This window comes from Cyrtonyx montezumae, unplaced genomic scaffold, assembly GCF_038088225.1.
Source record: "Cyrtonyx montezumae isolate F1298 unplaced genomic scaffold, pur_monq_1.0 scaffold_24, whole genome shotgun sequence".
In the NCBI taxonomy this organism is placed as follows: domain Eukaryota; kingdom Metazoa; phylum Chordata; class Aves; order Galliformes; family Odontophoridae; genus Cyrtonyx; species Cyrtonyx montezumae.
Window position 1 is genome coordinate 4,096,335 of NW_027071981.1, and position 1,033,264 is coordinate 5,129,598.

At 40.9% G+C, this 1,033,264-nt stretch overlaps 4 protein-coding genes, 2 long non-coding RNA genes and 1 other non-coding gene across 11 annotated transcripts; 5 read left to right on the plus strand and 2 right to left on the minus strand.

Moving 5' to 3' along the window:
• The first annotated feature begins 16,361 nt into the window (after positions 1 to 16,361).
• Positions 16,362 to 55,989, plus strand: XDH (xanthine dehydrogenase). Of its 2 annotated transcripts, none has more exons than XM_065739536.1 (37): positions 16,362 to 16,539; positions 22,595 to 22,652; positions 23,835 to 23,931; positions 24,828 to 24,936; positions 25,923 to 26,049; positions 26,867 to 26,928; positions 27,264 to 27,329; positions 28,181 to 28,249; positions 28,682 to 28,768; positions 29,538 to 29,679; positions 30,444 to 30,536; positions 31,277 to 31,428; positions 32,181 to 32,274; positions 33,122 to 33,231; positions 36,110 to 36,294; positions 36,575 to 36,749; positions 36,898 to 36,987; positions 37,446 to 37,615; positions 39,021 to 39,144; positions 39,634 to 39,753; positions 39,989 to 40,085; positions 40,506 to 40,630; positions 40,985 to 41,118; positions 42,457 to 42,544; positions 42,980 to 43,066; positions 44,442 to 44,633; positions 45,120 to 45,265; positions 45,822 to 45,903; positions 46,286 to 46,381; positions 47,038 to 47,166; positions 48,158 to 48,232; positions 49,102 to 49,154; positions 49,621 to 49,735; positions 50,304 to 50,369; positions 51,914 to 52,102; positions 53,326 to 53,493; positions 54,396 to 55,989. In XM_065739536.1, exons 1-37 carry the CDS (start codon positions 16,486 to 16,488, stop codon positions 54,444 to 54,446), a joined length of 4,077 nt encoding a protein of 1,358 aa, XP_065595608.1. In that variant the 5' UTR covers positions 16,362 to 16,485; the 3' UTR covers positions 54,447 to 55,989. The 2 variants fall into 2 exon arrangements, with proteins under 2 accessions (XP_065595608.1, XP_065595609.1); XM_065739537.1 differs by having other exon boundaries at positions 28,181 to 28,246.
• A 4,382-nt stretch (positions 55,990 to 60,371) lies between these two features.
• ESF1 (ESF1 nucleolar pre-rRNA processing protein homolog) lies at positions 60,372 to 74,366 on the minus strand. Its single transcript, XM_065739539.1, has 13 exons — positions 73,715 to 74,366; positions 72,615 to 72,979; positions 71,712 to 71,825; positions 71,118 to 71,218; positions 70,021 to 70,173; positions 68,888 to 69,002; positions 67,817 to 67,955; positions 66,077 to 66,238; positions 63,703 to 63,824; positions 62,731 to 62,821; positions 62,361 to 62,428; positions 61,533 to 61,679; positions 60,372 to 60,979 (listed from the first exon to the last, which is right to left on the minus strand). Exons 1-13 carry the CDS (start codon positions 74,346 to 74,348, stop codon positions 60,686 to 60,688), a joined length of 2,505 nt encoding a protein of 834 aa, XP_065595611.1. The 5' UTR covers positions 74,349 to 74,366; the 3' UTR covers positions 60,372 to 60,685.
• A 938-nt stretch (positions 74,367 to 75,304) lies between these two features.
• Positions 75,305 to 77,255, plus strand: LOC136050477 (uncharacterized). The gene is made up of 3 exons (XR_010622390.1): positions 75,305 to 75,418; positions 76,515 to 76,704; positions 77,190 to 77,255. It is a non-coding gene; the product is annotated as an uncharacterized LOC136050477 (long non-coding RNA).
• A 12,825-nt stretch (positions 77,256 to 90,080) lies between these two features.
• On the plus strand, positions 90,081 to 98,054 carry LOC136050478 (uncharacterized). Its single transcript, XR_010622391.1, has 3 exons — positions 90,081 to 90,166; positions 96,538 to 96,637; positions 97,688 to 98,054. It is a non-coding gene; the product is annotated as an uncharacterized LOC136050478 (long non-coding RNA).
• A 26,400-nt stretch (positions 98,055 to 124,454) lies between these two features.
• MACROD2 (mono-ADP ribosylhydrolase 2) lies at positions 124,455 to 964,696 on the plus strand. 2 transcript variants are annotated; one of them, XM_065739549.1, is made up of 19 exons: positions 124,455 to 124,606; positions 128,383 to 128,499; positions 152,837 to 152,944; positions 290,261 to 290,290; positions 365,596 to 365,712; positions 593,077 to 593,198; positions 666,619 to 666,649; positions 698,918 to 698,991; positions 870,371 to 870,452; positions 884,058 to 884,093; positions 893,275 to 893,355; positions 905,621 to 905,683; positions 909,208 to 909,276; positions 918,673 to 918,750; positions 919,394 to 919,468; positions 920,424 to 920,534; positions 954,902 to 954,985; positions 961,422 to 961,490; positions 963,997 to 964,696. In XM_065739549.1, the coding sequence occupies exons 1-18, from the start codon at positions 124,561 to 124,563 to the stop codon at positions 961,481 to 961,483; spliced, it is 1,386 nt and encodes a 461-aa protein (XP_065595621.1). In that variant the 5' UTR covers positions 124,455 to 124,560; the 3' UTR covers positions 961,484 to 961,490; positions 963,997 to 964,696. The 2 variants fall into 2 exon arrangements, with proteins under 2 accessions (XP_065595621.1, XP_065595620.1); XM_065739548.1 differs by lacking the exons at positions 954,902 to 954,985; positions 961,422 to 961,490; positions 963,997 to 964,696 and having other exon boundaries at positions 893,272 to 893,355; positions 920,424 to 920,639.
• Positions 219,519 to 230,394, minus strand: FLRT3 (fibronectin leucine rich transmembrane protein 3). 3 transcript variants are annotated; one of them, XM_065739541.1, is made up of 3 exons: positions 230,332 to 230,394; positions 224,008 to 224,706; positions 219,519 to 222,892 (listed from the first exon to the last, which is right to left on the minus strand). In XM_065739541.1, the coding sequence occupies exon 3, from the start codon at positions 222,846 to 222,848 to the stop codon at positions 220,905 to 220,907; it is 1,944 nt and encodes a 647-aa protein (XP_065595613.1). In that variant the 5' UTR covers positions 222,849 to 222,892; positions 224,008 to 224,706; positions 230,332 to 230,394; the 3' UTR covers positions 219,519 to 220,904. The 3 variants fall into 3 exon arrangements, with proteins under 3 accessions (XP_065595613.1, XP_065595615.1, XP_065595616.1); XM_065739543.1 differs by lacking the exon at positions 230,332 to 230,394 and adding an exon at positions 227,809 to 227,967; XM_065739544.1 differs by lacking the exon at positions 230,332 to 230,394 and adding an exon at positions 224,809 to 224,826.
• LOC136050650 (U2 spliceosomal RNA) lies at positions 490,774 to 490,965 on the plus strand. The gene has a single exon (XR_010622411.1). It is a non-coding gene; the product is annotated as a U2 spliceosomal RNA (small nuclear RNA).
• Positions 964,697 to 1,033,264: the final 68,568 nt, after the last annotated feature.

Consider the following 1,033,264-nt stretch of genomic DNA (forward strand, 5'->3'; position numbering starts at 1 on the left):
CTGTTGTGCTGCATTAGTAACAAATTGAGTTCACCTGTATTTGAATGAGAACTGCAGACAACAGGTTTAAAGGAAGTGAGTGGAGCTGTAGGTTTTAGTGTTGCTGGATGAGGAGCTGTGGTAGGAAGGAAGCAGTGAAGGAGCCTGGTGGGGACAGGCAAGAGGTCTGCTCTGTTTTGTCAGTGTTCTGGTGGGAAGAAGCTGTGGTCCCTCTGGGTAGGGAGTGTTGAGATACAGGATGCTGCCCCACCTGAGTGGGGGAAATATAGATACCTCAGTTGAGACTGCCCCTGTAGGCTCAGTTGGACCTATACGTTGTAGGGCAGATGCAGGCCATCCAGCAGCACTTGGGGCAGTGCACCTTCTTTCCCTGTAAGCAGAGCTGAGGTCTGTTGCTCTCTGTGCTGAGGACTGAACACAAAGCTGCTGCTTCCAGTTTGGTATGTGTGTTCTTGTTTTACCTGTTAATCATGTTAATTGTATCTATGTTGTTTTATGAGTGATCAAGGCACGATCCTGCTGCTTTTGAAATGATTTAAAATGAAACTCCTGACTTACTCTCTGGATTTTGTTGTTGAGATTTAGTTATATGCTGCTGCAGTCTGCTTTTTGCGTGTAGAATAGCTTTTATTAAAATTCTCAGATTATTAAACTTCATAGATCTATCTCTTAATACCTCCTCCTGCCTTGTGTATTTCATTTTGGTCCTTAAAAACCTAAGGTTGTTGTCCTTTGACAGAGGTTGGGTTTGTGTCCACTGTTCTCAAGCTAGTGAGCACTCTGAGCTGAGTTTTGCAGAGCTGGGTGCCAGGCAATAACTTGCAAAGCGAGCACACCTGGAGTTGAGTGCCAGGTGTACAGTTGAAGAAGCAGGCACAGAATCAGAGTTTGCTTTTTGTTACATAACTTGCTCAGGCACATATGTTCTCTAGCTGGCTGCAAGCTCATGAACTGAAGGTGGTTGCTCATTTTTGTATCAGATCTCCTCTCAGGAGTGTGTGTTATGTCATGCTCATTAAACTTAGGTTGCAGTGGAACATCTTTTTTTTTGGGGGGGGAGGTAGATTGGGAGGGGGTGTGCTGATATTAGCACACCATGTCTCCTTCAGCATCTGAATGGATAGGAATCAAAAGGGCCAAATGTTTCCTACTGATAGAGATACCCCTGATCAGCTTTATTGCAGCAGTGGTTTCTGTCTGGGTTTGAATGGCGACGTACAGTAAACATGTTGAATTTTCTTCAGGCTGGATTTTGTTAAGAGTGCAACTTAATATGGGAAGCCAACAAGATGTGTTTCAAGGCAGAGTATTATAAATAATTAGATAAGATTATTTCTTATAATATTTCTTTGTAATTAAGTAAGGTCCAGAATGACCCTCTATCTTTAACTAAAGCAGCAGTAGTGTACAACAGAATCATCAGTTTTGTTATGAAAAATACTGCTTTCTGATGACCTTGAAGGCCAAGGAATTGCATGAAAGAGTCTTCCAAGTTAAAAACAGAACAAAACCAACAACCAAACAAAAAACCATCCCATCTGGGTGACAGCCTGCACGTGACTGCTTTCCTTGTGTTATAGCCAAAAGCTAGAGGTGTTGGGGCCTAAGAGGAAGATACATAATGTGCCAAAGACAGATATACTTGTACGTGTTTTCATGTTGCAAAAATAAAAGCAGAAACAAAAGCTGGGATAAAAATGAGGTAACTACCATGTTGCAAAGGCTATTTGACTCTGGAGATGGAAGATTAAATGGCGCAGGAAGTAGTGCATGTGGTGTGCAGCCAAGGTGAATGCGTGTGCATACAGCTTCCCAGCCCTCCAAGTGCTGTGGCAGACGCTGCCTTCGGAAAGCAATGGCAAAGCAACATTTGGCAGGGAGTGCCTGTCTGTTAGCAATAGAAATGAGAGTCTGGGAAAATGTAGGTGTGATAGTGGAATGGGAGAAGAAGGTGTGACTAGTTCTTAAGCTGTGCATGTTTGTATACGTCTTCTTCACAAAACAGTCTAATTCAGCCTGAATGAGGAAAATGTTTGGTATTAGCTTCACCTTATAAAGGTGCTGTGGCATTTTCTTCCTTTCCTTCTCCATTGCTGACAAAAGAACACATGTAATGCTTTGCATAATAAGAAAAACATACACGTTTTCTCTGGTTAAACTAATATTGTTGTAAGGAGTAGCAAATAAAGGAGAGACCAGATTAATAGCACTGCTCCTAACAAGCCTTTCCCTGAAGGCATAAGCTAGGGCAGCTGTGGCTGCTTTAACTGTAGGTAAGGTTGATTATATTTGACCAGAGTCCTCTTTGTAGGCTCTCATTATGCTTGGACGTGATCTTGACCTTTGGAAGCACTTTGATAAAAACCCTTCAGTTTTGGCATTTTCTATCTGTGCTGTTTGCCAGGAGGATTAATAGCATGATTTACAGATTACCACTTAAACCAGACATGTGCTATAGGAACTGGGACCAGTAAAATAATTGGTGAATGTTTGGAAGTGTGTTGGCTCAGGGTAGGATTGCACCATTCACCCTAAGTAGGGAAGAGGCTGGAAAAGGTGTTGCAAGCAGTGTCTGATAGGTCATCGAGACATTTTCTACACAAGAATGGATCAAGGTTATGATCATTCTTCAAATACTCAACTCAAAACAAGAGGTTACCTTAGTCAATGTTTGCTCTCTCCTGATTGCAATAGGAAGGCATACACACAGCTGTAAGGACGGCCTTGTAGTGATGACGTTAGGCTGTCTGAGGTGTGCCAGTCAACTGGAGGTTGTGAGAGTAGCTTGTTTCTACTCTGGTTAAGCACAAATGGAAACTGATCAGGTAGTAATGAGTGCTTTCAGGTGGCTTGGATTTGTGAAGATCTCACGGTATACAGTAAAGGAACATCTCATCCCACTTCATTAAGTGGGAAAAAGCAGAACTAGTTTGAAAGACTTCAGTTTACTGTGGTCTTGCCAGGCATTTGCAAGCAACCTTTTATAGGTTATTTCAGTATCTGAGATGGAGATAAAGGCTAGATGCTGCTACCTGTAAAATCATTATTATTGTCCTGATGGTACTTGTAATTATCTTCATTTTAACTAGGGGATCGAGTGTCATCTGTAGACTGCACTTCGAGGCATAAATTTTCATGGTGCTGTCCCAGAATGGGTGCAGTGCCTTATTCACTATACCCTTACTGGGACTGAAGACCTCCCAGGTGCATAGTTTGTTACAGCCACACAGAGAGTGAAACTACAGTCTAATTGCCATGTCTAAAGTTGGTTGTCCATAAAGCTTTATGTAAAACTTTTAAGATATTGGGCTTAAACTTAAACATACAGATCTCATCTTGCTTGTATTGTGATCTTGCTGGAGTAGATATGCACAAAAACTCCATCACTGGTAACCATGGATATTAATCTAGATGGGGTAGGAAGAACCAGTACACATCTCTCAGCCATCATCAAACGTTTCCAGGTTAACTGACATAAATCATTAGTGCAAACAGCACCTTGTGGTCCATAGAGGTAAATTTACAGTGGATATATGCTCTATTTAGAAGCAGTAAACACTGAGATAGGATTGCTGAAGACTGGAGAAAAAAGATGTGATTTAAATGCAGTAGAGTCAGTGTAACCCTTGGTAAGGGCTCTTGTTACCTTAAATGAGTTTGTGAAATATGAAATAGTTACCTCAATTCAAGAGGAACATCAAAGCTTCATCAAGCACAAGATACTGATTCTACAAAGCTTTAGTTTTCATCTTAGTCTGTGTTTTGGCTTTGAAGCAGAGGCAAGTCAGCACTGGCCTATCAAACTGCAAGAGAAATTTCATCAGCACCACCTTCCAGCTATTATGCAAACAAACTGGCAGGCTGAAAACCACCAGTAAGGGGCTACAAAGCTTGTGCAATTGCTAATCCCTGGAGCAATCTGCATAACTTTTGCTTTTGTGTCCTTCTGTGAAGGCTACCAGGCTATTGCAATTTCTTTGAATCTATAAAAGCTGTTTTCAATGAAATAATTTGAAGCCGTGTTTTAAAGTAGTAGAATCAGTAGTAAGTTCAGCCACTTTAGGAAAAGGAACGAGCATTTGATGTCTATTCCCTCGCTGCTTCTGATTCACTGTATGATTGAGAAGTCCCTGTTAGTGTCTCATCTTATTGCATCTGTAAAATGGCAGCTATTGGCACAGCACCCTGCGGTGTCGTTGTTAGCTAGTGTTTATTAGGTTATTTTAGTTCTTGGTGGCACTACAGCATGAAGTCATGGCACAGAAAAATAGCGATAGTACTTGGCCCAGTGCTAGCGATGCACAAAAGGGGATGCACATACCTGTTAAAGTTTTTAGAACATACAGCCAATCAAATTGGCCTTAACAACTGAATTTTTTCCTTAAAATATTGACATTTTGCCTAAGAATGGCGTGTACTATCCTTCATCTGTAAGGTGGCTTAACTTTTATTTCTGTCAGTACCTAATAAGTAGATCAAGTTCCAGTCAGAGGGTTTTAACAGTCTACTCATCGTGTCCTATTAATTGCAGAGTGTCACTGTGTGGCTTCAACAGGATTATGTTATAAATGGAACATCTCCTTTGCTTTGCCAATTTATAAACAGGACTGCAGTAATTATAAACACCTCTATAAGCTTTCCAGAATGACATTATGTCATTGAGGCTTCCTGTAATGTGAGCAAGTTGGAGCAGATATTGCCTGCTGTGTTTCTGGTGTACTCTTTCAAGTCTGTGTGTGACTTCACAGTTCTTCTGCCGTGTCTGTTTCCCAGGTAGCTTTTGTCATTGTGGGTCTTCACAACATATGTTGAAAGAGAACTGTGGTATTCTCAAATATTAATTACTCCTGGGGCACCTTGTTTAAGCTCTGGAGCATTTCTCACCTATTCCAGTGGATGTGATGCTTAATACCCTTTCCAGCAGCAGGGGTAGCTAGTTTGGTTCACTGAGCTTCTATTTCTCCATCAGTATTGGACTCAGGCCATCCTGGCAATCCATGCACCTCACGCCACTCATTACAGCTGAGTGCAGTGAGCTGTGGAGGGCTTGCTGTGAGTCAGGCAAAGCTTGTAATTCAGAATTCAGCCAGTACTAATATTTGGTACCTTAACAAATAGCTGGTCGTTCTTTAAGTTGTACCTAAGTGTTTTGTAACATTGATGACCAGTCTCTATGGCAGTACAATTAATCAAGCAGCTCTTGCCCCCACATACTATCCTGCTGTTGTGGAACCACTTAAATGTGGTTCCAGGATCAGTGCCTTTCTGTACCTGCTCCCTTAATGCTCAGCAAGACCAGGAGTTTTGTTTGAGGGAGCTCCAGTAGGTATGATGGACTAGAAGTCTCAAGAGTAGAGTGCTAAGAGATGTCTGAGAGTTCTAGCAAGAGTCTGTTGTGCTCTTTGGGCTCTCACCCCACTGTTTTAAATGGTGTGATGTTCAGAGGCAGGTGACTGTTTTTTACCTCTCAAGGTGGGGGAAAAGCACTCTGTCATCTGCATTGTTGTTTCTACTGGTGTCTTACTTTCTGGAGCTGCCCACATTGGTTCTTGTTTATTGTTTATTACTATTACGTATTGGCAAATTCATTAAAATTTTTTTTTAAGAGAAGTCGAGATAGTCCCAACCTGTCAGGAGTATGGCTCTTCTTATTGAAGGATGATGGATAAGAGGAACCACTTTACACCAAATAGAAGGGACTGGTTATGCTTTCTTGGAACTAGAAAAATCAAAACGAGTTATTGGGACTGAAAGTCATAGCTAGGTGGAGAAAGAGCAGAGTCTGTCAAAGTCCTGGATGTGTTAGGAGCATGTTGTTTCAAAAAGGGGGTTGAGCTGTTTGGATTATGAGATTCAGACAATGTAATCCATGGAGGAGGAACTGATGGACAATGAAAGAATGGAAGATACTTTTAGTGAATGGAATCATGAAACATTTATTGAAGAGAGCTCAGTGTCATAGGGACAAGAGAAAGTGAAGACAGCAGGATCAATAGATAAGATATTAAATGTATATATCTGATTGCTCACGTATAGATACATTCCTAAATACTTTAAAGGTACTGATCGTTGAGCTAGTAGCCAGTCTTGTTTTCTTATCTTTTTAGAACAGTGGATACCTTGACCACAGCAGACCTGAATGCCTAAGATATGTGCTTACACTTTGTTTTTAGCTTATCTGGGCAGGTTTCAGCTTGTTTAGCTTCAGTTAAATTGTCTTAAGCATGCCTAGCAATCATTTAAGGTGACAAATTTTTGTTGATGTATTTTTTGCTGGTACACCTCATTTCTCAAATTTCAAGACTTCTCTCCAATGGAATAGCTACTGGTACATTTTTATGGCTTTTCTGTTTGGAAATGGAGTGGGACTTCTGAAGTCACAGTTCTATATTAAGCAAAGATGGAGAAAGCAGATTTTCGTGGTAGAAACTGCTGAGAAGAATAAAAGTCTTACGACAAACATCTCAGAGCAGTAAAAAAGCTGAAGACAAAGAAGCACCAGAAGGAAGCAGTAGGATCTATATCCTCTGCCCTTCACTTTTTGTTCACAAATCCTTTGGAGCTGGATGGGAAGCTCCAAAGGCCTGGCTGTAGCTGTGGGTAAGGTGTCCGTGTGAATGCTGTGACCTCTGCTGGCCTCAGTCTGTGGACATATTTGCACAGTCGGTCAGTCCCCTGTTCGGACTGGGTGCATTGACCGCAGTAGTGTGCAGGGCTGCCTGGCTCCAGGAGCCCTGTGGGCTCAGATTCTTTCCTGTAGATTTGTTCTGCCCAGGCCTAAAGCTGTGCTACCTGAGAGGTTGCAGAAGGCAACCTCTCAGGTAGCAAATACAAAACAGGCCATTAAATATGTTTTTTGGCTTCCCAGTGGAAGATATTTCTAGACCTGTTTAACATTATAACTCATTTGGTAGTCCTACTCGGAGAATATCAGTGACCTGTGATGCATGTTGCCTGCCTGGGCTTTTCCAAGTATGGGTTTAATCCTATTAAATGTTAACAATGGTGATATCTGGAGCATCTTCTTTCCTTTGAGGAAAGGGAGTTTCAATGCTCTGCTGTAACTCAGTAACCAAGTGTCAGCTCTTCCTTCTAGTGACTCACTCCCCTAAAATCAGAGTTGCTTATTTAAAATACTACATGAAATGTGAGTTGAACAGATCAGCAATTTAATAATTGTGTGTGTGATTTTGAGATATCTTTTATAGGGAAGGTATAGAAGAAAAATGCTGGAAGCCAGTGAAGAGGGTTATGAAGTCTCCCCAAGCAACAGTGATGAGAGTTTCTTCTGCAGTCCAGTATACGAATGCTGTCAGTTGCATATTGATATTTAAATGACTAAATAGTATGCATTACTGTGATTAGTCAATCCTAATTATGTGGAAACAATTGTTTGCATTGTGGAGAATGTTTGCAGAGGTTTTGCATGCATTGTCAATACATCCAGAACAAGCTGCTAGAATGAATGATTTCCAGAGGCTTTTTAGAATGAAAAGCATACAAGAAAACTGTGTCTTGCTAGATCATAAATTGAAAGGGGGAAAAAAACCCAAACAAGTTATGTGCATTATTTTTTTCCTAGTTCATCTCTGTTGCCAGATTTCATATCCTTCTCAGCTTTTGCAGTGGAGCAAATAGAGCAAAGAACCCATTTTGTGGTGTGGGTATTTTTGTTGTTGTTGCTGAAGTTCAGCGTTAGTGATGCTGTATTTTAAAATCTCAGTGAGTGATTTTTTTTTTAATGTTTTATTCTTTTAGTCCTGCCTTGGATTTCCGTACTTTAAATCAGATCTAGCTTATGCTTTATCTGTATTTCTCAGTGCTTTCCATCTTCAGTATAAAAACTGGAAAATGGAAGGGTGATCAGACTGCTGAAGTGTGTTCTGAATGTCCCCATGTAATACATCTCAGTTGCATAAATGGGTTTTGTAATCCTTTGCCCTGTTGCTTGCACAGTGTGGATTAAGTTAATTATTTGTAGCTGCTGAAGTGCCCTATGCCATGCAGGAGGAGTTGAAGCTGACAGGAAGCCATCTTACTGCGACTCCTCAGTCAGGGTAGGGGCAGAAAAGATTAACCGTGAGAGGTGTCACAATTTAGATATGTGTTTTCCTCCCAGAAAGAAAAAGTATCTTCCCATTTTTCCCCTCAAGTAACTTACGTTGTGATCATTTCTCCAGTTATTTTTTCCATACCTTCTGGTGGTTACACGATCTACATGTATCTCATGGACCTCCAACAAGTGTCTCCTCTCAGAATATTCATTATTATATTGTTATAATCATTAAGGTTGGAAAAGACCTCAAAGATCATGTATTCCGACCATCAGCCCATCATCACTGTGCCCAGTAACCACGTCCCTCACCATCTCAGGCTGTAATGTGTAGCTGCTAGGTAGCATGCCTGAGGCAGAGAACAAGGGCAGGGAGATCACGTTATGTTCAAGGTAGTGTGTACTGTATGTAAATTATAGTTTATGCGTAGTATGTAGCATATATTATAGCTAGCAATAATGTTTACACAAGCAATGAGGTATGTGCTTTTCTTTTTCTTCCTTGGGTCTGTATGTGTATGAGAGGGGTTTCCATAGAATCACAGAATGCTTTGAGTTGGAAGGGACCTCAAAGCCCCCCCAGCCCAATCCCTACCATGGCTGGCTGCCCCCCACCAGCTCAGGCTGCCCAGGGCCCATCCAGCCTGGCCTTGGGCACCTGCAGAGATGGGGCACCCACATCTCTCAGGCCTGGATGCAGTACTGCAGATGGACTGCACTTAAGCTCATCTCCACAAAGCTTTGGTGTGGTGGAGCTGCCCTCGGTGGGCAGCCAGCCCTGTCTCATGGCTGGGGTCTTGCTGCGGGGGGGCAGGGCAGGCAGGTGAGGCGAGCAACCTGCTGGCCATGTCCTCTCCATGCACGTGGCTCAGTCAGCAGCTGCCATGCTGCTGACTTTCCTCCCAGCCCTGCTGCTGACCTTTGTGGCTGCCCAGCTCTGGGATCCGCTCCCTCTCCTCGCCCAATCGGGATATGCATTTTGTGAAACTGCTGCTGACTCAGGCTTCCATTGATCACCAGACCCTGAATGTGGAATCTTTTTTTTTTCCCTTTTTTTTTTTTTCCCCTTTTTTCCCCTTTGTTTACCCTGAACACTGTGTCATCCTTCTGCATCCAAGCTTCCAGTGACGTCAGTGTGGGTATAGGAGGTCAGGGACAACTAGGGTTTTTCTCATAAGAAATGCTTACATGAGTACAGTTCAGGTTAAGGAACCTGAGAAATGTGAAATGTGAGAAAATGCTCTCATAAATTCAAAGGCTATGTCAGTGGTGCTAGAATCCATGCCCACAGAGTGAAGGGGGTTCCCTTTTATTCTTTTATTTATACAGATTTTTGTTAGTGTTTTTAATACAAAAAGCACCTCCCTGAAATACAAGAAAGAGGAGTAAATGGAAATAAACTGCTTGGTTTATGTTTTAGGAGACAGCAGTGTTATTTGAGCTGAGCAGTTATATTCGCTACAGGTCTTTATCTAAACAAGATGTGATAGCTGGGATGTCTGCCAATTTAATTAATAGGTAATGCTTTCAACTTTCCTGCTCCCTGGGTTCTGCACTGTGGAGTGAGATGCTCAATAGCTCTTTCTTGTTCTGGAAAACAAAATCTTTCTAGGAAAGTTGGTAGCATCACACTGTTTTTTGCCCAGTATTCCTCTTCTGCCTCAGGTCAGTGTGGGAAAACAGCCGAGTGTGTTTGCTCCTTTGTTGATCTTTATTTTGACATTGCATCCAAAAGGATGGGGCAAAAGCTGGGGCCATCAATGCTGTGAACTGCAAACAAAGTATGTCCATGTTATGTTTCAGCCAACAGGTTCTCGGTGAAACCAGGGGGTGGTTTCCCACCAGGCAGAGTTTTTCAGAGAGCATTTGGTGTTTGTTTAACTTCTCGCCCACTGAGTCTGGTGAGAAACGGGCTCAACATTGAGTACTATTGAAAATTTCACCCTTAGTGTCATCAGTGTTTGTCCTGTCAGGTTGTTTAACTCTGCTGTACTGCAATTATTTTTTCTATAAGATAAGGAAAAACTCAAAACTTAGCATTTTGTTATCCACATGAGTTTTTCTTTTTACTATTTTTTTCTCTCAGAATTTTCCTTTTAAGAGGCTGTTTTTACACAATCAAAATATTCCTGAAGGTAGATAAACCTTTGATAAAGCTAGATGTCCTTTTAGTCCAAATATTGAATCTTCTCATGGAATAGGAGGGATTACTCAACATGTGACTCCAGTAGATGGAACTAAATGGGAGTTTGAAGGACGAGTTGGTTGAGGTCCCTATCTCAGAGGAAAGATAAATACGACAAACGAATCCTCTTTTTGAGGAAAAAGTGTAGCTTCCAGAGGAGAGTGCAGTGAAAGGGGAAATGGTTTTAAACTGGAAGAGTGTAGATTTGACTAGATATTGGGAAGAAATTATTCACTGTGAGTGTGGTGAGACCCTGGAACAGGTTGTCCAGAGTGGTGGTGGATGTACCCAGGGGCATTCCAGGCCAGGCTGGATGGGGCTGTGAGCAACCTGGTATAGAGGGGGGTGTCCCTGCCCTTAGCAGGGGGTTGGAACTAGGTGATATTAAAGGTCCCTTCCAACCCAAACCATTCTATTCTATGATTCCATGAAATCCTGTCTGCCATTACATTTATCTGTTTCTAAAACAATAATCATCATACATCCAACTGCTCCCCCACATCCTCTATAGAAGAAGCAGGTATGGACTAGAGTTCTAGCAGAGCACCTTTAGGGTGAAGGAGTGTCAGTTAGGGACTGACAGTACGCTCTAAACTGGCAAAGAGACCAACAGACTGGAGCCCTGATCTTGGCTACTCTTTGTAAATCACAGTCATGGTAAAAGTGGCTGTGAGTAAGGAAAAGCTTCAGGACTACCTGGATTAAATGGAAAAAAAAAAAACCCTAAACAAAAAATGTAGATGTCATTGCATGAGTGTATGTTAGTATGAGTTGGACACTGCAATAGGTAAATTCACTGCAAGAGAACTGATTAAATTAAAAATTGTTGTCACGCACAGCTGTAAAATGGAAAGTGGTGTTTCAAAATGAGTGTTATTGAGATGATCGCGAGAGGTCTTTCCTCTGGGATTTCAGTTTTTTTCTTTTTTCTTTTTTTTAGTAAAATATTTTTCATTATGGGAATAAAGCAAAGACAATGCTGTGATGGGATTGAAATGTTGGAGCTTTTATGCATGAAACCCAGTTTATATTTGGAACCATTGTAACTGTAAAGACAGGTGGATTTGGGGTTCTGCACTCAACTCTGCTGTGTTTATATTTATGTAGAATGTCTTACACTTTTTTATATTATTATTTTCAAGGGAATAACAGCTCTTAGTGCCTTTAGGCAGATTTACTCACCCTAATTTGCTCTGATCACTTAAACTTCAGATGCTTTGTCCAGATTTGATTTATTTCCTGGTTGGATTTTTGATGAACGACTGTGAAGAAGCCACGTGTTCAGTCAGGAGAAACCAGACAGAGGTGTGTTGGAATACTCCTGTCTTGCTAGTAGCAGAGATGGAAGAGATAGCAGAGAGCAGGAGAGGTCTAGCAGCCTAATATCAGTTTGTATAATCCTAATCTCGTTAACAATTAAGGCACATTTCCTTTGTCCTGGGGAAAGTCCTTTGAGAATTCTCTTATATACCTCTTTGTTCCTTATCTTTTGTGATTGTTTTTCTCATGTATTTTTCAGAGCTGTGCTAGGTAGAGCCCAATTTATTGTCTCAATTAACAAGGCTGTTAATCATGCTTACATCCAAGATGCATCAGCAGTGTTTTGCTGAAAGCTCAGGCATATCTGTACTTGAGAAAAGTGTCAGCATTAGTCATGCTGGATGTTTTATTGCTGCAGCCCTGTAATTCGTTCGCTGTTGGCAAATCTCTCATAACCTTATTTCCCCTGCTTGAATTTTGTGAAATAGCCTACTGCCAGCCCATGAAAATGTACAGAATTTTTGAACAGTGCAGGATATTAAAAGAAAGAAAAACAACAAGTGAGGGGAAACCATTTACTTTTTAAAACAGGAAACTATGCCAGGTCAAAAGCTGCTTCAGACCTGTCATTGGGTGATACAAGTGGCTGTAACAGCAACTGGTGTGGGATCTCTAAGTTCAGTGTGCAGAACAGGAGGAATTGTAATGGAGGGATGCTCCTGAACCAATTACCTCCAATTTTTAAGTGTTTATTTGGAAGCCAGTTAGATTAGTGTATGACTTCTGTTCAGTGCCTTTCAAATTCTGTAGCGGGGCGTAAAGCCTGTCACTGACAGCAGCATGTCTTAAATGAGGTACTTTTTATCAAATATGTAAAATCATTCATATAATTTAGAATTTTGTTGTTGAGTACTCAGGGATCCGTAGGCATGTCTAAGATGAGCGTAACTACTGGCTCTATGTACAGACAGCTCTCCTCCCTGTCCTATCTTAATAAAATTGTGTTGGAAATAAAAAGGGTTTTTCTTAATTCTAATTGAGACTGTGGAAATATTGGGAACGTGACTTAAGAATATCTGATTTTGTTTGGACTGGAGAGAGATCACAGGCTTTGAAATAATTAGTTTCAGCTCTTGTAATATATATGTAAGTCATATTATCAAGTTTGTAGGCTGTTCAAGGCTCATCTTAAAAGCCAGTAATGTTTCTTTAAAGTACTAGTTCTTTTCAGGGCTAGTACTTCAGTTTTACTGCTATGTTTATGACATTTTTAATTTTTACCGGAGATGACTCGTGTTCAGTTTACAGCGTTTGCTCTTGAGTCAACGCTGTCTGTGATTTTGTGGTGGGACTTTTTCCTTCCTGCCTGGTGTTTATTGTTCGGTACTATTATGTAGTGACAAATTAATTAAAATGGGTTTGTTTTGAAGAGAAGTTGATATTGTCTCAGAGGTACAAGCTGACTACAGGAGCTGTAACTTCAGACACTAGAATTCTAGTGATGATGATGGCATCTGCTATTTTGCATTGCAGTGATAAAAAAAAAAAGCCCTTCTGAAATTGCCTTGTCATATTTCACTGAGGGAAAAAATACAATTTAGACTTGTCCAGTTTTAGATAAGTCTACTTTTGAAACAGTATTGGGTTTTGGGAACTAGAGAGGAAACCCAGCTGAATGTACTGAGGCATCCAGCTCTCTGTTTAGAGTCTGAAAAGAGAGACAGACTTTTCTTGCAGGACAGCTAGAGGATTTATAGAGAATGGCTAGACAGTTTAGGGTAGTATATTAAATACAAATTCATATCATATAGTATGTAGCTTGCTCCAAAAGTAATGCCTCCTATTTAGTCCAACGGAAACAAAGAGCACAATAATACTGTTTGACGGAGAGATCTCTCAGCTACAAAACATTATTTTTCAGCATAGTCACCACCATGTGCATTTTCACCTGTGATGAACAAGAGCCTGCATGCTGCTCTATCTGTGCCAGTGGAGTTGACCCACTATTGCTCACCACCTCACTGTGCACACTGGATGGTCTCCAGAGATGTAACAAGTGTTAATGAATGTCAACAGCGCCATTTTTTCATGGAGAAATTTAGTGTCACCCCTTGGCTTCATCTGCATTTCCATGTCAGACACCAGTCTGTCAGAGTGAGCAACAACATGTAATGGAATATTGGTGGGAAGGTTCAACCTCTACCACTTTCCCACCGTCATCTGCCTCTGATGTCGTGGAGCAACGTCATAGCATAGGAGGCATTACTTTTGTGCTATCGCTTTCTTTTTTTTCCTGACAAGGAACAGTGAAAAGATAAGCAATAGATTACTTTCATACTCGCTCACTGATTTCATGGATATATCTTTTTATGGTATTGTGAAGAAATCAATCTATTGCCTGTGCAGGTGTCCCATAAAGGTTATAAATCTTTGAGATCTTTTGGGAGATTTTGCTAATAAGGGATGAATGTCCCTATAGGATTGGATCAAAAGGCTATTTCCTCCTCGTGAATGCCTCTACTAACTTCCCCCCCACCCTGTTTCCTGCAAGAGTAATGTGCAAATAAAATAGCAGACCTCTTCACTTCTGTTTTAATCCTTTTCCTTTGTTATTTTGTGTGTTTACTTAATTCTAGTAGTGAACTCCTTAGGCAGGGATGGAGTTTCAGTGAATTTCAGCCTATTTACTGAGCTGGGCATAAGATCACCTGCGGAAGAGATTATCCTTACATCTGCAACGGCCAGATCTACAGGATTAAGCAGTTAGAATGAGAAAAGCTAGCTTCCTTTATTTCTGGTGGTGTTGTAATGCATCCACTACTCTGAGTTTCTTAATAAGTGAGTGAAACTGGAGAATTCTGAACTTCCAAAGCAAACCAGTCTTTGAGTTGTGATTGGACAAATGAGTGGTCGCTAGAATGGGAAACCTGCTGCTCTTTCCCTGGCGTAGAGACCAGAAGACTACTTTGCAACTGGGTTGTGTGTTTTGCTTATAATAGCTTTACATGTTCAGCTGAGGGTTGATGTGCTAATGGAAATGTTCTTACACTATGGAAGTTGGAGGGTCCTTTTCCCTTCCTGCACAGCCATTTCTGCTAACCTCTTGCTTTCTGTCCTGTCATTTCTGGTAATTCTCTGTGTTGTTTGGAATGGATTTTGCAGGAAGGGTGAAGAGATTTCAATAACTTGAGCTTATGCATTCTGGCATTTAATTTAGACCTGGAAAGTTCCTGTTCTAGGTGTTTTGGCTCTCTGCCTTTAAAATTAGTATAGGAACAGCCTGAGAGAATGGATGGATTTGACATTCTGCAGTCTGAGAGCTTGAGAGGAGGTCTGAAGGTGTATATCGTCTTTAACCTGTACATGAAGAGAAATACACATGTGACAATGACCTCTATATCATCTATATAGTAGATCAGTGAGGTCAAAAGTAAACCTTACAGTGGAACATTATAAGATGCTGTTTACTGGTACAGAGCAGGGGATGGTTTAGCTATAGTGTAGTCACCATGGCTGAGCAGAAACATTGCAAATGGGATTCCTCAGACAAGAGATGACATGATTACAAAACATTCTTCAGATCTAAGTGCTACATCTTTCATTATGGAAAAATACAGATGAGGAAACTTTGATTTTGATGTTAATGCCATAATGGCTAGTTGTTGTGAGGTTGCTGTAATGTGATACCTGTGATTGTGAGTAATAATTATTTAAAATATTAAAGGGCTATTTAAGCATATTAAGCTCGTGTGTAGAATAATTTTGAGTTGGGTTCTCTCTGTGTGAGGGATGTACTCCTATAAATTTACCTCCAGATATAAAGCAACAGAAGAATTTTGAAGAAAAATTGCCACGTTACCAACGTCCCCCTGGCACCTTGGGAGTTGCCAGACAGTAGGTGTCAGCACTGTTTCAGCTATGCGCAGGTTCCCTGCTAGCATAGGTCGAGATAACCAGTGTCAAACACCAGTTTGCTGTGAGCTATGCTTTCAGCAAACTGAGCAAAGTGCTTAGACAGCGACTGGCACTTGCTGTAAAATACCTTCCCCAGGGGACAGACCGGCAGAATATACGAGATAAAAGATAAAGATAATTCATGGATAGCCTCCACACTGACATGCTTCCAAAGCAGTGAAGGAAAGACTGTTTCTGAACATAGTGATTTAATTGGCTTTTGTTGTCTTGTGAATTGGTCAGAGATGTTGCTGTCAGCAAGACAGTTATCTCCCAGGAACGTTAAGCTGGGAAGTTAATCCTATCTCCTCCATTTTGATTTCAGCACCCTTGCTTCCTATCTTCAGCACAGCAGCCTTACTAGTTTAATTAAGTACCGTGCCAGGGAATCTCTGTGAGAATTTAGAACTACACAGGTCCAAGCTGGGACTAGGAAACTGGGCATCTTCTTTGTGGAAATGAGGCATGTCCTGTCTGAGGAGCTTTTCTATGGGCACGTCCTCCCAGGAGAGACTGCACAGTGCATGCCAGCTGAATGGCTGTGCATACAGAAAGGGAAGCAGGATTTTTCTTGTCAATATTCAGTAAGGAAAAGTTTGGAGAGCACTCTTCTCCCCCTTCAGCCCCTGCTTTCTCCCTGCAGGTTGCACTGTATTCCTGAAGGCTGTGAATTCCTGGCACCAGGCAGTGGCATGCTCCTCTTCCTGCAAGCTTGGCAGCATGGTGTGAAGGGAATGCAGCTGAACTGTGATTTGAGCTGATCTATTGCTATAGAAAGGGGCGGGCCATGTTGCTCTTTCTTTTTCTGTCACTGCTGCTGCAGAAGCACCAACCGAAAGCAGCTGGCACGCCTCCTTGTTGGCCCTTATATAATATGGGGTTTCGCAGGGTGCTGGTGTAGAACTCGAGTCAGGCATTCTTGAGACACGCATCGCTTGCTCTGTCACTGGTGCTCGCTTCCCTGTTGGGTTAGGGCTGCTCTTGGAGGGGTGACCTGTTGTCTCATTGGGGTGAATTTTGGAAGGTGTGCAGGATGGCTCCAGCTGAGACAGGGGATGAGCTTGTTTTCTTTGTGAATGGTAAAAAGGTAAGGAAGATTCCAGCTTTCTGCTTGGCTTGCTGCTGGGCTGTGGCTGATTGCTTTTTCTTCTGGTTGGCTTTTCTACCTATGAAGTTTTCTAAGAGCAGCACACATAGCTTGGTCACTGTTAGATATTAAATTGTGAGGGCTATTTATTGCTTTGCTGAGTGGCTTTTCTTTCCTCTTTGACCTTAGTTTGTGAATTATTCAGAGAGCAGTGTATCTTTATAACTTTCATTTTACCTTTTTTTGGCAATTACTTTTAAACAAAAGGTGCAGTGGCTTTAGTGGAGGCGTTTCTACTGGAGCTACTTTCAGTAATTACGACAGATCTGGAAAAGGTAGTTTGGATGAGAGTATCCACAAAATTTCTATGTTCAGTAAGTAATTTTGACATTCCATTCCCATTTAAGAAGCTGTCAAACTCTTCACATACTAAACCCCATTGACTGATACTCTTTTGGATGCACTGTCAGTGATGCAGATCACCTACTGACAGTTAGTAGTAGAGCAGTTCTCTCAGAATTAGCTTTCAGTCCCTTAGGGGATGACACAATATTCTTACTTGGTTAAAAAACTCTACCTGCTGCCCTGCAGACCGGCACAGGGTTCCTAGCAGTTTTGCTGTCGTTATCTTTCCTGCTAATTTTATCATGTGTAAATGTGGCTAAGATTGTTGCTACAATTGGAGTGTTTTAATTATAAATTTAGGTCCCAGGATAGATTGGAATTTGAACTTTCTGAGGTACTGGGACGTTCAGAGCTTAAAGTTCTCTCTCTAAGTGTCCAACTCATAGCTGAAGAATGAAATGTACATAGTATGGGTTATAATTTCTTCGGAGCAGTCTTGAGTGTAACACTGAGGTAGAAGCCAATTTTTTGAGTCTCACTGTAGGGGGCTGCCATAAACATGTCAATGCAAGCTCAATACAGGCTGAGTATGCTGTCTTGTATTCTTTTTCTGGTATACCCTAGTGGAAGAAAACCACTGTTCTGGTGCCAGGCCATCTTTGGTTCAAAACTAGCATGTCATCATTGTCAGATACGAGGCGTTAGTAAACAAATTCCTGTATATATAGTGGATACTTCAGCATTGTGAGGTTGTTCAAGTATTGCAGAAGGATTGTTCTGTGTACACCAGTAGAAAAGTCCATCTTCCTGGAGCAGATTACACATTTTCTTGTTTCATATGTTACTAATCAGGACTGAACTGCAGCAAACTGGTTCTGTGGGAGTCCTATGGATGTGGCATTGAGGGCTGTGGTCAGTGATGATCTCAGTGGTCTTTTCCAATGGTAATGATTCTGTGATTCTGCGTGTGGTGTGGCACCGAATGTGTGGCAGAGCAGTTTTAGCCCTGAAAGCTGACAGCTGAAACCAACCAGTATCTACTTTCCTCTGTATCTTCCCTTGTTGAGTCCTGAAGTTAGACAACTTGCTGTGAATGGCATCTCCCCTTGTGCTCTTGAACAACACTTGTTATAAAACAACAGTTCTCTGTTTGCAGAACTCTGCACTGGATCTGGCCTTGTGCATGTACACAGGGATTTATCACAATCTGACCTTGACAGTCCTTGGTTAGAGAAACAGCAGGGATCAGTGATGCTACCAGCAGCACCAGCTCCTTCCACACATTGAGGCTGTCTCAGCATCCTCCCCTGTTTGCATGTGGAACCACAGTGCTAGCAAGGAAGCAGATTCCACCTGATGGGAGAGGAGAGGCTTCCCGGGTTGTGCTCCTCTCTCACCCTCCACTGGCATTTATTTTCTGTTCCCTTCTTTGTTGTCACTGGGACATAAGAGATTATGCAATACACTGCACATTAGAGATTATGTAATGAGAGAGGTTGCAGGAAGTCCCTTGGGGATGCTGCAAAAACAGCAGGTAGCAAGTTAGAATATGCCTCCACCCACGTGGAGTCAACTGCGTGTTCAAGTCAAGAAGTCTGTGATAATATGGCCAGCAGAGAGGTCGCTGCTTTATGAATCTGTGACAGCTTGATGTTGTCAACGAGCTGCTGATATTCTGCAATGGTACAAAACAGCACGATAAGAGGCAGTTGATAAGATAAGGTAGGGACATACATGGTAGCTAATCCTACTCTCATATTAGCCCAGTCTGTAATATAACATCAAGAAAAGTCTCCTCAGAGCAGCTGAGCATACTTCGCATTCAGGGTTGTTTATTTTTTAAACACCTGTTCCCTTCACTGAGAGTGAAGATTGGCACACAGCTAATGCCAAGTTGGTGCCTGGGGTATGATGGAAAACAACACACACATAGTGGGGTTGGAAATGGGTGATCTTGAACGTACCTTTCAACCCAAGCCATTCTATTATTCTATGTATGTATTCTATGAATAGCAGCAATTTTGTTTTCCTTGACTGATAAGTCTGTCTTATGCAGGTTGTGTGCAATTTTAGTTCAAACACACTCAATGTTTGTATTTTTAACCTGACTATTCAGAGGTCTATGTAGAAAACCATGTTAAAGCTCTTCCAAAGCCTTTGTATGTATGATTGCAGGTGAAACCGTCCAGAATTCAGGATTTTTGAGCTTTGAGACCCTCTGGATCTTATATAAACAATGAATTATGATTTTCAATGCATTGGTTTAAAGCAGAAACAAACATTCTCATGACCAATAGATTTACATCATGTGGTTACACTCAGATTATTCATTTGTGTTCCAATCCTTTTCCCTGGTAAATGAATTTGAAACCTCTAACTTCAGGAATGCTCATTCTCAGACTGCAAGGTCCCTGAGGCCTTTACAGCCTACCAGCCTGATCTGCTGTTAAAACCTTTCACTTTCTATTCTTGTCTCTAATGGAGTGAGTAGTGACAGGAGCTGTTCAGAAAGAAGTCTTTTCCATTTTCAGGCAGTAGCTGATGGAAACCTTAGTTTGCTTTTGGCTATCTGGGAAACTTCAGCATCTTTTTGTTCCTTTCCTTATCTTGCTCAAGTACTGATTTTGGAACTCCAGTTTAGATGCTCCATGTTCTAATGACAAAGTGACCTGCAATATTGCTGTTCTCTCTTGCTGTGTGGGATAAAGCAACCCATCTCAGAGCAGAACTAGCAGATGCACAGTTTTGAGTTCGTTCAATTGCATACAGTGCAAACCAGCCTGCTGCAAGGCAGCTCATCTCTGGTAAGTGTCTGATGTGTCCCTGCATGTTCCCAGTTCTGCTGATGGCAGGAGCAGAGAGCAGGAAGCTCAGCTGCCACTCTGCACATCCCCTCCTCATCTGGTGGGACTGAGAAAATTTCAGATGAAAGCTGTTTAAGATCCAAATTTTGTACATGAAATGATGGTGAAATGAGTTCAACTCCCCTCTTGGAAAAGCCCATGAAATGCAAGAGCGTGGAGTAGAAAACAGATGTATAATGCAAACACAGCAATGCAGGGCAAGTTTATAAGAGGTCATTTGGATATCAGCGCCCTCCTAACATTTCCTAATGTTAAACAAATTGGCATTTGATTAAATTTTAGGCTGCTGCATGCAGCAGCATCCACCATTTCCATTTTGTCAAAATTTAGCCTTCCATATGATTTGTTCCCCAATATGGGGCTTGGTTCAAAAAGCAACAATAAAAGAGCAAACCAGCAGCTTGACAAAGAAGAAATCTTCTTTTTGATAGCAGTATCCAAACAGGATCATCCTAATCTTGCTGAAGACAATGGGTATTGTTCAGCTTCCTTCTGCACAGGGGCGCTGAGGGAGGTGAGCAAGAACTGTCATGATGGATTAGATATTGAGCTATGAATCATATTGTTCTGGGCATCAGACAAGAGAAGCTGTTGTCCCCACCCATTGGGTTTTAAAATATCTTAAGAACAAATCACAGCAGGTGAGTGTAACAAAGCACTGGAGGAATGATGTGTTGAAGGACAGAACTAACATCAGTGCCAATGAACAAAAGGCAGGAGCAGTAAAAAATAAAAATCTTACTGTGTGATCTACAAGAGAGACTCATAAATAAACATTGCCCCAGCAGGAGTGTGAGTGCTGAGAAATGACTCCGTGCTCTCATTCGTGAGATTTAGTCTAATCTAGAATGTCCTCCAAACTCTGAGCTCTCTCTGATCCCAAGTCTCTGCCAGCTCCAGTGGAAGGAGCTGAATTTACTGAGGTAGAAAACTGGGCTCTTAGTTGGAATGTAAGTGTGGATTATCGTGACATGTCTTTCTGCATAGTGGAAGCCACTTTTTTTGTAAGGTTGGGCAAAGATTTGGCTCTGCTGGGACTCGGCATGTACTTAAGTGCTTTTATTAAAGTATGTGTAGCTGAGTGGTGAAGTGCTTTGCTGAAAGAAGTCTTAAGCTTGTGTTTAATTTCTTACTGAAAACTTCCCAACTAGGAGCCATTTGGCAAAACCCTCCATTGCTCTGTTGGAGTACATAATGGAGTGCTCTTGGAAACTTTGAAGTAACATTCTTGATATGTTTTCTTAGAACTAACCATAGAATAATAGAAATATCCTTTAACCATCTGGAAAACTGTTCAGAAGCTTTTTCTGTGTGCCTGGATATGTTAGGAACTTATTTGAAAGGGGTTTGCTATGGTCACTGATGGAGCCCTGGGGAAGACACTCAGCTGATGGTAAGGATGTGAGCTTCTCAGGAAGGCTTTTGACCTCTGAAATGCCTGTGAAAATTCATGGGGAAAACAGTAGCCTTCTTTTGGAGTTACTTGCCTGTTTACTGGACTAATGCAGAGGGGTCTACATGCTTACTCTTAACCAGTGGCCATGAGAAGGCCAATACATGCTCTTACTGACTTCTGTGTGTACAGGAGAGATGGGAATGGGGATCGCTCTGCTTTGAATAGAAGCATCACAAGTGCTGTATGGTTTAGAGTGAGACATCCATGAGCTAGAAGAATGGACTTTGTTTCCTTGTAGATTATGCCCAGTGCAGAGGAAGGATTTTTATTTTATTTTTTAAGGAAAACAAATACCAACCAACCAAATATAAACTCCTAACGCTTGTGTTTTGCAGCAGCTAACTTTATCTGATGGTTGTAAAAATGTGAACTCAAATAGGAAGTATGGACCTTGTCTCTTGAGAACAAGCCTGTCACGTGTCAAAGGCATTGAAGTGAAGCAGTGCAGAGGGTGTGAAAGTGTTTTATCAGCAAAAAAACCAGACTTATACAAGTGGCCTCTGTATTGATCTGCCCTTCAAAACTGGGAAAGGTTGATTTATCTATTATGTTTTTGCCAATGTGAGATTTAGCTTAAAAAACAGTAATTGTTTTTCTTAGGACTTGCACAGTGTAAGAGCCAAGAGTACATGATTATGTTCTGGCATACGGTGAATTTGACACTATTAATAACAACAAAAGAGAGAAATGAGCTTTGCTGCCATTTGGAGGCAAAAGCAGACTTTGGTTTCTGGCCATGGGGTAGAGGTCGAAGTAAAATCTAATTTTATATTTAATAGTTAACTGCTAATATTGTTGTTCACTAATGGATGGAGCTCGTTGAAAATCTGCAGAGAAAACACCTCTTTGGTTGTAATTTTACATTCCCACGTTTAGGACAGTTACCAGTGTAACACCAGTTGATTTAACATTATCAGGGATGATATTTGCCATTGGTATTTTCTATTTCACCTGTAGCACAGTTAATACCCCTGTTACAGTTTCGTGGTTGGTTGGTTTCTTTTCTGCGGTCTCTTTCCCGTGATGATGGGCATGAGGTGGAGATGTCAAGAATTCAAAATCTGAGTCTGAAACAATTCATTCTTTCTCTGCTCACTGATAATTCTGGTTGCTATTTTTGGTGAAGGATTTTTGTGGATTTACCTCAGTATGCCACAGCTGAAGAATTCCACCCTATGTGATCTATATGAGCTTTTCCCTGTCACAGTAAGTTCAAAGCAGTGTTGTGTCTGGATTCACATGTTCTATACCACTGAGATAGAAGGAGAAGTTAATCTGTGGTTCTATTCCCTGATTTGGAAAAGCTGAGAAGACCAAACTTCCTCCTTCCTGCTAACATATCTGTGTTGTAAAGTTTTCTGTGTGTAAAAGTACCTTTTCCTTCTTGCAGGTGGTGGAGAAAGGTGTGGACCCAGAAATGACTCTGTTAACCTATCTACGAAGAAAATGTATCCAGAAGAAATGACAGAGGTCTTCACGTGCCTATGGCATTTCATAATTGCTTACTGTTCAGCCTTGTGTGCCAGACTGGGCAGTGCTCTGGTATTATTCCTTGCTGGGAAAGATTACAGCAGATATTCTGAGATTATAGAACAGAAAACTGCAAATCAGATACTTTAAATAAATGTTCAATTAGTTTGTTTTTTTTTTTTTAAAGCAGATTTCAGAATTGCTAGCTATTAGAATATGGTAGATACAAATATAGAGACGACTGTTTAATTGAAGGAAATCTAGCTTTGTTTCATGAAAACTGTAAAGAATTTTCTGGCTGAAATACTAGAGTCACTTGAGCTGCTGTCTGTGTTGTCCAGTAATTTAGATGCTACTATATAGATAATAACTAATAATTTGATTATCCTATGATGTGCTTATCATAGGCAAGATTAGAATGATCTATCGATGTAGACTTAGAGGAAAGGGTTTCTGTTGCATACTGTGTTTCTGGATGCAAAGGGTTTGACTTCTGCATGTGGCTGGTGATGAGTGAGTCAGATTTGCTTCAGGAGCTGGGTAGCTATCACCATGATGACCAGGCTGGCTCTAGTAGGTCTAGTTCAGAAAGTAGTGTCATTCCATGTTTAATGAGATTTTGTCTAAAACCATCTGGGAGTGAACACAGTACACATTTTTCATGTCTGTGTTGGTGTACTCCTTCAAAAGAATTGTGCATACATATTTAATCTTTGCTGCCATGTTCTAGTTGTCTGAAATTTGAGATAAGTACAGAGATATAAATCATTCTCCTCTTTGGGGTTTCCAGGAAAATCTATCAGCAGCTCTGTTTTGTCTGGTTGTATCTTGGGTAGATTTAGTTTAGGAGGGAAAATAGTGGCCTGTCTTTTGTCCCAGTGTATGCTTCTCACTTCTAGGCCTTTTCTGCCTAAACTCATTAATGCTGAATGCAAATAGCTTCAAAGGAGGTAACTGGGAATCTTTTAAATGTTCTGAGATGTTGATCTCTAAGACCACGTGCTAACATTGAAGACTTTGCCTATACTAAGTTAACATTGAGTAGGAAAAATGAGTGCTTAGTTTCCAGCAAGAAATGGTTGCTAAGACTTTATTGACAATTGTTTGAGAGGGCTTTTTTCCAACTTTCCTCATGTTTTCCTTGATTCCTGTACTCTCAGTGGGCCTGTGTGGAACCAAACTGGGGTGTGGGGAAGGTGGATGTGGTGCTTGCACTGTTATGATATCCAAGTATGATCCCTTCCAGAAGAAAATCCTGTATCCTTTGCAATCTGAACCCTTCAACATGGTGTGAAGCAAAATGGGGACAGTTCCAGATTCTTGGTGTGCCAGGCATGGCTTGTTTATAAAAAGGCTGTATAATGTATGCTTCTGCCAAAACATAATTTTCCATTATCAGAATATAGTTTCAGATAGATGAGACAGAAAAGTATTTTTTCCAACAGCATTGCACAGCCCTGGTTGAGTGTCTTTTCCTAAAATATCTGCAGTGGCTCCAGATTCAGTCAGGGTGGACAAGCCCCAGGTTTATTCATTTTTTCTTTTGTTTTCCTGTGGTGAATAGAAAGCCCTGAAATCATGGATATACCTGTAATAATGCTGGATGTGCTTTAACTTGGGACTATCTCACTGCTTCTATCTAGTAATATGACTTTTGGTAGAGTATCTTCAGGGTCATTACATCTATCCTTATATAAAAGAAATAAAACAGCAAGTTCTTGTAGTTGTTTTATTGCTACCCTGGATTTTTTCCTCTCACATGCTGTATAGAAGAAATGTTTTTTAGGTAAAAGATCAAAATCTTTTATGGCAACTCTGTGAGCAAGCAAGGCCAATTGTATAACATCTTGGTATTTGTAGTCTATCCCCATAAATGACTTATATGAGTTCTGTAGCTTAACATGCAGTGATGATGTTTAAATATCTAGGTCGAAAATTCTTACGCATAGCTGGTTTAGTATTCAAGTGGAGTTGTTAAGAACTTTGTCTGATTAGGTGCTGTAGGATTTGACTTGCAATGTATGCACTGCATCTACTAAAGCTCTCCTGTTGCCTGCTGCCATGGATTCTGAGTACTTTTCAGCCCTCCTGGTTCTGTTTTTCCTCTGCTGAGCAGCACTGTTGGATGAAATGACCTTAATTTATCATTTTAGCCACCATACTGCCAATGCTTGCCTCTTCCCTATCTGTGCTCTGCATCATGTAGCTGTAACTACTGTTGAAGGCATAGGAAACACAAAGTCCAGGCTGCACCCAGCCCAGGTAAGCTATTAATACCATTAAATTCTGAGTCCTGTATTCACGTTTACATTTTGTTTGAGCATATTCTAGTGTATTGAAACCTTCATTATAATGCTAAAAGAAAGATTTTCTGCATGGGTTATCATTACTTGCAGAAATGGCTAGAAAACTAGTAAGTTAACTGGTGTTATCTTGGCCAAAGTATTAACACTTTTGTTCTGAGGTCATGGGGCTCTGTTTGGTTCACATCCTGCAACAGAAACTGATGTTGTGCTGGAAGTCTGTACGCTGAAAGCTGACAGACCAGGAGCCAGTAAATCTGAGTTAGGTCTTGACTCTGTTATGGCCTTCCAAGAACGACCTTGATTCTGATTCTGATCTTGTGTAGTTAAGAACCTGAAGTGATAGGAGGGAGTGATGGGAATAGAAGGGCTTGGCTCTTCTGGCAAAGTGTTGTATTGCACTTGGAATGGAACTGAACTTGAACATTGCTGGAAATATGCTCCTTTAAGGGAAGCTGTGATTCATTTCAGTCAGTACAGTGGGTAGGGCTTCTGCCAACATCAAGCTGAGACAGTAAACAACAAAGAGAAAAATAAGTTAGGCATGCATGAATGAATGACAGCTCATCTGACCTTTGTTTACTTGTCTTCTTTCCCTACCTCCTCTGAAGGATCTAACCAGCTAAGCTTTGAAATTCAATCTCGGGTCTGTACAGGTAGCTTTCTAGCATGGCAAATCTGAAGAACTCTTCTCTTTCTGGAGACTTATGGTTATTTTCAACTACTCTGGGTGGCTGAAGTCTATATGTAAGTTTTTCAGTATACTCTCCCTTTTGAAGTCTTCTTCACAGGCTGTATGACTCATCGAAGAACATTTGAAGGTGATCTCAGCACTTCTGATGAGATTGTTTCTGTTTTTTAAGCAGAAATGTGCTGATATCTTTTTCTGCAAGAAGCGTGTACTCGCTTTGACATCATGAGCTGATGATTGCTGTTACTTTCCAGGAGAGAATAGCAAAAAGTCATGGGTCCCAATGTGGCTTCTGCACTCCAGGTATTGTTATGTCCATGTATACGTTGCTTCGGAACAAACCCAAACCCAAAATGGAGGACATAGAAGATGCTTTCCAAGGTAACACCCACGATGTGCAAGGGTACATTCTATGCTGTTTTCCTAACATCTGCTTCCCTAAATAAGATTAAAGTTCAACTTTGTTTAATACACTTCATTGAAGACAGACAATTTTTCTGAGGTTAAGTACCAGCTTTTCCTCTGGGAGACTAGTCAGGTGCTATAAAGTGAACAAAATTGGCCTATGAAAGTCCCACAAAAACTCATTGTTTGTCCTGAAGCAGTGATAAATGGTCTCAGTCTTTGATTAGGCCTTTACTGATCTTAACATGATAAATTATGTGGTTAGTGCCTCTGGGGCTTATAAGAACCTCCATGTCTTGTGAAGACCAATTCATCTTGGGCACAAGAGCATGCAGTGACAGCATTTGGGCCAGATGCCAGGACTAAGACATGATGAACTAGGGCAGAATCCAATTGTTGAAGTTATCTGACAGGATGCTGTTACTTCTGAGGTTAGAAGTGTTACAAGGCCTCTGGCTGCAGCCTGAGTGAAAGCTGAATGCAAAGGAAAGTAATCCTGTTGTAGTTAAAGGACTAGAGAGTTGATGTGCTGATTAGACTTGCACAATTGAGGTAAATGAATACTGAATAGGACAGAATATTTTTTTCTAAATTAATTTCAACTGAAGGTTTCAGTGAGAAGGGGCAGTAAGATTGTTCCAAAATTATTTATGAAATGATCTTCCTCCCAAAATATTTTTGATGGCTTTATCTAGATTTGACATTCTATAATGAAGGGCAACATAATGTTCTGAAAGAAGAATCATTCAGCTAAATGAGTCTAATTTTTTATCTTTTTTCTCTGGCTATATAGGGAATTTGTGTCGATGTACAGGATACAGACCCATTCTGGAGGGATACAGGACTTTTGCTGTAGTAAGTGGTTTCAGACCATGTTCAAAACATTCTGGAAGGGAGGGTTATTGGCTTTCTCTCTTCTTCTGAAATACAATGTGAGCTGGAATCAGATGAAGGAAAATAATACACATACTGCAAACAATGTTCAACTTTTGCCCCCTTTGTATGTGCTTTATGCACTGAAAATGCAGAACCAATTCGTTTACTTGCAGTATTTGGGGGAGGGTAGTGAACAAGATCTTGATAAGATCCACATAATGGTGGGGAAAGGGAAATCTCTCAGAAGGGAATAAATTCTGCTTCTTTTTCTGGGAACATGCCTGTTTCTCTTAGAACAGTTTTTGTCCCCACAGGACTCGAACTGCTGTGGCAGAGTAGCCAATGGCACTGGTTGCTGTGGAAAAGGAGAAAATAGCATGGTAAGCTGAACTTCAATAGCCAGAACCTAAATTTGCCATGTAATATTAATAGAATTTTTTGTATAAGTCAGTCCTCTGGCCACACTGTATTGCAGATATCCAGAGGCATCTGAGCTGGTTTGAATGCCTGTCTCTTGGAAAACACTGCCATTGTTTATGTCCTGTGTAGCACAGCACCTCATGACATGGCTTTGAGAAATATGCGTTCCTTCTGCGTCAGTGAGGTGCAACGCTTACGTGAAATAGCATGGTGACAGTTGCAGTCAAGGTGCTAGCAGCATTTGGTACATTGCAGCTATCTGTCTTTCTGTTAAAACAGCTCTAAGTTAATTATCTAGTACTGATCTTTCCCAAAACTTGGTAGTTCAGTGATGAATGATTTAATGACTCATCCAGGACATTGTACTATTGGAGTTCTATTGGAATATGTGGAGGATAAGAGTTAATCACGCTTTATGTAATAGTTGAGGTACGAATGGTAGAAGGCTGACGAGAAGGAACTGGAACATAATATAATAGAAGTGTAAAATTAATTTAGGAAGGAAAAAGCATAATTAAACTCTTTGGAAAAATCCAAGAAATTCTTGTGGATTCTTTGTTAGGAAAATCCAGGCTTCTGTGGTATCACAGAATTGTAGGTGTTGGAAGGGACCTCTAGAGGTCATTGAGTCCAGCCCCCTAGTACTCCAGCAACAACTGCTTGGTATTATTTCATTGGAATTATTAGGGAAAGTGTGTTACTGAAAATGTCAGTGGTCTGGGTTCGATAAGAGGGAGGGAATATGTTCTGTATAAGTTTGAATTTTCTAGTTTTGTCCAGATGAGTTGAAGTGTGCTTGTTTTCTCTTCAGAACGGGGGTTGCTGTGGAGGAAAAGCCAATGGCCCAGGCTGCTGCATGAATGAAAAAGAAGAGAATGTGGTAGAGTCCTCCTCAACTACTTTGTTCTCTATTCTGAGTGTTTGTGAATCTAACTTTGCTTTACTCTGTGCTGAAGCCCAGTGCTTGTAATCTGAATTTATGCAGAGTAGTTTGGACTGATATAGCTTTCATTCTTGTCTCGCCTCCTAAAATTTACCTTTGCCAATTAGCACACCAATGTAAATGTCATGATGTTTTTAATGGCAAAAACGTGTGTGTGTTGAGGTTAAGGTTTCTGACCTGACGTAATCTGATCAGAAAGTTCTTGTTTGGAAAACCTGGGACACTGGACTAGGCTGTATCTTTTCATAGTTTGTTCTTGTTTGCTCTGTGAAGTAGTAAGAGGTATCAGACTGAAAAGAGAAATGATGGATGTATGTGGATAGCTTTCTCCTCTGCCCCCCCCAGTTATTTGCATTATCTCTTCCGTAGATGATGATGTCGTCCAACCTGTTTGACTCTTCTGAATTCCAGCCATTGGACCCTACACAGGAACCAATCTTCCCACCAGAGTTAATGGTAAGTTACTTTAAAAAGAAATAATATGTGGTTCACTGGCTTTGTTTTTCCACACGGGGTTTGAATGACCCCTCTGTCCTGATGAAATGGTAGTGCCAAAGACGGCTGATAAAATGAAGCAGCATGGGGATAAATCTTTCTTTCTTAATGAAAGACTCTTGCCAGTCAGGATGGCTTAAATGGTATGCAGGCTAAGTACCTACTGCTGCAGGCTGCACTCTCTGTTGTCACCATATGTATTTGCTCTTGGGAAGCCTTCATTTTTGGCCACGGACTATCCCTGGAGAGAACAGCTGCTGATGTGTGGATTTCACTTTACTAGCTCATATGTGTATCTCTGCTATAAGAACAACTATGTCTGAGCTAATGACCCTGAGATCCTTTTGTAATGCTGGAAGAGAATAAGGAATTGCAGGATATAACTGAATATATATTTGGTGCATTCAGGAAGTTATTTAATTCAACTTTTCTTCACTCAGTATAGCAAGAGTAGAAAGCTAACTGGCTTACATCAAAATATAGGTAAGATTAGTTTCTCTCCATATTTCATCCCTGTTTATTTTTTCATCCATATTTATTTTTTGGAGTAGCACTCCAAAAGGAAGGAAAAAGTTCTGTCAGTGTGAAAGGCTTCAGTCAGTGACAGCAGAAGAATGGGGAATGACAAACTGCCAACCTAGTGTGGATGCCTTGAGTGCTCATCAGTCACGTGGCAGGGGTTCTTGGCTTCCCATAGTGTCTGAACTCCTTTTGCATTCTCTTTCTGCAGACTCAGAGAAACAAAAAACAGAAGCAGGTGTGTTTCAAAGGAGAACGTGTGATGTGGATCCAGCCTACAACTCTCCAGGAACTAGTGGCACTCAAATCCCAATATCCCAGTGCCAAGCTTGTTGTAGGGAACACGGAAGTGGGTAAGAAGAAAAGCTAGTGCTCGTTATCAACTGTTGGAGTGCTTTCTGTGGAATACTTCATAAGAACAGTACAAATTTAAAGCTCTTTAAAGTCACCAGTGTTTAATAGCTGTCTAAACTTCAAGTTGGACAAACTTTCTTCTCAGGTAGATAAACCTCACAGATAAAGTTTTTCCTTGTAATCTACTATGTCAAGTGGGGAAAAAAGATACTGTCTAGACCTCTGAGCTTTTTTGTGCTTGTTCTGTGGGATTTTGAGAAGTGGGAGTGACACAATATGACTTTCTACTGAAAATAATTAAGTTGTGAAACCTATATTTTGAAAAATTTCCAGGAAGTAAACTCTCATACCTTGAAATCTTACATGTTTTCATGGTTTCCCCCCCGAAGTGTGTAACTCTGCAAACATGAGAGGTGTGAAAGAGAGTTAAGACATGCTGAGTAATTCTATTATTCTAAACAACTAATTCAGGAGACAACCCCTCATCTTGGTCTCATTTGTTGTATTAATTCTTGTTTCCCTAAGGATGATGTATGACAATAGCCAGCTCACACAAGTACTAAATAGCCTAAAACTGCCCAGTGAAGATTCTGCTATTAGTGGGAAATGGATTCTAGTTTATCTTTATGACTGTATGCAGTCTGTATGTTAGATGGTCAATGGACTGATTTGTTTATGGGCCTGGTATCCTTTCAATGGGAGACATTCCACTTAGGCTCTTCATCACCTATGCGTAACTGAAGGATTCTTACTTTTCCTTAAGGCATTGAGATGAGGCTGAAGAACATGTTGTATCCAGTGATACTAGCACCAGCATGGATCCCTGAAATGAATGCTGTTCAGCACACTGAAACAGGTGAGGAAAAAGGACACAATACCTGCTCTGTGAGTGGGAGCTCCAGTGCAATAGAAAGACAATTTCCTACATCCTTTCATGCTTTTCCCATGCAGGTGACCAAGTGAGAGACATGTATAAATAGTTTAAGAGTCAAAGATAATTTTCACTGGAAGGTATATTAATGTATAGATGTAGATGTGCTAAAGGGGCATGGTTTGGTGGGGAAATATGGGTGGCAGGTGGTGGTTGGTCTAGATAATCATGCAGATCTTTTCCAATCTATGATTCTATATTTTAAGTACATAGATTGGCTTAATAATGGATTTCAACAGGCAATCTTTATAAAGATTTTTAAATTAGTAACTGTAGAAAAGACACTGGATTTGACAGTCTGCGTGACTTAGTGAAGCATTTATCTTTATGATGGAAGCAGGGAAACTTATAAATAATTAGGTGTATTGAAAATGATGTAGTGAATGTGGCCATGCTCTACAGTAAATGGATGCTGGGCTACCATCATATAAGAGGCAGGCGGTACCAGCATGAGCTGTGATTTAAAGGTGAATTTTGTTCTGGGGATGTGATGTTTACATGCACTGCATATGGAGTACTCCACTATGACTGAGTGCTTTCCTCAAATCCTTGCTGCTTAACTAAATCCACTGGCATCTAAGCTTTGTAGGCACAGTTATAACTTTCCTCCTGTACTCAGACTTTAGGGAGAAGAAAAATAACCCTTCTCGTTTGTTTGTCTACAGGGATCACCTTTGGTGCTGCCTGTACTTTAAGCTCAGTAGAAGAGGTGCTGAGAAAAGCAGTGGCAGAGCTTCCTCCTTACAAAACTGAGATTTTCCAGGCTGCCCTTGAACAGCTGAGGTGGTTTGCAGGGCCACAGATCAGGAACGTTGCAGTAAGTGGCTCAGGAGTATGGGAAATGAGACTTTAGTCTGGAGAGATGGCCTCCCTCATCCGGCACTGGTGTTTCTCATACTCCTTGTACAAGGAGAAATTTATTTAATATGAGAGTGGTCAAAAGTTCTAACAGGCTTCCTATTGAGGCAAGTGGTGCCTCAGGGCTGACGATGATATAGAGGCATTTGGAAAATGCCCTCATTAATGCACTTTAACTTCTGCTTAGCCCAGAAAGGGTCAAACTGTTGGGCTTGATCTTTGAAGGTCCCTTCCAATGAAACTCTTTTACTTGCTATTGGCTCTAGGACACCAGCATGCCTTTATTTAACGCCAGATCTAATTTTTCAATATATTTGTGCTGCAGTCAAAACTCAGCCTCTTGAATGTTACTGAAAAGATTCTCTATGGATCTTTCCTTAATTCCATCTACACCAATTGAATTTTGACATTGCTGGGCATATGTGGCTTGAGCATAAGGTTGTTTTGATACATTACCCAAAGACTACTGCTAAAACTGACTCAGTCAAATGTTAGTATCAATGAGACAACTGATTTTGTGTATTTCATATCTGTATATCCCTACTTAATTAACAGCCAAGAGTTGCTGAGTAAGTAGAAAGCTTATCAAAACGAACTCAAGCCCAGTTAATCCTTAAGGCACCCTGTGTAGAGTAACGTAGGATTGTAAGGTCTTGTTATTAGATGTTGAGAATTATTAAGATTTATCTAACTCATTTATTATCACTTTAGGCTCTTGGTGGGAACATAATGACAGCAAGCCCAATCTCCGACTTAAATCCTGTGTTAATGGCAAGTGGAAGCAAAATGACTCTGATGTCAGTGGGTAAGTTACGTGTTTTCATGGCAATGAAGCACATGGAATAGTCATCAGTTCTTTCTTATGGATTGAGTCAGATGAGAACATGAAAGTACAGATTAGCAATGCTTAAAATATTATTTGTTTGACTTTTGGAGGACTTTGCCCTTTTTCATGCTCGAGTCTTTGGGATAGACCTAAGACTGGCTTCCTGAAGAGTTTTGAACTTCTGTGCCAGAATGAATCTCTGGCACAGTGCATTCACTTACAGAAACTGAGGAACTGGTATAAGATGTTTGTTCATGAGAAAACAAACAAAAAAGGCATTAAATTATTTCTGACGCTATCATACTTTGATTCTTGTGGATTTTTGAAACAAAGGCTGAATTCTGTTGTTTTTTTTTCTTCCTCCTGAGAAAAAAATCTAAATGTCTCAATTTATTTGCTCTTAGGTAGAATTTTTCTTCAAATATGGTTATTTTTGAGAGATATTCCATCTTCTCAGTGGTTCCTCATGTAGTATATTTGAATGCAGGATGTGGAAAGGGGAAGGAGGGAATTGCATTGAAATGATAGAAACTAATTCACCCAGACTCTCAACTTTAGTTAAATAAAGGAAGGTAAGGAAGACTTGACAGGTCAGTTCTTATGCAGCTATGTACAATACATACATCAAAACTGTCATAGATTATGTAAGGATCAAAGTAAAGCTGAAGAAATCCTGATCTGGTGAAACAATGAAAAATGCAATGAGTGGAAAATGAAAACTGATATATCAAGAATTATATGTGGTAGAACTCTCAGCCTACACAAATCCTCTTTCCATTCTTTGTCTGAAATACTCATTCACTGTTGATCTCTCCTTGCTCTACAGAGGGCAAGAGGACTATCACAATGGATGAGAAATTTTTCACTGGATACAGAAAAACTGTAGTTAAGCCTGAGGAAGTACTTCTCTCTGTTGAGATACCCTACAGCAAGGAGGTAAGCTAGTAGAAAAGCCTTCAGCATCCACGGAGTTAAACACTATTACCTGAATGGTAATTTTAGTATTAGACACTTGTTCCTTGGAGATTGGTCCCCTGAGCTTATGTAATCTCAGTCAGATCGGCAGGTGAATAAAGAATTTGGTGAAAATCTTGCAACATATTCTTTCTAGAAAGCAAGGGGAACTGGGCTCTGTGGCAAGCCCAGATTTCTGGTTCAAGAAATAAAAGCTTCACTTTATTGTCTAGGGCTTTTGAGCATATTCAGTTATTGTGAAAAGTGCCAATGTGTTTTTCTAAATTCTGTTTGTGAAATGATGCAGCAAAGGTGCTGTTCCTGATGTAAAGCTAAGTTTCTGGCTTTGAGGTTCCTGTTTTGTATCTTTGAACTGAAATGAGGAAGAATACAAGGATAAAAGGCAAGATCAGTTTCAGTGTCCTTGTCTTGCAGGACTGAAACAAGGACTGCTTATCATGGCATTTTGGCAGTGGGACTTGCAGCTTCGAAGAGCCCACAAAACTATCTTCAAATAGAGCATTCCTCTTTAACTGCATAACTGATTCAGGGTATATGATGTAAGTCTTTTTTTCTTTAGGGCAGATAACATCAGACTGTAATCTGCTGCTTGTGAGAATATTTCCCTTTTTAGAGCTTGAGACTACAAGTGTGTGTCCTTGAGTCTTACAATGTAGTAACGCATCTGTTCTTTAACTGGAAAACGTCAATTAGACTGAAATGCCATCACAGTAGGGAGTAGAACTAATTAAGTTGTTGGCGATTCTTTCTTAAAAAAAAATCTATTTTTTTTTGGTATCTAAGTATTAAGGGAACATAGTCATAAAAATGCCATAAATAAAATACCTATATCTGAATAACTGTTCAGTGATCTTGTGATGACTGCAAGGAGCATCACTTTTTCTCAAAATGAGACACGTTTTTGAGAGAGTTGATGGAAAATGCCACATTATGCCATTCATATGGAAGTTTCACAAATGGAATAAATGTTTACCAGTAGGGCAATGGCATGAACCATAGGTTACGTGGAGCTTGCTCATCTGAAAAACTAAAACAACTTTTGAACTCTGAGCTTCTTGCTGTCTTGGTTGATCTTTGCTCTCAAGCATGAAACCAAGGAGAGTAAAGTTCTTCAAGGGGTGTCCCATAGTTCTGGTATGTGCTCAAGTCTTCAGGAGCTGTGTTATCCTCACAACAGATGCATCAGTTAATGTATAATGTGGCTCTATAGTCCGTGGTGTTGGGCTGAAAAAAATTAACATGGAAATGTTTTTGCAAATATTGCCTACGAATCTTTTAGAGCTTTGAGTTTCTCAGTGTGCTCCTACCTGGTGTTACCTCTTGTCTCGGCAGGAGGAGGAGGGCTTATCTAAGCTCTTACGAGTAAATGGCTTTTCTGTGAGACAGCTAATGCCTGTAAACTTTCTCTGTGAATGTTTAGAGGGGACATCTTGTTTTACCATGAGGTAGGTAGGGCATGTATGGGCAACTGAGACAGTGTTTATGTTGCCTATAGTCCTAGTGATGGAGAATAAGTGAACGTCTTTTCTCCCACAGGATGCTTTACCTAGAAAACTTAGTGTCTTGTGAGAAGTGGAGGTGATTTTTACCCACCTTATGATCATGTTACTGGAAAGTTCTGAAGTGTGCTATAAGAGAGTAGGCTGCTTTTTCTTCCCTTTGGAAGCTAGTTACTTAAACAACTGCAACAGCATAAGTGTCCTCACTGGGAGGATGCTATTGATGCTCTTCTGCCATTGTCTGCCGGCTGCCCACTAATTACTTGGATTTAGGAAATGAAACACACTTCAGTTATATCTCCAGTAATGAGATCTCAATGCACAAAACCAGCTCCTTGTGAAACTGCTCTCACTGCCAGCAATAGAGGAATTACTCTTTACAGTGCTTCTGCTTCAGATTAGAGATGATCATTGGAGCAGACCGCTATGCTGTGCGGTCACTTGGCTGAAGCATTCAAGAAAGAACTTGACAGCCAACTCTCAAGAATGGCTGTGCAAAGACATCTGATTTCTCTCCTAATCTGCAGACTTCTGGAAGAGGAATTTGTCATAGTCTGCAGCATGGGCAATAGGAAAAACTGACTTTTCTTTGACTCCAGGGTGACACCATCACTTGGGTTTGATCAGTAGCATGTTAATCTCTTGTTTACTGCCACAGGAGAACTGCTGAGTTTTGTGAGTTGTAGTTGCTGGTGCATTTAAAAGATATATATATATATATATATTTTTCCCCCAAGGAATCCAACAGAGGATTCAGAGTAGTTATTAAGAGTTGATTTTAAGTAACACACTGACAGTAAGTATTGTATTCATTAGTTTGGTGCGTTCTAGAACTGTGAACCATTTGTGATTATTGATTTCACTTCCTGTAAGGTTCAAAGACTTATAATAGAGCAAGAAGGGAAGGGGTGAAGGGATCTGAGTTTTACTGATCAGGCTTCCAGCTTGGACGCCTGGGAAAAAGAGGTTGCAGAGGAATAGTAAGATGTTTTATGTAAAAGAGACCAGTCCTGGCTCTTTTCCTTGCATTGAGGGAAGTTTGTATGCAGATCTGCCAAAATGCATTTCACAAACAGACCTGTCTTGGGTAATAACCACTGATCTAATATGTTAGATTTAATTCTGAGATCATGCGAATTTTGGACTTGAAGGTCTTTTCCAACCTGTATAAGATATAACGCTGCTTGAACAAATATATCCCACATGGCACTGCAGGATGAATCTACTCGATACAGTTGCCTGAAATAGCTCATCTGTGTAGGGATAGATTAACAGCTTGCCCTTTTCCATGCCCTAAAATATGTCAGGACAGGGAGTAAATAAATATTTTTGTCTTCTAGGATGAATACTTCTCAGCTTTCAAGCAGGCGTACCGCAGGGAGGATGACATTGCTATTGTAACCTGTGGAATGAGAGTCCTGTTCCAACATGGCACCAGCCAAGTGCAGGAGGTCAAACTGAGCTATGGTGGAATGGCTCCTACAACCATCCTGGCACTAAAAACTTGCCAAGAGCTCACTGGCAGGTAGGAATTTTGTCTGCAAGCGTGACTATGGGAACAGCACTAAGTTTAACAGAAGCCATTTGATCATTCTCTCTGATGGTACCCAGGAGAAAGTGGAAGAAGTGCTATTACACTTCTGCAGCAGTCTGCTTGTTGTATGATGCCTTGCTTCTTCCAGTACCCCTTGCACTCAGAGGTCCTTACTGGGCTCTCAGAGAGCTATTTCCTTGCTGAATGTGCTTGTCTATTGGAGATCTGTCCTGATAATAGGGCTGAGGAAAGGCTGACTGTTCCCTTTCAGAGACTGGAATGAGAAGCTGCTGCAGGATGCCTGCCGCTTGTTAGCGAGTGAGATGGCCCTGTCTCCTTCTGCACCTGGTGGGATGGTGGAATTCCGACACACGCTCACGCTCAGCTTCTTCTTCAAATTCTATCTGACTGTCCTTCAGAAACTGAACAAGCACCGGAATGGCCCTGTGAGTGTTGCTGGGGAAGGGTGAGCTGTGTATGCTGTCTTAGTGTGGAAAGCGTGGGGAAGAGTTGTAATTCACACAAACTGGGTGACTGGGGAATGCGAGGAAGGGACTGACTGGGAAGATAACTGTCTTTAATATTCTCTGGCAGAACAGTCTGTGTGAATCTGTCCCCCCAAACTACATCAGTGCTACAGAGCTGTTTCACAGGGATCCCATTGCAAATGCCCAGCTCTTCCAAGTAAGTTGCTGTACCCAGATTGTCCAGGCTTGTCTTTAGCTTAAGCAGTGCTTCTTGTCTTGTTTCTTCCCTGAGTATAAACAGCACATGAGCTTCCATACTGCTGTTACTGAGGATTGTAATTGGGTCTCCATCCCTTCCTTACTTTAGGATAGTGTTCTTTCCTGTCACTGCCCAACTCTGTTCGTTTCCTCTTTAGCACAGAGAATACAGAACTTGAAAGTTTGTGAGCTGTCATATCAAAACCTTCTCTTCCTTGTCAGTTTCAAAGATCCCTTCCACTTCATTCCCTGCTGTTCTTTGTGTAGCCACTCCATCCTGTTTGTCTTTTCCCCGTGCTCTGAGTCCTTGCCCCCTTACACATCCTTCTAGAATGTCTTACCTTGTCATTACTCTCCCATCACTGCTTCTGTCCCCTGCTCTAGCAGCAGTGAAGTGAGCAGTGTGTTTTGCCCTAGGAAGTGCCCAGGGGACAGTCGGTGGAAGATATGGTGGGCCGGCCTTTGGTACATGTTTCAGCAGCCAAACAAGCATGTGGGGAGGCTGTTTACTGTGATGACATCCCACACTATGAGAACGAGCTGTATCTCACACTGGTGACCAGCACCAAAGCCCATGCTAAAATCCTGTAAGTGTAAATCCATTTTAAAAATTTAGCTTGTATCTTGTATGTCCCTCTGCTCCTGCTAGTGTCAGTGCCAATCTGCTCCTGTTAGCATTAACTAACTGTGAGTCCTGTCTGCATGGCTGTTGCAGAATTTATAACCGAGGTGACTTTAAACTCTAAAAAGTCCATGCTGACTGGTAAATACTTCCACAGGATTTTTGTGCTGTTATACTGCAGCACTGATCAATCACTGACTGTACTTTTGCTGAGGCTCTTCAGATCCTCCTCTGCTTTGATGTGGCATGACATTGCTTCCCTCAATAGTCTTGAGATGTGTTGTTTGTTCCTTAGACAATACTTCCTGCCCCTATTTAGGGCTTCCTCCCTAGAGGTTTCCCACAGTGGTAGAACCACAAGGCAGGCAGCTTACAGTGGTCACTGGTGCACTGATGCTGTAGCTGACTCCCAGCTACAACAAAGTGTTCTGTCATCATGATTAAATCTCATGTGTTGTAGTGTGGTCCCTGATGAGCACCACAAGCATATAAGCATTGTTACTATTATCAGCGCAGGTGAGGCCACAGAGAAAGCATCCTATCTATGCCTATTACCACAGAGTGCAGTGTTTTCTAGAGGTTGCTGTGCATGTTCTCTTGCACTTGCACTGCACGCTGACATTTCAAACTATGTCTGTGTCATTCCATGGAGGAAGTGGCAATATGTTTTATTGGGTGACAGAAGTGCCTCAGCCTATGAGTCTGTTGGCCAAAACACTGGCTTTGAGAACATCCACCTCACCTGAGTCAGCCTTTGACTACCAAAATATATTTTAGAAGTTATCTGCCTCTGTGTTGTTAGAAGAATCAACTGGGGGATTCTTCTTGAGGCATTACTGCAGAAGTGTTGGAAAGTGAATTTTCATAAGATAAGTAGCACTGTCTTCAGCTCCTGCTGCCTAAGAGTTCACATTCACATATGAATGCTTTTTTAAACATCTGTAGTGCACTAGTATAAACAACAACTTTCAGGCTCCAAAATTTCAGGAATCTAAACAAGAGTGCTGAAACAATTGCAGTAATTTATAGAAGATGCTAAATCACTCAGCAGAAACAAGGCCACAACTCTTCTATTGGCAATAGTCCCTCTGTAAAGCCAGACAAATGTGTAGCCCATGTAAATAATATAGCAAAAAGCAACCTTTCACAAATTTATTTATTTTTATTTAGAGCTTCGTTTTGTTTGTGATTAATACTCAATTAAAATGATTTTTGTTGCCTCTCCGCCTTAGTCTTGTGTGATATCCTTATGACAAACTCCTTTCTTGCATGACCAGACTTCATGGCATCAAATCTGTAGATTTATTGGTGTCTCATAAGGAAAGAAAATGAGAAATAATAACACTGGTTCTCCTGCTTTCTTTCTTTAGCTCTGTAGATGCATCTGAAGCCCAGAGTGTCCCTGGGTTCGTGTGTTTTGTCTCTGCTAAGGATGTTCCTGGCAGTAACATCACTGGCATCGCTAATGACGAGACTGTCTTTGCTGAGAATGTGGTATGTGCTTAAAAATAGACTTTTTCAATCATGCAGCCCAGGAGATAAGAGTACTTACATTGTCCCATGAAGTCCTTTGTCATATGCAGAGATGAATCCTGGCTGCACTGGAGTCAATAGAAATCAATATGCCAAAGGCAGTAAGGCCTGTTCCATGCCCCTCTGCTTTATCTCATTGTGCTCCTCTATGCTGCAAGCTGCTGGGCAGGCTTACACTCTTTCATTTTTTTTCCAAGAGCTCTCTGTGATCGGTATCTCTTGTCAAGTTACAAGTAATTATGGCTGTATCCCATTCAGACAGCTACTCAGGGACATAAAAGGCCTGTTTCAGCTACTAGTCTATTATACTATTAAAAGTTGGCTTTATGTAGACCAAGCAGAGAAAAAAAAACTTACAGGAAAAAAAAGAGTCGAAGAGAATTAACATGTGCCTTGCAGTTACTGTGTATATACACACTAACTGATGATGGGTCCAAATCTGGCCTGCAGGTCACTTGTGTTGGTCACATCATCGGTGCAGTCATTGCAGACACACAGGAACATTCCAGGAGAGCAGCTAAAGCTGTGAAGATTAAGTACGAGGAGCTCAAACCTATTGTCACAATTCAGGTAAGCTGGCTCAGATGAACTTCCTCAATTAGCTCACAAACCTCTGACATCCAGTGAATTTCTCCTTTCACCTATGGTTGTTTAGCCACGTGTTGCGTTAGTCTTTGTGATGGGGATGCAGCAGTCCTTAAGTAGATCTACTCAAAACTGAGGAAAGAAAGACATGTTAACGATTTGTGATTATTTCATGCTTTCACTCTGTTTCCACAATTTCCATTGTGTTGTTGTTTCCCAGGAAGCTATTGAGAAACAATCCTTCTTTAAACCTATAAAGAGGATTAAAAAGGGAGATGTGAAGAAAGGGTTTGAAGAATCTGATCACATTTTGGAAGGTGAGAATAAACTTTCCTTTTAAATTAAGATATCTTTAATCTCAGTGCTATTATTAAGGCAGTCTGGAAGGTGTCAAACACTATGTAGAATCATAGAATGGCTTGCATTTGTTGGAAGGGACCTCAAGGATCATTGAGTGCCAACTCTCCTAGCAAAGGCAGGGTTACATCTTTAAGGGATACTGGGTCAGCGATGAGGAGTGCAGGATTAATTTTGAAATGTTTTTGGCTTGTTTGGTTGTCATTTGTTTGTTTATTTTAACATAAAATTGGAAGTGTCAGTTTTAGAACCAAGCATGTCCAACACTTCACAACACATTTCCTGTTTAACAGTTCAGAAGGGCAGTGGTTTTCAGGTAAGAAATGGTAGTAAGCATCTTATGACTCTCTATGTATGGGACATTTCTTTCAATTTTCTAGGAGAGATGTACCTTGGTGGACAGGAGCATTTCTATCTGGAAACTCACTGTACTTTGGCTGTGCCCAAGGGAGAAGATGGTGAGATGGAACTCTTTGTGTCGACCCAAAATTTAATGAAGACACAAGTAGGTTCTCTTTGACTTCAAATGTAAAAGTCTTTTGAGTATCAGTTTTAGGCTAGATGAATGGTTGTTTCACAGCTGGTCCTATCTTGCCTTATGTTTAAAAATAATAAACATTAGTGGTAGGTGTGGGATTTCAAGTCCACATCCATCCAATTGGTATCATGAATCTGATTCCAGCTGACTGATATTTTTGTTGGCAGTATGACATCTATATCAGGGATAACAGAGGGTGCCAGCAGGTCAAGAAGCCAGCCTGGCTGTTGAATTAAGAAGGGAGGTGATGTGGATGCTGACAATATAGACCAGTGCTGGGACAGTTCCATACATCACTTCTGCTGATCTGTTTCTATTTAGGAGTTTACTGCAAGAGCATTGGGAGTCCCATCAAATCGGATTTTGGTTCGAGTGAAAAGAATGGGAGGAGGATTTGGAGGAAAAGAGACTAGAAATACTATTTTGACGACTGTAGTGGCTGTAGCAGCCTTCAAGTAAGTTTCAGTTTTGGGAATAGGGCTTTTTTGCTTTCAAAATTCACCTGGTCCAGATGGCTTCTTCCTGGGGCAACATTTACACTAGAATGCTCTGAAGACTCTTTGTGCAGCTTGTAGCAAACCTGGGATTTCCTAAAGGTGTATATGGGGCTCTTGGCTGCTCAAAGGGGCTGAGATTATGCAGGATTGCCAGTTTTTAACAGGAAAGGAGAGGAAAAACCCTTTTCTGTTCTTTAGTACTCTGGAAACTCTTGAATGTCAAACTCTTGCCCATCCTTTTCATTTAGAAACCCCTTCAAAACTCAACGCTGTCTCTGCTTGTGTTATTTTGTATAACACAGATATGAGAGCTTCTTTTCTGCTTGAACCCCTGCTATGCCAGCCATGCAACACTATTTCTCAGCTCTTTTACAAATTCTGCTTTTTGGACTTCCCCTATGAGATAGGGGAAGAGTAGGTCACTGAGCAGAACTCTGCTTTTCAAAATCTTAAAAGACTAGGGAATGAACCTAAATCATTTCTGAAGTGCGGATTGTAAGTGTGCTTCTGGACTTTTGATATGGGATCATCTTTAGCTGTGCAACTTTCTGTAGTTGTCAGCAAATGTGACCTCTGAGATGGCATTTGTACACTGAATACCTTCAGAAAAACATAGCCAAAATCAAGCTTCTGTACTTAAAGCTGCTTTGTTTCTGCTGTTCTGAACAAACCTGCCTTTTTTAAATAGTGAAAGACAGTCATCTTTAAAAAGTCTGTCTGCCAAATCACTGCTGATTTGTATCTTAGAGCTTATAGAATCACATCTGTGACATTCCCTTCCCAGTCTCTCTCCTCATACAATAAAAATGTGAAGACAGAATTGGTAGAAAATTAAGAAGAGTTCCTCCTATCCTCCTTGGATAACAAATAAGCGACTGAAGTTGCAAGATCAAACTGAAGGCTAGTTAGTACTTTAATAATGCTAATTAGTAGCATTATTATGCAACCCAGATGTAATTTTCTCTAGAAATGACAAGAGAGTGCATTGAGAAATAATCTTGAAAAGAGTAATTTCTCACTTTTTGGTATCTCACCCTGTATGAAAATATAATCCCTTCTTCATATTGGAGTCTCCACAAGTGTTTTCAACAACAGGTCCCAACCCCAAAGATCTATCTTTGAGTCTTTCTCCTCGTTCTAACCATTTTCTTGAGAGGAAGATACACAATCCAGGTATGTTATCCCTAACTCATGCCACCATTACCACTCTGGAAAAACACTGAAAAGATGAATATGTTTCTGTAGGAACTGTATTGTGCAGTTCAGGGTTTGCACGATAAATGTATCCTTTAACAGAACTGGCCGACCAGTAAGGTGCATGCTGGATCGAGATGAGGACATGCTGATAAGTGGTGGGAGACATCCTTTCCTGGGAAGGTACAAGGTATGCATACATACAAAATGAATGTATGGTGTCTCAGTGTCGTCATCTGAAATGTCAGTGAGTAGTGAGATACAGTGAATGAACTTGCTGCTGTGGTTGTTTTGCTGCTGATATCCCCTGCTGCAAATGAATATGTTCAGCTGGGTTATGGCATTTTTCCCATTAAAGATCTTTTGGCTTGTACAATTCCACTTTCTGTAAAGTTCTTCTTTGAAAAATGGTCAGCATCCATTTTAGAAGAGTTTTCTGAATGAAGATTAAGATGCATGCATAGGCCCCTTACTGGGAAGCATCCTCATTTACTGTGTATACTTGTCCCATGCTACAGCAGAAGATGGTCAACCTTTTGTCTTCATGAGGTCTATTCAGCTTTTGAAGGAAAGTAGGGTACAACATTTTGTAGGAAAAGCATTACTGAGGAAACTCTCTTAACAGGTTGGCTTCATGAAGAATGGGAAAGTCAAGAGTTTGGAAGTGTCATACTACAGTAATGGGGGCAACTCTGTAGACCTCTCTCATGGTGTAAGTAAAGTAATTTTTTTGGTAGATTAGTATGCAGAAGGTGCATCATCTTTTGCTCTTACTTCATCACTTTTGTCTACAGCAATACTTTAACATCCTGCTCTCTGACATGATGGAAAACAGTTCTTGATGTATTTTTTTATCTTCTACAACTGCTTCCTGAGTCAACTGGCCTGCGCCACCTAGTTGATATTGATCTTTTAATAACTTGTTTAAGCTAAAAAGGTCACGAATGTTTGCTTTGCATTACAGAGGGCTGTGATAGGGTGCTTACTGCACAACACGAGGTGGCTGATAGTCTCCTAGCTTTGAGGAAAGCCCATTTCTTGAAATAAAATATGTCCAAGTCAGTAGTTAGAGTGTGGCAGAATGTCTAAATCAATAAGTTGTTTGAGGAGTGGCTAAAGCTAACAGAAGCTTAACACTGGAGTTCAGAAGGATGGGCCTGGGTTCTGAATTTGTCTTCAAGAATTTCTGTACTGTGGAACAGAAAAATTTCCTTTTATGTGAGCATCCAACCTGATAGCCTAATGTCAATCGTTCTCACTCTAACTCTCCTTCTCAAGTCCACTGAGACCTTGGTAATTTTCTGTGAAAATGAATCCACTTCAGTGTGAGAAGACAGCAAGTACTAGAGTACTTAGAAGCACGTTGCTAGCATCATGCTGTACAAAGAGGAATGTCAGGCATGTGTCTTTGTATATACTATAGGTCTGGTTGGGAGCACATGTTTTAAATACAATCAAATAGAATTTCAATCAGGAAACTGGAATGTGCTCTAATTTGAAATAATGTGCATAGTCTCCTCATTGTGCTCCTGATGGAAGAGAAATCAGTGAATATAAGCCAGAAACATGTCTGTTTTCCTAGACTGGACAATTAGTGGACAAAGATCTAAAATTCTGTGATTTAGTTGTATCTCTCTTTCATGTATTTGACCTTATTCCCATAGCACAACTGCTGAGTCACTTGATGCCATCAAGACTGCTTTCCTAGGAGTACATTACTTAGTATAGTTCAAAGAAGATTATGATGCTTCCAGGTAGATAGTGGCATTTAATAGTAGTTTGGTCCAGGTAGAGCTCAGAGCCAAAGAATCACTTGGAAGCTCAATCTGTTCCAGGGTCCTGATTATCAACAGGGAAGGGTGCTTTTCCATTCTCCTTTCCTTAAAGATATTGCTTTGAGGCTTTGTTGCAAATGGGAAGGTATACCGGTTACAACTCAGTGCTTATCTGTATTGACTGCTGAAATGTGGGATGAAGAGTCTGTTAAATTATCTTCAGATCTTTCCAGGCTGGCTTTGGTGGTCAGTTAGAAGTCTGACATGTAATTCATGTAAAATGTGCACACTTCCATCACTTCTCTCCACCAGGTTATGGATAGAGCCCTGTTACATTTGGATAACTCCTACAACATCCCCAATGTCAGCAGCGTGGGCTTTATATGTAAGACCAACCTGTCTTCCAACACAGCCTTCCGTGGCTTTGGAGGTCCCCAAGGAATGATGATTGCTGAGTGCTGGATGAGTGACCTTGCTCGGAAGTGTGGCCTACCACCTGAGGAGGTACAGATCCATTGATGCATTTTAGGGCAGTACTGCCTTTGAACAAGCTCTGAGAACTGAACACAATGGCAGAAAATCATGGAGAATAAGAACTTTTGCTTCATTTTTGCTAAATCTTTTGCAGAATCTCAGACTTTCTCTGTGACTGCCCCATCAAAACACAGATTATCTTCTGCTTCCTTAAATTCTCTCAGTAGTCTCAATTTTGAAATATCTGTTTTGAGACTAGATATTCAGAAAAAGTTCGAATGCACTATGTGCCTTAATCTAATTAATGATATACTAAGGAATCTCTCTTGAATATTCCCAGCTTTAATGTATTATGTCCCATTTTTCCATAAGCAGATTTTTATGTTAATTCTATTGCTCTGTAGAATGGACAGAGGAGTAAAGACTAGGAATCAATGTGCTTCTGATGTCATCCTTTAAAAAGACCAAGTCTGAAATGTTAAATTTGACATGTCCTTTATGTTCCTCTTTGGGAAGGTGCGGAAGATTAACCTGTATCATGAAGGAGACCTGACTCATTTTAACCAAAAACTGGAGGGATTTACTCTACGGAGATGCTGGGATGAGTGTTTGTCAAGCTCTAGCTACCATGCCAGGAGGAAACTAATTGAAGAGTTCAACAAGTAGGTGTTCCACATCTGTGAAATCACCTTCTATCTTCTGGAGTTCTCTCTTAGCAACTTGAGTGATGTGAAGTTAGTCCATATATTTGCAGAACAACTTCTAAAAAATTATTTCTTTGAAATTCCTACAGGCCTGCTATGTAAAGAAGCCCCTTACAGTGACCTGATATCTTAGATAAGGCAGGAATCAGGCCTAGCATGATGTTGTTTTGTAAGGGAGATATAGCAGGGGAGAGGGGTCTGTAGAGTCCAGACTTGGCTTGCGTTTTCTTAGGACTATCAGGAAAATTTGTGTAGACTTTTCATTGCTATATCATCTTTTAGTTGGCTTATACTTACAATTGAGTAGCTAATTAGCCAAGCAATTGCTTCTTGAATGCCTAGGAGGCCATTTTCAATTCAGATTACTTCTTGTAGGGACCTGTAAACAAAACCATTCTTAAAAATTGCCAATTAACTCTATGTTGCATCCACATATTTCATTTCTACTTTGCCCAACCTGTCAGAGATAATGTGGCACTAAAAGCTTAATTCATGATTTTTTTTTCCATTTTAGACAGAATCGCTGGAAGAAAAGAGGGATGTGTATTATTCCTACCAAATTTGGCATCAGCTTCACTGTCCCATTTTTGAACCAGGTCTGTAAAAGTCATTCATCTTATCAGCAAAGAAGTTAAACTCATGTTACCCTTCTCAGATTTTCTTCCCTTTGCACTAAACTAGATCTTTTCAGAGAAGTTAAATTAGTTAAGAAAAAGCAAAACATTTTTTGAACCAAAATGAACACAACAGCAGTTATCAGTTTATACTGTCTCCCCCAAAGACCCAGCCTAATGCAGTTAAACATATTACAAACATTGAAAATTTATTTCCCTGTCTATGCCCTCTTCCTCAATAGTGGAAATACTGGAACACTGAAAAAGAAGAACATTTGTTCTCTCTGAAATTTATAACTGAATTCTGATAGGCACTTCACTACCTCATTTATGATGAAACTTGGACTAATATTCCCTTTTGTAGGCTGGAGCTCTGGTCCATGTATATACAGATGGCTCTGTGTTACTTACTCATGGTGGGACTGAGATGGGTCAAGGACTTCACACCAAAATGATCCAGGTAATGAGGATTTTGGACTTAACCAAATGAGGCACCTTCTGTGCCAAATTACACTTCATTTATGGCATTGCCTCAGGCAGATTGGCACCTCTTCTATGTGGACATTTAGGGTAACAAATCATAATTCCTTTTAAATTCTTCAGCTGCAATACTAGGTTTCTAAGTATCACTACATTTGAGTGGGAAGAGTTTTCATAATCTTAACTCTGTTGTAGATAATGCAGGCTGCAATCTAAACTCCATGGCAATTAATTGTCATACCATAAAAATAGCTTGTTCATATTTTTCTTTGTATGTTTGTCGTATTGCAAGCATGTGTCTGGAAATCCTCATGCCATAATAGCTAAAAAGGCCTACAAGAACAAGACTGCATCAGCTAGGAAATGAAGAGGGAATCTGATAAGGCTCTTGATTCTCTGATAAACGCAGTGAATGCCTGCCATCTTGGCTGGTGTACACGTGTGAATTCGCATAGTGTCTGTGAAGGGCAAACTTAACAATTTTGTCAAGCACAAAGTCAACTTGAGTTCCTAAGGTGAAATTTTTTACTGGAAGACTATGGAGGTTTCATCGTGGACCCTGGCAGTGTAGACACTGAATGATCACACTCCTGTATAAGAGCAGTCACTTACCAATTGCTTTCTTTTGCTCCACAGGTTGCAAGCAGGTCACTGGGAATCCCTACCTCCAAAATTTACATCAGTGAGACCAGCACAAACACTGTCCCTAATACCTCCCCAACAGCTGCATCTGTCAGTGCCGACATCAACGGAATGGCTGTCCATGTACTGATTCCAAGTTATTTAAGCTATTGGGTCATAAGCTGGGACTCAAGAAGATGAAAACTTGATGTGTATTATATTTTCCTTAAGCAACAGACAAACTTTCAAAAGGGACTTGCAGGCAAAGGATACCTTGCAACTTCTGTTATAGCTATTTGGGGGGACTGTCAGATAATGAATGACCACGTTTTTTTCCAGTTGCTTTTTTACTTTCTCTTCCAGTCCTTTTGGAGTGGTAGAATTTGAGTGTTTGTGTTTACTCAATGAACAGAACGAAGCATCCATTTAAGTGGCTAACTTCTTAGTGATTAATAAGACCTTATCTGTAGCAATATATTGTGCTGCAAATATTACTTGCAGGTGGCTTGTGGCCTGTGCTATTTAGCCAAAGATAGATAAGTTTTGTGAACTTAAAGCGAATATTCTTCAGTAGCAATGGCACAATCATGATCATCTCTGATGTGGGATGGTGCTATCAGTGCATCTGTTTGCAGAGCATGGGACTTTTCCATTGAAAAGACAAAATTAGTCCTGATCATTCTCAGGATGGAAGAAAAAAAGGAAAGATAACCTTGAAAGTTAAAAATCTCAACTTCAGGCTGGTTTTATTCTCTGCACAGTTTGAGGTTGAATTTTGGCAAGAATATGAATTTCCGGTGTTATGGGATCATCTTGCTAAGGTGACCCACTATGACTTGTAAAGTGACTGTGTATAAACAAACAGATTTAAGATATTTTATATTGAGCTGGAAAGGTCTGAGCTGTGTTTGGTATTCTCTTCTATCAGCACAATCTGTTTTAAATTTCCTTTCAGTCTACATTTCTTCTACATAGCAAGCCATTTCCTAGTGAACTTTGTTCCTTTTTATGATATACTAAAGTCCTAGAAACAATACTGCTTTAAAAAGAAGGCTTTTTGAGACTTGAAGTGCTCTTAATACTACAGACTGACTTTTCAAACCTTATAACATTGCTTTTCTTGTTTTGTTTTTAGAATGCATGTCAGACCATCTTAAAAAGACTTGAGCCAATCAAGCAGTCTAATCCCAAAGGGTCTTGGGAACAGTGGGTAAGCTGTCTGTGTCTGTCACTAGGCAAATGGGCATTCTCAGAGATCGTTTTCATTGTCAAACCCTGAATGCAGATATACTATCCAGCATCTTACTAACAAAGATCTGAGGAAAGAGAGCAAAGGAAGTAGTCAAAGCTTGCAAGGATTCATCCCCAGAACAATAGTTGTGACTGATTGTGGTGTCTTCTTATGACAAACTTTACCAAATCATGGAATCACGGATTGGCTTGGGTTGGAAGGGACCTCAAAGATTATTTGTGTCTGACCTCCCTGCTATGGGTGGGGTTGCAAACCAGTAGATCAGACCACCCAGGAACCCATCAAGTCTAGAGAGGTAACCTATGTCTCTGTAGTAAGGCTCATTACTTCATTGCTCTGTAGTAATGAAGGATTCTTTGACAGAGATGACTCTGACTTAGCAGCCAGTGCTCCTTGACTGCAATTTCTTTATAACCTCAATGAGAGATTGAAGTGCTGTAAGGCTCTCAGATTGTTTTTAAAACCAAGTTCTCCAGGGGAGGAGCTTTGGCTGAGAGATCTGGTTGTCAGGACAGAATTTCTCCTGGCCTCCCTCAAGTCCAGGAGCATGGCAGTTTAATCTTTGTCTTTGAGACTGAAAGTCTAACTGAGAGTCAAATAAGCACAAGCCAATCTTACAGCTCTGCTGCTCTGCTTGGCAGCTGCTGATCAGGCAATTTGGGGAATCAGTTGCAAGAAGACATTTCACTTGGTACCGCTGGCACTGAGTAGTGTGTCAGCTGTCTGTCACCAGACGCCTTCTGTTTAAGTCCTCCTCAAAATGTGTTTGGAGTGTTCAGGCACCAGCTGGACAGTAATTGTTTTCAAATTCTTATTCACTTTGCCAGATTAAAACTGCCTATGAGAGCTGTGTTAGTCTGTCAGCCACAGGATTTTATAGGTGAGTGAATATTCGCACTGCAAAGGTGGTTTTTATTCAATTGCATAGACTGTCCAGGGAGATTCTGGAAGGATTTACAGCCCTAATTCCTCTGTCACTGCTCTGATTCAGGACTGCACGCGCTTTCCTACCTAGAAACATTGCAAATGACCTTCAAGAAATGTTTAACTGCATTCAAAAGCTACTGGATTTGCTACTGGATTTGTGAGAATGAGTCCATATTAGTCACCATAAGCCCCAAGATCCGTCAGAAAATAAAGATGGCTAAAGTAATTTCAGTTGGGTTTGGGAATATAGGGCAGCTTTATCAGACTTCTATTTATAGTTTTTTAATGCTTTTCATTTTTGCATGGACTTGATGGAGGGGATAAAACAAGAGCGAATTAAGATTTTGATAAATTGCACTGTGGTTGAATTCCTCTTGACTGTGGAATTAAATCTGATTTTGTTTTTACTCTGCATCAAGAATTCCTGATGTTGGCTACAACTTTGAAACGAATGAAGGGAAGCCATTCTGCTACTTCAGTTACGGCGTTGCTTGCTCTGAGGTTGAAATAGATTGCTTGACAGGTGACCACAAGGTGAGGGGGTCAGCAGGGAAATAGCCCTCTGTGTTTGGGTAAAGGAAACATTCTCAGGGAGTTAGAGCAAATACTGGGTGTCAGCCTCTTCCTAGCTCTGTCATTGGTCCAGAGTGACCTTTAGTAAATTTCTTAACTTCTGTGTTCCACAGTGCAACAGTCTGTTAAGTATAATAAAATGGTAATTATCTGCCCTGCAGGGGTATTGAGGAGCTGAGTGGATGATTGCAAAAGTTATAGGATTTGTTTATGGTGAGAGATAGCAGCTCTGTGTTAGCACAAAGGAACACCAATGTATCAGAATTGAGTTAATCATTAAAGATAGCTCTGGGATCTTTTAGAAAGAAAGAAGAAGGAAAAAGATGACTCAGTAGAATCTGACCTTTTGACTCAATGGGCTGTGCTCAGGTACAGAGATAACAAAGATAACAGGAAGAACTGAGCTTGACATAGATAGTTGAACGCTGGCCAAGTTTGGGTACTGGTGGATGTATTCCTCTTCCTCAAATGAAACCACGGTGCACCAGTTTCAACATCTGTGTTGATTTATTCTTTGTTTCTGTCTTAGAACATCCGCACAGACATTGTTATGGATGTTGGCACCAGTCTGAACCCAGCCATAGATATAGGGCAGGTAAGTGAAATAGTCTCACATTATTCACAATATTCAAGACCATGTTGCACTCAAGCTTTTCTAGATAAATCATTATCCCACTCTAGTTTGTGCCTTTTCAAATTTAATTTGGGTGTCCAGTGAGGTATTTTAGGCTGGCTATGAAAGCTGCTTTGACACACGATTAATCATGCAGTAGACACAGGGTGATGAATCCAGATAATACTACTATAGAGGAATAACCACACCCCAGGGCCAGTTTCTGCCATGTGGAATACATCATCTAAATCCTGCAGTTGATCTCTATGCTCCTGTCTGTCAATGGCAAGCCCTGTTTAATTTAGTGAAAATTCTTCTGTGGTTGAGAGTTGGGGCAGTAGGTGCTATCCTCCAGCTGCTCTTTGCAGGGATCTCAGTAAGAAGATTCCCTGGCAGGGACTAACCTACTAGTCAGCAAAAAACAAAAACAGGAAAAGGTAATAAATATAAGGTTATCTGATATACTGCGATGTATCATCAGGTTCATGCTTGCCTGGACAAAATAATCCAACTCCTTATCTAACTGTAGGTGTCAGTATAGTGCAGCACTAGTGATGCTGCTGCAGGGTTTATTTCTGTAACTCAAGTCTGCCACAGCTGAAATAAAACTTGGAAAGCATAATCTTTTCTGAAAGAGATGCTTTCCTTCAGCCACTTCAAAGACAAAGGAGCCTTTGTATTCTCAACCTGTCAGTCTGGGTTTGGGAGAAAGAGATGGGTTATGTGGAGCCTGTCAAAGAGACGGCAATTTTCTTGCATCCCTTCGTGTATTGCTGCAGAAGACCTGGAGGAAAAGAGAGAGAGAGAAGCTGCATAGCTGTGGGACCACAGGCACATGGTGCCAGGTTAAGGAACGCTTGTGTTGAATCCTCAGAGCAGTTTATCAAATCTCCCTGTGGGCACAGAGAGCAGAGCTTCCTCATATAGGACTGCTGTACATGCTCCTCTCACAGTCACTCCCTTTATCTTCTTGTATTTTTTTCCTCCTAACATTTACAGTAGAAAAATTGCATAAGAAAGGCTTTGATGGTTGGATGGATACGGGAATGTCTTTGCACATGTCTGATGCTGTCTTGAGAATAATCAATACTTAAAGTGTCTGGAAACAGTGATATAAAAACACTAAATGGAAAATAATTTGCTTTCAGGTATATTTTATTCTTGTCCTTTGAATTGTCAGCAGGTACTACTCATTCAGTGCTAACCTGCCTGTGAAGGAATCAGTGTTTTTGTATTACTTCTTTTTCTTGCTTTATTGACAAGTTCTTGTAGTGCATTTACAGCATACCTGCTTCTCTGTATGTGTAAATGGCTTAATCTACCAGGGAAGTGCAGTCACACCTACACTGTGAACATGGGAGTTGCACAAAAGTTCCAAGCTGTAATAAACAGAAGGGTTTAGAAAAGTGGGGATTTGTCCAGGAACCAGAGGGCTGAAAACTCTGGTTGAAATTGCCGCTCTTGGTCTTTTGTGGGGAAGAACAACAGAGAATAAAGAACACAACGTTGTATGGATGTTTTTGTAGATAGAAGGAGCATTTGTCCAAGGCATTGGGCTCTACACCATGGAGGAGCTGCGCTACTCACCTGAAGGGAACTTGTACACTCGAGGTCCTGGGATGTATAAGATCCCAGCATTTGGAGACATCCCAACGGAATTCTATGTGTCACTTCTCCGCGACTGCCCCAACAGCAAGGCAATTTATTCATCCAAGGTATGCTTGCATGACCAGTAGGCCTTTTACTGCTCCAGGCTTTTATGAATGCTTGATAACCGTGCACATGTCAGAACAGTTGATTTTGTTATCATAGGATTGTTTGAGTTGGAAGGGACCCCTAAAAGCCGTCCAGACTAACCCCCACGTGATGACCAGGGGACACCTGCAGCTCCATCAGTACTCAGAGCCCTGTCCTGCCTGACTTTGGCTGTCTGCAGGGATGGGGCACCTACTGCCTCTCTGGGCAACCTGTGTCAGTGCCTCACTGCCCTTATTGTAGAAACCTTTTTCCTTACATCCAGTCTAAAACTTTCCTCTTCTAGTTAGAAACCATTTCCCTTCATCCTATCACACAGACCCTGCTAAATAGTCCACCCATCTCTCTCATAGCCCCTTCAGGTGCTGAAAGGCTGCTCTCAGGTCTCCCGGAGCCTTCCCTCCTCCAGACTGCACATCCCCCCCTATCTCAGCCTGTTAGGGACCTCACAGGGAGGTGTTCCATCCCTGGCATCATTTTTTTGTTATGCTGGCTTTATTCTGGGTTCAGGATACTTATCCGTTCTTTTCCAGAAATATGTATGCTATCCTTTATTGCAAAGATGAAGAGAAATGGCCTGAACGTTGCCACTCTGATTGTCCAGAAGAGAGAACTGAAACAAGTTTGTTGTTCCAGAATCTGGAAAGGGGCTTGGCAGGGACCTCAGTGCCCTGTATTAGGCAATACTTCTGTAATCCCTGAGGGAGGCATTCCTGCTGGTATGCAAGGACCTCCAGTGATAGGACATCATGTGCTCTGCCTATGCCATTCACCTCTGCCTCACCCGATTAGCCTTCACTACAGTTTTTGTACTATCCAAAGGGATGTGGAAATGAGTTAGTCTTTTTATCTTTTTAGTAGTTGTCCGTGTTAGAAATCTCGTATTTTCATATTGTCTCTTTTTAAAATGGAGTGGGCATTGTTCACACCTACTAAACCAGAAGCAGTTTTAGCTTGCTGTTTCCTACCTCTGATAGACTAAGATTCACACCTGGAAGGAGAAGGTACTGTTTTGTTGTGGCCTTTCCTTGTTGATCCAACCTGGTAGATTGTGAATTTACAAGGCAGGAATGAGAATAGTGATTACCATTTAGGACCTGCTCATCCTTCTGTCATTCTCCTTGGTCCTCCAGGGCCAGGACTGTTCTGAGCTGCAGTCTCATCTTGCTTGTGCTTTGTCTAGGCTGTGGGAGAGCCTCCTCTGTTCCTGTCTGCCTCAGTGTTTTATGCCATTAAAGATGCTATCTACTCAGCAAGGGAAGACTCTGGCGTGACTGAATCATTCAGGCTGGACAGCCCTGCCACCCCAGAGAGGATCCGCAATGCCTGTGTGGACACCTTCACAAAAATGGTAACTTTTCATAGCCCTGACTAGTCTACCCCACACTGTGTGCTGGGTCTGTGCCCAGAGCTGAGATTAGGGTGGTGTTCAAAACTGTGGATGTACTTAAGGAGCTGGTTTTTATTTCATGAGCATTATCCTTCATTTAATGTTACCAAATGAAAGATAAAATCTACAGACTGGCATTGCTAGGGCTAGGACAGGCAGTATCACTGAAATTGCACTTCATCCCTCCATCCTCCAAGTGCAGTTTGTAGAACAAAGGCTCTGACTTAATCTGATGCTCCGTACTATTGTCTCTTAGGGAATCTACACTGTAGCCCCACTCTGTGATTTATTAGCCTTCCCTGGTTAGGAAGAGAAAGAAAAGTGTTACCAGAAATGCTTACTTCTGCTGAATGTTATTACCTCAGGTTTCTCCTTAGAAGGTCTGGGCTTGCCCTGAAGGAGTGCAGGATTTAACACTGTCACCCTCTCTCCATGAGCTCCTTATCTGTCGCAGTGCTGTGATGGGGCTGCATGGAGCAGATCCTTGCACAGATTCCTGCTGATTCCTCTGTGACTTGCCTGTTCACATGGGCATCCTCCAGGCCCTTGTAATCTTGAACCTTACTGTTAACAGCAAAACCTGGATGTCTCAGTGTCCTCCTCACTGAACATCTGCATGACTGATGGGGAGGAGGACACCAAAGTGAATTTGAGAGTCTGCACAAAGTGCTGACCTCAGCTGGCCTTCAGCTAGAGCCAAGAACAACATCTAATGTAATGCTACAAAACAGACATCTCCATTTCAGTATGAGCACAGATCTTCAATGATGCAAAGACATCTGCCTCAAAGGGAGCATCTGAACCCAGATCAGAACCCTCCTTTGTTCTTGCTGCTTACTGTATTTTTTTTTTCTTCTTTACAGTGCCCTTCTGCTGAACCAGGGACCTTTAAGCCATGGTCTGTGCGTGTGTAGAAGGATAGTTGGAGGAGCAAACTCTCCTTGTGAAACTGGTCTTACAATGGAGGGACCATAAAGCACTGGGACTGTAATGGAAAAAAAAAATCCATGTTCATGTGGCTCATCTACTGTGATTCATAGAATTTCCACATTTAATGCTCAATCACTGTTTCCTCTTAGAGAGGAGATTGCTGCCAGATTATAGCTGTGATGTAGATTCAAATGAAGAGTAAAGTGCAAGGTGATGTGATCCAGGTGTAGTTCAAAATCTTATAGGTTTCATTTAGAATTGCTGCACTGATGAGACATGCTCTTGTTGCCAGAGAGTATGCAGTAGCATGGTTATTGTTTTGGGGTTGTTTGTTTTAAACTGTGGGAAGAAAATTATCACCTTGACACTTTCTGCTGGTATGCCAAGAAGGACTTAAAAGCACTGAACCCAAACAATCCTCTGGTGGAGATGGAAAAGGTATGAGGGGCACTGAAGGTTGACTCTACTGTGATCCCACAGCAAAACTGCTAGATACGTGACGGGAAAATAAGGAAGAACATTGATGTTAGCTAACTGTGATGAAGGTTGTGTGTATTATGGTGGTGGTTTGGAGGTGCACCTTAAAATGTGACCAATAGCTGATTGGTTAAGCTACGTGAGGGTTTCTTTGTCTTTGACAAAGCTTTGATGATTCTTAGTTCGTGTGCTACTTGCTCTGACTAAAGATAAAAACTCAAGATGCCAAGACTTCTAGCAAGATGTTGATTCATTTGACACGTTCAACCTATTTCCTCCTCATCTCTCCCTCATCACTTAAGCAGCAGAGGACATCAGAGAAAGGACCATGGAGTCATGAAATATTACTGGTTGTTGTTCCCAAGGCAATTTATACCAGCCTGGGTGAGGGCCTGGACAAGGATGGACAAAGCTGGGGGATGAGTTGGCTCTGGGCATTCTCTAGGGTCAGACTCTCTCATGCTGTGGCCTTGCCATCTTTACATTCAGCAAAACTAAGGGTTATCTTGAAAAGGAACTGTTTGTTTTGCTAAAAGGATTGCCTAAAAAAAGGTGCTGATTATGTGATGTGTTTTGCAGTGAATGCATTTTTTGGTATTTGGATTTAAAGGTGGGCATTCTTCTGCACAGGTTTTGTCACTGTCAGATTTGACACTGCAGCATGCTTTCTCTAAATGATGCCACGTACTGTGCCTCCTCCTCATGTGCAAACTTTCTCTGGTCCACAAATACGTGAAAATGTCCTTTCCTTTTGTTAGCACTCCTAGGGCCATCAATAAATATGATGCAAGAGACTGCAGCACTGTTGTCTTAAGTGAGAATTTGCTTACATCCTACTTGAAATTGGCCTCCATCTTAGGGCTTGCTTTGAAATACTCTTTGAAGCACTCCAGGACAGTCTGGAAATCTGTAGGTGTAATTCTCAGTTCTAATAGGCAGTTTTCACAGGGTTAAGGCCTATCCGTGCCCTCATGGCCCTAACAAACAGAGGCTGGATTCCAAAGCCATGCTGCTATTTTAATGCATTATATGGAATTAAAAGAAGAAAAAGAAAGCAGTGAACAACTGAGAAACCCCTCTACAGAGTCATGTCATTTAATAATAATCCTACTAGACACAATACTTGTGATGCTTATCTATTGAACTCATGTTCTGCAGCAGACTGTAATTTCAGGGTGAACAGCCTAAAATTGAATCTCAGATTTTCCAGTTCAGTTGCACAAAATTTGCACTGAAACTTCATTCCTGGACTTAGATGTTGCTTCTTACATTAACTACCAGGCCATCAGAGCTCCTTCTTTGCTTTGTAACCCAATAACAGAAAACAGTTCTGAAGTTGCATTGCCTTCTCAAACCAAATATACAAATGGCACAAATAAATGGGCATGTTGTTTTTGCTATGCATTTCTTTCTTGTCAGTTTGTTGTCTTCTATATAACGGAAGGAAACCTAAAGAAAATTTATTTTTCCAATCTGGAAGTCAGAGTTAGACTTGCTTCTGGACTCTCAAAGTCTGTGAGGAACACTAGAGTCAGGCCCCACGTTTGGAAGAGGTCTTCAATTGGACAGAGGAAGATCTGATATTATCCAGCTGAATGTTGGCATCTTTGGATTCAAAACAAGGTGGAAATATTGTAGCATAGGTTGTGCTCTGTGCATAGTTTGTACTTTGGTAGGCAAAAGAGAAGAAAAATAATAAGTGTTCATAATTCAACTATTGATACGAGAATCTGAACAAGTAACTGCAAAATTCCCCATGGTAATTTTTCTGCACAGGTCAATGGCCACTGACTGCCTGAAAATGAAGGTTGATCACAGCAGTAGATTTCAATGCCATTGATGAGAGCTTATATTAATAAACATGGCACAGAAGTATTTTTTTTTTTTTGCTCTGTGGTGGAAAGGACAAGTAATCAATACCTTTGTGTCCATGCTGAAGCTGAACTTTGTACTTGGGTTGAAGACTAAATGATGGAGCAGCTCTTCTTTCCCCACGTGCTCTTGCCAACTTCGCAAGGATGGGAATGGGACAGGGAAACTGGAGCAGGGCTCAGCAGGTTGCACTTCAGCAAGTATGAACTGCTGTGGATCCACCTTCGCCAGCTGCAAAGTTGCGAGGATAAACACGCATCTCATCATGCGCAACGTGTTGTTCTGTGACAGGTTTGAGTTTCAGATGCATTGTGGAAATAAATCCTAATTTTCTGAAATGGTATGTAGCATTTTACAAGGCTGTGGGTGAGTACAAGGGGCTACCTAGCATTACAAACATGTACAGTAGAAACCTCTTCTTTTTTTTTTTTGCCTTGAAATTCCAAAGAATCAGGAACTAGGTTTTATACGCAATATCTGCCAATTATTTTCAACATTTCCCTGACGTAAGACCTTTCATCAGTTCTCAAAATGCTTAGGCTTACATAGGAAATAAGCCTGCATCCAGGTGGTAGCAATAACCAACAGCTGTGTGCTCACAGTGCCATCCTTTATGCAGAATAAAGTTGCCTTATACTGACATCATGCTCTATTTTGGTGTATTTTTTCCAAATTTAGACTGATTTTATCAATAGTTTTGCTTGACATTGAAAGGAATTTGATAGTCTCAATAAATCTTTCCCTGCAAGAGCAGTAATATCTACTTTCAAATGAAGCTTTAAACCTTGCTGTGCTTGCAGACACAATAACGCACAAGCTGGGAAGCATTAACTTGAGAGGTGTGGAATGAATCTGTGCTCATAAACTCGTACTTGGAACTTAAAATCCAAAGTCTGTGGGAGGTGCTCTTTAACATTTGCTGTTTCTTCTCCTGTCAAGTGACCTGACCTGTTTCAATATACATTCTAAAGCCTGAGTAAGATGTGGCACTATCTTTATGTATGCAAAGTACCCCGTACTTGATCATCTGAGCATGCCCTCAGTGAGTTTGCAGACACCAAGCTGGGAGGAAATGTCCATCTGGGATCTGGAAACGTGGTTCAATGGGCTGAGGCTAGTGGGATGAGCTTCAATCAAGCCCTGGTCCTAACTAACATCAATAGGACAAGAGATAATGGCTTTAATGTAAAGAAAGATTTTTAGATGTCTTAATAATCTTTTTCCTTCCTTTCACTCCTCCGGCCTTCTGTACTCTTTCCACAGATTTCCTTTTCAAGATGTCAAAATGTGAGTTGAGCCCTCTTTAGCACTGTCACCTTTAAATAAAGCTGCACTATCTTCCAGCTTTACCATCAACCTGTGGGTTGCACTGGCTTCTGGTAAATGCTGTGTGTATATAAATTTCAATTAAGGCTGTGATAAATTTATTTAAATGACACAGTATAAGTTCAAATCGCAGCAGTATTCTCCTGATGTATTTCATTGGTGAAATTCTGCTCTTGGGGACCTTGTAGGTGTAAAGAAGAGAACACCAGAGCCAGACCTTCCCTCATGGTATCATGAAATAGCAGGGACAGTCCAAGGTGATCCTTCTGGGCAAGACAGGGTCTAATGCTTACTTCCTTAGGATGAGTACTACGGGGAGGAGCTACAAGAAAAGGAAGGGGCATTTTCTGCCCCATAGAGAGATGCAGGGATGTACAGCCTTCTTTCACTAACACTTAGTGAAGCAAAGGCGTCGCCATAATCTTCATGACCCAGTTTCAAAATGCCCTCATAGGTACAGAGGTGGAAACCAGGCCTACAGCCTAAGATCTTGAAACCCAAAATGAAGTGCCTTAGAAGAGCCAGTTTTATTTCTCCGTGACTTCCTTTTTTTGTAAATCATTCCTCCTTTATCCACTGCTGGGAAAGATGAAGAAAATGGGTTTTCTCAAACCCTTGAGATATTCACTGTGGAGAGACAGTAATAGATGGATTCACCATGTACCCTTGACATACAGGATTGGCAATAGATGATGTTTGCTTCGTGGACAGCATCAGTACACAGTTGCATCAGTACACAGTTGCATGAGCACCCAGTTGCACTGCAAAGGGGCTTTAGCAGTAGGTTGGACTGAGTGATCTCCAGAGGTCCCTTCCAACCCCTACAGTTCTGTGATTCTATGAGAAAAACAGTCAAGGCATAATGCTTCAGTAAGTACTTGTCTCTGTAGAAACCAATGCTAATAACACCTAAAAGCATCTATATAATGTCTCTGCAGGTAGAAGCTGGGGTGTCCAGAAGGCACGTTCAGGAAGGGGGTCTACCAGCCATCCTCTTGCACAGACCCAGAACTATTTGGGAGGAGTTTCCAGAATTAAATATACCAGGATTTCTTCTTCCTGCAGCTGACAGAGAGGTTCATGAGAGTGTACTGTCTGTGCCACTGTGTAGAAGTGTGCAAGGGCAGCACTGCAGTGCCAAGCCTTCCTGATGCCTTGCCAGCTCTGTGGAATCACCCCAAATGATAAAGTCAGGGAAAATGCTTAAATTTCTTCAATCTGATTTACCAGCAGCTTAGGGTTAAAAATGTATGTCTTGGCCCTGAGTACACTGTGAACCTTTTCTGCCACCTACGTCCCATGGACTACAGTGGACATGGAACTTGCCTGAACAAAGCCCTGGGTGCTGCTAATGCATAATAAAGGAGAGAGCTTGTTGTGACTACCATGCCAAAACCATTGGGTTGTTGCATGTTTATTTAAGCTGCTGTTTCCCACACCTATCACAGATTCAGTAAAGGAGCTCGGTGCAAAAGAAACGGCTTTAGGCAGAGATAAGTACATATTCATGTAACCATTGCTGCTTTCTTGTGTGTATTCCAGCCCATTTGTAATGTAGGCCATTCTCATGTATTATAACAAAGAAAATCCCAAGTCCTTCGTAAAGACTAATGTAATGATGTAAAAATGTAGGGAAAAGCAGCCACCAGTTCTGTTTGTTAGTCACTGCTCCCAGTTCATAGAATCATTAAGGTTGGAAAAGGCCTCCAAGATCATCCAGTCCAACTGTTCACCTGTCACCAGCATTTCCCCAGCCTGCCAGAAGCAGCAGCTGCTGAGTAAGTGCAGGAGAATGCCAATGGTTCCTTCCCACCCATACAGTGCCCTCCTGTGTATTGCCCCACCTCCTATAGTGGTGTAAATGCCCCTTATAGTGCTTGTTATGCACTATATGCAACCCCCATATAGTGCTCATTGCTTCTATATAATGTGCCCCCATCATTTATTTCTGGTATATATAAATGTTGTTCTTCTAAATGACATTTTTCCCCCCATTAATTAATTCAAACGAGATAAAGGAAATTCTGAAGAGAAGTTAATCATGTAGCATGTATCTAATCATATAAAATATACAAAAGAACTTTAAAACACATAAAACAGATGTATACAAAACTTCAATTTCTTAGTTATATTAAAACCTTTTTTTACAATCAGTGATTGTGTCGATGGAGCTCTTCAGAATTAAAGATGTTAAGATCAATTAGTCTCAGCTGTCAACCATCTGCAGAAGTATCTCTTATTTTTAAATACAACCATAATTACAGCTAATTTCTGTAGATATCACTACTTCTATTACCTTTAAGAGACTGAATAATATGGAAACTTGGTTTGGTAATGATTTTTTTTTTCCCCAACAGTACAGAACAATTTGGGAGGCAGAAGGAAAGAGCTTTTGTTACTCCAGCTACTTCAAAAAATGCCACTAGAATTAAGTGACCTTTCTGAGAATTTTAGGTGCACAGGAATTAGAGCAGACAATAGCAGCTTCAAAAGATGTTGTTAGTTAGAAGACCAAGGATCAAAGGTGAGTAAGAAACAAAAAGATCAATTATTTGATTTTCTGTTTCTTCCTTGCCTGAAACTGTTCAGTTTTGTTTTTGACAGATTTTACTAGCATTGACAAGGCAGGATCCATGGATTTCTTGGTTTCTTTCTTTGCCATCTTGTTCTCCTGCTCCTTGCTTGCCTCGTGAAGATCTTGCTGCTTTTGCTCTCTTCGGCGAGCTTTCTCTTCCAAGATCCTTTCTACTGCTTTTGTCTTCTTGAAATTTGGATCAGAAGGATCCACATTAAATAATGGGGAAGTAAACATGGCTTGGAACCTCGTATCAGCAACATTTACCTAAAGGCAGAAAAATATTATTTAGTTTAGGTAATGTTTACCTGTGATAGTAAAGCCATTAAATACAATAAATTATGAGCAGTTTAAGGAGCTATAGCTCATGAGATTGTTCAAGTCATAAGTATTCATCAAGTGTGAAAAGAGAATCAAAAGATAATATTATTACGACAGATAAGTGAATGCATATACAAATCGTGCACGTGCCTCTATCAGCAAAGGAAGGAAAGGTTTGTTTAAGAACTGACCAAAACTAAAGACACAGGATAATTATCAGAACAAAGGCAGCAATGAATATTTATTCAATTAGCTTTACAAGGCCTTACATACTGTCTTACTGTCTCACAGTAAGTTTGAACATTTCAAACCCATTTCAACCATGTTTTTAATTTGAAAAGAGCCTGTAACTCCCTAAAAGGGAAGACTAAGTTCTTCTCCTTCAACTCAGAGCAAGAAAGAAGGATATGGGACCACTAAGTTTTTCCCCAAAATAGTTGATGCTACCAACTAGTAACCAAGCATATCTAGTCAAACCTCAAAATCAAAAGTACATTACCTGGAAGTCATCTTCTAATAATTCTTTCTTTTTCATTAAGAGTTTCTTTTTCTTCTTGCTCAAGTTCTGCTGTTCTACAATCTGTTTATAATTGAAATGCTTTCTGCCATCATCCTCATCATCCATCATAAGTAGAGCCATTTCAGCCTGTCACAAAATATGGGAGTTTAAGTACACAATAGAAGTGTTTAACATGAAAAATAAAGCAACCGTGTTCACAAAATCTGTATGACTGAACACATACAAGTTGAAGTAGCATAGCCAGCACATCATTATTTCAAATATAATGACAGAAATATTTAATATCGCACCTCAAAACATAACAGATGATTTTCTTTTACTGAATAACTGCAAATACACACTTAACATAAACTTATTTCAAAATTGTAGTACACTGTAACACAGAAATAATGAATTGAAAGCAATTTATATTTGCACTCAAATCACAATAAGCAAACTTAGTAAATGTATTTTACTTTTCATTCTAGGAAAGAATGTTAAAAGTCAACAGGACAACCATGCTTTAAAGCTAGAAAGACTAAGCACATCCAGCCTGGTTTCCATGCCCTTAGACTTCTGTGTAACTGGACCCTGTTAAGAGCTGTTTTCAACTATAATCTGCCAGAAAGACATTCTGGTATAATCTTAAGATCCCAAGTCAGTGACCAACTACCCTTCTCCTTCGCTGTTTTATTCCAAAAGCTCTCACTATTTAAGTTATACAGTGTTAGGAGACTTTGTAGATTCACTCACAAACACATAGATTGCGTATTTGCAGAATTCAGGCAATGCAACACCTGTAAGCCTGCACACTTTAAGCCACTTTACCTTCTGTTTTTCAACTTCATCTTCATCTTCTGTGTTGCTTTCAACCAACTCTGCCTTCTTCTTTAAACCTATGAGCAAAAATAGGGCATTCACACACTTATTCAAGTTTAGGCACAAGAGCACAATTGACCTATCAATAGAACCTCAAATTGCATCTCATTTTCTTACTCCAATGTAAGATACTGTTCTGCATATCATGCATGGAATGAAGCATGAATCATTTTATCAAAAATACTGCCAGAAATTGTAGGCAAATAACATTTACTTTGTTTCACACAGAACTACCAACCTCTGTGTTACGTAGCCTTTCTTTGTTTCATTATGTAAAGAAATGGCACATTTATTGCAAAAGCTACCTGTCTTAACTTACCTGTTTTTCCAAGTTCCTCAGCAAAATATGGATCATTAAGGTCAACGTCAGAGGGAATCTCATCTTCACTCATTTCTCTCTCAGCAGCAGCCTGTAACAAAGCACAAATGTTATTTCAACCATCATACCAACTATTAATAATTGGCTGGAATTAAATGTTCCTTCTGCCAGAAAGTAGGAATGTGAAAACCAAAATACTGTGTGCTGAATCATCATGAAACTAGAACTCACTAAAAAAATTGCCAGTAGACAAATTAAAAAATTAAAGCCTGTATCACAGATTGAAAGCTTTCCTTTTACCTGAAAAGGAACGTTTTACACAGCCCAAGGAACTCTATGAACTGCAGCCACAGACTGTACTGAAGGAGGCTAACCACAACAACAAATGCGTGCACAGGATGCAGTTCTAGCTATGTAACTGCTACCTGATAGCTCTTAATTCCTACAAAGACAAATGTGAAGACCTTACTACATCTAGTGGCAGAACAAATGTTTCATATCTGCCTTTCTGCACATCTCTGTCACTACAGTTACCTCACAATTCCCTTCTACGTGTGGAAAGAAAGCAACAGCAATTTTCATGCTGCTATATGGCTGTTCATGTACAAGCGTGTTTACCAAATTTGCTTTTGCAATATCAAAGTTGAATAGTTCATCAAGGCTAATCGTTCTCTGCTGTTCCAGCTGTGGGAAACAAGCATCTGTTCCACTCCAGGCTGAAAAGGTCCAGAACGACAACTATCATGTATTTTAACAACTTTCCACCACAAACATACTGTGACAAAAAGACCCTTGTGAATGCACTGTGACATGTTAGAAATCAGACAGATAAATGAATCTGTGTGTGTGCATTACGTATGAACACAGTACTGTACATTATATAACATTTTATTCTCAGTTTATCCAAAAGAGCTGCAACTTAAGAACAAACAAACAGCAACTCACCCAGCACCTGACCACAACTGACATTACCTTTCTCTTTTTTTTAAGATTTCTTTTTTCTTTCTTCTTTTCCAGGTACTTTTGCCACGGAGTTAGGTTATCCTTCCCTTCCAACCTGTTTTTGACCATTTCTTCAGCAGTTTCTTTCAGGCCTAGAACAAAAAACAGCAAAGTAAAAACAAATGAGTTTAGATCAAAAGTGTTTTCTTTTTTCCCTTAATTTTTCTTTAAAAAGTCCATGATGCTAAATATAACATGGATTTTCTGCCTAAAAGAAACAGACCAAAGAAAGTTGAAGCTACACCTAAATTGTTTTTGCTGACACCTGTGCTTTATATACCATATGTAAATATTAGTGTCTAAAATCAAATTTTTAAATGAATTCAAGTCTGACTATCAGTTTAAAAAGTTCTTCAGTTCAATTGTTGTAATTCTTTTTATATTAAACACATTGGCAGGAAAATGACTTTGCAGTAAGTCAATCAGAACCAGGCAAAGTTTAATAATACAAATATTTCAACAGACACAACTTCCTTAGAACTGATTTAAAGAGTCTTAAGAGATGAATACAAAAGTTATTTTTTAATCCCAGAATATTCTGAGTGGATATAATTCATTTGGAATTTAAATAAGTACATTTGATCAAGAAAAAGCAAGATAATAACCAATGTACTTCTGTTCCTTAGGAAAGCATAACCTCAGCTGTGTGCATTGCCAGCACTATAAAGTGCTGTTCAGCATGCAGTGAACACATTTCATCCTCAGAAATTCTCCCCTTCAGTTGCACTGGACCTTCTCTACAAACACTGCCTGAAATCAACAAAGACTAAATTTTGCTAGACCCATAAGTAAAGTTAAGACACTTTTAACACTTTTACTCTGCAAGGAAGCCAACCAAGTAATGAAAAGAAAAAATAAAGGAGGTCAAATATAAACAGGAATTTCAAAGCAGACTGATAGATACAAGAGCCAGGGGAGGCAAGGCAGCTGAGCACCAGTACCACTAAATTAAGGTTTCCAAAATGTGAATGCTCTTGTCCTACATGAAATAACGCCTGACCTACATAAACACAACACACTCCTAGCATCACTGTTTCCATTGTGGTTTCCAGCTTCTGTATAAAATGCTGCAACAAAATATCTTTGCAAAAATCTCCTAATAGAAAACTTTGCTGCCTCCAATGCCCAGTGATACAGTTAAAAGATCTTAGCAACTCCAGGAATGGAAACACTGACACACTGTGGGCACTTGAAGTAAAACAAGTTGATCAGCTTTGCTAGTAAGCATTTGTCCCATGATGCACATTAAGTGCCTTCTCTAAAGTATACTGGAGAATTATTGTCAGAAGTTATTCAAATTATATGAGTACATCTAAAGCTCATAACTGTTTTAATGCAATGCATGTTTTCAATTACAGGTCTTATGAAGGACCTGTAGGACATAAATTCATTCAGCTCTATTGATTTCACTAAATTAGCACACACTAAGAACAAGAATTTAAAAAAGGAGCATTTGTATGAAACAAAAGTTGTCTAAGTTAATTCAAAATTAATAGTACAACTGAAATGCCCATTCCCAAATGGAAATTACACATCAGTGGAGAAGGGGCTGCATTCTGCTCTGGCTCTAACTTGCAGATGAATCCAATAAGTTCCAGGGCTCATATGCACTGTCAGAATGAGTTCAGGGCCGGAAAGGACAGGCCACAGAAATACATTCCTTTTTTGGATGGACTAAATCATTGGTTCTTCAAATCTCAGTGAAAGTACATACCCATAAACAAAATAACACAAATCAGCCTCAATGTGTTTTCAGTACAAATTAAAAACGTCTTTCAGAGCTCAGAATGAGTCCACTGGGATGCTATATGGAAAAATCATCTGTTTAAGTTTTCAAACACAGATCTGGATGTCACCAAATACAACTAAATATCCAACAAGTTTTCTCCCTGGTAGCATTCCTTCCCACAGAAGTCTCACCAGAAGACCAGGCCTCTTTTTTCTGTACCTCTTTTTTCTGTACCTTCAGCAAGATTTTAAGAACCATTCTTCCTCAGTTTGACTCTACAATACCAAATCATGCTGCATTTCTTTTCTGAAAGCATGTTTTACAACTCTATGGCAAACAAGAAGTCCATTCATCACTTTATAGAACTTCTTGAATATAAAAGAAAGCACAAGTAAAACTGGCAAATAAATAAGCTACATAGAGAAGCTAACAGCTGAGGAACACAGTTTAGTGGTTATTTCTTCGATTTTGTTCACTGTAATCCATCTAGATTTCAATTTGGGGAGAAAAAAGTTAAGTTTCTTCTATCATGAATTGCATACACCATACTTTGTATCTCTAGTAACAGGCCAATACTGCGTATCCTCCAAGTCAGCAAAAGAAAACTAAGCCTACCTGGAACCCATTTAATTTCCATTTCTATATCCCTTTCTTCTTGCTTTTTCTCTTTTTCTTGGATACTTTGCAAAAGTTCTCTGTACTTGGCAATTTGCTCTTCATCATCTTTTTGGCTTTTTCTGGGTTTATCATCTTCTACTTCATGAGCTACATCTTCCCCTAGAAAGGAAAAGGAAAGTTATGAAAGACAGCCTCAAAGTGTTCAGTTGAAGTTCAGGTCTAGGAAACACAGATAAGGCAATAAATAGTCTTAAACAGAGTAATCCCAGGTATTTTCATGTATCATTCCCAGAAACAGTAACCAGGTTTAGAATTCCTGTACCTAACAGATGAAAAGCTGATTATCGGTCCAATCATCACTACCCCTAAACAGAACAAAACAAAAAGCAATTACAATGTGATGTGCAATCAGCTTCTAAAAAGCACTGGCACAGGTTGCCCAGGAGGTGGGGGAGTCACTGTCCTTGGAGGTGTTCTACAACTGTGAGGATGTGGCACTGACGGATGCGGTCAGTGGGCATAGCAGGGGTGGGCTGGTGGTTGGACTGGATGATCTTAGTGGTCTTTTCCAACCTGAATGAATCTATGACACTAGATAATGAAGGGAATACTAATCTGTATTTTTGACTGGTTTTGCTAATTTTGCTGGGAGGAATTTAAGTGGTGACATGTATTGCCATACACATGTATTGCCATCACCTCAAAAAACTCTTAAGAGCCTTTTCACTCCATAAGCAAATAAAGAACACTAAAGAGAGCAGCTGCAAGAAAGGAAAAGGAAAATGAGCCTCTTTCTGGCAGACATTAAGACAGTGATGATTTCTGATAACAGATTTTTCAAAGACTTTCTGAACAACAAAAATCTTCTGCTGTTCTTCAGTCAAAACAAACACCCCAACCTCTTGAAAAAAATCAGTCAAATGTATAGTGAAAAGCATCTTTTCTTTAACAGAATCATCTATCAGCAAAAAACAAAGTGAGTCATGACTTAGATGAACTGTGATCTTGCTACTTGAAATCACTCTAGTTATAACCATTACCCTTGGTACCTAAGGTAAAGATAATTTTCCTTGACAAATAGAAATAGAAACAAAAACAAAAACCAAAAAAACCCAAACAAACAAGGAAGCTCTTTCAAAGTGTATGGGGACTGCTGAGTCACAGCCTGAACCACTGATATTATTTATTTCAAGAATCAGAAATATGCCTATGCAGCTCAACTCAACTGTGGCTTTAGAGATATTTTAGAAACTTCAACATGTATTTTCTTACTAAATATACAAAACATTGGAGAAGGTTGTTTCTGAAATATGTTTTTTTGTTGTTGCTGGCTTTTTTTCCTTAAAAAAGGAGAAAATAAATCTGAGAAATCCTACAGCTTCCATATTGTCAGGCCTAACTGAAATTTTCTTTTGTTATTTGTCAGTATTATATCATCACTGCATTTATTTCCTAATTGAAAAGTGTGAACCACAGATACCATCAGGCTCACCACTAATGGCCATTCACCTTTAAGTCACAAACATAAAGGAGAAAGCTTGTGCCACTTCCAGAAACTTCTAGCTCTGGGGGAAGGTAGGCTATTTTCACAGGAGAACCTGACCACAGCTCTTCGGTAATGAGTCTAAATATTGTCACTGTGAAAGGGAAAATCTGAAGTCATTTCGGATTATATGGAATTTATGTATTTGACTAACATTTAAAATGCTGTAGCACAACACTTATTAATGAAAGTACCTTGCTGCTGTTCTTCCTCTTCTTCACTAGATGATGCCAAATAAGCTTGAAAATCCATGTCCAGAAGTTCCTCTTTATTAAAAGTTCTGCTAAGTGACGTCACTCGTTCATGATCTGTTTCATCCCATGTGATATCTACCTTAAAATTAGGAAAGCTGCTTGTAGAAGCCAGTCTGCTAAAATTAAACATTCTAAAGCAGGTATTTTTAAAGAAAACTGCTTCTTAAATGGTATAAATAACTTAAACCAGTTTCTAATATTCTCTACAGTTACCTAAAGTAGCCATTTATTAAAATCAATTTAATTACGAATTTGATTTTTCTTCTGTGGAAAATTTCAAGGAGTTTTAACTAGACGAAAGAATGAATAAGCTTCCTATTGCATTTAAGGGCTCTGTAACACCATGTCACACAATGCTAAATCTATGTAAGCCAAATTTCCTTTGTGGCAGCAGATTCTGGAATTGAAGGAGCAGTCACTGACTTCTCTCATCCAGTAGAAACTCATTCCTGCTATCATGCGTAGATTACAGTAGGGACAAGAAAAACACTTGTGAAACTGCAGCCTCAACTAGAAGATAAAACACATCTGGAAACCCTACCACAGAAATTACTTGGTTCTCAACTAATCACTTCTCCAGTATAGTTTATTTCATGGCCAGATTAACATTTTGGCTGCCACATAAGAATGAGTAAGAGTGGAGTGAGAGTGGGTTGCTAACAAGGAAGGGAAGCAATTGTTTAAGCCTGATGCTGCCACCAAAAATACTCTTGCTTAACTACATGCAAATAGCTGTTTTCAGGGTTTAATTGTGGATAACAAAGTAAGCCCATGTGCAACTTGTTACAGATCTAAAATGAGGCAAAAAAAAAGCAGTCCCCAATTTTTAGCAAAGAAACTTATTCATGGGGTCACCCCTTAGGAGTCTGTAACTTGCCTGCATCTTGTAGTATGTTTTATGTCTCTGTTTTGAAATGGTGAACACAAACAGGAAAGTTTTCCCCACTGCTTATAAGCTGACAATATAACTAAACAAATTAGAAAAATATTATGAGAACATTGTCAAAATACCTTTGATGTTCCCATTGCAGCAGATGTGAAGTACTTTGGCTTATATACAGATACGTTCATTTCTGAGGCTGTGTCTTTTGGCTTATCATCAAATGCAATGTTATCTGGAATAAATCTTAAAAGGCAGATAAAATGTTGTTACTCAAATGCACCAAGAAGTCTATTTGTGTAATGTGTGTAAACAGTCCAAGTTTTTCACAAATAAGGAAGGATAATCAACACAATCTGTTCCAATGTTGAATCTGTCTGAAACAAAGGAAATGTACAACATTAGAAACTACTTGAGGTCATGTGCACAGGTTTTGTGTTTGTTTTGGCTTTTTATTTTGCAAATGTAGCATGTGGAAACTGAGGATCAGGAAAAGCACTGGGGGATTTCAAACAGGTTGTCTTCTGTGAAATGTTATGTCTGTGTTTAGGAGCATGAAAAGTTACATGCTCATTTGGCCTGAAACTTATCTTTCATGATTTTTGAGAGTGCCCATAGAGCAGCCTCCGGGAGACAGAGAGAGCTTCTTCAAACCTTAGAACGATGTAGTTATTTCTCTTCTGCTTAGACCATTTCATGACAAAAGAAACTACCAGCAACAAAGAACAACTATAATTTAAAATTATTTCCCAAACACAACTTTTGAAATATTAGAGCTACCAGCTGATAGGGAGTAGCACAGATCTACTGCAGCTTCAGAAAAAAAGCAGCTATATTCATGCTCTGTGTTAATCAATCCAGGAAAACAGAGAATTAGAAAAAAAGCTACAGCTCTCATACTTAGAAGTAAGTTGATCTGTTTTCTTGACCTGCATCTTAAAGCCTCACCTAACTTTACCAGTAAGGCTGAATATTCAACCAGTATATTTTTCCTGACAATCATTTCTCTAAGTAGAGATCTTCTCACTTCCCATTTCCACATAAAAATACTGAAGGAACAAATAGACAACACCAACCAGAAGAATGAAACATCCACCACCACTAAAACCCAAACCTTAACAGTTCATTGCATGCAGAATTTATTTTAAAAATAATAACCACAACTTTGGTTAAAGAATAAATATTGCTCGATCTGTATTGTTCTAAATTGATTTTAAATTTGTACCCTTCCCCTCCCAGAAGAGAAAGCCTCCATCAGATTTACCTCAGGTCGATGAAAGAGCAGCTACTTTCAAATTCCAATCCATCACATTCCTCATAAATTTTATTGGCTGTTTCAGGAGAATCACATTCTACAACTGCATAGAAGTACTTCAGTCGTTTGAACTGATACTCCCTCAGTTTTTCCTTGTAAAGCCTGAAAAAGCAGAAAACAACACAATCAAGTGACCTGGCTTAAACAAGTTCTCATCTGCAAAATATTTTAATTCAATTCATTAAATATTCACATCAGTGAAATGCTCTCCCTGTCTTTTAGTAAGATTAGATATTAAACAGCATGATATTCTACCAATATCTGTAAGGTTTGACTCTGGAATAATTCACTCAGCTCCATTAAAGGAGGTTGTGTTTCACTTAGTGTTTTATAAGTGTTTTCCATCCAAAGAGTTAACGCTCAAATTATTACATTTTGATTTTTTTAAATTACTAACATTGTTCAAATCACTTCAATAATTTATGTAGCAGCAACTCTATCTGACTCTAACCTCACAATGATGGTAGGAGGCAGAGTCCCTGTATGGAGCATGCAGCATGCACTACTTCCCATTGGAGAGTCTAAGCCTATTTAGCCGAGCTGGCACCTGCATCCCTGACTTCTGGTAAGGCTGGTGAAAAGTGTTTTAATATATAGGTATGGTTACTCCATGGCTGGAGAAGCCTGGACAATGCATGATGAGCTGAGCCTGCCTGGGCTGCTGCGGGTAGTGTTCAAGAAATCTCAACCTGGGAATTCTTGGGCTAAGTTAAGGTCCCTGTTAGTTATGTTGATTGAAATTTTAATAGCAAGCAACAAAGGGAGTTTCTTGTTTGGCAATTTGTAGAGAAAAATGATATATAGAAATCTCTACACGTTCTGTTTATTATTGTAATGAGCTACGCAGTAAATATTTGTCTAACATATTGTTTTTCAAGTTTTATCATAATGCATTTAATATATACATTGATATTGACCTAGGGTCAGAATTAATATATCCCTTGGAAAAAGCTACAAAATTAAAATGTCTACAGGATACTCTAATAAATTAAGTCCTGTAATGAGCAGCTGATCAGGAAACTAGACTCTGGTTTAAAGATTAATACTCGTCTTTCTCTGTGGTGTTCTCTGGAAGATCAAATAGTTCTTTAGGTCCTTGTTGTTCTTCCTCTTTCAACCTCTCTTTTCCAAACTCTGAAGGATAGATCTAAAAAGAAAACAATACAAAAATAAACAAATAAACAGTGGTAGCAAATTGTATTTCAATTAAGAAAACTATCTCACCAAGCCTTATCTTACTGTGGCCCTCTTCAGAAAGGGCTATCAGACTAACTTTTCTCAGCAAGTTTCTGCTGCAGGCAAACACTAAAACTGGAAAAACTTTGCTGACCAGAGGTAACCAGTTTATAAATACTTCAAAAGTAATGAAAAGCAAGCAAAAGCTTGCAATGATAAAGGCAGCTGGAATGCATTTAGAAATCTTCAGGTTTAAGGTTGAGTTATCTACTTGAGGCATTCTACAATTCTATGAATTATTTCTAATACAACTAATTGAATTTCAACACATACTGATTTTCACTTGTTAATTTTGCTTTTGGTTCTTCCACATGATTATCTTACTTTGCTTTCATTCTCTAGCCTTCCCCCAGCTTTACAGTAAAAAAAAACAACACTGCATTCTTTTAGAAATCAGGTCTTACCTTAACAGAAAATATAGTTCCTCCTTTGGGTATGAAAGAATTAAATAAAGCCAGCAAGTCCTTAGCTTTAAGTCTATCCCAGTCCATATTACAAACTGCCAATCTGCTTGTAATCTGAATGGGAAACAAAGAACAAAGTCTGTAAGCTTAATTCCCAAGTGTGGAGAATACACGATTCTCTAACAACTGTTCTGTGTGAATGCTGAAGTTGGCAACAAGTTATTCTGAAAAAGCATGAGCAGCATTTTCCTCAAGAATCATTATCTATTAAATTACCAAAGGTTTGAAGCACCAAACAATGCAGCAGACAGAAGGACCCAAGTGTTAAAGCAATAACAGGTATGCTAGACTGCACTAATCACAGAATTAAGACTAGATTACCAGCACTTCAGATTTTGTTAGTGTGGTTAGTCACAACAGCAATAAGCATCATAGTATTATAATAGCACTACAGTGCTGTGATTTCATACACAGTAATTGTGGACAGCTTTAAAGTCCTGCTTTGTTGTCAAATAATCTCTTAATTTTTAAGTTTGAATTAAAGAAATCAAATTTAAAAAGCGAAAAACAAATCAATAGTGAACAAGACCAGTACTATATAAACTCCAGAGTTTCTTTCAGAGCACAGTACAGTTCCATCTGTTTTTTTCGCTTACAGACAGAGCTTATCTATCTACAGGTGAGCCTCTACTTAGAGGCAGAGGTAGACATCATAGAATACCTGAGTATCCCATTCATGGCCAGCTTCACAATGGCCTGTTTTTGGAAATTTTTGTTTACAAAACTCTTACAAAAAATACTTTCACAAGCTGTAACATAAATGAAGGTCCAAAATGAACCCATCAGACTGTACTTCTTTGAGTTGTTCACGTAGTGACTTGTCACATGCAGAAGCAGTTTTACCTCATCTCCACGAGGGGCATCTTTATCTAGTTCACCCCATGAATGCTCAATCTCTGGCTCCTTTGGAAATAGTTCATCTAAGTCATCGTCATCCTCAGAGCTTGTTTCGATGTTCCCTATACCTCTAGCCAGATCAGGCTCTATATCACTTTCTCCATCATCTTCTGAATCATCATCTTCTGAATCACCATCTTCTTCATCTGTTTCCCCACCATCTTCTGTCTCTTCATCCTTGACTGCTTCCCCATCATCTTCCAACTCCTCTTCTGATTGCGTATACTCAGAACTTTCCCTTGTAGAAGTTTCTTCCCCTAACTGGCTTTCACTGATGTCACTTTCAGCACCGCTGTCCCTGCAGGCAGTCACTAAAACACAAACATTAGATAGCTGATTCTATGTTTTAACTCATGTGACCTTTTACAAAAGAAAAAAAAAAAGTCCTAGGCTTTTTTCATACTGATAAAAAGAACCTCTGAAGTGTAGAATAATGCAGGAACAAATAACATCAGGGGAGTTCAAACATTAGTATTATGAGTTCTGTTTCTCTCGTTTATTGCTTTTTGGTTCCAAATCTGTATTATTGGTTTAAAACTGATAGAATATCCTTTTATTCTACTTATACATACAGAATCAAAAGGTAAAAAACAGGTTTCAATAACATAGGCTATAAGCACACAAAAAGAACAATACAAAGTTACTTTTCAAGTCACCTGTTCTCTTTTATTCCCTCTAATAATAAGGACTTACCACTGCCATTCTTATGCTTTCAATAACCAAAAGCTTACCTTTAAAGTGACCACAGCATCACATCTTGTACTTGAATATTCACTTTAACAAGCATACTAATAGTAATATCACTTTATATTTTACATTTCTTAATACTCTAACAAATGGCTTTGGTTCTATCAATGGGAGGGATGACTGCCTCCAACGTTACCAAAGAACAAGCACTGATCTTGTGAGCAGCTTACCACCATCAGTAACAATGGACTAAGTAAGCTTCTATGATCAGTTTAGTGAATAAAGGGTTTTTCATGGATAAATAGGAATAATACCCAAATAAATATAGCCAAATTCTACCTATTATTTTAAAAACTAACCTGATCCTTGTGTTTTTCCTCCTATGGAATGGTTCCTCTTTGGAGTTTTAACTGAAATAACACCACTTGGCTTTGAAGTCTTCTGTCTGTTTTGAACTGAAACCAATCTTCCTTTTGATTCACCTCTTTTCACATTTTCTCTGTCACATAAAAGGTCCTTATTTCCCTGGGAGTCATCCATTTCTGTTCTGGATTTCAAGGATTCATCTTTTGATCTGAATCTAGATGCAAACTTCTGTCCTTCATTTTGAAGGTCATCTGGTTTTGCCACCACTTGTTTTTTCATCTCACTCTCTTCCTGAGGAATTGGTTTTACAGAATCTGCTCCTTCCTTGTGCTTAGTTTTTTTCTTCTTTTTCTTTTCAGCACGTACTTCGCTATCACCTTCCGAAAGTTCAGAGTCAGACTCTGACAGGGCATAGAATTTCCTGAGGTTCTCTACGGAGGTATAGTTAACAGGTCGACCTCTTTTATCCACTGTGCACTTCAGCTTGAACCTCTTGTCATGAAACATGGCTCGGAAGCGTTTGTCAATCTTGATTTTACGGTCTTTTTCTGGCATCTCCCAAAACCTGGGATCCCTGGCAACACGGCTGAACCGCCCATCGCTCAGTATTTCCTTCTGGGATGACATTTTTGATGTCAGTGAAGACTGGAATGAAAAACATAAAGCCACAAATACAAAGATGAGAAAAAATAACATAAATTTGAATATAACTGCAAAAAAAAAAAAAATTACTAGAAGAAGCAAGATTTCAAAATTTTGCTTTTTTTTTTTTTTCCCCCAAAAGCACATATAGGAATCACTAAGGGTGGGAAAGTTGACTGAGCCCCTACCCACCATGCTTGCTGACCACATCCCCACAGCTTTCCAATATCTCCAGGGATGGTGACCACAGCACTCTCTGTGCAGCTGTGCCACTACATCACTGCTCTTCTGGAGAAGGAATTGCTCCTAACACCCAACCCGAACCTCCCCTGGCACAACGTGAGGCCATCCCCTCTCGTCCTATGGCTGTTCCCTGGGAGCAGAGGCCGGCCCCACCTCACACAGCCTCCTTTCGGGTCACTGTAGAGAGCGATGAGGTCTCCCCTGAGCCTCCTCTTCTCCAGACTGAACAGCCCGTTCCCTCAGCCGCTCCCTGTCACACAGTGCTCCAGACCCGCACACGCAGAGGGCCTCACTGCCTTTCTTGCAGTGAGGGCGCTGCACTTGAGCTGCGGTCTCACCGGTGCCGGTACGAAGGGACGGTCGCCTCCTGCTCGGGCTCGCACTCCCCACACCAGCGCTTCACGCCGCAAAGCACCTAATAAAACAAAGACCGATCCGAGGGGGGCTCGGCCCCGCTCCCCCTGACCCGCGCCGCGGAGGAGCACAGCTCACGTGACACGCGCCACTCCGGACTCAGGCACACCACGCGCCGCTTAGCTGCACTACGGCGGCTGCAGAGGGACATACCGCTTCCACCAATCACGCGGCGCGGCGGTGGGGTAGGGGGGGATGCCGTGCGCATGCGCAGGATAAGCCGCGGCCGCGATGGTGGCGGGTATAGTAATGCGGCGGTGGCTGCCGGAGGAGAAGCGCGAGTTTGTGATGCTGAGGGACGCGGTCCGTGGGTGGGGGGGGTGATCGAACTTAGTGGTCTTTTGTAACCTGAATGATGCTGTGATCGGGCATCCACGTGGTCACCGGTTTTGCCTCAGGTATTTAAGCTTAAGTTTTTGTTTTATTTTTTTATTTTTGTTTTGTTTTTTTAATTTTTTTTAATTTAATTTATTTTTTAATTTTTTTTTAATTTTATTTTATTTCTCTTTATTTCAAACACGATGTTTGTTGAGGCGTTATCCTGTCACCTCTTTGTACGAAGGGGGATATCCTGTTGTGAGACAATAAAACTAGAAGTCATGATAACCCAGTGTTTATTTATAGTTAAATAAAAACACCTTGGAAATACATAATTTTCTCTGGAAATTAAGTGCTCTGTAGCATCGAATATTTTTACCACAGCAATAAAATTAAGTAATGCATTATAATGTCCCCAAAAGACCAAAAGCAACAAAATAAATGGAGAAGTCTTAGTGAATTTCCTTCTTGGATGCTCATTTTCTGCTTTGGCCCCGGTGGCTTTAATTCACAGAAGCTGTCCTCATTTGCTTCAGTTTCTTACTGCTCAATTAAGCAATTTCTGTAGTACCCAACCAGTTCAAAGGGCTTTTGTTTCAAATCAGTAAATGAGGTGAATTAACTGCAGTCTTTTCTCTCTTAGTTGGCTTGGTTGCGTAAAATGGCTGTTCTTTCTAAACCAGCAGTTATTGGCAGTTCTTTACCTCAAAAAAAAAAAACCACACCAAAAAACTGAACTTATTCGTGTTCTCATTAGGAACTGGGCAAACTTAGTAGGCTGGAAAGTAGGCTGGAAAGCAGCCTGCCAGCCTTGGTGTTTGAGTTGCTATATTGCTGTTCTTTCTAGATAAAAATGTTTTGAAGTAGGCATAACAAGAATGGCTCTGCTTTGCATGGAGAAGTGCAAAAATCACTATTGGAAATCAAGGGCTGTGTATCTCTTAAGCTGTTAATGAGGTACTTTTGTTGCCTTCCTGTGAGAAAGTGAGAGCATGCAAACTATCTTAACCTGTACCTTTTTGGAAGAAAATTATTTTGAGGTTATCGTTTTAAGAGTTCCCTGTTGCAGATACTTTTACCCTAGATTGCTTTTAATGTCATGAAAAAGCACGAATTTCTTAGCAACACATAACAATAATAGCAAAAGAAAGTATACTTTTTTCTTCCATGTTGTAGGTTCAACAACTTCAGATGGAATGTTTATGGTGGGGTGTTTGGAGGAGGCACTCTGGATGATCTTCACTGCCCTTTGCAACTGACAGAGCTACAGAGAACAAGGGGATTTTCTCCTCATGTATCACCACCATTTACTGCTGTGTTGGATTTGGGACATCTGCCAGGAGCTGGCTTTAACACCCTGACTGTGGTAACTACTAATTAAAAAAAATAGTCTGAAATATCAGAGCTGCTTGTGTATAAGAAATAGTACACTAGTGAAGTATATTAAGTAATTCCTGTATTTTGCATGGAGTGTGCTTTGCTAAATAAGTTTCTGAAGTGGTCTGAACTGCCTCTATTCTTGGCTGTATTGTGATCAATGAAGCCAACTGAAGTGTACCTTTGGCCTGTGGCCCAGTCGAGTTTGCATGGTCTTCATCAAGAATGTTAGATTTGCTTGAAAGAACTTAGGACGCTCCTGCTGCTGCTTCTAAAACCAAGAGAGTAATGGCACTTCAATTAAAATTTGATTGCATTTGAGCCACTAAACAAAGTTCTTCAGAAATGTTGAGGCAGTACATTTTTCTTAGTAACAGTGTTCAATTAGAACTGAAGTGGCTGGTTCTGAAAGTTTATATAATGCTATGGATTTAGCTTGATATGCTCTAAAATTAAGCTTTTGAATTCCTTTAGTATAGTGATGAAATTCAAGTAAACTATCCAGGATTGTTTGAGGTTATGGAAGACTGGCAAGGCATGTATACACTGAGAAGCATAAACATTTTATGTGTCAGCAATAGAGCTGTGGAATAGTTAATGTTTGCTTCTTAACTCCATTTAAAGCTTATAATAGTAATGAAAACATTACTTTTTTCCTGAAATCTGGTGAGTCAAGAGAGTAACTCCATCAACAGCTTTGTATAGGGAAGCAAAAGCAGAGATTTGTACTTTGTGGTCTGCTGTGAATTACCTGCTTGTGTACTCCTGTTCTTCCTGATCCTCTTCAGTGTAAGCATAGAGGACAGTAGCATATATCCAACATAATGACTTTTTTTTTTTTAATTCTGAATCATCTGCTGATATGTGGAGTTGATTCCTTATAGAAATAGAACTTTGGTTCCCTGCAGAAATGTTGGGATGTGGTAAGTGATTCAAGAGAACTGTATAAGATTAGATTTATGGTTGTTTCTTATGAAAACTCTTCTGGGATGGTCATTTTCATGATTATCTGAAATAAACATGAGTGGTGTCTGTATGGGAACTGTTGAATCAGGGCCTGGACCACTGATTGATCACCTGAGGTGAGCACTGAGTCAGCTGCAGGAGCACAGGTGAAGGCAATGCACCTGTGTGACCAGAAGGGGTGGAGTATGGCTCCATCTCTCCCAGGCCCCATTTAAGGGCCGACCACCTCTGGGGAAGGATCTCTTGTTGGAGATCCTTCTCCTGTGGAGTCCTGGGTAAGCCTCATCAGAAACAGGTGAGCCTTTATTTACTATTTGTCTGTATACCATCTGGCTAAGCCATACAAAATATATCCCCTCCATTATTTCCTCTGGATACTATTCTTTCAGGTTATTCACCCTACGGTGTCTCTCAGTAAAAACTTTGTACCTGGTGCTTAAAAGAAATTGTAATAGAAAAACTAAATGGTTGAAGACTCTGGCTGAGAAATGATAGTCTGAAGTCATCTCTGGTGATACAAACAGTAAATTTTGAAGTGTTGGCATTAAGAGGTTTGAGTCCACGCAGGTGAGAAACTTCCCTGCTGTAGGTGTACTCTTATGGTGAAATTCAGAAGATTCTTTAGTTATTTTGGTTTAGTAAAAATTTGCCATTAGTGCATGAAACTTAACTCGTGGTATATGCTATGTCTTCTTAAAGCTAAAACATATTTTTAGGTGTGGAAGAGAGTAATTGCTCTTGGAATAGAAAACCTGTGCTGTTGGCAACTGCAGGGATGTACTGAAGTAAGTATTTAATAGCTGAGGAGTTAACCTGAGGTGACTCTAAGAACTTACTTTCTTTCTCTGACCTCTATGGGAAAAATAGAATTAAATACTGTTTCAGTATGGATATTTTTAACCTTAATTACAATGACAGAATTTGAACTATGTTGATGTACAAGTATGAGTTATTTTTACTGTCCCAAATCTTTCACCAAGAGTCATTATGAGGAGTATGCCATGCCTAATTTTACTGTTTGGGGAGCTAATTGTTTCTTAACACTGATATTCTGTGTACCTTTTATTTTTCTCCCTTCCTGCCATGGCAGAAATGCGTTGAAAGAGTGCTGGCTCAGTACCTGTTCTGTTTCACATAGTCTGCGTGAATGGCTGGAAACTTCACAAATCACAGGTAACACGAAGCTCAACTATTTTCTCTTTGAAGATGTGTTTAAATTACTTAGAGTTTAAACAAATTTTATAAAATATTTTGAACTTAAAAATGATCCTTCTATTTTTTTCCTCTTTTCTTCTTAGGTGAGACCTGCGCAGAGAGGTTCTGCAACAGTTGTGTTTGGAGATCTGGCAAAAATAGATGAACTTGTTAGAAGAGGAGCGAAATAGTTCTTCATCAGAAGTAAGTTATTTTGAAGCTCCTTTCAAACTTGTCAGTGCAGGTAGACTCCAGTTCTACGTGTTGTGTTAAAACATTTTGAAATGATAATCTGCATGCAGCAGGGAATTTTAATGCTTATGCTGCATCAACTATGTAAAATGCTGTTGGTTTTTTTCTAGAGAAATACTGGAGCAGTATTCTAAATAGTACATGCTCTTCCAAGTTCTTGACCAAGTTGCTATTCTCAAATATAATGCCTCTTTGGTGTTTTAGTAGGGCAGACTGTTCCAGGTGTCATCTGCAGGTATGATTTGCTTCAGATGTTATTGAGCATACATCACCCTATATTTTTTTCAAGTCCACCCTGAAGGGTGTTTGATCATAATAACCAACAGTGGTTGGTGACAATTAAATTTAAGGCGTACTATAAGAGAATATCAACAAATACACAGGTCTAACTAACTTAATGTGTTTTTTGTCTGTTGCACTTAAGTTTACTGAAAGAAGCAGCAAGCAGAGAAGTCAACTAGCACACAGACTTGTACACTCAAACTAATTAGCTTGCAGGTGGCATTCTCTGGAATTGGTATTCTTTTAAAATTGCAAAGAACTTTTATACCAGTTGTATATTGTAGTGTTTGACAAATTAAAGGTGGTACTTAAAGTTTGGAAATGTGATTTAACTAGTATTTTCTGCTTTTCTGTTTTTAGAGGCAGAAAATCATGAAGCATGCTTTCTTCCTCCTTACCTCTTGCACGGAGGTACAACTTTTCCTCTATATAACTATTCATAAAATTGATTGTAATTGTGAATTCGGCCCATTATCCTGAGGTGCTAAGAAAAACTAATTTGCTCGATGATTTCACTTGATTGTAGTACTGGTAGGAAATGGTGGGAAGGAAAAGCGTGAAATGTATCTAAGTGTATTGTTAAAACAGGTTTTTACATTGTTTTAGGTGTTGTATTAAAATAACTGTAGGAGAAAGCTTCTCTTGGCCTGCTGTAAGAAGATTGTCCAGCAGGTGGAGTTTGACAGAACGGTGTGCGCAGTACAAGTAGACAAGGTAGGCAGAAGCTTTACTGTTTTGCCAGGGTTTATTGAGCTGTGATTCAAAGCCAAATGCAGATATTAAAGTTACCACCTGCTGTTTAACCAGTGTTCAATTCTCAAAATTACAGAAATGATTTTTTGAAGGAAGCCATCTATGCAGTATTCAGCTGGCTAGAAAACTAATTTAAGAGTTGGGGGGAGGAGAAGTTCTGAACCAGGCTTTGGCTGAAGGAAATCAATGAGAAGGTATAAAATACTGTGATATGGAGGGGAGCCGTCTTCTTGATGAGCCTAGTCCATAACAATTCAAGGGGAAGGAGCTTATCTTTCATTTTCCTTTAGAGAATGGTAGTGCTCCTGGAAAAAGGGGGGAGTATAAGTCATCTTATAACCTTTATAGTCCTTAAAATGAGGACTTGAAGAGCTCATCTCTCCAATGGCATGAAGTTTTCTCATAGACCATCCATGGACTTGATACAAAATACTGTCTCTATGGATTCTGTCTGTGTTAGACTAAGTTAACATTTTAAGAGGACCTCTTTAGTTTCCCACGTGTGAGCTGCTGTTTTATTGTGTGTCAAATAACTGTGCAACTTCATGCATTTTTGCTTCAGTAGGTTAATTTCCTGTCACTTCAGCTGGTGACTCAGATATGTTAAGGCAGTGAGGAGGTGGAATGCACTGGGTAAATGTTAATTGGAGATGGGCTGCTACTGTGCTTGTTGTGGTGCGCTCAGGGAAGAAGGGAAGGATTTATCCTAGGGTCAGTATTCTCTTTGGTTCCATGCTCCTTAGGTGGAATATGTAAGCTGTTAGGAAGGCATGAACGTGATACACTAACAGGAGAAGGTCTCTTCTGGATAGAGAGAAATGGAGGAATGATTTTCTTTGTAGCACTTAGAAAAAAGTATAGATAATTAACACAGAAAAAAAACTGGGAACAGGAAAAGTGGGGAGTGATAAATATATTAATTGGAGCAATGCTAATTGGAATTAGGGAGAGTGCAACTGACAGGTAAGATGTTTGCTTCTCTGACATGTGATGTTTGATAAACAGTTTTGTTTGTTGAAGTTTGAAATGCGTTACAATCCTGTATGAATGTAATGAAAATATAAATTTTCACAGTGATTTGAATTTCCTTTTTATTTCTCAAATCTGAATTGGTATGTGAGGGAGAAAAACAAGTTACTGGTTTATAGAAGCTGAAGACTGCATGAGCATTGAGCACTTTACAGATTATCTCACATGCCAATCTATTATGCTTCCTCCAGTTAATCAGAATTAAGTGGGGGGGGGGGAAGTGAGTATCATGGATGCTTGCCAACTTTAAATACTAGTGCAGAGTAGGTGGTGGTTTTCATGTTACAGAGGATGAGAACATCCATATAAGTTGGGCATTAAAATTTGCATGTTATCAACAGTGAGTTAATGCTTAACATTACAAGCATCTACAAAATAAATATATTATGAAAACCAACAGCACCACTATACTTTAATTGCAATTTTTTCCCCCTTTATTGGAATTATTGGCCAGTCTGATTTCCACTAATCGTTTTCTTTGTATGGCACTTAGATCAGTATGTTTGAGGAAAGTTAATTATGATTAGTTTTTTTATTCATGTAAGGCTTCTTATACTTTAATTTTTCAGCTTTATGACTATTTCTTTCTGAAACTGTAATGAAGAAGAATGTAGTTGCCAGTTGTTTGTCTGGGGAGGTATTTTAAACTTTAAACATATGGTTAAGAGACCACATTTTGCAAAATAAGGAACTTTTAACTAGTAGTTGCAATGGTGATATGCTTTGTCCTGAAAGTACTGAATAGTACTGTTCAAGGGTCAGAGACTGACAGGGTCTGAGGTCAGTCATTGCTCATCAAGGACTGAGTTTTTTTCAGTGTCTTTGATTACAACATCTGTTGACACATTGTTTTATCCAAGGCTACTTAGGATATGGGGGTGATAATAAAACACTATGTTGTGTGTATCCCAAGCATTAGGTTTTGTAGTTCCTATGTTTTCAAAAGACTGAGAATTGGAATTTTAAGCATGGGAAATCATCCTTGATTACCTCTAACTTATGAAGATGTCATCAGCAGAAGTTCAGAACTGAACCATAAAAAAAATATATATAACCAGCTTTAAAATAAAAAAAAAAGACACTTCTCAGTATTTTTGGGAAGCAAGCTAAAACCAGCTCTTTCAGTTGTGGAGGAGGGAGGAGAAGCCAGCATGCTGTCCTTCAGATATATTTTCCTTAGAATATCGTGATGCAAAGATCCAATCTAGCGAATATAATTCCATTAGAACATTCTGTTCTGAAGCTACGTTAGGGAAACTAGCATTAGACCTAAATTTTCATTGTCAAATCCAATAATTTAATAGTCACCCTTAATTAAAAGATCTATATTGGACTGGATTAGGAAGCTGTTAATATGAGGGGTATGGTTATTCGTGTACTTTGGTTGTGTAGAATTGTTTGAGTTGGAAGAGACCCTTAAAGGGTCCAACCTTCTGCACTGAACAGGGACACCCACAGCTCCATCAGTGCTCAGAGACCTGTCCAGCCTGACCTTGGCTGTCTGCAGGGTTGGGGCACCACTGCCTCTCTGGGCAACTTGTGCCAGTGCCTCATCGCCACTTGTTTAGAAAGCTTTTTCCTTATATCCAATAATGTCCTCTCTTGATTTGAAACCATTTTCCCTTGTCACATGGACCCTGCTAGACTCTGTACCCTTCTTTCTTCAACCATCCCCTGCATTCAGATACTGACAGGCCACTCTCAGGTCCCCCAGAGCCTTCCCTTCTGCAGGCTGCACAGCCTAGATCTCCCAGCCTGGGATCATTTCTGTGTCCCTCCTCTGGATGTGCTCCAGCACCTCCATGTCTCTCTGTACTGAGCACTCTCCATCTGGATGCAGTGCTCCAGGTGAGGTCTCACAGCACAGAGCATAGGGGCAGATCCCTTCCCTCACCCTGCTGGCCTTGCTGCTTTTGATGCAGCCTAGGATGTAGTTGGCTCTCTGAGCTGTGAGGGCAGAATGCTGGCTCACGTCCAGCTGCCATCTACCAGTCCTCCCAGGTCCTTTATGGCAGGGCTGTGCTCCATTCTTATATCCCCATCCTGTATTGATGGTGAGGATTGTTGCAACCCAGGTGCAAGACCTGGCTTTGCTGAACCTCATGAGGTTCTCCTGGGCCCATTTCTCAGCCTGTCTACATCCCACATGGCAACCTGACCCTCAGCTGTGTTGACTGTACCACACAGCTTGGTGTCATCTGCAAACTTCTGACAGCACGCTTGATCTCACTGTTGATGTCACTGATGAAATGCTGAACAGTACTGGACCCAGTACTGAGCTTTAAGGGACACTATTGGTCACTGATCTCCATCTGGACATTGAGCCATCGACGACCACTCTCTGGGTATGATCTTGCAACCAGTTCCTTGTCCCCTGGGCACTCCATCCATCAAATCCATGTCTTTCCGATTTGGAGAGAAGGATGATGTGGGAGATCAGTGTCAGCACTGAAGGAAATTTGACAGGTATAGCTAGCGAGTTGATTTCCTGCATATCTTAAGCCCTCTCGGGAGGGAGAGGAAGAATGAAATTAAATAGAAAATGAGAAGTAGTGTTTTTTAGCCAAAGGTTGTGTATCAGTGTCAAGCAGAAAACACTGGAAAGTGCATGTGCTTATAGGGGAGTAGGACTCGTGGCTTAAATAAGGATCAAAGTGATTTGTTGATTTATTAATAGTTTGTAATTAACCCTCAGCCAGTGAACTGTGTGTTTAGGTTTAATAGCAGCAATATAACAGATAAATGACTGTACTAGAGCCTTACAAAATGTGAATAAACACCTTCAGCTGTCTACTCACTCTTCTCAAACAGTCTTATGTAGTTGGCAGTCCCACGCTCACCTCTGTCCTTTCAGCAGGCTGTTGTAGCTACAAGAGCTCACCATTCTGGGAATGTTCATTCCAGAAAACAGCAGTGCTGTAGATAGTCCCACGTGGTTTTGTTACTCAGATCTTAAACAGCACATCCCTGGGATTTGTTGTGTACAGGATTCATCTTCGAAAGTGCTCCTGGGGGGTACACTGAGGTGTTGTCACACCACTGTTCAGTCAGCAGACTGAGAGCACTTGTTTGATGCATGGATGACTGATCTTTGATTACCTCCTTTCACAAAACAAACTGCAACATCTGTTGTTTTATTTATATGTGAGCTTTCCCATATAGCAGCTTACAGGGCTTTGTTTTGTTCTGTTTTGTTTTTCCTTCTCTTTTGGCTCAGAGAATCCCACCTGTGTGCAGAGAGGGACTTTGAAAACCATATAGATTGGGTGATTGTATTTCCCTGTTCAGGTCATGTTAAAGCCTCCTGGCTGGTGCTTTTTAATAACTGGGAATTAGTGATCCCTTATTGAGAAGCTAGACTTCAATTTAGAACTTCTATGGCTCTGTGTTTAGAGATTTCAAAGGTACTGAATTAAAAGGGATTGCAAAGGTGGTTTACCAGCCTGTTAAAATACCTTTAGAGTAAACTTAGTTATTTCACTTTGGGAGAGGTTTGTGAACACAAAGGGCTTATAAGTGTGGGAAGTGTTTCCCTGCGACTCCTTGCAGTGAGCAGCAGAACTTGACAGATAGCATTACTCCAGCATTGGCTGCTGGGCAGCTTGGGTTCACTGCTAGCTCTCCTGTGTCTCTGAGCAGTCACACAGCATCTGTGCATCAGTTCAGAAATCCTGAGCATGTAAGTCAGAGTCCTGTAGCTATAAAGTAATCTAAGTGTTATGTGATACAATCATAGAACCACAGAGGTTGGAAAAGACCTCCAACATAATCCAGACCAACTGTCCATGTACTGCCAATATTTCTCCACTAAACCATGTCCCTTAGTACTGTATCTGAGTGTTTCTTGAACACCTCTGGGGATGGTGACTCAACACCCTCCCTGTGCAGCCTGTGCCAATGCCTCACCACTCTTTTGGAGGAGAAGCACTAAGTGCTGCAGTGTACAAATGCTTCTCTAGACCTATATTTCCAGCTTCTGCTTTTAAGTATTGCTGAATATCTCCCTCCATTTAACAGTGCTCTAAATATTATGTTCTAACCATCTTGAAATCACATCGGTGTGACTTGAGATGAATTTACAAATGAATCTTGGCATAAGACCTGTATTTTAACACTTCTGTTTGTATGCCTGCTTCCTGCGTATTTATTTTCAACCTCCAGCTGCTTTGCCTGGTGTACTGAAGTGGCCTGTTTAATGCAGTGGCAAGTCAAGTAAAAGCCACTGTTAGTTAATGGGTGCTTAGAACAGGCACAGTCAGACATTTTAAATCATTCTAAATAAGCAGTAATTCTAATTTATTTCTAAAGATAGAACTATAACAACCCAGTTACCTAGTTCCCTCAAAAACCTTGATGAGTGCAATTAACATAAAACTGGTATATAAGCTTAATGTGCAATTTCTCCTTCTGTGGACACTGGGCATACCGGCAAAAATATGGCAAGCTGTGTTAGCTTCTGTGTAGTAACTTGTTCCCAGTGGATGCTTTCTTGACAAAATGTGATGCTGGAAAATATTGATTGAATCTGTTCCATACAGGGAATTGTTAATGTATTGGCTTCAACAGGGATTGCAGTAGGTCTGAAAGGGTTGTTCACCATTCCTTCAAGGAAAAGTTTCATTTTTTTGTCTAGGTTAGCAGCAGGGTGCTTTTTTTAATTTTTATTTATTTTTATTTTTTTTAATGAAGAGTATTGTGACTGGAGACTTCAACTTGTAAGATATGTGAGGATGCAACTGGCCAGTTCTGGTACCTACAGCCTCTAAGTTATGTTTGTTTCTCTAAATACAGAATGTGCATGTAGATGACAAAGACTGGAAATAAATGTCAATACTCTACTGAAAGGGGAAGGGAACACTGGTGTCCCACAGCTGCTACAGGGATTCTCAGACCATGGTTCAGGGAGCTGCTGCTGATGTGCCAGCAGTTGTGCTCTTCATTGGCTGTACCCCAGCATGGGACTCTATGGGATTTATGGTTTATATAATGCAAAGGCAGTGGGAAATTCTTTGTGACCACCTAGTAGTACCACAAAGTAGAGAAAACTGAGGTAGGCAGAGCTCAGTTAGTGATCTGCTGTGACTGGATTCACAGAACTGCAGGGACTGGAAGGGACCTCCAGACACCATTAAGTCCAACCCCCTGCTAAAGCAGGCTCCCTCGAATAGGTCACACAGGTAGGTGTCCGGCTGGGTCTTGAATGTCTCCACAGAAGGAGACTGTACTACCTCTCTGAGGAGTCTGTTCCAGTGCCCTGTCATTCTTATCATATAGGAGTTCTTCCATGTGTTGGTATGGAGCTCCTTATGGTCAAGGTCATTACTGCCTGTCCTGTTGCTGTGCACTGCTGAAAAGAACCTGACCTCATCCGTTTGCCTCCTACCTCCCGTTAGATGTTTACAAACATTAATCAGATCCTTCTTAGTCTTCCTTTCCCTGGACTGGACAGACCCAGGTTACTCAGCTTTAGATTTATCTTAAAAGATTGTCAGTGCTTACGGACCATGAGAATGCCTAGAGAATAAGGGAAACTACCACAACAACAGCGAATGAGGCTTGAAGAGTAGAACTACTTCAGACTATGTTTTCATGGATTTGTTTTTTACCTCTCTAATGGAAGCAGACATTGCTGGAAAAAAGGCTTAACTTCAGAGACTTGTTCCTATCACAGACTTCTCAGTTCTGAAAGTGTTTTTATTTCTTCAACAATGCATTCATTTTTAAGAGTACTTTTACTGCATTGTCTGAAATAGAGTGAATCAATTATAACCACAACTGAAAGAAGTGGCAAGTTTGTTTTTTGTGTGCTGGAATTAGTAATGATTTTCCCATGGATTTATCCATGCTATTTATTACTTGATAAATTGTACAATACTCTTGCCCTTCTTTTTCTTATAACTTAGAATGGCAGCTGAATGAAAGAAATAATGTGGCTGAACCTGGGTGGCTTGCATGGGCTGGTGGGACACTGTTCTCTGTAGATAGCAGCCTGCCCAACAAATTAGGCAGTGTTTGCTTTAATCGTTGGGTGTTCTGCAGAAAGATGTCTTTATGCTTCTAATATTTAAATTGCAGCATATAAATTCTTTCAGTAAAAGGAGTTATTTGTATACGTGTCAGAAGGAAACATGATTGTGTAGTTGCTTGAGTAGGTAATGGTGGATGTAAGCAGACAGCAAAACTCTGTTCCTTGAGAGGAGTGGATAACTTTGGCAACTGACTGCAAGGCTGGTTGAGTGAAGCAGCGTTATTATTTGTAAGAAGATTTGTATTACAGCTTAAGACTTGATTTTTCTCTGCTGTGATCTTTCTTAACGGTTTTTGCCATCTCTTGGAAGTAGAGGACTTGAGTCTTGTAATGAAAATATATAAAATGGGTGCATGCCATGTCAGTAGTGTTTTCTTCTTACCTTCTGTTGTCCTGTTAATTCTGTTTTCAACATTGTTCCTATGAAACTGATTTTCTGACCAGGCTGTGTCATGAAAGGGAAATGTAACTTGAAAAAGTATGGCTACAGCAGAGGAATGTGTGTGATAAGCCCTAAGACCTGCCCTGTGCCTCTTGTACCAAGAACAACAAAGACAAGAAGGAAATCAAGGAGAGAAGGATGTCTCACAACTTGCATATTGAAGATCGTGTTCAGAAATGGTGTCTAGAAAGGTATGAACAAATTGAGATTGGAAAAAAAAAAAAGGAAAAACAGTGGAATTGCGTTTTTCTTCAATATTACTTGCTTCTTTAAGTGATGATAGGTATATTTTTCCATTTCACCTCTTAATGCTCTGGCTTTGTTAAGGGAAACCTTTAAAGAATGTAGACATCTCTCTGCTCATTTTTAATTTTCAGATTGTGTTGCTCAGAGGTACTCAAATGATGATAGGTTTTTTTTCTTTCTATTTAATGAAGAAATGACTGCACTTCATTTCTGGATTGAATGATGAGTTAGGTTGCCACAAATGCTTTGGCTTAATACCTTGACATTCATTCTCTCTTCACTGTCATTTGTATCAGGAAAACTCAATTGTTTGAATGCTATGGAAAGTAAATGCAAGAGATGCCTTGGTATGACTAAAGCAAGTTCACTGAAATGTATGTCTATAGCTATTTCTTTAGTGTCTTCTGTAACAGAACTAAAAATAGAATTTTCATAATTGGAATATAACTGAACTGTGGCTTCTTGGTTTTCTTTTGAAATAAAAAATGAATGGATATTGACGAGAAAAAATGGTTAAGGTTGCATGACTAGAGAGATGGAACGTGACAAGGCAGGCAAATGAATCTTGTTGGTTGGCTTGGGCTCATGTTTTTCATTCCTTATGGAGAAAGTAGTTGCACAGTTTCATGTAAAATCTGACAAAGTCACGTGGAACTGTGACCCAAGCAGCTCTGGAACTCAGATCACTGAGTTATGACCATATGCATTTTTCTTTAAGTGAGTTGGCTGTTTTTTTTAAAGCTGGCATGTACATGCCACTCAGTTCAAGGCAGCAGGCTCCTGCTCAGTGTGCCCCTGCAAGGGAAGGGGAGGTACGGAGAATTACACAAGTAACCTTAAAGTTTGTTACAGCCTTTGTTGTCACTCAGGCATTGAAGTGTCAAGCTTGAAAGTGGTTTGAGTTTTCACTGTGTTTTTCTTCCTGGATTGACTGGAAGTAGCTGTTTGGAGCAGCATGCTTGTAGTTGTGTGCTCAGTTTGCAAGTAATGGTTTTTCGGAGTGCAAGCCCTTTGTTTTGAGACAAGGCTCAAGACGCCTCTTTTGCTTTCTCTCCTTAACAAAAGTAGAAGGTACCATTAAGCTGTAATGTTTGGAGCTGTACTCAAGAAACTTGTTTTCATGGGATTACGCGTGTGTAGAACAAAAACAAGACAAAGCAAGCAGAGCTTCTCTCAGTTTGTTGTCGCTACAATGGATCCACAAGGCACAGTGGACTGGAAAGTAAGAAAAGTTGCTTTGTCACTGAATGCTAGACAGAGACTGAATATTACCAATGTATCCAGAGCAGAACTCTGAATTAAACTCTTCTGGATTTACACATTTGCTTTAAAATGATTTCTCTGCTCTTGCAAGAAGGTCTTGGAAGTGGACTAATGCAGAAGTTTGATGGGCAGGTCTTCATGTCTTTAAGGATGTGCCTGTTTTCCCCAGGATATTTTCTAGCCAATGAGCAGCCCAAAAGTAGGTATTTGTTCTAGGTTATATCTAGCTGGTGGTACAGCAGTTACTGTGAAGCTACCTTAGCCTCCTTATTCAATTTATTCAATACTGGCAATTACCTCACTTTCATGGGGAAGTCTCAAGTAAGAATCATAGTAGGGAGAGTTTATACAACACAGTGTCAGAGAATCAAAGAGCCAAAAGACTCTGTTACAACTGACTTTTAATGCATACTATTTCTGTTGACATCCATCTATTGTAGCAACTTCATCCTTTCTTTCTCTTTTTCTTTCATGTAGGACATTGTTCCTCACACTGCCTCTTCATAAAATGCAAATAATCAATTACTGATTTTGTTCTTGTTAATGATCAGTTTCACTGTGGAAACTTCACATGGAAGGGTGTAACACAAGTTCAGTGATATATTCCAGACTGACACGGATGGAGTGTTGCTGTGATCAGCTGTAATATAATCTGTTCTGCAGCTGTAGGACTGGTAATTGCTGATCTTGAATTTCAGAAGTGTGTTTCTGGACAAAGGTTTGATTTTTTTTTTTTGTTTTGCTTCATTTTTTTCATCTTGCAGAAAACACTTTGAGAGGGACTTGGAAACAGGGCATTTGTAATGGAGAACTCAAACTGCATTGTAAGCTGAACTAATGCATGAGATTTAAGTATAGGTGAGAGCTTTTAGAGCTCTAAAGCTCAAAGTTAAAAGCCTGGGTCTGAATTGGAAGGTAAAGGAATGACAAAACCAGTTGCTATGAGTCATTTTCAGCAGCAGTGTTGCCAGTATGCCAAAGAAACCAGAGAGACGAGTGGGAAAATGGGTAATGTCAAAAGTCTCTACTGTTGTTTCAGGATTAGAGAGTGGAAGGATGTTTCAGAGAACAATCTTTCAGATTTTCCTTTCAGGGAAAAATGAGATTTGGCAGCAGGTTAGCTAAGGAAGAAATATGTAGAAGAAAGTTTGAAAGAAGGGAAAAACTTTTTTCAACTTCGTTAGATCTCTTTTTATCACTTCCAGCCAGCAAACTAAGGCCTACCTTCAGTTGTACTGCTAAGATTGGGAGCTGGAGGTACAGCCAGTGGTAAGAAGAGATTTAGATCACCTAAAGACACTTTTGGAAATGTTGCAATGTGTGATGTTGTTTAGATGACAGAGACAACAGGCACAGAACTTCCCTCAAGGCTGCAGGAGGAGGAATGTTGTCTTTTGTCAGCTTATTCAGAGAGATGAAGTTGTGGAAAGAGGAGTTGCTACTTTTTTTTTTTTGACGTAATAAAAATTGGTAAGTGAAATCACTCAAAAAGATTAAAGATTCTGTGATGATGAGGTTTGGGTTCTGTCAGTGTCTTCCTGGTCACTTTGGTAGGGCAAGTTTCAGTGAAGGAAAGGGAAAAGTTCTAGTCCCTTTGAATGGACAGCATATTAGTAGAGCAACAGGTGTAACTGTGCTACGTGCACCACTGAAGTCGAAGTTTTGGAGTGAGGTTCACTGGAACAGGCTTGGTAGAGAAGATGAGAAATGGAAAGCAAGAGAAGAGCCAGCTTGGGGAGCAGTGTAGGCTGACTACTGTAAGATAAATCCAGAGAAAGCCCAGTATTTCTAAGCAGTATGAATGAGCTTGTATTTTAATGCCCAAGAGGTGAGGGCAAAAAGAGATTTCCTTTGCTTGAGAAGACAAAAAGTGGCTTCTTTCACCCACCTGAGAAGGAGGTCTGCAGCTACTGCAGACGAGAAGTCAGATGCTGTGCCATGGCAACTGCCAAGAGACTTAGTAAATCTGTTTTTCCTTGTCCTCCTGTGTTCTTTCTTCATCCCACTGGTCTGCAAGGTTATATGCTGTTTTTTTCCCCTTCCCAATAACTGCTTGCTTCCCTAATAAGGGAATAAAGATGAGGATATATGTCGTACAAATTGTTAGGCGAAGGTAGGAAGGCTACAGAAATAGCACCACCTGAGAAAGCATCAGCAGCAAAATTGACTGGTTTTAGAAACGTGCTGCTGTTTCCAGAGTAAACATTTTACTGTCTCAATGGAAAAGCCCAGCAGTCAAAGTTTTTATTACAGGCTGATTTATAGATACAGATGTGGAAGTACTTAAGGATATTTGTTTCATGTTGCCTTTGTAAGATGCAGCTCACTGCTTTCTGAAGGCTTGAAAATGTCTTGCACTTTCTCATGTTGACTGGTAAGTCCTTTTGTGCTTAAGAGTGCCATCCCCTCATTGAGGCACTGCTCATAATACTGAACTATCTGAATGACTTCTGTGAAAGATCTGTTAAATGTTTAATCCTGATCTGAAGAGCTTAAATGCCAGAGCTTAACACAGACATGGTTTAGTGGGGAAAATGTTGGTGATAGGTGGACAGTTGGACTGAATGATCTTGGAGGTCTTTCCCAGCCTTGGTGGTTCTATGATTCTATTTGTAATAGTTAATTATTGTCACTTAAAAACAACAACAAAAAGAAGTGGGCCATATCTTGAGCCTTAAATCTAGAGCTTCTAGCTGCTGAGTTTGGTATGAACTGCTGTATGGGACTGTAGCCTTTCACTGTCAAAATACCCACCAAAACACATAGCAAGAGTGATTAGTTGTCAAACTGTATTTTAACAGTTCCAAATGATGAATCAAGTGAGTGCATTTAGAACTCTTTGTTCAAGATATTTTGTTTTAATTAAACATTATACTCTATACTGAACGTGATCCATGGTTTTACCTATTTCCCTCAGTTTTTAATGAGGGAACGAGATGACTTTTCTGGAAGAGATTCATTTAGCTAAAGACAATGGTTTTTTTTTTTCCTTTTACAGCTTTAGTGATTGTAGATATTCAGGTTGTACATGGTAGTTAATGTTTTATTTTAGAGCACTTTTATGTGTGATGATTTTGTATGTGAGAAGGATGCTTGTACAATGTGAAATCCTGTTATGTCTGTTGTTCTTCATACACTTAAGGCTTTATAATGCATAGTATTGTCTGAACTGATGCAAGAACAAATTTTTGATGATAGAAAAACTGCAGTTGGTAGTACCAAAGGAAATGTGATTTGATTTCTCCAGTTTGGGAAATGAAATAGGCAGTGCAGAAGCTCTTAGACCAGCTTTCCAGTTGAAAAGCACTTTGGTAAAACTGGACAAAAAGACAGAGTAGAACTAAGTGAGATTTCACATTTGTTGAGATGCTGCACGTCTGAGCAACCAGCCAGACCTTAGTGTTTTAATATCCCTAATCTATTCTGTGCTTTAATGAGATCTTGAGCTATTGGCTCTGAAGATTATTAGTACCCTGGTGAATAGCCGTTCAATCTTCAGGCGTGTGATGAGAATTTGCTTCCTCTTGCCGTCCTACATCTTCTTGGCTAGAATTTATTATTTCCCTAAATAAAAGCAGCTTCAAAATTTCATTGTTTTATAGTACCCCTTCCTGCTATATTTAACCTTGTCTCATTTAAATAGGTTACAACCTTTTCTCTTGTGCAAATCAAATATTATATTAAAAACATGGGAACTAGGATGCCTTTTCAGCTGCCATTCTGAAATTCCTAAAAGCAGGACTGCTAGTTTGACAGTGATGAATTCTTCCAGAAACATTTGGTCTTTAAAGTCTATTTTCTCCTTATAGACGTGCTAGTAAAATAATAAATACCAAAGACAAAGTGTTCTCTTCTGTCCCACTTCAATTCCATTTACAGAGAGTTCTTTATCTATTTCGTCTGTTCAGTATTGGAGTAATGTGACTACCTGCAAAGACTTCCATTGGAGATGGGACACTAGCAATCTTAAATATTAGTAGAGTTCAGGCTGTTGAGAAAAAAATGTGAATCTAATAATGGATTGTGTATTAATTCCATAAGCATTTGGTTTTATTTAATAAGCAAAGCAAATTTCTACTTCTCTCTACTTCCAGTTGGGTCTTGAACATCTCCAGAGAAGGAGACTCCACCACCTCTCTGTGCAGCCTGTGCCAGTGCTCTGTCACTGCACTGTAAAGAAGTTCCCATGCACATTTGTGCAGAACTTCCTATACATCAGTTTGCAGCCATTTCCCCTCATCCTATTGCCACACACAGCAGAGAAGAGTCTGGCCTCATCCCTTTGATATCTATAGAGATGGATCAGATCCCCTATGAGTCGTCTTAAGGCTGAACAGCCCCAGATCTCTCAGCCTCTCCTCATAAGGGAGGCGTTCTGTGCCCTTTATCGTTTTTGTAACCCTCTGCTAGACTCTTCCCAGGAGACCCTTGTCTTTTTTGTGCCAGGGAGCCCAGAACTGGACACAGTACTCAGATAAGATGTGCAGTGTCTTTACCCTGTATCTTTGGAATTAAGTGTTAGGTAAATACAGAGCTTTTCCCCAAGTTTTTTTCAAGTATGAGCTGAGTGTATGTTATTAGCTATCTCTGTATCCAGGAGAGATTTATTTTGATAATATTATTAACTCTGATTTCAAACTGTGTCACTGACTATGTGGTTTCTAAGACTCAAATTCTGTTTCCTTGGGAAAGCAGAGGTGAGAAAGTTTGCGTGCTACTACATACATAAGTAAAAAACCATTTCCAATTGCATATATGCTGTCTCTGCTCTGCTGTACTGTCCTTCATTCCTTTGCACCTTTTTCATCCTGCATGGTAGAGATGCAGCAGCAGTCAGTCCATTCTGTTATGTGTGCCTGAGTTGGGCTGCAGCCTTTTCTTACAAAGAGCTAAGGTCAGAGATCATGCTGCTGTGGTTTACCTGAACATCTGCATTAGACCCAGTTGTTTCAAAGTTCTTAATGGTGGCAGTTTATCAAACAAGCCTTAAAATAATAGGCACCATTTCCAAAATGCCATGGCATTAGCAACCCTGTTTTAGCTATCTTTGTGGAATGGCATAAAGCTTTCTTTTTAAGAGCAACAAAATAACCTCTGAAAGAAATAAAAAAGACACCTCTCTCACCCCATGTTTGGAACAAGCTTGTTACGTGGTCAGTTTTCACATTGTTTAGTACAGACTAAAAATTGCCTAAATGCACAAATTGGGTTACCCTGATTAGGCTGACAACTAAAGGTGCAATACTTTGTGAAAATATGCATTGAAGTTTGCAAGTATTAACACTTGAAAATACATTCCTTGCTTTTTCCCTGTTGATAATGTCACCTCCAGAAGTGTTTAACAAGTTATAAATGTAATTGATAGTATATTTGTGTGTGTATGGCTTACATTTGTCCTTCTGAGAAGGGCAAGCCGTAGGCTTAAGTGCTTGTTATTTTGCAAAGCCTTGAGGACTGTACTGACCTGGTAAGTCAGAAGTTGTTCCATCTTCTCTTTTGACAGTAGGAATAGAAGGAGGATTACTTTTCCTACAGTTCCGAAGTGAGGAAGAAATTAAGACCGATCTGTGAACTTTTTAGTTCTGTAGGCTGTGTCAGTGTAGGAAATAGTGTGGATCAGTGGATGTAGATCTACAGAAACAAGCAGGTTTTGGTGCTGGCTCAAGGTACTCAGTATATATGTATTTTGGAGGGATGAGGAATTTAATGATGATCTGATTACTTAAGATCTTATTCTGTGAAATGAATCCTTATTTATGATTGAAGTGCTCTTTCAATGTAGTATTATCTGAAAATAGTCTGGTTAGTGCACACCAGAAGTCATCCACCATCTGAGCTGAAGCAGGTGAGCGGGGACAGCTCACTCAGGTTACACAATAAATGGGTTAATGGGTTTAATTCTAAAGAAATAATGTCTTGGCTCTACTATTATAACTTTAGCAAGATTGAGGACTTGCCTACCCAGGTATGTTGATGGAATGTGAAAAGCAATCAAAACCAGTTCAGCAGACTGATAGTTTTGCTATGGCTCAACAGGAGCTGGATCTGAGAAGGAGAGAAGCAGTCAGTCTCCACTGTTTGTCCTCTGTGAGTAAAAACATAACAATTAGAAATTGGAAAAAGAGTGAACTGCCAGGCTTGCTCTGGTAACAATTGACTTTTCCATTCATGTGGCTGCATATACAAGGCCATCAAGGGATGAGAAATAGTAATCATGTTTACCAAACTCAGTGTGTTTCTGTGAGCTCTGTACTTACTGTTGCTACACTAATGCTGCTATTTCAGGACTGCTGGTTTGCAAAATAAGATACTTCATTTTTACCATCATTCATGTAAGCTTGACATTCTACTGATGTTGCATTAAGGATAAATGCATCTTCTGAGGAAACAAGCTTTAGTAGTATAAGAAGTTTTAAATTGCTAGTATTAACTTCAAATGATGAGATATGGTGTCAGCTATTACAAATTCTTATGGAGCACACTGTAATTTGGAAACAAAAAAGAGAAAGCTGGAAGTAAGAATATAAGCTTTCAACAAATCATGTGAGCGTGTAGTACCTTCAGTACAGTATAATCTCGTGGATTAGAGAAACTTGTAGTTAACCATTCAGTATCGGGATTCACGTTGATCCACTGCTCACCTGCCACGTTCAGGATGGAATTCATCACCAGTTGTCACAGGAAGCTTAGTCAGCTTTGTTAAAAAAATTGGATGTCTGATTTTTCAACTGTATGATGAAACTTAACATCTACTCCTGTAGTTAATGTTGGGTACAGTTGATTGTAATGAAAAGTGTTTGGGAAACTCGGAACTCAAAATGTCTGAACAGATTTTGTTTATAATGCTAGTGAAAGTAGTACAGGTGTCATGAGATACGACTGCTGAGTGAGCTTAATTTCTCTGAAATCACGAGTGCAATTCTCTCATGCTTTCCAAGACTAAAGAAGGTGCAACTGTAATTGTGTAGCCATTAAAGCTGCTCAGTCTAAGAGTAGTCATTTCTTGTCTTAATGTACTAGTAGACTGTTGAGATTTGGGATGCAGGTCGATGATGATACAAAATGCATCATACTATACTTGGTGGGCACCTTTGCCATTAATATTATCTATCTTTTAAATGTCAGTTGTCAAGCTGGGGGCATTTTTCAGGGAAAAAAACAAAACCCATAACATCTTACTGAGGATTTCATGTGCGTGGTTTTGGAATTACAATGACCGACAGGAAGGAATGTAATTGGTGATGAAATTCAAACTTTGTGTAAGTTGTTTTTTTTAACAGAGGGGAAAAAAAAAAAGTCTTGTATTTAATCTAGAATGAAAATACTTCTGAGATCTCAAAAATATTGGCATCTTTTTTCCTGTGTAGGCTACTGAGAACTGGGCTTAGTCCAGACAACCGGTGGCAGTGGCTTGGAAATGCACAGAAGCACATGATCTCGCAAATTGAGCTTCTAATGGAAACTGGGGTATGTCATTTTTGCTCTCTATTCCAAGTTTGTTAGTAGCTACCATCTGGAATTTAAAAACATTAATGATGATTATGAGATTAGAAGGATAAAAATCCACAGCAGCTCTCACAGATATTGCAGCAGAGCTTCTCCCATGTGCCTGAGGGAGAAGTACTGTATCACGTGAAGGACTTTTCAGAGTGTTTTTATTTTAATTCAAGTGATTTTTAGTTAAGCATATATATTTAATCATTGAACAATTGTTCAGTGCCTTTAAAAAAGGCGAAGGGGAACGTTGAGTGCATAATTCATGTGCCATTTGCAGCCAACCATCTTGCACGACCAGGAAGGTTCAGAGGAAGAAAGGCACACAGTTCAAAAGGAGATGCTGGGGTGTGAAATGAGGAAGGAAGTGAAAATCTCACATTTCCACAGTTTGAACTATGAAATGTTAATTAAGCATAAAGGAAAAACATGTTGAAGCACTTCATAGAATTTTGTCCAAGGCAGAGGAAGTGTCATGCTTTGGAGTGAATATGACTACAGCATGGCACGTTGTCTTGCAAAGCTGGAGCACTTATGAGGGGTGGTGCCATGGGGTGTGACTGTAGACTGCAATGCATGGCACATATGTGAGTGAAGCTGGTTGACTGGCACACAAATCCTGATGTGCTGGATGGAATGAGCAGGTCTGACTGACTGGGACAAGGAATGGAGGCAAATGTCAGTGGGCTGAGAGATGCCTTCTCTCTCTGACTGATGCCATCCAAGATAGCTCTTCAGTCACTAGGTGGGTACCAAGCTGTGCCAGGTTTTATGTCCCCCTCCTCTGAAATGCAGCGTTTTGGGGGAAGAGCAGAGGTCCTGCCAAGGCACTCTGGGCTCAATCCAGCCATGAATGCTTGTTTCTTTCACCTTAAGAAAAACAAAATAAGGGTAAAGTGTGTGGATAGTAAACCCTCACTTAAAAAAGTTATTGTAGCTCAATCTAGATGTAAGCAAAGTTCACAAAGCAAATCTTGTTCTATTAGCATACATGCCATTTACTTGGTTTTTTTTTTCCCTTAGTGCTTTTGTCCTAAACTGGTGATTTTGGATTGCAAATGTGAGGCAGTGATCAGCTGATTTTTCTGTCATCATCTGAGGGAGCACGGCTCTGTGGGTGCTGAAGTGCACTCAGAACACCAGAAAACAATCACCACAAGATACAGAGAGACCTTGAGTCAGCACCCTGCTCAGGAACAAAAGGGTCTGATCAGAGGAACATAACAGCTTGTCCTTAAAATTAGAAAGATGCCCTTGAGGAGACCATGCAGGGGTCACAGGTTTCATCAGCTCCAGCGATGTGGTAATTGCTAGATGGATCATTTCCTTAAGTGGTTTCGATAACAATTTATTCATTATTACAGAGCTATGAAAATGATGGCTCTCCCTTTTTTTTTCCCCTTTTTTCCTTTTTTTTTCCTGTTTCTTTTCTTTCTGAAGTATATATAACAAAAAGAAAGCAAGCTATTAAATACCTCTAAAGTAAGGCAGAACAATGAGGTTAGTTAAAAGTAGTGTTTATAAATGTTACTGAAGGAAAAATAAATCAGTGGATGAAAAAGTACAGTTGTTAACACAAGTGATTTCCATGTGTGGATTTGGCAAGTTCTTAGTCCAGACTAATGTAACTTCAAAGATTTAGGTAATGCCAGTGGAGATGGATGGCTGCTCCTACTGAGTGCAGAGAACAAGAAAGCTGGTGTCACCTGATTAAAGGTGTACCTAAGCTAAAGCTAAGCTGAAGAAATCTGGAAATTTGCTCAGCCCAGAACATAACCTGGCATTATGCAAAGCTGCATGCTGGAGAGGTTAGAGAAGCCAGACAGCTGATAGCCAACAGAGAGAGCTTTCTGCTATGGGTTGGCTGATTGTTCACTTAGGCATTCACCTGGGTTGGAGAAGACTTGTGTTCGGTTTTGGGTTTGATTTAAAAAAAAACCAAACACCCCACGCTCCCTGGACTGTTTATTATTTGACCTCTGCAGTGGTTCCTATGTAAGATGTTGGTATCATAGTTCTTTTCTTTGAGGCTGTATGCTGGTAACCAACAGAAAAGGTCACTGCCCAGGTGCTGTAACTCTGTGTTCCATCCTATAATAGATAAAGAAACCAGAATGGGTATTTTCTTTCTGTAAGCTTCACTAATGAAATCTGTTCTCACTGGAATTCATTAATCAACGTTATTTGATGGATGATTATTTGTTTGATCTAATGTTTACTGAAGTCAGTAGAAATCTTTCACTGGATGTTGAATGTTTGGTTTTTTCCTGTTTTGCTGCACTGCTTTATGGCCAATGGACCAGCTGAGGAAAAATGCTCAGGAATAAAATCCCTTAGGATGAATATGAAGCAATGGAGATCTTCAGAGTTACACACTTTATCGCTTCAAAGTAATGGTAACTTCTTTCAGTTCCAACTGGAAGACCCCAGAGGCCAAGATTAACCTTGAATACAACCTGTAGGTAAGAAGCAGGAGATGGAGGAGCATGTGGTACAACAGAGGTTTCTGTCCAACCACAGCCCACCAAGTGTGGAAGATAGAGAGGAGGAGGAGGAGAAAACCAAGTAATCAGTTATTATTAGAAATGAATTACTGTAGATACTATGAGTCCTGTGAGAAGGAATAGGGAAATAACTGCTGTGGTTTTTATTTAGATTGTGTTTCAGTCCCAAACTTCTGGGGCAGTGAAGCTGCAGACATGTAACGTGCACGTGCTGAGCCATCGGTTTTGCTCCTTTAAAAAATAGAGGTTATAGGTGCACGTGATTGTACATGTTCAGCAAATTCTTTTGTTTTCAAGACATTCTTCTTTTAATTTGGGTTTGAAACTGGATCTTGCTGACTGTTCTCATTTTCAACTACAAGTCTAAAGACTGGATAAAGTTAGCCTTGCATTAGTGTAGCAGCAGATGGATCTCTGGCTTCTCATGGAGGTGGTGATAGCAGTGGGGGTTCTTAGCAGTGTCTAATGCTGAAAAATACTTCTCACCAGGGCAGAGTCAGACAGTAGTGAATTATTTCCATTGTGCAGTTTATCTACGTTGTTTGACACAGATTTCTCTTCAGGCATTCTGTGGCAATCAGATGTTGCTGCAAATTTTGCAGGTTTGTTTTGTATGTAGTATTTTTCTTCTAGTACTGGCTACATTTCCTACACTAGATCTTTTTTTTTCTCTCTTGGGAAGTGTTGCCAAGCATTAGATCTTTTGCCACAAAGAATCCAAGAATCAAGGGACAGTTCTGCCCTCAAGTTGTATCACTGTATTTGGAATATACACCCATGCCAGCAGAGGAAACGTTCACCTCCCACCATCAGTTAGGTGGCTTCAGAGTCCCGTGTCATCAAACCTGTTTCCTTCTTTGCCGTGAGTCTGGGTGCTGTCAGGTGCCCTGTGTGCTCCCTGCATTGCCTCCAGCACAACAGAAGAGCTTTGGAAATACAACAGATCCCATCAATGGTGTTGGATAAATCATCTGATATTCTCAAAAGGCTCACAGCTGTTACCCTCAGACCAATGGATACTGTCACTTCTGCAAGGAAAGAGAAAACAGGCTAAAAACAAAAAGGAAAAAAGTGCATTGACTTTTGTCTCCTGCTTCTTTTCTGTGATTTATGTATCCTGATGTATTTTATTATATATAAAAGCTACATTACAGACTTCATCATTGTGGTGTGTTTAGCCTCCCTTCACATCAGGGTCCTTATTTACTTGGAACAGAATCTGTAAGTCCTGGGATGTACTATAAAATTGACCATGTCAGCCAAGTGCTTTAAGGAGACTTCGTGTCATCTGCTTGTTTTGTCTTTCTACTGGTTGTTCCTGGAGGGATTTTTATGCCTCTAGGACAAATTACCTGATGAACCTGGAATAAAAAGTAGGGCTTAGTCCTAGAGAACAAGATTCCTAATGGGTCTTCAAATTCCACAACTGAAGCATCTTTATGAGGTAAGGAGCAGCACGCTAGGCCTTCAGGTAAGATGCTTTCCACAGTATATTAAGTGAAAATGTATTTTGAAAATTCTGCCCTCGCTTGATATTTATTCTGCTATCCGCTCTTATGCATTGCCTTTAGAACAATATTTTCTATATGCCATGTTATTGGACAGTGATAAATGGTGCAACAAAGTTAAAAAGTGATGAAAAAAGGGTAATGAGATACTGTACTTTTATAATGACTGATCTGGCTTGTCCAGATAATATTGTGTATGAAATATAATAATGTTATCAATGTAATCTGTTACTTTGGACATTACCACACTTATGATTCATTAACAGTAACTGTTTTGCTGTGTAGCTCTTTGTACTGGTTATGTTGCTTGGCAACATTAACTCCATGATAATGATGTCTTACTGCCTGTGATTAAATAATGCTTTTTCTCCGTATTGTTTATGTTCTATCTAGATTTTCTCGTTTGCAAACTCTGCTCCTTATTTTTATGCAGAATATAGCAAAGTAAGTATACATTCCTTGAATAATTCTATGCTTAAAATTCATTGCCTGTAGTCCCCTACTGAAGAGAATGCAAATAGCTAAATAATATGATGGAAAAATAAAACCACTGCACGATAATGTGAAGAACATAAAATGGAGAAACAGTCTGTAGAACTACCACTGATACTGCTGAATAAATCCTTAAAATCTTTTCAGCAGCAGTACGTTGCTAATAACTGTGGCTAATGCCCTAGCTCTATGACTTAATTCTCCTCTTAAATAAATAAGTAGGAAGCTGTGGGGCTTGCCCATATGCAGTGCTAAACTTTGGAACTTGACCAAAAGAAAGTGAAATACTGTACGTTAAATGGTAGTGCCTTCTGTTGCTATTAGTAGATGGATCAATGTAGTTTAATAGTATTTACAATATTATATTGGACCTCAGTGCTAACAGTATTCTGAACTAATACCTGAGGCGTAGCACACATTAAATGGATATTGGGTGACTGTTGAACATACTTTAAATGATTCTGTTAATTCCTGCAGAGCTTATCACCATGGTAACAGTGGCTGAAATCGAACAAACAGGAACAGGGAAAAAAAATATCAGAATTGATCCATCCTAAATGAGATTCCAATGGGATCTGGAGTCAAGCTTAAAAACTGGGAGCCAAATTTAAGAGTGAGTGCTCTTCAGCTGTTACTATACTCCATGTTTCCTCCAAGGATTTCTGTCCTCAGGTTTAATCTCTACATCATACATTGATTTCCAGATGGCACCACCTAGGAAGTGATGATTTTGGAACAGAGGCCTAGATAGCAAGCTGTGCGCTTCCAATATACTGGCATTAAATCAATAATTCTTTGTGATTTAGAGATTTGTAACTGAAGTGTTAATACTGATATGGAGGCAATATGAGTGGAAATGTGCAAGTGACAGCACCAAAAATTACAGCCAAGAAAATGTTAAAAGACTGGGACTTGTACTGAACACTTGGCATGCTGCTCCCAGGGCTCTTTGCCCAGGTGTAATGTTGAGGAATATGTTGTTTAAGTCCGCATGAGAACTGTCCTCTATGAGACTGCTCAGAGGAAGACCCAGGAGGGTGGCAGCAAGTTGCAGCGTGGCATGCATACCCATCCTTTGTGGTTTTCCAACAGGAGAGTGCACCCTTCAAACCAACAAGGAGAAACAGAGGATGTGCAGAAAGCATTGCTAAGAGCTACAGAGCTAGTGGAGTCAGAAACAGCACCGGCTGCCAAAACAGGTATGTGGTTTCTCCTTGTGCTACAGTACATATTCTAAATTCAATCAATGTCATGCAAGAGACGTGAGTGGTTCCTTGGAGCAGGACATTTTCCTACCATTTTGAAGGTTGCTTACATGTTCCTAGCTGCTTATTTTTAATTTCAATGACAATCCTTAGAAATACAGAAATTCTGATCTGAGCATTTGGAGTGGGTTTCTGATGACTGTACTTGACTTTCACTGCAATGTGGGTATGTGAGGACATTACAGAAGGCAGCAGAGGAGGGTATCTGTGATACGTAATTACATTGGTGTGTATGCCTGTACAGAACTTATTTTTATAGTGGATTCTTTAGCCTGATGATGTAAGATCTCAGGGAGATTGTACTGGATTACTCTGGGTTTTCATAAACTTTTTTTTTGTGAAGATTATTTTAAAAAACAGATGTTTCACCTCAATCAGAGTTGGAAGTGGTCCTGTGTGGGATGTAGTCTCTCCACGTGAAACACGTAAGTGTATGCTTTCTGGATGCATAACAGTTCTGAGGTTGTGTTTGGTTCTTAGCTTAAATGGGTAACCCCATCTGCACAATGTGTTATTGCTATGAGATCTTAAGTAAATAATACTGGAGTGTTCTTCACAGTGCAGCCAAAATGCATCCTCATTATTAAGAGCAATAGCAATGCATAGCAGGAACACAGTAAGGTCGAATCAAATACCCTCACGAGTGACAGGGAGTTCTGTTAAGTTTGGATGATATTTAGTCTCGTGCCAAATAACAATGCTTATACAAGTACATCTCTGGCATCAGGAGGTACTCCTGTAATTGAAATCAGATGTAGTACAATTAAAATACTTTCACTTATGCTGTACTAAATATCAGCCCAAACAAAACAGTCAGTGGAAGCATCCAGGAAGCTATGAACAGGCATCGAAGGCTGAGGATCCCATCCACTAGTCATTATGAATGAAATGAATAGAAATTGGAGCACCTGATTTCATGGTGAGATCCCCAGCAGAGAGGAGTTCACAGCGCCAGTGTTGGCAGGCTCTGGAGTTAAAGGTACCCTACAAGACAAAGAGTAGTAATGGGAAATGAATCTTGTATAACTTGAGAGAGGAGAGCGGCTGGGGTTGGCACAGCATTTGTAAAGGGATCCCTACCACCTGTGTGGTTAGCACATTTGCAGTCACAAAGGAATTTTACTCAGTCCCAAATTCTTCTAATTGATGTCTGGTATGTAACAAACTTCAGCAAATCAGAACGATTTCATTATGATAAGTTTTTATTTGTTTAATTGCAGCTATTTTTTTTTTCCTCCAGAGGAAAACATTTTGACTCTGGTAGCATTTACAGACATAGCTGTAGCTCCAGCAGTTAAATAAGGTGTCAGCAGTAGCATACAAATGTCTGAAAAGAAATAGTCAAAACTCTCATGTTATACACTTCCTCAAAATTCAGGTTTAAAACCTTCATGGAGAATCATATTTAATATTTAGTGGAACACTGCCAAATATCTTTGGAACCTCAGAATAAAATATAACTGTTTCCACAAAAAGTCACGTGGAACAGTCTGTTCCGACGTGAATGGAGCTCTGGATATAAGCAGTCCTTCTAAAGAATAAAAGTGCATTATGAAGGTTCGATGGCTCTCATTACAATGTGTTCCCAACAGTGGTCAGGAAACATGATCCTCTGAAAATGATCTTTAGAAGACACTGCTATTTTGATAATGACATGACCCTAGTTTATGCTAAACTATATGTAAAAGTAAACTACTTCATACTACTGTTCAAATATTTATAAGCTTTCCAGCTGAGCAGTGCTAATTAAAGCTTTATGCACTTAAAAAGAAAATTTTTAGTACTTCTAGCTTGGCTTTTATGAAATCCTTTTTCAGTGAGTTGTCATACAGCAGCACAGCCACAGTGATGTGAGCAGAAGGATATGGCAACTCAGGAGCAACTATTTCCTTTGCTTTCAGATTTCCCGTAGCTGTTGTTTTGTTGGCTTTGGTACACTCTAATTCAGAACGGGGGGATTCAAATTTAATTATTTAATGTGAACATTTCTTAAGGCCCCTCAATGTAGTCAAAGAGGGTGTAGAGCATCCTGTCTGAACACTGATTGCTGTTTCCACTGAATGCAAGAAAACATTTTTTCCTGCAGAGATGTTTCAGGTTCTGTTTTTCTTCCCATACCCTCATAGCAATATTTTCTATTTAATGTTGCTATTACTTGTCAGTAATAACAACATTAATAATGTTAACATCAGGTTAGGGATAATGACATTAAAGGAATAAAATAAAGGAACTGGAAGCTTACTTTAAGAGAGAAAATCACAGAGAATCACAGAATTGAGAGGGGTTGGAAGGGACTTCTGGAGATCCCCCAGTTCAGACCCTTGATAAAGCAGGTTCCCTACAGCAAGTTGCACAGGAATGTGTCCAGGTGGATCTTGAATATCTCAGAGGAGGAGGCCACCACCTCTCTGGGCGTTCTGTTCCAGTGCTCCATCTTTCTGTCAGGGAAGAAGTTCTGACTCAGCTTAGTATGGAACTGCCTGTGTTCCAGTCTGCGCCTGTTGCCCTTTGTCCTGTTGTTGGGCACTGCTGAGAAGAACCTGGCCCTATCCACTTGACTCCTACCCTTTAGATATTTAAAAGCATTGGTAAGAACTCCCTCGGTCTTCTCCAGGCTGAACAGTCCCAGGTCTCAGCCTTTCCTCACACAGGAGATGCTCCAGGCCCCTGAACATCTTCGTTGCCTTCCACAGGGCACTCTCTAGAGGTTCCTTGTCTTTCTTGAACTGAGGAGCCCAGAACCGAACACGGTATTCCAGAAGTGCCTCACCTGGGGGATCACCTGGCTAGCCACATTCTTTGTAACATGCCCCAAGTTGCATGGGCCTTCTTGACCACCAGGATACATTGCTGGCTTATGGCCAACATTTTGGCCACCAGAACACCCAGATCCTGCTCATCAGAGCTACTCTCTAGCAGGTCAGCCCCTAACCTGTACCGATGCATATATTATTCCTCCCCAGGTAGGACCCTACTCTTGCCCTTGTTAAATCTTATCAGGTTCCCCTCCACTCAGTTCTTCGCCGTGTCCAGGTCTTGTTGAATGGCAGCACAGTCATCTGGTGTGTCAGTCACTCACCTGGTTTTGTATCAACATTGTCAAACTTGCTGAGGGTGGACTCTATCCTTTCATCAATGGTCTGGATGAAGATGTTCAACAAGGTCAAATCCAGCACTGACCCCTGGGGTAGACTACTATTTATAGACCTCCAACCAGGCTCTGAGCTGCTGATCACAGCCTGCTGAGCTCTGCCCTTTCTCAATCCATCTCACCGTTCCCTCATCTATCCCACACTCCCTAAGCTTAACTATGAGGATATTATGGGAGAAAGTGTTCAGCAAGGCTTTTGACTCAAGGTATACAGCACCCACTGATCTCCCAGCATTTACCCAGCTGATCATGTCATCTTAGAAGGCTACCAAGTTGATCAAGTATGATTTCCCATTGGTGAACTCACATTGTCTACTGCTGATAACCTTCTTATTTTCCAATTGCTTGGAGATGGCATCTGTAACAAGCTGTTCCATCAGCTTGTCAGGGATGGAGGTGAGGCTGGCTGGCCTATAGTTACCTAGATCCTTCTCGTTGCCCTTTTTGAAGACTGGAGTGATGTTGTCTATTCTCTAGTCTTTGGGCATTTCTTTCATTCTCTTTCATTTTCCATGTCCTCATGCTGGTGATAGCAGTCTGGCAGTCACTTCTGCCAGCTCTCTCAGCACATGTGGGGATGTCCCATCAGGGCCCATGGATCTGTGTGTATTGAGTTTGCCTGGAGGATTTCTTACCAGATCCTCCTTCACTTCCAGGGTGAAGGAAGAAGTACAAGATCTTGTACTTCTTTCCAGATTCTCCCTTACTTCCAGGGTCTATAATTCCTGAGGGCTAATCTTAGCAGTAAAGACTGAAGCAAGGGAGATGTTCAGTAATTGCAAAAATGTCTTGTTCAGATTTACATAAAGCCCATGGTGAGAGACAGGATACCTAAAGCCCTTTGCATTATTAAAAGCAGAGCTGAATGTACACTGAAAGCTGCAGAAACCTAAAGGGAAACAGTCAGAAGAAGGATCAGTTAAAGGCTGTCAGGTTGCTGGTAACCAAAATCAGTTCTTCCACCTTGATCAACCTTGGTGCCAGTGCAAAGAGAGGATAGGAAGGGGTAAGAAAAATGGGTCCATGTAGATAAGGTCTTTGATATAAATGAAATTACACTCGGGGCTTAAACTGAATAGGGAAAAAAAAAGACTGTTTTCCGTGTTGTACCCAAAATGATTACTAGTAATTCTTCTGGTTGGAAATGTATTGTTCCAAATCCTGATTTCTGGGTAGAAAGCATCTGGTTTCCAAGGCCTTGTTTCTACCAGTCTCATGGAATTTCTTATTGGTGAGGAGGAGGAAGTGGCACAATGTGTGCATGCGTGCACTTGTGTGTGTCTTATACTACACTTTGCATCTTTGTGCTTTACTTGGTCTGATAAATAGATGAATAAGTACTTGGTAAAGATAACTACGTGCCATGAAACTGGTTTCAAATGTTTGTTACTGACTAAAATGAGATTGTTCAATATTCTTATTACTTAAAAAAGATGGCTTAGGCAACAGTACTGCAAGAAATTAAGAGTGTTTTCTCTCTTGTAGGGCCATAGGTGCTCTCTATGTAGAGGACTCTGCATCAGACAGTAGCTCTTCGTAGGAAGATGCCATAGCTACTCAAGTCTTTTAGTGCAAGTGCCTTGTTTTCATATTGAGCACGCTGGATGTCCATTGATTTTTTTTTTCCATAATGAAGATGAAAAGAGCATGCTACTTAGCTCTGTGCTGTCAACTTCTGCCTTATTATTAAGAACCGTCTTCTTTCTCAATTTACTTCACTTGAATTCTAAATGGGATTTTTAGCTGTTTTTGTGTGTTTTTAAGAATAGAAATTATGAATATCTTTTTCTTTTTTTCATTATGTTAAAACCTACAACTACATTAAGCAAGTGCTTATATCAGAGATTAGTACCTACAAAATCTATTTAAGCTGAAAGCAATATTTTATTCAGGTAATGTTCTGCTTATTGTTTGTAGCTAAGCTGTAATCTTCACATGATTAAAACTATTTTATATCTTTTTGAATGTCATTGATTTTTAAAAGCTTTATTTCAGTGTCTTAAATGATACATGCAATGCTTACAGCTTTTACAGAGCTCCTTAATTTGTCCCAGTAATGTATAGGTATGGCACAAATTAATGGTATTATTTACAATCTGTGTAATCATGTAAATATAATTGCATGAGGAACATCTTATTGCCATAGTATCAATGAACCATTTGGGTTGAAATAGGGTTTGGATGATCTTTAAGAGTCTTTGCTATGAGCAGGGACGCTTGGTCAGACTGTTCAAAACCCTGTCCAATCCTACTTTGATGAGGCATCCACAACCTCTTTGGGCGACTTGTTCCAATGTCTCAGTACCCTCATAGTAAAAATAGATAAGTTCTTCCTTATGTCCTTATCTAACAACACTTACAAACTGCAGAACTGTATTACTGTTTGACATTTGATAAGGGTTATACAGTTTGGGTTTCAGGTTGTCTGGTCCTGGACCACCTCACCATTCATGCATACTTGAAGTGAGCAATTAACAATGCCAGGAGTGGTCTGGATCTCTTCCAGTTCCCTTTTTTTTGTTGTTTTTTTTTAATTTCTGCCTTTTTTACTTTTACCTTTTCTGTTTCTTATCTCTTGTAACTGTTTCCCACCACTTTCTTTCTTCCCATCTTTCCTAGGAAGGTTTTTGCAATCTCAGTACAAGCAGGATTCTGCTTCTCCTTGAAAAAAATAATGGCCAAATAAGACTGTTTCTTAAAGACTAAAACTGGGGTAAGTATATAGGATACTTTATAACCTTCAGCTGTTGGGAATCACAGAGACCTCTTGATCTGAGTATTTTCTGTGAAGTTGTCCAGACTGTCCTTTTGCTCCTGTAAACACAATCTACATCACTTTTTTCTTCCTTATATGTTTTTGAGACAGTTTTGGTCATAAATAATTAATAGAAACAGACTTTTCAATGTATTTTTAAAAGTCTGTTGATTACTACACAAGAAATGTCATTCTACCTGCTATCTGTAGTTGCTGTTCAGAAAATGACAAACAGTCATACGAATCTTGTCAACACAGCATAGCAGTCTCTTGTCAGGTATAGCTGGGATTCCTGAAGGTAATCTTGCCAGTTGTGCCAGGCAAGATTGAGATGAAAGAGGCATTGAGTAGCTTGGCCTTTTCAGTGTCCCATGTCACCAGATCCCCTGTCCTTTTCAGCAACAGCCCTGCATTTTCCCCAGATTTCTTTTTGCTTTTGATGGACCTGTTGAAGCTCATTGTCTTGTACTTCCCATCCCTCAACAGATTCAACTGTAGATGGGCCTCTGTAATGGGTAACTTTATACAGATGTAGCTAATTCCAAAGCCTGTTGCAAATTAGTCCCGCTCTAGTAGAGGTTTCAAGATTGAGTTTTGCAGATACTACTTTTGACTTGAAGAACTGGAAGTTCGTAAAAAGTCAAATTGCAACTCCTAACATAGCACAATTATTGCTTTGTACCTCAGTTACCCAAAACATAAGAAATCTATTTTTGGATTCTTTTCCAGTGAAGCAAAGCAAACTGGGATAGCTGACAAAGCACTTAAATATGTAATGACATGTATCACTTGTATTGTTTGAATTGGCTTTATCTGTTTAATAATTTGCCTGTAAAGGAATGTGTAATAGTTTTGGAGGAGATTAAATATCATCATCACTCAGCTGGGGCTTCTGTGACAAGGTAGCTTTTTATTAGAGCTAGCTGGTAATGAACATAAATTTTTCTTACGATCACCAAAACTTAATTGATTTCTTAGTAGTCAGCAAAAAGGATTTGGCATAGATGATTCACTGTTCTAAAAGCACTACTTTAGAAAATGTCTTCGCTTCACAAATCCCTCTAACACATACTACAGTGCTGTAAATTACTATTGACCGCTGCGGAGATCTTGTGTCTGTGTCTTTCTGTCGGAATACATTGGATGGTAGTCTGAGTTCAAGAACTCTTAATGTTTTTCTTCTGTGCATGGCTGTTTCTTCATCTCAGTGTGCTGACAGCATACTTTTCCCCCCACTAAGTCTTTTGCTTTAATCACAAAACAGTCTATAATTGTAAAGTCATCTTTGAAAACTTTCCTGTAAAATACATAGTCTACTTCCAAATGCAAATTAATTACGATGAATTGGGCCCGCATCCAAAAAAATCCCACTCAATTAAAAATTTAAGCAACTGCTCAAACATTTTACCATATGGAAGTACCTCTGAGTATGAATTCAAAGTTAACCCTGTATGGGCTTAATGTGCTAAACTGAGAAAGCAGATTGTGTTTGTTGGACAAATTTGTGAACACCCAGCAGCTGAGTAACACTTGGATTTACTGTTTTGTTCATTGTCATCTTTTACAGTGATGGTGAGGAAGATGAGAGTGGCGAATGCTGCTCTCTGCCCTTGACCTGAAGGCCAAGAGGTGTTCTCATTTATGTGTGTGTTACTGGCAACCTGCAGTTTTTTGGTGCGTGCATGATTAAATTTTAATCACGTATGTGTGAAATGAGACAGAAATGACCTTTTTCTACAATTTCCCTGGTGATGCTCCTCGTTTCCTTATCAGCAAGCCATTTATTAATACTGAATTAGCTAGAAAGGGACATGTGTAGAGAACATGGTATAACATGTAAAAGTAGAAAAAAGTGAAACTCAATTGAATTAAAGCCCAATCATTTAACATAGATATCTGTTTCAAAAAGCCTTTACAATTCCATTGTCCCACAGAGCCAGGATGTTTCACATGTAGGGAAGCCAAGTTCCCTACATGTTATCATGTTCTTAATCTTTGACTTTCATGCAGTGTGTCCTACATATGAAGAGGAAAAGAAATTGTGCCATTTCTTTTATTTTCAATGCGTGCATATACTTATATGTATTTCTATACATCACACGACATTGGAACCTGCTTTGGCAGGGGAGTTGGACTGGATGATCTCTAAAGCTCCCTTCCAACCCCTACAATTCTGTGATTCTGTGATTCCCATTAGCAGTAGTTACCCAAATGAGGTGTCCCTTGGTTCACCACTTTCATTCCCATCATACAGTATGTAAAGAGTCTTCATTATGCTACTGTGAGAGCTACTGAGCCAGATCTGCAATATTTGTTAAGGTGGGAATGCTGTAAATAAAACAGCTGAAAATTCAACATGTATTACTTGTGAGATGGCATGAGTGTGTTCATATGTTGTGTGAGCTGAAGGACTCTGGGTTTCATAGATGGGAGGAAAGTAAGTTATAATTGGTAGCAGCAAATATCATGATCATGAAGAAAATGCATTTATTTATTGAGTTATAACAAATGAGAGTAACGGCCCATTCTCACTGTTGGGCAGAAGATGCGTCAATAAGTATTTAAAGATTCTGCTTGATTAGCACTAGGAATTTATTTCTAACAGGAATAAAAGCTCCACTGTCACCTATGAAATCTCATTTCATGCTATTTAATATTTGTCAGATTGCTCAGAAATCAAAAAGCCAAGGAAGGATCCATTGAATAGTAAACACTTAGGTCTTCCATTTGTTTCTATCAGTAATTTTACATCTGTCCTTTTTCTTTGCCTGGAGTTGTTCTCATTCCAAGATCTCATCCTTTTCCAGAGTAGCACACTTGCTTATATTTTACACAGCCCTAATATTTTGCCCGTTTTCTATAATTTGCGGACCCAGAAGCGAAGAGTTTGACTCAGCATGTGTGTAAATCTGATAGGCCTTTTCCAAATTCAACATCTGTCAAACTTAATGCAAAGACATTTAGTGGGGGGTGGGGGGGGAGAGTTTCTTTGGTTGGTAATGTGTTCTGAAATGCTGTCTCTTTGCCTGAATTCGGAGACCAAGTGGAGCTGCCCGTCTCTGTCCTGGGTAAGCTGAGCTGCCATGGAGGCTCGTGACCCCATTTGCTTGCAGCAGATCAGGCTTCCAGCCCAGCAGGCTGTGGTTAATGTTTGCAGGACTCGAGGATTTTGCTGTTGACTGCTTGTTTAAACACGTGATTGTTTATAGATATTTCCACTTCAGAGCAAGAGTTTGTTTTGGACCAGCATATGTTTGTCAGTTATTAATTTTACTAAACACTGTATCTAAATAGTGTATTTACAGAGAAGATTACTGTTGTTATCAGCTGTTTTCTTCTCCTTAAAACATCTACTTCTCAGTACTGTCTGGAGTCCCTGACCTAAAGCTGGGGAGGTATTATGCTGAGTCACCACAGGACTGTGAATTAAAATTTCTTAGGGAATTTCTGTGGACATAATAACTGAAGCCTAGTCTATTTCCAGCAAGTTATCTCAGTCCTTGCAAGTGTGATAGGTGTGGCCTGAAAGTTGTTTTTCTTGGGGTTGGTAGTTCCATCTTGTGCTACAGTTTTGGTGACATCCTTCATCATGCATCCTTAACAGTCTTAGGTTCTTGATTGAAGCACGTGGAAGCCCACAGAAATTCTCTCAAACCTGTATTTCATTTAGCACAAGTGCCATGGGTATCACAGTCACTTAAATGGTTTTTCTAGATGTCTGTCAGATTGCATCTCGTATTGGTCTGACCGAACTTCCCCAGATCTGAAAGGTCATGTCAGGCTTCATTCACTGTAAGTCAGCGTAGCCTCGGCTGACAGCCTGAGGATATCTACAGATCTTGTGAAGGTAGCTGCTTGCCTTGGTTTATTGGTGCTGGAATTTGACCGATAAGATTAAACCTTGCTTCTGTTTTCAGTTTTCAGCCTGCAGAGGCAGTTTCTTAAGCCAATCAGCTCAAATGTTGTTTTTCTCTGTGCTGTTTTTCTTCTTCCTCATGTTTGAGCATACTGCTGGAACATCTGTGATTTCTGAAAGGCTTACTGGTTTTTCTCTTAGTTAAAAACAATGGCTACTCATAGTCTCTGGCTACTGATATAAATCTCGTTAATGCCCTTCATTATCGCTTCCCATTTTGAACTATTCTTGGCTTGCATTTCCTTTTGGAAGTGGCCTCTTTATAAATGCTTTTTATATAAAGGGGGAATCTTTTAAGTTCTTTAAAAAAAAAAAACTGATTTCATTTCTCATTATCCTTCTGTTTGAATCTGGAGCTCATCTGGAGTTCAAGTAGTTCCTTATCCCATCTTTGTTTTCAAGATATTACCTTTACAATTGGAATTTGACATCCCTTTCAAAATGGCACTTATAACTGTAGGTGGTATTCAACCATCATGAAAGGCAGCTGGCTTTTTTACGTGCAGTGATTACCCCTTGGGAATAAAGACTCCTCTCTACTCCTGCTGAGATGCAGGAATATACTGGGAAAATGTAACTGGACTCTTACATCAGACCAGCTTTGACAGTTTTATGCAGTTTACTTATATTAGCCTATCGTACAAGAAAAAGAAACTGTACTTTCAAGATAATGCAAACTTCATCATCATAAAAATATCACTGCTGAATCATGGCAGTATTTCACTTGAACAGTATCATTTGAAACTGCATGTAGAAGGTGATGGGCAATTAAACATCAAAAGAAAGGTAGAGAGATCTTGTTTGAGTCCGGATGATACATATGTAAAAGCTTGCTGGAAGTTACATCCACAAACAAACACTTTGTCAAGAGCTGCTGTGGTTGCTTCAAAGAAAAGAGTTCTAAAAGTCTCATTACTCCCTGAAAGGAGTGAGGTGGGGTCGGCCTCTGCTCCCAGGGGACAGCCATAGGACGAGAGGGGATGGCCTCACATTGTTCCAGGGGAGGGTCACGTTGGGTGTTAGGAGCAATTCCTTTGATAATGAGCAGTGATGCAGTGGCACAGCTGCACAGGGAGTGCTGGCATCACCATCCCTGGAGGTGTTGCAGAGCTGTGGGGATGTGGCACTGAGGGATGTGGGCAGTGAGCGTGGTTGAGGTGGGCTGTGGTTGGACAGTGTTCTTAGATGCCTTTTCCAACCTTAGTGATTCTACGATGAATTAAAGTCAGTTTACTAACAAAAATACTTTGATATCAGTATTATTGTGTTTATATATGGTGGAGAATTAGTACAAAAATATCCCGAGAATAAGATTCACTAGTGTTTCTAAATCAGAACTTCTTTTAGTGTGGATTTTAGCAGATTTTTCCCAAATAAACTACTGCTAAGGTTGCTGTTTTCTGGGTTTTCATTTCTGTCCATGATCTGTTTTCTGCAGGCCTTGAAATCCAGTTTTTGAAATAATTTCTATCAAATTATCTTATGTTGGTGTTCTAACGTTACTATGATTTGTTTTCAGCTCGGCAGTCCTGGTGAAAAGCATACATCATTTGCATTCAGTTAAGCTATTATTTGCACCAAGTTCAAGTGCAGCAGCTTTTCTGTTTTCCCTGGAACATTTTTCACATTTTAAACACGTAACCATTCTAGATCACCTATTCCATAGCTTGTGCAACTCTACAAAATCAAATTTGCTGTAGGCAATAAACTGGCATAAAGCTGAAATACTGACTGTGACCCTTTGGAAAGATGTAAAGAGTTTATCAGAAAGAGCGTTGTGTCCTTTAAGCAATGTCACAATTAATTATCCTCATCCCATTGTATATCTAGCATGTATATCGCTATCACTTGGCCAGGGCAAGCAGAAATAGGTTCTTATTCCATATTTCACATATAAATCATTTTATATTCAGGCAGATACTGTTATTAAAGAATGGGGCACGATTGTGAAAGCTTACCTCAGAACTCTACTGAGGCAGACTTAGTCATATATTTCTTAGCCCACCATTAATCTTATATCTTTACACCTCAGCTGTTAGGTTTCGTACCTTCTGATGCTGCCTTAGGATGTATGTTTAATAATAATAATTAAAAAGAAAACACAGTATATCTACAGCAAATTGTAATATACCTGAAGTAAATTGTAGCTGATCTTGTGGCTGTTTAATGTGAACTTTACCTGCTGCATCTAGATATAGGGCTTAGTGCTGGGGGAGTGATACAGAGTCGTTCTGTCAGCTCCACTTGAACTAACCTCATTACTCCTGGATTTTATCCTGAGGCTATTTCTACCCCATTTTGTTACAACTAGAGCAACGTGAAGAGAGCTGAGTTCTGTGAAGAGTTGAGTTAGAGGCATGGACTACTAATTTATCTTTTTTTTTTGTCTGTCTTAAATAGCTGACTTTCCTTGTCAGAAGGAGTGTTTTACTATTAAAGCTTGAGAGGGTATGCTCTAGGTGTTTCTGTCGTGTTTTGAATCTGTTGTGTTTAAACAATATTCTCATTGTAACGCTGTTAATTTTTAAGTTGCAATGAAATATGGGAAATGATCAGCAAACAAAATGAGAGTCAAAAGCAGAAGTCGCTGTGAAAACTGTTTTTGCTGCATTTACTGAAGCAGCCTATAATGATAGTGTTAGAGTACCTATTTCATTGTTTCATGAACTATAGAATCCTTCACAATTAACAAGGTGCTTCTGTTTATCACGCTACTTATTATCCAGAAAAGAACTGTTTTTTGAATGCAGTTCAAGTACCCTCCAAAGAACTAAATAATTTAATTGACTCTTGAGTTCAGGTTGATGTTACCCTGATCATAGTATCTTGTTTATTTCCCCACATGCAAAGCAGCAGCAGAACGCGTTCTGTCTAACATCTCTAGCAGAACGTTAGCAATGAAAAGCTTATGGAGAGCAGTCTATAGTAATGCCACCCACAGGTAACAACCTTCTTAGACATGGCTTCCCACCTCAAATAAAAACCTTGAAACACAACCAGGTTTAGGTGTAAAATGAGGTAATATTTCTAAAAGTCACCGCTGAAATAATTACATGTGGAAGCAGATATTTGATGAGCGCTCTTTACATACACCACAGCTGTGGCTTAATACTTGAAGGTGAACACATTTAGTAAGCAGTGTCTTCACAGATCGCATCTTTGGGATATTGATTTGGATACTAAAATTGAACAGATCTGAAATGAATGACCACTTGTGTTCCCTTGTTCTGGCACTACTCTAGCAGCATTTGATGCATTTCCATTTGTACCCAGTTACTAGTTTAGGAGCCTGGGCAGATTTATTGCTCTTGGAAGTACATTTCAGCTTCTTGCCTCATCATCAGCAAGATACGAGATACTGACATATGCTATTTTAAACAACAGCTTCTCATTGCTGTTCAAATTTTTCCTAGTCATGATGATGTATTTTACCGAAATAACGATGCTACTGTTATCTCATAATTTTAGACATTTTATTGAGAGCTGCAGTTAATCAACCACTGCTGCTTTTAAGACTTAAACATTAGCTCTCTTTTGTTCTGCCCATTTCAGATGCTCTGTGTTCAGATGTATTTCACTGGCTACCTACGTGTGGATAGGCGGCTGCCAGGTGAACAGACAGGTGAGTGATGTTGGAGGCACAGCTAACTGCTGGTAAGTCTGTGTGCAGGCAGATGTAGCTGTGGGAGGGGCAGGGTTTCTGTGGGGCATTGCCTGTGGAGCTGGAGACAAATGCCAGCCAGGCATCCTACTGACATCCCACTCTGCTTGGAGCGTATGGCACTGTGGCTGGAGTTCTTTTATTGTCAAGTGCATACTTGACATCTGCTATTTCTGGTGACAAGTCACTTGGGAGCGCATGGCTTTTGACGTCTGCAGTGACCAAACTACAGACTCAGATTGCTCTGATCCAAGTGTATGGGCCTCTTTCTGTGGCACTTTTTCCACCTGTAAGTGTCTCTGTGAAGGCTGCCCTCTGTAGATGTTTCATTTCCCTCCTTCCACTCTGGCAAGCTCTGCAAGATTTTCTACGGACAAATACAAACCTTGCTGCGTGCCAGACGATGCCCACCTCTGGGAAACCCTTGATTCATTCAGTGCCTGACCCTTACTTTGTGCTTCATTACACCAACATGAGTGAGGCCTGTTCCTTCCCACTCAGCCTGGCCGAATTCGTTAACATCAACTCAGGGGACAGTTAAACCATGCTGAGGTCCTGCTGGCCTCCACAGCATTGCTTTAGCTAGGTTCTGATACCACCACAGCCTGCCTTCAGCCTCCTGACAGCCTACTAAGGCAGCCCTTAGCACCCAGCTCCAAAGGTTCCTCCATGCACCAAGTGCACAGAGCATTTCCATCCAAGAAGTGAGTGGCTGCAGTCTGACTGTTAGTAAACAGTAATAGCGACAAAGTATTTAAGATAACTTTACAAATTTATCAGCAGAGAGACCATATCCATAACAACTATGTGACACAGTTTGTGATTGTGATGGAGGGACTAAACCTCTGTCCTGATGCATTATGCTTTGAAATGCATTACCTAACTTTGAAGTATTATTTCTCTGTGGCTTCCAAAAAAACATTTGATATTTCTAAAAATAAACAAGCTACCAGTAAGGGTACATTTTGTTCTAAAACTGTTTTGTTTCTTTTCAAACAACAGAATGTATTTGGAAGACAAATTTTCTTAATTTGCTAACTAATAATGTAATTCTTTTTCTTTAGAGATAATTCTAACACCTTAATAACCCTGTAGGATACTTATTAAAGTATAAGAGATTAAATTCAAATGAGCACAGTACAGACCTCTTCTTAAAATGACTTCCAGGAAGGCATCACTGTAGGACAAAAAGATTAAATTCATTCTCTAGCCTATAACAAAAAGCAGAATTTAGTGCATAGCTATAAGCACCTCCATGAATAACCATAAATTGAGTAGAGTTTTTCTGGTTAGCCAGCCATCTGTGCCCTAGACTGTCACACACAAGCAGGTGGAAAGTGTACCTTTTCAGCAGGTGGATGTTTGGGAGTCTTGGCCATCTACCAGCTTCAACACTTCTTGCATGTGAGTGCTGTGGATTTACGGTAGAGGATATTAAGACCTTGGTCAAGATTGTGTAGGTGACCTGTAGAACAGGTTATGCAATGCAAAGATCCTTTGCATTGATGTACAGCTAGAAAATGGCCTGGGAAAAAAAGACAGTTTAGTAGAGCCATGGAGATAACATTATGGAGATCCTCAGACAGTGAGCAGGGGCCATCATATGATCCTACCCGGCAGGAGCATTGCATTTTACACTTGCTACTTTCTCCAATGAAGTTAGTGCCTAAGCTTTGGATTTACTGTAAAGGAGATGTTGTATCCGCAATAACTAAATCACCTTCAGTCAAAATAAAGAGATGTTTTCCTGTTGAGTTCAGTAGGAGCAGACTGGAGCTCATGATGACCTGATAGCTCTGAGGAATAAGGGAAAAGGGGAAATGGTTGCAAGCTTAAAGAGGGTAGATTTATGTCAAATATAAGGAAAAAGTCTTTTACAGTGAGGGTGATAAGGCACAGGAACAGTTTGCTGTGGTTGATGGCCTGTCCCTGGAGAATTCTGGGAATTGTGATCTAAATATTCCACTTTCAGTATTACATACTATAGAATAAACGACATAGTAAGGTGATATTTAGTACCACGAGACCAAAAAATATAATTGATGAGGAGGACGTTCTAATTAGCAACATTCAGGCTGAGTAATACCATGAATCTCCTACAAAACTTGTACTCCCAAATTATGAACTCATGAGAGTAAATTCACAAAGCACCCAACTTGGAAAAGCCACGAGCAGCTTAGTGCGGGTTCAGTGCCATCCTGCTTTGGGCAGGAACTTGGAGCAGAGAACCCTGATGGGCCCTCCTGCCACTGTGGTGCTCTGATTCCTTAGTTTTTGTACAAGTTGTAACTCCGGATGTGTGCCAAGCACTATCTCACTAAGATTAATTACCACCTGCAGTTTGGTAACTAAAGTGTGCGTTGGCAAGAGGTTTGTCTCCAGTCTATGTAAGGCATACAGAACAGATGAGTTTAAAAGAAAAGAGTGAAAAAAAACCGAACAGTGAGGATATCATTGAATAGATGGCATTGTTTGGGGGGGGGGACGACAAAGAGGGAAGAGAGATGGAGAAGCAAGCAGTTTAAAACATTATTTAGTTCTTTCTTGTTTCAGATGATTTCATATTAGCTTTGCTCCATATATAATTTTAAATTTTTCACTTGCCTTTCCAATTCTTGTATCTTTTATCTACTCGCTGTTCTCATTCTTTCAACTCTCAACCGTATCTCTTAGTTTTGTTTTGTTTTGTTTTTCCTGTCTGGCTACAGAGATGCTGTAAAAGAAAAACCAGATAAAATAGAAGAATAATGAAAGTGGATATCCCCTCTGGTGAGATCCAGAATTCCTCAGTAGAGAATATAGGACCTTCTTTTACTTTTGACACTTGAAAGCTTTCTTCAGTGACGTTGCTTCAGCCTAATTTTATACAGCAAGCATGTTAGATGCCTTTTGAAAGTACTTCCATCTTTTATTGTTTTTAGCAACCAATTAATTTGCAGCCAGAGTAGTCCCAGTTGCTCAGCTGGATGCTGGAGTTTTGGCATAGCCTGTTGCCGTGAGTCATCCACCTATTGCTCCTTGCAGTCTTGAGATGCAGATAGAGCACAGGTGTAGACGTGTGCAGTACCAATGGAAGACTCAACACAACAAAATGCATCTTTTTACCTCTTCTTATGGTTACCCCACGTGACTAACAGCTAGCAATGTAGTTGAATACTGTGCTTTCCTCTGCTAGATCTGATTGCATTTATTTATTTTCTGTCCTTCTGGATGATGTGTCAGTCTTGACTGTAAGATGGTGGTGCAGAGCCAGCAGTGGTCAAGGTTGCAGCAGTCACACATTACGTCAGTAGCGCCTGCTGAAGTTAACCACATTACTTTCATGTACTTTTTGTTGGAGCACATGGTTAAGCTCTGCTTTTTCTTTTTCTGTATTGAGGTCACTTTGACTGTTTCAATCTATTTACGTTTTCAATTTCCATTTTTTTACTGAGAGCATTGTCGGCTGATCAAGAATTCCATATTTTCAAGGGGCATACTGAAAAGTGATTTCCTGCCTGAAAGTTTTCGTCGCCTATTTTCTGAAACATCTTATTTCATTCTGATACAGAATTATTCAGACTAAGTAGTTAAGACCAAGCAGTTCTGTTTCCAGCAGCTGCTGGCAGAGGCTTGAAATTGGTCATGCAAGCACAATGTTGGTGGGATGGCAGTAGAGATTGGACCTTCCCACCAATATCCCATTACACGTTGTTGCTGTGTGACATATGTCAGCAGAGGGGCACTCTGACAGAGTGACATCTGACGTGGAAGTGCATATGGAGCAAAAAGGTGAGACAGAAGTCCTCCACACGGAAAAAAATGATGTGAATCGATACTTCCTGAATGTTGATGGAGTCCAAACAGTGGATGTGAGCACAGAGAAGGGTGGGTGGTGTCTTTCAGCTGTAGCAATAGTGACAGCGGGTCAACTCTGCTGGTGCAGAATTTTACTTGGGAAAACGTTTTAAAATCAGAAAGCTGTGAGAAACATGAATATATTGCCTTTCATCTTTCTCTCCAATCGTGCTGCGGGACAAAGGGAGCCTGTAGTTGCTTGCCTCCTTGTTAGCTCAATTGCTCAAGGCAACAAACCAGGGAAATTGCAGGCAGCACTTCATCGAATGCTTGTTAACTCCCTCTGTACCTGTCACAAGGTGTGATTTTATTAACAGAAACTTGACCCAGGTACACTAGTAGCTTGAAAGCTCAAAAGGTGGGGTGCAACTCTCAAATAAAAGGTGGTTGATGTGCATGTTATGTTTAAATACATGTTTTATATCTGAACATGCTTATGAAAAGGCAACATTTTGTCAGTGATACTGTGGAAACTGCGTGAAAAGAATGCACAAAGATTTTGCTATGTGATATGAATGGACGGGAGGAAAGACTTAATGGGCAATGTATGTGCACAGGATGTATGTCTGCATTAGGATTTGCTGCTTTGGCACTGTGGGTTGGCACAGGATTTAAAAATCAGCAAGACTGCCAACAAGGCTTACTACACAAACTAGCACTGGTAAGTGAAAATAATAACGACTGAGATACAATTTTCATTTTATACTTTTGTACTACTCTCTTATGTTTTTTACAGGCCCTATGAGGAATGGCTGAGGAAACTGGGATTGTTCAGTCTGGAGAAGAGGAGGCTGAGGGGAGGCGTTATTGCTGTCTGTAAGTACCTGAAGGGAGGTTGTAGTGAGCTGGGGGTTGGCCTCTTCACTGTTCTAATTAGTGATAGGAGAAGAGGGAATGGCTTTAAGTTGCAGAGTGGATGTTAGGAAATACTTCTTCACCAAAAGAGTGGCCAGGCACTGGAATGGGCTGCACAGGTAGGTGGTGAATCACTGACCCTGGAGGTAGTTAAGAAACATTTAGATGTTGTGTAAAGGAACATGGATTAGTGAGAGCTGTTGGTGATAGGTGGATGGTTGGTCAGGATGATCTTGTAGGTCTTTTCCATCCTTGTCGATCCTGTGATTCTCACAGGAACTGCTTTAATCCATATGTCAAGCAAACATTCATTTAAAATCACAATAGAAATCTGTCTTCTGTTCAGGCTGTACATCTTTGAAACACTGCTTTTGTGGGCGTTTCCCCGTTTTCCTGTCTTCTTCCATAGAATGTCACCTAGGCCAGGGATGGATGAAACACTCAATTTTGCATTTTTTGTGCTCACTGTTTCAGTGATACATACTGAAGCCTTCTGAGCATTGCTTAAGCTGACAGAGTATACGGCTTACTAATATTCTCCAGAAAATAAACTATTTTTTAGTCTCAGTGGTTTTCATCCAAGTACTGAAATGCTGATTTTTAGCTACATTTTCCTGGCACATTCAATACTTACGATCACTTCTCTTGAAGACTCCTCTTTGACTCCCATGCTTCCATTCCTGTAATTGTGCTCTTATGCTCCACAATGGTGGATTTTATGTGGACTTTTCTTTCATCCTCCTTTAGCATCTCCTGTGATTTCTGTCCTTGAGAGGCCTAACCTGCAGCACTGTGTCCAGGCCTTGGTCCTCCAGCACAAGAATGATGTGGAGCTGTTGGAATGGGCCCAAAGGAGAGCCACAAAGATGGTCATAGGGCTGCAGCACCTCTCCTGTGAAGAAAGGCTGTGGGAGGTGGGCTTGGGAGAAATTTAACTAAGATGTAGGAGGTAATTCTTTACTCAGAAGGCAGTGCTGCCCAGAGGGCTGTGGGTGCCCCTGTCCCTGGTGCCCAAGGCCAGGTTGGATAGGCCCGGGGCAGCCAGCCCACAGCACAGGGTTGGGGCTGGGGGGGCTTTGAGGTCCCTCTCAACTCAAGCCATTCTATGATTTCTGTTCATTCTCACTCTACATATTTGCTGTACATCTGATGTTGTCCTTGCACGATTTTATCCACTGACATGAACAGTTAAGTGTCTGCCCAGAGCCAGAAGTTAATTACTGTATTCTGTGCTATATAATTAGCACCTTGTCTAAGCATCACTGCACTTTTAGGATGCTTCCTGTTAGAAGTTGGTGACAGTGGTCAAACACTTCAGGCTAAAACTCTGTTCGACAGTGTTATGAAAAAGAAAATAAACTGTCCTTATACATATCTAATGCCAGCTACTCTGTTGTATGGGAACTGCTGAATCATGACCTGAACCACTGATTGGTCACCTGAGGTGAGCACCAAGTCAGCCATGGGGGCACAGGTGAAGGTGATATACCTGTGTGATTGGAAGGGGTGGAGCCTGGCTCCACCTCTCCCAAACCCCATTTAAGGGCTGACCACCACCAGGGAAGGATCTCTTCTCGGAGATCCCTCCCACGTGGAGTCCCCTGAGAGCCTTGTCATCCTGAAGGTGAGCCATCTTCTCTTTTGTATTATTTGTATCCTATCTATATAGAACTACTCAAAATATACCATCATCTATACTATTTTGTTGTGGAGTACCATCCTTGGGAGTTATTTACCCCACACTCTGTGTTTTGTTCCCTACTTTCCTTAGATTTCATTGCAGTGTGCTAGACTGCTACCAGCATCCAGAGAGCAGGATTATTATTCTTGTCATGTGGATATTTTCTTCCCTCTGCTGACTGAAAGCTACAAACTTGTCAGACAGAAAGCCTGATATATTTGTGCCTTTGTCTCTTTAAAATTCACCCATGGTAAATGTTACATGTGCTCAACCAGGGAAAAGTATCTTTCTTTATAAAGAAATCAGGTGTGTTCCCCAAACAGCATTTCTAACGGACCGTTTCCCATATATTTTTCTAGCTCTGGCTGTGGGGATTGCAAGCTGGCAGGCAGCAGTGGAAGGACTATTCATGTTTCATATCTACAAGGCTGAACGTTTTGCTTCTCTTCGGGAACAGCAGGGAAAACACAGACTGAGATAACTGGTAATTGACTGACAATTTCACTTGACCTGGAGGATCTGTGATCGTTGGAAGGTTTAAGGCCTCCAGAATCAACAAGTATAAGAAGTGAATGCTAATCATGCCCCACCAAAGGCAATGACGTATTTTTTTCTTGCTTCAGCGGACCCAATTGTACCAAGAGCTACTGAGGTAAAAAAAACTCTTATATAAAACTAAATAAAAATAATTATTTTCTAACACAGTTTGGAACACTTAAAACAGAAATGTTTAAGTTGAAGAGAGTTTTACTTCTGCCTTTTATCTGATCTTCCATTTTAGTGCTGGTGCATGAGGCTTTTTTCTTTCAAAGGCACATTCTTTCTTTCTATATTATCAAAATGATGGCTGTTTTAGCTGCTTTTACAAATGAAAATGAAGAATGCATGCAAATGCCCCGGATGGGAAGAGAGTTTTCTGTCTTCCCTTCTGGTCCAATAAACATTGATTTATAAAATGTGGAACAGGTCCCAGAGGACTCTAGAATATTCAGTAGTTTGGTAGTATGGACATGGTGCAGGATGTGGGTTCAGATATCAACGTCGTGGAAACGTGTGACTTGAACTATGATCCCTTTGATGCCTCTTCATCAGCAGGTTTCTCTCTCATTTCACCAAGATGAGAAAACTGTGTGTGGGCTACTGGAGATTATCACCTGGCCAAAACGAAGACATTGAGTAAAGCTGCAGGAGAGTAATGATGAGATACAACCCTTGAGATCTGATCTCATCTGAATATAAAAATGTGCTTTGTAAAGGGGAGTTTTATTCTGATTTGAGCTGTGGAGCAGGACAGCTCCGAGTATTCTCTTCCACCAGCAGGTGTGGTAAGACTACGGGTTTTGCAGTCAGGAATTGCACCTTAACAGCACAGATTGCTCTTCAGAAACTACAACTTAATAAACAAGTGGGTAGTCCTGTGCACAGGAGGAGGAGGCACTTTTCACTGCTCAGTTTGTTCCACAGATGCCAGGGGCGGCTTTATTCCACCAGAAGACCGATGAGCCCCCTCCTGACACGTAGTGCCCCAAAACACCGAGCAGAGGAACAGACTTTATCAGCCTCCAGAATCCTCACTGGATAACCCAGCCCTGGCCGACGTTTTGCCTTAGGTGGCAACACCGAGACTTGCTGCTCGCAAGCTGTAACCCAGCGATCCCCGAGCGCAGATCTGCGTTCAGCCAGCTCCTCAGCGAGCACTTCGGGAGGACACAACCCGCCGGGAGCGCGGCGCTCCGCCCCGTGTCCCGCAGGCCCCGGCCCCGCCACCCCCTTCGCTCGGGATGGCGACGCCGTCGCGTAGCAACGCCGCCCGCCCTCCGGAGCGCTCGGTGCCGCTCGGCAACCCGGAAGCAGAGCGGGCGCCGCTCCGCCCCGGGGGCGGCCGGGCCGGGCCGGGTCCCAGCGCCCTCTCCGGGGGGAGGGGGGGGCGCCGCTGTCGCAGCCAAGCACTCGCCGCGCTCGACGCCCACCTCACCCCCGATCCCCGCCCCGCCGCTGCCCGCGGGCCGTTCCGCGCCGCGCCCGGGCCGGCGGGCGGAGGAGGGGGCTGCTGAGCGGCGGCTGCCGGAGCCAACGGGCGGCGGGGAGAGGGGCGGGCGCTGCGGGGGTGTCGGGTTAGAGCGAGGCGTGACCCAGCTGGCGGGCGGGCGGGCGCGGAGCTGGGGAGCAGTGCGCACGGCGGCGGTCGCTGAGGCTCGGCTTTCCCTACACCCTTCCCCCCCCGTGAGCCTGGGGAACCTGCAGCTGAAAGCCGCCGCCAGCCACAGCACCATGTACCCCGGCAACAAGCGGAAAAAGCTCTGGCGGGAGGAGAAAGGTACAGCCGCCGCCGCCGCCGCCGCCCTCTCCTCGTGGGGCCGCCCCATCCCGGGACGGGCTCCCGCCGCGGCCTGCGCGCTCTCTGCGCGCCGGGGCCGCCTCCCGCGGGCGGGCTGCGGCTCTGGGGGGGCGGGGTGGTGCGGGCCCGGCAGGGCGGGCACTGAGCGCTCCCGTCCCGCGGTCGTCTGCGCGGGCTGTGTGTGTGTGTGTGTGTGTGTGTGTACGTGGGGGGCCGGTGTGAGATATGTGGGTTACGGCGCGGGTAAGGCACCTTCCTGCCTTCTTGCAGGGCTCGTCGCTCTTACTCTTTTCCCTCCGCGTTTCTGGAAGCACGGTGTCGGGCTCCGGAGCTGGCCGCCCGCTGGAGGCACGGGACAGGCACTGTGTGCTGACCTTGCCTTAGAGATGTGCGCCTATGGAGCCACTGGACGCGATGTAAATGCCGACGGAGAAAACGAGGCGGCCAGGCAGGGTGTTTCCAGGGGCTGGTGGGAGCCCTGCGCCCAGGAACAGGGAGGAATACTAAAGCACGCGCACAGGTCCTGTTAGGAGTTGTCTTCCCCCCTCATCGCTGCTGCTGAGTGTGTTTTGCGAGTCAGGATGGCAGGCAGCCCCTCACAGGACGGTGAGCATCCCGCGGGAAGCGAACCCGTAGGCATCGGGGAAAAGAAAGATCTGAGAGCCACAGATCAGTTCATTGCTGTGCAGGTTAGCTGCTCCATTCTACCCATCCCCAGGGCAGGGCGTTGCGTTGCCTGTCTTCACATTGAGCGGTCTTAGAAGCAACATTCCTTCCAGACATCCTGTTTCTACCTGGCTTTGAAGCTCTTCTTTTCCAGAGCAGAAGAAGCCCACCAGCACAGCGATGCCGTGGTCTGTGGGGTATGAAGATGTTGCTGAATGCTCAATGCAGCTCAGCTGCTGCTGAGGGTGCTCTGCCCATTGAAGCGTGTGTCTGAGTGCTGGGACTCTTGCACAGTGAGGCTGAACAGCACTTGCTAGTCTTCTGCTCCAGTAACTGCTCCTTGGTGTTGTGTTTGTGGGGTCGGCCCTGGGCCCTTTACACAGGGAAGGGATAAAGTGCTGCTGTGCTGCTGCTGCTGCTCTTTAGCTTGCAGCCCTGAGTGGCTGTTCTTGTCAAGTGTTCTTTTGGCTAGAGAGCAAAACTAGAGCATCCTGACTTCTTTCTTTTGTAGCCAGGTTGACTGTGATAGCAAGCATTCTGCTAGGCCTGCCTCTGCCACTCCTGGCTCCCACAGAGCTGATGGGGTTCCTGGTCCTGCTTCTCCCATGGATATTTGACGGTGGATCATTCTCAGCCTTTTATATTCCAGAGAGTTTTGTTCTTTCCCTCCAAAAGACCTAGCCAAACTAACAACAACAACAAAAAAGGCTACTAAATACTGACTTTAAACCCACTGGTAATTAACTGGGCTTTCCTTAATTACTTTGTTAGTAACTGAGGATTGATTCACTTTCTTCTGGGCTGGATCTTGTTTGGAGTCCATTGAAGCAGCAGGAGCAGCACTGGTATTGATGTCAGTCTTGCAGCAGGGAACTGATCTGCCTGTGAGCTACTCAAAGCAGCACTTGCAGCTAAAGGTGCTGGCATCACCTTACAGGAGGCCTGTGTGCATCTGAACCTTGGCTGAAATTCTCTTTGGTGACTCACAAGAGTGAAGCTCTGCACTTCCTTCCTACACAGGGAAAACTTGGAGTTTGAAGGGCAGGGAAATGGCTCTGTGACATCTTCAGCGAAAGGCAGGCAGACTTTCTGTGCTAGTTGGTCCTCTGGTTTGACACATGCTAACACACTCTGTTTCCCTCTCACATTCAGATTTGCCTTTCTTTAATACTTCTAACAGACACATTAAATACTTGGTGTGTTTGAAGATCAAGCAGTAGAGCTAAGTGTGTATTTGCAATGCATAATGGTGATTCTAATCACATTATTTGTACTTTTGTACTTGCATGTATCCAATTAAGATACCAAGCCAGAATAATGCGATAGAAACATTTCTGTTGACTGAGGGAGGAGCCATACTGTCAAAACATCAAAATACATCTGTTTTGATAAGGGTGTCTGTGCTCAAAGCCTGCCTCTGGTATTTTACACTGTACTGATTTTCTCTGTGTGGAATTAGAGAAGTTATTTCGATGGTGGGGAGATGGTAGTATGGTGCAAGAGATTTTTTTCTTGAGAGCTTTGCCCTGAGAGGCACTTTCTGTTCAACTCCTCCACTGCTCCTTCAGCTTGATAAGAAAATACTGTCTCTGTGTCCATTCATGATGTGGATCTTACCTTTCCCTGTGTCTCTAAAACTTCTTCAGTCATCAAAGAGTACTTAGTACTGACTGATGTGTCAAGAGAAGGTGTTAGTGTGGTGATGGTAGCACAGTGTCACTGTTAGGACGTGGCCAGTAGCTTGATTAGCGAGTGCGAGTCCTGACATGCTTTATATTCATTTTTTTTTATTTTTCTCCACCGCATGGAAGGGTGCATCTTGTACAAAGCTAGCAGCAACCATTAGAAGTGTATTTCACTACTTCTGAGGGAGCCCATCCTGCTTGGTGGGGTGAAAAAGAAGGGGATCTGTCTGCAAGAGCCTGGTGCCCGGCCTGCGTCACTGGGGTGCTTTTCTTCCTTTAGTGCACTTAAAGCCAACTCTGAAGAAGAGTGAAGTTGGCAGCATCTGTCCTAATGGTACAACCCTTTACTTTTCAGTAAGTGTTTAGGGAAAGGCACTGTGTCTGTTTCTCAGAAGAAAACCTCCTGTGTGCACTTCAGTGTGGTAACTAAGTGTGTCATACTAATGCTCAAATACAGAACTCTTAAGTCTTAACCCAGGCTGCTCATCTCACACCTGGGTTCTGTTTCACAGCACTTCCAGTCCAACGGTTTCAGGTAGTGCTGGTCCTGGGCTGCCTTTAGAAACTTGTTTAGCTAACAGAGTGCAGTGGGCTTTCCCAGCAGTTGGTGTGTGCTCAACTGGTTTGTCAGCCCAACTTAGAGGTTTCTTTTGCTTACCCTTGGGTGACCAGCTTGTAGCCTACAGTATTTTCTGGAGCTGCTGATTTTGGATCAAAATGGGATTAAATACTACTGGATTTGGTTAGAGCAAATGATGGCAGATCTCTCATGCTTAGAGTTGTATTGTTTGCAGACAAAACAAAAACACTTTTCTTATCTCTGCAGTCATCTAGAAAATGACATAAAATACGCTTTTGCTGATTTTTTTTTCTTGTAGTGTATGGACACTGTTAATTTTGTACTATTCTCCCATCTTTCTTTGCTGGAATGTGTGAAACGTGTTTCAGTAAAAATACAGCAATTGTGATGTTCCAGTGTGGTGGTTCTGTTTGTTTTTTAAATCTGATTTATGGAAAACCTAAAGAATATGTTCTGATATGTGGGAACTCTATAAAACAACAATTCCCTATTTAATGAACCTGCTGTCAGATCTCTGATGCTGAGTTCAAGTGACTGGAAGAGGAGGTGCTGTAGTGATGGGGAAAGGAAATCTGTACAGCTGAGAGAGCAATGAAGAGGCATTTATTTTTTTTGCTGAACTGGGATATCCAGAAATAGGTGTAGGCAGTTCTAAATACAGTGTTCAGCTTCTGTTATTTGTAACTCATCAAATCATCCGTGCTTGTTTCTTTCAAGGAGTGTTTGGTTGCCTCAAGGACACTGAATTGGTCACTACTTGGCCAATGTACAAGAACATATGCAAGCTTGCAGAACTTTTATTTCTTTCTTTTCCCCCTAAACAGAACGTTTGCTGAAGATGACCTTGGAAGAAAGACGCAAAGAGTACTTAAGGGGATACGTTGCACTGAAAGATATTCCAACATGGATGGAAGAAATGAGAAGCAAGAGTGAAAGTGACGGTAAGTAAAATGGGAGAATCTTATGTAATAAACTATTTTGTTTACTCGGCCTTTTTTGTTTTCTCAGTGACTTTTCAGAGCAGCGAGACTTTAAATCTTCGTTGTTAGTAGCAGTGGCAGCCTTAATTGGGGTCAGGAGTGCTTCACTGGGGTGAGTGGGATAAAACAACAAAAAAAAACCACTTCAGGGTTTCCAGTATTCCATAAGTACCTGTGCACACAGACATAGTAACAGTGGTACCCTTTGCTACGCAAAGTAGCTATTTTCTGCATGTGTTGCTATTTTGTAGATACTCAGCCATCCCTCATGAACTTTGTCTTTAAACTCAGAAAGCTTAATGGTGTGGGGAATCTGGGCAAAATAGTGTTGTTCTTGTAGGTTGCTGAAAGGCAGTGGGGAAGTGCATGAGTTGTGGGGGTTACTGAAAATCCAGAGACAAGACAAGATTGGATTTGAAATCTCTCTTGAAAACATTTCTTACTCATGATCCTACCTCTTTTCTTGGGCTGAAGAGCTTCAGCCTGGCCTGGATGAGCTGCTCATCTCTTAGTGTTATCACGATGGCCAGGAGGGTTGTCCAAATACTTGCAGTGAAAGCTGTCTAGAAACGTGAATCTAACTTCTTAACATTGATAAGATATCTGAGGTCTAGGCTGATAAGAATTTAATTCTGTTACAGTGTCTCATTCTTTTTTCTAGTTCTTTCCTTTACTTATGTGTGTAAAGAAGAGGGACTTACTGGTCTGGTTTCCTCCTCCACTTTCTATGTTTTGTCTGGCCTGTTTATTGGGTTCTAACTGTGAAATGTAGAGTACTCTCCATGTCAGTTTTCTTACTGCTGCAGATACAGGAATAGGTTGCTGACCCTTTGTAACCATGGAAGGCTAATACTGGCCAGTATGAACAGGAATGCAGCGTGGTCTTGTGACTACAGGTGGCCTTTAGAATAACGCTCTATGTGAGAAGAGGCCTGAAATTTATAATCAGTTTTTAATAAAATGGGAAAGTTATAATAGTCTTCTTCCTTCTGAAGGCATTTCTGGTGACTTCTGAAGTAAAAAAAAAACAACAAAAAAACATGTCAAAAGTTTCTTAGCTTTTAAATTCCAGCGTAGTCCCATGACAGCAGTATCTATAGGTCTTTGTCCCTTTATGCTAGGTCTTTGATATCTTTATAACATCAGGAAGCTTGTCTATCTGTAAAACAAGGACTGTGTAAAATATCAAGAGATTCCATGGCTTCTCTGGAGTTCGTTTAGGTCTGTGACATGTGGGAGTATGCAGTCTGCCCATTAGTTGTAACGGGGAGACGTTTTATCCTTCCTAGGCTAACCCATGTTTTTATTCTGACAACTCTCAGGTGTAACTTATAAAACTGCTGGATCTCATATTACATGGGCTGCTGAATGTGACAAGGTGTGGATTTATGTTGTGATCGCTGTTACACCTCACATAACCAAAATGTCAGTGTCTAATGTGCGGGTATTGAATCATAGCGATGGTGAATTTATTTCTCTGTAGATACTCTTGCAGTCTCTGTTAGTACACAGTACACTGCAAAAAGTGCTGGAAGGCAAAAGTTGTGCAGTAATTTTTTTTTCTTCTCTGCCACTCAAAGTTTTTGTTGTAATGTTTTCAGGAGAAAATATCTTTAGTCCCTTGTTTTTTCTAGATATCTTTCTTGTAAATAAGTCATGTGTAGTAGTGAACTTGTGGAAGTCTAGATTACTGAAATGTTTCCATGTTTCAGCTGATCAGCACAATTAAAGAATTCTCAATGTTAGTGAGACCATTACCGTATCTGTTTCAAACTCTGTTTCCTTTAAATGCCAACTCAGCTCTGAAGGTATCAAGAGTAGGAGAGGGTGGATGAGCCTGCATGTGCTGAAATCAGTGACGACTTGAGAACGCCATGCCCAAGCTCTGCTGTTTCCTTTGAGTGAAAGGTTACTTCTTGCAGTGACAAACTCAAGAGCTCTGAAGGAAAAGGAATAAAATGAAATAATAAATGTGTAGACTTGACAAGCTAAGACAACAACTGATGAGGGACGTGGAAAAAGTTTTCTACCATTTACTTCAAACACCGTATACTGTGAATAAAATACAGATTGATTAGGAAAGTGCAGAAAGGCTGCTCAGAAAGAGCGATGAGGAGAATTCAAGACAAGAACCAAGAACAAATAACCTGAAGCAGGTATGATCAATATTCTGCTGGAGTGAGGAGCTGGAGGCAAAGGGGAGAGCCTCAAGGACAGGCCTAGTACCTGTACATTTCCAAACTGGAAACGAAAGGTGTTAAGTAGTGCACACATCTTTGTACTGGCTTTTTATTGGGAGAATCATGGTGTTAACAACATGAAGGCTTTATGGAACTGATTTTTAAACGTGAAAGTCTTGCTGGAGAGCATTTTGAGGCTCTGGTTAGGTACGTGCTTCTGCTATATGCCAGTTTAATGGCAGATTATTAAAATCTTTGGAACTGCTGAACCTGAAATGATGAAAAAAAGCTTCCTATTAGGAAGGAACCAACCTGACTGCCATGATCCATGTGGTCTTTATTGTGAAGTTTGGGGAACACACTTTGTTTTGTGGACAGAAGTGTTTCTGCCCCTGTTCCTCCTCAGCTTTCTGGTGTGAAGTGGTATTTGGAAGTAAATCCTGAAGCATACCTTTGAGTAAGTGGATCTAGGGGTGAGTTTTGTCAAGTCTGGAAATCTTAAGAAATCATAACAACTGAGGGATCACAGAATCAATCACAGAATTGTAGGGGATGGAAGGGACCTTCAGAGGTCGAGTCCAACCACCCTGCCAAAGCAGCTCCCCAGCCCAGGTTGCACAGGTAGGCGTCCAGGCGGGTCTTGAACATCTTCAGAGAAGGAGACTCCACCACTTTTCTGTGCAGCCTGTGCCAGTGCTCTGTCACTGCACTGTGAGGAAGTTCCCACACACATTTGTGCAGAACTTCCTTTTATCCTCTTTATACTGGACTCTTTCCAGGAGATCCCTGTCTTTTTTGTGCCAGTGAGCTCAGAACTGGACACAGAACTCCAGATGAGGCCTCACCAGGATCGCCTCCCTTGACCTGCTGGCCACGCTCTTTTTAATGCACAGCAATGAAAAGAATTCTGGGGAACGAAGTTATGGAGATCTGAAGGGCAAATAAGAATGACTTTTTCTTAAGTGAAAAACTATTTGTAACAGCAAAGATATTTAAGTAGAAGTTGCAAGCAGCTGTATGTAGTTGAGTCTGTTTTACTCCTTCCTGACTAAACCAAAGATCATAAATCTTTGAAGGTCTCCTCACAGGGATACGTGTCTGGATTAGCTATAAGTTGTGTATTTTGACATGGAAGGCCTTCTGATACTTTTTGATTTAGGTGGGGAAGAAGGGTGATGTGGAATGCAGACATGAAATTAGTGTCCACTGATCTGAACAAAGGGAAGTAAGCTCTCAGGTGTGTGTGTTTCTGGAAGGACTGCATTGGCAGTGTTCCTGTTTTGGCAAATAACTGGCCAAGCTGGGAAGGCAGACCTCAGGGTACCATAACTGTCCATTCTCCTTACGCTGTCATTACTGACAAGTGATCCTTTCTAATCTCAGAGCAGATAATAGGAAGGGAAACAATCTCTTCCTCTTAAGGATGTATCATAAATGACAAAACTTTTTTTGTTTGTTTTAACCACATTAAGAGAAAGAGAAACTGTCAAGTTAAGAACTAAGAATGACCCTGTCATACAGGGCAAGGTAGTCTGCGTGTACTGTAATCCATCCTTCCTCCTACATCTCGTTCTCCAGCTATACCGAAGCCAGAAATGTCTCATCTGTTCTGTTATGCACTTGGAAGCAGGGTTTCTTCTGACAGCTTGCAGATAATGGGCTAGTTCACTGAAACTCTGGATTTTTAGTACCTCAATTTCAATGCTATTTGTTATATATCACCTTATGTTATATACTTGGCTTGTACGGGAATTATAATTTGTGTTTTTTTTACGTTTGGTGAATAAAGAGCCATGATGTAGAAGAACTAAGAATTGTTTGGAGTTAATTATCTAGTAACTTATTCCTTGGTACAGTTATTCCTGAAGATGTCATTGTGGTTCAGTGGGGAAACTTTGGAATAAACTTCAAAAGAAAACTTTTCCTTGAGAGCTGTTCTAAAAACTGTGGATTTGAGAAATCTGCTGCTGCTGAGTTTTGTGTACTAATAGTGGATAAATGCTTGGTTGCATTTCCATTCAGTAAGTGGATTTATAGCCAATTCACAGCATCTGACAGTCCTGCTGGGCTGTCAAGCTCTGTGGGATTCATTGGTGTACCAGTGGTGCAGAAGTGATGGGAAAAGTCTTTAAATCATTATCTGAATTTGCTAAGAGTAACTATTTTTTATTAGATGAAGTAAAAAAGGAAGGATACAGCAGCTCTTGAGATGTCTTGTTTGTTTAAATGTCTGGAACAGCATGCAATTTTTTTTTGTTTTAGCAAATCTTAGCCGATTTGATGTTTTGGCTGCTTCTGAATTTTCTTAATATGCTTTATTTTTAGAAAATGATACGGTTCAAAATGTGCTGAAATTAATCTACTTTACCACTGAATATCTTATGTATATTTATGAGGTTTAGATTTAATAAAAGCATCTTTGTGATAGAAATCTGTTGATTTCTTAATATTCAGGGAGATGACAAGATTAGAGAGACAAAGCATCTGTATAAAGCCACTCAGTGCTTAATGTTTAAAAGAAAATGTATGATCATATTAAACTCTACTGACCAGCGTTTCTTGATATTGTTAACTAATCACCAATCATACTGCATGCTTCAGAGCTTCTTCTCTGTATGCTGCGAGTGCCCATCCTGCAGGAATCGTGAATCGAGGTATGGCTGTCTTTATGCAAGTTGTTAAACAGCCTGTGGGAAGTAAGCTACTTAGCCACAGTGAAAAGATACCAGAAGTCTGCAAGTGAGAAACGGTGTCTTGCAAAATTGTTCGTTATCTTCAGTGGGTTATACAGAAAAAGAAATGGTTTTATGAGAACGTGAAAAATCTCTGGGAGCTGCTCCGCAACCGAGGGTTTCTGACTGTAACAGCTCTGTGAAACCAGCACACTTCAAGACCACCCCCTACCAAGAAAACAAGTCCATCAACTGTATTTGGAACAGATTTCTACCTGAGTGATAGGGATGAAACTCAAGTGGGACATCCTTATGTCCATGTGATGCTTGCTCTCTGTCAGTCAGTGGAAATTGTACTTTCGCTGCTGATGCTGGTTGAAGTTGGCAGTACAGAAGGCTTTCAGCTCAGTTCATGTACAAAACTTGTGTGCTCCAGTTCAGGATCTCCTGCTATTGTAGCTGTGGACTAGGAATTTTAGCTTTGTTTAAACTTAGTGCTCTGTTTGGTTTGGTATTTTATGTTTTGAACATTGGATTACTGCTTGGTTACTCATACTGAACATCTTCAGAGCCTTCAGGAGACCTTGTGGTGTGCTTTGTTAGAAAGCTGTCACTTACATGCATGCAGAGCTTACTGCTTATTGACTGCTGGTTGAACTCTACTATAATACTCACATCCGTGGCTTCTGAGATGCTCATGATATTCAAGTAGTTTATCTGTAGAATTCCTTACTTTCAGTGCAAGTAGCTGTACGTGACAGACGTGAGCAGACTGATGCTCCATATCTTTCTATTTTTCTAAATGTGCATTCTTTTCCAAACACAGCTTTAGAATGTGTAGAGATGGGGAGAATACCTTTGTGAGCAAGTTTGAAGGTAAGGTGAGAGGTGGCTATTTTGGGGGAGGGTTGGTTTGGTTTTAGTGGCGAATATTCCGATTTAGTTGGTGATGTACTTGACATAAATAGACAAGTAATTCAAAGAATACGTTTAGCATAGAGGATGGAAAAACTGTGATGAATAGAAAGAACCAATGTGTATTCAATTGACCTTGTAGTTCCCCGGTGAGCAGCATAGATATAACCTTTATAGGATGGATTAGCTGTCAGAGTAGTAATGCCTGTGTTAGTTTTCTTCAAAGAAAAATCTTGCCTTCAGCAACTGCAAGAGATGGTTATTAAAAAGCAAGAAATCAGCCCTGTTTTTATATATATATATATATTTACTAAGAACACATAATTCAGTATGGCTAATTCTATAAGTCGATAAATCACTTGGCTTCTTAAGCTGTTGTTCCATAATTTATTTCTTACCAAGTTAATAGCCACACAGCATTAATGAGAACGTTAAGCTTATGCGGGTCCCTGACACAGCTGTCATTTTGTGATGCTTCTGTATTGCAGCTGAGAGAACCCCTTATATTTGATATGCTAACCGTAGTTTTCCAAGGGATAGCATGCTGCTATCAAAAATGAATTAGAATCCTTACTGCAAGCTATCAGTCACTCTTTTGAGAGTCATAGTAGTGAAGGTACAATGTGAAGTTTAATGCGAGTTAGCCAGGAGAAAAATGTTCTAATGTTGAAGTGCTCCTAACTTGAGTCTTGACACAATTAATAATTCTCAAGCCTCCATCCCGTGCAATAAGAGAATCAGATGCTCTTTGTAGCTGCTGAACATTGTATGCAGCTGAGTACGGAGGTCCCTAAGGAAGTTTGAGCTAGAATCAAAGCACAGATAATGCTGTGTGTTGTCAGCAGGTAGGCTTGCTTGAATGGCAGGGAAGGATGACTTTATCAGCAGTGGTGCTGTGTATAAGGCAGTATGTGTTGTTCCTCAGAAACTGCTGAAAATGTAGAGTTTTTGAAGTTCCAGCCTGGATTTTATTCAGTGGCTGGCTTGCCTCATATTCAAGTCCACAAAGGGAAAGACTAGTTATCTTCTTTGGTGACATGGCTTTGAGTGTATGTGGGTGGAGGAATATGGGTCTTGGTTTCCAGTAATTTCTGTTTATGTATGTATCATTTTTTTCCCTCAATGGGTATTTCTTCTTCCAATTTTTGTGTTTAAAGGATGAGCTTCCTTTTGAGCAGGGCAGATTGCAAGATCAAATTTCCAAGTTAATTTCTTCCTCTGTGAGGAGAGTTTCATTAAGTCATCTAGTTTTGTTCAGTACGGTATTTTGGCTCCAGCCTTAATCTGTAATTTAGGATAGATAGTATGTTGTGTCTTTGCAGTCTTTTGCAGACAGATGTGAGCTAATGTGCCAGCCTGAGGGGAGAGAACATGTTTGATTAGCTTGAAGCCAAGATCAAGCTGTTGAATTTTAAGCCATGGCAAGGGTACCTGTGTAGGCCTGATGCTTTGTTGACTGGTTGCATGGCTTTCAGATACCTTCAAGTACTGGCAGAACAAGCTGCTGTCCTCCTTCAGATGACTAGGAGCCTCTTTTTAATTGGTCAGTAAGAGAGCGAAGACCAGTGTTGCTTGCCTTGCTTCACCACAGTTTAGTTGTGACAGACATTCATGAAGACACTGAATTATTGTCTCAATGTGGCTTTGTTGCCTGGGGCCAACAGCAATTAGTGCTTGCACAGGCTCTGCCTGCCAGCTGCTGCTCTTTGGATGTGGGAGGCTTGCATCGGGTCTGGAAGTACATTGCTATCTTTTGGTTCTTAAACTTCCTTGTTAAGTTAGCAGTGTCACTGATACACTTCAGACTCATTGAGCTCACTGTTCGGATGTTGTTAACCAACTTTCAAGCATAGCTGTGTTTACTCCACGCACAATTAAACACATGATTACACATGTGTTAAAAAGCTAATCACTGGAAAGCAGATAAGCTTGACATCTCTTTTTTGGTTCACTAGAGCCAAACTGCTCAGTTCAGTAGAGCCAACTTGCTCACCACGCAGAAACATATCTAACAACCAGTTTGTGTTTGAACAAGCTGTTGTAATACTTCCCATGTGAAGTGGTACGTGTTTTTTTCTGTGAGCTGACAATCCAGCTGATGCACCATGACAAAATCCACTTGGCACTGAGTTCATCAACCCTGTATACTGATGTTTGTGGTAGTGCACAGTAAATGCCTTCCCATGCTGGAGGGCAGGCTTGGACAATCCATTTTATTTTTAAACTTTTGTACAGCTTTAAGACCTCTGAAATTATAATGTGATACAGCTTAATTTCTGATGTAAATGGGAAGAGGGGAAGCACACAGCAAGGGTAATGAGACTGGCAGCTTCTTCATGTGTGTGGAAGGGAGGGTGATGAAGGCCCTTTCCCAAAGTTTCCAGCTGTTCATGTAGGCAGGGTGCTTTAGGATGAACATCCTCTGAAAGGCAAGCTCTCAGCTTCATGCTGATATAGTCCATCTATAATGCAGACCTGAAGAGAGTGTGGAACGATTCATCCATCTGCTTTGCTTTAAAACATTTACCTGCCTTGTCTACCTCTGGCTTTCCTGCCCAAATATGGGCCTTTTGGGTATCCTCTCGTGTACTGATGCGGGTAGTCTGTAAAGGTGGTATAAGTTGCCTGTCATAGTTGTGCAGCAATTGAAAGACTTCTAGTTCAAGTTGAGCCTGTATTAGATTAATTTCAGTGCTTGGTATTGTCCTTTGTGTGAATAAGGAAAGAAGACGTCGTGGGATTTAGTTGTCAGACACGCTGCTGGAGTGTGTCCAGAGGAGGGACACAGAAATGATCCCAGGGATGAAACATCTCCCAGCAAGGACAGGCTGGGAGAGCTAGGCTGTGCAGCCTGGAGAAGGGAAGGCTCTGGGAGACCTGAGAGTAGTACCTGGGGGGGGAGGGCTATAAGAAAGAAGGGATGGACTCTGTAGCAGGGTCTGCTGTGTTAGGACAAGGGGAAATGGTTTCAAACTAAAAGGTTTAGATGGAATATAAGGAAGAAATTTTTTACACTAAGGCTAGTGAGGTGCTTGCCCAAAGAGGTACTGTATATGCCCCTGCAGACAGCCAAGGTCAGGCTGGAAGAGGCTCTGAGCACCTGATGGAGCTTTGGGTGTCCCTGTTCAGCACAGGGGGTTGGGCTAGATGACCTTTAGGTCCCTTCCAACTCAAATGATTCTATATTGCTGGGTGCATGGATCAGTTATACTTAAAGAAGTAGAGGCCAATTTTTTTCTGTTCTCTTTTATTGGTACCATAGAACTAAAATTTTAAATGTATTGCTGATAACTAAATCCAGACAGAATAAGGTGGTCTTAACCACTTTGTAATGAGTTATGCTGTGATATTCTGGTGCTTTGAGATTTGGTATTTCCCTCCCTCCCTCCTCAGCACGCCTTTTTAAAATTATTTCATTTCAGATAAACATGCAGAAGAAGATTAAGCTAAGAATGTTTCTTCTGTGAGTGAGTTTGTATTGTGTCCTATGTTTGAACTCCTGAAAGTAAGCAAGTATGACTGTCAGCCCTAATGGTTCTTGATAGGGTACCTATCAAATGCTTTCACATCTTAATTCTGTACCTTACTTTGGATTGAACTCCTATTATTTCTCAGGATAGCAAGTTGTTATACTTTATTTTTTCTACGTCTCCTCTTGGGTGGAGAAATGTTTCAAGGTAAGCGTGATGCATGTTTAGTGTCTTCTCGTTGAAGATGCTGTTTTGTACTTGCATAAAAACATACGTATATATATCCCAGTACAAGAAAACCAGAGGGCCAGTGGCCTGAAATGTTTGATGGCAGTTCTGCTGCAGTTTGGTAGTTTGCTGATAGTTAACTTTGTATTTCCAGCCTCCTCAGTATGTATTACAAGAGGCAGTAGTGCTCAACTAGAGAATCTGTTGCTTAGCAATGGTGTAGGAAATTTATATGGTACAGAATGTAGAGTAAAATTTCGCTTCTTAGAAAGCTAATGAATCTATGATTGCATGCTATGAGCGTGTTTAAATTCTGCATGATGCTGTGTGTGCTGTGTACAACTATTAAAAATGGGTTTATCCCTCATGGTAAATAAAATAGATGCTGCTGAAGTCCTAACACCTGGTTACACATAAAAATACTTTTTTTTTTTCTCCAGCAAATTTCTGAAGTTGAGGGAAGGAATACTGTGCTGCTGGCAGTGTAAGTTTTGGGTGAAGGTTAACTTGGGAGAGTAATTTAGACATATTAGTAATACGAATATAGTGATGTTGTCAAGACACAAATCTTGTAGTTAAGGTGATCTGCTTTGTCTTTGAAGGAACCTGACAAAGCAGCTATAGTCTTTCAGCTTTATTTGAAAGAAGAAAAAAAAAGCATCAGCGTGTTTAAGCAGTGGTCTAAAAACATATGTTGTTCTGTGTTTTTTGACCTCTCATCATCAGCTGCATGCTGCCTGTTGTAGAGAGAGATTGTGGGAATTGAATTGGAGCTGGTGTGGTTCTTGTCTCCAAGTGACCTCAGCTGACTGCTTACCACCCTTCAGTCAAGCTCATGCTGCCATTCTGGAAGAGGAATTTGTATTTCAAAGTTCTTGCTCTCCCTCAGATCCAGGTACTGATTGATCATCAGGCTTAGGCAAGAACTTAAATATGCCATCCAACAGCGTTGTTATTCCAATATATTGTCACTAAGCCTTGAATCCCTCTGAAGGCTCACATTAAAAAAACAAGGCAGTGATTGAGTGAGTTTCTTTAAATATGCAAAGCACAGCTCCTTCTGGGTTTCAGCTGAAGTGGCAGCCATGCCTATGGACCCTAACTAGTGAAATCTCAAGCCAGAGAAGTAAGTGTAGCAGCTGTGTGCTGACTCTCCAAGTAAACACACCAATACCCAAGGGCCTCAGCCTACTTACGCTGAGTCTTTGCTCTGGCACTGTGCATGCCACTGAGGTGAAGAGACTTTGATTTATGAATTGACAACTGTGTGTCCCTGCAGAGCAAGTTGTATAACAAATGTGGATTGGGCATGTATTCAGTTTCTTGTTCTCACTGTTACTGTTGCTTTCCCAAACTTTGTTCTTGGTTTTGCATTCCATACAAGGTCTTGCTCGGTTTCCCAGAAAGCTGAAGAAAAGGGCCAGCCACTCTGCTCTTTCACCACCTTCTTCCCACAGACTTAAAGGGCTATTTTCTCCTCTGTCTTGTTTTTGGGGGACATACAGAACTGTGTGGGTGGACTGAGAAAAGGTAGGAATGTAACATCGCATGAAATACCCAAGAGCTTTGTAACATCACAATAATAGTGTTGTGCACAAGTATTGCATGGATTGCCAGGACTGGTATTCATTCCTATTCATTTTTAATGAATTCTTATGGTATGCCACTCCCTAATGTGTAACATGGCTCCCCAGTGACTTCCAATTCCATTCTATGGCTGAAAAGTAGAGGCACATATTTATAAACCTGTTCCTGGGCTGCTGCTAAGTTTATGTTAACACAGATCAACAGAGTTACCTCTAGGGTTTTTGGAGTATCCCTTCAGAGGGATGTGTTTGTAGCACTGTTGAGCTCAATTAAGATGTGATTCACTGGATATGGGCTCCTTAGATAACCAGTGGACACTGGGTGATGTTCATTTAAGTAGAGTTATTGAACACTTCTAGAAAAACCCTGAATGGGAGGCATCATAACGTCCTGGACTGGAAGCTGGGGCAGAGGACTGCACACTGCTGAACACTGAAGACTGGAAAGTGTGGTTGATGCACTGGGTGAGTGATAGAGATAGTCAGAGGGCTGGAGCATCTTCTCTATGAGGAGAGACTGAGAGCTAGGATCGAGCCTTCAGGAGTCAGCTCCCAGGTGAGATGTTAGCAATAATTGTAAGCATATGACAGTAGGATATAAGAAAGACAGAAGATAGCTCTGGATTTTCCACCAGCACACAGTAGAAGGGCAGGAAGATGTGATCTCTCCTTGAAAGAGGAGAGATTCTGTCAAATAACTGTTGTTATTCTGTCAAATAACAACAAAGCACTTGTTGTGAGGGCTGTACCTGGAACAGAGACAGTTTGTGGAGGCTCTATCCTTGGAGATAAAACCCAACTGGACAGGATCCTGGGCAACCTTTGAGCAGAACAGTCTCCAGAGGTTCCATTCAACCTCACCTGTGTGTGATCTGTGTGCCCTGCTAGCACTTGGCTAATCTGATGATACCCTTTGTAATTAGCTGAAACTGAGCATATTGGCAGAGTAGTGTCAGAGAAAGTCCTGGTGCCTTTGACTTGCATGTTGTGCAGCATTTTTGGCTGGGTATATAGTGACTTGTCTGCAACAGATGTTTCTTCCTCGTGCTCAGGTTGTGATTGTGTCCAGGAACTGCTACAGCAAATCTGTAGTACAAATCTGAGATACTGTAGTGCATCTGTGAACGCTTTCCCAAGATGATGAAACATGTGGAAATAATACTTGATTTAAATCAAGCAATTGCCTTTCCTGTACAATCATCCACTGTTAGTAGGAGTGAAAGCAGGCACGTAATGTAACAGATCTTACAATCTGTCTTTTGAAAAGCTCTGTAAGCATATGCAGAAACAAACGGAATGGAAAGCTGTGTTAAATGTGAGGTTAGTAATTGCTGATAGGTTGTCATTTTTAATCTGTACAAGACATTTGTAAAGCGAAGCCTTGGGGGAGAGGGGAAAGCGCTGAAGAAGGGAATGCCGAATATCTAGTAGGATGGTTACTGCACCTTTTCCTTTGGTCAGGCACTCTTACACACGCTCAACTTGATTTTTCAGCAGCCTGTGAAGAGTGCAGTAGTGTCCTAATCCAGCCTTTTGCTGGGCGTTCTCCCAGGAGGGGAAGGGTTGGAGGCTGCTTGGGTTGGTGTTGGAGTTCCTGTTCCTTGTGCCTTCCCAGCGCTGTCTGCAAGTCTTGTTATAGGTTGCTGTAGGAGAAGCATTGTGGGGATACATGTTTCCATGAGCAGCTCTTGTAGCAGGGATGAGAGCAGATTTTTTTTTTCTTCTTGTGGAAATGAGTTACTTCCTTGAGAAGCAAATTCTACAGCTGTTTATAAGTGATGAAGCTTTCCCTTATTCAGCTCTGTTGCTTGCAGTTCATGCTGTTGCTCTCATTCACAGAATCGTTTGGGTTGGAGGGGACCTTTAAGATCATCCAGTTCCATCCTTCTGCTGTAGGCAGCGACACCTCCCTCTCGACCAGGTTGCTCACAGCCCCATCCAGCTTGGCCTGGAATGCTTCCAGGAAGGGAGCATCCAGAACCTTGCTGGGCAACCTGTTCCTGTGTCTCACCACCCTCACAGGAAAGAACTTCCTTATTTTTGTGAACAAGAGGAAAACATTGATAAATGCAATTTGTTAAGCAAAATTTCATTTAAATACCATAGGCTTTTGAGACTAGTGGCAGTAAATCCTTTTCACCTTTTCCTTCTTTAATTTCCTATCATATCTGCTTTTGCTCGTGCAGTGCCAAGAGCCTTCTTTTGCCAAAGGTATTACTTCATATTATGGATCTTTATTTTACTGCCATGTGTGTACTCAACTCTTTCACTAGCAAATAGTTGAAGAATTGCAGTATGTTTTTAACAGCTCTTTCAGCTGTGTTTTTTTTTTCTCGTCCTTTTCATTGCAAACTCCTTGGTATTGCTGTAAGGATTTTTGTAACTGGACATCTGAGACTGTTTTGAAAATGAAGACACTTAAGAGTGTACTAAAGATCAAAATCCCATTCTACTAAATTGAAGAGAAGGGTTGTGGTGAGGAGGGGGTGGGCCTCTTCTCCCTGATAAATAATGACAGGACGAGAGGGAACGGCCACAAGTTGTGCCAGGGAAGATTTAGATTAGACCTGAGGAAACATTTTTTCTCTGAAAGAGTGGTCAGGCACTGGAATGGCCTGCCTAGAGAGGTGGGTGAGGCACCATCCCTAGCGCTGTTCAAGAAGCGTTTAGATGAGGTGCTAAGGGATTTGATTTAGTAGTTCAGTAGGTAGGGATGGTGATAGGAGGATGGTTGGCCTAGATGATCTTGTAGGTCCTTTCCAACCTAATGTATCTATGAATCTATAAGGGGTTAGATAGATCACTATCAGCACAGGTGTTAACTTGCATTACCTGTGATATCCTTCTGAACTTGAATTGAAATACTAATTACTTACTTGAGATTAAGGATGAGGGGGGGGATTGGGGCAATAATCCAGGGAATGAATATTAGGTTTTAAAAGTAAAATAAAGGGTGGAGAGAGGGGAAAAATGAAAAGGAAAAAAGGCAAGCTGATGTTCATGCCCTTGATGAGGGCTCCCTCTAGCGAGCTGTTCTTGAGTTCTTTTTCCTCCTAGCTCTGAAACAGTTGCCAGGCTTTCTTTCAGTGAGTGGTTCTTGTTCAGTAGATCTGTTATGTTGTTTTTGTTCTGAAGAAGTGCAAGCATACCAAAGCAAATGGGCCATCCTGTCCCTCTGATCTGCTTGCACCTCCTCCTCATTCTTATCTTGCTCCAGCACAAACCCTACAGTCCTAGTTCAGAGGGACAGAACTGCCTATTTGCTTTGCTATGCTGGTATGCTTCAAACTTGAGGAAAGGTGTGGATAGAAAGAGCTCAGAGATGTAGTGAGCATGTTGGCACTGCTGAGGATAAAATAAACAACAAAACTAAACAACTCCCCTAAAAGCACTGTATTTTTGCGTTACTTCTGTATTTTTTATTATAGGGAATCTGTTAGGTCCCAGCTTGAACTGGTGATTGAGCAGCTGGTGAAGGGCTGTGGCTGCCCAGGGAGTACAGGCAAATTGTTGGCACCTGGGGAGCACAGGTGACCAAAAGGAGTGGACTGGGGGGTGGAGACCCCTGGGCTCCTATAAGGGCCTGCTGCTCAAGGGAGAGCAGCTCTTGGCCCTGGGCTGCTTCCTGAGGAGGTGTGCTGCAAGTGTGAGAGCCCCTTCACCATCTGGGTGTGTTTTAACTCTTCTTTCTGTATGTGACTATTGGTCTACCTGCAAGTATTTTGCCTGGTTCTGCCAAGAACCTGACAGAAGGAGTTTTGTTCCTTTTGTGAGCAGAATGGATGTTTTTCATTATTTTGCTGGGTTTTTGTATCAGGTTTTTTTTCTGTAAAAATCACCTTGGACAGGGGTTGGGACATGAATGTTGTATGCCTGGGCTGCACTGAGTAAAGAGGAATTACCTTGTGCCATGTGTACATAGGGTTCTCCCAAAGTAATGCCTCCTATTTCCATTGAAGATACACGTGATGCAAACACCACAATAACACTGTTTGATAGAGCACATTCTCAGCTACAAAACACTAAAAATAGTGTCAGTACTCACCACCGTGCATTTTTGCCAGGGATGAACAAATACTGTATACTGTGCTTGCAAATACCTGGATCAATGGAGGTGACCTGCTGTTACTACTGCTGAAACGCACCACTTAGTGCTCATGTTCACTGTTTGCTCTTCATCAATGTTGAACAAGTACCAGTGGATGTCATTTTTTCTACATGGAGGACATACTACCCTGCTTTTGTGACAGTAGCTCACCAGGCTGGTTTGATGGCAGCAGTTGTATTCTCAGTGAGCTCTCAGGCGTTCAACAGAGATTTCTGATGTTGCTTTACTCTTTGAGTGCTTCATCCTTGATGGTAGTTGTTCATAGATGTACATTCTGCCAAAAAGCAGTGATGTGAATAAGGTGTGATTGTGAAGCGAGAGATATTTTCCTGTGTTAGGAGAGGTCTTGGAAAAGGCTGGTCCTGAGGCTTGATCAGATTTTTGAGTTGAATGTCTGATTGCAACTTGATGCAGGGTGTCAGTTGTATGTGCCTGGGTTAGGACTTGAATTTGAGCGAGGTAGGCAGAGAAGTCTGAAAATGATGCAGGTCAGGAGGAAGTGGCAAGTAGACACTTAAAATTTTATTTGTCTTGTTTGTTCATTTTGTGTTGGGATTTGTTTTACGTGTGTCACAGTGCTATCCGTGACAGTGACCCAAGGGAAACCAAGAAGAGAGAGAGAAAGGGAAAAAGAAAAATAAACTGCACCATCAGTGGCCATGTGGCCGCCAGAGCAGAGCCACGCGCTCCGGGGGGAAAGGGGGAAACAGCGAAACAGCGGGAATAGATGGGTCTACAAAAAAAAAAAAACAACAACGGCACGATCTGAGAAGGAACGGTAACTTTACTAAAACTAATAAAGCTGAACAATTGAGAGAGAAATGAAGTTTCCAAACCAAAAGCTGTGAGCCTACGTTAAGGAGGAATTGCAGGGGCAGCTGAGAGAACTCGCCCAGGCAGAGCGCCGCCTGGCATCCGGTGCGGAGCTCCGCCCCTCTGCTGCTCCCAACAGCATTAACTCCTTCACTGCTGCATGATGCTCTGATGTGGAATACCGGCATCAAAACCACAAAACCACAACATTCCACCCCTTATTCCATTATCATCACATCATGCTTAACACATATCTATACAGAACCAAAACAGTAGTAAAAATAAATTACATACAAACATATATACATATATATACCTGGAATTACAGACTGCACTCCCTCAGCATCAAATTCCTTTGTGGTACACACTGTATGTCCCCATTTTTATCCATTACCCACCAGGTGCACCCAGGTCCCTTCGCAAAAACAGTTCCACGGAGGGGTTTGCCCTTCCCAGAGGCTGGAAGGACCCACACCGCTTTTCCCAACATGCTCCTCACATGTACCACAGGGACCTTATCTCCCACTATGGTCTGCAGGGAGCTGGACTGTGTAGGACCCTCTCGGTTGACTGATCCCCTAGTGTTGACCAGCCAGGTGGCTTCTGCCAGATGCTTCTCCCAGTGCTTAAATGTCCTGCCACCCATTGCTCTCAACGTGGTTTTTAACAACCCGTTGTAGTGCTCGATCTTACCAGCAGCTGGTGCGTGGTAGGGGATATGGTAGATCCATTCAATGCCGTGTTCTTTGGCCCAGATATCCACCGGAGAATTTTTGAAATGAGTCCCATTATTGGACTCAATTCTTTCTGGAGTGCCATGTCGCCATAGGACTTGTTTCTTGAGCCCTAAGATGGTGTTTTGGGCGGTAGCATGGGGTACTGCGTATGTCTCAAGCCACCCAGTGGTCGCCTCCACCATGGTGAGCACATAATGCTTACCATTTGTGAATGAGTTTGTGGCAAGGTGATATAATCAACCTGCCACACCTCCCCATGTTTATTCTTTTGCTGTCGCCCTTCCTGCCGGAGAGGTTTCATCCTCTTGGCGTGTTTAATTATGGCACATGTGTCACAGTCATGGATAACCTGTGCAATAGCATCCATAGCTAAGTCCACCCCTTGGTCTCTAGCCCACTGATAGGTCGCATCCCTTCCTTGATGGCCAGAAGTCTCATGGGCCCACCGAGCTAAAAAATAGCTCTCCTTTGTTCTGCCAGTCCAAGTCTATCTGAGACACCTCAATTTTGGCAGCTCGATCTACCTGATGGTTATTTTTCTGCTCTTCAGTAGCTTGATTCTTGGGCACATGAGCATCTACGTGACGCACCTTTACACCCAACTTTTTTGTTTGGGCAGCAATGTCTTTCCACAGTTCAGCAGCCCAGATAGGTTTACCCTTCCGTTGCCAGTTGTTCTGTTCCCACTGCTGCAACCACCCCCATAGAGCATTTGCCACCATCCAAGAGTCAGTATAAAGATACAGCATCGGCCACCTCTCCCGTTCAGCCACATCTAAAGCCAGCTGGACAGTCTTTACCTCTGCAAATTGGCTTGATTCTCCTTCTCCTTTGGTGGCCTCTGCAACTCGTCATGTGGGGCTCCACACAGCAGCCTTCCATCTGCGATGCTTCCCAACAATACGACATGATCCATCAGTGAACAGGGCATACGTCTTTTCATTTTCTGTTAGTTCATTATATGGTGGGGCCTCTTTAGCACATAGTACCTCCTCTGATGGTGATGTTCCAAATTTCCTGCCTTCAGGCCAGTCCATGATCACCTCCAGGATTCCTGGACAGTTGAGGTTCCCCATCTGAGCTCGCTGTGTGATCAGTGCAATCCACTTACTCCAGGTGGCATCGGTAGCATGATGGGTGGGGGGAACCTTTCCTTTGAACATCCAGTTCAGCACTGGCAGTCGAGGTGCCAGGAGGAGCTGTGTCTCAGTGCCCATTACTTCAGAGGCAGCCCGAACCCCCCCGTATGCTGCCAAAATCTCCTTCTCAGTTGGAGTGTAGCACTCCTCTGAACCCCTGTACGCTCTGCTCCAAAATCCAAGGGGTCGGCCTCGGGTCTCCCCCGAAGCTCTTTGCCAGATTCCAAGTGGGACCTTTCTCTCCAGCAGCAGTGTAGAGGATGTTTTTTACATCCTGTCCCATCCGCACTGGCCCCAGGGCCACCGCACAGGCTGTCTCCTGCTTAATTTGCTCAAAGGCCTGCTGCTGTTCAGGACCCCATGCAAAATTATTCTTTTTTTGGGTCACTTGATAGAGGGGGCTTACTATGAGGCTGTAGTTTGGGATGTGCATCCTCCAAAAACCTACTACACCCAGAAAAGACTGTGTCTCTTTCTTGCTAGTGGGTGGTGACATACTGGTGATTTTGTCAATCACATCTCCTGGAATGTGACGACGTCCATCTTGCCATTTTACTCCCAGGAACTGAATTTCTTGGGCAGGTCCCTTCACTTTGTTCCATTTAATAGCAAAACCAGCACCCAGAAGAATTTGGATTATTCGCTCTCCTTTTTTAAAAACTTCCTCTGCTGTATCACCCACACAACAATGTCATCAATGTACTGGAGGTGCTCAGGTGCCCCACCCTGTTCCAATGTGATTTGAATCAACACATGGCAAATGGTTGGGCCATGTTTCCACCCCTGGGGCAAACGGTTCCAGGTGTACTGAGCACCCCTCCAGGTGAAAGCAAACTGTGGTCTGCACTCTGTGGCCAAAGGAATAGAGAAGAATGCATTGGCAGTGTCAATGGTGGCATACCACTTGGCTGCTTTTGACTCCAGTTCGTACTGGAGTTGTAGCATGTCCGGCACAGCAGCACTCAGTGGGGGTGTGACTTCATTCAGGCCACAGTACCGTCAGCCTCCATTCTCCACTGGCTTTACGCACCGGCCATATGGGGCTGTTAAACGGTGAGTGAGTTTTGCTGATCACTCCCTGGCTCTCTAGCTGACGGATCAAGTTATGAATGGGGAGCAAGGAATCCCTGTTGGTGCGGTACTGCCGTCTGTGGACTGTTTTTGTAGCAATCGGTACCTGCTGCTCCTTTACTTTCAGTACCCCCACAACAGACGGATCTTCTGACAGCCAGGTAAAATAGACAGCTGCTGAATGTTGTCTGCATCTACAGCAGCTATTCCAAAAGCCCATCGGTATCCCTTGGGATCCTTGAAATATCCCCTTCTGAGATAATCAATACCGAGTATGCATGGAGCCCCCTGTCCAGTCACTATGGGATGCTTCTGCCAGGTTTTACCAGTGAGGCTTATTTCTGCCTCCAACACAGACAATTCCTGAGAACCCCCAGTCACTTCAGAAATATGAATCAATTCTGTCCCTTTATAACTAGAGGGCATTAGAGTGCACTGTGCACCAGTGTCCACCAGTGCCTTATATTTTTGTGGCTCTAATGTGCCAGGCTATCTAATCCACACAGTCCAATACACTCTATTATCCCTTTCCCTGCCATTCAACACTCTCTGGTTTTGGGGAAAGCTTCCTCCAAAGGATGTAAATTACTGTTGCCAAGAGTACATTCAGAAAAACAGATAACACAGTTGCCAGGGTGGCATCCTGAACATAGGTAAAGACCTGAAAAGAGCACTTGGAAACCAATCCAAATGCCGTATAATCTGTCAAGTTAGCCAGGGTGTATAGGCAGGAGGCATGTAACCCCATCAGCACACTAAAGTAGCTGTATGCAGATATGACTCCGGTGCTGAATGTGAGGAGCTTAAAAAGATGCCAACATGCCCTAAGGTTCATGAAAACCCTTAGTCCACTTAGCACCAGTTTTACAATGGAGTACAAATAACTGCATTGCCCACATCCTCCACCAATAATTGTCACGGTGTTATCTGTGACAGTGACCCAAGGGAAACTGAGAAGGAAGAGAGGAAGGGAAAGAAAAAAAAAACTGCACTGTCAATGGCCACGAGGCCGCCCCAGCAGAGCCGTGTGCCCCGGGGGGGGGAGGGGGAAACAGAGGGAATAGACGGATATAAAAAAAAACAACAACTGCACGATTTGAAAAGGAACAGTAACTTTACTAAATCTAATAAAATTGAACAATTGAGAGAGAAATGAAGTTTCCAAACCAAAAGCTGTGAGCTTACATTAAGGAGGATCTGCAGGGGAAGCACACGTGCTAAAGCTCCACGGAAGCCGCCCAGGCAGAGCGCCGCCTGGCGTCCGTGCGGAGCTCCGCCCCTCTGCTGCTCCCAACAGCATTAACTCCTTCACTGCTGCGTGATGCTCTGATGTGGAATACCGGCATCCAAACCACAAAACCACAACAATGTGCTTGAGTATGCGCAGATTGTTGGCGTGCACGTGGGGCGGTTTTATGCCTTGTCTCACTTCGTAAGTTTGTGAATATTCCATTTCCCTCCCTGCTTAATAATGTTCTGTGTGTCAGTTAGTTCTTTGAGTTCATCTCAGCCTGCAAGCTGCTGGAGGAGAGTACTGCTGATGCCTTTAGCTAAGGGTCTTGATCTGATTAGGGGCAGGGATGGCATTAAGTAGTCATTAGGGATGTATCCTCAGCAATCCGGATATCCAGACTTCACATGAGCATACCTTGTAAGATTTTCTTGAGTTAATTAATGAAAACAAATCCCCAAATATATAGCATTTTCTGAAGCATTTATGCTTTCCATTACTGAAGCCTTAAAGGGTATCTTCATTTTTAATCTGAGGGGCTATTTTTTAGTGCAGGGGTTTGGTTTCTCTTCATGTCAAGAGTTAGGAGTGAAGGTGTAAGTCTAAATCTTCTTTTTCTCAGGTTCATGTGCTGTGGGTGTCTGTTGGCCTGTGTTTGTGAGGTTTTTTTGTTGACATGTCTGTGATGTTGGACAGCTGTAGATGCAAGTTGGTGTGTTCTGTTACTCTTCTATGACACTACACTGCATCTTGCTGATGTGCAGTCATCCAAGTGTAGGTACAGCAGGTGTGGTTCAGAGCACCTCAGAAGTTAGTGAGAACTGACTTCACAATGATAAGGGCCCAAATAAAGCAGAAGCTTTATCATGTAAAGACTGAATTTTAACACTCAGTTCACACATTTTGTCCTGAAAGCTTCTCATACTCACAATCACAGAACAAGAACAGAAATCTGTTCCATTTGGAGTCTGTGGTATCTTAATCTGGTGTCTTGGACTGCCTGTCTAAGAAGTGGACTTTGTAATTGCCCTAGTTTTTTTGGGGGGGACCTGATCTGTCTGAATGTTCCTGGCTTTCCAACTGTTCTGCCTTCAGGATTTGCTCTAGGAAAAAGTTTTGAGACAGACTTGAAAGTTTGCTGAGCAGGTTGTCTTCTCTGCAGATATTTCCTAGGGGTGTCCTGTGAATTATGGACCCATCTGCTGTCTGCTCTGCCTTTTGATCAGGTATCATGAGCACCAGTAAGGGGTGGGGATGATGCAAATTCTTGTTCCATACCTTCATCTGAAGACTGGTGTTACATAGCAACCACTTCAGAGGATTAATTTCTTGAGGGTGTATGTACAGCTCTTTCTTCAGATCAAGAAATAATTTGGTACAAGTGCAAGAGCCTGTCATGCTTGGATTTCTGTTAGTGTGTGAGTATTGTGTGTGCTGTGTGTCCTCTGTGGAACAAGCAGTGCTGTGCAACATCTGGCTTGTCCTTGCTGAGGTACAGTGCAATAACTGCAACAGATGAGTTTCCTGGGCATATTTGAGGGCAGTGCATCATTCTTAATGACAAATTTGAGATTCAGTATTACCTTACAGAGCAGACAGAAGTGCGTGTGGTCAAGGAAGAGATGGGAAACAAAATGAGAAGTGAGTTTTATGATCACCAGAAATGACCTCACTGTCCTTGCCAAGACGACTACTTTGATTACAGGAGAAGGAAATGTTCCCAATAAGAAATCAGTTTAACTTCATAAGGAAAAACTATCTGCCAGTCCCAGAGATCTGACAGATAGCCATGCAACTATTGGTATTATGTTGGGGTTATTCTTTTAATCAGAGGTGTATTAATAGACTTGTCAAGTGTGCTTGTCTGTGAATGAGACTTGGCTCTCCAGGACTCCCTTCAGTGTTAAGCATCTTTCTGCAGCAACCAAAATGAGATAGTGAAAGCTAAAATTCACTCTGGTACCAGAATGTTTATGGAAAGAAGTGAGGGAAATCTGTTGCAGACGTACCGGCAGCCTGTGTGTTTAGTGCTGAGCTGTATTATAAGTGTCCAGGAGCTGTGGGACAGGTAAGGGACTTGCTGAAGAGGCTGTGGTAGATCATCAAAAATCCAGGTTATGGATTTTTTTTTATCTTGTGAGGTAGCAAATTTACTAATTTTTTTTTTTTTTTTTTTTTTCTGTGGGGAAGGAATCTTGGTAGTAGCTCTCCTGAACTGTATTCAGCACTTGTGAAGAGTGAGAACTAGAGGTGAACATGACGGCAACGTGGGATAGAGATTAGGAGTCAGTGATTGCATTGTGTGGCATCTTACAGGAGCTGTGAGACCTTGCTGGTAAATTAGCAAAGGAAGGGATATCTGTGCTCTGCTTCTGACCCAGAGATCAGTAGTAATGACAATTAGCTTTTATATTCCATGGTACTTGTTCTCTTTCTGGCTCTTAATGGTGTTGTTTTTTTGTAGTTCTGCATGATATTGCCACAAATAACCCAGTCATCCAAAATGTGTTTGCTAATAAACTTGAAATGGTTTAGTTTGGAGAATGGTGTTTGGTTTGATGTTATTTTGTGTTGCAGTCTCTTGGCATATGGTGGGCTATGGTGTTGCATTTGGCTGTATGTCAGTGGGACGTTTGCTAGGGAAGGATGGGGAGGAAAACTGTCCTGCCCACTAACAGAATGTGGTTAAGAGGAAAGCAGGTAACAGATCATCCTCTGTAAATGAGTCAGAGGTTGATTTCAATGTGACTCAGCAGCTAGCTGCAATGCTTACCTTATGAGGAAAAGATGGTGAATGGTATAATGTCTGTTTGGTTAGGATAATAAGATTTTTAATAGGATATAAAAACAGTAATACTATTTGTTCTGGTGAATGTGCAGAGGCAGTAGGAATTTAGGAGTTAAATAAGGGAATGAAATTATTTTATGCTACAAGTGTGTATGTGTGGGTAGCCCTGTACTCATGTAAGTCACAGAGATAGTGTATCTTTTGCTGGAGGAGGCAGGGATGTTGTGCTTAGCTGATCCAAGCTAGAAGTATGCAAGATTGGTTATTTTGAAGTGGCTGAGATAAAATAAATGCAACTTATTTCTATTCGTGTTTGCTTATAATGCAGATGAATTTGAGCTGATATTGTCTGATTTGTGCAAGTTGATTAAAATGAAGATTAATCAGGAAACTAGAGGGCCAGACTCATTTTCTTTCACCACCTCATTACATTTCCTTGAATTTATTTTACTAAAAAATGAATAATTGTTTTGAGAATTGAAAGCTGTTTTGCCCTTAGACATCACTTCAGGAGTTCCAGTTCTGTAATTCTGTTTCTGGCCAATATATGAGCTCAGGCCTCTTCGTTATGATGGACAGAGGTGATTTTCAGAAACACAGTTAAGCAGTCCTTCCTTTTTTCTTACCTTACTCAAATAATTAGCAAAGTTGTAGCCTTGCACTGTAAGAAATGTTAAACTTACTGGCTAGTATGTATGTGTGGAAGTATTGGAGGTAGGTGAACTACCCTGCACGTAGATTATAAGGCTAGTGAAGTTCATTCTGATGCAAAAACAAAGAGTGTACCAGAATAAGGGAGCTATTATAACACTGTTGGCCAAGGAAGCAGTTGAAAGCTTATGTATGTGGAGTCTTCAACCTCTGCCTGGTGGAGCAGGTGACAGAGCTCTGAGTTTCAATTACTGGTGTTTCTGTTTAGGTTTTTCTCCTCATTGTCTGTTGACAGGTCCCCTTCTGAATTCTGGCTCTGGCAACCTGCATTTTCCTGTGCTTTCAGAAAGATCCTGAATAATTCTGGGTTGAATAACTTAACTGCTTCAAGTGGGAGGATGGTCTTAACTAATTCTACTTGTTTTCTGTCATTCTGTACCCTTGTGACTACTAAGAAAACTCACTGGATGAAGGTATCTCTGAAAAGTATGTGTGTGTCTACTTCTCCTCAGCCCAACAGCGTTTGGGTGAAGGTTGTGCTGCACTCAAGATCAGCAGGAGGATGCCATGGGCTGTTGCTGCCCTCGTGAGGCTAAACTGGGACAAGCTGTTCACCCACGGCAGACCTGTAACTGGGGCTAATGATCTGTGCTCTAAACATTCGTCTTCCTGTCATGATGATGACCTACTGTATCCCTTGTTTTTGTAGGTGAGAATGCTAAAGAAGATGTGCAGGGGAAGAGAAGTTTGAGTGAGAAAGTGTCTCTGTACAGAGGTGACATCACACTGCTTGAGGTTGATGCCATTGTTAATGCAGGTAGGTGGCTGAATGTTGTGTTGGCTAGAAAGCCTTCATTGCAAGGATATCCATGTAGCAAGCTTGAACTCTGGAAAGTTACATAAAATTGCTGTGTCCTGTGGAAACCTGTTGGAAACTCAGCATGCTTTATTCCCTCTGTTCATTTTGTGTGCCTTTATTGTGATAGGGGTTATTGTGGAACTAGAATACCACGGTCACTAAGTAAAAAAAAAAAAAATAATGATCTTGTGTCTTTTTTTACTTAGCTTGAATGACTGGGAGTTCACTCTTGATATTGGCAGAAAACTGCACTTCAATGCTGAGTTACTGCAGTACATTCCAGTCTGGTTTTTAAATTGAGCCATTTGAGGACTAGATAATGTGAAAATCTTTTAACAGTAAGATGATAGCAAGAGTGACATACTGTTTTTTTATGGTCTGAATGTTTGCTTTCTTGTAGAGAGATTGTACCTTTTGAGTTTTTGTTGTTACCTATAGAGCTCTAAATGTTTTAAGACCTCTCTTGGTTTAGTGACTGAAGTAAAGAAATGTGCATAGCATCTTGTGATAAAAAAAGGAAAAAGATGAGAATAATTTTTATTACAGTGCTTATGCAATTACTTTGTCTTTGTCTATTGGGTGATAATAATCTAATTTGGCTACTTGAGAAACACTGTGGGAAGATTTTCCTCCTGCTCCCGCCCCTCCCCCTCAAATATTAGCTCTACTCCCCAACCCCAGAAATGTGTGGCTTGTGTGTCTTCAGACTGTTTGCTTTTTTTTCCCTTAGTATCTGGTTGATGTTGTCATTATTAGGAATACCAATCCATTTACAACAACTAATTGTTGGTGTTAGTCATCTATTGGAAGGAAACCTACTGCATTTTTCTCTGTAATGGAGTAAAGTGCAGAGATCCCCAGAGTTGTGCTGGGCAAACTGATGTGCTTGTCTACAATGGTAAAAAGTTATATGGAGATGCTGGAGCTCGTGTGTAAAGAGTATGCTCATGCACTTGGGTTGCTTGGTACTTTTCCCTCTCAGCGTAGCTCCCCACTTCAGAGTGGAGTGAAGATAGAGGGTTTACTGGAGTACAAGTAGAAGCATTCAGTTACGTTGAAACGTCTTTTGGAACTGTAACAAGAAAAGATGGTATCTGCAAGCAAAAGTTTTTAAGAATCTTGTAGTTTACTGACACACACAAGTCTTTCTAAATAACAGACAATACAGTAGCATCTGTGTGGTAACATTTCTTTCCTCCCTGTGTTGGGGAGGCTCTGAAGCTTTAGTTACATAAATTTTTTTGTTTATTCTTTCAAGATGGTATGTCCAATAGTGCTTGTGCTGACTTCATTATTCTACAGTGGGTCAATATTTGCATACTTTCTTTTTATTTATTATATTATGTGGAGGTTCTCCTTACTCATGGAGGCCCCTTGAATTGCAGATTGGGACTGGCTGCAGATTAGTTTTGGAATGGAAATTGTTTGCTTTTCTTGACTTAGAGGGCTTTTTTTCTTTTTGAAATGTCAAAAACTCTACAGTTCTAGTTCAGAAATTGTCTGTGATCAGAATGAGGATCTGCTTTCTGGCTTCCACGGAATGACTGAGATGCAGAGTGACTGAAAAAGGAGATGATGTGACATTTAGCTAAAACTATTCTCAGTTATGTACCTCTGTGAACATGTTATTCTTGCAGAATGGTTCCCTAAAATGCCCTTGTCAGTGATTGTATTGCAGGCAGGTATTAGTTTAACTTAATGTTTTGCCTTAAGCATCCTGTTAAATTCCTTTCCCTCTTTTTGTAAAGAAATCTGTAGAGATGTGTATAAAAATCTCAATTTTAGTATTATATTTTCATATTCTTTAAGTATTACACTCCCTATTACACGGAATTTGATCTTGGCTCTGAACAAGCTATTTCCTTCTACCTCTGCTTGGGTGCTCTCTCTGTATCTGAAGCATGGACAGTGGGATATTAAGAAGTTCTCATGACTGAGGTAGGCCTAATGTAGTAATACTAATTATGATATTTTCAGAGGCTGTGGAAGAACTGAATAGAGCTTACTCTGCTAACTTTTAGGCTTCTTCTGATCTTTTTTTTTAATGTAGACTATCTAATCCAAAATATAGAAATAAGCAGCAGAAGTGTCAGTAAGGCTTAAAGATAAATTGTGAATTATTTTTAATATCAGCTAAGGTGTGTATGTATTCTGGGCTCCCCAGTTCAAAACAGACAGAGATCTCTTAGAAGGAGTGCAGTGGAGGGTCTCAAAGATGGTGAAGGGCCTGGAGCACCTCCTGTATGAGGAAAGACTGAGAGACCTGAGGCTGTTCAGCCTTTGGAAGACTGAGGGGGGGATCTGATTCATGTTTGTAAATATCTAAAGGGAGGTGGGAGGCAAATGGGTGAGGCCAGGCTCTTCTCGGTGGTGCATAGCAGTAGGACAAAGAGCAATGGCCTAAAACTTGAAAATAGAAAGTTGAGTATTAACATGCAGAAGAACTTCTTTACAGTGAAGGTGACAGCACTGGAACAGGCTGCCCAGGGAGGTGATGGAGTCTCCTTCTGTGGAGATATTCAACTGGACACCTACCAGTGTGATCTATGGTAGGGAGCTGCTTTAGCAGGGAGTTGGACTCTGTGCTCTCTGGAGATTCCTTCCAGCCCCTGCAATTCTGTGATTAATTTTTTTTTAATGAATGTTTAAGGAGGTAATGGTACTTTTGCTATTTATGCTATAGTAATGTGGTAGCTGCTTAATTTCAAGTAGAAACAGGAGCTTTGTTTTGAAAGTGGGTGTTTTTATGTGTGACTGTGTAGCCATGTATATTAAATAGCAGTTCATCACTGCTGGCCTCATGTATAAATTCACTTGTTACCTGTTAAATCTTACTGTCAAGTTGTAAGATAAGATGATGTATATTAATATGCTTGTGAGTTAGATTTACTAGGAGCAAGATAAAGAGGAAAATGGAGCAGTGGGGGAGGGGAGGAGGGGGAGATATTACTCTTTTTCATTTGATTGGGAAGGGCTGTGACTTGCAGAACACTGCAAAAAGTGTTAATTCTTAGCTTTGAAAAATATTCTTAGGTAGAGGTACAAAAGTACAGTACTGAGAAAAAAAATCTTTCATATCTGGGAAAAAAAGAATATCCCTTCTCTATTCAAGTTGATTTTTGTTGATGTCTATAGTATTATTGGTATATTAGCAACTATCCCTTGCTGCAGTTAGAGCAATGAGGTTTCTCCCCTCAGTGAGCCATGCTTGAGCACTGGAGTCTCCTCGAACTCTCCCAAATCAGGTGGAAAAACTATTGCCTTTTAAAGGGAATGTTGTTTTCCATTTTGAGAAAACAAATGATACATAAAAATCTTAGTCTGATAAATAGCAAGAAGAGTTAGTGAAGAAAATAAGTGAACTTCTTATATCCCTTTCCTGGTAGGAAAGCAGGCCAGGAAGTTCATAGGTTCATAGGTTCATTAGGTTGGAAAGGACCTACAAGATCATCTAGTCCAACCATCCTCCTATCACTATCCCTACCCAACTACTAAATCAAATCCCTTAGCACCTCATCTAAACGCTTCTTGAACAGCACTAGGGATGGTGCCTCACCCACCTCCCTAGGCAGGCCATCCCAGTGCCTGACCACTCTTTCAGAGAAAAAATGTTTCCTCAGGTCTAATCTAAATCTTCCCTGGCGCAACTTGTGGCCATTCCCTCTCGTCCTGTCGTTATTTATCAGGGAGAAGAGGCCCACCCCCTCCTCATCACAGCCCCCCTTCAGGAAGTGAGAGAGTGCAATAAGGTCTCTTCTGAGCCTCCTCTTCTCCAGACTAAACAATCCCAGCTCCCTCAGCCGCTCCTCATAAGACTTGTGCTCCAGACCCCTCACCAGTTTTGTTGCCCTTCTCTGAACACGCTCCAGGGCCTCAATGTCCTTCTTGTAGTGAGGGGCCCAAAACTGAACACAGTACTTGAGGTGTGGCTGTACCAGAGCTGAGCACAAAGTGACTTACATCTGAGCCTTTCAGAAAATGAAGAGTTTCAAACACTTGTCCTGCTGTCTGTTCTTGTCCTGGCACTGGAGATGTGTCGAACTGGGAAATCCTCACTGTCCTACCAAGTCTCAACTCTTCCTGGTGGAAGATGCCTTTCCTCCCTCAAGCTTCTGACTTCAGAACCACATTTAATCATTTGACTCTAGCACTAAGATGTTTCTTAATTTTCCTTACTGGACTCTTGACCTTAAAGTATAAATTGAACACTTAATTTTGAGACATCGCATTTCTCTCGTCTCAAATTACATGTCAGGGTAGAAGTACCACACATAGAGGGTGTGAGCTGAATATATTATTGCTGAGCTATGCTTAAACCAACGTGTGGCTACAGTCAGTGGCTGAACCATGCCATTCCACATAAAAAGCTTGTTAATGTGCAATCATTCGCTACAGTTGCCTTGAACTGGGTGCTTAATGAACAGGTGGGGAAAAAAGGATTTCAAATCTGGAATAGATCTGACACCAGGCAATTTCACTGATTACTAATCCATTTCATTTGCCAACTTAATTTATCAAGCAAAGTGTTCATCTTGCAGCTTCTGAAGTAGAAATTACTTCAGCAGTGTCCTGTCTGAATGTTATGAAGGTGTTTGAGTTGGTAGCTGGCCCTGTAGTAGCATCGTGTGTATGCTAATTCCCTGCACCCCTAAGTTACTTCTAGGATTTTTTTTTTGCATGGAATATTTGCATTTATCAGCACTAATTTTTTTCAACTGAGCTAAATGTGTGAATATTTACAACAGAAGCTTCTTACTGAGTCTTGTTCTAGTAGCATGTTTTTAAAGCATGACTTGTTTTATCTACAGTATTCAGATAGGAGAACTGAAAACTGGCATTGAAATCACAAAGTCAGCTGGCATCTGCCTATGTATCTTGCACTTCTGTTATTTCCTCGGGGGAATAGAACCAATAATGCTTTAAAATTGTTAATTTGGGTTTCATCTCTAGCATGAGCAGGCTGAGGTGTTAATCAAAGGTTTCTCAGGTTAAATTACAGTTAGTGCATTTATATTTATGTACATAATCCAAGATTCATTTATACGTATTTCCCATTTATTGAACAGAGAAGTCAACAGAAGTCATTGTTGGAATGGGTAATTCTCAGTAATCCTGATATTTGTGGGTATCTTTGTTACTGCTTTCTGCAACAAATGCGCTGAATGTGTCAGGTGAGCAGTAGACATGGTTAAACTTTTCATCTGCTTTGTTTAATCCGATTTCTCTATAGTTCTTCTCTTTAATGCTCTGTTTGACAGAAAACTAAAGAAGTGTCCGAAGTAACAGTGATAAAGGGAATGTAACCAAAGAAAAGTATGCCTAGAGGTTCAGTTCCATTAAGGTGGATTACTGAAGCCACTGTCTTGGACAAACAGATTTTGCTCTCAGGATGTGATGAAGGCTTAATGTTGGGGAGACTGACTTCAGAAATGCACTGCAGCAAATAGGATCACTGGAGCGCTTGAGGTTGAAGAAAATGAACTGCAAACAGTAAAATAAAATAACACCTGTAGTTTTCTCTATAAAGTTAATGCAGTGTAATAGTTGGGTGCTCACTGATCTGCTGTATCAGTGTTTCGATAGGGATGCTACCATGGCAGGAACTGTAAAGAAAGCAGATGCTGGAAGGTCTTGCCTTCGTGTCCCTCAGTGTTGTATATTAGCTAGCACCTGAAGTCCTCTGAAACTTCAAAAGTTTCAAAAAGGAGATAAACTTTAACATGGAGTATGAGTTTGGTTGGTTCATTTTTGTACTGGCTGTTTTTGTCAGGTGTGTTACTCACCTGATCACTTTGAAAACCCGAAGGTGTTGCAGTGCATTTAAATGAGAAATCTGTGATGCTAAGAAAATCCTTATCTTCTGTGTGCTGTACATCCTGCAAGTCTGCTTCCAACAGCATCATTTAACTAGCAGAGATGAGTTGTTCCTCAGGCATGGCCTGCACTGTGCCTGGGAGCTGCTGGCACCAGGGGATGGGGGAAAGGCACTTAACTTTCAGGGGTCCCTGCACTAACAGGCTGTGGAATGAGATGAGGGCTTCTGTCAAAGCAAGCTGAGGTTGAAAGCAATGTTGTTTGGCTTTCCAGGGAGTGGAATGAGGTGGAGGTACAGAATACTGAAGTACCCTGGCACAAAGTCAGGTGGGCAAGCATCTTCTCTGACTGGGTTCTGCATAGCTTGAGAGTTACCTGGTAATCTAACATGAAGCAGGCAAGGTGAGGGGCCTGATCTAACCTGATGGCCCATAGCACATGTATTTAGTTATCAGCTTGATCTTAACATAGCTAGTGCTTTCAGGGCACCTGTGTGCCTACTGAAACCAGTATGATGATCTTATTTCCTTGTGCTTTGATTGCTGAGCCTATTCAGTCCCATATTGTCTCTAGAGTTCATGAGGAAAGGACTACCTACATAAATGATGCTGATATTTTTGTGTAAACTAAACAAAGTGTCTGAGTGCTGTATGAACATGGAGAAAACATTTCTAGTAGCATCTTTAATACTTCTGAAACAGAGTGGTTAGCAATTTAAGGTGTTAGAAGCATGGTTGTTGATTTGGCAGGTTCAGGGCTAACTCTTGGAGTTATAATACAATAGTCTTTGTGCTTTCATTTGATCTCCTTCTCAGATTTGTGCCTGGCCACTCAAATTGGGCACATGCTGATCCCTAAGCACAGAGGCTGCATGCAGTGGAGCAGGGCAGAGCTGGGAGGGTTATGCTGGGGATGGAGGCTGCCAGCTGTGCTTGTTACAGGTAATAGTGACAGGTCTTCTTTCTGTCCCACCTTTACCTTCTCTGTCTTGTGACACTGCTGCTTTTTATTCTTTGTGTTTTGAGGTACTGGTAACTTAAAGCCTTGTTCCTCCTTGGAAGTCTTTTCTGTATTTTGGGATTAGAATGTGGATTTTACTGGATGTCAGGCCACTGTGTTTATTGATCCTTCTTGCTGTGGTTACTCTGGAATTTTTCTGTATGTCTTTTCTGGGGTAAAACTAATGACACATGAGTAAAACGCTGGTGAAGTTGGATTTCTTCAAGTCAGTCTTGCAAATGGGGTGCGTGAGGAGTGCCATGAGTGCTTTCTGACAGCAGGTGGCAATAGCTCTACTGTTATTGGGAAGCCACTTGCTTCTGTACCTTAATTTTCTTTGGATATCAAGACAGTAATGACTTAAGCTGAAGAAACAAAATGCATGTATTCTAAGGCTGCTTGTTGGATGGGCTATTGGTGTGGCTTGCACTTATTAAATGTCTGCTCCATTACATGTATTTAATGGGTGTTTGATAGAGAATGTGGGAGATGTGAGATTTGGAAAAGCCTTCAGTTCCTCTTTTACTTCACAGAAGAATATGTCTAGGATGGACCTTGCTTTCAAAGTGGTCTGTCCTGTGTCTGACAGTGGGACTGTCATCTTCAGTGGTGTGATGGATGTGTAAGGAGCTAGTTGAGATCTTACTGCATCATTATGCTTTGTTTCATAATATTAAATCCACTTTTAATCAGGACTTGGGATTATCTGAAGGATTTTTTTTTAAGCTGATAGTTGCCACAGCATGTTCTGAGTTAAGGTATGGGTGCAGAGTGGTGTTTTTTCAACTGTTTGCTTTTAAATAAATAATCAAGATTCCTGTAACTGAAAGCTGATAGGACACAAGCCTCCTCTGCCATGCCTACAAAATCTTGGCAGGTGGGCTGAGGTTGTGCATGTTGTGCTAATATCATCTCTCCATCCTTCTGACCACGTGTATCTGTTTGCTCTTTATTATGTTTTATAACTGTAAACTGCTGAGATGGACTAGGCTCTGGATTTGTAGGGATTGTACACTGGCTGACATCACACTGAGCTAAGTAATGCTGTAGTGTTAGCATGGGAATTAGTATTTCTATGCAAATCTTAATCCCATTAAACATATGCTCTTAAATTGAATGAGGGAAAACATGGTCTGATCAGAGCAACTGAACTTCAGGTTTATCTCGTCTCAGTGGTACACTCAGAGAACAGGATAGCTGCTTGCTTAAAGTTGTAATGAGTACTGATGCTGAAAAATACTGTTGTGTTAGGGGGCCCTGCCAGTCTCCTCTTCCTTCCCCTTTGCCAGGAGGCAGTGCTCTGGCTTAATTTTTGCAGCTGCCAAGTAGAAGATGGATGCCTCGTCTTCCACCCTTTAATTTCTAGTTGCATATTTGTCTAGAGTTTTGCTATTTGCTGTAAAATTTGGGAAGCTTTTTAAGACTATTAGTCACTTTAAGCATAGCTTTGATCACTTGTTACATACATAATTATGGACTCCAAGGTGAGGGCTGGGCCTGATTTTGACCTATGGCTGTTGGAAACAGACTCTCCTCATAGACGGAAGAGATTTCTATGTGATGTTGCAAAAGCAGAAGCTGTGTTTCTTCAGAATTCAAACTCTCTCTCACTAAAGGATCACTTCTACGAGTATGGCCTGCATTTTAAACCTGGACTCCAGCCCCCTTCGTGTGACCTGCTGTCACAATCACTGCAGGTGGTAACTGCAGGTAAATGCATGTCTCAGAGCGCAGTGGAGGTTTGCAAAAGCAGCATTTGCCTGTGAGCTCAACCATGCTGGTGAGTGTTTGTAACGTGTTGCAGTATGTGCCCAGACACCTGTGCATTTACATGCTGTTGTTCAGAGTTGTGAAATACATTGGGCTGTATGCAGGGATTATTTTAATTACAGTTCTGAAAATGCAGTGGATTCCTTTGCTTCCTCCAGAACCGTGCTGTGATGAGTGGTACGTCTCTTGCTCTTGTAAAGTTTATGCTTTGAAGTGACAAGAATGTTAAAATATGACTTCAGTATCTCCTGACTGCACTGTGGCTTGCACAATGTGCTCGAGTGTCTGTGAGAGGGGTGTCCTGTGCTCCTCTGTTTGTTGGATGCCTTCTCCTTGGTGTGGCCCAGTGGCTGCAGAGGAGCTAGTAAGGCTCTGCTCCTCCCCTGCACGCTGGCTGCTCTCTGGACTGCCTCTAGGGCAGGGGTCTCGTAACAAAGGAGTTAGTCAGCTCTTCTAGGAGCTATGTTGTAATGGCCTTTATTTTTGTGGTGGTTTCAGTGGTGATGCTTCAAAGCCTGGGGCTCCTATTGCCTATTGTGTCTGAGTAGTTGAAGTTTGTGAAAAGTATTGATTCAGACAACTTAGGATTACTGCTCCTTCTCCCTCCTGTCACTTGTATGCCTATGCTGCAGTAACTTCAATCCAGCATACAATATGAATCACTTAAATATGCCTCCGTAGCACCTTTTATGCTCTACAGTTGGATCCTATATAGTAATAAAAGGAAGCAGTTCTTATCTGGTGTACCTACTTGCAGGCTGTTTCAAAAAGATGGTTGTCGGCTGCACTGGGTTTCTATTTAGAACTTTTTGCATTTCAAATCTGCTTTTAAGGGCATAAGAAATGCTTTTAGATTTAAAGTGTGAAGCATATTGCTTTTTTTCAAGAGAGCTATACTCTTGTCATGTGAAATAAAAGTTATTTCAGAAAGATGTGCTATTGCTTTCAACTGCCTCACATTGGCTTATAGGGGAGCGTAACTCTTCCAATGACTTAATGTGCTAGATGATAATAACTGGCAATCCATTTCTTTTATGTTGCTACGAATTTGTGGTGTATAGCCCATTTTAGAGAAGCTGGTTGGCTTTTCATCCTGTTGGTTTCGGCTCGCTTTGTACTGATTGCATTAGACGGTATGGTCCGCATCTGCTTGACTAATTCTGGACTTCTGCAAATCCAAGTACTGATATTAGTCTTTCTGAACTTAAAATTGTTTTATATTGCATTCCTGAATAGTCAGCCAGTGAAAAATGGTGACTTTTACCCACTGAATTCTCCAAACTATATTAGATGTAGTAGCAGAATCCAGAATTTATGCATAGCGTATTTCTGAAGTTCCGTGAGGATTTTCAATTTAGCTTGGAAATTAACTTCAAAGTAAAGCATCTGAATCTGCACTGGGACTGGGCTGAGCTGGAACAGATACTGAAGTTAGTTCTCCTTTCACTCCTTGGCAGATAACTCAGCACTTAGAGATGTTTGCTGCATGGTGACAAACCTCAGGCTTTCAGAGAGCGGAGAGATGGGCATTAAGGCTATTGGGGCACAACTGAAATATCTCTGACTTGCACCTCATTTCTGGCAAAGGTGAATCTGCTCTGGAGGCCCAGCAGTCTGTGTCAGCAGGCCTTAATGCCCAGAGCTTTAGGCCACTAGTTCACAGCTTCAGACTGGTCCCAGTACCAGCAATAGTTGAAGAAATTACACAAAAAAATCCAACCACCCAACAAAACAAACTCCAAATCCAAAGTGAATTCACTGACAACACAAAGGGATGATTTCAGGTGAGGGCACTTCTCTATATTCCCGTTAGAAACTGAGCATGAGGTTTTGGTTCCTATTTTTCTCGGTGCTTGTGGGTTTTAGTTAGATCTGGCTTTCTCCTCTTTCTCTCTTCATATTGGCATCATTTGACTGAAACCAGGCTCTGAGCCATGGAGCAGAGCTTAGCAGTGTAGCTTTGCAGCAGCTCTGCCACTTTTCCTCTCTCCTCCCCTCCCCTGGTGCTAGCACTTAGTAGAGCAGCTTGCATTGATTGCAGCCTCTTATTTATTTATTTATTTAACTGTTTCTGCCCTTAGCCAATTTGGGAAAAGGATAGATGATAAGAAGTGCATGCTGTTGCCTTTTCTTTCCCTCTCAAAAAGGCCACTGTGAGCTGTTAGGAGACAGCCTCATAATTGCAAATGAGTATCTCAAATCCCAACCTTCAACCTCAGTTTCAGCAGCAGTGGCACCAGCAGTCAGTGAAACTGTAGTGATGCGTTTATAACAATTTTTTTATTATTATTATTCGAGCCTGCGTTAATCATCCCGGAAAGCTGAATTTTATTCTTCTTCTTGGCCTCTTCAGAAATCGAAGGCAGCTTGGTTTTGCCCCAGGGTGAGACTGAAATGGCTGGCTGCTCCATGTCCTTGCTATAGACACTGTGCCTCCGGGACCTCCCCAAGCACCACTGGAGTCACTTCAGATTTTGTAATTCCCTGCTGACAATTAAGTCAATTTGCTGGTGCAGGCATGATGGAGCTAAGCTAGGACGTGTGCCTTTTCTAGCCAGGACATGGAGTGAAAGTTGTCTCTTCTGCTTCATTGGCATCCAAAGCTGAAGCATATTGTTGCCTGTCCCTGAGGAAAGGGTAGATGTAGTACTTAAGGACATGGTTTAGTGGGCAGTATTGATAGGTGGGTGGTTTGACTGGATGATCTTAGATGTCTTTTCCAACCTTGGTGATTCTATGATTCCATCTACTAGGTTTATCTTCACTGGATTTTTTAGTCTTAGATTAGTTGTACTTGTAAGTGCAGGAGGGATCACGGTGGGGAAGAGCTGAGCTTGGTGCAGTAGTTAGCAAAGCATCAACCTTCAGCAAGAGAGCATCCAGCTGGGAGCTTGAGGCCTGTGCCTGGGAGAGGGGATGGTGTGGCCTTGAGACCTTGAGTCTTGGGAGAGGCTACAGATGCTTGGGATCTGTGGAGTGTAAGATTTTATACTCTTGTCCAGCACGGCTTCTGGATCAGGAGTTAATTCTGGAAATACCTCAGCTACATGCAGCTTTCCTAGTGCTAGAAATACTGCTCTGACTTAATGGCTCCTGTTGAAGTTACTGTGCATGGTCTTGCTAAATATATAACTTAATGTTTCTGTTCTAGCTTGGGTCTAATTTCTCTTCAGTCCTTGCCTGAATACTGTTACCAGTTTGAAGTTATTCTGATTAAATGGAGGATGATTTAGCTGTAAAAAGCACTATTTCTTCTGGCTGCTTGTAGAAAAATCAGCAATTGTTTATGATTTTTTGCTTGGGGTTATTGTGCTTTACAGAGGTGGGATCTGTTGGGTTTTTGGTTTTTTTTTTAGTAAAATATTTTGTTGTCAGTGCTGCAGCATCTAACACAGATTTGCACTCATTGGTTTCCTTTGTTAATTTTTTTATTAGCTATACTTTTAGTTATTTTTTCCAAGAATAACAAAATGAATATTCTGCACCATCAGCAAGTTATTTGGTGTTGTACAAGTGTCAGAGATAAAATCCTGTATAATTAGCCAGACTGAAAAGTTTGAAGTTGTGATCGTGAATTCCATTCACTTGCAATATATCTCTTGTGTGTATAATGAACCTCCGAATTAGATTAGAAAATATGCATATAAACCAGAAAGAAGGTTCACTTTTTTCCTTTGGAAACCATGCTGGGAGAGGCTGATATGCTAATGGTTGTAGGTTTTTCATCCATAGGTATCTAAACCACGTAATCTCAAGAATCAGAAGTCCAAATCTGGTACTTCTGAAGCACTTTTCTTCTCCTTTGTCCAAAATGCTTGCTTTCCAAAATGCATGGTTGAGTCTTTTCAGTTCCAATGCATTATTCTTCTGAAATTTAATATCTGCCCTGTGTATAATATGCCTGCATCATATCAGATAGTGCTTGCAAGCTATAAAAATGCTGGTTTTAAATAAAGTAGTTAGGCAGATTGAATAGATTGGAGTTGGAACCTTAGAACTGGGAAAGCTATGCAAGTTTTTAAATTGAAGTGTAGGCGCATTCGCACTTGGGTTGAATTGCTTATATATAATTTAAGGATATATAGCTCTTTTTTTCCAAGAGTTGCATTTCTCATTGAAATATTCTTCCAGTGTTTAATAATAAGGCACTAATTTTTATTCTTTTTAAGGGCTGCTTTGTAATCACTGTAGTTCATTATTTCAGCTTCAAAGTGTAGTCTGTACAGAGCCAATGAGGTGTATCCACACTGAGAAATTAAGCAATAATCATGTAGTTTGGTGTTTCAACAGGCTTTGTTCATTAGTGAGTACAATGATCCATTGTAAGTACATGCTGTAGTCACGATGTTCTTAAGAGTCTGAAATTCAGACTCACTAGAATAATCTGAAGTATGTTCCTGCCTGTAGTGGTACTGCCAAGAGTACCAAATACACTTAAATGTGTCTTGCTGCAAGGACAGCTGTTGTGCATAGTCATTATGGGGAGAATATTGGAAATGGTGGGATACTTCCATGTGTGCATGCGTGGCTTTGGAGTTACTAGTAACGTGTGCTTGTGCTGTGATAGAGAATAACCACAGACACATTAGAGTGATTGGAATAGCTTTGCAAATAAAACAACTGAAAAACTTGGAGCGAGAAACGGAGAAATGAAAACAGTGAACACTGAGGAAGACAAAGAAAGGAGGAACGAGGGAGGGAGGGAAGGAAGTCAGTGCTTTAATGCAGGTGGGCAGATGCAGGAAAAGCTGCTAGTGGTTTGAATTACTGAAGCTCATCCAGCAACTCCAGCCACTCATGTCACAGTGACTAAGACAATGCCTACTGGTTGTGAAGCCCTTTGAGTAAGGGCTGAGGAGGGGATGCTTTGCATTCCTGAGAACACTGGGATGTGCTACAGATGCGAGTGGGAGGAGATGGGAGGGGGTTGGGGTGGTTTCACCAGGGTGCTGTGGTCTGGGGCTGTAATAGTTCAGCAATTTGGGAGCTTCTGGGCAATAAAAGCACTGAGCTCTTCTGTTTCCGAGAGGGGAACCTGTCTGTATGCTCAGCTGCTCCCCTGGAAGCTGCCAACCTCAGGCTGTCCTGGTCACATGTAGAATCCTGTGATTCAGCCATTCAGGGGAATTTCTGGAAGCTTTTCTACCTTAATGAGGCAAACCAGTATATAAATAGACTTTTATCAAAGGTGCCTGGATCTCCTGAGTCTGGAATCCTTGTGCAAGGGCTCTGGTGCAGGCAGGCGTGGCACAGTCGCCTGGTGTGTAGCAGTATTTAGCCAGAGAAACTAAAAGCAAAGTGCTAACTCACCCGATTAACTGCCAGTGTTTGTATCTGATCCTACTAAATGGCAAACTGTATAAAAACCACCCTTGCCTTTGTCTTCTATCATGAGCAAATGATTGGTGATACCAGACTGACATTTGTAAACCTTCTTGCTTCTTAACAAGCGCTAAACGTTTTCTAAATGGAGGCAGAGTTCAAATCTGCTTTTATTAGTCACTCTGAGCAGAGCGCTGAATGTTACCGTGCGGGTTTTGGGTCGCTAGAGTGTGCTGCGAGCCCGGCACTGCGCGTGTCCTGCTGTGTGCTGCCTGCCTTCCCCGGTCTGCTGCCCTGCTGTCTCCTGGGTAACTCCAGCCAGCCCCTTGCTATTTCCTTTGTGCTGCACCCTGCTCCCCAAGGAAGGTGGCTCTCCATCTACCTGGTGTCCCATGGGACACAGTGTGTCCCTGGGTCCCGCAGCATCGCAGCGTTTGGCCGAGCTGGGAGCATTGCTGGTGTGTCACTGAGCCGCTGCAGGCGGTTATGGGGCCAGGCTGGTGGGCTTTGTGCTGAAGGAAAACACAGACCTGCTGCACAGGCCAGGGTGTGGAAGGAGCGTGGTCAGTGCATCGCTTGGAAATGGAGTCGTTCTCATTATCGTACGGTTCTGCTGCTTAAAATAAATGTGGCTAGCTGTCTGTCCTATGGTAGAGATGAACAAATTGGAAGCAGCTACTTTGTCTATTTAATGCTTTTCTGCTTGGTAAGGAAGACCTCGGCTAAATCCTTTTCATGCTTTTGGACAAGGCTGAGATGGTTGGAATATGTAGCTTGAGGACAAATCTGAAACTGTGTTTAAAAAAAAAAAAGTAATTAAAAGATATTTTTATTACTTCTACTGTCCTGCCTAATTTTAATTAAGTTCATCCTCTGCTGAGAATTGCAGCCTGAAAAAGCAGTGAGAAATCCATAATGTCTTCCCACGGATGAAGATCGCAGCTGACAATTTGCTGCCGCGGGCGTGCTGTGGGTTCCTGCCCTAAGAATGAAAGCACGGGGAGTGGTTTCTTTAGGGACAGGTCTGAGCAGGGCTCAAGGGGCATTACGAGCCCTAAAGCTTTGAAAAATATCTCAAGACCTCTCCTCCATGCAAGTGAATGTATATTTTTTGAAGAAATAACTTGAAAACCAAAAGCCAACTGATGAGCAGCACCGTTGCATGTGTGTTCCTGTACGTCTACGTTCTGCAAAGAGTGAAAGGAGTAATAAATTTGGGTGTGTTGTTTAATGCTGAGCTGCCAAACAGTCCTGTACCAGGAAGAAGTCAGCCTGACCCCTGTGCACACAAGGGATTATAGCAGCTGCTGAGGACCGGGCTGCTGCCTGCAGCTGCATGCATGTCTCTGCTCCTGGCCCCGTGTCTTGCCCTCTAAAGCAGGCAGGCATCTTGCACAACAGAAAACTGTGGGGGTATGGGCAAGGATTAGGACAGTGAGGAAGAAAGAGGGAAAGAAAAATAAAACACTTGGAAGTGCCTCCTTTCCCACCTCTTCGGATAGTTTAGCCCTTATGCAGGAGTGGGTTGTCCAACTACCTGCTGTCTCTTTCAGCTGAGCACGCGGGTAAAGCGGCCAAATCAGACAGGCAGGATCCTAAGTGGGATTTGTGTTTTATGGCAACACGATAACGCTGTTTAATCTGGAAATAGTTAGGGCTGCTAATATGTCTGGAATTTCTGCCAGATGGTCATTTTCTTGTCTAGAGTGATACGAGCTGCAGTGGGGTGGGGGAGAAACCACCTCTGCAAGCAGGTCCAGCAGCTTTGCCCTGCTCATGCACCGCGTGCAGCTCCTTTGTCCTGCATCTGTAATTGGATGGCCTGAACCCAGGTTTGGCACAGTGGACTTGGAAGTGTGCACATTCTCTTCCCACGTTGGGGAGGGGATGGATGCTTCTTATTAATTTTTGCTCCGCTAATGTGAGAAATATGTTTTTGGGTTTGTTTTTTTTTTCTTCTGAGCGATATGTTAAAGTTGTAAGTTTTCTTGGAAAGCTAGTGAATGGAACATGCCTATGAAGAGATTAAAGTAATTATACTGCAATGCTCCGCTAGAAGCAGAGAGCAGTGTGGGATAAAATTATTTGGATAGAGGCCAAAGCCAAATTTTGTTCCATTTTAAACTAAAACTAATTAAAGTTGTCAGGGCTTACAGTGGTCAAAGGTTGCTCAGCTGCTGCTTGAAATAAATGAGTCTTTTTTCTCAATCAGTAACGCTACAGTTCTGTGCTTCCTGTCATCCTCGTGAGTCCGAGAACCTTCTGAAATAAGTATGGATGTTTACTTCTGTGTTTGTCCACGTTAGTGTGCCAATTAGCATGTGTTGGTCCTAATGTGGAGCTAACAGCCTCACCTGTGAACGCCTCACTGGTTCGTAGTCTTTTCTCTGTGCCTGCCTTCCCTCTGTTGCTTTATTTCATTTGTGCAGAGAATTTCTTGTGAAGAAATGTCTTGAAGCAGTCCCCCGGTGACTCCTTCCAGAAAAACTGATTAGGGCAATGGTGTATATTATTTAAATCCACTGTACAAGATTGTGAACAAATAGTTTCCTAGTTTGTGAAGTCTGATAGAACAGTAAATCTCTGCAATAGCCTTAATTTGTAAAAAGTGATATGCCAACTGCATGGTTGACCTGAGATTTTGTTAAAGGAGCTGTTCGTCATAAGGACAGTTGTGAGTTGGCCAGCTTGAAGTGGTGCATCCATCCTGGAGCTCTGCTGTTTGTTTTTGTGTTGTTTTTATCACACTGAATATATTCCTTCCTCATAAAAGCACTGATGTGTCGTCGCTCAAAACATGCTTACAGCATTTTCAGGAATGGAGAGCATGTGCTCGCTGTCGGTAGCGATGTTACTAATGAGAAACTGTGCAAGGAATAAGTTGCAGAGAGTAGGAATTTCTTTGGTGTAATGCATGTGTCAAAGTGCATGTACTCAGGGTTTGATACTGGAATGTTAAAAATTGAATTACCGCAGTCCTGTATTTCATAGTTGGAGGCTGGGAGGTTTGAAAATGTGTTTGGATATTGGAAGTGTCATGTTGAGAGCTGAGAAGACATGGAGTAAAAGAGACTGACATCAGGCAGATCGACTTGCTGAAATGCTGAATGTATTTTACTTTCAAATACCACTTTTTAATAAACTTTAGATGTAAAGTTTCACCTAGCTTTACTGTTGACTTACCATAAAACTTAGATGTCAAGCCTGACTGGCTAAATTCCAACTCAGATAATTAATAACTTGCCCTTGCAAATTCGTGTGGGGTTTTTTATTCCTTACTTCTCCTACCCTGAGCAACTTTGAAGTATGCTGCCTGTGTATTTTACTATGTGATATCTATCTTGAAAAATGTTCTAAAGAGGGCTGAGGAGGCGAGCCTGGAAGCATGCAATGGAGTTGCACGCCTGTTGACTTCCTATGCTTTGGAATGCCTCAACTTCAATGTTCTGTTGAAGATACTGGGTTGAAATGTCTTTGCTTATTAGTCCTAGGAAGTAAAAACAGCTTAGCTGGGTGTTGAGAGGTGCTTTTATGGCTTTTAACCATGTTGCCAAGATATTTTTCATATATTGCATGTGCTAGACCTATGAGATCAAACAGGTTGTGTAAGACTTGCTTTGACTTTCCAGCGTCTATGTATAATTTTAGTAATAAAATGTAGGCATAATTGTGAAGCAATGCTGTTGTCTTTCCTGTGAATTTTGGTTGTAGAGCTAGCACATAAATCCTTAACTGTTCGCTGTAAGCTTTCAGCAGTAAATTCTTTTCAGCGGCACAGAAGAGACTTATTTGACCAGACTACAGTGGCGATCTAGAGTGAGACTGACAAAGCCCATGGGACTGAGATAACTCTTGGTTGCAGCAGGTGCTTGCTAAGCTGGGATTTAGCAATTTGTTGCTTCAAACTGTAAGCAAGGCAACCAGTCTGACCATAGCGTTTCTGCGGTGTTTGTTCCAGAATGTCCAGTGCATAACATTAAAAAGAAACAAAATCATTTTTACTTTTTAAAAGGGAAAAAAAATGCTGAGTGCATTGGGAGGAGCAAGGAAGTGTAATTACCATAGACAGAAAAATCTTAAAGGCATTTAGAGCAGCAGTAATAATAATAAAAACCTTAAATTTGCTATAGGCTTAGGCTGGGTGCTGTCTGTACGTGCTTCCCATCTGAGAGACCTGCTCACTGCTCAGCTGTGACACTTGTTCCATGTTTGCCTAGAGCTTTGTTTGTCTTTGCAGAAGAGAAGTGCAGCTTGCCTACAGTGTTGAAGGGGATGTGGCACTTGTCCTCTTCCTCCAACATCGATTGGTGGCCTTAAAATGCTAACTTTGCTGCAAAATTTGTTTTGTTTGCTATCGCTGCTGCAAAGTTCCCACACCAGATCTTTACCCACAAGTGCCCTATTCTGGCCATCTCTGCCTGCAGTGTGGGAGGGAGAGTTGGCTGCCTTCGGTCATTTGGAGGAACAGAGCTAACTTCAATGTCAAACTTCTCAACTTCTACATCTCCGCACTGTGAAAGTGATTAGACAGATTCATAGGCAGCAGGTCACAAATGTGTAGTGAAAGGACTGGATGGAGACATCCTTAATGGAGCAATGTGAGGATAGGCAGGGGGAGGACTGCAGGCACTTGCCAGCTGAGCTGTTCTCCCTGAGCAGCGTCCCCTGTTGCTTCCACCAGGAGGAAAATCCTGGGCTAGGACAGATCATTAGCCTTACCCCATAAGGCATTTCTTCCTCTCAAGAGAATTTCTGAGTAGGTTGCTCTCTTTCTTAAAAAAAAAAAATAAACTGCTCTGGCTTCTTGAGGCAGATTCATTTCCCCTCTCTGCCTCTGTCATCAGGAATTAGTTTAAATTTGCATAAAACGCGGACAAAATTCTTCCATGTTATTTCTTACAGCCCTGATGTCTAGAACCATCTTCTCCTTGAAGGAATAAATGTTGCAAACTAAGCCCACCTTTTCTAAATACTTTTTCCATGTGCTGCAGCTGAAATAATTGAACTGCCAGTTATGTAGCTATCTGGGATGTCATGGAGTGGTACGTATCCTTACGCACTCGCGCTCTAGTAGTTAACAAAGCCAGCCTGAAGCTGGCCGCTGTGTTCCTAGAAACGGCAATAGACAAATGGTTTTGAGTGATCTCAGTGTGGTATCTGCTGAGAACTTGCTACAGGGAATACCCATTAAAATGGAGACACATGGATTTCTTTAACGTGGCTCAGGAGGGTGTGCGCAAAGAAACCATTACACTGACTCAGTGTACAGAGTGCCCTTAAGATTCTTTTCTTGTTGCCAGATTTTTTGCAAATTCAGTTTAAAAATCTGTGCTGAGTTGCTAACAGTATCTGGAATCCTTATGTTAATCGCTAAAACCCACAAGCCCCTGAACAAGCAAACAAATCGCAGAAGTCATGGATTAGCTTGTTATGCTGTCCTGGATGACTTGTTTTTCAGTATGCTCGCAGGGATTGGTTTCTGCTGCCCACTGGATACTTAATCCTGCTTTTAAAACTGAAATCTGGCGGGGAAGGTACTCAGTCTTCCTTTCTAGAACAGAAAGATCATATTGTATATCAAACAGCCATTGAAATGGATGTGAATGCCTGTTTATGGCAGCTCTAAAGCTTGTTGTAGCTTTCCGTGTGTGTTTGGGGTTTGTGTAGGTCAATTCGATGACTGCTGGTGCGAGGTAGGAGAGAAGAGAGTTTTGAGGCAGAAATTGCGGTGGTTTTTGTTTCATTTTGTTGGAATGTGAGGATTGAGGTATGTGGATAAAGGAGGCATGCCTTCAAAGGGTGCCAGATCAGTGACCGCTGTATGGAAATTACACGGCTTGTTTCACCCCTGAAGTTCTCAAACCTTCATTACTCCTAGTGCAGAACTTTGCTGGGTGAAAGAGTACGCACATATCCAAGGCTCACTTTTGCCTTTGGCTGCCTCATTAGAAGCACTGAATATCTCATGCATAACTAAAGTGGACGTTTCCTTTGCTACTGATAACTAGGAAATCTGCTCTTTGTGTTCCACACCGGCACTTGGCTAAAAACTCAACAGCTCGCGGTGTAGCACCGTGGGGCTCACTGGGTGGCCCAGGGTTGTGTGTGAGGAGCTCTGTCCGGCTGCTGCTGGCCTGCAAGGCACAAGTGAGACCTGTGCTTTCCCGTCAGTCTGATACAGAGTGGAAGCTGCCCGCCTCACACACAAATGCTTTCGCTTTCATCTGCGGTCTGCAGCTGAAGGACAAAGGGGGGATTTTCAAAAGCCGTAATGAGAGTCAGGAGTTGAAATCCCATTGACTTGTGATGAAGGCTGGGGGGTAGGCACTCTCGTTGCGCATCAGAAACTTCTCTCCTTTACCCTTGTTGCCCGGGTCGCTGGCCCTGGAGATGTCCCCGTGCTGCCTCCTGTGCTCCTCTGGCAACAGAAGCTGTTTGGAGACCTTTGTGTTTGGTATCTTGCACTTGGTTTTAAAACAACAGGGATCCAGGAATCCGAAATTCAGACTGGGAAGCGTTGGCCTGTTGTGAAGTTATGTAGGGAGAGAGAATCTCGTTTTGCTATTTTGAGGCCACAGTGAGTGCCTCTGTTTATTTCCTGAGTTATTTTAGGGGTTAAGACAGATGCATCTGTTGAAGATGCAACTCTTACTCCACTTATTTATTTTTGAAAGAGGTCTGTGGATGCATTATGGATGAAGCTGGAGGCCAAGTGCTTTTAAAAAAGTTTATCTTGCATAGTCATGCTATATACAAATGTGCAATCCATACTTCTACTGTTGTCCACCTTTTTGCTCGTGGCTGTGCTCCATGATTTGATAATTGATGTCTTTCATATGCGTATACATAATGATGAATGACCATATTATAGAACTACACAAATGCAGCACTGGGCAGTACTAGGAGCACTGTAAGCTCACCATTTTTTTTCAGTTAGGTTGCACAAGTGCCCGTGGCTTGACTGAACTGGTTTTTGCCCAAGCTGCTCTCCCATAAGGGCTGCCTGTGAAACAGTTTGTTCTGGCAAGTTCATCCCCTCATCTGTGTGCAAAACTTACTGTTATGTTGGATGTGAATTCTTTTCCTATCAGAAACTTCAGTATCACAGACACTAGCACTGTTTCTGTAATGTTTCAGCATGATCCATATGGTGGGTGTTCTTCCTAAAAGTTGGACATTATTTTGCTTAACCTGAACATTTACTACTGGCATACTAAATTGAGGTCTCTGTAATATTCAGCTGTTCTGTCTGTATGTTTATAATTATGTAACTTTATTTTGGGTTTGATCTTTCCATTATATAAACTTTTGTCAGTTTAAGAATGGATTATGAAAGCTCAAATTGGGAGAAAATTGTCTTGGGTGCCTCTGAAAAAAAAAAAAAAAGCCCTGAACATAAGCGTAGAAGCATGGTAATATCTTCATCACTATAAAATGTTTATTTTTAAGAAGAAAAGACTATGAAGAGGGGGAGGGGGAAGGCAGGGAACAGTTTTAACCATCTGAGCAATGATTTGCTGGCTGTAGCCAGTAGTGTTTTTGTACTGAAGATGGACAGCTACCTCATACGTTTCCTTCCCTGGCTGTCTTCTGTGGCTTATGTAACACTTTCCCAAAATCTCAGCTGTTTTCAGAGTGTTTCAATAACTGAGAAATGTGACAGAAGGTTATTAAAAAGTAGAGATCTTGAAAGTCTCCAGAATAATTAAAATGCATAAAACAAGTAAGTAGCAGATGGCAAGCAAATGTTTGAATTAAACCAATAACTCCTTAAATACATAACCCTAACAGCTAATGTACTGACATGGCAGACTGTACCAGAATTCCTGTCAGCATTGTTTTAATGATTGCAAGAGCTGAAATAATGTTAGAACTATATTAAAAATAATAAAATTCATTAGCATGGTTTAGGTTTCATCCCATCCTCACTCATTCCCACTGCATGGATTTTCTTTTTCCTGCTGGCATTGCAAACCATTGCATGGTTTATTATTTCAGGTTTGTATTTTGGTTTTGGACTTTGCACAGTAGCATTACCAGCTCAAAAATGTCCTGTCAATTTTTTTTCCATATTGGTGAAACTAAGGACCTGCTTCCTGCAGCTGTGCCTGGTGGAAGGCCTGGTGCTCTAACAGGATGTGTAGCATAGTGATTGTTCCCTGCCTCAGCTATGAAGATACAAACTGTGCTGTACACAAGTTGAATGCCATTACACAAATATTGAATGCCATCAGAGCCATTAAGAGTATGTGTGAATGTTGGCATGAACGTATACGTGTCGAATTGGATTTTGTTGAATAGCAGTGTTTTGGTGGAGTACTGTTATCTACTTTTTGCTTTCCTCTGTAGCCTTTCTACTTATTTCATAAGAGAATGTGTTTGTTCATCCTTTACAGCCACTCCACCTTCCCCTCATTTCTAGCCTGGCAGACTAGTTTGGGTCTTCATTTTAGAGTATGCTGTGCTTTTGATCAGTCCTGTACCAACCTCCAGAGCGGAGCTTCTGCTTATTTCTAAATATGTTACTTTTAGCAGGCTATTGTGGCGTTGAAGTGAAAATGCGAAGGATTTCTTTTGGGTTTTGCAAATACAGTCAAGCCTCCTGCTGTTTCTCTTCTTTGTGGTGTGGGGAGAAGTAAAAGGAAGGGGAGTTATCTATCCTTGCATCAATTCGTTTCTGTGCATTTCTTATCTTTCTTTCCTCCTCGATCACTTCTATATATATAAAACCACCATAGGTTTTCTTAAAGACTCTGTAACATTTTCTTTTTTGTCATGATAAGTTCAGTTCAGCAGAATTCCTTCTAACAATTCCTTGGTGTTATTGACTGCTATAATTAATGGAATTTCTCTGGAAGCAGGACAGGTAGCCCAGGTTCTGGAAGCAGAAGTCCTTTGTAAGTAGGGGAGAAGTTAATGAAGCAGAGACAGAGAAATGCGGTGGCAGAAGCATCCACTGCAGTTGTGAGCACTTTTCTTCGAGCTGGAGCTGCTCTGTGCTTCCCTTTGAACCTTGGCTGTGGCCCTGCAAGGTTGAAACCCCAGACTCCCTTGTGCTCTGCTGCTCCAGCTCCTTGGAGCTATGCCTGCTCATTTATCCTGGATGTCAAATTCCCATAATATTTTCAGTCCAAGTAATGCTGTTTCATCAAAATAAAGGAGACATTGGCAGAATGTTAATTTTGAAAACTGTTTTTCCTTAAAGTTCATGAGGGATTTAGTGCTTTGAAATGAATGGGTTTTGTGAGTGCAGGCACTTGGGCTTCTCTTCATCAAATCTTACATTTTCAATTTCAGAATAAAATAAACAGCATATAAATACTTGAATGGTTAAAAAAAAACCTTGAAAGCAATGTGTATGATGAAGATTTCCTTTTAGTGATGTCTGTAGCAAGGCAAAGTTTTTCTCTTAGATCTGAAAGGAGGAAACTCAGTAGGATGTCAAGATACTGCCTAAAGCGTGTGCTAGCAGAAAGGTAGCACCAGGCAGTGCTTTTGTTCTATAGAAAGCTACATACATATTTTCTGTTCTTTCTCACGAAAAATATTTTTGTCTTGCAGTAGTGATGCTCATATCATTGCCAGATATTTTGGATAAATTATTTTCCTTCAGAACGAATCAATTATCAACAAATTGAATTGTGTAATGAGTTATGCCAGAAGTACGAGTAAGAAACTTGAATGTGCATAAATAATTTTGCTTGGATTGCCATTGAAGTTGTCAGGCAAGAAAATGAATGTCATGTGTTTTTATTCATCCAGCTCCGTTATTTAATTGGAGAATTTAAAAAACTTATTTGTGATACAGTGACTACTCCTTGAACCTTATCTTTGTGTCAGTCTCTTCTTAATTGCTTTTAATTCCACGTAACTTTTTCCAAGCATCTTGAAGCATTGTACGTGCTCTGAATCCACACATAGGATCTGAATTACGCTTAGTGTGTTGTCTTGGTGTTCTCTCTGCTTCTCACTATAAGGACATCTTTATTTTTCTTTTACGAGTCTGCTGAAAAGCTTATTGCTTGCTGTAGGCAGGAATGTGCTTTTTTTTCACCTTATTGTGTTTGTTTTTGCTCCTTTAAAAAAATGATAAAATCCTGGTAAATACTAATTAAAAAGTCATTCCTATAATATCAGTTGGGATAAGGTTAAGTTGTACTGAAAGCCCAAAGCTCCTATATGCGTGTTGTGTCCAACCATGAGTATTTCCCACTTGATGATAGGGAAGAAATTTGATTATTTTAATGTGCTAAGAAAGTATCTATTGGTTTCAAACATAAGTATCTTACTATAGCAGGATTTTATTGAGCTTATTTGACAGTTCTATCCAGATTAAATTTCATTCTTTGTGGAAATAGTGTTTTCCATTTTGGTTTCTTCTTCAGTGTGGAAGTCACAAAGCGATACCTATAGGCACAGCTGACATTGCACTGGAATGCAAAGTCAACATAAATTCCTTTGTGATTGAGCCTTGGTTTGGGATGGCAATAGTAGGATTTGTGTAGTGATAGACCTTGGTCTTCTGTAATGATACCAGTTTCTCTCATACCTGCATTGTGCAGTGTGGTTGCTACAACACTTCAGTTTGATGAAAATGAAGCCAAGATTTCTTTTTGATTCTTCTAGAAAGTTTCTATTAGCTAACATTGGATTAGTTGGAGATAGCAAACCTGTAGTTCTCCAGTGCGTTACCTGATACTGTGATCTGCATTGGCTGGTGATCTGTGATTGCCTTGGCTGGGTTGAATTTCTCCATCACGGTTTATTTATGCCTCTTCTTTTAAAAAAAAATTATAAGTCTCAAATTCATGTGTTTGGAAGTCGCTGTGCTAGTTGTGTTCCTAGAACCTGTAGTCACCTTGGTGACAGTTTGGAGAAGCATCCTCTAGACAAGAGGAGGAGGAAGGTGCAGTGATGAAGCCAGGGCACACATCCACTCGGGGAATAGTCTGCCTCTAAGTAGTTGTGGTTCAGAAACTGGAATAAAACTGAGAAAGTGGAAATGTCAACTGCATAATAGGGAACGTTTTGGAGTGTTCTCCTGAGCAAAGAAGTTTCAGCATCTGAGCTGGTAACACAAGAGGAAATGCAATGTCTGCCTGCAGCAGCCAGGCATGACCACACAGCCTGCAGGTTCTGCCTGCAGCCAGGGCAGCTCCGAGTACTGGAGTTAACTCAACACACAAATTTACAGTGTCAGAGTGCCAATCAGTAATAGAATTAAAACAGCCACGTGGAATGAAATTTGTAATGAAGTGCTGCTGCTACAAGAAATGAAATTCAGGTGCAGGGCTTCTATTTCATTCATTTCATCAGTTAACCTTTTATAGCACTGTGCTCACTCAGTTCAACAAGAGCAATGTTTATTAGCCAGGCCTTCATAAAACATAACTAGGAGTTGAAGTTTTTCATAGTAGTCAGAAATACTTACCCAGGCTTGTCACGGGGCAGCAGGTTCTTAAATTAAATGACTTGAAACAGGGTAGCACTGAAGCAATTTATGAGATAGTTTTATAATCAATTGATAATTTAATTAATGTAGCATCTTAGCTAATTGTCTCCGATTTAACTTTTTCCAGATGTTTTGTTTTAATGAAAAGCTCCTTAGAGGCTCATGAAGAAGGCAACATCTGGGGAGCATTTATGGCAAGTTTGTGTGGAAGCAAAGATATGCTCCTGTAGTCATTAACTCCCATGTCAGCACAGGTGCTTCTGAGATTTGGACAGGCTATACAGACTTTTGCAAACATACACGTCTATTAGAAATAAAAAAAGTGAAACAATGTTATGTAATGTGATAAGGTGTTGATTATAAAGTGAACCCATGACTGTCTGTCTCTAGGCAAGAGCTGAGCACCAATGAACACTGGTTACCTTTGCATACACTTAGAAGTGCTGTGGTTGTCACAAGGGGACATACAGTGTCACCTTTCAGATTGGGTACCTTTGCCTAAATAAAGCTAACCTTGCTCCTCTGTTAAGGGCTTAGCCGGTACTGCAGAAGAATTGATCTTCAGCGCTCTGATACTATGCAAATGCTAACAAGGACTACTAGCATTGAGTTTTCTTTCACTGAAAACCTATACTTTAGTGTGCTTTTAAGGCCCTCGTGTTAGAGAAAGTGTGACCTGGTTGTTATGTGGCCTGGAGGAGAGGAAGAACTAGAAGGACTTGGAAAAGGCTGTGTCTCAGCATAAGAAGCATTAGGAAATGCACTGCTAAGTCCTAGACTAATTGAACAGATAAAGCCTTTTGCAACATTAAATGTGCTAATACAGATATATATATATATATATATATATATATATATATAAATATATTGCTGAATACTAAATAAAGTTCTTCTGTTTTTTTTTTTTTTTTTTTTTTCAACAAATGTATCTGTCCATATGTTTTAAATAAATTATCTATATTTGTGTAGAAAGCAGATATTTAGTGGAAATTCAAGCCCGGGCAGCCTTTCTTAACAAAAGATGTTTGTGATCTGGGGTCGTGACATCCCAGGACGGCCCCATTATTGTAATTCCACAGCGTAAGCTTTAAATGTATCTGGAGGTTTTAATGGATCGCATGGGAGGTAAATACCTGCCTTAAGCCATGTGTTACTGATACATGAAGTTGAGCTGCCTATCTCTTTCACTTGAACACAGCTGTGCGCTTCCAAAAGGGTTTTTTGAACTGCAAAGGGAAGTTTCAAATTCCATTCTCCCTTTGCATAAAGGCAATCTCATGCTCTGTAATTTCAATAGTGTAATGTTATAGATTTTTCAGGAGCGGGTAATTTTTTGATACATTACTAAATCTAATGATGCTTTAAAAGTGCTTTATGACTTCAGTGCATTTGTTAGTTTGTGTATGCCTTTCCTATTGTTGATCAAGATTCTTTATGTTCTTACTGTTTAAGTAGCATGCACGAAACCTATTTGCTTCCAATTGATATTGTTGAATATTGATGCAAGGCAAAATTAAACATTAGGTTTAAATAATGGACCTGTTCTTCATACTCCTTGCTTTATTGTTTTCTAATATAACTGTAATGAGTGAATATTGTAAACAATTCATACTACTGTGATACAAATAAAACAGGATTGAAATTTTATGCATGATAGGACACACAGACTGTTAATGCCTAAGATGCAGTTTATTTTTAATAAACTAACAGTTCCCTTTTGCAGCTGTAACATCTCTTCCGAGTGTCTTTTATTACTTTTTTTAGAAGTCAAACCAGTTATTCCGTCGTTCTTTCAAGGATGTCTTATATCACTGGTAGAACTCCCACTCTTGAAGTCTAACACTGGTCTCCTTGCCATAATCAGAATGTTCTCTGCTAACAAATGCAAGAAAAGCTATTTTTAGCCAGTAATTAGTAAGTCTTCAATAGGCAAAGAGGGCTTCTTCCACCTGAAGTATCTTGGTAGTAGTTTTAAACCCAGTCTTGGTGGGGGGATGATGGAAGTGAATGGGGGAAGAAAAAACAGTGAGGGGATACGATGAGACATCGTGGTTAAAGGTGGAAGGAGAAGAACTAAAGGGGCAGATCAAGAGCGAATATTGGGGTGTATTGGAGAATAGAGTTGAAGAAGTTTACCTTTATTTTTTTCAGGGTGGGTCTAGTCTAGCAGCAGATGTAGAAGCCTGTTTTTGTGACTTCAGTTTCAGGGAATAATGACTAGGAACTTTACTTCCTGTAAAGAAGAAAAATCTTAATTTCTTTCAGCATTAAGTAACGTGATGCTTATCCTTAAAGAAGTCTGATGCAGTTATTACTCCTTTCAGCAAGATGAAAATTATATGCAGTATTACCAATGGCGTTTATACACGATGCGCAGGACTCATAGTCTTAGGTTTAATGAACTAAGGTAATTATACCATGCCATAACTAATGAAGTAATAACACAATGTTTTTTTTTTTTCCCCTCTATGTGATGTGCTAGACTTGAAGCTCTCTGATTTAATATACTCATGCAATTGCACAATGTTATAGTTTGGCAAGTTGTCTGAAAGCATTTAGGTTGTAGTATTAGGAGTGTGCGCAACTTTTTCTCCATGTGGTTTATACCTTAGTCTGCACTTCAGCTTCTGAAGAAAGGCCTTGTTGTCTTAAAGTAAATGCAGAGTTGCTGAATTTCAGTTGTCTGCATGCCTGCAGGAAAGACATGCTTCTCAGTGTCACATTTTAATTTCTTCTTCTCTTTAAATGAGCCAAGGGCTAACTACAGTGTTTCTGTCACAATGTATTTCTTCTATAGACTTAATTTTTACAGGTGAACTTCACCTCAGTTTCAGCTGGCCAGGTAGGCCCTCTGCTTCTTCAGTAGGCAGTGGAGCAAGAGATCATTTCCTAAAGGCAATTCCCCTTTTCCTACAATATGAGTCCCTCAGCTAGCGTAGCTTCTCCTCTGGAGCTGCCAGCTTTTCTCCGTTCTCTGTAGACAGAGATGGAAAGTGTTTAAGACAAACAAAATATCTAATCTAGACCTTTATTATTAAGCATAGTTTCTTACACTTTTTCATCACTGTTGATTGGAAGCATGCAACAACTATTTCAGATTATTTCCATTTGGATGACCTTAGATTTGGTGGATGAGGTAACCTGTTTAGATGAAGTGATTTTTTGTTGAGGAATGTGGTCAGCCTTTGTACTGGGACACCTTGACAAGCTGCTTTCCCAGCACATTTTCCAAATACTCACCATTACCCTTTGGATAGCTCCAAAAAAGCCACTTGGATGTGAGTAAACAGATGTAGAAGGTGCACGGAGTTGCTCTGCTAGTGATGCGACTGTTGGTATCCAGAAAAGCTGCATGACTCAGCAGGGTTTTGGAGAAGTTGAGCCTATGGGGTCATGAGGAAGTCTTCATTAGTTGATGTGTCTTCTTGTGCTGTCTCATTTGAGACAAACGTGATGCTCTATCTTGGTCATGTGCTCTTGTGTCACAGTTCTGCTGTTGGCTCTACTCCCTGTGATTTCTAACTGAAGTCTTCTTCATCTTAGGTTAAGCTTCATGATCTTCTCACCTTTATTTTTTCTTGCTTTCAGCAGGTAGTAAAAAAAACCAAAACAGAATCCTGTAAAAAAAAATCTTTATTTCCTTGTAAATCAAAGTTGGTGAAGCAGCAAAGGCTATTTGAACAACATCATAAAATATGTCTTACAGGTGGAAAAGTCAACAAGTGGATTTAGAAATGTAATTTTGACTAATAGTGGGTTCCTTTTGAATGCTGACCCATTAATTTCACTTTGAAATATGATACAAAATAGTAAAAATAGCTTATTCTCTGTGTTTTGGGTATAAATTATATGTTCAAATCTTTTCATGAACTGTACTTCTCAAATTAGATTGAACTGCTAAGGTGAGGTTGGCTGTGATACTTGTCTTTTAAATCAGCTGAATAAGTCTTGTAGTTTTACCAGCAGTATACTTGCTTGGTTTTCTTTTTCCCCCCACTTTCTTGAAGAATGTGGGATGGATGCCTAGCAAATAGATACGTGCTATTTCACGTCATTCAAACTAAAACTGCTTTTGCTGTAATGCTGCAAAAATGCCTTCAATGCATCTGTTTTCCTGGGGCTAAATTCCAGATGTTAATTTACGGTCTGCCATCTGCTTGGTTCTGGTGGTTTTGTCAAGTTACAGGTCAAAATTATGACTTGTTTGCTGCCAAGAAAAAAAAGCGCCACCATTTGTAGCATTGATATCTGAGCACTGAGTGCTTTTCTGTAGTTCCTGTCTAATTTGCATTTCTGCTTCAACTTGATAGATTAAATGCATACACAGTGTGAATTTGATAATTATACGTGACCCTTCTGGTGTGTGTATGCTGCTTAGCTTATGGTAGACAAGTCTATAGATTGTACAGCTCTGAATGTTGTTATTTCTGAGCTTATGGAACAAGTATGAGTCCTGGGAAGGGAATGATGTCCTACGGATCTTGTAGAAATGCTGAAACTCCTCTTTGACACCACAATCAAAAGCCTGGTGTCATCTCAAATCTATGGCTGTGGGAAATGTTGGGTTTGTTGCCAAGTGAAAACACTTGCAGCTATTAACTCTGGAATTGTAAAGTACACTTCTGTGACAGAAAGAAATAAATGTTAGTCTCACATTTTGAAATGAGTGAGCGATGCGTGCTAACAAATAGGCTGGCATGTTTTTTACTAAAAGCCTGAATTTGAATTAAGGTGAAATTAGTGACACGTGGCCTTACTTATAAACCCATTATGGCTTCCATCATTACGTAGTACCTCAAAAGAGGAGTGCACTTACTCCTGACCTACACTGCTGGTTCTTTCATTCATCTCCCACTGTACTTTTTACCTTCTCTTGTGCTGTTCACAAATTCATCTGTAAACTGTTTCTTTGGGTATTTTTTCATGTCTTTTTGTTGTTGTTGTTGTTGTTGTTGTTCATGTATTCCTGTGGTGGTTGGCGAAGTGTAAATAATGTACTTGGTAAGGACTGTGGGTACTGTGTAAGCCCACTTAAATTAATTTTTCTCCAGGTTACTCTAAGGCTGGCCTGGCTTTGCAAGCTGGGTGTTGGGTCACCTTGTTGCTGGTAGTGTAGTTAGAGTAACAAATTAATTGCTTATGCTGTCTAGTGTGGTTTTCATTTGTTGGTGAGCATTAAACTTCACTTAAATAAGCGACCAACTTGACTTTAGCAAGATTCGCATTTAAATGAATTTTCTTTCTGTAGTTACATAAATAAATTGCTTTTTAAATTATTGGACAATAATCACTAAAACCTTTTGTTTTTAACTTCTATGGATTTGAATGTCCCACAGTTCTTCGTGATGTATTACTTTCGTTTTTTTCCTGGCCAGAAATAGGTCCTGATACTTTAACTCACATTCACTTTGAGATGATCTCATGTGAAAAGATGAACACTGATATTTGAATTGCTCTTTTGAAGTAGGCAACAACCCCACTTGGAAACCCTCAGCAGTGGTTAGGTCTGGTGGGGGTCTGTAAGGGCTCTTTCTGCCATTGAGTTAACTTGTATGTTAGTGCTGTGAATGGTTGCATGCAAACTTTTTCCATCCATCAAAATACTTCTTGCTTAGTGTTACCGTACAAATGAAATAATGCATGAGACATTTTTTCATGTAATTAAATTTTTAAAAATGAACAAGTAATAGAGCAGTAACACTTGTCTCTGATGAATCAAAGCATGAATAGTTGGGTTGCAATGATTTTTTGAAAAGACAATAAAAAACTTATATCCCTCTGCTTGTATAACCCTCAGTCTGGGTTAGCAAACATTCGGAATAGGAGAGCTTTTACATTGTTTAATGAGTGTTTGTGAAAATAGAACTTTTATAATACCTTTTAACTGACCTTGTGTAATAGAATTTAGCCAAATGGGGCAACGTTTGCCATTGGTGTTGGTCCAGGGTTTGTCTGTGCTTATAACTCCCCACCAGCTTTGTTCTTCTGCACCTGTATGCAGCAACACCCTGCAGAAAATTACACCTCACAGACAACTCAGAATTTCACTGCTAAAAACCTTGCAATGTGGCAGGGAATTCTTGATCTCACAGAACTTCTTGCATTCCATGACACAGGTCAGAAAACTAAAGCATTTTTAGGATGATTTGAAATGTATCTGCTTAGAAACTATTGCTCGTGTGCGGGTACTGACACAAAATGTGTTTCTCTTGCTGTGCCTTGTAGTGGTTTGTCCAGATGTAGGTATGGTGGTAGTTGGCAGCCCTGACTTAATTGCTGTTTTTAAGAGTTAAAATCCACCTGTAATTCTTGGTTAGGGTAGTTACAATTAAATTGAGGCTGCTAGTTGCCAGGCTGAAAAAAATAATTTCATTGTCCAAACTCAGAGAAGGAGGGGTGGAAAACCCATAAACAACTCCATGTAACTTATATTTTCTTGTAGCGTTGCAAAAGAGCATGGGTTTCCTTGTGCTGGGTTTTTTTTTCTTCTTACCACATGCTCATTGAACTGTATGAAGTGTAAAAAATATTTGTTTCAAGAATGGAAAAAAACCCTAAATCCTGGAACTGGAAATGATTATCAAAAGCAACCAGAAGCTTGGCTGGAGGGAGCACTCTTCTCCTGCCCCTTAGGCTTTACTCTGGGATGCAATGATGGAGTGCTGGCTGGCAGCACTCCTCCATTTGTCCAGAGCTTCTGTGTGGGGGTAGTGATGGTGAAATGCCCAAGGTGAGGGGCTGCTTCCATACCTTTGTTTCCCTTCACTCTAGGTGTTAAATACTTCCCCTGGATTGCAGTGGTCTTAGTCCTGCTGGTTTCTGTCACTGTACAAATTGGCAGGTCTGGCATCTGTAACATTTTTCATGCTTTGTTATAGCCAGCTTTTCAGTCTGATATCAAAATCTGGTTTATAAGTTTAAAGTATACAAGAAGGCTTGCATAAGCTTTAAATTAACTCACACGTGAATAGGTATTTATTTGAAGTATTCAAAATCAACTTGACTCATTGTTTTCCTTAGCTTACTCTTCAACAATAACCAAGCACATTATTGCAAAGCAAAAGAACTTTGAGGCTTCAGTGGTACAGTGGAAATGCTTTGATATTAGATGCATCTGTGTTCACTAATAAATTTATATGGACTTCGGCAGTAGATGCAAACTTGGTGTTTGTTCTAACCCCTTATTTTGTCTTTTGGTGCATTCTGTGGCATTTTGTTTTGTTATGGTAACTTTTGAAGGGTTGAATTTCTGTTTGGATATCTTCTTTCCCAGTGTTGTATTGAAATGAAGTTTACTTGTTATGCGTATTGTGCTGCCAAGCAAGCATAAAAGTTGGTAAACAGTTTTCAGAGCAGAACGCATTCCTGTTGGTGAACACAAGCAGGAGCTGTCATCGGGAGCTTCTGGAGCTTTTCAGCGGTCACTGTTGTGGTTTAAATTAAATACTTTCAAAGAACTGTGTATTTTGGCCAGGAAGAGACAAGGAAGAGTTCTGAGAACTCTTACTGATTCCTCTTGTGGCAATGCTGCCAGCCAGGGAATTGGAGTAATGATCCTCTTTGCTGAACATCCTTCAAATAGAGTTTGTGTTAGAAAGCCCTGTTTTGTTGGTAGTTGTGATCTGTGGTCAGTTGGTTTGTAGGTATTGGAGAAATGGCCCTAGCAGGGACCGAGCAGAGAGGAAGAAAGGTGCATCCCCAATACTGGGTATTTAAAGTTTGCTTAGGGAACGCTAGTGAGTGTGTTGGTTTTCTTTTTTCTTTAAGGAAAGAGCAGAGTGTGGGAGAAACGTAAATTATTGGTGACTATATAATGTTATTTGTTAAGAAAATGTTCAGTTTGTATATTAATAGAAATATAAAAGTAGTCATTGTTTTGGCATAAAAGCAGCTGGTACTGTTTGATGCCAAGGAGGCTCGTGCCAGCAAAGTTCCAGCAAATCCTATTAAGAAGAAATAGGGAAAGAAAAGGATGAATCGTGGCAACGAAGAAGTTACACTAGAAATAACATGGGTACCTCTTTGGGAGGACTTCTTCAGGGACAAATGTTCTGCATGGTAGAGTGGTGCTGATCCCTGTGAAATATCTTAGTAGTGTTTAACTAATTTCAAGAACGTGTTAGGAACATATAGGACATCCATCTGATGCCTGTGTATAGGTGGGTACAATATTTGCATTTGTCTATCTCTGAAGGAGTATCATTACAGCATACATAAAATTCCTTACCTAAACTGTTGGAGGCACTTGTACGTGTGAGGATGCCAAGTGCTTTTACAGGTGATTTGACACATTGTTTTCTGTTAAGAAATACACTGCACTAACTCAACATTTCTTATTGTTTTCACAAGCAGATACAAGAAAGGTTGAACAGGGGGCGGATGGGAGGTTACCAAAGCTGAAATGGAATTTTATCAAAATCCCTGAAGAGTCAATGAGGTGTTCGTGAGATTTGACAGATTAATTCCACGTAAGATAGCTGCTAGCAAAACCCAAATCTAGGGAACATGGGGAAAAGTGAAAAACCATGGCAGATTTGTAATGATCTATAAAAATAGGCCCTGAGAGGCAGATTATGTTGGTGACTGGACTGGTGAGTTTGGCCTTCGCTAATAACGGTGCCATGCCAACACCCTTCAGTTTACTCAAAATGTTGTCACTGAAGGCAACAGCCTTCTTCAGAAGTATATTGCAGTTTAGGATGCTCTATTTCAAAACAGGATGAGAAACAATATGGCTGGAGCAAGCAAGTTGAGATGTATGATATTGATTTGTAACTCTTCTCCCTTACAAAATGGACATTGATGCAGCTTGAAAGTGTACAGTTTCATGTGATGAACCAGTCAGTAGAGAATGCTTTGACAATAACAAAATGGTTACCGTACCAGAATTGAAAAGTATGTGAGGGAATGTTATCTTCTGAAAGAAATTGATTTAGAGAAAACAATTTTATGCATTGTGCAATAGGTAATGTAACACCTGCAGTACAATTCGTACGTACTGAATTTAGCATGAAATATTATCATAAAACAGATGAGTACTGTCGAATGAAGCTCCTAGGTAAAGCTGAGCTAAGAAAGTGACACCCTGTGACCACTTGTGGCGTGCTTATTTAACAGTAATTATTGATATATATGTATGTGCTTTAAAAGGTTAAACCAATGGTTTTAATACCTAGAAATAACACAATGAGTGTGGGTATCAGTCAATGTTCTAACAACTTTTGCAATATAAACTTAAATATTTACCAAGTTCTTTAATTAGTAAGTTACTGGAATGTTCATTTTTGTACAAAGTGCACAAATTAGAATAACAGACTTGCAGAGGATTGTTTACACGATGCCAGTATTCTCATTTAAGGTGCTGTAAAATCTCTAATTGCTTTTTTCCTTGTTTAAGTCCAATTAGTGCAGAAGCTTGCATCATTTGAAGAGCTGTAGCCTTTTTTTTCTTACCCCAGGTGACTTCTGTTGCACATCTAATTAACAATAACAATAGATGCATATCAACACTTCTTACAAATGTAGTTGGTTGTAATTTTTGAAGTAAATGCGAATAATTACATTTGATACAAAATGTTAATTCTTCCTTGGACTGTACTTATGAATTGCATAGAATAAAATTTGCTTGGGTTAATTAGTTGGGTAAATAATGATGGGTTGACTAATCAGCACTGTTGCTGATATATGTGTAGAGTACCAAAATTGCCAGCAGCTCTTTGCAACACTTCCCCTCTGAGAGAGCACATGCTGGCAATATCAGTTACATGAGGCATCTTAATGTTGCTTATGCAACAAGCATTGTTGAAAATGAATGTATGATGGTATGTTTTTCCTGTGCTGTCTTGTCATTTGGCTGCCCAACTTGATGCATATCATCAAGGAATGTCATAAGGGCAGAAGAGTGGAATTGAAAAGTGTCTGCCACCTCAACATAGTCTTTAAAAATAATAATAATTAAGACTCGAATGGACTCTGTTATAGAAGTTAGCTGTGTGGTAACAAATCTGAGTGTGAAAAAATCAAAACCATTTACCGATAGTGAGTTAATTAAGCAATCACATGTTTGGAAGGGGTGGCAGATATGAATCCTGATTAAACAAAACCAGATTTTTCTGAAGTCAGCTTGCCTCACCAGACTGTAGCCAGGAAAACTAAATAGGAATATCTACCAAAAGAAATTTGGAGATTGAAGCTGCTAATTTCAAATTGTGTGCTTTGGCGATAGGTGAAAGCACTGATGCTACAGAGGGCTCCACTTGCCCTTTTCATGAGAGGCATTGGAATTGGTTATAATGTCACTGAAGAAACATTTTCTTTGGTGCCATTAAGAGACACAGCTAGGTGTCTTGATTTGTATGAAGCAGTAAAGTACAAGAAAGGGATTTTCTTTAACCCCTGTCAACATATGCTGTATGGCTACTGATGGTGCCCTGGTTATAGTTTGTAAAAAGACATAGAAAGTTAATAGTCGATGATGTAATTGCCACCGACAACTGTTTGATGACACATTACTGCATCTTACATCCAAAAAATTCCTTTGTGAAAGCTTTAAAAATGGATGTCATGCAAGTCTTCATCAAAGCTGTTCATTTCATCAAGCTGAATGGATCGAATAACTGCTAGCTCCAGGAGTTCCTTAAAAAGTATGGATGCTGCCTATGAGGGCGTCACTGACTTTTCAGAAGGTGGCTAAGTTGGACTAAAATGCTAAAAAGACTTAATGATTTGTGAAATGAAATCAAGTCATTTATGGAACCAAAAGGAAAACTTGTCCCAGAACTTGAAGATGAAGAATGGCTCACAGGTTTATTTTTTTTGGTGGATTTGACTGGCTCATTTAAATGACTGAAACATGCATCTTCAAGGTGAAAATCACCTTATTTGTGCTATGTCTCAAACCATAACAGCGTTCAAAATGAAACTTCAATTGTGGCAAGCTGAAGTTATGGCAAATAACGACATGCATTCTGATGTGTTGGCTGAATACAGCCCTGTGAATGGCCAAAAGTATGCAACCTTGCTTTCAGTTCTGATGAAAGAATTTGAGAATAGGTTTTAAGATTTCTGAAAAAATCAGCAATTTTTCATTTTTGTGACTATGAAAATCCAGGTGAACTGCGTACTGTGAAATGTTGACTTTTTGAGAAAAAAAGAGAAAGAAAGGAATGTTTTTTTTTTTCCCCTTCTATTTATTTATTTATTTATTTTTAATTTTTTGTCTTGCTCCTGTGGACAGCAAGCTTGTATTGATTTTTACATGACCAAACTTAGAATGGATTAGTCCTCATGGTATAAAGTATTCCCTTATAGGAATACTTTAGCCTAGACTGCCTGCAAAATTAAACCACATCAGTAGCACAAGAGAGTTACCACATTTTTTTTCCTCACTACTTGTAATCTCTTCAGATGGGAACCAGCCAGGAGGAATGAACCTAACACCTTCATTTAGTAAACTTGTAATTATTTCTTGCCTGATTTAGTCCAGGTATTTTGGGAAGAATTAAAACAGTTTTCCAATTCTGAAGTTAAAATGTCCACCAATTTATCTCTGGAGTGCCCAAACAGGTGTGTATTAAGATAACTATGTTCTTGATCCCAAATGTGTTGTGGTTTATCCCCCATCCCTGAAGACTTTAAAGGTGAGGCTGGATCAGGCCTTGGGTAACCTGATCTATCTGTGGTGTCCCTACTCATTGCAGGGGAGTTGGACTAGATGGCCCTCAGAAGTCCTTTCCATCTCTAAGGATTTTATTCTGCCTCTGTCACTGAGAGCTGCCTGTACACCCTTTTTGTCCACAGCCTTTTTGTCCATTTTCCACTTTCTTTTTCCTGGCTAGCAGGTGGCAGAGATGGTCTTGTGTGCCCTGGCTGACTTTGTATGTGCTGCTTTGTGAGGCTGCCGTGCTTTTTGCAGGTGTCTAGCTCTCTGTAGTCCACACAGGCTCACTGATTTGTTGCCAAATGTACTACTAAATACCTTTAATCTCTGTGTCTCTGAAGTTGCTTAACAAGTTGGAAAGTTACTACAGGGAAACATGATCACAGCAGCCCCTTTCCCTTGAAATCCAGTTCAAAAGGAAGACCAAAGTGTCTTTTCCTGCCCTTAAAATGAATGGTGCTTCATGTCTCAGTCACCTCCTTGTCTGTCCAGGTGTACCTGGAGGTCTTGGAGATGCAGCTGGGTGGATGTTCCTCTAGACCTGCAATTACCACCCATCTTTCAGACTGTAATAAGTGTTGTAGTGAGTTCTGTGCCCCCTGTGTCTTGGGAATGGTGGTACTGAATTTTGCACCCTGTTGGCATCTCCTCCAGGGACCTCGGTGTTAAGAACTGATGCCCTGAGTAGGTGATTAAACCATATGACAGTGATGCTGTAGGTTGGGTGAAGGGTATCTACATGGTACAGAAAGACTGCTGGAAGCTGATATCACTCTGCTGGCAGCACTGAGAGCTAAGGTGGGCCAGGTGTCTAAAATGGCAAAGACACCTCTGTTTAAGCAACTGAATTATTTCACCACTCCTTTTTCTTGATGCCAAAGATTACATTGGCAACAGCTTGCCTGCACCATGATGTAGTATTTATCAATCAGAGCACTTCTTGCTACTGTTCTGCAAAATATTACAGCTCCTTCAGGCATTAAATTTAGCACCTTGATTTTAGTGTCCTGAACCACTGCTATGTGAATTCTCTTTTTTCCTACTCTTTTTGATCGTGGTTGCAGCTGAACTTCTGAATGTAAAGGCTTGTTTCAGCTCGGTCTGATGTGGATCTCACTGTCTGCGCCGAGTGTTGAGCGGTGCGCTCGCTTCCATAGTGAGTGAAATTTAGAAGGCTGTTTCTTAAGCCTGGCTTTCATCTCTTGATACCAGCATTTCCAGGAGCATGATGAAGAATGCTTCTTCTCGGCTCTGGAGGAGCATTAGCCAGTATCTGCCACTTCTTGCTTAAGAGTAAGTTTAGAGGATGGGCTTTCAAAGTCTGCTGGGATGGTGAGTTCAAGAAAGTGCTAAACAAAACCAACCACTACAAAATCAAAGCCCCACCGAACAAACCAGAAGGCCAGCCAACCCAACCCTCCCTCCACCCCCTCAAAAAGAAACCTACAGATTTTGCACTATTTGTAGTTTTCAGTTGTAAAGCTAAGAGCATGGTTGATGTTTATTCAAATGTTTTTTTGATATAGTTACCACAAATGAAGATAAGCAGTGTGTCATTGGACTTGTAATAAATTCTTTGAGTGTTCAGGAAAATGAAACTTAAGGTGGTTAATGCTGTGAAGTTCGTGATCTATCCTCCTGGTTTCCAGGCTCTTTCATTTTGTCATTCATTCAAATTTCTCATTTCTCTATAATGTTTTGTAATTGAAAAAGGGAATATGGGATGCAGTCCTGCTCATGCATTACAATTTCCATTTCTCAGGACGTAGTTAATCGGACTTTTTCTGTATTAATTTAGGGAAATTTCTGATCCTAACTATACCACATTGTTCCCTCTGATCTCATGAAACTTCATTGCTTCTCTACACAGATATTCCTGAGATGAATCTGTATATTTATATTTGTTGCTGTTCTTACATAGCTATGTCAGTGTGTGTTTCTCGAGACCTTACAGCTTTTTTTCAAGCTTTCTTGACTTATGTAGCAAGGCCAACTTTTCTCAAGGCATTTAAGGAATGATTTACTTTCTTTTGCTTTAAAATTAGTTCTGTTCTTCTGAGAGTGGAAAAAAAGATGGAAGGAATAAAGCATAGGGAAATTGACAGTATTACAGAAAAACCTGAATGTAAAACAGCTGTACTGCATTCATAAGTTATGGGATGTTTTGGCTTTATGAATTGACTCCTTTACCAGACTTTGAAACTGATGTATTACTGCTTAGAAGTACTGATTGGGACTGTAAAAATATGAGGTCTTCTAATGGTAATGCTATAAAATAGGTGGTTATGAATAAGCTTATGAATTGACCTTTTTTTTTTTCTCCCAGAGGTATTCATAGATAACTGTACATCTTCTCATTTCTCTGGGTATTTCTACCTGTCAGGCAGCCCGGAGACTCAAGTACTTGATTTGTTTGCTGCATGACGTATATAATATCTAGTTTGTACAAATGGGCTTGTCAGTTTAGTAGAAATGGATCTAAGATCATCAATTTTATTCCCTCCCATCTGTTAACCCAGCTCCATTGTTTACCATGTGGTGTCTAGGAAATACAAATGTAAAAGAGCTGAGATCTTCTTTTGCATCAAATCAGAGTAACCTAATTCTGCCGCTGCACAGAGGAAATTAAATCTTAAACCCTGGTGTTCCCAATGGTCAGTGCAAACACGTTTATCCAGGAGGCTTGGCTGTAAGCAGCACTGAGGATGGGTCAGTTCTTCTCTTCTGTCAGCATTTCATGGGGTGTGCAGTGGGACACAGGGCTCCTTGCTGAGTGTCATCTGGTGGTATAGGCATCAATAGGTGCAAATCTCTCCTCTGGTGGCTGTTTCTCTATCATAGTGTCAAGGGGGGAAGCCTTTAAGTTGAGTTCCTCTGTTCCACCTTTTCATTATCTTTCTGCTCTTTAAATGCGCTTGAATACAGTGTTGTGCATCCAGTTTCTCCACCACTTGTGCTGCTTTGCAAATTTGGATCACATCCCGCCGTGGCCTTTTCCTTTCCAGACCAAAGAGCCCCATCCTTCCCAGTCCCTGCTCTTATTGCTCTATGGTTTTTAAATTATAGCTTTCTATGCAATCTAAGCGATCCACAGGACTTTGGCAACATATGCTGTCTGTGTTTTCTGGGAGATAAGCAGCAGTCAGACTAAACCTTTTCACCTAAGAGAATAAATGCCCTCGTAGAGCTATATTCTAGAGATTTGTGCAGAATTAGAAACTGGTTTTAATGAAAATATGTAAGAGATTTTCTTGTAGCACTTATGGATGTAGGAAACCTAATGCAAGACCAAAGCTGAGCCACTCTGTGTTTTCTTTAGTTTGTACTCAAGGAAACCTTTTGCGGCACTAGATCATTTAAAAACAAGCAATCAAAGTTACACCAAACTCACCATCATGGAAGTAGTTAGGTTTGGCATTAGACCCACTGGCATCTCCATCGTTGTGTTGCTTTGCTTTGTTTTCTCCCCAGCCCTGGCCATATGAGTGCTCTGTCCCTTGCATTATGACATGCCAGGAGCAGTAGGGAGCTTTCCCCCTCTCCCTACTCTCCTGCAGCTCGTGCTGGGTGTAGCAGCCCACTGAGCTGTCTGCCTGGTGCACAGTGTGGCACAGGCTTGGCTGTGAAACTACCAGCCTTTCTCCTGCAGAGCTGTAACTCTTACATCTAGCTGCATTTTTTTTTATCATTTTTATTCCTCTCTCCAGGAAATTACTTATTCCTATCCTCCTTTTCTTGTAAAAAACTATTTTTAAAATGTTTCGTGTTGTGTTAAATTTGTCTTTATTGCATCCCAGTGTGTTGTGGTTTAACCCAGCAGGTGGCTGAGCGCCGCACAGCCCTTCGCTCACTCCCACCTTCCCACTGTGATGGGGGAGAGAATCAGAAAAAAAACCACAGTAGATCTCGTGGGTTGAGATACAACTATTTACTGAGATAGAGAAAAGGGAAAGGATAATAGTTATGACAAATATAGGTGTGTATGTATATAAGAAGTGATGCATAAGCAATTGCTCACCGCTTCCCAAGTGTTGCCCACCTAGCTCCCCAAGCAGCAAAAGAGGGATGAATTCCCACTCCCTTCACAACTTTTGTTCTGCATGATGCCGTATGATATGGAATATCTCTTTGGCCAGCTTAGATCTGCTGTCCTAATTCTGTCCCCTCCCATCTCCTTGGGATGTCTCTTCTTGGTAGGACAGTAGGAGAAACTGAGAACCCAAAGTGTCCTTGGCTCTGTGCAGCACTGCTCAGCAACAGCAGGAAACATTGGTGTGTTATGAACGTTGCTTTTCTCCTAAAATCACAGCACTGCATCATACCAGAAACTGAGACACAATGAGAGGCAGATGGTGACAGGGCAGGCAAGGTCCCCCAGGTCAGCATCTCCTAAATATCCTAGCACAGCTCTGGGTTGTGACCCTGGTCTTGGGAACTCTGTGTTTGTGTGCTAATTCTAGCAATAACATTTGAGCTGAGCAGATTAACAGGCATACTTGTAACTCTTTGTATCCAGTCCTTTTTAAAAATTGTCTTAACTCTCCTTTTGTCATAATAAACTCTTTTGTTTGTCTCCCTTTACTGTCTTGCTGCGTACTTATCCCCCCCTTCAGTCGTCTTCTTTGTCAGTGACTTCTTCCAGTTTCTTGTCTTCCAAGTTATTTTAACCAGACTTCTCATTCTTTGTTTCTTTATAATCCGGTGATTTATACTTAATGTATTCTGAAACTTCTGCCAAATATGTATGTGCTCTTCCATTATCTGTGCTCCTTTCACTCTCACTGTTTGTCAGGCTTGAGCATGCTTGCATCCTCTCCTAGATAGCGTGCTTTTCATTCTCTAGCTCCAAATACTGTCTCGCTCTGCCTGCCAGCTGCTCTGCTCCACTTCTCTGTAATCTCACAGAAGAACGGCTGTAGATTGGCTTTCCACACAAGCCTCCTTCTTCTGATATTTTGAGAAGAGTACAGACAGAGCACTGGGAACAGCTCAGGCCTGGGGCTTCCTTCAAGGTGTCACCAGTGACCCAAAGGGAAACCTTGCTCAGTATCTCCCTGTGTCTCCAAGCTGTAGCTTTTCCCAAGCCGTCCTGATGTTGCACAGTAAGAATGCTTTTCCGTAAGGCCTTATTTTACATGTGGATGTGAAGGCTGTCTCAGTTTTTACTCAGCTGAGAAATGAGTTAATAGTAGGGATGCCTGAAACTGTATTCCTTGTTGTGCTTCAGCCTACTTTTGTTCTGATAGCTCTTTCTTGCCTTAGCCCTTCATCATTTGAAAGGCAGTTTGTTTTGCTGTGTTCACCATTAGTTCATGAGGAAACGCCAACGTTTTTAAAGGACCCAAAATTAAAGAAAACTAATACATCAAGACAGGAAGGAAGGAGAATGGAATCTATTTCTTCTCTTTGACTTAGCTTTCTACTTCACTAGAAATAATTGCGAAAACAATGTAAAAGTAGGGCAGCACTAGAAAGCAGGAGAACTAATTGGTGAAAATCATTATTTTTGAAAATAACTATGTCCAAGTACAGTTCTGAAGGGGAAAGGCATCTGGTTTCAGTGATGATGCAAACACCAAAAACCTAATAATAAATGACAAGACTTCTCTGATGGACTTAATCCCTTCTCCGCCAAGTGCAGGCCACAGCATGTATTTGCATGTAGTGCTGTTGTTGAAGTAACGTTGTGCTTAGCAAATTTTTTGGTGAAATAGCAGTCTCTTAGGCAGCTTTGCAATTACAGATCAGCAGTGACCATATAAGAAAATAATGTTTTGTTACCTTTACTGGAGCAACAGTGCTCTAATACATCTTCTTGTCCAAAGTGGTATGAGAAATGCTTAATCACGTAATTGTTGTACTCAAAAGATAACGTAGTAACACCAAGTATAAATGAGCAAAACTTTAAAAGCCTCTCAAGAGGGTATTACTGAATAGTTGAGTCTTAATGTACTTGGAAAAAAAACCCTTCAATTGAATTTCTATATTTTTTTTAATTTTTATTTTTTAATTTGGAGAGAATAACTTAATTCCACGGTAAATACACAGTGTTCTGTGTAAATAGGGATGCAGCCTTTCCTGTTTTGAAGTGAGCTGTCTGGCTTTGGCACTTTAAATGCATGTTTTTATCTTCTGTGCGCTTACAGAGAAAGGTTTGTGTTTTAAAGAAAAATGGTGAATTCTGAAGGGCGCCAGATAACGTCGTTTGTTTCCTTTGTAAGAGAGAAGGAAAAAAAAGAAAAGGAAAAAAAAATAGAGCAAAGCCCCCAGACTGTAGCCGTTGACTTTTTTTGTTCTGGTTCATATTTGGGAAATGGGAGAAAACCCACACTGTTCCTTCATAGTCAGATGTACTGATATATTGAAGATATCAGATGTTTTGAAGCAGAATGAGAGGTCGTCTGTGTTTCCAGCCCACTTCTGCCACTCTTTTCTGAGTTAAATATGTGAAAATGGCCAAAACCGCCGAGTCTCTGACACTTGCTTTAAAAGCCTCAAACCTAGAGGCTATTCTTATTTCATTAATTTTCCCTTAAATAGCAACGCCTAATTATGAGATGCATTAGAGCTTTATATAAAAGGGGAAAAACCTGATGGGAACAAATCAAATGTTCTTTTCACTTCGTAGGCCTTCTAGGGGCTACTTTTGAACTGGAATAACAATAATGACAATTAAAACAAAACAAAAGGCTCTGATTTCAGGGATCTTTTCTAACCACAAGAGCTGGGCAAATTGGAGTTGAAAGGACCTTTCCAATTAATGTGTCGTCTTCTGCTCTTATGTGGGACAATATGCTGAATAGCCAATTAATTACAGTTGTTTCAGCCTGTATGGCTGTAGCTCAGATCATAGGCATGGCTCATGCCTCTTGGTACTTTTTGCTTCTCTAATTGCATAATGAGAAAATAAGTGCTCCAGTGACAGTGGGGGGATGTTGGGGAGGCGGGTGGTGTCTATCTGAGCATACAGCTGCAGCACAACACTCATCTGGTTTGGGGAGGATGCTGGTGTGTTGTGTCCTTGTCTCCCTCCTCGATGGTGGTTGGAAAAGCAAGGGGGGCACAGAGAAAATTTGCTTCTTTTTAAAAAAACAAACAAAAAAAATCAATCTTCTTAATATTTTTGAGCTTTTTTAATTCTATTAACTTCATGTTGCTTGAATGGATGTGGCCGCCATATTGCCCTACTTGTAATCTCAAGAATGGGTGAGTGTGGGTAAGGTGTAGGAAATCCTGACTTATTTTTGAGGTATGGGGTTTACTTTGACCTGTTTCATCTTTGGTTTGTATGCAAAACTTAAAATCACATGAATGAAGGCAATAACAGAGTAGGTTGAATAGTCAAAAAACAAAAACCAAACAAAAAAAAAACCTCTGTGCCTTTTTAATGCTCTTTCAGAACCTATGGTCATTCCAAATCATGCAGGAGCACCAAACAAAGTCTATTTAAATCCTTAGGACCTCACTGCCAGGCCCCTCAGGCTGTGTCTCAGGAGACTCCCTTGGCTTTTCCCTTCTTGCAGTGTGGTTGTCTGCAAGGTCAGCGCTTCATTCTGCTGGATGCTGACTGCACTGTTCACTTGGCTATAAACTGCATTTTGCACCCACAGAGCTGAAATCTGTGCACCTTATGCACTTCCAGCTTTGAGCAGCTAAAAAGTGGGCTTGAAAATAATGCAGCTCTGAGATCAGTTTTTTGCCTTTTTTTTCCCCAACTTTATCTAGTGTATAATATTCTCCTTTACCCTTCCAACTTTGAGGGAAGTGTGCAGTCGATGACAGATGGCCGATTAGGTAGAAAATGTGTGCATGAGCCGTATTAATAGAAATGTATGTGGCTGAACCACATCAGTGCTAACCTCACTTGTTGTGATCCTGAGAGAGGCTGATAACACTCGTTACAAAACGCTGCAGTGACAAATGAGCCATTGGGTTTTTATAGTCAACATTTTCATTAGATGCTGCTTGTTGTGGGGCACTTTTTGCCTCAGAAATCTAGGTGCTGAAGTGGTTCTTTGCACTCAGCCACCTGAAAACGCTGTTCTTGGTGGTGGTGGAGATCAGCAAACATCTATGCAACACTGTAATGCTCTGTATATCAATATGTGCTTTCAATTAGCTCAGTGTAAGGTGTAGTGGCAGGCTGTTCCCTGAAGAGGTGTTGGGGTTTGTTTAGAAGACAGAGACAGGAGAGGTAGGGTGAGGAGTAATGGGCAAGTTGCACCAGGGAGGTTCACACTGGGTGTTAGGAACAATTCCTTCTCCCAAAGAGCAGTGATGCAGTGGCACAGCTGCACAGGGAGTGCTGGGGTCACCATCCCTGGAGGTGTTGCAGAGCTGTGGGGATGTGGCACTGAGGGATGTGGGCAGTGGGCACGGTGGGGGTGGGTTGGAGTTGGACTTTGTAGTCTTCTTTTCTGTATTTAATGCTTCTATGATTTTAAGTCCTCTCCTTTGTTGCAGTGCCAGGGTAAAGGAATTTCTAGGGCATGATCTGAGAGCAGGTTCCATGGTTGAACCAGAACAAAAATGGTTGTTGGGAGATGCTTTTTCCTCTTGTCTTTGTCCTATGGGCAGGGCAAGGTTAGGGGACAGCAAAAGGTGGGCCCCTGTGAACCTAGTGAGGTTCAACAAAGCAAGGTGCAAGGTTTTGCACTTGGGTCAAGCTAATCTCAGATACATATTCAGACTGGGAGAAGAAATCCTTGAGAGTAACTCTGCTGAGAAGCACTTAGGGGTCCTGATTGATAAATTGAACATGAGCCAGCAGTGTGTGCTTGCAGCCTGGAAGGCCAATGGTGTCCTGGGCTCCAATCAGAACTGTGGTGGCAGCAGGACAAGGGAGGTGATTGTTCACCTCTATTCTGCCTCTATGAGGCCCCATCTGGAGTACTGCATCTAGTCCTGGGGCTCCAAAACAGGAAGGATGTGGAGCTGTTGGAGAGGGTCCAGAGGAGGGCTGTGAAGATGATCTAATGATGGCTAAAGCACCTGTCCTATGAAGATGGGCTGAGGAACTGGGCTTGTTCAGCCTGGAAAAGACAAGGCTGCAGGAAGAACGTATTGCAGCCTTCCAGTATTTAAAGGGAGTTTATAAATATGAGGGAAATCAACTTTTTACACAGGTAGATAGTAGTAGGGCAAAGGGGGGAATGGTTTTGAACTAAAGGAAGAGATGTTTAGATTGGATGTCAGGGAAATTTCTTACTGAGAGAGTGGTGAAGTGCTGGAACAGGCTGCCCAGAGAGCTTGTGGATGCCTCATTGCTGGAGATGTTTAAGCCATATAGGAGGAGAAATCTGGTCCAGTACTTGATTCTAGCGGCTGGCAACCCTCCTGTGGAAGGGGGGTTGGAACTTGATGATCCTGGGTGCCCCTTTCAACCCAAGCCATTATATGGTTCTGTGACAGCGGTGCACACCTACAGTCTGTGCTTTGCTGACCACTGGAAGGCATAGTGAAGGGGATATTTAGAACTGCTGTGACCCACAGCTGCAGCAGATAGGTGGTTTGCCAGATGTTGGTTACTGTGGAGCTGGTGGAGGTCTTGCAATGGCTCCTGGACAGTGTTAGTTCCTTTTGTTTAGTATGTGAGGAGCTATTAACCTGATGGGAGAGTCTGGAAATTCCCAGGTCCTAAACAATATTCTCTTTTTCTGCCCTCTATGGAAAGGTGGGGTAAAGAGCTCAGGAGTAGTTCTGCTCTGTAAAATCATATTGCAACAAATGAAGTGCCTCTCAAATACAAAATAAATAGGCATGTATTGATGTCATCCACTGTTAAGCTAATAAGAGATGGCTGCTGCTTAAAACCCATTTCATTTTCTTATATCTCTACCTTCTAAATAGCTCTGTTTTCAATTTATTTTGTTGACTTCAAGAAAAAATTGTTTATTTGGACATTAAAAATTGAATTGTCAGTTCCATTATCTTCCTCCTTTACTTCAATTTCAGATTTATCTGCATCAATGAGAAAGTGTTGCAGAAGATTCTTAGACTTTTTTAATTGAAAAAGATCTATTATTTCTTGCAAAACCTATGAAGAAAGTTGCACAGTTACTAATAATCTGGCATTTCCCCTGTGTATGGTTTTTGCTTGCTTTGAGTATTTGCAATTAGAAGTCTCCATCTCAATGGGATAATTAAAAAATAATTTACCACTTGGAAGGAACGGGTCTCTTTGGGCAATCTGCACTGCTATTGGTTAATTATTACTAATTTTTGGTTATTTGATACAGTTCTTCCTGACCTGACATCTGCATAATGAAGAGGCTAATGAGAACTGAAATTAAGCCTGATAGTCAGCATATCCCCTGCACAATTGGAGAGGGTAAGGTGGAAGGAGATGAAAAATAAAATTGTTCAAGTAGGAGTCCAGCATTGCTGGGGATTTTGTGCAGAATTTTTGTAGAGATATATAGGTGGAAGGAGATGCACACAGGCAACTCCTCACTTGCTTTTTGATGTACTGGCTGAAACATTTGGTGCTGGAGGAGCTGCTGGAGAAGGAAGTCAGTTTTATGGGGAGTGTGGGCTGAGCATTTAGCCTGGAGGCAAACAAGCAGAGTTTGGGCCCAGAAGATGAAGCACAGTGAGCTGAGCTTCTGGTAGCCAAAGGGCACATCCTTCCTGCTGCCAAGGACATGGAGGTGCAGTTGTCTCAGCATCCTTAAAAGGAACTGTTTTGCCTGGAAACCAGTGCAAAACTTTCTGGTATTCTATTTCTGCATCATGATTATTTTATCTAATGGGATAATGGCAGACCAATGGCATAGAATGCCTGTGCAAAATAGTTTGGCTTTTTTTTCTTTTCTTTTTTTTTTTCAAAGGCGAATAAAAGATAAAGTAGATGACAAGATCACTCTGGGAGATTTAGTTTTGTGTTCGCTGTTGGTCTTGCACAGTGGTAAATGGTTGTTTTATGGGGTTGGGACCAGGTTGTTCCAATCAGCTGCAACCATGGGCTTACTCACTTGGGTGCAGAGGCCACCTACTGCGTTTTGGAGGTGGCTTTCCCATGTATCTGTGACCTTCAGTGACCCAGGAAGCATTATTATGCTTTTTAAAATGCTCCATTTTGCTATTGTTGACTTCAGAAGAATAAAATGATGCTATGCTGTGAGTTGTTCTTAATGAGAAAATTGATATCTCCCAACTGAGGGAATTATTATGATAAATAGGCAAAATCTGCTTCCATCTCAAAAACAAAACATTTTTTTTCTCTTTAGGAGCCGCATAGCTCACGAAATATGACGACAGATGCAAACAAACAAGTTAAAAACCCCACACAATAAGATCACAACAGAACTTTAAAAAAGGGGGAGTACAGAATATAAAATGAAGCCATCTGTCTGTGCTACAAAGCATTCGTTCCCTTTGAGTGTGTAATTATGGACCTGGATTTTCTGTTGCTGGATTTATGTATGAAATTGTCCCCAAGAAAAACAGTTGATTCCATATAATGTTAAAATAGCTCAGCTTGTGCTACTGCAAATTCTCTGGAGTGCTGGCACAGAGCTGTTCCCCATGGCTGCGTTTGTGTAAGCTGACCTGGTGCCTTGGCAGTTAAAAAAAATAAATCTCTTTTGTGCTTTATCAATAAAAGAATTTGTCATGCTGGAGCAATTCTTTCCCAGACATAGGTAAATTCTCACTCTTGCTTCTTAAGGTGACTCATGGCTTTTGGGCCTGGTAAATAGTAATTACTACCATTAAATAAAATGGAAGGAACTGGACAGTATTCTTAGAAGAGAGGAAACTGAGCAAATTTCAGTTTTTGACCCAGAGTTCTGGAACCTAATTTAACCTATTTTTAGGTAAAAAAAATATTAGTATTTCAAATAACGTGCGTAAGTGTATGTGAATCATTCACATTGGCCATGCTTGAGGTCTTTCAGGCTCTTGTTTCACTGGGTCATAAATTACTTTAAAAAAAAAAAAGAAGACATAGAGTTGGAACAGAATAGAGTTGTGTTGCTTTGATCTGCACCACGGTTGGGCTGCAGCCTTGTCCTGAAGACAGGGCAGGTGGTGCTGGGGATTTCATCCTGCTCTGGGTAAATCATGTTATTGCTTCTGTAGTTTCTCTCTACTTAGAAATGAGGTTTGTAAAAAACACAGCATAAAGAAGGGTCTTCTTGTGTGAAGACAGGATGGCTTTCACTTCCTGGTATTGACTGAGGTGGTGTCAAGGATGAAAGCGGTGCTGGGTTGGCACTGTCCCTGTTCTCCCTGAGTAGCTTTGTCATTTGTTACAGACACACGCTGTAATCACTGAGCACTTGGGGAGGGTGTCACCTCTGAGCTCTCCCCAGCAGGGTCCAGCCTTAACACGCGTGCTGCCTTGCAGAGATGGGCATTACTGGCCATCTGCCCTCTTCTTTCTCTGGACCATTGCGTTGCGTTGGGTGGCATCTGCTGTTCTGCGTTCCTTCAGCCTCCAGTAGCAGATGCTTGTTTTAAAAACAAGTGTTAATACATCAGTATGCAATGCTCAGAGCAGCAATTTGAGAACACAGTTAATGTAATTTTCCTGTTCTGTAACACTTGTTTTCCTTGTATGCAAACTCTGCTGGAGGAGCTGTGACAATCCTTTTAGTCCAAGTCTGCACATTGCTTTCGTGGTGGCTGCAGGGGCTGATACCAATGTGGGCTCTAAGAGGGGTGGCTCTGTGGTGCTGGGGCAGAACTTGTGCTGACTTTGAGGGAAGATGAGGACCTGCTTGCATCACTGTGGTGTTACCGAAGTCAGGAAGCAGCTTGCGTGACTGTCGTCCCCTTGACAGTCTCCTCTGGTTGGATTTAATGAGTTTGATCAATCTTTTCCAAGAACACACAGGGTTCCTTGCATTCTGTATTAAGGTTTTCTTATTTATTCAGTGATTTGCCTTCTACAAGATGAGAAGTGGGCACCCTTTGTGAATCTGGCTGGGAGTAGCTCCCTGACATGAGGAACCTTGGCTCTAGAGGATCCCTGTGGGCCATGGTCATGGCCATGGGGCTTGTGTGGGACATGCATGGGTACTCACATTTTAGGGCTGCAGTTGTAGGTGCTGGCAGCTGTTCCCAGCCTTCTGTGGGAGCAGTGTGTACTGAGCAGTGTGGAAGTGTTGTGTTGGACTGTACTGACCCAAAACCCAAGCTGCAGGGCCATCTTCTTGAGATGGTCATCATCAGTGTTACTACAGTTCTGCTAGCAGAGAAACAACTGCTTGCAAATGAAACCTACTATGTCTGGATGCATTAAGACTTTCTTTGCCCCAGTGCTTTCCTTAGTTATTTTGTGTTTCTTGTTTCCATTTCTTAAAGTCCATTGTTTTAATGGCATTTAATTTAATGGCTCTTCCAATTCAAGACATTTTCTTTCTGACACATTTGCCTGTGGCATTTGCATACACAGGGCTGTTGTATTTATGTGATCCTGTCTTTTGCCCACTTAAAAAAAACAAAAACCCCTCATCTTTTTAAGGAACTACATTTAGTAAATGAGAGCTCTAAGTACGTATTCCGCCTTACAAACTGTCAGGAAAAAAACCCCAAAACATTGTAATGCAGTCTGATTTCCAAGCTGTGGTATGCAAAAGATGAGGGTTTCCTAAATGGAGGTGTATCTTAGAAACAGCCATTGTAAAGATGGTTGTAAAACTGTTGGGGATAGAGGTGCAGCTTGATGCTGATCTTAGAGCAGGTTACATGTACTTGAAACAGGACCCACCTCCTCCTTTGCTGTGCTCACCCCATCCTGTGGAGCAGTCTGGGCAGGTCAGGCTGGTCTTTCCTTTGCTGGTGCCCGTGGCTTTTCTAGGCTTGAGCCGAGCTGTAGTGTGCACGAAAGGCTCTTTATTTCTCATTGGGTTGGAATAATGGCAGGCAGATGCTGGTCCCAGTCTCTAAGCTTTTAGAGTGACAAGAAGGATGCTGTTACCAAGGAAGGAGAGCATCGTCTCATTTCTGCAGGCCAGTAGCTTTCAGCTGCTGCTAGCCAGGGCCTGATCTCGGCAGGCTGTATAACTGTTCACTTACAGAGAGGATTATTTGCTATTGCAACATTAGTTGGCTCTGATCTTTTATTTCATTTACCATTTTGCGTTGCATCATAGACAATTACAGAAACTCAAACCTCTGTAAGTAGACGGGTTGTATTTTATACGTGTGCCTCTACTAGTATCCAGGTGACATCACTTGTGGAGTTCATTGCCTGCAATTTGTAATGACACAAGTGCTCTCGATGTTTGAGCTTTATTTCTTTGTGGTGTATTTTGCTGTCCTCTTACAACCAGTTTATGCAAGATGTCTGTTGACATACTTAGAATTAAACAGCAGTGTCATTGCTGGCCTGCCCAAGGAGAGGGTGCAGTTTGCATTTCAGTATAATAACACGATAAAGTTAAAATCAACACTGCCAACTCAGTTCAAACAGAAGGTGTACTGCATAATAATAATAATAATAATAATAATAAAGGTTTTACGTTTATAGTCCCTTGAAGAGGTGAAATACAGCTTCACTTGAAGAAGTGGCAGCCTGCCCCATGATCCCCTCCCTTTACAGACTTCCCTTCCACGTGATGCCATGTGGTATGGAATGTTTCTTTGGCTACTTTAGGTCAGCTGTCCTGGTTCTGTCCCCTCCCGGCTCCTTGTGTCCCCCAGCTCCTTGGTGGCAGCATAGTAGGTGAAGCTGGCGAAACAAAAGCATCCTTAGCTCTGTGCAACAGTGCTCAGCAACAACTAGAAATAGTGGGGTGTTATCAGCTGTATTTCTCTTCAAGCCAAACCATAGCATCTTCCCAGGTGCTCTATTCCAGCTGAAACCAAGATGTGGAGCAAATGGGTATCTTCCCTGCTGGGACAAGTGCCTCCAGAAGATGACCATGCTGAAAACCTTCTGCATGATGTTTGCTGCTCTCACCTTGGGAGAAGTGCTTTAGGGGATTCCCCCTCCTCCAGAGACGTTTCAGGTTTTACTCTTAAATACATCAAAGTGAAGTCAAATACGTATAAACTTGTCCTACTATGCTGTGTGGCAAATTGGAGGCATGAAAGTAAACTCTGCTCACGTAACAACTTGCTGGGTCTTAGTTGGAGAGAAATTAAAAGAACAAAGAAATCCATGAATGGAAATTAGTTTTTTTGCATTTTTTCCCCCAGTTTAACAGCTAATTTCTTTCAATTGGGGGAACCACATTGAGAAGAGTTTAGTCGTTGTGAATCTGAGTCTTTAGCTTTGGAGGTGTGTTTTATGTAAACAATTCATTGAAACTCTGACTAGAATGTTGTAAATGCCACTGTGGTAGAAAAGCATTGTTTTTCCATACATGCCTGCCAGTGCGGATGTGTGTCGGACTCGGGGTACAGACATCCTGTGCAGTGTGGAGCTCTTTGATGTGAGCCTTGAAGGATGAGAGATTAACCTCTTTCCCTTGCAGACAAAGAGTCCTTGCTTTTTGTCTTTGTGTAAGACCATATTCTGAAGTCATCAAAGTCTGTGGAAACCACCCTATTTGTTTCAATGGGAATTGAACGAGGAACATGATTTCTATGGCCCCGCGTTTCAGAAAACAGAAACTCTGCAGTGAAGTAATAATTGCATCCAGATGAGTTTTTCTCTGAGTGCTTGTGGAGCAGCTGGTGGGTACGGATTGATCTGACCAAATTCAGCTCCACTTGTTTCTGTATATGGGAAAATCGGATGCAATCTGGAAGCAATTAATATGAAGCCAACAGCCACCCTGAGCGGTCCTTTTTAAGTGACTCACAAATAACAGGGCTAGGAATTCCTCAGTGCAAGGGCCGTCACCCGTAGCACGCTGCAGAAGGTGTTTTTTATTAGCAACACGACTTCTATTTTTTAATTCTCCTTTTGTGTGCATCAGAGTGTAGGTGTTGTACAGTGCTGGTTGCCTTCCTATTGCTCTGTGCTCTTGGCGTCATGTTCCTGCGTGTGATGCGTGTTCTGCAGCCCTCAGGGCACAAATTTCTTCCTATGTGTAGGTGAGGTCCAGCAACAGGTTCGTGCTGCTGTGATCCCCCCCACACTCAGCAGCACAGGCTGTTTGAAACCATTTCCCCTTATCCTGTCACAACTGTTAAAGAGTCTGTCCCCTTCTATTTTATAGCCCTCCCTCAGGTACTGACAGGCTGCTCTCAGGTCTCCTGGAGCCTTCCCTTCTCCATGCTGTACAGCCCAGCTCTCCCAGCCTGTCCTTGCAGGGAGGTGCTCCATCCCTGGGGTCGTTTCCGTGTCCCTCCTCTGGATGTTCTCCAGCAGCTCCACATCTCTCTGCACTGAGCACTCCCCATCTGGACGCAGTGCTCCAGGTGAGGTCTCACAGCACAGAGCAGAGGGGCAGGTCCTCACGCTGCTTTAGATGCAGCCCAGGATGCAGTTGGCTCTTTGGGCTGTGAGAGCACAGTGCTGGCTCATGTCCAGCTTGCCATTCTTAGGTATGCTTTTTGTAGTACATAAAGGACATTTCTTAAGGTGAAGAAGGAATTTAAGAAAAGCACACTGATGGAAAACCAGCAAGATGTAATTTACTCTCGAGCTTCTAAAAGAGAGAAACAAAATTAACATTTTGAAATTTTATTATGACTAGCTGAGCTGTAACATAATAGAGTAAATCTCCCAGTATTATGTAATAAAATTAGTCAAAAGATGACAAAAGCATAAAGAATGCACTAATGAAAAAGCCTTGCAGGACTCGTATTTAAATTGGATTGTGCCAGATTGATTTATGCGAGCATATAAGAACGCTCGGCTCAAAACGTTAGTGGGAGCAGTGACATTATCCTTGTGGCTGCTCTCTCTCTTTTCCTCTCTGTATTGTTTCTGAAGGACTGAAAGTACAATGCTAAGTCTTAAGAGCATTGTCAATTGCAAATTACTGGGAATGGATAAATGTTTTCTTGTGTAGTCTGAGGATATACTTAGGAACAAGCTAAAAAAGCTATGTGTGATTGTAACATGGTGAGCGACGGGATGGTTCAGCTGGGATGTACATGAAGCTGTCAGCAGAAAACTGCTCTCTGGAGCAATATCAGTGCATTTCAGAGCAGGCATCCACTGGCGTGGCTGAGATTGTAGGCCAGAGCTCTGCATGTGCTGTTATTTCCAAAAACCAAACACAGGCAGAGCCCCTTTCCTTTCAGCATCGTGCCTGTGTACCCTGCTGTCACTGCACTGCCTGCAAGCAGGGCAAGTGCCGGCAGCTGCTCTTTATACTTGAGCTGTTACAAAGAAGAGTATTTAATTTGTAGCTGAGACAAATGAGAGGAAACAGGCTTATCAAGTTCCATGCCAGTTCCCTGTCTTTTCTGCTACCCTTATTTCTGCTCCCTCTATCTGCTGGTAGAGACCAGTTGGTGCTGCATCAGGAAGTTGCTTCCAGCTGCAGCATCCAAGCGTTGTCAGTGTTGGAGCATTGTGAGACACCGGGGCCAGCTCCTGCTGTTGTGTTTTGCCTTCATGAGACAGAACTGTCTGCAAGCTGTTCTGAACAACAGAGAAGTGCATCTATGTTGGAGCTGCTCTGTAATGCAAGTTATAAAGACATGTGCAATGGGAGAGAGTAAAGTGTAATATAAAAACGACTATATCTTTCATAAGTGAGATCAGTTGCATTGAAGGAATGTGTATGGAGGGACGTGGCTTAGTGGGGATATTGGTGGTAGGTGGACGGTTGGACTGGATGACCTTCAAGGCCTTTTCCAACCTCGGTTATCTTATGATTCTGTGAATTGAAACAAAAGAGAAGAGGGATTTATTCTGACCCCTCCAGGTTGTGCTCCAACCACACGTGCCATTTGTCCCTGAAGCACGGCAGACTGGGTGCATGCAATCTGAATTGAGGTGGTCTCACGTGCTCTTGTTTTTCCCTGTACAAGTGTTTGTATGTGTGACGTATGTAACCAAAGCTAACTGTTAAACATGCAAGCAAGGTTTTTGTTGCCTTCTGAGAATGCATCACACGATGTTTCCTTTTCTGAATGAAGATCCTGGTATCTGATATCTTATTCCTCTGGTGCTTGATTTCGTTGGATATCTTGCATTTCTGTTGATTAAAAGTGCTCCTGTGGGAATTCTTGTTAGGTGTGACAGTGCTGTTTGCAAGCCATGCTACAACTAAATGGTCAGCTTTTCAGAAGTGCTCAGTGTCAGAGGAATCCCACCTCATTTATGCCAGTGGTAAAGCCCTTCATCAGTACCCAGAGTGGTGTGGCTCAGGCAGCACGTGAGCACTTCTCAAACCCAAGCAGTCTATCTGCTTTCAGGACTGACAGGCTAATGAGCTCATTGCTGCTGCTGCATATTTGCATAATATGAGGCAGGAACTTACTTTACAATTCATGAACAAGCCTTTCAGACAGTAGCTTCAGACACAAATGAAATTTGTGAATGCTTCCGACGTGAATTGCTGGGTTTGAGTGCATTTTGTTATGTACTAGGAAATGAAAATGATACTCAGATACCTAAGCCCAAAAGCAGAGTGTTATTTAGCATTTGTGTGTAAGGTTTCTGGTCAAGGATGGTGGGAGACTACTGAAACAATTCTGTATTTAGTTGCGCGTGTAATAGGTGAAGTCGGTCGTTCAGTGGTTGCACTGTAAATACAGCAGGTTAGCTAATGAGGTGGCTATAAAGACAAAATACTGTAGTTAATGAGTGCATCGAGATAAGCCTATTTTTCCTGTGTATATAACTAAGCATACTGGAGAAGTCCTGCTTGGTTCACACTGCTTATGTGAAGTGCTACTAAAAGCCATCACCAGGGCTTTCTGTGTGGCCCTTGGGTCAAAGCATGAGGTGAAGTGCAGGTGGGGCCAGTGGGATCGTGGCTTTCCCCTTCACAAGGCCGAGGAGCTGAGCAGGGCCGGGCTGTGCCAAGGCTGCGTGGCACCCGGGCACACGGAGGGCACGTCTCAGGGATGCCAGAGGGATAGGAACCCGCTGTGGAGCTTGGCATGCAGAGAGCTTTCTGCCTCTTTCATGTCTCACGATAATTAAGTGGTCCATTTTTATTTAACTCCTTTCAAATAAGGTTGTAATTAAGCAATAAGTTATGCAACGGGAGGTGGAGCATCAGCAAATGTCTGCAGCTCTCGGGGAGCTTAGGACAAAAACGCTGATTGTAAAACCAGCGTTAAAGCAAATAGGAGGTGCTGCAGGAAAGGGAGACAGACCCTGTAAATGGAAATGGAGATTGAATTAATTTTCTTAGCGTTATGCTGAACTGAATAAATGTAAAGTCAAATATGGATGTGCCCCTTTTAATGTGGTTTCTGTGCCATCACCACAAATGAAAACAAAATGCATCCGTAACCAGATAAGAAGATGCTATCAGATGCTTTTAATTTTAATTAAGTTTTAACCGATTGGAGGAATAGATATTTAAAGAATTAATTAATACGTTCTCTGTATGAGAGATTTAAGTGTAGGAAATGAGTTAATTGTGCTATCAAAGGGGATCTGTGCTTTGCAAGCTGCTTTGTGATGCTGAAACAGCATCTTGGTGTGGATGCTAGGAGCTTGTAGGGAAGCCCAAAGCCGGTGATGGCCTCCTTTCCTTGCTCTGAGCAAAAGTAATTGCTGGGCTCCTTGTGTCCCTGGGTGCCAAACAGGAGGTTTCAGTTTCGGGTCGGGTGGGTGGCTGGCACAAGTGCTCAAAATGCTTGAGATAGCTGGGTGCAATTTGATTTGCGTCACTGTGATCCCGTATCTCGCAAGAAGGAATTTTGAGGTGGTGAAAATATCTTAGATGCTGAGGTCTTTGATAACCTTTGTAGCTTGTACCATTCCTGATAACATTGCACCTCTGATTTGGTTTTATTTGCACTCTGCTGAACATATGAAGCTGCTGCTGGAGTTCCTCAAGGATCGAATCATGCCTTATTCAATATTTTCATTAGCAGCCTTTGCAGAAGAACCAGGAGCACGCTGAATAGATTTGCTGGCTCTGAGGCCGAGAGGCCTTGGCTGGGTGGGAGAGGACTAGATTATTATGTGCTAAGAAATACTTTCTTCTGTCATTATTCACTATCAGATTAATGCTGTGCACTTAAGGAGAGATGATATCAATTTCTTCTATAAACTCAGCCTCATCAGTTGGGAGCAGCAATGCGAGCAGGTGTTTGTGTTTGGGAAGTGGGGCCGCCGTGCTGTGATGAGCAGCGCTGTCAGGCTGGAAGGAGCCGGCCTCCTGGGCCTCGCAGTAGTGAAGCTGGTGCTTGGCAGAGCATGGCGATGGGGGAGCCTGCTTTAAGCAATTTGTTTGAAAGGAATAGACTAAAGCTTCCAGAGAAGTCTTTTAAAAGCAGAAGTGATGTGGCTTGGTGGCTGAGTGGCCATGCCAGACTTCTCAAGGCACCTCTGAGTAGGTGCCAGGCTGTCAGTGAGCTCCACTAAAATAAACCCTTCTCCCACTCCCTGCCTGCTAGCAGCCCTTTGAGGGAGAATTGCCTTTACAATGTCCTAGGGTGTCTGCTGGACTTTTATTCCACCATTTTAAATGAGATTTTAAATGAGTGGAGGGGAGGTGATAAATGTTGGCCCATTTAATGCTGTTGCTTAATGATCTCAGCTTTCTGAGCACCTGTTTGTGGAGAGATGGCTTATCTTGAGCTGTTCTTTCCTCTTCTTTCCCGTTTTCCAGGAGAGTATCTCCTATTGTGTTAAGCCAATAACCCTTTTATATAGGTCAGCATACGGTATTAATGAGCTTTTATGCCCTGGTTATAAATGTCGCCCACATCTCTTGGAGAAGTGGGGAATAGGAAATATTGCCTGGATTTGTTCTTTCCTTTTTAACAGTAGATGTGTGAAGCAGTTGACCTTCTGATAGGAAAAAGAACCCATTGATTAATCAGAGCCTTTTAGCTTTTGTCATTTAAAATACAATCCTGGAGACCCAAGGATGCGGTGCTCGTCTTCAAAAGCACCAACTTCAGGAAAACCTAAGAAATGAAGTTGCTATGAGATAGGTGTGCCCGTAATGAGGGAAGTTTGCAGGAAACTTGCAAGTAGAAGCTGAGAACCTCAGTCTTTTTTTGTGAAACCCCATAGTATGTGTAGAATTGTTCAGCTTGGATGAAGCTCAGCTTGCAGCAGAGCAACGTGAGCTGTGTCTGACAGCAAAACCAGTGCTGCTGGCCATGTCCGTGGGGCAGACTGGGCTGGCATCAGGACTGGCCAACATGTTAGGCCTCGTGTAGTGTGTCAAAGTCCCTATGGATGACAGGTATAGGGTGATGTGTTGCATAACCTGGAGAACAAACCAGAGGAGATGGTACTGGAGTTTCACAGAGGTGGGATGACTGTGGCTCCCCAGGGCTTTCACTCTTGCTTGTTGTGTGTCTGGATTGCAGAGCATCACAGCAATGCCAACTGTAGGAGTTCCTGCTATTTCATTTCCTCCAGCAGTGGCCACTTCAGTGCAGCATTACTACAAGTGAGATGAGGTGCCCCTGTGCTGTCACCTCTGTTTCTTTTTCAGCCCCAGATATCTGGGCAAGCAAAGCGTTGAACATCTGCAGTTTTGCTTAATCAAACAGCCCCATAATGCTGCAAGCAAAGAACAAGGGGTAGCTGAATGCGTTTGAGGTAGCTTAATAAATTAGTACTAGTGTTGTAATTTGCATTGTCTTTACTTTTGGATTTCAACTATTTAGCAAAAATTACTTGGATGGGCCATTAATTTTAGCATAGGAGTGATGATGCTATATGTGGGAGAACATCTGGCTACATGCTTGTATCTTTATTTGAAAGGAAGTTGTTTCATGATATTTAGAATCACCAAGGTTGGAAAAGACTCCTGAGATCATCCAGTCCAACCATCCTCCACATTTAATGTGCCAATAAATATAAACTATTGATATACTTTCCTCTTTCAAGGAAAATGGAGAAAAAGAAGATCAGGTGCTGATAATTTTTCCTGTTTGTGCTATGGCTGTGCATGATGTGCTTTGGAGAGCATTCTTAAATGGAAACTATCACAGGCTCTGCAGTGTGAATCAGACTGGCTGGTCTGTGCTTGCTCTCCTTCCACTATTTTATAGCTGTGTTTGTGCCTTTAGTGTGTCGTACGCTCCTGTGAAATAGTGCTGTGATTCCTTTTGTTGTTGCTGTAGTTCAGCTAAGAGTTACTGGCAAGTTGTAAGGTTACAAGATTGCAAGTTCTAAGCTTGCAAGGACCTTTAAAAAATAATTAATGAAGAAACAATATTGTTAAAAGGCTTTAAAACTTTTTTTTTTACTTTCTGTGCCTGGAGCAATCTCTAAGAGCTGCTGGAGTTTCTCACTCAGGTTGAGCTACAGAAGTTGGTCACTACAGTGAGCAGGAGGGATTTTCTTTTTTTTTTTTTCCTCTTTTTTTATTTCCTGCTAGTTTTATTCTAATGTGACATACCTGCAATTGCCATTATTACCTTTCACCATACATAGAGTGTTTCTTTTTTTCTGAGCAAGTGCAGTGATTACACCTGCAAAACTGTCAGTTCAACAGCAAAACCCCCAGTGCTCTGCAGTTTTCAGGCAACCTGCACACTCAGCACATGATCACGTTTCCCAGGTATTAAGTAATGAGCAATTCTTGGAGAAATTATTGAAATAGGCAAATATGGGTTAGCTTACACGAGAGGAGGAAGGGACTGCACCATGCTTCTTGTTATTGCACGCATCCTGCACACTGAACGGGCAATGCTTGCGCCATGATGGTGAGCCATTTGCTCGTGCCTCATCATTTGGATACATAAATGCCCCCAGATAATCTTGTTGCTCCTCTTAATTTTTCTGTCAATAGAGAGAAAAAAAAAAGAAAATGTTGGGTCTTCTGTCTTAGCAGTGCTTGCAGGTCCTTGGAGGAAAGAGGATTGCTTCTTGCCTGCCTGTTCTTGCTGCTGTTGGAACCATTGTCCTCGTGCCTGGATCCACTCAACCCAGTGGCATTCTGTATGGATGCTTCGTTTGCAGCCTTTCCACGGGCTGAATGTGTTTGAATTGTTTTTGGGGATGTTATATAAAAGGATTAAGTTAGTTTTCAGTAACATGAGAAGAAGCAACACTAGGGAAATAAATATATAGTTTTTAAATTATAAACTCAGCAGTATTTAGTATGGTAGAGAACAGTGTGAAGGAGGCAACCAAAACACAGCAGTCAAATCCCTATCAAAAATGTACTGATCAGGGCTGCTGCCATCCTATGAAGAAAGTGTTGGCTGCTCCTGAGTCCTTGGCAGCTGGAAATCCTTGGATTAGAACAGCTTGCATCCTTTGATTTTTGTACTGGATCGTGGGATTCAAGTAACTTTGATAGATGCTTTTGGAGGATTTTGTAGGTTTTTGGGGGGAACCTATGGAACAAAAAGGTGGGTTTCTCACCTTTCAGGGACACCGACTCCATGCTGCAGTGGGCATTAGGGAAACCTACCCTTCCCACGGCATCAGGGTGCTCCTCAGTGGGATGCAGAACATGTTCCTCAAATTGGTATCGAAGAAACCAGCTCCTCTCCAGCAGCTGTAGGTGCTTTGGGGAGTTAGAGGTACTCTTGCATGGGGCCTTTTGTCGATAGAGCTGGATTCATGAAGGTTCTTTATTTTTTCCCATCAGGAAATCAAGATATCTACCTGCAATTTTTATTTATTTATTTATTATTATTATTTATAGTTAGGCTATTTTTTCCCCTTGTTTTTCCCTCGTTAGCACCTTAGTTTAATGGATCTCCTTCCATTCCCTTTCCTTTTCTCAGTAGCATCCTAAAAGCTAAATTGGCAGACCATTTTTGGCATTTTAATACTTAATGACTGAAAAGGCAGAAATGCTTTATAAACAGTCAGTTGGTTGATGCACAGGGACATGCCGACACACGATGCTGCCCAGACACTTCTTTACTTCTATGTAGCATGGGCATTACAGGAGGCCTGGAGGAAGAAAAGGCCATAAGGAAGATGTGTGGATGCACCTTTAGCAACCGAGTGGCTGTACTTATTTTTGGCATCATTCAGTTCTGAGGAGTAGAAATACTACTTTGTGGTGTTAAACCCATGGCTAAGAATTCTTAGGCAGTGTTGAGAGTGGCTTTTAAGGAATATCTCATTTTGATTTCTTTTCTTCCTTAGCATCGTGTATTTGTAAGCTGGGGTAACAGCTGGTGACTTCCAGGATTAATGTGTTGGGGTGTGCCTTCCTTGGATTGAACAGCAAACTCTTGAAGGAGATGTTGGCCTGTTCCTCTCTGTATGTGAACATGTGCAATTAGCAGTGAAGAGGTTTTTATATGCAAATCAGTTGTGTTTACTGAGCAAATTTGCTTAACAAGCCTAATTTAAAAAGAAAGGGTTAAAAAAGAAAAGAGTTAAGAAAAAGAAGAAAAAAGGAAGAAGATCTTAAAGGCTGTTAGAGCCTTGGTGCTGCTGGACCTTCCTAACCCTTTAAGATACTAGCACAAACTCCTCTGTAGCCAAACCTAGCTCAGTAGATAGCTTGGGAAGCTGAGCAGGATCAGGGAATACAGATTCTTTGTGTTGTGGGCAGCAGGTTGTTACTGCTGTCTGTTGTACAGCGTCGGGGAAAAATGAAAAGGTTATTGGTGGACAGGATAGGTAACGTCCATTAAAGTGCTGTGACAGTAAAATGAATGCTTTTCAGACATTAGGCACAGAGGCTCAGCATGATCAGCTAATGCCCTAGAATTGTGTTTACTCACTGGGTTAGCACTTCCCTAGGATTTTGCTTTCCCTCTGTTAATGAGCTCCTGTTCCCTTCAGAAAGAAGTGTCCTCAGTGCTTATTTGTGAAGATCACTGACACCAGGTAAACAAACGGCGACCCATTGGAGATGGTGTAGGTGTCCACACTGCTGTGTGCTGTTTAAACTTCAGGATACAAAAATAAGCTGCTTGCAGTTGGTTTCTTACTGGAGGAGTCCAGTGCAAATAACTTCTGTATCTGATTAACGCTGTTAATTAATGTTGTTAATTGACATGGGGGATGAGCATATACTATGAGCTGTCTAAAAGGGATGAAGTCTTGGGTGTTGCATGTACTAATGGAGTAAGAGTTACACAGTGGCTTCCTAAATCCTTTATGGCAAAACAACAGTTAAAAGGCTGAAAAGCATTGTTATAAGAGCTGGGATCTCAAAATTGTGGGGTGTTATTTAACCTTCCCTCACCACCCCAAGTATGCATGCACTGGTGTGTTATAAATGTTAAACTGAAACTATCAAACAGTTCACTTTGATGTCCAATTAAACTGAAAGATTGAGAGTGAAATTAGTTATGCCAGTTAAGAAAATGAAGTCAACCAAAGCAAAAGAAAAGAACGCACCAAAAAACTGCTCCCACACAAAAGGAATCCCCAGCCCCCAGCAAACACCTGCTTTCACATGCAAGTTCAGTTGCCAGGTGGGCTTTTATCAGAGACAAAGCCCAATGGAGGAAAGGGTATTCCATGAATGGGATGTGTATTTCTGATCCTACAGATCCTTAAAAATATTTAGCTTAAATGAAAAGGTTCAGCTATGCCTAATGTGTGCGTAATTAAATCCTGTAAACGATGCTCCTGTACCTAGTGATTTCAGACCAAGGGGGAGCCCCTTGGTTTCAAGAGCAGACCCTCCACGGCTGTGGCTATAGATAGGCACTGCTTAAGTGCCACACAGGGCAGGAGCACGGGTGAGCACTCGGCTCTGACCTGCTCCTTGGTTTGGGGTCTTAAGAGGGCTGCTCAGGACAGAGCATCAGCCCGTATGGATGCTATCAGCCCACTTCAACAAGTCAGATTATTTAATTAGCCCTATTAAGACACTTCTATTTTTATAACTTATTTATGAGTGCTCCTGCTAAGCTGAAAGGTCTGGATTCAGGTTTCAAAAAGTGTTTTCAGCTCTTGGTGGTGTTAGCGGTCTCAGGAGGTTTTATACCACAACTCTGTTGTGTTTTCATCCTAAACAAAGAGGCAGCAAGAAGTGATGGAAGTCTGCTGATAAACTTTGGTTCTGAAATCCTGTTCTTTGGGTTTTGGAGGTAGCTTCTGACGAACCTTTGCTTAAATAGAGATGTGCATGGAGTGGTAGGATGCTGCAGCGCTGCACTGCTGGTCTACTGCTGGCCCTTGCCATCTCCTCCTTGGAAGGGGAATGGAGTTGCTGGCTGCTTGTGCCTTGGACCCCTGACGATCCCAGCAGCTGCCGAAGAACTGTTATTTGTCCCCGCATTCATATTGTTGAAGTGCTTTGGTTGCCACATGGGGTATGAATGTTCCCCAGGAATCATTAAAGCTGCAGGAAAACCATCATCCTGGTGGATGCTGGTAAAGGGCATGTGAGGGTTGCTTTGAATTAGGTGCTGTGCAGCTGTTTTACTGAGGGACATGTTGTTTTTGACTGCATTTTTATGAGGATCAGGAAACAATCTGATGGCTTACTATTGAGAATACATTCAGTGTGCATGTTGACAAAAAAAGATTATGTGTCTAGCCCGATACACAGTTATATCTTCAGAGGGTTTGAAACAGCTCTAATCTGATTGTTAGGGTTGAGGCGAGAGCTCCTTCAGCATCCCCCAAATTAAATTCATTTACAAGTCTATTAGGCTGTAAAGCATAAAATTTTCATGCCTGGATTCAGTCAATCATCTTTCTTTGTGATGAACCACTGCTGGATGATGTGGAAGAGGAAACTCCCCAGTTACGGTGTCACTTGATGCTCTGTATAAACTGCAGATGTGGTAAGCTCTGGCTTGTGGCTTGAAGCTTGTTGTTGTGGTGACACTTAGGAAACAGTTAATTAAACACAGCTCATTCCCAGGGTGATCCTGAAAGACTCTTGTGGTGAGCATGCCTCTGTGAATTTGAAAGTAAGGTTAAGCTGGTTTGAAAGTGGAGGATATTATCCAAGCGAGTGATGGCTCCATCCAAAACCAAAGCAGATCTGGTTTGGAGAAGTAGAGGTAGGTGGCATTTGCCAGTCCAGGTTCCAAGATGTTGTCCAACTGCAGTCACAGACGAACATGCAAAATGATATCCTTTTATTTAAGGCAGAAATCTATATCAATGTGCTCATTGTGTTATATCATCAATGAATTATTTTCATAGCAAATAAGGCTTTGTTTATTACTTTCATTCTTGCTTTATTGCATTTGCTGCTCTATACAATATATACAGCATTGGCACAATATAGCTTGCAAGCTAGCTAGAGCATTAGAAGAATTGGTAATGGTGTTCCAAACCCATAATGCTTTGATTGTGGTACTGTTAAAGCCAGGAAAAAGGTACTGTTAAAGCCAGGAAAAAAAAACAACAACCAAAACTAAAAAGGCAACCCCAGACCCCAGCAGTTGCTGTGTTTCAGGCTGTTGTACAGAGTTAGGAAGTAATAGCTTCAAAATGAAGCAAAGGTAGTTACGGGAGTTACTGAGATGAGACAAAATGAATATGGCTTCCAAAGTTCCTGCTTTTTTTTTTGGTGTCAGCTTTCAGGATAAAACAGAACTGAGAAACTGAGGATAGCGGTATGAATCAAGAAAGGGGGCAATAACAGGGCATGTGAAAGATATTGTGCATAGTGTTTTAACATGGAAGTATTGGACATAGTGTTTTAACATGGAAGATGCTGATTAAGTTAATTCTGAACAGGAGTGTAGGCTGTGTTGAAAAGTATTTCGCTTCTTCCTCTGAATATTTAACAGCACACTGAAATAACATGGATTTTAAAAGTTGAGATAAATGTAATGTGGGCTAATTTTATTTTGATAAATGAGTCTACTGCTCAATGAAGTAATCTGGCTTGTCTGAATGTACAGCTGTCTAATGGAATGGACGAATGGATGTCTGTACTGGTGCTGGAGTGTACTGCATGCTGTAATTGGAGTGTTATGTTAAGTAGAGGAGTCTTGAGAGATGGTCATGACAAGCAGCAGAAACATGTGTAAATATCGGAAGGAAAAATACAGGCTCTAGTTTGAAATGAATCTTTCACTTGCCAAATTAACACAGCTTCATATTATGCGTGTTTGCTAAAGGTTGGCATAGAACTTGAGGAAGATCTCATATGCGTAGATGTGCCATGTTTTTCCATTGACAGCAGCTGCTGTAGGAAGATACCAGCTCTGCCTGCAGATCTGGTCTGCTTTTCCATAAAGCGTGGCATAGTTTCTCCAGGTTCTCATCTGATTTCTGGTGGAGGTAAACCTGGAACAACTCGGGCCAGCTTGCTGAAGTTGCTCTGGATTTGCGTATTCCTGTCCCATACTACATATGTTTTATAAGAGAAGTCCTTATAATTAAGAATGACATGCAGCTATCTCTTCAAATGGCAACTTCTTCTAGCCCGAAGGATGTCTGTGTGGAATCACCTGAGAAGTGCAGGTAGATGGTGTGCAGTGTTACTAAGCTGTCTCTAGCTGACCCCAGGAGAGGCACAGGAAAAAGTATTCACGGGGTTTTCTTTTATCCTCTCCACAACACACGTTTTGGGTCGGCTACAAGAGGTTTTCATATTGACAGCTTGAAAATGCACTAAAACCTTTTTAATTTTGCTATTGGAGAGCTGATGGCAAAGAACTAGGAATCTGTTGCCAGTGAACCAGCCATTAAATGCATCTTAGACATAAGAGTCCCAGTGTGCTAGTTTGCATGAAGAAAAGCAGGCCCTTCTTCTCTGGATTGGTTTTCCAGAACAAAATGAGTCTCCACATGCTTAGTCTTGGCTTTCTCACCCTTCAGATTTGTACCTGATGAGAAAATAGAGCAGACTAGTCCTGCTGAGTATGTCTCCCAGCACTGCACAGAGCTGTTCAGCATCGTGTGCCCCCAGTACAATGGCACTGTGGATCCAGCCAGTGTTCCACATAAAGCAGAGGTGGGACGGTGTGAGGTCAGCAGAGCCGGTCCTCCACTTCCAAAAAACTGGAAACTGTGGCATGGAGGGTTTGGAGAGGGACTTCTCTGGTCACATCTGGTAAATGAGGCTGAGATGAGCTGTCTGTTGCTGGCAACTTGGCGTCAGCAGATGGACCTCTGGCAGGAGTAATTTGTTGAGTGACTGCTGAAACCATCAGTACTGGCGTCTCCTGTAGTTTCTTCCTGTCAGCTTCCATCCTTTACTACTCCTGGAGAAATGGAGAAGCTAAGCACTGCTAAAATACTCTGAAAATTGAAAGGCATTTGATATACATTCTTTCCTGTCCAAAATAATGTCCAAAATATTAAGTATTTGTATGTCTCTCTAGCTTTTAATTGGTGGTTTTGTTGAAAGAGATCTGAGAGAGCTGTAACTGTGATTTCCTTTCCTTTTATTGCTGATATGATTGGAAGTTGGTAATTACTTTGAGAACAAGTTCTAACAATACAGAAACCCAGGAGTGTGATCCCATACTGTACAAAGAAAAAGGTGAAACTCAGGACCTGAAAAGTAGTAGCTTCTGAGTAGCTTTCTTGCCAGTACACCTCAGATGTGTGGTGTTATTCTACTGATTTTTCAACTTTATTCATCAATGAAACCAGTGTCTTTCATATTTAAGTTACGTACGAAAAAGTGGGTATTTTATTATTATTTTTTTAGGTTTTTTTGTTTTGTTTTAAAAAACTTGGTACACGTAGTGTTGGATCAAGGCACATACAAGACTGGCCAAAGGGCGTACAATGCACTTTGGTTTTAGTTGAAAAGACAAATGATTATGGCAACAAAGTGTGGCTCGGGGTTGAAACATGAAATAGCGTATAGTTCAGCAGGAAGGCAGAAAGAAACGTTACTTTACAGATTCAGCAAGGAATTTCTGGAAAACTGTGACAGTAATGGGCAGTATTCCTGACTGTAATGGCAGTTAATGCATACCTACATACTGTTTGAGTATATGCTTTAAAATAGCTGTATTCCCCAATTTTTTTTACCTGCGTAACTAAAATTTATGAGGCGCTGCTTGCATTGCCTGCTTTTTGTCCTGTTTGTTTTCCATATTAAACTGTACTTCTAGCCCTTCTGCTAAATAACTGTTGCTCAGCGTTTTCCCTGTCTCCCTGCCACTGTCTTCTAAACGCCTGTGGCCATCCATCACCATTTTCTCTCTAACGAACAGACCACTGGTGTTGAGAAACAGAAATCTTCCATTACACCCTATCTACCCCTTGGTTACTGGAGCCCAGTGCATTTCTTTGAAATTCCTTGTTAGGAATGTTGTTAACGCTTCCTTCCAAGGGTCAGTGTTTTCTTAACACATGCCAACAGTTTCAATCTCATGCACGTAATCTATTTGATTATTTTCTTTTTAGACTGGATTTCATCATTGTTGGATGGATATATATCCAGACAGCTGATATTGCCCATTACTACACACATTTTTTGTTTATTGAATATTGTCGTGGTTTACAGATTTAATATACCCAACATTTAAGTTCTGTGAGTTTTTGCAACCACTTCTTGGTCTTCTTGATTTGCCAGGTTTAACATTATTTTATTAATACCAAAGTGAAAAATGGCCTGTGCTTACACTTACAAGGATCTCAGATGAATGTTCTGACTGCTCGACACGGCAAGAAAATTCACTTTCACAGTCAACAAGTCATCTTACTCAGTAGAACACAAAAGTTAAATGGTCTGTAACTTCAATATTAGCAAGGAAAATACAGTACAAATTACTAAAAAATACTAAAATATAGAATTGTGGTCAGGTATCCCCACTACATTAATCGCAGCAGTAGCCTGAAATTTGAAACTTTTAATAAAAAGTTCTTAAATATAAATTATATGGCAAATGTACAGTACATTGCTTTGTCAGTCTTTAATCCAGTGTTTTGCAGTAGAACAGCAACCGTTAAAAGTCAGTCTTTCCTCATTTATTTTTTTAATAAAAAACAAAAACCAAACAAACAACAAACCAACCCAAACCAAACCAGTCTTTCATGTCCTTCAGTATCATGAGTGTGAATGATCTGAATCTGGAATACCACTGTCTCTGTAGCTCCTGTTACTACTGCTTTCACTGTGGCTGTTCTTATAAAGATTCATGCCATTAGGGGGGAAAATGGTGTGTATTACAAACTCCTCCTTGGACACCTGGTCGGTGGTGATGGGTATCATCTGAAAAGAAGTCTCCCTGATTTCTAGAATGGAGTTGTCCTTCTTGGTGCCCGCCTCAGCATAGTCATCCTTCCTCCTGCGTCCCTTGCTGTAGGCGCAGTGCCGGGAGAAGAGGGCCCCGTTCCTGTGGACGTACCAGCACACCAGGGCCAGAAGTGCCAGGGCCACCAGTGCCACCGCACCACCGATGATGGCAGCCAGGGGCACGCTGGAGTTCTTGTAGGGCTCCTTTTCCTGCTCCCGGTTGAGCGTGGTTGTCGGGTTGTACATCTTGAGGGGAGCTGTCTCGGTCTCAATGCATTCAGGTGTCTCATCAGAGAGATAGATGTTGCTGGTTTCCATGGGGACCATGCACACGCGGTAGGGCGACTCTGGTTCGAGTGCTGTAAGCAGGTAGTCACTTCTGTCCCCTGTCACAATGGTTTCAGTTATAGATCCAAAGGCAGGGCTGTGGCCCATCTTGAGCCAGCTGAGCCGTAAGGCCGTCATCGGCAGCGCAACTTTCCAGGAGATGTGGATGGTCTCTGTGCTCACCGATTTCACAAATATTGTAATGATCTTGCGTACTGGGCTGGCCGTGGTTCTGTAGTTTTTGTTTAGGTTGGGTGTCTTGATGTCTGGTTGTTTGGTCACAGACACCGGCCAGTGTCCCTGGGCTGGGTACAGTGTGTTGGGTACTGCAGTAGTGATTTGGATGGTGCTCATGTCATCCTTGCAGTCAAACAGTTCTGCGTTGAGGTCTTTGATAGCCATTCCGCGCACTTTTTCCGGCGCCTGGCACATCAGCCCACGTACGTTCACTTTCAAAGGCAACGACTGCAACCAGTCACGAACCCACTTCATTTTGCACCCACAGTGCCACGGGTTGTTGCGAAGGAACAGCTGAGTTATGTTGTCCAGGTCATCAAAGACACCCTGAGGTAAATTGCTGAGATTGTTATTGGACATATCTAGTCGATACAACTGCCTCAAGTAAGAGAAAGCATTGGGTGGCACGTGATTGATATGGTTTTCTTGAAGATAAAGCTTCCTTAGGTTTGTTCCTGGCAAATTTACTGGTGCAGCTGTAAGTGAATTGCGAACCAATGATAGTTCTGTAAGATTGACTAGATTCATGAAGACCTTGTCTCCTAATCCGTGGTTATTTAGAAGATTTCCATCTAGAACAAGGCGTTTTAGATTTGTAAGGTCTTGAAGGGACAGCTCTGAAATAGTGGAAATACGATTATCATCCAAGCGTAGCTCTTCTATTGTTTTAGGCAAACCCCAGGGAATGGTGCTAAGGTGATTTCGAGAGAGAAAAAGAAGTCTGAGATAGATGTTGTCCCTAAAAGCTCCATCTTCAATGCTAACAGCGGAAACAGAATTATCATCCAAATGCAGTTCTTCCAGATAAGGAATTTGTGAAAGTGAATCGTAAGTGATGGTCCTTATATTATTCTCCTGCAAATGCAGTTCTTTGACATACTTAGGGAGGTTAGTGGGGAATTCATCCAGGCTGTTGTGGTATAAAAATATTCTTTCCACCCGACGCAAGTTCTTCAGTTCTGAAGGAATCCCAGCATTATTTATTTGATTGTTCTGAAGGAAGAGGTTAGTAGCATCCTCTGGGATTCCTGTAGGAATAGATGTCAAATCGCGGTCGTTACAATATATGAAACCCACATCACAGCGACATACTGATGGGCACGATTTGGCAGTGACTGAGTAAGGTGCCATGTCAAGTAACAGCCCTATTTTAGTCCAAATTAGGAAGACGCTCCAGGGTACAGTAATCATGGTCAGGAATGATGAGATCTGTATACAGTTCTGATATTCAAAATCTACAAACAAACAAACAGAATTATTCAGGTCATCAGTGAAGAAACTGCAGTGAAAATTCAACTTCAGCATTCAGAAGACATCTGATGTAGATGTATTAAACAATAATTCAGGTTTGTTTTCTACATACATCATTAATAATACTTCTGCTTTTACTAGTTCAGTTAAGTTAACAGACTACTCTGAGCAGTAATTTAGGATTATATAACTGGGCACGTCTGATCTGTGAATGGTTTTGTTTAACCAAGAAGGCTCCTTTTTGGGGATTCCTCCCCATTTCATATGTAGAAGCAGTCTTTGTTCACAGATACCAGATAAGTGCACAGCTGAAGTCAGACCAGAGTTCAAAGTAAATCATTCTATATCTGAAAGATAAGAAGTAATTCCTAAGCCAGCTAACTACCTAGAAGCCCTTAAGTGAACTATAAAACCCTTACCAAACCCAGAAGTTCAGTGGTAGCTATTCTGGAGGTTCGAGAAAGTCCTAATGGCACAGTACAAAATAATGCAGACAAGAGAACAAAGACCAGCTGAAGACTTTTTTTTTTGAAGTTTTTCTGAGAACTTAACACCACATGGTGCGTTTTACAAATACTGCAGCTTACTCTTCCTGTTTTTCAGGCTGGAATGTTTAGAAAGGTGAATGTAACAATTGGCGCACAGCTTACCAGCCAACAGAGCTGTCAGAGCTGTGGCTTTCTAGTTGACTGGATGTAATATTTCATTACATGGTTAATTTCATGTTTAAATATTTGTCATTCTCAAAAGTCTTCTTGCTAAGCAGTACACTAATAAGAGACTATTTGGCAGGTTTAACCACATTTTCACATCTTATTAGTTCATACTGTGCAGGGTGGGATAATATAAATTAACTCTTGAGACTGAAATCGTACTTTGCACTGGTTGCGTGTTTGTACACTGAGCTCAGGTAATTAGCATTTTTATAGCTTTTAAGACAACATAATTCAATTACCATTGTAATTAGGGTGGCGAAAACTTCTGTAAGATGCCCCTATGCATTAAGCAGTGCCATGACCCTTTCTCTTGCGGGTTCATACATTAATTGAACTTTATTCTCCGAGGCATGAAAAGGAAAATAAATTAATATTGATCCTACCGTATTTAAAGGTAAATTTTGTGCTTGAGGATATCCAGCAAACAGATTCCTCTCTTGCTCTTATCCTTCACTCCATGGACGGCTTCTCCCTCAGCCGCCCCTTCCTGGTGGTGCTCGCTTCCAGGCACTATGCTCCGGGGGCAACCCAACAAAGATTTACCATGGTATGTAAGCACACCGGCAGAGGAGCAGAAAAGCTTCGACTTCCTTCTGTTTCTGTTCTCGCGTAAAGTCTGTGAATGGAGAGCCTCTTTTGTTTGATTTAATGCCTTTAACAAGAATTAGTTTCTTTGTAACTTGTACAAGCTCTTTTGTGGGATGCTGTAGTTGGGAGGTTGGAGCTTGAGCGCCTTGTGATGGAAACTATTCATTATGCTGGGGCCTGAACAAGGATCGCCTCTTCAGGAGGTCAGCGATGGAGGTTTATCTCTGTGCAGAATTATCCAAGGATAAACTTTGTACAGCAGCTACATCCTGATACATCCACACCTCTCAGAGAGGACCATTTTCCAGCACTCACTATTAACACTTCTTCCCAATTTGTAATGCAGGAAAGAATTCCCCCTGTGCTGCACGCTGAAGGCAGGTCACGACTGTAGGAATGTCACACAATTCAGGTGGTCTTCATAAAAAGACACCAAAGTATTATTTCCCTTCCAGAAAACTCCTCTTTGAAGCTTTCTGTGAGCTCTTAATTTCCTGTAAAAGTAAAAACAAACAGAAGAAATTGTAATTAATAACAGCTGGTCGACGCTAGTATTCAGCTGTATTCTGTTCCTACATAAATCATGCTGTGCTTACTGTACACAATCAGCACATCGTTTTATCCCACTGTATCAGTATTTCAGCAAAACACAAGGATGCTTAGAAACAGCTTTTGCTGTTCAGTCTCACACGGTTGCCATTTTGCTGGAACAAATCTTATCCCTCCTTCCAGCAGCAAATGAAGTCACTGTGCATTAACAGACAGCACCAGAATCTTTGCAAATGATGTTTCCTGCTTGAGGACAAACGGCAGTCCTGCCATGGGAGGAGGTAATGTGGTTGCTTGCTTTTTGTTTCTGGCAAACAGAAGTAGATCACGGACCTCGCTCTGGTATTAAATTCAAAATGAGTTAATTACTGTTCAGTACTTATTGGATGAAAGAGGAAAAGTTTTCCCTTAAATAGTGAATTATGTTTAACATTTGCATCCTGCTGTTTCTGCAATGTGGACTAGCTAGTAGTCACCTGCATCAGCTTCCTGAAAATGGAGGCATGTGGGTTTTCTCCCTAAAATGTGCTCAGGATGCCAAGCTGTCTGAACTTGTAAGCTATTGTATTTGTCATTTTGCTCAGTGCAATCACTATTTAGATTGACATTTTATTAATTTGATTTTTCTCATTAAAAATAACATTGGCTTTTCTTATTACTTGAGGAACTATTTGGCTATTTTTATGGGCAGAAAGTATCCAGTGAGATACTGAATCTCTGTTCCCTGAGTGCATGTAGGCAGTATCCATCTGAAATATCAGTGGTTAAGTCTGAAATCAAAACTTCGGTACTGAGTGTGGTCCTCAGCACTGAAGAGTCCTGGAGAAACAGCAGGCTGAACAAGGCTTGTTTAGCTCCCTTCACATGGGCATAGCTGGAGCTGCTTCTGGTCCATCATAAAATAACAAAGCTAAACAAAACCAGTCTGTGCTTTAAGACTCTTCTCTAATTGGAAGCAGGCATCACAAAGTCTTCATGCGTGCAGGAGGTTCTACTCCTGTGGCAGCAGCAGATTTGCACTGACACAAAATTATTTACGTAGACCAAACAATGCTTCTCCTCTTCAATGGCATATAGATGAGCATTTGAAAAGGAAAAAAACAAAACCCACTTTTGCGATGGATGGTGTGACTGTTCCGTGAGGGAACAGGAAAGCCTTTGCTCTCCTCAAGCTGCTTTTATGCTCATCTGAGGGTTGGTTTTCTGTTTGTTTTTCACCCTGTTTCAGCAGTTGTGTAATGAAAATGGTAAATGAAAACGAGAGATGTGCTCGCTGTAAGATTGGCAGAATTTAAGTACTGAAAGATATTCTGCAAGTTTTAGTAGAACTGAGATTCTCTTTTGGACTATGAAGGAATACATGTTTTTTTTTTTTTTTAGGGATTGGTTAATATATGCAGTCAGTATTAGAAAATGGAACAACAACAACAAAAAAAAGCTTCACATTCTTTGAGATTAAGCAGCATCCAGTTTCCTTGGTCTGTATCCCTCGAGTGGTTGTGGAAACTTAAGTCGAGGATCTGTTCCTAAAATTTGGAAATAAAAGAGTTGCTTTAAGAATAACGTCTTGTAGGAACTAACGTGAAGTTGTGACAGAGGGCGCTTTCTGGAAGTTGGGTGGTGAAAGAGGAAACATGAATTTGTTAAGTAGGCCTCTGAAGGCTTCAGCGACTCTTAAGAACTTGAAAAAAGAAATAATCTCATAAATTGTCCCTCAGAACTTTTAGAGCTGTTAAGTAGGCTGTAAAAAAAAACAACAAAAAAAGCCATGTTACTATTTATCAAAACAGTCTCTAGTGTGCCCACAGACACGAGAAAGTAAGTGCATTTGCTTTACCTTTCCAGCATATAAAGAGTTTCCTCCTTGCCCCGGCTGATAGTCAGCCCTTTGCTTATTGCTGCCATTATAATAGCGGTAATGTGTAGGATTAAAATGAAAGCACTAAAGCTCATTAAGTTCTTGGAATTTTTTTTATCCCTCCTCTCAAAATTACATAAAAAAACAAGGGAGAAAAATAAAAGCAGGTCTCTTTGGAGAAGATGATACTGTTTCAAAAATGTGGATTAAGACCATACCCCCCACGCCCTTTTCTGAAGGCAGAATAGTTTTCTCCAGGTTCTGATTGTTTGATATCTTGCACTTCCCTTTTATATCTGGAGCCACAGCTGAAAACAATGTTTTTGCATATCAAAGGCTCCAGCGATCGGTCTGCAGAGAAGGGAATCCTGCTGCCCTGCTCCAGCCCTCCTCCCATCCCAGCGCGGATGAAAGCAGAGGGGACCCGCTGGGTGTCCAGTTCCCCGCAGCAGCAGCCCGGGAGGCTTCATGGGCACATGGCTCTCAAAGGAGCCATTAATTTCGAGCAGAGCAGAAAAAGATGGATTTGAGAGAGTGGATGCTAAAATTCATTTTTAAATGACGTTTTTTTTTGGTAACAAAAGTAACGACAGAGCAGCCGAATGGCAGCTTTTGTGCTTATCTTTATTCAGAGCTGAATATTTTCATGAACTTCGCTGAGCTGCACGATTAAATTACTTTTCCTGGGACATTGTGCAGGCAGCCGCGTTACAGATAGCGGGAATGCCTGGCCCTGCACCCATACTTATCGCCAGGCTACAGCTCATTTTGAAATGGTAAAAGCAATTTGCACCGTGTAAGAAAAAATTACCAAAGTACATGGTATTTATAGGAACACGTGGTATCCAGCTGCACTGCCTTGGGGAAAAAAAAAAAAAGCCCCCAAAAGTTAGAAAAGATGGGAAAAAAACCTGTGCCTGAGAGATTTCTTCTTTCCAAGATATGATAACAGCAGAATAAAGCCCAGGCCTGGCATTTCAGGTCCCACGGGGCTTACTTTAATTTCCACGTGCCGCTGGGATTGCCAGGAGCTGGCTGCTAAACCCTGACATAACAGGACCAAGGAACAACTTTCATCCAGCATTGTAGGTTGCAAGGGACAAGAGTTACTTGAAGTCAGTATTAGAAAAGGCACATTTGACAAGCCTAACGATGCAGCTTAACCCGTGTCCTGAGATTGCAGAATTACCTCCGTACTTGTTTTTAATCTGGAATGCATCAGAAACATACAATGCACCTGAAACACTGCTGGAGCCATCCACTGCCAGGTCAGCTCTCAGAGGTCACAGCTCATTCTCAAACAGCTTCACCAAGTTTTCAACACAAGTTCCACGGTGCTAATCTGTCCTTTAAAAGGTACATGCTTTGGGGTTGGTTTTTTTTAAAGTGTATTATTCAGACTTAGTTGATAGTGACAGCAAAATGCTTTCTAAGCACCCTGTCTAGGAGCTGAAATTTCCACGATCATCATATTTCAGGAAGGTGCCCCACTCCTTTGTTCAGAGCGAGGCGAGCAGAAGGTCCTCTGCTTGACTTTTTGAGGGCTAAAGAATGCAGAGGTTTTCATTGAAGTGAGAGTGAGCTCTCTAGGTCCCTGAGTTTTGCTGAGATTGGCTTTATTTTTTCCTGTTTGTTCAATAAGGTTTTATTTGTCTTTTTTTGCTAATCGCTCCTTCTTGTGTGGTAGTTGAACATAATATTACCTTTGTCCTTCTAGTTCTCAAGTGTCTTAAAAAATGACAATTCTAATGCCTTCTTCCCTCTGATGTGATTGAGTCTGACTCTGAAATGGGCTGCAATGGAAGTTGGACTTCATGCCAAAGGTGAGCCTGGGCAGTGTCTGCAGCAGAGGAGGGAGATTGCCGACGAGTGGTTCAGCAGTCGCTTTCTGAAGTTCACTTTTAAAACCTTTTCTGGCTTTGAGGATGTTAGGTTGAAGAGCCCCAGAGTATGGCTGTGCCCCACGGGGCCTGCCTGCTGCCACGGCCCGGGGAGGGGGAGGACAGTGCTCTGCATCGCAGCGCTTACCCAGCTGGGCCAGGGACTGCTGCTGGGCTCTCTCTGGGAGCTGCTCTAGGGGTGAGGTGCTTGCAATGAGATTACAGACAGCAAATGCTGCTCGGCTTCCAAGGGAAATCACTGGTTTTCTCTGTCGGACAAATTTAGGTGGAGTTATACCCCGTATGGAGTCCCTAGCGCAAAGCATTAAGCATATCCAAAACATCACTGAAATACCGCATGCAGCTGCTGTCGCTTGGTTTTTCTCCCCTTTTGTTTGCCTGCCTACCGACGACTGAATTTAGTCCTCGGATCAGAAAACTTGACAAGCTGCGGGGCTGCTTCAGTCCGTGCAGCTGCACCATGCCCACGGTGGGCTCGGCTTGCCTGTACCAGGGCCTCTTATTAAAAATAAACGTAAGCATTCAACGTATTAATTCTCCTGAGCTGCCTCTCATGCCTCGAGGTGATTAAAGCAAACCTCGAGCGCTCCCTGGCCATTAGCAGGCAGGCTTCCTGCTGGAAGGAGACAAAGATGGCCATCCACCCACTGCAGGCGCTCAGAAAAAAAAAAAAAAAAAATCAGCAGTGCAAAGTTTGTAAACTCCAGCAACGCTCTACCGCTCAGAAAGGGAAAACGAAAACCCAGAGCCCCTCAGATGCACCTTTATTTGATTCTCACCGCGAAACGTGCGCATCGCATTTGATTCCCAGGGATGAAAGCTTGGCTGCGAGTTTACTACAGTTTTTTTGCCCACTGGGGGGTGGTACACGCTGCAAAACGGCGCTGCTAAGAGCCACCAGGCACAGGGCTTTGCTGAGGTCCAGTTCTCTCTGCTTTAATTACAATAAAGTCTCCTGTTGAGAAAAGCAGAGGCGGCCTCCAGCGGGGGAATTAAAAGAAAATAAAATAAACCACTCTTTTCTGGGACTTTACGGAATCTTATTTCCCGCGGTGGTCGTATTAACTATGGCATTTATCCATCTGCTCCTTCCCCCGGTTTGAATTAAACGCTGCGAATGCAGCAAGAAAGGAAGGGAGAAGCGACGTGTGACCGCACGCCGAAGCAGGGGAAAAGAATACAGTCACATCCCGGCTTCGTGGGAGTGGAGAAAATGGAAAAGCTGGGGGAGCAGCGTGGGGATGGGGGGAAAAGGGCGATTTTAAGGTAACGGGTTTCGGCCGTAGGAAGGGCAGGCAGCACACAGCTGTGCGCGGAGCTCAGCGCGTCCACATCTGTGCGTTTCGCAGCACATCATCGTTCCCCCCCTTTTCTCTCTCCCTTCGCACGCTCGGCTCCACAAACGCTCTCTTTTTTTTTTTTTCGCTAATCTGAAGAAATGTTCATTAAGGGCTGGGGTGAGCGGGGAGCAAAGCGATGCTTCGGTCTCTTTTCGGGCAGCGCGTATTTGGGCGCTAAGGGAATCGGGGGAACGGATCGTCGCTTTCAGACCGCTCATTTTCTGCCTCGGTGCCGACAAACGGGCAGCGGGGGGTGGGGGGGAATAAAAGCCCCCGGGGGCAGAAAGCAGCTCCGAGAGAAAACGCGCAGCTCTAGCACCGGGCGGGGAGCTCGGGGAGCCGCACAAAAGTTGACGGCAAGTAGGGAAGGAGCGCGAGGGCTGCGGGCATCGCTGCCACGCGTTGTGCCCCTTCCTCCTCCTCGTTCACCCCGCGCTCCGACCCGCGCAAGTCCCGCGGAGCCGCACTTACCTGCGGGGCGCGGGCTGAACGCTGGCTGCGAAGAGGCGGCCGCCGTAATCCCGCCGGTAGTGGTGTGGGGGGGAAATAAAGCGGGGTGGCCGAGCACCGTGCGGCCAGCGGAGGAGCGAAGGAGAAGCGCGGGGCGGCCGCCGAGCTCGCCCTGAAGTCGCGGCGGCGGCGGGCGGCCGCGGGGGCGGGGCCACACGTCAGCGGGGGCGGGGCCGAGCGGGAGGGGCGGGGCGCGGCGCGGCCGCTAGGGGGCGCGGCAGTTGGCGCCGCGAGGTCGGGGACGGCCCGCGTCGTCCGCGGCTTTTCGGCTTCTCTTCGCTCCAGGTAGCAGGAGCGGTGACGAGTCGCACAAGCGCTCGAGTAAAAGAGAGTGAAAAAGGTGGAAAAAGCGGGGAAGCCCGGGGCTTTTCCAGCTTGCGGGCATGGTGAGGGGCCACGTGCTCCCAGGTGCTTTCTCGCCGAGATACCTGCAGATCTTATAAGCAGAATCCTTCTGAGATGAGAGCATCGTTTATTTATTTATTTTAACGTATATTTCGCATTTCGTGGGCCTGGCTTTGTTGCCCGATGGTACTGCGGAGTGTTGCTAAAATGTAACATGGCTGTGGGATATTGAGGGACATTGTGTATGGCATTCCCTCAACTGCCTTGTGCCCTTCCAAGGCTGGCCCAGTGCTTCTGGAACTGGTTAGAAATTCCAGTAAGTATTCCTGGAGGATTGCAGTGGGCATGTGAGAGAGAATTAGATTTTACCGAGTCACAGCTGCTTTGGAGTACTGAAAGGTTTTTCACGTGTTGTCATGAGCATAATTTTGACTGTATTACTTTATGTGAGCCCTCTAACTGAACTTCTTGAGAACATGGTTTGCCTTCAAAGCACTTTCTTCAAGTAAGGATACTTGTTGTGAACTCGACTCTCTTCTGCATCTTGGTCTTCATCTATAGAAATTCAAGGCTTCTTGAACTGAGGATCTCTGTTAATACTGATGAAGTTAACTTGTATGTAGGGAATAAAAATACATGTGCGTAACACGGATGTATCAACCCCTATTAACATAATGAGTTATTTTAATTGAATTCTGAAGTTAAAATAATCTTTCCACCTATATTTTATATATAAAATTAATTAATGCCTGTGACATGGAGATTAAGTGCTTGTCAGACCTATAGGGAAATTACCTTTTGGAAAACATGGCAATTTTGTTAACGATTAACAGGCTGGGAGATTGTGGAAGATGGCAGATGGGAAACTGGGAGTGCTTACAGTATGTGATGTATTTCCAAGAATGATAATGCGAGTTTATAACTCACATGTGTAAGGTGCTGTGAGGTCAGAGTGATAACGACGCTGCTTGTTGTTTTCTCTTAAGTGCCCTGATGGCATGATAAGAGGCACAGTCCTGGGAGCTGCCCTCAGCCTAAGGTCGACCTCAAGGACTCTGGCCAGACTTGACAGTGTTATGGATCTCCTTTGTTCTACTGTAGATCAAGTTTCACTCGTAAACGTTTCTGGGCAGGACACTTATGAAATGTTAAGAAACCAAACGCATTGACCGGGAAGTGAGATTGAATCAGAGATCTGTCATCCTCGGTGCAGAGGACACAGAGCTGTCTTTGCGAGTCGAAAGCAAACTGTTGCTGCTTCAAGCTCCTCAAGGATGTATTTTACTTACAGAGCACTGAGAGCAATAGTTTGATATGCAGTGAAATACCCTGAAATGAGCGTTAGTGGTTTTTAGCTTTAGGCTTTTATCAGGTTATATTGATTTTTCAGAGCAGACTGTCCTACATCCAAGTTGGGCATTGTCTGATTTGTGGAGACATCTAAGAAAAGAAAGTGCTATAATATATGAACTTTTCCATGGTATGTGGCTTAGAACATTTTCTGGGACCGCCTAAGTATGGTTTCTCAGAAAATATGTTTGAATCAGTGCCTTCAAAAGAGTTGAGACATTTTAAAATTAGAATCCAGTTTGGGATAAATTCCTTCAAAAGTGAATGTCTGTCGGGCTCAGTTTTTGGCACTGTGTGTGCACTGGCAGTAACTTATCAAAGTCGGTGCAGCAACTCTACATCAGGTGCAGCAAAGATGAGAACGTGGTCACGAAAGGCAGTCCACAGCAGAGCTAAAAAGGTACGAAGGGTCTAAAACTGAACAGTTGTTTAAATTGTTTGTGCTGTTCTTTTCTTTCCTTTTCTCCCTTGCAGAGGAATGTTTGAGAGAGAATAGTTGTAATTGTAATTATTCTTTTGTCTGTCTTGACGGGCCAGGAGATGAAACAACTGCACCTGTGTTCTCTGCCATTCCTCTCCCTTCTCTCCATGCTTTTTCCCTCTTCTGCTTTCTGACTCTCCTGAATATCCCTTGGGGAAGGCCTTGCCAGCTCAGAGATGCCTCTGATGTAACCATGTCACTATTTTTCCTAAGGCAAATGAGCAATTTTGCTTATTGCATTATGTGCTATTGATAGCAAAATTAAGTCACTTAATGGACTATATGAAATTGCAAAGCCAATAAGTGAGCTGTTGACTTTTATACTTGCAGAACGTATAGAAATGGGTAGGAATAGAAATAGAGGGGTCTGACCGGGTTAAGTTCATACTAAGAAAGTTTGATCCTAATGACTTTCTGTGTTCAAGAGGCAATTTCTTCTATTTATAAGTGTCGAACCATGAAGCTGCCTTGACAAAGCTCTTCGGTGAAGCAGGAGCTAACTCTTTTAGGATCTATCTGTATAGTTTTTGCTGCTGGTGGTTGTGCTCTCACTGCTGCTCCTGCTGTCAGCAATACAGATATCTGGCAACAAGGCAGATATCTGTTGGTGAAAAGTTGTGTTTCCTTGGGCCATGCAGGCCTGTCCGTTTGGAGGTTAAATTTACTCCCTTCACTACCTGAAGATTTCAGGCAGTTGGGAGTTTTTGGATGAAAAAACTGGGTGCTAGAGTTACATAACAAAATGTGAAAATGTTACCATGAGCACACCCAGAATGGAAGGTGTCTCAAAGTGTTATTTACTGAAATGTGACAAATATTTGGTTGGGTGTGATTTCACTTTGCAAAATGAAGGCCAGTTCTCACATTAAATATCGTGGCTCAAAATGAGATTCAGTGAGACAAAGATGTATTTTCATGGAGGAGGTCATGTTCCCTCGGTGATGGATTTTATGCTGGAATTTCCCCTCCTCTGAGTGAGAAGTAACACAACATGTGTAGCTTAAAGAACAGGTATGTTTTCATACAGTTTTCCTAAATTTTAGTTCTTCATAGTGATATAGCTTGAAAGCAGTGTTCCTTCTTAGATGTATATTTTCAGGCCACCAGAATGATTCCTTTTGTCCTCGCTCCACGTTTTCTTTTAGCTCCTGAGAGAAGCTTTTGCTGCAGTCTCTGTCTTCTCACCACAGTCAGTGTGAACGCCCTGCCTCTCCCCAGCTTCTCCTCCTGCAGTGCCCAGCAGCTTCATGTTCTGCAGGAGAACCCACGCCGGAGTGCTCTCCGTTCTGCTCTTTTCACGTCCATCTTCTGCCATGAGAAGCTGCTGCTTCTCAGCACTCTTCTCTCCCTCATTGTCCTTGGCTCCCAATCTCCATTTGCGTATTAAAGAGTTTCCTGTTTTATTTCCTTCTCTAAAGGTCCCAAACTAGCTGAGCAGTTCCACAAAGGTCTCATCTTCTGAAATTACAGCGGCCAGGTTCCGTGTAGGTCTATAATGTATTTGTTACCCAGTCAGAATATTTAATATTCCCTATAGCTTGAGGCAATTGCTTGGATATAGTGCTGGTGAAGAAGGCTTTATGGGGTGATCTGCTCTCTATTAAAAAAAAAAAAAAAAAATGACCCCCACCCCCACTCCTTTGCATACAAATGAAATCAAAGCATTCACATGCTGTGTCGGCCAGTCGCACCGCCCTGGCTGCTTGTGGCAGTGCTGTCTGCTCCGTGCTATCATCTAGCAATAAGCTGTGGTCTGTGTGTTGGCTGATTTGCTTGTGTAATACCTGGTTTGGAAATCATGAAAGGCTGTGTGCCAGCGGTGAATATATGAATAACTCAGAAGTGTTTACTCTCAGGAAGAACTAAGTATACATTGTCTAAGCGGATTTGCTTGGTTCTAAGTGGGGATTCTTATTCTCTCTTTGCCTATTCAGCGACAGAGGATGTTTCAGAAGGGCCTCTGTGTGGCAGCAGTTAGTGAGTTGATAGAAGGTTACAAATTGATACGGTGATTAAAAAAAAGTTCAAGAGGATTGGAAAATTTCCCCCAGCAGTGAGATTTGATGAGATTCGTACTCTAGAAGAGGAAATCTAGACAGAAACTTTATCTCAGTTAAGATACAACAATGACTCGTCTGAGAATGGCCTCCAACAGCAGCATCTGCAAGAGTTGGTGTACAGACTTGTGTGTCCTCAGCTCCTGGAGGCCAAGCAGTAGAAAGTAGTTGTGAAGAAGTAGTTGTAAGGCGTGCATGTATTTTTGGAGCAGGCAATGTGCTTGGGCTTAGCGGGTACGCCTTTACTGCTGAGGATGAAATTTCTTGAAGTGGTAAGAAGCTGTAGTTTCATGGGAAATGGGATCTGAAAGTCATTTCGAGCTTAGTATCTGGAGCAGTGTTCTACATTTTTTTTTCTTCCTTAATCCATCTTTAATCTCTTTCCTCAAAGTTTCTGTTCTTTGGCCTTTTTGTGAACACATGCTAATTGCTGCTGCTGGTCCCAGCACCTCTGGAGACGCATTGGGAATCCTAAAGTGAAGCAACCTGCAGAAAACCACAAGGCCTTCAGCTCTGAGACTCCATGAAGTTGGGGCATTTGGGTTAGGCTTGTTACTCTAGATAGGATATAAAGACAGAGTGTAAACCCCTTTCTAGTTTACATGTATTTTAACAAAACTCATAGGTGCCACATTCCATTTTCTATGTTGAAAGCAAAAACTACTCAGTGGAGTGGAAAGTCAAATGGGACCTTGTATGGGAACTGTTGAATCACGGCCTGAACCACTGATGGATCACCTGAGGTGAGCACTGAGTCAGCTGCAGGAGCACAGGTGAAGGCAATGCACCTGTGTGATTGGAAGATTTCACCTTTCCCAGACCCCATTTAAGGGCTGACCAGCACTGGGGAAGGATCTCTTGCTGGAGATCCCTCTTCTGTGGAGTTATTGGTGAGCCCTGACCATCTGCAAAAGGTGAGTCTTTCTTTATTTACTGTTTGTCTGTTTGCTACCCAGATAAGCTAAGCAAAATATACCATCCACCTTGTTGTTTTCTGTGAATACTCTTCTTTTTGGTTATTCACCCTACAGACCTACAATCTGAATCCAGTGTGAGATTTCTGTGTTCCTAATTAAAGCACATTGTGGGCAGGCAGGGTTTTTGGATAAAGCAGCAAGTTCACCTGTAAGAACTATTAATTTCCATTTACAACAACAAAATCTTCATTCAAATGACAGTTCCCTAGCTGAGATTGGAGAGAGGTTTTTCTGGACCCCATCTTTGAAATTGCACATTACTAAGATGAGCCTGTATGCCCCATGTAGCAGGTTACTGGCTGTTGTTGTGCACCCTGTACGTGTCTCAGCATGTTTGTCAATAGGTGAAAAAAAGCAACAAACCAAAACAAACAAGCAAAAACAGAACAACAAAAGCCCCACTGTGAGAGGTGGCTGAGTAGCAACATGGCTGTATACATAGAAAGCTTCAAACGTTTTGCAAATGAGGTGACTGGCTTCCCACGTGATATGAAGTATATGTATTGGAAGAAATTGTTGAAGCTTTGGTAGCTTCAAAGCCCTGAGAACAGAAGTTTGCCTTGCAAATGCCTGCAGATGCAACACCTGAAATCCGAGAGAGGTTCAGGAGGAACTGCTAACAGCTGCACTGGGGAATTACCTCTGCACTTAAATATGAGCACATCCAAGAATGACCCCAACAAGGAACTAGAACTTTCTGTTGATAGCTCACTAGCGTTGCTCTTTATTTCTATTTTATGTTATTTTACATTGTTGTTTGTGGATATAACAGAGCCTGTTTCATTTCTCCATGATCATTTTTCCCAAGGGATGCAGAGAGGCTGATTGCAGTTGTAAATTCTTCGTTGAGCGAGCCGTGGTCACTGTGGGTTGTGCAGTTGCAATATACTGTGGCTGTGCCGGGTCAGCCCTGCGCTCTGGGCACGCAGCAGAACCTGGGAGCAGTGGTGATGCGGAAGGCAGGCACAGCTGAGGGCTGGCAGCAACCACAGAGGGCAGCCCTGTCTCCTTTTTGCATCAGTGCTTACGTTTGGCCAATCCTTTGGGAAGCTCAGCTGCCTGTAAATCAGACTTGCCCCCTGAAAGTGAACTCAGCTGTCTTGGTGCTGCCTTCCGATCAGCTCGTGATGGAGCTGCCCAAGCACTGGTGTCTGCGCAGTGGCAGAGGGGAGTGGGAGCATCCTGGGCCTGCTGTGCTTTAACTAGTATTGAACAATAGCTCAGGTATGCTTTTCACTGAGAAGCCAAGTTTTAAGGCTCAGCAGGGCACACAGATGCAGCAGAAGCTCTGTGTGCATGGAGGAGTTTGAGGTGGCACACATCAGCTGGAGGAGCAGATGATCCCGTGCTGACAGACGGTGGTGACAGCGCTCATCATGCTGCTGCTGCCTGCGTCTGTTTGTTTGCTTCCCTCACTGCTCCATGCTGCTGCACAACTGCAAGGAGCTCTGCACAGGAGTGGGGCCTCCAGCTGCCCTTGCTGTTCTAACCCTTCTTCAGCACTGTCTGTGAGCTGCTGCCTTAACGCTCGCCTGGGAACTTGCGCTTAGGGAATGTGCGAGCTCGGCATATGCAGCTATCAACTTCTCTCGTGGTTTTATGTTGGTTGTCATGTTGCTACAGAAATAGTTCTCTGCTTTTTTGTGTTTTGAGCTCAAAAATGCTCCTTTCTGTAACCTATAGCGCGGCATCTCCTGTATTTTTAAAAGTGAGAGACACCATAATGCTCTGGGGCTGTTGCTGTGGAATTACTTTGCTGTTTTTGACGTGGTCTCAGGGATCTTAGTATTTTGGCAAAACACCTCCTGGAAAGAATGGCTGTTTTGGCGTGGAACTCGGTGTTTTCATCAAGTGGCCTGGCAGCTGTTTGATTTGTCACATCCAGCAGCCCCGTGCAACCTGTTGCTTATCTGGCTTAAGAATCCAAGTAGAAGCAGTTTGAAACTGTGGCTGAAATGTGTGGCATTGGTGGTACCCCACAGAGCAGTGGGCTGTGTGTTGTGCACCTCCTCATCTGTGGATATTTTGGGTCCCTTAGAGATGAAGGGAAGTTACTAAAAATGTCCATCAGCTGCTTGTGCAGGTCCTGCTGGGAAAACACAACTGCAACCAGCATCCATCTGGGAACGCAACAGAGAAATGCCATGTTCAGGTAGCTTGTCCTCTGCTGTGAGATCCTGAGGTATAGCAGACTGTGCCAAAAAGAAAGCAGATTTGCTGGGGCAGAGAGCAGGGTAGAGGCACGGACTTGCATTCTCGCTTCGGCTTGCAGGCACTGCTGTGCTGTTTCATGTTTGCAGTGATGGCGGTGCAGCAGCAAAGCCAGGAGCTGTTTGCAGGAGTAGAGCCGAGGCACCTCTGGAACAGGCAATGACCTGTTGCTGGCCCATATGGGATTGTACTTTTCCACTTTGAAGCTGTATGGGTTTAATAGCTTTTACCTAAAAACTTTCTAATTCCGTTGAGTATCCTTACAAAGCTGTAGATACATTTGCATGCATTTTTTGTTTCATCTGGTGGCAGGAATAGGTTAGCTGGATTACAGTCATCTTTTTGCAATAGTAGATGAATTTCTCTGTGAAGTTTTTTTGGTGGTGCAGACAGCGCTAAGCCTTTTCGGGGTTGTTTCAGAAGTGGGTGTTGTGAACTTCACAGGCACTGCTGCGCTGTTTAGACAACAGACGCAGCTTGATCTCTTGGAGCCATCTGACTTGTGGGTGAGAAAGCGAGGAGGAGGACTTGGACACCCACACTGCCAGGCCCATGCCGTGCCTCCTGGGTGGTTCAGGCACCCACACAGCAGGGTGTCTCCCCAGCATGGGTACCTCGGGCCTGAGCACCGGCTCTGCTGCTTAGGGCAGGGTTGGTGGATAAAGCTGTTATCATGTAATAGTATACAGACGTGTTCTGTGGCAGAACTGGCATGCAGGGGTAAATAAACTGACAGAAGGAGAGTAAAAGAGCCATTTAGAAACAATAAAAAATAAGAAAATCATGAAATATTTCCTTTTCTACTGCCTTTTTTTTCTGATTGGTGTGACTAGTTTCAGGCAAAAAGATTATTTAGGTAAATATCAACCTGGCAAATGGCAGCCAGCGCAAGATGAGAAGTGACTAAAAACAAAGTCTTGTAAAAGAATTTCTCATATAATTGTAACATCATTTGCTGCTGGTCTTGCTCTGCTTTGGTGTGATTAAGTACTGAATTTGAATCAGCTTTTAAAAGAAAATGCTTAGTTTCATTCCACAGCACAATTGGCAACTAAATAAAAGTTCAGACTGATTTTTTTTTCCAGTCCTCTTTTCAGAGAGAGAAAAATGTACATAGAGTCTTTTGTGTTTTGCAGAGAGGAAGTGCAGCACAATGGGCTGTTGGAGGAAAGCAATTCTGATAATCAGTTTTCTGTACTACTTACTACAACTGGTCAGAACTGGGTTTTAATTAAATTTTAGGGATAAAGGACAATAGTGTGTGCTAAGCATGGAGAGTCAGCTTAAACTTAGAATTTCCTGGCTTTTATCCATTTCTGTGCTAACTCAGTACTGCTTAAGTGTATGGCTTCAGATGGAATTTGCTTGTGTAGAAGGTAATAACAGCTGAGGTTTTAGGAGCTTTTCAGAGAATTTCTCTCCTGACTTGCAGAGCAGATCGTGGCTCACGGGTGGGGGTCACAGCGTTGCACCTGGTGACGTGATGCCTGCTTCACTACCCACCTCCAGCACTGTGTGTTGTGTAGTTTGGCCACTTTGTCTCTCGTTGCTTTAAAATTAAACTCGCCATGTAATGATTTCAAAAGAAGAGTTGATGAAAAGCCAGGGTGTTTTGATTCTTAATTGCTTTGCATCAGGTTCGGGGAAGATGAAGTAACATGGTACACTGCTGTGATGCTTAGCAGGACCTTTGTGTCATGGAGGCCCAATAACTTCTCAGTTTTAATTTATTTTATTGTATCAAAGGTGTCATACACTCAACTTCAAAATGCATCTGATTTTCTGATGTCAATTTAGGGATCTCCTGCATGTGTTAGACATTAACCATTGCATGATTGCCCTCCAACTGCCCTGCTGTTAAAATCTGTTCTTTCTAGTTGGTGGGCATGTAGCTTCCTTGGTTCTGACAACCTCTGCAAGATTGCTGTTCTGCTTTGTAAGAGTTCTTTCACGTTCTGGTTTATAATGGCTGCAGGTAAATCACGCTCAACTTCCTGTTGGATGCATACATTGATTATATTCCTCCACATGCCCTCATTGAAGCTCATTTGCTACATTAATTCCTTCTTTCAGAGCTTTTCTTGTGCTTTTCCAGATCCATTAACATTTTACTTCGTGTTATGGATACAGCTGTGGTAGCTACAGCTTCAGCTTCATGATCAAACCTTGGAGTGAGGTGCAGTAATTTTGGAGAACTCCAGTATACTACCTTGGTATATATTTAATTTGCTGTCTAGATAACCGAAATACTTTTTTAGAGTCACGTATCTTGGAAAAAAAAAAGTTTGTGTAATCAGCCTGTCTTGCACGAGGGTTGGGCTGTGCTGGTTGTATGAAGAATGGGAGGTTTCTGGCAACAAGAAGAAAACAAAGAACCCAAATCAGCATGCAACTTAGATGTCTTACACCAACTATTTTTTGCTAGCATTGCTTGTAATTCATGGACTGACCCCAGAATCCTAGAATGGTTTGGGTTGGAAGGGACCCCAAGAATTGTGAAGTTCCAACCCCCATCCACAGGTGGGGCCGCCAACCCCCAGGTCTGGTGCTGGACCTGATGTGGCATGGCTTGGGATACCTCAGATTTGAGGAGCTCTTAGGCTTAAAAATATGATTATAAGACAGTTATTTTCAATCTAGAATTAATGTCATTGACTAACTTGGGACCCACTTGAAGTTTTAAGCTCCTATGGGTTTTGCTGACATCCTCGAAGTGAACATCTGAATACACTACTGTATAAACAATATTAATCAGGCTAATTATTAAAACTGTAAATATTTGGGTTGGCATTTGTTGTAGCATTTTATTAGTACAAATTCCTGTACTGTATTTATTCTCAGTCAAAGACATGTGCTGCTTTTGCACAGATGTTCAGGACCAGTGTATTCAGAATGCTTATATCCCCTCACTTCCATGAATCACAAAAAGGGAGGATGGCAACAACTGGCAGTTTGATCAAATGCAATTCCATAAACACACTGGTAAATAGTTTCCACACACCCCCAGTAGCTTGAATTAACTATCAGCTCAATGTGAGAATATGAAATGGATACTTGCTACCCATTTTCTCCTAGATTTGTGCTGTAAATGGTACAGGGAAGGCTATTGAGTAATTTTGCTCAATCATGGGTTATATATTGCGTTTGTGAAGACCAATTTTCTACTTTGGACAACAAAAGCTCTGCTTTTTTTTATGCTAGTGGCTGAAAAATGATTTTTGGCTAGACTTGCTTATCATATAACAATAACGCTTTGGGGCAATTGACCTGCTGACCTTAATTCCCAGGAAACTGTCACATTTCTCCTTTATTCCTTTGTCCAGCAGAACAATGGGACCCAAAATACTTGCTGGCTTCCCTGTTTCTCAGCGTTGTAAGGTCAGCCTTTGGTCTCCATAGCTACAGTTCGGCCCCATGGGTCAGGGGGCAAATAGATTAATGATGTCAGACACATCTTTAAACGCTTCTTACACCGCTCTGCCGTACGGTAAGCAGCTGAGCATATTTGGGATGACAAAGGCCTTCTTAACTCCTGCTAATAGGAGGAGCTGCAGAGGCATCTGATGGAAAGAAAGGGCTTTGCTGCTGTGGTGATGGGCATCGGCAGCAGGCTGCGGTGGGGGCTGCAAGGAGTGGGTAAATAGTTGCTGCCCCACACATCTCTGGGTATCCCATTTCTTTGTTCACAATTCTGCCTGGTAGTGAGAAGCCATGGGGAGGATGCGAAATAGTGAGTTGGGACAGCAGGTTGGTGTGTCTGATGGAAGGCTTGCTCATCTCTGTGCAGCGATGAGGTGTTGTGCAAGACAAGAGGAATGCAGTTGGTGTGCCTGCCTTTTGTTAGGTACGAATAAAAGCCCTTCTTCATACATGAAGTGATCTCATATATTACAAACATATCTAGGCCCTTCCTCTAGCTAACGAGATTTCTTAAATTACAAGAGGAAGTACAGCTCACTTAATGAGTTGTATAGGTTCCTGGTGGAGTAGACCTTTGTGGTTTGGTCAAACGTAGCACGTTTGCATCTGAATTCAGTGGGACTAAGCAGCTACATTAAAGTTTTGATTTACTAGCAGGACTGTTTGCCTTTGCGATAGATTATTGCGTGCACCTGCACTGGTGTGCTTGTTGTCAGAGAATGAGGCAAGCTGCACAGTGAGATGTGGATTTCCTTATTTCATCACTGTATTAACTTAAAAAACAGGACCGACCAACCAACTCAGCATCTAATGTCATGTGTGTAGTATCTTGTATCTTCAGCAACCCCTGCTCTCTCAAGTACCATCTGTGTGAACCTGATTTCTTCCTGAAATGTAAGTCCAACTGAAGTGAGTGAAATGAATGAGAAGTCTTATCACTATGCTTGTAAGGAAAAAAAAATCAGTGTTTTTCCTTACATACTTATTTCTACCATTCATCAAATCACATTAGCAAATCTTCATTGTTGTAGCAGGAAAGTAGGAACTGTGGATATGAAACTCATTTGGGTTTGGAGGCTTTCCCCAGCTGGGCACTGTGGTGCTGGTGGATAGGAGAGCAGCTTCCTTCCTGGGAAGGTTTAAGAAGCTTTTCCCTTCTGTGCAATGGCAGAGCTGTGCAATGCTTCCCAGAGGAAGTGGTCATAGCAGAAGCATGTAGAAACCTGGTGATGGACGAAATAAATACTGTTTTGCCAGGGCTTATCCCATTGTGATGTATTAGAGGAATAACAGATAGTTATGGCTTTTTTTTTTTAGAAAAAAAAATGCAGATTGTTAACATTACTTCTGCCTCTGTTAGTGTTTTGTGTCATTTTCCTAAACTATTCTTTTCTTCATTTTTGATATTGAGCAGAACTTGTTTCTTTCAAACTGAAACGCTGTGAGTGCAGTTGTCTTTATATAGATCCTAGTGAATATAAATACTCTTCCAGTGACGTTTAATTTCTTTCATGTGTGTTGTAAGTGGTAGAAAGAGACCCTTACTTTCTGTCAGTGCCTTTCCAACCCCATGCCGTGCTTCTTTATGGCTCTCTCCTAGACTTGGCCCAGAGCAGAGTTTCCTTTTCTGTACATGCCTATAACACTTGCCCGGTAAGTTCTGTCCCTGGCCTCTCCTGTTCATCTTGCCCTTCTCCCCCAGCCTGTGTCATTTCACTGATGTTCTTTCATCTTCCTCTGCGCCAGACTTCTGATTTAGCCCCTGTTATACCAGCCAGCTCTGGAAGTGTATTTCAGTTCCTTCAACTCTTTTGTTGTTATAATTCTTGTAAATTTATTAGAGTTTTGGAGACTTCCATGTGTTGGCTGAGTTTAACATATTGACTGATATTTTTAAGGACTATTTCTCTTAAGGAGTAATTCAGTTTCCCCTCGCTCTAGGGGAAGGCTTGAAGGGTTTCATACATGAGGCATTACCTGGATGCCCTGAAGCCCATAGCACCGTGCCTTAGGCCATGGCATGAAATCAAATTGTGGGAGGACGTTGAAACGCGCCAGAGTTGGGTGAACGCTGCCAATGTAGAGAAGCAGTTTTCATTGATGTTGTCTGTCTGATTGAGCACTGCATGTTCAACAAGCTGGGCTTGCTGCTTCTACTTATGCTATCTAAGGACAGGGAGCATTGCTTTCAGCGCTGCCCCCATAGTGCAAATGCATTCTACAGCAAGGTGAAGGAAAAGCTGCTGCTTCAGCCCCTTTCTCCCCACCTTGCTGCTCCTTCCTATGCTCCATGCACAGCCACCCAGAGGGATTCCTGAGCATGGTGAGCGCTGAGCTCCTGGCCCTTGTTCTGCAGGGAGCTGTCATGTACAGCTGCAGGAGCTTAATTAGGCTTTGTCATCTCTACGGTCATTATTTTAAATCAGTTTTATGTGATTGACAGAATGACATGACTTAGAAGGAAAAAGAAACAGTCTGTATGAACACCAGCCAGCTACCGGAACATGCTTGTGAGGCGGGTAACAATGAGCGTTACATCGTTCTCTGTATGGGATTTAGAGGCTGGAAACGTAACCTGAGATTTCTGATGTCCTGAGTCTTGTGTATACACGCTGCCAGCATCCTCTTTGTATCATCGGGAACTCCATCTGCATGGACTGGTGCTGGCCCATGTCTTCCCCATCTTAAAGTAATTCTTCCTTACAGCCTTGGAGACAGCCCGTGCTGGCTGCTCCGCAGGTCTGGTTTCTCTCAGGGCTGTGGTTGATAGGGATGGAAATTTCCATAATCCTTTCCTGATGTTAATAGAATTGCTGTGATTTATGTGGGATATAATTCTTCTCGTTTTAACTTTCACAATTTGTAAAGTTGCTGTGTCCAGGATATTTTTAGACTGGGTCTCCATTTTTGTAATACCAGAGTTGGGTAAGAGGTGGCTCAGCACAAAGCTTTAGCAAGGAAACCGCTAAAAAAGTACTGAGTGTTTTAATTATTTTTTCTGGATATTTGGTTTTATTCTGATCTTACTTTGGGAAATAGAATCGCTCATGCGCAATTCACAGTGCATTTTTAGTCTACTTCTGACAAGCAATTTTAATATGTTGTAATTAAGTAATGTCTGATACGTTCGCGTTATCAAGTGCTATGGCTTTTCTCCTTCCTTGTTAAACCAAGCTTTTTCTTGATGGCTGCACCAAAGCACATTGTCCTTACTGCTTTTGCAGCAACCCGTGCTGGCCTCATCTCTGTAAAGAACCTACATCTGCTGACAGAAAGAAATGTGGGTGTTGTCATTTGTGTATCTTGAACATTTTTGAGAAGCTCAGTGTGAAAACTTTCCAGTGTGAAGCATTTTGTTTGCCCTGGACTTTGAAAGTGGCAGAAAACATGATTTTTCACAGTGAGATCTCAAAAAGAAATAAAAAGAAAAAAAAATCAAGAGTTCGTGCCATTGGATACGGACAGTTGTGGTCAGTAACTTTGAAGCTGTTCACCAACATAGGACAACCCTGAATTAAATAATGGGAAAGTTTGTAGTATCCAAATAAATCAACATGCTGACTTTAATAGAAAGTTAAAAAAAAAAACCAATCAGCACCTTATACGTCATATCTGGTCTGACTGTCTGCAGTTTTTAATGGTGTCTGGCAGAGTGGGTATTATTTGTATACAAAAATGTGATGAGTGCTTAAGGGTAGAGAGTAGTACAGCTTTTTTTTTATATAAACACAAGCATAATGCAGGCTGCCTGTGGAGGCCGCTCTTTTTTCTGTATTAAATCCCAGAGTTTACTGTGCAGCATGACTTAGGTAAGGTTTCATCTTAACTCTGCTTGTAGCTTTTTTTAAGTATCTGAGATTCTTTTGCTCAAGAACTGCTTTGAAGTGCCCAGGAGTCCCACTCACAGTCTCATAAATGGTTTTGCACTGCAATTATGATCCCATTACTCAAAAGTATACAAGGAGAGAAACAAAAGGGTACTTGCCCTAATCCTGTTTAGGCCCCAGAATGGTAAAAACAAATCAGAGATGATAAAATGAACAACAGAAGATTTGGAGGAAGTTGGGATTTGGCAAGGAGTCACAGTAGGTACGTTGCTTTGCAGAGGTTTGAAGTATTGACTAATGGTGTGACATACCTAGTATAGCCAAAAAAGAAGAAGAATTGATTTAGGAGCAGTAGAAGTAAAAGTGAGGCATTTTTTCCCTTGATAGAACTGAGATAGGGTGACCGTCTTAGAAGAGGCTTGAAAATCAAACTGCATAAACAAAGTTCAATTTAGTTGTACATGTGTATCCTTCCAGCTGGTAGACCAAATTATTCTGATTGTTCCTCATCAGATTTTTAGTCCTTCTGTTTCGTGCTGTTTATATTAACTTCCATTAACCTACATGTTTTGAGTGAAAGTTTAAAATGGGCTATGAAAATTGCTTTCATAGCTTCTCAATTTTAAAATAAGCATCAACACTGGATTACTCTGCTCCTATAATAGATTATTTGTAATCCACAGTAATGTAACCCGGAATGACTGGGTGCTTTTAAATGGAAGTATAAAAGTTTAATTTTTTATTTTGGTCTGTGATTTTAATAGATTCGCAGCACAGGTTGAAAAAAATATTGTTGTTTATTGAATACTAGAATTTATCTGGTCAGGGGTTTTTTCTTTTGAAGTTGAGATATCTTGCTGGCACTTTAATGTAATGCACTTACAATAGTAAATCTATAAATTGAATAGACTGAACTTTCTTCTTCTGTGTACAGTTCAGCTTTGAGTTTGAGTACCTTTTCCATTCTTTTAAAATCATTGGTGATGAGTGGAGTCCAAGGAGCCGAGAGTGTATGTATGCATATATCTTAAGCATCGTTGTTTGCTGAATAATTCATGTGAAAGCTGCTCATAAAGCTTGGCTAGTAATGTACCTTTGGAAGGTATTAACATCAATATCTGACATGACTTTGATTTCCACTAATGATATGTAACCAGGAAGACTGCTTAATCTGTCACTACTTATAAATCATGGCATTTGGGTGGTCAAGGAGACCACTGTGTTTGGTGGTTTGGGAATGTGAATCCCTAATCCATCACTGGTAAACAGGGTTTCTAAATGCTGCCTTGTACCTTGTCTTTGTTTATAATGCTGTTGATGGGTTTGGAGTTGGTAAGAGGTGAAACTGGGCAGAGAAGAGTGCTTATTTAGTGCTAGAACAGCAGCACGTAATGCTGGTTTAAATAAGGAGAGCTAAAATGTACAGCAGCAAAAGGTGAATAAACTGTAAATGAGCTATGAAATACTAAACAACTGTTACATTCCATTTTAGAAGCAAAACAAATTAATACAAGAGGGGAAAAAAAAACCACCAAAAAAAGAACTGAATGGGATTTTCAAGGCAAAATGCAAATAAAGTGGTAGCCCCAGGAGTGGGGAAGCCCCTGGCGTGGCTGTGGCAGTGAGCAGGGATGCCATGTAGCACTGTGCCCTGACCCATGGGGTGCACACACACCATGTGTTCTGCCTTCCTCTCCCCATTGGAGAAGCAAGGATGCTTCACCTGGTGCTACGGGAAGGACTGTTGTGGAGCCCAGATGAGGACTGACTTGGATCAGCTTTCAGTCAGGAGGAAGCAGAGGCAATGGAGTGCCTGCCAGTACTGCCAGTGCATCTATAGAGGGCTTTGCTGGGTGGAAAAATCATTCTGTGTAGGGAAGTGTTGTGTTTGGGTAGTAAATACCACTGACTTTGTAGGGTAGTTCGTATTTCAATGCAGTTATGGCTGTTACCTTCAGAGCCACGTCATATGCTGATCCTGTGCAGGAAAGCAGAGCAGGTGACCAGAACTCAGTTTCCTAACAAGTGAAGCAAATGATCTGAAGAAGCAAAAGTGAGTAGGCCCTGTTTCTTTTTTTTTTTCATAAAAGCCAACTGATTTTTTGACTACCCACCCTACCTGTCTGTCCTCCAGCTGTGTGTGCATGGGTTTCAGAGCAGCCCTTGGAGCCCTGCTGGCCATGGCTCAGCACAGTCTGCTCCGTACAGAGCTCATGTGTTGCTCCTCTGTTCTCAGCTTAATCTGTGTCATTGTAACGTGAGCTCATGATGGAGCTAAGAAGGAAATTACACATAGGCATTTGGTTGTTTTTTTTTCTGCTTGTACAGTAACAAATACTCCTTTTGATTTTGGGGGCAAGATGCTGAGTATATCGCTTAATGACTGGTTTCCAGCTGTAATTGCTACCATGTGATGGTTTCTGAAGCAAGGCCACGATTTGCTTGGTTTGCATGGATTTCCAAATTACACTGGATCACCAGCTCTGCAAGTTATTGTTGCTCAGTGCATAATTTTAGGAAGGGACAACATCAAGGTGTAGCTTCTTCAGACAGTGAGATCAGAGCTGCGTGAGGTCATATTTGAGGGTGGTTGATAGAGTGCTCTGGAGAAGCTTCTTCCTGCCTGTGATGAGCTACTCAACTGATGGAATAGGTGACTCCGTTCCTGACAGCTGTCAATCTTGATGTTTCCTCCTGAACCACCGTTCTGCCTCTCTGATTTTCTTTTCAGTTATTGTGCTTTGTCTCCTGTGCTCGTTCAAGGTCAGGTCTCCATGGTGCTGCTCCCTTTTGCAAGGCGAACCTTTCCTCACCTTCCTGGAGTCCTCTCAGCAGGCAAAGCTCATGGCAGGCTGCTGCATTTCAATTCTCATTTTTGTTTTCAAGTACAGAATCTGCTATTATCTGATGAGTTATTTTAAAACTGTGGAAAAGTAGCCTAAAGAATCGAGTTCCCTTTGCCCAGAATAGCAAACAGAAGATAGGTATCATTTATATATATTTATCTCTACTGGGAAATGACTTGCTAGAAGTAAAGATGAAACTGTTACAAAGAATATAGAATCACAGAATCGTTGGAACAGACCACTGAGATCACCAGGTCCAACCCCACTGTGCACGTCCCTCAGTGCCACATCCCCATGGCTCTGCAGCACCTCTAGGGATGGTGACCCCACCACTCCCCGTGCAGCTGTGACACTGCATCACCGCTCATTGGAAGAAGGAATTGCTCCTAACACCCAACGTGAACCTCCCCTGGCACAACATGAGGCTGTCCCCTCTCATCCTACGGCTGTTCCCTGGGAGCAGAGGCCAACCCCACCTCACACAGCCTCCTTTCAGGTCGTTGCAGAGAGCGATGAGGTCTCCCCTGAGATCTCCTCCAGACTGAACATCCCCATTCCCTCAGCTGCTCCCATCACACAGTGCTCCAGACCCCTCACAACTCCGCTGCCATAATATGCACATATGTCCAGGCAGTATTTGAAATGGACTTTGACTATTGCAGAAACTGCATTTTGCTGATATTTTTTCTAGGGAAAACAAGAAAACAAAACAGAAGCAGACAGAACACAGAAACAAAACCATAAGAGGGAAGTCTTGGAAAGTTCTGCAGTGATGTAGCCTCGGCTATGTGTTTTGTTACACACAAATCACAGAACCTGCTCTGTGGTTTATAAATAAAGCATTGTTTTTCTTGTATCCAGTTGTGAATTATGAATAGCAGTGCCTAAAAAGTGAGCAGCAACAGAGATGGCTACGGATTAGACTGAAATTAGAGATGCTTAATACTTTATTTTTTCAATAGGACTGTGGGAGTGCTATGGTATCTTAATCTGGCTTTTTTTAAAGAAAGCTTAGAAGATACGCATTGTGCTATCTACTGAAATGAATGTCACATGCATTATTTGTATAGGTAGAACTACTTGAATATTAAAATTTAAAATGAAATAAATTTAGTTCCAGTGCCAAAACACGAGAACCAGGTGGCCCAGCATACAGCCCAGCTGTGCTGCTGCGCTGTGACCTACTGCATGCAGCCTCCTGATGTTTATTTCCATGGCTCACGGATGTGGGGGTAGGAAAGGGATTTAAGTACTCAACTGGGAAATGGTGTTAAATGAGTAGCACAGTAGGAATTACATGTTCAGATCTAATTATGTTAATTTTTTGTTTTGTTATCTGTACTCAATATCCTGGGTGAAGTTTGAATATTAGCAAGAGTGGAACCGGACTATCGCCTTTAATTTAATGTCATCAAGTCTGTCCATTCATTCACGCTAATTTAAAGATACAAAGCTACCCTTCCTTTGTGCCAGTGCTGCAGATCAGGCAGAGCAGAAGCACCTTCCATTTAATCCAGCATGTGAACATAGTTTTTAGTGTCTCTGGAACACCTCCTCTGGTTCTGTTGTAGCAGAAAAACAAGGCTGCATTAACTCAAAACCTGAGGATGTAATTGAAAAATAATTATATATTCTGTCGAGAGTTGAACTACTGTTTCAAAATCAATGGAAAATTCTTTTGTCTGTGGAATTCTTGAAAGGAGAAAGGCCCATTTACCTCCACTCCTTTTCTGAGCTCCTCTCTGTGAAATTTGCAGATCTGTTCTGTGTTGCTAGGTGCCACAGATGATAGGAGATGAATTTCCAGTGCTCCTCTTTACTATTTTGTTTGTGGTTGACTGCTTGTATTGGTGCCTTTCTCTTCCAGGGGTGGTGTGATGGTGGGGAGGAGGAGAGGCACTGAATTCAGGTTTATGAAGGCAGTCAGAAAAGATGTTCACACATTCAAGAGTAATACAAAATGGTGGTTTGGTCAAAAGTGTAACAGTCTTTTGCCAATACTAAGAAAGTGATTACTGTAATCCAGCAATTCTGGACAGCTTGTCCTAATGCTTATCCACCTAAATGCTGCGAAGCTTTTCCTCACATCTGGGTGGATCTGGCTGGCCTGTTGCATGGCTTGCCTCAGCCACGTCCTTGTGGCACCCAGCAGCCCCAGGCAGGATGCAGCGCTGCAGAGGCAGCCTCACAGTGCCACATGGAGGTCCCTTGACTGCTGTGATTGCATAATCCAGTATGTGTTATGCTTGCCTTACTCTTTGCATGGCAGGATCGAGTGACCTGCATTACGTATGAGGAGGAGAGCTTTGCAACCTCTATTTAGCGTAAAGGCAAGTGGTCTCGCTGCCCAAAGTATCTGGGGCAACCATCAGTTTCCAGAACATATCATGCTCTTGCTGTAGGTGCTGCTTCATCCCACACTCTCATTACTAAAACCTGGCTGATCTCTGTGTATGTGTTTATAGACCTTGTTTTTCCAGCATTATGCAATGTGTGCTTTCATGAAACTGCTTTTTCACAGTTCTTAAATAGCTTGACTTTGCTATGGAGAGTAACTCTAATCTCAAATTCTTTGGTTTTGGATAAAACATTTTAGTTCAAGGTAGGATACATCTTGCCTCTTTTTTCATTTAAACACCGGGACATGAGCTTCACATTTCTGAGGCTTCTGTTATAGGTAGTTACGGGGAAGAGAAATCACAGAGAAACAACGTGCTTAATCAAATCAGAGATTTAAGCTAAGTTAGAATAATTGTTGTATTATGCCATTTATTTCTGCCCTTTTTCCATGCAGTTCGTGAGTGAGTTACAATAAGTTATGGAAACTTGATGTTAGGTGGGTGAAATCCAGTCTTCCTCGTACTGTACTGCAATTTCGTATTTTCTCCTTACTTATTCATGGATGCTTTTCTTAATGGCAGCAGTTCTGTCTGTTTAATGTCACCAATTCAAAGATAGATGTGCTTCAGAAAGAGATTTTGGGGTGAGCGATGCGTTACAATTTAAATGACTGAATGTATTTTGATGTGACAGCTACATTGCCTAACGAGAAATGAGTGTTTTCTGAGTTCCTAGGGAAAACCAGAGTTCTGTGGCAGATGAAACGATAGCACTGCAGAAAGACAGCTGACAGGCTATTCATGGTGGTCTGCCATTTCCAGACACAAAGACTATACAAATGTTAACAAGACATAAAGCGCGCGATTATGAAATATTGGACTTGGTCTGGGTACTCATATGACCAGTTATAGTCAAGCTGTTTCCACTTGAGCCCAGTGCTCAAGTGTCTGGGAAGACACCAGCAAAAAGGTGGTCTGGGTTTTTTTTGTCCTCTTTTTGCATTTTTTGAGTTGCTAACCTTCTGTGTTGCTGGCAGGAGAAGCAGGAAGGCTGGGCAGTGTTTCTGTGTTAGCAATAAAGGCAGAAGGAAAAGTTAACATCCAAATCTGAATCTATTATAGAGGTTCTGCTTTTACCCATAACACAGCCAGCTTTGTATCTGCTGAAGAGGCCCGATGGCATGGAAACTGTTTTGTCTGAGGAGAAAAAGAGCAGAAGAGCAGTTGTTCTTCAGAGGTAGAATGAAGATGCACCTGACAGTGATAATTTATGAAATTTTCTGCTGAACTCTGGACCCAGACTGAATACTTGGAGAGGAGTGGGAAGTTGCAGGTTCAGGCCATTGTTAGAGAGGAAAGAGCCTGTGACTTCTGGTTGGGATTTGATGTTTATTTTAGATCTTCTCAAGACCATGAGAGTATTTGTAAGATACTTTAAGAGCAAGTGAGGCTGTCACATATACATGATAAAATGCGTTTTATGTGCTTTTGCAGTTCACCAAATAGACAACTTTACATTAAGTGTAGAATTTATAGGTAAAAAAGCATTGCAAGGATACAACTCATTATTTGGACACACACCATCCGTGAGAGGCTATGAAAACATCTCTTAGCGCTTGGAATTGCGTTCCTTCATATTCCATCACCTGCCGTGGAGAGAGTAACTTTTACTGGAATACTCTGATTGTATTTTTTTTCCATATTAGAATGAAAGCCCTCTTACAGTGTTATGTACCTTTTAGGCTTCTGAGTTTTCCATTCTGTTTTCAGTAAATTCCAAGGAGTTCTTTCCTTATGCACATCTTCTTTCTCCAAGAAGGAAATATGCTCTCGAAATACCAGCCTTCCCAGCATGCCTGTGTGACATTCATGCCGGAATATTGCCTCAGTCCACAGGGAATGCATTCCCCCTATGAGCTACAAGAAGATGTAAGAACTTGGACTGAAGCTCTCGAGGCACTTGCTGTAAAGATGTGCTCAGAGAGGCAGGTGATGCCTTTCTGTGCAGTGCCAATCTTTTTTTGGGTGTATCAGTAAGCATTGGTCACATCAGAAGTCTTCTGACTGGAAACAGCTCTCATCACACAACATCTATGGGTATAATTGCTGTGTTCATGAAGGAGAAATGACCAAAACAAAGCTGACGGGGAGGTTTTAATGCAGTGCATGACAAAGCATCCTCTGACTTCCCTGAGGTCAGATTGTATTTCAAGTATGGAAATCTGTCTAAATCTCTTTACTGTCTAAAATCTCTACCTCTTTTATATAGTTTAATAAGCAAGTTGTTGATAGTAAATATATTTGTCACCATATCAATATAAATTGGAGATCATAATTACAGACAGTTTCCATTGTATGCTAATATCAAACTGACTCTTCAAGTTTTGGTGTATATAATAAATGAAAGGTGTAGGCTGAAAGATTCAGCTTGGGATCTTCATAGGTATTAATTGCAAATTTTTTAGGTGTCCTAAAGAAATTTTATCTAGTCAGAGCTCTTTGATGTCCTTTTAAGTTTTTTTTCCATGATAAAAGGGAATGACCTTTCAATGCTTAAAAAAAAAGTGTCTACCACAGGAAAGCAAATGTCATCTGTTGTATTTAGGCTTAAGTGTTAAAAAGCCATGCAGATTGAGCAGCCTTCTTTCTTATGTTGGTGTGCAAAGGCAATTACACTTCAAACCTTCCCAGAGTGGGCTCTTTGAGTTAGTGTAACAGCAGGTTGGACTGTTCGACTCAGGAGTTACTGAACCATGTTGTCTTCTGTTTGTTGATTCCTGGCACTGGATGATGGAAGGAAGTATTGGTTATTAAAAATAGAAATGCTGCTTTTTTCAGAGTTTGCCTTGTAGATTTACAGCTAGAGTCCAGATTAATAAGATCACTGTGCTCATACAGTTGAGATGTACACAATCCTTCTAAATAACAGGAGAGCAGAGCTTGGTTCTGCCCCCAGATGAAGCCCATACAGCGTGCTGTGCTAGCTTGCTCCTGGTGGTGGCAGATGGATGGCCATGGTGGTTCTCTGGGAAAAGTTATGAGCTTTGAGATCACTTAGATGACTGGATTTCCTTTTCTCATCCATTCACTTCCTAGTATTTCTATAATTTTCTATTAAAGTGTTCCTTTTTTTTTTCCTTCTTTTTTCCCCCCTGTATTTGCCTGTTTTAAGTTGGTTCCCTTCCCACCAATGGAAACTGGCCTTTTGTTGGTGAGAGGAAGATGTTGACTTTTTTTTTATCTCTTCAGCTCTTGCCTTGGGGCGTGTGTATGTGTATATTCTTTTGCAGATATGAATTATACTTTGTCTAGAGATCATAAGTTTTTTTGAAAGCGAAACAAAATGATTAAACTGAAGTCAACCACATTATTTGAAGCTGCTGTATGTGTTTATCCTCATAGTGCTTAATCCTTGACTTTGCCTCGGGCTGCTAACCCTAGCTGGTTATTAATTCGTTAAAAATTCCCTGAGCCAGTGTTGCTGCTGTTGTAACTTGTTTGGGGCTGAAGTGAAGCTGACGTTCTCCTCTGCTGTGGCATCTTCCTGCTGTAATGTCACAGGAGCAATTGGTTTTACTGTGTGCGGCCACAGATTTATTCCCAGCGCAGCATCTGTTTAGACTTCTCAAGTTAGCGTTTAGTCTACCAGGGACGCAGACTATTTTAATGAGCAAATTTAAGCTCTTCTGGAAATACGCCCTTACTATGCATGTACTGAGTGGCTTGTTGCAAAGCAACCTGTGATTGTTTTGTATGGAACAAAAGGAAACTGGTTGACAAGATGGGGAACTTAGGTCACTGTGTTGTGGGAATAGGAAAACTATGGAATTGGTGCAGAATGCCATGCTGTTTGAAATATCATCAGCTTCTTTTTGTATATATTTAGCGGACGATTGCTTAAGCTACTTCAAAATGCTGCCAGGGAGCTAAGTGTTGGCCCAGTGCTGGTGCCAGATGTGTTCCTGAGCATGGTGAGTCTCTGGCAGGCTCAGCTTTGGCTTTTCTGTTCCCATAGAAGCTTTCTTCTGAAACCTAATGACAGGCTGGGACAGCACAGAGCAGCCTCAGGAGCAGCAGGACAGGACAGCTCAGCAAACCTCCTGGTGCTGAGCAGTGTGATAAGCACCAGAGTGAAGTTAAGGATCTTCAAAAGGTGGGGGGACTGTTCACGCACCTTCAAAACCTAAAATGTATCTGGCTTTCCCTGCACCCAAAATGTTTCATTGAATAGGAAAGTTTGTATTCAGATTTCCATTTCAAACTTGCTCCTGAAGTACTCCAGCTCACCCTATAGGCACGGAGAGCAGTTTGGTCTTTCATCCTTGTGCTGTAGACAGCACACAGTGTTATTTCAGTGCACCTTTGTGCATCAGCCTATAAAGTAGACATGAATGTTTGAAAAATACAGCACAAACATCTAGTCCAACACATCTGTTTCACTGACCTGTTTGCATCTTGCTCTATTTGCATTGCACCATTGTCAAACATCCTCTTTTCTCAATGCCAGAAATGTTTCAAGTTATGATTTAAATGATATAGTTAATCATTATAGATAATTAAAGCATGAATGCTGAAATTCTGTGAATACTAAGCCAGGAAATTGTTTTCTGCGAGATTGCTGTAATGAATGTAATGTGAAATAATTTCATCCATGCTAAATGCATCTGTTAAATATAAGCTGTACTTGGTATCTCTCCCCTTCCCCTCTCATGACACTTGTGGGAGACGAAAGCAGCAGAACTGTCAGAAGTCTATAATTAAAAGGCAAGTGGCCCTGTGGTGTGTGACTTGCCAAGCAGCTATTCTTGAGCTCCTGAATGGAGTGTCATTCATACTTCTAAGTTAGTTTTCAGCAGATTTGAAAGTTGTTGAACAGCAGCGTACTGGCTTAGCAAAGTCAAAACATGGTGTGTGTAGTGCTCGTGGTACATCATGTGCTGCGGAGATGACACTCAGGGGAAGGAGGAGTGTGTCCCCTTGTGTGCACAAGTGAGTGCACCCAAGGTAGTGTGTTATGTGGGATGTGAGGTGCTGCACTGGCCCTGCTGTGCTCCCGCTGCCAGCTTTCCCTTTCGGGTGCTGGTGGTCCCAAAGCAAATTGGTGGGAAGCCTGGCTCAGTGTGATGCAGTCTGTAAAAACAATAGAGAATCTAGTTCAGATACGTGTTATTTCTTGCACGCTTGAAGCTGTGAATGTGGGGGAAGTGGAACAGATTTAGTTTCAGTGCCTTGTTCTTACGGCTGCGCAGAAAATCTGTGAGGATTTGGAACGTTTAGCAGTCGGGCTCCATTTTGGGACAATTCGGAGCTTTGGTCAAGCCATATGAATCTTGTTTGAGCAAAGTTTCCTATCACCAGTGGAGATTCAGCTCTCTGACACTTGGGCGTGTGACACATAGGAGAACTAGCAGAGGGTTAACAAGCCTGATGAGCCCAGGGATGGTTTTCTCAATGCTTCGTGTGCTTTCAGAGCCATGTTTGCAGAGCTTCTGCTGCCATGAAGGAAGGCATCAAGCAGTGGGTCAGGCACAGAGAGATGTGGCCAAGGGGTGGTGGGGCTGGCAGGAGACCTTAGGGATCCTCCCAGCTGGAGAGAAACTGGAGCTGTGCTTCCCTGACATTCCAATCTCATAAGGCCCCTCTCTGCTTTTTCACTCCCACTGGAGCTGTTGTGGGATGAGATTTGGGAGTTCTGCTCCATTAAATGTCCCCTTCTTCACTTAAGAGCACTGGCAGAAGTCACTGGAAGCCTGTACCTGCTGCCTTCAGAGAGGATTCCTGCTTAGTCCTGTCAGAAACCCTTACAGGATTTTGGCTGTGAGGTCAGCACCTCGCTTCCTGCGGTGCGGTGCAGGCACGCTGTGTGCCCAGCACTGCCATTACACAGGATGCCATTTCTTCCCCTGCTGATTAATAGCAAGCAACCCAGGGGAAGATTAAAAGGTCACAAGTGCTTCGGGGCCTTTTTATTTTTCTTATGGTTTCCAAAGGGAAGAAAATAATTCCATAAACCAGTTGGTCAGGAAGAGAGGGGGCTCCAAAAGTAATGCCTTCTATTTACTTCCAGATTCAAACAGATTCAAAGATTCAAAGAGCACAGTAACTGTATTTGACAGGGCAACTTTTCGACTACGAAAAACTATTTTTCAACATAGTCACCACCATTTGCTCTGCATTTTTGCCAGCAACGAACAAAAGCCTGCATGCCATGCTTGTGAAAATATTAATGGCCACCCAGATACTGTGGGCCAGCATCATAAAACAGGAGATTACTTTCAGAGTGTCTCTTGTAACACTCTAGCACATCAGAGCCCAGGAAGCCCAGGTCAGAAGGTAGTGATGCTTGGAGCCCTCAAGGAGAGGTGGGCAGGGAGAGGTGTGTGGGGTGCCCTCTGTGCGACTGATGCTGCTCTGTGGGTCTGGGAGAGCTGCTGGGAATGGGATTTGGTGGCTTGCTCATGTGTCTGTATTTTCTAGTCTCAGTGATTCTGCAGAGCGCCTCGGGGTTCTTGAACAGCTTTTTTTGCCACTTGAAGGTCTCAGATTTTGACGTTTTGAACAGAGGAGGATGGGAGTTTTGTAATTGCTTAATCGTCTATTTTTTTCCTTATAATAGCAGGTAGAGTCCAAGTGATGGCTTTGATTTTCGTTTTATTTTTTGCCAAATTAATGGTGCTACTACGCAGTTCATTATATTTGGATGGAAATAATCAAATGCAGCACATAACATTTTGAAATCCTGATTTTATTATTTTTCCTTGACTTTACAATCCCTTTTTTTTTTTTTTCTAATGTGGGCAGTGGTTTCATTACAGTGAGTTCCTGCTTTGGATGCAGAGACTGACGTCAGATCCACCAGCTGCTCTCTCCCCACACAGGCAGACTGCCAGTTCCAAGGATTAGCGGGTTACTGTGTGTCCCACCAGTTGTTTGTGAAATCTTTTAGCTGCAGAAGCATCCTTGTGTGCGTCGTCCCTGCTACTCAGCCCCCTTGCCCTCCCATCCCACCCTTGTTTTACTCCAGGTGCTCCATTTTGCTCACCCTTTGGGTACTCAGTATGCACCTATACTTCAGGTATATTTGGAAAAAAATATATATATTACCAGCTAGAAACCTGCCTTGTAAAAATCTTTAGCTCTTGTCTAAGATGGAGGCTTTCTGGGGTGGGTTCCCTCCCCCATGGCAATGGCCAGCTGCATGCAGATGTCCCTGAGATCCTTATCACAGGGGTGAGTGACTGCGTTCTGATAAGCCAGGATGAGGAAACTGCAGTGCTCACCCAAACCATGCTCTGCTTGTCCTGTGGAACAGTTTTGTTGGTAAATCACCTCCTTCTTACAGCAGCCATAGCTTGGAGTCTGGGACGTGGCTTGGTAGAGCTGAACCAAAATGCTGACTTGACTCATAGTTGGAACTAATTGCCTTATTGGTGCTGTGGAGCATTGGGGCTACCAGGCAGGCAGACAGGGCTTTGTCTTGCAGGGGCAGAGCTGGAGCAGAGCTCCCTGTGCTATTTCTCTTCCCTGGTGGAGCACCTTGGGCCCAACCACGTGTTTCTTTCTACTAGGATGCTTCTGCTGTCTTCAGCTCTTTCCCCTTGCCCAAGTTCATCGTGACAGTTTTGGAGCATGCTTGTCCTTCAGGGCAAATAGTGAGAAAGTTGTTGGGAGCCCACAAACACTTGGCTGCACTCCCTGCAGAAATGACAGCTTTCAGCCCAGCTTCAGACCCACAGCTCCAGCAGCCAGGCTGGGTGTATGGGATCTTTGTCCTTGGCCTCAAATTCATAGTGCTGGGCCAAAATTAATGGGGGCACTGGGGCAAACTGCACTGAGCAAAGAGAGGCAGCAGAGCTGTTCCTCTGTACTGGGCTGGCTGCTGCCCTTCACACTGAAGGATTTAGCTTTATTCACCACGCTGAGTCCATCAGAGTGCAGATTTTGAAATTCCTAGACCAGATCTAGATAGATTAATTCTCAAAATCAAACAGCATCTTGAGGCCTGGATGGAGTGGAGGAAGGGAGGAGCCTGGCAGGAGCTTGGATGTGGAAGAGAACAGATCATGTGAAACCTGGTGGTTGCAGGCTATAGAGGGTTACATAGTTGGAGAGTTCAGTACAGGGTTATGTCTGATAGGAACTTAAAACAAGCACTTTTTTGGTTTTAGTAAGAAAGCTAACTTTGTCCATGCCTTGATGAGCACTTGTATAGTGCACAAGCCCAGACAGTCCAGTGTATTTATTTTTCTAATTTTGGTAGTGTCTGCTAATAAGAAATTGCATGAGCTGTCAGTTGTCTGAGTGGCAGCAGGAAAGGATGTTTGTGTCTGGTGCTTCAGGAGATGAGACCTACTCAGCAAGCATGCTACCCAGAAGATATTCTTTTCTTCGTCAAGTGCCATGTTTCATTTTGTCAATGACATCTAATTGCAGTGGCCCACCTCTCTGAGGCTTTCTTGTTAGACAAAGTACAAAATCCTACAGTTTCCTGGAAGCATTTTGCTGTCCCACACACTGATATCGAGGATGGTATAAATGATGCCTACTTAATTGTTGGCTCATGATACTGCAGAACTGGCACTGCCATTCTGCTAAAGGATGCTTGCTGCTGAGGCAAGAAAAATATGCTTCTTGACTCTAACCATTAAATAGAGTACCTTACATTTAACATGAATTAGGGAGGTTAAATTAAAAATCTAGTCATAAAAGTTGTTCAGTCCACCAGATGACATTTGGCTTCCCTGGTAACCAGGGCTGCAGTACCTGGGTCAGTTATTTGTGCTCTGGTTCCAGTCAACATCAGGGCCTCGGCCAAATGGTGCCATTGCTCCCCGAAGTCCATTTTTGTTTAAATATTGGTAAGCCACCCTGCTGGTGATTCAGAGAACTGTCATCTCTCTGAACCTCCTTTGTTATCTTCCTGTGCTATCCTCTCTGACCAGGTTAGCACGCATATGGTGGGGAAGCACCCATGGACCAGATCTAGCATGGACCTGGCTTCCTGCTGTCAGCTGGGGCTTAAAGGAGAGCATGTGCCTTGGTGCCTCGGTGAATCAGCCTGTGTGGGGGTATCTGTATGCTGGTGTTGGGACCCCCAGAGAGAAAGAAGGTGCAATGCAAAGCTGTGTTGGTGTTGGCCAAGAGAGCCTTCTGCAGACATCACCTGGAAATGATTTCAAATGGAATTGTGGGGGAAAAATACAACATATGCTCTTGTGGATTCAGAATTCCCCTTTGGCTTTAGTCAGAATTTGTGAAGAGACACCTGTACCTCTCTTGGAGAAGAGCCGCTTTGCTGTTGGTTGAGTTTAATCGAATTCTATGTCAAAGATTTAGAGCCTGATTGTAATTGGACCCATATACTTCCTTACAATGAAGTAAGGCTCTCTCCAAAATAGGCAGCTAGCCCTCCTCTAAAAGCAATATTCCTGATGTTGTCAAATTCTTCTACTCTTGCATCACAACACTCAATATTTTCCATGTGCTCATGGCATGTTTGTTCAAAGGAACCTGTCCAAAACTGGTGCCAGTGCTTTTGGCTTGCTTGTATAATGAGTGGTAGTGCAAGGCAGGCCGTCCAGCTCCTCTGCTCTCAAAGTGGGAGTGAGTTTCTTTAGACTTCAGAAGTCCTGGGGAAAAAAACGTGTACCCTTCTGTACTCGTCCTCACTGGTTTCCTAGCTGCTGTGTGAATGAGTTAGAGTTTGGCTGTGTGCTCAGATGTGGTCTGGCTCCTTAAGTGAAATGCACATATTCATGAAACACCAGAGAAAGAAAAATGGTGCTCGTTGGATGGATATTGCTTCAGTCTTTAGTTTATTGTGGATATGAGGCTGAAATTCTAGTTTCAGAGTGCCTTCTTAAAATATGTGTAAGTTAAATTATTTAATATAATTTCCTTCTATAAATGTTGTAGAAATGTTATTAGTATTGCCTAAACTGTCTGATTTCGCTTTATATTAGCAATAAAGGAAGTTTATATGTCTGAGATAATATAGGAAGGATCATCTAAAGCGTAAAGGATTAAGATTAAATTCTTTCTCGAATGTTTTTTAGGAACCAAGACAATATACATTTTACACAGTGCTTTAGGAATAGACCCTCTTCTGTAGAAGAGTTTAAAAAATACATCAGGATCAGCCTGATCTCTTTGAAATCAAATATTAACACAGCTGCGTGGCACTTTAAAAATGTAGGATCCAATTATTAGGAATGATGATAGCTGTAATGTTGCAATGCATTTAAGATAGGAATATACTAATATATTAAAACCAGAGAATTATACTTTTTACACTTCTAAACGCAAGAGTGTTGGCTCGAATATTATTTGCAGATAGTGCTCCACGTAGCTGGAGCAGTACAGGGGACATCCATCCTGCGGTTGGCTTTCTCCTTATCAGCTCACTGTGGGGAAGTGGCAGAGCCTGAGGAGGTTATGCTGGGGACTCAAGGAAAACCACAATATTGTCTTCCTCAAATGTCGCATGGGGGCATGCTGGTTACTTAGCGGCTTGAAAGATTCCCCTGCTCTCATCAAGACTGAAGACAAGATTTCATAAGGAGCTGCATCAGCTTACATGAGGGCTCCTGTTGGGGTGTTACACTGTATTGGCTGGTGCAGAAAGGTGACATGAAAGGGAAGTAGAAAATGGCACCAAGAGACCGCTCAGTATAACGTAACCAATATAGGCATTATGCTTGTGTACTTCACAGAAAATTGCAGTTCTTTGGGATATCGGTGCTTTTATGCTTTGGTGAAGCAGGATTGCTATAGTGGGTTAAACTTCCAAAGTGGACTTTTTGAAATGGCACTCGAAAAAGCCGTACAAAGAGAATGCAGGTGAAGATGTTGAGTTAAATTTCAGATTTCTTCTTTCCATTTGAGCTGAAGATGGCAATTAATGCGGTCTTCTTGATCTTTTTGCATTTAGTCATTCAGCATAAAGCATGAAGCTCTCAATTCAAGCCTCCATACAGGGAGTGATTGCTTCCTACCACGCTGAATAGGGCTGTTTCTGAACTGTGACTGTATCTAATCAGCAGAGAGTGGGCTGACTTCACACCAGTTACTGAAAACACATTTTCATAAGGTTTTTTTTGCCGATAAATATCCAACCAGAATTCTCTTACAGGTTGTAGTATGCATAGCTATTGAGAACTGTTTAGAAATGCATGTATAGTGTCAACCATACAAATAGGGGTTTGTAATACTTCTTAGCATATTCATTATGAATTCTTGAAATGTTAAGTTATCTCCATCCTACAGTGTATCTGTACTGAGCAAACTGTGGCTGGGAGCCAATTCCATTTTACAGCCATCCAAAGCAGTCTTGTGACCAATCAATCAAGTTTACACTTAAAAAATGCCCACAGTGTAAGCACCTGAGGCGCTATGCATAATCCATACTGAAATAAATACAATATACTATCTGTGAACAGTGGAGCCAGGTGAAATTAGACATGTGCCTCTGAGGTTGTCGTAGATAAAGGATTCTGGTTCTGCAGGAGGGGACCAATAGCACATGGCACTAGTGCCTTGCACGCTTCAGGTGTGAATGGAAAATTGGTTAACATCTGCAGTGGCTGGAAGGGTGATGCTGAGGAAGGTTTTGTAAGTGGGATGCAAGCAGGCCACAGAGATTTTGGGAGAGGAGTGTCTGCTTAGATGGTGGAATTTATTTTGTTGCATGAATCCAGCATTTAAGGTGCAGGTAGAAAAAACTGTTTCCTGTTCTGCTAATCCTTGGCTGGATAATTGACAGCCTTCTGGAACTTCATTTCTGGCCCTTTCAGCTTTAGTTGATAAAGATGCAAAAAAGATAGATGTGCACAAAAGGACTGTATATAGCGTATAATTCAGTTTGTTGAGCTCGAACATCCAGTTGAATGTGCCATTGATTTACCCTGGCACTAATTCCCGGTGAGTAGCTCATTTTGAAAGTAGCTGCAAGTTGGCATATTTGCAGGAGCATTCAATTCTGGCATGCAGTCCCTGTTATATTAGAAACATGGTGTGCAGTGAGTCTGGAGAGCCTTTGAAAGTGAGGTATCAATAGAAGCTACGAGCTGCATTGTTATTCTCAGTACGTACTGTGTTTAAAAAAAAAAATAGTAAGCTGTATATGTTACCAATAGCATGCAGCTTGCAGCATGGATTTTTCTTGCACAATGAGTGACGCTGTGTTTGTTAAAAATTGTACTCGAAGCCACTTTAAAGTCCATATGGTATCTGTTATGATTGCCTTAATAACAATAGCATAATTATGGGTATTATATCTTTATAAGATTAAATGTGCAACAAACATTGCTTGTGAGCAGCAAGTTCTCATAAGAGATGACAGCTGTTTTAGAACCAAAATTATAGCTTCTTTATTGTGTGTATACATTTGAGCTGGGTGAAAAATAGCAGAAGAATGAAATGTGCGAAAGAACTATTTCTTGCTAAGTGTTATTTTGCAATAAAAAGCTGTCTGTACGCTAATGAACAGAAAGAGTGGGTTTGTTGAAAATAACATATTTCTGTGAAATAAGATGTCTCAGATGGGTCCTTCTAGCTACGGACTTCTAGAGTTGCATCACGGAGTGGTTTGTGTTGGAAGGCACCTCAAGGATCAAGTTCCACTCCATAGTCAGTGTTGCCAGCAGCTAGATCAAGTACTAGGTCAGTTTTCTTTCTCTTGGAGGGAGAGGAGGAAGATGGGAAGGGGGAGCTCCCTCAGCTCTGGGAGTCTTTGCTCTGTAGTGGATAACATCTGGCTGGAAGAGGTGGCTGCAGTCCCCAGCTCTGCTAATGGGGTGGATGCAGCACTGGTGAGAACGTGGATGAGAGCAGGACAGGATTGCTGGAGGTCCATCCCATTTTGGAGGTGTCTTGCAATGGCAGCCCAAGCAGGATTCCAGCTCCCCCACTTTTCCATGTTTTTGTATGCAGTAGTAATGAGTGCCACTCCAGAACCTCAGATGCCATCTTGATGTTGGGATTGTTGGCCAGGTCTTGTAAATAGAGGACGTTGTCACCAAGAGTCAGATGTATACTGGTGCTTACTTGCTTGAAAACGTCTGTTGTGTAGGTTTGAGGAGTTTGTTGATCATTGCCGAAAGTGTAAAGTTCTAGCTTTCTAATGGAAGAAATGTGGAAACCTGGGGAGCTGCATTGAGGTAAGAGGAGAGGAATTCGGATGGATGTTCTCTTTGAGACACAGATCACTGTCAGCTGCATGCGAGCAGGGGAAGCTGGCAATTCATGCAGTGACAGTTGTCTCCATGTGTCTTTTAAGTTGTGTAGATGTCGTTAACCTTGTTGGAAAAAAAGCGCAAACCGCAGTGCAATTTAACGATGTCAGCATTTTCATTCTGTGGCTGCTTTTATGTTTATAATTCGAATCTCTGGAATGGTTTTGGGGCCATAATTTAATGGAATTGCTTTGTGAAACAGTGGCCGTGTTACTTGGTTCTGTCTGCAGTTCTCTGCTGCGATTTAGAGCGAAGCATTATAAAACACTCTGCAAACTGCCCAAGCTCACTGCCGAGTGCGCTGAATTACACATGGAACCGAGTGCTATAGTGGCTTAATTGAAGTTCAGTGGCTGCAACATCTTCAGAGCATGTGGATCTTAGGTCTGCAAAGCTGCAATCTGGAGGGCATGCTTCTGGCAACGTTGGCTTTTGTGCAGACGTTCTCACCAAATTCCCCAACCCAACAGATGAGGTTAGATGAGTCTCAAGAGGGGTCTTTTCCTTTTCCCCCAAGTGGTAACAGCAGCAGGTTTTCTGGTGGCATTTGTAGAAGATTGAGGGCTGCTTTTCCTTTTGTGTGGTCAAAAACTTGAAGTTGTGATGAGAAGTGGAGCCAATGGTGAATTTTTGCTTCCAAGGGGATTAAAATCTCTCTTTCATCTTGAAATGTTTGGATGTGAAACAGCTTCCCACTTCTCATTTTTGCTAATATAAGCTTATGTGTAAAAAAAAAAAAAAAAAAAACACAAAAACCAACAAAAAAAAAACCAAAAAACAAAACAAAAAAAAAAAACAACAACACAAAAAGCTAGAGCACAGTGTTACACTGCAGCTCAAAGGGAAAAAGGAAGTTTATTTCTTCTTCCAGAAATGAACTGCAGAACATGGTGCCTTTTGTTCTTTTTCCATTCCAGTAAGGGAAGGGTTTTAGATGTGGGATATGTGGCATATCAGAAAGTGGCATTCTCACTGAACCCAGTCCTTGCACGGGACTCAGACAAACACTGTACTCTGATCTTTATTTTTTCAGTATGGGGCACTTCAGTGTCACAGAAGTTTTGCTGATTGGGCGTAAGAACGTGGTTGTGAGGATTATGAATTGTGGTACCTTACAGAGGTTTATGATTCGAAGCAAAATAATTTTCTTGTTTTGTCCCAAATATTGCAGGGGACTTGTCCCATATAAATTGCAGTGATTATCAGAAGTCAGTTTTCAGGTGATTATTTTGGTACCAGAGGCTTGGCTGCTCTTTAATTCTGCACTGCATGGGGAGTTAAGTTGGGGTGTGAAGATTGTCACTGCTGTGACATAGAGCTCATACCAGAAAGGAATTGCTGCTAACCACCAAGAACAGGGAACTTTCCTCTGCCAGTTGTTCCACTGCCAGCAACAGTCCAACACAGTCTGAGTGGAGAAGTGCCCATGTGGAACAGTGCACGCTGAGTTCTGCTTTTTGCTTTTGTGGCTTGAGATCAGATGGGCACCTCTCTTGTCGAGAAACAGATATTGCAAAAGCCTGCGCTGTACAAAACCATCTCTTTTGCTTTGTTTGCTTTCAGGAGAGTGACAGAAATAAAGCTTTAAGTGGTTGATCTTTTAATTGTCAGGAGAACTAGTTCAATTAGTTCAGCTGGCTGTTTGAAGGCCTCCTTTTAAATATAATCTGATTAGGCTAGGAAGGGACTTGAAAATAAAACAGCATTGCAATCTTAATGTATTTTCAGGCAAACACCTGTATGCTGAACTGCACAGAAATCACCAATCTGGTTTTGCTTTCCAAAGTATAAAACAAGGAAACTTGGTTTGTTATAGATAAATATGCAGAATCTTTAATATATTCCAAATAAACTGCATATTGGTAACAGCAGCAGTGGATGATGAACTGTAATTGTTTACTTATTTATAAGTATCTTTTAATCTAATCTTTTCTAATGAAAAGTAATTGTTCTTAGTATCTTATTCTGCAAGCCTCATGTTTAAAATTACATATGCAGGCGAGGTTCTTTAATATATTAATTACATATACAAAAAAGTTTTACCTCATATTTCCTGGCTGAAATTTGTTTCCTGCAACTGAAAATTAACAGGAATTTTCCTAGTAAAGCAACGATTTGGAATGCATTCTCACTCAAATTTGTTTCTCTTTTTGTTTCTCTTTCTACTTAAGGAAGAGCTTGTAAAGATGAGGTCTGTGTCTTCCTGCTGACAGGATTGGCCACAATGCTGTGACTTGGGAAGGCTTTTCATTCCAAAAATATTCCAGACGGTTCCATCCTTTTTATTCTCCACAGAATCAAATTGCAACGAGTACTTGTTCTACCCACGATTCTCTGGTCCCCAAGGGCCCTTCAGCATCGCTGTTAAACATGACCTGAAAATACTACCAAGTTTTAGAATGGCAGATGCGGAATTGATGCTGGTTAGAAGCAGCACCTTTATCTTCTCTAGGTGGCATTTCTGTAGGTTCCCATAGGTTTTCTCACTTGCGTGCTTTGCACATGATGCTCTCTTAGATGAGGCCCGTGCCATGAATGTGCATCAGATTAGTCAGGAAAAAGCAAACTCTTACCTCAGAGCTGAAGGTGAGAAGGATGTAAAAAGATATGTTGTTTTTACTGCAGATAAGTCACATAGCAAGCAAGTCTCATCTGCAGATGGTCAGTGACTGTTGATCAGGTCACAGGGGTTGGAAGGGACCTCAGGAGATCGAGTCCAACCCCCCTGCCAAAGCAGTTTCCCTACACCAGGTAAGCTGTTGACTTCTTCAAGATCAGAGAAATTTTGACAGACACTATTGGAGCTTCCAGCCTCCTTTTTCTTCCCCTTACTTGAGTCCAAGAAAGAATCAGTGCTTGCTATCCCCAGCACTTGTGCCAGGCTCAGGCACTCCCTGCAGCCAGAGACTTGCACAGCCATGTGGGCACTCGGGCACAGCCTTCTCAGCAATGGCTTTTGGCCAGGGGGAGACCATGGCTTGTCTAGGGCCCAGTTTGTGTGGGTTGATGTAGACAGAACAAGGGAGAATGGCTCGTGGCCTGGGATCCAGTCCTTCCCACTGAGAGCCCCACAGGCTTTGTGTGGCCCTACACAGAGGCAGGTCTCGGTGCTAGGGTGGGCTGGCCATGGCCCTGCTGTGCTGAGCTGGCTGGGCTGTGCCTTCACAAACATTGCCATGGCTCCCAGCTGCACCCTTATGACAGAAGGATGGTGCGGAGGGGACCACTCTGGGGTGAGGCTGGCTGCCACTTCATTCATGAACTGGAGGAGAGAGGAGCTCCACATCTTGGCTCTGTTGGTGTGTCACAGGTGCGACTAGTTTCTGGGCAATGAGTTTCTTCCCCAGCATGGAGGATTCCATGATGTGAACTGGCTGGTGAGATATACAAACTGGTGTGACTCTCCTTACCAACTTTCATTTTTCTTTTGCCTTTGTGCTCTGGTAGTGGATTAAAACATACTGTGGGAGTCCCTGTTTCCCAGTGGTCTAAACCCAGCCATTTAAAATTGGTAGTAACTTGGCCAATCCTGGGCTAAGGTCTTCTGGATTTCCTTTGGGTGCCCAATGGGAGAACACATGTAGGGTGATAGCTCATGGGATGGAACATCTGGAGGTGGGCTGGAAGAGGACAAGCACTGGAGCTGTCTGCAGCGAACAGAAATGGGATAGATGAGGAAAAGCTGGGATGAAATTTAATATGTAAGAACATGAAAAGATTTTCGTGAGGCTTGTCTTTTTTCTGGAGCCTTGTTGAGGGAAGAGGATGTGAACGTGACCATGAAGAATGATGCCATCTGGCAGGTTTTCTTCAGTGATTTCGAAGTCTCTGCATACTCTGATGAATCCTAGCTGCTTTCAAATGACACGACTGTGGCCTGTGACCAGGAGACCTGATGGGCCTTTTCTTAATGGCAAGAAATGAGGACCTGAACAGTGGCCAGGCCTTGTCAGTCTTCTCATGCTGCTGGCTGGAAGGTTCTGACCTCTTCCACCTCTCCCTTTTTCCTTGCAGCAAAAATAAGCAATCTGATTTTTCAGCTGTGGATGACATGAGTGGTTCTAGAGGAGCTGAGATTTCAAATCAAACTTTAGGAAGCGAAAAATACTTTTCACTGACTTCACTTAGCAAAAGAAAGAGACAGTGGTCAGAGGAGATATTTGTCTCCCCTAAAAGCAATTAGCTTTAAAGCTGCCTTTTCTTTTCCCTGCCTCTGTGAAAAAGCCTTGTGCTTTAAACTATTATAGAGGATAACTGGCAAAATTGTTGGTCAGTGATTGAGTTGTGCAGCTCAGGGGAGGTGAAAGCCAGGCCGAGGGGAGAGAGATCTGCGCTGCAGAAAGCTTTCTTGGTGGGGACTTTAGGGCCGTGTCTAAAGGTGAAATGAATGTGGAAGAGGTAAAGCAAACAAACAAAAAAAGAAAAACAAAAACCTGGCCTTAGCACGTTTCCAGGATGAGATAGGGTTTTCCAGATTTTCTGAAGGTGGTCAAGAGTGAAAAAGGTGAATTACTCATGAGCTCAGTGTTTGTCTAAAGTGTTTCTGGTGCGTAAGGTAGCACATGTAATGTCCCTATTTTGAATGTGTATTGGGGAAAGCTGAGAACTGAAAGCCTGTAACCTTCATATGCTCTGAGCAAGTTATTAGAAGAAGTGTAATAAAACCTAAAACTTTTAACACCTGCATAAATACAACTAGCGCCAGGTTCAGGGCAAGCCAAAGCCAGGCTTTCTGTGCAGTGGGCACCAGGCTTATGAAACTTGTTGCCAGAGGGTTTTGCAAATGCTCACATCTTAAAGAGTGCCTGGAATAAGTTTGTGGAGGAGAAAGCCACCATGGGTTGTTCAGAACCTGCAGCCAGCTGTTTTTCCCTGAGCTGGATGTGTGTGGAGCATTTGGAAATACCATGCTTGGTGGTAGTGCTCTTGCACTTTTCCTTGGTTACCTTTTTATGTCCTTTTTTAGAAGTGAGGTCTCAAGTGAGGTGATTTCAGTCAATGCTGCAGCTCTTATGGTCTTCTCACCCAGAATGCCACCTGCCTTATACAAGAGGAGGGTTAGAAAAGTAAACCAGTAGGTGGAATAAAGTGCAATCTATGAGAAATCTGTGAGGCACTTTGCTGCAAGAGAGGCAAGCTTGTCCTCTTATCTTAAGCAGTGATTCCTCCATGCTCTGGACTGCACTACAAAACACACGAGCTGGGAATGTCTGCAAGGGTGTGAGATGTCAAATAATAGCGTTTCAGTTTGTTCAGCAACTTGCATTCCTCGCTTCTGATTACGTGCTGTTAGCCATGAGCCCGTGTGTGGCTGCTCCTTGTGCCCTGTGTGAGCACTGGCTCTTCTCTGGGGTCAGGGATCTCACTGGTTTCCAGGCTGTGTGCAGAGGGGAGGGACAGGTGCTTCTCCTTAGGGCAGGACACTTCAGATCGTGTCGTGCTGCTGCTGTGTCACGTGGCAGGCCGTCCCTTCCTGCTGAGGTTGGTGGGCACAAGCCTGTCAGCTGCAGCACTTGTGTCCTGCAGCAGGGTGTAGAAACAGCAATTGCAGGGGGCAGGGTGGAAAATGACCCACTACCAAGCTGGTCATAAAAAGCAAACTGGTCTTCAAACCCTCTATAAGCCTCTGTGCTACTGCAAAATAAAGCATTAGTGGTGTTGAGGATGCTCAGCAGGTCAGCCTTCAGGGAGGAAATGGCACACAGCAGCTCCTTGTTGCAGGCAGGTGCCTTGCGGCCCTCTGTCTTTGGGGGACCTGATTTTGTAGAGGCAGATGGAGCAACAATCTCCTTCCTTTGCTTTTACAAGAAGAGATTGTGTTTTGGATCTTGAGCTCTGTCTGTTCCTGAGGCTGTAAACCAGAGAACTGGCATACAGGACTGGGAGCGTGGAGGTTTGTCCAGCTACTGGAGCACTAAAATAGCATGATTAGGAGAAATTCTATTAAAACTTCCTCATGACTCTGCAATTGTGAGAATTTGAGTGTATGTGTTTGGATAGAAACTTGTATTGCAGTGCTTTGTGAGTTTATGATTATCAGAGCTGCTTATTAACACCTTGCAATTTCTGTCCTCGTAATTCTGACTTCGCTTCTGGTCACCCTAGGCTTTCAACATTGGTTCCGTCTTGGGGGTCAGCTCGTGGCCGGTAACTCCTTCATGCCATCTGAAATCCATTGGCCTTTCCCCCCTGTGGGGCCTGCGGGCATGCTCCCCATGCCGGCCGTGCTCGTGGCTTTGTTACCCATACTGGGGAAGTCATGTGCGGGCATCAGCCGGGAGCTGCTGCAGCTAACGCTGTTGTCTGCACGCTTATGGGGCAACTACAGTGCTTTGCTTTTGTTTCCCAGTTGTTAACCTTTATTCGGGATGAATCGGGCCGTTTCCTTGCTGGTGCCAAGCGCATTTCTCTGGAGCAAGAGGCATCTTTTTGTGTTTGTTAAATGGGCGATGATGAAGCATTTAAGTGGTCCAAAGGTCTATTAATTATGTAAAACCACAACAACGAAAGAAGTGCTGCAGAACTTAAGCTTTTTCGTTTTCTAGCAGTCTTAGCACTCAAGTGAAAATAATTTAAGCTTGTTGTGTATATTTGTCTAAAACATCGTGCTTTTGGATGTCTATTTTTATTCCTGGCTTAATCCCATGGCTCTTAGCTCTGAATAGCTGGTTTTTCTGTGGCAAGGGTATTTGAGATTGCCGCGTTTTGCTACATGAGAATAATAAAACCAAGAAGGAGAAAACAGGATGAAGAAGCCAGTTTGCCAGTAATTTGTCTCATTTAGTTTAGCAACGCTTTGATCGCCTTTTCAGCGTTCTGCTCCCCGATGGGCAGCACGCGAAGTGTGCTGGTGGAACAAATTACTTTGAGAGAGCCTGAACCCGTGCAAAAGAATGATGTAGGGCTGCAAAACGTTGCACATGACAAATGTGCCAGATGCCATGCACGCGTTTCTTCTGTATTCTGCAGCTTGCCTTGTTAATGGCAGCGAGGACTGGTGCTGCAGTGAAGAGGACTCCCTCCAAGACAGGGCTCCTCCCAAAGGCATCCTCCATGAGCTCCTCTTGGTACAGGGAAGAGCTGTTTGCTGACCTTCAGGGCTCTTGGATGGCCAGGGCTGGGGACATCCACCAGGCAGATTTCCTGTGACATTTGGATAGAGTCTCAAGAGCGATACTGGACTGTGCATTTTGGCTGTGATATTTCTACCTGGAGCTGGAATGTGCTCAAGTTTGTTTTCTGCAGAGTTTGATCTGCTCTGCGGAGCTCGCAGTGCAGTCTGCACATTTAAGAGCTGCTAGACAGAATAAGTTTCTGAGAATGATTGCTCAGTCTCTCTTTTCCGGTTGATGAATTATGGTGTTACGTTTCTGGTTTAAACATCACTTAGAGTCTTAACTGCACACAGTTATGGAGCTCAGCTTCATCCCACCGTGGTCCTTCCGAGCAGGTGGCAGAATGCTGGCAGCTGACATTGGTGTCACAAAGCCTCTGTTTCTGCTGTTAATTTGGGTTTCTGCTGCGTAGTTCTGTGGGTAGAAACTTGATGCTGCCAGTGGTGCTCCTCCACGAGAAGAAAACAAAATCAGACAAGTGATGACCAGTGGGGCTTTAAAGTAAATGTTAGTTTTCATCTAGTGGTTGGAGAAGGGCTGTTCTTTGCCCCACTGCACTTGAAGTGTAATTGCAATATAGGATTTTCTTGTTTTATTTCTTGTTAATTGTATAAAAAAGTGGAAGAAAGCACGAGAGTAAAGTTAATTTGAGAAGAGAGAACTTTTTTTGAGACAAGTCTTAAATCTTGCTGAGCCAGAGTGGTTAAGATAGTACTTAGTGAGCACTAAATTTAACTTTTTCAGTATTTATTTCCTGTAGGTTGATTAGATTGCCTCGTCTCAGGGGAGCATGTTTTTTCACATTGTGCTAATGATTCGTATTCAATATCCACTTCAGGTTGTTTGTTTAATAATTCAGTATTCGTGGTAAATTTTGGTAAGGGAAACTCGTTGTTGGATCTGTCTAAGTTGAAGATGAAAAATGGCTCAGTATCTGATTTATACACGTGCATCTTTCATTCCTCTGTTTCAATAACCAGTGTGTTTCTTCCTAGTTTTGCAATCATATTGCCAGTGTTTATGAGACACTGAGGGGCAAACTTTAAGAGATCTATATGGTGTCCAGTCAAATGTTCTCAAGAGCTTTGTTTTCAAGATTAAAAAAAATGACATCATGTGTAGTAAAGGATAATGGCTATTCTTCAATCAGGATGCTTCCCAGCCCTGTGTGACCTCTTAGCTCTGAGCTGTCAGATAAGGTTTCCTAGTCAGCAGCCACATTCCCTCTCAAGGGACCTCTCAGATAAATTAATTTGAAACTGAATTTTTCTTGACTACCTGGAGGTGCGTTGTAGGCATCTTTCATGAAGGATAAACCCTGAATGATAGGAAGGAATAGGGAAGTTGCAATATCAAACTGGGCAGTGGAAAAAAAAGAGTTATTTTCTTAAATGCAAATATTGCTGGGGTGTAGTCTGCTGTAGGCTTTTCCATTTACTAGCTGCCTCTTTACAAATTCAGCTCTCTAACTTTTACATCACTTTAATCCAGTTACTGGAAGCCAGGTGAGCTAGGACTGGAAGGCACAACGTCCTCCTGCAGCAGGAAGCTGGACAGCAAGATGCAGGAGGGTGGCCTGGAGAGAATGCAGTGTTAGGGCAGCGCAGAGCTATGAGCAGAGCACATGGATGGGCTGGAATCACAGAATGCAGGGAGCCTTGCAGGATGGAAAAATGGGGGTTAGGGCAGAGGAAGAGATTTTGAGTGGGACTGAAGGCAAAAGTTGGATGCATTTCCACTTTCACATCTGGGCTCTGAGGCATCTTTCCCTTTCACGTTCCCCTGCTGGAGCTGCTGTATATGTGGCACAAAGGGCTCACTTGACTTTTTGGTGTGGGTTTCTGCTAAGGACTCTTCACAATCGTGAAAATGGGGATTTTTCTGCCGTGTTTCCTGTTCTGCTACTGAAGCAGAAATGCAGATGTGCTTGCAAACTGCAGGAAGAGAGCACTGTTCAATACTTTTAATAATGATATTGACTTCTCCTCCCATCCTATGTCGTGCAGATTTCCAGTTCTGAAATTGCGTGATGTGAATGCTGTCAGGCTCTGAATGCTGTTTCTCAGCTTAAAGAGAGTTAGCTACAAAAGCTGACTTTGGATTCCATCTCAGAGTTGGTGAAAAGAGATTTCCCCACGAGATGGGGCATTCAGAGGCTGTGTCTGTTGCGTGCTCCACTGACTTTCTAGGAGCACTGCTGGCTGCCAGGGAGCTGAGGGGATGTGCCTGTTGTGCTGAAATGGCTGTTTAGGGATGTCCCCCAAAACCCAACAGTCCAAACGCTGCCGTGTTGAAGTTCCTGATCTGCCTTCTGCTCATGAAGCACACTGGTTTAACAAACATTTGTTGTCATGATGTGTATTTTCTCTTACATTCTTTCAAATGTGATCCATGGAAAAGTAATGGCATTAAATGTTTGAGTAGAAAGATCCCAACCCAGTGTTCTAGGGATAATATGTATAGCTGTTCATAAAGGAGGATAAAATGGAAGGAAGAGGAAAGGAATATCAACTGGGAAAAATCTTGTGTTCCTGGCAGTGGTTAAAGCTGCTATAAATTTCAACATTTTTCTTTTTCAACAGGAGGAACAAATGTTTTTTCAATTTAATGAATTTAATAAGTAGGGCATGTTTTAGTTACTACTGTAACACAAACTTCTATATAACATTTTTCTTTTTTACTGCAGCTAGGTAAGCGTTCAACGCATTTGTACTAAAATGTGATCATTTAGCTTCTGAAAACACTCCTGGGATATGGAGTTTTCTCACAGAGTCAGGGCTTTCAGAAGATGTCCCATGAATCCACAACACTGTGTGTCTTTCAATTGTCTTAATATCAGGAAAACCTGCTTTACGTCTTGGGAAGTCCATGCAAGATTCTGTTCCAGCCTGCTGGCTTTTTATCAACCTGGCTTGGAGATGCTGGCCATCAGAGACTGCTGCCTCCCATGGCTGTACTGAAAGTTACCTGTTGAATATGATTTTGATGATAAATGTAATGAAGTGCATGTATGGAATAATGCTTCTGCACCATGGCAACAGTATCAAAACATTACTGCTCTTTCTGTACTGGGTTTCCTTTACTGCCCAGAAGACCGGACTGTGACCGGGGACTCTGAGAGACATATAAAAGTGATGAGCTGATTCTTGTTGCTTTTCTTTTTTTTTTCCTTCACTAGATTTCCAGGCCCAGTGTAGGTCACGAGTCTCGAGACAGAAAGCATGCATATATTAAAACTAACTAGAACTCCTCTGGGGCAAATAAGCACAAACCCCAAACAGCCCAGCTGGGGACAGGAAGGTATGGAGCAATTTTTTCCCTATATTAGCCCCATGGTTTTTCTCTCATGGCAGGTGAGGTGAAGTCCATTGGGGTCACTGGGGTGTTTTTCTCACAGACTACAAAAGCAGCTACTTTCAGTTCTGCAAAGCGTTGAAGTTCCCGTGGTCCCAAGCTCGAGGCCTGGCCTCTCACTGGCAAGGCTGCAGCATCATGCAGCCCTCACCCTGCTGCTCCGTGGTGTCGGGGCTGAGAAGAACCCAGGCAGCCTTGCCATGCCCACCACCCTCTGGGGCAGAGTCTTTCCCTCACCCCCAGCTGCCTCTCCCCTGATGCAGCTCCATGCTGTTCCCTCGGGCACTGTGAGGAGCTGCCACGTGGCCCCTGCCTGGGAAGGTCAAAGCTGGCACTTGCAGTACTTTCTGCAGGAGCTGCAAGAGGCATTAATTTTGTCTGTCAAAACAGACTGAAGCAGTATTTAGGAGCTGAAGATTATTCATTGAAATTATGAAAAGGCAAAAGTTACAGTGATGGATGTTTCGGAGAATGCAAGAGGGGACTGAAGTTATATTTAAATACGAATCCACTGTGAAGCTGTCATAACATCCATTACAGTAAAAGTGAAATTGCTGAGCTCTAAGATTTGTTTTCTGAAACATATCCAGTCTTCTGCTTCTACTGTACTTCTCTGATTAGAGAATTTAATCGCCTTAAGCCTGGCTGCTCTGCCCATGCTGACCCTTGGGGCGGTGGTGTGAGATCTCTGTACAGTACTGAGCGTTGGTTCCACTGTACGAAGAGGCTTGGACCTCCAAATGTGCATCCTCTGGAATTATTGATTTTGAAGAACAGGAAATTCATCTCAAGTACATCTGTTCTTCTCTAGAGTCCTTAGGGCACACCATCAGGGGAATTTATCTTTGTTGGGCGTGCAAAGCATCCTCTCACATAATGCATTTCAAATCTCAGCTTCAGTGAGATTACAATAGCAGAACAGATATTAATATCCTCTCCCTTATGCAGCCAATGTAGACTGCTTCATTTGCTAGTTCAGCATTTTATTATTATTATTTTTCATTTAAAAGATTTATTTGAGGTGCTTCAAATAAATAGTTTTCTTCTTCTGAAGATGAATTTGGAAATTGTAAAGGCAGAACATACCTGATTGCACTGATAACAGCTGACTTCACTCTGCTGCAACAGATGAAGTCAGTGGAAGTGTTCTCCCTTTGGTTACAGGAGAGGTACTCAGGTGATGGCATCAGCCTGCTGAGATGATCCTGAAGAACACACATAACTGATCTGTCTGTTTCTTGTGGGATCTGCTGCAGCTTTTATAGCCATAATTCTTTCTGACAGCATTTAATGCAATCCAAGAGATGTGCTCCAAAATTTGTGTGCATTGGAAGTATTAGTGGAAGTACTTAGATACACCCCCTGCTTGGGAAACAAAAGCAGTGGAGGCAGAGTTTTAGAAATAGACCTTTTGTCACCACCTTTGTCTTTCTTTGCTTCTTACAGTCTGTATTTGTTTTCTGGGCCTGTCTTCTGATTCTGTTCTCTAGTTGTTGATCCTGCAAAGGAGAAGCTGATGTTACCATGAATGGAACAGGAAAAAAGCTTTCAGCTAGCATAGGGTTACTACTAAGAGACCTGTGCTTCTGGAACATTTACAGTTTTAGGTTCTTTATCTGCTTTGCTCTGTGGGAATTTGATTAGTACTTAAAAAGTAAGCACCTTTGAGATATGCAAGATACTTGCTTTGCAGCTTTCGCCATCTTCTGAGAAAAACAAACTCTTGGAAAGATTGGTGACAGGTTGGATGAAGTGTCCTCAAAAGTAGTTATTTGTAACCGTTCCTAATTGCTTTACCACAAACGAGGACATCTTATCTAAAGACAGTCTAGAAATTCAAAGAGCCTTGATTGTGTTGTCCTCAGATATATTTGATCCTATTAACACTGCAGCCTTTTATGTGCTCAGAGACGGGTATTTTTGAACAAAGGTAAATACAGTCACTTACTCACGACACAAGCCTGAGGATTCTCCACGCTGGGACTTGTGGTCCTGATATCTGTGGTCAGAGACTCCCTTCAGGAGAGTGCTGTAAACTCAGATACAGACATGGTGTTTGCTCATCAAGATAATGCTGCTTACTGCAGCCCTTCACAAACTGAGGGCACTTCCAAGGACTACAATGCTGCAAACATCTTGGCACAGAAGGAGGTCTTGCGAAAAGTACGAGTGCTGCCCTGCAATGTAGCAGTCATCCTTTAAAAGGTTATGTGTTTCTCTAAGAAAACTTTGCCTCATGCTAAAGTTCCTGTAGTTTGCCCTGTAGTGCTGTGCAGGATGCAAAGGGCTGTGTCATTTCCTCCCATCAATTTTCTATATTGAACAACAACAAAAAAAGGCGCAAACAGTTAGCTAAAAAGTTGTCTCAGATTTCACAGGTTTTCATTTTTGTGAAGTATTACGATTTTTGTTTGCTCTAAGCTAGAATTTCTCTTCTCCACAGTGCTCTTTGTAAAGTAGAAGGTTGGCTGACAAGTGAACTCAGCAGAAATGAGCTGATTTGCTTCTGATATTTTTAGACTGTTACTTGCTGGTAGCTCCCTTACTTGCTTTATCTCAATGGGTTTTCCAGTTTCTTCAGTGACCACAAAACCTTCAGCTGAGTTGCCAAAATACTGCTACCCCTTTCCTGTAGAGATCAGATGGCTTTGGAGTATTAGTGAAATGTAAATCAGCAGTTTAAATGAGATTACTGGAATTAGTCATTTTGGCAGAGGAGATTTCAAGTGGGCATAACCGAGGTCCTTAAAATTACTGAGTAGACAATGAAGCCCTTGTGGTCAAAAAGGGAAAATGGTGAAAAGAAGGTAAGATGTAATGAAAGAATGGACTTTTTTTTAATTTTTTTGAAAAGAAACAGAAGGATGGTATGACATGACCTTTTTCTGCTCAGTGTTGAAGTATCCTTGTGGCAAAAGATAAGAGAAGCGTACCGTAACATAATTACTTTTGGAAAAGTAGGCTTTATGACACTAAGAAGTGCTTCTTGCTGTGGAAATCAAGTGGAGGAAAACATACATACATGTATTTTTTGTCTGTCTGACTTCATCAAGAGTTCATTAACCTGTCATCCCATTCCATGTTACAATGTAGAACAGCACATTCCAACATGCATCTTATGCTTCTTCTTTCACCCCATTTTTGTGTTAGAGGTTTTTACTCCTTTTTCTCTTAACTCTAGGCTTCTTTTTAAGGATCCATTGTCCCACTGATGTTACCCCTCAATCTGGGCTCCACCCACACTTGAGACATTTATCTGCAAGCTTTCCCTTGGGTTCACCTCCTTTCTTGGCACAGACTACTAGATTGATTGGAGTTTAGTGGCATAGCAAGAAAAGCTTGTGGCTCCTTGCTTAGATTTTTCTCCATATGGATGGCAGCTCTGCTTCTTTCGAGTTTTTAACTGTTTTCTTTTGTTGGGAGGACAAGAACTAAGTTGTCCTGGTCTGAGCATGCTTTTTTGTTTTGTGTAGCAAACATTCAACTGAAAGACTGAGTAGGAAATAGAGCTGGAGAGCTGAGCACACCCTACGTAATCAAGGCTTTGCATTGCTGGAGTAATAAACTCTCCACAGTTTCACACCTAGGACATAATCTGCTCTGAGTTTTGTTCTTGGCTTGCTGCTTCCACCCTTCATGCTGATAGCTGTTATCTAAAGAAAGTCAGAATTCCTCTTTTATTTTCAGTCATTTCCCCTCCCTCACGTGCAGAATCAAAGTGCTGTCACCCCGTGCTCTACTAGCACATGCAGCCTTTCTCCTTTGTTCTGGTATGAGAAGTAAGGGTTTTTTCTTCGTTGTAATTTTCAGTAATTAAACTGATTAGAATTAAACTGGTGTGGAAACTACATCTGATTACACAGGCAATACAGGGGAGGTAAAACTCATCTAACTAGGTTCCTTTCCAGCCTTTAGGCTTTTAATAGCTGAGTTAATTTCCTAGAGGAGTATGGGCTGATTGAAGGAAAAACTATAATCATTAATTGTGGTAGATTTAATTTGTTTGAAGTATAAAGGAAAGGCTGCCTGAGACTTCAGGGGAAGTGAAGAGCCACGCTCCTGCAAAGTGCATGTTCCAGCCAGAGCAATATGTTCACTGCTGCCCAAACCAATTCTCCTCAAAATTTTGGGGCTATTTATGGCTTTTATATGTTCCAGTAGGAGCGATGTTCTTACATCTCAGGATTGTTGTGCAGGATTCCTATAGATAAATGAACAGGGCCTCTTTTCCCACAAGTCACGAGCATGAATTTAAACTTAGCAGTGTGTTTGGTATTCCAGTCCATCTACCTGATGCTTCAGGGACATGGGCTCTCCTCCAGCTACCCTCTGAACCGTTTCCTCGCTAATGTGCTTATAGAATATGAAATTGCTCTAGTTGCTTTCCAAGAGAAAACAGAATTTTGCATATTCAATAAGGGGCTTTTTTAATTGTCATTTAATTTCTTTCTCACTGATGATTAGGGAGTGTGAGGCTGGCGTTCTGGGGCCTGTCTCTATTAATTGCTATGAGAGAAGTCATTTTATATAGAGCTTGAACAGATCATTCATCTTTTTCTTTTCTGAGCAGCTCTGGTAGCATGCTCTACCTGCCTAACAGATGCATTTATATATAGCACGAGATGTCACATCCTTCAACATTACTGGTTACTGTGTTTGAGTAAGCAGTGATTCTGCTGTGCCTAATTCTGTCTTTGTTTTCTCAGTACCTTTTTAAAAGTACTCAGCTGACTCACAAATCGTGTTCCTAGTATTAGGGTACTGAAAAGAAGCACTTCCTGTGCATGAATTAGAGATTGTGGGATCCCTGTTGGTATGTCTTCGGTGTGGAATGGATAAAATATGAATACGTACTAGCCCTGGATGCAATAGGCCCACATGGCTGCTTGGAGCATCTTCAGATTCTGGATATTCTTGGTATAGAGGAAGAACAATAACTCATTTAAATGCTGCCTTACTGAGAGCTGTTTGCTTAGGAAGTTGTAGATGGATTGTTGTAGCACTTGACAGAGAAAAGGCTGAACTTGGGCCAGAAACATTCATCCTAGTTTACATGTTTTTTTTTTAATCTCTCTTTTAGCTTTGGAGGAAGATGGGTAAAACCCAAGACATGGAAATGTTTGTTTGATCAACACTCAGAAAATATTCATTAGTGAGGGGGAAAAAAAAGTGCAATAAATTCCTGAATGATTAATTAGCTTTCCTAGATTTATTTTCAGTTTAATTGTCTGTAGAAATTGTAGGATTCTTCTTTGGCTGTGTTTTGCCTGCCTTAACCTCTAATTAGTGAGCTGCGGTCCTTTCTATTGATGCTTTCTACGAGCATGGTTCCAGCAGTGAGGTGGCACAGAGTACAGAAATGGAGCTGTGGTCCAGAGAAAGGATCAAACTTGTTCCTGTTATTTCATTTATTCAGGGGTGTGACTCTTGAGTCAGTGGGCAACCTGCTACTAGAAGGCATGAAAGAAACGCTAGCAAAAATAGCAAGTGCAGGCAGATCTTGTGGTCTTGGGGCATGGTTAGAGTTGAAAGGATTTGTAGTGGAAGCATTTGTGGTGGTGAATTAACCCCAAGCATCTTTGCCACGAGGGGGTGAAATCACAGTGGCTGCTCTTGGGCTCACATAGCACATATGTCTTGCACTGCCACCTGGCAGTGCCACTTCTTCCCATGGCTGCTTAGGGAAATGAGCCTTCAGCCTGTGGTCTGCAGCTTTGCATCCAAAGTATTTGTCTGCTGCAGAGAGCTCAGGTATTGTTCTAAATGGAAACAGACCTGAAGGCAAGGCACTCTGAGTCCAGGCAGATAAGGGCTATGTTTCTGTATCAAAATGTGAACAGTGGAACTGGCAGGAAGGAGGGATGGGAAGGGTTAGGGATGGTGCTGTGGTCTGAATGTGATGAAGTTCCAGGCTGGGTACTGCTGCCTGGTGATTTCTCTTCCTGCACAACACTGTTAGTGTGTGATGGTGCAGTCCATCTACCATCCTCGTGCGCTACAGAGTAAAGAAAGATTCTTGTCCAGTCTGACCTCAGCAAAGTTTTCATCAAAGCCCTCATACTGCTTGTGACTGATTAAAGTCTTACAACAGCAGTGCTAGTTTACTGCAGATGTTTTGGGTGATAGCTTTTCTCTCCTTCATCACTAAGAAGTGCCCTAATGGTGGCTTTAAGGAGCTATCTTGGGATAAAACTGCCTGGCTCTTTGCTTCACATCTCACACAGCCAGCGATACCTGGGAGCAGGGACAGAGCTGGTGCTCTGGCAAACCAGCAGCACTCTGGCCTGCCAAGTGCTGAGATAAATTGGGTACAGTGAGTATCTGCAGCTAGGAGAGATTAGAGAACCCCAGCAACTGACGGGAGGAAAGAATAAACCCACGGAATCTGAAATGCTGTCATTTGCAGTGATTTCATCTGGGCTCTTGGCTCTGTCATGCCCGTGAAACTATCTACAGGCCTTCACATCATTTTCATTATTTGTGATCTGCCTGTTCTGTGGAGTTCCTGAATAGTTTTTCATAGAATGTGAAAATGGTAACAGAAAAAATAATTATTATGGGTTCTTTCCCCCGTATTTTTCGGACAGCGCTTTTTCCATTCTGAGGCATGTCATGAATTGCATGCTCCTGGAGCAGTAAAATGGAGAGGATAACCAATCTCACTGTGACTCAGCTGACTTTTATCATAATGGGGGCATTTTCTGAAGTCTCTGATAAGGTGATGGCTACACTTTATTCTTCATATTCTTAATGGTCTTTCCCCAGATTTTTTCATCTTATAGATTATAACTTCTTGAAGCATTCACTTAAAGTATGAATTGCATATTTGACACCTGTATGCAGGAAGATTGGGGAGGATAATCTTACGGGTGGCTGAAGATGTTTATTCTTTAACTTACAGTAATGTATTCTGCCTGATCTGACTGAAATATCCAGATTACCAAGTTCCACTTTCCTCTGTGAAGGAATATGTGGCCATTGTGCACCAGTTAGCCTTGCAGCAACCATTTAGGCTGCTGCTGGAAAACAGAATGTATGGGAAAATACATAATCAGATTCTCTATTTCTTCTGTGGTGTGTCTCTATTTCTTCTGTGGTGTGGCTCGTACTGACCACAGTGGGAGCTGCTTCGAATTTCAGCTGTAAGAGACGATCGTTAGAGAGTTTACATAACACATTCATATGCAGAGTATGTTACATTGGCTCAGCTGGATGTGCCTTAGCGTAGTCCTTACATTGGTGCTTGGCTTGCAGGCTCCTCAGTTGTACACTGCTCGTTGCTTACAGGAGCTTATAATTCATTGTCAAAATCTTCCTTCCAGGCTGCTCTTGCAAAAGCAGTGCAATAACACCTCATCTTCCTCTAACTTTGCGGCAAAATTTACAAGCAAAGTCTTGTCTGCATAGCTGGGAAAAATGCAAGGGCTCCTTTGGTAGGGCACGCCGTGTGCTTATTGCTGTTGTTTTGTTTTGTTCTTTTCTTTTTTTTTCCTTCTGTTCAAAAGCAGTGCTGTTCATGAGTGTTAATATCCTAAGCAAAACCAGTGGTGCTAATTTTGCTCTGAAATGCACCCTCTGAAGCCATGCCTGCAGCCACAGCCAGCACTGCCCTTGCCCAGCCCTCCTATGCGCAGAGCAGAAGCGCTGCCGGCACCTCGTGCTGCTGCCTGCCCCAAGGACACGCACACTGCTGTGCTGCCAGCACAGGGCCCCAGGTAGCTTCTGCTCAGCAGTTGGATTTTATCACGAGTGAAGGTTTTTTTTTTTAATGTTTTGAAACCAGGATGTTGAATATTAATGTTTCAAGAATGAAGTATGCTACCTTTTATCACCTTTTCATTTCTTTTTCATTACCGCAGTGTAATTGTTGCTTTATTAAAACTTTTTGCAATCAGAAAGTACAGACATTTTCCTTTTTGAAGTCAAATGTTATGCAACTGCTTCCCAGTGAGGGAAATGGAAGTGAAATCTTGTGGGTACATAGTCCCAAAGTACCCCAGGGAGTACATAAGTGATACTTTAAAAAAAAAAAAAAGGAAAAAGAGAGAGAACGGTAGAAAGAAAGGAAAAAAGGAAGAATGAAAGAGAGAGAAAAGGAACAAAAGGAAGAAAGAGAAAAGGGAAGCAGCAGAAATCTAGGGTGCTGTTGTCGTGTACAGCTGGGCTCTGGGAGCTTCAGGGCAGGTTATAATTTTAAGAAGACAAAAGCAACAAAAGCACAAAGAACTTCACTTGCATTTTTTCTATGTTCCAGATAACGTGTTCAAGTACCTTTGGGGTACTGAAAAGATGCGTGAATTATATAAATTTCACTAATTATTTTGAAATAATTATTACCCGAGCTGCTTTTGTAATTGTGCAGGTAAAACCTAGGACTACCTCTTATTCTGTTTTGCGTAGGCTTTTAAATATTGATGATGACGCTGCATAAATGGATTAATTATATACTGCAGCGCTTTGATTCCCTTTAATGCTACATTTACAAACCACACAAATGGCCCAAATTATGAGATGAAGAATTGGCTGTAGTAGGCTTGAATATTTTTTCCTCGTTATTCTGCCCTGAAAGAAGTTCCTTTTCCTTTACATTTCAGCACAGCTATATTTTAAAATACCTTGATCTGACAGTGACTAAAAGCAGTTAAGCAAACTGCAATTTGACACACAAAGTGGATGAAATCTTAATTCCTAGCTTTCCTTTTATCCACGGGGTGGTGTGTGTGGCAGTTTATCAACCTCTGTTTCAGAGCGAAATTCTTTCTGCTTTGTGCCTTCAGCAGAGGGGTTCACACGAAGCCTGGCGGTGGCCGATCCTGTGCTTGCCAGCCATTTGTAGCCTCTTCCAGTTCCTTCCTCTTCCAGCTGCAGCTTCTGATTCAACAAGTCTGTCTTCACTTCCCTCCCAGAGATGAGATCAGCCTCACAAAACAGGTTCTTCTAACTGTCCTTCAGCAGGCGCTGGTGGGAAATCTTATTCTTTCGTATCACTTGCATCTGATTTAGGTTTCATGCCCAGCTGAACATAATAGCAGCTGACTGGTATGAAGGGCGCAGATTGCACAGGTATGAAGGCATGAAGAGATGAAGTGCTGCTCTGGCAGGGTTTAACTCAGCAAATGCAATCTCAGGTAGTGTTTGGGACTGGAGATGTCCTGATGACAGCCCTTTAAAGCAATTTCATCTGTTCTTTATTCTTCTTTTTAAGTTATGCATCTTTTACTCTGGTTGACTTCCCCACCAAGAAACTATTATGGTGCCTGGAATCCTCAAGCTACTGTAAAATTTAGGCTCCTTTTTTATGTTGAAAGCTAAGCTTCAGTCTGTCTGGAGGTTCAGGTGCCAGCATTGAGGATGTAAATCTGTTTTATTTTGGTTCTTCGGCATCAATGTCCACCTCCAGAGTCATCAGAACTTTACGTGCCTGAGTGATAGCTGCGTACTTGCTTCTACAATTCTTTCTCATGATGCTGGTACTCCACATGACCACTGCCTCGCCCATGTTCAATGCCTTCAGTGGTTTTTCTGGGTGTATTTACGTATATGTGTGTTTTTCACTCTTGGTATCGCATTTCAGAGATGCTTTGTGTGTGACTGAATAAGGTTAATGGTTTCAATGCATAATCTTTAAAAATAGCTTTCTTGCATAATTGCAAATTATGTATTGAGTTTGTAATGTGATAGAAGAGGGAAAATACTGAAAAGTTATGACAGTTATTGTTTCTATATTCAATTTAGAATGTTGTGAGGGCACTTTCATGACAGGCTCAACTTCAGAGCACTTATTAGTATAAGACTGTTTTTTTTTAATTTATTTATATATTTTTTTTGCTTGCTCTACCTGTGAAATACCCTTTGGAGGCTTGAAATGGAAATAATGACTACTTTATTTTTAAAGATGGCAAAACTTAGCTGGAACAATTTGTTCTCCATAGAGGGTTTGTGAGAGGGGGAAGTAGGATAACATACACTGCATATTTGCAGTCATAGAAACATTTTATTTGCTCCAAACTTATACTTTTGAATTGAGTTAAGCTTCCCATTAGATTTTATTAATCTTTGAATCCTGACGAATTTGAAGAGTGTGTGTTCAATATCTGCGGCAAAAAAGTAACTCTCAGTCCCTTTCCATTGTCTCTCGTGCTCCCACGTATTAGTTGTTTAGCCTTACTAGGTCTTGCTTCGGGAATTCCTGTCTTAAAAGAGAGCTTGAAGTTGGTGCCTTTGCCCATGGTAAACCTACATGGTAAACAGGGAGACCTTCGCTTTTATTTACAGAGATGAGCATAAGAGAATTCTTCATGGAAGAGTAAGCCCTTGGGTATGTTTAGAGAATATGATGTGCTCCGAAACAAACCAATCCCCAAACTTCTGGGCTAAGCACAGAAATGGCTTAGCTTCCATGAGCAGTGTGGGTCAGGGCTGAGGCTTTGGCTGGTACAGGGCTTGTTCTGCTCCTGCTGGTGGCTCCAATCTGCTGGGTGTCAGGGTCGGGCGGGTACAGAGCAGCCAGCTCTCCTTCCCTACCGTCCTGCTGGGCATCCTCTGTCAGCATCCTGTTTGCTCATGAGCTGGTGGATTTGACCTTACGTGGTGGTTTGGTGTGAGTCCAGAAAGGTGAAAGCCCTTTCCAGGAACAGATGGATGCGATGCATTTGTAGAAATTCTCTGTGTGGTAGAAAACAGTAAATTACTCCTCCGTGATATCACGGGTTTGTTTGTGGTGTATGATTGTGTGTACCATAATGTTGAGCATTTGAAGGCTATATTTGCAAAATGCATCTAGGTGTCCGGAGATGCTAACAATGATATTTTCTGATGTGCCTGAATGTTTGAAGTCAACTGTATTTTATAGGCTGCGTGGCTTTTCTAATTTCCAGTAGTCTCTGCTTCACATCATTAGGTACTTAAATAAGTTTGTAAATCTGGCTGAATCTGTTACTGTAACGTTATTTTACCTCTCCTGATTGTAGTGGCATTGAATGCAAGCAAGTATTCTGAGTAAAGTTATTTATAATGGCAATCATACTGTATTATGTAGTATGCTGCTTTGTTTTTTTTTTTACTATCCACACATCAAAATTACTCGGTGAACTTTAAGCCTGAAGCCTTTTGCTTTAAGGTACCAAAGCACATCTTGTGTAAAAATGGTTGAATGTACAGGGCACAGTTGTTGGCTTACTTTTCTTTGTTCTCCCTGCTTTCTGGAGAAAAGATCAAACAAAATGCAGTGGCAGGTAAGGATGTCTCAGAAAACATGTAGGAGAAATGTAGCTTCCTGTTCCATAAATTACTTGTACTCTGCTCACCAGCTGCCTGTTATGATGTTTTATTGATGAATAAAAATGGTGTCTGAGGCAATAGAGTGCCTTGCATCTTACAACATTGCCAGTTATAAAGTTGTCTTCTTGAATAAATTTCACAATTAGAAAGTATTGACAAAAATATTTAATCTTTTTTACATCAAAGTAAGCTCAAACATCTGCTGCCAAAGTCAGACAGTATCAAGTAATCTTTAAAAAGTATATTTTTATTATAGTGACAGATGCATGGCTGCATGACATAGATGTCAATTTAAGTTACTAGTGCCATTAATACTTGACAAAGACATGCTCCCAGAAGAATTTACGTTTTTAAAGTGTTGTCAGATAAGTATATGCCAACAAAAAGTAACCAGAGTTAGTCAGCTGTGTTGTTAACAAAGCTAAAAGCATGTTATCTCCAGAGACATCACAAAAATTGGTATTCGCATCATTTCTATTTTCTAACTTCAACAGAATTGACAGCAGGAAAAAAAAGCATTTTTGTGACTGCAAATGTCGGTTTAAGCAACCCGTACTTTTTCACTTTTCATATCTCTTGGCTTACAACACAGAAAGATTTTCAGTTTCATTTGAGGTGAACTTCAGCATTCATTTGCTTTCTACAGAATTCCAAATAATCCTTCTTCTTGGCAAGGGCTCTGTTGTAAAGAGAGCGTTGATGAAATGTGAAGATTTGTGCCAGAATTTCTGGTCTGCTTATTCGGTTGAAAAAGCATTAGAAAGTTGTATGACTTAACTCATTAAGAATGCCGAGATTTAAAACATTCATGTCCAATTCTTATTTGTAAATTATTACAGAATCACAGAACTGTAGGGGATGGAAGGGGCCTCTAGAGATCGAGTCCAACCCCTATGCCAGAGCAGCTCCCTAGACCATGAAGTGTTATCCTGGGTCATTCATTATTTAAACTTGTACATTTTAGTATATGTAGTATTAACAGGATATTTCAGTCTGAATATCCCACAGTGAGAAACTAAGCTTACTTGAAATTCTTTTCTCCTTTTTCTTTTTTTCTTCTATTTCTCCCTTGCGACAGAAGTGTTTGGGGAAAAAACGTTGGCTTTTGGAGTGAGAGTGGAGTGTGCTGGGTAGAACTGGTCAGTGCTCGTGGAGTTCATTTAGCATCCCTATCCGGTGCTGTTCTTGTATATTTGAACGAATAAAAGCCAAACCCACTGAGGTGCTGAGTCATTAGAAATACTGGACTTCTGGTTGCATCTGGGGTCATAAACACCTCATTAAGGGCTAAATTGCTACACTGAATGAATAGGGACAGTGTTTGCTCTTATTTGGGTTTTGTCAAGTAGATGTTTTCTTAGAGAGGAGCCTGGACGTTTTATAAACACTCCTTGCTGCTAATGCTTCTGGTGTCTGTAATAACAAGAAACCTAGACCTAAGGGCTGGAAGCCACATTACTACTCCTGGCCGTGCTTTTGTTTCTCATTCAGAGGCAGAATGAGGGTGAAATCAGTCTCTCAAAATGCTGAGTCCAAGACTTCGAGGGGAGATGCTCAACTTCTCATCCTGAAGCTGTTCTTTAATATGCACCCTGGAAACTGCTCAATTTTAACTGAACTGTTTTAGCTCTTGCTTCCTCTTGCAGGCCAGTGCTGAGGGGGATGTTTTTGAATGGGGCTTTGTCAACAAGTGTTGTACTGCAGTCTGACAGGGAACTGGGTGGAGTACCCAGGAGAGCTGCCTGCCTGACCACTCTGTGTCACTTGTCTTAGTATAAATGAGTACATATTAATATCACATTCTAAGATGTGTATTGTGACTGGATTTTCAGAGTTGATGCCCAGCGATCTGTTGTAGTTTGTAATGAGGTGGTTTTAGATCGGTTGGTCAGGACAGCTTGAGAGTAAAATCATACTGCTCCAGTGTAATGTGATGTGGCTACAGCTCTGGGGCCATGCTCTCTGAATCTGGGTGAAAATCGCAAGTTCTGGCTGTGGACAAGGTATTCTTACAGTGTTAAGCAACTAGGTATTTCTTTAATGATAACACTTTCCCAAGTGTTCCCAAGCTGGTTGGGTACTAGTAAAAACTCCTCCAGAAGAGCAATGAGGCACTGGCACAGGCTGCCCAGGGATGTGGTAGAGTTACTGTCCCTGGAGGTGTTCAGGAACCACGGAGATGTAGTCCTTGGAGACATAGTTTAGTGGGAGTATTGATGGTGCATGGACGGCTAGACAAGATGATCTTAGAGCTGTTTTTGAGCCTAAAAGATTCGATGGTTCTGTGAAAAATGAAGTGGAATGTTTTATTGGAGCCAAAAATCTGTTAGAAGTGCTTTTTGCTGTTTCTACAGAGAAGACTGTGATGCTGACTTACGTCCTACAACTTGCTAATAACATGTATTGGAAAGGTAAACATTGTCAGGAAAAAAATGCATGAGGAAAACATCATTCTCAGAGAAACCAGCAGATAGGAATTTGCAGTGAGGATCTTGGCTGGGTTTCAGAAGAACCGTTGTTACCACTGGTAACTTCTATAACAGTGAGGTACAGCAGATCTTAGCTATGTCTCTCAAGGCTCTAAGAAATGATGACTGAAATCTGAGAATTTGACTCATTCAGGAACTGGAATGGTGATTGCAGGTGCATTCTACACTGCCAAAAAGAATAATGTTGAATAGCAGACTCATGGCAGAAGATAACATTCTGTAGCTCCTATTTTATTCTGATATGAAGTATCCTGATTTTTATCTCAGGCATACTTGTTTTACTGCAGGTAAGGTGCTGATGCCTGTTACAGGAGTACTTTGGAAGCTGCTATAAAAATATGTGGCTGTTTGCAGTTTGTGTCTGTCCTTAATACTGAAATACTGAATTTCAGTGATGACAGGAGCAGGTAAATATATATATATAGAGAAGTTTGATATCACTCTGCGGTATCTGTGGATGACACCACAATGAGTGGTGCGCTTGATCTGATAGAAGGGAGGGATGTCATCCAGAGTGACCTGGACAGGCTTGAGAAGTGAGCACAAGCAGCAAGACCACATGCAAGGTGTTGCACATGGATTTGGGCAATCTCAGATCAGTACTGACTAGGGATGAATGGGCTGTGAGAGCAGTCCTGCAGAGTTGTGGGTATGAACGGGTGAAAAATTGGATGTGGGCCTACAGTACGAGCTTGAACCCTGTAAAGACAGTTGTGTCCTGTGCTGTATCAAAAGAAATGTGGTAGAGAAGGGTGATTGTCCACCTCTACTCCACCTTCGTGAGACCCTACCTGCAGTACTGCATTCAGCTCTGGGTAAGAAAGACATGGACCTGTTGGAGTGGGCCCAGAGAAGGGCCTTGAAAATGATCATAGAAATGCAGCATCTCTGCTATGAGTAGAGGCTGAGAGAGCTGGGGTTGTTTAGCCTGGAGAAGGCTCCAGGGAGTCCTTATTACAGCCTTTTCGTTCTTAAAGTAAGGCATGTAAGAAGTATTTTTCTAATCCTTTGTAGGACATATAGTAATAGGACAAGGGGTAATAGCGATGAAACTAAAAAAAAAAAAAACCAAACAGATTTATATTAGATATTGGGAAGAAATACATTACTGTGGGGATGATGAAAACACTGAATCAGACTGTCCAGAGAAGTTGCTGATGTTCCCATCCCTGGAAGTGTTCGTGACCCCATCAGATGGGGCAGCCTGGTCTAGTGGAACGTATCCCTGCCAACGGGGCATTAGCAATCTGGAGCTTATTATTGTATGTGTTTGACAAGAAGGAGGATCCTATCTCTTCAAACTCTGTTGCCACCATCATCTCTTTTCTAGTTGCAGAGTTCTGCCTCTTGGGTATCTTTCTGTGAGCCAGTTCACCTCAATAATATGTTGAACAGCAGTATCAGAAAGAATAGTGGCTTGTTTTCCAGGGACGAAAGATAAAAGGAGAAGAGAGGGAGAGAGCTTCCCATTTTGTCAGCACAAACTGAGGTGCGAGGGAAAGCTGGTTACAACTAGTTGAACTGAAAGTGAATACTTAAATGTGTATGTAGAGTTTTGGAAAAGTAAATGAGGAAAACCAAGTTTACTGTCAGCTTTCTGTGAAAGCCTCAAGAAAGCTGTAGAAAAATAAAATATAACAGGAAATTTGCTGTTTAAAGCCTTGTAGTTGAGAAGCTGAAGGGAACAGTAGAAACAATAACTTGTAATAACAGAAAGCTTGGGTACTGGAAAATATTGTGTATCTTGTCCTGGAGTGGGACGAGGACAATCAGTAAGAAGTAGCTGTGTCCATCCCATGTACTGTTGTTTTTTTGCTGCTTTTCCATGTAACAATACAGCAGGGATTAGTTTCCCAGCCATCTGAAGGGTGAATGCTTTACCTAAGCTTTCCTTCTGTTTTTGTATGTAGTGAAAAGAAAGTTTTCGGTGTGGCTTGAATTTTGCTAAGTTTATTTGGAGGTATGCTGTGGATCACCGTGCTCTGAAAAAACACTTTCCATAAGTGATTTATCTGTTCCTGAGGTAGATAGATGGATGGTTATAGTGCAGAAGCAACTGCAACCAGCTTAATTTCATACTGTAGTACAGCTCTCTTAGGTTTCAGTGGAGCCAGGGCTTCTTATAGCTGTTTGCAAAAGTCCCATGTCTTAGAGAACATGGAGAGCTAATGAAAAGTTGCATTTAAATCTCTCTAAAGAGAGACAAAAGTTTCTCTACAATGAAAGACTGTTGTATTTCATTTGGTAATCAAAAATAAATGTGGTTTATAGAATTATAAATTCAAGTTTGTAATTTCGTGAGCTATTCAGCACATTAAAGTTTAATAATTTTGTTCTGTTTTATTTATTAGCGTACATGCTCAAAGATATTGCAAAATTGTGTAAAAGTAAAGACTATGATTACAAATTACATAGATTACTTTTGCAGTAAATGAGTTTGGGTAAGTGGAGACCAGTGAGATTACTGAAATAAAAGCAATGGCAAATGTTTTGTGAAACATCTGCTTTGGTTCCATCTATGTTTTGGAAGCTCTAAGCTAACAGTTCTCCTTTTGTTCTTCTTGCAGCTAATTCCAGCCTTCTTGGAGGTGGAGGAGGTAAGTCTTGCAACCCCTACAATTCCATGATTCTGTAATACACTATGTATTCTGATTGTGAAATGTATGCTGAGGAAATGTAGCGTTCTGTTGCTTATAAAACAGTATGTCATAAATGGGAAAGTAAAATGATGAGATGGGAAACCCCAGTAAAATCAATAGTATTTGCTCCCATCAAGAACCAGGGCGTGTTGGGTAGCTGAATTCATTTTCTTCTCTGGGTTTGAGTAGGGGATGACCTGTGTATGGGGCTGACCGAAATATCAAGGAACCAAACTTTGTTATTCTATATTGTGGTTAGGTAACTAGATTCATTTCAGCTCCTTTAAGGGAATTTTGAATGCATCTTAATTGTTAAAAAAAAGTTACAAAAAGAAAACCAGGTAAAATTTCATATAAGTCAGATAGTGTGGCTTTATCTTTGCACTTCTTTTTCATGTGTTTCCTTACCCCATTCCTGCTTGCAGGAATTATGAAACTGATTTCAGTACAAACCATTTGTGCATGATGCCACCAACGTATCTACTAGTATGACAGAGAGGTGCAAGTGTGTATAGTGAACGTTGTTTCCAGACATGTTCCATTTTTGAACATCAGTGCTATTTTGCTTCCTGCAATGCTGCGGGAGCTAACATGAGTGTTACAATTCAGGAAAAAAAAACATGCAGTGCTTGATTTCAGTTTTCTGTTACTTACCCAGCCTCCCAGAGGGAAGTAAAAGAGCTCAGTTATGGAAATTTCACAATGTAGAAGCAGTGCAGGCAGCTACTAATCTTTCTTCCTGGCTGGAGTTGAAAGAACTTGATGATCAGAACTTACATATGCAAGGGTAAAGGAAAGGGCTCTGCAAGAAAACAGACTGAAGATTGCTGTTGTTTGTGAGGCTTTTGTTTTAACAACCTTAACTGAATAAGCAGCCCTTATTTGTGAATCATGAGCAGGGGATTGTCACATGAAAAGGTGCTTGACAACTGCACTGAGACATCTAAATAAAATGGTTTATGTTTCTCAGCTGTGTATCTGGACGATAAATGTATGGAAGCCTTACCTGATAATCCCGTTGGATTAATCTGTTTCTTTTGATTTGAGTTAGTTGCTTGCAGTATACCAATTTTGCTTTGTTTAAAGATAATCCTTTAAAAGGTAATCCTTAGCTAGCGAGTCGTGTTCCCATGGAGCGATCCACGTACCTTCTCTCCAGTGCTTACTCCCAGCTGGTAATGTGGAAAAAAAAATCAATGCAAATGTTCAAATTCCAATCAGGTTCCCAGAGCACTGCCGCTCCTAACAGGATTTGGCTATTGACTTTCAGTGGTATTTATTCAGCTGGTCTGTACTTCAGAAGTTGATATCCTTTCAGCATGGTGCTTGGTAGAGTGGCCCTCTCTGTGGCAGAAGGGATTCTTCCTGTCTTTCCCACTGCTGCTCTGAGTCAGACAGCTGCACAGTTGAGGAGCTGATTTTGTTGCTGTGTCTTACCTGTGTTTCATGTTTAAACCATGGGAAGTGAAGGATGTTTCTTCAAAGAAGAATCACTTAGGAATCTGAAATAATTCTGCTGAGGGAACATGGCGGCCAGCAGCACCCCACAGATGTGCCGTGTCTGGGCACCCACATGTGGCCAGTGCCATGTCGGCTGAGCGTAGCTTTTTTCTTTTGCCCCTTTTCTCAAGTAAGCTTTTACAGCAGTGCCAGAAACTCTCCTGGTGGGTTGAGATGTTGAGCATCCAGCAGCCCTGACCTCCCACAGAGGAGGTTTCCCCACAGCCACGCTGCTTCCAAGCAGCTGCAAACAGCACCCAGTGCAATCCCAGATCCTGTCATCTTGGGTGGAAGATAACCCCGCATCCTGTTGGTGGCTGATGCAGGTAAAATACCCAAATTGATGGCTTTGTGACTTAGTTTGCTTGCTTTCTGATGCATTCCAGAGCAGCTGTGAGCCGCTCTGGGTTAGAGCAGCCACCTTGGTCTCTTGCACTGTAGAGCAGGCTCGTTTAGGTTTACTAAATATCTTCAGGCAAAAAGCCTGAGAATTTTGCTGAAAAATTACACATGACTTTGGATAGTGGCCTCAGACTGCAGCCTGCCCTTGAGGTCCTGCCATAGTGGTGGCATGGCAGCTGAGAGGGCTTGGTTTTAAAATCCTAGGTACAATATTTTCCCTTTTCCACAAGTAAGTGGTAGCAGTGGTTGGCATGCAGCCTTGATGGTGAATTATTAAAACTTTATTATATATGTAAACATCAACATCTTCTTTTGATTGAGGGTACTGAATATTTATGAAAACGCATAATACCAGTATAGTTTCTCCGTTAATGGGATTCAGATCTCTTCAGTAATGCTTGTTAATTAAATCTCTCTGTCACTGCTGGGGGTATGAATACGTAACTTATTACAGAAAAGGAAAACCAGAAATTTCAGCTTGTTCAACTTGAGGCAGAAGTATTTGTGATTTGAGCTGCTTTTAAGCTGTTCTGTGTTTGGTTCTGGAAAGATTTCAAACACAAAGTAGTTGGAAATAATTGTTTGTAAGGCCTGATCTAACACAGATTACTCAATGCATGTGATTAAAACAGCTTCCAGAGGAGAGCTTTTGTGGCCACCATTGTTGGTGAACATGACACACTTGCTTGTGAGTCCTGGCTGCTTTTGGGTGGCTGCTCATCATCATTCCCATGTCACCTTGGAGCCACATCAGGCCATCAGTGTGCTTTGATTTCACAGAGCTGAAGTAATGATTTGTTCTTGCATTCCAAATTTGAATGATGTCTTTTCATTTTTCTGGCTATTTGGAATGAATAGATAAAAGTACAAAAGATACCAGAAACAATTTTTCACAGAACTGTTTAATCATAACACTGAGAAACTCACAATAGAGTTTTAGAAGAAACTTTAGTTAAATATAGATGTCGAAGGTTTATTTCTGCTTTTCAAATAACTTTGAAGTCTCCCAGATTTTATTATGAGTTTGGAGAGAAGTCTTTTTCCTTTTTCTTTCTTTACTGTTTTAAATAATTGATTTTTAATTAGGAGGCATATTTCACTGTCAGGACTAGATTTATCACACATTCAGTATCTCACTGTTCCTATTAACTCACACAGAGCGTTGCGACTTATTTGTGCATTGTGTATTATTTGTCCCATTACGCTGAACAGTGCAAAGGTGAAAATGATAAAGTTACTTACACTGAGAGAGAAGGAAGGGAAAATGTTTGATACTTTGAGAGATGGGTACCCTTTTAAAAAATGTATTCTGAAGTTCTGGCTGTTCAGAAATTGAGACGCTCTATTTTGCATGGCAGTTATTACTTGCAGGTCTGGGGCTTTGTGAAGGAATGAAAGTATGTGAGCTCACGCAGTGTGTTGGAGCAAAGTGAGCAAGAGCTGAATTTCCTCTCCGCCGTTCTGTTTTGGATAGTCTGGGGTTTGAGGTTTTGTGTCCCCTTTCCAATTACCTCAATTTCAGTTATTTTCCTTGGGGTTCATTTTTCTTTTATTTCATTTGCTGACTGTAATCGGGTTCTTGCTGCATGCTAATTTCTGGACTGGTTTGTTTTCCTTGAGTTTAAATTGAAGGTATATATAAAACAGCAAGCTGGGGAATTTTGTTCCTTGTAAGATTTTGGTGCTTATGTTTTTGGTGCTTATGTTGGGGTTGGGGATGGAAACCTCCTTCATTTGTTTAATTTGTCATATGATGAATATAATTTTTGTCAGCTATTTGTACTTCCAACTGATAATTCTGACTGGAAGAACTGAGATGAGACAGGTTATATTAACAGTCTTTTGGAAGCATTGTTTGGACCCAGTTTAAGTTGGTTGCCCAAAAAAGATCTGTCTCCTTTTCTGTTTGTTTTGGCACCAGTATAATGATTAATTTTTCAGGGGTTTTTACTAGCATGGAAAAAAATTAATTTCTTTGTTGTCATAACCATGTTAGCATATCTTAAGTGGAGACCAGACCTACCTCTCCAGGCTTCCAAGACGTTTGGAGGCAAATCATTTTAAGCAACTGTTATGGCTTGGGGAACTTGTGTTCATGAACTTGGTTTGGAACTGGGATTCCCTGCCCAGGATCAGTTAAGACTCCATTTTGAACATGCTTCCTCTGTTTGTCTTTACCTCTGCATTAGATGAGAAAAGTGGCAGAATAAAAATCTGTTTTCTCCTGCTGGAAAGAAATTAACACAGCCTGACTTCTGCTATGGAGAATGGGTTAATCAGAGGGACAATGAGCTATTCTATGTCCTTTTACCAAGCCTGAGCACAGAATTGCATGAAGGAGGAGATAGACTTTGTGCGAGGCTCAGGATGCTGCTTCAAAATGCAAGCAGCTGCTGCAGGAATTTAATTATGTGTTCTGCCTCACCTGAATAGAGACTGAATGAAAAGGGAAGAGTGATACAGACCCAATTTCTCAATTTTATTTTTTTTTTCCTCAACAGTATCTACGCACATGGCTGTCACTACTTTTAGGGCTCACCTGGGTCCCTGCATTGTATCATTTGGGTCCAGATTGGTTGTGGAGAGTTCATCTTCAAACATGGGAATTGCGAGTGTTCAGCAAAACTGCATTGGTTGTTAGTACTGCTGTGCAAAGAGAGGATAGCCACTGCTACAAAGGGTAATGCTACCAAGACCCTAGTGTTTGGCAGCCTCCCTGTTTGCCAATTAACTGCTAACTACAGAGTTCAAAAAGCCAATGGCAGCTAATGATTAATATAATTTTTTAACATCCCTCTTGGACAGGGATAGTTTTCATTCTCACAACTGTGACTTAGGGACACTAATACTAATTTCCAGCCACCTTCAGGTAGCTAAGTTCTAGGGGAGAAAAAACAAGGTTTTTTTTTTTTTTTTACCATCTGAGTACTATTATTGCCTGTAATTTGATATCAAGTTGTGTATCAAATGAATATGCATTCACTTGAGAAGTGAAAGTTGACAAAGGGAAAAATGGAAGACAGGGATGAGGCAACTTGCAAAGCTCCCCGTAGTAATATAAAATCAGAATACTTTAAATGGTCTCATTCTGTGCTAGCCCATTCCATAACAGTAAAAAGACAAGGCTGTTCCATCCTGATCTGATACGAGATGCTCTCTGTTTTGAATTTCACAGAGTTTGGGCTTGATATTTACATAATTCAAATGCAAGTAAAGCAAAGGTTTAAATCCAAAGTTCATATTTGTACACGATGTCCTCATAATGTAAGCGTATCCCTTGAAAGGAGAAGAGTTTGAGAAAGGAGCACTGACAGGATTCTTTCATCGAGAAAATAGGCATTATTATTTTGTATTTTTTTTATGTCAGTCTGTTGGCATTTTCTTGTATCTTGTCAAATACATCTGTCAGATTGGGGTGTGCTTGCAACATATGGCTTCGTGGAACAAATACGCTTCATTTGGAATTCCTGCTAGCTTCAAAAGCTTTTGGTTACTTTGTACGCTGCGTATCTTAGGTATTCAGATAATAGATACAAAGGTGCAAAGATTTTTCCTAGGGAATAATGATCAAGTGGAAGAACTAATAATAATTTAAGGCAAATGGCCATTTTCCATTGTTGCTAATTAATCCTTTTCTGCTTGAGGATCGCTCCTGCACTTTTATGGAGTTGTTGAAGTGTTTTCTCACTCTTTACTATCTGCATGCAGGTCTTTTTTGTCTCTGCAAATAGCATGGCTACGAGAGGATGGTGTCCACAAGCTCCCCCAGTGTCACAGTACATCAGCCAATTAAAATGTTTATATTGATGCATCTATGTATTTCTGTACAGTTGTAATGTGGGTTATCCTGTTAGCTCAGGTTAGAGTGTAGCCCCTCCAAGGTCTTTGGTTTACCCCGTCTTGTTATTTATGAGCTCTTCGTTGGATCAGATCAAAGCAAATAGATTTCTCTGTAATTTTACCTCCTTTGTAGAATTTGTTCCAACTTCTGCTGTAAGCTAGGCCTTTTGTTACAGGTCAGTTACTCTTGATACACTTTCACCTATGTACATAAGCATGCTTTTTGCCTTCAGTTATTGCAGTGGATACTTACATACGTGTTTTGGCTCAACTTCAATTGAAATTTGTGACTTCTCATTCTCTACTGCACCTAGAAATATAGTAATGGTAACTATATAAATAAACAAACGTAGTTTATTTCAGAAGTTCTTTAACCCACACTGCTGTGATTGTATTTAAAGTGGGTGCCCTAATTTCAAATTTACTTTTTTGTTGTTGTTTAAACATGAATCTATTTTGGTCCTTGGCTAGATAGGGTGCTAATTTCCTTTCTCCAGTCATTTTATAGATGGTTATAGTTATGGATAATAGTCGTAAGCAGGAAGTCTTTGGATTGATGATAAGTATTTCTTAGTTGCGTGTTGCCTAATTGTATCCTGTAAATTACACTTTCCCAGCAGTTATTTTAAAAGAAAAATTGTTTTGCTGTTTACAGGAACTGATACAGGTATATGATCAGGTGCTAAGTTTCAGGCATGTTCTTGTAGCTCCACATAAAATAAATTTTCTTAGTTATGCCTTTTCTAAAAGCACACACTCAGCAGGCTGTACTTTAGGCTAGGTTTACCTTTCTGGTCAGTGGAACAAGAACATGACTGTATGTTTTCTATCAGGAAAATAATTTGAACTGTAGTTTGTCCAAATCATGTTTATGCTTCTCAGCCTTTAGTATTGCAGCTGTGTTGCCTTGGTTAGGCACTGGAAGATAGCTCTTCATTGTTCACTCATCACTTACAGTGTGCTGCATCCACAACACTGAACTCTGGATCTCGCGTTATATTGCGGGAGGCCTGTTGTGTTTGCCTCCCTTCTTTTCTTTTTTTTTTTTTTTTTTGGAGCAAATTACACTGCTGTCTGCCTGCCATTGAAAACTGAGAATTCAGTTTCATACGTTTTGTTTTGCGTATGGCTTTCATAGATACATACTTGTATACATACATGGCTATATATATTTGTGAACAACTCCTGCAGTCCTTTCAGAGACTTTGGCTTAGTGTGTGCACAAGCATGTGCAGAAATAATAAAAAGACTGTAGCATTAATTTTGTTAGACCAGGAAGAAGCCTTTAGTTCATGGTCACTGAAAGTTTAAGGTACTCTTGATAAAAATCCAAGCCGAAAAGGCAGGCGGTTATGTAAGGAACATATTTCTTTATTTTTTCCACTTGCTTCATACAGAGCTGCAAATCAGGATGGCTGATCACAAAGCTCCTCGAATCCACAGCTATCACATGATGTATAAGGCAACTTGCAATATGCATGTCACATGGATTGCACGTATGCTCCAACAGTGTTAAACACTTCTGTGCAGACAAATACGTATGTAATACATATTTGTCTTCTATGCAGGAAACAATTGCTTTTAAATTTAATAAGGTGCACTCAGATTATATGAGGATACTTCTGTTGACACTCTCACCCTTGTAGCTGAAGGCGAAGAGCGCAGCTCCCAGGAAGAGAATGTAGAAAACGGGAGTGCAGGATGTGACATGCGTAGGTAGCTCTGTGTTACAGTGAAAACAGCATTTGACTAATTCTGTGTGGCAGTCTACAGAAGACAGTTTATAAAATTAAGCATTAGGTTGGTTTCCTTAAAGAAAAATCCATAAATTAGGACATTTGTCAAGGATGCTGTGCTTCATGCCTAACAGTCTTGGCAGCATCCCTTTTGCTGAGGTAAGAACGAAGGGAGCGCTGCAGTGGAGATAGGTTTTGTTATGCTCAGGCAGGGCTTGGAGGGGTTTTGAATCTGTTTTTCAGATGTAATGTCTAAGAGCTACTGTCCTCGTCCTGTGATATAAGTGCTGTTTTATTCAATAGGGAGAAAACACAACATGCGATTTAAATAATTAAAAAACACATTTATTTATTTTTACGGCGGATATTAAAACAAATAGAACAAAGGAAATAAAGGAGAGATGGAAGCACTTGACTGGTGGGCATACAGGCCCTTTAGAATATCAGACACTGAAGCTTTTGCACTGGGATAAGGCAACTGAGTACAAAATAGAGATCTTCAGAGTTCCTTAGAAGTACCTCCAGATGCCAAGCTACATCAGACTTATTTAGATAATGCAGATGTGAGCAGCAGGGCATGGAAAAACTACAACAGCCACTTATTGATTCTGGCTGGTTATTCTTTCCACAGTGTGTGCTTGTCTGGTGAAATGAGAATATGGGCATTGCATAACTCCAGCACCTGCCCAGAAGGTGGGAGGGTACTTCTCTATGTGTCTACTGGTGCACTTGGGCCTCAGAGGAGATGGACTCTGGGAACTGAAAGTTGTTGTTGACTTAACACCTCAACTTCCATAACTGAAAGAATCTGCAGTAGTTTATTTCTAATTGCTTCTAATGAAGGCTGTTACTTGTTAATCGTTATATTTTCAAGTTAATCTTGACTAAAAGCCCAGATTATATCAGGGGCAAGCAAAAAGCAAGAGCAGAAATTACTGAAACTATGGTTTATAGCTTTCTTCTTGCCATGTTGGAGGAAGGATTAGAATTCAATTCCTTACTCACATTTTAGTTACAAGTTCCAGCTTTTCCAGAGACCTTCTCTTTTCTCTTATGAGCTGCCCTGTGCTGATCATTGTTCTGTGCAAAACACAGATTATAACATGCAGCTTGTCAAAAAGAAGAAAATCTCCAGCAGAGCATCTGGCAAGATGGCTTGAGTTTTGGAAGGGCTTGTCCCACGTATTTGTGTGCGTGCCTGTCCATGCAGCTCTCCTCTCTCCAGTTTTAAGAGCCGTCTTATCAAGCAGACAATATTAAAATAATGATTTTTTGACTTAGAAGAGGAAAAAACACAACAAATATGATGATGACTGATGACAGATTAAAGCTCTTACATTTGTGGAACTTGTCTTTAAAAACTTGCAAGTACAAGTCTGTCTTTGCAGTTTCTCATCTTTTCTAAGCAGTGAGGTTGGGTGGTAACACAGATTCCGGTTGCTGATTTTTGTCCTTGTGGCACACAACAAGGTACAAAGTACAGTGCTGCTATGATTTAAAAAACAAATAAATGTAAAATATTTAAAAGCCAGCTAAGTAGGGGAACAGTAAACTGAGGTGTGAAATAACCAGAGAGAATAGATTCTACTGAGGATAGCTTTGCTGGAGCAGAAAATGCATGATGAATGAACCTCATGCATCTGAGCATTGTTATTGCAAAGTTTGAATGCTCCACGAACCTGTGGTAGATTTATCCTAATTGCTCTGCAAACAGAGGTGGAAGGTTTCCTCCATTTTGCAGCTTAGAAAATGAGACTAGGGGACAGTATGTTTTGCCAAATAGACCAATAGGTCCAATCAGAAAAGAACAAAAATCAGATCTCTGAAGGCAAACTGGGGTTTCATAATGTCTATGACTTTTGCAATTTGGAATTCTAATTCCTTTTTGGAAGGAAGAGGATCTGTAATTTTATTGCCAGTTTCATGGGTAGAAATGGGATGATTTCTAGAAAAAGAAAACGTGCTCTACTGAGAGGAACTTTCTGGCAATTAGACTTCAGTTGGCTATACAGCAGATTCCCTAGGGAATGGCAGAAGGACCACCAATTGGAAAGGACACTCTGAGACTCGACTACTTCTACACGAATGAAGATACGAGCTGGATATGGCAAAAATGTGATGCAATAGGAGCTACCACTATAAATAATTCTAGAGTAAATAGCAATTGGCTGTTCTTACTTGGGGCTTTTCTGTGTTAAAATAGAGAGGGGCTGTTTACTTGTACCTTGAATTTGGACAATACATTTGATGACAAAAAAAATTCGGAACCTACTGGAAATACAAGAAATTGAACTGTTTTATTATCTACCAGATCTTGGCGTTTCCGCAGCAGAACAGAGTCAGTGAATCTTCTATTATTAATTGTACCTTATAATTACATTAAAAACGTTTATTCCTTTCATTTATAAAGCTGTATTAGTGACATCTTTTTCCTTGTCCTTACATAAGCACTTTGTTATCTTTAGGGTTTATAATTCAAGTTTCTTTTAAAGCCAATTTATGTTTTTAAAATTCAGAGTAGTTGTTTTTGCCATTTGGACTGACAGAACTGTAGTATTGTAGTTTTGTCTATGTACACAGAAGCAAAGAACAAAATATTTTTTGTCACACTTTCACTGTTACAGTTCAGTCTGTTCTTTTTACATTATCAGCTTGTTTCTGTGGGCTTTTTAGAGTCATCTGTTTTAATTTTTATTGAGCAGGACTCTATCTTAGCCAGCTCATGTAAACTTCATAAATCATTCACAAATCAGTTGTGTCTTGGCTGAGTGATCTATGAGTGCACTATGTGCACTGAATGTTACAAGGGTGTTATTAAGGTGTAAAACCAAGTGCTTAAAGTTAGGAGGTGCCAGTATTAAAGTTGCCTGCAGGCTTGAAGTCTTTAAGCACTGCGTATTTAAGATATTGCCTCTGACTATACAAATGCACTGTTTTAGTACTGCTGGAGCCTCATCGCAGTCATCAGCTTCATTCAGAGACTGATCCTATGTGTGATTTGTAGTATACTTGAACCCTAGTCTGCAGACCAATGTTAGTTATGGTACTTATTTGTTTGGCGTATGATTTCATAAGTGAATTCAGTATTCATAGGTAACTTTCTCAAACCACTAGTGTTATCTTTACCTCTTTGGTAAAGATCAGTGTTTTTATTTTAAGGCCAGTGCTATGAAACCAGGGACTAATTTATACAACTCTCTCCAGCTGTCTGTAACTCCATGACAGGAAGTCGTAGTGAGGTGGGGGTTGGCCTTTTTTCCCAGGTAACAGTGACAAGATGAGAAGGATTGGCTGTAAGTTGTACTGGGGGAGGTTCAAATTGGGCATTAGGAACAATTCCCTCTGATAAAGAGCAGTGATGCAGTGGCACAGCTGCCCAGGGAGTCACCCTCCCTGGAGGTGTTGCAGAGCTGTGGGGATGTGGCACTGAGGGACATGCTCAGTGGACTGGGGTTGGGCTGGATGATCGTAGTGGTTTCTTCCAACCTTAGTGATTTGATGATAATTTCTGTATAGAAATCCAAATCCTTAAATTTCAAATAGTAGGTCCGGTAAATTCTAAGTGATTCCGCAGATTAGAATTTATACAGCTACTCTGGATCTAACCCAACACTCAGACTGAGAAGCCACTTAGAGATACCCACTTCTTGTTCCCACTCCCACTATTTGCATTTTGCAGTTTACTGTTCCCTTCATCACACCCATTCAAAACTATATTGGCCTAAATTTGCATAATAAAAGATATTGGTTTCAGGGAGGCTTTCTTTATTTGGAGCATTTCAGACCGTTTTCTTAAAAAGGTTTGCTTTGACACGAGGAAGGAGCAAGGAGTTGATTGAGAGGGAAGTGATGGGTATGGAAACAAGCACAGAGGGGAGAGATGAGTGATGACTTCCTGTACTGCTGGGTAAACTGTAATGTGAAACCCCATTTTCAATCATTTGAGGTGTGGACAGAGATTGTCCCTTTTTTACCTTAACATTCCCTTCTAAAAATTCTCCTTGTCTAGGCAGTCACAATTTCTTTCTGTGCCTGGCCCAGCATCCAATTTCTGTACTGGGAAATGGTGGTTTTATTCCCAGGCTAACTTCCCAGTTTCCCTCTGCCTCTTTGAATCAGCGCTCTGTCCTTGTGCCACGTCCAAATCACAGTCAGAGGGACTCGATCTCATCTCGAACCCTGCCATCCATCTCTGGTAGGAGGTAGCACCTCTTCTTCTGTTTTAACAGTTTGTATTGAGATGAAAAGAGTTGTGAACAGGCAGTAAATCATCAAGCCAAAGGGATTCATTACTTAAACAAATGAAAGGGAACTGCCAACTTCAGAATTGCTGTGAGTGAAGTAAAAAATGATGGAAGCCCACACTTACAGTTGTCATCTTTTTCTGTATTTTAATCACAAATTTGATTTAAAATGATTAGCCCAACCTAGCTGCACTACGGTGGTTGTCCCTTCTGATGTCGTGTTTCTCATAGGCACTATTGTTGGCCTGAGGGGATAAAACCCCTGGTGTTACCACTTTCTTTGTATTTCTTCACCCTGGATGATTTGGCAGTAATTCCTCCACAGGGATTATTTGTTCAAGGGTGGGACCTCTGCTCAGTCCAGATATAACCCAGCTGTGGTGGAGTTTAGCCTCTTCGGGCTTACAAGCAATTAGCAGCTCAGCCAGGACTGCCTGCCCTCGCTGCGAACAAAAGCTTCAGCAGAAAACTTCTCCCAGGAAGTGACAGCAGGATAAAGAATTGGCGGATTTATCAGACAATTATTTCGAGTTATTTTTTATAGAATAGAAAAGTAGCATGACCTCAGCGTGGACTGAGATGAGGCCTCTTCTGTGTGCAAGTTTGCATGTAGATAACTGGTGGGACGTGTGTCAGAAGAATGGATATTCCTAGTAGCAGCAGGTATGGATAGAAGTCATGAGTGCATTCTGAAGGAAATCTGCTTTGATGACAGGTTAGTTTTTCATCAGGAGCTGGAAAATTGCAAATATACCATTATTCAAATAGGAAATATCTGCAAATAGGGCATACTAAGCAAATACTGTACAGTTCATATGTGATATTATTATATTCTTTCCTCTTGAGAGTTGATTCAGCAGGAGCAGTTGGATGTTTCTAAACAAAAAATGCGGATGTTTAGAGGAATCTCTTCCATTATTAAGGAAAAATGTACTAATGCACATCAAATATTAAATATGATTCTCTCCTTTTTTTCCAGAGTTAATTCCCAAATTCAGTGCTATAAAATTTTAACACTTGTAAGAGAGGTCTCTGAAGACTCTTCGTTATGTCACATTATTACAGCATATGTGAAGCCATAGTACCCTTGGTTGCCATAGTTCCTTATTTAATCAAGAAAAAAATGTTTAATGGATGCACAGCTGGATAACCTTATATCTATAGGGTTTTTTTTAAGAAACGATCATATGCTCCATACTATTTTAATGCAGATTTTGCTTCAAAACACCCATAAACTGCATGTCTTATTTTGTTATTTTTTGATGATATGATAAGGATCAGTGCAGTTTTGCTTGTTTCTTCTCTGTGTAATGAAGGGAAGGGGAATGTTTTTTTTTTTTTTCCTATCCCTGTTTTCCTCTTGCAGGGCTGAGTGCAGTAGCCAGCTTTGAGTACTGCAGCACAGTGAAGGCACAGAGCTGGGTGTGACAGGTGGACCATCAAGCATACAGTTGCCTGTTTTAAAAAACATTGCAGTCCTTAATGAAGTGCTGTTCTTTCATTCACGTTCTTTCAAACCTAACTCTTCTCACTGAACAAGTTGTATCGTGTCTCTTTAGGACGTGCTATCAAATAGCAGTTTAAATATTCAGCTTTTGATGCTAGCTTTAGTTAAATATCTGCCTTGTCAGGGGAGGCACTATGAGGAAGACTTGTTTAGCTTCACAATTTGTGTTAATGTTTAAATAACATTGCAGGCGTGAAATATCCAGGAAGGCTGCTGAAGTCTCCGAGAGCTTCTTACATCAAATTAATGCCCTCATACTCAGGGAATATTTACAGTTTAATAATTGAGGAAAGTTGATTAAATATACAAAACATTTAGATACCCATTTTGAGCTCACATTAATTCCTGGCAAATTAAAGCCTCTTGGCATTTGGAGAATTAGAGACTTGGAGCAGTAGGCTTGGGCCTTATAGCAGTGTGCATGTTTCCTGCGAAACACAATATTTGGGTTGATGAGGGTTCGTGTATCTGGTTATATTTAGTCAACTGCTGGCTCTGATCTCTGGTGATTGCTGAAACAATCGAGCTGCTTGTCTCAAAGCATGTGGGAAGAGAGGTCTGGCATTTGAAGATTTGTGGATGCCACTTACCCCAGCTTAGATGATGGTAGAAGACAACTTGTTGATGTTCTACTGTAATCATGGGGATAATTGCTGTCCCTTGTGTGATTCTGCAAACAGCCATCACAACTGCTGATCTTCAGCAGCTTGGAGAAGGGTATCTCAGCTATCCTGGGCCATCTTCTCCTTGTACATTGCTATCTATCCCATTATGTGATGGGAACGTTTCTTCCTGGAATCTAGATTTTTGTTTTTTTGTTGACAGCTTTAAGCCAGAAATTAAAGGATACTTGTTGAATTAAGAAATAAAAAATAGATAAATACATTGGAAAAAAAAAAAAGCAGTCTTTTGCCACATCTCATCTGTGAGGAAAACAGGTGCCTGTGGAGCAGCCCTCTAGGCTAATAATGGAGGAGCAGGACACATGAGAAAGACTCATTAGGATGTTCTAGGCTGCCCGGCCTAGTTTTGTTTTTATAGAGCAAAATGTCAGTAGAGTACACCTCCCAAATATCTGCCGAGAGAGATGAGATGACAGCAGTACTCCGCCTCTGCGAGTAATTCTTCCCTGGATGTCACTGGCCCAAAATTGCAAAAGGGTGCAAATCACTGTCTCCTCCTCCTCCTCTGTGGGAATAAATCAGACATGAGAGTTGTAGACTTGGCAGTTAAGCATTTCCATTTGTAGAACACTGACATACTAATGATGGTAATTTTGTATTTGTTACTACATGCCTAATCTAATTAAGTTTTTCTTAGGGTACAATTGTTGTTTTCTGTATTTAATTATGTAAGTGCCAGGTGCAAATGTTAACAGTAGCTGAATCCAGGAGGAAACCTTTTATCTTTGTGTTATGAAAGACCCTTTTCTGTATCTTTAATTTTGCCTTTAAAAAATGCCAGTCGTATCTGATTCTTCCAAAGAGTTACATCAGCATTTCTGATTGATATGTATAGGAAATGCTAATGAGGACTAAATGTTCATATTACTCGTAGCTTAAATGTGCTCAGAGCCATAGATGAGTGCTATATTTTTGCTTTCAGGTGCTGCAGTTGCTCAGAATCCCTTTCCCAGCTATACTGCTGGTTTTGAGGGTTGGCAGACTTCCCACACTCCAGGACAGATCTGCTCCCCTCTATCTGAAAAAGTCTGAACTACACAGGGGTCTGTTGTCTGAACCTGAATTTCATGGAGCAGTGGTGAAACTGCCTCTGTGGCTGCCAGTCTGGCTGTGAACTTTGTGCTGCCGTTTCATCGGTGCCTGTTCAAACACTGAAAGGGAGTTTTCAGTAGAATTCTTTGCCTGGAATAATAAACTCTGGTATTATTTTTAAAACTCAAGGACCTTTGAAACGATGTAAAAGACTGCTCAGAGGCAAGTGACTCTCAGAAAGTTTTGAAATTATGTTAATTTTTAAACACTGCCAACAGGAATGGCAGTAAAGATTTCTACCTAGAGATGGGTAATTGTTTTAGTCTGTTAAGTACAAATAAGTAAAGCTTATACATTCTAGTTTCTAGTCATTTATTAGTAATCTATATTTGCATAAATTTGGCATTAATAGAAAAGTTAGGATGAATAGTTGATGTGGTTGTTCTAAAGCCCAGTGTATCCATAAAACATTCCCCTTACTGACAATTGAAAATTGTCTATAGCATTTTTTAATTGGTGAGTTATACATTTTGCATAATACTGTTTTTGTATAATACATAAGCCTGTATGCACTGTGACGTTAAGCCTACTGCCAGCATAACATTTTCTTTCAGTAATCTCCTGTGGATTCCTTCTAAGTAGGACGTTAAGAACTTTGTGGGCTGCAGGTCAGTGCTAGTGACCTGGAATGCTACCTTTCATTTAGGATCCACCCAACACCCTATTCCTGATGGCCAGTTTTGATCTTGCCGTGAAGTGTGGTTTTATGTTTGAGCTTTGAACCCTCTTCAGTGCAGAAACCTTGAAGTTCACGTGTGTACTGGTGGAAGATTGACAACATCCACTGCTTTTATTCAAGGTCCAGGTAAACAAGGAAGCCGCATGTGCTGGTTGCTTTGAATAAAGCTTTCTGTTGTTAATGGTGGATATTTCCCATCCCTGCCATTGTCGTGCCAGACTTCAGTTTTTTCATGTTTCGCTTATTTCTTACCCTTCAAGCTTCCAATTCAAACTCCACTCCTTTTATGGTTTATCACAAAATTTGTTCAGAGGCTTCAATTTTTAAGGTAGTCTTTTAACAACTACTGATTATTCATTGCATCAAAGAAAAGCGGTTGAAAACTTTAAAACCACAAGTAAAATTAAACATCAGTGAGCTACAGTGGTGAATGCTAACGTACTGTTTCTTCAGGGAGGGCCCTTTAGGGAAAGAATACCATGTTTCAGGTGGTACGAAGAACAGGAAGCTGGACTTATGAGAATGGCATGCTGGAATTAGGGATCTGGTTTTACTAAAAATGAATTAAAAATATTAAAGGAAATCTGTTTAGTATTAGTTCATGAAATTCTGCGTATTAGAATTGTAGTTACTTTTTCTTCTGGCAGGGAGGCCTGCAAATGAATGGGAACAGTAACTTGTCACTTAGTGCCAATGCTTTTTGCTCTGGAGTGATTTTCTCATTATTCCTGCTCCATTTTCCCCCCAAAGTACACTAATTTACTTGGGTGACAGTAAACAGGCTGTGATATATTAGGAGCCAATATCTGTTTCCATGTAGGGATGCTTGGAGAAAAAAAATAATAGAAAAGACTATCTTGCAAAAAATATATTGACCTCATTAGGTGCAGGAGTATCTCAGATGGCCCTTAAGCAACACTTGGGCTTCTCCAGCTTCTCAGCATGAAAACACATCTGAGTAAGTTGTATTACTTCAGGACAGTGAACAGCTTGCTTCAGATCCAGCAACTGTGTTCATTCTTTAATTTTGGTTTTTCTTCCAAATGAAGAGTGTCACTCTGCTCTGTTTACATTTAGATCTCAAAACAATTAAGCTGAAACAGCTTCATAAGATTTGGAGCTGGCTTTCTCTCAGGGAAAGCTTAACATTTAGTTTCCAGAGTCATACGGTAAATAGACTTATTTTTCTTTTTTCAAGCTGGTGTGATTGCATATGTGTTCCTCTTTCTGAAGAGGAATGGCGTTGCTTTTGAATTGTGCAAATTGGCAAGGAAACTTAGCCATAATTTCTACGTAGTGCTTTAATTATCTTTATGAGGAGAACAGCTAACTGATTTATTGCATCTTTGAGGATAATTTATCTTTGGGAGATCCCCAAATTATCCTCATGGATCTCACTCAGATAACTTTAACGTGAAAAAGTAAAGCAGAGAGCTGTAAAAACTTCTTTCCCTTTCAAAACAGGTTTGGATAGAGACAAAGTTCACCAATTTCCCTCATTGCATTTTTGTATGTTTTGCATTTTATCCATTTGTGGAATGCACAGACTTTCCTAGTCCGAACAGACCTTGATTTGTAACGTAATTGTATTACACTAAGTCACAGAAATACTGCAGTGTGTAGGTAACTTCAAAGAGACCTGGTGTTGCTGAGGTTTTAGGGGGCCACCCTATTCTTCCACTCCTCCCCCATTTCTGTGTTTCATCGTCTTACTCTTGTACTGACCTGATACACGTTTCTGAGTGTGGAATCCAGTAATTCTTTGCTCCATTTTGTGGTAACTGGCATTTATTTCTCAGCACACAAAGCTTTCAAAGTAGGTGTCCCCTCTGGCTAGCGACCAAAGTAACAAATACATAAAGGGCTGCACAGGTTTTGACCTTAGCTTTCTGATTTTTGGATCCTGATTCAGCTTCCTCCATGTGGAAAGAAAGGGGACGCCAGAGGTGTCCATATGCCACTGCTTCTTCCCTTCCTGCCATTTCTTAGCAAAGGGCAAAGAACAGAATGTGTTTTGTACTAGATGTGCTACAGGCTTGTGCATAGGTGGGACTGAACAGATCAGAAGAATAGTTGGACATCTACTCCTACACCTGTCTGCCATAATGACTCACCATCCAAGACACTATGAAGACCTGAAGCTGCAGAAGCACTGTGGACTGCTGATCCTCAGCCCCTGACCTGAGTAAGCTGCAAGTGTTGTCATTTTTCTCCTACTTGCTTGCTGGAGGACAGAACAGGTGTGAAGCAGAGAAAATGGGAGGTCAGCCCCTTGCAGATTGAAAAAGACCCTCAGAAGTATTTGGGTGCAGGAGGGGAAACGGGTGCTGAGGGTTTGGTGCCTATAATGGGAAGGGGTAAATATAATCAGACATTTTGCTGAGAAAATGGTCCTGGGCAAGGGAGCACCAATGCTGTTCCCTCTGGTATTCCCTGTGTCCCTGCTTCCTTCCTCTAGTATTGACACTGCAGATCAGCACCATTCCTCCACCAGTTTTGCAAGCAGTGCAGCCACACTGAAGGGGTTTGCTATCAGCAGGGGTTGAGAGGGCACCAGGCAGGATTTAGCTGCTGTTGCATATACAGTTCAGAATAATTTTCTGTTCCTTTGATGGCTCTTGATGAGTTTTATTCAGTTCCAGTCTAATCAAGTTAATAATGTTTTAGGACATCGCCTTTCTGCAGACTTTTTTTTTTCAGCAGGCAAGTGTAATCTTTCTCAAAAAGAGAAAAATAATTCCCCTTTCATCTTTCTAGGGAAAACTTTATTTTATTCATGTGTAGTGACCTGCTCAACATTTGATAACTAGTGTGTCACTGAAAGTTCCTCATTACGGTCCCAGCTTGCCGACCACCTGGAGTGCTTCATTATTAATGTGAACTTCAGGTTAAATTTTTAGATCTGTGCAGGTGCATTTGCACTGTTCATACCAGGCTGGTGACACATGCCTTGCCAAGGGACAGTGTGCGTGAGGCTAAGTGTGTCTAAAGATGTATGGAGCAGTTATTGTTTTGACACCACCCATATGAGGAGTGTAAGGACTGAAGCTCACACTCTGTGCTGATTATCATCTAAGATATGCTGTCCTTGGCAATCGTTCTTTGATATATAGGCACTTAATCTCAGTGCCTGGAGAAAAGTAGAGGTCAGAGAGGAAAGGATAAAGGGGAAGTCACGCTCTAGTTTAAGCCAGTAACACAGAAAGAGGTTACTTCTTATTCAGACATGAACGTATCTTTGGATGTAGATGATGGTTACATGGCAACCAGACACTGCAGAGCCCTCCAGATTGCTACTAGTTGTCTCACAAGATGCAGGTAATCCTGTCGATACAGCTGGGATGCTGTTACAATGATGAGCGTAGGAAGAATATTGCATCTCCTTGCTGGAAGCTTAATTTTGACTTTCTGTTTGCTTATTTCTTTTTTGCAGTAGTTGCTTAAGCCACCTTTACTTCACGAGCATCTTGCAGTCAGATAACGACTACTGAATGAAATCTCTGATTTTAACTTGCTTGGTTTGTAGTCTAAATAAATAAAACAGCAAAATACATCAGAGTAAGAGAAGTATACAGTGAAGCTCTCTATGGTTGTAGGCTTATTTGTTGGTTTCCCCTGAGGTTTTTTTTTCTTCCTTGTGGACTGTTTTTCTTCTTCTTCTTCTTCTTCTTTTTTTTTTAATGCAGGAACTTCTTTTGGAACCTTTCTTGTTTTGTTTTTGTTCAAATGCACGTGGAAGGTGCATGAGTAGGAGGGAGAGGGTCATTCAGTAGGAGTAGTGGAACTGGAAGAACAAAGGGAGATGGACTGAAAAAGAAGGGAAGAAGAATAGCTACAAGTGTGTTTAAGGGAGTGGGAATGTAGGAAATCTCTGTGGGACTTAGAACTTTGGGAGATATGGTCAAGAATAAGTTGGACAGGGGAAAATAACTCCTGAAGCGTGGCAATTTTTTCTTAAGGAAAGCCTTAGTTCTGTAAGACAGCTTCAGCTCTACTGGCTGAGAACCAGGTCTTGACATACTCCGTGACAGAATTTATCTGCTTAAAACAAGTAATAAAATGCATTAATGCTTTTCTTATATGAAGAGCTAAAGTACCAAAAGGTATTTTCTCAAGTGGTTAATATTTCAAACAAAGATCTTTCTTAAATGCTGAAGGATTAAGGGTTTTAAAATATTATAAAATTTTATATAGTTTGTGTAGCTGAAATCTTCTTAGTGATTTTACCCTTCCTTAAAATGACTATCTGCTGATACACGTATCTTTTCCTTTGCATATGTAAAGACTAGTGTCCTGTGTTTCTAATGGGTTACTGTAGCACCTACTTTAGTTCAGTTAAAAACAAAATGGGGTCTGAAAGTGTGAATGTGAATAGGTAAAAATTGGTTTTAGTGACTAAGGTGACTGTGATAGTCTGCTCTGAACTGAAAAATGGATAGAAGATCCATGGATCTGAGGACTCTCTTAGCATCACAGTCTAGGACTTCACAGAAATAACTATTTAAAAACTAAAATTTTACATGTAAAACTAATACAGTCACTCTGTCCAATTAATATTGACAGAGCCAGCACATCAGAGTATTTTAAAATCACGGTTCTGCTTCTCCATCACAAAATCAGAGCAAGTGATCGTGCCTTTCAGAGATTTCAAATCTCTGTGGTGCAATACTGAAGTGGTAAATTGCTGTTTAACGGATGAAAGAAGTCCGTAAACTTACTGAATAGTTTAAAATGAATTAAATATATGAATTAAAATGATTTTTTATCTATCTCTTTTTTCATCTACACCTCATATATCTATGGGAAAACATCCACGAACTTTTATGCTGTCAGTGAGATGTGCCTGGTGAATGTCCCATGTGAAATAAATTATTTTTATTATATTTTGCTAAAGTACATATTTAATAGAGAAATGTTTTGCTTATGTTCTTTTACAACTCTAGTGCATCATATAGGTCCAGAGGTCTTTAATTTATTATCAAGATAGGACTTTAACGACAAAATAATGCCTCTGATGAATCTGTGACTTTGGGATTAGATATTAAAAAGGTATTATATCTTTCAACTCTTCCTTATGTGATGTGACATTACTGCCCCAGACATTTTTTACTGCATGAGCAATCAACATAAAGGAAAACTAGACAGCATTCATGTTAGGACAAGAAGCAGTGTAACTTTCAATAAGGTGACTTCAGAAAACTGACACACACATATTTCACTGGAGACGTTCTGGTTTGACCTCTACCTCACCATCCTTTTTTTCTTTCTTTTTCTTTCTTTTTTTTTTTTTTTTTTTGTGTCAGATTAAACAGAGGAGAAGCAGTTTGTAAAAACCCTCAAGAAAACTGACAGTTCCTTGTAGAATGTAGTTCTTTGTAATTTCCATATATTTCTGTGTAGAAGAATGGCTCTCTGAGAGCACATTAGCCTTCAACCTTGGCAGGTGTAGAAGTAAATCTGCAGTATTGTGATTGAAATGTTATACCTGCTTATTCTAAAACTGACATGATAGGTGACAAATGACAAAGGCATTACTGGGTCAGGTGAAGCCTTTGTCATAATCTTTTTTCCCCCTCCTTTTAGCTGTTGCAGCAAAGAGAATCCTGTTTCAAGGATTATTAACACCACCTGCTACAAAATTCCTATGGGAACACGAGCACTTTGGATTCAAACAGATTTTGAGACACATAGGGGAATGGCACAATCTCTGCAGATACGGTAATGGCTGGGTTTGGTTTTGTTAAATTTCTCTCATATAAATGTTAAATTAAATCTTTCGGTGCTTGTTATTCACAGGGTTTAGATGTGCAATCTGCTGAAGTGAATTCTGCAGCAAGATTTAACACATCTCCAGGTTTGCCCCTTAATTCTGTATCCCAGAGAAAGTTCTGTCTCCATTATGTAGGATTTTGTACTCGTCTTTCTTTTCCAGAACAATTTAATGTTTTTGTAAGCTTTTCCTTGTGTCTGATTCCTGATAAGGCAGATTATTCTCCCAGAGCTTCTTGTGGAAAAATTACTTCTCCCCTTCCTATACTGTTTTCATCCTGCTTCTCTCCTGGGTCTCCTGTGCATCCCCTAGGAAAGAATGCAAACCCTCCCTGGGGTACTTGGCTCAGCTGCTGCAAGGGCTGCACACTGAGGAGCAGAAAGGTATCAGCTAAGAAGCCAGGGTACCAGGTTTGAGCCCAGATCATTTGCCTTTCCTATGCTGGCTTTTTCTAAAGGCAGCTGAGGGAAAGGTGGGACTTCTTTTAATTGGCAAGTGGCATTGGCATGGTTCCTTCCCTGCTGGAACAGCCTGAAGCAGAACAGGCGGAGAAAAACAGGAGAAGCCCTGGGCTTTTTTCATCTCAACCTCTGATTACGGATTTCCCTGGAACCAGGGAGTGAATCTGTCCCTTTGTATTTTTGACTGAAGCGAGTGCTGATTGATTTGTCAAGTGATTACATGCTCAGATGAGATGCTGGAATGTACAGTTTGATTTGTATTCAGTACTGCAGCAATACCTAGGAGATGCTTCCTATAGTAAGTGTACAATAAAGATTTTAGTAATTGTGGAAGAACTGGCACATAGAAATCACCTTTGTCTACGTCTTTTAGAACCTTCTTCAGCATCATATCCTTTTGTTTGTTTTCTTTTTGGAGAGTTTTCTGACCTTGTACTTGCAAAACTAGAATATCAGAGTTTAAACGTTTGCCAGGAGGACTTGTTTCTAAATAAAAATACTGAAGTGCACTGAAGTTAATTGTCTTTTGAGGGTATATCTGCCCTCTGTACACTCAGAAACGATAATATACACCTAAACCATAAGGAGGTTTCGACTTATCAGTGAAGGCTTTCAGCTTTGTTTAGCTGGCACGTTTATAGTACTGAATATATTACTCCTGTGAGTATGAATCCTAGGAGGTCTCTCCACTCTGTCTTTTTCCTCTCTCAAAATAACCCTCTAAAGAACTCAACAGTCTATTTTGTTCATGGCTGTCCATTTTACGCTGCTTTCCTCTGTCTGCCACTTCGCTCATCTTAGAGTGGAGCAGAAGTGCTGAGCTGTGACCTGAAGTAGTGAATGGAGCACTTGGTGGGAAGGCAGGGCCAGCCCAGGGGAGCTCAGGTGTATGCAATGTACCTGAGTGACCAGAAGGAGTGGAGCCAGGATCCACCCCTTCCCAGAGCTCATTTAAGGGTTGGCAGTGGGGGTGAGGGTATCTTGCTGGAGGTCCCTGCCTACTGGAGAGGTTCTGGAGGTAAGTAGTTTTTCTTCTTTTGTTTTTGTGTCTATGGTTGCTGCATTTGGGCTTGTTCTCATTTGCTGCAGCTTAGGGTTGTGCCACTCTGCTATTATTGCTTTATTTTCCATCACGTTATAGCATTGTATAGTGTTACTCAAACTTCCAGTGCTGGGGGATCTGTTGTCTTCCTTGAAGATGATTTTGTTTTCAACAACTTCAGGCTTTGAGACCTAAAAAGCGATGGCATTCTGGAGAGCTTTCAGGCAATGCCTAGGTGCTGCTTATAACTGTTACTGCTTTCCTATGGCGTTGGGATGTGTAATTCTTGTAGTTTTCTGTATGTGAGGTATAAGATGGGGTTATTTCTTTCTTTTCAATCTGGAGAGGGTTTTCAGATGAGAGAAGAGGGAATCACCACAGTGTGAAACGAATGTATTTATTTGTGGCTCCTGAGAGAATTTTGGTGTGTATTTTAGAAATTTAGGAGTTAGAGCTATTTTAAACAGCTATGATACAGTAAGGAGTGGGAGTAGTTTCTTCTGTATTGGACATCAATTACAAGTTCACAAGAAGTGCCTGTCTGGTTAACACCATTTGCTTAATAGGCAGAAATAACGGTTTTATAGATTTTAGTGTCATCAAGCCCTTAGAGGAAAAAAAAACACAGAAAAACAGCGGAACAAGTTTTTAGGAGTACTGAAATGAATAAAACTTGAGTTCCTTTGAAGCAGTGACTTTGAGTTGATTGCAAGCACTGCCTGAGCTCTTTCTATTGCGATCTGGGTGTCTGAAACAGAAAAATAATTATTGGACTTTATTTCTTTGGCAGTTTGTCAGGGGTCTGCTTGGCTGTTACCAGGTGGAAACTTCTGGTTCTGTAAATGGAGTAAAGAATACAGTCTTAAACTGAGAAAGATGAGGATTGATGAAACGAAAGCTGCCTGGGTATTAAATGTGAGCTTGAGTTTGTTCTCTTTGTTTAAACATCAGTGAAGAGGGGGATTGTGTTGGTGTAAATTAAAAACATTACTGCTGAGCTGAGGTGAGTCTGAATCTCTCCATTGTCTGCAAGTGGTACTGACCTGAGGCTTAGCTAGTTCCTTGCTATCCCTTCACGTTAGGGGTGTGTGTGTATGTGTCCATTTGTGTCTGTTTGTGTAATGCAGATATGAAGATACTTGTACAGGTACTTGCCAGACTGAGTTCAGTTTTCATGCTTTCACTTTTTAACAGCTGTTGTAGTTGCAAAGTGACGTTCATGTGTTCACAGTCCGGGAATGAAAAATGGGTTATGCATCTTTGAAAAGTATTCGCGAACTGTTGGTTGTTAGTAACTGAAATGGCAGAACTCTGACACTTGAAATAAATGGAAAACACAGTTCCACCAAAAAACTGAGTAGTGTTTCGAGGTGATAGATGGATGCTGAAGTGATTGACAAGCCTCTCAGCATGGGCCTTCTGTTTGAAGGAGGAAAGTCTCAGAACAATGCAGCTTTTGGGATGGGACCTTTTGTTTGTTTATTCTATCTCTGGAAGCCAAATTCTGTGCTTTTCTGAGAGGTCAAAAGACTGCTTTAAACTGTTCTCAGGGCAAAATTAAATTGATTCTCAGTGGGTTATCTTCTCTGTGCTACCGTGGGCCTTGCTTAGAGAGAAGAATCATGTTCTATTCTACTTGTGTCTTGTAGCAGTCTTTCTTAGTACCTCTTAAAATACCAGAGATAATATAAAACATGAGATTCTTTCCAGCTGCATGTGGTGGTGTCCATATGTCCAAGTTCATGATTTAGGAGGCAATAATAATAATCTATAGGTGAACTAGGAAATACTAAATTACTCCTTGGATAGGGTAGAGAAAAGAGGAGATATCTGCATGGCCTGAGAGGAAACGGGTTTCTTACAGGACGAAAGGCATTCATGAGGTGAAAGGGAGCATGTGTGGTGTTTGAATGCTGTCTGGCTGTTGCTGGATCCTGGAGTGAAAGGGGGAGACTTTTGGAGAGGAAACATTGAGACAATACAGCCTTTCTGGGCACGGCACAGGATCATCATTTCGTGTCTAAAATGATCCCTGAAATATGTTACAGAAACTTCTTTCTTCTAAAGATCACTGATATGAGAAAGTGATCAATGTTTTAATTTCCTTTTGCTGACAAGCCACTCAAGAGTTTGCTGTTGCTGTGAGGGTAAGCCCATAGTGGCAGTCATGCAACTGGCTGAAATGTGGTGCATTTTAAGAAATCTACAGCTCTCCAGTGACTTTGGGAAACAATAGCAAGTATGATTATAAACGAACCAAAAATATTCCCTGCCTGTCAGTTGCTGCACCATGCATTGGCTGTGTGCTAAATAGGTAACTTCCTTTGTGTAGCATGGTAAATTTCTTTTAAGAACTACAGAGCACCAAGAAGGTGGCACTGAGATCTTCATTACCAATCTGATATGTGTGGTTAAAAATGTCCCTTGATGCTTTATGTTGGGAGCATATGTTTATTCTTTACTCCAAATGGGTGTTTTGATGTCCAAATCAAATGCAGAGTTCCTTTGGGATATATTTTTAATTAGCGTTGTGCATCTATTCTCATACTTCAGTTTGTAACATTTTGTAATAAATACAACAAGCTGTGTTGGAATAGTTTATGTTAAGTTTTAAAAGGTGTAGGAGGTACTGATGGTCACCTGATTTTCTTTGACACATACGTGTGTCTCTTCCATAAGTGTATGTAACAAAGAACAACTCATTCCTCATTTCATTAATGCATCTCAGATTTTATTTGAAGTTCCTGTCTCATGCATGTAATAAATGAAAAGGAAATGAGACTTAGAAATAGATAATGTAAACACGCACTGTTTCTGTGGTTTAACTGAAATGAACACTTTGTTTTGTAAAAACATAATTACCTGCTCTACTTTCTGTGCATTCAGACTCTAATTTTGGCCTGGCTAAGAATGTAGTGCCTCCATTATTTCAGGCGTCGTATTTTATGCAGCATAGGATTTCATACTGTAAACATGGGGAGATTTAATTCTCTGCTGACTTTTACACATTAAAGAAGGGGGAAAAATACAGCTTCACATCGGTTCATTAATATTTTCTTAACTTGGAGATAGTCCCAAGAAATTAATTGTCCCTTCAAACTTCATCTTGGAGATGTGTTCTCACAATGCGTAGCATTAGTGCAGAATGAACTGGGAATGAAATAACGTATTGGTGGCACAGAAACTTGCAGAGGAGTGCGCAGGTTTCCACGGTCATAAGCATGTCTCCAGTTTGCAGTTCTTTTGTCCCTGCTTATTTTCCCAACCTCCCAACTAGAAGTTCTACTGAGCTCTTATTTCTGTCTATCTTCCCTCCTTTGCCCCCAGGGTTGTTTTGATTTAGTCCATAGATTACATAGTCCAGACATGCTCTTGAAAGTAATGAATTTTCTTGGCTGAATCTTCTTTTATTTCTTTATTTATAATTCCAGCAATGTAATATTTAAAACCTGGTGAAGTTATCAACTAAAATGTGGTCTTTTTGAAAAACTATTTGCACTATTTCATTTCACCCTTCTTTGCTTTACAAGTTCCAGAACTGAAATGAGATTCTATCTCTGTTGTGCTGATCTTGTCCTTGAGTACTTCATTAGTGTCAGCTTTGACTGTTGTCTGTTTATGTTATCATATGAAACTGTAATTCCGGAATTACTGTTTCAAGCTATTATCCCTCTTCTTTTGGACGCTTCTATGAGTTGGGGTTTGAAAACTAAAGAGCCTGTTCACTCAACCATGTGCTTATCAGACTGATTTTATTTTCTAGTTTTTACATTTTATATTGGAGAAAGAGAATACTTCTTCTATTTCAACTGTATTAAAATGTCCTACACATAATCAGTGAGCAGCATATTTAGATTAGCTTCATAATCCTAGCAGAGGTATTTGAAGTGTGCTTGCATGTGTCATCTTTAGATTACGGAGACTGTTTGCAGTTATTTCCTTTGGTCTCTCAGTGGCAATTAAGATTTCTGCCTTTGCAAAATCTCTTAAGTAAGATGTAGTAAATAAAAATACTTTACCTGCATCATCAAAATGTCATGCAGATATTTAAGAGTAAGATAAATTAATGCAGTTCTACGTAGTTTGTTTTTGGTTGGGACTGATATAGAGTGTATATACTCCGCGTTATGTGTATATTGGTGTGGTCTGCCCAGTGCAAGAGAGCTGGGGCTGTTGAGTGTGAAGAAGTGGAGGTTTAGGAGGATCTTAATAATGTTTGTAAGTACCTGAAGGGCAGTTGGAAAGAGCAATGCTCTTGTTATTGGTACCCAGTGTCAGACCAAGATGGGATGAGTACAAATTGGAACACAGGAAGTTCTGTCTGACCATCAGGAAGCGCTTCTGTACTCAGTGGATGGCAGCACTGGCATGGGTTACCCAGAAAAGCTGTGGGGACTCCATCATTGGAGGTGCTCAGAAGCTGTCTGGATGTGGTCTGGGCAGCAAGCTCTAGGTGGCTTTTCCTGAGCAGCTGGGTTGGACCAAATGACCTCCAGAGGTCTCTTCCAACATAAATCATTCTGTGATATGGTAGGGAATAACTACGTTGTACTCAGTGTTTGTTACGAACATGCTCAGTGTGGAGAGAATTTTGAAATGGCAGTGTAGTTTTGGGCCCACCAGCTTATAGCTATATTTAGGTACTACTTAAAAATAATGCCACCACCTACCAGTGCTACATGAAAGCTCAGTATGTGTGTGAAGATTTTCCCATAGTCTGCAACTTTCAGACATCTTGCAGGTACAAAGGGTTTTGTGAAGGCTGACCCCACACTTTTGAAGACATAGGAGTCTGTGTGATTAAAATGAAGTACCTTTTTGTGCTGGAAAAGGGATTCAAGATGCCTTTTAACAGCACTTATTTCTTTGGTTGCTTCATTCATAACATTCACATTAGAGAGCAGAGGCCAGAGAGAGGTGTTAAAACCAAATTTATTTAAACTGTGATCTTTACAAAAAGCTTAACAGAATTGGATCTTTGTGAAAGAGGATAATGTTCAATTGTTTTCTGTGTCTCGTGGCTATATGAAGAGAAAACTTTTTAAACTTTCAGGGATGCTATTTTAAGAGGGAGTTTTCAGCTCTGTAGCATATTGAATAGGCAAAAACTTTGCTTAAGCATTGGATAGATAAGGATCTGGGATAGATGTCATAGATGTTCAAGTAGCATTGGGGAGCAGGCCATATGAACTGCTTGACTTCTCAGGGTCTGTTCTGATTTGTATGAATTCTGTTTGTGGGAATATCTTTTTATGTCAGTATATCAAGAGTGTCTGTCTTTCTTGGGTAGAAGACCTGTGGTTTTGTATGGGAACTGCTGAATCATGACCTGAACCACTGATTGGTCACCTGAGATGAGCACCAAGTCAGCCATGGGGTCACAGGTGAAGGTGATATACCTGTGTGATTGGAAGGAGTGGAGCCTGGCTCCACCTCTCCCAAACCCCATTTAAGGGCTGACCACCATCAGGGAAGGATCTCTTCTTGGAGATCCCTCCCACATGGAGCCCCCTGCAAGCCTTGTCATCCTGAAGGTGAGTCATCTTCTCTTTTGTATTATTTGTATACTGTCTATATAGAACTACTTAAAATATACCATCATCTATACTATTTCTTTGCGGAGTACCATCCTTGGGAGTTATTTACCCCACAGGTTTCTGAGGAATCCTTTGCTTTTTTTTCAAGTATCTACTGCTTTGGGCATCCAAGTATAGGAATTGTCTGGTTGTGTAGTTAAGATTCCTTGTTGTCAGATAAGGAGAGATTCAGAGATTGCCTGAACTGCACTGACCATCAAAAGTGTATTCTGCTCTGAGTGCTGCTTCTAGAACACCTCTAGAGCCACACACATCTTCAGGATACCTTTTTAAGTGAAGTAGAATAAAAATACCTGGATGCCTACCAAACCTATTTTCATAGAATACCAGCTAGATATTCTATTCTCTACAAACTAGTCTGAAATTTAAGCTGTAAAACGTTGATAATTAGTGAAAGACACGTGAGACTACAAAGACAATCTTATTCATTTGAACAGTATTTCCTAGCTTTCTTCTGAAGCTGTCCACTGCAGGCACTCTAGTGGCTGATATCTTGGTCATCACTTTAAATATACATATAATTATCAATATTAGTTTTGAAGTGCATATATATTTTTGTGGAATTGGAATTGTTTTATTTCATTGAATGTTAGAATCATTTTTGCATAGTCCTCTGGTAAGCATTAAGGGCTAATGTATGCATAATAATAACAGATGTTTTGATCATAGGGAGACTATAACTTTGCTAATAACTTAATTATCAGCTAATAGATAGCCACTTGCATTAAAATTCCTTTTGGGAGATTCTTTAATATCATAAATTCTCTCCAAATGAAAGAGAAATGACTATTATTAGCCATATGCTGGGATTATTAGGTTGTAACAGCTTTCAATTTACATTCAGAAGTGTTGGTGTCTTGTTATAGATGGAGAAGCAGAAAATGAATCCTTTTGAATGCTACCCTAAAGTCCCTTCCTCTTGAGTTGTGTTGGCGAGTGGCTCACGTGCTCCAAAGTTGATTAACTAGTGCCAAGTCCAGGTTCTGCTATTTTTTGTGTGCATTGAAATTGATATGCCGAAGATATACACGTTGAGAAACGGAAGGTCTACAAAACCTCTTTATTTTGCCTTATGTCTGTTCTCCCTGGCACCTCTTCTTGTTTTAATCTTTCAATTGTTTTTTTAATCTCAAATCTTAGTAAAAAAAAAACATTGTCTTCACGGTATTTGCTGGAAGTTTCTGGTATCTCTTGTAAACATTCTTAGCCTTTTAACCAAGAAATAAGGGCTAATTAACAGCTGAGTGATGTCTTGCAGCATTTGTAGAACGTGATATACGAATTACAAGAAATTTGGTCATAAAATACTACTAAGTAGCATTTTAAGCAGTCTGGATGAATGCTCTTTTCTCAGAAACAAATTTCACTGCAATGTTATCTGGAATATTGCTTTTCCACCTTTCTATACAGTTATCTGTGAAAAATGGAAGAGAAAAATGGAGTTTTATAATTAAAAAAGAGAAAGCATTGTATCTAAGAGGACTTGAATGCTCTGTATCCATCATAACAATCTGCACACCACAAAAATCATAACATCGCTTTTAAAGATGACTAATTTCCAGGGTGGCCTATCTAAAGAGATGAGAAATCATGTAGTCTCTAAACATTGATCCTTTGCGTACATATATATGTGCTTTTTCTACTATGTTGTCAGGAAGGCTTGAGTGATGATGTGTAATATGAGATCACTGTGTATGAAGAAGGGACATTAGCTTCTTAGTCATCAGGATTACATAAGTGCTGTCTGGGTGCTTAGCATGCAGTGTGTCCCACGTAAGAATTCAGAGGTTATACACCTTGTTCTTGGTTCTATTGTGCCACTGTAGGAATTTTTCTCATGTTGTAGCACTATTCTCTATAATAGGCTTTGCTTTGGCTTTTTAATGATGTGAATGTGTTTCCACAGGTAAAATCATTCAAGCAAGTAATTCTGTAGTGTGTACCACAGTGTTAGAACTTCAGCCCCAACTTGGAAGGTTATTTTTTAGAGTATGAAGGTGGTTTAAGTGTCCCTGAGCTTTGGTTGGCAGCTGTTGATGATGCATCCTTCTCAAAGCTGGGCTCAGGCACCCAGTTTGTTTTAAACCCTGTTAGATGCTTAAGCTTTTCAAAACTTTGGGGCTCAATGAGCTAGAAGATTGTGTTTCATTACTTAACCACAGACTGCAGCCATGGTTTTTGAGACTGAAAGCTTTATGCCTGAGGCACATGTGAAAGGTAACTGGCAGACTGGAGAGCTTCAATTTCAAATGAAATGATACCACAGTTTATGCTGTTATTCGCTCACAGTTTCAAATGTCATTAATCTTTTCGTCAGTTTAGAGGTTTAGGAAAAGCCAAAAAAGTACAAAGTATTTTTAAAAGTACTTTTACAAAGTACTTAGTGCTGCTCTTAAAGGAAGGGTGATGGTGCCCACATGGGTGAAAGCAGTGCTTGTGTGGTTCCTGTCGCTGGTGGTAATTAGATGTTAGTATGCTCTTGGCATTTGGACTATTAGCAGTTCTTTTGCTATTTCAAGTGAAATATTTATAACTTAAGTGAGAAGAAAAATAAATACTTGAATGATAAGTTTTCTTTATGACTAAGTAGTGTTCATCTTTTGTTTCTAAAAGACTTTTTTTATTGAAGTTGATCTATAAAGTGCAAAGCACCTTACTCTTCGCTGAAATTAAGGGGATGCAGAAATACATTAGGAGAAGGCTAGATTGATGAACTCAATATTGGAGAAAAAATACTTGAAAATCATCATGAGATCAAAATGAAAGGGCATATGAAAAGAGCTTGGGTCAGCTTTTAAAATGTAATATTCTTTGGCTGAGATCCCACTCCTTCATGCTTCGATTTAATCTGTCAGGGCAAAGGGCAAAGGTTCACATGATTGCCGGGGAGGGTACAAGATGCATGACAGAGCAATTTGCTGAGTTTCTCTGGATGAGTGTAGACAAAGCTTGCATGTCTTTGCTCTTTGTCTCTCTGACAGTAGCCTTTAACATAGTCCTTATTGTTCACTTTTTGGGTCACTGAAAGGCATTTATAAGGTATTTGTGATGCAGAAAGCACATGAAACTGTTTTCTAATTTGTCTTAATTGCTTGTCTTTGCTAAATGGTTAATTCGCATTTGTATGTGCTCAGCAGTTTAGAAAAAAGTGTTTGTTCATATATGAAATCTCTGTAATTGCCAGAAGTCATTAGAGGTGTTGGTGGATGATCAGCCATAGACCACCTAAAAGCTTTTATTCTCACATTTCCCACTTTAAGTGCTCGATGATTTTCACGATTTGGAGCTATTCACTGAAGCTATACTTGGTGCTTTTTCTCCTTCAGGAAATCTTTGGTCATTCCAGATTACACCTCTGATGGTGTGTGTCTGTGTGAACCCTTTCTAATGCTGCTGTAGACTCAAGTTGGCCTTCAAGTTACACAGCAGTACGTGTCTCGTTTCAACTCTATCAACTCTCTAGTAAACTAAGGAAGTCCTGTGAGTGTAGTTGCCTATCTACAAACTTTCCTACTCGTTCAAAACACAAGTATAAGTCAGAGGAATCCCAAAGATAATCTGCTATCCTGTGAATCCATGCTACTAATATGAGTAACTTCTGAAGAAAATGGAGAACTGCTAGCTTAGCTTTCCAGGTTTATGAGTTGATGTACAGATCCTACAATGGGCCATTACCAAATAGAGAAACTTTCCAATCAGATGCAATGGTCTGTTTCAGGAATTTGTTATAGATAGGGAATCAAAGTCCATAAAAAATACCTTTCTGCTTTAAACAACTGAATGCCTTTGTACAGTTGGCACAAATAGGTTAGAGGCTTTATGTGTCTTGCTTCATTTAATTCAACTTTATTCTGTTGTAGCAGAAAGAGAGGAAATGTATTGCAAGCATAAGTTCTCCACTACCAGAACTAATACAATCTCTTTTATACCTCTTGAGTATGATAGTAATGTTTGGTAAGTCAGTCGCAGTAACAAGAAATGCCTTCTTAGATCAAGGTTAATTTTGTTAGAGAACGGCAGCGCTGCTGACAGCAGTGGAAAAAGAGAGGAAAAGACTCTACAATGATTTTGGGCAGTTAAAAGCAGCCTGCTTCAATCTATATGCAGATTCATTTTCATTGCATTTTTTGAGCAAAAGATGGAAATGACTAATGAGACTGCAGTAGGTCATTTTAGGGTCTGAATTTGTGTCATCGTAGTAAATAGAAAGTGCTGCATATTTAATGGAAATGATTAAATGCATGAAGACATTCTGGATCTGATCACTGCTTACTGACAGTTTTGCAGTCACACATACAGAATATCGGTTTGTCAGTGCTTCTGACTTCAGGGAAGAAACACTATGTGTTGAGTAGTCTTTATCTTAAAGTCATCTTCATTTGCTTAATAACTACCTATTCCTGTTATGCTTTTGGCAGCTGCTCTGGGTCTAGGTTGATGTCCAGACACAGAAGATGACTTCTTGACCATGTTTGGATCTTTCAGTGAATTGTGGAGTTCGTAATTTGAAATCTTTCTGGCTTTCCCTCATTTTTGGCTGTGTTTGAGGCCTTCAAACTGCAGAGCTGTCGCTAAGCTTGGGTGTTACAGTGGAAAGCAGACAGGACCCATCTTTAACTTCTTACACTTTCCTACATGTGAAGCTTTTCTTATTTGCTTTCTGAAGTATAAACAGGATAGGGGATTCTTCTCTGCCCCTTTAAAAAAAAGTCAAAGATAATAGCTTTTTTTCATTGGTTTGATTTGGAGAGCTATGCTTCAGGAAGTTGTTTCCTACGCAACCTGTGCCACTCACAGGAGAATAAAACACGTTTCAGGAAAGCAGAAAGTATGGGAGAGTACTTATTTCTTGGGGTTATGCTGCACATTCTATATAAACCAAATTTATTTGGCTCAGCAGAACTGTTGATTTGCCTGTCACTAGAATGTAGAGTTGAGAAAGAACAGTTAAGCTGAAGTTGGTTTGTATTTTCTAAGTGAAAATACTCATTTTTGAAAAAGAGCAGATCCTTCAGATACCTAGCTTACGTTAATTATGTAAACTGTCTGGGTTAGATAGGGAAAAGGCGGGGTAATTTGTGTGGCCTTACGTATCCAAAAGAGTTGGCATTCAGTTACCCAGGTGAGGCTGTAAACATTTCTGCGGGGCAAAACCTTGTGCAGCAAAGGACTGACATTAAGCATAATGCTAGCTAATGTAAGATAACCTCTTTTTAGTTTAAAAGTATGTTCTGGCTTGTGTTTGCTAATGCTAGATCTCCATTCCAATTTGCATTGGATTTTTTTCATCTGAAAATGGAAAAAGTAGCTAGTCTTGATCTAATCTTGGGATCAGACTTCTTGTTTTCTGGACAGTGAGAAGAAGGAAGCACAGTGAGGCTGGAGAAGTTACGTTTTTGAGGGTAATACACAGTACCTCCTTAACCTTTTTGGTTATAGTGCTTTGCCTGCAACTGTAGACTTTGGCAGTCTGTTATTGGCTTATTTCATGGGTATGAGCTGAAAAGCCTCCCTGCTTTCATGTGAATAAATTCAAGAGTTCCTAAAGAAAATAAATCTATACACCGAAAAATATATATGGTAGCTGTATAGTTAACTTCTGACAATGAAGGTTGTATGTCCACAGCAACACACTGTCAACTAAATTGGCTTTGGTTAATTGTACACAGAGAATAATGACAATTGGGCAAAGTCAACTATTCAGGAATTTGTTATAGATAGGGAATCAAAGTCCATAAAAAATACCTTTCTGCTTTAAACAACTGAATGCCTTTGTACAGTTGGCACAAATAGGTTAGAGGCTTTATGTGTCTTGCTTCATTTAATTCAATAAATGAATTATTTATTGAACATAATTGTTACACTTTACATTTGTACACGTGTACTTCACGTTTTGCTGTAGTGTTGCTTTACCTTTTTGTTACAGTAATTGAAATTAAGTGGGAAGTGATGTACCAGATGTGCTAGAAGTATGACTTAGGTTATCCAAGAAGTCAGACTTCCCTCTGACACTAGAGAAATGGAATAGTGTGTTTCAGGTGATAAAAGCAGATGTACTGTTAAGACCTGAATTGAATGTTATGCCATTTTAGAATACTGTGCACTCAAACCATGGCTTCTAAATGAAGAAAAAATGAGTGGCTTGGAAGCGAATGGCATGAAACATCCATGTAATTGGTACTGCCAGGAGAAGAACTAAAGCTATACCTGGTAAATGAAACTGCTTTTGGTAAGCAGAGCTTTCAACCTAGTTGGTTGTAGAAGCACCGTTTCAATTTCACATGACTGCTATGTTCTAGAAATCTCATTGGGAGGTCAGGTTGACTTTCCAGGAGCTTGTCAGGCTCAGGTAAGTAAGAGCTGTGTGACAAAACAGGAAACAGTGCAGGGGAGGAGAGGAAAAGGACAAAGTGTGGAAAGGTCAGAGGGATTCTAGCAAGTACCAGTGGCCAGTTTTCCAGTGATTTGTCTGTTTTCTTTTTTAGAAGTGTTTGATTTATGGTGTTGTGGAAATAATACCAGTTTTATAATAATCTGTTCTAGAGATTAATTATTAAAACCCATTATTAAGGTTAATATATTCTTAACTTTATCTTTAATTTAGAAAGGTCATAAATATATCTGAAGAAGGGCAAGACCACTATCTAGAAAGCAGATGTGAGAGCCAAGAGCTTTGGATTGCTTCCAAGTGCCTGTGCTGGGCTCTGGACCAGCTGTGCATATATCAGCAGCAAGAACTTCTTTTTGGGGAAACTTTGGAGTGGAAGCAGCTCCTCTCCAGTGCTGTATGCAAGGAAAGTCCTTGCTCTGTTGTGTGAGAGTTGCAAGTCTGTCTTGCCATAACCTAGGAGAAGGTTTGCTCCTCTCCCAATGATTTTTCCTTTTTATTGTTTTGTTCAGGGGATTGTCATGTTGAAACGAACCAAGCAGATCAGAACTTGTTTCCCCCATTACAGTCTGCAAAACGTACAAGTGTAGTGTTGGAAAAAATGATGGCAAAACCTGGTCACTGTCATTTTTCATTTTCAGCTTCTGTTGTGCGCAACGATAAAGCAACTCAGAAAAACCTTTTAGCATACAAATTAACTCGCACTATTAATATTTTCTCATATGTAAAACAAAGCTTTGTCTGGTTGAAAACAAGATTTTATCTCCAGATGGTTCACATTTCTCTAAAACAGTAATAGTAGTCAGCGATGGAAGGTAGAAGGAAGTCACTGCTATGTCTCCCAGCTGTCAGGTAGAAGAAAAACATTTTCATGGGTTGTTTTTACTTGAACTTGATTCCTATCTGTGAATTTATTTTTGCACTTTTAAACAACTGTTTCCTTCCTGTTACCAGTAGATGTTCCCTAATTAAAAGCTTCTGTAGAGTAATATAAATTAAGTGTAGAGGAAGAAATTAAGGCTAAGCAACTATTTATTACTAGCTTGTTATCAGACTGGGAGTAGTTAGTTTGGATGGGTGAATGAAGTTTAAGATACAAAGCAAAGCATAAAACACAAAATACGGTGAAAGCTAAGAAAAATGTTGGGTAAAGCTAGAATAATAGCTGAGACAAAAAGCCTTGTGCAACTCAGGAATTGGACACAGAACTTTACAGTGTGCTACCTGCCTTTCTCTCTTAAAGCTATTGATATGACTGAATCTCAGCTATATCAAAATATTCTTTTTTTTTCTGTTAAGTGGTATGGAGTGGCGGCATTCTGACAGCATATGGTAACTAGATCTTTTTTTTTTCTTATGAAGACTTTACTTTGTAGTTAGTGAGATATTGCTTCTGACCTAGCTCCTCCTCTGCTCTGCAGCACTGGAAGGATGCTGATGGAGGGGTGAAACATAACGAAGTGGATTTCAGCGAGGTGATTCTGAAGGCATTGACACCAATTATTGCTGTGGTAGATAGAGCTGTGGCAGGCTGAAATTGCCTTTGTGTGCCTTTCAAATTTCTTCACTCTACAGTTGTGCAGAAGTCATCTGAAGACCCCAAGGGCCATGTGAAAGCATCACTTAGCAAAATTATTTCCACTTTTTTTTGTAGTATTAGTGTCAGTGATGTATATTTAATTTCTTCCTTCTGGATAGTGGTGAATATGCCAAGAATAGTAATCTTGGAATTTCTCATAATCAGCTAAATTATGGTTTTGTGTCTTTAGTTTCTTTGATATTTTTTCTTAAAAAAAAATGGAATGTTATATTTAGTAGTCCTACAATAAATTTTTCTTGTTGAACAGTGGAAAAAATAAAGTTTCTTGCACTCTGCAGTGTATGTGCCAAAGAGAATAACCAATAATGAGAGAGATACCTGGCAAGCATGCAAAAACTGTACTAATTACTTCTGATGGGGAAATTAGATTTTAATTTATTTAATGTCTTCATCTCATATTCAAGACATTTACTTTTAGTCATGATAGGGGAAAATCAAGAGCAGCTGCAACCATCTATCACAAAGTGGGATGAGATCGCTAATACTTAACTCATTCTGTTATTTGAATGAGGAACGATGGCATTTCTTATCATTCTTCAGGACTTTATCCATTCCAGAAGTTTGGCTGGAATGGGAAACTGACAAATGCCTATAAGCATTTATTACCCAACACTTATACTTTCAACTGTACTGGGATGCTACTAATATTCAGCATTACTAAAGGACTTTTCATCATCATATCTCAAAGGACAGTGTGCAAATAGATTGGGAATGTTAATCCAAGTGAACAGATAAAACTTAGCAAAGTAATCTTGGTGCATCTTGAATGGTGAGATGTTTGGGGAGCCAGCTTTAGAATCATCAACTTTATTTCCCATCTGTTCCTCTAGCAGCTGCACTGTACAGAGATGTTAGTATTTCCCCCAGCTGTGAGAAAACAGAAATGGATGGATGAAAGAAACATAGAACTGGAGTGGTGTATTTGCTGATCTGGCCTGGGATATTGGGTGTGGGTTGGAAGTTGGCTGGAATCTGCCTAGAGTGCAGGAGAAGTGAGGGTAGGAAGCTCTACGTTCTGCTCTGCTCTGTGTGATGTGTGTTTAGGAAGGAGGAATGGCTTGGAGATGAAATGGGATTGGAAGAGAGATTGACTTGATGGGAGCCTGTAGGACCAGTTGCATGGGAAGCACTCAGAAGGTGGATTCATTCCCCGTCTCTCCTTTCCCACTATTTTATTTTCCAGCTTATCTGATCCTCAGCTGTGCATTCAGAACGCCTCCTTTCATCCATCCCCTCTTCAGTGCTTTATTAGTCTACTGTAAACTTACTTATTACTGTTCCCTCGCTTTTTTTCTGTCTCCTTTGTTTCCTTATTTTTTCCTTTAATTTTAGGCCTTCTGATTATGCCCTTTCTTACGTCATCTTCATTGTTCTATTTTGGTTGTAGCTTCCTTGCAAAGCCCCCTTCTAGTTGTAGGGAAGGAACACTCAGAGCTCACTTGATAGATACTGACCATCGTATTCCCTCTGCTAGCACGCTGTATTAGCAGACCCTTGTATGTCAGCTCCCAGGAGCTGGGATTGATTACTGTACGTTGAGCGTTCAGCAGACATGACTGTCATTTCCAAGAAGGTTCTATCCATCAGCACATGTTAGAGTATTGACAACTCTGTAGCCTGCAAACAGCTGAAAAATTCAACTGTGTGCAGTGCCAAGCCTTTCCTCCAAAGGTTGAGAATACTGTCAGCTCTCCCTGACCAAAGGGCAGGCAGCAGGTTAGTCTTGCTTGCATCAGATCACTTCACTGACAATTTATTTTGATAGGTTTAAAATCAAATCAGTATTATGTGTTTGGCGAATCTCAACCATAACTTTCTGAATGTTTTTTAATAGCTTAGGTTCCCAAAGAGAATCCTCAGGTTTTTGTATATCCTTTTGTGTATAGAATGAGTTTTTAGGAATATGTGTGTGTGGTTATATGTATACAGAGTTGTTAAATTGCTTTCAACTTTTTGTCTGTTCATTACATTAACCAAACATGGATTTTTCTTTTTTTTTCACTTGTGCCTGGGGCATTCCAAGTTCTCATTTCCATTGTTCAGTATTTCAAATATTTTTAAATAGTGTTTTTAAAAAGTTAGTAATGGCTTTAAGATAAGCTTATTTCAGTATGTAATTTAATAATAATTCTATGTTAATACGGGGTTTAACTAAAGAATATAGGGGCAGAACTGCCTGACCTTGGGTTTTTTGGTTTTTCTTGGGCTGTATCACTTGCTTGGACACATTATTCATTTGCTATGGTCGAAAAGAAAAAAAAAATCTGGAATTGTTTTCATAGCCGAAGGAAAAATATGTGAGCAGTAATAAGAAGACTGGCCATGTCAAAATCTGGAATCATTCTTCAAATTTGTTTTGAAAATTAAGCTTTTAACACCAAGCAACTGGCTCTCTCAAATATCTTGTTTCAAGGAAAATACATCAAGCAATAAATTGCAGTATCAGATGGCCACTGTAACTAAATCTTGTTCTTCCCTCCGTGGCCTCAGGACAATTGGGCCAAAGCCTCCTTTAAAGAAAAAGACTATAATTACTGTTTCAATTGTTTGCTGTGTCTCAGATGTAGAAAACATGCTTCCTTCTCCTTTGTCCTTTTTATGTTGTTTTTTTTAGCTTCGCATCTTTCAGTGTGTAACTGCTGTTTATGTCTAGGTTGGTGCCATGTGAGGTTTGAAGACTACAGGAGACTGAAATGTAAATGAACTGCTTTGTATTCAAGATACTTTTAAAAAATAGGATAAGTTGAGCATTATCAATGTATTACAACGTATAAAATTTCAGGTTTGGATCAATGAGATGTCTACAGAAACTGTTCTGTTTTATTTATTTATTTTTATTTTACTTTAACCTAGCCAGCAGGTTGCTTGTTATACTTTCAATATTAAAAAGCACAAACTACTTCAGGAATTGTGAAGTCCTGTGAAGCTTAAGCCCATTTTGGATTCCTTTGGTTTTACTGAAAATTAATGCCCAGCATTTTGAAAGGAATGCGAGGGTCCTGGCAGATCGAAGCAGAGCTGCTTCTGCGCAGTTGCTGATATTGATAATATGCAGTAGAGAGGAGGCTGTCTTATGAATGTTGAGAAAAGAGCAACGCTAATGCCTAACAGATGGATTGTATCAGAAGAACATTTGCTAACAATACTCGATCTTAAAGACCTGCTGATACCTTGTGGAAAAGATTAGAAAACTGTTCAGAATAGATTAAAGATGAAGGCTTCTAATGACATGTGTTTCACAACTGTATACGTTGACTTAATGGACTAATTAAACAGATCTCATTCTCTGAATCAGTTGTTACACACGGCAGTTCATTTTGTGGTGGTGTCTTTTATTAGAGTGTAGGTTTTGATTCCAACTTTATAACCCTAAATGGACTTCTGCTGTCTATTGGATTTTTTAAAATGCATATTCAGAGACTTTTGAGTTGTTTGATTTACATATGTGAATTTAAAGGGGTAGCACACTGAAAATATCATTGTGTTTGGGCTGGGACTTTGTTTTGCTATAATTTTGCTCTGCAAGAAAGGAAGCAACACTAAAAACAGTTCAGAACTGGAGGTGAGTAGGAATTCAAAGGCACACTAGTGGAAGTTCAGCGTGAAATATTTATTTTGCTAAAGTGCATGAGAGTAATGGATTTGGGGGGGACGTTAAATCATTCATATTCATGTGTTCTCTATAAAGGAAAATTTGCTGTAATATGAATTATTTTGAAAATTCATTTGTTGAAAGTTTCTGTTAGTGCAAGGTCTCTTTAATTGTTGTAGGCTCTCCTGTGGTTTCTTTTGAAGATGAATACAAGTGTGGTAGTGTCTTAGTTATATTAATCCTTCTTGTAGCAGGAGCTGAAGAACAGGCCAGTGAGGATCCAAGATGAGAGGACTATCCTATCAGTACAGATCAGAGTTCCTGCCTGCTTATGTCATGCCAAAGGGAATATGGTTAAAATGTTTACAGTAGCATCTGTAAGTAGAGCTAGAAGGGAATCTCTTTAAGGTGGTTGATCCTTTGCATACAACTATCCTCCTATTGCTTGCACACTTACTTACTGTTTAAAATGAAATATTCATTGCTGGGTGTTTTTCATATTTTCCTGGTAAAATGGCTTTTTGGTTCCCAAGAATAAGACTAGAATTTTGCCTTTCCTTAAATAGCTCTGGGATCCCTGAGTTTTCGAGTACGATATTTGGCAGCAGGATGAACAATTCCTCTTATGATAGCATTTGGTTACTTGGACAAGTTCTAAGTAATAGCTGCATGTACAGACTTCTTAACGCTTTAACCAATGCATTCAGTAAAGAATGCATCCACGTGGAACATTCCTTCGGAGATGAAAGAGACTTTTTAGGCAGTTGTTTCCATGCATTTCACAAATGCAAATAACAGCGCTATTTCATTAGTGTGAAAATAAGCTGAGGAACATTATTAAGCACACAGATAATTCCATGATTAATGTCATGAATCCTAGCAGGGTACTTTTATAATTTGGTTTCCGTGGTTGGTCTTGAGAAGCATACACTCAAAAAGTAAACTGAAAATTAAACAAGTGACCTCACGCTGAATTGAAAGAATTAGGACCTTGTGTAGTTAATGTTGTCTGTTCTTGGTACTGCATCAGGCGGTCTTGCTTGAGGTAAAGCAGGCACCCATGAGGTTTAACACGACTGAATTAAGGGTGTATGCATAAAAGTCAAACTGGCATTTCCTAACTTTCAAGTGTTTATCCAGCCGACCTTAATCATTTTCTTAAAATGGAATTTTGATGTAATAGGAAAACACTTTCTACATAGCCAGTGATACCTCTGTCAAGCTGCATACTGAGAAGACCCATCTGTGAAAAAGTGTGGAATAATTTCCCTTTATTACACACCTTCAGCTGTTTTGCCCAATTTGTAACTTCACTCTATTTGTTCTGCTTGCTCTTTGAATGCCAAAGGAATTTGCAAGTGTTCTGTGCAAGCCTGCCCATGGACCTCTCGCTAATCTCCACATCAAGGATTTGCAAATGTTTCACAGCATGGACTGCGCTTTAAGGTTGTGGAAGTTGATCGTTCCTCTTCTGACTTTAAGTACAGCCTTTCTGCTTTATCAATACTTTAGCAGTTGCTCAGAAGGAAATTAAATATTTCAAGAGTATTCTGTGTCTCTTAATGCAGTTCAACAGCTGAAGAGGACCCACTGCTATATGATAATAGCAAGCTTACCTGTAAACTTATTTGCTAAGCACTGGTGATCCATAGATATCAGTTCTGGCACAGATTCTCAAACTGTCATTTTTTCCCACGAAAACAGCAAATTTCAGATAATGAGCTAAGAGTACATTTCCTAACTTGTCTAAAATAGTTATATGCATCAATGCTTAACATGAACTTCTTCATCATTGTAAAATCTGTCTCTGGGAAAGAAATGTTCTCTTAATTCCCGAAGGTAAGATGCTGTTTGAATGGCAGACTTAGAGGCAAACGCTGCTGTTTCATTGTGGAAGAAGCTTTGTTAAATAGAGCTGAATGCTGCTTCTCATGCATGCCTGGAAAAATTAAAATATCATTGAGTTTGTATTCAGTAAATCAAAACTTCTGATAACAGAGCCCACAGCAGCATGAAAATGCCCTTTGCTTTTAGTAGAGAAACTGTAACCAGAAAACTCCATTACAGGCCCGTGTTACCGCTTCAGGGTCCAGATAATAGGCTGAGATGGAGAAAAATTGCCCTTCCATGTAAATGGCTGTTCTGTTTTGAAAGCACCTACAGAAGGCAAGAAATGTGGTCAGACTTATATCCCTGGCACTTGCTTAAGCAGCTCAGCTGTAAACATTTATGCGCTAGCATTTATGCTCTAAACATTTATGTACTAACCTCAGGTTGTATTATGACTTAATCTTTAGGCTTTGTTTTAAACTTTTGTTGTTGAAAATGTATTCCTATTTCTGCTTGCTTACCAACTCCTGGCGACAGAGGATGTCCCTCAATCCTGTGTGCTTCTCATGAGGTGCACCCCCTGTCCTTGCTGGGTGCATATATGGCTGTGTCACCATTAGCAATAAGCTTTATAACTAGTCTGAAGTAGGGATCCCTTCCATGGAAACTTGCAGTTACTGAGGGTGTGAATGGAAGCCTCCTGTGAGAAACTTTTTTTTTTTTTTTCCTGGATGATCTCCACTGTGGGCATAGGGAGTGAGGGACTAAAACATTTCTTCCTTGGCTGGGAGTCTCTCTGGGAGAAGGAGCAAGTCGTTGTGCCCCAGGCAACCTGCGGCAGCTGTGCGTTGCCCCAGTTGTGACAGGGAAGGTTAAGGTGAAGAAGCCATAATTTTCTGGTAAAAATCTGTTCAGTGCTTTTCTTGGATGTACTTTTTTGTTATTCTTTTCCTTCTGCAAAGAAGTACTTTTCAGAGTTTGCAAGCAATTAATGGCTGAAGTGCTTCCATTTTATTTTCTAGGGGGCAAGTGGGGGTTGTGTTGGAGTTTTGTGCTTTTTTATTTATTTATTTTTCTTTTAATCCCTGGTGGTTCTCACTAGGAAGATAATACTGCTTAGGTCATCCTTTCCATCTCCTGGCATGGTCAGGGTTGCCCACAAAAGCTGTCATAGCTTTTTGTTCAACTTAATGCTCCACTCCCCCCCCAGAGACCAGACTTCTGACAATGGTCTGATGCATCTCACTGTCAGCTGCTTGGAGAGACGTGCTGTATAAAAGCCTGGACATTTTAATGCATGGTGTCAGCTTATGATTCATATTTTAAAAAAAAGATATTACTTTACCTGTATGAGTAATAACAAAAAAAAAAACACAACAGGAAAAAAAAAAACCCAACCCTTTTTAATAATCTGGGTTGGTGTGTCTTGTTAGAACAGTTTCCAGAACTTGAAGAGATTACTGAAGCTGGGACCATTTTTTCTTTTATTTCCTTCAGAGATTTTTATAGCTCTTGAACTGCACAATTTGTTTGTTTGCAAAGGTTTCTGTCTCTTAAAAATGTAGCAGCCATCTGTAAGATGATCCCCTCTGTCAATAGCTGTTTTTGACACATTTTAAACACAAATACCTTTTCTGTATTTTTTTAATTTACAAAAAAAATCTGATTTATGTACTTGTAATTTAGCTCATCCTGTGTCAGAAGCTGTTCCAATGGTTTCTTATTTAGGTTCATTTTGAACCTTATTGAAACTTCTGCACTCAGATCTCAAGCACTGGAACTTTGCTTTTTTGTTATATCAAAGAGGTTTTTTTAATGTTGTATATCTCCACGTGTGTTGCAGAGGATGGATGTGAAGATGAAATACCCTCTCTCTCTCTATAAATACTGTGTCCATTGGGATAATGAGTTACCAGATTGTGACCCATTTCTCCGCTAAGGCTTCAGATGTGGTGATTTCCAGACAGCAGTGCATTGGCTGACTCGTGCTTAGGTTGATATGTTTCATATGTGCTGGGAAGCCCTGATCCAAAGCCTTGGTTTGTTTTATTCCAAGTAGTAATTGATATGTAACAATGGACATCTGAGCCTGACCTGGAGCCATAGGCCTCAGCTGCTGGTTTCTTTGGTTTAAATCAGGTATGAGTTCATATGTATTTTTTTTCTTTTACTTTGGAAAGATACTAGATAACTACATGTTATTTCCTTGAATATTAAAACAACATATTTAAACTCAGGGAGCATGGGGCTGCGATCTGTTTCTCAGATGTGCATTCATAGCACTTGATTTGATGTTTTAATCACCATCTTGTGGTCAAGTCCCCAGGGAGTCCCTAAATGGTGGTCGCTTTGGTGTTAAGTGATGTTTGGTTAAATCGTGACACATAAGTATCATGTTGTCAGGGTACTGCATAATGCTGCACCCTCTGCACCTTGCAGATGTAGATCCTCAGCAAACGGCGGCATATGATCTCATAAAAGATGCATGTCCTCATGGGAGGATACAAAGCTAAGTGATAAAAGTGGGCAAAAGATACCAGGAAAACATGAAGGGAAGTGGAATCTCCTGACTCTCTATATCGTAGGGACAGAAAAGGCAAGACAAAAACACTTTCCCCAGCTGAAGCGAGGAGTGACACCTCACGCCGGGTTTGTCACATAACTCTTAGAGAAGATGAATTACAACATAACTGAACTATACCCCCTGCCACTGCTTCTGTGTCAAAGACAGAAGATTGTTGTTATGAAAGAAAAAAAGTCTCAGGTTTTGATTTTTTTTATAACCTCTCTCTTTTAGTTGTTTTTATGGAAACAGAGGATGGCTACAAACTGGTCTGCTGCCAAAGTTCTCAGAGACAGATATTTTTTGCATGTGTATTTAATGTCTAATCTCTTGGTGTTTTAGTAGCGTTTCTTCAGGTTGTTCCTGTAAGGGTTATTGCTCTTCAGTTACTCCTTATCTACTGTGATTTCTAAGAATGATACTCAACTTCACCACAGACCTTTTTAGATTTGGAGAATGTGTAATTAGTTTGTGTCCTCGAGAGCTTGTCCTTATTTTTCTCAGGTAGTCCATCACATTCCTGTGCTGTTAACTTCCTGTAAATTGTATTTGTTTTTTTTCCACACTGTTAAATTGTCTTAGATATTCATGACTTCTTTGCTGTACTCTTAGATGTAATGTTGAAGTCAAATCACGTTTTTCAAAAAAACTTTAAACTGTCCTATAAATACGGCCTCACCACCCGAAGGCTAGAAGAGCTTTACTCCAGGCTGCTAAGATGTAATCACAGTGATATAGCTCTACCTGATAGTAATTTTAAGAGCATGTACATAAATTTGTTCTGTTTATGTCACATAATGAACTGAAGCAATGCTGCAGGCAGTTAATGAGTTCAGGTCCAACTTACAAATATGATATTCGCAGAATTCCTCTGCATGTATTATGGCATTTAAATATTACTGTGCTTCACTGCTACTGACATTGTTCCTCTTAACAATGGGTAGTGATTGCTATTTATTTGAAGTGGCGTTTACATATTTTTTTTTGCTGGGACTAATGTTCTTTACAGTGTCTTTGTTCAACCTGAAAGATATGATTTTGTATTAATATTTCTGCTCTGAAAGATGGTACAGCGTATTTCATTTTTCTCAGACTGTTGATCTTCCATTGCATTTTGGGTTCTTTGAGGTGACTGAGGTAACCAAGTGCTGTGGTCTCTCTCCTAGTTCTGCCTCTCTCTCCCTTCCCTCTTTCAGAGGTGATGTAACTTTCCGTAATTCCCTTTTCTTTCCCCCAGTTTCAAAGGCAGAACATGTCCTTGGACAAAGAGCCATACGGGGAAAGCAGAAAGCTTATGTTGGAAAGGCACTGCATTCCTGATAGATTTCCATTTCTGGTGGCCAGGAGCCTTACCCACTGGGCAAGCCTCATCCTTCACATTAGAAATGTAGCCCACCTCCAGTAGTCGCTATGGGTTTCCTGGCTGATGGCAAATGGTTCGTGCTGGCACTCCTGCTTCGTGCAGTACAGCAGCAGACACTGGCAAGAAACAAGCATTTTCTGTAATGGAAGAGAAAATAGTGCTACAGAACATACAGACTTAAAAGTGCTTTTAAGGATGGAGCAATACCCTAAATTATTCTGTGGCGAAGTAAATTAGATTATAGTAGCGAAGGGTGAAGTTGACACAAGAGCCTGAATTGGCCAAAGATGGGAAAGAGATCTTACCCGACAGCAGAGCCTTTGGACTCAAAAAGCTGCATTGTATTTCAGTGTGAGCTATATCTTGCATCTTAAACAGTGAAAACTTGAAGTGATCAGGCAAGACAGAAGAAAAATAAGAAGGGCTTATAGACAATCTCCCCCTTTGTTCTGGCAGGGAGCTTCCTTCCTTCAAACTCTGCTTCCTCCTGCTGGGTGCCCTCTGATAGCAGCAGGGTGATGGGAAGGAGCTTTTGGAGAGAGCCTGCTGGCCTCAGCCCTGTGGCAGCTCCCTGCCTCATGCTGTGTGGCCCCTCCTGCCTTAACAGGGGAGGGGTCCCTCCTTCCTCCTCCCTTTGGAGACCCTTTGAGGCCACACGCTGAACCTTTAAACTGAGAGGCAAAATAAAATGCTGTGTCTCAAATGAGGTTTCTTTCACGTGTAAGAAAAGGTGATGTCATTTTTGGGTCAATAAAACTGCTTTCAGATTATAACAGTTTATCGGACTTGTTCTGCAGTAGAATTGCTCTCAAGTTTTGAATTAGGTACTAAAGTTTCTTGCAAAATTAGTTTCTTCATGTAACATGGTTGCAGTCTCCCTTTTTTCTCTTAAATCTCCCACTCCTGTCTCCTGCTCAGGGTGCATATGAGTTGTGGTCACTGGTTACTGCTCTAATTATGGTGCAAGTCTGCTCTTGTTCAGCACTGGTCGTAACCAAGAACTGCTGGGGTTGGGCATCCGATATGGGCTGCAAAATCCCCTGAAGTATAAGTACCAAAGTGATGATGTGCACTTATCTCTGTGTTCTGGACGTTAAGAGGAGTGCATGTGTCTGTATACCACCCTGCAGCATTGCTACAGCAGGACAAGTCAGCTTCTAAAATAAGTCCAAATCTTTATCATATCTTTTTTTTTCAGAAGACAAGCATTCTCAGCTGCACTGGTTGCCTGTATGCGGCTCCCTTTTATCACAAGGAATCCTTTTGGAAGAGCCTTCTGCAAACTAGTGCTGCTTCCCTCCCCTGGCTGCCTACTTTTCAGTGTTTTTAAGCTACATGACACAGTTTTGAGTGAATTCAATGCCGTGAATTCTAGTTTTCCACATCTAATGCCTGTTTGTTGTATGCATGTGGTGTGCCAAATGACTCTGTACAATTTCAGAGTTTCTTGACTGCATCCTTGGCTTGAGTATGTTGTGGGGCTGCATTATTTCTCTCCTTCACAGTAATTAGTTGCCTTTGGTTATTTTATGGTTTTGTTGTAAGTGGCATGAGGCTAACCCTTACCAAAATGGGTTTTGCTTTTCTGGAGAGATGCAAATTCATTACTTTGCTGCCAATTTCTGTGTCTGTTTCCTTTATGTCTGTAGTCGGTAAGAGTTGTCCCTCAAAGTGTATAATGGATGTGATATCTTCTGCTTCCACTTATGGATGATGTCCAGATTACAGTTTGAGTACTGTGCCTTTTGGGGGTTATTAAAAAGCATGGCTGTGCTATTACATTTAGTGGGTGCAGTTCCCCTGGAGTGCTATTAATGTGACTGAAGGACTTCTGCATGTGAGTCAGGGGTGGAAGGGCTATAAAAGGAAGTGAGAAGGTTTTTGACATTTCTACTGATTGTAAATTCCAGATTTAACTGTTGTCATGTCCTAGCCTCTGGCCTCACAGAGCTTTTTTTCCCTCTATTATGGTTTAAGACTCTACTATACAGCATCTCATAATAATACCCATCACCGATCCAAAGCTTTATGATTTGTTATACGCAATACGTTTTTGACTTCCTACAGATTTTCATTATTCCTACGTCGCCTACATTTTAAAATGAGGTGTGGGGTTGTGAGGCAGAATATTCAGGCACTTATCTAAAGTTTGAATCATAAACCAGATCAATGATTTGTTTAGAAAGCAGCAAAGAGAACATTACCTCCAGAAAGAATTGCACTCGTGGTCTCTTGGCAGCAGTGTGTGGATCTTGTGTTTTTATACTTCCACAACTGCATTTGAAAAGATGCAGGTTTGTTCAGCATTGTGTTTTCTTTAGAGCTGCTTGGTGAAAATTAACCATCCAGATGTTCAAACAACACGAGGAAGTGTATTTAAGCAGAAATTAATGCAGCGCTCAGTTATTAAGTATTTAATTCTCAGCAGTGGGCTGTTACGACAAAGTTTGTTTCTCTGTACGATGTAGTTAGGTATTGGTAGAGTAGAGGGTTAGCTTGGACCTAAAAATAGGAGGAGTAGGTAAGCCATAATGAGGAAAAGCAGGTGGAAGAAGTGAAAATGCTGTAATAAATGTTACATTTATGTAGCTTTTAGTACCTGATGTTGAACGGGACTTTTCTGGTGTTGATATTAGGTCTGTCTCCAATTTGTATACAAAACTGACAGTGCCTGTGTCCACTTTTCCCTGTGGGCTGCATGTAAGCAGGCAGAGCTGGCTGTGTGAGGGGCCAAGACGTTCAGCTCCTCTGTGCAGGGCTGTGCCTGTGTCCTGGCAGCCACTTGGTGCAGCTTTGTTGCACTCAGGGGAGGAGAGCCTCACAAATCAACAACAAATTGATGCAGGAGTACAACATTCACTTGAATGCAATTTATGATCACCCCTTCACGCTGCTGTAGAAGCATGCTATTTTCAACAGAGGCACAGGATGATGTGCAGCAATGCGTCTTTGGGGCATACATGCCCTTTCTGTGCTCTTATTGCAAGGCCAGGCAGAGGTGTCATGCTAATAGGGCATATGCTGCTCTACCATCCCTGAATCATCCGGACCCTATGGCTTGCTAGATCTTTATGGTGCTTTATATGAGGTTCAGTCAGTGACATTGTTCCCTAGTGGCAGAAGCAGAGTGTGACAGATGGCAAAAGCCATTCTTCTGCCGGCAAAGCTGAGGCGAGACAGGAAAATAGAACGAGAAAGTGTCAATAGGAATGTGTGCAGCGGGGAAACCAAAAAGGATGGGAAATTGAATGCGTACATGAAATATAGCAGGAAAAATCAGTGTCCTGTTTCTTGGCTGATGCTCCCTGTTGATTTCAGATCTCTATTGCAAGTAGTTTTTCTTTTCTCATTTGTGTGAGTGAGGGCATGTGATCTCCTGGTAATATTCACTTGGCCTGTATTTCTTTCTGGCCTTGAAAGCTAAAATTCCCTTCACGTAGGGATACCGTGCCCTGGTGTGTAAAGGTTGCTTCAGCATCGACCTTCAATTTTCCAGGGAGTATGAAGTGTTCCTTTCAGAAGTGGGAAGCAGCCAGAAGCTGCATTGGTTGAGTCACTTTTTAATGAAGCCATCCAGGTACAGACCACCTGTACGTATACACACACACAAAGAGAAATCCTCAGCGAGTTCTGAATATCTCCTCAATAAGATTCATAATTTGGTCTTATTAATTTGTGTACAAGCAATCTGAAGTGGTGTTTTTGGCGAGTTTGAGCTGGCATTTAATGTCTTCTGACTGTTGGTTACACAAACTTGCTTAGAGCTAGTTGTACCCGAGTAATATAATCCTAGAAGTTTGTGAGGAGGAGAACTGCGATTTATGGTGTGAAAATTGAGTGTTTCACTTCTGTATGGGCACAAATCAGCTACTTGGTTTAAATATTTAGAAAATAGTTCTGAATGTTCCCATCAAGGAAAAGGCCTACCTCACTGGAGTTGGGAAAGCAAAATGCTGAGAGGGACAGAAGGATCTGGAAATGCTGCATTGCGCTGGAAAGTCTGCTGTGGTTCCAGCTATGGGTTTTATCTACAGTATCTATATGGATGTTGAACACATGATTCGTCTTACGTAATCTAATTCTATTATATCTGATATGCATTCCTGAATGTCTTTTCTGATTTCCTCAAATCGGAATCTTAATGGAAATGGTTTCTATCCTCTTCTTCCACCCTGCCCTGCCAGTGACTGCTTAAAAACAAATCAAGCTTTTCTAGCACACGTGGCTTTTTGCAGATCAGCTATGCTTCCTGAAGCAGTGATTACTTTACCAGATCAGTTTCCTTGGAAAGATTTCTAAACAGTGATCTAATAAATCTGGTATGTTAAAATACTTAAGCATTCAGCAAGTGTTTGGCGAGACAGAAGGATGTTCTTGGAGTCAATATCCAAAGAACAGAGAACACGTCGCATCTCGCTGTGCTTTTACTTGTTTAATATTTTGCTGCCTACAGATTTTTATTTTTTCCCCCCCATTCTTAGGTTTTTTTTCCCTGGTCTGTGGTTGTATTTCCTGAGCATATATGCTGAGCAAGTCAGCCTTCAGGAGGGGGGCTTTTTCCAGCTGTCCCCTCTCTGTGCTTGTTTGTCCAGGGAGAACTTGTCCTAATAGATTTACTTCAACTGGATGTTCAGCTGATGGACTCTGTCATTGCCTGATAGTCTTTAGGAGACTTGGGGGATTTGGGAAGGCCAGCTGAAGGAAGGAATGGCCTGTTAGTGAGCATAAACTTAGTTTGTCCTCACTCTCTTCCTGACTTGAATTGGTTGCTTCTGAAGTGGATGATAAAACTGTAAGGAGGAAAAAATCTGAATGAGGCATTCGGTATTTTCATTGAGAGGGCTCTTAAATCAAGATGGAGACCTAAGGAAGATCTAGGTTCTTGGAAAGTACCCATTTTTATCTTGTCTCTTGGATTTTCTGAATATTTATACGTACTTACATATACGTATTCTGTAACATAAATGATTATACATGCATACACACACACAATAATATATTTGGACTCTTGAAAGAACTGGAATGAAGTATTCTTGTTCCTGCTGTAATGGTGAAGGAGTTGGCTCGTTTTCTTAGAAAACCCCTGTTTTTCTCTTCTTTCCCACTGAAAAGTGCTTTTTTTCCTCAAGTACCCATTGCCAATTTGTAAAAATAAATAAATAAAAAGTTAAGGGTAAGCCCAGTAAGCAGGGGATGCAGTTGTTTCTCTGGCAGGAAGGCTTCTCATCTGTTGCTTTGTTCTGTCAAGAGTCCTTGTTTTGCTGGGAAGTTCTTGCATCCTGCTGTTTTGCTGCCTCTGATGTCTGATAAGGATTTAAGATGGTTTTTTTTATTGCTATAGCTCCAGGTGGCTCTAATTAGTGACTGTGGCACTACTGTTCTCTCTCAGTGCCAACATGGAACAATAAAAGACCATCCCTGCCCTGAAGAGCTCACTTCTGAGTGGAGGACAAGAGATAACAAGCAGATGTAGACGGCAGGCCTGGAGAGCCCAGCACGATGAGTTATGAATTTGGGGTTAGGCAGTAGTTGAAGTATAGCAGCTACTGAGACCCTGTCAAGGACTTCTTCCTGCCAGCAGCTGGAAGCAGCTTAATGTGAGGCAGACTACTTCATTTGTGTGTGATCCTTATCCAGGGACAGGATCCAGTTTGAACACCTAGTACTGGTAATGCTAAGACTACATATATCTTGGATATCTGTGTTGTTCATTCAAGAAAGAAGGGGAGGGTATTTTCCTCTGGGTCTGCCTCATGCAGCAGAGGAGAGAAGGGACTTGTGTGAGGAGCACTGTGCTGTGTGATGATAGGCAATGGCAAGAAGAACTGGTGCTGTAGTTAGCAGAGTGGAGCTGCCAGCCTCCATACTTGCTGTCTGTCAGTGTTTTGGTTCCTTCAGTTTTTTGAATCTTGGAAGCAAAGGCAAGCTTTTGTGTCTCAAAATGTTCTTTTTTTTTTTTTTGTCTTCAGTGGCAGGGCTTTACTGCTCCAGGGATTAGAAGAGGGAACTTCAGAGTCAGAGACCTTATTCTCGTTGAGTAACAGAAGTCCATGGGTAGCCAGCAAGACTTCTTGCCGATGGATAGACATCAGGCTTCCTCTGCAATCGAGTTGTTTCTCTTACCCGTACCTTGACATGATGCTACTGCTTGGACGCCAGACACATTTGCCCTTACTTTCCAGCTTTCTGGGGAATGTTAGCAGCAATGAAAATTCCCTATTTGTTTTCAGGATGTTGGATTTGAGGTCAACACATCTTTCTTTGATCTCCTTTTCTGTGCTATGCTGATGCATCCAATCCTCTCATTTTCACGCAGTAGGAGAGGAGTACTGTACCTGCTTCTCACTACCTAGCAATTCAATTTCTCCTTATATCTGGTGTGTTTATGTCAACAGCAGAGAGGAAAGCTTTTTGTCAGTGCACCAGTAAAGGCTGCGTGAAACTTGTGTATGTATCATGGAATTCAGTTAGATGTTAAATGGGCATTATGTCCACTCTTCTTTTTAGCTAACTGCAGGAACTGTATAAGTAAATACAAGCATTGAACTGTAAGTAGATGTAGTAGGATGAAATATGGTTGTCTAATAAAACATTTGATAACTAATTTATTCTGTTTAAATACAGTCCAAAATTGTTTAAGGACCAAAAATAAATTGAATAATTTTAGCTAGCATACAAGCACCGTTCTAAAATATTCGATTTATTCTGTAATCTATAACCCTTTTTACAATGTCTCCTGGGGTTGTGCAGTGAACTCAATTTTCAGATATAGATTTTTGGGATATTAGTCTATTTCTATCAGCTTTTTCTATTCCCTCTGTCCAAAATTTTGGAGTTTGAAAGCATTGCTGATTTAGGATGATTGGAGAACACGAGAACATCTCCAGCACTGAGTGTTATTATTCTGCTTCTGTAACATGTTTCCAAATTGAAGCATCATGACGTGATGAAGTAGGTAACAGTGGTTCAAGCTGCCTTGATTTTGTTTTGTGAAAAACTCACAAATTGGCAAAATAGACAGAAAAATAATTATTGACTGAAAAATGGAAAGGAAGAGACAAGGTACATGGGGGAAAAAGTTAAGTGCTGCCTTCAGAGAGTACTATCTATCCACATATGAAATAGTAGTGACTGTGTATCTCAAAGAAAAAATTGCTATTAGTGATCTATTATGGAGCTTTAGTTCTGATCGATCTTCTGCTGAGTTACAAAAAAGGTGTAAGTAGAATATGCAGAACACAAAAACAAAGTAGAGTATTAATAAATAGTCATGATTAATTACTGCTTCCTGTCGCGATAGAAATCAACTGTAATAAGTGAAGAGTTTCTAAACTATTTTCCCTTTTCACCCTCCATTTTAGAAAAAAAAATAAGTAACATTAACAATTGAGACATTTATAGGGGGGAAAAAAAACAACCCAGGTGATTAATCCGTTCAGTTCTGACTGACATTTACGCAGCTAATTGTGTAGTGATGCTGCTGCTTTAATAGACCTGAATATTAATGGAAGATTTGGTTAAGGTTGAAAGTTGTTTGTTTAGGAATATCATTGGAGAAATAAGAATGCTTCATCAACTTCAGATTTTCATCGCACGTTTTATGACACATCATGGAACTTAAGTGCTTTTATGACTTGTAAAAATTGCTTCAATATTTGACATTCTGTGCTTCAAGGAATCCTGATTGGCAGTTGATTAGCCTTTTGCTCAAGTCATTATCTTCTTTAGTGAAATTAGTTGGCTAGAAAATTGCATTGTAATTCATCAAGGGGAAAGCAACATTTCTAAAGCTCTTGAGAGGATGATCCTTTTTATTTAGTATACAATATAAATTATTTCCCTAGCATGATCTTCTAAAACATACCATTCATTATGTTATAGTGGTATGTATTAAATTATTGTATTTATTTTCAGTCTTTCTGTGAAACTGGGTGATACCTGCCTTTAAATTGGCTCCTGAGTAATACAGGATTGGGTGTATGAGAGAGTTTGGCCTTGAATCAGATAAGCACTGAAGTATGCATTTAAAAACTAACCCCAATATGTGGAAGTTGCTCTCATTATGTTTAATAAAACACTAGCGTTTAGATCTTTTTAATTTGAAAGGAAAACTTTTTTGCAAAAATTACATTAATGAATAATGCATAAATGTTCGGAGTGAGGTGAAGCAAATACTCTTCCTGCAAATATATTTCCTTATGTAAAACCAACAGTGCAGTGTTAAATGAGAAGGGACAATAGTTTTGGAAAACGCTCCTCTTTCTCCAAACGGAGAATGTGATACCTGAAACACAGTTTTCATTGAGTATATGTGGGGAGCTTGGGGTGCTGTCTGCTACAAGCTGTGGCTGTTTGTATACCCACTGTTTTCATGGAGCAGACCTGTGTCCTTGCCCTTCCCAAGAATCTGCAGCCTGTTTCAGTGAGCTCCCTTTCTGGGGCTGTGGGATGACAGCAGGTTGCTGGGGTGCTGGGACAGGCAGTGGAGGTCATCCCCTTCTCTCTTCCTTTTCTTTCTGTTTGTGTTTCCTTCACACTGCAGCTGTGGTCTAAGCTCACATTTGGTGACAGAAGATGATTTTTTTTGATCAACCAACTTAGTGAACTTGAGATTCCAGTGCGATTAATGACTTGTTTTAGTTGTTTTAAAGCAGCGTCTTGATATTAGAATTTCTCGATGACTTAAATATATGTGTAATGGAATGTAACCACATAGGTGCTGTATAACATCCATTACTGTGCTGTTATTATCCAGCAGAACTTAATTCCCAGCTTTTTAGTAGCATGTTGTCACGGTGCTATCCGTGACAGTGACCCAAGGGAAACCGAGAAGAGAGAGAAGAGAAAAAGAAAAAAAAAACTGCGTCAGCGGCCATGCGGCCGCCCGAGCAGAGCCGCGCGCTCCGGGGGGAGGGGGAAATGGCGGGAATAGATGGGTCTACAGAAAAAACAACGGCACGATCTGAGAAGGAACGGTAACTTTACTAAATCTAATAAAATTGAACAACTGAGAGAGAAACAGTTTCCAAAACAAAAGCTGTGAGTTTACGTTAAGGAGGAATTGCAGGGGAAGCACACGTGCTGAACCTCCACGGCAGCCGAGAGAGGAAGGCGCCCAGGCAGAGCTCGGCCTGGCATCCGGTGCGGAGCTCCGCCCCTCTGCTGCTCCCACAGCATTAACTCCTTCACTGCTGCGTGATGCTCTGATGTGGAATACCGGCATCAAAACCACAACATATGTTCCTACCCAGACAGGCAAAAAACATTTTATTGTTGTGCTTAGTGTTCCTCCTGTAAGATGAATGTCTGGAAGAAAACACATATCAGATGAAATAAGAACATTTTTTGTACATGATTTAATACCAGTTAACTCACTGGGCATGCCCTAAGAACTTAATTAAGGTAATGTTTTTGCATGTAGCTTTGTTCCAGTATTAACAAGCCTGTCTACCCAGGATCATTCTATGATTCATCTCACCATTGTAAAACACTGCAGTCTCTTGTAGCTGAAGTGCCTTGTAACTTCACTTCCTCCTCTGTTGGAATAGATGCATTTTCACTTCACGCTTTTCCATCTTGCTTCTCTGCACTGCTATGCATTGCTGCCATATGTTTCTGTTGTGCTGCCCAGTAGATGAATTTGGCAGAAACAGCTCAAATCAAATTTTCTTAACTGGAAGAGGTCTGAAAGAAGGCTTCCACAAAGTTCCCTGTGGTGTTTAAAAGTTTTGTGTGTTTAATGTTGTAAAAAAACAAACCAACAACTTGAATTCCTCACTTGGTAATGGAACATACCTATGTTATGTGCTGTACAGAATATGTCAGAGGGCGTAATTGAAATTAATTAATGCTTCTGGTAAAGGCCTAATTGTCCCCTTAAGGTATGGAGCACTGGGCTGGAAGATGTTTTTTAAGGCACAAAGTAAACAAAACACATTTCTTGAAAAGGAAGACTGCTTTGAAATGCGATCCTTGTGATTGCAGCTTACCTCTTGAGCTCACCAGCCACTCACTGTCCCAGCAAGAGATGCTGAAGCCCCTTCAGGAGCATTGCCAGTGCCCCACACTGGCACACAGCTGCCCCTCAGAGGTCATGCCCTGACTGCACTGTGAGGGATCCCTTTTCATGCACAAAACATAGGATGGAGGAACTGGTCGTATCTGTTCCTCCCACCCCCAGATGTTATGTTGTGATATGCGTACTGGGAATAATGTCAGAACCTTTAATTATTTATAAAAGCCACGGTGGCAACCGGTGTAATGAAGATGATAGTCTGCGTACCTGCACTGCACTATCTGAGGAGTGTCAAGTACTTCACAACCATTAGTTAAGCAAATAATATCTTTCCATCACTCCTAGGAAGCAGCCCTACTATTAACTGGAGATTCTCTTCTTTCCAATCATATTTAACATGCTAAAGTAATTGCCATACATACTTTGGCACTCTTATTTTCCCTGTTCCTTCTACTTTGCTCCTTTCTCCTGTAGGATTAGGTTTTGGAGGAAAAATCTTCATTTTTTTAAAGAGTGTTTATTCTCTAAATGCAAAAAAGGAAAAAAACAAGCTGCTAGGTGAAAGAGTTTTTTAATAGATTAAGAATTTATAAGACTCTGGTTTCCAGAGTCAGGCTCTCCAAGGCACTGTCTTGATGTGTATTGCAGAGTAGCTGGAGAATGCGATGCTGTCTTGGATGGTTGCAGAATTGCCAGAGTGCCTTTTAGACGGAGGGGGAAATGTGATTTTAAAAAGTGTTTGGCAGCAGTGATAGGCAAACCTGTACGGTTCTAAAGCTTCTTGGCAATGTTGTGCAACTCTTCTGTAGAGGAAAAATATAAAAGTTGCAGACAGCTTTTATCTAACCTGACAGGGTGCAGTAAAACATGGCACTCGCAACTCAAAAGGTGCTATCTTTCCAAATGCTGCCAAAATGTATTGATGTTCCACAATACAGTGCTGCTTTATTAAACTCTAAACAAGAAAGAGCAATAGGATTTACACATTTCCTGTCTCGTTATCCAGAAACACTCCCATTCTTCTTTTAGGAGAAACCGTATTCTGATTCTTTTGTAGAATATTTACTTCAGGCTGTGAAACTGTCTCATTTACTAGCATTGAAGATCCTATACGGCAAAACCTACAGGAGTGTTTTTTTTTCTTTGCTGTTTTCCATTGATGGGCGTTTTGTCTGTTTTGGTGCTGGTAGGGTCAGGAAGTCACCTCAAGACCAGGGGATGTCTTCCAGGGCTCTGAACAGAGAAGTAATACTGGTTCTTCCACAGTGTATTTCTGATCTCTTTCTCTGGCAGAGATCACAGTAACATCATAGTGCCATGTTTGAAAAGTCCAGAAGGATGTGGCACATCTTCTGGATTATACCTTCAGTTATTTTCTGTCTTTCTCTTTCCTAGAGGGATTTTGAAAGTCTTTCCCTATGTTTTCTGCACTTCTCGGATCTTCTGAGTTGAATTAAGGGTGTTTAGTAATTTTCTGTGAAGTTCCCATTATTTCATGGGGCTTTTGTGCTTGATGGAAGATAACGTATCATATAGCAAGAAATTTGTACAAGAGTAAGTTTATACTTCAAGTTTGCAGTCCTTCAACTCGTTAAAATCGACTATAAGCACAACAATATATGAGACATCAGGAGAAGAAATAAAATGTCTTGTTTTCTAATCTTACACGCTTTAAATTACTTTTTACAATGACTTCTAAGCTGTACTGCGTTAGGTCAGCTGTTTCTTAGAAATCTGTGTATGCCCCTGATTGTAATAACATCTGCACATATTTTGCTTTTCTTTTTCCTGTTTTTTTCCCTCATTTTGTAGCTTCCCTCTTCAGCATTATGAAAGAATTAGACTTGTGCTCTTGGGAATTGTTAATTGTTTTGATTCATTGAAGCACTCTTTGTATGAACAGATAACCTTTATCACTTCCTTAATAACTGTCACTTTATTTTATAATGCTGAATAATCGTAAGTAAGAGAGAGAAAACATTAGTTTGTTTAACAATGCAGTTTGGTGATTTGCATCCTTATGAGAAAAAAAGATGTATGTATGAGAGAGACATTAGCAGCATGGGTATTTAGGAACAGTTGGTTTGTTTTTGGAAAAGGGATACGTTTGACAAAAGCTGAAGTGGTGTTTTCCTGTACCTGTGCCAAGGGAAAGTACAGTGCTGCAGTTTAACTTGATGCTTGTGTGAGTTGACCCATGTGTTTGGGTATTCGGGAGAGGCTGCCTGTGGAATCCTCATTGTCAAACACATCTTTCAGGTAACCACATTTACCTTCTGTAATGTACTGTGTGGTACTGCATCCGATTTTAGGACTTCTGAAAAAATATGCCATCTTCCTCTTTGTACAGCTGTCACTGCTTTACTTTGGAGCTGATGTTGTTGTGGTGTGTAGTGAAGCGGCATCTAGCCTGGTGTAAACTAAATGGAGTGCAAGAACTGGGGAAACATTAAGTACAGCAGTCACACCTACCGTAGCAGAAATGGGAGCCCAGCCATGAACACCTGATTGACTGCAGTGATGGCCGTCCATGCAGGCATTATTTTCAAGTGCATTTTAGTGCTGCTTCAATTCTGACTCTTTTCACAAAACTCAAGATCGGAATGTGTTTGCGTACTGCTAGACTGACGGCAGCACGGCTGGTTTTCTTCCGGCTCAAAGAGCCTTGTATGTTGTGAAAACTTTTTCCCCTTCCTGTCTGCTTCATCATGGGAAACATTTTTTTTTCTTTAAAAATAAGCTAGGAATGAGTTGATGGTGATAAGCACAGTTGACACTTACTGCTCTGAGGTCTTCTGGCTTACCCCAACCTTAATATCCTAAGCAAAACTTTAGATATGAATCTGTTTTCCTTCACTTACTTGCAGTGTCCCTCACCTATTTTACTTTTTTGTAATATAATTTCCGTGTTACTTCCACGGAAGTTCAATCATATCCTGAGGCCAGTAAGAAGGAGTATGGTCTTAGAGGAAGGGATAGGCTGTTTTGGAGCTATTCTGCAGTGATTCCTTAATTTGTCAGAGGATTCTGCAGGTTGTCATGGTCAAGGGGAAGCCATACAGACTGATGAGGCCTGGAAGGCCAACTGTATCCTGGTCTGCATCAAAAGAGAGGTGGCAGCAGGCAAAGGAGGTGGTTGTTCCCCTCCGCTCTGCCCTTGTAAGGCCCTATCTGGTGCACTGTATCCAGCCCCAGGGCCCCCAGCACAAGAAGAATGTGGAGCTGTTGGAGTGGGTCCAGTGGAGGGCATGAAGATGCTTAGAGGGCAGGAGCACTAAGGAAGGAAACCATTCTTTTACATGGCTTCTTCATGAAGAAAGGTTGAAGGAGGTGGGCTTATTTGGCCTGGAAAAGGAAAGGCTTTTGGGAAGCCTCATTGGGTTCTTTCAGCACTTAAAAGTAGCTTGCAATCAGGAAGGAAATCAAGCTTTTACATGGCTAGATAGTGACAAGACATGGGGGGACAGTTTGAAACTTAAAGGGGAGATAGAGGCTTCAGTGATGCCCTAGCACTGCTGCCCAGGGAAACTGTGTATGTCCCATCCCTGAGGTGCTCAGGGCCAGGTTGGATGGGGACCTAAGCTGGTGAGTGGCAGGGGGGTGGAACTGGATGATGCTGTAAGGCCTCTTCTGATACAAGCTGCTCTATGATTACTGGTAGAGAAGCAGTCTAGTTGCCTTCTTGGATTTAAAGAGCAGTCATGGTTAAAAGAAGGTGCCAAATTTCAGACTAAATGTGTTATAGTTAACAAAGAACATTGTATTTTTTTGGAGAAATGCTGCTGAAATGTGGCCCCAAGTTTGTAAAGAAGTTTACCTCTTTATTTCTGGGAATTAAAACTTAATTAGGCCAGGTTTCTCTGATAACTCCAAGTAATTACATTCTCCTCTAAAACCCACAGCTTTATGAATAATAGGAGGGAAGGATTGAACATGGCTGTCTGAACTTTTTTCTTTTCATTTTTTTTCTGGTCTTTCCTGGGGTAGCTTTTTGAAGTATAAAGAGGGTGTTATTAGTTTCATAATGATCAACTCTATAGCATCTAAACAAACTGCACATGCTGGCTCATGAAGCTATTTTGTTGCTTTCAAGCTTGCAACACTAACTGATCTCCTGTTTGATAGTGGATCTGCTGAACACAGGGTAAAAAGAAGACTGAATGACTTCTCAGTCAATATTCAACCAATAAATGCAGTGGGTGGAAGTTCAAACCCCGATGATCACTGAGTCATCTTGTCAATCACATCCATGATCTGTGCTGCATTTCATAGATGTTGTGACCACATGTACACACACTTCACTTAGTCATTCACAGATGGGCAGATTGTTAAAGTGAATCCTGGGCTCCTTGAAGCCAAGGACAGTTCATCAGGGATTTCTTGTAAAACTGGAAAGGAAATACGTGATATTATCCATTTGCTCACTGCTTCTGCCCCATTCTTTATGATCAGGCTGCATATTTTGAAACACTTCTGTTCTGGTTTCCTTGTGCTGCCTGCTTGCTGTCTGTTTCCTACTGTTAATTAATTCTCAACATGTTATTTGATCCACTGGTTATTTGCAGATGAGTTTGACAGAGGGTTGCAGATTTCAAAGCCAGTAGGTTTTTCTGCACGTTTCTGGAAGTTGATGTCCAGAGAGAACCTGATGCATGTCTTCAGGTAGGGAAACTCATGGAAATTCAGCCGTTATAAATTTTGTTGGCGTCAAATGCCTGGCCAGTATTTCAGATTCAGTATAGTACTGTGACCAAACAAGCTGAGGGCATGGGAGAACTGAGTTTAGAGTATGATTAGGGGAGACTGGGTTGGTGGAAATTTCTGGAGATGAGAGGGTCTGGAAGGTACTGAAAGTGCCACATGTAGCCTTACCCTCAGTTTCCCATCTACATTTCTGTATTTGATGTCTCTGTTGCAAATTACACAAAATTCTCTAATAAAAAAGCTGTGCAAAGCCTTGAGGAGTTGTTTTGATGTTACAAAAGCTCTCACATTCAAATTATGTCTGGTCTGTAAAACATTGCTCATTGAGATTTCTATTCAAAACAAGTATTCTTGTAATATCAGTATCTGTGCTGACATGTACATAAGACATTAATGGAGAAAGAAGATTATATTAGTACTTGACAAAGACAGTTTTCTATTAATTCTAAGCAGAAAAAGGCGGTGTATTTCATTGGAGCCATGGAGCTTCTCAGAAGGTTGTGAAAGCCTCTCACCCTTTTGCTGCAGTCATGTTTTATAAAAAAAAACCAAACTTTTCTGCTTGAAAAGTAAGCACAGAATTAATAAAAATATGAGGAACAAGAATCCCAGTCCTGCTTCTCTGATGAAGTCTGTGTTAAGTCAGCCCTTCCCCCACCCCTCAATAATTCTGTGTTACATATTGAGAGATTTGAGACTTTAAATTAGCCTTCATTAAGGGGCTTTGTGTTCATCCCTCTCCCAACAGTGCCATGTTATGCATACTTTGTTGTGCGGATAACAGCTAATAGTCTGGCCTTCACAATGGAGATCTGACTGGAGTATTTAGATCTGTTCTATATTTGTTGTCAGGTTAGACCTTTAATCCTGCTTAGCATTTAAGCTACACATATTTCTTGTGGTTCTTGCTATCACCACAAATAGATGCCTGGCCAAGCTGAATAGGTGTCATCTTGGGACTGTTTTCATGTGAGCCTTTTGTGCCAATTATTGTTTAGCTTTCGTTCTTCCATCTTAAGAACTGAAAAACATTTATTTTCAATAACATGTAGGTGTTGGGTGTTGTTTCACCCTGGAGCATAAACATAATTAGTAAGAAAAATAGTAACAATGAAAAGATTTTAGATGGCAGAGGAGTTTCTCAACTTTCTCTATAGATTTTCTTAATTTTAAAAGGCAGATCTATTTCATCAACACTTTTGTTTAATAAAGGGAAGTTGGACTAAGGGATAGACTGGCTGACCTTCAGGGTCCCATCCAGCCTAAGATATTCTCTTACTCTGCACCAGGATATACGTTGAAAATAAAATACATGAATACTATTAAAACTAATAAATCTAAGACGTCTCCTTAGTGATGCAACAGAGTCTATTTTTTTTATAGGGCTGTGATGAACTTGTCTTTACAGTCTGATCTAGGTAATACTGACACAGAATACTTGTGCTGTAGGATTATGAATGAGCTATAGCTCTTCTGGAGACTCTTGCAATGCATTTCTCCAGTATCATCATGTATTTTGCTGATTCAGTTAGATCAGAGGTGTGCACATTTCACAAGTACTTGGCATATAACATTTTATGTCTGATATTGTGAAGGGAGAGGGGACTACTTTTCTCAGCTCCCTTCCCATCAGAAGTAACAATGACATGAGATCATTTGTGTAAGTCATCTCGATGCTCTGAAGGAGCTTCTCCATCATTCCTGCAGTCTCGTTGCTTCCAGACGCCGCATCCTTAACATCACTGCAAGCAGAACGTATTAGTCATTCTATGACAAGGCTTGTTTATGCTTGTACCCTAGGGTGACTGTTGAATGTTTTTGTTCTGCCATTGCTCTGTTGTTTGTTAGTGCCTGTTTACGACTGAGACCTTAAGGGATGAATATCCTATTGTGCTGGCTTCTGTGTGTGGCTAAGGCAGAGTTTGGGTTTGTTGTGAGCTGTTACTTTGATCTTCTGAACTTAGATTCATACAAATTGTTTGGGCTCAGTAACAAAACACTTACCCTCGCACAGAGTAGAAATTAGCTTTATTGAAGTGTGAGAATTGAGGCTTCCCCCCTCTGTTAGCAAGTACTCAGGCACAGCTAAAAATCCTGAAAAATTCAGCTACTTATTTTGGAAGGTTTTTTTTATTATTGGAGTTTTCCAAGTAAGAATGTTTGAGGGTGCATTTAATGTGGTGTTTTAGTTGGAGCCTTTATGCTTTTGAAGAAAATCCCAACTTTTTTCACTGCTCTGTTACTGAGTCAGGTATCTTGGGACACATGGGCTGGATTCTGTTTGGATAAAAGTGGAGTGTCCTAGACTGGAAGATGTGACCCTAATGCATTCTGCTGGAAAACTAGCATTCAGCCCATGGATCAGACTAGAACTAGCCCCAGCACCCTCTCAAAATAAACAACACAAAAACCTTACCACCACCTATAAACATTGTGAAACATGCACGGCGTTTACACTGCAGCTTCTCTGTTGTACTCTACAGATGTGCTCTTTTGGGTCCTCTGTATTTGCTAATGAAGATGTACCCTAAGTGCTAAGATTTGATTAAGAAATACATGAGGCTTAATATACTCTTTGTATAGGTGGCAGTCGGCAGCGTCTGTCCAAGCTTCCCCGCTGAACTGTGTCCTCTGTGGGGTCTATCATTGGTACACTCTTGGGAGCTTTGATGTTTTGTCTGGCATTGCATGCCTTCTCAACTTTATTCCGTCGCAGATAAGAATGGTCATTTGTTTCTAAAGGTATCAAGCTGTATTTTAGAATGAACCATGTATAGTTGAGAAAAATAGTAATTTGGCTTTGAATTTGACATAACTTTTCAGAAACAAATTAACTTTTTGCTGTTTTTGTATCTTCGTGAACTTTGTAAACTCAGACTTCCCATATTTTCTGTAAAAATGGATGAAATACATTCCTTTTCCTCCTTTAAAGGAAAAGTGGAAAGTTGTGATTCTTAAATCCTATGGTATATGAAAGGGTACTTATATTGCTCAGCTTTTCTACTTACGTTCAAATGTATTTTCATCAAAACCACATTCCTATATTGTACACGTGAATGTTTGACTACGTCTACTGCAGTTTAATGTGCTAATGTTGAGCTGCTTGTCCCTTTTTAAAGTCATCTTTCAGTGCTCTTGTTTCGCTAGTTGTGCTCAAACCCTGGAGAACTTGAGGTCCTGTGAGTAAACTTTTACTCAGAATTACCTCTTAAAAGTTGTGTTAGTACATCACACATCCACGGAACATTGCTATGGGATCGATGCTGTTTACTCTTTAATTATTGTAAGCTGCAGCTCACAGTGCTGGCACCAGGGCTTGTTTGTTACATGTGATGATCACTTTATAAATGTCAATAAAATCAAGACAAAAACCTCTAGTACAACTGGAAGTAACAACTCAGTATTTTCCTCATTAGCTTTGGCAGCAAAGTAGTCTTACAAGGCAGTATGCAATAAAGCACCAGCCAACTGAGTCCCACACTGTGGCTATAATTACATATTTTTCCTTGCTAATCAGTAGCATATTTCTGTGTACACTATTATACTTTAATGGTTTTGTTGCAACACCAATTTTACTACAACGTTCTCTTGAAGAAAATGGCACGTAATGATTTTGTATTTACTACAAGAAGATATTAAACTAAATAATACATAATGATGCTGCATGGATTAACCAGCTCTTTAGTTCTTTAGTTCCTTATCTCTGTTTTAATAGTGTTTTAGGACAAACATAATGTTATTTGGAAGGGAATTACCAGAATTACTGAACTGGTAAATATAGCCATCTGAGTGGGATGTCTTGTTTCTTACTCAAAAACTATTAGATAATAGGTAATTTTAAGCTGTTCTTAGTACTTAAGTTTCTCTTCCCACAACTCACAGAACATGAAGAGGGCTTCAGCCAGCTCAGATAAGTAATAAGTTCAATTACAGGCTTACCTTTACTTGTAGGTTAAAAAAGCTGTGTGGGACTTGATTAAACAGCCTGTTGGGGTATGGCCCCATGGAGGGCAGCGTGGTGAACAGCACATAGAGGTTCCCTGTGCAGCTTCAGGAGTCTTCGATTAACTCCGAAGGTCACTTGCTATTATTAGGCTTTGTGTCCTTCTGCTTTTTTCTTTCTAAATTATTTTTGTTCAAAGTGATAGCGCTGCAAAAAAAACTAAGTACAGTGGGCAGCGTGGGAGGCATTTCTTTATCCAGCACTTTCCATTATCTTGTTGCTGCTTCTGACCTTAGATATATTATTAAAAAAAAATGTTGAGTTTTTAACTGTTTCTGTGCAGTCACTGAAATTCCATTTGATCATTATGAACATATTGTAGATTCTGGCTTAGTGCAAAGCTTTTCCGTTTACCTTGGAAACAGGACTTGGCTGTCAGATTCGAAGGATGGGGGCTTAACCCCTTTACTCTCTACACCATTAATTATGTGCGGAAGTTCTACCGATGCCTCTAACATTTTTTTATAGAAGTCAGATTCTGCAATGAGATCTGGCACATAAATGACAATAAATAGCTTTTCTTCTGTATTTTGTTGCGTGAGTCCATGTCAGGATACGACGTTGTTTTTATAGGGAAAATTGTACTTAGATTATGTGACATTCTGTATGTTGCTGGAAAATATTTCCCAAATTTGTCGTTTTTGAATACCAATTGTGTGTCCTGGATCTTCCAGATTACCCTTTGGCAAGCATTTGTTCTAGATGTGTTGCACATATGATTTTTCACTGCTTCTCAATGAAGGAGTGACATATCTGAGACTTTAGTCCCACTTGTCACGCCTATGATAAAACACTGTCTGCGAGAACCTTTTTCATACCTCATTTTCCAGTTAATCTAGTATTTACCTTTTCCTTCCCTTGTATTTATTCCATTTGAATACATTGTAATGTGTTCAATTGGATTTACCCATTGCTAGGCAATTTTTGTATAATTAATACTGTTAATTAATCTAGCTTCAAACAGCACTTTTAAATTGAGAGGGTTCTGTGATTGCAGACTGAGAAGCATCTCAACCTATGGTTCATGAGCCAGTGGTTTGTGATAAAAGTAAATTAACACAAGTGAAAACCATCCCGGAAATAAGAAAGCCAGCTACTGCTCAGTAAATAATTCCTAGTATTCCTATAGCTTGTTAAGCCTTACTGCAAGCAAGAGGATATTTCTTTGTTGGTACTTTGTCCTACTCCTTTGTGTACTTCAGCTGCTGCTAAATCTGAGTTCCTAGGAGCCTCGTGTATTGTGTTGTTTGTATGCTCTGGTGGCTAACTTCCAAGCCAACTCCTCTACTTCAAAGTTTGTGTCTGTGTATCTATACTGAAAAAAAAAAAAACCAACCAGAAATCTAGTCTAAAGAAGACTTCATAATAATCCATGCTACAGAGGCATCTTAAGTTTGCTGTTAATATTATGTTCTTATTTAGAGGAAAACTCTGCTTTAGAAAAGCGTAAGTTGGTAATGTTACTGTCAGTTTCTGTCACTGTTAACACTGTTCCAGTGCTTGCTCTGTAATTTTTTTCACAGAATTCAGTCTGTCTCAATGACTTTGTCCATTTTGAAAGGCCTATGGAAGGCTGTATAACCTCTGCAAAAAACAGCTACCTGCCGAGACAACAGAATGCCTTACTGATGAAGAGAAGCCAGGAGATTTATCTGCAGAACCACTGCCTTCTGAAGCAGACATAGTTTGCTTCTGTGACTTATCTTTCCTATAGTTGCTTCTTTTTCTTCTCTCGTGGTCTATGCATTGCCTAAACCTGCCTGGAGATTCACTGTGATGCAAAATAGTCAAGCTGAACCTGTATGGGTAAGAGGGGAAGGGAAAAGACAACTACTGAAAAGTTCATTAGGAAGTGTTTAGGGCATCATATTTGAAAGCCTGAGTCGTAAAAGCTTTTCCTCTGCAGGCTTGCCCATCATTCTCTTGCAATTTTCTAAGGGATGTGTTGCTGTTCACCCTGCATTATGTGTCACTTGGGTCTCCTTGGGTTCAATGCCTTCTCCCAGCAGTGTTACACTCTCCGTGTCCTCCTGTAGCTAGAGAAATCCCCATATCAGTATATGGTTTAATTATACTTACAAGCTGTAATTTAATACAGAATCTTTCAGGCTTTCGATTTAAAAAGGCGTGTGATAACGCCTTAGCTTCCATGCTCTGTGTGAAGAGCAGGTCTTAGATCACATCCCCCTGCTTTCAGTGGGAAGAAAGTGGTTAAATTTAGGTATTGCTGTCTTTACAGTATACACATACAACTCTTAAGAAAGACATGCCAAGAGCCTGTTGGGCTGTGAGAACGCACCACAGAAGGCTTCCTTTTACACCATCATTGTGCAATTATTACATGGTTGCCTATTCTCTCTAAATCCTTGACCCATGCCTGACAACTGTTAGCTATCATAGTGAATAAATTTGTATAATCACTGTGTGATTACTGCCTAATAACTGTACTCTGAGTATGCAAATACCTACTGCAGCTTAATATAAGTCATTTGCCATGGCTGGCCCATGCACATATTATTTTTGAGATGTCTGCAAGTAATGGAGCATGCCACTGCAACCTCCTTGTCTGTGGGCATTATGACTGGGCAAAAAAACAAGCAGAAAACTTCTTCAGATACTTCACAGTGTTCTTTTCTGCTTTGATTCTCTTCTAGGTTAGCTGCATGCTTGCACATAGAACAACCAGCAGTATTTATTTCTTGCTAATGATTCTGTCCGCAGTGCAGAGAGGACTGCGTAAAATGGGAAGACAAAGATTCAGATGCATGTGTGAGTGTGAGATGCTCACACAAGGCTTACTGAAGCAGACACAAAGGAATATGTATCAGGGGTATGTAGGAAAGATGTCCTGCTAAATTTGCAAGCTGCCAGTACAGAAGGGTTCAAAGAATGTGCTGAGGAAGCACTGGTGACCGCTTTTTCTGCTCTTAACTTCTTTTAAGTCATTTGCCTTTGGCCATCAAGTGAAGTAGTAAACCACTTTCTCTTTCTTTTCCTTCTAACATGAGTTTCATTGTCCTTCCAGGAGTGTTATTTATTCTTTTATCTCTTTGTTTCTTTAGTGTTCCTCAGAGTTTAGCTTAATGTTTCAGAACAGTGCAGGAGGAAAAATAGACTACACAGTTCTATGCACTAGACAGAGACTGATTTCCCAGCAGCAGTGTAGTGTCATCAATAGCTTAATGGCATCATGACAAAGAGAGGGTTGCAGTGAGGTTTTTAAAACAACCATGTGGTTATTTGCTGTGAGTTTCTTCTGTGCTTAAGAGAAGGAAGCACAGAGGTGTCTGTTGAGGAGGGACAGCACGGAGGGGCTGAAGGATGCTGGCAGCCTTGTTGCAGGTGGGCATGGATGTTAGACTCCACTAAACACATTTCTAATTTGTGAGGGGCCATGATGGAAGGAGGGGAAAAAAGGAGTTCTGATGTTATCTCCACAACCGTTTACGTAATACAATTTTGAGGTAGTGTTGAATCTTAGATGTTAGAATCATAAAATCATAGAATGGCTTTGGTTGGGAGAAACTTCAGAGATCATCTTGTTCCAATCCCCCTGCTGCAGGCAGGTTTGCCAGCTGCTAGGTCAAGTACTAGATTGGGTTGCCCTATCTAACCTGGCCTTGAACACCTTGAGATTGGGCATCCACAGCTTCTCTGGGCAGCTTGTGCCAGGGCCTCACTGCTCTTCCAGTGAAAAACTTCCCCAACATCCAATCCAAATCCCCCCCCTTTCACTTTAAAATTGTTCCTCCTTGTCCAATCTACCCATGTGAGAAGTCTCTCCATCTTGCTTTTATAAGCTTCCTTCAAGTCCTGGAAGGCCACAGTGGTTTCCCCAGATCCTTCTCTTCTCCATACTGAACAAGCGCACCTCCCTCATCCTTCCTTCACAGGAGAGGGGCTCCAGCCCTCTGAGCATCTTTGTGTCCCTCCTCTGGACCCACTCCAGCATCTCTGCATCACTCTTGTGCTGGGGCCCGAGGCCTGGTTGCAGTATTGCAGGTGGGGCTGTATGAGGACAGAGCTGGGAGGAACATTCCCTCCCTCTCCTTACTGCCTCCCCTCTGTTGATACAGACCAGGACTCTGTTGGCTGTCTGGACTGAAGGTGAACGCTTAGCTAACAGAATTGTGTGTGCATCTTCAGAATAGGCAGAGTGCCCACTTGGTTTCCTTTCTCTTTGGGGGGTGCACAGCTTCTCTCTTCCTCACTCACTTCTTTTTCCCCTAAGCTGTTCCATGTTTTTAGTTTATAATAATGAGAGTATGTAATAATTGCATACTAGCATGAGTGGAAATCCAGGAGGAAATAAGTAAGGGTGCTAAGTAATGAGCTTGTAGTTAGGGCTTTGAATAAACAACATCGTGCAGTCTTTCTGCAGGGAAGTTTTTCAGGCTTAGCTGTCTCAGTTCCATTTGAGAAGACTGTGGTGTGTCAGGTGTTTCAACATTAACACAATTAAAAAGGAGTGTGTGGTTCTTTCACACATGCCTTAATGTCAGGATTTTGGACTGGGGAAAATTGGAAAACTACAATTGGAGCCTTTCCTAGTTGTTTTTTTTACTGCCAAAAGTGTGACATTCAGACAGGTTTATCAGACCCATGTTTCTCAGAGCCCTTATGCTGCTTGAGTGGGCTGACAGAAGTGTGAATCCTATTGACATTATAACTCTGTCTACGAAATTGAAGTGGAGCTCACAGAGACCAAGAATGGTGATGTCCTTAGTACAAGAATATGAGAGCAGTGTTTATTGGTTTGCTGTTCTTGGGAGGAATTTAGCAGTCATTACAGCTAGTGTGATGGAGCAACTTTTACCGAGCTTTTCACATACTTTTGATTTGATTTCCTGATATCCCAAGTTTTTTGACTCAGCGAAACGAAGATTTGCCAGGAAATGCACTTTTACTTTTGTTTCATGTTTTTCAAAATAAGTATGGTTGGTTGTATGCAGTAAGCATAGCACATGCTTAACATTTAGCAGACCTCTGGGTAAATACATTTTATTTTGAATCACTGATAGATTTCCTATTTCTGTGCATCTTGTCATCCTGTAGCAAGGACTTAGTTCAGGACCTTGCAGCTGTTTTTGTCATCCTTTGATGTGAACTACATCCAGACTAAGGACAGCATTCTCATTAAGCATTAAGTTGTTTTTACAATATAATTTCTGGCCCTCTTCACCAGAACGGGCAAAAACTGCTTGTTTTTAGTGGTAAACTTGGAGTATTCCATCGAACCCTATTCAAAGATGTAAATTTACCCGGGATGATGTTACAATAACGCTTTCAGGTACCATTGTTTCTAGTGGGCCTGTTGCTTGATGTTTGTACTACAGTAAAGGTTCTAGTGCTCTATATTATGATGATGTTGAACTTCCCCTGTGGCATGGTTTAGTGACTGGCGCTGAGTGCACCTGCAGTTTTAATTCTGACTGCAGTAAGGCCCTTTGTGTCATCTCAAATGTTGATTCTTAAGTGAAGGTAGACACCCAACCAGCAACCTAAGCACTGAGATTTTAAGCTCTCAGTTGTGCCCTGGTTTAAGTCAGGAGTAGGCACCAAGAATTTCTGAAAACTGAAAGAAAACTGTATTTAAGAAGCTATAAATTCAGAATGTCTGTGTCGAGACAGGAGCTTAATTCAGTGAAACAGCCATCTCAAAATACGCAGTTATCTGTGGTTTTTGTTTTTAAAATGGAGAGTTTTAAGGCTGAGTCATATCATGCTTTTAAATTCTTTCAGATCCTGGCTAGAAAGTACTGTCTAAATGCTAAGTATTTAAAACTAATTATGCTGGAGGCCTATAAACCAGTGCATTGATTAAAAATCTTCAGTTCATTAAATGTCCCAATGGCAGAGGCCATCTCTGTAATATAAACTGCCACTTTTAGCAGCAGCAGCGGCCGACTGGCATCTGTGTTGTAATTTTTTTAAGATCCCCACCTTTGTTCATTAGACCAGCAGCTGTTGTCTCTTGCTGGGCGGATTTATTTCCCCTTGACACCAGTCGCCGAGAAGCAGTTGTGTCTTTCCCAGGACTTGTTTCCAGTGAACTTTCTAGAGGCACTCCAGCACTTTTGCAGGCTTGGTGTCATTTCTGTGTGCATTCTTGCAGTGAGCAGTTTTGAAAAATCCACAAACAGTCAGGGCACGTACAGCCGAGGCATGCTGCAGTTGGGGCAAACCAACTTGTTCTTGTGTATCCTTAGTAGTATATCTGCTCAAATGACATTTTTCTGTGTTTTTTTTCCTTTTCACTCCTGCCATGTGGAAGAGTGGTGAGGCGTCATTGATAAATCACGCACAGTTAACTTGATAAAAGAAGTAAATCTCCTGAATTTCCTGGTGAAAACCAGAAATAAAGGTCTTGAGATTCCTGGGAATGGGAACTGCTATGAATAAAAGAGCATGTAGTTGTTTACACCGTTTCTCCAATTTATCCAGACTCAGATGCAAGGTCACAGAAGAAGTTAGTGCTTATTATTACCAGGGGAATTTTGTATTATTTTGCTGTGGTGTTTGATTATCTTACCCTATTTTATTACCATCTGCACTGCAAGATTGGTTTTGCTGAGGTCTTTTTTTTTTTTCCAAGCAGCATCCCATGATACCCTTAATTCTGTTTCCTTTGCTTTTGCTTCATTTGCAATTTTAAGGGATTTTCTGTAAGAAATAGATTGTTTCTATGCTGTACATCAGTAAATTAGCAACTTTTTGCTATGCAACTTGAACCCTTTAATTTTGGAGAACAAATACACTTGCTTTGTGAGAAATTAAATTTTAAAAGATGACATTTTCTTATTTTTCAGTGGTGTAGAGAGATGTCAAAGAATTCAGTATTTAAAAAAACTCTCTGGTTTTGCCTACGAGTTTTATTTTGAAGCTTGATTTTGTTCATGTAAGTGGTTATTTTCAGGTGACTTCTTTGTGCAACCAATGGCATTGATTGCAGCAGCTTTGGAAGGAGTTTTTCTTCATTAAGGGCTTCTGCTGAATTGTTGGGAGAACAAAGTGCTGTCCCCAGTGGCTCCTAAAACTTATGGATGCGTGCAATGTGATTGTTAATACTATTTTAATGAAAAAAGTTGGAATAGTACTTTTAATAGCTTTATGCAAGCATGAACTTCTTGAAGTCTAGAGTTAAATCTCAAGCTCCTTGAGCTGCTTTTCATCCCTCAAAAATACCATTCCTATAAGCTTGTCAAGATCAGGAAAAACCCTACCATGTGATTCTCCAGCCAAGGCAGGGTGAAATGGTGCTTTCAGTTCTTGCCAAGACTTAGAAATACCAAGGATTTGGTATCTATTAATCTATTTCTAGAAGTGGAGTTTCTTGTCATTTAGAACTGATAGTTTTGTTTGTGGGGTTTTCCCATGCCTTTCCTGTAGTTGTGAAATGACAACTCACTCGTGAATATAAATGACCCAACATATAGATGTGATTTCCCTAAACCTGGACAGGAATGCAGGCTGTAGAGAACAGGCAAAGCGAAGCTGAGTGATAGCTTCTGAGTAAAAGGATGTTTTTTTTTGGTTGTAGAAAACTGTGATAATGCATAATTTCTTACCACCGTCACGAGATGCAAGTCAGATTTGAGCGTAAGTGAAGTGCCTGGGTTTTTATAGCTAGTTATGCATAGTAATTCCGGGAAAGGAATGTTGGGTTGTGGTTTAATGTTTCCCAAATCTGTTTTGAAAAATGCAGAGGAGCACATCTACATCAAACTGATGACACAGATGAAGTATTTGAAACCAATATATCAAGGATTGTTTGCTTTCTTACAAAAGTAATTTGGCAGCACGCCATCGCTATCATGTAAATCTCTTCCTCCTTACTACACAATAACATTATATCTTGGGCCATCATTTTTCCCCCTCCTGAGATTCTTTCCATTATCTCCAATTTCCGTAAAGTTATCCTGTTAACAATGCTTAGCTTCCCTGTCTGCTTACATTGCTAGTCAGCTCACAATTCCAGCAAATGGAGCATCTCACGCGAATGTTTTGTGCCTGCCCACAGTTTTTTTTTTTTTTCAATTAATACAGCTAGGGCATGAAGTATTGCATTTAGGTTTGTTCATCCTCCTTCTCTCTTTGCCAGTTTTTCTTTATGTTATGTGGAGTGCTAAAATTTGGCATGATGTTTCACTGCTTGGGTTGTTGCTAGAAGAATTATCAAAGTTGTGTTACAAAATGAGTATATTATTGGACATGTAAAATGTTTCTAGCATTATTTGAGTTCTCATCGTATTACATGCAGTATGTGTACATAGATCAGAGGTCATCTCTGCTCAAGTATTTAATAAGTCATGATAGAAGGAATAGGTTATGTAGACAGTGGCGACTGTATTTATATATATTTTTAAGAAATCATTCTTCTGTGCAGTCACTGAAGTATATCAAATGCTAATGTCTAAGTTTCCATCTACGCCTGTCCAGAGTATTCAATCATTTTCTGTTAAGCCATCTTTATAAGAGAAGCATGAACTTCTACTTGTTTTTTTTTTTGGCAGATGTCTTCCATTTTCCTTGTCATATGTCAAAATTGGCTATGATAGAATTGATTTGCCTCAGTTAAGAATTCAATTTTTTTCAATTACCTTTTCATCCTGCTGGAGGCTGCTTCAATCAGAAAGGCTGAGAGTGGAGCTGAGGAGGGCCAACCAGTGATGGGCCATCTGTACCTCAGCTGTGTGTGCGTTAAGAGCCTGTTTCTTCCAGTGAGGAGTTGTTTATAGATGGAGAGCTGGGGTTGTCTGTCTGTTGGCCATCACGGCTGATCTGGCACATGGTTTATTAGCATTCAGGGTTTGGTAATGTACTGGGGGTTTGGAGGAGGTAAATTTGTGCTTCTGCTTCTCCATAGGAGGTGGTGACACCTTTCTGCAGGTTCTGTTGCTTGGCTGTGCTCTGTGCTGGACCTGGTATAAAATTAATGTGCTTGGGGGTAAAAGAAAAGTTGTTTTTTCTAGATGGTTTGGTTCAGAGGGTGTCTGAACAAGTAACTGTATAGACACAGTTCAGGGGAGGGTGCCCTGCAGTGAAGGACAAGAAATAGCTCAGGCATGGAAGTGCTGAATCCAAAGCTATGGATTGTGGGCTGTGTGGACTTGAGTTCTTGTCCGGTGCTCCTGAGCTGAAAGACTTCTTACTGTATAATTCTTGCATTAACATCTTGTAGTCTGTTGAGCAGAGATTTTGGGTATGTGAAGAATGAAAATTCAGCTGAGGTGGAATAATTAGACTTAGCATGGTGGTGTAGGTGGTACATGACATACTTACAGCTGAAAGTAAGGCATTTTCAGTAAGAAAATAAGAAGGCAGCTGCAGTCAGGGAAAGGAGTTACGTCCCTACGTATCAGGCATATGGCTTTGGATAAATGTGCCACACCTTCCAAACCAAACCATGTCCTCTGCACAGTGAGTCCTGGCTGCCGTTCCTGCTTCAGAGACACCTCAGGGATGAGGGAGCTCCTGAAATTCCCTGCAGCTTGGATGGCAGTGGGTGGCTGGGAGGCCAAGACCTGGACTGTGCTGCCTATCTTTCTGTGCTGGCACGTGGGGTGGTACACAGGCAATTCTGGGATTCTATGCATTTCTTGAAATCCCATCTAATCTTGGATTTCAGACCTTTTTTTGCTTTAATTGTTTCAAAAGTGCTGTTGGAAATTAGTATAGCTTCGAACTGGTTAAATATGAAATAAAATATCGACCAACACAGAATCTATCTTTCTTGTCTTAACAAGAACTTGTTTAGCCTTTATTCTTCAGCTTACTTTACCTTTTCTGAATAGAATTGTGATTTATATGATGGTTATTTCTTGTAGTGGAACTTCATCGTTGCTGCTGGCTTACGGCCTTCATGTAGTTGCTGTGTTGGTGTGCATAGCGTTTCCTTTTTCTTTAACTTTTCTTCAGTAATTACAGAAAATGATTTCTTTGTATGTTGAGTGAGCAGAAATGCTGTGCCAGCAGCCTTTATTTATTTATTTATTTTTTGCCTTTGCTACTGCTAGTATTCTTTTGCTGGCTCCCAAGGGTAAAAAGATCTATGCACTCAACTAATTTTCTTGCATACTTAGCTGCAATTGCAACCTTTAGTAATAATTATTTAATTAACTCCATAGTATTGCAACAGATCATGCAAGACAAAAAAGAAAAAGGAAAGAATAAAGGTCAAAAGGAAGTATTTTTGTAAATTTCATAAGCATTATCTCATGGATTTTTTTGTCTAAGGCCTTAATAGGACATTGACATTAAATAGTCTGCATGATTCTAGGAGAATCAGATCTGTATCAAAAAAGAGTTTGGTATTTATCTGGGAATAAGTGTTATTTTCATAATAGAAAGAGAATTTATTTGAGCCTCGAGCAAGACTATATTCTATCATTAAAATTTTAATTTTGCTTTACCTTTTCTACCCGTTGTCTTTCTGGTTAGCAGCTGTTCACTAAATACTTGTTTTTTTTGGATAAACATGTACTAATTCTGGCAGAAAAAGAAGTTTGTGGATACTTGGATGTCTACCTGTAGATCAGTAGGGCTGTAAACATGAGCTGTAAATGTTAGTGGCCATACCTTTGTTTGAACGCTAGTTTGAATGCCCAAAAATGTTTTTTAATAAATGAAATTTTCTGGATTTGCTTTTGTAGTGGATGGCTGTATACACAGAGCTGCTGGGCCCTGCTTACTTGCTGAGTGCCGCAACCTGAGTGGCTGTGAGACTGGACAAGCGAAAATTACGTGTGGATATGACCTACCTGCAAAATGTAAGTCATCTCCTTCTTAGCATCTTTTTGTTTTATGCACGTGGAGCTGCTATGCATGCCTTATTTCCCTGTAGTCTAATTCAACAAGGTATTCATTTTACAAGGTTAGCAGAGGGACTTAATTAAGCATGCTCTGTAATAATGTCTTTCCCTCAAAGCAATTCAGGCTTTTCTAAACGATTATTTCACCTATGTTATCCAATGAAAACTCACATGTCTCTAAAATATAAAACATCTTTCGTGTTTATTTTTCTTGCAAACTAAAACATATCCTTTCATATGCATAGTAACGGATTTGAAATGCTTTATGAAGTATGAACAAAATATACATTATCATATTTAAGTTCCATGGAGACAGGTTTTGGAAATGTTGCATATTTCATATTCCTCATGAAGATTTGTTGATTGTGCATGCTTTGATAGCTGAGGAGATCAAAGTGATGTATTGTGTTTTCAGCTGCTGTGTAGGGGCTGATTGGCAATTACTGCAAAGGCATCTGTCACACTTTACCTTTTGGTGGAATGCAGCTCAATGTTGAAATGTTTTTGCACTTTGAAAGTGGAATTGCCAGAATTCCCATCTAATTTAAAATAGGAAGAAGGTGATTTGACCTTCTCACATTGTCATTGAACTGGTCTTGGAAAAAAATAACGTGTTGACTTCATGTTGGTACGAGTCAAAATGTAGGCAGTCTCTTCAAGAATATTAATTTACAATGCAAATATCAGGAAAGCATTAGGAATAGCACATAACTAGTATTCAAACTTATTTTAACATGTAATCTGCACTAGTAACATAACTCATTGAGATGTATTTTAGATCTGCTCTCTTAATTTGATTTTTTTTTTTAGTCTGTTTCCACATAAATTTAAATGCATAGTGCAGAAACAAGTTACCTTTATGTTCCTGTGTCTCTTAACACCTTAGTAATGAAGAGGTGGGATCCAGTTGTTTGGAGTGGTGGTGGTGGTGATAAGTACCAATTATTTCCTTGACAGTGATCATTGCTATACATAGGTAAAATTTCATGTTGTATGCATAGATTTACCAGGTGGTTAATGGTTATTTATGAAAGGTTAATTTGGCTTTGGATCAGGAAGCCTTCTGAGGAACATCCAATGTGGTAGCTACTCCATGGTTTTCTATATGGTGAAATTATATACCAGATTCCTGTAAAAATTAGTAAGGTTGTTGGGGAATATGGTCTCTGTTGTAAATTTTTGAGGTTTAATTCTTAAACTCTAAGAAAAATAGAAAAAGATGGAAGGAGAAAAATATTGGGAGTCACAGAAAAGTTGCTCATACATGGTTCTTAATTCCTCCATGTGTTTTAATGAGAGAAAATAAGCGTAAGGTACCAAAGCAGTGAGCACTGACCTGTGTTTGAAAAAGATAGGGTCGTGTCTGAGGCCTTTTAAGTTTTATTGCAATTTAATAGGTCTTGCTTAAGTAAGGTTTGTGGACTTATATAATGGTTGAATACTATAGGGATTTTTTTTTTAATTTGTTCTTTATATAAGTAAGCAAAACAATGGGAAAACCTGTTATCACTTGTGGTTTGAAATAGAACCTGTAACTACCTGCAGAGAAAGGCCATTATTCTGCTTAATTGGTATTCTTTGACACTGAATCTGCATCAAAGACATATCTGTTTATATATGATCATGTATCAGCATGAAATGGGGAAAGGATATGTTAACTGTCAAACAGGCAAAAGGAGGAAAGCATCAAATTTTCATGCAGTCTGAGAGTTAGTTACTCTTGACTTTTTTCCTTAATATATACTTGTGTTCATCCACTGTTTGTTTTTGCTTTTCCTTTCAGAAGCTTTATATTATGGGTCATTCAATTCTTGTAACCTATACACTCATCATCAGAAACAGATGAGACAATCTAAACTCTGTTTTCATTTTTTGAAGGACTGTAGAGCCGCTTAATATCTTTTACCACTCTGTGTCGCTTTGTTGCAACAGTAGGACAATATGAATGCATTTCATATCCCATCTTTGCAATGGAGCAGCGATGTGACAGGATTTCCTGACTCTCCCATCCAGGTGTTCTTTGAAGCATATGTCTATTTCAGCAATTTGTTTGTAGTCATAGGTGAATGGATACATGCCAGCTTTTGATTTTACTTTTCACCTAGTTGTGTACATGAGACCTGCTATGATAATTAGTTAACAGTTTAGAGTAATGATTTTCTTGTCTCTGGTCTTCATGAGATTGTAATTAGATGAGTAATGTTATTAAATGTGAATTATAGCTCCTATTGTGATGAATTGTTATTTTTGTGTTGCTTAGCGGAACTCTAAATGTTCCAATAGTATTTCCTACCCCTGGGATTTTTCCATCTCTAGTTCTCATCTCTAGTTTCTGAAATCAGCAAAGTTGCATGTGCAGACTGCTCTGTCCCAGAGCAATGCATGATGCAAGTCTTGGGCTTAAACTGCAAACACAGTGTTAAAGAAGGATCATGCAGCATATCATGTAGTTTTACAGGGAACTCGGAGGAAGCTGGAATTGAGTTGGCTTTTTAAGGAAAAGGAAAGCGATAGTTGGCAAATAAATATTGTGGCTATCTATGAGCAATTGCATTTTATTGTGTAATTTGCTGTATTGACTTACATTAAATAAGAACAGGTGTGATAACTGCTTTTTCACAAATGAAAACAGAAAAACACCTAAGAAGAGTGCAGTGATTTATGGCAGATGATAGTCTTCTGTGTTTTGTTCCAGTAGTTAAATCTGTCAAATCAGTCTCTGAAGTACACAAGTAACAGTTAAGTGTGTTTAGGGAGAGAGTGCATAAAGTAGTTTCTTTTTTTCTCATCTTTCCATCTTAGTAATGTGAACAGACAAAGACTGATGTGTCTATAGCTGAGAGGTTTTGCTTTATGAACTTTTCAAGGTATCTTTTTGGAAGGCAAAAAACAGTCTTTATGGAAATAGAGGTGAAATCAAAATTAGTTTTCTAACTAGCGGTTAATGTAACGCTCAATACAGTTTTACAGAAGTCGGTGTAATCGCCATCTGCCTTCTGTACTGCAAAAGCCTAGACAAAGACCCTCAAGTGCCAAACAAGTTATTTGTTGAATACATCATTTGGTTGATGTAATTTATAGTTGTTTTCCAGCAGACACCTATTCATATATCCAACTTGTCACTGCACACCAAGTGTTCAAATTGCGTCATGTTTTGGTCAGGTATATACCTTCAGTGCTTTACCAAAGGAACCATCAGTTATTTAACTTTGGGGCCTCATGTTGTTCCTTTTTAAAGCAAAGTTTATTTTAAATCTTGCATGACTGGTCCTCAGACATTGAACAGTACATTGTTTTAAATAGCAGATGAGCAGAATCTGTTTAAAGCTCTACTAATGCTAGTTTTCCTTCTCATTTGTTTGATGGTCTCAGTTGGCTCTATTGGCAGAAAATGGTCCGAATGAGAGTTGTGTTTATAGCTGGATCCAAGAGTCCATAACAACCTCGTGGCTTGTTGTCTGCTTGTAGAGGTACGCCATAAAAAAGCGCCTGTCAGATACACGTTAAAAAATAGTCCCATTCTATGAGTTTTTTAATGGGTTTAAAACCAATGAAGACCTTGTGACAACAAATGAAATAGGTAAGCAGTACCCTGACTTTGGCAGGAAAGGAGTCCCCAAAGCAACTTTTTCCTACTGTTAATATTTGCCATAATAATTTCTTTTTATGAAAAATGCTTGATAATAAAATCCACAAACCTGGGAAAATAAAATCTTAGTGCCCCTGCTATGGGGAAGAGCCAACCCTTGGTAAATTAAATCTGAGAGGTTGATTTTGAGTGAAAGGAAACTAAAACCTTGCTGGAAATGCTACACTGTTTCTAATACACTGTTTATGTTAATAGAGCAATCATATTTAGAACAGTTCATTCTCTTTGCTTGAAGTTTTGAGTACTGCAGGCAATGTTGTGTAGGAAATGCTGCATAGACTTCTGGTCTATCTGGAGTAATAATGTGCATGTGCTCTCAAAGACAATTCCTGCTGTGAAATAAGTAGCTAGTGGAACTGCTAGTATTAAACACGGTAGGAAGAATCAGCCTTTCAATTTGTTTAATCAGATTAAAAAGTAGAGATTAAAAAGTGGAGATTAAAAGGAGTGCTACTACAAGATACATAATTTTCGGTACTTAAAAGATTTAAAAGAACATTTGGAGTGTATTATTTTAAAGTAAGGCTGTAAAGGTGGAGAATTTAAAACTCTATATTTTCTTGGAGACTACTTACAGATCCCTAATTAAAAGGTTGATTAAGCAGAAATGGAATTCCAAAGACTCCAGTATCCCAAAGCTGATCAGTTGAGAAATGGAGACTAATATTTAAGCGTATTATCCAAATTCCCAAGATTCCACAAAGAACTTTGCTCCTTTTCTTACTTTCAAAACCTTGGTTGATTTAATAATATTTATAATTCATTTCAAAGATATGCAAGACTCAAAGAGACACTTTCTTTAGTTTCGTTCTGATGCAGGAAAAAATGTTTTATTTGCGTGATAGTTCATTTTACCCATGTTTTTGTGCAAGAGAGACTTATGAAGGAATTAAAAAAAACTGGGAGTTGAAAAGGATGGCATCAAAGATGACCAATGTGTGTCCAAGAGAGGATTGTTTAGAGAAGGCTTACTCAGCTGCTATTTCCTCTTGGTCAAGGTCCTCGGTATTCACCTACTGTAGCTTTTTAAATAGTTGAGTGAAAAAAGGTGTAGTGCCAGATACACAGCTAGACTCAAGTTTGATGACATTCCAGGTGTGGAAGACTACTGAGAATCAGAGGGTGATACAGTCCTTAAGATGACTAAAGATCTGTACGCGTTAGGATTTTTTGCAGGGAGGGGTGTCTTTGTACTCTTTGCCTTTGCACAGAAGCATCACGTTATTGTAAACATTCTGCCTGAACGGTGTGAGACTTTAATGAAAACAGGTATATAGCCCAAAACAGCTCTAGAAGTGAATTTTCTCAATCCGTTGTTTGATGCTTTTTTAGTACTTCTAAAATCTTTACCTAAATATTTAGAATTAATTTGAAAACCGGGCAAAGCAAATTATTATTAATAGGAGGTCCAAGACCCCATGTGTTTGAGTGATGTTCTTACATAGATTTCAGGAATCTTTTTTATCACTTACGAAGCCTCTTGATCTATGTTTGTGTCTGATTTTCAAAGTTTTCTTTTTTTAGAAAGTTGATATTATGTATCTTGTGATTTTGTAAGTAAGTGCAATGATGCTTTTATGGTGCTTTAATTTGGTATAATTGGCTGCAGTCATCCTAACGACCTGTAATAGTTTCCATTAACAAAAGGATAATATTGCACACACTGTGAATGTGTTGGAAGGGAAATAGTAATAATTTCTTCTTCAGTCCTGGAACCTTTTTAGATTTTAGAGCTGATTTAATGTTATAGTGTTGAGCTTGATGGTTTATCTCTCTTTCATGCATACACACACACAAATGGAGAGATCGGGATTCGTGGGGAACATATTTATCGCCTTTGACTATGCAAGTTCAAATGTCTCTTCCTATTGCTGTAGCTACTGGTTGAAAAGTGCAGATACGAATCAGCAAGAGACTTCTGTCATGAGTGCATACAGTTCTTGTATGTGAGCCTAATTCATATACACTTCTTAGTGGGTAGATTCTTTAAAATTTAATCAGTGAATGAGCTGGTGTGTGTTTGTTAGTTCTCTGTGTGGTGTCATGCTGTGGTTTACTTACGACATGTGCTGCTGGAAATGCCTGTTCCAGGTCAGATTGTTCACTTAACAAACTAAAGGAAATGTTTAACTCTTGATCTTTACTGCTAAATCTGAATTGTTGCCTTCTGGGCACTGTGTGCTACAGACCTGTCACCAAACACTGAGCACCACTGGTATCTAATGTGTGTATAAATATGATGCAGTGCTGGGCAGCAGAAGCCTGATGCCACGTGTTTCCCTCTCTGGTCTTATTTCTGTAATTCAGGACAGGAATAGTTTCCATAGGGGTCTAATTCCCGCTCTTGCTGAAGGCAGTTGCAGAACAGAACTTGCAGCGTCATGTGGCAGTGCCAGCAGTCCACCCTTCTTTGTAGCACGCATCCCTGGAGCCAGTGTTCCAAGTGCTGGGTTCACCCTGTGGACCCCCCGTGATGAAACAGGGAGGTGCTTACAAAGATGAAAACACTCTCCTAGTGCTTCATTTGTGTGTAAGGAGCTACTTAAATGTCTCCTCGTTAGTTAAAAACAATTTTCACTGGGGTATGCCTCACCACTCTGCTGGCTGGTAATCATTCCTCAGACATTCTGAGGCTGACACATTTTATTTCCTCCATATTTGTACATGGGCTGATCTGTTTACTCAAATAATAACGAAAAGTCAAATGCATAGCAGAAAAATAAACAAATTTTCTGATAGAGTCAGCTTACAAGGAAGAAGGGTTATAATAGGTCATAATGGAGATGTTTATGCTCCTTTAACTGCAGTGCTTGCTGCTGCTCCTGCTGTAATATGTTCCCTCAGTAGCCAAAGCATACACTCAGTACTTGAAAAATTAATCTTTGATGCATGAGATTTTTGTCTGCCTGAATTTTGCTTGTCTCATTTTAAATGGTGATAGAAATTGCTTACTGTAGTAAAACACAACATTAACCTCATAGTGTGCTGGCACTTTGTGATTTATGCTGGTTTAGTCTCTGAAAAATATGCAGCCTGTCTCCCAAACCTGGGCTTAGCTTATAAAATATGTTGGCACGGGCTCGGGCCTTGAATTGGAACGCTAACTGCTGATTTTCCATCTCCCTGGAGTAGGAGAGAAGTTTAAAATTGTTGCCTCTCTAAGGTCATTAACTTCATATCACTTCTTGAGATTAATAATAACTGTATTATTGTAGCTGAGATGTTTTAAAAAGAGGGCGGCCTAATTTTGCTGTAGGTTTCCTTCTTGTGCTGAGTCTGCATATTTTTTGGCCCAAACTGACACCTTATTTGCAAGTGGAAGTAATCAGAAAGGAGGGAATAAATAAGGATGCAACTATTTCCGTTCTGTTATTTTGAAATGAAGAAAAAAAAAGAAATGAATGTGAAAGGTGTGTGATTTATTTTTACTTTATTTGCTCTCAAACCTTGCTGTTTACTTGAAGTCTAGAGCTCTTATTTATTTTTTTTTAATCTTTTTTTTTTTCTGAATTTATTTTGAATTTATCTTACGAAAGAAAAGCTCAAATGTTTCTAGAGGAGTTCTTTATGTATAATCAAATTCTTTTTGGTCAGTGGATGGGATAGGAAGGTTACATGAAGTGGTTTTTAAATGGTCCTTGTTTCATCCCGTGAAGGAGAGGAATCCTGAGGCTGTTTTGCATAAACCAAGCACACAGACCAAAACACGCTTCAGTATCTTTTCAATTGTCAAAATTGAGGACAGCAATTTCAAACATTCCTCTTCAGGAAGGAGGCATCAGGTGTGTGACTGCAGGGCATAAATAACATTTTAATTACTGTGGGGAGGAGTCTAAATGCTGATTAACCAGATAGTCAATGAAAGGAAAGGAAAAGGAGAAAAAGAAAAAAGAGAAGGAAAGAAAGAAGAAAAGAGCAAGAGAAAAGAAAGAAGAAAAGGTGTCACTTGATGTAGATGTTTCACTACTGATGGAAATAAGCCTTCATCTGGGATTTTTGTATTTGAGTATGGGGATTTGAGTCATGTGGGTTTTTTCCTGCGGCACTATGAATTTAAGCAACATTAGGTCCCTGATTATTTTTTTTTCTTTTAGGCATTTTATAGCATCCCTTTATATTCTACGGTGTCTTTTTTAAAAAAAGATCTTTTTGCTTAAAAAAGTTACTAGGTAAAGATATGCTTGATTTTTCTCTTTTTCTTAGACTTTCCAGAATCTTACTGCTTTTTTTTTTTTTCCTTTGTATCACTTTCACAAAAATGAGAACAACCAAGCAGGAGAATGCATTGATGCTTCTATGTATTTCTGTAGCACTGCATCTGTGTACTTGCATTGTCAGTGTTGCAGAACATTTACAACATTCTGTGGCTTGCAAATGTTACGGTCCCAGGACCAGATTTATGAGGAAGGTGTATTAACTATATTTACAACATGGGACTTGCGGTGTGAACTTTTCTTATAGCTGCTTCTGCCCACATGCTGGTTTGTAGGTGAGTGTAATTTGTATAATATAATTTACGCAGTAAGAAGCCAGAAGAAAATGTTAATTAAACAATTGTCACTAACTTTGAATTATATCTTCTTGCATATTCCTATTAACTATTTGTCATTTTGCAAATCTCTGCTCTGGCTCCTCAGCAAGTGAGTTATGTTGCATTCCCTTTCACCTGGGTCTCAGTGATCTGGATTCTGTTATGTTTTCTGTTGACATATCAGGGAGATGGACAGAGAAATGCCCCACCGTTGTTTTGTTTTGGCATGGCAGAGAGCAGTGCATGATCTATCACTGCACACTGCTAAGTAAGCCTCCTGTTTAGTTTTCAGTAAAAATACTTGGTAGGTTTCCAAGGTCTTTCCAGGCTTATAAATAAATGAATACATAAATGGAGAAATGCTTTGCAACCCTAAAAATAGCCTCTTTGATATCTAATTATGTTTATGTCTGTCTGGATCACATTTATCTTTTTTTGACTTCCTTAATATGCTTTCAGTATAATTTTATACAGTGTTCATGTTAGCATTAAAACACGTGGGTTGCTTTTAAGAAAGTAAGAATACAGTAAGAATATTGTGCACTTTCTCACAGCCTGCAAGCTATAAACAGCAGGTCATCAAGACTCCGAACTGTTTGAAGTACCCATGAACACAAAGGAGGAAACAGTTTTCACTGAAGCTGTGTTGTAACAGCCACGTTATTCATTTTTAATTCTCTCTGCAGAATGGGGGGGGACTCTGAAGATGTTGTGTGAAGCAGAGAGGGAAACCCCCACAAGACATTGAGAGGTGTCACGGATAGCAAAATAACGTAGCATGATGTGCTTGAAAGCCTGCTGTTCTGAAAATCACCATTTATTCACGTAAAAGATTGCATTTGTGTCAGGTGTAGTCCTGTCGTCGGTATAATCATGTTTAAAACAGTTTTTCCCCAAAATGGAGCAGAATTCTTTCCAGGGAAGACTGTTCATTTCGAGTTAACTTGGTGTAATGCAGTCTCCTATTCATGAGAAGCTGAAAGTGAAGTCAACACGAAATTGACTGGGGAGCCATGAATGTTGTTGGATTTCTTTCAGTTTATAGAGAGAACATAATCAAAGGCCCAACACAAGTCATTTTAAATCAGAATCTTCCATTTGGCAATGAAAGACAACTTCAGACAAGGAATTTGGCTTTGAAGGATTTGCCAGAGATAAAAAATAATAAAACCATCTCTCCTTTACTGCGAGGATAACCCCTTTACTGCATGGTTTTTGTGGGCCCTAAAACCTCCGCTCTTCTTATTTATTGTCAGAGGATCTGTGTTGCTTAGGGACCATACATAGATGGAGACTGCATTGGATACAAAAATCAGTTTCAGGCAGGACAAAACCAGAGGTCTGGACAGAAAAATAACTCCACATTAGGTGAATATTTTTACAGTGGTTATGGCAAAAATGATTCCCGCATGGTTCTTGCCTTCCTTACCAGCTCATGCCCCAAGAGTTGATTTAATGTTGGTGTGGCACTGGCCTAGTAAGGGTCAGCCTGTGCTGGGGACTTATAGGGAACCCGCATCCTGTTTGCTCAGCTGAAATGCCACTGAGCCAGCCCAGGAACAATCAGGGTGGAAGTAAAGAAAACTTGCAGACAGGTTTCACCCCGTGGATGATAATCCGAGCATCAGAGAAGCAGCAGAAGATTTGCGTCCAAGGCCTGTGATCCTGACAGATACTTGCACATTCTATTGCAGCTATGGGTCCGCTAGGACTCCTTCAGTGTGGAACTTTAATTAAGCAACTGGGATATCTGAGTTTTTCTTCATCTTAAAGGGAAAAAAAAATACAACTCTGTATATTCCCCTGATGCTTTTTGTCAAATGAATGCATTTTGTAGTGCTTCAAAACCTCTGACATCCCAGACAGGTTTCATCTTATTCTTTCTCTGTTTAGACAATGCTTTATTTAGCTTCTCCACCAGATGGTTTCATCAAAAAGAGCAGGTAGTTCATGGGGTCAGGGATCTCTTGTGTTTACATGTAGCATATGAGTCTGAAAATGTAGGGGGACTTGTTTGGTCTTTTTTATTTGTGTTGTTTTTAAGAGACCTGATGGTTATGACTAAGAAACCAGGACCATATAAATGAGTAAATCGCCTGTATGGCAGACACAGTGTTCAGAAAGGAACTTTTCTGAGGTGGGATGAGGCTTCCCCTCATGCAGCACAGAGCTTGGGGGACTTTGGCCTTTCCACACACAGCGGTGCTGCTCTGTGCCATGTCCTGTGCTCCAGGAAGACATCTGTGCTGCCGTTGCTTTTCTTCTCCCAGACCACTCAGCTGCACTCGTGCCTGCAGGGTTGCAGACCTGAAGCACCTGTTCAAAAATAACATAAAAATAACAGCAGAATTCTGTATGTAACATGCAGTAGGCAGGTGGGGAGGCATGTCTGCAAAGGGCAATGGGAAGTTTCCAGATTTGGCTTAGGTTGATTATCTCTTGATGACAGAGGAGCGTATCTTGTACATTTTTTATTTTTATTTTAATCTTCTTTGTTTAAAAAAATATTCCATGGAAGTGTAGGTGCATTTCAGGTAACATTGAACAAGCCTGGTAATGATTTACTGTGATTGTGCTCAGGGTTGAATTTGAAGCAGGAATAATGTGTAAGCAAAAGGCTCTGTAACCCATTAACAAATCTAGCTCCTCATAAGAACCTCACTTTATTAAATCTGTGGAGATTGGTATTAGTTGCAAATGTGGTAAGTCACTGTTTCCTCATTTTCCTAGTTATTCAGGAGGTGATTTGGAGGCCATAAAGCTGGAAGAGCTGTGGGCAGGGCCTGTAGCTCTGCACTATGCTCTACAACAGATGCCTCTGATGCTCTCTCTGGTGCTGCTTTTGGCCACGCATGGCATGTATGGTTGCTCTGTTTCCACCATTTCCTCACTTCTCCACGCCAAATTTAACTCCCTGCCCACAGTGGAGGAATTTAATATATTTCTCCAATACCAGGCTTTAAATTTAACTATTAGCTCCAGGCTATGCTTGGTACAAACCAATGTTAAAGCTCATTTGGATTACTGTGTATTCTATTGCAGAAATTGTAGTGGAGGTGTGCTGTTAATATTTGGAAAACAATGTGTTTACTTAACAATGTTTTCAAACATAAAAATGGCCCTGTTTGCTTACAGTAGGTGGATGCTCAATAGCAGGAGCAGTAATTTGGCTCCAAGCCAACATCCATTATATCTTGCACCTTTAGCCTCCAAATTGGTAAAATGGCAAGCGTGCAATTAACAGATTTAACTACAGCTTCTCTTATCTAAATGCTGTGCCTGGCAAGTACATTATCCCCACCCCTGTGTTTTCATACTTCAAACATCCCCTCTTCCAGAACTTTCTTGATCTGTTAATGTTAGCAGCGTTCTCTCCAGATTGTTGGCGTGTCCTGTCAGCTTCTGAAAAGAAATCTTCCATCAGTTTAGTGCTTTCCCTGCCATCCTTCATCCCTTCCCAGCTCTTGCCCCTTTTTCTTTTTGTTGTCCAGCTTACTTCTGTTTGATGTGAACTCTTTCATCAAGAATGTGTTTCTCTCTATTTTTTCACAGCACATAATGAAAGGAACACATCCTCTGAGTACAAAGTTGGGTCTAAATCTTGGGCTTCGTTAAAGTCTAACTGATTTGAATTAAGATTGAGTGTATTGTTGTCAACTGTAAGAGAAGCGTGTGAGCATGGGCTACGGGGAGATTAAAATAACTGTCAAATCCAAAGCAAACAGAAAACTGTTCTCATTTATCAGGTATCTGTGTAACTAGGCTGTAGCATTTCCTGTTGATCTGGAGGTATCTCATCTCAGCCAAAATGTTATTCAGGTCACATTTAGTTCACAATGCACCTTCAATAAGTGCAACCGAAGATACTTAATTTTCATCTTTGTTATGCATCTTGTTTTAATATAGCTGTAATAAATGTGATTGACATTTCTTTTTTCTGCATGAGGAGATGCAGTAAAAAGAGAGAAGGTACTTGATGTATGTGCAGTGCTTTTTTTTTTCTATGGATACACAGAATACCTCTCAATTTTTCAAAATCACAGCTGTTAAACCACTGGTAGCATATCATTGATCAAACCATAAACGTTTTAAAACGCGTTTTTTTTTTTGTTTGTTTCTTTCCTATCAGATGTTGAGAAATGACTGATTGCAATTTCTCCAAGTTGCAGGAACTAGTTGGTGCTTGCTTTCTGATCAAATGAAGTCTTAAAATGTAATGCTTTATAACAGACTAGACTCTATGATTAACAGAGTTTTAACTTGTGAATACTTGACTGTACAAATAGCATAATCAATGGGAGTAGATGGCATGTGATTATTTGCAGGATGGGAAAGTCCTTTATTAAGGCATTTGTTTCTTTCATGAGATGAGTTTTATCTGCAACCAGTCTCATAATGCACACAGTATCCATGAAATTATCAGTTTCATTTAAAAACAACATGTGCCTGTCAGATGCTTGAGATTGAGGCCTTCACCAAGAAAGTGTATGTTCAACTGGTGTTGTGAAGAAGTATTCCTTTACCTTGCGTACTGTGGCGTCACTCGTGCCAGTTATCCTATTAGAAGTGTCTTGAAACTTTGCAACAGATCATTTTCTGCCTTTTTCAGTGATCACTGCTTTTGAAAGTTGGAGAGGCTTTTTTGTTGCTTAGCTTTTAGTCTGAAACGGCATGCATTTCTTCAAACATAAATGTACAAAGGAAAGGATCTCACAATCCCTGGTTACAGAGTCTTCTAATTTTAAAGACTAAAGGTATTCATTTGAGAGTAATTCCAAGTAAAAAGGAAGTCTCTTGTGGTGGAGTGGATGCCTGCAGGTGTTCTAATCTGTTGTATCGCGATCTGGGAGATTTCACCTTCATGTTTAGGGAGTTCATTTGGGCTAATCAGGATTGGCAACTCAGTGCAAATGAGATCATCAATGCAGCTTGGCAATGGAATTCATTTTAAAGGAAGTATTTGGATTAAAGAGGCAGAGATATATTTATCCTTCTTTTTTCCTCTTCAAGCTGAACATGCTTAAATATTTTCATATTTAGTTAAATTATATTAAAAATATCTAAGTGTAGAGGGAAGTGAGGCGGATCATCTATAGGTCTACTTCCCCCCCTCCCCCCGAATATCAGTCATATGTCATTTATTGGGGTCTGCATTGCAAATGTGATTGTAATGTACAGAGAATTCAATCTTAACTGACAATCTGAGAAAGAGAAGAATAAATGGGTTTATCTTCACTTTAAAGTGTTTTCTTGAGAATAACTTTCCAAAGGAAGGAAAGTGAAATTATGGGTCCTATTTAGGTAGTGTTCTTTTTAAGAGCACCAAGAGGTTCTGTTAAACTGTTTCCCCCTGACGTCCTGTCTAAACTCACTGAAGTCAGCTTGAAAACTGACAGCACCCAGCCCTTCGTGAGTGCCTGGCTTATCCTTCTATTTCTGAAGACCTGTGGAATTTACTAAATCCTTTATGGAATAAATGGGATATACTTTATATGTACAGATTTTTATCTATTTCCTTTCCTTTCTTTATTTCCTTCTTTCCTATTGACACTGTATCAACATGCAAGGTCAGTGAAGCGGGCATGGGCTTTCTCTATTACCAACACATGCTGGCAATGCTGCTCAGCTCTCACAAGCACTCCCAGTTTTCTTTCTTCAAGTTTCTACTTGACTAGTGAACGTTTGTGTTGCTCTTTTGCCCAGTTTCTGACAATTCCCTGAGGAGCTGTTTTCACTTTCCGTGGAGCATTTCCATTTTATCTTTGTAACAGAGAAGTTCTGGCATCTATTCTTTTTTCTGCCCTAATGGGATTGATTTCAGAGTTACCTAACACTGCCATGCCTGCATTCCTGCATAAGGATAAACCTTCAAAATACATAGAACAATCACCTTTATGTATCAGAAGATTAACTAAACTGGAGAATAATAAAACCTAGCAAAGCAGGAAACTTCAAATGATGTGGAATGATTTTTGAAGCTTATGTCAGTTTTGTTAGAGCTTTAATTTTACATTCCTATACTTTTCAGATTACTTGACAATAGCGAGCAAATAGTAGGGTGTACTTTTTCTACGTAGAGAAAGGAACGAAACGATTTGAAAATAAAAAGCCTCTTGCTGGAGATGGTGGATGCTGCTTGTTTGAGCTTCCAAGGCCAAGAAGTTTCAGTTTGCCCTCTTTGTCTGGGCACCTGGACAAAGTGGTGGCAGGAAATTTTCACTCAGGAAGGCTTACTTAGGAGCTTTGCTTGCAGGTTTTTTTTGTGTTTAAAAGCAAAGGCTTAGGCAGATCTTTATGGTACATAGCAATTCCTGTCATTCAAATAATTTTCCAGGATTTTTTTTCTAATTTTGAGGGGTCTTATCCCAACATGGTTGATGTACTCAATTGCCAAGAAATGAAACAAATAACCTTCTGGAATGAAGTGTCCTCCTTTTGGACTTTTGGTCTTCCTTTTAAGACTGCTTCCTACAGTAGAATGTTGAAGGTTACCAATTCAGGTTGTCAACACTGAATAAGCAGTCAAAATAAATTAAAAATGCCCTGTGTGAATTGTGGACCTGAGGAATTTGAAAGAAAACAGTGTCACTGAGATATGTTATTTTCTCAGCAGAGAAGCAAACTTGCTTTCCCAAGAGTTATCTGTTACTTCCTAAATACCTTATTCAAAACCGTGTGCATGTTTTCATTTGTTTGTGAAAGTCATAGGAGTGGGAAGTCTCCATTCATCCCTCTTGCTCTCAACACAATATCTAATAAGGTTGACAGGGCTTGTAATTTGTTTGCTGCTTCTATTCTTTTGTTTCTTTTTCTTTGAGTCACATAAGAGCCATATTCCAACTCCTGTCACTTTTTGTTTGTTAAATTCACTTGAAGTGAACCTACATTTAATTTTCAAATCTTCTGCTTTGAATTAGAAGGCGGCTGGCACTTACATGAATAGATTCTAAGGATGAAAATAATAAGCTTCAGTAGCTTTAAGCTTTATTGCCTGAATCTATTACTAGCTACTAATTCTAAGCACTCTAGTGCTGATTTAGGATTGTAGTAGATGCCTTTTTAGAGAGACTTGCAGAATGAATGTGTGGGTGCTAGGTACATGGGAAAATCTGGCCTCAAGTAATTAGGTTAAAAAAAGGCACCATGGAGCCTGAAGAGTCTTGCTTAAAAGGTGCCCAGTGTTGAAAGCTCAGTTCAGCAATCAATGATCGTTATAAATAAATTGCTGCTACTTAATGCAGTGCATTGCTTGATGAAAGATACTGCTGTCAAACCTCTTGTGTATACAATTTTATGTCCTGGGAGTGTCACCATAGCTATAAATCTTTAATTAAGGACTTAAAGCATTATGTTGTGAGGGGAGGGGAGCAGAGAATTTAGAACTTGGAGTAAATTTGGAATTTAGGCCAAAACATTCCCTCTTAGCTCCATGCTATTTTCAGTGTTTAAACTGAGATATAAAAGGAGGAGTAATAGCTGGATGATGAACTGCTGCATGAGATTTTTGAGGAGGAATTTGTTTCGTGGATTGGTGTCAGTTTTCTTAGTAAGGGTTTGTTTTATAAAATGAGTGAGAAGTGGTTGAAAATGTGGATATATTGAAGTTTAGTGCAGTAAACTATCATCAAATGATCCAGATTATTTGCCCAATGTAACTCTTCTCCGGCTGTGGTGGTTTTCTGAACACCTGATCCTGTAAAGCTCTGGTTCCCCCAAGAGTGCTGCTAAAAACCTCAGCTTACTTTGCAGGCTCCTGGCACCTTTCAGGAGCTGGCTGGAGGAAGAATGTAGCGAACTTGTTGGAACAGAGCGATCTATGAGTGCATGGAAAAAAATCTTCCACCCATACCATGACTGGAGAATAGGGTGTGTCCAATGAAGTTTGGGATGGGAAAGATCATTTCCCGGAGGCAATCATAGTCCTCCCATTGCTGCCTCTCCCCAGAGTGAGCTCAGAGGTGTGTAGGAGGAGAACCATTCATTTTGTTTTGGGATGCTGTCAGAGCTCGCTTTTGTGAGCAGCTGGAGGGATCTGCCAAGGAGCTGAGCTCCTGCAGTGTGCTCAAGTTCTGCCCTGCAGTAGGCACTGCTTTCACTGGGGACAATGGTGTGCTGCTGGGCCTTTCCTAGGAGAGGAGCGGAGTGGTCTTTTGGTCTCCAATTCAGTGGGAATAATGGAATAATGCGGCATGTTAAATCTTGGAAAGGTTAAGACCCGTTTATGCATTCCTTTTGCATTCCTTTATTTTTATTTCTTAAAGGCTCAAGCTTAAAAAACAACAACCATGTTTTTGCTTTTAAAAGGAAGGTACATATTTCCCCAGCAGGTCATTAGTAATGTAATAGCTAACTTTGTCTTTTAATTTACAGTGCTAGTAGATCAAACTTCCGGTCATTTGTCTTAATGCTTATTTTTGTGTTTAATATCGGAGCCAGTGGCTTAAAACAGCCAAGCCACTTCATCATTCTTTCAGCATTTAGGGAAAGTGAGTCCAGTTTTAAGGTTTCTGCACTGCCATGCTCCAGCTCTGAGCTGCATGACTGGCTTCTAACCAAGGGCTTGGTGAAGCATGGCAGATCACGGGGCACTAGAGATAACAGCATTCCGCATTGTAAAATTACCCTTTGTTTTCCTTTTATACTTTCACAGAGCAGAGGAACTTTTTTCCCTAGTGTTTACTGAGGGGATCAGTGATTAAATTCTGGAAAATAAAATGGTTTTCTTGAAAGGCATAAGTGCTCAAATCTAATACCAAAGCAGCAGGTGAACTATAATAGTGAAGCTGGTTTTAATGCGTGAAGTGGAGAATACGTAATTGAAACAGTATGATGATGAAAAGGCATTATGTGAAGCTGTCAGAAGTCATTACAATATAATAATTAACACACTTTGCACTTTTAGCTTATACTATTATGTGCTAGTATTTTTCCTTTCGTAATCTTTAAACTTTTCTGGAGATATTTGAAGGAAGGTAGCGGTATTTCCTCTATTTTGCTGTTGTAGATGCTTTTGTTAGAAGAACCTGTCACCTTCATTGTATGGATTTTTCTCTTGATAGCAGTTTAATGTGTATCCTTGGGCTTTTGTTTTGCTTTCTGAATGAATATAAGGAAGCCAAGGTTATATTTCAGCCTGCGTGGATAATGTCAGATTGTAAAGGGAAGACTGTAGTTGATGTATGTGAGTGATACCTTCCTTTGCTTGGGGCTTTTCCACCATATGTCATGAGTCTTACATGTTTCTGGAGACTGAGTAAATCTTGCCTTGGTTCATGTTTGTTGAAATGAGGAAACAAAAATTAAAGATAAAAATGGAGAATGTACCACATGTTGAATTAAATCTTGGGAGAGTGCAAATGTGGTGAAATCAGGCACCATCTTCGTGATGGGTTTGAGCTGGGAGCCATTCTTTCCTTCCCAAAGTTTCTAGAGCAATTCTGCTCCTGTCTGAGACCAAACATGGAAAACTTTAGTTCAAGAGGATGAAAAGCTCCAAGCGTAAGATTCTGTTTATGGAAACTGTTGTGCAATCCCTCACTGCCAAGGCTCTTCTTACTCCAAAGAACATGCCTGTGTGAGCATCCCTGCTGAAAGTAACATTTGCAGTTAATGCCTTAGGCACCTCTCCGGAGCACTGAACACATACAATTTCTAACACAATGCTCTGTGGTAAGTGTTGGCAAACGATTCACTTCATGATGGAAGTCAACTTAGATTAATTACGTTTTGATGTTAGGAAACGGCAGCTTGGAGAGGGACGAACTGTCCTGTTGCTGCAGTGGCAAGCTCATCGTGCTCAGGCTAGTTCCTACAGTAATTCAGCAGTCTGGATGATCCCAGAATACTCCCCCTTCATCAGTGAGCATTTACCAGCTAGGAGCAAGGTTTAAGTGCAGAGGGGGAGTCTGGGGATGCTCCCGCCATCCTCTAGAGAAAGGGGACCCAGATGTCCCTTGGGGAATAACGAGCGGTGAGGCCCCAGGTTTCTCCTTTTTTGCTCTGCCTCTCTGGGGGTCACTTCCTCTTGTGGCACTGCTGTGAGGATTTTTTCATGGGCTGCAGTTGCTGTAATCTGTTGCTGAACTTTGATGGCAAATTGTGAAATCGTTTTTCCTCCTCCGTGTGCTTTTGCGTAATCATGTGAGAAATCTCCAGATACGCATCAGTCCTGCTGCTGCTTCAGGACTTTACAATTTCTCAAGATCTCAGGGTTAAGGTGGGACCTTCCAGCTGAGAACCTATTCTTCACTGCGTTTAGCAAAATTGTTTTGCATGAGTGAAATTTTGCAAAAGCACGAAGAATTATTAGCATCCTGTGAATCCTTTCTGAATCTCACGCCTTCTCTTCCATGAAAGAAGCAGATGAAGAAAACACTTTCACAAAAGGCTTTTCCTTTTGGCATTTATGTTGTGTCTCCACGGTAGCTCTTACCCACGTTTGCTCTCTCAGTTTACAGAAGTACTTGAGCTTTAAGATAAGTGAAAACATTCATTTAGATCCTTCTCTCCCATTTTAATGTGACCAGGCTGACTTTTATAGGAAGATATTACTGCAATTTTAATTAGGAAGCTCTTCAGTGCTCTGAATAACACGTGTAATATGAATTATACCTATAAATTATAACTGCTGGAATGTTTATCTTTTAAATTTCTGCTTGATTTGCTCAAGTTTCTTTTATAATAAAAGATTTATTTCTCATTTTTAGATGGATTGATTTTTCCTTTCATTTGTCAAATCTTGCCATTCAGGTATTATTGGCCTCTCTGGGATAGTTTTGAAGATTCACTCAGTAACTGGAACATTCACTGTCGGTAGTTTTCCATATTTGTTGCCAGTTATTTCCTACTTCAATGTCAGAAAGAAGTAAGGTTTACCTTGGAAAACTGGATTCTCTTTCTTCTTGTTTAGTACTGCAACTACCAAACATAATATAGGTTCAAATAAAAAATTATTAAAGAGAACTTTAATATTAAATCCCCAAGATGAAAGTTGCAGATATGTCATGTGTTGCTTGTTGATAAGTTAACTTCTTGAATGTGCTTCAAGTACAAGAGTTATTTTCCTGTTCGGGCTGTGCTATCCACTTGTGAAAGATGATTTATTCCATTTTTTTTTTTCCATAGAAAAGAAACTACTTAACACTAACACTAGAAGAAGATTTGCACTTATATAACAAATCTATTAGGCCGTCAAAAAGAGCTTTCCAAATCTTACTCTATATTACGTTCACTAGCACAGTCAGATATTTATAGTAAAAGCAATTATGTTTGGTGATGGTTGTGGTGATGGGGACAGACAGGATGGAAAGTGGTTATAAAATCCCAGTTCTCACAAATAGTAGATGTCAAACAAAATGTAAAACGTAAAGGTGTCATGTAAGCTCTGTTCTCAGATCTGTTGTTTGGAAGACATGAGTTTTACTGACAGCGTATGACAGGAAGCTTACATTTTTCAGGGTGGACTGAAATGTGTCTGAAACCTATGGCAATCAATCTCATCCATTCACTGCTCTGGTTTTCACATTTTGACGCAGCTAGGATGAAAAGGAAGGATCTTGAAAGAAGCACAAACGAAGTAATTGGAACCTAATCACACTTAATTATTAGGCATGTGTTTAATTTTAGGCATATAAATAGGCCTGATGAAGGGAAGAGGACTTACTCTTTTCATTGCCTAATGCAACTTGTACAAATGTCTGCTCTTCTAGCAGTGGGGTGTTTCTGATGTTTTTGCAGACAGTTCCTTAGAGTGATCGAGTTATGCAGATTTTTGTTAAACGTGGTTTAACTCTTTATTACGCTTTTCTGGAAAAAAAAAAACCTGAAAATGACAATTGCAGAATTGTAAGTGTGGCTGTATTTTGTTGGCTCACCTTAGGTTTATATCCAAACATGCAATTGCCTGCTCTTTGCTTTTTATTTAAGTATGTTTGCAGTATACTGTCCTTTAGCTTCTGTCCTTTTAGAGTAATCTATCTTGCCTTCATTAAATAAGAAAGGTTAAAATATCATCCACTGTACTGTGCAATTTTTTTTCCTAGAACTTCCACCGGATTGTGTTTTCCTATTTTTGTCTTTTCCCTGAACTCTTGCTCTGAGAAAGAGCCATGCTTTGGGGATATGACTAGCATAGACCTTGATCCTGCAAATCTGACTGTAGAAAGACAGAAGCAATGATTATTACTGGTGCTGTCAGCCATGTGAAGTAAACAGCATTATACATGAAGGTTCCGGAGTCAGAGCTGCCAATAGATGGACAATTCCATCAACTCTTGTTTTTTAAAAACTGGAAAAATGTTTTCCTTCTGGGATTCTGCTGAATTGGTTTTGTCAGCTCACCTATTCGTTCCCTTGAACGAGAGGCTGTTTAACAGCGGTCCGCACAGGCAAGTGGGTTTTACAGATGTGTGATCGCCACCTTTTCAACCGGCACGCTCTGATTTGAACAAGGGAGTTTGAGAGTAAATGTCCCGAGTTCCTGCAGTTTAAGCTCAGCAAACAAGGTCCTTGTGACGGCATCTGTAACAGCATCCCTTCTGCACGGCTTGCATGTAGTCATCCATCACTCTGTGCAGGAAATATCCCGCTGTGCCTTCGGAGACTTTGGAGAATGTGCAAGATACTGATAACACTGGGGTACTTTATTACTTTTGCCTGCCATCTTTTGACAGTGTTTCCTCTAATCTGTGCACTCTTCTTGACTGTCCAGTTAGCCTCTTGGATAATGTGCTCTCTGTGAGCATGTTTAAGCGGTGGCGTTTTCTCCACTTAAATATGTGTTGGACTGCATTACATTTTTGAAATGCTACATGTTGTGTTCAACCATATGCTAGGCTTGTATCAGTAAAGATGGGCTCATTAAATCTATGTGTCTCAGGAAAACTGATGGGTAGGAGAGCAAGAAATGCCTCAATGGTTGCTGAACTTCCCTGTGAATGTGGTGCTCATTTGTATGTATAACCACACACCTCCATGCAAAAAAAACAACAACAAAAAAAAAAAACCCAGCCCCCCCCCCGCCCCCAAGTGAAATATATACAAAAAAGAGTACCTTTTCAGTTTTTTGAATATGATTCTAGTGATAATTTAAATACAGTTTTTTGCAAGGGCAAGAGACAGCATCACACCGTCCTTCGCTGCTGTGTGTGGCCCCTGTGTGAGCATGGTGCACAGGATGCAGTGCTGGTGTGAGGGCACAGCTCAGCTGCACCTCTCTGCTGTTTTGCTTCATTAGTTCAGCTGTGTGATACCAGTGGCATGAGATGTAACAATAGCTCTCTGCATTTCATGCATTTGTCTCCTTCATACATTTTTTTTTCCCTGCTGCAGAAGGGAACATATGCTCCTCGCTACCTGCGTTAATGAGCTTTTGATGCCATTGCTAAATTAGCAGGTGGGGGGAAACTAAGCCTTGATTTCTATTAATGACTGCGCAGAGTATTACTTGTTCCTCATTTATAGAAAACATTTTAAATCCATTTTCTTTTTCTTCGGGCTGGATATTTACCGCTCATTTTGCCCAAGTACAATGGCTTTTGTGGTTTAACATCTCTGAAACACACAGAGGGTTTCTGCCTGTCCTGTATTGATACATAGAAAACTACTTCAAAACTTCTTCATAACTTTCTTCATTCTGGCTTTGAGTGGTTGTGTTGAGGTGTTTGATTGCCAGTTACATTATTAAAAGTACACTGACACTTTCATGGGAAGAAATATTGCAATCAAACAATAAAGACTTGTGGTAGAGGGTAAATTCTAAATGTGGCACTATGGCACTAAACTGGGTACTTGTATGTGGATTCATTCTGTTCACGGAATGTTTTATTAGAGGTGTTTTGCCTTTGACATTAGGCTTAGTTCTGCTTTTGTTTTAGAGGTGTATAGCATAAGTTTTCGCTTTTGAAAGTTCATCTGCACTGACATTCTCATTCTTAATTCGTTAGGAGCCCCTGTAGCAGAGAGGCTGAGGTATGCTTTGTGGTCCTGAATTTGTCTATTACTGGTGTAACAGTAGAGCCTTGAATGCTCCAAAAGACTGAGTTTCAAAGCACATGCCAAGCCAAAAGGTTGTCTAAAATCATGTGTCCCAGCACCTAACCTCATCACCCTGGTGTTTTTCAGTTGTTCATAGTCATATGCTTTTCACTCTCATTCAATAACAGGTTTGCAGACCTCTGACATCTCGATTTAAAATGAACTGACAGCTTTCCAAAAACAGCTGGTGGAGGGCACTTTTAACTGTTCATGATGAAATGAATTGTTAAAAAGAAAAACCACAACCACATGGTTTAGCAGGTCATGTTTTTTCTCTAGGTTCAAACTAATATTCAGCACTTTTTTTCTGTTTCTGTTTGACGCTGATTTTGCTTATATAATCTTTTTACTTAAACATTGCCTCTTGTGGTAGGTGTGAAACCAACAGTCTTGGCATGGCTTTTTTTGTTGTTGTTTGTTTTTTGTTTTGCTTTGGGTGCAAACTTTCTGATTTGCTGAATTGCTTTTATAATGTTAGCTGCACTAATTTCTTCAGATGCTGCGTCTCTGGCTTTTCTTAAGTATTCAAAGAGACCATGTGGTTGTTTGAAAGGAGAATCATTTTTACAATTTAAACACAGCAAATTGAAATCTATCTTGAGGGTGTCCCGTTGAAATACTGTAGCTGTTACTGGAAGTTTGATCATCTCTTTATAAATCCATCTATTTCTCATTAATATTCCTAGTTGAGCTTAACAGCGAGGTATAGAGGGAAAGTCAGGGCTTTTCTGGTGTCAGCTGACAAAGGCCATATTGTTTTTTTTTTTTAAACAGGGAAATATTTTCATTAGTTAAAAGCTGATGCATGCACTCTCACATTTCTAAAAGCAAATTCTAAGTCTTTACATGGAAGTATTCAAATATTTTCCTAGACTGATCATTGGCATTTCTTTAATGGTTTATAATGCAAGGTTGTGCATTTATGACAAATCCTAAGGATTAAATCTTAGTGATGGCACTAACTGTTTTCTAAAGGAAACCATTCATCTGACTGCTGTGATCTTCAAGCACCACTATCACTCTTGATAGCTCCCCAACTATGTCAATGTGCTTTCCAACTTTGATCCCTGACTCTTCCGAGGAGTTCCCCCAGGGGAAATTCAGGTGGCATTCCACTTCCCCAACCATCCTGTATGTAAATTGTTTTCAAATGAGTGAATTAATCAACTCTGCAGAACCTTAATTGAAAATACAGCTGATGATGCATGTGAGTTCATTCAAGTTAGAAATATATTTTAATTTTCATGCTCCCCAGAGAAATTAGCTTCTTACTTTAATGTCCCAACTCTTTGCTATTACACAGTGATTTTAACCTAGAAAATGCCACTGTCAAAGATCAACTTTTATCTTTCCTCTGTTCAGCCCCCAAAAATCATCTTAGAGATGATAAAAAAAAAAAAATTCAGAGGCAGCAAGAAAGCCAGGAAGAAGATCCTACCAGAAGATAAAATGACTAATTGCTTTAATTTGTGGCCTCAGATAGAGAACCTTTGAATGCCAATTTCGACATAATCCAGAAAGGGTTTTCAGGTGCTGTGAGTAATCGCTTCTGTAGTGGTACTTTTTGGAAACTAAATATGGCAAAAGAAAAAGTCGTGAAAATAGGCCATATACATAGACAGAGTAAAACTGGATCTCTAGAAAAAGTTCAACAGTGACCTCTTCAGCTGTGTGTTGTGCTGCTTATTCCTGTTCCATTATGCTGGCTATCAAAGATGTGCAGCCTTCTGATGCTTTGGTTTCCAGTTGGAAGTTAACTGCACTTTTTTGGGCCTGGCTTCAAATAACGACCTAGCAAGACTGGTGAAAGCAAATGACAAAGTTAATAAGTCCTTTTCATCCTTTCTTGCCTTTAAAGAGGGAAAAAACAATCATCTGTGTCAGCATGCATCAGTCTCTGCCTCTGTGAAATGCAGTTCGATTTCTGTGCTTGAAATTAGGTTTTGCGTCTTGCTCCCAATAATTGGTTTTATTATTTATTGTGTGTGAGCTGTATACACAGTGTAGACTGATCAAACACCCATGATAGGTATTATATTGTTCTGACTTTTTTTTTGCAAGATATTCCATTGAAAATAAGAAATATCAGAGTGGTAGCTGTGAGCAGGGTTGGTCGGGTGACTAAGCACAGACAAAACACATGCAACGTTTTAGGTCAAGTATTTGACTTTCTTTTCTGCACAGTTGGCACCTCTAGGTCATTGCTATTACAATAGTTACTGTCGGCTTAACATAATTCCTTCCCCCACCTCTCTCAGTATATTAAATGAATAAAGTGGTTCATGTGACTTGAACAGCTGTACTAGGAAGGAGGTTTTTTTCCAACTATTCTTATTTTTAAATTGAAGAGCTTATTAAAAAAATACTTCAGTAAGTTAAATTTCTTAATGCTGCACATCCTTGGAACCCTAATCACTTCCAGATGGAGCAATTCATACTTCTAAGAGGGCACTAATTTGAAAGTGAATTGGGGTTTTGGGTATATGCATCTTAGAGCACCCTTGTACACTGCAGAAAGCCAAAGCCCTTAAAAATTAAGCAATCTAGTGTCGAAAGTAAGTACTTTATTTTTAAACTTTATTTAAGCAGTTCCTGTTAAAAATAGATTTTATTTCCTGATCCTGTTCCTGTGGTACTTGTGCTTTTTTTTTTTTTTTTTGAAGTTGTGGTAAACAAAGATGAGTAGGAAGGGTAGTTCAGTGATATGCTGTAACCTGACTTTTGAAAGGGTAACGTGTAGGTGAGAGATATTTTCACCGGTTACATTTGGATTTTTTCACCCTAACATTTGCTATGTTAATTGCTATATTCTTTTTTTTTTTTTTTGCTCAGTCTTATGTTACTCCCCACACATTCTGTTGTCAAATTTTATTTTCAAATTCTCTTTTTACAGTTAATTACTTCTAGTAATTAACCAATTTCTGTTTTCTCTTGCGGGCTTGAAGACATGACTCTTATCACTCATGACTGCAGTATTTGGGCTGCCTCTGTAAATCAGGGTAAAATTACAGTGTCATCACTTGGGCTCTTGGGCCAATTTCTTACAACAGCAACAGTTTTTTTATATCATGAGGATCAAGTGAATCATGCTGTGTTCATTGGAACATTGATACCATGATAACAGAATTTGTTCTGTCATTTCTTACCTTGTGAGTTATTCTGTTTCCGTGGTGATCTCTTGGTTGGCCAAAGGAGATTCTGAATTATCTCCAGTCCCAAATCCCATCCTCTTGCTATCTCTAGAGATGCGAGCTACTGACACTGAAACCTACCACAGGCATCTTGTCAGTTCAGTGCTATCAGCAGCTATGTCATAGATTGTAAAAGAAGTTGCAACAAAGTGTGATTTTCAGCCTGAGTGTGCTGCTTTTCAGTACTTTGTAATAAGTAATGTGGTTATTTTGTTCTGGAGAGAAAGGCTTTATTTAAAAAATAAGGAATAGAAAAATCACATTTAGAAAATGAAAAAAAAAGTGCATTTTTACAATGTTTTGTGGTTGTCCAAAATGTTCTTATTTATTTTGAAGACAGGCTGAGGGAACTGAGCTTGTTCACCTTGGAGAAGAGAAGGCTGCAAGGAGACTTTATTTCAGCCTTCGTTTTTTAAGGAGGGAAACAACTTTTTATTTGGGTAGATAGTGACAGCATAAGGGGGAATGGTTTTAAGCTTAAAGAGGGAAGGTTCTTCATAGAGAGAGAGTAGTGAAGTGCTGGCATAGGCTGCCCGGAGTAGCTTTCAATGTTCCATCCTGGGTGGTGTTCAAGACCAGGTTGAATGAGGCCCTGGACAACTTGATCTGGTATCAGATCTGGAGGTTGGGGGCCTTGCTTGTGGTGGCAGAGGGGAGGGGGGTTGGTTCTTGATGATCCTTGAGGTCCCTTCCAACACAAGCCGTTCTATGATTTTGAAATCTCTCTTCAAACCCAAAACACACACACTTAAGAAAGTGAGTTCTATAGGGTTTCTCTGTAATTTTACTGTTACAACTGGCTAGGTTTCAATTACCTGAACATTTACATGCCACATTTTCTTCTCACAGATTTTAATAAAAAAGCTGCTTCTAAGCATGAATGGGTCAAAATATAGTGAGTGTGTTTCTCAATATACTTAGAAAGTAGTTTCTCTGTGATTAAAGGCAAATGTATGCCATACTAAGAATCATCTTTAGTTATCAGAATTATATATTTTAATGATAGTGAATGTTAGTAAAGTTATTTTTGTTAACTTGTCTCCTACTGTTCCTGGTATTACTATCTAGTTACAACAAACTCTGTACAGTTAGTGATATGTGCATAATGGGACTTCTTGCTCATTTTGAAATTTGTTAAAAGTAACGAGAAAAATAGGCAAGATTTGTGATAGTTCTCTTACTACAATGCTTGAGATGAGGGAAATCAGTAACAGAAAAGAACGAAATTGCGAAATATTGTCCTTAAAGAAATAACAAGCACATAATGAGAACAAACTCATGCTGTTACATTTGACAATCTCAGGTTATTATAAATACCCCTTATTATTGGGTTATTGTTGAAAGCTGTTTTCTTTCATAGGCTTATACCAAAATTCAAGTGTGGGCCACGATATGTATTTACCAAACATACTTAATGAAGGCTGATACTGTAAAGTCATCTAAAGCAATAACAGGTTGTTTTTTTTTCTGGAACAAGTCATGCTTGGGGGACACAACATTTTATAGCTGAGTCTGGTTCTGCTTAGAATTAACAGGCTTGAAAATTTGCTACTGCTCATTTTATGAAAGCTAGATTACAAATGAAAGCCTATGCGTTCATGTGATATGCAAAGCCTGGGCCTGCCTTGCCAACTGGTCAGCTGCCAGTTATAAATTATACTGTAGGTATTTTTGTGTGGAATATGGATAACATACTGCAATTTCTGTATTTAATTTATTAAAGTACAGTGCAAGGCAATATGCAGTCAGCATTTGCGTACTGTAGCTGCACATTAGGCATATGCTTTTGTTCTAAAAGTAATCAAAATTATGGTATCTCAGATACCACTTAGTGTTGGCAAATGCCATGGTTTTTATTGTGATGACTATATTGTTGTGTGTCTTAAAACGATATGACATTGCTGTAGGTTCTGATTTTTGAGGCAATTTTCTCTTGCTTGCCATGCAGCACACAGCTGCTTTGTGGAACAGGTAATGCGCTGACGGTGATGGTGCCCCCAGCTTTCAGGGCTGTACTAATTACATGGGCAAGAAAATCAGTCATTATGCTAACGCTCGTTGTGTTTCCAGCACCCGCTCCAGAAGTGGCTGTGGCTAAGTGCACAGGTAGTCGCATCCCTCAGACTGAAGTGTGTCAGTGCATTTTGGCAGCACTTTTCTTGTGCTGAGAGGAACGTCCCACAGGGTAGAGTCAGCATATATTCTCTTGGAAGATCATTATAGCATACGATGTGTGGCTTAATATAGTGTTTTAAAAAAATTCACATGCAAATTGTCCGTTTGGCTTCAGTACAGGTAGAGCAAGTAGAAGATAATTGTATAATGCCAGGCCTTGTTTCTTTATAAATTAGCTGAAAGTTGATGCAAAGTTATCTTTGAAGATTCAAGTACCAACTGAGGTAATAGCATCATAATCAGTCATTACAGCATTCTTTATTTTAATGACCTGAGTGGCTTAAGTCATCTTTTTCATCTTTGGCCACACCCCCACATATTTCCTTTCCACCCAAGATGTGAAATGACCCTCAAAAGTTGGGTCTTGATTATTTAGGGCTGGTATCTTTTTTTTTTTCTATCTGTCCATAAGAAAATTTGAGTTTTATGGGAAAAATTTATGCAGTTTGGTAATTGTCATTGTCTGATTTTGGCTGCCTATAAAGTAGGACCCATTTCACTTTTCGCTTTTCTTTAATCTTTACTTGCTATTCCACCAGAGAGGGTATGAGTCCTATCCAAAGAAATGTTACCCTGTGGTCTTGACACAATAATAAAAAAAAAAAGATGTATATTTTGCAGTCAGGGCAAATTTTGGGTTCTGAGCCAAAATCTGTGGGCTTCTCTGGACTCTGGACAGTGAATTAAAACCCCAAGTGTTTTCATAGCTATAACCTTGAGCAGTTGTTTTGGAATAGATACCAATAAATATAATGGGTCCCCTGGGAAGAGACAGAGCATTTTCAGATTTATGAAGGGGAAAAATCAATAGTCTCCCTGAGGCTATATAAGTCATGGGTATTACCAGTAGTTTTATGCAAAGTTGACAATATCATGAAATATAAACCCTTGGTTTGGAATTTTACCAGAAATTAAAGTGGCATTAAAAAAGAAAAGTAAATGTTTTGGCATATGTATTAAGAAGGTGGTTTGTATTTCTTATCATTTCACACTGTAAATTCCTTTCAACTGAGCAATAAAAGGCAGTTCAGTAAAGATTTAGGAGGGGTTTGGATCTCAGTCCACGTCCTCTTCTCTGAATTATTTTTTTTCTTTCTCTGATTAAATGTGACTCTGAGGAATAGTCGTTCTGTAATGTCAAGTCACTGTTACTGTTCTTTAGCGAACTGGATGTAATAGAATTAGGAAATGATGCTGGTTTTGAAAAGGTTGAACATGCTTTTTGATTATTATAGGATTTAATTGCCAATATTTGCGTGCAAACACAATAGTTTTGTTAGGCCACCTGTTTGTTCCCCCCTCTCCCAGGCCCCCTGATGATCATCCTCTGCACTTACTGACTTGTTTTTCACTTTGTATTTTTGACTCTACAGAGGAAAAAGGGTAAGAAATTGCACTCAAATTAATGAGACAGAAGGAAAAAGTTGTTTACACAAAACAGACTGTCAGAAGTTAAGTACTTCAAGATGAGTCCGTCATAGTGATTGTGGTATGTTTGAAGGTGATGCACAGGAGTTGTGGAGTTTTCAGGTTTGCTTTGCCTTGGTGTATCTCCTTTTCAGACACTGCAGAAAAAACAAGGGGATGCTCTAGGAAATTGAGAAGTATTGGTTTTATAGTTCTGCTACCCCAAAAAAGAAGTGTGTTGTTGCTACTGAAAAAGTGAGAGGCTTAAAAGTACATGAAAGATTTCCTCTTTGTCTACAGTGCAACAAGGCTGGAGAAGATACTTACAGGTTGGAAGAGAATCCTGCTTACTCCTTGTTTGCTATGATAATGGAGGAATAAATAAGGAGACCTATGTAATCTATACTGGCATCTGTGCAAGAGACTTCTGGTCTGGGCTGCAGGCTGTTGCCCAACCCCACAGCTGACTCCTCCCGCGCAGGTCCATTCATGTGGCTGCCTCCTCCTGGTGCTGCCCTCCCAAGCAGCCTTTGAGGTGGGCAGATGGGCTGATAGCAGGCATCCCAGCCCCTGTGATCCCAGCCAGCTGTGCTGTGCACCAGGCCAGCTGTATTTTCCAAGAAGGGTGATCCTGAGCTTTGGGTGCAGTGTGCCTTGGCTGCCTGTGCTTTGCATAGCTCTCCCATCTTTGTAGCCTTTGCTTTGCATAGGGAAGGAGCTGGAGTTTATCTCTGGTCACCTCTGGAGTTGGCTGTGTTCACAGTCAGGGACATGGAATGTGCCAAGCTGTGCTGTAAACACTGTACCTGCACGTAATTAAAGGGAAGAAATGGAAAGTTTTTAGCTTCTTGGGATGTGCACAAAGTTTGGATGTGCACAAGTGGAAATAAATTGAAACACACAGCTCTCCAAAGTAAACAGATATGACTGCGAATATACACAGGGAAGAGATCAGTTGAGTTTTACATAGTCATTTTTCAAGTTAAACATGCTTTAATGTAAGCCATAAATTTCATCATATGAATATTTTTATGAGCTGCATTTCATCCATTTGTTACTCCGGAGTTCCAGATAGTGACAACAGGGAAATACTGTGCCAGCTCAGCTGCATGTTGAGATGCTGGGCTCCTTCCCTCTCTTGCATGTTGTTTAAGTGAGGGTAACAAATTATCTGTTATTTCAGTCATGATTTGGTGAGCTTTTTATTTGACTGTGCAGCTGCCAAGATTACTCGCGTATATTCAGGCTGTGGATTTCTGACTTTAGGTTCAAGCTGAAGGTTTTGAGGGTTCATCGTTGGGGTGATGGCAGCTTATCTGTTTAAACGCCTCTGGGGGCACATCTTACTTTTAGTTAGGATCTTGACTCTTGGCTTGTAAATTAAAACAACAATTTCTATATCTGTAATACTGTGATACCCATGAAGCAATTAAGTACACTGGAAGTAATACGAGTAACACACATTAGAATAATTTTTGAGAGATTTTGGACAGATTACTGTGCTTATGCCATAGATATGCACCTGTGTTATTTGAAAAAATAATGTTGATTGACTAAGAGCCCTTTCAGAGGCAGGGTTGTGAAAGAGAGCTCTGCTATGATTTGCCTGGGGCAAAAATTCTCAACTCCCTACAATTGTGCGGGTGAGTGCATGGGGCCTCCTGGGGAGCCCAGGTAGGGTTAGACCCAGATTGATGCTGCCTGCCCGTGGGTGCTTAGCTGGGTGCTGGGGTTCAGCTATCAGCAGGTGTGAACTAAGGAGGGGCACTTCTCTCTTCCTCCCTCCCTCCTGAAAAGGGACAGCTAAACTGCTAATTTAGGCGTAGTTATTAAGAGTCTGATGGCAGAGTGGGATAAATGCAGCCCATGTTGAAGGAAGAATACAGTATCCCACCTTGGAAAGGTTTCTATGTGTAGCAAAGGCAGAGCTGAAAGGCAGATTCTCATATATGAGTAATACAGTATCAGTTGTACTGATTTTTTGCAAATATACTGTATATTTGGAATGTGGTTTTAGTACTTTTCCTAAACATACCTGAGAAGTAAGACACTCTTTTGTAAGTTTTACTGCACAGAAGAGCCGGTGGAGCTTCCTACATTTGTTTTTCCTATTTCGGTCATATTGGTATTTTCATCACTAACTTACACTTGATCAAGGAAGACAAGTCATTGCAGCCATGCAGTACAGTGCTGAAGCAGTCATTGCCTTTGTGAACACTGTACCATGGCAACCCTGTCTTTGGCCTGTACCAAAGCACAGTGATTTGAAGTTTGGTAGATGAAGGAATGGTTCTAGTATTAGCAGACCTTAATCTTCAAATGGTGTGGTGCTTTGTATAAGAACTGACCTTGTTTGCTAGGCATAGCACTGCCTTGATAGCTGTACAGTAGCTTTCTAATACTTTTATTTTCCAGTGTTATGATATCTCTCACCCGTACATTGATGAGAAAATTGCCATGCTTATAGAAAAGAAGTTATACTGTATCATGTAATCTTATCCCCTGTCTTCACTCAGAAAAAAATTACAATTCCTTTAAAATGTCATGGGAGCAAGATATGTTCTGTATATCAGAGAATAAATCCCTCTTCCTCTCCCCTCAGTATCCCTAACACTTCTTTTTCTTGTTATTCCTTTGCACAGGGAAATCCACTGTTGGTTTGGGCCATCACAACTTTTTACATCTTCAACTAGTGTTGTGCTGCTTAAATATTTTGTCATACCAATTCAAATAAAAATTATGTGCTGAATTGGAAATGCTCTATGGTTCTTACAGTGGATAAAATATGTTAATTTGTGTAAATGCTCTTCTGAGAGCACACTGTAGGCATGCTTATCTTGAAAGCTGCATGTCTTTCATTCTGGCCTTCTTTTATATGCACAGTTTGTTGGGTTTTTTTTAATACATTTTAATATTTGAGAAGAGTTTTTATAGGGGACATCTGAAGCTAAGTGGGAAGAAAAAAATAGCTTTTTCATAAATATTCATGGTTTAATAGAAAATCATGTAACTGAATTGCTATTTTCTTTAGAGTTTTTTTTTTTGTGCTCCTCCCTTACCCCTTTTTTCTTTATGCTTCATTTCATTGCTATAGATTAGCAAATTAAGAATGCTAGGTTGGCTGAGCCATTATATGCTTGACATCAAGTCTGGTATGTGAAGTGTTAGTCTGCTCACTTTTGTTACAAAAGTTTTATGTATCTTAATAACGTGTGATATCTTAGAAGAGTGCATTAAGCAGCATTAATATGGCAGACTATTTACTTTCAAGTTTTGCAGTGTAATCCAAAGTATTTATTTGTGTCATAATTGTCAGCTTATAAATAGAAGTATATGCAGGTTGCAGCTGACATCACAAAAGGAAATACTGCATTACGTGTTAACAATGAAGGAAAAGTGTGCAGGAGATTTTTTTTTCTGTTTGGAAGTACTTCTGTTTGAGTGCAAAATGTTATAAAGCACTTTACTTCAGAATTCAGCTGCTCTGAAACTGATGGTCATTTCATTTAAGGTGGATGACAGCTTGGTTCCCAGTCACAGGTATGGAAATGGAAATACATAACTTCTGATTCACCGGAAGTTGCTTTTGTTTTATCAGATTCGATAATTCCAATCATGGGATAGCAATCATCTTTTTCTTAACATTTTTAGTAGGAAGAGTCTGGAAGAAATGATGCTAGATAAAGCAAGAATAAACATCTGATAAAAGCAACTGGACCATATAATTGCAAATACTAAAGTGTAAGAAAAACTCAATGGGATATAAGCACCAAAATACAGTGATATATTTTCCTTACAAGGAAATACAGGCATATTTAATGTTATAACCATTAAAAATTCATTTGACATTAAATATTCATTTTAAAGTTTTCAAGTCTATACCTGTGGTAAATCGGTACACTATATAATACATAAAAGATGGACTGTGTAGCGTGATAAGAGTAATGAATTTCATATTTCCTGCTATGAAACCCACAGAGCCTGGTACCAACCGATCATAAATAAATGCCCAGTCAACAGCAATGTCAGTCCCTGTAACAAGAACATCAGGGTAAATAAATCAAATGTTATTTAGGACATTTTTCTCAGTAGGAAAGAAATATACAAGTGCTTTCTGGATGTTATTCACTGTTGATAATTCACTGCACGCTTTTATTCCATCTCATTCACTGAATTTCAGTGTGTGGGGTATTTAAAATTCAGTCAAATTTTGGAGAGAGGGTAAAAATGGCAAAGGACTGGGATATTCAAATCTCATTGGAGAAGGGAGTATATAAAGCAGAGCGCTCGTAGCTCACTGTTACAACAAAGACTTGCAGCCCTTTTTTCCGTGGTCAATAGCCTAGCCAAAAAGATAGCTTTGCTTATATTACAAAGATATCCTTTACTGACATATTTCCCATTTTAGAGATTTACTCTTCGTCTTCCCCCGTGTTTCTGTAGCATTTCTCACCCTGTGTGATTTGTGGTCATGTTGCGTGTTGCTGCTGGAGTAACGTGTGCCTGCTGCCATCTGTACACCAAAGAAAGGCCCATCAGTGGCTTTCTGTGAGGCGAAGGTGTGAGGAATGGCTTCTTAAGTCCCAGCCTTGCCTGTTACTGCTCACCATCAAATCCATTGCCTTGGAAAATTGCTATGCAGAAAGCTCCATTCTATCTTTTTGCCATATGTCCTTAGGTTTTTAACGTTGTCTTGGAAAGCTAATTTACAGGGTCCACAAATCTCAGAATTGTAGGGGTTGGAAGAGACCTCTAGAGATTGAATCCAACCCCTCTGCAAAGCAGCTCCCTAGCCCAGGTTGCACAGGTAGGCGTCCATGCAGGTCCTGAACGTCTCCAGAGAAGGAGACTCCACCACCTCTCTGTGCAGCTCCAGTGCTCCATCACAAAAGGAGGCTTTGAATTCAGACCCTTTGTTGCCTTTCCAGTTCCTTACTTTGAGTATGGCCTCAGGGTCAGAAAAATCAGCTATTTGTCTGTGGTCACACTTAAGACAGAAATGAGAAGTTCTGAAGAACTGAGTGATCGTGAAAGGTGAATATAAAAATACAATCAGTGTACGTGGAAAAGAATGTGCTCATATGCTTATGTAGAGCTACACTGACCTGAAATGAAAATGGATACAAGTCACCCCTAAAAGCAAGTCATTTTTAAATTTTAAAAGCTTATTTGTGGATATGAAGCATAAGCTTTCCATCCTCTGGGCTTGTGATGCTTGTATCCCTCTGGCGCAACATTTAACGATCAAATCCAAAATGATTCAGGTTTTTACCTCTGTTGCGGAAGGGTCATGGTGGACCACAAGGCCATTGTGGTTGGATCTGAAATACAGGTGTGTGTATGTATGTATTTCTTTAGTGCTTCTGTTTCAGGGCATTCTTTAGTTCCTTAGGGATTTAAGTTTTCTCCCCATTCCCTTTTTTTCTAACTATGGCTGAAGGTAGCAGAGAGCTGAAGAGAACTTCCAAGGGGAGTTATATGTGTAAGAAGTTGTACCAATGACAGCTACGACATCAACAATAGACCAGATTATGTAATCAATGTTTATAAGCGTAAATTACCTCCTCCTACTATCTTTCAAGTGCACTTGGTTAGAAAAGGTCCACAAGCATTTACATAAAACAAAAAATTTTTCAGGCTCTTTGCTCTGCTGCAGTGCTACCAAATGAAAGAGTCTTGAAATACCTTCTCTTGTATTGTTCTCTTGGCTGCTTAAACGGTACCTTTCAGCTTGCTGAAATGCATAAACTGTGCCATGGCGAAGTGCTGGCTTCTCTTTCTTGTCGTTTTGATTGTGTGCAGTATGCATTTGTCAGACAAAGATAGTAAAGATAATATGACCTAGCTCATTGTGGAAGGCAGACCTATAACCTTTCTTAATGTTGAAAACTACAAGCCTCTGGAAGCTATCAGTGTACATTACAATATGTACATAACCTCTGTCTTTCTGTTTGTTTGGACTCGCTGTTTCCTGTTAGTTGGAAGCATATATTATTACATCAGCCCTATTTGAGTTTAGAGCAGGAAAGAAACATTTTCCTGAAGCCAGCAGATCTTTACTATGGAGTAGATGTAAGCTATGACCTCCTATAGCCCCTTGTAATCAGCCCAAATGCTGCCTCTGTCGCACCATTTTTGCTCTGTGCCAGAATAAAATAGTAATAATAACAATAATAATAACTTCCAGTACAAGGCTTGAATACTACAGTGACCCAAAGGTTGATGGCACAGTAATCTCTGTATTTCAGCTATGTTGATTGTGCAGATTAGTGTAAAATTAGATAGGTAAAATTACTTATCTTCACACAATATTAAAAATTAGATGAGTAAAATGGTTGGTCATTTTTGTTTAAATAGAACTTCATTGCTAAATAAATACCAGTCAATTGTAGGCATGTGAAAGTCTTAAACTTGAAACTCATTGAAGTCATTCTTGCACAAATCATCCCCTTCTGTTTACTTGAGTGCTGATTAATTAGACTGATACTGCTTCCATAGCAGTATGTCCTTTCTATGTTGATAATTTCTGAATGTGGGGATAAAAGACAAATCTGCATGTCTACTCAGTCTGTGTTGAATGAAATCAAAATATTAACTTACCTAATTGAAAACCTGTTTAAGAAGTTAGTGTCTCTAGAGGTTTTAATTTAACATTTTGAGCTGTGTGAATGGAAATACATTTCAAGATTTGAATCACTAGCTGCATGCCAGCCAGTGTCATGACTTCTGGAAGCTCCAGTTTTTGCTGTGTACAGCTGAAGTGATGCTTTGTAAGAAGGAAGGTCAACTGCCAATAATTAGCTACATAGCTGTGGCAGTAAACGGAAGAACCAAATGGTTAATGGATGCTCAAAAAGATGAGATTTGATGCTATACTGAAGGCATAACCATAAGCTGGATGTAGCCAAAGTGTTAAGACAGTTAAAATAACCTCTGTAGTGATATTCTGGATACATGTAGAAAGAATGATAGCTAATAGATGGAAGGCAAAGAATAGGAGGTTCCTTTCATCTGAACAGAAGACACTTAAGACCTGAATGGGAAACCTAAAAATTAAATCAGCTGAAGAGACAGCTATTACAAAATCTGCAAGTGGGAAGTAAAACAGTTGAAGAGACTATGAGAATGGGAAAAGTACTGAAAAACAAGTAAGAGTGAACTTCAGCTAAGAAGTGTCCCTAATCATTGGAACCATAAAAGGTTAAGTGAGAAAGGGGCACAATTTAATTTGTACTTCTCATACGCTTTAAGACACAGCTTGTCTAGCCAAGTTACAATTGCTGGAAATATGTGAAATGGTGAGGAGGTGAAGGGGAGAGGAGATATAAAATGACCTGAAAAAAACATAGAGCTGGTTTATTGTGTTCTAGTATGGCACATGTAAAATTATGAGGTGGAAAGGATATCATGATAAAAAACAAAAGAACAAGTCGTACACATAAGTTAACACATTTAAGACTTGATCCAATTGGTTTAATGTGTTTAAGAGCTTAGTGTATATCCTGATGCGTCTCAGAAGAAACGCTCATTGATGTGTGCTGAAAGAAAATAGATAAAAGGACGCTCCAATTTTCAAGGCAGGTATTATTTTTTTTAGCTGTGAAATCTGTCAGCACATAAAGATTCCCTGTTAAGTGAAAAAGGAACAAGGGAAAATGGAGATAAAATCTCTTCCATCAGCCTGTTGTATCAAAGCACGTAAGGTGAGTCTTCCTTTCACTGTTATTTAGTGAATGTTAGCATTTGGTGCTGAGAGGAGACCCTGGCCCACAGAATGTCATCACCCTTTCCTTTTGCCAGTACTCTGACGTAGTTTTTAAGGCATAACTGGAGTGTGGGTAAGGTTGGCCGTACTAGTAAATGCTTGATGCTGCTGTTAGCTGCAGAACGGAATGTGGCATTGTGTTACACTGGGATGGTAAACGGCCAGTGCTTCAGGGAGCTGTGATATCCCCCATAATGTTGTCATTCCCATCACGTGTTTTAAACCCTTTATGCCATGACTTGTGATTTTTGTTTAGGAGCATTGCCAAAAAACATCTATAATCTGCTGGCTCTCTGCTTCCAGCCTGTTGTGAGTCAGTAGTGTGACTGGAAACAATGGCAGCGAGTACTGTTGCTCGGAGGACCCAATCCCAACTTCTGCTCCTGGTGAATTACTATTGACAGAGGAAATATCGTAAGAATTAAAGAGCTTTACATTTTGTAATATCGCACTATATATGGCTGCTTTAAGAATATTAGGCCACTGAAAATCAACCTTGATTTTTAGGTCATAAGCAATTGTACACTTCTTATTTACAGAAAATAATAGCACAAAAATATTTGAATATATTTTGCGCTTTCTTCTGTGTTGTAAAGGGGGGGGAGGGTGTAGCCATCACCGTAATTTACTAAGGTGATTATTTTTTAGTCAGTATTGACTTCTTTACCCACAGTCTCCATCCAGATGATCTTCCTATCTATGTTAGATATGAGGTGTCACAACAGAGAAAAAAAAAAAACATTAGGCCTGGGAAAGGGAGAGGACATTTACATAAAGTAAATGAAGCTCTTTGATTGCACTTAGTTACACAAGATAATGGGTTAGTGTGGTCACTTCTTTGGGGAAGGATTTTGTTTTTTGTTTATGAATAGATTTAAAGAGCAGAAGACTAATGCTATGTCTCAAACTGTTCAAACTGAAAGGGAGGATTTGGCCTAATACAGTTTGATAGAAGCATCCACTGATTTGGAAGGCTTTTTCTGAATTCCTTTGATCATGTAGCTTTCAAAACATAATCAACCTGCTCTTTGGTTCTAAAGTAGGGCATTATCAAAGAACATATGCTGTGTTGAGTCCCTACAGTCAACCAACCGCGTTACTTAGTCTTCCCTTGGAATGATGCAGCATGGGCCAGCACGGTTTGAATCTGATTTTCTGGTTAGCTTATTATATCCTTAACACACTGCATTAATACAGAAGACACACCCCTGTGTGCCTGGGAGAATGTAATGCCACTAGCTCTGGGGTATCCCACTGCTGTGAGAAATGCAGTGCCACCTGCATGGAAAATTACATTGGTGTTTTCTGTACATCACGATCTCTGTTTTAGCTGCCTTTTGCATATCACTGTGGTTCATTCTGTCTAAAGCTCCCTTTTCTGCACTATCTCACTTCTATATGCCTCTGCACAGCCAAGCACCCCACAGACCTAAACAAGTCTTGGTGTAACAGCTCTGTTTCCTTTGCTGCCCCCTGGGTTGTGTCCAGCCTCTTGTTTATGCTGCTTATCGCAGATAGCAGTGAACTTTTGCTTAGGCATCTAGTTTGCTGCTTGTATGTTGTGCAGTTGGAAATCATAGCCATCTGCAGTAATGACCTCTGTGACTTGGATGTTTAATTCATGCGTTAAATAGAAAGCTTTTCTGTGCTGGCTTCGGTTTTGTGATCTTACCACATAAAAGAGATTCTTTGCACTTGAGATCCCATGGGCATTGATCCATAGTCTTTATCTGTGCACGTAGCTGCTCTAAGAGTATACAGGAGTTGGAAAGCTTGTTCTTTAGTACAATCCAGAATAGCAGGTATGTTTGTGTTCTTAGTGGTTGTGTTTGTCTGATTGCCTGGGTGAGATAGTTGGGTTGTAGATAGAGTCGGTATCCAACATTCAGGCTTGTTTGCCAGAGATAGCCAATCCTGCCTGTCTCCAAAGTAATTGAAATGCTTTTCATTTCTTCTCAGCAAATAGGAATTTGGGATTTATGGAATGTTGGTCTTAACTCTGGGAGTAATCCAAAACAAGTTTTGTGATTTATAAGGTAGAGCATGCATAGAGGTGGTTCATGTATGTGTCGTTTCGAAATTGTCACGGCTATTTTGATTAGGAAGTTGGGGACCACTGTGGTGGGTGTATTTAGGCAAATTTCAGGAAGTACAACTACGCGTGTATTTATACTTTACCATTTATTACTTAACAACTAAAACTCAAGTGTTAACAAAACATATTAACCAAGTCATATGTGGAGTCTCTTGGTGCATTCTTGGCTCTGCTGGTTGCAAACCCTGATGGCTTCTCATCCCTGAGGTCGAGATGCCTCAGCCTGACAGTAGCCATCTTCTCTCTTCCCCCAGCTTCCTTGTCTATTGCTTGTATTTAAATACAGGTTTTCCATGCATTAGGACCACTCTGTCTCAAAGGATTATGTCTCTTTGAAGTACTGTCCTGTTTTGTCCAGAGAATTGCTGCTTCCTGAATCCTGATTCCTTCAGATGTGTGTTACCTGTTTGCAGAGTGGATCATAGTTTTCCTCAGCGTATTGCACACTGGTAATGATTATCTTACTATTAGTCTTACTGTTCCTTTTTTTTTTTTTTTCAACTCTGCCAGACACAGATATGAGCAAACATTTCACTTCTCACCCTATGACAAGTCCTCTTGTGGCACGTTCAGGGCAAACAAGATGTGTTCCACAAATCGGCCTTACGCTGAAGTTCAATTGAGATGGGCCTGTAATCAAACGCACTTCATGTCACCTGCATCAAGATACCATTATAAAGGAATTCAGCTACACTGTCAGATCCTTCTTAATTGAAGGGATATCACTTGGGACTCTTCTTCTTGAAGTCAACCTACGCATTTTCTTTGAGATCCAATCATCAGATCCTTAGCTGAGGAGACACCCATAGGTAGCTGAGCAGAAGCCTTTGTAGTCTATTTGTCTGTCTAAAGTCATCAGAGTTGAATTTTTATCAGAAGCATTTGGCATGTGTTTATTTTGCAATTGCATGCTTTCCTAGATTAAAACATAAAAAGAATGACCATGCCAACTGCGAATTACTCAGTCTGCCATGCATTTTTGTTAAAAAGCTGGAGTCTCTGAAATGCAGGGAAACACTGCAGCACCTACCTGTGACTGAGCAAAATGCAACCCAAGTTGTACCAAGGCTGTGGAGAAATCCTGTCATTTCTGCTGTCTTAGTTAACTACTTAGTGGGAAAAAGTATCTCCTCAAAAGCAATGTTTTATCTTATTTTTCAGACGTAGCTACATTCTGCCACAATTTAACCCCATAATGACCCCTAAATTTCAAGAGTTGTTTATGTAATTGCGAACTGTAGCACTTTTTAAAAAGAGGTAGGTGTTAAATAGGTGACATCATGGCTTGCTGCATATATTATGGCCAGGGAGATATCTCTTCATGTGGACTTCTTTGTCTAAGACTGTAGCATGAGTTGTAGAAATCTAGAGCTAAAGCATCAGAATTCAGAATATATTATTGTTTTCTTATTGTGAAGTTCAATCAAAAGTTCTCTTCACTTCCCTTCTTGAGGATAAGCTATGAGAATCCTTACTGAGCAGTGAAGAAGCATGGAAGAAGCACTGTCCTGGTGTGTTAATCACCAAGTCTCACTGAAATGTTGCGTGAGGACTTTGGAGATTTCCTGCCATCCTCTGCATAACAAACTATCTTTCTTAAAAACACAGTTCTTCTTGTGGATGTAAAAAAAGTAGAATGATGGTCGAGTAAATTGTATGTACTGCCATATATATTGATTGTTCACTAATCAATTCTGTGTATGAGTACAGCATATGTATCCACTCTCTGTAATGGTTTTTCACAGGATCATTGCATCAGTGATCCTGCAACACCCTAAGGCATGCAGGCAGTACATCTTATACAGTAAATATTTCCTTTGCTTTATAAAGAAATCTAACCTGCTCAGCGTTTGCATGTCATTACCTGGCTCACAGCTGTTTATGAGCTGTGCTGCTGTCTCAGCGCTGGGAACAAACAGGTTTCAGCATGCATGTGAATGACATGGGTTTGTTCCTGTCTGTTTTGCAAGCCAGAATTGTGGAAGTATCTCCTGTTCTTGGCCTGACTTTTTCTCTGTAGCAAGCTTCATTTTCCCAGGCAGATAGTTATGTACTAATAAGCCTGCAAAAAATATAAAATATATACTCCCATGGCTGCATATTTTCTAGTCCAAAAGCTGCTTCTTGTGGCAGAGCCAGGTATGACAATCTGAAGCCCTCTGAGATAGCTTGCTATGCTGTTTGCTTGTTCCCATCCAGAATATGTGTCTGCTGTCATACTTGAGCTGGATGAGACATCCAATATTAACATAAAGATTTGGACTGATACGCTGTTTTGATGTACTGTGATTCTCCTTCCTGAATGAGCCAATGCTAAGGGCTTTCTCAGAAGTAGACCATAATAAACTAGAAATCAAATGTATATAGGATGCGGCAAAAGTAATACCTCCTATTTATTTCCATGGAAACTACAACAGATAGAGCACAATAACAGTATTTGGTAGAGTAAATCTTTCATTGGCCCAGACAGAAGGCACCAAATCCAGACTATACAGTGGGTGTGGTAGTACAGTCCAGCTTAGACTCACAATGTTCTTCATGGTCTTCACATTGGCATGAGGCCTGGCATTACTGTGCTGTAGGAGGAAGACGGTCATCTTTGCTGGTCTGACTATGGGAGTTTGAGCCTTCAGCTTAGTCAGTGACATGATCGTGTCCATTGATGGTTTGTCTAGGTTTGGCATGTGTATGGCTTTCCTTCAGAATGAAGTAGTTTTAACCTGCAAAGTTAGTGTGAGCCACGTGAATTGCAGAATGCAGTTAGGACTCCATGCCATACATGCATTCACCATGTTTTCCTGTACACTGATTTCCTTGTCTAGCAAGAATTCCCTGAGATGGTGGTCTTCAGAGGCTCACAGCTTTCCTCTGTGATGCATAACTTGCCTGATTACTTATCACCTGGCTAGCCACCTCAGCTTCTTACCTTTTCTGGGTCTTCGATTCCTGGGGCAACGTGAAGGAGACTGAAGGGGCCTTGAGACCTGTCCACAATGTTTTGGGTCTTACTAAGACCCAGCTGGATAATATAAGGTAATAAAATTAAATAATCAAAGTTAAGCAGTGACTTCTTTTTCTACTTAATCACAAAATAAGTACTGTATGAGCATTTTATGTGTGCATATACTTGCTGTTGTAAATCTGAATACTTTGTCTTTGAGATGTTTTACCAAGTTCTGGAATGGAAAACAGCTAAGCAATGACAAATCCTTTGTGAACTGAAAGTAATTCCTTGGTCATTTATTTTTGAAAATAAATTTTCCAAAAGAGAATTTCAGGATGTTTATTATATTTTCCAGAAATGTTTTGCCCGGCTCTATTCAAAACCAAAGTTTCAATAGAATCACAGGCACAGTGGGTGTCTGTGCTGTGGTTTCTGAGAAAAAAATCTGACTTGTTCTGGTTTTGGGGAATCTATATTGTTTGATTTTTTTACAGTATACAGGTGATTTAGGATCCTTTATTTATGTATTACTGTGGTAGAAAACAAAATCAGAATTCACAACTTCAGTAACTGGCACTGTGGTTCTTCTTTTGCCACCTACTTGAAGGAATTAAATCATTTTTTACAGGAAAAATGTTGACTTGAGTGGTTTTTGTTTGTTGCTCTGAGCCAAGTACAAAGAATCAGAAGGCTTTATACATAATGTTTTGAGACGTTCATTAGTATTAACTAAATTAGTATCATGTGCTGCTACACTGTGGGCTTTTAAATCAAGTTGTATTCACTTTTCAGCAGTCAAGGTGAATTTACCTGTGGTCTAATAACTCTTTGCTGACTTGGAATATAGGTACAGTTATACTCTGTTTAACAAGTCCAGTTCACTGGAGCATCAGTATGCACTAACACAGGGCTTCTTAGTCAGACAAAACTCAGTAAGTTTACCTGGTGCAAAATTAAAAGTATCTCTCGACCCCCTATAAATTTAAAAGATGTTAATTCATAACTGTTATTTCTATATGCAATGGTATCATAAAACATACCACAGTACTTCAAGCGTCAGGATCTGTGTAGCCTACAGTCAAAGTACAGTAGCTTGAAAAAGAAGTGTGATGTTTATTAGGTCTAATTGTGCATAATTCCCAGAAACTGCTTGACATGAGAGATACATGTTTTCACACTTCTAACGTTCAAATGCTATACATGGTCTTCACACCAATTATGCCTCCTTGTCCTGTGATGTGCCCTTCTCTCTGGGTTTTAGACTTCACTTTTCTTTTAATTTCCTTTCTGTAAGTGAAGTAGATAGTCTGCTTAAAGATTTTGTCAAGCATTGGATTTTTCTGTATTTGTACTGTTTTACTATGTTGCGTTAAGTTAACATACAGATGCTTTTGGAATTAATGTGCCTTAACTTCCTCCTTGAACCCAAAATTGAAATTATATTCACGCCTATAAAGAGTGCTACTTGGAAAGAAAGATTTCAGATGACTAGGAATTTTTCAAAGCATTTATACTGTCAAGGTTCACTTATTATTCATTGTACAAATTATAGTTATGTCTTGGATCATTAACTGTTGTGTTATTTATGACTTAAACACTTAGATTTTTTTCTCTATTATAGGGTACTAGTTTTATTTGCTTTCTCATGGAGGAAGCATCTTTCTATTTTCTGATTTTCATAACGAATCCAACAATTTGTATTGTAATATCCACATTAAAAATGTTTCTGTTTAGATTTATTTCTTCTAAATAGAATAAAGAATAAGGATGTGATTGTAGCATATTTTACTTATGCCATGAATACTTTAAGCAAGGAAGGAAGAATAATAGTTTAAAGAATAAAACAGCAATGTGATTTTGCCAACCTTCATAGTGAAATGTAGGCGGTGTTTTAAGATGTTGAATCTGAGTATTAAGGTTTATTTTCCTAAATTCTTCAAATTAATATTTCAATTCTATCTCACAGCTTGTGATCTAAAAAAAAAATACTCATGCACTCTTGACATGTGGTCATAACAAACTCCAGTAGTCCTCTGAGTGTAATGGTTTTCTGAATGGTGGTTTCTCTATTACGTTCCTCAATTACTGTTTTCTCTTTTGAGTGGGCAGGTGAAATTTAACGGAGGAAGCACAAGTGACTGAATGCTGTTGGTGGCTATGGTTGCAGTGAAGAGGAATTCTTAGGGAACAGATGGCTGTCTGCTGGCAGTGGAAGAAAAGCCATTCATTTAAGGACAGGAAAAGGCACCTCCCAACTTTTCAGCTGAGTGTAAATAAGGGGCATAGCTCTCCTGTGCAAGGGATGAGAAATGTCAAACAACCATTGAGTGGGAACAAGGCATCCAGAAACTGGTTTCTAAGTGGAGAAACCTGGGTGAAAACCTTGTTTTTAATGTGTTAGCATAAGAGTAGAATTTGAAGTAAGGCAAAGGAAATAGAGACAACTGCATACAGGATGAGAAAGGTATTGATAGAAGACTCCACTTAAAAGTCAACTTCAGTGGTAGAGTTCGGATGAAAAGCTATGGAAACGATGGAGGAAAGACTACCTGAACATTAAGGACATACTTCTCAGTGTTATCCATTCAAGTATTTGATGAAGAGGCAGGGAAAGAAGCTAGTTAGATGGTATCACAGTTGCAGTGAAGAATGGGTAGAGAAAACAATGTGAAAGAAAGGAGGCAATGATGGATGTAGAAATATTAAAAGGAATGGTGTCACTACTGTACTAATATTGATGAAGATGTTGGTTAGCTAGTGTAGTCTGTGGAAGAATATAAAATTCTGCTAGTGATTTGTCACGATGTTATCTGTGACAATGACCCAAGGGAAACCGAGAAGAGGGAGAGAAGAGAAAAAGAAAAAAAAAACTGCGTCAGTGGCCACACGGCCGCCCGAGCAGAGCCGCGCGCTCCGGGAGGAGAGGAAACAGCGGGAATAGATGGGTCTACAAAAAAAAAAATAACAGCACGATCTGAGAAGGAACGGTAACTTTACTAAATCTAATAAAATCGAACAATTGAGAGAGAAAGTTTCCAAACCAAAAGCTGTGAGCTTACGTTAAGGAGGAATTGCAGGGGAAGCACACGTGCTGAAGCTCCACGCAGCTGAGAGGAAAGCGCCCAGGCTGAGCGCCGCCTGCATCCGGTGCGGAGCTCCGCCCCTCTGCTGCTCCCACAGCATTAACTCCTTCACTGCTGCATGATGTTCTGATGTGGAATACCAGCATCAAAACCACAAAACCACAACATGACTAGACAACCTTTTCCTTCTTTAAAGCATCTAAGAACTTTTGTTAGAAGATTCCCCTTCAAAGCTGAACTTGAAAACTTGGAGATAACAGCTCGTTTAGTGAAGTAGAAAACAGTTTTGCAGTATTTCGAAATGAAATAATGCCATCAGTTTGGATATGTGGCAGTATGGTAGTGGCTGATGGGAATTGGGCATGGTCAGCAGGAGGGGGAAGGGGTGAGGTGGAGGTGATCCAGGAGGGAAAGGATGCAATAGTAAAACCTTTTTAATGAAAAATGCGCAGAGACCAAGGAAACGTATGTTTCAATAAAACATAGCATAACCAAACAAAACTCGTAGATGAGCTTGGGGAACAGAATAGCTTGGCACTCCCAAAGACATGATGTTGGAAATACAAGCTGGAAACCACACAGTTATGAACTGGATTAAAACGTGAAATCATCTTGCTTTCAATTTGAAGACCTCATGCGAGAAGGACATTCCCTTCATTTTTCTTTGAAGGATAGAATTATATATGTATTTTTACGCCCTTGACAGAGATGAAGTCTCATATTAATAAAGCACTTACAAACAAATGGGACTTGCCGTGGATTCAAGGAAACCATAGGATATGCTGCCTGTGCAGTATTTGCTGAAGCAGATATTAAGTGATCCGTTCCAACTGCTGGTTTTCACGTGATGTTTTAATGATGGCTAGTGATGGCTGCATACTTAAAATGTTAAAAAAAAATAGGAATCCTAATAATAAATGGAAAAAATAAGAAAGTAAATTATTTGGACCACACAAGTACGACGAAGATATTATTTAACAGCAACACTAAATGAAGTGGCACTACTGGGAGGTTAAGAATTATAAAAACAATGTTCTTATTGGGTAGTTGTTGGACTAAGATGTGAAATTTAATAATATTTCATCCAATCATATAAACTTAACAAGGAAAACTTGCGTTAAAGTCTAGAAGGCATTGTTTTTGGAAAGCGTGTATTTTGACACCCCATTCTCTGCTTACATGGACAGCTTTCAGTGATTTTCATGTAACAGAAACGTTGTATAGTATATAAATATCAAACATTTCCCTATTAAAACAGTCTAGTTACCTTTTGGCACCTAGAAAAGCAATGGTAAAAGAACTTAAATAGCTGTTTGATATTCATTTATGCAGTGCTGAAAAGCCATATAGAAAGTCGAGGAAGAAATTATTTAGAATCACATAAAAATAAGTATGATTTGTTATTACAAGAAAATTGCACTTATATAATACTCATTCCACACTCCATTTGATACAATTTCAGTACTGTTCTCTCTTAGATCCATTACTTCATGGTTAAGAGGGTTCTCAACCTAAACCCAGCAGAAGCTGGATGTGTCTGTGCTTTTCCACAGCATGGGTAGACTTGAACTTATCAAATTCTCAGGCCATCACTGAAAGGGGTGTGTAAGATTTTTTTTTTCCTGTCCCTAGCACTTAGAGAAGCTGGTAGTGCCTTGCATCAGGTAGTTTTGCTGTAGTAGATTGCATCTTTTATTTAACCATCTAGCTTCTGGCCTGGGACAATGAACAATAAATCTGTTCGCCTATAATTCATATATTTATTTAAAAATGTAAATCTGTGAAGATATTAACTTCATGCACTGAGAGTGAATAGAGCCTGTCAATGCAATGGAGCCAGTTCTCATCTCAGAAATGTTAGCAACCTCTCAGGTGGAAATACAGGGCAAAATGTAATGCATTTATCTGATCCCTCGTGAAACTCAGCAAGGTTTATTCAAGAGCAAGGGGCAGAATTGCTCCAGCAGAAATCTCTGTTTTAGGGAAAGATGGTGTAGTCTTTGAAGAGAACATGGCTGGGGGGAGGATGCTGCAGGAAGCAGATTGGCACTGAAGTGATCCCTCAAACTTTTTTGAGCTCAGCTTTTTGCCTTCTTTCTTTTTTGGAGGGGAAGGTGGGTTGCAGGGGGTGGGTCATGGTGTTGTATGAGGATTACAGAATAGTTTTTTTTCCGATTTCATAATCACTTCCTATGACCCTTCCTCTGACCTTTGTTCAAGAATTGCATGCATGCTGTGGTTGTGGCAGGAAGGATGGGATTCTGTCTCCCTGAGGACCTTTGCCTATCCATGATGCAAAGGTTATTTTATTTCTCATCTTTGCAGGTACATTTGTTTGTGATGATTTCTGTATTTGGAGTTTTTGCTTCAATGTGGAAAACAGTTTTGAACATTGAAACCAGTAAATACTAGATTTCCCAACAGTATAACAGGAGGGATTAAAAAGAAAACAAAGTAGCATACGCTATGGGACAAAGGTGTTCTTACCTCTAATTGTTATCCAAGTATCAGGTCTGTTCATTTCCGGAAAACACAATCTCTTTCTTCAAGGTTGCTGTTAGAAGATATTTACATATCCACATGGCTTATGGGTATTATCATGGCTTTGTAGAAGAATTAGTGTTTATGTACAGTTCCATTTTCTTCTTTCCTGATTTGTGTTTGCTTGCGTAACTTGTGGCAAAGGTGCATTGACAGTGAAATTTGCTTGGACCCCTCCCTCTGTTTTTCTGCAGGAACACAGTGACCAGCGATGTCTGAAAACACTGTTTTGGAAGTCTGATAGGTGTTCAGTGTTTCATACATTATATAGACTTTTCCTCCCAAACCAGGTTTTCATCATTAATACTTGACGATACTGATGTCTTGTCAGGGGAAAAAATAGAGTTCAATGTGGACATGATAAATGAACTTGAAAGTGCATGTTGTTACCTCAGAAGGTTTAGAAGCAGCATTGCCTGAGTAGATTATACTGTGGATACCAGCGTTTTACATGTTATAGTAACAAATGCAGATTCTTCATCTTTATCTCTGTTGCACACACTGACATCTGCCATGGGTATTATATTTGCTTGCTGAAAAAGAGCTTTTTCCAGTGCTCTCGATGGCGTACAACATGATTCTGAAATGAGGCTTTTTCTGCGTTAGCCGCATTTATTAATGACTCCCACAGAACTTTTTTTCTGTCTACCCATTCAGAAATTTAGCATGTTCTCCTGCAGCACGTTGTAATTCAGATCATCCAAGGAAAATTAAAGCTCAATATTTGCAGATAGACTCTATTTCACTGAATTTGATGGATGTGGATATAGATTCTTCGTACACTGAATAGGTTGCAGGTAAAAGCAAGTATTCTGTCTTGCACTGAAAGTGATGAATGTGAGGACTTGAATGCCTGGATATTGAAAACACACGTTGCTTGAATGGACAGGTATGCCATACCATACTTCTGATCACTGCCGCAGACTTGTCCACACTAGTAGTTTTCTTTGATGCCTGCTGTGTGCTAGATTGCAAGTCTAGCAAATGGGGAATTCAGTCTGGATCTGAAACTGAGGATTTCTGGGGTACTAATTGAGACAGTGTGGAAAAGACCAAGGAGCATCTATTACATATTTCACAGAATTGCCTCAAATATGTGTTTAAAAAAAAAAAAAGTGAAATTTCATTCTGTCTTTAGTATGTCAGGGTTTGGTGTAAGAAATACAGGATGTTTATTGGCATTCAGAGTTCATTTTCTTGAATAAAGCAACTTTCTTGACCCGCCTCACAATTAAGCAGGATACCTGCTATTCTTTTCCCACTTGCTTTCTGGCCATATTGAATGTGAGTGGAGCATTATTAATTGCTTGTGGTCTTGGAGCTGCTTCAGATCCCTTACATCTTGTCAGTCTGGAACCGAGTAGTCTTCCTTAGAAAATGCCAGCATAATCTCTCTCACATCAAAAAGACACCAGATAACTTGAAGTTGTGAATGACAATTTTGGTCTTCAACTTAAGCTTATTTTTGTAGGATTTTCAGGCTCAGGCAAGCTAGGTCTTTCATAGAATCATAGAATGGCTTGGATTGGAAGGGATCTTTAAAATCATCTAGTTCCAATTCCCCTGCTGTGGACAAGGTTGCAGCCCATCGATCGGCTCAGGCTGCCCAGGTTCCCATCCAACCTGACCTTGAGCATCTCCAAGTGTGGGGCACCCACAGCTTTCTAGACAGCAGTGCCATAGCTTTTAAGAAGGGGTTTTTATCGCTGTTAAAATTCAGAAAGACTAGTACTAAAGGGACGTATAAGCAGGGAATGGCAGTCTTTGAAGAAGCATTCAACTTGTCAAAAATGGTACTATATATCCTTTTTTTCTGGCCAGCCTGAGGGCTTTCACGTGGTCCCTTTCATGCTCGTGCCAGCCAGATGTCACTACCCTTTAAAGGTAAAAATGTCCAAAACAGGAGACAGGTGTTAATGTGGAGTTTGAAGAAGAAAAGGAAAAAAGATTGTTGATTCAGAAAAGAAAAAGGAAACACAAAATCTTAGCTGATCTGAAACAGCATCTCAGTTTTATTAAGTGGAGTAGTTTGCAATTCTCAGTGACATGCCTGTGCTTCTTTTTTTGACTCGTTTCTGCAATCAGTTCTGTTAAAGTAGTAAAAAAATTACTTCCGAGGCCCTCGGGGTGGCAGGGGACTGCTGGAATTGACAGTGTTGATTAATAGTGTATGAACTGTCATATCTGAAAGGCAGCTGTCCGAAAATGCTGGAAAGATCCCTCTGATATAGTTCAGATGCACGTGAGCTGCTTGAAGTGTTTATAATAACAATAATAATCAAATAAGTCTTAATGCCGTGTACAGCATAGTTCTGTGTTGTAAAGTGACTTCATTTCTTCACTTGACAAAGTGTATGATCACGCATCCCTACAGTGTGGAGTGAATATGTTTCATGACTTTTGGCAGTCTTAACAAACCTGCTTCCTTGTGATTCTTCCTTCTTCCATTATAGCACTACTTTTTATGTTCCCAGTTCCCCTTCATTTTAGGAATGTAAAGTGTTTCCTGAACAGCAGTGCATTTAGATTTATATGCCTGCGAAGCAGGCTGGAAACATCAGGCGTTTTGCAGAAGAACAGCAAAAACCATGTACAGCCCATGCCTGGGAAGCACACAAGGCTAAGAAGTGTGTAAGGGTGGCAAGAAATATATCTTCCTTATGAATGGGATGGAAGGAAAAGGTAATTTTGCTGCTTGCATTCCGTGAGCTGACATAGCTGCTTTGCCATGTGGTTGCTCTCCTGGCAGCTTACTCTCCACGCTATCAAATTCCACAGAAACTGCACAAAGAATGTTTCTCTGGAAGTAAGAGGCCTCTTCCCAACAAGCTATTGCATTCATTTTACCTGATCCCCACCCTTACTGGACAATTCCAGTTTTGCTTTCTATTTTGAATCATAGGTGGTAAAGTGAAAACTGCATGGGAAGTTTTTTTGCCAAACATAAAATGTTTCTCTGCCTTTTCTACTCTTGTCTTCATAATTTGGCAACTGTATTCTGCATTTTAATGTAATGCATGAAACTGTACTTTTTAGATTTGGGCTGTAAACATTGGCTTGTCTAACTTGTACTGGGTGTGTGCAAAATTATGAAGTTCTGCTGACTCCTCCTTAGTTTACTACTCCCATAATTTTTCAGTGCATAACCTCTTGAAGCCCAAACAGTGAGATACATAGAGTGGTTTCCTATTGACTTTTTCACTAGAAGTGTGATAGTGCAGTCTGTATTGTGCTTGTGACATTCAGTGTAAACTTCAAAAAGAAAAAAACACCTTTCCTCTCACACAAAGTTTTCTGTAGGTATAGAGCGGGGAAACACGTTCAAGAAAAATAATTTCTCTTAGAAATCCAGCATGGATTCTTGCTGTGAGAAATTAAGGCTTTCGTTTTATTTTCCTTCTAGACAGAAAAAAAAAAAATCAAACTTAACAGGTTGTTTTGTTTTTTCCTTTTCAAAAGCAGTCAATAGAAATTGATTTTGCATACTGCATACATTTATTATAATGACTTTGTGTTTTTAAAAGGAACATATGCTATTGCTAATAACTACCAAGTAGGAAGAGGTTTGGGGGACTGTATTTGATAAGAGTGGTGGACGTGTTGCTCAAATGGTGCTTTCTGAGACAGCTTAGATTGCCAGAGTAGAAGCACAGGACGCACTGTGGAAGGTCTACTGGCTGAGACACTTTCACGTGTTGTTTAGGGATTGTTATTTTGAAGCAGAATACGTCAGCATTTGAGCCCATCAGGAACAAACTTTTGTCTTAAATGTTACCTATGTTAAATGTAAAGCACATTCAAATAATTTTAGTAACTTACTGGTTTATTTATTTTCTTCAAATTTTGCTTAGAACTATTTTAAATGCATTTTGATATAACTCTTATTCACACCAAGCCCAAACTGAAAATCTGTTTGACAAGTTTATATGTCAGAAAACAGAAGTAGGATCTTAAAATCTTGTTTCCAGTTACGTTTGAGCCATAGCAGCTAAATACAGTTCCTTCTCTTATTGCTTCTGAAACTTTCAAGCTGTTTTATGACACTCCTCACAGTCTGCATTTTATGCACAAACCCAGTTCGATAAGAGGGAAAATTGCAAAACTGGATGAGATGAATTTTGCCTTGATTGACCTTGGGTTCTTAATTGCTGGTTAGTGAAGGAATGCTCCTTTTAAGTACAAAAGCAGTTGCTGCATTTAAACACTTGGACTACACAAGTGGGAAAACAACCTCTTGGATATTTTTCATTGAAGAAGTTGATCTGTAAACGATAATCAAAGAACAGGCTATTCAAGAGTTTCTTCTCCTTTTGTTCTTTTAAATACTTTCTGCATTCCTTAGGCTGAGCTTTGGCATTTGGAGATGAATGCCATCTCATATGGTGACAATAAGGCCAATTCAGTGCCCTTCTGCAGGACGTTAGGCTGTATGTCCTGCTACACGTAAGGGATTAATTAAATAGCTGTGAATAACATATTTGAGACAGAAAGGTCACTGTCAGCGTTTTGTGTGCTTATGCTAACCAGTTATGTTAGGAGAATGAAATGATGCATTAAGCATAATTGAATGTGAATCGGAGATGCTTAAAAGTAGAACCCATTATTCTCAATGAGTTGACTAGGTGTTGTTTTCTGTAAATGCTTCTCTTCATACTTTGTTAATGGCAGTATTTCCATGTTTTTGACAAGGTATTTGTTTTCTTAGCATCTTGACTAGTGACCATTCATTCCTCTTTAGTTGTATTTCTGACTACTTGATATCTGACTTTATTATCCGATTGTTTCCATTCTGGAGAAAAAAATAGGTATTTGGAAGAATACAGTATTTGAAATTCCTTTTGGAAGGAGGTCTTATTTCAGTTGCTATCATTTAATAAGATAAAGGCAAGATTAAGGCTCAACCAAAGAGAAGAGAGAGATGGCTAAAAACTGCTTCTGCTCACTGATGAGTGGTCCCAGTCAACCCCTACATTCATAGGGTTTCTATCTTTTCTATAGATACCACATTGGCAGATTCTCCATTGTTACGTGCTGCACTCAGAACAAGGGGAGCATAGCTAGGATTTGCATCCCTCCTGTGGTCTGAAGGTAGTGCACACGTGGCTGAATCTCTCCTGCCTGCTCTGCCCTGCTGCTGTGGCTGATCCTGCTTATTACCTGCCTACTAACCTTACATCAAGAGGTTCACTAGGGAAGGAAAACAGCCTTTTCATTGCCCCACACTTACACTAGGTTTCTTACGTATGTACCCTTGTATGCACCCCATGATGCCTGTCTAAAGCTGCTCCTGTACATCTCACTGGTCAGATGGGCTGCAAATCATCACTCCTCTTGGATACCCACTCTGTGTTACAGAGATGCTTTCTTCTTGATTACTGGTGATATCAGTTGAATACCACGGCTCTCGGTGCTGCAAAACTGGGTAATAAATGGCAGTCTTTGTCACAAAGAATTTTCAGTCCCGATTTTTTTGTGGTTTAGCGATGAGGCAATGGACTGCTAATGCACAAATTGTTCAGGCACATGGGAAATACTGAAGTACTACTCTCATGATGTTTTCTGTGCTCAATGTACTGCATTATTGTGTCATGCTGGTGAGTTCATCACCAGCTCCTCTGCTATTTCTGTGCTTTTCTAACCAGTACAGCTTTGTGTGCGTGCTTTTCTTTGAAGTAATTTCTTATTTATAACGTATTCCTTTCGTTTTTTTTTTCTTTCTAGAAAATGAAAGGAGCAGAAATCCTGACCTGACCGTTGTGTGGGAAGGTTGCTTGCCTCAGTTTTTAATAAGTGTAGATGAAGATATTTGTTAGCTGCATTCAGCTGGCTTTTTCGCAGCATGACAGGTTATCACTTTAGTACTGTAGGGTAAGACTTTAATTGCATTCATTATATTTGGCAGAGGATTGGCTAGGCTGGCCTCTGAGGATTAAAACTGTTTATCTGGGTATGAAGAATCGCTTGGTAATCTGCCAGTGCACTCTTGTTATAAGGGGAGGGGTTTCTGTCAAACTGAAGAGTCACATGAGCAAACAGATTTTGTGTGCAGCTATCTTTTGGTGCATGAAATCATTAACATGAAACACCTGCATCTCAAAACACTTGGGTTACCTGGTCTGCTCTGGATACTTTTGCTGATGTATAAAACATTTGCACTTTAATCCTGGAGGTCATGTTAACATTCTTTCTTATTGTACTGCAAATACCATAACAGAGGTTGTTTGGGACTTTTCTTTGCATGGTTTTCTTCTTCAGTTGATAAATGAGTGTCTTGACAAGGATAGCTCATTCTATGCATAGTAACTGGTAGCTCTTATTGCTTGTAAAACAGGAGCCACGTATGTAGAGCTGTTTGAAATCATCTGGAGCTTTATGGGCTACCCAAAAATAAAGCTTCAATCAAAATAAATCCCTAATACGTACAGATAGTGCCACAAAAGATGCACTGATCTTCTTCTGTGCTAGGCAAAGCAATGAGTTAATAACAGCCTACTGAAGCAATAATAATAATAATAAAAGTATTTAGTTGTATAATTAAATAATAGCTAAATTAGTAATTATAACAATGACTACTATTTAATATTTTGTTTTCTTCTTATAACTGTATCTATTGTGTTCTCAGTATGGGAACTCTACTCTCTTGTGATGAATCTGGATGGTTTGGATCATTTTAAAACTTTAAATGCCTTTTTAGCCAGCAGTGTGATGTTTGATATTAAACAATGGTGAACTCAGTTTATAAACCTGAGTCTGTCTTATTGAAGATTGTTGATAGACAAGGAGCTCAAACCTTTCCATGTAGAAACATGCTTGCACAGGAGGACTCTCAGCAGTGCAAAGTGAGTCTCTTGCCAGCAGAAGGCATCCTGGAAAAATACATTTCGTTTATGAGTTTGTGCTATGTCTTTGAGGCACCATGTAAAATTAACTTTGATCCCTAGGCAAGTTCTAAAGCGTTTGTCACAGTTCAGTTAAAAGGGTGGGGAAGAAGAACAACATGTTAACTAGAAAGACGACACATTGCCTGAGGCAGTCTGCCTTTCTCATGGCTCTAGGAGGAATTTGCTGTCTCCTGCAGGTCTGATTCCTCATGAGTTTTGCTGTTGGTTTTTTTCTTTTAAACAACGGCTATAATCTTCTCTGATATTTTATGAATGCCAGTTGCCAAAACATGAGAATAAAAATAACCCATATTTCTGGATTAGGTGAATCATCTGCTAGCCTTTGGTTGAAGTATATTTGACCCGGGGAGCTCTGAGATGCGCCTGATCCTGTCACAACTGGAATCTCTAACAGAAAAGCAATCTGATTTTAAAATAGGAGAAGTGATGGGTTTCACAAGGGCTTTTCATCGAATAAAATGATAACCAAAGAAAGTTTCAGGAACAATCGAGTAGTTAAGCTGTCATGTGTCTGACAGAAAGCAGAGCAACAGCTGTGCACTCCAAACAGCAGCAGCATCCCTGTATGCAGTGGCCCCAAGCAAACTCTGACCACAGGTCACAGCTCTATGTAGTTGTGCGTGGACATTGAGATATAGTTTCCCCAAGAGTAAGGGATGACAGAAGATCCTTGTCTGTTAGCAGGCAAGTTTTTCACCAAAAATGGACAAAGTTGACATGACAAATGTGACTTATAAAGGCGCAGTAAAGCTCTGTGTTGGAAAGGCAAACTAAGGACTTGCATTTCAGAGCATGTAGCTAACAGGAGCACTGATGTTCTGGAAATCACCATGGGAATGTCTAGAAATAATAACAATTTCTGCACAAATTAAAATATAAATGAACTTGTACATAAACACTGTCATCAACTTTAATGTTGAAAATGCTACTGAACTTTAATGTGTTTTTCTGTCCACTTAACAGTTTTGTCCTCTTTCATTGTGAGACATAATATAGGGCCCATGTTTCTGCTTTGCCCTGTGTAGGAACGGATCCAATGCCCACAAGAGTCTCTCTTACACAGTTGTGAAATTTGAGTCTGATTTTACTGCTTTTTAATGAGGATGATCTGGGGTGAAATTTGCTCCCTGGCACATCATAGAAGTTTTAATTTGGAATTTACTGTTTTTCTCAGCTCTGTGTTCCATGGCACCTTCCATTTCTCATGAGGTGAGTCTGGGGTTGGAGGAGTGTGGGAATATGTCCTTGTGCCACTTCCTGATGCCTCCGGTGGCTTACTGTGGGTGGAACAGAGGGATGAGGCACACCAGTAAAGCTGGGCATGTCTGTGGTCACAAATTTTACACGTCACTCCTTTATGAAAAAATAAAATCATCTTCTGATAAGAACTGGAAAAGAGTAGGAAGATGAAGGGTATGTAGAAGGGAAGGAGAGAGTGAGGATTAGATGTAGCTTTTCTTCTACGTGATTCTGCGGCTTTTGAAGTCTAACACCTGAGATATCTCTTCCCACTTTTGAATGGTGGAATGAGCCCTCTCCATCTCTGCTGCATTCTTCTACTGGTGTTACACTCTCCTGCTTGCAGGATCCATGTAGCTTGCTGTGGCTGCTTTGGTGCTCTCTGTGTGCTTGTGTGTTTGCCTAATAGCGTGTACCTTCCTTTAGGAATTGCATTGCATGGGATGATTAAACCAGCAGGCCAACTTATAAAACTCTGACTTGGGGGTTAAGTATAGTCTGTATTCAGCACGTAGACCTAAGACATTTTTCAAGCCACCACAGGGCCCTTATGATAGCTTAGGTTGCCTATAGTTAGGATCTCGGAGGGAGTTCTGTTTGTTGATCTCTGTGAACCAAAAGGCCATTAACTGCAAGGGTCAAAGGGTTAATGGAAGAAATGGTCTCTGCTTGCCATTATCTTGAAATGTTCTGCGGGAACTGGGCAAAGATAACGCTTGCTCCCCTATTCCTGTAGGTGTTTTCTAAAAAGGTGACCTCACTGTTCTGTGTCTAAATAAAAGATTAAATGCAAATACAGAGGCCAACAGAAATGAACTTAGTCAAACTGCTCACAGAGAGCCTTGCTCCATTAAATGACCACTTTGGTATCATCGGGTCAAATTCTTCTTAGACAAGTAAAGGTCATAGAGATTGTATTTCTTAATTTCCTAACTGTCTTTGTACGCGCTGCTATTATCCTTTCATGCACACCAGGGGAAGAGCACTTACTTTCTGCAGTACTTGTGCATATGGGAGATAGAGGATGGAGAAAGATAAAAGAAAAATTTCAGCTTAGTGCTGTTTCACAGAAACAAGGGTCATTTGCTTCTCTGGATAATAAAAAGAGTGTGGAAGGTGACAGCAGCGCTCCAACGCGCAGCAGAAGTAAATTCTCGAAGTTAATGTGTAACGTCTTCCCAAAGCAGAAGACAAAATGGAATAGCAGTGGGCAAAATGAAGAGCAATGGCTGTGGTCTGGGAGTGGCACAGTGCTGAGCACATTTGTAACCCGGGCAGCTGTGGTTAAGGCTGTAGGGTTTTGCATTAAAAGATGTTCTGCACCTGGTGATCGTGTTTTAAAACTTTTTAAGGAATCTGTGCATCCTGCTGTGCACAGAACTGGGCTCTTACATAGGCTTGAAGGTTTATGTTGTTTCAGTTATGTGTTTTACTGTGAGAGGTTTGGACTTTTTCATGGAATCAGCATTCAGAATGAGTATCTGCTGTTTTACTGAGCATTTATTTAGTGTAATTGTACAGCTCATCCTGTAGAGGAAAAAGAGATGTTAGTTGTAAGCTTTTCATGTGTTAGGCATGATGGCCTCAAAATCTTCGGTGATAGTCATGGTCCTACTCATGCTTTGCATTCTCATAAGCAATGTATTGTGGTGTTCTGGATTACTTTAGTGGATCCAGTGGCTCCAAGATAATTTAGGAACACATGGAAGGCCACTGTCATTGTGAATTCTGTTCTGCTGGCCTACTGACCAACTATATCTTTTTACAGAATGTTTAAAATGCTGGAAAAATGCTAATAAGCATTAAAGTCACAAATTGCTTTCTCAAAGATGCACATGTGGTACTTCAAATAGACATGAATATGTATATTTTGCCTCTAAGAAGGATTTCTGTTCAGAAATCTCATGAAGTGGCTCGATGTGCTATAAATTCTTGTATTAATTATTCATGCTTTTATAATTTCATTTGTGATGCTCAGTTACTCTTTTGGAAAAGCAGAAACAAATATAAATTGTAAAGGTAGTCCAGAATATATTGTATAAAAAAGCCACTCACTGATAGAACAGAACGTAAGTAAGATAGGTGACATTATATCTGAAAATTGCATTAGGTACTAGGCAATAAAGATTAGATTCACTCTTTGAAATCCACACCGCTTTTGATACCAATTCTAGGTACCTAAAAAACACTCAAAGGGAGCAAAATAGAGGCATCAAAAGCTGAGAAGAATGAGGGGAAAGTTCTAGTCCAAAGGTTTGGAAAGTAGAATTCAAGCATGATGTTTACAGTTCTTGGCCCAAAGTATGCCAGGCACTTCTTAATAGAATTTTTAGTGTGGTTTCTTATTTGATTACACAAAACTAAAATTTGTGTTGAACCCTAATAAATAATTGTGTATTTTAAAAAAGGTCTCATAAATCCTTCCAACAGATTTCTCTTTCATATACTGTTCTGTTGTTTTATTTATCACTTCTTTGAGGTTTTTGATTCATAATTCTTGTTTTGATAGGTTATTGCAGATAGCTTGCATATAAAAACTTGGAACTCTTGTTTAGTTTATTTGTTTAAGGTGAAATGGACTTGAGATTCTTCTGTCATATTCACATATTTCTTGTCCAGCAGGGATTGCATAGAAATAATCTACTGTCTTTCCAAGTACATATGTACCGTTCATTAAGATAAACAATTAACTCACTGCTACTCATTGCAAGAGAAGAAAAGTTAATTCCACATATCCATGTTAATGATTTCATAAGTAAAATTCACACCAAGTCATACTTGACTATGTAGATTTTGAACATGTTCTCCATTTCCCTGGAAAAGATCCTTTCTCTCCTATTTTGGCTTCTGTCATTTTAAGCCAGTAGACATTTTCTGTAAGGCTGAAGGTTAATTGAACAAAGCATTTCTTCATTCGCATTTCAAAGTCTTGATCTGAGTTTTCACTTTGTGGAAAGTCTTTGGAATGTCAGATCTCTAAAAAGGCTTCATTCAGGGAATCGAATATTGGATTGTATTTACTTTATCCTACTTCAGTCTTTGAGAAAAGAAAAGATTTTTAGATCTGTCTCTGAAGACTGCATGGTTAATTCTACATACGCCAATTATACTGTCTACATATCTCCTGTAACTTGCCTTCTGTCTCCTAGGGAGTGGGTGACTGTTCTGACTGATGCACAGATGACTGAACAACATGCATGAAATCTGTCGAAAGCATTGGTGTGTGGCCACCAGCGAGGGCCTCTTGGACAAATGATTGAGAGAACCGGGCACTGTAAAGGCTGTGGCTGGGGCAGCAGCTGGGAATTTGTATCACTGAGCAGAGCAGTGTGCTTTTGCAGCCGCACGCACAAAGCCTTGCAAGGGGAGTCATGGCTGTGGGAGGCTGTGCTGCAGCCGCCAACATGGGCTGGAACATTGATGCCTGTCAATAGAATGGTGGGGGTGGTGGCACTGGTCACTATTTTGCGTCCAGAAGTAAGAATATACCATCTCTTAAAGTGCTGTTAGGAGAACTGGAAGATTAGGCAGGAATAGAGTAATTTACAACTAAAAGATAGGTTTATGGTTGATTCTATCATAGCTCGGTATTACTAAAACTAGGGTGGATTGTTTGAAAACATAACGTGCTCCTTTTTCCATGAAGTGGATGCTCGAGAACTTGAGAAATTCAGAATTAATCTTTACTACATTGTGTTATTTTTTAAAGTTCATCTTATGAATAAGCCTTTTCACAGAAAGTTGTCAGCTGTTTTTGTAGGGAAATCATATGTTTTGGAAATATTTTTTATTACTTTTAGTGTTCTTACTTTCTGTACCAGACTAAGTCACAAATATTTTGTAGATGCTTTATTTCGTAGTTGTGAAATTATCTGACAGGATAACTACTGAGAGTGATGCACTTCTCTAATCTGTGTTTTCTGACATGGATCTTTTATCTTGTCTCTGAAATGGGTTTTTTTTCATATTATCTGGTATACTTTTTTGCTGTATGTCTTTGGCACCCAATAACCCATACAGAATTTCATTTAAGACAAAATAGTGACTCTAGCAGAAAATAAGTGGAGCTTTCTCCTGTGTAAGTTGTAATTGAGGTTATGGCATGGCATATTGCCTTTGGCAGAATTCTATTACTGGGAAACTGAAACCATGATTTTGAGGCTGCTGCAGTGTAAGCAAAATGAATTAATTATTAGACATAGGAAGAATTAGAGGAAAAGAGAAAGGCTTGTTGAGCGAAATACAATGTATTGACTTTCAGAGAAAGACAGGAGCAGAGCAAACAACTTAGTAATGAATAATCCGCTTTCAAGTATCAAACGACTTCTTAGGAGGTCTGCAAGTGTTTTATGGATGGTTGTGTTAGCTTTCTGCTCTGATGTATTGTCAAATGCTGCTTTGAAAATTTATTTTTGTTGCCAAACTCTTAGTTTGGTTTTAGCTGTGACTTTCTGATGAGCTAGGTTCGTCAGGTAGGAAGCTGCTGATGTTACTATCCTTAAGTTGTTTTAAAATACATTGTTAGATTAACTGCAAGACATTTCACCTCAAGAAACAAAGCAGTGGAAAAAAAAGAACAAAACTTTTTTTATATAAATTAGAGTGAAATAACCAATAAATAAAGTGTCCTAAGTTTCTGCTTTGAAGGACATGTAATATACTATTGAATTAAATATATATAGGTATGTATGTACCCTAATAATTAATAATGGGCTGAATCAAGTCACTTTGTCACAAAGGCAGAGAGGAGCTTAACTGTAAGTTTCATTGTATGAACTGGTATGAAAGAATGTTAGCTTGTGGTCTTGAGCAGTCTCTGTAGGACTTCAGGTCAGTATGGACAAATAACTGACCCATGCTTGGATTTCCTACACATACTGATGTACCTATAGGGATTCTTTGCTGTCTTCTAGAGATGGCAATCAGAGGGCTAGGTGGTGGTGATTATGTGCAATATCAGTCATAATTGGGCTAATCTGGCACGAACAAAACAGCAAATTTGGCCATTTTTGTATTTCCGTCTTGCACTCTCCTACTTTGTTGTTCACCTTTTATTTGCTTGTGGAGTTTTATTTTTACAGTTTCTCATTGAGCTTTGTAATTTTGATCAGACATCAGTGCAGTCATTATTCACTGTTTTCCTGGGGGCTGAGGAATGCTGTGAGTCTCCCAGTTCTTGTACAAAGAGGCTTCTGATCTCCTTTGAATTTTCTCATGTCTCCCTTTTGTGATTGCAAAGTGTTCAGCTTTGGTAGTAGAAAGGTGCTCTGTGAGCATCACAAATGGAGCTGATCGGTCTCTCTTTACTGAGAAGAAAATTTAGTGATCTCCAGACGATAGTACAGCACAGAATGGTTTTTATTCATCTCAGTGACATTTTAATATTGTAGGGTATCTCAGCACTGTAATGACCGTGGTGAAGCTGAACGGAGGCAAAAAATGCAAATACAAAATGGCTCACTGCCAGTTGAGGAGTGGAAATACATGACTAAAATTTATTGCTGAGCAAACAAGAAAGTCCTCTGTACTTTTCAGTTTCATGCTTGTATCTAGGTGGGTTTTTTTTTTTTCCTCTTATTAAGAAATACTGAAATAAAGAATGCAAGTGGAACTGCTACGTGCAAAGACTTTTTTATATCAGTGCTTGGAGTTTCTGAAAAGCTGACACCAAGCAACTCATAGTGTGAGTTGATATCTTTCTCTAAAGGATTTTATTGCTATTTTGTTAACGTATTCTACTTACACCAACAGTCAAGTCAGCAAGGAGAATAGTATTTAGTAGTTTCAGTCATCTTGAAAGCTTCCGCAGTTACAGCCTCATTTTTTGTTGTTGTTGTGTGATAACTGTTCATTTGTAGTGCAGTTTGAAACAGAAACTCCTGAGATAGTCCATGGGGCTTCTCACCATTTGTTGGTAGTGTTTAAAAATGTGGATGAACGATGGGTCTGCTGTCAGAAGGAAAGGTGGTGCAATGCAGGCAGAAAGTATTGTGCTACACACAGATGCATTTCACTCTGAGTTATGTTTTTATTTGAACTTCGATATTTGAGGTTCTCAATGAATGATATAAACACCCATGATGTTGTGAGAAGAGACTGCTTTCTGATTTGAATATAGACTTTGCATTTGTACCGTGGCTAGAATTGTCATAACGGAAATCAAGTCCTGCCAACTGCCAATTTAAAACATGGACAAGTCTAAAAGCAAGCATTACTGTATATTACTGTTACATCATTAAACCTTATCTACTAGCTCTGAAAATCAGGGACCATCTGAGTATCCAGAAGACTCTAAGCAGCTTGCTTCAGTTTTTATTTTTTCGATTTCTCTTTTTTTTTTTTTTCAGCCATAGAGATAGAAAAGATATTGAGGAGATGAATTCAAGTGCATTAATAATGTTGGTTTGTAGTATCAGTATACTTACAAAGGGGAAATGCTATTGGGTTGCACACTGATAAAAGAGGGTGAATCCACTATCATGCAGTGTTATTCTTCTGCAGCGCAGACTAATGACTACTTATAGTTCTGTGCATTGCCTCCACAGTTAGTGTTTTTATAAGGTTATAAAGGTATTGTGAGCGTATGGTTTGATCACAGATTTCATGGTACTTGTACGAGTTTGCTGTAGTGCCCTTATCTCCTTGTTCTGCTTGTTGACATTCGTTCTTAAATAGAGGAGTATCTCTACATCTCTCATTTATATACAGCTGTAGTTTTCACTTTGTAAGAACATCTTCAAAGTCTGTCTGCAAATAAGAAGGGACAAATGTTATGATTTGGAATCCTGGATATGTCAAATAACATTGAGGTATTGTGAAATCCAAGTAACTCTTTGTGAAATAGCTCTCTTAGCATGGGTTTTAGCTAAGAGGGGAGGAAAACATTGGAAGAATTATGTTCATAAGTGAAGGTTAAAAACCAAACAACCATGGAACTCTTCAAGGTCAGAATATGAATTCTGATGAAAGTCAGTTGGCGTTCTGCATGTAAGAAAGATACCTTTAGAAGTGTGTGTGGTGTGCAAAACGTGGGTGCCACATACACATGCATCTATATGTTCAAGTTCTGTTCTGACTGAAATTGTTCGAATGATGGAAGAAGCAGGGGAAAAGGAAGATCTCTCCAGTTCTTTCACCACTATTTTTTTCAGTATGCTTGATATTTTTATAACAGACTCTAGCTTACCTTTCTTTTTGTGCTGCTAACACCCTGAATTGAAAATTATGGCAGAACTCAAGGATGAGATGGATTGAAGTGCTTTTTATTACTGACTTTTCCAGGCAAAATGTTTTAAGCAAACAGGGTAATGAAGCTAAATTATGTTATGTGGGGTGCTGGCCTTGAAGTGATCTTTCTATTATGCTTCTGATAAAATGAAATTGCATTTGAGTTGTGTGAAATGATAAAACAAATGAATAATTGTAGGGTATAAAAAATAGAAAAAAAAAACAACAAAAACACCCTAGTACTTTGACTGATTAAATAAATGAAACAGGAAAAAAAAATCCATAAATTGGAACAGGTTTTTACTTTATTTGATAGAGGACATCTTAAGGCAATGAGAAGAAACTGTCTTTAATTGTAAAGTAGCCTGCAGAAGTGGTGGGTGTGAGCTTAGTAGCCTCTGTGTCACACTCACAGCAATGGATTTTAACAGTTTCAATTCCCCATATCCATCTACCAATTCTGAAATAAGAAAATGATTAACTGGACAGAATGTGTTCAACCCATTATCAAGTCAGGGACCAGTGAGAATACTATCCAAATCCCACAGTGTTATCTGTCTTCCAGGGCTTTTCAAAGGTAGTGTTCCTTTATTTAAAAATGCTTAACAAATTTTGGTTTCCTGAATGTCTCGTGGCATTTGAACTTGTACCCTTAATCTCCTTCTCCAGTCCACTCACTGTATGATGATCCTACATTCCAATTTTGAAAGTTATAGCTGTTGGAGTTAACATTTTAAAGCATTTTATGCTACTTTAAGAAAGTATTGCTTGTTGTTTCTTTTCTTCTGTATACTCAGTGGTTTCCGCATGTTGGTTACATCTATGTGCTCAGTTTCTGGAGTTGTGAGTGGGCTTTAAAGTGAAGCTTTCTCAGCTTTGAGAAAGAGGGCTGTGTCCCTGTGTTCATACAAACACAGGCAGTAATCATGGATTGTCCAAGGGATGCCTTTTCTTTGTTTTGATTTGTCTTTTTTTTTTTTTTTTTCTTTTGGCAACTCTGAGGTGGCACCTTTGATCTGCCCTTGAGGTTTATGTTGCACCCAGAAGGCCGTCAGCGCTCTGTTCTCCAGGATGAGTTTTGCATGTGCTGCTCTTGAAAGCAAGGTCCACCAACTGCATAGCAAACACCCTTTTCTCTTACTGCCCTGCTGCTGCTCATGTGGTCAGATATCTCAGTTTTCAAAGGGCAGTATGCTGGTGAATTTCCATCTATTTTACATTTTACATAATGTAATTTGCCATACACTTGCCTTAATCTGCTTACTGTAGGAGAAGCCTATTAATGTAATAATGGCATATCTCTTGGGGAAGTAAACCCTAAGAGTTTGGGCTAGTAACTCAGGATCAGGTAGTTCTGAGGACTGGTGCAAAGGTACCAAGTTCCTCACTGGGGGTGTTTTGTCCTTTCCAGCTGGCGTTGAATAGCCGGTACAAAAACCTGACCAACAAATTACATATAAGGCAGCAGTTACAGCAGAGATCTTTCCTATGCATGTGCCTCCTGACATGTCCTTTGGCTACGTTCCATCTTGTGTTCTTGCAGATTTCCCAACCTTTGTGAAATATCTCTGCAAATTTGAATGTGAACTGTAGGTGCCTTGATCTGGCTGGTTTCGTGAGGAGTAGAAATGGGTAACAAGGTTAAGATAAACCAATTTTTATTAAATCATCATAAAATATCCAGGATGATTTATTTGAGAAGGGTGTCATACAAGATAAGATGAAAAAAAAAAACAACACTGAGAAAGGAATGCTAGTTTAAGCTTCATAAAATGGACCTCCAAAGCTCTCTCATTTGTCTTCTTCATACTTGTCCTTTCAGATTGTCACTGACAAAGATATTACTTTCTGGCTGAGCATCTAAAAACAATTCCAGTATATATTTTTGAGATTTCTTCACCTGGACATGATTAATGAGATGTGTTCCCAGTTCACCAAAGCTCTCAAGGACATTCTGAAGAGCCCTGTTGAACCAATAAGGGACAATCTCCAGTGATTTAATGTAAAAATTCATTTTCACTTTTGTTTTTACGCTGTTTTCCTGCAAATTACCATCTTTTAAAGCTAGCATTTCCTTGCCTTCACTATGAAGTAGTAGTGTTACAGTTGGTGCTGCGGCTGGGCTTGCTGGATGCAATTGGGAAGAGTTTAGTGCCACTAAGCTGCAGCACTGTGCACTTGCCTTTTCAATTGGCTTGTCTTTAGCAGTGTGAAAATTAGTCACTGGGCCCTGGCAACGTGTGTGTATTACTCTGGTAATTTTGGGACACCCACTTCGTTAGAGCACAGTTGATCTTTACCACGTAGGTTGAACATGCTGTACTCAACAAGGTTTCTGAGCCTTCTCAGTCTTGGATTTTAGCGTGTCATGCCTTGGTGACCAGATTGAGAGGCTCTTCATTTGCCTGTCAGAGAGAATTTATGGCCCTTGGCCAGATTAAGTTCACATACTCTCCTGATGCAATGTGCATGGCATGGAAGCACAGATACATGTCTTGGCTTTCCTATAATGGGATAATGGAAAGTCTGTAGGGAATGGGACAATAATTTCCCCATTATGAATAGGCCCAGGAAATGAGTTTTCAGTTTCAGTAACGTAAATCTTTTCTGTGTTCACTCAATTTACTATCTGCTATGCCTCTCAGTCTGCACTAAGAAGTGCTTCTGCACTTGTCTAGACTGATTAAGATTCAAATAAATAGATGCTTTCTATATGAAATGTATTTTGGCACTATATTGACATTGGAATATATTACTCTCTTAGCCTTTAACAGTTGAGCAAATTTAAATAAAATGATGGTTCATTTTTACAAGGTGATAAAATGAGCATAATTGGCTTAATATCTTAATCAGGCAGCCTGGAATTAGATTGCCCATACCTGTATGCACAAAATTTGATTAGAGGAAATCAGATTTTCCATTCCACTCACTCCTTTTGTGACCTCTGGATATTCCTTGTTGCCTAGAAGTATTCAGTTCAGAGGAGCCAACCCAACCCTGTGATTGGTGATACTGCTCTTCTCCCCTTGATTGCCCTCTTCTGTTTTCCTAGTGTGGAAGAACATTTGTTTTCCCTTAATATTCTTGAAATTTCCTGTAGAAAGGACAGTAACTTGAAGGGAGTTTTAGTACTGCTTTGGCAGGTGGCTCTCACAGTGATTTCCTGGCAGGTGAAGAAAAAAATTCTGAGATGAGTTTTGGGGTTCTAAGGATGATTAGTTTACTATTTGCTACCTGGACTTATTTTTATCATCAGTCTTCTTCCTTCTCTCCTTCCCTCCTGTTTGTCACCAAAGTTTCAGGAGAAGAACAGAATGTGCAAGCACCTACTTCTGGACATGGTTAAAGTTATAATACAAGGAAGTATTGCAATAGTTCCTCGCATAGCTAGAATCTGCATTAATGTCTTTCTGTGCTTCATGGAAGTCTAATGGCAGAAAATAACAAATGAGGTAACAAAGTGCATCTGATTGAGCTTTTTGCGAGGACTCATAAGCCGTGGATTATTTAAGTATTTTATGACTAATCGTTGCTGATTTACGTATTACTAGTTTTTAACCTGGGTGTGATACAATTTGAAGATTTTGTTCTGAATATTCAGATGCTGTGATAAGTGCTAGAATTGATTGCCTAGAGAAATCTACATAACCTGTCTTCTGTGTTGTATCAGAAAACCTCATTCCTGCTCTATAGAAGCTCTTAATGATGGTAGTAATTAGGCCAGGTCTGAGAGCAAATGTTCCAATGCATCCCTTGAACTGTGTTTGCTGCTGCTGCATGGAACAGTCAGTGGCCAGCTGAGAATGGCAGCTGGGTCCACATGCATTAGTTGCAGAACTGGGTCCTCATCTGCCCTGCCAGATGTCATGCAGGCTGATGGCTGGACTTGGACTTGCTGTGGTGCTGAAGATCTTTCCAACCTCACTGATTCTGTCATTCTCTGAAGCTAGACTGTTCTAATAAAGACATACTTGTGTTATGTTTCTATCTTGAGGGAGGCATGCATTAAAAGAACAAATACTGTAGCTTAATCGTAGTAAATGTGAGTTTGTATACAATCTTAAGAAATAGGTTGCATGCTTTTGAAGAGAACAAAGCCTCATGAAGGGAAGGATGCACACAAAAACTTCCAGAGCAACTCCACAAAACCGCAGAAGTCTGGTTCCTCCTGCAGGTAAGGAGCTTTGCTCCACGTGTTACATTTTCTGTTTGTTCCAGAGCATTGCCTGCACTGCATCCACCTACATTTTACCCCCAACCTCCTCCCCCCCCCCCCAGCTCCTGCACCCTCAACCTCTCTCACGAATTTTACTTTCCATTTAGAAGTTAACCCCAACCCTCAAAGCTTATTCTGGTTTTGGATGATTTGAAGTTTCTGTTGAACAGCGTTGTGTTGATGTGCCTCCATGTGTTGCTTTATAACCACTCTCCTTCTCTCTTACAGTAATAAAATACTCCCCTGGGACTGCCAGGAAACGTTTGTTATGAGTGCCCACCTGATTAATTTATTGCCCCTTCAGAGTGACACACTTATGACTAACTTAGATGTTGCTAGCAGTTTAAAAGCTTAAATGCCATTTGCTATTCAAGGAAAAAATTGTTTTAAATTCATCACTTAAAATTCAAGTTTGATGTAGTCAAGTTTAGTGATTCAGAAGACTAGTTAAATAGAGCATCACATTAATAGATCTGGAAGCTTCTAATATTAGAGTGATCAAATTAAGGCATCAGTGTTCACAGTTTAAAATATAATATAAATATAATAAAAATAATGTCAAAGCTGAAGGTTGTGGTGTGTTTGTCAGCCTTTTACTTTTTGGCTCAGAGGTGCAGTAGCCTCTCTCCTCATGTTATGAATGATGCTGTGTTTTTAGTGGTGCAGTAAGTATTGTTCAGGCACTACCTGGGAACAATCCCTGTGTCCCGGCATGTACCCAAGGAAGTTTGCATGAAACCTTCAGCTTATGTTCTGAGATGGGTGAGCTGAATCCTCTTACTCCAGAACTTCTGCCCACTGGTGTGTCAGTAACTGTTTCATTCACTAAAATCGATGAGAGTGAAATGCAGTGTTTATATATATATTTTTAATTTGCTTTCACTTAGTGTATATCACTGTGAAAACTGTGTGTGTGTTTATCTTCTAACGTAAAGCAGGTTGGCAATGACCATTTCATCCTCAAAAGTTTAGTGCAATTTTTAGTAAATATTTGTACTGTGCTTGTTAACAGGTGGTCAAGATGATTGTCTCGTGTTTGATGGTGTAACACCCGAAAGTAAATGCAGATGAAATTAGTCCCAATTTTAGATGTTTCTGAATTCCTCATTACAGGTTTGTGTTCCTGATGAAGTGCCCTTTTGCATAAACATATATTGAATCTCAGATGCTCTCCTTTTCTGAAATGTTTTAGTGTATACTGTTGAACAACGTATGACTGAAGCTAAGAAAATGAACCACTTGTTAGTTTGTTTTATGCAAAAGACACCTTAATGAGGAATTAATTGCATGTCTGCACTTTGGTTGCTTCTTGACATGCTTTCTTAGTGAAAAGCTGTCACAAAGTGTAAAAGAATCTGAAGTTAGGCAATGAAAATAATGACACTGTACATATATAGAAAGATTCTGAGAGTTTTTTTTCTTTTTCCCCGCTGGAGGAAGGCATAGAAAACATTGAGTTGGTGTTATAGTCACTATATGCAGCACAGAAGTAAGAAATTGTTTTGTTTGCAGCGCGTGAGCAAAAAGGTGGGAGAAGTTAAATGAAACTGAGTGAGCTAAAGAAACCAAAAGCTGATAGTAAACAAACAAACAACAACAACAACAAAGTGTAGCATTTGGCTAGATATAGCTATAACATATTTGTCTGTCTTTAAGAGAATTAAAAGCAAAAAAAGGAGTACTGGGATTAGACCTTGATAGGGTCAATAGCTAGGCATGTAGGGAAAAGCTTCTCAGATTTCTCTTTGTTCAGTCTAATGAATGAAACCTGCTTTCCTCTGGCTATGTGTCCTTTGTCACCTGAATATCCCCAAAGGTTTAACACCAGCTCCTTTCCTTCTCTGCATCAGGGCTGAGCAGGAAACCCTTCTGGGTCAGAAGGCTTTGGCTTGGGTTAGGCGTGATTTGATTGATCAGCCTGTGACGTGATGCTTTTCATCGGCTGGACACTGCCAGATGAGATGTGTAGCTGCAGGCTACAGTCTGTCTTTCCCTCAGTAGGTGCACTAACTTAGGTGTTTCTTTAGGTGAGTCAACTAGTTTTCATGACACTCTGGGAATTTAATTCCCTCTTAGACTTTCATGCCCATTCATTTTAGTTTTGATGAAGTTGGCCAAGAAGTTCAAAAGTCACATTTTGGTGGTGGAAGAAGGGAAGCATTGTCTTGGCCAAAGCAGTCACATCAGCTTTCTTGCTTTGTGAAACTAGACCTAAATGAGAAAACCTGTGTTTTGGAAGTAATTTAAATGACCCTGCTCCAGGGCAAAAGACAAACTCAGATTATGCTGACAATGTAGAGAGAACATTTATCGTGAAGCACAATGTTATCCCTTAACTGCATCCATCTGGATTTCTTGTATCTGCCTTTGAAACATCTGGTATGGGCCACATGGATGAAATGTTACTGAAGAAGTTGAGTCATTGGGATTCTCTTGTCTGGCAACTCTTAGATTACTAAGCTGTTTATCTACCACTTTGTGCTTAGTCATCCTGATTAATGTAGGTTTGAATTCTCTGCTTCTTTGTCTAAGCAACTTTGTTGTACATACAATTACTTATTTTCTGTGTGGTCAGGACATTTTTATTCTTACACAAGATGCTAAAGTTCAAACCAAAATGCTTTTGCTTTTGAGACAAGGAGTGGCTTGTGAAGTGATGGGGACGTGTTGCCTTTCTACCTTCCTTCTTAGACATGCCTGGACAGCAAACTAAAACAGCGGTCACCAATGTTTGGACAAAACATATGTTTTGTGTTGATCCAGTCCTTTGCTCTTATAAGAAAAAGGGGACTAAAAAAGATGCTGACAGGCCAGCATCATTTTTTGTGGTGTGTGATACATGCCAAATTTCCAGTGATCCAACAAAGCCATCTGCTTTCACGTTTATCAAAGGTCAATACTTATGAATTCAAGCAGCCGAGCTGAATTGATTCTCTTGACATGAAGGTAATTATGAGCTTGGTCAGAGTCAGGATGAAGGTGTAGCGCAAAAATTTCCGTATTTTTATGTCAATCCTTGATGTCATTTAGACCATAGCAAATAGAACTGTTGGCAAAATCTGAAGTTTTGTTGAAAGATTTGCACGTAGATATCTACAGAACCAAGTGCTTGAAAGAAAATTATTGATGTATAAGGAACATCTATGTAAAATTTTCATTTCTCTAACCAAACTGCTAGCAATTTAAATGGAAGGAATAAAAAAGAGAAAAAAGAAATTGGCATTATTACTTCAAAAAGAGAAGGACCTAATGGATGTATTTCTGGCAGAAAAGAAAAAAAAAACAGTAATAAAGCCGCTCTTAATTCAGTTCTTCATTGTAGTACTTCCAAGAATATAGATTTTATCACATCTGTCTGTTAACATTCATTGGTAGGATTAATTTTCAGACCCTGTATGAAACAATATTTTTTCAGTTAAATTTTCATTAGCTCTTCGTATAAAAGCAGCAGAATTAGTTTTTTTTTTTTCTCCTCCGATTTGCTTATTTGTTTCTAGTTAGTCTAGAATTGGAAGCACTGGAAACATTATGCATGCTTTAAAATATGAAGTTCTGTTGTTTAGAAGTGTCACAGCCATATGACAGTCACTTCTTATCAGCAGAGCAGTTGTAGATTCAAAGTGAGATGTCTGAAGTCTGATGAGATGTATTCATATTGATATGTGATCTAATCTCCATGCATCCATGTGTGAGATGCTGCATCTAGAGGACCAGAAGACTCTTGACTCATGGATATTATTACTCTGATGTCACTCCTGTCTTACAGATGAAGGATGAAAAGCAACTTCAGTGCACAGAAGGTAAAGGCAGTAGGCAGCATATTGGTGACAACTACCCATCCTGATTTATTCCCATGCCAAACAAGCTTGATTAGTTTCCTGTATCAGTTAAGGAACAGGCTTCTTCAGAGAGCTGGACAGTTTGCCTGTGAAGCCTCAGCTAAGTACTTTGTAGAAATCGTTTTACCCATAACACAAGGTTTTTCTAGCAGTCTTCAAAGTGTAAGGTCCAGAATCCATTAATGTGCTCTTGAGCTTGCATAAGTATGACATGTCCTACTTCTTCAGGAGAAAGAGAGATTTGCTGACACGGTAATCTTTACAGTAATACTTAAAGCCATAAAGGAGGGATTTTGTTCTTCTCTGATATTGTTCTTCATCATCATCCTTTGAAGAGGAACCTTATAATCCTGAAATTCATGAAGAGCCGTCCCTCCATCCCAACCTGAGCTCATAAGCAGAACAACTTTTAAAAGTCAGCAAGTTCCAAATTCTTACCTTTCAACAAGAAAGTATGCAGAGATATAGATTGCTTTTCTTTCTTTTACTTCTCATTTCCTCTAGTCAGACAAAAATTAAATCTGCTGCTAAGGCTCATGTTTCCACAGCAGATTCAGATGCTTACCATGGAAGCATTTCTCATCTTTCAGCCTAGCCAAAACCCAGAACATTTTGAAAGACAGACACTTAGCAGGTCATCTTTTTCTGTTGTTTACAACATTGTAAGGGACTGTCTATCGCTCTGATTGGTAGAAGTTTTGTTCTGGCACAGATCAGAACAAATAATTAAATTATCTAAATATTAAAACAATTCAGAATTCTAGTCTGGTGAGTTGGAATTCATACTATACCTTTAATGACACAAGTCTAAGTAGTTCAAATTATGAGGACAGTCTACTGTTGCAGTGTCTGACAGACCGGAGTGTAGCGTTTCCTTTCACTGTTTTTTGGCATGTATTCCTTTCCACACACCTCTCTGTCAACCACTTTTGGGGGCAGTGGAAGAAGCAGGAGATGGAGGGAAAAAAAAGCCAAACCTGCAGTGCGGAGTTAAAATTGTGCTGTGATAATTTTTTTGCAGATAAGAAGATAAACATTAGACCATTGTTGAATACATTGCTGCAAAATATGGCTACTGAGTATGTTTTTGCTTCTCAGATTTTCACTTTTCTCCATAAAATTTCTGCTTGATTGGCCAGGATTCAGTGAAACCTCTCATTAGGGCACCATGGTTCATTAGAGCTTAAAGAGGCATTGCTGAAAATTGAATTGACTGCGCTCTGATTTTCTACTTGCTGTGATTAGTAATCGTCCGTTATGTCCTTTGCATACATAAGAAATACCAAATTCTGTGTGATTGTTTGAAGAGTTAATTTATGTAATAGTTGAATTCTGAATGGAAGAATCTGAAGATAAGTTCTTCATACTGTCATCAAAACTATAAGCAAAGATTTTTCATTCTGAAATATTTGTCGGAAATTCTTCTTTTTCATTCTTTTTTGATTCAAGAGGTGAGAATGTGACAAGTACTTAGAGTTGGTGCTGCCATTACTGAGATTGATAGTCAGAGAGCAGCAAATGCCATCATGAGCAATCTTTGAAGCTTTTTACCCTATCCCCTGAAAAAATTGAATTGTAAAGCATAATTATCTCTTTTTAATCAAAGTCAGAGTTCTGTTTGCCTGAGCACCAATATTATGCATGTGTAATTCATGGGCAGTAAAATGGAGCCTGTGCTGATTTAAATAGGAAGTAAAATATATGGAAAGGCCTGGGATCTAATTTATGTAAATAATGACTGAATTAGTGAAAACAGCTACCTCTACAGAAACATATTTCTCATTTGCAGACATAGGGAATCCTATTTCTCTCCCTCAGAGGGCAGTAGTACCTCTGGTTTGCTGGTGAAACAGGGTGATAGGCAAATGTGATGCAATGGAGGGGATCAGAATTGACCATTGCTCTGGGGTGATGATAAGTGACTGTACCAGGCATAGACATTTGTTCCTTTTATGCCTTTCAGCTTAAAATCTGAAATTTTACCAAGTTATTGCTCCATGATAGGGAAGTCTCATTTGTTTATAAACAGGTAGGAAAATGTTCTTGTGAAGAACAAGAACTTCCCTGCCTCACTTTGGTGGAAGTACTGAAGGCAGTCATGCCATATCGTGTCCAGTGGGGCCAAGACATCATAGCTCAGTAGAACATTTTGCCCTCTTTTATTCATCACTAGGCCTTGTTCCTGCCTGATCCAGGAACATTTTGCTATAGTAAACTAATGGGAGACAGCTGGATTTTCCCCTGCTGGTAAAAGAAATATTCATTTATTGATTTTGTTGCTTTTATACATTTAATGACCTATCAACTAGCATTAGATTTAAGGATAAGAAAAGATATATTTGAATTAGGAGTGAGATTTTGATTTAGATGACCTTGTTTAAGGAGAGGTCGCAAGTCTTTACTCTGAATATTGGTGTCGTTTAAATTTGTTATTATTGAGCATCAGAAAAAGTTCCTTTTGGCAGCACATAAACTTGGGTTTATCTCAGATGATAGAGAGCAAGAAACAACCATCATCTCCATTGTAATCTGTGTACCTCAAAATGAAACGTCATGCAAAATTACTGTTTTTGTCTCCGAGGAGCTGGAGCACACTGATACAATGACATATATTTAATCAGAAGTGATTTATTTAATAAGAAGGAATTATGAGACAAAAATGTGACTAAATGACATGGAGATATCAAGATACAAAATTTACACTTTCGATTCCATTTCTATGAAATGAACATTTAAAGGTCAGGAAGAAAGGCTAGTATTTGCATTTAAATGGGGATATTTTAAGTTGAAATGGTGATTGCTGACCTCTGTTCTGACTTAAGTGGATTTTTTGCTTTGTTTTTCAGACTCAGAATGAAGCATCCAAAGCCAAGTAAAAATGCTATAAATCAGTGAAATGCTAAAGCTAGCTCTCAGGTTCTACCTTATTGGCATCTATTTTCTCATACTTAGTCGTCTTCAAATTATTCTGTGCTCAGTCAGTTTAATAAGCTACCTTGTGTAGTTGTAAATAGAAGTTGGCTTTTACAGCATAAGCACCGTGGAGTCTTTTGAAAGTGAACATTTAACAAACTCCAGGTATCTGACCAAGAATATAGTAGAGATAGCTGGATATCAGCAAGTTCAAGCTCTTTGATCTCACAGAGCCCTCACATTTCTCACACTGTACACCAAACACCTGAGAGATTTATGCAGTTTGATAGCACATTGTTCAGCACATTCTATACCTGAGTTTAACTCAAACTTTATTTTTCTTTCTGCCTACTCAGTGCTGAGGGGTGGGATGTTGCTATTCTTGATACCTCTAGCCTCAGTTGTCTGTTTTCCTCTGGAATTTATATTGCAGCGTGTTGCTGTGTGATGAGGATCATTTAATTTTGCATTGGCTGGAAATATTAATGCATGAAAAATCCCATTTCTCTTTCTCCTCTTGTTCTGTGGTGCAAATAGGCTAGATGGCTGATGAAAATTCAGCTGTGGCTTCTCCCCAGTTTCCTACTTGGGCCAGGCAGGATAATACAGAAGTCACAATCCTGGAGTCAGATTTGCTGTCCTTGTAATGCAGACACCTATTCTGCTGTGCCAGTTTAGACTTGGAAAAACTTGTCTTATGCAAAGTTCCTGATGGAAATTTTTCCTTCAGTGTCACACTGCCTAAAAGCATGTGAAAAAAAATACACGGCTACATTCTGAGTACTGCCTTGAAGATGTCACCTGCATCATCTTCTGATTTGTCAAGAGGAGTGGTAAAATTTCCACTTACTTATTAAAGATCTTTCTCACTACAGGGGTCGGGTTACATATAGTACATGGGAGAGATGCATATAACCTCAAATAGATATACAAGATTTTCATGTTTGAAGAGAGGCCTGCTAGACTTAAAGTTTTGCTAAGTAATTCTGTTTTTTTATGTGTGATATATTATGCTGTAGATAATCTCTGCATTTGGGTAGCTTTTGGACTGCCTGTGTCTTTAAATACATGATGCATTTCCAATCTGTTGAAGAGCAGATTTGAGTAGTTTCAGATATTCCACTGATGTGGCCTTCCTGAAAGTTTCTAGCTTTCCAGTCACATGGTTGTGAACCCCTCTTCATCATTTTGAAATATGAAGCACTCGTACAAGCTGTTGGAAGCTACCTAGACGAACCGGCACATGCACATAGTCAGAAAACTGGAGAAAAACAGCACAGCAGGAGAGAGTTCTTTCCCTCTTGGTAATGTCATGTCTTAAGCCTTACTGGCAATAATATGCTCAGCCAGAAATATGAGTTTTTAATTGACCCTGCCCTTTTAATAAATCATGTCCAGTCTTAAAAGATTCCTGTTCCCACAGTCCTCAGTAGGGGTGAAAGGTTATTCCTCCTTGCAAGTGCTGGCCTCTCAAAAAAGGAAGAAATCCTTCGTTGCTCAGCCCCCACTTCGGGGCAAAACAAGATATTGAATTTCGAGTTTCATCTGTGTTGCCTTGTGAGTAACTTCCAATGCTGCTGGGGAGTTGTTTTTTTTTTTTTCTTCCTGAAAATACTGCATTGCAGTGTATGATCTCGTGGACCTGAGGTGTCAATACATTTGTTCAGTCAGAAGCATGCTTTCTTTTTTGAACATGACTTTGTGACTCTTTTTCCTCCAAAAGGAAATGTTTCTCTCCTCATGTTGTTTCTCAATAATTAATTATTTTTATTACTTGTGATCAGTTTCTGATGACAGCTTTATAACAGGACACTTATGTCTCCATGATGGATGTGACTGTTGTTTGCTTATTAATGCTGTGAGGTGCTCATGGCTGAGCAGTTAAGTAAATGAAAGGACACAGCTTCCCGCAGTTGTGTTCCCTAGCGATAGTTCTGCCTAAACTGATGCTGTAGGAAAGCTAGTATATTCTGGTTTTACTTCTCAAAGAATGGTTTTAAAACTAGTGTGTTTCCTTTGCCTGTACGGACCGTTACATAGTAAGTAAATGAAGTAATCATTTGATTTTCACCTCTGAAAGAGTCAATCTCCAGAAGAAATCTAGAGTACTTTGATAAATATATTTCTGCTCTTCCCTGACATTTACAGTTTTGTCGTATTTTTGCTATGGTTATTTCATCAAAGATTTGTCCTACCGTCAAGTGTTCTGGTACCTGTTGATGTGACTTTTGGGATAATCAGAAAAAGATCTGGTTTTAGTACTAAACAATTCATTGTGCTTGAGACCAGGGCTAGCATAAGTGTTCTTGTATGAACAAGACAGATGCTTCCTGAATAAGAATTTAAATTAGTTCTGCTTTTCAAGTTTTGAACACGAAACACTTACTTTTGACCTTGGGCTTAACCATTATATTACTTTTTTCTAGATGTGTTGGATATTAGACAGAGTGTCTGTAGACCAACATCTTCACCTTAATAGTGTGACAGAAGGTTATGCTGTTCTTAGTAAACACGGTGTGCTTACTAGATGTAGATGTAAAATTGCTTTCTACTAAAACCTTTTAAGTACATATTTCTCCATCGGGAAGTAACAATATATTTTTAGTTGAGGAAGGTGAGACTGTTTAAAAACCCAGATTATTAATTTAGATGCTTCTAAATTCAGAGCTCATTAATCAGTTTTACGATCAGAGTAGAAAAAATAAGTGTTTCATCTGGAGTTGTGATTATTTCCATCAACAATGCAGTTTACAGTGCGACTTGTTTACTAAGAAAATAAGTGGAAAACTGAAAAAAAAAAAGAATTTTTCCCAAATCGCATAGTATTTTAAATTGGGAGGTTATGTAACAAGTTGGAAGCAGACAAGAAAAGTTACAGTTCTTGCTATTTTGCAGAGTGAAGAGTGAACTTTTGACATGCTGACTTAGATGTCTTAACTGAATTTACCTTGTTGGAGATGTACTAGCTTTGTATCTTGTGACATTCAGCTGGGACCCCGTTACTTCTTTACAGCTACAGCCAAACTCATGAGTCAGAAGAATCCTTCCCTTTATTTCATCCAAAGCCGTTTTTACAAGCGACACTAGCATTTTCACGTGTCTACTGGGGACATTGATGAGGGCAAGAAAATAAATGGAGTAATAAAAGTGAGAAGATAATTGTCAGGAAAATGAAATGGGAAAAGAGAAGAAGTGGTTTAATCTTAAGAAAAGAGAGCCAACTTGGGTTAGGATTCACTTCTATTTTCTCCAGTGTGCTTTTGTTAAAGTAGGAACTAACTTGCTGAAGGAATGAGAAACTCCTATGTCAATCTATGGAGAGGATAAATAGCAGAATATATTCACAGTCCTGTGAAGCTGGCCTTGCTGTCTTCATTTCAGTTACCCTAATGCTAACAGCCTTAGAAAACAGCAATATAACTGGATTTCTGCTGCCACACCTTATTAAACGCTGCTGTTTATACATGGGCTGAGCAGGTCCCACTGATACTTCAGGGCACGGGAGTTGGCTTGAGAAGGGCAGCTGGAGTTTCCACATCACATAACGAATGGCCCATAGGGTTTCAAAGGCTGTCAAAGAGACATTAGGATTCTGGAGCAACCAGCAGCCCCTAGAGTGCAGAAGGGGCTAAGAATCTTACTGTTTTTATGGAAAAATTCTAACAACCCAGGAGGAATGTAGCACCATAAGAAGACAGGTGCATTTTCTTGATGTCATGTGGAAGCAGCAAGGTAGAGAAAGAGATTCTCAGTTTGTGTATCAGGTGCAGATTTCTTTCTGTTACCTATAGCTCCTTGTGGGCTCCTCAGCCTTCACTCAAAGAGCTGACCAAGACTTGGGATTCTATTTGCTCAATCATGACACGTGTAGGGAGATATTTTGGGATGTATTTTAAGAAACAAGAGGTGACTCTGATATTCTCTTCAGTGGTATTTTGGATACAGGTGAAATCCAAATTTCACCATTAGCTATGCTGAAACAGATCTTTGAGGACTTGTTCAGAGTCAGTGAAATCACTATTTATGAATTGTACATGTGTGATCTTGTTGGGATTTTGAGGTATCTCCAAAGGTTGTTTTTAAGCAAGCTGTCTTTTCTCATCCAATACTCAAGTATTTTCCTGTGTTTTGAATATTCTGTTGCTCCAGTACCCATGGTTGCATAAACCTGTACACCGTTTAGAGTCAGTGCCACAAACATGGCAGTCCATTTGCTTATCTATGTAGTCACAATTTCATAATTTTCCTTTTAGTAGCATTTGAAAACCATAAATATAGCGAAGTATAAAACTATCTCAATACAAAATAATATTGACAGCCTACTGAGAAGTTAATCACAATGCAATTAAGAAGGGTGTTCATAGAGCTTTCTGTTTGTAAATGGAAGACACAGCAGCAACAGGGACACACGTGTTAGAAACTCAATCAAGTAAATGGCAGCCACTCAGTCTACCTGAAGTATGTGTGGCATGCAGGCACTTTTGCAATTATGAATACTCATTTGCTCTGATATCCTTTTGCTGCCTTTCTGTGGACTTGATTTTCAAGGACGAGTAGCCACACTGTGTCAAAATAAACCACTGCAAAAATGAGTCCTTCACTCCTCTGCTGATCTGAAGAAATTCTAGCTGAGTGATCATCTTCATATCCCGGCATTTCCAGTTCCCTTTAAAATGCATGTTTTAAGAATTTTGTCAAAGCTTACAGATTAAAAGTTAAAATTAGATGCACAATGATACATAATGACAGTTCAAGGCGACAATTTCCCTCTATATGAAGACTTCATTGTATGATGTCAAGAACCATTTGTTAATTTTTTTCTAACTGTGAATGGATTTAGGTCCTGTGAAGTTTAAAGTCTCATTTTTACTTCATGCTTTGCTTTTGAAAAAATCGGCTTGGTAATACAAGGACTCTAACTTAGTCTGACACTTCAGTGGAAATTCAAAGTTGTCTTTTCTGTCCTTGTTATGTTCTTTTTCTGCCAATGAAAATATTGCAGCAAGAGGAGATTGTCAGTCATCAGATAGCACTAGGATAGGTTTCCTTATTAGTTTTGGCTGTCATCAGTGCGTATGGAGCATAACACAGAGTGGTTTCGAATCCCTCGGTACCCAAACATGACTTGATAAAGGATGAGACTTCATCCCTTCTCCCTCTTTATTTTAAATAATATCATTTTCCCAACACATGTTGGATCGTAGCTTCTGCTGCACAAGATCTCGATGTGTTTACATGTGCTGTGTAGTGGTTTCTTGTAAAGAGCCTATATTTTGATTTAGGAACTGGGAAGTTGGAATGAGGATATAAGAATACAGCTGCTAGCAATTAATGTTTAATGTCTCCAAAAGTTTCCTATAATCTTGTATGCCTGGACTTGCAAGAAGAATGACACACACTGAGGAGTAGATTTAATTAGATGTCAGCTAAACTAATTTATTTACAGAAGTATCTGGCAAAAAGTTGTGTAGTGCACTGCAGGTTCTAATTCGTATTCGTCAATTTTAGTAGGGCTGCCATGAGCCGCTCTCTCTTCCTGATCTGATTTTTGTCTGTGGCCAGTCTTGACCCCATGAGATGCATTAGAGCCCAACCAGAGTCTTTCACTTTTGTCATCATCACCTTTCAACTGATCTCAAGGAACCAGACTTGCATGGAATAGATAGTTGCCCTGGCTGTCTGCCACATGCTAATTGGTTTAGTTGAAGCAGCTACATCCTGATCAGCCTGTATAGATACTGAAAGTGGTGGCGATGATGGTGGGGTAATAATTTGAATATGCAAGAGAAAATCATTCTCTCTTCTGACATGCCCATCAAACTCAGTGATGGGTTTGTTATTGTGAGCCTGTGGCCATGAAGATTGGCTGCACTTGTTAAAAATACACATGTGAACCAAATGCCTTGCCATCTTGTTCAAATGACGCCCTGCTCAGAACACTTTCAAACCCAAATAGCATAAATAGGGCTGCAAACCATAAACCAGAGAAGGTGTTCAACCTCTTATATCCTACTTGACCATTCAGTGCTGCCTTGGCTTTGAGGCTGCACTGATTATACTTTCTCATTTCAGCTTTGTATTAAATGTGTATATATATGTATATTTAATTAAAAATAAGTAGGTGAAACAACTCCTTAGAAGCGGTATCCCTGGAAAAGGAATTCTTTGGGGGTATTTTGCTAGAGTTAAGCTTGCTTTCATCGGTTGTCCTAAAGGACATGGAGGATAGATGCTACTTCTGTGATCTTTTTATGTATGTTAAAGCTAAAGGAATAGTTAAAAGGTTACAGCTAAACTTGACCTTAAACCTGTTTGATGTTCAAATCTTCCATCTGCTGATAGATCCTCTCCTGTGAAGATTGCTGCTTCAGTATGACTTCCAACTTTTGCATATTTGTGTGCCTCACAAAAGTTCTACAGACAGAAGGGGTTATCAGGGGGCTGCTGGCTTCTAGCTTCCCAATAAGGAAAGCTAGATCTCCCTAACAGTCCATTGATCTGGAATAGGAAACTGGAATAGGTTTTAGCTTATTTTTCAGGACAGGTTATCTGTTTGGTACGTTTGTTTTTTTTTTTTTACCTCAGTGGTTGTATGAGGAGTACTTCTATCCTTATATAATTTGTTACTTCTTGTTAAGCCTAAATTTTATGTTTCTGCATTCAGCTCCTTTATACCCAATAATACGTACCTTCGGAGAAACCCACATAGCTTTCTTTGTAACGTTTGGAGCTCTTCAAGCTATGAACATTAAGCCCCATGATGACTACTACATTCCATCAGCCCAAGAATGTACCGAGCTTCTTCAAGAGTTGGTAGCTGTGCTACTCTACATCAGTCTTATGCTATACTGAGCTATATCAGAAACATCCAGCACCTCAGAAAGCACTGAACTGAGCAATGTGACCAGCTCCCGTCACTCCTCTTTGGTCCCTTGCTCTGTCACAAGCGGGAGGAATGTGTGCAGGACAGTGCTTTGTTTCTTGCTTGTATTTTGCTGCTTTTCCTTAGCACATGTGAACTGCTGCCTAGCGAGTTAAATGCAGAGTTTGGTGTGCAGTTATGAGTTTGTTTGCTGTATGGCTGAAAAACTGGGCCAACCTTATTAGTTTTGGTTTTTTTGTTGTTGTTTTTTTTTTGTGTGTGTGTGTGTGTTTTTGTTTTGTTTTTTGTTTTTTCTTCCCCAATCTCATTTTGTATTTTAGTCAGCCCAGAGCCTCAGTCCTTTTTGAACTCCCTGCAGTTTATCTACATCAGTTCTGGGAGGCAGCATGGTGCAGGGGTTAGGCAATAAATCTGGGCTCCTGGCACTGGTTCAGACTTCCTGTGTGATCTTGATAAATCATTTACCCTTATTGCCTCAATTATGAAACTTAAAGAGGTAATATTTACTTAACTCAGAGGCACTGTAAAGTTAAAATGTTTCAGAGCTTCTCCGCTATTGCTCTGGCTGGCTGTGCATCTTTTATCTTTATTCCCTTTACTGATCTTTGTTTTTAGCATCTCTTCATTGTCTTTCTTTTTCTTTTTTTTTTCTTTTTCTTTCCTTCTTTTCTTCTCTCCTTCATTATCTATTTTGAATCTGAGTTGTTTTCTTCTTGTGTAGGGCCATGCTGTCTGGCTTGTGATCTGTCAGTGCGTGAGCCATCCCAAAGCTCTCCCCTTAGAAGTCTTCTAGAGTGTTTAGCTGCATTTTTAGGTGGGTTTTGTCCAAGCTTTGCAGAATTGCAACTTGGTAACATGCTTCTGCTTTGTTAGCACCCCCTCATTATTTTCAGCTGTGTTCATATAAATACACATTGTCATTTCAAATAACTTTTTTCTTTCACTTTTTCTGTTGATATTTAGAGGCATCACTTATATATTATACCACAGTGTTCTGAAGTGGCTGAATGTTCAGTACAGATACGCCCGTGTTCTTAAATGAAGAGAAACCTCCATGTTTTAATGTAGAGCAGAGATGCCTGTCAACCTGACCTGCTTCAGAGCGTGCCTGTTTGTGCAGCTGTATCATGGGCACATTCGTGTTTTATGGTTCTTCATGTTTGTCTGTCATGGGGATTATGGAAAAAACAAATGAACAAATAATTGTGTGAAAATTAATATGCTTGTAATTTGAGAACTGTTGTTCTTGTTATTCGAACGTTTGTTTTGCCTAATAGATTTTTAAAATAACAAACCTCTAAGATTTGCTTTTTCTTTTGTTCAGTTATTTCCCTGGGACATAAATTCCAATCTTTCAAAAGCTTTTTACAACTAATTTGGAGCTGATTGTCTTGCATTTATTTTTATAGTGATAGAAGAAAATATTCAGAAAAATTTGATTAATCTGTGCTGCATTTTCAGGAAGAATTACACCTATTTAAAATTTACTCATTATATCATGAGACAGATATATCAGAATTGCAGGAGAAAACCTTCAGTCTTCATTTTTCCGGTCTGCACTCATGTGGTCTCTGATATTGCTGGGTGAAATGTTTACTTCAAGTCTGGAGCCCGTTATGGACTGTAGGCCTAATTAGCAGGCTCCATGAGAGATTACTTAAATTGATTCTCAAGCTCTAGACACTTCCTGCAGTCTTTCAGCTCCTAGGGCCACACAGTGGAACCTCTTCTTAACCTCACTGCTCTCTATCTCTCTGCTTCACAGGCTTTGGGATTTAGATTGACATAGCTTCCAACATCAAGGGCTTTTGAACCTCATGGAACAGTTTTAGACTTAGGGAGTACAGAATTGTAGTAGATACTCTTATTTTCAGCAGCAGATCTGTTCAGAGGAGGTTCATTTTAAGATCCCATCTCTGGCTGGAGTTCCTGTTCCTCTACAACTCTCCCAAAACAAGGATGTCTGATAGTGTAGCGTTTGTAAGCTCAGTGGCATATAGCGTACACTGAAGAGCATAGAGATCTGCAAGCTTTATCAGGAACAGTTCTTGTTCCCATGCCCATAACCCCCATGCCCTCAATGCTGAGAGACACTTGCTTGAACGAAAATGTATGTGGGAGTTCTGTGCTCGTAGCTACTCCCTCTCCTGTAATGTTAACTATAAGGTATCAATTAGAATGATGATTATGCTGTTTAAATAGCACCTGTTTTTCTATTTTGAATTGGCACCTTAAAAGCCTGTGATCAAGTTATTGCTTTATTAACGTAGATCTGGTGAATATACTAACTAATGACTTCAGGATTTGATGTGACGTGAATGTTCTATTAATGCAGAGGAAAAATTAGGCTATCATCCCTGTCAAGCATGAAACAAAGGAATGATGAATGGGGTGAATACTTCTCCTAGTTCCATGCGGCTTAATGCAAGTTTGAGGTTCCACCCTGAGATTATCATTTGAAGAATTAGTTTTAGAATAAAAAAAGAATCAAGTGAGGTGATGTGTGTTACTTCCCCTGAATGAGAATACAACAGGACTTCTCTAGCAACACAGGGTAGGAAAGTCTTGGTGTTTCACCTTTAGCATCTGCCACTGATGGCTGCCATGGTGCAAGGCCATAGAAGAAAGTTAAAAGTCATAATTTTCAGTAAACTTGAGCTCTACCTTTATTTATTTTATGTTGTCATTTAAAAGGGGGAGGAAGTAAACCCTACAATAAAATCACATCTACCAAGGAATAGGAAGCAGTTCTGTAACACCTGCAGCATTTATGTAAAGGAGTACTTTAAGGTTCTCTTTTTCAGATTCAGTTTAATAGAATGAACACTGCAACCATTTGTCCTAGAGATATATTCCTCTAAAAGGTTTCTTTATTGACTTTTTTTTCAGTGTTTGCTTTCTGTAATTTCTGTGGAGTTTAATTATTAGCCCCAGGTATCCTGGTTGAAATCTAGACTATAAGAAATAGAAGTTTAAATTGAGACCTGTCTTCTGAAGTGCTGTTGAATTGTTTTAATATAGCTGCTATAATGTATGTTTTTCTGTTTACACTGTTGGATAAATAAGATAAAAATGATAACTTCTGTTTGAGTTTTAGTGTATGAAGTTGGAGAATACATGTCCACGTGATTAAAGTGGTACTGAAGCGTTATTAAAAAGCTGTAATTTCAAGAATTTTATGCTTTGTTTTGTATGTAGCCAATCTGCAGGGAAAACTAGTTACTTAATGTAATTCAGGTTCTTGTGCTTTACTGAAGTTGAAGAAACTTTTCTTTGGTCCCTGTTGGCTTTGGATCAAGCCTTTGGTTTAAGTATTGATTAAAAGAGAAGCTCAGTATAAAAGGGAAGCCAAGAGAATTAATATAGTGAATGCGGTGAACTTTGGGGAGAGGGGGAGGGTTGAAGGGGAAGGCCAAAAAAGATTGCATCCACAAATGTAATTTATGATGAATCAGGTTCCAGGTGCTTATTCAAAAGCCACCTAAGTAGCAGCTTTGCCTGTACCTATCCAGAGGATTTTTTTTTCTTCCTCTGTGTTCTTTTTCTAATAACTATGATATTTAATTTTGTTTTCCTAGTATTTATTAGATGGCTACGCAGCAAAAAATTATGAATAGAGGAGATTTAATTAAGGATTGCTACAGCTGTTTAACCTTAAAAGACAAAATATTGTAGTAGTGAAGCTTCTCAAGTTCTTCAGTGAAACGTAAAGTGCCCAATGGAGGAAGCAGTGCTGTCATGTAAAATATGGTAGCCAAAGAGGGAAAATCAGGAAGGTTCAAAGTATCTTCTGTATCTTGCCTATCCTAAATCACAGTCTTCAGTAATACAAGCACATGTTTTTATAAAATGAAAAAGGGAAGCAAAATTGAGTAGCTTCTCAAACATTTATCTTCTTATCAAAGTACTTCCATATCAAAATACTGAGAATAGCAATTGCCAGATGAAATTAACGCAGCCCTGATATACAGTTTGACAAATGATATGCTGACTTACCTGAGCTTTAGTGTACTTCGGGAGGGCTATGTGATAGAGAACACAAGGCAAAAATAATAGAAATCCAGGAAACATATTGAAGAACTTTGTTATGCAAGCATGCTGCATTTAAAGACGTGTTGGTTGGACAGACCAATGCCTGTAGTTTAGGAACTACATTTTAACCGAGTAAATAATGTTTTATGTATCCCTTAAGATGTTTGACATATCAACCATCCAAATTAGTAAAAAAAAAATAATATATATATATGTATATATATATATATATAATGTAAATTTGAAGGACAGCTTCAATTGCAGTACATGTTGACTGAATAATATTAAATGTACTATTCACCACAGCAGTACTCTGGGGATGCCGTAGTACTGTATGTATACAGAAACACAAAAAGAAAGGATCTGTTTTAGGGACATGCTCCTGATTGTGGTTAGCTCTCTCTCTTCTTACACAACACAGTTTTGTTCCTGTGCACCTTTTTTCTTTGGCAGACCTACTATGTCAGGAAAATCTATAACCTTGTTGACAAAGAAGCAGACTGCTGTTGAATTTGTCCCTTTATTAGACTGTGAGATCCCTTTCTCACATACTATGGCCAAACAATCCTTGGCCTGGTCTTTTGGAAAGACACTTAGAGTGTGGAAAAAGCATCTGTAACAGCAGGTGGCCATTCAGTGAGTGGAGTTTAAATGGAAAATAGAGTTGGGGAACGAACAGAGGAGAAGTAAAGTTTAAGTATCCTGTGGTCTTATCATTCTCAAGCCACTATCTGTACCTACAAAATTGGGGGTTGGACTAGATGATTTCTAGAGGTCCCTTCCAACACTTAGAATTCCGTGAGAATGTGTTTCATAGGCCTAAAGTTCAGTCCTGATGATGTGAAGGGCTAACGTGAGATGCTACTGTAGTCAGTCTGTACGCTTTACACATTATGAAATGTAAATAACAATCCCTAAAATGCAGTTCTTTTACTGTATGCAAACATCTACATCTTGACTTAATGGTGATGTAATCATATGCTTCCTCAAACAGATCCAATTAAACTTAATGCACAATTTTTCTTTTTTCTTTTTTTTTTCCCCCAAGTTTAACCTTATTTCCAAAGAAAGAAAGAAAATGCGAAACTAAGAGTATATATACAGAAGCAAAAGCATGGTCCCATTGGGTGTACCTGTGCTGCTAAATGGGGAGTGATGGAGCAAACTTGAGGATTTCCTCAAGGTCTGGCTTGGATTGCTCTATCCCTTAAAGAGCAAATCAGGGACTGGCTGGAGAGCTACTCTGCTTCAAGAACTGCTCCAAAAAAGTCCTATAGGCAAAACCACTGCAGGCTGGACTCTTCTTACATTACACAGTCAATTAAGAACATCTCAGAAGGCTTTGTGCTGGCACGTACCTTTGCCACAAGTTTCTTGATGTAAAACTAACCTTCGAAGCTGCAGATAGACCCTGCGTTATGCTGAGTAACAGGAACTCAGGAATCTGAACCATGCAAGAGATGGTGAGCATGTAGGATGGACATTTGTGCAGCCTTACCCAGTAGCCAGTTCTGGAGACTGTTAGCCATGCTTTGCCTCTGCTTTTCAGAGCAAGAGGTCTTTGACCAAGAGTTTCTTGTCCTGGTCCCAATCCAGATCTGAGGAAACGGACTATCAGTCAGAATTTGGTCCTCCTCTGTCAGGATGTGTAAGTGCTTTCCTTTATTCCATGTGTCTTTTTCTTGGAGGATGGCGCATCATGCATTTTCCAGTTTTGTATTTGTTTTGTTACATTGGCAACATCTGTATACACATACACAAAAAGCGTTTAACTGCTTTGTCTCTCTTTTCTTCCAAAACCAAGAAAATCTTTAACAGAATATAAAGGAGAAACTGTTGCTTATATTACAGGGAGGTTAGAATGTGTCTGTTTTCAAATAAGAGTCACTGTGTGAGCTTAAATCGTACTGTGCCTCTGGAAGTCTTGTATTTGATGATTTCCTTTCATCCACCTTTAATTTTTCTGAGAGATGTTCTTATCTGTTTTAAAATATTTAAAATATTTTTTCCCCTGTTTTGATAGTAAACAATTAATGGCTTTCAATTCTGAATAAAACATGGCAACCTTTGGTCCTTGGGTTCCATTTCCTGAATGACACCCACAAAATAAAATTAATGTGTATTTTTCTTTTTGGAAGTTGAGAAGGGCTCACTTTTCTTTCACAAGATTTGTATTTTTCAAGCAGCTGTGTGTGTTTGCTGGGTTTCAGCTGTTTTGTCATTCCATATGATCAAGCTTTTTTAAGCTTCAGAGTCATATCCGAAGAAGATATATTACTTTGATGCTCGTGTGTCTTAAAGGAAATTCTCAAGGATTGAATTTAGTCTCCCTGAAAATTCTGGAAATGACATTATATTGAATGACTTCGAGGCAGGCGTGGACAAGAATTTTCCTGCTTAAAGTTTTGCCTTTTCACCAGTTCCTCAAAAGCAGAATGAAAGTTTCCAGGAAATATATTTCATGTGCAGTTAATGGAGCTCAATAAGGATCTGAGATCTACTGATTAGTTTCCCACTTTCTCAAGTTTAATTATTTCTTCCTTTTCTGCCTGTTAGGAGAGTTGATCACCGACTCAGGACTGTTTCCCCAAATCTCTACATGTAACATTTCAGCTCTGGGAGAAGGGATGATTGCATACTCAGTAATAATTTGTGGATCAACACGTGATAAACTAACCTAAAAATGTGGTTTTCTACTTATCAACTCTCTGCAACAGCTTAATTATTTGAGTTGGGAATGAGTGTGAAGTTTTAATAAGCAATCAAAAGTACACAGTTCTGATTTTCTTACTTTATTTTGCTCCTTACTGGAGAGGAATGCATCTGTGCTAGATGCTGTTGAACAGGAGACGAATGAGAATACTTCTAATAAATTAAAAAATACGTTTCATTCCTGTATTCAAAGGGGAGTTTAATGAGTTTTTCGCACAGTAAACAGTAGTGAGTTTATGAACAGTCCTACCATGCTTGCGGTGAAGGCTATGTAAATTAGACTGATGCATATTTATTCATTTATTTCTTGTGGGAATAGATTTAGGGGGCTATAAGCATATATCAGAATTTGTTACAGGGAAGGAAACTTATGAGGAAGGCTTATTGTCCCAAGAGTGGAATTAAGGTGAAATTAACAAGTAATTGAAGTTATCTTTGATCATGAGTTTTCATTCCCTTCTTTTCCCTGCTCTGAGGAAGTGAATATTTTTGATGTTCAGTGGAGCAGTACAATGCTGCACAGAGAAGCATAATGCTGAATTTTCATAATAATGTTTGTAATGCAAATGAGGGACACTTCAAAAACAGGTCGATTAGCATTTCTTAATAAAATGCCAGTCTCCTCCTTTTTCTTCATTAATTCTATCAGCAGCTTACATGGCAAGATTTTAACATTAGTAAATTTGAAGTGTGTGGTGGCTTCTTGTGATATAATTATTTGGTGGCTCTAAATAGCTTCAGATAGTGTGTTTAAAACAGTTCCTCCAGCACTAAGGCATTACAGTGAATTAATGAGCAGTTTGTCACCTCTGGGACCTTTGCTTTGAAATCCAGTCTGGCTTAAAGTGAACTCCTACCATTGCAGGCCAGCAGCTGGTAAAAGGTTAGAAAATGAATGAGCTCCAGGGACATTGCTGAACTTCCACAGGAGCATATATTTACTTTAGTGCTGCTTTTCAGAGATCAAACCAAGGGAAGTAGAGCTCTGCTGTGCCGTTCCTCCCAAAGACAGCATCAGCCAGCCAGCGTATTCCCCCATTGCACTGCTCAGTGATGTGCTGTGCTTTGCTTTCCTTTCCTAGGAAGGGAGGCATGGCAACGAAAAAGCCTGACCAAATGAAATGCATTTTCTTTCCTGTCTGTCATTTATTGGTTTTCTGCTAATTCTGTTTTCCCCTTTTTAATTGCCAAACCTTCCTCCTGTTTCCTCTTGACCTGTGCTTCATTTTAAGTCACTTCTCATCTCCTCCTCCTCATCTCCTAAGTCTTGCTTTCCCCAAAGTATGTGCTCATTATTGACCTTTTCCTCTGTTGTTTAGGGGACCCAACAAGGTGTCTCACATTACACATGGGGTGTGTGGTTTCCTCTCCTGCCAGACACTTGTGAAGAGCTACCCTTGGCTCTTTCCTTCTCATCAGAGAGACATCAGTGGGTGAAAGGGTCCCTCAGTACAAGAAAGACATCAGGGCCCTGGAGTGTGCCTGGAGAAGGACAGCAAAGCTGTGAGGGATCTGGAGCTCAGCATGATGGGGAGCGGCTGAGGGAAGTCGGGGGAGCAGCCATAGGACGAGAGGGGATGGCCTCACATTGTGCCAGGGAAGGTGCACGCTGGATGTTAGGAGCAATTCCTTCTGATAAAGAGCAGTGATGCAGTGGCACAGGCTGCCCGGGGAGCCAGTGAAGTCATTGTTCCTGAAGGTGTTCAAGAAACATGTCAGTGTGGTACTAAGGGACATGGTCTAGCGGGCAACAGTGGTGGTAGGTGGATGGTTGGACTAGATGATCTTAAAAGTATTTTCCAACCTAAATGATCCTATGAAATGCTTGTGCTCCTTTGATTTTAGAAGAGAAATGGGGGAGTGTTTTGTGAGCTTTTAAACTTCAGGGCATTAGTAAGAGCAGTTGGTGGGCTGAAGTCTCTTCCCGGTTTTAATTCTACTTGAATTTCTTTTCATGTCTACGTAAGGAAACAGCAAGCTGAGTACAGCAAGATGAGTTTTTGGAGATGGCATTTAAATAATACATGTAACTTATGATTAAGCATAGCAGGTCTTCAAATTGTGCAACTGAACTCCAGCATTCAAAAGCCATGGAAGAACTGAAACTCTTTACTGTCCCTGGAGAAGCACTGAATTAAGACTACTTTAATCTCTTTTAATTTTACTGTTTTAATGCTGTCTTGCTAGCAAAACAGGGCTGTGTCGTGATCAGATCATTTAACTACATATCATACCCCTACTTCTTGCTTCTTCCAAGACCCAGTGCAGGTTTTTTTCCTCATTAAATTTGAAATAATGTAGAAATAATGTATAACACATTCTCTTATTAGGATTATCCTGGAGTCTCATCTTTGTTAGTAAATCTCTTGACAATCTTCCTCCTTTCATGTGTATTGATTTGGATTAGGCAATTCATCAAAAGCTTGTTATTAGTCATTCTTTAGACCTTGTGTGTCAGACAGTCTCCTCTCACTTTCTCTGCTTGTGGATTACATCACTGCCATCAGACAAGGCTTGCTGCACGCCCGGCAGCCCCAGCCTCAGATTTCTCTGTGAGTATCGCAGGGAAACCATGCATAGACCACTGTTTTCAGTACTGTAGTTTAAGTTTGGCATTTGGATTAAAACAATGATCTGTGCTCTGTTGGTGACTACTGAAGCTCTTTGCCATTGATATTGAATCATTGCTATTATAACTCTTAACTGTTATAAAAATATTCCTTATTTTCAAAAAGCTGCATACTTTTACAGTCCAACAGTTTAGTTTAATTGCTGTCCAGCAAGTTGCACTATTGGTAATTTCTGCCTTCTTTTTTTTAATTTCATGAGTTGGTCATCTAGTATTCCAAAAAGACTGAAGCTAAATGAATTGGGAAAATTAACTTGTGGAAATATCTCCTTTGAGATAAAACATTGTCCCTCCACATCTCATCTTTTGTTTTCAGATTTGAATTAGAACCACAGAAAAATCTAGGTTGGAAGGGACTTTGGGAAATTATGTGGTCTATTGGAAAGAAGCCTCAGATTTTAGGTTATCTAGCCAAACCCTCTTGTTGTTGTTCTTCTTCTTCTTATTATTATTATTAATTTTTTTTTCACCACTTCTCTGAGCAGCCTAATCCAATGCTTAGCTGCTGTTGTTCTGAAGGATATTTTTTCTCATGCTCGTATATTAGTTTCCCCTGATGTAATTTGTGCCCACTACCTCATGTTCTGTAAAACAAACAAACAAGCAAACAAAAAAAACACAGCATCCTGGTAAGAACAGTACCTCTATCTTCCCCAGAATTACTTTTATAAATTATTGGAATATCACGAGTAGATCTGAAGTACTTTTCTTCTCTAGACTGCAAAATATGAAGGACTTTCAATGTTTTTCATTTAAGTTCTTCAATTTTCTCATCATTTTGGTGAACCCTTCACTGGACTTTGTCCAGTTTTTCAGTGCCTGTCTTGAAATGGAGGTCCAAATCTGGACACATTATACAAGGTATGCCCTAGCAAGTGCTGAACAGAGTGCAGTAAGCACATGCCTTGACCTGCTGCAGGCTGGGACATGGATTGTCTTTGTTGCCTCAAGGGTGCTCTGCTGACTCACATGTAGCTTGCCATCTGCCAGCGCCTCCAAGCGCTTTACAGCAGAGCTGATTTTTGAACTTGTATAACTCCAATTTGTACAGCTGGTCCCTAACTCAACTATCCTCTGCTTCAAAAGGCATCTCTAAACTTTCTGCTTGGGTCATATTGGGTCATGACTATTGCAGCAAGAAGTGCTTGGAGCAAATTACATGTGAACATCTTCAGAGAGATGACAGGATGTGTACGTACACATACACCCCTCACTTCAGTGCTCTGATAGTACCAAAGTGGAACTGGTGTTTTAATTTCTTTATGCCTTCAGGAGCAATCTGTTTTTTTCATCAGAAGGATAACGTAAGAGCCCAAACTGTTCTCATGTCGCAAAAAAGAAAGACCTGCCTGGCCTCAAGAACTCACTATAGGAAGTGCTGCCCACACCTACTGGGCTACCTTACTGCCCCTACTGGGCTACCTTACTGCCCCTACAGGGCACAGCAGCTGATGAGCTGTGGGAATTGTCCTGTGTCTGGACAGGTTTGCAACATGACAAAAGAAAAAAGGTAAATACTTAAAGAGAAAGATGTAATTGTAGTTATTGATTGTAAAGTGCTTTATACTTTAACTACTTTTAGAGTCTGTGGATCTGTCAGTGCCCAGTTCCACTTGACCACAATTACATAGGATGCATGGGCCAACCTCTCTGTTCAGCCTTTGGGCTCCTTCTGTGATTGGATTAGGTCACCTCCTGATAGGATTTTTTTTCCATATCAGAAGCCAGAAACAATACAGTGTGATGAAAGAAGAGCATGGCTAGTTGTAATGAAGTGAAAAATCACTTTTTCATAGGTTATCACATTAATTTATTTTAACAATTAAAAATTAATTCAGTATGGAAAATAATAGAAAGAGACGATAGTGTTGCTGTGAGTCAGAGCCAGGAAATTTTCCTAGCTCCACTTAAGGCCACTGATCACTGTGGAGTCTGATAAATTGGTAGGCGATCAACACAGGATACTTATTAGACGCTCAGAACTTTACTGTATGTCTACTTTGAGTGGCTCTGTACTTCTCAATGGAAAAAAAAAAAAAAAAAAAAAGGAAAGTGCATAAATTAGGCAGGTTTTAATTTAGCCTTGAAAGGACAATATCTTAGCCAGGTCATTGACATTCACTTCAGCAATCATTTGGTCATATGGCTTACTTTAAATAAATCTTCATCAAATAAAGAAAAAATCTATTTCTCCGATAATGATATAAGCCCAGTACCCCTTGAAAGTAAAAGAGCATAAATATTCTGTTTTGCCTTTGCTTGAAGTTTCCAATTGCTCTTCTCTCTCTTTCCTTCAATCTGAAGATAGAATACATGTAAAGTTATGCTCACATCATTTGAAGAAGGAAACATTTCAAGAAAGTAAATTATCAGAAGGAGAGCTAATTTGATTTATATTGGCTGTCTACTGAATGCATGTCTTTGTTTCTAGATATTATGTCTAGAGAAAGTAAACTGGTCCCTATATCTTTTCCCAAGATAATACTCTGCCTCTGAAACTGCAGCAGAGGTTGGCCCAGTAGTTAGGCCTATCTACTGGATCTTATTCCAACTTGTCAGTCATGGGAAGAACAAATATGTTGTCACATTCTCATCATGACCTCAAAAAGAATCTGAACTGCCTTATTTACCCTGACCATGCCTTTACCAGGGCCATGCAGAAATCTATTAAAGGATGGAAGTAGCTTGACCGAAGTGGAAAGTAGGACTGGGAGCATGGTCATGAATTTGATCCCGAAGTTGCAGGAAATCTGTAATGTACTGGACAGGTAGGTTATGGACAGTAAGCTCTTCCTAAGGATAAATTTTATTAAACAAAATAAACCCCTCTGGTTAGTTCCTGACTCATTTAGATTGAATTTCCAGTAAGACTTACGTGTAGGCTTATGACAGCAGTGGAAGATGAGTTTGCTACTGATGAATAGGAAATTGTATCTGGAAGTGCATGGTAGGGTGTGGGATCCATTTCATCAATTTCGTCGGAAATTAAGTTTTTAATTGAAGTAAAATGAACTTATCTTCCTAGAGATAGGCCTGTAGAGGCTTACGTTTGGGAGATGATCAGCAAACATCCACAAACAGATGGCTCCCTTGTTTCTTTACTTATAACCAACCCAAGCAGTGAAAAAAGCAGTCCTACTAGAGCCTTGTTGGGAGCTGTAGAATGGACAAGCATCAGGTGTATGGCAGGCAGAGGTGCAGCTGCTCAGAGCTGCTGAGTTAGTCATGGAGAGAAGGACCTAAAATCAGTGGTGGAAGAAAACAAATGAGGTCAGAAAAGCCCTCAGCTGAAGTCAGTAGGTTAGACTGGGTTTGCCCCAGTTATGTATCTTTTTTCACAAAAGCTACTCACTCTGTTGGAAAACTGTTTTTTTCTTTTTTTCTTTTAAAACCAAGTGAAACCTTCTCCTTCACTGGTATTTGATATTTTCAGGAAGTTAGTATTCTGGAATTCTTTATTAAAGCAGATCATTTAGTGTTTTGTATATGTATGTTTAAGTGGTAAGTGCTGTGATCTGATTTGGAATTGGGTTGGATATCCTCATTTTTTTCCTGCTTGGGAGATGAGTGCAGTTCTCAATTTCAGGATTGTGCGGCTTTGTCCCCAAAACATTCCTTTCAGGTGTGTTTACATTCTCCTTTTAAGGTATTTGCGTGCAAGTGCAAAACTTTCTGAACTGTCTCTTCTAAAATAAGGTTTAATCTTTTCCCATGGATACAGTGTTGTTTGATTTATGTTTGGGGGCTAGGGTTTTAGATGTGTAAGAGGTTATACTTGCTATCAGCTGGTGCTAGGTTGAGATTTGAGAGTGCTCAAACCCTCCCCCTCTGTTCATCCCATGCCTTCACTTCTGTAAAGCTGGTAACCCTACAGACGTGCCAGGCACATAAAAACTGCATTTCTATGTGAAGAAGGAGAAGGGGAAAAAAAAGTTAAGATTAGATAGCGTTCACTACTGCAATTCAGAGTGTACAGCTGGAGGTGGCAGACAGAAAATGGAAGAATAGAAATAAACCCCTATTTGCATTCAGAAAAGTATGAAGGGAGAATTTCTCTTCAAAACTACCAGATCCTAAGAGGTGTGCAAGCTGTGCAGAAAAGAAAGATTGAGGGCAAGACAGAGCACAGACTGAGAATGTCAGTTAGGTTAAAAAAAAATACGGTGGAGGAGAGGAAAAAGAAGATTGAAGGGAAGCACTGTTGAAGGAGAAAGACTGCTCTCCTCTGCCAGCCTAATGCATCGAGGCATTGATCCAAAAATACCCTGTAATTTTTGCTAGGGAAGATGCCATGCTTTGGCTTTGGCATTCAGATACAAGAGTTTCCAAACAGTTCAGGTCAAGAGGGGAAGAAAAAAAAAGTATCTTAAATCTAGTATATCTTCTGTCATGCAATCCCAAAAAGAAGAACTCCATTCCCCAGAGGAATTTGCGATGATTTGCATTTTTATGTGTTTACGCTCAGAGGGTAAGATAAAAACTGTCTGTGGTCACGGGACGCTCTCCTTTGGGATCGACTCAGCAGTGGGTGCTCGCTGCCGTCCGCCTTCAGCGTTAACGTAAGGCCTTCGGTTTATCGGACACTCTCTCTTGCTCATTTTATTTGATTTATTAGCTTTAATTCTAATTATATTGTATCATAATGTGTTATTTTGCTTTCAAATATCTTATTTAGTAGATTAGCTTTCCTCTTCAGGTCGTTGCCGCTGTTTCTAGGCCCATCTCCCTTTTCCCTTTTCCCTTTCTCCCTTCCCCTTTCCTGGGGCGTGGGTCCGTGGGTCCCCTGCACCAATTGTCACGGAACCCGGCCAAACCTGCCCGTAAACTGTTGACAGTTCCTAAATACTGTGCATAGATTGAAACAGTGGAAAAAAATAAAGCTTGCATCATGGCGTAATGTGATAAAAAGGAAAAAATAATTAGAGTGGTACTTCAGTATCTTCTGCTGGAGGTAATGGCTAACAATATTTTCGATTATGTCATCATACAGATTTGCTGCTTGTTATAAGGGCTGTGTCTATCATTCACATACAGCAAGAAGAGCAGTACAGACGTTCTCCACTGCAAAACCACACTGATTCTATGCCCACTGGCAAAGGCTGAAGTTGCCATTGACAAATGTGTTCAACATGAAGAAATTTGGGTTTTGTACTTTCTCACAGACAAGATTCAGACTTCAGTGTTTTGAAGAACATGTTAGGATATTGCCAGAATGCCCTTTGAATAATTTTACTCATGATTCAACATGTTTTCAAATATTTAATCTGTCTTTTGCTTTTTAGAATGGAACTTAATCTGTTATATGTTATTAATATCCCTTCAGATACACAAATACTCTTTTTCACATATGCTTACACATACAATGGAATGTTGAGTTATTTAACTGTGAAACTTGGACTCCAACCCTGAGGCGTAGATGCCAAATCAAAGGCAGCAAATTAGTAACATACCAACTTTAGGAAGATTTTTATGAACAAATATTTTAATCAATTTAATTGGTCACAATTCCTCATTTTGTTAAAATGGATAGCAAAATAAAAAAATCAACTCACATTTGGACACTGCATGTAGGATGGTTTTTGAGTAAGTTGTTTTTTTTTTCTGTTAACTTGTTTCTCTGTGTATTATTTATTGGAGAAAGATATATCAGGTAAGCTAAATAGTAATGGGAAATGGATTGGCAAGTCATATAAAGGAGCAAATAGAGTTCCCTTCCAAATGATTGTGGTGAATGGTGGGCATGGGCAGACAGAGTGCTTGGTTGTGCTCAGTGTGATACACAACCTCACACTTCAAGAAGCATCTTTAATCCTGACAGCTGTTGAAAAAATATGATAAAGTCAGACAGCAGGGGGAAAAAAACCTGTTTTCTTCAAATTCCTGCTATTCGTCCCAGAACCCCTTTGGTGTTGTGCTATTGTCTCAAAGCATGGAGCTCCGTGCCAGTGATGGCAGGGTCTTCTTGCTTCTGTGAGGTTGTGAGTCCAAGTGCTTCTCCTCTGCCTGTCTCTTGATTCTCAGACCAAAGGGAGCTTAACTGCTCACTGTTCTCCAGCACCCAGTGATCTAGGCTTTGGGATGAATGCTGTTTGGGAGGATGGGGAATGTGTGCGTGCATTCTTACTGTGCTTCCTGGTACCCTACTGAAAAAAAGAGGAGCTGGGGAAGCAGAGATATTGCTGGATGAAGACCAGGTCAGCATGGAGCAGTTATCCACTAGCCTCAGTAAATTCTGTGTGCACTTAAGATGTTTGAATACCTGTGATAGTGCAGTAAAATAGATAGGAGCTCTTAGAGGCAGCCCCCTGCTCACACTTCCCTCTCTAGCAGTTAGAAGTCACAGCCTTCATTTTGTGACTGCGTTTTGAACATGATAGTTTTGCACTGAAGTCCTGGCAGCCTATCAGGATACCATGTGCATGGCAGGAAATTCATTCAGAGCTGTTCTGCTGCCTTCTGGTCCTTGGAAGCTGGGTCTGTCCATGAACTTTGGGTCAGATAAATAAACTGCTCTGGTTGTGAGGAGTCATCTTGTTACTGAGGAATTGATTTCTGAGTAATAGTAATTGTATAAATTAGCATTAATTTCAAAAAACACGATATAAAGAGGTTTTGAAAAAGTCTTTAGCAAACCTTGACTGAAAGAGGAATGAAACAGTTGGCCTCTCACAGGTTAGGTTGGATGGAGAGCTGCAAGGAAGGCAGTTACAGGAGCTGCTGCTAGCAGTGATGAAGAGTGTTGGGCAAATTCATTGCTGGAACATAAAAGGTGTTGAGATATGTATCTATGGGAGTGCTGCTGCTTTAATTGTCCCCATTGTATAGATGCTCATTAATCAGTGTATTCAGAAGCTTTGAAACGGAATCAAGGTGAACTCAGCTGGTTTGATTCAGAGCATGTGCAACAAATTCTGCTTGATTGGTCCCTGCCAACTCCAGCTCTGACACCAAAGGTGTCACTTGTATTTAACTGCTCATACTCAGACATGGCAGCTGGCAGAGGATGCATTGGGTAAACGCGCTCCTCTGGGTTATGTCACGTTTTTATTATTGGCATTAGAAGGGATGTTTAACAACAAAATCTGCAACACGTGAATATAACTGTACGTATTTTCTGTAGACCTAGTCTCTTGGTGGCCATTTATATTTTAGGAACTGACATGTTCTATTTTATTATACTAGACTGAAAATGGAGAGTAACTGTTGATGAACAGAGCTGTTGACCTTATATTTCATGAGTGATAAGATTTTATTCATTGTAGTTACTTCAGGCTTATTAAAAACTGAGGATATTTTATACTTTGCCATTTCTGGTACATATCTACAGATATACACAATGTTCTTGTACATTGTTCCAATGACCAGCCAAATAAAATTGTTTAAAGTTATGATAGCAGCCTGCAGAAGACATGAATGTTCAAGTGCTGTTTTCAGTTGAGAACCTGCGTTTTCAAGCTAGAACGTGCAGCATTTTCATGGAATATATATTCTTTTATTTCAGTTTGACATGCAAATCCCTCAGGTTGTGAATGGGCTTGTGCTTGAGTATCACCCTTAGAAAATAACAGGATCCATTTAAGCCTGAGCGTGGTTGAATATATTTTCTTCTGTTAATTTTCATTGTCATGTCCATGATTCCTAACGGTAGTTTAGCTGTGCTATATTACAAAAGTTTTTTCACTCTACAGTTTCTCTACTGGTACGCTTTAGGAGTAAGAGCTCATGTGGTTCGCCATCTGAACCCTTCAGGTAAGGGGAAAAAAAATCCCATATTAATCATAATTTCAAATGATTTTTGGTTTGAACAGGCCCCAGAAGGTTTTGAAAATCTCACTAGGATTTCATACAGTATTTGATTGTCTCTGGGATTGTACTATTTTTTTCCTGTAGTATGCTTTTTGGCCAAACTTAACAAGTCTGTGAGAATTGTTTGTGGCCTTACATCTGCAGCTGCTTGGTGCAATTGTTTCTGAGGAACGTACAGAGAATAAGGAACTTAAGTAATAAAATAGTTTGTAATGAAGATGTTTTTTTGTTTTTCTTTTAAATATTTCCCCGTTACACCGAATGAGAGAATACACGGAAATTAAACCTTTAATTCATCTGAGGTGTCTGTGGGCAATTGTGGATAATTACTTTTCTCACTCATACTTATGTTGAGGATATACATGTCCACATGGAGGATACATGTACCTCATAAGGATTTTGTTTTGGGCGTCAGTTTGTTCATACAGGAGGAGATGTGCGCGTGGAATCTGGCATTTCACTGTTGCCTTTGATGCCCAAATTTTCCAGAGCAAAGGGAAGGCAATGTATTTACTTTAACATCTGTGGCTGATCAGATAACTTTACAGCTCTGCCTGATCGCGTACCTCCTGTGACTTGGTGCTGTCATCTCGTTTGAGGAGTTTCAGAGCTGGGGAAAATCTTCACTGGCAGGAGCATAGAAAGTGGTTTGGCTGAGGTGTTCTGGGAGAAAGATATACTCTATGAGTCACAACAAATAACAAACAAAAGAAGAAAGCAAGTAATTTGGTCAGGTAAAAAAAATACTTGATTTTTCTCAGCACTGAAAGCTGAGCTGGGGAGATACCTCCAGATGTGCTTATTCTGTGTGCCTCTGCCTTTCATGCTGGCTGCATCCCAAGCACATACAAAATAATTTATTGCACATTTCAGAGCTGATCAGCCACGTAGCCCTGTCAAAAGCGCAACATTAACTGAACAGTGAGGGAAAATACACTTTCGTTTTGATCTTTCCATGACCTTGCTAGTAATAGAAATAAAATTATAAACTGTGAGCATGATTTTTTTATTTATTATGTGCTATCCCTCTAAAAAAAGACCAAGAAGAAATGTTCCTTTGGCATGACAGAATTTTGAATTCCTAAAGTAGGCATTCTGCAATTCATTTTTTAATTGAAAAGTTGTTATTCTTAGTAAAGTAATGACTAAAACTTAAAATTTGATGGCTTGGAGGACTTGTTTTAGTACACTTGTGTAAAACCCATTGAGAAGGTGGCTAATTTCTACCTCAGCATTGACACGTTCAGTTATTTTTGGTATGTCTCTCTTTTAGAATTGTTAGACTGCTTCAGCATCCAAAGTGGCAGCTAGATGGATGATCTACTCTACTGAATGGATTAGTAATTAGTTGCCAAAACAGTACTGGTATTAGATTATGGATTAATACTGGTTGGTCTGATGCAGAGATATCTACCAAGGATGCAGGAGGTCTGAGTTCTGAAATATTTCAGTAGTTTGCATTCCCTCATCCTTCCCTCTCTACTGTGATGAAAGTGACACTTTCAACTCCACAAAAATACTGTCAAAACTATCACTTCATTATGGGAATTGAACTATTCCTTTATTTTTCCTCAAAAGAAAAAAAACAAAAACAAAAAACAACACCATTAGTCTATTTACAGGTCCCCATGCACATTTTTATCCACTGTTTGGAACTGGAACATAATGCTGGTGAATACTGTCATTGCAAAACAAACCCAGATATTGCTTACAGATGTAATTTGTTGTATTACTAGTGTGCATGCTTCTTTAATCAAAAGAAATAGGAAAACCTGACCAAAATGCCATGTTTTTCCATTTGAAGATGTCAAAGAATCATTTAGAAATATAAGCTGCATATCTCATAGGTATTTATTATTAATAGCAGGCTAAATTTATACAAGCTAATACTGTACTTCATGAAATTGACAATTTCAAAGACAGCTTTTTACTGCAAAGTAGTTATTATGGGATTTGTTTTCTCTGGAAGGCTCAGGGGAGAGCATTTGTGACTACTGAGAAAAGGTTTTGGTATAAGTGCAGATATGTTTATCATGGCTGAATTGTTGGGTTTTTAACCAGATTTTTGCTAAGATTTCAGGTACATATATATCAAGTTGCTCCACTTATATATAAGAGACTTGGATGGATGACCATTTTGAAGTGATTGTTCTCTTCCACCATCTTGCAATTTGTTACTATTTATTACTGTTTCAGTATCTGTGTCTAGAAGAGAACATATTTCCTACTGCATCCAACTTGATGGTCAGTGCTGTAAAGGCATCCTTCATGCTCCTTTTGTTGTCCTGTGCCCACAGGTTTCATTAATGCTATGCTTTGGGTTCCAGTTCTAATGCTTGAGCCACCAGTCAGAGCTTCCTCAAGCATTTTCATAATCTGAAGATGCTATGATACCAGCTATTTTTTCTTTCATACATATTTGTAGAGCAGTTAAATGAAATATTTGCAAAATTCCATTCTAGTTTCTTGCAGAATATTATTTTCACTTCTGTAGTGTGTCTCTGTGCATGGGTCAGTCTGTAGATCTGCATACACACACACAAATGTGTGTTTAAGTTATTCTTAAATGGACATTATTATTTTTTTAGTATAGAAGTAATGACGGCCCTACAGCATGCTTGCTTTCTTCATAATGCAGGGTTTCCTAGCTTGATGCAATCCCTGCAAAGACAAACACCTGCCATTTAAATTTAAAACGTGACAAATTCCAAACACAGTTACATCACAGCAGTACGATCCGTACGTACTATGCAGTGCTGCACATACTGCATTATAAACATTCCCCTCCAAAGGAGAGCAGCAACATTTGTAAGCATTTTCCTAAAGCTTGAGGTAGTGAATGGGTAAGGTAGCTGAGTATTGTCGCAAAGACCTTCTTTAATATCCCCAATATTGGAGGAGTCAGCTGAAAATAGCTGTGTGACATGCCTTAAACAGATTCAGGCGTCTCTGCAAAATGTAAGAAAAGACCTGAATACCAGGATTACAGATCCCACAAATCCTCTGCTCGGTTTTACAGAAGGATCAGGCAGTTTATGTATTCAGTTAATCTATTTTCACTTCAGGGTAATGACTTGCAGCTGTAGCCCACTCCATTGGCAGATCAGAAGCTACACTGTAATATCCGTCTGACCTACACCATTTGTCTTGGAAGGCTAATTGTTTAGCATACAGAATGGTTTATACTCCCAGGCTACTCCTGAAAGTAAACAGCAGCCAGCAGGGCAGCCCTATAGTCACTGGTGCCATGGGGCGTAGGCAGAGGGGCCAGCAGCACAGGATGGGGTCCCAAAACCTAAATGGGCAGCCAGGTGGGCAGTCTGGACTGTTCAGTGGGACAGGCTGGTGGGGGGAGCTTTGCTTTGTTATTATCATGAACTTATAGAATTGTTTGAATTGGAAGGGACCCTTAAAGGCCACCCAGTCCAACCCCCTGTACTGAACAAGGTCACCAACAGCTCCATCAGAGCTCAGGGCCCTGTCCAGCCTGACTGCAGGGACGGGGCACCACTGCCTATCTGGGCAGCCTGCGCCAGTGCCTCACTGCCATTATCATAACAATCTTTTTCCTTATAATCTTTTTAATTTGAAATCATTTTCCCTTGTCCTGTCACACAGTACCCCTAAAGAGTCTGTCCCCTTCCTTCCTACAGCCCCTTCAGATACGTAAGGTTCGCTCTCAGGTCTCCTGGAGCCTTCCCTTCTCCAGGCTGCATAGGTCCAGCTTTCTCAATCCCAACTCTAAGCAGAGTTAGGAGATAACCCAGCTTCTAAAAATACTCTTCTGGTCTTCAGTCTTTTACTTATTTTAAAGCATCTTCTCAATCTGTGTTACTGCATTTAGTGAAGAGCAGCTTCCTTCATTGCTGTCTAATATTTGTATGTGTCGAAGGCCACGTCTGACTCAGGATTTCAGGGAAGCAGCAGGGATGCCTGTGGGTACCTAGCACCCACTGCTACAAGTTTCAGAAGATTGCACATGTCCTGGTGTTTTGCTGAGGAAATTTGCTGGGGATTCCTCAGGTGGCTTGAGAATGGGAAGATTCTTCATTTCTGAGACGAAGGATGCTCGCGTCCTCATATACTGCTTTCAAAGCATGAAGCGATGGGAGCTCACACAATCTGGCTTGCAATAGTTTCCTGGCATCTGCATCAATAGAATAGTTGGCACAAAATTATTTAGGATCTTGTGAAAATTTCACTTTTTGGACTGCATCCGTTCCCATTCCACAAGGAATTAGATGTACGTTACTCAGAGGGCTCTACTTCTCCTATCACTTCAGGTTCAGATCATCTCACTTGAAGCTCAGCATTGAATGCAAAGTTCAGCAATTAAAGCCTTGCCCACGGCATTGTACCGCAGGGTGTCATGCTGCAGCACTGTTTACATAATCACCTTGTTTTGCTGGATGGCAAGTGTTTCATTAGGAACTGTTATGAATTTGTTAAAATGCAATGTAACCTAATGAGGTCTTGTATCCAGTCAGGACAGGTTTGCCTTACTGGTTGATATGGTTAAGTAGGTAAGGCCCCAGCATAAACAGCAGTAGGAAGGCTTTTGCAAACAGTTGCACTGTCACTGAAAGACATACCTGCAGGAGTCAGTGAGATTCATTTAGTAATTCATCTGTGAAATGCTGCAAGAGACTTTTCATTTTAAAAGTTTGGGGTAATTAATTTAAAATATAGGCAGTAATTGTTTGGAGAGATACCGTGGCTATGTAGTCTTAGTGTCATTCTTGTTTTATTGTGGTAAACTTAAATTTAGAATCATGTTGTAAAGGCAGAAGCATGTTTTTAATTTGAACTATTAAAGTGAGTTGAAACATTGCCTTCCGGGTATTTGAATTGAGTCCTCGTCTTTGATTTTACTCAGAGAAAGTTACTGGCGGGAATTGCTTTAGAGTGTGCGATTCAATTTTGTTCTTTGGCAAGAATTCTGATTTAGGGTTTAATCTAAAGTTTGGCATTGCTAACAAAGGTGAAATATAATTATTTACCAAGCAGCATTGAAATGGTACCACCAAATTAAGCACTGAGCACATGCTTAATTGTTTCTGTAAAGTTAACCTGTGCTTTCAGTATTGCTCAGTGGGAAACTGACTCCCTGAGCAAACCCTAGGAATTTTCAGCTTTCCTTTCCTTCTCTTCTGCCTCCTTTACCAGACTTTCTTTGTGTAAGCTGCTGAGTTGGATGTACTGTATCTCCCTAGTAATGAAACACAGATTTCCAGGAAACTAGGATGCTTTGTCAAATGGGCAACTTAACATTTTTACATCTCATAAACTGTTAATTCTCAAGATAATTTTTTTTCCTTCCTTTCATTTTTGGTGCCTGTACCCCGTTTCTGTGTATTGTGCATTTACACCTTGCAGTTCAGCTCTCCTGCTCTAGGACTCAAGCATGCAGAAGTGGCTCAACACATGCAAAGGCCTCAGGAAGGACACTGACTACTGCTTCAGTGAGTTCCCCTCCATGGCCCTTTCATGTGGGAGCCACACATGGTCCTTCTGCAGAGTGAAATGCACTTGGCAAATCCGCTGCTCTCTGCAGCAGACTCAGCGTGCAAAGGGCTGGCAGGGCTGAGCTATAGAGAAACCCAAGTGTGATATGAAGGCGAAGGTATTTATCAGGTGAGCCAGAGTTTGGCACCAGTTGATGGGCTTTTGTTTAAGAAAAATAAATCAATTAGAAAAAAGCCAACCCCTAAAGCCACCACTCCCTGCGTGAGTTTTGCTAGTTTGTTTTTTAGAAATCATATCAGAATATATTGGCACTAAATTTCCTTTCAGATGAAAGTTTGAAGGAGCTTTACAAGATATGTGCGGATATTAACATTAGTGACAGATGTTTAAGCTTTAGCTAAATGAGGCATTCTTTAGCCAGATGATATAGTTTGTTGTCATGCTGAAATATTGATTTAGAATTATAAATACCTAGTCCTTACCTCAGGCTCCCACTGCTGGATTCCAGATGTGGGAGATCCTGTTCAAACAGTGCCTCTTTTCCAGCCTTCTGACTTGCATTTTCTTTTCTTCTCAGTTTTACCCTCCTATATCCTCCTCTAAGATATGATGTATGAATTCATAAATGAGAACAATAGCAGCAAACAGTGCCTTGTCCCAGGACCCTCATTTTGACCTGACTGTGTTTATACACAAAGCTAACAGTCTAGTTAGCAGTTTTAATTCTTTTTTCTGCTCTGCCACACATTTCAACTAACAGGATCACTTACTGCTTCTGTTGCAATACTGCTCTTGAAAATCAATTGAAAAGTGCAGTACAAGCTGATGAATGAAAGCATCAAAAGCATAAGAAACATATTTTAAAGAGATTTCCTAGGGGAGGGTGCTCCCAAACCTATAGGCAAGTTGTTCATTGTATACGTTTTACTTGCAGACTGTAAGAAAATTACATTAATATTCCAAATTATTATTATCAGTAATGCGTATAAATATTTAATAATAAATATAGAGCAGTGTATGAATTTATTTCCCACAAGGTTTTTTCCCAGAATAATGGAAGTGCATTGCCTGCTCTAGCGTAACCAAAGGCTCCTTTTGGTGCTGTTAGAGGGACTGACTAGTTGGAATTCAGACAAGTGCCGTTTCCACTCCAGCAACCTTGTGCTTGTGCATGTACGTGTGTGCATGCAGTTAAAGTAATGGGATCCGTCACGGTGTAGACTTGTTTATAACTCATTCTGCAGCACACAGAACAGACTAAAGAAGCATGTCCCTTGTGTTTATAAACATACACAGTTTACAGCTCTAGATAACTCCCTGTCCTTTTGTTGCTTCACAGTTCTTTTGGGGAAACAGACCCACAAAAAAACACAAACCAAACCCAAACAGGTGCAAAGCATTCATTTTGAGTTTCATCCTGCAGTACAGATGGCTTTAAAAGGATTTTACAAATTTATGGCCTCTATCATCTCAAGTTCTGCTCTTTCATAGCATTACAATAGGTTGGCAGCCAAGTTGTGCGTTACTGTGCTGTAGTTGAGCTGTTTGGAATATTACTTTGAGAATTGGAAGGGCTCCGGGGTGTTAGAACTGATTATGAGATTTTTCTTTGCTTGACAAGATGAGCAGGTCCATGTGAAGTATAAGGCAGTTATGTGGATTGACGGCAGACAGGTTTCAATCACAGAATCATGTTGTGCTTTGCTCATTTTTGAGGTGGGATGCCAGTGAAATTGAGTTTCAAGAGGATAATTATAGCCCAATCAAATCCTCAGGTTAGGTTTTATGACTTTTTTTTTCTCAAAGAGATTCCTCTCAATGAATTATTGCATTATGAGTGTTCTTCAGAAACTTCATTTATAATTTGTCTTCCTGAAAATCAGAAGAGCAGGTAGGTAGCAACTAGAGTGAAAACTGTCCCAAAATCTTTGTTTTATAAGTTTAATAACATCGAGGATGCCTGGTTCTTATCAGTGAATTTTCCATCTGCTTTGGAACATGGCATCAGTGTGTGTTTGACCCCAGCTGCATGTGCTGATGGACACCTCTGCCAGGTAGGAGTATAGTGAAGTGATCCTGGGCTATAATTGCTCTTACCAGAGATAACCTCTCGTAGTTAAGTACCTGAACCTCTTAAAAAATCCGATGTTAGCTCTATGAATGGGTGCTGTTTAGAGTAGTAAAATAATTCCTTTAGATAAGCAAGATAAGCTGTAGGACCTGGCAGAGCTCTTTTAGGAACTGTAGTCACACATTTCCCAACAATAAGACAACTTTCACAGCTCCCCTTGTATCGTTATGCTATTTATTGGTCTCTGACTGCAGAGGTTGGGTAAGGGCTACAGCTTTTCTTAATCCACTTTCTTGAGAACAGTTTGCTGCAGACCCTGGTTTTCATTTTTATGCTGGAGTCTGGGGTTAGGCCCCGTTTGCTCGAGCTGTGTCCTTGCCAGCTACTTCACACTTCTAAGTTGAATCAGCTCAAACTCTCAAACCACTTTTCTAGAGATGAGATTGGGCCCCAGCTCAGTTCCAAAATCCAATTCCTTGCACTGTGGCTTTGTCCTTTTCAAATCTTCAAAGAAGACTTTCTGGCATGATGGAGCACTCCAGGTAACGCCCAGACAGTATCCTCCCTGGGTTATGGATGGACGGGTGCCAGATGCCATCCACCATATCCCTACTAGGTGGGATCCCCCTCACCTCTTTGTGCCTGGTGTTAAGCCCATTCCTATTTTGCAGTATCATGCATTAGAAAGAATTATTTTGCTCAAAGCCAATCCTGAATGAAGGTACTCCCCACCCTTGCAAGGTGGTAAGTGACATTTTCATTTTGGTACTGTAATACATAGGTCTGTGTGGGGTAAATAACTCCCAAAGATGGTACTCCACAAAGAAATAGTATAGATGATGGTATATTTTGAGTCATTATATGTAGACAGGATACAAATAATACAAAAGAGAAGATGGCTCACCTTCAGGATGTCAAATCTCACAGGGGATTCCACATAGGTGGAATCCTGGTGGTGGTCAGCCCTTAAATGGGGTTTGGGAGAGGTGGAGCCAGGCTCCACCCCTTCCAATCACACAGGTATATCACCTTCACCTGTGGCCCCATGGCTGACTTGGTGTTCACTTCAGGTGACCCATCACTGGTTCAGGTCGTGATTCAGCAGTTCCCATACAGTCTGTCATATAAGGCATTCCTGTTACTTTCTCTGTCAATCACATATATTTTTTTTTTCTCAGCTTTTTCTGCTGCTTCTACTTTTCTTATTTCTGCTTCTTGGATTATACAGCACCTGAGTTGTAGAAAGACGAGTTTTAACTTGGAAACGCAGCTTCTGTGATTCAGAAGTGCCCTGGTAATTCAATTGATGGTTTTAATGCTGAAGCTTATTTTCAGTCTGGGTAGCAAATTCCCAAGGTGTCTTTGAAGAAATCTCACTAAATTCTCTGGAAAAAAAAAAAAAAAAGTTTTGTTGCTTAGAATGTCATCTTTGTTTCTTTTATACACCCAGAAACACCATTACCCTGCAGAAGGTGTCACTGAGCCATCTGAGCATTCCCCACCTAACCTGAGGAGAGTCAGGGCTTGTGAAACCAGACTAAATAAGCAACAAGAGGAAGCTGTTCTTGCTCTGTTATGCATGTCCTCTGTTTGGGGTTTCCATCTCGCTGCTGCTGGTGCCTGGCTGGTGGCTTTCCAGGCTCACAGCTGTGCTGGTCCAGCCTCAGTCCTTTGTAGGAAGCTGGTTCAGGCTGCGACGGCAGCAAGAAAATACTAGATAAATACTAGAGCTCTCAGTCCCCTGCCCTGAACCAGTGGGATGGGAGCCTGATCTCCTCCATTCCAATAGGACACAGAAACTTTTTCTATGTGTGTATGGCTATGGGAACAGGAATGTGAGATCAGTGAAAAAAATAATGTAGCTTTTCACTTCTCAGTAACTTAAGCTCATTGACAGTAACCCTGGGACAAAGTGTCATTGAGGCGTACCAGTCCAGGTCCAGTATAAGCAATTTTGATGTTTTTCTTCCAAATTCGTTGTTTGGCAGTGTGTAATTTTTGAATACAGAGCAGTTGTTTTCATTTTTAACATTAGTTACGGGGAAATTTATGGTGTATTTGTACTTATCTACAAATATTCAAGTGCTCTTCTGGACGAAGGTACGCAATAAATAACATTGCTTTATATGCAGAGTGAGCATTAAATCATTAAACAGTGTAATAAGAAAGCCCTGAACTAAAATCCTTGTGGACTTCCTGAAGTTTCTTTTTTTTTTATTACATTTTCCAGTATTTTCTTTAATGGAAGGCTCCCTCGCACTGGTATATATCACATCTTATCTGAAGAATAAAATACAGCAAAACATTCACTGTGACTACAAAACAGAAATATGCAGAACAGAGAAAATATATCCATATTACATCATTTTGCTGTAATTTGAAATATTTCTATACCTTTTATGAATACTTTCAAGTCAGTGGCTGACAGGATAGCAGTGCTTGCAATGGCTCAAGTTTGCAGGTACCCTAATCAAGATATAGGTTCTTCATTTTCAGGGACTCATTCTGAATTATTTCAAACTGTTTCTCAGAAAATGGGTTCTTGGTTTTATTTTCTTCAGTGCTGCTGCTATGTAAAAAAATGTAATAGTACAGTTTTCTCCTCAAGTAAGGAAGACTTAAAATGCACTTGGAAGCCAGAGGCTCTAAACACACAGATGTATATTCAACAAGGACCGAGCATAGAGCTGGCAGTAGCAGAGCCCTTGAGCTCAGGGAGTGACTTCATTAGTGGCATCACCAGCAGGTTTTTATCGCCTTCTTAGGCCCGATCCCACCACTGCTTTTCTTACACAGCCTATGATCCTTGCAACCCCATTTCAAGTTAGTTAACAGTCCGTTGCCTCTGAAAACACACTTCTCAGCCTTTTTCTTTGAGGGACATACCTGTGCTCTGAAAAGTGACTGTAGGGATTGTAATTGCAGATGCAATATTTTTGTGTTTCTTTTGTCCCAGTGACTCAGATTAAAAGTCATGTGTACAAATAAAAGTAATTGCTTGTCACTGGCTGTTTTGCCAAGAGCTTGGGAGTCAGCCTTCGTGCTTTCTCACCAGCTAACTATCACCTCCCCCTGCAGGTTCGGGCTGAGCACTGAAGGTACGTGGAGGAGATCTAAAGATAGGAGGAGCTATCTTTAACTTGTCTTCAAGATAAAATTGAACTCATAACTAGATTTTATTTTTTCTGCTCGTTCCTTTGCTCTGTGTATTTTTGAACTTGCCATATATATCTGTGTGCAATGGTAAGGATTTGGGAATAAATTTACAGCTGATCTGAAATAATTATAAAAATATGCTGGCAAAATTATCTCGTGCTTGCCGTTGAATTAGAGATGTAGCTAACAAAACCGTAGTGCCTTACATTGGGTAGCAGCTAGTTTAGCTTTACACACGCACTTTTTCAAGATGTTCCATCATGAAGAATATATCTATATTTTTAATTTCTTTCAGTCTGCTCTTTGTTCTGTCAATGTGGAGTGCAGTGCGGTTCAATTCCTTTGCTCACTGGAAATGTTAAAGCCATTTGCTGTTCTCACTGATCCCTGCTTGGAGTGTTTTATTACTGATGCAAACTCTAGGTGAGCATTATAAAGTGAAGCATTATTCTTGATTTCACTGCAAAGCAGGAGGGAGTCAAACTGCAGGCATCCAATGTCAAAATCGCCTTTTCTAAAGGGTTTTTTTCAGTGTGAAGATGAAGTGCATTTAAGGCTGTGTTTGCTGATCTTGAAGCTTGGGATGTAATGAGTAAAGTGACAGAAGAATATGACCTTGCAAAGACTGAGACGGCTAAAAGCTAAGTGAGCTTTGGGAATAATGGAAATGAGGCGCAGCCCAAATGAATGGGACTTTTAAAGGTTGCCTTTCTCTTCACAAAGGTTTTTCATACAATGTGAAACCTCTAACAAACCCTTATGAAAAGACACTTACGGAACGATCCGTAGGCTTCCGAATCCAAGGTGTTCCAACGGGCTGCAGTTTGACAGCCATAGAAACCATTTCCCATTTAATCTATTTAACTAGAGTGAAAGAATGTTTTCTTGCTCTTGGTATGTAGAATATTTAGTCATTAATTTGGTCTTATACTGTTTTCACTGTTGAGAGTTGAGTATATTGTGGAAAATTAATTATCTTAGAGCATACTATATTTTATGAAGTATTGATTTGCTTTTTCCTATTATAGAAAATAGTACCTTTCTTCCTCTTTAATTGAATTTATTTCTTCAGAGGAGTTAAACTGTAAAATAGTGCATGAAAAGCCAGTATTTTGAAAAGGAGAGTATATTGAGCCATTTTTTGAAACTAATTTGAAATATTTTGGGCTCCCTGCTTTCACAGCCACCACTTGCAGTGCGTTGGTCCCAATAGAAATTATACTGCGCATCTTCAGCTGTTTCAGAATTAGTAGTAATTACCTGTGGACTGGAAATGTACTGATGAAGGTGTTCACTGAGTGCCTACCCTACAAAAAGACGATTCAAGTTCCCATGCGGTGATGGCAGCTTAGGCCCTCTGAGGGGATGTCCTTCACAACTGAGGCAGCACTGAGGTTTCTAAGAATGTTTCCCTGAGACTTGAGGGAATGCTGCTGAGAACTTTGGTTTGATAGGACAAGAATATTGTCAAAGTGGCATTTTCTGTTTATTTTTTGAGTGCCTTCTCAGAAAGGGCATTTTACTAACAATTCTTATTATTAATGAATAGTGTTAGGGACTTGAGCTCCTGCTTCCAACATATGTAACAGGCATGTTTCTTACACTTAGCTGTGTTTTTTAGTGTACTGATGCACCTCTTTTGCTTTCCACACAGTCTTTGTATCCCTAGTTTTCAGTGTGTTCAAACCTTTATCTTCTGTATCCTGATTTCAGGTAATTGATTCTTTTTCATTCTAGAGTTTCCACACTTGTAAAAGGGAAAGAGAGTTGAGATAGTAAGCAGGTTGGGTTTTTTTTTATTGTTTTTTTTTCCCCCTTCCCTTTCTTTTCTCCTTTTTGCTGGTATTCTTCCTTTTTCCTTTTCTACTGGGTTTCACTGTGGTTTTCTTTAGCTGACATGTGAATGCTCACAATTTCAAAAAAGCCCACAGATGCAATTAGCCATTTACAAGGTGTGAAGGAGCCAGCCAGCCTCCCCACTGCAGCAAAGTCCTTTCTTTGCTCTGCTGACACTCCAAAGTATTATCCTCTTAGCTCCATAAATGAGAAGTCCCAGAGCAATAGAAGTCTGTCTGGTTTATATAAATATATATATATATTTATATATATATATACATTGTGCACATCCACCCTTTTTTCCCTCTCTCAGTGCAGAGTTGTTTTTCCCTTTTATCTTGGTGTTTCTGAAGGCAATAACAAAGCTTTGTCCACCAGCAGTTATAAATTTCTGGTGTGCCACACCCCCAATTCCCTGCTATTATGCTTGGGCTTGTACAGTGGGAACCCCAGGAGGCATTTTCAAGTATCTTCTCCATCCAGCTCGAGCAGTTCTCATCACTCCAGAAACGTCTTTCTTTAGCTTATAGGACAGAAGAATGAGCTCCCTTCAGAGCTTAATATACCTTTGCTTCACACAGGAGCTGAAAGGGCGCTGAGGTAATGTAATGAGAGTACAGGCAATCTGAGTTGGAAGTAAAACATATTTTCTCTGTTATGTGCTCACCCTTTTTCTGCCCTGGGGCCTAAAAACTGAAATCTATGCTTTAATTTAGCGTTCTCCGCCTGTACACTGAAATGCTGCTAATGATTCCAGAGAGTTAATAAGAGGGTAGCAAAAATCATATTTCAGGAATGTCTGTAACCATAAAAATTCTAGAGGCAAGACGATTTGACTCAAGTCAATGGATTTTGAAAATATAATTTTCTGTCTACTGGAGGCCAGGGAAGAGAACATACTGAGTTCATTTGTATCATAGTATTTTTTTACAAACTCGTTATTAAATCACATTTGAAGCAAAGATTCATTTAACAGGTTATTGTGCTATTACTTTTTTAAAAGCATGGCTAAATTGAGTAGCTATCAAAATTAGGAAACATTTAAAGAATCTTTTTTTTCTTTTTTTTTTCTTTTTTTTTGTAAAAGCAATAGTCTCAGGAAGAAAAAAAAAACAACAGGATTTATGATTCACCAGCTCAGTTATTCTTATGAACATGCCGTGTCAGTTCATATGTGTCAGTTCTTCCCTCCCCCCCCCTTTTTTTTTTTCAATGCTTGAACTTCTTGTGTGCAAGCCTGTATTGTGTCATGAGTGCAGGGATGTGTTCCAAGGAGATTAATACTCATTTCCAGAAAGATGGCAATTTCTCATGATTTGTGTTTTGTAGACATGGCTAAAATTCGCTGTCTAAAAAAGCTGAACTGTGCATCAATTATTTAACCTGTCTACATTTTTGTTAATGCTGTGCAGAAGTTCATTTATTCAGAAAGATAGTTGCTGTTCGTGACACTTCAGCATCTGTTTCTGAATGATATCTTCGGCACAGTAGTGAAACTTAAATCTACTTTGGAGCTGGAAGCTAATGCATGTAGTGATGGTGTATGATGCAACTTTAAGCTATGCATGTGTATTTAAAATAAGATTGATGAGCACTAGTTTATTTCCCAGATAAGTTCAACTTAAACTAATTCTTAATGATCCAAATGCATTTAAAACTAGTTCATAAAACCCTCAGAAACACAAAGCCAGTTTACTGGAGCATTACTGTCATGGCTAAAAAGCACGCTTTCCTGACAGCAACCTGACTGGTTGGTTTGTTTTTCCTTGGTATTGCTTTTATATAGCTTGCTAAATGAGGTGGAAAAATATATTACTGCAATATATATTTTTTGGCGAGATGCCCTTGGGCAAGGTGTCCTTGTGCTGGTCATCATATCTAGTCCCTGCCTTCTTCCAGTTAAGCTGAGATTCTTTTCAAAGGGAGCAGTGCCTCCATTTTTCTGGTGTGGAAGGAAGGAGGGAAGGAAGATAATGATAAGCCAGTAGGTTGGGCAAGAGATGCTGCATGAAGGGAGCAGCACCCAGGCCCCTCTCCTACACTGGCTGATGGACAGTCTGTATTGCTTCATTGGTCTGTGGAGCTGTTGCAGAGCAAAGCTATGGAGACTGCGTGCTCAGCACGCTGGGACACAGCGATGCTCTGGACACCAGCTTACTGGCAGCCATCTGTGTTAAGCCATGGCCAGCATTTACAGGAGGACGATGTGATGTAAACAGAGTCAGTGCAAGTGTGAAGTGTGCCGGTGCTATCCCATTACCAGTGTGGTAAATTGAATCTGGTAAGTGTAAACAAATTTCTTTTGTCCCTAATTTTGAACATACCTTTATTATTTTTACCTGTTTGACAGGAGATTTGTAAGAAGATTTTGCAAAACTCTAACGAGAATATGAGTCCTTTGTCAGTGTGCAACAAAATCCCGCGTTGTTCATATAATTTAATATGGTGTTAATATTTTCTAAGGTTATTTGCAGCAATGGCTATAAATCTGTCTCTAGTGTAATGGCTAAATGTATCCTGAGAGTGTAATTGATGCAGTCATGGGCTTGGATGTGGTCTTGCCAATTAAAATGGTGAATATAACCCAAGGCCATTAGCCATGTTACATGTGTGTGAACAGGCTGGGTACAGTCCCCAGAAAGGTAATTATCTGGCAGCACAGCAAAGTGGTAGACTTAAAAATTCTTGTGGTGGTGTCATCATGGGCTATGAAGAGCTTTGAGCCAGGGAATTTTCCCTCAGTGTAATTTATGGTCAATTAACAGGCTTTTAATCACCCATTTTGGTACTGAGCAATAGAATCAGCTGAGTGTGTATTGAGGGAAGTGCAGTGGGCCCTCAGCAGACAGAAGGGCCGCCCCAGTGCCCCCTCCACCCTGGCCTACCAGTGGCACCACACACTCATGCAGCATTTAGTCCTTAGCACATACCTTGTTTGCGGTAACTTTCACTGGCCTTTTCTGTTCTTTTTGAGCATATGGGTACTGCTGGAATAATATATTAAGAAAGGAACAGAATTTCCTTGCTGACTCAGTGGTAGGCTTCAATTTCTAGGGTTCCTGGACTTGTATGGGATTTATCTTATCTACGTCTCATGATCCGGTGACTATTTAGTAATAACGGTCACCCACACAGCAAGCTGGGACACCATGCTGTTTGGTAATGAGAGCTCCTGGAGTTCTGTGAAGGCATCGATTAATCATCCCAGTGCCAATTAAAAAGGCCATTAGAAATACTGTCTGTAGCCTTCAGTCCTGGCTGTTTGTTCACACAGAGGTGCATGGATAGCATGCTTGGACTTGCAGTTGTGTGCAGGTTTCCTTTTTCAGGATGACATGACCTGGCAGACCAATCAGTGTATGTTCTGTCTTATATCACACTGTATTTTGACCCCAAATTTATTCCAATTGATTCAAGAAATCAGGTTTGTTTCTGTAGTGAGACTTAGCTTTTTGTATGTCACACTCAAGCTCTTGTTGGAATTGATCTGCTCTGTTATTGGAGTATGATTTTAAAGTTAACATTAACAAGTTCCTCTCAGAATATGGACTTTTCTGTCTCACAGATCCTGATGGGGAACAGTGTGTTAACATGGATCTTCAAGTACACTTTTTAGATAAATAGTTGAGGGTGGAAGAGGTAATGCTATTTGTTACTTCATTTTGAGTTCTTATCAATTGGCAGGGGTTTGGACTTGATGATCTCTAGAGGTCCCTTCCAACCCCTATGATTCTATGATTCTGTGATTCTGAATTGCTTGTAACTTCTTCATATTTTACCTGTTTGGATTTAGACATCCCTTGTGCCCATTGTGTCCCCTGGCACACTTCTTTTTCCCCCACAAAAGTTCATTTGAAAACAGACCATTTATGCAACCAAGAGTACCCAGTAATGCTGTTTGTCCATGTGAAAAAGTTCCCCAAATTTTCTTCTTTTTATTGGGAAGCAGAGCTCTAGTGCTTTGAGCAAGGATTTGGAAATTCTTAGGGGCTTGCTTTTTTTTTTTTTTTTTTTGATAAATCATCTACTTAAGGTTTTCAAATGTACATGACACTGGAAAACAGTCTTGTCTCACGCTCAACAGAGGCATTAAAGTTTTAGAGCTGTGTGCTGCAAGAAAAATGGAGCTGGATCAAAAGGATCTGCAGTACGTGTGGCACGCAAATCAAGAACCTGGAATTGAACTTGAGATTTTTCTCTGCTGCTAGCAAATACTTTATGAAATGCGGTATCAGAACACATACATATCATCCTGTTGTCACAGAAAACAATCTGCTACCCCTGTCTTTCAGCTGCTTAGGTACCAGATTTTTGATAAATAGATCTTCTGGAATTGTTACTATGCTTGTTGGCATCGATGCGCTGTTCTGCTGTGGGATTTCAGTTTGGCTTTCTAGGTTATATTAAAAATAATAACTCAAGCAGCCAGTTTACGTGAAAAAAAAATAATAATCCAAACAAAACAACTTAAGTCTTCTTTCCCAGCCCACAAAACCTAGAAATGACGTACAGAATCTATGCATCAAGTGAAGGTCGGAGTTAAGCTCATTTGTGCACTTCTGCGCTTTTTGTATGAGCTGTATAATTCAGTTTTCTGATAGAATGTATCTGATACGATCTATCTGATATGATCATGGAGCCCCAGAGATTTTGGCTGCAGAAGGTGACACAGCTTTAGCCTTGTGGCAGTAAGGATCTTCCTGCTTGGTTTTGTTGCTGGAATTGTGGGTGCTTTGTGAAGGAGGGAGAAACCTGTTTTTTTCTTGCTGCACAGTGCCATTGCTGCTTCCCTTGTGTCAAGCAGACAGCACCTGCCTTTGTCCCTGTTCCTGATTTTAATATGAACAGAGGCCTGAGCATCTTGCAGTCATTAGAGCTGCTTCTGAAACTGTGAGCAATGCACTGAACCCCATACCGTACTGGACAGTAAATAGCTTTAGAGGGGGGACCCACCAGCTTTGCACATGCACGTGCAATGATCTTAGAGGCAACTGATCTTCAGTTTGCTGTGCCCCCGTGCCCCAGCTTCAAAGTAGAGAAGAGAAAATGCCTTTGTCAGGTGGGAGTGTTTGCAAAGAGCAAGCGCTTTTCTTTCTTTTCTTTTCTTTTCTTTCTTTTCTTTTCTTTTCTTTTCTTTTCTTTTCTTTTCTTTTCTTTTCTTTTCTTTTCTTTTCTTTTCTTTTCTTTTCTTTTCTTTTCTTTTCTTTTCTTTTCTTTTCTTTTCTTTTCTTTTCTTTTCTTTTCTTTTCTTTTCTTTTCTTTTCTTTTCTTTTCTTTTCTTTTCTTTTCCTTTCTTTTCCTTTCTTTTCCTTTCTTTTCCTTTCTTTTCCTTTCTTTTCCTTTCTTTTCCTTTCTTTTCCTTTCTTTTCCTTTCTTTTCCTCTTCTCTTCTCTTCTCTTCTCTTCTCTTCTCTTCTCTTCTCTTCTCTTCTCTTCTCTTCTCTTCTCTTCTCTTCTCTTCTCTTCTCTTCTCTTCTCTTCTCTTCTCTTCTCTTCTCTTCTCTTCTCTTCTCTTCTCTTCTCTTCTCTTCTCTTCTTTTTTTTTTACTTCTTTTCTTGAAGTGATCACATGGCAGCATGCTGTGAAAACTGGGATGATACTAAGAGCGTGTTATAAAGCAGCCAATAATGACAATAAAGCCAATTACTAGCTGGCTTCCTTTCAGTCAGCAGGAGCCTGTGTTTGTCATTTATACTGGGGCCGAGGGAAGATGCAGCTTGTGAACAAATGTTGGGACGGTTTAAATGGATAAAATTTTACATGACAGTCATTACAATGATAAAGGAACATAAGGCTTGTATCTGCTAAAAGCAAATTTAAAAATGAAGCCCCTTTCCTGCCCTTCAACTTAAAATCTTATGATTATCCTAAATCCCAAAATGCGGCTTCGTTGCTCATTTCCTTTTAACAGAATGCAAAATAACAAGAGCTTGAGGTTTTAGTGTATTTGAAAAAAGTAATCCCTTTTCATTATAACTTCTGGTAGTGTTTTAATTAAAGGCATTAGAAGAACTATCATGTGCGACACAGTTTAAAACACATGTCCAGTGTGCTGGAAGGGGATTATGTGCATAATTTGTCACCTGCAACTTGGTGGTGTATTTTTACATGGCAAAGGGAGAGAATGCTTTTGTGGATTTCTTGAACAATTTACGTTATGCCACTACCCTGTAAAGCCAGATCTGAAGTATAATGTGGCATGTGGCAGTGATGATGAGCAATACAAAGTAATGGAAGGAAGTTGCACTGATTGCTGTCTAGTGAACAGTTTGGGATTTTAATCTCCAATGTTTTGAAATGGAAAAAGGTGGAAGAAAGAACTGGGGACATTATGCCCAGTCATTGTAATGACTGTGTCATAATGTAATGCTTTGTATCATAAGATTCATAAGTTTAAGATTTTTAGGAGATGCACGTCTGCTCACTCCTTAGCCTTGCCTGTAAGGACTGTCACCACTTCAACAGCTGCCAATGCAACTGACCTGGGCTGGAATTGAGAGATCTTTGATTGACATTTAAACAAAATGTTAATTTATTTACATATGGTGTAGCCCTGGAGGACTTCTTTAGGTCACCAGAGGCCTTGTGAAGTTGATGTCTTTCATTATTGTGTGGAATTTGTGCTATTTTTCTGTTTTTCCTTACACTGATGTCTTCATTCAGGAGACGTGGTTTACCTGCAAAGTGCCTCTAAGGAGATGTTTTTACTTTCATACTTTAAAAGACAAATTCGTACAGGTGTCTTAAATTCAGCTGAAGTTCCTGGCACTAAAGAACCTAAAGCACGTAGATCCAAATAATTTGGTGAAGCAGAGTTACTGTTTGAGAGATACATGCCTCCCCAGAACAAGAACCCCATGCTGGCTTCTTAGTCTGGGCAAGAGAAAACATTGCCCTTTGCTGATTTTGTCTTCTTTTAGGACAACTGGTAAATAATATCAGTGCACTTCTTTACTTGCCTTCACTGGGTTGTTCAGCTGGCAGTAGGCTGATTGACCAGCAGGTCTGGGAAAAATCTCCTCAGATGCCCTAATTACAAGGTGTGTAGAGTGCCTGTGGCCTAATTCCTTTCACCCAGACAAGTAACATTCATTCAGGAATCCGGGCTTTCCACAGCAGACTCTTCCCATATGAGTTTAGTTAACAATTGTACAATAAATCTAAATGTGTATTGCTATGAGCATAAGAAAGGGAGCACAAAACAAATGTGTACTTCCCATGTGGACTTTGAAATAGCATTGATGTGTGCACAAAAAAATAGGCCTGAGAGTTGCTGCGTAAAAGGGGAATGAACAAAATACTGAAATGAAATTTCAAGTGGTGCAGTATGTGAGCCTACCATTGTTGTGGTGCCTACGTGTGTCCTGCTGTACTGAATGATCCAAGAACCGAATATATATGGTACGTGTTTTCCAAGTCCCGTTCACTACGTGATCTCGCTCTCTCCACTGAAGAGTGAGGCACACAGGCAAGCATTATGTACCCTTTGTTGCAGACAACTCAGGAGATGAAGCCGGGTACTGTCATGTTTGATTTTGTGGCCATTGTAATCTCTCAGTTGTCATCAGTTTGGCTCCCACCAAGAGCAGCCTGCACAGCACTTTGGGTCGTTGACTGAATGGAGCCTCTTGACTTTGCAGAATGAAAATGCAATGAAAAGGAAGCTTTCCCTGGGAAAGCAGAAGGAAACGGCTGCATAGTTTAATAGCAGGTTTCAAGAGAGATTAGTGAGGGTGCTTTAGGAAGAGGGGAGCACACTATGTTCTGTTCCCTTCCTCCCTTCTAGAGCTGCACCTTTCATAAAGGATGGGGCAGACAGTAGACTCCTGCTTGGTGTTTTAAAAACAAGTAAATGGGAGAGCAAGCAGCTGTCACTGTGTCTGTTCCCTTTATTTCCTTGGTAAAACTAGAGGAAGCCTCCAATGCTTCACACTCAGTGAGTGCTTGTCCCATTTTCGTTGCCTGATGGGCTGTCTTTCAATATGCTGCACAAAGTGAACGAGTGAAATATTGAAGCAAGGACAGAAAAGAAGATGACAAAAGGAGGGACAAGTTCTAGACAGCAAGTTAAATGACGCGAGCATCTATAAAGTTTTGGAAAAAGCTGTTTAAAATTGCTGAGTATGAAGCAGCCATCACCTGGGTCAGCTCTCCAGCGCGACAGTGATAAGCATGATAATTCAACCTGACGGATGAAGCATTTAAGAATACAAATAACGTGACTGCTGCATTTTGCTTATGCACCCAAAATGCAATACGTAAGCCTGGACCTCCCTGACAGCGTGCCTCCTGTCTCTCCCATCCGCTCATTCGGTGAGCATCCTCCCTGTGAAAGCTCAGCCTTTCTGATCCCATTAGAGAAGAGAGGCTCTGTCTCCGCGGTCCTTTTTGCTGTCTGTGCACTCTCTGAACCGTGCCATGCATGGGGGATTTGTTAAAGAGTTGCGTTGGGACCTAACGTGTCACAGGCAGCCTTGTTACGGATGAAATGCAGCTGACAGAAAAGATTAGCTGCAACTGAGAGAGTAAAACAACAAGTCATATTTTAAGGAAGATTGTGGTGCAAAATTTTGATTATTTATCGGGCCAGAAGATAGTCGGGGCTTTGTGTTATTAGAGATTCAGTGCCTTAGGAAACTGGCAGTGAATTCAGCCTGGTGCTGCCAAACTGTACTTCAGAATATGAAGAAGGAGAAAAAAAAGCAAAACAAACAGAAAAGCCTCTATACCCTGCAGCTGCACAGAAAATACTCAGAAACTCACTGTGACCAGAGCTGTGTTCTTGTCTTGAGTCAGCAATCAGCTTGAAGCAATACCTTTGAGAAGAGCGAACTGTGCTGGTCATTTCAATGCATGTGAGCTATGAAGTCTGACGTGTTTCACAGCAGCGAGCTCCTTTCTGTTCCCTTTTTGCAAAAGCCTCAGTGTTGTTTAAGCCTCAGTATGCCTTTTAAGAATGTATGTTCTTGGGAGAGAAGAAGACAACTAGAATGAAGATTTGTTATAATTATTCAAGTAAATTAGGGAAAAAGAAAAAAAATAGCAATCAACTTTTCAAATTGTGGAGAAACAGAGAAACAAGGGATATTTTCTTTGCCCACCGGAAAAAGCTTTAGTCATATCCGGACTCTTAAAAAAAATCCAAACAAAACCCCCTTCTTCCCACCAACTCCTACATTCTCCGTAGCGCCATATGCCCCAGCTCACAATTATCCAGCTTTTAATGCATTCCACTTCTGCTCTGACAGCTATACAATGTACAACAGTTGCATGGAGTCAGAAGGCAAATCTGTGAAGCACAAAGAATCAAGAATTTGGCAATGGATTAAAACAAATGAGGAGAACATGGAAGGAAATAACTGAAGCTGGATGCTAACGGTGTTTTTTCGTTTCTCTGTGTGTCTGTCTAAACCCTCTGTCTCAAATTACACAGAATCACAGAATCTTGACTTAGTACTGCGGATTTCCCTTTGGGCATCACTTCTACAGCATTTACGTGGGGCAGGCTGCAAAATACACGGGATCTTGTACCCAGTGCTCATAGTCACCCCGAGGAGCCTGTTAATCAGTGGAACAATTGCATGGTTATATGGTTCATATCGTGTTTGAACATTGGAGCTCAACGTAAGAAAAGTGCTGTAATTGCTAATAATTAGTCCTGGGTAAGCTTCACAAGGTTTACTTAAGTCCCCTCATGTCAGATTCATATCTACAGCATATCTGAAGTATCTGAGCCGTTTAAGGATCTGGGAGGTAATACTTTGTCATTGTGTGAGGCAGGAGGCCTGCATAGGAAAGGGCAAGGGGACTGCAAAATAATTACTCGCTCTGCATTTAATTTGAGTCAGTGAAAATGCCAGAATAATTGAAGTGTTTATGCTGAGGATCAAGGAGTAAGATGGGAATGGGGTAATCAAAACCAGGGACATATTTTTTGAGTTTTTAAATAGGAGGAGATAACAGAACTGTGAGAGTAGGGCAGGGGAGTGTTGGAAAGAAAATCAGAATCAGAGGTCACACTTGTGTGAAGCGATGGCTTGAAAATGACAAGTAAAAATAGGAAAATGCTTTGCGTGACGGTGATGAATGGGTTCCTTGACCTGGGGAGGAAGACCAGAGGTGGCTTTGCACTGTGGAGGTGGTAATTTGATAGTGGCACTTAACAGGTGAAAAAGTTTGCTGTTACAAATGCATTAAAAAAAAAAGAAAAAAAGACTGGTCTTAATTACGTATGGGCACTCATGCCCCAGGTCTCCATTCCCCAGGCAGCTTTGCTTTTCGGCTGCACCAGCTGTGATGCTTTCAGTTTGCCACTATACTTGGAATATGATTCTCCCATCTATTTTCTTTCCCAGCTGTCCTTGTGTAGATTATACTTTGCGTTTACCTGTGCTTTGCTTACCTTGAACACTGAATATTCTGCTCTGCTCAGGTGCCCCTTTCCTCTGTCACTGTTCAACCGGCCCCATAAAGTTGGTAGGAAGGTGAGCACAGCTTATAGAGCCAGCATTGCTGGAGCTGGGTCTGTATGTGCAGCTTCCACAACGTGGGAGGTGGGATCAGTCAGATCTTGCTTACACATCTCTTGTATCCCAGGGGTAGAGAAACATTTGCCAACGCCCTACAACTTTGCTTCTCTGCAAGCTATGAAAGCCTAGATTCTGTCGGCTTTTTGCATACTAAGGTGAAAAGCATGTTATGGGCTGCTGGCTGCTTCTGTTCAAACATGAAGCATGGATTTTGAGGTTAGCAGAGGTCTGTTTGCTTAAAAGAGATTCTGATCGCGATGAATTACGAAAATGTCAATAAATGCCACAGTTTAAAAGGTAATAAAATGACTATTAATGTCTAAGGCAGAGCTCCAGGCAAACATTAAAAGCAGCGTGAACCACCTACCTTTGTGTACCTTCTTCCTCTGTAGCATGAGCATGACGTGGCCATGCGCCTAAGGAGGGAATTCTCAAAGGCCCAAATAGTCAACAGTGCTTCCCAGAACCCACGTTCGGAATTTGGTTACTTTGCATGTGGGTTTCAGTCCTACTTTTCTGTGTAGCTCCCTTACGCACATGTGACATGAATCCATTTCTTGAATAAATTATCCAGTTCTTCACAATTTAGTATGACTCAAGTGATCATATGGTTGGGCACCACAATGCCAAGTTTTATTTTGCTTTGAAATATTGGGTACGGCAAATTGGAAAAAATAGTGAAATGCCACGTTTAGCATATTGCAAAGGAGAAATATCTTGTAAAAATGCACCAAACCTCTGAGGACGTGAGTTAAAAATAAATAATCTTTCCTTGCTTCAGGTCAGGGTTTAATTTCTCGCCCACCCAGCCAGGAGTTACCCAGCACTTGCCAGGTTCAGATGTGTGTGCTATCACAGCACCAGCGGAAAGATTATCAGCCCAAATGACCCACTTGGGGAACACTGCTATCCGCAGGTCTTGCCCTCCCTCTTTGCCGGACTTGAAGTCTGATTAGTGTTTAGACATCACTTTGAGATAATGATAATGTGCCTTTTAATTAGCATCAATATTTCTAATCTTTTGGGGAATAATAATGTGCTTCTTTTTTAGCCCTTGACTGTTGACAGATGGCCGCTTATTAAACATCATTAAATTTTGACATCAATCATTTTTGTGCTTTTTAAAGTATGCTCATCATTTAAATCAAATTATATACAGGGGAGGAAGGTTTTTCAGACCAGGTTGTTTAGGCTTTGATGCAGTGCTGAAGCAGCACTTAGTGGAGGCCTTGTTTTCTAAGACGCCCAAAGTGTAATTTTAGGGGCATTGCAAACTTGTAATTTCAGTCTACATGTGTATATGGAAGGAGGCTCTCATGGATGCAGCCTGAATGCTTTGGAGACAAAGCCACTACTTAAACATTCAGAAACTTGAACTTTTGAAAAGCCTTGTCTGCAGAGAACGTTTAATGTATTTACACAGGAATTCATCTCATATATGCTTCTGTGAACGTGGTAAAAAAGCGAAGATGAATTCCTGCATGCTTTTTGCAGCGATGCTTTAGTGACTTGACGCATTCTTGGCTGGAACCTCTGGTTCATTATTTGTGAAACTTTGTTTAATGGGCACAATTATAATCTGCATTGTGTCCTTGCTCATCTTAATAGCAGTATTAATTTGCAGGAAGGGACAAAAATTATCTTGCGGAGTAATCAAGCAGTGCTTAGACTTTCTGAATGCTAATTAATTCAGAGCTCAAATGCTGTACCTGCTGTTTGAAAGGCTAGCAGCTTGTAGTCATCACCTGAGTGACAGCTGTTCCTTTTTTTTCTTTTATCTTTAAAGAGAATGGGGGAGATTAACTCCTTCCATGCTGATGATTGATTGCCACATTAAAGTAACAATCACTTTTTTCAGGATTAAAGTTTGCAGTATTTTGTCTTTAACTGATTGCTGGTTCTGACAGCATCTTAGTGAAAGGATCGGTGATAGTACAATAAGAGAAACTGCTAAAAGTAGCTCCAGTACACTGCTGCTTTTTCTGCGATCAAGAAAAACAAAAGCATATCTGAGGGTTAATACCAGGACTGGATCTTCCACATAAGCTAGGGGAGAAGGAGTTAAAATAAAAAGTGAAATTAAAAAGTCAGATTTGAGCATTTATAGTAAGTGAGAAATCTGAAGGATTTTCTCGGGACTTGAATCCTTTTTTTTTAATACTTACCGTCGAGGAAAACATTAATTAGTTATAATTCAATTAAATTTTCACTTACGTAGTTCATTAAGAAATACTGAAAAACAGTCTTATATTATGCATGCTGCATTAAAAAATCACAGAATTATCTGTTAAACAAATCTCCTGCATGCAAGGAAGGAGCAGTGGTATTTGGTAGTAAAGAGGCTATGAAGGCATGTAGGTAATTTCCTTTAATCCAAGAATGAATATCATCTGGTATAAGGCAGGTGTCCCTCTGCAGGTTGGAGAGCATTGTGCAGTTTGTTTTAACGATCAATGAAGTAAGGTACAAATAGTGGATTACATTCCTTCATTTCCAGGTAGCTCAGTGTATATGTAAAATCCATCCCTCCATCTCCTCCTGTTCCCCTTGACAGAAGTAGTTTAATTGTGTGATGTTTTCTTCTGGAGAAGAATCAACAGTTGTTTCACGTCAGAGGGCTTTGCTGAAGCGATGGCACCAGAGTTCTGTAAAGGCTTTCCATTAGCATTAGTGCACATTCAAGTGTTCTTGTTTTCCTATATATGTATTTAAGAAATATAGATGTACAGTGGACATGTCATAACTTTTTTTCTCTTATTTTGAGGAATATGTATCGTTAGGGGGACTTGGGGTGGACTTGTCTGGTGCCTTTGGGTTTTCCATCCACTCACATCAGTTTTTACGCATTCTGATTCAGTAAATCTCATTAAGCATGTTTAACTTCCACTATTCACTGCAAGTTCTGTTGACTTCAATAGCAAATTAAGCATATGTTTAAATGTTGCTTGGAGCCTGAGGGAAAGGTGATTAACCTAAAGAACAAAGCTACGCTATTACAATATTTTAACTCAAAATCCAGTAGATTTGCTGATACTGACTCACTAACTGCTCTATTTTGAAAGTAAAACAATTACCTTGTAGTTAGTTGGCTCTCTAGTGCTGCTTGGAATACCAGCATCAGTGCACTAGCTAGGTATTTCTGATGAGGCAATACATTTCCTTTTATTTTTGACCTGCTGTTCTGCTCTTATAAATAATTAGTGATTATAATTCCTGTTTGAGAATGCAAACTCATTATCAGAATATAAAGTTTGACATGCGTGTTTACAAAGTGTTCTTGAAAACTGAAATTGTTTCTGAAGAAATTGCTGCCTTGTTGCAGGTTGCTCAAACATCTTTTGTTATTACTCATTAACTTCAAAGGACGTTTTTAACCTCTATGCTCAGGAGTGATTTTTTGAAACATATTTTCGTGTTAAAAGCATGCAGCAGCTTTAGAGGTATTATCTTAGTGTTCACGTTAAGTTATGGTGGAGTTTGAGAGAGTCAAAGTCACACCATGGCAAGACGGAGATGTAGTTTCTGAATAAGCATGTGAGATAATGCCATGGGTCCAGCAACTATTATGAAAATGCACTGCAATACGTGGTTCTGTCCTCAGTACGTTACCCATTAAAAATTCTCTTTAACTTTCCAGAATCCCTCCCCAGAAGTAGTTCTTGTATTTGTGTGTGACATCTGTAAGGCTTCCGCGTGTGCCTGAGTGTTCAGATTTGTTCTCTAACCTGCAGGGAGAAAATTCTGAACTAGCTCCATGGTGATTCCAAAACAAGAAGGTAGCTTAAGTGTTTGGGGGGAAATTGTTTTTCTTTTCTTTAAGTTGACAGTGAAGGAAAGAATGAAAGCAGGACAGGAGTGTTTGGTGTGGCTGGACATGACACTGGTGGCTTCTCTGAAGGCATTGCTCACAGCAGTAAAAACCAATGTATGGAATGGCTCCTTCAGTTACTGTGCATGCAAAGTCACAAGCTAATTAAAACTTTGAAGTGAGTTATTTGGGGTCTGTAGTCTGCATTGAGCTTCTTGAAATAAATCTGAGTGATAAAGCTGAATAATCGTTGGTGCTGTGGTGTTAAAAGCTTACGATGATTCAGTCTTGGTGTGTTCTCTGAGTCAGACCCAGGAACCATCGAGTCTGCTGACTTGTGTTTGCTTCTTGACCTTTTGGCAAAGATCAAGTGGAGCATATGTTTTTATCAGTTTAATATCTGTTATGTCCTCAACTTGAGGATTTTATATTAAATGAGTTTGGGGACTGGGAAATGTACTAGGAGCTTACACTGTCCTCTCCATGCGCGAAGCTGGCTATTGCTGTGTTCCTAGAATGCTGTGAAAAAGAAGAAGAAAAAAATTAGCAACTCCCCGAATGACCATAAATGAGTGTGAAGGGAAGAGCAGGAACAGAGCAAGCATAGATTACGCTGCTCTAAAGTTTTCTCTTAATCTCTGCTTATTTTCAGCACAGGGGTTTCCCTGAACTTCAGTAAATCCTCTGTTTAAAAAACAAACAAACAAATAAACAAATAACCACTTCTGGCTGCATTTTAGCTTTGTGTTAATTGTCTTTTCTATCCATATAAATAACTATCTTGTAGTGTCAGATTATATCTTCCAGACTGGGCATGCCTTTGTACTCAAAGGACCCAGTGAGTCTGCGCTTGGTCTTATCCCTATTGAAGAGTGAGTTATTGCATCATCACTGCTGCTGATCTTTGCTGACCACTCAAAAGTGCTAATTTTCTGAGGGGGAAAAAAAAGAAGAGAGAGAGAGAAAATAAAGAACAATTCATTGTAGTTCCTAAATCCCATAGAAACACTGCGTTGTAGTGCAATATGGGGGTTACATTGTATTTGGTTATAAAGTGTTGGAAAGGAGTAGATGTGATTCATACCCCTGAGGAAACAGTGCTGCCACAAGTGTTTAAAACTTACTCTGAAGCATGTTGAAAGCAATGGAGAGTTGGTGTTAGCTCAGACATTCCTGATTGATTAAGTACCAGCTTATGCCTTTTTATGCCCTGTTATAAACTGCAGGTCCAGAACTGTTCCTACATGTAGGAGTCAGAGGGTGGCTAACACGAGCTGCTTTCATTTGGCCTGTGACATAGTTACTGCTGAGGTCTGTGTAATGCAGCAGGTGATGACAAGCAGGCTTTATGACATCTTTTGAAACAGAATCAAGCCACTAAATGACAAGTGAAAGTGACAGGGTGAAAATTGGAAGTTGTATTAGAAGTAACATGAACGCAGCTCAGATAGGGAGTGATTGCAGTCCTTTCTGGGTGACATAAGAATTTGACCCTCTAAGAATTCCTTACTAGGTATGTGATGTAACCCAGAAGGGAGGTACCCACGTCACTTTAAATCAGTGTCCCTCAGTTAAGTCTTGTTACCTGGCCACCTTCAGTTTTACATTACTTGGCCTGCCATGGTTAATAAATAGACCGCATAGTGAAGGTGACTTAGTGTGACGTTTTTCATGATGGGTTGGATATTGAATTAATTGCAATGAAGGAAAATAAAAACAATTATGACCTAAAATTCCCAGGTTTTCTACTCCTTGTATCTTGAATTGGTTGGTGATAACCTTCTCAATCTTTATGACCTCAGAATTTAGATTAGAACATAATAGGTAATGCTAACGATTTGGGAAAAATATCATAGTGCTAGTTAATTGTGACTTCTTAGTGTTGCTATTTAATGAAAGACACAACATTTTGCTTTTATAAATTCTATTTAGAATGAAATGCAAGATAGAAAACCACCACAGCATAATACCATCTTATTACTATGTGTGCTACTCTGCTTTCAGGTTATTGTCAATATACAGCATCTACAGGCAAGGAAGCTTTTGTTTGTCATGGGAACAAAATGATTGTTCCTTATTTTTCCTGACTGCTGAGCTCTTTTAGCAAAAAGCGTTTTTATCCTGGAATATTCTCTTTTCTCCCTCTGAGAAAATTAATATAGTAAGAGTCTCATTCACCCAGGTGAGGGAAGGCCCTACTTAAAGCCCTGACACTGGCCAGCATGAGAGAAGTGTCTTCATTGCTCCTGGGTCAGCAGGTGCGTGCTGATTCTTTTGAAGAGCATCTCCTAGTGCAGAGCAAGGGAAGATCTGTGGGACAATGGTCTGTAGCAACTGCAGGCCTTTTTTTTTTTTTTTTTTTTCAGATAAAAAGGAGTATAATCTATTTTCCTTCATTTACATCCTTTTCCTTTCCTCTTCTGAACTGTTCCATATCCTAAAAATATGTGGTCTAGAAGAAACAGAGGGCAGCAATGTGTTGTGCTTTCCAGAGACAGCCATGGGGAAGAAAAAGCCATAAAGATTTGCATTTCTTTGTGCTGGTTTTTAGCGTGCAGAAATCCTTATCTCAGTGCTTTGGGGGAAACCAGAGAGGCTAGCAATCGCTGAATCGTCCCTTTGTAAAAAGGCTGAAAATGTGGGATTGAGAATGCGAAGGCTGAGATAATGCTTGGGAATCCATTTATGGAACATGCATTGGTATAGCCACCGTTGAGCTGCTGGGGGATTGCTCATTGCTGGGGAGGGAGCAGCAGCATGTTCTTGATAGACAGGTTGAAAGAGAAGGCAAGAGCCATGGGAAGGCTTAGGCAGATTTCCTGATAGAACCACACACTGCTGCTTCCACTGCAGCTTCCTTAAGATGCTGCTGTGGAAAATGACTGGTCCATTGCAGGTGGCTTGCAGTGCCTGCTGCTTTCCTAGTAAGATTCCCAGGTTCTCTTCAGAGAGTGTTACATCAAGTGCCTTCCCCTGCTATAAAAGCAACCATTAGCATTCTAATAAATTAGTTCAGCGGAATTCATTGCAGAATAGTAAGCTTTGATATTTGTAAAGTCTGTTTCAGCTTCTGATACGCTGACTCACTGGATATTATTGTGACACCCTCTTTTGGATACACTGGACAATTGTCTTTGTGTTACAGAATTGGCCATTGCCTTCATAATATGTTTGTGAGGAAGTGAAGGAAAATGGTAAGATGGTACATCTGCAGCAAAATGTTAATTGTCTGTCTCCAGCATGATGCTTTCACTCTTTTGTTCCAGAGTCAGTGCTATTGAATTTGGATCAAGTTTTCTTTTGATTTATTTTCTATTTTTATTTTTTTATGTTTTCTTTTTTAAACACAATTGGGAAAAAAAGCATAAAAATAAAACTCCCACACTTTGTGCCTCAGACAAATCATCATGCTGCCATGGACTTGATCAAAACAGCATTCTTTGAGAAGATTTTAAGCTGAAATGGGGCTTTCAGGTGGCATGCATTAGTTATCCTCAAGGGAATGCATTTCCTAAGGGGGAAACTACTGTTAAACTGATGTTTTGTGAGATTTTGTACTGATGTCAAACTTTGTTCTGCTGCATGAAGTAGCACAATTAAAACACCAAAATAGCAGAACAGAAACAGCGGAACTCTGTTGAACTTGTAGATGTTTCCACGTAGGTGATTGAAGTTTGATAGGAGTGCTTGAGCCATGTCCATGTGAGATGTGAGAAAAAGAAGCCTTAAGCATGATAGCAATTTCCCCTTGGAAGGATTTTATGCAGAGAAAAGAAGGCAATATTTATGTGCAGTAGCAGCTGGATATTTTTAGAATGACTTTACGTTTTTATAGTAAGCCTTGGCACCATTAGAGAGCAGATATGAATCAGATAAGGTAACAGTTTGTCCCATTTGTGTGAAGTGGTCTTCCAGGATAAAATTACAATTTCTTTCCTTCTAACTGCGGTACTCATTTGGGAGTCAATTAATTAAGACTGTCGTTCTGCAGTCGTGATGTGGTCAGGCACTTGGGGTCCCTGAGTAAAACTTAATGGTACATCAGAAAAATGAAAGTGTTTTTCCATTTGGTACTAGAGCAGTTACACGATACTGTAAATAAATGACTTAATTCCACACTCAGAATACCCAAAGGTATCGTATTGTGTTATTGTTATTAACTCAGATGGCAGCAGTTCATGTGCTCTGTCCTCGTTTGAGAGCCTTTTCTCATGAGACAGGAGGATGCTCTCTGTGTGCTGTGTCCTACCTCGTTCACTGTTTTATCCTTATTTGTGTCTTGAACAAATGAACATAACCCATGTGAGTCAAGCAGACAGAAATGCCTCACTTGGTGTTCCTTCAGTGAAGTTTACTGATGGACAGGATGTATTGGGTGGTTTTCTCAGTGGGAACACGATACCAATTGCTTAGTTATTCTGTACATGCTGGAAAACTGGGTGGTTTCCCTGTTCCTCTTTGAGGGGAGATAAAAAATTCATGCAGCAGAAAGGTTAAGACTGCCAGTAATTGAAACACTCAGTTCTGACAGCAGAATTGCATGTGAGCTTTCCAGTGAACTGTAGACAATCCATAACTTGATGTCTTCATCTGTTTAAGCACAATTACTTTCTATGCTTATTTGAGTTATCCCGTCATTTTCTGTTGAAGTGTTTTTCTGCTCTAAAATGAACCTAATTGCAAAACCATTTCATGTAACAATATTGAATGTAAAGGTATGTGATCCTGCATAGCTGTCCCTGTGTATGAATTCCACGCAATACTATCTCAGTGGGGTGCAAGGAAAATCAAGAGCTGAATCTTTTAAAAATGCATTTGAATGCTTTCCTCAAGTAGTGATTATGAGGAATGAATATAGCCAAAGCTTAATCATAAACTTTTCTCTTTTTGACAGTACTGACATTTACTTGTTTCTGCACAAATAGATGAATCATAATGATTTATTTTGATCGTTTCTAGTGTTAATGCAAAACTAAGTCGAATCTATTTTGACCTCTGGATTAGCTGGACTGAAAGCCTAAAACGAAATGGGTATGTGAAAGAGGGAAGGACTGAACAACTTCACGCAGAGGATGGAGAGTGGTGGTACTGCTCAGGATAATAACTTCAGCTCTGGTTTTCTTCCTCGTGTTGCAACAAGGCATCTGTATTCTCTGCAGGGAGCAGCCAGCCTGTGGGAAGCTTTCTTTCCTTGAAACCATGAGGAAGTCAACAGATCATTTGGGAAATTGAAGAGGCATCAAGGCTGGACTTAGGATAACCTGTTTTCAAAGACAAAAAGGAATGTGGAAGGGTGGTGAAGGGGAATGGTAGGAAGAACCTAGGTGTACTTCCATCGGCAGTATTGTGAAGGTAATGCTGCTGTGGTATCAGGTGCCACAAGCTGCCAGCCGGCCGTAACATCACATCTTTGCATCCCTTTCACGTACAAAAGTCAACTTGCAGATGGTTGGCACTTCAGGGGGGTCTCTGACAGTAGTAAAGGAGTAAGACTAAATGTTTCTGGGCTGAGATTAGCTGGTCTTGTCTTACCATACAATAGCTTATTATACAATAGTATTGAGGCAAACGAGTATAGTCTAACAGTATGTCAATTATTTTGTCTAGCAATCAGACTCTACATTTTGTGCTGCAGAAACAAATGCCTTTTTCAATTACTTTAATATGCTACATTCTTTAAATTAGGTGGTCTATAGGCAGCATATAAACAGCACTCTCCAATATTATTTCAGAAAATGAATAGCATGTGTGTTCCCTCTGCTAATCTGTGAGAGAAACTGCCAAGTGACATAGGTTCTTGTTATTTGCTTCCATATGAACAGCTCTGAGCAAGTGTCCCTAAGAAATGCACATTGACTGCTTTCTGGCTTATAGAAGGCCATGTGTCTATTTGACATGTTCTCAGTGGAGAATTGCTTATCCATGCCCAATCCTGACTGGTTTCACCTTCCAAAAGAAACTAGCATAGGTCAAATGTTGGCAAGATGGATTGAAAAGTGTTTCCAGCTGATGGAAATGCTTTTGGTAACAAAGTGGAGGAATTTGAAATCTAATCTATTCTCAATGGAAAAACAGCAAATAGTCCATGTTTCAACACTTACAAGCTATTCTAGTATCTAAAGTGCTGACATACGTGAGTTTTGCAAATAGCAGACACCAGGAATCAACTAATTTAGTGTGAATAGCATGAATACAAAATATCTTTTATAATGGACTGGGATATGCCAAAAGAGCTTTCTTGTTTACAAGTACACTGCACTGCTAATAGCCATGCTTGCACATACTCTTCCTTTCTCCAGTTGTTGTGTTCATTGTCTTTGGCATTCCTAATTTCTCATGTATTTCCCTTCCTAAATTTTTACTTTCCCTTGCATAGTTGAACTTTTCCATCCTTTATTTTTCAACATTCATTATTTCTGGTATTTGTTTTTATACCATCTGAATGTATATTCGCTTTTGCCTGTTTGCTGTGTTCAGGTTCTTCTGGCTTGCTTCATAAGCAGTTCCCATGTTGTCCAGAATTTGGAGAGAAACACATGTTCTTGGTGGTTATCTCTTTCTCTGTGAGCTGAGAAGAACGTTCCTTATTGGGTATAGTCTGTGTTATTCTCCCTTAATTTTGGTAGCTGTTTTTCTTTGTCTTCCATTCCCTCCATTTGTCTCTTGACTGTACACACAGTGTAAGTCAGTTAGGGTCAAGTGTGTGCTTAGGTTTCCTGTTGTAATACAGAATAATTATGGAGATGTGAGTCACAGACTGAGTAACACTTGGCACAACAGCAAAGGAAGTATGTATCTTTCTTTCTTATAATTTAATTTTATTTCTTCCATTGCTTGTCCTTTTTTTTTTCTCTCTTCATTACTCTCCTAACCCGTATATACAATTATTTGATGTACATATTATAGGAAATATTTAAGCATGGCTGCTTTCTCATCTGCCTAAAACAGGATGCTTCTTAGGAATGTGAATTGTACCTTTATCCACACCAAGCACCTCTCTTAAGCATAGCTGGAAGCTGTTTCATGGATTCGGAGATGCCATTCCACATCCAGGAGAAAAAGGAAGTGGAAAAATTCAGAGGGCCTGACCTGAGTAGGTTTGCAAAGCTGCCTTTCAGGGCTTTTCAGGGCTCATGGAACCTCTTGTTCCCTGCCATCACCTTTTGGACATCACAGGTTTCTGAGTCCAACTGACCTGTGTTAATTCCTAGCATAAATTCAGTACTAGATGAAACAAGGAGTCCTTATAGCTGTTTTGGTGAAATCTTTTAAAATTTCATTTCCCCTGACCAGAGTAGTCAGTAGAGACAGATTTCTGCAATAAAGAAACAATCGTGTTTGACTGTCTGAGCAAATTCTTCCACTACCAATTGACTACTGAGATTAAGTGGAATTTCTAACAAATCCTGTTACAAGGGGTCAAGCACCACATCTGTAGTTGTGCTTATTTTTTGGAAGCCTTGGTAGGGATTTATTTTAGCACAACCATTTTAAAATGCTCCGAATATGTTCATACTTTGGAATGCTGCTACTATGGATAATGGATGACTACTTAGTTAATGTTTGACGGCAGTTACAATACACATCTCCCAAAGTTAAGTGTCCTTATGTCTTTATATGAGAACTGACCTTCAGGGACAGTAAGCATATTGTTTGGCAACAAGTTAATTACAGACTTTATCTTCCAAAAACATTCATGTCACGGGTGGGATAATTAAGATGTCCTTGCCAGGGAAAAAAAGAAAGTTCTTGAGTTATAGTAGTGTTCCAAAGTAGGTGTTAGAAACTGAGGTCGCACCAGTATTACAAGGGCTGTGTACTCACGTTATTTTGTCTAAATAATTCTTCTCTTCAGGCCATAAAAATGAAAGATGGACTTAACTGATGTGTATGGCAATATATTCTGTAAGTCTGTGAAAAAACAAAAGGATCTGGGTCCTGCAGGAGTATGACAGGCAGGCAGAACTGATTGTGTTGGGTTTACTGCAGGATTGATGGCTAGGTTTTATTTTGTGCTTCTCCCCTTTCCTCCTTCTAAGACCGGAATCTTTTGTTAAATGGCTAGGATCTCACTGGCCTTTTCTGATTTTGTAGTGGGAACTTCATGGTGATAAATAGCTAATTATTTGCAATTGAATTAGGCTATGAATTTAAATGTGACAGAAACAGATGTACCGGTGATTACCTTCAGTGCATTGCTCGAGGGATCCACGTTTGACGTAGTATAAATACATTCCTGAAATGTTATTTCTGAAGTGGGACAGTACAGCTATTGAAGAATCTTAACTGAGGAGTGAGTGAATATCCTCCAGACCACCATGTCTCAGATATGGAATGTGTTTTGTGGTGTTTTGTCTTCCTCTGCAAGAATTCAGGGAGAAAGGAACATTCACTGCTGGAAAACGAAGTTGTTGTTTGGGAGCATTGCATCTCTTATCTGCAGGCACATGGTTTCGGTCCAATTTGGATGTATTTTTTTCACACTATACATTCACAATGGGATACCAAGTGCTTTCCATAGATTAAGACCCCAGAGGGGCACAGTGTGGTGAAATAAAGTTGTCAGCAAAATTCCCACTGTATGCAGTGCGATTTTGCAGATGGTACTTAAATGGGAGACTCTGTCAGCTGGCTGAATTACATACAATATGATGGAGCAGGTTAACTATCCCAACATGCCTTTGTGTTAACATGGAGCTAATAACGACTGCACACTGATGTAATTTTAAGATTTGATTTGCAATATTTTAAAACAACAACAAGATGAAAAAAAAACAAATGAAAAACAAAATCTCTCCATGTTCTTTCTCAAAATATGATTCATGAGATTGATAGTTCTGATAATCAGATAATCCAGAGCTGTTTTCAGTTTGTTTTTCTCTTGGGAAACCTGCAGCAGAAACAAGTCATTGCATTTTTAATAGTACAATTTTTAACAATCAAATGCCTTTAGAATGGTCTTTTATATTTTTTTTCTGCAGTAGAAGAAAAGGCTTACAACATTAACAAAACGTTCCCCTGCTGTAGCCAAGATACATGGCTGCTGGTGAGTCATACCTTGCAAAGCAGCAGCAAGATTATGAATGATTATGAATGATTGAGGCCTATTTCCATGAATATGTTTGTGGTTTGAATGATAACATTTAAGCAGGCCAATGTTAGAGAACAGTAGAAAAATGGAATCTAAGCATAACAACTTTGATTGATGGAACTGTGCCAATCATGTGTAATGTGGCACTGCTGAAATACCCGTATCTAATTGATGCATTAATACTGAGTGTGTCCGGGATGGCTTTATATGAAGTGCAAGGCAATAGAATAACACTTGGAAAATGGTTCATCTTGTGTATGTCCCACAGACTGTCTTGAAAGCCAAACCTTTTTATCTTTGCACTTGAGCAAAGATTGCCTATAAATACTTGGGCCTGATGCACTCTCGTAACATTCTTTCATTAGTAAATGGCACTCCAGTGTGATTCTTACTGCACAAATGAGTTCAGGGGTTCAGAGTTTAAAATCTAGCTCCCAGTGATCATTGAAGTTATCAGTGACCATCATGTCCACCATGCAATGTTTCCAAATTTCCTTAAACTTCATAAAAGAAAACCTTCAGCGCAAGCTTTTTGTCTGAAATATGAAAAGAAATATGTTAGAAATATGTGGTTTCCTCTTTGAATTTTGTTGCTGTTGTTTTGTTGGTTTTTTTTGGAACCTTTGTAATTTATTTTGCTTGTGTTGTTTATTAGATATACTTAGATGTTTTACTCAACATAAAATGGCTCAGTTTAATTTCATTTGATGTGATTTTTCTGCATAACTGTGTGCAAATAAGTATTCTGATAATCCTTTTCTTTTTAAATCAGCCAATTTATTACTTGCTTCTGCCACAGCTACATGGAAATGAGACTTGACCTATTTATAAAAACAAGCTTTTTAGCCTTGTGAGTTAGAGAATTTTAGAGTTTTCGGAGTTTATTTTTCAATTAGTTGCCATTAGGGTTTGCTGGGGCACATGTGAATGATATTTTCCTCTTAACCATTACCTCGTGCAGTGGACATTACAGGAACTGTGTCTTCTTGTAACCACTGAGTGCTTCCTGACCTTGTTAGCGCTCTCCAGCATTTGACTTGGAGTTGAACAGGCCTCAGCTTTGTTGCATAGAAATTACATGCATGCTGGTCAAGTGTATAGACTATTCCACTTCACTTTCAGGCAACAGGCACAAAAAGTTGATTTATGCAGGGCTACAGTTATTTCTAATGTGACATTTACCCCAGAACTATGTTGAGTTGTTAGCACTGGAAAAAAAAAGAAGTATTGTGTTAATGCTACTCTGTATTCAATGGCTTTGCTGGTACTTGTTGCAGATGTTTCAGATTACTGTCAAAACTTCATTATCAGTGATAGTGTACTAATGCAGTAAGTTGACATACGGGTTGACCGAGTGGCTATTGCAGTATGTAATTAGGCCGGTGTAATGCGATACATTGCTGCTGATCCTGCACAGCCTTTACATGAAACTCACTCAAGTCTAAATTTATGTGCTGCATTGTTCCCATTCCCAGAGTGACTGCTGCCATTTTTGCAGGATTCTTGCGGAGTGATGTGAATGCTTTAAGGAAACTCCACAGTATACGGTACAAATATGTTTTCCTCCAGATCTTCATGTAACATTCATGTTACTGGAAATGATAATCTCTTTATAGAATTAGCAGTGCGTGTATCTCTTGTCTAATAAACCAGATCCAAATATATTGTGTTTATATTATAAATAATACAGATCCTTTCTGTTACTAACATTTACTACTGTTAAGCCGTTTGAGAGCTCTGACATTGCCCAAATCCCTGCCTTGGTAAACAAAGATATTGTTTGCAAAGATGTTGGTCTGCAAAGTAAGAAACTGGAATTTTAATGGATTCCTTCTAGTAGCTGTCAGTTTCTTCCTCTGAGTTGGATAATTGAAAGGTTTGTTGTTTTTTTGTGTGTGTTTTCTTTTTTTTTTAAAGAAGGAAGATGGTTTCAATTATCCAGAGCTAGCGGAATGTTTAACTACCCTTCTGCTATCAGTGGACTTGTTTACACTGGGATTTTGACTAAATTGATATTGCACATATCCAGATGTTATCTGCCCGGGTGACTTTTTCATTTGCTTTGGCGAAGGATTTGATGGCATACTGCTACCATCTCTTTGTCAGTTTTTGCTTTATGTATTGCAGGCTATACTCAGATTTTTTAATCTTTTCCCACAAAATTGTTAACTCCTAAGATTCTCTTGCTCTTTCCTCAGTGTAAAATCCTTATTTTATGGTAGGCTCTTCTGAATAGTTAATTATACACAGGGGAAGTTGTGAATTGTGCCCTTTGTGTTGCTACACAAGCAACTGAACAAATGTTGGGTTTTATTTTTTAGATTTTGTAGCCTATTTATTTCAGTCCCCTACACTTTGGGGATGTGATTGCATTGCTCTAAGGCTAGACTGCAGCCTTGCCATTTGCCCCACGTGTGAAACATACCATTCTTAGGTTGCCAAGGGGCAGCATGGGAGCTAAGCTGGGACTGAGAAATACAGACTTGATCCCGACTGCAGCTTTTCTTTTAGGTTAACATGAAAAAAGCCGAAGTCCCAGACAAGCAAACCCAAAATCAAGAAGATTTATTTTTCTGGTTGTTGTTTTCTTTCTCTGCTTTGCTGTGCTCAGGGTCGGTGGTGTGCCTGAAACACATCTACTCTGTAGCGTACTTATGTGAGGTGGGAAAGGAAAAGCCCTGCACCAGAACCTCTCTCCTGCTGGTGCACAGTGACCTATTGTACAGCAGCATGTGCAGAGGTGCAAAGGCTCCTCTTTAAAGTAGCCCACAGCACAATAATGCTCCATCGAGTATCGCTGGGAATTAGTTTTACTAATTAGATCCACAAGTAGCCAGGGCTACTTGGAAGTAGAACTACAATAGAAATAGTCACGCTTGAACAAGAGGATCATTTAATTCATTACTGTAATGCCATTTTCCAGCATTGATGGTGGTGGGGAGAGAAATTACCTGGACTGGAAACATGCTACACAGAACGTGCTCAGCTGCATTCAATCAAATGAAGAATTACATTTTTTATGTCTTTAGAGTGCTGAAGTGGGCAGATGCTTAAGCTCAGTAGTGATTAGGAGGAGTTGTAGCCAATAGAAACAGAGGATTGAAAGTGTCGGATCTCAATCTCTGTCCTAGAGAAGCTGTCTAATGACATATTTTTTCACTTTCAACCCCCAGACTGATTGCAAATTAAAGAGTTCTCATTTGCACTTGCGTGACTTCAGATGCATACATTTCACATAAGATCTGAATGGAGGTCCACTTATTAATGTTTATCCAGACATGGTAGAGCTAATCCTATTTACAGGCCTTTAAAACATCAGCTTTTTATTTTAAGGCTGGTTTATTTTAACTGCAGTATTTAACCTCAGAAATCTGTTTCTGTAGTTGGGTTTTTGTTTTCTTTCCCCCTTCGAGTCAATAAAAGCAATGCAAATGCATATGCCCTTTTGAACATATGATCCAAACAAATTCATGGTCTAACCATACACAGTGGGAATAGAACCAAGCTGTTTTTAATTGTTGCTAACACTGTTGACTTCGGTAATGCCTGAAGACCAGCTCTGCTTGGTCAAGTAGAAACACTCAAGAGATGCGTTAATACTCTTAAGCAGGCAAGAGCGAGCCGTCACAGTATAAGTTTGTGGTAGAATTCATGAATGGTTGAAGTCAGAATGTCTCAGACCAGTTCCAGTTTGTTTGTAGGAAGGAGATGAGAAAAAGGAGCAGAAAAATTGGTTATGAAGATTAGAGAGAACTGAAATGAAACGTGACACTGAGGAGAACGTAACTGAATTGTAGAGCTGGGTCGGGCAGGGAATGTGAAGACCATACATAAAGTATGTGTCAGCAGAGTGTCGTGAAGAAGATCTGAAAGAACTGATTCTACTTTTTATTCCACTGGCCTCCTCTGAGTCCATGTTGGTTGTGTGCAATTTTATTTACTTGTTTGCTTGTTTCTTTATTTTGAGAATGGGATTTGTCGCGGTGTTATCCGTTGCAGTGACCCAAGGAAAACCGAGAAGGGAGAGAGAAGAGAAAAAAAAGAAAAAAAAAGTGCGTCAGTGGCCACGCGGCCGCCCGAGCAGAGCCGCGCGCTCCGGGGGAGGGGGAAACAGCGGGAAGAGATGGGCCTACAAAAAGAAACAACGGCACGATCTGAGAAGGAACGGTAACTTTACTAAATCTAATAAAATTGAACAATTGAGAGAGAAACAGTTTCCAAACCAAAAGCTGTGAGCTTACGTTAAGGAGGAATTGAAGAGGAACCACATGTGCCGAAGCTCCACGCAGCCCAGAGGAACGCGCCCAGGCACAGCACTGCCTGGCATCCGGTGCGGAGCTCCGCCCCTCTGCTGCTCCCAACAGCATTAACTCCTTCACTGCTGCATGATGCTCTGATGTGGAATACCGGCGTCAAAGCCACAACAGAATTTTATTTTCATTGAATGATTTTACAAAAGGGAACAGAGCATGTGAATGTGGGGAAAAGCACAGAATCTCGTGTCTTCCCTCTGTCTTTATAATAGCAGTGATCTGGTGCTTAACATTTACTTGCATCGCTACCTTGGCCTGGGTACAAAGAAAGAACACGTGCAGGGGGAAATTTACTTTTCAGGTCAGCAAAGCTTCCTTCAGGAGCTCTTGGTATATCATTCTCCTGTTAACTCCTTGCCATGTATGTAATGAATTTGGGATCAGTGATCGTTTTTTAGCTGAGATCAGTATTGGTTGCTGGTTCGGAGAGTGGGGCCAAGCTGTTGACTGCTGCTCTGCTTGCTGTTATCATATGTCATCGCAGTGACTGCTAATGGTTTCATTTAAGAAAACGTGGTTTATACAGGAGCAAAGAAACCAGGGTTTAGCTGTGGCATCAAAGTAGCTCTGAAGTTATTGGAGGGAGCTGGTTGAGGGCAGGGGACAGCAGTACACAGAAAGACATTGCAGGGAGCTCTGCTAAATTCCAGTGGACCTGAAAGAGTGAGAAAGGTTACCCTATGGGATGGAAAGATTTTATTTTTGCCTAAAACAGAGGTTGCTAGGATCTCTTTTCAGTCATATGTTACGTGTGACATCCCACTCAAGTACCTGAAAGGAGCAGGATTTGAAACCCAGTATGCCCAGCAGGAAAGAGCTGTGAGGAAAAAATAGGATTAAACCATCAGCTGGTTAATTTTCTAGGAGAGGTCTTGTGAAGGACTAGGGAAGCTGGGAGTTATCTCTGTCTACAACTCTTACTAGAAGACTGAGCTGATACTAACTTAGACCAAAGGAAACTTGAGAGCATGTGGGTGCAAAGCATGTCTAGTTATAATATAAGAGCTGCAGCTGACACTGTTTCCCAGAAAACCTGACAGGTTGAAATAACAGTGGGAGACTTATGAAAAGAATGGAAAGAAATCTTGTACAAAGAACTGCATGGCTGATTGCATCAGTGCCTTGATGTCAGTAAAGTCTTCACCATGAGATGTGCTGTGGAGTATGTATACACATATGGTGGCATATTTATGTCTTGTGAGGCGTCATTGACAATAACAACAGGTTTCTTTAATAAAGACTTCTAGGAGCTGTATTTCAATAAAATGATCAGTATCAATCTGTACTGAGCACACTTGATTTTCAAAATCTAATATTCGCCTCTGTGTTTCATTTCACATTTCATTCCTGTTAACGGGCAAATGGAGTTAGATGGATGCAAGAAAACACTAGTTGTATTTATTTGAGGAAGGAAGGTAAATTACAGAGTATGAAATGAACAAAATTCCAAGAGGCTTCAAGCCTTAGAATCTCAATTATTAATTACTTTGTCTCCTGAGTCTCTGAGCTGTTACAGACAAAGCAAAATGAAAAGAAGTACAGAGGACAGGAGATTGTCAGAATATGGCCCTCTGCAACGTTCATTGTGGACTGAGGAAGACTGCAGCTTGGAGGTGTAGTTCAGTAAGCGCCCAGAGCTCTTCCAGTCCCTTTCCCCAGAGTGAGTGGCCTGGACTCAGGTGGGTCTCAGTGCTGTTTCCCAGGGTGGTCTGCATGGAGATCTGCAAGCCTTTGGAAGCCTCTGCAAGGAAGGACTCTGTTCTCAGATGGCTTGCCTCTGCACTTTCCCATACTCTTTTTTTTTTTTTTTTGACTGTTAAATGAAATTGCTGTTAATCCACCTTCTCCAGACTGGATTCCATATTTGTTCCACCCTTTCATAATTGCACTTAGCCATACCTAACATTGTTTCCCAAAGTAGAATAGGATTCTGAGCAGTATAATAAAGTACAGGGAGGACAAAATAACCTAGGTTCCCTGAATGACATTTGCTCTCATATCTAAAACAATTTCTTGCTTTAATTTTAAGAGCTTAATTTCTTTACCCTTTCATACTTCTCATTTTAAGTTTAATGCGTAAGCTTTTCACGGACAAAATCAGCACATACATTCTGAATACTTCAGAACCAGGAAGCGCTGCTATTTTTCTGTTGAGTTCAGATCCTTTTTCACCTTTTCCTAAAATGTTTCCTCAGTTAAAATTTGCTATGCTTGTCTCCAGCATGTGGATGTTGCCTTGGATCATTTGCAATGAACAGCTGCAAGGAGATCTCAGAAAGAGAGAATATGCTAAGTAAATTAGTAGTTTAACTGCACAGCAGTCAGCAGTCTTTCATCTGTGATATTGTGTGCTTGTCTCTGAATTCGGGAGTAAGTTTCCACAGCTCCAGAAAGCTCCCAGTTTTGATGTGTGGAATTCCAATGAGCAGGAACTTCTGACAGCAGCTTTTCCCAAAATTTAACCTTCACAATGTCCTTAGAGGCAAGCTTAGATTCCTTTCCCCCCATCACCCCTTCAGTTGCTATCTTTTGTTCAGTTAACAGCCAGTGTTTAGTAAATCAGCCACTTAAACGCAGGGATTAGGATTTATTGATGAACTATGCTCACCTGGAGCACCTTAATGTGAAGGTAATATCCCTTGGCATTTTTTACATGTGGAGGATATGTTCTACAGAAGCCTGTACACCAGTTGTCCTGGTTTTCACTTGCTTTAACACCACTCTGACATGGGAGAATTTCAGGATAAAGTAACAGCCATATATCCTGATGTGGGAAATTGCTGAACTGTAGCCACTACCTGTTCTTAAGTACCCATTCTGTATTTTAGCCTGTTACTTGCTGCTGCAATTGGAGGACATTAGGTGAGTAGGGGTGTTTTTTGGTTTGATTTGGTTTTTATTCACTTGTTTCTCTAAGACTTTGTTTTCTTTAAGTTGGAAGATACTTAATGCATTATAGTATATACCATAATTTCATGATACTTCATGGAAAGTAGTAGAATGTGTTTGTTCCTAACAACTTCTCTGCTGTGAGGTAGCATGAACTGCTAGGATAGCTACGTGATAAGACTGTACCATCAAAAACTGTGTTTAAAATGCATATGGAAAGTGCATCCTCTTTTGAGATTGTCCTATGCAGAATTTCTCAGCTCCCTCTAAAAATACGTAGAGCAGAGAAGTCCTGAATTCATTTCACAGAGGATAACAATAGTCTGAACTGAACAAAACTTGTCCTGCTACCTACCTTGCATATTGTTTGTATGAATAGAACAAAATTAGTCCATTGTGAACAAAATGCTAGTAATAAAGATCATAGAATAGATATTAACTTGTTCCAGCTTTTAGAGACTTCTGAAATATGCAAAAATTTTCAGAATACAGAGTAGTTTCCTAGACACTTTACAAAATGCCACTGTTCTGCTGCAAAATATATTCTACCAATCTTCTAATTTTCATGTTTAGGTGCATGCTGAGCTATAATGTATCTTATTGTTTCTAAGGCTCATCTGTTGCCTAACATAGGATAAGCAGCATGCTTTCACCAGTATTTCATCTGTTACTATCAGCAAACTAGGTGGTTGTCAAAGGGAATTTTCATTGTGTTGATAACCAAGGGGTACAGTGTTTTCAGTTGTTTTGCCACTGTTATAAACATACTACATCATTTATTCAGAAATGTTGGCTCTAATGGAAATATGAGCTTGGAGATTTTCTCCTATTGGAGTAGTGGTTGGGATGGTTCTACATTAGCACTTGTGGGATTGATGGTATATTTTGTACTACAGCTGTTAAAATGACTCATGCAATCGTCTGCATCTGTGGAAGAATTATCCTACAGCAGTAATAGTTCTGAAATCTCATTTTCCTGCTAGAAACTGGCATTTCAATGCAGCATTCCAACTGCTAATGGATATTCAGGGTCCTTCCGGAGAGAGTCTTGATTAGTAGATGACAGGCTAACAGAAGAGCTGTGTTTTATGGTTAAAGGAGTTAAACCAAACTCACACTGCCTTTTGGATGGGGGGAGGCAGGATCACTCAGAGGCTTCACAGGAAGTAGCTGGAGAGGAATGCCACAGTGATTGATGAAAGTGGCCCATTATCAAACACTTGGTGAAAACTTTCTTCTAAGCAAATCACATAGCTTATACAACGCGCGAGTGCAGAATTAATGTTGGTGGTGTTTTGGGGGGGCTGTAAATATGTCAAACAGCATTCAAAGCAAAATTTAAGAAGGTAAAGTGCATGATGTTTTTAAACTAATCATGTCGTTGATGTTCGCTTTGAGTGTATCTGCATTTATTGTTTGGTAGGTAACGTTTTGCTGGAAATTATCTACTTATTTCAAGGTCTTTGAGATCTGTATCTCCATGCACATGAAAAAGAGCCATGTAAGTTACAAGCTTTTTCTGTAAATTTGTAAATAAGTTGATTGTTTTCTTCTGACTTCCAATATCGTGGTTTTCTTTTCACACTTGCCATTAGCATTTGAGGGGTTGTCTGTCCCCTGTGTGAACAAATCCAAGACTGGGCAACAATGATTTGTTGTTCTTTTGGATAGATGTGAAGGTGTTCGGGCTCACAGAGTTCATTTCACAAATCCTTCCAAGCAAGAACGGCACAAGCAGCCATCCCAGACTTTACAGATTGCACAATCCCAGGGAGTGCAGCAGCCTGGCATGTAAAAAAGGGATATATTATCCCTGATTGATGTAGCTGGGACTTGTTCTATTGAATAGCTGTGAAGATCAGGTTCAAGGTTTTCAGCACTAACAGATGTGGGCTGGAATCTACTAGGACCTTACAATAATATCCATGAGGAACTGTGAAGCAGATTATACCCTTCTAGTTACAGAAATGGTATTAGTTGTTTCTGAGCAGCCACGTTTTGCACAAGCTTAAACCTTCACATTGCTTCTAGGTATAAACATATCTACATGTGGTAGGGGGAATCAGTGTAGTGAGTATCTGAATCAGCGCTGTGGAGACACTATCTGTGAATAAAGGATCAAGTTTTAAGCCATGTGCAAGCTGGAGAATAGCTTTCTGTAGGTAACTGTTCTGGCTAATCATCCTTATTAAATTATGACTAAGTCATGATTCTAAGGTTCCCATCATGCTGAAAGCAAAGCTGAGGAAGCTGGAAAGGGAAGACGGGAAGACATTCCTTCCCCAGGAAGTCCTCTGTAGAAACATTCACGGGCTTGTTCAGATTTGTTTTCTGTCAGGTATTCCTTTGTTCATGAAACTGATATACCCAGCAGTCCTGAATTATCAGGATTTACACATCTTCTTTTAGACTGTGGAATTGCTTGCAATCTGTGAGACACCTTGTTTCTGTGACCTGCGTGTCTTGTAGCATCTACCTTGAATATCCTGATACAGTTGGCCTCCATATCTATAAGCTGGAGTGGATGGTACACTGAGCTGTGCTAAGTGTGGGTTCCCTGGGTGAGCTGTGTAGAGATCCCAAGTAGGTCGGAATTCAGAAGTTCAAGTGCACTTAAAGCAAGCTAGCTGAAAACAGCTGAAGGTGTTGCCACCATCCAGGTAGCTTTCAGCAGTTGTCTCTGTGGCTCCACTCAAAAGTTCCCCGTAAGGCTTCCTGAGTCACATAACACGTGCAATACAATTTGAAGTGTTGTAAAGGTCCTTTAGAATTTCTCTGTAATACAAACGAACAGAATGAAAGAATCTAAAGTTCAGAGACCTCGGAGGCTAATACAGAAATTTTCCTTGCAAATATAAGTACTTGAAGATAATCCCAGAAAAGATCAGAGTTGTTTGTCACAAAATCTTCACTAAAAATCTGGTGGTTAAAGACTTAGGTGTATCTCATGCTTCCTGCAAGAGAGGCTGAACAGCTGGGGAAAGGTAGGCCGTTCTTTCAGTATCAGTGCAAAGTACTTGTCTTTAGATTACCTCCAGAAATATTAGCATTTAACATTCTGCTCCATTTTTTTGTGTGTGTGGCAGACTCTACTGAGTCACTGACAGCTTGTTACACGACTTGGGTTTTAATACCTATGTTTTTGCCTTAGAAATGTTAGAAAAATCTGTAAATTGGAATGTTTTGTTTGCTTTTCCTGCTTTTAGCTTGCAGTTGGTCCTAAAGTTGTTTCGTAACCTCCATCAGATGCAGCCAAAGTGTCATTGGAGGGAACTTTTTCCCTCTTATGCACCATTTGGTCTGGAGAACTCCAGATTTCTGTACTACCCAAATCTAGATTAAGGGTAACCCTGGGATTCTATCCCCAAGAATATCCTTCATTAGTTTTCTCACTTCTTTTGTTACTTTGCCACGTGTAACATGACAACATGTCACTTGGGGTGGTTCTCCTCACCTCTTAGCTCTCTTGCACACTCTGTTATCTTTTCCATTTTAGCCTTGTGCTTTCTGAGATTTATTTGCTCAAACTTCTCTGGGGCTCTGGTACTGCAAGGTTTAAACTATGTGGTCAAAATGATTCCTTTCTGAACGGATCAGTCAGTCTGGTCTCCACAGATTCAGGTGTATGCTGTTGTCTTCCAGAAACTTATAAGTATCTCAAGTAGCACTTAACCTGCATTGTAAAGCAATAATTGTTAAAGCATCATTAAAGTTATTTAAGCAGCTGACTCTCTCCTTGTTTCCTGGATGAAGAAGCAGGGATAAAAGGAAAGATTTTTCATAGGACAGGATTTTTAGGTAATAATTTATAGTGTTTTTGAAAATTGTTCTTGAAGCAAAGTACCCAGAGCAGCATGTAAATGCTGTGTCTCTATTGTGTTCGACTATTTGATTTATAGCATTTATTGGGACTTCTAAAATTTGTAAGCGACTTTGTCTTTTAACTTTTAATACGTTCTCCCAGCTATGATGGCCAAGCTTTGGACTTACATATCTTCTGGTGGTCTCTGCCACTTAATTTTCTTATTAGTTAACTCTCCTCTTTGAACCTTCAGAAAGGATTTTGGCGGGGAAAAGTAACGTTTTGGAACTTATTTTTGTTTTAGTTTTTTTTTAATCTGACCTTTCCCTGGAGCTGTCTTTAATTTCAGGAGGCATGTGGCAGAAATGCCATGCGTTTATTGTCCAATACAGTTGAATTTCCCATGAGAGTAGTTTGTCTCTCCTTTTGAAGTGAAGTACAGCAGTAAAACAAGGAGGAGCCAGTTGTTGTAGTACTGTTTTGCATCAGTGTAGTTAGTTACTACAGATTCCACCTGACTCCTGCCATTAAGACTGCGAAATTACCAGATAACACATGATGTGGGCCTGGTATGTGTATCTGTGCTAAGAGAACACAAGGTTTTCTACAAATAAATGTTCAGAGAAAATTTAAAGAGACTTGAGATGTCTCTTTAACCACTCCAGCTTGTCTATCCTATACTCACTCAATCTACAGCCTACAAAATCAGCAGAATTACCCTGCTTCTTCCTTTTTGCTGACAGTACGTCAATCCCATAGGCAGCCGGGCTTCCTTAACCAGCAGAGAAATCTGAAAAAAAACACTTTCTCCTGTATCCATATTCCCACACAGTGCTGCTTTCCTACTTCACTCATACAGTGATACTGTCTTCTACTTCCCGCTGCTTCTTTGCAATTTCATAATCTTTGTGTAACTGGAAAAACAAACAAACAAAAACAACCAAACAACAACAAATAAAAAACCTCCAACACCTTTGCATGGGATCATAAACAGATTTTCTGCAATATTTTCCTTATCCTGCTTCTGATAGGAAGACTTCCAATTTAAATTTTAGTTACAAAATTCATTTTCTGCTAGATTAGTCTCAAATTGTGTTCTTTATCCATCTAGCTCTCATATATAAATGACCATGATTTAATTTTTTTTGCAGCCGTTCTGTATATCACCAAAGAGCTTTCACAAATGATAACGAAGAAATAAAAGACCTCATATGGAGAAGGTTGTCTAACATAGAAATACAGATTTTTTTTCTTTAGTTATTCCTTCTAGCAGTAACTAGCTAATTTGTTTTTGATGTCAGGCTTTGTTAGTTTCTCCTGGCTGTGGGACTGTTTTGTGCACCTGAAGAGGACCCAAACCTTAGTGCTTCCAATTGCCACCTGGTGGTACTGCACACTGAATGTACTGTTTGGTCTATGGCAACATCCAAAAATAAAATCCCGTCTAGATGACAACTTTGTGAGTGACAGAAGACAATCTTGATGTTCAAACAAAGCATCATCATCCTGGCTTGTGATTTAAATTTTCTGTTCATAAATGCAAAAAAAAACGCTAAGATTTTGCAAACTGCCGCCTATTCAAATTTATTTTTGTGACATTTTGGTTTCCTTTTTTTTTTTTTTTTTTGACAGCTAGCCCTTCACATTTGCTCAGAAATAACTTAAAAAAATCACATCCATATGACTTCTTTCAGACAACCTCCTTAGAATCTACTTAATGATAAACAGAAGGGAGGTTCAGATGGTTTGAATATAAGTTCACTTCTGAATAATCATGTATTTAATTGCACTGCTAAATTGAGCAATGGCTTCCAGTCAGCAATCGCATGTAAGTGTCTCTCTGCTTGACTTCACATTTGAGTGAGTTTTTGTTGGGTGTGGGGAACTGATCCAACAGAAGGAAACTCTGAAAGGAGCACCATGGCACAGAGAAAGATGAGCTAAGTATGAGGAGAGTCATCAGTGCCTGTTTCAGGCTTCTGAAGTTGTAGAAGAAAGGAGAGAAAAAGGGAGGAAATGGGTCTTGTGTGGAATGGATGAATATGAAAAGTTTTGCTGCTTGTGGGTGGAGCTGCTGGCAGAGGGCATTGGGAAGGCCTCAGGTGTTGTAGCTGCACAGGTGATGCTGACTGAGCAGAGGGTGGTGATCAGCAGCCAATACGGCGCAGCTGTGAGAAAGGGATAAATGTAGACTGGTGGAGTGCTTTAGGGATCAGTTCAGTGAGTGCTGGGGAAGGTGACTGCCTGATCTGTGGTGCATTAATTGGATCCTCTGGCTTTGAAAAAGGATTTTTTTGCAACAGGTTAGTAGCTGTTGGAGGAGTGGGTCGTATTCTGAGACAAATGAGAGCTCTCTGTCAGCATGGGAGGGCAGTGGGGGAGGGATATGCTGATGCCAGCATGAGCTGGCCCTGTCCACCTCAAACTGGAAAAGAACTCAGAAATATCAGGTCCTCGTGTTTACTGGGAATGGAGCAAAGAAGGAGCTTGAAAGCTGTATGAAAGGGTTTCTGTGATCCTGGCCTTGCGCAGCAAGTACAAGAGGCCCCTCTTCACTGTGCTTCCACATGCTAATTGGATGCTAGTTCTTAAGACTGCTGCCAGTTAACATCTTGTTAAGGGAGAGCAATCCATCAAGAAAGTCATGAGAAGTGTGTCAAATGCTAAGCATGAACTTCAGGTTTTTCTTTCCTGCTGTTGTGTTACTGGAGAAGTTCAATCTTGAATTGGTTTGGATCCTCTAGTAACTGGGTTGAGCTTAGCAGGTGATAGGCAAGGAAGAATACATACTAAAAATAATGACTGGTGATTCAATTATTTTTGGTAGGTGCTGTTTGTTTCCTGATATTGGGGTGAGAGCGAACTGTAACCAGTGCAGTGTTGTTATGGAAGTTCATCTGGTTTTTGATACTGTATTTAGAGTTCTCAACAAGTCATAGAATATAGCAAGTATTATTTAAAAAAAATCACTCCAGCAGAGTTAAGTATGTAGTAATGCCCTTAATTTTGTCTTTTTCTTTCTGCGTGCAATCACTTCTATTATTTTGCCATCATTATGTGGTGTAATGGAAGTAAGCTGAAACTCTCAAAGCACAGAATTGTCTTTGTAGAGAGATTTTTTTAGAAGGAAATGAATTATGGTGAGGATTATTATCCAGAGTACACCAGCATACACAGAGTATCTTCCCTATTAAGTGGTACAACAAATGTATTCATAATTAAATGTGTGATGCATGGACTAATTCTCAGGGGAACCTTTTCATATCATTAATTTCTAATAACTGAATTGTTGCAACATACTTGACCAGAGTACCTGCTAATAAGTGTAGAGAAGCACACCACTCAATGTGAGTAAAGCAGCTTCAAATTTATTCAAGTAACTTACAGGTTTATATATGTTTTGCAGTAGTCTAATTTTAACTAGTAAGATACAACCAAGTACATCAATCATATCTAGAGGGCAGAGGGTACATGACACTACAGAGATCTAAAGAATACATATGCTAAGGAACACAGATCAAAGGATATAGTTAAATCATCTTATGTACAATGGTAATTGTTATCTTCCTGTGAGACTAAGGCAATGCTTGGTTACTGAATCATCTTATACGTGACCAATTACTGGGGCATGAGACCCTATTGTCCTATTTTCCTACATTTCCCTCCTTTTTCTTTTACCAACGGAGTATGAAACACTCGAGAGCCATGGCCTCCTTGAGCCTATCTTGAATGATATTCTGGGTTGGTGTCTCAATTGTTAGCATAGCCGCTGCAGGGCTGGTTGCTCTAACTAAAAACCCATAGGCTATCTGAATCACCATTACAACAAGAATAATAATCAATAGCCAATGTAAACCATCCTTGATCAAGTCATATGCTCATGAGGCAAGACCAGGGAATACAGAATGTAGCCAATCATCTATTGGGTTATGATCTTTAGTAATACTGTGTGTGATTTAGTAACTAGTGAATTTGCGTATGTATAGATTCACTATGATCAGACAACTTAAAACAATACATCCCATCAAAGTCTTTACAGCCGTGCCCTTGAGCTAGAAGCAGAAAGTTGATGGCAGCTCGGTTTTGTAGAACTGCATGTTGAAGACTAGTCATATCTTCAGGCATCTCTTCTAGAATGGCAGATGTTACTTTGTTTTACTGTCCAACAAGCAAGACATTCTATTTGTTTCAGAGCTTGTGCAGCAGCTACTCCCAGGACCAAGAAGGAAGCAAAAATGTTAGCAGTTACAGTCCATAGTTTTACTTCATCAGAGCATGCATCGTTCAATGTTGAATGTAAATGACCCTTCCTTTCAGTGGATTTTAAGAATTCATCAATGTGCAGTCAGTCCTGGCGGTGTGGGGCAAGTAGTGTAAGTTTTCCTAAATAACACAGTTCATGCTTTCCATGCAAACCTCTGGTCCTAAGTGGACCTGCATCTCCAGTGGGGAAAACATGTCTCCCCCTAATAATTGATCAACAGTTACTTGAAACAGAGGGTCATTCATATGCCGAGGGGTATTGGCACTTAGATCAAATAATTGCCTCCAGTGCGATTGCCACATTAATTGCCCTGATGGTTTCATTATCATATGCATAACAGTCTTAATGTCCTCAGGAACTAGCACACTGCTGGACCAAATATAAGTCAAAGGCTGTTGTGCGGGCTCAGTATGGAGTCCATGTTCCAATACCATAGACCGCAACTCAAACGTTTTCCAACTAATAGGAACATGTACCCCCTGTGGACCACTATTGGGTCCTGGCGTGAAACAAATTGGAAAAGCTTGCGCAGCTATTTCAGCCACCTCCATTTCCACATTTTCCACTGCTTGACGAGCAATTTCTGCCCAATTCAGTTGGCACATGCGAGAGCCACGTGAATTGCAAGGTTTCGCAACCTTAACCAATGGTGGGGGTGGAGAAGTGGTGGCGGGAGATTGCTGTTCCCCTCCCCTGGTGGGAAAAGATCAGGTTCGGAGTCAGGATCCTCCAGCGAAGGGGCAGTAGGAGCAGTCCTTGGCCATAGTTTCACTGGCACTGGTATGCCCAAAGACAGCTGTGGAGGATCCTGAATGCTCCCTGAAGGTGCCGCCAACGCAATTCCCAATTGTTGGGCCGCTTGACCCACCATAGATTGCTCAACTTTATGGCGCTTAATATAATTAATAATTTCCCGCCAAGGCTTCATGAGTTTCTTAGCCTCTTTTTGCTCATCTATGACATGATGCCATAACGTGTCCCCCAGAGTATGCCATTCATCCGCATTAAACAGAGTCCTAGCATGCAAAAATACCCCCACTGAACGGCCATAATCAAGAATGTTGGGAACTAACTTAAGAGCTCAAGAATCTACCCTGTGCTTCTCTAAAAAGCGTAATAAAAGATTTTGGGCTATCTCCCTCTCCATTTCTGTGATTGCAGATCTGTGTCGAGCACAAGCAGGGAGAAAGAGCGTTGGCCGACCACTAAGCCCCTGGATCCATGCAAGCCCTGCTAAGTGGATGGCTTAAGCTAAGTCTGTTGAAAAGAAACAGAGGCTCTAAGTCCAAAATACTACACATATTAGTCAGGTCCCTATTTGGGTGCCAAATGTTGTAACACACTTGACCAGAGTACCTGCTAATAAGTGTAGGGAAGCACACCACTTAATGTGAGTGAAGCAGCTTCAAATTTATTCAAGTGACTTACAAGTTTATATATGTTATGCAGTAGTCTAATTTTAACTAGTAAGATACAACCAAGTTCATCAATCATATCTAGAGGGCAGAGGGTACATGACACTACAGAGATCTAAAGAATACATATGCTAAGGAACACAGATCAAAGGATATAGTTAAATCATCTTATGTACAGTGGTAATTGTTATCTTCCCATGAGACTATGCTTGATTACTGAATCATCTTATACATGACCAATTACTGGGGCATGAGGCCCTATTGTTTTCCTACACTGAATTACTCCATAATTTCAAATTGCAAAGAAGATAAGTTCTTTGAACGTTAGTAGCTAATTCTTCAGCTCCATATCGAGAACAGATCCATACAGAAATGTCTTCTTGTAGGTGGAATGATGCAGATGAAATGTTGTATCCAATTTGAACCAACAGTGCAAGGTTTCTTCCTGCAGGTCTCTTTTGGAGTGCTGAAGAATGTGTGATTTTGGTCAAGTTATACTTCTATTTATGTTTCTGCAGCTTCCTGGGTCTGAGTAACAAAAGAATTTGGCTTATTATTATTTGCAGCTCACTTTGAAATCACAGTACATGAGAATTCTTTGAAGTAAGTCTTCAGCAAACTGCTAGATGTAACACTTTTTCATTAAAACATAAGTCTTCTGGCTTACAGTATATTCAAGTTCCTTGTACACTCTGTAATAGCTAATAGGAACCCTGATTAAAAATGCAGAGAGCTTGTCAAGAGTGCAAGAGGAGATTTACACAGCTTTTGGGCAGCTTTCTGCATAGAAAATTGAGGCTTTCCTTGCATACTGTTACTTAAATTCTTCCCTTTCTCCCTACCCACTTTTCCATTATCTTGTATAGTATAATAACGATGAATATATGGTGAATGTCAGTTAAAAGCCAAGTCTCCGCCTATTATAACTAATGAAAATATATTGAATTTAATATAGCTGTTTGGAGATGTTTCTGATGGTAAATGATGGCTCATACTAATTATGGTCATTGTCATGCAAGTTGAGTGTGTTCTTCAAGCTCAAGGTACTACTGGTATTTGAGACTTGAAAAAAACACCCCAATCCTTAAGTAACAAAAAATACTAATAATTAAGATTGTTTGTAATGCTGTTGCTTAGGCCACCTCTGTGTGAAAACATAGTCCATTGCATCTCAGGAAGCTGGGAAGGAGGCTCCTGCACATTCAGGATTCTTTGGCTCTGCTCATTCAGGATTCTGTGGGGAGCTGGAGGAACTGTGGCATGTTGACTTGGTTCCTTTTTTTGCTTCTTCCACATCTTTTTGCATCTTAATTTTCTCTCAGTTTTGTATGTGTTTGGAGGATGAACTGAGTGTCAGCACAGGTGGTTCAGGATTTGGGACCACAAAGATTATCAGGAGCATGGGAAGAGGTAAAGGACACAGAGCAGAAAGAGCTGAGCAAACAGAGTTGTTAGGATATAAATCAAAATACTCCAGCTTTTTTTGTTCTTGAAATAAGTGGAGAGAAGCTTCCATGGAAAAAAAAAAAAAAAAAAGGATATATATATGCTATTTTAATTGTGATAAATGGAAGAAGTCAGGCTAGCCAGAATTCCTTAAAGTAAAGGAAAATGTAGTCTTTAGTTCCTTGTTGGAAAGTCTCTTTCCTACAGTGGAACAAAGCCAAGCAAACTAAAAGCTTATTTCTTTTAAATCCAGGGGTGAGGGGGAAAGCTTATATATTTACAGTGGGAGGGGAACGCAGGCTGCTCCCTTTCTCCTCCCAGGCAGCTGGCAGAGGCTGTTCCATCTTTAATTATTCTCAGTGACTTTATGCAGGGACTTTCAAGCACGTGGTCCGGTGTGGACTTCTGCTGTGCTCCTCATTTCTTTCAGGAAAGTTTGCGCATAACATTTAAGATTATTTCTTTGCTGACATGCTAACAACTTAGTAATACGTTTTCAATATTTACCCATGAAGAAATTCTATATAAATATAAACTTCTCAGTTCTTTGTGAAATGTGTGTTTTTAGAACTCTGGAAGTATGGCACATAGGATGTTAGTTCAGTTTCACGTTCTGCCTCCTCCAATAAGTTAAATAATTTGAGCTATCTAAAATATGGAGTGGAAATTCCCAAGGGTCTTATGGAAAATGTTATCCTGAAGTTGAATGTAAGCTAGTTGTCTTTTTTATTGTTATTATTATTAAATCAAGTTGTCTTTTAAACAAAAAAAGAGAAACAAAATAGGAGGTATGCAAAATGCTTTGAGACTAAGAGAGATTTTTGCATCTCTGGGCCAATTCCAAACAGAATTACTGACTTTAAAAGCAATATTTGCTAGAAATGCAGTTAAGTATTTTACTTGGAAGTTTAGGGAGAGCAAGGTAATGTTTCGTTTTATAAATGCACAGCTACATGTTTGCTGGCTCATTCAATGGTGATCAGCGTATGTCAACAAATGAGAAATGTGTTGAGGTGTATTGTGCTACGGAGTAAGAGCTGAACTCTCCCCGAGAGCGCCTTTGACCTGAAAGTGCGGAGGATGATTTCATGGTTGTGTGATTACTGTTGTCTGGAGTGAACAGAAAAGGAAAGAGTAGGTTTAAAAAAAGGAGGAGGAAAGCTGAAGGAATACGCACAGAGTGGCAGAATAACATCAAGATGAAGTGCTGCAGTGAAGGTAGGAGACAGCTCAGAGCAGGGACTCCTTTTTGAGCCTAAGCAATCGTTCTCTCCATAAACTACTCTGCAGTTTCTGCTAGATTTGCTCTGCCAGCTAGCATCTCCATCTGTTTCTTTTCCAAGGAAGAAGTTTGTGCGTCTCCTGCGATGATACGTTAAGGTTTCAGCTTCATGTTTGGTTATTTGAAAAAGGCCAAAATGTAACAACTAGAAATCCTTTAAAGCTTATGGACTTATCTTAAAATGACGGTATCAGGGAATTTCTATATAGTGAAATTTAGCTGTCCTGTGCAAGACACAGGAGGGGAAGAGCACGAGGCCATAGCTTTAGCTTAATACTGTTTTTTTGTTGTTTCCCTTCCCTGAACTCGACAGAAGAGTTGCTTTGAGCAATCACCTCTAACTTCTGACTTAAAAAGGAAGGATTTCTGGGATCCTATCATAAGGAAACCTTATTGGTTATCAAGACCAGTGGTCCAAGTCCAAGGGAATTTCTTAACAGCTGCTCAGGACTAACACCTGAATACTGATGTCTTTCTGAAATGGGACTTTGGACCAATATTCCATTTTCTGCTTTTCATTCTTTTTTTTCAGTTTGTCCCTGATAGCAATGATTCAGATACAGTATTGTACAACTCCAGCTGTCAAACTAATTACATTCTACAATCTTCTAAAAATGTAAAAGGATGGTAATGTTTAACGAGCAGGTACAGTATTTCCAGGAAACTATCACGCTTTTGTCAAAGCTCCCTGATTTCATGAAGTGTTTGTGTGAATAATGGAATAGATTGCTTCTAGAATGTGAAAACAGAATTGGTGGGTTTTTTTTAGTGTGATCAGCTCACATTTTATCACAGAATTCAGCGTTATCTTATATTGGTTTTCACATGCTGTCTTGAGAAAAATCAGTTTATCAGCTGCACCTGGTTGTTCATTTTAACTGTGATTACAGTATGGTAAGTGGAGCACAGGTTGGAAATGAAGGCATAAGAATTGTTTCCTCACCCTTCACTGAAAGCTATGGAAATGCAGAGGAATTTCAGCGCTGAAGTGTAATGGCTGTATGTCTATGCCCGTTTCAGGCATTCAGATTTCAAATAAATGCAGAATGCAAGTTGAAACTGTAGACCGTGCATTTTCAGTTATGCACCATTGGCTGCGCTTTTGCTGTTTTATTGCTATGAAAGAATAGCTGCCTTGATTATATGTACGTTATGAGAGCTGAATGACAGGCAAGTTGAAAATGTAAAAGCGGCATTTTCACTGTTTAAAAAATGCAGAAGTGAAGCCAGTGATATATTAAATTAAGGTAACTGCATGCAAATGCCCAATGTGTATTCATTTAGCATGTGGCTTGGACTAGCTGTTGGATGACTAATGGCTTCATGTTAGTCAGCAGATATGGATGTGAAGAGCACGGAAATATCTAGAAGCAGTTAATTCGGCTGTTCATCCAGCCTGAGCAGCTCTTAAACTCTCAGCAAGGCTCAGCTGCCTCTCCAGTTTTCCTCATGCAAATAAAATGTAGTATCTACATTAATTAGTTTTTTTTGGTAAAAGGCCAACAGGAGGAATGCATTTGTTTTTTATTAAGAAAATACTTATTGTATAATTCATTTGACTACATCAGTATTTTGCAGGAGAGTTTTCTTACTACCTAATGACTGTCTCTTGCAGGAGAGTAAACTTTTTTCTTTCAGTAAGGAAAGCTGTGGACTGGGGGAAAAAAAAAATGGCTCTCATCTGCCATGTTTGTAGTGTCTGTTGCATTGGCTACAGCTCAGAATCTGTGTATTTGCTTGTTTTCCACACTTGTTAGGAAATCTTTGGTAGCTTATCCAAGTGGTTATAGTGGACCAACTTTTTTTACTACAAATGGCCATCGCCTTTCTGATGTGCTTCATGGCCATCTTCTAGTTGGTAGAGCATGTAATGCTAAGGAAATGAGTGTGTTCTGTATCCAGTGCAATATATTGAAATAAAACTGACAAGAATTTTTGAAAACTATGCCCTTTTTCCACTCCTGCCTTTCCTTACATAATAGAAACTCGACAGAAAGGTAGGGAGCTGGTGATGCAGGATTTTTTCTAGGATACTACCTTTTTTTCCTGCAGGTGGTCACAATGGTGTCCAAAAGTACTGCTGTTAATATAACTGCTTTCTCTCTTCTCCTCACCTGTCTGTGATTTGTGAACAAATCATTTAGCAAATGACTGTCTAAATCCTCTGGCTTAAAATAATAATAATGATAAAATAAAAAAAATCTGGTAGCTAGGAAAGACTAGGAGTATGTGGTGGAATTTAAGTGCTTCATACCATCAATAACGGTCTGGCCAACACAGGGCTGAAGTTTTAGGTGGACAGTAAGATGAAAAGCAAAGCAAGCATTTAAACCATCTGTATGTCTTTAAAGTGATTTGGGATTCAGGAAGACATCTGATTTCAGTAAGGCAACTAAACATTCCCAAGAAGATAGTAGTAATATCAGGAACTAAAAAGGTGATCCTGCTATTATTTTTTTTTTCCTCAAGGATAATTGGAAGCAGCTCACTTTGGCTTGTTTTCTGTAATGAGCACAATTTACTGAAACTGGAAGACTGAACTTCACCAGCTTAAAATATTTTAATTTTTTTTAATGTATCCTTGATTATTTTTTTTTGTATTCCCATACACATTCATATGTTTTTTACTTGAAATGGATGCCAAGGCAGTGTGTTCCTGTGGTTAGTGTTACTGCACCTACATAATTTTCTTGTACACGTTATAAGGATTAGAATACCATTGTTTGGAAAAATAAGTGATGTTCTAAATAATTAGAAAACAACCTGTGCCTAATAAGGAAAATATAACTGCTGAAATTACTGCAGTCCTTTTGTCAGCACAGAATAATCTCAAAAAATGAATTTATTTTCTCACTTTAATATGATTTAGATGTAGGCTTCTGTGTTCATTGCAGGGGAGTTGGAGTAGATAGCCTGTAAGGGTCCTTTCCAACTCAAATAATTCTATGAAATAATGTCATCTTTTTTGTCTGGATTGCAGTGAGATATTTGAATGCTGTTTCCAGACTGTGGGTAGTTGGCTGCTCCATAAAATCTTTAGGAGATGTAGAAGCTACCAGTGGATCCTCATCTCTGCTCAGGAAGGACTGAATATGTTGATACGTTGTTAGTAGAAGTTGGCTTCTGGGTGTGTGCATGCAGTGCTTGAGGTGTATGTATCATGTTAGTGCTACAGATGTAGGTGAATGTTCACATGAAAAATCACTACCCAATGATCCTTACTGTATCTTTTCAGGACCTTTCTGGGGATGGTGTAAGTGGAGAGTAGTTAAGTTTGTGGTTGACTAACAAATGAATGTGTGATTTTTTTTTCTCTGTTGCCTGGTTTGTCACCTGAAGATGAATGAAATGAATGCTCTGGAGAGGTCACATCTCAGAGGAGATGAGTGCAAGTAATTTTTTTCCATTTACTCCTGAATTGTTTGCAGCATCTTTGCATCGAGGTGTGAAGAAGTCAGCCCAAGTTTGGCAATCCTAAAAGTATCATCTAATTAACAGCAAAAGTAACTGAAGTGACTTTTGAATCTGTGGAAATAAAAGGTCTGTAGACTGTTTTGAAGAGATGTATCAGTGGGAAAAGACTGGGCATTTCTATCAAGGAAGCTTTGTTTCTGGTTATGTGGGTAACTTTCTACGCTTTGAAAAACAGAAAAAACAAGCAAGCACTGCTGAATAAATACATTTGCTCCTAGCAGACAGGCTTCTGCAGTTTTTCAATGCAGCTCTTACTGGGAATCTTACTGGGATCACATGCTGACTTGTCATGAACATCTCTGCTAAATAAAAATTTTTTCCAACAAAATGATTATGGTTCTCCCTTGGAAGGAGAAACTATGTTTTTTACTTAATCTTTCATGGCAAAGGAGTAAGGAAAATCTTTGGCACATAATAATTATTTTCAGGTTGTGTGTGTGTGTAATGTTAATAGTTTTAGTTGTAATTTGAAGCTCTTCTTCATAGGCTGACCTTGTAGTAAAGTCAGGTATAAAAATCTCTTGGTGTGGAACAAAGTTTAAAAACAAAACAAACCAACCAACCAAACAAAAAAACAACCAAAAACCTCACGAAACAAATTTTTGAGCATACCAGCTTAAGGTGCTGTTCCACTTGGTGCATTTCCCTTAATTTCTGGCCTAATAATGAACAAAGCTAACGAGCTATAGGGAAAATTTTTTGAAAGCCTTGCTTCTATGTATTGTTGTTTCTTCTAGTTAGGTGACTTTGTTCTCATGGTTGTTGACTATTCTCAACAGTTTACCCTAGTATAGTTAAGGAAACAATAGCAACCATGACATAATTTGATATTTTAAAACATTTATAGTTGTGTCCTTATGTTCAAAAGTGTATAAATGCTTTGAGAGTAGAGAACAGCTTTTTAGTGAGGTTTAATGGTATTGATAGGACTTCTCTAGCCTTAATCAGTCCCTGGAGCATCTTAAATCTATAAATAATGAGCACTCTGGATACGAGGTGCCTACTGCTACTGTTAGAGAGCAGAACTTAGAGTTTCTTGGCTTTTGTAATTGGTGTGATGTTCAGCTTGAGTAAATTTTATTCACATTAACCTTGAAGTAAGGAGCTTCAAGTTGTTGATAATTCTTTTTTTTTTTTCCTTAAGTCCATTGAGTGTTTTGTTTCTCACTTTATTATTTCATTTTCTTATTATAGAAATTAGAACGATTTCCACAAGAAAGGATTTCACATGCACTAATAATTGAGAAAGGATAGATTGTTTTATTATCTTTGAGATGATAACATTTCAGGAGTTAAATGACCAAAGTTAATTGGAGGCTGTGGAAAATACTGTAAATATTTTTAATGGAATGTGGCAAAAGCTGTCTAGCACTTTTTTTGTGAGTGGTGACATACATGGGCTTCATGAATGCTCTTGCACATCTGAGCCGAAATCAAAGATCAGGATCTCCTTAGAGGTTTTTTTTCTTGTTTTTCCTACAGTTTTATCTGTTAGTCAATCCAGATGATTGAAAAGGACTTCAAAATGTCAACTGTACAGTAGAAAGCAGTCTGTGTAGACCCAGTGCCTATTTAATTGAGTGCTTATTTAATTACCAAAGAGACTCAGTTTCCTCCTTTGCTGCCTCACTTTCCCTTGTTCTCACCCTTTGCCATGATGCATTAGCTTTTCAGTATTTGGGCGTACCTTAGAGATGAGAGTTTTGGAAAATGTATGTTTGGTTGATTTTTAATTCCGTATGATATTAACAAGTTGCTGTCCTTAAAAGATAAGGTCAAATGCTTTTAGTGATGCTTACCCTAGTTTCAAACTTAAAGCTATAGTATTTTGAGTGAAACTTGCATATTACTTCATGAAATAGAGGGAGCTGCAATTTATTGATGCTCACAGTGATTAGAAAGACACAGATTTTTTTGTCTTATCATGTCAATTAACTTTTATTATGAAACTACAATTTGTACACTGTTTTATTTAACTGATACCTGTTTAGTTACAAAGGCTGTGAAATTACAAACAAGCTTTGAATAGCTGCTCTGGTTTTTTTTGTTCGTTTGTTTTGTTTTCTGTTTTTGCTCCTAGTTTTATGCTTAGTCACATTAATTCCCTGTTCAGAGAATAATTCTGGGAAGTTATACACACTCTTAATAGCTTATGCATATGTATTTCCTACAAAAAAGAAAATTAGCATTGCCAACAGAAATAGATGCTAGATAAACTGCTAGCTAAAGTGTATAGATGTATATGTCACACAATTATTTGATGTACACTTAAGAAAATGTCCCCTGTAGCAGATTTGTGAGCTGTTAAGGTCCTGATCCAGCATGCCCTGAATTGGATGAGAGCTTTCCCATCTGTTCTGGGTCTGCTTTGTGAAGACAAATGGAATTGTTTAAAGCATTGTTTTTATACATTACAACGCAACATGCGAGACCTATTAATGGTTTGTATTACACAAAGTTTGGACAAGAGCCCTTCTTGGTCATCTTGTTGGCATTCCTCCTAATTAACTCCAACAATGGAAAATGAGCAGTTTGCCCTTCAGCAGACATACCTGTGGGTGAGCCTGATGCTGCCGCTAAACACAAGAGTACCAATGGGACAGCTGCTGGGCAGTACAGTGGCTTCCAGACGAGTTAGCAGTGGGAAACAAAGTAGGTTGGGTGACTGTAGCAGCAAATCATCATCAATGTACAAGGGAAAAGCCAAACCAAAACGCTGGAATGTTGCCTAGAAGTAACCAGTCTTTTGTCTGAAGATTCTTGTCCTCTCAGCCCATAGAAAGCCCTTCTGTTGCAATGAAATTCTTTTATTTGTATTTGTTCCACAATAGTATTTCAGTGACATTCCTGTGTGGTTAACCAACTTTTTTTTCCTTCTTTAAAGTTTCTGAGAAGAGTGCAGGAATGTAGCTATGTCTAGATGGATGCTGTCTATCAAGAATAAAAGTGGAAACTCCAAGAGTATTAAAGACCAATGATTAATTATGGCTTTAAGCAATTTTTTTATAAAATACAATCAAATCATAATAAAAATCTAATTGTGGACCTGACAGTGGTCATGGAACGCTTTAAAAATATAGGATGTTTGGGCTGTACTCATTTCAGTTGTTTGCCTCAGCACAGGAATATGGGTTTGCTTCCTTCTCACAGAGCACCCATTGCAATCCGGGAGGAACTGTGCTGTGCAATGTGCTGGCTGAGGTCTGATAGGTCAAACTGCACTGCTGTAGTTTGAAGGTGCTTCACCCAGGCTGCTCTCCCATGCTGCTTGATTATTTGTGTGTGCAAAGCTGGAATGAGAACACAGATAAGCAAAGCATTGTTGCATAGCAATAATCAATAAGACCAGCAATACTTTAGACCTCTCATAATCGTGATTGAGTTCTTTTGAAGACAATTGTAAGAAAGACTAATTGATGTAGACCTTGTCATTTGCTGATTGCTCCTGACCATTCAGAGTAAATCATTAGTAATGGGGTTAATTAATTATGCTATTTATCTGATATACTAGTGAATGTTTTAAATATTAAGTTGAAATTATGGTACGTGATTTCAAATCAGTGGCAAGCTTTACTTCCCTTTTGGCTGATGTCTCATGAAGAGCTTGGGGGGACTCCAGGCACCTGCAGGTTCAACTCCATTCTAAACCAGCGGGAACTGTAGCACGCATTTCAAGAACAGCACCATAGTGTTTGGCTAGAGAGATTAATGACCCAGCTTTGAGAAATTACTTGTTTGTGGGTGAGGCTGGAAGTGCCAATTCTAGTTTTTCCTTGCTCGTGTAAGGTTGGTGGGGGAACACAATGTATTTTTCTATTAGGCTTCTGCCAGACAGATTGGAAAGATATTGGAAACCACTCCAGATGTTAAGTGGACCAAACAGTACAATCTCTTTTTGTGGAGTTCAGATGCTTATATATATCTACTAGGATAACTTTTCTTTCTTGGCTTTCTGAGGTGAGACAGATAAATGATGATGGCTGTTACTCTTCTTGTATGGTAGTGACAATTTACAAGGTTGACTTTTGGACATTAAATTGCTAGGTGGAGGGAGTTATCAATTGATTACAATCTGTCTTGTGCAGCAAGTAATATGTTGTGTTCAAACCTCTATATGAAGAGCTTACATATTAAGTAAGCTAAAATGCAAAACACATCAAAGGTGTTTCCTTTGAGACCCCAAAAATATGGCTCAGGACAGACACAGGAGCAAAATATGATCTCCTTCATGAATTTGTTGCAAACATAAAATCAAATTTTATTAAGAAGTAATTTGGTCTGAGCTGCTGAAGTGTACAGCAGCTGATATGAGGGCAAAAGCAACAGGGATAGGAAACAGAAATGTTCAATTAACTCTTAGCTGGTTACTTTGAAAAGTCATAGGGTTGCAATTTGTTATTAGGATATTTCCTTTATAGGAAAAGAGTTTGTATATTCTTATCTATCCAAAGGAGTTTGGTAAATATGTATAAATTATATAAAAATGTGCTTTTCCAAAAGGCTTGAGACCTCGTACTTATTCCAACTTCACACTTCTATGGTCCTTTGATTTTGCTTTTTTTTTTTTTTTTTTTTGAGCTTTGACCAAGAGAGCTACTTAAAGTTAATAATGCATTAATAGTTATGTAGTAGATTCATGAGAAAATGCACTGAAATTTGTTTTTAAGCTGAAGGTACTGCAGTTTGTAGGCCTGTTGTAATTTCTGCACTGCTTAAACAGACTGTTTGGATAGACCAATTTGCAATGGAGTAAATGAATTTTCTTTCAACACATTTACTCCTGAATTTGCTTTCTAGTCTTCAAATTGGCTGGGGTTGTCTGAGTAAATAATAAAACTTTAAAAATAGTTCTTAATAAGAGAAATGCTGACAGTATCTAGTCTACTGTGTAACCAAGTATTGCTGTAAGCATTTATTATATGTTTGCCTTGGCTCCTGTGTGCCACATTTTCTAATCCAGCATCCTTTCATCCTTTACCTGGCAATTTTGTTTTCTCCTTTGGTAAGTTATTAACTTCTGATTATATGGAATTTGTGCCACTATGTAAATCTGGGACTGGAAATGGAAGGGGTGTGACTTTGAATGGTTTCAATTGCCTAATGTATTAGGAAGAATCTGATAATTCACAGAGACCTTGGCAACTGTGAGCATCATGGGAATTCAGTGTATTTGGTTGGATCATTCTGGGTTGATCTGCTGTCAGCTGTACTGACTCCCACTGCTACTCCCACTGCTGCCCCTGGAACAGAACAGTGCGGGGTCTGTCTTGCTGAGGGTATGTCTATGATCATCTGCAAGCATGCCTGGAAAGCTCTTGCAGTCTGAGTGTGCTGCCAGCCTTTTCTCTCCCTGGATCTTCAGCTTGACTTGAAGAGGAAGCAGGGAGAGCAGTTATTGCTTGGTGCAAGCAGCAAGCTCACAAAACACAAACACCCACGGGACCCCGACTGAAAAAGCATTGTGAGCAGCCCCTGTCTTGCATTGTGATTTCTCCCTCAGGCTGTAACTTTTCACACCAGTTGTTTAGAGCCCTGTGTTTTATTAGCAAAAAGTTTCATCCTCTCAATTGGAAGACACTTTGCTTAGAATGCAGATCTTAGAGGCAGCAGGGTTATGACACTTGGAAAGCTGCTTGGATTTATGGTTTGTAAGGCTGAGGTATTTAACCAGATGTTTTTGTTGATTGAATCGTGATTAATTCTGAAATTTGGGGGGGTGGGGGAGGGAAAGTGGTTTCTGAGGAGAGTTTTGGAGCTGTGGCTGTTGGCCTGTTGAGAAGTGAAAGCTCACAGGACCTGGTGTCTTGAGTGGAAGCTGCATGTGGGGCTGTGTATGGGGGGGGAAGCCTCAGCCTGGGCCCTGTGCTGCCCCAGGCCTGGGTTGTGGCTGGCTTTGTAGCCTGGGCTTGAGTGGTCAGAGCAGAACGCACTTCTGCCTTTCGAAATGCGGTCGTGTTTGTGGGAAAAAACAGTGAGAGTTAGCTCTATGAGGAATAATTTAATTTAGTTGACCCGTGCAGTGTCTTTTGCAGCTCCTTGTTATCCTGTCTCACCTTCAGAGGGAGTCAAAATTTCATCATCGCTTTCTGAAAACCAAGACTTTTTCTGTCTGTTTTTCAGACTGTATTAAGTTCTCATTAAGATCAGGCAGCATCCACTCCCACAGGACTTCGTGGGTTGTGGCCCAAATCACTTGTTTGGATGAAGCCTGTTATGCTCAGCAGCCCTCACAAACCACTTGGAAGTGCTGGGTACAGAGCAAATCGCATGGGATCGGCAGTCATCACACGCAGTTTGTTGTGCTTTAAGGTTGTCCTTACTTCTGCCCTTTTTATTGAAGATTTTATGTGAAATGAGATACAGATCTGCATTATGTGGCACACACAAAGCTCAGGGGTAAGGAGTGGCTGTACTTGTCTTTATCAAGTGCTAGTTCATTGGAACTTTAGTTGAGAAAACAAACCCTGAAGTTCACTGAAAGCAGTTCCTGTAAGGCCTTTGACAACAACTGTCTGCTGTGTATAACCCAGTGGGTTTTCAAAATGGGGAAACATTGAAGGAGAGACCCTGATAAGTATTTTTCAATAATCTGCCTTTCTTCTCTTAAGATTATTCCTTCACAGAAGAAGTTAACTGCTTGCTGGATATCTTAATCTATTAAACTAATACTTAAACATTTGCAGTGCTTATAAAACTGAATCAGAAGTAAGAATGTCTGGGAATGACATAGTGCTACACCAAAACTTCCAACATAATATTAAATGCAATCATTTTATTTTTAATGTAAGTGGAAAGAGTTGCTGGAAGTTTAGTGATACAGATTGACCTTTTTGCTTATCCTGAGATTTTATGTCATCGGGACTTGTTATTCTAAATGTTATAAAACTGTTGTTAATGTTCCCCGTTTCTCAATGGTAATGAGAAGAGGGCAACCAAGTATGTGTTATCTCCATCTCCGTAGTCCTTCAGGCTGCTGAGCTGTGTTGGTGCCTTGTGAAGTGGCCTTTGGGTCTGGTTGGCTTGTGGGAGAACTGTCTGTGGTGTCAGTCCTCTGCTGATATAATCAGTATGTTCCTGTATATTACTGTATGATTTGGCTTAAAGTTTAGGTGCAAATTTGAGTTAGAGACTGTAAAGAGGGCTCAGGGAAATTGGAAACAGCTGATTTGGGCACCTCACTTCTGGAACTTCCAACGTCAGTGTTAAGTTGTATGTTTCCAAGCAACGTCCTATTGACTTTGCAGTAGAAATATGTCTTTGCAGATGCTTAATTATTGGAAAGGTAATCTTTGGATTGAGTACTAGGGTTCAGTTAAAGCCAGCCTGCTACCTGTATGGAAAAGGATGCATCTACATAAGCCTCAAGTGTTTTACTCTATTCTTAGACATTCAGTGTGTGTGCAGCATCACTTAGAGAGAAAAAGTCGTTTATGGCTTTTAGTTTTGGAATAGCTCATATCGAATACAAAGAAAACATCATAGAAAAATTTCACCAAAGCTAAAATATTTAATAGGTCATATCTTAGGAGTTGTTCTTGGTATTGGTATTTTTTTATGTAGGATAAAAAGCAAACAAAAAAATCCACCCCTTTGTTTCTGAAAGCTTTTTAGTGGTGTTCTGCATCTAAGCCATGTTTTCATAGCAAGAAGAAAGACAAGGATCCTTACTCATTTCCTGGAAAGCTTGCATTGATTTCAATGTAGCAATGCAACTAAAATCAGGTAAATTTCTTTAAGGGGTTGATTGCATTACTTGCTTAAAAAACGGATGGCAGCAACAATAATAGTAATAAAAAGAAGTTATTAAGTATGTGTGCATTTTAAAGTACAGTAATAAAATAAGTAATATGGCTGAAAAATGCACTTTGGAATTATCTTTGACACTCTATTTGCTTTGTGTCTAGCTTTATCTTATAATGCATTATTCACTGGTAATGTACAGACTACTTTATTAAGTCTTAATCAAATGCATTTTATCATAAGTGTCAATTCAATATTTTTGCTATTGTATTTGTCTTAAAATATGGAAGAAAATGATAAATCTATACCAGTGTGGTCAGGAAGAGACAGCTTTATATTGGCATCTTGTAGGATAATCTATGAACTGTATTTTTACATTCTGTTCCAAAATGTCTGTGGATTCAGTCTACTTGATTTACCTGAATAATGACATGGCAAAGCAGAGGAAGCAAAATGGTTGATGGGGTTTATTGCATTTAGATGTGTTTGCAAGTATATCTGAATGAAATTAAGCCTTTTTGATAGCTGCAGATTGCATTTGTGTTAGAACAAATGGGAACTATGTGTGCATGAAGTGCATGTACAAGGTATGATACACTATTACTACATATAAGATCAGGAACCTGATAACTGTACTTGCTACTTTATGCAACTGTACAATGTTGTAACTAAAGGTATATGTGGATTGCATGTGTCTGCCTTTTAGGTTCAACAGCTACATGTTTCTGTTTGCGTAGACTGTACTCAATCAGATAATTTTGTCTGTCTTGAAATGATGGGGATAATGCACAGCAACAGTTTGGAGCTGTTATAAATTAAAATCTTGGTGCGCTTTCCTGCTTTCCTAGCACAACTTTCTTGTGCTCTAAGATCTTAGTTGGATCATGTAGCCCCATGGAGAGCTGAATGGAGACTAGCTTTGCAGTCTGATTAAAGTGAAAGCTGATTATTTTGAATGTCTAACATCTCAGCTGAAGGCTTGCAGCATCTTCCTTTCAAAATACAAATAGACTGAATGGTTGCTTAACTATCTCCCATATGGGAAGCAAGAATTAAGTGGTTTTCATGTTAATAATCAGTTTTTGGTTTGTTTGTTGTTTTTTTTTTACTCCCATAAGTTTACATTTCTCTGCAGCAACAAAGACTTGTTTAACTACAAAGCACACTTAAAAGCAACTGCTACTTTTCATTAGGAGGGACCAAAATGATAAAAGAACCCATTTCCTTTGACTAATACAAAACCTTCATTTTTCTCCATTAAAATCTGAGTTAAGCTTCAGTAATAGTGATGGGAATTAAGCACAAGTATGGTAAAGAGCAGCTTTCTGAATCTACTACAAGCTCTTTCACAAACAAAATATATGATGGTCATTGCTGATACCTTTTCTCCCCGCAGGCTGACTAAACTGTTTGGTAAAAGCACACATCATGACAAAGAAAACAGTATTTATAGTAGTGTTGAGAGGTTTATAAGCTCAGAATCAGTGTAGCAGTTGCAAGTTCTGGCCCTTTTGTCTCAATTTTATGACCCTGAAGATGTGACGTATAGGAAAAAAATGTTATGTTGAGTTTCAAAGAATAGATAGGAAGTGTATTATTTCTTATTTTATTTGTTTATCAGCTCAGAGTTAGAGGGTAACTGATCTGCCTGGGGCTTGATGCTGTTATGTCTCGGAAATATGAAGTAAAATCGCATAACTGGGTGCTTATCTCATGTCTCAATCATTCTGTGGCATGCTGCTGACTGAATATGTTTAATGATCAAAAAATAGAAAGTTTATATAGAAGTGCCACTATACCAACCAAATTCAGTCTTGCTGTCCTCAGTTACTTCAGACAGCTTAAACGAAGTGATGCCTGTATGCAGACACAGCTTTTAAAGCTGGAAGAAGTGTCTGACACACCAGAAGGCTGTGCTGTTATTAAGTAAGACCTGGACAGACTGAGAGAACAGGTTCAGCAAGTGCAAGTGTTCAGTCTTGCACCTGGGGAGGAATAATCCCATCCTTCATTACTGGTTAGGGGCTGACCTACTGGAAACTGGAGAGGAGCTCTGTGGAGAAGGACCTGGGTGTTCTGGTGGACAACAGGTTGGCCATGAGCCAGCAGTGTGCCCTTGTGGGCCAAGAAAGCCAGTGGGATCCTGGGATGCATTACAAAGACCACAGCCAGCAGATTGAGGGAGGTGATCCTCCCCCTCTGCTCTGCCCCGGTGAAGCCATGTCTGGAGCGGACTATAGGATAGTCAGAAGTTGCTTGAAATTCCTGTGGTTGTAGCTTGAGAGCAGTTAGAAAATTACTCCCATGCTGAAAATGTTGAAAATATCCTGGTTCGACTCTAAATTTTTTAAAGGATATTTAAGTGGTAGAGTGGAAGTAGATGTCAGAAAATACATTAATTTTGTTTCTGCATTTTGTAGCGCTGTTGGATTTAAAAATACTAAAAGGAGTGCAAAAGTTTATCCTGATTCAATTTGCAATGGCTTTGGGAAAACACATCTGCGGTGGCAGCTTTCCTTAATTAATACTGGAGCTGGTGGGCTTTATCTGCTAGATATGAAGCTTGCTTTGCTGGCAGCATCCTGGTTTGAATGGTGTGGAAACTTTTCAGGATCTGAAAAGCAAAGAGAATCCCATAGGCCTCTGAGTGGCTGGGGAGAGCTATCAGCTTTGCTGTCCAAACTGCAGGGATGCATTCAGAGGTCCTTGGGACACCTTTCTCACTTGAACTCTGCGATGCTGAAATTGGATTACTGGAGTATGGTGAACTCTGCTCTGATTTGCTTAAAGACTTTGTTACTGTGCTGAAGCTAAATGGAACTTTCTGGACCTTCATAAAACACTCATACGATGGTGATACCTAAGCAATCTCTTTATAAACCTTCTGGTTATGGTGTGTGTTCTGTTTACGTGAATATAATGATTTTTAGTGATATTTTTAGTTCAGTTTGACTTTTTTAGTTACAGACATAGCTTTCAGGCAATCATCAGAACTCTTTGTATTAAAAAAACGTGACAGATGCTGTAATGTTTTTTTCACTTCATGTATTTCATTTTTATAGCTTCCAAAATTTCAATTGCTTTGCTCTTTATAAGGTAGCACAATGCTGTTTAAGATCTTTTAATAGAAGAACGTATGAAAGCTATGGCAACCTTTTGTCTGTTCATGCGTTCCTACTCACAACTAATGTACTTTAGCCTACTCGTTGCTTTTAGTACATTGCCAGTGGGATTTACAGAGGTTTTGCTTTAGCTTCCTTGACTTGTAGAAAAAGATCTTTTCAGATCTAACTATTTTTGGACTTGAAGGTGCCTCTGGTGTTGCCAAATGTTTTTTCTTTTCTGAGTGGAAGTAGAAAGAAGAATAGTGGAGAAGTGCTTGACTGAAAACTTGCTATAACATGTCAGACTTCTGGTTCAGGTTCAGACAACAGATCTTTCTGGCTTAAATATGAGGAAACAGTTTCTAGTTGGATGTGTATATACACACTACAGTGGTATTTTTTTTGCATTTCTTAATTCCAAATTAATTTTGAAGAAATAATAGTGCTTGACCTGATTTGCAGAGAAATTAATGGTTCTCTTGTGAAAAACTTATACTTTCCCAAAAGTAAATACCACGTGTAGATTTGTGCTGCAGTTGCACTGGAGGGCTAAGAAGAGGGAGCACTTAGGGTTGCTGGGTATGTGGCTCTGCCACCAGCTGAGGTAGGAATAATTTCTAAGAGTTCTACCCATTATTTAAGTGCTTATTCTCTGTTCCTGAGTACCAACAGTTTTCTTTTTCTGCAGCATGTACCCATCTGTGAAGACTGCTGTTGTGATGTGTGAACTGCACTCGTATGCAATGCTGTGTGTACTTCTAAAAGCCACATTTTGAATCCCTGGTATTGTTAATTGTTATCAGTATAAATACAAGTATAAAAGAAAAAAATCCAGGACTATGGCATTTAAATTAAAACCCTTGGGAAATAACCTTCCTGAGATGGAAGTCTTTCATAGCAAAGACTTTTGGACTTACTCCCAAGTATGCGCTGTACTGGCGATCCATTTCTGCTCTTCCTAGTGTGAGACCTTAGATCTTCAAAACCTAATATATTTTAAACTATGTGAGTGCTGCCCTTTTAAAATGTGTTTTAAAAGATACGTGAAAGTCTAGGAGTAATTTGAAAGTGAAGTGCATTTTCCCTCTGGGACATCATAATTATTTTGGAGACTTAATTTGCCATATATTCCCTGCTGAGTTTTTGAAATATTAGTTTGCTTTTCTGAGTTTCTGTGATGTGCAAGGACAAATTCAGATATTTGATCCTCTGGCTATAGCTGCTGCTGGTATGACAAATAGGTCAATTTGTGCTTCTAATAATGCAGGTAATGTGGTATTCAAATTCTTGATGACAAACAAACAGGTGTGTTGTGGGCAAAATAAGTCTCTGCACAGAAAGCAGAACGTTTATGATCTTTTCAGCCATTATCCTTTGAAACGTAACATTTATCTTGGCATTCAGTTTCCTTCTGTACTTGTGAGGGCCCCTCTCTCATTTATTACTGTTAGCATACCAGAACAAATGTCTTTCAGATGTGAAAAATCAATCATCTCAAAAATGTCTCCAGTAGTTATTTGGGTGGATTAATGCAAGGTGTTGGGAGAGTAAGGTTGAAATGAAATGTCATAATTGAACGGTGTGAGTCACCAGAGAAATAACAGTAAATTGATTGTGGTTCCAGCATTAGAAGCTTTTATTCTTTTATTTAAGGAAAAAATATTACTGAGTACTGATGCAATATATTAGATGGTATGGAGTGAACGCGCACTTTGTGAGTTAGGCTGATTGAACGCAGCACACAGTTCTTTACTCTTCAGATTACTGCTTGCTGGCTGCAAATCTGCTTTCAAAGCTACTTCATAGTCCCCTGGAAAATAGAAGACGTAGGCCAATAATAGACTCATTCTATAATCTCTAACACTTGAACATCAAATCCAAAATTGCTCTTGTCGAGTCTGCGTAGCCTTGGCACGTGCAAGGGAGAAGACGAGCAGCAATGGTTTTCTCAGATGTGTTACAGACGAATAATCAGTTTCTTTCCATAGCTTTTGAATCAGCTGTCTACATCTGCTGACAGTTTTAGCTGATTTGAGGTAGGCTAAATCCTGTCTGTGTAGCAGGGGGTAGCTGCCCAGACACTGTGATTTAGCAAGTTTTTTTTCCCTTCTGTAATGCTAGAGTTACTTATGTGAATAAGAGATCACCCCCACTCATACCGTGCTTTGCACAGTCAATTGAAATGACAGAAAATAGTTTGCTAACTCCTGCCACGTTCCGACCTGTTTTCAGTGATGGAAACCTCTACAAGATGGAGGGAGGAGGACTATTAATGCATTATTAATAGAAGAATGTAATATTAATATTGAATATTGTGAAAAGCTTAGGAATACATTATTTTATAAGCATAACCTCTTCCCTCACCGTTCTGATGATCTTGATTCAGTATGGAGATGACTTTTCCCTTTACAGCATACAAAAAAGCAACTTGGGGAAATATGTACCCATGTGTGAGTTTTATACATCTTTTTTGTGACAAGGTGTCTACATTTTCTAGTATGTGGAGATAATTACTGACGTTGGCTAGGGAGGAAATAACTTTTACAAGCTAAAAGGTTTTATTTGGGCTGAAAGTAGGAAATGCATTAAATGCTGATGATGCTTGGAAACTTACAGATTTTAGGGCCAGTAAAAACAGTCTCGTAAATACCCCAGGCTCTGCCATAATAAGTCTGTTGCAGTGGATCTGGTAAGGACCCATCAGGATATTGTTGTTTTTGTTTTAATTTGTAAGAGCCACAGTCATGGGTTCATTAAATTTGCATTGTAATGAGCCATTCCTTTCTCAGAAAGCGTCAGTGAGGCTAAAGTGTCTGTATGCAAACTACGTGCAGGTCACATACTCTGAAACCCAACTGCTTTTGTGGAAATTGGGAAACTAATTATTAAATGCCAGTTGTCATTGTTGGAAACTCTACAACTACCAGAGAAACAGGATTCTAATTTAAAAACACAAAGCTGGAGACCACGGATGTTTCAGAATTAATACTGAGTTTTAAGGAGGAAGGGAAGAAAAAAGAAAAAAAAAAGCTTGTTTTATGGTACTTTGACATTAAATGAATTATTGGAATTGAGTGCCATCATACAACTTTTTCTGTATGTGGATGCAAGAGGGTACTGTGGGTGAACTAATGTAAGGCTGAGGAGAATGGAAATGTTGATTTGGTAACACAGTATATGCATTTTCTCAACCCAGGTTTCACATACTTACAGAGAACTGTGCTGACATGGACACTGAGGTCAAAATTCAGGGCAACAAGATACTGTTTTGTTAGTGGTTGCCTCGTTAATATTTACTGTATCAACCTTAGTGCCATACTTCAGTATGGGGGGGGAGGAGGACACTTTAGGGCTGACCAGTATGTAGGCTGTTTAAGATCAGGGATATAAGCTGAACTCTTTAAAGTGCTAAGGCTGCTTTGTTTTACCAGGGGAAACTTGGTTGTATGAAGTCTGATTTTCTTATTCTCTCTCTCTCCTTCTCCACTTTTGCTTACCCTTTTAGATCGTTGGAAGACCTATCTATTGGATGCAGTGCATCTTAAAACAAAACCGTTACAAAAGATTTTACTGTGAAGGTTTTCCTTGATGATAAATGATTAAATTAACTGAGAAAGATGTGCAAGTTTGCTAAATGGTGATTTTCTCCTTCCTTGCCCTCAATTTACTTGAATGTGGATTGATCTTTTTAGCTGTGATATCCCTGCTCTTAATTTCAAAACTGCATCTATTTGGGAGCTACTTCATAAAGAGTCCTGAATGATCTGTATTTAAATGTGTATTCATTTGGATTCACTGTTGTCCTACCAGTGTTCCTAGACACAAGACGCATATGCGCCCGTATATCACACTTGAAAGAATTTCCTTCAAGGTGAACTGTATCTTCTGTTTATGAAAATGCATTTATAAATTAGCAAAGATGAAACAATAACATTCAGGAATGCTAATGAATTAAATAGTTTTGTTTAGATGCAAAGTAATTCAGCGTTGATCATTGAAATTAATTGGAAGTAGTTGCTCATTCTGAAGCTGTAGGAATTCAAAGCAGATGGAGTTTTGAAGGAAAGTGTAGCCATCGTTTCTGTGTCTTCCAGGAGCTTAAATATAACTGTGACTTTAATAACAGTCCAGTAGAGCCCCTTCAGTTGGTGTGCTGTCAGTGCAGTGATGTCTCTCCTCTCCACATAGCATCACTTTTGGTGCTTGGCTGAGCTTCTGTTGTGGTTTTGTGGTTTTGATGCCGGTATTCCACATCAGAGCATCATGCAGCAGTTAAGGAGTTAATGCTGCTGGGAGCAGCAGAGGGGCGGAGCTCCGCACCGGATGCCAGGCCGAGCTCTGCCTGGGCGCAGTTCTCTCGGCTGGCTTGGAGGTTCAGCGCATGTGCTTCTTTTCCTTAACATAAGCACACAGCTTTTGGTTTGGAAATCTCTCTCTCTCAATTGTTCAATTTTATTAGATTTAGCAAAGTTACCGTTCCTTCTCAGATCGTGCCGTTGTTTTTTCTTTGTAGACCCACATATTCCCTCTGTTTCCTCCCCCCCCCCCCTTGGACAGCCGTGTGGCCACTGACTGTGCAGTTTTTTTTTGTTGTTGTTGTTTTTTTTTTTCCTTTCCCTTTCTCTCTCCCTTCTCGGTTTCCCTTGGGTCACTGTCACGGATAACACTCAGACAGCTTCCTGACTTGCTGTTATGCTACAAAACTTTCAAAAATGTTAATCATCCAATTAAAAATTTTGAAAGTTTTCAGGAGCCTCCAGTTGAGGAATTCTCAGTTCTGAAAGAACTCCCGGCATGTGAGCCATGTTGCAGTGATGAAAAGTGACATAAGTGACAAAAAATGTAATGCATTCTAATGTTCTTCCCCCACCAAGACTCCAAGTTGTACTTTCAGCATGTTAGTGCTGAGCCCAGCTGAAGTTGGAAGGTTGGATTAAAGGCACTGAAATGTATTTGTCATTTGACATATTCAGTTGTCATATTGGAGATTAATATGGAAATTAGGCACTTAGTAAGAGAAGAGGAGCAATAAAGAACACCATCTAGGATATCCACTTCATTGATTTACATTTCAGTGGATGTATTGCTCCCACTACCAAACAGTGACTCTGTGATGCCTCAGCTACTCTTTCGTTCTGGTTAACTAGTCTGACTTGAGAGTTTAGTCGTGCAAAGCTACCAGAGCTTTGCATACCTTTTGTAGCACAGGATGCTTCAGTCCCATGTCTTCAGTACACCACTTGTGTTCAGCAGAAGTACAGCTCATTTGCAGAATGTTCCTACAACTTTGTATTTTTAAAACTTGAAATATTCAAGTCAGTCGAGGGTAATGTTCTTGTCTTGTCATGTACCATCTCTGCTGTTGTGGTCTTTGGACTCTCTAAACAAATAGGCTGTATACAGTTTGCATCCAGGAGAGGCAGACTCCTTGCTAGAAACCCAGATACTTGAAACTTTTATGTCTTATTTGATCTTCTTTCACTGAGTGCAAAGGCAATCTCTGCAGGCTGTTGTAGATGGGAGCTGTTGTTACATAGGTACCCGCTCACTCCCTAAAGGACCAGAGATCATAAAGAGAACTTTAAAGGCAAATCAATGGCTCCCATAATAGATTAATTGACACCATGTAAGTTTAATGGGGAACCTTCAGTGAGTCAGCTCACCAAACAGTAGCGGAGAGCCTGGGGATTGAGCATACTTGTGGAATAGAAGAGCTTTGACAGGTGAGGCAGCAGGCCGTAGTCCAGGCTGTTTCTTCTTCACTGTGCTTGTTCCTTGTATCTTTTCTGGGAAAATAATAATCCCAGTTATCCTGTTTTTTAATAACATATTACAGTTAGCAATCTTTCAGTACTTTGGGAGATAAGTCAGCCAGAACTGAGGTCAACTTTATCTGATTTGGTTTATTCTGAAAGTATAGTTGAGCTAATTTCCTCCAGGCTTCTTTGGTTCCAGTGTCCGTAAACTCGCCTGTTGGCTGTGGAAGCTTACCAGCAGTTTGGTCTTATTTAGGGTTAGTAATTCACCAGTTATGAGTGCTTTTCAGTGTTGGGGGAAAAAGAGGACTTGAATTCTATGTATTGTTGAGCATCTATAGTTCATCTGGCGTCTTTTGGGTAGGTACTGGGCCCATGCAACATTTCCTTGTTGCTTTATGGGTCTGATGTAAGCAAGAAGGGATATTCGTTACAAACTCCAGTTCCCATAACAGCTGTAGGAATATGTGGTTTAATTGGCTTGTGTAACTGGTAAGAATCAAGGGCTGGGCATGGCTTATTCCCTACTGATCTTTGAGTGCATATCATCATGCGTAAACCTGCTCAATATTTTCTGTAATGACGTGGGAGATGGAACAGAGTGTGTACTTACTGAATCTGCAGACATTTTAGTCTGAACTGGGTGAACGCCAGAAGTCAGGAACAGAGTTCAAAGTGATGGTAAGCTAGAGAAACAAATCCAAGAAGTCAGATAACATTCAGTGTGAATGTGTTGTGCTGCCAGCTGTAAATAGCAGAAATCAGCTGTACAAACAGCAAAGAGATGGGAGGGCTATAGCCAGGAAAACTGGGGCTAGGACAGATTCCAAGCTGCTGAAAAGTCATCAAGGTCCTGTTGATGCACAGACAGACACTCTATTTGTAAGTATAACCAGGGCTAAGGCCTGCCAGAGGCATCAAGTGTTTCTCCCAAACTGTTCAGCTTTGGCAACGTCTCAGTGCACTGTGCACGCTGGGAAAGAGTATAACCATCTGAAAGAGGCTTGTGTTATGTGCAGGTCTAGAAAATATGGCTCAGCTAGATATGAAAAGGAGACGTGAAGCCTGAAGAGGAGAAGGATAGAGGAAATGCACGGAAATTTATTACAAAGTCCTGCAGTAAAGAGAAGGGAATCATCTGTCTCGCCTTTCTGTGAAGAACAAGATGAACAGCAAAAGCAAGGAAGTAAAGCCTAGGAGAAACTGTATCTATTAAAATAACATCCTCGAAGGTGATGGAGTTTGCACCCTTGGGAATCTTTGAGGACAATAAGAAGAAATTTTATTAGCTGGTCTTTTAAGACTGGGAAATAACTTCCCCAAATCACCATCAGCTGTACGGATGTACGTAGTTGTCCTGAAGAACTGGGAAGCTGTCACACTAAAATGCAGCTTGTTTTGAAAGAATGGCTTTTGAAATTTATCACTGTTAGCACCAAGGGAGCGTAGTAACCTGTAGGACCTGTGAAGTGCTGACAGGGAATAAATGTGGTATGCTTGCCCATGGATGAGCTGATGGGCTCCCTGTAGTCAGTCTGCTATTCCACAGATAGCTTGCATTGGATTGCACTTTTATTTCATTGAAGAATGAGATGAAGTTCATTACAGTGCAGAAAGTAAGGAGGTCAGGCACCTTACTGCTTCACTGAAGAGTCTGATTAATCGACTGTTGATCTGTAGTGAGAGAAGCAATGTAATTAGAAAAAAGGATTAACTGTAAGCAAGCTTAAATAATGCTGTTTAAAAAAATACAGAAAATTCTGATCTTACAAATCACATGGAAAATAAATTTGGTTTTGTGGTTAAGCATGCTACTTCTAATTCAGCAGCAAAGCTTCACCTGTGTGAACAAGGTGCATCTTTTACCTAAAGAGTGGTGACAAATATGTCACCTTTCTGGATTTGTGAAGCATGGATGTTCCTGTGGCAGTAAGAAGGGGAGTGGTGTGTGTCTGTATAACGCATCTTCTCCGTGCAGCCACATCTGCCCATGTAAGAAACACTATCTCTAGTGGAAAAACAAGCCCCAAAGAAAAGAGGGAGGGGGAAAGAAAGAAAAACTAAATCTAAGTCTGTCTAAAAGAAGACATCTCTCATACCCCAAAGCCAGCCATCATTAGCGAAACAAAATGCAATGTTCTCCATAGCTGGTGTGGTTTGGGTTTGTAAGTGATGGGCAGCTTGGGAGCAGGAGTGGTGCTCTTTGGTGGCTGGATAAAGCTTTCTCTGCTCTCACACCCAGGAAATGTGTGATTTGAGGTTACAGTTCCTTTGTGACTCCCAAGTTGTTATAAACATAGAAGAGAATGTAATACAAATAGCATGTGAATACAGCTTATGAGTGAGTCTCTTTTCTTACCTGTTCTCTAGCTCTCTACAAACCATTAAATCTCCCTTTCCAGCAGAGAAAAGTGGCTCTTTCCTTTCTGCTGCCTTCTCTGTTTATTGTTGCTTTACCCTCTTTGGCATAAAGCTTGCTGGGTTTAGGAAGGTGGATAGGTATCTCTTTCTGCAAGAGAAACACTTATGTTGGTTTACCTCTGCCAAAGAAGAGTGTGTGGCCACGCGTGCTTTCCTGTCTGAGGGAACAGCATTGATTTTTCTCCTGCCAGACCTGGGGTAATGTGCTATGCCCAGCCCTCCTGATGGACTGCCATTATGCAGCAAGCAGCCCAGCTGCAATGAATGTAAAGAAAGAGCCATAGGTGCAGCAGTTAACTGCAGTCAGCAGGAGCTGAAGCACTTATAGTGCTCTATGAGAAACCTGAAGGAACAGCTTGCAAGATGTTGAAGTTAAAAGCTGTAGGAGACTCACTTGGCCTCTCGCTCTCAGGACTTGACATACATTTTGGTAGTGCTTAGTACTTTTGGATGCTTAGCCCAACTTTCTTTTGTCAATAAATGTTTAATTTTATCCATTTTGCATTTGATATGCATCACCTCTCCTCAAGTCTAGCCTACTTATTCATCCAGTGCCGATGTCCAAAGCTTTTAGTGTGATGCTTTCTCAGTTATCGGTGCAGCAGTGGCTGTGGACTGGGAAAGCCTTCTGCTCGCTAATCTGCAACTAAGTGCTCTTTGTCTTACAGAACTGTTGTTTTTGGTTCTCCTGCTGGTCATTTGTTCCCAGCTGTTATCCAGCAGGAGCCTTGCTTTGTGCTAGTGTTGAGTATCTTCCTGACAGGCATGTGCTTCCCTTACCTCATCACTTTCCCAGCCTCTTTTGCCCTTTTCTCTCATTTGCCTTCTCATCTTCCCCCTCCCCACCTTTTCTATTGTTCCCTTTTTCTCCATGTTTTGTTACATCTCCTCCTGCAGTTCCCCAGTGGCTCCATGTGTTTCTGATGGCTTGCCAAGGACAGGACACCCAGTGTGGCTGGCCAGTGTTTTTGCAGCTGGTATGTGAACCCAGAAGGGACTTTTGGGATACTGAAGCTGTTGTTTGCTTGTCTCTCTCTGCATGAGCTACTGCCTCAAGCTTTGGCCCCTACCAGTACTAAGGGAAAATGGTGTGAAGGAAATTTGGAACCATGGATTTTTTTTTAATCTGTGCTTAAGAATTATGCCCACATGGATGAGTTAAATGTAAACTCCCAGCTCCACAACTTTCATTGCCCCTGCATCTAACAGTGCTAAATTCCAGTAGGATTTCAAACAATGAGCATCCTTCTGTGTGTTATCTGGTTATAGGTTAGATGAAGCCCCTTTATGTAGGGATGGTGATATGTAAAGATCTTTGAAGGCCATCTGTGCCCTAGCACTAGGAGCAGCTGGTTGCTTGGACTGCTCAGGATAGGGAGGAGGCTGCCCAGCTCCAAGTTTCTGCTTCCTTGAAACTGTGGTACTTGGTGGATGAGAGCACAGAATTTAATCGTCATAACACTGTTTTTGCAGCTTACCACTCCAGTGTATCTGAAAGCTTTGGGAAGTGTAGTGCCGTAAGGTGGCTTAATTCTAAGTTTTTCAAACATAAGGAGAGGCCATCCAGCCCAGTGGATCCAGTACACAAGATGGAATGGGTGGGGTGAAATTCAATGAATGGGTTTCACTCAGAGCCCACCAGCACTACATGGAGTGCTGCTGTACCTATGGGCTGCATTAAAATGGTGTAGTTGAAAATCTCAAATGCAGTGGCCACGAATTGCAGCTATGTTAGGGGTTGTTGTGCTGGTCTGTTCTGCAGCTGAATTCCCTTTATTTTGTAATGGCTCAGCAGGAAACTGTTGTGGTGCTGCTCAGGGAGAAGTTCTGGAAGGTGTCTGGCAGTCAGTGGGTCTGAGGACATGAAAATGGGGACATGACTGGTTGGTGTCAGCTAAGGGAATAGCATTGCGTCTGGGCTAATGTGTGGGATTCTGGAAGATGATATCAGTGCACAGCTGTCCCAAAGGGAGCTTGGTGAAGGATCTGGAGAAGGTTTCAGTTCTGGATTGCTTTTAGCCTTACTCTGACCAGACCTAATGTGGTTTGCTGTCCTAATTTAGCTCCAAATTAAAATGCTCAAAATGATCTACTATATGGAGCATGAAGTAGATTTTTCTCTGTCTCAAATGCAGCGTGAGCAGCAAATGTATTGGCTTTTGGTGCATGTTTTTTCCATTCAGCATAAATGGTTTTTAAAATATATTGAGATATGCAGCTGCTTGAAACTTTAAAAAGACGGCAATGAATCTGACTATAGATACTCAAGAATTGTAAATAATATCTATTTTCATGGCATTCAGCTCAAATCAAATTTAGTATAATTTGTGATGGCTTAAGTGCAACACGTTTCATTCAGTTCTGGTTCATATTGTGTTTTTCAGCTATGATTTCTGTTTATGGTAGTAAGGAACAAGTAGTTTTGCATCCTAAGGGGTTACAGTACTACGGAGCTGATAGTTTCTGCTTCTTCCTTCCTTTCTGGTGGTTTTGATTGTGAAATATAAGTTGGCTAGGCCGACTGGAGTAGTGTTGAGACAAATTTTGTTTGTAATTTCTGTTTTAATAGGGAAGTTTTGTTACCCCTCATCACACAAATGTGACTCGTTGTGTGATTGGCTCATTTGTTCACTGTTGAGAGAATATTTTTTTCAGTTTTGCTTAAATATATCACTTGGCCTCATGATGAATTAAAGAACAACATGGATATGACATTTTGTTGGGTTTTGTTTTAATGGAAGCTCATGTGAAAGGAGCTGGGAGGTTTCTGTGCATGTGGGTGGCATGTTCTTCTCACTAACGTATGAGTTCGACAACCAAAGCCTATGCATCTCCAGAGCTATAATTCAGTCTTACTTTCCTTTAACACCAGTAAACAAGTGATCGGTGCATTTCCTAGGTAACAACTTTGAATATGCAGTGGTGTCTTTGATGTACTTTTGCTTGAGATGTAGCATACAAAAGGTGAGGGAAGAAATCAATGCAAAATGATTCAGATAACTAAATGAATCCCTATTAGTTTTCAGACAATTGATTTTTAGTAGATACTGTGTCTATTAGTTGGTCTCTTCTGCTGTGAGTGAGGAGGGATTGCCAATTAGATTTTTAACTGTCAATTGATTGTTCCAGGTGGGGGACGGTTGCAAAAAATAAATGTAAGCCTGATGCAAGTGAAGACTGATTTTTTTTTCTGTTACTCTGTAGTTACAGATGACTCTCCTCATGTGTTGATTTTTCTCCAGTGCCATTACTTTTCGTGATTAGGTTTGCATTCCTGGAGAAGTTCTTACTATAATCAGATTGGCTTCTTGGAAGATTGTGCTATATCATTTTAGTGATGCAGAGAGAGCCCGTGTAACAAGTAGAAGAATAATAACCGTTTCGGATTTCATATTAGGATTTCAGTGCTTTTGAGGTAGTAGCATCAGTCATGATTAGGTCTGGTTTAAGAAAGAAGACGACAGCCCTTAAGGCTACTGTGTAGGAGCAAACTGATGCTTAGTGTAATGCATGAGTTTAATCCATTTTCTTACCATCAGGCACAGCTACCAGCTCTTCCCTTTAAGGATTGTAATCATAATATATCATTACAAATAAAATAAATTATATATGTTTCTTACCTGCTAACCCATTTGAGTTTCATCAATTAACACTGAATGCATAAGCCACTAAAGGTGACAAAACTGGCACTGCGATGGTGAAAAAGTCTTGCATTGAAGTAAAGCGAGTCCATTGATTTTTGAAATGGAAGTTCAGTGGATGAAAAAAGTAAGAGCACAAATAGACAAGCTGCGTGACTGATTCAAATGAACTGGCTGGCTGTGAACATTCTTAGGAAAGAAATGCTAATAATGCGAACAGTGCAGGGGAGGAAACCATAATGGAAAAAAGTAATGCAAGTATTGTGACTTCTCAGATATAAATTAGACAGGTTTTCATACGGAAAAAAAAGAAGTGGTAATGGTTAGTTAAATAAAGCTAAGTGCTCTGTGAGGGCTGTGAAAACAGTGACTGAATACCAACATTTTCTCTCCAAAAAATCGCTCTTCAGCATGCCATGACTACAAGTCCAAAACTTCCAGAGTACTTTTAAGGAAGTTCTGAATGTGAACGTACCGCTTGATCATAACGTATATTGAAAGGCAAATGCAATCAAAATCCATTATATTGTATTGCTGGGTACAGTGAAACACTGTTAAGTCAAAAGAAACTTTGGAAATAACTGGAAGGCAGCTGTAGAGGATGCAGATCTCCACAATGCTTGTTACACATTGTGGTCTGTGGAACATGAAGCATTTGTCTGTGGGGAAGGTGCCATTTAGAAATGTAATTGACTCTCCTGGAGTGAAATATGGGAGAAAAAACTGACATGGCATCTAACATTTTCAGACAAGTCAGTTGTGTTGATGAGTGAATTAAGCACGCTTTCTTGAAGACATACTTCGGAATTTATAGTCTCACTATATATGCAAAAGGATGGAGGAGATTTCCTGCCTACTTGACTGAACAATTGAGAACAATCAGAGGATAATTTGGGGAACAGTGATTGAAGTTGATCAGAGGAGACGTCTGTCATGTAAGAGATGCCACACAAGAGAAGGTATGGTGGCCTTTCAGAAAAAGGTGACAAAATGCAAGGAGCAATCAGGGGAGCATTTTTATTGTCAGCATAAAAATAGAAAATGCATTTATTGTTTCTCAAATCAGTCGTACAAAGTCTCCCATAAGACTGACTTAGATATCCTTGGTAACATAATATGGAATTAAAGGGAAGAGGAAGATGATAGCCAGAATTGCAGACAACAGTGCCAAAAGATCTCAAAACAAATTAAATTTATAAATGTGTGTGTACCCAGTTGTTAAACAGTGTGGCATGCATGAGCTCACACCATTGTACAAATTCACACACTGTGTTCCTTTTTGAGTTGTTAAGGAGAATCTGGGTGTTGCTGTTAAGTCCTATCCAGCCAGTATGGTCAGAAAAGCCTGCCACATTTGTGATCTCGGTTTAGATTCATACAGATTTTAGGTTGATTCATGACAGAAGCTTGAGTTTTAACGAGAACCTAGTTGCAATTGGGAAAGAAAGAACTGTTCAAAAGCGTTGCTGTTCATCACTCTTCTAAGAACTCCCTCTCAAACTCTAGATTTTGGTAATACTGATTGGCTCCTGTTTCTCATAAGCGCTTCTTGATCTTGTGTGCATTCACAATGAACTTCATTTGTGCCCTATATAAACTGCATGGCCACTGATAGTAGTGAAATGTGTCAGGGTTTATTTTTTAAAGTGCTTTTCAGCTCTCGTATAAACAGTCTGGGAAAATGGTCCAGATGTTCAAAGTGAAATACAAAGCGTAACCCAGATGAAGGGTCAGCATCTGTGTAAACTTGGATGCCAACACATGTGTGGCTGCGCTGTATCCTCTGCAGGAATGTGTTATTTATCATGTCACTTTACAGCTTTAAAAACAAAATGGGAAAACCCAGCCACACAGACACAAAACCAAAACAAAACCTCAACCCCGAGTCTCTCATTAACTACTATAAATATGTATGTGTAATGAACAATTCCAAGTTGAAATCAGATTAAATAGGGCTGTGTGAGGGTTTCTGACTAATACACCTCTGATTGAATGGATTAATTAATTTTTGGCTCAGGACAACTAAATAGTGACAGTTAGTGTCCCATCATGTTATACCTCTATATATTTAACCCATTTCATTGTATGATTTCATTTTTTTTTTCTGTGGGAATTTAAGAGATGAGCAGCTAGCCTGGATTTCATCCACAGTTGTATATTAATGTAGTCAAGCAGACAGCTTTAAACAGGGAAAATACATAAAGTATGTTGGAGAAACAGTTAAAATAAATTTTGTTCTAATTGGAGAGGATTGTAGCATGAAAGCACAACAACAGAAAGTTCAGTGATTTATTATCTAAAATTAGATATCACTAAGTGCTAATTGAGTAGAAATTGTTATTTTCAAGAGGCTGCTTAGGATGTGTGTATTCATGTGATGACTCCACCTCTTACAAGGCTCTGCTTTTATCCTTGCAGGGCATTGCATCAGCACAGATCAAAGTCATCAGACATATGTTGCTTTACTAATAATGTACCTATTTCCTTTTTCTTCTGAAAGATATGCCAAATAAAGAGAGTTATTAAGCTTTTTGTGACAATTCAAATAAGATAACAATTTGTCGGTGTTGTTGAGCTGCTAGAAACAAATGATATAATGTCAGCATTAGGAGAACAAACTATTCCCCAAACAGTCTGTTGGGGTTTTATGCCAATCAGACTGTGCTGCGTTTTATGCTCGAAATGTGATCTGTAACTCTACGATAACTCCCCCAGACAGAGATAAAAATATTTCAGGTAATCTCAAGCACTTGAGGAGGGGGGGGATGCAGCAGAACAAAGTGTGCCTGCCATGCTGTGTAGTTCACCCAGCATTTATGGTGTTGACAAGTGTGCAGCAGCCTGGCTTTTGGCAAGACCTGCCTCTTCTGAGCTGCCTGGGGAGGCACAGGCAGCACTGCTCAGCTGTCTTGTTCCCATCTTGCCCTGGGAGGTATGGATAGGAATGGGTCGTGGTAAGACAAACTTCCCAGCAAGCCTTTTGTGTCTCTTGTTATGTACATAGATGAAGAAAAGCATTAGCCATCACCCTTCAAGGATTTATCTTCTCGTTGTGTTCAGCTGCTGCGTCAAGAACTAAGTACCCAGATTACACGTTATTTACGTAGATGAACAGAAGTAAAAATAAAGCTTTTGCTGTAGCTTCTGCTGCATTTGTGAGACTGTACCAGTTGTGTTATGACATCTTCTTTAAAACGCAAGACTGGAAGTGAAAAGATGAGCTGCTGGCTTGAGCAGAACCATGCTGACATGGCAAACATTCGACCAGACAAATCTCACTTCAGTGCTTTGCAAGGATTGAAAGGAAGCATAAGGGATTTATAAACTTTGAAGTAATGCAGCTTGAGTTTGATTGTACAAATTGACAGTTGATGCTGAAGAGAAGCGTAGCTGGTCAGATAAGAAGAAAATGACTGGAGGGGTGAGGGATATGTATGGCATTTGCAGTATGGCAGAGCATGTGCTTTTATATGGAGATGCGCTGGCTGCATTCCCTAGCAGTTCAGAGAAGGAAAATATTTCAGTTTATTGCAGATGACGTCTGAAACTGTCGTTAAAAATTAAGAAAAGAGTCTGATTGGTTTAGCTCAGTTCCTTGGAAACTTAAACGCGAAATGTATTGCTCTGCACAATTTCCCAACTTCTTTCTGTTTGTAGTTTGTTGCCGTAGGATTTCCCAGGAGATCTGTCTTCATGGCAGGAGTGTTTTGTGATGAGAAAGGCAGTGTGAAAACGTGAACTTTAAAAAAAAGAATTCCTAAACAAAGTCAGGCTTTCAGGAAAGAATAGCAAGAAGGGAGGAATGATAGCCTGGATTTAGTATCTTGAAGGCTGTAATGCTTGTTTGGCGTTCAGTGTCTGCTCTTTCAGGACAGAAGGCAGAATGTGTTCTGATAGGGCAGACCTGGTGTTAGGAGATCTGACTTGTGTACAGCGATGGTAGTGTCTGGTCCTTGTCCAGCATTCTCATTTGTAATCACAATTAGAAGTATCTAACATCCCAGAGTTCGGAGGTGTTCCCTAAGCGTGTAAGCAAGGCAGGGATGATAACAGTTTAAATCCAGATGTTTAATGTGAGCATTGTCAAAAGCACATTCACTGTTCTTCCCCTACTGCTTTTTTTCAGTTTGTGCGAGTTTGCACTCTGTCATTGCAGAAAACTCTTTCTATCTCGTTGCAAAATAGGAACTAATATGTAGCTTTGTGATGTTTGAGATTTCCACTTTGGTTAGTTGGGTAGCTTTATGAAACCAACCATGAATCTGACTGAATCATGGAGCGGAGCTATGACTGAATATAAAAAGAGACAAATAGAGATGGCTGGGGAAGTCTAGCAGTTAAACAGGAAGTGTTGTTTTCTGTTTTAAAGAACATAGGATGTGTACTTCAGATTTAGCTTTTGTCAGTAATAAAGACTTGTTTTTTTTGTTTTTTTTTCCCACAGTGTTTGAATGATGTTTGGATGCTGATAGCTCTGTAGAGTAAAACATCCCACAGAAACAGTTGAAAGCAATTACTCGAATTGTAGCTGCAGAGGAACTGATTGTGCTTGTGTGTTGTAACATGAGAGAACATTTTGATTCCATGGAAATATGTTTGTGATTGCTTTTCTTTAATGTCTTAGTGTGGAAATGCTTTCTGGTTCTCCCGGCACATGTATACATACATATTGGTATTGTGCATGACCATCAATATCACAGTCTGAAGATTAATGTTTCTGTGCTTTGTAGAAAAGGTTTTTATACTTTTATTTATGTCCTAATGGCTGAGAGGAGTCTCGAGCCCTCACACAAACAAGAAGGGAAGGTGTAAACCTGCAACTTGAACTTAAGAAGAGCTGCGGGAGTGAAAAAGTGATGGAAAGATGCATTAACTGTTGCCAAACATAGCAGGAAGGGACCTTGCACTGCCAGTGGAATGAACAGGTAGCACATCCCTGCTCCCTGCACTGCTCCTCTCACACATATGGCTGTGGGGGCACACAGCCTTGTTGGCCAGGGGATAACTCGCCCGTGGCCTGGTGGCACAGCAAAACAGAGCTAGGGAAGTTAAAAACAGGGGACAGAAGTATTAACCCTGTGCTCTTGTAAGAGCAGGTGTGCTAGCTCAGGACAATCCCTCTATAAAAGTGCATTTAATACTATACGTGCTTCTTATGTAAAACAGATGCAAATTTATGTAAATACAAACAGAATAGCTTTGACCCTCAAGCTGTTGGCAAGATGCCATCGTGGCCCTGGGTACTACATCACTTTGGATCTCTATATCCTGGCAATTTCCTGGGATTATATTATCATTTGATTTTTAATGCGAGTTAGAGCCACTTAACAGTCTGATCAGTTTCCTTTTCACCACCAGCTTTACTCGCACAGGAGTAAACAAACATATTTATCACCCTTGGGATCAGTAAGTGCTAATAAAGTTGCTGTTGCTTGCATTTCAGGTTTGGTTGGATGACAGGCGCATTGTAAATGAATCCATAGCGTTCTGCTTGCATCGCAGCTTGGCAAGAAAGGTAACAGAAGGAGCCCACAGTGTGATGGCTGAGCTTAGGGAGGCTGTGCCTGCTCCCTGTCACTGGGTTAGCTCTGCAAAGACTATTTCCCTGGCCTACAGAGCTCCCAGCAAAAAGATAGGACGGGGACAGTGGAGCTTTGGTGGTGACATGTCAGATGGTCCCTTGTATTTACCCTGTAAATCTATGTTTTCAGGGTAGTAGAGGTGAATCTGTCATGAACTCCAGACCATTGAGAGATTTTGTGTGCTTGTTTTGAAGGAATACTGTCATGTTGTGTGGAAGTCCTGTAATTGCGTTTTTGAAAGCATACTTAGGTGTTTCCCTTGAAATGTACTCTGTGGACCTGTAATAATATGGTGCCTTCATTAAGAACATGTCTTGGGGATGCTGCATCATCATCAAGTGGAATAGTCTGCTATCAATGCTGTAACATGTAGGTACTCCAATTTCTTGTTTTTGATGTGCCTTTTAAACTGTTCCTGATGGATAGTTCCAGTGACCATTCAGTGTTAAGTTTTAGGTTTTAAATTTTTGAAACAGTATGTACCAATATAATTAGCCTTTGGAGATGAACAAGCTACTTTTCTGTTTCTTTTGCAGTATAGATTATGTGAAAGTTTATAAGGAATTTTTATGTTAATGTGAGTTGCTCGTCTTAGGAAGTAAAATGTTATTGTCTAATTGGCCCATAAAACTATTTCAGTTATAGGCTCCTACTCCTGTAATCAAAAATATGTAAAATAAACAAAAAGGCAACACGCAGATTTCTTCTCCCTGTGTTCTGTCCAGGAATTTTAGTTCTTTGTAAGTCATCAGATCCACTTGTATCTTTTTGTTTTCTAGTTTCCTTTGATAGTAACATTGAAGGACTCACAACATTTCTTAGCTGTCCAGCACTTGGGTTGGTACACTGAATCACTCTTCGTGCATATTCATTTGCCTGTTGTTAATGGTGAACTTGCTGTTTACCACCTTGTTAGAGATCTTGGAATTGTGGCCAAGCCTGTTCATGGATATGTTACTGTGTGGCGGTGTTCAAGAATGTGTAGATGGAGTGGGTTTCTGAAGCAGAAAAGTGAAAACCTTGACACAGTCATCAAAACAACATATCTTGCTAGCAAGTCACACAGAAAGTATTTAACTTTTGTTCACTGCGTAGTTCTGAGAAGCAAAAAATGAAAGCTGCTTTATTTCATTAACACCCTTATTACTTGAGTGCTGCCTTCTCATATTGGTCCTTAGCTCCTGATCTTCACCTATTTGCAGTGTGGTTGCTGATGCTTCAGCCCTTCTAGCCCAAACCTCTTCAGGTGTAAGGCAGGAAGTGGGTGGCAGTGGCATTGCTGTGCCTCTTCCCAAAGACTTGTTTCCCCAGTTGTTCTCCTTGTGCATGTGGGGTTCCAGACCCAACAGCAGAGTAGGATTTTCAGCACAATACATCAGCCTACCTGGAATGCTTTTGTTGTGCCCTGTCATGCCTGTTTAAAAACAGTCTTCCCTAGTGTACCTCTCTATGTGGATTGTGTTGGCTTGTATGTCTTGTAGCTGTTGACTTTTCTTGTTAGCCTTGAAGGTCACTTTCAAAGTAGGCAGCTGGTTCCTTGTTTACTGCATGAAGAAACATCTTAATAGAAACAGGATATGGAAAACGAAAAGGTGCTCAAAAAGAGAGTGAAAACTGTAAAGCACAAAACTCTAAGCTAAAGATTTCGGGATTGTTCTGAAAGTCAACTGACAGGATCTACCAGATCCGAGCCTCCTGCTGGGCTAAATGTTTTCTGAGGTGAAATTGAAAGCAGCGTTTCTTCTGAGGTCGCTGATACTAATAAAGGCCTCGTAGTTGCATTGTATTTTGTAGGCCGGCATCACATAAGATCATGAAGCAAAGATACTCTGCACAGGAAGAGAAACCATTTTTATGGGTTTAAAGTACATTCAAAGTTTTTGTTTTATTTTTAACTGCCCTGGTCTTCAGTTCCAGTCTTGTAGCTTTCTCTGGGCGTTAAGGCTTCTGCAGCATCAAAATATCCCTTCTGATAAAGAACTTCAGTGTTCTATGTTTTTTTTTGGGTTTTTTTTTGTTTGTTTGTTTTTTAATTAATTTCAGCCTCCACTCCTGTTCAATTCTTGACACATTTTTGTGTCAAGAAGTATTGAATTTTCTTTCTGTATTAAAACTTTCGGTTCTGGGAGAGATTCTTGCATGAAAGGAGATTGTCTTCATTTTTTATTGCTCGTTTCTATTTAAGTGGAGAGGCTTATGGAAGTAAATGCCTAATGAACAAAAGTACCATCTTCTGTTAATATTGGTGTAATCTGTCTTTGATGCAATGTAGAGCTGAATTGATGATGCTGATGGCAAAGGGAAAATTTAGATTAAAAATATTGATTCAGTTGTGTTGCCAATCAAAGTTGTCGTAGGATCTCAGTTACAAAGCAATTAAGAAGCTGTTGCACTGGTCTTTAACTGCAATGGCTAATACTGCTCGTTTGTGATGTTATTGATGCAACTTAACTTGGCTTCAAGGCTCCAATGTCAGTGTATCAGCCGCACTGTTGCTTTCTCAGAACAACCTAAAAATAACTCATAGCCTCAAACCACTGCCAACTGTAGAATTTTTGCCCTTCCCATAGTTTGTCATTGAGGCCTCCAGTCACATTTAGCTTTAGCAGTCATAACATGGTCTCAAGATCAGGCTTTCCTTAACTCACGTTTTCATTGAGACTTTCCCTTTTTCCTCCAGATCTTGCTTACCACTGCTTCTGTAGCTAAAGGGCTGCTGTGTGCAGTGCTTGACTCTGGACTCTGTTAGAAAGGAATACAAGCTATGTTTTCCCATACTCTTTCAGCCTCATATCAATTTACTTTCACATCTCCCTGGCTTTTTGTAACTCCTTTTCTCTTAGACTTCACATCAGGAGTTTGCAGATTTGTAGGGGGAGTGAGGCTGTTGTGATGAAAGCCCCATTTTGATCTTCTTTTGAACATTTAGGACCAACATTTTAAAAATGGTAAATTCTCTGCTGTAGTGGTGTTGTGATACGACACTTTTTTTCTGACTACAGTACAAAATGTACAGTGGTTTCACTGTTCTATCATATGTAGAGGCTGAGGAATTGAGGGTAAATAACTACGCCCGAGTCTTCTTGGAAGAACTGTAGTAAAGCAGATCTAGTTACAGGTTTCTTAGGAGCAGCCCTGATGCCAACAATGGATCCATGGTTTCATCACTCAGTCTCTCCAGAAAAGAGAGAAGAATAGAGCACGTCTTCTGTAATGAAAAGTGGGGGAGCAAGTTGAAGTCTGAAACGTATTTCCCAGTACTACCTTATTCTTAATGTCACAAAAACTTGGTAAGAAAGGTTGGAGTGGAACAAACCTCCATATTTAGAGTACTCAGATTATAATTACCTTAGTCAGAAGATGCGTATAGCGGTTGTACGCATGCATGTTCTTTCTTGAAAGCTGATTTTTGGTATAGACCTTCTCTCATTTTCACAGCAGGGTTTACTCCATCACCTATACAGATACGCTGTATTTGAGTTTATTGGGGACATCCCTTCCTGTTCACCTCTGCGACGATGCAATTTTGGGCAGGAATGTGAGATCATATCTTAGAAGTCAGTGGACAGGACTGTCCCAAATTGACTCCAAGTGTAGAGAAGCATGGTGAAAAATTAAGATGAAAAACCTTATTTTCCTGTAGCTGAATGTCACCTTTGAACTTGGTGGCATTTGTTTAGTCTTTCCTATTCCTTGTTTATTCAGACTTCTCTTACTGCTAATTAATGTTAGGTGATGTGTATTGTGAAGAAAATCTTAGCCTTTGTTATAACACCTCTGTTAAACAGCTGAGTGAGAAACAGTCTGCTTAATTTTATTAAAAAAGTGTGATGTATTCTTTGGGAACTGCTGTCATGTTGCTAATTTATCTCTCAGAGATGCACATGTCAGATGGCAAGCAGAAATGCTAATGTTCTGGACTTACTCTGTTGCAGTGCAGAAATATATGTTCTTTAATTGCTCACTTCAGGATCACAGAAAAAGAAATGTGATCTCATCAGTATGCACTCAAGGCTTAAGAGCTCCATGCTGTTACATCTGTGTAATTTAGGAAGTTGAAAATAGGCTTTGCAGATGTTGGGAGTAATGGAGTACACTGTTTACTTTTTGTTCATTTCCATCACATGTCATACTCTATACATGAATAGTCAATCATATTGGAGTGCACCTTTTGTAAGGATTTCCTGTGCTTCCCATGTGTCTTGTTTATAAATATTTAACTTTGGTTTGTTAAATTTGGGTTAGACACTACCTTATAAGGCTTTCTTTTAAAAGTGTGAAACCCAGATTAATTGGTTCTACAGGCACTAAGAGTTCTGAAGTTATTAGCAGCTGATAAGTTATTGATTTGGATACCTTGCAATGGTACCTTAATACCTTTTTAAAATGGGGTTGTTTTCAGAAAAAAACCTAAAATAAATAAAGTACAATAACAAAAATGAAACCCAGCCCTATTGAAGTAGCCGAAAGGTTACACCAAAGATCAGACATGGCAACTTGGCTGGTGTTGATGTGATTGTCCTCATGTCCAGCATGCTGGAACTTATTAACAGTGATACCAATAAAGCAAGAAATGTTAACTATAAACTGCTAAGTTGTTGCTTTTCTTAAAGAGAATTATCTGAACGGAAGATTCCCATACTATATCCTTATTTCTAAACTGGAGAGAGATGGATTTGAAGACTGGACTATTTGGTGGGTACTGAATGGGTCACAGGCAGAGAGTAGAGGTCAATGGCTCTATGTCCAGGTGAAGGCTGGTGATGAGTGGTGTTCCCCAGGGATCTGTTTTGGGACTGGTGCCTTTCAGCATCTTTATCAATAACATAAATGGATGGATTGAGTGCACTTTTGGCAAGTTTGCTGAGGACATCAAGCTGAATTGTGCAGTTGATTCAACCGAAGGAAGGGATGCCATCCAGAGGGACCTGGACAAGCTTGACAAGTGGGCCCATTTGAATCTAATGGGGTTCAACAAGGCCAAGTGAAAGGTGTTGCACCTGTGTCAGGGCAATGTACAGATTGGGATAAAGAAATCCTTGAGAGCAGCCCTGTGGAGGACATAGAGGTCCTGGTAGACAAAAAGCTGTCTATGAGACAGCAGTGTGTGCTTGCAGACTGAAAATGCAACTGTACCCTGGGCTGCAACAAAAGAGGGGCAGCAGCAAGGAAACAGAAGGGATTGGTCAGCCTCTGCTCTGCCCTTGTCAGGCTGATCCTGTGAAAAGACTGATCCTGTGGAGACAGATTGAGGGAGTTGGACTTGTTTAGTGTGGAGAAGACTCTGGGGAGACCTCATTGTGACTTTTTAGTACGTGAAGGGAGCTTTTAAGCAGAAAGGGGAGCAACTTTTTACATATTCCGATAGGGGTAAAACAAGTGGGAATGACTTTAAAGTAAAATTGGGGAGATTTACTTTAGATGTTAGGCAGAAATGCTTCACTCAGAGGGCAGTGAGGTCCTGGTGCAGGCTGACTGCAGTAGTCATGTGTACCCCATCCCTGGAGGTGCCTAAGCATAGGTTGGATGGGGCCCTGGGCAGCCTGAGATGGTGAGGGTAACCAGCACGCAGCAGAGTGCTGAAACTGGATGATCTTTAAGGTGCCTTCCAAGCAAAGCCATTCTGTGATTCTAAGACTGATGTGACATTCATTTTACTGGGTCATGTGTCTCTGTAACATGTTTGAATTTTGCTTCAATGCAGACCCAAATGTGCAAATCATTACTTTTTACACAAGGCACAATGCTTTGTCAGCCAGGTGTATTCATACATGCGAAATGAGGCTTTCATTACTGCCTGAACCTTCATCCAGTGCTACAGCACCACATTCTGCTTTTACTTGAGTTCCTGTTATGAGTTTTCCGTGCCTCTGATGTCTGTGCTACGTTGATGATGAGATCAAAGAGAGACCAAATTCAGTCACGTCATCTTCAAGACTTGCTGCATGCTTTGTCCACCACCTGTTTGGTATTGCCTGAGTTGTCCCTGTAGCTGAGGTAGTAAAGCTGAAAGATTAGTGGGCAGGGTGCCTTTGGTTGTCTTTCCTTGTTTCCCTTCAGGGAAGGGAAAAATATGCAACTAGCATTTGCTGTAGGTATGGTCAGATTTTCCGTATTGATTCCACTAGCAACAGCAGTTTGGGGAAGAAATGTTTATATCTTTGCCAGCTGGAACTGCATTGGACTGTAACTTAGCATTCATGCTGGGTTCTTGGTGTCCATGTGTTCGTAACCACAAATCTTGATAAATCTTGATAAATTAGATCCAGCACTTGTGTTTGTGTGCAGTACATTATCTTTAAAGATAAGCTGTTATAAATCTACGTATTTTAGTGTGCAATCAGACTTTAGCTTATAAATGGTCATCCTTGATGCCAAATTTTACTTGGGAGTTGCTTGCAACATTCAACTCATTCTAAATCATAATTTTTCAATTACATAATATTGTAGGTATTCAGCATACAAACAAAAAGATGTTTGGTTTTGACTTTCTTCCATATGTGGTGCTTCTTTCACACATTCTGCAACTAAAACTTAGGGACTTAAATTTCTGAACAACATGCTGCTAGTGCTTAATATTTAAAATAGGCACAGAGTGTAATTAATTGTTTTATTGCAGTCAAATATGTCTCGACATAATTGCTTTGGCTTGTGTACTGGATGAGTTAAGAGGTGGGAAATGGGACTTCAGTATTCTCATTTGCCCACTCCTTCATTAGTTTCTTTCCTGTGTTATAAAGGAGTTGAGTATTTTAAGAAGTTCTAGGCTAAGCTCTTACCTGTGGTCTTCCAGGTATTTTGGTTGTAGTGTGGCAGGGTGAGAAAGGCAGGGGAAGATGAGCTTTGTTTTCTAGCATAGGAAACAGCACTACCTGAGTTAGTAGGTGACTGGTCTTATGAAACCAAGCAAACAACAGCAATGTTTCCTCTTTAGTTAGGGACATAAAAGTGAGGCAACATTACCTAGAGCCTTAGTGCATACATGAAAGTCCATACTTGAAAGGAGGATCTCCCTTCCTTGAGTTTAAAAGGAAACTTTTGAGTTGGGAAAGCAGAGGTAGCCTGCTGGTAAGGCCAAGTAAAATAGGATTGCCAGAACTGGGGTAAGAGAGATTACTGGAGGTTATTCCCTACAGTGCTATCTGGCACGGTGCTGTATGCTACCATTCGTAAACTTCCCAGCAGAGTTCGGGAAGCTGATCTTAGCACCTAACAAGATAATGGCAACTCTTCAGATGGAAAAGGAGGGATTACAATAAATTACATTCGCTCTTTCTGCTGTTCAGCAGTGGCAGGTCAGTTGGAAAGGTGTTTTTGTGGTGATTTAGGAGTGTTGTTGGATTTGCATTGAACATGAGAGGGCTCTGTAGCATGTACCTCTCCCAAGACTTTGGGTTGGATGTGCCTGGGATGCTGCCTTTCTCTGAGGCTGTCAAGGGGCTGCTTGGTGAGGTGAGGGTTGGCTGTGGTTTTTTGTTGATGTTGTTTTATTTATTTATATATATGGGCTTTTTTTGAGAGCTGTGTGAGATGGCAGTACGGAAATGGAAAGCAACCTGATATAGCTAACTGTCAGTGACGCTCTGGCCATGCGGTTTGTCTTTGACACACTGCTACATGTGGTTGTAAGTTGAGGGGATGAGGAAAATGGAATTGATACCCTTGAGAACATTGGTAGGAATCAGCGTTACGGGATAGTGAGAGGAGCAGGGCAGAAGGCCATGGCCTGACCTCTTTGTTAAATCAATTTGCAAAGCCTCTTTGCCATGGTGCAAAATACCTGATGGTTCTGTTCTGTCTTAGCAATGCTTCTGCAGCCAGTGCTCGTGAAAGTGCCCCGTTCTGCTAAAGGAGGAGCAGAGCACACGGGGCTGCTGCTAGGGATGCTCCCCTTCAGAGGACACAATGCCACCCTAATATCTGTAATTGCAAAGTGCAATAGTGACATCCACAGACAGGAGGTATGGCAACATTGGGTTTGTGACAACTGCCTTTGTGCCTTGACATGATGCAATCCATCCCCAGAAGCAGGGACTATAATACACGAGAGCACCTTCAGGTTCACTTTCTCTTTTTTCAAGGCAGATGACAAAATAAATGTGTAGAATGACAAAGTACATTTGTAGGGATGTTACTCATTTTCTAAATATCCATAAGGGAAAAAGACTTAGGGATAGTAATTGCTGCTTTCTGTTTTAAACACAGTACTTAAGATCAATTTTTTTCTAATCTTTCTTCAATTAGTTTTTTAGTATCTGGGAAGAGAGTGCAAAAGCTTGACTATGCTTAAAACATAACTTATGCCACTTTGGCACTATCACTTTGCGATATGTGACATGGTTCCGTTAATGACCTATGAGACTTTTCAGAAGTTGTCAATGTTTTCTTTAATTTGTAGAGCAATGTCACTCTACTGCTTTTTTTTTTTTTTTTGAGGAAAGAATAACCTTCTGTTGGCTTATGCAAATAAATCATTTCTTAATGCACTTGAAGCAGAATGATTCCCAAAGGAAGATGAGTGGCAAGTCAAACTGGCTGCAAATGAAAGTAACCTCTTAGACCAGAGCTACAAATGTTTTATTCAGATGAACAAAGAGTCTTTATTTTAGCACATTAATCCATTTTCCTTTTGCTTATTTCAAATAGTACCGTCACCCTGAAATGACAAGGATTGAACGCTAATTGCCATTGCATAATTTGCCTCATCGTTCTTCTGTAGATGGTGTTTGATTGAAAGTTCGATGTTGGTTATTGCAAATAATGGAATTTCTTAAGTTTTGGGCAATATGTTATAAGTTCTGGACAAAAATGCAAACAGTTTGCCACTTGAAGGACTAAAATTTACTTAATAGATTTGTAAAATAATGCAGTGTGCTGTTTCTAATTGGTGAAAGGATTGGATCGAGCGCATCCCAATGTGACAGATTGTCCCAAGTCACCTTTGTAGCTTGTTTAAAACTTGGAGCATTCCTTTGAATGTGGATAGCAGTCAATCTATTCAAAGTCATGTAAGTTTTGCTTCCCTATTAATCCATCACAAGTTGTCTAGGGGATAATGTTCTCCAAATGTTTGAAAACACTGTTTGTTACTAAACATGTTTTAGTATTGTCATATTTTAAAAGAGGAAAAAGAAGCCTTTTTGGCAGAAATTCTCCAGATCAGATACTGTTTCTGCAAAATTGCCCTCCCTCAGCTGCCATGTGTTGTATAACTGTGTTTATACTTCCCAGTGCTTATGCTGAAAATTTTCTCAGACAAGAAAAAATTCAGCAGGTAAATGTTGTATTGCTTCTGACAGTTTCCAAAGCTGAATGAAAGGCGGTTGGCTTCTTTTTTACTGCATGCATGGGCTTTTTTTTTTTTTTTTTTTCTTCCCCTCTCTGAAACTTGCTTTTCTCAGTGCATTGGCTGTTTCTCTGCCAGCGCTGTGTGTGTTTCCATGTTCAGGAGGATTTTTGATGATCCAACGTTCAGCTGCCAGAAGCGTAGTCAATGAACTGATGCTCCCAAGGTCACCCATAATGTGTGTGGGTGTATTTCCTCGCAGCAAACTGTGTTCACAGCCATCCCAGGAAATGGAACTGGCTTTGATTTTTGGCTTTGGTCGTAGCTTCAGACAAATCTGCCTCTTCACTTGCAGCCAGAGAGAGAGAAAGCTGACAAACACGGAGTGGGGGGGGGGGAAGAAGTAAAAACAATGCAGCTTATTGGACCCGTGGCTTTAATTAAAATCCTAGTGTAACGTTTGCCAAATGTGTGCTGCGTAGTTTATGCTGAAGTTCAGTGAAAGCCCACTTAAGTGCTCATTTGTTAAGTAGTTTTAAAAAAATATTTATTTAAGCCAGCCATAGTCAATGCTGGTAATATAAAAGATTCGTTTGTATCTCCAGATTGCAGTCAGCAATGTTCTTGTTCTGTTGATTTTGTATTTCCTTCTAATGCCAGTCAAAGGGAACACTAGCATAAGGAGGGAATAGGAATTGTTTGGAAGTGGAAGAAATTCCTGTAATTTAAATTCAGTTCTTTGCAGGGCAGCACGTGTCTACATTGTATGTAGGCACATATATATAATATTATGTATGTATATTATTTGTATGCACAAGGCTCTTAACCTACCCTCTGTCTGTATAGGATCTGCATATACATACACTGCATTCATATGTACATATGTTGAGAAATTTCATTTTTTTTATGACTGAACTTGCAGATGGCCTTTGTCTTTTTTATGCTCAGTTTTGCATGAATGGGAACAGAAAACAAAATTGCTGTAGTCGTCTGGTCTAAATTTTTGCACCTCTTCTGTGAGATATGTTCAAGCTGGTTTTCCCTGTTCTGTAAATACATATGGTGTAAGCACCACTGATTACATTAGCTGCTCTGTAACAGAGCATTATATTTGGCAGGATTCACAGTAGGTCAAATAAAATAGACTAAGAACAAGTTCATCAGCTCAGCACCAGGTACTGGCAAGTTGTTTTTGTATTGATGGCGCTGCAGCTAGAACCCTCTGGGATCCAGTTGAAGCCTGATATATCATACATGCTCTTATCAACCTGTTGTCCAGAAAGTAAGAACCAGTGGAAGTCCCTGAGGTGAGCCTGGAAGTAGCTGGGGAGGTGTAACCAGACAGCTGTAGGCTGTTTCTATCGATTTATTTCTTCTTTAAATTCAGGACCCATGACCATGCCACTGCCCTGTCAGTGATGCGGGAGGACTGTGACTTTGTTCTTGCTGAAGTCAATGAGAATTTTGCTGTTGACTTCAACAAGAGTAGGTGTCCAAGGTGAGAGAACTGGCTCTTTCTTTAATAGAAACAGTTTGACATTTCTTACTTATTTGGGGTAATATTTGACCATTTAGTTCTCCTTTTCAGCCATCTACTCAGGAAGGAGAGTTTTTCACTGTGGGAGCTCATCATGAGACTAAAGCTGAAATTGTATACTGCTGCACAACATCATTTGGCTGCTCTCATAAGGGATTTATAACTTGGTGTTATTATTCTATGCTGTATGAGAGACACAGAGAAATTGTGAGCTTTATTGAAAGTTTTTTTCCAAACAATATGGCATTTGTTTGGATTTTAAAGATGCGAGGCGTTGCTAATCATGTTCCTAATTATCAGACCTACCTCTGTGGCAAACAGTTTAAGTCAGATGCATGGGAGGAGACACTGGTATCTCTCTCTGTGCACTGGAGCTATGCAGGAGTTTGTGGAGGGCAGGAAATGGTTTTCTGAAGGGGTTTTAAAGGTATCTTGGGTTATGAGCACAGGCTGACTTGCAGTGATTTATTCCTGAGATCCCGCAGAAACTTCTTAACCTTTTAACCCTGAGGTTTCTCTTGTACGACCTGCAGGGGACTCTTTGGCAGCAAGGACTGAGTGTTTCTCTTGACCACACTTATTAATTCCAAAAAACTGGTGACAGAGAGATGATCCACTGAGAGAGGAGTTGAGCCAGCTAGTGCTTTTATTATTTCTCCAACTATCCTGGCAGTTGTTCGCTAAGGGTCTAAATGTGCGGTCTGAGGCTTGACAGAACTGAGAGCATAATAATTGTGATGAGATCAGGATTCATTCTACACCCTTACTTATACTGGACTGAGAAGCAGACTTGCAACATTTGCCCATATCAAAGGATTCTGAGGATGGCAAGGCACTGGAATAGGTTGCCCAGAGATGTGGTTGATTCCCCATCCCTGGAGACTTTCAAAGTGAGGCTGGATCAGGCCCTGGGCAACCTGATCTATCTGCAGTGTCCCTGTGCATTGCAAGGGAGTTGGACTAGGTGGCCTCCAGAGGTCCTTTCCGACTCTAAGGATTTTTATTTTTAAGGATTTATTTTCCAACTCTAAGGATTATTATTTTTTTTAGTACATCCTAAAATGCATGAAAGGAAAGAATTAAGAGGTTTTGTTTTGGTTTTTTTTTTGCATATTTTCAAACAGCTGTTTGAAGAAAGTGGGAGGTGAGCTCTGAAAAATCCAGGTTGTTCAGAAATCTGCTTTGCCTTTGGTAGTCACATCTTATCCACAGCTTTTTTGCCTTAGGGATGTGAGGCTACTGGCAGTCCCACATGTTCACAAAAGGATAAGTAAATGAATTGTTATTAAGGAGTGTTGAAAGAAGTGATTGTCATCGAAGAGTCAGAAAAATGCTAATGTCAAGATTGACAAGGAGGCAATTATACTCCTGTAGCTTTGGTTTCAACTGTTTACTGACAGAAAATCTGGAGAGATTCCCAAGACTGTAGCCTGCCTTCTCCTCCATCGCAGTCTGCCTCTGTCTCCTGGTTTCATTTGTCCTTCTTGTGTATATGCACTTGTACACACACAGTGTGTCTCTCATTGTGGGGAGGGAAACTACAGCCATCTTTCTCCTTTCATTGCTTCATTCATGTTGTGACTGCAGACTGTAATTCAATGTATTTGTAGATTTTTCTTAATTATGAGAGCCATATGCGCCCTATTCTGGTACCTTTCTATCCAGGTACTGTCCCAGCATGCCTAGAGGCCATCTCTGTGTATTGTGTAAATGAAAAGGTTTTCCTCAGAGCTATCTACTTCGCTTCTGGAGCTTTTGAAGTCTTAACTGTGATTATGTGCAGTTGCAAAGCACACAGAGGCCAGCATAGGTAGCAGAGGAACTTGGAGACTTGTAGGAGTGCACATACACTAGACAGCTGTTTCCCTGTCCTATTTATGGAAGAACTACAGCAGTTGAGTCTTGCTGATAAACTGCCTTGGCTTAAGATACAGATATCATTGTCATCTCACTACTGAGCTTACAAAATTGATGTACTGGCCATGCTATGGCAGTCATTTCTGGGGAGCTGGGGTGGCAATGCCTTGGTGGTGAGGCGCACTTCTCTTAGTTGCTCTCCAAAGGGCAGCAGCTTGGGCTGAAGAGACCGTGTAGGTCTGAGGAGCTTGAAGGCTTTGGGTGTTCTCTGACCAAGAACCTTCCCCGAGTATCTGCTGCTGGAAAGTGGTGGTCTCCAGTGAGTAGAGGTCAGTTTAGCTATTGGTGCAGTGGGCATTCGCTCCCCAGTCTGTAGTGCTGGTAAAACTGTCTCAGTTCTGAGATACTTAGTCCTATGGCAGAAGTTGTTTCTTGCCGTGTTTGGCCAGGGTGAGCTAGCGTGGGAGACCATGCTCTTTTCATACTCCATTTCCTAAAAGCAAAATAAACGCTGGGCCATGCTGAGCACCTGTAATTTCCCTCAATGAGGAGGCAGGTGCCAGCAGCTCTTCATAACCAGCCTTCCAAAAAGCTCGGCTGGCAATTCAGACATAAATAGCTGTGGTACTAATTTTTAGAGGTGCTCAGCACCATCTGCTCTCTGAGAACTCACCTTACTGAAGAGAAGGTTAAGTGGCTATTTAATCATGGTCTGTAAGTACCCACTGAGGGATAAGATGTCTGGAGCGAAGGACTCTTTAAAGTAGCAGGGAAAAACACAGAATCCAGTGGCTGAGTTGAAGTCAGCAAAGATCAAACAGAAAAGGCGAGGCATTTTTAAGTGAGGGTAATTACTCCTTGGAACAAGTTGCTGGTGGCTGTGGCTTAACTGTCCATCACTGCAAGGGTTTAAAAAGCATCTTATGCTCAGCTGCAGTTGCAAGTGGTGAGGCTAGACAGAGGCTTGGTGGGGAGAAGTGCCATGACCTGCATCATGAAGGAGATTACGTGTCAGAGATGTGGCTGCAGAGCAATACACCTGCAGTCCTGGGTGCTCCTCAAAGCCTGGTGAGACAGGAATTTCCTACAGCAGCTCTCTGACTTTCCCAATTTGCTTTTTTTTTTTTTATGTCCAGCTATCTATGAAAGTCTCTTTGTGCACAAAGATATATAAACCCTACAGACAGTTACATTACTGAGATGGAAGTATAAATTCAAGTTCCCGATCTGTGTCGAGCAGAGCAAGTTTTCTCGTCACAAGCTGCAAAATAAGACAATGCATAGAATTGAGTCCAGCCCTTCCATCTTCTTAGCCACTGACTTTAACCCTGAAAGCTAGTCCAGGGACAGAAGGAAAAACTCTATGAAGTACTTCAGCTCCAACAAAATGTGGTATTTTCATTAAAATTTCCAGTTAGATCATGTGCTGTGGACCTGTGAAAACTAGCTTTCAGCGAGCAGGAAATGAAACCATCATGATTCCGTCTGGAAGAAATGTTGCTGTTACACTGGTGAGATGATGTGGTTCAGCAAGGAGAAGATTAACCATGACAATCTGCTCTGGGGGGTGAGAGGGGCCACTTGGGCAGGGAAAAGAGCCATAGAGCTCAGGAGCTGGCAGGTGATGCACTGCTCACCCCAGTGGCTAGGTATGGCTGGGCCACCTGTGGGCTCAGGTTAGCTCATGCAGTTTGTGTTTTCACCCAGGAAATGACTCCAAAGAGAGCTAGTGGAAAGACAGCGCATGCCCTCTTGCTCCCAGGATAGTGTGTTTTATGCTAAATTAATTATGGAATGCTATTGCTGGGATCTGCGTAAATGCTTAGATTCGTGTGTACTGTAGGGGATGGTTACCAAGGCTTCGTTTTTGTTTTGGTTTAATGTTTTTTTGGATCCTTTCTGCGTACTGAGAAAAAGTCTGCAATCTGAGCTTCCTGAATTTATAACAGGAAGGATCCTTTCTGCTTGTAGCACGAGTATGTGTCAGCCCTTTGGTTCTGTGTTGATATAGAGCATCCCTCAGACACACCCTTTTCTGCCTTTTCCAAACAGTGATCCCTGCATCTGTCATCGCACACAGCTTGCACCTTGGTTGGATCAGCTGGCAGGTCTGTGCTGCCTGGGATCTGGGAACACATTAACTGTCCAGCATGTTTTTTTCCCTGAAAAGTGACTTAACAGTGAGGGTGGGGTGTGGAGAAAAAGGTTTAACCCCAAGATGGTGTGAAAAGAAAAAAAGAAACCTGTCTTGGACTCGGCAGCTTTTTGGGTCTGCTGGTTGCTACTGATCGCTGTCTGTGGGAGGCTTAGCTCCACAGGCAAAATGCTTCCCTTATCCCTCAGAGCATGGTGGCATTCTTTAAAGCTGTAAAGGAGATGGAGAGTTTTCAGGGATGGGAGCTTATCCTAGACTCAGCTGTCACTTGTGTTGCACTGTTAATGCTAGGAGTTAATACCCTATGTGTCTGGAAACAAACACCTTGTCATTAATACTGAAAACCTCTGGCGGCTATTGGATTTGTAGGCTAGTTTGATGAAATTACAGTGTATCAGTGGTCAAGAGGATGTTATAGGGTGGTTTACAAGACACCTGGGGCAAATTGGAGCAGTCATAGCTGATACGCATGGGGAACATGCAGCATTTGCAGTTTTTTTGGTTCCTTAATTTGTGTCATGTGGAATTTGACATGTGGAGCTCTCATAGAGTTACTCTTTGAAAATTACTTGGTGTGTGTTTTTCCTACATGTTTTATCATGTATGAAACCATTTAGAAACTTCCTGAAATAATTTAGAAACTGTAGAGGGAAAGACGTAACCTTTAATGGCAAGTTGGCTTGGCAGTAACAAAATTTTGATGTACAAAATGTTGTGCAACAGTTGGAGAGGAGTCACAGATACCCCACTCATTGCAGGAAAACTGCTGTGATCTCGCAGTCTATTCAGAGCCAAAGCTGGTCAAATCCTGCTTTTTTTTTTTTTTTTTCTCTCTAATGAGAGCTGCTGTATTGTTTAGCAGCACTCAGCTTTGGCTCCTAGATGAAGGTGGTCTGACCTTATTGAATAAGATGTGACAAGTGTAACAAGATAGAACAATAGGAGAAGATCAAAAATAATATCTTCAAAGCCTGCACTGGAAATCTCCAAAGAGGCCTGCAGTCTTCTTCTTTCCATCTCTCTTCCACAGATAAATATTAGACAAAATTGCTCAAATAAAGTGTGCCCAGGGGAAGAGGGCATGGATGGCTTCAAGCTGTAGAATAAACGTGAGCAAACTCAATCGCAGTCAGGTAACCACAAGTAATTGGGAGTAGCATCTGGCATTTCATGTGTATGGGCTTCATCCGAAACCATTATCATCGAGGGACTGGAGTGGGGAGGGAGCAATTGGTAGACCTGATTGGCTTCTGTATTTTGGCTAAGAAGATTTAAACTTCATGGGAGACAGCTGCTTTATTTCATGGAAACAGAAAGCAGATGGGGATGACGATATAAACCAGACAACAGCAAGGTGAACAGGGATAGCTCTGTCTGCTTTGGTGATACTTGTGTTTTTTTTCTTTCTTTTCTTTTAATAAGATAAAATGATTTAAAAAAATTTATACTAGGTATTATGGTAAAAATTGTTCTACTATTGCCTAGGAGCTACTGGGCTGTGTTCACGGGAAAAGATTTATTTTTGCTTATGTATCTTAGGAAAAAAAAGCTGGATCAGCTGTAATAGGATAAATTGATCTATCTTGAAATACACGAAAATTATTAAACCACCACCAGTAGCATCACTGAAAGTGGGTGTTTCCATTTTGATGGGAGGAGTGTCACTTCTGCCAACAGATGTTTGAGCAACATTAGTGCAATGCCATCAAAACTCTGCTGCCGTCCCATGACCGGACCTGGCAAACTTCGGGGGCTGCTGATGAAAGCTCTGTCGATGTTTTTTTGCAGTAAGGGTTTTCTCTGATTTGTGAAAAAGATATTTCTAGCATTTCCTATATTGCAAGACCAAGTGAGCTGCCTTTCAGCTGCATCTCTTGCTGTAGCAATCTGGGAGGGGCAGGGGATGGGAACAAATAAGAAAGCAGCTGTAGTCACGGTGTTTTCTGGTGTCATGCCAAATGCAGTAAACTGACTCAAAATAATAAGCAGTGAGTGTGATAATTCAAGTTTGGTGAAGCTGTGCTCTTAAGAAAGATCCCTGCAGGTCTCAGCTGTAGAGCCTGGGGTATTTTTGCAGCCATGAACTGGGTCCCACCAGGCGTGTTCAACCCCGAGCCCTAGGCAGAGCAGCTGCCCACATTTCACTCAGAGTCAAAGGAAGGAAGAGAGAAATGTCCTGCTGACATTTTTGGATGTGTGATCTCTAGATTTTGCATGATCCTACTTATGACATTAGAAACTGTTGTTTTTAGAGATGATCCCAGGGAATTTAGTTGGTGATTTCTAATGAAATGCAAGCATATGATTTCATTGTTTAGTGGTTGAGAATTACAGAGACATACGACAAAAAAACATGTAATTTGGAAGCAAAGCTCTTATCTGTATATGTAATGGAATCAGCACATTTCCACTGTTTTGCAATGCTTTGTAGTGTTTTATTTATTTATTTTTAGAAAGTATAGGATTCTCATGTTTCTAATCTTAAAATATTAAGTATTTTTGCTACTGCCGGAATGGATGTATTTCTGGCAGAAATCTAATTTCAGATAGTAACAAAAAATCTGAGATGTTCTGAGATGAGACATTTCAGTTTATGGTGGCCTTGGGAGGTGACAGTTTCCTTCTGGGCTTGGTAAACTTGGCAGGATGCATGATGTGCATGCATTTTTATAGACATTTTACGTACTGGGTGTTAATTTCCTCTATATTGGAGCAGCAAAGTTATAAGCCTGAAATGCTGCTTGCTGTATCTTGATCAAAGCCCTCAGATCAGGGCTGAGTTGTCAGGACAGTGCTCTCTAGTGGGAGTGTTGTACATGTAGTCTGCTGGGCTGAGAATCTGGCTTTCAGTTCCCAAATCACACCTTTGGTGTGATAAAAAGGGATCCTGGGCATGTGGTGTTTGCACCTAGGAATAAGCTGGGTGATAGAAACAAGATTGAGAGCCTGCCAGAAAGCCCAGGTGCCTGCAGGAGCAGAGAGGTGACAAGCTGGTGAGATGCTGGCTGGATGGGGGTACATGATTCTTTTGTTTGCTTGTTGCTGCCTATGTTGCTAGACTTAAGACTAATCACACGTTACTAGATCAGGAACTCAAAATATGATCTTCAGCAGAATAAAGGGCTGCACGTGGTGAATATGGTCAAACAGAGCTTCATCAAATTAAACTGGTTCTGCACAACCCAGAGTTCATTCCCGTCCAGGGAATTCTGGAAGCTGGCTGGATTGCAAACTCTGTTTAAATGACACTTCTTGGCTGACTGCCTCCAAAAAGTCAAGGGTCACTGCTCAGCGGTGGAGAGTAAACATGGTTGGTGCAGTAGGCCTTCGTTTCAGTCATGCAGAACCAATTTTGAGTTTGATGGTATCACTGTTGCATACTTTTAATTGAAACCGTTGTGAGAAATACTGACATAAACCCTGATTATTATTCTGTTTTCCCTGTGAGCTTATGGTACTGTCTGGCAGCGTTTGATGCTACACTAATATTCAAACTGAGATGTATCCTCAAGTTTGGGAATTGGGATAAGAATTCCCTTTTGATGACTGAAAAACAAAGTTACCACTGCATTCATTAGGCTGTTAATCAAATGCTTCTACTAATGCCGGTTGTTATAAAGAATTAATAGCTTTGAGGCGGGGCTGTGGCACAGCCCCAGAAGCCCTTACTGCTCTTCCTGAATCTAAATGTTCATCCTGGCGAATACCCCTCACGCTGATTCCCTGCTGCTTTTGCCTGTGCTCTCAAACAAAATGAAATGTACCTTGAGTGTGTGTTAAATGTGGCAAGACTTTTCCTTGACAGTATGTTTTTCTGCACTGATGAAGCTTACAGTTCCTGTTAGTGAGTCATCTTTGAAGGTAATTTTAGTTTTATCAAGAAACGTGTTTGATCAGTAACTTTCTGTTGTTAATGACTGTTGTGCTGTGATCCTCAGATGCTACAGAGACCCTGTGGGCACAAGCGGGTCTGTTGGGCAAGACAAGTGAAGTAACTTGTACTATGATCAGAAATCTTCTGGGCCTGCGTGTCTGGGAAACTTACCCCTGCACCAGACACCTAGGGGAAGGAGTGAATTCAGGCAACAGATGTGGTCACAGAGAAGGGATAGCTGCTCTATCAGCAAGGGTCAGGTTATGAAATTCATAAATGCTGTCTCCTGACCTTGACAAACCAGGTCCAGGTTTGTCCTGGTGACCTCCTTCAGGCCTCTCGCTCTTAAAAGCGCCTCAGGAAAGATCTCAAACAGCTTTGCAATACCTTCACTATGCAGGAAAATGTCGTTTTCATCTCTGGGTTTGAAGATGATGCTGACAAACAGGAGAAACAAAAGGACAGAAGCTGTTTGTTTTGAGGAAATCTCCCTTTTTTTTCAGACAGCCCCTGAGGGAGACTTAGAGCTGTGTTTGTTCAGCAACTTATGCAGAAAGTCCAAGGCAGGAAGGCTGTCCTTATTCCCCTTCTTACTTGGGAGCTGAATAGATCTATTAATTTTTCTTCAAGTATTTATATGTATCAAAATAAATCTGTTCGTTAACAGATTTATAGCTCTTTTGTGGACTGTTGTGATTTCAGCTCTTTAATTTGTGAGATAAGATGATGGAAATTAATAGCAATATTTAGCTCAAGTGATGGCAGCTAATGCTTTAATATCAAAACATCGAATTTCCTTTTGTCTTCCATGCATATCTGAGCATGTTATATAGTCTTATATGACTTTCCCCTAAAATAAACCTGGTATTTCAGAACAGATGCAGGAGTATAAATAGTTTAGTTTTATTTTAGCTTCTCGATTCTCTTTTAAAATTGGCCTTAGTGTCTGCTCAGGGCAGATCTTTTTGTTCCCTTTACTTCTTAATACTTCTGTGGTCGTTAAGTGTTGGTCACCTCCTACCACTGCATCTGACTTTTTAATTTCAGTTACTAAAATCCGCCTGTAGTGCTTCACCATCCCATTGGCTTTAAGTCGTTGACATTCCCCGCTGGAAAAGTAAATTCCCAGGTTTCTCTGTGTGTGCTGAGTGTGTTGTTAAATATTTGAACGTTCTCAATATTTAATCACTTAGGTTTTTCAAAGCTCCAGAATAAAAAAAGCTGATGGTCCTTTTGTTTATTTTTAAGTAGGAGGCTCAGGTAGGGTGATTATATCTTGTGTCTGTAGCAGCATGAAAGGAATGTTTGGGAAGACTCTGAAATGTAAATTTGGTGAACAGCCTACCATGAGGGAACAAAGGCAGGGATTATAGGAAAGAAATTGCGAGCAAAGACAGATTAGAGGGGCTTTGTTTTTCTCATTAGTTTCTGTTCCTTCAGGAGATCAGCTACAAATCACCCTAAAAACTCAAGAGTTCACTTGCTCTAAGCTCTTGAAAGTGTGTTTTTAGTCCCTACTCTCCTATCCCAAACCAGCCTAATTGGGATGTGAAAGTATGTCCTGCACGTATGCTGATGGGTACTATAGATCCCTACACTTCATGTGATAATTTGACATCAGGGTATGCTCTCATGTCAGTGGGTTGGAGGACAAGCTCCGCCTGGCTTAGGAAGTGGGGCAGAATGGGAGCAACTTTTACACACCTGGGGTCTCACTCTTCCTTCCTGGGCTTCCCAGGTTGTGGAAGGCCTCTGCCTTCTGTAAGCTCTGTGAACGCGTTGTCCTCAACTGGACCATGTATACCAAGTATTACCCTCGCTTATTGTTTCTTTCCCTTCAGAAGCCTTTCAGCTAAGATCCCTGGTCGCTGTAGGCAGCGTTAGGTCTGTTTTCTATGAGTGCCATAAGCAGCTTAGGTAATGGAGTGAAGAAGGAATTTTGCTTCTAGCTTTCAAGGAGCTGCAGAAATCTCCTCCTGGTATGGAAAACCCACCAGGCCTGAAATCTCCTTTCCGGCTCAGCGCTGGGGATCAGTCAAAGCTCCGTGTCCCATCACTGAGGAACACCCAATTACAGTACAAATTTCCTAATTCCGTCAAAAGTAATTTATCCAATGGCTTGGCCAGCAGTGTAATTGCGGTCTGAGAGTCACATTAGGTTATCTGAGCAGACAGGTAGAACAAATTAAAGAAATAACATGATGGAGCCGGGTAGGTTTGCAGAGCATAGTTTGCTGTCCCCTGATTTCCCCTTCAATTGTCTGAACACCACTCTGAATTTCTGTAGACCCCTCAAGCCTTGTATTCAGAAATTTTGCTGTTCTTGTTGGTGAGAGGGGGAAGAAAAACAATAAAAAGACACCATACAGTGAGGTTGGAGATTGATAGACCAATATTGGAAGTAGTTTTAACTTTCCAACTCTGTCAAGTTTTCTCTTTGACAGGTTCTCTGTTATAATGAAATTATACATATATATATATATAATTTCCTCAGTTTATAGCAAGATTGCTTTTCTGGCTTATTCTTGAGATATAATCTATATTTACTATATATACATAGTTTGCTCAAAAATATGCAGGCTGTGAAGATACTAGCTGTCTAGAAAATGAGGAAAATAAATATGCTATTAGGTATTCAAAAAGCATTAACTATAGTTGGCCTTAAGTGTTGCAATTGTCATTCATATTCTTTACTGTTGAAAAAGAATGGGTAGGATGTGAGGATGTTTCTGAATGGTTCTTATTTAAGACAGTGTTTCTGGTGTACAGAGAATCACTAGCAGTATAATATAAAAGCATTCAAAAAATACCCGTCTACGTGTTCTGCAGTGAAAGACTGTTTTGTTTGGTTTATTTCCACAGTTGGAAATACAATTTCTTTTCATGAGATATTGGTCAAATTAATACAAGGGGAAGGCCAAATGTTAGGGGAAGTAAAATGAAAGGAGGATGTCTTCAATGATGTGATAGCATCTTTGCATAAATGCCAGTCTCTACTCAAAGCCAACAGACATCAACCTAGCTCTCCCCCTGTACCAGTTGTTTTTCTTGTGCATGCATTGCTGGGGACAAATCCAGCATGTTTTCCAAGTACCATGCATTTCCATCGTGTGAATGCCCAAGCTCACACAGAGTCCTCAAAGCCAATTGCATCTGGCAGAAACGCTGCCAGAAGGGCAGGGAGCAATTGGTACAGAGTTGAGCTGGGACTCGGTGCTTCAAGTGGGCACAGCTGGGATGTGGGCATGGTAATAAAGCAAAACATATTTTTGTCCCTGGTCATTCATTCAGTGGTTCAGCAAAATCCTTTGGGCACTGAAATTCATGCTCACAAATATTCCCTAAAAATAAGGGAAAACTCACAACTTCTGGTGTCTCTCAGCATTTTATACATCAGTGTTTTTGAATGGCTTTGTGTTTACCGTGCAGGCACAGCATTTCCTGTGTTTTGTGGTCACTCCCTGATCTCTGAAATTTATAATCTAGCATTTGTCAACCTTATAACCTTGTTGTTGTTTCCAAATGCATTTTTTTTCTCAGTGTGCTCAAAGTATTTCATCTTTAAAACCTCATTTCAAGTGTACAGTAGTGATTCTCTCTTAATATACAGCAGAAGATACTCAGTTATGAGATTTCTGCAAGTTTAATTCTGGTGACCAACTGTATTCTTCTGTGATTCTTTTTTACCCTGGTAAGAAAGCTATATGTTTCCTTGCTTGTGATGATATTGCCTTGTAATTATAACAGTAGTACTCTACACTATCATTTCAGAGCCACTATAAATACACAAGGCTTAAAAAAAAAAGTTGTAAACATTCTCTCCGTGCTGTCTAATGTATCAGTTGATGGTTATCAAGTTGATTTTAGTTCATTCAGCTGAAAATTGACAGTATGATTCTTGGTAAGTGGTGGGATTGCTGTGATACTAGTGCCTGAGAAGAAAATTGCATCGTTCATCACTGGGCTTAGTAATGGCAGCGCGTGCACTGTCAGAGCCACTGCTCCAGTTTTATTAACCTTATCAAGCTTCTCTGCCTTACCTTGTCAGTGTAATACTGCTTCGATGCAAGGCTTGCTGGCCTTCAAAAAGAAACGGGTTCAAAATTGAGTGTTGAGTTACTAAATGGGTTTGAATGGTTTACGCTTATTTTACTGTTGCAGTAATTCTCAAAAATGTGGCACCAAAATGATTCTCTCAGGCCACTTGGTTCTATTTCTACACGTTCACTCCCCAAAGGAGTGTGGTGTGTTTTGCCTTAATTTCAGAGTTGTGAGAAATGGGTTTCAGAGCAAAATGCCACTGCCAGTTCAGCAATGAACACTGTCACTTGCAGATGCTCCTACTTGCACCTGGTTTCCTCTAGTAGCATTTGAATGAAAAGATGCAGCCATGTGTTCCCATGGTCTTGCATGCCTGTTCAGAGCTGGACATCTGTTTGTGTGAATGAAGTCTGTGGAATAGGCTGTCGTGCTGTCTCAAATTTTGGCTTGCTTAGACAAGCAAAAGAAGGAGAAGTAAAGGATGCTTATATATATATATAGGTGCACTGAAAACAAATCTAATTTGTGGCTATTAAATAAAGCAAAGAAGTAATGTTTGAAATTGCATACCCCTGCAGGCTTTGAAAACTGATATTGTACTTGGTTCTCTGGTATGTTACTTAGCTTGTAACCCAGCAGTGAGCTCTTTTGTCTCCCCAGCATTCTTGGGGCAGAGGCAGCAGAGGACAGAGCTGGGGCTGGATGTGATACCAGCTGCTGGAGTTCCAAGTCACTGCTGGTCCTGGTGACGTGGGCAGCACTGCTTGGCTATCTCCTGCCAAGCCGACTGGGGAATTACTCCATGCAGGTTTTGACTCGGTGAAGAGGTTTGACCTCCTGCTCTTTAGCAGGAATATCAAGTCACTGGATAATGGTGTTCTGCGCTTCCATTAACAAGGAGGTTGATTTAGAGTCTCAGCTGTGGGTAGATGTTCCCATGTGGACCTATGCCAAGGAGCCTTTGCTGAGAAAGCTACTGAGCTAAAATGAAAATAATATGCGCTGGGGGGAATCGTATGAAAATACGTGTAATGGCTTGTGTTTAAACATCTTTCGACGGATGCATGTTGCGCGTAATAAAACAAGCCTATTAGGTTAGCTGCTATAGGTAGAGGTTGTATGACAATGAAGTAAACCCATCTGTGCTGTGCACACGGTGTTTTGTGGTGGGACCTCGTGGATGTGACCTCCTTGCCTTAAAATCACCACTTAGCCCTCAGAAGCAGACTTCTCTTTGCAGTTGTGAGGGCAAACATAAACCATTTTATGTTTTCCTAGTGCCTCAGAGGCTCTGTGCTGGTTTTGTTGAGCAAACCAACAAGGGACCAAGGGTGTGCTTGGTCCTGTGGATCAGATGTGGTGGGCAAGGGCCCACAGCTACCTGTGGTTGCACTGGGTAAGTTTCCTCCTTCTCCTGCTGCCACATCAGCCTGCACAGCTCACAGTGACTGTTCTGATGGCCTGGCACTCACTGTCCAGCATGCTGCCTGTTTTCTGAAAGACTTACAGCTGAAGCCAACAAATAGATTAACAATTGTCAGTCTATGTTAATGTTCAGTTTCAGTTCTGTTGCTTAATCTCTCACTTGCCTCGTCTGCAACATGGCACCATTTCCCACGCATTGTTATGGGGATAGCAAGGGTAGGCACTGTCCTGTTGGCAGCACTCTGTCCTGTGTGTGCTGTGTAGTTATGTATCTAGGTACGTGTGTCTGAACCCCAGGTGAGAACTTGCTCTGTCCTTCATTCATCTTCATTGAGATGCTGATACAGAACCCCATCCCTCTGCTAATCTCCTTATACAGCTTTATATTTGATTTGGTCAGGGCTCTGTAATTCCCACAGGAGCTAATGGAAGAGATCATCAGGCCCTGCAAACCAAAGTGCTGTTTCTTTCCGGTTGGCTACGCAGTGCAACCAGCCAGCATGAGGATCATCAAGCTTCTAATAGGCTAATGGAGGAGAAAAAGGAGCAGCAAGAAAACACTCTGAAAGTGCCCTGTCCTGCGAGGGGTAAAATACTGCTCCCTTCCACTGATAATCTGGAATCCCATTATCAGTCGTCTGTAAACTGAGTTATTGGTGATGTACAGGCTGGATTATTCTATCTGCTTCTTGTACAATATATCCAAAAGCTGACACTTAATTATGTTGTCCCACAGCAGATCAAGTTTTACAACAGCGACAAAAGATTAAAACGGTTTTATATTGGGGACATTCAGAGGATAAGCAGCACTGTGTTATAGCAGGGAACTGCAATCAGCTGTGTTGCCATCTGGGAGAGAAGCATTTCAAGTGTTATTAATGTTTAATTTTATATATATATATATTTCTTTTGTTTTGTGTTTTTCTGTTGGGTGGTGAGGTTTTTTTTGTTGTTGTTTTGGTTGGTAGCATTTCTTAAAACTGATTCTAACTCCATGGTAAATCTTGGTGTCAGCTAAAGCTGCAAATAGTATTACAGCAGCAATTAACATGGGCAGAGCTATATAGTCTCATTTGTTCTTAAGGTGTCTTCTTCAAACACCAGCAAAGCAAGAGAGATGGATCAGATTAGGTAGCATTTATGGCCGTGAATTTGCCGTGTTTCATAAACACACTATTTGGCGCGGAAGAAGTCAGTGCAGATTGTCTCTTGGCTGTCTCAGCAAACCTTATCCTTATTGATTTCAGCTAATCCTTTGATTCGATGCAGTAATCACTTAAATATCCTAATTGACTGATTTATTATCGCATCCACTGCTAATGTGCTAACTGTTTTATTTGTATGAAAGTTATAAAAATAATCTATTTTGATTTATCTTTTGCTCCATTTATATCTACTAAAACAGGGTTTGTTTTTTAATTCTCTATTCCAGAAAATCACTATCATGCATATGCATGTCAGTGAAGGGTAGGGGCAGAGTTAAAAGGGAGAGCCATCCTTATACAGGAGATTTAAATGCAAGGTAAAATGTGGGGATTAAATGAATTTGCTGTGCAGTTGAAAGATGTCTGGCTGCATTTCATTTATCTAGTTTACTTGGAGTAAAATGCAAAAATAAAAAAGCTAATCAGAGCAAATTCTCCGGGGTTTTATTGTCCTGGTTTCTGGTCAACAAGGCCCAATTGCCTCTTTACTTTCTTGAAAGCATCATCCCTCTGAAAAGGCTCAGATAGCTGTGCCTAATTGCCGAGTGTCTTAGCGCACAGCCTTGAGCTGTGGCAGAGAATTAGCTCCTGAGCTGTATTCCTTTGGGAAAGAGCAGAGGAGGAGCAGCTACCGCACTTTGATACCAGGCAAAGGTACAGAAAATTCTCAGTCCCAGCTGGGTATGACTCAGTGCATAGCAGGCAGAAAATTCTCCTGATAACGCTGTTTCATCAGTGTTTGCTCTCTTTTTGCTATGTTAGTTGTTGTGATAGCCGTGTTAGTTTTGCCATAAGCCACTCCTGGCACTTAAGAGTGGTCAAAAGCAAGGCAGTGCTAAGAATGTGCTGCTCTTGGATTTTTGCCTGCTAACTCTCATTGAAGCTGCAGAAACAGTGCATGGAAATAAGATTGTACTCGCTCTTAAAATTGGTCTCATGCAGGGTATAGGCCTACACAGTTTTACACTTTTGCCTTTACTAGGTCAGAAACCGGAGGAAGCTGTGTGTTTTTGAGACTCCTCTGTTATGACAGTGCCTTTTGGACCTTGTTCTGGAAACTTCAGCCTAGCATTCAGTATTTGCAGCAGGGATTTGTGGATCAGATGTCTCTGGCGCATGGTGGGTTCTCCTGGCTCAGAGCTGTCCATGACTCTCGGTGTGCTTAGCACAGGGTTTGTTCTTTGCTTTTTCTGAGATGGGAAGAACAAAAGAGCATCTTATCAGCTGACTAATATGTCTGTGTTCTGTTGTAACACAACCTAGAGTCTATATATACTTCATATATGAGTAATCTGAGTTTTGGTATTTTGAACTTATCTTTGCAAGCATATCAACCACGCTTCTATCATTTATTTTTCTGTGTTATTCTGTCTTTTTAAGGAAATATGTAGTTTCTAAGTTCTTAGTTGTATGTGTTTGGGTGAGAGCATGAGTGGGGAAGGAAGATGTTGCTGAGGCTGTTGGATCTCTGTGTAAAACTCTTTCTGCAAGATTTTAGAAAGAGTGGTGTTAATTCAGAGGTTTTTAGAAGAGGCAAGTGCTCTTTTGTCCTTCATTACAGATCTCCTGCTTGTTCCCTCTGCCTATATTGCCATATAACAAGCCCATGTTGGCATGGGAGCAGTCCCCCTGCTTTCTTTTTGCTGGGGACTATCCACTTCATGTGCATTACTGGTTCCTAATATAAAGTTTAAACAATATGCACAGCTTCTATGCACAGTAGTTATATGTCACTTGAAAGAAGGGTTTAATTACCAGAACCCTAATTTTATTTTAATGAGGTGCTGAACCATGATCTTGTAAATCCTACTGCATAGAGAATTGCTTAGTTAGGTTCAGTTGGTGCCATCCTCAGCATCACGGTACTTCTTATGACACTGTTAATCTGGAAGGCCTTTTTGTACTAACAGTGTTCTTTACTTGCAAGCATATTTTGAGTTACTTGTGTTGTTTTTCAAATAGTGATTCTGTTGCCTGACCTCTAAACAAAAGCTTCTGGTATGCCTGAACTGTTCACCCTGTGCTCACCCTGGGACTCCAAGGAAGTTTACTGCTCTCACGGCCTTTCCAAAAGCATCTTTGCTGCAACACCTAGACCAGTCAAATTCCATTATTTTCACAGAAACCACTCAAGTTCAATGTTTCCAGCAAAATAAACAGGTTATGCCATTTCCCTGGCTGAAATGTGATGGTTTAAATGTGCTGTGCTTGACTCAGGGCCAGCAGGTGTGGGGAGACTTGGTGCCAGCTTTCTGCATCCTCGCCTTGGAGCCAGCTGGTCACCAGCCCTTGCACGACTGCACGTGACAATGGTACCTTGAGCTGCTTTGACTTGTGATCAGCTCTTTGTACTCCCAAGGGGCTGTGCTGGTGGCTCTGAGGCTGTTGGGTGTGGAAGGACATCCCTGCAAGTGCCCCATTCCTGCAGCATGTGGGTGTATTTTAGAGTGAATCTCTATTTCTTCATTTGAATTTCATTTTTTGAAGTGTCATTGCTTAGAATTAAAACCACTTGGGCTTATCCGAATGTTATTTTAATAGGGCCACTATAAAGACAGGATTCCCCTGAAGAACCAAGAGCTGGGAACAATGACATGTTTCCCTGGCAATGGAAGAAAAGAATCTCAATCTGACCAACTTTAAGCACTAAATGTCAATTTGCTTTTCCATGGCAAAATGGAAAATTCAGAAGGTTCGAAGCTCAGGGCAAGCTTTTTCAGATAGTTACAGCACACTAATCCAAATTATTTATAATTTGTGACTAATACAAACACCTCCAGTACTAACTATTCTTGACTTGTTTTGGAACTCCAGTAATGCCTATTTTTATTTTTTTTTAATGAGTATTATGTCTTTTCCTAAGTGAACGTTTTGTTTGATATCGTGATGACCGACCATTTATTTCCTTGTGCAGATAACATTATATTTATGTCAGTACTTTCAGGGCACAAGCTTGTTTGGATTTTTTTTTTTGTGTTTAAAAAAAAGTGTGTTTTTGAATATTTGAGTTCAGTATAGTTGCTCAATTTTCCTATCAACCTCCGTTTCCTATGATCAAGGTTGCTGTGTTCCCAGAGCTTGTTGGCTGGTGGTTTTTGTTCATGTTATTAGTAATCTGTTTGATTCCTAGTCAGCAATTTCTTTTGCAACTAAACAATTTTTCTATCAAGGGCTAATGGAAAAAAAAACATTCAAGTTACTCTTTTGGCCCTGATTGTTTATTTTGACCGATGATAGTTTTTCACTGTCTGATTGCCCTACTCATGTTGCGATGATAATGTAGAATTAGACCCTCTAGCATTTGTGGCTCATACCATGAATAAATGTAATTCGGTCTGATTTATTCATCAGCTGATAATTGAGAACATCAACAGAACAGTTTGTGTTTCAGACTCATGCTCCCATCAGCTTTTGGTTTTAGTTTTTGGGTTTTTTTAGAGTTTAGGAGAAGTGAATGGTGAACTCTGGCCATCTTGTTTCAAGGGAAGTAGTTCGGAAGTTGTTGGGAAGAGTTGGTGCAGGCTGGTTGGGCCCGAGCTTCTACTGAACACTTACAACTACTCAACTAGTTTTCACAATCTGTTGTCCTGTAAAGTAATAAATTGCCCAAATTTTCTGCACACTAATTAAAATTCCATTTCTCATGAATTTCTTAATCGAGAGCAAGTCATTATGTGCTTTGTTGATTCTTAAGTGCAAAGATAATTGCAATGGGCAGCATGAAAGTGGTGTGATTATTGCCTGTCGGCTCTTGTGAATTCTAATAGGTCTAATTGCATAGCATCAATTCATCATCTCAGCATCACTTCTTTTTATTATTAGCTCTCTGAATTGTAATGTGCTCATAAAGAAGTGTAGTAGTATATCAGGGCTGACATGGTACCTGGCCTATTGTAATTTTCCTCTCTCACCTAATGTTACTATTGAAATTAAAAGTTTATTATCTAGGTTTTCTTTTCCAAAAACTTATCGGCGAAGAAAAGGATATTGTCTTCCCCTGAATATGCCTACTATTTCTCTACTAAAATATAGTTCTTTTTAAAAACTTTTAAAATTATCCCCATAAATCCCAACCGTACTGTTTGAAGAACTCAATCAAAAGATTGAAGGGCTTGCAGTTGCTGAAAATTAATTAGCAGGTAAAGACATTGCAGTGTTGTCAACTTCCCAACAAAACCGATATTGATGGAGACTTAGGGGAATATTCAGAGATCATGGAACCACATTTTAAGGGGAACCATGAATAGTTTTTGTTGTCTTTTTGTTCTTCTTGTTTTCTTCTTCTGTTCTCCCCCAGAAGCAAGGCTATCAGTCTAGGACCAGTTACCTTAAAAATAACTATAGATGGAAACCATAATCCTATAGCTAAAAACTAAGTGATGGATTGGTTATTCTTTTTATGGTCCTTACTGCAAACGTACAGAGAAATCCTAGTTACGCTAAAAGTTGAAGTTTCTGCTAAGCATAAGTATTACTAATAATTAAATTATCATAGGCTGGGATCGAAAGGAACCTTAAAAATCATCTAGTTCCAACCCCCGCATTATCCAACATTAATGTTTTGCACTGGCATTGAAGTTTTCCAGAAATAATGTAGTAATCATGGTTGTTTTAAAAAATTGGAAGGATTCCCTTTGTTTTTACACGAAAGCTTTGCTTTCTGGAATTTCATGAGCACTTTGAATTGGCTTTCTCAGTTTCTCATCCTTTACTCCTTCCATCTGCTGCTGTAACATCAGTGGGTATCTATGGACTTCCTAAAGTATGAGTAGCTATTACAGTATGGTGATCTTCTATGTACCGCAGTCCAGTGCTGTCTAAGCACTTTAACCTGAACATTGCTCTGCTGAATTGAGCTCAGCTTTTACCAACCTGTTGCCTTCAGACATCGGAATTATACTGGAAACATTTTATGTGACTTGGGGCAGGATAACTTGCCTTGGAAAAGAAAATTTGCCTTGATTCCATGAGAACCGTCAAGCATTGGTCCAGAGAAGTAGAGGAGTCACTGTCCCTAAAGTTGTTCAAGAAATTGGGAGAAGTTTTAGTTAGTTGGCATGGTGGTAGTAGGCTGATGATTGAACTAGATGATCTTACAGGTCTTGTCCAACATTCATGATTCTATGTGAAAGAACACATCTGTCTGTTTTCTTGTTTTGTCTGTTGCCTTTTTGCTTGTTTGAATCTGTATTGCTCAGCTGGCAAGCCCAGTCAAATTATTTGCTGCTTCGTGAGCTCTGAATTCTGTTTTATTCTTGTTGTGTTTTTTTTTTTTCAAAGAAGAGGAACAATTGAAGTAAACACCATCAGTATGGAAATAGCACTATGTCTTTGCAACAGTCCCTGCAAGGGGAGATGACGTGAAGTATGACTTTGCACAAAGGTCTCTAGAAACGGCATCTAATCTGATGTTCAAGTGGGTAACAGGAGTCTGCAGACATTTCTTTGTGAAGAAAGGATGTTTTGAGTATGTGAGCACCACTGAGAAAGACTGCTTTATTTCAGTAGCAAGTGCAATACAGCTTAAATATTTTTCTCAGTATGGTTTCCTGTACACGGAGCAGTTCCTCAGTAAGTCATAGCCCTACATTTGAAAGTGGCATGTTGTTCTGACACTTTGTCACCTTTGCAAGCTTTGCCATTGCACTGTTTTTTCAAAGGCAGTGCTGTGTTTCCAAGTCACTACTACCATTTCTGTTACCCCATGTCTAGTTATCAGCTATTTAAGAGACTTGTCTGACATCCCGCTCTTGTGATTATCATAAAAGGCTTGTGACAGGCTCACGGATGCTGTGACATGACTTAGAGCAGAAGTTAACCTTATTTACATCTGGTTTTATTCACCAGCAAAGCTAAGCTCAAGACTGCCCTTCAGCAGCTCTTTTAGGTCATTACCTGACTTTCCAAAAGGTTGTTTAAGTACATGTTCTCAATTGAGCTGAACAAGGTATGACACCAGTGTTTTTCCAGGGCTTTCGGTAGCGGTGGTGCTTGACATGAAGGAGAACATTAGCAGTAGAATCAGCCTCTGCAAGTTACTGAGTTTGTATTGCAATACACTTGCTTTGTCTTGACAAAAAAAAAAAACCAAAAAACAACCACACACACAAGCACAGAACAACAATAAGAAACCCATAAAAAACAAAGGGAATGGAAAAAAAAAACACGACAACAGTTCTCTTGCTTCTTATTTTATACATTTCCTTCGGCTGCAAATTCAACTGTTTACAACTTCCACTGATGCAAAACACTCTCAAGATGTTTGTCAAAGCTTGTTTTTCACTTGAATCCACACGAGCATTACGTATTGTACAAAATACCTTACCACAATTTGTTACATATTCTTGCTGGCTCCAATTCATTTCCCTGCTCGCTTCTGTACCTGCCCCCACTGGGAGCAGGAGCCATTCATCTCTGTCCCTGCTCCTTGTGCTCACCCCATGGATGGCTGCTGGGATGTGGGAGCTCATGTGCCACGTGGTGTGGTGGCCCTGCTGGCCTAGTATCAGCCTATGGGGTGGTTTGTGTGCTTTATGTAAGCCGGAAAACCCAGGCTGTTGACTTTTTATGCTGGACAGAGACCCCAGACAACTGCATGCTGGGTCTGGGCTGCCCTGCCTCTCAGCTGTGTGAGGAGCTGACCTCAGTTCTGTCTCTACCTTTGTGACAATGTAGTTCTGCTGCCACAGTGTCTGTTTTTGTCAGTGAGATGAACTTAGTTGTTCTAGGTTGCTTGTTTGGTTTGCAATGTTCAGAGGAGCCAATAGAGCCTGATCTGATGGGTGGCAGTCCCACCCACAGCAGGGGGTTAGAACTAGAAGACCTTTAAGGTCCCCTTCCACCCAAGCCATTCTGTGCATAATGAAACACACACAGGTAACAGGGTTGAAACACTGTCTTATCTGAACGTGCTGCGTCTATGTTGTTTTTTTGTAAACATGTCTGTGCTTTTTCCATCTTATTTCATCGTGCTCTTTCCATTATTTCCTACTTAGGCTTTGGCATGCTCATGCCTCTAGCATCTGGTGGGTTTGCTGTTTAGCTGAGTTGCAGCACGATGAATTCCAAGCACCCATGTTTTTTTCATCTGTGGCTCATGAAACTATCTTTCCAACTGGAGCATCTCTGGGGAAGAGACTGGGAGGAAATGGTCAGAGGAATTTATCATGGATGCTTTGGTATCTGAAATATGCTGCTATCAGGAGGGACCATTAACATGGTTTCAGCCACCTAAATTAAAAAAAAAAAAAGATGATGGTGAGATTCCTTTTCTAGGCATGAAGAGTCACATTACGGTTCGAAGAGCTGTCCAGTTATTTCTCTTATCACAGTTCTGTGAAGCAATTAAAGTGGCATTGCCAACTGGAAGTCCAGTCAACTTTTTAAAAATTAGTTAAACTTGTTGGGTACCACGTATGTGCCAGTTCTTGCTGACAGAGTTCATGTGCGACCAGGGGAGAGGTGCTGATGGTTCAGAGGAGAGCTGATAAACACTTCATTTTGTTTCCTCTTTTTATCATTCTGTGATGGACTCAACAGATGCAGTAGGGGAATATGTTTCCAAAGAGTCTGGTCATGAGCAAAGTCCACAAAATGCCACTTCTAATGTTCCTGAAAGTGTGGAAAAGAAATATTTCAGTGAGGTAAATTGGAATTTTTCTTGTCACCATAAAAGTAAAAAGACAGTAAAAGTGAGATCTGCAGCGATAACCCTTAAGAGATGAAGCAGTCAAGGTGCATTTATTATTCTGGAGAAGCTGTGCTGTCATTTTCCTTTGCTTAGGTCCTTGCTCATCTTTAGGCCCCTGATAGTCTCACTGACATCATGGAAGCAGCTGGTAAGTTGAGAGCTACAAGCGCTGCATTTATTGCTTGTGTGGGAAATACTATATCCCCTGCATAAAATGTGGTCCTGTAGCACAGTTCCCATGTTCTCCTCATCTCTGCCTTGTTAATGTTAGAATGTGTATTTTTAAAAATACTTAATGGTATGAAACTGTTGTTTCCAGTTCTCTCCTCCCTCTGTGTCCACTCTGCTTTGGGAGATGATTAATGGTAAGATCAGGCTGTGCAAGAGTCTCATCATATCTGTGTTCCACGAGCAGCATGTGTTTGTGGCAAGGGAAAAACTAAATTTTTCTAGTAGGATTTCTTAAGTCTGAATTGCCAAATTTTAAAGGTAGTCAGGCTGATCTAACTACCCACAGCTTTTAGAATATGCAAAGAGAATCTGTCATCTGTTTGCTATTTCGTCTCTACAAAAATGAGCAAAGTCTTTAGAGAAGCATGTATTATCTATACTGCAAGTTACACACCTTAAAGAAGTGTCACCTGGAAAAGGTGTACTCCAATGTTGGAGGTGGAAGAGGTTTATTCTCAAGATGGAGAATGTGCAGAAAACATAAATGGAAATTTGAACATGGTAGTTTTTCATAATGTGTTGCTGTCCAGGAATAGATTAACCACAATAAAGCTATGGATATAATTTTCCTTGGAAGTTTAAATCATACTTCATTGTCTCTTTAAGAATCCAATATAACTTCCCATTATGGAAACAATTAATCTTTTAAAATATCTCTTTACCTGAAGTGATATGATTAAAAGATAAAATGAAGCTCTTCTGCCTTCCCTGAAGGGAACTGGCATCTTTGAAGTGTGCAGCTAGCAGATAGGCTGTCCTCCCTCAGTCAGCACCCAGTGAGTCAGCTCTCATCCGGACTTCAGAGAATTCATCTGGACTTCCTTTGGAGGTTGTTTGATGCCTCCCACCTGGATGGCAAGGGGAAAGGGAATCTGCTCGTATGTGATACCTGTTTAAGGTTTCCCACGGTCTGGGAATGTCATTACCTTGGTTTGTTAGTCATTTCATTGTAGTTCTTTGGGCATATCTTCTTTTATTTCAGTGCTTCCACCAGCAGTGTCAACCTAATAGTAAAATATTACTTAATTATAAATATTATTTATGTACCATTTCTATTTTGATTAGAGCAAAATCCTCAAAACAGGAAATAAAGGGCTCTTTGATAGTTTGTTATTAACTGTTGGTGCAGTCTCTAGAGTTAGTGGTTTGAGGACAATGGAATAATTTCAGTTGTGAATGTAAATCATCTCTGGATCAAATTGTCAGCCTGGTGTCGCATTGTGTTGTGTTTTTTAAGGGTGATACTTTTCAAGTTTCTCATTTGAATCAAGCATTGAGTGTGGTTCATTCTACCTTGGATTTACATAACCCCTCATAGAGGTACATCCATCACCATACTGCTTATTATGGTTTAAAATTTTTGTGGAAGGGCAGACAAACTCACTTTAACTTAGTCTCTTAAAAATAAGTCCTCTTGATTTCCAGGCAAACAGGTTTAGATTTTTTAATGTGCTGAAAAGCTGACTGATTAAATTATTTGACAAATCAAGAACAACCCCCCTCCTTCCCCCTAAACACCTCTTGCTGCTTAATTAATTGGGTAGAGAATCTTTGTGGCTCATGCTTTCCTACGTGAGGCAAATATCAAGTTAAAGAAAATTAGGATGGCTTTGTTCTTGCCTTGTCCACTTGCAGAACAGTGGTATGTAGAAGGTGGAGAGCATGACTTGGGTCAAGGGATCACTCTATGTATACTTCCAGAGGTTGGAGCTTGGCAGGGCTCCTCTGGGATACAGCCATGGAGTTTGCCATGGGGAGATGAGCCTGAAACAAAAAGAAAGAAAAGAAAAATTGCTTGGGGAATAATTATTTTAGTCTGTCTCATCTTCCTAGGTGATGTAAGGTCTTTGGATAGATGATTTGCAGAGGTGTAGAAGGATAGCAGGTGAGCATTTCTGCTCATAGGTTCATAAGGTTGGAAAGGACCTACAAGATCATCTAGTCCAACCATCCTCCTATCACTATCCCTACCCAACTACTAAATCAAATCCCTTAGCACCTCATCTAAACGCTTCTTGAACAGCGCTAGGGATGGTGCCTCAACCACCTCCCTAGGCAGGCCATTCCAGTGCCTGACCACTCTTTCAGAAAAAAAAATGTTTCCTCAGGTCTAATCTAAATCTTCCCTGGCGAATGCTGCAATGGCTTGAAGTCTAGATTAAAGAGAAAAACAGAAAAAGCATGCCACAGATTTTGTAATTCCATGTTAAGCCGTGTTGTATGCATTTCAAGTTCATTCTTATCACATCACATTATGAATATCCCAAGTGGAGTCCTTGCATTTTAGTTCTACGTGTAGGCAATTACTTCTGTAGAAGTGGTGAGGCTGTCTGTCTAGTTGCTGCTTTGACATCTGTCATCTTAGTGCTAAATTGCTTTGTAAAACCTATTACTTTGGGATATAGGATAGTATCTCTTAATTGCACCATTTACTTGTCTTGCCTGAACAAAGCCTACTGTTGTCTCAACCACTAATGGAGAGGCTCCGATGGCAGCATGATGCTGGGAGAGCATCAGTAGGGAGGGAGTGGAGCTGCTCTGGGATTGCATGGGCATATCCCAGCCTTGTCTTTTATGACAATCGTGAATGCCAAAATTGCTTGGGTTTCGACTTGCAGGACTTAATTCTCTGGCCGGCTGTCATGGCAGCGGTGTAACTGCTGTGAACAAGTTTCTTGTGCTTGCAGCTTCCTGGGGCTCTGAGTGAATGCACTCTGCTAAATGCTGGCTATTGAGCACGGGTCCCCAAAGGACCTTGTGGGCTCGGCAAACCCTTGGCCTCTCCCTGTGGGAATATTGTTTTCTGTCTGTTTCTGCTGTCTCGTACTTAAAATATACACCTAAGCCGCAAAGAGGAATACTGGTTAATCATTTATAACAAACATATTCTTTACTCTTTCTGGAGTAGACAATTCCATTTAGGTGATAAATGGCTTAAGTGTTTTACGCGTCAGGCTTTTAGATATTGTGGCTTTTGCATGTAGTGAAACATTGTTTGGTTCATCCAAAACAGCTATTTAAACACAGGAGGAAGCTGGAAAAGGGACAAAGTTCAGATGGAGCTGTGCTTATTAATTCAAGCTTAAAAACTGAGGCAGTTGCTTTAAATGTTCATAAATGTAGATCTTTTTCTCTGCTTATAAATGGTGTGCTTTACAAAATATTTGATAATTGCAGTACCTTGAAAAGTGAAAATATACAAAGCAAATAAATACTCATAACTGTTTCAAATGTCACGTACAGTATTGTGTGATCTATACAAGATATTTTCTTGCATATAAAATATTCAACTCCGCTAATCAAGTTTTGGAGGCATATATTAGTAAATAACTTAAATTAGGCTGGGGTCCTGAGGGAATCATTTAGGTTGAACTTGAATTAGCAGTTGTTTATTACACATTGAAAATGCACGCTTTATGAGCTAATGCATGTAACTGGCAGTAGAAAATAAGCCAAGCAAATCTGTATGCCAAAGTGATGTGGACTTCATGAGTAGTGACTGTGAGTAGGTAAGAATAGGGGTGATTTGCACCTTCTACCAGTTGAAGCTTGGCTATTAGTTTCAGGACCAGTCTTGTGGTGCCTATTAAGGAAATTGGCTGGTAAGACTTACAAATGGAGCTCTAGATGTGCTGGTTGATTGTCAGATGTCTTTTTTTTCTTCAGTGACACACAGTGCAGTATCTTCCTCCTTAAAATTTATCAGGCTTAGGTGGTGATGGACGGAGGACAGCCTCATTGTGCATTGCTAGATGGTCCGATTAGGGCTGTGAAAGCACCAATGGGATGAACAAGGGGAATGTGTGATTGATTCTAGCCTTGGTCTGCTGGTTCGTTAATGCTGTGAATGTGTTGCCCTCACTTCTGCGAGGCAGGAAATGTGGAAAACTTCTACTTTTTATTTGTTTGAAAATACACGATGCTAATATTTTTGCCATCTAACATCAGTTCTACAAAGAACGGGGAAAGTGAATTACATCAGAGTCCTCCGTGGTGACCGTGAGTCACAGTCACTTTTCACTTCATGCTTTTGCAGCTGGAAGTTGTTTTGCGTCTTGGCCCACATTGCTCTGCCCTTTAAGTACTGTAGGCACAAATCATGAGGAAGACAATGTGTTAAGATTTATGGGCTGATTAATTTAATGAAGGAGACCAGAAAAAAAACAAGCCTTACTTGTCCTTTTACATGTAGGGTTTGTGTGTTAAGGTAGACGTGGTCTCATTTTTCAATGACCCATGCGGGAATTTGAGGGAAGAGTCACTGTGCTTTTGAAGGGTTGATTAAATGCCCAAATTACATTTATTTTCACTGATAGCTAAGTAGGGACAGGGATATTTTAAATGCCAAAGCGCCTGTTATCCCTCAAGATTAGTTAGTGGTTTACATGAGATGCCTGCATTCATTATATTGCTTCAGAGAAAAACAAGACAAAAAATGGAATGAAAGCAAGCAGAGATGATGCAGAGCATGCACACATGCAAATGGATGTTGGATGTGTGGTTGCTACGCTCTTCCATTTGGCTGCCAGAATTTCTAATCAAATGACTGAAAGTCAGAAGACTAGAAAAAGAGCAACAGATCTAGTCTGCTCTCCTCATATCAGCCACAAGTTGCAGCACAAATATGAAAGATAACAGTGTAAATCTCAATTGTTGTTGGCTCTAGACAAGCTGCAAGACTCCTACCTCTGGGGCTCTGCAGCTCTGTGTGCTTTTAAAAATGTGAGCACACATCTCTGCTGTTTACATGGAATGAAAGTGATTTAGGAACATCTTTCTTACTCAAAATCCTCAGCTCAAAGACTGGCTGTGGTAAAGCAGAAGCTTCAAAGCAATGCTAGCAGCTCCATCTTACATAAAAAGAAATGAGAGTATTACAAACGAGTGCAGCATTCTCTGTGAGAGCTGTTTGTTCTACCCCCATGTAGATTGATGTGGGAGACCATCAAGCAGGATTTGCACTTTTCCATCCCACTAGCAAAGCCAGAAGTCTGCATCTGGGACTGGCTGCTGTTGCAGGTGGCTGAGGTAGTGGGACTGAAGCTCTGCCCCATGGTTGTCTTCAGAACAGATGCCTGTAGACATTTCCACTCGTGTCCACCAGCTCTGCAGCACCTGAATTTTTCCAGCTGTGTGTGGTGGGGGTGTGGCAAAGGCAGAAATTAAACTTCCTTGTGGGAGACAAGATGGAAGATCAAAGCAGTCTTCATAACTGTATTAAAAATAAATGGCTCTGCTTCAGGCAGTGGAGTCCGATCCTCAATATATTAACTTGCTGGGCTGGGAAAGCTAGGGAAGTGGTTTTATTTCCTGATTTGTTTGCTTTATGCCTGTGTAATCTCAAAGGATTTTGCCTGCCTTCAAATCTTGACATACTGGGGAGTAGTTTGAGCAGAATACTAGATTGTTTAGACAATGTATGAATACGCAGATTTTACTGACAGTTTGCAAAAGTAAAATCTCTACTTCCACATTTACCTGCTGACCAGGAAACAGATTAGCCTGTTATTGGTGCTGCTCTGCTAGTAAAATCTTACTTTGTCATGATCATGTGTTTCTGAATAAGAACATGCCTTAGACAAGCAGTTTTTGGCAGTGATAAATTCTTAACAGTTAAATTAATTTTGATGGATAATAAACCAATTCATAACCATCTTAATCGTCCTTTCTGAGGAAGCAACTATTATAAACTTGTTTAAATAGAAAAACAAAAACAAACCAAAAACACCACTTAAAAGCCGATAATTGCATTGAAGGTTACCTGTGTTTATGTTGCATCAGGTGTAGTGGCAGAGTTGGTGATGAAGTACCTTGAAAATGCTAAATCAGGAAGATCCATTAAAAAAGAGAATGTAACAAGAGACATTTTGCATTGTTGAAATGAGAATTTTTGTGCTTAAAACTGAAGGATAACAGAAATGGAGACAAAATGTTTAATGAGTGAAATGCATGTAGAAACTGTATAAAGGGAAGTTTTGTATAGAAAGACTTGAGGGAGAATTGGGCACTTGGGCTGTTCCCCAAGCCCCCATCTTGGTTAGTAACTCATGGCTAAATTAAAGCATGAATTAGGCTTCCACTGTTGAGCGGTAGCACCTTGCAAGGTGGCTTTAGCTGAAAGAGAGAATTCTTTTAGGATTCTGTGCTTGTTTATCTTTTATGACTTGTTATTTTGTAGTCATTGCTTTACTTTACTTGCTTGTTGACTGGTGGGTGTTGTGAACTTAAAATGCATTGTAATACCTTTGATCTTAGTGTCTATAACTGTAGAATGGCCTTGATTGAGATCGGATTTACTGTTAATGTTCATTCCCTTGCTCAGTAATTGCAGCTTGTCCCTTTCAAAAACAAATAACAAAAAAAGTGTCAAGAGATGTTTTTCTTTCTTTGAAGCAGCCCACTGCTAACGTTTCCAGATGAGAACCTGCCCTGGAAAGTTTCAACCTGAAGCAAACTGCTTTAGTTAGAGTTTGCAGACATCTGAAATGATAGTCTTTCCTAATGAAAGTGCTCAAACTTTATCTTTGTAAGGAGAAGCAAGTTTTAAACTAGTGCTATTTTGTGTGTGTGTGTGTGTTTTCCTAGGTCTTAATATCTCTCTGTTTATTATAGTAGCTAAAATGTGTGTGTAGAATATATATTTCCCAAACTTTCTGGTAAACCATTCTACTTGTTTTGATCCCGTGCTATCAAAGAGTGAACACCTACTGCGTGTTTCCATCTCCTGAAGTGCTGTGGGGTGGGTTTGCTGTAGGTGTTGCACATATGCTCTGACACTCTGCAGGGAATATTCAATCTGTCCATCTTGGTCCTAGGACTGGAGTGAGAAAATTACTGTGACCAAAATGGAAAGAAGAGCAGTTGACCTTTTGTTTACTTCTTGTTATGATGGGTTTTCATAGTAGTTAGGAAGTTCAGCTCTTCTGGGTTTAAATTTCTCATTGCAGCCAGTTGTTCTGTGTTGCTGGGCACGGAAATGCTCATATATGCTTATATATGCTGAAAATCAATACATGGTATCCTAAGCAGAGCTCAGCTCTGGCCAGAAAGCTCCTGTGAAGGTATCTTCTGTGTTGGAGGTGTTGCGAGGTGGTGGCCACCTTGATGCCTCTATTCTCTGGAGTGAGCTTAGGAAAGAAAAGTGGAGAGCTCTTTAAAATAAATGCACAAAGGTATTGGGATGTGCCTGAAGAGACGTGAAGGGTCAGAGGGACTGAATGTTTATCTGGGTTATAAGGATATCCACCATTAATGAGTACTGTAAAGAAAGTTTTGGGTGCATTCCAAGCATTATGTTTCAGTGTGTGAGCTGCCTTTAATGTTACAGAGACTACGACTTGGTGGCCAATATCTGCCTTGAGTAATAATAAGTATGGGGACAGTTTGCATCTTAATGCTTGGTCACTTTCTCATTATTTACATGATTTGGTGTAGGTGGGAGAGGAATAATCAAATGCAGCCTGGACAAACATTAATAATCTGGATTCTATAAAGTCTTCCAGTAAACTGGAATATTCTGTTGCCTAACAGCAGCAGATATCCTTGGAAACCTATCATGTGAGGGACAGGAATATAACCTAACCAAAGGGACCTGCAGTGCCTGAAGTAGAAGCATTCCCTTTCTGTGGAAATGTTAGAAAAATGGTGCTGCTGCTTATTGCTGCTGTGTTGTAAGGGGTGAAAAAGGGGTGGGAGGAAAGGACGCATCTGCCACCATAACTCACTGTAGCGCCTTTGCACATGCTGTTGAAGAATGATGTTTGAGAAGTAGATGTGCCTGCTACTTAGCAAATGTGGGAGGAAGAAAATATTAATTTTTCATGACACCTTTTACTTTGCTAGGATTCTCTTTAACATGTTTTACTCCAGGCTTTTTAACTTCATTTTTCATTTTGCACTCTGAAGACGCTGATTGATTTCTGCATCTGATTTCACTGTATCTGGAAGCATTGTACCTGAGATATTCCCTGATTGTGCTTTCTCTTTTTGTTCATTAAACTTTTTCAGGCAGAATAAGTTATTATTGTTTTATTGTGTGGTGTCTCCACCTGGTTTGATGTGAAGGAAAAGCACATTCCTGGAATAACGAACACATTTGTAGATCATAACTTTACTCCTCTTCAAATAGCTGCTGAGAAAAGACATTGAGTATTGGGCAAAAAATCAAGCTTGTTTATCACTACCTACATGCTGAGCTTTAGCAGTGAGCTTTCCCAATGAGTAGAGCACTAAAGGGTGAGAGCAGCTGCTTCAAATATGTAGTACATCCCACACGTGGTTTGTGGTAAGCACATAACAAACTCTTGGTACATTTTTCTCATTTTTCCTTTAACCCAATGTCAACGGTTTACGAGCAGGTTCGGCCCAGTTCCGTGACGATTGGTGCGGGGGACCCATGGACCCATGCCCCAGGAAAGGGGAAGGGGGAAAGGGAAAAGGGAAAGGGAGATGGGCCTAGGAACAAAACAGCGGCAACAATCTGAGGAGGAAAGCTAATTTACTAAATAGATATCGGAAAGCAAAATAACACAATGTAATACAATATAATTGGAATTAAAGCTAATAAATCAAGTAAAATGAGCAAGAGAGCATGTCCGATAAACCAAAGGCCTTACGCTAACGCTGAAGGCGGACGGCAGCGAGCACCCACTGCTGAGTCGATCTCAAAGGAAAGAGAGTGTCCCGTGACCACAGACAGTTTTTATCTTTCCCTCTGAGCGTAAACACGTAAAAACGCAAAGCACCGCAAAGTCCTCTGGGGAATGGAGTTCTTCTTCTCTTCTGAGACAGGTATACCTGGAACTGTCAATGATCCACGGAGCTGGAGCATTAACTCTTTAACTCCAAATGCGCTACATGATGTTATGATGTGGAATACCAGTACCAAAAATCATAAAACCATGACACCCAAAAGCAGTCCTGCTTCAAAATCCTTCATGGTTTCTCACTTTCATATAACTTCCACAGAATATATGTTCATCAGTTGTAAATGTTTTAGAATAATATTCCTACCTTTTAGGTAGTTTAGAAGTTGATTGATTTTTCAATGTAGTAGTTTTGTGGGTTCATGAAATAACTTCTTTAGGAACTGCAATTTTTTATTTTTTTTCCATTTCTTGCAGATGTGATCCATACAGTTGGGCCGATAGCAAGAGGGCAGCTCACTGATGCTCACAAAGAGAACTTGGCAAGCTGCTATAAATCCTCCCTGAAGCTGGCAAAAGAAAACAGCATCAGATCACTTGTAAGTACAGTATGAGAGCCTATTTTGACTCTTTGTTTCCTTGCTTCAAGATTGCTACAGCAACAGAATTCCAGAAGGAATTCTTGATGGCATTGTCACCGGTTTGCAGGACAGTTTGACCCGGTACCGTGACAATTGAGGCAGGGGACCCACGGGCCCACACCCCGGGGAAGGGGAAGAGGGAAAGGGGAAAAGGAGAAGGGAGATGGCTCTAAGAACAAAACAGCGGCAACAATCTGAGGAGGAAAGCTAATTTACTAAATAAGATATCGGAAAGCAAAATAACACAATATAATATAATATAATTGGAATTGAGGCTAATGAAACAAATGAAATGAACAAGAGAGAGTGTCTGATAAACTGAAGGCCTTACGCTAACGCTGAAGGCGGACGGCTGCAACAAACACCCACTGCTGAGCTCGATCCCGAAGGGAAGAGAGAGTGTCCCGTGACTGCAGACAGTTTTTATCTTTCCCTCTGGGTGGAAATATGTAAAAATGCAAAGCATTGCAAAGTCCTCTGGGGAATGTAGTTCTCTTCTGAAGCAGGTACACCCAGAACTATCAACAATCCGCAGAACTGGAGCATTAACTCTTTAACTCCCAATACACCACATGTTGTTATGATGTGGAATATCAATAATACAACAGAAATCATAAAACCATAACATGCATATAATGTGAAAAAGTAGATATTTGACCAAAAAAGTTGCTAGACAAACAAAAAGGCATATGTGGCTTTATCAGGGGCTGTTTGGAGGTGGTGGAAGGGCATAGCCTTTGTATGGTCCCTGTGCCATAGCATGTGCAGCCTCAGCCTCTCCATGCCATGTACAGGGGTTGTTTGTCCAAAGGCATAGCAGTTGTGGGTGCATAGTTGGCCATGAGCTATGGCCCCCTGTTATTTGGGTGAAATAAAATCACTGCACGGATGGGAGTTTGACGTGATATAAGTCCTCTAGTAGTTCTGCCGTTGTGAACAACCGGGGATCTGGCTTTAGCTGTCTTCATCTTGTTGTGATGATAAAAGATTGTTTTGCTCTTACCTAAAGAGGAAGGTTGTAAGGAAGCCTTTTCTCAAGAAGTGACCAGCTAGGGAAAATATAAGGTTATTATGGCAGAATTTGGGAAGAAGACAGATACAATCTAGTGGAGGAAGTCAAACCAACATTATTCAAATTGAAGCACAAAAATGAAAGAAAAACAAGAAAATATTGTTTCTTTATCTGTTTCAAATAAAGCATAATTGTTTACCGTGGCTTGATGAAACTTTTTTTTTTGTTTAGCAGAAAATGAACTGTAAACCAACCCAACTTTGAAGTACCATGGGCAGATAAATGCTTGTATGCATATACTAATTCTCTCCCCTACTTCTGCAGTTAATTCTCCATTTGCTAGGGAATTTACAGTGATGTGAACTTTTTGAGGTGGATTTTAGAATGGTTAAAAGTACTCTTTATTTAAGTGGGCTTTGCTGTTGATAATGTATTCAGTCTCCATGTAATTATTGGAGTGATGTACAATTTATTTCATAAAGACCAGATTTTATCCAGAAAGGAAGATTCTGATGTTCTATTTATTCATCTAATATTGATTTAGTGATATGGCATTTTGATTTTTCTCTGGTGGCACAAATACCAGGCACTCAAGTTCAGATTACTTGTGCAAAAGAAATATCTAGCAAAGCATCATTAGGTTAATTTAACTGAACTCTACTATCTTTCAAATCCGCTGCCGAGAGTGGATTGTAAATCACATTTTTTGCACCAATCCAGTGATGATTTGAGCTGTTACAGATCTGGGACTGCTTAATTCACCTTATAATGATTTAAACTATTTGCTGTAGGGGTGCTGGATTAATTCCCTTGTCTGTCCAAAGAGCAGGAGGCTGCTGTGTATGGAGGAGCACTCTGAAGGCACACACTGAGACACTTGTGACAATATTCCTTTCAGTAGTCATTATTCTTCTGTTCTGTAGTATGGAGTCACTTTTTTTTTTCCCATCCACAGCTCCATTTTCTCTCCATCTCTGGAGCTTGGATTCCATAGCTCCAGCCATAGCAGCTGAAATTGTCATTTATCCATACATTCCCCGAACGTGTAGCAGAGAAGGAAGTTATCACATGAGCATCACTTAGCACGTTTCAGGCCATTGCAGCTGGTTGTGTAATAGTGCGCGTTTTGCAACTTGGAAAGTGAACTTACTCTAACGAATGTTAGTCGGACAAATGGTGTTACAGTATGGTGGAATATTTGAGAAGGGAAGGCTATTAAAAAAAGAAAAAGATGGAAAATAAGTCTTTTTGAGGAGAAGGAGCATGGGAGGTGCAGGACTTCCAAGCTGAGTTAGGTGTGGCCTAGTTTGACAAAGTACAAATGGCATAATTTTTTCTTTAATAACAGCTGTGCTCTTCACACCTTTCCTGCTAAAAACATCCTCTCTGTACTTGTCAAAAGTTTGTTCAATGAGCCTTCTTTGTCATTATGCAGCCACTGAAGAGAGGTGGCACCAAACAGCAGTTAATTGATGAGGACTTTTTCTTTTAATACTAGGCACATAAATTAGAAGTGAAAGTAACCTCTGAGAACATTCTGAACTCTTCTCCAGGACTGTTTATACATGTAGGGGCATTTGCGTCCTGCTGTGATTCCCAGTGTCGGAGACAGTAAGATTTTGGTACTGTTGTGCCCATGTATGTTCTTGTTCCTGCCTCTAGGCAATTGCGTATGCTTCTGGGCCATTCAGATCAGTGAGGGAAAAATAAAAAAAGAAAAATAAATTGTGAAAAAAAAGAAAGCGTTAAAATTTCAAACAGGAAAATTTGCAGTAGGCATTGGTTATCAATAGCAGTGCTCATATCTGTAGTGCTTCTGTAATTTGTGGGCATTCTAGTTGTTAACTCTGTATGTGAATGAAATAACAAAGATGTGTCCTGCTCATGGGTTTCATGTGCTTCACGAAAAATAGCTTGGTATTCTAGGAGGAAAAAATGACCATGCGAGAAACTATCCATGGACGATTTCCTTGCTGGTTAGGAGCTGTTGACTCTGCACCTGTTCAAGATAAAAACAAGCAACAAAAAACCATCACCCAGAATGGCAGGACACAGCTGCACAAGCTGAGCAGGAGCCAAGAGCCATTCATTCATACCAGCATTAAGAAGCTTAGCAAGCAATATAGATTTTAAAGTCCACATGACTGATTGTGAACTGTTCTGAAAAGCTTCAAGTCTAGTGATTTCAGCAATGCTTTGGGGAGTGAAGGCTGCTTGAAGGTCTACCCTAATGAACAAATCAAGCCTGGAGCAAAGTGAGATGTATAATTCATTCAATTAAGGAGAAGAAGATTACTGGAAGTCAGAAGAGAAGAATACGAAGTGCAATTGGATTCTACAAGATCCAATATAGTAAGACATAGTTGGTAGGGAATGGAAATGGAGCAAAAAAATAAAAAGAAACACCACAAAACCCTACAGATTTTTTTGTGCTTGTAGGGAGTACAGAAGTACTTATTAGGACTCAAATAAGCAACATAGAAATGTGGACACGATTGTGGCAACAGAATTATTTGCAATAGGGAACTGAGGGGAGAAATAGATGGTTGCTCACATAAAATAAGGAAGGGAAGATCAGTGCTCATTGATGGCAATTTTTGGTTGCTTTTTAAAATGAAATGCATGTGGGTGGGCAAGAGGAAAGTAAACAGTTTTGGAAAAGGTACTGAATAAAAGTATGCTTTTGGTGATAGTAAGCCCTAGTATGCTCAAAGAATTAGCTGAATATGAATGGGAGCCTACTTTGACAGGGGGTTTGGACTCAGTGATCTTTAGAGGTCCCTTCCAACCCCTACAGTTCTGTGATTCTGTGCAAGCCTTGCAGCTGTAGCAAGTGGAGAAGAAAGGAAGAAGGTAATATGAATGCGTTGCTTACCTTTTGAAACAGAAAAACAACCCAACCAAACTGCAAGTCTAGATAGAAATGCAAAAATAGTTAAAAAACAAATAAAGTGTTATTCAAATTGTTTTGTATGTGAATCATGTCATAGGATTCACAATTGCTGGAGGCATTATTAATGAGAAGCTGTGATGAATGGCAATGTATCAAGTTGGACAGAAGTGTGCAAGGTGACTCAGGGTGCGCTGCTAAGCACAGTTTAATTTAACATCTTTATTAATGATTTTTGAAGAGTACATAAACAGCCCATTAATTACATTTACAAATGATGCTACATTAGGCAGAGCTGCAAACACTAGAAAAGGGCAGAGATATACGATGACAATTGATTATAGGGAGCGTGAATAGAACCTCATCTAGCATCCTCTACAGCACCAGAAGGGAAACTGCCTTCACTTCAGAGGAAGATAGGTCAGAACCAGAACTGACAGCTACAGAAGAACTCAGAATAGGAAAAGTCTTGACAGCATGTGGTGGGGAACAATAACCCAGTTCACAGACAGTCAAAGGGAGATGAGTGCTGGAAAACTAGCTTAATGAGGAAATGGTCTTGAATAATAAGCTTCAAATTAGATACGCTTAGAGTGACTTGCTTTGTTTCGCTATTATATATTATTGAGCTGCTAACAGAGAAATGATGGATGCCACAGATGTAGAGAGACCAGGAATGAGATTGTGAATTGCTCAAAACTAACTTGTATATGTGTGTATACGTGTGTTTACATCTGAGGAAGAGAACCTTAGCATGATCTTGACATACTTTGCAAATTGTTAAATGCAGTGCTGTGGTAGAGGGGAGAAAGAAGAATCTCATTTTGTGTGTGACAAAATGACAGCTAACTGGTGTAGCTGATGCTAATTTGTGTTGTTTGCATCCAAGATTTGCAGGCATGGATCCAGAGCAACTGTTAACTCTTGGGGGAGTGCTGAAATCTCATCTGAAAAAGTTGGTATCTGTATTAAAAATATAAAAGATAAAAATCCTGTGACAGGTAAAAGCAGAAACGAGATGAGGGAATATAATGAAATGCCAACGTGATTGCCAGAGTTCATAATTCACCAGCAGTCCAGCCATGGGCAAGAATTTGCATAGCCATTATGGTAGGGGAGCATCAGGATCAAATTTGATCGTCCATGGAACTGTTGAGAGAGAAATCAAACAGCCCCTGACATTTGTCTCCTGCCTCTTTTATGTTCCATGTGATATTTCCAGCGTCACACCAGCTATTTTTAGTCTCTATTAGGTCAGCTACTCCATCTAGATTTTTGGTTTCCAAAGTGTTTGTACTTATTATCTACTAGTCTCAAGAACGTGTGTTGCTTTTTTGTCTGCGCCTGTTGGTGTAACTGTGCCCACTGTAGGATGCTTGTGCTGTTAGCTGATTGTTTGTGTGCTCTTTGGCCATGGATGAAGCTTTTGTGCTGGATGAGTCTATTGTATATACAGCCCTCTGTCAAGAGGATACTTTAAGCAATGTTTCTGTGTATTTCCTGTTAAACTGCTGTAGTTTAGTGGGGAAAAAAATAGCTTAAGTCAATACGAGGAGTTTCTTTTAGAAATAAATAGTTGGCGTGCATGCAAATTGGTTTTTAAATGTACATAATAATTTAAATATGTTCTTGTTGTTGGCCTGTCTAATGCAATAGTAGCAGATGCTGTCCTGCATCAATTATGTCTCTACTGCCTGAGTTACTGAGAAACTTGTTACAGGCACCAAACCTTCACTGAAAGGAGCAGAGGTAAAAAATATTCCAATGGATGACTTTTCCGTTGCTTATATCTGTTTCCAGAGTAGAAATCTTGTAGGCCAATTAACTGCTGGCTTTATTGGGCAGACCAGGGGAGCCGTAATCACTGTTCTCAAGGATTAAGTTGGCCTGATGTTTACACATTGTTTGAGATTATTTACTTGATGTGTTCTGACTTTGCTGGATGACCTCATGCTCCACTGAGCTTTGCTTGTGCTCCTTTGAAGCCATTCAACATCCTAGAACCTGACTTTACATTTTAAAGAATGTACTTCATTCAGGCTTTGCTTGTGGTTAGAAAACTTAAGAGGTTGGTAGAAGCTGTAGTTAAAACAATTGCTCAGCTACACAAAAGCTAGAAATAAAATAATGTGGATTTTTGAGGTTGGCACCAGCCAAAATGGCTCAGTGCATTTGCAGGAAAAGGCAGTGCTGGTCCTCTCCAGATGGTAAGAGGCTTCCTCTGCCCTGATGCCAAAACAGAGGAACTGTGCTGTGGGCTGTAGCTCTACAAAACTGGGACCAGCAGTGCGGTTTTCAGCATCACTTCCTATTGGCAAGGGTGAACAGTAAAGCTTTAACAAGGAGTTAGACCACACTCTTTGCCCTCTTCCTAGTGGAAGAGTTATGGCTAGCATGGGAGTGAGAGGAAATCCTCAAAGAATGCAACTTCATGAGCTGCCAGAAGAGACCTGCTTGCCACCAGCAAGTACACTGACAGGGTAAAATACAAAATACAGATGTTTTTCTATTAGGTCCTTTGAGTCAAAGTGAGGAGAGCTCAGTGTTGCTAGAGTTTGGCCTTGCTAGATTAGCATGCTCTTGTGTAAAAGAAAAAATAAAAAGCACCACCAAAAACCCCAAATGTCCTCATGTCATGGAGACCAAGCAGTGGCTGTGAGCACAGAGAGGTGGTGGGTGGTGTGTTTCAGAAGTGGTGATAGTGGCAGTAGGTCACCTCGCTTTTACAAGCAAGGCATACAGACTCTTGTTTACTAGTAAAAATACATCACTAATGGTGGTCAATATGTTGAAAATAGTATTTTGTAGCTGAGAATCTTCTATGTGTAATAGTGTTACTCTTTTGTTTGTATCTGTTGTAGTTTCCGTGGAATTTAATAGGAGGGATTACTTCTGGAATGACCTATGTGGATTGATATCCATCAATCAGAAGAGCTGTTTTGGAAGAAAACTTCTGCAGCATCATAAATCCACTTTTTTTAAAAAAGCACTTTTTTAACTTAAATAAGACTAGTGCAATCCTACATTTTTGAACAGCTCCTCTTTGTTTTTTTTTTCCTCTTAGATATTTTTTTCAGATAATACCTTTAATAATTGAAGCTGCTGCATTCAACTGCACCAGTTGTGCTTTACACATCTGCATCAGTTCAGGATGTTGTGATTTTTTTTCTTTTGAATGTAGGTGTTGCTGCAGCTAGTTATAGTTTAGTTAAGCCCAAGTGAATCTGCTGTCAGTTGTACAACACTCTCCAAAAGATTTGTACTGAAATGATCTTGGCAGATTTGAGAAACAGGATTGTGATTCAATAAGGATTTCACTAAATGAGATGGAATCCAGTTCACTAAGATCAAGTGTTATTTGTCACACCTAAACAGAAATATTTATTCAGCCAAGAAAGGTTATGGAATGATTGTAGCCCTAGGCAGAGGTTCCTCAGAAAATAAACCAAAGTTTGTAGCACAACATGTGTTGCAAGTGAGTAATGCTGTGGGGAGAACCAAGAGAGGAGCAGCTATTGTGTGAGATTTCAATCAGTGAGACTTAGTAGGGTCTCTAGGTACTCTACTGTAGTAAACTGGACCAGGATACCCGGTTTTTTAGCCAGGGATGATTAGGGAGCTGGAAAAAGCATCAAACGTAGTAAAAGACTGAACGTGCAGTATAGAGAACAGAAATTCTATTTCAAAGGTGAGAAGACAGATTTTAAAAAAATAAATGAATAAAACAGTACTGAAAGTTTAAATGTTAATGATTATCTGTCTAGAGATAGGACAAGAGGTAACAGTCTGAATTTAAAGAAATGCAGTTTTAGGTTAGAAGTTGAAAATCATAAAGCACTGGCAAAGTTGTTTAAGGAAGTGATAGCTCTATCAGTGGCTGTTAGGAAGAGTGTTTGGAAACTGCTGAGTCATGGCCTGATTGAGCATCTGGAATAGAGACTCGGTCAGCCCTGGGAGCACAGGTGAAGGCAATTCACCTGTGTGCCTGGAAGGGGTGGAGCAAGCTTAGACCTCATTTAAGTGCTGACTGTCACTGAGGAAGGATCTCCTGCTGGAGATCCCTCTGTTGTGAAGCCTTTCTGCAATCTTCAGAGGCAGGTGTGCAGCCTTTTTGTAATGTCTTCTCATTGCACTGGTCCTGCTGCTAGTACAGAAGAGTAAGCTAGATAAATATATTCCCTACGAAGTCTGTACTTCGAAGATAAGAATCAAAGATTCTTTTTTAATTAAAGTATTACATGATTTCTAGTAGAGCTGAGTCTTACTGAATGCATGTACTAGAGTTGGGGCTGCCATCACTTGCAATCAAGTCTAGTGTCTTTGGGTCTGAGATGGGAGAAGGACTGATGACTTGAAGTCATCCCTGGGGTTTGAAGGGTCATCTGTCATGTTCTAGATGTTTTAGATTCTAGATGGGTCAAAATAAAGGACTATATCTTGGTGCATGTTGATGTCTTCTAACTACATCTACCTTTCCTGGCAAATAGAAAGGATTCATAGGCCAGAACCTTCTAAAGTGTTCTATTTACAACCTGTGTAAATAATCTGTGATTATCCAGGCATCGTTTAGAGCAGTGTCTCTGACTGGGCTGAAGGTCTGCTGCTCTAACAAAAGGTCTATGTGTTGGGAATCTTTTACTACTTATTTAAACCCAGGTTCCTAATTTATTAGCCACTGTTAAATGACAAAAGAATGAGCTCCAGCAGCAGGGCTGTTGCAGCCTCATGGAAATCAGCAGATAACCTAGCCCCTATAGAACCTGGCTGTACAGTGTGGAATAAGATGGGTCAGTTCATGTTGTAAACCAGCAGAATTCCTTAAAAACAGTTGAGTTTTGCTCTTCTATTAGTGTTGTTCGTTTCACACAATTACACAATTTTCTTTTGTTTCCTTGCCAGTTTGTTTCTTCTGTCTTACTAGTCAATTGCTGGGAATGGTTTTCCTGTTGAGATAAATGACTTTGATTATGCAACTCCTGCTCTCTGGCTACCCTTTTTGCTCACCATGAAGGCTTTTCTACAGGCACCAAGAAGATAACTGGCTTAGGGTATGTTTTTAGCACATGTAATGACATTGAGGCTTGCATATACTTTTTTGAGAAATAATGCACTTAAATGTTGCTTCTGCCATTGTACCATTGGTTATGCACTTCCACAGAGGAAGCAGATTTGTTTTATTTCAGCCCTGCTTTAATAAGGCTGTGTTGTAGGGACAACATGATTGTCCATGTTGTTGTTCTGTGGTGATGTAGCTGCTTTATAACATGGTGATTTTGTGATGGAGAAGAGGGAGAAAGTGTTTCATTAAACTAAACCAAAACAACCTGAATACGCATCTCAAACTGAACTTAGGGGATAAAAAGAAAAGTTTGTTGAGAAATATATTTTGTAAGTTTTCATGTGTCATGGATTTTAAACTGTGGTAATTCATCCTTCACCCCATGGAAATCTTGTGCTTAAAAGATTGGAGGTTTCTAGAGATGTGGTTATGTGCTTGATAATGATCTGTCTCATTAAGGAAGGACAAAGTGCAAATCTGTTAGGCAGTGGACTAAGATGCTAGGTTCCAGAGACAGCTCATAAAACCTGGGGATTGCTGCAAAGTGTGCATTATAAGGTGTAGGGAAGATAATAATGTGTTTGTCCAAATGAGTTTGTACTGGAAAAATCTTCGTTTTGATTGAAAAAGGAAAAAAAAGTAATAAAGTAGAAAAGAAAGATGCTTCTTTTGCATGCAGATCTCAGCTGCCTGGAATCTAGAAGTTTGTTTTCACTTGAATACAATGTTCTTGTAATGGAAATTCATAGATAAAGTTGATGGCATGTAAGAAGTCCTAACAAAGCCCATAGCTGTGTCCATCAGACATGAAAAGCCATTGTTTGCTCCTCCCCATTGACGCCTTCCCTGTCGCCTTGTTTGCAGTCTGTAGGCTCATATTTGCTCAGCAGGCTCGTATTTGCTGTAGAAGGACATTCTGAAGGTGTAATCCCTGTTAAGGCTCATGGGATTCACAGAAGGAGCAGCAGTAGAAAGTAATAGTTGTAACAGGGTCAAATTCTTGAAATAGACTGCAGTGACACTCCAGCAGAAACCCAGTGGAAATAAAAATTGCTTATTCACAGGCTTTCCTGCCACAGCGTACCTCTGTGACGCCTACAAATGTCTAAGGGGCTGCCTGGCAGATAGTGACTTGCCACTATCAGATTTTTTACTTCTCGATGTAACGATGAGGAAAAGAATGTGTGATGTTGCATTTTAGCACTGCGAGGTGCTCACAAGGTTCCTGTCACTTGACATTTTCATCTGGTGACTTTGAGACTCTTCTGTATAGGCCATGTGTTGTTTTATTTAAACATTGCTTTCACTTGTCTGTACAAAGGGAACGATAATGTAATATTTCTGTCTACTTTTTTTCTCCAAAGTTGGTCCATTTTTTAAATGGACTGTTAAGAAAAGAGTTATTTGGAACATGATGATACTTACCTAGCTTATATAAAGCAAAGAAATAAGCAATTAATAGTGGAAATCATTTTATCATGCCATCATTCAGATGGGCAATAGGTTAAAAATATCTATTATATTAGAGCATAGTATCTGTTGGAAATCAAAATATAAATATACTGTGAATTGGATCTTAAAAAAAAAAAGCAGAATGGGCATTCTTTCATTAGCCTTATTTGCCAACTCATTAAATGTGTTTTCCCTGCATGGCTAATACTTGGGGCTATATATATTGTATGGAAATGCTATATAATTTTCATGGCTACCTATGAAGAAGTAACTGTAATAAGTAGTTGGCTGCAAGAGTTGTACTTCTACCTGAGAAGTTTTTTTTAGTAGTTGTGATGATGTCGTGGTACTTTTTAAAGCCTTTGTGGTGCAAAACCAATGCAGTTTGAATAATCTAACTGAAGTAATATGCCTGATACAGTTCTGTATTCTGATGAAACATCCATGTGTTCTCACCCATGTATGAGGTGCATGAAGACCATACTGAAGAGAACAGTTTAAGTAGCCTTAATTTTATTTTTTCCAAAGCTGAGCTATCAAATCCCAGTGATGCCTGCCTGCTGGTTAGGGTGTAGGGATTTGTTCTTACCTACTGAAATCAAGTAGAATAATGATAAAAAGATGTCATTGTCACATGATTTCCTGATTTTTTTTCCTCCCCAATGCAAGGAGGATTTTTTTTTTTAATTGGGATAATAACAGGTAAAAGAATTATTTATTTTCCTCTTATTTGATTTGCCCTTAAAAATCGGTTACCTAAACAAAAACTGTTTACACTTCTGTAGGCTACAGCTCAGTGGAGCTTTGAATACTAATTTTTAGTAAGAGAAATCATACTCTTTTTGGATGGCAATGTAGAAAATAGTTATTTTCTGGGTAATTGTCTAAGGAAAGAAATCAGCTTATTGCTAGCTGTTTCAGTGTTGCTTTCTTTTTCTTTGCCCTTGTGAACTTTCTCTTACATGTACTATGTGGGTAAATCCTTACTGTTTCAGTCTGTACCTGCATCTACAGCACACAACTGGGCCTTTCCAGAAGAGTAGCAGACATGATGTGAAAATAAATAATCTAGCAAGTAATGTGAATTGAACAAAAAATGTGGGTGATGTTGGGGCAGATTTATCCCTTAGTGTGTTCTTTTAAAACTTTTTATCTTGCTACTGTGCTGTTATTGATATGGTGGAATTTCTTCAACCATCACTGGCTTTGGTTCCTGTAAAGAAAAGGAAAATTCCAAACCCAGCAAGTTTTCATATCTATTACTTGTTGTTATACGTTTTCTGAAGAATTCTTCCCTCCTTGAGTGTGGTAGAGGCAGCCATGCTTTATGCTGATAATTTTACTGCTGTAGTTCTGATGGGGCTGGTCCTCCCAGCTTGTAAGTAGGTAATGCTGTTCTAATGCAGCCTCTTTGTGCTCTGTATTTTCACCTGCCCTGAGTCAGATCAGACCTGTAAATATATCACTTTGGTGTTCTGGCATGTTGCAGCCAAAATGTTCCCTTGTTTACTGCATCCATGAAGCAGAACGTGAGGGTGTTTGTGTAGTATGGAAAACTACCCACGTACCTGCTGCAGATGGAGGACATATTGCCATTTGTGATTCTGATTCTACCAAAATGGTTTTGATATCAAGTTGGACAGTCACCAACAAGTGTTGGTTTCTGCCCCTGGGAGAGGGTAAACTAGGCTGACCCAGGAGGGCCAGCTGGACCATGGGGTGCACCAAGTGTGGCACTGCTCACAGGTCAAGGGAAGGGGTTATCCCTGTGTGGTCTTACCTTTGGCACTGCACACAACTTTGGGAACCACAATGTAAACTGAGTGTGTAAAGGAGGGATATGAAGATGTACAAGGAGCAGCTTGAGGTCCCTGGATTTGCTCAGCCCAGAGCAGGGGAGGTGAGGTAAAGCCTTGTGGCGGCTGCAGCTCCTCACAGAGAGCACAGGATAGCATAGAGTTGGGGCTGAGGATGCTGTGTGGGGCTGGGTGTTGGGCTCAGTGGACTTTGTGGGTCCCTTCCAGCTCAGGACATTCTATGAATAAATCTCACTCTTCTGCTCAGTCCTTGTTCATGTCCTAAGTCCTTGCCTGAGCAGCTTTGCCAACTGGACCATTGTGTATCATCACAATGCTGTTTCTTGTAACCAAAGATGCAGAGGTGCAGAGTGGTTCTTCATACAGCTGCTAATCACAGGCATTCCTGTTTGACCTTATCTATTTCTTCCATTCTCAAATACTCGAAGACAAAGTTTGGCAACAAGGACAAGCTCAAGACAAATATAAGTCTTCAAACAGGCAATTTTTCTTCCTTCCTGCTGAATTAATGTCTCCCTTGCTTTCTAATTCCCTTGTTTACTTACTGTGCTACCATATTTGCTTTCTTTAACAGACAAGCACTGTGTTTGAAACATCATATTATTTCTTACTGCAGTCTTGTGTCATTATGTGTGTTATTGCCTGTAGCTTTGTTCCTTTTAAGTATTTACATGCTGCCTCTCTTTGATCCCCCACAATGTAAACACATATAATGTTAAATTCTGTAGGATATTTATTTACCCATTTCCCTAATCTCTCTCCATCTCCCTTCTGTTCAGTTTTCATTATTACCCCTATTTAATTCTTGGCAGAATTACCAAGGGGCTTTGACAGTCAGAAATGCTGAGTTGAACCAGAGGACTGCATTATATAGAAGTAAAGGTGTATCTCAGTCTAACTAAACCAGTGGATGCATAAAGATTTTCTTATTTATCTCATACATTTTTCTTTTTTTTCTCCTTGATCCCAGCACGGGGATGCCAACGGAGGCATACAAGCTGAATTCTTGATGCAATATTAATACCTGAATGTTTATAATTTGCCACTTTAGAGCATGCAGCTCCTTCTGTTTTTAGGAAGGCAACCAAGCTTATAGTACTATATCTAGATATCAAAAATTACAAAAAAAAAGGAATCATAAAAATACATTGTTTCATTAGCAGGGTAGCAGTACTGTCTGATGTGAGTTCATTCAAATAACTAAAGCTGCAGTGTGAAAGGATGTACATAGGTTGCTCCAATAGGAATGTCTCATTTACTTTCCTGGAAACTACAACAAATACAAAGAACACAGTTAATGCTATTTGGTGGTGCAAATTATCATTTGCAAAGCAATGGTTTTCAACATAGTCACCACCATTAGCTGTGCGTTTTCACCGGCAGTGAACAGGAACCTGCATTTCATGCTCAAAAATGTTCTCCAGTAGAGGTGGCCACTGTCACCACTGCTGAAACACATCACCCACCCCTCACTTCCACTGTTTGATCTCTGTAATTGTTCAGCAAGCATTGATGAATGTTAATAGAGGTGATTTCTTTTTCTGTGTGAGGGAGTTTGATGGCATGTCTTCATTTCATATGCATTTCCATGTCAGATGCTATTCTATTGAAGTACCCCTCTGCTGCCACCTGTCACACAGCAACAACAGTAATGGGATATTTGTGGGGTGGTTCAACCTCTATTGCCATTCCACCATCTGCCTCTGGTGTTGTGAGCCACAACCCTCATTTGTCAGTTGTCACCATTTGTTGTGCTGCATTTCCACTTGTATGTGGTTCCTTCATTTATAGTTGTGATGTTGGTTTGAAAGAGGCTCGGGGCTGTTTTACCTTTTTTGTTGTTGTGAATTTGGCCCAGTAGCATTTGTTTTTTGAAAGGCCTAATGGCAGCGTTTTCATCTTTATTTGAAGATGACCAGAGATAAAAGATGTAACTTGTGAAAGTATTTTCTCTACCTGGCCTGAGAACAACTGTCTTGATTTTTTTGATAACTACTTAAGTGTAAGAAACAATGTGAGATGAATGTGTTTCTACATGGTTTGCAGCACTCCTGTTTAATCTGCCATAAGTCCAGGTGCAGATGTCCTTGGGACTCCAGGGATAGTTAGCATGTTTCAGCTAGATAGGAAAGCTCACAGAGCCATTCTAGAGTGGTGGCAGTGCCCAGAGTTGGTTTCAGATGTGAAACCCGCCCTGTTCACCCTTTATATTTGAGAACCCAGACCAGAAGGAGCTCTGTCATAGCTGCACCACCACCTGAGCTGTGTCACCTGGATGTGTTAGTGCAATTTATCATCCTCCCTTTCCATTGCGGTGCAGCTGTACTTTAAGTAAATGAGACCATTTTTCTCCATTATCTCCTTGTTAAGAAAACCAGGCTTTGCATTTTTCCTGAGTGTAGGACTTCTTTGGATAAATATACAGTGCATCACTTTACATGGTGACATTCTGCTGGATCCCTTGTATGTAGTCCTGCTAGAGAAGGGAGAGCTGAGATGGTTTACAAAAGAAATGAGTGCACCTTGCATGTCTTTATGAGGTAGTTTGGGGAGGATAATTGAATGCTTCACAGGTGTTGGGGAGGTTTTAGTTAAATGATAGACTCTAAAAAAGCCTGTGGAGTATGAAATATGAAGTTAAATTCTCACTAGTACTTAATAACAACCTGGACTTAACAAAGACGTTTCCAGCCAAATAAAACATTGGCTGGCTTGAGCAGATCTTGTTAGTTAAAGATAACTCCCTTGTCCTTATTCTGACTTGCGGTTGTACGTATTTCAACTGTAACATCCAAAGCAGGATAGTGAGCAGGCAGAAATGCTCAGGAATGCATGCAACATAAGCCTAGTTTGGGAAGAGCTTAAAAAGATAAGTTTGGAAAACCCAAGGCAAGTCTCAAATGCTATGAATACTCATAGAGGGTTGATTGCAAGCAGATGCTTGGCTCTTCTGAGGTACAGTGGGATGTGTGGCCTGTGCTGGGGAGGCTTGAGACTTCCCAGAAGCTAATCTGATGTGTTGGCTGTGTGACTGTTTCATGTATTGTTATGGGTATACAGGTGGTCATGTTTAATTGAACTTCCCCTAGGAAAGAGCTGCTGGGTGCTTCCTGTTTGTACCTGCATTATTTTCAACTTGGAATCCACTGGGAGCAAGGCCTGTGGGGGAGTGAGTCAGTAATGGGGTTGTCACTGTGCTTGTGATGTTTTCTTGTCTTGTCTCGGTGTGCTGGTCTGCAAAAGAGGTTGGATTTGGTTACAGAGAAATGTCTGCTGACCATGATTAAGTGCTTCTACAATAATTAGTAAGCACTAATGATGCTATTAATATACTAAGGTCTTGCCATTAGTGGAAGTATCTTTTATATTGAAGAAAAAAAGTGTTGATATGTGTCCAGGCCTTTCCCCCAAACTGGTCATTGGAAACCTTCTGTGCCTCTTGAACTCTGCTTATTTTTCATCGGGTGGTCCTAGAAATCCACATGTAAATCCTGTGGTCCTGTAGGCATCAAGGGAAGTGCTGACCTGCACAGGTTAGATTGAGGGTCGGTGGTCTAAACCTGTGTCAAACAGTAGTTAATTCTGGAGTAAGAATGGATTTTCCTTGGTAAGATTTGTAATGCATGAAATCTATAGGGAAAAGGTGTGCATGAACTGAGCCAGTTTGCTGTTGTTTCCTAGCTTCTTCTAGCATGTTTCTAGTGTTAATGTTCTTCAGAATACATCGTTCTGATATATAGTATAAATAAATCAAACCCCTTTAATGCATCATGCTTTCTTAATGGTGAAGAGCAGGCTTGCAGCCTTACTCTATCTACCCTTACGCTATCAGCTCTTCTGAGGTACTGTCAGGAGGAGGAAAACCTTTCAAGGGCTCTTGAACACAATGGAAATGTTTGTTTTCACAGAAACAAAAATAAGAAATTGCTTGACTGACTTCCAAGTAGACTGATGGTATGTGTGGTTTTTCCTAGATGTTGTAGATGAAAATGTGGACTGTGCTGAAGTGGTTGGAATTGAGCTCCCCTGTTGTGTGTCTGAAGTAAATCTTTGAGTGTGAATGTAAGCTCACTCAACAAAATGTCTTCAATTGGCACAATGACAGCAATCGATAATTAATTAATTAATCAAATTGCAGATTGGGGAAGGAAAGGCTCCGTAAAGGTTTTGGTTTTGATCACTCATCACCAACTTAATGTCAGAAAACAGTGTCAGTGAGAATGATCTGAGCAGAGTCAGTGTTCCGTGGTGAGAAAGCAGCAAAATCTGAACTGAGGTATTTTATGCATTATTATTTTGAATGTGACAGGAGCCATCATGTACTTGGGGTTTCACTGCAGAAGTGCTCAGCTGTTGCTGCAAGCCATTTAACTGTGCTTATTGCAGCTGAGGGTCCTCACTTCCAATCAGCCTGATGTTACAAAAATGATTAAAGGCTTAAGGAAAGTAATAATTTAAAAGACAAAAATGCTGGTATACTTTGAAATCTAATAGGCAATTTTTGCTGTAAGCGGCAGCGATAGACAAAACCAGAGTAGTGAAGGACTTGCTAATAATTAGATGGGTACTGAGGGCAAATGCAGGAATAACTCTGCCTTAGCTGGCATGATGCTCAGTCTGCAGAGAAGTGTTGGACTCAGATTCCTGAGCCATTAAATGCAGCAGGTAATACAGAGTGCAGAGAGAGCCAAGACTGGCTTTGTTTTATTTTGCTTGCCTTAACTTTTAACATTAAGGTATTAACATTTTTTTTCAGGTTTGGTTGATGTGCCAGTGGGTGTGAGCTTTGTGGAGGAGGCATGGTCTTGGTGTCCTGTGTAACTGAGGGAGTGCAAAAGTTGACCACACTTTGCTTGGGAGAGCAGTTTTGTAGTCAGATCCAGCATGGAAAAAGACAAGCTTAAAAGGGTCAGGAACTGATGTCAAAAGGGATTTTGATTATGGGATTGCTGATGGACCAGAAGGGAGTGAAAGATAAGGCAACAGAAATAAAATATTAGGTTATCAGATTAGCTAAACGATCTGATTATAGGAGTTGGTTTCAACTGCAGTACTTTATATAGCAAGTGTTGGATTACATATTTTCATTCAGGGTAAAACTCAAGCTTGGATAGTCTGGAAGAAGTCCTGTGAGATGTGAGCTTGAGGTTTCAGCCTCTATGGGAAGGGCTGGGATAAACTGGTAGAAGAAATGCTGAGATGAGCAGCTAGCTAGAAGCAAAATGAAGGGTCTCTGAAAGGGAAGGGGAAAAAAGTCAACTGTGCGTGATCTGGTGAAGGCTCTCACACTACTAGTTGAAGAATTATTTTTTCCTTTGGAAAAGCGGGTGGGCTGGTGTGGACAGAAGTAGGCTGGGACAACGGGGGAGGAGGCTCCAGGTATTGTAGCAGTGGGGATGACTTTGGGGGCCTGTGGGCCGTGTAGGAGGCCACAATTCACTTATGCACATCCCCAGGAAATATATCTGTTGGGAAATAAGTTCTGCTGAAACCTGATTACTCACTTTCCAGCTGTTACTGAACTGGTGTGGGCTGGAGGAGTGTGCCAGTCTGCATGGATGCGGGTAAAAATAGTAGGGGCTGTCAATGAAAATCATAACCTGGCTCATTAATGCAGCCTTTGTAGCAGTGGGAAGAAAATGGTAACTTTTCGTTGTTACAGCCAGCATCAATATTTAGCTATGGTGTCAGTGCTGTACCAGTATTTTACAGTAGCTACAGATGAGTTGTTCTTAGGCAGCTCATCTCTCCCTGGTGGCAACTTGCACTTTGGTCCGTGTTGAGATGTGAAGTGAAACAGCTAGGAGAAAATCCTGGACTTCTCTGAAGAGCTGTATAGGAAAAGCCTGAGCTGATGGGACAGCACACACTGAGGATCAACTGGTGCATGCTGTGAGCACCAGGCTTGCACAGACACTTCACCAAGTGCTGCTCGTGCAAGCCCAGCACTGTTCAGTGTACTAGGCATGGCCAACCTTGGCTCCCAGTATGTGGGCTGGCACTCTCAGCTCACTGCTCAGCCTGCTCCTGGGGCCCACGGAGCACTTACTACCGTTTCATGGGGAGAATGTTTCCTGCTACCTAATTCCCCCACTGCCTTATTTCTTATAACCAATGCAGAAGGTTGAAGGAGAGATCACAGATGCATTAGAAGTGTTTTATTGTAAGATGCTTTAACGTAACTTTTGCTTTGTCAACAGATGCAGATTACTGTGCTTTTTGTTGTTGCTATTATATAGGTAGTGTTAAACTACTGCAGTTTTGAAAAGTCTTAAAGCTACTGATGTCAAAGTAATGTGAGCGCAGTAGCTTAGCCTAAAGGATTTTTAATTAGGGTTGTTGATTTTCTTCTTACATTGTTACCAAGATAAACTGAACAAATGGAGGAAGTCTAATTGATTTACCTTGCTCAATTTATCTGAATGTTTTTGATAACATTTGACATCGCTTTATTCAACTTGATGGAGAAAGGAGAGTGATGGAATGTTTTGTTCTTCCTGCTGTGTTATTTTTGGTAAGTGTCTGGGGTGCATTTAGATAAACTGCAGAGCTAAGTCTGAACAAGAAAGACCTAAATGTCCAGTGAATTACTCCTATTTGCATTGAGAAATTAACTGTAATTAGCATTCAAGTTTTAATGATATTGTATTTGTGAAGCTGATAAGACCTCTGGGAGCGTGGTTGCAAGGAACTTCTATTGTTTACTATATGCAAATCTATCCACTTAGCTTTAATTAGAGGTTGAAACCTGGAGCAATTATCAGCAGTTGCTTTAGTATTAATGAGCTTGACGGAGCTGTCCATCATGTTGTTTTATATGATTGAGAATTATAATATTGAATCCCAGTTGGTTCACTGTTCAAAGAGCTTGCAGCCTTCATTGAGCACACAACTATTTCATTTAGTGTGCGGTGCGTTTTGTTAGCTCCAGTCATCGGAGAGACTGAAATCCTTATAAATTTCTATAGCTGCTATTTTCAGCCTTGTGATGGGAGATTATATGAGAGAATTTCTTTTGAAACATACATTGCCAATGAAATCTGTAAAATAAATGTTCAAAGAGCAGTTATATGGTTGCAATATAAAATTTGTTTGCTTGACGTCTGAATAATATGATTTACAATAAGCGTTGACTGATGAATTTCCTCACAAAATTAGCTGACGTCTCTTCCTATGTAATGGCCCTGGAGTGTTTCCATTCATCTGCTGTTTTTAGCAAGGGACAACAAGAGAGATGTAAGGGAAGGAAAGAAAAAGCATATAATGCCTAGCCCCTTAAGTGGTTTTATTTCACACTCATGGTAATGGAAGCACTAAGCCCTGGTTACTTCTGTTGCAGCTCTTTTACGTTCTTTGGAGGAAGCGGCTTTTGTGTCAAAGAAATAAAACATTTCCATGGAAGATCTATATAGAGGGGGAAAAAAAAGTTAGAAAATGTCTCTTGATGTTAGTACTTGGTGAATACTGTCTAAAGTTTTCTGTTTTGGGCCTGTTTCTTTGTGAAATTATTCTCCCTTTAATAGGCCTTTGAAGGATTAGAGTAGATATAAAGCAACTATTTTATGTATCTTTGTGTGAGTTCATTGCAGTCTGATGGGCGGCACAATAGTATTGCCAAATCTCATGCTCTGGCAGGTCAAGCTGGAAGGAGAGGGCCACTGGCATCGTTGGCGTCACTCGACGTTCCTTAGGACAGGAGAAACTCGATAGCACTGTGCGATAACGAACCGTGGAGATGTGGCACTGTGGAACATGGTTAGTGAAGATGGGTTGGTGCTCGGTCTCGGTGGTCGTAGAGATCTTTTCCAACCTCAGTGACCCTGGGAAGGTGAGCTCTGGGGGTGTTGACAGCAGGAGAGGAGATGGGGTCCTGCTCTGACACTGGGACCAGAGCTTGGCTCCTGGTTGTGGTGGGGCAGTGTCCTTGCAGCAGCTGCTGCGGGTTGGGATGACCTTGTGGCTGCTGCCATTGGGCCAGGCAGTTCCTGGTAAAGTATGGGGAACTGCAAGGATGACACTGAAAAGCAAGCCTTGTTTCTTGCTGGGAGGACAGCTACAGAAAGTTTATAAGGCTAAATAACAATACATGTTCTAGATCAGTATCTATGACAGCTAAATACTGCAGGGAGAATAACACACCGAGTCTCGCTGCTTGTAATTCAAACTAAGCCAGCTTTAGCTAGGTGGAGCAGAGCTATGAATCAGATATGCAGCACCAGCATCAATTTATTCCTTCAGGAAAACCAGGCCTTGTAAGCCATGTGCTTTTTAGTGAAACCATGGTTTTTAATTTATTTCCTAGGTGAGCAGAGTGAGGTTAAGGGATTAACACTCTATCACGTAGGCAATCAATTGGTTTTGTTCTATTCGTTTGCTGTGCAATTGCATTGTGTTGAAAGTGGATCATACAGTGATATTTGCAGTGATTTTACCTTCAGGGAAAGGCTAGGTAGGCATCATCAAGTTAGAAATAAGGCTGGCTGATTAGAAGCTGTTAATTACTGTCTCTCAAGCCATCATCTCTCCCCATGTGACCCGTGATTCACAGCCCCTGCTGCCCATGGTGGGGTCAGCTTTGGCGTGATGGTGTGTAATGGTGATCTATAAATCACATAGTGCTGGTAATTTAATTTAAGCAGCAGACCACACAGGCTGCTAAAGGATAAAAGGCAGCAAATAAGTTGCCTTCATGTGTCTCGTTTGAGCTGTCCTTTGGCAGCTTGAGTCAAAATAGGATCTGCTTTGTTGTTCCCTCCCTTCCCCCATTCACTGTTGTAAGTGGAAATTCAGAAATTGCTGCCTATGTTGATGTATTCATGCTTTGCATTCTGTTCACTTTATAATAATGGCATATGCATTTTTTTTCCTACCTAAATGACACACAGATCATTCTTCAAAGGTTTTCTTCCCCCGTGCTTTTCAGCAAAGAAGCTGTGATTTAGTCTGGCCCTAATTCACTCAGAAGGTTATGTGTGGTTAGGAGGAGAGTCTGCTCTGCCATATTTTTAACTGTCTTTGGCAAGCTGACCATTTAGCGTTTATTATATATCAACTTTTGTGTAGTAGATCTTACAGTAATACATATTTAACAGTTATTGTCTTTATGGATCCTCTTAGTCATTATGTTTATAAAGATAAAAGACCCATAAATTGCCAGTGAATCAAAAACAATGTGAAGCTATATTTACGCAACTAGTCAGGCAGTGTTTCTGTTGTTGTTTAGGGCTCTTGAGCTTGTTAATGTTCCATTACTCTTTTATATTTACAGCCATTCATCATCAGCAGCTTTGTTGCAATTTTTGCAAATGTACAGTACAATGAACGTTTCTTAAAGCCTTTCACCAGCGGTGTTTTTTGTTGATTTGTTGGTTTGTTTCTGTGCTTGATTTGTTTGATTTGTGCTTGTAAAGCCCGGGTGGCAGGAACCTGGGAGGAGGGAGGTTTGGGTGTTTGGTAAAATATATTTTATTTTATTTGGAAATTGTAACATTTCCCTTAGGAAAGATGTTGCTCTCTCCCTGGTGAGATGCAAACCATATCAAACCAATAAGCATCTTGAACATGCCAGGTACAGCTTGCATTGTATTTGCTAGGGTTCCACAGGAAGGTGCTGTTTGTCATGGATTTAACTCTGGTTTGATTACATCAAATCTCTTCTGTGCTTGCCTAAATGGTATCTTTGATAAGTTCTGTGGCAAACAGCCCAAGGTCATTGCAACTTGTTCCCGTGCCTCATTTCCAGTGGGGACAGTCACATCGAGGCACATGTTTGTTGTTTAGCAGAGAGTGAGAGGGACACAGGGCTGTGTGGCTGCTTTAGAGCAGCTTTGATCTTCTTTTTCACTTCCTAACAACAGTGCACAGTGGTAATTACTGTTCATTTTAAAACATATTAGGGAAGTAGGGTAATAAGTTAAAAGGGAATTTTGAGTAATTTTCAATGTCGATGAATGCATTATTAACTCCCAGTGATTTTGCAGATGCTATTTCTGCCAGATGAGCCTGGATGAGCGGTGCTTGCCAGATCAACTCTTCAAGGATCACTGTTTGCTGCGCTCAACAAGGAGTGCTTCCAGTCAGGTCTACTTGAAAATCCCATCCTGGGAGACTGGACATCTGCTGAGGCTGATGGAATGCTGTGTTATGTTACCCAAGCTCTGGTGCCTTTGTCTATAGCAAGACTAAAATCCTGCTAGAAAAACTGCAGCCTTGGCTGTCTGTCAGCATCATGTAAGGGCAGAGGCATCCAGGTGAGCACCAACAGCAGTGTGAGGAAGCTGTGTGCTTCCTCAAGGCCTTACAGCCTGCTCTGTTGTGACTGAGTGGAGTACTTGCTTCCTTTGTTTTATGCACCTGAAACTTGAATAAGGGGCTTGCACCTGACTGTGCCTCCCTTGACATCCAAATATCGAAGTATGCCAGCCAGTGTTATAATTTTAAAAAGGGAAGGTTTGAGCTTGTTTTATAAAAACAAGTTTCAAAAATTGTCCCAACTCATAGGTCTGCATATATATATATTTTTTATTTGAGCTTACTTTGACTTGTAGACAAATTCCATGCTTAGTAAAGATTTTAATGGAATTTCTGAGCTCATAAATAGTAACACAGCTAAGCGATCATTTTTAATAATCCACTGGCACTATTGCTTAGCAAGAAAAGTGTACATCTCAAAATGACTTCAGCAGAAAACTAATCAAGCTTAGTCACACTCTGTGAGTGACTAACTTTGGCCTAGCAATTCTGCTTGATTTCTCATATACTATAAGAAATGCAGTTTTGTGGTTTCATGGAAGATTATCAAAACTAATAGCTTTTCAGAAGCTGTGCTGTTAAAGAATGTGATAGGATTTCCATGATCTTTTTTTTTTCTTTTCTTTCCTGAACAATATTGCAGGACTCCCTCTATTTCTATTTTGCTCAGTTTTGATGGCTGCGGCTTCCTAATCATTCTTGAGATGTCTGTTTGGATGTGGTGAAGGCAAAAATGACAGCCAGTCAAAACATTCATGTGATGCAGTGGAGTCTTTGTTCTGATTACATTACAAAGTGGGATCTCAGATTCACAATTTGAAATGTGTACTATAAAATTAAAAGCAAGAGAAGAATTTCCTGAGCAAACAAATAATGTAGCAGCAACTGTAACAAGATAGATAACACCGGCAACAGTTTGCAGCTGTAAAATACTGGCTTTTTTTTAAAGATCCAACAAAATGTCTGTTCCTGAGAGATGTTTTTAATCAGATCAGTGGCATGAATGTTTCTAAGAAGACTTTCCTTGTTCTGAAGCATTTTCTTGTATATCTCACTATAAAACATTTGGGGAACGGGTAAATGTAAGGCAAATGCACTTAGTGTTACAATTCAGCCGAAGAATTGCTCTTACAACTTCATCTTTTCATAGGCAAAATACTATTAAAGATATAGTGTTTGTGTTTCCCGAAAGCTTAGTTATCTCTGATCAGATTTCTCTTTTGAGACATTGCTTCTTTTCAGGATTCACTTGCAGATTAGTTCTCCCAGAAGACCAAGTTTTTTTCATGGCACTTACAGTTGGACTTAACTCTTTTCTTAAGCGTGAAGGAAATTAATGTTGCTCAAATACTTCTTTCTCCATCTTTTAGTTTTCTTCTGCTGGATATTTACAACTATGATTTAGTATCTCACTCATTTCTCATGTTTTTATTTTACTTTTGGTTTGTTCCTTCTGACTCACTCTCAGTGTCCCTGATGCCTGGCATCCAACAGAAGACATCCTTTGGTTTCACAATGGAATAGCTTCAGAAAGGGGATAAAACAATATTGCAGCTCCCGCAATTGGAACTCAGGATATTTGTTGTGCAGTTACCTTCTGTTTTGTGTTGGCAGCAGGAATGTTGCTTTTATACTTTCCTTGTTCTGTAAGAAATAATAAGTGTGAGGGTGCTGGGACACCCTGAAAGTCAGCACGTCACATTTTGCTTCCTTGAGACCAGAAACAATAATAAACCTTTCCGAATTTGTATAGTTTTTTGTTGAACCATCTGGCTTGTCCTGTAAATAAAAGATGTTAACAATGAGAAAAGCATTTATAGCCCATCTAGTGTTGATGCTACCAAATGAAAATTCTTGTGAATTTAGTAATGCTGTAGTTCTCAGTCCCTTCATCAGTCTGCACTGCTGTGGCTGCAGAAAGACTGCACTGTGTCAAAGCAGAGCTCAGCCTTTGCTCTCAGTGGCTAATAGCAAAAGCCTGTAGAAAGGAAGAGAAAAGGAAACGCATGCAGCAATATGAATTTACTTAATCTTTGTTAGCTTTTTTAATCTCCGCTAAGCACTGAGCTGATGTTTCTGTATAGATACACATAACTCTAAGCTCTTGTTTCTGAGTTCTAATAGCTAAATTACAGCTTATCATTGTGTAAATAAAGTTAGGAATGTTTTTCAATGTGTATTAATTTGTTTGTCAACATAGCATTTCATCTGCCATTTCATCACCTTAGCAGTCAATTATTGTGGTGTCTTTCTGCAGCTGTTTGCAGTGGGATTTGGTTGGTAGATGTCTGGAGTAGCTTTTCCCAGCACTAGTCCCTGCTGGAGCACAGGTTTGTGAGTGGCAGCTGTTGGTGGGCTCTGCTGAGCCCAAGAACAACGAACAGAAGTGTTGACTGTCCTGAGGTGTCGGTCTCTAGGGCTGTAATGCTCCCAAATATTTCAGCTTTTGAGCTTTGGTCAAAGCTTTCAATTCTTTACTGTAAAAATAAAAAGTAATGGAGTCTTCGTGTGACGTGCCCATCTGAATTGGCTTCTGGCTGAATCATCTTTGGCTCTTATGAGAGACACACGTAGATGCAGAAACATTGCACCCGTGCAGATGCTTCAGATGCTCTGTATGAGTTATGGCTTCTGCTCTCAGACTGTGCTTTTGACAGACCATGTTCCCAGTCTGTCAGACTTCACAATTTAACACTTCATTCAGGGAATGCATTCCCTGCTGCACCGCTGTTAGAAAGATCAGCGTGCTTTCTCTGCTTTTGTTATTGCTTGTGCTGCTATTGCTGTCCATACTTCTTTCATGAATGCTCCCTTCTCACTGGATTGCAGAGAACGTTTCTCTGCACAGCCTTACTCCATGGCTGTTGCTGAAGGCAGTGTGGTAAGATGCTACCAGCTGACGTGCTATGAGTGTTGTCAGTAGGGAGCTGAGCTGAACTGCTGTCAGCATTCTTAGATGGATGCCACTGCAGTGCATTGGGATGCTCTGCTCCCAGCAGGGAGCGTAAGCCAACAAATGACTTCAATGATGGAAAGACAATAAAGGGATTTGGGTTTAACATCTAATTATTTGTCTTTCATTAGTTCTTAAGAACTTTACTTGCAAATGCTTTGAGATTGGTTAAAATCTTCTGCCGAGGTCTGGCTGTATTGTGACTATTGGGTGCCTGGAGAGGAGCAGCACTTTTTACATATGTTGCTCTGAAAATAAAGCTTCCTCTAATTTGTGCAGAAACTGTGGCAAATGGGAAGAGCTCGATAACACTACATCATAGAGCAAACTCTCAGATTCAAAACATTGTTTTTCAGCATCAGTTGTGCATTTTCACCAGTGTGCATTTTCACCAGTGATGAACAAAAGTCTGCGTTCTACTCTCGTAAAAATCTGTACCAGTGGAGATGACCACTGTCACCATTGATGAAATGCACCGCTCACTCCCCTCGGTGTGCTCACATTTACTAGTTGGTCTCTAATCGTTCAGCAAGTGTCAGTGAATGGTAATATATGTGATTTCTTTGTCTGTGTGGAGGAATTCAATTATGTATTTTTTTTTGTATGCTCTTCCATGTCATGTTCTGTCAGACTGCCCCTCTGCCACCATCTGTCATACAACAGTGAAGTGTAATGGATCTTGGTGGGGAAGGTTCAACCTCTACTGCCATCCCACCAACATCCACATGTGATGTCTTGGGCCTGGATCGTGAAATAGGAGGTATTACTTTCAGAACAACCCTTCTGCTTCCTTTGAGAAAACTCATTCAGTCCAGTCAGGCCTGTCAGGAGTATATATACTTTTAATTATTTTATCTGCCTTGTCCTCTGATGTTCGCATGAAAGTTATAGATCATGTTAACTATAGATTCATGAAATTGTAATTTTGGTGTTTGCTCATTCTGTTTTCTCATTAGTGCACTCAAAGTTTCCCTTCCTTGTTAGAGGAAGAAGAGCTGAAGCAGGGCTTTTCAACTCTGGAGCTCCTTCATACTGAGTTTTTGGCTCTTTTTTCCTTCAGCACACACAGCAGAGAAGGGCAAATTGCAGTAATCTTTGTCTTTTATTGTAAAAATATTTTGGGGTGTTCCTCCCATCTCCCATCATTCTATTTATGGAAAAGTTTACCCAAGTGGAAAATGCAGTAGAGTACTCCATTCTTCTGTAGATGCCACCCACTGGTTTTTCATGTTTTCCTTGGAAACATAATCCTCACAGCAAAAGTTTCTTGCTATGTCTCTCACAGATTCCACTTTCCCCTTTTTACTACTGCCAGCTTCCTGTGAGCACGCAGTGTTTTCCTCTTCTGTGGGCTGACATAAAGCAGACCTAGCTCGAAGGGCTTTTAGACTTGTGCTTGCTCCCCTGACTTCTGCTGGAGGAGTAAGGAGCAGAACAACCCGGTGATGCCAGGAGATAGAAAACCTTGGTGGCTGCAGAAAGAAGCCTAGTGCTCACTGGGAGCTGGGCATGGAGAAGTCACATCCTGGGAGTTGATGAGTCTGTTCTTGGTGGTAGGACAGATTCACAAGTTGAGTGGACAACCTGCTTCTGTTTGAAATGCCAATGTGAAATTTCTGTTGTGAACTGTGTCTTGAAAGGGATGTGCAACTACTGGCGTACTTTTATGAAAGGCAAGACATCAGAACACCTTAGAAAGAAACTTAGTCCTAAGGGAGTATTGCGCAGTAGAGTTTAGGCAGGTGTGTGGATGATGACAGGACACAGAACTTGGTGAGAAAGTATGAGGGATGAGGCAGAGATGTGAGGCTGTGTCTAACTGATGGAGATGGTGTTCTGCTCTTAAAATATGAACATTAAGTAATGTAATAATAAAAAAGCCCAATCATCCCAGACTAAGTGATGCTTCAAACTGTTCTCAAGATGTCAGATGTGAATTTGTGCATTCATAAGTTGTTAAAAAAATGCAAAGAAAGATTTAACAGAGGCTCTATTTGGAAGAAGAAAAATTGAGTTCTTTCTACGTTTAAGCGACTACTGTGGGACAGCTTATTTTTTTCAGTAATTATTTCACTTCATGTTCTTTGACAATTAATCTTTTGCCAGAGAATGCAATTTAGATGTCAGGTTTAAAATACGGCTTTAATAATTTTTTTGTTTTTACCAGCAACCTCTAGTAAAGATTTTTAAGGTGTTAGCAGTTACATTTCTTGACTATGAAATTTGCATTTAACTATCTTATCACTTCTAATTTGTTCTGGAATTACGTGGGGGGAGAAAAAAATTGGGGGGGGGGGGACTGGTGTAGTGCTCATAGTCAAGGTCACTGTTTTAAAACTGCATGTATCTTGGAAATCTTGCAAAGCTGGTGATTGGCCTTTAAGATGTGTATAAATCCTTGCTGACTGTTGGAAAGTGATAGACAGAAGGTTTTCAAGTAGAAACAAGTTGTGACAAAGCAGTTGACAGGAGTATTGGATTTTGGATGATGTATTAAAATCTCAAAATCTGATCTCACATGCAGGGAGAAACAATTCTTCTGGGTGATTTTTGAAAGACCACAGAAAAATGCAGCAGTTTAACTGCCTTATTAATCACACTTTATTGCTATTTTACCTGTTGGAACTAGGACAGTCAGAGCCGTTCTGACATTTTGCGTTACCAGCTCCCATCCACTGGACATTAGGTGTTAAATGGTTTGTTCTTGCAGAAAGCTTTGAGAGTTGGAAGTACATCACAAGCAAAGAGGGGAAAAAAAGGCAAAATAGCAGTAGTATTGTTTCATGAACATGCACCACAGAATTATCTTTTCCTACTAGTAAGGAGCAGACCCACATGGATGTGTATCTGTCCCATTGAATTGTGTAGGGGAAGTACTCAGCACTCAGTTCATTTTCCATGTAGGAATGTCATAGACCTCATCTCTTGCTATATTGAGATAACTTCAGAGGTTTCTGATTCTTTAGCTTTCCAAAGAGAACTGTGTTCTGTCTCATTCTCAGAGGTCCCCTCTAGACTTAAAATCCAATGCACATACTGTCTCCCATTTAATGTTAGGAACATTCAAACTTTATTAGAGACTTCTAGCAAGAAAGCTGTCACTGTCTTGTGAATTTATTTCCAACCTCTCCCATGGCAGGGAGTCCCACGGTATAATCACGTGGTTTTGGAAGGCTATAGAACAATCTTACTATCTGAAGAAAAAGGAAAACAACAGATCATTTGCTTTTTTATTTATATATATAAACTATTATCTGTACTTCATTCTTCTTTCTTCTTAGACATGTTTCTGATATGTGAGTGCATCAAATATTTAGGTTGGTTTGCAGTGTGCTGCTGAGACACCAAAAGCAGAGCAGTCTGTTTACTCAGACTGGCTTGCTCTGCTTCGTTGCACGTAACCCCATGCAATGTAGATGAAGCCGAAGGTAAATGGTTCCAATCTTTCTGATGGTTTTCCACTTTTCTGGAGCTTTTCTGGACAGTTCAGGAGTCTGTGAAGCCTCTCTAGCTCTACCAGATGCTTTGATGATACATGGTGTGCTCATCACCTCTCAAACCACCCATGCTGACACCTGTCTGCTGCGTGCCATAGTGTTTTCAGTGTCTCGAGCTTTCCTTATAGCAGTGATCCTAGTTAATATTTTTGCAATATCAAAATATATAGGAACTGTTATGAGATATTTGTTTTCTTTAACTCTAGGTTAACTCAATTTTATTAATGTCAGCCCATGAACTTTATTCGAATGCTTAATGTGGTCTCATATCCTTAGATAGTTTATTCCTCTACTTTCTTGACCATCTTTAAGGGCGAATGTGCTTTCTTTCGTACTCTTCTGCATGTTTGAATAAGCTGAGGCTCTCCTATATATTGAGGTCAGAGTGTGTTCACATGGAATCAGAAGTCTGCTGGGTACAACTGGGAACTAAGGGAAGATATTTATCAAGTTAGGTTTTCATTAGGTTTAGAGCAATGCGAAAGATGAAGAACACTACTGTCACTGTTTCCTGTATTTCCTAGGAGGAGATTCCTAATGAGCAAAAGGTGAATCAGTTGAAGTGAAAATTACCTAAGCAGAACTCTGTCAAAATTGCCATCCTTGTTGTTCTGTAGGGGGTAGCAGAAGTTGTTGAGCTCCACTGAGCTTCAAAAATCATTGTACACCTTACTCTTCTGTTTAGGTACAGATTTTCATGTCCTTACCAGGAAATAGTCATGTTTTTTTATGGATGAGGGGGAGGGAAACAGTGAGATTAAGCATGTAAATGGTCCCTTCACTTCCTTCTTTTGCACACGAGCATTGCAATATTTTGACCATTAGAAGAATACGCCACGTTATTTTGGATTTGTGGTGCTACAGTTATATTATCAGAGAAAGTTTTCCATGGAAAGATGGTGAATAGTCTCCAAGTTGTTTCAATATTCTAACTACTTTGGGAGTTGCAAAAATGAGGTTATTTTATGTACAATAAAGGATAGTTCATGACCAAGAATATTTTATGGATCTTTCTATCCAGACCCTTTCAATAACATAAGGGAACAAAGTGAAATGTTAATGCATAGCTCAAAGGATTGTTTGTGTGAAGCTGCAGAATGTTCGGTCTGAATAGACAGGAAGTTTGGACAAATTACACTTTTAATTATGATTCATGGCCACTTAACAATATGAGAAACATGAGAGTTACATTGGCGTTATCGATGATACAAGTTGGAAGGAATAGATCATTCTCTTCATTAGTTATACCAACAGCACACAGATGTAGATGATGGAGTGCGACAGCATGACTGGTTGCTGGAACATGGGAGGACTCCTGAAGAAGCAGGGGTAATTCACAGGAAATACAAAGATAATTCTTTCTTTCTGAGAGTGAGCCAAACCACAAAAGTTTCTGCATATATTATGACTTTTCTCCTTTCTTTCTCCAACTTTTCTTAGGCCTGTTTCCTCTAAGCAGCTGATGACCAAAGCTAGGTATGCCAAATAGCCTAACTGTCCTGAAGCTGTTTTCCAGAACATCTGATGTGTCTGAAAATGTGGTGTGTAAATTTCTTAACCTGGCTAGGTAGGCAGGTGCGTTTATTTATCCTGTCACTGGGAAAGGGTGAAGAGGAAGAAAGGGAGCTCCTCCCTAGCATAATCTATGCGAACTCAAACAAAATGAAGTGCAAAATCCAGGCTTACTAAAATCAGATTTCCAGTGAACTCTGTTTTTATTTACTTATCAGTGAAGGATGCATTTCCAGAAAAATGTCATCTTTCAGTTCCCAGCTGCTTCAGTACTGAAAAAGTTAAACAAAAAGATTTTAATTCTATTTTTTATGAAGAATGCTTTCAATGTTAATGCAATAATCTGAATCCATTTCTTCAAAGTACCTAGAAGAAATCAGCTTAGGATAGAGTCTGATAAATGGAAATTTCAGACTGTATTGAGAAACTGAAATGGTCTAAAAAGCAGTATTGCCATTTAAGACTATCTTAAAGCAATTGCTCAGCATGCTCCTCCCTCTCTTGTAAGCAAGCAGTCTGAGAGAATTTGATATAATATTTATCTGTAAAGACCCATTTAGCAAGAGCATAGATCTGTGAAGGGATTATGTTAAGCTAAATGACTTACTGAATGAGGGACTTGAACATTAAATGAAACTTTTTTAATTTAAACGTATATAAATGGAGAAGGGCAGTAGATGACATTGGGGAAACTCTTAAACTCATGTTTTCATCCCTTTTGCCCTTTTCTCTTTCTGCTGCTTGAAGGCTACTATGAAAGCACCAATTCCTTGTTGATCCAGTAATTCTGTGAACCGTACAGATTGTACAACTTGTAGCTGTTTGTGTAGCTGGTGGTTTCTTACTGTCAGTAATATGTTTGACCTTTAGCTTTTGCTACGGAGGATCCATTTATATCATTGGTGCATATAGATTTTTGCACCCAAAATCTGTTTAATCTCTGGAGAACTCAAATAATCCTTTGGTCCTCCAATCTCCAGCATCGCTGCCTGGTGAGTTATACCAGTGAATGAAATGCATCACACTACCTACCTGGTTCAGCACTGCACCATTACCTCACTGTAAGATGCTACTGTAAGATCCACAAGAAATTAGTGAGTGCTTCCGTAGTTAACCTGCACATTATTTGTATCTATGGATTTAACCTCACAAGGGCACGTTTCTAGTGCCAGCATCAAAAATCCTTTGCAGCTCTTCAGAACAGCGTTAGCTTGCTGATACTTCCCTAACCCAGGCTCAGCACAACTTGCAGATGTCTTGGGGTTGATGTTTAAGGCACTGTTCCAGCCCATTCCGTTTACATCTTTTCTGTCATACTTTAACTGCTTCCTAATCTTATTTCGCTCTTCAACAGCCTTCAATACTTTAATGCCTGAAGGATTTTTTAGATTAATTTTTTATTACTCTGGTACGAGCAGGCTGTCATAGCTCAGTTGTCCCTCTCCTGGCTTTGGTACTGCGAGAGGAGTTGCCTTCTCGGGATCAGATGTGATGTCCTTCCATCCCTGACCTTACTACTGCCATGTCTGAGTGCTTCCAAAAGGCATTCGTAATGCTGAGCTACCAAAGAGGGAGCAAAACCTTTTTCTAATGATTTTGGAGGTCAAGGTGAGGATATTGGTGCTGCTTTACTTTTTCTTTCTTAAATAGAGGAGCTGGTACATTTTCTTCAGCTCCTACTGATGAACCTCTTAACCATTTGTCTAAACGTCCTTGCATGCAGTTTCTAGCTCTAAAGTAGAGAAATTGCTCATCTATTCTTGTTCATGAATTTTGAAAGTTGGTTAATTAAAACACTTAGATAATGAAATCTTAATAATTGAACTGAATTTATAGATGTTAGAATTTCCCTTTGTTTCAGTTTTGGAATGAAACAAATCACCTTCCGAAGCGATGAATCTTTTCTCATAGGCAAAGCTGTATGTGACAGCCCTGCTGGAGGCGAAGCTAGGGCACTGCTGTTAGGAGAGTCTCTCCTGCCCTGAGAAATGCATGCTCCCCTGGCTCTGCAGCTTTCCTCCCAACATCCTCTGGCTGTTGGCCTCTCCCCCCAGCTTCTCTTGTTGTCACTGTTTTAGATATTACAGCTAATTCAAGACTCTCTGGAACGAATATTTGCTATGGAGAAGAAAGGCTGATGTTAAAAATCAGGGAATTTCATCATGTGGGAGACCACGGTGTGGTCTATCTATGTCTGGTCCTCTTTGCTGAGAAAGCAGACCTTGTGATGTTTGTACAAACCAGAGCAGCTTCAGCAGGGCAGGCTTGTGGCAGCTCCTTAGCCTGCTGCCTGGGCAAGCTGCTCTGAAGCAGGTGGGAAAAGGAATTTAACTGCTTTCATCACCTTATACCATATGTGCTCTTTTACCGCACTGAAGGAACATTTACAATGTGAATGAGCAGGAACTAGCTTGTGGTTCTCATTAAGTTTTCTTGGGTCTGTCCTTCACCTCATTCAGTTTGTGCATCTAAAGCTCATAGTCAGTTGTAGCAGAGAGCTTCATCCTTCGTGATGGAGCGGGAAGAATCACATGTGTTAGAAAGAGACATCAAGCAGGCCAGCTCTGAAATCAGTCAGCCTCAATAAATTGCTGTATTGATCTGCGTGCTGTCATTATGGCTACGTCTGAGTGGAAAAAACCTGTAAAACTTGCTGGTTTTTGGCAGGGCTGAATATAACATGATTGCTTGCTCGTGACAGCTTCCCTTTCTTTAGTCTTCTGAGTTCAATACCATGTCTATCAAGTATGCATAAGGTTTTTGTCAGATGTTGTTTTTTAATCTGGGCTTAATTGAAGTCTGTTGCATATTAATGGTACCTTTTTACTCCCTTACTGGAAGTTAGCTTTAAGATGCTAAAATGGAGTATTCACTGTCTCTGGTACTTGTTTAGAGTTTTCCTTTGGGGTGAAAAAACAAGCTTTGCAAGAAGAAAGTGCGTGTTTGACTGCATCAAATCAGTCTCTGAGGAATGTTAATGAGGCTAATTACTCAAAATTGTGATACTTGATTGTTTTACTAATTTGGGAGGAGTTGCAGTTTTATCTGCACTGCACTAAGCAGTTTTGATGACATTTAAGTAAACTTTTTCAGGGAAAGAATGAATCCAATTTTCGTTTGTTCTTTGCTTTTGGTTCTGGGCAAATATTTCTAGATTATAGTCAAACAATTAAGGTGGGATTATGTTTTGGCTATCATAGGGTATTAATTCCTTAATATATTATTGTACACAAGTGAAGATTAGATAGGTTTTGGTAAAGGGCAGATGTCTGTTTGTGATGTCTGGCTTTTTTTTTTTTAATGATATACCCTAGAACCTTTGTTCTGATCTTTTCAAATCGCATGGAGAAAATATTGAACTGAGGTTAGAGACAGGCAAATAGTTATGACCTTCATTTGAAGCATTAAACCTTTGTTTTGGAACAAAGATTTTGTTAGGCTCAAGTGCTGTAGTTTGAATTGAGATCAAGGTAGTGCCGAAGTCGAGGATGAAATAAGCAAGCCCATTTATTCTCTCTACTTTTGGCTGAAAGTGAATCTAACTTGTAAAATGAACACCGAGATGATGATTTACAAACTTTTTTGAGGAAATTGAGTTCAGAGTTTAAGGAAAAACATCGTTGTTTCTCATCATTGAATGCTTTAAAGCTTAGATGTGGCAGTTTGGTTAATGGGTTTGCTGGAGCAGCTGCAAGCTAGCGGCAGTGCCTTGCTGACTGTGCCTGGGAGCTGCTGGACCCTCCTGGTGAGGAGCTCTGGGGACACAGGGAGGCCTTGCATGGTTTCCTTTGAAAATGAAGGTCTGGCTCATACAGTGTGTGTTCAAGGGCTGCTCTGCCAGCACTGTAGTCTCTTCAGATCCTTCCTTTCCTTGGTTTCTTTATTCCACTCTTATTTGTGAAATGCTTGCTGTAATTCAGAGATGGAATTAATGATTGTACTTCTTCTTCTCATTGTATTTTCTGCCTGAAGAAATACTGATTCCAATAGCTAAGAAATGTTTAACGATTGTATGCCTGTAGTTAGCCTTTGGCAAATGAGATGTAATTTTATTTCTTCCTCTCACTTGATTGTGCTTTGGCTTACTGTTTCATTTGATGTTATTCTGCTTGCAGAGGCGAAGTTGCTGATGTTTCTGCTCCTCCTTTCTAAGGCCAAGCATATTTTTTCTTTGTCTTCATTGACTGCATATCTTTGCTCTGACCTTAGTGCTGTGAATCAAATGCATGTTTGTATCTAACTACTTAAATCACCATCGTTAGCTGCAAGTGTGGTGGCTTTTGTTTTTGTTGTTTTTTTTTTGCCATCACAAGACCTTTTATTCTTACCCATTATCTAATCAGACAAATGTTGACCAAATAACCTGGAGAGGAGGAGAGATGAGCTAAAATGTATGTAAGGCATACCTGTAAATTTAAGTGTTAATACTGTGAGTGGATGTGGCTGCTGCTTTAAGCAGAACATTGCAGAAGTAAAAATGGTTCCAAATCTTTCTTGTCTGAGAATTTCTTTGCCAACGTTGCTGTAACTTGTATTCTGTTCCTTTTCACTAAGAAAGCCCTATGTGAACCATAATTAGCAGGGGCTATGTTTTCCCTCTTCCCTTAGACTTTTCAGGCTGGAAAGAGATCTGTGATGTATGAGTATGAATGTTATATATAACTTGAATGAGATTTTGCCTGATGAACTGATATTTTTTTAAAAAACCTGTTGTACTAATGTGCCATTCTGACAAATGAAAGGTAACTCCTGGAGTGTGAAAGGGAGCTATTACGGAAAAATGATAGTTCTTTAACACAGTGCCACACAAGGAAATGCTTCAGTATACACTTAGAGCAATCTTCTTACCTATTCCAGGTTTTTTAATTTACTTCTTTCTCCCATGCGCGCAGGTTGCATACTGACATCACTCAGAAGTGAACAGAAATGGAAAAGGACATTTGAAAGCAGCTTGATTTGTTTGGTTGACATGGGCTCCTTTTCATTGAGAATTCAGAACACAAAATGTTTTCCAGCTTTGTGCACTTTTATCATTTACCTTTATGACATAGCATGAGCAGAATCTTCATGCATTAATTTGATGTGGCTAAACCATGCAAGTGACAGCAATTTTGTTTATTGAATCATAGAATCATTAAGGTTGGAAAAGACCTTTAAGATCATCTAGTCTAACCATCCACTTACTACCAGTATTGCCCACTAAACCATGTTCCTTAGTACAACATCTACATATCTCTTGAAATACCTTCAGGGATGGTAGCTCAGCCACCTCCCTAGACAGCCTGTGCCAGGGTCTGTAGAGAAGTTTTACCTAATAATCCAACCTGAACCTCTCCAGGCCATTCCCTCCCACTCTGTCACTAGTTGACTGAGAGAAAAGGCCATGCTTGGCACTGACCAGTTAAAATGGAATCTTCAAGCTCAGTGAAGATTAATTTTATTTCTTTTATGTGGATTGTCTATTCTTTTAACGTTACATACAGTAGGACCAATTGGGTTGAAAAAAGAAACATCTTTGTGATTCAAAACATCTTAGCTAGTAACTGATGTAGATATGCATGTTCTATTATCCCTGTCAGGGATGTTCCAGAAGAGCCTACAGACTCTTTGAGTTTGGGGGTAGCTTTTTTAGTAAGTAACTTCCTTGTCTGACTATTTTGTTGAGGTATCATCAAGGAATGGGAATATAAGCAACATCTGAATGATTTTCCCAATGTTAAATTACGTTAGAGCTTTGCAAGTGCTGTACTGCTTTCACAGTAGTATTTGTTTGGCAATGTTTGTTGCTGAAAGTAAAAATACTTGGTGTTTCTATGGTTCCTGTAGGTACGCTACAAATATAGAGAAAAATAGCATGCCTGTGAAACTTAAGAACACAATGTAATGTACCTGGAATGGAGGAAGAAGTAGCGTGGATGTCTTCGCGTGCTGCAACTGGTAGTTGATGTTAATTTGCCACAAATCAGTATTAAAAAAACATCCTTAGTCAAGGTGCTGATAATACGTTGAATTCACAGACTTCCCAACAAATATGTAATGCTCTTAAGTTCCTAAAAATCTTTCTAATAATGTTTTATGGACAATGGGGAATATGATTTATTTCTTTTTCCAGTACAATCCTAATGGTTGTGAAAATAATGCTGTCCTAGATATTGAAGAAGAGCATCCAGCTCTGCAGTGTTTCTTGGAGGGCTCTGGTCTCCCAACGTGCTCTGTTATGTGCTCTGTGGAGATCTAAAGATGCCTGCCCTTTCCTCATTCTAACCTTGGCCTGTGGCATAAGAAAGATGGGAAGACAGCAGGGCGCATTACAGAGATAACTGGATTTACTGAAATCTCAAAATGGATTTTAGTTCATCAGAGTTTTAATCTGTTGGAGTATGGGAAGGAAATCTATACTTCATTTTTTTCTTGGTTTCTGGCTTGATTCACATTCTGTAATCTAAACTAGTGCTAGTTTTACCCATTCCTGTTGACTGGTCTTTTCCATGAACGAGGTATGTGAATTGCCCCACAGAGGCATAAGTATGAAGCAGTTTGTATGGCACTCTGTCTCCCAATTACAGATATGTCATTTGCATTTTAATATGTATTAACCTATGAGCTTGAAGTTCACAACTGTGATCTCTGGAGGAACTCCCTCAAATACTTGCATAGAATTGGATGATTTCTGCTTTCATTAGAGACTTAAGCTGTGTGCTGTCATGGAAGTGGAGCTGTTTATCCACTTCCTAACAAATTCACTACAGATCATTATTGAGGTCAATGACCTCGAAGTTTGAAAAAGTAACTGCAGAGCTTTTGGAGCTATGTATAACTCTAAGGGACAATTATTCATAAATATTAAGACAATCCATTGGTTTATTTATATATAAATTGACAGTGGAGGATTATAATAGTGAATACAGTGATGAAATGCTGAGTTGGAGAAGAGAACTTTTCTTATTCGGATGGACATAAGGAACAAGAAGTAAGGTGTAAAAGACTTGTATTCCCCTTGTTTCCATTATAACCATAAGATTCATGGTGTCAACCAGAAGCAGTACTGGTATTTTTACTCAATTGCTTAATACACCAGTGTCTGTTTGTGTGCTTGGACATGTCCAAGAGTTGACTTGAATATTCAGAATAAAATTGCTTTTATCTGAGACAGTGGGAAATGGAGATGATTTTTCATATTAGCACATTTGTATGCTCCCTTGATAATGAGTATGTTGGGGGTTACATAAAACCCTCATTTGTTAATGCTGCCTTGTCTTTCTTTTCTAAAATATGAATATTTGAGTTTTCTTTTACAAATTGGGGGGAAAAATTGCCTCCTTTGTAATGTGCAGGAGAACTGTGCTGACCGAGCACAGTAGCGTGGTTCATTAGCAGAAACTCAAAGCACTTCCATTTTGATATCTGTTCTCCCTAATATATTGGAATCTGTAAAAGCAGATAAGGCTTATTATTTAATCATATGACCTTATCCTTTCCAGTGCATATGAAAGATGTTTGAATAAGCCTTGTTCGGTGTTGACTTTTTTAGTACTTGCATACAAAGCAAACCATAGTTTTAACTGCATAGAATTGCTTCTTGATATAAAGAATCCTTGTGGTGGTGGTGGTGGGAGATGTTTGTGGCTACAGGTTTTGTTTTGTTTCCATATGAAATCTGCCTGAATTTTGAACTAGTGAGTTATGAATGAGCTAAGTGCAGACTAAAATTAATGTGATCTTCTGTAGTCTGCACTGCAGTAGTCTTTGCTCTACAATCCTCTGTGACAGAGGATCACATCTGACATTGGATGGAATGTCTAGAAGTTATTTTATCCTATCTGCTGACTCAGAGCAGGTTGTCCAGGACCACGTCCAGTTGGGGTTTGAATGTCTCCAAAGATGGACACCCCTCAACCAGACTGGAATACCTGTTCCTGGGGTTTGACTGCCCTTACTGTTAAGTGTTGTTGTTAGCAGGGAATCATTAAATTGTCATGCAAAGGTTATACTCTTTGTGTTCTTCCATGGAAAGCATTAATTGGAGCATAAAATGTATAAAAATAAGAGTTCAGAAATAACTCTTCAGAGCTGTGTAATGCTTTCCCCTGTGGTCATTCTAAGCTACCTCCCTACTGGCAATTTTGGTGGGAACTTGGGTGACACCACAAGTCTTGAGCCTTTGGAGATAATTATCTTTTGGGGAGCATGAATCATATATATATATACATGTATATATATATATATATATATATATATATACATGTATATATATATATATATATATACATGTATATATATATATATATATATACATGTATATATATATATACATGTATACATGTATATATATATATATGTATATATATAGATCACTGCTTAGGCTGATTCATTTAATTGGTCAAAATTGTATTTGAAGAAAGAAAAAAGAAATCATGAAAACAATTGTTAAAAAAAAAATCCTATTGGATGAACAACTGAGGCATTGCTTTTGAAGCCTGTGTCAGTGTGTTGCTATTAGCATTTGAAGCAGGGTGATCAACAATAAGCTATTTTGTCATGGAGCAAGTTAAATGATTTCTGATGTAATGCTTATGAAGGCCACAAGCTACCAGGAATTGTTTCTGTTTATTAGAATGAATCATTGAGGTCACTCTCAGCGTATCAAAGCACAGATCTTAATTAGGATAAGTTTCAGGACTTAAAGAAATTGATTGTGATGGCTCAGGGAATTGGAAAGGTTCTGAAGAGTGTGCTGTTCTTTGTCTTGCTGGTGCTGAAATTTTTGATTGAATTAGAAGATGAGTTTTAATGGCTTTTTGTGTGCAAGAGACTATTTTGGTATGCATTGTTAAAGAAATAGAATTTTTAAAGGCTTAGTCTGTTGAAATCAGACAAAGAAGATGCACATTATTACAATAATTTCTGCATTTGTCATTTGCAACGATCCAAGGCTTTCTAGTCGCTGCGGTCTATACCTTCATTCATACATGGATTTATGTTTGGATAAATGTCCATGATATATAGACTGAAGGTCATTCAGTGTAGAATTAGAGAAATTTTTGTGAGTATATGGAAGCAATCTAGTTCAAGTTTCTGTTTTACCTTTGCAGTTATTGTATGATGGCTCTGGCAGCTTGCTTCACTTCACTTAGCCTGATTTTGATCCTCAAAGAGGGAAAGGTTTTAAGCTACCAAAATGATACACTGTACAGCCAAGTTTTCTGGAAGCTTTGGAGCAGTGTGTTAGTCTTTCACTACAAGAAACTACATTTTCTTTTGGTCTTATGAGAAAATTCAGTAATACCACTGTGGGCCCAAGTTGGTCATTGGCAGCACTATGGGACCAGCCCTTAATTTTTCTTATAGCTCACCTGACTTGAGAGCAGTTGATGAGTGCAATATCAGACATGCATTAGATTGAGATTTCTATGTACAAGCAAACCTCTACAAAGAGTTTTCCCACAGCCACTGGCACTGTCTGGGCTGTGCAGAAAGTGCCCTTACAGATCAGAGTGGGAGTCCATCTACTTCAGAGCTTGCTGTCTGACAGCTTCTTCAGAAGAGCCAGGAAAAAAGCCTGCGGCTCACAGCTAAGGAAGACCCTGCTCATACCTGCTGTTAATCTCTTATTAGCAGAGGCTAGCTCAAATTCTCATGCAAGAGGACGTATCTCTTGTAGAATGCTTATCGTGCCAGGTATGTTTGAGCTCAGTATTTGATATCTTTGTGCGCTGTAGATCCATTGTGTTCGATCTCACGAAGTTAGTTACATAATTCTGAATTGTGTAAAACAAACAAAAGGTGCACACCAAAACAAACACTCAGCAGTTATTAGTTTTTCAGCTTTCTGTTTTTCAGTTTCATTTGCTGTTCCTTTGATGTCTGTTGTGAGGGGCTAGAAAATTCAGGTTCGTTTCACATGCTATTTCTTGTTACGTCTTGTGCTTTGCGTGCTTTTGTTTTTATCTGTGCCCTCTGTGCTGTCCAGCAATGCAGTGATCAGAAAGGGGTCAGACCAGATCTGAGCAATGAAAACAAGTCCTGTTCTGGCACGCTATTTATGTAATACTTGCAAGTCATAAACAACAGTGGGAGTCACTTGTAGGCACATCTCTAAGGCAAGGAAACCATTTTTCTCCACTCTGTTCAATTAAAATAGAGCATTCTTCCTACATTGTGCATCATATATTGTATGCTGGTTTTGACACACAAAACATAGGAGCTCTCCCTGCACTACAACCCTCAGCATGGACAGGCGTGTGACAACAGTGGCATCACATGGATGTTTTCAAGTTGCAGAAGAGAAGTGCACCTGGTCTATGGTTGTTTCTTTTAAGTGGCATCTTGCTTATAAATAATGTATTTCAAGTGGTTCCTATTGGCAAGAGGAAATAAAGAGAAGGTTGAGGAGCGCTGAGCATTTCTGTTGCTGTTAGAAAACTGCACTTAGTTGCATCAAATTTATAACATGAAGCACCTATATTGTTTCACTTCTCTGTATTTTTTTATAGTTAAGTTTGATTTATGATACATTGAACCCCACTGGAATGCTGCTATATGTTGGGATAAACATAAATTCTTTCTTCTTTCAGAACTAGGCATTCCTGCTTACCCCAACTTGCTGCTATTAAAATCTGCAATATCCTTTGCAAGTATTTTCCAGGAGTCAAGCCCCCGTGGTAGCCAGATCTTTTTTGTTCTTTGTTAAGGTGTTAAAACCATGAAAGAGGTTATTCTTGGAGCTCTGTAGTACTGTGTGTATGTCGGCCAATGACTGCATAATATTCCTCTGGGCGCAAAATAAAAGCGGAGGGGAAATTGCAGTCTACTGAACAATGTACTGTCTTTTTTGTCATTGTTATTTTATATTTTTAATTTTATTTGTTTTTACAACAACTTGTTCTGCCCGTGCTGTATGCAAGAGGCGACGCAATAAAGATAAAAGGATAGCCTGGAAAACTGTGAAGCTTTAAATATAGTTGGAGAGGGAAAGTCTTTCGCATTTGGATGAGAAGGACAGACTTCACAGATACAGTTTCAGTTTCCCAACTGGCACTAACAGCATGCTGCTGCCAAACCAGCTTGGTTCTTTATTATTTATGGTTTACAAGCTACTTTAAAAGACCCTTATAATAATAGTCCTGTTTAATTTCTGTCTTTCTGTAACAACTTCTCTTCTACTGCTTCATTTTCATCTCCAGCATTTCAATTGCACAGCACACAGAGCTGCTGTTAGCTGCTGCTTTATGGTGGAATGCATTCATGCTCAGTAGCAAAAGTACATTGTGTGTAGATCTTAGGTGATATATTTCGTCTCACCCATGGGTTTTGAATATGTTGTTTTTAAGAATGACTGGAGAGTGAGTGAGCTGAATGCAGCATTAGGAGGATGTGGTGGCCCGGTCAAATCTATCACTGACTTTACTAAGTGACAGAGGCAGCACCGAGGCAATCAGTGCAACTGTCTGCTGTGCTTGCCAAGTACCTACGAGTTATGTTGTATGCCAAAAATACTTTCCACAGCTTGCCATGTATTTACTGCTATGACTTGAGTCAAATGCAGGTGCTGGACGGAAATACCTGGGAGTAAGGAAATTGGGCTGGTAGCTTGATGTGAAGCTGGAGCTTAGGAAGGGATCGAGTTATATTGGTAGGCATTCCTGTTGATAGTGGTGGTTTTGAACCTTTGAAAATATTAGAGTGAATATTAATAGCTTTCTGTCCTGACCTTCTGCTCAGGTTTGAACTCCAAGCTCTTCCCTTGCTGGACGCTTGGCCTCGTGTTTACCATCTTAAGGAACTTTATGTAATTCTCCTTTCTTGTATTACGTTTCCCATGCTCTTTGCAGTTTCTTCTGTTTAGTTAAAAATAATGCAAGGAAGTACTGTTATAGTCCAGTCACTGTCATTCTTTCCTAATGGAATGACTGAAGAAGCATTTTTTCCTTTTCTATTCTGGGGTACCTTCCCTGAAGATTTATTACAGCCTGGTTGTAGTTTTGGCTGTAGTACAAAAGCAGCTTTCTTCCATATTTTATGGTCTCCCTCACCTTTCTGGTTATGACAGTCCTCTGCTTCATCAGTCTTCTACTTGCCCTTTGAAAATATGGACTGCAACCTTCCCTAATGTCACTACCTCGGCAGTTTCTGGTTGTTTTGCTTGTTTGCTTCTGGAATTTTGGCGCCAGCTGAGAAACTAAAGTGCTGGTGACTGTCCTACTAAATAACTCCTGGCAGTTAAAAACTCATCCAGTATGAGTGTTCCTGGACCTGGTAAGTAGTTCTTTGCCAGAGGTAGAGAGCTGTTTTGCTTTCTGTTCTTGCACCTGCTGCCAGCAGCTCCCTGGGAAGCCATGCAACATGTGGAGTGGTGGCACTCCTTCATCCTCAATAAAAGAGGCTGAAAACTCCCATGTGATATGAGGGCTTTGCCTTTGCATCTGTCCCTGCTCTTTGACATCCTTTCATGTAGGATTTGCAAGTGAAGACAAAATGAAGTTGATTTGGTTTCATCAGGAATGAAAGTCTTGGTAGGAGACTGGAAATAAAATCGCTAAGCAGCTAAAGATGTGGTGTGCCACTTGCTTTCAGTGACAGGCAAGTCCCTTGCAGGCTATAGAAGGCATTGTACTTCTTGGCTGCCCTGCATCCCAACTCATTCCCATTGCCACACCATGGGGCTTGCAGATATCACGCTGCTCCAAGGACCCCCTGGCCACCATTGAAGCCTGCTGTTGGCACAGGGTGGGCCTGGCCCAAGTAGAGAATAGAATTTAAGAAACAAAGGTTATACAAACAGATGATTAATATTGCACCTTTGGCACCACATTAAGATTAAGACAGGTATCTGGACTGAGCTGGGAGGGAGGGTGTTGACCTGCTACCATGCTCCCTTCGTGCTGATGACTTGTTCCTTGGGATGCCATTGGAGCACAGAAGAGAGACATTGCTGGGTGTATTGGGAGAAAGGGAAGCTGTCAGGTGAGGATGAGATCAAGATCTTGTTAGGATAACCCTCTATGCTGCAGAGTCAAAACCAAACTCCTGTTTATATTTTGTGCATCACACTCTCTGCACCAAAGAGATTGGGATAATATAAATTGTAACAGCAAAAATGTTATAATAATCTTATATCTAAGTATGAAAAACAGGATGTTGTCTACATCCTCCCTTTAGAGGGCCTTAAGTAACGCTTCCAGATGCTGTAAATTAGGACTGTACTCCATTTTCCCAGTGAAGGGCTGTGTGGAGCCAGACATGTGGAGTGCACAGCTGAGTAACTTAATGAAATCCGGATGACAGGGTTATACGGGCACATGGCTGGGCTTTGATCCAGGTATGGAAGAATCCTTCTTCTACTGATTTTGGGATAAAATCTCTATAATCTGATGTTGCTGTTGTATGCCTTGTGGGTGTCTGGGAGATTTTGCTGAAACATGCAGGATTCAGTTATTGGCTTGTATTTCATTTAAATCTAATTTTTACTAGCATGAATCTTCTAATGTTTTATTTTATTTATTGTTTAAATTTGTTGGATTTCATAAAATTGAAAAAATGCTGATTAATAGCTAGGTCTAAGCATCACAGTCACATCTGCGTCATAATATCAGGTGCATTACATAACCAGGAGTTGGATTTTTGCTCCATTCCCAGACATCTGTGCTCAATGAGATGCTACTGCTTTTCTAAACAGAGCTATGTGATTGAAACCAGGAAAAATACACTTCCTTAATACACCTTAGGAATTGTGGAGGAAAATTACTTACAAATCTACCGAGTCGTAGTGATGTAACGTAGACCCTGTTTGCCTTTGAGCTTGTTGCTTATTGCAAAAATGTGCAAACGATGAGAAAAATATAAATGCCACAAATTCAGTGTAAGCATAAGAGAGACCTTCTCAAAACTTCAGAAGGGAAACTGCATGATATATGGAAATGAAGGAGTTAAGCCCCCAAAGTAACAGCTGGACTGTTCTTATCTTTCATGTCTTCAGTTCTGTTGCAAGGAGAATTAAATCTTTGAACAAGGAAACAAATGATTTCAATTAACTGCTCAGTTTTCTACAGATTTGAATGAAATACCTGAAAATTACTGATATTCTTCTCCAGATCTTATGTAAGGATAAGAAATACAGCTTCTGCAGCAGACAGTGATAAGTACAAGATAAGTTACCAAGGAAATATTCACCAGCAGTGCTTGGGATCCCTTCTCCCGCTGAGCTGTGGGTGTGTGAAGCATTTTAGCAGCCAGTTCCTCCACCCGTACTACAGCAGGCTGGCAGCCAGGGGCAGAGCTTGATCAACAGCCTCAAGGGGATGTGGCTTACCAGCCAATGAGTAATCTGTTTGGCTGTTTTGTGTTTTGTAGATTGATTGTTTTTTTTTTTATTAAAAAAAAAGGAAAAAAAAAAAGCCCACTTTTTTAAATCTGGAAATTGCCAAAATAGCAGCCCACCTGCCAGCAGCCCAGGCTTTGCCGAACAGTTTGTGCTACCATCCAAATAATCTGGAAGGTCTGATTCAAAAACAGAGCCGCGGGCAGGAAGAGAGGAACACTGAAGACTTTTTGAAACTGTTTCACTGACAGAAAAAAGATTTTTCAAAGGAATACAATTCTGTTTGATTTCTGCCTCTAGAAACACACAGTGGTTTCCTGCACAGTGTTTGGCCTGCAGAAGGGAGGTGCAAAGCAGCAATTTAAGCAATCTCAGGCAAAAGAGGCTGTGATAGAATCCTCCAATGAAAAATTTATGTACTGTTGGCATGAGGAGAGAGGGCTGGATGGTTTGGTGAGTGACTAGCCTTCCTCTGGAATGTATCCCCCAGTTATGCGCAGCAGGTTCCACAGCGTGCTGAGCTTGGGTTTACTGAGCTCATGTAGCTTACAGTTGTCTTAATTAACAAAAGAGCAGATTAAACACTAGATGAATTAAGTCAAAGAGCAACTGAGCACTTTAGTGTGGATCGACTAGATAAATGAGCTAAGAAATGGGGGTGGTGAGTAAATGTCAAGGAAGAAAGATATGACAAAGAAAATGGCGGCTGTGACGTCATCCAGGCAGCATATGCCCCATGGAGGCTGGATTCTTCTAAAGACAGTAACATCCTGGGTTGCTGACAGCTGGAAAGATTTGGCTTTATATGTGTTTGTAAGATGTCCCAAGAAATGTTCAGCTTTGGTGGCAAATGAAGTTCAGTCCTACATTATCATTGTGTCAGGAGTTTTGGTACGGAGTTGACACGAATCCAAAAAATTTTTAGAGAAGGTGTCTAATGTCAAATACTGGATAGCCAGTGCCTTGCAATAAGCAACACTGTTAGTGCCTTGTGTTTTGTTAATCATCCTGTTGCACTGGGACCGGCACTGGTAAATATCATTATTGATTATTGGAATGATGGGATAGAGCACATCCTCAATAAGTTGGCAAGCAACACCACGATGGGAGGAAGCGTTGATCTTCCTGAGAGTAGAAAGGCCCTGCAGAGTGATCTGGAAGGATTCGATTGATGGGCTGAGTCTAATTGTATGAGCTTAAGCTAGACTGTGTGCCAGATCCTGCACTTGAGTCACAACCCCATGCATCACTATAGAGTTGGGGCAGAGTGGCCGGAAAGCTGCGCAGAGGCTCTGGGAGTGCTAGCTAACAGCTGACTGAATGTGAGCCAGCAGTGTGCCTAGACGGCCAAGAAGGCCAACAGCACCCTGGCTTGTGTCAGCAGGAGTGCGGCCAGAGAAAAGGAAAGATGGCAACCAGAAAGGATGAAATGAATTTGAATGACGATCTCTTGGTGCTCAAGATTTCAGACAAAGTGTTTCTCTTTAAGATGCTCTTGTACAGACCCATGTGACTGATACTAGTAGGTGTGTAGTCTCCTGCATTTCTCAAATATCTTCAATTCCTGTTTATTTCAAACAGAGCCAAAGGCACTCTGCAGCTAGCAAGACCTAAACTTCAGTAAATAAAGTTTTCTAAGTAAATATCTAAGACCTGGGTTATAGCAATCTCTCCTTGGCACGTGAACAAAGGTTTGCATGCCAGCTTGTGCTAGCTTGGTAGTGTACAATCATGTGCAGTCATGCTTAGCAGGACATTATATTAGGACTCAAATGTATTTAAGTATGTGCTTAATTTGATTGAGATTTAGCAAATCACGTAAGAACCTTAACGCTCTATTCAGCAGTAGGCCATAGTGCAGGAATTCAAGTCATTTTCACAATCAGAACTCACGTTGCTTCTTATGAAAAGAAGAAAAATACCAGTAGAAACATGCATTAATTCTCTTGCTACAGTAAATATAGCCATTTCTGAGCACTTATTACAGGAATACTGCAGTTCATAAAAGGCATCTTATATTTTAAATGTAGAGAACAAGTAAGATAAGTACTAAAGGGACATTTACTTCTGCAAGAACAGTGTGTTTGAGGTTACTGTGATAGAGTACTTTTCCTCGTTGTGTTTCTAATACAGCTATTCTTTATATCAAAGGATAATCTGTCTGGAAGAAGGTATGTTATCTTATGCTGGTTTTGGTGAACAAAGCCATTCGTAATTATTTATTTTGTTTTCATGAATTTATGGAGTGTACTTCACTAACATTTCCAATTCCATTCTATATTGGGTAGCTTTCTTTCAGTGCCTTTCATTTCATTGTTTTTAAAATTTGGTATGTTCGTTAATTTTTTGATTCTTTTTTTTTTTTTCTCCACTGCATAATCATGCTCATGTTTATTGCTTACGTAAGTCAGCTAATAATTTCTTTGTTGGAATGTTAATCTTTCTCAATTCTTCACTCTCTAAGTGTGAAGTTAATAGTATTACTAAATGCTTTCTGTGAGGCTGCATGCTGCAAAACATTTCACATTAACAGGATAATTGAAACTAGCTAATGGATTGGTCAGTTGGTAAGTTTTCTAAAGGCTTCTTGCAGCGATTGTGCAAGAGGTTCTGTGGTTGTTATTTAATGGAATAAACAATGTATATAGAGAACTGCTCAGAGTGATAATTCAATGGGTATATTTTAAAAAGTCTGTTAAATGTGAAAGTATTCAAGACAGTAGATTGTATTGGGAACCCTTAGACAATGTTTTTACTTCCAGTTGTTTTTAAATTTGTTGGTTATGATTGCTGCTGCCTTACTAAGTGTGAAATGGGCTTTCTATGTAACATCTATTTAATCTTTCTCTCTCATGTGTGCTGTCTCTATAAGCCAGTTGTCTAAAATTTTGCAAGACCGAGATTTTTTTCCCCTTTGGGAAACTAGAAATAATTAGAGTCAGATCTGTCCCTCTAGAAGTTAGTGGCAAAACCTTCATAGTTGTATTAGTGCAGTGTGATTCTAACCTCCTCTGATTCTTTTAGAAGATGGGTTGAATTGTTTGATATAGAGATTACAAATTGTTGGATTTTACAAGCTACATCCTCACTCATTGCACAGCCCTGATGGCAGGAAGTGTAGGAAAGAAAATTGCATGTTGTCCTCAGTTTTTCTTTCAGAACAAACCTTAAACCGAGGAATCCTATGCCGAGAAGTAGATACCAGTTCTGTTGTTCATTGTGAGCTTCTATTTCAGACCTCTGCCATTTGAACAACTAGAACAACCAACTGGAAGCCACTGGTTGGTGGGTAGGGAGAGAATGGGAGAGGAGCCTCAAATGTGAAGGTAGGGAAGCAGGGAGAAACAGGATAAAAGGAACTTGGATGGTTCCCTGTGAAACTGGGATTTTGCTTTGTTTTAAATTTGTTTTGGGGTTTCTCTGAGCTCTGGTCAGTGAAATTTTTAAAGCAAATTGCAATATCTTTCCAGAAATACCTTCTGGCAAGCTACAATTCCTGAGTACATAATAGACACTGTTCAGCAGACTACTATAGATGTGTTCAGTATGGTCAGAATACATTATTATGGTGGTTATTTCTGAGCTTAGACTGCTGCAAACTTCATAGAAATAATTTGCCTTAGGGACGTGAAAAAATGAAAAAATTCCAATGTACAGTGACTGTGGTTTTCCCCATGAAAATCCTTTTTCTAAAATTATTTTTTTAAATGCTGTTGGATGCTGTACGGATAACAAAGCATCTCAGTCCTTCCCTTTGGAATCCTATGTGCATACTGAACCAAGGGGGAACACAGCAGGATTCTGGGGCATTTTGCACAGAGGAATCTCAAGGGTTTGTGTAGTTTCTGGGTCCTGTTTTATCAGAGGAATGTACAGAATCATTACAGCATTCGTGGTACTAATCCACTTCCTGAGCATGGCTGTATGTTTTGCTTAACTTCACAAAACAAAGTACAACTATGTCATGCATGTACAGATGCTTTTCAGTCTCCTTAATTGTCAAAAAGAGCTAATGCCGAACAGAGCCACAGCTCCCCCAGTACCTCTGGAAGCATATCGAATAAAACTTTGTCATAATCATGATGAATTTCTTGTTAACCGTCTCTGCAGTCAAGATTAATGTCTGGGAGACAAATAGTCATGTCATTAGATTGACCCTGAATAGAAGATTTCGATCAAGACTTCATTTTGATAAGAGTAATGACAGATTTCTTGATCGAGACTGCAGTTTATGATCAGGCTTCCAAGTTAGTGGTATTTGGAGTTGGCCCTCTGTTTTTCTAAAGGCGTGCTTTCAAGAAGTCCCTTCTAAGATTAGAAGATGTGAGCAGCAGTTAATTACTGATTTTCTTCCTGATTCGTGACATACCAACTTTGGTGCTGCCGACACTGTATCTCTTTTCTTACCAAAGAGGAATTTGTTTCTGTGCTGTGGTACTTTTAGCAAAGTTCTTTTGATATGTAATTTCCAAATTTCAATGAGAAAATACCTCAAATCTGGGCTTGGAATGAGAGAAGTAAGATTTAGAGTTGTTTTTACATTTCTGGTGAAACACAGGCTTTTTTGTTGATTGCAGTAGCTTGTCCTATCAAGGTCAAGAAAGCTTACTGCTTCCTGGTTGTTAGCATATCAACCTGCAGCAGAGCTGAAAGGTGATCTTACAGCTCAGTGGGGATTTTACAAGATATTTACAGTTTTTAAGGCACTTATCAGGAAGAAGTATATATATAAATATGAAAGGTGTTCAGGGACAAAAACTGGAAAAGTTAAAATTTAACAAATATCTCTGTTCTTTAACTAGATGCTGTCGAATTTTGTTTAATTAGTTGTCTTTGTCAACTTCAATATCAGTTTTCTGGAGGAAGGAATACTTAAAGACAATGTAAATGGTAAACTAATACGAAATCTAAACCCTCTAAGTCTGGAATTTCCTTCTTGATTTCTCTGTTGTTTTCAGCTTCTGTTTTGTGTCAACTTTTCTTCAGTATAACAGACGTCTCTCTGAAGAGCTAATTTAATTCCTAGATGTAGGAAAAAAAGCAACTAGGATTGTATGTGCAAGGAGATCTTGCATTAATAAGGGTGTTTTCTACTGTAGAACATTACTGGTGCAGTCACATAGCAGAGAACTTGAATCCAGCCACACTTGGAAGAAAAAGTAATAATAATAACTTGAAGCAATTATCCAACAAGAGCTTTGCAGGTTGTGCACCAGTTCTTATTTTTGCAGTTAATAAGTATGGTAACCAAATAACAGATTCTGAATCTGCTGTGGTTATTAATGAATGTTGTCTTCTAAGATGAATTAGAATAACAGACTAAAAAGATCCCAGCAGAATGCTGGAAGTTAAAGTCAATACAAAAAGAACAGATACTTCTGGTATGCCTGCACGTCTTTCTTCTGTAAACTTACCAGCTTGAGAAAACTATTAACTGTTTTAATTCATTTACCCTATATGCATTTGTATTAACCAAAACATCGCTAATATTTAAAGAAACCCTAATAGCTCACTGTGTCCTTACTTCACTAGACTTGCTTTTAAAATTATACATTTTAGCAATTCCCAGTGATGTTGAAGACATAAGATGAAAATTATGCTAGACTAGAAGCATTGTTTACGTATCTGTGAACATTTTAGAGGAAAACAGAACTTTATCCTTCATAGAATATTAAAAATAATAAAAAGGGAAATGTTTGATATTTATGCTGAGTTAATTTGAAAGCAGCTAGTCGCAGGTGAAGTTTTATTATCTCTTTAATTACTAGGTCTTTTCACTGACATTATCCTTTTCTCCGTGTTACTTGTCATGTTTCTTAAATGTGTTTCTGGCTTTTGCTTGAAAACTATTCTCTTAGTAACTTAAGGAAAATCTCTTACCTTCTGCTTCTTCACCCACTTGTTTGGAGGTGTATTAGAGAATATGGAGTTGGATTCTCCATTACACAGATTGCATTGTGTCTCCCCCTTATACACAGATCATTCCCAAAGTAATGTCTCCTATTTATTTCCATGGAAACCACAACAGATATAGAGAGCACAATAACACTTTTTGATAGTGCGGATTCTCAGCTAAAAAACACTATTTTTCAACATAGTCACCACCATTAGCTGTGTATTTTCACTATCCTGTATGCTGGGCTTATAAAAATCTGCACTAGTGGAAGTGACCACTTTCTGTCACCACAACTGAAGGTCACCATCCACCCCTTGCTGTATTCACATTTGCTGTTTGGTCACCATCAGCATTCAGGATGTGTGGATGAATGACTATAGGTGCCATTTCTTCTACATGGAGGAATTCAGTTTTACCCCTTTGCTTCATACTCACTTCCATTTCAGGTGCTGTTCTGTCGGTGCTCCTCTGCTGCCATCTGTCACATGGCAACAAAATGTGACAAGGTTTAGCCTCTACTGACATCCTACCAACATCAGCCTCTGATGTTGCGGGCCAGCAGAATGAAATAGGAGGCATTACTTTCAGAGCAGCCCTTGTATTTAAGGGGCTTGAGCTAACTGTCAAAATACAGTCTTCTGTCCACAAGCCCCAACCCCAGTCCAAAAAGTTGTCATTTGCACTAAAAGAAAGTGGGGATATTTTGATAAAGGAGAGCCTTAGTCATCCTCTTAGCCATTGGAGGTGCATTATGTGCTTTCAATAAGCAGAGACTGAGAGCTGAAAAGTTGACATGCTAGTAAATGAGTCAAAGATGCAGTAAGCATGCAGAACAAAACAGGTTTGTTTTTCCCAGTTAAAATCTCATATGTGGTGCTTCCAGCAAAGGGAAAGACTAGTCTGACACAGTCTGTTTACAGCTAAAGACAAGTGGTTGTCAATTGTCTTGACAGCCAATATCACAATTGTTGAGAATCTTACCCTGCTAATTACTGGTTCCTTCAAAAAGTTGCCCACTCTTTCTGTGGATGAACTGTAAAAATAGGATTTCTTTTTTGAGGTTCCCTCTTTCATCAGTTACAACAAATCACACACTCTCAACTGCATTTTTATGCCTCTTTAAGCCTCTGCTGGGCTCCTATCTGAGTAGTTAACTTTAGTGTCTTTTTGGTCGTTTGTTAGCTTTACACTTGAGTACGAATTGCAGCAAACAAACCACAATAATGACTCTCTCACTTGTTAGTCATGTGCATGCTGCATCCTTCACAGACAAAAGGAATAAACACATCACTTCCTGTTTTGTTTAATGAGATTTTTCTATCAGCTTATTCAACACCAGGCATCCCCCTGGCTGGTACAGCTGCAAACTGTACGGCTGGCATGTGAGGGCTTTGTCATAAGAACTCTGGTATGTAGGGTAGGTCTTGCTTCCAGGAAAATGATGTATGGGACTTTTTTTTTTTTCCCTGTAATTAAATCAGCCCATGATGATGATTGCATTATTGGCTTGGGTAAAGAAAATACATCTTCCAGCAGATTAGTAAGGTGGCAGGAGTTAATTTCTCTTTGGTATGAACCAAAATTTCCCTCATTAGTTTTGGGTAGTGGTATGCTGGCAAATTAAGTCAGAGCAAGATTTGCTTGAGAACATCCAAGTGCCTGTGATACAGTTGGTAAAGGAAAAGTAACTCATGAGACTGTCTTTACAGGAGGGACAACTTAGATTAATATAACTACCTAAAAATAACTACGAGAGGTAACCTATGAAAATAGGTTAATTAAGTAGTGAATGGGCACTGGGAGAACAGACACGGACTAATGTGATCATTAAGTTGACTCTATGCTAAATTTATTCAGTACAGAATTCATTTTTTTCCAAGGTTAAGAAATGATAATTCAGGAGTGCAGAAAGCTGTGGGTTATCTGACATGAATCCTTCTTTGCCCTCCATTCCCCAAAGCACAAACTCTTTGGGGATGATAACTGGATTTTTTTTTTGCCCTTTTTCTTACAGCAGTGCACTGCATAGTGATAATTGTAGATCAGATGTCTGATCACAATTGGAATTTTAACAGTGGATATATCTGTTGTTATATCTCATTCAGTGGTCAGATTACAGAGGTGGCTCTGCTGAAGCCTGCTGTGTCTGTAGCTCAAAGCAATGAGAAAATACTTTGGGAGGCATGTCAACAGCTTGGAGCTATTCCAGTTTTATCCTGTTCATTGTTAGTTTTTTTTCTGAGCCGTTTTGCTTTCTGTGGTTGAAGCAGAAGAATGTGAATAGATGGATGCCAAGCCTCCAAACCTCAGCTGCATGTGTGAGGATGTTGATTTTTTGCCTGTTATATTTTAAGCCCCAAGTAGCAGATGAGAGAAATGCAGTACCATCAAACCAAGGCAGCTCAACCTGGTGGAGCTCAAAAAGGAGGAGAATAGCATGGAAAAAAATAATCTTCTTTTTGCCAGTGCTCAGCTCATTCTTCTTGTGATCTTCTGGATTTTATCGTGATCCAACCAACAGCACTTCAGCTTTACTGGGTCAGCTAGTAGTGGTGCACCTACCCTGCAAGGGAAATTACTGGCAGTGAGGAAAATCTCCAGGTTTTCACAGGATTTTGTTGACACGAGTTGAAACCTGCCATTGAGATAACCTGTTTGCCTGGTTTTCCTGAGTTGCTCAAGGGAGTGGATTTCAAACAAGTCAGAATTTCAAAGCTAAAACACCTCGCAGCCTTACAGGACAGGAGATGTGAGTTGCAGGCACAACTTAGGGATGCTCTGGCCATAGAGTTTACTGTAGCATCATCAGGGCTGCGCAGAGAAAATCTAATGGAGTCACCTGCCTGGTGGAGGCCATCCAGCTCCATTGCTGTGGAGCCTGCTGAGCTGAGTTGTCTGCAGCTGTTAGCTTCTCCTTTGTTAGGAAAACAGCATTTTAATGTGTGATTTTTTTTTTTGGAGCTAACAAGATTATGTTAATGATGTACCTGATTCACATTGCTGACGTATTACCTAACAAGAGTGATTCTGCAAAGCTACAACCTTGGGCTGCTGTGTCAGGGTTGGCAGTGCTGAGAAGCAGGGCTCTCTGGAAAAGCTGCTCAGATGGATGTTTCTGAAAGACAGAACCTGCAGCTCTTCCACTGGTGGAGCACATGAGGTTATTTCTGCATACCTTGTGTAGTAATGTGAGGGAAGTGTGAGTGAGGAGCTGAGCTTCTTATTAAGCAGACAGAGGAAAGCCTACATTCCTTTCAGGAGAAGGTTCATGAGGATGATGACTTGTTTCTTATGCCTTTTTTCCCATTGAGATACTTCTCTAGCTCTGGTAGCATTATTTGTTTTTTCCTGATGTGAAAACTTTATGCTAGAAGATCAAGTTGTTTCAGTGGTGATTTGCTGATAGAATAAGTCAGTCTTGGGGCTATCGCAGTCACAGCACAGCTCCTTTGGCCATGCATTAAAAAACATTGTTTTGAAATAAAATCATTACACTGGCTCTATTTTGAAAACCTTATATTAGGTATTACCTCTCTGCAGCTCACTAATTTTATGCTGCATTAGAGGCTATCTGTTGTCGTATACCCAGCTCAAAGCCGGCATAAACTATATTTCTGGCATTCTGGCTGCTTCAGTAGAGATGCAGTCCTGGGCACACTTGAATCCAGGTCCAGTGTGTACCATGGGTGGACACTCCCATGGTGTCCAAACACTCCGAAAGCCTCTCTAGTGGGTATTGAGGGGTGTCAGGGAAACCTGAAAGTTGAGGCACACCCTTCTGAAGGTGTCTGAAACATTCTAGTGTGTGCTGCTCTGTTTGTATTGTGCATTTATGACCTGAGTGAGGTAGGGTAGGGCTCAGCAGAAAGAAATGGAGTAATCATTAAATTGTTCTAAAAAACAAAGCAAAAATTACAAGGGAGTTTAAACGAATGGGCAACTGCACCTAGAATCTTAGTTCTAGAGTTTTGTGTGTTTTTTTGCTAACGTCTTCATTGGCAGCCTTAAAGCTTTTTAAACCTACCTTAATACACGAAGCTTTATTTTGCTGGTTCCCAAGCCCTGAATGATCTAATTGGTAGCTCAGTTTATCTCCCTGAAATTTTATGTGAGACAAAGGGTGGCTGAATAAAAACTGTTTGGTGTGCCAAAGGAAATATCTTGGAAGCTTCAAATATGTCTGTGTTTGGAAGCTGTCTCTGCAATACCTGCCTTCCCCCCTATCCCAGATGTAGTGGCATGGCCTGTAATGAAGTTTGTATGCAACTAGTTATATGAGGGAGAAGTCAGCTTAGTCAATGACATGCAGCAGCTTTCCTTGCACGTTTTACAGGGACACTGAGATCTACTACAATGAGATCCATGATATACTGCAGATATTCATTTGAGTGGCATATCTATAATATTGAATTCCTAGGAAACGCTGACTTTCCCCCTTCAATATGGGCCTATCTGAGACAGCATCTCTCTGAGAAAATGCTTCTAAATGAGAGTAGGCTCATCTAAGCCTGCAACTGTGGTGCTGGTGGCATCTGCATTAGATGCAGCCATCGTCAGTCCCATTGTAACGTGGCTGTCTTCCTCCCCTCAACAGGAATAACTTTGGAAAAGAATACAGGCTCCTTTTCTATTATTTCTGTTTGAGCAGATCACTATTTCTGCTAAAACAACAACGAAAGGCCAGCGTTGTAAAACTGGAGTGCTAAAAGCTTCCGGTGCTCAGTGTCAGGGCAGTGAGTACAGGAAGCCCAACTCCTGTGCATCCTCCTGTGCTTGCAGTGCTGATTCTGCAGCCTCTTCTGTTTTGGCAAAAGGCCTCGGCTCCTTCTCCATGTGCTTGTGTTGCTCTCCAGCCTTATGCTCTGAGCAGTCTGTGTAAAACACACTGGCAACAGCAGGCCTTTATCACATGTGGATCCTTTCATTTCCTGGCTTGTGCTGCATTAAGGTTTTGGGTTATTATATTACTCTTTCTTTTTTGTTTGGTTTTTTGTTTTCTTGTATTTTTCTTGGCAAAATTTTGCATTGTTTTAGTTAATAACTGCAAAGCTTTCAGCGTTTATGCTGGTCTTCGTATTTAGGCCATTATGTATGGCTTTCAGTGTGAAGAGTAGCACCTGGCTTGTGGTGAAAAGTGCTGTCTATCACCTTTTTTTGTGGGGCAAACTTTACGACTTACTAGTTTCCTTTTGCATGTAAGTAATTAGAAATGGTGCAGGTCAGCACTGTCATATTTAGGCAGGAAATAGAAATGAACAGAGCTTCCTGCCCTTCATGAAGTGAGGCAAATTATTTGCAGAAGGAGAGCATTGGAGTTATGCTTTAACTTGAATTAATGACAGTGAAGTTTCTTCCATTGCTGAAGTGGATTTAAGAAGTGGAGATACTGCAAACCTTAAAAATGTCAGTGGTGTGTACACAGCAATTGCTTATACAACAGCATGCTGCATTTGTGTGAACCTAGGTAGTCTGTCCAGACAATAAGGAAAAATAGTGAAACTGTTGGTTTGGGTCATTGCTCATTGGATTTTACTTGCTTCTTAAGAATTAAGATAATCAGCTGTTATTTACTTCAGAATGAGCTTGTGTTATCTGACCATGGAGACCAGTATTACAGCAAGTGCTTCTGCCTTCAGAGGTGGTTTGTCTCTGTGCAGAAATTGCGATCCTGGGTAAGCTTGAATAACCACGGTTGTAAGACATGAGGAGCTCCAGTTGTGTGATGCAGTGGTCCTGTTAGATTCATCCTTGAAATCACTGAATGCTTATCACCTGTATATGGTCAAAACGTAACTGAGCAAGAAGTTACCCTGTGTTATTAGAAAGAATAGTCTGACTTAACAAGCATTTGTAAAGTATGAAATGCACAGTTATTAATTGTGTTCTAGGAGTATGAACATTTACAGTGGTTAAAAAGGAGATGTTGATGCAGCTCACGCAGTAGTTTGACTGCACAGTTGAAGCAAGTCATATTTTTCCCTATGTATTCTTATAATACAGGGGTCTACGTTGCTTTCTGGGAATTTCCTACCAAGCCTTGAGTTGGAGGTGGACCATATGCCCCACTCTCCTCTTCTTTGTCCACATCGGCACATACTGAGATACGTTATTTTGAATTATGTTTATTACTCTTTTATTCTCGGGGTTTATGCATGAAGACAAAACACTGGGTAGATTTATGGTTTAGAGTGTATGCACTTCAGCCAAATGCTCTTTGAATCTCTTTGATCTGACAGGTGTTCTTAGAGTAAAACCTGTATCCTCTTGGGCTTTCCCCTCTTAATCCTCCATCACCCCTGATTTTCCTTCATTGGCCACAGTTCTGCTGCTCCCAGATGAAGCTGTTACATAAATGGTATGCTGCCCCAGGGGTCCCACACCCAATCCTTCTGTCCACTGAAGGACAACACTGGGACCTTGTGTATAGCTGTTGTGCAGACAGGGACAGCCATCGAAAGGTCACAGCCATTTACCACAGAGCGTGCCCTTATTTCTCTGCTTTGTGGAGCTGGCTGTGCCCTGTTCTGTACCGTAACGCTAGACTTATGGCTGTACTTCTAATAGTGTAAAACTTTAGCACTGCTGTTAATTAAGAGTGAAATGGTAGCCAAAATCCTTAATTACTTCAAACTGTGTTTTTCCTGATTTGTATTTATTTTAATATTCTGCTTTTTAGTCCGTAAAGAATTTCAGTTGTCTTTATGGACCCCATTGATAGCAGACACCAAAACAGTCCCAGCTGATGTTTTCTTCCTTGGTGCGCTTAAGAAGCCACAGAGGAGGTGTTGTTAGCTGTTGTGATTTCAAGTGGGTTCTCAGCACAATGCTGGGGTTACATTTTGTCAAGATTTTTAATGCTGGTAGAAAGCAAAGAGGTTTTGAAGAATCATTTAAATGAGAGAAATGAGGCAGCTTTGTGCCTCATTTGTGATGCTTGATCGTTAGCCAAATTGCCCCAAATATGCTCCATTATGTCATAGCATGGTGTGCCACTGTTTTTCTAAATGGTACTTACTGCCATTAAATGTATAAAACAAAATCTTTTCCTTTTAAGAAGAGCTGAGCACCTCAAGCAGTGCTTTGTGTCCTGTGGCCACGGAACAAGCAAGCTGCAGCCAGCAATGATGTCATGGTGGCCCAGTGCCGGGGAAATCAATGACTGATGCTCCTTGCGGTGTACGGACCAGTAAAGGTCATGGACCACCATTCAATAACATGTATCATACAAGCCATTTTTTTCTCATTTATTATTAGAACTGGTCAAAACTTTAATGGTAGGCATGTTGTCCTCCCTCTATTTGCCCAGAATATCCCTCTATTTGCCCAGAATCTACTTGCCCTTAATATTGCTGGTTTGCCCAGACCCACAGATCTGCCCCAGTCAGGGTGGGCTCCTACACTGAAATAAGGGTGATAATATCAGATGTCTCGTCTGGGAGCTTCGGGGATGGTCTCTCATGCTTCGTTTCTGGCACCACCTCGACTCAGAAGGCTTGTGTGACAATGAGAGCCTCCCTTTGATGCTGGACACTGCTGAGAAAATAAGCAGTGTTGTTTATTGAGAGTAGACCATAAATATTGTCACAGGACAGATGTTGATGGCCTTTGGAAGCTGAAGACTGAAAATGAATTAGCAGATGAGAAATGAATGCAAAGAATAAAAAATCAATTTTATTGATGGAAGAGTTTAACAGTAGTGTTGAAGGTACCAGCATCCCCAGTTTTGCTCAGTACATTTAACAGTGTTTTCAGTGGTAAAGTTGAGAGGGCTGTAGTTTGCTGATGACTTGGGATGACCGACTTTATATGTAAACTTCAAAGACTTTAGATAGAAATTACAGAATCCACAATGGAATCATGTAAATGACTTAAACACAAATGGTTGGATGGGTTCTTAATTAGTTGTAACTCCTAGGGGAATCATTTTCTGAAAGTGATTTTGGATGACTTCTTGAAAACAGTCCTGGCTGGGAAGGCAAATAAAAAGCTCAGCTGTTATGATGTGGCTGGAAGTTACAGGTGTTTTTCTTAGGGGAGGAGGGTGTATAAATTGTGTGTTGGAGTCAGGTGGAATGCTGAGTCATCAGGAAAGGATATAGCAGAAGTAATTCAGACCTGTCAAATATATAAAATATTATGTCAGTGTATGTAATGTATTCCATGAAAGAAGGTTCTAAAACCTTTGTTTTCCTCATATGTATCTTATTACAAAGCAGAAGGATGATGCTAATGTTAAGACAAAAGATTTAACTTTTGTAATTTGAAAAGACATTTTTGGCTAAGGGAGGAAGTTCTTCTTTGAGCCCACCTACAACAGTGTGTTGGGAAGACATCAATGAAGGCCGAAAAGAAAATTTTCCCAGAAGGCTTCCTTGTGGCTGCAAGTAAGTCAAGAAAGGATATGGACAATCTGTGGTCCATTCTGCAGTTAGCACTGACCCATGCAACACTTTTTCCCTGTTCATGCCCCAAGGAAGAAGAGCTTCTCCCCTCCCTGCTGCCCTGTTTCCAGATGAGGATTGTGCTGGAGAACGTCCAGAGCAGAAAATGAGAGACGTGCTGTCCAAAAGCTGTATCTTGAATAGGACAGTGGAAGCTGCTGGGCTGCTTCTGTACCACAGAGACGTTCTTTCAAATGTGCAAAAAGCTCCTTGAGCAGTCCTGTGGCTGGCTGCATGTTTTCTGAGCAGGTGGCTGGCTCTGCTAATCAACTTTACTAATTTGGTGAAGCCTGGGTCAAAAGACAGGGGGGCCTTCACAAGTGGGAAGAGTCTCATGCTGCTGGATCAATGGGGTGCTGTAGGGTGAGCTGAAGCCAGGCTGGGTGTGAGCCCCTTCCCTGCGGGCAGTGTGCCTGAGCTCTCTGAGCCACGTGCCCCAAGCCAGCTGTGGGCAGAATGATCCCTCCTTGCTCTTCTGGCAGCTCCCCTCTTGGCGGTTCCCATTGTTGTAATATCACTTGTTTGAAAACAACATCTTAGCCTGCAAAATACCTTCCTCCTCTTGTTTTGTCAGCTTGTCCGTATGTTTTCTTCGTGGTTATGCGGAAGTGTTCTTGAAGATGAACAAATATTTAACTCCATGTCCTGCCTTCTCTGTGGCTGAGGACTGGTGATGATTAGTGAGAACAGGGCAAGCACCTAATGACAGCGGTCAGACTGCTTTCCAAACCCAGCTTTTCATTGTTCAAGGATTTCATGATCCACAATTTTTATCTCTGTGCTTTAAATCCCTCACTTTTTTTCTTAGGTGAATTTGTAATATTGATTTTTCAGCCTCTGTAAACTTTGATTCAACTTTGATCTACTGTGCTTCTTGTGAAGAAGCATCTCCTTTTGTTTTGAACTTGCAACATGTTGGTTTCATTTGAAATCCACTCTTTTTTGTCCACCTGCAAGTTAGATTTGAAGGACTTTATTATTGTTGCGGTATAATGTACTGTCACTGTGTGTCACACTATAATACAATTTTGTTGTTATTTCAGTGTAGGGTTTTGCTCATGTCTAATGGGGGTATATCAGATATAGGGGTTTTTGTTCAGTCTCTTCAAGCTTCAGCCCTTTTTATAATGTTGAATTGGAGTTATGATAATCTTTAAACACTTATGAGTTATGATAAAGTTTAAACACTTAGTGATATATTGCAAGCGATTTAGCATTTTAATTTAAGACCATGGCGCAATTGTTGTCCATATTCAATTCTTCTCTCACAGTTGGAGAAGTCTTGACTGCGATGCTAGTTTGGAGATATTGCTTCATTCTTGAACTGATGGCTCATTATGACAGCTTTTGATGAAATTAGCTCTTCGTGGATCTGTCTCCATCTACTGGAAAAAAGTACTCAAAAAAACCTACATGTTTTGCCTATGTAAAATCTCCTCTTGGCTAGCTAGAGGTGGCAGCAGGTTAGCAGACAGGAGAGGTAGGTCTGTCAGGTGTTGGGTGTGAATGAATGAGTCCCGGGTGGGGGGCTTTTGTAGGGAGAGGGACAGAGGGGAGAGAGGCTCTTTGCAAAGGAGATCGGCCAGAGGTCAGAACAAGCATGGTAAGTAATGCCCTGATGAGCAGCAGTAAGATCCCTTAGGTAGTTAAAGGAACGCTTACAGGAGTGGCAAAGCAGATGGTGTGTAAGATAAAACTGTACAGGAGCAACTTACCTTCTGCAGCGATTTCAGCAAGACAGTTATTTCTGTGGTTGTTACTCTACCATTCAATCACAACATGCAATTACTGTAGCAAACCTTCTGTCATATTGCACACGTTTTCACACTTGTCACAGGAAAAGTCGTAGATTAAACAATATGGTTTAAAGCACTGTTTAGTTATGAATTTTGTAACTGTATTTTAATGCAGTTCAGAAGTGTTGTGCTGAAGCAGATCTCCGAAGAACAAGAACCAGGGGAATATTCTCAGGAAGAAAAACAAGAGTTGTTGGCCGTACAAATCCCATTAGCACAAATGGAAATTTCTCAGTGCTAATGCCTTTGCATCAGTCTGAAAATACAAGCAATTAGAGGCCTGTTTTGGAGTCATTGCATGTACGGAACTTTCCCTAAATCAATGGGAGCTTGCAGAAAAGACAGAAAGAGGAACCAGGGCCTTAATACTAACATTTTCCTTTAGTACAGCCCTTACCATGCCCCATGGTACAACCTTTCAGTTATTTCTTAACTCTCTTTAGAGTATCAGAAAACAAACAGAGATACCAAATTGTAAAACTGCTTTCTTAAACCCTTTTGTTTTCACATGAGACATTGCCATCAGCTGATGCAAGTTCTTCATTTCATTCGTTTTCTTCATTGCCTCATTTGAGGAATTTTGGGTTTTGTTTCTCTGTGCCATTTGTTTTCCAGAAATGCTGTCTATTTGACATACGTAGCTGCTCAGATGTACGTATGCGACTTTTGTCTCTCGTGCTTAATGATTTGCATGAGTGATAACATATTAGTAATGCAAGCAGTTGTTCCTTACAACGTTTCTTGAATAATAATGCATTTCTGGGTTAGACCTTTTCATGTCTGCCTTTCCTTTAAGGAGTAAAACCCTCAACCAAAGAAAACCAAAGGATCCCAACATGGTTTTGCTGAAAAATTGAAGGGGTGTTTGGGGACAACCTAGCAGAAGAGACAGGGAAATCAAAGCAGTAGCTATGTTTTTCACTTCCAGTTTGATTAATCTGTGCAGTCTTCATTTGGGAATTACGTATTAAAAAAAAAAAAAATTGGTTAATCTTACTGCCTTTCTCTTCCAGTTGCAATTATTTCCCTTTTTGAAAAAATGTCTAGCAGCTTTTTCCATGAGATGCATTTGAATATGAGAAGAATTTGACAAGGCTTTAGGTATTAATGGAATCGAAGACAAAAGTCTGTCTGCATCATTGTATTACAAGACATAGACAAATGAAGTCACACTTGCATTTTTAAGTCGTTCTCCTTGTATTTTTGCAGCAGCACCTATTGAGAGACAGAAAAAACATCTGGAAGGGAATGAAAGCTGAAAGAGCTTAGAGAAAGTATGCCTACTTTTTCTCTTCTTTGACTTTTGCAATATGTGTGATGGCCGTTCTCGAGTTGACATTGAATTTTTATTGAGAGATATTCTGACGCGTTTTCTGTTGCGAAGCGGAGCATTATTCAGATTCATTGAAATTGGTGGAAATACTGTTGGGGGTTACTCATAACGTCAAAGTGTGTGAGAACCTGCAAGCCTGGATTGGCCTTTCTTCAGAACTCATTGTTACATCAGTGCCCATTTGCCACTGATTTTTCCAAAGCCTTCCTTCATATGGAATGGTGTTTTGCATTTTTCAAACTAACGCAGCATACCAGAAAGGAGACATCTGGAGTTGTTGGCCTATTTTTGGCAGTATGGGCACAGCTTGTTTATTCACATCATTCAACAGCAGCCTGAGAACAATAGAACTGGTAGAAATAGGATTTGGATCCCAGCTGAAGTATAAGATTTCTTGCTGCCTGCAGTGGCTCTGAATCAAGCCACAGATGGTAGCAAGGCGCCTGTAGCTGCTGCTCTTCTTGCACAGGCACTTCAGTAGCATGGAAAGCAAGGAAGGGCCGTAGGAGAAATTGTAAAGTGGATCTGAAAGCAGATGTGCCACAGCTGTAAGGGAAGTGATAAGGGAAGTAGTGAATTCAGAATGGGGTGGATGGCGGCAATCCATCATTTATGAGAGGTGGAAGGAGGGAATGGGAAAAGCTGGAGTGGCAGTGCATCAGGGAGTAAGTGGGGAGGGAAAAATGCTACCTCGAGGAAACTCATAATAGCCATAGAAACTCCAGTAGGGGCTGTGTCCTGGAACAGGAGAAAATGGGTTTAAAAATACAAATAACCTCCTTGGTCTTTAAAAAGAATCTCAGCTCTTCATCGTGATTTATGTTACCAGGTCTCCTCAACAGAATTACAGTTGCCTAAATCTGCAACTGCTGTTATTTATTCTGGATAAAGAAGGCAATTTTGACTGTGATCTCCCTTGACATTTCCCAAGGTCTGCTCCTGTTTCCTACTTTTCATCATCATGTACTACTTCAAGGCAATCAGTGTCTCGCTTACTTCTCTCAAAGAGGAACACACGTTTCAGTTGCTCACCCTGGTCCAGAGTGACACAGACATTATGGGTTAGGGGAGATCAATTGCATAACCCTGCTCCTCTTCACCTGGGAAGATCACTGATGTGTGAACAAAGCTGGAATCCAAATAAGACATTAACCTACTGTTTTGCAGTGGCTAGAGTGGCAGGCGAAAAAGAAAATAGTGCCTTACCCAAGGAGGTATCTCCTCTTTTTCGTTTTGTAATTTGTGTCAATGGCAGCTGGAACCATTAGACCTGCATTAACATTACATGTTACTTATATAAATGGAGGCTATAAATATCACAAATAGTAAAACTAAAATTGCATCAAGGTTCAAGAGACAGCATGTCTAAAACCTACAAAATGAAGGACAGTTAGAGGAAAGCCTCAACCTCCATCTCCCCTTAATTTTCCTCATTATTTTAAGTTGTCAGAAAATGATCTCAATACTATGTTAATGTCATTTAATGGCCTTTTCTTGCAAGGTTTCTCAGATCTGAATCAGACCACAATAAAAGGTGCAGCTGTCTTTGCTGGTGGTGTTGGTTTAGGTGGAGCAGTAAAGGTGATCTAAGCTAATATTATGGATGGAGCAGTTACTGAAATCAGTAAAAACTTCTGCAGCTGCATAGCTGAGCATCTCCTTGACATGTATTTATATTAATATAATTCTTGTGGGCTTCTTTTTTTTTCCCCTATGAAAGATTATAAATGCAAAGCTGGTGTTGCTCTGGAGGTGTGGTACGGGTGCTACATTGGTAATGTCCTCTTCTGTTGTCCTTCGTGGGTTCAAGCTGAGCTCTCAGTGTCTGTATTCCTTGAGAACTAGTGGTTGTCCCAGTTTTCATGTTCCCAGGGTGAAAGACACTCCAGACTACTAGGAGCCTGCACTGTGGCCAGCAGATCTGATTTTCCCAGCTGTGAAATGAGAGCAGTAACCAAGACTGAGGATGCTGTGCAGACTTTCATTCTCCCTTTTTCAGCAGCAGTGTATTAGCTGGCCTGGAGGTGCCTGCTCATTGCTGGCATGTGTGTTTGCCAGACAGACCTTTTCCTGAACTGTTTGAGGCTCTACTTTGCCATGACACCCATGAGGCTGACTACCATACGTAATGTTCTCATGGAGCTGGAGAAATCTGGGCCATCATTTTTCATTAGGAGTAATATTGTATTGAATCAGTGGAAAGAATGTTTCTGTGGTCAGGGCTCCAGAGAAAGAGTTCCTGAATATGCTTTCTGGCAAACATGTATGATTTCCTGTGCTTAGGGAGAGATTTTTTTCACCTAAATTTAGCTTTGATATCTAGCTTCACTCTGTAGTCAGTGGTTCCCCATGAGAGCTGTTCATTTGACCTGAAACAGCTGAATTACCCTCTTTATTAACTGTGCAGAGAATCAGAGACCAGCAATCCAGCCTTGACATGGCTTGCTGAGATGAAGCTGGCTCCTAGCATTCCTCTTTGCTACCCACAAGGGCAGAAAAGGAGGTTGATGGATCTCACAGAATCCTGTGAGCAGAGAGATATGCTGGGAGATATGGGGATGAGATACCCAGATGCTACTTCAAAGGAGGCCTTCAAGACTAAGGAAATAGGATCCATTAACACACTAGTTTTTTGGAAGCAGGTATGGTTACGCAGTATTTTTGGTCGTCTGAAAATAGCTTCTATTATCATTCATTTAAAAAAGTAATAAGGGCAGTATCTGAGTTGTTCTTATGCAGGAAATAGCATGTACAAGCTCTTCATAAAATAATTAGATGCTGATATTTTAATGACTGAAGGAAGGCCTAGCAACAGCTTCATGTTATGCAGTACTGACAGGCTGATGAATGCCCATAGGTGAGTATCCTTTTATCTTCCTGAAAAATGCAACATATTCTCAATGTATTCTTCTTCGTTGTCAAGGAAAATCCCAGTTCTGCAATCGGACTAAATGCCCATCATAGATATTGTTCAAAATCAGTTAATGCCATCCATTTCAAGCCCATTTTTGTATCAGTTGGTATCGGAAAAAAACTAAATTGAAATTCTGTTCTAGTTTCTCACTGAGTATACTGTTCTTTCCTCCTACTCGTCTGTGTTTTTACTGCTTTAATTGGTGAGGTTTTGCGTTTCAGCTGCAATGACTTCTGAACGCTTTAAGCAGATGCTGTCCTATAAATCCACTTCCTGTGATCCTGTCTATATTTTATTGTTCCATGTGAGGTGAATTGAAGGCTGGCTGAGCTGCTGGGGGTTAAAGGGTAGCGGTCAGTGGCACAGAGTCCCACTGGAGGCCACTCACTAGCAGTGTACCCCAGGGGTCAATAGCGGGGTCAATGCTATTAATGACTTAGATGATGGGCAAAATGCACCCTAGGGAGTTTTCAGACAGCACAGAGCTGGGAGGAGGTAAGCCAGATGGCTGTGCTGCCATTCAGAGGCATGCTGGCAGGCTGGGACCTCGGGAAGTTGAGTAGAGAGAAATGTGAAGCCCTGCCCTAGAGAGGAGCTGCCCTGTGCATTAGTGCATGCTGCAGGATGAGGACAGTGAGAATAGAGCTCTGCAGGGAGGGACGTGGGGATTCCCAGCAGACTGCAAGCTGACCGTAAGCCTGCAGTGCACTCCTGCAGCAAAGAAGGCCAACAGTCTCTGGGGTCTGCAGTGAAAAGGCTGTTACCAGCACGTTGAGGGAGGTGATCCTTCATCTCCACTTAGCACTGGGTTCCCCAGTAAAGGAGGCCTGGTCAGACTGGAGTGATTCCAGTGAGGGACCATAAAGTTGATTAAGGGACTGCATAGTATTTCCCACAAGCTAGTGTGGGGAAGAGCTGAGACTGTTCAGCTTGAAGATGGCTCAGGAGGGAGATGTGATCTATGCGTACATACCTAAGGGTGGGAGAAAAGATGATAAGCCAGACTCTTCAGTGGTGTCTGATGAACAGACAAAAGGCAATGGGCATAAACTAAAATACAGGAAATGTATTTAAATATGAGAAATTACTTTTCTGTTTTGAGGTGTGTCAAAGTTCAGGCTGCCCAGAGAGGCTGTGAATTCTTTATCCTTGGAGATGCTCCAGCTCAGCTGGTTACAGCCCTGGACAACCTGCCTTACACAGGAGGCTTGGACCAGACAATCCCAGAAGTGTTTTCCAACCTCTGCTGTTCTGTATTATTTCAAAAAATGTATACCACAATGTGATTCTGTAGTTTCCCACTCCATTTATTTATTCTTGCTACAGATGTGCAAATAACTTAGAGAAAGAATAAAAAAAGGTACCCTTCACCCTCTGAGTTTGTACTTAGGAAAATCACATAAATTATTTGACCAATTAACAGTCTAGATCTTTACTCAGACACTGAATTTTTATTTTTAGCTTCCGAAAAATAATGAATTTCAAATTATTTAAATACAAAATTGGTGAGATTCCTTAAGTAGTGCATATCCTTAAGTAGATTCCATTCTGTTTCAGTAACTGTAATGCTCAACAGCTTTGCGTGGTTCATTGCAGCAACTGCTTGCAGTGATTTTAATAATATTTTCATACCGGGTCAGAATACACAGCTGCTAAAAGTAATGAGAAATTTTCATAGTGGCTCTTCAGTATTTTTCACGTTTTTATTACTGATTCAGTCTTCTTTGGTTGCAGTTGGTGGTTACATTGTTAAAAAAAAAACCAAAAAAACAAAAAAAAGAACCACCAAAATCATTATTTGACTTGGATTGCTTTTGTGGCAAACATCCCCAAAGACATCATTTTTAGTGGACAGGAGTCCTTCAGTCCGCTTTCATTGGCTTTGGGACTGGCCCTGTCTATCCATAATTGTTTGCCATCCAACTCTTAGGTTTTTATTTCAAATTTAATCACAGTTCCCTTCATTCCCCAAGCCAATTTTCTTTTGGATGTGTTGAAATTGTCTTAGTTTTTGGTAACTGAAAAGGCTTGTAAAAATCTTGAGTTCTGTTACAGAAAGAATGATTCACATTGGGACTGAGAACTTTAATTGTAGTTCTTCGAGCAGCATCTTGTCTGCTCTCAGTGTCCTTCAAGGACGTTCCCTGTGTGACTGTGGGAGCCCATACAAATGTGCAGTGGTTTGTGTGTGATCTAACATACTCAAAAGAGCATTTCCATTTTTAAGGCAATGATTACTTTTGTGTCTTTTAAAGACAGATTAATAAACATGCTAATAGGGTCTATAATGAAAACTGAGTTTAAACGTTCTCTTATTCACTCTTCCACTTCGTTTTTTTCTCTTCATTTTCAGTATAGGAAATTGCATTACAGTTTTTGTTAATAGGTCTTCTCTGAATTATAGTGATTTGCTAAATTAGAGTTCAGAATTTATGACTGGAGATTAAAACTGGGAAATAACATGAGTTTTTTTTCTTCCAAATGGTAACAGAAGGATTTTTCAAAGGTGACAGGATAGTATTATAGTTCATAGTTTATGAAATGGCTTAGTTTTCAAATTTAATCTTTCCAGTAAAGCTAGTGGAAACCTGACTCTCAACATTTGTTGGTGTTACTGCTGTCATGAATGTGTTTATTTACAGCTGGAATGCTGTGAGAGGGGGCTGCAGCAGGTAGTTGGTGCCCATCTGTGCCCAGTGGTATCTGTGCGTACCAGCTGTCCAGTGTATGCTGTCAGAGTGGGCACGGATGAGCCTGAAGTCTCCAGCTTTCAATCCCTCTGCTTGTACATTCAAAATAATCATTGTAATGGATTTGGAGCACTGATGGTAGTTAAATGTCACTTCCTGCCACTGAAAGAATGGAGAGGTCTTCTCTAAGTTCATCCAGGACCATGCTTTTCTGCCACTTCGTGGCCTAGCTCCACAGCCACAATTCATCTCTAAATGTCAGCAGTACTTATGTGGAGGATAAGAACTACAGAATGCACAATGACAGCCAAGGAAAGAGAAGCAAAGAACAGCCTTGAGTCCAGCCACACAGTTTTTTTCCCTATCTTTGTTTTTCCTGTCTGAAGTCCTGCATGTTCCCTGCCTTCATAGCACCCCAACTGCATGCTCTGAATAATAAGCATTAAACATTGTATCCTCTCCTACACCTCTGCACCACCTACAAGATTTGAATCATAAAATTTTGTTGTAAATATAAATGATCTATTACCCAAACAATTGATATTTAGATTAGTTTACTTTGTGGTTTAGTTTATACTTAGCTGTTGTGCTGCTGTACCATAATCCACTTACTCTGCAGCACTGTGGTACATATACATCAGCTTTTTGGTGTAGCATGTTAAAGGATATTCATAGCTTACTTTCTATACTTCTTTTTTTTTCCTGGAAGAAAGCATAGTATTTAGGCAGTAAAATATTTTTTCTCAGGGGCACAGGAAGAGTCATAGAGGTAGGTAAGCGATAAGGAAACAAGAACATTATTAACCCATGCTGTTCTAAGAAGTTATTACAAATAATGTATTTACTTACAGTGAACTTTCTGAAAATACCTGTGGGAACTCAAGAAGTGAAAAAGGTCCTGTATTACAAGTATAAATCTATCCAGAGGAGCTTGTTGTAGCATAAGCAGCTTTGCCTTGCAGTCCTCTGCTTTGCTTCTGCAGTTCCTCTGGCACTCACTGCAGTGAATCACGGCAGAGCAGTGCCATCAGGGCTCCTCTTGAACAAGCAATTTCTTCTCTGCCTGCTCTCCTGCCTACTTCAGCCCATGAGGCAATCACCAACTGCTCAGCAAACTGTCTAGCAAAGGTTCTCACCACGCTTCTTTTAAGACAAAAATGTGCTCCATGCGGAGTTGCTCATCTTACTGTAATACTTCAGTGTAAGTGAAGGAAGCTGAAAAACAAAAACACGGATCTGGCTTGAAAAGAGAATAGCCAACAGAGGCTCGTGTAGCAGAGCACAGGTTGGCTGGGTTTTGGGTCAGGTGGGTGACAGGTGAGGGAACTTATTCTGTGCTGAAGCCACCATTTGGATTTATTTCAGACATAGTGAGTACCTTGGCACTTGTGTTTTTGGAGTTTTGGGTTTCTTTAGTCTAGGATGTTTGTGGTTCTGCAATGTCTTAATGCTGCTAATACTCTATAGGGACAGTATTTCAGAGTGGAAGACAAGCTTAATTATTTTTGGTCAATAAAATGCAGGCAAGGAGTGCTGCACTTGATTTTCTTAGCCACCATGGAGAATACAGTTGTACTGGTGCAGTGCTCAGAGCCCAGGGCAGCTTCCTTCTTGCTGACAAATAAGAGGAATAGAATTAGAAAGAGAAACTTAGACTGAGCGAGTCCTGGCAGTGTCATGGAGATAAAGGGAGGCAGTTCGGGAGAACCCAAGGCTTTGCCAGGCTCTGGAGGAAGATGGGAGGGAAAGAGAGGTAGGTAGCCCAGCATGAGCTAATGCAGGAAGGCATCATCTGAATTGAACAAAGGCTGGCTGCCACCTCACGTTATGGGAGAGAACAGGAAGATGGAGATACAGCTTTTGGAGGTTGCTAAGGAGCAAGCTGCTTGCTGAAAATATCATCACCTGGTGTCAGCTACCTGTACCTCCTGCAATATGCTCTAAGAACAGGTCCCAGACTGCTCAGGATACATGCAGCAAGTCTGCTGCATGGACATTCCCCTCCTGCTCCTCCAGGGCAGCTGGCTAAGAGCAGCAGTCTTCATTAAGTCTCTAAGTGCAGGTGTAAAGTTTTCTGCAGTGGTCGCAGGCCATAGCTAGCATGGAGATTGGACAAGAAAAGAAATCAAACCAAGTATAGAGCGTGAGGCCAATTGGTTTACATAGAGGGAATGTCTGTTGCCTTGAACTTGTTGGAAAAGCAGCACTGGTATTCTGTGTAACACATTCAACCCTTAAGAACCATTAAGAACTTTTGATTTTGCTGCACGATTATGTATTTATAGTTTCTGCTTGCAATACTGGTAAAAACGAGGACTTTTCAAAAAGCTCCTGAATTCTTTGTGAGTATTCAGTAGCAAATGCTGCATGAAGGAATGTTCTCAACATGAATTCTCAAACATGAATGTTAGTTAGCCCACTTAATGAGGTGATGCACTGAAACCAGAGGAGGCTCAGTTTGTCTTTGATATTACTTTTGTCTGCTGTGTGCTGGAAGACAAGTATTTACCTTGTATGGGGCTCAGTTGTGGCAGAAATGACACTGAGATGCCCAAGCAGAATGCTGAGCACTTAATTTAAAGAAAGCCCTTGCTCTGTGGAAGCAATTATTAGGTGTACAGTAGGAGGCAGCTGCTCGCCTAGACCTAGCAATTGTATGTATCTCATGTATAACGGATAATGCATTGTGGCTCAGCATGAGCTAGAACCTCCTATTGTAGACAAGCCTTTAAGTATTTAATACCAGATCCCCCTTACTGAAATGTCTCAGTCCAACTTGGCATCCACCTGGTAACTGCTGTAGGTTTCCATCGCGAAACTGCATTATGTTTCAGCCTAAATAGCGCTGCTAGCTGTAGCCTTCATGAAGAATCATTAAATTAGAAAGTACCAGGGACTGAGCACCCACATCCTCTCCTGCAGGAATTAAATCAATTTCAGTCTTGCAGTATTCACACAGCTGATTTAATTTGGTCTGTTTTGATGATGGCAGCAGTGGAGTAGGAAGCCCTTTGCCATTATTCCTTGCGTTTTGCTCCAGAGTTGTATCCGGTTTGAGTGCTACAAGGGTAGCAGTGCTTATTAACCCCCAAGTAAGGCAAACACACTCCTTCAGTAGCAACAAAATTAAAGGTTAGTCAATAAATAGCAGTTACTGGCAACAAATTAAGATGAAAAACATTTTATTGTAGTAGTAGGAATGAACATTTCCTATTGTGAAATTGGATTTTTTTATTGAAATCAAATATATAATTAAGATATTATGCACAGGAAAGGTTAGAAACCTTAACATCTTTTGTCCATAAGCCAAATATTGTAGTATGTTGATATCCATGCTGTGAGTTCCCCATTACTGCTCTGCCAGTAATTTCAACCTGGCATCTAGGCTAAATTGTCTCCCTAGGAGCCAAGAGAAAACGTAGTTGATATGTGATCTCAGGCACGGGCCTTTCTTGAATGAATAAAAGTGCTGTCATGTTTTATGAAATTACACCTGCTGGTTATATGTGGTGATCATCTCTGAATGAGGGAGAGGGCAGAGTTCACCTAAGTTATGGCAGAGACTGGTATTGGAAGGAGCTTGACGGGATTTTACACAATCTTGCAGCTTCACTCAAATCTGTTTCATGTAGGCGATAGGAACTGAAAGCAAGGCAATGATTATGATGTGTCTACGCAGTAATTTAAAAATAGATATTAAGAAGAGCACAGCTCCAATTGCTAGCTAAAGCTTGCTAAGCAGCCTCTGAGCAGTGTATTCTGTGAATGAAGGAGAAATGCAATGAGCGTCTGTCATGCAATGCCAAAAATGCAGCTGTGTAATCTCCTGAGCAAATCTGTAAAGAAAGCCGGGTCACCGGCATGCTGCATGGTGCTGGGGGCTGCACAGCGTCTCCTTGCCCAGACTGGTGATGTTGCTTGGTGGTTCTACATCCTGTGGGTGCCCTGTGCGATGCAGCCTGAGAAGCTGCCTGTTGGTGGCTCTTCAGAGGTGCTGGAGGATCATTTCTCTGTGTCCAGTTAGTTATAGGGTCAGCAGGACCAGAAACCTGAATCCTCCCTTTCCCTATGGCTGTTAGGAATATATAAAGCAGGTGCATTATTTCAGTTGCAGAAGGATAATGAGAGCAAAACCATTGTTTGTAGGAATTCTCTCTTAACGTTTGAAACCTGAATGCTGGTGAGTTTTGAAGTTTGTTGCTAAACTGGACAAAATGACCCTTTGTATCTCTCCTTTATTTCTGGAGTGTCTGTTGTCACCTCAGCCTGAGCTCTGTAGCCATGTGCATATTTTTCCCCTCCATTCCTCATTTCCTTAAAGAGCTGATTCATTGTGATTTATTGGGTACAAACTACAAAGCTAAGTATTTTTCAGGATTTAAGTTGTAGTGGCTGTGATGTGAATGAGACTATAATTCTCCCCCACTTTATTTTACTTAAGTATTTTCAGAGGGGAGGGCAGACTGTATTCTTTCCATTAGACCTCTCCTTTCTTAATCACCATTCCCTAATTAATTCCCTGGTTAAATATAAAGAAAGCATTAACTTTGAATAATGTTTTCCTGAGTCGTTAAGTAAAGAATTCCTTTCCTTTGTAAGATGACTCATCGCCAGGGGATCTGGAGCTAGCCCCAGGGTGGATATTTGAGCCTCCCATCCCAGGTGCTTTCCTACCTACTCAAGCAGTCTGAGGTGGGAGGCAAAGGTGATATCACATGTCACCGACACACAAAGAATATCATCCCTGCCGTGAAACCATGCCCCTAGTACAATGTTGGTTTCTTCTGATGGGAAGCTGAGTCCAGCTTGCAGGAGTGAAAATCTCCAGACAAAGCTCACACTTAATAAATGGAAATGGCTTGTTCCTGCTAGTACAACGTGCTGTTTGATGCGTTTTCTTCGGTGTCAAATCTGTCTCCCAAAATGTACCTTTTCTTTTCTCCTGTCACCTTCTCCCCCCTCTCTCTGCGCCAGTTTGCACACCTGACTTGTACCAGAGCAACTGTGTGTTATGTCACGTCCTAAGCCTCATCATCCTAAACCTCACAGCTGTTGAAATTTAAACAAGGTTAAAAAGGAAAGGCTCTGAGCAAAAGGAGAGGTTATGGTGAAACAAGTCTCAGCGAAGGGGTTTGGGAGGGCGAGGTATTAGCTGGTCAAGCTGATTTTACCCATGAAGAAACATTATCTAACCATATCCAAAGATTACGACTTTCTTCTGTACTAGCTCGTGGCACTAACTCACCTTGTAGCAATATTTTTTAGCTCAAAAGCGAGTTTTAATAATGTTTCTTGATCCAAATGTTGCTGATTGCTTGAGATGAGAAAAAGAATATACCTCTGTTAACATGGCGGCAAGGAAAACATATGGAATATGTTTCATATAATGACATAAAAATGCCTGTGGATTGAGTGTCATAACAGTGAAGGCTCCGATGTGGAATCGCTGGGCGTTGAAAAACAAGCACTTAAAAAATACCCTTGGTTTTGATAAAAAGTTCAGAAAACAGAAATCCCACTGATGTTTGTTCTTTCATTTGTTTTACAGGCATTCCCCTGCATTTCGACAGGAATTTATGGTAAGCGAGACCTTGGATGTCACTTACTGCTTACTCATTTTTATTTGCCATTATGAGTATTGTAATCAGGGATATTTCATATTGGGTGTTTCCTCAGCCGGTTGGTCTTGAAAATCTTCTCGTACTTTGTTAAATAATGGAGACCCAAAGCCTTTGACTGTGGCTGAATGCTAGCATGCTGATAAATGGAAGCTTTTGTGCAGCCCTCAGCAGCCTGCCAGCCGGGACTCATGGCTGTGATTACACTCCTGTGGCTCTGGTGGCTCTTAAACACACTGCTTGTGGCTTCCACAGGGAAAACTAGGGTTTTGGCACAGTTTTCCATCCAGAAGGCAAGTAAGCAAGGCTCCCAAATGTCCAACACTGGGAAAAAGTACATTTTCCTCAGGCAAACTTGCTAGAATAATGTGGAATTGTCTTTGCTCCCTTGAGTTGTGCTTCCACATGTTTAGCTTAATAATTTGCATCCAAATTAATACTGCCTGAAGATATGGAGGGAAAGGGTTGTTTAAAAAGTTAATCACTTGCTTGGTTGTAATTTTAAGGCAATCCCTCACTCGTATTCAGCTGCTTTTGATTGGCATTTTGGAAGAAATGGGCATGATATTTGAAGGAGGGAAAAAAAATGCTGTTCCATATTTGGAGAAAAATCTGTATCAATCTGTGAGAGGATGTGCAGATTTACCAGGGGACAAAAGTGTTTTACCATGTAAAAATAATGTAGGCTGATTTTTCTTTCATTGAGCTTCAGTATGTGCATATAAATGATAATACATTGAATTACTTGGAATAATTTTAGAGGGAAAAAAACAACTATGCAGTGATTAAAAAAAAAAAAAGGCATTTGTCGTGTACCACCATAGTTAAGGTAGGGCCGGAGCTTGAAAATAATGTCTAGTTTTAACTTACAGGTAGATTAATTTCAGTTTGGACTAATCAGATATTGCAGATGTGGGGAGGTTACTTCTAAAAAAATGACAACAATATTTTTTTTTTTTCCCCAAGAAAAATCTAGAAAAGCTATTCACTAAAATCAGTTGTTTGGTGATTGTAAATCTGAATTAAGCTTCAGAGGGTATAAGCCAAATTACTTTGGGTGCTGTGTCTTTTTCCACACTTTCTCTACTGTAGAAAAACGTAGAGCCGCCTTCCCTGCAAACATCAAAGGTCACTGGATGTGACTTTCTAAACAGCTCTGCTTTAGTCTGTGCTTCTGGGGAGAGTCTGTGTTGTAGCTGTTAGCTTTGATGTCAAACTTTGATCTTTAAGTCACCAAACAGAAGCATTTTTGTCATTTCCCAAAAACAAGCAAGATAGGGCACAAGTATGTAGAAATTACTATTAGCTGGAACTTTAAATAGTTAATTTTACAATGGGCTTTTTTAATAGAAAAGGTTTCGGCAGGTGGGGATTATAGTTACCTGAAGTTGGTAAAGAGTGTTGAAAAGGATTAGTGATAGGAATCTTGGTCTTACTTTCTGGAAGTGATGTATACTTCTCTTGATTAGCATTGTTTTTTTTAACTGGTATGCTGCGAGAGCACTGAAACGTCGCACAGCATGGTGGATGCTCTCTGAGTAATTGTTTGCTGTTTTCACCTTTGTTGAAGAATTGAGACATATTTCTTCTAAAGTATTCAGGATTTCTGTTGCTGATTCCATGTTTAGCTGGGCTTTTGGTTTGTTTAAAGTATCTAATTTGGTTTTGCTACATTTCAATATTTTCTACTCCTTACAGAAAAAAATTATTTAACTGGGTGGGGAGGAGGATGAATCTTCTCTGCACATTCCCAGATACGCTGGGTGCCAGTATAGCAATGGAACAGGCAACCCTGCATCAGGCTTCAGGTGTCAGTTTGTTTGACTACAGCTGCAGTGCTCAAACTGTGCTGCACGTTGTGCTTGAGGTGCAAGGTACATGCAAACCCCACAAAGGAATGCTTTCATCTTTCTGGTTTTGTTGGTATTTTTCTCCCTGTACACATCCATTCCTTGACATAATTTCCAACAAGCAAGTGGATCAGCTTCATTCCTGGTGGTCTCACTGGTTAGTAAGGTTTCATGTATTGTCCACTTCGTGCCAGGCTACTCCAATAAAATGGTAGTGAAGGAACACAGATCTTATTTCTCACCTCAGATCCATAGCAACAGTTGCTATCCATCCGGAAACCCTTGGCTGATGACTTTCACCTCCAAGCGGAAGGGGGCAAATTTGCAAGAGATGAACAAAATGGATCCAGTTTAAGAATCTGGATTGCATTTCCCTCCCAACCCTTGTAAATGACTAGATGGCTCGTCTTCTCTGTTATTATTAGCAGAAAGTAGTCACACTTCTCTGGAGAGCAGTCCTTTTCTGTTTGCATCACTGTAGAGCACTCCTTTTCTCCCATAAAAAGGAAACCGAGGAAAAGCAAGCAAGCCTTGTTGAGAGGTTTTGGCAGCAGGCAGACAGTTTTCCATGAAGGGTGCTGGGTGGAGGAGAGGGCTGCCTTTCCTCCCCAAACACTTCCCTAATGCTCCGTCTCCACCCATAGCACCATGGATGTTCCAGACTGAATGAGTTAGAGCCCTGGGAAGGTCGTTTGCCACAAGGCACTGTGCCAGGAGTCAAAACTTTATTTTCAGCATGCTCCTAAAGAGCTCTGGCAAAAATTTCACTCAGGAGAGATTGTTCTTTCAAAAAAACCTTATAGTTTCAAATGGGGGATTTAATCTTTAAGAAATGCTCGTAAGGGCTGCAAAACAAGTACAGGTCTACCCAAAGACACCGGTGGAAAAGAAAGTGTTACCTTTTCCTGAGAGACCCCTGTCAGCTCTAATATGCTTCTAAACTGATAATCAGTCTAAGAAAGCAAAGGTTATGAAGACTCATGTCCCCATGGATCCCTGGGTTACTCTGTTCTGAAGCAATAAATGTTTTCCTTTACAACAAGAGCATAAAGGTTCATAAATAAAGCTGCTCCAGGAGCACAGAGGACTTGCTGCCCCAGAACCTGGCTATCTGGCAACTTATAGATCCACTCAGTCACCCTCAGTGTTATTGTTATGATTATTATTGAGCGTTTCATAATGCTCAAGCCTGAGTTTAGCATTGTCTCAGCTTTCTGAAGGCCAGCTTTGTTTTTAGGGATACTCTTTATGCTTCTCTTTTTCAAATAAATTGTGCTATTTAGAAGGAAAAAAAAGAAAAAAGTGATAAAAATAAATCCACAGACAAATTTATAGGGTAGAAAGAATCTTAAGGGTAAAAAGAGTTATTTTAAGACTGTCTGATTTTCAGCATATGCAGTGATAATTATTAACACATCCACTTTCCCCATCTTTACTACCTTAATATGTCTGAGGTATTGCCAGAAAAAAAAAATGAAGTGACTTCCTTGTGTAGTTCTTATGCAAGAGCACCTCATTATCATGTCTTTAAGAAGTTATCTGCAAGTTTTGGTATTTGCAGCCAGCAAAGTGAACAGGGTTGTCTGGTATGGTGCTACAAATCTTATGAGCTGCAAAATTAAAGCAAGGCTCTGCAGATGGTTATGAGAATACAGGAATTTTCATTCTTCGTCACATGCTCTGTTGAGAGATCATTGTGAGTTGGACTACATATGGAAGGACTTGGGGATGTTATGGTCTATGCACGTCTATTTGTTACCTTCTTACTGTTATTTTACAGTAATGCAGGGCTTGGCTTCTGTTCCTAGATACTTATGTTGGCAGCCTAAGCTGCTCGCTGGCAACATAAGCAAGTATTTACAGGTTATTTTAAACTTAGGGGAGGAAAAAATGGAAAGGGGAAAAGACAGTAATAAGAAATCTGTAGCTGTATCTCTTTTTGTCTCTGCATCAGTGTAGTTCTTTTTATCTTGACTTTCATGAAAATATCATCCATCTCTTTTGAGAAACAAGATAATGGCAGCTTCTAAGTTTTGTTGTGAATGCGTATTGCCTTTATTTTTCTATTATTATTATTCATAAAGAGGAAAAGAGAGAAATAAACCCAAAGCTGTGAAAGTGTAGTCTGGGTCTGCAGTGGTTACAACAGTGGAAATGCTCGGGTTTACCACATTTTAAACACATTTATTACATTGTAGTAAGACTTATTTCTTTTAGAATTGGGCCACTTATGTTTACTTGTAGCTTTGGCCTGACCATGATAAAAACACTGCAAAGATTAATTTATTATGTGTTGCTCCAGGAGAGCCTGAAAAGCAGGCTTAGAAACAAAGAGAAAAAAAGAAGTAGTGGAGAGTGAAATAACGTGTGGAATATGTGTGTGTATTGGACAGTCTCAAGGCAGGATCCTCAAGGGAAGATATCACACATCCTCTGCTCTGCCTTGCCTTCATGCAGGGAGATAGCCCCCTGGTGTAGTGGCAGCTCATCACACGGCCATCCTGATCTTGGTCCTCCCTCCTCTGTACCCAAAGAGGGATTCATCCTGACAGTCAAGACAGGACTGGGATCACATCCATCAGCTCTTCTGCCTGTGAGCTGATCCAAGATAGAGCATTACCAGCAGGTATGCCACAAGATTGTAAAAACCCTCTGAAAATCTGAGTTTCAGGACTAAACCAAACATTTTCAAAAGCAGAACAAATTTTCAGGGCTAAAGGTTGAGGCAATCTATTTCCATCTTTCCCATCTGTTTCTCCTCATTTTCTGCTAGCATGTTGTTCTGAAGATATGTATTTCTTTAATGAGCAATTCTAATAAGGATTGCACTGTCATCTTTCCAAAGAAGTAGTTAGCTTCAAATTTTTCGGAGCCTCTTTACACAGATGTATAATATCTAACTGTAAAGTGTCCTAAGGTTTGTTTCTAGTCTGGTGCTGTGAGACCTCGTAACCAATGACATTGTCCTATATGTGAGCATTAGGATGTGAATGTTGTGATTTCAGAGTAATGATGTAAGAAATCGGATATTGGAGAAGCTCTCTGCTGGGGGGAAAAGAATCTGGTAGGCTGTGTAAGAAGGCTTCCCATTAAGAAGATTCTCTCCTATTATTAAGCCATTTTTTAAATCTAATCAACAACTCCTCATCCCTCAACCCAGACTGCATCAACTGTTTGACACTACTGTGTGGCTTTAACAGTCATTTTCTGTAACTCATTGAGAAGTTAATTGCATTTTGTTATTACATTATACAAATTATGGAGTAAATATTTTAGTGAAAATGAAGATGTATGGTAACTCATTTTGTGTTGCTTCTTTTGGGACTGATCGCCAGTTAAATGAGACTATTATTAAAATTAATAATAGTAGCAGCAATGAAATGACTATTATAATATTCAAGTAATCCTAGAAATCTAATTACTGCTTGTATAAAAATTTGTTGCATGCATTATTTAACAATGTTCTTATTTCAGACAGCATAGTGTCCATGATACTAATTGGTCATTCCCATATTTTAAGTACAGAGATATGATTGCTGGGAAGTGTAAATCAGTGAGCTCTCAATGGTCTAAAATTAACATTCATATGACATATTTAGGAAGGAGAAACTCAAACTTGATTTCAAAAGAGAGACTTAATAAGCTCTCTCTTTCTGTGGAAATTGGCATTTTATGGGTAATGTAGTTAGATTATCAAGAAATTTATCTATTCTGATGTTCTTCCTTACTGCCCAACTTAAAGCATTTCTCCAGAATCTTAGGGAACTAATCCTAACATTCACTGAAGTACTGTTAAGTTCCTGCCCTTAAAAAAAATAAATCCTTCAGAATTTTACACAGAATGTTTTCCTCAGTTGCCTTCTGGCCCTTTTCTTTTTCAGGAAGAGATAGGTAGAGCTATATAGTTGCCTCTTTCTTATAAGAGCAATAGGGGCACAAAGAACTGGAGGCTTTGTGAGCCCAGAAGGCCTAGCTTCTTTGTTAGGCTCACTGCTATGAATTTATATTTGCATCTGTCAGTTGGCCCCTGTGATCTCTCAACTTCACAGAATTGTTTCTTCACCCTTTTTCTCTAATTTCATATTGACGTACATCTCAAAGCTCCAAGAGTGGCTCTTACTCATCAGTAGTTGGGTTTGCAATATCCCATCTGGATATCTGGTGAGGAAAAACAGGTAACGTCTACTTCCATCAAAACCAGATTGCGTTTCAGGGACTTTTCTCCATTTTGCTTTCACATTTATTTTTTCTCTGGGCAAAACTATTCTGCAGAGTATAAAAGAGTTGGAAAAGATCTGTATGGAGAAAACATATAGCTGAAAACACAAACAGGGCTTCAGCTGATCAGATATGTTTGTTATTAGTGGTTTTCCATTCAGAGAACTGAGAGAGTCTCAAGGACGGCAATGAAAGTTAAACTCTGTATCGCTGTATACCAGTAGTGTCACGTTATTTCTTCTTATAAGTTTTCCTGTGTGAAGTCAGCAAGGTCATTCTATGTGCATGATCCATGGGCTTTACAGTAGGGAACAGCTAGAGCTTCTTCAAAGCTAATTTGTTAAAAAATTATGTTGAGGGAAGAAAAAAAAAGAGGATATATAGACCTTGTCCCGAAGACCTTAAATTAGTATGGTACATTCAGCCTCCAAGTTTTGAGACTACTAGCATCTACTGTAATTCTTTAGATGCATATTCAGGTAATTAAATCAACCAGCTCAATGTGTGTATTGCTTCTCGTGACTGCTTCACTACAGATGTTTTTTGTCTTGAGGAGCAAAGACAAAGATGTGCCCACATTGTGTTCCCCAGGGTCCTGAGTAACCTCAACTAACAGTGAATTTTTTCAGGCTTCAGACAGAAGGTTGGACCAGATGATCCACAGAGATGCTCTGGTGATTCCAACCTGTTTCTCTGTTATTGAGAGCTGCTTATGTGTTTTCTTCATTGACAAGTGAGATTCATACCAAGGAATTTCACTGCTCCTGAAGATTCCTTGGTGAAATCTCACCGGGTGCTGCAACAAAACTTTCTTTTTAAGGAGAGCATCATGATGTTGTGTGGTGTCTTTTAACCGTATTCAGCATTAAAATATAGTGTGTCAAATTTGCTATTATAAGAACATCTTTTTCTTGCCTTCCGTGTTTTACAGAGTATGTTGTATATGAAGTGTCTGTTAAGTTTTAAACACAATATAAAAAGAAAGACAGCTAGTTTAGTGGATTCAGACAAATTTCATGACACAGAGCTTCCTTGAAAGGGAGAACTTCATAGTAAAATAATCTAGTTGAAGAAGAATAGGTATAATCTTGGCAGCTGTAAAACTACTCCTTGATTTGGAAACTTGCACTGAAGCTGCTGTGTGTCACAGTAGCAGTGATTTTATGCACCCATGCATTGTGGCATAACCATTTTTGTATGTAAGCTTAGTTATACATCACAAATTCTATAGGCTTCAGGAAAAGGAAAAGAAAGAAAGAGTGCCTAGGGTAAAATATTTATTCCATCAACCACAATCATTTCAATACCAAACAATTGTTTTACTTCATATTTAGAAAAGCATCAGGCGTACTCTGTTAATATTGCATCTGACTTATGACTTAAAACTTCTATGAGAACAGAACAGTCATGGTAGTCCGTGTTTATGTGTCCTTAAATAGTTTTTACTGTCCTGACTCGCAGTCATTGACCAGGAATTTTGTTATTTGACCCATAACAATTAGTTTTACCATAAACTGTATCTTTCTGAAATTCTGTATTAGCATTGTATAGTTATTATACTAGGAAAACAGCTTATTTTTCTTATCCTTTCCTTATTTCTAGTGCACGGTGTGACTCTGGTCTGACCTAGGCAGAGTATTGTGGAGTTGCCCTTTATTTGCTCCGTTGTTCTCTATAGGAAACAATCTCTTCAATGTCTGAAAATTGTTAGAAGAAATGAGCAAAAGATATGTACAAGAATACTGAGGCTTTTATGTCACCTGTGAAAGAAACAATAAAATAAAAATTAAAGTAGTAATTCCATTGCTATGAGGCCAAATATTTTCTCACTCCCTTGTAACAAAGTAAGAGATCATCAAAATTGACCTGCTATTCTGTGGCATATCCAGGTGTACCTGAAGGACAGTTTGAAGGTGTCTCTGCCTCTAAGTGTTGCTCACTGCATTGTCCTCTTTTCTGCGTCTTTGTGAGATAGGAATGCTGCCCATACATCTTTGTATGGACAGCTGCTGCTGAGGCAGAAGAAGACTGGGAAAGTCAGATAACACAGCATAATGAGTGACTAACCCCATTCATATGCCAGGATCCTGTTTATAGAACAGGAAGAGTTGCAGGTACACATTGTCAGGATTGAGGCATTATTTCTCAAATTCCGAGTTAATTATTAATTAAAAAATTGGGTCATTCAGGAATTGCTTTCTACTTCATAGTCTATCCAAATCCTGTTATTCAATTTAAGCCACTTGTCTGTATTGATGGAATATTAAACAGCTTGTGAAAACATACGTGGCTTACTTGCAGAGGGAAACATGGTATGTCAAAAATTACCTTTTTGTGAATACCATTTAGGAAGAAGTTTGAATTCTTTCAAGAACATCTTTACAGAGCCAAGTTGTTGCTGCTTTTGTTTACTTAGAGGTAATGGCATTGATATTAAATTCCCCTTCAAGCTTACTGAGGGTGAGGCGCTCAGATCCAAACGTGTACCTTGTGGAAGAGTGTGAAGTCAGAAGTTCAGTACTTGTTAACAAGGTGACTAGAGAAATAAATGTGGATAGCCTTTTTGTGTACCTGCCAGGCAGGCAGGCTGAAGTCAGCCATCTACTTGAGGAGCTGGTTAGAGAGGAGGATGGGAAAAGTCACCTTCTGCTGCTCTAAAATACACTTTGGCTCAGGTTTCTGCTTGATAGAGCTGAATTCAGTTTATTTCTGAGCTGTCACTACTGCAGAATAGCACCGGTTCGAGAGGTATTCTGCGCGAAGACTAACTGTAATTGGCAATCCATTTCTTCATTTCCATGCTATAGCTGGCTTGACAAATTAATCACAATCAAACACAGGCTGTGGGATGGGGGCGACCTCTGTAGCACAGAAGAAAAATGAGTCCTCACGCTGGCATGACAGAGTAATCTTTCAATTCACCCCGTTGGGCTGAGTGAAGGGACTCAGTGGTGTGCATGTCACTGGTGTCACCCATAAACAAGCTGTGCTCAGCGCTGGGCTTTGGCTGGTGGGATGGAGGTTACCGAGTGCTGGCCAGCACCTTGGCACTCAGCGTGGTGGGACAGGGACTGCCTGTGCCTGCCCTGATGAGGAGTGGTTGCTGTACTGTGGCTCACAAGATGGGTGGGGAAAGCAGTTGCACTGTGAGCAGTGGTGCTGTGTCTGGTCCTTTAGGAAGCAAGCCTTGCTTTGGTTTGGGCGTGCTGTGGCTCCTGCACAAGCAGCAATGGTTATGGTTGGCAAAAGCGAAATGGCACCCAAAACAAGACAGGGAAGAATGGCAATCAAAACGAACTGTGTGTGGAGATTTGTTAGATACTTCAGTTAGCCCTCTTCCTATGTACTTCAAGAGCTGCAGTGCGTGCATTACTTCTAGGGTTATATTTGGAATATAATACTCTAATACAGCAGACCTCTCCTAATAATGTTCCTTATGCTGTCTACTGTTAGAATTTTAGTTTTCCATCTGGTAACTAAAATAGAAACAGTGCTGATTTCTTACTGTAGTTAGTCGATGTACGTTGGTTTCTGAGCTATAATGGTTTCCACTGACTGTGAAATATTCCACTGCATTTAGAGGAATAGATTTAGCTTTTTTTAATTGACCCTGTTCACTTTGGCTATAACTGCATTGATTTTAGCAGAGGAAAAATCTAGTCATTTATCTTGTACCTTTCTAGTAGTTTTCATTTTTTTGTCAGCCAAGACTTTGTTTTTCTTCTTGAAAGAGTGCCTAGCCCCTTGGAGAGGATGATACTTTGAATTCTGATTTGGAAACCATTTGTGTGTGTATCTCTCTCTCTTTTTACTCCTTTCAATATTTTACTTATATACCAGAGCAGAGGACTTTCTTTCCGATGTATTACAACATGATAAACAGTATTTATCATTTTTCAATTTATTTTTGGACAGTGCAGCATATCACTTTTTTGTTTTCCTTTCTCTTCTCCGTGAAGTTTGAAAGAACCCTTTAACAAAAATAATGTATAATGCTATTTATAGGGTAATAACTTACGCATGTGATGTTGTGGCGCTGAAAGGCTTTCTGTCCCCTTCTGTTTTCCTTTCTCTCTGGAATAAGAACATTAAACACTCACTTTGCAGAGGTGGTAATACTGCATATGAAAAACATTCTTTCATGACAAATTGTGACTGTTGTTCTGTCAAAAGCCAAATTCTGGTTTGCTTAGTTCAACTGAACAGCACTTACAGGTCACAGCCAGTCAGTTGCTGAGGGAAGGTGCTGTTCCATGTGAATAACGTTATGCTGATCCTGCATGGAGGGCTTGGTTCTGGCATCCTTGAGCTACCATAGAGATGGTGTGGATGGCAGCGCATAGCTCTATCTGGCAGCTGGGTTGCTTGTTTTCTCTGCCAGTTTTTCTGTCTCTGTTGTTATGGTCAGAAGAATATTTCTACAGTAGAAAAGATGTCAGCACAAACTGTTGGGTGTTCAGATGAGAAAAATACATGGTAGGTGGATCTAGAACCTGATCAAAAAAGTGGTTTCAGCTTTAGGATGAGAGTAAATCAATTGCTCCAGCACAAACCAGTGTGCACTGTGTAGCATCAGCTTCACGTACCAGTTCCCCATGTTTTATACAGAGTGCTTATCACTGTAAACTGCCTGGTGTAGGCTGTGAGCTGGGGACACTGCAGTCATAATAGTTTTTCACTCGATGCAGTTTATGGCTTCAGAACACTTATCATTTTCTTACAACTTTAATTACCATAAGATAGTTATGTTTGTGTCCATAATAGGTGCTAAGTGTTATGCTGCTGTTAGATTTTTAACCATTCTCTTTGTTGTTAGCTAGTAAGCATAATATAGCAGACCATTATGGGTCTGGCGTGTTGGTTTGCTTTTTCAAACTGAGTGCTGTTAGGAACCTTACTGTGTGAGGCCAACAATGTTTTGAGCTGTATTTGCCAGTTGATTGTAGGAATGAGAGAGAATGGGTTTGCTAAACAGACATTGCTTAATTAAAGGGAAAATAACTTTTATCAGTTTTAGAAAAAATAAAGCTTATCTCCCAGAATGTGAAGGAAAGGAGAAATTCCTCCATTTTCCACAGAAATAAATATATGGGGAAAAAAAAAACAACTGTAATGCTTCTCAGATGTTTATCAATAGCTGGTCTGCGCTTTAGTAATCTCTTGTTTTGTTGTAGACTACTTAAGTTACAATTTAGTAGTTCTCATAATATAATTTACTGATGTATAGTAAGCTCATCTTAGGTAGGAAGATGTTAGACTCGAAGTTTGCTTCTAATCAAAGTTGTCAGCCATGATGTAGATAACGAGGGTGCATATTGGCAGTGCTTCTCATTCCTAATGAGGCTTTTGGTTTGTAGAGCCTTATAGCAGTCTCCCTGTTGTGTGGCCTGATTAATGAGTTGTCACCATTTTATTGAATATAGGTAATCAGAAGCAGCAATTGAATTCATCATATTTGGCAGCCAAGAAATGGAGAATGTACAACAACTGACAAATTGAATGTTCAAGAATCTCTAGCTGTTTAATTTATGTACACACAAGATTTTATTAACTCGCTATGTATATTTTTCAGTTCGTGTTTTCCAAAACTACATGAGAGTGCAGGACACTTAACTGCTCCATTACTGAATTTTTGTAATAATTCTAGCCTGTTCTGAATTGTCTCATTAAGAAAAGTCAGGGATGTCCTTAATGTGGAATTTTAAGCATTTGGTGTTAAAGTATTAACTTCCTCAGCATTTTCTCTTTTAGCTTTTCTGTTCTTAATGTTTCTTTTCCTAGCATTGACCTTTCTGAGTTTCCTACGCTGATTACATGGTCTTTATGCTGCCCTTAACCCAGCTGAACACTTTCCAAAGGAATAGATAGAAACATTTCTATGCCAATAAAACATAGACCTGTAGTTGATAAATAGTATGCTTAAATTAGATATTATTCTAAGAAATTATTTACTTAGAAAAAAATTACTTTGGATTATAAATTGATTTTACCTAATAGACCAATTTTCCCCAAGTTGTGAGGCATCCTCTAGTTTAGGAGAAGGTCACCACAGTATTTGCACTTGGAATATATTTTGGCTCTGGCTCCACGCATTGTCATTCTTGGTGCCTTAAATGTTCTTATCTCCACAATTTTTTAATCTGCTTATTTTTATTGCTTGTTTTTATTGACTCTTACTGTCAACATATTTCATTAGTTTTCTGTTTATTAAGCAAAATGTTTCTGCCTGATTTTTGTGTGTAGTCTTAATTTTGTAACTTTTAATGTATGATCCCTGCTGTTTCGATTACTTGGTATTTATTACTTGGTTCTGTTACCGCCTACTGAATGTATTAATGTCTGTGAATCTCTAAATGGTGATGCTCCTCTCTTCCCCCAAAATCTTAGGCCGAATGATAAAACTGTTGTCTTCTTCCCTCACAACAAATCTAAATGTCCACTTAATAAACACTAGGATGTAATCTCATGCTTCAATCCAATCCTGAATCTTGTCTATACTTTTCAGTGCTTAAGACAGTATCGTCACATTAATATGCATCCCACTCAGAGTTATTTAAAAGATATTTTGTTTTAACAAGTAAATAAATGAGATAGGTACTCCAATCTGAGAACAATCTGGTGCTGCTCCCGGTGCCATAAAACTCTCTGGGAGCATTGAGGTGTTGGGGTCAACCGCTCTTATACCACTGCTTCCCTTCTCCTGTCTGGTGCCAGGAGTAATAGAGAATGTTCACACTGACATCTCAGCCAGCAGACCCGAACATGGAGTAACTTCTGTGGGACAGGGGTGAGCTGCTTTCTTTTATTCTCTCCTTCGCTACCTCCTCCCTCTTGTCTCTTTTCCTCTATTCATTCAGTGAATTTTCAAAAGTACCTCAGTCCTTCTCAATGTATACATGGTGGTACTTTACATATCCAGAGTATGAGAAAGGCGTGTGTGGAATTTGATGGGAACTGATAGGTAATATCAAAATTTCATCCGAAGCGGTGCCCCAGAAGCTCACATTTCCTAGAGTGTAGCAGTATTCTTGCACAGTAGCTCCTCAGATAATTTTCCTCAGACAATTTTGAAACTGTTTGCATAAGCTAGTCTGACTGCTGTCCGTAGCGTTTTATTTTTCCTTCCTGCTCTTTTAGTCTGTGTAGATAATTTTTACCCTAATTTCTATAGGAGAGGAGGTTTCTGAATTTGTGCTCTCATTCCCTTACTTAGGTGTACGCACGAGGTTGGGTATGTAGTAATTTCTCATTATATTCAAATTCTTTTGCCTCTGAGGGAGATCTTCTTGTGACCTGTTTCCTAAGGAATATAAATCCTGCTGCTTCGACCTTTCTGAATTTTGGAAAGCCTTCTTTTGCTTTGATGTCCACCACTGGTATTTCTCTGTTTCTAGAATACTTTTGAGTTCAATACCAAGCAAGTGCTGCATATAAGGTGTTTTAACGTGACTTGATAAGTATGGTGATTGATTTAATTATTTTGCTTTGCCTTCTGCTAATTCAGAGGGGGACTGTACTTTTGTTTGCTTTTTGAAATAACTTCAAGTAGTAACGTTCAGGCTTGTGGTGGCATAAACCTACAAACATTCCCCATGTTATTCTTCTCCTGTCTCCAGGATATAGGGTAAGCTCACTGGCTTCTATCTGCATAAGCACCAGGTTATGCAAGATAATTTTGCAAAGCTGATATGCAAATATGTGTAATTGAAATAAGCATTAGTACTGAGGTCTTTCTTCAGTACTGCTTGTTCTCTTGCTTTGTTTGTGGAGGCCATTTGTTTAGCAATTGATTCATAAAAATCAACACTATTTCTCATGGCATGACAATCTGATTAGTTTTGTAAATCTAACTAGAATTGCTCCCACTTCGAATGCCTTTTTGAACAATTTCTTACTCAGATCTCATGTGCTTGTTCCCTCATGCCTTCACTTTTCATTCTCTGCCCTTTTTATCGCTTTCTTTCTGCATTTTCCTACAATAGCACTTTGCAGTCCTTCAGATGGCAGCCTTTCAGATTGCATGCTTTGGTACACATGGAGCCAGTGGGCACCATTTTGTTCTTTCCAAAGCCCGCCTTGCCCGGGCATTGCTAAGGGGCTCAGAACTGGCTGGAAGCGGCCCAGGGCCCCCCACCACCTTGCTGCATTGCTTTTTACCCTTTCTCCCTTCTCATTTAGCAGACGGGGTGTACTCTTTTTGAACTATTTCTTCTGGACATTGTACCCATAGAACTCCTCCTTGTTGTTTTTCACATCTCTCGCCAGTTGAAATTCCATCTGTGCCTTGACTTTCCTTGTGCTGTCTGTGCGTGTCCAGAAAGCATCCCTGTATTCTTCCCTAGCAACATATCCTTATTTCCACTGCCTGGTCGTGTCCCTCTTTTCCCTCAGCTGACCAGCAGGTCCTTACCTGGCCATGCCTGTTTCCTGCCCTCCCAACTCCATTTCTGCACAGACTGTGTCACGGAGATCTTATTTAACTGCCTAGAGCTGAAGAGGGGAGAGACCCTTTCCTCAGGTGCAGGGAACGCCATTTCCACCCGACCCAGGGGACACATCCAGTCCTGATGGAGTCACTGATCACTGATGATGTTAACAGCCATGAAATTAAAAACTAAAATTTACTAGAGCTTGTTTTATACTGTAGCTGAAGGGCCCCGTTCTCTGCACAGCCATGGGAACAGCTGTGCTGTGGAGGGTGGTGACTACAGATGGGAGATTGTCATATGGGTAGTTCAGTGAAATCATCTAGGCCCAACCTTAAATATTACAGCGGTATTTCTTGCAGTCTGGAGAAGTGCAGCTGTTGTGTCGATAGATAATCTAGAATGGAATTCTATGTAGAGATAGGACTCTTTGATCTGATGAAAGATTTAAAAAAGTATTATGTCACACTAGCAGAAGCAACTCAGGAAGTTTGGCTGTGATGCTTACAGTCTGTTTCAGTCATGTAAAAAGCTCTTTTGAACTGACCCAGCATTGCTTTGATTCCCCTAATTAAAGGTACCTTTTCCCCCTGTTTTGTTGTGCTGCATAATAATCAATAGCATTTCTCCATCCAGTAAGTCCAAGTGCTTTTTCATATACCTGCACTGATCTATCTGGGATTTCATATTGCTGAGAGGATTAATTGTGTTTGTGGTACCAAGTGTGGATATCTATCTTGAAAGCATTGTTTTCCCAAGGTGCACTGTGGGTCATCTCACACCAGGTGTATACACTAACTGAATATAACAAAGTGCTGGAATAAACCACCACTTCTGCTTGTCACGTGGCCACATTTACAAGGAAATGGGGGTGGGAGGTCAATTTTCACTTAAGGACTCAGGTTGAGGATGCCTGTTTTTAAAGTGGAGGTTTTCTAATCTCACTTGTCTGACAGGTGCTAAGAAAATTACATTTAAATTGTTCAGATCAGCATCTTATTTGTACTGGATCGTTGGACAAAAGAAATCTTAGTCTTCCATATTTTGCCCTGCTTGATGTAACCAACCATAGCGTAGGCTCCTTTTCTAATGTGGGTATTGTTTCTGACTAAAGTAATTAATTTACATCAGCCTTTCTCTTTCTCATACATCAGTTTGAATATTGTTCAAAATGACACAGAAAATGTTCTATTTTTCTTGAAAAATGACCCCTTGCAAAATGAGATTATTTTACTCTGAAGTCAAACACGCCAGTGCTGGTCTGGCCGGAAGCAATGGCAGTTGTTTAACTGTTCTAAGCATTAGAAATTTCCATTGCCTACCAAAGTGTATGGGAACTGCTGAATCACGGCCTGAACCACTGATTGGTCACCTGAGGTGAGCACCAAGTCAGCCATGGGGGCACAGGTGAAGGTGATATACCTGTGTGGGTGGAAGGGGTGGAGCCTAGTTCCTCCTCTCTCAAACCCCATTTAAGGGCTGACCACCACCAGGGAAGGATCTCTTCTTGGAGATCCCTCCCATGTGGAGTCCTCTGCGAGCCTTGTCATCTTAAAGGTGAGCCATCTTCTCTTTTGTATTACCTGTATAACTGTTTGTATAGAACTACTTAAAATATACCATCTTCTATACTATTCCCTGGTGGAGTATCGTCATTAGGAGTTATTTACTCTACATTTGGCGAGCCAGGCAGCTCTAACTAAATCCATAATGTCGTTTATTTGGAGTATGTTTAAATGGGCCAAGGGGGAGAACGTTACCCCCCTAGAACAGACAATCCCTGGTCTAATTCCAGGATTCATGGGGTCACCCTACTATGGATTGGCATCCGTTATTGAGAAATGGGGACCCATGCGGGTTCCAGGGACTGCCGCTCCTTCTCCATCTTATTTGACTGACTACTTCGTAGGATTAGATAAAGACATACTTGTTACCAAGGAGCGGCGGTTAGCTGCCTCTGCAGTAGCCTGGCCATTAGTAATGGCCATACTCAAGTTAGATGTTGCAAATGTTAATATGGAGACTGAAAATCAGTTATTACGAGACCGTATTGAGAAACTGGAACAACAGCTGGGTACGTTAACAACCAAAAAACCTGGCCTAAATGTCCCCACAAGACAAATAAGGAATATATTGGTAGAAGACACCCCAAAATCAGAGGAAGAAGACTCTGATATGACAGGGGAAAAGATCTCTAAGGCAGATCTCGAAACTCCATCTATGATGGACCCATTCGAGATTCGGCCTATTATAACTCAAAAAACAAAGAAGGTACAGGATAGACCAGCAGGGGTGCCTCCTGACCAATGGCCCCCTGCAGAAACCTGCCTCCATGTGACCGCTCGTCCATATACAGCTAATGAGTTGATGGACCTAGTACAGCGGTTCCATCAGAAACCAAGAGAAAGCATACCATCATGGCTCCTAAGGTTATGGGATGCAGGAGCTGAAAGTGTTTTAGTAAATGGAACAGAAATGTCAAAATTAGCATCTATAACGATAAACCCGGCATTAAGACAAAGATTATATGCAGCTGTCCATTATAATGAGGAAAACCATTCTATTATAGATTGGTTGATGGCTGCATGCCGCTTAACATGGCCTAACAAAACCGATATCCCTCTTAATACTGGTTTGTGGTCCTCTATGGAGGACCTCCAGACCTATATCAGAGAACTGGGTATGAGGGAGGCTCTGTATGCGGACACTTTTGAAAGCCCCGATACGGAAAAATTTACAGCGGGCATGAGAGATCTAATACTACAGCAGGCCCCCTCCCACCTATATGGGATGTTGGTTTCCATATTAAATCCATTGGTGGCATCAGAAGCCATCGTACAGCAGGCAGCCCAGTTAGTAGCAGACTTAGGGGAGACGGAGCGCGTAAGAACCAGGCGTAATGTTCGTATAGTGGAAGATGCTGAGGCCTTCCCTATTAGAACTAAAAAGCCTGCTCCACGGATGCCCCGATCAGGCCCCGTACGGGTATCCCGGAGGACTATGTTTAATGATCTCATACGGGCTGGGGTTGCATTTACCAAAATTGATGGGCAACCCAACCATGTTTTGTTACAGCTGTGGAAACAGCTTAGAAATGATCAGAAATTTCAGAGTGCTCCCAGAAAATCGGGAGTACGAATTATAGAAAAAACACCAACAACAACCTGGAATTTGGCTGACTTTATAATACCGAACAGAAGGAAAAAAAATCCGCAGGTGTCACAGGCTACAGTGCCTGAGCCACCTGTGGCAAAAGATTTAGATCTGGCAAAATTCATGGATTAACGGAAAATTCTGGTCCCCATAGGGCCTCTAGCTGTGACCGGAGGCCCTATGTAGAACTAACAATATTCTGGTCCAGGACAAATGTGCAGAAGGTGATGGCTCTAGTGGATACTGGCGCAGAAACATCGATTATATATGGAGACCCAACGAAATTTAAGGGTAATAGAGTGATGATTGGTGGGTTTGGGGGACAGACTATTCCAGTCACCCAGACGTGGCTGAAATTGGGGGTTGGGCGTCTCCCGCCCCGGGAGTATAAGGTGTCGATTGCCCCAATTCCAGAATATATCTTGGGCATAGACATTCTATGGGGTCTGGCTCTCCAGACAACTGTGGGAGAGTTCAGACTACGGCAGAGGTACATTAGTATCCGGGCAATACGGACAATATTGAGGGGCCATGCGAAACATGAGCCCATTTGTTTGCCAAAACCACGCCGGATTACTAATGTAAGACAGTACAGACTCCCGGGTGGACAAGAAGAAATATCAAAAACAGTGCAGGAATTAGAGAAAGTAGGTATTATAAGGCCTGCACACAGCCCATATAATTCCCCCATATGGCCAGTACGGAAGTCGGATGGAACATGGAGAATGACGGTGGATTATAGGGAACTGAATAAGGTCACGCCGCCCATCCATGCGGCCGTACCCAATATTGCCTCCTTAATGGACACTCTTAGTAGGGAAATTAAAACCTACCATTGTGTCCTGGATTTAGCGAATGCGTTTTTTAGCATACCTATTGCTAAAGAATCACAAGATCAATTTGCATTTACGTGGGGAGGCAGGCAGTGGACCTTTCAGGTCTTGCCACAGGGGTACGTGCACTCACCAACATACTGTCATAATTTGGTGGCACGTGACCTGGCTGATTGGAGGAAACCAAACAGTGTGAACCTATACCACTATATTGATGACCTCCTGTTAACATCCGACTCACTGGAAGCAGTAGGGGAGGCAGCAGATTCATTAACTGCCTACCTAAGTGAAAGAGGATGGGCTATCAATCCTCAAAAAGTGCAAGGTCCAGGACTGTCCGTAAAATTTCTAGGGGTAGTCTGGTCAGGAAAGACCAAAGTATTACCTGATGCCGTCATAGATAAGGTTCAGGCATTTCCAGTCCCTACAACACCAAAGCAGCTGCAGGAATTCCTGGGTATATTGGGATATTGGCGTTCCTTTATACCTCATTTGGCGCAGCTGCTGAGACCTTTATATAGACTTACCAAAAAGGGCCAATTATGGGACTGGGGGAGAACAGAACAGGATGCTTTTCAACAGGCGAAACAGGCGGTTAAACAAGCCCAGGCACTGGGTATATTTGATCCTACCCTTCCAGCTGAGCTAGATGTTCACGTAACTCAAGATGGCTTTGGCTGGGGCCTGTGGCAACGTCAGAGTTCTGTTCGGACCCCCATTGGATTTTGGTCTCAGGTGTGGCATGGAGCAGAGGAAAGATATAGTATGATTGAAAAACAGTTATTGGCTGCCTATTCCGCATTACAAGCGGTAGAGCCAATAACCCAAACGGCCGAAGTTATAGTCAAGACTACATTGCCAATCCAGGGGTGGGTAAGAGATCTGACCCACCTTCCTAAGACGGGGGTGGCCCAGGCGCAGACGGTGGCACGATGGGTTGCCTATCTCAGTCAGAGGAGTAGTCTATCTTCCTCACCGTTGAAAGAAGAGCTTCAGAAGATTCTTGGCCCAGTAACGTATCATAGTGATGCACCAAAACAAACTTCGGTTGCTCCACCACAGAAGAGTCCCGTCCAGGAAGGAAAATATCCTATTCCTGAAGATGCCTGGTACACGGATGGGTCCAGCAAGGGCAACCCAAGTAAGTGGAGAGCAGTAGCGTACCATCCTGCCACAGACACAATCTGGTTCGAAGAGGGGGATGGTCAAAGCAGCCAGTGGGCAGAGCTGCGGGCAGTGTGGATGGTTATAACCAAAGAACCTGGTGATGGTATCCTGAATATTTGCACAGATAGTTGGGCTGTGTATCGGGGGCTCACTCTTTGGATCGCACAGTGGGCCACCCAGGATTGGACTATCCACTCCCGACCGATCTGGGGCAAAGATATGTGGTTAGACATATGGAATACAGTCAAACACAGAACTGTGTGTGTCTACCATGTTTCTGGTCATCAACCCCTACAGTCACCAGGAAATGATGAAGCCGACACACTGGCCCGAGTTAGATGGGTTGAGAACTCTCCATCTGAGAATATCGCTTACTGGCTACATCAAAAGCTGCGGCATGCTGGGCAGAAGACCATGTGGGCAGCCGCTAAAGCGTGGGGACTGCCCGTACAACTATCGGACATCGCTCAAGCATGCCGAGACTGTGACGCCTGCTCTAAGATAAGACCGAGGTCGTTGCCTGAAACTACAGCCCGTCTTGCTAGAGGACACAATCCTCTACAGAGGTGGCAGGTTGATTATATTGGGCCTCTCCCTCGGTCTGAGGGGGCGAGATATGCCCTAACCTGTGTCGACACCGCGAGTGGGCTAATGCAGGCCTATCCAGTACCAAAAGCCAACCAGGCATACACTATAAAGGCACTCACAAGGTTGATGGCTGCCTACGGGACACCGCAAGTCATCGAGAGTGACCAAGGAAGTCATTTCACGGGTGCAGTGATACAACGCTGGGCAGAAGAAAATAATATTGAGTGGCGATTCCACCTGCCATATAATCCAACGGGGGCAGGCCTTATCGAACGTTACAATGGTATTCTCAAGGCTGCCCTGAAGACAGACTCTCAGTCCCTGCAGGGGTGGACAAAGAGACTCCATGAGACCCTGCGGGACCTGAATGAAAGACCTAGAGATGGCAGACCCAGTGCCTTGAAAATGTTACAAACAATATGGGCCTCCCCACTTAGGATCCAAATTACGGGCACCGATAATGAAGTGAAACCTCAGATTGGCAATGAGAACAACCTTCTGCTCCCTGCCCCTGAGGACCTAGAACCAGGTACCAATAGAATAAAATGGCCCTGGAAGGTGCAGGTAGGACCACGATGGTGCGGCCTACTTGCACCTTGGGGGAGATTATTGGAGGTGGGGGGTTCGGTAGCTCCTCCGGTTATAGGTACATGGCCTACTGAAATAATGGTTAACACTCCAGTCTTCATTGCTAAGGGGACCCCTATCATGTCTCTGTGGCAGATCAGGACACCCCCTTTGGTGCCTGATATAGTCGTACAGCCACAGACATCGGGTCAAAGGGTTTGGTACAGGCGACCAGGGCGTGCCCCTGTACAAGCTGAAGTGTTAACCCAAGACAGGAATACGGCCTGTATCTTGCCCTGGAAAGCGGATCTTCCCCTCTTGGTACCTCTAAAACACTTGTATTACTCCCCATAAGTCTATGAATCACCAGAAGGAATCAAAACAATACTGCAGTGTTCCAGAGTTGTTATAAGACCATGTGAAGCATCTGGTGATGGTCTAACCGGGACTGATGACACGTAAGATGGACCTGCACTGTATGATTACATGCTTCCAGTAGATACCACCGAGCACTGGCCCAAAGAAGAGTTCGACGGATGCGCCGATCATCACTCATATCAGATTACATCAGCATGCGTTGCGACGGGCAATTATGTAAGCGTCGCGATGTATTGGGTCTCTGTATCAAGGGGAACTCACCTTATGGTTACTTGATCAGTGGTTCATGTCGTGAAGGGGTGGAGTGTATGGGAACTGCTGAATCACGGCCTGAACCACTGATTGGTCACCTGAGGTGAGCACCAAGTCAGCCATGGGGGCACAGGTGAAGGTGATATACCTGTGTGGGTGGAAGGGGTGGAGCCTAGTTCCTCCTCTCTCAAACCCCATTTAAGGGCTGACCACCACCAGGGAAGGATCTCTTCTTGGAGATCCCTCCCATGTGGAGTCCTCTGCGAGCCTTGTCATCTTAAAGGTGAGCCATCTTCTCTTTTGTATTACCTGTATAACTGTTTGTATAGAACTACTTAAAATATACCATCTTCTATACTATTCCCTGGTGGAGTATCGTCATTAGGAGTTATTTACTCTACACAAAGCAGCACAGATTCGCTCGTGTAATGTTAAAAAAAAAAATCATCACACTGACAACTTGTCAGAATACATGCTGATAATGCTATTTAAAACAAATGTTAATAATACATAAAGTTCGTATCAAGCCTACATTGGATTTGAATTCATTCAATTGGCAGTGACATTAACTAGTTATTTGATTTCCTTTTTGATTGAAGCATGCAAGACTCAGAAAATGCATAATTGTGAATGAAATGCAAATGAGAGATATTAGCAGAAAACATTTTAAAAGAAAAAAAAGCAAACTTGTTTGACAATTATGAAATTAATGAGATTCAGGATATCTTGTTGGTCAACTTGTGTTGTTGGGTGTAAAAGGCATCTGATGATAGAGGCTGACTGTCAGCCAAGAGAAGTGTTGCAATAAGGGGTGCTAACTTAGGTATATGTAATTGAATTAGCACATGAGAGAATGGGATCTTAAAAACAGACAGAAGGTCAGAGAGAGTCAGTGTTTTCCAAGCCCCTTTAGTTGTTGGTTCCATTCTCTTCAGCACGTGAGCACTCGTTTGTCAGTTTTCCTGTTAATCTCATTTCTAAAGCTCTCTAGTTAATTGTTTTTCTCTTTTTGTGATCTGAGGGAAAAAAAAGAAGAAGGGAACATTTTCAGCATAGCATCTGGGAAAGTGTAAAGTAGCTGCTGGCAGTCCCCACGTACTTTTCATTCACTTTAGCAAAGGTGTACAGCTTGATATGAGGTTGTGTTTGGATTGTATTGGCTGGTTGCTAATATGTAGCATAAAATAGTTTGTGCTTTAGCCCTTGCTACGCATTAAGGTATGTTTTTTCACATGGAGCTCGTCTCTAGCTTCTATAGAAATGATACAGCATCTATGGAAAGTAGAAAAAAGGCTTCCTCTAAAAAAATGTATTCAAAAGATGTTAGCGTAATGAGTCTCAAGTCAGACATCCTACATGAGTACTTATTTTAGCAGCGTTTATGTAGTGGATGTTGTAGTCGTTATGAAGTGCCTTAATGCTCATTGAGAAAAAGTAGGTATTAAGCATCAAATAAAAATTACAGCCATCTCCATTCCTCCAAAATGTACTGACATCTTTGAACTCCAGATTATCTGGAAATATTTCAGTTTTGAGCTGCTGTAGATTTCTAGAGTACAGTAGCTGCTGGTGTGTGTGACCCTATAGTATGATTTATTGCTGCCTGAGGCAAGAGTGGGGAAAAAACCACACTGTGAATAATATGCACAAACCAAGAATCAATAATGTATTTGTTAAAAAGGAGTAAACTAAGTAGATAAAATACGCCTCACACAGTGTCTTGCTTTTTCACCCAATCTGCTCTGTAAGTTTTTTTCATATATGTCTTTTGGGGGAAAAAGATAAAAGAACATCTTTGTTTCCCTTTGCTCCAAAAGGAGCTGAGTCTATGTAGTTTCAGCTGATTTTCTTTATGCGCTCTTAGGAAATCTTTGATTTCCCTTGGAGAGGAGATAAGAGCTGTGCTTCAATAGAAATAATGTCAGATTGTTTTGTTTGTTCTTGTGCACGTCTGGCTCTCACTAAGTACTCTGTTGGTTTTAGATAATCCAGCCAGGTCTTTGGGTTGCATCTGTCACAGCAATTGAATGTGGTGGAAGTGATTCAAAGGATAGAGATGGGCTGACAGTGCTGGCTGTTTTCTTTATGGGAGTGCATATTTCTGTCCATTGCCTGTGTATGTTCTACTCCTCTGAAAAAGTTTCTCAGACTTCTTATACTGTCATCTCTTTTCATTTTACTATAGTAGCTTGTCTTCTCCTAGATACGTGTGTATCCCCAAATCCTTGCACTTCAACTCCTGTCACATTGTGATGCTTATTTGCAGTCAAAATATTCAGAACTGACAGCCCTGAAATTCTCTCCCAAACCCCGATCCTTCTTTCGAAAACCAAACCCCATTTTGCAACCTGAGCCGCTGTGCTCTCTCTTTCTCTCTCCTTTCATCCCATCTTGCTGCACCTGGATGCACTTCCCTTGTTGCCATCAGTTCCCACTGCCTGTACAAAGATCCTCTCAGTGATTGAAAAGAGCCGCTCACAGCAATTTCTCTCCCTTCTCCCCTGGCCTAGCCTACAGGCTGGCATGTGCATTAATAGACATCAGGGACCTCTAGCACAGAGAGGCTATCTCATCTTCAGCTGACCCTTCAATAAGAGCTTGCAATCAACTGCAAGATGCATTCCCAATAGGGAGCAGGGCTCTGTGAGGTCCAGGGCTGCATCTTGTTCCTATTGGTGAGCAGCAGATCTCTGGAAACGTAGGCTTCCCTCCAAGTTGAGCAAGTTCCTGGGATAGCATCAGCAAAGGTTAAGCATCGCTGCATTAGACAACATACAGACCATTTGTTTTAGAAAAACTAGAAGCTGCAAATGAGGGTTTATGCTGAATTTTTCATCTTTTTCAAGGCATTTCAGAGGGTAGCATTGGTTCACCACATTTGGTTCAGGCACTGTTATTCAAATTGGTAGGTAGAAATGTTTAACTGTGCTGGAATTGAAACGACGATAAAGCCAATATTCCATTGCTGTTCAATTCAGTGTATGATGGCAGATTTCACAGCTGACTAGTGTGTTGTACTTTGTTTCAAATTACTTTTGCTGTATTATGTTAACACCCACAAAAAAAACCCAACAACTTGGTACATAGGAATAAGGAGAAGATGAAATACTCTCCATTAAGGAGTTCATGTACATTTAGAAACCCATTTCAATTAACATTTCTCTGTGCCACACTTGTTTCTGGAACAGCAATTCTGGATATGGTGTAGAGTGTGTGTTAAGAGGAAGGATGTACTTGAACTCATGAACAGCTGTATACGTGTGCCTAAATGGCTATGCAATTTGCACATACACCCTCGTAGGTAGATTTTATAATTGTGTAAGTACCTCTGCATGTACATCTTTCACTTGCTTTTGCATTATATATACTTTCTCATACCATGTTAGGATGCTGATTGCTGGAGTAGAGAGATTCTTTCCCTTTCAGCACCGTGCTATCATTCTGCGGTTCCCCTGTTATGTTCAGCTTGAAGCCTTAATGTTCCACATGAGCATTTTAAAATATTCTGACAGACAGCAAAGCTCCATCACGTAACTCAGTAAACAGCACAGCTCTGAAGCAGTTAGCTTCTGAGAATGTCTCTGAGTATTGCTTGCTTCATTTTTTTTAAGGACACTTAGAGAATCCATCTATCCATGATGTTGTCCCCTGCAAGACTCCCTAGAAAAGCTGGAAGAAGAATGAAACTTTTTTCCTAATTTTTCCTTTAGTGGAATGCTAGGACTCCTTAATGCAAGCCTCTATCTGTTCAATTGACCTACATAATTATAGTTTGCTTCTACATTCAGCTGATACTTTTATCACCGTTATATGACAAACGCTTTCCTGATGATATCAGAGTAGTAGAGTGTGAAATGGAGCATGGTGTGATAACGTGTGTTTCGGAGAACTAGCAGATGGCCTGTTTTTTTTCCTGCACTGATTTCCTGTAAGTGACCTCTTCATTGGCAGCGTTAAGTCAAGTCCAGGCTTGCACTTGCACAGAAGAGCAGTGGTCAACACAGTGATGAGTATGCACTGGTCATGGTTGCTGGCAAGCTGAGGCTGAGCCAACCCAACAGGAGCTGGTGCATCTCAGCCTGCGGCTTGTCTTGCTTTTGTTGATTTGCATGGAAGTTTCCCCCCAGTGCCAGCCCTCACCTTGGCGGGCTGAACTGAGCCTTGGTTCAGATGACCTGCAGAGCTCCCTGCCAACCCCCACGGTTCTGTGAACCTGTGATCAGTGAGTTACCCAATGCCATTCCAGGGCCCTCAGTCATTTCAGTACTCTACCCGCGTTGTGTCACTGTAGCATAGCAGGGCCATTCTGTTCCTTAAATTCATTGCTATATGCATATTTTGGGGTCCTTTACTAGCCTTCCCCTGCCAGCTGCCTCGTTATCAAATCAGTGGTTGAGTGCAATTGGCAGTGATTCTTCAGGAACTGTATTTATTTTCCTGTTGCTGTGGAATTTATTCAATTGAGGAAAATGAGAAAGCATGCTACTTGCTTGAGAGGAATGGAGCGACATTTCTTCAGAAGAACGCTTTTTATGCATTTTGAAAATGTCTCATTTTCCTTTTTAATTTTATTTATGTGCCAATTTCTTACCGTAGCGTAGTTTAAAATGGATACGGCAAGTCCATGTAGCTGTGTGGAGTAACTGGGGAAACAAAAGTTACTGTATTTTCAGAATACTTAGTTTCACTGTCTTTTGGAGACATAATTTTTTTCACTGTCTTTTGGAGACATAATTTTTGTGTAAACAGCAAATAATAAAGTTTTCTTTGTCTGAATGAGTTCCATGAGGAAAGTAGGTTATTTAAGAGAAGATTCCCAGCTTTCCTCTTTAGCCTTCAACGCAGCCAATTCAAATTGGGGCTGCAGCTGATCCACTTCCTTCTCAGGTTGAGAGTGTCTACAGAAATGATCAAGCTAGCAACTTGTCAGCTTCTTTATCCAGTCATCACATGACTATGGCTATTAAAGAAAAATGAGAACAACAAAAAAAGAAAAGCTCAATAGCAAGGGCAAACTTCTTGGTAGGATAGTACCGTCTGTGCTTCCGGAAAGGCCAGATTTACCATGGTAATAGGAATCAGCTCAGCATGAGTGAATTCATTTTGACTACTATAATACATCTTTGACAAGATGATTATATGGATTTGGTTGCAAGATTATACTCCTGCTAGTTTCACAACTAAAGGACAAGTGAACATATTGAGTAACCCCACCTCAAGCGTGCTGGGCTATGCATCTCATTTGTTTCCTTTTATTGTCATACATTGATGAGGTTGAAGTGTTATGATTACTGTGTTGTCAATAGCAAGTCTTAACCCACATGACCATAATGAAGCTCATTTGCTCACGTCTGCTCTGATTTAGAAAGCATTTTTAGCTGTGATGGCAATATTGAATTTCAGACCATATATTGAATGCTTTTTTTCCTCAACAAACCTGGTGAGTGTTTATTTTCCACGCCATCTAGTGCACGCCATACAGCAAATACTAGATGCATGGTGGAAATACCCCATCATATTGACTGCAAAGGATACGTTTCCACAGTGTCAAGATGTGACCGTTGGGGTACTATTAGGAAAATATTATTAAACATAATTGGCAAATACATGAGCTAAATAATGCAAATTTCTCAGTTTTGACAGTCGTGTTGACTAACCAATGGGCAAAGGTTTGATTTTAGGGCACAAGAGCAATCTTATAAAGCTGTACATCCCTGATAACGTGCACAAACATCCCAGCGTATGTATTGTTTTCCGAGAAAGCATGAGGAACTCTGAAGAGAGAATTAGTGCTGAAATGTTTGTTTTTTTCACGATTTGCTTCAAAATGAAACCATTAAAACTGGCAAATAAGTATATTAAGATTGTGATGAGCTGTTCTCAAGCCACAGAGAAGGGAGCAGATTGAAATGAATAAAAACCTTTCTAGCTTTTAGTTTTTGCCCACAGAAAATATCTTTTTTCCTTTTTTTAACACTGACGCCTGCAGCTACTGGAGTGTTTTTCTGGCTTGACGTTTGCTTGTTAGCATTATAACCTAACAGCTATAATCCGTTCTCATCATCTTCAGCTGTATCATATTAGGAGTTCATTATTTAGTACTTAGGTTTTCTTAATGGACATTTCATGGGGAGGCAGCGTTACCTGTCTGTAAGCTGGACATTTTTAATAACATGCAGTAGGGAATTGAGGACAGTAAAAGAGACAGATAAAGCTACCAGCATCTCTGTACAGTCTGTGAGTCCTTTCAATAGATTTCTATTAATTTTATCTCACAGAATTCTTGTTGCACTGCTATTCATTGCAGAATGTGTAGTATAAGTTTTCCAAATACTACACAGACAAATTAGGCATACAGGAGTAGACATTCACAATAGTGTGAATGCTGCTCCTCTAAATCCCTTCAGCACAAAAGGCTGAGCATTTGTCTTAGTGTGTCTACCAGCAGGGAATTCACCATGTGTTTTCTGAATGTTAATAAAACAGGGGATTTGAATGTTCTTAGCAGTTGTTTTCAAGGGAATAAATAGAAATGTATGGGGGAATTTGGTGTGCATCTCCACACTTTGTCTTCCTCAGTCCCTCTCCACGCTGTGTTTCTCCAAAAGAGCACAATTATTTAATATCAAATGTGTTGCAGTTCTGTAAAATTTTATCACCCTTTCTCTGGGAAGTTATGACCGTGAGAACCTGCATAACATTGCCTTTGTTTCACCAGCTATTTCTCAGGTCAGCATTATCATTTCCAGGAATAAGGTGATAAAGTCCTGGAAGCAGATGCAGAAGCTCATAAGTTAGAAGATCTTTTAAAGCTTTCATAGACAGTCTGTTGGTAACATCTGCCCAAGGACACATGAGAAGCAACGGAGTTCACTTGTGACAGGGTTCAGTTTTTGTTGTTGCTTTGTTGTTTCTGTTGGCAGCATGCTAGTATAGTCATGAAACAGAAAGTTGGGGAATATAAATCTCTTAGCAATATGCAAAGAGGAGGAAAGGGAAATGCTGTTTGGCTGTGTTTGGAGTGATGCCAGTACCCAAGTATGTGTTGAGAGCTAGCAGTCACTTTTCTGTAGGCATGTACAAAGGTGGCTGTCCTGTCTGGTTTGGCACCATGTGACTTCAGCTGTGAAGTAACTGGGCAAAACCATGAGTAATTTTGAGATTTTGGAGTAGCAAGTCATCATGAGCAGCAATGGAGAAGGCTATGCTTTAAGGGAGGGTTCCTGAACTGAGAGGGGCATAGGTGGCAGTGACTGCTCCCTCCAGTGTTTGCCATGACTAGAAGGTTGAAAGTTGGTCCTGGTGACAGATGATGAGCTGTGGTTAACTCACTGCAGTGGGATTCCCCCATGCTGAAAGAGCTTTTCTGGAAGCAAAGTCAGCCTGTGCTGTTCTGCTGATGTAGCAGGCTCTGTTGTCAAAATGTAAGCTTTGCCACTGCTGAACGTAGGAAGCCCAGCCTGTGTTGGAGACCCATGTGTGCTGGTAAGTAGATGCTTCACGTCACACCGATCAGAGATGTACAGCCTCCCAGCCATCCCTTTTTCTATAACCAAAGAAATCCAGTGTAGCCCTTTAGAGGTGCTGCTTGTCTTCACCTTATGGATAATGCTCCTTTGCCTTTTTGTGCCCCTGTCCTTTTCAGTATTCCAGAGGAGCACTCACTGCAGTAACATGGGCCAGTGTCACTCTTATTACTTTACCTGTTTTATCTTTTGTGAAATTGAGCCTTTAGCCAGAATTGTCTGAGCTGCTGCTCCAGGAGTCGGTTAACTGTGAGGCTCCTTGAGCTCATTTCTCTCCAGTAATTTGATTCCCACGTGCTCACTGAGATTGCTTTCTCGCTGAAAGCAAAGTGGGGAGGGCTGCATGCGTGTGTATGGGAGCGGGCCAGAAATGTTACGGCAGACAAATGCAGCTCAGAAATAAATAAATAATAATGCAGAAACATGCCTAAAAAGATCCCATCTCACTTTATCTCCCTTTAACCCAATCCTATAAAACCAAATGTTTTTCCGTTAGAGAATCAGAGAGACAGGGCTTTTTGTGCTGGTGCACAGTGTGGAACAGGAGGCCAAATTCCATCTCGCTTCTCCATAAAGCCAGAAAGGTAATCCTTTCCTTAATTTACCAGAAATTTCTATGAAGCACTGAGTAGATTATTATTTTATTTTTTTGTAGTTGTCTTTGGAAAAGGTTTCTGTAGATTTTAAGATGTTTTCTGAAACGGTACGAAAGATTCAAGGCTTTTTATTTTGATTGCTGTTCTATTATGTTTATTTTATGTTTGTGGTTACTTAAGAGGAATTGAACACCAGTTTTGCAGATAAGCTTCTATTTAAGATTGGCTAGTGCTGCATCAGTTTTCTAGATAATGCACAATTTATTGTGAGGGTAATGATTCTATAAAATTGTTACTGTGTTCTTACAGTTTTGGCCAAATACTCTACTGAAGGGGAGTATATGAACAAGCCTGAGATGTGAATGTTGTTGGAGGAGAACCATTCAGTGCATAAACAATGGCATATTAGTTGTCTGAAATCTGCATTTCTCCCTCTATGTGGTATTCATTTTCTGTCCAGACAGATCTACCAAACGCTTGGTACAGAATTCCTGTATTATAAAGTTATGCTTTCTTAGATAGGATGTAGCTAATTAAGCAGACTGTTTAGAGGTCTGTTGCTTTATATGACCAACATATGTTGTTGTGGTAGCTAGCAGGTCGGCCATGAGCCACCAGTGTGCCCTTGGGGCCAAGAAGGCCAATGGTACCTAGAGATGTGTTAAAAGGAGTGTGGCCATCAGGATGAGGGAGGAGATCCTCTCCCTCTACTCTGCCCAGGTGAGGCCAGAGTACTGTAACCAGTTTTGGGCTTTCCAGTTCAAAACAGACAAGAATCTCCTAGAAAGAGTGCAGTGAAGGTTGATGAAGGTCCTGGAGCATCTCCCTTGTGAAGAAAGGCTGAGAGACCTGGGTGCATTCAGCCTGAGGAAAAGAAGATGGGGGTGGGGGGAGTATCTGATTCATGTTTATAAACATCTAAATGGAGATGGGAGGTAAATGGATGAGGCCAGATCTATTCTTGGTGGTGTATAGCGATAGGATAAGGAGCAGTGGCTTCAAATTTGAACATAGGAAGTTCTATATGAACATGTGGAAGAACTTGTATACGATAAAGGGTGTCAGAATGCTGGAACAGACAACCCGGGGAGGTGGTGGAGTCTCCTCCTTTAGAGATACTTCAGACCTGTCAGGACACCTACCTGTGTGAGGGAACTGCTTTAGCAGGGGGTTGGACTCCAAGATCCCTTCCAACAGGTCCCTTCCAGCCCCTGTGGTTCTGTGTCTCTGTGATTCTGTGAAATGAAACCATTGAATTTTCTGCTTCTTGCTCTGTTAGCGTTCATTAGTTTGTGTCATTGGTCATTTGCCTTGATTATATCAGCAGTGTTATTAAATGTCATATGAGCGTGTGTTCACAGCAGTGGTGGATGTATCCACAGTAACAGTTGTAGGATCTTGGCTAATTTATCATCTTGGACCAAGAAAAAGAGAAATGCATCTATGTTTTATGGAGAAACGTGCAGAAAGGAAGTGAATGCCACCCAAACAGTGCCTGTTCTACCCAGCTTCTTGGATAGCTGTCCTTTGTCTCTTGAAAACAGTGCTGATGGAAAAAATCCTTACAAACAAGTCCAGTTATGGGGAGTGATGCTTTGGGGTCATGAGTCAAGGGGGCCAGAGAGATTTTGTTTGTTTTTCAATCTAGCACTGCTTAAGATCCACAAAGAGTTGAAGATACAGGTTCTAATGTCAAAAAGCCAGGCCTTTTTGCAGCATCTGTGCTTCAGCTTATGGCGTGAGGGTGATGTATGATGTAAAAAATGCTGTATGCATGCAGCTGTGTGCCAGATTTCATGCCTGTTTCTGTCTAGCCTCTTTGCTCCACTTGCATGCGGTGCCTGCAGCCCCACCTCTTCAAAGGCTGTTCTATTAATCTAACCTACTGAAGGCTATTCATACAGCTTATGGGTTTTTATATTTAAATCCTTACAGAAATGATTTGCTGCCCTCAAGTTAGGATTTTAAAGGAAAATTAAATTAAGGCTGCCTAAGTAATGAAAGCATCCTTAGATTTGATGGATAGAGACCATCAAAGCAAAAAGTCTGTATCCCTGGAAAGATTTCTGATATTGTTTAGTACTGGGGGGAGTTGTTATTGCTAGTATATCATGCAGTTTCAGGCCTTAAAGTTGTATGCTTACGCTTCATGAATTCTTTTGATTTCCAAAGTTGATTGTTATGTTTTAGGTCATAAATTAAGAGATTTCTATCTCAAGCATTTTTATCTTTATGAGACCTGTGGCACTGGGATCATATAGTTGTATAGTTTTGGTGACAGATGGATTAAAGAAAGAAAGAGCTTTGCTGTGAGATGTAAGCCTAGCATTTGTTACTGTGATATATGTTATATTGTTGCCTGCCTAGTATGACACATGTATAAATCTCTATTGTTTCTGCTGTTCTGGAGCTGCTCAGTTATCCTAACCAGAGCTAAAAACAAACAATCAAATAAAAATACTAATAGAATATCACGGACCATATTTTCAGTTTCTTTACCTAGGAAAAGAATAAAAAAAGTCTCATAAAAAAATTTAAAACCAATCTTTAAAATAGAGTGGAGACCAAATGTAATTCCAAACCTAGACCGGAGAAGGGGGGGAACAGAATCCATTTTCCTAAGGGTGGCAAAAAATGTGTACCTTCAGTTCATTTCTCATTTCTTCTGTCTTTAGGGTTTCCAAATGAGCCTGCCGCTGACATCGCCCTTACCACGATTAAGGAATGGTTAAGCAAGAATCACAATGAGGTATGGAATGAAATGTACATTTCCCTGATTTTTTTTCTTATTTTAAGATTATGGACTTTGATTCTGAAACTGTGGCAAGAGTAAACATCAGCTTTAGCCTTGAACTGAATGTTTAGTCTGAAACAAATGAAATCAGGCTGAGACAATATGGCAGAGGGTAAGACTGTTATATTTAAAATCTACACTGTAGTTAAAGGGAAATACCTTTGTTTGAAACTACATTCTGTGTTTCCTATGCATTGGACTCTTTCCTGGCAAAGTAAAAGTCTATTCTCTCTCTGAGGTGTTTCTGAGCGTCAGAGTTTTCATCTAATAATGAGGAGATTCTTGCAAAGGAAATGTGTGTAATAGCTGTCAGTGGAAACAGTCACCAAAGGTCACTGGTGCTTAGGGATAACTTTACAGACCCTATGACACTTTAAAGACCCTATGACATTATTTTCTATTTCTATTAATTTTTGGCTTGCTTGTAGTTAAGTGTTCATTTTCCCTGGACCTCTCAGTAAACATGTGATGCAACAGTGGATTTTTAACAGCACCGGTCTTCTTCCGGTGACAACATGATGGTGATTATTTTTATGAGACAAAATGCTTTCAACAGCGTGATCTCCATATCTTTCCCTTTCTAGTTTTTGTCTTTCTCTGGTTTTTGTTGTTAGCGGACTGATAGTTCCTAGTGTTGAATTCGAGAAATGCGACGAAGAAACAAAGAAGTGACAGACCAAATAAAATAATCATGATATCTTGAACTGAAGATATGCCTGCTTGCTATTAATGACAGTCAGCAGATCTCAGACAGCTCAAGTTGTTCAGTATTTTTGTCTGAAAATATTTAACAAAATGCAAAAGGGAGAAGAAAATAGATAAGGGGGTGTAATTAGTGGTATATTTCCATTATCTGTGTGTTTTGCAGAGCAAGCAGTACTGCTAAGAGATTCTGACAATTGACAGTAGGAAATTAGTACCTTTTTGGTTTGGTGTTGTTACATTTTATTTATTTATTTTCCTTAACCAATGCATAACTGAGAGGAAATAGTGTGTTGAGATTTCAATGGTAAACTGAGATTTTCCAAACTTGAATGCCAAAAGGTACACCCAGGAATGTGAGTGCTTGAACAACATATCTTTGATGTTCCGAGGGAGCACTTTGTAGCTTTCCATGAGTTAAATATTTGAGCAATGGAGCAGTTTTGAATGTCCAGTCTTTGGTAAAGCTTTCTGTTACGTTATCATAATTCAGTTGCATTTTTACCATGCGGTTTAAAAGTAGACTAAAACTGTTCTCTTTACTCTCTTCTATTTGGAGAACTGAATGTGTTATATAAACACCCCTTAATTACTTTTTTTCTTAGTGTTATTGCAAGAAACTTGGCTTCATTTGATAGGCTGCCTATCAAGTGTGTAGAAGCTTTCTTGATGAAAGCTCTTTTCTGGAGTATTTTGCTCTATGATTCAGCCGTTGCTTCTCAGCTGTAACATGACTTCAGCTTTCATTGTAGACTTTGAGTCTTCCCTTTTTCTATTTCTGCCTTGACTTGGCCTAGAAACCCACATACACACTACGTGTTCCCTCTTTCTTTGAGTCATTATGCTGCTTCCACATTTGTCTGGTTCTCTTCATAAACTTCAGGTGAGTTCCTCCCTTGGTTTTCAGGAAGATTCCATGTCTGTCTTGGAAGCAGACTTAAGGCTCATAGCACATAGCGACTGAAATGGCAGTGTTTGTTGTTTTTGAGTCTTACTGAGCTGTAGGCACTTCTTGCAAAGAAAACAAAATTCCATTGCATTTGTGGCCTGCACAGATTAATGTAAACAGTGAACACTGAATAAGCATTTCTCCTTTCTTGCTGTATTGTATTCCCTTCTGTTTCCTTGGTTTTCTTGGCTGTCTACCTTTAAACATCCTTACTCCACACAAACTCAAATTTCATCCGAGTTCTATCTGAATGAATATCTAGAGTTTATGGTGTTTGTACAGTGGGAAGAAGCCTTGTTTTGCACGTCAGAAGTAGATCAGCAGCAAAATTAAAACACTTAGCAGTTGTATTGAAGACAGTGGTATCTTGTGCAGTGAAGGGGATCTTTGAGGAGCATACAGTTGTCGCATTATTGTTTAACGCTTGCAGCATGATGGGTATAATTCTGCTGGATTAAATGAATTGGTATAGCACAACACTACATGTGAATCAGATCCATTGCCTTGGATGAGCTCTGGGGCATTGGATATTACACATCACCCAAACGTTCCCCTCGAGTAGCTCATTGTACAGCAGCTGCAGTGACAGGGTCTATTTACATCTCAGCAGTATAGCCTGCTCTTACTGCAGGTACTATGCCATATAGACCCCCCTATAAGTTTTTGTCATAGAGCAGCTCCCTCTATACCCAACGAAAATTTAAATTCGCTTGTTCTGGGCCAGGAGCAAAACCTTGAACGATTTGCCACGAGGTCATCTTTTCAGAGGGCTGCCCTTGTTTTAGTCGTGTAATGTCTGGCCAGAACTGTTCACCTGACGCTGGCTGTGCTGTCAGAACAGGTCAGTCTGTCCTGCTAACAGCCTCGCCTGAGTAAGAGGCCTTCTGTATTTGGTGGTGCTGGAGTTCAGTGAATCATCTCCTTCCTTTTGTTCCTTCCTGAGCAATCTTTAACTGAAAAACCCTGTCTGTGTTCTGCTCCTTCAGTCCCAAAGATGTTTGGCAGCCACTTTTTGCCTTGCTCATGTCTCGTACTGGTTGTCCTGACCAACATCTCTATCTCTGCGTGTAATTGAATTGGTTGGATTCGTGAAGTTTTAGTTCAAAGCTGAGGCCAAAAGGAGAGTCTGCTCACTATGAAATGTGCCTACCTGACAAAACCACGTAGGTAAATAAGATGGAAACCTAACAGAATACTGCAGTCTTCTGTTGCACTGTATGGCAGTAATGTCTTATCTCCCTTCCTGCATCCCAGGAAACCATTGCAAATCTGAGAAATATGAGGCAGTATTGTTGCTTTCTCCTCTTCACTTCCACGTAGTACTTTCTCTGCTTTGATGCTGTAACGAGGATTTTACCCAATCTGATATTCATTCAAAATATAAATAGATCTATGTGCATTCCTCAGTCTTCCTGAGGCCTTGGAAATCTAACCTAAGTGACTTCATTCTTGCGAGCTGTGTTAGCATCCTAGGAACTTCTCTGTCATAGTATTTACAAGAAAAGTGATTTGCATTTAATGAAAGGTTTTCTCATCCAAGTCCATTGTTGTGCTTGACCCCTCAGGTGTTTGCATAGAAACTTATTAGCATGCTTAACTTCGATGCGGCTCAGATGAATGCCTCATTACCATGCAAATGAAGTTAGCTGCTGTCTGAGGTTAATTGTTACAAAGCGAGGGAGAGAGGGATCTATTGTAATGGACTGGATGCCAACTGGCAGCTCGGCGGGGCAGCAGCCTGCCTCAAACTTAACTACACAACGTCCACGAGGGAAAACAATAGGATTGGAGGTAATGGTTAGTTCTTAGTTGTTTGTAACAAGGGGCACTGTTCTGATCTTGAAATGCAACTCTAAGTCAAACTAATTTCTGGCCGTGTTTTACACCAAGGTCTGCTGACTTGCAGCCAGAGGGCAAATCTAGTTTAGAAGCTGGTAAATGGTGTTATACTGTAAGCATAGAAATCCCTTGGAGCGGGCTGAAAAAATGGCAACAGTCAGCAGTACCGGGTTAATTTACTGCAGACCACCTCGGCTATCTCCTTAGCAAACTGCATTTTCACATTTCACAAAGTGCTCTAAAGGTTTAATAGAATTCTTCAGAGCACAAAATAGAATTGATTCCTATCCTTTAGGAAATTATACACTGGGATTCATTTAAAAAATGCACGTTAAGCTCTTTGAACAGTTTGAGTGTTTCTTTTTGGGATGATTTGGCAAGCTTCGAGGGAACTGCCACTTGACTTTTAATGTGTATCACAAAGGAAATGTGACACCCTGAAATACTTGACCCCCTACATTTTTCAGAGTGATGGTGGGGCTGTGCTTGTGTTTCTCGTGGCAGATACCTTTGCATATTTGTGATGTCAGGGATTGTTATTTTCCCGTGCTTCAGGATCACGCTGCGTGTCTCAAAAGGCTGAAAAATAAAAAATGCTCAGTGTGGGCCTTGCCTTATGTCACTGACATGAAAAGCCTCAGGACCTTTTCGCTGCTCAAGAAAAGACTTTAATTTAACAGCACATTTAGCTCGAAGTATTGTTCTTTCTCTTGCACAGTATCTCACCACATTTATTATGTGCCTCAGTAGAACAACAGCCAGGAAAGTGCGATTGCAATATGTGTTCCTGTGAAATAACTGATGCAGATTAAAAGCACATAGATGGAAAATAAATCAGCACATTCCTGAATCCTTTTCATTAGAATCACTATTGAAAAGAGACTTTTTCGTACATTGCCTAAAGTACAGGAGATATGAGATTTAAGTCTGTGTGCTTTAGCAAGTAGTTACACATCATTTTACTGTTCTTTCTCCCCCCTCCAAAAAAAAAAAATAAAATAAATTGTACATTACCAGCATAACATGGTAAGATTAACTGTTTTCAGTGACATAGGCAGGACCAGAAGTGCTGTATTCCTCAGGACATTTTAAGTAGGAAACACCTGGTTTCTCAAGTTAAGCTCCTCACAGTAGAGATCCCCTGCACCTGTGCTCTATTTTGTACTGTGCTTCATCCAAGTCACGGTGGTACTTTCCACTGCTGAGAAAGTCAAAGTAAAATTACCTTTCCTGTGCACTGATTACCTTATGTACAAGCACTTGGTTTTGTGTTATGAGACCAAGGAGGAGAGCTGGGAAAACATTCCCTACGCTGGGACCCACGGAGTTCTCTGTGTCCTGACAGAGCTCTTCACTGTGATGCTGCAGCGAGCGTGGTTGGGCAGGTTTAAAGCTGAACAGTGAGGGAGAAGCTTCCCCAGATGTGAGATTCAGCTGGGTGGCCCAGTGGGCATTAATCCAGCCATGCCATGTGTTGGCCACCCAGCCCAAGCCTGCTTTGAGGCATCTCTGCTCTAAGAGTTATTGTTGCAGAAATAAAAACAGGACTGGTGTTAGGTGCCTGAGGGGGAGGCAGGGCAGCTGTGCAGGATAGCAGGTGTGGGGCAGAACCTATGGGAGTGCTACTGGCTTCCTAGGTAAAATCTGTGTGCCAGACAGGTTATCCTGAGCACTTAAAATGGTGCAGGGTACCAACTAGCATCCATTTTGAGAGAGGTAGATGTTGCTTTGGTGAGCCTCTGTCTGGAAGGGCAGAGTAGAAGGAGTTGCCGCTGCTCTGTATTGCCAAAAGCAGGATAGCTTGGCTAAAAGTTTGGGTTTTTTTCTGTTTCGTTTTAATGACCTAATACAAGCAGTTCCCCCTAAGACAGTATTACCTTCTGTTTGGGGTGGCTAGTTTTCATGCTTAGTTTTACAGTTGTCAAATAAAAAGCATGTGTGATTTTGAGAAATAAAGCTAGTAGGCATATATATTTATGCCTAAGGTGATGTCTTTTGTGACAAGTTTGGGCCTGTGGTGATGTGTGTTTATTTTAAAATATATTTATTACTTAGAATTAAAGCTCTGAAAATATGAGCTTCTGCTGAAGCATCCTCAAGGACAGTGAGGGTGCCAATAATTCAGGTGGCTATTTTGGTAGCTCTGAGATGCCAGTATCATTTGATTAACATAATCTTTCTCCCTCCCCAACACCATTCTCTTGGGTAGGTTAAAAAATGATCTCCTTTCTATTTCTACATTCTAATTAGGTGGTAATCATATGCTGCTCTGATGGAAATGAAAATCAGCCATCATGCCACTGTCATCTAGCTGAAGTCGAGAAAAAAAATGCTTTTCAACTTGTACAAAATTAAAATGATTTACGCGCTCTGTGTGGCTGCTCTCTCACTGGGCTCAAAGAGATTCTGTGCTGTCCTCAAAGACCAAACCTAACTATCATCCCAACAGGCAAGTCATTTTCTGAAATGATAAGTAAGCTGCCAAGGCAGTGATGCTTTCTTATATGTTCTTCGGACTGCTACTCAGGTGGAAGGCTGATAAAGCAAAGCACACAAAGGCCGCATTCATTATACACGGTACTTTATTAAACTTAAAAAGCTTTTGTTATTTTTGATGAAGCAATTGAGGAAAGGCAGGAAGGCATTCCTCTGGAAAAAAAACATTTTAGAGCTTGTGATTGCAATGGTTGTTCCACATGAACTGACTCTGCCACTCACTTGCCGACAGGAAGGGACTAAGGTGAGAAACAGATCTTCCTATCATCCCTTCCTCACCCAAATTGTAGAGGAAGTCTATGCATCCTAGAGATATCTTTAATTGATATATGTTTCTAAAGATTTATATACCTTTACTGTACTATGTAATGACTTCTGTGACTATTACAGCTAATTAGTGCCACTAATACAGGACAGGTCTCTGCAAGGCTTCTTTTGTGTTTACACTAGTTAACCATCTAAGAAATCATATTTTCCAAAACATTTGTTCTCTTTATCCTTACAGTGGTAATAACAAGAAACTGAGTAGCTAGAAATGTCTGTAAGAATGCAGGTAAATTAGCAAAAATATCTGCAGAATGGGATTGAGTTCTCATCTTTTTTCTTTGATTTCTGAATATTTCTGAATATTCTGAGGGATCTGAATACTCTTGTGAGGACATTTAAGAAGCTTTTTTGAAAGATTTTTTTTCCTTTCCTGTTACTTCTTGTGTGACAAATACATCATAATAACCTTGTTTTAGTGTAGGCTTTCAGCCAGAAATCCCAGTAATTCTAACAGACTTGTCAATATAGAAGAGGTCCGGCCTGTACTGTGCCAAGATTTAGTCCTTGTTACTACCTTTTATCATGCAGTCATAGAATATCCCCAGTTGGAAGGATTCCGCAAGGACCATCAAGCCTAAGTCCTGGCCCCACACGGTAACATCCAAACCTTGTGTCTGAGAGCGGCATCAGATTAAGAGAAAGGGCAGGAAGGTCAGTTTGCCTTTGGCTCTGGGGAGCATTGCCAGAAGGGCTCCCGTATCGAGTCTCTGCAGAGGTCCTCTCATGAGGACAGGCATGAGCAGCAGCACTTGAACCAGTGTAAGGTCGTTTTCACCTGATCTCAGCACATGGTTACGTGGGGCAGGGAGCAGAGCTCCGCACCTCCCATCCCACATCACGTGCCCTCCATTTGGGGTTTCTTTTGGCTGCAAAGCTTTCAGTGCTCTGAGGTGAAGATGGGAAGCATCTGGCCCTGTGATCTGAGCCCCCCTCCATGTCCCAGAGGCACTGCCACCCCACAGCCCAGTGTGTGCTGGAGGCAGGTGGTTGGGACCAGCTGCCAGCCATGCTGCTGTCCACGTGGCACAGCATGTCCCTGAGCGGATCCACTCTGCTGGCATGGGCAGCACCTGGCTGCACCAGCCAAGGGCACATGCTTTGTTCCACTGACACTTTGCAGGCATCCTAGGGAGCGTATGATGTCTGCTACTCAGTGTTCAAGTGCTGGTTGGCTTCTGGAAAGCTGCCGCTTCTGTTTGATTTAAACTCAGTCTCCCTGCCTACAACATTGTCGAATCAGAATGTGCAGTATGGCATGGGAGGGTGAAATGAATTACAAAATTGTATTAGGCAATTCTTAGGGGTGCAACCATCAGGCCATCTGCAAGGGGAAAACTGAAACAAGCTAGCTACCTATAAAGGGAATTCTTTTTAAGTTTTGTTCTGTCTTCTCATCTAAGATTTAATCTGGCCGATGCCCCCATCATCTCTCAGTGTGGTGTTCCTATCAACAGCAGCCTACAATCAAATCTATGAGGAACTGAACCGACATGGGTCCTTGTAGCCAGGGTGCATTCCCTGTGAGGAAAAAAAAAAATGAGTTTCTTGCTGCCAGACTACAGCATCTTGACACAGCGTTCGAGATATATGATTCTGACATTTAATAGGTTAGGTGATATTGGCCATATACTTCATAGGTCTCGTATCACACTGTATTCCTGAGAAGGTGAAAAATGGGTCTGCCTGCTGTATATGAAATGACAAAACAAATGAGAAGAGCGCTGTGGATGTGGGGAGCATTGAAAATGGGAACGTGTTCACACGTGGGAATGACTAACAGGCTTCCAAGATTAAATACTTGTTAGTTAATCCAGAGCAATTTGTTTAAATCCCAAAGTGGGCGCAGTTTAAGGATGTGTACTGCCTGCATACTTAGACTTCAGGTCAGATTAGTTGACTCTTCTACATTGGAGAAGAAATGGTGAGTAATTATTCTTAAGGTGAGCTGTGGTATTCCTGCCTTTGGTAGCAGTGGGATGTACACGGTGCTTCCTGAGAAAAGCTTTTGAACAAAGGCAGCAAAAAGGCCCTCACTCAGGTTCTCACCTCGCTCCTAACCTGATCTGTCATGAGATAAGTGTGGAGATTCCTTTGTACTGCCGTAGGCTGTTTACCAACTAAATCTAAATTGAGTTCATTTATTTTCTTCTTTTAAATAAAATGCTTCGGGACTTGTAAAATAAACATAGGATGACTAGTGGTTAAGGTCACCAATACTGCTTAGAATTAAATCACAATTAAGTAGGTTAAAGAGCTTCTTAATTGTACAGTTGAATTGGAAGTCACTGTGACAGAGCACAGATGTGACTGGTAGCTATGCCTTCTAAATAACCATGTTGTATTTGATTGCAACCCTCAAATATTCCCTCTCTCTTCATCCTGAACCAGCGGCACCAAACTTTTTATGTTCGCCTCATCTTTGCTATTAAAAACACCATATGCTAATATGCTGCTGTACTCTTCAGTACTGTAGTCAGAAATAATGTCTGAGAACAGCAGCTACCTGTTCATCCTCTGGTCAATCAATATGCAAGGAATCCGGGGGGTAGGTGTGTTTCTGCAAGAAGGTATGGTGTTTCATGAGCCGATCTTGGAGCGTACCAGGTTGGACAAGGTGTGAGGAGGGCTTTTCAGGTTCTGCATTCTTTCCTGTCGTCTTCCTTCCAGCCTTTCCATGCACTTACCAGAGGCTGCTGTTGGAGCCTCAGTCCAAATGCGTCCTCAGATTGAGGGAAGGGTTTTATGTGTAACTTTCAACCTCTTCTGCTGGAAATCTCACCTTTCATTTGAAGTCCCTTTGGGTTTTGTAAGTCAAAAGGTTAAAAATCCTTAGCCATCTAACTGTGCCTTTCATGATCTTACTCGTCGGTTGAGATGTTAACGTGTAGCTGTTGCTTTATTCCCAAAGAACAGCATATTTGATTAATTTCATTAATTCTTTTTCATTTTCCCTTGTTTTGCAAGACTGCTTGTCAAATATTTTTTCTATGCGTGGAAGAAGTCTTTGAACTTAGATTGCTGCTTACTGTTTTGAAGTGAATACACAAAACTTATCATACGACACTTTGAATCCTCTGAACTGAATCTTAGAACCTGTTAGATGATAACCTCTTTCCTCTGGATATTTAAACAAACATCTTCCTTTGGGAATGCATACGCTTAATATATGACCTGTCTGATGATAACCTCATGATGGGGAAATATTTCAAAAGGCAGACTAGAAATTGAATGCTTTAGTCCTACTGACTTTCACTGTGACTGTGTTGCCACAGTGCTCTGTGTCCCCTGTTAAAATTTCTCCCTGTAGACATGATATTAAGTTCATTAAATACTTACAAAGCAAATATATTTCCCTTCAGACATTCAAGGCACAACTGTCCTTGATTTTCTTTTTGAATTACATGTGCATCGATATAGCTTAGAGATACAATGAGTGCAAAATCTAATTAACATACATACTTATGTTTGTAGAATGCCCTAGGCATTCTTTTTTTTTTTCTCCAGAGTGATTTTTATGGGGTGTAGCATAAGAGAATAAAATCTCATTATAATACAGGTTGCTTATGTGAGAATGCTCTTAGGATGGGGTCCAACTCTGCATGGGAATATGGAAGCCACCTGTCACACTGTTGGTGACTGAAGGCCCCATTAGCAAGGTGGAGATGTGGATGTAAGAAACGACAATATCACAGAAGATCAAAGATGCTTGTAATTCAAAGCTCTGAGTGTAAAACCAGGGGGTAAGCTTCTGTAGACTAACACTAGTCCTCAAAGCTCTCCTAAATTTTGGCAGAAAGAATTTTTGCAGCACGGTTGCTAATGAGGAAGGGCAGGAGTTCGAGTCTTTAATGATGGCAGTGTTAGCATTTGTGAGAGGAGGTAGATGAAAAGAATGAATTGGCTCCCATGTTGAAAGTGCAAGTATTTACAGAAATAATAGTTACATATTCACCGGTACTGGTGTTGTTGTGAGCATGGTGTTTCAGATTCTGCAGGGCTCGGAGACAGAGATGTATCTGAGGGATAATCCCATCATATGCAATTTATAGCTGTGGTATTGCAGAAATAAATCTTCCTTGTATGATGCCTCCGAACAGTAGATGCTGAGAGAGACATAAGAAGCAAAGATTTTTGGAAATGGTTAGAGAACAAAAAGTCCTCTGCAGACAGATAATAACAAGCATATATAATGCTTCAGTGCTTGATGGCACAATGAACTGGCATTTCCAAGTAAGCGTTCGGTAACAGATCGTTGTTTGCAATTTCTGGTTGCTTTCTGGGCTTTATGTGGGAAAAGAAGGGTCCTGCTGTGGTCCAAATAGCTAGGTCTGGCTAGGGAGGGCAGGTGCCTAGCAGCAGCCAGCCATGAGCAGTGCATCTGTGTTTTGCCTCTGGTAAAATCTGGCAGTAGGCAGGAGCAAGGTAGGCTGACACGTAATTTACCTGGAGTGTAAAGTACTGAGAAGCTGTTTGATTGGGTTTCTTAGTTCCTGGGTAGCCTAGTTGAAAGGGAAAGCTGAAACACACCTTGAAAGCTCAACATTAGCTACTGGTTTTTCTGAGGCTGGCTGATGGAAGAAGTTGATTTTGGATGCCCTATATATCTAGAGCAGCTTCATAGGCTAGAAGTGAACTCTTAATGTGAGCATCTGGCAGGTTCAGTGCTTCTGGCTCTCCCCTCATTTGTACTGTCTTCCCCTTTGCAAGTTTTCCCTTTCAGGCTTTTTCTGTTCTGCCCCATGTGTGAGTGGAACTTGTCTCTTTGTATTCTGCTCTATTGGCTGGGCATTTGACTAAGGATTTTGGATGAGGAGAGAAGAAACAAAGTGTACCTCTGCTCTGGGCCTATCTTGTGTTGCAGCTGTTGTTTTTAGGTAGAGATTTCAAGTCCAGCTGCTCCTTCCTGGCCCTGTGGGAAGTGGCAGGTTGAATCAATTATTTGACATGCACATTCTCCGTTGGCAGGATTCTCAAGAGCCTTATAATGGCACAAATGATGTTACTTGCTAGTGCGAAAGAAAGTTACAATTGGATATAGCAATTAATATGCAATTAGGAAGGCATTCTTTTCTTTCCAAGTATTTTTTTTCCAGTTATTTTTAGATTTGAATCGACTGAATAGTTGAAGGATTCCTTTTGGAAAGAGGGAAGGGGGTAGTATTTTTCCTGTATTAGCTTTGGTTTGTTTGTTCCTCCTGTGGGGGACACCAAAAAGCACAGACAGCTGTTCCTTAAAGTAGAATTGGACATGAAATGCTATCAAGTGACTGATTTTCTATGAACTGTGATGCATCAGTCCTCTGTTTTAAGCATACATTGTTACATGCAGCCTTACTGCTTGAACCTGCATTTGTTTAGAAGAGCAATGGCATTTGAACTTAATTACAGTGTATCTGCTAGCAGGCTGGGTGGAGTTGGTCAGGGGCTTTCACCTTGGCTATCTGTATCACCTGGGCTGTGTCTGAGATACTGATGTGCGAGCAAAGAAGGCTCTATCTTTTTTATACTAGTCTGAGTTGTTGCATCCCAGCTTCAGATTAGATTAATCATCACCCATGTGAGTATTTCTGGACGTTGCTATTTAGAGCCGTTGTTTTTGTTTTTTTTTTTTCCACGTAACTTTCTCCCAGCTGGTTTGGAAAGGTGGCATTAGAAATGGTTTGTGGTTAATGGAAATATTTCAGAATGCAAAGCCTCATGTAGTGTATAGTTTATAAAGCTTCACTGAATGAAGATGTATATGACAGGTACACAGTTTTGCTGACTAGGTGACCTCTGTGGACTCTTGCTAAAAGAGGTCAAGTTGGATCTGTGAACTTACAACCACAACTGAACTAATTAACATGGTAGGAAAAGGTTAGGACATGCTACAGCTATTCGTAGAACTGGGTCATGATTTCTTATTCAGTTAGTCTTCAAGCATGTTGCCACACCATGGTGCTTCCTATGAATAATGAAGATATTTTGGAGAAATCATACGAGCAGCTGGTTGACTGTAGTTAATTGACATATTATTACATTCTAGCACATTCTGTCAGGGACTGCTGTGAATGGCTTAGAGGCTTTTAGAGAGAAATAAAGCAGAGATAACCAAAGAGAATTTATTTTAATTTGAAGAGTTCTGCAACATTTCATACCCTGATAATAGAAGGGAGTTGTCTAAAATACGTAGAGAATTTGGGGTTAAGAAATACTGGTCTTAATGAATTTGGTCTGTGTGGATGGCACATAAGCTTCTGTAGAAGTCAAGCAGTGCACCAAGCCCTGGAGTGTTTTAAAATCTGAGGGAGTGAATGACACAAATCCATTTACTTACGGATTTAATCCAGGCTGCTTTGTCAAAAATTGGAATAATGAATTGACAAGGAGTTTAAGAAATGAACCATGTATGTAATGGAGGCATGCTAATTACTGTCTTTTTTCCCCCCAAGGTTAACACAGTTTAAAATGAATGAATCTTTGTTTTTAAAATGAGGACTAAATAAGAGAGCCTGCAGGAAGAGGGGTGGAGGGTTACTTCTTAAGAGAACAGTTTTGTGAAATGAGATTAGTAATGGGATAGCAAGCCTTTCACCTCCAGGTCACCAATGCAAATCCAAACCATTCTCTTCATATCTGAGAGCTTTTCAGCTTTTGCAGTAGCCCAACCTCTGTATGAGGAGATGGAGAACTTGATTTGGGCCCCTGTCGCAACCGATGCAACTCTAACTGGACTGATTGATATTACACATTTAAAGAGTGTGATCCTGCAGTTGCATTACTCAGCTGGAGATTTGGCTTTTCTTCCCAGTGTAGCTGGGATTAGGCACAAAATAGAAAATGACAGCCTCCAGTGCTGATAGTTTCAAATGTTCGTAGATGTACAAAGGAATTTCTTCTTAGATGTGCTTATGGAAGGAAATGGAAAGCAAGAACTTCAAAGAAACTGAACTATTTGATCACGGAACATTTTATTGTGCAGTTAATTACGTAAAATAGGCTGAGCTGAGATAGAGCTCTTAGTGATTTTTTGCTGTGTGCATAATTAGATCTACTGAGCTGTTTCCTCAGCTAGTGTCAGCCTGCTTAGCTTTCTTTAAGTCAATTTGTATCAGCTGAGTAGCGAGAACCTCGTCTTTAAGGAACCGTTGACTGTTTATTATCCCACAGGAACATACAACAACCTCTGTCCCCTAAGGAAATTCAGGCCAGGATGTATAGAGTAAGAACCATAGCACTGCCTTCATTTTTTCTAAAGTGCAGATGGGATAATCTCAACCTCCAGCACCTCTGCTTGAAGCTTATTGGAATCTATAGCGAGAGGATAGAGAGGTAAAGAGCTACCATGATGTTTTGGGGATGTATGCTCATTTTGGTGGAGAAGAAAATTGTGATGGGGGATATTGATCTTTGTAAGCTGTGATCAGGAGGCAAAAATAGCAGGCATGAAGAAATTTCAGGTCAGAAAAGAACACTGAACTGAGCTCTAGGAAAGCACTTATCATCAACTAACGTAGGGACAAAATAGTGAATGAAGTACTTGTAACAGTGGCTGGTAATGAACAGCTAATGTACAGTAACAGTGCTCTGGTCATATTTTCCGTTCTTTCAGAAGTGTTTTCTGTTTGAACAATAGAGAAAATGCCTGTGTGCAAGCTTCCAGATTATGGTTTTAGAAGATATCACTGAAAGCAATGACCTTCCAATGGTGAAAGGATTCAAGTTTGAAGCCAGTGGTGCTCTGATGCCTTCCACAGCTGACTATGCAAGGATCCTAAAAGAGTAAATATTGTTAATCAAATGGTTTAAATTCAGTGACTGTTTTGAATCATGCTGGAGGCATTCGTGGATATTTTCAGTAGTCTGTAGGCCTTGAAATGCCCAGTTTCTTACTTATTGCTTATATGTTTGATTCTGACAGAAAACAGAATTGATGAAAATGTTAAAAAATATTTTAGAGAATGCTGAATTATTAGGAGCAAAAGACCTGTTTCATTGCCTTGAAACCAACATGGGTGTCCTGTCTTAGGCCTGAATTCAAGAAACACACACTTCTCTCAGCCGAGGGGCCTGACTTTGCCATCAGTATACACACTGTAGTATTTGTGTAGTATTTGCGCCCAGTGAGCTGTGTGGGGAGGTTAATGGAGTCATAAATTATGACTATGTTTATTTTCTCCATTCACATTGAAAAAAAGTGCCATTTCTTAAGACTTAAGTGTTCATCTTGTTGTTTACTTTTAAATACTGATGCTTTTTGATAATCTCAGAATAGTCCGGTAGTCGTGAGAATTGTATTTTTATGCACAGGCTGGAAATAGGTTGTACAACTTCTGGGATAATTTAATTTCACTTTCATAATGATGTATATGGTTTCTGCAGTATCCTGCATTCCTCTGTGGTATGAATGCAGTTGAGTTTAAAAGTTTGTGATACACCTCGTGATTAATGAAGTAACAGCCATTTACCTCAGATCTTATTCTGCTTAGAAGAGATGGTTTGCCTAGCAGTAATTATTTCTATATTGTCATTATTTGCATCACAGGCATTTCAGTGCTCTTCATCTTAACTTATTAAAAACTTCTTGCTCATGCATGAATCTGGACAGCTGGATGCCACTAATGGGGCAGCTAGTGCTACCCAGTGGTCTATAATCAACATTCTGTTGCCACACATTAGCATCTCGCTGTATGCCTAAAAGGACTAAAAATTTGATTTGCGAAGCAACAGCTGATTAATAATGATTAACAAAAAGGCTAGGGGGTGGTGGGTATTGCACAACACTGCTTCCATCCTTTCGTCACCCAGCAAAGAACAGCATATCTGGAATGTCAGTGTGAGTAAAAAGAAATGAACCGTTAGCTAAATGCTTTTATCGTTTCTCTAAGTTCAAAGCCAAATAAATTTAACAGTGTTTAAATAAAAACAGAGGTAGAAGTTACCATAAGTTTATGGCAGAGATATTTCTGTTTACTGCCAAAGCAGTACAAGATGCATCGGCCATGCTAAATGTATAAAAATGGTCAAAATGCTAAATCTACCTTGAATTCCTTGCCAAATTCAAGAGGCTCCCACACGTGGAGGTTAACTTTTCATCTGTGAAGGCAGTTCATTGTGGGTGCACAGTGAGATGCACTGGAAAAACCAAAGTCTGGCAGGAAATCTTCAGTGACAACTGAAAAGTACGTTCAGTACTTCCTGAATAACCTGATTATACCTTTATAAGACCTCAGTTTCTTCAGACTACTCCATCTGCAGCACCAACAGTGTTAGGCAGAACTGTTTGCAGTTTTGGATGATGATTATTTTCTTCATAACTGCTTCTACCTTTTGCTAGGGCAGGATTTTAAATGGAAAATGCTGTGTCTGCACGTATTGAGGTGGTGTCAGTGCTGTGAAGCATCTGGTCAGTACTTTGCTGGGGTATTTCCTTTAGTTCAGATTCCTGCCCCAATAGGTTGGACTTAGGCAGAGGTTTAGGGAGAGAAGCCATTAAAGTGAACAGTATGTCATTCCCTTGTGCCAGTACTGATGTGACTCCAGTTACTGTCTCTGCTTACTGGGAATTAATTTTGTATTTTATTTTTGGCAACAGAAAAGAGGGTGTAATATAGCTGCGTTTGGAAATGACACATCTGGAAAGTGTTAAAAAGCAGACAATAAAAGAATTTGTCATCAATATCAAAATGTTATACAAAATCGTGTGTACGTTACCCTCTTCGTTCTGTCATGCTTCTACTGGCAACTACTAAAAAGACAGAAATATTTGCTTCAGAAATTGGAAAGAAAGCGGAATATGAGTTGTTGCTCTCTTAGCATTAATCCACAAAGTGCTGTGAATTGCAGACCTGTTGATGCACTTGTGAGGTGTGGTGGGCAAAGGAGCATAAATGCAGTCCAAGTGTGCATAAATAGCTTACTAATGCACAAACTACTTCAGCTCATCACTGTAGTGGACATTATTAAACTAATTATATTACCCTTCATGACTCATTATTCTGTCGTGCTGTTCTGTAAATCAATCCGATCTAGCTAATATGTTTTGAGGGAGAATTTTCATCTCTTCTTACAGAGGAGGATTATTGTGGAAGGCAGTATTAAATACTCGTCGCTTCAGAGATCTGCAGACAGCAAATGGTTGGCTGTTCATTTTCTGGCAGGTTACTTTTCAGTTAAAAGCAAAAGCAATGCAGGAAGTGTCATGTAAAATAAAATATTAAAAAAAAATGGGTTGTCCAACTTGCTGCTGTGGCTGGTTTTATTTCTTGTCATTTTGCTTCAAATCAAACTAAGTTGGGCTTCACACAATGCCTTTGGGGTGTTTTGTTTCACCTTCAGGAATTCAAGAGGTGCTGCTGTAGCATGTAGAAAATGTCGGTCTTTTGTTTACATCTTACCACTTTGCTAATTATTTCTTATAAATATCTGGAGGTAAGGCTGTAAGCTGAGCTGATTGGCTCAGTGTTCAGGCAGCGTGGTGCTTCTTTCTCATTCCCTGTTTCTCATTCTGCTTTAGGCATTGCTTGCTGGGGTTCTGTAGCCCAGGGCCTGTGTTTCTGGGCCAGCTGTAGCTGTTCTCTCATGGGGAGCTTGAGTAAGGTTCAGGGCAACATCTTAGAGCTGAGTTTCATGGAAGTCATCACTGCTGCAAGACTGAGAGCACTGTGTCCTTAGGTTAGGAAAGCATTTCCAGGCTTCCAGGTTATGGTTGACTCCTTGTGATGTGCATCTTAATTCCTTTTTCTGCCTCTTCCTTACTTAGTTACTTTCTGTATAGCAAAACCAAAGGTGGGTGAATAAAGTGTTGGAAAATGATGCTTGGGTGAAAAAGGTGCTCGTTTCCTCTCTTTCATTACATATACTGTATTAATAAACAGGGAAGCAGTTCAGCTTAGTAGACACCTATGTATATTTTGTACTTATACATAAAGAGTAAAGAATGACTTGTGGAAGTCCGCCTCAATCGCGAATATTAATTAAAATTTCAGCAAGTACTTAGGAGTGACATTGTTAAGTATATGTTGTACAGTGCAGGTCTTTGAGGGCCGTAGTTATAACTTTATTAACAAGAGGGAAATCAATTCTCTGTGCGTGGAGCATTGTGCCCATGTTACATTTACTCATTGCCACTTACCTGACCTAAGTTCTCCACGAAGGATCCCTTCTCTCTCCAGCTGTTTGTGTAATGGTGTTGTGTCAAACGGACACTGGGTCTTCTGGGTGTTCCCATTTAATGAGAATATGGAAAAGTTTTCTCAAAAAGAAGAAAAAAAAAGCTGTTATAACATTTATTTCTGTGTACTTATTAAATAAATAAATAATAATCAAAACAAAAACGAAACAAAAATTGGGACCTAAAGCTTTCCAAAATGATTATGAGCAATCAGCTATTCTTGCGCATTTTTTGTGGGCACGCGGATCCTTCAGCTACTTATTCAGATCTGTTAAAGGGAGATTTGCATGGGAGAAGAAATAGGAGGAGGTTGCGCTAACTTCAGAAGGGAACAAATTTAGTGGAAGTGAAATTCCAGCTGAAGTTGTGCTGGTGAATGTTACAAATGATGGTGTGAGGTGTTTTGGGCTTAACAAGTCTAGAAACAGTTGCTATGTACACCTGTTGGGTTAAATTATCATTGTTATTACTTTTTTGGTTGATTTATGACTTTGCTAAACACAATCTGATTTGTGTATGTGACTTCAGCAGTACCTTTTTGACTGAATTGCCTCAGTTCTCAGTAATGATGCGAGGCCACAGTTCATTGTTACAGTGCAAGTCATGTGTGAGAGTGGTGAGTCTGCTGAAGGTTCCTTAGTCCATTTTGCAGGTTGTTCTGTCTCTGGGGCAATAAGAACACCGCAGTGCTAGCTAATTGGCCTGCAAGTACTGTTCTAGGTGTGCATGTGCATAACAGTGGCAAATAGGACAGGCTGTTTAAAAACAGTATGATACTGAAAGGCTGTTGTTTCTTAGCTTCTTTTTTCTCTGTGAACAGAAAAAGCAATTTCAGTGATAAGTGATGTTCAGCTGTTATTTAGAATATAGTAAATGTCAGATAACCTTACTGTAGACTTCCTTCCAGTGAAAATTCATCAGCGGAGTTCATGTGCTTGTTCACAGTGCAGCAGTGGTGATTACGTGAGGTTTTGGAGAGGAGGCTCAAAGGCCTGCAGTTCTGACAAACACACAGAAAACCTCAAGGAACACGAAGAAATGCTTTCTTGTACTATGCCTCTGAGTGATAGTTTTGAGCTTTTAGGTCTGATTTTTGCCAAAGCATCTACAAATTTTTCATTTTAAATTGAAAATATAAAAATGGCAATTGCTGTGATTGCTTCAGGATGCAGTATGTGACAAGCACCTGAGAGCTCAGAGAACCTAACCTTAGAAAATTAGATCAAAAAACCTATTGTCTAGAATTCAGGTTTTTAATAGCAATTTGCATCTTCAGAATGAATGTGGAAGAGCACGAGGCACTGTTTGTTATTGCAGTTCTAAGCGCAATGAAGATGACAATAGGCAGCAAGTTTCAGGCCAGTCTGCCAAAGTGCTCCGTGCGACAGCTCCTTACACTTGGCAGCAGTTCTGCTTCCACAAGCATTTTGCTTTGGTGAACACATTCAGCAAATGAGCTCTAATGGATTTGTGTACAGCAAACCAGTAGTAACTGGCAGTGGTTGATAAAGATGCATCACCCTCCAGTTTTGTTTCTTCTCTTCCACACGGAGATGAACTGGGAAGATGTAGGCTTTAAATGTCCTCCATATTGACTTGTTCTTGCAGTGGCAACACTGCAAGACTGGACTCTCATTTCTTATTCTGAGTAGCAGTGAAAAGAGTTAATTATTTGTGATGCTTCAGAGGCTGATCTTCTTTAGAAATAATTAAAAAAGAAAAAAGAAAAAAAAAAAGAATAAGGCAACTACATATTAAAGTCCTCAATGGCTTTTGCCAGTGCTTTTCTATACCTCCCTCAGCTCCCTTTTCCCTTTGTATAAGAAAGACACAAAGCTGCACCTTTCAGACATGCGTCGCAAACATTAATTATATTGCTATCTTTGGCATCCAGGACTAGGAGATTGTGAGGAATGTAGTAATCACTTACTTCATTTTTCAAAATGGTTAAGCAGGAGTTCTGGGTCAGGAAATGAAGAGGGAATATTTATCAGGAGATTTCATCTGATTTGAGAATAAATACTATATTTCATGAAACACTTGTTAATTACATATGAATAAATATATTTGAGGAGTGTGTAGTGGCTTGATTTTCATCCCAAGATGACTTATTTTTTTATTCTAAGCTGGCAAAATCATTTCAGTCTTGAATTAAAAGTTTTTTTTTAGAGAACAGGCAGTGATTCATACAGTGCAGAGTTAGGGTTAGTTTGTCTAGTCTGTGTAATTCCTTTTTTTTTTTCCTGTGTCAGACAAGATATATTCAATATTTTGCAGTAGCAGCACTGGCATGGCATAATAAAAACTTGAACAAACGCATTAGTTGTAAGGGACCTAAACGCCATCGCCCTTCTGAAGAAACCCTAGATGAAATCTTCCTGCACTGTTGTTATTATGGAAGGATGCAACAACAAACTGATAATTACTTGTCCAGGCAGATTTATAATTGAATTTACATACTCATTCTTTTCAAAGTGACACTGAATATATTTCTAGTAGATACCAGTTTAAAATCAGACCTAGAAACCAAGCCTTACTGTGACAAACATGATGTTAGATATGTCTTTTTGAGTAACATCAAAGATCTCTAGAGGTAAGTTGACAGGGAAGCTATTTAAATCTAAGTGCACCCAAACTAATTGCTGTAATAGAGAAGTAAGTTTTCCAAACAGTGGAAGAATTTGAATTTTAAACTTTGTACTGCTGAATAAAATATATCAAAGGAAAAAAAATAAAATATGGAGAGTATGTTAAATATATGTATAAATTTTAAAGATATATCTCAGAGTATACTTCTTTAATGGATAGTCTAAGCTTTCTTGTAATCTTATAAAATTTGCTTTGAGTTTTAGCTTTTATTTCTAACAAGGGACGTATTTAGGGCCTTTCTCTGGTTAATTTTTTGTCTCCTCTAATGAGTTTTCCTAATAAAAAGATCAGAGTTCAAAACCAAAACAGCTTCCATTTTGAGCTATTAAACAGCTGTGTGGATTCAAAAAAGGTGCAGATCTATGAGCCTGGCACATTTCTTAAATTGGGAAGATGTTGTCTAAGAGCATGGTTTTGAGACAAGGGTTCCTTGAATCTGGACTTTAACTCAGATAGCAGAGTTGCCAGCTTTTCTTGTGCTATGATTATTACTGCTGTATTGTAGGAAGCTTTCCGTGTCTCCAGACAAGGCACAAAGACCTTTTGCACTACTAGACTAATAGTAACAAGGATGTTGTCTGCAAGAATTCTCTTCCTTTTGGTACTTGTATCTCTGTAGCATGACAAAAGGTCATAAGTGAACAATAGAGCGGAGTCATGAGCGAATTATTCTTTTACCTGTGAGTCACACTATTTTTATAATTTCCTGAAGGATTATTAGAACCTCCCTTGGGACTGACAGGAAACTGCTGAAGTTCTGGATGAGTTTTCTGTTCCTTTTTTCTGCATCAGTTTAGGCGGATAAAGCTTGGTGCTCTTATCTTAAACATAAAGCTTATGGGTGGATTATATGGGGCAGAGGGTGTTGTTTAAAAACAGTTTATTTTTCCATGCTGAAAGTCTCCATGGGTCTGGAAGCATAGTGTAAATGTTTTGACAACTCTGAAAATTGCCTTTTCTTCGAATGAATATCACGTATAGGCATGATAAAGCTAGAGGATGGGGGAAGCCTTCAGCTGTTTTTAATAGGCATCATTTGGTCACAACCAGCAGCAGTTTTAGTGTTACTTTTTCACGCTAGTTCAAGGTCTTTCACAAAGCGTTCACTTGATTGCCTTGGTGTAAGCATTGGCCTGATGTAGATGTGTCTCCCTGCAGCTAGCTCTCTGCTGCTGAAGACACTTTGTGCGCCGGCAGAGCAGCAGGTCAGGTGATTGTCCACATCTGAGACGTTTTGTCTCATTTCATGTCAGTTCTCACTCAATCTGTTGCAGAGGGTTCCATTTTTGTCTGTCAATGCGTTTTCTGCTCCTGGAGTAGATGACGTTGGAGTGCACTGTGCAGGAAAGACTCATTTTGCACTGACCAGGTAAGCTGTGTGACTGTGGTCATCGTGGAAGTTCTGCTGAACTGAGCTACACAAGATGGGCACGTGAGCTTTTGCAGGATAATACAGTGTTCTTGTAGGGCCTTGTTTCCATCTCTGTTTTGAAGCAACGTGAGGATCATCTTTCTCCAGGATGTGTTACTTCAGAATGCTTCCTTTGCCAGAAAGGAAGATTTTTTTTATTACATTTTTTCTCTTTTTGAATCCCTGAGTTGCACCTGTTGTGAACTCCAGAAGAAATTTCAGGTTACAGAGAGGTCTCTTAGGTTGAGATTCAGGCAGCATGAAGTGTAAGTGCTACCTTCAGTGCTCTTGGTAAAAATGCCCAATGCTTTTTGTCTATTCATTCTCTTAGCAGTTTGAGAGATAATTCTCTTGTAATGATTCCATCGTCTTTTGGGATGTAAGGAAGAGAGAGTAACATCTGTAAAATCACAGTGATTCTCAGTAAAACTCAGTAATCTTTTACCTATGCCTTTGTTACACAAATGTTTATGTCTCATTACAAGTATACCTTGTGTGAAAGTATCATTAACTTTCAGTGAGAAGTCTCAAAAGCTTTCCATGGTAATTGGCATGCTGAATAACCAAGTGTTGACAATGCAACCAGAGCTCCAAGGCAGTGAAGTGTTTCTGACAGTTTTACCTCAGTTGGACTCTGATACCTCGTGTGAAAATACAGACGCATCTAACCTGCCAGGACTGTGCCTCAGAGTAATTGGCACTGTATGTCCACTGTCACTTCCAGTCAAAGGTTCCTTCCACCACCAGCATCCTATGATGCTACTACTACAAAATAGGATGGTTTCTGGGCACTGTGCCTAGGAGAAAACCAGTGTACCTTAAAGCAAAATGATAGTGCTATTATTTTAGAAGGTCACTGAACATCTTCTTGGCATCTGGCATTTATATATTAAATGGGGAACCCTTCACAATGACATTTCAGATAATGAAAGCTAAACTGGTTGGAGGCCTGGTACATAACCATACAGTGCTGAACCAATGCCAGAGCTTTTCTGTGGGATCAGTGACATTTAAGACCTGATATTATGAAACCATCATAGTAGGAAATTCATGCCTTCTACTAAAGACAAGCTTGCTGCCATTACTTTGGGTTAATCTAAAGACAGATTTTTCCATATCTTTCAACATAGGCTTAGGTTTAATAGGTACATTTCGTAGAATGCTTCCAACTTATAATGCATGTTTTGTGGTGACAAGTATACATTGCCCCATTGGGCCTGTCTGGGCCACCACGGTGGTTCACCTATGTGGTTGGTAATTATCAGGCATCTCAGAACAGTTGAGTGTTTTAAGTCTGCATGAAGTTGGTACTTTTTCATCTTCTTTTGGTGGCTCCCAGTAGCTGATGGGCTGCAAGTAGCAGACATGACAGAATGAAGTTTCAGGGGAATCTTGGTATAAATACTCTGTGTGTTATGTCAGGTTCCTTTCCAGGTTACCAACGGCCCATTCCCAGTACTAGGGCAGTCAACGTTTTCTGTACATGAAGCAAATGGTTCACACCTGTTTCAAAAGTAAGGACTCACTGCCGTAGGCTATTGCATCTTTGTGTGCATAACAAGGAAATGAGACTGTAGATTTGTCTTGGCAGAAATGTGCTGTTTGTGTGACTTTACAAAGCAGGACAGTTCACTGAACTCTCTAAAAAAGTTCTTATTTTGAAGCCATTCCTCCTCAGCAGAAATACGTGCAAAATATTTGGTAGCTAGTAAGCCTTTTAATCAACTCTACCATGTTCCCATTTTCTTGAATTTCAGAGGTATTAATCTATGCATGTTTTTTTTAACCTAGTCTTTGCACGTTCACTGAAGCTTTTCATAGAGGTGGTGAGTCCCACACGTTATGTACTCTCACACTGAATTATTTATTTAATTTATCCTTAGTTTCCAAGCAGGCAGAATTTTGATCGATATATTGTCTATGAGGGAGGCTTGAGCTTAAGGGAAAATCCAATCAAATGATGTTCTCTTCATTGAGAAAGCGTTTATCGTTTGGCTGTGGAACTATCCAGGATGATGGAAAATTATTACTTTTGGCAAAGATACAAGAGGCACATTGAAAGATGAAAGGGTTGCATGGTATGCTCACAGTCCAGTGATACCTGTGTGCCTGTAAATCAGTAGTACAAGGTAAATATTAAGCTGCAAATCAGCTACATGAGACCCCTGTTGATCATATAATGTATCCCTGATAAACTGTTTAGTTTCCTATTGTACAAAAATCTCTCTTCTAGACAGTTATCCAAGCTCTTCTCCTTTCTGAGTTTTAAGAAGAAGAAAAAATAAGATATTTTTTCCAAAGTTTGGTCTCTCAAAGCACTGATCTCTCATGGTCGTTCAGTACATGCACAACGGCTTGGGGGAATAAATCTCTTGCCTTTATGAATCCATGGAGCACTTGCTGCTTTTCTCAGCAGGATCAAGCCCTTCAGGCAGGCAAAAGCAGACAGCCGTTTTTCTGTTTAACTCTTTGTTCTCTTTTCTTTTTTTTAACTTAAATTTTTGCAGTCTTTTAATTCAAATGATGCCATCTGCTGAATGTTTCACAGGGGAGAGAAGAATATATGCATGTGCACATGTATGCATATGCAGATAAACATTTGACAAATGTGGTACGTTTTCCTAATATTTAATGATTAACGTGGTTTGGCCCTCTTTTGGGAATTAGCTATTGAGGAAGTGATGACAAACCGTAATTTAGCAATCTGTGCTTCACTGGCTGCACTAAAAAGTGAAATAAGTAGTTTGCAAGTGATTGTGAATGTGCTTGTAACTTTGAGACATGCAGGAAGTAGAGGAAGGTATGTAATATTTGGATTGTTATGTCTTTGTTTGTGCTCACAAACTGATAGATGCTGTAAATTTGGCACATGAAGAAGGATTTGATTGATTTGCGATGTCACTGTCATAAAGATTCATGCTGAGTAACTGATTCTCTGGCACTTAACACCAGTTTGAAAATGTGAGTGTGTGATGTAAAAGGTGATCTTTCTTCTTCCTTAAATGTCCTGCTGATATGTATTTACTTTGGATTAGGGTAGTCGCATTCCTTTGTCCATTTGAGCTTGTCTCCCTGTTCTTGTTTTGTCTGAACATTTACGGGGTACATCTTAGACTTTGATATCAAGTTTGGCACTTCTAATCTGACTGAATTTAAGCTGTGGCATTTTAAAAGGATCCGCAGCATTGAATTGGCTCCTGAAGTCTTGAGCCAGCCACGGATATGTTTTTATTTCGGTGTAGATGCTGCTTTTAAAATATGGTACAGAAGCTCTGACTAGATAGCACTGACTTCCTTCCTTCCAGGCATATTCCCAGCCAAATGTTTCTTACCGCTAAGGAGACTCAGCTATGGATCATGTCACAGAGAAAGAGGAGCTGCAAATGTTCCTACTTGTGTCTTTCCACAGACTGCAACATGAGTCAGATTCTTGGATGGAAGAGCCCAGAAATTCACAGCTTGAGCTAGGGTGAAAACTTCTGAAGTGTCCCCATTCATTTTAAGATAAATGCAAAATGCATTCAGCTCAGCCAGGCCCTCGCAGTGTCTGCTAACAGAGCTTCACCCAAAGGAACCAGCACCATGATGCCTGTAGCTGAAGGGAGCCAGCAGTGCAGCTTTTCTTTGTCCCTGTTGTGCATATGCCCTTCTCCTGCCCCTAACCCTTATGTCTATTTTATTGTTGAATCCTAATTCAGTGGCACACAACATAAGCATTGCTTCAAGGTCTCCATGGTGTTATCTGAACATGTTTCTTTGAAGTTGGTCTCCACTCCTCAGGTGGGGCTGGCCATGACAGTCTAGTTGTATGATATGTGACCATCTGCAGGCCCTGCATCACCACATTATGGTTCCTTTCTGTGGAATTCGATATCATGTGTTCTCTGTCTTTGTCCAAATACCAGCCTTTCCTTAGTTAGTCTTTCTAAAAGCAGAATCAGCATTTGGCGTTTGATGAGAGGAAGCGGAGCTTACCCTCACCGTCTCCTGATGCGCCATCCTCTCCTGATGGATGTCAGTGTATCAGTTCCTAGATGCTCTGCCAGAAGCAGCATCTGGCTCTTCGACACTCTCCTCAGGCACTATATTTGTGGCTTTGAACTTGCTTCTGTATATATCACACAGTTAACATGTCACTCTCTTCCATTAGCCTTCTCTACTGCTGTGCACTAGGTTGGCAGTTTCCAAAGGCAACCTTTAAATTTTCCATAAATATTAGTCTCTGTATGGTGAGTTTTTGAGAACCTAAACTTTCAGGGGGGGATCCTCTCTTTTTACATATCATGTTGCAAAGCCCAGGAGTTCAGGTTACATGGTCCAATGTAAAATATATTAAAAATTCTATAGAGAACCACATTGAATGCTGTCAGAATTTCTGAACTGCTTTTACGCGGTGTTACTTCCTGATAAAAACAGTATTTTTTTTCTCTACTATGCCCTATAAATCCTGAAGTGTTCTACTGCTGTATAATATGTGCAAAAGGTCTAGAGCTACTCCATTTCAAATCCCTAAGCAACCTTGATAATACACATGTCAGAGTTGGTTGTGACAGCAGTGGCTTTCTGTTATGAAATGCTTACTTAGTTGCCATAGGCATATCGATGGGAAGCTGCTTACTGTTTTACTTACTTTTAATTCTAGGTTAATTGGCCTGGCGTGTGCTAATAGGCAGATATTTTTAGGAATTGCAAGATGAAAGTAATGCATTACATTGCTTTCTTTATGTGAGGATGGGTTTGAAAATTGGTTCTGTTTTTTTTTTTTTTTTTTCATGGAATTTTCATGTGGCTTATTCATCAAGATAGCTAATGCCTGGTAGCTGTAGCTGTAGAATCATTTTGTTTATCTGCAATGAATTATGCATGAATTTACACCTAATGTAAGAGCAGCCCCAGTTGTGATGAGATCGATATCCATTCTGGATAAAACTCACCTCCGTGCTAGCGTCCAGTTGAAGGCCTATGCATCATTTAAGTCCTAATTTTAAGTCTTAAATGAGACTGAAGAGGTTCACAGATTTTATACAGTCTGTCTTGCACAGCAATGAATTTTACCCAATATACACACACAGAAGACATATGCCAAATGACCTTGATGCCTCTGGAAAAATAGTTAGTAATTTCTGCTCTTGACAATTCTGCTTTTTCAATAATGTGATTTTATTGTGGATTTTGCATAGTTCGCTTGCCTTAAAGCCTGAGGTGCTGGCATCATATAATCACACAAGAATCTTAGCTTTCACTGAAAAGGAGGAACTGTTTCTTTCCTGTTGGCTACAGGGGAAACTTCAAAGAGCTAGACTGGAAGGCTGGGTCAGATTTATTTTTGTTAGGCTGGCATCACAAGGTAATTAATTTTTAGGAAAGCACTAAATGTGGCATGTTAAATCTAAGATAGTCTTCAGGTCTCTTGTCACAGTGGAGTCCAGCTTTCAACAATCAGAGATTGATGTGTGTTCAGACTGTGTTGGCAGTGTGAAGTTTATTTGTTGCTGATCGGTGCCACTAATGAAGCTGCTTTGACGTAAACAGAATATTAAGTATTTATTTGTGTGCATACTGGAGCAATCACAGAGCTTTGACATAGGCAAGCGAGGTATGAGCTGGGGTTAGCACCAGCAATAATCATTTCATGCAGTGTAACCGAGGCTCTTGTGTTTTCCCTTACTCTGTAAGGAATTTTGCTTGGAGAACACTGAATAACTGCAAGGGCATCTGACTTAGAATGTTTGTTTATTCTCATAAGCAGCTAATAGATTCTGCAACCTCAACAGGACCTGTGTATGAGATGCTGTACTTACATGAGTAAATAGGATTTTATTCTGGTTTTCTCAGTTTGTTGGTTTTTTTGTTTGTTTAATGTTTTTATGAAGTGATCAAATGCCTCCCTGAAGCTGCTCCCACTTCGCTCTTGAGAACTGGACTTTTAGTTTATGCACTGATCGATTCAGCATGGAAAGAGCAGTCCTAACACATAAATTTCTTATCCTTCAGGCATTATACTTTAAAGTTTTGCTTAGGGAACACTGGTATAAAGATGACAAGTGCTGATACCATTAAGCTAAAAATAAATGCTGAATCCCATCAGCCAACTAGTTTGGGGAATCATGCTTATATGTGGAGTCTGCATAGCAAGCAGATACTCTAATATGCAGTTTCCTAATTCTTTGGTTACTTTAAAACCTTCAACTCTTAAGACTTACGCCTTTGAAATGCCTTTTTTTTTTTTTTTGTCATTGTTAATGTCCTATTATCAGTCAAACCAAAGTGAGTTCTAGTCAGGAAGCTAAACAGTTCTTGCTTTGTATTATTTTACTTTCTATTTGTGGCTAAGTCTGTCACTCAGTTAACAAGTTGCAGAGAATACTGCTAATTTCTTCCCTGCCGAAAAAAGATCAATTTTTTTTTAAGTATCAAAAAAGCCATTCAGAAAATAAACTCCCGTATCTATTTCCCACTCTTCAGACTACAGTTCACTGGGAATGTTTACCATTTGTAATTGTGAAGTGCTAATTAGACTTAGAAGTCAGCTGGTGATGCTGGTATTACAGGATCAAATGAGCAGCCAAGTCAGCATGAGAACATACTACGTCAGAATCTTTTAGCGTGTAAGATAGAAGTGAGCTGTTGGTGAGCAGCACTGAGTAAACTTGTGCACTGTGATTTTTGTGAGTCATCAGCACAAAATAGATGTTCAGAAATTAATTGTAGAATGAATGCTCAAGGAGAAGGTTTTCTACTATCGCTTCTTTTCTTCTTTGGCTGTAAGAATTTGGGCTGAATTGTTCCAAGTAAATGTTTCTGACTGCAGAAAAACAAGTGAAACTACACGAAGTGCTTTCTGCTTCCATAGTTTTAGCTGTTCAAAGCTTAAATTTACTGTGTGATCCTATTAATGCTTCTCTGCTTTATCAATGTAATTTCATCTAAAAATCATTGTAGTCAAGTCTCTTACAGGGATGGTATGAAGATGGTGTCATAGCTGGGGAAGTTTCCTCTTAGTTAGCTAAAAATAAATTATGAAGTGGTGAAAAAGTCCAGTGAGGTACCGATGAGAGGAGTTGACAGTTCAGGTTTGTGGCCTATGCTTACCTTATTCACTGGAAATTCTTTACACAAAGCAATTCTGTAAATTACATTGTATGTACAAGTGTGATATTTACAGCTCTGCGTGGCGTGTGGGAGGAGAACAGGTATCAGTCCCTGGTTTCTGGAGGTAGTTTGCTCAGGACCCGCTGCCCTGATCTCCATTTCTCTGGAGGCATAAATGTAGCCTTCACTTCTGTCACTCTTTGAGACCTGCTGCTGAACTGTGTCTTGTTCGGTGAAGCGTACTGACTGGGAAGAGAAAAATTAGAAAGGGTCATATACATCTGTGTTTCTTTCAAGCATGGCATGAAAACAACCATTCTGGGAACATCATAAAAGCTTTACCCATCTGTCCACTTCAGGCTGTTTGGGGAGTCTTCAGTCCTGGCATCTCAGTAAATAGTGCCATAATGATATGATGCACACTAACAAGATAAATTTCTTGGATGCTAAAAAATAGATGGAAGCAGTATACTTGTGCCTTTTTTATTTTTCTTAACTTTTCATACAGAAACATTCAGATTTATGGTTCTCCCGAGTTAGACTATGAATTCTTGCTTGTTTTTCTTGAAGTCCTTGTTTATATTGAGGTGATTTACTTACAACAAAAATGAGCTTACTGTGTGCATTGTGTCAAGTAAAAAGCAGGTTTTGATCTACGTCCCTCATGCAGCCTCCCTATTAAACTTAGCCTGTTATTTATTGTTGTATGTTTCCTCCTCTGTGCTCTTGAGTAGCAAAGCATGTAGCACAGAGTAATCAGTGTTTTTAACTTCTGAAGACCTTGTTTTAAGATAATGCTTTTTAAAATTAATTTGCTGAATTGTACGTAGATAGGCAAGCACATTCTAGCCTTTTTGGAATATATGTTGTGCTCTGTGGAGAGTTATTTCTTGGGGAGTGCTTGGTGCGATGAGATTTCGGGCTCATGTTGTTCCTGTAGGTGCTTGGATGATGGTAAAAGCTGACGTCCACTGCCCGAGCTTTGTGTGGAGAGTTGAAATGCAGCTGCCTGTTCAGCCTTGAATTTGGTATTCTGGAGTGGTGTGAAATGCTATTTATTATTATAAAACATATCTGGATATGTAATATAAACATGTATGCTAAGGAAGAATTAGAGTATTGAACCAAAGCTGATAATCTCCCTTCTCTGCTAAGCTGTTTGTCTTTGAGGCAGCAAGGCAGGTTTAAATTTTCCCATTTCTCCATTTGCTATCATATTACCTTCTGAACATATTTAGCATACAATTTATTTTTATATATGCTATTCACCATGCAGAACATCATAAACTACTTTACAGTCAGAAATAAACCAGAAAAAGAATTCTTTAGTTACAAACAGTGAGTTGCAGGCAGCCAAAGATGGAAAGAATGGTACAATAAGATGCAGTAAAAAAATGAAAGATGAAATTTGAAAGTAGTAAAAATGCAAATCAGCATGCTGCAGTGATTCATTGGAGCCTCTTTTCAGAGTTGTGCGCTGTAGTGTGCTGCTTCCAGTGCTGATATTTGCAAGTATCAGCATACGCTGTATAGCATATGCTGGAGGAGGAGTGTGGATGTGAATGAGACTGACAACAAAGAACATTTTCTGGGAAATTGCATTAGATCTAGGGAAAGGAAAAACAACACAAGTAAAGGGAAAATACTAATTGTTGGATTTGTAATGATCACAAAGATCTGTTCACATTTAAGGAATCTACCGTTTGTTCCATTACCAATTTCCAGGTCAGATTTTTTATTTTTTATTTTTAGGTTTTTTTGTGGTGGTGTAAAGGCTTTGGCAAGTCATTTGTTTGCTTAATGCGTTTGTCCAGGTGTATTAGAAGAAAGTTTTTTTCTGACGCTATGACCCAAAAGGTGCTTCACAGAATCACTAAAATTGGAAAAGACCTCTAAGATGATCTACTCCAACCATCAACCCGTCTCCACTAGAAGCATAACTGTTACTTTGGTACGAAGAGGCACATGGGCTCACTGTATAAGAGGTAGTGTACGTGATCCACTTTGGATTGCGGCTGTCCTGCCAGCTTGAGAATTCTTCCAGACAGTGGACCCCAAACAACAATATGTTATTACTGTTTGGTTGCTTGGTGATTTTGTTTTGCTGTGTTTGGTGTGGTTTTTTTTTTTTAATCCCGTGGATAGGCAAATGTTCAAAAGAAGTGGTTCGCATAAAAAGAGTCGCTAAGTTTAATTCCTGAAATAAAAATGAACCTCTTGGAAATGCAAGAACAGACGGTCAGCCTTGCTTTCAGAGTGTATTACCATCCTACGCTTTGAATTTCTTTGTTTCTAGTATTTAGCTGGAGCTCAAAGCAAAAGGAACAAACCCCATAGGAAGAGCTGTTCTTGGTAGTTGATCAGGGCTGGTCCATTCACTGCCAGAAGTGTCCTGAGTTACAACTTCTAGGCCTTTTCTCTGAAGAAGATGGGAATGTCTTGGTGCCCAGATATTACATCAGGCAAATTACCACTTTACTGTATTAAAACGCAAACACAAGCTTTTCCTGGAACAGGGTAATTCCTGTGGCTGCTATTTTTTCAAAAATCCTAATGGTTTCATAAATGCATCTTAGTACGCTTGACTATATACATGGTCTTACCAATGGAACTTTTTTTATTTTTAAGATATACATTTTTAAATGTTGAATTGCAGATTGGTAGCAAAATTAAAATGCTGACTTTTTAAAATTAACTTTCTGCAGTGTGGTATCATCAGCTGCATGCTGCTGAAAGTAGAGCGGACTTTTATCATGTTTCATTAGTGTGCTGGATGTGAAGTTGCATAAAAGTGACAGATCTGTCACAGGTAGGCTAAAGCTGAATGCTGTCATCACCACAATTGCTTTCTTTCCTGAAATCAGCACTTTTTGCACCTCATCCTCAGTGACAGGGTTTTGCCTTTGGGTAAAAATCAAACCAAATCATCCGGCACTGAAATTAAGATGGCAAAAGTGCACAGAATGCTTCGATGGAGTCTTCAGAAACCCTTTAGCCTCTGTTTGCAGTAAATCATTTAGCAGTGGTTACTGTTAAACCATTTCGTATGGTGGCTTTGTGTTGCTTTTCCTTTATAACAATATCAACCTAGAGGAATGCAGAGGGATTAAAAGTAACAGCAAAACAAACTGTGGTGTGGCGAAAGGTACTGCAGAATCTTGGTGTCTTTGTTAAACAAGAGCCTATTTAGTGCTCTGAGCACGCATTACATATTATTTTAGTATTATCATTGTCCCATTTTCCCATATTTATTTTAGTATTATCATTGTCCCATTTTCACATAGGCAGAAATCCCCATTCTAAATAGGTAGCAGTCTCATCTGAAGTACAGGTGTGATGAATGAAAGGAACAGAAGGGGATAATAGCGGTAGCACAAACTAAAATTGCATTCTTACAGTGGCTATTTGTTGCATCGCTGTTTGCAAAAAGCTTTTTCTTTTTCTTTTTCTTTTTTTTTTTTAATCCACTATCCCCAGTTACTATTTAGCTGTAATTGTTTGGCTACTTTCTTTCAGGCATCAAAGCTGAGGTGAATGTTGAGGACAGATTCAAAGGGTGAGAGAGAGTGCATCTTGATTCAGCTCAGAGGCATTTCTCACTTCTGGCCAGCACAGCTTTGGAAAGAGATCTGTCCTGGCCCATGGCATCTCAGTTTGCTGCATGCTGGGACAGTCGGTTGGAGCACAGATTCAGTTAGCTGGCTTTCTGCGTGTCTTTGGCACATGAAGCTGTGATAACAAGCTGGGGAAAGTGCTTTGGGTTTCCTACAGAACTGATGTAACAGTCTCAGGGGAGGGCTTCTTATTGACCAAGGGCAGGATAATAAATGCTTTCATAGGAATTTGTTTAATTTGGGTCTCCCTCTTTTCTTCTGGATTAGACAAAGCCTAGTGTGATGATATTGCGGTATTTAGCAGGAACAACTTCCTATTTTTCTGCCTTTGTTAGTTAGTTCTTTTTCTTCCTGCCCCTTTCCTTATTGCAGTCTCCAGACTTTGCATTCCTACTCAGAGTAGTAGCTCAGAGCCCTCCTACATCTTAAACAGCTTTTTCTTGCCACGATAAGTTGGTGTTTCCTGCTTCTCATTTCAACCTCTTTCCCAGCAATGGCTGATCACACCTTTTGCTATAAAAGCAGTTCTCATCCCGGCTTAGTTCACACATCCAGAAGCTATCTCTAACTGTCAGTTTTAGCTGCCCAAGTTGGCAGCTCTCCTCGCGGTATAGATTAGTTTCACATTCTCAGCTTAGTGCAGATGAGTTTCATATTTCTGACCCAGCGAGGTTCTGCCTGTCCTCAGCCTCTGTCACTCTCCAGGCAGAAAACCCAGGGACCACAGGAAGGCAAAGCAGGGCTGTGTTGGAGGTGCTGCTTTTCTCGCAGTACAGTGCAGTCTGACAGCTGCCCTGCACTATTTCCTCTCAGAAAGGTGCAGACTGTGATTTAGTTGTCTCCTGTCCTGACCCTTCCTTCAAAAAGCCTGGCAGAAGGCTCCTCATTTTGGCTTGCACTTGTCTCAGGAATGTGGAGGCAAGCACACTTCTGCTTTTTTTCGTCCCAGAGATGGATTTTTTTTTTCCTTCCAGGTTATCCTACGGCTGCTCTTCAGTCGCTCTGTTTCTCCGAGGAAGTCTTAAAAGCCTTCTGCCATCTCTGTTCACACCACGTAATTTCTTCTCTGTGAGAAACCCCGCTGATTTCTCTACCACTTTCAAAGTAAGATATTCTCAGCGTGCACATGGATAGCATCAACTCGCTCATTAATATTGACTACTTCATGGAAATCTGCTTCTCTGAAAAATTAAAGCCAGCACAGATACAGTTTAAATAAAGACATTCTCTGGGAAGGTAGGGCAGAGACAGAGGGCCTCGCAGGAATTAGTATATGGAAATGAATATTATCATAATGAAGGTGGAAGCCAAGCTCTGAAGTCGTTACATATATGCCCTGAAGTCATGGCAGTCAACATAATTTCCTCTCCAGAATTCAGAAAGCCCTGATAATATGAAACAGTTTCTCTATTAGTGGGTTGGTAATGAATCTTTTAAATCAGGAGCGTCCAATTGAATGAGGAAGACAAAGTGATCTGTCCCTCTGCAAACTCGTTATTCTCTTCTGAACAATATGTAGATTTTTACAGCAGGAAAGGAAGTTAAGAATAATTAAAGGCACAGTGGAGGACTCGGATAAAATGCAGCCATGGCATTTCCAAAGACATTTTTATATGCCACATCAATACCTTTCTCGGAGAGTGGACATGACTCCTTTTTTTGAAGGGAGGCACTTGACCTAACCTGTGTTTTAATGATGTGTGTGGGGCAGGATTATGCAGAAGGCAGAGAGCTGCAGAAAATCCTACAGTGAACAGCCAGGGCCATGATGAGCAGCAGGATGGAGGAAGGTCATGGCTCTCAAACTGTGGCCTCAGTTCTGATTTTGTTATTTCCACTGAGAGCTTCACTGTGAGAGTTGGATGAAACTAGTAGAGTTTGTTGAGGAAAGCTGCAAGATGTTATCAATAAGGATAATGGATAACATTGAAGGCTGAGTAACAAACTGATTAAATTTGCAGGACAGTTATAAGGCAATATGCATTATGGTTAATCATTTTTGCTGTATCATGTTGGATTGTCACCTGGAAATCAGAGAGGAAAAAGACTCGGGATTATGAAATCATATAATAACAGAGAGCAAGCAGCCTGAAGCCGTGACTAAGGTGAATGCAATATTAGGAGGAATGGTGTGAAATATTCTCCTGGAAAGAGAGGCAGAGTTGTGGTACAAAAAGTTCTAGCAGGAATGGAAAAAACAATAAAGAGAGCTTTTTGTAAAGAGAAGGCTAAAAGAATTTGGTTTGTTAAACCCAGCAAAAGTAAGCTGAGAGGGGATATTGCTGCTCTGTGTAAGTACATCAGGCAGGTAGACAACACGAGCAGCTGCTAAAGCTGGAGGGCAATGCTGGCACAGGAGCAAATGGAGATAAACTGTCCACGAATGAGTTGAAGCTGGTAAGTGTGTGTTTAACTGTCAGAGTGGAGAAACAGAGACCATCCTGTCCAGCAGGGGACAAAAGAGCTTCGTTGGTTTTAAGACAGACGTTAATTACTTTGTGGGAAGTGGGTTCCTGACTTGTTTGGCAAAGGGAGGCCGAATGCAGAGAGGCAATGTCGTAGAGGTTGGGTTGTTGTTTGGTTGAATTTTCAAACGTAAACACCTGATGCTACTGTTTTAATTCTGTGCCTAAGCAGCTGAATAAAGATTGTGTAGTTTGTTGGGTTTTGGTTTCCCCAGGAAATACTGGCATCTGCTTGTGTTTAGTGAGATTTCTGAAGAGCTCAGGCTTTTGCATAGATACCTAGGCTCATAAATACACCAAGGGAATTAACACCAAGAAGAGCTGTTGCTGCAGCAAAATATTTAAGCATCACAAACCTAGAGAAGCCAGATAGGTGTTTCGGTGTCTGACTTAAGTGTTTTAGCAACAGGAATGAAAGTGTTCCTATACTCTGTTGTGATGTTTTTGTTTTAAAGTGCATCACTAGGATCTAAACAGCTACTTGAATGTGTTATTGGATGCCTGTGTTGTTCTGTCTCTACAGGATGCTGATACAGGCTTATAACTTTCAGAGACCAGCTGCAAGTATGCATCGACATTTCTAAGTGGCCATATTCCCCACACTTGGTTTTTGTGGCCGTTAATGCCTGTTAAGGGTGAAGCTTCACAAGTATTCCAAAATGTATTACAAATGCCTTTCCAAAACACAGCGGTAAAATCCGATATGATTGATTCTAATAACAGCAAAATAATATCTAACCAATAAATCAAAATATTTTTTGTCATTCTCCCACAAACACTCACAGAAATAGAACTTTTCTTCCCAGCGTGAAAACGGATATAAACATAAGCTAATATCTTTAATCATGCTTCAGGCTCTGAAAACCAGCAATGTACTGGGCTGGAACAGAATCTCCATCAACTGTGTAGATGGTGGTTTGCTATGGAAGGAGGTGCGCTGCTGTGGTTCTATCAGGAGAAGTCAGTGCAATCTTCCTTTGTATGGTCTTCATTGCTTGGATTAGGTCCCCCTTAACTTCTTGTGTGCAAATTTATCCAGATGTTTTCTGTGTTCCTGGTAAAGTATCAATGGCAGTGACACTGAAAAGAGTATTAGCTGTACCAGTATAGTCCTTGACAGATAATTATGCTGTCAATTGCTATCACTTTAAACCGTAGCAGTAAAGATAGTGTATTATAATGCAGCCCAAAACCAGTAACAGTTTCAAATAATGCATTAAGAAATATTAGCATGTCCTAGTTGCTATTCTTCTAGGTTGTTACACACAGTGTAACTTTGATAGGCATTTGACAGAAAGTGGCTGCAGGTCATCTTTTGTAACAGGCTGTAGAATATGTAGAAAAAATTAAAAACGATGAAAAGGATGTATCTTATCCCATGAGGGAATAGGAATGAGTTGTTTTTTCTTTTTTTTTTCCTACCACCATTTCATTTTCTGCGTATGGAGCTGTATTTTTATTTTGGACTTTTTTCTCTGCAATTAATGTTGTGTGGTGTCCTATGGAGCTCGCACTAGAACACTTTGTGCCTGCTGAGGATGAGCCGTGTGTTCAGCTGGTAAAAGGCTGGGAAGTGGTACCGTAGTCCTGGGTTAGCATAGCCACAGGTCGTGGGAACAGAGAGATTGCTTTGTAGCCTGTAATGAAATCATTATTTACAAATTGAATCATTGATAAAAAAAGAATGGTCAAAATACTATGTTTTCCAGTTGTCAGCAGCCCCACTTAACCTGTGGGTTAGCCTGTACTCCCCTCAATGCATGTTTCAGAGCAGAAGGCTGAGCAAATGGGGATTTCCTTTCAGAATTCCAAGGGAGGTTGCATGTAGGTGAAAACAAACAATGATAAAAGATGTGTCTGAGGGGCAACTTGTAAATTTGCGAAATGCTATAGTAACTGGATGTGTGATTCCGTAACTAGCTTTTTCAGAAGGAAAATGGAGAGGTTCTCATTAGAACACTTCTATTCTGTAGGCTGATTGCTCTTGGTGGTCTTCTAAAGGGATTTTATTTACTCATTTTGTTGTTGTTTTTTGTTGTTGTTGGAGCACAGTATCGTAAGTGAATCATCTTGCATGATAATTCTGAAAAGTGCTTTCCTGCAAATCTGAAGAGAACTGGCTCAAGTCTTTAAAGAATGACATTGAGACTTCAGTATAAAAATAAATGCTGTTGCACAGATAAGGCGTAATGTCAAGGATGTATGTACACTTCAGTGATGTTAATTAGGGTGAACTTTGCTTGCATACAGGATTACTTTTATGGAGGAAAATTTGAAAAGACATGCTTAAACCATTTTATTTAGAAATTAGTAATCGAAAAAAGCTGGATTTCTTCAACCTGGTGATAAAATGTGGCACTGCTCACCTTACAGACACACTAGTATCTCTGTGTCAATAGTAGTAGCTTGTCATCCAGATCCATAGTTCAGATTTGTGCATTGCATCAATATGCCACAGCAAAATTAACATATAATACCTAAGCATGTATAATTTAGGGAGGTCTGGTTTCAAGATCTGCAGTTGACGTAGCCCATTATGTCCCATTTTATGACCTGCTTTTCCTTGCTTAAAAGTTTGCCAAGCGTTCACTAGCTGCAGTTTTTTCTCCAGGAGGCACAGATGGCATGTGCTTTGGACAAATCACAGCTAAGTAGAAAAAAGATGCTGTTGTTTCAAGGAGCTTCATAAGGATGTTGTGTCACACCATATGTAGGAGAATTGAGAAGATGAAAAAAATGATGGATGTGTGTAAGAGAGAAAGGATCATGCTGTGGCCAGGAAAGCTGCCTTGAGAACTAGTGCCCGTCTGCGCCTACGCGTGAGTCATCCTATATGATTTTAACAAGTTTCTCACATGTCCAAGGAGAGATCTCAAGGTTCAGCTTTGGATGGCTGGAAGGCTAGACTCAGCATTAGTGAGAAAGCTAAACAGGATGCTAAAGTACTGTGGATCATATTTTTTATTTTTCATCTTTTTTAACTCTTCCTTCTTAATGTCCCTAGCTCTCCATCTGTAAACTGTATTTCAGCATTGCTTGTTTTTCCTCCTGGCACAAATCTTGGAGGAACACTGTACTCATGTGCTAGGGAAGAGATAATATTTTTAATAATATTCATTTAGTGAGATGGGGATGTGGGGAAGAAGTGATTACCTCCTTAGTTCCCCTCTGCACTCGGAAGTAAAGCATATGCAACCTGAGCTTATTTTGTGCCTGGTGGTAGTATGCCGTGCTGGTTAAAGAACAACATGCAAAATGCTGTGTATGATCATATACTTAAGTAATTCACCCTGTTTGCTCTTTATATCTGAGTGTTTTGGCAGACTGTGTGCACGTATATGGCAGTAAATGGAGCAAATGGCAAACTTCACATTGTCCTTGCAGGGTGCAGAGGACAGAATGTCAAGAACGAGTTACCCAGTGTTTGTGTAGGTGCATTCTTGCAGGTAAGGAGTAGATTATCTCTCTTGGCTTTTTATCTGGAGGTATTAGCCTCCAGATAAATGTTATGGTTTTACTAAATGACAAGGCATACACAAAAGCCCTGTGCCTGCATTAAAGCTGCCGGGATATTAGAATGATTTGCTAGGAGAATGAGGCACTCATTCATTCATTCATCCCATTCATTCATTCACTCACCTTAGGGGAAAGTCCATACAACAGGGAATTTGTTAACAACATGGCAAAGCTTGTGCTTATGGGTAAGGATGATAAACAGAGATTTGTGCATGTAATGTCTATTGTCAGTTTTCCTGATCAGAGTTCTGAATGGTTCCAATTATCTTTTGCCTATTAAATTGCAAAAAAAAATGCTTTCCTGGGTACTGAAAGAGCATTGAGTCCTGTTTCCCATGCTGCAGGGAAAGGATTGATCTGATATGAGGGAAGTAGAATGGAGTAAGCGTTGTGCTTTTATCTACCTTACTCTCCATCTACCCTGAAGATTAGCTTTGCCCATATCCAATAGATGTCTACACTGAAACTTCTCGTATTTAGTTCCTGGCGACAACTGGGGAACACATCTGAAAGATATGATGAGTTTCCAGGTACTTAATTCTGAAGGACATGTTAGTGACAGTGTAGGCTTAATGCCAGCATATCCCTGGTGTTCAAGGCCAGGTTGGATGGGGCCGTGGGCAGTCTGATCTGGTGCCTAATACAGTGGTTGGCAACCCTGTCCACGGCAGGGGGTTGGAACTGGATGATCTTTGGGGTCCCTTTCCACTCAAGCCATTCTATGATTTAAAAGAAGAAGGTCCACTCAAGTCTGATGTAACCCTGAAGAGATTCATTAACACGTTTATCCAGAGTCAGATTGGGAATTGTGTCCTTATTCTTCTCAGACGTTTGCATCTGGTTTAGTTGTACTGATAGAGGAGCCCAGCTGTAAGTCCAGGAAGGGCATCAGGGAGAGGTTTCCTTCCTTTGTGAGAGCAGGGAGTTGCTCAGTAACCACTCAGCATGCCATTATCTCTTAGAAAGAGGTTTGCATCTCTGAAGAAGGAAACAAGTGATTATTTTAGTAGAAAAAAGTAGTAAGATCATCATCTGGATAAGGAGAGATTAGAGTGCATTCTGGAATGAAAGATCAGATCTTGTTGGACACCTGGCAAACTTCAAAGAGAGATTAGCTCTAAAAGCATGCATGCTGAGGGAAGATGGAGCCACAGGTGGGTAAGCTCTGGCAGGGGCTTCCAAGGGTTTTCTGTTCTTGGAAGCTCTCTGTGGAGAAACTTCCCTTCTTAGCAACATTTCTGTCAGAGCTCAGATGTAGGCGCTGTCTAGCAGATTCAACCTGAGGCATAAAATGCACAGAGTGAAACTGCAAAAAGCAGGGAGATATATGAAGGAGTCAATACGAGCTGTTCAAGCATTGCTTTCCTTCATTTCTTCACTGTCTTCTGTAAAGTTCTGTAACACTGTTGCCTGTTTTGAATATTTGAAATGCAGCGCTTTTGTTTTTCCTCTTCGCTGTTAGCCCTCACACTGTTTGAGCTCTGTGAGCCAGGAGGGAAAGCTCTGTACCATGTGCTCAGGAGAGGCCAGAGAGCTGTACAGTGAGCTCAGGTGGCACAGGAAGCGTGACAGGGTGCACGTGTGCCACTAGAGCTTCCAGGCCATGCTGGGGGGGGGAGGGGATATAATGTGATTTATTGGGATTTGCTTCCCTGCAAGTATGACTTAAAGATGGTTAAAGGCACTGAACCTTTGGCCCACTTCTGTTATAGTTTGATTATAGAATTTTTATCAAACGTAGTAAAAGGAAAACTCTGCTTTTTAGCTAGGAACTTTGTTTCACAAGGAGAGCCATAACCTACAAGTTTGTTAGAAAGGTTTTGGTACGACTGTGAAGTGAAAAATGTATACACATGTAGAATGCTACAGTGCTGTTTTGTGTTGAGTTTATCCACCCTAGGAAGGCTGATAACAAGCTGTGGATTGTTTCCTAGTCAAAGTTCCCTTGGCAGCGTCTTCTTGGTAAAAAGTTTTGAGCATCTGCAAACCTTGCTCACTTTCCCGGGTATGCTGTTTCCTAGTTGTATGAGTGTAGCCTAAATTTACTTCTGCTGCTTTGAGTATTAGCCTGTGGATGCGTAATAAAGCATGTTGTCCTCTTTACTTAAAGGGCATCTTTACTTTTATTGGAAAAGGTGTTTGTGCTAATTGCCTGTCAAACCCTAATATTTCATTTTCTGATAACCTCCTAACACACAGTGAGTTTCCTCCCTAAGGCAAACAGTCATATTATTGAAACCAACACTTAATTTAGAGTAAAAGGGTGGGTACGTAAAATGATGAATACTGATTTCGATGCAGCATTAGATGTGTGCTGCATGCTGTCCCCACACATCTGTGTTGGTGCCAGGGATGCTGATGCGCAATATCCAGAGGGCAAGTGATGTTATTAGATATCTGTGCATGCTGTAAACCTGTGGTGGGACCTGAAGATATCTCCCGTTCTCTCTGCTCTGTACATCTCCAGATTTTTAACAGGTATATGTGGGATAACATCACAGTAATCTTTTATGCCTAAACTGTCCTTTATGACAGTAAAACAGATAGGAGTGAGGGCTTCCACCATGCAGTATTACCTGCAGTATGACTTCAAGCTGTAGGAGGAGTCAGTAACACTTTCCTTTTTGTTACAGCAATCTGGTTGCTTGCCAGAAACACTTAGATAAATCACTACCTACCTATAAAGCCAAAGTACTTAAACCAGATTAGTAATTCGATCAACTCCTATTGTTCATAACAGTGACCTTTTCATCATAGAGTCACTGAGATTGGAAGAGACCTCCAAGATCATCTAGGTCAGCCGTCCACCTGGGCCCACTGTCAACTAGGTCTATTTTCTCAACATTCTTCCAGCTGCTGTACCCCAAACCTTTAGCGTTGCCTTGGGTTGTTGTGGCCAAAGTGCAGGAGCCTCCACTTTTATCAACTCGTGTAGCAAAACCTTTGATCAAATCTTTTTGTTTTGCTCCATATTTCAATATGAAGGATAACAATTTCTGCAAGACTTTGTCTGGGAAATTTGCACCTGCGCTCATGCAGTGTTACCCTAAAGGGGAATTTATTTTAGGAAAAAAAAAAGTGCACATTTTTAAGGCCAGTTGGAATATGTACAGAGGAATTAGAAATGGTCATTCAGATTAAGCCAGCGGGTGATTACACTTGTGCAAAGACTCCTTAGCTAAGCTGCTTGGAACTCTCCTGGCCTCAGGCACAACTTACTGATCTTATTAAGAAAAAATCAGGGATATTTTCATAACCCTGAAAGGAATAAAAAATCTTTAGGTGTTTCATCCAACCTTAGGGCTAATCTACTTATTTTGAACTGTATAATCATAGTTACTGTTCCCCAAGGCAGTGAAGGCAAGCAGTCCGGAAAGTCTGTGAAGTACCAAGGGCTGAAGTAATGGAAGACCCAAATTAGGGTCTTACTTTTTTTAAAGAAAATATCAGTAATTCATTTTTAAGTCTGTTTTCATTTATATACAGTTATACAGAGGGAACTTATTTTTGAAATCCTTAGGTTTGGCTTTTTGTGAGTGTGGCTTTATTTTTTTCTTGACTATTAATTTCCCTAAACTCTAGCAGCTTTGGGGTTCATAGCATGGGTTTTCAGTGGATTTTGTGGGAACCTAATATTGACATATTCCTTCAGTCATAGAAAGAGTAAAAGACTCGACTTTAAAAATACAATCCTAAAAATCTAGAGGACTCATTTTTATTTAATTTGCATCATTTTTGCTTGGAAGCATCTGAAGCAAAGGAGTTGCGAACTACCCTGAAACTATATTTTTTCCTTCGGTGTTTTGCCTAATGTTGCATACATGATGCAGTTAGTAGGATCTAACCTCTTGTGAGGGACAGACCAAGCTCTCCGGTATGTCATGCTTAAAATCTGGAATGAGATTATTTTTATTGCTGGCAAATGCAGCTAAAGGGCATGAAGGAATTTAGTTGTTCATGACAGAATTGTTAGCCAGCCTTCCTTGTATTCATCTCCTTATCAGCCAGGCTTGTTTTTCATTAAGTTTGCGTATGAACTTAATTTAAACTTTCTTCAGCCTACTGTATAATTAAACTCCATGCTTGTAGAATCGAATGTTGGTTGAGTTGCGGTGTTGCTAACGTGAAATGCTTCTTCTTTTTCTAAATTTTTGTTTTTTTCCAATTTCTTTTTGTTGGTGGTAGTGGTCTTTTTTTCCCTTTCTTCTCTTTCCAATCCACACTACCAAATAATTTTTTTTTCAGTTGAAGGTAGTAAAATTGCCTGTTGATTTTTCTGGATTGTGAAACATTTCCTTAAAATGTTGCTGTTCAGATGTTTTTTATATGGACCTTCAGCATTTCCAAGAGTGTAGTTATATCTTCTGAGAATGAACCTGTTGTAATAATTGTGTCGTCCATTGGAAGTACATTTTCTCTTCCTTGCCATCTGCTAATCCAGCTGAGAAGCAGTTAAATGTTTTCTGAGGCTTCAGTGTGCATCTCTCTCATGTTCTAAGTGTTGTTAATTTATTAGGATTACACTTTGTTTTCTTTATTTTTTTTACCACTATCTCCTGTTTTGTGTGTGTGTGTGTGTGTGTGTGTGTGTTTTCCTGTTAATCTTGAACTGTTTCAAGAACCCAAAGGCTTTGCACAGCAGGCTGAGAGACTTACCATTACACATACAGAATATTTGGCCTAACCTCAGGCAATCCACAGTTTGGCACATGCTTTAGTCAACACTGGATCATTTAAAGACATTGAGAAATAATGTTTTAGGGGAAGGTGGTTGGGACACTGTTGCCAAGTTTTGTTGCTGGACGTTTATTGAATCAATGTTGTGCTGCTCATGCTCCTGTGACTGAAATCAGAATCTCATCTCCCATTTTCTACTCTGGTTTCTTCATCAGAGTACTGTATTAGATTACCATAGGTTAGAGCTCATCTGTCTACATTAAAAAGAAGTTTTTCACTCTGTCAAAAACGTAGCAGATTTGCAAGCATGTATAACTGGCTTTTGCAGTGGACGTGGTTTGTTGCAGCTGCTCAGAGCTCCAGCACTGAGCTGGGTCTGCCTGCTGCCTTTGGTCAGCCCAAGGTGTGCCGAGTACTGGGAACAAGGTAGCAACTGAAACTAGCAACAGCTTTGTCAGAGAATTTTCCTACTGTGAGGAACAGAACTGTTTGAAATGCTTCCTACCTTCCCTACAAGTTTTTGACCTAACACTGTCCTGAGTTTTCATTCCTTTGTATTATTAGTAAATGTCTATTCACAGCTGTGAGGTGAAGTTCCTTTATGAATTAATCAATTTGTATTGTGCTGTGGTTTTGATGGTTGTCGGAGCTAATGTTTCAGTTCCAGGAGAATGTGAACCATTGAGAAATCCCTGCTCACTCCTTGAATTATATATATAGCTATTGGCTGCCTCCCCCATTCAACAGCAGCCTTCTGGATAATGATCCGATTATAGACTTTTTTGATATATAAAAATGTACTTCTCTGAATAGATGTTCGTTAAGACAATAAGGAAGTGTGTTATTTATGCTGATCGAATGGGAACAATTTACTGTTTGCACTTGTGAACTTATCTAAGGCCTAATTCAAATCTATTCAAGGACACTTTATGACAATCTGTTAATGCCTTGGCTTTGTCCATCGATAGTGCCCATAGTGCTCTCCAATTTCTTGCCACGTTGTCGCCTGTATCTGCTCCATCTCCTGCTGCCATTTTGTTTCTTGGCAGTTGAGCTAAGTGACCACCTGTACGGGGAACTGTTAGGTCCCAGCCTGAACTGATGATAGAGCACCTGGTGAAGGGCTGTGGCTGCCCAGGGGGCACAGGCAAATTGTTGGCACCTGTGCTCCCCAGGTGACCAGAAGGGGGTAGACTCAGAGTGGAGGCCCCCTGGGCTTATATAAGGGCCTGCTGCTGGAAGAAGTGCAGCTCTGGGATGCAAGCTGCTTTCTGAAGGAGTACTGTACAGCCAGAGAGCTTCTTCATCTTCTGGGTGAGTTTCATTCTTCTTTCTGTTTCTGACTGTTGGCCTACCTGTGAATGCTTTAGCTGGTGTTGCCAAGAACTTGTTAGAATCAATTTTGCTTTTTTGTGAGCAGGATGCCACCTATTAATAGTTATCCTAATGCACAAGCCTCACTAAAAGTTAATCGCTTGCAGAATTAAGTAGAGAACTTTAAGTCTGAAACACATAAAAGATGACTAGCTCCACGTCAGCAGTGAGTTCTTGATTTCTTAATATGTTATCAAAGGAGGACTTAAGGTCGAGGCTGTCCCTTAAGTAGTAAGACAGATTGTTGCCTCTTTGTTTGGTGGAAGGTACAGTGATTTCTTGGATGTGATCTATCTGTCTGTTACTAGAAATGCCCTACTGACCTAACTCTGGAAACAGACACTGGGAGAGGCACTTCTGTGTACCGGTTGCATTAAGAGCAGCTCAGATTGAAAATGCAAGATTTACTTCTGACAATTCCAAGGTCAAGTTTATTATGGATGTTCTTTAGTGAAATGTCAGGAATGTATAATTGTGTGGCACATGCCCAGCTTGAAAAAAAAAAAAAAAAAAGGATATCTTCTTAATGTTCAGTCCAAGGTCATGAAGTTATTTAAATGGGCAGTGTTTGAAACACCTTTTAAAAAAAAAAAAAAAAAAAGGACCTGAATTCTGACGTTGCTGGAGTCTAAGCTTGTGTGTGCTGATGAGACCTGAATGCAGAGAGGAGAGGGTTGGAAGTGGCTGACGTTCAAGCTGTTCAGATGTTCAGGTGCATGTGTGTGTATCTCTATTCACCTCTTTAGACCCCAGTTGTTGGGTTTTTTTGGTTTTGTTTTTGAGGAAACAGCAGCTAAGCAGAGTCATAGAGCAGATGCACTCCCAGGACTTTTCACCGTCTGGTGCTGTAACTGGGATCCTCAGTTTTCTTGTCTCCTGCCCTTGTACCCTGCTCTGCTGCTCACACAACTTGTGGTCATGCTTCTATGCGGTCAGGTCATTGGTGTGCACTCTGCTTGCTATCCTGAGCCTAACTGGAAAACCTTAATTCCACCTGAATTTTGTATTGAATGGCAAATGTATTAACCCAGATTTGCTGCACTTGGGCTGTGTTCCCATCTTTTTGCCTGTGGTATCCCATCTCCTACCCTGCCTACAAAAATGCAAGTGTGTTTCTGCTATTCTTCAGCTGATCATCATGTAAATTTCTGGCCGATTCAGGCAGAGCTTTTCAAACCACAATGCACTGAGCAGGGTTTTTCAGTCTCTCCTCATCACAAATCCTCGCAATTTAGCTCTTTGTTACTGGTGTTCAACTTGCAGGCCACGCTCCCCGTAATAGTTACTTGTTCCCCTGTAATTATTCACAGCCCTGTTTTGGCTTTGTGAGGGAATTTATCAGAGCATACAGCACACTGCATCTGTTGCAGGTGATCTGCAGTTGCCATGTCCACTGCCTTGGTAGCTTAAGAGCAATAGGAGCACCTCAGAGTTCTCTGTTTGTGACCTTGCGAGGTCATAAGCGACAGCAAGAGCAAGGTTATTCTCCTGTGTTACTCCCTCTGTGTCACTGCCTTCATGCTTTTTGTGGATTAGATCTTGGAAATATAAGAGGATTGGGGATTATTTTGCAAGAGTTTTTAAGCCACTTATCAAGGTATACATTTCTTCTTTTTGAACACTTTCTTGTTTCTCATTTCTGAGTATACTTATGGAGCAGCTGCTGAGAGCGCAGCCTTAATTCTCTGTCTGTTAGGGAAGTCTTTCAGATATTCTCACACGAATCCACTGCTCCTTGCAGACTCTGGTGTGTTACCATGTCCCCTGTCCCAGCAGGCAGAGGGCAGGCCCAGTGCAGGCAGCCTGCTCCTTCCTTCTGCTCATCGCAGAGGGTAGGATGCCCTGGGTGCAGGGCTGTGTGGGTATTATCCACATGGAGGAGTGCCAGTGCTGAGAGGCAAGTGTGGCATGAGGACTTCTGAGCTGCAAAATGTACCTGGCTTTTTTTTTTTCTTAGCGCAAAAATGTTTTTAATTATTATTTTTAATGAGTGACGTACACTTGGGGGTACAGCACATTTTGATTTTTGCTTTCTGTTGTAAATAATCAGATGTGTACACTGGGTTTTATTTAAAGTACAGTGGCTGTAACAATAACTAACTCTTACTGCATGGAGTTTTAACTGGGATCTGCTAGTATGTTAGCAGGATTTAGAAGAAGATAATTATAGGTATTTTTCATTTCCTCAGTGTATGGCTGTAAAGATGTTTACTGTTGAATTGCAAATCCAATTATAATACATGGAATTGTACATAGATCCCAGAAGATCTTGTTTTATTACTACAGGCTCTAGCATCACTAATAGGCTTGGTTGTCCTTTGGGCTCATTAACCACCCTGTATCAAGTCCTTTTTCCCTCTTCCATTCTTTATTCCTTTTAGAGGAATACTCTTAATTAGATTTTGTGATCTTAAAATGCCAACTTACTTTAAAGCTGGTTTTGTTAACACCTACAGCCCACCTAATGGTGCTTTCTCTATAGAAAGTCCTGTGATGATGCTTGTGATGCACACCCCTCCCACACTGGAGAACTTGCTATACTGTTGTTTTTCAACATGAAGCATGTCCTTTGCTACTGTTTATTTTAAAATGTGTGTAGTTCAGGGCCTTTTTATGGAAGGGTTGCTTCTTATCTTGGCTGACTACATAATAGAGTTGTTCTGGATCTGAGCTGTGGATTCCCAAGTCCAAAACTTTGATGTCATTGCTGCATTTTAGTTTTTTAGCCTCTTCAATCTCCCTCTACCCTGAAATACTCTGAAGTTGATTTAAATGGGTTTTGAGTTCTGCCTGTATAATCTGGTTGGTAACCGCTATTGCAGGAGTGTTATTCCTGTACACGAATATTCTTCCTAACACTGAGCTAAATATTGTAGGTTTTTTTTTTTCCAGCAGTTATTTTTTGTCTTCGATTCGTTTGGCTTCTTTCCCTGCTGCCTATCAGAGCAGTATTGGAGTAACTATATCCGCAAGTACCGATAAGTGAGGGTGGAAGAATGGGGTTCCTAGAAAATATGAAATAAAGTAATGGAGTGACTTTATTTTTCAAAGCATCTTAAGTGTTGAATTATTTGTCATCTTTTCAGATTTTGGCTGACTGACTGCCCAAGCTATTTTTACTTTTCCACCTTTGCAGTGGTTCACTAAATGAATTTGGCCACTTCAGTGTTGGGAGAAAGAGATGCTTTTTACTTGGAATTGCTTTTGGTCAGGGCTTTGATGCTAGTTTAAAACCTGGATTCTTAGAAAACTGAATGTGTGGGTTGGGCAGCTGGTGTCTTCATTGTGTGTGTTCACGTGCCTTTTAGGCTCTGTGAAATCTCCCCAGGTAACTTTCGAGGTTTGCATGCAAGCTTTACCGAAGGTAAGCTTTGAATTGCTGCACTTCACATCTCCGATCTTCTCACACATCCTCATGTGCAAGGAGTGCATGCTTCCATTAGTTTGTAAATCATTGTCGAAAGCTTATTTCTTGATTTAGGCTTTACTAGTTGCTGAATTTTATGTCAGTGCTATAAGCTCCGGCAGTGTTTTATCTGCTGATTAGTCCTGTAGCGTAAAGTGCCTACTGATGCATTGTGTAGAAGGTACTATAAAAATAGTTTATGGTGTAAGAGCAAGGAGGAATGTAGGGAGCGCAGATTCACTTGTTTAGATGAAAAGGAGTCCCTAAGCCATCGTTTGTCAGTGATAGTTAAAGATTGGTTTATACTTGATCATTGAATCTTTATTAAACATGCTTTTTAACTGAAGTAAAACGGTTGTATTGCAAATGAAGTAAGGGGATTTATATGTTTGTGTCATTTCTATCTATAGAAAGGGGGAAAAAATGAATATGTATCTGATTTTTCACAATAGATGTCTTTTCCAATAATAATACTAAGGAAAATAAAGTGACAGTGTTATGGGCAGCAAGTCCCTTCCTATGACAAAAGCAGCTGAAGTTTGTTTAATTCTATGGATAGACGGACATTGCATTTAAAAATAACAAAGCACTATTTTTTAGATAGACAAACTGTATTAGTTGCAAAGGTAATTGCTTATTAAGGCTATTTTCAACTGTGGTCTTTCATGTTGAGACTTGTCTGACAGTGCTCTGCTGGTTCTCAAGCACTATTTGGCAATTGGACAGTGAGAGTGTGGGCGATGTCAGCACCAAAGAGCAGCTTGGGGACACTGCTTTTGCACCTAAAATCTCCTCACAAATTCTAACCAACGGAGCTCAGGCAGTCCTGGTCGGTGACGTTGGTGTTACTGCCTGAGTCGCACAAATGGGGAGCATAAGGCTCAGACAGCTTTAACCGAACTATCTGAATGTACATGTGCTTGGTGGGGTTTTGTTTGTTTTTGTTTCTGTTTTGACAGACTTCAGAAGTATTACCGGAATTCCCGAGTCTTTGAACAGAGCTTGTTCTAAAGCCTTATAAACATTGGCAGTAATTTTGCAGTGGCTACTTGTGTGACCGCACTGCAACAGCTTGGGTTGAGGCTAGAGCGGCAGAAGAGACGTTTCTCATATGTGGGCTAGCTGCTGCTGAGCATAATTGATATCTTATGCTCTCTGTGGCGTGGGTTTTTTGTGATTTTTCTTCTTCAGAGAACGCTAATGACACATAATTGTTAGCTGCAGATAAAGGATTGTCTTGGGATGGTTTTGTCTGCTCATGTTTTAGAGACAACTTTACTCATCAACTGTTGCTGAGCCCAATGAAATCAAACAGAATTGGCTTTCAGCAAGAGAAACGTAGGTTTTAACTGTATTTTTCAAACTGTACAGGGATGTGCTTTGTGTTTAATTAGATAACCAGCACTTGCAGCTGTGACATCTGATCTTTATTAAAGACGTAATATGAGACTACTTTAAAAGCGTTAATTATTTCGCAAAGATTAATGGGGAGAACAGTAACCTCCTGTCTTTTCTCCTGTATGTGTGCCGAACTATGAATATACCTGTGGTAATGTAATGTAAAAAGACACAGGGCAGCCTGATATTAGCAGCTAGCCTCAAAACTCAGCCTTGAGAATCACACTGTGGAATTTATTTTCTTGATGCAAGCTACTGAAATCAACAGGGCAGTTGAGACACACTGAAAATCTTGAGAAGTATAATTTGAGAAATTATGTTCCACAAGTCAGCGTGTAATGTAAGCGAGGCCTGGTGAGGTTAAAGACCAGAAAAAATGCCTTTTGCTGTATATGTTACAATTTGCAAAATCCAAAAAGTGTGTGTGTATATATAAATGTATATCAGACTTCATTAATAGGAAATTATTTAAATTTAAAATTAAGTGACTTGCTCTTGAATTCTAAGAATTTTAGTTTGAACGGCTTTTTTCCCATTTCCAATGGGAGGATGAATTATATACATTATTAATGGTACCGAAAAACAATCTTGTGAGTGTTCAAATTGATGGGTTATCATTTTCCTAAAAACGCAATCTGTAACAGAAGTTCACAGCAAGCTCGCCTGAGTGGCATTGTTACAATAATTGAATATTAGAGTTAATGAAATATTCAGAAAGTTCCTGTCCTCGTTTTCTTTCTTGCCCGTCTGTTAGTGAGATTGACAGTTAATGAATCTTGAGGTAACACAATTGTTCTGTTACCCTCTCCATATCTATATATATATGGACTTCCAGAAGAAAGGAAATTTTTAAACCTACTGTTTAATATCTTTTCATTGTCTAAGAGCCTTCTCTCGCTAAAAATACTATTTCTCAGTATTGAAAGGCTTAGAAATGAAGTATGCTAATAAAAGAATATCTGATTCGTTATCCAGACGAAAACTTAATGCAGCAGGGATTGGAAAATGTATGGTTCATATTAAAACAGTTTTCCATTGAATCTGTGACAAAATTTTCAGTTCTATTTTTGCAGTAAAAATTAGATTGATGGCTATTAAATGGATTATCTCAAGGCAAAGGCGAAGGAAGGTTTGTAATAAACTCAAATCCTCAGAGCCAAAACATCACATCAGGTCCCTGGATTTCTAAGCGTGTGTTTATATATTTGCGCGTGTATGGGAACTGCTGAATCATGGCCTGAACCACTGATTGGTCACCTGAGGTGAGCACTGAGTCAGCCATGGGGCCACAGGTGGAGGTGATATACCTGTGTGATTGGAAGGGGGTGGAGGGGTGGAGCCTGGCTCCACCTCTCCCAAACCCCATTTAAGGGCTGACCACCACCAGGGAAGGTTCTCTTCTCGGAGATCCCTCCCATGTGGAGTCCCCTGAGAGCCTTGTCATCCTGAAGGTGAGCCATCTTCTCTTTTGTATTATTTGTATACTATCTATATAGACCTACTCAAAATATACCATCATCTATACTATTTCTTTGTGAAGTACCATCCTTAGGAGTTATTTACCCCACAGCACGTTGGTTCAGTTTACAGTTGTATCTTTTCTCCCTATCTGAAGGGATCCTTTGTAGCACAGATTCTATTTTGGTGGCCTCAAACTCGAGAAAGGAAAAACTGGAGGATGGTAAGAAAGCATTTCTCCCCTGCTACACATGTGGCAGTTTGGAGATGGGTGGGCTAGGAGGGGGATCTCCTGCTTCCCAGTGCCATGCATGGGCTTCACAATAGGGCTGGGCAGTGTCAAGTAGCCCCAGTTCCTCGTGGGATTGGTGTGGTGGACTTTGCTCCTCATTGCATATGAGAGGAGGCAACTGGTTTTTTAAAAATTGTTTATTTTGAGTATTGATGTCCAGGCTGCCTTTACACATTCTCATCGCCTCATGTAGGTGATAGGTTGGCATCTCCCACTTCTCATACATTGGATTTCTCCAGGCAGATTAATCGTGCAGGCTTGTTTTAATCTTCACTATGTTGGGAAGAGAATCTCCAGAATTTACAGCTGTTGTTAAATACCTGTCATGATGAGGTTGCTTTGCACCCTGACTCCTGTGGCACCAGGACACCCGAAGCCACTCTAATTAGAAAAGCCACTTATCTAAGCTGCACTACTTGCATCATCCTCTTCATTACTTAAGGGAAAAACATTTTTCTTTGGGAAGTGTTCTCCATTTCTCTGTTATTGCAGGGAAGTACTTCTCACATACCAGTCTTCTCGTTGTGCTTTCATACCAAGCATCAGGTTGAGGAAGAAATGTGCAAGCCACTCTGCAAGAAGCAGAGATCACAGATCTGGGGTCGCTGAGCTCATGTAGTACTGAGAGAATTTTAGGCACAGTCTTTAAAATTAATTAAATTACTCTTGCAGTTGCGCTCCTTGCAAGAAGAGCTTGTTTGAAGGTAATGATCTTTTATAATGGAGATGAGTGACAAAATTGGTAAAAACTTTCTGAGCATTGGTGCAAAAGTGAAGTAGTTCCAAATGTACAAGGACATAAAATGCGTTAAGAGAAGGTTTTAGTAAGCAGTCTGCCAGTCTGTTTTCCCGTGGGAGAAAATGTACCCTTTTTTGTGTGTGTCTGAAGTTGGACGCCGGCAGGGACAGATTAGTTTTCATGAGCGCTAAAGGCTCTAATTTCTCAGTGATCATGGGAGGATTGCGAGAAGTCCAGGAGAGAGGCACTAAGTGAGGTTTTAAGATGTGTTCTCTGAAGTCTGCTTTCTTAGAATGGTTTTAATGGAGCTAATACAGTGCTCGTGTTATGACTGTCTCAGTTCTATGGTGTGCAGCTACCCTAATATTTCTCTATTCTGTGACTACACAAGCATCAAGCGGTGCTTTGGGATACATACGCTCCTCTGACTTGTGTTAATCTGGTCAATCTTCAAGCACTACATTCGCAAAATGAGGCTCATGTAATTACAGCTCCAAAACCAATAGAGTCATAAAGTTGTGAATGTTCCCCACTATTTCCAAGCTTATTTTTAACTATTCTGATTCATTTCAACATTTCCAGTAGTATCTGTGTTTACAGCAGCAGGATGCGAATTTCTGACTAGCTCAGAAAACTGGAATTGTTTTTACGTGTTAATTTTAAGCAGCAACCATTTTGTGTAAGGTAACGTTTAAAGGTTGTGGAGCAGAAATGCCATGGAAAATGAAGGTTTTCACATAGTTCTCTTAATTCAGCTATGAGAAAAATAATATATGTTCCATTTGGGAAAGCTGACACATGAAAAACAATTGAGAATGGGTATTGATATCAAGAAGAAAACTAAATGATTTTTTTAGTGGCTTCGGGAGGTTTCCTTCCCATTCTTGACTACTCTTTATTATTATCACAAGTATTTTAAGCATTTAAAAGGCAGTAATAATTGGTAACACTTCCAAAAGGAACTTCTCCATTAACTTTTTCACTTGCTAAAATAAATATCATTTGACACCAAACATCTAAATACTATAATAAACTTACATAAAGGAAACAACACCAAACATCTAGATCTTATAATAAACCATTCAGGCCTGGCTGTTTTCACATGATGATGACCAGGATAAGTACAAAGCACGTTTTCAGTAAACACTTTCATTTGGAAAACAAGTGCATGATGCTACTTGCCTATTTCAGAATGTTTTATGTAGATTCTAATCAGTTGAACTGTTGGAAAAAGATAAGTAATAGTGAGAGAATTTGTCAAAGCGGGCTGTTAATGCAGCCACTGTAATTTCAAGGTTTCTTGCAAGTTAGATACTTCTTTTGAGAAAGGAAAGATCAGGCAAAAATTTGAATTCATAGTGAAACTTAGAATGGAAAGAATATTTAGCTTTTCTTAAAATTTTCCAGCAGTAATGGAACATGTGGTCAGCTATGCTCTGACTCGAAGGCAAATTGAAAAGTGAATGCAAATAAGAAACCATGAAAATTGGAGACAGTTGTCAACGTTTATCCTAAGTTGCTGCAGTGATTGCTGTGGCACTCTTAGTACTGGTGGAGAAGGCCCATACCAGTTGCAGCTGAATAAAGGAAACCACAACAGTGGGTAATTACTGATGCAGCGCACTCCTACAAACTTTACGTTTTTGTAAGTTGTTGCAGAAGCTTTATGGACTGAAGTTTTATTTCGTAGTAGTGCTGGTTCTTTAAATAGTGCCCTCCATTTGAGGTATGGAGGTTTTTTTGCTGTACTTTGGAATGCACGCCATGTGTCACTTTTTAAACCCACCTGACAAAATATTGTCATAAATACCTATTTCTTTAAGATATTTATTTGCCATTTGTTCTGTGACTCTCAGCCTGCTAAATTTAGTAATAGAATTATGTGCTAACCTATTTCTTGATACTAAAGGGTGACCCGACACTGAGCCTCTCAGAGACTGCCTTAGAGAGTCCCTTGTGTTAAATGAGTGATGGAATTCAGAATTATTTCTGCTGATATTGATGGAAAGTATAGATGAATTTCTGGAGAAACAAGGAGAAACTAACAGAAATGACTAGCTAGAGCAGCAACAACTGAAAGTGTCAATTTAGACCACTGTTTTAACACTACAGATACTATATCTGTATAGAAATACAGATTTTATGTGATCTGATATGTGGATCTGGTGTTGATCAAATTACCTCGAGTATGTGTTATGGTGTTTATGATAGCTTAATTATTAGGAATGAGGGTGTAAACACAGTCAAATGTAAATGTGGGTTTATGCCCCCTGGGCTACTTCTGACCCCTTAAAACTCTTTGGAACTAGTATGACTGTGTAGAGTAAATTGTGAAGAGAAAACATCAGATTAATTTAATCTCTCATAGCTGGCAATATTTTTTGTATTTCTCCTATGATCTGAATCAGATTGTCCCATTTCAATATCAGCATTTGTTTCAGTATCATAAATGCTTTAATTCTTTTTTTGGTCTTCTGAGAGAGAAGTGGTTCCAAAAAGCTAAAAAGATCAGTTTATTGTACTGTTAAAGTGAATTTACTGGAGGTAAATTACTGACAGCTGAAAATCCTACTTGGAAAAATCAGGAGAGAAGAGTTGGTGCGTAAAATTACCTGAAGTTTCATAAAGGCTAATGGTGCCTGATGAAAGCTTAAGATAACTTCTGCAAGCTCATGTGAGTGATTGGCAGGTTTGTAAGCACTGTGTTGGTGTCTGTAGCACATACAGAGGGATTTCTATAACTTCTAAAATATGAAGTTGGTTGCCGCAGAAAAAAGGAAATAAAATTTGTTGCCCTTGTTAATGTTGTTATTAAATAGCCTTAGAGTTTTGCCTCTCTTCCTAAACCACAATAAATGGGGCTTAGAGTTATATAGTTACATCTGAATATCCTTTCTATAATGCATACATCTGATGCTCATATTTAACTTCCTAGCGAGCTGTATATCATGTTCATTTGTCTTGGTCTGACAGTGCTGAAGTAACGTGAATATTTATCAGCTTGATAAAAAGTATATTAAAAATCAGCATTGTTATATTAATTGACCAAAAAAAATTAATCAATACTTAAAGGGTCTCATGATAATTTTATGTAAAGTCAAATTCATGTACCTTTCATGCTCTTCTTAATGTATTCATGCTTATTTAAATGGTATGTTATTCTGCATCATACTTTGGCCAAAGAATTTTCCATGAATCCTTCACGCCAACTTCCAGTCGTACTTCTCCATTACTTAACCAGCAGTATGTAAACTTCACATTTTGATTTTCATTGGCGAATGACAAACATTTCGGCCAAAGACTTTGCATCCATCAGGACACTGGACTGAGCTATTTCAAAGTCCCACTTAGGTGGAAGAAGGAAGAGACTGATGTTGGCAGGGCAAACCCAAACCCGAGTTCACCTGTTCTCTTTCCTCTGGGTGACAGCGTAGCACTGCAGCGCTATGGTTGGGAGGGCATGCCCGCCTCAAGTGGTTCTATCCAGAACCCTGTTCGATGTCAATTCTTTCTCTTTTCAGTTTAAGTTTTTTACTTTAGTGTATCTGTCCTCATATTAAAAACTGCAGGTTCTAAATGAACATAAATATAAAAACAAAAATGCATAAATACTGTGAATGCAATTGCAGGCGCAGACAGCATATTGCAGAGTCTGCAGCAAACATTTGCTGACATATCCTAGAAGTTATCCAGTATGGCATGTGTTGAGTAGGATGGTGAAAACCTGTTCGAGCCTAAATTTAGCCCTACCTGTTCTCTTTCTTTATTTACTTTAACAGTGAGGAGCATGTTTCTGTCCCAAATGAGGCAGAAAACATTTTATTCTTTATCTGGTAACAACTCTGTAATGGTTTTTGTGGCTAGAGATAACCTGTTGTCTTTGGGTAGTGTGTGAGATAGCATCACTTCTGGCTCTTGAGTTCCACTGAATTCTCATGTTCCTACTTTCTAATAAGCGTGAAAGAAAGATGTCTGGCTTGTTCTCATTATGGATGTAAGTGTAAGTGCTTAATCTATTTGGCAGTCCAATATTTGCAATGAGAATGCAAAACTAAATAAATAACCCACAAGGTAAGACTTGGAGTAGGGCATATAGCTTAATCCTTATCTTACAATGGTTATTGGTTAGAGAGATTATTTAGAATTTAGCTTGTGTGTTTATTTTAGATAGTTTTATACTGTTATGGGGGACTGTAAAACCAGGTTTCCATTATGCTATACTGTTTTTGCTCATGGCCATACAAAACTCTTTATGGCCTTTAGCCTAGGTGGCAGTGCTGGGGTTTCATTACATGGTTGCCTAAGCTCTTTCTTTTTATATCAAAATGATTTGTATGTTCTTACGTTTTCCATTTCCTCTTTTGAGAATGCCAGAAAAGGAAGACTGTTGCAATAGTCACTGTGATTGATACTATGCATCTGAAGACAGATGGGAATTATTTAATGCTGGGGGACTTTCCAATTAGCTCTATATCCCACCAATGTTTAGAATTACTAGCTAATTTTGTATGCTGTTAGTTCCACAGCTTTTGTTGCAGGCATGCTTATGGCACCAAGATCTGAGAAGCTAATATCAGATGCTAATATCAGCTGATTATTGTATAATACGTGCTGGAATGTTTTCCCAGGTATTCAGGAGTGGTTATAAATATTTAAGCCATTATGCATCAGCATTGGGCCACTGCTTTTAAGTGATTTTTTTCTCAAGTCAAGCCATTAGTAAACTAGTTTTACAAGCTGGTGTTCCATTATGAATAAATAGAGGCAACAGTAGATGTGATTGATATTCTGTCCCCATTGGCCTACCCCAAAACTTAGCGAATAAACTTGAAACAGGTTAGAGATCAAGGTTTTGATAACTGATAGTGGTCATGGATTCTCTGATCACTGGGCTTCTGAGGTTAGGAGCTCTTGATGTCCAATGCAAATTGCAGCAATCCTCAGATTGGGACAATTGCAGTTAATCTGGTGTTATACATAAAATTGCCCTTTTAACAAATGTATTGGGGGTGGGATTGGAGTATTGTAGGTAAATGCTGAAAATCTGGAACAACGTTAAAATAGGCCAGAAGCCTACACAGGTGATCATGAATATTGCTTCACTGCTTAAAAAAAAAAAAGTAAATCTCTGAATAACTCAGGACTTTGAGCAGTTTCCTTCTCTTCAGCTCTGTCTGGTGAAAAACCATTGAATTACTTGACAGAAGCACCACAGTCCTCTAACTTGAAATGTAGAATTTTCAGAGAGCTCGAGTGCTAGAGCAACAGCTCTGTTTGTCTTGTTTTACTGGGGTAGGTAGTGTGATACTTTTACGGCTTTGCATTGTTTCTCTCAGCTGAAACTCTTAGCTCTTACTGCATTATTGTCGTTATCGCCTGTTTTGTATCTGCCACTGTAAGCCTACAGTTTGAGTAAAACATCTTCCTAGAAATACTCTTTCCTGCACAAGCATATTTTAGCAACAGCGGCTGTGTTTTATGTAGCGTACATCTCTGTGAGCATCTAGAGTTATTGATGCGCTCCTGCGCTTACTTGAGAAAATAGTTGTGAAAAAAACCCTATTAATTAGAAACAGTGAAATTCTCTGTAAGAGCTGGTACTCATGATTATATCTATTACTTTTTCACTGGTGCATAGCCATTTTGAAAAGACGTCTACTTTTAGTGTGAATGTAGGAATACTACGGATAATTTTCATCATTATTTACCAGAAACTCTGCCATTTAATGTATGCAGGTATGTGTTGTGAGAATTTGTTACATTTTCTTACCCATCTACTGATCAAAAAGATGGGCAGGTATTGTGCAAGCGAATGTCTTTTTTTCTCTGTATCTCGTGGTTTATCCTGGCAGTTTACTGAGCACCACACAGTTGTTTGCTCACTACCCACCTTCCCAGTGCAATAGGGAGGAGAATCAGGGAGGAGAAAAAAACAAAGTATAACCCATGGGTTGAGATAAAACTGTTTACTAAGATAGAGGAAAAAGAAAGGGATAATAATTATAATATTTATTTATATAATATATACAATATGTCGCACAAACAATTGCTAACCACTCCCCAGCTGATGCCTAGCTAGCCCCTGAGCAGCAGAAGAGAAAGAAGATGAACTTCTACTCTCTTCAAAACTCCTTTTGCTTGATGTCATATGGCATGGAATATCTATTTGGTCAGTGTAAGTTAGCTGTCTTAATTCTGTTCCCTTCCAGCTCCTTGGACCCTTCACTGAAAATGGCCTTGGCCCTGACAACACTGCTTAGCAGCTGCTATAAATGTTGGTGCAGTTATCAGCATTATTTTTCTCCTAGAACCAAAACATAGCAGCAGAGTGTTATAGCAGGCACTCTGAAGTGTCCCAGCTGAAACAAAGACAACATGAGATACTGCCTAATAAAGCAAAGAATAGCAGTGTATCACCCAACAAAAATATTAAATCCAGGTCCTCAGTAGAGAGCAGATTGTTGAGCGAAGATACCCATTTCTTTAAGAAACAGGGAGAATAAGTGGTGTGTAGGACTGTAGAAATCCCAGTGAAATACCTTCCTTAAAAAAGGATACTTCTGCAGTTCTAATGAGTGACATTATCAAGTGTCACCTACATTTGTGTAGGTAGTTAAGATTGATTAATTTTTAGCCAGTTATCTTCTTTTGTGCATATAGTCAAGCAATGTGTACCTGCCCATTGTTATCTTCATGCTAACTTGAATGATGCACTGTAATGGAACCTTTTCTTTAACCTTATCACATGAAAAGCTTAGGTGAATTGAATATCTCTTACATCTTCATTATCCATTATTTATCTTTCATTGCTTAGGAGATAAAATATACCCACTGAACTCAACTCACCTAGAAGATGTATAAAATACCGGCATTCTTAAGATTGCTAGTTTAGTCTGTTTAGATTCTCACTTGTATTGCAGACCCACTCATTTCACATTCAACTCACCCTGCTGTCTGACCATTTTTATGCCTCTCCATTTATGCTGTTGCTAAGAATCACTCTCATCGCTGTGACTGTTGGATGTCTGCAAGCTCAGCCAACATCAGTGCCAGTTTTGTCTTTGACTCCTCTAGGTTGGAGTTCACCCTTACTGTTTTTGTTGTCTTGGTTTGAAGAACCCCTGAGATTACCAGCGTCATCTCAAACATGTAGAAGTACATGTATATCCTTCCAGTGTATGGTTATGGCCTTAACGTCAGTCTGCCCCGTGACTAATTTGCGTTAATAACTTAACAGGTAATTGTTAAATATTTTCTCCATGTGCTACTTAGCTCAAACAGCATTGGAGGCTCCCGATGTGCACCCTGTTTTTATTGTAGCTTTTACATGGATTTTAGCTTCATGCATGTGGAGATAGTTTGCCTTTACAAGCATTACCAAAAAAAAAAAAAAAGAATTGTGCTTTCATGTGTGTTTGTTCATCTCTGGAGCCAGGGAGAGGCTTTGTTTCTTGATGTGCATTGTGGCTGACGTGGTATATGAGTGCCTGGATACTGTCTGCTTAGGCAGATGCTTAGTTTAATGGCCTTCCTTAAAACCATGGCTAATGCTGTCAGTTGTTCTGAACGCCTTCTCCTCTCTCACAACACCATAGTGTATTTGCTCCTACAAGTCTTTCCTGTTTCTTCAGCTCCCGGGGCTGAAGGCCATTGCCTGGTAAAGCAGTCTGAGCACTCAGCAGAATGCAGTTTCTAAACCCATGTGGCTCGATTGTTTTTCTTTTTTTACGTACCAAAACTCTCCCCACCTGACTTTGCGTTAGTAGAGACAATCAGACAGTAAGGTCAGGATCTCAATGTTGTCACATGCCTATCTTCAGCCACTCGGTCAGGATTTGGGCTGCAGGGAGCTGTGCCAACCCTCATCAGCTGCAGGGAGGAAGCTGGAGCTGAGCTGTGCTGTGGTGCTGCAGAGATGCATGTGCCTTTCCTAAAGCTTCTTGGGCAGTTACAGGTGCATTGCCAGGTGTCAGATATTGACTTAAAATCAATTCTCTTAACTTTTTAGTAGCTAAAGGTTTCTAAAATGACACCAGAGCTTGTAGTAGAGCTTTGCAGGCAAGCTGTTCTGGCTGCTGTATTGTAGGTACTGCATTCTGGCTACTTGTTGCACCACTTTTAGAACATGAATGTACTATTGGTTGCACCACTCTTAGGTCATGAATATGCACAGAAGCTATGACATGTTCGAATTGCTTTCCAGGATCAGGGTTCTGCTTTCAGGGCAATGTCACCACTTGTTTTGTTTTCTATCCCAACCAAGTTACAACTGGATATACAAACACCATTCCACCATTGGAAGGATAGTCATCCTCCTCCTGCATTTCTGACACATCTTTTCATTATGGCATTGTTCACTATCCACCCAATTGTGCTGGATTCTCTCCATTGGCAGCCTGTCCTCTGTGTGCAAGTTTGCTCTTGCTGACTGTCACTCACACTTGAAAGCACACTCCTGTAGCCCTGGCACTCACACACCTCCCAAATTCCTGTGTTCTTGGCAGCACTCATCTCCAAAACAGCCACGATTGGATGCTGGGACGTATCCTAGGAGATGCACTCAGCCTCTGGAAGCCTTGCAGTTTACATTATTAATGGCTGGGTTGTGGTTTGGGATGCTTGTACCAACAGAGAATGTGCAGGTCCCAATTATTTTTGCACTTGTCTCACTGATTCCTATTTCCCACTCTCAGTCAGAGATTTTTCTAAAGGGAAACAAAAGCACAGGAACTGTTTTCAGTTCCTTGACAGATATTTGAAAAGGGGAAAGGTTTAACAAAGCTTTGTATCGGCAAGCACTAAATGGAAATCAATTAATTAGGACCATTGCTTTAGATGGGGTTATTCTCAATGTCTCATCCCTTTATATCAGGCAGACTATGGTTTTGAATCATAGGATAAAATCATATCCTAAATTTTGCTTAGGACTAACTTTGTGTAAATGAGATATTGTTAAATCGAAGAGAGATTATTTCTTTTTTTCCTTTTTTTCTCTTTCACCCTCCTCCTGCTTTTATCATGGGATGTGTCTCTTCTTGTTTTAAAGGTCTGTATCTTTTAGCAAGTCTGACTACTACTGCTTCTATTTTCTGTGTTGCAACATCCTGCTGGAAACGTTTAATTGATTGTCAAAATGGCAGTGGACGGGGAATTGTTTGGAGTCAATTTATTCGTATTGGAATAGTTTTTGTGTCTATCCCGTTTCACAGGATCTCCTCTTTGCTTTGTTCCTGACGTTTGTTGTGTCAGACACACGCTTGTGTGCTGAATAGAGGTAATTAAAGATCAGGTCTGTCATGTCACGGCAGTATTTTTGTATTTGCAGAAAGCACTTTGTGAAAATGCCCTGCCTGCTCTAAAGCTACTCAGACTGCTTCATGGTCTGATATCAGTCACAAGTTTCCCTTTGGCTGCTCCACACCATGGAAATTGAAATAAGTACTTCTGTTAATGCAACAAGCTGTGAGAATACAAGATGAAAGTGCCTCGCATAGTGCTGTCCACCACAGCAAATGTCTGCTTCTGCTCTTCCTTGTGAAAATCCCTCATTCCATTACAGCTGAGCATTTATGAGATCACAGTAAACTCGTTAGTCTGCTCATTTGTGTGTTTTGACTGTCAGGGAATTACTGTCCAGCAATTTAAGTAGTGCAGCTTTTGATAAATGGGGAAATATGCCCTTACTGGGAGGGCCTGGGTAACCTGTGTCCTAGTGCAGATCACCTTCCTGTGCTGCTTACTGCCCAACTCCTCTCGCAGACTGAGTAGTGTCCTGGGGGGTACATGGTTCCCAGCTGTGTTTTGGCCATTGTTGTAGTTCAGCAACTTCCCATGGTGCCAGTCAGTAGCGCTACCCCTTGCTTAGAACAAAACCAGAGGGGTTACGGTGGCAAAGTGCTGTGTATGGCCATGCTTCCATAGCTGTCTTCACCTCTAAAGAACAGAAATGAAAACGACATCACGCAGACCTTCTTAAAATGAGAAGTAAAATATATTTAAAAAAAAAAAAAGAAAGAAAAAAGGGTTCAGGTTCTGACATATCTGTAGCTCAGTGTTGCAAAGCATTTTAGCATCTCTTGTGAAGTGCTGGCTGCGCTCAATTCTCACTCACTTTAATGGACATTTAAGGCACTTAGTGCCTTGCAGGAGGCACTCAGTGCTCTTTAGCATTGGTCCCTTCCCAGGTCTTCACTTAAAAAATAACCGGGTTTGCAAAGCAGAATTGAAGTTTATTTGGGCAACCTGCTGTGATGTATGGGTCCCATTACTGAGGTGTCCAGACTCCAATTGGTTCTGGGAACTTTGGGGAGATAATAGAGGCATAATCTGAAACGTGGAATTCTCCCATATGCTGCTTTCCCTCTAGGCAAAGAGAAGCAAATACAGCAAGGAGAGGAATTAATTGAGACTGTGACTCAACAATGGGTTTGTTTGTTCATGTACATTGCAGCACTCGGCCACGTTTGCTCACTTTTCCTCGTCATTCTTCGCACGATCCCATTTCTCCCTTCTCTTACTGTGTTTTTATATCAGCATAACTTTTTGTATTTCATAGACTCCACTCCTAATTTAATCTGATGCCAACAACATGGATGTTGGAGATGTAATTTACACCATCAAATTGAACTGGGGCCAGGCACTTCTCTAAGAGCTGCACCTGCTTTCTCTAGGCTGTTTTTAGTGGAATTTTTCCTTTCATGTTTAATTCATGTTCCTTCTGGGAAAATATTTAGTGAGCTAACTACTGAAGTTAGGAATAGGAGAACTTAGTACAACTTGAAGTTCTGCAAAGCAGATAAAGTTCTTTCCCAAACATTTTGGATATCACACAATGAGTTTTGAATTATGTGAATTTCTCCCCCTTTCATTCTCATGGATTTAATAATGTCCCATTTCATTTCCATTAAGAGCATATATTTTTCTGCCCAAGAGGAAGAGTTTTAAAAGAAAATGAATAAATCATGAACAAGTAAGCTTTACAACTTATCTGTCTGTTCTGGAACAGTGCTTGATCATTGGCCTTCCCCTCTTACTGGGAAGGAGAGAGGTTTTATTTTGTGACAGTTCTGCCATTTACAACATCCAGCACGGAAAGCCCTTAACTTGATGCTCAGAGACGTATCAATGAATGTATTAAGAGTTTAAAATGAGCTTTATTTATGGCTTTGAGGGTGGCTGCGTGATGTTATCTGGAGCTAACGTAACTTAGTCAGGATTATCATATATTTTTTTCCTGTGGTTCTGCATTAGAAACCAGCTGGTGCTTACCCTGTCCCCACTATCAGAGCTGCTGCCTCCCTGTTTCTGATGCAACTCAGTGAAGATGGTTAGATTTCCTGAGTTAAATGAGATTAGGAACAAATAACGTTGTCTGCTCTTGTACTGTCTTCTGCTTCTCAAGATGAGCTAATCCCTGACAATAGCAATGTAATTTTTGGGGAGCGTGAAGCAAGAGCAACAGCCGGCAGTAACAAATGGGCTATGGTGGTAGATGCACGAGGCTGAGATCCACTCTGGCTCCCACCCAGAGCTATTGGTGTTTCTAATTCAAATAATCTCTGCTTCACTGTTGTCTGCAAAATGGGGAAATAATATAGACTTACACAAACAAAAATGACCTCAAAGCCTCTCATTTCTTAGCAGTGGTGTGTCAGTCTCTGAGACAGTATTTGACAAGTTTTGATTCTCCTTGATGGGAGCGAAGTTCAGTGCTGATGGCTTGGACTGCATCAGTAGTGTGTAGCTGCTTGCTGATCCCACTGCAGTAACAAGAAGCAGCCAGATTTCTGTTGGTAGGACTATAAAAACATGTGAGCTAAGTGTATGTCTGCTGGATTGCATGAGGGCCCTGCACATACCTAAAACTTCTGAGTTCAGAGTCTGTAACAGAAGAAAAAGTGCTTTTAGAAATTCACCTTGCAGTTTATTAGCAAAGTTATACTCTTCAGTGGATGTAATTTTTGCAAGGTCTCATGTCAAAAATGATATATGTTCAAATTGTTGGTAGCAATGTGTGTCAGCTATTCTGTTCCTGTTCAGCTAAACATCCGCTGAGAGCACGTATTCATTAGAAAGCAGAAGAATGCAGAGGGAACTTAAAATTTGAAGGTATTTTTTGTCTTCTAACAGGAAGGGAGGTAGCTTGCGGTACCATTGAAGAGCTCATTGAGGTAAAGCCAAGAAGGAAAGGGAAAAAAAAAAAAAAAACAGGAACAGATTGCTCAGCCTGTGGCTGGACTGGTACAAGCAATCTGTGCAAGATTTCTCCTGAGGAAAAATCTTGAGGCTTGTGCTGCTGAGAGATGTGGAGCAGAGCGGGCGGGGAACTAAAAATTGTTGGAGAAGCTGAATATATACTGGGCTTGCAAGAAAAAAAAAAATCCCACTGAATTCTCTCAGCAGTGTTTTTTGTGCTAGAAACAGATATTCTGCTGGGCTACAAGTGGAGCATGGGAAACTTCTGCTGCCTGCTCTGTTACTAGAACAAGCCACTCATTTTTTGATGTAACTTTCTGTCTACCATGAAATTTCCTAGCTGGCTGGACTCAGCTTATCCATACACACTGCTTCTCAGTATTGAAGTTATATAAAAGAATTGTTTAACAGTTAGAAGCCTATCTCAGAAAATGTCTTGGAGTCCCAGAGCAGAGAAGGAAGAACAGCCTGGTGGCTCTATTGAATACCCTCTGTTTATGGAACCTGCTTGGTTCGTTGTGCAGCGCACAGTTGCTTCCAGATGCAAACTTGATGCAAAATCAATACTACTATACTTTTCTGCTATCAACTGTTATTGTTTCCTTCCATAACAGCAGCACTGTCAGTAGCTCTGTGTTCACTTGATGCTTTGCTCTGAAGTGAGGCATTTCCTCTCCTGGAGCAGGCACGCAGCTGGGATAAACACAGGGGCTTTGTGTAAATTGTCGCTCTGCTTGATGTGTTTTTGATTGTCTTGAGTTTATGTCAAGGTGGGAGAGAACTGATGATAAAGGGAGAAATCTTTGGGTTGACAGAGGAGCGCTCCCTTTGCTTGCTGTCTGAGCTGCCAATTGCCAGCTGCAGTGAGGTTTTGGAAGAGTCTGCTCCAGTGAACACTGGGCTTTCAGGGGTATTGATAGGGTGAGGCAGCCTGGACAGAAGAAAATGTGGATTATGTTCACATGAGGCCATCGAACACAGCCAGTGTTTCCTTTCAGCATGGGAGGGAGATGGGCATGGTCATTAGGAAAATCCCCTTGCTGATTGTCCAGAACTGACGGTTAGAGCCTTTTGCTGCTGCTGTTGTCCTTGTCTCCTGTTAGATATCCTCCCAGATTGTTTCAGAGCTCTTTTGTGGGATGATGAGAGGGAAGACATTCTCACAGAATTAGTGGAAGTGACATCTCTTTGTAAGCAGTAGCATGTGGGCACAGCATGTTTCTGTTCAATAACACGCCATAACATATGCCAGGCAGGATTTTATGTTCTAGCCACATCCTGCTTCTGCTTTTCTTTTTTTTTCTTTCCCTCTAGCTTTAAGCTGAAAGAGATAATCAGATTCTTTGCAGAATGAATCAAACAGCCGCTCTTCATGCCATTGAAAACATGTTCATGATTTTGCCATTCAGAGTCTCTAAATGCCAAGCTAGCTGTGTGGCTTAGGAATGCGTGCCAGGCATATCACTTGTTGAAAGCATTATCCTCAAGTGCTTTAAGACTGTCTGGATCATTGTTGTTCACCCTGTTCTCAGGCTGTTTGAAGAAAATATCACTTTTATTTCTAATTAAAATGCCTGCAGGTTCAATGGTGTAAGTTTTTGAAAGGCTTCCGGAGGGATCTGTGCCGTTTGCGGTAGATATTGTCAAAGGAAGTCAGTGAGCAATAACAACTATGTCATCTTATGTCTAATTGCCTGAAATACATTGCTCTCCCCTCGCTTCCTTGGCTCTTCTTTATGGTTGAAGCATGTACAGCTTCATGTATTGAGAGTTTCTTTCAGGAAACTATTTCTCATAAGAACAGTGTACTATAATTACGTGCATGTATGAAGCTGCACCATGGAAGTTTTATTTATTGAGGAAGATCACAATGAGTTTAAACTGTTGTGGTTTTCTGTCTGTTGTTCAGAAATTGGTTTAAGGCATATACTTGAGCGTGAGCTCTTACCCAAACCTGAGGTTTACTGTTCTATCTTTATCTCCACTTTGAGCAGCCACTTGCACCTTTCATGGAACAGTTCTCGCCATCCCTTTCATGATTGCTGCGTCCTAGGCATCAGCTCCTGGTGCTGCACTGTAGGACCATTGCTGCTACTCCATACAGCCTCATGTGTGTGCTTTGTCCTAGGCTGGAGGAGTTTTAAGATGCACGTTCTTCACCAGCCATGGAACTGAAGCTCTGGCCCTAGCATCATCTCTCGTTTCATGTTCTGCTAACTTGGTTTGGTTCTTTTTATCTGCTTCTCCTAAATTTGGTTGTAACTTTTTATCTGTTTGGGATATGTCCTTTACAGCCTTGGCTATCTCACACCCTCCTTGGTATTTTTTCTGGCACAACAGATGGACTTGTTCACTGCTGTGGCCTTTTTTCACATGGTAACCTTATTCCACACTCCTCAGCTGGGCCGACCTCTCACTCTTATATTCTGTGATAAGGCCTATTTTGCATCCTGCAAATGATTTTCCTTGTTCTCTCTGAAAATATTTGCTAAAATCTGTTAAACCATTCAAGTCTTTCTTTAAAATATCCTTTGGCATAATACTTAGAAAATAGTTGACATCTCTCTGCATCCATCTGTTGTCTCGTATTCTGTAATGAGGCTGTAAAATTCAGGACTGTTTTTTTCATGTTCACACAGCGTTTTCTCAAGTGAGCCTTGCCCATGCCAGTGACCTCTGAAGTGCTGCAAACAGCTATTGTTGTCAGGGCCAGACAGGCTGCTGATAACTGAAGGGGATTCTGCCTATACGTTATCATCACACTCTCTGCCATTATATCCCTTTGTATAACCTATTTTTAAACGACGCTGGTGGTGAGAAGACTGTCTGCTTTTGCTTTGTTGAAGTACACTGCTTGTGACATCCCTTGCAAGCCAGCAAATAAGCCTCATAGGTAAGCAGCTGCTTTTCATTTGAAGAACAAACAGATTTGCTGCTTTAAATGTAAAATCTATCTCATTGTTATCTATATGGAGCACAGCAAAGTCTGCTTTCTGCAGTTCATTGTAATTCCTTGGAAGAAAGAGAAGGGATGCACATGTTCTTGGAGGTATTCATCATCAAGAAAATATATATATATATAGTTATTACTTAGCAATGACTTCCTTCTTTCTTTTTTTTTTTCTTTTCAAAATAAGCAGCCATTTTGCTCCAAAATCAAGATATTTAGGGAGTGATGATGGTGATTCAGATTCAGAAAACCATATGCACGTGGTAACTGCTGATCTCTTTGTCAGAAGAATGACAGCAGTTCCATCCCTTTGTGCAGTATGATCAAAGGACTTCCACTAGCAAGAGTCACAGCCACATCTTGCCATTAATTCACAATAACAGTGCACATTCAGAAGAGCTTTGTACAGTACTGTTCCTCTGAGGCATCCTGAGAACATTGGATTTACTCGGTAAGTGTGGGACAGCCAGGCCAGGCAGGTGCTGGTTACCCAACCTGCATCACTCAGCAGTGCACAAGACACTGTCTTGCTCCTGTGTTACTGCAATAAAGAAACGGTCAGGAATTTAATGTGAGCAGAAATCACGTTTATTTGGGTAAGACCTGCTGCTGCCAATTCAGTTCTTTTTGCAGTTACTATGAGAAAATAAATTGAGTCTTAAGCTGAAGTCTGAAATAAATGAGGTGTGGTTGTACAGCATCACTCATGCTGTTTACATGTGATTATCCTATGGTGACATTTGCCAAAGGCACTCTAAATGGCGTTAGATCAGGGGCAAAGCTGCATCTTCTGGAGAGTGAAGGCTTTGCTAATTCTGTTTGCCCTTGTCTTTGTTCTCCTTTGATCATAGATCCCTTATGTTTGTCACATTTAATTTTTCCATCTTCCTCTTCTCCTTTCTTTCTGTTTCCTTCTCTAACATGTTCATAGAGGAGTGCAGCCTGGTGCGTACAGGCTGGAAAAGCTCCTGAAAGGTATTTCTGGAATTTTGTCTATGGGAATCTACCTCACTTAGTAATGAGCTGTCCCACCCAGGACTGGAGCATGTTACTTGCCAGGAGGCCAGTATGGATATTGATGGGAGAAAAATAAGTCATCTTAACTAAACCTAAAAGGCAAGGCTGTACTGAGGTTGCTTTGAAAACAGGACACCTTGATCCAGGACTGCATGGATTTTAGCAGCACTTACAATGTTCTCAAGGCAGCTTCAGCTGAAGTTACCTTTCTGCTCGGCTGGTTTTCATTACTAGACTTACATTGCTGTTGGGTGTGTGTTATAAGATTGAGCATAATATCATCAGCCATAATTCCGTGGATTTCTCCTGAAGCCATTACCATAATTAAGATAATGATGTTTAAAGTGAATGTTTATTTTGTACTATTTTGTATGGCAAAATATAATTAGATCTTAGCTTGCAAATGTTTGAAAAGGATTTAGTGTTTTGAAAGAGACAGTAAGTCAGAACAAAGCAGTGCTTTAACTCTTGAATTGAGTGACTGAAACTTGAAGTGAGTGTACCGTAATCACACTGTGAGATTTTCCAATGCAGAGTGAAGAAATTCCTAGCTTGCCTCCACTTTTGAAGAATTGTTTGTCCAGAGTGACAGCTGTTACAGTAAATTTATGAAATTTCTGCAAGTCCTGTGCTGACTGTGCTGAGCTGATATTGTAAATATTTATCTGCCTTCCTTTTGATGCTAAGTAAAGAATGCTTTCTTACCACAGTCTGTGTTACAGTGTGGGCATTTCCCTGTTGGAGCTTGCTTGTATTGCCTCCATGGACCCTTAGTGCTTGAGTCCCTGCACACAGGAGATAGCCAAATAACTTCATTCACCTGCAGCCCTGTGGCTCTAATCCTTCCTCTTCTGTTCAAAATGACAAGCTATGGAAGTGTTGAAATCTTCTGGTTTCAACCCAAGCCATTCTACAATTCTGTGATTCACATTTCATGCTGACATTTTGGTCCTTGCTTTATGCCATTTCTTGCTTTTAAACTGGACTTCTGGAATGTTATCAAGAATAAGACAACCTTGCAAGATGCAATACATCTTTTTAATATTGCACTTAGCGTGCTGAGTGCCTTATTTAAGATAAAAAGTAGGAGGCAGAGATGGGGTTGAAGGGGGAAGAAGAGGGAACTATCCACGCGGCAGCAAATCCTGTGAGGATGGGACACCAAGGCAAGAAAGATTTAAGCACAAGTTTTTTCAAAACTTATTGAGCACTCTTGTAATTATTTAATTTGTTGTTTGTTGCAATCAGTTATCATTCAAGTTTGGCATTATCTATAATATTTACATGCTGTTATGCTTTGAGGAAACCCTTGCTTTTCATCCTAGGAATTCTTTTTCTAACTCATGCCTCCTTAGTTAGCCAAGTCCTGAGGAAGGCCTCTCTTGTGCAAGTCTCAGTTTTATAGCACACATTTCTTCCCTCATACTCTTCACCATTCCAGATGCCACCTATCTTAATACTCATATCCATGTGAAAAATGATTCCTCCATTTCATGTCAGTCAGTGACTCCTGCTTATATTTACCGTCCCCTTTTACTGCAGGCTACATACATTTCTGTGCAATGACTCTGGAATCTGATTTTTGTATCAGCATTACTCTTCCTCAGAGTTTCTAGTTAACGTCTTTGCCTCTCATTCTGGCTAGATCATTCATCTGAGAGGTGAAGATGTGCTATGTCCTTGGGATTTTCTTGATTTCTTTTTACTAGACTTGACTGTCTAGTTAGCCTGAACTAGTCAGCATGCTTCTATTTCGATCACAAATCATCCCCATGAAATTTCGAATTTAACTTATTGCTCTGATGTTTTCGAGATCTGTTGTTATTGTTACTTGTCTTCTGTTCAGTGTTGACTGGTTTGTAGTGCACACAATTTGGAGTGCATCTAAAGACTGTTCTTCTCCACTTTTTTAAAACCTTGCTTTATGTGACATAAATATTGGTGTTTATCATTAAGATCAATTACTGTGTACCACAGTACACAGTAACACTGTGACAGTGTTGTCAGAGTCTTCTCACAGGACATGGGCTGAATGTTTTGACCTCTGCTTACATTTGTATGTAAAGTGTGTTGGATGGGTCCTGCCAACTCAATGCCAGGATCAAGATCTTGAAGAAATAGTAATCTGAAGTCCAACGCTTCCGTAGCCACTAACATGTACTTATTGGACGAGTGTAAAATAGTTAAGCTCTTTGGTAGTGGTTACTTTAGGGTGATCTGCAACAGCAGAGAGCAAGATGAGGAATGAACTCCTGATTAAGTCCTGTTTGTGTGAAGTGATCCAGTTTCTTACTGGGATAAACATAAGGGCTGCTTGCTCATATGTATGTATGGTATGCACAGAAGCTAGCAAATAGGATTTGCAAGTCTGCCAGTATGTTTCCAAAGCAGGCTTGTGGTCTTTGGGATCTACTGTTCAATTCAGTTATGTTTGCAGCTTGATTTAATCCTAGATCTAATAATATATTTCTCTGCAGTTTTAATTTGTTCTCAGTTCAAGGCGTTTTCTTGAACTGAAGTCATATTCCAGTTGAATTTTATAGCAAATTCTTTGGTTTCAGTGAAACTGGGGTTTTATTTCCTGTGTTTAGCTGTACTTCAAAAGCATTTTGCCAGATTTGGCAAAATATAGGAAAATAGAAGTATAAGGAAATTAGGTCATCTATATGATTTATCTAGATAATGCCTATAGGTACATGCTTCCCACCTGAGGCCGATTATGAGATCAAAATGCCGTTCACTTGAAGTTAGACCCATTAAGATATTTCTGCTAAAAAGCTGTTTCCAGCCTCGTGCTTTACTCCATCTGAAGTGTCTGCTGAAAAACTGAAAAGGAGGTATGGAAAGGACTGTACTGTTTTATGGTAAGGAGAGGAGGACCACATGTCTGCCTTCATATGTGTCTTTATGAGTGGTGTTTCTCCAGTGGCCAGAAAAAGGGAAGGATGGGAATACTCCTGTGACTCCTAGAACCCTTTAGCTCTGGTGATGAAGGATATATGTTTTAGAGAGGGTGAGGGGTCCAGTACTGGCAGCTTCCTTAGTTGGGGCTGTTGCATATGGTCTTCGTCAGTTACATCTTTGTTAATAATAACCCTCTAGGGTTATTTTAAAGGGTTATTTTTAAAAGGGGACAATGGAACACTACTACAAATTTCTTGTGTTCAAAATAATCAGGAAGGCTAGAAAAGCTTTTATTTTTTTTTCTTTTTATTAAATTAGATTAAATCAAAAGTACTCTAACACTTCTTAATTAAAAAAAACATCTTTTTTTAATAGACTAAAAATCACTTGCAAGTTTCTTGTCTGGTATTTTAAGTAATAAAGCCTCAGAAATTGCATCCATTTGTTGTTTGTCTTCAAAGTTAATGAAGGTTGCCAATCTTTAGTCTTTGCATCTGATGAGAAATGTACAGATAATCTGAACAGGATATATATGTATTTATTCTTCAAAATGTTATCTTTGGAGTCTGAAAGCATAATTTCAGTTGTCTTATGCTACTTGCTATACATATGTTTATATTTACAACTTCATGGGCTAAGATGTGTGTTTACTGTAAGATTTCATATGGAATCACTCCTGAAAGTGGTAATATATAGATTGGAGAGGAAAAGATTACTTTGAAATATAAGGCACACTGGAGTTTGTAATGACTTCTTTTGTGGAAACAGCTGTCTAGGAACTTCAGTACTTTGGGTGTTTTTGAAAATACATAGAATTCAGCAGACCCTAAGAGCAGCAAATTATTTTTTGGTAAATGTTTTTTTTTTTTAGAGTTCTGTTCCTCTCTTTTTCCTCCACTTTCCTCTTTTGATTTACTAGCTTTGTGTGTGAGATTCAGTACATTTGGGCAGATGCAAGCAGCTGGAAGTAATAGAGTCAGAGCACTTTGAAAGGCTGAATTTTCACAAGAGGTTTGGGGTTTAGATGCTGGGAGTTATTATCTGGTGCTTCAGAATAACATTTGGAGAACTCACTCTCATGGCGGAGATTTGAAAGAGGTTATTCATGGGTTGTATTTCACTTTGAGAAAGTTGAATAAAATTACATTGCATTATGTTTTTAAATGAAGAAATCTGATTGAGCCATACGGACGCATTGTAGAATAATATATATTCTAATGGCACAAATCACTACTTTTATTCCATGCATTTAGAAAAATGCATGCTCCCAGAAGCTTTGGAGAGAACTTTTCTTTTCTTGCCAACTATATATAGCATAGTGAGCATTTCCTTTAAACACAAGCCAACATCCCATGTAAACACAAAAGAGTTAGCAATGGCAGTTTTTTGCTGGAGCAGGAATTTGTGGTCTTTTGTTTTGAGCCTTTTTGTTGCTTTATTTTTGCTGTCTTGGGAGGTCAGTTTCATTACTCATCATATGAGCAAGGTCTCTGTGTTTCATCCAGGCTTCTCTGTGAGTCAGTGTCTTCTGCTTATTCTGTGCTTACTTTCAGTAGTGTTGTTTTTTTTTTTTAATACAGACAAAGTGTTGAGGGACATCCATTTATAAAGCACATGCTGCATTATTTGATCACATTGTATGTTCTGCTTCTCTAAAGCATGTTAGAAGGAGTATTCACATGGGGAATGGTGCCTCCATAGTGCAGTCTAAAGGCTCAGGTTGTTTCTCTCGATGTGTGTGTATGGGAACTGCTGAATCATGGCCTGAACCACTGATTGGTCACCTGAGGTGAGCACCAAGTCAGCCATGGGGCCACAGGTGAAGATGATATACCTGTGTGATTGGAAGGGGTGGAGCCTGGCTCCACCTCTCCCAAACCCCATTTAAGGGCTGACCACCACCAGGGAAGGATCTCTTCTTGGAGATCCCTCCCACGTGGAGTCCCCTGTGAGCCTTGTCATCCTGAAGGTGAGCCATCTTCTCTTTGTATTATTTGTGTACTATCTTTATAGACCTACTCAAAATTTACCATCATCTATACTATTTTGTTGTGGAGTACCATCCTTGGGAGTTACTTACCCCACAGTGTGTTGTCTGTAATTGCCCTTACAGCTACAGTGCAGCAGGTCTTGTAACAAATTACTCCATAGAGGTGAGCAGTGTATAGCACATCTGCTGTTATCTCTTCCTTGGCTTTACTGTTAGTTCTGTGGCTGAAATAGTGGTAACTTTATGCATACCTTTCCCTGCTCCTAAGGCAAGTTGTAGGAGAGCAGTGACAGACCAGTTATGCATGCTTTTTGCATATGGCTGTATGCTGTCACTTTGGGACAGCAAACACAAATGTGAGAACGTGTCCTACATCCCTGCCTTCTGAAGAGCTGGGATGCTGTGGGCATAGGAAGGAAGCATGATGCCTACCAGGGTCTGTGAAGCTATTGTTTTCATATATCTTAAAATTAAATTTTTATAGTCAAATATAGGAGTAAGAGGCAGCTAAAACACTTTCAGCCTTTCTTTGCCCTGAAGGAACCGAAAATGAAATGTATGGTCTCCTTTAAAAGGGGCGTGTGTGAGTATTGGCTTCTTAAGAATAAGATCATTGAAAGGTGCAGTCTGCAGAGAGTTGGGAGTCAGTGTGAAAGACAGAAACTGTTTTCCTTTGTCTCAAAGTTTGCTTCGTAAGGCCTTTTCTGGTGACAAGACTCTGGCTGATAACTGCCGGTTATCTGGATGGGTGTTATGGTGCTATTGTCTCTGCTTATGGTTGTAAAGATAAGCAGAAATAGGTGCAAATAGTCTTTTCCGTGGGGGTACGGCTTGGAGAAGCTGACCACCACAAAGACAACGCTCCTGCATTGAAGGCGACATCCGCTGCTGGCCTATCTGTTGGGCCAGACATGTCACACAAAGAGAAAAGGAAAAAACACCTGAGAAATGAGGGATAAAAGGCCTTCTCTGAACTAAGGATTTTTGGGGGGAGAAGAACTTTCAGAAAAGAACTTTGGAGAAGAACTCCCAAAGAAAGAAAAATCTTGAAGGAGAACTCCGGAAGAGACTTAGGACGGACCCTGAGGCCTGCTTGCTACCATCTCCCATCCCCCATGGTGACCTGACAAGTTCCTGAGATCAACGGACCTACTACAAACCTCACTGGATCCACGGTGGTGATTATATCTCTCTTGCTTTCTGCCAAGACTCCTTGTTTTTCATCTCTTTTCTATCGCCCACCTTCCCTTCCCCATATCCCTAAGCAACTAGTATTTGTAATAAACTGGTTGGGCTAACATTTGATCCGTTGTCTTAATCTCGCCATTGGGTATACATATAAAGAACCTTGTCTTCCTCCTTTATATTGGAGCATGACAGTCAGCAGGTATTCTGTGCTGGGTGTACAGGACTAATAGCAAAACGTCATAGCAGGAAGGACTCTGGGATGAGGCTGCAGGGGAAGTGGCAAAGTCTGAAATTCCTGGAAAAGAGAAGGCGAAAGGTCTTGAGCTATGTTTATTTCTAGTAAAAATTTGTATAGTTTGAATGGTGCTATAGCTGGGTGGGTGATTGTATTTGTCAGTGTAGTTACAGCGTATATTCAAGATAAGACTTTTTTCCTCTCTTCTTTAAAATAATAAGATATCTAGGGAGGGTTTTATTATTTGTCTGTTGCCACTGGTTTTAAATTAGGTTTGTCTTTAAGCATATCAGGCTTGGAGTAGTTCTAACAATGTAATTTCAGGATGACTGTAAGCTCTGTGTTACTTTTGTTCTTGAAGGCAACAATAGTTATTCACACTCCTTCATTTGAACAACTGCAGCAGGGATGTGACTTAAAACTCACCTTGAACAGAAGTTGCATTTAAGTTATCACTTCCACGTGGTTTCAAATTGATATCAAGGCAAATCTTCCGCTTCTCTGTACACACTGAGTACTGTCCGGGTAACTTCTAGCAAAATTCGGTGATGACTTCTGTAGTTGATATATTCCACCTAGGGAAATAAAAAAACATGAAGCAAAAGTTGGACTCAGCTGGTCATGGTCTCATTTCCTGCCAGACAATTTGCCTTTAGTTTGTGTTGAAGTCAACATTGCTCTGGAAAAAAAATAACGCTTTGGTTTTACATTGCTGTTCTTTAAAAGTAATTACCCTTATCTTATATTCTGTTCAACTCTACTACCCTGAGTTTAAAAGAAATTGAGATCAAAAGGCCCATAAATAACCATCTGGTCAGCAACAATACAGAAGAGTGATACTAGCGGCATTTCCTACAAAATTTCAGGTGACAGCTGTCACTTGGTGTTTGCCTCTCTGCTTACACAAATTCATCAGGAATGTTTTGATTTCCAGAGTTCTTAATGCTTGCATTTGGAGTGTGAAAGGGTAAAATCACTCCACTTTTTAAAAGGAACAAATTAGGAAAGAATGTGTGTGTATATATATGAGAATGTGATTTCTGCCCACTGTTTTGGCTGTGGAAAACACTTGTTAATTCTGTTTTTCTGCATCCTCAATTTAAGTACATTTAGAAGTCACAAAAGTTCTAGCTTACAGTTAAGTATTCTGTGCCAGATGTTTTGGTACTTCATATTACCATGTCGAAAGAAAAATAAAGCTCGAGTTGCTCAAGTGACAGATGTTTCCATCCATACCCATGGTCCATTTACTAGTGCTATATTAGAGAGTTTTCTCTTCCAGGGACCAAACAGTCAATCAGATTTTTCCACGGCTCCAGATTCCTAGCATCGGAAGGCAAATGTTCATAATGAACAGAGCTTTTTACTTGGATTGCAAGATTCTTCCCTGAAAGAATCAATGACTCATTTTGCTGTTCAGCTTACTCAAGTGCTGTGTGGATAGCTCTATCTGGATTGATGCAGCGCTGCCCAGCGGGGTGTAAAATCCTTTCCACTTGTGAGGAAGTGCAAGGAAACAACATTTCTGGTTTGTTTCTGGTCCCAAGGAGGCAGGGAAATGCTCTTTGAAGAAGTGGTTGAGGTCTGGTGGCCTAGTGGTGAGATTCCCCACTGGCCAGCAGTAAGGTCAGTTTATTGCATCACTGCATAGAGCTTTGTCTAACTCCAGTGTAGCTGTTCTTACCTTGGCAAATAGACCATCAATTCCATAACTTCACCACAGGATTATGCCAAAATGAATTAAGTCAAAGTTTACAGTTCTGCGCTGTTTACATCGACTGTATTTTTATGTATAAAAACTCCTATTTTAGGGCACTCTGAAGCAGGTGTTGATTTATACTGAAGGCTGATCCTGCTCTGAGCTAGGCACTGATAGCTGTTTGGTCAATAACGGTTAAGAGGCCAAAGTTGCCACAGATGACTGTAATTACATTTTCCCCTCTAATGCTATTAGGTACAGAAACTGGTGTGCTCTAACCTGGTCTGACCACAGGCTGTGTGCAGAACAAAGATTGTGCTGCTTTCTTTAATCTCAGAAAAAAAAATGAGATACATTATGAATTAGGACAGATCGTCAATTTGAGTGTAAGAAGGAGAGATTCTTGAGAGGGCCATTAGTATTTTTTTCAAATACTATCACAAGACCCTATTGCATTGCAATCTTCAGTTACATGCATTTAAATCAGATTTCAGAACGTGTTCAGATGAAATATTTCTAAAATTGAGATGACCAAATAGTCTGTAGCCAAACCGAGGTTTTGTTGCTTGCTTTGAATCTATCTTAAAACTCTGTGGAGGGTTGAAGCAAACAAGACATCTAAACTCCAAATGCTATTATTTAGCTCCAGTAATCAATCCCAGAAGACATTTGCAAATACAATTGGATTGGCTCATTAGAAGTTAAGCTCAGCTGCTGCCAATTAGGATGTGCTAATTTGCATAGGCAACTTAATTGTGTAGCATTGTTAGGGACAGCACTAGGACTATCATCCGAGAAAGCAACAGAAAACCTTACTGAAATGTCAGATGAATTTACCCAATCTGAAGTCAAAGTATCTTTGGCATATGTAGCACAGAATGCATTCGTTAAGTGTCTGCTATTTCATTACACTGTATCTTTACTGCATTTAACATCAAGACAGGTCATCATTTTTTTGCTGAGATTGAGATATTTAGGAAGATTTCAATCTTCCAGCCTACTACAGGGGATGTGTTGGAGGTGTCATGAAAGAGAAATTTTATGGGTCGTCCTTACCAACAGGAGATTTGCATGGTGTGCTGTTCCTCAGAAATATGCATCATCTAGAGTTCATTTTTAAGCTACATAAATCCCCGTATCTCGTGGTTTTGAAAATAACTAATGATGTAGCTTGTAAGGCTGAGAGACAGTAAAATGGCTCCATTTCAAAACGTGTGCATTTCTGCAATGCATGTCAGTATATTCCCATTCTTTAAGGAGTTGGACACATTAGGCATTAGAGGACAATGTTATTGCTCTGAAGTCTTGACAGGTGGAAAATCATTGTGGTGTCATCCCACTTCATTACCTGGGCACAGAGCTACAGGAGAAAACTATACAGTTCTTCTATGTGATTATCAGACTTTTTTGCTTCTGTTCCTGTCTTTCTGAGTGGGATAGTGTCAATTATAAGCAATGTAACATAGCAGTGCATCTAGAGAGAGATTTCTAATGGACTTGTGATGTTGTAATTGCGATCTGTTAAGTCTAGTAATTAGCTTATTCTGGCTTCCCCCATTAGACTTCCTCTGATTACCAGCATCCATTCATTTGTCCAGCTGAAAGAGAAACTACAGGTTTCTAAATCAGAATAGTTCAATTCTGTTTCCTTTCTGCCTTTCTGAAAATAGCTGCGGTCCTCAGTAAAGCATTAGGTTGGGTGCAGTGCAGTGCTTCTGCATTTCAGAGCACTGTGCTGACAAGAAGCTAAGTAAATTTGTTCTATTTCTGGAGAGCATTCATTTTATTGCAGCAAAGAACTACTCACTGAAGTTTTTATGAAGGGACAATTCAAATTTTGGGATTAAAGCTTCAGTTGGAGTTACTGTTGCCGTGGTCAGAAAACATTTTTAGGCTGATTTAATCACAGACAAAGAGCTATGAATGCTAATTACTTTTTTGTATGGTGTGTTTAGTCCTAGACGTGCTGAACATGCAGAGATTTTAGGCTTCAACTCCAGTTGAGCTCTTCCAACTGGAGCGTAGGCAGGTAGATGTAGAACATTTTGTTATTGCAGGATGTTCTTTTATTTTTATCAAGTGAAGAGTCAGAGAGTGGGCACACACTTTTTCCTGCTCTTCTGTGTTTCTCTTCTGGACATATTTGACAGAGGTCATGGGTGAAATGGGCAGAAAATCAGAGTAACCCTTTTTGCTCTGAAACGTGGTGGCACTGTTAAAAAGTTTGGACAGGATTTCAGGATCTGGGGACAACAGTCTGTTTTTTGAGCAGTGACATCTTGGAAATATTTAGGAGAGAGAAGTGCAAGGCAAAGATAGATATAGTTTCAGTTTTTGTTGAATTTGTCATTGGTTAAACTTCCAAATTTGAAGCCGTACTATAAAAGTTTTTCGATATCTTATGGTCTCTGAACAGTTAAATACAACTTATTTCTGAATACTGACTTTTTTGCTCTCTTTGTTCATTTCATGGTCTCAGCCTGCCTACACTATCCATCTTTGAGAACATTCACACACACACTTAAGGACTTTAAAGTTTGAAAACATCAGATCGCTGGGTTCCAGTATGGTTCTGGCCAAGTAGATGCACCATTGTTCATTCCAAATACAAGCCACAGTGATAGCATTTCATTTCCACCATTAATCGCATAAAAGATCCATTGAGAGCTTCTCTTTCTTAGGCCCAATTAATCTAAAATATGGAGAATATAAGTGCATAGAAGTGTATTCTGCAACTCCACATGCATTGTAAAAACTAATGTTGAAATGAACTGTTAGAACAGCCATCAGAGCCAGCAGGTCAGTTTTCCTTTCTGGAGGCCAAAATGTACTGGATAAGAGGGAGAAAGCAGGAGGGAGTTGGGGAAGTGCCACTCTCCTGTGAGTCCTTGGTGCCTACAGGAGGGGCAATACCAACCTTTGCCAGCTGTGGTATCCATAGGGCATTCCCTATGCCATCCAGAGGGACCTGCATAGCCTTGGAAAGTTGGCACATGTGAACCTAATGAGGTTCAATTAGACCAATTGCAAGGTGTTGTGTTTGAGTTGTTGCATCCCCAGACGTGTAGAAACTGGGAGAACACCTTTAGAACAACCATGTGGAGAAGCACTCCGGGGGTCCTGGGGGACAGAACACTGGACATGCAGTGCGTGCTTGCAGCCCACTATTTTGGCCTTCCAGTATTTGAAGGAAACTTACAAGCAAGAGGGGGAACTGACCTTTTATGCAGTCTGATAAAGATAGGACAAGGGAGAATGGTTCTGAACTAAACGTGAGGCTATCTAGATTAGATGTTAATGAGAAATCCTTTACTCAGAGGGCAGTGAGGTTCTGGCACTGCTGCCTAGAGAGCTGTGGGTGCCCCATCCCCGGAGGTGCCCAAGGCCAGATTGGATGGGTCCTGGGCAGCCTGAGCTGGTTTGGGGAACCAACCTACAGCAATTCCAATCCAAGCTATTCTGTGATTCTATGAAGACTGAGCATATATCTTTAGATTAAGAAAAAAAGAAGCACTGATTCAAAAACTAGATGCACAAGAAGTCTGTTTGAGAGTATGACTGTGTTGCTGAAAACACCACCAAGCTTACAGCTGTTCAACCTTCTGCTAAAAGGTACAAGAGACCTTACTACTGTATAAAGCAGGAAGGCACAGCTCTCTCTAGAACAATATGCGTGTGGTGCTAAGGAGTTGAGAAGCTAGATCCCCTCAAGCATAAGTTCTGGGAACTGACCTTTGCTGCCTTTTTAAGATCTTCTGTGTGTCTGTCTGGAAGTTGTTTATAAGGAGAGGAGAGTGCCTTGGTTCATGTGGCTGCTTCAGGAGAGCGTGTCCTGCAGCCACTGTGCACCCGCTGCCCTTGGTATGCCACCTGCCCACAGTGCCTTGCGAGACCGTGTTATCCAAGTGGGCATCTGATTCCTGAAAGAGCAAGCATTTACTATATTGACTGGCACGTGTATATATATGTTTTCTGGCAAAGATTTTAATAAACTCTGGGTTTATTGATTTATTTTAGTTTATGACGAGAAATGAGCTGTGGTATACTAAAGCACTGCTGCATTTAGCCCCTTGACAAAATCTTGACGATATTTTGTTGTTTGTTTTCTTAATTGGTGAAGTTCTACTTTTAATCAGTTTTTTTTAGAGAAAAAGCACAAGGGAGAATAGCTTGAAGTTAAAAACAGCATTTCCTGGCTGTAGAATACTGACATCAGAGTTGTAACTGTGAAACCAGTTAATGAGTGTGCTCTGTATGCATCAACATCATAAATGTTAGCCCTAATAGGGTACAAAGCAATAGCAATTCTGCAACTGTAATACTTACCAGAGAAAGAGTTCCTGGTACATAATAATTAAAAAAAACTGTTTCTGTTTGCACTGTCACTTTAGGGACAGTTGAAGGGCAGGGAAACAGGGTGAGAGATGACAGGTCTTCAAAGTGGAAAAGTATTTGGCTTGTGTGGTCCAGAAGTGATAGGATGGGACATCGTGAAAGCCTGACCTCAGCAAACTGAACAGCAGCGCTGGCATCGACCTTACCAGAGCACTGGGGTGCTGCTTGTCAGCTGTTGTCTGCTTTGATTCTTTTCTCAGTGGAGTAAAATGGGTTGAACTTGTCTTGTTCTTGTATGTTTTTAAGCTGCTCACTTGCCTGTACGATGTACTACAACCTATGAATCAAACAGAGTTTTGAAGGGTAAAATGTCATCTTTGTCCTGGATTTAGCAAGGCAGTGGACAAGAGGCTTCTTGTAATTGTTTTTCTGATGCACTAATCTTCAGAATCAATCAACTGTTCTCCTTTTTGCATTCTTACCTTGTTTATTGTATGCAGAGATCCTGAATTCTTCCCCTTCTCATAGGACTATTGTTTTTTGTTGAGAAGGGTCCTGGGATCATGGTGGATGTGAATCCATTTGTACCTTGACTGCTTTGAATTTTTAAAGCTGGACATTGGTCAGCTATCTCTAAAGGTTTTCCATCTTTGAGAAAATGGCTTTGCACTCTTTATTGCAGTTATCGGCTATATCAGCTCTGATGTTTCGCTCTGCTAGATATAAAATATGACCTGAAATCCTGCTCTCTCCTGGTTCACTGTAAACAGTGTATTTTAGAGCTGTCGAGTCTGTGTATTTATGCTCCCATCCATGCTCTTTTATTTATCTTTATGACAAACCTTTGAAGTTCTAGTTAATAAATCAGGAATGCAGCAACTAGTTTGGAAAAGTACAAATCTTTTACTTTTTACAAATAATTTACTCAATATTTTGGTTAATGCCAACGAAACTGCCTGACTCTAGATGTTTTCTAAGTCAGCTGATGCATCCTAAATATAAATATATCTTTACTGAGATCAAGGCTAAAACACCTTTAATATCAAAGCGCCACACAGTGTTTGTGTAACTGAACTATTAATAGTCTCAGGTGGTCAAAGTGGAGAAGCACAGTATTGATACTACCCCCAGTGTTTGATGTCAACTGAATTTTGACTCAATGTGTTTAAAACGGGAACATGGTGGTGATGAGTTGATGGTTGGACTACATGATCTTAGTGGTCTTTTCCAGCCTTAAGGATTCTACTATTCTATAAATCATTTAAACTAAGTTGGGAGATGTGAACACTACGCAGGTGCCATAATAGCTTGCTGTTAAGGTTGCAATTAGCAAATAACAGAAGGCATGTTTTTATGCTGCCCTTCAGGGCACAGTGCAAAGGCTCATTTCTTCTCAGGGACACGGGTGGTAAGCGGGTGCCTCTGATGGATAGAGGTGGGTCTTGTGTGCGTACCTGTGCACGTTGTGCTTTCACAGACACTTCAGCATTGCTTTGTTTTATGTATGCTGTTAGTCACAGGGCCTGGATTTAAGCACATTCTTCAGTGGTGCTTGAAACAGCATTTGAATTGTTGTTGTAGTTTATACGCGTGCTTTTAGGTGGTTATGATGCATACATGTAAGCACCGGAATAAAAGCAATTAAAGAAATAATCTTTCCTGCTGCATTGCTTCCTGGTGAGCTGGAAAAAAGTCTCTTTCTGTGGCTTTAAAGTAGTGAGAGAATAATCATCCAGCGGATTAACAGTAAATACATAGGAATACTCTATGAAACACAAATTCTGCTTTTTCTTTAAAGGAACATGAAGAAAACACTGTAGTCAAGTGTGATGTGCTTAAGTGGCAATATGTTCAGTGATTGGGTTCTGATATCTGTTAAGGGTGATGTCCATAGCAGTACTCATATCTATCAGGAGTGAATTAAAATTAACCAAGCAAGGGCTTAATTTTCTGTCCATCCTCAGCTGTGTGTGACCTGGAAATCATCCAGTGTTTCTAGTCTTTAGAAGTTGATGTTCTTAACCCTGTGAAGAGAAAGTCAGGTGGAGAAATGAAACCATAGAGAGGACGTAGCACGTGTGTGGGTGAAGACAACAAGCAGACAAGTTTGGATGTCCATGGTTACTACCATTGCCAGCCACAAAGAGAAGAAAGTGACTGAATAAAAGAGTATGTACTTCTTTGGAGACAAGTTCCATGGTGGCAAAAGCTCTCAATTGCTTTTTTTGTTTCTAGAATCTACTACATCTGTGTCTCTGGCAGGGGGAAGGGAGGTAACTTCAAGCTAGGTTAGGTAGCTTCAAGTATAGGAGGAAGTTCAGTACACTGCTGAAGTATTCTGTGACAATGAAACAGAAGTTACGCAAACCTGAGCTCTATTGGTATGGGGTGCCTAATCCAGTAGTTAAAGGATGCTATATTGCTTCCCTAGGTGAGCTGGCAAAGTATCTGCCCAAGCTACCTAAGCCTTGGAGAGTTATTTTCTGAAATTTTGGCTTCCTTTAACAGTCTTGGCTTCTGCAAACCTGCGAGCCCAACTGGGCATGGAAAAAGTGTTGGAGAGCATCTAATACTGACATGTTCTGCATCATTTACCACCTGAAACATTGGGAGGAGAGCTGGAGCTCAGATATTTGCCAGCTGCCTGAGGGGATAGGAATTTTGCTTGAATGTGTTATGTTGATTTATTATTCACTGATTTTTTTTCCAGCTTTTCCTGGCCTTTCTTCCTTTCCCACCTGCCAACAGAATTCTCTCTGTTGTAAGCCCTGCAATTCAGTAAAGAGGTTTTATCTCTGAAGATCACCCAAAAGGAGTCATCAACTTTTCCCGTATTTCTAGGTGGGATCATGGGTGGTGTAATTTAACTTTTGAGGAGGAATCCCTGGATAATTGAAAAAGGCTCTCTTGGCTACTGACTGCACCTGGAACAATCAGAGACCATAGTAATTAGCAACTGCTGTGCACTTCTGAATGATAATAGCTATTATGCCATGCTTTTTACCTGTTAATTAAAAGCTTGGAAAACAATGCAATGTCATTTTCAATGAATACTTAGAAGCATGACAACAGAGGTTGCCATCTGGACCAAAGTATTAGTCCAGTTTATCTTGCTTTCATCCATGACAGCTGCTGAACCTCAAGCTAAAGATTTTTATTTCTTTTCTTTATAGGCATGGGGACGTTCAATAAGAAACTGAATCACTTCATCCCCAATTTTGGCAAATATTCAGTGTTAGTGCTGCTCTCTTGCAGATGGTGTAGACAGGACCTAGTTTTATCTCAGTAGCACCAGCAAGTTCCGTGTGTGCCATTTTAGTACAACATCAACAATTTGTACTAATGACCTCCTAGGGGAGGGCTGAAGATAGCTTTGAATTTGTTATAATAAGTCAAAAATAGATGATTAAACAGAGAATGCTGTTTCTAATTTTACTTAGATCAACAGTTCCATCCTGAGAAATTGTTGAGACATCATCTGCCCTTGCATTGTAATGCTACAACAAGTTTGCTTAGGAGCGTAAATACTGGCCTCGAGGCTCTTTGGGGTAACTTACGCTCTGCAGCTCTTGGAATAATTTCCTTTTTGGAATTTTTGAGAGTTGTAATATTACTTTGTTAATGCTGCACTTGAATGAAATGCATTTTCTTGACAGGCAGTCAAGGAATTGAAGAAACAGGGAAGTTAGCGACATGAGAGTGTTTAAGTATCAAAGTCTTAATGGATTTTCTTCATTTTAGAGATTTAATCACCATGCAGTAGGCATGTCATTGATTTTTAAGCGTATTTCATTATTGACTACAATTGAGAGTTCATTTAAAAAAATCAATGCCATGATACGACCTTGTGTTTTTCTGCTACTTTCTGCAATTTGTACAATGCTGTGAATTGGGTTGTATTAATGCCAAGAAGTGGTCCTGAGTGTGGTTTATATGGAAAACACTCTACTGCCTGAAGTCAACCGATAGTTTCTAAGTAATATGAAAAAGAAAAAAAAAAAACTGGAGATGAATTTACTAAAGTCACATAGTGTGAAGGAAGTGCCCTCTGAGAGGCACAGTGCACTGAGAGGTGCAAAATGGCTTATGGCTGGCAGGAGGCTGCCTGGGAAATGAGTGAGTGTGGGGTAAATAACTCCCAAGGATGGTACTCCACAACAAAATAGTATAGATGATGATATATTTTAAGTAGTTCTATATAGATAGGATACAAATAATACAAAAGAGAAGATGGCTTACCTTCAGGATGACAAGGCTCGCAGGAGACTCCATGTGGGAGGGATCTCTGAGAAGAGAACCTTCCCTGGTGGTGGTCAGCCCTTAAATGGGGTTTGGGAGAGGTGGAGCCAGGCTCCACCCCTTCCAATCACACAGGTATATCACCTTCACCTGTGGCCCCATGGTTGACTTGGTGCTCACCTCAGGTGACCAATCAGTGGTTCAGGTTGTGATTCAGCAGTTCCCATACAGTGAGTCCATCCTTCACCCCCAGTGACTGCTGCAAACTTTGTCTCTCAGAAGGTCGGTGCAATTTTAGGATCTCAGCAGGAGCCTCTTGATCTCATTTCATCATCACTCATCAGTCTTGAACTGCAGTATTTGTGTTTTCTGCTGATTTTACCATACGTGGGTGTCTGCCTCTATTTCTGCCATGAGCAGAGGTTTTGGAGATTAAAATAAACTGCCAAGTTCATTCGCTTCAAAGTTCTGTTTGCCATTTTGTTTAGCAAATGGTGAGAACAAAGCAGATTTCTCACTGTGTATAGCTTCTCTTCATCCAATGAAATATAGATAGGCAAATAGAATTGATCTCCAAGTGTTGAGTAGCAAAGAAGGTTTTGATAGAATCTTTTTTTTTTGTTAAGGGATGGCTTGGTACAAAATAGCCAAGAGTTAGAGTTTGATAACAGGTGATAAGGAGGAGACAGATTTATCCTGAGGTCAGAAGGATGGAATGGGAGTAGGAAATAGCAAAGGACTAACTGCTGTTTGAGGGAAGGGAGGAGGAAAAGACTAACTGACAATAATTTGGAGCAGTGATTTACATCACAAAATAACATTTTGAATTAATGTTTCCCACCTTCAGATTTCCAGGGTGTGATGGCTGGAAATAAAGGTTATTTTAAATGAAGATAGGCGAATGGCAAAAGTACAAAAGAGGTCAGAAAAACATCCATAATTAGTAAAAATGTGTACATATTTCTATTCTCTGCATTCTGTGTGAATGTACTGGTTTTGTTGGGGTGATGGTCAGAAATGGGGAAAACTAATAGAATCTTGATCCACGTGGCTTCTGAAGACTGATGAGATTAATGACAGAGGAAAGAGTTACTTGCTTTAGGGTTTTGACATTCTAGCAAAAAAAGTCTGGTAATTTATCAGCTTGGCATTCCTAATTGCTGTTATAGTATTGTACAGCAGCATGAGGTTAGGTTGTACCAGGTAGAACATAGCACTTCTGGATTCATAAAGCATATTGACAGAGTCCTCCGTGTTCACACAGGCCAAGATTCACTAACATGCAGCTGCATAGTGTTGCCACTAGCAACAGGATAAAAAGAGTTGTCTAAACTCTGCCGACTGTCCATAAGATGTCTGCTTTACCTGCAACAAATTTGTAAGAATCTACAAATGCCTATCTGACATTTACGGGTTGCAGCCCAAGGACTGATGCCTCATTAATTCCTCCTGAGACTTTGCTGTCCGTGACAGCTTTGAGTTACTGTAAACAATATGCTGAAAAATTTGCTCCTCATATTTAACTGTCAGAAAACTTTCTTCTGTAGCCTTTCCTGCTTGTGGCACAGCAGCATGCAGGGAAGGGCTTACCAGCACTTGTACCCGGCTCTGTTTTTGGAAGAGGTCCTTATTTTCTAATAAGACCATCTAAAAGAAAAGGTTTTTAGAGCAGTGGTTGCCAGCTGTCTTAAATCCCATCGCTAATTCACATTAATCATCTTCAAACAGTAAGTTGGAGCTTTCTCGCCATCATCTTGGTGCTTTATAACTACTAACTTACTGCATCTTTTATTCTGAAAACAACAATAATTAGTGTTTCTCAGAGTTTAATAATAAAGCCGGTAATTAATGAGCAGTTCATCTCAAATATCTAAGTGACAGTTTCTATGATGTTTATAAGTCACTGGTTTCGCTTGCCTTGAAAACGAGTCTGCAATTTGTTAGAGAACCATGGATAAATATTAGTTAGAATGCCAAGAATAGATGCACGGTTTTCTCTGTGATTTTTCAGGCTGAAGTGATGGTACAGCAGAGATACTTAATCTCCTTTTAGCATTTATCATAAAGCACAGAGCTTCCCAGAGAGTAATTTTGTATTGTAATTGTTCACAACAGACTTAAGTTGTTTTAGCGCATACGTGACTTGGAAGTTTGGGGGAGTGTGCTACCCAGGATTTAAGGAATAACAGTGTCTGGAGTCCCTGTTTCACAACTACTACGGCAAGGCTCATATATGATGTTGCCTCAGATGGAGTTATATGCAGCACAGATGAGATAGCACAGAAAAAGTAAGACATCAGTCACTGGGAAATTTTTTTATATGGAGCCTGTGAGGGACTTCGATTTGTCTTGAAAGCTGTTCTATTCTATTGGGCTTTTCTGCTCAAGGATGTAAAGAGAGTAAGACAGAATGCTTGAATTTATAGAATGCTTGCAGCTCCCTGCTTCCTTGCCTTTCCAGTGTTGGGGAGGCTTCTCCCTGGGGATTGAGAGCAAGGACCTGCCCCGAGCCCTCCAGCAGATGCCTTCTCTCCGAGGGAGTATTCATCCCAGTACAGGTTGCTGAAAGAGATTTCAGGCACCTAAAATTAGCTATGGGGTGCACTCATGTACTTGAGGTCCTACTACAAGTGTAGGCTTGGGTACTCGGATGCATGACCTGTTCTTGAATGCTGGTGTGTAAGCAGCGTCCTTGTAATGGAGGCAGAAAATAGGCTGGTGCAAAACAGCATGTTCTAAACTAGTGTCCTAACTCATTTTCCCTTCTTAGAACTGTAGCGATGATGCTTGATGCTTGCTACTGCAGTAATAGTGTGCGTGAGCTGATTTGATAGTTCTTTTATAATAACCTGGTAACTATTTTTATATGACATTTTTTGCTGGGTGCAGTTGGCAGCTTTGTTGCTGTGTGTAATGTAAGGCAGTCATGGTGCCCCTTTGTCAGGTGCAGCCATGTTGGCAAGAGAATAGCCAAGGGCTGCATCTAGAGCTCTAGCAGGCTTCCGAACAGAAAGAGATGTATCTATGTACCTGGGAATTCAGGTGTCTCTCAGGAGCAATTATCATGCCTTGTTACCCAAACACTCTGTTTTGAATGCTGGCCAGATAATTAGCTGTAATTAATGTGAGGGAGGTGTTAGAAGTGGGGAAAACAGCTAAACAGCGTGGAGTAGGGAGGCTGCACCTGCCCAGTAGAGCAGTGAGGTTTTGGGTTAGAGGTGGGCATGTGCATCTGGGAAGGCTGTGAGAGCCTGGGGCAATGACTCACCGACTTTCTGTTCTGCATCTCTAACTTCCTCAGACCTTTCTGTCTCAGAAGGAGTTCATGCATCTCCCTGAAATGCCACCACCAGAGTTACGTCTGGACTTTGGGCCAGAACATTCCTCCTGAGTCTTCAAAGCTGTGTTTTGCCCCTGCTTTTAGCATGCAGTTTTCCAAATGGATTGCATATGGTGCACTCACGGAATACACTTCCTCCATCCTCTCCTCTTACATCTTCCCCTTGCTACCCTTTTGGATGACGTTTCCTTTGCCGTTAGTCTTCTGTAGAGTGGATTGTTATTCAGTATTACTGCATCCCTGATAACTGTAATGCCAGAAAGAAAGTTTTTGCTTTAAATTGTTAATGGGCACAATGCTAAATAGCTGAAATGGATTTGTGATCCCTTCTGCATAAAGCAATCTGTAGAATGGCATGATGATTTGGAAAGACTCAGGCATCTCCGTGGGTATCGGCAATACAAAAAACGCATTTAATAAGATTTTTCAGGAGCTACTTTATTACCTTAGCATTTTTCCTAGTGGCAGCTTACTGTAATGGGCTGAGCATATAAAACACCCCTGGGAACTCCTGTGATTAAATTGAATTTCTGATAATGATTTGCACTGTGAACTTGAGAATCATTTAAAGCACACCTGTGAACCTTTACTTCCATTTTGGAGCAGCTATTTCACAGAAGTGTCACTGAAACAATGCGATGACTCCAGTGAGGTGTTGCTTACAGCCCAGACCTTGATCCGTCTCTGCTTGCTTCTATAAAAAGAAATGGGATGCTTACCTGTCCCACAAATTATTGCAAGGATTGATTGTTTGATGGTTAAGATCTGTTAAACGCATCTTTTTCATGGAGGACGAGCAAGGGAAAAGGTTAATTACAATTGTTCTTCTTTTTGGAAGATAAAAGCAAGCGTGCTTCTTTTTTTATCATCCCTGAGCTTTGCTGTTTTTTTATTTTTCTGATTTTTCATTTTATTCTTTGGCCAGCTTATCTGTGGCAGCATATATTTACAATTAAGTGTGCACGTTTCTAAATTCGCTGGCAAAATATATCCAAAATACAGAGTGAATGGGATGAAGCACACGTGTCTGTTCTGGCCTGATGCCCTGCTAATTGTGAGAAGCCGTGAGCAGCACAATGCAGGCAGATCACCATGTGACACAGAAAGCCCAGGAGGGCCAATACATGCAGAGAAACTTGCTTTGCACTCTGCTTTTTGATATTTCATTTTATTTTTTATTATTTTTTCCCTGGCATAACTTACACATCAGATATTGAAAATTTGATCCAGAGTGTTTTACAGACAAACCCCAGAGGCTGTGTATATGCTAAAATAGCACTTCGATGTTTTGTATATATCCCTCTCAGAAGATTGGTATGATTACAAATTACTGGTTGAGAGATCTTGTTATTGTACTTGCCTTAGACATGTGCTCATTTTACCCTCTTAGATCTGGAAGGAGGAAAGGAAAAAAAGGATCCGAAGACAGTTTAGAGCAGAAACAACCGTTGTTTTATATTGCTACCTTTTGCCTGGGCAGGCATCGTTAACAGCTCTCACCCTTAGGATACATGCAAAGACCTGTATGTAGATTTTGCTGGCTGAACACGTGTCTGAAGCTGAACAACTTCAAGCACCAGCTTATTGCAGAAGGGCCACGTGTTCATCTGGACAGCCCTGGGTCTCTTGAGGCTTTTGCTTACTCCTGCCAGATATGTTTTGATGCATTTGTCCCGTGAAGTAGGAATGAACTCAGACATACCAGCCATGCTGCCTGTAACTGCTTCAAGCAGAAGGCTCCAGTAGATAAGTCCTAGCTAGTCTTTGGAAATGGCACTTAGTCATGAGGTTTGGACTTGAGTCTGCCTTTAGGAGACAGGCTGGTTGGGGAATTCTTGTTTCACCTGAGTGAGCTGCTCCAAAGGAGCCCCATTAAAGCACGTGTTTTTACATGTCATGTGGTTGTCTCACTGTAGTCATGGCAGTTGAACACAAAGTGAAGAACTGATGTTCCTGGTGACTCAATTTGGAGTGACCTTAAAGCTTCAAGTCACTTTTAAGAGACCTTAAAGATTCATGTTCATCCAACTAATGCTTGTTATTGAGCAAAGCGTGGATGAAAGCAGCTTATAGTTCAGAAACAGATTTGTACAGGCTGTGAGCAAACATAAAGGCTTATCAGAGACAGGTGCAGGAGGGCCCTTGGGGGGATGACTGGTGACTTCTCCCAGTCTGAGTCAGTACCAGCCCGTGTCTTAAAACCACCCTCCAATACCATGGATTGCACTGCTCCTTCGGTTACTTGTTCCAATGCTTTGCTGTGAAAGTACAGTGAGGGAACACAGTCTAGCACCTTAAATTTATGTTGCTGCAAGTTCAGCTGATGAGATCTCATTTTCCCTGTGACTAGACTCGTGCAACATTTCATTGCTGACCCCTCAGCCGTGTCTGAGCGTGTTGCTGGAACATCTTTGGCTGTCTATATGTCAGTCAAACATGTGTGCATGCTTCTCCAAGCCTTTCTAAAAGTACCATTCCTGAACTTCTCTGTCTTGCTCTGGAGTCTCACCAGGTTACCTGCTGGGATCTTCCTTGTACTCATCTGAGTCCTTAGTACTGGGCTCATTCTTAGTTGCTACAAGTGGCACTCCTGGTAATTCATTCCTAATGAAACGCTTCTCATCCTTGGTGGCAAGCTTTGCATCGCACCATTTATTTACTCACATTGTAATATATGTTAAACTCTTGAAATCCTGTTTTCATAGTCTGACGCTGTATTTGTATTTATGATTTGTTATTGCTGGTGAAGTGTTTCTCTCTTGACTTTGACTGCGTCTCCAATTCAGCAAGATTTATTTTCTAGTTTCATCCTCCAGAGCAATTTTCCTTCCTCCTGGTTTTGTTACCAGCCAATTTTATATGTGTATTTATTCCATCATGGATTAAATACACATATATAACGATCAAGCATCAGAGCCAGTGATGCCTGCATTGATAGATTTTCTGATTTTTGTCAGTAAATCAACAGAAACAATTCCTCAGAGCAGTTTTTCAGATAGCCCTGCACCTGCTTTGTTCTGCTTTCATGTTAACCTACATTTCGGCTGCTTGCTTAGGAAACTGTCATGTGGAATACATCAAGAGCATGACTGAAGTCAAGACAGATCCCATCCAGTGCTTTCTCCTTAGCTCACTTCAGACCTCTCTAGGAAAGTAGGTTGATTTGACAGTGTGCCCTTGTGGCCAAGAAGGCTGATGGTATCCTGGGGCATGTTACAAAGAGTGTGGCCAGCAGGGTGAGGAAGGAGATCCTCCCCCTCCTTTCTGCCCTGATGAGGCCACATCTGGAGTACTGTGTCCAGTTCTGTGAAACCCAGTTCAAAACAGACTGAGATCTCCTAGAAGGAGTGCAGTGGAGGGCCACAAAGATGGTGAAGGGCCTGAAGCATCTCCTATATGAGGAAAGGCTGAGAGACCTGAGCCTGGTGTTTAGAAGACTGAGGAGGGATCTCATAAATGTTTACAACTATCTAAGGGGAGATGGGAGGCTAATGGTTGAGGCACGGCGACAGGACAGCTGTCTGGATGCCTGCCTTTGTAACCTGCTGTAGGGCTCCTGCTCTAGCAGAGTGTTTGGACTTAATGACCTCTTGAAGGCCCTTCCAGCTCCTGCAATTCTGTTGTAATGGGACTGCATTTGTTGTTAGCAGCTCCATGTAAGCTATCTTCAGGCATTGTTATCTTCCAGCGGCTTGCTTAGGGATGATTTTCTAGATAGTTTTTCTAAATAATAATCTTTCTGAATTCTTTTACTACTCTTTAATTTCTGTCATCTTTATTCTCTTTATTTTTTCCCATCCTTACTTCCTCTTCAGGATTTCTCTCATCATCCATGAATTCTCTTGGAAAGTGGTCAATATTCCCTTAGACTCTCTGGAATGATTCTCTTCACAATTCTCAGGGCTTTTTTTTATCCCATTTCTCTGTTGTTGGAACTAATTCTGTTAGGGGTTTGATTTTAATTGAACATTTTTGTGAAGAGGGAAGCAAGAAAGCATTGTTGTCTCCATTTATCCATTATTTCAGAATTCATAAGGAAAGGAATTTTCCTATTTTTTTTTATTATTACTCTTAATAAATTTACAAGATCTTTTCTTATAGCTTCTTTTCTTGCAGCAGTTTATATTCTCACACCAGAATGTTATAAATTCACTGTCAGGCTACTAACACATCAGTTTAGTAACTTTAACCAAACAGTAACTGTTGCTCATTCTGTGTGATGGTCATGCAAAGGTGGAATGAATACAGAGAAGTTCCTCTCTGCCTCTGTTACTTACTGGCTTCATATTTTTTCTGGCCTGCAAGAATGCTATAAAACAAATGTGGAGGAAAAAGAATAATAGCAGAAAGAAGAGAATATATCAATTTGGACACTTGCAGTTTTGGCACTATTATTCTGCAGAATAAATTGAGATCAAGCTCTGTATGCTTTGTGAGTGGCCATCAGCTGTACTTGTGCACGCTCCTTATGTCTGTTCTCTGCAGCACTGCAGGTGTTTATACATCTTGGGGCCACCATTTCTACCCTTGCTTTGGTTTCATCACCTCTTCCCTCTGCCAATTTGCTGTTGTTAAAGAGAAGCTACCTTGGTTTTATTTAGGAGAGAGGGAGGAGATTTGGGATATCATTTTTTTTTCCACTTTCCCTTCTCTTCATTGATGCTTCTCTGTGGAAGGGGAAATATTTGGCCTGTTGTCAGAAAGCGGCATTAGATAAATCTTTAAAAAGTAATAAGAGAATTGCAAATGGCAAAAGCTTTGTGTACTGTGAAAGTTAGAGAGCATCTGATCACTGAAATCCGACTCATCAGGATTTGTGGGTGGTCTAAGGTGGAAGGGTGGTATGATAGCAGAAAGAAGAAAAAAAGGTAAATGTAAATGACATTTGAGTTGTTATATCTGAAGTGTTCCTAAGTGTTGGATGTAGAAGAGAGCAGATCCAAATACAGCTGAACTGGTGGAACTGCTTCAGCTTTTGAATCAGGCAATCCCTTAGGGTTTTGACCATATACATTGCATCCATTGAACTGTGCTTTCATCATCTGGAAAACATAATCTTACAGCATTAACTTCCTCGGTCATGGGACTAATACTACACTGCACAAAATCAGGTGTACAAAAATGCCCAAGAAAGGATATAATTGTTTTATAAACTGTTAACTGCTGGTGTCACTTCTGTTTTTAATTCTAGAAGAGAAAGAAGCACTTTGAGTGTATAATTAACTTCTCCAAATTGTCTGTGACGCTGTGACCAATGATAATTAATTTTATTTTGAAAATTGCATCCATGGTATTCAGAACTTTGAATGACTTCATAGCTGTTAAACAGTTTACAAATGAAACTTACAATCGTTCTTGTTATTATTTTTGATGGAGAAGGCTTCAAAAGGAATGCTACATATCTGGTAATTCCAGGTGTAGAAAGTCAGTAGGGAAAGCTTAATGGTTTCACTCCCTGACTACATTATGTGTGTTTTGTGGGTTTTAGTACTAACTTCGTTGTGCTGTTTTTAAGAAAGGAAAAAAAAGTGTAATGACAAAACCCAACAGTTTACAACTTTCAGTTCCAGCAGATGTGTACATCAAATGTTTATAGGGAAAAATACTGTCACAAAAAATGAGATCTTGTGAAGTAGCAAGAATTTTTATTATGTCTCTTTATGCAGAAAGCATTTGTTTTGAAACACTGTGGGCATATAAACATTAAAGTAGTAATGCTGTATATTCACAACATGATGTGCCTATCACTTCTCTTTGTCAGAATTTCTCCCCAAGTGATACTTGCAACTGTAGATTTCCTAACAGTTTACCCGGCTTTATACTTCTGATGGCATCGTGGAGCACTGATTTAATGTTCTGATGGGACTACTTTCAATGTTTGGATTCTTGAACGCTGGAACATTACTCTTAGTTTATTTTCGCTGCAATTGTTTTGCCTTCCTTTATTATTTCTTCCTTTTATCATTGGAATAATGGAGTACAATACTCTTAAGAATTAGAACGAGGAAAGAAAACCTTGTTTTCTTCTCAGAAGTGCATAGATTGTAAGGCTTGAGAAGAGGATTGTGACCAACTCATAGGCCTTTTGGAAGTGACAGTTTATGGAAGTATCCTGACTTTATTTTCTCGAATTTTGGACTGAAATATATCAGAGGGAAAATAAATAAATAAAGCAATTAGAATATGGATCACTTCTTTGTGAGATACAAAGGTTCCAGTTGCATTGCAGTTAGTGTTTGCACCTCACTTCTAGCCTGGATTTATTTAACTTCATGTTTTATCCATTTTCTTTAGTCTGAAAGGACAAAGAATCTGCGATATCATATTAGGAGCTTATGTTTGGATGATTGCAGTCAGAATCAAGGAAAATACCTAAGGTTGGAATGGAAGTATAATTTTTACTCTTTGTTTCTGGATTTATGGATCTGATGTTCAGGAGCAGTAGGGTAGAGGTTTAGCCTCTGCTTGGAGAACATCCAGCTCAATTTAAAAACCTGTCTGTTAACTGAACTTTCATATATTGAATGTATTCCAGTGAGTTTGTAGTGTTCTTATGGCTTAAAACGTTGCACAACATAGAATTGCTTGCCTTAAGGAAGTATGATTTCTCGGAACCTTAAACTTTATTAGCCCTATAGTCTGTGATGTCATTAGCACAAGTATCAAGTTAGATTGACAAGATCATGAACACAGCTGATCGATACAGTCCTCTAATTGCTTCTTTACAAAGGATATGTTGCCTGTTCCATAATGTTGCCCGAGATTGATTTCAGTTGGCAGGCCTCTGCCTTCTTAGATTACTGAACACTCTTTGCTATGATAGCTTGTTTACTTTCTTCCATTTTTTTGGAATTTCCTTAGTATTTACAGAGTTATTCAAAATTGATGTTGAAGGTAAAACTTGCACCTCAGTAAACAGTCTTTGAAGGTATTGATCTGGAGGTCATGCAGGCCTGCTGCTTTAAAAAGGCCTAACTGAAGGAGCTTCTATTCAACATGATCCTCAGCTACTTTTTAGAATGAGAGATAAATGTTATGCTTATTAGATGGTATGACTTCATCTTCTGACTTATTTTCCAGATACAGTAGAAAAAACTTATTGAATGCTTGTAGCCTTTGCTGACAAATGCATAGTTTTCTCTTGGCAATCAGCAAGTAGCATTTCTGTGTCTTATTTTGTTCCTGACACAGATTGTTTGTTGGTGGGGGGAGGGGGGTGGGAAGGGAAAACAACACATCTAGGCTATGATAATCACCAATTTCTCCATCTCCTCTTAATTTGCCTTTAATTCCTACATGCAGTATATCATCATCTCTGTTAATTGTCTCACTGATACATCATGTAACAGAAGCAACTTCCTACTTTGGCTGGGATGATCTCTAGAGGTCCCTTCTGACCCCTACAATTCTGTGATTCTATGAATTTATATAAATATTTCTACACCTGTTTACACTGGAAGTCAATGGACTGACTGTAGCCAAAGAATGATTGTTTTTCCCACTGCATTTCTAACAGATACCCCTTTTTTCTCCTCTGTTTTAAACCACTCTATGCATGCAAACTTGTTCATTTACTGATGTCCATTTTCTTTCTTTTGCCCATGCTATATGTTTTTTCCTGTATCTAGATAGCCTTCTTTCCTGATGGTAAGTTACAAGGTAGTAGGTGACATATGTTTAAACAGTTTTGATTATCTGACACATTTTGCACTAAAATGCCTTATTTTTACATCTTGGTTCATAAACCTTTTCATTTTTGGTGAAATCAGCTCCTTGGAAAGCCAGAAGCTGTAGCAAAGCATGAAATTGTCTTACTCATTTCCATGAAGGCACTCTTTTAAATACAGTCTATTTATTGATTTTCTTCAGAAGGACGTCTAATGCAGACTATATCTTTGTGTAGAGTTTTGCACCTGTATTTTTTTTATATAATTTTGGAGAAACTCTCCCTATAGTCTATGACTACGTTGGAAAAGTGAAAATCCCGAACTGACTGCCTAATACTAATTGTGAAATGATGTTCATCTAGCTCTTACCATTGTGTGTTCTTGTCATACCTGGATGGGAATTTGTTTCATTTCCTCAGCCAAGGTAATCAGTAAAGCATTTTTAGGGAAGCAAGAGTTTTGTAAGATACATAGAATTATTTTCTTCATTTTCGTCTTTGCACTCTTAAGTCAAAAGTATAGGAAGACATGCTTTTGATTTGCTAATAAGCAAAAAAACACAGAGCTGCAGGCTTCATCTTCTGATATGCTAATGCTTGAAATAAAAGAGCAGTGTAAAAAAGAGCAGCTCTGTAAATGGAAAGCGCCAAACGTCTGACAATAATATACATGCCAGAACTCTGAGAACCATTTCTTATCTCAGCAAATCCTTCCAGCCTTGACTGTCATATTATCCAGTTTTATTTTTCATTACTTGTCTTTGATCATCTGCTGCACGTTCCCATGGGAGAAAGTTATGCCCATTTGCCTGTGAGCTACTTGCAGTGTTTAATGAGTATCTGTACTTTCTATCAAGGTTTTAAAAGCACTTCTGCTTAGATAAATTGAACAATCCTTTCATTAGCTTTATATGAGCAGACTTCTTGTTGCTCTGAAAGGCGATGAGGCATTAGAGTATTTATTTTGTGGTTGGACGTACACATGGCTTTTTTATGAAGATATTTTTTTTACCAACGTTTTCATTTAAACTGTATTAGAAGATGCAGTTTGTACCAGCTTCTGTGCTACTGTGTAATGCTACCTCTGTTTCTCCAAAGTGAAAGCAGAAGATTACATTTGTAAACACCAGTGTGTAAGGTGATTGTAACATCTGGTAAGCTGCATGTCAACTGTTTCTCAAAAGGAGCTAATAGAATTGTCGTCCTTCCATAAGGTGGAATCCATTGTTTTGAATAGCAAACACTTTGTTTGTTTATTTGTTTGTTTTTAATTTCAGATTTGTTTTCCTCATTTTTATTTTGCTTGATTTTCCATTATAATAGTATGTAGCATATAGGTAGAAAAGTGAACTCAGGGCTTCAGTGAAGGCATGTGCTTGTATTTATTGAGTTGAATCTTGGACATTTGTTTAGTTGTATTTCTATTCTTTGACTGTCTGCATTTAGTTTTAAGTTTTTGGTTACCTGTAAATTGTTCCCAGTTCAAAGTTACTTAAGTTGTCCATCTGTGATAACGTCGTTTCATCGACTATCAGTTTATTGTTATGGTAGATGATCATTTTGAGGAGGAAGAAACACGTCCAGTTGGAATGAACTTCAGTGTTCAGTGCAGGTACCTTCGTGAGAATTACGGGGAAGAGGGCACTGCTATGCAAGAGAGAAATGTTTTTTAAGGTTGCAAAGGGGATCTCTATGGTTGATTGATTGCTATGGGCCACCTGGATTCTGGGAAAAGCATTGTTTTTATTTAAAATTAAAAGATTAGTGCCTGAATCACAAAGGCAGATATACTGAAGTACAGTCAGGCTGCTGGGAGCAGGTCGCTTCCCCACTACACCTCATGAGTGCACTGGAACCTCATTCCTTCATCTGTCCTGTGTGTGCAGGGTGTGTTCAGAAGAACAGCAGTGTGATCTGTAGTGTGGGATAAGGAGTTAGAATGGTTGCTTTTAGGTGAGAACCAAGAAGTGCTGTTGCTTTCTTAAGAATTGTGGAAGGCAACTGGGAGGCTGTGCAGCGAATTTAGTTACTAGAGGACCTGGGCCAAAACTTGTTCAAAATCTTCTTTGTTCCAGGGGACTCTGTAATTTATATTGCATGTCTGCCAGAGGTGGATGTTCTGTAGATAGGGCCATTGCCATGCAGGGATTCCATAGCCTCCTGTGTGTGTGATTTAACCGAGCAAAGCTCCAGAAATCCCAAAGGGCACATGGCTGCTGAGTTCCCAGCACATGGGCACTTGACATCCCTCCCAGCACCTCTCCTCCCTCATCAGGGCAATACCAAGGATCTTGTCATTAGGAAGAGGAGAATGAGGTAAAGTTTTAGGAAAACAGCATCTCTATTTTCTGGGTTTTGAAAGCGCAGTAAGATGAGTAGGGTTTGGAAGGTTAGAACTCTACTCTGGAGACAGACCTCAGGAAAATGAGAAACAGCACCTGTGTGCAGACAGCATACTGGTGCTGATAGCCAAGAGGGAATTATTTAGCTTTGGTAATAGATAACGTTAGTTTTGAATCAATTGTATGTCTGCTCTGTGAGCAGTGGGTTAGTCGGCAGGAGGTGTCTGAAAAAGGGAGGGAAACTTAGGCAGCAAAACTGGAGCAGGTGCAAGATGGGGACTGGCAGGTGTGTGTCACTGAGCAGATGTGGGAGGCTAAATGATGAGAACAAAGGAATAAAAGGGATTTCTGAATAGGCAGATGAGATTTAAAGAAGGGGAGGGAACCGTGGAAAGAAAAATATGACAGATTAAGGGGAGGAGTTCTCTTAAAAAGAAGAAAAAAATGGTAAATATTGGAATAATTTGGCGCGTAATAAGGTAAAAAATGAGAGAAAATACTAAGTGGAAGGTCTTAAGAAATATTATGAGAGAGTCTTTAGTGAAAAAAGTAGGCATTATTTTCCTCAAATAGATTAAAAACAAAATGAGGGGGAAAAATGCCATTTCATCATAGTAGATGAAAGTATTTCATGAACTGCACAAAGCTGAGAATCGGTAAGCAGAAATACAACACAAACAATTGAAATACTTTATGTTAGGGGTCTTGCAGCAAATAACAGCACATGGTGGGGAGGAAGAAAAGCCATAGTGCAGAAACCTCTTAGGAGGTGATGTACAGCTACCCTTCAGAATTCCACAAGTTAATATTCTGTATCCATTGAGGACAAGCTTGAGTGTGTCAATTGGCTAATGCTAGATCAGAGTAGTGCAAAACACTTCTCAAGAATCTCTCAGTTGGTATCTTAAAAACTGAGCCAAAGGAAGCTGTCTGGCCTGATAGTTCCATGGAAGATGCAAGCCTACGTAACCAGCAGTAAGCAATTCCAAAATATTCAGGAGAAAATAATCTGCAGTTGTTATCCAAGGAGATAAGGCAGATTAGCTTTCAGATAAGAGTATCTTGTTTCACAGTCTGGATTCCTCAGTATAGGGAAAATAGAGCAGACATAGCTTCTGTGGCCATCTTATCTGGACATGCAGATAGAAGCAATGTAGCTTTTTATTTCCAGTTTAATTTCCTTGGAGTATGTTTATTCTTATATCCTAAAATGCAAAACAGAGAGAATGATCAAGTCCAGAAAAAAGATCTCCTTAGTATATTGTAGAATGTCACAGATAACAATCATTTGTGATTTGACTGTGAACAAAAGATGCTGTGATATCCTACTAGACTGGTTGACCAAGTAAATCGTCCCTCTTTTAAACCCAGCCCTTATCCAAAAGATCCCAGGGTTTCCACAGCAAAGCATTAACTCATGGCTGTGTGAGTTAGCCTGCAGCATATTGGCAAAGATCCTGCTGGTTGCCTTGTTACTGCTCAGAGTGTAAGTGAGAGGACTGTCATTTTATACTCCAGCTTCATTTCATGGTTTTGAAACTCCACTGCAGATAGTAAGTCTGTCCGGTAGGTGAAGGGGAGAATTTGTGCACTGCGTAATGCATAATCAAAACTCGTTGACACTCTGGCAAAGAAAGGACTGCAGTGTTTTAACCGTGTGCAAGTTTAACAGCCAGAAGTTCACTGGGCTGTGATTTGAGAGATCTCCAGTGCTGTGTCTGCAGATGTATTCCTGTTTCATATGCCTCTTTTCTGTTCTGGAACTGTTGTTCTTCTGTCAGATCTTAGTAACTTGTATAGGTTTTAATTTACCTTTGTTTAGCCAGCCACCGATTGAAATCTGACCAATCTGTAATAGAAAACATGAAATGAAATCTGAAATAGTGTGTTGGCAACAGAAAAATTAAGCAAACCAAACTCTTCCACTCAAATACAAAACTTTGTTACTGCTTACAGTAGAGAACAAAAAAGAATTAGCTCAGTAATTGGAGGATGGAACTCATGATTCAGGAAATCCACTTGTCAAATCCTCAATGATAAATATAAAATCCTGGCTCTAGTGTATATTCCTTAGCTGTCCTTAAGGACTGCATAATGACTTAGCTCCTTTCTCATGAAAAAGATAATTTTCTAAATGTGTTCTGCATAATATGGAAACTGTTGTACATTACAGCTGGAAATGTTTTTCCCTTCAAAATGTTCTGTAACTGCATGTGACAGCTCCTCCATTTTTATACCACAGCAGATCAGATATACCGAATCACTTCCAAGATAAAAGTGCTATGAATGTGTTCATGATCTTTAAAAAGGCCCATTCCAGATGTTTCTTAACTCCTTGACTGCCATCAGAATTGTGTAGCTACCAGTGTTGCACAGCATTCTTAGTGGAATACAGTTGGGCCTTCAGCTACAAGCACAGCAAGGGTTAACAGAGTCTGTTTTCCCCAGACATGTTCTCTGTCCCATCTATTAACTTTGTATGGCCTAAGCTTCATAAAATAACAGCAACATACTGCTGAACAAGCTTTGTTTATAACTCTCTCATCCTAATACTGCTCTTCAGTTGCAATTAGTAAAAACACAGAGCAATGTGCTGCTAGTCACTTTCATGTTGATTTTAAAGAAAGATAAATACGATTTGACAATCTGTAAACAGATCTTCTCATAAAGCACCCTCAGCACGGACTCAGTGATAGCATTTCTGGCTGTCACCTCAACAATTCTGTAATTAATTATTACTAAAAAGAAAGTTTATTTCATTTCTAAATAAATGCAAGAGCATAAATAAAACGCAAATTGAGTGGTTTGGAGTGTAAAGATTTCCTGCCTTGATTCCTTTGCTGACTGATGTTAAAGATGAGCATCAGTCTGAGCCCAAGATGCCCTCCAGCAACAGAGGAAGGAGCAGTTGATTCAGTTGCCCTGAACTGTGCTTGTCTGCGTAGGATGGCAGTGTGCAGTGATTTAAGGTGGGATTTAACAGAATTTTAGCTGCTCTGCCTTAACTCCCATGTGAACACTGTATACATTGAGGCCTGCTGGAATCCTGCAAGTGGAAACATTGAGCTGGTTGACTTTGGGACTTCAGTTTTCCTCCATTAGCCTGATGAGATGGTGGAGTCCTTTTTTTGTGTTGTGGGTTGACCCCTTGGTTTCCCCTGTACTGCCAGGCATACGGTGGGATCCAGATGAAGAATGATAAAGAAGACAGAAGGACAGTAGTAACAACAGTAGAGATTCCACAGGTTTAGGCTTCAGTTCATTCATTTGCAGGGAGTAATTCTCAGAACTGTCAGAGGAGTGTGTTCAGGTGGGAATAGTTGGACAAAAACGTTCCTCTCCTGAGCTGGGGAGAGGGAATGGAGCTTAATACTGTGGCAGGTATGCAGTAGTATTAGTAAACTGAACTGTACAGAAGTAGTGAAACTGCACTGAGCCAAAACCATTTCACAATGTATAACTAGACTATGGTGAGGATTTTGTGGAGGGAATAAAATTAAATTGAAGAAAGGACACAGAACTCTGCATTTAGGTACTACTTACAGATTATGAAGCCCATCATACTCATGGACAGCTTTCCGTCATACTGTGATGGATGAACCATGCGTTAACATTAGTATTTCCAGTAGGCTGATGCTTTACTTCTGACGATTTCTTTACTCTCAATACTCCTTCAGCTACTGAAAGAATGATTTTGAGCATCTAAGACAAACAGCCCAAATTTAAGGAAGTGATCGAACTCCTTATCTCATTATACTGCCAGATTGACTCTTCCAGCAGCTAATAACAGCAGTTGCAATTTCTTCCTTGTGGTAGCCTGCCTTGATTTCTTTCTTTTGCTGCTAAGTGGTAAAATAAGCTGAGAACAGCAAAAGATTTAATTGGGTCACTAATTAAATGTCAGGCGCGGGCTGCCTGTTAAAACAGAAGGTTAACTGTAAGAGCGTCTGTGACAGAGGGGATCTAATGTCTGGAGATACACAAAGCAATAAGATCGATTTTTGTGGAATACATTCAACTGCCCATAAAAAGCATTTTTAGACTTATTAATATATATTTTTAGTTTACTGTGTTGCCAAACACATGCTTTTTTTTTTTGCTTTTTTTCACTCTGTATGTGTGCCATTGAAAACCAGCAGATTAGAAGATGCAGCAATTACTATGCTGGGATTGCAGCCATCTCTGGGGATTATTTTTATTCAGATTCTGCAAAAGAGAGAGTTTTTTGTGCTTTAAAAAGAGATGTTATAATGTTGAATTAAAGACCAAAACATTTTGTATCAGTATCAGAGGCGAGATTATTTGTGCAGTGGTGCTTAAGAATTTATGGGGTTCATGTGATTGAAGAACCTGACATTCTGTAACACATTACAGAGCTCCTATTTGGCATTGACTAATATCCCCATTTTATAGATGGAGAATAGAGTACAAAGAGATCAAGGTATGTTGACATTCCCAATGGGAGTTCAGGGTAGATAAAAGCTATTTAGCCCTGAAAGTGTTTGGAGGCTATGCTTAGACTCCTTTACCCTGGTTTTCTTCAAGGTAAATGAACCTTCATGCTGGTGTGGCTAGGATTGCTGGCTCATTTGCATTTCTGGAAGAAATCTGAAAACCTTTCTCACGTGGAAGATCTGCAGATCTTTCCCTCTCAAGAATGTTTGGCTTGTGACAGTACTGATAGAAATATTGAGATTTTCAAACTGTTGTTTTAAATAACTATGTATTAGGATATCCCTTTACTCACACGTGTGTGTCTGTGTGTGTGTGTGTGTGTGTGTGTGTGTGTGTGTGTGTGTGCAAAAGGAACTGATAATTTCCTAAAAAAAGAAAAGCCAATGAGAATGAATGTCAGGTGAATTTTCAGAAACTTTTAATAACTTTTTTAAGAAACTTTAAGCCACTGGATGCTGCAGAGGAATTTATGAACTTTCCGATACTGGAATACTGAAATTTTAACTTGGATGAATATCTTTGAAGTCCTTGTATGTGCTGAGCAGTGTGTTCATATTAATTGGGTGAGACAGATCAAGTAATGCCCTAAAACATTGAAAGAAGACATTCGTGTAGCCTCAAGGTAAGTTTATCATGGGCTGAAAGCTTTTAGCCTTCATTATGTCAGACTTGTGGCTAGTCTGTCAGTTCATCCATTGTTAGTATAAAATGGAGATCAGATGGTCTGCTTGGCGAGGGTGGGTGACCTGCTTTGATCAGGATCCCCAGAGTTTATAGCTGAGCCTGTGTTTCCACTTAAACAAAAAGTCAGCTGTCCTGAGGAGTTTCCCACTTGTTTATCACACAGCTTTTGGGGCTGCTGGTCTACCCTCTCCTCCTCCTGTCAAAAAGTCAAGCTGATGACTGAGAATTAAGCCTTAATGTTTCATACCAGAGTCTTTTTCCAGCCTTTCTGCTTTGTTTGAAAACTATTTTTCAGCAGCAAAGAGAAAATGGTGTGAATTGTGTGTTTCTGTTGGCAAAGTTGACAGTTGTTGACTTCAGACAAGGCACAGTGTTGTTTCTCTACTACTTTCAAGCTGTGAATGAGCTGAGGGAAAAACTTCTCAAACCTTTGCAAAGCAAAACTCAAGTTCATGAAGGCGCCTCCTGTATTTTTGCATGCTCAGAAATATCTGTTTTTCAGCAGTTAAGAATTAGCTCAGTAAAATTAAAGGACTAGGATTATTGACATTAAGTAAAGCACATGTTTAAGGGATTTCCTGGGTCAGAGACTACTCCATCATGTTCAAACTGGATCTCAAGACTTGTGTGACTGTCAAGATGCTTCAGCGTAGGCTCCAAACGTGCTGAGTTTTCAAACCAAAAACAGAGAGAAAGGAAGGATGGCTTTTTGTACGAGGAAGGTGTATTAAAGCACGTACCTTAAATATGTAGATTGCTCCCAAAGTAAAGCCTCCTATTTATTGCCATGGAAACTACAACGGGTACAAAGAGCACAGTAATACTACTTGATAGAGCAACTTCTCAGCGACAAAACACTATTTTTCAACATAGTCACCACCATTAGCTGTGCACTTTCACCAACAATGATCAAGAGCCTGCATGCTGCACTCATAAACATTTTCACCAACAGGGATGATTCATTGCTGCTGTTACCACTGCTGAAACACACCACCCACTGCCTCACTGTGCTCGCATCCACACATTGGTCTCTATAAATGTACAGCAAGTATCAATGAATGCAGATTTTCCTGCATGTAGGAGTTCAATTCCATGCCTTAACTTCACACACACTTCTGTGTCAGATGTGATTCTGCCAGAATGTCCCTTTTCTGACATCTGACATACAACAACAAAATGTAATGAGATATTGGTGGGAAGATTCAGCCTCTTGTGTCATACCACCAACATACATCTTTGATGTCATGAACCAACATAATGACGTAGTAGGCATTACTTTTGGAGCAGCCCTTGTATATGGTCATCGTGTTGTAGTGGTAAGACGGATACCGTTATCTGCCCCAGGCCAAAATGGTTTACTTGACAGCTGTACTGAAAGGAGTAATTTTACCCCAGTTTTTGCTTCTCTTTTTGCCTTCAGAAGAATGGGAAATGGCTTGAGCCTTAATCAGAGCGATGGAGATTTTGTTTTCAAGTGATGAGTCCTGATTTGTCCTCCAAATTAAATGTACAGGCCTTCTTCACTTTGGCTTAAGAGAAGCAATAGTCCTGTCAGGCTTCCATAATAGTCTCACCATCTGAAGGATAAGAGAAGGGAAAAAAAAAAAAAAAAAAAAACAACTACACAAATACACTTAACTATCCTGTACAGATTAGCAAATAAAGTTTGCACAGAGACCGTAAGGCCACATTAATCTCCCTGTATCTCTGGCTAATAAGTAACTTCTGTTAAAATCCTCTGCAAAGTCTGGCAGTTTTTAGCTTGCAGATTGTGAGACTCAGAGCTTTATTCTTGCTACGTGGTGTGGTACTTGGCAAGCAGTCAGTCAGAAATCTCTGAGGTTTAAGGTCCTATTAAAATATGGAGCATGGGTGCATCTTAAAATTTATCATGTTTGGAAACCAGAATGTTTGGTAGTATGCTTTCTTTCAACTTTCAGATTCTCTCTGCAGGTAGATTTCTCTGCAAATTCATCTTGAAGTTGAACAAAGCTGTTGTGAATAACGGTTGCTGCTAAGAGAGAGTTATGGTGTTTCACTCAAAAGTTGCCCTATAGTGTGATCCATGTATTTTAGAGGATTCCTGGTGCCACCTCCTTGGCCACTCTTTGCACCTTTGTTCCAAATCTCTCGTTGAATTAATGGCTGTTATAGTAAAAGTTCACGTGGACTTTCAGTACATTCAGGACCAGATAGATGCTAAATAGTGATAAGTGGAGGGTTTGGAGTTTTGGTGTTTTGTTTTTGCATTATGGTCTTTGAATGCTAAAAGGTAGAAAATTCCTTGTGTTTTTGGCTAGTAATGAAAAAATTGAGTATATTTTCTGTTTGGAATACAGAACCACCCATATTAAAATACTTAAATTACTGTGATGTCACGTATATAGGAAGAGGTTTAATTAGACCTTGTTTATTTGGCTCCTGTAAATCTGAGTTGTTGAGTGGGTCAGTATGCTGTGGATGATACGGATATCAGATGATGAAGAGCAGATAAGTTTGTCATCTCTTCATTAGGGAAAAAAATCAGAGGTCTGAGTTCAGAAGAGAATGCAAAGTGAACTTTCCTCCTGATTAGTGAAGTCCAGCTGTTGTGTCCCTCCTGTCAAGTAACATATTGTAAGAAGTAAATATTAGAATTTGGAAAGGTGATTTCTGCTTGCAAGGAAGGCATGACAAATGAGAATAACAGCATACCACATATTTAATTGCATTTACCATGACATCTAACAGATGCTGGGAGAAAATGGGATCAATAGTTCCGTGTCCCAAGGGAAGGTCAGCTCACACCAGCTGTACCAGTTCCCTTCCTCCTTTTTATATGATAAAAATATGTGCTGTGAATTGATGTAAATCTCTCTTGAATCTCCCTGGTGAAGATATATATGTAATAGTATTTTGGTTTTACTGACAATGTAGGTACTGTTCATTTACTCAAACTCACTCTACCATGCTAATGAGGTAATCTTATTCTGAAAGAACAAGCCATTACGAGCAAAGTTTGTATACAGACACATAACACTTCTTAATGGAGTGTGTGCTGTCTTTTGCTCGTATAAAATATGAAAGACTGCATTTTTGCCAGTTACATATCTTTTCTATGATTTACTCCATCAGAAATGCAGTGCTTAAGTTAAGCTTGAATAAAGACTTAGGAACGGGAATGGGAATTGCTTTTGTAGGAGAACATAAGTTGTACGGTGATGTGTTCTGCAAAACGTCATTATTGTAGCGGTAAAAGGAAAAACATAAACTTCAGGAGGAGACTCAAAGCTGATGGATGGTGTGTTATAAAGATGAATTTTGACACATGCCTGTCTTTTTATCTCAAATAAAGCATCTACTCAATTCTGGTTTTTTTTAAATCCTTACTTTATAGGCATGTTCAGCACTAGATAGCTGAAGGTCTGTATGAGAAATTGCAGTGGTTTAAGAAAGGAGATAATTAATCAGTATGTTCACCTTCAAAATTCAGATCGTTTAAAATGGGAGGTTGCAATCTTTCTGCTTAGATGTAAATTAAATCTGCTGGATGCTGTCAAACATTTAATTTGATGAAAGGACAATGTTACAGATGAGCCCATCATTTTTGGATGCCACCTGGGAATTAAGAGTCGTGTAAAGGTCAACTGTATTTGTAGAAATCTGTAGTCTCCTGACGCTCAGAAAGAGATTTCCTGGAGAAACTGTTTATTAACTCTATGGCATGGTATGCAGCTTCATACTTTTGATCACAGAGAGCAAGTGGCTATCAAAGAGAGGGCATTGCAAGGTCATCAAATTCCTTTTCATGCTGGGTAATCATACCTTCTGTGGATAACCAGTTGCCCTGTGCTTTGTGTCTCACAGCAGGGTAAATTACAGAATCCCTACAGGTGCTCTCACTGATTTTAGTGTTTCCAATCTGCAGGTCAATTATTCACTTACAGCAAATACAGGATGTGCAGTTGGTTGATATTGGGTGTATGTTTTCTTTCATCCAGCATCGCCAAAATGTGAAGATGTGAAGGTTTTTTTTTGGTCCATATTCTGGAAGCGTAGCTATATCTGAAACATTTGGTCTTATTTTCATTTATATCAGTAAGTGATTCTTGAAGTTTCTGTTCAGAAATGTCCCTCCTTTAATGACCATCAACCTTCAATTAGTTCTGATTAGTTATTTTTTCAGTTATCTGATCAATAAGGATTATAAGAATTTTGGGTACCAGTGATAAAGTAGTACCATTGATAAATAATGTTTGCTACTTATTACTTCCCCAAATTTGAGCTTGAATAGTATTCGCAGCAGTCTTGGGAGTTTGGTATTTTCTTGCAGGTTTTCGATGGCTTTTCATTTCCTCTTAAAGTTGTGGTAGATGAGGACTCCTTGTACCTTCCTTGAATCACGGCCAACTTTTTCTTGCCTTAGAACACCCTCTTTCTGATTTTTACAACTAAGGCAAAGGACGTAGTGTGCAAGAGAGAAGTCATCTGCAAAAGGAGCACATTAAAGTTGGGTGAAGTTGGAGAGGAGGGTTTGAAGGCAGCCAGTTCTAGCCACTGGGCACATGCAACTGATAAGCTCTTCTAGTGCCAGGCAGTGACTTTGGAAGGTGCAGCTTAAGTTTGTTGTGTCCTGTATGTCTTGTATGCATTTTTGCCTTGCAGATTAAAGGTGGAACATAGCAGTGAGGAAGCAATGTTTGTCAAGCGATTACTATTGTTCTTTTAATAGCATTGCAGATCAGCTCTCAGTTATAGCAAAAACTTTATTGACAGAATTATAGGTGTTGAACACCTGTCACACAGGGCCTTTCCCTGTGAGGACGGAAGAGACAGTCTGCAAAGACTGCACAATTCGGGGCTTTCTGGAGGGGCTACATTAAGAAGAGTGCAAAACTCACACAACGACTTTATTGTTGCTCCTTTTGGCAGACCTGGGGAGAAAGTTATAAAGATGTTCACCTAATGTAATGAATAGTCATTAGCTGATGCTGCCATAAATGCATCAGAGGGTGTTCTCTGAACAAATGCTTCTTGCTGCAAAAACCCACTGGATCTCTCTCCTCCTCAACAAGCACTGCTTTTGTTGTTTGAAAGTGTTTTCATTGGGTTTGATGACAGCTTTCCCACATTTTTCCATGGTGATAGGATCAGAATCATTCAGAGCAATGAATTTCTGAGGGAGAACTGAAGTGCTGTTAATCTGACCTAGCTGTCCGGAGTTCCTGGACTGTATTCTTACTCTGAGGCAAACCAATTAGCCTGGTTCTACTCTGGGCTCATAAAGTATTGAGTATGCTGAAGTATTTTGAATAATTGAGTGTAGGTATGACTTCTAACTGTACAAAATTCAGTCTTACTGTTTATCTTGGGGTGGGCAACTCTAGAACTGCAGAAAGAATTTTGGACCTTTGCTGTCCCACCTGATTTTTGGATCACTAATAGCAAAGACATTGTCTGAAGAACGTAGTAAAGACATGACAAAGCTGCCACTGCTGTTACCTCCTGTTTGTTTCTTCCTTTTGTGATGTGTTGAGTGAGATACGGAATTTCATCCAAAAGATTTTAAGTGATAAAACATCATAGCCATGGGGAAAAAATGTACAGTAAATGGCATCCTTTAGTTCTGATTTCTGCCTTCCATCAGCAAGAAGTGATTGAATCTACTAAATGAGAAGAATCTGCGAAGCCAGTTAAGGTAGTGTTTGAATGGATTTTGACAGAGAATGCTGCCTAAACAATCAGAGATTTCAGCATGGATAGGACATGTATATTCTGTCTATATGTCATTGCAAGCACCTTGAGGTTTTATTCTGTGGATCCTAACTGTGTTTCCCTCTGTTTGTGCTGCCTGGAACTGGCATGACTTGCCATAGTTCCTACCATAAAAAATATAAGGAAATCATTCTTTGCTCTAGAGTAGAGTAAGATGGAATGGAGTAAGAAAAGAAGTTATTCTTCTGCCGAGGCCTGCTGAATGTCTCCCATCTTCTTTGCCAATTTGTCCTCCCTCATTGTTTTTACTTTTTGTTGCCGTTGCTAATGCATATCTCAAGGAGCAAGCTGACTCTATCAGCTGAAGCAGGTGCACGCCTGTGCTGCAGGCTGCAAGATGCTCACTGGAGGGAATGGTGTAGCAGGAATGGAGGTTGTGAACGCATCCCAAATAGCGCTGCAACCTGCATTTTGTGTTGGTGCTCTATTACCCGACAGATCTGGAAAACCTTTTGAAGCTCCCGGTATGCAAACCAAATTGGGAGTGCTTGAAAATGTTATCAGCTATTTTACACTTGTGTGCATGTGTTTGGTACAGTGGATGAAGGTGACAGATTTGTTTTACATTTCTGTATGCAGTAGTAGCATTTCAGAAAGAATACAGCCAGAAATATCACACGGCAAGATGCTGGCATGAAAAGATAACTTATGTCAGATGGGTTTGTAAAGCATTCTTTTAATTGCTATCAGAGCCATGATATATAAAGCTTCAAAAGCATCTGGAAACATTTGGAGATGTTATCAACAGGAAAATGTTTAAAAGTAGTGTAAAATAAACACAGGTTTTTATTCCTCTCTGGTGGATTTTTCAAGGAGGATTAAGGTCTCCATTACATCAGCAAGCGAGCAGCTTGTGAGGTGTATCATTCACAAGTTATTGCTTCTACAGAACCATCTCTTTGGTAAATCTGTTTTTGTCATGACCTCAGCCTGATCCGATTCCACTGATGTGTGGTTCACGTGGAGTGGGGTTCTTCTTTCCCTCTGTGGCAGCTAGGTGTTCCTTCAGCAGCCTGGAGATAGAAACGCACTTAAGAGAATGCTGCTTTGCCTCCCTCCCTGTTTGCCCATGGCAGGTGGCTGCTGCTGTTGGGTTCTGGCCACATTATCTGCAAGGAGAGGCACGAGGCCCTCAAAGCACGGCAGGGAGGCCGTGGTCTGAGCTAGACCAGTAGGCAGGAAAGCTTTCCTGGAGCAGTTCCTAGCAGACTCCCAAGCAGAACTGTAAAAAATATATCAGTTCCATTACAACTCCCCTTCAGAAAATCTCCAGTCAGAGAGAATACTGAAATCCCAGAACTGGCAGGTTTGCTACTTGCTCGCTTCCTCCTGTTGTTCATGTGGCAGCCCAGGGCTGACCAGCAGCACCCAGATGAAGGCCACAGCTTAGCCATGTCCCCATGGAGTGCTTCAGCCCCATGGCTTCATGGTGAGCTCCCTGCTGGCTCTGGGGCCATGAGAGGTGGCAATCTCCTGCTATGTGCTGTGGCAGGCTGTCAGCTCCCACGGTGACCCCATCTGTCACTTATACCCCCTGAAATATAGCATCGCTTTCTTCCCAAGCCTCTCAAACATACTATTCTACTGTGTGAACGCAGGACCTGACAGTGTGCGTTACAATCTGCAGTTGTTTTTATAATAATTAGCTATCTAATTGCATGTCCAAGCCTGGTTGATGCATTTACATTTGTAAGTAATTAGGATTTCTTTGAAAGCATGCTGTTTTAATGTTTTGTCTCCACTTTCTACAAATGAAATTACAGCTAAATTTAATTTTGAAGTAATAAACTAGTAGGAAAAAACGTGCATAAATAACAGTGCTGAACATATCGATCAGTCCCAGCTCATGCAGTACTGGCTTCTGTGAACTATGATTGTGGAAGAGATTGTCCTAAATTTGGGAGACTCCCCTGAGTAAGACTTACTCATTCAAGAAATGACTCATTGTGGTCCCATTGCAAATGCATTCACGTTGTAATAAACTTTCACACTCGAGTACCAATTACAAGTACATACCTGTCCTAATTTGTTATCCCGAAATTATGTCCCACAGTATCTGCCTTTTTGTCTAAATGCCAGCAATCTCATTTGTCTTTCTACCACTGCCCTGTACATTCAGCAAAGTTCAGACAGAATAATAAATGATATCATTATCCTTCTAAATGAATATAAGAGGGAGAAAATAAAACTTAAAGCGAGGCAGGAAATTGTTAATATGTTTACAGAGTTATTGTAATTACATTAGTTGAAAATAGGTTTTCCTCCACTTCTGGCTTTTCTTTGGATTGCAGCAGTCATTTGAGTGAAGCAGGATGAAGATATAAGGGGCTTTTCCAATTGCTTCTGTGAAACAGCAGGCAGGCAGATAGAGAACTGTAATGAGCAAGAGGATGACAATGAGTAATATTGTCACAAAGGCAAAATATCTTCAAATTTTCATATTTCATCTTGGTGAAGGTGGCTTAGTGTGGCAAGTCCCAGTGCTCTTGGTGGCAATGACTTAACCACCCCACCATTTCCACGCTGTGCTGGAAAGAAAGGATGCTTGAAGTGCCTGGCTGCTGCAGTCTGCTGTGGGAGTCCTGAGCAGGAGGAGGCTGAGCAGTTTCTCCTTGGGCACTTGAGTTGTGGATGCACTCTTGGCTGGTTGGGTGGTTGCTGTGGTGTATCAGAAGAGGATTTTGTGTATTTTAACAGGGGGGATCGTATTTACTGAGTGCTTGCTTTTGGAGCAGCGCTGACTAGATAGACAGACAGCTTTGTCTTGCACCCAAGGATGTTCCAGCCTGAAATCTAAACACTTCCTCTCAGAATCAGATCAGAGCTTCTGAGGACTTCACCACAGCTGAGGTGGCATTAGGATGTCTCACTTGGTTAAGCTATGATTTCAGAAAGGCTGTGGGATGGGAAGGATTTTGCTTGTCCCCACCCTAGAGAGACTGTATGCCCAGAACAGCTGTGTCTGTTATTATTACCTGTGAAGGTATTTTTGCCATCAATCTGAAAACGACCCTCTGAATCTCTAGCAAGATACCATAACTATTCTACTACTGTTTCTGCTCCATTTCCACTAGCTACTTAATGTGTAGTGTAAAAATACTCCCATTTATTTTTGTGATATTGTACGCGTGTTTAGACCTTGTACATGTTTTGAAAGGGCTGCCTTTTGACTTTGTGAAGCTTTTTTTTTTTTCTTCTTTTTTTTTTCTTTAACTGCGGGCAACATTGGCTGGAAAGTAGACTATTTCTGAAATAATGTTGCCCACTGGCGGTGAAGGAAGAGGCAGATACAGTAAGTGTTTTATGTCATTGTGACAGCTCTCGAAGCAGCTCATTCCAACAATTTAGTCCAGGAGGAAAAAGCATTAGAGTGTGCCTGGAGGAATTTAATGCTACAAAACCTACATATAAGTTCATATTAAAAAAGATTATATACATTGTACAAAAAGGCTGAAGATCTCAAGAGGCCTCAATTTCAATGCCGAGCCACACAGAACAGGTACAATGAATGTGATATTGCGCATGCCACTCTGTAATTACAGCATGCGGGAGTCCCCTACGTATTGAAAATAAAAGCACTAAGGAATGACCTTTGATAGTGTTTTAAAGAAGCAACACTTATGGCTGTAAAGCAGTAGAAAAAATAAGGATCTCCAATGTGAAGAGTTGCATCTTAGAATCCAGCCAGCTTCTGTTTCTCCATGTACTGGCTTGCTGCAACTTTTGAATATGCAGAAGGGAACTGAAGGAAGCTAGTATGGGGTTTTAAAAGAAGAAGCTGTAATGGGGCATCCCTTGATGCCTTTGTGACCCAACGGGTCCCTTGGCCCTAAGTGAAGAGAGTGGCTGGAAGCAGCAGTCAGGGTTAGCCCTGACTCTATGCAGCACCAAAGGTGTCCAGCACATCTTGGAGATATTTGCTAGCAGAGAAGAACAGCAAGATACAATTCTCCCTGCAGGGAAACCTATTTGTTCCTCCAACCTGGACTTTTTTGGTATCCCATATTTGTACCTGTTTGTTTTCCCATTGCCTGCTTAAGCCAAGTCTTCTCTCCTGAGGCTCTTGACCTTCATGATCTTTGTGCCTGAATGTCGTCCTACTCCCCAGCCTAGTGCTTGTAGCTTTATTCCTCAATTGATTGTAACGTGATTCCCACCTGATCTGTTTGCTTTCCCCCTCCCAGCTTCCATTTACCCATGAACGATTTGTGCGTTTACTGGTTATGTGGAATAAGAGCAGCAGTAGTAGCATCTCAGGGCTGCTGCCCTGGCAAGATCTGCCTTTTCCCCTCTCTTCCAAAGACTTATTTCCCATATGCCATTTTACTTTCTTGCAGCATATTTTTTAAGGCTGTTTAAAATGAGAGGCAAGTAAGATTTTTTTTTTTTTAATGGCTTATTTGCCAGTGACTGACCCTGGATGAACCTTCTTCAGTAATTGACATTTAGGAGTAACATTGCTGACTGAGATTTGATAAAATGACTGAGCAAAGCTTGAGTGTGAAGCCTGGTGGTGTTTTGATGGTTCAGTGGATTCCCATTGCAGTCCATCCTGTTTGATCTGGATTTATAAATATCAGAGCCCTTAATGCTACCGAAGAGGGTATTGGCGGTGTCCAAATGTAAAGCTGTAGAATAAATATGAATGGGGATGTAATGTATAATATGAATAATTTGCTTAGAGTTAAGTGATCCTCTGGTACATGTGATAGATTAATTGGCTGCACCTTAGTATATCCAAACATGGATTTCAACAGAGAAATGAAAAATGCAAATTTTTAAATTATTATTATTATTTTTTTATTTAATGAATACATTCTGCCTTAATTTAATGAATACATTCTGCCTTAACCCTAATTGTACCTGGCCTATGATTGCTGGGATTAACAACTGCTCCCTGTTTGTTTTCAATTGTAAAGCAATAGTTGCCTTGTTCCAAGCAGAGAGCTGGGGAAACTCTTGCAATGAATGAACACTAGTAGCAAGTTGCTAACTAAATATGATAGAGGAAGTATGCATTTCGATGTATTTAACTTTGTGAAATTAGGGAATTTAGTGCAGCATTGAGATGGCTCCTTAGTATTAAGCTGTCACTCACAGGAAATGATTGCACTTAAAATTGTCATTTTTTTGGTTAATTTCACTTCAGACCAACTCTGTTATGCAACTGTTCCTCTAACTACAAAAACTGGACAGTCGGTGTAAGCCTGCTGCTCCCTAGCTCTGAGTGAATCCTTTGTGTTTGCTGGCGATAGAGAAAGGTAACATATTTTGCAGTCACCAAGAGGTCAGAAAGAAAAAGGAATTGTCTTTGGAAGCCTTAAACTTTTCCCATTCCTTCAACAGCTCACACAGGGTAATAATGATATTTTAATTAGAAAAAATTACAGCCCTGTGCTCCTGCTTGAAGGGACCACTTCATAATTATAAAAAAGCAAGATTGCATTTTCCATTACCCTTACTTTTAAGAACTGCTTTGAACAAAGAATATCTTTCATTGGCCTTTATAGCTCTACATTATGTCTGGGGAGGCTGTTGCCCCACAAATCCCCTTTAGTGGGACCTGCCGTAACTACTCAGCTCAGAGGCTGCAAATATACAGAGTTGGGGTGCTTTTGTAAGCACACATTATTACTCTTCTTTCGTATCTGAAATAGAATAGTGTAATTGAAAAATGAATGTGTTCGTTATCAGTATAAGGAGGGATAGCATGCTGTGCTAGTTAAGACTTGTGCCATCTTGCAGATCCATCACAAGGTTTAGTCACAATTTATATCTAGTATTTGTTGTGATACTTGGAAAATTCATACCATAAATAAGCGCACAGAATATCTGGAAAATGTGTTTTTTCCTTTTCTTTTATAGAAAGAAGTTAAGCATTCATTGTTGTGGTCTATATTTGGGGGTGTATTCATTTTTTACATAACTTATTAAGGATTTCTGAAGAAGAACAAGAAATATTCCCTTTCAGCTGAAGCAAGGCTCTGTGCTGTTGCCTCCAGCACAAAATGAGAACAGTATAGAGAAGGTACAAAGCTGGGACAAAGGCTGACGTGATCAGGCTCCCATCTGATTTGCATGTGCTAGGGCAGGGCCAAAATCGGGCTATGCTCAGAATGATCCTTAGTGTGGGCAGCCAGCTGACATGGCTGAAAGATGGGGAAGGCACCAGTTGTTCCCTGCCATCTCCAGCCTGCTCCAGGTCTCCAATCAAGGACCTGGGCCTGCCAGCTATATGTCAGCAGCACTGTTGCGGCTGTGATGCAGAACCAGGATTTGGAAAGGGGCTCGATGAAACAGCCAGGGAGTTAATGCTCAGCGCCTTGGGTTTGTGCTGCTCATTTGCAAGGCAGTAGCATATGGTTATTCCCAGCTCTGGAATAAGCGCTATCTGAAGAGATAATGAGATGCAGTTGTTGTTTTTGTCCATTACTTCCATAAATATTAAATAGCTCTTCTGTGGCTGACTGAATTGTTCTCGAGTCAGCTCTATGGTTATCCCTGTAGTCTCACTAATGCCACGTACCAAAAGGTGTATCAATCCTGTCCTGTTGCATGCTGAAAAGCAGGGCGGTCTTCAGTGTTGTATCTCTGCTTCTGTAGATCCTTGCCCAAAACTTCTGTTATTTTCATCCAACAAGGCCCTCTTGTCTTCTGAAATAATACTAATTCCATGGAGAGCGCCTGTATGTGCAGAGAGCTGTAACTCAGGGGAGGGGGGGGAAGACTGGGGGGCTGGGGTGAACGTGGCTTAAACATTAGATAGATGGCTTAAACATTATCACATTTCCAGAAAGTACGCTTTGATTTTCAAACATTGTGCAACTGATGGCAGTTTGGCACTCTTTCTGTTTTGAATGAATATGATGAAAGGGGTGCATTCCAGTTATCTGTTGTTAATTTAGTATCCATGGTTAATTCATAATCCACAAATCTCCCGTACTATTTATATTTTTTGAAGACTGATACAATCCTGTTTCCCAGTTGTAATACAATCAGGGCAGTAGTTCAGAAGCTGCTGCCATATCCTCTTAATTAATGTACAATTTAAAGTCTGAGTGAGAACAATGGATTAGATGAACACTCGTTCAGTCAGGGGAAATGTCAAAAATCTATCTAGCAGCAAGACCCAACAGGCAGAAAAGATTGAAGTTCAGCTCAATTCAAGTGTTTTCCTGGCTATTGTGTGTTGGTTTTTTTTTTGAAAATCTCATGAAGCAGTATGTAGGCAGAAAACACCTCAGCGTTTGCCAGAGCAACAGTATCTATACACTTAGCACTCAGCAAAGTCTGCAATATTTCCGAGATGTTTCGAGGGAAAGCATTTTATCTTTTTTTCCTGTGCTGCCTCAGCATAATAGCAGTGCTTCCCATGTAGGTCAAGAGACTGTGATTTTGTTGGTCTCTGTAGCCTAACATCAAAGTGCATAAGTGTTAGCTTATTTGAGTGCTAGGGGGGCTTGCTTTCTGGTTTTTATTTTTATTATTTGGGTGCAGGGAGGGTGAATTAAAGGTCTTGTTATATATAAATTGAAGCATGCAAAGAAGAGAAGATACATGTTATAAAAAAGACAGGAGTAGTGCACTGCGTGCTAGCTGTGTTAAGCAGCAGTAGATGAGGCAGCGCTTTCCATGGTAGGTATATCTGATTTCTTTATTTATTTTTATTTATAGTTTTTTAACTTTTTTGTTTCTTGTTTTCCCCCTGTCATTAAGCTTTACTCCCTCTCCGGTCTCTTCCACACCTTTTATGTTTCCTGACCTGTGTGACAGTGCAAGCACGCTTAGCATCTGCAGTGCTTTCATCTTAAGGATCAATCACCTTAATGCAGAGTGCTTTCCTGAGGGGCAGAGCTGGCAGAGCTCACCCTGATGCTTTTCCCAGGAGCTGCTTTCCTGCTGCCAAACCAGACTACTTAAGTCTGGGGCCATAGCCCCAAGCAGAGTGAAAAGAGAAAAGGAGAAATGTCCTGGGTAGTGAGGCTGATGTTAGGGACAAGCGATAGCAGCTATTCCTGCTCCCTCTCTGTCCTATTCAGTAAACATTCTTCCTTGTCAACGTCTAAATTAATCTTGTGTATGCTTGCATGAACCAGAGGCGTTAAAGCTGAACTTAGTTATATTGGTTCATAGGTGAAGGTTCACTCAGTAAGTCTGGGAGGAATTATGGCAGTGGCCCAAAGGGAACGAGCGTTGAAAGCACTTCAGCTTTGGCTGGGATGGAGTTGACCTTCCTAGTGGCTGGTATGGTGCTGTGTTTTGGGTGTAGGATGAGGATAATGCTGATAACACACAGATGTTTTAGTTGTAGCTGAGCAGTGCTTAAATGCAGTCGAGGAGTTCTCTGCTCCTTATGGTGAGCTGGGAGGGGACAGCAAAAGGACAGCTGACCAAAGGGATGTCCCCTGCAGTAGAGGCATCATATGCTCAGGAACTGGCTGGGCAACAGTCAGCAGATGGTGAGCAATTGCTTTGTCCATTGTGTGTTTTGTATATTTATTATTATTTTTCCTTCCTTTCTCGTCCCATTAACAGTCATTATCTCAACCCGTGAGTTTTACCTTTTTTTTCCTCACCCCTATCCTGCTTGAGAGTGGAGGATGAGTGAGTAGAGATGTGGTGCTGAGCTGCCTGCTGGGTTATACCACAACAGCGAGAAAATCCCAAATAATTGCGTGGGTCCAGATCTCTAACGATCTGTAGGGCGTGGAACAATGTTTCTCTGAGAGCAATGTTATTTGGTACAGTGAGCTTAAGGGCACCCCTGCATCCCTCTTGCTCAGTGCTTAAGCCTGAGAAAGATAGTCAGTAAATGAAATTATTTCATATGTATGAATTTCAGTTGGGAAATTGAGTTCTGCATGTGGGACACAGATACCCATGACAGTAAATGAAGAAATGATGCATATGGGAATGGTAGGTTTGAATACAGCATACTCAAGTCAGATTTTGTTGAGTTAGAAGATTAACCCAAGCTCATGCTGGAGAGCAGCAGATCAGTGCCACCATGTTCCTAGCACCAGCCTCAGGCTCTGATGGAGATGAAAATTTACCTTTCCCATTCCCAAGCAAGTTTACCATGAGGCTGCATCAAAGTAGGAGTGGTACAGGTGTAAGGAAATATTCAGGGTGAGTGGGAGGGGACAGGCTTCCTTGATTTAGCTGTGCAACTCTGTGATTTTGTCCAGGGACACTATATGTGTATCCAAAACTTGGCATCAATCTCTTTTCTAGGTTGGGATTAATAGTGGTGGAGGGAACTGTTTGTGGTGCAAGTGCTCAGCATAATCAGAGATGAACTGCCTAGGTGTCCACAGCTACACCTGCATGCACACACTGGTTTTCTTCAGTTAGAATATGCTGAAATATTAATTCCCAGATAAATAATGAAAGAAGTCAGTTCATTTGGGAAAAAGAAGTCAACTCCCAAAATATGAAAAATGCCTTGTGTCTTCAGCATCTGCTTATGCATGCTATTGAAAGTAGTGCATGTGTGCATATAGACAGATGTGTGAAGATATTTTGTTTGTATCTGCATATTAATTATGTCCCCATTACGTGTGTCTTCATGCAGGCCTTTACCCTAAGTGCTGCCTCAGGTGCAGGGGGGGTCAGCCGCACTGAAATGATTCACAAATCATTTCCATTTGCTTATGCTGCATGAGGAAAAAACTGTTATTTTCCTCATGCCACTGCTTGCCATGCTTTTGTATTGATTTGCCTCTCATATGCTGAGACACTGATGATGGAAACAAATGAGCAAGGAAAAGACTGCGTGAAATACTCTGCAGGAGGCTCGTCTTGCTGTAATGACTTTGTGACCACTATAGATGCTCTTCGAGGGCCAGTGCTTGACATGCCCATCTTTGTCTGTTAGTGTAAATTTTAATTTAGTGGATTTAATTTGTGTTGTTAAGTGGCAAGAATACGTGCTATTGGAGTAATTACTGTAAAGCTATTTAATTATTGATTTCCCCAACATAGCGGGTTTGACATTTTACCGGATATAATGAAGGAAAAGATGCACATTAGCAGAATGGATATGGAACAAACAAGCATTTTCAATAGAGACTTAATTCATTTTAATAGATATACAATAATTATCTAGGAAGTAAGACTGTTTTCTTCATTGTGACATTAATGATTCAAATGGGATGACAGAGGGGTAATGTATAGGTATATTATGACTGTGTGTAGAACACCAGGGCTGGCTTATGAGAGTCTTGAGGACACCAGCTTTGGCTTTAAAGATGCATAAAACCTTCAGACATACCTATCTTTTTTCTTTACTGCTGAACATAGTTCTGTAATAATATGTAGTTACTTTACCCACGTTCCTCTCGTCCTTTAATGATTTTTCCATCTGGAATGTATAAGTGAACAGGAGTCAACTTTGCTCCTAGCTGGAGATCATGGGACTAGGGAGTGAGCCTGGTGTGATATAGCACTGTGGGATTTCAGGGATCCCCAGCCATTTTAAGCTTACGTTATGGACTAGTGAGCTGCCTTTTCACACAAGTACCTCCATTGTAATTCAGTGATTCAATCACAGCTCTCCTGGACATAATTTAAAAAAATAAGAAGAATAATAAGAATAAAACAGCCTTCTCTCTCAGGAGAACAGTTGCTTCAGAACCAGAAGCAAACACGAAATAAAGTCTTTCCTCTCCTGGTGAATCCTAAATCGCTGTATATGAACATCCTGGGACTATTAACTGAAGCCACCATTAAGGAGAACTTGAAATGCTGCCAGTGCAACTTTTTCCCTCCTTTTTTAATATGGTCTTGCTACTTTTCATTTCTATACATGCAGCTGTACCAGAGTCAATCTCCTTAACATGAAGCCAGTACAGCCTGTGTCAGCTCCAAACTGTAGCACAGGGATGGAGCAGAGCTCCTGCCCTGTGAGCTTTGCTGCAGTGCCAGCACCTCTGCTTCCTGGCAGGGAATGTTGTCACACAGACTCCAATGTGGTCCTGAGTTCAAACAGTCCACTTTAAAAGCAGCAGGAGTGTGGTATGGAGAAGCGTGCTCGCTTTTGAAACAGGTTGCAGTCATGCCACGGGCCATAGATAAGAGCACAGAAGGATGCTGCAGGGGCTAATCTTTATCTAGGATTTGAGAATTTTTTTAATATAAGGATGCATTCATGTCCAGGGAGAGTAAAGTCACCTTCAGCTCCCTGTGACTTCCTCTTCAGCTGATAGCATCGTATAAAAGGCAAACCCAGATGCCTGCAAAATATGAAAGAGCAGCACCATGGAGGCATCACTTCTGATGGCTGTTGATGGTTGTTGGTTTCAGCCTTGTGTTTGGGACCTTCCTGCTTGCTAAACAGAACCTACACGTATTACGTGCATTTTGTCTTAAGAATACCAAGTTTGTGAAGAGTTTTAGTGATGGGAGCTCTGACAACCAAAATGATGTGACTGAATTGGTGCTTCAAGGCTTTAAATGGTTTGCTTGACAGAGATATCTCAGACTTCAGCCTGTCCCCTGCTTGAATTTTACTATTACAGAAAAAAAAACAGCTGGCACAGAGGCAAAGGAAATCTTGATGAGTGAACAGAGAAGCAAGGAAGCTATTGGTGAGGGAGTGTTTTTGACCCCTTTCCTTCTGTGTCAGGTCAGGATCTGCACAGGTGCATGCACAGGGCTCCTTGCATGGCCCAGCCTTGCTGTGTGCAGCCAGAGTTGGCAGTGGGATGCAGCGTGTTTTCAAATATACACGTTTTATTTTTTGCAGAGATTAAAGTAAGGAAATGCTTAACAAGCAGTGGTAGGATTACTGGCTTCTGTCATTGGTGTGAAAGCGAAGTGAGAGATTTGCTGGCATCTGAAACGATTTAAGTCCTGACTGAGGGGGGCCAGTAGTGAAACCTGCTGGTGCTGTCCAGTACACAGCATAAAGAAGCAAAAGGCCAGATTGTGGTGGGGCAAGTTTCCCTGTATTGCTTTGAAGGCAGCTCCCCAAACTGTACATATTACCAGGGGAAGGAGCAGCCTGTGAGCAGCTGCTGCACTGTTTGCAGCCAGCGCTCTGCAGGGAGCGCCTGACAGAAGGTCCCTGCTTTGGATGGAGATCTCACCTTTCAAACCCAAGCAAAAACCCAATAGAGCCTCTTGGGACAACTGTTTTGCATCCGCCACAGCTGAAAAGACCAGCTTTTCCCTGTGCCTATCTTCAGTGTGTGAGCTCCCTGATGCTTCCTGGGCTTACTGCCCAGGGGGAAGGGGCCAGGAGAGGACTTTGCAGGATGCTTTGAGCTGGTGAGGCCTCATCCTCTCTGTGGCACATATGAGTGCATCTGTAAGTTGCTGTGTGGTTCAGAAAGAGAATGGCTCAGCAGTAACTCCTGCAATACAGAAAGTCGAATAGGTGCTGGCCTCCTGAGGGAGTGATGCTGTTGGCACATAGATCTGATGGACAACAAAGAGCTGAAATGAGGAGGATATGGTCTCTGTGTTAGTCATACACTGAGGAATTTGCTGGGTCAGTATCCCAGCTTATCAACTGCAGTAGTGCCCTGGGTACCACATGCCTACGGAAGGGCTTTATTCAGATCCCTTTTTAGTTGTGAATCAAGGAATTGAATTGGATTGAATCTAAACCAGGCATGGTAGCTTGAGCAAACAGGAAACTTTAGGAGGAAACTCAGGGACCATAGAAATACAGGTACTGCTGAAGAGAGTTGCTGTTTGCAACTCAGTACAAGGGTTGTCTCATGAAGATAAGGACAACACAGTGGTGTGTAGGATGGTTGTTTACAACACAATGGAGGGTCCAGAGAAGATAAGTGGAATTGCTGTTTACAACTCAATGGGGGAGTCTGTGAAGATAAGGAGGCAGATTTGCTGGCAACATAATGTTCCTTTAACATCTGGAAATTTACCACCGGAGATGTCACTCACTTTGGAATTTCTGTCCATCTTTGGAATGTAATGAATATTAATGTGTTATGCCTTTAAATGTGTAGCCGTTTCTCTCTTCAGTGTGCATGTTTGGTGGAGAATCCCCCATGCACCCAGCACTGTAATAAAGGGAATACCTGCTTGACATTTTCATTGGTGTGTCAATTCACTATGTCGGATTTCTCGGCATCAGTTGCATTTAAAAATAATTACGTTGGAGATTTCATGTTGTGCTTCTCCTGATGACGTGACTGTTTTGCTCTGGATGCAGTGGTAACATTGCTGGGATAGTGGCTGTGGTCTCTGTCCTGAATAAGCTGACAACTTGTTTTCCAACCTATAATTGTGATTTAAAAATGGTGTAAACTGAATGTTAATATTAGTAGGTAAACAGCGAGAGCCTCATCTTTGGCTACTCCACATCTGCTTAAAGCTGTATTTCTGCAGGCCTGCTGAGAAATTGCATGATGTTTTCTGAAATAGCTTTTTCAGGAACACCGCCTTTAAAGAAAAAAGTGAATGGACTCCATATGCCCATTTGAGACTACAAACTGCTTCTGTTTCGCTGTCAAGGAAGGGAGCTAAGAAGTGGGAATTAAATAATTAAAATCCCTGTTTTTCAAATACACTTCACTGGTCAAAAGTCAGAAAAGTTCTCTTGTTCTCTTTAAATTTATACATGATGAACTAGAGAAAAAGTATCCATTTCCTGCTGAAGAAAAGAATATACCTTCCTGTAATAAAAATTAAACTATGCTTATTAGCATACATGCACATATGTATGTGTAGCCACATATATATTTTACATCTGTAGTTGAAAACTTAGAGAACACCATCCTGTTTGGAGTTTGTGGTATTTGATAACAAAGAACAACCTTTGGAAATGTCTAATGTCCATTAGGTTGTGTCCTCTATCATGCAGATCGCTGTCCTAATCAATGGAAGAATGAGTTTCCTCACATTGCTCTGCCTTGAAAGTTGTTCCCCTGGAAGGCAATGGCTTATGAAGATACAGTCTGTTGGATGTTAACACTCAGCAGGTGGCTGTTGGTCAAAGTGTGGTTCTGTAGATACTGCTTGCAAAACTACCTCGAATTTCAGTGAAACATACATTGAAAAACTGTGGTATTACCAAATTATAAAATGTATTTACAACTAACATACAGAAATGTTTTGAATATGCATCTCTTTGCAGTAATACTAATTTTTATGAGAAAAAAAAAAAGTAATTTTCATCAATTCTGAACAACTCAATAAGATGATTACCCTACCAGCACCACGTGCTTTTGGAAGTATTGGGAAAAGCCAAGTGTTGTGTTCTTTGTGAATCTGAGTCGGCAGGATTCAAAGTAATTGAAAAAGCATGAATCTAAAAGTTACTCTCTGTTTTTTTGCTTTCTGTGTAGTGCTGTTTTTTGAAAAATGGTATTTTATTTGAATAGGAAAGCAGTATCAGCACAACAGATGAATTTCACACTGGTACTCAAGGTGCTTCTGTGGAAAAGCAACTCCCTGTTTTTAGGATGAAGAACTGAAAACATTGTGAAAGTTTCTTCTATTCTGAAACTTCCTAGTTAAGAGCACTAATCCTTGCATTTATTATGAATGACCTTTACTGGATTCACTAACATTTCCTAGAATGGGGCAGGTTTTACAGTGCTATACACTTGTGCATAATATTCTGCATACCTAATTTCAACTGTAGCTCCCCGTAAATTATTAACAAGAAATCCATGAAAGAAAATAGACAGAAATCATCTTCTGTAAATGAGTATCTTCAGACTGTTTTGTGTTGCTCTTTACCTTTTTCTTGACCCACCTTTGTGTCAGTGACTTCTTAGACATGAAGAGCCAGATTTTCACAGTACTAGTTCCATAGTAAAGATGTTTTGGTTTGTTCCGTAGCTTGCCTAAATGGGAATCTTTGAAAGATAGTTGTAGGTCATGTGTATTTCTAGAATTAGTGCCATTATTTCTATAGGCTAGCTTCTTGATGATTATTTTTTAATTTGGATAGATTGTATATTATGGCATAATGGATATATGTTGGTCACTATAAAAATAATGCTTCCTATTTATTTCCATGGCAACTACAACAGATACAAAGAGCACAATGAGACAGTTTGATATAGAAAATGTAGTGGGATATTGGTGGGAGGGTTCATGCTCTACTGCCATCCCACCAACATCCACCTCTGATATCACAGGCCAAATTCATAAAATAGGAGGCATTACTTTTGGAGCGGCTCTTGTATATGATGAAAGGAAAGACGCCTACGTTCTCCTAAACTGTTGCATTATTTTGGATTTCTGGTCCTGTTTTTTGCTGTTGTGTACAAAGGTGTTTTTTTTTTTTTTTTTTTTTTTTTTTTTTTTTTTTTCTCTATCCTGTACGTAGAATATAAACAGGAAGCATTCGAGCTCTGAGAGCTGAGGCTGGGATTACTGCAATTCTACTGCACATCTACTCTCAGAACAAAATCTTGTCCACTTACTCAGTCTTAAAGACCCTCAAACTTGTTCCTTCCTTCCTCCCTCAGCAAGCAAGGCAATGTGTTCCAAATACAAAGTAGTGTTCTTTAAGGAGTCATTTTCTTTGAGTCTTGTAATGTTTTAAGCCTTACAGTTTTCAAATTCCTTCCACAATGATTTGTTAGAAGTTCTGCTTGCTTTTTTGAACTTTTCATCACTAAACTGCACCAGAGGGTTTTGTTTTTTTTTTAATGATAATTCAAACATTATTTAAACAGAGAGCAAAGACAGTTGAATGATTTGGATAGAAGATCTGGCAAAGATGCAATGCGCTCAAACAATCATTTCCTGAGCAACCAAATGTACACTCTCAAAATGTAAAAGAGTGCAAAAAAAAATCTGCCATTTTGAAGGTGACATATCTTCTTTCTGTTTTGACATTTGTCTACGTTGGTGTACACTGAGTGGATTGGTGTATCTAAATCCCTCTTGTCAGATATTCCAGAATCTATTTACACTTTCACCCCTGGGCTTGAGTTGCACCACTTTTGAAGCACTTAACACATTTCAAGTGCCTAAGTGGTAACCAAGTCCTCTCTCCATCACGGAAAGTGCTGCTATTAGAGCTACCCAAAAGTACTTTCAGGCACTGAATGGACAATTAATAAACTTGAATGCTGATAATAACGAAATAATGATGCTAAAGGCAAGGTAAGGCTGAAAAGGGCCCTCTCATTAGATTTCACTTGAAGCACTTAAAATCCACTTCTGTTCACAGAAATCATCCCAGACAAACTATCATGACCACATGATAGACAATGTTGTCAAAGCTACTGTATAGTCTTCTTTTCCATCTTCTAAACTTTTCTCTTCCTGGGTTTCAATCTGAGCTTTTCATACTTCCCTAGGTATGCTCAGGAGATCATTAGTATTTCTTATCCTCATGGGACAAGAGGTGGGCTAGGACCTTTCAAAGGGCTGGGCTTGTAGGGTAGGAGAGCCAGCTGCTCTTCAGCCTTGGCAGAGTTCTGCCTCTCTTCCCCAGTGCTGGAGATGTGATTCATTTACATGTTAGCATTAAGCATTAAGAACTCTCAATATAATGGCAGCCAAGAGTGTTTATCTACTGCAAGATTAAGCTGTTTGGATGGAATTCTGAAAATATTAAGTTCTGTAATTAAACATTCACTCATGGTCTGGTGACTTTAAAGGCTGTCATTGCTTAGCTCGGGAATATGCTAAAGTGCTCTCCTGAACTGGAGCCAGAATTGGTACCCAAAACCCTTGTTCCTCTTGCCTCAGAGCTGGATGTTGTAATGTTCCCTGATTGACAGCATTTCACTTACATAATAGTATTTCTCAGCATGTTGATTAAACATGTGTGGAGGTCAGAAGGCAACGTACACCTGATAGATGCCATTTTCTTTCCTCCAAGAAAAATATTTTTGTATTATCAAAGTACAGTAACCCGACACTGTTTTGAAGGAGCAGAATTAGACTTTCACTGTGCTTTTAAAAGTGACAGATAATTTCTCAGGAGCTTGATGATAAGGAGGGATACTTGTAACACAGTAATAGAAGGTTGTGTGAAGTGTTTGTTCAGCACCCCAATTCAGCAGCCTTTGGATGTGCCTGCTAAATATTTGATTATTTTCGTTCCAGTTTGTGATTGTGGATGGAGTTTTGTTATGTGTTTGCTTGTGCATTTGTGATTTATCTTATCTGTACTACAGCACATATCCCTTTCAGTGAAACCACCAGGTCAGGAATGGTACGAAGGGACAAGATGTAAAATCCATTCCGTTATTCATAAATGCAATGTACACAGGACCTAAACAGACACTCTACTTAAGAAATGAGAGATTTATACGGATGACCCAATTCATTAATCTTTCAGAACTTCTGAATATATTTATCCCAGAGGGACTAACTCAAGATTTAATGTTTTCTTTATTTTATTTTCTGTCTTTAGGTTTGCTATGTGTTGTACATCTTGTTTGGAACATAAATTGCTGTCAGTAAATTAACAGTTCTCTGAGACATGCCGTGGTAGGGATTGAGTTGTTTGGGTTTTTTAACCAGTGTAGTCACATTATTTTCATTGATGTTAAAAACTAATATGAAACAAATGAAGGTGAGATGAAGCTGATTAAAAAATTATTTATGGAAATCTGTGTTTACACTACTAAAGCTCATGTGCCTGTAAAAAACATGTCATAAAAACAGCTTGGAAAATGTATTTTATTAGCGCCACTTGTGTATTAACTTCAAACACCTGTGTTTCTCATATTTATTAATTCTTCAATATATTTTTTTACTTGACTGTAACTCTCATATGAGGAACATAATATTCACTGCATACGTTCTTAAGGTCTCACTTAAACCAGTGCAAGTAGGAAATTTCAGAATAAAGTAAGTTTCCTGCTTTGCTTAAGTGAACCCCTTGTTATTTACGTTGGATGGGCTAAGACATTTTTGTTATTCACCATGACAAATGAGAAGAGAATTGAGCTTTGATGGTGCTTTTAAGCCCCTTTGTCAAGTAAACAATGTTCTAGAGGAGTGGGTTACCCTTTGTGTTTCTGTCCAGGTGTATAATGGCAGCTGTACTTTTAAAGTCATTTAGTTCAACTTTATTGATATTTGTAGGTTCCTTTGGAAAGGTGAAACACTGTAAAACATACCAGAACAGATCGTGCAGTAGTGTCTTGTTCACTCCCTTCTTAAGGGTTAATGCAAAATGTGTTCTGATCATGAGATTTTTTTTTTTATGGATATCAAAAGGCATTGTGCATATAGACTGTAGTGGTTGCTTTTGATTCCAGTGAGAGGTTGGTATCATCAGTTGCTATCTTTAATAGAAATGTGGATTGAAAGTCTTGGTAGGGAAGAATTGTGGGGTAAATAACTCCCAAGGATGGTACTCCACAACAAAATATACCATCATCTATACTATTTTAAGTAGTTCTATATAGATAGGATGCAAATAATACAAAAGAGAAGATGGCTCACCTTCAGGATGTCAAATCTCACAGGGGTCTCCACATGGGAGGGATCTCCAAGAAGAGATCCTTCCCTGGTGGTGGTCAGCCCTTAGATGGGGTTTGGGAGAGGTAGAGCCAGGCTCCACCCCTTCCAATCACACAGGTATATCACCTTCACCTGTGGCCCCATGGCTGACTTGGTGCTCACCTCAGGTGACCAATCAGTGGTTCAGGTTGTGATTCAGCAGTTCCCATACACTCCACCCCTTCACGACGAGAACCACTGATCAAGAAACCATAAGGTGAGCTCCCCTTGATACAGAGACCCAATACATCGCGACGCTTACATAATTGCCCATCACAACACATACTGATGTAATCTGAGATGAGTGATGATTGGCATATCAGTCAAACTCTTCTTTGGGCCAGTGCTTGGTGGTATCTACTGGAAGCATGCAATCACACAGTGCAGGTCCATCTTAGGCTTCATCAGTCCCGGTTAGACCATCACCAGATGCTGCACGTGGTCTTATGGCAAGTCTGTAACACTGCAGCACTGTTTGGTTCCTTCTGGCAACTCATAGACTTATGGGGAGTAATATAAGTCTTTCAAAGGTACCAAGAGGGGAAGATCCGCTCTCCAGGGTAAGATACAGGCCATATTCCTGTCTTGGGTTAACACTTCAGCTTGTACAGGGGCATGCCCTGGCCGCCTGTACCAAACCCTTTGACCCGATGTCTGTGGCTGTACGACATATCAGCACTAAAGGGGGTGTCCTGATATGCCACAGAGACACTGTAGGGGTCCCCATACCAATAAAGGCTGGAGTGTTGATCACGATTTCAGTAGGCTATGTACCAATTACCGGAGGAGCTACCGAACCCCCCACCTCCAATAATCTCCCCTAAGGTGCAAGTAGGCCGCACCACCGTGGTCCTACCTGCACCTTCCAAGGCCATTTTATTTTATTGGTACCTGGTTTCAGGTTTCATAGGATTCATAGGTTCATAAGGTTGGAAAGGACCTACAAGATCATCTAGTCCAACCATCCTCCTATCACTATCCCTACCCAACTACTAAATCAAATCCCTTAGCACCTCATCTAAACGCTTCTTGAACAGCACCAGGGATGGTACCTCAACCACCTCCCTAGGCAGGCCATTCCAGTGCCTGACCACTCTTTCAGAGAAAAAATGTTTCCTCAGGTCTAATCTAAATCTTCTCCGGCACAACTTCTGGCCATTCCCTCTTGTCCTGTCATTATTTATCAGGGAGAAGAGGCCCACCCCCTCCTCACCACAACCCCCCTTCAGGAAGTGGTGGAGTGCAATAAGGTCTCCTCTGAGCCTCCTCTTCTCCAGACTAAACAATCCCAGCTCCCTCAGCCACTCCTCATAAGACTTGTGCTCCAGACCCCTCACCAGTTTTGTTGCCCTTCTCTGAACATGCTCCAGGGCCTCAATGTCCTTCTTGTAGTGAGGGGCCCAAAACTGAACACAGTACTTGAGGTGCGGCCGTACCAGAGCTGAGTACAGGGGGATGATCACCTCCCTGCTCCTGCTGGCTACACTATTTCTAATACAGGCCAGGATGCTGTTGGCCTTCTTAGCCACCTGGGCACACTGCCAGCTCATGTTAAGTTGAACATCAACCAACACCCCCAGGTCCTTTTCCTCTTAACATTCTTCAAGCCATTCTGCCCCAAGCTTATAGCATTGCATGGGATTATTGTGGCCAAAGTGCAGGACCCGGCACTTGGTCTTATTGAACCTCATCCCATTGAGCTCAGCCCAGCTGTTCAGCCTATCCAAATCCCTCTGAAGGGCCTCCCTACCCTCAGGCAGTTTGACACATCCTCCCAACTTGGTGTCATCTGCAAACTTACTGAGGGTACACTCAATTCCCTCGTCTAGGTCATCAATAAAGATATTAAACAAGATGGGCCCCAAAACTGACCATTGGGGGACACCACTCGTTACAGGACGCCAGCTGGACTTAACTCCATTAACTACTACCCTCTGGGCACGGCCCTCCAGCCAGTTCTCCACGCAGAGAAGAGTGTACCTGTCCACACCACAGGCTGCCAGTTTCCTCAAGAGAATACTGTGGGAGACCGTGTCGAAGGCCTTGCTGAAGTCCAGGTAGACTACATCAACAGCCTTTCCCTCATCTACCTGTCTGGTCACCCAGTCATAGAAGGAGATGAGGTTGGACAAGCACGACCTGCCCTTTGTGAACCCGTGCTGGCTGGGTCTGATCCCTTTATTGCCATGCACGTGTCGTGTGATTTCCCTCAAGATCATCTGCTCCATAACTTTCCCTGATACCGAGGTCAGGCTGACAGGCCTGTAGTTCCCCGGGTCTTCCTTACGGCCTTTCTTGTAGATGGGAGTCACATCGGCAAGCCTCCAATCTTGTGGGACCTCTCCAGATAACCAGGAATTCTGATAGATGGCAGAAAGTGGCTCAGCAATCACCTCTGCTAGCTCCCTCAGCACCCTTGGGTGGATCCCATCTGGCCCCATGGACTTGTGGCAGTTCAGATGGAGGAGAAGATCTCTGACCGTCTCTGCTTGGATCACAGGGGGTGCATTATGCGCTTCGTCCCGGACTTCCAGGTCAGGGCAAGTACCCTGTGGACAACTGTTCTGTCTATTAAAGGCAGATGTGAAGAAGGCATTGAGAACCTCAGCCTTTTCCTTATCATCTGTGGTTACATTCCCTGCCTCGTTGAGTAAAGGAGAAAAATTTTCCTTAGTTTTTGTCTTGCTGTTAATATATTTGTAAAAGGGTTTCCTGTTCTCCTTTACAGCAGTAGCCAGTCTAAGTTCAAGCTGGGCTTTAGCATTTCTAACTTTCTGCCTGCAAATCTTGGCCAGTTCCCTGTAGTCTCCCCAAGTAGCCTGTCCCATCTTCCAGAGGACATAGACTCTTCTTTTCTCTCGGAGTCTCAACAAAAGTTCCCGGTTCATCCACACTGGTCTTTTTCTCCTCCGGCTCGACTTACGGGACTCCGGGACAACCTGCTCCTGTGCCTTTAAGATTTCCATCTTGAGGAGCATCCAGGCTTCCTGGACCCCTTTATCCCTCAGGAGCGAGTCCCAAGGGACCCTTGCAACAAGTGTCCTGAACAGGTCAAAGTCTGCCCTCCGGAAGTCCAAGGTAGCAGTTTTGCTAGTCACCCTCTTGACATCACCAAGAATAGCAAACTCCACCATTTCGTGGTCACTCTGGCCAAGACAGTCTCCAACCTTCACATCTCCTACTAGTCCTTCCCTGTTAGTGAAAAGTAGGTCTAGCAAGGCATCTCCCCTGGTAGGCTCTTGCACCAGCTGTGTCAGGAAGCAATCATCCACACATTCTAGAAATCTCAAGGACTGCTTCCTCTGAGCAGTATTATATTTCCAGCATATGTCAGGGAAGTTGAAGTCCCCCATGAGAAAGAGTGCTGGCCATCGTGCAACATCTACGAGTTGTTTATAGAACACCTCGTCTATTTCTTCATCCTGACTAGGCGGTCTATAACAGACCCCCACCACGATGTCAATCCTAAAGACCATCCCCCTGATCCTTATCCATAGGGACTCTATCATTTCCAACCTCAAGCTCTTCAACATCAAAACACTCTTTGATATAGAGAGCTATGCCACCACCCTTTCTTCCCTGTCTATCCCTTCTGAAGAGCTTGTAGCCATCAATCCCAGTATTCCAGTCATGGGAAAGGTCCCACCATGTTTCTGTAATAGCCACAAGGTCATAGTTAGCCTGCCTCAATGGCTTCAAGCTCTTCTTGTTTATTGCCCATGCTGCGTGCATTGATATAGATGCACTTCAGCTGAGATATCTGCCTCACCCCTTTCTCCAGCACAGCCTCCTTAGGCTCTTTACTGGTGAGCCCTGTTTTATCCCCTTCCCCCGTCACAGCTAGTTTAAAGCTCTCTCAATGAGTCGAGCTAGCTCCTGTGCTAAGATTCATTTCCCCCTTTGAGATAGGTGCATCCCATCAACAGATAACAGGCCAGGAGCCGAGTAAACTGTCCCGTGGTCAAAAAACCCAAAGTGTCTATCTCTACACCAACCTCTCAGCCAATTATTCATCACCTGTGTTTTCCTAGCCCATTCTGTGTCCTTCACCGCCCCAGAAGGTATGGAAGCAAACACCACTTGTGCTCCCACCCCTTGAACTAATCGCCCTAATCCCCTGAAATCTCTTCTCATAGCTTGCAGACTTCTCTGAGATATTTCATTGCAGTCTGCCTGAACTACGAGTAATGGGTAGTAGTCGGTGGGGCATATCAAGTCCGGGAGTCTTCTAGCAATGTCCCTGATCCGGGCCCCAGGGAGACAGCACACTTCCCTGCGGTTTGGGTCTGGTCTGCAAATGGGGCCCTCAGTTCCCTTTAGAAGGGAGCCACCCACTACGATCACCTTCCTTTCTTTCTTAGTAGCAGCAGTCTCAATGCACGGAGGTGACTGCCTTGCCATTGGTGACCTCCTGCGGGAATCTTCCTGCACTTCACCCCTTATCACCTCTTCAACTTCCAATGCTGCAAATCTATTGCTTAGGGGTATCTGGGGACACTGGGGAGGCAGAGGGGGAGATTGCCCACAGTACCGAGCAGGGACTCTCTGCCAGCCCTCCCTATCCCTCAGATATCCCCCTTCTGCCCTACGGGGCAGGTCAGGGAGTCCACCACCAACTGCGGGGGATCTCCCTGGTGCCTTTCTGGCGCTCTAGGGAGCTACTCCACCAGTCAATCTCCCGCTCACAGTCCCTGATGGCCCTCAGTCTCTCAACCTCCTCTTTCAGTTCTGCCACCATGCTAAGCAGATCTTCCACCTGCTCATACCTTGCACAGGAGAACTGCTTGCCACCCTCATCCAGCAGTAGCAGGCTCTGGCACTCCTTGCAACCAGAGACATGTGTAGCCACGCTTCTAGGCAGACCTTCTGTCTGGGTCGCCACAGCCTTTTTAAGGCAAGCCCTCTGTCTAGTAGAGACCATGGCACAAAAAAAAAATAAAAACAAATAAATGAAAAATTGACAGTAAATAAATAAATAATAGTTTATAATGATATATATATAGATATGAATTGTGATAACTTAAAAATAAATAAATAATATTAAAGAAATGTTTGTGTTTTTTATATATATATACAAACAAACAGTGGGTAATGACACTTCGCTGCCCTCCCTGAGCCCTATTCAGCTGAGAGGTGAGGGCGAAGGCACTGAAACCCTGGCAACGCCTACACCTCGTTAATGCCTCGTTAACCTCTCACAAGAACAGCCTACAGGACTGGCCACTCTCACTCGGTTCCCAAGAGACTGGAACCTCCCGAAAACCCGCCCTGTACCTCAATCAGCCACTGCAGCTCCGGCTGTGCCTATTTCAAAGCAGTTGATCACGAGGACTGAGTGATCCTCATGGTCCTCAGGGGCAGGGAGCAGAAGATAGTTTTCACAGCCAGTCTGAGGTCTCACCTCATTATCGGTGCCCGTAATTTGGATCCTAAGTGGGGAGGCCCATGTTGTCTGTAACATTTTCAAGGCACTGTGTCTGCCATCTCTAGGTCTTTCATTCAGGTCCCGCAGGGTCTCGTGGAGTCTCTTTGTCCACCCCTGCAGAGACTGAGAGTCTGTCTTCAGGGCAGCCTTGAAAAGACCATTGTAACGTTCGATAAGGCCTGCCCCCGTTGGATTATATCGCAGGTGGAATCACCACTCTATTATTTTCTTCTGCCCAGTGTTATATCACTGCGCCTGTGAAATGACTTCCTTGGTCGCTCTCGATGACTTGCGGTGTCCCGTAGGCAGCCATCAACCTTGTGAGTGCCTTGATAGTATACGCCTGGTTGGCTTTTGGTACTGGATAGGCCTGCATTAGCCCACTCGCGGTGTCAGGTTAGGGCATATCTCGCCCCCTCAGACCGAGGGAAGGGCCCAATATAATCAACCTGCCACCTCTGTAGAGGATTGTGTCCTCTAGCAAGATGGGCTGTAGTTTCAGGCAACGACCTCGGTCTTATCTTAGAGCAGGTGTCACAGTCTCAGCATGCTTGAGCGCTGTCCGATAGTTGTACGGGCAGTCCCCATGCTTTAGCAGCTGCCCACATGGTCTTCTGCCCAGCATGCCGCAGCTTCTGATGTAGCCAGTAAGCAGTATTCTCAGATGGCGAGTTCTCAACCCATCTAACTCGGGCCAGTGTGTCGGCTTCATCATTTCCTGGTGACTGTAGGGGTTGATGACCAGAAGCATGGTAGACACGTACAGTTCTGTGTTTAACTGCATTCCATATGTCTAACCACATATCTTTTCCCCAGATCAGTTGGGAGTGGATAGTCCAATCCTGGGTGGCCCACTGTGCGATCCAAAGAGTGAGCCCCAGATACACAGCCCAACTATCTGTGTAAATATTCAGGATACCATCACCAGGTTCTTTGGTTATAACCATCCACACTGCCCTCAGCTCTGCCCACTGGCTACTTTGACCATCCCCCTCTTCGAACCATATTGTGTCTGTGGCAGGATGATACGCTACTGCTCTCCACTTACTTGGGTTGCCCTTGCTGGACCCATCCGTGTACCAGGCATCTTCAGGAATAGGATATTTTCCTTCCTGGACGGGACTCTTCCATGGTAGAGCAACCAAAGTTTGTTTTGGTGCATCACTATGATACATTTCTGGGCCTAGAATCTTCTGGAGCTCTTCTTTCAACGGTGAGGAAGACAGACTACTCCTCTAACTGAGATAGGTGACCCATCGTGCCACCATCTGTGCCTGGGCCACCCCTGTCTTAGGAAGGTGGGTCAGATCTCTTACCCACCCCTGGATTGGCAATGTAGTCTTGACTATAACTTCAGCCGTTTGGGTTATTGGCTCTACCGCTTGTAATGTGGAATAGGCAGCCAATAACTGTTTTTCAATCATACTATATCTTTCTTCTGCTCCATGCCACACCTGAGACCAAAGTCCAATAGGGGTCCAAACAGAACTCTGACGTTGCCACAAGCCCCAGCCAAAGCCATCTTGAGTAACGTGAACATCTAGCTCAGCTGGGAGAGTAGGATCAAATATACCCAGTGCCTGGGCTTGTTTAACCGCCTTTTTCGCCTGTTGGAAAGCATCCTGTTCTGTTCTCCCCCAGTCCCAAAATTGGCCCTTTTTGGTAAGTCTATATAAAGGTCTCACTAGCTGCACCAAATGAGGTATAAAGGAACACCAATATCCCAATATACCCAGGAATTCCTGCAGCTGCTTTGGTGTTGTAGGGACTGGAAATGCCTGAACCTTATCTATGATGGCATTAGGTAACACTTTGGTCTTTCCTGACCAGACTACCCCTAGAAATTTTACAGACAGTCCTGGACCTTGCACTTTTTGAGGATTGATAGCCCATCCTCTTTCACTTAGGTAGGCAGTTAATGAATCTGCTGCCTCCCCTACTGCTTCTAGTGAGTTGGATGTTAACAGGAGGTCATCAATATAGTGGTATAGGTTCACATTGTTCGGTTTTCTCCAATCAGCCAGGTCATGTGCCACCAAATTATGACAGTATGTTGGTGAGTGCATGTACCCCTGTGGCAAGACCTGAAAGGTCCACTGCCTGCCTCCCCACGTAAATGCAAATTGATCTTGTGATTCTTTAGCACTAGGTATGCTAAAAAACGCCTTTGCTAAATCCAGGACACAATGGTAGGTTTTAATTTCCCTACTAAGAGTGTCCATTAAGGAGGCAATATTGGGTACAGCCGCATGATGGGCGGCGTGACCTTATTTAGTTCCCTATAATCCACCGTCATTCTCCATGTTCCATACGACTTCTGTACTGGCCATATGGGGGAATTATATGGGCTTTGTGCAGGTCTTATAATACCTACTTTCTCTAATTCCTGCACCATCTTTGATATTTCTTCTTGCCCCCCCCAGGAGTCTGTACTGTCTTACATTAGTAATCCGGTGTGGTTTCGGCAAACAAATGGGCTCATGTTTCACATGGCCCCTCAATATTGTCCATATTGCCTGGATACTAATGTACCTCTGCCATAGTCTGAACTCTCCCACAGTTGTCCGGAGAGCCAGACCCCATAGGATGTCTATGCCCAGGATGTATTCTGGAATTGGGGCAATCGACACCTTATACTCCTGGGGCGGGAGACGCCCAACCCCCAATTTCAACCATGTTTGGGTGACTGGAATAGTCTGTCCCCCAAACCCACCAATCATCACTCTATTGCCCTTAAATTTTGTTGGGTCTCCATATATAATGGATGTTTCTGCACTGGTATCCACTAGAGCCGTCACTTTCTGCACATTTGTCCTAGACCAGAATATTGTTAATTCTACATAGGGCCTCTGGTCACATCTGGAGGCCCTATGGGGACCAGTGTTTTTTGTTAATCCATGAACTTTGCCAGATCCAAGTCTTTTGCCACAGGTGGCTCAGGCACTGTAGCCCGCGACACCTGCGGATGTTTTTTCCTTCTGTTTGGTATTATAAAGTCAGCCAGATTCCAGGTTGTTGGTGGTGTTTCTTGTATAATTTGTACTCCCAATTTTCTGGGAGCACTCTGAAATTTTTGATCATTCCTAAGCTGTTTCCACAGCTGTAACAAAACATGGTTGGGTTGCCCATCAATTTTCAGGAGGCAGGTTTCAGCAGGGGGCCATTGGTCAGGAGGCACCCCTACTGGTCTATCTTGTACCTTCTTTGTTTTTTGCACCAAAACTTTTTAATAGGCCAAATCTCAAATGGGTCCATCATAGATGGAGTTTCAGGATCTGCCTTAGAGATCTTTTTTCCTGTCATATCTAAGTCTGCCTCCTCTGATTTTTTGATGTCCTCTACTGATATACTCCGTATTTGTCTTGAGGGGACATTTAGGCCAGGCTTTTTGGTTGTTAATGTACCCAGCTGTTGCTCAAGTTTCTCAATACGCTCTCTTAATAATTGATTTTCAGTTTCCATGTTAACATTTGCAGTACCTAATTTAAGTATGGCCATTACTAAAGGCCAGGCTACTGCAGAGGCGGCTAGCTGCCACTCCTTGGTAATGAGTATGTCCTTATCTAATCCTAGAAAGTAGTCAGTCAAATAAGCTGGGGAGGGAGAGGCAGTCCCTGGAACCTGCATGGGTCCCCATTTCTCAATGACTGATGCCAACCCACAGTAGGATGACCCCATGAACCCTGGAATTAGACCAGGGATTGTCTGGTCTAGGGGGGGGTAATGTTCTCCCCCCAGCCCATTTAAGCATATTCCAAATAAAGGACATGTTGGGTAAGTATGGATTATTATCACTAGAGCTGCCTGGCTTGCCAAGTATGGGGTAAATAACTCCCAAGGATGGTACTCCACAACAAAATAGTATAGATGATGGTATATTTTAAGTAGTTCTATATAGATAGGATGCAAATAATACAAAAGAGAAGATGGCTCACCTTCAGGATGACAAGGCTCTCAGGGGACTCCACATGGGAGGGATCTCCGAGAAAAGAACCTTCCCTGGTCGTGGTCAGCCCTTAAATGGGGTTTGGGAGAGGTGGAGCCAGGCTCCACCCCTTCCAATCACACAGGCATATCACCTTCACCTGTGGCCCCATGGCTGACTTGGTGCTCACCTCAGGTGACCAATCAGTGGTTCAGGTTGTGATTCAGCAGTTCCCATACTAGAATGCTGTTGAAGTAGGGGAACTTGCTGCTAACAATTCACAAAAGTCATTCAGATGTTGTTATAAGGTAGTCCCTGCATTTCTGAGCTACATTTTCATGCAGTGCTTCTGCCAGCAGTGAATCTAAAGACTCGTAGAAGTGATCATGTGAACATGATCAGTGAGCATGTCCACTGATTGCAGTAGTTCTTCTCTCCCTTTTTCAGAGAGAAGACAGGAGCCTGACCTTGACCAAAATGGCCTTCAGGTCAGCTCAGCCTTTCATTCACAAGGTTACATGTGGAGCAGAACTTGGTACTCTTTTTTCAGAACAGAGACAATCTGATGGTTTTGATTTGGGAAGAGCAGTGCTTTGAAAGAACCTCCAAAATATCGAGACCCATTTCAACTTGCTTTCAAAAAGGAGGGCTTTTCAGGATGGGTATTGCTAATGGATTACATGCGATGAACTGTTGGTCCTTCTCTGAGCAACCCATGAGATTAAACTTTTAACAGTGAGATACGCAGAATCACAGAATTGCGGGGGTTAGAAAGGACCTCTAGAGCATTGAATCCAACTTCCTGCTAATGCTAGTTCCCTACCATAGGTTGCACAGGAGGGTATCCAGATGGGCCTTTAGTATCTCCAGAGAAGGAGACTCATCACCTGTCTTGGCAGCCTGTTCCAGTGCTCTGTCACTCTGACAGTGAAGATGTTCTTCCCTGTGTTAAAACTTCCTGTGATCCAGTTTCTGCCCGTTCCTTAATCTACTGTTGCTTGCCACCAAAAAGAGTCCACCCCCATCGACCTGACACCCACACTTTAGCTGTTCATAAACAGTGGTGAGATCCCCTCTTAGCCTTCTCCAGGCTGAACAGCCCCAGGTCTCTCAGCCTTTCCTCATACAGGAGATGCTACAGGCCCCTTATCATCTTTGTAGCTTCATACTGACGCTTTTTTCTGCCTCAAATTAGTGTTAAATTTTGAAATAACAGTATTTTTGCCTATTAACCTGATACTGGATAGGAGTTATATTTTCAGTTGGCAGTCACAGAAACGCAGTTGATGTTAAAAACATATAAAGTGTGTGTGTATATATATAAAATATATATATGTAGTTTGATTGCTGTTGAGTACAGTGACCCAGGAGTGGTGGGAACAAGGCAGAGGTAACAGGGACTGCTGTTCTGTGAAAGCTGAGTGCCAGCCATCCCTGCATTGTCTGTTGTTGCAGAGTTTTGTGCGGAATGAAAGCTGTCTGCTGTGAGCGAGCCGAACAAATGCTATGTGAATTTAATTCATTCTGAAAAGTATATATAGTAAAACACATTTGTTTACTTCGTGCTGTGGAATGGGGCCTTTAAGTCTGCTTCTAATTTATTCCAACTTAGAAATATGAGGTAAACGCAGAAATCATGCATTAATAAAATCTCTTTATGTTCCCAGCTGGCATGAGAAATAACAGTTGTGGTTCACTGAAAATGACTTTGGGCCAACACTTTTGATGTGATTTTAGGTTTTATTTTCAGCCATGCAAGAACTCTCCTGTGATGCTTTCTTTTTAGTGTTTTATGAGCAGTTGGTGTTTTTGTGTGTCACTGAAGAATTAGTTTAAAAAAAAAAGTTTTTTGCTATTTTTTTTGTCAGAAAAAAGCATTAGGAAAGCTAAGTCTATACTTTTTTTTTTTTTAAAGAGCAAAGTGTGCATTTGCAAATACTAGGGTAAGCGAGTTTAGTGAACTGTATTATAGTGAACTGTTTTGTTCTGTCTAGCAGCAAAATTTAGCGGCCAAGAACTACCTTTTATTGTGAGATGTTTGCTTCTGTGCTGAACATCAGCCTTGATTCTGCTGCCGTTTCTGTTTCATCTACCCTTAAACATGCAACCTTCCACTTCTTTCCTTCCATGTTTTCTGTCTGTGCATTCTAAGCTTTCTCATGTCTAGCAACTTAATTTCTCCACTGTTTAAACATTTCCTCTTCAGAAAAATAAACACAAAAAAAAGCTTGTCTGTACCATGAATTCTAGCAATTCCACAACTATCCTCCTGCAAATTAACTTTGCCTAGAAGGAAGATCCGCTTTAAACTGTATCTTGACAGTGGTAATGTGTTCGTATTTTTTACAGAAACTATTATGCCTTATCAATTTGTAGTGCATTTTTTCAAATAAACTTGTTCATATCCTGGAATGAAGAAGAGAAGAAGTTTATCATTAGTATGCAAATTGACCTCTGAAGTACAAAATTGTACAAGACTGGAGTATCATTTTCAATAAATTGCCATACTTCCACTGGAAATACAGAACATTAGTCAGGAAAAGAGCCAGTTCCATGCTAAAGAGAGGGTATTATCTAGTAATTAAAAGATTCGGTACTTCAATAGGTTTGCACTTCAATATTATGGATAGGCTGTTTTTTTAAATATGGTATAGCAAGATATTTGTTAGAAAGCCTATTTTGCCTAAGCTTACTGCTCCTTAAATAAATGACATAATTTTCTTCTTCATTGTTAGAATACTGACACAGGCACTTAGTATATCCCTAGTCAGAAACTCTTTAAAAGCATAGGATTAAGTATTGACATCCACTAGGTGTGGATTTTTCTTCCTCCTGAACAAGTAAGCTTTCCTAAATCAGCATCTGCGTTGCCATCCTAGCCTCAAAGCTTGAGCATATATGGCTAATGATAGGGTAGTCCTTCCCAAATTCATTCTCACATGCTGTTATACTCATTTCCAAAGGAAGAGCCATTTGAGAGTCAAGGGTTGTTTGCTCCCCAGGCGTTCTGCTGCTGCAGCCGTTAATGCCGCAGGTTGTTATTTATCTTACTGACTGTCAAGTTAACCATCGTTATTTGGAAACATTGTCTGACTTGTGCTGTAGGATATATAGTATTTTCTTAAATATCTGTCTACAATCTTTTTGCACTATTTAACTTGAAAATGCAATCATTTAAAAATTGGATTTCTTTTGGGGCAATCAATGAGTCATGCTTTTCTTGTACTTCAAGATATCATGGCAGAGGGCAGGGTTTTAAAAATAGCTCAAAATTGGTCTGCCTTTGCTGTCAGTGAACTCGATGAAGAAACGGCCATATTTTTTTTCAAGCACTCCCAGAAATGCTGCACATCTGAGCTGGTGCCTTTAATGAATGCCAGCAAGTTCTACCCAGAATAGTTATTCCTTCTGCCATGTTATTACTGAATGCACTGAGGGAGACTTTTTCCCCAGCAAAGAAAGTTCCAATATATGTAATTGGAAATCTCATTGGAAAGTGATTTACTTTGGTTGGGAGGGGGAGGACAACAAACCTTCTTAATAAATACGCATTGTGTTTAATTCACATTTGAAAAATAACAATGATTTTTTAAATAATTTCTTGTCATATTGAATGACACTTTTTGTTCTAATAACATTTGAAAAATGTGGCTTGAATTCTTCAAACATTTCTTGCTGTTTCATAAGGCTAGAACGCTTATTAATTGCTGTTCTCTCCAGCTTTACTCCAGACTTCTCACACAAGCTTGGCAAGTTATTTTATCTTTCTGCATCATAAATTTCCCATATGTAAAACAAATAGAAAAATTCTTACCCTACAGGGATCCTTGTGCTTTAGTTCATTAATGTGTGTAAAGCAGTAAATAAGAGAAAGCACCACAAAAATCTAGAGTATTGATGTTGATAAAGCTATGATTCTATTGGCATCTACTTATTACAGTCCAGATGATGATAGGGTTCACATCAAAGATTCAGTGCAAATTTGTACAAATGTGGTCTACATCTGGAGTGAGAACCGATGCATGTGTTGTGTTCCCCGAAGAAATATTTACTCAGCTGCAGATAGAAGTATTGTTTTAGCAAGCATCAAAATGATGGGAGTTTAAGACACTGGATTGGCAGTAACCTCATTAACTCTTGATCTAATATTTCAGATGCTGGAGTGAAGCTGATTACATTTGCAGGTCCAACTGAAGACATACTCTGGGAAATAACATAGGGTCAGTTTTTGGACTTCTGTTAAATAGCAAAGAGTTGTTGATCTCAGTGGAGCCATGCTGATTAACTGCAGATGAGGTTTTGGCTTGTGCTCTTTCAACTGGAAGCTAAAAAAGGGCTGGTCTTTTTTTATGTAGGATATTGTAATGTTGAGCTCAATCGTTTAAGTTGGAAAGGTTGTACTTTCCACTGGCATTGAGAGAGAGTTTTGCAGAATATACTGTCTGAAGCATGAATTCAGATTGTGAAGCGCTGGTGAAGTAGTGTGCCTGGGTGCCATTTTGTTCTCTATTTAAAGTAAGCTTGAATATATCTAGCAGGGTACACTGTTACTTAGTTTCTGCATTTAATTGCCATCAATGTATATTGAGGGTTTTGCTGCTTTAGTTGCTTTTAACAAATTCAGCACAGCACTATCAATTTTTGTTTATCTTGCATGACACAGTTAATCTCACACTAACCTATGCCAGAAGCTTATTTGATTAGGAGCGAAAATCTTCAGAGTCTACCTAATCTCAGGCTCTAACAGGGGATCCCTGATGCTTTGGACTCACTGACAGTGAACGTGAGAAAACAAAGCACAGAAGACAAAATCCTGAATATGGGCCAAGAGTATCTACCATTTAAATATTTTTTAAAAAATTATAATGATTTTATTTTATTCTTTAAACAGTTTGTTTGAAGCACTGCTTAGGGAGCAGTCGCCATGAAGGATTTGAGCAGCTTTGAATGCTTAACTCAGATGAAATTTAGTCACTGTAAAAGCCGAGTCGTGGCTTCATAATTTCCTTGCTCACTTGGTATTCATTGCGTGCTTCAGGCTTTGCGACCTTCTGGACCTTTTTTCATCAGAACATAAGAATTTCAGAAATATTGATACCACATCTTGATGGTTTCATTGTGCTGGACTGCCTTCCCTCATCTTCCTGATTAAGTCTTTGGCTATTCTTCCATATTCAGATTATTGATTTGTTTGTGGAACCATAATATTTTATAGTATCACATCACACTATTAAAGGACTTTATCTCACTTGAATATTAAGTGATTTACTCCAAACTCCTTCAAATTGCAGTTACGAGAGCTTGCAGGTAGAGCTCAGGGCGTAAGGATATAGAATCTCCTGCCTATGTGCTGGGAGTTTCATGCTTCGTTGCCTTTCCCCACTTCAACTGCTATCCATTCAAGCATTTCGTTTTGTTGTTTCGTTTTTTCCACTTTTCCATTTCACTACGGTATTTTTGCTGACTGGAGGGGAGCGCTGAGAACACACAGCTCAGCGTTTTCTATCTCCTGGTATTTTATAAGGCTATAGTATTTATCATGTCCCTTCCACTGATGGATCTTTACTGTTCTCTTCCTTTCTAAGGAAAAAAAAGCACTAAGGACTTTCTAACAGCTACAGAAGTGTCTCTTAGACGAAAAACAAAGGTGTTAATAGTCCACTTGGTTCCTTTATTCTTGTAAAGCATTCTCCGGAATGCAGACCAGCCAGTAAAATAAACAGTCCCTGCCTGCTTCGCCTTAGGATGCGATAACATCAAAGTGTAATTTATGGGCCTGTTTGCCAGGTGTCAGTTTGTTCACAGGGCTAATTGGAGTTGTATGGGAATATATTTTAGTTAAACAGTGGAAGGATCAATGAATTGATTGATTGTAAATTGCTGTCAGTGGTTTATCCTTTTGCAGCGCTTAGGGGACCGAGTTTGGTGTAGTGGGGCTTCAAGTGAGGGATGGGTATCTTGCGGCATTGACTCAGTTCAGATACAGCACAAAAATGGGTAAACTGTGGAAGCAATGGCTTACACCGTGGTGGTGTCATTCTAAGCGGCACTCTGGGTCTGGCAAGTGCAGACCACGTGCAGAAATGTTCTCTAGAGCACCTCACTTTCAGGTTTTCTTGTGGCATGGGAACAGCCATACGAAGAGGTTTGCTTGTGCCCAAGCCTCACACTTAAGCAGTGACCACCATGCTGTCAGCACCGCTGCAGGGAGCACGTGGGATGGGTGAGGAGGTCATGGTGCCCCATCAGCCCTATTCTGCTGCATGGGAAACTGCAGGCTGGGGTGTGATGGGCCACAGAGCAGGGTGTAGGACCAGTGTCTTTATGTCCATGCGCTTTGCTAGAGCTGTGGGCAACTGTGAGCATGACAGGCTTTTGCCTATTTTAAGAATTCTTAAATGCATGTAAATTATGTATTTCCTTTAATTGATGTATCATTTAATATATCTTTTCAATATTTACTGTGTATTAATCTGTTGGTTTAATGCATTTCCAATCAAAGTATCTTCTACAGTTGGTCTCTGGTGACTACTTTGTGCAAACACTGTATTTCCTGGAATGGATTAATTATTGAAATCTATTTCTCTTAATGCTTGCCTTTCCCTCCAGCTCTTTCACTTGCTGCACCAGCAGCACGATTTGTTATTAGACCAAAACATATTGACCTTCTTGTCATTGTGTTTTTGCATCTCCCTCCCTGATTACACCTCAGCACTACAGCTGGATATCCATATTCATGTTGCTCTACCACAGAAAAAACCAGCTCATCTGCATAGACTCAGAAGAACATTCCCACCTGAAAAATAGAGCTTTAACTCCATCCATCAAATTGGGAATATGCTTTCTAACCCAGGATACATGGGTGGCACGCACTGCGGTGATGTTCTGGGTATGTCATTTTAACATCCTGGGGCAAATGTGGCTTGAAAAGAAAACTTAGAGACCAGAATCTGCAAGAATCAAAGAACACAAGCAACCTTTAATTCTTAGGAAATGAAGATTCCAAGAGATGAGGTGGTACGTGTGGCCACCCAATGAGTGGAAAAAGCAATTTGAAGTGTTAAATTATACCAACAGAATTGAATTAATGATATGAGGAATGGGTCGCCCTGATGAGCTGTCCACAAAATAAATAACAAAGTGCCTGTAATTAAAAGTAGTGTTTAAAATGAAGTGACCTGCATTTCTGGTACATTTCTTACCCTTGCACTAAGCATTAAATATTCTGCCACTTTGCAGTTGTGCTCTGGATGTCAGGAGAGAAGCCAGCTTTTGGTGCATTGGTGAAACATTCAAGGGTACTAGAGTGATTTAATGCATAACCCCACTGAGGGTGAGCAGCACCGAAGGGCTATAGTTCCCTAGCTAGCTAGGGTTGCCGGGGCACTTCTCAAAATGTTATCCTGTAGTGTTATCCTCAAAGACCAAAACACCAAATCGGATTTACTAGCTTAAATGAAATTACTGCTGCATGCCAATCTTTTATCAGTCCTTTTGCTCCAGGGCATCATCTGTTGTGGTCAGGAGAAATCTTTCCTGTTTTCTCATGCTGTAAATTGTACCGTAAGGGTCAAAATCTGGTCTAGGGCTTACCACTTTCTTGGCTTCAGTTAAATCAATTGATGCTTAAATTAATCTTGCTAGCAGTAAAATTTAATTTGACTTATTTTGAGGCATCTGGCACTGACAAGGATAGAGGACCTGCAGTCTATTCCATACAGCAGTTGCTGCACTACACAACAGAAACAAAGTCATCGTGCTTTGGGGTGGAGTCCATGGTCAAAGACCATCTATTAGTGAGAATGCTGCTATGTGCAAAAAGAGAAAATTGTTTGAACTAAGCTCAGGGCAATTAGGCATTGAAAGTTTGAGATTCTGCTGTCAGTAAGTGCATGCAAAGCCACATTTAGGTGAGTCTCAGAAGGTTTCCTGCTACAAAGCTACACAAATACCATCTGAAATGAACAAAAAGCCTTGTTTTTGAATTCATTAGCTTATGACACTTTGTTGTACATTTGCCTACAGTGTGCTTTGTTTTCTCTCTCTTCCCCAAACTTCCAGTCCTTAAGGGAAAGAAAATCCCCCGTGTCTTCCTTGGGGTGAAGCAGAGCAGAGAAGGTGGGAAAAGGCAACAGGGAGTCAGTCTCTTGGTCTCCTGTGGATTTGGGGAGAGGTATTATAACCCAGGGTGGCTTTCTCTATTAGCTATTGAAAAATATCTTTGTTGTATCTGAGTATTATTTCTCCCTACCATCTTAGTTCTTTATTTTTTCACTAGCTATTTTTCCTCCTTCTCGTCTCACTTTTGATCTGGATTAGCTCTCCTTTTGGACCCTCTGCCTCCTTTGAAATAGCTAGCAAGTGTTTTGTTTCCATGCACCTCTCTATTAGTTCCTGTGAGTGGTACTTTTTGCAGAGGAGGGGAAGCGGATCCCACCAGGACACGTTGATGCTAGAGGCAGAGCTCGTGGGGACCCACTGCAGTGGACCCTGTGCAGCAGAAGCAGGCGCCTCGCTCGGTGGTGTGGAGGTGCCCTCTTTGTTTCCCTGCACACACGCAGTGCCCAGGCTGAGAGCAGGAAGCTGCCTTGGCAGCACTTAGTCCTTTCAGCTTAACTACGGGGGATCCCTCAGTGCTAATTACATTCATTTTGGAACACTAATTGTTCTTCCCTTATGTTGGCTGCTGTCGTTGCACAGCTATTTATCAGGTGTGGATGTGCGCTTTTATCATATTAATGCATTTGTGTTGAAGTTAATTAAGCGTGGCTATCTATCATTAGTGTATTTATATATAAACAAAAAAATCTGTTTGGTTTTGTTGGGCTTATTTTTCCCCCTTTTTGTGTGAATTTTACACCTGAAAGGAAAATGCAGAATCAGAATCTGCTGCATTAAAAATAGTCTATATCAGTACAGCAGAAACGTCTGGCGTAAATATAGTTAACAGCTGCCTCGTATATCTGTAGGATTTTAGAAGGGTTCAGTTGATGTTTCATTTAGTAGTGGCTCCATGAAACTGTTTACAGAACATTATTAATGCTTAAAAATTAGACCCTCTAAAATGTCTTGGAATGCTTTTCTTGAAAAGCAGATTTCAAACTTTCGTGGTTTGAGTACAGACTACTTTTTATGCAGTTAAGGGGAACGTTTTAGCAGCAAGACATTAAAGAGACTGTGGCCAAAGGTCAACAGAGGTGATCCTCTCTCTCTACTCTGCCCTGGTGAGGCCACATTTAGAATACTATGCCCAGTTCTGTGCCCCACAGTTCAAAACAAGCAGGGATCTCCTAGAAGGAGTGCAGCAGAGGGCCACAAAGATGAAGGACCTGGAGCATCTCCGGTGTGAGGAAAGGCTGAGTGAGAAAGGGATGTGGGAGCACTTCAGGCTGAGCTGCACTGACCTTCTGTGGAGCATTGTTCTGGGCGTTGTGCAGCGGTTAAATGCTGTGCTTTTCATAAATATGCATTCAGGTAGGTTTGTGCTTCCCGGTTTATTAAGTATGGAATGCCAGCGCTGCATTTTAAAAGCAGTTATCCTTTTCTGTGACTGCACTTGTTGTCATATCCTTAAAAAAAAGTTAAACCCAACACAGATCAACTGTGTTGTTTCCTGTGTAGTGCCAGGGATTAAGTGATAATGTTTGGTACGTAATTAAAATAAACACAGAAAGGAGATAGTCTCCCTAAACTGAGAAGTTGAGGTTCCTCTGTGTTAATTCAGAGCATTAAGGCATTAATGCTTCCATAGCACTGTCATTTTGACCTGCACAGCTTCAGGTAGAGTGACAAGCTGCTGTCAGTGGTTCTCATTTATCCATACAGAAAAAGTTGCAGGAATTTCTGCAGCACCCCATTTTAAATGATTTCTGCTGCCATTTTACAAGTCTGTATGTGATAAAGTTAGGGGGTAAAGTGTTTGTGCTTCAGGTTGAAGTGTTCCACACACGACTGGCCAGCACAGGGAAGAAGCACTGGGTTGCTGTGTGTGGGTGAGGTGCTGTGCAGCACTGAGTTACATCAGCTTTTGGGTTGTTGGCTTGCAGCTGAAGTTCCCAAATGCCAAACATCAGCCTCAGCAGAAGGCAGCACGTTTAATGGCTGTAAGGAAGTTGGTGGAAAATCAGCTCCTCCTGCTCACAGAGGATGCTTTCAGCAGGACACAGCCTGGCTCCCTGAGCACTCAGAGGATGTCTCTTTGCTTCCTTTCAGGCCACTGACAGCTTGCTGTGCTCCAAACCTCGAGCAATCCTCAACTGCTGCTGACTCAGGGAAGAGGGCATTAGTGCTCTTTGGGTTTACCATTTGGGGTCGCACTCTTCTGGCCTTGGCTGGCCTCTAGGTGTAAGGCCACCCTAGAGCTAATCTGTATGCTTGCTGGCAGAGATACCTAAAATGGTCTTTATCTGGTCTTTATTCCTACCTGTACCTTATAACTGAGTCTCTGTTTAGGTGTGAGCTGCAAACAGCGTTCCTTGATCCGTTTGGGGCAGGAGTTTTGTTGTGTTGTGGTTTTAAAATCCTCAATTTTTATGGTTCTCCCATCTTTTTCTAAAACATGTTATTATTTTTTTTCCTCCAGACTAATACTTGCACATTTAAGGGTTTTTTTTTATGTAGTGAAGCTTGTTTTTTTTTCCCAAATGTGAAAAGTGTTTCCCTTGTGAAAAAGAAAGGAAGAGATTTAAGAGGGAATGATAATATTTCTGCAGATCTTTTTTTTAAAAACTAAACACAACGGGTTATGCCCATGGGATACAAATCATAAGATGGTCCAAAAATACATAAAGAGTCTGTCATTCTCTGATAAATTCTGTAGTTTTTCAGGCTATTTTCCTGTTCAACTCAATTAGTTCTAGCTAAAGGCATCTAGAAGCATTTTCCTTATAGGAATTGATGAGATTATTTATCTGGCAATTCCTATTATTATTTTTGTATTATTTATGTATAAGTAATACATAATGATTGGTGTTTTTCTTTTTTAAGCAGAAACCTATTTTTCCTAAAATGCGTCTGATGATTTTTATCATTATCTGACACCTCTGGAAAAGCCCTTATGAGTGACTGTGTAGCAATAGATGATTTCTGTGGACTTTTACTAGGTCTCTGCAGGTGCTCTTGTGGAAAACAACCAGATTTAATGGTGACTCAGGCAGTTCCTGAACGATGCTGTAGGATTTTACAGAATACTGCATTTCATAGAACCAGTGGAAGTCTTCCTGCTGCTGGTACCTCAGTGCTCTCCTCCGGTGCCGTGCCTGAGGATTGCCTTGTTGTTTTCTGAACGCGTTTCCACTTCTAGAAGTTGAGAAAAACAATTTCTTTTATTTTCACTAGTTGCTCAGAAACAGCTATTCCAATTTTCTCCTAATTCTGAAGTATTGATCCCCAAATGCAGGTGTTGATGGGTTTTTATTTCAGTTGTCTAAGTTATGCTACTTACAGTATTCACGGTCCTTCTGGAAATTTTAGACGGCTTTTGTATCATACTGAAAGAAATTAATGATAAGTGACCTTTAGAGCCTTTAGCACTAATGTATTCCAGTTCTCGTGAGCTGCTTGAGGAATAATAAATGCAGTAAACTGTTTGTCACCACTAACAAGGAGAGAGAGGGCTGGCTTTTGAGAGAAGCTGAAGTAATTGACTTAAAAATAGTAGAACGGTCCCTGTGGGTGGCAGGCTACAGGCAATCTCTTTTCTTACTTAAATCGAGACTTTTAATATGTTTGTACTGCTGCATGTGCATAATCTGCCCTTTTCATTAATTATTGGTTCTGTTGCGGCTTTAGAAGAGGGCGCTGAAAGTAATGGCAATCTTCCAGTTAGTGCCTTTGAGACACTGCTTGGGTTTTAGATTAAAGAATTTCCAAGCCAGGAGAAATTCTGATAACTGTTAGTATAGCCAAATATTACTACTTCTGTCTTGAGAGCAAATGGATTTACAGCCTTGGTCCCTATGACTTTAATGGAGCTATGCCAATTTAGATCAATTTAAGATCTGTCTCGTCCTTTTAGTTTTGCTTTCTTCTTTTGCATTGTGGAAGCAATGCTAATTTACATCAGTTACGCTCTATTAAGTTAAAATACCATATATATTCTTGTACTTCTGTGTTCATAGCAGAGGACAAAATGACAAGCAATTTGACTTTTAATTTTACCCACTAACCTGCTTGAATTTCTGTGGCTCAGTTCTCTTACTCTGCTTGTGTTTGTTTGTATATAAATAAGATATGTTCCTGTTCAGGCTGATGTGACATCTGAAAATGCACTTTGACGTCTTTGGAAAGAAGTTGCTAGTGTAGTTCAAAGTATTATCAGTTTCCAGCTCACGGACCCTTGCCAAAATGAGAAATTTGTGCTGAGACTTTCAGAGTTGTGCCAAGCAATTCTACTGAAAGGAACGCGCAAGCTGCACTGGTTAAATAGCTAAATGTAGTGAATTTGGGAGCTTGTGTTAGCTGGAATCAGAGCTGGGCTAGAGCTGCTCTGCCTTCCCTGTGAGAGGAGCACGAAGCTGCAGAGTAGACCGTGGGCTGCATGGTTAGAACAGTGACCAGTATGGCAACGCACTGAAATACTCGATTTCTAGACATCCATCTGCAGGACTCTTTGTAATAAAGTCTCCACAAACCACTGGGTTGCAGTAGTAGTAGCTCACAGCCAAAACTTGCCACTGATTCCTTCTTGCCAACCTCACATTGCTGCAGGCAACTGTCCTGGCAAAGCCTGGGTGCAGGGGCACAGAGAGGGGCTGCTGCCCGACTTGGGGCCAATAGCTGAGTGTGTTAGCCTTGTGTCTGGCCTCACCCAGAGTAACAAGGAGCAAACCTTCTATTTTTGTGTAGGCTCTTTTCATGGCTATGCCAGCGAATGGTTTAAAAGTTATGTGGGCTCTTTTAAGCACGTGCATGAAAGCGTAAAACCATAATACTCATTTCTACAGGCAGACTTATGAAATTTCCTGAAACGCGGAGTTTGGCTTGTATGGTTCCAATCAGCACTGTTCTAACAGTTCCCTTTCCTTTGCCTTACGTCAATCAAGGTGATGGGGGACATGTTATTGAGGCACTGTGCAGGACGAGCATACATAAGCCTGCTTGTCTGTTAACCAAATTTCGGCCCCTACCTCCCAAGTACCTCTTTGAAATATTACTCTCAATTTAGCTCCTTGCTGCAGGTGTCAAGCAACAAATTTTAGATCCCGCTTGTGCTGACATTTGCTCTTGGGGAGAAGGAAATTAGATTTCTACTAGTCTGAAACCAGAAACAAATGTTAGAACTGAGAGCAGTTTGTTTGAGCTGTAAGTTATAAGACTGCAAAAATAATGAAATTGGTAGCTGAAGTCGTATTTTGCCCTTCTATGCAGGAAAGCCAAAATGACTCATTTTTTCTTGGGTTTTCTTCTTTTTCTTTAATGTGTAAGATAAAAGTGGGATTTCTTTATCATAAGTCCTTGCTTCAGAGCAGCCTGCTGTTGTCACACTTGGGTCTAGTTGGTGCTGGAGTGCTCTGTCCTTTTTGTGCAGAAGTTGGGAGGGAGCATCTCCTAGTTGACCAACATACAGCACAGGGCCAGGGCTACAGGGCCTGCAGGGAAGCACAGGAACCACGGCATGTAGAGGAGCTCTCATAAAGTGGGGAAACAGGAGCTTAGCAAGGGTTGGGATGTACTCACCACTTAAAAAACAGCCCTTTGCTGTGTTTATTGATGTTCTTCGTTTATTTATTGAGCCGCCCACCAGGGATGGTGTAAAGATCTTGACTACAATGTGTCATCAGTTGTAAGCTCTTCTTTCTTTGATCGTGCCCAAAGCAAAGCCATTGTGATCTAAAAATATGGGGATAAGGAGGAGCAAGTCTTCTTTTATTTCAAGAGGAATTGGGGGGAAGAAAAAAAAATGAGCAAATGTTAGAAGTGTACCTCATCTATCTCATCAAGCACTGTGAAGTTTCATAATTGCTGTTTGCTCTCTGAGAGTTATTCTCTGGTCCCACTTGTAATTGTCAGGTTGACATTAGCCTACAGTTTGGTGAGTGCTGAAGGGCAAGTTGAGTCCCAGGAATGGGGTTGCTGTTGTCTGTTTTTTGACCTACAGGGGTACATGTGTCAGAGCTCTCGTTAGCATATAGGTAAGAATGCTTCCCTCTCATCTCTGCATCCTGGGGGCTGATTTTTGTAAACACATTTCTGCCATGAGATTCAAATGCCTTCTCTTCTCCCACTGAAATTCATTATAGCATATTTTCAGTGAAATACTCAGCATAGCATACATTTGGGGTTTTTTATCAGTAGATAGTGTTATTAGTCCCCATCTTCAGGATCAGAGCAGGCAATTAGAGAGTGCGCAGGTAACAAATCTTTAAATATCCTTTGTTGGATGAAGGCTTTTCTTACTTATTCTTACAGACATTCCTGCTGTACCAAATGATGACAGGCTTGGCAGACTTGGACAGTAAACAAATTTGACGTGCAGAGGGAGACTGCCCTGGGTATTGGTTCTTTTGTTCCTGTTTGCAAATCTGGCAGCAGTAATGTTTTTAGGGATGGTCAAAAATTGGTCCTATGATTTTGAACTCAAGTATACCTTTAGAAAAGATGTTGGTGGTGAGGGGAGAGCAGCCTTGCCTGCACCCTGCAGCGTTTGAGTTTCATATTATGACTCATTATCGGCATTACGGCCCAGTGTCTGCATCCTCAAACTGTCAGGCTCAGCCTTTATGATCCATATGATGACCAGGATTTCCTGGAATATATAACCTTCCTTTACCTATACAGATGACCATGGTTCAATGGGGGAACGTGGAGAGTTTTTCTCTGCCTGATTTGGTTTTACGGACTAAAATCTGTGATGGAATCTGGTTCGTGACTGCCACCAAAATCCCCAGGAGCTTAGGAAAACTGTTCTGCACCACTGAGCCTGCAGTGTGCTTACTCATGGCAGCGTGTGTGTTTCAGTAGGACAGGTGCCTCTGCAATGAAATTCCTCATTAGAGCCTGCAGAGCTTTTTCCCCTGTTACACTCTAGTTGGGCAACTTATCAAAATCTTTTTCCCACTTACTTTGTTCTTGCGGTGAGTTTTAACAGGACTGTCAGCAGTAAAAGCAGGATTTTTCTTTATTCTGTACTGAACCTTCCAAAGGGAAGTTTGCAGGCCCTTTACAAGTGAATGTGAAAATACTTTTGGCCTCTCAGCCCTATGTATGCATGTTATCACCATTACAGGAGTATATACACAGAAAAAATATGTTGGGTTATTTTAACATGTTTTCAGTACAGTTCAGTTATGGGTGACTTCATGTCAAATGTCGCAGGCTTGTTCACATGCAAAATATTTTCAACCATCTGAAAAACTTCAGTGGAGTGCTCTAAGCTGCTTTTTAAGAGACAGCAACGTGGTGGAGAGAGGAGCTGATGGGCCCTGCACCACCACCAGCTGATATTACAGGGAATGAGGTGGAGAAAAGTTGAGAGGTCTGTATGCTTGCTTGTCTCTGGGCTGAACAGCCAGAGGCATCGTAGCCCCTCTGGTTTCTTCACAGCCCTGGTGCTAATACAAAAGCACATCAGGGCCTGCCATTCCCCCAGGAGCAGCTTTGCCTCATCTCTTTGCCTTCTACCTGAGATTTTATTTTAAATTACCAAGGGCATCTCAGAGCCCCTGCTGAGCATCCCAGGGAAGAGCAGGAGTGGAAAATGTTGTGAAGACAGCTTTCCGGGGCAGGCAGCAGAAGTGCTGGGAAAGCTGCTGGTCAGCTGCAGGAGGTTAATGGGGCCGTGGTGGAGAACTCACAGATAAATCTGTTTGTAGGGCAAGCCAGGTGGAACTGGCCAGCCTCACACACAGCCACAGAAGCACCCTGCTCTTAGAAAAACCTCCAGTGGAAGATGGCTTTTGGGGGTAAAATGAGTTATTAGCAGTAGTTGAGACGATAAAAACTGTAATAGAGTGAAGAAATTGTGGAGTGTGAGGCAGCGTGTGTCAGTGAGTATGAGACACACCAGCACAGGGAAGCAGCTTTGACACAGAGTTTGCATGCAGCAAGCAGCAGAACATACAACAAAATCAAGGCAAAACAGCTTCTTATAGTCAGTGTTATTTAATATGTAAACGTATTCACAGATCCAAAAATATTTAGATTTTATTTTAAGTCGATACTTTAAAAATAGGCTGAACGAAGTAAGGAGAAGGTAGTGCCAGCATAGTTATGCACACATGCTCATTCTGGAAGTGTATATTTTCTCCACAGCACACATCAGAGGCTCAGGGTTAATGCAGCACCTTGACCAGACAGCCATACCTTCAGCACTGCCCTGGTTCTGCTTCCTTTCCCCTCAGCTTCTTGAAGCCCATACAAGGTCATGCTCACAGTGTCACTTGACAGTGGCTTCTGACAATGGTGTTTTAGTGGAAGTGTATATATTTAATTTAAGTGAATACTGCAAAGTTATTAAGATTATTTTACGAACGCTCCTCTGCTAAGTGACACAGAAGGGAGGAGGAAATCTAACACAAAAGTGTCCGTGTCTGAAAATTAGACAGAATGATTTAGCCCATTAGCTTGTTAACCAGATGCTCCTGGCACTTAGCCTTATTTTCTAAACTCAGATGATGCCTAATATTTACTCACAGGTAATGAGGTAATGTTAGATTTAGAGGATACCTAATTCTTTCTTGGACTTCTTCCATTTTCCGGCTTTGGCAGTCTAACAGCTTGTCAAAAAGAGACATCTGGAACGTATGATTGCTATTGGAGATGGCTGGAAATGTCTGTTACAGCTTCTTGGGAGAGGAAGATAGGGGGATTTCATCTCATCTGAAATCTGTGGAGAGTATCTTACCTTCTTGATTACAGCGCAAGGCTTTGGGAAAGGCAGCCTCATTCCCCCATCCCTGTTATGCCCTTGCTTTTGGAGCAGAAACAGTCAGTGGTTTTTGGTCTGAGGAATTATAGCTTTGGACTGTGGGGACAGGTATAAACTTTCATAGATGGAGAAGTCACTTTACAACAAGATATCAGTTCTCTTTTATGTTTTCCTTTCTTTTTGCATCTGAGCATCTTGGAAAGTTTTCTGTTTCTCAGACTGTAGTCTGGCCTAAGCTCATCCCTCTTTATTTTGACACTTATAAAATACAACTTATTCAGCACAACATCATAGCTGTTCCTTTCATCAGTCTAGCCCCGATTCTGGCACGCTGTGCTGTGTTTCCAAAAATACAGCTCAGTTCTTCTCCCCTCGTGTGCACCGATTAGGCCTTTCCTTTGTATTTTATCTGAGCCCTGTAAACACAGACACTGCAGGAGCCCCTTTAATAAATTAGCTGTTAGCACATGCAAAACATTTAAACGATAGGGTGTTTTTCTGCAATGAGAGACGGGTTTTCATCAGATCAGAAGTTGTTCTTGTCGTGCTATGAGTTACAGCTCAGGAAACTGCCACCAGTGTTATTAGCAGCAGCTGTGCAGGCATGCCCAGGGAACGCCTTGGTGCCAAGGTTGATTGTTAACCCTCATGCTGCCCTTGTTTTCCTAATTGGTCACCCAAATGACTGCAAGAGAAATCCATACATAGGCACCATACAGAGAGTTAAACTGTTTTCTGTTCTAACAGAGATCTCAATGCTAAAACTGCACGCAATCAAGAGGATTATTTTAGGGCGACTGCTCTTGGTACTCAGCATCAGATTCAGAGCTAATAGGTCAGCCGGATAGCCTGCATTGGTTTTTATTTGCTTCCCTAGACTGGAGACTTTGCAGAGCAGCTGTAAGCAGCATGCCTGTTGCATTTGATTTGATGTAGATGTTGGAAATGGATTCCTGTAGGATTAGAGGTGCAATCACAGTGCCTGACTCTTGAGACTCTTCTGAATAACAAGTCCTCGTATTGATTTCCCTTTATGGTGAGAAGTGAGGTGATCAGGGGAGATGGATATAGATAAGCACGCTCCGACTTAGACAAGAGCTGTTTTGGGTCTGCTGAAAATCCCATCACTGGGGAAGAGAAAATCCCCTGTTGCTTTCGAAGCTATTAATCTGTTTGTGATTACTTTAATAAAAATTCCTCCGCTGTTCTTATAAGACTGCCTTCTACAGAGTTAACCATTCAATTACCTCCTGGTATTTGCTAGCTATTTTTGTTGCTGAGTTCCCTCTTATTTATTTAACCAATCTGCCATCAAAGATTAAGTGATGCATTTAGATACTGGCCACAGGTAATTTCTTGAACAGGAGAGTCACCAGTGAATTTCCTGTTTTAAGCCTGGGATGGCCACTCCCTTGAAAGACTGTAAGGAAAGCAGTGTCACATTATAGCAAACCTCACCAGTTTCAGAGGTAATCATGTGAATTCTAAGCAGACAGGAGTTCTAGGCAGACAGGAGCAAAAGTCAAGCAAAGACCACAACTATTTCTTTGTAGAAGATCCAGCTGTGTGTTAGGTATAATATGCCTAGGAGTGGTCGCCTCCATAAATGGAAAACAGAAGGGGAAATGCTGTGTGCCTGCCTAACCTCTAGTCATGCTAATGAGAAAATCCTTGGCCTGCGTTCTGTCGGTGTTGGTGTTTTTCTTGGAAGGCACGCTGGCCATCTCACTTGGTATATAACATACAGTGTCTGCCCAGATCTGGTTTATGAAGTGTTCTGTGTATATCTACTCTTGGAGAATTGGCATTGTCTGTTGGGCTTTTGTAGCATGTGCCTTTAAAAACAACCCTTCTCCCCACCCCTACTCAAAAAAACCCCACAGAAGAGCAGAGACCCAAGCATTTTCCCAACACATCAGCACTGGTAATTCAATACCACCACACCATTCCATTGCTGCTGAATAGACAGAATAAGTAGAAAGGACCCCACAGCTTGAAAGCTGATGCTATTTTGGTCTCTAACAAAAGTCTTTGCATTGGGGAAAAAAAAGAGATATTTGTTAAACTACTTAAGGAGTTAATTTTCAGACACTGAATGTGAAGTTGACATTAAAAAAGAAAAAATAATAATGTTAGAACATGTGTGGCAAGACTTTTTTGTTCTGTCGGGAAATTAAAACAATAGTTTGTGGATGCAGATGCAGATTTGGTGTATAGGAAGAATGCAGCCCAAGGGGCAGATCCTCCGCCCTGCAAGTTAGCAGGGATCTTCCAACATAATGTGAGGTTCTGCCCTTTCCTGTTTGTAGGCTTATGTGGACAGAATCTGGGTTTTTCAGCTATTTTTTATTATTGATTTCCCCAAATTAGAAGTCTCTTTCTAATAGAGAGGGGGCTTAAAAGCAATCAATGGTGTTTATCTTTGGAGACAGCAGTTCAGGCTGCAGGGGAGGGTGGTGCAAGTCGCCCTTTCTCTTCTTACCAATTGTTTCAGAGTAGCAATGCACAACAGCTCCAGGTTTTTAACGTTGGAAATTCCTTAGCTGTACCCTCACCCAAATGTGTTAAAAATCATTTGAAAGTGTTAATCGGGCATTTCTGATTATATTCAATTCCCTCCCCCCCCACCCCCCCATCCAACCCCACTCTTATATACTGCTTGCAAATCACTACAACTTAACTATGTGATTTGTATTGGAAAGATTGGTTTTTTGGTTCATTTCACTTTATTATCTTTCAGCAGAGCTGTGACATCCACTTAGATGTCTTTACTGCAATTGTTTCTTGATGAGATCAGATTGCCCACTGCAGCTATGTCACAAAAACAGCGAAATAAAATTCAAGCCACCCTATTTTTGATGAGTTGCTGGAGCCTGGCTTCACAGGGAAAAGAAAAAGGGGAAAAAAAAACCACAACACAACAGTGCATAAAAGAATGATTAAAAGCAAAACAAAAGAAAAACATTTGGCGAACAAAATTGCTCTGAATTTGGTCAGATTGAACCTTTTAAATAAACATGTGATACATAAAAATGTGAATTAAAAAGGGAAGGAAATGGCTCTGAACATTACAACGGGGTAAAAAGAAATAGAAGTTTGTGAAACTCATAATTCATGTGCTCGTCTCTTTCAATGGGGAGCACATTTTCAGTTCTCCTGGTTGAAAATATTTTTAATAGCTTCTTTCTGTTGGCAGAACGTGTTTAGTAGCAGGCTTTAAAACCTGTCCGTGGCAATGTTTATTGTAAAGTGAGCATTTCCCTTTTGAGTTGTGCTGATATTAACTGGAGGAATCCCTCCTGTAGCACTTTGCCACTCACCACCTCCCAGTTGTGGACTTTCAAATCAAGCAACACATAGCCACAGGAGTTTGCAACAGGCAATGTTACTGAAGGTAAACATGTTAGGTCAGGCTGAAACTACATGCAAAGTCCCACAGAAGGCTGTCAAGGTGAAAGGCAATGTTCTTTTCATGTTTTCAGACAGATTTTTTGAGTGTGAGCTGCCTTGAGAGCACTGCTGTGGTATATCCTGCACAGCAGCGGTCTTAGCTGCCATACAGGCTCTGGTGGAGGATCTCTGCAGGGAAATGAAGCCTAGAAATACAGATCTGAGTTGCAGCAAGTCCTGGGAAGCGTAGTAAGGAAAAGCACAGCAGAAGAAAACTCATTCATAGAGCTGTTCCTTCTGCTGCTTCCTCAAACCCTCAATGCTTTGCTTGGATGTTTCAGTGGAAAACAACATGCTTCACAAAAATGCTGTCTTCCCCTTTCAGCGTGGTAGAGGAAAAGAATTTATATCTGTGCAGAGTGACCATTTATAGATGGGTAATAGCAGGGCTGAGCCTAACCCACTGCGTCCACATCGGCAGAAGTGTGTGAGGACCATCGCAGAAAGCTGACTCAAATCCTCCTGTTGTAATCAAAATTTGAGTCCAATGGCATTTGGTGTGATCAGACAGGAGCTGGAGTACCCTTACAAATAACAGCATGGTGATTCAGCTAGGTCATGGGCCTGTGTTTTGGTGGCTCTTTCATTTTCCCGTGCATCTAAAGAATATTGCAGTCTGTGTTGTTGCCAACTCAGTGTTTTCCTCAAAGCCTGAGTTTTGGAACCACACGAGATATAGGTTTTATTTAGTTATTTAAGTGTTGTGTATCCCTGTGTTCTTTTGGTCTTTGTATTTGAAAAGCATGTGTGAAAACGTGACCTGAGTTCCTAAAATGTGAAGGGGACAAGGCAAGCAATAACTAAACGTTGCAGTAGTCCCATAGAAGCTCTACCATCCATCACTGCAGCAGCATCTTTTTTTGCGGGGCAAGGAGCTGGCTTCTGAGAAACTGCCATCAGTTTCATCAGTTTCACTACATTCTGTGCTGTAATCTGAAAATAATGGAGGTCTTCCCCCCCCTAAGAAGAGATCATCCTGCCATGGATCAAGAGGCACTTCAAACTATCATATCACATTACTTGAAAAGTGGCATTGGTAGAAATGTCACATTTGAAATGTTATACTTAACGTGACTTCCATTATATGCGTTATAAATAAAAACATTTTAGAAGATTGTGATTTAACTGCATCGAGTCATTCTACTTTGAAGCTTGGCATAAAAATCATAACCCTGCAGCTAATATTTTTATAACATAAAATACGTGAGGAAATGGATTTGGTTCTTTAGAGATTCTGACATCTTCACGTTATCACTCAGCACGTTAAGACCTAGAGGAGTGAAATTTGTTGGTGAGTCACCAGATACCGGAACGTGGTGGGTGTTGTGCGATCCGCAGCAGGTAATAATTTTGTTTGGATAACCATGAATAATGCAAACGTAGGAAAGTGCCATGTGGATTGTAACACAGGGAACCACGGAATGTTAAAATCTCAAGTTAAATTATCCAGAGGAATCAGTTTTGTAGAGACTCAGCTTGCGGGAGGGGTGAGTGCTGATGGGACTGAGTAGTGCCACTCGTGTCTGAAGGCATTACGGTTGGGCCCTGGTTTGGTTTAATGGGGGAGAGCTCCACAAATTACCCTGATTGTACCATGCACTACAGCCTGAACGTGGAGATCAAGTGCACGAAAGTGATGTGCTGGGTGAGAAATGTGTGTTGTACCTCTCTGTAGCCCCATTGCAGCTCACTGGGATGCATCATCTTGTACCCTATGCTTTTTCTGTCTGGCTAAACGGAGATGAAGATGTTGCTTCAGGAGCACAGGAGGCTTGGGTGCTCCTACAGAGCTGGGCAGAATTAGGAGCAGATGCTGTGCAACCCTGGGCTCTGAATGGAGCCCAGCAGCACTTGGCATCCAGCCGGGCTCTGCTCTCCCTGGGGAGCTGTGCTGCGAGCAGTCTCACCGTGTTTACCTTCTGCATAGGGGTTGCAGCCTAGCTGCCCCAGAGTGGTTTGTAAATTTAAGCTGTAAACACTGTAAACTGTTTCATCTGTTTAGAGTTGCTTGGTTCAAATATCCTTTCATTCTTCTTTCTGTTTTTTTCTTTTTTTTTTTTTTCTTCTTAAATCTCTAAATTAGTTTCTCTGCGTCAAGTGAAGAATATAGGTCCAAGCTTTACAAACTGATGTCAGCCACATCGGATATTTCCCACTGTTGTGTTTCTTTATGCACTGGTTAAAGAATCTCTAACGGTGGGGACTAAATATACTTATCATCTGTTGGAGGTAGAGCAGGGCAGTTGTTCACAGGAGACGGGTGTGGTGCATTACAGAGCAGGTTATTTACTTTCAAACTCTTTAAATATGAACATCCGGATGGACTCAGAGCAAGAAAAAATCTTGGCTGGGTTAATCCCACACAGACTAATTTATATTACGGATAGACATATGTTTAAACAAATACAAGACATGCATAAAATATCTCCTGATTTGGGAGTTGCAGCAATGATGGAGCATATCACCACCAGGTCAGCCAGGAAGCCCAAACCTCTGGAAGCCTGGGGCCAATCCAACTGCAGGTGGTAATCAGGCCAGCTGTAAGTCATCATTGTTCTTGCTAAGTAATCAGAACAGGAGAATGATGAATTTCTGTTGGTTTCTGTTTTGTTTTGTTTTGTTTTTTAACTTAAATTTCCCCCATGAATGTGATTGTAGAGAAGCAATTTTGTGCAAGGATGGGATAGCCAAGTGTATTTTTTAGGGCTGTTGTTACAGATGTGCTTGTAGGTATGAAATGTATCCTTGCAAAAGCTGTCTTTTCTTTTTTGCAAGGGAACAACTCCCATTCATAGAGGTCTTCTCAGTCACAAAGGATCGGGAAAAGAAAAGCCTAGACAAGGGTGGGCAGGGTGAGGAATCGTGTAAAGGGGATAGACAGTGATGACTCCATTCAGTTCTTCTGTTAATTCTCTTCACTAAGAGACCACAGTATAACCCGTGAAGGAGAAACAGCCATAGGTCCCACAGGTGAAAGGGAATCACCGTCCTTTGTTACATCCATTCAGTTTGATTAACTGGAATTGGTTCTGTCCAGGCTAGTTTTAAATCACTGTTCTCAAATCTTTTGGACAAATGAGGAGAATACAATAAACTGCTTGCTGCCTTGCTTGTAGAAAGTTAATCACAAATCTCTGAAGGCACCTTACACCTACGTGGTGAAGATCTCAATAATGAATGTGTTGCAAAAAAACAACTCCAGCAGGAACCCAAACAGGACCATTTACAGATGCTTTGCTGAACAGAAGTGCCAGATCCTAGGTTAGGTTTTGGCTCTGGACCAAAAATACTTTCCACAAGAGGTGATTATTATGTATGATTCATACAGTGAGTCCACACAAGTAAAAATAATACTGCTTAGCTCTTAGTATTCCAAATGCTTTTACATTTTCAAAGTGCTGTGCAAACATTAGTTAATTAATGACATAAAGTAAGTTACATTTTTGTGCTTTTAGCGTTGACATTTTGACAATAAATGGTTTTGGAGACTTTGTATGCATCAGTGCGTTTGAGCAGCTCATATAAATGGTGCTAATGTTCTCAATTGTATTTGAGCAAAGTCTTAGTAATTTAGATACTTTTTATTTTATGTTGAACAGATACATAGAGGAAAGGTTATCTGTAGATAGCAATGTACCGTCAGTAAGGTATTTTCTCATCCTTTCTAATAAAATGTAAATATGTGCTTAACTCGCCTCGGTGGCTTGTATGCTATGATCCACCACGGGAATTAAAGCATTGGTAAAAGTCAGAAACCATTAAAAGCCATCATTAGCATTCCATCTGCAGAAACAGAACTCTGCCTAGAAGATGGATATTGTGGAACTGGTGTACCCAAGGTTAGTTGAGACTTGGTAAAGTATTAGAGCATCTGCTGGCTATTTTCCGAGAACTCTTGTCCTATTAGCATCTATTAAAATCATTTGAAAACTGATCCTTAAGAGATGGATCTCTTTCTTTTTTCCCTTCCCAGTCCTAGTGAAAAATGCTGGCATGCAGTTGACATTTATATCCCAGTGCATTTTTTTCTAAACAAACCATATTAAAGTTGCAATATCCTCTATGGATGACATTCATCAGCTGTATCAAGCTTGCGTAATGACCCTTCACATGAGGACTCCTCGGCTGAATTGCAGTCCGAGCTCACGTGCCAAATCTGTGACCACATCTACTCTCAAGCATAGGTATTCTTTACTGGTCCCGGACTCTCAGAGGTGCAAATCTCCCAAAAACCATCTCTGAAGTGCAGCCATTCCCTGAGCTGACCCAGCCCTCTATTGAAAGAAGTAGTATTTTGCATCAAATTTTCTTGTCCCATCGCTTGTTCTCCCTCCTGAGCAGCAAGTAACATTGCAGAGGCTGTATGCAAATCAAACTGGCTCCTGATTTAGTTTACTCTTTCAGGATGCTGAGGTTCAGCAGTTGCTCCAGTCACTCTTATTTAACAAACATGTCATTTTGTCACACATACCAAAGAGTCTCAGCCATGAATAAGGCGTAATTATAAGAAGCAACTTTCTACAAGAAAGAGGAAAACTCCTGTGAAGGAAGGAGGTAAATAGGTTTTAGAAAAATCATATTTCCTTTACCTGGCACCTACGTGACGCTTGCTAAGCAAACGGTCCTGGGTTGATCTTCTAGAAGGAGATGCTGGAGTGAGCATCCTGGGAGCAGAAGTGTTTTTTTCTTGTAGTAGTGGAAATTTGATAGCTTCCTCTTCTGCCTGGTTCTGTCTCTTTGTGATGGTAATAAAGATTATCCCTAGCATTAGAATGAGACAGATACGGTGTATGAGGAAATCAGCCTTTGTCCTTTTGAAATAGTCTTTAAGGGATTGCATTAATGACTTTAATTGATCTATAAATGACAGATAAATTAATTGTAAAACATTTCCTTCAAGGAGTGAGATAAAGTCGTGTTTATATAAATGAGATCCAGTCCAGGTTTCAGTATGAGTGATGGGTTCAGAGCTGTATCAAGTTCTATTCTGAGGCTTATATTCTTTGGAAAGCAATTTTTTATTTTTTTTTTTAAGAACAGGTCCTTTTTATGTACAGCAAATTTTTAGAATAAGAGTTTTGCAGACTCTAATATATATGTCATTCTTTTGTAGCCTTGATAGCAGGTATGTTATGCCTTCACTTTGCTCCTACAGCTGGAGTTTGAATTGCCTTAATGGGGAATAATTATTAAGTCCTCACACCAGGGTTATGTCTGCCTACATTTTTCATCAAATGAAGCATAGAAATGGAGAGGAGAGCTCAAAATATGTTGGGAGTTATTGCAGTGGTAGAACTGTTAATACAGAATAACTGAAGATCCTCCTGCTGTAAAAGTTCAGTTTTTGTGACACTCGCTGCATTTGTGAAAACTTAACCATAGATGAACAAATTTGGTGTTTGTTGTCTTCCTACCAAGGCCTAGTTGCACTGATCCAGAACCCATTTGAAGTCAGTGGCTTTTACTTAAGAACTATCTGATGTGAGTGTTCCTGTAGGATGGAGGTGTGCCAACAAAGATGCAATAACAGGCAGAAGGAATACTCACTGTGAGCTACCACTGGGAATTGCTCTCAGTTGCATTAGTTCTGAGGGACTTCTAAATGAAATTGTGTGTTTTGCAAAGGCAAAACTTCCCAGCTTCTCTAGGAGTTGGTGTGATTGTGTACATAGGAGTCATCTGGCCTCTTTCAATGAAAATATGTATGCTGAAATTTAAAACATTGATAAGCCAGGTTTTTTTTTTTTTTTCTCTTTCTGTTTTGAAGCGTGTGAAATGCCCAAAGTGACAGCGGTCACCAGTTGTAAAATACCCTAACCGTGAGGCTAGGCAAAGCCTTTGCTCAACCTTGATGAGAAAATTGTTGCTGAGTATATCATGACTGAGAATTTACTCTGCCTGTAACCACACACTTAAAAGTTATTTAAGCCATCAGCTGCTGCTTCTCCTGCTCTTTTTCTGCAGCTCAAACATTTCTTGTGCATCTTTAGGATGCTGCTGAGGGCTTCTCAGCTGTTTGCATCCCGGCCATGAGATGCCAGCACATTGCTGTCTGCAGCAGGAGGAGACACCCATGCCTGCTGTGCAGGGACCTGGTGACTACTTCTCCTGGGGAAGTACTTAGAAGTTGCTGCCACCCCTTGGAGCAGCTCTCTTGGCTGGTCTACAGCCTAAGACAGCTCTGCCTCCTCCTGGGGCTGCTTGTAGCATCCAAACCTAAATTACTTGTATCATGTGAAAGGTAGGAAGGACCATCCTGGTCTCCCTGCTTAGTGTAGATCATAGAATCCTTAGATCGGAAGCTTTTGATACAAAGTCAGAGACGTTTTTAGATTTCAGGATCTTGCAGCAGCCTCAAATATCATGATGAGGAGAAGATTACATCTCTGTTTTCAAGTATGTATGCTTTCTGCAGTGGTAGGCTCAGAGCAAGCAGTGCCAGTTCTCCTGACCCTGGGAAGGTGTAGAGGTCACATTGGTGGGTATTACTCAACATTATGACACAACTGGTAAGAAACATCAAGAATACAGTAATTTTTCTCAGTCTTGGGAGTTAGCTTTTGATGATAGCATAACATAGCATCTTCTGGGAATGGGCCCACAACAGGTTAGATGCCCAAGCAGAATTCAGGATCTCATAATTGTTGGCAACTTGGGAATTTATAAGCCCAAATCATATTAAAGAGATTGTGGGGAAAAAAAAATGTTATAAGGTAAAATATGGTGCAGAAAGTTGACCTTTGGGATTACAGCACCCTGCTTGATTGTACGCCTCAATACAGTCATATTCTTTGGTGAGCCACAACGAGGATATAATGATTACTTAATGTAAGCTGATGATTTATCTCCTCAAAAATGCATGGTAGTTGTAAAACTGTCTATCAGATATTTTCAGAGTACTATCCTTCACAAGCCCTTATTTAACACAGTTATATTTACATGCATACCCCCTCTTCCCATTTGCCATTTGTCACTGAGATAGCAAATTACATTCATCAGAATCCATTCATTCCCCCAGTTTCGCTGAATACAGGATTATCTTGGCTGTGTCAGCTGCCCTGTGACTGGTAACTGTGAAAAATGGAGGTCGCTTTCAGATATTCCAAACATGTAGCTTCAAAGGACAGTAGGTATTAAGCTAGAAAAGATTAATGGTTTTTATGTCATCGTGTTTGTGTGGCATAAATGTGAATCGTACAGGTTGATGGATACCTTGGTAAAAACAAATGCATTTTTAAAGTACTCTCTTGCCCTTTCTCTGACAAGTTTTAGTGACCATCAAAGGAAACATACTCAGATGTTGCCTTAAATCCTAGATGGATTTTGCAGGCTTTTTCACCCCTAGGAAACCAAAAGACTTCAGTTATCAGCCAAAAAATGAACATGCAGCCTCTTAACTACTGGTTAGTTTCTTGTCTATCTGTGTTTACTTTAGTGCTAGAGAAGTGTTATGTCTTGTTTGTCATGCCGTCATATGATGCATGGATGCATACGATTTTGTTGCTAGATACTTCAAAATTCCTCATAAATTGTTGTCATAATTTCCTATTTTAAATCTGAATTGCTTCTCTAGGATAGCCCTACTTGTGTGGCAGATGCTCTTGACACACAGAGAAGGAATAGGGAATGGCCAAGTCCAAAAGAAGAAAGCCCTGTCTGTCCTTTGATAACACATTGTGTTAAGATGTGGAAAGCAAAGACTGGGTTATCTCGGAGAGAATAAGTAACCTTTAAAAACCAACCAACATACTAGGGAAAATAGTTACCGTTATTGTTTCTCAGAATAAATGGGTACATTGAAAGGATGTGCCAGAGGAAAACTGACAGGAGTGCAGTGAAGCTTGTAACCTTGGCTCGTGACCACTGAGAGTTTTTTTCTTATTGCATCTTTACTTCAGAGAGAACAGTAGCAAAAAAATCCTGGGGTTAAGGTCCAGCTCTACTGCTTGTTCTCTGTGGGCATCTGCAATGTCCACCTGTTGGCAAAACTCTATGAACTGTCACAAGACTTAACTTTGGTTGAGACTGTGAGTAAAAGTGCTTTTCCACTAGCAAGGGAAAGGGCTTTTAATAAAGGGCTTTTAATGTGCTTCAGCTGCGTGGAGGTAGGGTTATGCCTTAGTGATAACTGTAGTGATGTCTGACACCCATGAGATACAGGGAGTGATTTCCCGTCATCTGTTGGGTATGAACAGAGCAGTACAAACAGCAGACAGGGAGAGGTGTTCTGATCATGTTTTAAATTTATCCTGGGTTTCATTGCTCATTCTGTTTCCACTGTGTTTTGTTTTAGAGGGAGGGGTTGTTGCAAAGCCTTATCTAAAATTCCTTTGGGATGTTGTTTGCATTAATATTTTAAACTTGTAATAAATTTCTGATGGTGGTTTCTGTGTTGTTTTGTTTTGTTTTAATTGCCTTTGGACTTTTAATTATCTTTCAGCCCAAGCAAATTATGATTTCACTCATGAGTAGGATATTAAAGCACTAATCATAATTTTATGCTTTTTAACTTCATGAAGACCACCATAGAAACCATTCCTCTCTATTTGTGATAAACATAAATCATTTTATAATTTATAATGTTTTGTATTTTTTTCTTTCAATGGCTGCCTAAGTAATACAGTGGTTTAAGAGCTGCTTCTTTAGAGCATAGTCCTCAGTGAGTATTGGCTCTTGATGTGAAATCACAATGCTTCATCAATGTCCACTTTCAGGAGGCTTGCAATAATGTAGATATTAAACCAGATTTTTGCTTTGGATTCAAAGAATTTTAAAGCTTAAGTCCATGAAAATCAAAGAGCTTTGTCCTGAGAGGGTGCGTTTTTCTCCTCCCCTCCACCAGCAGGAGTGATCTGGAGGGTGTCTGCCTGAAGCTGGCCTCATTTGCAAATTCAAGTTAAGGGGACTGTGTTTTGGCTCAGGTCTGCAGTGGATCTGAAGCTGGAGCAGGTGTAAAGATCTTAAGGCGAGATTCATTTCTTTGTGAACATCATCACACAGTTCATTGGCTGTCAAATTTGCCGTATCACTAGTCTGACACCTCTGCCTTGCTTAGATCTTCTTATGAGGATGGAAGTGGTGCCAAAGCTTTGTATTTGCTATAAATACTAAACTAAAATTCTTTTTGAGAGTAATTCTGCAATTATAGACCATGATGTCATGCTGAAAGGAGCAGACAGTCAGCTAGGCTCCACGCTTTAATGGTTTCTGTGAAATTAGTAATAATACTTGGAGGCTAAATTTTAATTTACAGCACTATGAAATGAGTAGGTTTTATAAGGCTTGAAGCATTCACCTTTGGAAGAGGTGTGTGAAATCTTCTGGCTTTGACTGTGGCTCATTTCCAAGTGGGATGAAATCCTCTTTGCTCTTTCTTTCCAGTCAAGCTGCCTGCTCTCTGAACAGCTGGACAGATGTGCATGGGGTTCAGGAAAGGCAGTGCCTCTGGTGGGGGAGGGAGATGGCAGCTGCCTGAGTTACTTACAGAGCTGGCGTTTCCATCTGTTAGTTGGTTGCAATAGGATTACTGAAGGATCAAATCAGGCAGGGGTTAGGCTGAAGGGGGACAATAGCCATCAAGAGTATCATGTACCAGTGCTTGAAGAGAGCAGAAACAGATGGTGGACTCTTTGAAGTGTGTGCAGAGGGAACGTGACGCGTCAGCTTGGCACTGGGCAGGGAGCAGTCCTGATGGAAAACAATGGAACAGAAGTGGAAAATGGGATCCCTGACAATGAGCAGGAGAGTTGGGCCTTCCGAATGGCTGACTGAGCTCCTGCTGTGGCAATGGGAGAGATTTTACTCAGCATGCACTCAGGTGGGGCACTCATAACCTAACTCCGTGATACGTTAAAAATCTTTTCCTTCTTTTTCTTTGTTTCTCAGCATTGAGGTTTTGATTCTGTGAGAGTGTGTCTTGAAAAAATGGGCTGATGTGGCCTTGTTCTCACAGTCTCCATATGAGAAGTCTTGTTGGGCAGTGAAAACCACCAAGGCTTCCCAAGCAGTCATGCTCTGAGCAGAGGCAAAATGTGGCATCTTGGCACAGTGAAGACTCAGGGCCTCTTCCTTACAGGCACTGTAGTACAGGAGACTTAATTGCTTCAGGCAGCTCTGAACTGTGACTGTTAGGGATGTGTTTGAGAAAGTATCTGAAGAGTTAGGATAATGAAATTTGAATATCAGAAGAATTTTAATTCTTAAGGAGGCAAATGTTGTTTCTGGCATTATGGGCTATAGGCGCTGATCCAAGCATGCTGAAGTCAATAAAAAGCCTCCGTTTGGCTCCGCTGCGTTTTGAATGAAGTCCACAGAATGTTTGATAAACTAAAAATGTTACAACAAGCTTCTGGTGTTAGCCATGCCCTAATGACAGTCGGTTCTGGTGGGATCAGATAACCATGCTTTGTAAAAGAGATTTGCTACAAGGAAGAGGCTCCCTCTTCATTTTCTTTGTTATTTGTTACTATTTTGATTTGGGAAACATTTTTACAAATTACAATTGTTTTTGTAACATGTATTTTCTGGTAAGATTTAAATTACGATGAAGCTTATTACTGTATATAATAAAAAGGACTCAGTGCCTGCTGGGTGAATGCCTTGGTACTGGGGACGTGCATGGATACTTGGAAGCACTGAAATGTCGTTGGTTTTATTTTCATTGAGAGTTATTTTATTAGGAAACAATGTGGCAATGACGTGGAAAACACTTGTTAGATGAAGTAGTGTAGAATAGCTCTTGATTGGTTTTCTGCTTCAGATCTGTGCCTGATGTATGGCTTGGCACCTGCACAGATATGCAGTTATGTGTATGGCTGCGTTTGGCAGGTCCTGTAGATCACACTTGGCAATACCTCTTTGTAGTGTGCAAGTGCAAAACTGAGTATTGCTGTCTCCTAAACGGACAGAGAAGTAAAGGCAGAGGAATCAGACTTAGCTTGGAAGGGGTGCATCCTGTGCCTGTTTAACCAAGCACACCCATATTGTTGCTCTGCTTGCATTCTGGAGGCAAGGCCATCGGGTCAGTGGTGTGCAGGAGGAGCAGAGCTACCCCTGGCAGCTTTTCCTGTGCCATAGTGGCAGTGCAGTCTGTGAGTCTGCTGCACTGCTCCTCCATGAGTGGTCTGGGAGGGAGCCAACCCAGGGTACATGAGACCACTTGCATGGCCCACCAGCACGTGTAAAGCTGACTCAGTGGTGAGTGCTCCCTAAGGCATTGGGCAGAACGAAGACAACAACAAAACAAAGAAAGAAAGAAAAAAAAACTTTGAACAAAGAGCAGAGGGAAGTGTTTTTTGTTTGTTTTTTTGTCTGAGCTTCTTTGTGTTAAAGCAGTGATGCTGTCAAGACCAGCATTGCTTCTATGCTTAGTGGGGGGGGGGGGGGGGGGGGTTGTTGATGAGATTTGGCTGTGTCCATGCAAAGTACTGGCATTAATGACTGAGTCGGGGCCCACCATGCTGCTGCAGAAACAGCCTGAGCCAAAAAGTTCGCTGGTCCCCATTCAGTGCTGCTAGCAAAACCTTTGCTGCTAGCAAAAGCAAAACATTTGCAAATAGATCCCAGTCAAAAGTAAATGCAGCCTGACAAGGAGTGCAGATCCCAAGGAAAGAAAAGAAAAAATGAAGAAGAAAATCAGTGTACTCACAGCCTTGGGCTGCAAAGCTGCCTACTAAGTGAATGGCTCATGCAATTTAACTCCCTTCTTCCTGTGGTATGATGCTCTTAATTTTGGGGTTCTTTGATCCCACTATTCATAGCTGTGAAGCGAGCAGAATTTGATCAGTCTCTGGCAGGAGCCAGTTGATTATAATACCGGCTTCCAAAAAGGAGCTGTCCATCAAAGATGAGTTTAATAGCTTCAGCTTGCAGCTCCTTTACACTTTCACTGCAGCTTAGTGGTGCTTGGTGAGCTGTGGAGGAGCCAGGCACCTACAAAAGGCCCCAGGGGCTCCTTGGGGGAGTCCCTCGGGGTCATCCCTTGGGGGCCCTGCCTGCCCTCTGCAGAGGGACTGCATCCTACTGCTCATCAGCTGCCATGTCCCAGCTACAACGGGAGAGCTCTCCTCTTTGAAGGAGTGCCTTTCATGAGCATCCCAAGAGGCCTGCTGAGCCTTTGTGAGCCAGCGGGCTATGGAGTTTCAGGTCCACTCGGATTAAACCTTTCCTTATTGCAGCTTATTGTAGCTGGAAGGGAAACAGTGAGGGCAAGGGTTACTTTCTGTACCTAATTTCCAAGTTATTTTAGCTGGGGATGTTAGATAAAATAGTCAGTGACTGGCAGAATGATAGAATATGGTTTAATTTCAGATTTACTATCTGCCAACACATGCCATTCAATCAGATAAACACAGGATTTCAGCTGTCATCACAATATCTTATGCATACTTAAAAATAGAGCGCTTTTTCTCACACCAAGAAGAAATCGAACAGGTTTATATGCAGGATGTATATAGTCAGGATGCTAGAAAATGTGAAATAGCATGCCGTTTCTGGAGAGATTCCTTAACTTTAAATTAAGGAATTATATTGGAAGTAGCAGAAATTCTCCTGATTGCAAAAGTTTTATCCTTGTCAACCACACAGCATAAATAAAAGTAAAGGGAACACCTTGAGAAGTTGAAATGTAGAAAAGAAGGGAAATGTCTGTAGTGTTTACAGCAGAGAACGTGAGATTGTACGGAGTGTCAGAACTCAGAACTTCTCTATGTGGGAGTGTGATTCCTCCTGTGGCTTATAAGTTCCCATCCTTGCTGCTTTGTCTGTCCTGGTGCACATATAACTCCTATGCTGTAAAGCTCGAGTGTCTGCTCTGCTGAGGAGGTGGGGATAGAAGACAGCAGTCTATGACTGCCCCAGCACGATCCTAAATCAGGTTTTACAAGAAGCACTCTCAGTTGGAAGCTTCAATCCTGGAAACACACAGCTTCACTAAAGTGGAAACATTTATGTGGGCAAAATATGGCTGTATAAACACCACTGATGCTTTGCTTTGTATTATAAATATGTGTATATGCAAATGGATGTGCTCTTTTGGCCCATGCCCGTCACCAATATTTTTGTTCTGTTTTGTTTTTCTATTTATTATTTTCTTTATTTTATCTGTTGTGAGGAGCAGCTGATGACACAGTCTAGAATTTTGTGAAGCTGCAGCCTAGATTGTTTACCAGGGCCGCACAGAGCAGTTTGTCATACAAACACATTTTCCAGCTCCCAGGCCTTCAGCAAGCTCCAAGCTCTGTCCTACTACTGCTTCTCCTCTCCTGCTCCCCAGGGTCTTTGTTTCTTAGCACCCACATAACTCACATCTTTGCTCTCATATATCCAGTTTATTTTGCTTTTTCAGCGTTTGAAGTTGCCTTTGGAAGATGTCCTTGTTACCAACCACCAGGACTTTCCAGAATAACTGATTATTGCCTGCTCTTGTTCCATTCTTGATTTTACTAGGCTGCTCCAAAATGAGCTCTAAAATGATGGTCTGAGCTGCTCCAGTGTAATGGTGTCTTTGAAGCCAAGACCTGTACTTGCTTCGAAGAGCAGCTCTAGCAAAAGGACAGCATTTTCAAGTGAAGATCGTGGAAAGAAGGCACATTTTGTGAGCGTCCATCCTGCAAGTTTCTCTGCTGGAGGGAGGCTGCTGCATTTGTAGCATGTAGCTCATGAGCAGCTCTGCCACAGCATGTCAGCTTATTGCCCATGGAAACATGAGGGCAGCAAAATGCCAGGCAAGGAACTGAATTCCCTATTGCTTGGACTTCATCCTTTTCTGATTATGCTCTTATGGCACTTCAGAGAAAAAAATCAATTATCAGATGGGTGAGTCCAGCAGCTCAGCCTTGCATGGGTCTTCTCTTCTTCTGCTTCTCTGTCCAGGACTTGTGCTGGGCTAGGCAAACAGATAAAACAAAGAAATAACTCAGCTTGAGTGAGTGCACTGTGGGTGTTTTTCAATCCTAAAGGCTTTGGAATTTTGTTCGGTTTTTAGTTTGTTTGCCTTTCTTAGGTCACTTTAAGAAAAGCCTTTCACACAGAGTGCCATCCTAATTTATTTGGAGCCATTAGCGAGTGTGTGGCGCGTGCACTGTGGGCTGTGGTTTCGTTGATATGCTCAGCCTCACTAAGAAGACGACCTTAAATGTTTTATTTACCCTGTGTGCTACCTGTCATCTAATCAGCTTTTGTTTTTGCTGCCTTTTGCTTGTATTATAGCAAGAATAAATGATTTCATGTAAATTAAAACCACATGAAACCTTTTAAAGCCATTTTAAAATACTAAATGGTTTTGCAAATAGGTTTGTCCAACAAGGATTGGAAAAAAAGCTCTTTGCTTACCCGTTTACTCTTTTGTATGCTTATTAGAAACCCCCCGTGTGACATTTTCATCAAACATTGCATCCTGGTACTCATCTAGAATGCCAAAAGTCATTTATACTATGCTCAAGAGTGGTTTGCATAAACAGGAGGCAGTTAACAAAGAATACAGTTTTGAACTGTGATTGCAAGTGTTATTTTATAAATTACAACACAGATGCACAATGAAATAAAAACATGCGTCCCTATGATGTTTTCTTGTTTTCCTGAAGCATAAAGCGGTGTTCGTATTAACTATTATTGCTGGTGTTTATTGTTGCAATCATTTCACTGTGAATAATTTTGTTTCTTACAGGTGGATCGTGTCATCTTCTGCGTCTTTTTGGAGGTTGACTACAAAATTTTCAAGAAGAAAATGGGTGACTTTTTCCCTATAGGTAGGTATGGTAATTGAATGCCATCTGACTTCAAAAAGCGATGCAGGAAACAGTCGGCTTCCTTTCTGCTTTCGCTGTCTCAGCCAAATATTAAAATGTGAACTTTCTTCAGAGATCAGCTGCACATAGAGGCTGTGATGCTGGAGAAACACAGTCATTTAAAACCCATGAACCAGTAAAACTGCTTGTGATACTGCTTTTGCAAAATCAAGGCCTGCTCTTCTATGCACAGTACTACTAGTTTCTTCAATCCTTACTGCAATCCGTATCTCCTTCTGGAAGTTGGTGTGTGGCACTGGTTCTCTTGACTGGAAGGAAGATGATTCAAAGTAATGTATATAGCTCCTAGTGTATATGGCTTTTCCATGCACACTGTGTATGCTTTACTCTTTCACTAGTGGTGCTGTTAGGGTTTCTCTGCATCTTAAAAGATACCACAGGGGTTAGAGCCCAAATGAGTCTGAATGGGAACTTTAAACCTGAGCTATCCCTGTGCAAGAATGAATTGGAGAAAGATGGCTCTCACCGGAGCGCTTGGGAAATGTTAGCCATTCATCTTAGGTTTCACAGAGGAGATTACTTTCTAGAATGCAAGAAAACCTGGTAGATAGTAAATTTGTTCACACCCCTCCTATTACTGTGATTTATATTTATCATACATCGTTAGAAATCTGACTTAGGGTAGTGGTTTTTTTTATCAACCCTGACTTCTCCCATTTTATTTTGTTTTCTCTGACATCAGTTCTGCTGTATGTGATAAGATGCAAATTTTAGTCCTTTTTTTTGGTCACCCATTTCTGAAATGGCAGTCACTTAAATACTCCCCACACTGACTGCCAGGTGGAATGAGCCTGTGAGTAATGGGAAGCTGAGCTTTGGTGTGTTGGGAGATTCTCAATTCGTTTTACAGACCATGTTGTTGTAGTAGCCACAGTGGATATTTTTCTGTTGACTTTTTTTGACTTCTACTGGTAGAATGGAAATTGTGAAGTTTCTGTCTTATCTCACTACAACTAACGTTTTCGTAGACAACTTTGTATTCTCCAGTTTGCATTATCAAAAAACCTAGAGACATACTGAACAATTCAGGTAGCATGGAGTAGTGTCAAACTGTGTAATAGTATTTTGGGCTGGAGCACAGTGAACATTCATTTCAGACTGCATTCACATCTAATCTGGGTAGCATATGATTTTTATCTTTTTGTCAAAGTACACACTGGACAAAATAGGAGCGCCCTATCTTCTGGTGCTGGCTCTGTGTCTGCCTTTTGGATTAAGGGAGAGTAAGCTACCATGGCAGTTTGTCAACAAGTTAGAGTTAATACCTTCATCGCTGAAGTCTTTGAAATTCCAGATGAAAGCCTTATGTTGTTACTACAAACATGAAGCCCACTTGGGTTTGAAAGCCTGAAAGATAATGAGATGCTTCAGGCACTGAAGCATGAACAACTGAAGTGGGAGAGAGATGGGAGATCTCTCTCCCATGAAATGGGAGATCCATGTCTTTTTTTTTGGGTTGTCAAAATACAGCATTGTTGAAGTCTTGAACGAAGAGGGTCTGTTGGGTTAGATGTCACAGTGTACAAGGACTTCTAATTGCATTACACTACATTGTGCAGGTGATTCGTTGTACCACATATCTGTAATTTTAAAAGCATGTCTATTTTCATGAATGTAAAGCTTTAACTATTTTATTTGTTATCAACCTAGAACTAGGAATTTATACATGATCATCATAAGGTGGTGGTGGTGGGAACCCTCTAACGTGCAGTACCATCCATCAGTTTGCAGGTGTGTGGTGACTGTGAAAAGATGATCTGATGCTTTATGGAGCTTTCTGGAGAAAGATGTTTTACTTCTCAGCAGCCATAATTTGGTATAGGTTTCTAAAAAGTCTTAAGACTTATTCACATAGGTTTTCAGCTGCAATTTTCTCAGCGTTAGTGATTCTGAATACTAGTTTTGATGTGATTTAATAGTGCAGGTTTCCAGAAGGACCTGAGCACCTACTGCTTGTTGAGCTGGAGCTTCAGAAGGCACCAAGCTGGCTTCTAAAATTTTATCCCCAAGTCAGTGATGGATTTCCTATGTTTAGGTCAGTAGACAGTGATTTGGGAGATCTGATTTTAATCTCTTGTATCACCACAGATGTGTGGTATGCTCTTCCAGGGGTCACTCAGATCTGCAGCTTATGAGTAAAGAGGCAGAAGAGATGCATACAAACGAAATGACTCTGTTAGCATCCCTGGATAAAAGATAAGTGTCTGGTTCTGTGTCTCTGAGGAGTGCCTTAATGATTGATATTCAGGGCCAGGCTTCCTTTGCCCTGCTGAAGTGGCACATTTCTGCTGGGTGCCATCGCAACAATGGGTAGGTTGACGTTGGCCCCATCCTAAATTGATTGTAGCTGAATGGTGAGAACATCAGGTCTTAGTGGTGATCACCGAAGGGCTGTCAGGTGTACTGTCTCTTCCTTTTTTACTTTTCTCATGTTAGGTGGTATCTGCATTCAACTCTAATATAAGCTTCAACATGTTCTCTACAGACTCTCCTCCTGTAGAGTAGTAGTCCATTTCTCTATTGGATCAGCTTCTTCCACTAAGGATTCTGTGTGGTTCTGTGTCGAGGAATTAGCAACTATCCGTACCTTTGGCAAGACATTCCTCACATTCAGACTCTGCAAAGAATTGCCAAACCTATTATGGCATCTGTTTGTTTGTTTGTTTGTTTGTTTTTAAATTATTCTATTAGTGTACTGAAACAGAAGACTCGAAGGAAAGATTTGCCCTAAATTTGTTCAGATAGCAAGCTATCTGAACATTCACAGGAGGGAATAACACTGAGATATTACTCGAAGCTTAGAGAAAAAAACGTTGAGACATTTTTAAATGTGCATCTCACATTCAGAAGCATTAGCAAATATATCTACATTAATAAATGTGGACAAAAATGCATAGAAAGAAGGATATATTCATGGAGTTATATACATAAATAGTTATTACTTTAAACCTAGTGCATTAATAAATCCAAAAAGACATCCAATTGCTTAAGCTAGTCAAGTGATAATGAAATGAAGCTAGAGTTACACCTCAGTGCATTAGAGTAAGAGGAATATAGATACAGGGAAATTGTTCCATTAGTCGAACATATCATTAGACTTATTTTGTGAGAGGGATGCCAAAGAAATTAGTTGAGTAATAGTACTGATATTAAGACAACTGCCAAGAGCTTTGTCATTTGCAAACTTTAAATATATAGGGGAAGAAGCAGACTTCTAAGTAATTTCATATCTTAGAAGTGTAGCGTAGCTGTTCAGTAACGGACCAGTTGTCACAGCCTCAGCATTACAGATCCAATCTTAGTAAGCAGTAGCCTGTACAGAACCTGATTCAAAGCCAGCATGCTCTGAGGGTAATGCCATATAAGCTTTAACTCGGAGTCGGGATCTCATCCCTATGATGGCCCAGAAAAGTATTATTTTAGAAGGAGAAGTGTCCTGATTCACACAGAATTTAGTGTTGAATCTCTGAGGGTTTTTTTTTTTTTTTGAGAAGTTCATGTATGTTCTGGTAGAAAAAGAGCAAGGGTGGAGGACTTTTTGTAGGACAACAACCAACCACTTGTGCTTAAAATCAATCACTGTTCTAGCCTATGAGGTGAGACAAATCACCATTTTTATTTTTCCTTGAATCAGTTGTGTCCTCTCTCTTAGTGGAATGAAGTAGCCCAGACATCCTCCCTTCAGCTGCGTGGTGAAATTCTCTCTGGTTAATCTGAGATGATGTCTCTCTACGTATCCTTCAGGCAAATAAAATGCCCTTGCCTGTAATCCTGGCTCAGATATGTACTTCTTACCTCACTGGATTCATTGCTACTGGTATTATGTATGAGCTTTCCAGGAAAGCCGCTAATACTTGTATCATTTTTTTTTCTCTTGAAATTCATTGTCTCTCCTAACACAATTCTGCACACAGCCTGGAATCCAGGCATTACTTTTATTGCTAAATATATATTTGTAAGACCTACCAGGAAATGGTATAAAAACATTCCCCTTGAAAAGCTAGACTCGCTAATATTTACCTTACAGTTATACGTGTTCCTTGTGCTGTTCATGTGAGCAAGATTAAGCATATTTGTACACAGTTACCAACTGGAGGCAGGGACACCTTATTTTTCTCTCGTATCCTGTGTAGAGCTAGCTATTTAGTATGTCAGATAGATAATCTTGTAGAGACCTTTGGCAAACGCCGATTTTTCATGGTGACTATTGTATATTATGAAAGGTTTATCTTAAATTGCAGTGTTTAAAGTACTTTTGAGTCTACCACCTGTTATCTGCGGATTGGAAAGGAAAATCATTCTTTCTGAAAATGTTCTTTAGACAAAAATAATATTGTAAAAGGTACACACTATGAAGCTGTCCCATTCCAGATTATATTACTCTTACTAGTTTAAACACAGGAACAAAATTACTTCACTAAAGCATCACTAAAATGGTTAGAGAGGAGAGATTTGCACTTTTATTAGACCAACTGATAGATGGAAGATGCGAGCTTTTAGACTCTGTGTCCTTTCAGAGCTAATTGAAAGGATGCTGAGCCCAACAGCTTGCTCGTTTTTTTTTCTTTTTTTTTTTTTTTGTGAGCCATATCAATTGGTGCTGTGAGAGAGAGAGGAGAAATTGCTTATTGAAAAGCTTTCTCTCCCTTCTATTCCAGGTTATGACATTTAGTGCATTTTCTGTTTTTACCCTGGATGCCAAAGCACTGTCCACCCTATCTAAAGCAATGTGGATGAGACCTACTGTTCTCTATTAATCCTTCTATTACTTTAGGAGGATGCAATGTGCAAATAGGAAGTTGTGCATAAATGTGCAAATATCTCACAATTGCAGAGGAAATTCGTTGTTAAGAGATCTACCGGGCTTGGAATCAAATTGGAAACTGTCTAAATGCCTGAATGAAGGGCTTTGTATTAAAAAGCAGATCCCTGCACTAATACGTGACTGAACTGTTAAGCAGAGTTTGTAATTGCTGTGCTGGTGTTGAGGAGCATCCCCTCTCTACTTAATATGGCAGAACACACTGGGACTACAACAGGCCTCAGCGTGAGCAAAGGAATCATAAGTTAGGCTTTTGTAAGTAATTCTGTATCAGATGGGTGATTTGTTTGATAAATTTTGCTTCTCTATTTGCATTTACAATGTTCACGAGTAGATTCATTGTGTTAATTTGTCATATGAATGTATTCCACAAAATATTCTTCATAGGCTTTATTTTGCTGTGTGGATGGGTGCCAGGTGGTTTACTGGAAGTCCCTGATATCCTTTATTTGAGGTCTGGTCTGGGTAGGGGCTTGCAGTTAAGTCACACAGCTGTGGCTTCTGACTGGTTCAGGCTACTGGGGCTTTGGGGCTACTGGGAGGCTCTGCTAGAGGAGCGTGCAGGCTTTTGGTCTTTGCCTGCCTGCCTGCTGAGGGCATCCTGAGCGTGCTGCTGGGTTCAGCTGCTTTCCTTGTCTCTGGCCTCAGCTTGGAAATCTGTGAGGAGTCCTGTGTTCAGATTGAGACAAGTGAAGCTTTTTCAGTGAGTGAAAAGGAATTGTGATCTCTTACAAAGCTGTGGCAGGCTGATGATGATTTTGCACGAACGGAAAGTGTTGACTCAGTGACAGACCACATGGCAGAGGTTTGAAATCCCCACAAAGCCCGTCTGAGCTGTTTATTGAGGGCTGTCATCCTTTGGTGGCCTGTACAGGACCCCTCCCTGAAGGACTTGACACCAAAGCGCTGGGAGGAGGGAAAGCTTTGCTGTTTTTAGTGGTGGTTGCCTGTCCCAGAATAACACAGGCTCCTAAGGAAGCACAGCTGTCTGGAGGAGCCTGCACACCACAATAGGATGATGGCTTTGCTCTATTTCTCTCTCAGAGCACTTGCAGATTCTGATAAAGTACACTGCAACATAAATAGCTCACTGTAAAAACTGTTCTCAATCAAAAAGTTTCATATAGCCATGAATGAGGCTTAGAATACCCATCCATTTCAAAATGTGTCTGAAGCAACTTACGTCGTAAAATCTGAAGCTAAGTAAAATCTGAAGGTGTTCATGGAACTGTGAAACTATGTTTTTCTGTTGCTTTTTGTCTTAATTTGCCATGGCAGCGACTGTGCAGGTCCAACCACATCTTGAGGTTGCTTTTTTGCCCTGTCTCCATCCTCCAGATGGTCTGTAGGGGCAGGATGGTGAACAACAAGCAGCTCAGGGCCAACTTTGGAGGCACTGACCAGAAGGGTCTGAGCTGCTCCAAACATGTCAGTGGGTCTCCAGGAATGTTAGTAGGGAGTTCTGCTTTGGTCTGAATCATAACGAAGCTTCCTGGTATGATCTCTTCTGAATTATTTCCTGGCAGTCTGCTGACAGAGTGCTGCTCTGGTGTTCAGTTCTGTTGCAAGTATTGGTCACCTCAGGCATGGGGCTTAAATCCTTTGATTGTACACGATTTGACACAGGCCTGTGGTATTGTCTGCTTTGTGTGGGCTATAGAAAGTTGTTTGCCTCATTCCTGTTAGCAGCAATGGCAGTGCTTGGATCAAGGTATGGACAGACAGTGGGTCTGTAATGTATTTCAGTGTTCTTGTCAGGAGGTCTTGGTCTACAAAGTGCTCCCTTTAAAAAAAAAGCGCTCCCTTTTATTTATTTATTTTGCTCTGGTGGTGTTTTGTGAATGTCTTCCTTTCCTTCTATAGTGAGACTGATGATAGACCCTGCAGTCATTCCAGAAGCTAAGGGAAAACGGCTCTTTCACACTCCAAATCCCTGAGCTCTCTGGTTCCTGGTAGATAAGGATTGCACTGAAGTGGTGAAATGGTGGCAGGCAATGAAGCTGCCCTTCAAGGCACAGGGGTTGTGCAGGTATGCAAGGACATGTTGTTAGCAGTGTGGGTGAGGGAAGATGATGAGTGTGGTAATTACAAGGTGAGTCTAGAGCCATTGTCTGCTGTCTCTTACAACGCAACAAGTACCAGGAAATATTCCAGGAAATGATTAATCAGATTTTTTTTTATTCTTTTTAAAGATCATATTCTACCCAACACATAGTTATGAAGTAGGAACACTTGCTGCAAGGCGCTGCAGACCCTGCAGGAATTAAATATAGTTGAAAAGGAGATTAGCTCAACCAAAAAAGGACTGGTCCAACAGTGATTATTAGTCACCATTGTCAATAAGTGATGCATTCAGGAAGAAGCTGATAGTGGGGAGGGAAATGTTTTGTTGTTCTGTTCAGTCCTTTGCACTCAGATGCCCGGCACAAGGAGGTGAACAAGCATAAGCCTTTTTCTGTATAATGTCTTCTGGGTATGCAATTTTGAACAGGCACCTTCCTGCTGCCTTGCATAGTGTTGCATATACCATGTAAAACACTGCAAATGCATTTCACGTCATGCTCAAAAATATCCCGTCTTCTCCGGACATTGATGCTGAGTCACCTCATGTGCTTGAGTGCTTCTAATTGCAAAGGATGCTGTTAAATTTGTGTTTGTCTCATTTGATTGCCTCTGTCTTAGGTTAGTGATGAGATTTTGTTAGAAGCTTGTATTTGCATATGGTGACACATTTCTAGAACATAACATTTTGTGTGTGAATGCTACACTAGCATATTTATGGATGAGAAATCCACTTGAACATTTTGGTAAACAAAACTCGGTTGTTTTCAGTATTTTAAGGTGTAGAAGGAATAAGGAAGTTTAGAAGCAGTTCTTTAAAAAAAAAAAAAAGAGATGTGTATTTTCATAAAGAGTATAATGTAGAAGCATCTGGGAAATAGAAATTCAGCTCTGCTCCTGGCTGTGAGCACTACATCCTGCGCTGCAATGCTGCTGTCCAGTTCACTCACAGTGGGAATGGCAACCACTACATTGCCTTTATAGGCACCTGAGCTTGTATGGGTATATGCATTTTACTGCAGATTGAGTGATATGGTGCATAAAAGACATCTTTGTGGTGACCAAAAAGAAAAAAAAAAGTGTAACTTCTTAGAAGGCTGGTAGTATGGATTTCTATTTGAAATGGCTTCAAAAGCTACGAAGATTTTACATTCAGCAAGGATCTGGTGTTGTGGGACTGGTGTAACCAAGCAACATGGGAGGAAAAACTTAACTGATGTTGCAGTAAGGCCAGGATGCACAGTGTATCAGTGGAAATTTCTGCATAATCAAAACAGAGTAAACAAAATGTCATCAAACTTGCTTAGCGTCTGTTGGGAATTTATGTAGTACCTATAGCTCTATATAGTAAGAAGGATTACAGGATACAAATGCTAAGAAGCTCCACTTCTCCTTCCAACGCACAAGAATGTGTTTCTTTTGTTGAGGGTTTTCTTTTTCTGAGAATATTTTTTTACAAGTAGTTGTGATAAGAATCAGGCCTTGTCTTGGCTGATCTCATCTGGCAGAGATTTCCAATCTGCTTTTTTTCAAAGAAAGCATTCCTCTTTTCTGTGCTGTTGGTCAGATAGTGGTATCAACTCTGTGGAGAACAGACTTGCAGGGCTCAGAGCAGCCGAAAGACCTCATGAGCTCCATTATCTTGAGCCTTGTGTGTACATACAGGCTTTGTCAAGCCCTGAGGTGTTCGTCTGTGCCTTCCTACGCCACTAAACTTTTGTGCTGAGATTGAAGTGAAGCTCCTGTCAGGTAACAGCAGTGTTCCTATACAATCCAAAAAAGAAGTGATTTTTTTTTTCAATTAAAATAGATAATAAATACAGGGCTAGAAAGCTCGTCAAGCTGTTGGTATAGTTGTGCAGAGTGGTCAGTGAAGCTTTGGAGCAAAGTTTCAGAAAAATGAATGTGGTAAAAGAGGAATAAGGACAGCAAGTACCCACTCGGTCTTTTCCACTGCAGGAAATCCAATATTATCATGGTTTAGGCAGTTTGCAGTGGGCTGGTAGCCTGGTTTGTGCTGCCACCCACTGCAAGATTTGACAGAAGAAGCTTTTCATTTGAGCAAGCAGAGTCCATCCTAAAATAGGATCCGTTGTCTTGAAACTGTAGTGCCGTACATCCTCTGTTCTTCTGGTGGGAGCTGTATGGGCAGATCACGTCAGTCCCTGCTAGGTAAATGTTTGAGGGCAGGAACCTTTTCAGCTGGAACCCTACTTTTAGATAATAAAAAAGCTCAATGGGATGGCTGCAGATCTCACTGCTGAAAGATTTCATCCATTTTTCATAATTTTTTTGGAGGCATCAGCATTATAATCCCCATGTTGTTCCTTCAGCCTCTAATACTTCTCTGCCCATCCTGTTGCTCTGCTTGCTATGGAGAGGTCTGGTCCCATTGTGCTTTCCCAGCCCTTCTCACAGTTGTGTTTGGTCTGTGGAGCCACACTTGCATGACAGAGAAGGCTGAGACACGTGGGTAGGTTGGAAATCAGGGAACAGCAGGAAGCACTGAGAAGATGAACAAATGCTGAAGGATGAAATGAAGAGGCTGAGGAAAGGGAAAGGAAGGCAGGAAGGAGCCAGCAGCATGCAGCACTACCGGGAAGTGCCAGGAGCCTGAAATGTACAGATGAAACAGCTGCCTCAAGCAGCTTGGAGCTGGCTCTGCTGTATGAGCCCCACAAGGCATGCATAGTTAGAAATTAAAGGTGTTTGCATAGTGTTGCCTCTCCCTGTGCTAACGTGAAGAACAATGCAAATAGAAGCATGAGCAAAAAGGAAGAGGCAGTTTAATGGCTTTGGGGATTAGCAGAAGTATTTAGTGTCTTTCACCTCTTTGTTGCTAACATAAATCTTAACGCAGATTGATGATTTTAGCCATCTGGCTTGCACTTGCTGGTGTGCAGTGACTAGTGAGACAGAGAAAGAACCTGACCAGCAAGGCAAAAGAAAAAATATGTATATGACAGAAGGCGGCATCTCTTTCTCCTGTGCCAGCAGGAGCAGGTACAGTGCAATCATTCTGTTTCACCAAGTTCAGAAGGTAACAAGGGAAAGGGAGAATGAAGAGGCAACTGACATCTCTTGGTACATGAATCTACCACGAAGCAGGTAATGTATACAAATATACCTGTACTGAGCAAATTACACTCAACTGCAAAGCTCTGTGATCTTTCGAGATACAGTTAACCCGTATGAAGTGAGAATTAGAGGACTGCTTTCAATCATGCATTGACTCTGAATTGTAAATTATTTTATATGTGGCTGGAAACTGTTCTCCCATGCATCACCTCCTAATACCTTGGTTTTGTATACTATAGCTCAACTAGTAGCTGGAAAACTTTGTGCCTTTAAATGTATGAAACATTTTGGATTAGATATCTTCCTTGTATCCTAGACATTCTGAAATACTCATATGAGTTTTCTTGGGGGTGAGATGACCCGTGCAGAGAGTCAGTGCTAGATCTGAAGGGAGGTTGTGGTGAGGTGAGGATCAGCCCCCAATCCCATGTGATGAGTAGGATGAGAGGAAGTAGCCTCAAGTTCCACCAGGGGAGATTGAGGTTGGACATAAGGAAATACTTCTTCTCTGGGAGTGGTCATGTGCTGGAATGAGCTGCCCAGGGAGGTGGGGGGGTCACTGCCCCTAGAGATGAGCAGCAAACATCTAGATGTTGTAGTGAGGGACATGGTTTAGTGGTAAATATTGGTGATAGGTGGACAGTTGGACTGGTTGATCTTTGAGGTCTTTTCCAGCCTTGGTGATTCTGTGATTCCACACACCACAGCATATTTTCCCATTCACGTCCTCCTTTTTGTGAGTAAAAGAGTTACAGTGAGTCTCACATCTGGGCTTTCAAATGTGTGTTTGGGCAAGTAGTTTTGACCATGAGTCTTCCGGGCAGTGATTACTGAAAACAAAGATTGACTCTTGGGCTCTTCTGTGATTTTACTCAATTTTTGTGGGGGATTGACAGACTGGTTTGCTTTGGTTTGAAATATGCATCACTCTAGAAAGCTGCTTCTACAAGGGGTAAAAACATACATAGGGAGTGTGAAAAACCTGAGTGCTACAGATCTAATTCATAGCAATCTTGGCACTCATTTAGTCCTTTATTCATACATATAATAGTTTCAGTTAAAAAAAACAGCAGCAAACTTTTATGTGCTTTTACATCTTCACAACCGGTAACCCAGAAACTGCCTGTAATATCATACTTTTGGGAGAAAAGCAAAAGATTTCTGGATGTAGATTTCTAAAATAATATTTTTTATCCAAAATAATTGGTTTTGATGTAGAGTTCTGACGACTAAGTGTCGTGTTTGTCACTTTAGCTAGCCACACCAAGGTCAGTCTATGTATGACAGAGAAGCACTTCCACCAGATGCATTAGTAGTGTAAGAATAAGAATTATGGAGATATGAAGTAACTGGGGAGTGCTGTGTGCCAAAAGGAAACCCAGATACAGGTTGGGGTAGAACTTTCAAAGGCGCCACAACAACCTGGAGGTCATGTCACAACATGAGCAGGAGCCCACCTCCTGTTTTTGGAAGTGATGTATGAACTGCACTGTCTTTCAACAAGAATTAGGTTCCTTTTTCCAGAGGAAGAAAAGAAAAGAAAAAAAAGAAAGGGGAAGGGAAGGGAAGGGAAGGGAAGGGAAGGGAAGGGAAGGGAAGGGAAGGGAAGGGAAGGGAAGGGAAGGGAAGGGAAGGGAAGGGAAGGGAAGGGAAGGGAAGGGAAGGGAAGGGAAGGGAAGGGAAGGGAAGGGAAGGGAAGGGAAGGGAAGGGAAGGGAAGGGAAGGGAAGGGAAGGGAAGGGAAGGGAAGGGAAGGGAAGGGAAGGGAAGGGAAGGGAAGGGAAGGGAGACAAGAACAGAACAGAAAAGAAAGGAAAAGAAAAGAAAAGAAAAGAAAAGAAAAGAAAAGAAAAGAAAAGAAAAGAAAAGAAAAGAAAAGAAAAGAAAAGAAAAGAAAAGAAAAGAAAAGAAAAGAAAAGAAAAGAAAAGAAAAGAAAAGAAAAGAAAAGAAAAGAAAAGAAAGAAAAGAAAAGAAAAGAAAAGAAAAGAAAAGAAAAGAAAAGAAAAGAAAAGAAAAGAAAAGAAAAGAAAAGAAAAGAAGAAATAAAAGAAGAAGAAAAAAGAAGAAAAAACAGCACTTAGTTCACAAAAGCAGTCTTTGACTCCTCATAGTTATATTGCATAAAGACTGCTTCTTAATAATTCCAAATTTCTTTTTTGTGTCCATTATCACCAACTTAGAAGCTATTTCTGTTGCTCTGGGAATTTCATGTTCCAAGTCATTTAGAGAACTATAATTCAGAACTTCCACAGATGAACAGGTGATATATGTGTGTTAAGATATTATATTATGCTGATGTAGTGTTGTGTCTTAGATTAGTTTGAAATTTTATCATGCTGGCTTCATTATAAACATTTCTATGGGAAGAATATGTTATTGGAAATGGAATAATGAATAATCCTTGTATTAACCAGATACTTTCTGAGTAGTTTTGTGAAAAACATCAGGACTCTGAAAATCCTGTCTCCGTTCAAATCAATGGCAGGATTCCCATTGGCTTCCTTCAGCAAAATTCCTCATTTCTTGACCTCAAAAACTACTTGTCAAAGCTCTTTAAAGTTTCTGTTTACAAGTAGGGCTCAATGTGCCTTTTGGAACTCCAAAGCAAATGTTTTTAGAATAAGGAGAAAGGAAGTGAAGTATGCAATGGCTTTATTTGGTCCTGATTCTCTGTGCCAGATCGAAGTGTGTTCGAGATAAATGTAACTTGTGATTCAGTGTCTTCTGAAAGTCCTGTCCTGCAGAACAGCCGTGACTGCTATGGAAGATAGTGAAGGATGGGTGCAGATCCATCTGTTGTAGATTTACAAGCTCCCATGAAGTTTCATGCTCATGATTATTTTTTAATGTTTTGATTGCAACAGAACTCCCAGTGCAAGCCTCTATTATTTACTAATTGTTCTGTTCTGCTTGTACTTAAAATGTTTCAAGCTCCAAATTTTGATGAAAGCAGATCAACAGTCCTCATGGCATGTGTCAAAGCATTTGAATCTCTTGGAGCTTCTTGTGTAAAAGTCCAATTCTGTAAATTAGGACCTAAATACTACTGCTGGTTTCCATTGCCATTGATCTTATTATTACCAAACTCCTTGGGGTTCAAATGGTGTAATACATGTACATACAGAACTTTGAAAGATGCTATGCTTTAGATGGAAGTTGTAGGATTGCTACAGAATTTGTGTTTGCCCAAATCTGTTTGAAAAAGTGTAAATACAGTCCATATGGCTGAGGAACTTAGTTGACAAACCTCTGTGGTCACTGAACTCTCCAGTAGATCTTTAAGGCTCATTTTACTTTAATGTCGTTTTACTTAAATGTTAACTGAGGCAAATCTTTTTTATTCACTCCCACCTCTCCTCCCCAGAAGATGTCTCATGATATAAAACTACTTCCTCACCACAACATAACTTTTTGTGAAAGGAACCTGCTTTCTTCATAGTATTAAAAACTTTTATTTTCCCATCTACTTCCAGATCTCACTACAAAATGTTAAATGGGAGAAGGCAATCTAAGATGTGTTCAATGTGAATCGTGGAATATTTTATTTTGGCTGTTTCCTGATTATTTATTTATTTATTTTTCAGAGGACAGTGAAGAAACTGAGATAAGTGAAGAGGCAGGTGAGTAAAGAGTATTTTATGCTAAAACATGTCACTTTTGAGAAGCATGAACCAAACTGAAAGAGTTTCTAGAAGAAATTGCCTTGGTTGTGATATGCAGTGCCAATAATTTATTGCTAACGTTACAACTGTCATCTTTGTTTTTTAACAGTGTAAGGAAAATGATCCCTGATAATATATAATGCCTATTAAAAATGGCTGAAACTAACTATTTAGTATCATCTGTTATGAGCTTTTTTCTGTTAGTATCTAGTTTGAACATGAATGGGAAATAATTAGAATTCTACAGTCTGTTCGTAAAAAGGTGTGGATACAGCAATTCTTGAGTCATTTGCAATTGTGATTAGAAGCTGTGATTTGTTTGTGATGAAAACAGTAGCAAAACTCTCCAGCAAACTCTTGAATAAATGGAATGTGATTGGACAATATTTCAGAGAACTCATTTCCATGGAGTCCTCTAATTGACTATTGGAGTAGTCATTTTGCTACCGCTTGCCAGTTACACATCAGCCAATTTTCAGCTCATCTAATGGTGCAGTTGTTCAGCCAATGCTTTTTAGTATATTGAAATGCTGCAGTACATGGTACAAAAAGCTGTATGAAAGTGTATTGTATATACCATTCTCCCCCTGTTCAACGATTCTGTGTTTTTTCCATGGACTGAGGTCAAAATGACTGCCTGTATTTCTCTTCATCCTTTTCCGTGTTTCTTTCTTGAAGGTTGTTGCAGTGTTAGCCTTTTACCAGCAGTCAGGGACTTTTTTTTACTTAATAGGTGATAAAGAGCACTAAAATCACATCAACCAACTCTTCCAGAACTTTCAGGTGAATCCCATTTCATCTAATGTATATAAGCACACTTAGTTCCTCAAAGCTATTCTTAGCCAACTTTCTGCTGTTCCTATTCTTCATAAACTCCACTTGTATGTGTGGGATCTGGGAACAGGCTTTGCTTGTAAGCTGGGCACCTCCAGCTTTAATTCTGTCCATTACAGGCAACCTAGTAATTAATCAGCTGAGAAATACTTTGTCTGAACTAACTTTTACTCTTGGTGTGTTTGTAGGATCTCTTTGTGTTATTCCCTATGTTCCTACCTAATTTTAGTTGCTACTGGTATGCAAATTCAGCCTTCCCTATTCCATCCCTGGGTAGTTTTCTACACACGTCTTTGTGCTGTAGTCCCTTGGCCTTAATCATAGAATATACAAAGTCCAACTCCTGGCTCCACACAGAATTACCCAGACTTCAAACCCTATGTCTGAGAGCATTATCCAATTCTTATGATTCCAATGATTCTTATGCATGTGAGCCTTCTGCTTACATCCCGTCTTTCAGCACAACAGGATGGGTTGTTCTTCACTCATCATTTCCTGGACATCCTTCTTCAGCTCCTTTGGACATTCTGTCTAATAAGCAGGAAGCCTGAAGTCTTTAATCCATTCCCCGTCTTCCCAGCCTTCCCCTAAACTACTCAGTCATCTCATGTTTCTTGAAGTCTGACTTTTCATCTCTGGCTGTTTGCTACCGATTCTCCCATGTTTGAGAGTTGTAAATCAAGCAGGGTATTACTCCTCTTCATCTCTTCTAGAATTTGTGTTATGAATTTGTCACCGGAGCAGTCCAGGTGCTTCCAGTGCTATGTTGTCCTCACAGCAGGTTCCTCAAGGGTTATAATTTTGTATGAGTACAGAAGCATCCAGTCAGAAGACTTCTGCTAGCGTTTGATCAGAGCTTTGTCCACTTAATCTTCTCAATCAAGCTTTCTGTAACAGAATCCTACCACCATAACCTGCATTACTTTCTCTGCTGACCTTTGCATAGAGGCTTTTAATGCACATCTTCTGTTTCTTAAGAGATATCTGTGCAGTGAAGGATCTCCTTTTAGATGTAGTGTAGCTTTCCCTGCTCTTCTTCTGTGCCTCTCCTTCCTGATCACCTGTACCCATCTGTGGCAGTGCATGGGTGTGTACTACCTCTCAGGTCTCTGTGAGCCTGCTCCCATCATAGCCCAGTGAATGCTGTTTGTTGGAACTTCCAGTTATTTGCTTTGTGAAAGGATATGAAATCAGGAAGGGGAGCCACTTGGAAGAAGGCAGAGATATGCCAGCCAGAAAACAGAGGTAAAAGCTCTTGAAGCACTGGGTTGGCTGCTTAAACTGGCAAAATTGTCCTGAAGACAAATGGATTATGATGATTTATGCAACCAGTTAATTAGTTTAGAGATTATAAATTCTTTAATAACTGTGGATATGCATAAATGTGTAAACATGGATATACACAGATAGTTATGTGTTACTGTGATGGATTAACACATTCTTTTATGGCTTTCTGGACTGTTGGTTTTATTACATATAATTGTAATTACTTTTTGGTGTCAAGATTACTGGATAGGAACTTTTAGAGATTTTAATACAATTAGTGTGATTAATATAGTTGTACACATAAAAGTAGGAAAATGAAGACTGTCATTATACAACAAACATTTGCCAAAGATTACCCTCAGTTGAATTTTCAGTATTCATCTAACATTTCCAATTTCATTTTTTACAGTAATCATGGCATGTATGTTTCTGTAAGTCAATTACTTTGCATTTTTTCTCATGTTGCTTTTATGGAGATTATGCAAATTACATCATTTTTTAAAGCATTTAAAATTACACTTAAAAGGAAGTCTATTTCCACTCAGCAGCCAATCTTTTATTTCTTTTTTTTTTTTTTTTTCAAAATAAATAAATAAGTCTGTTTTATCCTTCATGAATTTAGGTGAAGCTACATAGATGCTCTGGGAAATGGTCACTGAATTAAGTTGTTTGAAGAAGGTATTTCCCTATATACCTGCCTCTTTGTGCACATGAGACAGATGAGATCACAGGTGTGTTGTAGGGTATGATGAACGTCAACTGCATGGACTTAGTTACTCTGTTCTGATTTTGAGATATTTTGGGAATCAGCACACTGACAGTCATCAGTCAATACCTATGTGACCAAAGGCAAATATAGTTTGTGTAGCTGCTCCAGAAGTGGTCAGGAGTTTTGTCATTTTGACCTGCTTGTGTACAGTTGTGCTTTCACCTGGCAGGTGGCTGTACCCCACCTGGCCTTTTGCTCACTCATCCTTCCCAGTGGGATGCGAGAGAGAATCATAAAAAAGAAAGAAAAAAAGGGTGGAACTCATTGATTGAGAGAAAAACAATTCACTTAGACGGAAGAGTGAAATAACAGTAATGACAATTTTAAATATACATATACGTAAAGCAAGCAAAGGCGGTGACAGAGCCTTTATTTGAGGTAGAGGCGCTACAGAAAGATAGAGATAAGGGGGATGAACTCACCCCTCCCGGCGACCGTTTAGGCTAAGGAATGCAGCCACCTCTCGTTCGAACACTGGCGCGGCGGAAGGAAGGGAGCCCGGGAGGGGGGAGGGGCAACCCGCGCAGGCTCTGAGTGTATCTGTGCTCCCGGAAGCACCGCCGGAAGCACCACCGAGAGGACAGGTGGACCTGGGCTCCTCCGCTCGGGTCACTCAGGTGCTCATTCACTGGTTCAGGCTGTGACCAGGCAATCCCACTACAATATATATTTAAAAACAAGTGATGCTCAGAGTGATTGCTCACCAATCACTGACTGATGCCCTGCTAGTTCCCAAGCAGCAGCAGCCCCCCTGGCCCATCTTCCCTCAGCTTTATAGTTTTGTCATGTGATGCCATATGGTACGGAATACCCCTTTGGCCCAGGTAGGTCAGCTGTCCTGGTTCTGCCCCCTCAGTCTCCCTCACTGGCAGGACAGTATGAGAAGCTTAGGAAACGAATTGTCCTTGGCTCAGTACAGCACTGCTCAGCAATAGCTAAACATCAGTGTGTTATCAACATTGTTTTTATCCTAAAGCCAAAATATAGCATCATTCCAGAAATGATGAAGAAAATCAACACTGTCCTAGCTGAAACTGAGACAGTATATGACCTTTTTAATGACTGTAGGATGCATTTTCAGAACTTGCAGATACATATCTAATTTCTATACTGAGGGGAGTTTCGATTTCTGTATTCAGATAGATTTCAGTTCGAAAGAGTTCAACTTTTCACAGTTCTGAGGTAAAAATAAAGTATCAACATCTAGTTGCCACTTCAAGTTATTAATTGAATAATCACTCTTTGTTTCACTTGATTTCGTGGGCCATGACTCTAGCAGATGGAATCAGCAGTTGGCACTAATATCGATGATCCTGTTTTGTTGAGCTGTCCATATCCCGTCTGCTTTGGGGTAATTTCCCCAGTTCTTATGCTTAAAAACAAACAAGTAAAAAAAACAGAAAAACTGAAATGCAAGAACTTTCAGATTCATGGAGAGCACATGTTGCAAACTGCATACGTGAGTAGGGCCTCTTTCAGAGATTCAGACATTCTGAATTTCACCTAAATCTCAGTGCCTACAATTTGTTGTTGGTTAGGTATTTTTGAAGGGCCAGTATCTAGCCAAAAGTAAACAGGGAGTAGCGCAGGGACTCAAATGAGATGTAGATTTGTTGCTGTACCAATTTCACTGTGAAGGATGTAGTAGAATAGTGCAGATTTTACAGAACCAGTCCTAATTAAAATCCAGTGACAAGAGATTGAGGGAAAAAGAAACTGATTTTGGTTTGGTGTCGATGAAGTCAATGGGAATATGTCCATTAGACACTGGATTAGAACTTGGGTACAGCTAAAGGTTATTCAGGAGTATGAAGTAACACATGACCAAATGTGTGTATTATTGAGTGATGAACACATTACGAATGTAATCTCTTTCTTGTGTTTCTACCACCACCCTGAAGTACAAACATCTCATTATTTGCAGAAAGCCTTCCTTTACGTGTTTTCTCTTCTAGATAAATAGTAAAATAATACTAATTGCATGTCTGCCAAGTCATCTCTATTAATATCTATGTTAATACTGTAAAATCAAACAGACATGAATGATCATTTTTGTGAGTTAATCACAAAATGGCACTGTATATTTTGGAAACTCTAGAATAAGAAAAATATTTAAAAGCTATAATAATGCAGTCTTAGTAAATATACATACTCAAGACCACTCTTCTAATGTCATTTAACTTGCAAAATTTTAACCCATCCATTTGTTATTTGGATGCTGTTTCTTGTTGCAGCTGCTAGCTTAACTGCACCATTTAAGTCAATGAGTTTGAATATTAATATATTTCATAGAGCTTGCTGTTAGAATGGCTTGAGCAGAAAGGACAGATTTAGTAATGCCATGTACAGACTTGTGCACTTCTAGGTCTCAGCTCTCCTTTGTGAGTAATATCCTACGTAAGCAAAGAGAATGAGCAGATGACCTAATAGCCTTGTCTTCCTTTTACTTCACTGTTCTAACAGTGCAGAGTCATGATGCTTAATGCTTCATGCTCCATTAAGGGAAGATTATTCTAAATTTTCACTTTTGAAGGACTTGGCTTTTATACCCATAGCTTCACATACCTACTCTTAGAAGCATGCAAAATAAGCCCTAATACTGCCATAATTAGATGCACAATTGCAGTGATTGCATCTGGAAATTACAGAAGCATGTGCTATTATGAGAAGCACAGTCCAGATATGCAATAATACTGCATTATTATGCACGTTCATAAGTTAATTCTCTTAACATAAAACCAAAACAAAACAAAAACCTCATGCAACAGTGTTTCAGTTCCAAAGATGTCTTCTCTTTTGCTTCACTCCCTGTATTGTAACAGGGCCTTTTGACCTCACCTGAGTCAGTGTTACCACCCAACTGTCCCATTTCTCATCTAATAGCTGTTCATATGCATTGCCCTGCTGGTTATGTCATTCTGTCCAAGTGCCCTACTTAGCCACCAATTTGTTACTCCAGAAGTCGCAGTCAGTTATAGGATGGCAGTCCAAACGATCTCATTGACACTGACAAGAAAATCCCAACTATAAACAATGCTGCATAAGTACTCTATTTTCCTTGTACGTTCCACTGTGTACACACTCACAGAAACTGGGATACTTTTTGCTTTGAAGGGGGACTGTCTCTTTTACTGAGAGGAAAATAGGAAACACTTGTACACAGCAAGACTTTGAAACTGTGAGGGAATTTTGAAATAGCTTACTTTGAGAGAGACTGTCAGGTTTAAGTGGTTTGTTGACCCTCTGAATTAGCCTACAAGTAGGGATGATGTCTCCCAGTGTTAGAGCTCAGAAAGCTGATTGCGATTAGAAAAGCTCTGAATATGATCGGTTCAGACACCTATGTAGGTCTTCTGTTTTTAAACAGAAATTGGCAAGCAGAATTCCGTAATATTTGGCTACTTGTTCTGAAAGACATATTACTTTAAAACAAAAAGGGTTAAAAGTTGTATTTTGACCACAGTGAAAGTCATTATTTTGAATTTTGAAGGCATCCATTTCTCTCTTTAAAATGAGGGAAAACTGTTTAAAAAAAGCAATGAAATTGCAATTGAAATCTAATTCTCCTAGGATAGCACTTCTGTATCCTTTAATGAACATTAAAAGGTTCTGCATAGAGTGCAGAAAGACCATTTATTTTGAGATGGTAACAGCTCTGGCTTCTCTCAATATCAATCTCCTCCCTTTCTGTCTTTGTGCCAACAATTAAGATGTTGGATATACTATCTAATGTGTTCAGATACTCCTGAAAGACCTGGCTCGACATTTGCACATAAGCTTGATTGACATTTGACTTCTGGGCTTGGAGGAAGCCTCACAATTTTGCTAGATGATAAAATTTTGTCATTGGCAGGGTGAGTGTTGACTGAAACACTTCTATTGATTCGGTCCCCTGATGTGAATCATTGTTAACCCAAAAAGGGAAAATAGCAGGTAGTGCAAAGTGGCATTAGAGCCAAAGAGACTATCTGTCGATGTCATCAATTCTCTTTTGCATTGAGTTTCTTGCTGAACATCATCATTGCTCCCGAGTAACTCCTGTGAAAGGTTGACAAAGTGTGTATTTCATGTTTTTTGCCTTTCTTTTTCCCCACAGTATTTCTTGTGGTTGCTTCTATATTCTTACCAGTCTAGAAAAAAATAGATCTTAGCACTTTGGTTTCATCAAAATACTGAAATTGAATCACAAACTCAGATGAACAAATGTGATGACACGAACATGGACCCCGTTAAGTGCTGTCAAGAAAGGTCTACTTCCTGATGGCAAGCTGAACATGGAAGTGTATTCTACACCATTTATTTACTGATTTACAGGCTCTTCGTGCTCTGAACTATATGGAATTGTATATACAGAAATTCTGTGCTAGGAGCAGTTTTTACAGACAGTTTGAGCTTTTGGGCCTAAAATATAGCGTCCACTCCTTAGAATTAAACGAGTGAAATTAAATTCAATTGTTCACATGCTGATCCCCGTTTTAGAATGCTTGCTTTTTGAGCAAGCTTCTTGTAAATTCTTGTCAGCTTCTAAGTCCATAGCTGCTCTTTTAGGACTTCTGTGCAGTAGAGAACCAAGGTTCCCAAGAAGGGAACAGAGTACGCTTCTGAGTAGCTTTCTGGGTTCCGTGTGGAGCCAATGGTTTGTCTCTCAAAACATAGCATTCCCTTTCACACCGCAAGTTCGCTTTTCACATCCTTATTTATTTTCATCCTTGTGTTTGGAAATGTTTAGCACTTTGATTCTGTATATGTGTAGGGTATTGAAGGGTAGTATCTCTTGCTATTATCAGAGCTGAGTCCTTTATGAAAAACTGCATCTTGTTGCTGAGAGCATTTTATGTATCCAGCAACATAGGCAGTAGATGATTGTGTGGGGTATGTATAACAGCAGAAGTGGGATTGTTCAGAACAGTAGGTAATTTATAATACACATGTAAATTCTGTTTCTTTTTTCTTGCTGTTGCTTTTTTTTTTTTCAAGTTGCTAATTGGCTAATTAATTTGAGGTGATTCTTACTTTCTGTCAGTATGGCAATAGGGCTAAATCAAGAGAGACCACGTGCATTCCTAAGTTTTCTGGTTATAAGTGTTCAGGATGGCTTTTCAGCATGCACGTAAAATCTATTTTCTTTAGGTTTCTCCCTCTCCCATGCCCTCAGCAGGCCACGAGGAACTAGGAAGTCTGGTGGAAAGTCAAATGACAAAAAGGCATTTTCCCATTGCTGCTGAATAAGTTCAGTATATGCAATGAATTGAGTTTTAAACATCTGCTATTCTCTGCTTTCAACCCAGAGTTTGGTAAAGCAACCATTTCAAGAATATTCTAGTTAGCGAGCCTTCTTTCATTAAATGTCTTAATCTACAAATATCTTTTATGGTTTATTTCCAGCTTGGCCTTCCTTCTGTGCTAATGGGCTTTCTGTGCTGCCAGCTTGTAGATAGATACAGGTCTATCTTAGCAAACAAACAGTAATTTTATGTTTATTTTAAGATGATTAAAAAAAACTCTGAAAATTTTGTATAAAGCCTCTGTATTTTTTAAATTAACTGTCTAATTTTAAGTGCTGTAACTTCAGACAGAGTAACTTCAAACTCTACAAATAGTAGAAATTTTGAACTTCAGTGTTTCACTTACTCTTTTACTCAGAAGGATTTTCTTTTGCTTCATCTTCCTGTTGCTTTCCGGCTAATGGTTTGGAAAGCTTTTCTTTTTTTTTCTTTTTTCTTTTTCTCTTTTTTCTCCAAACAGAACATTTCTATCTCATAAAACTTTCATTTCCTTAACTTTAATTCGCTATCAAACTTGATTCCCTGCCTCTCATTTCATTACCCATTTCAGTCAATATTCATTTGCTACTGTGTTATTATATTGAATGGAAAATTGAGCTGAGAGAGAATTATTTCTCCACAATTCCATAATACAGTTTAGTATATATTACATTAAAAACTACAGATTAAAAATTATGAAATTGTCTTTTCCTGAAGAGATTAAGAGCTTGTTAAGTTGTAGGTCATTTTAACCCGATCTTTATTCCCTGCTGTCGTGGGAAAGTTAGGTGAAGTCCAATCCAAGCTGGAAGATACTCCTTATGATCCTTTTCTAGCACATGATTTTAAAATTAATTTTCATAAGAGAAAAATAGCCATCAGGCACTGAAAGGAACACTCAGATAAAATGTGCTCACAGTTGTGTTGTTGTGTGTGGTAGAATTTGATACGATAACACCGTTTCAAAATAACATGTTTAATATTTTCTTTTTGTATTTTAAAGAAGGATTGGAACAAAAAGGCCAGACTCAGTCTCCCAGAAAGTGCAAAGCAGAGCAAGCTGAAGATCTGCAAGACAATGCTGAAGGTAGGTGGTCTGACTGCTTTTCAGAACCATTACTAAATTTTACGTCGGGGGGGGAAAGGTTGGTGCTGAATTCTTGAGAAAAAAATGGAGTACTTCTATTTAAGGATGTTATTTGCATGCACTTGGAAAGTTTCTTTTGGGCTCGGTCATGAGACTGTAATTCTTCTGGAGTATATTTCATCTCAAGGTAGAATTAGATTTACAAATGCAATTTTTACTGATTATTGCTGATATAAAACAGAAAAATATTCCTGTTCTATGTCTAACCTGTTCTGACTTTATTAATTATGTAATATAAAATGTAATGTTGCATGGTGTTTGTGTCACGCTTGTTGCTTACGCTTTCAAGTAAATCAACTACCCACAGCAATACGTAGAACAAGAAAATTCTTGCTTTCCTCCTCTACAAGAGAATTGTACTGTATCCCTTTCTACTCCACTTACGGTGTTTATGGCTTCAGATCTTATGCATTATACTACATATTTCCATGGTCAGAAGTCACAGATGCTTGCCATTATGCCTGTGTTGTTCTGAAAAGTGCTTTCCTGTGTTTGAGTCTTTCTGAGCGCAGTCTGCTTCTATCTAATATCGGATGAAAGTATCTTTTCCTAATGACATTGGGAGAGTTGCTAGAAGATGTTAACATCAAAGATGTAATTTTCAATGTAGGGTTTGACGTTGCTTATCTATTTATGGAAGAACAAAATGCCTAAATGCTAGAGAATTCCCCTTAGGTGAAATAGTTAAAAGGATGAACCTTAATCTTTAATCTGTGACAGTTCCTTATCATAGATTCTCTTTGACCTAATGTTCCTTAAGTGACACATCTCGTTCTGCACTTCAACCGGTGGCTCCATGTTCTTCATCATTTTGACCTTGTACTGTACTTTCAGCTCCTAAAATATTCTGACTAGGGTGTAGTGTGAGTCATAAAGAGCAGAAAAATACTAACATTATCACTTTTAAGTAATTGCTAGTAACATCTTGTCACTAACATTGTGACTGGCTGTTAATGGCAAGTACTTAAAGCAATAGCTGTCAGCGCCTGGAAGGTGTGGCGGGACCCAAGAAATCTCTTCCTGACTGGTCTTCTTCTCTTTCTTGTTGCACTAAACCCAACTGAAGTTTAAATACCAATGTATATTTGGATTAGAGAATTCTATTATGAGAAACCGCATGTTGATTTGTATGCAGGCTACATGGGGTGTGGGATCATGGTGTCATTTCCCGTATTCCATTATATATATATTGGAGTGTGACTAAAAGCCTTCATTGTATCAGTGTTCTGTAATAATAGGAGAGACTAAATAAATAAATAAACGTAAGCTTTTTTCTCCATTGGCAAATGAGCTGATGTTGTTCCACTGTTTCCTTGTTCACTGAATTCCGACTCCTAGTTTGCTATTCCTGCCAGTGTTTTCCTGGTGACCTAGAGTTCACTTTGTAGAGTACAAACAAATGCATTGGAAGGATGAAGTAAATAGCATGGCAATAGAATGATTGCATTACCCTCGAGCTGTAAAATGTCTGAACTCCTTGAATTTGATGCCGTACAGTAGATTTTTGCTGATGCAGAGTTGAGGCCTGTAACACATAATCACTGCTGCAGAATTTAATCTGGCTGGTGACAGACTCTTCTCCTTAGGCAGAAGTCAGGCCTGTAATGTTTAGGAGTGAAAGCTTCAATTTAGACTTGAAAGCTGTGTTAGGGGGAAAAAAAAATGTAATTAGTGTTTGTTGAGAGGGGAGAAACCGGAATCAGGTTTCAGCAGAATTACCTGTGCCTCTATTTTGAAGAATTGCTCCAGACACTGAATTCCTGTAAAGTTGCAGAGTGGCCTGAGTCTAGTGTAACACACCTGTGAGTTATTTCCATTTAAGTAAATAGGATTTGCACGCTTTTGTCTGGGAATATAATTTTATTTCTGTCATTCTAATTATTAGCTGCTGGTTTTGGCTAATTAAATGAATTGTTGTTGTGGAGCTTTGAAGATTAAGAAGGTTGTGGATGTGTGGCATGAACCAGACTGTATGACCATGCGTCTGAGTGATTTTGGTTAAACAGGTAGGATTTGGCTTCCTTTCCAAGAATCTGCCTTTATTATTTTATTGTATTTTGGGAGATAAAAAAAGGATTTTTGCCTAGCTAGTATGTATAAGCAGTCTCAAAACTCAGTAAAGCCAATCTCTGTCTGGGGCCGACTTTGTTGAATTTTCTTCATGGTGAAACTGAAGTACTTTGTGCTCAGTGTTTCAACCTTCAGGTAGTTCCCATGCTTTACGTACCTGAAATTAAAAAGAAAAAAGAAAAGCTTTTAGCAATAAAAGCTAGTCCAAAGCAACTTACATTTAGCACAAGATATTATTTCTCCTTGGTGCCATGACTAGGTATAAAATATTTAACAAATACACACTGAGACCCAGGGAGAACTAGGTATTTTTTCCTCTCCATAGCTGCCAGTGTCCCTTTAGACCAAAGGTGGGAATACAGCTTGCCGTTTTCGCTGCCTCCTGCCACGCGTGCCCTCATGTCATCCTGTAGAAACTATTCCATTAAGTTCAGTAATATTCCTACAGTGCTGTTTTTCCACAGCACGCCAAACTTGTTCATTGGCTAGAGGTAACAGAGCAAAACCTTTTCAGTGCATTTTAAAATCTCCACAGAAGATCAGAGCAAGTAGGCTCCTTTATTTCTGCCCTCTCCGCAATCAAGGGAAGTCGATCAAGTGGCTGTAGGTAAGGGGCTTGTTTTGCAGTAAGCTAAGATAAACGCTTGACATGCTAATGAAAGCAGTTTTGTACAGAACCTCTAAAGTATTACTGGTGTCTGTTATTATGCTATTATGTATATTGTTCTCTGCTTTCAGTCTGTTGATAGTGAAAATGAAGTATGAACTGCATAGCAGATTCTCCTGACACTTGTTGTGTTCAGGAGCTTATCATTCTGGTGTGGGTTATTGTCTGGATACACGGGGAAAAATTAACATGCAACATACCTGCAACATTTCAGGTCTTAAGTGTGCAAATGCGCAGTGTTAGTTATTTCTTTATGTATTTTCCCTGCGTCATGCTGAGTGGGAAAAATAAGCCATGGCAGTTTTCCCTTTCCCTGGGTCAGATGCGCTTGGTAAACTTTGAGGTGAGAAGAAAACTTCTGGTACTAAGGAAAATTCAGCGTGTCTTAAGTAACTTCATTAACACAATCATAAAGTAATGGTATAGGCAAAATGAGGATAAACAGCATTTTTAGCCATGAGGTGGCACAAATGCCAAAGGTCATGTTTTCAGCCTTCTGATCTCCAGCAAGTAACATCAGACTCTCTTTAAAGAAGCCTGATGAATTTCAAGTTGTTCCTTACTTCTCTTTATCTCTGCTAATGGCCTCCTATGTGGGCTGAATAATGACATGCACGCTGTAGATTTTCTTGATGCTGAGAAAAGCAAAACTGTTTGCCCTTTTGTTTCTTTCTGGATTTCTCAGTGAGATATGAAAGGGAGCCTGACCAAGAGCTGCCCCATCTATTCCCTCCATGGTCTGCAGGTGACCAGTATTGTATCAGAGATGACTAACGCAGCCAATAATAGCAGCATAAATGCCTGATCTTTCTCCTCTTCCAGGAGGAAAATAATCAATCTGTGCATTAAAATCCATTTCTGTGCCTTCCCAAGGTCAGGATCCTGCCTGTTCACCTTTGAGGGGTGTGAAGACAGAGCTGTAGCTCTGCAAGTTATCTCACTCCAGCTTTTCTTCTGAGCTTCTCCAAGAATGAAGTGCTAGGTTCTTCCTGGTAGATTGATAGGCTGCTGGTCTCTCATGATCCCCTTATCTGAGATCCAGTGTATGTGTGAGGTGCTAGTGCACTGGAGTTGCTCATCTGGGATGAACTTTGTCTGCTTTCTGTTCACCTGGTTGGAAGGAGGATGGTTTGATGGATAAGCCAGGCCAGGAAGGTCAAAAGAAACACAAATCACCTTGAAGACAGTTTGTAGAGTTGGTTCCTTTGCCTGATAGGGGCATTGTGCAACTGACCTCTTAGCTTTCAAGGGCAGTGTTGAGTTTCTGAAATACTGTTCATCTGTGTTGGGACTCGAGGCTCGTTAGCAAGATCTCATGTTGCTCTGAATCGGTTGTGCTGTGTCTACAGGAAAAGTCACCCATCTTATTTGAATATGCAGTAGAAATGAGGCCAAGTAGAGGTGCATCTTACCACAGCAGCACTGTGGTTCAGCAGTTTGTGGCCATTAAGAAGGGTGCTCACCCAGAGGGAAACACCCTCGCTCCTCATCCCTTTTCCAAGAAAGATTTTTCCATTGACAAAAAATACGTAGTCTTGGGACTAACAAATAAAACTAATTTTTCATCTTAATTCTTTAGTTGCAACATTAATATAAGACTTCTCCTTCCTTCTTCTCCCTTACAGTATGATTTTTGCAGCTTTGCTGCTCACTGCCTGGCTCCATAGAGAGGAGGATGTAATATGTACAGTGGCAAAAGTCATAGAATCATTAAGGTTGTAAAAAAACCCACTCAGATAATCTTTTCTGAGCCCAACCCAACTCCACCATGTCTTCCAGCCATGTCCTTCAGTGCCACATTTCTACAGTTCTTGAACGCCTCCAGGGACAGTGACCCCACCATCTCTCTGGGCAGCCTGTGTCTCTGCCTCTCACCACTCTTTCAGAGAAGAAATGTTTCTTAATATCCAACCTGATAAGTTGCTAAAGTCAGCAGTGCTGCAGCTATTGCTTCTTCCCTGGGGTTGTAGTGTACGTACATCATCTGCGGTGTGTTACCACTGCACAGCAATGTTTAAAGCATCTTTCCCTTATGGTCTTTATACTGCTGTGCAGGCCTGATTGACAGTTCCTTTAAGGTATGGATTAATATTAACCAGGTATGACCATTTAAGTTTTAAAATTGTCCTTGATTTATAGCAAACAATTCTTTTATCTTTGAGGAATTATAGCTATGTTTCTTCCTTGCATCCCACAGGGCAGTAATATTCTTCGATAAATTTCTACCCAACTACTAAATTCATAAGTTCATAAGGTTGGAAAGGACCTATAAGATCATCTAGTCCAACCATCCTCCTATCACTATCTCTACCCAACTACTAAATTAAGTCCTTTAGCACCTCATCTAAACGCTTCTTGAACAGCGCTAGGGATGGTGCCTCAACCACCTCCCTAGGCAGGCCATTCCAGTGCCTGACCACTCTTTCAGAAAAGAAATGCTTCCTCAGGTCTAATCTAAATCTTCCCAGGCGCAACTTGTGGCCATTCCCTCTCGTCCTGTCTTCTGCTCTACTCATACTGAAAATGAACATCTAGACACATAATTATGCTTCAGAAACACACTCTCTTGTTCACTGTTGAAGTGCTACTTCTTATTAAGGTAGCTTAGAAGTTACTGCATTCCTTTTACCACCAAACTAAACACTTAAATAAAATTTCACATTCAGATAAAGTACAAAATTCCCTGTGAAGCATACGTATCAAACATGTCTGTAAAATGTTTCACCTTCATATAGATTGGTTATATTTAAAGTGATGCCATTAACCCCTATCCACTCGGGCTGATAGCTCCTTTTTTCACAACTGTTTTGAAGTCTGCCATCTGTCTTGACTGATTACAGCTCTCAGAATATCAGGTGATCACTTTTCACTTACCTAGGGGAAAAACAGGATGTTATCTGTATGTTTATTTGTTATTTGCTCTCTGAGCAAACCCTTCTTAGGAGATTCTTTTAATTGCTGGAGAGGCTACTGCTGTTTCATTAGATTGTCATGCAGTGGTCACACACGGCAGCTTTGAAAATGCAGCTCATTTTGGCCTCCACAGGTGACACGCTGTCCAGTTGTTTCAACCACTCACTTGTTGGGGTTTCTTTTAGCAGCCGACTGCATGTGTATGTGAACTGTAGCAGGTAAACAGGTGCAATTCCTTTCTCATTTCTAACCTCTAAATGAATAACAGTGAAGTGTTGTGGTTGTTCAGACCCAGCACAGAAGGCACAATCAGGTCCTTAATTCTGAAATGCTAATGCAAAATAGTAACATTGCCTGTTGTGGTTCATGTTTTATGCCATCTTAGCAAACGTGGTCTCCTGCGTGGCTTCCCTGCCCAGTTCTTCACTGTGCTACGTTCCTCCATCTCATGATCTGAGGAACAGTATGCACAGTATTGAAATAGCTTTTATTTTATATCTTTCCTGTTGCTCAGAGGAGAAGCTGTGCCACAGTCCTTCATTCTCCTGGGTGCACCAAGAAAATGAGAATTAACAGTGAATGGACATAGTAATGTTAAATGTTATGGTCATATTGTGCACCTTCATGTATTTTTGTCTTAGCTACGGCTACATGGAGGGCTGGGACTCAGCCTCCTCTGCTCTTTGTGTGCTGCTTCTCTACTTGCTCCTCAGTTAGCATCAAATCACACAGGCAGTTTCTGTCCAGCTTTTTACACTAGGGTAGCAGTATATACATGCTTGCACATCACCATATGTGTATTTTTTGCATCAAAATGCAAATTTCATCTTTGTGCTTTGTATGGGCTTTGTACGATGTCCATACTCTGGTTCCTCTGGAGAGCTCAGGCTCCCAGGAAATATCTGTTTTTGTTTGCTTTGTACAGACACTTGCAGATTGCTCAGAAATAGTGATGGTTGGCATTTCAGGCAATGAAATTTTAGGTAATTTCTTGCCTGGTACCTGTTCTGCAAAAAAAATTATATCCAGAAAAAAACAAAACAAAACAAAAACCTTGCACAGTGTTCCCAGCAATGTTATGAATTGGGATAAATCTGAGTGCAAGCAAAGCACTTCACTTGGCACTGAAGCTGTTGGCCCACATGTTGTCCCCTGGTCCTTCCCTGTGCTGGGAGATGTACCATGGTGCTGAGTTACTTGCCTTGTGATCCACAGAGGACAAAGTGAGGGAAACATCCTGCAACTGCAGTGGGCTTTAGCTTAGGCTCCCATACTCTTGCTCAGGGTGCTAAATAATGAAATACAATAGTGTTATTTTAAACCTCTGAGATAATCCCCGCGAGCTGCAGTTCTCATTCTTTTCCCACACTCCCTGACAATACTTGACAAAAATGCCACTTGGAAATAAGAACGTGTTATTTATTACACTGACAACTTGGTGAGGCTCGGTGTGCTGATGGCAGAGCATTCAGGACTGCATCTGCAGTGAGGTAATCGTTGAAACAACAAGAGGGGAGGGGGAAAGCAAGTATCATAACTCCATTAACAGTTACTGCCAATGATAATTCTTCACTCACCCTTCTTTAAATTTGCCCTAAAGAGGTTCTATGTGAGTCGTGTTTAAAACTGACTTAAAAATCATGGTTTAATTAAAATTCAAACCGGAAATGTTTGGTAACCTCAGGCCCCCACCCTAACGATTCATTCTCATGCATTTAGAGTTCTACCATGGTGGCACTTGTGTTTGTGTGCTGTTTGTTTTTATGTCTGATATTGTTTTGCCACTGGAACAGTCTGGCAGTGGTTGCCAGCTGTGTGATCTTGAGTATAGATCTGGATCCATGTGTGTTTTCTTCACACATAATAGGAGTTTGTTGATGTCAGCAGGTCTGCTCATGGGTAGAATGCAACAGCTCTAAGATCAAGGCCTATATTTTTATTTTTCTCATTAATTAGTGTCCCTATTATTCCGGAATAACCTTCACATCATTAGTGCAATTACCATGGCAATGTTTTCGTGCTGTAAAAAAGACAATTCAGAACTGTGACATCTTTTATCTGCCAGATCTTGGTTTGCATTTGTCACAGAAGCGTGGCCCTGCTTTGAGAGAAATTTTGAGGCCAGATCATGAGAGATTTGTGTGGTTGCAAAGCAAGAGCCATGTGAGGATATAACACGGTCAGAGCTAGTGCTTAGGATTGTGGTGCATACACAGATATGTGTGGGAAGGACAGACAAATTATGACTCTCAGGTGTTTACCCTCTATATCAGCTATTTCCACTCCAGAAAGGAGGAGGAGGTGTTCTGATAGAGCCTTACTCTGAGCGTAGACACACAGTGGTATGTACAAGGAATTTCTTCCTAGTGAAAAAAACTTTACTATTAGTAATTTGCATGTTGGAGGGGTAGAAGTAGACTGGTTGGGCAGAATTTCCTCCTTTGACTATGTTTTCTGCAATTCTGTTTTCTCCTGGAAGGTGTGTTTTTGTACCAGTTTTTGAGACATGGACATTAACCTTAGCTCTGAAAACATCACTGACTACTTATGAAGAAAGGGACTGCTGAGGAGGAGTAGGTGTATGAGAATCTGGTGCTCATTCATCTCTGAAATGGGAAGGGCCAAGAGGCTGGCAGACTATTAATATTTTTGACTTGCCGTGTTTGTCGCAAGAACAGTGAGGGATGTAAAAAGCCATGTGCCTCCAGGCTCTGGCAGAGTAAATGGGAAGAATAGTAAAACCTGCTCCCGGTCTGCTGCTGAGAGCTTGACCCCTGGACATTAATAGGGTTCTTGTCTCAGCCTTCTCCCATATGACTGCTGGCTTATTATTTGTCATATCATCTGCTTTGTTTTGGGGCTGTTTCTGCGGCTGGCACAGCACCATGCATGCTAAGTACCTCTCCTTAACATAAAACAAGCAGACACTCACAGAGTATCCAGTTTTCTAGCTTAGTTAGAAATGCTGCCTGCTTTGCCAACTTTTACTGAATGTGCTGACTGGTCACTGCTTGGCTTGTTTGCTACTAGATATAAATAATTATATATACTGTTTGGGGGAAATTTCCTTGCCAATCCCAAAGAAAAAGGCCAAGAGGGGTGAACAAGCTCCTACCATGCAATAGTCAGCTTGGCAGGGGAAAGGAAAATATATGGCCAGGAGTAGGTATTTTAGTGTCTGATGTGCTTATTTGGTTTGTATCATGCTACTGTAATCCTCAAAACTCATGTTTTTTCATCTGACTGCCATTCAGGGGGAAAGAAACAGATGTTCCCATTTGTCTTTTCATGTGGCTCAAAATCACTTACATTTGCTGTCCTAAAATGACACGATATGTCATTCACCACTTTCTCCGTCTCCTTTGGAGTGAGTGACAGATTGCTGTTCAATTACTAGTACAATGGAAAAGCAGATATTGTGGGGACAGTTTTCACCTAAAGGAAATGCAATTGCCAGTTGCTGCAGTAGTGGAAAGAGAAGGATGGCAGACACTATGAAAGCCAGCCAGTGGAAAAGACGTCTTTAGTATTAATAATGTCATGAGGAAGGCTCAAGGGAAATGTACTGGGTCTGACTTTCCTGCCTGGAGAAAAGGAGAACAGGGGCGAATAAAACTACGGTGGAGAACTGGCTTGCTTGCCTCCTAAAATATATTTTCAGCTTTTTGACTTGAGCGTGTGCTACTTAAAACCTTCCCATTTGCTCTGCATCCAGTTCCAGTGGAGAGCAGTAATGACATAAATGCCCTTCATCTGTAGAAGACACTCAGTGAGAGACTCCTCAGAAAGGTTTGTGGAAAAAATGGAAAAAACTGTTTGTCAGACACTTTGGGATTAGCCACTTTTCCACCCAATAGTTTGCTTTCTTAGCGGTGTGTTCTTACTCCACTTCCTCCTTTCTCCACAGATGAAGAGGTTAGGCCAAGCAGAGCTTAACCTTTTGCTCTGCAGGTCACTCACTTCAGAATCACTCACCCACTCTTAACTGTAGTGTTTCCTCTCCTCTAATTCCACTTTGCAGGCACAACACATACTTTCACTATGCTGATCAAAATTAATTCTCTTGTCACAGTCCAGTCAGTCTTCTGGGCTGGGTCAGAGTACAAGAGGTGAAACTCCTGCTTCAAGTCCTTCACATTTTGGGTTTGTTTTTTTTTCTCAAAAGGAACGAAATGAAATGTTAGGTGGAAAACATGTTAAGAATCTAATACACGGTGCTGTAATTATCTTTCCATTATTCTAGTTTTAAACAGTGTATCTCCAGTGAAATAATAACCTCAAGATTGGCAGCATGTTCTAATGAATATGTGCATTGTCTGTTAATCTGATGAAGCAGGTCTTTTAAAACTTCTTTAGAGATTCGAGTTTGGTTCGAGACAGAAACTTCAAAATAAGATGTAGCCCTTTGGAAATATCTGTGAACAAATCCCCCAGATACCTGACTTTAGCCAAATAACTCACGGTTATAGTCACTGTAATAGATGCAGCAACAAGTGTCACCTAGGAATGTTGTTTTTCATTGTGAATGCAGTAAGGCAATTGCTGAAATGACTTCCAGTGATATATCCGCAGCTACTATTTTTGTCTGACATGCTTTTCCTGAATATGAAGTCCTTCTGTGCAGAGCAAAACATATTGCGCTTGGCCATAATGAAATCCTTCATATTTTGTCACCGCTTGTTTAACAGTGATGCAATATTCTCCTTGGATCTGACTTAATGGTAAAGATTTTTCAAGTGTCAGTGTGCTGTTGTGTTACAGTATTGTCTCGAACATACTGTTCCTTTCCACAGCTTCTGAGCTAGACAACTTTATCCCTCTGAAACACAGCCTGGTGACATTAAGAATTTTTTCCTTGTTTATTAATTGTATGTTGTAAAGCATGCAAAGTCCCAAACCCACGTTGTAAAAGGAGAATGGGGAGAGAAGAGTTTGTCTTCTGGCACGGCTAACTTTCTGGTCTGCATCAGACCCTGCATTGCGTGTGGACAGGGTGATTTAAAGGGAGGGAGAGAAAAACCGCAGCTGGTTTTGTCAAGCCATTTTGGTCATCCATGAAATGCAATTTTTTACGGGTTAAAGCTCACTAACGTCCTAAGAAATCGCTATAGCCAGCCAGCAATTGCAGCTGGTTACAGTCGGTGTGGGGAGCAGCAGGCAGGCAGGCAGGCATGAGACCGAGTGCTGGGGTGCTACTCCATCTCCTTGCTCTATCTCTTTGCTCCATCTCCTCACTCCAACCCACCTCTGAGAGCTGCTTCATGTGAGCCTGTGGGGACTGCTTCTCCACGAGTCCCATCTGCTGGATGCCTCATGTATTGCCTGCTGAAGAGCGCAAGCATCGTACCTCAGCTTCTAAGTATGAGCTGAGTGCTGCTTGATGCCAGGAGATATGTGTTTGCTGCTGAAACACATGCACTCCCTCAGTTTTTCTCCCATCCACCTAATTGCATTTGGACTAGTGCTCTTCAGCAGACTCTGTGTTAAGTAAAAGCAAGGTGGCAGCACAAAGAGCTTCAACTGTGTTGCTTTAGAGAAGCTAGAATCAGAAAAACCCAGGAGCCACAGCAAAAAATATATGTATCATTATCAAGCCATTTACAGGCCTGGGAATGAATTTCCTTCCTCCCAGTGTGCGTGCTCAGCAGTCATTTTATTAGTCATTTTTCAAATGCTTCATCAAGGCTGGAGCTCAGCTGCCATGCTGGAAGAGAGGCAGCACAGCCATCGCATCTGAGCCAGCTCATTGCATGGCAGCCTCTAATGTTGTTAGGAAACTAAAAGAGTGTTCTCCATCGCTGAAAATACAGATTTCCTGATATATTTCTAATTGGGCCAAGCAAAGGTTAAGGGAGCTTGATGTGATGTCCATGGACCAGTTGCGCGGTTGGGTACCTGCCTTCAGAAAGGGAGCGGGTGGGAAGGAAGTGGGTAATGAATGTGAATGCAAAGTAGTGGAGAAAATTGAGAGTGAATGTGAATGTAAAAAGGGGGGAAAATGCATTAAATCCTAGCGATCTATCTGTGCTTTATTTTGCTCTCTCCATTACAGTTGTTTGTGATGCATCTTTCTACTTTTATGTTAAGTGGCGTTGAGCATTTTGCTTTAATATAGAATTCAGGCAGTTCTGCCTCTCCTCTTCTTACCTTCCATAGCTCTGTAAGTGGGTTCTGCAATCTGAAACACAGCCACTTCAAGGCTCTTGTGGAAATGTTACTGGAGGAAAATAATCCCAAGAACAACAACAAAAAATCTTTAGAAAATGAACAGACTCATATCGAGCAACATTTTTATCTACTGTAAACAGTGTTTAGGGAAAGATCTATTTTTTTGGCATATGGATATTTCTGATATGACTCCTAAAGTAATAATATGTGAGTAACCTCCCTTCCCAGCTGGAAATATGATGGTTTTAAATGTTGCCATTTGTTCAGTTTGCATCTTTCCCCTTCTGTTGCGGGGCCTTGTTGTAAATGGGCAGTTTGTGCTGTGGTGGTGAGAATTAGTAGTGCTGCAAAGACACATCATAACGAATTGTGTGGTCTTCCCAATAGGTGGTAACAGCACAGAGGAGAGGCAAAACATTGAAGAAACCGAAGGCCCAAGCCAGGAAGCAGGTAAGAGCCCAGGTCCTTGAAGGGCTTTTGGTTTTGTCCACATTGGTGAACAACAGCCCTAGTCAATGCTGTTGAAGGAAAATGTTTGTACATTTTCAGCAGATTAGCTCAGGGCTTGCGCAGTGCTCTCATTGGAGACCACACTGCTACACCATCCATTATGAATGAAAGTAATGCAGACTTCCTCCTTAACCTCCCAGCTCCACGTTCCCCCTTTAAGGTGGACTACCTCTAGCTAATCCTCTAACTGGAGAGAATTTTCCCTCTCTGCCTACACCAGATTAGCTTGGAGTAGAAATGGGGGGAAAGGAAATCTGGGGAAGGTTGAAACAATCCTTCTTTACTGAACACTGGGCTTCTTCAGTTTTTCGGGCAGTTTTCAGCTTTTGATAAATTATCTGCACGAGTCTCAGGGGTTATGAAGATTTTCAAGTCCACACAGAAGGGCATTACATATACTGTGAATGAATGTCAGAATTTGCGGGTAGTAAATTTTGCAGATGGCATGCTTGTAAATTAAACGTTGGTAAGTTCAATATTTTAAAATACAAAGTCACTCCATGGTCACAATAGATTTTCTTCTGTTTTCTGTTTATGTTTTTAATCTTACCCAACTCTGTTCATTGCAAAAGACTTAGAAGTTAAGCACTTTATCAGGAGAGCTGAAGTGACAAGTGAAATGCCTGTAAATCCCCTTCTTTTTTCAGATTTCTTTTTGCAGTATTACATGTATCACATTATTTTATTTTTTTTCCTCATAGTAATGCAGGATGTTACCTTAATTCACAAGAGCATGAAACAGTTTTAATCAGAGCTATTTTTTTAAGCTGACTTGGAGATTGTTATCAGTGTGTGGAAAACTGAGCTGAAGAAGACCAGCTGGTAAGGGCAGGAGGGATAACAGACATCTTAGATTCTTGACTTATCTGGTTTGCTTACTGTACTGTAGCTCTTTCCAGATGAGGAATTCATTTGATGAGGGTTCTTGTATGTCGCATACAGTGAGCACTGTGTGTGTGGAAGTGCAACATTTATCCCTGTGCTCCATAGGTCAGTCTCCTGCAGCTGTATGTTAACAGCTGGTGCTGGCCTTGAATGCCTGAAGTCCCTCTGTATTTCATGCCTGCTTCCTTGCCTCTTCTTTAGCAAGCAGTGGATGATGAAGACATGGCGTACAGCATAGCAGCTTTGAACCAGGGCTCATTATGCCCACCAAGATCAGCATGCTGCATGAGCCAGCATTGTGCCCTTACGGCCAAGAAGGCCAGTGGTACATTGGGGTCCATTACAAAGAGCATGACCAACAGGATGAGGGAGGTGATCCTTACCCTCTGCTCTGCCCTGGTGAGGCCACATCTGGAGCACTGTGTCCAGTTCTGGGCTCCCCAGTTCAAGAAATACAGGGAACTACTGGGGAGAGTACAGTGGAGAGCTACAGGGATGGTTTGGGGCCTGGAGCATCTCCCATTTGGGGGAAGGCTGAGAGACCCGGGACTGCACAGACTGGTCAGTCTAGAGAGGAGAAGAGTGAGAAGGGATCTTACCAATGCTTGTAAATATCTGAACAATATCCAGGCTGTGTTATTTATCTCTTCCTAGGCAGGGGAATATTTTTGCTCAAGCAATGTTGAACTTTTAGTTGTATCAAGTACTAGTTGGCTCCTACCTCAGGGTTACTCCAGCTGCAGAGATTCATGTGAAACCCACTTGTATTACTGTCTGTAGATACCAAATGCATCCTATTTTGCTTGCTTATTCTATTGACTCTGATGAGACGTATATTTCCTTGGTATTTTGATTTGCAAAGCAGCTGGATTGAGTAAGATACATTTCCTTTTTCCCTAGAAAAGTAAGGGGAATGTACTTAATTATTACTTTGCTACTGGAGGTGTGCTAAATGCATTGTGTTTTCTTCCAAAGCTGTCATTATGACTTGCTATGTCACAAGCTGTCAGGCCTGGTTTATTGGAGATATCATGTACACTCCCATGCTATCTCATATTGGTAGTCGTGTTTTGTTACTCTTATGAAGAGTGTCAAAGAAAAGATCCAGACTTTTTTTAGGTCCCAGATCTAGAAAACATTTTATGTTCTGAACTCATTTTAGGTATGTACGTAAAGATAGCATTGTGCCTACATATGTTGCATGAATCGCTTCCTCAGCCACAGGCATGCAATGTTACAGAAAGAAATGACTTGACATAACATGAAGCCCTACTGGTTCACCGAGTGGTAAGAACAGAGAGGCATACAGTTATCTTGAGTAAATAATGTTTAGCTTATGAGTTGTTCCTGTTTTCTATTTTCAACTATGGAGACAAAACACCATCAGAAACTTCTAGGGCTGCTGCTTCTGTACCCTTCCTTGTTGGTAGGAAATGACCTGATTTTTTAAGATGTATGATTTTATAAGTTGTATGCCTGAAGTTGTGTATCCATTTCTGATCATTACAAAGGATAATTGTAAGGAGCAAGGCATTCAGATATTAACGTTCTAATTTGTATTTTCTTAACTGAAGGCATAGCCTTCATCTGAGTGTGACAAATCACAAATCATTACTTTAATATTGTAAAAGAAAGTGTATGAGGAAAAAAATAAGCTGTATTCTTAAATAGTCATTACATAAAGATTTATATATTCTTGTTACACAGTAGATGAAAAAGCCAATTATAGTGTACAAAGGTCGACCTTGAATAGTTTGGCTCTTACAGTGTTGGCTTTTCTAATAATCTGGCCTCTATCCTGTCAATGGTGTACCTCACAATTAACCCATAGAAAACAAAATGGCAGGTGGTTCAGTGCTCACGCTTCAAGCTAGTTAAAAATACTCAATGTCTATGCCAGGTGAAAAAAAGTCAGAATCACTAGGGGAAGCCTTTAGAAAGAAATGAAACACTGAAAATGAGAACAGGTTTCTAAGGGTTTTAAATTACAAAAATTGCTAAGAGGAAACAATAGTGAAAGTGAATAAAATATTTGTTAAAGTCAGTTACTAATTTTATCTATTAAAGATCATAGTTTTAACAGCACATACTCTACCATTAAACATCTGTGCACCACAGATTTTTACTGACTTGCTAAATTTCAGGTCAGATTCAAGAAAGGTTCTGTTTTCAGGAAAGCATTTGTGTTTAATGATTTTGATTCCAGTGGCACTACTGGACATGATTAAAGAATGGCTTTTTTTTTCCCCAAATAAATAAATTAAATTAAAAATGAAGTATCTAAACAAAGAGAACACCAGCCTACCCACGAAATTGGCAGCTGTTCCTTTCTCTCTATTGCAGGAATTTGAAACACAGTTTTGATCTGGCGGTATTGTGATGTACGTTTACCCCTGGCTTAGGGAAGACAATCAAACTGGTGAATACAATCAGAATGGATGCAAGCCCAAAAAATAAAATTTGAGCATTGTATCGTGCTTCCGATCAAGTGTAACACTTGTTTTTTTCCCCCCAGTAAACCAATTCATCTGTTTACTAGCTAATGAATAACTTGTCTTTCATTTCCTTGGTTCTTACAGATGAGACAAAACCTTCTGCTGTAGCCAGCCCATCATCAGAAGAAGAAGCAAAGCCAAGTGAGGATAAAGGTACTGACTGTAAATCGCTTTGCAAAATATCCAAACCCAAGAGGACATCTCACAAAGCTGTATTTTCCTTTGTCTGGAAATTGCTAAAATCACAGTTAAACCATACAGAAATAGGTACATGCTTGGATTTTGATTTACAGAAGTCTTTGTAATGAAACTACTTGGCACCAGCTGTTGTGCTGATGAGAGATGCCATGGATTCCAATAGTTTTCCTTCCTATGGATGTAATGCTACAGTATCATACGTGACATATATAAGCCTGAAGCTTGGGCTCACTGGGCTAATTCACATGTGTAAAGTTAAATGTGCACATCTATTTCCACAGTGTTTGCTCTCTTTTTTAGAGCTCTCCTGATGGGGAAAAAGAAAAAGACAATAGCTATAAATACATCATGAGGAGACAGAAGGAGATGAAATCATAATTGAGAAGGAGAAAGTAATGTTTATCTTGTGCAGGCTGTGCTGGGCACTCCGATCATTTAGTTTATGATAAATATTTTAAAGTGTCACGGGGCCAAATGTCAGGGAGTTTAGGAAACGAGAAAGAGGGATGATCTAATTTAAATGTTTCATGCTGAGATTTTTCTGATGGAATTGTTGTTTCATGGATAGGAGCCGGTGCACAGACGCACTGTTTTTGATACTGTTATGATATCATGCTATTAATTGCTTGTGCCGCTCTATGGTTTGGAGCACTTTTGTGTTGGTGCATCAGGAAAAAGCCTGGGTGATTTATAAAATGTTTGCTACTGGTAATTCAAAACAGGAGTTATGCTGTCTGTAAGAAATACTGTCTATCAGAAAGATGGGCTAAGGAAGACTAATAGAAATTTTTAATGCGTTTTACTGAGATAACGTAATTATTAACATCCATTAACTTATTTATTTTAAAAGATCTAATGTTTAATTCAGTGTCACTGCTTGACTCTCTTCTCATTTTTCTAGATAAGTGTGACAGGGTGTGAGATCTTTGTCCCAAACGAACATGCTAGAGAGCCCACATACTTACCTGATTATGAGTTCAGAGCCTGGCGCAGGTTGATTTAAGTGCTCTCTCAACTGGTTGATTGATACTGCAGGGAAAAAAGCCCTCAAACCCTTTGCCAGAGCACTGGCTTTTGCTATTGATATCTTCAGATTAAGGTCATAGCAAGGCTAGTTTGAGGCAGGAATAGTAATAGGTTCGGTCCCAGCATAGCTGGTGATTACCTGTCACTCATTTTTCTTTTTTCACTGACACTTGGCCTTTTTATGTATTCTTTATCCATACAATCCCCCCTGAGGTGAGTTTTTGGGTTAGGATGTTGTTTGCAGTTTTACCAAAGGTCCAAAAATTTTGCTATTGCTAAGTGCTTCATGACTGCAAAGTCAGTGCCTTCTGATAGCTTTTCGGTGACTGATCTCAATGTGTAACCACTCCAGTTTTTTGGTCCTTTGTACTAGTTTCCTCTTCTCAGGAAAGCAGCTGTCTTTGTGTTATGCCTCTCACTTTTCCTGTAACATTCCAAGAGAATCATGTTTTCCTCTCTTCTCTTGAGAGACTGGCAGATGAAATAGTGCCCTGCGAAATCAAAAGGGTCATTGCACTTTGATGTCTTTCTCCTCCAGAATAGGACAGAAAGCATCAGATAAGGGAAAAGGAGTGAAATAGATCCTCCTCCATATATTTTCTTTGAAAACTCATACTAATAGAAAAAAAAAAGAACAGTTGGGAAGAGATCCTGTTTTGGGATGTGTTTGCTAATTTGCTCAGTAGAGGAAAAATATCTTCTCTGAAAGAGTGATGTGTCATTGGCACAGGCTGCCCAGGGAGGTGGTGGTTGTCCCTGGAGGAGTTTGAACAAAAAAGGGTAGATATGGTACTCAGGGATATGGGTAGTGAGCATGGTGGGGGTGGGTTGGACTAGGCGATCTTAATGTTTTTTTCCAGCCTTCATAATTCCATGAATCTAACCAAGATTTTTCAGTGAGACCACTGCATCCAGCAGGCCATGGCTTTAATCCTTACTTGCATTAGTATATTTTCACATATTCAGAGAATAGATTTGTCATGAATACTGTTGTTGTTACAAAAAACTTGCCACTGCTTAGGAAATGGCACTTTTACAAAATTCTGGTGTTTCTGAAAACACCTGCTGCTCCTGAAATAAATTTCAGCCTTCAAATTGTTTGCCCACTGACTTAACACAGCTAAAACCTGCTAGGTTCTGGAGTATACTCATTTCTGTCGTTTATCTTCAACTTAATGAACTGGATATAAAGCATTTGAAGAAATTATATTTTTCCATTTCTTTCACCTAATTACTGAGAGAAGAGATTTATGGTGAAGGAGTCCAGGCTACATGCTTCCAAAATGCACAGTTTAAACCAATCAGTATAGGAGGTTTCCAAGCCTGTTGTGGCAGTTTTACACTCTCTCTCATGTCAATTCTGGTGAGTGCACTGAAATGGCTATTTCATTAGTCATTTTTCCACTCCTTTTCCCCTCACGTTTCTGGGATCAGAAAATAGTGAACACATTGAAATACTTCTGTGTGATTATAAAACGTGCTGCTGTTCAAAATGGATTCTGATTCCTGTCAGTCTGAACATCATGGCTCCATATGCCAACTATAGTGATAATGTTTCTCTCCCTTGATTAAAATGGTTTCTGTGGTGAACTTGACCATAGCTCTTAAAGGATATTACTAGAGGCAGTCATGTTACTAGCAGGGTTCTGCAGGTCCCAGAGTGGCATGGCTCAGCACTTCTTGGTAAGATCCTTCACAGAAAATGGTAGGTTAGGTTTCATGCCAACCTGTATTCTATTCAGAAACACAGTCCCAGTCATGAAGTTCTAATATTTTTTTAATCTAAGCCTTCTTTATCTTTTTTTGCTTGTTTGTTTTAAAGGAGAAAGGATGGGAACATAGAGGTATGGTACATGATAAAACATACTGAACAGTGCAGGAATGGTGCCTTTAGGATCTCTGATTAAAAATAAAAATCTAGTGTGGAATTAAATGTCCCACATTCCTGTGAACACATCTCTTTTCTGTTATCCATAATAGAAGAGACTCTGTCCAGAAAAAAAGTTTGTGTGGGCCCAGTTTGCGTGCGGCCTTCAAGCAGATGGAATTTTCTGAGTGCTCTGTCCTCAGGAAGAAAAGCAGAGTAGTCATATTACAAGAAGTCCAAGATGTTTGAAGTTATGCTGTAGAGGTATCTTCTTCTTGTCTGTGCCAAGTTTCTATCTTCGCTGTCTGGAAATAAAGCAATGAAATGTTGTGATTTTACCCTTGAAAATTCACATGCATATCTATTAGCTCTTGAGAGGAGAGCTGACACCTCTCAGCAGCATCTTTGTAGCGCTTCATTACTGTGCATGTGGAAGTAGGTCCTTTATGCACAGTATTTCAGTGCCGAGATGCTCCTCTTTATGTAGTGGAAGTCAGAACGAAGTGATTAAAGTCATTAATGTTTATGCAGCAGATAAAATAAATGTTGGACAGGCTGCACTCAACCTAATATCCCTCTCCACACAAGATTGTGCTGGACTTCCAACTCATTTCAGATAAACCAAGTGCACATGGGAGTGTGTATTCTGCATCTTCTCTTCAGAATGGCTATCCTACTGACTGCTGGTTAACGTGACTTAGTGACAGAGCTTCCTGACAGAAAAATGGGTGAGAGAAGTGTGTTGAGTGTAGATAAAGGGTGAACTCCCATTATGTAATTGTGGGAAACTTTCTTTGCACAATGCACTGATTTTAATTCATTAGCACTTAATATTAGCACTGAATTTTTGTATGAAGGTCAACTAAATTAAATCATATGCTAATCAATTTCAAAAATAAAGTAGCGATTAATTATTTCCAGGTGTTCACCAAATTCTGTGCTTCTGCAGGAGTGCTGTTCAGAGCAAGTCACTGTATGTCTGAGTTTTCTGAAATGAAGTCAGATTCGGGCAGCTGGAGGCTTTATGTTGTCAGAAGCACTATTTAGGTATGCACCTCGGCTAGAGATTAGCCCTGAAAACTCACTTTGTGCAACCCAGAAGCCTGTGAAATGTAATGGCTATGTAATTTGTGTTTGGCCAGCTGTAGTTCTCACCTTGGAAAAATCTTGACCTCGGAAAGATGTAAATGATGGGGAAGGGATAAACTACAAGATATAGCATTTCGAATCCGGGGGAGCTGTGTAAATCATCGTAAATTAGGCATTGATAAGTGGGTGAAACAGATTGACTGTAAGGGCAGTGTGTTCAAAAAATAATATATACTTAAGAGCTGTTTAAAATCAGCTCTTAAGTATATATTAAGACATCTAAATGAATGACCTGATTTTCAGAATTGCTGAGCACTCAGCAGCTACCAATGAAATGTTTTTACTTCACCCTTGGGCTATGATTAGACCTGGAAAATTTCAGCCTGAAAAATTTCAATTATGGGTAAGTGAAAAAGAACCTTTTTAAATAGAAGAGTTTCAACACCCCCAACTGTAGCTGTGCCTCTGCATGCCAGCTATCAAGCTAAAGTTTTTCTCTCCCCTGATTAGAATGATATCTATGGAAACAAATCGGCTAACACAAGCTGAATGGTGTTGTTTGCTTTTTATTTTCCACATTAGATACAACCAGCAGCATCCAACCCAATGCCTGTTCTCTTAACACCCTCCAGAATGGTCGGTTTGAATTGTACAGAATGCAGTTTTTTTCTCTTTTAATATGACCTATCCGTAGCATCGTGTCTCCAGACCATAAAGTACTGAGGAGATATTTCAGCCCTACCATTCCCCCGTACAGGCAGCTGCAACAGCTGACACTAATCTCCTTAGCTGGTTTATTTAAATCCTACTTATTTTTAAATATTAGAAGCCATCCAGCTGCGCTCCCATCAGCCCGATGGGAGCACCTATTCCTTCTCCATCCTCCCCTGTCTACCTTCAGCCATGCCACATCTTCTCCTAGGAAGGCTCCAATCAAGGCAGCCAGGTTTTTCTCAGCTTTTTCCTTTCCCAGTGCTCTGTGCAACAGGCCCTGCCTGGTTCTCAGACCAGCTGAGCCTGGTATTTCTCTTGTGGACAGAAGGTGAGGTTAGAGGAGATGCCCTGCCTGTAGCTCGAAGCAGGAGCGGGTGGGAGCGTTATGTGGTTGACCCCATGTGTGGAGATGAACTGCTCTATCACCCAAACACTTGGGAGAATTTCTCTACAGGTTGTTGCACCTATAAAGGGTCTGTTTTATCAGGGTCATATAAAGTTGGGCTCAAATAAATCTGATCTGTCATAAAGATAGATTAAAATGAAATCTTAGTGGATATAAAAATAACAATTTAAAGTCAAAGCTCAAGAATATCTCCCTAACTTCTTATAAATCACCATTTTATAGTACTTCATTTTAACACATTTTCCTCGGTTTATGAGGCAAAAGAATACCCTAATCATGTGGCAGCCTCCATGCACACCATTACCTGTAATTTTAGACGCCTGCTTGATTTCTTTCACTCTGGAAATATTCCAGTCATTTTTCACAGTATCATGCTTAAAAAATAAAATGCACTGAACCTATTTCTTTCATAATGGCTAGCTTTTTCCCTCTTTAATCTTCTTCCCGCTCCCTAAAATGTGGTGATTTATCTATGCTGTGTGCAGGACCCAGGTGTGTTGCACATTAGAAACGATTCAGTAAATAAGCCATACAGAGAGTAGCTAGGGAAGTGAATTTTAAGAGATCATTAAAACCGTTTAACATTCAGATCTTACCATTTTTCCTCTTCTAAGCATTTGCAAGATTTTCTTTGAGCAGTGTTGCTTTGTACAGTAAAAAAAAAGAAAAAGAACTATGAATGACAAGGAAAAGGCTTTATATAGTATTTAGGTAAAGCAGCATCTGATTATTGGCAGGAAGGATAGGATTGCTGGTTTATTGCAAGCTACACCACTCTCTTGGAGTTAAATTCAACATGCATTTGGTATGTTGGAGGTGGTGAGCAATGTATGTGATGAGGATCTGACCACTTCAAGTTTATCCTTTGTTTTTTAAAGGTTGGTGTTAATTCCCAGGTCTGTTTAGCCATACCAACCCCAAAATGCAACTGTTCTGTACAAGGGAGGGGTGCAGAGCGAGCTGGGGCAGCCTGTGCCACTGCAGCCACCACAGAAAAACAGCTTTGTACAAAACTGAGGGTCATATGCTCACCCTTAAAACAATACTAAAGTACTTGTTGTGCGGTCAGTGAAAGTGGCTAATCTGTGATTCATTTATGTCACTAAATGTCATGTTTGTTCTGTTCATGTGTGAGCAGTGATGACATTAGGAGCCACGCTGCAGTGTGGCATGAGAAACACCGGTTGCTTTCAGTCCTGGCTGACAGAATTGTAACCCTTACAGCTCCGATGTGTCATTACCCAAAGTAAATGGTGCCCAGCATCTGCTTTCAGAAGAACTAAGCATACCTTTGTGTGAAATCATATCCTGACTTTGATTCCCTAGTACAATGTGACAGTTGAGTAGCTGTGTTAGGAGACAACTGACATTACTTTATGCTATTTAAAAATCAGAGTTAGTTCTCTAGTCATTTAGTGATGGATGAAGGCTGTGGGGATGTCCAGAGCATATGTAGACCTGGAATCATTTAGAACTATCATCCTGGCCTATGCCCAGTTCAGTCTGGCTCTAAAGGGCTAAGTCAGCACAGAGGACCAGCTGTTCCAGAGGGCCTACCACTACCCTACCGAAATCTTGGAGATAGCAAAGTTGTATGGGATCAGCATTTGTGGGATTCCCACCACTGCTTGCCAATTGAAATGGATGCTGTGCTCCTGTTTCATATCCAATTTGGGAGCAGCTTTTATTTACCTACACGTTTACTTCTGTATTTTTACTCTTGCCTGGCTGAGGTTTCCTTCATACATCCATGTTTCTTCCTCCACCTTATTTTATTCTTGTTAATACTAAAAGTAAATCTTTCTTTGGGCCTTTAGGCTTGAATATTTGATCTAGTATTAGCATTTGAAAAGAAGAAATATTTGATACAATCTTGACCTTAAAGATTTTGAATTTCAGAATCTACATACTCATGCAAGATCCAGTCTCTGCTGCTGGGTAGGAACAGCAGGCTCTTTCAGCAACTCCTGCACAAGTTCTGCTCTTTTCAGAAGCACACTCGACAGAAAAAGAAAATGTGCAAAATGAACGTTGTATATTGCCTGCAATCATTTTGAATCCTGTGCAACTCAATTGCATTCTTGAACCCGGGAACAATTAGAAAACAGTTTAAATCCAAAAGGAAAGTTTAACACAAAATTACAGTCCCCTAAGGGTGAGCTGCATGCAGCCAGTTGTGGGAACATCTGAAGATGCGTCCAGTGGCATAGGTGGTCTCTAGCTGAGTGCAGCTGTAGGATCAGGCTTCCAGCAGTGCTGCAGCGTGGAAATGCAGACAGATCCTCATGCTGCCCAGTGAGTATAGTTTGCCATGAGCTACGTGATGCTCACAACAAACAACAGCATGTTGGGGAGCATACATCAGTGAAGCACAAGGCTCCTTAAACTCCGTTTGTTATTATTGACCAAGGCATGTAATTGTTCCTGTTATGCTGTGGATTGATTTTTGCGTGAAATTGGAGCCGTTCCTCATTCTGGGAGAAAAAGTGGCACCTGTGGACTGAGGTTAAAGGCACATGTCTGGCAGTATGAAGTACTGTGCAATGAATGTAAGATGAGATAGTTTTAAGGACCTTGTGGGACAGAGGACAGTGTATCTCCCCCAGCCAAAGCAGGTAATATCGCACTTGGTTATCACTTTTGGCTGTTGGGAAGGCCCTGGCTGTAAGATGCTTAAGGCAGAGGACTTCTGATTTCAGCTTTGTCAGCACAGCACCATTTACCAACATTCAAATAAATGATACAGAAAAAGATTGTAGTAATTCTGGATATGGGGCCACGGACACTACAGACCTTGACTTACTAGTTACCCCAAAATCTTTGCCAAAGACAGCGGTGAAACCAGAATGTCAATGCATTTAAGGTTTGTTTTAGACAAATTCCCTGCAGTTTTCTGAAAATCTTTTCCCATTCACCAAGAGGTCCTTCAACTTGTTTTTTGATTATACTTGCAATTTGATGAGATTCTAATTTATTTTTGCTCTAATTCAGGCTGGAAGGGTGATCCCTTGAACTCAAAGCACAGTGGGACATCCTGGTATGAGAGTCGAGCACAGTGGGACAGCTGATAGCAGTGAGAAACATTTTAAGTCCACAATGAGGTGAAAAAAGGTGCAGCAAGGGCAAATTTTAGCAAATTGTACATCAGTGAGATATTCTACTTTCAAACTTGGATTTATAAACTTATTGTCATGCCATGAAAGAGGTAAGAAGCTGTGCAGGTAATTAAATATTTGCCTTGGGGGATTATTTGCAGTTAATTAAAGGCACACGCTTTCAGCACATACCTTTTCTAAAGATTATTATATTTGGATCAGATGTTAACAACCCAGCTTTCCTACTTACCCATTAGAATTTTTCTTGGCGAGTTTCAGGAACAGTTTTACCAGGGCACCCTTTGGTGTGTGTATATACTGTAAGATTCCTTCTGCTGCATTGTAGAAAGAGACCTAGATCTAGAAATAGAGCCATAACAAGCCTGTCATCGTGTAATTTATTGTCATACACTACAAATCTTTGTACTTCATCGATCACTAAGGAGTGGCTGTTGTCATAAAATGTTGCTTGACACAATAGAAATAATGTGCCGTGTTTATGAAGACCACAGATAGCATAAGAATTGGATTTATAATGTCTAATTGAAAGCTCACTGTGCCACTGGTTCATGGTTCGGCTTTGGGCAGTTCATTTTGCTGCTCTCCCCAGAAGCAAAAGGAGTTTTGGCCACAATAATGACCTTGGGGGTTCTGTCATCTAGTGCAATGAGGATGGGATTTGCACTGGGATTTAGGACTTAATGTTTGTCAAGCTTGTGGAAATCCAACCTTGAAAAGCACCAGTGTTGTTCTGAAAAGAAAAAAAAAATCTATTTATCAAGTAGGTGGTTCATTTTGTTTCTCATAGCTTTGTGACACTCAGTTCATAAACGTCTTGGTTGTACTTCTCTTTTTTCTTGCATATTCTTTCTCAACAACTCTTTTTTAAAGGTGTGTTGTTTTGTTTTTTTTCCTGCAGGCCAGAAGCTAGTCAATAGGTGGACAGATTCAAAAATCAATTTGAATAATTGAGACCCATGAGAATGTGTTTACAGTGCACAGGGCTGTGGGTAAGCAGCTAGAAATGCTGCCGAAGTACCAGAATGTCAAGTACAAATCTCTCACCTTAGGGCTGCCAGTGTCTGAGGAAAGAAGCAGACTCTTCCAGCATAAAACTGCTCCGGTACACATTTGTGTGTTTGCTGTTTCCTCAGACTCCCTGAAAGACTCCGAAGGCACGTGGGAGAGCGACCCAGCGCATCCTATGGGGTGTGAGCAGGATCAAGCACAAGGTAAGGTTGTCTCTCGAAATTCTTGAAGATATACAGATAATCAACCAGTTGTGAACCTTAGTTCTTCCAGTTCCAGCATCCACTGGGTTTCAGCCTGACCTCTGTTGCCTTAGGAAAATGCTGCCAGCTTGCAGTGTTTCTGTGCCAGACAGAGCTCATGCAGCATTGTTGGCAATGCTGCACATCTCCAAATGCATGGCTTTATGACCATATTGATCCAGAGTGCATAGCACTGTTGTTATTCTCTCTTTTTTTTTTAATTATTATTATTTTTTCCCCATGTCATTGTTGATCTGAAAGCCAGTGGGATTATTCTGTTCCTACTGATAAGCTTCTGTCAAACATGGGTGCTTTGCAGCAGCTCCTGTGAGAAGCAGCTTGCTGAGTCTGAGCTATTGAAAGAAGAAAAATAATTGGTTCTGGATCAGTTTTGACCAGGCATTTAACATACTTAACACTTGAAGCTTAGTAAGTGGTATTTTCACGTATAAAATAATTCTAATCTTGTTCATTTAATAGAAGAAAGCAGTATGTGGCTGAAGAGTACCATGCTGCCTGTTAGATTTGTGCTGTGCCTGCTGAACCTGCATTGCACGCGCACAGCCCTCGTGCTGATGTCATTTGCAATTTATCATGTTAACAGGACAACAGGATGATGCTGTAGATGAGGAGATGAAAACCGGGGCAGATTCCCAGAGCTTTTGCATGGAAATAGAAGGTACTGCATATGTGTAATGCTAGTCATTGCACAGATATTATCAGTAGCATTGAACTTCCTTTTCTTTCTCCATACCTACTAAACCAAAACCATGGAGTTGAATAGTCTTATAGAACCATACAATTGTTAAGAAAAAGAAAAAGACCACTAAGGTCATCTTGTCCAATTGTCAACTCTTCCCCAGCATCCCACCATGCCCACTGATCACATCTCTCAGTGCTACATCTCCACAGCTCTGCAACACCTCCAGGGATGGTGACCCCACCATTCCCTGTGAACCTGTGCCACTGCATCACTGCTCTTTGGGAGAAGGAACTGTTGTTAATACCCAATGTGAACCTCCCCTGGCACAACGTGAGCCCATCCCCTCTCATCCTGTGGCTGTTCCCTGGGAGTAGAGACTGATTCCCAGCTCTCCACAACCTCCTTTCAGGTCATTGCAGAGAGCGATGAGGTCTCCCCTGAGCCCCCTCTTCTCCAGACTGGACAAATCCTGAGCAGGAGAGTAGCTATGGGTTCTCACTGATTAAGTCTTAGTTGTTAATGACTGCCACTGTTAGAGAGAGAAATGAAAACAGTGTTTTCTGTTTCTTATGACAAGCTCTTGAGTCCTGTACATTTGGAGCACTGCATGCTCTGTCCCCACTCCAACAAAATACTGGGTACGTGTGTCTCTGGGTCGGTGATGAGTCCTGGTAAAGGCCCATGACTGAAGTTAGGCACGTGGGGCTTTTTGTACTAAATCCCAGAAAGCTCAGCATGTTGGAGGTTCAAGGCCTTGCACTCGTCTGCAGCCCCTGGCATTTCTCTGAGGCGGTTATTGTGTCTGTACTCCTGGGGAGAAGGATCCTTTCCCAGTGCTTTTAATGATAATCTCTCTAGTGTCTGTTATTCCTTTTATACAATGTCAGTTCAGAAAAGCCTTAGTGTTCATCTTTTTATCAAATTTATTCAGAGCCATTGTTGAAGCAAGAAGACACAACAGAAGATGAGAAACCTTTGATTCCCTGTGCAGAGGAAAAAGAAGAAGGTGGAGGAGGAGGAGGAGTACAAGAAGAAGAAGGAGGTAAGTCTACTTATAAAATATATTGAGAGAGAATTCTGCTGGGCTCGCGTTCTCCTTTCAGTTGTGAGAAAACATGGAAATAGCCCATAAAAGGGATTTCTTAAAAAATAAAACAAAACAAAGTGGACATTTCTTCCTTTGAGTGCCGTTTTGGTGTGTTGGACTTGTGTTCACATAGGAAAGTAAGTGCAAGAGAGTGCATACTCAGATTCCAAAGTGACTTTAAGCACGGTTCATGTTGTTAGCTTTCTGTATTAATGTGCTCAAGGCTGATTAAACAACCAGTTTATGTCCACTTAAGTACTCTCTTGATCATGTTCACTAGAAGCATCGAGAGTATTTACAATAAATGGGCATGAAATGATTCATGAGGCCATTAATAGAGATGTAGCTGGTAATTAACTAAAACTAGTAATTCTAATAAAGAAACAAGTATTCGGAGCACAGGGTCTTCCTGAAGCAGTCTTTTTTTTTTTTTTTGTTCAAATTTTCATTTGTTCAAATCCTTACTAATGCTTTTGTAAAGAAACTTAGAAGTTTAATTTTCTGTGTTGGATACTCTTCAGGGAGCATTACGTTCAGCTCACCATTTATAACACACACATGGTTATATAAAAAAGAACACATTATGGAAGTAACTCTAATTGTAAAGTAACTGCAAGTCGGTAATTATACAGTTGCCTTCTGTAAAGCATGGAGATGAATCTTACAGTTCCAAATTAAAACCCAGACATGATTTTTAGTGAAAATTCAAGTCGATACTAACACTGTTGTCCTAATTATGAACTTCTTTTCCCAGCCACATTGACACCAACTTAATTGCAAACCTGTGTTAGTTTTATTGACACTTTTCTTTACTGCAAACTCAGGTTAATAGAATCTCATTGTTCATGTACAGCTGAAGAACATTTCTGCTGCTTTTTTTTATTGCCAATCCAAGTTGAGACTAATCACATTTCTTTATTGTCAGTCATGTTAATAGTATTGGTTTTGTTTTGTATTACTGATGGTGAAAACAGAATTTGTATAATTCTTACTTCAGATCCAGGTAAATGGTATTGCTCTACTTCAATTACAAATCGAGGTTATATAATACAAGCTCACTCTGATTGCAAATACCAAAGTCATTATGTTAATTTCCTCCTAATAGAAATTATTTACATTTTATTTTATGTCTCATCAAAAGCAAGTTGGACAAATGTACTTTCATTATTTGTGCATTTCCTTCTCTTTAATACTTTAGTGTCCCCTACAGCTAGATACTGTCATTTAGCTCCCAGTGGAGAGCTTGTATTTCACCATCTGTTCTACCTAGTATTAAAATATGCAACATTAAAGAAAAGACAGTAATGTCAGAAAAGGGTTGTTATTGGCACTTTTCCTGCCCCTAATTTAAAAGGCTCAAGTGCTAAGTAAGTAAAAGGTTCTTTCCAGACATTGTGGAACGTTTTCCTATATGCGGACTCAGATATTGCTGCCAAACAGGATTTATCTGATCCAAACCTTCCTGAATTTCGTAGGAAGACTTTTAACCTCCATAGTGAGATGCTGTGCTGAGTCTAAATGCAGGGTAATACCACTTTTAGGTAACTGTAGATAACAGTATGGATACTCTTAAGCTTTTTCCAAGCATACTGTCTTGGGATCAGGGAAAATAAATTGATGCTTTTTCCTTTTTTGGGAGGCAAAGGAAATTAAGACTTGCAAGTCCTTTTCTCTTATGAGAGTAAGAATGTGTTGGGCACCTTCAGAGCTGGTCATGTTAGATGCTTCCTATGCCAGCAGGCACACATACATGTGAGATTTGGAAGTGAACCATGATGCAGAATGGATCTGGACAGAGAGTTGAAAAAACAGAAATCAGTTGTTCAACCTGATAAAATAATGTGTATTCTCCAAGGAGAGTCTTCTCCTAGTGGGAAGAGATTGTGGGGCATAAACCAGAGATGTAATACATAACACTATTTCGTGTAACCCAAGTGCTGCTGCCGCATTAACTAATTCAGTTAAATTGTTTTCCAGCAGCATCCACAGAACATTGACATACAATAAAACAGCATTTTTTGCCTGAGAACACTTGGAAAAGAGCTAAAGTGAGACTGCAGTTCCCATTAAATAGAAATCCAGTCATAAAACTGGATCATAAGTGTCACAACGGTGGTTTTGATCCATATCAGACCTTTGTGCCTAACTACATGTATAGCAGCTACTGGACTGTCAGCTACCTGATCTCTGTTCTACATCTAGTATTTTCTTTTTGTGTTACCAAACTAATCCCAGAGTGAGGGGTGGCACAGAACTGCCTCTCTCCTCTCTCTATCTCACTGGTAATTGCTGGTAACCACTGGATTAATGGGGAGTCATCTGTGACCTGTACTGCATTGGAGCTGTGGAAGCCACTAAATGACAAGCAAAGCTTTTCCAACCTGAAGCTACATTTCTGCTTAGTTACTGGTAGGGGCTTTGATGAAGCTAGCTAGAATTTTTTTTCAGTTATCCTTGGAAGATTTTCCTTGAAAAAAAAAGACTGTTTCTTGACTGCTTAGAGGTATGTCATTTTTCACAAGCTGTAAGTACACTCCCAAGCTAATTGTGCTCATTTTAACGCCAGCTGATGTGTACTGTTGGGCATTTTAGTGATTGCAGTGTCCTTTCTGTATAGCCCATGTGGCCTCACAGCTCCATAGCATGTATAGCCAAGGAGGCATGAATCCCGTTCTGGGGCTCCAGAAGCCCAGAGCACTGGAGAATCAAAGTCTTTGCAATTTCACTGCTCTTTCCTATTGCCAGAAGTATGAAACAAGCCAGATTACCCTGAAGAATGTAACAATGTAAAGCACTGTGTGTTTCATAAAAACGCGACGTGTCTTTTTCCAAGATCAGTAATAAAATACAGTGTGTGCCAATTATTCCCTTTTTCCTACTGTAACTTTAAGTTATATATTATTAGGGAGCACCTGAAAAAAAAAAAAAGCCAAGCTAAGATGCCAGGTTCTTTTTATATTATTTTCCAACTACATTAATGCATTCGAATTTGCAGTTCACAAAAGAATAATGAGAATCTGTGTTTCTTATAAGATTAGGGAATATTCTGAAATCTCTTTATTAAAAAGCAGGGTAAGTGGTGATCACTGATCTATTTGCTGACTAGGGAGGTGTACATGTTTTTAATTTGGCCGCCCCTTTATATGTGTGCTTAGAAATAGTCTTGTTATATTGTAATGACCATGCATTCACTTTTAAGCAGATCAGTTTTGCTCCAGGACAATGTACAGCATGTGTGAATGCATAGGCGTTTCCTACTCTATGCCTGCTGTCCCTTTTTCATCGTTTTCATTTCTGACCTCTTTCTATCTCCCTGCATGAAGTCATTAGATGCGATGGTTTCTCTCACTGGTCATCTGCTGAAGTTGCTTAACTCTTTGGAGGGCAGGTTTTCCATCAGAGTAATATTGAAATATTAACAGAAACAGACATTAATTTTCTGTTTACTCTTCTTCTGTCGTTTAGGTAGAATATTTTGTCTTACTGTGCTGCTTCTAACATGACTTAAGCTTGACTTGGGATTTTTCTCCACCCAAGAAATGCTTCTAAAGTAATTGATTTCACCTGTTGCTGTGTTCTGAGCACAAAGCACTGTTCCTGGTTTCAAGGAATAGTCTCGACAGCTCTATTCTGATCACTGGAGCTGTGTAAGAGATGGTGGGCCAAAGGAAGGGGATGGAGTTATTCTGCCACTCCTGCACGGTTGTTGTGGCACAGTGGTACCTCTGCTAAACCTGTGGCTGGGTGGCAGTCTCTCTGGGATAAGAATTTGTTTATTTTCATCTAGGCAAGTCCTGAAGTGCAGAAACAGGTTCTCGCTCAAGTACAAACTACCATAGTGAACACCTACAGAAAGGATATTGAAGCATCAGGAGATTTAGCTTACAAGCAAGACCTCAGTCGTTCAATTGATGTTTCTCTGTATCCTAGCCTATTTGAATACCATGTTTAAAGAACTGTGATAACCATCTTCTTTATATACGAGCCGTGTGATGTTAAAGTAGGCTTGTGAATGGACTGGGAGTATTTATTTCTTTTAAATCATTTGCAGTATATGTGATTTCCTGTGGTGCCATACTTTTGGTCACGGCCTATTTACTGTAAGTTTGAATTCAGCTTGGTTTCTGTCATATCTAAACCCAGTTTTACTCAGAAATCTTTGTTATGAGAGCAGGTGTTGCTTCGTAGCTGTCATGTCCTCTGTTCCTTACTTAACTGGGTTTTAAGAGCACTTATCCATCTCTACTTTAGAAAAATAGATTATTTTAAAGCATAATCTTGGAGAGATTTAAGTATTCCACTGCTTTGAAAAGAGCTCTTCATTTTTCGCAGGTGCATTCTCAGGCCTTTATGATTTGTACATGCATTGGTACAGTTGTAAATATTGTCAAAAGAATGACTTTCTCTGGTATGACATTGTAGTTACTGCGAGACGAGCTGCTCCTTGAGAAAGATCTTTCCAGACAAATCTGACATCTGTATTCTCAAGTCATGGCAATTGTAACTGCATTTATTGTTTTAACTTAACTTCTTCTCAGATTTAAATGGAGATGGTTCAGACGTCTTAGGGAAAGAAGAGATTTAACAAATCTTCTGTTATACATCTTTAAAAGAGAAGTTTTATTTTTCTTTGGAAAGAGAAGCAAACAAATATTTGCAGAAGCATTGGCTTTTGAAGAGCTTGTTCTGAGGCTTCAACTCCTTTCATTCAATTCCAACCCCCCCAGAACATAGGAGTAAGTATTCTGCTTCAGATACAACACGTTTGGTCTTTGATAACAATCTGTACTGAATGGATCAGATGACATTTTATGGGCTGTTGCAGAGTAGTCTTGCCATAAATTTGGAGTGCGTCTTAAAAATATGTTTCCAACATGCACTGATGTTTGGCAAAGACATATAAAGGTGCACCTCTGGGCCTTCTGAAGAGAAGTGCTGTCTGCTCTGTGGAAATAGAACACTGAAAATTGGTATTTAAACTCAAATGTTCAAAGCTGAGCTGGAGAGAGATGGACTGCTGCTAAGAGTGTCACTGGAATTGGTTGGAAGCACTCAATAACCAGACTGTCACTAGACAACCAAAAAAGTGCCTTCATCCAAGTGCTTTCAGCTTTAAGAAGTCTCCCTTTACAGGCCTTTATTTTCTGGAGAATTTCAGAAAACTCAGGTGGCCTTTGCAATTGAAATATCAGCCCGACAAGGAGCTTTGGCACCCACGTGCTGCTTGCTGGCCTACTGTGGTCCATCTGTATTGGTCCAAGTGCAGTTCTATCTGTAACTCCAGTGAAAAGCACTTTGCCGTTCTGAAGGCATCATAGTTCTGGCAGAAAAAATATATTCAGGTTATTTTTATACTGAGTAGATGTTGGAAAGGGCTGGGAAAATAAACCTTTTAGGCCAGCAAAAGCTTACTGTTGGTAAGGGAGAAATGCCACAGGTTTTTCCAAGTCCACAACAGTATGTTGATTTTACTGAATGCACGTAAAATATGTTGCACGGTTCATAGGTTCATTAGATTGGAAAGGACTTACAAGATCATCTAGTCCAACCATACTCCTATCACCATCCCTACCCACTGAACTACTAAATCAAATCCCTTAGCACCTCATCTAAACGCTTCTTGAACAGCACCAGGGACGGTGCCTCAACCACCTCCCTAGGCAGGCCATTCCAGTGCCTGACCACTCTTTCAGAGAAAAAATGTTTCCTCAGGTCTAATCTAAATCTTCCCCGGCACAACTTCTGGCCATTCCCTCTTGTCCTGTCATTATTTATCAGGGAGAAGAGGCCCACCCCCTCCTCACCACAACCCCCCTTCAGGAAGTGGTAGAGTGCAATAAAGTCTCCTGTGAGCCTCCTCTTCTCCAGACTAAACAATCCCAGCTCCCTCAGCCGCTCCTCATAAGACTTGTGCTCCAGACCCCTCACCAGTTTTGTTGCCCTTCTCTGAACACGCTCCAGGGCCTCAATGTCCTTCCTGTAGCGAGGGGCCCAAAACTGAACACAGTACTCAAGGTGTGGCCGCACCAGGGCTGAGTACAGGGGGATGATCACCTCCCTGCTCCTGCTGGCTACACTATTTCTAATACAGGCCAGGATGCTGTTGGCCTTCTTGGCCACCTGGGCACACAGCCAGCTCATGTTAAGCCGAGCATCAACCAACACCCCCAGGTCCTTTTCCTCTCTACATTCTTCAAGCCATTCTGCCCCAAGCCTATAGCATTGCATGGGGTTATTGTGGCCAAAGTGCAGGACCCGGCACTTGGTCTTATTGAACCTCATCCCATTGAGCTCAGCCCAGCTATTCAGCCTATCCAAATCCCTCTGAAGGGCCTCCCTACCCTCAGGCAGTTTGACACAACCTCCCAACTTGGTGTCATCTGCAAACTTACTGGGGGTAGACTCAATCCCCTCGTCTAGGTCATCAATAAAGATATTAAACAAGATGGGCCCCAAAACTGACCATTGGGGGACACCACTCGTAACAGGACGCCAGCTGGACTTAACTCCATTAACCACTACCCTCTGGGCACGGCCCTCCAGCCAGTTCTCCACCCAGAGAAGAGTGAACCTATCCACACCACGGGCTGCCAGTTTCCTCAGGAGAATACTGTGGGAGACCGTGTCAAAGGCCTTGCTGAAGTCCAGGTAGACTACATCAATGGCCTTTCCCTCATCTACCAGGTCACCCAGTCATAGAAGGAGATGAGGTTGGACAAGCACGACCTGCCCTTTGTGAACCTGTGCTGTCTGGGTCTGATCCCCTGGTTGCCATTGCATGTGTCATGTGATCTCCCTCAAGATCATCTGCTCCATAACTTTCCCTGATACCGAGGTCAGGCTGACAGGCCTGTAGTTCCCCAGGTCTTCCTTACGGCCTTTCCTGTAGATGGGAGTCACATCAGCAAGCCTCCAATCTTGTGGGACCTCTCCAGATAACCAGGAATGCTGATAGATGGCAGAAAGTGGCTCGGCAATCACCTCTGCTAGCTCCCTCAGCACTCTTGGGTGGATCCCATCTGGCCCCATGGACTTGTGGCAGTTCAGATGGAGGAGTAGATCTCTGACCGTCTCTGCTTGGATCAAAGGGGGTGCATTATGCGCTTCGTCCCGGACTTCCAGGTCAGGGCAAGTACCCTGTGGACAACTGCTCTGTCTATTAAAGACAGATGTGAAGAAGGCATTGAGAACCTCAGCCTTTTTCTTATAATCTGTGGTTACATTCCCTGCCTCATCAAGTAAAAGAGAGAAATTTTCCTTAGTTTTTGTCTTGTTGTTAATATATTTGTAAAAGGGTTTCATGTTCTCCTTTACAGCAGTAGCAAGTCTAAGTTCAAGCTGGGCTTTAGCATTTCTAACTTTCTGCCTGCAAATATTGGCCAGTTCCCTGTAGTCTCCCCAAGTAGCCTGTCCCATCTTCCAGAGGACATAGACTCTTCTTTTCTCTCGGAGTCTCAACAAAAGTTCCCGGTTCATCCACACTGGTCTTTTTCTCCTCCGGCTCGACTTACGGGACTCCGGGACAGCCTGCTCCTGTGCCTTTAAGATTTCCATCTTGAGGAGCATCCAGGCTTCCTGGACCCCTTTATCCCTCAGGAGCGAGTCCCAAGGGACCCTTGCAACAAGTGTCCTGAACAGGTCAAAGTCTGCCCTCCGGAAGTCCAAGGTAGCAGTTTTGCTAGTCACCCTCTTGACATCATCAAGAATAGCAAACTCCACCATTTCGTGGTCACTCTGGCCAAGACAGTCTCCAACCTTCACATCTCCTACTAGTCCTTCCCTGTTAGTGAAAAGTAGGTCTAGCAAGGCATCTCCCCTGGTAGGCTCTTGCACCAGCTGTGTCAGGAAGCAATCATCCACACATTCTAGAAATCTCATGGACTGCTTCCTCTGTGCAATATTATATTTCCAGCATATGTCAGGGAAGTTGAAGTCCCCCATGAGAATGAGTGCTGGCTATCGTGCAACATCTACGAGTTGCTTATAGAACACCTCGTCTATTTCTTCATCCTGACTAGGCGGTCTATAACAGACCCCCACCACGATGTCACTCCTAAAGACCATCCCCCTGATCCTTATCCATAGAGACTTTACTTTATCATTTCCAACCTCAAGCTCTTCAACATCAAAACACTCTTTGGTATAGAGAGCTATGCCACCACCCTTTCTTCCCTGTCTACCCATTCTGAAGAGCTTGTAGCCATCAATCCCAGTATTCCAGTCATGGGAGAGGTCCCACCATGTTTCTGTAATAGCCACAAGGTCATAGTTAGCCTGCCTCACAATGGCTTCAAGCTCTTCTTGTTTATTGCCCATGCTGCGTGCATTGATATAGATGCACTTCAGCTGAGATATCTGCCTCACCCCTTTCTCCAGCACAGCCTCCTTAGGCTCTTTACTGGAGAGCCCTGTTTTATCCCCTTCCCCCGTCACAGCTAGTTTAAAGCTCTCTCAATGAGTCGAGCTAGCTCCTGTGCTAGGATTCGTTTCCCCCTTTGAGACAGGTGCATTCCATCAACAGATAACAGGCCAGGAGCCGAGTAAACTGTCCCGTGGTCAAAAAACCCAAAGTGTCTGTCTCTACACCAGCCTCTCAGCCAATTATTCATCACCTGTGTTTTCCTAGCCCATTCTGTGTCCTTCACCGCCCCAGAAGGTATGGAAGCAAACACCACTTGTGCTCCCACCCCTTGAACTAATTGCCCTAAACCCCTGAAATCTCTTTTCATAGTTCACAGACTTCTCTGAGTTATTTCATTGCAGTCTGCCTGAACTATGAGTAATGGATAGTAGTCGGTGGGGCGTATCAAGTCCAGGAGTCTTCTAGCAATGTCCCTGATCCGGGCCCCAGGGAGACAGCACACTTCCCTGCGGCTTGGGTCTGGTCTGCAAATGGGGCCCTCAATTCCCTTTAGAAGGGAGCCATCCACTATGATCACACTTCTTTCTTGGTAGCAGCAGTCTCAGTGAGCGGAGTTGACTGCCTTGCCATTGGTGACCTCCTGGGGGAATCTTCCTGCACTTCCCCCCTTATCTCCTCTTCAACATCCAATGCTGCAAACCTATTGCTTAGGGGTATCTGGGGAGGCAGAGGGGGAGATTGCCCATGGTACCGAGCAGGGACTCTCTGCCAGCCCTCCCCATCCCTCAGATAGCCCCCTTCTGCCCTACGGGGACAGGTCAGGGAGTCCACCACCAATTGCGGGGGATCTCCCCAGCTATTTTCTCTCTGGCGCTTGAGGGAGCTACTTCACCAGTCAGTCTCCCACTCACAGTCCCTGATGGCCCTCAGTCTTTCACTTCTGCCACCATGCTAAGCAGATCTTCCACTTGCTCACACCTTGCACAGGAGAACTGCTTGCCACCCTCATCCAGCAGTAGCAGGCTTTGGCACTCCTTGCAGCCAGAGACATGTGTAGCCACGCTTCTAGGCAGACCTTCTGTCTGGGTCGACACAGCCTTTTTAAGGCAAGCCCTCTGTCTAGTAGAGACCATGGCACAAAAAAGAACAAAACAAAATAATAAATAAATAAATAAATAATATATATAAAATATAAAATAAACACAAACAAACACTGCAGACACAGAGACCAGCAATAAATAGGATGGATTTGCAAGAGAGAAGGGACAGTAACCCTGCACCCTGCCTGCACCTGCAAAAGCCACACCCACATGAGCTCCCACACCTATAGCAGCACAGTAAGGGGGCAGTACTCATGTCTAGATTGCTCCTCCCTGTGTCTAGTGGGCAGTAACACTTCACTGCCCTCCCTGAGCCCTATTCAGCTGAGGGGTGTGGGCGAGGGCGCCGTTACCCTGGCAATGCTTACGCCAAGTCAGCCTCTCGTGAGAACAGCTGTGGGGGACTCACCGCTCTCACTCGGTTCCCGTGAGACAGGAACCTCCCGAAACCCCCCCTGTACCTCATATCAGCCACTGCAGCTCCGGCTGTGCCGATTTCAAAGCAGTTGATCACGAGGATTGAACGAGTTATGGGATTGGGGTAGCTTCTTTTAAAAGCCTCTGTACAGGGGTGAGGCTGATGTGCCTGTGAGTGTGTGTGAGCATTTCTGCACTCCATTGATGATGCAGCTTGTGGAAGAGGAGTGGGTTTTTGGACCCAGTGCCTTTGGTTGTATTTGTGATGGCTTTGCCAGTGCCAAACTAGGAGATTTCCAGGCTCTCATGTTGGCAAGGGTTAGGTGCTCTCAGCAGGTGATTCACTGATGCAGCCTGGAAAGCCAACTGCATCTTGGTCTGCATTGACATCGGAGTGGCAGCAGGGAGAAGGAGGGGATTGTCCTCTCTACTGTGCCCTCATGAGGCCCCATCTGCAGCACTGTGTCCAGACCTGGGGCCCCCAGCACAAGAAGGATGTGGAGCTGCTGGGACAGATCCAGAGGAGGGCATGAAGACGCTCAGAGGGCTGCAGCACCTCTCCTGTAAAGAAAGGCCGAGGGAGGTGAGTTTGTTCAGCCTGGAAATGAGAACTCTTCTGGGAGATCTCATTGTACCCTTCCAGGACTTGAAGGTGAACTTAAAAGCAGGAAGGGAACCGACTCTTTGCAAGGTCTGATAGCAATAGGACAAGGAGAAATGGCTTTAAACTAAAAGTGGAGAAATGTAGGTTAGGCATTAGGCAGCAACTTTTAACTTGGAGAGCAGTGAGGTCCTGGAACAGATTTCCTAGAGAGTGGTAGGTGCCCCATCCCTGGAGGTGCCCAAGGCTAGGTTGGATGACTCTTGGGGCAGCCACCCATGGCAGGGGTTGGGCAGAGTGGGCTTCAAAGGCCCTTCCAGCTCAAGCCATTCTGTGATGATGGAGGACTAGCAAGCTTATTAGGAGGAAGTCTCACTTGCAGGCTGTCATGACTAGTGTTGTACACCAACAGGAATGCGGAGCTACTGGGATTTTTATTTTCTGAACGCCTGCTGGTGCAGCAGAAGAGCTGTACCACATCAGGAAGTGCACAGTGCCCAAAGTGATGTTCTTTCCCTCCTCTGAGAGGGTGCAGACCCCCGCTAACCTTCCCTAAGGGTGCTGTGTGGGTTGTGCTGTGCAATGCCATGCACGAGCAGGATGGGTGGTTATTATACTGTCAGCAGTCTGCTCCAGATATTGATTTCAATCTCCTTGGGGGGAAAGAAGTCATTTTTTTTTTCTGCCACAGAAGGAATCTGTTTCTTTTCATTACTCTCCATATATCAGATTCTAGCTTGAGTGTATGTAAAGAACAGGTGGTTCAAGATCAATTCTAAGTTTTAATTATTTTTCACCTCTTTCAGTGACAAACGATATATTTTTTCCTCATTCTTTTCTAAGAGAAAGTGGAAAATATAAGGAATTCTCAGCTTAAGCATTTTGCCTGCCGTCACAGTCATTTTAAGCTATCGGGCTTGATGGTAAAGTGTAAGAGAAAAAGGCAAAAGGAAAGAAGAAAGGTACAAGAAAATGGACTGCTTTAACAATGATAGTGTTTAAGGTTTATTGTGTGTATTTGATTGCTTTCTTCGTGTCATTTTCAGTAATCAGAATAGAGATATTATTATGAGTTGTAGATTTTTATTTCGTTTAAAAATATCATCTCTTTGTTCCCTTTGAAAGTGTTGACAATGTGGCCTTTGTTTAGGTTAATTAACTCACGTTACAGTACTGAACTGAAACACATTTAGCATTAAATCTAATAGTACTTTTTAGAACTCTTTTCTATAGACAAGAAAGAAAAAAGAAAAAAAAAACATTAAATCCTCTGAGAAGGAGAAAATGGATATTTTTAACAGCGTATTTTAAAGTGCCACTTACATTTTTATTTTCCAATGGTAGGAACACCAAAATAATATGAAGTCATAAAACCCCACTGAAAAGCAGATGCTATGAAGTTATTTGAAGTCCTCATATGTTTGCAATATTATTACATGATGTTGCGTGTTTTGTACTCTTGAGCTACAAGGCTTAAAGAGCCTTAAGATGCTGATAATGCCCTTTTAGCATATGAAAACTGGGAAGATAATGGAATTCATATTTCATGCAGTGTTCAAGCCTACTTGTCTTTGGTTCTAATTCAAATCTCCTGAGAAGCAGAGGTACCTTATGCAAATGAAACACATATCTTTCAGATCATATCAAGTAGCATCCAAGCGGCAAGGAAAGAGCGAGGGAGAAAGTTTGACATCCTAGAAACTTTTTCCTGTAACATAATAGAAAAAAGAGCTCGCTGACCGAAGGCTGCAGTTTTACAGATGGCATCGTAGTTAATAATGTATCTGGAAATCAGGTTTAACACCTTCAGAGAAATGGCACCATTGTTTTCAACACAGCGTACGCTCCAGAGGTTTCTGTTTGAACAGTGGGCTTCATTCCCGTTTGCAGCAGGAAGACTTCCAGTTTTAAAGTACAATAGATCCATCAGACTTTTTCAGTCCGATTCATTTTGGACTCTCCCCTCCTTTAGGAAAGCTCATCTAGGGTGGGATGTGCACAGATCCCACTGAACTGGCTCTGGAAATTCTGTGCTCCCTCATGCTTTACATGGTATGTCATGTACAGTATGCACAATGTGCCACTTTGCTCAGCTCTGTGTTATAGCTCAGACACTAAAGACAGCAGAGAAAGAAACTGTGTTTACCAGTGATTTTGATGAAACACAATACGACTGTGTCAGAGTGGAATAAAAATAAGCAGTGCGGGGGTAGGGGAGATGCTTTGGGATCAGAACAGGAAGGAATTCAAAGGAAGCAGCAATGTCCTGAGATTTATTTTGTGGGCGTGGATTGTGTTTTCCCTTCTCTGTTTAGGAACTTTGTCACTGTGGTTGCGCCCAGCATCGTGGGTGAGTAGTTTACTATATTACCCTATCAGAATGGTGGCATTCAGCCATTGTTCATACTGACAGGTCTGAACATCTGAAAGATGCCATCTTTCTGATTCAGCTCTGCTCTGGTTTCTATGCTGCCGAGCCCCATGGTGTTGGCTCTGTCAGGAGGCATGCTGTAGCTTCTCAAGTGCCCTTGCTCCTGGTGCTTGGAGAGGAAGTCTGGTGTGCACAAGGGAGGGTCTGTCACTCAGGCAGAGGGAAGAAGCATCTCCAAATTGTTAAGTGGAGAATGCAGAGATGGGGCATGACCCCAGCTGAGAACTAATCTGAGCAGGAAGAATGCCCCCTCATCTTACTCACATCTTCAAAGCATTACCCTTTCCTCATACCTAGAGATATTCCCTTCCTTTTATCTGCCTGTGAGCCATAACTTTCTGGCAGTGGGTTTTCTGTGCCCTCATCTCTTCCTAATGCAGACTGCAGGTGAGCGTTCTCAAGCAGATTTTGCCATCTGGAATAGTTTTCCTGCACTTGGTTGGCTTTCATCACATTTTACTGCCAGACAAGTGTGTGAGGTCACCACTAGTGTACCCAGCCCCAAGCTGGGCCTGTTTCTGGTCACTGTGAGCTGTCTGCCAGGAAGGAAGCTAGCATTTAATCTCACCTCCTCCATTTCTGTGGCTGCACCTATATATTAATCATGCTGCAGTGGTATCTTAACGTTGATGCATCGTTGGGACTTCCTGTTAGTAAAAGAAAGTTCAGCTTGTTCTTTTGGGGCTCTTCCATGAGCTCTTGGGCACTGTGTGTGTTTAAATCTGCAATTAAATCACTACTTCAAAGGTGTTCTGAATGATGCATTTTGGGCTGTAGCTGTAGCCAGTCTATGGGCAACGGCAAAAGCATCTGTTTTCTGCTTGAGAAGTTCAGGAGAAATGCAGGCAGTGTTGGAATAGCATGGTCTTTTACTTTCCCTTGCATTTACTGGGATGCTTAAATCATTCCATACTTGACTAGCATTGTTATTTCCTCAAACATTTATTTTTTCTCCCGGATTCAGATTTTCCTTGCAATTTCTATCCTGACTTTTAAAATCCATAGCTTTCCCCAGCTGGCAAATTTCCAGAACACTCCTTGTTATTGTTTCACTGGTGAGGCATCCTTAGCCCAAGACGCTGGGGCATGCAAGCCTTTTGTCTCATTATTCCTTTTGTGATTTTGCAGTCTTATTTGTTTGTTTTTTTCCCCTCGCTCACTAGTGCATAGGGCACAGCTCTGCCAGTAATCATCGGTACCACAGAGGCCAAAAACTCCTTTCTTCATTTATAGCATCCTGTCAAAAAACACTCAATACTTGCATTTACTTGACAGCTCTTGAAAGATGGTGTATTTTCACGTTCAACATCTTCTCTGTAGAGGAAATAAGCAGTCGCTTACAGGCTATACTGTTCTTACCTGGCCTGAAAATCAGTTAAACCGCGTTTTGGATTCCAAGGAGGAAAAAGTCAATAATGTTTTCTCTGTGCCCTCTGGTTACAGCTAACAGTGCTGTATCGTTAGTGGGTCAGCCTAGCAAAGTCGCTGTCTCAGTGGCTGGAGAAAATTGAGCGCCCTGGTTTGTGGCTAAATCCTTTCTTGGTTACAAGGTATTTCATCAGTTAAAACACACTCTCTGGGTGTGTTTGTGTGGTCTGTCAGCCTGAAATGTAGCACAGAAATATCAAATGGGCACAAATGGAGATACCTCGGGTGCTTCGAAGTAAGATGTCACTGTGCTGAAAAATCGGTACCTAACTCCAGCAGCTCGATTCAAGGAAATTAAATTGGCTGATTCTTCCAGCTGTCCAGGCAGCAGGGAAGATTAGCAGGAAAGCTTGCAGACTAAGCAGGGAGGTAGTCAGCAAGGCATGTTTTAGCATCTCTTCCTCTCTGGGCTGCAGGTACCCAAGAGTGACACCTCCATCTGCCCAAGATTCAGCCAGTCCAAAGAGAGCAGAAAACCAAGCAGGACTTGCTCTTGTGGTTGTACACCAGCCACGCTGCTCCTTCCTGGGTGTTGGAAGGGCTCTGTAAGTTGCGTGTTTTTGCCCTAGTGCATGAGAAGGGTGGAAGGGGCTTTCCCAGGGATCTCTAGGACATAGGGCCAGTGGTTGGCTCCTTACAGCATGGGGTGAGACTCAGGCATGGGTTTATTTCCATATCTGTAGCTAATCTCTGATGGTTGCGTTGTTCTATAAAGCTAGGTGTCTGAAAGAGATCTCAGGTATGCTCTTATGTCCTGGGGCCTCCTCCTGGGGACAGCAGATTTTTTACAGTTCCTCTTGTGTGAGCATATGTAATAAGTCCATCTCTGCTCCTAAAGTACCAGCATCCTCAAAACTGGCTTTGTTTGTCTCATTTCCCCTTCTTCCAAAGCAATAACTACCCAGTGCATAGCAAGTACAGCTGTTGTGGTCACTTTTAAGCAACTGTTTGTTTTGTTAATGCTCATCTCATTACAAAACCACTGATGCATTCAGACCTGAGCCCACACTGGATGGGTGGCTCAGTGTCCATGCAGCAATACTGCAGTGCTCGGCAGCATCGGGGCCAACTGGAAAAGAGCTGATTCTCAGTTAAGCATCCAAGCATTCAGGTTATTTTTGAGCTTGGTTTTGGATCTCTTGGCCCTGCAGTCCTGGCAAGCTTGCTGAAAACCAGAAGGAGTGGAAAAGGAAAAAGACCTTAAAGGGTATTCGTAATCAAGCCTGCTTCCAGCATTACATATGATGTGGAGGGAAATAGATTTTCTGGATGCGGTTCTGTCTGCAGATCCATCTGGCTCTTGAAGTAAGTGAGCATGAAAAGCAGACGATAAATACGTATATATCCGGTACCTATCTGAAGGAAGTGAAGTTATCTTAGAAACTGATATATACAGAGATCGCAGTATCTGAAACTTTTCCCTCTGGCATTAAATGCAGCCAATGTTTAACAGTACCAAATAAAAATGTGACAGTTTAAGATACAGCAATTCTTTCCAAGTGAACCTTCAGGGAGAGAATGTAGAGGAGAAAAATGTACGTTGGGGTTTGGCCAAAGAACAGGGTTAATGCCATTTGTCCTTATCAAAACCACTGCTGACTGGCCACAGGTGGTCAGGGCCTGGTTTTGTGTCTGATCCCACGGACAGCAGTGCTGCGTGATGCATTAGATCCCCGGTTCCGCTTCCTTCTTTTAATGAAGCCTGCCATTAAGGATGCATGTAGCTTGCTCTTGCGCAGCTTGCGAATCTGACTGGATCACAGCACACAGCCAAAATAATTGAAGAAGAATTGGTGTGTGGGAGGAAAGGTAATCAGCCCCACATAGGCACGTTCTGAAGCAGGACTTGGCACGAGTTCACCCGCAGCTTCTGGTGTCACAAGCAGCCTGCACCTGTAGTCAGCCGCATCCAGCTCATCTGAGCGAAGAAGGCAGGCGAGGGAGGGCTCCTCGTTTGGATCACACCAGCACTGTCACTGCCCACGGCTGACAAAGCCGTTTAGTACAAAGATGGCTCAGATTTTGCTCCGATCTGCGAAGTTTGCCCTCTGATGAACGATGTGATTTTCTCTAGCCAGACTCAGAGATGGGAAAACACATATGAGCTTTATCCAGGCCTGAAGAGGCTGGAGCGCATAAGCTGCTTGCCATATTGATGGAACACCTGGGGCATTCATTCTGAAGCCTAAATGCAGGCTGTTCACCTGGATTGCCAAGTACAACAGAAGCTTCCTTCTGGCTGGCAAGGTGGTATTAATTTAAACAGAGCACCATCTGCAGGGCCTTGGAGAACAGCAGATCAGAGAGTAGAGGCAGGGAGTTTACTGGAAGAAGTCTCAATCCGATCTGGGGGTCTCGCCACCCCCATCCATTACCTATCATTTCTAATTAGCAGACTTATCTTGGGGAAAGCTGCTCCAATTCACTTTCTTGCAGATGCTTTTCTTGCTAAGAGCTGTTGCTTTTGCTGAGCTTCACAAGCTTGTTTTGCAGACTTTCACAGGCATTTGGAGCAGTGATGGTCTCAATGACTCAGTAATTAAAGGAGTCTTGTACCTCCTCACCCAGAGAGCTGCCCCTTTGTCCTTCCTCCTTCTTCTCCCTGCAGTGCCACTACCAGATGGTCAGAGGTTTTCACCCCTTCAAAAGCCTCGTGTTTTTCCCATCTCATCAAGCATGTCTCAGCCATGCTTAATTAGCTTAAGGCTTTTCAACCACCCACTCCACTCCCCCTGACTCACCCCCCAGGAGATCAGTTAAGGACTTGAACAATTTCAATAAAGAGCTTGGAAAGCAAATCCTCAGAGTGGAGGCATAGCTGCAGGAGGGTGTAATATTAGCAGCGGGGATCAGTCGTTCTCCTTTCTTCTCTCACTTCCTTCTGTCCGTCCATCCTCCCTTCCACTTCCCTTTCCTTCCTTCGTTTCTCAGAATATCTGGGGATGCCCCTTGGTCCTTGGCAGTGCTTGGGATGGTTTGGTGGCTGCTGGTGCTCACCCTGAGGCCCCCGCCAGAGTGCTGTTGCTTTTAACCCATTTAAATTAGAAAGTTCTGTTGAAGTCCTCCTTGAATAGGAGGCAGCAAACACAATTAGCTAACCCATGTTAGGAGGCTCTTGGGTTGGAGTACTTTGGTTTAGTTTGTTTTGTTTTATTGCCTAATTCCTTGGCTGGTTTGAAAATAGCTTTATTTACAGATCAGAGCACTTGAGATGAAAGCCTGGTTAATTAACAGAAAAAATAAATTTGCTTCTCACTTTGTATTTAACGTGGAACAGCATTTGTTTCTGCATTTGTCACATATGTACTTTTATTATTAATCTTCAAGCTTTAGCTGTGCAACTGTAAATGAGATTTAGAAAGAAAACAAAAACTCTTTCCCTTCCCATAAAGCAATAGAGAGAGCCATTCAAGCACGTGAAGCACAGACTTTGTGTGGCATGCACTGTGTCTCAGAGGTACCTGTGGACATTTGCCATGTTGAATTGAATACAGCATCTCATGTTCTGTGCATACAGGCAAATGAGAGCACCCGACCTTCCCGTGTTTGCGCCACTACCATTAAATGCCAACTAATTTAGCCACCTTGGAGATAAATATTTAGATGTAATTAAAATGGCTAGCTGTAAATGCGAGAAGCTGACTGTGGGTGACAGGGAAATGTGGGAGGGGGGTTCTTCACAACTATGCAGCAATATTCTCCCAACGCTCCCTGTTGGCTAGATTGAAATGCTTTATATGAGGCTAGATTGAAGGGCTGCTCTTATGCTGCTGCAATTCTTGGCATCGAGGGAAATAAAATGCAAAGAGCACACTCTAAATGAGTGCACGATGCAGCACAGGAAAGTCCTGTAACATCGCTACCTCTGTGAGTAACTGGGGCTGTCACTGAAGAGGAGCGCAGTTCCCTGGTGCATTGGCACTGCTATTTACAGACCAGTAATCTTAGAAGTGCTAACTGGCTGGTTTTTGTTTTTTAAAGAGATGCTGCATTTTTTTCTTTTATATTTGTTTTCCACAAAAACAAATGTTTGTATTTTTATGATGGCTGCTGCTTTGTGGAGATCCTCTGTGTAAAGGTAACAGATGAGTTATGTGACCTGACATGCTCCCTGGGAATGTGCTTAGAACAAAGCAAGCCAGTGGCATTTCAGAGTCTGCTTTTAAAGCAGTTGGTTATATACTTTGTTTACCCTAATTGCTGGGATGTGCCATTTCTCTGGTGTTTCCCATCTTGCCTTAATTGACTGGGAGAAAGGCAGAAAGCCTTTGGGCAGACACCTTAGGGACCCGAAGGACGCATACTGAGAACAAAATGCACCACTCAAGGCTACTCCGTGATCCCATCCTGTGTGAAGAGCTTGAAGCAGTCAGGCTTGCTGCAGGCTGTGGAATTGAAGTGAGCTCTAACCCTTCAAGAGCACCTGTAGTGAGTATGCGTTGCTGGGCACACCTCTCAACTACTGTGCTATCCTTCTTGCTGCACTGTGCCAGGCGGTGGTTTGAGCTCTGCGGAGGAAAGCAGCACTGTAAGCGGTTGGCTTTGATGGGGGTTTCACATCCTGCTAAATGAAATCTCTGCTTTTCCCAATTACATCTAACCTTGTAGCCTCCTAGATCCTCCATGTCTGCCTGTGCCGTGGCTCTGTGCAAGCTGGCAGTGACCAACATGAAAGGCTGTCCTGGAGGTGAGGCACTGACTGGAACACTGGGGGCTTCCCAGTTGCTCACTGAGCAGCCCCACTGCTTACATCCTGCGTCTCCATGTGGGGAGCAGGTCGGAGCTGAGTGTCTGTGCCTGGCTGGGAGCTGGAGGAAAGGCCAGGAGGGCAGTGCTGCCTTGGCTCTGCTTAGCTGAGGACAGCAGAGAGGCCACCACCCAGCAGCACCCAGCGTCTTCATGGCAAGGTTAGCACGAGTTCTGGTTTTCTGCAGAAATACTTTGTCTTTGATCCAACTCGGTGTATCAGCAGGAATTTTGTATTGGCAAGAAAGCAACTCTTTTTTTTTTTTTCTTTTTTTCCTCCGCATTTCACTGATTTCTTGTTTCTGGAGACTTCACAGTTCTGTGGCTCCAAACCTCATGCACTTAAAATGATTGGCCTGCTTGCAGCCTATTTGAAATAAAAACAGCTAAGGAGGAAAGGGGAAAACAAAAAACAAAAAAACCCACCACCAGTGCCTTTCCCAAGGCCTGACATTCAGATTGCTTTTGCAGTGACCCCTGGAGGGATGGCCTTTGGTTATAAGCTCCACTATATCACTGGAGCGCTGGCTGCACATGACCACGATGGCAGCCCTCCAAAGACTGAACTTTAATGATGAATGCCAAGAAATACTGCTACACAGGCTAACTCCAGGGAAAGTAATACTGTGTACAGTGTGTGATCTATGTCACCTGGAGTCCTTATCATTTCTTTCAGCTATTTGCAGAACTCTTTCGTGTTTGGGCTGCAGAAGAAAAGCAGGGTTGGTAAACATGAAGATAGGTAGGAAAAAAAATGTATCTGCACTATTAAGCTTGCTATAGCAAACATAACTTGAGAAAGTGCAAAGTTTCTGAGCTGAACTTAGCAGGATTTAATTTGGGTATATTTTCATTATACTTTCTTTTGTACCATAATTGATGTTATTAAGCAATTTCCTGGGCTATGAATTACTACTATAGTGAGGAATTGAAACAACTGAAGAATTTTGCTGACTGGGACCATGCAGAAGGAGAAGCAGGACCTATTTAACCAATATTATTATTGATGTCTTTTCCTAGCATTAATGTCATCATTATTGCCATATAGCCATGCAAGCAGAGTTCCCTAAACTTCAGGTGGTAATATTGTGCAAGGTGTTGTACACTTAAGTCTCTAACCAAAAGAGCAAACAGCCTAAATTGCATATATTGGCATGCTTATCAGCACATCTGAGGCATCTGTTTGGTGGATTTCCGACACAGTTGTGTTGCTTTTTCATGTGTATTGTCTGTGACTACTAAGATTCCTCCAGCTCCTGCTGGTTAAAAGAATAAGCTTTGCTCTGCCAGAGAAACCTGTTGCGTGAATGACCAATATGCACCCGTTGGTGCTTCTTGCTAGCTAGACAGAAGCATTTCTTCTCTTGTCCTTCCCTCCAGGAAAAATTCTTACAAAATAGAGGGAAAATGGCTTGCTGTCTTTTCAATTAGGAAGTTTTTTTTTTTTTTAACAGAAATCTGAAAGCTTCTACTTGTACTTTTGTCAGTCAAGAGCTCTCCGCTGTGAACCTTTCCCCAGAGCTATAGGGTTACCCAAGAAATAGAGCATTCTGTTTCTCTGAAGTCCTTACTCCTATCACACCTCGTTTTTTCTGGCAATTCCAATTCCAGTGCTGTTTTACATAAAGGTGATGGTAAGACCTGATGATTTTAAGCGTCTTTTCCAACCTAAAAGATCTGATGATTATAAATAATTTTGGCAAGCGCCAGCAACGTTTCTCTGGCAATGTTGGGCTTTTCAGGCTACTTTTGTATGACTCTCTGAAAACAGAACAGTTCCCATAAAAGTCTGAAAAGAAAAAAAAAAGTAACTCGACAGGGGAAAAGATTTTGTTAGAAATATTTTGATCAACTCCATGTGTGCCTCTGCAGCCAGGTTCTTTTGCTGCAGGACCACCCGCTGCCTGCGGGATGCAGCAGCTCCGGAGGCCTTGGTGCAGCCTCAGGGCTGCTGTCATTATCCCAGCCAACCTCCAGCTCCTTCCTGAGCCAGGCACTCTCACGGGCCATAGCAGCAGTAGGCAAAACAGCCAACACCTCCATGAAGTGCCTTATGACGTGGTATGATGTGAAGGCTCAGCCTCTCCTCCTCCATCCCCGTGTTTGAGGTATGTTTGAGGCTTGGGTACAGTTTTGGTTTTGTTCTGTTTTCTCATTTTTGGAAGACTGTGTTTCTTGAACAAACCTGATGTCCTTAAATGCAGGCTAGCCTCCACTGTGCAAATTCCTCATCAGCTGTAGCGCACTGGGCATAAGTCAGGGTCAGTGTCATCCAGTGTTACAGTAAATTACAAATGTGTATTACCAGGATTGGGAATCAGTGGTACCCTGTGCTTAGAGCCATCGTAAGATTTTCAGCCATTTGCAGGCATTGTTGCGGATATTCTGTGGGAATCAAAGCATCTCATTAAGACACACAGGTTATTAGTTCCCTTCCACCATCAAATATTCACGACATGTTAACTGAAAGGCCGCAGACTTTGAACTCAAAGCACAGATCATTCACAGACCTATTTAGGTGCTTCTATCAGATTAGTAACTAAGCAGGAAAAATATTTGATCTAGACTTGCAGTGAACTAAAAACTCTTGGCAAAGACTACCTGTTTCTATATAGCAAGTCCTCCCTTTAGTGAGTTTGTAGTGTTTAAAATAGATTTGATGTGAAAAAAAACAATCCAAGATGTTTATTTTGTTGCCTTGATTTCATTGTATACATAGAGACATCTTGTGAAGGGCTGCGAAAAGAAGTTGTTTGAGACTCCTCAGACTGTTTGTCAGGCTGAAGGTTTTTAGTGCACTGAAGTGTAGTAAAAAATGAGAACTATAGAGCAATATAACGTGAATTGTCTAGACCTTTAAACCTACTCAGGAAATCAAGATATATATATGTATTTTTAAAGAAACTCAATAAACCTTGTTTCTAGGACTGTGGAATCTGCTATTGATAGGGCTGAACATAAACACGGTTCAAGGCCAGTGACTTAATTTTAGGTGACACTGCTCCTAATCCTTTATAGCAGAATTCTTCAGTTTTATCTGCAACTCTGGGAAAAGGTCCGTCAAGGCTGAAGTCACTTGCACGAGGGGATTAGCAATTTTTGCATTCTTTTGAAAGCTTCAGTAATTCTCTTGAAAGTAACAGATGCCGAGGCATTTGTGGAGACTGTGGGCAGTGGCAATCCTTATGCTGGCCTACACATTCTTTCAGACCTGGACCACGAGAAATAGCACACATCTGAAGCCTCTAATTCTGACCTTTGTGCCATGTGCTGGCAAAAAGCTCTGTGTCATCCTCTGTCTGTGAGTAATCAAGGGGAGGAGAAGAGGGGAGATGTACCTTCTGATTGACCCAGGGGTGGAATCACTATATTGGTTCCTTTTTTTGTTCTGTTTTTTAAGCCTGGACTAAGTCGAAAGCTGTATTTTAAAAAGGCTTTGGGCATCCGTGAGTTCATGACCTAGGAAGGTCTTCATTAGAAATAAATCATAAAACATGATCTAAATCCAGCCATATGAAGAAGTTTAGCTGGAGGAAACGCTTTTAATACGTACAAGTCATCTTCCTTCAGCAAGACAAATGTCTGCAACTGTCAACTGCTAATACAGTTTTTCTCTTCGGGCTTAATTGGTAGAGGTCTTGACTTTGGTGCTAAGATCCCAAATATAAGCCTTTACATTTCCTGGCATCCTCTAGTGGGAGGCTGGCATTACGGAAGGGCTAAGCACTGTAACGTGCCAGCCTGAGTTTCAGTACTTTTATATGGCATTTGACATTTCTGAGTATCCCAGAGCACTAGCTGCTGTATTCTGGCTGACCTTCAGGACATCTCACTGTAAGGAACCCTTGTTAGCCATCAGTTATTAGGACGATGCGGGGAGATGTTACAGACTCACTCGATAGCTTAAAGGAAAAGTATGGTTATCTTATTAGACTTGAGAGTCTGCCAATTTTCATGATAGACACCAGTTTTATTAGCGGTTCTGTAAACTGTTGAGGGAAAAAGAAGGCAAAAGCCAGTTTGTTGGCTATAATGTCGCAGAGCTCTCGAAGCACAGGTCATAGAGGTGGTGTCATCTTCAGTGCAGTGGGAATTGGCACTGAATTTATGAATCCAAGCTTAGGACCCCAGATAGATGGCTTGGTTTTTTCAGAAATGCCACATGAATGTGCCAACCGTGCTACGAAATGACGCCCTTTGAAGCCAATTGGAGCCGCTGGGTGCTTGGAGCTTTTGGAAATCAGGACCTAAACTCCAGTGTAAAGTGCACCTAACTTCAGTCACCTCATTCTGAAAATACTGACCTACATTTGCTGCTATCTAGAACAGTCTGTGTGGTAGACGTATGTCTGATGGAAAGAAGAGAGATTATCTCCAGTGATAAAAGGAAAAATCCAGGTCTGTTTGAAAGCATATTCTCTCTCAGTGAAAGACATTGTGATGAAAATGAAAGTTTCCCCCTCCCCTTTTTTTTTTTTCTCAAAGACTTTTGTTCACACTGTGTGTTATGTGGTTTGTATCCTTGACCTGCAGTTTCTATTTTGTGCCTCAAGGTATAGTATGACTTTGAGGAATCTCAGGGTGTAGTCAAGACTGCTTAGGAAAAGTAAAAGTGCCAAAGCTTTCCAAATGAGCTGTTCCAGGTCTTATCCAAAGTAATTAAGAAAAATCAGTAATGCTCTCATCCTAACCCAGCATCGGTCTGGCTTTCCATTGGAATTCGCTTCTTTTTGTTACAAGTACATCTCTGATATGCGTGAAATCCAGAGTAGATTTATGACCCTTTTCTCTCCTGCTGGTCAAGTTGCCGGAACAACCAATAAAAGTAGAATGAGCTTCTTCCAACAGTGGGAGTAACCTCCTACGGGAGGAAGTTTCTTTAGGAATAAAGCTATTTGGGAGATGATAAGTCCTGCAGTACTTCCTCTACTCTATGCTGCGGATCTGGTAGATTGCTACGTGCCAACACTGGTAGATGTCAGGGTTTATGAACCTGACTGAGGACCTCTCCAGAATGATTTACTATGGCTGTAATGCACACTGCTGGCTTTTTCTTACCCACAGCTAGTGAGTCCCTGTGGACTGTTCTGAAGAAAAAAAGCTGTGCCTCATAATCAGCAAGCTCTTCCTGTTTGTTTAAGAACAAGCAAATTCACCTTCCTCTTCCTAGGTATTACACTCCCTCACCATCCTCAGGGTCTTCTTCCAGCCTACTTACCACAGCCTTCCCTATAGCTAGAGATGAAGGCAAGGAGCAGCATGGGGAGTGAGTCTTCAGAAATAATAATTAAATTAAACAAAAGACAACCTCAGAACGCTGCCTTACTGGAGAAAGAGATGTTCAACAAATAATCCAGATCCCTGTTTTCCAAAGCTGAGGTCTTCTGAGTACTTCTGAGCTGTCTGGAAGTGGGAGGATTATGGCTGTCAGTATTCTTTGCGTTACATTATCTAAATGTAAATGTCTGCCTCTGATGTAGCATCCTGGTTAGACCCTAAAATTTATGAACTAAGGAAAGGATGAAATGTGAAAAAGTTGAGAAGAAAAATCTGCAGCTCTGACTTTTTCTAATTCTTGCTGAGAGCTGATATAAATGGAAGACAAATCAAAGGCAACAATAGCACCATGCATTTTATTTCGCACACTGTGATGCATATTAGTGTTGTTTCCCATTGTGAGCCCAAAAGAACATTTACAATTTTAGAAAACACTGCATAATGACTCTCCACAAGGAAGGGAAGGCAGCATATGACTGCCAATACTGACACTTGCTTTTTTTCTGGCCTGCAAAATTATTTTCCTAGAACCTCTGAATGGAAAAAATAATTTCAGCCCTGCACTGTGAATTTGGAATTCCACCTTAAATTTTCCCCATGAAGCAGAGTAGATAGATGTGGTGACTTTCTATATCCAGTCTTTGACCTTGCCAGGAGATACTGGTCAAAGCCATCATCGCGGGGCAGTATTCTTCTAAGGTGTGGATAATAACACCCAGGCTGGTGGATGACTCTTTTCCAAAGCAACCCACAGAATATTTCTGTTCAGTTTTGCTTTTTTAGTGTTTCGGAAACATTCCTGGCTTTGTGGGAAGAGGGTGAATATCGGGAGGACCAGAGCAAGTATTTAAAGTATTAAATACCAATAGTGCTATTGCGGTCTAGTTCCGTACCTCCCTCACTCTCCAGAATGTCAGCAGTAAAAGCTGAGTTGTAAAACGCACCACTGAAATGTGTGGAAACGCATGATTGCCACCACCAAGCTGAAACACCCACAGTGGTGGCTAGGATGTTGTTTTAGACTCATCTCAGTTTGTGCGTACATAGCATGCGGTTCTGTCTCGCAGCATTGTGACTTGGGGGTTTTGATCTGTTCATGGCTTGCTTCTATGCACTCTGAGTTGGAAGGAGGATGAGTTCATTCCCTGATGGCATGGGGGAGTCAGATATGAGCCAGCTCTTGCTCTGACGTAGCAGTGCTGAGCTGAGTGCTGAAACCTTTAAGGGCCAGTGCCAGGTGACACGGAGAGAGCTTGAACTCTTAACTTCTGGTGGCCAAATGGAATCAGGAGGTGCCAGCAAGCGGGGGATACATCCCTTCTTTCTCTCCAGAGGTAAATCTAAGGCGTTTCATCTTTGTTCCTTCCTACCCAATGAAGCAGCTTGCTGGGCTTTATCTTACAACAAAATAAGTTATAGATACTGCTTATGTATCTGAAACAATTCTCTGCTGAAATCCAGTTACCGACAAATTCAGCATTTACTGTTGTAAGTTCCTATGGAATGTGATGAATTACTGTGATGGGAATGTAAACAGCTCCATAATAACAGATGAATAGGTAAGTGCTGAACATTGCTTTCGGTATTAAACTGTGGCTGATTTGACCCGGAGCTCTCAATTAGGGCAGGACAAGAACATCAGGCACTTCATTAGAAATTAGAAAAAAGAAAGGCGAAAGTCCACAGAGAACTTACTCTGTCCAGTATTGTTGAAGAAAATAAAAAATGTTTTTACAAATGTATTAACAGAAAGAGGAGGGACAGGGAGAAGACTTGTTTTGGACGTGGTGGGGAATGTTATCATTACCGCCGATAAGGTTCTCAATCCTTTTGTCTTTGAAAGTCAGGCCAGTTAGGGTGCTCAGCATCTTGAGCTAGAAGGCAGGGATGGGGAGCAGAATAATCTCCTCATGACTCAAGAGGAAACAGTGACCCGCTATGCAACCTGGAGGTGTTGCAGAGCCGTGGGGATGTGGCACTGAGGGACGTGGTCAGTGGGCACAGTGGGAATGGGTTGACAGTTGGACTAGATGACCTTTGTGCTCTTTTCCAACCTTAGTGATTCTGTGATTTCATGACTATATTGCAATTCTTTGACATTGATTCTAGGGAAACATCTTCCTCTATGTAATCATCATTTTTCTCTTACATTCATCATGTTATCAAGTTGAAATTAAAAACAACATCTGTGCATACATGGTAAGTAATAGAGAACTTTTGATATGTTTGCTTTTCCTGAGTCCTTCGAGGCCTGGCTAGTGTTGACTGACACGGTGCTGTAGAGGAGAAAGCCATGCTTTCACTGGAGAAATAGGAATAGCAGTCAGCATTAATGACACACCACAAAAGCAGCACAGATCTCCAGAAGCCACATTTCAGTGATGACTTCTCTTCCGCAGAGCACGTGATGCTTCCCCAGCAGAGTGGGGAGCATCACTTTCACTAACGCAGCCAGCCCTGTCATCTGTCACTTGGCTGTCCCCTTTACAGGGAAAAACAACCCAAGCCATTTATTTATGTAAAATTCCCTACTCCCTTTCAATGTGTGCATATATACATTGTTTAAATCTCCACTGTATTTTGGTGAGTCACTACCTGAATCCAAAGCAGCACCTTGCAGCACAAACATAGGTGAGGATTTCGATAGCAAAATTATTTCTTTAAAGCATAATTGTGTTAATTGCTATATAGTCAAAGTTGACTGCAAAGCTTTGGTTTTAAAAACAAACCAAATAACAACAAAAACACCCAACCTGGAGACAGTTCTTCAATTGTTTTTGAAGACTGATCATCACTGAGTGCTTCTGTTGGTAGGGAAAAAAGATATAAGTATCACCTGTGAAGTCTTTGTCATTGAGTGCTGCCAATTACCACTTTTCTTTCCAGCAAATGAGTTTCATATTCTGTTTGGCTTAATTCTAGGAGGATAGCAGGCTTATAAAATGAAAACAGAGTCCCTGTCTGGTTAAGCTTTTGGAAATGGAAGTGCTCTTTCCAAATAGCAAGATGTTTCAGCCAGGTGTGATGCGACCAATACCTCTGGTTATCTAAGTGTTTAGGAAGTGGGGTTTTTGTTCTTCTGTTTTTGTACCAGTGGGTTTTTTTTCACTTTTTCATGCTGACTGCTGCATCTTTGCATCACAAAATGTTTGAAAATTAACAGTGTGCCTGTAAGATACCGTCCATTAACAGAACTCTGCTGAACTTTCTTGTGCTCTCTTCACTGAGAACATTCTGTTCTGTTTTAAGCTACCAAATCTAGGTTGGGGCCTGTGGATAAATGACAGGAAAGCATTTCTTTCTCCCCCACACGGTATTTTTTTGCTGCTTTTCAGGTAAAACCATAGACCCTCTTTATTTACCCTTCTGCTGCTCTTCCCTGCCGCTTTGAAGCTTGTTCTTCATACACTTGGCAATAGGCACCTTGAAAAGGGATCGAATGGAGTGTTTTCTAGGGCTCCTCTTTGACTTAGCAGTGATCTTTTTCAGGAGCACTGACCCCCGAAATAAATGTTTGCAGTTATAAGGGTGAGCAGCCTTGGCTGCACTTTATCAGAATCTTGGGCAAAACCTCCTTTTGTCCTGTGCGCATGGAATGCTTTTTCACCGTGTTGTCCTCTTCATCGTGGCCAGGGTTGGAGATTTAAAATATATGGGTGCATGCTTGAGAGTTTGGGCACGTTTGGAGGGGACTTTTTTCTCTTCCAGCTCTTGAGCAATTTGCTATTTTTGTCCTTTCTTACTCTCTCCCTCCCACCCCTTACTTACGATTCCCTTTTCCAATAGTTATCATTGCTGTTCACTGGCAGGGCCTGCCTGGTGCTGGTACAGCTGCTTAGAGCTGAGGGCTGACGTGGTTTCTTCTGTTTGGGGTGTCTCCTGTAGAGGGGAACCGAAAATTTCTTTACCGTTTCTGAAATAAATAGTGTGCTGCTCTGATAAATCCAACCTGCTTATGAGATACAGGACCTCTTTGCTTTCACAGTCTATTGCTTTGCTGCAGTTGCATCAGGATTATTTGAAATGCTCAGAAAGTATGGTGAATGCAAAATTGAAATAGAATAGGTGCACAGTATGTGCTGATGGAAAATCCAGTGTCAGAACGAGCTGCTTAGTTGTTCACGATGGAGGGGAAAGCAAGGTCTGTGAAAGCTATTGGGCACCCGGGTCAGCTCTGAAAAATGAAGGATTGCATCCTCACTCTGGATTAGCGGTGCAGAGAGGGATTAAACCTGCTCTACAAGAGTAGCTGGAGACAGACAAGAAGCGTGGCACTATGTGTGGTGGGTGTGCAGGAGAAACGCACCGCTGTGACTGTGACTGGGGGTGTGTGGGTAACGTTTGGGCAGCCGTTGGTTGTTCCAATACTCGAGATACAAGAGGCATTCTGCGTGCCCAGCCATCGGTTCTTCCTGATGCAAGCCAAAGCTCAGAAGACCTGGGGAGTTCCTCTGGTTTATGTGAAAGGATCCTCAGGTGTGGCCGCTCCTTGCACCCCATGAGTTTTTCAGCACCAGGAAGCTGGAGGTGATCAGGAACTGAGCTGTGTAACTCGTGAATTTGGTAAGCAGTTACAAGTGACAGGGAGAATAACAGAATGGGAAAGGAAGGTAAATAATGCTGTTTCTGGAGAACTCTGTATTCAGAACACCTATGCTTTTCATTAGACAACTGAGCGTGCTGTCTGCCTCATTTACAGACAGGGAGATGGAGTGCAAGAGCTCTGAAATCAGCTCGGGCCAGGTAATCTGCTAGTTTGAATACTACCCGGCAACATTTTAGTTATGTTAACAGTCAGAAGTCAAAGAATTCAATTGAAAGCCTCTGGGTGCTCCATTTCAGATATTCCCTGCTGTAGGGTTCTTCTTTGATGAGAGGTTTCACAGAAAGAGCATCTGGAAAACAGCAGCATGGCCTCTTTGTCAGAACAGAAATTCAGAAAGGCCTTTTCTGAGAACGATATGCCCTTGTATTCATCAAGAGCCTGCTGCGTGCAGGTCTATCCTGTTGTTACAGAGTGACAAAAGAGACAAAGAGCTCCTGATGAGCATTAGCTACTTTAGAGCCGCCCAATTTGTACGGGTCTTACGGACCAGATTGCTGGGAGACAATCCTCCCTGCACTCTCATTCCCACCTTTAGGGAAAAAGAGGCATAATGAGATTTACTAAGAGTATATTTAATAAAGAACTGAAAAAGGGTAGGGATAAGCACTTCAAAGACACTTCCAAATCATGTTTTAGAAGAATTGCCGTCCAGCTCAAGCTGGAAATAACAGTGCCTTTAGGAACAGACGCATGCACAGAGTTGATGTGCTGCACTGCAGGGACACGGATCCTCATCACTCTGCTGCTCCTGGAAACAGAGCCAAACTGCCACGAGGGAGGGTAAACACTCCATTTCATGATGAAGGGGCTGCAAATCCTAACAGTGGCATTAAGAAATGACGTCAGCTCTTTCCAGTGCCTGGCAAAGCTGGCATCCCAGCCAGCACTGTTTCCTGTGACATCTTGAGCTTTCTTTTCATCTCTGCAGTGCCTAATTGCCAGGGAGTTTTTTGATCAAGGTAAAAGATTCCTGATTGAACAGATGGACATGTTTGTCAATGAAGCTACACTGAATAGAGCCTCAGACCAGTACTCGACCCTGACGTCAACCGTAGGATGGCGAGGGGGGAACTGTCCCCAACAGTCAGCGTAATAAAATTAAGCAGGACCAGGGCTGCTGTGGCTTAGAACTCTGAGAGCAGGAGGTTGGGTACTTCTGCGTATAGAATCATGCAAAAATGCAGCATAAATCTTATCTGTGGTGATATTTGGTGCAGTTAAAAGGGGTCAGTCATGCCAGATGGAGGTGGTGAACAGAGTGAAACCAGGTTCTCCAGTTCCTAAGTGAAGCAGCATTTATGCTACCGAAATGCAGCGGTGAACAACGTACACGGAGGCTTGACAGTCACATTAGCAAACAGCTCCAGTGAAATGACTGGGAAGAAGGAAAAAGCAGCCCCGGCTATTTGCAGAGCAGGAGAAGTGGAGCTGGTTTTGACAGATAAGACAATGCAGCCCTGGGTCACAAGAGCTTTGTCTTTCATTTTTGCTGCTGCAGATGGAATATGGTACCTTCAAATTTTAACCAGAGAAATGAGGATTGTAATGAGCTGCCGTTTCTCACTGTCTCCCAATTAGGAGAAGCATATTTACAGCTAAATGCAGAATAATAAATTTAATTTAGTGGCTATGCGTCGTGGGAATCTGCATCGTTCAGAATAGCTACAATGTAATTTTCATATTACATAATCACAGAGGTGTTGGTTTTTTTTCAAGGTATATGACCAGAGTAGAAGCAGCTGCTAGACAAATAGTGTACGTCTAGCAAATTTCCCTTGGTTGGAAATCATCCATGGGCAGAAGAGTATTGGATTGGAAATCCTGTGGCATTACCCAACAAATCCGTTATGTAGGTATTTTTCAGGAGTAACAACTTTGCCATTTTACCTGACGAAAAAAAATAAAATAACCACTAGTAGCAGCCTTGGACCGTTGTGATATGGCTAACTGCTTTTCTTCAGGAATTCAGACTGATCCTAAGGCAAGGATTTTGCTCTCTGTTATGAGGCTTCTAACTAACATTGGGGATTTTTTAAGATCCACATTATCTCGGTGTTGCCCGATTGTGACTGAGGGATTCAATGCAGATTCGCATTTTCTGGTTGTCTTAAAGCTAGTTCATGGTACTGCAGCTAGCTGGAAACTCACTGCACAAATCCAGGTTCCTGCTCCAGAGCCCAGAGGTGCTGGGAGGGCTCTGTTGAGCCCGAGCTCTGACACAAGTGCTCCATCTCCCCAGCTGCCTCGATAGCAAGAAATCAACCCCTTAGAGACAGGCAGCTGAATGTAGAAGCCCAATGACTCACTGGTTCTGGAGAGACTTGAGGTAGGACTGTGCTTTGAGTTACCTGGGAGAAGAGCCTGCCCCTCCTGATTACAGAGGCACTCCTCAGCATACAGCAAAGCCTTGCTGATGATCAGGTGAAAGTAAGTTGTATGGATTGCTCTGCCTTACAGTGCCTAAGCCTGCATCATTGCCTGCATATAGACATAAATCTTGTGCAAGAGGAGAGGTTACACTTCTCACTTACTAGGAGTGTGGAGAATAGATAGGTACCTGACCTCTCTGTTCATCTTCATTTTAATTTCGTCAATTGCATGTGAATTTGGAACTGTGTTTCCCGAGAGGAAGAGCAGTGCATTGGCTCTGACCGCGTGGAACTGCTGATAGATTGTGACTGTAGAGGAGAAAAACAAAGATAAAATAATAGGATGGGGGTTCATAACTTCCTGGTAAATATTTATCTGGTGTGCTGAAGGAGGCTGGGAGCGCCCTTGCCTGCCCTGGCAGCCTGCTGTCACTGCTAGCTGTGGAAGGGCCGGGGCAGTGAGCTCGGCCAGGAACACAATTGGCTTTAGTAATTGGAACTGAAAGCAGTACCTCCCAGGCTCCTGTGGCGCTCAGTGCCCGCTCAGGGACCTGAAATACCTTGCTTGTTTGTGCTCTAACCTGTAGCAATCCAAAGCAGCGATGGGGAAGGCCTCTGGAATGAATGGGCTGTCGCTGCTGTGCTGGCTTTGGTCAGCTCTTGCTGTTAATGGGAAATGAGCTCATTTCTGCGAGGCGCTCTGTTCTATTACACGGCAGGGAGGAGGTTTTGCAGTCTGTGCCCCTTCCGCATACATGGCAGCACCGGTGAATGCCACTGTCCCCCTCCTGTAACAAGTGCAAGGGAAGAAATTAAGATTTATGCTAACAGGGGTTGAAAGTCTTTCCCCAAATCAGCTGGTAGAGCGCACAAGCACCCTCCCAAGGTTTGCAGTGGTACTCAGCTTTGTGAAGGTCTAAAATATCTCCTGCCTCCTTCGTCCCTGAACAATGTCGCTCACTATCCTTTTCTTGCTGACGATGTGCAGCAATCAACATAAAAAGCACAATGTGGCCATAATCCAGTCCCTGAAGCGAAGGCGAACCAGCTAAGCAAACTCAGAAGGAAGGGGAAGTGTAGAGCACACGCTGGTGTTCTTCTGACAGTGTTCATAGCCCTCAACCTTGCAAGAAGGAACTTTACAGACTTGCTGCTGCTGTTGTTGCCCTTTGGGTCTCCCTTGAGAGCTGCCCACTGAGGCTTTTGGTGTTGGGGACCTTCTGCTTCCAGCAGCCCCAATTAGTACACGCATGCACATACCAACACATGTATGTGTGCATGGAGTGATGTGGCTTTATATGAGGCTCTGTCTTCAGCTTGCACCATGCCAATAATGCTTTGCACCTGTCAGCTGCATGAGGGATTTCTGAGGTGGAAAGCAAGAAGCCTTTTGGCAGCGTGGTGAAGCCAGGTGTGCTGGATAGTTAATGGGAGATCTCGGGTTAGGGCCGGGAACTCTGAGCAGGCGTTGAGGAGCTGCCAACCATGGAGGCAGCTTGAGCTGCTGGAGGAGCTGGGAGCCCAGACATAAGCTGTCACATCACATCCACTTTGTTAGGTTGATAGGCAGTGCTGGAGAGTGGGCAAAGCCTGATCCGCTGGCATCAGCTGCCAGCGGGAGAGCACCTGTATTTAGCAGGGGTCCTGAACCCCTGCAGCAGGTACATGGGCGTTTCACTGGGAGATGCTGTGTTCATGGTGGGGTGGCGATTTTCCTAAGTGTTGTTTTCCTTACAGCTGTTCACCCGAGCTCGTGGTAGAGAAGCACTTGTGGGACCTTGCTGTTGAAAGGGCAGGTGACAGCTCTTGCTGTAACGTTGTCCATTGCGCTTCCCTCTGTGCTCAGTGGAACAGCGAATTAAGGCGATCTGTGCTGGTTCCTGCATTTGCTGGACCCTTGTTTTAGCATTTTAACACTTGATAGAAGTACAGGCAGTGCACTGGACATTGCCTGTAAGAGCAGCAGCATAGGGCACATAGAGAGGGCTGACGGCTCCATCGTGGCACCTGGGCTTGCAGATACAACCAGAATGAAGGCTTCAGCAGGTTGTACATACTTACAGATAAACGGAATGTAGTGCAGCAAAGTGCATTTTATAGAAACACCCTCGACCTGAACAGAAAGGCATTGGTGTTACTTTGAATGTTTTACGTCTGTTGCTGTGGTGGTAAATCTTTTCCACTCACGAGCAAACCCTTTACAAAATGTTTCAGTTCTTGCTACGCTTTGCTGTCTCCTAACGACTCCCCCATTGTCGCGATTGCTTAGCAACTGATAGCTTACCATCCTGGAGCTGGGCCGCAAGGCAGGGGCAGCACCTTACGGTGGCCACAGTGGTGGAGCAGCACTCGGATGGAAATGAAGTGAAAACTGGTTCTCTGAATGGCATAGCATCAGGAGCACTGCATACGAAGCAGCAAAAACATTTTTTCTTTCCCATTTCAAATATTGTTAAGAGATTGAATCTAAGTTTGCAGACAAGCCTGAGGCAGAAGAGATAAAAATGTTGAGTTTCAGCAATAAAGTGCATTTTCCTAAATTCAAATCCTAGTTTGTGTTTGACTACGAGGGTATTTGAACTCTTGCTGTATCTATTTTTATTCTGCTAGCTGGAGAAACTCGTAAGTGTGATTAGGTCCCCATCACATACTGCAGTTTATGAGCAGAAAGGCTTCTATGAGAATGCCGAGGAGAAGAACAGCAGGGAGACAGAAGCACACACTGCGACGGGGATTTAACAATCCTAGTTAGAAAGGAGTGCAGATAACTGCAAATATTTAAGCAGTTTTTTTCAAACCATGTTCCACCCCCTGTACACCCTGCCCTTTTGTCAAAAAGCTGCCTCTTTACAGCAGCATCGTCTATAAAGGTAAAAGCATGCCTTTAGAGAAAGAAAGGAAGGGAGGAAGGAACTGGCATACAGAGTTTGAGCATTATATGTTAATCAGGTATTTAAGTTTCAGTTTTTCTCCTTTCACTTACAGGGATGCAAGAGCACGAGGAAACCTCTGCAGAGCCTATGAAGGTTGAAGTTGCGTGTGAAGCAGCAGAAGCTTCAAGTAATTATGGTTTGTTGTTCTAATGTTTTCATTGCCATAGCGCACAAATGGCATGCTTCCCAAAGTTTGTCTTACGCTTACCCCCACCCCCTCCCCAGAATAAGAATTCTGTATCTAATCTTTTCAACTGAGAATTCTGAGAGCCCGCAGTGTGCCCTTGTGGCCAAGAAGGCCAATGGTAACCTGCAGTGCGTTGCAAAGTGCATGGCCAGCAGGGCAAGGGAGGTAATCCTCCTCCTCTACTCTGTCCTGGTGGATACATTTAGAATACTGTATTCAGTTCTGGGCTCCCCAGTTCAAAACAGACAGAGAGATCTCCTAGAAGGAGTGCAGCAGAGGGCCACAAAGATGGTGAAGGGCATGAAGCATCTCCTGAACAAGGAAATGCTGAGAGACCTGGGTCTGTTCGGCCTGGGGAAGAGAAGGTTGAGGGTGGAGGGAGGGGATCTGATTTGTGTTTATAAACATCTAAAGGGAGGTGGGAGGCATATGGATGAGATCAGGCTCTTCTTGATGGTGTGTAGTGATAGGACAGGGAGCAATGGTCTAAAACTTGAACATAGGATGTTCCATTCCTTTACGATAAGCGTGACGGAGCACTGGAACAGGCTGCCCTGAGATGAGTGGAGTCTCCTTCCATGGAGACGTTCAAGACCCGTCTGGACACCTACCTGGGCAACCTGTGGTAGGGAACTGCTTTGGCAGGGGGGTTGGACTCGATCTCTTCATGTCCCTTCTGACCCCTGCAATTCTGTGTTCTATGAATGTCACCTGGTAAACACTTATGAGGTTGGGTTGGGGTTTTGTTTGTTTGTTTGTTTGTTACAATTATCCCTGGGTCTTTTTATGCCTGGATGCACGTTCCCAGTGGTCCATCAAGATTCAGTGGAGTGTGTTTCTCATAAAATTGAGTCCACGACACTTCCTTGAGAGCCCCTTTCATACTCCTGCTTTTCTAATTATCTCAGATGATGTATTCAGTTGATACATTCAATCTGATTGCCTTTTAACTACACAGTATCCTAGGCCTGCTGGAAATGGATTTAGCCAAGATGTATTTGGTCTCACAGAGAAGTCAGATAATAATATTTGTGAAGACTTCTGAGTTAGTGTCTGACTCCATCCTGGGGCATGTACTGGTTCTATAGCCACTCTGAGATAATAACTTGACCTCTAATTGACATTAAGCTTCCTTCCTTCAGAGGAAAGGAAGTCCTAGCATAGCTCAGTCTGGTAGAGAAGGGAAATTATCTCTCTAGAACATTTTCTGCTAATAAAACTATCATGAAGTTGTGACCTAGCAGCGGTTCCAGTTGCTTTGGGGAACATGAGCAATACAGTTCTCCCATCCTAGGACATGATGAAATCATTTCTGGCCAGTTCCCTTGGTAAGCAGGTGACCTGGCTGTCTGGCCAGCCTGGTCTGAGTACCAGGTCCCTTCTCCAGCTCATCGTGCATAACCTGTTGGAAAACAACCAAAATTGCCACCTGTGCTCTTTCTGTGTGTAAAGACGTGCTGGATGGGATCGGGGCCCTGGTGCTTAGATGTTAGTAAGGCAAACCCTTTGTCATTCTTCTCGATGGGCTCCTTATGTGAGGGACTCTTGGATTTTGATTGAAAGGTCTTTTTGACTGCTTCAAGAGGCAGCGTTCTCAGATTTGGGCTTCCAGTCCCCATTTTGTTTGTCATCATCAAGGAGCCCCCTGCCTGTAGTGCAGACCAATTTCTGATTCATCCTTTAACGCCTTCAGCATTTATGTAATATAAATCCGGGGCAAAAATGTTCTCCAAGATAAAACTATTGCATTCCTTTTGACATTAATTACACAAAGTATCTAATGCCAATTTCCATTCTCTGACATTGGATCATATTGCAGCATTTGAACTGGTGACTAGTTTTGATACTGGACTGTAGAGAAGATTTTGTAAGAACAGGAGAAGGAAGCATGCGTAGTGGGTTTGGTTGCTGGTTGGTTTGTCTTTTTTAATACTGGAGATTATGCCATTACTAGAAATTGCACAGAACCAAGCCAGAACAGCCTTTTCTCTTCATCTCCTGAAGAAATCAAACAAAAAATCAAGAGCCATTTTAAATAACTTTAGTTTTGGATCCCTGGAACGGCCTGGGCTACTTACAGAAAACAAGTTTACTGAAGGAATATCTGTGGGGATTTCTTTCTGAAAGGAGGAGAACCCGCGTGGCTGCTGTGGATGTGTGCTGCAGCACAACACAGCTGATTCAGCTGACAGCTTCTGCAACGGTGATCTTCACAGGTTTCCTTCCTTCCACTCTTTGCTTATCTCATACGGTCTTTTGCATACAGCTCAGCTCACCCTGTAGCTTCTTTCTCTGCAAACCTTGTGTTAACGCAGAAGGAATGGAAAAGGGTGTTCAGTAATGCAGTATACTTTGCCATCATGGGAAGGCTTTGCTTCTCTGCAGCAAAACTTGCTACTGGAATCACAGTACAGGGTTGTTTTTTGCGCAGTTGTATCTTATGTGTTGAAAATATGTAATCCTCTGTCTAAAAAAAAAAAGAAAATAGGAGTATAAAAAGATTGAACTCCTCGTGCTCTGTTTTATCCAATGATTTTACTGAAGAAAGCCTCCCAGATTTCTAAGCATACCAGGGACTAGTTGAGATATAAAGCAAAACAAGACATAAGAAAAAATTCCCTCTGATGGTAATTCGTATGTAAGCTGCCTATTTTTACTCTGGTCTCCTTCCTTCTGCCTCAGGAGAGCACTTCCCAGCTGAAAGCACAAGAATGGCTCAGCAGGTACCCCTCAGCAGCCCGGCTCCAGTTTTTAATTCTATGTGCCATGTGACAGTGGAAAGTGCTCCATAAATACCGAGTGTAGAGAGTTGAGGCAGTTCTCAATGTGCATCCATCTAATGGGCAGGGCCTTCATAGTGATCTATTTCAGAAATGGCTAGGATTTGAAAACTGGGCATGATGGTCCATCAGGAGCACTGCAGGGGTGCTTGTGTGTATGTAAGCACAAATATGGATGGACAGTAATATAGACTGCTGCTTGTGATCTCCATTGGCAGCAGGAGCAAAGATCTCTGGATGTTAAATTGCTTGTACCCAGGGCATATTTTCTGGTTACCTGTTTAGTGATGACAAAAGCCACCTTTGGTAATTGGTTTCCCAGGTGGCGTTTCTCTGCCCATAGACAATTTTTTTTCTCCTCTGTCGAAGCGTTAGAGATTACGAAGGTAGATGTTTGTTTGCAGCTGGTATTAAGGGCATCAAGCTCTTCACTCCTTCAATAATGGAGTTACTCATTGGCCTTTCTTATTTCAAGCCTGCAGAAAGCAGCATCTTGACTTGCTGACACAATAGGAGCAAAGAAAAAGATGCAGTGAGCACAAAAGAAGTGTCAAATGTGAAACTTCGGTTTGTTTCGTAAGGCACTGAAAGCTGATGAGTGTGGCACCGGTGCCCTGACCTTCACGTGACTCACAGAAGTGACACAAAAGCAAGATCTCAGCAGTTAGCACCATCATGCATTGTTTATAATATCCAAGAAGAAAGTAACTACCGAGTAAACAGGTGCACATATATCACTGCAGCACAGTTGGTTTGATTCAGAACAGGTAATTTTCTTTCCTGAGCAGTCTGAAGTTACAGCTGAGTGTGCTATAGCCAAGCGATATGGATGCAAAGGCAGACATTGTTTAGGAAGCAGCTGAAGAAACAGATGACATTTGCAAGTGGGAGTCTGACCGAGCTCCTATTTAAATCAATACAACAATACTTTTCTTTCATCTGCCATCCAGAGCTACCGCACACTATCCTCTGGGGGGAAAATGCGTCGTCTCTTTCAGACAACTCTGAAGTTAGTTTTCCAGCCTCCCATTTACCTGTCTTCTCTGCTTAGATGCCACGCCGTGACTGCTGGCTCCCTGACCTTTAAGCACGCGGCTGGCTCACGGGGGAGAGGAGGGATGCTGCCTAGGCACAGCCACCACTTTGCACGTGTGAACTCTGCCCCCCTTGTTTTTTTCTCCTCTTGCAGGAAACTTGGTTTTGAGGGGAAACACTTTCGCGGTCTTAATTTGAGAGCTGCTTAGCAGCTCATGGACGGAGAGAGGAGATGCACGCGGGCCCTGGCCAGCAGGCCAGAATTTAAGTAGAAAACAGACAGGAAGACACCATTTCTACCGCACAGAAATATCTATTTCTGTCATAAAAAGCCTCACACAAAGCTCCAGAAGTTGTAATGTGCGTAGGTGGTGGGCAGCCTCCCTGAACTTTGAGTGCTTTGCTGAGCTGGCAGCTCTAGACGTGTGTAATGTGATTTAGCAGTTTAACACATGTAAAAACTTCTAGTGGCGAGAAGCCGGTTTCTGGCTTGCATTGTGATTGGATGCAGCACACTCAGGGTCAGCCACATTGTTCCAGCACTGACTTGTGCCACGAGGCTGATGAGTCACGTACCCCTGCTCCCGGCGGCAGCCCTTCCATCTGCTCCTTGGTAGGTGCTCCATGGCTTTTCAGGCTAAGCATCAAGGATTACGTAGGTGGCCTGGTAACAACATCTGCTGTTGAGGTTCACCCGGTGTTCTGCAGAAGATTATCCTTCAGTTAGATCTTCCTGTCCCTGTCAGTGTTAATGCAGAGAGCTGAGCTTATTCAGCCATACGTGGAAAAAAACTGATGGTGAAACCCTCGAGCACCTCAGTTCCTCCCACTCTCCTGCTGGCTCCTCGTGTTTTCAAGACTCCTCGTGTTTTCCCACTGCCCTTAAAGGGGTGCTGGGTGGTTTGCATCTCACCCACCCCGATGTGACGTGCTGTCAGCAAGAGCAGGGACAGCTGTTCGTAGGCTTTAAAAAATGCCAGGGGGGCAAGGAGGCATGCTCGTCTGGGATGCTGACCTCGGGTTTCAAATGAAGCTTTGGTTTTGAAAGAAATCTCTTTGAAATGTGAGCAAAGCCTTCTGGTACTTTCAGAAAACCGAGCTGGTGAAACAGGCTGGCATAATGAGGCTGAGAAAGGCTGCTGTCATCAGCACGCAGCAGCCTTCCCTTAATGATTTTTTATTAAGCATCCTGTCTTTGCTATGCAAATGTGTATGAAGTACACAACATCACTAAATGCGATGTGCATCAGAGCTCCATAATCAGGAGCGGATACTTTTCTTGTTATTCATTGCATACATCCAGGAAGCCATTACGGGATGTGTTCTGCATATGGATGATGAATAATTTACAAATAATTCATCACAATCCTAACAGGTGTATTGACACGATATCGACTCACAGATCGTACTGCCTGGCTGGAAGCAGCTATTGATTTTTGGCCTTTTGTTTCCCTTGTCTTCCCTTAGTTTCCAAATCTCCCATTCAGGTTTGAGGGCTTTCCTATCACCCGCATCAAATGACTGCAGCTGAGACCGCAATGTAAGGCAAGGTTAAAAGCAGAAAAACATATAAATGGCCTCAATCAAGTTCATTCCAGAACAGATACTAAACACTACTCTTCCTATAAGTGCATGTGCTGAAGGAAGCCTTTTGTATTTAGCCCGTCACACGGGCCACTGTTGATTTGTCATGACGTCTAAACTATGGTCATATTGAAATACACTTAAGCCTTCCATGTAAATTGTCTCTTCTTTTTCAGTAATTCTATATGGAAAAATAAGATTGCTTGTGTAAATTGGTAGTACACTAGGAAACAAGTACGCGTGGGAATGTAGTGCCGTTGCCCCTCCAGTAGTTTGCAGTTCAAGGACAGCCAAAGGCAGAGGCAGCATCTCTGCAATTAGAGCTGGATCTGCATCCAGCCCCCGGTGCAGCCCGAGTCCTGCCAGGAATGGTCACATCAAAGGTTTTACTCTCAGCCAAAGGCTCCATGTGGGAAATCCTTCCTCTTTCATTCTCGCGTGAGGAAGGATTTGAAACCCTCATTAGCATGGCCAACATGAAAAATCTCCGTGCCAGAGGCCAAGTAAATGATTGTGTGTCCACATAACCCCCTCACCACAGCACAGCAACACGCCAGCAGTAGCAGGTATGGGTCAAGACCACTTTGCCTGGTGAAGCACTAAATCACCCCTTGGAAGTACCTATGTGTCTTCTGGCAGCCTACATAGACAGAAGAGGGTCGCTGAGCTCATCAGCTGGCCATTTTTCATAGGCGCCACAATGAAATGCAATGCATTTGAACCAAAGCAAAGGCCTGCATCCAGAGGCTTGGTGTTTCCAGCGGTGCTGAAGCATATGCCCGCGCAGAACCGCATCTTCAGGGATTCCATGTAGTTGCAGAGTAAGAGAACTGGCTTAAGAGATGCTATTGCAGATATCTGGCGCACATTTGTTAATGGAGTAATTGAACTCTGTGCCTTTTGGGTGGAGAGTGGTTCTTACTCAAGGTGATGAACTTAATGTGTATTGTGAGCAGCGTTTGACTGCTGTCTTGTTTTGTTTTCAGCTGAAATGGAGAGTCAAGTTGGAAGTATAAAGGATCCCATGGAAACCATGCCAGAAGCTTAACCAACAGGTAAGACATTTATGGCTATTTTCCTCCCCATTTTCCACTTAGGTTCTATTTGAAAACTCAATTTTAAAATGACTACAATGAAAGTGAGGATTCACCAACACACAAAAACAAAGAAGGGAGAGCACAAAAAACAGTGGGCTAATAGGACTTCTACTGCACAAAAAGATCAACATATCCAGTAGACGTGATTTGTCAAGTAAGGATGGCATCAGCGTTCTGCAACTGCAATGGATTTGGGCAGTGCACAGTCTTAGATCATTGGAAGGCAGGACAGCAGTGAGATATGCAGCGGAAGAGTAACAGGAGTGAGTGAGTTTTGGCATCGCTTTGGAAAATGACAGGCGATTTATACTGGTCGAAATAGGGTTCAGTTCTGGGAGCAACAGGCTCACGTCACGAGAGCTTTGCTGCCCTCGGCTCTGCAATGCCCCGTGTCACTTGTGACTGCGCTGCTGTAAAACAAGGTGAAGGCGGCGAGCTGCTTCCTGAAGCTGCGCCACTTTTCAGAGCTGTACTGTTTTATGCACGAAGTGATGGTGCTGTCGCAAGAGCACTTCCTGGAAGCTGTTGCCTGAGACGTCTTCATGGATGTAAGCAGCCTGAGCCCTGAATAAAAATTTGTACTTAGGGATTTGCTAGGAAGACAGCGGTCCAGGCCCACCCCTGCTACAATCTTGAGTTTTCTATCTATCTCAGGACAGAATTTTTAAGCATTAACACGCAACGCTGCCTCAGCATTGCCAATACCATATAGGTGTGCTATTTATGTAATAGGATTTCATGTAGCTCAAGACCAAATATAGAAGCTTTACAACAGTGGCAGCTGTATTGGAGAGGTTTAAAATACAGGGTCTTATTACTGAGCATGCCCCTTTGCCCTTGTCAGCATATTGACAATCTGCTGCTGTACTGCTGGAGCAAGAAATACAGCCGATGGTGTCCCTGCTAAAAAATACCACAGCACAACAAGAGAGCGCCTTTGCAATTAAAATTCGGCTTCCACAGCTCTTCCTTCCCCCTTCCTGAGCCTCCTGTCATATGTTCTCTTAGAAAAGAAACTAATAAAAGCCTTGGAGTTAAAAATACATTGAAAGGTTAATACCCTTCAGTGGTTTAAAAAATGTATGTGACAATTATTGCGGCTTTCACATGTTCTGTGGGAGGGTCTGCATTTCAGCCATGTTCTCCTATGGAAATTAATATCTCTGAATGTTTTGGGCTGCAGTCATTTTTGCTTTATGAAGGTGAAGTTCACCAGAGTAACACTGCAATTAGCAATTAATTAATAAATGTCCTCAATTCTACTGCGAAGTCTCATTCTCCTGGCACCTTCCTGAAGCAAAGGGGCCTGAGCCAGGCTACAGAAAGACTTTCCCAGCATTTTAATGGCAAGCACGGGATTAGAAGTAGAAATTGAACTCTTTGCAGCTCTCCATTTGGGTCCTCCTGACCTCTCTGCCTCTGATTAAATTGCAAGGAGCGGGCCTGTGGCGGAGGACCAGTCTTTGCTCATCACGTTTACTATCTGAATGCAGTGCTTTTGAAAAACATTGCATGGTCTGGCACCAAAGCACCACCAGTGCTGGGGACCTCTGACAGCCAAAAGAAGGGCTCACTAGGTAGCTTGTTGCTCTGGGAAAACACAGAACCCTAATTAGCACTGCCAATTTCCAGAGCTGTGCTTCCTCATGAAGCTATGGGCCTGAGACTGGCTGCCTACAAGTTCAGGGATCATGTCAGAGCTCTTCTGGCCCTGTGTATTGTACGTCTGGTGAGTGTCCGTGCACCGTGCGTGGGATGAGTGCTGCATTTCTGATTGCTGCTTGGTCCCTGGTGCAAAAAGCTGAGGTGTTAAAAATGTGCCTGAAAGATGAGTTCTGTTTGAGACCTAGTGATGAGCAGGCAGGAGAGAGGAAAGTATAGAAAGGATACTTTAGGGCAGGAAAAATCACTCTGAAAGCGTTTAGCTCAGGAAGCATGGGTAGGTTCACAGCGTGAAATGGAGGGAACGACAGACAGTTTGTGGTTTATATGAACTGAAGGAAGGCCTAGCTGGTTTCTTATGTCTTATCCCTCATGTTACTGCCTTGAATTTTCTACTGAAATAAATGTGGACAGCTGGAGAGGTCTCAGTTCCCAGATTATCGCCAGGGCCAGTCTCTAGTGTTGTAACTGATGTTCCATGCTGTAAGCGAGATAATTTGTTCCAGAGATTTGCAGAATGGAGCTACAGACCAGTGGCCGTGGCAGTCCATTATGGCTGAAATAGGCACTGAGTTTGCCAAGTCCTTGGCACAAGAGAGAGGTGCTGCACTGACAGGAGACACTGCTGAGATAACTGTAGCTGGGAAGTATGAATATACATGGGACACACACAATTTGTGCATGTGATAGATAGGAAAACCTCTGGCTTCTGCATTAGGAAGATGGGACTTGAAGTAGTGCAAGCATTATTCTTAATTGTTGTCTTTTTTCTTTCTTTCTCTCTTCCCCTCTGTGATGAAAGAAGGATGCAGGAGACAGGAGACCCGACAAAACCCCAAGAGCAGGCGCTGACATCCTACAGCATCGTTCTTGGCAGAAAAGAGCACACGGAGATGCTTGGCGGGTTGGGAGGGAGGGAGCTTTGGGGAAATGACTCTTTGCTTTAATTTCTCTTTGTTCTTCATTGCGTTTTGTTCTGTAAACCTGTTGGAAAGAAACACAATTTCTCAGTTCTGATGATGGTTTGCAATTATTCCTGCAATTACAACAGTTTCTTCTGAATGATGAGTCCCTGTGTTATATCGTGTCTCTTTTCCTCCTCTGTCGTATTGTCAGCCTGTCTTCAGGTCCACCCCTTTTCTAGCATCTTTATCTTCCTTTCCAGTTCTGATACTGTCTGCAGGCAACTTGTGGGAGCACGTTTATTCCCTTCCCCCCTGCCCTTTTTTTTTTTTCCAAACTGTTCCCTAGGATACCAATGGAGATTTGCTTTGAGAACATGAAATGTCACAAAGGATTATAATCCACGCGCACCAATAAACAACATCCCTCCTCGCGCTGAGGATTTGAAAGAGGAGACACTCCAAAATCTCAGATATATTGACAGAGACAGCCCTTCACGTCGCCCACCTCCAGGCTCCATCGACCAGCAGCTCCTGGATACTTGTCCTAACGCATAGCAGTCAGCAGTTCCCAGCCCAGTCACTTGAAGAGTCACTGGCCGGACTCTGAGTGTGTGCCATAGGCATAGCCTGCACATTAACACTATCTCTTCACTTACCTGCTGCCTCAGTATTTCCCCTGCCTCTACTCTCTGCAATGCCAGAGGAGACCTCTGGGGTGCAGTAAAGCTAAACTGTGACAAGCGTACACCCTGCAATGACCTTCCATTGGCCTCGGGCACAAATAGCACGCATGGCCTCAAATAGTCAGTACCCCAGATCAATCTGCCTCCTTCCTGGAGAGGTCCGCGCACGTGGATACATGTGCCATAAGTACAGCCTTCATGTAGGGGCAAGGCAACACGTTTCCCAGAGTCTGCGAGCAAAGGAGGATAGTGGGCATTCTGCATTTGAAACATCTTTAAATATGGCTTCTGGCTTTAACAGCTTAACACTGTATCTTGTGTGAGCCTTCATTATGTTTTCTACTGTGTATACACGACTTTTTTTTTTTTATTGAAAAAAAAGCAATTAACAGCTATTTGAGTAAGAATGTCTCACCATATGTCAATTGGTCTGCCACCAAATGCTGCACAGAAATGTTTAGAAGAGGAACAAAATGGTTTTACGTACAGTTTTAAGCTGCACTGTAAATGAAACCGGTAGAAGATATGCACGATGGAAGAGTGCATGATCTGACCCCAGGCTACAAACCACGTTTTAAAATGCCTTTGGTAACGGTTGGATCCTTTTATCCAAAGTAGTTGTGGTGTTCACTTTTCTCCTGCTGAATAAGCACCAATCCAAAATGAGTTATTTACTTCTGAAAAACAAGGCAAGATATTTTCCAAGGTGTGGAAGGATATCCATCCCCCTGCGATCTACGTTTATCCCAGGTATAGGAGCTCTGGCGATGAATTCTCCACCAGCATAAAAGCAAGTAAACTGTGTCCCTAAGGAATATAGCATCAGCTATGGCATTCACTGTCTGCTGCAGGTTGATTTGGAAGCGTGTTAAGACAAGCAAGGATTATAAAAGAAAACAGTGAAATCCCTGGATTTCCCCATGAGAGCACGCTCAGCCCCTATGAGCACTGCCTCCTTTCACCTTCAATACGGCTCCAGCACACACCTTTTGCAGATGAATATTTCTGCGTGCCAGCTCCTGTGGCATTTTGCACCGTATGGAGGACACACCAGAGAGGAGATACTTCTTCATACAGTTCTCCTGAAGATTGGTGGATACTTTGAGTTGGAATAGCTTTAGAAACAGTGTAAGCCTTTTAATCTGTCTTATACTCATGCTAGTTTTCCTAGAGAGATAACTACGCTCTAGCTCTACATTTTGGACTCTATGCCCTTTGAAGCCACTCTTCTGTTATTCTTTTTCTCATCCCTGTTAGCTTGCCAGATGCAAGAAATGCATCATTTGGGACATGGATATTCCCCAGATATTCCTTCACCTCATTTCCAGCAGATTCCAGTTTTGCAGACAGTGGCTTTGCGAACTGCATCTCTGCAACGTACATCTCTTCTGTTCTTCTGATTTTGATTTAAGCAGTCTGTCATGACAAAGTGGAAGAGTGGGAGGAAGAGGAATGAATGCACCAGGTGCCTCTCACTGCAGTTCCCTATTATGACTGTCTCTGTGAATAGACAAAGATCAAAGAGATCCATTTCTCTAGGAATGTGAAGGAACTCCCTCCGTATGGCAAGGGATAGATTGGGAAAGCTCACCTTTGAATCTCTCAAAAACATTGAGGACAACTTGAAGGCCAGGTCCTCAGCTGGGGTAAAACAGTCTCAACGTAGCTGTTGCACATCCCCCAAGCAGTTGCCAGCCTTAGTTTTGGCAAAGAGACTGGCCACAGAAGCACAACTGTTTGGAGATAAAGGCTCCTCTAAGTCTTTGCAAAAACCGACTGATGTAAAGAACAATAATTAACTGCTTAGATGCTTCATGTTAGACAAGATATTTGTAACTTCTCACAGTAATTCCAGTGCACTTTTCATTCAGCCTCAGTCATTGAAAGCAAGCCTCTGAAGCCAGGGAAAGTTTTCCTGAAGACACAGCAGCAAGCACGAAGCCAAGGAGGGTAGGGAATGTTGAATAAATAAACGTGTGAGTTGATGAAGTCCTTTCAGAACAATTTTCAGATAGATCTTCATCGTTCTTCCAGTGAATTTTCATTTCCTTACAGCTTTTTTTCATTTTTCCCTAGCCACAGAGGGGGTGCAGTTGGGTGATGCGAGTTCCTCAGTTGGATTTGCTCGTTGCAGCTGGGCCCATGCTCCTCAGCACAGTCTCTGCCAACATGACGTTGTGGGATCTGGTTTTGTAGAAGGATGAGTATCAAAGGCAGAATCACTCCACAGCAATTTTGGACTTATTTGGAATTCTCTCCCTGCTACCTGGCATAGAGGGGAAGCCCCTGGCTGTTGGTGTATCCACACAAGGTATCAGACTCTGCTTTAATGTTGCAGCTCCTATTTCTGGAAGTGCTGGTCCCTGCTGCGAGGCTCACTGTTCCACCAGCCAGTGACTGCTCCAGTGATGGGCGGGTTTCCTTCCACGCCAAACTCCAAAGAAGTTGTCTGAGACGTCGTCTGTAACGCTGGGTCACACATTCACCACAGCTAATTGCAAATCTTTCTACAAAGCACTGAAAAAGGCTCCTTGAGAATTAACACTGTTCTGCTTTATGTACTTGATCAAAAGGAAAAAAAAAAACTTTTCCCTATATGCGGTGCATGCCTGCTTTGCTTTCAAACCGACAAACTTAGCAGAGTGTCAAATCTATTTTCTTGGGGAATAAGGGTTTTTATCATACAATTCATCTGGGATTTGCCTTACCCTGACATTTGTGATATAAAGGAAAAAGTTTTAGAAAAAGAAAAAGTAATTTTCTTGATCAAAAATATGTTTTTACTTAATTGCAAAGAAATGTAGACTGTTGCTTGCAAAATGTCTTTGAATAGATGTTATAGCAGTTCTATACATGCCTCTTTTTTGTTACTCTGTCGTTTACATGCCGAATTAGCTTCCGAGTCTGTTGGTTTTCCTGTTGTCCATGCCATACGACAGAAAACTTAAGGAATCTATGCCTTCACCCATTTGTTTGTTAAAGCAAAACCATAATAAAAACTTGTTCTGAAGACAAGCTTGCATCGCTGCTGTTTCTTTCCTCCTGACTTTTCCAATCGTACGGCAGCAGCCATGGTTGTCACAAAGACACCCTTCAGGCTATGTGCAACTGCATTGTCGATTGAATCTTGTATTGCCATGGTAGTTGGAGTTTGGAAGAAATGGATCCATCAGAGGGACTTCTGGAAGGCAGCAAAGGGAGGTAAGAATGGGGAACAGTAAACATTGTGGTAATTGTTATAGCACCACTAATTGTCCTTTGTCTGGTTATTTACGTCAGGACAGACCAAACGGTCAAGGTGTAGCAGAAATCGGGCTTTTTTCCTTCCCATCACACAGGTGCAGTTGAAGACAGGCATGTAGACTCCAAATTTATCTGTGATAACTGCCTTTAGGGTCTGTGGATCAACAGCCACCTGGAGAAAGCACAGCCTGCTTGAAACCCAACAACATGGGACAAGGCACAGAAGATGCACGGGGACACTGCGCGTTTTTCCCCAGGCTGAACCTTAATATTTTGTCTTAGTAGCAGCCGGTTAACCTCAGAGGGAAAGATACTAGTGCTATCTGTAAAGTAGTGCCTTACAGGATTCATCCATTTCTTTAAACTGTGAAGATGTTACCAGCAAAATCTTGATTCTATCTTATACAACAAAGCATTTCAGAACAATCTGTGAGGAAATCCCTGCTCCTACTGTGCCCCTTATGTATTGTAGAACCCTATCTGTGATAATTCTGCATGAGGGAGGACTCCAAATTCCACCAGGTCCCTTCTGAGCCAGCAGCAGCACTGGAAGAAAAAGTCCACCATCAGTTTCAGATCTGTTCTCTTTAAGGTTTTGTTGCACAGCTCGGAAGGGATGCAAGGAAATGCCCTATAGCAGGCAAATGGTTAGCAGCTCAAAACATCACGCTTCAGCAGTAGGCCACTGTATTGCTCAAGCCATACCGAGATTGCCCAGGATGAGTTTGCTCTGAAGATGATCTTTTTGGAAAGTAAACTACGGTGACATACACCAACAATTCAATATTTATGAAGGTTTCTGTCATGGTTTTATGATTTTTGGTATTGGTATTCCACATCATAACATCATGTGGTGCATTTAGAGTTAAAGAGTTAATGCTCCAGCTCCATGGGTCATCGATAGTTCCAGGCATACCTGTCTCAGAAGAGAACTACATTCCCCAGAGGACTTTGCAATGCTTTGTGTTTTTATGTGTTTATGCTCAGAGGGAAAGATAAAACTGTCTGCGGTCACGGGACAGGCTTTTTCCTTTAGGATCAACTCAGCAGCTAAACACTGCCTTTAGCATTTAGTGTAAGGCCTTTGGTTTATCAGACACTCTCTCTTGCTCATTTTATTTGATTTATTAGCTTTAATTCCAATTATATTGTATTATATTGTGTTATTTTGCTTTCCGATATCTTATTTAGTAAATTAGCTTTCTTCCTCAGATCGTTGCTGCTGTTTTGTTTCTAGGCCCATCTCCCTTTTCCCTTTCCCCCTTCCCCTTTCCTGGGGTGTGGGCCCATGGGTCCCCCACACCAATCGTCACGGAACCAGGCCGAACCAGCCCGGTAAACCATTTTTTGGCACCCAACGTGGGGCAACGAACTTTTAGAACGAATCTCTCTTTGCTCTCAGAGAGAGCTTCATTAGGAAGCTTATCTGTACTGCAGGTGCTGTACTGTGAAACATGACCTTGAAGTCTGGGCATACTGCCAGTTGTTCTGGGATATTTGTAAACTTTTTTGGGTGCTGCCAGCTTGTTTTAGTAAAGAAAAAAATGCTTTCTCTTTTAAAACTGCTCTTAAAGGGACTGCATTTTATCATTTTTTCCATTGTAACGCTCAAAACATACTGGGACTTTTTCCCTGAACACCTGCAAGATCCTGAGAACCTAAGCAGATTTTTGAGACAGGGATGTTGCGGCTCAGACAGATCTGAGATGGCTCAAATTATTTGGGGTCTGGCTTATTGCCAATCAGACCTCATTCAATACTATCCCAGAGAGGCATACAGTTTCTGAAATAGAGTGAGATAGTCTCCAAGCCAAAAGGGATAGCGTCCATATCCAAAAAGAAAGTCTTTTAGCTGACAGTCAGACTCTCCTGTCCAATTTAGACAGTCTCCAGTCTGATCAAGACACCCTCTGGACCAAGCAAATTGCTTTTCAGTTCAAGAAAGACATCCTCCAGCCTGAAAGAGATACCCACAAACTGAGCGAGATGCCCTCCAGTCTGAACTCAACAACCCTCAGTCTCAACAAGATGGTCTCCAGTCTGAGCAAGGTGCTCTCCAACCTGAAAAGGACACCCTCCAGTTTGAGCGAGATGTCCTCCTATCTGAATGGTTGTATGGGAACTGTTGAATCACGGCCTGAACCACTGATTAGTCACCTGAGGCGAGCAGTGAGTCAGCCACAGGGGCACAGGTGAAGGTGATATACCTGTGTGATTGGAAAGGATGGAGCCTGGCTCCACCTCTCCCAAACCCCATTTAAGGGCTGACCACCACCAGAGAAGGTTCTCTTCTTGGAGATCCCTCCTGTGTGGAGTCCACGGCAAGCCTCCGTCATCCTAAAGGTGAGCCACCCTCTTTGCTAACTATCTGTGCACCATCTATATAGGCCATCTATATAGGTCTACTAAAATATACCATTTTCCATACTATTTTTGAGTACCATCCTTGGGGATTATTTACCCTACATTTGGCGAGCCAGGCAGGCTTAAAAATAATAAATATATATCAAACATGTCTTTCATTTGGAGTATGTTCAAATGGGGCAGGGGAGAGAAGGTTACTCCCCTAGACCTAACAATCCCTGGTCAGATTCCAGGGTTTACAGGGTCACCCTATTATGGGTTATGAGAAATGGGGACCCCTGTGGGTTCCAGGGAGTGCCTCTCTCTCTCCCCAGCCTATCTGATGGATTATTTTCAGGGTCTAGACAGAGATATACTTATTACGAAGGAGCATCCGCTACCGCTTCAGCGATAGCCTGGCCTCTAGTAATGGCCTTACATAAATTGGAAACAACAAACATAGAGACTGAAAACCAATTATTAAGGGATCTCATTGAAAAATTAGAACAACAGTTGGGTACATTAACGACCAAAAAACCTGGCTTAAATGTTCCCAACAAAGCAAATATGTAGCATATCAGTAGAGGACATCCAGGACCCAGAAGTAGCAGACCTAGGTATTTCAGAAAATAAGATTTCTAAGGTGGATCTTGAAACTCCATCTATGATGGATCCATTTGATATCCGACCAATCATTACTCAAAAAACAAAGAAGACACAAGATAGACCAGCGGGGGTGCCTCCTGACCAATGGCCCCCCGCTGAAACTCGCCTCCATGTGACAGCTTGCCCATATACAGCTAATGAGTTCATGGACCTAGTACAGCAGTTCCACCAAAAACCAAGAGAAAGCATACCATCATCGCTCCTAAGGTTATGGGATGCAGGAGCCAAAAGTGTACTAGTTAATGGGATGGAGAAGTCAAAATTAGCATCCATAACTATATACCCAACCTTGAGACAAAGGTTATATGCAGCCATCCAATACACCAATGAAAACCATTCTATTATAGATTGGTTGATGGCAGCATGCCACCTAACATGGCCTAATAAGACCGATGTTCCTCTCAATACTAGTTTATGGTCCTCTATGGAGGACCTCCAGACATACATCCAGGAATTAGGTATAGGGAGGCTATGTATTCAAAAACATTTGAAAGCCCTGATACAGAAAGATTTACAGCAGGCATGCGAGACCTAATATTGCAGCAGGCCCCCTCCCATCTATATGGGACGTTGGTTTCCATACTAATCCGTTGGTGGCTTCAGAGGCCATCATACAACAGGCAGCCCAGTTGGTGGCAGACTTAGGGGAAACAGAGCGCATAAGAACCAAGCGCAACATTTGCATAGTGAAAGAAGCTGAGGCCTTCCCAATTAAAACTAAAAAGCCTGCCCCACAGATACCCCGATCAGGTTCCATACAGGTATCCCAAAAGACCATGTTCAATGACCTCATACTGGCCAGGGTTGCATTTGTCAAAATTGATAGGCAACCCAACCATGTTTTGTTACAGCTGTGGAAACAGCTTAGGAATGATCAAAAATTTCAGAGTGCTCCCAGGAAATCAGGAGTATGAATAATACAAGAACAACCTATGACAACAATAACAAAAATGAAATCTGGCCGATTTCATAATACCAAATATAAGAAAAAAACATCCACAGGTGTTGCGGGCTACAAGGCCTGAGCTACCTGTGGCAAAAGATCTGGATCTAGCGAAATTCGTGGATTAACAAAAAACACTGGTCTCCTTTGGGCCTTCAGATGTGACCGGAGGCCCTATGTAGAATTAACAATATTTTGATCTAAGATGAATGTGCAGAAATTGATGGCTCTTAGTGGATACTGGTGTGGAAACATCAATCATATATGGAGAGCCAACAAAATTTAAGGGCAATAGAGTGATGATTGGTGGGTTTGGGGGACAGACTATTCCAGTCACCCAAACATGGTTGAAATTGGGGGTTGGGCATCTCCCACCCCAGGAGTGTAAAGTGTCAATTGCCCCAGTTCCAGAATATATCCTGGGCATAGACATTCTATGGGGTCTGGCTCTCCGGACAACTGTGGGAGAGTTCAGACTATGGCAGAGGTACATTAGTATCCAGGCAATACAGACAATATTGAGGGGCCATGTGAAACATGAGCCCATTTGTTTGCCAAAACCACGTCAGGTTACTAATGTAAGACAGTATAGACTCCCAGGGGGGCAAGAAGAAATGTCCAAGACAGTGCAGGAATTAGAGAAAGTAGGTATTATGCACAAAGCCCTTATAATTCCCCCATATGGCCAGTATGGAAGTCAGATGGAACATGGAGAATGATGGTGGATTATAGGGAACTAAATAAGGTCACGCCACCCATCCATGTGGCCATACCCAATATTGCTTCTTTAATGGACACTCTCAGTAGGGAAATCAAAACCTACCATTGTGCCCTGGATTTAGCAAATGCATTTTTTAGTATACCTAGTGCTAAAGAATCACAAGATCAATTTGCATTTACGTGGGGAGGCAGGCAGTGGACCTTTCAGGTCTTGCCACAGGGGTACGTGCACTCACCAATGTATTGTCATAATTTGATGGCACATGACCTGGATAATTGGAGAAAACCGAATAATGTGAACCTATACCACTATATTGATGATCTCCTGTTAACATCTGACTCACTGGAAGCAGTAGGGGAGGCGGCAGATTCATTAACTGCCTACCTAAGTGAAAGAGGATGGGCTATCGATCCTCAAAAGGTGCAAGGTCCAGACCTGTCTGTAAAATTTCTAGGGGTAGTCTGGTCAGGAAAGACCAAAGTGTTACCTAGTGTGGATATACCTAGTGCAGTATACTAGTAGATGAGGTTCAGACATTCCCAGTCCATACAGCACCAAAGCAGCTATAAGAATTTCTAGGTATATTGGGATATTGGTGTTCCTTTATACCTCATTTGGTGCAGCTGCTGAGACCTTTGTATAGACTTACAAAAAGGGGCCAATTATGGGATTGGGGGAGAACGGAACAGGACGCCTTTCAACAAGCAAAACAGGCGGTTAAACAAGCCCAGGCATTGGGTATATTTGATCCTACCCTCCCAGCTGAATTGGATGTTCATGTGACTCAAGATGGCTTTGGCTGGGGGCCTGTGGCAACATCAGTTCTGTTCGGACCCCCATTGGATTTTGGTCTCAGGTCTGGCATGGAACAGAAGAAAGATATAGTATGATTGAAAAACAGATACTGGCTGCTTATTCCGCATTACAAGCGGTAGAGCCAATAACCCAAACGGCCAAAGTCATAGAATTCAGGGGCGGGTAAGAGATCTGACCCACCTTCCTAAGACTGGGGTGGCCCAGGCACAGATGGTGGCACGATGGGTTGCCTATCTCAGTTAGAGGAGTAGTCTGTCTTCCTCACCGTTGAAAGAAGAGCTCCAGAAGATTCTAGGCCCAGAAATGTATCATAGTGATGCACCAAAACAAACTTTGGTTGCTCTGCCACAGAAGAGTCCCATCCAGGAAGGAAAATATCCCATTCCTGAAGATGCCTGGTACATGGATGGGTCCAGCAAGGGCAACCCAAGTAAGTGGCGAGCAGTAGTTTACCATCTTGCTACAGACACAAGAAGGGAGGGGAGGAAGTTCATCTCTGCTATTGTTAAAACAGCATCAACACCACCAGCGTGCCCATCTACTGACTTGATCATATTCTAAGAGCTGGAGGTCATGCCCATTCAGAATGCTTTCCCATTGTTGAAGGAAAGGGTCTGGGAGCCCTTGTCCTACACGTCCAACTCCTCCTCCACATGGATAAAGATGCAGAGATTCTCAAATCATGTAGTTGCTTGTCTTCCTCATCAAATATGGTCTTAACACACACAACCTACAAAGAAAACCCAGCAAATTCTGGCATGTTTTTCCTCCATAAAATTGCCTCTGGGGCCTTGCAATACCAAGTGCTTTTGCAGAGTGGGAAGGGGAAAAAAATAGATTAAAATAATTACAGCTTTCCTTGAGTGAGTCTGCTTAAGAGGAAATTTAAAAAAAAAGGCACGTCAAAAAATACCGTTGACTCCAACCTCCACTGGTGCCCATCTGCCACATACTTAAGCCACCTCGGCTGCGCTCCCAGGAGAAGGGGAAGGGGAAGTAGCCTGGAGATGCTCTCTACAAAAAATGAGTGCAGACAAAAAAAGCCTGCAGGCTGCAACACTTGCACCCAGGCAAGCCAATGGGATACTGTGGGGCAGGTTGCTGACCATCCCCCTAGTATCGCACCAGCTTTGCCTAAGGGGTGTTATGCAATTTTGATCTTGAGCACCTGCGGGATCCTGAGAAATTCCGTGAGTGTTTAGGTAAGGAGTCATGTGACTCAGGACAATCTGAGAAGGAACGGATTGTTTGGGGTCTGGCCTGTGCTTATCAAGCTATAATTGATATTCTGGAGAGAAATGGTTTCCAAACCAAGGTCCAAAGCAAAAATGAAAAACCGCGAAGTTAGACCTGACCAATCACAGGAAGCACCAGCATCAATGTTGGTTGCCCCTGCAGAAGGCCAGAAATGGACACGGGTGTCCTCGCACCTAGAATGGAAAGAAGAAGAAGCAGAGAAAGAAGAGGAAGATCCATGCGAGGGGCCCTCCTCAGCACCACCACCACCACCTAGAAAGGCCACTAAGAAAAGTGAGAGACATGGAGAAGACAGCAATGATGATGAAGTCACTGTTACCACTATTCATCATCCCCTAAGGATGACTGAAATACAAGGTTCAAGAAAGGAGTTTGCACGGCGCTCGGAAAGGAGGTTGCACGTTGTCACCTGGTTGCTGCGGTGTTGGGACAACGGTGCCAGCAGCAGTGGAGAAAGGCATCCAATTTTTGAGAGAAACGGCTGTAGTAGAGATGCTGTATGATCCCAATTTCTTCCCTAACAATCCACACCAGGACCGTGATCCTAAGAGAGTAAAGTGTACACCCGATGTATATTGGAAACTCTCAAAAACAGCACCAGAAAGGTATGCAAGTACACTGGTAGCAACATTCCATAGTTACGAGGGCCAAGACTCCCACTTTATGAATAATTACACTTCGACTTTGAACAACAGCTTCCACCATCACATGCTTCCACTGCAGCTGTGTCAGCGGTAGCAGAAGAAGTAGGTGAAGTGAAGAAGACACAGAAAATTATACTGGAGGAACTGTCATTACTGATTAATAGGGATGAACCTGTCAGTATTGGAAACGCCTGATGAAGACGAGCATGACCCAAAGAATCTGATGAATTGTTCAAACTGGTGAAAGTCTCGGCCACCAAAGGCAACCGTGTCTCTGCTCGAGCAAATGACAGCAGTAACACCATGTCATGTTGTTATGATTTTGTGATTTTTGTTGTATTGTTGATATTCCACATCATAATATCATGTGGTGTATTGGGAGTTAAAGAGTTAATGCTCCAGTTCTGTGGATCATCGATAGTTCTGGTATACCTGTCTCAGAAGAGAAGAAGAACCACATTCCCCAGAGGACATTGCAGTGTTTTGCATTTTTACATATTTCCACCCAGAGGGAAAGATAAAAACTCTCTGCAGTCATGGGACTTCCCTTTGGGCTCGAGCTCGGCAGTGGGTGTTTGTTGCAGCCGTCCGCCTTCAGCATTAGCATAAGGCCTTCGGTTTATCGGACACTCTCTCTTTTGCTCATTTTATTGATTCATTTGCCTCAATTCCAATTATATTGTATTATATTGTGTTATTTTGCTTTCTGTTATCTTATTTAGTAAATTAGCTTTCCTCCTCAGATTGTTGTTGCTATTTTGTTCTTAGGCCCATCTCCCTTATTCCTTTCTCAGGCCATTGGTCCGTGGGTCCCCCACACCAATTGTCACGGAACTGGGCTGAGTCTGCCCGTAAACCATTGACATCTTTGGCACTGAATGTGGGGCTCGACTAGCTGCCTTAGCCAGGCAGAGACATACTTTTAGAGTGAATCTCTGTCTTTTGTAAAAAAGCTTATCTGTACTGCAGGTTCTGTAAGGCAAAACACGACCTTGAAGTCCAGGCATACTGGCAGTTCATCTGGGATATTTGTATACTTTTTGGGTGCTGCCAGCTTATTTGAGTAAAAGAAAAAAAATGTTTTTACTGTTTCTGTTAAAACTGCCCTTACAGGGAATGTACTTCATTGCTTTCTTCCCTTTTAATGCTCAAAATGTACTGGAACTTGGTTAAGCTTGCCATTCTGATTCAAGGAGTCTGGCCCCTATATGGCAAAGTAAAAGCAGTGATGGAGGCACCTACCAGATACCTGGGCACCCCAGCTAATGTAAGAAATAATACCATGTTAACAAACCAAACAATATTTTAATGGGCGTCCAGGTTCTCCTCTCAATTCCTTATGAATCTCAGTTCAAGATTACAGATTAGGAACTATGTTAACAGATTAGGAACTATGTTAACAGATTAGGAACTATGTTAACAATTGGGATATTAGTCCTCCTGAATGTATTCTCTGTAATAGGATTTTATATCGCGTGAAGGAAGCTTTTCCCAGAAACAGAGAATGCTGAATGGTAGGGAAAGTGGAGAGTTTTAGGAAAGAAATTAAAAGCATGAGGACCGCCGGTGCCATGGGATTTTACTCCTGAGCACTTGCAGGATCCTGAGGAGCTAGGCCTGTATCTGAGTAATGAGTGCTGCAGCTCAGAAAGATTGGAGGTGGAACAGCTTATCTGGGGCTTGGCTTATGCTTACTGAGGTATATATACTGTTCTGGAGAGAGAGAAAGAGAGTCCAAACTGAGGCTCAGACCAAAGAGGAAAACCTCCCAGGCACATCTGACCAGCCAAAGGAAGCACCAGTATCGAAGTCGGTTGCCCCAGTGGAAGGCCAGAAATGGAAACCATGTGTCCTCACGCCTAGAGCACAAAGAAGAGGCAGTGAAAAAAGAGGAAGATACAGGCGAGGGAGACGCCTCAACACCACCACCACCAAGAAAGGCAACAAAGAAAAGTGAGAGGCATGGACATAGTGATGATGAGAGAGTCAAAGTTACCACATTTCGTCGACCCATGAAAATGTCTGAGATCCAAGGCTCAAGAAAGGAGTTTATTCAATGTCCGGATGAGAGTATTGTCACTTGGTTGCTTCAGTGTTGGGACAACGGGGCTAACAGCGTGTCCCTCGATTGTAACAAAGCTTGCCAACTAGGAAACATTGCCCGTGATCCGGCTGTCGACAGAGGGATCAGCAGGTATATGGATGGAATTGCCAGCCTCTGGCAACGAATGTTAGTAGCTGTGAGGGAAAGATATCCCTACAAGAGTGACCTGGCACCTAAAGTGTTTGAGAGAAACGGCTGTGGCAGAAATACTGTATGATCCTACAGTCAGGACCATGATCCAGAGAAAGTAAGGAGTACACCTGAAATATGTCAGAAGCTTTCAAAAACAGCACCAGAAAGATACGCTGGTACACTAGTGACAACGTTCAACAGATATGAGGATCAAGACAGAAAACCCCTTGTTTTTGAACTGATTCACTTCAAAACTTTGAACAAAAATTTCCACCATCATACACTTCCATTTCAGGTTAGAAGGTCAGATGGGAGACATGTTAGAGAAAGTATTCCGCCTGATTGATAGGGTTGAAATGATTGCAGCTATCAGAAGCAAACGCCATCCTGCTCAAGCAAATGACAGCACTCACTTCACGTCACATGCGGCTCTATGGAGTTACTTCGGTGAAAATGGAGAAGATAGGAAGGAATGGCATCAAAAACCCACCCCTGCACTGCGAGTACAGGTGAGAGAATTACAACACAGACCAACGACCAGTGAAGTTGTTCCCGTCACTACAGGTAACCAATAGAAGGGCCCTGCCCTCAGCCAGAGGAGGGAGAGGGATAATAGAGTGTATTGGACTGTGTGAATTCAGTGGCCTGGCACATCAGAACCACAAAAATATGAGGCATTGGTGGATCCTGGTGCACAGTGTACTCTAATGCCTTTGAGTTATAAAGGGACAGAACTGATCTATATCTCTGGAGTGACTGGGGGCTCTCAGGAATTGTCTGTGTTGGAGGTAGAAATAAGCCTCAGTGGTAAAGACTGGCAGAAGCATCCTATAGTGACCAGACAGGGGGCTCCATGCATACTCGGTATAGACTATCTCAGAAGAGGGCACTTTAAGGATCCCAAGGGGTACTGATGGGCTTTTGGAATAGCTGCTGTGGACACAGACAACATTAAGCAGCTATCTGTTTTACCTGGCCTGTCAGAAGATCCATCTGTTGTGGGGTTGCTACAAGTGGAGGAGCAACAGGTACCAATTGCTACAGAAACGGTGCACAGACAGCAGTACCGCACCAACAGGGATTCCTTGCTCCCCATTCATAACTTGATTCATCAGCTAGAGAGCCAGGGAGTGATCAACAAAACTCACTCACCTTTTAACAGCCCCAAATGGCCGGTGCGTAAAGCGGATATAAAAAAAAAGGAGAGCAAATAATCCAAATTCTTCTGGGTCCTGGTTTTGTTATTAAACGGAACAAAGTGAAGGGACCTGCCCAAGAAATTCTGTTCCTAGGAGTAAAATGGCAAGATGGACGTCATCACATCCCAAGAGATGTGATTGACAAAATCAGCAGTACACCACTGTCACTGTGTTATCCGTGACAGTGACCCAAGGGAAACTGAGAAGGGAGAGAGGAGAGAAAAAGAAAAAAAGGACTGCATCAGTGGCCATGCGGCTGCCCGAGCAGAGCCGTGCGCTCCAGGGAGATGGGGAAAACAGCAGGAAGAGATGGGTCTACAAAAAAAAAAAAAAGGCACAATCTGGGAAAGAACAGTAACTTTACTAAATATAATAAAATCGAACAATTGAGAGAGAAATGAAGTTTCCACACCAAAAGCTGTGAGCTTACATTAAGGAGGAATTGCAGGGGAAGCACACGTGCTGTGTGCTGAAGCTCCACGCAGCTGAGAGAGCAAAGCACCCAGGCACAGCACTGCCTGGCATCCGGTGCGGAGCTCTGCCCCTCTGCTGCTCCCAACAGCATTAACTCCTTAACTGCTGCATGATGCTCTGATGTGGAATACCGGCATCAAAACCACAAAGCCACAACAGTCACTAGCAAGACATACTTCTATCCCTTTGCTGCATCACCAGAGCCCACAGTGCCACAACTCTGCTGGCAAAGGCACTGCTATGGAGTGCTGGGGGTTTGGAGGCCAGGTGCCCCAAAGCAGCACCCAGTGGGAGCTAACACAGATATACCTCTGTCATGGTTTTATGATTTTTGGTACTGGTATTCCACATTGTAGCATCATGTAGTGCATTTAGAGCTTAAGAGTTAATGCTCCAGCTCCATGGATCATCGATAGTTCCAGGTATACCTGTCTCAGAAGAGAAGAAGAACTGCATTCTCCAGAGGACTTTGCGATGCTTTGCGTTCTTACGTGTTTACGCTCAGAGGGAAAGATAAAAAACTGTCTGCAGTCACGGGACACTCTCTTTCCTTTGGGATCAACTCAGCAGTGGGTGCTCGCTGCCATCTCGCCTTCAGCGTTAGCGTAAGGCCTTCGGTTTATCGGACACTCTCTCTTACTCATTTTATTTGATTTAATAAGCTTTAATTCCAATTATATTGTATTATATTGTGTTATTTTGCTTTTCGATATCTATTTAGTAAATTAGCTTTCCTCCTCAGATCGTTGCCGCTGTTTTGTTCCTAGGCCCATCTCCTTTTTCCCCCTTCCTGGGGCGTGGGTCCCCCGCACCAATCATCACAGTACCGGGCTGAACCTGCCCGTAAACCGTTGACATACCTCAGAAAGCACACTGGTGGTGCAATGGCACAATCTTACCCAACACTGCCATGCTCCTGAGCTACATTGAGGAGCTTCACGCTGAGGGCTGCCTTGATGAGTTCTCCCTTTGCTTGTGTTGGGTGTCCTTCCTCCAAGATGGGCCATGTACCATTCTGCCTCAGGGTAAGAAAAACTCATTTGTGAAAAACCCATTTGTGCTCTTTGGTGTTCCTGGAGGGAAGAGGAAACATGTTCACATTACAGAAACCCCAACATTAGAGGCATTACAGGCACTTTCTGAAACTGCCAAGCTTGCGCTCCAATGTGCTATGCCAGTGCTTATGTAAGCAATTAATTTACATAAGCAAATTTTAATAAAGATGCCTGATGAGTGCTCAGCTGTGTTTTTTGCTACATGCAACGGAGGAATCTGTGACTAAGCCCAGTGCTGCAGAGCACAGGAATCAAACCCACTTGTGCAGTCCGCCAAAGAGCTGTGTGGGACACCTGTCCTGGCACAAAGAGCCCCACAAACCAACAAGCTGTCCCTAATTCAGTGCAAGATGACTGCAAGATGATTCAGAGGTGCAGTATCGATCGGAACCAGCGCTGCACCCATCACTCACACCAATTTAAACTTCGACTCTACAGCAATCGATACATGCAAATACAGCTGCCAGGGAATTAAGATTATTTAATTCTTACCAAATGAGCTGGGATCAGAAAGATCACGAGATAGAAATGCAGCGAGGGCCCACTCACCACACTCCGGAGCGACATCTCCTAGTACTTGGCCACCTGCACTTGGTGAACAGCTATTTCAACAGGAGGAACTAGGGAAAGGGAGAAGACCAGATGTGAAATCTATTGACTCCTGTAGCCCTGACATAGAGTCACAGAATTACAAAGTCACTTAAGTTGGAAGGGACCCTTAAAGGCAACCTAGTCCAGCCCTCTGCACTGAACAGGGACATCTACAGCTCCATCGGTGCTCAGAGCCCCATCCAGCTCGGTTGTCTCCAGGAATGGGGCACAACCACTTTTCTGGGCAAAGTGTGCCAGTGCCTCACAGCCCTGATGTAACAAAACTTCTTCCTTATAACCCATCTAAACCTCTCCTCTTCTAGTTTGAAACCATTTCCCCTTGCTCTATTGCACAAACCCTGCTTAAAGAGCCTGCTCCTTCTTTCTTACAGTCCCCCTGATGATACTGAAAGGGCATTCGTGGACTTGGGAACCTGCTCATGTCAGTCTCAGGAGGGCCAGTAGGAGATGTCTGGTCCTGCTGGGGTGTACAGCCAGTGCTCCCAGCCTGTGAAAAGAGCCCGGTTCTCTGCTCCCAGTTCCCTATTCCCTGGCATGTCAAGAGCACAGTGGCAAATAACATCAGCAGAGGAGAGAGGTTGTAGAGGGGAGCAGGGAGGCAGAAATAGAAAAGGCTGCAAAAAAGGACAGTTCTACAAAATAAACTATCAGACAAAGCTGGTTTGAAGTCCAAATTGGTTGGAAAAAAAAAAGCTTTCACAGCTTCATAGGATTTTCAAGTTATTACGATGAAAGAAAGGTTTGGAAGTTACCATTGTCTCATCATTGCCCATCTCTGCTTCTCGTCACTTTCAGGCTCAATCCTAATAACCTGTAGGTGAAGGAATCCCATTTTGAAATGAACCACTTTCATCTCTTTATTCTCAGGAGACGATGACACCAAGTGTCTGTCTCTGCTGTCCTCAAACCCTTCTGCTGCCCCAGAGATCACGATCACAGTTCCTTGGGACATCACTGCAATTAACTAATTATTAACTTAATGAGTCCCCCCCCACCACAATTTGTATTTAATTACCAACAGGAGTCACTCAAAACCTCCAGCATGCCACTGAGAGGTAACTGGAGTATTTCTTATTTTGAAATATCAGAAATATTAAAAAGAATAAAACGGGGAAAAAAAAAATCTTTTCTAGTCTCCCTTTTCCCCCCTTCCTTTTCCATTTCTTCTCTCAGGCATGGGCACAATCTATGGAACAATGGAAGGGCCATCTGTGACACAAGGGCAGGAGGAGTCAGCTGGCAGCTTGGCTGCTTTCTTGGGTGTTTGGTCAATTAGTTGATCAGCCAATGAAAACTTCTATATATGCAGAGACACGTGCACATAAATATACTTGTAGATTTATGAAAGAGTCCTATATTCACAACCAAATGATGAAATCATAGAATCTTTCAGGCTGAAAAAGAAGTCTATGATCCTCTAGTCCAACCCCAGCCCACCACACCATGCTCACTGACCACATCCTTCAGTGCCACATCTCCATGGCTCTTGAGCAATTCTAGGGATGGTGACTCCATCACAACCCTGGGAAGCCCACACAACTGCCTTACCACTCTTTCAGAGAAGAAATCATTCCTAATATCCAACCAAAACCTTCCCTGGCACAGACTAAAGCCATTCCTTCTTGTCCTATTTCTGTTCCCTGGGGGCAGAGGCTGACCCCACCTCACACAGCCTCCTTTCAAGGTCATTGCAGAGAGCAATGAGGTCTCCCCTGAGTCTCCTCTTCTCCAGACTGAACACCCTGCTTCTCTCAGCCACTCCCAATCACACTGTGCTCCGGGCACCTCACAGCTCTGCTGCTCTTCCCTGGACACACTTCAAGGCCTCAATGTCTTTCTTGTAGTGAGGGGCCCAAAAATGAACACTGTATTCAAGGTACAGCCTCACCAGTGGCAATGATAGGGGGGATAATGTCTTCTTTCAACCAGTCCTCCAGGCAGCTAAACGCCAGGCATCAGTGCTTCAGTAGCCTCATGGCAGATTAAAAATTAAAAAAGTGTGTAAGATATACACACATAAGGTGCCTCATGATGCTCAGCTTCCTGTGCAGCCACTCGATGCAGATTCACCTCACCAGTGGTGTTATTAATGATGAGAAGAGTAGACAGAACCAAGGGTTATGGAACTCATTTATCACTGTGTATCTCCTTGGGTCCATTTATCAGCTGCTCTCCTGCAGATAGTGCCACTGCCAGTGCTCTCCAAACTCCAGCAGGACCAAGCCACATCCACCTCAGCACAGGGTGCCATTAAATGCCACCGTACAAGCAAAGTCTTGAGTAAGGGTTGTACAGCAGGAGGTTTTAGGTCTGCTTTTTCCATAACACTGCAGATGGCAGCAGGCAGTGCTGGAGGCTGGTTGATGCTTGCAAGGTGCTGGCTTGCAGCGCCATGAACTCACTGCTGGTGCTTGAGTGCCTGAGTATGACTGCAGTGCTCTGTGCAATTACTTCGCTCTCATTCCGTGACCCTGTGAGAAAATACAAGGGTTTCAGCTGCAGGTTGAGCTTTTATTTCAAGCTTTGCTCAGCAGCAAACCCTGCTCAATCTTACCTGCAAAAACACCAAAGATTACTCTCTGAATCAAACCACGTAAGTAAATGCAGGAATAAGAGTACATATGCATAAAAAAAAAAAAGGCCCAGAAAATCAGGTTATATTTCCATTCTTAGGAAATTGGGATCATTCCACTGATCTGAAATACTGAACACCCAAGTCACCTCTAATTAAGTGGAAAGCAGCAATATGCATTCACATCCTCTTTATCGATTACAACATGCTCTGAAACAAATCAATCTTTCCATTTCAAGTAACATGCCGTGAGCAAAACAGCAAACACAGGCAGTGCTTGCTGACAGCTACGGACAACTTCGCCTTCCAGAAACCTCTCAGCTGCCCAGCTCCTTGGTTCAATCCCCTTGTGTCAAGCCTCTGCATCTCATCCACTGCTCCTCATTTCCACTTATTTTAGGGTTTCTCAAAGCGTGCAATGAGAAATCAGCTTGATGAGGGACAGTGGGAGAATTCATGTGTGATTGCTGGGCTGTGTGTGGGTATATGAATGGTATGAATGTGTTTTGCAATAATGTAAGAAAAGCTATCTGTAAGCAGCAGATCAGCTCTCAGAAGGGGATTTATTTTGCTGTCAATCACAGTTCCTCAGCTCATGTTCAGCAGAGCAGGGGAACAGTTGTGCCCCTTGTGGACACTCCACTCACAGGCACGTGGTGGCTCATGAAGAAGGGACCCTCTGGGCTGACCTTGGTCACTTTGGCTAATTTGGGCAGATTGTGTTTTCCCCTGGAGTGAGGGGAAGAATCGTAGAACCATGGAATCATAAAGGTTGGAAAAGACCTCCAAGATCATCTAGTCAAACCATCCACCTACCATCAAAAGGCTAGTATTACACAAGATTTAAACTTTTTAAAAAAAAAAAGCATGTTATCATCTAAATGAGTAAATACAATTTCATCTCAATAAACCCTTTTCACAGTTCCAGATCTTGGTGACAAAGTCACAGTGATTGTTTAGGTGTGTCAGACCTAAGTCACACCAAGATAACAGCAATTAGCCATACAGAAGTAGCAGTGCATATTTTGCACAGAGCAAATAGGGCACGTTTCCAATTCATGAAAAGCTGGGAAATGAAAAGAGGATATTTTTAAAAAAGAGCCATGTATGCTACCAGAGGGAAAATATTAAAAAAATAATATAACCAATATTAATGACAAGTAGGTAGTGAAAATGCTATCAATCTGATCATGCCATCTGCACGATTTTCCTGAAGTGCTGTTACTTTCAGGGAAAAAAAAAAAAAAGGACAATGAGGGGAAATGAAGCAAAACAAAACGAGAACAAAAGAAAGGTAAGGGGAGAACAAACCCCAGCCCAAGGACCTTGCTCACAGATGGGCTGGTCTCAGCCGCTCACTTAGACGTGAATGGCGTGACTCTGCCTGCCATGCTATGAACTTTTCAAATGCTTGCACCATGTGTGTGCTGCTGACTGGATGCCGTTTTCCAGCAAAATGAATTACAGAGGCTCCCTCTGGTGCAAACTGGATGAGTTCTCAATTTTCTTAACTTTCAAGCCTTGTGTTTTCAGCCAAAGCTAATCCTTAAACTCTTGGCTCGGGGGCCTGCAGCAGAATGAGGAAGCGAGAAGTCCAAATGGTGAAATGGCACCTCCCCACAGAGGCTCCTTTTTAAAAGCCCTTCTGGTCACATTAGTGAGCAGTTTTAGGGAGCAAAGCTGATGGCTGGAGAAGTGGAGAACCAAAGAGAAAGGTGGCCTTTAATGCTACCTGAAGGTAAGATCAAAACATTTAAGAAACCTATGGGAATTTGGAATTGGATTAACTTGCTTAGTTTGGAAGAAAGTTCTTGTGCACACTGTCTATGAAGACCAGAAATTATCACTTGACATGCGCTAGGAGGTATTCTGTGAGCCTTTCCAGGACTAATTGAGAGTATCTCAAAAAGAACTGATGAATTCTTCTGGAATTCTGTGGTTCTGGTTAAAGACTATCTGGTTAAAGACTATGAAAAAAAACTTCTCAAACACATCTCTTGGAACAAAGCAACATTTTGAGTTCTTCAAAAACCCTTCTAAATATTCCATTGCGGAAATAGAGCGGCTATACATGTGCTGACATGTGAAACACTGCAAAGATTTAGTGAACTCCTGCTGGAAAACCTGATCTTACAAAATATAAAACAGTAAGAAAAAGTTTTTTACTGAAAATATTGAGAAATAGGCTCTAGTTCAGATGGCCTTTAAAAAATATTCCCATTTTATTTCTAATCCTTCTATTAACTGCCTGGTTTGGGACAAGCAGTAATAACCTGCCAGAGAAGGAAATATACTTAATTGATAATGTCAGTGAAAGCTTTGTGGAGCCTTCCCTCACAGGGACTTTCAGTAGGCAGGCTCCTGTGAACCCTGAAGTCATCACTGCACACCATATTACAATGAAATCAATCCTCAGACCAGAAACCATCTCCCTGCTTCCAGAGAAACCTGATAATTACAGTAATCTGGTGATCTCTGATAATTACAGTAATCTGGTGATCTCTGATAATTACAGTAATCTGGTGATCTCTGATAATTACAGTAATCTGGTGATCTCTGATAATTACAGTAATCTGGTGATCTCTGATAATTACAGTAATCTGGTGATCTCTGATAATTACAGTAATCTGGTGATCTCTGATAATTACAGTAATCTGGTGATCTCTGATAATTACAGTAATCTGGTGATCTCTGATAATTACAGTAATCTGGTGATCTCTGATAATTACAGTAATCTGGTGATCTCTGATAATTACAGTAATCTGGTGATCTCTGATAATTACAGTAATCTGGTGATCTCTGATAATTACAGTAATCTGGTGATCTCTGATAATTACAGTAATCTGGTGATCTCTGATAATTACAGTAATCTGGTGATCTCTGATAATTACAGTAATCTGGTGATCTCTGATAATTACAGTAATCTGGTGATCTCTGATAATTACAGTAATCTGGTGATCTAGCTTGACTCTATTATAATAATTGAATATTACCTCTGTTGTTAGTAGAGCTACCTTATGTCCAAAGGACATCAGATCCAAGAGCGTAGACCCTTTGGCTTATCTTCATATATAGAAGAGACCATCTGGAGACAAGAAGGATGCAAGCTAGTGCACACCAACCAAAGACAAAAAGTCATGAGGTTCTCCTCCAGAATGCTTATTAAGTCAAGATGTAAATGTTTGGTCAAGAAAGTACCTACCTCAGGCACACACCAACCAAAGCCCAAAAAAGAAATCCCAGTTCTGTTGAAACTGAAGGTAAAACAAGCCTTGACATCAGCGAGGATAGATGCCCTTCGGCAAACCTCCATATTTTTGGAGTCTTGTAGGATGTACAAATGCTTCATGTGAAGCAGCTGCTCATTTACCCAGGGCTTATTTGTCACTAACTTCCTCTTCTCTGCTCTCCAAGAACCCAAAAGACAAGCTGCCTGAATTCCTACTTCCCATTTTAAGACTTCAGACCTTCTGTAGGGTGAAAAGAATAGTACCCATAGTACCCTGAAAGAATAGTACCCATATAAAATAACAAAGGTGGACAGTATGTTTTTGTATGGCTTACCCAGATGGCACAAAGACAACCAGTAAATAAGGAAAGACTCACCAGTCACTAACAGTCAAGGCTCACCCAGGACTCCACAAGGGAGGGATATCCTTCCCCAGTTGTGGTCAGCCCTTAAATGGGGTCTGGGAGAGGTGGAGACAGACTCACCCCTTCCAATCACACAGGTGCATTGTCTTCACCTGTGCTCCTGCAACTGACTCAGCGCTCACCTCAGGTGATGCATCAGTGGTTCAGGCCCTGATTCAATAGTTCCCACACACCTGTCACGCTCCAATATAAAGGAGGGCGACGAAGGTTCATTTGATTATGTATATACCCAGCATGAGATTAAGAAACAACGGTTCAAATGTTGGTCCGACCAGTTTATTACCACTATAAACCAGGGAGATGGGGAAGGCGGACACTGTTAGGGTGATGGGGAAGGAAAGGCGAGCGATAGGAAAGATAGGAAGGAAGCAAGGATTTGTACAACGCGGGGAAAGTCACCAGCCAGGATCCCAGGGGCGGTCCGGTTGCAAGCGGCTCCGACGGTCCGAGGCAGAAGAGCAGGGGCGGCAGAAGCGGGGAGAACAGCAGCAGCGACGGGCAGCCCTAAGCAGCAAGCAGTCGTCCGTAGAAGCAGCACCGGGTCAGCACAGGAGGAGGGGTGCGGGGTCAGCACGGGAGAAGCGGCGAGGGGTCAACCCCCGGAGGGGCAGCAGCGAACAGTGATCAGCTCGTGAGGTCTCTCCAAAGAGAAGGCCTCTCCAGGAAGCAGCAGGCAGTGATCAGCTCGGGAGGTCTCTCCTAAGAGAAAGCTTCTCCAAGAGGAAGCCACTCCAGAGAAAACCCTTCAACTTCGTGGCTGCAGGACCCCTCTATTTATCTCCCAGATTTCTCCAGTCTACGTGACGAACCCCTCGAACCTCTCCTGCTTGGGCATCAGGCGGGTATCACCTAAGATGGTTATCTCCCCCTGGAGATGAGTTCCATAAACGAGTGTTCTCCGGTCATTGAGCTGCAGCGTCAGGGGAGTATCACCTGAGATGGTTATCTTCCCCTGGAGGAGAGTTCCACAGAAGTGTTCAATGGCCACTGAGCTGCAGCTTAGGCAGCCCCAGGACATGCCCATCAGCTTGTCCCTGAGACAAAGGATTTCACAACCCTTTCCCAGGACTAACTTGGACATGTTCGGACATGTTCATCAGCAACCTTTGAGGCAATGGTAAAAGATATTAGTCTCTTACAACACCTTCTTTTATGTTTTTTTTATCCCTCTATCTTTTCCCATTGCCTACTTCAGTGATTCTCATCAAATATTTATGCTTCTTTATTTTCCTGCTGCAGACCATTTAATCATTTCTGCTCTGCTATGGGGTTCTTTATCTCTGGTCCACTTCTTTCTTCTTAATTGCTATATGAAAACAGGCAATCTCTGATTTAATTCTCACAGATACATTTTTCTGTTCTTGCTGTGTTCCTTTCCTACCCACCCAAGCTGCTTACAGTGCAATGTTTAAGGAGGTACTCATCACTCTTACCACCCCTTCCTTTCCTCATACCTTCTTTTTGAAGACCAGAGTACCTCCACTTCCCTCCCCTGTCTCACTGAGGTCTAGATCATAATGGTCATTCAAGCTGATGTGATCGATGGCTGTGCAACCAACCAGATTAATCACACAGGAAGCATGTGTGAGGGCTGGGTTCCATCTGATTGGAGATGATTAATGGGCAAATAAGATGATCCATAAAATGTTAATTGTGGCCCAAACACTGTCCTTGCTGGGGGTGTCACTGCTCATCAAGGCTAAGCCAATTCACACACATCTACCTCTGGCTGAGGTGCCACCTTGTCAGTAAAACAAGTCAGTGTGCTCTTTGAAACGTGTCATGGTAAATTATATCATGATTATACGTAAAGTTTTCCAGAAAAGTGATAAAACTTCAAGTAATGTCCTAAAATAAAATTTCACTAAAATATACCAGTTTCTAGTGGACTTATAATTCTGATTTTTGGAAAACACGTGACTTCACAAGAAGTAATACAGGCAGCTTCTTCAGTATGAAAAATTCACACGTGGGATACCATCATGAGACACTACACATTCATTCAGGAGGCAATGGGAAATTAATTCACACCAGAGAAGTGGGAAGGGAAAGTTCCTGAGGACTGCAATGAGACCCTGTAACAAGCCCACTGACTTCTGAGACCTGCAGACACAGTGAACAAAAGGCGAATTCCTAGGTTTTATCGACTACTGAGATTGCATGTTGCATGGTAGGGGACACAACCAAAGGAAATTTTCCAAAGATAAAATCCATCCATTTAGCCTGGTAAAGAGACCAGTGGTAAGCACCTGCCCCAAGGATCTCACATGTTAAATTTCTACATAGCGAGGCACACAGATTTAAGAGGCTGAACAGAGATGGCAGCAGAGTGGTCCAAGGCTATGCTGCATGGAGACATCCTATGATACCCGAGTCAAGGCAGAGAAGCACTTCAGAGACTAATGACCAACAATATGCAGCTCAAGCAAGGACTGCTCGTGGCATCAAGCCCTGGGAGCCAGCCATGAGCAAAGGGCTGAGCCTTCGGGCAGGAAAGATACAAATCAAATAAAACAGCCTTGCTACTGTGAAAGGAGGCAAGCGGAGGTGTTCAGCAGTATAGAATACCTGTCACTGAACTTACTCCCCCAAAAAAGAGAAAGCGCTATCCTCTGAGGATAGAGCAGAGATGATATCACAGCATATCTCAAACTCAGTTTATCAAGAACTAGGCAAACTGAGTTGCTCCACATTCATAGGTTCATAGGTTCATAAGCTTGGAAAGGACCTACAAGATCATCTAGTCCAACCATCCTCCTATCACTATCCCTACCCAACTACTAAATCAAATCCCTTAGCACCTCATCTAAACGCTTCTTGAACAGCACCAGGGACGGTGCCTCAACCACCTCCCTAGGCAGGCCATTCCAGTGCCTGACCACTCTTTCAGAAAAAAAATGTTTCCTCAGGTCTAATCTAAATCTTCTCCGGCGCAACTTCTGGCCATTCCCTCTCATCCTGTCGTTATTTATCAGGGAGAAGAGGCCCACCCCCTCCTCACCACAACCCCCCTTCAGGAAGTGGTAGAGTGCAATAAGGTCTCCTCTGAGCCTCCTCTTCTCCAGACTAAACAATCCCAGCTCCCTCAGCCGCTCCTCATAAGACTTGTGCTCCAGACCCATTCCCAACATGGAAGGTCTAGGCTTGTTAATGTACGATAGGATCATCTTTCTTCCCTGTTTTCTTTACTTAAAGGTTCATCTTGATCTTATTAAGTCGATTTTAACAGTGGCACATTTACACAAGCCTGCCAACGCACCTTTCAGAGGCAACTGAAATGCCACAGAGACATACACATGCTAGAAACCATGCAGAGAGGCAATGCAAATTCGATACCCCAGGAAGTTAGCAGCTTATCAAGATAAATGGTTATCATGAGGCTGGTTTTAAAGTTTGCAATATTTACAGAAATTTAAATGCCTACTTAAATATGGCATCAAGACACTACCACACAAGTTCTACTAAGGGCAAGGAAAACAACATGGAGGATATATAGAAAAAAAAGTCAATAAATGTCTGTGACCTAAAGCTGGGTTTTAAAATTAGTTTTAAGGTTTTATGACAGATTTGAATTTTCAGCTTCTGTTGAATCACAGTGATTAAAGCATTATCATAGCGATATCCTGGTTGTATAAGGAACAGGAACAAGGCAAATCTAAGGTGCCATTCATTGGAAATGAACCTTTGAAGAAGAGTAAAGAAACAGTGTTTAAAAAACAAAACAAAACAAAACAAAACAAAAACGAATAAGCTCTTTCGTAAAAGGAAGGGACACTTTTTCTGCCCTTGTGTTACTTTCTGCTGCCATTACAATACCACAGGCAATTAAATATTTAAAGTCTCAGCCTTTCTGAATTACTTTTCAGTGGTCTTGGGAGTCTGGAGAGGTCCCAGTCGTCTGGAAGCTGGCAAACATTGTCCTAATTTTCAAGAAGGATGAGAAAGAAGTCCCTGGTACTTAGAGGTTTGTGAGTGTCAGTTTGGTGCCTTGCAAAATTATGAAGAAGATTATTCTGGGGGTTATTGACAAACACCCAAAAGTCAAAGCAACTACTGGTGACTGCCAGTATAGGTTCATAAGCATAAAGTCCTATTTAACCAAATTAGTCTCCTTTTATGACAGCCTTACCCACCTAGCAGGCCAAGGGAAGACAGTTGATATAATCTTTTTGGATTTCAGTAAAGCTTTAAATGCTATTTCTCACAGTATCCTTCTGGACAAAACATCCAGCACAAAGCTAGACAAAAGCATAAACATAAAGCAATGGGTGAGTGAGCAATTGGCCGACAGGTCAAACTCATTAATACAAAAATGGGGTTAAACTATGTTGGTGGCCAGACACTACCAGTGTTCTGTTGGGAAATGGCTGCAGAAGCAGGGAGGTAGAAATGTAGATATGTAGAAAAAAGTCAAAGCAGAGTCAGTGGGCAGGCCGCTCTGGATAAAATCCTGCTGCCACCAAAGTCAGAGGGAGAGTTGTCAGTACACATTCGAGAGGCTGAGATGAGGTAAGTGTCAGGAAGCTGCCTTGACCTATCTGTGAAGTAGGGATGGTGGCTCTGCTTCTCTTCCTTGATGAAGTTCTGCTGTCTATTTACATGGTTCCAGAATGTCCTTAGTTAAGCTGGATTTTTTTTTCTTTCATGTTAATTTCTTATGTGGGGAGCAACGTTTGAGATCAGACCAAAAGCCACTGGGTTAACTGGTTTTGACCCGTTTTCTTCTTAAAAATGATCTTGTAATACAAGCCACTTTTTTCTCCTTTGTTCATGCTGGCTTCATTCCAGCAATGCAAACAGCTACAGATAATTCATTTCTTGTAGCTCACCCAAGGAAGCTGCCTCTTGTTGTATTAGGTTCGTTAATTACAACAGCCTCTACCATTTAATGTGTCTGCATCTGGAGTAGGTTGTTTGCAACAGTAGTTGCCACCAGCACCATCAACACCTTTGCAAAGATGGGCACCAAAGAACAATTCTAGACATCAGCTATAAAACATGCACAGTGGCATGTCCTACAAGCCCAGGCGGCATCTCAGAGAACGTTCATCTACTGGGGAGTGTAGAAAAAAAATATCTTTTCTCTCCACAAAGAGGAGAAATAGAAGAGAAGTTGACAAAACTTACAGACCTCAAGTCCCGTCCTGTTTTCAGTTGAATACAATAGAATACAATACACTATCGAGGGTGATTGTGATGAATGTTGGAGAGGGCATTTAGGAATAAGAGAGTGTCTCAAAGGCATCCTCACTGGGTAACTAACAGCTGTATCTTGCAGAAGGAAGAAGATTTATAAGAAAATGCTTCCACAATACACGGAGTAGGTGTTTGCACAGCAATACCATCAAAGAAAAATCTGAAACTTAAGTGAGTTTGCAGGAAGAAACAGCAGGCATTTTATGGTGTAAGCGCTGTTGTTCAAGGTCGGTGATAAATAATTCTTGTATTTAAGATAACACAAGACACGCAGAACTAGAGATAAAATGAAATTCTGCACAGAAAGTGGACAGTCTTGTACATCAAGCTCCTGCATGTATTACAAACTGATGGTAACAAGGACTGCATCTGGGCATCTTCTGGGGAAAGGAATAGGAGAGAAAAGAAAAAAGCCTTGAGATGTCCCTATGTGGTGGAAGAAGCTCTGTTTCAGATCCTCTGCTATTAAGAGGATGCTCTTCTTCTTGCCAGAAGAAGACTGGAACTCGGCAAGGAAACATCATTTCCATCAATCCCACCTGATTAATCTGCCCAGTGGGTCACTTGTTCTACTGTCTGGTGTGTAAGAGACCATCAGGAGGTTCTTCGGGACTTAAGGTGAGAGGAAGATTATCCACAAACAGTGAGAGGACTGTTGGGAAATGGCTGCAGGAGCAGGGAGGTCACAGTGATATGTACGAGCATAGTTTGCACTGCAGCACAGACTATATACTCATGGAAAAGTATTAGATGTTGATAGGAAGTCATGATGTCGCTGGGCCAAGTGACAAACAACTCATGGTGGACATGAACTGCTTCAGCTGCGCAACCCAAGTTGCCAAGACGTCTATGGGAAACTTCTGTGATTATGTTGTTCAGCTTGCCTTCAGCAAAGAGGGCCTCACAGGACTGCTGATAATTGTAACTATAGGTATTTTTTAGAGTAAGCTATCCTTGATAGTCTATTCTGTTTAGCTAGCAGGTGTTCCCTTTGGGTTCTGTGTTATGCACTGGCCGCGCCGATATGATGCTCAAAGGAAACTACACTGTGTGAACCTTGAGAAAAGTAAAAGCAGGAGATGGTCTGTGGCGAGTGGGAGAGGAAAAGTGCACTTTGAAACAAGAGATGCCCTGCCAGCGCTGCCTTTCACATCCACTGCCAACGCATTCCTGCCTGATTTCTTAGGATTAGGATGATATCAAAAGTCGCCTCCTCCAGAATGTGTTTCTCACTGCTGTTAATTTTTGGGAGTTGTTTTAAAGTTGTTTTTCTCAAGGCTCTCTACCAATTTTTTTGATATGATATTTTTTATACACCCCTGTCTTAAACACTATAAGAATAAGGCTGTCCGGGTAATAAACTGAAGCCTGATCACTTATATATTGAGTCCTGTCGTGCTTCCCCGCCCAAGAGCAATCAATTTGGACCCTGATATCCGCGGCAGAGGACTGTCAAGGTGAGCATCACCTCAAATACAGCGTAAGGATGTGAGATATTAGCACATGAAAACAAATGGAGAAAGTTGAAATAACTTTGAAAACAAATGTTTGAAAAAGATTGGGAAGATCAAGCAGAGAAGACAGCATGAAAAATGAAATTGTCAAGGAGATAATGAGGCATAAATGGCTGTCAGAGAATAGGAAGCTCCAGTGGGTGGATCAGATGCATGTGACAGAAAAGTGAAAACAGCCAAAACAAGTGATGAAGTGGGAGCTTAGATCTTCAAAGAATGTCACTAGAGGACTAATATGCTTTGAAGCAAAGGATACAGTCAGGAAGGTAATTGAAAGGAGGTAGGGAACAGCTGGGAAGGAGACAGCTTTTCAAGGGTCAAAGTCAAAAAGTCAAGGGTCAAAGAGAAGTGGTACAAAGCAGGGTGCTGACAGAGACCAGGGAGAAAGGGAGACAGCTTTTCACATACTATGGGAAGTGCCACTAGAGCAAGGGGCACAGACTGGGCTTGTTCAAGTCCGTGGGGAACAGCATCTAGTTTGGGCTGATCTTTGACAAAAGGCAGGCACAAGCAGAGGGAACATGGGCTTCAGAATAGCAACAAAATAGACCAACTGGTGGTAAATTAAGGGTGTCAGCGTATGGCTGGGAAGGGGTAAGGGGCAACTCCAGAAGCCTTGAGTTCAGTAACGACAAGCATTCTGTTCACCTGCTTTCCAAAGTGGTCACGGCGGGGTACATGGAGAAGCCTGGAGTCATCACAGGCATTATGGTTGGTGAAGAAGAAACTGCTGGAGCTTTCAGGAAGCTGTCCTACCATCATTCTGTAAATGAGACATTTTTACAAGTGTTGATTTGCTGTCCAGTGATTTTATCCGAGTTTAATTAGAAGCAACTAGAGAGAGTAAGAGAGACAGTGGAGTGAGGAGATAAAATTATTGGACTTCACATTCCAGGGACACAAGCACGGTTTGGCAACAAAGTGAAGCTCTTGAGGTTTTTTTTCCTATTTTTTTTCCTGTTTTTAATGATATGTGCTAAGTTTATATTTATGGAGCTGTAACTCCCTTGCGCTGTCACTTCTGGTTGGCCTCATCACAGCTCTCACAGTACATGGCCGTTAATACTAATTCCATAATGACAGTGGAGCACTGAAGTAAAATTTAACAGGTCCTCAGTTAATCATTAAAATTAGCCTATCTTGGTGGATGCTGGATCTTCTAATGTTTCAGAGCAATGCAATTTCAGGTAATAAATGAGATGCTGAAAGAGGGTTTTTAATGTGTTATTGCCCCATTGAGGACAATACAAATGCCTCCATCCTGGCTCAGAAAACTTAGAAGGGGCTGCACGAGCCAAAGCCTTTCTGTAATGGTTCACCAGGCAAAACCTATTTGGACACAGCCATGGGGCATCAAGAGGTCAAATAGGCTTAAGCAAATCAAAGATAACCAGAGCACAGCATGTGGAAGACCATGTCATATTTTCTGATGCACTTTCAGAGATGTTGCTGGGTAGAGGGAAATGAAAAGGGAGGCACAATGTTGGTCAGGATGATATGCACTGCAATTAACCCTGCCAGACACAGATGCCTGGGGCTTTTTCAGGGCTTCAGTCAGATTCCTTTTATTATTATTATTCACTATTTTATATTTTATTATTCCCAAATTGGATGGTGTTGCCTACAAGATGAAATGCCGTGGCATGACCTTGAGATTGATGCAGCCTCAGAAGCTGGGGGGACATAAGAAATGGCTCAAGAAAGGAACAGTTGTCCTATCAGGTTAATGATGAATTCCTGCCGATGAAGGCTTTTCACCAGACACAAAAAAAAAAAAAAAAAAAAAGTAATTTACGACTGGACAGACAAGAGTTGCAGCAACAAAAGATAAAAATTTTGTTCTTCCTTCTTACAAGCAGATGACTGGTGGGAAATCACTATTACAGACACTTCAAAAATAATCACAGTTGTCTCTTCTCAAACATTTCTGCTTAAAAGTTGCAGACAAGTTTTCTTAAATAATGGTCTCAAAATCTTTGCCTCATTCCAAGAAGAAAACCACTGAGCTAAATAACTGCTAAGCTAACAAACACATAAACTTGTGATCTAGCTGCTCCTCTATGAACTACTGTCTTTAACATTAGAGCCTAGAGCATTGCAGCCACACAAATCTGTCTGTGCTCTGTAGGCAGAGGATTTAGGATGTAAGTTGGTGCAAGCAGCACCACTGAATCTATTTCAATGTGTGAAGTCGATGACTGCGGTACAGCCGGGCTCTGGGCAGGGGCAAGGAGCAATGAGTGCCCCGAATGATGTAAGTGTGGGGCAGTTTGGGGAAGAGGACCTGTGCTTACCCCGTGCAGTTGCTCTATCATAGGCATGTCCAACCTATGGCCACATGTGGCCCAGTCCAGCCTATCTTGTAGCTGCCCCCTGCCCCACACCATCATAGCAGCAGCTCTGCCCCACTGAGGGGCCTGGCTTTTTGACAGTATGTACATCCACGAACAATGCAATTATGAAGCTCAATAAGAGTAAAATGTCATAAAAAATCTCTACCTCAGAGTTCACTGAAAATTGCAGCCACAGCCATCAAACCAGACTGATGTGTTAGTGTCACAAAAACAAGGTCACATACTCCTCTAGTTTTATGGTTTTGTTGCCCTCTTTTATGTTGTAATAATGAAAGTGTATTTAAAAAGATTTTTTGTTACTTACATACATTATATTATTTATCTTATCCACAGCCCAAAACAATTTATTTTCTCTCAGTGCAGCCCAGCTGAGCCAAAAGGCTGGACACCCATGCTCTATGGACCTTCTCAGTACCCAGAACCCACTGGAAGGCTGCAGAGATCTGCAGTTGGAGGTCCCTACAGCATCAGGTGGCCAAACACACCTCTTCCAATCCAGGGATGCATTGCCCAGGGCCATCCCAACCAAATAGTATCTTTTTCTGAGCATAATCTTGACTCCAAGGGAGAGAGGCACCAGTGCTGCAAGCCAGCTCTGCTGAATTACCCCAACATCTGGGACACACACGTGCTTATTCATGCTTCACACATCCCTTTTTCCTACTCCTTCCTCCTCCCTCTTTGCCTCCTTCCCAACAACATCCACCAAACCAGGGCTGTTTCTTTCCCTGACTGCTGCCGTGAGTCCGTGACCAAAAACAAAGCCTGAAATATTTTGAACGGCCAGACACTGGTACAAGTTGGTGGAGGTTTAGACTGACTGATGATAGCACATACTGTGCTTATTGTATGACACCTGCTGAGTCACGGCCTGAACCACTGATTGAGCACCCTGAGAAAAGACCCCATCAGCCCTGGGAGCACAGGTGGAGGCAGTTCACCCATGTGCCCCAAAGAGGTAGAGCCAGGCTCCAGCCCTCTTAGAGCTCATTTAAGGGCTGACTGCCACTGGGGAAGGATCTCTTGTGGCCTCCCTTGATGCCTCCCTTGTGGAATTCTTCATGTGAGCCTAGATCATCAGAGATGGGTGAGTATTCCATTTTCTTCTTTTCTTTGTAACAAATGCTTTCTGGTTGCATTGGTGCTGTTGGCATTATAGCTTATCTTCCTTCAGCAATGAAGCTGCAGGGAAAATATATCAGTAGAGAGGAATGCTGCACTTTCACAACTCAGTGTTCTCATCTTTCCTTTTCAGCATTCGCACATGCTGTTTTCAGGAAAACAGGATCTGCTCTTCTTAACAGAAGCACCTGCAAGAGCTCACGTAACTTTCCCTCTTGTCTTTTGCATCCTCCCAGGAGATGCTGAACCATGGGCTCAGTTTTAACACCACTATGAGAGGTCAAGGTCAACTGTGGGTCTTGTTCAGCTACCTGGCTTTTCTCGCTGTCAAAGCCAAGGTAGCAGCTATCACTGTTCCGCCCATTATCAACAGAGCAGCCAAGGAGCAGACAGAGCAGGCAGCAATTTGCATTGCAGCATTTTAAGCACACTGTGGGTAAAGAACACTTGTACCAGCTCCACATCAGGGCTGTGTTTGGGGCTGGCCCTGATGTTGTTCTCCGTGTAACCATTGTCAGTCCACTGTGTTGAACCCCCAGCACAGAGCAGGGACATTTCCCCTTGGCTGGCCTGCATCTGCCCTGTGTTTAATGCAAGGTCACTGCTCCATGCAAGTGACCCTGTGGCTGTGGGACAGGTCTATGACGTAGGGAGGAAAGTGGATCTGTCTTCAGCTGGAACCGGTTGTTTGGTGGCTGATATGGCTGCTGCAGGAAACAAAGCATGTTTCCTCGGTCACCCAAAATAGTTTTTTCAAAGCAAACCAATGCTAACTCATCAGGCATGGCACTAAAATGAAAATTGAACAACATGTTTAACAAGCAGGAAATGAGATCAGAGGGGACTGTTGAGCTGCAAGGCCTTCTTTAGATGGTGAGAAAAAAACAAAAATATGTGGAATAAGGTTAGCTAACTTTGTCCGCCCAAATGAATAAGGACAGATATTCTGTTCACATGTACCCTTTCAGCAGCATGTTTAATTTGTTAAGCCCAAGTGGATTCATAAAGTGAGGCCCTTTATCTTCATTAAAACTGATGAGAATGAATTGCAGGACATGCCATTATTATTCGGGCTCAATTCATTCTGTGTGTGAGCCTCCAAAGCATTCAAGAGCACAAATAGGCTGCAGCATGACCACCTTAAGCTTTGCCACTGCTGCACTGACAAACCTGAACCATCTTCTCCTTCATCCCAGGATACATAAAAGTAATAGCGGTCCAGCAGCAGCAGAGGAAAAAAGAAATAGCTAGAAGCTTTCTCATTTAAGGAGGAATTAGAGGAATTGGTTTTCTGTTGTCAAAAAGAGACTGTCACAAAAGCAGAAAGCAGACTCTTAAACACCTCTAGAGCCTTTGCAACGTATTGCTTCCCGTCCCTCATTATATGATAAAATAGGTACTTAATATTGGAAACATCTTTCTGGGCTTACAGGGATTTTAATTAACATTTTGTTCATTATAAAGAGGCAGAGTGGTGTCTCTCCTTGCCTGTGCTACATACCTTCCTTTTGTTGTCTCCCCCTTGCACTGACATTGCTTCCAGAGCTTTTCAAAGCTTTCTGAGAAAGCCTATTACTTGGGCCATCAGTCTAAATTAGGCCAAGAAAGAAATTCAAGTGTCAGAGAAGCATGTAGCCCAACTGCTCCAGCTAGTGCCTGTGGGCAAGGCATAGCCCTAAGTCTTTTGCTAAATGGTAAAGGTTGCATAGGAAATAGTAATGGCCTGTAAGCAGGGATGGTTTCAGGACAAGGCATGCATTGGACCATCCAGGAATTTTCTTTATAGGAAGTGAAGGACAAGACAGCTTCTAGCAAAATCTTATTCTCCTGCTGGAAGCCCTTTCTTGAGATCACTTTTTCAGGAGCCTCTTAGGTAACTAAAAATGCAGGACAGGAACTGTCAGCCATCAGAGTCTCCATATCTGACTTGCCCTGACTTGCACCAGCAGTGATGTCACAGCACACATCCATGCACTTTATGAACCATAGTGCTTGGTTTCAGCCAAAGCTCACCAGCTGTGGACTGTCTTTCCATGGCAAGGATGCAACCCCAGCAGTAAGTCATCTTTGTCTTCTAGAGTATGGCTATGGCCTGGTCACCTGAAGCAGTTAGGAAGAATTTGATCTCCTGTCTCTTCAGGACAACAGCACTGTTGCTGTTAGTTCACCAATGATATTCCCATTCCTGGCTTGCTTGAGGCAAGCAGATGTCCCAGAAATGGTAAGCACCGATTGCAATGCACCTACAGGGTAGATGATAGCTTCACCATGCAAAATCCATAACCTCACAGGTGTGAGCACGATGATTGCTATTTAAAAAAAAAACAACAAAAAACCCCACCAAACCAACAACAAATGTCCTCTTCTCCTGGCAAGAAAATACATGTCATCCCTAACTCCTCAATCAGGTCACAGTCTGATACATTGAGAGTCAAGCCATGAACCTTTAAATAGTGCTTCTACATACTTCACAGGTAAGGATGCAACCTGACTACACAGTTCATGCATTCATCAATCAGCTCTGTTTGTTACAGTTGGTGCTTTCAGATTCTCTATCTGAAGATAAGAGGAAGCCTGTGTTGAATTTTGAGCGTGGTGGGTGCATCCAGAATGCATTCATGAGCAGCACTATTACTGGGGATTCCTTGATGCAGCTTAACCGGCTGGTGCCATTGCTCCCACCCTGAATTTGGGGCTAGGTGTTGACCCAAATCCTTGGATATTGGCTAAGACAATGAGGCTTACTTCATGTATTAAATTCAAGAACGCATTTGGAGGAGCAGTTATTGATTGTAAAGCTGTGATCTCTGTGATGTGTCCAGCTCTGCTCCTCAAGTTTATCACAGACGTGGCATGGAGGGCTTTGGGGCTGCAGGCTGAGGGAAGTGCAGCTGTAAGGGAAAGGCAGCAGTGGAGAGCCTGGAGACACGTTTGTGCTCATATTTACACAGGAGACACAAAGATCTGATGGTGGCTGCTCCTGAGGGTACACAGGTCTCTGAGGCTTCAGCTCATTTTGCTGTTTAAAGGTGGGCATCCTCAGCTGGTCCTGGCAATCAGATCTGGCCTAGCTCTTTGGTGTTTCTTTTTCCTCCTCTCTCAGCTTTGTTGAACTCCAGACAGTTGCTGATGATCTGCATCGTCTCACTGGCACACGCTGCAACATCTGTTTAATGTGCTGTTGAGGAAGGATGGGGAGTGAAATGATATCGGCATGTCAGTTATTAGTTTTTGAGGAGCTAACAGCTCTTTCTGGCATTTTGATGACAGCACTTCTCTTCTGAGGGTCTTAAAATACAAATACAGACATGAGCAGAAGTCCAGGAAGAAGAAGCAGGGTGAGGTGCTTGGGCTGGCTCTGAACTTGGGACAGGCCCTTGCTTGCCTTGCTGGCTGACTTAAGTCATGAGATGGATGTGCGTAACCAGGGCAAGGTTTTTTTGTTCATGTGCTTGTTCTTTGACACAGCTGCCAGACACCCAAATTGGTGCCTGAGTACCTCAGGAGGAAGTCAGCTCTCTCTGGGAGGTCTTGCTTGTGGCTTCTCTCCACCAGCACCTCTAGGCAAAGCTGGGCGCACCAAACAGCAGGTGGACCTGACAGTGGCCATGGCTGTCTGCAGAGAGCATGGAGACAGCATGAAGGGCAGACACCCACCAAAGCTAAGAGGCACACAGCTTAACTTACTTATAGCAATAAGTAGTTAGCTTGCTGAAAGACCTAAACACAGCAGAGGGAAGCCTGTGCTGGGAGGGGGGCTTTAACTAAACTAACCAGCTTGCAGAGTCCTACACAGGACATCTCAAGCTGATAGAGTGGAAAGCTGCTTGCCAGAAGGGATCCAAGCTCGGGGCTGGAAGCGTGCAGCACGGCCATGCCATGGGACTGCCAGCCACCACTAGGCTCAGCACAGCCAGCTTTGCTCTAATTACACAGCCTCCGGCTGCTGGCCAGGCTCCTGGTGTTTCCTTGCCCCTGGCAGTGAGAAAGAAGCCAGAATTTCTGTCTGGAATTCTGTGCTTGCGTTTGGATCTTGCTGAAATGGATGGGGTTTTTTAGACCCTCTCCTTCCCAGTATCACAGTGCGCTCGGCTCAGGTCTCACCAGATTCAATGTTTTTGTCCCCGGTCTTTTTCAAGATGAGGTTTTGGCATTTGCTTATTACCAGTGTTTTTGCTGCCTTTTTTTTTTTTTTTGCCTGTTCACAGCTCTCCATTTCATCTGGTTTGGTGTCTCAGGTTGAAAAAAATTAGGCACTGGTTTTGCTGTCATTTCATTACGTTTCACTGTCCCTGATGAGAAATGGACATTACTTTGGAAGCTGCCTCCTCTGGTTATATACAGAGATAGATAGAACATAAAATCTTACAAATAAAAGCTCACAGTATAAAATAAACACACTCATTTGCACGTAATCCCCCTTTGGTATATGATTACCACAATTTAGTAGTGAACTTTTCACTACAGCACTCTGAGCTCCTGAGTGAGCCAGGATTACATGACACCTCAACAGTAGGATCACACACAGACAAGATGGTTTTGAGAACAGCCTAAAAAAACAACATGTGGAGCACTGCAAATGGGTTTGACCTCTGCCACAGGCAGAAGCCCCTCCCAGCCCTGCTCTTGGTACTCTGACAGCTGCCAGGGAGATCCAGAATGCTGGCAGAGGTAACCGCAGTGAGCATTTGTGCAGGAGATGGGTGCAGGATTAATTTCTGAGTTGTTTCTGTTGACCCTTGCTCCTCACAAGAGATTGAGTTCAGACACAGCTGGGGCAGTGCCAGTATGTGAACAATGTCAGTTGGACATTGTTTCCTGCTCCAGCAGGGAGCTGGGTTAACACGTCACCATTTTAGGGTTGGACCACTCCATCATGTCCAGAGGGTGAACGGCAGAACTCTGGTGATGGTGTTTCCTGGCCCAGGAAAGGAAAGATAGAAGAGATGGCCATGCACATCTCTTCCATTGGGCACTGTTGCTGATTTCAGTCACACTGCCACAACTCATTGGTGCTGTAACATGATGATTCATTCACCTGCATGCTAACAACATGTGATGTGAGGGATGTCAGAGGTCCTTAGGGGCACATTGGATGTGCAGGGTCCTTGTTAGGTGCCTACTCCTCTGTTTTCTGAACAGTGTGTGCTCTATGCACTACCAGTGCACAGAAACTTTTGAATAATTACTTTTTGAGGGAGGGATAATTACCAGCTTTTAGTGTGCTTAACAACTTCAACACTATCAAGCCTAAACATACCCTCTCCTTTCTGAGGAATTATCATCACCCTGTAATGCAATACCTTTGGCTCACATTGATCCACCCGTGGTGGATTATGCACAGCTGTTGACAGATAAGATGGAAAATATGAACCAGCCCCCTTTAAGCACCGGTACCATACAAAACATTTATTGAATAGCAATTTAAACATTCAGGCTGGTCCTCTCAGATAACCTAATCTATTCCTACGTTAACACCTCCACGCTGAAAGGAATCAATTATGTCTATCAGTCCATATAGATTGAGTGCTGCGTTTCTGGAAGCTTAGTCTTGTCCCTTCATTATTGGGCAATCAATAAATCCTTTCAGTGGGAGCATTTTGCTGTTACATATTGAAAAAAAAAATCACATAAGTTTAGCTTCAGTTGATCCTCCCTGTCATTCTCTTTGGGCTTGGATTCGTTTTTAATGGAGGGAAGGAAGGGTAGATTACAGTTATGAATTAAGTGCACAAAGCAGCCCTGAAACGGAAACCCAACCTGCGCTTTCACAAACAGAGCATCCTTTATGCTGCTTATAAGAAAAGATTAGAATAAAACTAGCAATAACCTTGAATTTTCCTTGAATTAATTACCACTCCTCCTTTATTAATAAGCTACAAAAGAACTGCCATAGCAACAGTGGCAGCTCATTGAGGAAATTGTGCGAGAAACACAGCCCTGAATATGTGGGAACTGGTTGTGCAGAGGGTCCAGCATGGGTCCAAGGGCATCCCATTCAAAGCTGTGCATATTGCCAGCTTAAAAAAGAAAGGAGGGGGGAGTTCTTTAAACCACTGTTTAAGGCAGTGGACACTGCTCTTTGTTCCTCTGTTCCTCAGAGAAAGATATGCCTTTGTCACTCTTCAACACTCCTGTGAACCTTCTCTAGCTCTGAGCTGAAAAGAAGGGTGCCAAGGAGAATGAATCTAACAGAAATCCTTGAAAAACACATACCCTGCTTAACAATAAATAAATAAATAAATATATCATTTGAGGGAAAGTTTCCAGATTCCCCAGAGAAGTTCCCTTATTTCCCCAAGGTTCAGCCAAATAACACTGGAGCATGGTACAGGTTTACCTGGTTTTCAGAAGGATGTTCTCAGTTTATGAAGAAACTTCTGTGTGTCACGTAAAACTGCACCTCAAGACTGAATAAAAACTTAATATTCCCCACAGGAAATTTTCTGAAAACAAGTAACTGAGTGGATTGATGGTGTGACTTTTCGTAAATATTTTCTGCAGAAAAAGTTCTGACCAGCTTTTACATTATGCCCAACCGAGGAAATAGGACTTCACATGGCTTCTGACTTTTAGGATACACTTATTTGATATTTCCAAGCTTTTCTCAGCAAGTATCAAGAGTGCAAAGCTGAAAAGCACAGGAGACATAGGTGCACCTTTTTCGGTGGCCAGAATTGGTTAGTAGCCAGGCTTTTGTGGGTTGAGCTAGCTGCTATTTCCTAGGGGTTTGAAGGCATTTCTCTGACACATTTCCTCCTTCTTCACTGCCTCTCTCTCAGAGGAACAGATGCAAAATCTGGGATGTTTTCCAATCTGGTTTTTCACATAAGTGAGATGCTCAGTGATGGCACCATCGGCTCCGTGCCCTCAGCCGGCACCGAGGCCATTAGAAGAGCTGGATCAGCTCTGAGTGCTGGCTGGAGAGAGGCCAGCTCAGAGGCTGTGAAGAGGAGCCACTGCTATTTCTAAAGCTTTCCTCCATTTCTGATAAGCTAAGGGAAAATTTACACACTTGCCAAAAGTAGTCTGCAGGAAGCATCCTATCTAGCATGAGTCTTACTCCAGTGATCTGTATTCCTTATTCCTGCAACTTAGTACTGAGAATGTGGATAGGCCACAGACAGTGGAGGCAGAATGCTGTCAGCTTCCATTTCACCTGGTTTGGCTGCTTTGGGTTTCCATTTGGTGGCAGGTAGAGCGTGCAATTTGTAAACCTGATGCATGCCAGCATCTTGCTCATTTTGTTTACTTCCAGCTTGTTCATAAAGATTTAAAACAGCATTCAAGTGCATCTGAAAGCGCTTTCAGGCTTCACCTTCTGAAAAAAGCCAGTGAACGACTGGATGCATAAAGCCATTGTTCCCAGGCCCTTCCCCAGTCATTTTAAGATCACAGTGACTGAGTGCAGGTGAACAACAAGGTGTATGGCAGCTATGGGAAGGGATGACCATCAGATGAACACATGCAGCCATATCATTACTTGTTACTAAAGAAAATGTCAGAGAGAATCCATGAAATGTTAAAGAAAACAGTTCTCTACTATGCTAGAACAAAAATATCTGGGAGACAGCAACAAACTGATAGTTTGTAATTCTCCTGGAAAGTCTGAGAAAGTGACTCTGGTAGACTCCCTGTCCCAGAGCTTTTCAATGGGCAGTGGCAGAATGCCTTATTCCTGCAAACATGGAACCTCAGGCACTTGTCAGACAAGTCACTAACTGATATTAAAAATATATTATATGCACACCACTTGGAAACACCACAACATAGCTTGAACTGGGAGACTGGGAAAAGGCTGGACAAACAGTACTTTTTCCTAACACCTTCCACTGCAGGATGTGTGCAGTGGCAAGTTTTGCTTGGAACAACAAGCCTGCTGCTGCTTCTGCTTCCCAAGGAAGGTACAGCTGCCAGGTGATGCTCTTTGGGAATCTACTTTGCAGCATGCTACACCATACATTTATGCCCACAGCCTCCCAACATCTAACCTAAATCTCCTCTCTTTTAGCTTAAAGACATTCCCCCTTGTCCTCTTGCTATCAGACAATGTAAAATTTAGTCACCCTCCTGCTTATAAGCTCCCCTCAAGTACATGAAGGCTGCAATGAGGTATCCCTGGAGCCTTATTCTCTTCAAGCTGGATACCCACCTCCCTCAGCCTTTCTTCATAGGAGCAGCATAGCAGCAAGACAGGGCTAGTAATGAGGTGCAGAATCAGTGGAGAAAAATCCCCCTTGATATAGAGAAGCAATGCCTTGGTTTCTAGGCAGTCAAAGGCGAGAAACATGGACCTCAGAGAGTCAGTATTCCTTAGATTACACACCTAAGTCAGGTTCTCCCTCTACAAACCTTCAAAGCACCAAGGTGTCTCTCCAGGAGGTACTTCTCCACGCACTTCAGATGTCTAAATTATATCCAGCTTGTAATATTCTCCCACACCAATTCTACCACATCTATTGACCCACTTTTTCTTTCAACTATTCATGACATAATTACAGGCACAGTGAAATACATAGCTATGCAGTAGGCAGAACAGCTAAGAGCAGCATTACAGACGAATACATACAGGTGCTAACAGCATCCTCAGCAGAAAGTAAAATGACACTTGGGAGCATCCGTGTACTACAAAGGACACAGTGAACCCTGCAGTGATTAATTAAATCCACAATAATTTGGTGTTTGTTGCCTGTGCTGGGTTATTATTTGCCCAGTTTGCTTATGACAGCTGATTAACAGTGGCATAAAACATCTACAAAACATCAGCTTATTGCAAAGAGGCCAGGAATGCACACATACAGTAATTTTTGGAGACTTGTTTGGGAAAAAAAAAATTCTACTGGGAGCCATTCCACCTGCAGATCTAAAATTCATAAATATTTGAGTGTTTAAATTTTCTCAAACTCTAATATTCATGTTGAGTTGACTCCAGAAGACCAGAAACATGTTTGCTGTTCCTTTAAGGTAAAGAGACACTTTCCATCCTAATACAGCCTCTGAGAAGAGGTCCCTTGCCCCCACGCCTTGCCTGCAGTTACACGTGCTCTCATGGGTCTCACCTCTGCGACTCACTCTAAGGCTGTGCATGTTCATAAAAGCTCAACAGGGAAAATGAAATAATTAATATGGACCCAACGCATGCAACTGTTTCTTCAAAGCAGCCTACAAGACAAGTCCTGAACTTATTACAAAACAAATTAAGTAGAGGAACTGGCTGCACTGCTGCAACATTTGTTCGTTCAGAAAGCCTCAGCCACAAACAAGCCTGACCCTGCTGTAGCCTGAAGAACATCTCAGTGCACGGGAAACTTGAGTATCAACCGAGTAACTGTTATAGCTCCAAATGTCAGTGGTGTAAACTTGTCAAAGAGGAAAGACTAAATCAAATTACTAAACCAGTCAACAAGCTGAAAATTTACCTTTTCCTCTAGTGCTTCTGGCAATGGCTAAATGAACTACTAAATCAAACACATCATAGGAAATTAGCAAAGTGTGTTACAGCAAAAATGAAGTTTAACGGCACACAGCAATTGCCAAGATTTTTAATCAATTCTTTGCAGCCTGGGTCCTTAAATGTTTAACAATGGAGGTATACTGTAAAGAAGATTAGCTCAGAACACAAAAGGAAATTCCCTGGTGAAGTTAGCAACATGTAAGGGATTTTTTTTCTTCCCCTTCAGGACTGTCTCTACAATGCTACTATATTTTCACACTAATTTCAATTTGAGTTTCAGTACTGCTTAAATTAAATTATGAGAACAAAACATAACTGCAGACACAGACATTTACTCACATATCCCTACATCTTTGGAAGTATGAAATGGAAGACAGGAAAATTACTCAGAGATAATCAAATTATGAGCTCCCCTTTCACACCAGTGCAGGCTCCTGCTTGGGAGAAAAGCAACATATTGTGAGGTTCTTAAAATTGCTACAGCTGTTTGCAGATTTTTTATGCTTTTTTTAATGTCTCCCTAGAATATGTAATTTGTTTAAGATATGTTTTCTCAGACAAATGTTGACTTTCCCAAACTATTTTGCTACTCCATTAAAACAAAATCATTTTTGAGTGCCAGCACAGCACATCCAGAAGTGCTTCTGCCTATAGACCACGCTCCTTGCAAGTTCCAAGACTTTCTACCCCAAATACCATGCCAAATTGTGCTTCAGTACTGAGCAGTTCATTTGGGCAGCGAGAAACAAAGGTGGAAGTCAAAGCAAGAAACCACTAGACACCAAGGCTGACTGCTTTTCAAGTGTGTCAGGTCCCTCTAGATGGCATCCCTCCTTTCCAACTATGCCAACTCCACCACTCAGCTTAGTGCCATCAGCAAACTTCCTTATGGTGTACTTGATCACCGCTCATGACCAGCCTCCATCTGAACACAGAGCTGCTGACCACAACTCTCTGGGTGTAACCACTCAACCAATTCTTTATCCAACAACTAGTCCTGCCTTCAAGTCCATCTCTCTCTAGTTTAGAGATAAGGATGTGGTGTGGGACCATCCAACAGCCTTGTACAAGACCACGTAGATGATATCAGTTGCTCTTCCTTTGTCCATCGATGCAGTCACTCCATTTTAGAAGGCTACTGGATTCACTGGGCATGATCTGCCCTTGGTGAAGCTGTGCTGGCTGTTTCAGATCAATTCCTCGTCTCACATGTACCTTAACATCTCTTCCAGGAGGATCTGCTCCAGGATCTTCCTAGGCACAGAGGTGGGGCTCACTGGCCTGTGGTTCCCAAGGTCTTCCTTTCTCTTTCTTGAATATGGGAGTTTTTTGCTCATTTCCACACAGATGTGGCTCTGTGCTTAAAAAAGAGGCAAGTCAAAGACCCAAGTGGTGCCCAGGAAGCAGAGAGTGGGACATGGTGGGGGCTGCTGCTCCTGTGCCCCTGGTCAGTGCCAGCTGCACTGGCTCCCCAACAGCCCAGCTTTGCTAACAGTGAGTGCATCTCAGCCAACATTCCAGGCCACGGCAGTTCCCCAGACAAGACCGCACCGGCTGGAGCATGAATATTGCATTGGGTTCACTGAAGAGTGCTTAAAACCAGCCAGCAACTCCTCCTGCTCCTGCAGGCAGACCAGGGGGAATGAGACAGCCTGACTTCACCCATAGGAAACAGGAGATGAAGGACCTGCTTCTGGTGCAGCAGTTTCAACTCAGGGGTGAGCCCTGGCATCTGGCACAGCCTGCAAATCATAGCACCCCCCTAACAATGAATTATTTCTCATTGCTTTTCCTGATGGAACCATAAAATGGCAGCAGTGTTTCTCACAGGGATTGCTAATTACTCATTATTTGCTTTATTTGTATCATCTCAGAATCTCTAAGCCCTGAGGAGCTGGACTTTGTTATGCAACACTTTCCTGAATACAAACCAAAGTATTACCCCAGTCCCATGTAGCTGCTAGTCAAGGGGGTGAGATGCTGCCAAACACTTCAGCATATTGGATGAGGGTGAGTTCTGGTACCAGCACTACTCCTATAGCATGACCCAATACTTTAATCAGCAAACGCATAACTGAAATGCAACAACACTAAAAGGGGAGATTTAGTTAGAGGTTAAGCAGAGATCACTAACTTAGAGGAAATTCGTTACTCACTGGAACAGGTTGACCAGAGAAGTTGTGGTTTTCCCATCCTGGGGGACAAGTGAGATGGGGCATGATCTGGTGGGAGGCAAACCAGCTCATGGCAAGGGGTTGGAGATGGTTGATCCTTAATGTCACTTTCCACCTAAGCCATTCTATGATTCATTCAATGATTCCATACAGCTCAACATCTTCCAAGAGATCCCAAAGTAAAGCTCTGTGCACCAGGTCTTTTTGGATGTGCGATCATAAAAACCCCAGAGAAGAAAATACCATGCTTACTCACTTCCTTTTGGGGACATTAGCCAGGTGGTAAAGCTCTGGGGATTCAGGTAAGTTTGTAGCATAAGATATCGTGTCTACACATCTTGCTAATCAAGGGTCTCAAAGTCTTTTTCTCACAAAAGTGCATTTTAACAACAGAAGATTTTTGTTCTGCTCCTTATGTGTTAGATTATTCTGCATAATGCTGGCCTTACTTCTCTGCCAGCCCCTGGGTAAGTGGTCCCCGGCTGAGGCTGTTGCCACACAGTGACCTTGGAGCCATCAGTGCTCAGTGGAATGGCTCCAGTCCAAGACTCCAAGCTCATTTTTACAACCACATCATTTACCTCAATAGCACACACACATGCAGAAAAACATTTCAGTGTTTTCCACTACATCGAGATGCAGAAGTGGTAAGCAAAGCTTAAATGGTGAAGATGTGGCTCATAAAAACAGCCACAAATCAAGACAAGGCATCCTCAAAGTCAATCTTCAGTTGCTTTCATCTGCCTTGCTTTTACCTTGCTGTGATATGGAGTGAAATGGCCTACAACAGATTATTCACAGTATAAAGCATCCATATTACAGCACGTGCAAGCATAATTCAAACTGCAGCACAAGTCTCTTCTGTCCTCATCTCCTCTGCAAGCCTGTGACTATCACCTACCCTTGTGTCCTCCAGTCAGTCCTCCCTGCCTTTAACTCCCTCACGATGCACCATGAGCAGTTTTAGTGCAGAAAGTAAACTCCTTTTGTGGAGGAGTATGGGAGTGCTTGAAGCACACACAGTGCTTGTGCATCTAAGCTTAGACAAGCTGGCCTTGTAAATCTCCAGTCTGTGCAATGCTAGACAGGGGTTTGACAGTGTCGACAAGTTAAGGGTATATACCAAATTATGAAGATGTCTGGCCTTACAAACTTAATGAAGTCACCACGTTGGGTGCACCATGCTTTGATGTTGGAGGCAGCCTTCCTGGGCACATGGAAAGCCTCCTCCAGCAGTCAGAAGAGGGGTGCAGGCCCCAGCACTTCCCTGCTTATTTATCTTACCCTGCCTCTTAGGGAACAGCGCTGGGACATGTTTTTTTCCCCCTCTGCTCTTCACATTATGTGACACGAATGCAGACACACGACTTACTGACCAAGGCTGGCAGGGGAAAACACTTGGTGCTGCAAGAAATATTAGAACTGACATCTTGGCAAAGCCCCTCTGACAACACCGCACTGCCCCAATCAACCCAAGCCCCAAGCAATGGCAGCCTCACCCCTCCCACCCCACTCGATCATGCCCTGGGGAAACCCCAGCCATGACCCCCTCCAGTCCTCTAGAATAGACACGGCCTAAGAAGCCACACTGGCCCAAAGCAGCTAACAACCAGAAAGCAGAACCACAATCCAATGTATCTCCCCAGATGCATTTTTTTTTCCACGTTTGCCTTCTCCTGAGATAGCTGCATGGGCCCTCAAGCCCCTAGGTGAGCTTTCACAGATGCTGCGGGCCCACTGCAGCATGTGAGCCATCTTTCCTCGTGGTGGGGCAGAAACCTCCTCTTTCTATTCATATAGCCCACTGCTAATAGCTTCCTTTTCTATTTAAACAAATCTTCAGCTATGTGTGATGATTCACGAGCAACAGATGTTGGTGCCAGCACTAACAGAGCAGCATTACTCGCTGTGTAGTTTCAGGTGCCAAAATACCAACTTTTATTAACCATCTCCGCAGAGGCCACACAAGCTTAAAGGTAGAAATAACCAAAAGGGGAAATGTGAAAAAGTCAGCAAAGGTAATATCGGCATGGCATTCACAAAATACGTGTCAAAGCTTAACATCCCCACCAGTGCAGAAAATAAGGGAGGAAGGTGGTTTCTTCCATTTTTGCTTTGTTTGGATTGAAAGATGAGTGTTAAGAGACTCGGGATACTTTTAAATAAGTAACAAATGCTTAGGTGCTTTATTTTAAGGCAATTCTTGAGGTATAATGAAAGGTTTTAATCTTATTTCGAAGGTGTAATTAAAAAAATCTCAGCTCCTAAGAAGGTCAATATGGCTTGCTAAACAGCATTGATTTTTGGAATATTACTCATGCGCACAGTGATTTATTTTTTTTAAAGATAACTTCCATCCCTTCAAGAACTGTGTCAGATATAATTTGATTGGTAAATACCTACTCTAAATTAAACTGGCATAGTAATTACAGGTGCCTCATCAGAAGTTATTGGAAAATTATTCAAGAAGCTGAAGCAAGTCTGAGGACAACAGCACATTTCAAAAACAGAAGTTTGTTTGCAGGTGCTTGGGGGAAGCTGACCCCCAAAAAGTCCCTGAAGTAAAAACTTCGTCCTTCTGAGCACAGAGGAAATCTGTCAGCTTGTACAAGAGATGGGTCTGAGCTCTGTTGTTTTGTTATTAATTTTTTTGCTGAATTGGGGCTTTCTCACCTGCAATTTGGCTTTTTCTCCTCCACCTGAACCAGCTCAACATTATGGCCAGAAGCAGCCACTTTCCAGTGGAAAGGCAACCCTGCCAACATGGGAGCCTGCAAACTGCCTCTTCCTCTCAGACCTTTCATTTTACGGCTCATTCAAATTATTCCACATAATTAGGCCACAGGAAATGCATTTGGGGCCATGGCCTCGAGATGTGGGAGATTTTAATGCATTGCTGCAGCTGCAGAGAGGGGTTTCTGATGCCAGAGAAGCTTTCTCATAGCAGGGACACCTTGTTAGCATCTGCCATTGAAGACTGAAAATCAGACTTCCCTTCCATGATCCCATGCTGATGGAAGTGGACTGGAAATGTGTTTTGGAAGTAGACTGGAAAGAGGTGAATGCATGGCTGTAACTCCTTGAACAGAGGTGTAAAGCAAAACTGAATAAGGCTAAGAAGCTCTTCTTCTAGCTAGATAAAGTAACTGAGGTGCCAGTTAGTACTCCAGCCTGACACTGACACATTGTTGGCTTTCATGATGCTTACACTGGCTCTTATTTATATATGTATATATAAAAATATATGTATATATATGTATATATGTATATGTATATATATATACACATATATATATATACACATATACATATATGTATATATATATAAATATATGTATATATGTGTATATAAATATATTATATATATATATATATTTTATCTTCTCTGAACAAGAAATAAGGCCCCAAAGTCAATTCCCAACACACTGCAAATATTTGGCCTTGTGAATCTTTCTGCATAGCCTGTATTTAGTGCAGAGAATTTTTTTTTGCCCAAAAAAGGTCTCGTAGGTGAGAAGGGATTTTGGGTGCACATGGGTCTCTGCCGGGCTCCCCTGAGACATCCCCACGATGGGGACACCTGGAGGCAGTGATTTGATCAGAGCTTCCCTGCACAGGAGTACCCTGCAGCACAGATATTCCCAGGCAGATAGGGGTGTACTTATCTTCTCACCCACCCAAATATGTTTGCTTTGGGAACCCCTGCATGCCCAAAGGCTGCAGAGTACCCCAGGTATACCACAGCCCCCAAGGGAACCCAGGTCACATCACCAGCCACCAGCAACAGACCCACCTGTACGCCCAGGGAGCACCCACAGGGATGGGTTTGCTGTTTCTGCAAGGAACCAGCGACAGCCTTTTCTAGCAAGAGCAAACTGAAATCATCGCTCAAGGCGTGCAGGAGATCAGACTGCGGCAATCTCCCCAACAGGCTCAAGGGATGGGTGGCTGTGTGTATCCCTTTGCCACAGCCAGCCCCTAGGCATGGCCAGGGGTGGAGCATGAGCATCAGCCAAGCATGGCCTTTCAGAGGCAAAAAGCACTCCTTCTCTGCAGCCTGATGCCAGCAAATATTAAAGAGGTGATAGAGGTGCTGCTTTGCTGCAGATGGAAACCTCTAATAGCCAGGCACATACTGAGGTTTGTGCAGTGCATCAGCAAAAGGACAAAACCCGAGTCCAGGTTGTCTAATTATCTGCCATTCCTTCAGTAAATTTAAAATAATTCATATTCCACTCATACATGCATAAACACGCAAAATGTAGCTTGTTATTTGGCATTTCAACCTCCTGTACAAGCACCTGTCAATTTGAATTAGAGAATCTCCACCAAGTGCCAGGCAGGCATGTAAGACAAAAACCACCAATATGTGGTTTTAGCCCATAGAGAAGAAAAAATACTGTTGCAGTATTTGAGATGCTCCTTTCTGCTTATAAAAGATTTTAACCAGATTATCTACTGAGTCACAATGGAAGGGATGGCTGCGAGAGCATGGGTGCATACATGCACCTGCTCCTTGTGCTCATCCCAGGAAATAAAGGTTATTTCCCCTCACCTATCAAATGGAGAAGAGATGAATTAATTTCTCATTGACTTAAAGATTTGAGGCGCAACTTAGGATGTGGCCGCAAAAAGCAGCGCTGCATCAGATGTAAGGTTTAACACTGCCCTGAGATACCACTCGAGTACCAACCATCCCTCACCACTGCGTATGCTCAGCAGCAGTTTCAGCTCCAGTCTGTCCCCAGAGTGGCTTGCATGCTATGAAATGATAACCCACATTGCTCTGGCTAACAGGAATTAGATAAGAGACACCTCACGGAGCAAAGAGCTGTGTATGGGGTCAGATTTGGTGCCTGCAGCATTTGGCCTGCTTGCACATGGTCCCCTTTCCCAGAGGAAGTAGCTCTGGGAAGGGAGGAGAGGAGAACAGGAGCAGCACATGAGACTGCCATCTCTGAAAGCAGTACTTCTATAGGGCAGGCCTAGTTATAAGTTTATCTGGTAATTATACCAGTCTTTTTTATTCTGGCTGTTCATCCATTCATTCATACAGAGAAAAAAGATTTACATCGCACAGTTTGCAGCACTTTTTTTCCCCTCTTTTGATAAACGAGTTCAAAGCAAACTTAATCTTTTAAAAGACAGTTAATTCCCTAATTAGGCATTCACTGCCCTCTCTCATCAGTAACACAGAAAACATATCAAGACAAATTACCTATACGCAGATGCTTGGCAATAGAATCTTTTCTTCCTAAAATCCCTTGGACAAATCCAGTTAGTTTCAGCACAAAGTCTGAGAGATAACACCTGAGCCCCCTCCCGACTTGCAGCAGGGAACAGACATGCCTCTTTTCTTCACAAAGTTTCCATCTGCTCCCTTTGATCACAGAGAGAAGACAGACAGAGAAGGACATGGTGGAGATGAATGATAACTAACATCCTTGCAGAAGGCTCCGTTGGCGATTTAGGGGGAGACAAAGGGAAGGAAAGGACCACACAGCAGCAGTATGGTGAGCAGATGAAGTCAGTACAGGTTTTGACTTTTGTCTTGGCACTGGTGAGGCTGCACCTCCAGTGCTGTGTTCAGTGCAGGGCCCCTCACTGCAACAAAGACACCGAGGCCCTGCAGTGTGTCCAGAGAAGGGCAGTGGAGCTGGGAGGGGTCTGGAGCTCAGTGTGATGGGGAGCGGCTGAGGGAATGGGGCTGTTCAGTCTGGAGAAGAGGAGGCTCGAAGGGGTCACGAAGTGCAGCTAGAAACCAGTGGAAAGAACACAAAGGAGTGTTTGAGTAACACGCTAGTCGATGAGTACTCTCTAATTACGTCTGCAAGAGAGACAAAAAGCACACACCAGCTGACACTTCACCAGATTTCCACTGTGCTAACTGGCTGCAATTAATGAGACAGCAGCACTGAAACTAGAAGGAACCCAAGCCAGAACAAAACCTCACTGATTAATTAAAAATTAAGAGAGACCCAGAAGAAAATCTTCCCCGCCTCCTTCCAGTCAGCTGCCAGCCTTGGAAAAGCTTGCCAGGGGAGGTTCAGGGCAAAAGGAAAGCAAACCCTGAAATTCAAAGTGATGCTTCAAAACTGGCAGAGAACTTTCAAGTTGTCCATCAACTCCATGCAAATCATAAAACCCAATGGCAGATGGCCAGTGATGGCCAGAAAATGAATAGCCCATCATGCTGTTAACACGGTGGGAGACAATTTGCATAGATTTATGTTCTGCTAATGCTCGTAAGGGGCTGTAAAGCAGAGGGGGCAGAAAACTGCTCTGATCAGCCAAGAGCTGGAGTGGGACCTGTGCTGAGAGCAGGAAGAAGACAGAGGGAGAAGCAGCCCACAGTCAGCACAGCTTCCCAGCATCAGTACAGCTCTTGTCCTGCAAGAAGCAAACCCTTGCCTGGGAACTGGGATGGAGAGGAGATGAACAGGCTCAGCTAAGCTCTGGTACCTTCCTGAATCAAACCCAAACACAATCATAAACCAGAAAGGAGTGTAACATAAATGGGATTGAATTGCTGTGCAAATGGTCTCTAAGAAAATATCAGGGTCCAATCAAAAGCTCAGCAGACAGTGGTCACCTTTTCTCTGTTTCAAACGGCCCTTGGATCTGATCACTGCATAATATTTCTCACCAGCACAGAGAGCTATAGAAAAGCCAGGATAAATACTTTCATTTTTAACAACAGCAGGACAGTAACACTCAGAGACTGTTTCAGAGACTAGAAGTATTTTCAGTGCATTAAAGGACACAAACAATGTTTTAACCACAAAGCATTATTAGTAAAAACACTCAGGCACCAGAAAGCCTTTCCACTTGCATTACACTACCTATTTTAGCTCAAACTTATTATACTCCAAATTGCTTTGTACGTCAGATTCAGACTGTAGTCACAGATATGTGTGTGTTAATATATATACACATGTGCAAAGGTATATATTTAACAAAAAATCTGAAAATTTTCTCCATATAGTCAAAGCTCTGTTCTATTAAAAGACAAGGGCTCAATTTCCAAAAGTAAATGCAGTTCAACCTGCACTGCTACAAAGACAGTATTCACCCACCCAAGTGAGCACTGATTGCATGCCAAGCATTCATTCCTCGTGGCCTGCCCTGGGATGTTCCCATCACAAAGCTAGGTTCCAGCACATGCCTCTGAGGTCAAAGTGTCCAGAAGGGGAAAAAAAAAGTGAGCAATGGCTTCCTTCTCCTACCTCTTTTTCCTCCTTTGTGCTACTGGCACAGATGCAGCTGATGGCTCCAACCATCAAATCAAACTTAGCTTTTGCCACGCACAAGAGGCTATGCTGGGGTGAGGGGAATATGTGCTGTATGCACTAAAGCTGGTGTGTACCCCAGGGAAAGCTAAAGGACCAAAGAGGGAAGCACAAACACACCCAGCAGGATGCCCTGCATACCTCTGAGCCAGCCCTGTGGGGCAGCACATCCAAACACACCACTGGTTGCCACCATAATGACAGCCACACACATGCTTGGGTGAGAATAAAAAACAATCAAACTTCTGATGTTGATATCCATTTTTCTACGAGTGAGTCAAAATTGTTCCCCTGGACAGTTTGACTACGCAGTCAGCTTTCAGCTGGTACCACTTAGCTCATCCCATCTGTTTTATTAACAGAATTAGTATCAAGATATTCCCGATCTTTAGGGGGACTTTGTGCTATAAACGTAATTTGCCTTCCATGTCACTCATGGGAAATCAAGGACTGAGACAATCAATGAAGTTCACAGGACTTCTTGTGCCTCCATGAATCTGAAACAGTCCAGAGAGAACAGAGTTTCTGTGCTAAGATGAACTTCAGTGTTAATTCAGGCAAACACATTATTTTCTTCAACTGTGCTAACCCACACACTCAGCGATAATAACCTTCATGTTAGATTGCTTTGACCCATCACCACTGCTCAGTATTTGGAGAATGATAGATCCCAGTTCTGGCTTTTTGCCATATCAAATAAAGCGGAAAAGCAATTTATACAGCCTCTTGGAGGAAAATGACAGCGCTCAAAGGAAAAGTGCTCAAGATATAATTTAATTTAGGTGTGATGAGCTTCACACAACTCTCCTGGGTAAGCCAGTCAATGAAGTCTCCATCTCATCCATTAGAAGGGTTAGAATTTTATTTTATTTTTTTAACCCTCCCAGAGCAGGCTAGGAGCTAAGGTCATAGATATTAATACAGGTGGTTAGAATAACATAACACCTAAAAAACTGTGAGATACCGTCAGCCTGGAGCACGTCTCTGGGGAATCTGTACCAGAGCTGGGAAGTGCAGTTGAAACAAGGGAGCTGGACTCCTTTACAGCCCCCAGGATCCATTTCCTTTCTGCTGACTCCATTGCACAGCACTGGAACAGGCTGCTCAGAGGGATGGTGGTCTCCTTCTCTGGAGATGTTCAAAACCTTCCTGGACACCCAGTGGTGCCACCTGCTGTAGGGAACCTGATCTAGCAGGGGTTTGTGCTGGGGAATCTCCAGAGGTCCCTCTCTCCCTCTACAATTCTGTGATTTCTGCTTTCTCCTGCTGGCCCTCCTAGCATGAGTAGAGCCTTTCCTTGGAGCAAAGTTCAGCATATACCTGCATCCTCACATTAACCATCAAGGAGAAAAAAAATCACCCCAGAAAAGCCCACTTGTGACTACTGCTGCCAGAGAAGGTGCATGCAAAACATTTACCCCCAGCTAATAAATCTTTCCCTGCAACAAAATGGTTCAAAAACACAGAAGCAAAACAGCAACTTGACCCTGTCAAGATCCTCCATGGCAGCGGGAGACCATGAAACATGAGGTGCTACCTCTTCCATCATCTCCCTCCTCTGCCCACAGGAGAATGCAACCTCCTGCTATCTTCAGGTGTTGAGCCGAAGATAAGGTCTACTGGGGCAGGATGAATAATTAACGGGAAGCACTTAGTGCAAACTTTCTGTGCAGCTCCTGCACTGGGCATTAATAACTCAGCTCGCTGACTCTCTAATAGTCACTTTGGCTGGGGTTTTCTGTATAAATGTTGACATCACTGTGGGCCCCACTCAGTCGCTGTGTTTTTACAACTGGAATGAAACGAAAGCACAACACCATGCACAGCACAGATACTTTTAAGAAGATACAAAGAGGCAATGAGGTTAGCTAATGCCAGCCAATGCATAAAGGAGAGAAATGAGAAAGCTTGGAATCAAAATAAAAATTGATGTTATCAGAGAGAGAGGCAGGAGGAGGAGAAAAACTGACAAGCCCTTGTAAAAGTGGGAGAAAAGTGGTAACACCAGGTACCAGGGATGCCTAGGAAAGCAGCCTCCCCTAGCTAAAAACACAACTGTGACAAAGAGTCTAAGAGAATTAGAAAAACAGATAGGGATTGTAAAGTCTCTACTGCAAACGGATATTTGGGAAGTTTGAACATATGCTACCCGGTGATAAACATCCCTCTGCATGCAGCAAATTAACTGAGGAGCTTGCTGTACCCAGATGCTTAATTAACTGAACCTTGAACAACCTACTTTGGGTGGAAAACAGAGGAGAGCAGCCTAAATGTGGCAGGAACCAGCAAAGCACCCTTGCTATGAGAGGGGTCCATGGCCATCAAAGGTCATTGCTGGGCAGCAGGAATCCCAGGTAGAGGTGTTGACCTGCTTTCTGCCCGGGGTGCTGCTCTGCCAGAGACTTGGAAGAGAAAAGCTTGCACTTGGTTTCAGAAGTGAGCAAGTGAAAAGGGTTTTGGGCGCTCTGTGCGATCAGAGCCCAAACGAAGGCTCGGTAAATCTGCAGGTGGCAGGCCAATGCCACTTTGGGATGACAGACAAAGGTGTGAAAACCACTCCCCCACCCTCTGCTGGCACAAGTTGGCTCCTCAGTTCACTCAGCACCTAGTGACTTCCCACTGGGTCTTCCAGTTGACTAAGACAGCCTTTGCTCTGTTGGCCTGTAGCTGCTGCACTGAAGCCCCTGGCCAGGTGCTGAAGGCCAAGCATCCTCAGGTTGGACCATGCCTCACTGTGAGGCCAAGGCAAAGAAATAGGACCCAACGACCTAAAGCAAGCAAAAATTCATGGCCCCTGTTTGAATTCCAGGGCCATTATCTGAAAATCAAATGGTAGTGTAGTTGGACTAAATGTTTTCTTTATATACAAAAGAAAAAAATGTTGTTAGCATCCCTGGGCCTCACAAAGGTTGATGTATCAGCCTGTTCTCCAGCCCACAGGCTGGCACTCAGTGCCCCACAAGCTCTGCTGTCCTTGTGCTCCAGGGAAGTGCTATGTTCTCACAAATATGATTTTCTCCTATTTGGATTCTTAGGTATAACATAAAATCATAAAAAGGCTGATTTGCCATGTGTCCAGAGAGACAGCAAGCTCCTGCCTAGAGGTTTACAGCATTCCTCAAAGACTCTGCTAATTTCCCAGGAGACAGCGACTAAACAAATTCGGCCTTTCATCTGCAGCCTCCAGTTAAATCCCCTTCAACATGTTAATTTGGGAAATCAGCTTTTAGACTTATTTTCTGGGATTTTCCATACCAGACCCAGCTACGCAGTGGAGCATAGCCCTGCTTAAGAGGTACCTGTCCTAATCCAAACACTTGGATTCAAATCCTCCATTTTTCTGCAGCCGAGGGGACTCTGATCAGAGCATCTCTGGAGTTGGGTCTACTGCTTGGGAGATGTGTCTGCAGCGTCCAGGCTTTCCTGCACTCAACACTGCAAACTCTTTAAGGTGCACCAGTGATAAAATTTGGGTCAAACCCTTAAGCTCTTGAATGACTTTGCAGTTCACGACAAACTCCCGGAGCAGATCTCTAATGCTGTAAGAATTATAAAGAGAAACCTCATCGGCTAATTAAGCCTCCCCTTCTGAGCAATCCCACTTCTGATTTTTATCAGCCCCCACGCTGGATTCCTTGCTGTGTGTGTTAATGGTCTTCTCATCAAAGTGCAGTTAATCCTCTAGATGCTAATTCCAAAGCATTATTTCCGAGTTAAACGTACAGGCAGTAACAATGAGATGATCCAAGAAATCAAAAAAATAAGTATCCAAGGAAAGTCCAGTGATAAAAGAGGACAGGGGAAAATAATAAGCATCTCCCTGGTTTCAGACCTAGGTAGCTTGAACACTGCTGCAGTGATATACAGTCTCGTTATATGGATCCAGGACACAGTTACATCCCTGGAGGTTAGCAATACCAACAGCAGAACCATGAAAAATCTTGGCTTCTGTTCGCAGGGCAAAGAACAGACTCAGGTGGCCTCAATAAACCTAAGTCAGGCTTCTGTACCAGCCATTAGGAAATACTAAATGGCATGTGCATGCCTTTCTCCACATGCCTCTCAGCTTCAGGGGTGATACAACAAGCTGGCCACTGACTGGGGAGGTTTGCAGGACAGCAAAGCCTTTTACCACCCTCATAGTTAATAGCACTGATTTGGTGCCCACACTGCCTGCAAAGACAGATCCCTTTTCCCTTGCTTGTCTCAAAGTAATTTGCATGGGCCTCTCCCAAGCATCAGCATGGCTTATTTTCCATGCCCTTCTAATGTTGCTCTTAGGTGAAAGGCTTGGCTGCTCTGTCAATCACACTTTCGCTCTCAGGGTCCCGCTGAGGAAAACCTGCTGCACTTTATGAGGTTTAGGTAAGCCTTCTGAATTCTGAGGATTTCATTAACTTCAGTGCTTCATCTGCTCACTGATCTCATCCTTTCATCTCATCCCATTCACTCTCTAGGAGAATGACACCAGCCTTCAAAACTATCCTGCTCCTATCTTTTCTGCAGCTGTGCTGCTCCCCGTGCTGTTTTCTTTAATCTGATCCAGTCAGTGATATTGTTCACGTCTGATGTGTGGTCAAATCACAGCTTAATCTCAACAGATAAAGGGAAGGCTACCTGGCTCCCCCCAGCTCTGCCTCATTCTTTTATCCAGGAGGAGGTTCATAGAGCAGCAGAGAGGCAGCCATTGGAGCACTCTCCTGAGTTGATTTTGCAATCTGCTTTAATTATACTCACATATGAATTAGCTATCATACATGTCCCCAAAAACACTTTCTGGATTGTTTGTCAGGTGGACACAGGACAGCCAATTAAAGATACAACTCATACTTGGTTGTGAAGTCCTAAAAAACCTCTGCACACAACTTTCTTGCATGCATAATTATTAACAGGCATGCTTGCATAACAGGCACAGATGTAAACCAAGCGCTGGTAAGGTAAGTACTGTATTTAAACATAAGCCCATTATGTTTTGTGTTGTGTTCTACTTTTTTAAATGCAAGTTCTCAACATTCAGGTTGGTTTTTTTTTAATGTGCTCTGAGGTGAGTTCATTCTAAGCATAGTCCAAAGCCTGACAAACATGCTTCATGCTTCTCAAATACATGCTTGGAGCATCACCACATAAATCCCCCAGCATTTGGGACACCCGAGGGACAGCTGGAGGCAACCAGGTTTGCTAAGCAGAGATGGTATCTGTAGAGAAGCAAGATACACACTGCAAATCAGAGACTTCATGAATATAGTGGAGGATCATTGCACTGAATGGGAAGAGCTAGAAAACCTTCAGGAGCTGGGAAAAACTGAAGTGGAACGAAGCTCAACATTGCAAAAAGCAAGCTGTGCATTTGGGGTTTACTGAAACATTTATTTTGTACAGGGGTTGGTAACACAATGCTGGAAAGCAAGAGTTGTTCAATGCCCAATTGGAACCAGACTTGGCAGGGGTGCAGAGAGGTATTAAAAAAAAGCTTCTAAACATGCATCAATCAAAAGTCCAAGAAGGCATTCTACCCCCCCCCCCCCCCCCCCCCCTTACTGAGCAATACAGGCAGGCTAGTAACAACAGGCAAGGGGAAGGCTGAGGTACAACTAGCATTGATAGTTGTATCAATGCTATTTGAAAAGTCACAGCAGTCAGGTGAAGTCCCCAGTGACTGGATTAAAGGCAACATTGAGGATCTAAAGGGGGTCTGTAAGAAGGAAGGGGACAGATTCCTTAGCTGGGTCTGTGTGATAGAATAAGGGGAAATGGCTTCAAAGTAAAAGATGAGAGATTTAGATTGAATATAAGGAAGAAAGTTTTTTGTTTTGTTTTACAATAAGGTGACCAGGCTCTGGTGGTGGTGGTGGTGCCCTGGGTCCCCAGAGACATCCAAGGTCAGTGTGGATGGGGCTCTGAGCACCCGATGGAGCTGTTGGTGTCCCTGCTCATTGCAGGGAAGTTGGACTAGACAACTTTTAAGGGTCTCTTCCAACTGAAATGATTCAATGATTCTACAGTTCTATGAAAATATTTTGGGAAGGGGTTTACACAGTGTGAGTGACTGAGCCATCAACACACCACGCCTATGCAGGAGGGACATTTCCTCTCAAACTGCAGTAGGAAAAATATCTACAGCAGAGCCAGAGAAGCCCACACTGTTGCATGAGCAGTTGGTGCTCCATTTACTATAGGACAGTGATATTTTGAGGTTTACTGCTTAGTTCTTACTGCTGCTGCGAGTCTGCCTGCCCTATAAATTATCTCTCAGTGGAAAATTATGCATACTATTTCTGAGCAAGTGGGGAAAAGAGGGCTACATGATGAAGCACTACAAGAGCCCTGCAGGAGGATTAGCTCCAAGGTTGGGCTTGCTCACTTGTGAGCCCTTCTGGGCCAGCAAGCTTGTGCTTACCACCCCAGACTTGAGTAGAAGGTGTTACTTAAGTACAAAGGCACATATGAAGGCTTCTCCAGAGTTTACATAGAAATACGAGATTCTGTGTGCCATTTCATTAAGTTCAGGCTAAGAAAGAGTATAGCACTGAGCGTTTTCAGTCCTATTCTAATGCTGGCTCAGTCAAAAGAAAAGCAAAAGAAAGACGTTGCAAACTGATGTTAACAAATAAGCTCAAGAAATGCAGAAGCTTTCATTAAAACTGGTTGTTTTGTAGTCACTGGTCCTTTGAGGGTCCTCCAATAGCAGAGCTCACTGCTCACCTCCTTGCACAAAGAAAGCTCACAACCAACACGAGGAAGCTCCTGTGCCCTATGTCACCCTCTGCTATCTACTGACAGAATTTCCCCAAATTTGTCTTACAAATAGCAGTGCATTCCTAAACACATTCACCTCTGAGCAGCTTGGAATTAGACAAGAAGAGATTTTTCTCAGGAACTAGCAGAGGAAAGATGGGTGTTTTGCTCGTAAGCTAGATATGTTCTCCAAGACCTGTGAGCTAATTCATCCAGGGAATACATGGAGCAGCTCTGCTTTTCTGCAGCAACACCACTTCCTATGGGGATTTCCTTGCTCTCTTATCTTAACATCACCTCTCAGTTGTCAGTTCTTTTCTATACACAAACCCTGCCTCAGATTAACTTACAGGCAGGTGAATTCCCCAGCCAGATAATTCTGTGGTGAAATCACTATATTTTGCAGGCTTCTACAGATTCCAGAGAGAGCAACACATACGTATAGCAATCACTCACAGAACGGTCAGACAGAATTAAGAAAAATCACCATAGAAAAATGAGACCGAATTAGCTGAAATTCACAGTACCAATCTATCACAGGTATATCGCAAGGGACAGAGTTCCACATCTGAAAGGGCTTTTCAATCCACATCTGAAGGGTACTATATAAATGCTACAGGTTATTTAAGTTGGCCTTTCAAGTAGTATAAATTGGCAAGTCAGCTCCAATATTAATCACGAGACAAATTTCCACTCAACTTGAGTTCTTTTGGTTGGGTTTTTGAGCCTGCAGGGTCACATTTGTGACCATTTTTCTACAGTCACGAGGACTAAAGAAAAGAAAATGCTTTTCTGATGAAAGCTGATATTCCCACAAAACCAGGGAATTCCCAATGCTGAGGGGTTTTGTAACCCCCTCACCCCCAAAACCACAGGACACGCAGAAGGAGCTTGCACCATTAAAAATCTACATGGCTGCACCACCATTTACAGACAAAACTTCTCACTTTGAACTGCTTCTTCCCCAAAAGCTCTTCTGAAAGATATCACAACTTCCTCTTTGAATGTTCTCTAGTCAATCTTAGGCTTGTGTGGCACACCATGATAACCAAATATATCAATTGTCTTTTCCTTCCTCAGTGGGATGAAACTACTTTATTAACAAGAACATAGTGAATTATTTACAAGATATAACAAACTAAATTCATTCTCAGAGATATACTCAAACATATAGAAAAGGAATCCTTTGAGTTCTGTGAGGGTTGGTATGGATCACCCTTCTTTCCATTCATTTAATTACTCCAGGATTAGGAGCGCATAAGCTATGGTCTGCACTTCTATTAATGAACACATCCATTATTATTCCTTTACATGGAGCACCTGGAGGCCTTCTGCAGCTGAGTTCCTCTTGCGTGGCTTAGGAAGAACACCCCCTTCAACTCCTTTGGGTCACGACAGATTCAACTTCAGGTGATCCTAGTCTAACCATAAAGCTATTTTGAAGTACTACACCTTTAAGGAAAAAAAAAAAAACAGTTATAAAAAGCAAGTCCTGCAGGAAAGCAGTTTCAGGCACGTTTCAGAGATAAGGGGTGAACGTGGCTTGCTGAGAAGCAGCACTTCAAGGTTGTTCCCAACTGGATTACAAAGGATTAAGAGAACAAATGAGTTGAGCCAAGTCAAATACACAGGTGTGCCCACAGCACTCATCATCTCTGGAGCACACTGGCTATGTAAGAAAAGAAAGGAAACATCTCTATCCAAAGAACTGCTGTGTGCACCAGGTCTACACTGCCATCAAACACAGAAAGCACCCAAAAAGCCTACATAGGCTTGTTTGGGGTCAGGAGACACAGCAGGTCTGGGTAAGAGGGCAGCAAGGCAGCCTTGTACATTCTGCGTGGGAAGTATCAGGGCACCTATCTCCAAGCACTCATACAAACGAGGGAAGGTTTAACTCACACCCTTTCCCTCTCCCTCAACACCAAAATGTGCTTTTGCAGACAGCCCTCCCTAGCCATAGAATCTAAATTCCACGTAGACTTATAAAAGCAATTATAGCACATAAAAGCAATTTTTTTTCCACGTGGGAAGTCAGTACTCCAGCAAAAAGAGTTCTTGTTGTACCAGTGACTGCTCACCTTTCCTATCCCTGTACCTCCTCTGCGCAATAGGACTTGCATCCATCTGGTTGACCTGCAGAAGACGTGGAGCTTGCGTGAAAAACCATCTCAGGCAAGCTCCTGAACTCCCTCAAGGTCTACAGAAACTATGGGGGCATGCTCCCTCATTTGACTGCTCTGTTAATTATCTCCTCCCCTCACATAGCTGTCATCAGTGTTACAGGTTCCTCCTCTTTCTAGGTGGTTCGTTACACACATCGGCCTCTGGACCTGCATGGTGATGGTGCAAGGCTAGGAAGGCTTCTGGATTTCTCCTTGCACTCTGTACTCGAAGGGCAAAGCCATGGCAGACTCCCCTCAGGGTGACCAGGAGAGGGACTTCTGCTTGGGAAAGCCTCTCTGAGTTATGCAGCCCCTGATGAGGCAATTTATGCAGATAGGTAATTGATCACCCAGAGAGAACACAGACACTGCTCAGAGGTGTGATTTTTTCCTTTTTAAAATCAAGGGAACTGCAGTGAGAGGTGAATAGATCAGAACAGTGGAGAGAAACAGAAAACAATGCCTGTAGATCCCTTCTGAGCTGCGTGGATGTCAGCGATGAGCTAAGAGATCCCCAAGTCACCTGTGACAAAAGCAGAAACAGGAACCAAAAACAAAGATACTTGATCCAAGTGGCATTAGATGTAAATGACAGGCACTCCAATCTGCAAAACATCCCCTAAGAAAGGACAGCAGTGGGTAACTCCTCTGTTTTCAATCTGACATCCAAACTTCCAGGGGACAACTTGTCCAGTAAAACACAACCCTGAGCTTACAGCAAACGAGAGCCAGTAGCTGCAGGAGCCCACAGCATCCATTTTTTAGCTCTGGACATTACTGTGAGACTGCAGGCAGCAGCAGGGGAGGTATAAGGAGATGGCATTATGCTTGTTTGCAGGACTTTTATTGCTAATTGACATTTTTGCAGAGCTCCCCAGGCAGCTGTGGGCAGTGCTGGTTGGCCAGGCCGTGGAAAGCAGTCCAGCACCGCATCCAGCACGGTGCCCAAGTGGGGACCATATCTCTGACACAGACTCTGGAAAAGAAGTCGGGGATATAAACTTGCCTAAACATGGTAAATCTGAGCAAAAAGCGCTTGTGTCCAATCCCTGTTCAAACAATATGATTGTCTTACAAGTTGCATATGACCCTTAATTTCCACATTGATTGTGAGATGAGCTAAATCCCTCAGGGGCTATCAAAGCACATCACTGAAGGAATACCAAATTGTACAAAGGAAAGCTTCCCTTTCAACCAGCACGAACAGCTTTGGCTGCTCACGAAGGGCTTTTTTGTTGGCTGTTTTTTTTTTCCCTGTGTATTTAGCTCATCCATCTATGGAAGTAACAAGATGTGAAGACAAACTTTGCCATCACAAGAGGAATACTGCTAATAACCCCTTTCAACTGCTTGCTCAGCTTTACCTTCGCTAGAACAGATTACCTGGTGCTGACAAAAGGTGTCATCTCTGCTCAGATTAATTGTGCTCGCATTAATTACTAGTGCATATCAAGGCTGACTGTGTGTGACATTATTTCAGTGCATTAACTCAAGCTGCAAGTAGTTTGCCGTAATGGAACAGCACAAGGTTCTTCCAGTCAGATACAGAACAGCCGACCCTGTTGCTCACAACAAAATAAACCTTTTAGGGTGTCTCAAACCATGATGGTGTGGTTTTCAAGCCTCTTCTCTCTGATTACTTCTCCCTTTATGTCTGCTTTTCTCCCCTTCCATCATGGTACATCATTGTGGCATCCTGCCCCGAGCTTTATTAGGTGACTCGTGGCAGCACATTTCCCAGCTAAGAGCTCTACAGGAGCACTGCTCTTCTCCACTGAAATTGCATCCCCTAAAATACACTGCTCTCAGGATTATATTTCCCCACAGTGAGTGCCTCACACTCTAGAAGCACGGTAACACCGCCAGCTTCAGCTGAGCCCAGCAGCGTCTGTGGGCTGAGGATGTGAGCCTGCCCCAATGGCACTGGAAAAGGCACTGCTGATGCTAGGAGACAACCAACTGGTCCAGTCCCTGGAGCAAACTGGTATGCTAGGCTGGCTGCAGCCTTTGGATGATGAGCTTTGGGGATGATGAGTTGCAACACACCAAAAAGCAAGTGACTGCACGTTGGTCTCGTAGGTTTCCTAATGGAGTCAGGGCTAGCTCTTAACTGTGCATTAGTACATTTTCACTTGGTCCAGCACCTCCTTAATTAGCAATGTAAAAACACGACAAGCAGGAAAAAGAAATCTTGGGGAAGCTGTTTCTTAAGCATTTTGCCCTATTAGCAACCCAATCATCACTGCAGCGATGCTACACAAATTCAGAGGGTACCGAGCCAGAGCCTCACAGAGTCACTCCTCTTGCCAGCCAGGACCAGCTCCGAGATGCTGAGAAGAGCACTCCTCATTCCCTGTCTACAGCTGCACCCTGCTTTGAGAGGCATGGCACCACCGAGGCTGGCCAAACCTCTGTAGAGGCAGGCAGTCTTGAACATAAAAGCAATGCACACAAGGGAGTCAAAGGACTTTGTGCATTAAGAGGTGAGATCAAAGCTGGGTAGGACAGGGCTGAGAGCTGACTCCAGGGCAAGCAGAACATCTTGCCAATGGAGAGCTGGTAAAATTAAGTAATTTCTCACACAGACACAGGGCAAGATATGAGAATTAGACCAAAGAGCTTGGCATTTTCCCATTGTTCCCTGTCTTAATGATGCATTAACTCATGGTGCCAGCAGCATGGCCAGCATTCACCCAGCACTCTGCAGGGCTGTGCCTCTGCCTGCATGGGGGCAGAGAGGGACACACAGCACAGTGTGGCTGCTCTGCACAGCCACCAACTGCTGAGGAGGTCACACTTCAGGTGTGAACAGGACCCATCTGCAGGCACAGCTTGTTCTGCACTGGGAGCAGCACTGGAGCTGGTTCCTAAGCCAAGCTTGCTGTCCTTACACCTCACCATGCCCATATATCTCCATTGCAGAGGGTTTTGTCAATACACCCATGAGCAGCAGGGAGGTTAAACCAGTTCAGTTCATACATATTTAAGCACCACGACCTGCATTATCAAACTCAGGCTCAAAATATTTGTAATGGCTCAATTAGCCTTAGGCACATTATCTCACTGGTATCAGCAACTGTATGTATTTATTTACAAATGGCACAGGGGGGAATTAAATGTTGCTGTTGCTGTTGTCAGGGAAACAATCTACTTCTAAATTTTTAATTTTTTAATTTAAAATGTTGTATTCTAAGCAGGAATGGTCATTAAAATTGTATGAGGAAAAGGGGGGAAAAAAAACTGGTGCATCTACCTATGATGGAATTGATGTACACTGTTAATTACAGTGGGTTACAGAAAAAAAAATGCATCTTTCATGTGAGACCATGGTTATGAATGTTTCTGCACATTACTTGTGATTACTGTTGCTTAAGAACGAGAAATTGTTTATTCTCTGTGTGCAAATCCTCAGCAAAAATTGCAGGTTGGAATACATAATTTACTTTGTGTACTGTAATTTTTATGTAAATACTGGGATCATCACCATAAAAGCGGGCACTCAGTAAAGACAGATTTATAATGATATAAATGGTAACTTGTGTAGTAGAATTTAATAACTAATATCCTAATTTAGTATTTCCACAGAATTGGTGTTACTGGGCTCATGCTTTGCTTGAGCGAACACCTCCTAAAGCCGCTGCAACGGAGATGGCCTATCAGTCTACCTGGAGAATGGCTGCAGGATATCCTGCCAGGATATTTCTGCAGGAGAAACGCCATGCAATGGTAAGAGGAAAAGAGTATTTTGAGTAACACACAGAATGAAACTGCCAGTCTCCAGTCTCACAAAGTTACAATTGCTTGCAATCAGCACCTCACTAAAGAAGAACACAATGCATGTAAATCCTTCGAGAGCCTGCTCCTTCAAAAACCCAAATGCCCAAAGAGTTACCGGGCTCTGCAAGCCCAAATTTATGCACACATCCCATTACTCGTCTGCCTGCTTTCGCCTTTTGCTTTTTAAACTAACTCCTGCATGCTCATAAAAAGAAGCCGCAAGCACAGTTTGTACTCCCCATGAGGAGCTGGGGAACAGTGCTTGTCCCACACCCCTGGGTCCTCCCTGCCATCTGCCCACAGCTCACACTCCCACCCTGCCTGCTGCAGGAAGGAGCACATGGTGGTGGAGTCAGCTGGAAAGCTCAGCTCTTGCTCCCTGGCTATGGGCACTACCTGAGCTGAGAGCTGGCGAGGAGGGGCTCTCTAGGGTATCCCATGTGCCTGCAGAAATCCTGTCTTTGGCTTCTCAAACATATGAACCATCTGTCCACAGCTCCAGTGTGGGGTGCTTTGGGGCCTCCTCCACAACCGGGTCCCAAAGCATCCATGTGTCCTTGCCAAAAGTGGCAGCTGTGCTGGTCCCAGCAGGCTCACACACATCATCATGTGTGTCAGGGCACGAGAGTGTGCCAGCGCCAGCACGGGGAAGGAAGGGAGAGATATTCAAAGGGAAAAGCCTTGCAGGTCCCAGCACTCTGCTCTCCTCCTACCTCACCCACAGAGGCCTCACCACGTGCCTGCTTCCACACGCAGTCCTGGGGCTGACCCCTCTCTCCCAGCCCCTGAGCATCCCAAGATTCCTATGTCTCCTTACAGAAATCTGTTTGGTACCATGCTCCCAACAGCAAGTTTTCCCTTAAAGCAGTGTGATGCCATCCCTGGCAATACCCCAGGAGACTGCTTAAGGGAAAGGCAGAGGGAACAGCACAGCAAACAACTGAGAATAAATGCTTTCTGAAGATATTCTTCCCTTTGCATTCTTGTAATTAAGAGTTGTTTTTGCCCCGAGGACCACCAACATGATATATATATATATTTTATTTATTTAATTTTTTTAATTACATCTGCTTTCCACTTCCAGTTTTTATTTACAGCTGTAACATCGTTTGGTTTTCTCCCAAGTCCATCCCCAAACAGAAGACCTAATAACATGAGTTCTAGAACATGTTTGCAGTGGGGTTAGGAAGTCACAGCACTATTTGTGAGTCTGTAGATTAAAGCTGGGGACATTAAATCGTGGCTAATGGGTTAACCCCTTGGTGTCAATAGGTTGCTGGCTTCACTTATTTCCATTTGATAGAGTTGGAAAATCCTTGACATTCTGCAACAAGTGGTTAATTTGAAAAGGGATGAGAGTTCAGGTACAGTTACAAGCATAGCTTTAATAATAAAGGAATAAAAAATTTAGGTTTCCTGGAGACCAACCGGAGTGTAAAATTATCCTTGAAGGTGCAATTCTATGTGAAGGTGAATGCAGGGGGCTTCAAACAGCATAATGTTGGAAGAACAGAGAGGAAATGTGAAAACAAGTGGATACTTCAGCTATTTTTCCCCACCATTTGGTAATACCTAACAGGGCAGTAAACAAATTACACCAAGGGAGTGAAAAGGAACCAGCACAACATGTAGGTTTAATCTCCAAAACTACTGGAACTGAAACATCATTTACTCTAAAAAGAGTCTGAGCAAAGAAACTAGAATCATGGAATGGCATACATACATAGAAGACTGTAAAGTTCCCACCTTCCTGCCATGGGCAGGGCTGCCAACCACAGAGTAACAGAACATACTTATAAACCCACAGAGAAGCACCAGAGCAGCTCCTCTGCCCAGATTTGTGTGCAAGTCATAGGAGTGATTTTCAGCAGGGTGAAGCCACAGCAAAGTGAAAGTGGCAGCTCAAGTGACCTGATCCTAGCAGGAGAACCTGGGGAAGCAGCACCAAACTTAGCTCTTGATGTGCCAAATCTTTTCTTCCCTTCTGCCTTGGCTCAACTTCCCTGCCATTGCTAATTTCCAGCGTTTTCAGTGGGCTCCAAGAACAGGAAGGAAAGCTCCTCCCCTCCCCCTCAAGCACATAAGAGTTGTTGTTGTTGTTGTATTCTTAATTTTCTTGCAACATTTTTGCATACCAAAATTCCTAACTGCTTTTCCTAACAACACCCAGCGCTACTAACAACAGCCAAAGTCAAAAGTCTGGAACATAATTAAGATGTTAGGAGATTGCTTCATCTGGACACACAAACCTGAGCACCTGCTTATGGCAGCAGGTGCCAGAATCAATACTCTCAGGCAGCCTGGAAGCCCATCCCAAAGGCTGATTTCACAGCCAGCCATTACCTTGTCATGTTAGAGTAGCGAGGGCATTGGCCGTGCCTCCTGGAAGTGCCTGCTTCCCAGAACTGGCCATTTCTTTTATCCACACTGCACTGTCAGATGCTATTGAGCTAAAAAAATGAAAAATAAATGGTCAGATCTGAATACTGGTCAATGGTAGATAGCTAGTTCCTCCTACAGCCATACACTAAGTTTCTGTACTCAGAAAGTGGGATTACCTTGACATTGTCCAGTGTTCCTCCTTCGTTGCTCACAGATGAGAATGATGAGAAATAGAAAAGGTTATGGGCAGAAATGTGGCATGGCTTGTTGGTTTGTTTTTTTTTTTTTTTCCAATAGTAAATTTCCTTATCACCTGTTAAACTGGACGGAAACAACGGGTGATTTGATGCTTGGATAGTTTCCGTTTCCATACAACAGTTCTTGAAGGTCTCATTATTAGTATGGTCATTTGCAGCATGAAAAGGAGTTATTTCCAACTCATGCATCACTTCACTATCTCTGCACAGCAGTAAGAGACAACTGTGATGCAGAAGGCCTGAAAACACACTGACATTTCCTAAATCACACAATCTTTTCTCTCTCTTTTTATTTTTCCTTCTCTTTTTAGATTGTGGTTTCAGATGTAACCAAAAATATAAAAAAGCACAAACATTGATTATTTGCAGATCACAACTAAAACCTCATCTCAGTTTGTGATCTCTGATGCTTCCTGATGTAAACAAATTGCCACAGAGGAAACACTTGTCTCAAGGCAAAGTTAGAACAGGTTAACATGAAGGAAATAACACTGTTTGCAATGATGGCAACAAAACACAAGAGTCACCAAAAGACCTTCTGACCTAAACAAAGATGTGCCATTAGGCTAAAAGGTTCCCTCTCCTCAAACATGTTGTTTGAAGAAAGGCTCATGTCAGAATGTAATTATAATGGAAAAGAATACAGGAATGATCATAAGAAGCTACAATGATGCCCCAAAAGCTGCAGCATACGAAACCTCTGGAGGCTCAGAAGTTCCAAATATGTAAAAAGATCAAAGAACTCATGTTCCACTTTGTTAGATCAGAAGATGATGAGATAACTACCTCTTTTCAAAAAAAAAAAAAAAAAAGGGTTTCTTTTTCTTCAAATCTTCCCAACACATTCTTCTAAACTGTCTGCAAAGCAGGAAAACAGAAAGAAAATAATTGAAAATGTACAAAGAATGAGAACAAGCCATTTGGACAAAATTGCTACATGAAGATAGAAGGAGCTATCAAAAGAAACTCCAAGGACTTTGACAACGTCTGTAGAGCTTGAAAAATTGAAGAAACAGTCCAATTTTGTCACAGCAACAACAAAAATGCCGCTGAAACTGCATGAGCACACGAGCAGTTCTACAGGAATCTGACACTTCAGCTGTCAGCATGACACTGGAGAAAAACAGCAATTATAAAGCAAATTAAACTACAAAGAAAACGGGGGAAAAAAAAACAATAGGGCTTCCCATACTGCCTGCATTTTTTGCTGCTAAAGCTTTTTATGCAGGTGATATGCAAAGCTAGATACACTACTCCAAGATCTCGCCTCCATTTCATCAAATATTAATGCCATCACTTCACAAGTCCTTCTCTCTCCCAAGCTTTAAAACCACTTTAAAAAGCTCTTTAGAAGCAAAAGACCAATCTCTCTCACCATCTGGTATTTTTTTTCCAATTGGACAAGATCTTTTACTGCTTTAATCACAAGTATACAGGACAGAATGGAGGTTTACAGGTTTACCACAGAAATCATTTGTAGGCCACAGCTCAATTACCCTGTTCTTCATATTCCTCATCGACTTTCACAGAATGATGTAATATCTGAAGTTGGAAGGATACATGTGGACCATCAAGTCCAACTCCCAACCTCAAAGTCTGAGGGCGCTGTCCCAACTCCCCCTGAGCTC

What these genes read in the sequence shown, in the direction of transcription:
- XDH (XM_065739536.1), top strand. Translation starts at nt 16,486, where the DNA reads ATGGCTCCAGCTGAGACAGGGGATGAGCTTGTTTTCTTTGTGAATGGT. An exon ending in AACCTATCTACGAAGAAAAT is followed by an intron (nt 22,653 to 23,834) that starts GTATCCAGAAGA and finishes CTGTACTCTCAG; the next exon opens with TGGGCCTGTGTGGAACCAAA. An exon ending in CTTTCCTGGGAAGGTACAAG is followed by an intron (nt 42,545 to 42,979) that starts GTATGCATACAT and finishes CTCTCTTAACAG; the next exon opens with GTTGGCTTCATGAAGAATGG.
- ESF1 (XM_065739539.1), bottom strand. Translation starts at nt 74,348, where the DNA reads ATGTCATCCCAGAAGGAAATACTGAGCGATGGGCGGTTCAGCCGTGTT. An exon ending in ATGCCCCTCGTGGAGATGAG is followed by an intron (nt 71,826 to 72,614) that starts GTAAAACTGCTT and finishes TTTCCCATTCAG; the next exon opens with ATTACAAGCAGATTGGCAGT. An exon ending in TGAGGAACTTGGAAAAACAG is followed by an intron (nt 62,429 to 62,730) that starts GTAAGTTAAGAC and finishes TTTTGCTCATAG; the next exon opens with GTTTAAAGAAGAAGGCAGAG.
- MACROD2 (XM_065739549.1), top strand. Translation starts at nt 124,561, where the DNA reads ATGTACCCCGGCAACAAGCGGAAAAAGCTCTGGCGGGAGGAGAAAG. An exon ending in ATATGACCTACCTGCAAAAT is followed by an intron (nt 365,713 to 593,076) that starts GTAAGTCATCTC and finishes CATTTCTTGCAG; the next exon opens with ATGTGATCCATACAGTTGGG. An exon ending in AGAAGCTTCAAGTAATTATG is followed by an intron (nt 954,986 to 961,421) that starts GTTTGTTGTTCT and finishes TTTTGTTTTCAG; the next exon opens with CTGAAATGGAGAGTCAAGTT.
- FLRT3 (XM_065739541.1), bottom strand. Translation starts at nt 222,848, where the DNA reads ATGATTACTGTACCCTGGAGCGTCTTCCTAATTTGGACTAAAATAGGG.